This window comes from Numenius arquata, chromosome 6 (assembly GCF_964106895.1).
Source record: "Numenius arquata chromosome 6, bNumArq3.hap1.1, whole genome shotgun sequence".
In the NCBI taxonomy this organism is placed as follows: Eukaryota; Metazoa; Chordata; class Aves; order Charadriiformes; family Scolopacidae; genus Numenius; species Numenius arquata.
The window spans coordinates 59,414,752-60,563,347 of record NC_133581.1 but is presented as its reverse complement, the minus strand read 5'-3'; the positions used below and the strand labels follow the sequence as shown (position 1 = coordinate 60,563,347).

The window sequence follows — 1,148,596 nt, the reverse complement described above, 5'->3', positions numbered from 1 at the left end:
AATCAAAAGGAAGGTGAGACCTCAAGGCATCAAAGTTCAGTTTCTGGATGCCATATATAGACCATGGGTGAAATCTTGTCCCAGTCAAGTACATTGCAAAATCCCCATCGATTTCAGGAAGGACATCCAACTAGGGTTCTCTTTCTTTATCTTGACTATACCTCCTTTTCTTGGGCCTTTGAGGAGCCTTTCGATCTCCAGACTTTTGATTCTTGTAAGTCACTAAGAATGGAACCCTGACAATTCTCATGTGCAGGATCTAGCGCACATGGTTTTGTCTTAGATCATGCAGGCAGGATTTTGGAAGTCTCACAACAGCAACTTGAAATTCAATATTTCATGCTACAGCCTAGAAGGTATAGTCAAATTACAAAGCTTTCAGCTCTTTTCAAATTTTGGCCATCTTAAAAACTTCACAACACTTGAACTTTAAATCTTTTTTCACATCAGTTCAGCCATATCACAGTTCCAATTCTTGCAAGTTGCTCTATAATACTAATATACATCTTGGTTTTATGTTTTTTATAAAATAAAGCCCTGTAAAAAATTTTCACAGCTCTAAGGAGCCAATATCTATAGTGGAGTGTATAATTTATTAGGGTGAGTGACTCAGTTTGCAGAATTGTTGTAGTTGACTTCACATGCCTTCACAAAAAAGTAGCAAAACTTTAATTTGTTATTTATAGCTTGAGGTATTCTGAATATTGTTATCAATTCTGTTTTACATTTGTACTATAGTATAAATGGCAGGTTTTGTTTTCATTATGGAGTCGTTAGTTTTGAGGAGGAACCTGAAGGTGGTTGAAAAAATAGCTACATATGGTTTAAATCAGAAACAGCCATCTGAAGGGAGAAGTAATAAGCAAATCAGCCAGCCAGCTAACAACAGAATACAATTCCTGCTAAGTCTTTGGCACAGAAGTGCCCTCCCAGTGCCCCAAAGCATCTGGGAAATGAGTATGACATTCAAAGTCTGACAGATGGTGAGAGCGTCCTGTCTGTACTCAGAGCATGCCAACTGAGGATACCTGGTCTTTAATGGTCAGAATTGCACTTGAAGGCAAAAAACTTTTCAATCATCTTAAAATTGAGACCATCGAGATCAATACAATGTCTGGTAAATCTAGTTTTGCTGCTTTTGATGAGAAACAGAACAATGGTTTTGGTATTAGAGCAGAATACCAGAGCCTTCAGAGTGAAAATTGAAAGCCTCTCTCCGTGAAGCTGGATTGTTTTCGGATCCATGCTCTTCCTTAAATGATCTTCAGTTAGAAACTGTGTGTTAGTGAGATGTTAACTCTTTTCCAGACAGATTTTTAATGGAGGATTCTGCCAGTCCTATTCCCTGTGGAGAGCAAACCAGAGCTCCCTTGGGGCAGGCAACATTTAAATGATGTTCCAAGAAGTTTGGCTCCACAGAACACAGTTGAATAGGGTAAACAATACATGTCTGCACTGAGCAGCCAAACAGCCTTTCAGATGGCTGGCTGTTGCACAAGGTGGGTAGTTTAAGGGGCATGTATTAGCCCAAGGGCTTGATCTGTAACAGGCAGGATACCCACTGTCAGTTCAGCTTAGCTCCACCCTTTCTTAGAAGTTAGAGGAAAAATTAAGCTAACGTGTTTCTAAAATATGTCTGTCAAAGTGAGTTTTTATTTTGTAGGAATGTTTTCTGAACTATGGAAAGGAATCATATGGCTCTCCATTTACTCTTATGAATAAAATATATTGCTTGCTAAGAGGGAAAAGGATTAGAAAGTTGAGGACTTGAGGTGGATAAAGTTATGACTACCGGCTGGATGATGGGCAATGTTAAAAGATTTTGGGATAGTGAAAGCAAGGTAAGAGAGCATGCCCATCTGACATTCTCATTTTCATAAGCAGCAGGAGCTGAGAATTTCAATGAACAGACAGTCTCTCTCCAATCTCTATCTTTAATACTAGTTATTTGACAAATCACTCATATCCGTCTTCCTCCACCATTCCAGTTGTCATTTTCCAAACTGAAGACTCAAGAAGACCTTACTTGTATGGATGCTTTGTGGACCGGTACTGTTGTCCTTCTCAGAGACCGTTGCTAGTATATCCTTTTTGAGGTGGGGAAAGCAGAACCACTTCATATAACAGTGTAAAGACACTTTCTGTTTTATTCTTTATTCCTTTTCTAATAATTCTTCGTATATCAACTGCTCTTTTTAGTAGTTTACTACTGAATTTTAAGAAGAAATTCTCTCAGAATTATGGTCAAATTGCCAGATTGACAATTTGCCATCTGTCCTGGATGGCAACAGCTGGTTCAACTCACATCATTTTATATGCGAAGTTGGAATGAATCTTTTTTTCCACCTGTGGTACTTTACATTTACTTATATTACATATCATCTTCTGTTTCTCTAATACATGAAAGTTACTAAATCCTTCTGCAAGTCCTCTTCAGTACTTAACTAATTTAATGAACGAACTTTGTAAATTAATTATTTTACTTTACTGGGTAACTTATTAATACATTGACAATCACAGATCCCTGGGTAGTTTGCAAGTGATCTTCATTTATAATGAAAACTACATATTTATTCATACCTCTGCTTCCTATCTTCTACACCTTTTATTTCTCAAAAACTATCTTCTTGTGTGGTGGCTACTTATTTTCCTTAAGTTTCTTTTGTGCAAGACCTTGCTGAAAGTCTTTTGGAAATCCAAATGGACTGCAGTCCGATCTCTTCCACCCATATGCTTATTGATTTCCTCAAAGACCTCCATCACAGTTGTGAGCCATGACTTCCTTTACCAAAGTCATCCTAACGTTACCCCAGGATATCAGATTTATCCTTGTGTTTATCAGTTCTATTCTCTGTTACAGGTCCTGTCTCCTTTATAGATGCCTAGTTCTCCCCTGGAATAATAGTTAAGAATTGGCATCAAACATGCCACCTTCCCATTCTTGGTGCCAGGACCATATTAAGCAAGAGGCTACACAACAGTGTGTAGCTATTTTACTCCAAGTTTTTTTCAGTTTTTAAAAGTTGTTTCCAAAGTTTATGTCTGCATGGCGGTTTTGCACGGTATTTTAAAAGTTAATTCATACAAGTTAATTGTATTTTGTTTGTTTGTTTTGTTTTCGATAGCATTTTAGTTTTCTGAATTTATTAATTATGTGTGTCATCCTCCTACTTAGCCATGTGGGTTTAATTTTGCTTCTTCAAAAGACATCCTAATAGGTAGTACGCATTCGCCGTGTGCCTCTACCAGGGCACCTTTAGAGAGATATCATGCTGCTTGAAAGGAATTTAAATCTCTTAGATGTTCCTTTTAGCTGTTTTTCAAATAAACATTCTTGGTCCTACATTTTTGAAGGTGAATGCAACTGTGTAGACTTTCTGAGGGTGTGGATTTTTTTTTTTTTCTGTTTTATCTGTACTAAATCTAAGCATGTTAAGACTGATGCTAGAATTCTTTAAGTGTAAAGATTTTAAACCCGGTTCCGAGCACTACTCGGCAACAGCTCAAGAGCTATTTCTGTCATGGGATCTCTAATCACCCACCCCATAAAACACTTGTTGATTGTACCTCAAAATATAGGACCAGTGTCAGAGCCCAGTACGGTATCCATTCTATATACATGGAGAGTGTTAAAATCTACAGTTGGCCCTTGCAAGCACAATCTGTTAATGTTGAGGCAGCAGCTGACACTTTTACTTCTTTCAAAGAGCTGAACCGTCATTTACAGTTCATAAGAATGATGCCACTTAATGTGAATCTCAAAAGGTTGTAAATTAAGAAGGAAGCATTCCTTTTCCATGATCATAATTTTTTATTGGTTCAAATATGCAAATAAGGTACATTTCACTTCTAGTACGTGTACCTTTTTTCTTAATTGGATTTTCTTTAATTACCAGAAGTCCACCAAAAGTTTATGAAACTGTTACTGCTTCTAACTAGCTCTGGTTAAAGGCATATTTCCTCTGTTCATATGTACTTTTCATTACAAATTTGGGAACTAGAGCTGTTGTCATAGCAAACGGCCACGCCTGAGCAAGTTATACTCAAAGATTCCAAGTTTCTATCAGTAGAGCTAGTAACAAATTTGAGATTTTGCTGACTCTCCCACAACCAAGACTGTAGGCTGAACAGGACAATGAAATAAAGCTTTCTTTCATAGAATGAAAAATAATAGCTGATACCTCTAAATTAAGATGGGGAGTTATTGGTAGGGTGCAAAGATATTTGTTGGTTTATATCCTGTGCAGGATTTGTCCTAAGTACTTTAGGTAGCATTACAACAGTACAATCTACATTAAGGTAGAAAAAAAATTACTTCAGTAACTTTGTAACAGGAAAACTGAAAAACCAGAGATTTAGGGAAACTAACATCAGTGTGGCAGAATCTGGATACATTTGTTTGTATTCTCAGAAGAAACTGAAATTACAGCTTTTGCTCTCCAGCTATATTATTTTTAAGCTGCACGATTCAAGATTCCGGGGACCAGTCTTTTCTCTTAATTTTCCTTGTGTGGAAAGCTTTAAGTGAAATTATAGTTTGGATTCTGTAACTTGTAGGCCAGCCTTCGTTACCTTATACACTACCTAAGGTCACAGTTGAAACAATAGTTGAAACTCTGAAGCTGAAAATAGCTTTTACTGTGTAGCTGGTAGAACACATCCTGCTTATGAGCATTGTGTTTAATTTGCATTGTTTTACACCCCGTAATGGAAAGGAGTCCCTAAGACCCTGGAATCTGGACAACAGTGTCTGCTTCCATTGTTGCAGAATTCAGTCCTGCAGAGGCAAATGCAGTTGTCATCTTTGCTTTAGTATTAGCCAGTGCTCCATAATGACATTTGAGAGCTGTAGGCACAGTTTGGAGCTGTGACTGCAAATTGCTACTTGGCTGGTAAAAATCACTAGGGAGGTGTTAGAGCCATTGTCTGAAGTTTATTCTTGAATGCCTTCCATCTAAAAGGCAAGATGCCAATTTCCTTTGGGTTCTTTTTTCTGGGTTTCCTTTGGCTTCCCTAATGGAGAACCATCTTCTGATGCTGACAAAAATCTTCAGCATGTCCCTGTTTTGATGTTTTCACTCTCATTTAAGAGATGGTGTAGGATTTTCAGTGACATGTGAGTTTCACATATACAATTATTTATTCTGTGGAGAGGGATCTGATTGTGCTCACTGATGAACTCCTGTTCAGGGAAGAAGAACCTATGCTGAATATCTCAGATTTAACATATTTTTATATCACTTTAATATCACTTACCTAAGGTGCTATTGATGTTTATCCAGACCTTGACAGGACTGATCAGAGTCCATTCTTGAATATCACTATTCATTTCTTCCTGAATATTCACAGGGAGCAATAGTGCACAGCTGCCCCAGTGGGAGTAATTGTTTAAATATGAAGTTCACAAAAATATTTTGTCTGGCTGCTTCTCTGTCTTCTCATTTTCTGTACACTACGTGCCTTCCTAGGCTGTAACCTTCATAGTGCTGTACTGTCCTTGCAAAGATCTGTGTCATGTTGGGAATACAGCGAGTCCTGGCACTGGCAGAAACCTCAGGAGGGTATTGCAGTCCATGTGCTAAATACTAATATCATAATATATTAGTAGCTATTAATTATTTTCCCAAATGTTTAGCCAAAGGAAAGAAATGGTTGGTGTGTCTTTTAATATTAGGTGAAAAAGTATAGATAATGTGTCCGTATTTTGAACTTTTAGGTCCTTTAACTAGGAAACAGCTTTACTTACTAATGTGGTCAGATTGGTTGCTGAAGTAATCTTAGCTTCCTTGCTTTCACCTTCACCTTGCAGATATTATTAGGTTCAGGATGAATCTGTCAGCTTAACTGCTTTGTGTGCTAGGAAGTGCCCAGTCTAGTAAAACATTAATGACTGACATTTGTAATGGCATCCAAGAATTTCAAACTGTGTTCTACCAAAGGTTCCTTTACTAGCCAATCCATCCTTCAGCTCCTTTCCCTACTGACAAGGAATTACAGACATCAATCAATTACAGAAATGCTAGCGTAAGAACATGTGAACAGCCATTCCTTGTCTGACCAGTGATCCATGTAGCTCACCAGCCTGCGGGTGATACTGTCCAGCAGAAGATTCTTAGAGAGGAATGTATCGAGTGAACTCTGTATTCAGTTTTCCTTAAGTGGTGGTTTAGCAACTGCATCCAGAACACTTTAAGCCATGATAATAGAACTACTTTCCATTAGTCCGTTTCCTGAGCCCTTTTTGTTTATTTAGTGCTCACATCATGTAGCAATGAATTCCCCATTTTAATAATGTGTTGAGTGAAAAATTCTTCCTTGTTTTTGCCTTAAACCTGCTGCCAGATCACTCATTTTACTTCCCCAGCATGGAACGTTATGAAGAACAGCAGGGCAGGATCTGAAGAATCCTGCCCAGATCTGATTAGTAGAAGGACAGAAGGTCAAGACTGAGAATGGCCGTGGCTACCAGACTTCATTTTTATTACAACAACACTTTCAAGTGTCAAGGCCCCTTTGTGCCAGCAGTGGTACAGACTTCTGAGGGAGAGTACGATACAAAGAATTCATAGTCTAAACAGAAGAAGCCGTCAAAGGGGAATAATGAAAAACAGGAATCTGATCCTTTCTATCTCTTTGAAAAGATATAGAAAGTCACAATTACTGCTGCTGTTGCCCAGACAGTAAGCTGGGAAATGTCCTTGTGCACTGTGTCCTCCCACTTCTACTCACAACCTTCTTCAGCCATTCCTGCTTGCAGAGGCATTGGCCATTAGAGTGTGGCAAGAACAGCAGCAACTCTAGGAGGCAGTGAGGAGTAGAACATAGGGGAAGAATCATAGAATCATAGAATGGTTAGAGTTGGAAGGGACCTTAAAGATCATCTAGTTCTAACCCCCTGCCATGGGCAGGGACACCTCCCACTAGAGCAGGTTTCTCAAAGCCCCATCCAGCCTGGTCTTGAACACCTCCAGGGATGGGGCATCCACAACTTCTCTGGGCAACCTGTTCCAGTGCCTCACCACCCTCACAGTGAAAAATTTCTTCCTGATATCTAATCTAAATCTCCCCTCGTTCCAATTTAAAACCATTACCCCTTGTCCTGTCACTACATCTCCTGACAAAGAGTCCTTCTCCAGCTCTCCTGTAGGCTCCCTTCAGATATTGGAAGGCTGCTATGAGGTCTCCCCGGAGCCTTCTCTTCTCCAGGCTGAACAACCCCAGCTCTCTCAGCCTGTCTTCACGGGAGAGGTACTCCATCCCTCTGATCATCTTCATGGCCCTCCGCTGGACCCGTTCCAACAGGTCCATGTCCTTTCTATGTTGAGGACTCCAGAGCTGGACACAGTATTCCAGGTGGGGTCTCACGAGTGCAGAGTAGAGGGATAGAATCACCTCCTGTGACCTGCTGATCACGCTTTTTTTGATGCAGCCCAGGATGCGGTTGGCTTTCTGGGCTGCCAGTGTGCACTGCCGGCTCATGTTGAGCTTCTCATCCACGAGCACTCCCAAGTCCTTCTCCTCATGGTCTCCAGCCATTCTCCGCCCAACCTGTATTTGTACCTGGGATTGCCACGTCCCAGGTGCAGGACCCTGCACTTGGGCTGGTTGAACTTCATGTGATTTGCACGAGCCTACTTCTCAAGCCTGTCAAGGTCCCTCTGGATGGCATCCCTTCCCTCCAGCGTGTTGACCGCGCCACCGAGCTTGGTGTCATCAGCAAACTTGCTGAGGGTGCACTCTATCCCACTGTCCATGTCTCCAACAAAGATGTTAAATAGCACTGGTCCCAATACTGACCCCTGAGGAACACCACTTGTCACCGGCTGCCACTTGGACATTGAGCTGTTGACCACAACACTTTGAGTGCAGCCATCCAGCCAGTTCCTTATCCACCAAGTGGTCCATCCATCGAATCCATGAGTTTCCAATTTTGAGACCTGAACGTCATGTGGGACAGTGTCAAATGCTTTGCATAAGTCCAGGTAGATGACGTCTGTTGCTCTGCCCTTGTCCACCAAGTCTGTGGCAGTATAGTAAAAGGCCACCAAATTTGTCAGGCATGATTTGCCCTTGGTGAAGCCATGTTGGCTGTCTCCAATCACCTCTTTATTTTCCATGTGCCTTAGCAGAGATTCCAGGAGGATCTGCTCCATGATCATGCCAGGCACAGAGGTGAGACCAACTGGCCTATAGTTCCCTGGGTCTTCTTTTTTTCCTTTTTTGAATATCGGGGTTATGTTCTCCTTTTTCCAGTCAGTGGGAACTTTGCCAGATTGTCATGATTTCTCAAATATGATGGAAAGCGGCTCAGCAACTTCGTCTGCCAGCTCCCCCAGGACCCGTGGATGAATTTCGTCAGGTCCCATGGACTTATGCACCTTCAGGTTCCTTAGGTGGTCTCAAACCTGATCTTCTCCTACTGTGGGCAGTTCTTCATTTGCAGAGCCCCTGTTTTTGCTTTCTGTGACTTGGGCAGTGTGGTCAGAGCCCTTGCCAGTGAAGACTGAGGCAAAGGCGGCAAGAAGGTGAGGAGTAGAGTATAGGGGAAGAAGGTGAGCAGGAGACTTGGAGACAGGGAAGCAGGTAGTGGTGAACGTAAGAAAAGTCATGCCAAGTCAGACCAAAGATCCACCTAATCCAGTGTCTTAACTCCAGCAGGACTTGTATCAGGAAAAAAAGCAAAAGTTTTGTACTGGAGTCATAAGGTGAATAGTCAGTGGAGCAGTGGTTCCCTCACATGGCCTGAGCCTTATTGCAGCAAGATTTTTGAGGCAGAGATGGTCATGAAACCAGCTGCTGCTCCCTGCACAGGGCCACAATAATGAAGAACATAGACACCAAGGTGACATGTATTGACTGCTGCCCATGGAAGCAAGCAGCTGCAACGGGCAGGAGAAGGTAGGAAATATGTTCTGGATCAAGTATTCTATTAAGATTTATAACTGCAACTACCTGATGCCCACAGCTATACTTTTGATATTCCTTTGTACAAAACTGCTGTCAATAAAGGTGCATTTAGGCATTGAGTACTAATATGCAGAGCCAAGTATGAAGCTGAGTTAAAATTTGAGGAAAGATTCAGGAGTGTAAAGATAAGCAGCTCTTCCAGAATCTGCCATTCTACATTTGTAGCATGGCTGCATCAATGAGTGTCTCAAAACCAAACCAGAAATAGTGGCCTGTAAAAGGTGGCCAGAGAAGACAGTAAGTACAGGCAAGTGCATAGCGATATTTCCCCAGCATACTCTCCCAGCAGCCAGGAATCTACACATTCCTTTAATACTTTGATGGATTTTCCTCCTGTGGGTTTGTTCATTCTGTTTTTGAATCTGCATGATCTTTAGTGTCCACAGCTTTCTATGGCCAGGAATTCTATAGCTTAAAAGCACAGTGGTCAAGAGGTATTTCCTTCTGTCACTTTTTAATCTAACCCTGATCATTCTGCTTGCTGTTCTCAAGTTATTATATTGAAAGAGACACTGAATAATCTTTCACATTCCCCTCTTTATCTTTTTAACCAGTAGTATACTTTGGATTAAATGGTCTCTGTTCCAGATTGAAGAATCTTAGTTAGTTTTTTCTGGTTTGAACTCTCTACCTCCGGTAATACTACTTGTCATTTTTTGATATCTTTTCCAATTCTGCCTTATCTCTTTTGGGAAAGAGAGATCAGGCCCACTCACGATTTTCATGATACCAATGTGTCAGAGAGTTATACAACGGAATAATCCAGTCCTCATGATTCCTATTAGTCTACAGTTGTTTTTTTTTTTTTTTTGACTGTTAGAAAGTATTGAGATTATGTTTTCATCAAACTGCTTACTCAAACCTCAAGATTTTCATCCTGCCTGGTAACAGTCAGCCCAGAGCAATAGTTTATATGTAAAGTTCAGGTTGGTTTTGCCATGTGCATTCATCTAAGCTGAATATCATCTGCCATTTCTTTGCCAAGTCACTCATTACCATGAGGCTTTTCTGAAACTGTCTCTCTTCTTTATTGCCTTAAATAGTTTACTGTCATCACCATTCTTTGCCACCTCAGTATTCTGTCCTCTTTAACTCATTTATGAATACACTGAGGATTTCAGGTCCCAGCACAGAACCCTATGGGTATCCATTGGCCCTTTATTCTTAGGCTCCATTTCTGATCTTCTAAATGGTTCTTTATTCATCTAATGACATTCCCATGTTGTTTAGTTTATTTAGGAGTCTTTGGGTGAGGAACATTACTGAATGCCTTTTGGAAATATGAGTAAACCATATCAAAGGGATATTCCTTGTCCACATTCTTAATTGCTTCTTCCGAGAAACTAAATACATTTGTGAGGCAAAATTTTTCTTTACAAAAAAAAAACACCACCATGTTGATTCTCCCCTATTTATATTTATCCATATGGCCATTAATTTTATTATGTAGAATAATTTCCACTAGTTTGCCCAGAGGGTTGCATGGCTCATTGGTTAGGTCTTCTCTGTGTCTTTCTGGAACTTCTGAAAAAAATTTGGCATCGTGTTGGCCATCTTCTAGTACCAAAGCAATTTTAGGCAAGAAACAGTGCACAATTAGTGCTTCCCTATTTCATCTTGAGTTCTCTTAGAACTTTGGGGTGAACAGAAGTTGTTGTTTTTATTAGTTTCTTATGACTCTCGCAAGTATTTTCCCATGCTTTTTTTATTTCTTTTTCTTTTTGGCTTGCCTTACTGTGTTTTTTTCACTTAACATGCCAGAGCTAGAGTTTTCTGAAGGGTGCTTTCTCACTTTAGAAGCTGACTTTATCGTGCTTTTTCGTCATCCTGGCTTTGTTCTTGTCCTTTTTAAGTCTTTCTTTATGTATGGTGCTACTTTGTCCTGAGAATCCAATAAATGGTGGTCATTCCAAGCTGCAGGAGGAAGCTGCTGATAGAGCAGGTGGCTATAGAATAGAACAAAATAAAAAGAAAGAAGGGGTGCAGACAAAGGGAGTGTATTTCTAGTGACCAAGCCACTTGATGTGCCTCTATAGGAGAGCAAGAAAATGTTACCTGTACTTCACCAATGCAGTTTGGGTGGACTAAGGGTCATGACATTTTGTTAAAAGGCATACAGAATATTTACTGTAGAGCAGAAAATTGAACTCAGATATTTAGAGTTCAGGACTGTCAGACAGCCAAAGCACCGGAGGGATCTCTCTTACTCTATAATAAGTGCCATTGCTAGGATGATCTTAGTCCCATTAGCAAGTCAGCTTTTTCACTAGCACAGTGGCTTAAATAATATTACAAATGAACTATAAAGAAAGGAAAATAAAACAGAGGCACCAATGCCAATGGCTTTCAAGGAGTGTGCTTCCTTCTCAAACAGTTGACTGTTTGCTTCAAAAGGCAATTGTGGGAAGAGAGGATTAAATACAGGAAATATGAGAGATGCAACTGGGATGGGTACAGCTTCTCTTGAGAAAGAAAGCAGTAAAATGCATGGAAGCATATGGGGAAGAAACTACTTTATTCTGCTAGCTTAGTGTCTTTTTTTTTAAATGGTACTGAAGATCACCACTTTTATATCTTTTATATGTTAAATTACAGTGCATTATAAAAAGTCAGCCAATGAAAAATGTTTACTGGGAGATGTATTTGTAAAGACTTGGTTCTTAAATACGGTTATACGATCTACTGATTAAAAAGAGGGAAGCAGAACTGAATGCTTTGCTTCAGCTCTTAGCTCAGGCACTGATTTTTTTTTAACCTCTGGCATGTTATTTCACATGTCCCATCTGTAGAAATAATTGGAAATGATAATACAACATTAAATATTTTTACAGTAAGGGCTTATAACAAGGTGACCTTTAGATTATTGGTGTTATAAATCCTCAGCATATTCAGCGTTCAATATAGAATCATAGAATTGTCTAGGTTGGAAGGGACCTTCAAGATCATCTAGTCCAACCATCAGTTTCCTCCTTTTCAGTAGTAATTCTTTATATGAGAAAAAATTATTTGGACCCACTTGGACTTTCATGGTCTATTTCTCCGGGAAGTGGAAACCACCAACTATTTTTTTTGATTCACAGTGGTTTCTTATGTATATTTCTGTTCATTCTGTCATAAATACTATGGGATGTATGTCTACTTCTAAAAATATTTCATTAAAAATAAATAAAGGGATTTAGAGGTGTGTGCTATTATAAATATTGTGAAGTTAAATACATTAAACTTTTAGCTTTAATATAGAACATTTTAAAATATTCATTTTTTAAAAATGTATTCAGTTTTTGATCTACAGGTCTTTGTTTGAGCCCCACTGAAGATTAGGGAGCACAGAGTACAGTGTAGGAATGAATAGAAAGCTTTGATACAACTCTCTGATATACAGAATTATCTTTAAACCCTTGCTGCTTGTGCTGTCTATGCCTCTGCACAGGATTCTGTAGTGGAGGAAGGAAGATGGAAGAGAAAAAAAGAAGGTATTTCAGGTAGAATGGAGGACAGTGAAGGTCTATTTCTTATTTACAATTTTAGAACGAAAATGTATGACACTTGAACTACACTTCTGAATATTGATTTTAATTGATACAGTAACTTTAAAATGATTAGTCAGTCGTGAAACACTTTGTTTTTGTAATGAAGCCAGCTGAGCTACTTCTTGGTTTTTGTTTGTAACTTTGAATACAGATCTCAGAAGCTCTTCTTGTCTTTTCATTAGTTTATTCCTGATTTTGTAGACTTATTACACCATTTTATGTGCTACCAACGTTAGTGTTATGAATTTGAAGTTGCAATACCCTTTAAAGGTTGCCAATCTTGAAGCCAACAGGAAGCACAGAAAATAATTTTGCAGTACCCAGCAACATAACATTACATAGTTCCCATAGTTCCTTGCCCTGAACCTTGCAAATATCTTTCTCTACTGCTTTCTCCATGATGGTTTCATACCAGGCGCCACGTTTGCTAAATACGGCCCTGGCCTCCTGAAAGTGATAAGCGAGTACTGTGAAATGCTGGGACGTTCCAGCTTTTCCCAGATAAAATATAAAACCTTCACCTCTTTCAGTGTTCAGAATGTGAGTCTCTTGAATCTACTCCAGTAATGTAAAAATAAATAAAAAATCAATACTTCTTGGAATCTAGTACAAAGTTTGGAATAGCAGTGGAGATAAGATAAGCTTCCTGTGTGTGAAATCCTTTCACCTTTGTAAAGGCTTTCCTGTGTCATAAATTTCCAGTGAAAAGATTAGCAGGAACTGATGTAATGTTCCGAACAGAATGGAGTAGATCCCTTTCCCTATCCTCATTTCACATGCCACATTAATGGACTGTACTATTCTTCATATGGAAGAATATTGGGGTTGGAGGCAGAGGAACTGAAGTTGTGTGGCCTTGAAATTCTGGGAGAGTACCTGCAGCTTTGGACAGGCAGAACATGCAAGGTAGTGTCCTGGGTTGAGAGACACAGGACTAACTTTTCTTCTAATGCTGGGGAAAACTGCACTTTTAGAAGACTCTAGTGTTTGAATTAATGAAAATACTTACTTTATAGCCAGCCAGGTTCTGTGGGATTCAAGGTCTCAGTGTTTTCGAGCCTTGCCAGGTGCAAAGATGAGGAGGAGCAAGGCCTGGGCATTTGACCCAGGCCGCAGTATTATTTCATACCATGAACATCAAATTCAATATAAATTAGAAAAATTTTGCTGCGTAGCTCTCTTTCCCTTGATGGCAGTGGTCCAGACAACTCCTTGCCCCGGTGCCAGACCCCTGATGCCTTCCTTTCCTCCTGAAGCCATTGCACTCACAGTGCCCAACATTTGCTGTTCCCTGCTGGGAGTGCACAGCTTCCTACTGATAGAATTGGCTGAGTATAATTCTTGTATGTCTTATATCAGAATCAGGGTTAATACTGGTTCTTTAATATTATTGTTAATTATTTAGTCTTATTCTATTAAATCTATTTATATTTCAAGCCTCGTGTTCCCTGATTGCCCTTTCTGGGTGGGAGGGGTCATCAGGTGATAGAATAATTGTCTAAATGACAATAAATTGTTATGGGTTTTCTCAAACCACAACTGGGTGTTATATTTTCTCCAAAGCTTCTGACACAAGTCTCTTGGATTAGGCAGACAGTGGACCTATTATAATATAGAAACTCTTAAATGGAAGAAAAGGGATGATGTTGAAACAAATGAAGACATAGAATAAAACATCTAACATAATGACCATGAGTTGAACGGGATTTTGCTGCTTGCTTTTTGGATGAGCTCCCAACAGAGAAAACTAATATTTAGTCTTGTCTATGGCTATCTATCAGGAAAATGTGTTGCATCATTTGTCTGCTGCTTCCAGGTGCTTAAAAAAGCTCAGTGGTTGCTCCCACTGAAACTTGAGTGCTGTCCAAATGTTAAAATAAGTTTCTAAAAAGCTCGGTTCATTCTAGAAGGCCATGCCCTATGGGACAAGAACCAAAGCACCCACTGCCCTACTTTGTCGCTATCATTGGCACTTCCCACTCAGTTTTGCTGGCACAAGTCTTTATGAGACCATGTAGTAAACTGGAACAAGGGCTGAAAAACACCCTTCTTTTCTGCTGGGTTATTTTGGAGCAGGATCATTTCCTTAATTCAGTTTAAAATGTGATACCACAAATAGTTGGGCCAACAGCGGAGAAGGGATACTACACCACTGTCTAGAAATGGGTGCTGGAGATGGGAACATCTCAAGCTGCTGTTATTTCTGAATGGAAAACTTTATCTGATCTAGTCCACCTGATTGCTGGTTAGATAAAGCTGTTGTACGACCAAAAGACCCCAGAGGGCATATAGGCACCAATATCCCACATGCATTGAAGTTCATAGCCTATAAAATTTCCACAGGGAAACGACACACTATGACATCTTTGGAAAAGCTATGCATGTTTGTGAATAGTTTGTGTTTGATTTAATTCCACTCCTTTCAGTTTTTATTCTTCTCCCACACAAAAAGGGTCTTGTTATTCCCTTCCTAATTTCACTTCATAATTTTTTTTTCATTTATTATACAAATAAGGCAATTTGATTAAATGCTGGAAAAATAAAATAAAAATATGTGTTCCAAATACAACAAACTGCAAATACTCTACAGACAAGTACATAGTGGTCCCTTCTCTAAAGACTTTACAGTAGAGTTTGGAAGAAATGAATGCAATAATTAAAGAGAAGAACACAAAGAAAAGATAATTTTGTGATTAGGTTCTGGAAAATTGTATCAGGTTGCTGTATGCATAATCCATCAAAGAAGTAATTCCAAATGAAAAAGTAGCTTGGAGCTACATACCATGTAAGTGACTGTGAACTTGTTAACAAGTCATTCTCTTCTGTGTTGGTTGTGAGTGGCCACAAAATTAACTAGTGACTACAGCGGATTCCTGGTCGGTAGCATTCCATCTTTCAAGATCACAGTGCAGTTGCTACTGGGTCAGCAGACTCAAAAGATAGAAGGACCAGACTAATGCATCTGTTCCATCTAATGCAGTGTTTTGTCTTAAAGAGAGGAAACAATAAGAGTGCAAACACCAATTGAGGCTGTATGTTGATGATTCTTCCACAGTTTTGAGAGCTGGTGGTGAAGTTATACCCTGGAAGTCTATATATCCCTTATATTTCTAATTGTGGTTGTTCTTATTTCCCAAAATATCCATCATTCTTCCCAGGCCCACTGGCAAGAACCTGTGGAGGAATCTTTCAGCTCAGTTTTCCGCACTGTGTAAGTTCTGTGAATAAATAAGACTTCACTATCTAGGCTGACAGCTTTCACTGGGTGAATGTGAGACTGCTCCTAGTGTGTTTTGAGGTTGTGGGTTTTTTTCTAAGATCTGTAGAGCAGATGATATTGGAAGAAAGTGTTATGAAACAGAACCTGGACTCATCTTGTGACGGTTGGTCTTTCCCACCTGATCCTCTCTTCAATTAGCACAGCTGGGGTGTGGCACTAACCAGATAATCACCCCCTCTGGCAGTACAGCTGAATGCTGTTAACCTTTCAAATTGTCTTTATTTTATCACCCTCATTCTTCAGCTTTGCATGTGCTTCATTAGAAAATGGAGTACATCAGTAGCGGAAGTGAAGGAGTGGTTTTCTTTTCTTAACTGGGAGACTTGATCTTGGAGAAGAACATGATGTTGTGATGACACTAATTTGTGTACAAGCTGAGCTATGAAATGGAAGAAACTTGTTAGAATTCTTTTTTCTTCCTTAGTAACCCTTTAAAAAATATTAGGAGCTAACTCAAATTACTGGTAGTTTAAGAATACTGAATGTGGTAAAACTTTAATCTGGCTATGTCTCATTTATGGTTTGGCTGTTGCTGCATGTAGCAGGAGGAACCAGTCTGGTGTACCCATGTGTACCAGAGAAGTCCCTCTTGCATGCAGGCACATGTGCTTCTGTAGCAGCGAAATGCCTATGAACAATCAGCATAGAGTAGCTGCAGTAAAGTATGAACTGCTTCACAGTATTCTTTCCTTCTCCTTCACCTTTGTCCTTTTCTTCTTTTCCCTTTTCATATGTTGCATGACATTTGAGCCAAATCTGAAGTTCAGTAAGTACTCTGATATAACTTGGTGTTGATAATATGTTAAGAATTATGTCTGTAAGCTGTAAATGCATCCTGCTCATGCAATGTGTAAGCCAGTGGTGTTCAGTTCTGACAGGTTTCTGGATGTACTATAAGGACTAGTTATTTATGCAGAATAGTTCATTACATTCTGATTTTCCTCAGGGTTTTTTGTTTGTTTTCTTTATTGTGCTCAAGTTCATCTATGCTGAGGTTGGCTCAAAGAGGCAGATTTGTCCAACGTTAAAAAAGGTCTTTTAAAATGAAAGGCTCTTAGAAATTTCCCAGATCTGAGGTCTTTACCACAGCCATTATGCAAAATTTGGGTCTGATTTCCTTGTACAATAAACCATTTTTTTTCTCCCCTTAGCTTTTTAAAGACACTCTAAATGTGCACAAACAAAATTCCTCTCCGTGGTCTCTTACTTGCTTGAGTGACATAATTAGCTTTAGACTCAATGAAAGCTTAAACCCTTTATTTATTTTATAGTATAGACTAAGAGACTAGGATTATATTAAATTTTTCACCAAAAATGGAATCAAGAGCAGAAAATAATACAGATGCAAATGTAACTAACCTTTCCATTGGAATTTCCTGATTTTGAAAGTGGTTTACCAGACTTGGATCATTTGATCCAACATTTATGCCTCTGTATAACTTAGTATATACATGGATAACATTAGTCATTAGATAAACGTCTGCAGGAACATAACAGTGCATTCATGTTATTTTTTTCATTTAATTTTCTAAATTGTTTTTTTCTTAGGAAGAAATAAGTGCTTGAAAGGTATCATAAAAATACCTCAAGTAGTATTGCCAAGGCTGAAGGATGACATTAGATGGAAGGTTCCCTGAGACCCATTAATCATTAGGAGCCCAAAAAAATACCATGGACTGATGGTACCTGACTGTCCTGCTCTTCCCTTGCACCTCACTCAGGATTTCTTGCCAAGCCCTGAGTAGTGGGGTATGGGAGACTAAGAGCCCACAGAAAGAATGGTATGAGGGGAGAGGAGGACTTGGGGCATCAAGAGTGTTAAGTGACAATGTGCTTGTCCACAGCTTGGTGGTTGTATTGCATGGGAAGATGAAAAGCTCATTCTAACATGGGAGACCTGGAGTGCTTGGGAAAGAGATAGTCTACTCTCGTCTTCTGAGAACAACAAAATTCAAGTATCTGTTCTTAAGTGGGCTTATCAATTTCACTTAAAGTAAACCCTTTCACCTTTTTTTGCTAAGGGAAAGCTTGAGGAAAAAGTTAATCCCTCTCCTGTCTCCACAAAGGAATCCCTCTGGCAAAGCCAGGATCATTTAAAGAAGATGACTAAAACTGGAAGGTTTTACAATTATTTTCATTATGTGCAGCAAAGTATATCATAGGCCTGACTTTTCCAGTACTGCAAAATGTATTTTTGTGACATTCCTTTGTCTCAAAACTTTCTTTAACCAAGTTCTTCCATATACTGGAAGATCTCTCCCTCCTCATCACAAGAATGGTGTAGGAAAGTCCAGTCCCCCTTCCTTCACCAGTGCTGAAGCAAGAAAAACCACCTTGTTCTTTGCTCTGGGACCCTCAGATGTCAGAATGACCCTTTGGAGCCATTAGTAGCAGGTGTTAATTAGAACAATCTTTTGGCTGCTCTGATGTACTCTAGGGGCAAGCTGGGGTTTAAAAGCCGTGTGTATGCATTCACTCCACCTCCCTGTTCTGAGCAGTATAAAATGCTGCTTGGCTACAGATCAAGATCCAGATCTGAGTAATTTAAGCAGAACGTTTGAGGTTTCACATTTCAAGCTTTATCGTGCTTTCCCCTTGCAATGATTTTTAAATGTATGAATGGAGTTTGTGTTAACAGTTAGGGATCTCAGCCAGGAGTCATAGTGTTGGTTTGTTGTGGGTTATTGCCGATAAGGAACAAGGAATGGTTTATTTTTCTCCTTTAACTAAGTTTCTTTAAAGCTACTAAAAAAATAAAGCCACCCTTTTACATTTATAATCAAACTGTATTCTTGTCTTTCCAGCACAGTTTGGATAAAATGGGATTCACTTGGGCACTTTTTCAAGTGACATTCTTCAGTCATTGTGGTTGCCTTGGTAGTTAGTACACAGCTATCTAAAAAGAAATTAATCCAAATTTCAGTATACTTCATCATACTCTCAGTACCTCCCTACTTGCTTCCACTCTGTGACCTTGAATAATCAGATCTCAGTACCATCTCAGGCCACCCAGCATTTTTTGCTTTCTCATAAAGATAAAAAGGGTTCTCTATGAGAGATCTTGTACTCCATCCTATGAAGGTTGGTGTTTGACTTATTTTTGGACTCTGCCAGTGGGTCTTCTGACAGAATGAATGATGTTTAACTATGAAAGTCTGGGCTTGCCTCTTCTACTCTAAGTGGAACCTTTTAGAAGAAATATTGCTGTGGAGCCTAACCTTTGAGTTGGGCCATGAGATAACCAGTGCTGGAGATTCTTACCCTTGTAGGATTTCTAAATGTTAGCCTAGGAATCTGATAAGAATCTGTTACTGCTCTAAGGAACAACTGCATACGCAGAGTAGTAATGGATGCATTTCCTTTATGACCAAACCCAGAAAACACCCTAAAATAGTTGCTCTGTGACAGTGCATTACGTTTCTGATCCTAAAAACCAAAGCTGTATATTAAACCCAGTCAGAGTTTTCAAGTTCTGTGCAAGGTTTTTCAGGGTGTTTAGAGAAAGCCGAGTAGTAGTTTTTCAGCTACTGCCTCACATGTTATCCTGCGTGTAATGGAACTTAAAGTGCTTCTGTGTGATCCAAAACCATCTGGCGGAGAGTCTGCAGATGTAATTCCAGGAATGCTGCTGCACCTTGCAGGCAAGGCAATAGGAATAAAATACCACTGACAAGTTTTTAGGTGAGGATTATGTTGGCGATGATCTAACAAGAAAGCAAAATACATCTTAATGTTATATATCAAACATGCCAGAAATGTGGTAGTGCAAATGCCAGGGGATGCGGGGCGGCCGGGCGGCTGCTGCGTGCTCCTGGTGCGGGGATCTGACCTGGAAATGGGCGCGGGGAAGTTCTCGCGCTGTTCCCCAGTGTTTGCCAGTGCGTTTTCCGACATCACTGAACACGCAAAGCCCATTGACACGCTCTTTGGCTGGGAAAACCGTGGAACAGTTTGTGAATATACATTTTAAAACAGAGACTTCACTTAAATACCACTCCTATTGTAGAGTAAAGGTCACAGAAGAAAAATTGAGCTAAAAAGGTTAGACTCCAGATTTCCATAAATACATGTAGTTAAGGTACAGAATTGGTATTTAGGTACCAAATAGTTTGTTCCCCATGCACCACCCCAAGTGAGAAGAGTTGGTGTGGGAAGCAATACTGGGCATAGGAGTTACCATCCTAACACTGCTACAAATTTAACACATGGCAATGCTTCAAGCTGTTAAATTTCCCCGTTTCCATTTCTCACTCTGTAAAGTGGTGGTGGTGGGAAGACTATTTGCACTTAAGGGAGTTTATAAACAGAGCAATTCCATAATAATAATTTCAAAAGATTTTTTTTCATGTCCTATGAAAATTTTTTTTTTTAGCAACTTAACTAAAGAATTTGAAAAAGTAAAGCTTTGAATTTTAAAAGCATTTTTGCCAAGTTTTTAAAGGTTTGATAATGATCCATTTTTCACAAGAAACGCTTAAGGAAATTTTTAGGTTTGTGTGTTTTGGTGTCTGGGTTTTTTTGGGTTTTCTTGAGCAAAACATAGAAAATGCTGACACAAGATGACTACTTGTGAAAATTAAATTTCAGTGGTAAAAATATTTTTTCATTAACAATGTTGCCTTTTCTCTTTTAACCAGAGTTTACTGTAAGCATAAAGTCACTACTTCAGAGGGGTTTTCCTCCACAGATGTAGACTATCAAATAAGAGCAAGAACTGTTTTCTTCTAGCAAATAGTGTTTGGGACTTCCCTGCTTTAAGAAAACAACATTCTTCTATTGCGTAGTTCAGTAAAAGGATATCAGGCTTTACTGGAGAGCAACAGTATGTCCTGTACAGCAGCAGATAGCAAAAAAGCAGTAAATCTCCACAGTTGTTGAATGACCTCAATCTTAATTCTCCCCCACCTTTTTTTTTTTATTTTTTTTTTTTCCCCTTTGCCCATCTACCATGAATGACAGCTTTTCTGATGGAGTTTATATGGTTGAGTAATCTAAAAAAGCAGATCTCACAATGAGCCACAGGCCTTTTTCTAAGCCCTTGTAATATCCACAACTTTTGATCACTTCTTAGAAACAGTTGCGACCATTTGGTGATAAATCACTCACTGGCATACAAGGGTCCACTGTGCTTTGCTCCCATTTATGGTGTCTTTCATCTTCAGAAACTTTCTGCACAGAAATATTTCTTTCTCACTAAAAGTTCAGCGCCCTTGGTGGCATTTTTTTATTTTATTTTTTTTTTCTTGTAACAAGTGTGCTGTAGGGACAGTGAGATACAAATCCTGAATGCTATGTGGATTTGCAGGCTCTGATCTGTAAGCAGGCAACAATGGCTTTACTGTCACTGGACTTACAAAATCTTGGCACCTGGCTACCAGAGAAAGGCTTTGCCCATCGCTCCCTCTCCCCCACTTCCAAGGTGATCTTTGGTTTGTGGAGTTGGAGTACCTCATAGTTGCAGTCCAAAACCAGCTTTGAAATACATTCACCATTTACATTTGTAAGTTGTGCTAAACTAGCATCTGGATTTTTAAAAAGTTTAAATCATACTGTGACTTATAAATCCTGAGATCCTCAGTAACTGAAATCTCTAGAGGACAGTGATGTCCTAAGATTTATGATAAATTTCATGGGACGTGTTCTTGTTAAGCCTGGGATGGGGGGTGGTGGTGGTGGGGGACATTTCTGCAGACTTCTGAGGAAGAACACTGAGCTGCAGCTGTGTATAACAGTGAATACATCTGATATGTACAGAGACTCAGGACTGGTCTCCCTTTCATTCCCTGTTTTACTGCTGTTGGGTTAATAGGAGGGTGGGAAGCGGCCAGGTTTCTGTGGCAAAGTGATCTTTTCTGTGCACAGCTCCCTGTTACGTGTCCTCTTCCTACATCATGTGCTCTCGCAGCTTTACGCATGGAGATAGTGGCAGGGGAGAGGGAGAGGGAACCTGGCTGGGTTGTGCTGTAGCAATTTCTGACTGACATTGGGCTTTGGCAAAGCAGCTGGCATAGATTAGAGCAGCTCTTGGATTGCTTTCATCTATGGAAGGGCTGGGCTGGCAAAGAACTGGCCCCAGGATAAGAGAAATGCATTGGCGCTTTGTGGACCTCATCCTCAGCCTCCTCCTTAGTTACATCTAATGAACAATGGCACAGCTGAGAATGAGGCCACACACAGTCTGGAGAGTTTCTTTTTGTAACTAGATCTTGGGAAAGATTTCCCTCCAATACAGAATTTCATGGATTTCCTTTGTGAGAGTTGTGAAAATAAACAAATAAACCTAGTCCTGCAGCTGGAATGTTTCTGACGCTGTGAAATGAATTTGATTTTCCTGCGTGGTGGTACCCCAGAGGCACTGCTCCTTTCAGAGGGCCTTGTAACAGATACCCTTATGGTAGCTGAGCACATCTAGGTGTGGTTCTTCCAGTTATGTGTCAACTCTCTGGAATGAAAGTATACACTGAAGATGAGAAATATTTAATTATATTTTTTAAAAATTTTTGTTGGATTAATAGAAATTTGGCCACCAGAGTTAAATTAGGGATTCATGGAGTCTGCCTTTAGGAGATTACCAGCTGTATAACACGTATTGTCCACAATAACTGCAACTGCTCAGATCTCAGCATGTTTCCCCACAGCTTTCCTGAGCTGGCTGAGCCAGTTGTGCAATATTGAAGTGACACTGACAAATGTTATTACTTAATTATTACACCTTATTCAGGCATAGCAGGTTCTCATATTTGTATTTTTTTCTAGTATTGGTAAGAATTTATTTATGATAATTTCATTTGGTGTTCATCCCTTAATTTTCTTCATTTAGAATGACTTTGCCAGCTGTCTGGCAACACAAAGGTAGCGTTTTCTTTAGAATGTGTAGTATAGAATTGCATGCCCCCACTCTTAGGAGTGACAAAATACTTGTCTCCAGAGAAGATGCAAAAAAGAACAATATGGTGTTTTGAATACTTACTAAACGTGAATATTGCCAAATATAACTCCGGCTTTTGTAGTCATGAAGGTTATTCTAGTCCAATAAAATGCCTTTAGTAAATAAGAGCGGAAAGAGAGACAGAGATTTGGATATAAAATGTGTAGTGAGGGGAAGCATAAGAATCTATGGGGTTGGCTCTTAGCTTTGGCTCCAAAGCCCTTCAGTTTTATATGTTACAGTTTTCCCTCTGTCAAACTGGCATATGGGTTTTATGTAACTTCTCCATAACCAGCTGGAGAGTTATGGAGCAGAAAGGGTTAAAGAAAATCACAGAATGGATGTATTTGAAAAGAGGAAGGACACAAAAAGGGTGAGAAGGACCCCAAGCAAAAGTGAAAACACAAACACACACATCCATTGTTGAAGTCCACAGGATGGTACATCTCTGCAAAACGTCAGACAAGCTCCAGAGAAGAGACAAGGGAGTGGGTGGCACCATGCAGGTGGCAGTAGGGAGTAAAAGGTAGAATTGCTACTTTCAGCATCCACGCTCCATTAGATCTGCTTAAAACTCTGGTGAAATCTCAAGTGAAAGCATGTGAATGCATCGCAGATGACTGAATGCCAGTGCAGAGCTATATTCCTTTTCCTGTCCATGTATACCCAGGTCTGGTCACATCTCTTTCCAGAGTGAAAAAACAGCCAGAAACCACAACATTTAATCATGTAATGCCTTTGCAGGATGTCTGAAAGAATTTCCAGCTATGATAGCTGTGATTTGACCTTCATCTGTTTTCCATGGCTTGGTGAAAAGCATGATTTTCCAATACTTTCTCATTTTTATTTGTGGTCAGGCCAGCAAAAAGATTGCACCTTCAGCTTCCTGTTTTAAAATTATTATTTTTAAATGTTTGGAAGATGATGTAATGTGGAGAACTGAAGTAGGGAACTGTTCTCAAGAACTTGAAAACCATACTGGATACCAAGAATACAATGTGTAAATGAAATACTGGTTTCAGGAGCCACTAGGGAGTACCAGACAATAAAAAAAGATTAGGTTGTTCATTTGCAAACATGTGCATCTACACTAACACAAAGCATGAACTTTAGAGAAGCAACTCATTTTAGAGCCTAACTTACTTCTGCTGAAGTTTGCTGTTATCTAGTCTTAAAGCTGTTGCTGGGAAAATTCAGTCACCACTGTGGTTTAAAATTCTTATGCATATGGTAAAAATTAATCCCATATCAATACATAGCCACAAATACATCATATATGCTGTAATTCATTCTGTTGCTGACATACTAGTTGTCTGACTGGTTCTGGATGGCTGAGGGGTCCCTTTCTAATGTTTTTAGATGACATGAGAGGGATGGCAGCTTCTCCCTGACAATTTCACCATTGCTTATGACTGTGTGAGAGCTGTTTTAAAGTTGCTGATCACCACAAAGGTGTTCTGATGCCCATACTGAGGCCTTTAATAAAGACGAAGTGTGACGGCATTGCTGTTCCAGCAGTTAATGTCACACCTGAGTGCAAAGCTGAAAGGGGAAGACCCTCATGAGGCTTTGTTCTTACTACTCATCAGTGCCATCCCTTCGAGCCCTACAAAAAGTCATCAATCACTATAAACGAATAAAGTCTTTCAGTAGCTTTGTGAAGTACCTGGCACTGCTGCCACCATGTTTCTGATGGAGATTGAAACACTGAGAAACAAATGGCTGCATAAATGATGTCTGAGATGCAGGCTCTCTCCCGGTTTCTCCTCCTGTGATTTAACCTTTTAGCCTGCATCTACTTTTCCAGTGCGATAGCTGTTGAAGGTTTGAGGGCAAATACCATTAAAATCAGCATGAGTCGTTCTGCTGGCTCTTATCAGGCTCTCTGTTCTTTGGTGTTATGGTAACGGTATGACCCACAGTTGACTTGTAATTATACACTTGAGGAGCAAAGAGAGTGATAGAATGAAGCTGATGTTTTATTCCAGTAATAAGTTGACTGAGTAGGGCAGGATTTACTGCAGCTGGACAGGACTAATGGCTGTGAGTATTGTGGTGGCTGCGAGCTCACTCGCTCTCGTCTGAGTGGAAAATCTGAGGAAAAACTGACTCCACCAAGACCGAAGCATACTTACTAGTGGGAATAAAAGGGATCACGTGATGCAGGAATGTCTGTCTCCGGGCTGGGAATGCTTCCAGGCAAGAGATGAGGAGCCAGCTTATTGGAAGTTTGAGTCAGGACACACAAGCTGCTGCTGAAAGGGCCTGTCTACAGTCGTCTTCTGCACATCCAAACAGGGAATCTCCTCTAAGGGAGAGAGGGTTTTTTTTTCCTATTTTGTTTTCCCGTTGCTGGTCTTCCAATTCTTTGATTAAGTGAGCAAAATGTGGACCTACTTACAGGCAATGGTGACTCTAATCCTTTTTAGGTGGTGGGGATCCCCACTGAAAGCTCCCTACGGCGCGGGTGCTGCGTCCTTCCTCTCCCAGCACGATGCAGGGCTGGCTGCTTGTGTGTGCTCTGCCTGCGCTTAGCACAGGGAGGAAACTGAACACAAAGATTTTTACCAATGCTTATGAAGTCCTGGTGTGGATGGATCCCACTTTCCTCAATGTAAAAGCTGCCTTTGCCTAAATACTGGGTGAAGTTCCATTGCATGGAAGGCTAGAGTAACTTAAAAGCTGCCGTGAAACTTAATAGAACATCACTAACATAAGCCTCTGGTTTTCACCTTCATCCACTGTATGTGCTCCATAACCAAGAGTGATTGTACAGTAATTTCTAGCACTGTTATTTACCTAAAGATGAAAATATTGACTATACTAAGGCTGTAAACTTTCCTTGCAGGCTTTCAGGTAAATTAATGTGTTTGACATGTCTATTCGCTTCTGCTTATACTACGGTATCACCTAGCAGTGCCAGGTCTTCTTGTCTCGGGTACTGTACCAACACAAAAGAGAAAGCCTGAGCACTTACATGTTTACAAGCCCTATGACTATTTACATGTTTATCGTAGTTTTGCTTGTGTTCTGACACATCAAAAAGTAGCTTCATATTGAAATGGAAGCAGCATCTTTTGTGAGGGGTGGAGGAGTGAGGGACAGAAAAGCACGTGTGCACATGCATACACATATGGGGATAAACATCCATGTACCTTGATAGACCAATACTTTGAAAATATAACAGCGTAACAGCACCAAATAATCTAGAAAACACTGCTGTTCTTCATGCAGTACTGTATCTAGGAGGCACTTGAATACTCGGAGTATAGAAATCTCTAGGTGACTTGTTGCTCCTGTGGTACTTGTACATAAACAAACAGCCTGGTAGTTGTGTGTGTGTGTGTGTGTGCGCGCATGTGCATCGTTATGAAAAGAAGTAGATTCTTCTACTGCCTGAATCCAACAAAAATGAACATTTGGATGAGGACAGCTTAACATTCTGAACTCCCACTTTAATTTTTGAATGATGTTAGCTTTCATTGAAAATGGTACCGTGTTATATAGTTCTTTCCCATCGTCTGAATTCCCCATAAATAAGAATCCTGCTTAAAGCCAAATTTAACGCTCATGAAACTCCAGAGACTAATTTGGCTCATCATACTATGGGCAATTATTGTTATATGGATTTTTTAAGCTGGTTTCTTCCTCTACATTTTTTTTTCTGGTTGGGCTTTGTTCTTGGACACACTCTGCTTTATTATTCTATTGTCATAATTCAGCTCCAGTTACCCTCTTAGAACTGCTTTTGTTTCTGATTCTCATGGATTTAATTCAGAAAAAAATGCACTTGGTACATTATGATGACTTTTGTCGCTAGACCTATTAGATATTAACTCATGCATGCCTGTAACGTTGTGAAATAGGTTTAAAATATAAAATATAAATATCAAAATTGACTTCAGAACCAAGTAAAAAACAATCTCTATAGTCATAACCCCAGATACTTTTTAATTTAGAAAGCTCAGCAAGAAATCTGTCTTTGATTTTGACTTGTGGCTCTTGTTAGGGCTTGTTAACTTTATTCATCTTTCTTCTTACCCATGCAGTGTCTTCTCATTTTTATGCTTAGTATTAATACTTTAATTGATAATAGCTGAACAACAAATAGCTACTGCAGTATGAGGATTCCAGTTAGGGTTTCTTTTCTGTGTAGTAATCTATTAATTTTTAACCTGAAAGAAATAAAAAAAATATATATATATTGTGGGGGAGTAGTACACTTCTTTCTTGTATTCCTTTCTTTTTAAAGAAAATCTTCTGACTGGTAGAGCTACCAGAGAAGAAACAAATGCCTCTTTCAAAATCATCCTTAGGATGCTCTGCTTTCCTCAGTTGTTGCTGTCTGTTATGAGGGAAAGTAATTTAGACGGATATGGGCGGTACTCATTTTATCAGGGTAGAATTTGCTTCTTAATTTGGGACAAGGACCCTCTGTTGGAGAAACAATTACAGTAAACATTTCATTGTCCCAGTGGACTGTCTTTCTCATTGTCTAATCTAATGGTGTTACTTCAGTTTTTCATGGAATACACTTGGAAATTCCAAGGAATTATGTCATTTTGTTTCCCATTTTGCTGCTAACGGCTGCAGAATTGACACACACTGTACTTTCTCATAGAAACTATTGACTTTTCTTTTGTTATTGACCTGATCTAAAAAAAAAAAAAAAATAAAAAAAAAACCAACATTTTTTTACATGGAAAGTGAACGGAAAGTTTAACAGCTTAGAAAAAACACCATCTTGTTTTCTGTTTGATACTTCTTGCTTAGTCCATTTCTGTGTAATTTCTGTTCCCCACATCCTCAGCAAATACATAGCACATCCTTCAACAGTAGAGATTTTCCCTGGAACTTGTTTTGCACATATTTTTAACTTCCCTTTATGTTTTGTAATACACACTCCCCACTGAGCAGGGACATCTGTAACGTAAAGGTAACTTGTACAGAAGAGCAAAGTCTTCCTCCTGGGATATCAATAATCTTTGGAATACCACCATCATCTAAAGGTATTTCTATGACTTCAACCTTCCTCTAAAGGTAGAATGCTTTCTCTAATCAGCTAGGAGAGACTGATTAGCTGTGTATGCTGCTAATCATGCAGGTGGTAATGACCCACAGTTATGAAGTATTTTCTCCTTCTCTTTCTCTTATTTTGCAATGGTGCTTGCCACTGTTTGAAACAAAAGGTCTTTTAAAGATGCGATGTAACTTGAGGTAGGCAAGTGACATCTGTGTGTAGTTTTATGTCCTTGCAGTACCTCATAATAGAAGTTATGAACAGTTCATAACAGGATCTAAATTAACAGTTTATCTGGAAATGTGCTAGGAGGATGTAAAAAGCTGAACAAAGAACTAATAATTTTAAAGTACACCCTTTAAAGTCTTCCCTCTAAAGTCTTCCCTCTAAAGTCTTCTGATCTCTTCTTTGGGTTCTCTTAATGTTACGAGTGCCATCAATTGCAGATCAGTAAGTGGATTGCACTCAGGATATCAATACAAGCTCACAAGGGCAGATAAGAGGTCAGTCTGCTGATACTCCCGGGTGTGAAGGTGCTATGTTATTATGTCGCTGAACTCAATCTCCATGGAGGGCTTTGTTTGGTTTGGAAATGCTAGGTCAGAAATGTGCACCTCTTTAGGGGGCATATGCTTTTTTACTAGATACGCTGAGGGGAAGGAAGAGGAAAATATACCTCAGTTTACACTTCCCGAGTGTAGCTTGGAAATGCTTCTGGACCTGAGCTGTGGCACTAAACGTGTGAAGGTAAATTCAGTTTTCCAGCATATATTCCATGTAACTATACTGAAGCCAATTGCACTAGGCTTGAAAGAATTGACTTAAGGAGAAAGTTTGGTTGTTATAATTTGAAAATGTTCCGAGAGTGGGTCTATAATGTCGCTTATCTACCATGCTCCTCAAACAGTAGCAGTAAAGAGTAAATAATTTTAATGGTGAAACATCATCGTTTTTTACATCGTATTCTCTGGGCCTGGCTCATTGTGTTTGCACCTAGTATGTCTTAACATTGTGATACAGAAAGTACAACTTGTCCTAAAGGATTTACAGAAGACCAAAAGTTGAAAATAAACAACAAAGATGGTATATTTGTAGTTGTTTATATTTACCCTTTTTCAGACTAGAATAAGCGCGAGAGTTCACAATCACTGGATGTATAATGCAGTCTAATACTTTTAAATTCGGTATTTGTCTAAGGTCGAACTACAGAATTGTTGCATAATTTCACTTTTTCATAATTAAAATAAGTTGATTCTGAAACTTTTTGCCATCAGGTAAAATTCTGCTGTTTATCCTCCTTTTCAAAACACACACAATATGATCCTCCCTCCCTTCCTTGTGTGCTAGAGAAGATGCAAGTGCCAGTGCTAAAAGGCATCCTATAGCAAACAGAGTTGCTATTATCTTTTCAGGGTACACCTTAAGGAGGTGGGTAAGTTTGCAGCAGTGAGGATTATGTTGCAGGAAGTTTTGCCTAAAGCAATCAGTGAAAATCTCTGGAGTCATTAAAACTGGGAAATGTCCCACTCATTAAGGCAATGTCTCACTGGTTAAGGCACCTGGTCAGCCCAGGTTTTCTGTCTACCTCCAGAGAGCCCTGTCCCACGGGTACATCTCCCATCACTCCTGGAGGAGGCTGTGGTACCTGCTGTCTCTGATCTATCCGTCAGTTTAGCCTTTTTCATCTTCCTGTGTGCAGAGGGTCTACTCAGTTTCCTTTGCAGAGCTATATGCCTGAGATTCTAGCAAACATGGGGAAAGGCTTAGCATGAAAACAAAAAAATCCCAAAGAGCCTTCTCTTTCCTTCCTTTAAGTCTCCACAAAAAAAGAAGACGAGTTTCAGGTCCCACCCTTAAACGAGATCCAGGCCTCACTAGCAGAGCCAGGCCTCATTTTAAAGATGATTTGGCAAAAGAAACTCAGACAGAAAAGTTTCCTGCAGCTAGTTTGTTTGAGTGGTGACCTTTATCTTTCTCCAAATGAAAATGAAAACTCTTCCTACGCTGCATGACCTCTGGTGAGGTTTAGTCAGTTGCATTACGATGAGACGATGTTATATATCAACATCTGTTTCTACTGTGTCCGTTTCCCACATGTGTCTCTCAGTGTTATGAACGTTTTTTGTCTTTATCTTTCTCTCTATTTTTGCTCCTTCTTAATCCTTTTTCTTTTTTCATTAGTTACACCTTGTCTGTCCTCTCTGTTAGTCGTGTGACAGTGAGCAGGCAGCCATATGCACAAGAGAGGAATGAAGACACTTGCCTTTGCTTTTTCCACAGTTTCATAGCCTTTTGCAGTTTAACTACTTACCTCTGTGGAAGGGACCTCTGTGATGACTTTGCCAGACTGCAAGTGTTATAATGGACTCCAAATTAAATAAATTTCAATGTTGGCACAAAAAGCATGGCTTTACATGTGTTTCTGGTAGGAATGGGTCAGGGCAGGACTTTTTAGATGCAGTTGGTAAGGATGTTGGCTAGGAAAACATTAACTCTCCATTGAGAATGAATAAACTTTTAGTACAAAGTAGCATGCCAAATTCAAGTCAGAAATTTGATCTTTTTCCTGCATTCTCTCTCTTAATCTAGTTCTCTAGTTAATTCTTCTTTCCAGTAGCTGTTTCCCTTGGAAAACATCTCGTGCTTACAAAGGCTCTCTTTCTGTAAAGAGCTCTGATTTCAGGTATTATTTCTCTGATAGCTGTCTAGGATATAAAATCCTCAAAGTTAAACATACTGTGCAGAATAGAAGCACAGTATGTATAATTTTGAAGCCAAGTCTTAAAGATACAACTCATGGCAAATGCTTAAACTGATGCTTAATGGCAATATCATTGTCGCTTACCCTTTGTGATTTTCTAAAAGCTACATCTTAAGAGGGATCTTAAGAGTATAAGGACCTTTACTGCACTATGGCTCTTCTTTATCCAGAAAACTGTTTTCTGTCCAGGTGACTTTTTTTCTTAACTGTCATTCTGATACCTTTTTCTTCAAGATCAGATCCTTCTTTCCTTGTCCTGTGGAGGCCTGTATAGCCTCTGCCTTAGCAACAACAGCTGTTGTTCTAGAGTCTGCCCTTCCGTCATGACAAATTTCTGAATTTGTTTCTGGGAAGGCAGGGGAGAGGGATCTGAACCAGAAGTGCTTTTCACTATTATTGACAGAAAAAAGACAAGGACAGTACTTGAGCACACTGATTGTTGCTGTGTTATCCTTTCCTGGAGAAGGGCTGTCCATCTGCTTGCATAGTGCACAGCACAGTAAAGCCCCAATTCTGAGAGAGACTTTTTGGCACTAATATAAAGTGAGTGGTTAATAGTAAATCTGCCATGGAGCATGACTCAACCTTGGTAGTAAGATAAACAGATGGAACAAAATAGTTCTCTTCAGTCTCAGGTTTATACATATGGCAGATTTTAAGCTGAATTCAGCCCCGAAGCATGACATCCAAGCAAGAGCATTTTACCAGATCAAAAGATTCATGAATCGCAAACAAGCCATGTGAAACTGAAGTTAGTATCTAGAAAAATGATTTCATAAAGGTCAGAAAGAATCCTGTGAAGCACTGAGCTATATGGACAGATGTAACTTACAGACAAGGTAGCAGTGAAAAAAAAAAAAGCTTTTATAATTCCTTAAGTTAGGAAATCTGGGTCTGGTGAGGGTCGCTCAATATGTTTGATGACAGCCAAGAGCACAGGCAATGCTATGTGTGATGATGAGGTTTACGGGAAACATGCATATGGGAAATGGGATCCCACTGCAGGCGCCAACTGGAAAAACCTAAAGAGCTCTGCAGAACTGCCGCTGCAAGTACATTTAATGCAAGGTGAAGCCATCAACTAGTGGCTTCTGGTAACCTTTAGATTTGCTCTTCCTGGTACTGTAAAAATTGGTTATAATAATTTTTAGAAACGAATGTGTATACAAGCAGATTTACCTCTGGAAATGTTTGCTCACTTCCAAGGCTACGCAGCAGACAGCACAAATGGGTGCAGGGGGTAGGTCTCTGCTCTCTGCAATACCGTGTTGACAGAAGAGGAAAAACATGACACAGACTGGTTTCACTCTCTTGTACCTCAGGAACACATTTATGTACAGTGAGAAGAGCTGAGTACAGAGCTCTGATAGGACACACATTTGTTTCAAGATACATAATCATCAGCAAGCCCAAATAAGGGGATGCATTTTGCCCTTTTTCACACCTATTTTCAAGACTGCATCCATTCAGATGAGCAGCGATGTTAATGTTTCTTAAGCTACTTTGGGTTTTTTTTCCAGGAGATGCTCTTACCCACAGTGTGAGTATCTGTGGTTGAGCAGCTGCAAAGAGGTAGCAGTCTCAGCATGACACAGCTTTATTCTCACAAAGGCAGAAATGCTGAGTCTTGCTATTCAAAAGGCTGTAAAAGGAAAACTGCTTAATGTAGAAGTAGCAGTGCTAACAACCTTAGCTGTGCTTGTGTTAATATACGCACACCTACTTTTAGTGGAGACTACACTGCATTTAAAAACTGCCTGCAGATGCTTTTTGGGGGATTTAAACCTGTCCACGTGGTTGTTTTTTTTTTTTTTTTTTTTTAAACAGCAGCAGGAGATTTTAATCATGCTGCAGATTTCACACTTGAAAGAATTCACAAAATGTCCCATCTTCAGTCTGCTCAAGAGCTAGAAAAAGTTATGTTTAACTGGTCTAGTGTTGGGGAATGTATAGAAGGATTTCCATCTAGCAAGCAAGCAAAGGTACAGCAGAATGAAAAGAAAATTCAGATCTCAGGCAGAACTGAAAAAAAATACAGTTTTCATCTCATCTTTTTAAATTAGGACTTGGGTGAGAGCCTGAAAAATGGGTTTCTAGAAGAATTAGGAAGTAAACACCTTCACTTTTCAGTCTCCCTATTAGAAGATAATGTCAGAGTTCATGATGAGTTGTTAGGGTGATGAAATACCCAAAGTTCAAGGCACTGAACTTCTGCTGGTGGCTACACCTGGTAGCTGCTAATCTCGTTTCTTATAGTGGACTTAGAAAAATTAACTGTTCTGACTTAATGCTTTCTCCTTGGAGTGACCAACAATTCAGAGATTTATATGGTACATGTTTACCTCTCTCATTAGCTCAGTGTCATCTTTCTATCTTTTCTTCCCATATGTCCGCTTGTCTGTGACAAAGGCATGAATAAAGAATTAATGCTGTCTCCCCGCCCCACTCAGTGCAGTTTTTTGCATCTTACTCAATACCAACGATTGTGAAATTTCAAACAATGATCCATCAAGTTTGTTCTGAATGCCTGAGGCTTCAGAGAAAGGCAGCACCCATGTCACATCTCCGTGCCTTTGGTCCACAGTTCAGTATTGTGTTTTCTTTGCAACACAGAACTGGATTTCATCCCTGGTCTTTGGTGATCTTCTGAAGCAACAATGCATGAGATGTTACTAACCCTTTCTTAATGTGTAGAATTATAGAAGCTGGTGGCATGACTTCTTCCCAGTCCTCACAGTGATCCATCCCAGGTAGTTTACAATATGTGCCTGAAACAACACACTGAACAATTGGGTGTTACCTATTAGGAAAAGTTTCTTCTTTGCCCACCTTGAGTATTTCTCATGTGCTTTTCAGTGAAGAAGTTAATAAACAAACAGTTTTATGGAGAGAAAGGAGTAAGAGATGATATGAGGTACGAGCCATTCTTAAATTTCTTAATAGACAACTTGCAAAACTCATGTTCCTAGTGCAATACTACTGCGCCTGTCCAATTCATCCCCATGTGTCTTAGATTTTGGGTAGGAGGAGGCAAAGATTGGCCACAACAAGGCTTTGCAAACACCAGCGGTTGCAGTGCCTAGGCAGAGGTGTGGGTGGGAGACAGGACATGATAAAATGACCCTCAATTCTCTCCATCTGAATACCTGCTTTGGAGACTTGTTCCATCAGGGATCCAACCTGAGGGCCAACCTTGTGACCTGCTTAGACTGCCTAAGGAGGTCCAGTAGACCTCTTAACCATCTTTCACATGAGGGCTGTTCCAGTTTTATGCCTCTTCTTTAATATTTTTGTTTCTATTTTATGTAAATCAGTATGTCCTCTTTAGTCATGTGCATTTCTTGGTTCTAAATCCTAGAAATCTCTTTATATGTTATAGCCCTGAGCTCCACAGATGTTGTTTAAGTTGAGACAACTAGTCACAAAATTCTTATCCTACTCTTTGTGAGACATGAAATTGCACACTCCAGGGACATGCTGATGAAGGGAGTATCTTCTTCATTTTGTGTTAAATTTCTTGAATTTTGTTCCCTTAATGCAAATTCTCGATGCAAATCAGTGCAGGAATGAGAATTAATACACTTTATCTTTTATCCTTAGTGATCTTAAGGGTTCTAGAGTTACATGTTTGAAAGGTTTCCTGGAAATTTCTGTCCCTCAGAAATTATTTTTTTCTCTGCCAGTTTGCCAAACCTGGCCACAACATAAAAAGAGTGGCTGGAGACAATACAGTTTTCCTTTCGGCTTTTTATTTGGCCATATGACTCAGCAAGAGTTCTTAACTTGAACTCCAGACAAATGGTGTTAATACACATTTAGAAATGTGCTGGGGTAGCCCAAACTAAATCAGCTTTTTGAGATCTTTCTGTGACTCTCCTGATTTTCTGTTGATTGCAGGAAAGCACTATGGGAAAAAGCAAAGCCAGTGAGGTGGTGGTAATAAAGCTGTGATACCTCTTTCATAGTAGAAGCAATGGCAATAGTACTTTATGCAATGGCAAATGTATTTTATGATACTGCTTCATCTTCCTCATCTTTTTTCTTTGTCACATTTGTACTTTTCCTCACATTATCCTATCCCAGAAGAACACATCTTTTCTTTTGCAGGAAAGTTTGCTTTGTTTCTCTCTTCCAGTCTTTTCATTAAATGTTTTTAGGGAAGCTGTTCGTATCAGACATTCTCTGTCGGCATCTCCTTTATGTGTCCGGCCAGATGTGAGAGAAGATTAGCCTTCATGGGCTGTAAAGAGCTAACATTGGGGCTGGGAAGGAGTGTGGTATTAATGCAATGTAAACAAGCAATAGAAGTCAGCAAGGCAGAAAGGATTATTGGGAAGTTGGTCACAGAAATCTAAACTGGAAGCCTAGGAGAGCATTTGTCAGCTCCTAAATCCAGTCACATTTAGGGCAAGAGCTGCTGCTTATGGCAAAGGAAATGTATATAGCGTATTGCCCCTGTGAGGGGTACACTCAAAAACCAGTTTAGTACTAGGTTGTTGTCTCTGGCTAGATGTAAAGTACAGTTACATTGTCACTACAATTTTATCATGAGGTCTGTCCTCAGAGGTGAGCTTGATTTCTATTACATCAAGACACCTGATCTACCTCTGTCTCAGGCTAATTCTCCATGAAGGAAGTGGTAGTTTATGGTTTTTTCACTTTAAAAATGCTTTGAAATTTACAGTGGTGGGGTAAAAATTGCTAGTGATAACTTCATTAGAGATTTGTTGAACTGCAGTGAAGAACAAAGTATTTTCAAAGTATCTGAAGAAATGGAGCACCATGTTCTCACGTGGTGTGAACTGGAAAGGGTCCAGCTGGTGCCAGTGGACCTGTGCTAATCTATACATCAACTGAGAGTCTGGCCCACTCTTTATGAACATCGTTTCATAAATGGGTGGAAAAGTAGCATACAATACCTCTGCCTCTGGCTGTCCTCTTACTGTTGGCCATTGGCTCAGTCCTTTCATCTTAAGCTCTCCCTCCTAGAAGCACCCAATGCTCCAAGTGAGAGGTGGGATACTGAAATAACGAGAAAAAAAAAAAAGGCAACTGGAAGTCTGGCATCTGAGAAGCTGTACTTTTGCTGAATTTTCAGCCAGTTTGTGATAGTGTTTCAGGACTGGCACGCTAACAGGTTTAAATGTGCTTTAATCCGCTTATGTAATTTAAGCACCTCTGGGAGTTGTGGGCATTCATTAAATTATTTCTTATGGTGGGAGTTCTATCATATTGAGCCAGATGCTGCTTTCCATGAGATATGCTATTGTGCCTGGCCCAAACTAAGCTGAATAACTCCATCAAATTCGATTAGGCTGTAAAATAGATCTCTGCTATGTACTAAAATGCATCAGAGCACATCCTTGGCTCTTCTAAGCACCTGAAAAGGTTTCCTGAATGTAACTTTATCAACCATGCTACAGCTGACAGTTTTCCCCCTTCCTTCAATATTACTTTTGAGTCTTTCTACATCATTACCCATCCTACAGACAAATGCTCATAATGGCTGATTTAGTTGAGAAGGAAAAATACATTGGTATGAAATGGCTCAGAGGTCCCCTTTATTGCTATATATTGCAGAAAGGTATCCAAATTAGAGCAAACTTGATTTTGAAGTGAACAAAGAAAAATGATTCAAGTCCATGTTCTGCGTTATTTACTCTCTCACTGTTTGGTGAATTAATACACTGGATAGCAACATAGCCCTGCATATTTTGCAAACGTAGATCCAGTCCTGTGTTTCTCCCATGCCCAGGTTGCCCTTGATCTGAGCAGGAGTTTGGAATTTGCTAGGAATGTGAGGGCAAACAGTCATATAAGGCATGTGCTCTCTTGACATGAGTTACAACTGAGATAAGATCAGACCAGAAACCTCATATGTGTAAATAACATACACAAATGCAGTATCTTTTTTTTTTTTTTTTTTTAGTTTGTTTCTGAAACATTTTCTCTAAGAGCCGTACTTCATTTATTTATATTTGAAATTGTCAGCATCTACTGGATAGGCCTAAACTATGTTATCTGTCTTCATTTCTCTGTTGGCTCCTCTAGCTGTGTCTATTTGCAGAGCACCAAGCACTGTTCCTTTGTGGCTTTGTGCTCTGTAATCTGTGTTTGAACCAGTTCAGTTTGATTCTCTTGAACTGACTGTTTAGATTGCAGCCAGTTCCCAAAGCTTCTATTATAACCAGTCTGCAGTGTAGCCTTTTCTTTACCTTCTGCTGCTCCATCTTCCAGGACCAGCTTGGCATTCTGCTTCCTGCTATGTTGCCCAAGTGCAGTATTACCTCTTACCGACTGTGGGCAGGTGGGACCTCATCTGTCACACTCGGCACACCCAGGCTTCGATGCTGTTATCTCTGCCCCCCAGTTCTTGAAGGTTGTGGGTTCTAGTCACATCCCTAGTGCCGTTTCCCGTACCCCCTACTCTTTCATTTAATTAAAAAGTTAAATATACAAAAGACAGCATGCCAAGTCAGAAATCATAAAACACAATCAGTGTTAAATAATGTGCCTACAAGAGCTATGTGTAGGTTTCTGTAGGTGTCAGCAGCTGCAAGAAGTGTTGAGTTCAAGTCGTTCTTTTCTTAAGAGAAACATTTATGGTTTGAGCACAAGCCAGAGCTATATTCTTTTTTTCTGAGTCAAAGAAATAAAAGTATAAGTTCTTATGTCACGTTTTGAAGATTACTCTTTTGAACTTGCAACATTCAGGCATCTTTTGGAACATGTAATGATAAAATATTTTTATGGAGTGGGGAAGAAAACAAAAACCCACAAGAAACATGATAACCATATATATCTTTTATGTAATAAACTGAAAACGAACAAATGGTTTCACTGGAAATTTGGCCAGCTTCAGAGTTCCCAGCTGCAACTATCTGACATAAAGCTGAAAACTGTCACAGAGCAACCCTGAGCCTCTTAAAAATCCACCTGTAAGTCCAGACACATGTTTAGCAAAAGTGAAGGTCACTGGGATATGGTTGTCTATACCACTCTTTCCAAGCCTTGCAGCTGGGCCTTGTTTGGTGAGGAGCTCCAGGGTCCAACCCTGACACAGGCGCTGGTGAAGTTTGGCTCTGTGCTGTCCTCCTCTGGCTGGGTGTGGTGAAGTCAGCTCTGGCCACCATAGTTATGTTAGGCTCAATTTTCAACTAATTCAGTGCTGTCTGCTCAGCAGCACTTTGCTCGTCTAGTCTGGACCACTTCTGAGCAATCTACAAGTGGAGAACTTGAGGGGGAAACCCACTCCTGGAAGGAACTCAAGCTCCCTGTCACAGCATCCCAGACCCTGAGGGAGAGAAAGAGCTCTGCCTTTCCTCATGGACCTGTTTTCTAACTGCAGAAAACAGGAACATGTTAGTTCACCACATATCTTGTGCAGCCGTTGTGCCTTTTCCTTGACTGTAGGCAAAGCAGCACTCTCTTGTCATTTGTACTGCTGGAATACAGACAAATGTAAAAGGAGCAGCAAATACGGTGCATAAAAGATACGTATAAGGAACATATGGCTGACCTGGCATTAGACTTCAATGGGTTCATAAGTGTAGTGGCTTCATCCATTAGGCCATTCTTCTAAAGCTGAAAAAATTCACGTTGCTGCTGAAGTGAGAGGGTCCAATAACACCCCATGGCCTGTGAACGACAATTTAAGCAGCATTCATACTAAGGTAACTACTGGGTTGAATACCTTCTCTTGGAGCCAAACTTTTAAAACTCACAGAAGTTAAATAAAAATGCTTATACACACATGGAGTTTTATCACATGCATCTGGAGCCAATCAAACACTTCCCTAATGAAATGTACAATGACAATCCAAGGACAAGGTTTAAAAATACACACACATTTTAGGAAATGTCTTTGATGGAAAGTCAGTTTTCAAACCACTGGAAAACGACAAACATTACCTTGTTATCCTCAAAGGTGGCACATGATTTAATAAGCAATTTTAAACCAGGTTCATCAGCTCTGAAGGATATATTACCAACGGTGTTACCAGATCTAATGAGGGTGGAAGGGACGGATGTTACTGAAATGCCTGACTCATGTAGGACTAAGAACAGTTAATAAACTCCTGACATGGGAGGTCTTGTTCCAAGTAATTTCTCAGAATTCTTGGAGTATGTTAGCCCTGGTCTGTTCCCACTGGAGTCGAGGGAAATGCCACCACTACTCTGTGTGGGAGCAAGGCTGACCCATTATTTATACCTTATGGTAGCCAAAGACGACATAGTAGTTTGGGTTTCTTGTGTTTATTTTGAGATTGCAGATGGAAAGTTATGGGGTTTGTTTCTATTTTGCTGTTGTTTCTTATATCTGTACCAAAAATACAAATACGGGCAAAATGTAGCATCCAAGATTTTATTTCTTAAATCTAAAGGCAGATAACTCATCATGGATGCTTTTGGCCCACCAAAAAGGAGAAGAAATGTTGTTTTGGCTTTCCTTAACTGCTTTGATGCTGAAAACTGTTGTGATTTCTAAACAATGTTTTATTATTAGTAGATTAATCAAATGGAATATATTCCATTGCAGTTTTAGAATTAGTAGTTACATATTACTAGCTGGAGTCTGTTTTTTGTCCTTCCTTGGGTATCAGATTCCTTGGGTAACCTTGAAGAAATGTGATTATATCAATATAAAGGGAAGCGACAACAGGACTATGAAGAGAATATAATAGACCTCAGGGTAAATCTTGTTTTCTTGAAAGGTCTTTTCTTCTGTTAGCGCTTCTCACAGCGAGTTTCATGGTAGTTACCAGCTGCAATTTGATTTCTTCTGAACAGAAATTCTCTGCAGCTAAAAGGCTGTGGCATGGTAGTAGTAGAGGTAAATTTGTCTTTCTTTGCCAAAGCTTCCCTGTTCTCCTCCATGTGTTCAGGTGTTGAATGAAGCACCAGTTTCTACAATACTGTCACTGTTTATCACATCTGTGGAGTTCCTATCTAGAGACATCTTGAAAGGACAAATTATTGGGGAAAAGTTGAGTCGCCACCCCCTGGTAACTTAAGCCAATGTAAATGCACCTTTTGAGGAACCCCCAAATACTGTCACATCTGCAGATCAATTTGTCCCCAGAGGTTAGGTAATTCATACTGAAACAAGTAATAGACAGAAAAATCAGATGAAACAAATCATAAAGACTCCTTTGCTACTCTGCAGGGAACAATTTTTCCCACCATAGTTTTGGGGGTTTAATTTGTGTTATTACAAAGCAGTGCATATGTTAAAAAAATTATGTCATTGCATAAAACAATACAGAATACAGTTATAGCATAAAAGCCCTACTGGAAATTCTGGTGTGTGGCTGAGTAGCAGAACAGGCAAGTAGATGCTGAGAAAGTGATGTATGCCATTACAGAGCCTGAAGGGAAAAATACTTAATTCCTTGCTAAAGCACGTACGTGGTAGGAAAATATTTTTATGAAGAAAATATCAAAACTATTTACAGATTTTATAACTCAAGAAAGGCGCAGTTGTAATGACAGAATGGAAGAGTACAAACTACCTGAGACAACACAGTTCTAGTGTAGAACACAAATGGGGTCATTTAGGAGTGGTCCTGACTTCAAAACTACTCCCAGCACAGGAAGAACAGCTCAAATGGACCAAAACAGTCATGGATGATGAGGTCTGAATGGCAGACACGCCTGCTGACATTTTTCTATCTGCCAATTTTTTATAACCTTATAAACAATCAGCAGGTGGGGCAAACACCACAATTTCTACTTTCACCACCCACAGAAAAAGTTGCTCTGTAGGAAGCTCTGAGACCTAAGAAGCTCTGAGATTCGGGTGAGCTTGGAATAAAATACAAAACTAAAGCCTTGACTGCTTGTGGTTACCGACGTTTTCATGGTACTTCTTGTGTAAGATCGTTGGCCGGCGGGGGTCAGGAGGTTCTGATGACCTGAAAGACTCAGTGCTGTTTCAGTTCTGTGCGATATGCTCATGGATCAAAACCCCTTAGTTTTTGCTGTGTGCAACTAAACAGCTGCAAAGGTCCAGCTTAGTGGTGAGTAAAGCGGGGACTGATTTAAATGTTAGGTGCTTACCAAGGAGATACTCATCAATGAGATATATAGAAAAAACACAATGTGGACATGAAGAACCTCAGAACTAAATCGTGCCCACAGTTTGCATAGTTCTCTGGATCCCTTTCTACATAAAAAAGTCCAGCACACCTCTAGAAGGATATTCTGATGTAAATGCTTGCTTTAAGAGGATGTAAGAGGAAAAACGCAATGGAAAGTTGGACTAGCATCCCAGCTCCATTCATGTTCATGGCAAAAAGACCTATGATTTAAATAATTTAGGATATTCCCTTTAATTGGTTCTGGTTACACAATCTTCTGTTAATGTCTTTCCTCCCACAGTTTCTCTGAAGGAATGTGCTCTAATGAGAAAATGTTCTGTCCGTTTTATTAAGGACGGAGTGTTAGCCATGAAGACAGTTCCCATAAAAATCACCATGCAGAGGTGGATTAAAACACAAACACCAGTGCCAAGGGCCCCAGCTGCTGGAGTCATGTGATTATCACAGAATTCAATCTTCTGTCTTTTGTTTGGGGGGGAGGGGGAAAAAGACTTAAAAAACACAACTACTGCGTAAGTGAGGAAGCAGCATTTGAAAACACAAACAGCCCTGAGAAGTACGAATGGTATCTTAATAGAAAACCAATTGCAGATTCATTGGCTAAGTCAATGCAACAACTCTCTTCATCTCAAAAAGTGCCTTAAAGTGGTTTGCACGTACACAGCCCTCTCCCTGCGCCCCGCCCCCCACCCCCCCAACAAAAAAATGTCAGTATTTAACTGAGGTGCTTCAGCTCAGGCCACATGGATATTGGCCCAGAGTTCAGCACCAAAGCCCTCAAACTCCATCCTGTTCTGTGGATACAAGAAGTAGCCAAAATTTTACTCCTGACCAAGTGTGCCTCCCGCTCATGCTTTGTACACCTGAAAGTCAGGCAGGCACGTGGCAGCTGTCACTGCTTGTCCCAGGCAATTAGGCTGCCTGCAGAAATCCCTTGCAGTGAGCTCTCCTCCTTCCACACCCCAGTTTTAGAGCCTTGGCTCAGCATGGGCTGTGAGCGAGAGTAATTGCAGCCAGCAGTTTTGCAGCAGCTGAATCCAAGAGGCTTTTTTTTTTTTTTTTTTTTTTTTTTAAGGACTTGCTATTTTGGGATATTTTGTCTTTATTTAATCTCTTCTACTTGCAAAAGGAAGTCTTGTCAGCAATTCACTGTGAAGAGAGATGGGAGAGACAAATAAATGGCTACCCTAGGTTGTCACTAATGGCCCATATGGGCCAAAATAGAAGGATTAAACGAAAGAATGTGTTGCTTCATGTCAGAACCTTGTTACATCACTTGATGGCTCATCTGTGGGAAAAGCCTAACTTGAGCTCTAGTAGGATAGGGGAGATGACAGTTAAATCATTTTGGGATGAGGGAAAAGATAGAAACAGCCCCATTGTCACTCTAAGGAGGGTGGGGGACTGAAAAGTGGCCTTTGCCACTACACCCCACTAGGAAAAGAAGACCATACTGGCGTGAGAGGGACAGTGACCCTTTTCCAATATGACTGCAGAAGAAGAGAACAGAGCCTTTTTCTACGGCTGTCCTAGGACAAGAGGCTGCCCTCTTCCAGCCCTGCTGAGCACTCTTGATTAACAGTTCTCTTTTCCTCCCCATAGCAAAATGTTAAAGCATGAGCATGCTCATTTCCCCAGTAGGAGGGTGAATCACTGTACCTGGTTCTTGGATGGGAAGTTTGTTTGTGTGCTCACATCCGTGTACATGTGTGTTCTTGTATTTATATAACATGGTTGACATTTTGCCGTGGAGATTAAAAAGTTAAATACCTGTAGAGAATTTTAGGGTACTTATTTTAATCTAGGCACCTCTGTCTTTTCTGCAAACAGTGCACATAGTAGATTATTGTTAGGTGAACTTTCAGCATAAACAATAATTTCAGCAGCTTTCCTCAGCAAGCTGTAGCCACTGCATCTGCTTAGTGGAGTATTTATTATAAGGGTCCTCAAGATCTCTCTGTAGCCTCTCCCTGGTGCATTTGGGGATACTTCCTCCATGGTCCCTAGTGTCAGCCTATTGGCATATATACCCTTGGCATCTTATATATGTAAACAGATATGCTTTTAAGTCACTCATCTGCATTTCTTCATCTACGTATAGTCCAACCAAGGGCTACAAAGGTGCAGATCGCTTTGTATTGTTTCACCTTCAGAACAGCAGGTTTATTCTTTTGAACATTTCATCAAGTGAACATTGTTCTCTAATACTGTTTCTTGAAAATTGGATGTCAGATCAAACATTTGTGTGTGAAACTCAGAAATCTTAGCTGACACCTGAGTTCTTGAAAACATGCATTGCAATTTTGCTTTGCACAGCTTAAAAATTTGAATCCAGTTGTTTCCAGTGAAATGTGATTTTAATTTAAGTTTTCTAATTTCCTGATGTATAGGTCAGGAGGGCTCTTACTTTTGAATATACCTTTCTGAGAAGACCAAATGAGTTCCACTCCCCAGACTTACCCGTGGTTAGAGATCAGCATGTCAGGTCCTGCAGCACTGCAGTGATTTTCATTTGGAATGGCTTTGTTTGATGTGACCGTGTGAAATGAGTTGTGGTACTGCACCAAAGAGGTGCTGTGTAGGATCCTTTGCCAGGGATATGCAAATGCGTTCCTCCTGCTCAGGCTTTCTGTGGTAGAATTTTTTGTGTAAATATAGTGAAAGAATGGATGGTCAGTGCCACAGAACATGACTTCGATATTGATTGGTGTCGCTGTTGCATAACATTTAGGAACTCTGTAAGAAGCAGGGTCAAATCAATCTACATGTGCTTAAATACTCAGAAATAAAGCAGTGGAAAAATTTTGGGAAAAAAACAATCAGATCTTACCAGAACATGATGTCTGTTAAGCACTGAGCCAGACCAAACTCTCCTTGTCTTCAATGAAGCCATGATTTTACCAGCTGTTCTAGTTCTGAAGTAGTGAAAACAGACAGACAATGAATATTGAAATCAGTGGAAATTCAAGGCACTCTACATATCAAAATATACTTTGTAGATTTAGATCTTCATTTACCAAAATGAATAATGGGGCCCACATGCTCATGGTTTTTTTTGTTGGTTTTTTTTTTTTTTTAATGTAAAAATATGTAGAATCCCAGCATTTATATCAATGTAGAAGGTCTCAGATCCTTAAAAATAGATAAATTCTTATCATTATGTTGAATATACACACAGGTATACGAGGCACAGAGACCGTAAGTGCTTTGCCTACATCACCTAGAAAATTAATGGGCAGAGTGAGCCAGAATCAACTTGCCTTTATTCCCAGGGAACTAGGAACAGCCACTGTGGGCAGCGGGCAGATAGCAGGACGTGAGGCCCTCCTGCCTCGCTGTTGTGTAAGACTTTTATTGCTGCATAACTGTCCCTTCTGCTTTGAAGCATGTGGCCCCTTTATTTTCACCTAAAAATGCTCTGTCTCACCCCAGGAGATAACCTTCTTGACATGTACTTAGTTTCTGAAGCTGGTTTTATATGTGAAATTATAGATTCCCCCTGAGACTATTCTGGAGTGACAGCAACTAAAGCTTATATGCGTACTGGCAATATATATGTTATGGACAGCTAGATCAATAAATGAACAGGGGGGTGGGTGGATGAGGAGTAGAAGGGGGGTGTTTAAAGATTGTTTAGTTTAGATTCACACTGGAAATAAGATCATGACATAGGTTCTATTCCTGTTTCTAAATGTCCTCAATATTGAACTAGATTCAGATGTAACATTGCGGCCTCAAAGATGTGTCCCCAAATTTTTCATGATTCTTGCATCTGTTCTTCATGGCTTTTATAATGAGGATGCTTTTTAATCATGCCTATTGGCACATGAAACATTAAGTTTTCTGAGACAAAGAATGTAGCTCTTGAATAGCTGAAGTTATGCTGTTTTAAAATCAGCTTTGAGTCTGGAAAAAGCTGTGTTGTGAGGTTTCCAGAGGTTGCTGCCAAGATGCCATGAGACCATTATTTCACATTTGCTTCCAGATTTATCTGGAACCCAGAAGTGCAGACACAACACAGAAGAGCTGGAAGAAACAAGAGTTCACCAACCATTTCTGAACTTTGAAAATGAATTATTTCTGGTTCAGTCTGAGAAAAACAGAGAACTTTGAGGAGGGAGGAAGTTGACTTTATTTCCCAACACTTTTCTATTCTAAAGCAAATCCTCTTCAGATTGAAGATCAGTTTGATTAATTAGAAGATAATTATCCATTTGCTGACTAAACAATAGTTTCTTCTGTTGAAGTCTATGCTTAAAACATGGTCCTATTCAGAGAAATGACAGAATAATTGCCATTGCCTATATTTATTTCTCACCAATATCAGAAAAATATGCTCTATTTCAGAGAAAATAAGAATAGGAGACAATACTCATAAAATAATTGGTATCCCAGTGAGCAGGACAAACAAGTGGGTATGTCAGTGTGAGGTTCAAGTGTCTGACTGGAGTCAGACAGAAAAGCAACTGAATCTGAATCTTTCTTATGCTGTCTAAAAGCACTACCCATCAGCCAGGTACCTATTTTGGGCTTATCCTCTCTGGTTTTGATCAAAGTTTCCATCCTGGAGGAAAGCTTTTGTTGAAGCTGTTCTACTTTTAAGAAGAGTTTTAGTTTCAACAAGTAGACTTTTTTTAAGATGAAACACTGCTTAACTGGGAATTTCATAACAAGCTTTGGTTGCTTAAAGCTTTACTTTTAAGGAGTAGGATTTTTTTCCTTCTTTTGCATCATCCTTCATTAAAAATAAAAAAGAGTGGTGCTCCTTGGGCCAAAGCCTGCACAGGATTAAAGTTATTCATATTTCAACAGGTCAAATTTTAGCTTAGTCTAACATCCTGGGGTATGTAAGCCACATTATCCAATGGGGGCATATCTAAGTGAAACAAAACACAGCACAAATTACAGGTCAGACTGAACTGCAAGGGATCATTTTGAAGATAAGTACAATGTTTTTGTACTGACTATGAAAATTATTCAGGATCTGGTAAAGGGGTCCTGACAAAATCTTGCAATTCATCTGCTTAAATTCCTCTTCAGTGTGTACACACATATGTGTATATAGGAGTACGTGATATATAAATAGGATTTTCTGCCAGTAACTTGCTCATCATCTCTCACGTATTGGCAGCAGATCTTATGTACATACTGAGAAAAAGCTTTGGTCCCTGTGGGAATGTGTGCATGTGGAGGAAAAAAACCACACTCGAGTCTTACTGGAGAAGGGTGATTATAATGCTGCGCACATTACTTCAGGTATGTGCAAGTCAAATACCTACTGACCTGAAGCAGTCATGGTTCAGACAGCCCAGCATGGCTTGCTGCCTGCTGTGACCTGGCATAGCCCAGGACAGCAAGAGGTTCCTTGATGCGTGGCTTGCAGCCACTGCTTCCTTAGGAGTGGAAACCCGAAGGCTGGTGATAAAAGGAAAGAAAATTCTGCGTTAAAAGTTAGCTTTCTGAAAGCATGAAATAGGTAGGTTTGTGTCTCCAAATTAATGCTTTCAGGTAGTGGCCATTCTTCCCTCCCTTCTGTGGGTGAATGGGGAGCGCTTTCCTAAGTTGAGGTCCAGATCTCAGTGCTCCTCTAAATGCTGGGCAAAGACCACCCCTACTGCGATGCCAATGCAATGGAGATACCAGGATGTCACAGAAAAGATGTCTGCTTCTGCCTGCCTCCTTTGGACCTTCTCTGAAATTTGTTTGGGGAGATTTATTATAAAAAAAATTGATTTGTGTAAGAAAAAATACACTTTAATTTCTGGAAGGGAAGTCAGTTTAGACATACCTTCATTTTTTTACCCGTGTAAATTAACTTCTTTTTTAGTAGCACAGCAGTAGACAAACCTCAAGAAAATTCAAGCTTATTTTTGGTGAAGCAGAACACAATAGCTTGCCTGTTTTTCCAAACAGCTTGGTGCTCCTAAAATTGAGTTTTTGGTGTATGCCCAAATACACTACAAAGAAAGCATTTCCTGTGGTATTTTGGTGCTCCTGTTTGGCTCCAGCTGGAACCAAGAAATGTAGAAGCCATTATAGACATGAAGAATAGTTATAATAGTTTGCATTTGTAAAGTGGTCCAGATAATAACAATAATGGGCTGTGGTTGGAGTGAGCGTGGTAAAATGGCTCAGTTACAAGCACAGTGCTTCAAATGAAGTGGTGAAAAGGAGATAAAGTCATTAATTATATTAGGGCTGGTATACTTTGACCAGAGGTGTAGCTGCCTATGAAACTGAAAAGGCTGTTAATTCAATCACTGAAATAATTTAGCACAAAATAATGAAAGTGTGGCAATTTTTAAATAAAGCTAAGAGACTTTAATTACTCAGACTTGCTTGGGACTGCAGAAAAGAGGGATAGGTGGTACATCATGTCTTATCCTGTCTCGTATTTTACACACAGAGATAGAGACAGTCAAAGACAAGCAAAAAATTTAGACAGGTTCCTTTAGCTCCTGTAGTGACTTCCTCTTGACAGATTAACAACTCCTGCTGCACTTAGACGTATTTCACCCTCAACTACAAACTGATCTAAATTTTCTTTAGTAAGTAAACATGACCACTTTTGTCACTTACAAATAGGAAGGGAGCAGGGGAGGCCTGGAGATGGCCGGCATGATTTGCCCTGGAAAATGAAGGTAAGCCTAAACATTCCTGAAGAGGAACAGATGCTTTCACTTTCATTGAGGACCCCTGACAGCACTTACTGAATTTGATAGTATCTTTGTCTATACACATTCTTGGGCTATACACTTGGTTGGATACAACGCATTTCAGTTTGCTGTGCCAAACTCACAAACAGTAGTCGCTACCCATTCAAAATACATGGTAATCAGACAATTACTGGGGTAACTCCATTGATAGTATCAAAAATAAATACAAATTTCTGATAAAAGCAAGTGGGAACTCTCTTTCCAGTAACTTCTATTGCATAAGTACCTAATTAAAGCAACCAGGCTTGGGTGCTATTGTATTAGATGCTAAAGAATACCCAGAGATAGTTTGTGCCTTAAAAACTCTTGCAGGGTCGGAAAGGAAAGTATAAGTTAGTGTTGATCTTTTTAACAGTAATATTATCTTTGCATCCCAGGAAAATCAAACAGCAAATCACATTCATGCAATACTCATAAATCAGTAAAACACAAAGCTGCACTGAACAACATTTACATGACATGAATCACAGCTGTAAAATGCCCAATAAAATTTCACAACGTACCTGTGGAACAAGTTTTGCAATGTGCAAATAACACAGATTCCCCATTACCAGGAAGAAAAAAAAAAAGCAGTCTTGCAACGTACACAATACTAATTCTACAGTGCACACGAAAAACTAGTTCCACCATATGTATGAGGGTTTGAAGAATAAATAGAATATCTTAATATTCACTTAGACCTGAAGTGACCCATTGTCTCATGTTGAACCAGTATTTGGTTTTTGTGGTCTTTCGTTGCCTCAGAGTTTTATTTATGAAGGTGAACTAATGTGAGAACTGGTCTTTTAAATGAATTGTCATATCTGTGACCTGAAATGCCATGAAAAGTCTAGGACTTGCCTTTTATTGGCCCCATAAATTGGCCCCTGACAAATTCATGAAAGCTTCTGAAAAGCAGAAATGCAAACAGAAAGGAATATAACCACCCATAGATACAAATACTCTGTGCTATGTATGCGTGCAATGTAAGCAAGTGCAAACTCATGGCTGAACTCCATGGTAGCCAGAGGAATAAGCTTCCAACAAGAGGAAAGTCAAAACGCACCATAAATGTTTCCAAAACAAATGATGCAGCTAATACCACATATGGGCTTAGCCCACATTATTTTAGGCACCTAAATGAGACATATCAGGGTCTTTTTAGCCTTTGCTCCTTACATAGCAGACTCTATGAAGACTAGTCAGCAGTATGCCCACCTGATAGTCAGTACCTGCATCCCTCCCAACCTGCATCTGCCAAGTGATCACATGCTCCCCTGACTGCAGAGACAAGAGACAGCATCACCTGAGCTTGCTTTGGAGATACACATATATGGGCCAGGTAGGTGTGTGGGTTGGCTAACTGTGCTGATTGGCTAGCCATGCAGGATGGCTAGCCATGTGTATTGGTGCGCCATCCTGGCTCATCAAACAGAACTGATAGCTATGATGCACCTCCAGGTAGCCTTTAGCTTGTGTCTTCCATTGCTGTAGCTGTTGGGTTTTCACATAATGCGCAGAGATTTCCTGTTTCAGAGAGCTGTAATCTGTGGTTGGTCTTGGCTGTAAAAAGTAAATTGATTACACAAGTTACAGGGAGAGGGAGGGCAGACAGACAGGCAGTATCGTGGTATTGGAAAGTGTTTCTTCTTAGGAGACCAGATAAAACAGCACTAGAGCAATGAACAGGAGATAAAGATAGGGGTAAACATGCCTAAATGTAGTAACCTAGGCCAAACTAAAAAAAAAAACAAAACAACAGAAAATATCTTTAAACACAGCCATAGATAACAGAAATATCCACAATTTTATGATACTGTCTGAAAAATAGAGGGTATATAAAAGAATTGACACTGCTAGTATCCGTCTATAAGCGAACTACCATTGCCCTTGAGTTAGAAAGACGTGTCTCCTCTTTGTTAGTTATTCCCTGTCAAATAACTTTGAAGCACTTGGCCTTGCAGCTTTGGAGGCACATGAATTTTGCTTTAGCCATAGCCACAGAGAAGTGTAATGACATAGTCCTAATAATAGCAGAAGTGTGCAAGAGCTTAACTTGAAGAAAGGAAACATATATTTCTTTGCTTTGTACTGAAGCAAAAAGGAGTGGTGGAAGAGGAGAAAGAAAAGGAAAGGCTGGGAAAGGAGAGGGAAACAAAAGAAAATTATAGCGATAAAGATGTGGAGAAAGCAGAAACAAATAAGACGTCGTTCCCAGGCAGTCCCTCAGGGGGGTGTAATAACATGAAGAACTGGATTCTTGTTTGGGAGCAAGTGTACAGTGGGGAAATATCCGGTTTCTCTACAGCTGTGAGAAGGGGCATCTATATTTTTCCATCTCAAGCAGTTTCCATGTGACAAATTACTTGGCCGCATATTGGGTAATGTCGGAGTGCACGAGCCCATGTGGTATCCAGATGAGCAGTACTGAACATTAGGCTATAGCAGCTCCGTACCCCAGTAATATTGCCACTCATACGCTGTTGTCACTCTTGATTACAGTACTCAATAACGACAATACTCTTGTGCCTATGGAAATCCTCAAGATCAGCCAGAGAAAATTAAATCCTATTCTCTATACAAACTACAGCTTCTCTTTGGAAAAAGGTGAGAATTCATTAAAGAATGACAGGCTTTGCTCTTCTCCCATTTCTGTAAGGTCTAGTCCATCTACATCCAAATGCCAACAGAAAATTATTATGTATACATTATTTTTTGAGTGCTGCTTATTAGTGAAGTAATTTGAGAAACTGGTAGTGAATGAATATTCCTAACATGCAATTAGGAATCAGAATCTTCTACCTTATTCCTGCCTCAGCTTTCAGTTTTCCTTTATGTCCTTAAAGTATATTCTCAGATCTATTTCTTTGTTCCACTCAACAAAGGAGACTCATATGTTTAAAGTAGGGCACCTACTTAAGTGTTTAGTTGGATTAGGGTCCTTCAGAGGATTTTCTAATCTCTGGAAAAAAACTGATTAATTGTTTAAGCATTAGCCCTTTAAGGCCTAGTCTTCCAAGAAATTGAGCTCTGAATCCTGGGCTGGGCTGAGTGAATCCTCTTCTGATGGCCAGACCTAGGACTGTGCAGGGTGTAGGCTTCTGGGTGGTAGAGAGAGGGTGAAAACAGGAGGACGTGAGTGCTGAGTGAGTACAATGGGATTTAGAAACCAAAACAAACAGTGGAAGAGAAAAACTAACTGTAGTATGCTAAAACTTTCCTGGTACGTAGTCATGGAAGAGAAGATATTGGCTGCTTCTGTCTTCTTATTTGATTTTGTCAGATCAGCTTTCAAGATGAAAAAAATCAAAGCTGTGTGATGAGACTAGGTTTTGAAATACTACACTTGACCATGAAGCCTTGGCCACATTAGTGATGGTGATAACAGTTTCCAAAAAGTGCTGTGCCATGTAAGGTAAACCACAAAGTTAACTTCAGAAAAGTTATATTTGGAGGAAGAGTCAATCGTTTGGTTAATTGGCAAATGCCCATTTTTTTTTTGTCCATCTGAAAAGCATCCATGTTTAATGTGATGACACTTCTGTAACCTGATTAGAAGATTTGAAAACTATCAAATGTTCCCATAGTTGCCCTATGTGTCCTTGAAGGCCTTTTTGCTCTTCTTATGCATTGCATAAAAGCTAAAATTACTTTCCTGCCTGCTTGCACATACTTTGGATAATTTTAGCCAGCAATTGGATTTCTCATAACCTAGTCCCTCGAAGTGTCTTATTTTCAGGGTTTGCCAAAGGGTTTACTAGAAATGCGATTTCTTACAAATCTCACCTCACTTTGTTCTGACTAAGCCCTCCTGAAATGCTATCTGTTCCACAGAGCATTCCTTCCGCAGCCGTCACATGCCGCTGTGTTTGCTCTGTACTTCCTGAACTGCATCGCACTTGCATATGCCTCTCAAGTGTTTTTTCAAAGGACAGTTTCCATTCTGTTCTGTGTTTTTTTCCTTGGTTGTTAGTAACTTATGGTACTCTATAAATGAGAGAAAAACCCATAACAATCTTGAATAGGAGAGAAGATTAGCCAAGGAAAAAAGTGAATAATATAGCCCTTCTCTGAGTGTTGATATAAACTGTAATGATGTTATGAAATAAGTCAATAAATCATCTTGCAAGGCATTTCAAACACTTTTGTTTGCCACTGTAAGTAAGCACACTTGCTGAGACAGGTCAGACCTGGGGTAACACGGGATTTTTCTAAGAACTGAAAGTTTCCCTGGTATGTACAACTACTTCGTAAGTTTAACCCGCCATAACCTCCTTCACCCTTACCACCGGTTTCCCCCACCTCACCACCTTTTAATTCCCTCCTAGCACTGTGTTCATGGAAATACTAGTACAAAGATTACAGAGGTCTGAAATTTCAGCCAAGGGGAAACTCTGCCAACAATTTTTACCTGGAAAAAAAATGCTTTTCAGAAAGGAAAGATAAGGAATAGTCTTTGTTTTAATCTAGAATTGCACAAATTAATTGGCTACTCTGAGGCAGAGTTATTTGGCATAACATGTTGCTTTGGGAGCTGTTTCCAGGTACAGTGTGGAGCAAATCAAGCCCTTTCTTGTTTCTGGGAGTTCCCTGTCCTTGCCATGGAATTGCATTAAGCAGTCAGAACGCTGTGGTCAGTGGCATAATTGGGTCCGGTCCCGGAAATGATGGGAATTCAGCCAAAGTTTCTGAGGGAGAGAGAAAGGGCTCTGTAAACAGTTGTAATTGGACCTGACTTTGAAAAAAAAAATCGTTAATGGTGCTGTATCTTTTAAACTGCTAAAGGTACTCTTACACCTTAACCTAGCCTCTGAATATCTGCATTGTGTGCCCCTTGTTACCCTAATACAGAAGACACATGTCCTTTCAATTCCACGTTGAAGAGGCAGGTTGGATCCTTACTTTCTTCCCATACTTTTTTATTTCCTCCCTCTAGTATGAGACAGAAATACTGCCAGAAGGCAGAAATGTTAAGGAGTTCTACTACCCAGTGGGGCAGCACCCCATATGTAAGAGGAGAACCATTACAAATCCCCACTCCTACCATCACTGTTGTGGTTGTATGTAACTGCTGACATCCAGGTTCCCCATCTGCCGCCTGAACATTCTGCAAATACCTGAACTATGCTCTGCAGAACCTAAAGGACAGAGAGCTGGAGAGAGCAGTAAGATACCCAAAGGAAATCAGTCACGTCAGATAACTCTGTTGTGAAAGAAATAAGTGGGAGACAGGAAGAACAGCTGGGTGGGTGGGAAAACAGCTAACTGTTGGGAAAAGAATTGCAGCTTTGGTGTCTCTTTCGGTAAGACAGGAAAAAAATGTTTTGTGTATATCCATACGCCTTAAAGAAATTCTTGTTGCATGAGAGAACAGGAAGAGCAGGGCTCATAGTTTTTCATGGGAGGAATTGCTTGCTCAAACCAGTAAAAAATAGTGTTTAGAACAAGGATGCTCTTACCCCATGCTACAGCTGAGTTTGTGAGCATTGGGCAAATAAGTCCACTTGCATTTCTGTGTTTCTCCAGTTCTAACATAGGGAAGCGACATTTGCCACATTTTCGTCTTTTTGGCCCAGTGGATGGCAGCTGCAGCAACAGGGAATGACGTTCTTGAAGTGTCTTTTTTTTCCTGTAAGAAATGACTGAGTCAGATCAAGTCTACGATGTGAGAGAGTGAAAAAAGGAGCTTGAAAAATTACTTGTGTGCCTGCAAGCTTGCCCTCTAGTTAGTCTGATAAAATATATTGACTTTGTCTACAGACACTGTTTTAGATAGAAATAAACAAGCGTTATGGTTTAAAATCTAATGTCAAGACAGAGTTTTCTTCATATGGAAAACTCTGGCAAAACTGAAGTGTGAGAACCAGAGTGTTGCCCTGCCCTGTCTGTGCTGGCTTACACCCAGCACTGAAGGCACTGCAGAAAGAGGCTCTACTGATGCCATTTAACTAAAAATCTTGTGTTAGACTTGATGTGTAGTATATCTAATGATCTGGAAAGCATAAGTTGGATATTCTCCCTGTAGGCATGGTCCTGGACGCAGAAAGACGGTTGTATTTTTGAAAAGTCAAGATTATTGCTCAGCTTTCACACAATTTGTACTCATTAAAACTGACAGTGTTTACCAACTATCGAAGAATGGCAAAAATCAATGGAGCTGGAGAATCACTGAAATAATGTAATATTTTTAAAGCCAGACCAATCCATATTTAAGATTAAAAAATACAGTAGAAACAAGGCAATCTGAGAATTATTTTCTGTATAACCTCAACTTCAGTTCTCATCCCAAAGTTCAGGGATGGACTTGTCTAGGTTTCTACATATCTTTTTGGCCTCATCTCAGCAGCATCTGAATGTTTAACAACGCTTGGGAATCTTCATGATGCCTGTGAGGCAGGAAAAGTATTCTTGTTTTCCTTTTGTTTTAAGGAGGAAAAGAAAGATATGTGAAGTGAATTGCCAAAGGGCATGCAAATATCTGTCCCAGAGCCAGGAATCAGGTGCAAGTTTTCAATGTACCAGCCCAATGCCTGAACCAGCAGATTTTTTTTCGGTCATTTCTATTTAGGCACCACACAAATAGGTAGACGTGTCGTATAAAGATTTCATACTATGTGTTTGCTCAGAGCATGGGTGTTTTACGTCATTACTGTGACATTATTGGAGAATTCCTTGGTCAAACACACACCAAACTCACTTCCTTGAAGACCGTTTCAATGCTGTGATACACGAGAAGTGGATCTAACATCTTACACCTTCTTGGCCCTGATTCACGGGCAAGGGGATATTTCCAACGGTTGCTTTTTTTTTTCCACAAAGAATGTTCTGAAAGCCCAGGCTGTGTGAACTGAATAAGTGCTCAGAGTACACAGTTCTATAAGAAGCTTGCTTGCCTACTAAGCAATTCCCAGCAATGTCTTTGGCTGCTAGCTATTGTTATTTGTACTGTGGCAATGCCTGGAGGCTCCAGTCATGGATCAGGGCCCCATTGTGCTAAGTATTGTAGAGACACAACAAAAAAGTCTTTGTCATACTCTTAAGGCAAATCTGAGGTGGGTCTGGGAAAAGAACTTTCTCGAAGCCAAAGTCCCAGGGCCAACTTCTAAGCAGTTTACTGCGCTCCAGTCTTTGGGTTTATCCTTGGTTTTCTCATCTGTATTGTTTCTTCAACACAGACAATAAGTGCACTCTGAAAACACAATGAAAAATGCAGAAAATTGATGTACTTATATTTCTCACTGCTCTTTTAAATAAATAACCAGCCAGTGATTGACAAAGGTGCCTTGGGAACTCCATCACCATCTTTGGCTTGCTCCACCCCTTGGAGCGTTTTGTTGTGGTGACTGAAGTGTATCCTGAGGCAGAAATGACACTTGCCAGAAAACAACCTTTTTCTGTTCGTATTTCAGATGTGTGTATTTTATTTGCCTCATACATATGTCATTGCTGGGGGTATCTGCACAACAGGATTTTTGCTCCTCAGTCATTCATCAGCTGCTGGCATTTGAAGTCACATTCCTTTCTGTATCACATCACATTTAGTTGCTGTGGATACTGTTGTGATGCCACAAACAGAGGATTAGGGTTTACTGTAGCCCTTCCTCTCTTAGAACAAAAGGTTCTGCTTCTGAATGTCCTCTCTGCAGTACAGGCAAGCAGAGCAGTGAGGGTCACTGAGGAAGAATGGTACTGAAGCTCCATAAAATCACCCACCCTACGTATGTGGCAATGATGTACTTATCTCCTCAGAGGGCCCTGGGTGAATAGAATAAGGAGTTAAGCTTATAATGAAACTACTAAAGTCCAAGTACCTACAAAGTCATGTTAGGTCCCTCGTGTTTGTGTCTCACTAGCAAATACTCTAGCATTGGTTCAACACTTTGCCTTTTTTCTTTTCTGGAAGTCCTCTTTACCTCTGCTCTCAAACTAAGAATGAGAATAAGTTTTTCCTTGTTTTGGAGATACTGCTTATCTGAGGTACAGGATAACTGAAGCCACAATCACAGAAAATGGGTCTGGAAAGTCCCTTGAGGGGATTCTTAATCTGCTGGGGAAACATTGTGTAGTGCAAGGAAAGAGGAGATGGTCTGAGAATGTAGTTTATATTTTCCTGACCCTCAAAAACAGCTCTGAAGGAAGTGATCCTATTTCAAAATCCACATTCAGCTAACAGAAATTTAAAAAATGTTATATTTCTGGCAAAATAATAATATTAAGGATCATGTTAATTCTCAGAATAATTCCACATTTAACACTGGTAAGTTTTAGCTATTTTCATTTGTACAATGGTTAATTCAACACCTTTATACCTCATTTTTGGATTTTTTTTTTAATACTCTTATGCCTAAATTAAAAATGGAGATAACAGATTTAGCCACTGGTGGTGGGCTTGTTTCATTATCAGTCTCTGCCATGAATTAAAAACTTGAGAGAACAAACATTCATCAACTGGAATAAAGACTTTTTTTGGTTTCCTTTTTGTCTTCTGAGATACATTCCAGACTTTCAAAGAAGCCACAATAAAGCTTTTATTTTCTATTTATATGGTCATACATTATTTTCATTCGTGTATCTGTAACCAGATAAACATTCTGCAAATTCACATGGAAGTATAATCACTTTGTTCTTCTTTTGGGATAGTGACTCATAATTAAATACATGCAGCTGAAAGACAAAAATGTGGCGTTAAGGCTGTACTGCTGCAGTAAGGGGAAAAAGATGGAAACAGAGGTTCTAAGGTCAGTGTAGCTGATAGGAATGGTGACTCCTGAAATCAAGTTAATGTTCCGGTGAATCTACAAATATCCTCTACCAGCCATATAAGTTACGGCTAGTGTTTTATCATTTGGCTTCAAAATGGGGATAATTATTTTCCTGTGTCAGCAGCTTTTGTGGGGAATATCTATTAGTGACTATAAAAAAAATATTCAGATAACATGATAACTCTCACATAAGTATCAAGAGGAAAAGAAGCTTAATTAGCACCACACTCATGACTGATATTCCAGTTAGAAAGAGCAACAGATGAGAGGTCCTGAAAGCAGCCAAAATTCAACCCTTTGCTGTTTACACAATGAGCTAACTCACAGCTAGGATTTGTTGTGAACTGCACAGTGAAAGAATTTAATTTAAAAATGCCTTTTTGTTGAGTCTTGAATGTCTTGTCCAAAATGTCTCAGATTTTACAAACTTTCAAGAGAATTTGAACCTGGCCTGGATTCTGGACCTGGCCAGATGTAATGCTGCCAGGCAGTGCCTGCGGCTCTGGGTTAGGTAGCCACAGGAGCGCTTCCAGGGTAGGGCTGTGCACTCCAGGTCTGCAGCCCAACTGGACTTCACCACCTTGCTGGAAGGGGTCTCGGGCTCCTACCGTGGAGCCAAGACTTACAGTGCTGGAAGTTTTGGAAAAGGCTTTTTGGACCTGTAGCACAGGCCTGTACCACCACTCAAGCACAAGCTGTAGACAAGGTCTCCCCTGTCCTGTGGCAGAGTCCCTTCATGGCTTCTTCATGTGGAGCCGGCGGTGGCAACAGCAAAAAAAGATGTTAGATTAGCTATTTTTTAAGGCCCTGCCTGTCCTTTAAATAAAAACATATTTCTTACCAATTCTGTCAGTGCTGCTGAAATGTCAGAGGTAACGGTTGTAATGTTTTTAAGATACCAGCAATGTGCATGGTCATTTTAAAACAAAATATAGTCTACTTAAAAGTGAACACATGCAGCAAGGGACGGTGTCTAAAATACTGTAAGTGTCTAAAGGTCACTTAGATGTCTTTGTTTAAAAACAGGTTTTACCCATGCATTTTTAAGTAACTTAAGACCATTACGAATTGGATCATAAGAAAATGTATTTGTATCATTTTGGTTTTAGTCACTTGTCTTCAGGAATAGGACAGGCAATTTCCCTGAGTTCTTTGAAATCTTTCTATTAAGGTCTACGCTTGCACTTTTTTCATGTGATAATTTTCCACGTCAAGCTTCTACTTTATTAGAAAGGAAAATTTCTGTAACTTGACTCGCCCACTCCCTGTTGCATGCTGCACTGCAAAGGAAAAGCAGCTGTTTTTACAAGACATATCTCAAGCAAGGTGATCTGCCTTTCCATGTAACTCTTGCAAACGCAGTGCTGCCACTTTTGTAAAAAATCATATCTTGAAATAGATACATCCTGGTGAGATATTGTTGGGTGTTAGAAAATTAAAGTCTTAGCCAAACTGAAGGTGCATTCTTAAAATAACTCATAGCATTTATGGCTTCTGTAACATCTGCTAAGAATATAGTAAATGACCTATCAAGGAGAAAACATATTCAATCTGAAATGAAAATTGACTTTTTTTTTCAGATATTTCCCTTTCCTTAATCTTAAAATTTGCCTGTACTACAGGGAATTTTCATTGAAATTGACCATAATTGGTCTGAAAGTTCTCAATTTTAGATAGCTGGAGGACCTAGACACCACTGTCTCTACTAGGATTCCCATGACTTCCAGATTCCCTTTTATGGGGCACCCCTGAAAGAGGTTTCTGGACTATTTGACTTCAGAGCAATCCATCCATCTGGATCAGCCTATGCCAGCTGATAGCATTGCTTGGAATATCAATTTCATTCAGCAGCTGCATGCTCAAGGAAGATGCTTTTAGAAGCAGCACAGAAAATGTGTTTCCCAAACACATTTGTTTGGACTCTTGAGGTTGTGAGAAATGTAAGGTGTGGTTTCAGTGTGGCTCAGGCAAATAATATATTTGAAAAATGAGATTTTCACTAATCCAAAGTCCTTCATTCTGGGTAGATCTTCGTGAGTTTGCACGCATCGTTGGACATGTCATGGTTAGAGTGTAATGTATTATCTTTAGATAGAACGGTAATGCCAAAAAAAACATAACACAGGTTGCTATTTGAGCAGAGAGGATGGAGATCTTCATCTAAGTATATCCACCAATGATTGTTCTCCAGCCATTGTTGCTGCACTTTCAGTAGTTAAATGGCCATTTCTGTGTTTCATTTTGGCTGCTGTTCTGTGTATTTTTCAATGAGTGAGGGCAAGACCCACACCTTCTGCCCTTGGCTCACCTTGCAGGCTGTCCACATAGAACGGCTGGTGCATGGGGAGCTGCAGGCAGCCAAGGAGTTCCCAGGCCACGTGCGCAGAGGGGACCGCGCGCATCCCACTGCTTGCTGTACAGAGACCATGGTCTGCACTGGAGAGGACAAGGGTTACATTGAACAAATATAAGTAAAATGTTTATCTTATTTCCTGGATTTCTGCAAAATTAAGAGACTAGCTCGGAGCAACTTATCCTGGTAAACTGTTCTCTGTTGTGAGATGAGTCTTGCTGGCTTTACTCAAGGAGTTGTTTCATATTCTGGCCCTGGTTTGCAGTTAAAGAAGTCTGGACATTTCCTAGAAGTCAGAAGATTTTTGGCTACTAGAAACACTAGAGATTTCCCCATCCTTAGAAAAAACACAGGCTTCTCCAATTACAAATATCACTTAAATTCACAATTAGAAGTTACAATAAAATAACGTTTCCTGAAGATCACTATTCCCAAAGACCAGTTTAAACTTGCAGTCATTATTTGCAAGGGAGAGAGGATGGGACTGAATTGTGACTAGTACCGTTTCTGTGGATTATGCGTTGCCATAAGTGAAAGAAACATTATGTCCAACTTGGGCACACTCTTGAAATGCAAAGTGAGGTATTTGGAATTAGAAAGACATTTCTCAAATGGCTTTTTCATCTTCTCCATCATTCAGTCCTGAAGTGTTCAAGACATATTGTCATCTGTCAGACTAAACAGAGAAAGAAAAGCATTATTCAATTCTTGAAATATTTCAGTGCCCACACATCTTCAGTTCTCATGACTTTTTTTTTGTTCAGCCATTTATGTCAAAGATATTATCTATTCAGAGAAATATGAGGCAATAGTATAGAATGTTAAGTTCTATTATGTCTTTCATTCCATGTACTGCCCCAAACAAACACTTTACCAAGTTAAATAACATAGCTACAGAATTAAAATAGTCCAGAGGGAGAGAAAGGCAAGGAAAAAGCCAATGTTTTCAGTTGAAAGTGGAAAAGTGATGGCAGCTTCTGAGGGCCGTTCTATGATGCGAAAGAGGATGTTCTTCTAACCTCAGTTTCTGTATTTCAGGGACTTTGTTAAGGGCAGGATGTTCAAGCATAATTTGGAAGACGGCATTTCCAAGGCAGGGAAATGAGGCAGAATGGCATTTCGATTCTATTTAATCAGTACAGATCCAACCTGCTTTCATGTTTGTTTGGGATTGAATCCAGAACTCAAAGGGGTACAGTTTTCCAGATAAGTGTACATTGATGTAACTTGTTCAATTTAGAGTATGACGCTGGTTTACATGAATTAGAGGCGTGGCAGATCAAGAAAGTGAAAATATTAGGAGGTTTCTGTAGTTGTGAGCTGAAATTTTTACTGAGACGGCCTGTGAGATTTTCGGTACTCTTGGGTAAGATTTTACACTCGGAGCTTAGCTTCCAGCAAAAATCTCAACTTCAGTTACCGTCTGAAGCTTAAAGTTAATCCGGGTCTGAATTCTACCCATTTAGTGCATTTCTGTTTATCCTGTTCCTACTATATGGATACAATATACAAATATATTGTCTCATGAATTTCTTGCTGATGAACAACTGACTTGATATAAATGTATACAAAAGTAAATACAAAACCAGAATATAGCAAAATTACATCAAAGTGAAATCTTTGGCAGCTAGCTAATGAAAATAATCAGGAAAATAATTTCTAAGATTGCACTGTGCTACCATAAATATCACTAGTAAGTACCATAGATTTGTGCTTTCCACAGAAAGTTATACATAATCAAAGTGGTAGATTCCTTACAAATATGAGATTAATCATTCAGTGATTTATGGGAGCAGATTTGTCATCCTCATGAGAGCCATCAGCTACACCTTTTCTCTTTGACATTTGATAGTCATTAAAAAGGCACCTCTTTTATATGCAAAATATGTATGCTTGACTTTGATACTCACATAAAGTTATGCTGGGAGATGCTCCTAAATCTTGATGCCTAAAGAAATAAAACTGTATTTTCATAGTTATCTGGACATTATGAAGTAGCACTAATGAGATGAACAGGGTGTAAACTTTCCCCTCCTTTTATATTGGAATATATTTTCAGTTTTATAGTACTAGCGTTGTTCTGTGAGAGAAGAATGTAAAAGTTACACGTAAAATAGAAGAGTTCAATTTGCAAGAGGCAGGCTATTCTTTAGCAGAATTTTTAAAACTGAAGAGACAGAATAGATGGAAATATTTGTTTACATTTAGACATGAAATAAATTTTCATATAATCCCAGTTGCACATATTACGCTCCTTAACAATGACTTCCAGTAATTTAACAAGTATGGGACAGCATTGTTGGTATTTAAAAGTTTTTAGCTATTGCTTGGTGTTTGAAATTCTGCAATTCTACCTCTGAATTTATGAATGTATTTTTCGAACAATTCTATATTTTAATCGAAATCAAGTATTTTTTGAATTAACAGTCTTGCTTGGGAAGCAGAATTGCAATGACTGTAAAAAAGTAGTGACAGCAGCAGCTGGCATGAGTCTAAATGATATTTTTTAAAAGAAATTTGATGGGGGAATGCCAGCTGGTCAGCAGATTGCATGACCTCACTTGAGCTGGCTGCTGTACCGCTATGCAACAGGAGGGTGAAACAAGAGTATTTCCTGCTGTTTTACCCTGTAGTATTTGCCACAAGTACTTTTATCACAAGCCTTTTTTGTGTTATTTATTCATCCCTGCAAATATTCTTCAAAGAAGGGTCAGGGAGCTGAAGAGTTCAGCTTAGTACTATTACTAAAATAGACTATGAAGTTCTAGCAGACCAGAATCCAACGAGTGAGATGATCTGATAATCTTCACTTATACAAAGAGAACTGACCGTGATAAATAGTGACTCAAATTAGGTCCAGCTGGACAGATGGAATCCTTAGGTGAATTAATAATTTTCTAAGGTCCAAACCAGAAAGCTATTTCTCTGTCTTCTGAAATAAATTGTGAATGCCCCAAGGAACTGGAAAAAACTGATTGTCCTCCCCATGTATAACCTCAATTATTTTTAACATTCTCAGAAAATCAAAATCTGACACAGCCATAACCATTCTCAAAATATGAGCTAAATACTCTGTGCTATACTGCTTAAGTGGAGAAGCGCAAAGGAAGCCTTTCACCCTCCTATATATTATGGTGTATAGATATACAATGACAGTATTCTTTAACTAAAAAAGAATTTTAATTCTGTAGGTCCAAGTCCTTCTGGTATTTTTCTCTACAACCAGTGATACTTTTGGACTGAGCATCCTAAGAGCACCTCCTATAAGGGCTGGATTAGTTTCAATGCTTACCATATGACTTAATTTTTGCAATCTGATTAATTCCTGAGAAATTTTCTTCTACAGAAAATGTAATTTTATTTAAGGACATAACAATGGAAATATTTGATAAAATCAAAGGTCCAAGTAGCTTAGTAACATGCTTCTAACAATGGCCAATTGTGGCTTCAAAAAGAAATTCAGAATAGGGCCAACATACAGGTATTTCTACATTGTACTTTCCCAACATTCTGGGATTTCCTAATGCAACAATAATACGCCTCCATTAGAAATATAAATGAAGTACCCATTACATAGTATGTGGACATCTGTCTTACAGAAAATAAATATATCCAGATAATCATGTGCACACATACATAATTGGTTGTTGAAGTTTTAATATGTATGTAGATACTTCCCATTCTAATGCCAAAGTGCATTCTTGGTCTACTTGGGCCATGGCAGTTTGGAGGCCTAGTATACATCAGTGCATATGTAAAACTTTTACTTATTTTCTATTGAGTATACCCTTGACAGCTCAAATCATCCAGCCTTCATGCATCAGTCCTCAAAAACTGTGGTCAGTTGAAAAAACACGACTTCATTATAAAAAATAATAAAAAAATTGAAAGGGAGATTTTCATTGTCTTCTGAGCCTTAGACATTCATTTGGGGAATGCTTTTTGACCTTTTTTCTCAGAGAATTTAAAATAGAAATCAGTTTCTAGTTCTTGAGGTGTCACGTAGCCACACCTTCAAATAACCCAGGCCATAAAGAACATACCCAATACAGCTAGCATTGACACACCAAGCCATTTTTAGGTAAAAAGCTTCAGTCAGCTTTCACAGCCACTACTACATTCCTTCTTTATGATGCTTTAGAAGTTCCAGACAGAAGAGGAAGTGCTGAAATACTCACAGAAAGGCGCTTCTCTGCCCCAGGATGGAGCCCTGGCTGGAACTCGGTGTGAACCATGGAAAGGAGACTGTCCTTGGGTGATACTAATTCTGGCTTCTGCAAACCTATGGCAGCAAAAGACTTGACCTAAGATGTAGGGCAATAGACTCTGACCTTTTGTGTGCATTCTTCCCATAATAATACAATAAAAATGCAGACTGTTATTTCTATCTTGCTAAATATCAACTGTGAGTTTGAAACTGTCCAAGATCCAAATCAATACACTTTCCCTAACCTAAAAGCTGAAAGTTTAAAAAAGTAGGCAATATCCACAAGTTGGAGATCAGGGACAGCAGTATGTGCTACTAAAGGGCATGGTATGACAATACTCATAGGAATTCGTATTTGTGAGTTGGGTAGAAAATGGAATTTTTCCAAGACCACCTAGGAAAAAGCAGTATGGAATGTTTTTGGAATGTCAGAAAACTTTGGCAGCCCTCAGGTGGGAATAGCCTTTAGGAAGGTCAGAGGATGTGTTGAGGGAAGGATCCGATGAAGAAGTCGTCATTGCTGACTTTTCAGAAAGTGTGAGGTAAGAGAGGTTATGAAATAATGGCAGAGGAACAAAAGACTTTTTACCTATTGAAATGACATTTGCCAAATGAAGCATTATTATTCAATGACAACAGGTGACAACAATTCCTGAGGAGTCACCATGTGTCTTCTGATCATTTAATCTTTGCTCACCTGTGTACTTACAAAATCAGAGTGAGAGGAGAGCTCCAGGGTCAGCTCAGCAGTTCTCTTTTTGGCATAAACCTATGCTTGTCTTCCAGATCATCAGAGATACTTGCATGAACAGTGTCTTGCATTCAGTGATAGTGCAGAGGGTATCATAGCTCTTTCCAATATTTGGCTGGCTCTGTGCCTGCACCAAGCCACAGCTGCTGGTACTGAGGTAGATATGCGAAGTTCTATGTCATGCTGACTGAGCTTTTCCTATCCAATGAGAAACACTTGCATAAAGAGCAGATTGCCTACCTTGCAGATATCTGGAGCTTCAGAAGGGCCTGGAGGGCTTTAGTAGCTAGTTGGTTTGTGGTCATTAAGTTCCTTGTAAGCCAAAACTGTAGTGTCTGCCTCCCCATCTGGAGCATCATCTGAAACACTTGTGCTGACATCTGCCATTCATGCCATTTCTTCTGTTTGCTTCTCAAAATATCTTGCACTTTTAAAAAAGTTGTTTCTGAAAAGGCTGAATGGTGAACTTTGTCTCATGGTCAATAGTAACCCTGATAAGAATTAACAGGCACGACAGGCTTAAATGAGTTAGATTGAAGTCAAGTCTGCCTAATTTTAATGAGAAACCTAAACTTAAATCTCCAACATCCTAGAAACTGTTAGTGCTTTTTCTTTTCCCCTCTCTCTCTATGACAAAGCATCGGAGATTCCTTTGAGGATTTATTTTTCTATAGAATCTGATAATATTTAAATGTATTATGGCCTAAAATAAATGCACACAAAAATGAGATATGATTTTTCAAGTTTTTTTTAAGACAATGGAACTTAACCCATAAATTTGGGGAATTACAGCTGTGCATTGTGCCAAGCATCACAAAACTAATGGAAAGAAATTTTCTTATTTTTCTTCTTCGTCATTCATCTTAAATGCAAGTGCTCCTATTTGTGCTAACGTTGACATGGAAAATAGAATAATCAGGATTTTAATAGGATTTTACTGTCGTGAAAGTCAAATCCAGTATTGCGATTCCTTCCACTTTGTGAAGGAAGTGATTAACTCTGCAGAGAGTCTGAAGTGACTACAGACAGACATGGAGAGAGCCAACAGAACTTTAAGCAAAGCTTGTGTCTATCCATAACGTTGATTTTGGCACAAAGGGAAATGACTGAGCAAGTACAAGAATAGGAAATAGCTGAATTTTGTCAGCTATTTTTTAATGTTCTGAAATGGCCTGTGAATCAACTAGAGAGAGAAAGCTCCCTGGTGTGTCTACAAAATTACCTCTCATTAGATGAAGGATGGCGACCACTGGCTTTTCAGGGGAATGAAGGCTACAACTGAAGCAGACCATGCTTTAGGCAGGACCACTTTTGGAAGTCAGTCTGAGTGTGGAAAATAGGGAGATGGTAGGGAGTGGAGGTAGTAACAGCAAAATGGGGAACAGCATTATGGACGTATTGAATACATTACTCTCTCCTGTGATAAACGAACATGCAAGGCACAAGGGCACGTGCTCTGGGACTGGGACTTGTTTATTCAGGCTGGAAATAGATCTCCTGAGTTTATTTCGTGTTGTTCTTGGATTTGACAATATTATATATTGCCAAGCAAGGGGCATCTTTCCATTATTCCTGCCGCCTTTTCCACACCCGCCTGTGGTGACAGGCTGAAAGGGCTGATGCAGTCAAGCAGAAATGCTTCTTATGTTCTTGTTTTTGTTTCTAGCTTTAAGGTTGCTCCTCCTTTGTACCCTAAGATAAGCAGATTAATAGAGAAGTATGTAAGCAGCCGCTGGCTTGCCAGCTAATAGAATTCCCTCATAAGTTAATGAGAGAATGGGCACTCAGGTGAGATCAGCTGTGGCTCTGTAAATATTATTTTTCCATGCATGTGCAGTTTTTTCAGGTGTACTAAGATACCTCAAAATGCACAGATTTTTGCTATGTTTCTTGTATTCACTATTTTAGCATTCTTCTTATAAGTAAGGACTCATTATCATTTGGAAATGTTAATTTTTGAGCAAATACTTCAACACTTGTTTATTATCTGGTAAACACAGGCCTAAAAAAGAGTGGGTTTAAAAAGCAGTTTTGGGTGGCATGGGGTGGATAGTTATAGCAACAAGAAAATCTAGAATTTTGTTTAGAGATAAGAAAAGATACTACTACCTTCTGTGAAAATCATGTCTTTTCTAAACAAAAATCTCAAATGTTTTCCAGTTTCCTACAGGTATAATGTGAAATAATAGCTTCCTTCCACAAAAAAAAAGCTATGCTATGCTTCCTTTCATAATAAAATGCACAGAACAACTTTGATTTTGGCCAAATAAAAAGGGAAGACTGGTACTTGCTGTGAAGTGTGTATCCTACAATACAGGAAAAGGAGAGCTGCAAACAGAGCCCTTTTCCCTACACAGAGATACTAACTTGGGCTCAGTTCTTGCAAACATGATTCTGCATGTGTTTAACTTCCGATGCATGAATAATTCAGCTAAAGTCAAGCTCACATGTGATTCCACAAACCCTTCTTGGGAAAGTAGTCATTACTGCTGGGAATATTCCATGGAGCTACATGTACAAGGGCTACCTTTATTGAGAACAAATGCAGACAGTGTTGCCAGGGAACCCCAGGAGTTTTGAGAGTGCACGACAGCAAGAACAGACTGAAAGGGTCTGTCCTGTACTGCTTACGCTGCAAAACTACACACTGTGGATTATAATCAGCCCCTTGAGGGCTGCCAGCTTATCCTGCCCGCATTTCACTGCAAATCATTCTCCTCTGCTGGGTGCATAGCTGCCATAACACCGCTGAGGTCATTCTACCTGAGCAAAGATGGCAATTGTTACAACTAACGACTTTGGCTAAACATTGACGGCTTTATGGCGAAAGTAATTTCTGAGCACCTGGAATCCAGCACGTCCTTATTTCTTTTGGTCTCAGTTGTTTTTAAAGGTTAAAAAATAAAACTTGTCAATCAGGTCGATCCCGTTAACCAGCTATCTTTTTCCTCTCTGCCACTGTACTCACAAAACCATCCTTGCATAAGGGTCAGAATATTGCTGCTTGTGTCTTTCTCTCCTGTTGCTTTTGGACCATGTCACCACTTGTTTTCTCACAGCTTCTTAAAAATCAAGATTCTTGTCTTGGCCCTCAGGGCGTTTCTTGGTTTAACTTTCCTACAGCTGAGGACAGCTGTAGCTGCTATTTAGGGAGATGGCCACAGAGCTCAAAGACTAGGACTGCAAACTATCTGCTCTTTGCACCGTATTTTATTGTCACAGTGTCACCTCTGCCTGACCTGTCTGTGCATTTCTCACCATTTTTTCACCTGTTTCTATGCTAAAATGTGGGATGTGCTTTCTGAATGAGCCAGAAGAGCACAATACTGATTCTTCCGTATTTTATTTTTGTTGTGTACGAGGCTTTTAGTCAATGGGTACAGTAAAAGGTAACTGTATAGGGATTCGTGAGCACAGCGTAAGTGTGTGCTGGCAACTGCATTGCTTAGCTTTTGACTGTTGTGGTGTTAGCTCTCTGGGCAGACTTGTGCTTTCCTTTGTATGTGGATTCTTTAGATAATACAATGCAGATTAAAAAAAAAAAGAGGCAGGAGCATGAATTCACACAGCTTTGGTCTCTTGCCTCTGAAAATTATGGGTACAGTCTTCTTAACAGCAAAGACAAAACCAAATAATTTATATGGGTGAGGAAAATGGAACATCTGTTTTCATCACTAATTTAAGGGCAGAAGATGGACAGGTGAGGCGGAACTAGGATAGTTCCCTTAATAGTGCCTTAATAGATTCCCTCCCTGCCATCAAGGCTTTGAACTTCAATTCCTCTGGGCCAGTCTCCAGCTTCTGTAACAAGACAGTACTGCTTCACAGCAGTAGTATAGAAATAAATTAATTGTCCATTGTTTGTGGAATTAGTTTCTAACTGCTAATGAAGAGCCATATAATTTTCTCAGATTTGGCTGAGATGAGTTTTACACCATGTTTTGATTCCATTTCAGTGAATGTAATAATTTTCTATTCCAGTCTGGCTGCTTAGTGAAAGGGAAGTAGGTATACAAAGGAATTTATTGAAAATGCTTGGTAGGGCAAATTCATGGAAGAGACTGGTACAAAAACTAGCCAGGTGTTTCAAATTCTAGAATAAAAACTGGTCTGGTCAGTGAAAGTAGAGACCACAACCACCTTTAATAGAGGTGACCTGCCCTTAGGCAGCAGATAAACTTAATTTGATCTGTGCTGTTTAGAAGGAAGGAGGGAAGACAGATGTGTTTTCCTTTCTTTCTTCTATTGAGTTTGCTATTTAAGTCTTTTCTCAAAAAGAAGCAGCAGTTTTATTTTATTTAAATGAATATCTTAATTAAATGAAAAGCAGAACTGCCTTGCAAGCCCTTTTTTTTTTTGTCAAATTTTTTCTTTCCCCTGAGATAAGACACCAGACTTAAGTTATATATGCAGAAAAACATGAATGTTCAGCAACTAGGAGGTGTATCTCATCTTCATTTCAGAAGCTTCAGCGATAAACTCCCTCAATAGGCAGTAATCTGCAATACCAGACACTCCTAATACTCTGAAGAGTTCAGGTAAGAGTAATATTTTTAAATTATACCAGATATAGGAGATCAGCTCTTACATTTTCTTCAGAGGTCTGTTCTTTCACATATTGGTACAGAAATGAGTTTTGAATGAGTTCTTATGAGCCTTAAAATTTTACTCAACCACACAGTACTGTTCCAACTTTAAATGCCACAGGAGGCTTGCAATATATGAAAAGCTGACAACTGAAGAGTGTGTTTGCATAGTATGTTACAAGGATCTTGGGGAGCATGAGGAGGACAAGGAAGGTGCAAGCACGCGCTGGCTGATTTCATTACATTCCCAATTTTACTTGGGTTTTGTGCTCTGCTGTTTGAGCTACTCTTTTATTTTCTATTGTAGAACTTTAAATTTGGAAAAATACTGTCACTGGAGAGCTTCTCCGGGTGCTAGCATTGTCCCTGTTTTCTCAGCAACTGTGTGTCTCAAAAATGCATGTATTTCCAGTACCTCAGTGACACTGAGAAGTATTTGAAGAAATTTGAGAGTATCCTCATTTTAAGGACTGAACTTGTGTAACTTCCCAACATGACACAGTTTCTCTGTGTCAGGATCAAAATTAAGTCCACAGGTGTTGGATTCAGGTTCAGCTCTGGTATGATCTTCCATTGCGTTGGAAAGGGAGAAATTGTACTTTTCCTAATCCAGAATTCATTTCTTCTCTAGCCTAGAAGTGCTGGTTAGCTTTTAACAGATGAGTAACAAATGCACGAGCACAGTACAGGACAGATCCTCAGCTGGTGTATGTTGGCCTGACTTTGGCAAAGTCATATGAAACTATGACAGTTGACAGCTGCTGTGGCTCTGCCACATTGCATCTGGTTATATTCGTTGCAAGAAATCATTCTCCTTCGTGCTATGAATGATAAACCAGCTCCTAGAAAAGACTTGCTAATTCTAAAAGCTCTTAAATTTCTTCAAGTACTGAGCCCTTTGGCCTTCATTTCAGCTTTTTGAGATCACACATTATCATACCTTAACTCTTCCCTCCTCTTTAACTCTTATATCATACCTTAACTCTTTTCCCTCCTCCACCTTTTCTCTTTCACCTTCAGAACACTTGAACGGGCCTCCAGAAATGTGGGGTTAGTTCCTGGTCTTGCCACAGGCCTCCTTCAGCCAACTTTAGATTTCCTGGTTTCAGTGGGTTATGGATTTAGGACTGTTGGCCTGGTGAATGTGGGTGAAGAGACTTAAATATATCTGTAGCTCCAGTACTGCTATGATGCAACTATGAATAATCCTGTTAATAATGTATATGTGTACATATGCACACACCGAGTCTCTCTCACTCACACTTGTGTCATGGTTTGGGCACATGGAAAAAAAAATAAATAATGATAAAGTGTAATAATTTAGGAGTTGGCAGGCTGAAAGGTGCTATCTCTTTGCGCAATCTCACAGAATCATGATGAAGTGCCTAGGCAGAGAAGGGACAATGCCCTGGAGCTTGTTTCCCACATGTGTTGGGGTGTTTTGTCCACCCCCCAATATTCTTCTGTTCTTTCTACCACTGTAAAAATTCTCTTAACCTTCCTGCCATTGATCAATGCATATGCAAGTGATTTAATTAAAATAACTTCAATTATGCTGCAAACAAGAAACAAATAATATCCATGAAAACGATCATTGTTGTTCATATTAAAAAGATTTTAGCAGTAAACAGGATACATAGATGAGGACCACATAGGCAGAAGAATGTAGTGACATACACTGACAATTTAAAAAATTCAAAATGCCTTTAATCTCACAATGTAATTATTCTGACTGTCAGTCAAATCATTGCTTAAGTGATTTTTCTATTGAATCTTAAGAAAGAAATTCAGTGAAAATTATGAAAATCCAAACTATACAAGCGATTGCTGAGTCGCATGGGAATACGCTGTTGCTGTTGTGGTGGTAGTTGCTGTGGTGGTGGTGATTGTTGTACTAGATGTGTTGGGTGCTGCACAAACACTGGGTTCAGTAGTGAAGAGAAAGTAGGCTTTAAAATCTCCAGTGTGAAACAAAGGCAGAAGAATCTCCATGTAAGTGGTGAAAAGCAATGGGAATTCCTTCCTGCAACTCCAGAGGTGAGGAGAGAATAGGAGGCAGAGTTATGGCAAAAGTCTTAGCAGTGATTTAAAAAAATAAATAAATAAAAAAACCCCCCAGCAGTTCATGAAAACTAATCTTCCATTTTTACACATGGGAAAACTTAGATAAATGGATAAAGAGGTCACAAAAAGAAACCAGTAAGACGCATAAACTAAGGCCTGAAAGACTAGGATTAGGCCTTATCTTTTGACTCCCAATTCATTCCCTGCGGTAACTAGATCACACTGCACCCATCACCGCCAGTTATTATGTGTTTTAGTTGTCCATTCTTTGACTGATTAATTTTGGGAAATGAAGCATCAACATAGATTATTTTGAGTCGGTAGAAACAATATATTTGGTCTACAGCATTCCCTCTCCCCTAAAAGTCTGCTATTGCTAATTCCCAGATAGACTGGAAGACCTCCTGTAAACATGATCATTATATGCTTTTCCATATTTCAGTGGTAGAAGGAAATCCCTTAGGCTGTATGATCAATGTCTGGCTTGCCTGCCCTTTGAGAAGCCTGAGTATTCACAGAAAAGCCAGTGCTTCTGCACAGTACAATAGAACAGACATTGCCTAGGGATGGCAATTACCCCAAATAATTTTTATGGAGTTCAGTGGCATTGCTCTTTTAGAGCAGATGGTGTCAGCTGCAGGTTGTTTCACTATAGATTTTCTTTTTTTTTTCCTCCTCTAAAAACCGTTCCTTTTATCCTTAATGTCTCAGCCACTTTTGCCAAAAAGGCTTTTTAGTTTTGTATTCCTCACAATGGGACATAGAATGGTGTTGAAAGGTATTGTAGCTGGCATAGCCTGTAGGCACTATGAAGCTGGGTAGAATACTTCGGCTCTTTCTCACTGTTTAATCTTGGCTTGCAGTCATATTGACTTATTAAAAACAAAACAAAATGGAAAACACCCAACCCACCCAAATATTCCAGCTTGATTTTTATCATGAAAGTACTTCTGTGCCAAGAAGACACCTGGTTGGTTTCGAAGCGCTGTTTTCCAACATACCCAATTTTTTTTTTTTCCTTTTTAAGGGCCATGGTAGAATTTTGAGCTCTGAACATCAAGTACCTCTCCATAAACAAAGCAAATATATAGAAAGGCTTTTACTAATTGCCTCATCCTGAGATTGCAAGGTGCTGACAGGAGGGCACACTTGTATTAGCCAGTTGAAGATTTGGAATCATCCTGAGCTGTTATGACTTTACCTTTTCATCAACATACTCCGGGATCTTTACTTTCTTCATATTTCCAGTGTGGTTTCAGACTTCTGCCTAGTGTTTATCAGATCTCTCTTAGTTTATGACCTTGAATATTTGGAGATGAACTCCTGAACTTGCCTGTTCCAAACCCTACGATTATGGCAATGATGCAAGAGGTCAGGAGCCAACTGGAAACTCAGTTGCAAAAGTGAAATTCAGAACTACAACCATATCATAAGCCCAAAGAGGCATTTCCAGAAAAAAGCTTTGAAGCTGCTATCCTAGTCTCTTAAGAAATTAAGCTATGGCTGTTGGTTGCTGGTATTGGCTAAATAATGACAATGTGCTGAACAGTGGAGAGTATGAGGCCCTCACAAGGTCCTTGTGTCATCTTGCAATAGGATGTTTTACCTGCGACCTGCGGAAGTAAAAGGGATACTAAAACTGTACTGAGAGGTCTCTATGGCAGAATGAGACTGAAATAACTGCCCTTCAGTGTTACATTCCTGCAAGAATGCCACTGGGGCTGGCTGCAGGCTCCTTAGCTGGTATTCCTGGTGAACTGTGGATGTACATCGTATTTAGAGCAGCCCTAGGGGTTTATCTACTTGCCTGGGCAGTCTCCAGCTTTCCAGTCTTATCTCTTTTGATAACTTTGTTCCAAAAGGAAAGTCCCAGAGTCTCTCCTCCCACAATTCTGATGTTGCTTACCATAAATGTGTATGGGATTTGTAGTCTGATTTCAAGTGGACAGAGAGCAGGCTTTTAGATACCTGGCTGGGTTGTGGGATTATCCTGGAATACAGAAGACCCCTCAAATGCTCTGTCACATACTGTGGTTATAATCTCAGTACGCAAGCAGTATGTTTGCTATTGAAAGCTTTTCCTTATTTCTCCACTAAATTCATCCTGACCAGGATCTTGCATGTATTGGCTCTGAGCGATTCCATCACAACTTTACAATGTATTTTCTTCATCATGCCATCCTAGATAATGTGCTGTTTGATCTCAAAAACTAAGCAAAGTTGAGTCTGGGTGGTATCTGTTTGAATGCCTTCCAACAAAATGTCAGTATCACACAGGAAATAGCACTAGTGATTTGTGACAACATTATGACTCTTCAATTAGAAATACTTCAGAAATATTAAACCTAATATTTTGTATTTTGAAGAGGTGAAAAAGCTGAGTCATCCTCTTAAGCGTCAACCCTGAGGATTTCGGTTTCAGGGTTGGTTTTATTTTTTTTGTGTGGGAAGCCTCTCTGTCTTGTATGAATTGTACTGTGCTACTTTACTGTTGCCCCTTAGTAGCACCAAGATTAGTCTGTAGTGGCTCTACCTGAGCCTTTCTCAGTTATTTGTCATGTAGGATGTATTTGGTCATAAATCCCTTGGCCTCCCACTACTGCCCTTGCTGCCAATATGCCAACTTCCTCCAGGACACAGTGGGTGCAGAAGACTACTTGGTGTATAATGAGCCTGTGACTTAAGTGAGCTGAGTAGTAAAGGCAGATGGCTTCTTTAATATGAATCACCCGTGTTGGAGAAAATGTTTCTGCCAAAAAAAAAGGCATTCACTATTGAGAAAATAATTATTGAGAAAATTACTTGCCCACTTGTAGGAGAAGTGGAGGATATGGATCAGGAGGGGTGGGATGCTCAGGGAATGAGATTTTAAATCTAAATTAGAATCAACTCTGCACTGTCTGTTTTCCATTAAGATCACTGTTTCTCATCAGCTTTCATATTTGCATCAAATGGGAGACATGAAGATGAAAGGCTTACCCACAGCCACAAAGTGAGCCAGTGATCAGTGCACATTATTTTCCTAGTTTCCTGATTTTGCTGTACTTTTGAAAAACAGTTCCTCCTCCCCTGCCCCTCCTTCTGTGCAATTTCAGAAGAGGTTTTTTTATTCTGAATTGAAAAAGAACTAAAAGGGTACTTATCCCATTACAAGTGTAAGATGCATCTATGCCAGCAGGGCCCCTCTGCTCATCACAGCCTTTGCAAGGCCTACCACATTTGTCAAAAACCTTATCATGGTCTTTTTGTGCCAGTGGACCAACACAAACTGGGCCAAGCAAAGATGGATCTCAAATGCAACTGAACTAAATTTGGATTACAGGCTTGCATCGTCTAATGCATGCTCTTTGTCCAAAGGAAGATCCAGAGGGGATGATACACCGGATGGTTGTGCTACTATTCAGAGGGACAGGCTGGAGAAATGGGCCTGCAGGAATGTTGTGAAGTTCAACAATGGGAAGTGCCAAGTCCTGCACCTGGGGAAGAACAGCCCCATGCACCAGTACATGCTGGGGCTGAGTGTCTGGGAAGCAGCTTGACAGAAAGGGACCTGGGGCTCCTGGTGGACTCCAAGTTGAACATGAGCCAATAATGTACTCTTGCAGCACGGAAGGCTAACAGCCTCCTGGCCTGCATGAGGGAGAGCATTGCCAGCAAGCCAAGTGAAGGGATCTTCCCCTCTACTCAGAGCTGGTGAGGCTCTATCTGGTACGCTGTGTCCAGCGCTCACTGGGCCCCAGTACAAGAGGGGCATGGACATGCTGGAGTAAGTCCAGCAAGGACCATGAAGTTCCTTAAGAGATTGGAGCACCTCTTATCCAAGGGGAGTCTGAAAAAGTTGGAAATCTTCAGCCTGGAGAAGAGAAAGCTTAGGGCCTGGTGTGGGGAGGCAGCATGTGTCATGTTGTCACCCATATCCATGTGTTAAATACCTGATGTGGGGGGAGTAAAGAAGACGAAGCCAGACTCTTCTCAGTGTTGCCCAGTGACAAGACAAGAGGTAATGGACACAAACTGAAAGAAAGAAAAGTCCACTTTAGCAGAGGAAAAAATCTTTTTGTTGTGAAGGTGGTAAATTCCTAGCACAGGTTGCCAGGAGACATTGTGGAGTCTCCATCATGGATATGTTCAAAACTTGACTGGATAAGGCCCTGAGCAGCCTGCTCTAACTGCTTTGAACAAGGGGATTGGACTAAATGATCTCTGTGGGTACCTTTTAATTGGACTAAATGATCTCTGTGGGTCCCTGTGTAGCTGTCTACAGGTAACTGAACTGTATAAACAGTGTGGAAAACTAGCTGCCATATTTTGCATTCCTCAGCAAAAGCAAGGTCAATGGAGTGACCTTTTGAGAAGAAAATATAGACATTCTTTTGAACTCTAGAAACTGTTGGTTTGTCAAATCATCTGCCCAAGAGAAATGGGAGAAGTCACATGCCTTGAAACTTCTACCAGTTGAGACAATCCTTTCAGAATAATTTTAGAGAACAAGCCTATTTTGGCACAGAGGTGGGCTGCACAGGTCTCTGCCTGTGCAGAGAAACTTCTGTGATTCAGATATTGCAACACAAAGGGACACACGTTACTAAAGCAGTATATTATTTGTGTTACGTGGATGTACTTGTACATGACAATGACTCAAAACTACAGTTTAAATGTACTAACAAAAAAAAAAATTCATCATCAAGCGACTTGCTTTGTACTGTTGTTACCCAGAAGAGTTTGAGCTGGCCCTCTTATATTCTAGATCATTTGAGGGATTTATCTGGGTAATGCAAGCAGGCCATAGGAAAGCAAAATGTGTAAAGCCAGGTTTGTGAGTCTAGCTGTGCTCTTCCAGGTGCCTGGAATGCTTATTCATTCCTTACATATTTTGCCTGTGTGCAGGACCTGAAATTGGAGGTTTTGTTGGTTTGGTTACTGTTCGTGCCTTCGAATATGCCTAAAACTTTTAGAGAAAGCTGGGAAGCAATGCCTTCCCAGCACACTGTGTGAGTTCACTTGGTTATTGCAGGGGAAAGGGCAAAAGACCTCTGATTTTAGCAGCAAAGGAGTATTTCTGCTTGCCTACTGCAGCATAAAGAATTATTTTTACTGCATGGCGCCTTATTAATTTTTAATTAGTTGCTGGTCAACTCCTTAACTCAATTCACTCTAATTAATTAACGCGATAAGATACAATACCCTAATACACCTATTAATACAAATGAGTGGAATCAACTTTGCTGCACACCTGTTCTCAGTAATCTGCGCAAATGCTGGTGAATTACCATTGCCTCTCAGAAATAACATCCACAGTGACATCTTGTTATTCCTTGTTGCTGGCTGATAGAAGCTCATGTTATCACATTGCACAGGATGCTTTGGAAAATACAGTCACTGTGGCTGTGAACTATGGCTGAACTTCATACATCTTGAAGAGACAGCTCTAATTTGCTTGTGACCCCAACAGATCTGTCTGAATTTATGGCCTGAAATGCTATAATATAGAAGTGTCTCATAAATGTCAATGTATTAAATATCACTAAGGTCCAAAGGGCAAAATCACAAGAGACAAAGCAGGAGTGGACTAGAGTGTGATGGCTGTGAGTTGATCCTCTGTACAAAGAATAATTCCCGCGAGGTCTGCTCTGGCTCACTGAAGGTCATACAGGCCACTCATGACAGAGGGGTTCCATAGACAGATGCCAGCTGTTTTTAACCACAAGATGCCTGCAGGAGAGGTGCTAAACTTGCAACATACCTGACCTTCATCAGAGGTTGTGAAAGAGGAAGAATATGCAGACAATGTAAATTTTATCTAGTGAAAAATGTTAAACATAGCTGCCTAACAAATGTCATCTCTTCTCAAAACTGTTACGCAGATTTGGTTCTTTTCCTCCTCTTCATTTCATTATAAAAAAAATTAATTGCAATACTTGTATTCTCATTTAGCTCTGATGTGAGTCAGTCATTGCCCATGGTGTAAGATGGGGATGGTGAGGCGTATAGGCTTCTTAGAAGTCAGCAAATCCACTGCAGATCATGGACTGGAAAAAAAAGATTCATGTTTCCAATTAGGACCATAAAGTATAAGAACATCTCCCACTTTGCCCCTTTCTCACTTCCATTGTCTTGCAAAAATCTTTGGCTTGTTTAAAATTTGTATTCCAGAGCTTAAGCTTTCGTCCTCTGAAAATACTGGGTTAATGCTTAAGCCCAGAACCCCAGCATTTCGCATGTGCTGGAAAAGGCAGAACCGAAATCCTGAATAGCAGTTTCTTATTCAGGCTGTGGCCACATGAAAGCTACTCCTAAATGTATGTAGACGAGTTATACCACCAAACGCTTTCACCCAATTTTGCCCAACCTTGCAAACAGCATATCTTGACTTCTGAAAGTAATCCAGAATTGCTGATTATTTTTGTTATACTATTCCTCTAGTTTTGTATGTGCTGCCACCTCTAATTTATACTCTGCTGTTTTCTCCTGTACCACCTCCTCCAAAGGAGAACATAAAATGTCTAAGTGAAACACTTCCCTACCTTTTCCATAGACAAGTTCATAAAGTCTTAGATGCAAGAAGCAATTTCTTGTTCATTCACGTAAAATCTGCTGACCAGAAATTAGGACTTCACTGCTCTTGCACACTTACAGAATGCCTGCAGTAGATAATGATATGGTCCTAGAGATCTGTATATCACCAGTGACTTCTGAGAGCACAATATGAAGAAACTAACATACCAGTGAAAAACAGGAAGGATGTTTTATATAAAACTTAGTTAAAATATCTTTGGAACAGATTGCTGAAATAGGTTACGAAGACTGATGGAGCTCAATAGCCAGAGGGATCTTTTCCTGCTTCTCAGTAGAGATAACAACGACTGGCTTGTTGTAGCTTAGTTAGGTACGAGTTTGTTTTTGCACTAGAAAAATTGCCTTTGAGAGTTTAAAAAAAAAAAAAAAAAACAAAAAGCCAAACAATATTGAGAGGTGCATACCAAGTCCATGTAGATCTGTTATGAAAGGGAAAAATGAGTCAGAAGAGGGAAGGATGGAAAGTCATATGGGGAAAGAGACTGAAAATTTGTACATCAGGTGTACATCAACCTTTAGTTGTGAGAAGAAGCTGAACCATACTCCTGCTTGCTGTATGCAGCCCTGATGTTTTGGCCAGTATGATGGGAAGAACTGTAGCTGAGATGCCACTGTCACCCTAGAGGAATGGCTCCTAGCAAAGTGTAAAAAAACCAAGTAAAATGAGGCTGTGAAAGTCAGTCGGTGCAGTGTACTGCCCTTTTACTGGCAGCCTCCTTCTTACAAGGAACAAAAGGAAGGTCTCCGATAGGAAGTGCAGCATTTCTCTTCATGGCAGGTGGCAGGAGTGCCGAGAACAAGCCCTGTTCTTAGAAATAGAAAGGTGTGGTTTTGTGGGGCGAAAAAAGCCAACTGCTTCATTTTATAGCTATGAGCACCACGGCTGACGTGAAAGGGAACAATTCAGGAAAGACAAACACCTTCTTAGAAAGCCCATAAAAATTGCTAAGGGACTGCTCGCGATGAATTCAGTGGGACTTTTTGCCTGATATGTTGAAAAGCTTAAATCTCTGGACTAAAAAAAAAAAGGAAAAAAAGGGAAAAGCTGTGACGTATAATTTAGGGTCTGATCTTGCAGCTTTTATGTGTTCAAGTAGCTTCACTGATTTCCAAAGGCTTATTCCATTTGGGTAAACAGTATTTTTCTCTAAACTTAGGTTACGGTGTTAGATTCTTAATAATTTTCAAACATAAAGGTATGTGGAGTGAGATCTTTCTCTTGTTGAGGTAATGAGCAACACTTCTCACTTATTTCAAGGGTCTTTTAATCTTTTCAAGGCCTTTTTAATTAAAATGAATTATTTAGTATTTGTACAGGACTTTAAAAGTACACAGAGCTACGTAAGTGCTAAGTGTTGTTATTATTCACCTCATTATCGTTTACGTTTCCCATAAAAGTAGCTATGACTTAGCTGCTGTTAAGCTCCTTAGTTCTCAAGGAAAATTAACATTAGAAAATGCTCTGACTTTTTTTTTTTTTTTTAAACCACGGCAAATGACTACTGCTGCTGGTTACAGCAGTGATGATGTTGTATGAACACTAACTGAACCAATGCAGAGGCCAATTACAGTTACACTTCTTAAAGAAACTGTACACTTATGAGTTGCCATGCTGAACTTGATCATGACGCTCTGATTTTCAAGCACAGATACATGAAAATGATTTGTCATTGCTCTGTTTTTTTTTTTTTACAGTCACTAACATTGATGCACACCATGCGTGTAAACAGATACACCCTTGGAAAATGATAACTATACACCTAACTCATACTGGTGTCAGTGATCACAAGAGGTACAGGGCAGTGGAAAGTCAAAAGTGGAAGGTCCTTCCTACAAGGCACTTGCATTAAGCCTGTGCAAACATATTTCAAGGATGGGATACTTCAGGTAACGTCATAAGAAATTGGTTTCTGTACAAGTGCAAGATGTCAGTTGCATTCGGAAGTCTGTGCTTTTGAAGTTTCTATGCTGGACTGAATAATTCTTGCTTAAAGTTAGGTGTGTGCATGATTCAGTATAGAAGACATTTTGAGGGGGTTTTAGGAAAATGATCTGATTTTTTTGGGAAGAGGTACAATTTTAACTTCTTTCTTTTGAAATTAGAATTTTTCTTGGGTCCTAAAACATGCTCTGACAAGTTTCCTCTTGAATAGGTACAGCAATAAATACAAAAGTGTACCACTATATATGTCAATAAAGCTATCCTTTGTGTATGTGAGTGTATATATGCCTTATCTACACAGTCTCTCAATGTTTTGATGTAAAAAACCTATTTTATTATAAGGAAATATTTTTAATTAATAGAAGTGGGATCAGATTATATTGTGGATACCTCTAAGGTAAATGCTGCATAGCATTATGTAGGCTACAAAAATACTTGTCTAGCTCTTAGTTAGCTTTAGGTTTGGGTGTAACAGAAGGACCAGAAGAATACTTTAGCTCGTGGAGTTTTAAAAAGAAATATATGGCTACAGATTGGATATAGTCCATGGTTTTTATTTCTTAAATAACTAGTGTTAATCCTACCTCTACACAGTGAAGATGAGGGCCCTTTATTCACTTACAATGAGACTTCATAAAGAGAATCACATAAAATCTTGGTAAGGTTCCTGGTACTTTGAATGTAAGGGTTACTAGACACAATAATGGGTTACTGCACGGGAAACAGCCCAAGATATAATTAAACCTTACAGGTGAATGGCATTAATTTGTGTCTCTGCTGTATTATTCTTATTACCGCTGTTAGTAATATCTGACATTTTTACAACTTCTTTCCTCTGAAGATGTAAAAAGGACTTTAAAAAGCTCACTTAGGTTTCATAACCTGTGTGTGATATAACTAGGTGAAAATAGATACATAGGGAAACCATGGTAGAGGTTTTTGGTGGCTTGTTTAAATGTACACAGTGAGTTGCTTGCTGACTGCGGAGGGGACAGGTTTTTTGACTCTTAATCTACTGTTCTGTCGAAAACACTTATTTCCACCACCACCAGGATCCTTCTGATGTAAAGGGAATTATATTTATCTTTCAGAGTCACTACATTTCCTTTCAAATGCCTGTTCAAATATTGTCAGGAGAAAATGAATACTAATGTTCTTGGGTACATGCTCACTGCAGTTATTGAAATGGTCTGTCATGCTAAACCTTGGAACAAGCAGCTTTCATTGTCCATAATGACTTTACCTTTCCCCAAGAGAAGGCTAGCTGCTTGGAAATTTTTTTCTCCTTTAGGTTAGGAAGGTGGGACAACAGACCCCACAGCAGATATTTAGGCAACTATAAACAGCAAAATGTACTCCGAGCAAAAGATGTGGTGAGGGGATAAAAAGTAAAAAACTTAAACCCTGTACCTGTGCTAAATTTCTCTTTAACACAAAGTTTTGAAAATTTTGTTTGTTTGTTTGTTTTTTAAGTTTGTTCCTTGAATTGCCTCATTTTCTAAACTTGCTTTTCTGGGGTGCTCTAACATCAAATCATCAGCATCTTCTTTACTTTACCCTCTGTCATTGACCAGAATTGATCGTGGTAGCACCAAGTGAATAAAGACCTGAGAGTCAAACCTACTATTTTCTGTTTATTTCTGGCTGGAATGATTCTTTGCCTTGATAAAAGAGGTAGAGAGATTTATCAAAATAAAAGGATTACAGGACCCTGGAATTCAAGTCCTGGCTTGTGACTCTGCAAATTGCTGAATTTCTCTGGGACTCCACCCCATTCTCCGCTTCTTTCCTTCGATCTTTTCTATTTAAATTGAAGCCCTTCAAGGCAGGGATTGTCTATAATATATACTAATACAAGGCTTAGCATAGTTGATTATTTAACCTAAACATCATATTTACTACCATAATGCACAGACCATAAAGAAATGAACATGAATCACGGCCTAATGTGAGGAACTGTGAGATGGATGGAACGGGCCATGGGATTGCACAAGTATCGCACAATTCTGACCACCTAGAAACTGAAGACTGAAAGAACAGGCTTTTGCAAGGCTTCCTAGGCCTAAATAATTTCTAAACAAAACAGGGCAATGGTATTAACATGAATTAAAAAAAACCCAAACACCCCAAAGTGGGAATGGAGAAGTTAAATTTCACTAGAATCAAAACAGAAGTTTTAATAAAGCTGCACTCTGAATAAACCTGAAGTCAGCACCAGCAAAATAGAAGACAGAAAGTATTCTTATTTCTTACAGCACACAGCTCTTGAGTACTTTCTATTGCTCACGTTATTGAGTTAGTCTCCTGTCTAGCATACCTGTTTTCTGTGGAAATACAGCTCAGAAATGTGAGGAGTGTTGTTTTCCATGTAAAAATGAAATATTGTTGAAAAGAGTGGGATATTATTTTGGAGAGGTGACTGACTTAGAACATTTTCCTCCGTTTCATGTGTCACCAGAGGTCTGGAAAATACCCTCATGGGGAAAAAAAAAAGGACACAAATTTATGCATATTTAACATCCCCTTGTAGGAAGCACAGTGGACACTTCCTGCATTGTCATTTAGATTGTTTTAGGATGATGGAATTAACTTTTTCTAAAGTAGCAAAGAAAATGTTCTGTATGGATAATTTTTCAAACTGAAGGAAATATAGTAAAAAATAAAAAATAGAGCATGAGCAGATGTTCAGAATTTAGGAAAAAGCTAGAGCCCTGGGGCAAAGACAGACTTTGAGCAATATTGTGCACGTGTCCCATGTACGTGTAATAGTTTATAATAAAGAATCTGGGAAACTGAAGGAGTTAATTAAAGAAATGCCAATCTTTCAATGGCCTGAAAGCAAATGTATTAAACCAAGTTGTTTACAAGGAGTTTTGGACCATTACAATATGGTTTCATCCAAAGATCTGTAGTTTCTGTCATCAATATTGAAAACATTGAAATGAAAAAAGAAGCCTTGGCTTTCAGTCTTAGGTCTTACTTAGGAAACTAAGCTGCCCATGAACTCCTTACTGCCTCAGCCAAGGTATTTTCCTCGTTCCCAAGAATGAAAATATTAATATTTTGGCTGCAAACTCATGATTTATAAATGACATGCAGATGATGATAATAGAGTATCTGACAAAACTATGAGAAGCAAGGTTAGATTGGAAATTTGACTACTACTGAAAAAAGCCCCAAACTCTGTGATCTGAGACTGTGAGTGGTATTTAGATGAGGTACCACTGAGAATGAAGCCGTGGTGAAACCTCTCACAGCTGTCAGCTGGGATGGTCATTCCACCAAATTCTTGCCTGGCAAGATGGAGGAGGGTTGAACTGAATGGAGTAGTGTGTAAGGGCTCTAGGATGGCGGTTTGTAAGATACTAAATGTCTAACAGGATTAAAGGATCTGATTTGTAGATTAAGAAACATGGGAGACAGGTTGTTGATACTGACTTCAGATTGGCAATGGCATTAAGGGGTATATGAAAGTTTATTGCTTACACTTATAGTATAGACCAGGTCAATCTAAGAATAAGACAGCTTGTTTCTGTTTTTAAAACATCATTTTTTGTTAATCGTCACTGGTACATTAAGCTGAAATAAAAGATGGGGAGTGCAGTACCGCTTTAATATCAAATGTGAGCAAGATGATGATAAAATAATAGATTTCTAATGGCTTCTACTTCAGCACCCACTACTTCCTAGACTTTGATTAATACTTAGAGCATACAGTTTCTAATCTCATGCATCTAAGAGGCTCCTCTTGAGAAGAAGCCCTCCACTCAGAAAGGCAAACTGCTGCATAACTTACTGTCACTGTAAGATGTTTAATTTTTTTGTGTTCCAGTGCTCCAGATTGGAAGGGAATTGAATATTTGGGGCCAAGCACACCGATTTTTATATTAGACCTTCTATAAGGAGGTACTGTGACTGCCTTTATTTCTTCTAGCTAGATATCTTTTGATAAAGACCGGAAATCTCAGTTCTCAATCCACATAAGACCAGAACCATCTCATTGTCTTGGTTTGGGAAGAAAAGGTCAGAGAATACAGAGAATAGGATTCAAGTTCAAGGAAACAGGATTCTTGGCAATTTCTGTCCCTGACTTAACTAGAAATATAATGATAAGAACCTTTGTTATGTCAGCATTTCTGCCTCCACTCCTGCACAGAAAATTATCCACAGAAGGTGGAACTTTAAAACGTGTCAGGATGTGAAAGAGGAAGATTGAAAGCTTGAGTCGTGTATAGCTATCATCAGCAACTGAAATTCATGTACAAACACGCGACAAGAATGACAAGGATGCACACCTTATTTAATTCCACTGAAACACGCTGGATTAGGAGCTCTCCAGAGGGATACACTGAAGCAAAAGGTCAGTGGTTTGCCAGGAAAGAGGAAATGTCCCCTTCTCAGCTGGGAAAGCTGGGGCTGGAGAGCTTTTCTAGAACTTTGAGCCAAGTTACTTAGAAACCCCGACAGAGATATTACTAAAATTGTATCCCCCTTCTTCCCTCCTACCCCCCCCCCAACCCAATGTCTCTGGTGTTTTAAATAGGTAGGAATACATTAACAGCATAACTTATCGACAGCTATTATGAGACTCTCACGTACATATCTTTCACCTGGACAATCATATGAGTGGAAGACTTTAAATTCTATTCCCACCTCTTCAGAGTTTGGGAGGTAATTTACAGAATCTACAAGCAGAAGAAGTTGTTCTCTTCTCCTGTTCAATATGTTTAAGTCTTTTTTCCTCTTCTTGTGCAATATTCAGTATATTTGGGCTGACTGATTTTTCTTCTGATGAAGTCTTCTGATTATCCTTATTCATAGATCAGCTTTCCTGTTTTTCTTAAGGGAAACTACCTTATCTTTCGGGTGGGTAGGGTATTTTGTTTTGTTCCAAAATTAAGTCTGACTCAGCCAGGTGTGTTTTAGCATCAGGTTTGTTCACTGTAGTTTATTGAAACAGGGAGATTATTTTCGTTTTGCATAGAAATTTGGGGATCATTAGCCAAGGGATGTGGGGAATTCTTCTAGCCTCAAATTTGTCACTATTACACACCCACACCCACAAGTCAATTATTTCACTTTGCTGTCATACAATGAACGCAGGCTCTTAGAAGGTGCCAGACTGACAGCTTTGAAATCTACAGAACAGGTTTTGCAGAGACATCAGCAGTCCCAGTTCTCCTCCTGCACTTCAATCATTCTGAAGCACTGTGACTGCTTGACTATAAAACAGCCTAAGTTATACTCAGAATCTGGGTATAGCTTGCCATCTCCTAGGATATTCTGTTCTTTCCCTGTCCAGAAGTGTCCCAATTATATGGCGTTTTTCTTCCTTAGTTCATTTGAGTACTGTCTCAGTTTGGCAACTACTGCATTGCATGAAACGACCTATAATTGTAGTGCTGCCTTGTGGACTGAGTGGGCAGTGAGGCTGGTGTCCTTTTCCTGCTCCAGGGACTGCCCTCCAAATTGCCATGGAGACCTGCTCCTGTAGGCAGTTTGCATTCCCACTACCTGTCCTCAGCCCCACTGCAGATAAACTTGAGGAGTCAGGTCTTCTGGGCTATTAAATCAGCACCTCTCACGGCTGCCAGTTTCACAGAATAATCAACTCTCAATTATGCAGCATAATGGCAGTGGCAGAATAACCCAAATAAAACAAAACCAAGGCTGATACAAAAGGTAAATAAATTAGGCAGTAAGGATATATTTAGCGCGCTCACCTTTGAAAGGCTGGTAAGCGGATTGCTGTAGAGAACAGAGGCAGCTTTAAGCAGGCAGAATGGGGCTGGGTGCCAGCGGGATGAACGTTGCTCCATTCAGACGTGGTGCTGCGGCCAGGAGTGACGGAGGAAGGCAGGGCCTGGTGAATCCACACCGTGGGTAATCCATCCAGATATCACTGAGACTTGCCTGAAAAATTTTGTTTTTCATTGGAGATATTATTTCTTTTAGAAAATACACTACTGATGCTAATCAAAAAGTGGAAATAGACAGTCAGTTAATGCTCCATAGCGTTTTAAGTAAGGGAATTGTTGCTGATAAAAGGGGCGGATTATTCTCTTTTGGCAAAGAGAAAAAATGCAGTTTTACAAGAGGTACAAATTCTTGTTTGGCTGTGATAAACAAATTTTGCCCAGGGCCAGAGAGGCAAAGCTAAACTTTCTCCTCCCCATCTCTAGCCATATCACTCTGCAGCTGCGCAATTCTCTGGGGATAAGCTCATGGACACACTAACTAGCTCTCAAACAAAAAGCTTCATTCTTTGTTTTTGGCAGTGAAAGCAGTGAGAAGCAACAAGGCAGGCACACAGGTTGTGCTGAATCCTTTGGGACGATCTCTCCCATGAACCTCCTGGGGGTAGGACGGGAGCAGCAGCCTTGCTTGCCTGTCACTGTGCGGTACCCTTTCCCAGCTGTGTTGCGAAGCGTAACTGCTTTCAAGATGGTCTTGCTTAGTCTGAGAAAACAGGGCTGGGTAACCAAAATATCAATCAGTCTCCTTGGTTTTGACTCTAGGGTCTTGCATTTAAGTACCTAGCTACAGCGCGACTGAGCACCACGGCAGCTTATACAGGCAGTTCAGCCACAAACAAGTAAAGACCTACACAACCATGTGAAGGGTGTAAAATAGACTACCTGACATGCAGAAAGCTAGTATGGATCCAGTATAAAGTGAGATCAGAGAAAGTGGCCTGAGCAGCAGGAACTCCACCTCAAATTTCCTGTGTCTAGGCACGGTTATCAAGAGAGTTGCAGTAAACAAACTTACTAGCTGTCTGTGTCCTGATCTTCATGCTACTGTGGTTGGAACTGGGAAGAAACATGAAGCTATGCATGGATACGGTTTTGATGGCACTGATTTCTATAAACATTACAGAATATGAACATCTATACCGATACTGTTGACTTTAGCCACATACAAGGTCTAGTAACAGTGAATGCTTTAATGTTGTTGGCTTTGCTCATTCCACCTTGACAAATTATGGATGATATGTTTAATTTCCCATTACTGAACCTGACTGCTCCTTAGATTACGGGAGGACTTTTATTTTCTTTTGCTGATGGAGAACTGAGGTACATTGTAGGGCTGTGCCCAAATTATATAGGAAGGTATGGCAGAGCAGGTAACTGGAATGAGCTTTAGCTGAACCCTATCTCAGTTCTTTCATGCATATCTTCAATCCTGCCTAATTCTTCCTCACGTATCAAATTAATCCAGTTTTGCTTGAAGAGAGTAAAGGTAAAGGTTCTCTTAATGTCTTGAGGTCTGAAAGATCTATCCTTTCTTCCTTGCTTCGTCAAGGTCTTCAGGGAAATAACAAGAGACTGTGGCTTCAACACAGATTATGGTGCAGGTACCTGTCTTTCACAAAAGATGCAAATAGTAATTTCCCTTGTATTTTTGATGTCTGAGAGAAATAAACACGCAGATGAATTGTGTTCAAGGAGAGAAGTGGTATCAACAAGAGTAAACTGGGATTACACTTTCCTTCTCTGTTGAGGGCTGCTGTACTCTGTCAAGCTGACAAGCAGCGGTTGTGCCCTGCAGGGACAGACTGCTTCTGAAGGCAGCAATGGCAAAAAACTGTCTTCTTACATTTTATTTAGTCAAAAGATTTTTGTCTTTATGGTTGGATTAGGTAGTTATCAGCATCTCTTGACTGAAGCTCTCAAATATACAATCTGAGGTAGTTATGTTTAACTGGAACACACAGTCTGCCTTATAGGCAAGAAAGGTGACGTAGTAAATATGAAATAACATCTCACACTAGTGCTCCATGGGCTTCCTGCTCAGCTTCCGATGCACTTCAAAGCTCCATAGCCGTCTGGTCTCCAGCTGTCTTACAAACAACTTCTTCACCCATGAAGCACATTGTGGGTAGGGGCAGTTGTTTCACAGGAACCCAGAACACATTGTGTTCCCAGCATAGGTTCTTGCCTGACTTTACCTCCGGGGAACAGGAAGAGCCTGAGCTAGACTGTCCTCAGAGCTGTTTGCAAACTGTTCTCAGAAACAATGGCTGATGATTCATCTGGCATCGTCATCAACAATCTCCAGGCCTGCCTTTTAACAAACCTTCCCAAAATAAAGGAAGGGGACCTTCCCCAACAGAATCATGTAAGTTTTAGTGGTGGATCTACAGAAGAGTAATCTGGGTTTAAGAATACTTGTAATCAAGTGATTACATATGCTTGCCCGAGGTCAGACAGTAAGCTAGTTTAGCAGCTCTGGGGACCCTTGTTCCTCTGTTGTGCTCACATGACATGAGCACACTGACTCATCCATGTGTGGGGATACATAAATGCCTGCTTATAACGTGTTTTTGCAAGTTTTAGTAATAAAGCGAGATCTGTGAGGTTGCAATCCTTTCTATGGCAACGGAACACTGTCATCACCAACATTTTGACTTAAAACTTGTTATAGTTTGAAAAAAACCTCAGTTCCTTTTTTTTTTTTTTTTTTGTTTATGCGAGTAACGCAGAAGGTCACTGGTTTAATGTGCGTAACCTTTTAAAGTTATTTCTTTGAGTAAACATTTGCTGGAAGATATCCTGTCTGGGTGATATCTTTTGCAAATGCCTGATATTATGCTACCTAAACAAACCTTTCTTTGGTGAGCCCAAGACAAGACATGGGGTGGCCTTTCTAGAGGTATGCATCCTAGTATAATGACAGCCCAAGTGATATTACAATATCTGAAAATGAAAGACCCCAAAGTAGGGAAAATTGATGGTGTTTACCTTCAGCAGTAGCTAGCAGTGAAAGGATGGTGGTGACTGATGAAGACTAAGATACATTAATGAAGGAAGCTTGTCCTACTCATCAAGGATGTGAGTTGCTGGAGGTTTGATATCATGCTGGCATCTCTGGGAATGAAATGAGGAGAGCCTACATAAGCTCATAGAGAAGACATCCACCCCATATCAAAATTATGGATGTCTGCAACATGAAATACATGAAATATTTACCTAGGGAAGTTAGAACCATGCTTAAAAAAAAAGAGCCACAACTGTGTACTGTACCAAAAAAAAACCCCAAAAAATCCTGTGGAAAGAGGACTAAATATTGGACTAAAGAGGTGAAACAAAGAGAAGTGCAAATGAACAAAGAAAACTTTCAGCATGGGACTGCAGGGGATGCTTGTGGTTGTTAAAGCACACATGGCTCTGCCAGCCGAAACCTCTTTCTTTCTGTTTTTTTTTTTTTTTTTTTTTTGTTTGTGTTTTTTTTTTGTTTTGTTTTGTTTTAATAAGCTTTTAACTAAAAGTTAGTTATCCCTATTAGACTAGTGGATGTAAATAGTTATCATAGAGGAATATTAAAAACCTTGAAGCTCAGTTAATTAACAGCATGTTATTTTTAAGCAGTGAACTTTAGCTTAAAACCCCCATATCCTTCAAAAACTTTTTTTTCTTATCTTCTTTTCTTGCACATCAGTGAATTAAGTCAGTGCTGGGTGTTTACTTATGTTTCCTTAAATACCAAGAGGAAAACAAGAGATATTTAAACACTATACATGTTGTACTTCATCGAGCTGGAGGAAAAGGTACAGAAATGTGCCCTTTCTTGGGATGCATCAACTCTCACACATTCCTGGAAAAGACAACAGGGCAAAGGGAAAAAAAACCAGCCTTGGAAAAAAAAATCATTGACAACAGAAGCCTATGTTGCTGTGTCACCTTCCATGTCATATGAAAAAACCTTTTCCAAAATTTGAAAGCATTTCTTAAGAGCAGTCAGAAGCATATTGGTTTTTTTCTTTTTCCTTTTCAAAGCAAAGCAAAGTTCCACCCGTGCTGTCTGTCTCTCTTTTTTCTCCACTCTCTTAAAAAAAAAAAAAAAAAAAAAAAAAAAGTTTTGAGAATTTCATTTTTCTATTCACTGCAGTCCTGGCCAAAGTAAAGCCCTCTTTTACATTGACGTCAAGATCTTTACTGAGATTAGGGTTTCATTTCTCTATTGCAGCAATTAGCTAGGGAATGTATAAAAGGCTTCAGGGAAGCAAGCTAGGACTCCAGAGGGGAAAGCACTTTGCACCATAGGCAGATAGCAAGAGAGAGGGCGAGAGGAGGAAGGCAGGAACAGAGAGAGGCGGGGGGAGGTGGGGGGGAGAGAGGGAACGAGAGAGAGAGGGAGGGAGGAAGGAACAGAAAGTTTATGTACATAAACCTTTTTTTTAAAAAAAGTATTGTTGCACCTGGTAGCTAGCTTTACTGACACAGAAATGAGAGGTCTGTTCAGTGCTTAAATAGCTGAGAAACAATGGGATAGTGCAGGAAAGTTAACAATTAACAGTCTCAGCTTAAATTTTGTAACTGCAGGGAACTGGAAACACAGCTGCCTCTCTCTTCAACAAAATCAGGTCTCCTGGTTAAGGGAAGAATTTTTGTTAACATCTTAGTTTCTGAAAAATAAGCAGCTCCGAGTTGAATGAGTATCATGCCGTTACGGTTTTAACCAGCCTGCTCATATTTAACTATCTCTGCTCGTTTTAAAGAGAGAGGCTGAGAGAGGGGTAATGAGGCTTTTGAAATGCTTTTTACTTTACTTTTTTAAATGAGGGTACAGGGAGAAAAAGGGAGCTGAAGGCATCCGGCTGAAGAGAAGCAGCAAGGAAGATGGGTCTGCTAAGTGTGGATTTGCTGATCACGCTTCAGATCTTGCCGGTCTTTTTCTCCAATTGCCTCTTCCTTGCGCTCTATGACTCTGTGATCCTCCTGAAGCACATGGTGCTATTTCTGAGCCGGTCTAAGTCTGGGCGCGGTGAGTGGCGGAGGATGCTGACCTCGGAGGGGCTGCGCTGCGTCTGGAACAGCTTCCTCCTGGACGCCTACAAGCAGGTGGGTACCTGGGGATGGGGGCTGGCAGGTTGGGGTGGGTAAGCTGTGCTGCACATCCCTGTAGTCAGGGAGAAGGGAAGGGCTCTGTGCGGTGCAGGCTGGCTCTTATTTGATGTTAAGTTTGATGGGAGAGCTATAAGCTGAAAGGAGCAGTACTTTGTAAGCTGGGGCTAAGGGTTCACGAGATTCCGGAGCTGCTGTCTCCCTGCTCTGCCACTAACTCTCTGTGCAGCCCTTGCCATGTCACTTAGTTGGGCTGTGCCTCAGTTTCCCCACCACTACGAATAATATTCTTCATGTTTATAAAGTATTTCAAGATCTTCATGTAATTGTAAAATGCTCTAGGTGTTTTCACAGGTGTTGATTAATTGTTTGCCATGTGAGATCCTCAGAGATTGTACAAAGGCTGCATCTTCAGATAGAGCTTTACATAGATAGATGTCATCTATGTAACATAGATAGAATTGTTTTAATTAGCATAAAAGATAGACATGAACCCTTGTCATTACACTGGCATTTTCTATTACTCATCTGTTAGTTTTTATATTGGAGGAAGCATCCAGGTAATAGTAAAACTGAGCACGGAGTGAAACAGTGAGCCTTTTTTCTTCATGAAAGCAGTGACAGAGGGACATGTCAGAGATTAAAAATGAACTTGACTAGCTGAGGGACAGCTACCTGGTGATTTAAGTTAATAAAGCCAATAGCAGTTATGCAACGTACATTTTTTTTCCTTTTAAGTTTTGTACAAACATTACCCAGTGGTACTGCCCAGGTCTCATGAGGTAGTTATAGTTCTCTTTTATAGATTGAAAAGGTGGACCCAAAAAGATGAATTTTTTGCACAGGCCACCCAGTAAGTAAGTAGAAAAACTGGATTCAGAGCTCTGTGGCTTCCAAAACAGTGCTTAGTCTGTTAATGTGTTGTCTTATTTAGACCATCTAATTTAACGTATCCCATGTGATGTCATGAGGTCATAGGGGTTCTATCCAAATGATAGCTATGTATCTTCTGAAATATTTCTTTTTGTATTGTCTTCCCCCCAGTCCCTTTTGTGCTACCTCACAATGGCTTTTGTATTTGCTCTTACCTAGAGATGTGAAGACCTAGTGGTGTTGGTGTCTGTTGGCTTTGTGATATGGAATACAAGCTGCTTAGCCTGAAACCCAAGCCACGGGGACATTAATTTTCAGTGTAAGACAAATATAAATAACATTAGCTTTTGCCAAATGGGTCAACCTCTTACTGCCACCCTAGGAATTGGCCAGCTGGCTACCCAAATAAAGTAACGCTGAATGAAGCTCTGTATTCTCCTAGCCCTTCTAGTTTCTGTTTCGAGTCTCTGCACAGACATCAGTAAGTAAATTTTACACTGGCCTTGTTAAATGGGCAGGTGAATACAATTGTTCCCATTTTACAGACAACGCAAGGCAGGACAGTTAACAGACAACTTGGCCAAGGCTCCAGTGGAAGTTGGTAGCACAGCTCTGAAACAGCCAAGCTATCACATTTGCAACCTGTATGTGGCCCAGGGTCTGGAGAAGGTGTGAAGCTGTAAGGAACCTTGTATATGTGAGATATTTTCAATCTCATTTTTCTTAAATAACACAATTTTTTTTTAAATAAAGATGTCATGTGCCTTTCTGTACAAAGTCATACTTTGCCTTTTCCTCAGTACTGTTGATGTCAACTATAGAAGCTACAGGGAGGATGACTCTGTGCTATTCTTGGTGCTGGCAATGAAACACATACCTTGAACTTTGGTAATTAAAAACTCTCCCTTATCGCCATTAAATGACCTAGCCAGTCAGGCTAATGAGGCTTTAGGGTCCCTAGAATGAATTCTGGGCCTCAGTGAACACAGCAGAAAAATGCATGCAAACATAACCAAATTTTATGACCGCGTTGCAAAAAGAGGAAAAAAATCCATTCATGCCAGCTATCCTTAAGATGAAACTAATTGTCTGACAATTCATAGAAAGACTTTGTTTTCCTTAATAGAATTATGGGCCATAAGGACAGAAGATCATTGGAAACCGTTGGTTGTCACAGAAATATAGATAAGTGTAGAAATCAAATTATAGAGGGGACACAATAAACTGAGGAGCAATATTAGGAGAAGAGTCATCACCTCCACAATAGAGGAGACTCTTCTACTGCTTCTGTAAGAAAGAGAAACGAAAAAAAGTTTCAGCTGGAAAGCTGTACTGGTAGAGTTGAAAAAATTTGAAATATGCCCTGCTTTGTGGCATGTTTAAAAAGCATGAGAAATAGTGAAATATACTAAAGACTGTCACACAAAGCAACTTTTTCTTAAAGTATCTTTTTCTGAATCCTGAATAGGACTACCCAGTTGTGATATCTTAATCTTAGCCAATTAGTGAGGGTAGGAAATGAAAATATTAATTATGGAATCAGGATATTAAACAGCATGGTAAAATGCAGTCAATACCATAACTGTGATTGCTTATTGCTCCAATTTGCTAGCTAATGCCAGGTATTAGCAAAGAACTTAAGCAGGTGCTTAGGCTGATTCCATTGAGTAGTGTTTATGAAGTAATCACCAGTTTTCAGCTAGAGTACCAGGACTGCAGATGTCTGAGATAAACCAAAGCTAGACTGCCAGTTAGGAGAAGTCAGGGTTAAAGCAGTAACTATGCTTGGTTTTACTGGTTTAAGTGACACTATGTTTTGTGTCACTTACACAGAACCCTTCCTGAGTACATTTTATAGTGTTTTTCACAAAAGTACTTGATGTAAAATTTCCATTCACAGAAAAATTTACTGGAAGCCATTCCAGAAAAACCCTGTGGGTAGATACTAGATTCTGGATTAAAGTAAATTTACTACGAAAAAGGAGTTCTGCCTTGAAAGCACACAGACTGTCCCAGAATTAAGTGATTTTGTTTCAAGACTAGATTGTACAAGAGATGATCTTGGAATAGTTAGAGTATATTTGAAAATAGCTGTTCTAATGCATTTTCCCTTCTAGAAAAACTTTTGGATGTCTTACCCAAATTTCAACTTGCTTTTATTCTCCTTTTGTTATTAGGTATTACTGCACATGACTTTTTCATTAGGGCAATTATTTCATGGGCAAGATTACCTAGCAACAGTTGAAGATTTTAACATCCTCAGTGGGGAAGCAATGCAGAGTTTGTTGTATTGTATGTACAATATATTCAGTATACTTATTTAATTGAAACATTCTATATGACATGTTTTCTCCACATTTACAGTCCCACTGGAATCAAAAGGATTGATCTTTTGTTTATTTTTATTTTCCTATGTTAATTTTGTCAATGATTAATATATTTCTCTTTGCTTCCTTATCTCTGAGTTCAGTATCTGTCACACTCAGTGTTGATATTGTCTACACTGCACCAGCTTTGTGATTTATAGGACATCCTCCTCCTATTCTTCCCGAGAGGCAAGCGTGTCTTACATTCCAACAAGGGAGTCTTTAGGGCCAGATTAATTGTCATAAATAGAGCTAGTAGTCAAGTTACATTCACTTTATGTAATTGAAAGAGTGAAACTGTTTTATTTAGATGTTATTTTTCTAATTTACTGTTGTGCTCTGTTTATCTACAGAAATGAGTGGATTGACTCCTGAAGAGCAAATCATGCATGTATGTGTGTGTAGGTATTTGCACTTTCATGTGTTTGTATATATACAGATATATCTATGTGTGTGTATCTGTCTATATATATGTACATACATATATGTGTATGTGTATAAATGCAAAAACACACACACAGAGGCATAAATAATCTGCTCTTTCAGGAGTTAGTCCACTCTCATTTCTCTGTATATGTACACATATATATGTGTGTATGTATAGACATGTATAGGTATGAATGCAACCACAACTACTGATAAAAGAAAAAAACAAAAGACATTTTTGGGAGCATGTTAGCCTGAATGATTTATATAGGCCATCTGTACGAATGCCAGTGAGGCATTTGTTTTAGCCCACAGCACGTATACTGAATGTGTCACATCTTAGAGAAACCCAGAGAAAAAGCTAAAGAAGTTTTGAAAAACCTTTGTATTTACTTTTAAAAGCTTTTTTTACTTGCTAAGTTCCATGCTTTAGTTAATATTGTGATAAATCTGCTTTCTAGCATTCCAAAGGTGAGAAATTGTTACCTTAAAATGCTTTTACAGTGGGTACAAAACCAGTTGCACCCATTAGCAGTACGCAGTGGTGAAGCCTCATGCTGGGAGGTTTTCCAGTGCCAAATATGAGCAACACAGAGCTACCATTCCTGCTCTCCAGTAGAGAGCTGTAAGGCTATTTTAGGGGAAATCCTCCCTTTTCTCTACCTCGGTGCAGGGGAGTTAGGGAGAGGACCTTAATGGAATTCTCACTGAAGCAGCCAAATGCTTAGGAATGCTGTGGTGCACCTATGGGGGTAACATGCACGTGTGCATATACACACGTGTGTAAATGTATGTTGCAGCCCTCAGAAGGATGCTGGTATCTCAAGCGATGGATGGTGATGGGTGTGTGTATGTACTTCTGCAGATTTTTACTGTCTTTAGAGTGGGCCAGCAGCAAGCTCTGTCACGACAGACCGACCCATCATGGAGGGAACGGCTGGCACAGAATCCCAGCTTCACAGCAGAGGCCCAGCTCTGGACGTAGCAGCAAGTAGACTGGTTCAGTAAACACCCAGTGGGATTTTCCTGAGGTTTCTGGGAGGCACAATTAAATTACCTTTGGTCACTACTGCCTGTACTACATACCTTGATAGGTATGCTTACTCCTAAAAAAAAATCAGTATGCAAAGCAGGACAGCCCAAAACCTGGGTGTCAAGTGCGTGCTGCACAGCATTATCACAGATAAATCTATATATGAAAGTAATATAACAGCATGATCCTTTACCTGCTGTTTGGCTGTCCAGTCACTCTTTGCTTTTGTGGGAAATCTTTTAAAGGTTGGAACAAAGACATAACCTCTATACTTATCACTTGTATTTATTTTGTCAAGGTAAGGAAGTGTCTTTCTCTGCATTTTACAGTGATAAAGGGAATTTGTGAAATAAGTGCTGTCCCAAAGAGAGCATGCTGTATGATTTTAGGGTTTAGAACTAGGCATTGTGTGGTATTAAAAATATTTCATTGGTTTTACAAAGTTCAGCCTTAGCAGAATTGTTTTCATTGACATTTTCAAATGAAAACAATCATGAAAGAAGTGAGAAAAACAAAACAAAACCACAATTAAAACCTTTCTTGCAGTGTTTGGAACATAAATTCAACAGGATTTGGGCTTGTCATTGTCATTATTATTAAAACATTGTCATTATTATTAATATATAATCATGTTTGTTATAATAGTGTCTGAGGACCAACCTAGACCCAGGACTCATTGTACTAGGCAGCGTCCTACACAAGAGGAACAGACAGTTTGTCCCACGGAGCTTATAGTTCAAACATTCGAGGCAGACAAAGGGCCGGAAAAGGAAGATGACGACTTCTGTCCCACATGGAGTCTCATCCTACCCCTTTCATTTTGCAGATCTAACTTCATGTCTTCCATGCTACTACCCCATTGCAGTCTTCCATTTTCACCCTCATGTGCAAAAAACTGACTGAAAGGACTGCTTGCCTTTTTGTCAAACCCTTGTGAAAACTGCCTTTGGCTGTGGCAGACAACAGAAAATTAGCTAATGGGCACCACCCAGGAAAAGGATAGTACCCGGTCTTTGCCTCCAGCTCTGCCTCTCCAACAAAACCACCACTGTAGTTCATTCATACAGTGCTAAAGCTGAGTTTAAAAAAAATAAATTAAAAAAAAGATCCAAATTTACTTCAAATGTCCTCCACGTGCTGACTAACAAAGGCTAGTGAAGGCCTCCATCACCTGTAGGTAGAGTCCACAAGGGCAGCCGGTGGCCCAGAGGCCTTGATGTTGTAGGCCATGCTCCCATCTTGAGGGAAACATAAGCCCTTAAGAAGCTTGCTGTAGGCTCCCTGATCAGAGGAACTAAAATTATCCATTTTCTTTTACAAGAGTGCAAGGCAAAGGGCTCCTTTATGCTTTCCGTCTGCCATGCATGCTCATTTGTGGGACTGGCAGTTTTTAAATAGAGAGAGCAGCATTTGACTAGTTATTTATATCTGGACTGTGCCCTTTTAATTTGTCTCCCGCTTCCCTCCCTCAGCTCCACACACCTGATCCTAAATAAAGACTCCACACTCTGGGAGTCAATTCCAGTCTCTGCTCTCAGATTCGGGTAATTGAGTCTTGTAAAGCAAGCTGCCACATCCCCATGACAAATGAAGAGCTCCCACTCCCATACACTACCCCAGACAAGGGCCTTCTGTAATTTTTATCCACTGCACAACTCTGGGTCATATAAATAAAGAAAAAAATAATACTAATTTGTATAATTCTCTAGCCAGAGTCTGATTATGATTTGGATGAAGCACTGAGAAATATTGGGCTGTTCAGAGGCTATATTTAGCGGAATGGAATCAAATCAAAGATCAGAGAATTTGAAAAGGAGCAAAAAGCTCCAGGGATTCAGTTCATTACCAATCACTGGACTCCAGTCCCAAACACAGCATGTCCATATTTAAATGGTTAATATCACAGACTGCTAATTGTCTGGCAACACCTATTTTCTTTAGGGGGTTGACACAGCCTGATGAGTCTCCCAAACTGTTTGAAAATCCTTCCTGCAGAGAATGAAAGACGTATTCCAGTGCACAGGATCCCAGAAGGGTTATGCTAAAGCTGATAAAAGCAAAACGAGAAAAAAGAAAAGGTAAATGAGGAGGTGATGTTTTGTCTGTGGGGCTTTTCCTAGTCCTTATGGAGAAGGTACAACAAAGTTAGCAGTATGTGCTATTTCTAGCCTGTGGTTTATGAATAGGGCTTTCTTTCCCGCTCCTAAGTCTCCTTCATTTTGCAGTCTGCTAAAGCATCGGCAAACCTTTTTCCCTTTTCACTCTGCATGCAGACTCGGGGGAGGAGATGCAGTACCACGGCTCTCAAGCAAATACAATATTCACACAAATGATGCAAGTCACTTGTTTGGTGTTGGGCTGGTGATTGCTCTTGCCGATGGCCGGGCTGACTCTCGGTTTTGGTTGGCCTACCTTGTGTGTCCCATGCAGGCTGCGTGGGAGAGGGTGCCTACACGCTGTTCCGTTTGCACCTCATCCAGAAGGCTGGCGCCGAATGCCCGAATGTTCACGCACATCAGTACGTGATTATAGAAATGCTGGATCGCGTGTGAGGGGAATGCTGCTAGTTTGTTTCTCAGAAATTATATTTTGCCTGTCTTTGTGTAAGATTTCAAAAGCGGTTTGGCTGAATACATGGGGTTTTTTGTTTGTTTTCTCATTGCGTTGATTTTCTTTTCCAAGAGCTATTTTTTCTTTCAATAAATAACAACAAAGACGACAGCCAAGGCCTACAATGCAGATGATCAGCAAGGATGATATTGTCATCCTGTGTCAATCGGTTCCCGAGCCTGGTGAAATAAAAAGTCCCTATGGGAATGTCAGCGCTTCATCAAGACCAATTAGTGGAGATGCCGCTGCTTATGTTTAAGCATTAACGACTGGGCAGGGCTGCTTTTTGGAGTGCCTGACACTGGGATGGAACAAGGCACCGACCTAATTACTCCTCTACAAGAGCAGAAAATGCCTTGTGAATGCCTGCTTGGCAAGGATGTCTCATTAAGGGGAAAAAACCCACCACAAGCACTCCTAGAAACAAAAATTAAAATTATAGGTAACCTGCGGCCATGAAACTTCGTAGATGTGGGAAATGAAGACAAATTGTTATAAGGTGACGTAGGACATATTTGTACTTTATTTCCTAAATCCATCTATTTTTCGGTCAATAAGGAGTATGAGATACAAGACGCAAACTAGCATTGTTGGAGAACAGTGAAATACGTTGCCAGCCCTGGTATCAATGTTAAATAGTACTTGAAGGGCATTCCCATGCTTGTGTTTGATGGGAGTTGTTTTTCAGTCTTCAGGATTTAGTCTTCAGGATTTTCAAACTTGCCTAGGAAAAGAAACGTTTGGTAGACCTGAGTGAAGAGTTGGTAATGAAGAGCTTACAACATGTAGCTTAAATATGATCAAGACTCAGACTGGTTTCCCAGTTCAAGTGTTGGTTAGAGGATTTTCAGTCATAATAGTTTTGTTAAAATTAAACCAGAAGAATTAGGGGAAACAGCTGCTCAGATGTTTCTTTTCTCCTGAGCAGCTCTGTTCATTGCTGAGTTTTAGTTGCTTCTATCCTTTTTATCTTTATTTTATTTCTCCTCTGAAGAGTGCCAGCAAATATCAAAAATTCAAAGTGTGTTGCCTAATTGTGATTTATGAGATAAATCACATGTTATTGCTTCTTTTCTTTCACTGGATGAGCGCACACTCCTAAGTACTGAGGTCCATTATTCATCCAGGGAGTGGGTGCAGCACAGATACCTACATGTCAGGCTTTGCCCAAGAGGCACATTTCGGGCAAGCTACCTCTGAAAAAGCATTTGCTTGGTAGTGCAAGAACAGTTAAGCTTTCTAGGTAAAGAGGGATCCAGTGTTTGTCCAGATGGCAGATGTTGCGTTTCTTGAGATGTGCGCTGTTTTGGTAGTTACAACTTAATCACAAAATGCTGAGTTGTCTAGCTGGCTCATGGATTGAATGCAGCCTTCTGGATGATTATATGGCCACCAAATGATCTTGACCTATGTATTTATTGCTCAAGTCTGGCCCTTTACTTTACTCGCTCCTGCTTAGCCTATCTTACTGCACAGAATGGCAGAGAGAAATGAGATGTCCAACAGCTGCACAGAAGAGTACCTACTACCTGCTAAGGTGTAGGTGGCCTGTAGCAGCACTTCTTAAAAGCTGAGATGCTTAGTGCTGCTTCTTAAATGCTACAATCTGAGTCTCTGAGCCTGCGTCTCTCAAAAGAGATAGATCCTTTCTTCTCAAAAACTGGGATACAGCTCTTTCTTCCTTGAGTTCAATGGACAGCCCATTCACATAGCAGGTCCTAAACTCAGCTATTTGAAACCTCGCTTGCTTTCAAAGGCAAACAAGCAGCACAAGGCTTTTTTTTTTTTTTTTTTTTAACTGTTACCAGGGCTCTAGCAGATGGTGATGCTACAGATGAAGGTTTGCAGGGAGAGGGCATGTGCTTTCCTGGGGCATCACTTGCTTCCCTTGCCTGTGGTGCAGCTGCACAACCCCTGCTCCCAGTGGCATGATCACCTTCTGCTTGACCTAGAGAGATTTGTGGGTCTCAGGCAGTCTTTCTTGCTGTGTCTCTCTTCTGTGCTAACCTCCAAGTGAATGACAGCACAGTTATGTCTCAATTTGCGCCATAGAAAATAGTCAAAATGTTGATACTGTGTGCCAACATGCTGTGAGACCTTCTCATGTAGCTGTGAAGTCTGGCAGCTTTAAGGGCAGTGTCTTACAAACTTTGCTTTGGTTAGACTCTTGCTTCTATTGTTATTCTGATGCGGAGTCATGGATAAGTGTAGATTTGTTCAAGTTAGTCAGGTTTCTCAGGGAGAAATGGAGGATCCAGAATCTACAATATACATGCCTCTGATCTGTGTGCAGCAGTTAAATATTCAGCTGTTAACTCAGTTTCTTACTGCATCTGACTCACCAGGATATCCTATAATGTAACGTAGAATAGAATTGCACCAAAAGTCAGTTATTTATTCAGTTTTTACACATTTTTCATTCAGCGTTAACTTCTATTGGCTTCAATTGTAGCGTAGCTTCAGAAAGAAAGAAATAAAATACGAAACACTTCAGAATTTGGCCCTGTATGTTTCCTTCAAAGCAACGCTTCTGAATATAACCAATTAGACAGGAGACAGAGAGAGATAGAAAGTGTCAGGGAAATACAAAAGGATAACTGTATTGCTGTACTAGAGCTTGATGTTAAAGGCAGATACATAGGAATTGCTGCAGCACAGCTCATTAAAAACTAATTGTCTTATGTAATAATATTTTGTGGTTCTATAGCTGTTATCAGGAAAGGATCTTGGAGCCCTCTGCAGGCTCCACCTTATTCTGGCAGTCCGTTCTGTGAGATGCATATATTCTCTCTTCTTTCTATAGGCAGGGAAATAGAAACCATCAGGCAAAATGACTTTTCCACCATTGCCTGAGTTAGATGCCCCATTCCACCATTGGGTCTGAGTTAGATCTGGGGTCAGAGCTGAGAACAGTTCACTTTCACTTCATCCTACTTCTATCATAAATACTTTCCCCTTTTCCTTCTGCTTTTTGCCCAGTCATCTTCTAGAGAAACATTGCAGTGAGAAACATAGAGACACGTTGCAGTAGAAGGAAACATGTCACTGAATCACCGATGAAATTAGGGCAAAGTGGTTAGAAAACCCTCTGGAAAGTGCAGTCTTGGATAGCCCACTGTGAAAACAAAATGATATATTGAGTGGGTGCTTGCAGAGATCTCTTTTGTGTTTGGTGCTCTGAGTATTTTCATTCTTGGACTGCAGGATGGAAGAGAATATACACCTATGAAATCTGCAAACCTCTCAAAATTGAGAGGCACTGCATGTGTTGTGAAGATCAGGAATACTTTGCAGAATGATTCTGGAGAATTGAAAAAGATGGCTTGAAATGTAGGATACAGTTCAATGAGGCAGAAAAGGGGACCTTAGGCATTATAACTTCTCACTAGCTAACCCTTAGTCAACAGTCTACTGTTTTTCCAAAACAGTCATGATGTTTCTTAAAAAGCAAACATTTGGAATGTACAAACAGGCGTATCCTGTGAGATACATTAAGTAATTGTCTGATTATTCTAAGAATTAGTAAAAACTCTTGAAGTTTTGAACACTGCTTTTTAAAGAAGATGTGAACCAAGTGGAGAGAACTCAGAGGATGGCAGTGAAAAAAAATCATGTCTAGAAAATTTGTCTCTCAGAGAAAAGATGGAATAAATTAGAGGTAGTCTGTCTGAAAACAAACAAGGTTTGCAAATACATAAGGGTGGACAGGACTGTGTGTGTAGTGGACAGGATGAGACAGACCTCAGATCAGATTTTCTAACAATAATGAATTAGTGTAACTGTTGGGAATGCCACATTTCTCTGCACTGTCAGTGGAGATGGACCAGATGAACTTTTTGAAGATGCTGCTTTTGATGATTTGCTATATGCCTATGCTAGTGTCCATGCAGGTAGCTAGGTGTACTCTTTGAACAGGTGACTATTTGAAGAGAGTAGTCATAAGGATAGTGGACAAGCAAGTCACACTAACTTGCTATGTTTTAATGTGTTTTGCCATCAGGTCAAACTGGGAGGAGAAGCCCCAAACTCCAGTGTAATCCACATAGCCAAGGGCAGTGATGGCAGCAGTAGCAGCTGGAAGAGTGTCGGTAGCAAGTGTGGAACAAAATGCCACCTTCTGGATTTTGCCAACTCCGAGCGGCCACTGGTGGTCAACTTTGGTTCAGCTACCTGACCACCGTTCACAAGCCAGCTGTCGGCCTTCAGCAAGCTGGTGGAGGAGTTCTCTGGTGTGGCTGACTTTCTGTTGGTCTACATTGATGAGGCTCACCCGTCAGATGGCTGGGCTGCTCCTGGAATCTCTCCCTCTTCATTTGAAGTTAAGAAACACAGGAACCAGGAAGACCGATGTGCAGCTGCTCACCAGCTCCTAGAGCGCTTTTCCTTGCCACCGCAGTGCCAAGTGGTGGCTGACTGCATGGACAACAATGCCAATGTGGCCTATGGAGTTTCATTTGAGCGAGTGTGCATAGTGCAGAGACAAAAAATCGCCTACCTTGGAGGCAAAGGCCCCTTTTTCTACAATCTGCAGGAGGTTCGGCTCTGGCTGGAACAAAACTTCAGCAAAAGATGAAATCCATTCTCTACAGAAGTTATGTCAACAGATGTGTCCCTTTAAGGTGGTGTAAAAGGGAAAAAAAGAAAACATGCTGGTTTGAATAAGACTTTTCAGATGATTGCAGGAGAACACACTTGATAGCAAGGTGAAATGAACATTAACTAGGAAAAGAAAATAAAACAAAAAAACCTAACTCCACAGAAACATTACTGTATGAAAAAAATACCACTCCTGCGCTTGCTATGGGACAGAAGAGATGAAGAGGCTTCTGTGAAAAGGTGCTGCTGGCGAGCAGGAAGAGTGGTGACCCAGGAATCTGTCTCATGAAGTGGCCCTGGGGTGAGCCAGAAGCCTTTCTGCTTGGAAGGCAATCCATGGAAAGGCAATGCCGTGCATTTTCATCAGAGATGCTTCTTTAGCCTCCTGTAGCCACTGCAAGCCACCTGGGAGGAGCCAGGGGGCTTGCGATTACTTTGCATAGAAATGCAGTGGAGTGTGGCAATTGTCCTCAGATTTTAGTGTTCAGACACTACAAGAACCACCATACAATGCATTGTGTATGCAGACTGGCTGCGCAAATCAAGATTAAACATTGTATGCTGGTATTTGTAGTCTGTGAATGCCTCTGCACAGCATATTAACTATGTAATTCTACCTATATGTTTGTATCCAGTATGCAGGCCCGTACCTGCTGAGAAAGGTGTTAAAATCTACGGAGTTGGACCAAAAAGACAAAGGTGATCAAATAAGCCTGTTACAATTTGAAAGCTAAAAAACCTGGGCTATTTGTAACAAAACAGTGAGAACCTCCTAGAGCGTGCATCATGAGATCAAACTCAGCTGATGCCAACCAAGCCTCAGTTCTCAGAGCTGATAACACACATTTATCAATATTCTCTGGTTCTCTTCTCTGTTTCTTTACCCCCTTGATCTCTTCCTGTCTAGCAATAGGCTTAAAGGTAATTTCATTTTTAGCTTTTTAAAAAATAACTTATTTCTCTCTTTTATTTTTATTTTACATAACGACCTTACAGATGTATTTGGGGGATGGGGGAACTTATACACAACTTTACCTCATTTAAATGGAAACCTATCCTGTCATTTACCCTGTTAAATGTAGTCATGCTGATTTTTGCTATCTGCTTAACTGCAACTAGTTTATAGCTAGGTTAGTTTGCCTGGAAGTTGTTTGCAGCCTCACAATTGATTAGCTGCAGTTCTGCTATCAGGTGAGGTGATAGTCTGTTTGTTTCACTTTTGTTCTCAAAAGCCTTCCGAGAAAAACAGGGTGGACAAATAGTGTGAATTAATGTGAGTAAGTGCAAAAGATGGCAGAATTTTCATACAAATGGGTTTGAGGAATTATTAATTATGTTTAAAGAGATACTGTCAACTTAGTATACATTAAGTTTAGGTATTTCTAAAACTAAAATGATTTAATCAAGCTTGATGAAAAGGCAAGTTTACAATGAGCTGATAAATGAAAACCCATAAGTTGATGCCTATCCAAGTTTTCTCCCAACTTTGGCAGAAATATGAAACAGATAAACAGGGTAAGTGGCAAAAATCAAATTAGTTCTTTTAGTTTCTCATTTTGCCAGTTGTCAGGAACATGATGTATTAGTACTAACACAGGAAAGAACAGAAAATAGATACATAAATATTTTCATTTTCACAATATCCCTTTAACATTGTGTATTTCTTCTTGCTTGGCTGTTGGTCAACTTAGCCAATGTACAAGGCTTTTGGAAATGTATTTTCAAGAACAGATCTGAAATAATGACAGTAACATGAGTGATTTCTCCCATATTCAGGTTCATGCTTCCCTTCTCACATTTTCCTCCACACACAGTTAAACATATACACATACACACACTTACAGAGTTTCGTAATGTGTATCAGAGAAGGGTGTAAAGAATGGTCTTCAGAGCTTCTAGTGAGCCTCACTTCTCAGAAGGTGCATGTCTCTGTGTGTGTGTGTGTGAATATGTCATAAGACCAATAATAATAATTATTATTCTGTTCTCCCATTCATTAATGTTACTGTAACACATTGCTCAGCGTGGAGGATTGTTATACATTTTCATGACTAACTGGGATATATAACTGAAATTTTTAAACCTAATATCATAGTAACATAGCCAAACTATGTGGTTTATTTAATCCAGTGTCCTACCTCTGACTGTATCAGATGCTTCAGGGGAAGGTGCAATAATTTCTTCTGGAATTTTCATTAGCTTCAGCCCTTATTATTTTTGTCTTGTCTAATGTGATATCATTGATGTTTCATCATCCTTATGAGAAGCTGATCCTGAGTTTTGAGACCTAAATATTTCTTGAGATGAGAAATCCTAAAATCAAACCCCATCATGTTTAAGAACCAATAAAAACAGATGTCTTTTTCAGATTTAAATTGGCTGCTTTTCAATGTCATTCTCATCTCTTGCTCTTGTATGCTAAAACAGTGCTAAAACAGTATAAACAGGAGAGACCCCAATTTTTCTTCTGAATGTTAGTAATTATATACTCTATATAGAAATACAGTTTTTATTTGTTCCTTAAGCCAAACAACAATTCTTATACAGGTTCATATTCTTTGCCTGTCTCTGATTCTCTTCTGTTTTCACTATGCTGTCCTTTTGCTCAGGTGATTAAGCTGTAGACATTACTCCAAGTGAAAATATGTATTGGTATACCCAGCACAGCATCTTTTCCTTATTACATCCTATTCTTCAGTCATCTGAAACTTTATTAAACCATAGCAACTCCGTAGCCTTTGTAAAACTAGTAAGTCTTTTCTTTCTCTCTTCTTTTCCCCATCATACAGTTGGAGTCTGAACTGTTTATCCGGGAAATGCTAGCCAAATGTTTAGCACAGCTGTTGAAACATACCTTTAGCTCGGAGGAAAGAGTCTGAGTTAGTAATTCTGAGTTAGTTAATACCCTTTGCATATCTAAAGTTACAGTTATTTTTCAAGGCCATTTTCTCCTTCCTTTTGAATTTCCATTATTTTGTCTTGTTATTCGTAGATGCCTGTTCATCACACAGTATAAAGGAATTATAAAATTGGCTCCTGTAAATGGGAAATCCACAAGGATTTTCCACAAGAAAAAATACACAATAACTTCATTTCTTTCTTGGCAACTTGAATGCATTGCCCTGCCCAAAACTTAAAAGATAATTCAGCCTCACTGATTATCAAGACAGTAATACATTTTGCAAATCCTAAAATTTCCTCAGAAAATTTGTGGTCAGAGAGCAGGGGAAGTATTTCAAAGAGAAATGGACTTAGAAGAAAAAGATACTTTGTAAGTACAAGCTCTTCATTTTTTTTGTTGACAAAATTAAAACATTTTCTAGAAATGGTTTTAAATTAAACTTCATGCATTGACCTCAGTTATTGATAGAAGAGGCCATATGTCAAATACTTAAAATTATTGAAACAGTGGGTTGTTTTGAGTCCAGGCAGAAATTTTGCTACCTTGCCAGCATCATACTTCACAATTGGTCTAGTCTGCTGTGAGGCTGGATTTGCTTTTGTCTCTTATTCTTACTGCTTGAGGGCACTAAAACGTATTACTTGAGGTGCTTCAGTGTGACATACATATTAAGCAATAGCTCACAAAATAGGTGCCTGAAAGTATTCTGGAAAGCTACTGTATATCATAGAGACCCCAATACTGTGTCTCAACATTAGTATGGGAACCTTCCAGTACTTTTTCATTTTGAGCAAGGTAAAAAGCTATTCTGGGCTACCATTCTACATTGTTTTGTGCTTAGCATCATTTATTAAGCACTGTATAAAATGAATGTAAAACATTTTGTACAGATGAAAATGATAACATTTTGCTCTTGTTTGTGTAGACAATGACATAAATTTAAGACAGCAGGAAAACATGCCCTATTAAAATGAAAGAAATATATTATGAAATATATTGTTGAACAAGTGTCTGAAAAACAAAATGCAATAATTTTTATGAAGGTGATCTTGGGAAACCCACAAAGCTTCTCAAAAAGGTATCAGTGCTATGCGTTCAGTTGTGTGTGGGGAGGGAGGTTATATTTCTGTATGTGTGAAAGTGGCTTTTCTGTGATGTGGAGTGTAGGTTTAAGAGTTTTTAAGACTTTCAGTACTATAACCAAAGCAATAAGAGGTATCAGGTAGGGAATATTGGCCAGTTTTGTTCAACTCTACACCATATCTGTGCCAGATCCATATTCAGTGATCTCCGGCCCCAGTTTGGAATCTTCAAAGAGAGATTGGGGTGAGACAATGAATGCTTGTGCGCTTATGAAGAGCGCTAACAAAAGAGTATTAACTCAGTTGGCGTTCCGATGTCCTCACACTGGCATTCCTCTGTGCACCTTAGTGTTTCTGTATTTGAAAGAGGGGTCTCTCTGTGGCCGTTAATAAGATCGCTTGGGTGTAGATGCCTGTGTGTACTGACTATGTGTGTGTCATTGTTTAAATGTCAAAAATACACTTTGTAGGAGAGCCAGCAAAATTTTGTTACAATATGGTGCTCCATGAAATGTGCTTTCTAGATTTGTTTTTCTTGTATTATAATAAACAATAAAGGAAAACATATCTCTTCTGTGTCTTCTTATTGTCATATTGGTTACTAATATGCAGTGGAATCTTGACATTGGACCAAGGAAATTTAAAACTATATTTAATACTATAGCCTATGTGACCCTGACTAATCTTAAGCCATATGAGCAAACCACATTATAAATGGTGGGACTAATTTAATATCTGACAACTCCTCAACTTTTAAGAAAGATGAGGAGAGAAACTGAGAGCTACAAGAACAGCAGTTGAGTCTGCAAAGAACTGCACTGTTCAAAAAAATTGTGTGCTTAAATAAAGTGTGCCAAGCTGTACGTAACACCTGAAACCTGGACAAATTGGTTGAGAATGCATCAGTTATACCTGCAGTTCCCATTTCAAGGAACACACAAAAGGCAAAAGGTGAAAAATAAAATTAAAAGCACAGCTGAATAGCTGTTACAGGAAAAAAATGCAAGTGGAAGGATGTCCAACAACTTCCTAAACAAAATCCCTTTGTGATTTAGTAGTATTTTAGAAATTTCCTCCTCTTTGATGTCTTTTGTTTCCGTAAGTTTTATAGGACCCTACATCTGAAAACTGCCAGTGAATATAGGTAAGAAAGAACAAAACAAATCACCAAAAGGAAAGTGATAGAAAAGGTTACATCTAAGTGTCCCAAGCAGAAATGTGCCTTAAAATATGATGGATAGGCCCTTGGAACAACCAAACAAATAACTCTCTCTAGATTAACCAGTTCATGTTATAAAAATAGCCCCGAAAAGTACTGAAAGTAAAATCAGTTTCCTTCAGTTGTGTGAATATTCCTGTAATCTGGCCATTACTAGTTATGACCTTTATATCAATTGTTGCTATAAGGAGCTACTCAATATTATGGAAGAAATAAAAAGAACTTTTGGGACTTGCTTCTTATTTCACAGGTGTATAAATCAAGTGAAGGCAGATGTAATGAAATAACAGTTTTATTAGAAAATAGGATCATTAATAAAGACCTTGTTATGAAAAATTAGGCTCTACCCCAAAATATTTGTAAGAGTATTTGTTTCCGGAATGGATGGTGTCCATGGTAGAAATTAAAAAAAAAAAAAAGAAAACGGAGTATTTATAGAACAGTATCTCAAGTATCTCGAGTATCTCAAGAGGATTGACTACTGCTCAAGATCTTACTGGCAAAGAAGAGAATTCCTGATGCATAATAAACCTTTCCCAAATATAAAATTCAAACAAAGAACCTAAATGTTGGTTAAAGACTTTGATCACAAACAAATCAACTTCAGATAAAGTGAGTATCACTTCCATGGTTTGATGCATCACTTGACTCACTGTATATACCTATGTGCTTCTAATGTTTATGTTAATCAATGCACTGGCTTAAATGTGTCTTACAGAACTAATTTGAAGTGGAAACATGTTGAGCGGGCATCCTGTTCAAATGCTTAAGGTCTTAAAGATTTGTGAGGCTCACTATGTCACTTGACTAGAGAAGGAGCACTCGTTTTAGATCATATATATGAAACATGAATACCTTAAGTGTTTTAGTTCTCTCTAAGATAGTGCCTATTATATAAAATTAAAGAAGAAGTAGCAAGCAGGAAAAAATACTCTTTGTAAATCAGTATTATCCATATCTTCATATGTATATATGTGTTAGCCATACAAAAGGTACTATGACAGTTGTTGGTTAGCTGTGCAGGTAATAGGAAGGGAAGTTTTCTCCTTATCTTCCTTAGGAATTAATCAGCCTTTGGTGTCCTTTAACCCTGTTCATTTCCCTTATATCCTCCTTGCACTTAATACCCCATCTCTTGCTCTTTCCAACCTGTAATACCCATGGTGATGATATTCCCATCTCAGGTTTTGTGGAGTTTCTTAAGGCTACAGATTAGCTGAGGACTTCATTTCAAGTACGAGTACTTTTAAAAGGATATCAGTTGTCAGAACATTAAGTGAGATACGGGAGAATACAGCATTTTGTTCTGTTTATCTGTGTATCCTCAGTCATCTGCATGCAGGTTTGTTCTCAAACATCATTTTCTATGTGCCAGCCCGCAGAGCTAAACGCTGGCTTTCTGGGCAGATTATAACAGCGTGAACAATTATTTAGTTTCCTGCAGACTGGAAGGGAGCAAATATACAGATTTTAATCTCAGTCCTAGCTACCAGAGTTTGTATCTCCCCATGTCTGTCAGCAGTTTGTAAAAACTCATAAAGCCAATGCTCCAGCCTCATGGAGGGTGAAGGTCTTGAGTACTGGGAGTGCCATATGCTAAACCTGGCCAGATGTGTTATGAGACAAATCTTTCTGAGGTTTTCTCATATACTCACAGGAAATTAGACCAATCCTTCCAAACCAGAAATTGGTGGACTATGCTTGTAAATGAAAAGCGCTTGCTTCATGAGAAAAGGAAGTCTTGTAGCTGATGCTGCAATGGAAGGAGCAGCAGATTTTTACTAGCTGCAGGAGTTCTATCTAAGTGATCCATGCAGATCTCTACAGATGGACTGAATGGCTCTGGGAGGGGCTCAGGATTTCACAGTGCTAACACTGTCCACAGCAGTTCACCGAAATACTGAACACACCTAATGGAAAATAGCACAACTTTGACACTTGTCTTTCCAGGGCATCTCAAAGAACTTGAAACCCAGAATTACATCTCTACTATAGACTAATTTGACAATAGCTAGGCTGGGTGCCTTGACTGAAAGTGCATATAAACACCATAGCTATTCTCTCAGGATATTTCTCTTGCCTGTCTCCAACACCTGTGTACCTCAGTATAATGTTTATCATGGCAAACTGTCCAGCATCACACATAGTTCCTCTGGAGCAGATCGCAATGACCTCTTAATTTATATTGTGTGACACTGGTGCTGAGCTGATTTGAAGTTCAAGTTATCCTGTTTATTATTGGGACGGATATTTCTGAGACAGTAGATCAACAAGTTTCCCAGCAGTGTTTTCAGCAGTGGAAGTATCACAGTAAGTGAGGCTGGGAAAGAAAGTTCAACAGACTTTTTCTGTTCCAATGGTACTTATCACAGAATGTTGATTCCAAGAGTTTTCTCATTATGTTTAGGTAGATATGAAAATCTCCATGAGGCTTCCATTTGTATTTTCTTAGATCGTCAAACAATGGGACTTTCTGTGTCTGAAATGGAATTTTACAGGACACAAGTATTTTTTTCAGGTTTCAGAAACTCTGTTAAGTGTGACAAAGTCAGGAGATACCCCTTGCGGTTTATGACGGCGGTTTGGATTTGTTTCTGTGAATTGTAGAGGGAAGTAGAGAAACAGTCACTGTAAGCCCTGGGTCATGATCCATGTCAATGCGAGGCAAAAGGAAGATTTTCAGGGCGCACAACTTCATGATTCCTAAAGCCTTCCTTACTCTCATTGCCCCTGTTCTGGAAGCAGATCCTCACGCCTTGAGAAGAAGCATGCTGGAGTGGCCCAGTGGTGCTATGGGATCTTTTTCCTTTTTTAAAGGACAGAATTTCCCCTGAACTGACCACTTCAGAGCAACAACAGGAAAGAGAAAAAAAAGAAGGGATCATGAGAACTAGGTAAGTTTCCATTCCCAAACTGGCTGCGGAGGAGGAAGATTTTCCTGTTGCATTATGCTGTTTTAATCAATTTCATGTTTTCTTCTGCTACAGAAGTGAATGGGCTGCTTCAGAGATTTAAACATTTACAGTGCCAGAGCAGCCTATGCTAGTCGAATCATTTCAGCTTTTTCCCTGCCTTTGTTTGAGGCCAGGTAAATAGATACAACAAGTCATTACTGAGATCATTGCAGTCTGGATCATTACCCAAAATACCATCTGCCAGTATTTTGTCAAGCTTCCTTCTATTAAAAAGCCATTAGATTACATCTGATGTTCTTTTATGGGCAGCAGATAAATCAGTTCACTTGACAGATAAATAGGAAGCCAAGTAACTATTTTTTAATTGTTTCTACTACCATACGTTGTCACTCATGATATATTTAATCACTGATAATACTTTAATTAAATGTATCTTAAATCTGTTTGTCTTGTCAATAGAAGAAAAAAACAGATGGCATCATTTGATAGGGCTTTGACTTTACCATAGGCTTATTTTTTCATTGACATGCAATAAAGAATTCGATTTTAAAATATATACATGTTATTAAAATGTAGCATGCATGCTTTTTACTTCTGATTAGAGTAACACAGAACAAGAGCTGTTGTGTAAAGTTGGTGATAGCTGAATTTGGAAGTGAAATTAAGAACTAATAGTATCTTTATTAATGAAAAAGGCTTTCACATTCTGTTTGAAAGGTTTTTGTATGCATTTGTTGGAATAACTATTTTGAATACAGCAGACAACTAAAATATAGGATATTCCTGTTTAAGTGTATATGTATGCTTAGAGTGCATAATTTTCAGTTTTAACAGCATGAAGGAAAACAATGCTAAGTTTCAAACTTAAAGACTGCTTTATATCACTCTTTTTTTTCAGTTTTCCTATCTTAGTGTGTTAAAAAATGTTATGGAGTGTCCTGAGGATAGCTCTACTGGAAAATTAATCACAGTTCATACAAGATCATACCACTCAGTTTGCTTTCTCCGTCCTGGCAGCCTGAACCAGAGATGCTCATGAGTCACCACAGAATGCAACAATCAGTGTCTCCTTCAGGGCAGTATGTAAATTTGTAAATAAGTCCATCATGTGATTATCATTTCTTAAGGATTTATGAGCTTAAAAAAATTAAATGTGGCTAACCTAAATACAACTGATATAATAGAACTTCACAGTTCATACTTTCCATTATTCATCACTCTCTTTTGAAATATAATCTTCTGTGATATTTTTTTTTTTAGAAACATTCCAGGCATGAACTCATCCCAAAGTTGTTGGGTTTTTTGTTATTGCTTTTTTTTTCATGGAAAATTTCAAGACATTTTACATTACTATTTCAAAATGTGGTAAAGAATAGAAATACATCCACACAGAGACAGGCATATTTTTTCCCATGGAAAAAAAAAAAGACATGATCACGCTTAAACAAAAGAAGATGGCCATACCAAGCATGACTGACATTTTCACCTGACATGTGAAAACTCTTCAGTAGGAATCTTCAGGAAAAATAATACTCATGTAAGCTGTTGAAACTTGCAGATGAGCATTTTTCTGAGGAAGACAACCACATAATACAAACTGTGATAGTACTTGCCACCAGCTGGGACTTTATCAGTTTTCTAATCATTAAGATGAAGGCCTGGATGAACATAGAGGATGACTTCTTTAAAGCAAGTTTTCCAAAAGAAGCCAGGTCATGTTAAAGGAATAGTAGTGGAAAATATATGCCATCCAGCGCGTCTCTATTTTCAGAAGATTTTTCTTTCCATGGGTAAAATCAGCCCCTTGGCCAGCCAAACTCTCGTTATGGCTAGCCAGCTATTTCTGTAGAGCCTTGATGAAAGTAACTTTTTTTTCCTTTATTCTGTGGTCTCCCTGCATCTCTAAATAGGCAAATGTAATTGCATAGCTCTGAAAAAGCACATTTTTTCATGAGTCTTTGGAGATACATATACTTCCTTTCCCATCCACCTTATTCTGCATGGCTGCCTTACAGGTAATCTGTTTAGTGTGAAAGCCTGTGGATGTGTTTCTGGGGACACACCAACATACCCAGTGTACCTACGGTCTGCATACTCTGAAGAGCATGTTCTGGCTGTGCCTGTAGTTGTGCTTGTTGGGGCACATGCAGAAGGTCAACGGATCTGAGCCATAATGTGGATATGGTCTTTTCTGTCAAGAATGCCACCTGTAAATATTTCTTGCAGAAATATGTGAATAACTTGTTTCATTTTCTTCCTTCTTCCACATCAGTGTCAAGATGTCATGTCCTAGCTGTTCCTCTGTCCTCATGTCCTAGCTGTTTGCCATTGGCCATACCAAACTAAGTATTAATAAAGCATAGCATACATAGAGATCAAAGATCCAAAGACACCAAAGAATAAACTTTTTTCTTAGTCCACATAAAATCTTCTCCCTCATCCAATGGATTGGATGGGAATACAGGTTTCAAACACCAGGAGCTTCCAGGGCTGTTGAACAAAGGGGTAGATGAGCTCGCAGGACCACCCCCAGCCTCCCTTCCTTCACACATACATAAGGACAGGAGCTGCTCAAATCATCTGTTTTCATCTGTTGATATTTACGCATTAGAAAATTACAACTCACGTAACTTTAGAAAATAATGTCAGAAAAATGGAAATGTTGCCAGAATATGAAGGGACAAGCAAAAGCAAAGGAAAATCCCACAATTGAAGGTCTCCTTCAAGGAACTGAGAAGGATTCAAGGTGGGAATCCATGAGCACTGTCTGCAGTAATACAGTATACAGTAATCTTACGGCCTAACAAGGTTGTTACCCAAAGTGACATGCTTTGAGAAGCGTGTTTTTACACTCTACACACACAAAGTGTAATATTCAAGGAGGACATTGGATGTTGACATTTTAATCAAGAAAAAAATTCAGATAATTATGACAGAAAGTTACAAAAGGTAAGCTGTAAAAGATAAAATTTTCAGAAGAAACTCATCTGACATTCCCTTCCGATAAGGATAATGATATCTCAAAAGAAAGTCTCAAGTTTAAGCAACAATACTTAAGCAACAATATTTTAGTGACTAATCAACAATAGTAATGTCTGATTTGTAAGCTGGCATTAAACTGTTGAATTTCAGTGTGATGTAAACAACTTTTATTATTTTTATTGTTAAGGTTTCCTGAAAAAAAAAAAGTTTGGCTGAACTTTTAAACAATCTTTACTTTTAATTTAAAGACTTGGATTCACCATGTGAAAATACTTGGAATTTAGGCACTAGGTGAATCAGATTTAAGTTAAGCACCTGTTACCAGTTTGACTCTAGAGATAGCACTCTCACCACTAAGACCAAGCCCCGCCTGTATAGCCATGAGGGACCCAAACTTAAAGGCTGTTTGGCAAATTATTTTCTCAGTGCTGTAATGCTAACATAACTTCTGCAGATGTCAAGTAGACCCAATAATATTATCCATATAGTGAAGCTGTGTGATTGACCTTCATAGTTCTCAGGTAAAAAGGGATTGCTGTGATATAAAATTATGATTATTGACTAAAACCAAAAGTTTCTCAAACAAGAAGCAATAACTTCTTGATGTCCTCATTCCTAAGTTTGCAAATAAAGCCAAATAAGCATCTGGTAATCCAGCCTCAAGGAAAATAAGAAGTATAGCTGAAGAGACACTGAAGGCCCACTTATACACGCTTAATCATGCAAATTGACAAACTTTCACAGTGCTTTTTTTTTTAACTGGGAAGTTGTTATAAAAATGTAAGTACAGGAGTAATATTCAGAAAATAGGTAAGAAAAAAGCAGAAAACAGATGCACTCTATCTCCAGCACTCATCACAAGGTCAGAGCTTCGCTTGCCTTGTTCTTGCCTGCAGCCCCTTGGAGCTTCTGTTGCTCTGCAGTTTAGGAGGGGAGTGAGCATCAGAGAAGATCAAAGAGAGACAGCCTTGCAATCAGCAGTGGAATGGTAGAATATCTACCAAATTATCCCTTTCTTCACCTCAAATAATTGGATGTCTTCCTCCTGCAGACTTATTTATGAGTCTTTGGAGTGTTTTCTTTAAAAAGAAATCATTGCCTTTAATTAACCTCTGGGGCAGCTCTCCAAGCTTTCTTCAAAAGATCAGACCTTTGCATGCACTCACACACACAAAACAGTATCTGAACTTGCCCTAGGCAGGATAACAATTACAAGACATATTAGACCTCATATGCCTTTCCGTTCTATTGCTATATGGAATAGCAGGTTTGGGAAAACAGTTAAAAAATGGTTTTGACTGTTTCCATAATACATTAAAGTGATTTTGTTCAGCTTTTTCTGAATCGTTGATTGGTATCAGTGAGAGGACAGGAACACTCGGCTGATCATTGGTTGTTTTTTGTCCACAGCGTCCCAACACTTCTGCAGTCACAGGTCCAACCCTTCTAGATGTCCTGTTTCAAACTGGCACAGGATTGTCCCCTGCAGTACATTCTCTAGGGCTTTGTCCATTTCAGTTTTAAGTGGTGAGACACTTAACTAGTTTCCATTACAATTTAGAAGTTCAGTTACCTTCATATGAAGGTTTTGGGATTTTTTTCTAATTGGCAGGATAAAGCTTTGCTTCCCTTTTCTGAATTTTCTGAGACATCTGATCTCCTTTGTTATTAACTGAAAATCATGCAAACAAACCACATGCATTTATCCAGGCTGTTATCCAACCCAATTCTGCCAAGTTTCCTGTTTCTCAGCCCTTAACTTTAAACCTTAGACCACACTGCCTAGTCCAAAATCTATTTAAAAAATCACTTATATATAAATAAGGTTTAGAGTAGTCATTAGATTTTGAAAATCCCAGGTATGAAAATCAATAGCCAACATTCTGTCTTGGTCTTTTATAAATTCAGGAGCCATTTGCAAATATAATCTAGGTTTTGCTCATCCAAATTTTGCTTGGGATACATACAAGCAGGCGCTTTGTGCTAGCCTATACTTTGTTTAAAGTGAGAAATAACAAGATGTCTTAAAGTTGCCACTGTGGATTTTTGGAGGAAACTGGTAATTCAGACAGAATATTGCATAGTAAATACTCACTAAAATCTTTGTTATGCTCTGGAAGTTACTTGGAGGGTGTTGATTGATATTGGTAACATTTACAATAAGAATTCAACTTTTCTGCCTTATTTCCATAAAAGATGAGAATCTTTCCTTTCCACCATGACTTTAATATTACTCAGGGAAGCAAGTAAAATGTATCTGCCTCTTCAGACGACTTTGTTATTTAAAAACAAATCTTTATTTCTTGCAACACTAGATAATTTCTGTTTCAGTACTAATTCTTCCAGGTCTGCCATTATTCCTGGACAATTCATTATTCATTTATGTCATCTGGGATCTCTACCTTCCATTCAACAGGCGTGTGTAGGCTTTGTTGTTTAAGCAGCGTTCAGATCCATGGCTAATTTTCTAGGAGGTGAGGTGTTGTTTTCTTTTCCAAAAAAGTGGGCAGCTGCAGGACATCATATGATCAGTGGCCCAACAGTTAGAGCAATGCTCTCCAAATTGGTATTGCGCTAGAGATCCTCTAACACAAGTCTGGAGGCTGCTGCCAGGCAGGCCTCGATGACCCTGGGCACTACTGAATTTCTTTTAAGCTTGCACAAGAGTAGTGGTATTTCCCCATTCTCTTTCAAAATATTAGTTTGCGCAAGTCCCTTTTCCTTCCTTGCATTCGACCAGCTCTTGCTGGGCAGGAGATTCAGTCCTGCTTATTGCAAGTTCAGTCCTGGTACTCTGGGCTTTCACATGAAGCTCGGGCACGGGCTACCTCTTGCTGCATCTCTGTAGCAGGTGGTTAGAGTACAACTGCTGATAAGCTGGTTCTCAGTGCTGGTTTGATGGTGCTGTGTGGAGTGCTGCCTGAGTGTCACGCTCGCTGCTGAGCTGTATGTGGAGGAAAGGTCAGAGCAAGTGGAATTGGCATAACCCTGACCCAAACCTGGGTAAATAGTGCATCAAAAAGTGTCGCCAACCCAGAGGAGACCTACCAAGTATGTTGTCCATGGCATAAAACCAAACAGTACTACCAGGAGCTGTGATCACATATATTGACTGAAGTACTGCTGTTTGTGGGCCCTCTATTTGTAAGGACTACAGATTTTGTTATTTTTAACTGACTCTTGTGAAACTGTCTGACAATGCTTTTTTTTTTCTTTCTTTTTCTTTTTTTTCTTTTTTGTTTTGTTTTTAAATTCCGGGCTCAACGTATTCAAACATTCAAACATTCCTTTACTCCTTACCCTCAAACACATGTGCACATCCGTACATCAAAAGACATCTAATGCTCTTTATGTGTTAAGATGGTGATTTTCTAGAGTTCTGCTCCCATATAGGTAACTTCATGACCAGATTCCCAGAAGATCCTAACCCACCAGTTTTATGAACTGCAAATAAATGGGACTGAGATTCTACCATTAGAATTTTGGGGGCTTTCTGAGTATGCAAAATCTGAGAGCTTTGCTTATTGCTCCATCAAAGAGACACTAAGCCACAATAAAAAATATTTGGAAATCATATAAGAAGAACTTGGGTTTCAGGTGATGGCCATTAATGAAAACTCCTTAGACTTATTCTTGTCTTCCTTAGTATGAGCTACTTGCTTGTCTTTGAACAGCAGCAGGCTCTGGACCTGTCCCTTTTCTGGTTTATGCACTGCCAGGCCTTTCTTGAGTTTCTCCTAATCTGCAGCCCAGAACATGTGGAAATCCCATCAGACGCGTTAAATCCTCCCCTTCCCGTGGGGCTGTTACTCAGCAAGTGCCACTGCCTTTGAGCTCTCCCCATGACAATTGAATGCCTTGTTCAGGGCAGAAAAGTTTTGTTTGGTTGGTTGTCGTCTTTTTTTTTTTTTTAAGAGATAACTTGAAGCTTACACATAGCCAACAAAAAGTACTTGCTTTTATTAACCAGGACCTGGTCTGACTGTCTTCTACTGGCTTTGGTAAGTAAAAAGACATGTGCATTACTTTGAACAAATGAGACATCCCTAGGTAGTAGTGCTGTAGGATCATTTCCGTTAGACTGGGCAGAGCTGTGCAGTTCTGGAGAGACACATGCTTCCTGTTGCTAGCCAGCTTTGTATTTAAGCAGAAAAAAAGACTTGAGCATTGAATGTAGCTGGTGGCTGGGACAATTTTCATTTTTTGAGGCAGAAGAAAAGTTTTGAAAGAATGTGGATTTACACAGCAAAACATCAACACTAACAAAGTTGAGAATGGAAGACACTAAGACATCTTTGTAAATCAAAACCCTAAAACTCTACAAACCTACCCTAGTCTGTCTGGCACTCTGTGAGGACAGAAATAACATGCTCAGTTCATCTAGTGGTCAGTTTTTCTCTTGTTTAATAATAGCCGTATTTGAGAGGAAACTCTCCTGCCTTCCTTAATTTACCAAATAATTGCTAATTGCTAAATTAAACCTGAGGCAGGTGTAAGTTGGCACTGCCCCTGACACAGCAGGCACAAAAGGGCTCTGATTCCCATACTAGTGCTTCTAGCATGGTGTAGCTGAGGGTTTGGCTGTGGAGTTGCCTCTGCAGAGGCATATAAGAAGTGGTTTTATTTTTTAATATCTTCTTACATAAAGGTTCTGGACACAGTGCAAGGTATGTGCTCCTAGCAAAGGCTTAGGCTATCCTTTAGGGGGAGGGGAGCAGTAGTGAATACCTTTTGGGCTTATGGTTTCTTCCAAAATCCAAATGAGTATACTGTTTGTACCAGGTTCATTCCAGACATGCTAACATGCTGCTTGGGACCAAGAAATTTAGAGAGGGTAGGAGCTTTTACTTTTCTTCATATGCATGTTCCCCAGCATATTTCTGCTGCATTCTGTAGAAGAAGCATTTTTTTAGCCTTTGGCTCAAGTATGTTGGTACTTCCAGTGTTGATGATCCCTTCTGCACTCTAAAGGGAGCTAAAATAACAGTCTTCAAAAGAACATTTGGCATTCAAGTATAAAGAGACTCAAATACCCCACAACAAAGATGATAGTCACTTATCATCTCTGTGCTCCAGACTGACTGCCCTCAAAATTCTTCAGCTTAAAGCTGTGATGGTCAGGGTTTGGGGTGTATCACAGAATTCCTGGCTTTACCCTCAGGGTTATTGCAACAGTTGTGCTGCGAAGGGACAATGAGATGGTGGGAAAGGGCTCTCAGATCTGGCGTATGACTTCTTTGCAACTGGTACTTAAGTTCGGAAATTGTGAGGAGACCCAGTAATGTGGCTACAGTTAAATGACTGCTTTACCTCTTACATAATGAGTTGTAAGTGGGATACTCTGAGAGATAGTCTGGTTGTTGACTCTAGGGTTCCTGAAAGGCCTTCAAAAATCTGGGTACTCTTGCTTTGCATTAGCTAATGTTCTCAATACGTGCGCAGGATCAATCACTGGCTCTTTGTCAAGGTTAAACAATGAATTAGTTGTAGTGATTGATTACATCTCACCTCTTAATTCCTAAGCAATTACAAAATCACGCTACCTTGCAAAATAATTCCTGTGCCTTCCCTTTATTCCTCCATGCTATTTTCCTACATACCTCCTTGAAAGCTCAAGGGTGGACATGCTATTTTCCAGCCTGGAGTCAAGACCTGCAAAGGGCTAGCTGTATATTTGATTTCTGTAGTTGCTCTTAGGCAGTTAGTAGTTGTTTAGCCTGGAGAGCCAAATAACTCTGGGGCAAAGTAATTGGTCTCTCTGCATGGTTTACAACTAATTGTAAAACAGAAGACGCCTGGAGTACTGGATGTCTCCTTCAAGTACTGTGATGCTCAAGCAAGTAGGATATGTTTGAGACACGCCAGCTTCTTAACTGCAAGAGTCTATGGGATAAATATGCTATAGCAGGTCAGAACATGCAAAGAAATCTCCCGCCTTCCCCTTACGGCACAGTGTTTTCACACTTGCAGAGCAGCAAATTTTTATAATATCACACATCTGTAATAGAGAAGGGAATTTTTGGTAGGCAGGATAAATATAAGCAAAGGAAAATTGAGATGGAACATCATAAGAAAAATCCTGGAATTAAAATGTGTTCAGCTGAGTTGTATAATATACTATAAAGTACAGTTGTATAATCCTAGCTCTTAGGACACTCAACATTGGATTAGAAATACACAAGAAACGTAACTATGTATCTAGCTAAACAATTTACTTACATTTTCTTTGTTCACTCTTTCTCCGTTGCCTTTTAAAGCACTTCTCACTGCAATGGCAGAGAGGAGGTTGGGGGAAACCTGTTGAGGCAGGGAAGTGGTCTGCATGACCGGTGTACCTGTTCTCAACACAAGCTCAGGAGGCCAGTCCTCTTTCTCTAGCAGATCACTGTGAGCACATTCCCATGTAAATAGGTAGGATTTCCTGGGAAAAATCTTTATAAAACCTTTCTTTCACCCTTTCTGCTAAAACAATGTTTCCATGCAACCTTACAGCTATCTGAATCTAAACTAGTTTTTTAGATCCCCAAACCTAGCTGAACCTGAATGGAAGTGGCATCACTCCTTCCCCCCTTTGCCATGTAGAAAGCACTCCTAGCTCATTATATTACAAAGCTAAACATCCCACGTGATTTTCCTATGTGTCTAATAAACCAGATGTATGTTTTATATTGGGGTGTGGCTTTTCTGTGTTCTATCTCGTGGGGGCAATAGAACTTAAGTTCTCTCCAATACCAGTGTGCTGCCTAATTTTATTTTTATTATTTCAGTTGTCCTCAAATTGTGGCTTTGAACACAGGGCAGAAGGTAGATTTGGGTCCTTTCCAGCTTTGGAATTCCAACAGATTTGCGAGACTCGAGTAAATTTTTTTTTTTAAGTTATTAAAGCTGGCAGGCAGGATTCAGCCATTACCAAGACTTCATATAATACTTCTATTCCCTTACATGCTGCCAGTTGCTAACAGCACATGGAGCAAATCCTAGGTGGCCCAGCTTCTGGAAGCTGCAGGGTGAATTAGTTGAGAAGGACTTGAGATGCATTGCCCAAATGTGAGGCTTTTTTTAGATGGTAAGTCATCCTACAGCTTAAAACTAGAAATGGATCCAGACAAATATCCCTGAACTTGAGAGGAAATATGGATCTCTGAACTTGAGAGGGAACTGAAACTAATATTTTTCTCTACTGGAAAAGAACCCCCTAATTTTCTATTTATCCCAGTCCTCCTTTCCCTAACAAAGCAGTATTTTTCTGATCATGTGAATTTTATTTACTGACTACCAAGTAATTACATAGTGAGAAATTGGATGGGTTCACAGGACTGGTAATGGAATACTGACTGCTTAACCTGTAGGTGTGTATTTTGTGTCTGTGCTACCCCAGCAGTGACTGCAAACGGGTCTCAAATATCTGGTTCGTGCCATGTGGTGGGGCTCAGCCCAGTGAGGTCAGGTGTGTGCATTGCAGGAAACCAATAGCTCTATTGGCAGCCTTGGGAAAGGAGCAAGGACACAATGGGTCTTAGGAAGAATGTCGCTCTAGCCCTTATCATTGTCTGGATGGGCTGTATCTATGGCTGGCTGGAGAATATAGAAGCACTCGTAGTAATCCAAATCTCAATTTGTTCATGCCAAGTACCTGCTGAGCTCTGTTATCTTTCATTGACACTAGATGAAAATTAAATATTTGATTTAGCTGCAGGATTTTAAGTAACTGCCTAAACCACTGCTGGAAAAGTAAATATGATTTTAAAAGAAAACCTTGTAGTACAGAAACTGCCAGAAGGAATCAGTACATAGCACTACTTTATTTGAGAGAGGGGAACAATTCCTGCCATTTCACAGCAGTGGATCTTTTCTTTCTGACCCAGCAGCAGTTGATTAGTTACCCTGAGCTGTTGTAATCTGCACCAGGTCCCACTAATATGCCTGTTTTTTTGCTTAAGAAGAAATGGTGAAAAAATACAGCCCAGCTGTTACAATATAGAAACTTACAACATGAGCAAAGCTTGTGAAAAGAAGCCCAGCACAGAGAGAGCTTTTATTCATATGGATAAAGGTTTTTCTCCTTTTTTTTTTTTTCCTTAAATCCCATGGAACATTTTCCTCCTATAGCTTTTGTAAATCTTCTTCCTCTTGTTGCTGGGAGATTTAAAACAAACAGCTAAACAACGAAGAGTATTTAATGAACTCTGAATTGCCTTGCTATTAACTGAGAGAATTTCTAGGTTTCCCACTTCCCCAATTGGCCTAAAATCACAAAAATAACCTCATCTTGTTATAATCCTATTTCACAACTCGTTTTTCACTGCTCAATTCCACCCTAGACTGGATTTTCTTTCTTCTTAGCTCTCATTTTTCCCCTACCACACATGTATCCACTCTTCCTCTCTTTCACAAACAAGATTGCTCACACACCCCCACACAACCACGCTCACATACATCAGGAGTGGTTTACAGCTCAATTTGAAAGATGTTTCTTCACAAAAAAAAAAAGTTTTCACTGTTTCTGATGTGGAACACAACTAACAAAACAAAGGAAGCCAGAGTGGGCAGTAAAACCCTTGCGGTCTGCAAGCTCAGTTGTGGGAAATGTGGTGTTAATTTTTCTTATTTTAAAATCCACTAATGCCTCTCACAGAACTTGAAAGAACATTTTGTTTACTTAAAAAATAAAAAAAATAATCTGATGACTTAGTTATATGGGATTTATTTGGGTTCTTTCTTTTTCTTAACTAGGAAAGTTTGTAGGAAAACAGGATATTTGTCTCTGAAGAGGTTGTCTGCTACTTATTTCCCACATAAACTTCCTGCTGTTGCTACTTCAGAAACTACTGTCTAATCTGCTTGTGCCCCAGGCCTTTAACTCTATCACTTTGCACCTGGTCCCCAAAACATCAGCTTTCAAATGAGTTTGCCCTCTCATAGCAACCCTACCCCTAATTTCTTTAGCATCCACTGATTGGATGCTGTCAAGATTGCCCTCACTCATCTTTCCCTTTAATAACCATTTTGTTCCCCTCTGTCCCTCAAATTTTCCTATTTCCTCTTATGCCATTCTTTGTAGTACCTAAACTTGAACCGTCACTGTCTTCTGTTGCAGTCTGTGGGAAGGAGCTCCTTCCTTTTGTGGATGCTTCAGCACTGTCTCACTGTACACTGAAAACACCCACAGGCTTGCAAATCTCCTTGGAAATTTGATTTCCTGTTTTTCTTTAACTTCATATTCACTCCTTTCATCCTCACATTTGCACACTTGTGTGACCTTCCTTTCTTTAGTTTAACTATTCTCTATGGAGTATGGTTTTTAGTTTTTTTTTTTTTTTTTAATGTGATAAAATGCCATTTTCTTCAATCAGAGCAGATTACATAGTCAGTTGTGTATTAAAAGGTCAATGTACAAAAACCTGATAAAAATATCGATCAGCCTGGAAGCTGGTGATATTTTTGTAATGTCCTGGTGACACAATGATTAAACTGATTAAGCCATAAACGGTGAGGACATTCACTTCAGCCATTTCAGCTCCTGGAATAGCCCTCTAGCCCTCAGTCTCCCAGTGTTCTGGATAAATGTGCTTGGAGTTCATTGTAAAACTCCAGGTCAATGGACTGCCGAGTACTCAAACAAAGCAAAGTGACCACGTGCAAAGCCAGCCCTCCTGCCTGTGCCACCACAGGTGAAGTCAATGCAGGGAAATGTGAGCAGCTGGCAGACCTACAGCATATGCCATCTTAATTGGACTGTGATAAAGGTAAGCTGTTCTTTCTCACCAGTGACATTTTTTTCCTCTCCTGCCTGGCAATTTGACTGGCTACTCTGTGCTACTTATTGTTATCCAGATAGTCTCAGATCTGATAAAATTTGATTTGGAAGAAGTTTCCAGCTGACCTGCTTAGTAGATAAGGGAAAGGCTGTGAATGTTGTCTACCTAGACTTTAGTAAAGCCTTTGACACTGTTTCCCACAGCATTCTCCTGGAGAAACTGGCTGCTCATGGCTTGGATGGGCATACTCTTTGCTGGATAAAAAACTGGCTGGATGGCCAGGCCCAAAGAGCTGTGGTGAATGGAGTTAAATCCCATTGGTGGCCAGTCACAAGTGATGTTCCCCAAGGTTCAGTATTGGGACCAGTTTTGTTTAATGTATTTTTTCAACAATTTGGATGAGAGGATTGAGTGCACCATCAGTGAGTTTGCAGATGACACCAAATTGGGCAGGAGTGTTGATCTGTTTAAGGGTAGAAAGGCTCTACAGAGGGATATGAACAGGTTAGATTGATGGGCCAAGGCCCGTATGAGGTTCAACAATGTCAAGTGCCAGGTCCTGCATTTCTGTCACAACAACCCCATGCAGCGCTACAGGCTTGGGGAAGAGTGGCTGGAAAGCTGCCTGGAGGAAAAGGACCTGGGGGAGTTGGTCAACAGCTGGCTGAACATGAGCCAGCAATGTGCCCAGGTGGCCAAGAAGGCCAGTAGCATCCTGGCCTGTATCAGGAATAGTGTGGCCAGCAGGACGAGGGAAGTGATTGTCCCTCTGTACTCGGCACTGGCGAGGCTGCACCTTGAGTACTGTGTTCAGTTTTGGGCCCCTCACTACAAGAAAGACATTGAGGTGCTGGAGTGTGTCCAGAGAACACCAATGAAGCTGGTGAGGGGTCTAGAGCACAAGTCTTATGAGGAGCAGCTGAGGGAACTGGGGGTGGTTTAATCTGGAGAAAAGGAGGCTGAGGGGAGACCTTATTGGTCTTTACAACTACTTGAAAGGATGTTGTAGTGAGGTGGGTGTTGGTCTCTTCTCCCAGGTAACAAGCGATAGGCCTCAAGTTGCACCAGGGGAGGTTTAGATTGGATACTAGGAAAAATTTCTTCACAGAAAGAGTTGTCAAGCATTGGAAGAGTCTGCCCAGAGGAATGGTTGTGTCACCGTCCCTGGAGGTATTAAAAAGACATGCAGATGTGGTGCTTAGTGACATGGTTTAGTGGTGGACTTGACAGTGCTAGATTAATGGCTGGAGTTGATGATCTTGATGGTCTTTTCCAACCTAAATTATCCTATGAGTCTATAATCATAGTGCAACAGCTTCAAAGAGAAAGCCTGAATGTGTCCAGCACTAGCTACTGGGGCTATACTAATGGCTCTAACAAATGAAGCTAAACCTTGAGACCACTTTGAGGGTGGAACAAGGTGGGGGGTGGGTGGTGGCAGCGGTAGCAGCTTGCTTATTAAGCATGTCACACCAGGAGCACTGCACACCAGCTTTCTGAGATCTGGGTGATGTGCCAGGACTCGGGGCCAAAACTTAGTCCCAACTGTTTAAGGCTCCGATTACCTGGGAGATGCTCCTTGTTTGCAGTGTCACATACCCAGAGCTGGTGACGAAGGAGCTGGGGTGGGAATGCGTCAGGACGACGTTTGTGGCAGCACACTTTGTATCACAGCCTGCGTTGGCTAACTTGCTAGGCAACCTCTGAATGCAGGCTTTCTGAAGTGTTTGGGAGGAGGTGAGCTGATCTCCTTTTGAGCAGGACTAGAACAGTGCAGCTCTGATCCTGAATCATTATTCTGCCGCTGATTAATTAACAATGAGACCAGTTTATTCATTAACTGAACTTGTCTCTCTTCTCTGCCTTAATTTGGGAAAAGCAATTAAGTACTGAGGTTGATGAACCAGAGTGTAAATACACAAACATCTAGCTCCAAAACCCTGTGGCTTTCTTTATATAAGGAGGACATTAACACACCTGTAATGTAAACTACTTGCAACTCTCCTCCTAGAGCTTGCAGGGGTGAGGCTATGGAGAGTGAGCAGTGCGGGTGCAGCATTGGTACCCACCCACACACCACAGCAGCTGGGCACTGGGCCAAAACCAGCATGCAGATGCGGCTGGTCCATTAGGGCCCCGCCTGATGGCCTTCAGCAGTGGCCGTGCGTCTTTGCAGCTAGCAATGGTGCACAACAACCTTGCGTGGAAGGGATTTCCTTCTCATCTTTTTACCTTTATAAAAGCCATCTTTGGAAGTGCAGCAACTTGTACTTGTAGCAGTAGCAGACAGGATTTGTTGCTATGTATGTAAGGATCACTAGATCTATCACTAAGTCTGGCTTCTGGATGGAAGGCAGCAGCCTTTATTACTGTTTCCCGTGCGCTTTACAGCATCGTAGTCCCTTGCCCCTCTCCAATTCCTAGCTCTCAGTATAGATGAGAAAAACACTGCCAGGTGAATGAGCAACTGGTGGTCTCCTACCCAGGCAGTTTAAAGTTGCACGTGATTGAAAATCTGTAATGATTTCCACCCTTCTGGGGATCAGTTGGCCAGCTGTAGGCAAAAAGTGATTCTAGGTTTGAGACATCTTGGCAGCTGGAGGGATAAACTGTTGAATGGTCATTAACTGATGCAGGCAGACAGTTGACTCTCAGAAGCTCTAAAGCAAAAGGAAAAGCATCTCAGAGGGGAGCGAGATGTGTGTTTTATCTTTGAATTTATTCTTCAGCTGCTGTTTCTTATCATGGCCCACTGATTCTGTAGTTAATTTTGTAGTAGAGATTTTCTAGTCAATTTGCAAACTCGGGTCTCATTTTTCCAGGAGTGAGTTCAATCATTTAGACTTTGTCTCGGACTCTCATGTGACAGATTAGGCACCTGCATTCTAATTATGACCAGACATTTTCTTTTCCCAAGGAATTTTCTTGGCTCTTTCTCACTGATGCCAAGAAGAGCTTAGTAGCAGCCAAGGGGAGTTAATGACTTAGCTACCAACTTACTTTCTTCTTTAGTCTTTGGTGAGATGAGCTTTTGAAACTGCAGACTTGTTTCACTGTTATGTATTAATAGTGAGAGTGTGGTAGCACCTAGAAGAGAAGATGAGAATACAAGCTTGGCCTCCATCTGTCAAATGCCCTCCTTCCTTACTGGGCAAACTATGTGTGACAAAGGGAAAGAAGTAAGGCAGAAAGAGATGGAGGTAAAGACAGAGACAGCAACAAAGATGGGGGCAGACATTGAATAACCAGGTCTTCCAGTCTCATCCATGAGACTGCTCTTTCTTTTTAGCCCTTTTAGAAAGGATCTTGCTGGCAATCAAATTAGAAACAGAGGCCAAAGCCTGAGCATGCAGTGGGACCAAATGGCAGCTTGAAACCTCAAGACGTTTCTTCTCTCCCCTGTGGAAACAAATTGTCATGGGACTGCTGACAGGAGGATGGATACAGATTGGCCTCAGAGAGCCTATGCAGAAGGTACAAGATAATGAAAGATCTGAATCTCAGTGACACTTCTGTCATTGACACAGCTCAGAGAGAGAGACAGAGCATTTAATTACAGAGGGTTTCAATTACATGAGTTGCTGGCGCAACGTGTACTCAAAAACTTGTATGGAACAGGTCCTCCAGGTGGCTGAGTGTACTTTCAAGACACAGTATCAAGGATAAACGAGACATGAATCAAAACTGTCTCTGATGAAGATGCACTACAGGGCATTAAGAAGAAGCTGAAGTTTGTAAATGCGCAAAGGGAGCATTGACTCTGCTCTCTCTGAGGCCCCCACCACAAATTAGTTTGAGTTGTGACAGCCACAAGCTGAAGTAATAAAATAAACTTAAATCCAGCCCTGCATGCAGCCTGTGAATGCCTCTTCTCTGCCAGACAAAATTCTTTCAGGTGTCTCTGCTGAGGCAATTGATTATTGGAGAGCCTTTTTTTTTAAAAAACAAAAACAAAACAAACAAACAAAAAAACCAAACCAAAACAAAAAAAACCCAAACAAACAAAAAGAAAAGCTGGTGACATACCCTTTGCATAGGTGAATAAGATATTCCTCTTCACTTGGATTTTATGACTCCTTTTCTCATCCCCTCTGGTGTTTGTGCAGCAGACGGCAGCAGAGCTGGCTGCTCAATCTTACCCTGGAAACCCACTGCGTGGAATAAGCAGAGGGAATGAGCAAAGGGAAACTTGAGGTGTAACTGGGCAGTTGGACTTGAGGAAAATAAGGAATAAATGTTTGTCATGGAGCCTGCATGTTAATGACCAGACAGAGTTCAGAAAATATCAAGCTCAACAGTCTGATTAAGCGTGACAAACTCCTCTTTAAGAAGGGAATCTGAGGCCTTACTTTCTCAGGACCAGATCCAGACCAGGAATTAGACATCATGACATTCCGTATAGCAGTTCCTCCTCCTCCCCCACTCCCCCTCCCCAATTCCAAAGCTTGGTTACAGCACAGGAATGCACAGGGCTGACTTCCGATCCTTACGTAATGAATTTAGGTGTCTAAGAATAGCAGTCACACCGAATGGAGGGGATGAGAGAAAGTCTAATCCAGCCAACTGGCAATGCTGATGAGACCGGGGAATCTTACACACTCTCTATTGCCTAGATTTAGAGAGTGATCTCAGAGGTGGCGTTTCTGAAATGGAGATTCAGCTTCTGAAACTGCTTCTGGCAGATAAGTGCCTGGCCTGTATTTTTTGGGTAAACGCTGCTATTTTCTCATAAAACTTGTTTGAAGGAGGAGCAACCACCTTTGTTTCATGGCTAGATTACTCATTCAGGAAGCATTAAAGATGAGTATAGACCTTCTGCCTGCAATGATGCCATAAATAACTCTCATATGGGAAAACTTTCAGCAGTTCTCGAGGCTGGGTCAACGTGCACAATGTGCATACATTCACTGGAAAGCAAGCAGGAATACAGTATGATTAAATAGTACAGTGATTGCACCTTGAAACACTAGATTGTTCATAGTTTTTAATGATTTACTTGTTCTGTTCATTTTGAAGGCTGTGGCTATACATTTGTACAACCTCATGCAAAAATATGGATGGAAGCTATTAGACACTGGCATAGCAATAGCTAACAAGTTGAAGATTACTTCTTCAATGACAGGTTCTCACTTTGAATGTTAGAGTAAAGGATAAGAGTGCTGGTTTGTCAACTTATATAGCACTAATAGAACCCCACTGATGGCTCTAGCGGCCAAAAATAAGACAGAACAGATAACAGGCAACATAAAATGGCACAGTTATGCCTTGTTCTTCTGAGCAGGCAATATGACAAAGGAGAATTAAACAGGAGAGCAGTAGACTGGCACGCAGCTGGGTTGCAACAGTCAAATAGACTGAAAACCATCACACCCTCAGGTCATGCTGTTGTGGGCCTTTTTCTGTGCCCAGAAGCAGGGTCTGCAGAGGCATATTAGACTTCTTTTCCACATCCTCTCCTCTTCTCACTTTCACCTGAGGAGTGATATAGACACTTGATCATCATGATTTCCAATGACTCATACTCAGCAACACAAAGTTAAATTGATTACCAAACCATCCTCCAGGAAATACTGGTGGGTATCCTCAGGAATTTAGGTTAGGTTCAGGTAAATATATCTCACACTGGTTCTTCTGATGACTGGAGCAATTTGGTCCTTCCTGCTTTCTGTTTCTAACAACAAAGGTCCTGTTCTCGGTTAAATAAAGTATATACTTGGTAATTAAAAAAAAACAAAACCAAACAAAAAACCCAACAAAGCCCTCTACCAGAAAACATAATGATATACCAGAAGAACCATTTCTGCACTAAAAGCTCTTCTTATTTTTCCAGAAGGCATCCGAAGCTCATTAAAAGAGGCTTTATTTTAGTGTGGTTGTGGTTTTCATTTTCTCTCTTCTTAAAACAGCTTCTGTCACAGACAAATCACTTTCTCTGGCATTTTCAAGCACATATTTCCTAGCAGTCATGCTAATACCGTCACAGGAGGGAAGCATTTAACTATTGCTGTTTCACCTCTGCCTCAGAAGTGAGTAATTCTGTCTTGCAACTGCCATTGATTATAATTTCTGCTGTAGGGAAATGTAGCCACAACACAGCCCTTCACTTAAATAATAATTTACCCAATGACTAATTTCTGCGCTATGCAAACCTATTCTTCTGGTTGGTTGAATTAGTGGAATACGAAGAGACCTCCAAATCAAGTACTTCTGATGTACCCAAGATGCAGCACACAAACTTGAGATTTTGTTGCAAGCTATGTTAAGGATCAGACAGGAATAAGTGGCAGAACTAGTTCTCAGTGATGGTTAGACCAAGCTGGTTTGTTTTATCTGCAATCTGCCTCCAGTGTCTGGGTGCCAATCTGTGGTAGCCTTATCCGCAATGTTCGCTATGTAACAGTCTTATCCAAAATGTTTTCAAGTCTGTTCAAAACTTCTCATTGTTTCTAACAGGTTCCGTGTAAGGCTCTGATTTGAATGCACATGGGAAGCCTCAATTATAGCCTTCATCTCCCTGCTTTGAAAATGCGGCCTTGGCCACCCAGCATGAAGAAGGCTTTGTCAGTGCCAACAGCTGGATTTTTTTATTGTTGTATCCCTTACAGGCAGTGTCACTCAGTGAAGTCTGATTTAGCAAGGTACTTAAAACACATTCTTAATTTTAAGTCAGTTTATGGGCCTGTATAAATCAAGGAGACTGCTTGGGTGCTTAAAAATCAGGCAAGTTCTCACCCGAGTCCTGAAAAATGCTCAGTCAGAATAGTCATACCACATCTAGCAACCCTCCTTGTTACTACCACTACAAACTAATACTGCATTATTGGGGAATGAAGATGGGGCACTTGTCTCTCTGAGGTATTCTGTTGAAGGAGCTGAAACAAAGCACACGCTCACTTGGCAGAAGAATGGAAGAAAGAGATGGCCTTAAAGCAGGGAATAGCTGACAGGATTGTTCTGGAGATAGTCACTGGCAGAAATAAGCCCGTTGATGGGGAGGAAGTAGTTGACGAGGACTGGCAGTCCCAGGACTAAATACTAGAACACAAACCTCTTCCTGAGTTATTGCTGTGAATGCAGAAAGGGGATAGGAGAGTGGAGCTGGATGCTCTCCTGCTGCTATAGCATGTCCAGCCTGTTGTCTGTGGTGGCATCATACTTAATACTTTCTTCATGGGTGTCCTGAGCTAAGATGTAGCAGCATTGTCAATAGTCTACCTGGTTTATATAGACTTGGTGTGCTTTCTAGGCACACTAGGGTGAGGTTTTGTAGGACACTGAAGCTGACCTGCTATCTCATCCCTTTTCAGAAGAGCTGAGCTCGGTGTTTTATTAGCTTTATTATTTACTCACTTAGCAAGTTGAGTCAGCTCACAAGTTAGACAAGCATCGGGAAGGGTGCTAAGGAAAGGGCAGCAGCTGTCCACAGCTGTGGCAGGGGGAGGGACCCTCACTGCATCAGCAATTAAACAAGTGCAGCTGCTTCTTGCAAGGTCACTGTTTTTCATACCTCTTGCCCCAGCAGCACCACCTATCTTTTCAGAGCTCAATGATTTACCCTGGTTCATGTCATCCCTCCCTATGTAGGGTATTGCAGCAGGAGGACGAAACACTAAGGATTACTGTGGGGATGAAGGAAGGTGGTTAGTGCAGCACTTGTGATGCACTGAGTAGATGATGGGAAACAAGGAACTCCTCATTACCTCTGTCTTCTTACAGAGCCCGCTTCAAGTCACTTTGCCTTCATGAGACCCTGTTTGCCTCTCTTTACAATAGCTTTCTGCCTTCTAAAAGTATTGCAAGGGTAAATTATTTATTTTCCAGAAAAAGTAGTTGGTTTCAGCTTCAGATCTATCAGTCATTCTCATGGTTGTTGTGCATACGCTTACTTTTAAAAAAAAGTATGGGAGATGAGAAGACTGAAGGGTAGTGCTCCAAAACAAATTTTAGTGGTTATTACTGTAGCAAATAGTTGGATTTGGTAAACATACGAACAAGACTTTTTTCTTCTCAGCACTTTTTTTTTTTTCCCACAGAAGAATGTTAGCCACTCTTTATTAGGTGTAAATTGTGTATTACTGCATCAAGAGAATGATGTCGATTTACATGGGATCATGGCTTGGCTCACTCAAGCTCTGCTCCGCTTTACTGGACTACTTTGCAACTGTAAAGTGGCATCCTACTGATTTCTTCTGCAACCCTATTCCTCACATCTCCCAGGCCATGGTGTTTGTGTTTCCTGATTCTAAAGCACAATGTCTTAATTATGGTCAGAGAAAAGACATAAGGAAAGGGAATGTCCTGACTTGTCTTTTAACTGCATTTCTTACTGGTATTTATTTCAAAGTGTAATTACAGGAACGGAAATGACTATGCAAAAATGGCCTTTTCCTACTAACAATCTCTGCTGCTTGTGTACATTTGAGTCAAATCTGCAGACCTTTGTTGACACAAGTTTTATTGCAAGTCACATTTATTTTCCAGTCTCTATTACAAAATAGCCTTGCAGTAAGGGCTGTCTTCAGGGAGAGGAGAAGGGTAAAGAACCAGAGGGACCAGCAGTGCAAAAGTCATTTTGTCGGTTGCTTCTCTTGTTACAGGCAGCCTTTGCTGCCGAAACTGTTAGCTTCTCCTGCCCCCTCGTGCGGGCATGTGCGCACTGCCAGCAATTTTTCTCTTGCAAAAATCTGCCCAGAGAAACAGCAAAATAGAATAAACACGTAAAAGAGCTCTGAGATATAGAAGTTATCTTGAGCAGTGTTTTGTAAAGGAATCTCTTTGATAGCCATGGGAAGACAGCTGTCTAGTCCTGAGCTGGAGAATCTCCCAAACCATTAGAAAAGAGAAGTTACTTCTTGAAAATGTAGTTCTCCAGACTGTAGAACGCAGAAGCTTCTGAAGACGGTAAACCTGGTGAAAATCTCAGTTTAGTGTCACCGTCAGATTTGAACATAACTGTGTCCAAAAGTTTACTAAAGAATTTTATCTTCAGGAATTAAGTGTGGAAAGATCAGCTGAGCATTTCTGCTTTACCACTTCTCTCTGCAGGACAGGTCTCCCACCCCTGTTCAGCCCCTGTTCACTGGCGTGTCACTGGGTCCCACTGCCACCTGGTGCTCCTTATCCCATCATCTTCTGTCCAGAGGTCTCAGGCTAGACATCTGTACTCCTGGCCTATGTCTCTCAATACACTGAGCTTTTTTGAGTGCCCTTAATTATCAGGACAAATATCAAACAGCTCCTCAGAAACAGCATCATGGTCAAAGGGTGAGAGACTCTGCAATACCAAGGTTTTTCACTCAAAACTGTTATATGTATGTGCACCAATCCTGGACCGTGTTTAGAAGACTTTTTGTTTTGTTTTTCCTTAGTGCTAACTTAGGCAAAATTTCACTAAGGTTAATGGGAGTTCAGCTGAGCAGAGAATGAATACAACTGGAATCAAGACTGTGGTATTTGTTCCTTTTTTTTCCCAACACAGTCGGGGTCAGAGTGGATTGATCTGCGTTCCAAAAACATCATAGCAGTGAGATACTGAATCTCACCTTACTTTTGAGGACGAAACAGTTCTAGGATGCAGTCCAGGTTAGATAACTAATGCTGCTGAGCAAACACTTATCAATGTTGTCTGTGGTCTTATATATCCTTATATTTTGGGTGCAGCTGGACTGCCTTAGAAGAAAGAACAGGCAGTAATACAGGACTGATCAAGAACAGAGAGAGAGGATAAGAGAAACTGTCAGGAATACTAATCCTAAAATTCTTTTACTAGAGGTCCTTCTTGTACAGTTCGGGCTTTGTTCATCTTGCTTTGCATAAAAGAAGTCCTAAGAACCTTCCCTCTCAATTCAGAAAAAAAAAAAAAAGAAAGGATGAAATTCCTGCTGCAATTACTGTTAACAGACCCTTACAAGCAGATTTGTAGGGTCTCCTATTCTCTAAACAGACTTTGCTTACTGGAAAACCATCCTGCAAGCAGCAGGGTGCCATCACATTGTACAACATAGGGGCAGTTGAATAAACAAAGTCACAGAAGAAAAATCCACTAACAGTTGTTAAATACAAGGATACAACCTCTGTGTCAAGAAGTCCCTAAACTATGGATCGCTGAAGCCCATAGATTTCCCAGGGAATGTATAACAGTAAGTTTGCTAGGCTGCTCCTCTACCTCACTACTTATAGCCACTGCCAGAGAAGAGCTAATCAGCTAGATGTGTCTTCAATCTGATCTTGCAGTTCTGTTTTTATGAAGGCCTCTTAATCTGAAACCCAACGAGAGCAAGTAAGTTGTGATCTACAGGGAAAGAAATCAAGGAGAAAGTAATTTACACACTCCGGCACTAGGCAGACCTGGCTGCAAATGTACAAGTAGCTATGAAAGCAGAAAGTTTAAAAAAAAAAAAAAGAAGAAGAAAGAAGGGCCACGGATGGATTCATCAGATCCAAATTTTAAATAATTCAACCTAGAACGATAGACTGTTGTTGTTGTTGTTATTGCAACTTTTTTTAAGGCCTCAATTAAGCCTTGAGAAAGGGAGCCAATGCACCTTTAAAACTTTCTGCTTAATCAACTATAGCGAATGCTCATTTAATGATTGTCTTTTTGTACCAACAAGAAGTAACAACGCTTTTAGCAAAAGAAATGGGATGAGAGAGAAATTGCCTAATCAGCCCTACTCATGCAGTGCTTTGTGAGAGAGATTATTGAATTTTCAGTCTCTGCAGAATTTTAATGAAGCTCTGTCTTGCTGGAAAATCCAGCCCTTTGTCAATAAAGTTCAATAACTCGACCACCCATGTAATAAGATGTACTGCCTGAAATCTTTCACTTGCCAAAGCCAGAGCCCTGCTGGAATCTCCCTGAAAGTTAGAAGTACTCATTTGTGTTGTGTATTTTCCTACAGTCTGCATGCAGTGGAATTTGTATTTACTGTAGTGAAAGTCTGTTTACAGTGAGGTAAAGGAAAAATTCAAATTCGTCTCAGTGTGCTGGTTGCTATTCTAATAGGAATTTTGCCCTGCTGAAAGGGAATATAATCAACCTGTGTTTAGGACCGCATCTTTCACACAAAGAGAATAGCAAAACGCTTCACTGAGTTAAGAAATAAGTAACAGGGTACTGAGAAAGACAGAACTATAAGCAAGGGAGGTGAAAGGCATTTCAGTAAGATCTGAGCTGAGGTGAAAAATGAGTGGGCAGAGAAATCCAGAAAGCCACTGAGTAGCAGAATACCCTTGCACCACTGCTGATGGTTGGTATCAGAGGAAAAGGGAGACCACTGATCTGCTAAATTGGACAGAGCAAATTCAAAGGGATATTCATAAAGGAAAAAAAAAGTTAGTTAATTCATCTGGATAGGTATGGAGTATCTCTTATGTATACACCAAAACTTAAGGGTTAAAAAAAATCAGAAAGTGCAGGGGTTTGAACACCTTTTTCTATTGAATAACTGGCCATGCTGGGGTCCTCTGTGCAGCTAGTTTTTAATAGAAATTCCATTTTGTATCTACAAGACCTTTTCTTCGTGGAAGTGTCAGTGTGGCAATAACTTATTGCTGTGAGAAGTTGGTTTTTATTAATTGTCTTTTTCCAGTAAAAGAAAAACTTCTGCTGAAATTCTAAGCTGATTCCCCTCTAACTCTGGACTGGATTCCAAGATGAGCAAGAAAGGAATTAAAACTTCTGAAGAGGAATTTGTGTAACAGAAAATCCATAAGCAGTAGTGGGGAACTGGGATTTGATGAAGTCAGGCGAATAAGGCTCAGTACTTCAGGTGAGAGGACACAAAGTTATCAAAAAGAATGTTATCAGAAACCAATGGGGTGATATTTAGAAAATATCACAGTGGCAGAACTGCAGCAGCAGGAGAAAACTTCAGAATCAACCCTGACATCAAGGTTGTGATGGCAGTGAAGAGAAGATTCCTGTAGAATATATGTCATGGAGAGCAGCGAGGAGTATGAAGATTTTTTTGTCCAGGTGCCCACAAATGTCTTCCAGACAACTGTTTCATTGAAACAAAGGTAATAACACAAAGTTAGATGGACAGAAGAGACAGAAAAGTAATTAGAGATACACAGAGGATGGAGAACAAGCAGTGGAAGTATAGTAATGTGATGGATAATGCCTGCTCTATATAGACAGTAGAAGACCAGGAAACTTTAATGCAGATCCTTATAAGCTATAGAAATCCATTAATTAAAATAGTGTGAGTAGCTGGAAATGTTGCAGTCTGCTTTGGAGAAGAATGTTTGTCTACTGCTTAATGCAAAGCCTTGTGGAGGGGTGCCAAAAATGCATTAAACGTTTCACAGTGATTGCCCTGGAGGAAAAGGACTAAAGTCTGGTGAACCCTAGTTTTGTGTAGCAGTACAAAGACAATGCTTTTAAGTTGGACAGGTGTCCGAAGTTCTTGCTACCCTGACCAATATGGCTCACCAAGTCACCCAGATAAAAAGGAGATGGGGGTAACAAAGGACTCCTGTTCCCAAAACCAGATAGCATTACAGATCCTGTGGGAATTTTACACATTCAATGGTAAAAATGGAAAGAAACAAGAAAGAGAATGTGTAAGTGATTTGATAATAAATATTAAAAAACACTGCTAGGGCTGTGGAGACTTGAATTAATGGAAGAATTAGTGTGTGAATGGAGGAAAGAAGATAGAGGGAGGGAGAGAAACCAGGAAAGAGTAAGGGAAAGAGAAATGATTCTCGAAGGAAGCAGAGATGATGGCACTGCCAAAGAGCGATTTAATAGAATGGAACTGCCCATCATGTTGAAAGCTAATCTAAGTAGAAAGACAGATTATTAAATACTTGCAGAAGAACTGTTTTCATGTCCAGCTAGAGTGAAACCCAGAGAGAGATAAGAAGAACATGATCTGAATTTTTAAAAGCAACGAGACTTCTTTCTTGAGTATTTGCTGGGAAAGGGGTTGGAGTTTGAGTAGCAGATAATGTATTGGAGAAAGGAAACTGGTAAATAAGGAGGTGAAGAGAGTAGACTTTTGAGACCTCATGAATAGTCTGGTAAAGTAGTGTGAAGGAAGCAGCTATTTTAAAGGATGCATGTACCAGGAAAGATCTAAGTGAACTAAGCCTGGAAAGGGAAAAAGGGAGAAAACACCAAAGGAAGAAACACATGAAAGTTAATGTTTGAGGCATAAGACATGTCCTAACAGCAATGAAGAGAGAAGAAAGGACTGCCAGCAGGACTAGGAATCGGAGAGGGTGTGGAGAACAATGAACTTGCATATACCAGTGTTTGTTTGCTGGAGTCAGATAATTGCCAGAGCATTTGTGGTTTATGTCTTAGAACAAAAGGCTGGGAAGTGTCCAGGCATAGCTTTACTGAGTGTACAAACCAACTGAGATTAACTGGTTGTTAATGAACACAAGGTAAGAACCTCTTCCTCCGTACCCACCAAGTAAGACTCTCCAAAAGGTGGATGCAGATTAGCCAAACCTTTTTAAATCATTCATTCTCCACCTCTTAAAATTGTTCAGACAAGATAAAATGTGCCATTGAATGATACATCCTAGGTCAATCACAAGACTTGTTCCTCCATGCAGGGTTAGTGGGGAAGATTCTGTCCTTTTTGTGGAAAGGAGTCTGAAAAGTCTATCTTAAGGTCCCTTTTAGTTTTATGCTTTATTAACACAAAGTATAACACCTTATCCTCTTTATATGGAGACATGACTCTTTATAGAACCACAGCCTGGCGTCTTCTCTATGTTCAGAGTACATAGTATTTTCTTACAACATCCCTTTCTGTTACTGTGAATCCTTAATGAAAAGATTGTGCATTAAGCAGGTGAATGACTAATCTCTAGATGGTACAAAGCGGTGGCACCTCAGTGAAAGGTTTTAAGGGAACTGACAATCCAACAGAGAGGATGTATGTTGGTGCCCTCCCTTCAGAACCAACCTATTCATACCCTTAATGCACAGCAATTCCATACCATAAGGAGTAGCGATAAAGGCACAGCTAAGCAGAAGTGCAAGCCAGTTACGTGTGAAATTCATGGGTTGCTATGAAGCAGCAATTCCCATTATGGGATGCCAGCACTTCCAAGACTGGGATTCAGTCACAGCCTTGCAGATGACATCTATGTAGGTCATTGTGGCTAATTATATACCTGTGATGTTATTTTCTTTCCTGGAAAGGTGCAAATAAGCTGTGAATAGCTGGATACTTCGCTGAGTTGAAATTGCAGGAGATAACAGGATTTAATTACACTAAATGTAAGTTATTGCAACTGTGTTAACAGCCTACATGAAAGGTAAGAAATATGAGTTTTATTCCTGGGTTTCCTACAGCATTTCCTTCATTATGAGCAGTTGTTGAATTTACTCTTGCTGACTAGTACTGTACTTAAGGTACTTTGCACAAAGTGAGGTACTGCTCTATGGGTTAAATGCTTGTTCTTTCTTCTCCTGTATGCCTCATTTTATATCTGTAAGATGTGGTTTATGTCCTTAATATAAGACACTAAACAAGTACAAAGATTAGTAATACAATAAAGAATTATGCTAATGAGTATGCAAAAGTCAATCCTGTTCTGAAAATAAACATATTTAACAATCTATAGCTAACTGAAGCTGTAAAAATGTATCTTCAGTATGAAACTGGGAAAAGCAGCATCTGTGGCAGATATAACATACACCAGGACACTGTAGGAAGATGAGGTTTGCACAAATAGAATTTCATCAAAGAAGCAGCACAACTGGAAAAATCAACACTGCAGACAAGAGCCCAGGAGCACAGTTGACCTTTATGAACTGATATTTTTTGCCTTGAGTTCATTTTATTTCAGGTCTAAAATAAAACTTTTTCAGTTTAATTCAGCTTAAGTTTTACAATTAGAAAATGCTGATAATCACGTTACTCTTCTTAGTTGTTGCCATTTTAATTTTCATTATCTACCATGAAAGACTATTTTGTGTTTTTAGGGAAAGAATACTGAGAAGTACTTCTACCCAGCCTCTCTCATGGCATCCTCATGTTCTCCCTAAAAGGGGACATTTCAACATGCTAGCTAGCTCACTCTCTGTGTTTGGTACAAGAGTCAAATGAGTCAGGGAGGCTGAAAGCAAGCTGCTTGTTTTTGAGGTTGGTAGGAGTGGTTTCAAGTACCAGCTAAGGGCTTGGATTATATAATAACTGCTGGCATACATCATCACAGGTATTTCACATCTTTATTTCCTTCAGCTCTGTGAGTATGAGAGACTTCAGAGTATACAAAGAGATGTGAGCTCCATTATGCTGACAAAAGTCCAAATTGCAAACCTCATTCTTTCTCTCTGAATGCCCATCCCCATCTTCACCACATTATGTAAGGATCTTTGTTTTCAAGACACAAAATAAAAGAGTGCTTAAAAAAGTTAGATACTATAACAATGACAAAAATCCTACTTGTGAATTTACTCCTTCAAAGTTTTCTCTCTCTTCTCTTTAATATTTCGCATATACGTATCTCCAGTGTTGTTTAATGTCTGCCTGTATGATTACCCTTCTCGGAGAAAGTGTGGGAGTGTTAGTTGCCCGGTGAAAGCAGATGGCAAGGGAATTCAGGGTAGAATCCTGTTATCTTTTTTTTTTTTTTTGTATTATATCCCAACTTTTCTTGATTAATCCTGTGCTAAAGCTAGAGAAGGATCTTTTATTTGCTTGGCCTGGCTTCCTCATCCTAAAAGGCACTTTGATTTGCATGGAAGGAATTGCATTGGAAAGATTACACAGAAAGGGGCTTATATGAGGGAAAGCTGATTGAGAAAGCTTCTTTTAAAAAGTCTGGTCCTTTTAGTTTTGCATTATACATTAAATTAGTTCCTTACCCTTTTCTGTTATACTTCTGTGACTTTGGTATGGAAAAAAAAAAGAATTAATTTTTTTAATAAAAAAATGGCATTTTAATATACCATAAAATCTCAAACACATCTCCCCCAAGAATCTGCAGCTTTAAAGCTGAGGATGGATCCAAGGAGGAGTTAGATGTCTCTGGTCCTGTTGAGAGCTGGGCAAAGGTTAACGAACCTGACCTCATTCCTGCTTCCCTCCTGAGGGTTAGCAGAGGACAGCAAGGGGTGCAGTGCACAAAGTAGTTGCTCTCAGCCTGATTGTTGCTGCTTTAGAAGGGAGGTTTTGACAGGGGTGTGTGTATCCTGAACCATTCCTAGGGGAACAACAGGTATTAGTAGAAGTAGATAGACCCAATTTTTATAAAAAGCAATGATAGACACCACTGATGAAATGAGATAAATCACCCTCAAATGGAAGTGGTAAAGGTCGTTTGTGATTTAGTACTCAAAGAAGCTTTGGAAAAGCAATCCTATCCTCTTCATTAATCATTAAAAATCCTGTATTAGATAGCTTCTTTTTTGTCTGCAAAAATTGGAAGATGCAGAATTTTTTCTGTTTTCCCTCCTTGCTGTATTTACTGTTGTATTTTTTGTGTGTAACGCCCAGAGGCATAGCTTGTCCTTCTACTAATTCTTTCTCCAAAGTCTTTTGTTTCTGATGCTGTTGTAGAATGATACTCCTGCCCTGTCCAACCTTTTATTGTATAAATGGCAAAGAGAAAAGAAGAGAAAAGGTGAGAAGAAGAAAAAGAAGCATTTTGTGTCACAGGTTTGCACAGCACTGAATCTCAGAGCTTGTCCTGAGTCAAGCAGCAAGTCCTGTCTTGCTGCTAGTGAAAAGCCACTTGCCACAGGAGACATTTTTGCTCCTTCAGTGGGCCAGTGGCCTACCTCCAAATTCATACACTTGGTGAAGGACCTTTTCCAGTCTGTTCCTAGCTGGGTAAAGTATATGTTCTTCCATGAGTAATGTATGTAACATAGATATTTACACACTGATGTTTACTGCCCTCCCTGGGAAATGCAATACTTGTATTTGTCCTGATAACCTCTCTACTTAATGCTGGATATAATTCAATGGCACAGTAAAAAAACAAAACAAAACAGTTTATTCTAATGAAATGTAAAGAAAAGAAATTATCTACGAGATGTGAAAAAAACCAAAAGAAGTTATGAATTTCATAATTACCTGAGACTTAAGCTGAGCTTTAGGTCTTCTCTGTTAAGTTCATTTGGCAGAGAGAAAAGGGCAGTGGTCACAACCTGTGAGAATAGGGGCCAATTTCTTTCCAGAACTGAACTTCTGTCTAGAGTTCTGCTCTTTCTCAGGTACCCCTTTTCTCAGTGGTGATAAATATACTCCCAAAGATTTCAGAAGACTTCTAACTTTGATGAGCAGTTCAATCAAGGCAGTCAGTTATAATATGACTTCTAATGAATTAAAGCGTTTTTTTCACATAGAATTGAGAGATATCTCTTCCTATAAACTGGTTATAGGGAATAAGCATTTCTGAATTGTCACAACAATTTCATCTAAGTCTGTAAGCTGTTATAGCCTACAATTAGAGAACAACTTAATTATGTGAACATTGCAATGGTAATAAGGAAGACTGCTTATTGCTAGCTCACAGCAGAGATTATACATGATAGGTAATGAGACAAAGTTGGCAGACAGTAGTAAGCTTGGTCTCGGCAGCTCCCCAATCTGAATCTGCTGGATTTGGAGAAGTGTGGGCATGTAACTGTTTTCATGGCCCTGTGGGTGCTTATAGATGGAAGCCATTCTGGGAGGTGCCAAATGGTGACATGAAGTCAATGTATGCGCAGTATGCTTTGTGTCTCTTTGAGGCAACATGCAAAGGACATAACCCCTTAAACTAGTATTTGCATAGAGGGATGTTTGACTTTGCCACTATGTCCGTATATACAGTCTCAAAGAAGTGACGCAGTGTTAAACAATGAATCAGCAGAAGCACCCACAGAGGGCAATGGAATTGTACAGGCTGAAAGCAGAACCACATTTGAGTCATCATGTGCCTTTTTGGCTCATTTCTCTTGTTTCTTATGCAGGGCCTTCCAATACTGTGAGAAATAAATGACTCAACATTCCCGTCCACTTCCAAGTGGGCAGGATTAGTGTTTTAACACCCGCCTCCACCCCCCAACAATAGGGTATTGGTGGGAAGCTGAAGGGATGCTGATCCCAGGCTACATGTTGCCCTCTGATTTGATCCATTATCCACATCTATGCCATTCAGGATTATGAAAAGACCAATTTTATCTTATGTAAAAAGTGATTGATGCAGCACATGTGTCGTAAAGCTCAGTAGTGAGCCTTTTATTTGCATTTCTCTGCCCAGCTGCTGGTTTGGTACTCCAGGGTTGACTGCCAGTACACAGCCATTCAAATGTGTATTTCATAACTGTATTTTCAGTGGTTGTGTCTCAAAGTGGCCCTTTCTGACTCTGGTGTTGTCAAATACCCCTTGAGCTTTGCACTCCTGGAGTGTGACATTGCCAGCCCTTTCATAAAGTAACATCTGTGCTCCAGTGGCTGCTGGCCTCTTGTGCAATTTCTGTATCAGTAGATGGCTCTGCTTCAAAAGTGTGTGCGAGAAATAGTCTGACTGCCCTTATTTCATTCTGTCATTGCCTATTGCACTTTGGAGGGTATACAGGGCATGAGACTATGTGGCTAGCATGCCACTGCTCCTCCAGTTTCCATTTTTGTACAGCCTGATGTCACCTCTTCATCAGTTGTTTTGGAGAAAAGTATGTACAATAAAAGAAGACTGTCTGTTGCAATGTGATATTCTTGTTCAGAATCCATCTGAGCGCGGTGCCTGTCACACTGGCTCACATACTAAATGGAAGAGAATGCACTTCACAGCTTCTTTCCCTTTTCGTTTTTTTTCCTGATGTTTTGATGATTCTCGGATTAGGGCACGTTGTAAGTCAGCAGTGAAATCCACTGTGCCATGGGGACCACCATCCAGGAAGGGTAGTTTTAGGGCCTGGCACTCTGACTTAGCATAAGCAGGTGGATGCAGCTGCTGTCCACAGGAATGGTAAGCATCTTGGGAAATAGCATATAAAGCCAAGCAAGAAGGCAGTGCAACATATTATTCCTGCAAATGCCCAAACTCGACAGAATAGCGGTTGTGAAAGTATGCAGCCTGCTGATTGAATCTGCCAGATTGTGTGCAATAGCACCCTATGCTCATTCAGACATAATGATGAAAAGTGGCCCTTTTTTTCTTTCCTTCCTCCCTCCCTCTCGCACCCTTTGTAGTGTGCAGTGTGACTTCTTCTGTACCTTCCTGTTTGCAACCTCTTTGCAATTGGTCTTTGCTAAATGAAAATGCTTCCAATAATGGTTACGCTCAGAAATAACTTTGCAGGCTGTAATAGCATTCTATGCAGAAGTAAGCTATTATTTTTGAAAATGTGTATTCTGTACAAGGCTGGATAATATGTCAAAGCTCCTTGCCTTCTTGAATGGGGAATTCTGCTTCTATGTTATCTCCACAATGGCAAAGAAGGAATGTGTTGCCACTGTGTACCAAATTCCCTATATTTCTTTCATAGTGATCTTTTGATATTTTTTTGTTAAAAAACCTTCTTCTTACTATTTATGTCAAACAAATGTGTTCAGAACTGTAGAAGGACTAAACATAAACAGTGTTGCTGTTGTCGGGGAGGAGTTTCTTTTTCTGTCTTTTACTCTGCTTCTAGGTTTTAAGTTCATTTCAGTGCTCTTTTACTGAGTTGCATTATCTCTGAATTTTATAGATGTAGTATTACAGCTTACTTGTTCAGATATCTTTCTAGTCAGACAGAACCTCCAACAGAAACCATCAGGTATATTGTTCAAATCTTCTTTGCTCAGACATTTCATTCTCATAACTACCTGTATCAAAGAATTAATTAGCCTGAACTGTGTCACATTTTGCAAAGTATGCCAGACAATTGAAATACTATCCAAACTGAGCTTTTGTAAGTACAGTTTATATGAACTATGTCTCTGGGATACTTTTCCCACCAAGTCACTGAGTTTTTTAGCCATTCTTCCTAATTTTTGTGCTGTTCGCAGTGTTATTTGCCCTGGTGGGAGCTTTCACTCACTTCTCAAAATTTATGCCAGTCCTTTATTCATTCCTCTGTTCTTTATTTGATGCTTATCAGGGCTGGCTCAAGACCCAAGCGAAGCAGCTTATTGCCTAGCCAGGGGGAACCAATAGAGACCCATTGCCTCCTTTTCTGTATGAAATTGAACAAAAGCAAGTGCCAGATTCTGCACCTCGGATGGGGTAATCCTGGTTATACACACAAATTGGGGGACAAGAGGCTGGAAAGCAGCCACACAGAAAAAGATCTGGGGGTTTGGGTTGATGGCAAGTTGAATGTGAGTCACCAGTGTGCCCTGGCAGCCAAAAGGGCCAACCATATCCTGGGGTGCATCAAGCCCAGCATCGCTGGCCGGCTGAGGGAGGTGATTGTCCCACTTGACACTGCACTGGTGTGGCCCTACCTCGATTTCTGTGTGCAGTTTTGGGCACCTCAATATAAGAGGAACATCAGACTATGAGAGCGTGTCCAGAGGAGGGTGACAGAGATGGTGAAAAGCCTCAAGGGCAAGACTTAGCGGAGCAGCTGAGGTCACTTGGCTTGTTCAACTTGGAGGATAGAAGGCTGAGGGGTGACATCATGGCAGTCTACAGCTTCCTCAAGGGGATCAGCAGAAGGGACGGTGCTGATCTCCTCTCTCTGGTGACCAGCGATAGGACACCAGGAAATGGAATGAAGCTGCGTCAGGAGAAGTTCAGATTAGACATTAGGAAAAGGTTCTTCACTGAGAGGGTGGTCAGTCACTGGAACAGGCTCCCCAGGGAAGTGGTCACAGCACCACTGTCAGAATTTAAGGAGGGTCTAGACAATGCTCTTAGTCATATGGCTTAGTTTTAGGTAGTCCTGCAAGGAAACGGAAGTTGGACTCAATGATCCTTAAAAGTCCCTTCCAATTTGAGATTTTTCTATGATTCCTATGCCAGAGTTCTGAAAAGCCAGATTTCTTGTTGGTGATGACACTGGGGAATGGCTGAGATCTGTAGCATAGCAAGTATGAGTCCCTGTGAAGAAGACAGTCTCCTCAGGGAGGCAAAATTACCTTTCCTGACACTCTCACTACTAGACAGGAGCAGAAAGTGCGGTCCTTCCACAGTGCTCAGCCCCAGTACTCTGTCCCGAGGTCCCTGTTTCTGTTAGCTCTCTTGCCTGCCAAGCAGCAATTGCCCAGCCCCATCCCTTCACCACGAGACTGCAGAGTTCAGTGTCAGTTGTGCTGCCTGACACTGTGAGATTATCACCACGATACTCTGCACTTCCATAAATGACTCGCTTTATGACTGCAGGCAAGTCACACCCACTTTCTGTGCCTTGGTTTCCCACACATAAAATGTGAAACACAGCCCTTTCTTTTTGAGAAGTTAGTGAAAGTTGGTTAATATTTGATTAATGCTTTCAGACCCAGTACTAATTATAACCTCCATCCACCCCTTTCCTCTTGTGACAGCACCATGGAGTGTAATCAGCAACAATCAATCACCTAGAACTAAATAAGCAAACCTTAAAAGGTAAAATGTAACTATAGTGGATGCTAGAGGCAAAAAACATTAAGAAGAGGTGGAAGTAAGCTAGTTTTATGGGGTTTTTTTGATGATGTTAGTGGAAAAATCATGTACTACATGAATGTAAATGGTAAATATAGCCCTAGGGAAAAATAATTCAGGAAAAAAAGTTCACAAATATCTATCTCCAGTGGTCCTAAGAAGATGGCAGTATGAGAGCAATGATGTAGGAAGGAGCTGATGAGGATACTGTTACTCCCAGAATCAGGGCTGCTTCTGGACGTGCAAACAGCCTGCTTCTGGAGGTGCAAACTAGTCAACATGTGATGCCATATTTTTAACTTCAAGATGAATCTTGCCACTGAATGATGATTTGATTTTTCACTCCCATAAAAACATTTAAATCTGTGGCAAATAAGTCTTATTTTAAAGTCCTACAAAAGGAATGTCAGTTATTTTAAATCTCTCTTATTGTGTATGCACCTGTACACGTGTCAATTTAAACACTTTGTCCCTGAAATGAATTTGGTGTAAAAAGCCAACAGACATTTGCTTATACAATGAGATGGGTGACAAGAAAACACTTCTGATGAAATCAAAAGAATGTGAAATCCATTTGTCAGCTACTCAGTAAGGTGAGTGCTGGAATACTTAACAATTTGCTTTGATGGTGGTGTGCATTTTCTAATTTATTGGATGCTTGCTTCTTTCATAAAGTAAATTATGTATCATTAATCTTGCTGGGAGGCTGGTGTCTTCAAGTTAATTTAGTGATTATTTTCTTAGATAATCTACCTGCTAGGAAAGTATGATGTGATCAATATAGGGAAGTAATCTGGCTATCAATGATTTATGTACGTACACGTACAATATACACCCCACCACACTTGACCTCTTCTCTCAAAGGCATTCACATTAGTTTTTGGGAGTGAAATATTTTATTTCACATCTTCTGGCACTAGATGTTGATAGCAGCTAAGATTTATAATGGCAAAGGGAGTACATTGATTGATTCCCACACTCATCTACCTAAACATTTCTAAAATGTGGGAAATTAGCACTGATTCTTCAATAAGTTCCATGAAGCCAAAGCCATGAATCAGTGTGCAGTGCAAGATCAAGGCTGTAACCAGTGTTGGAAGGACCAATTGATTCTTGATTCAAGAAAGCAATTATGCATATGATGAACTTTGAGCACATCTTATGCCTGTGGTAATCAGCTGCCACAAAAGCCATATGCCTTTATGGCAGATCACTGGAACCCCAAGAGGACGGTCCAGAGCCCATCCTCCTCTCCTGTAAATCACATAAGGTTGCCACAAGAAAGAGTGAAAGGGGTGGAAGGTAGAGGGATGAGCAGGGAGAGTTGGTGCCCATTTACCTGCTAGATAACGGTGTCCGCGCATGCTCCTGCAGTGCACGAATGCCCTGGAGACTGCTCAAGACTGTGAGGTGGAACGCTTCAGTGTGACTAGCCAGTGAATTTGCTCTCAGCCACAGCCTTGAGTCCACTCCTGCAAACACTACAGGGCCAGATATTACTGTCTAAGGGTGCGACAAAGATGAGATTCAGTGTTTTCCTGAAGGTAGAGGCTATTGAATCAGACCCTGTTCAGCTGACCCTCAGTCAGCTCCAGGCATTAGTAATATTTTTCCCTTCCAGCTTGGTTGCATTGCTAACCTGATATTCCTGTTACAGTAATAAAAGTGGCAGACAGGATCTATATGAGTTTGGTGGAAACGGTAGCTTAATAAGAAAGTAAAGTGGTTTGGAGTAAGTATGGTTCTGCCTGTGTCTTCTCCCCTGGCGTGAGGTTTTTGAAAAAAGTTGGATAAATAAATGTATCTCTGATAAAGCCCATTTCCACTGCTGTCTGTGAATTTGCTGCTTCCAAGTGGAGCTAGAAATAAAATTAGTAGTACTTTCCGGTGGCAGATATTTCTATCATATTTTTAAACCAAAGGGATGTTTTGGTTGAAAGTCTGTTCCCAGGAGATTTGCTGCCTGATGAGACAGATAAACCACCTGTGTAATGCTACTGAAATTAAAAGACCAGTACCTGATCTCTGTTACCCCCATTTATACCATGTAAATGACAGTGGAGCATGCTCGGTTTTCTTCTTCCACAGAAGAGAATAAAAAAGTTTAGAGAAATAACTGAACTTTGGATTGTCCATCTGGAGTTGATTTTTGAACCTTTAAGGTTTACTTATCACTGAAGCTAATGTGTTCCAGAAAAAAGCTGCCTCCCTTTGTGACCTTCCAATGCCTAACTATTCTGCTCTATTCCAATTTTTATTTCACACCTCTCACCTTTGTGTTTGGATGCCATTGGGATGAACGCCTTGAAAAATGATTGAATTCAAAAGACTCCAACTTTCTTCCTAACTTTAGTTTTATAGAAACCTATTTTTTGCTCCAGCTAGCTGGCCTCTTGGAGATTGCTTTCTGACAGTAACCTGGGAACACTGCAGCCTATTATCCTACAGGATCAAAGGACATGTTGTTTTTTTTTTTTTTTGTGGTGGAGTCTTTTCTAATCTTATATCAACCATAGTAGCAAAGAATCTGCACACACAGAGCGGAACCCATTGGGGCTTTATGATGCAAAAGGTTATTTCATTATTTTTCCACCTTAGAAGACATAGCTTGAAAGATGGCTTGGGTTATTTCACGAAACATAACAGGGGATAAAAATGTGTACATCACTTTGAGATATACAGACATCAGATGTTATATGGCCTCCTGCTGCCTATTGTAAGGAGCATGGAGCAAGGTCTTACATTCAAAAAAATGGCTGATTTACCTGGGTCCTTACAAGATCAGCTGGTGTTTACTTATATCCAAAACCACCCAGATCCTCATGAGTCCTGTTCACTTGCTTTAGGTTCTTAAGTTTTCCTTAATGAAATTTTCTAGGAAACTAATGTCTCCTGTTGGTCATACCTAGCAGCGTGTTGAGGGTCAACAGCACTGAAATCTGGTGCATACCCATTCCTTCACCGATCTGCTCTGTAGTGCCTAATGCGAGACACATTCGTGGAATAGAGCAAGCACATGGACCCCTGCCCCAAGGTGGATGTTTTACCTTACATCCTTTTATCCAGTGGTTTAGTCATAAGAGCTGCCACTTAAGAGATGGGAGATGAAGATTAATTTTCTTTCTGTGTAAGAAAATTTGTAGCTGCATCTCCCACACTAATGGTCTGAATATCACTCAGTCAAATATTGTGGGATGAATAATCTCTTTTGCCTCTTGAAACTATACCAAGTCATACAGAAAAATTATTGACTGTGAAAACCTGGATGGGGAGAAGAGTAGGACATTACTGCTTCACAGCTACAAAGCTACAGGGGAACTGGGAGAAATATTTTGCTTCAGTTAACCTTATGTATATATTCACTGAAATTATACTGGCACTGGAACTCAGGTGTCACCTTTGCCAGATGGGTGGCACAACCATCTGTGTTTCTGTGGATTTCCTAAGACAGCAAAGGCTCTAAAACATTGGTGTTGTACAATGCTCAATTCTGGTTGCAAAGGCCAACTCCCTTTGAGAATCTAGCACTGACTTTTTGCAATAGCTGGATGTTTTACAGTTAGTAATTATGGAAATTATCTATTATAATTTGCATTTTGATATACTCCATTCTCTTAGGTGAGTAATGATAGCTCAGGATTTAATTATCACAAATGCATAGCCTTCTTGCCTCTAATTTTAGTCTGTTCTGCTACACCTGTCTCTCATCTCCTAAGCTCATCTCAGTTGCAGTATGAATGGAACTTATTTGTCTTCTGTACCTTTCCATTCCTAAGATTTCTCTCCTCCACGTCAGTGGCTATTTCGTCCTCTGAGCTGTTTCAGTTTGTTACACCACTCTGTAAACCTTCTTGGAAGCTACCTTTTTTTTTTTTTTTCTGCTTGATGTTGTTTTCCCCTAATTTAACATGTTTTTAAAAGAAATATATAAAACCATATGTTAGCTTTAATAATTTTAAGCAATACCTCTTCCCTCTTGAGATCCTTATTTTTATAAACCATTTCTGAATGCAAAACGCATGGAAAGGTCACCCTAAAGGAGAAGCTTCCAACAACGCAGAACAGAAATTTTTGAACTGTCTCACTTGCAACTGGGCCAAATCTGTGGTGAAAAAAAGAGTGCTGAAAAATTTTCTGATGGTAGGCTATGTCATTAAACTCCTTCATTTTCTTATCAACGTGGCAGTCCTACAAAGCCAGTGTTTTGATTGTCTCCTGTTTGATTCTCTTGTACTTGGCTTAATAGTGCTGATTGATGCACAGGTTATGATTTTTTTTATTTTAAACAGAAGTACCTAGAAGTAACTCCCCATCAAAATAGCCAAATATTACCCACTCTCCAAATTATATTGAATTTTGCTATGTTGTTGGTTCTTGCTGAATGCCAATAGAATAACCTGCCTCTGGCACTATGTTACAGTGGTGAAAGTAACATTCTTGAGATCTGAAGATAAACAAGAACTGGTTGTAACTGTTGAGCAATGTGTACAGCTCATAGACTGTGACACAAAAGACAGTAACAATAGTCATATTATTTACTTCTCTTTATATTCCTTTCCAAACACATAATATACATATGAAGAATTTTTGTAACTGGTGTCCCTAGCAGCTGACAAAAAATAAAATTATGAAGCTAATCCTCTCTGCTGAAATGATGTCCAAGACTAATTCATCTGTCACATGGCATCCTACATCTGGAGAGGAAACAGCTGTTTATGGGAGATCCCCCATGGGTAGGATCACCACAAGTGGCTGGTGTATAAAGAAAATCCTAGCATACTAAAGTTAGGAAATACGATCTCTGTGTAGAAGTTCTTGCTGGGAGGCATATGTCTCACTCAAACCTGCTAGGGTATATATTGTGAAATCTGGACAGGAACAGGAGTAGGATTATGAAAATGAAGCTGGATACCTAGGAACAAATATGCAGCAATTTTCCTGGTATATGGCACTGTGAGTGCAGAGCACACGATGCCAGTCAGGTGAAAGTTTGTAGTAGTTGTTTAAAATCAACTGGGTTTAATCGGCCAAGCAGCACATTTGTGAGAAACGTGATTTTCTTCTCAAACTTGGTTGGGTAGCAGGTTCCTCTGTAACAAATTCCACAGCTTTGCCAGCCTCCAGCCAGTAGTGCTGAGCTGGTGGATTTACCCTGCATTACCATGGTGAGCCTGAGGTTCAGTTTCCAGACTTCTGCATTTATTGTGAATAATACTTAAAGATTTCAGAGTTTGGAAAAATTTGGAGTGTGGGGGCACTGGTAATTTAAGTTAGTATACGAGTCCAAGCTATAAGATGTCTACATAGTGGACAAGGAGTGGAAGGAATGAAAAAGTTCTTGGGGTGGTGCTGTAGCACTGGGATCTTCTTCCACCTCTCTGCTTTTGTGAGATGTTAATGTTGACGAACAGTAATAATTTGGGCATCATGCTGCTAGTATAGATGGAACAACCTGCCTCTTCAACAAGACTATTAGGAGCAGTAAGATACTATGAGCACAGGTGAATTTCCACTCTACGTTACATTCCCATATAATACTAACCACCTTCACAGTCCCAGCCTTTGATTTCAAGTTGTTCAGCAATCTGAGCCCAAGATAGATACCCAAAAACTCATCTAAAACTTCAGGATTAGGGTAGTCAAAGGCTTCTTTCCTCTGCTACAGATAAATTTTCCACAGTAAGAGTGAAACTTGCATTTGTTGGAAGTATTGTTGCTGGGTCAAACTGTGGTCATGACGGACCTCAAAACCATCTCAAACATCACTGCAATTCATAATGGCATGCTGCTTGACTGCCTTTGGTAAGACAGCTGAAATACAGAAAACATACCATAAGTAATTGAAAAATAAAACAACATGAAAACCTCATCCTATCTGAGTAGTAAAGCAGGAAACGGAATTTTCTATGATGAATACCAGTCATGTTACTTAAGGTGCCTCTAGAATATGTGGCAAAGCTGCAGTAGAAATGGAAAATTAAGAATCTGAACAACATAATCTCCCATGTTTCCCCTCTATTTCCCTTTTAAGTTTTTAGAATTAGTTACGTTATATTCTGAGGTGAAAAGTTTTTGAGCAAGACCACTTCCTCACTTTTCTAAAATAAGGTATACTTTTCTAGGATAAGAAATGGAGCAGGGAAAAAAAACCTTCAAGAAAGCAGAATTCCAGAATCTGATATTCCAAGATATTTTCATCAAAGGATGAAGAAAGCATCTCTTCCCACAGCCTCAGACTTGGAAACACAGCCAATGTGGTCTCACACAAGACTGCGACACAGCAAGAGCCTGAGCTGCTGCACAACAAAGAATTGCACATACAGAGACTAGGAAAGCCTGAGGAAAATGGTAACTCTAATGAACGCAGCTCAGGATATAAGAATGAACCCATGCTAGATTCTTTTCAGCTTGTAATAGAAATATATAATCAAATATTTTCAGGAGATCTTAATCCTGTAAGATCAGGGCTAGGTTAGACTAGATCCAAGCACAAAGGAGACTGAATTAAAAGGCAATAGAAAAGAGAACTGAAGAAGCTGAAGCCAAAGCCTCAGCAGAAACCACTTTTGTTCTCATAGCCTGGGGGCAGAGTCAGTGCTCTTTCCTGATAATAAAAAGTCAACAAAATAAAATGTGACAAGACATTCCTCTTGACAGATGGTTGAAATTTTAATACATCCTACTGATGTTGCTATTTTAAAGGGGCTAGAAGTCCTTTTCCTGTTTCAGCCACCAAATCAGTATCAACTCTTAAGCACGTATCTTTTCAATTTTCAGTTTTCCCATCGGTAAAATGGAGATGATTGAACTATATCTTTTTACTTTTTTTTTTTTTCAGCAGCTAAAGATAAGTAAAGGTTTCTGTGGATCTTGTGAAATGGAGAAAATTGAATGTAAATGCTTTTCATGTTATTGGAGGCCTCACAAGAGGGGTGGGATGTAAATATGTAGCATGCTTATATTACTGGTAAATGGAGACACACAACTACTGTTTCACTTTGCTTTGGTACAAGAACTGAGGAAGTCTGTCTCCCAGGTAAGGTTTAAACTGTCTCCAAACTGCGGCACAGGAGAGCTTCCTGACAAATGGACTCGCATATCTGGATCTGTCTAATTATAATGTATTTAAAAAATTTCAGCATTTCTATGCCATTCAAATAGAAGTCTGTATCTAGAGCCATGAACACTGAGCCAAATTTCAAGTTAGGCAAGCAGAGGGAAAAAACAGAAACAAACCTCAATATATCTTATGTCTAGTTAATCACACAGCTGTAGAACAGAAACCCATGTCTCTGCAGTCTCCTCAGTCTGCCCCTCAGGCAGCATGAGATTCCTCTGATTTTGCTGTCTCCCTCTCACTGGAGCTAGTATTGTTCAGTTTAGGCTGAGCTCACAGGCAAACTTCCAAACTTTCAAATTAATTCTTGCAGCAACTGCAGAAATGCATTTAGTAACAGCTAGTTCTGTGGTTATGTTAAATTTTTGGTGTCTTGTATTAGCTTCAGAATAACAAAACTCTGCCAGTCATCTAGGACTTTTTCTCCTTAAATCACGTCCAGCTATCAACTAACGTCCTGATAATTATACCACTTTCCTGAAAAATCTTAAAGAGCTTTACTTTCATGAAAAATGTGATATCACATTCAAGTCATTAGACATGTAGCTTTGCTTTTGAGTTCTAACATAGCTGATGTCTGAATCAAAAAAAAGATACAGTTTGGTTTTGCTGTCATCAATTGCTCTGATACATCAAGAATAGGATTTCAGTCCACTCCTATGATGCTAAGACAATTTAGTGCCAGTTAGTGAAAGATGTTTTCTTCTGTATCAATTGGTGGTGAAAGAAGTAATCGTGATGCTTTTCAGGGCAAGTACTATAATATGAATCTACTTTTCCCTACCCTTTTCAAAGCTGCATCCATTTGTTTACTTTTCCATTAGCAAATCTCAGTTCAGAATTTCTAGGTATTGATTCAGTTTCTATTAGCAGTATATGAGCCCAGTCAGCACAAGAGGTGCTTAGGTCCCTTGTGAGTAAGAGGAGTTGTGACTCTGGCCAACGCAATCTCAGAAAAACATGGATGGATAGAACAGATTTGAACCTTCTGCGCCACAGCAGTTGCTTCTTCACACCAAAAGCTGTGGCAGTTTCATTTTGGCAGTGTGCACAGTCAGCACGATGCCATGGGGCATATTACTTTTCCCTCAGAATCCCACTCTGTGGGTTGTGGCATGTCCTCTCACAGAGCTGCTGCTGGTCTCCCTGGCACTCTGCTCTTCCCAATCAGAGAAAATCCAAATTCCGTCTGATCTTACTGACAAATAAAGCATTCTGTTTTCTAGCATTATCAAGCATGCCATCTCAGTGGGAAAATTCATTATTATTGATTTAAATATACTTCAATGGAACTAATTCTTCTGTTGGAATGTATTCCTCATTTTCTGAATTCTACGTGTCCAGTTAGCGCTGTGAAATGTTCCCCAAAAGTTTTTTGTAACTGATCATGAAATTGATAAGCTAAAGGTTGAGGTTCTGAAGTGAAGCCTAAAATGGAAAAAGAAAAGAAAAGAAAAGAAAAGAAAAGAAAAGAAAAGAAAAGAAAAGAAAAGAAAAGAAAAGAAAAGAAAAGAAAAGAAAAGAAAAGAAAAGAAAAGAAAAGAAAAGAAAAGAAAAGAAAAGAAAAGAAAAGAAAAGAAAAGAAGAAAAGAAAAGTCCCATTGACTTTTAGAAGGCTTTTAGAAGATCTGACATGTTAAAAGCAGGCCAGAAAGCTGTGTGTCTTCCTTTCAGTGACAAAATGAAATTAACTGCTTATATTTGAGCTCAGAAATCTTAGCTGGGGTAAACAAAGGTCTTCAGTCAAATCTTCATATCTCACACCCTCATTTCTCAAGGACCCATATAGGTTTGCAACAGAAATACTAAGGTTCTTCATGAAGACTTAATGAAACCCTTAGAAGCCCTTTGCCTTCAGAATAGTAAAAAACAGGCTCACATCAAAATGAATTCTTACGGGTGAGCATCTCCTGATTTTATGTGGGGGTGAAATTTAGATCTGAATTTTGTAGTTTTTGCTGCTTGCTCTCTTCATCTCTCATGGACATGACTGACAAGATAGTCACCATATTATGAGTGGGTGACCTGCAGGGAAAACATTTCATGGGCATTTTGTGGGGAAAAAAGTGTTTGATTTGCTCTTCCAAAAGTAAGGTGATGCCTCTGTCTGCAAGACTGGATGCTCATTTTCACCAGACATTACAATAAGGGATAAGTGGCCATTCATCTGAGTGTCTTTTATTGTTGTTAACTGAGTTAAATGCTTGTGCAACAGAGTCCAAAAATAGTGACTAACCCATTCAAAAGCCACCCATGGGTGTCACGATCTGGCTCACTCAGACCCTGCAGTCTGACATGTCTTCTTCCCTTAAAGCTACATTTTTCCACATCTTTCTGACTTATTTTGTCATGTGATGTCATGGCTGTGACAATCTTGTTTCCAAAGTCTTCAGCACCCACCCTTGACTTCAGTTTTTCTCAGAAAAACTCTTTGCTTCCCCTTCAATCACTTATTAACTACAGATAGTTACTACAAAAGCCCTTATGCCACAGGATTTAATTTTTGTAGCCGTGTTATTAAGCTCATAAGCTCCATGACCAAGAATCATGTGCTGGGAATGATTTTCTGATAGAAAATAAAGTTTCTGCATAATCCAAATGTTCTGAAGAAAAAGCTGATTAAAGCATTTTGTTCTGGCTTTGCTCATCTCCAAACATATTAATTACTGTAATGTATAAGAAAATGATGTAATTATTGTAATGTATAATGTATATTATATGCATGAAGCATATTTTAACTTTATTCAGTGGGCCTAAATTGAATCATTTCAATAGTATTTTCAACTGCACTTTCTATTGCCTTTTGACTGTTTTGTCTTCTGTTGGACCCGTTATTGCTGGAAATTATACATGCTGTATAAATGTATAAATGGACCCTCTAAATGAACTTGATCTGTTTCTCTTCATACACCTGGTTGCAGCCCAGTAATTGGCACTATACTCTGCACCTCACACCCTGCTCCACTGCTTTTGGGAGGTGGTCTAAGAGACTCTGCTGGTCAAGCTGGGACTATGTAACAAGCCTCTGGAGAGAGGTTTTCTGAATTATGTTTTTGGATGTAAGTGTATAAAATCTGCCTAAGCTCCATGCCGCAGTACTGGTGTCTTGGCAACCACTTGTACGTTGCAAATTTGTTTACAGCCTAGCTACTTAAAATGGTGTATTATGTAAATGCTGTTGGTTGCTATCAATATGTTTGGATGGGTAAGTAAAATGCAGACAGCTGTGTATTAAAAAGGCCGTTATGAGCTAGTTGGAACCAATTGCTGTTTTGCAGAAGTGCACGTTTTACTGTACAAAACTGAGAGGGAAATTGGACATTGGAAAAAGGAGTCCTGCTAGACTTCTTGGCTCTTACGATTACTGGACAATGTACGCAAACCAAAACCCAGGTGAGGAACAAGGGATGATATTTATAATTTCAAGTATCCACAGTGTGGGCTTCCATACCTGAACTAGCTATATAAAGTTTTACAAACATGGAAATCTGGTCTATCTGTGGAGCTTCGAATTTAGTAGTAAATTGGAGGCCGTTGGCAAACTGTTCGGTCGGTCTCCTGGTGCCGGGCGGGGCGGAGCCAACCCTCTCTTCAGCGAGAGAGGCTCCCGCTTGTCCTTGTTGCCGTGGCAACCGGGGTCAGCTGACCTGGTCGTTCACCCCGTGGAGGGGTCACACTGTGGGGAGGAGCGGGCAGGTCAGGTGACCCAAACGGACCAATAGGGTGTTCCGTCTCATCTGCCACGCCCAGGCTAAAAGGTGAGGGATGGCGGGGGTCGGGTTGGCTCCTCTTCAGTGAGGAGGAGTTTGTGTACCTTTGATCCCCATCAGTGCGTTGCAGAATCTGGTTCCCATTCCGAGTCCAGTCTGGAACTTCCCAGTGCCTGCTGGTGGCATCTGCCTGGGAGCTTGGTGTGGTTTTGTATATATATCTATTTCATGATTTTCTTTATTTTATTATTACTATTTCATTGAAGCAGTTTAGTTTTTTTTAAACTCATAAATCTCTTTCTCTCTTTTCTTCTTCTCCTTGGAACGAGAGGTGAGAGAGAGCATTCCTTGTTTTGTCATTGGCCAACTCGACCCAAACTGCGACAACCAGATCAGTCATGGCGTAAACTCCACTGGCTGTGTATTGACTAGATTTCCAGGGATTACTTAGTGGTTCCAGACAGCAAACTTAGAGATACCAACATGTGGTCAGCTGAACCTAAACCTCTTTGCTTCTTAGCAAATATGTATTGCATATGCCAGATCATAAAATCCAGTGCTGCATAGATCCTTCAGATTTTTCTTGAAGGTCGCTGCTTATATTCATCACAGGATTTCAAAGAACTATGCAGGCATATATTACGGCTAAAAGTAATACCAGTGCCACATGACTGTAATATCTCCAAGAGGTAAACGTTACAACTATTTACATTGATGCAGTTGTTGGAAATGCACATATAAATGGTTGTAATTTTAAATATAAAGCAAAAGATTTAAAACAGCTGAGACACTGCTTGGAAGTCAGAGCCTACACCAAAGGAAGCTGAGCACCATAGGCTTACATAGCCTATGCGTGGCAGCTGAAATTAGGTGTTATATGGCGGGGGCACAAAGCTAAAAATTGCTAGGGTCAAACTTAATACAGGCTCCTTCAGGGAACCTTTCTCATAGTTCCTTTTCTATTCTGTGGTTTGGAAAGCGCATGAGCAGATGTGCAGTTTGGTGGAGTCTCACAGGTGCTGAAGACAGAGGATACATCTTGTACTTGGTCTTTCTTGCACACAAGTTTGTTAGCCATTTGTTTACTGTACTGTGTCAGTCCTTGGTATGCACTAAGCAAAAAATCCTCAGGTGTCAATGATCAGAGAATGTAGACAATTTGCTCAAAGGCACAAAATGAAATGGTGACAAAGCTGAAAAAAAGGGCTGGGTATCCAGGCCCTTTGGCCACCTTTGCAATAACTTTTTGATTGCATTCCTATTCAGAAACAGCTACAGCGCCACCCATTCTCCAGTGTTTTTAAGAGAGGAGCTGTCTGCCACACTGAAAGAAGTTCAATTAAAAAATAAAGACAATCAGCTCTTTATGATTTCTTGCAGGAAAGCTAACAACATATCTCAAATTTTCATACTTGTGTAGCTGAAACTGGTTAATTTTGTTCTATATAAAACAAGAAATCAAGAGCTTGACAGTAATGAAACATTCATTTTATTTATCTTTTTACAAGGCAGACAATTAGTAATTTTATGCTTGAAAAAGCTCATTTTTAAACCTTGCATGAGGATGTTATTGCTAGACCTATTCTGATGTCACCTTTATTAAAAAAATGAGTGTAACTTGTTCTGAATCTGTTCCCTTCTGAAGGGAGAAAAATCCTTCAAAGCAAACAAACTGGGAAACCTGTTTTAGAAGATTTACAAGTCTTGTGAACTTGGTCTTTAAATTTATGAAGACAGCTAAAACAGAGAGGAAAAGGGGACCTGTGTACTCTCACACTAGGTTTATGCTTCACTTTTAACTGGCCTTTTTCAGGAAGTCTTGTATGTCTTTCCCTCTTTGGGAGGAAAATCTCCTTTCTTAACCATTCTCTCCAGTAGTAGCTCTTCCAGCACCATGTTGCATTGAAAGTTTCACTGAATTTCACTGAATTTTTAGAGTTGGAAGGGACCATAAAGACCATCTAGTCCAACTCCGCTGCCGAAGCAGGATTGCCCAGAGCATGTCAGAGCATGTTACTCAGGACTGTATCCAGGCGGGTCTTGAAAATCTCCAAAGAAGGGGACTCCACAACCTCCCTGGGCAGCCTGTTCCAGTGCTCAGTCACCCTCGCCGTAAAGAAGTTTCTTCTCATATTTGAGTGGAACCTCCTATGTTCCAGCTTGTGCCCGTTGCCCCTCGTCCTCTCACTGGCAACCATTGAAAAGAGTCTGGCTCCCTCTTCCTTCAACCCACCCTTCAGATACTTATAAGCATTGATAAGGTCTCCCCTCAGCCTTCTCTTCTCCAGGCTAAAGAGTCCCAGCTCTCTCAGACTTTCTTCATAAGGGAGATGCTCCAATCCTTGAATCATCCTCGTTGCCCTTCACTGGACTCTTTCCAGTAGTTCCCTATCCCTCTTGAATTGGGGAGCCCAGAACTGGATGCAGTATTCCAGTTGTGGCCTCACCAGTGCAGAGTAGAGGGGGAGAATGACTTCCCTCGACCTACTAGCCACACTCTTCCCTATGCAGCCCAGATCATCGCTTCTGGTTTGAGTAGACATGTTTGCAAAGGACACCCAGCTATTACAGAAAAATATGGAAATGACTGTTCAGTTGCAGCCCATTTTTCCCTGAATACAACTCATGAGTTGTCAGATCTTGTTTGACATCGAGAAAAGTGCTAGATTCAATCTCTGTGAGTCTCTGCTGAAAAGGCTTAGATAATTTTAGTTGGGACCCTCTCCCCTAAAATTCTCCCCTCCCAAAATCTGAGAAACTACATCCTTCAGGACTTCATGATAAGCCTTCATTTTCTCCCTGTCTGTTTCTATGCCAAGAAAATAAATCCAAGGGGATGCAACATAAAGCTTTATGAGGGGGGTGGAAATGAATCACAGTAAATAATCATGATAGGAAAATATGAATAATAGGATTAAATTCCTGCCAGGGCATCCAGAACTACAAAGAGCTGAAGAGGTATCTGTCAATTACTTTCTTCCACTAGTAAGTCAGATTTCAGAGTTGATGGTTTCAGCTTGGAGAACACCGACCTCTGAGCAAATCTTAACGCACATGCCATACCCAGAACTCGGTGCCTTTTGATATTTGAACAGTGAGCTGCTCAGGGGGAATCCAAGCTGCTTCGGAGCGGCTTGTTTTCGCTCCCAGCAGATGGTTGCGTTCTCCTTCCTAAACCAAACAAGCTCTCTAGGATTTTTGAAAAGGCAAATATTTATTGAAATTGTATTTGCAAACTGGATGTAACTTAATAGCTTTGCAGATTTTGTTGACCTGTGCAACACGGTTCCTCTTGCCAGAAAAAGGAAGATTTGCTAGTATGCGTACTGTTTGAATCGCTGTCAGATCTCACTATGTTCAAAATGGGGACTCAGTCACATCGATAGAGGTTTCCTGTGGCTCTATATAAAGGCAAATCTCACTTCTAGAGTTGAAACTGAAAACTCTTTAATTTCAAAATAGTACTCAAATCCTTAAGCTAAAGAAGACTGTCCCTTAACTGCTTGCAGCCAGTAGTTTGAAGGCTAAATTTTGATCCCAATTATACTTGTCCTCCGGTCCTTTAGCAGAATTGCCCCATGAAAAAAATCTCTTCCTCATTCTTTATTTTGACACAATGCCTGGCCCTGAGCTTAGTGACATCAAGAGATGTTTGAGGGTTGTGCTTTTAAACTTGCCTCCTCTGCGGTGTGCCTGCTCACAGGCACCAGCCCGAGAGATGTTGTTGCAGCAGGCTATAAAGCACAAGCAGCACTAAGAGAGGTAGATGCCTTATTAACTACTCACTGCTGCTCATTTAACTTGGAGATTATGTAGCTGAAATTCTGTAGAGCTGGGCTTCATGGAACTGTAATGACCAACCCTGAAAATCCCAGAACGGGCGGAAAGGAGTTAAATAGTATTTGTGGCCAGCAACTTCTAATGCAGCTGTGCAGTTCTATCACAAGTCACTCACACTGAGCTTGGTCAGGCAGTTTCTAGTTCACAAGGATCATTTCTGTGATGACCTCCATTAAACTGATTTGTGGAATGTTTCATTTTTTCACAGCTTGGACGTACCTTATAAATTACAGGAGTCAGGACCCGTTTTATCATCATAACGGCTTCCCTGCAGGAGGAGGTTTGAAACAAATCTTTTCAATGCAATGGAGATCATTTTATGATCGAGACCATCAGCATGTAGTAGAGTCCTTAAAATAACATTATGACTTTCAAGATTTTTCCTTTGTTGTTGCCTTGTAGTATTTCCCCAGAGTTGTTTGCCCAATGCTGAACTACTGTGCTTTACAAGGGCCTCACACTGCCCCCCAAGAGGTGGAGTATAGTGCTCCTGCTGTGTATGCAACTAACCTGTGCTGAGAAAGCTTTGATTTTTAGTTTAAAAGAACCCCTACTGTCTCTATGAACAATGAAAAATAAAAATCTCTCTTCCTCTCTCATCACTTCTGAGGAGAGAAAAAAAAAAAACCACTTCAGAGTTTTCCCATGCAAAACTCCCTATAATTAACTGAGTTGGTCTAAAATGGTTAGGAATAATTTTTAGATTTTTTTTTTTTAATATATTCTTTTTTTTTTTTTTTGGCTATAGAAGGTGTATCGTGAGAAAAAAAAAATGCAATCATGGTAAAGAGTAGCAAGATTTGGCAACACTGGCCTTTGCAAGTCTTTTTTTCTGAACTGGCTGGATGAGCATTTTTGGTTCTAACTTTAATGCAATATGGTGCAAACCCAAATAGGATGCATGGAACTCTCATTTTCGAAAATAGGATATCCATTTTAAACAAAGCTTGCCCTAAATAGATGTTTAAGAAGCAGCATCATAGCTGCTAATCTGCGAGAAATGGAAGCTAAAGCTGGCTAGAAAGTTGGGATGTTGACTGAGCAACATTCATTGTTACACTGAGGAATACAAAAATGTAATGGGATAAGAGAGGAAATGGAAATTAGATTTAAAAAGCTGCCTGTTACCTTTCATGTTTCTACACTGTCATCCAGCATGACATTCAGGTGCTATATCAATAGAATGACAGATGTGAAAGATTGTCATTTCAGCAAAGATTGGTATTTTTAAATATCTGAAGCCATTTTTAGTCTGTCACACTGATGTAAATCTGGAAGAGCCATGCTGATGTTTCTGGATTTACTTCAAATTCACACCTGCATTTCCCTATGAGCAGGTGTGAATGCTTCTTTTGAAGAGAACTGCTTTAAAGTCCAGTCTTTGGCTACACCTTGTGCAAAGCCGCTCTCATGAGAAAGCACGTAGCACATAAATGAAAAAGCCGAACGTTTGTTGTATGGCCTGGTGCGTGCAGAAGCTCCCTGCTCTCAGAATAACAGCCTGTGGCACTCTCATTAAGTGACTACCAGTGCCAGGGATCGTGACTGGTCTGTGGAGTGCAAACTAATTATCTCCAACAATTGTGTCTGCTTATTTCTCGCATGAATGGATAACATCTTCAGTGGAGCTGGTCACATATCATCACTCAGGTTTAAGGGCTGTTGATTGGAGAGTGGATGTTTTGTGGCTATTCATAAAGAGGAAAAGTGAAAATATGGCCAGTTTCACATTTTATAACTGCGTCTGCAGTTCCAGGGTAATTACCTACTAAATACACTTTAAAATCTCTTCTAGTTGCAGCAGGTGAGAAGTGCAAAATATGGAGGATACAGAATAGAGAAATGTCTTAATGTTTACAGATGATTTAGGCACCTCTTCCCATAATTAAAGCAGTTCTCTGTCAGCCACTATCAGGGTCTAGTCATACAAAATGGTGAGTAACTCCTACAATTAATTTTGCACCCTCTGTTTCCAGACAGTTCCGTAGAGCCTGATTCCACAAGGTACTGCGGATCTTGGGACAAGCTGACTCCACACAGACTCAAAGGAACCTTCTAGAAAGATGTTTGAGGAGTTTCAGGACAGTGAGCATGCTCCAGATCCCCAGGTGTAGACAGACAGCCACACACGGAGCATGGGCAGGAACTGAAACAGCATTTTTATTCCTTTCAAAGGGGAAGGTTTGATATAGGACTAGGTTCTAACCAGTTACCCCGTGTCTAAAAGAAAAGGCAGCTGGTATCTGTGGAACACAGAGGGTTACTAAAGACAGGGAAGAGGCAGAGTTAGTGGTTATCTTTGTGGCAGGAAGGGGGAACTCTGCAGTCCGGGAAACCTGGGAGCTAAGGGGTTTTGCATATATATATATGCACATGCATTTGTCTGCTTACTGAGGCACTCCCTTTGGAGTAATGGCTAGAACTGAAAAACAGAGTGACTGGGGTGAAAAAAGCACTGGTGTTAATGAGGTATCACATCTAAAAAGTCAAAACAAAGCAGAAAGATGGCAGTTTTTCTTATCTGGCATAAACTCCTGCTGGGGAAATATGGGCTAATTATTTGACTTTTGGTTTTGTTTTAGTTTTAAAATTTATACATCTGAGAGCTATTTGATAGCTTCCCCAGGATGTATTAGCAAAGTCACTGTCCTTGAGATCATCAAGACTTGGCCCAGAAGGCTGGTGATAGTGGAAAATAATTAATGTGAGTAGCAGGTTATATGGGGAAAAAGGGGGAAAGAAAAAGAAAATTTGTCACTGCTGACTTCATTTTAAAAGAGTAAAGCACTTCAGTGAGCATTTCAACACTGTAAACCTCCCTGTTTCAAACACCCATTTTTCTCAGTTCTCCCTCCTGTCTGTGTTTTTGCATGACAGCTCCCAAGAGCATTGCCACTGCACTAAATCATATGAAGGACATTTCTCAAAGTGTCTGCCCGTCTTTCCTTCTTCCATAGTAAAGTCATTCCTCTTTGAAGCTGCTGCTCTCCTGTAACCAGATTGTTTGAACTAAGATTTCCTGATTGTGCAGAGTCCAGGCTCCTCTGTGAACACCAAGATGCTCCGAAATAGACAAACATCTGGATGCTGGGACACAGCCTGAGTTTGGCCAGTCCTGACTGCCAGCTGCTTTGGAGGCCCCCTGCTCTTTTTATGCATTCTGCTCTCTCTCTCTCTCTCTTCCTTTGCATGTCCAGAAATTATTTAGATGTTTTTGGAGCATAGATAGCTGTTTTTTCCTTGCACAGGTCCCTGATGTTGACTCTGCGAGTGGCATTGATGGACAGTGCTGCCTGCTGTCCTAGCTGGAGGACTCTCAGCGATGACATGCCATGAGGGAAGCAGAGCAGTGAAAACCCTGAAGCTTTGGAGGTCAGTGAAAAAAATTAGAAGAAAACAGAGGAAAAGCATCGGGATTTTTCTCTCTCCTGCAACACAAGCTGCTTATCAGAGCACCATTATTTTTCTGGACCCTTCCTACTGCCTCTGAAAACAATCTCTGATTTAGGCTCACAGCCAATGATTCACCTGTATCAGAAGCTGCTCTTTAAGTCAGACCTTGGGACTTAGAAGAGAGGCAGGTAGACATTTCCCTGGAGGAACTCCTGAGACTTCCTGCTGCTTTGATGCAGTTTGGTTAAGTGGCCTCATGCAGGTCTCGCTCTCTCTCTCTTCCTCCCTTCTCCACCTGTGGCTTTAGTGCTGCCTCTCACCTTGGAGCTGATGGCCAATGGCAATGCAATAAATAAGCTCTGTGCAGTGCATGACCCCATCTGCATATGGAGAAGGAGCCTGGCTACAGAAAGATTGTTACTCAAATACAACAGTGACCTTTCCTCATCAGGCAGCCACTCAAACCCAAGGCAGCTCGAAAACCAGACCACTAGAAGGAGTTAATCTGAAAAGAGTATGACTATTTTGAAATTCTCTCTGTATGAGAAACCACCAAGACCAAAGTTGTAAAATGCCTAAAATAATGGCAAATTGTGAGTTGAACTGGAAGAAATATGAAGACAGTGCTCAATGGTTAGTACAATTTGTAAATACACAATAGTTCAAATATATTGTAAATATGCAATATAAATACACGAATGTATAGGGGGGCCCAAACTGCCTGTTTCAGAAAATTATAAATGACAGTTGTTACAGTCATTGTTGTTACTGCTGAGAAGCTGCAGGAATTCTTTATGCTAACATTTACACCCGTGTCAAAGGTTGTATTGTTTCAATGACCATATGCTCCTTGTTCACAGAGAAGTGTGATTCATGGGCTTAGTGATGCAAAAAAGGTATAGCCTTTTTAGGAACTTAAGATTTCCAATTTTTCATTAGGAAAGAAGTTAATTATTGGACACTGTCAAAGAAATAATCTGGGTCAAGGCTGGCAACTCAGACTTTTGCATAGTGTTTGTCAGGAAAATATAAATTTTACTAGGAAAAATAATCTGATGAATGAAAAATTTTCCAAATTGGAACTTATTTCTCCCTTCTAAAGTCCTCTTATATGACTTGTGAGAAATCAGTCACTGTGCTTCAATTATCCCATCCATATGTTAAGCGAAACAATACAGAACTTGAGCTTAGGTACAAGAAATTATCTTGACTCTGATTTCTTAATTGGACTCCTAATTTGCCACTGAAATCAATTTAGAGCATTTCAACAAATCTCATAGTCAAAATGAAGTGCCCTCCTGTCTTCTAACTACTGAGGGTTTCTTTAAAAGATGTGCCAAACTGGGTATTTAATTCCGCTAATTCAGAAAACTGTGGTCACTATTTTCATTGTACAAATGATGAGCTGAAGCAGAGTGGCTGGCTGACTTGTCAAAGGTCATACACAAAGTAAGTAGCAGAGTTAGAAGCCAGATTTTGAGTCCCTGGTTGAAAACACAAGATAAAAATGCTTATCTCAGGTATGACTTAACAACGGCTTGAAAAAAGAGCTTTACTAGGGGAAAAAAAAAAAAGTAAAAAAGTCCAGGTACGGTACATGCCCTTGAGATCCCAGGTCCTCTAAATACATTACTGAATGAGGAGACAAGGGTGAAATGTAAGGTTATTTATGTAGCTTGATAAGGGTACAACAAAGGAAAAAAAAGAGGGGAAAAAAGATTGATCAGGTAAGTCGGTGAGCTTGACATAAGGGTTAGGACTTGTGAAATGGATTAAAGATTAGCTTGGAGACTGATAGGACACAGGGGATGTCAGTGAAAGATAACAGTTAAGAGTTAGGAAAAGGCAGCAAGCTGAGGACCACACTTCTCTTTACCTTGGGTATAAGTGATCCAAAGAAGCGTGCCATTTCAAACTACTGAAATTTGCAGATTATGGCAAGTATGAGGATGATGGGGGAAACTTGAGAAACTCAGGAAAGAATGCAGGCCCAGATTTCTAATTCTTCAGACTATTTGGGTTTACTGTAGCACAAATAAATGCAGGGTCACCTGAGATATGTGCCTGTGTGCAAGGGTGTTTTGAAATAAAGAGCACAGAGAAATTCATCACATGTTGGTAGCAGTCTGCATTTTTATAACACTTTTCATGTAAATAGGCAAAAAATGTTTCCTAAGTTTTTTCTAAACTACATTACTTCCCTCTGGGGTGATGTATAGTGACTGTTTGCAACAGGGAGCAGGTAAGTGTTTGAAAAGATTGCCTGCATCTGGCCAGAAATGAGAATTCGGGTCTTATAACTGCACACGTTGGAAGCATGACACTGGAAATGACATATTTTATGGAAAGCACCTCAGGTCAACTAGTGATTAAGCCATCAAGGGTATACCCCATCTAAGAACAAGAGGGGCTCTTTCTCAGTGCTTTCTTCTTGGGGTAGTAGTAACACAGTTAAAGTCAGGTAATTCACAAGTAGGGCTGCATCCAGACCAGACTGTCTGTGAAGGGGGGGTTGTGATCTCTAGTATTACACAGAAACTGTGCTGGGATGGGATGAAAGGGGAGAACTCTGCCACAAAGTTTTCCATGGTTTCTCTTCAGTAGTATACCCAGCCCAACAGGGCCATGCTTCTGGCCTTTGCTGAAAGCACAGAATGACAGCGTAGCTCCATCCAAGTGTATGATGTAATTTTGTAAGCTCTCTCTTATGTGTGTGTTTGTTCTCAGTAGTGTAGCTCTTTCATCCGGTGCCACCGCTGTCTTGGTATTCTGTGCACATTCAAAAGCCAGTCTGATTTAAACGTACCCCTGTTGTGATACCTTTATTTCTTGAATTCATCTTGAGTATGTGGGAAGGGATCATTGCGGCTTTTTGTTTTTAAATGGAATCTGATCTCTGTCAAGATCTCTGCTCAGGGCTTTCCATTAACAGCTTTTAGTTTACTAATCACTACTTCTCTTGAGCTTCAGGCATTTACCATTTATGTAATCAACCATAATACCTGGATAGGATCTTTTACATGTTAGATTGCTTTTGTTTGCTACGAGTGAAAAAATTGAGCTCGTTTAAGTGGATGTCTGATGAGAGGATAAATTGTTAGCAAAGGAAGTAAAACCAGCCATGCTGTAACATAACCACAGCCCATTTAGACTTTGACAGCAGCTGGAGCTGAATGCTTCATCAGAAGGTGTAAAATTTCCCTAGTATAAATAATTGTATATCTTTATGCCACAGGATTTCTTCGTTATCCAAACTTATGCTCATTTTATGCCAGGAAGCTTGAATACTAATAACCTTAATGTTCTTTGCAGTAACATTAATTAGGCTAACATTTTCCATCTACAAAATCAAAAACAACACAGTACAGAACTTTACAATTTTAATAAGAAAATCAAACAGCCGGTAGGATAACAAGTCTCACCCCAATGCAAAGCCCAATTGGCAGGATTTTTATCCTTAGCACACAGCCAGCTCTCAGTGAGATGTTTTGATTTATTTAGGTGGTGGTGTAACAACTTCTGCAGAAGCCCTGAAGCTGCTCCTTTGCCCAGCCTGCTTGCTGGGTTATTAGGTCAGGGTGTTTGAACTTTGCTGGACTCATCATTTCCCTGTTGAACCAATGTGTGTGTCTCTGTACTTGCTATTGCACTCTGAAGCTTGGTTGTAGACAACACTAAAATGACCATGGAGATAGCTTGCTTCCAGCTATGAGAAGCTTGGAGCTAGTCCCTTGGAGATCAAGCTTAGTCCCTAAGCTTGGAGATAGTCCCTTCCAGTGCTAGTTTTGCTGGGTCCGGTTGCCCCAGTGTGGTGTTCCTGAGATGTCTTCATAGCTTGCTCCTCCTTGATAGAGAGTCTTGGCACAGTTAACCGTCTCAGGAACCACCCATAGATACCTGGCAGTAAGCTAAGATATGTGCCTGCACTTCAGACACCACTGTGTTTAGGGCCACTGCTGAGCCAGTACTAACATGCCTTCCTGGACTCATACTTCCTTGGTCTGGAAGTTGGTATTTCTGTACTGTGACCCCGGACATGTCCCATAGAATTGGGATTTTTCCCTTTGCCTGGTAAAGGGAGAGCCGCAGAGCCATACGGGATGCTTTACAGGTAGGAAAAAGAACAGAGGCTAGAAGGTATCTTTAACTGTTATGTTTAAATCTTCAGGTCTTCCTCTTCTCCTCAGACTTGCTACCTACCTCTAGAGGTCCCTCTGCAGTATTTCAGCCTTCTGCATTGGCTCCTAAGAGAGACAGTTAACTGTTCAGTACTCCTCAGCCATCAGTGCCTAGCATCTTGCAGTGCCTCCATTTTGAGCATCACACACTCTAGATACTTAAAAAAATGTTCAGAATGCTGGTTTTAATCAGGTTTACAGGAAACTGGTGAAAGTTTCCAGTCAGGAAAAACAGATTCCTGGCTCCTGTCTGAGCTTCACTGGAACTTGAAGAGGGAGAAGCATGTAAACATGGGCTTGGATGCTTCCACATGTATCCTGATGTGGCTGAAACACTCAGGCAGGATACAGGAGAAAGATACTTATTTTTATTTTAACACAGACCACTCAGTGCCAAATCTTTTGTAAATCAGAAACAGGATGACAACAATTACAATGCATCATACCTTATAGAAGCTAGAATAATTCAACACTGATGTCTAGGCCGACCCAGTGAAAAAAATTCTAAGATTGGAATTTTAGCATGTGACAAACTTTCAACATGTAAGTAATTTTAATTAAGGGTTGGAATGCAGTACATGCTTATGTGTAAAGGGTGTTTTTTGGCCTGTGGCCCAATTTTTAGAGATTCCAGATATCTAGTTGCTCAGTGCGAGATCACTAAAAGCTACTGAAGCCTGGCGTCTCTAATGATGTATCTAAAATGAGATTAATTTAATCTAACATGGCTCTAATCCTCCTCTCTTTGAAATTAGTAATAAAACTTCTATTAGCATCATGAACTGATAATGAAGCAGAGGTATCATGTTTTATTAGCTGGTAACTGAGACATTAAGAGATTTAGAGTAAGATTTTCAAAGTGATGAGAGCTCATCCAACTTTTCTCCTTATAAGATGTCTGAGAATTTTACTGCTGCATTTGTCAGTGCCAAAATACTTCTGAAACCTCCCTGCATTGACTTAAATGCACTCTGTAGGTGCAGAGCACCACCAAGTATTGTGTTTGTGTCTTCTGCTTGACCTGTGTGTGTTCTCTGTCTCTCAAAGCATGCACTCCCTTGAATCATATGATGTCAAATACATTACAAAGGATATAGATAAAATGCTTTTTTTCTACATGGATTAAACCTTTTTTTCTTCCCTCTTTCCTCCCTGTCTAGAATTTTACACTGGGAAACATCAATCAGAAAGAATCCAGATGTACTTTAAGGAGGATTCTTCTAGTGTGTGCAAAATAGGACAAAGTAGATATTGGATGTGATTTTGAATAGAGGTCACTGAAAAATAGTGGCAGTGAACTGAGGCATGATATTATTAATTAAATGAGAAATGTAAAATGAGGGAGAGGAAAGAATTGTTTAATAGAGCACATATGTGCAGATGCTGTGCTTCATCCAGAAGAAACAAACAGATCTTTTGGCACCATAGCAATCAATCGCAGATAAATATATACTTCAGCAATTTAAAAAATTATTATTATTTACCTAGAGCAGTAAAAAACCGCCAAAAACTATGGAACCATGTAGTCTGTGTGTGGGGGTCTGTGTCTACTCATGCACCAGTATATTCAGTCTGCAAAGCTGAAGACACAGTTTTCCTGTGAAATACAATTGCTGCTGGCACTGCCTCAGGACTTATGAATTTCTTCACATATTCCCAGTCAAAAAAAGTAAGATTTCATCAATACTTAGGTGAACCTAAGTAAGGTGAGCCAAGATGCAACAGAACAGAAGGGGCTAACAAAGCATGTTCCATCTTGACTGGTGGAGCAGAGCTCAGACTAGCTTCTTCCTAGAAACTGCTAAGAATCAGCAGTCTTCTCCAGCTCTCATTGCCCCATGTTTGTGCAGAGAGTTCAGTGTCATAGTAGAGGCACCTGAGGCAGCCTGAACCATAGAGCAGTGTTGCTGCAAGCCAGACAAAATCCTGAATCAAAGTACAGCTCAAAGCCTTCCTGGTTCATGAGCAGGAAAACTTACGTTGTTCCACTAGAAGTTTGCTTCCATTCTGAACTGAAACTTGGTCTTTGCAAATCACTTCACTGAAAGCCATCATCACAGCCTGTGATTGCCAATATCTGCTGGATCTAGATCTAGCCTTTTTATGCATAGTGCTAGACTGACTGTTACATGCCTTTGGGCCTTGGCTGCATAGGAGTTTGGTGTTTGCCCTGTCCTGCTGGCTCTTGTGGGACCTGTTGGAAGTAAGGAAGGGACACGGTGCATTTTCTGACTGTGCACAGAGGAGATGTTCCCAAAGTGCACATGGGGAAGGGAGGTGGGAGAGGGAGGAACAAGGAAGGAGGAAGTATGCAGACATTTAATAAAAACCCAGGGCTTTTCCAGCATGCCAGTGACTGAGATGTTGCTGAGAGGACCAGGGAGCAGAGGCATAGCCAGGCACAGCTCAAAGCCCTACTTGGCTAGCCCTTGCCCAATTCCTTGACTATGAAGGATTTGTACAGAAGAGCATCCAAGCGAAAACAGTCAGTCTCTACAACAGCCCATCACCTCCCTGTGGCCACCTGGCTCTCAAACTTGGGAAGAAGCACAGCAGAGTAGACCCAGTGGCCCAGTTAAGCTGGAAGTATTCCATTCCTTGGCCACTTGACCAAGTGTGTTGAAATTATTGCCATCAAGCAGCATGACTAAATCCTGATAACACAGAATTCAAGCTGCCAGAAGGGCAGGAGTCCTTTGGGTTGCCACTTCCTTCCACTGCCGAGTCAGGAGGTGAGAGCTTGCTCCTGCTAGACAGCTGGAAGGGTGACTGAAGGGTTTTATCTCACAGCACTTTGTGAAAGGAAAACCTGTTAATGCCTTGTGAGTATCACATCTGTGCTAACAGCCAATGAAACACAGAGCACCTCATGGTCCTAGTGATAACAAAAGGGAAAACAAGAGAATGTGATTCTATACTTTTGTGGTCTTTACTCCAGATTGTTGAATTTGCTGCTATAATTCTCTTGCCCTTACAAAGCTTTAAACCAGACCAGGGATTTTCATTCTAATTTGTCACATTCTTTTTTTTTGCAGAGTTTATTCAATTATTTTCCCCATCAATTAAGAAGATTTATGAATATGTTTTCTATTATGTGATCATGTTTGTCAAGTAAATTATTCATTACTTTTCCCTCAGCCAGCAAATTATTTGTGAACCATCATTTTTGCTTTTGTTTTTCAACATGCTTAGACTTCTAAAATGGTGTCAGAGTTTATATGTTTGATGAATGTGGATTGTTCTTCCTCATAACTCTCTAAAATCCCCAAATGCACTTTTTATAGGCTATAGGGTTTATAGTTAAGTCTAGTTGAACTTAGTAATGGACACATCTAAGACCCCAGCTTTAGTTTAAGTTATTAGCATGTATTGTGTTCCGCAAAGATCATATACTTCAATGTGAGGTGGCGTATGATAGTTCAATGAGTAGTCTAGCCTTAAACATAAAGATTCGAAATTCCATTGGAGAAGGAGTGGACCTTAACTCTCAAACTTACATAGTAGTCACCCTAATACCAGGTCACCAACCCAATTTTCATTTGCTGGCTCCCTTCCAGGGAGTCTTAGAGCATTGAATAAGAGACTAAAAGATATGTTCATCTGCAATACTATGGTAGTTAAGGTGATCCTGATGATTTTGTGTCCTCATTTAAGTTGCTGCCTCAGTCAAGTGGCAGATGATCTGTCTTGTAGATGGGTATCTACCAGATACAGCTACAAGATGAATATCATGGGATTGTTGGCAGCAATGAACCAAAATGTCTGTCCCTAGGATGCCTTAATACAATTGCTTATCTAGTTTTCAGAACTCAGCAGTGGAAGGTAAGAGGGACAATAACTTGGTCAATAATACAGCCGGGGCTTGGGTGAGACATACGTGAACCTAAAATAATGGGTGTTTTTTATCGGCAATCACCCATGTAATGTTAGGTAGTAGCCTTCTGTCAGCTTCTAGGGGACAGGTGTTTGGCTTGCACAGAACATGGTCATCATCAGCACTTAATTGTTGGCAGGCTAAACAGAGGGGCCACACGGAGAGATGGTAGTATGTCTGATTTATCCTTGACATTGATGTAAACTGTGCTGAGCCCTCAGGTGGTGGTAGGTTGCTAACCTGCTGATGAGGGGAAAAAAAAGTGGTCTGGTACAAATAAGTCAGATGTGAAATGAAAAGAAAATGGCTGGAATCAGTTATGCCTATTCTGCATTTGATCTATGCATAAAGCAAATCCCAAGCCCCAAATATTTTCAACAATTCAGCTGTTCCTGTTGTTGTTGCTACAGCTATTGTTTTTCTGTTCCTTCATAGTGATGTTTTACAGTGGGCTGAGTCTGTTTCTAACCTCTACTGCTATGCAGTTTATCTCCAGTGCTCATGTGAGAATGTTAAAAGAGTATGACATGGGTGTGCATGTGGAAATGATCTGTAATCTTTAGCCTGCAATAGCAGAACTCTCTTATCTCAGTACGAGGGAGGAGGGAATGAAATTGGATTTCTTGCTGTTCGTGACAGTTTCTTTAGCTGCACTGTGGTAGCCCCATCGGGTACGATACAGCACAGCTAACCTAAGCTGCTTTTCTAATTGGGGGCAGCTGCCAGTTTCTCTTCAAAACTGAGCAATGTGAAAACATTATGTGTAATATCTGCACTCTCCTTTTTGGTTTATCATTTTCTGACTCACCTTATGTAAAGTTTTCTCAATATTTGTGCTTCAAAAGAACAAACCCCAAGCAATTAAGAAAACAAAAGCCCCAGTTCTTTACAGGAACAATACAAATTGTGCAATTGTGACCTTAGATTTTGGCTGGAGAGATGGACCAAGAGCAGATGATATGTTTTAAAATGACTGACAGTGAATTAACAGTGTGCCTTGTAAGTGTTGCAATGCATAGCAGAGACTGTGTTGATCCAAACTCTCAATAACACACACAGTGCATTGGCATAATAGGAGCAATCAGATATTTGTAGAGGTGGAACATGAGGCAGAGAAGCTGCAGCCGGTAAACCTGCTTGTTGGCGGCATCCCTCAGCCTGGTCCAATCCATGGGGGTTATTCTCCTTTCTGCTTCTTGAGGCAATGTCTTTTGGAGCTTATAACTGTGAGGAATGAAGAAAGTGAAGCTCAGTCAAGATCTATGTCCTAAACTAACCTATCCCCTCCCTTCTTGCCGCCTTCTCAAATCATCCCTGCTTTTGCTTGTGTGGGGTGATAGTGAATCCTTTGGCTTATCCCTTCTGTCTCATGCTATTTATTGAAAGTGAGAGCCTATCACCTTTTTTACTGCTCTTTTGTGTTGCTATAGCAATGGCGAGGCCCATCTTTGTTGTCTGATAAAATGTACTTTTCATTGCTTGAATAAATGTGCTTAAAAATGTATGGCGAAAGTTAACGTTATAGTTATGTTACATCAAATGTAATAAGGGAGATAAATGTTAATGAAAGCTGATCTTCACCTGGTTTTGAAGCTGGTGATTTAGCTTTCGTCACTCCACCTTTTGGGCTGTGGGAGGGCTAATTACTTGGGGTAAACACTTCTGTTCCGTAGGTGAATAGGCACATAGGGTTGGAAAGATCCGCCTGTACCATTGGATTCAGTGCCTTACAATGATAGGTGACTGTACAATAGACATTTAGCCCAGAGTGATGCACAGAGCATCTGCATCACATGACATCTTAGAAAAACACTCAGAACATACTCCAAGGTCCTCTAACAAAGTTGAAACTTTCATGTACAGAGTGCTAGTAGGAAGAGAGCAAGAGATAGGGATATCGCTAATGTTCTGTATTTCCATCATTTTCCTACCCTACAAGGCATGGGGAAAGCATATGGCATGGCAAAGAAATTTATTGTTGAAGGCGTCTGGGAGAACATTTTATTGGTAACTGCTTTTGTTCTTTTCATGTATTAAGAGTGAAATATGATTTGGGATGGGGTGGGGTAGTTTCATCTTCTGACAAGACACTGAAGAGACTAACAGCGGACCTGTACACTCAGTCTGATATCCAATATTTTTTCCTAACACTGAATTGCAGAAAGGGACAGAAGAGAGCTGCAAAATTGGTTTGGAAGTAGGAGAAAACATCCTGCAGTGAAAAAGCTACAGAGTCAGCATGTTCAGATTATTAAAAAAGCTTTAGAGAAAGCTTGGAAAGAGTGAATAAATATCTTCCTAAGGAGAAAATACCAGATGCCAAAAGGCCTTTTTATTAAACAGAGAGAGGACTTAAGACCAGGCACATTCAAATTGGAAATAAAACAGATTATTAAGCTTGAAAACAGACTAATCACACACAAAGAGAATCTCCACCAAGTCTTCAGATGAGGACTGGCAACTTTCTAGAGAAGTTGCTCTGGTCTTGCACAAGCTGACGGGCAAAAAGTGGCAGCAGAAGGAGAAATTCTGCAACATTTTATATACAGATATATATGTTTATATGCACACATAAAGCAGACATGATGACTTAATTGGTCCTTTTGGGTTTAGACTGTCAAGTCAAGGCAGTGGTTTTTTTGGCAGTATTGAGGTTACTGTTGCTTTTGAACTTCTCACAGAAAACTTCTTAAAATAAGAAGGGTAGAAACCAATTGTAATTTTTGTTACTAAAGCTCTGTGAGGTTCTAAAGAAATTATAAGAGAATTTGAACCTTGAACATAAGTTTAGAGTGGTTTACTTTGATATGTGAAGGAAACGTGGTTTCCAGTAATGGAGCAATGACAGCAATTAAATCTTACAGAGCAAAAAATGTTTGTAAACGTTTGTCCTGCATAGTGGATGAGGTACTGTACTCGGCACTGTCGAGGCTGCACCTTGAATACCGTGTTCAGTTTTGGGCCCCTCACTACAAGAAAGACATTGAGGTGCTGGAGTGTGTCCAGAGAACACCAATGAAGCTGGTGAGGGGTCTAGAGCACAAGTCTTATGAGGAGCAGCTGAGGGAACTGGGGGTGGTTTAATCTGGAGAAAAGGAGGCTGAGGGGAGACCTTATTGGTCTTTACAACTACTTGAAAGGATGTTGTAGTGAGGCGGGTGTTGGTCTCTTCTCCCAGGTAACAAGCGATAGGCCTCAAGTTGCACCAGGGGAGGTTTAGATTGGATATTAGGAACAATTTCTTCACAGAAAGAGTTGTCAAGCATTGGAGGAGTCTGCCCAGAGGAATGGTTGTGTCACCATCCCTGGAGGTATTAAAAAGATGTACAGATGTGGTGCTTAGTGACATGGTTTAGCGGTGGACCTGGCAGTGCTAGATTTACAGCTGGACTCGATAACCTTAATGGTCTGTTCCAACCTAAATGATTTTATGATTCTATGATCCTATAAACCAGATAAAGGATGTGTTTTGGTTGCAAGAGTCTTTATATGCCATTAGTGATGTCTGCTTGACTTTTGAAAAGTTCAACATAACCACTTTTTCTTGGAGGATATATGAAATACAATTTGAATACAATATGAATACAATTTGAATACAATTTCAATACAATATGAAATACAATGGTGGTTTTTTTTTTTTTTTTTTTTTACTGTTGGTTGGACTCGATGATCTCTGAGGTCCCTTCCAACCACTACGATTCTGATTCTGATTCTGATTCTGATTTTTAATGAATGGATTAAAGCAGTTTAAGTAGAGGAAATAACTAACCAGTGGATAAAGTGTACAAATGTGCATGTAAGCCTCATATTCTGGAGACAAAAATGTTCAGAAAAATGTTTTCTGAAGAAAAGAAATTTCACATCTCTTCATCTTGTTGCTAATACCTATAGTTAAAAGTATAAGAATTATGTAAGGTTTGGCTTTGTGGGAAGTTTTATTTGATTTATTATTTGTTACAAATAAATAAGCCACATTTTAAAAAGTGATAAACTTCATTTCTGCAAAATATTATTTCTTTGGCTTGGCCATGCCTAAGTTTATTAACTGAAATGAAAGAAAAATGTTAGACTTACTTTATTCTGCAGAAATACAGTGTTTCCTATGATAATTTAATCATTTTCATGCTTTCTGAGGCTTTAGCAGTGTTAATCTTGAATAATTCTTAGGGTCTGGTGATATTATAATGTAAAAGCAATGTTAACCAGTCTAAAAAGGTTTAATGTGAAAGCATACAGCATCTGTTATAATAATTTAATAATTTTTATATTACCAGTTAGAGGGAGCGACCTAATTAATGAGCCGTTTTAGGTGGCTTGCCAGCTCAGAGCCTGACTGCGCTTTCCCATGGTGCTGCCTGCAGCCTGGGAAGCGGTGGAGGCGGTGGCATGGCTCCATGCTCTGCTCCTGTGGGAAGCGTCACTCCCCTGGCAGTGCAGCGCTCCCAGGCAAGGGTTGGGACTGCCGAAAAAGAAGAGACATTTATGAGCCGTCCCCCCAGGATCCCCAGCATAAAAAAAGATGTGTGAAGATGCAGAGGGTACTTGGCTATGACAAAATGAGCTAACATGATGGCTGCAAGTAGCTAATGTTGTATTGAACAGTGCTAATTTGATGAGTGTGACATGAGCTATTTAATTTGCATTGAATCATTGCCTTGCAGCTGCATCCTAACTCCCCAAAACAATGGAATTCTGATAAATCACAGGAACCAAAGTGGCAGGTAAATCCGGTGGCTACCTTAGATTTTGCAGTACGCCCAAATCCTAGCAAAACAATTCTGACGCAGGCTGAATAATTAACAGTGAACAATTTTGAGATACATTTTTTCTGTCTTTCAGTTCATAAATAGTCTATCAAAAGCTTGGGAGCTTTTTAGACTTGTCTTTTATTACCAATTATTTCCTGAATCCTTTCTCTCAGTAATTCTTGATCTGTCATATAGTAGGCAAAGATGAGATTGTAGATCCTTTGATGATCAATTCAGGAGTAATAAAAGTATATGTGTATTAAAGTAAAGTATACCTTTAATGATGAACAGCTCTTCCTGCTTAAATCTCTGCCCCCCTCTGAATTATGTTAATCTACTTCATATTAATTTTGGAATAACTGCATCTGCTTAATAAAAGTTAATAAAAAATGAATATGGCATATCTCTCTAGGAGTAAAGCATATGCACAAAATCTGTGGATCACAGATTTGGGTCTAGACCTGCTTCTGATATTATCCAACTGCAAAAAAGCATGAACTCCCATTTTTTTAATGCCACTGCTTACTCATATGTCAGATGAGAACAGTGATGATACTGGCCTCTTTTCTCAAACACTGAAATTTTTAATTGGATTTCATCCTTTGTGATTTGTCCCTATAGCTGATGCTCCACATGATAATCTCTGGGACTGAACTATATGAACTGGATCCATTCTTCTTTGATGGCAGACCTTCCTTGCTACCATTTGTTACCACTTCTTGGGTAGTTAAGCCCAAGTTTGTAAACTGAAATATGGAGACTGATGCCAAGCTTGTCTGTTCAACCAGATTTCTATTTTGTGATTTTCATGGCAGTGTGGATTGACTTGGATTTAAAAATACACTTTGTGTACTTCAGTGTTTATAGGCTTTTTTGGAAGGGTTTACAGTCTTTTGATTATAAGTAAGTGCTCCAAGAGGATAATGACAGCAAAGTTACATTTCTGACAAAATTATTGTTCAGCAAAATGGGCTTTTGCCTGAGGTTTGAGATGTCTACCTTGAAAATGGAAAACAAGACTTGAGCACTTGGGTCCATTTTCCTCAAAAGACATTAGAAAAGGCTGCTCTTTCGGTGGGGTGGTTAAGTGTAATCAGATCAGAAAAATCTGATGTGCAGTTGCTTGGGAATACTTTTACAGAGCTGTTATCCTACTGAAAAATATTTATTCATCAAAATATTCTGTAAGAAAAGACTGCTTGACAAAGCCAAAGCTAAACCAAGAGGGCTGAGAAAGTCTTCATAAGCCTTTAGCTATTTAGGAGATGTGACAATGAAACTCAGCTTGCTCGCAGTTGGGAGTGGCCTGTGTCACAAACATAATGCTTGCAAAGGTTTTTTTTGACTGCTTGACTAGGAAGGAGCCTGAGAGTAGTTGATGAGGATCCTCTGGGCTGTGGAAATTGAAGGTCTCTCTCTGGTCCCAGGGAGTGGGCTGGGACTGAGGGGAGAGGGAGCCTGGAACTGGTGCAGCCCATGCTGCTGTGCTCATATTAAGAGTAAGTAGAAGATTTGGGTCTTCAGGATTATTACTGTCATACCATTCACTGACATTAAATTCACTTAAAGAAGAGAAAAACCCCCAAACTTAAATTATATTAATCCTTCACCACCTTAGTGCAATTTCTCTTGATCATTGTCATGTGTTTTAATACAGTTCTGCTACACTTACTCTTCCGCTTTTTCATTATAAAGAGTCACAGTTCAGCAATGATCTCACACTTAGCCCTTTTTAGCTCTCCCCCACCGCATAGCCCTTCTGGAAAACAAGCAGCTCTTCTTTTCTATTTTCCCCTGCCATCCTATTTTAATAAATAAACCAGCAGACAAAATGTTGTTCTTAATTGGACTGGACGTTAATATTTTCTGATGCAAATTAGCACTTCTGAATGTCTCAGTGCAAGTCACTCCAGCCCAGCATCAAATTGGGCTGCAGAGACTCCTGTTGCTAAGCAGTGTTGTTGCCTGGCATTAAGCAGCGAGGGGTACCGCGCTTGGTGGAGACGGCTCTGTGTGTGCGTGAACACACATATCTGTGCACTCAGGGTGTCGCTGGGGCTTGCCCCGAGCCTGTGTGTCTCTGCACATGTTCACAGCTCAGCTGCATGGCCAACTTTTGGGTCCTAGTTCACTCTCTACGCTGAGCAAGAGAAACACATGATTTAAATTAGGGGAATACTAACAACCTGGCAAGGCTTAGCAACCCTAAAAGCGTGAGCTGTGGTTGCCCTTGGTCACAAAAATTTTGTTTCATCTAGACTTGGTGCCCCTCATCCTGGGGCACAGAGTCTGGAGAAATACAGTGTTAGTGTCATGTGCAGATTCTAGGCTCAGTGTCTATACTTGAAAGCAAAGAAAAAACCAAACAAACCCCCCAAACACCTCTGTATTACACTGCTAAAGTGTGCTGTCTTTGACTGAGCTGTGAGACTTGAGATTCGGACAAAAACATCTATTAACATTCTGAAGGCACATTTGTTAACTGCAGAACTATTTAACTCAGTGCCTTGACTAAATTCTGCTTATAAAAATTACATTGTTTTCCCTCATCAACTCGGGTACTTCACATGGAAGACCTCCTCCTTTTCTGCATCAAAATCATATTACTAAGAGAAATGTCACACCAAACTTGCTTTGCTTTGGAAGATGTTCAGAGTAAAAGGCCTCTATTTAAAGCTCCTCCTGTGAGCTCACCTGAAGGCCTGATGGTGCCAGAACCTTTGTTGCTTTCTTAGATCATATTTGATATGATGGAAAACTTGTGCGAATGGCTTGTGTTTTTCTATCACCTGAAGCACATTCAGACTAGATTTAGTCATTAACCTGAACCCCAGACTTTCCTATATCTAATATAGAGGTGCAGATGGACAGCTGATTCCAACATTCACAGGGCTGTTATCTTAAACAGGGGCTGGGTGTGTGTGTTTCAATGCAAATCAGTTTATGATGCAGTTTATGTAGGTTATGCAGCTCTGTTGTAAAGGGAAATTTAACTGTTGACAGCAAGAGTCAGCTTAGATTTTATTTTTTTTTCCACATCCTAGGTCACTAAAGGCACCTATTTTAGACACCAGACAATTTAAAGAAAAATCTGTGCTAAATGACCTCAAGAGTCTCATACCTCTAAGGGCACAGTTGACATTCCTGCAGAAAACTAAGAACCCAGATTTCCTTCCCTCCCAAGCCTCAGCTTCTTTAACCACGAGGTGATTCAGCCGCTAACCCATTCGTCACTATCTGTTCCTGCCTGAGCAACCCTGTAGCAAAAGTTTTGTGTTAATCGCTAGCAGCAAGTGCTGAGATCTGAATGCTGACAGTGCTTTTAAGGGGTAGCCCGGCTACACAGCTGTAGCAAGATGTCTTTGGAGATTTATCTTGGATATGGAAAATAGGATAGGCTGGGAATCTGGGCTGACCCATTTAGGGAATGGAAAAGAATTTGTGATTGAGAGATGCACATACAGAGATGTAAGCATAGTTCTGTATTTTAATGCGAATGAGTAAACAGTCAGCACTATAATAATCTCTGAGGCATTTGATCCCAATAAACCATCTTAATCCTTAGGGCTATTCTGGCAATAAGAGATAACGGCACGGAAGCAGAAATGTTCTTAGCATAAAACTCATATATCTATGTTTACTGTGCATGTTAGAGGGTTTCAGACTTTTCTCCCCTCCTCCCCAACGCTGACGAGCACTTCATCTGTACAGTCTGCCAGCTCCCCACTTGACTAATAAGAGCCTTTTAATTTGGATTTTTATTGTTGCCAGCAAGGGCCAAGACAAAAGGAAAATCAAACCATAGAGAACTGCTTGGGACTGATGCTTCCCTAGTGGCATGCCCTCTACTTCAATAATATTTCACTACAGATGATAAGACTAATTTTTTTTTTTTTAGTAGCCATATATGTGGTCCTGTGCTTCGTGGGAGGATGTATTTCCACATCTCTGCACTTAAAAAGCCTCTGAGCTGAATACTTTTGTAGCTGTTATCTCCGGGTTGCTGCATTGTCTTTATTGTTGTCTGCATTGCAGACAAAGGGCTATGGCTTAGGCATGCAGAGGCGGTGAAGGCTTAGGCAGTGAAGTGCTAAAAGTTATTTAATTTGTTGTCATGATTAAAGACTGAATGATGCTTACGAATGTGTGAGAGCAAGAGCACATCCTACCTCCAAAAACAGGTAGTGCTGCTGCAGGTTATGTCACCACACCATGTTCACACCTCTCAGGCAAAAACTTCAGTTAGAGCAGACCATTGGCTGAACCACAGCCCACCTGCTCTTCAAGGAACAGGGCTATGATTTTTCTTTTTTTTTTTTCTTCTTTTTTAAATAATCATCTGCAATATATCTTAGTGTTAAACTGTGAAGTGTTATGTCTGCTCTATTCACCCTCTATATGTATGCTAAGTGCAACAGCCCGCTATGTGTGTGTTCTATGCAACGGTCCGGTTGATGGACTGGGCTTGCATTTACCCAGATATGCTGGATATGCAGTTTATTTTGTTCCATTGTTCTGGGAAAATGGGTCAACAAGAAAGCAATAATATGAAGTGCAATCAGCTATGAAAAATAACAATCTTGACATTATGATCACTGAAAATAAGTCCTGCTTTTGAGGGCCCAAGAATCTCAGCAGAACTGAGAAGCCTTGGCTTTTGAGAGTTTACTATACACTCAATCCTCGTGTTAGCAAGGCTTTAAGGGAGCAGAAACAGCCCTCCAAAAACTCCCCTTCTTACCAAGTAAGCCTGTATAATGCATACTATTATTATTTTTCTTTATGATCATAATGTGACTAATATTTTTAAAATCAGTGAACAACATGAGGTAAAGGAAAAAAAAAAGCCCAAACTGTTTTAAAAGCAAAACTCGCAGAGAATTATGGAATGAGAGCATGCTTTGTTTACTCTAAGGGAAGCTTTGCCATTAGCTTCAAAGGAAGCTGTAGTAGGTTCTGAATGTTTATAAAAGTTATAACCCAATTTATCCAGATAAAAAGATTTTTGTTAGCTAAAATCTTAGCACCACTATGAACTTCAGTGCAGCCTGTGAAAGATAACAATCAACTTCAACTCCCACTGACCCAGGACTCAAAGGGTTGTAGTTTGGCATTTAGTCTTACTTCCTATAATTAGATGTAATAAAATTGTGTTGTCATTGATGTTATTGTAATCGGTATAAAAAGTTGTTTATAGCAAAATATTACAGATCCAGGCGGTGATTTCTGCCAGAGTTCACAGGCGGTAAAGCTAGACTCTGGCAGACTAGAAGTTGCTTTGGGTGTTGAAATGCATGCATGTGCCTATATCTTTACCGGTATGTATAAAACCACGACATTTAAAAGAAACAGTTGATAACCTAATACTTTCCATTTTAAAATGTTTTTTCTTAGTTTAAAAGGGGTTTGTTCTCTTTTTAGAAGCTCCTGTATTTCCAGCATTTGCTCTAAGTCTTTGAAATCTGACAGCCAGCTCTTGATTTGGAGAAGCTAAAGTTAACGGCAGGACTGGGTGTGTTCTACCTCTGGCAGCACCACAGTGTAGTTTGGAGGCGTGAGTAAAGAGAGGGGGGAGTCCGGGAGCTTTGAGGGCTAATCTTGTTACAACCATGGATTTTCTGTATAACCACAGGCAAGTTTCTTTGTCTTAGTTTCCATCCTTGCACAGGGGAGATGCTAGTATCAGCTCACAAGGGAACTATGGCTGTAAATTAATGTTTGTGACTCAGGGAATGGGCAGAAATGAATAATCATCAAACATGATGCTGAAGAAGTGGCAGAGAACAAATACTTAGAGTGTTCAAATAGACCTACTGAAAGAGCGTCCTGCTCCTCATGCCTGGGTGAGGTTGGGACTCTGCGGGGGAAAACAGTGGTGCAAGTAAACTCTAGTTCGTAATGCATGTGGAGAATAGGGCTCGATTCAAGTTACATAAACACTCTTAGCCCTGGCACAGCTCAGTTCCTGCATTCTTGGCTTTGGAAGTCAAAATACTGTTCTTCACCTGCTGCTTTACTGGGTGCATGGCTGTGCGCTGCAAGCAGGCTCTGCCCCTCTCTCTCTTCACTTGGTCTTACACGTATCCCTTGGTAACTGCTCCTCAGATTAGAGTTCCTTATCACCCTGTGAATGATCCTTCCATTTACCTCTTTCCCCACTCTACTAAAGACTTGCTGTTACCACCACTAGTTAGCACCACCTGTAAATTACTGGCCACCCTGTAAGACTGAGAACGGTGAAGAACAATCTGAACCATGCAAGTCATTCAGATGCCATTACTGATGGTTTTCAGAGCCTTTACTTTTCCCCTTTCCACTTTTGTTTCCATGGTGTGATTCAGTCCTGCTCTGTGGTCCAGTGTTTTAACACTTTATGTAACTACTCTTGAAATCCAAATACTCTGTGAGTGAATTTTTTCATGGCTTTCCAAAGGCTTTGGCAGCATTATTAAATATATCTATATTTTTTGAAAAATCTTTCTCAGTGAGTTTAATTTTCCATGTGCACCAGCCAAAGCTGTTAGGCACAGTGCCCAGTTTACGAGCCATTGAAGAAAAGTGCGCCTAAGGTTTTCCCAGCTGCTCACTCCGGATTTTGCCGCCTCCATGTGGACATTGCCCCTTGGTTGTCTTCTGTGAACCGGCAGGCAAAAGAGAGGCATGGAGTGGTAAATGAAAAATCTTGCTGAGTGGCTTTAAGTTGTGCTTGGTGGCAGGAGTACAGGCTTGTGCTTTTGTTGGGTTTGGACAAGGTATGGAACCATCTGAAATTTGAATTTAAGGAAACAACATCCTCTTGCAGCTCCATTCTAGCCTGTTGAAATGGACTTCTCGCCAGGTAATTTACTGCAGACATGAGTTACCTTTCATTTTGACTCCCACACTGAAGGCAGATGAGTTCTGTGAACCCCATGTAAGTGAGAGAGAGGGGAACCTTGTCCACCACTTGCCTATGCCATTTGGTACTGCAAAAGCCCAAGCAATTAACACTAGCAAATTAAATTTATCTGACTACTACACTGAAATGGCCTCAATTTTTAAAGGTATTTATGTAGCTGATTTCTCCTGTTTTCAATAAGAATTAGCCACCTTAATGCGTTTAAAAATTAAGTCCTTTTACAGCTATATTCAGTCCGATATAATCTCTTGCATATGTGTGTGCTCTGTTCCTCTCTCATGCAATCCATGTGCCCAAATTATAAACATCGAATCCCTGGAGACCAACCATTTACCTTGAATGGCACTGTATTTCCTGGTCTGTGAAAGACAACATGAACAGGATCTTCAGAGAAAGGAAGTTATCAGGAACATTTGGGGACAGACGGGAGATACTGCACTGTGCAATGTGCATGGTCTGATGAGAAACCAGGGTGCAATAGCTTGCTATATGTCAGGCAATGTTTTACCAAATTGAGTAAGAGGTTCTAATTTTATTCCTTAAATAACCCACCAAATGTTGCTACTGTGGGGAAACTTTCTCCAGTAAGGGGCAATACTTCATTAGCCCCTTGGTAAACGTGCTCTCAGAGCCCAGCCAGACTCGTGCTGGTGTCTCTGCTCGCCCAAGAAGATAATGTGATGCCAAGAACTGGAAGGCACGTCTTCTTGCCTTTCCCTCTCTTTGTCACAGCTTGCATGTGGGGAGGGAATGGCAGTGATTTGTTCTACCACACAAGAAATGTCTTTCAGGGAGCCAGTGCCAACCTTGGCAGCTAAGGTCGATGTATGATAAAATGGGACCAGCTGCACGTAGCTGTCTGGGTGTGCTCATCGGGCACTTGACAGGACTTTGTGATCTTGCATGTCCCTTCCAGACTGATAGATTTAAAAACTCCATCTCTATAAAATAACATGCTTGGCTTTGGCTTTCAGTGTCAAGTCATCCATTAATTATAATTCACGTGTCTTTGCTTTCCTTGGGAGTCATTACCACCTTATGACTGAAGATACTTCCACTATGGAATTGAAGGAGAGGGTCATTTGTTTTTTAATCATTATCACAAAACTGTCTGATCAATATTTTCTCAGTTCTTGTTAAAGAAAAGCAGCCAGGCACGGCAACCGCAGAGGACACCTGCATCTCTGCCTTTCCCTCCCAGGCCATAGGCACAGAGAGAAATATCTGGAAAAGGAACCAGCATCAAAGCTGTTCCTCACCAGCCCCTTCCTGCAGCATCAGGGCTGGAAGGCTAGAGTGCATCAGTACTCAGATCTTCACGACTTGCCTCGGCAGTTGTGAAGAACCCCTGCAACTGTGCAATAAGCAGCGATGTGCTGAACAGTTTGGGGAATAGTAGAACTAGGCATCTAAGACAGGGATCTTCAAGAAGTGAGACAGTAAGTGGAATGTTGCTTACCAGGAGAAATGGTGAGAAGAGGCACGACTACCAAGCTCTGGTCCTTGAGAAGAGCTATATCCCGAGCTCATTAATGGTGGTAACACAACACAATTGTGTCTGCTCCAGATTTTGCGGTTACTGGAGTAAGTCCAGCAAAGGGCCATGAAGATTAATAAGGGATTAGAGCATCTGTTGTTCAAGGAGAGGCTGAGAGAGCTGGGGCTGCTCAGCCTGGAGAAGGGAAGGCTTATGGGGAATCTTATCAATAAGTATAAACACCTGAGAGGAGACTGTAAAGAAGAGGGAGCCAGGCTCTTCTCAGTGGTACCCAGAAAAAGGGCAAGAGAAAATGGAAACAAACTAAGAAATGTTAAATTTTGTCTAACCACAACAAAAATTGTTTACAATGAGGGTGGTCACACTAAAACATGTTGCCCAGAGAGGCTGTGGAGTTTACACGTGGAGATAATCAAAACCTGACTCGACACAGTCCTGGGCAACTCGCTGTAACTGACTCCGCTTTGGGGAGGTAGTGCTTGGACTAGATGATCTCCAGAGGTCCCGTTCAACCCCAACAATTCTATGATTCTGTGATCAGCCAAAGACACACAATAGTCCCAAGCCTTTTAGGCAACAACGAAATCTCCTATCTGACACCTTCATTTAGCTGAAGTAATAAAATGGTCATTAGGTGACAGAGAAAATGAAAAAAAGAGTGACTATAGCCAGAGGGTTAGGCTAAATCAGGCTGAAATTCCTTGCTTCACATAGTATTTCATAATGATATGAAATATAACAGGTTTTGAGAAAAGCACCGAGGAAAAAAAATGCTTTTCTCAGAACACCAACTGCTTGGTGATAAGGAAATTCTCTGCAATATTAGAAGAGGCAATTAAGTTCAGACCTAGATCTCCCGCATGCCAGCTGACAGCCCCTGTACTGGGAATATTAGGTACCAGTCATCACCCAGAAATTTCATGATTTTGGGAGGGAAACGAGAGTGGAGTTCAGACTGTGGTTTTGAGACTTCTGAGGATCTGTAAGGTGGCAGCACATGATTCACATAAGAACTGAGAACAGTAAAATTGAAAAAAACCTCACATGTACATACAAATACATATTCTCACCAATGCAAGCATGTGAGCAAAAACAATATAGAAAATCACAGTGAATACCTGAACAATCAGTTTATCCTGAGTCTAATTTGGTTGTAAATGAAACCTGTGGAAAACACTGCTCAAAAGAGCTGTGGATTCTGCCTAGGACAAAAGAAAGAAGTAAAAAAAAAAAAAGGAAGTTGAAGTCATCCTTGGTTAAAAATGAAAGGGCTGCAAAACACTTGTTTGGTTGACCTCCAGATGCCTCTAAAAAGTCAAATCTTGCAGACTATTGGCAATTTTGCATGATGGCCAGAATCATAATAGACTCTCATGCCCAGTAGGACAACAAGGGGCAGCTGCGATCGGGGGTTCGGGAGCCTCAGAGCCTACGTGGAAGGAAATGAGTACTCAGACCATCTACTTTAGGTACCCAAGTCTAAGCCATAGCACTCAAAGTAAGTAAACTATGTTCCTTAGGTAGTGCAAAGAAAGTCAGATAAATTCAGAGGACCCAAGTTAGATCCTCATATAAAATGATGCAAACACTTTTCTGTATCAAATTGGCCTAGCCAAATCCCAACAGGATTCAGCAGCACATCAAACATGGACTCCTGGCCACAGGAGAGGAATCCAGAATCACATAAATGTCTTGTGAAGAGCTACACCCTTCAAAGGGAGACAAAACTGGCAATACATTAAAAAGGGTGTACCAAGTCAGTGTATGTTTTTATCTGAGGTCACTGAAACCCATATTCCAGAGAACTACTCTACCTCACTGAGGTGGTGGCAGGAGACAAGGGGTTGGGAGTGGTGTGAGGTAGACCCCACACTCAAGTTGAATTTATGCCCCTGTAAAGGAAAGAATTAAGATTCACTGCACTAATGAAAGAATGCAAACATGAACACGATTCTGTAATCTGGAGGCTAGACACTCCCATGGGATGGGGGATACTGCTTCACAGACTAATTTTCACCTTTAAAGGTCTGGAATTTCCCTGAAGGCTTTTGGAAATAAAAACCCAGCAACATCCAGGGCTTTGGGAAGAACATTTTATTGCTAAGCATATCTTTAAACAAAATGCAAATAAGAAAAGAAAAAGAATCAAAAAGGAAGAAGAAAAAGAAAGGGAAAGAAAGCAATAACATCACGATAACTCAAATAAAAATTCTTAAGGTTGTCCATAAAGCAACAGGGATATGGTAGAAGCCCACATACAGAAATGCACATGTTCCCAAAAACTGTCCAATAGAAACTTACACAAAAAAAGGAAAATGTAAATCTTTTTCCTTTAACTTAAAAAAGGAAAGCAAAAAGGAAAGGAAGAAAGAAAGCAGGAAATCATTTCACAAGACTCCAAGACTCCAAGAACAGCAATCTTTTACAGACATCAAGATATAATCAACTTTATATAGTTTCGGCCAGTTAAGTCATCTAAAATCGTGCTTTCATACCTTTTTTAAAACCTGTCTTTTTTTTTCTTTTTAGTATAAAAAATAAAAAAGGAAAAAAAAGCTCAACCTCGCACGCACGCACACGCACCACACACACGCACACATACACGCACTGAAAATATTTGTTAACATGAAAGCTTCTTCTCTAAATGTTTGAGAAGGCTGGTTTTTTGAATTTAAGTTCCCATGTGCGTGTGTGTTTTTGATGACACTTCTTCAAAGTCAAATATTCATGCGACTTATAAACACCAGCAAGAGTAGATTTCTAAACCTAAACAGCTGATTAGTTTTCATCTGTATACAGAAAAAGTGTACATTTCTGATATTCCAGAGTTCTCAATCCATCTTGGGTTTTGTTGTTTTCCTCTCTGTCTCTCTCTCCCTCATTTGCTTTTTTTTGCACATGACAGGCATGGCCGTCAAACCACCTGGCTATTGTTCTGTACAGTAAGATAATCCTTTTCACAATAACTGGGAAAATGTAGAAACCAAACAACCAAATTAAATAGGTTAAATAAAAACAGAAGACATTCCCAATTTAACCATAAAACAGTATATACACCATCAGGGTTTCCATATAGAAATTATACTAGCAAAAAAAATAGTAGTAAAATATGTAAACAAAATTTCAGATTTTTTTTTTTTTTGACACAGGTAACTGTGACAAAGCTAAAACACACACTCTCTTCACGTTTTAAGGTTTTTTTTTGTTGTCTATTTCATTTTACTTTGTTCTTCAAGAACATTCTCGTTCCACGTTAAGACCATAACAGAACTTCTGTTCCAGTCGTCCCATCAAACATACCATGATAAATATATCTGTGTGTATATATATATATTATATTATTAAATTCCTTTTTCTTTATTATTTTTGTGTGTCACAGCAGCTTTATTTATTTTCTTTTATATAAAAGAGAAGGAAAAGGGAGAATAGGGCAAATGGAAGGACAGAGATGATCTGAAATGTCAAGCTACAAAATTAAAGTATTACATATGAAAAACAGTTTTATGTCAAAAAAACTGTATTTTGCATTCTTTTACAAGTGTTTAGATTTTCTGACATTTATGGGTCTTGTCACAAGTTGAACTCCAGTGGTGTCTTTCTGATCTCTTTATTAAACTGATTTATTATTATTTTTTGCATGCATTGCAATCAGTCACAGAACCAGAACCCAGAGGAAGGCTCCTTTATTTTTGCATGGTATATTCAGCTCAGAATGGCTAACCATTTTTTAAGCATTCTTTTTGTAATCTTCAAAACCCTTTAACCATAGTTTGGCTGGGCTAATGCATACTAAGTGATATTCTTAAATAAAGCCAATGACTGATCAGAACAGACCCAAACCCATCTATTCTTCAATTCAATTGCAAATACTGGAGCCAGATCCAAGGGAACCAGCTTTCCATGATAATTTTCTTCAGCACCACCCATCAGACACTTTCACTGCGTTGTTAGCAAAGAACTTACTGCAAGACGACGGATTCTAGAGACAACACGACCAGATATGCAGAGTAAACACCATGGGTAGCTTTTGAGTTCATATATGGCAATAGTCTCTCTTTATTTATTATGGAGTATTTTTTTTCCGAGATTTCTTCTCAACTCATGTCCTGGTTCACCCCCCACACCATTCCTCTCCACCCTTCCCTCCCACACCCAAAAGTAACCAAAAAAAACCCAAACAAAAAACAACCCAAGAAACCAAACAAAACCAAACCAAACCAAAAAACCAACAATCTCCAAAATCATTTATTCCCCTCCTCCAATCTCGAAAAATTATATGTATGCTGGACACGGCCAGATCAGTTTGTTCAATATTTTTTGTGTTGTTTAATAATGTTTGCATTTTTTTTCTTTTTCCTTCCTTTTTTTTTTTTTTTTTTAATAAGTAAACTGAAAAATTATCGATACAGTCAGGGATCACGAACATTGTTAAAGACTCACTTGGAGATATGAAACAAGTAAGCCATGAAGTCTTCTACCTTTGCAGAAAGTTCAGCGGAGGAGGAGATTTGGAGACGTCCAAGTTCACTAACAGGGCAGAGCTGTGCGCGCCATCTCCAGAACGCTAAGTGTGCTTTATAATACATTAGGGCAGAGTTTGCTGACTCCAAGCGATGACTGAGACATTAACAGTCACTGCTGAATTTTTTTTTTTTCCCAATACTTTTTCCCACAAATGATATATCCCAATCTCGTTCGCTGCAATGGGTCTGATATTTCAGTTAAATCTCATTAAGTATTTATATATTTATATATAAATAAGTATTCTTTTTTACACATAATACTCTTTGTCCTTGTTTTTCTGTTTCTTGTGGCCGCTCTTTGAGCTCTGCTGCTTCTCCTTCACGAGCGTGCCGTTGCTCTGGGCTGAGTTGCTGATGTAGTTCCGCGTCTCGTCCACCTGATAGGACCCCTCGTCCCTGTTCCTGTACTTGTACATGGCGTACAGGAGGATGAGGATGCAGAGGGCAGCAGCAGCCACAATGCCGACGACCATCCCCGTTGTGCTGCTCGACTCGCGGACCACCTCTGAGGCCCCCGGAACCCGTCTGATTCCTGGCTCCGTGGGGTTTGCTGTGGGCACATTACGGAACATGGGGGAAGTGATTAGCGGGCTCTTCAGCTTTGTGCTGTCTAGCTCATAGGCAGTGGGCAACGGAAGCAAGACTATGTCAGGCTGGGGTTTGAGCTCACGGTTATTCATTTTGCCGGCTGGCAATTTGGGCACCATCCCAGTCGAGGACGAAGCTGTGGAGCGGATCAGCTCAGGGGACAAAGACGTGGTAGTAGTCCTACCAGTTTCGGAGACTTTGTTAGGTCTAAAGTCCTTGGATTCCCACTTGGGTGCGTGTGCTTTGTAGCCACCTTCGAAGATTGAAGTGGAAAGACTCTTATCTGTTACCAAGGAGAAGGTGGTGTAAAAATCTTCATCATCAGTAGGGGGTAGGTTAGAGTCAAAGGTTTCCCCTGAGCCATACCCAGATATCACCAAGCCATCATCATCACAACCATCGCTGCCTTGGTCCGACAAGCAAGGTAACCCCGCCTCAGAGGTCATGGACAGGGAATCTTTGGTGGTCTCAATAATGGTGAGGAGGGGGCGAAAGGTAGGGGGAAGTGTAATGAAAGGTGCACGAGTAGCAATAGGAGGGATATCTAAAGGGTCTTCTACAAGTAGAGGGATAACTAATTCACCTCCTGGGATGGAAAAGAGAAAAAAAAAAGAAGATTAGTACATTTTAATGACACAATGCACCATTTTCAATTCTCTTAACCCAGGGGCGAGAGAGGATTTGGGCATTATGAGAAAGTGTCAGGGATGAGGTTTCTCGCCCTAACTACAGTACTCACATACTTTCCTGGGGGTGCCTTTCATTCTTCCCTCCCACCCTTCTTTGACGTTGGTAAACTGCATGTTCCAATTCCTCCTTCTTTTAGCCTATGCTAGGTATCTACAGCGAAATACTCTGAATTTTTTGGGATCCAAATTTTTGATTTTTGAAGATACTCTCAAGTGACTCTGTGGATATCAGTTTTTGGTAGTGATCTTTCTTAAGCATTTAGTTACAAGACTGTTTAAATGAATTCTTACAGCTTTCATAGAGCAATGTTCTCCTAGATGGATTTTTACCACTCATCTTGCCAGTTTTTCCTCCTCTTATCCTTTTCATTTAAAACAACATTGGTATCTCTTCTCTGCCATTCAAGTTGGCTCACCTGCCGTAACAGTTTATAAGGCCTTTCCCTAAGGCCTTTCCCATTCATGCATTTCTCCTTGATTGTTGCCTGCTTTTTAAATTGTGGGAAAGTTCACGAAAGTTGGGGGTGGAATAAGAACCAAGTACTTACTGGGGTCCATGAAGGTACAGAGCTCTACTCAATGCTTGTTCATCTCTTTTTAATCTTTCTTTACCATTCTGTTCGACACTAGGGATTTCCCTTTCCTTGCATCTTTTGAGGCTACTAATGCCATGCTATCTTCATCTTCAGTTCTTCTTGATATTCCTTTACTATAATTTGATTAAAAATTAAGATAGACTTTATTGCGATCGATGATATAACTGAATAATGACACTGATGACCCAAATTAGCACTTGTGCCCAGGAGTGTGCTGCAGAAGTGGTCTGCATACCTACTGTTACTTCTTGAGAGGCAGATAGCTGGGATCAGTGCTACTGTTTACTAACATGATGGCTACCTGCCTACAGAGGACTGAAAATGGGCTTATGGTTTACTGTTGAAATAGAAAAACAAAGCTACAGCTATAGCTTTTGTACCTTACCACACTATAGTCTGCAACTGAAACAAGAAAATCAGTGCATCATTTCTAAGATTTGGTTTCTGAGCAGCAGTATTGCTACTTTCAGGGTAGTACTCCTGTTTTGTCTATATATTGTAACATGACTGTACTCCTCCTGAGCCTACGGGTTATTAGCACTCCATTGTTTTATTCTGATGTGGAGGCATAATTAACTTATCTAATTCATTTAGTTCAGATTGCATAGTCGTCTGCTGACATACAGGTCACTGACACTTCTTTTCGGTGAGCCATGTTGCTTTTGAAAGTCCCTCTGACACTATGAGTAGTCATCTAGATGTGTTGGAAGGAGTGCAGCTCAGTAAGAAGAATTTCTAATGCATAGGAAATTTTGATTTATACTCACTATTGCTTAAGGAAAGATAAACAAAAGAAATTTTAGCTTCTAAATAAATAATTCTGACTTTTACTTATGTATTAATAACCGCTAATGAACAGTTAAGCATTGTTACAATGCTGAACGGCATCAGGGTCAAAATTCTGCTCTCTCCTATCTACACTGTATGTTACAGGCGCTTATTTTCCATTGAATACTGCCGGTAATGTCCATGGGAATTCTGTAAAGAATATGGTCTAAAATCATAATCCCTTCTAAATATATTTGGAGAGCAATATATTTGAACAAATTACATATTGAAGATAGCAATATACTGAAAAAGGTACTTAACGGTTTGATTAAATCTGGATAGCTGAACTAGCAATATGGCTTATTCTTATCCTTAATGAGAAACTAAGTGGTGACACAGTTTAATCAATTGAAACAGATTTATCTCAGAGGTACCAGGGTAGAAATTAGGCCAAAATAAGAAATGCAGTACTTTGCATACTTGCATGCAAAGTTAGTTTTAAGTTAAGATATAAAGGGCCAATTTGAATATGGTGTTTAGTTTTCTGAGCTTTCTCAGTATGTTCACACCACTTTTGTTACTGCATAGAGGATGAAGAAATAAGTATCATATGTTTAAAATAACGTCAATCTCTTCAAACTATGTATCTTCAAAAAATTATGTAGAAAACAGTGTGGTCTGCCAAATGGCTACATGGCATTTTTTGCTCAGGCATCTGAGCTGTTTTCTGTACAATGTAGAAACTAGAGCATGTAATATGATTTATATATGTCCAGAAGCCCTATCCATGGCTAGAGTAGGGCATCTATAATCTATGCAAACAGGTGGTCTCAGGATAAACTTGGAGTGTGCCTCTAAGGGAAAGATCATCCGTGAGTCTGTTAAAAAATGAATAACAATAATAGCATTTAAGTGTACATTACATCAAAATGCATGAGTGGGGAATTTAAGTTCTAGAAAGTCAGGGATAGGTAGTGTCCCTTTAAATGACTTTTTAAGATCAGTCTTTTACTGTTAAAAAGTGGTATTAATCTGTGATTTTCATTTACCATCTGTGACACCCAATTGGAAAAAAATCAGTTTGGTAGCTGTTAATTGCTCATGGAGAGTCTTGAACTGCCTTTGTTATTAAAATCTATTATACTGGCACACAGTATTGGTATGCAGCTGATCTGCCATCCACTGGAGCAATATTTTGGGCAGTTTCCTTCCAAAGATAAATTATTTTGGTTCTATTAATTATTAATTTTTCTGAAGGAATCAGAAATATCTCACATTTAATATGAAGACCTTTTGCCGCAGTAAAACTAGGTCATAGTTGTACAGTTTTTGTTGCTGTCAAGGACTTGAGCCAATGATCAAGAGTATTGCAACTTTAAAAATGATCATGGTCTTCCTGAAATGTTAAGAAAAGTTGATAGAGTTGCTATGGTAAGTGGGGTTTCACATAAATGATGGAGAGCAGATCGGAGCTTTTTAATTCCAGCAAGTCTGTTGGATGGAATACAATAGGACAGAATCAGGAATGAGTGCTACAAAGCTTTAATCGCACAATATATGTGAGAAGAGAAATAACTTCCGTACCAGAACAATTAGATTAATTTTGATTTCCCATTCAATTATTTAATCTCATGTCTAGTTTTATTCCAAATTGTCCAATAATCCATAGTATATTTGCCTGCATACTATAAAAATAAAGAGACTGTTAAAGGTCCTTCATTAGGAATCACTTCTCCATCAAGGAGTTCATTTGTTACATTTACTTAAGACAACATCTTAGGAAAAGTATCAGGGAGATGGTGGCAAGGGTGGTAATGATTCTTTGAATTTTTTATTTTTCTTTCTGTCTGTAATGGAAGAAACTGTGAAACTGAAAAAAAAAGCTGTGTGGGAGAAGGTAAATCAGAAAAAGCACTCTAGGTATCAAATCTGGCTTCTGTTTCATTGGTATGTTAGGCATCTACGCAAAACTCACAGCAAGCTAGAAGCTGTAGGTCTAATAGGATGCAACCACTGAATACTTCTTGGGATATACGATTTATAGAGGAGTTAAAACATCCTTTAAAATGGTATGATAAAAATGCCACTCAGTCTAAAAGAAATGTGTTATTTAAGGATAACAGGGAATGTAAATTCTGAAAAGCTACTAGGAAATGTGAGAAATGCGAACACCAACATCTATGGAGGGGAGCAAGTGCAAACTTTCATATCATACCTGCAAACAACTCTGTTACTGGTACTATATTTCTACTCCTAAGAGACACCAGGGGGAGTCTAGTGACAGGCAGATGATAAGTGTGCTGTAGGGGGAACCACCTTCCACAAAATGACAGCTGAGGCAGCAGGAAGCTGCCTACAGCCAGTGGTCCTTTGATGGAGAAGTGGTGCCTCTTGCCCAGAGCCCCAGGTTAGTTTAAAGGTAAGCACTGAAAGATTTAAAAGACGAAGTGCCACTTGGTTGCCAAGAATATCTTATGTGGGATTTGGATCCTGAAAGGTTTGCTGTAGAAGGCAAGTTATTTGGGGTGCTAGAAAAAGCTAAAGAGGAGCCCCTGAAAATCCTTACATGACAATTTGGAAGGGACATACTTTCGAGGCAGGTTTTATGTCTGTATTTTCCTATCTGAAGTTTTTATTTTTCTCACAGTGTCTACCATTTTTCCAATCACAAAATTAATGCTTTGCAGCCTTGAATAAAATGCAGTTTTAATTTCCAAATTGTTCTGTTCTTAAAAAAAAAAAAAAAGACAAAGTTGTCACCCAGTTTGGGCCATGGCTTCAAAACATATGATTCTGTTTGTAGATGACATGGGCCATTTTCTGGTAGTTACAGGTTTTTTCCCCCTTCTTTCTGTTGGCTGTTAAGCACCAGTTAACATTGTTCACTGGTATGCTGCAAGTTCAGCATCACTTTAGCAATCCAAAGATTTCACAAGGACTTTCCAGATTTATTTTTCACCTACTTTGTGCTTTCTCTCCTAAGCAGGAAATGGATGTTTTCCAAGCAGAAATATGTTTTTCAAAAAGCTTCTGTTGACAGCACAATGCCAAAGGATTAAACAAAAGGGAAACAGATAAAATGGTTTCCTCTGCAGTGACATAAATACAAAATTAGTTTGCCCATCAACGGTATAGTTGCAAAAAATTACTGAACAGTAAACTGGAAGAAGTACTGAGAGAACTGAGGTCTGTGAGATTGGAAACCTCACACTGAGCAGCCCAGTGCTCTACCTGGCCTTCTCATTCCACGAAGCAAACACAGTGTGCATATATTCCTTAAAAGTTAGCCTTTACATCTAGCACATATACTATTTTTAAGGAGTTGTGCTTTTCTTTAAACTACCAAGATCATTTGGGATATAAAAGGTCTACTTTAGCCTTGGAGCTGCCCTGCTTTTTGCTTTATGAGCGTATTTATAGATATATAATTCATACCTCTGGGGCTGATATCCAGTAAGAGTTCTCTGCCACTGGAATAGACAGAGTGTTAAAAATTTAATAGAAGCCTTATGAACTGTGAGGATGTGGGCGAGTCATGAATGCAGAGGGCACCAATAAAAAAAAAAAAAAGAAAAGAAAACAATCTGAAAAACTGTAGCAGCTGCCAGCTTTCATCTTTAGAACCATGACTACTTCACTGGAGTCTCAGGCATCAAACTGATGCAGGACAAAAGGCACACAAAGCCTGAAAGATTCATCTTCTCCTGATGACGATAAGGGACACACCCTTATCATCCCTCTCTTTTCCAGCTGTGGTTGAAAAGCTTCTAAATGCCATCCATAAAGGCTGCACAACTCATCCATTTCTGCAGGCACTTGAAATTCTGCATCCAAAAGTTGTCATTTTCATTTTATTCTTATAAGAATTCCTTACCTTTTTTCCCCTCTGTATCAACACAATAATTCCTTATTAAATGACTGAGTTAATAAATTTCAGTCTAATGGTGTTTTAGTTAATTCTTCTTGGAGTCCTCTGAGGATGAAAAGGGGAAATTATTCAGAACATAGTCCCTGATTCACAGGAAAGATGATGCTAATGCAAAACGTAGTAGATGAGCATTCTTAATATTTTCTGCTCTTTGCAGTCTGATTTAATTGCAATTGACAGTCAGTACTAGAGAGAAAAACATAATTTTCACAGTGGAATACTGCAACTTTTCATCTTAAATATCTCCTTTTCCTTTCAGAGAATACACAGTCCTCAAAGTGATTATATAAAATACTTATTCTGTTTGAGTTGGTTGAAAAGCATTTCCTAAGCCCCTCAAACTATACTAAAAGATGTTAGTTATTGCAGTGCTTCCTAATACATGGCTCATGAGCAACAGGAAGGCACAGCATTTGAGAGGTCATGAACCCCACGTTAATGCTGGGCTGTGTTTCATCCTTGTACATTCTTGGTCACCTTCGTGCAGTTTCAGTGAAACAGATATGAATACCTTCCAGAGAGGACCTGACATCGTGTCTGCAGGCAGGATTCCAGAGCAAAACCAAGTCTTACAGTGCCCAGACACTGAGCTGCTCTGAACCAATTGAAACATGCCCTCTTCCATCTCCCACCATTATTTCAAACTTTTATGATTAATTGGTGACAGCTTCCAACTCAGCATAATTATTTGTTCCGTTTTCAGCATCAGTTGTTCAAAGGACTTGACACTTGAACCTAATAACGTACTGAGCACAGAATTACTATGCAGGAATGGTGAAAACATACATGGTTATAAGGAAATACAGCTTTTTCTTGCGTTTACATACTGCTTTTTTTAAGGAAATGAATCCAAATCTCTTTTGAAGTAAGGAAATTTTAGAGGTTCAGGATGCGAGTTTCAGTAGGAAATTGTCTGTCAAATGTACCATTTCTGGATAACATTAGCAAGCCTGATACTAGTCATAATACGATGGATGCATTTACCTGGTAAGAGTACACTTGAGAGTATCATTTAGACTGGACATCAGGCAGGTAATCAGCAATGAAGAAAATTGATAGAACTAAAACACTTTCATGGGAATAAAGTAGGAATGATGTGGAGCTGCAGTAAGAAGACCCTGAGAGCTAGCAAAATGCTAAAGTCTCATCGTTTTTTACTTGACGTAAAGGCTATACCACCAGGCTACATACAATTTAAGTAGCATGAAAGAAAGTAGCATTACTGGTGATTCCTTTTGGGAAAGGGAAAGGGGAAAGAAAGCTCTAGAGAGGAACTGAGAAAGAATAGGAGCAAACTACCACAGGCTCCTTTACCCCCTCCTAAGCACAATACAATCTGGTAATCGACAATATACAAAGAGCACATAAAATAAAGGCAAATACAAACTGATTCAAACATAAATAAACTTATACATTTGTCATAAAATAAAACCATATACTAGAAAATAAAAAATGCCACAGCAACAAGGTCAGAAAAAGGAAAAACATAACAAGTCATTCATTTTAGCAGCAAAAGAAAGATTAAAACCTACAAGAACTGAAAAAAAATGATGAAAATCAAAAACATTATTTCCTTTAAAAAAAAGTCATCAAAAATACATAAAAATATTTAGAAAGCATACCACATTGATTTCAGAACAGTCAACTTACATCAACAAATTGCCCGCATGTTTTTTGGCATGAAAGGAAAAATTTACAAAAGAAAGTTGTGTAAGAATGCTCTTGGACAAGTAGCATTGCCACATTCTTGTAACTTGCTTTTTTTCGTTGTTTCTTAAAAACTTTTTTAGCAAAATGTTTATTATTTCTTTTTAATATAATTGTTTTACAACAAAGGGCGATACAGGGAGGCAACAACACATACATCCACACCACATAACATGAAAAGAAAAAAATCTTGCACCTTAACAAATTTGAACTTGTTTTTTTTCTGCTGTTTTTTGGTTGTATTTTTTTTTATCTTATGTAAAGTTGTTAGCATATTACAGTTGAAAAATCCTGTACACTTTATAGAATTTACTTTTGCTTGTTTGCATATCTACATATATAATTTTTTTTTAAAAGCAAAGTTTGTTGCTTTTTTGCCTTTTTGGTCAATTTGATATATATTTTTTTAAACATTTTCTTTTTTTCTATAATTTTTGTGTGTGTGTGTTTTAAGGAATGGATGACTGCACATAAAATTTTAACAATGCTAAAGAAAGGGGTGGTGGAGGGGAACTTATGGGAAGAAAAGATGCCTAGGGTGGATGGAGTGGGAGTGTAAAAATCTATGAGTGTACTACACAGGAGATGAAGATGATGGGAGTGAATGTGTAAGTCAGTTGCCATGTCCATGTAAGGGCGGTACGGAGTGATCTAGCAGCATTAGAGCTTCTGGCTGTAAGGAAGGGATGGGCAATATACAAAAACAAATGAGCATATTCATGCCCATCAACAAAAAGAAAGAACAGAACTCTAACATTGACAATCTCACAAACCCTAAGCTGCAACTTCTTCAACATGCAAGTTACAAAAAATTAATAATTATAGTATTAATATTTACATTTTCATTAAAGGTTCTCAAATTATAAAAACAGTTAAAACGTTTCCCTACTAAAAATAGCAGTAAAAATACATAAACTAATGATAATAATAATTAATAATAATAATAATAACCAGAGAGTAAAACAAAAAAACAAGGAAACTAGTTTTATGCATTGGAATTAGAACAACTTCATCTGTAGCTACCCACAGCCTCCTTCTTCTACGAATCATCTTTTCTGAAGTCCATCAAATTGACATCAGTATTCTCAATAATTTGAGACAATCATTTCTTGAGCACATCAAATCACTGTTTTGAATGGAATGACTGTGTTGGCACACCCCTTCCCCACTCTCAAATTAGTTTGCTTTTATATTCAGATTCTCTAGAGAATCTCAAAAATGCAGCTGTAGGATTCTGCCAGTGAAGTAGTTCCTTATTTAAAGAGGGAAATAGAGGGAAAAATTGCAGAAAACAATTCATAACTCTTTTGTTTTGTTTGTTTTTTTTTTTTTCCATTATTAGATTGGAACAAACCAAATCTAAGATAGAAATTCAACCATTGAAAAGAAATACATCAAAATATAACTATGTAGAGATATACTAAAAAAAAAAGCAAAAAATGAAAAAGAGCACTTTGTTCCCAGGAAGAAGGGAGATAAGAACAATTGTGGGGTTTTAAAATTTTATTTTTAAAGAAAAAATTATTCCACAGACTTTCAAGGATGAACAAACCAGATGCACACATTGAAAGGAACAGACAAAGCAGTCTAGGGACACTTTCAACATTTTGATTTTTTTTTTGTTAAGAATTGGATTCTCTTCCCTTCCCTCCCCCTCCCATTTAAATTTGTTTTCAATTGTTGGCCAAAAACCCCACCACCCTCCAGTGTTGCTTTTTTTTTTAATAGATCTTTTTTTTTTAATCACTTCTTTTTAAAATAAACATGGAGAGGAAAAAAAAAAGGACGTGCAGTCTGGATGTACGTCATAAATAGACATAGAAAAAGATAGAAGAAATTGGCTGAGATCGACAAATGGGTTATATAGTAGCTTAATTTTACTGTAGGATGTTAATAATAATGCATGCTTAAAGTAAGTTGCATTTAGGGAAAGTAGAAAAACAGAACAGCAAGCAAGGACTTGGGGGGTGGGAGGGCAGAGGAGAGCGTGGGGTGGACAGGGGGTGTACTATCCATGCCTTTCCAGAAAGGGCAAAGCACATTCCAGCAGGTTCTCTACATTTCTGGGGGAGGTCAGAAGGGGAGAAAGGCAAGGAGAAATCGTAAGCTATGTTAGGACACGCTTTTCACCCTGGCTATGACCCTGTATTTGGATCAAGCACTCAAAACTCCAGACTCCAGCCCTTATTCTGGCACTGTCTCTCCAGGGCATTCCCAAAACAAGTGGCATTTATTTTTCTGCCTAGTCAGACTGGGCTTATTCCTGTAAGTGCTGATCAGCTTGAGCAAAGGGTGAAGAATTAGTTCTTACAAACACACTCTGCTATGCTGGAAAAGGCTATGGCTGTAGTGAATATTTATTTGAAGTGGTGAGCCATTATTCAGACGTGCTGGCCGTGGTTACTGCTGGGGGCCCGCCAGTTACCAGTATTTGGTACTAAGGCCACATGATTTTACGGAGGCAGCAAACCTGCCACTGCTAGCATTAAGACTGACTAGTTTGTCCTAGGCTACAAAAGGATTTAAAGTTCAAGAAGATGTTATTATCAGTTCTGAGTCTTTACTAAAACTGGATCCCAAATACTATATTTCTGAGGGGGGGGCTCGGCTTCCTCTGAATTTCCTAGGCAACACATACAATGTCCATATTTTTCTTGTATAAAGATCATCGCCCTGACATCAGAGTCCTTCTAAGAAGGAACTCAGGGCCCCAGCAAAACAACCTGTTCTGTCTGATGTTTTAGGAGAGGGAAGACATTATATATAAAGCTTTGGACCCTGTCCGCTATGAATCTCTCCAGGAGATGGGAAAAGCAGGCCATAAGCACTGCATGTACCTTAGCTTTCCATCAGGAATGCCAGCAAGATCATTTCATAACCCATCATAAAGGTCATGCTGCCACCGATCACTGGAAGTGGATGGCTACCTTGAGCTTGAATTTCTGGGAAGAATGGGGCTATCTGCCCTCTAGATGTGGCCAGGGGTACTTTTGTATAAATACAATAACAAACCGGTAGGGTGTTTTGGTACTTATTAACATGAGGAACAATAGCACCTCTAAAGCCACTGAGAGATCAGTATTAGTTCTGGGGAATGTTAATTAAGCATAAACCCCACCAAAAACTAAATAGCCCAGATTGGTTTTAGATGCATTACTGAAAAGTGTCCAGTTTTGAGGGGTCTTATATGAGAAGACTCTTAACTCCTACTTTAGACATGACGAGGTTGCGCTGACTACCAGCACAGTGCATCTGTAGCTGGAATGTACCATGCCTTTGCTGGAAGACTGCACTGGACCTATCTCCTATATCCCTTTGGAAAACATGTTAGGAAGGGAAGAGGTCCAACCAAAGAAAAGGAAACCTGGTCAGGGTGATCTCAGGGACAGAACATGCAGGTTACAGGAAGCAAAACATTGGTCTACGTAGGAAATTTGGGGGATTCATTTGTGGATCAGAAAAGATTGGCTAGGAATAGAAAAAAAATGACAGAAGTGAAGCCTTTGCAGACCTCAGTGGAGATTTTTATTTGGTAAGGTTTCAAGGCTAGTGTCCCTGGACATCACTCCCTACCAGGATTCTGAGGCTCTGGTTTAATTGTACTTAGGAAGTTTCACAAAGAGGCATTTAAGCTTTGAATTTTAATCAGTATTTGTCATGACTTGCAGCTGGATTTTCAGAGCAGTGAAATATCCCCCTTCAGCACATTAGAATTGAGTGCCTTCTCTTTGATGCAAAACAGACCGTTAGGCATGGGTCTGGTTGCCAACTGTGCAGTCTATGTCAGGCCACTCCAGCAAATACTTATACCCTATTTGATGACAAATGCCTGACTTGTTGCATGGGGGTCTGGAAAAGCCTTTTGCTGCCTGAAAGATCAAAAGAGCTAAAGAACCACAACTGGAGCCAGAGACACTTAAAGAGATGACAAGATGTTGTAAAGGAAATCTTGATGTTAGACTTACAAGAGGATTTGAAGGGTGCTAAACAATTTTTTCTTCGCTTGGTCGGTACAGAGGTGCTTGAACAGAAGCAGAGCTCTTTGGAAAATCTGGGTCCAGCAATTTCTGCTGAGGCTAGGAAAATATTCTCCAGTCTTTTAGAAAATCTAGCTGTTAATAGTCAAAACTAGATGTCCTAATTTGAAAATTGGATCCTAAATGTTTCCACATGAAGCTACACAGACAATATTTTATTACTGAACATTTAGCAAATCATTCCTCAGAAAAGCAAAGATTAAAAAGTATAACCGTTGCAGCCTTTTATTTTCAAAAACTTAAAGTAGATCCAAGAACTGGGAATAGAGGCATCTGTACTATCAAGGCATACAAGTTTCTTGTTTGAAGGACAGCCAAGATAGCAAACTTTTTCAAATGAAAAAATCTGTATTTGAAAAAGGAGACATCTTTACAAAAAGCCCTTTACTCAGCAGCTTTAATTATAAATTTGTATTTTCTCATTTTTTGTTTTCAAGTTGCATTTTAAAATGCTGCTGGTGAAGGTAATGCATATTTCTGTATATTTTAAGGAGCAAAATGATAGATGGCAAATGAAGATCTAGGCCTGCATTACTGCCCCCAGGATCATGCTAACCTCTGGAACTTCTGTGTCTTCTACCACTCCAGTCCTCGGGCTCCATCAAGCTGACAGTTTATCTCTTCCCTAACACACCGATCCCTATGTTATTTGAGTTCTGTGCACTAAAACACAAGCCGATCTCATTATTAACCAGCTGTACCAGCTGCTGCTTCTGACCTAGTTGTCCAGCGATACTGTTAATGCACTTCAAATGACCAGGATTCTCTGCTGGCCTAATCGTGCATCCTCCTTATTTGGGATATTTTTCTTTCTGTATTTTTCTAAGTGCTGTAATTGCAAAACAAGGATGAGGCCAGAAAATATTTTTTTTTTTAATTTTTTTGTACTTTGACCTAATTAGAATAGGACCCGAGACTCTCAGTGCTAAAAGGGAGCGTGCACTTCACTACTGCATAATCTGGGCTCCCAAACTGCTGTTACCTTTGTAAGTGTATATATCAGGCAGCACCCTTTTAGGGTCATTTAAAGCCATATGCTTTGGGCAAGGATACTAATGACACAGACTTCTAAGCAGCTGATACTATCAAAATATCAGTGAAACGAAACAAATGGAGAATTTCCAGTGAACTGGAAAGTGTCCCTCTTTCTGTAAAAAAATTACCCACAACATAGAGAAAAAAGTACTGTTAGCTATGCATCTGCTTTTAGCTTCAAGATACGTTGGCAGCATGTTCCCCTCTGGCTAGAATTTTTTGGTGGCAGAAATATATGTTAAATAGATAACGGGGGGGAAAAAGCCCTGCAAAAATCTCCATTTCAGGCATATGTCTGTACACCAAGGAAGAAGAGAAGACTCTTCCCAATTTCCAGTGATTTCACCAATAAATAAATACATACACAAACACAATCTAAGAGACTTGGTTCTCTCCTTCTCCAGAAAACTGGTTAAGTACGCTCTACAGCTGTTCAAAGTTGGTGAATTTACCTCTTCCTAATATAAATACTAGAAATGCTAGATCCAGCAAGAAACCCTCCTAAGAGCTATAGATGCTGCATGGTCTTTCTGATTGTCCACAACTCAGTCATTTTCTGGCATATTGGGAAAATGGAAGAAAACGAGCAGAAGAGGGGGGAAAGATTGTTCTACAGGATGAAGTCCCAAGAAAGAGAAGCCAGGTGGCGCATTCTGGCAGGAATCTGGGAAACTTGGAAGTTCTAGATGGTCCTTCCTGCTTGTAATAGCTCCCAAAACAACCTGCTCATTCTTGCATGCTTTTAACCTGTCTCAGAGTAGTATTTTTCATGTATCTAGACAAATGAATGCTTAGCAGACCACAAATACCAAATACCTTATAGATTAATAGGAGTAAAATACTAATTTTCAAGGCAAACCCTCATCTCTACCCCCTACTCAGAATAAAAATCTGTTCCTGTGATTGCTATCAGTTATCTGCACTAATTTAAACAGTAAAAAAAAGAGTATTTGGTTACCTGGTCCACTACAAAACACAGAGAGATAGGAATAGCCTAAGTAGATAAATTAGATCACTTCCCTTGCACCAGGTGTTTGTACTGGCAAAAAGCTCTCTCATACTAAGCCTACGGGCACATCTGAAGCTCAGAAATAAGAAAGCTAATCTATAGTAAGAATGTCTGCAAGAGCACCACTGACAAAGTCCCACATGCTGTCCTGTTTGGTTTTGTTTGTAAGAGTTAATTAATGGGGCTTTCTTATAGCAATGAGCTAGAAAACTATCAAATACGAAAGCACATTTACAGATATCAGAGCTAAGGAAATCATAGTGCTAAACCGCCACGGCTCTCTGAGGTAAAGAATTTTTCAGGTGTTTGCCATAAGCTTATTATCTTTTCACATTCCTCCAAACCAAAGAGTATTTTCACGCTTCCAGTGCTAAGCACCCCATCCAATATCACTGGCCTGTAAGCATTCTTCCCATGCATCTCTACTCAACTGTCTCTTTCTCCCGGGAGAAGGATCTGATATGTTTTTTTGAAAGACTGAAGATTGGCATTTGTAGTCAGCCCAGCTAAGGCTTTTTTATGTAAAGCTAAACTTACTTAATCCTAAAAGTCAGTCACATGGGAAGAAGTCTTTCTGAATCCTGAGGGATTTTGCAATCACAAACCAGATCCTCATACTGACAAACTCAGTAGCAGAACTCCATCCAATAATTGAGTGGGAGGAGGAACAGTTTACTGTCTGTGGTCTAGACCAATGCAGCAAATGTTTCCTAAGTATTTATGGTACGCTAAAATGTACATAAGTTTTTGTTTATCTGCAAACACAGAGCAGCAAGGGTATCTTAGTGTCTCATCCTTTCTTCGGTGTACACAGCTCCGCAGCAGCCAGGTAAAGATACGCACCATCAGTTTGTCCGAATGCTAGTGAATACTGCATGACTACAAATTCCTTCTTGGTAGTCATATCCCAAGAAGTCTTACACTGTCATACCATTTAATATTACTTTTTTAGAATGTACCCAGGAAATGCATCAAGGCAACTCTCAAATATGCTAAGGGATCACTAGGCACATCTGTATGTGAAATTTATGTCTTAGAAAACTTACCAGGTATAATTAGATGGGAAAACTGAAAAATTTTGGAAGTGCTTAGACTCAGGACTGATTTGAATGTCCAAATCCTAAAAGACACCTGAAATGCATGTCTATGTAAGGAGGGTATGTCATGCTGAGATACTTGGTGGAAAAAGTGCCTACTTGGCTAGCACAAAAATACTCTTTTAGGTGCAGTTAAATCGTAACCGCATGAAGATCTGGATATTTCATTAATGCTATTTTGTACCTAACCTGACTGTTGACTCCACGTTATCCTCTGTGGGAGTTGGACACTCAAGTTAACTGATACATAACAGGTATTCCTATGATCTCCTCCATTCATATGTAATTACTGATAAAGATATTTTCATATTGGATTCTTTAAGAAGTCAGTTCTGGTGAACTTCAGAAGTAGACAGGACCCATTTTCAGTGCAATATTTTTAATCATTTGGATGCTGGGATATACTTGCATTTCTGTTGAAAGATCCTACAAAGTAATTTAATTCATCCTTCAGCTAGCATAAGCATATTACACTCTCAAAGTCTGTAGCTAGTCCAGCTGCAAGTGACTCAGTGGATGGAACTTCCTCCCTTGCTTTGTGAGAGGAGGATCCAAAGCATAGTCTATTCAAAAGGTTTCTCTTGCAACAAACTTAAACTTCTCTTATGATAGCAAAGTAGTGATCCTACTTCTGCCCTCGATAACCCTCTTCTTTTAGTATTTCCTGCTCCTCTTAAACACATCAATCAGTGCTGGGAAGAGCCTACATTTGCAGCTTGTATCCAGAGATAGCTGCTGTGCTTTTATCTTGGAGTTGTAAGCAAAACAAAGCAAAGCAAAGCCACACAAAGCAAAATGTTGCCCACTTCTTGGATGGCTGCATAGTCCAGGATCATCCCAGGCATTACTTATTTCTCTGGAAGACATATAAGATCTAAAGCATTTTACTTTATAAATCTCTTCAGTGAAACAGCTGCAGCTTATTCTTGGGGATACATGGGAAACAGCACTACTACTACAGACCTTTAAAAAGGATCTTTAACAGTGTAGACTGGACTAAGGAAATTTGTTTTACAAGCTGTAGAAGAAAACAGGGGTATTAATGAATGAGGATAAGTTGCGCTATACAGACATGGTGATGAATTCCAACTAAAACCAATATACAATTTCCTAGGAAATTACATCAATGTCCATTTAGCATTATGAACATCAGTCCCTGGGAAAATGTAGAGTGAAGAGAATTTACAGTATGATGGTTGGGATGAAGCTCACTCCAGTAGGCTTTGAACAAGATTCATTTACCTGTGCCTTCATACCTAAACTTCTTTCTTTCATTCATCAACATTACTGAAAAGGGCACGATAAGTATCTGCATGTTCTCTTCTATTGGGTTTGAGCACTTTTACATCTGCTCCTAGGGTCACTGGGATGTAAGAGTTAAGAATTGGAGTGACCAGTTCAAACTCATGTAGAAAAACTGTGATAAATCCAGGACTACCAAGCAATCTTCCAAATGATGGCTTATCCAGTGGTACAGCCCTTCTTTGGATTTTGGATGTCAAAGTATGTCCTTTCTACTGTGGATTAATTTAGAATAATGTTATTCCCATATCAAGAAAGAAAGCAAGCCCCCAAAAAATGTAGTTCCCACAGTGAAAGTTATATCTTGACATTTGTTGTGGTTCTCCTGGGAAATTAACTGGCTTGGGCAAAACCCTGAAGAATGCAGAGAAAAATACCTCAGTGCCAGCTGCTGCAGTTCACGTGAATTAGACAAGAGTTAATAGAAATTTTTGATCTGTAATTTTCTTCATGCTACAAGAAGTCTTTGGGACTCCAGAATAGAGGACAAGCCTTTCAGTCTCCTCCTCAGCCAAGAACAAGCCAAAATATCCCTCAGAATTAATACAGGGGTAGCCTCACAGCCATGCTGAAAAGGCTAGGCCAAGTTCCCCATCAGCAAAATGAGCTGATGTTGGCTTCACTAAGGCTTTGTATAATACCTGGTTACCTTTAGAGGAAAAATGTTACCTAAGAGACTGTTACTGATGAGAAGATCACTACCATATAGACTACTGATAGGTTCTACCAAATTACCATTGGAAGTGGTAGAAAATCCGGGGTAGAAATCCTGATATTGAGTAAACATAAATAAATACAATACAATTGTATTCAAGTTATTATTAAGTTGTTATTTGATTTATTTAAGTTGTGGCTAAAATACAGCCACAACTCTTCCTCTGAAAAGGAAAAAAGGGAATGCCAACCTTTTGAGCAGTATGTTAGGTGTTGTTCTCACACATCAGTTCAGAGGATGCGAGATGCTCTTTCCTTTGGATTATACTAATGTTTAAATGCACCAGAATCCCCTTGAGACCTCAAGCAGAGGTGTTTGGAGACAGAATGGCAATGATTATTAATCCGTGCTTTGAAGTCAATTCTCCTACTAGGCAGCACTTGTAACTGCATCAGAAATACAATAGAGCCAACTAATGTATGAACTATCTAGCTCTGAAGCACTGCAGGGGAGCCCTTTGTATAGAAGCTTTCAACATGTGAGCTAGTTCTGTCTATCATTTGGAAAAGACAAGAGGGGATAGTGCTGTGATTCAGGCATTTTGGGATGGATTTTTGGCAGGACTTCTTGTTTGTTTGTTTTTATGGGCAAGTTTAATACTAGCCGGGAAGTGCAGAAGCGTAAAGAGAGGGGGTCGTTTTTGCAGATTTCCTTTTGAAAGTTCAGGATTATAGTGGTGAAAGGCTGCTGCAGGCAAGTTTGAATCCTCTTTTTCAACACAGTGAATGACTGGAATAAACTCTACTGTGATTCAGAAGCCAAAGCTTTAAGCTGTTTATCAGAGGTTGCATTATAGCAAGAAAGTGGCTGGGAAGGGTATTTGCTCTGTTTTCGTAACAGAATGGATTAAAAGAGAAACAGATCTCATTCCAAAAGTTAACCTACTTTAATATTAATGATAATGATGATACTTGGGTGTATTTCAGAAGCACAGGTAAGGATTATGTCCATGAATAAAGCTGAGGAGCTGGACACCAGAACTCTTCAGGTCCCTTCAGACTTTAAGGACTTTTTGAACAAAAATTCAGGATGACTGACTTCTGCTACTGATTAATTCTGCTTACATCATTGGTAAGCTAGGTGGCCTTGGCATCCTTTTTCCCTTATCTTCACACCATGACAAGATAATGTATATCTCACTACCACAAGCGTTTAATTTTTTTCTTTGTTAGCAGAGTTGCAGTGCTAACTTTCAAAATGTGGTTGGGTTTTTTTTCAAAAAAAAACCCCCAACAGTTAATATTCATAGACCTGGACAGGTCAGATTGCTACAGAATCACTACATAAAAAGATATATAGTCATACACTTGAATATGTTTTCCATAAGACTGCTTACTGTATTACCTGAAATATTTAAATTTTAATTTTAGGGTCATTGTTAGAAAATCAACTAAAAGATGACTTTGCGTAACTATTAAGCGTCACGTCTGAGCTTCATGATTTAGTAATTCACAGGAGCATAACAATCATGAATACCTGTGAAATGAAAGTTAACTGCAGATCAAGTCTAATAGGATGGAAAGTTAATTAAAAGAAGCTAAAAAAAAAGTCTTATCATATCAGGCTTTCCTCTGCTATGAAGACGTTATATGGTTAGATTTTAATAAGGAAGTCTATTACTTTCTCATAGACTCTAATTTCCTTTATCTGTATGAGCCACAAAAATTTTCTCATGCAGATTTTTTTTTTTCTGATGAATTCATTATTCCTATTCATATTCTTATTCTAATTGATGGTCTTAAGCACAATCAAAACAGAGATGGAACTGGAAATATTATGTTAAAAGAAAAAACACTTTATTTGGGTAATTCTGCTGTTGGCAAAACTTGCAGCTTTGAACGTTGTGAATGAATTAAAAAGGTGTTCAAATTTTAACCTTAATGCCCTAAGATTTACTGGCTTATTAGGGTATTAATGAACAGCACTGTTTTGAAGTTAGAAGAAAAGTTTAACCTTCAAAAGACACTCAAACGCTTGAGTGTTTGGGTCAGTCTGGGTCCTTTCTTGTCCTTGTAAAAGGACACTAAACATAGACCAGCATTATGCTGGAGAAGAACTGGCAGAATTGCTGGTTGTTCCCAGTGCCTAAACAATGCATGCTAGTCTTTCATGGTCAATTTAAGTGTTTAATGCAAAGCGGCCTCTTTTCTAACCTTCTGTGGCATTGAGTTATCCATCAAAATGGAAGCATGCCAGAAGCCAAATTACCAACTGCTTGATTTCTACATGTTACACAGGTACATGCAAAGGACACTCTCCTTCTCAGTTTCTAATCATTTCAGGTGCCTCACTCTTGGATATGTGAATGCCTCATATTTTCAGAAGTTTGTCTTTGCTGGTTTATTGGTCAATGAATCCATCCAAGACGCTCAAATAAATAACTTGCCATTGCTGCATTATAGCTCCATCACAATTCCTTATTATTATCTTATTTCACTGTCTGGTAATTTAGTAGTGGCAACCTCAGCTGAAAAATACAGAGAAAGGGAACCAAACTGCAGTTCAAACATATAACTACAAAGAGAAGAATTCAGCACAGAAGGAATAAGCTTTGGCATGACAGCTGTATGTACTCTGTCTTCATAGCTAAGGAGGCAGTGCGTGGAGTTAACTGGAAAAGCGCTTCATTTCTGCTCTTTCCTCAGCTTCACATTTCTTTTAGAAAAATACATTCCACTTTGAAAATTCTGCCATGGGGTTCCATTCTTATTTCGTTTCAGTGGATGCATTTCCAACTTGAAAAATATCTGATCTATTTCCAACTCTAAAGATATTATTCATACCAACTCTCTGCCAACCCAAGTTAGGATCTGAGAGTCAAGTTCAGGTCTCCTACCATCACCATTCATAAGGAAAGACTGTAGGTCAATATATGCCCTCGGCATCCTTGTAGCTACCCTATTGCCTTCAGTGGTTTTACAGAAATATGACTGACCGAACTTGTAAATTGGACGTAGGTGAAGGACTCCACTGGAGAAGTGAGAAACATACTGGAATCCAGCCCCGAACCCCAGCACTATGTGGGCTCCACAGGGACCAACAGGATACAAAACCATTAAAGCCACTGGCCTAGACTCTAAAAGCAAACACATGTTATCAGTGAGGATGAGAAAAGACTATTTGTTTGCTCACCTACAGCATTCAGGTATAACTATGGGTGAAACTGTTCCTTTTGCTTTAACAAATATGGTTTTTCATACTGAAAAAATAATTTTATTTAGAAACATTTCTTCCCCTTTATTAGTGGAATTCTTCTTTTAACCTCAGCAGTAATTTTTCCTCCTCCCACCTCTGCAACTGTTGCATGCCCTACAAATTCTTTTTGCCATGCATCTCTCAAATCTTCTCTGTGTTTTTCTCAACTAAAGCTTGTTAGTGAGCCATCTAAGGAAGCATCCCTCTAACCTCTCTGATTATGATATTTATAAAGTGGAGACAACAGTGTCCATCCGTCTTACTAAAGGTCTGGAAAGCTTCTTTTTAATACCCGCAAAATATTTTTGAAGTTTGAGATAAACAATGCTACTGAAGTAATAACAGTACATTTCTGGTTAAACACAGTACCTGACATACAGGGCTGCGTGTTCTGTCAGGTAAGACCAAGAGGATCCAGAACACTATCAAGTGCAGAAATAAAAATGGAAGTTGCAATGATTTACTTTAAAGACAGAACATATTTTCTAAGCAAAAGGAGGGTTCATCTCTGCTCTTTTCAAGAATACTAATGTACAGATTCACACAATGGGCTCAAAAAAGTAAGTAAAAGTCAGAAGCTGCCTGATCTCAGAAAACCAACAGGCATTTCTCATGTATTCACACCATGTAGAATAAAGGAGGGCATTGTAATGAAATACAGCAAAAAATGTACACAATATGCACCTTATAAAAACAAGCTGTTGTAGTCTACCGCTGAGCTTTGAAATGCTCTGGCTAAAGTCTCTCTATGTTAAACCATATAGATTTTATTTTTCCAGACTGTGATTTAAGGTCTAGCTAATTCTATAGAGTGATTTTTTTTTCATATATAACTATACAAACTCAGTCCTAATCCTACAATCTGCTAAATATTTTCTACTTTCATTAATTCCAGTGAAAACCGAAGGCACTCAACATCTCATCAGGCTGCCAGTTTTTCCAGCCATGTGGTAATGTAATTAGCAATTATGCATGCGCATGCATATATACAGGAATCTACACACAATATTTTTGAATTTTTTGACCATGAAAGTATTTAATTTGCATCCAAATTCCAAACTGCTATGGAGATCCAAGTGCTGACTGCTTTCTTTTCCGAAAGAAAAATCAACATCTCATTCATAAATGCTCTGGACAAAAGGTTTGGAAGAAAGTTATAAACAAGCGAGGAATGCCATGAAGAAGTTCTGCTGTTGGTATTTTAAGCCTATTATCCAATGTAGTCTCCCAGGAATTCCTTGTGCATACAATTTTCTTTTTTTCATGCATGCAATGAATTTCCAAATTCACCATTTCTGATCTGATGTTCAGTTCTAGCAAACTATCCCACATCTGAAACTTAAGAGCACAATTTGCTACTCACTTGCAGCAGTTTTACACTGATAATAAAGCTTATATGCGTTACTGTTAACTTACGTTAGCATTAAGTGAGAGGTAGAGCAAGTGCATAATTTCTTACAGTAGAATCATAGAGACCTGAAATGTGACATACAGGCCACCTCCTGGGGACCAGTACAGGATATTATCAGCACTCTGTTCTCATACCTAAGATATTTGCTAGAGCTATCTGAAATCTGTCATCATATTATGTAACTGAATAATACTTATGTTTTGATATGTATACTTACACACACATATATATTTACTATGTATTACATACATATAGATATGCTCACACACACACATATATACATTTATATATCTAAATACATACATAAATATATTTCCCTTAATTCCTATTTCCAGCACCTTTCCCAGTGCTCCAGTCAGAGACGCAGAGCTCAAATTTCTTGGATTTTATAAAAGGAAACTGCATTTGTCATCCCTTAATCCTCTGTTGCAAAGAATCTCTTTCCTCCGCACCAGTTCCCTATGCTTATTAAGCTTTCCAACTGTTTTCAGAACTCGGGCTGCGTATAAGCAGAGGCTTCACTGTAATGGAGCAGAGAGATAACAGCACCTCTCTACGCAGCTTTGTCACTGCTACCCCTGAAATGATATGTACAGTTCTATGCGTTTCATTACCAGAAAAGAACAGCACAAGACAAAACAACAGAGAAAACTGATAAAGAACTGCTGTTCAACAAGGAACAACGATCATTGCTCTAAGCTGATGTCTAAAATCTTTAACTTCACTGTAGATAGCTCTATCATCTTGTTTTGCATTTGCTGAAATCTCCCTTGAATAAGAAAATTAATGTAATATGACACACCACAGTAAAAGCTGTCATTGCCCTAACATGACTGGATCCCCAGAAAAATGACCTCCTGCAGTGTGTATCTGACAGGAGGTTTAAGAAATCTGTAGGATCAAAATGCAACCTTTGTTTAAAAGTGAAGGAGAGATTAACTGAGGCTTGAAAGTGAAAGAAGAATTAAGACTCCAAGGTCTTATTTCAAGTCCTGCCATTCAGACAGTCCTTAAGGGCCTGGTCCACAAAGGGATTAACTATCTCTTGTCAGCGTATAAATCTAAAATTTAGATCTCTGAAGCAAGTGCTCAGCTGCACTAATATCCACAAAGCTCCTTTCAGCCACTGGAAAAATTATGGCAATATAGCTATAAAATGTTGCTGGAGCTATTGGACATCCACACATGCAGCCATCTCCAGGACCCAACTGCTAAAATTCATTTTAAATAAGCATGTTGGATGCGTAGCTGGCATTAGAGATTAAATAGCAATAAAATACAAGAAACAATATTGCTTTTTCAGAGATTTTAAGAAAAAAGCAGTAGGTATCAAGACCAATTCATATTCCAAATATCACCATAAAGCTGCGCCTTCCCAAAAAGTCTGTTTTTAAAAGTTCTCCAAATGGCTGTTACCTCATTTGGTGCTCACACTGCTAATTAGTTAGATTTAATGGAAGCTAAGCAAATTTGGTATGGAAAAAGAAACAAAACTGCTCAAGTTCCTCAGGATACTTTAAACATTTCCGTGTGAATATAATGTTGTTACACGAGGAGCGCCAGGCCTGGCAGCTCTTAAGAGTTTCTTAAACTATCTGAATTGGCAGCTCATGTTTGGACACTTGCCGCCTACGAGACAGGCCAACAGAAAACTTGCAGCTTGTCATCAGGAAGGAAAGGTCATCTGGGAGGCAAAGTAAAAAAAAAAAAAAAACAAAAATCACCAGAAGAATAACAAATGTACTAGTTCAATAGTAAGCGAGGTGTAGATGACTGAGATTCATTTTTTTCCTATGCTATCAGTTGTTTGCGTTTGCTGCAGAAAGCACTCCGGGAAGGCTCATCCTTCAGCAGAGAACTGTGTAAATACCTTTCCAGAGGAGGTGAGGTAGGGAACAAACTCCCACACCCAGGTTTCCTCGCTCTGCCCGTATGGAGGAAGAATTACTACTAACAGAGCAAGCTAGACACCCAAATGACTGCTTTCATCTTTAAACAATCCTGTTATTAGAATAGAGGTGCTCCAGGCGCAACATTTGCAGTTTGTTTTACCAGCTGCTTCTAAAAATATCGCCTCAGTGAAGGAGACCTTTTTTCCCCTCTCTCTCCAAAATCATTTTTGTGTGCTTTTCCTTTCCAAGGGAAAAGTGATAGATATGGAAAACAGCATATGTGGGAAGATCATACAGCTTTAGGGATGGACCTTTACCATTGCTATTCAAAATATAATGAAAAGCTACGAATGAAACAACTGAAGATGCTGAAATATACTGGCCCAACTCCTTTGATAAATGTAATCAAAGGTTTTATTTTTCTAACACGATTGGTACAGAGCTAGTGACAGATGTTTCCTACGGAGAAAAGTATGGTTTAATGTTCTGGAGAAGCTAACGGGGGAGAAAGGAAGCTGAAAAACTGAAAGGGAGTAGTAAAAAGCTCCCAAGTTAGTTAAAAGTGAACATTACTCATCATATTTTCAGAAATAAAAAAAAAAGAGACAAATGTAGTGAAATCCCCACACCATACTCATGATTACAAAACCTAAGTTTAGTTCGTTTCATAATTAGATACTTTGTTAGAATGTGAACTTAATTTTTTATTTTTTATTTAAAAGCAGCATTTTCAAAATGAATGCCATTTTAAGAAAAAAAAATGAAATTTGCATTTTAGGAGTTTTTCTTGTTTTGGATTTGACACAGACAGTTCAGAGGAAACTAGATGGAGTCCCCACAGCACTTTGTCAACACCAAGGCTTCACTTTTTATCAAAAAAGAAGTAGGGCACAAACATTTTCAACTACCTTCCAGTCTCTATATTCCCTTTGGGCTTATATGCCATGCTTAAGTGTGTGAAGTAAGGGGTTTCAGGCAAACTTGAAAACCTCTCCGTTATCTTATCAGAAAATAAAGCTTAAAGGTCATTCATCATTTCATGCTCAGAGGTTGCTCTAGAGCTGTGTGGGGCACATCGCAGGATTTCTTCCGTGGGAAGGCTATCCATCAACCACTGGAATAAGGGCAGATCTGGTAGTACGTCCAGTCTACTGTACAAAAAAGTACTTTTATTTGGTTTCAGCTACGTACATACTCCCGTTACACTCCCAAGTCCCTTGACTTTCTCTCCAGCTGTCAAGCCCTCCTTAATCCTCCCCACAGCTCTCTGAGAGTCCCTAATTCCCAGGCAGAGATAAGTGATTCAGAACCTCGTCAAAGGCACCTCCCTGCTGTGAGTTCAGATGTGCTGGAGGTCCTCTATCTCAGACTATGCCCACAGCTCAAATCCAAGACTCACACTTGCCTGCACTCACAAAACACCTCCCCCAAAATTCTGGGAAGTACTAGCTGCTTTCAGACTTATACAAAAGCTGAAGACTTGGATTAACAGAATTTAACAGGAGTATAAGAAAGAGGGTAAGGCAAGATTCAATCTATTTATTCCACGTTTGCTTGTAAAGCTCCTCAGCAAGTTTATTCTACTCCTCTATTTCAGTTCCCCAAAATGCTCCTTTTAGCCAGAACATAAACATAGCATTAACAGATGTATAAATATACACACGTATACACACAGAGAGAGCGAGCGAGTGTATGCACGTGCTTTCTAACACATTAATGATCTTTCAACACTAAAAGAATTAGCATACAGAAGAACCACAGATTCTAGGGCAAGTACAGATCTCCAGGCACTCCACAGTAGACTTGTTGCTTCATGGAGATAAGTCAGAATCCCACCCCATGGGACTAAACAACTTCAGTTTCTATGAGACTCAGCAGAAGTAGAAAAAAGCGTCATTGAGTGTGGTTCTTTCATAAAGTTTTAATAATGTATTTAGTATTGCAACGAAGATGCAGAATCATATAATCATCGAATGCCAGGTTGGAAGGGACCTCAAGATCATCTGGTCCAACCTTTCTTGGCAAAAGCACAGGCCAGACAAGATGGCCCAGCACCCTGTCCAGATGAATCTTAAAAGTGTCCAATGTCGGGGAATCCACCACTTCCCTGGGGACATTATTCCAATGGCTTATTTTTCTCATTGTGAAAAATTTTCCTCTTGTGTCCAATCGGAATCTCCTCAGGAGTAACTTGTACCCATTAGCCCTCATCTTTTCCATGTGACTTCTTGTAAAGAGGGAGTCTCCAGCTGTTGTTGAGTTAGTGGATATCTGAGATTTGAAATCAAGTCAGTCTAATTGTTTGGGGTTTTTTTTGCTTCTATCCCTAGTTTCAAAACTGGTATGATCTTTGTCTCCTGCTCCTCACACAGCAGTTAAGGTAAGTGTCAACACTGCACATCGCCCAGGAACTGCGATTCCCAGCTGCATACAGTTGGGATAAAGCACTGATTTCTAGCTCTTGTGATTAATAAATTGGAACTGAAATAGAGAAGCAGAATGAAGGCAGGATAATGCCCCTTTGACGTAATTATAAGCTTTGGTATCTCATGATCTACTTAAGTCAAAATGGAAGTAGTATAGGTTTGTCTGCTCATTGTCATGCTCAGGTATCATTCCAGCTATTACAGTTTGTATGAACATGAGTACTTTTGGGCTTCTAATATAAAAGGCACCTTCAGGTCTAGCATGGTGATCAAAAGAAATACATAATAAAACCCTCTAGAAGCAGTAGTGTGCCTTTGTCCCTAGTATCTGTAAATGCTCAATACGTCTTCTCTCTAACAGATACTATATATCTTTCAGAAATCAGATAGTTTCTTCTTGTTTAAAGCTAACTAATCAGTTGCTATAGACATTTAAGGGTCTAATATCCATACATTTCCTTTTAATGCAAAATCTCTTCCTGAATCATGTGCTAGCTCTTCTCTTCCACCGAATGTGTCATTGGCTATTTTTTCTTTCTTTCCCATATATTTTGTGAAGCTGAAAATCAAAGCTAACAGGGACAAAAAGCAAGTCCCAGCAGGTTGAAAATATCATATCTTAGTATTTTAGACATGTGTCAGCTTGATAACATAGGCACAGCACTAGAGGGATTGCCAGAATGTGACAGTGCACATGGCTACGAGTTTAGAGAACATGCTTTAAAAAAAGACTGGAAGGCAGCAAGGGCAAGGTAGCCAGACTGTGGGTCTAATCCTGATCTCCTCCTGTTCTTAAATGCAAAAGCAGGGAAACTTACACCGGCTAAGTCAGGCTGGAGAAACTGAAGTTTTTGAAGCAAAATTCTGATCAGGATGCAAATTCAAATGATGGAAGTGCTGATATAAAAGATCTGTATCTTGTAGTCCACTCATGTCATCAATTTATGTAGCCTGAGCCTGGTTCATTCCATTGCACGTGTTAACCCCAGAGGAAGAAGTGATATTTAATGAAAATGATACCACACCAGTGTTCCCTGACATGAAAATGTTTGGCTTTTGTATTCTTTACTTGCTTCTCTCTGCATTAATAGATTAGGAGTCGTATCTACTTCATAAAAATACACAATAATGTTACTTGCCACAGCAAGTGAAAATAGCACTTAGTACTAAAACCTCAACAATGAGAGTTTACTTGTACATTTTTGGCAGTTAGCAGTACAGTAACATTTTGGTGTATTGCATAGCAATGTGCACCTGAATATCAAAGTCCATTAAAATATTAATTAAATCTTCTTTCCCCATCATCTCCATCTCATTTATCTATAAAGTATTTAATTCACCCTGCCTTACATGTAGGCAAGTGAGCAATATAGACGCACAGTCACAGAAGGAATCAACAGCGAGAGCGGCACACTGGAGTTCAGGCTTTTTACCCTTGGCTTTAACAACTCAACCCTCAGCTCTCTCCCTTGCTCAGTGACAAATGTCATGCGACCTGAAGCCAGAAGCCTGCCCTCAGACAGAAAACAAAAGTATGAACTATTTCAAGTGCCAGAAATCCATATTTACACTTAGTGGGATAAAACGGCACACAATGGGACCTTCCATGGCATCTCTTGTGCTTGAGGAGGAGACGCAGGATTCTCCTGTTCCCTGCAGCAGAGGGCTAGTCACAGGCATCACAGAGGCTACATAAGGCGAAGAAAAGCAACCATTCAGCAGGACACAGCAGCTTTGCCACAGCCCGGAGGTTACTGTCCTGATGCCTGGACACTTGATTTACTCATCACAATACTCCAATATGAAGGTTACCCTGAACTTCATGATGCAGGGGGCTAAAATTCTGATTGTTCTGCTCCAATAACCTGCCACTTGAGCTAAAAGAAATTGTTTCTTTTGCTGTAAGCCTCGTAACAGGAGTGTTCTGGTCTATCTGACAGAGGGCAGTATTGCACAAAACCATAAGCTTGTTGATTGTAATATAATTTTATAAGCAGTTGCTTAAATAAAGCTTTATTTAAGCAACTGCTAAGAAAAGGCTTTAGATTTGGCAGGAAAATTTTAGATTTGGTAGCTATGAAAACCACACAGAAATCCAAAATTTAAACCAAGCAAGCTTTAATTATTGATTTCTTTTTGCTATGATTAATAGCACTCAGTAATGTTTCTCAGATCATACACAAATTAAGAGAAATGAAATGAGCATAAGATCATTGGTTCTTATTGGTGAAAGAAAAGCTACCTTCTTTTTATCCCTCTGCAAGTACAGGAAACATATCTTGGGATAATTAAATGAAATAATTCCATGTTGGAGATCTGAACATATCCCATCACTTCCCTCTTCTGGTAACTCCTAGCTTAAGCAGGAAACCCTTATATCATTCTCTAGTGAGAAAAGTTCATAGATTTCATTATCTCCTCTTCCCTGCAGAACAAATTCCTTCATAACAATTGGGATTTTAGCTAGGCTAAAGGTATGCGTAAGCCTGCTTTTTGTGATGTCCTGAACATTACCTGCAAGGCAAGTGCCTGCCTCTTCCACCACTAACTTGAGCTGATCCACTGATGCCAGCTGATGTATTCTAATGCACTGAGGCCTTCCATGCCACTAACATGGCTAGTTCATTCAGCGGGAACAGAATTAAGGATATTGGGGATGCACCACTGTACAAGCCAAAGGATGATTTTTTCTAAATACTGTTTCAAGTCTAAGCAGGCACCTGAAAACTCAGCTTGTTTTCTTCTGCTTCATGCATTATTGCATATTTATGATGCATATGGCAGAAGACACTCCAGATGCGTTTCCAGAATTGTGTTCAGGTTACACAAGTAAACATCAGCAAAACAGGTTTTACCAGTATCAGTAAAGAGGCAGACATCACACAGTGACTAACAGAAGACTAAGCCCATAGAGTGACGACGCACTACTCTTAGAAATCTTAAGAACGCCCTACGTTTTTGTCTCTTAACTATAAAGGAACTATGAACTGTGGATTTTAGAAATACATTCACTTAGATATCATTTCAGTTGCATGTGCAGTGATATTCCCCTCCCAGGACTGCCATTTATAAAAAGGCCTAGGTGCTTTGCAGTTAACATACAGCCTGCACCCTGAGGAGCGTTTCCGGGCGCCTACAGCACAGATAACAGGAGCCCTTACTCTAAGATGTCAGCGTGCACAAACAAATCCCCCCAAAAAGCTGTATAAGAAGTCACTTTAGCATTACACCAGTAAACCATTTCTAGGAATGAAATGATAAAAGGGTTTGAAAACTTTCCAGCTGCAAACTTTGTCTTTCTTAAAAAGCTGTGCAGACATCTTGCGACTTCCAGCCCGAGGCCTCGGGGTGACACTCGGAGCATCATTCAAAGCTTGGTGCCCCTTTGTGGACTCCCCTTGGGAAGGTAGGGAGGGAAAGGGGGGGAAAGGGAGGGGAAAAGGGACGACAGAGCAGTGGGGAGCTGAACACCAGCTTACGAACAGAGAACAGAATCACATAACAACACTGGACCAATGGACTCCAAGACACACTGACAAGACAGATGGACACAGACAAGACATAAGATCGCTACTGAGAAATAAAAAAAGAGCAAAAAAACCCCATAAAAGAAAGTAGATATATAACACTGAGGCTGCAAGAAGCAGCCGACGGTACTGGCATAACTCTCCAAAAAGAAGAAATTATAATACAACTAAAAATTAAAATTGAAACGATATCCCCCCAAATCATACACTACAGACTTGCTCGGTTAGCCTGAATGCGTAGCTCTGATGAAACACAAGATGGCGTCATCACAGCCCATGCACTGGTTAATGAAGGCCATGGTTAGTTAAACCAGCTAAACTACAGCATGCCATAAAAATGATCTTGCACTGACCCAGAAATAAAAGATACGACAGATACTCTGCATTGCAATAAAATTCTTTTTATGCCATCTGCGGTTTGTAGGGCTTTCTCTGTTGGAAGAATTTTTGCTGGGAAAACACAGGGGTAAAGGGGAGTCTTTTTTTCCTTCTGGGTGTTTTTTGTCTGAACTCAATTAAAAAAAAAGGGAAAAGGTAAAAGACAGGATAGAGACTTTTCAGAAGTTTAAAAAAAAGGTAGGGAGAAGAGCAAATAAAAAGAAAGGAGGGGTAAGAATCTTCATTCTTTTGCACACAACTTTCTTGGGATGTCTGAAAATGTGGATTTCTTAAGGATGGCAAGAAAAGATTTTGTTGCCTTTATTGGTTTGCAGATCTATATCTCTTTCTTGAGATGATTAAACCATTATTTTGTTGGAAGAACTCCAAAAATATAAATTGGAAAGTACAGCAATGATTTTAAAAATTAAAAAATAGCGGTATGGCACCATTACGAGCCAAAAAAAATGGGAAAGAAATATAAAAGAAACTAAAATGTCAATCACCAAAAATTCATGCGGCACAAGATGAGGTGAAACGACAGAAAATGTTCTTCAAATATATACAATGTATATATCTATCTATATATACACGGAGTATATGTGTATATATCGATGGATATACCTGTATAATTTTTTTATTCTCCCTGCCCCACCCTACCCCAAGGCTAATTGGTAGATGAAACTATTGATTAAAAGTAAACAAATAAATAAAAGGAAGGAAGAAAGAAAAAACTCTAACAAAAAAGAAATTAACGTGCTTTGTTCACCAAGAAATAACAATATCATGCATCTGTCCACGCCAGCGGATGCCAGGGTTAGATGAAGGCATGAATTTCTGTGTAAACATGTGATTGGATGATAGGGGCTACTGCTGATATTGGTCATTTATTACTTTAGTATATGCACATATAGATACAGAAATATATGCACACTCTATATAGCGCATATATAGATAAAATATCCTCATGGGTGGAGCCTTTGGAGCTTACATGGGAAAAAAGACCAATACGTTGAAAACCAAACCCAGTATAAATTTCTAGTATAAAAAAGAAAAAAAATTCCTGTAAGTCATTTGCATGATTGATTAGTAAAACTTGTTCACTTGGTTTTGTTTTGGCTGTAAAACCGTAGCTAGGAAATTCCACCAAACAAGTGATGCTATTATGCCCTGGGAAGTGCCGCGGAGGAATTCCTCTCCTTCGGGTCTGTATGGTGTTCAGCCTGTGAGACGGGAAGCCTATTTCTCTGTGTACTGTGAGGCATGCACTCAACTTTAAAGGCCATTTCTTGTTCACAGCATGAGAAACAGAGCAGAACTCCTTCTGCTTGACAGAGGAAGACACTGGGGGTAACTGAGCACTGGATTTATGGGGGATGTTTCTCCAAGGAGAGCAATGAAAATTCCCTAGGTGTTTCAAGAAAGTTGATGCAGTTTATGAAGGACAAGAGCCAAATAATCACTTCTCTTGGTTTCTTCAGTCAAGGTTTCTTCACTTCCAGCATATTGCTTTTTATACTGTGCTGGCTGCTTGTAGACTCTTGGAAGAGAGTTTTCTCTTCTGCTTGCTTTCTGCAAATGAATCTGTACGCGGTTCTGCAGCTTACATGGATGGAAACTTGATTGTCCTAGCCCATAAATCAGGAGCCTGAAGTGGATGGGTGCAGGCCAGTAAATTACAGATACAGACACCATACCTGTAGGATATGTCTCCTGTGTATAGGTATATGCTATAAAACACTGAGTAACTGCCTGTACAAAGAACTATAGATTTTGGCATCTCTACTGCTGTATCCAGTCCCCCATAGGAAACGGTTACCAGTTTGATTAGACAACGTCAACCTTATGATATACGAAGCCTTTTGGCAAACACAGAATAATTTTTTCTGGAAAAAAAAAAAGTCACCTAGGAAATTGTTGGGCAGATAGGAAGGGAAAGCTGGCAACAGCACCAGGGAAGAAACACAGGCAATGTCAAGCCAGGGAGCTGGGATTAAGCTCTACAGACCGTTTCAAGAGGTTCCATTAGGGGCTTTGAGCTAACTGGTGAGTGTTTGGGTCTGACTGTTTTGACTCATGCAATAAACAGCCTGGTTTATCATCCCAATCAGCTGCTGAGCCACCAGCATCCAGCCTGCCTGGTGCTGGAGCACTGAAGTAATGGACACGCTTATTGGGAACAAGGGCAATGGTATGAGGAGACAGCAGCAGTTGCTGTCAGGAAAGCATAACTATAAACCTCTTGGCTTTGAAGTATCAGTAAGTTCAGGTTGTAGGGGTGCTCCTCATTTGACTGGAAAGAGATAAATGCTTGCTTTCTTCGCAATGGCACAGTGCATCCTAGTTAGGAGTAAGGTATGTCCCTTACACATCTTTCATTCTCTGGGAGAGGCTGAGTGACCAAAACACCACCATAGAGCTGTGTTCAAAAACACAGATTCAGCACCCTGGCTTCAGCTTTGAGGAACTTCAAACTTTGAGGCTCAGATCTCCCTGAAACAGGCCAGAAGAGAGTCCTGTACTCATACCAGAGAAAAGCATCATGTTTCTGGCACAGAAACCAGAAGGGTTTTGAACACGTACTGGGACTAGCAATATTTCGACAGATATAAGAGAGGGACTACTCTCGACTGTAAGCAAATGTTTCTTCAGGGCAGATGAACGGTTTTATGCCCTCTGTATTATTTCAGTAAGCCATTCAGGGAGATCTAGAGATCTAAGGGTATCTTGTCTGCAATAAGATGAATAGCAAGTATTTTTTATCCCTGAAACTGCAATGCCATCTTTTTCACTATGTAAAATACAGATGGCTTTTGGATTCACAGCTGTCATTGCCACCACTTGTTAAAATAATTCTTTATGCATACATACGTGTCTACAGTGGATGCTTGCAAGCTACCTCAATCATGACAGGTCCTGTGACAGCTACTGCTCTCTACACAAGGGGATCTACAAAAATCCCAACAGAAATAATTTTTGGAAGTGGGATACAGAGGGGTAGCCAGCCTACTACAGTAAGTGTCTCAAGCCAGCCAGGAAAATCCAGAGGGAAGTGAAGAAATTGCCTTTACACCATCTTCTTTTAAAGAGATGCAAGTATCCAGATGCAGATCATATGCTTACTGAGCTACAGGTCTTGGATTCCACAGACAATCAGAGTTAAGTGGCAATAAGACCTGACAAATGGTTGTCATAAGATATTTAGCCTCAAAGAGGACACGATTTTCTGTCTTTTGAACTATCTTTGAGTACACCAAAACCAAAGTCTTCAAAAGGACTCTGTAGGGTACTGCCTCTGATCCAGGCGGGACCAAGTCCAGAGTAACATATTTAGATCTTGGGATTTGATTCTGAGCCATATGAAATCTGAAAGCTTTTGATTTGCAGGGCAATATTCTCCACTGCCCTTGTCTTGGTTATTGCACAGCAGGTTCATAGTGATGTATATCATATCTCACAGCTGCAGCAGTGAGTTCAGTAACCTTTGCATTACTGGACCATGGCACTGAGGGTGATGGAAGGCCAAGTTCTGGTGTTTGGCAGAAACTCAAGAGCTTTAAAAGCTACACATTATCAGAGCAACAAAAAGGGGCCTGTGCTGGGTTAGGTCATTTAATTTTCAATTTGCTGCAAAAGCGATCAGGCAAACCAGAAGGCAGCATAAAATACTCTGACCTGTCAGCAGAACGGGATGAAGCAACTTCAAATAGGCCCAATTAAAAAAAAAAATAAAATCCAAGCCCACACACACGAAAATACAAGCAAGATAATGTGGCTCTTTTCTTTCCACAATGTATACATTTAGTACCAGACCTTGGCATATGGCCAGAATCCTGAGTTGGCTGGTGAAGTGTAAAGGCAAATATATCTGCTCAGCCAAGCCAGCACCACTGGATTTTGATAAGCCGGCTGAGATTGCTTTGGCGCCCCAGAGCAGAATGGGCTGTGTCAGTGCTTTGATACTGGCTGTATTGCAGACACCCTTCTACCTTCCCTGGATGCACTAGGAAGGGAGACAATAAGATAGACAAAGAAATCTAAATGACGAGCACCGTAAAACTTTTACTTTTGCTTCTTATGATGGGATGAGCTGTGTTTATGCTTTTGGAGGCAAAAAGGATCTGCATATCCCTCCTCCTTCTGGCGAGTTTGAACACCAGCATCTCTGACAGCAGGAAACCTCAAAATCTGGAAGTGTAAATTTTATCAGCAAGGACCATCTTGGAGACTTATTTACATATAATCAGGCAAATTTTTATTCTCAATGCCACAGTAATTCCCAATAAAAGATTTTAGTGGCTCATGTGGACAATCATCCTATGGAGGAAGGGCAGGGTGCGATAAAAATACTGGGTGAAACTTTCAAGAATGTCTAATAGTTTAGGAGAGTACCTTCAGCAGATTTTCAGCAAATCATATTATTTTACTCGGCAGATATTCAAATGTCTGTAGGCACTTACAGCTGCTGACTGTAATGCTTAGCAGGATTTTCAAAAGCAAGTCATTTTTACAAATCCAGTTTGTACCTGTTTATAGTATTAGATTTCTAACTGTGTCAGGACAGAGGTATTTTTAGTCTGGAAATGTTGCTCTAAAGCATTCTGAAATTTCATGCTAACCAACCTGTTTTACCAAATTTCTCTTCAAACTTTGATTTTTTTCACTAGTAGCACAAGCTGAAAACATTGCTATTACAATTTATAGCCACTGCAGTAATCATGATTTCTATGTTGAAATACAAATGACAATAATATACAAGAGGAGGAGTCAGATAAAGATCTCGTTTCCTCCTTTAAATGAAATACCTGGCAATCAGAATAAAAAAAATGAAGTCTTGAAATGTTAGTGAAGCTATAATGAAATGATTCCTATCTGTTCAGTTGCATATCAGTTGTGGTACGTTAGTCCTTTTAACATGGTCTTATAAACCTCACACCTCACTTTCATGATAATCACCATGCTGGAATTTCATTACTACCTTTATTTAAAATCCCAGTACCCACACTACTTATGCTTCACAATCTAGTACTATTTGGACTGCTTTTCTGCCAGGTGGGGAGTTGAAAAACTCATGGAGATCTGTGAAAAAAGAGATGGGAGTGGGATATCTGTTAGCATCAATTGTTGTGTCACTGCCTTCCCTGCCATCATGGGGAAGTCAAGAGTATGAGTGGAAGTTCCCAGCTACAAGGCAATGCCAAACTCAGGTTACTGCAAGACCAAGTTCTACCAAAAAATGCAGGCACAGCATGACAAATTGAAAAGAAATATGAAAGCACTAGCCTTGGGTGAATTTTAATGTTATTATTGTATTAATCAAATGGTTTCAGGCCCAAATAAAACAAAGTAAAACCAAACCAAATCAAACAAAAAACCCCCCTAAACTATTTATATGTTTCATTTTTAAGGACAAAAGATTCTAACCAAACTCTCTTTTTCTTTTAAATGTACACAGAAATTCGATGATGTCTGTTCTCTATTATAGAAATGCTTAACTCATGGCAAGCCTCAAAAAAGAAGACTTGAAAAAGCCTGTAAGAAATAAAATAGACTGCAGTTGCCTGCTGGATATCACATCATATATCTCACCAGAAAGAAAAGCCATCAATTTATCAAAATGTATCTGAAAGGGAGAATTTGAGTCAGTTCCACATGGCCAGTCCTTCTGACTCTTTAATGGATACATTTTGAAGCATCACTGCAGATAACAGGGCAAGAATTACCACTAATTTTGTTATGTCAGAACTATGTTTTGGTGCTCCCCAATTTCTTAGGGCTCACAGGAAACAAAATTAGTATAAATACATTACCATGTTAACTGTATTCAAAATCCCATGGACGAATGTATCCTTTTACAGTCCATCTTCAGAGCAATTAACAAAGATTAAACAATGCTAATAACCCGTTATTGCGTCACTTTTGTTTCTCTTCTGTTTTTCAAATATTTACCCTCCCCACTGTATAAATCTTTATTATTTGTCACATGCCACATTGATATTTTCGCATTCCCACTGTGTCAGTGAAGTAACTGCTACAAACATATGAACTATTAATTAGCTGGGACCACTTTCAGGAAGTTTGGCTTTCCATGCAAACAACATTATATTAACCAAATAGTGACTACATATCTGTATTTTGCTGTTGCCAAGTCCATGGGATCTGATGCTTGGCTGTATAATTTTTATTTTATATACAGTGTATATATACATAAGTGTATATATATACACACATATACACACATATATATACATATATAATTATATATGTATACATTCACACACATATAAATATATGTATGCATTGTTTTTTGCAAATGAAATCAGAAAGCAAGCAAAACAAGACTGACCTGACTTACCTGTACTGGGTTCACAGTCAATGAAATCTTCATCATCACTGGAACATTCAGCTGATGAGACGATGTCATCTGTTGTCTGGCACATGAAGGAAATGGTGAAGGAAAAAGAACAGAGGAAAAAGAAATATAAGATACTTGCAAGTTGAGAGGGTGCTACAGAGGCAGCTAAGTATCCTAGAAAAAAATAAAGTTTCAGAATTGTAACTTTCAAAGTATTTAAATTGTACCAAGGATTCCAGATATCTCTGTGTGAATGTGTCCCCCATGGAGCTGGGTTCCTTTGTCAGAGGAACAGTGTTTACGCCGTGCTGTAGAGCATTTCAGTGTGCCCAGGGGCAGCGGGCCTGCCCGGCTGTTCAGGTCAGCAGGCGGATGGCACTGCACACAGTCAGTACAGCGGGCCACGGCACCCGCGGGGCTGGTAAACTGTCCTCCGACAGCCAAAGTAGATATGTCCGCTTGGAACACGCTGAGCTCCTCGATAAATATCAATACCACATAGGCCCAGCCAGAAGGCACCTACTGAGAGACTGAACATATGAGGCATGTTCAGGCTGAACACGCTTTCTGCAAAGAAAAACGTGCAGGATAGATGATATGCATCCCCCAGGCAGCTAACAGGACTCTTTGCTGTGTTGCTGGGTGCATCACCCCAAGGCAGAAGTAATTTCTGCTCTGTTAATGCACCTCCAGGGCTGGGGACTCTTTGTATTTACCCAAATCTGTGCAACTGATTTGTTGCACTATGAAGAACTGCTGCATGTGTCAGGTAAGGCAACATCACCTGCTGGAAAGTCTGGTTCTGAAAGGCTTAAACCAAACTGTGACTGTTCATGTCCATTACACGTTTCAGCACATTCCTCTGCATTTCTAGCTGGTGATTTTTTTTTTTTTTTTCTGCTGGTCTAATTAATGAGCAGCATGTACTGCAGCATGTTAAAAAGAAGTGTACCGGTGTCTCTTCCCAGCAGCATCTCCTGCCTGTAATTGCTGCAATTAGTTGAATTAGTAATGCAGACCATTAGGGAGAGTCTGTGGCAGCCTCTGGACACAGGTTGTAACGTTCCTGCACACAGTACAAAATTACCCCAGCTCAGCAGCATCAGCTCAAACCATAGCTTCTGCTGAATTTGTCTCCCTTAACAACTTCTCCTTGCAGAGAGTTGCCTATTCTGCTGAGCAGCAGGATCAGTGGGATGACTCCTGAAACAAAACAACTAAAATGTTCTTCACCAGGCAGGAAGCATTCCTGAACCCTCAGCTCCTCAGGAGCAGGGTGGCTGTATTTCAGTATGCTGTACTTTAGTACTCCAGGTGAATAATCCTGGGAAATTCACATCACAACAAGCCTTCAAAATCCTTATTCCTGAAAAAGACTCTCCAGCTTTACATACAGCCCCCTTTACATTCCTATGTCCGCTATGGCTGTCTTCAACAGGCTGCGTGTTCCCTCTTTGCAACAGTATTCTGAGGTCTTAGCCTTTTCTTTAGCCTTCTGTGGTCTTAACACTACAAAGTCCCTCTGTCTGCTGCCAGAAGCTCCTTGCGCTCCTCCTTTCTGTATCTGAGCTAAGGAAAAAAAACAGAAAAAAACCCAGAGCTTTCAGTCAGAAAGATAAGACTGAACTTGACATTCCTTCCCTCTTGATTTCAGTGGCTTAGAGTGAGCCAAGAAAGAAAAATAGGATCGGTCAGCTGTAAATAAAAACTATAAAACCAGAATATCTGCAAAAAAGTAAGGGAAACCCTATCGTACGTGTTACTTGGTCTTACCTGGCATTGCTATTTGGCAGCATTTTGTAGGATGCACTCTTGCAGAAGTCTCATGCTTAAATATTTTCATTACATACTTTCATAATCTTGCCCCAATGTAGAAGAAAGACTAAAAGGAACTGAAAGCAGCATGTACAAAGCAATTTCCTCCCTTACAGGCTAACGACATTTTTTTAGCATCTTCTTTCAGTCATAGAAAATGGAAGAGCACTGTTAAAATCCTGGTGTCTTCTCTCATAAAACAAAATGGTCTTAAAAGTTTGCCTCTTCAGTGATAGGTATGTATTTTGTATGTATAAAAATAAGGGTTAAAAAAAGAGAAAAACCTCCAGAAGTGGTGTTAGATTTAAGTCAAGGTCATTAATGAGAACTCTAGAAACCACAGAAAAGATAAGTACACTAATCTGTCTTGCCATTTCTATCTTGTATTTTTAATCTCAGTAGTTTCCATCACAATTCATCACTAACTGATTTTCTAGTTCCATCACATATTGGTTTTCCATGCACCTTCCGCTCAGATATCACCATCTGAATCATCCCAGAGGAATAAAGCTATTTCAGTGAGAAACAGCAGCAAATTCCTGACCACAGGTACAGAGTCGAGGAAACCTCCAGAAGACCATGACTTATTGTAACTGGAATCTGTACCTTTCAAAACCCTTCTGGATCTGAAAATGTTGACTGGATGATTATTAAACTTGCTGCTTCCACGAGACAGGAGAGGCTAGTGAGCAGCAACCCCAGAAATCTCTCCACCAACATCATTTCTTCTCATCAGAAATGGCTCACTGCGAGGCAGTAAGCAAAACCAGCTATTCCATTTCTGGTTCCCTTTCCCTGTTTTTGAAATGGGGCTGATTATACTCACCCATGGGCCCCAGGGGAGGTAAATGGATTAATTCTTTAGTGTCTGCCCAGTGATCTAGAGATGGTAAACGGTAAACATTCTTATGTACAGGCAACATGATAGTAATGAAACTTCTCTGTATGCTATGATAGAAATGATGTTTGTGTTTTTATTGGAAAGAACATGAGAGAGAAAATATTTTTCTATTCCATATATTAGCAAAATTCTATATTAAAAATAATAATTCATACTATACTATTTTAAAATATGTATTTCATTTTTAAAGAATCCCAGCTTTGAAATTACTTGGCCCTGTATTAAAGGCCATAAAACTAAAGATAGGTATTATAATAACTTTCAATAAAATCTCTCTCTGGCAGGAACCCTTTTTATTCCTTCCTCTGAAAGATTTTTTATGGCATTTATATTATTATTTTTTCTCTCCCTCTCTCTAGTGTTTAATGAAATTGCCTTGGAATAAAACTGGGGTAGGAGAAAGTGCTAAACTCTGAGTCCACCCTGGAGGATTTATGGGCATATTTACCTTCAAATTCTTTCAATTTCACTGAATTGGCTCCCCATTCCTTTCCATGAATTATTAGTTCTGTAATCACCTCCTCCTAATTATTCACTCTAAGGGCCTCTTCAATCTTTCCACGGTGATGGTTCTACATCTTTGTTCATTACACTGTACATACTGGTGTGGGATGTAAAGCACAAGGGAATTTGGGATGGTGTGGCAAGACCTGCTCAAGATGACTCCACTCCTGTCCAATCCTTCCAAGTGCCCAGAGCCCTAATTTATGCGTCAGATCCACAACCTTTGCTCCTTTGTTCTACACAAAATGGCAGGTGCTGAATCTTCCTTTTCCCAACTGCAAAGTTTTTTTGACACCTTGCTCTTTGAGTGCACCAAAAGATTAAGCACGCTGGGTAAAATAAGTCCTGTCACAGAACAGCTTTATGAAATTATAAATAACACACCCAAGAATGATGGAGTTCTCACTTCTAGTGGGAGAGAAAAGACAAGGACCCATAAATTCAAACCCTGGACAAATTCCTCCAGAAGTACATACTTAGCAGTTGCTTCACTTGGAAAAGTAGGATTCAATTTTCCTGCTTGCCTTTTGCTTGAAACTGTTCTGCGCACTGTACACGTTAATTCCAATTCAACTCCATTATTTGAAAAGCAACAATAAATGCTTTGTTGAGAGAGAAGCGTAAATCTCTTTGCCACCAAGGAAGCATAATTGCAATCCTTCTTGAAATATGACCACCACAAAATGCCAGGCACAAATATCTTCCCAACAGTGGAGAAATACAGCTGTATTAATCTGAGCAGTGCATTTGCCTTTCCCACCTAAAATGTACAGAGCTGAAACTCAACACACTTTTCTTACATCTGACCACTTGACTCCCTCCAATGCTGCTATACTGCTGTAGTTTCTAAGTATCTCAAATTTATTATGGAATATGGACAACACACTGTCTTCTATGCATAACAGCATACAGTATGAATGCTCCCCCCGGAATGGCAAAATGTTAGTTACACTCTTCTGTCTTCTAGAAACCAAGATGACTCTTGGCAAAGAAGAGGCTCAAGTCATTTGCAGCCTTGCCAAAAGAAGATAGCAGAGGAAGCGTCTATCTCATTAGGTGTCATTTCTAGCTTGAATACCTCAACCTTTTGTACGTTGATAACTGAGTTTTTTAAAGAACTTCACACTATTCCAATTAAATGGGAACCCTTCATCTGTCCTTTCTACACCTTATATTTGTTTCTTACTTTCTATTTAATCTTTATTTGCAAAATACCCTGGAGTTCATTACAGTACAGCAGACTTAAGAGACTCAGCCTAGACAAATTCAAGCTACTATATACAGATACAAAGACTCTGCATATAAATGGGAAAATATTAGAAATGTTGCAAAAATGATAATGAGGTATTATGAAAGAAGCTGCAATTTGGGCCTGTATAAACTTTTAAGGGGAGTCCTGGATCTACTATCTGTTGCTAAAGGGTATTAATCCTGTCCAACTCATTAGCGCTGGGTAGTACAACATGTATTTTCTTATCGCAGCACAGAGATATGCAAGCCCTTTGCATCCCCACACACTGGTGCTGAGGTTGTGTCTGCCTCTGCAGGGGCAATGCAGCAAATAACATGAAACTAATAATTTTTCTTCATATAGCTCATTTGAGGTGAATACGAAAGCAAGAGGGCCAAACTCTCTGTTGGTTTAAATTGGCATTGATCTCAACCAGGCTAAAACAATTTACAGCAAGACAGCATGGCTTATTACATTTAGTTTCGGACAATTCAATGCCAAAAGACTTCGAATAATTGGAGGCAATTCAGAGAAGAGCCACTGAAAAGATGAAAGAACTGGAGAGATGTATGAATGAGATGGGCTTAGCAAAAGTAAACATCAGAGCTTGACTTAACAAGGACTAAAGGTCTGATAAACGTCTACAGGTGTCACATGGATGTAGTAAACATCAGGAAGGAAGATGAACTATTTAGAGTGCTTCAAAAAAGCAGTGGATAAAATTAAGCCAAAAAATACTTAGGATGACTTTCAGCAAGAAAAATCTCAATAGTGATCTTTATTAACTATAGAGAAGTCTCCCCAAGGAAATACCAGAAACCACCAGTACTGAGGGTAAGCAGTTGCCCGAGCCATTCAGGTATGAAAAACATTAGTGTATATATGCCTTAGTGGGGAAAAACTTGCCCCATCTATCTTCAGTCCAATCCAATCCACTCTAAATCAATTCGGTATTTGCATCCTCCCCATCACTATGTAATACAAACACAACATTATGCATTTCTCTCTGTTATTCCAAAGCAGGCAGTAAAGCTATCCAGGACAGCCTTTCAGCCAGCTGTACTTGGAGCAAGAAGATACCACTGTTGTAGACCTGTTCAGACCATGGGAACAAATCCATCCTTATGTTCCCAGGACCCTGACTGGCCAGGAGCTGGTGGGTAACCAGCAGGCATGTACCCTTCAACAGTAGCCCAAAGGTGCATTTTCTGGCTGTGTGTTCCTGGCTGGACATAAAAGCTGATTTGTTGTAAAATTATATTATTAAGTAGGGATCATGAGAGCGCTACCCCTTGACAAAATCAGCCATGTGTCCATTACTACGGCAGACAAGAGATTAAGTAACTAGCCAGTTAAGTAAGAGAAAGCAAAAAATAATCTCCCCAATTGTGTGTCAATCCAGAGTCATGGGCAGTCATGTTTAAAAAGAGCCTTGAAAGCTGAATTAGCCCTTTGAAAACAGAAAGCCTGTCTCAATAGAATCAATAGTTCATTAAGACTGTAAAGTCTGACTCTTCTTGACCAGGTTTGATGCCAAATTTCAGGGACTTTGTTCTGTCCCTAAGCTGTGCAAAGACAATGGGGGAAAAATGATGTTTCTGCCTTTTGTCTCTGTCTGCCGGCAGTGGGAAGGGTGATGATGTTATGTTGGTAGGGGTGTGAGCAGAGAGAGAAAGAGAAGGCAAAGAGAAAAAGAGAAGGGAGGGCAAAGAGGGGAGAAAGGGAAGTGGGGAGGATTAATCCGTCTGTTGTTCAATGCACCCTGACAGGGGAAAGAGAAGTATTGAACCACAGCAGCTTAACCCAACTTCAATGTACCTTCCCAAAACCAGAAGGAATGTAATGCTACGTGGTGTTCTGCTGATAAGCAAATCCTCCTAAATCCTTTCAATTTATTTCTTGGCCTGAAGAAATTACATACTATTTAGGAGCTAAATAAATAAATAAAATTTCATTTCCAGGAATCTAGATTGGTTGTTTATTGATTACATATGCACACAGAATCACTTTCTTTTCTTTCCCAATAGAACAGTGTTCCTTTCATCTTGATGCGGTAAAGGATCAACTAGCAAGTCTTTACCAAACTATTCAGTGTAACCCTCAAGATTTGCAAGAATTTTGAACTAGACTGTAAAACATAATTTCTTGGTTTAAACACAAAAGATACAGCTTTGGCATGAGAGGAGCCTCTTTCCCCCTCCTTATCAACTTATTGCTCCTTTCCACGAGCATTTGCCTGCTTCCAAAGAAGTACCTTGAAGATGGAAGTTGTGTGTCTGTACAATGAAGTCACTATCTGAGTATAGGGCCTCTCAGACTAATCACACAGGAAGGATTTTTCAGACTGAGTGTCCTTTTCATGATTTGATACGGCTTGTTCCCTTTCCCTATTATATTTTTATTTCTTATTGAAAAAAACCTGCCAGTTGAAAGAGTTCAGCCTTCTCTTTTAAGCATAACCCTGGTTATGCAGATGGTGGTGATCCAAGTGAAAACTCCAGAGAAAGGTACACTAGGTGTACCACTGTTAACTACATTAACTTAATCACTTAATCCTAAAAATTAAGCCATTACAGCTGAATGCACAACAACTCCCACCCTGAAATCAGTGAGAGCTGCTGGAAGGACCAAAATGCTTAAATTCAGGCACGGCTCAGGTGTCTAACTTCCTGAAAAGCACAAAAATTTACACAGTGTTGTTTCCCAATGCTTGTCCAACAGCCTTCAAAAGGAAGACATTTCTTTTAGGAAATACTCTGAAAATAGTTTCAGAGCGGTCTCCCCTGTGCCATGACCTCCCTCAGAAGAACCAACAACCAGCCAAATGCACATGGCAGCACCGGCTTCCAGCTACCCCTCTCCTCAGCATCTGCTTAAAGCAGGATGCAGGAAGCAAAAGCTGAGTAAAGATTCTCAGAGTTACGCAGGAAAAAGCCAGTCTGTTGCCAGAATTTAGCATCCTGTTGGACCCTAGGCCCTAATGCACACAGTCCGATGGATTAACCACAGAAATAATTTTATTAATATGCTGGGCTAGGAACTACACTTGCTGAAGAAAAACGTTATCTACTTCACCAGCAGAAGGACAGGGCAGGCCGCTGGGGAGCAGTAATGTCTTAGATTGCCCCAGTCCAAATTGCCAAGGACACTGAATCAGAGCCCTCATGTTGCTTGACTTTATAATCCTGATATTGTCATAAATTCACTGTCTGACACCAGGAAAATTGCCTCCTTTCCTCATGCTTCTGTTTATACTGCTATAAAATGGGGAGAAAACAACTTATCTGCTTACTTGGCATACAATCAGAATTTTAGTAAACACTTTACATTCTCAAAGCAAAGCCTAAGCACAGAAAAATCCTTTAGTAAAGGGAAGCCTATGTTTCAGAAAGTTAGAGACTCAAATGATCTGAGATGAATCAGCTGCCCTTTGAAGACTCAGCCTCTAGTAAGAGTAAATGGGTTTTCTTTGCGTGCTACCTTGCACTTAATAACCGTGTCAGAAGAATATTTTTCATTTATACTTTGCTCCTTTGCTGGAAATCAATATGTCGTTTGCTGGCATTTGCTCCTGGACATCTTTATTTAGCTTGTCTTTTCTTCCTCAGAGGGGAGGGAGTTGTATTTGATTTTGTTCTGTTATTGATTGGATCACACTGAGCAAGAAATAAATAACTAAGTACAGCACAGTAGCTTTAATGACAATCTCTTAAGCCTCAAAATCTGCACAACATGTTGCACTCCCCCCCAACACATGATTTAAAAGAAACAAATCCGTAAAGTAAGGTTACTATGTAGCAAAGAGGCAGTCACATTTGCAATTTAACTGGCATTTCTATTTATGTGCTCATTAATAAAACCACGTAAGTCCTGTTTCTATTTTTAAAGCAGTCTCCTATTGCTGTAATACCTAGTGCTGGGATCTCATCATCTCTTACAAATGAGGCTTAATGAGAAATTAGAGGTATGGGAGACCTTCTCCCAGGGGACATCTTTCCCTGGAGAAAATCCGAGCGTGTTCATGTATTTATCACTGATGGCAAGTGACAGCATGACCTAACAGGATGCACCCGATCTGCAAAAGCCCAGCCCAGCAGATGATGGTGGAGGGGCCCTGGCTGCACCGAAGCCCCATGCTGGCCCACAGCATCCCTCCCAGCACCAAATGGGAAGCGACTGGTAAAACAACCCTAGGGGCTGCACAGTGATTACTGCCATTTTTTTTAAATTAGGGAATTCTTTTCCTCCTCCCCTGCTTCTCTCTTAATTTCTGCTACTTATTATTACCTAGGCCACAAAAAGTTGGCATATACAGCAGTAAAATTCATAAAGGAGAAAATACGCTGTTCTATGGTCCAAACCATGGCACTTAAAAGCTAATGTGACAGGGTATGTTATTCATAAAGTAACAATAAACATAATCACTCTGAATAAATGTGCCTTAAAACAACTTCTGCAATTATTGTAAGTACCTCTGAGTCCGATAAGATAAACAACTATCTTTGAATATTCGCATTAATGCACTAGACTTCTCTTTCCAGACAGATATTCTTCTTTCTCTCTAAACATTAACACACACTTAGGAAATGGCATTTAAATACTGTTACTCGCAGAATTCACACATTAAGTCATAAGGGGAAGGGGGCTGCCACACACATTTAAATGTAGAATAAACATAATGCAGAATAAATAAATGCAGAATAAACCCTGGCCCACTAGGTACTTATCAGTACCTAGAACTGTTCCCTGAATAACATTATATAGACAGAACAGTTACCAAAGGAAAATAGCCCGTAAATACCTATATATAAGCATATATACAACATACTTGCTAAAAAAGACCATAAATAGTTTAAGTTTATAAACAATAAGAAAGTTCATAAACACAAAGAAGGTCACAAAGGAAACTGTGGCAGAAGACAGGAACACTGAGAGCCTCTTAACCACAAGTCCATCCTTCCTCTCTTGATATAGGATATAAATGATTGTCATCAGCTATTACAGAGACATCTGTGTACACAACAAAAGGTATATATTACCATTAACTTATTAACATACTAAAATATCAACATTATCAAGGTCATAAGTTATACAGTTCTAGACATTATTCAACCCAGGAATACCTCTGTCAAATATCTAATGCTTAAAAAGCATGTTTTTCTATCATTAACATTATTTTTCTTTCCTTCTGAAATGTGAATAGACTAACAACTTCACTGGGGAACTGACCACAACATATGTTAGCAAAAGCCAGGCAACAAAAAAATAAATCAGCAACCAAATCAGTCCCACCACCACAAGGAGTCACGGAGAAAAGCTTGGGAAAGTTAGAGACAGAAGTTTGCCCATTCTGCTCTAATACTAACTTAAACAAGGAAAGAGATCTACAAAATACTCCCATCAAACATACACCCATTGGCTTAAAAAACATACCTGGTCCATCAAGTATTGATGAAGCCAGGTAAACTTCAACCTCCTGAGCTGCTGAACATAACAAATGCCTCCTGGGATCCCATTAAATTTGAACTGAACTTCACTTAAATGTCACATCAAGTGGTCCAAGCTGCAAACAGTTGTCATGCAAGAAAATTCTGCCATTGGGTAGGCAGACTCCCATGCACAACAAACATGGTGAACACTTATCCCTGCTGGGTTCCTCCGCAGCCCCTGCCTAATCAGAGCATTTGCTCTCCATGATGGATAAGAAGGCCATTTTCCTTGCTTATTTATTTAGCTCTCTATTGAGTTTGATTAACTGTAGTAAAGACAAATCAATCTTTTGTGTTTGTGTAAAATGAAAAAAAGGAACAAAGTTAGCTTTAATGGCCCAATAGACGCTCAGCTGGAATGCACTTACCGAGGGAGAGAGCTAGACAAAGGAATTCAGGCAGCTTTAAACACCACCGGGAACATGCTGAGAACATCTATACTTCTACCTGTTTAAAGAGGGGGGGAAAATCCAACCCACACCCAGCAAAGAGACTTTCTGTTTCTCTGCAATTCTGTCTATCATGGTATCAAGTACTACAAGTTTTTCCTCTTGCACCCTTCAGATTTCCATAGCCAAAGCTGGGAGACACCAGGAAACAAGCATCCAAAGGAACATTGTCAGAAGGAGAGAACATGAAACTCTAAATTCATAAGAAAACTTCCTCCACTGTCAGTAAAGCCATCTAAACTCAGCTTTGTTGCAATCTAACATTTCTGACCTCAATAACCTCTGGTAGAGATTGCAAGATAGCATGAAATTCATGACGAGTATGAAATAAAGCGGCTCTGCATAATGAATTTGAGTAAGACACTTACTCAAGACATTTCAAGGTAGTACTCTGAAAAAAAAATCTCTCATATATTCTAATTATAGTGTTGACAACAGTGGAAATCACAAAAGAAAACATGCCTGATTTTATGCAGTGCCCATTAAAAGCCTTTAGTAATACACAGAAATACTTAGTCCTTCCAGTCTATGGGTAGCCTACAAAAAATTTAACCTCAGTCTTAGGAATGCATTAAACTGGTCAGGTCAATCAGGACAAGGCCAAAATGTAGCAAGAGGTATTTTTCTTCATATCTGAAGTACTCCAGTCCCTGCATAGACAGACAAAAGTGTGCACATAGGCTTCCTGCTGAGTCAGTTTCTGCCTTTTAATAATAATTAAAAAAAAAAAAACAAAACAGAAAGAATCTGACCATCCTTGTTCTAAGACAAAATCTGATTTTCCCTTGCTATAACAGCTACAGCAACAGCTCTGGGGTGATGGTATACCTCCAGTCTCTCCTGGGAGGAAACAAGTTAGCTTTCCCTTAAAATTCCTTTCTCTATGGTATCATTATTGAAATTTCACCTGCACTATCCAGAAACAAGTCATAGAAGCCACTGACATCAAAAGGTGGTGCCTTCTGGCATTTTTAGCACTTAATTTTCAGACTCAGGCCCTACTCACACTGAAGAGCTTACTGGCATTGCAGCCACGCTGGCCTATCCAAGTTGGCAGAGCTGCTCACTTTAGATCCAGCAACGCTGACAGAAGAAGGGGTTTTGCCGGCAGAGTTACACCACCTCTGAGCGTTGCAAGCTAAGCTGACAAAAGTTGGCATCGTTATATCAATATCAGGCTTTTGACTGGCGGCAGCGTGTAAAATCAAAGCATGTGCATTTTTGCACTCTGGGACACTGTAGCGACGTTGACAGAACATTGGAGTATGAGTATAGCACTGTGTTACTCTGAAATGCTTCAGATGCCTAAGTAGTTTTCAAAAAAATCCTATAATTGCCTCAGCCATTGTTAGCCGGCATGTAACTGCAATAACTCAAGTCAGGAATTTGCAAGAAATAGATTGTTATGTGGGGTTGAGGTAGGAGGGACATAAGAAATCCTCTAGTCTCTTTAGTGTTTCTGAAATGAAATAAAGTACTGGAAATGAGTGCACTGTCCCACAAACTGGGACCCCCGCATAAGAAGGAAAGGAACTTGCTGCAAATTCTCCTCATCAGTGGAGAAAACCTACAGCGCACACCGACAGAAATAAACCGCAGCAGAGCTTAACGCCATTCATCACCAAAGGCAAACGACTCTCAGAAGAACAGCCCTGCCATGGTGGACTACCAGTACTCATCCCCTCAGAAAGCAAACCTTGCTTTCAGACAAAGCGCAGCTTTTCCAACAGGTGCAGAGAAACGCTCTGTAACCTCTGTACCAGGCGGCTTTTAACCTCAGCACCTCACGGGTAGTGGAACAAATTGCCTGGCTGGTCCCAGGATATCCCTTGTACCTAAGTCTCCCACTTACCCACAGTGTGCAAATGATCGAAACAAATGCTACGATCTGACACCATGGAGCTCTCGACAGCTGTCAACTCATTAAGTTCTATTCACTGGCTTCCCACCTCCTTGCCAATGTATTACATAAATTGCTTTTTAGCTGGCAGCCTTTCCCTTTGCCTGAAACCAGTTTGCACTGAGCATGTTTGAGTCCGTTGTTTTTTTTTTAAAAATGCATTTATTCCCTTCCCTTTCGTGATTTGCCTCGCTTTGCAACAGTCTGAATGGGCTGCAGGATACTGTTTCATTATCAAGCTGCAACTGGAAATGAATATTTTATAGCAGCTGAACAGAGGTTTGGCTGTAAATGACTACATCCTAATTAAACAAAAGAGAGAGGAAGACAGAAAGAAAAATGAATTTAATTAATGAAATATTGATGCAATTTACAGACAAAGGCTTTCCCATTTAGAAGGGGATTCCTCCAATGTGAATTTTTAAAGAATTATAAAAAGACTTGGAGGTTTACTACCTCTGTCTTTATTTATCTAGTGATGTTTCTTGTATTTCATTTTTGCCTTTTTCAGCCTCTTTAAAATGCCTGAAGGTATGTCTGGTATCCACCCATACAAAGTCACAGACACAAGTGCTCCAAATGCAAATATATACTTATAATGACTGTGCATTAAGAACACGTAAAAATAGAGCATAAGTATGCTAGCTCAAAATCCATCTAAGACTTGATTCCTGCCTCTGGCATTAGCCAGTTATTTATGTTTGTTCACAGAGAAAGGATAAACACAAGAGAAACATGCAGAATTACTTTTATCTCATATATGCTAATTGGAGGGGCAAGCATCAGTTTAGGAAGTGGGCATACCTGCATCTTTATGCTTTATGGTTTTGTATTTCATAGTTCTTAATGGGCTTTTCTACCACAATCTGGCATATTAGCTTTTAAAATCCATTTATATTTTTTATTTTAATAATATCATATGGCAGTGAGTTCCTCAGTTCCACACTTTGTGTAAAAGTACTTCCTCCTGTTTGATCTTAGCCTGCTGCCGCTTTATTTCACCCCTCAGCCTTTGTTGCATGAGAAACAGAAGTCATTCCCTAGTCACAATTTCTCTGCACCATTTTGACTTTAGAGAACTCTGTTATCATCGTTTGGTTAACAATTTTTCAGACTGAAGAATGCCAGACTATTTAACCTTGTGGGAACCATTGCATATCTTTGAATTTGATCATCCCTGCTAGTCTCTTCTGCAGCTTTTTTAGTTGTCATAGACAGTTTGTTGAGAGCTGATGGCCAAAACTGAGTGCAGTGTGGAAGGTAAAGCACAACACAGATTTACACAGTAGCACAATGTTTTTCATTTTTTTTTCCTAATAGTTTCTAATTTTTTTTTGGTCTTCTTGAATGTGAATACATGTCCAAAAGTAACCAAGTCTGGCCATTTATCAGCATAAAAACTAATTTTCCATGTTTAGTGTGGTTAAACACATATATAAACCAGTGCCCAATATGCATATCTTCTGTTCTCAGTTTCTGACATTTTTGAATTAAAGGCCCTGTAAGAGGATGGAATTCTTGAGATGCCTCAGAATGCCATCTGCTGAAATGTATATGGCAGTGGGATCTATGAAGAAGTGGTAAAGCACTTGGGAGGATGCTGGATTTCTCAGTCATTCTAACTCCAATGAGCTGACACCTTTCCGACATTGCCGAAGGCACCTGAGTAAGCCCAAGGGATGCCTCTCAGGATCATGGTGTCCGGAGACGGAAGCAATGCATTTTAATGGGGCTTCATTAAAAATAGACTGGAGTAATCATACTGATTCACACAAGATCGGTAACAGACAGAAGTCTCAATATTTAAATTAGAAATGTGAGGCCAAACTGTAGAATCTGCTCCAAACTGTTTCCTTATCCCTTTTTATGTATCTTGTATGTTCTACAGTTAATCAGGCTTAAATATAATGTCAAAATGCTGCCTGAATCAAATCAGAAGATGAGAATAGCCCTGAACTTCATAGAAAAACCACAGCTGTGCTTTACAGCCCAACGGAGAGTTGAAAAGGGAAAAACTATGGCATATGTTTGCCCACAATGATGTCTTCTTCTCAAAACATTTGTAACATTTTGGGCGATCGTGACATTTCACTCTAGAGTGGACTCTGCTGTCCACAGGAGATCACTGATGAAACAGTTTCAAGGTTTAAATTAGTAAGGACAAAGAGAATGCAAACAAATAAATCAAAAACCCACAGCCCCAAGCAAGCCATGGAATCTGGTTCCATGTGAAATGCAGCCTTCAGAAACCTTGGGGAGAAGCCACTGACTCTTGCCAGGCCACCCATTTGAGTAACTGAATACCAGTAGGCAAATCTTTGCAGAAAGTAGAGAAGCCATTGTCCTGAAAGCATATAACCTATAATGTTCTATAGTCGCAGTTTCTTTAAATCCTGTATAGCATGTGAATGTAAAGGACATAGATGAAAACACACAACTCCTATAGAATTCCATGCCTCTCCACTGACTTAAAGCAACTATAGTTTCCCATCCACTTCAGCAAAAGAAGGAAAAATATACAGGGAGCAGAAGAATGAAATAAATAGATAATAAGTAAGAAGCCCTTACTGAAGCTCACAGGCTTTGGCTTCCTACTTTCAACGTTACTCCTGGTTTTCTCTGCTACCCCTTCTTCTTCTAGACTGAGGAAAGCTCCGTGACTCTTTAATACCAGTGAAGATACTGATCTTGACTGAAACACAGGCTTTTAAATTTACAGGGGAAAGGTTTCTTTAAATTCCGCATTATCAGAGAACATACAGCTTACATGTGAAGATACAACAGTTATTACCTGAATTTTAACAATAACGATATTATCCACAACCTCTAATCAGATCAAGATCCTATTATTTAGATACTGCAGTATCAAGAGGATGAAAGAGACTGTTCCAAGTACTGCTGTTTAGGCAAACAAGCAACATATTTAGTACAGCAGACAAGGGAATAATAGCTCAGTTTTATGACAAATTACGATGCTAAAGCATTAGCTTTTGTTCTATGCTGGAACAACCCCACATATCCTTTAAAACCACCTCAGAAAAAGAATTGCATCAAAGTATCAGTTTTCAGATAATCATCTTTTTTTTTATTAGCACCTAAATTTCAGACATACCATTCCATGTGTGCATGACAGCAAGGCACTCTCAGGACACCTTAGAGTATGTAGTCCCCAGAAAGGGTTAGCCCTGTGAAAAGGATCCAGGCTTGACATCCATGCTTCTGAACAGTTCAAAGCAGGGGATTTTGTCACAGATCTTGCTGCATTAGGGGGCATAGGAACAAGGACCTATAGCATCTCCTTCTAGGAGCAGCTGTCTGGTGAGAGAGACTCTCATCCCCTCCCCATTAAAGAACAAACACCATCCTCTAAGCTTCCCCACACTACCATGTAGATAGATACCTTGCAGAGAGCATGACACAAGCAGAGGGTAATGTGAATGATGGCAGGAAGACAGCTTTAGGAAATACACCCAGAGCTAACATTGCTGAGGGTGCGGAGGAAGCATTAGCAGCACAAGATTGTTTGCCTAAACATGGATTCTTTAATGTAATTCTATAAACATGGGAGATTTCTGAAGAGGGTAACAAAGGCTGAGCTAAGGAAAGCAGTTAGTGCAGTTTTAGCACTAACTGAGACTATAACTTAATAATCTAGGAAATAACACTGCCAAAGATTATACTCTTATGCTTGCAGGGCCTTCTGACAAGAACAACTTCAGGAAAAAAAATGGAGAGAAAGAGAGAGAACAAAAATGTAATTGCTTGCCTATCAGCTCCACTATCATAATTACTTTCAAACTCTGACATGGGTTGAATCAGATGAACACCAAATCAATTTTTGCAGCCAGCAATCAGTGCATTCTTAGCTCATAAATTAAAATGTCACTGGTAGAGTAAGTACAAAATAATGCCTGTTTCACTATTTTACAGTACAGAGAGAGGAGCTTCCTTCTTTTTCCTTCTGTTTGTGCTTGAGCGTCGCTTGTATGTCCTTAAGCACTGTACAGTACATTACACTCATCTAATTCAAACCAAAGTTTGCACAGGTGGATGTCACACATAAAAACACATTACACACTAGCTATTGATCAGGGCAGTGTTATCCCCCTGGGTATCCAGAGCCCTATTCTAACTGTAGGGATATGGTGGCATGAGTTTTGATCTTGCATCTGCACTTCACACAGTGTTGGGAATTTGCTAGCTGCACACAGCTTCAGGGGAGGAAAAGCCTTAAGACTCCACTCCACTATCTCCCTCTTCATCCCTTTCTGACCTGCAGTGAACCTCCTCAGGCTGAAGTGAGTAGAAAGCTCGCCAATACAAGGAAAATTCTCACCCAAAACATTTTAAAGCCAGAAACTAATCATTGTTGTGATTTCTTTAAGGACTAAATTGATCAAACTGAAGAATCAGTACCATATGTTGAAACCTGACCCGTACTAATACAGTACTTAATGTCATATTACATTCTGTTCCTCATTTCCGAGTCTAGATAGGAATAATTTAATGGGCTATTCCATGCCCAGTACCTCGCCTATTACTTTTCACTCTCTACTTCAAACCACAAACTGTGCAGCCGAGGGGCACAGCACCAGGCCAATGAGTTTACCTCTCATGTACCTGGAGTTGTCAAGATACCCCATATTCTTTTCTCCTTTTTCAGGGCTTTTGCACTTTAAGTGCACTTTACATGCATTTTTTTCACTTTAAGCGCATTGCCTAAGCTTTACCTAATGATTAAAATATTTTGTCCTCATATAATGTGACTAGCAAAGGCCCAAATTCCCTGTTTGTGCTCTGACTAGCTCTGAGATCGTATTTACTTTCAAAAAGATAAAACTTCAAACATCTTTCTCTCCCATCCACCCCAGCTGGAAAGGAGCTGTGAAGAGCAACACTGGCTGAACTTCTAATTGCTCCAAAATCCTCCTGCAAGGTTTCACCTCCAGATACCACTGAACAAGACATCCAGCTCTACTAGCAAATCCAGCTAATAATTTTTAATGCATTTCTATAACAGCCAATATCAGTATTGAGAGTTTTGCCTTGAGTGATATCTTCGAAGTGCTCAGGATTTTTCTTCTGCTCTTTCTAGCCTTCAGAAGCTGAGCTATAAACTTATTGAAACCTGAATATAAAATACTTCCTTATTTATTAAAAATAGGAGTGCCTATCGCTTCAACCCAACCAGAAGCCAGTATATAGGATTTTTGGAATGTTGCATTTAGGATGAGTCTCCTCTCCTCCTTACAGTTGATTACCTCGCTGGTTCAGAAAGAGAAATTTCACTTCAAGTGGAATGGCTTACTCTTTGCCTAATCAGTGGGGTAATTTGACCTCATATGATGTGACTAACCAAATGAACAAAAGGTCTTACCTTGTATGTTTATCAATTAATTGTCTGCTACTGCTGCCACTGGGAGCCATGCATCTCTTTGCAAGGGCCTCTTGCTCAGCTGCACTGCCAAAGAGCTGACAACTCATCATACTGAAGCTCAGCAAGAGCTGTGAGACAGAGGCGCTCTCGTATCTCTAGGATATTGTCATTAATACAGTACCAAAATGTCAGTAGGTGCAGACTCATCATGTACAGAAATCGCATGAAAACTAGAAGGAACCTCTGAATGCATGAGAGCTAATACTCAACTGCTTCAGAACCACATCGTATAAAGCCATCAATAAACTTATTCTCCTGGACCCCTTCACCCAGAGGAGTCCTCTTTTGGGTAGGCACACACTTCTAGCTTCCAGACACAGCTTATTCACAGCTGGGTACCTGCCATTTCAGGCCATGCAACCCTTTAGTTTAAATAAATATTTTCCCAGCCTCCTCTTTGTAAACACCATACAGTTTCAGAGAGCAATCCTATCGCCTCTATTCCTTCAGTCTGCAAGATAAAGAAGCTAAAATCTAACAATCTCTTCTGCTAAGACTGATTCCCCATTTACAACTTTGTCCTTCAAAACCTCCTCTGTATTTGTGCCAAGTGCTACCAGTCATTCTGGAATATGAGCAGATACACTTTGAAATAGCACTGAGCAAATTCAGAGGGAGAACTTGTTTCATAAAATACTTTACAGAACAATCCTGCCGTAGTAAAATGGTGGGTATATTTGTGCGAAAACGTTTAAGAGCTTTTTATTTCCTCAGGTAGAGGAATGTAACTATGTTCTGCAAAGTAGAAAAATGGGTTTGCTACTGTTTTTAACTAGGCTAGTATTCAGAGACCACCAAAAAATTGAAACCAGTTCTTAAAGATGGGATTTCTAGTGGCTTAAATGCAAAGAGGTTTAAGGCTCAGTCCCCTATACTCTCGAATGAATCCAAAGCAGAGATCTACAAAATGGCTGGAAATGGAAATGTATGCCTTGCCTGAGCACAGAAGGAAGTAAAGAGATCACACTGTGAAAAAAAAGGCAATTACTTTCCAAACTGCCATCTTTTATCTCTGAAGAAACACAAGAACTGGAACTGATAACTGTCTCGATACGTTATCAGTTATGATAACTACAATACAGAGATGCAATACAGAGTAAGTCCTTAGAAATTCCAAACTTACAAATCAAATATAATGAATAACTGAGAAAGCCCCACTTTCCATTTCAATTCTGCTCTCCTTATCTGCCATGCTAATATTTAGAAAGTAATTATTGCTCTTGATGATTAAACTTTTTTCCCCTCTTGAAATGACTGATTTTTCTTTTGAAGTCTGCATCACCCTGAAGGGAAAATCCATTTCTCAGCAGATTTTTTTTTCCTTTTTGCCTCGCAAGTAAAGGGGATTAGAAAAATTAGAATAGAATGACAGTGAAAAGAAAAAGGGGGAATGGGAAGAGTGAGCAAGGAAAGACAGGTCTTTTTTTTTGGTTTGAAGAATGTGTTTATGAATTCATGAAGAGAAAGAAGTGAAAAATGATGAGCATATCTCACAGGGTACAGTGTCTCATGCTGCAATCTGAAGTTCCTATACTGAGCTGAATGGGCATTGCTGACAGACCATTGCTGGGGCGAGGTTAAAAGGAGTTCTGCATCAGCAGGACAGGCCCATCAGCACCTGGTGTCTTCATCATACCCCATTACACATAAAGTATTTTGCAGAATCATTGCAGCTGGGTTAGTTCTCCAAAGTGAGCACAAATTTATTTTCTCCCAGAGCCTGGGTGGTTAACCTGGCCTGGAGGTAAAGGAATTCACGCTGTAATGATGAAGGGAGGTTGGTGAGCCTAGATGGTTGTATATTTTTTCCATATAAAAAGACTGAATTATGGAAGCTCAGATATGGTTATATCAGACTCATGGTTTTCCTACAGTATCCTCCATAATAAAAGGCAAAGTAAATAAAAACTAATATACTATAGGGGATACCATAAACAAAATATAGACCCATATGATTTCTTGTTCCCAAAACTTCTTCCATTTAAGTGAAATAATGAGACATCAGGGTCTTCTGTCCTATGCTATACTGAATTGATGTGTGAAAACCTCTTGAGAATCAAAGCCCACATGTAGGAATGCACTTATCACCACCTCACACCCTCCAAAACCCTGGAATCAGTGTATGTGATGTGAATTTACATGGCTGTCATTATATATAATCTCATCATACGTGAGCATGCCTCCATACTGCAGCAATGAAGATCCTTAATGCATTCTGATCTTGCTAGAAAGCACAAGGTGTGCACCATTATAGATGAAACACTCATTCGGTGTAGTCCCTTCTCTACATGAGGCTCACAATGTAGAAACTAATACTTCAAGGCGCGCTTTAGTAAGAGTGGACAAAATGTCATGACAAACACATTTCCTTTTTCTCATAAAATCCTAAAGTCCAAACTCATCACTGATTGTTTCCAGGAGGAAAAAATAAAAATAATTAAAAAAAAAAAGGTGGGAGTTTCTAGAAGATGACATGCTGACCATGACTCTCAGGTAAACTCTCTAAATAGCCACTGAAGCAGCGACTCAAGCCAGGATATATTTCACTCAAACAAGCTGGAGGAGAGCCAGCTCTGGATAAAGTGATCGGCTTATTTCATAATATGAAGTGTTTCTTCTTGACAGCAAGACATGCTGACTGTCCTTGGGGAGATGCTATAAAGTGAGCTGAGAAGAAACTTTGATCGGAAGTGAGACAAAGCATCAGTTTTGGGTTGTATAATGATGGCTGTTCAATGCCCTTGTATCTGCAAAGCAGCTTTCTCAGTAGAATCTAAAATAAAATAAAGGTCTTCAGTTGCTAAAGGGGCTAAGTGTACATTTCTTGGACCTGTTGTTAGTGGTTGCTGTATCATCAGCAGGTTTTGTCGTTGCTTTCTTTATTTTAGACACACTGCTTTAGAAGTTTATAAAATGACTTGTTTCTCCCTTGTGCTGGACCATTTGCATAATTATAAAGAGGGTTCATGGAAGAGAGTCAATCAGATAATTCCCAAATGCAAATTAAAGATCTTTCAATTAACATGGCAGGACATGTGTGAAAACCATGCTAATGTAGCAGAAGATATCCCCAGTGGCAGTTCAGCTCTCTGCCTGTACGCCAAGGCATCTCTTTGTCTCGCTTCGCTTTGCCACTGGTGGCCTCTGCTTAGGCCAGAGGAGGTGGTGGAAGAGAGCAAATAGGGAGGTTTATTAGAGATTTATATTGCAGTGTTACTGATGGGGTGTGGGAGCATTGCTTTACTCTTAATTTTGTTTCAGGCAAAAGTCAACTTGACTGATGAAACAACTATGTCTCGCCACATCAGGGCAAAATTGTGAAAGGAATCTGATTTCCAGAAAGCACTTTTATTCACGGCTCACTTTGCTAACAGTTCCCCTACTGAAAGATGACTTCTTTCTCCTGTCTTTAGTAATAACATATACTCTCTTTTCAGAAGGCTTTCCTTGCTTCTCTGCCTGCAGGTAAGTGGCCCTGCAGAACAGCTTCTGAAAAGCAGATATGAATAGAAAAGGACTCTGGATACTTGGTAGTACCTTAGGTTATATCTGATAAAAAACAATGAAGTCAGATCTGTAGATTTCATAGATACAAGCTGGTCATCAACTTCAAAATCAGAATTTAATATTTCCATGAGTATAAAGATGCTATACATTTTGTTCCTTTATGGAAGCATTACATCTTTCCCTCAAGCATGGGAAACATTAAAGACTGGACACCAGAGAACACAGAGTCATAAAATCATAGAATCATTTAGGTTGGAGAAGACCTTTAAGAACATTGAGTCCTACCACAAACCTAACACTGCCTAGTCCACCACTAAACCATGTCCCTCAGCACCCCATTTACACGTCTTTTAAGTACCTCCAGGGATGGTGACTCAACCACTTCCCTGGGCAGCCTGTTCCAATGCTTGACAACCCTTTTGGTGAAGAAATATTTCCTAACATCCAATCTAAACCTCCCCCAGTGCAACTTGAGGCCGTTTCCTCTCATCCTAACACTTGTTACCTGGGAAAAAAAAAAAAAACCACACAAATTCTTATTTTGTACTGTGGCACCCTGCTAGCTTTCTAATCACTGAATGCATTTTCAAAAGCAGCTTTTGTATAGAAGAAATAGCATGTCTGTGTCTTCCAGCAAAACAAACCAAACTGTTTTATTCTAGGTGCCAGCTGCTCCTTACTCCTGAATTGGGACCTGAATTAGGGGTCTGTAAGTCTGGAAAACAAGAACCCCTATATGAGCATGTCAGAACTCCCCCATGAAGGTGACTGCTGCTCCAGCATCACACTGACACCCCGTCTGGGAAGCTGCAATACTACTATAGCAGCTGCTTCTCAGGGAGAAAACTCACTGTTTGCTTTAGGAAAAAATTAAAAATTGCTACTTGCTCCAGTAACAATAATTCAACAGACTACACATTAATTTGGATGATGAAGGGATGTAACAGTAGTGACTGTCACAAACCCCAAACTATTTTAAAGAAAATAAGAAAATTATCATTGCTGAACGTACTCAAATTATATATTTTTTTAACATCAAACACTCTCTAAAGTAATTAAATGAATATGACTCTCACAAACAGGAAAAATCTTCTCACAGCTAATCAAGAGAATGAACTAGTACTGGCCCTGGTATTAGTATCTCTCTGTCATTTATATTAATCCTGTTACCTGAGAAAAAACCACCACCGCCAGCAATAATAATATCCTGGAAAGCCATAATATCCTGGAAAGCCAAAAGATGGATTGGGTACAATTCCAGCCAGCCCACTGGGAGGTCTGCCTAGTAGTTGCTCTGCTTCCTACTACTAAAGTATCATGGAGTAAAACCCAATTTCATTGACTAGTACGAAGCTGAGAATCATGAACACCTGTTGTAAGGCCCATTGCTTTTTCTGTGGGGCTCACGATGAGATTTTGCACCATAGTGGAAGGACAGACCTAATCCATCTCTGTCTCACCTCTACTTTTGGGGCAAACCACTTTCCCATTTATGTCTCAGTGGTCAGAACTCACAAGGGGATATTGTGGTGAATTAATCCAATTGACATACAAGATTAAGAGAACTGCAAAGTTTTCATAGCATGCAATCGTAGCTCTCACATTATGCCTATAACCTCCAACTTATTTGGGTTTTCATCCACTTACCAGTGTCTAAGAATAAAAAATTATAACAATGGAAAGCCGCTGTGTTTGCATTCCCGCGCCTCTGGATCTGACCAGTTTATAGAGTGGTTCAAACTGATCAAAAGTTTTAAAGGTTATTTTTGTGGTAGCCAATAAAAAGCAGTTCATTCTCAGCAGGCTATTAGTTTTATAATTATTATTAATACTAGTTGCCTTATTATGCAGCATTAGCAAAGTAAACTCAAGCTTTTTCAGCACATTTTAGCTTTAACAAAGCAATTACTTGAGTCAAAATCATTTATCAAATTGAGCAACTCCTAGTAAGAATTATATTTCTGACTTCAAGTCTTTGTTTTTCAAATAGTAAGGCATAATAACTTCTTGAAGAATTAGTAATCAATGTGTCACTCCTGTAAGTAATTATTTTACTTGAAACAAGTAATAAGTCTCTGTTCCCATTTGAGGGCACATGTAATTGTAATGTATTGTTAATTCTGCAGTCTTTTGTATAGAATGAATATTCAGCTTCAATAATCATGGGAAACTATCAAACTATCTCTAGTGTATGTTCTCTGTAGAAAAAAGAATAATAAAAGAGTTAGCACACTGAGTATCTTTTTAAGTTTCAAACTTCAGAGAAAAACACAATTTATTGAAATGCATTCTGTGTGTTTGTGTGCACACTCAGCATGTCCCAGGTTTTTTTTTGTTGTTGTTGTTTTGAAAGAAAACTATAGGTCTAGAAGAACTTGGAGTCAGATGTGCTTGTTCCTTTATGCTTGTCTCTTTCATTGTGTTTACTGTCAGAGCAGGAGCACAGCACAAGGCTCTTCTCTGCCTCAGTTTCACTCCCTTTGAAGTGAAGAAAACTAAATCCATCTTCAGGCAGAGAACATTGTCGTCATGAGTTATTGTTTGTTAAGCGCTTTAAGATCAGTAATAGAAGTTCTTAGAGAAGCACAGAGCATTACTTGTTTTTAAAAGATAATACATTAAAATGAAATATAATAAAACATTTCAGCTGCAAGATATGTCTTAAGACACATTTATATCACATTAGACCATGAAGTCACATTTTCAAATTAATGAAACATTTTCACATGAAACAAACCAGATATTTTGCACTATATATGAACACTACAGCACAGTATGGGACAGGACTTCCATCTTTGGAGGTGTTCAAGACTTGTCTGGACATGGCCCTGAATAACCGGATATGCCCAGACCTGCTTTGAAAAGGCAGTTGTTGAAGCTTCTTAGAGCACACTTGTAAGAGCCTTTCTGGATTGGACTGAATATTCCACGCTTCGCAAGTGTGAACCTCGTATGAACACACAGACAGACAGGACATCAGTGGAACCCTCAGTCTAAACAGAGCACTTGGCAGCACGCAGGGTGCAGACAGTCAAACCTGTGCTTTGAGCCAGCTCTGGTCCCAAAGATGATTAGATACATTACCTCATGACTGTGCCTCTGCAAAGAAGTCTTGCCTCACAGCTGGACTTCGTCTGTGGGCATTGTCCTGTGTTAATGGAGCCAGATGGCTTTTCTACTGCAGCTAGCTCAGGGAATGTGCACAACTGTCCGCACCTGGCCGCATAGCACAGTCTGTAATGTCTCCTGCCACTATAGAAAAGCACTATTTATCCTAGACTCCAAAAGTGCAGGTGTCACTGCTGTGTCTCTGTCATCGCCTCTTACAGCCCTGTGCTTATAGCACCATGCTGGGGCTTTAATTAACTACTGACAGAAGAGAGAACAGCAGCTACTCAGTCACCAGGAAAGCCTGCGATCACTCATCATTCACCCTTGCCACAAGTCCAAGACAGAACCAGGTCTCCAAGCTGGACATTTATGTTATTGCTCTTATTTTGTCTGTTTGTTTGTTTGAGGTTTAATGCCTATGCGGTTAATTTGAGGGCGATAAATAGCTTTTTGAGAAAACTAATTTGTACACAGCTGCAATTAATCAGAGTGCAGAGAAGAGTGCACCAGAGCTGAACGCCCCGCTGAAACAGATGGCTGTGCTGCCGCCACACACCCCTGCATTCCTGCGGAGGTTAAGCCAAATTGCAGAGCCCTGGGAATTTGAGCTCGCACACATGCTGGCTCTCCCCACATCAGGCCTGCTAGGGAAAAGCTTGAATGATTTTCACCTGGAAGCCTCCTGGGGCTTGGAGCCATTACTCGAGAAGTTTAATAACCACTGGCAGGGAAAAACAAAAAAAAAAAGAAAGAAAGAAAAGAAACAAACAATTCACTGAACCTTTCCAACCACACAGCTGAATTTAGCATCTAGTCCTGTCCCTGGCTGTCTTCCTTATTCTGTCTGATCCTCAAAACTTTCCTGGTATGAGAGCAAAAAAATATCAGCCATATGGCAGCTGGTGTTCACAACAAAGCAACCTGAGAAGAATCCAATAGTCTTAGTTGTTTCTACTGACTTCCATCTGAATGCAATAACAAGTTAATGTTCCCAAAGAAAGAGAAGTTGGGGAACACAAAGAGAAGTGTTAACGTTTTCAAGCTTCAGGATTGCAAAGTGGCTCCCTGCAAACCTTGGGGACTGATGTGCAGCAGTACTGAAAGACAATATGAGTCAAATGGAAATTGTGAGAGCTGGTGCCAAACAGAAGTCCTCTGAAATCAGAGAAAAAAATCATTCCCACCATGCTCAGGGCACACAATGGCTTGTAAGATGGTTATTTATTAGGTTATTTACCACTTGCTTGAGGTGCACCCAAGAGTCACCAGGAAGAGGTTTAGCATTCACTTTAAAAATCTTGTCATTTAAGGCAAACAACAGGTGAAATGCGGAAAGAGGGTTATGTTTCAAACGTGAACTTCTTTTTAATATATAGATGCTCTTCTACATAATCACTACAAGATGACTAATATCCTTTAGGTATTACTGCTAAAGTGGGTCTTAAATGCAAAAGAACAGCGATTGTGCAAATATCATAGCTATTATGAGTGATTCTTCAAAGTTCAGAGTAAAAGGTCCTCCCACATGTGCCATTATATTATGGATGATAGTCCCAAAAGAGACTAGCGTGAGACACACCAAACCCATAACACCATGTAATCTCTGTTTTAATGTTGCTTTCAGGACTGCTAGAATCGATTTTCATGACTTGATTGAGAAACAAAAGGCAACACAGCAGCTGAGTCCTGACTGTATGGGCTTGCTGAGGCCATGGGAAGAGGGTTTCATTTTGCTCCCCATTTTCCTTTCCTGTGCAAACACACACAGTCCTGCAGCAATGCCTTGAGTAAGGCAAGCACTTCAGCTCAGGAGTAAAAGCAAGTGGCCTGAGGAGTTAAAACCTATCAAGGTCCCTCCAGCAAATCCACATCAGATAATTAGCATCAGTTTTCTACTTCTTTCTTCCTTGCTAACTCTTCAATGGCTTCAATAATTTGCTATTATCTTGCAAAGGAATTATGAGAAAAAGGATATTCACAAATGGTTGCTTAAACTTTAAGCACTGCGGGCAGGCGCTTGGGGAAATCTAGAAGCAGGGCAGAAAGATATCTGCATAGATCTTTAAGAAGACTGAACTTGTGAACCTCAGAGTAAAAAAGGCTTTTTATGATTCTGCACAAGCTGTGTGTGCTTTTCCTTCTGGCCAGGACCTTGCTTTCCTCAGATGCAGAAAGTAATTACAGTGATGACTCCAATAAACTCAGAGAGAGTGTTGTTCCCCTCCTTTACCCAAAGCACATGCAAATGTATTCAACAGGCTATTGTGTTTGGCAGTTGTTGCAGGCAAGCAAAAGGAGTCACCGTTCCAAGATGAATCATAACAGTGGTGGGTCAAAACAAAGGCATGGCCCAGAGTATGATGACTGACACTTCTGAAGGTAGAGAGATGCAGTTCTGGGCTGAGAAGCTGAGAGAATTTCCATGTGGGCAGTAATGACTCCACATGCAACACCAGCTGAGAAATCAGAAACCCAAGCAGGAGTTCCCATGACACTTCAGCAATGACAAAAAAAACATATTATTGCAGGCCTTATAGAACAAAGGCATAATATCTTCTGTTGTTAAACTTTGCCAAAGACAAAGGTATAGATTGAGTGTAATTTAGTTATTTTAGTCAGAGACAGAAGCCCAGATTTCTAATTTCTGCTGCTGGCTCTGATATTAGACTTTACCTTACAGGGCCACTGCTATAATAGCATTTGAGCACCTTTTTGTTTTATCCTTATAACCGATACTAAAGAATATTAACGTTACTTTCAGGAGTGAAACAAAGGCACCAAAAAGCTAACTATCTTCCCTAAGATTGTATGGGGAATTCATAACAGGAATGAACTGACCCGATTCTCCCAAGACTCAGTTTTGAATTTTCTTCTTTGCTCAAATCCACTCAAATGGCCATAACGTCGACTAACTCTGGATATAATTGCATTTTCACTGAGACGGGTAAGACGACTGAATTTTAAAGCCTTCTGAGTTGCTAGGATGAAAGGCACTACAAAAAGTTCAGTGTACTATAATAATCATTGGCCTCATACCTTACAGTGGTAAAATGAAGTAACATCACTACAGCGTATTATTCTTTAGATAAAACGCTATTATTATTTCTACTATATTTGCATTTCTGCAGTGTTCTACTCCTTAACACTCAGGCTCTCCTGTTTACTCTCCAAGCTCCATGCCACAGCCAAGAATTGCTCTGTAACACCTTACAGTGGAAGCTCTGAGTGGGTACCTGTGTCCAGACAGCAAACAGTGGCAATAAAACCCATCTCAAAATTTATTGCTGCAATATACTGATTGTCCTCACTCCTACTGTGCTGAACGGGCTAAAGATAAAAAGTGGGGGATATCCTATTGGGAGTTATATATCAGCATTACGAAGCAACCTGATCAATCCTTACGCACACACACCAGCGCATACTGATCAGAACAACAAGAAAGGAGTGTTCGGGATAGCAGCAGGTAAAAACCAACAGCCTCAGCGCGGCCGTGCAGTTTTCGTGCTGCCTGTAACAGGACAGCTGATGCAGAGTTCAACACTGAGCCAGGGATATTCTGCTTTTCTGTGACAGCGCTTCTCTCAAGTGAACTAGAAGAAAAAAAAAATCCCTCAGGCTAAGCTAGCAGGAGCAGTGCTAACGCCTATCTGAGATGTAGTTTTACAATAATAGAAGATGACTGCTGCTACCAGCTTTTTAAACAGTTATTGGGAGCTAGCACATGGCAGCCCAGCAGAACGAATTGCCTCATTAAGAGCTATTTCCATTAAAGCAATCATCACTCTCTGCCTGCAATTTACACGAGCTCTTCCTATCCACATCAGAGCTGAAAAGGAAATGGTGTGAAAGGGAAAAGCACTGATACGAAATAAAAGTTGCGCAGAAGTCCAAAACCATATTCAAGTGCTTGCTGTTAGATCAATTCACAAGCCACCACTGCCTGTTGTACAAAGCCCCCTTTATAAGGTTTATAATCTTCCTGCATTCTCCTATATAAGACAAAGAGGTTCAGGTTTTCTGGAGGTGATCCTTCTACTTTCACTTGCAGATGACAGAAAGCTTTTTAAGAACTATGCTAATGTGACCTGACTACACTTATGTATGTGCATGGGAAGCTGCGTCTACTATGGATGCTAAGTGTGAGCGTGGGCTCACGCATGTGTTTCTCAGTGCCTACGGCTTGCTGAAGGAGATCACTGCTCGTGGGAAGGAGTTTGCTGTACCTGAGATCACTAATGGATGTGGGTGAGGAAGATGAGGTGTGGGAGAGTGTAGTACACAGACATAAGCACGCGTGTGGGTCTGAGAAGTAATTACAGCAGACAGAATGACGTGATTGGGAACTTTTCAATCACTTTTTGGAGTACATGAATGTACTCTCCCTGGGTAAATGCTATGTATGCGGTCATTGAAAGCATATTGGCAAGGCAGCATACGTGACTATGTACACTTCCATGAACTTATTGGGGACCTCTAAGCATGGTTTAACCTTTGCCCTCTCCCCTTACATACCATTAGTGCTGGCCAGTATGGGAGGGACCAATGCATCATGCGACAAGTTTTTGTTAGGCAACTAAACGGACCACCCCTCTCTTCCCTTCTTGGTCTTCTCACTCATCAAGCATCGGGTTGTTGAATTACTATCTCTGTGATATTCCTGTCAATGAAGCTGATGTCTTGGGTTTAACTCCCATCATGCACCTGGAACACGCATGAAGCATGTAGTCTTTTGGCATGGTAAATCACGGGAAACCTTCCCAACATCACCAAAGCTCTTCTCTCGCAAGAAGCAGGCAGGAAGCTGATATGAGCTAGACCAGATGCCTCTACCTATTTTGAATCAGATCAAAAGTAAAGCCTTCAAAGGCATAGGCATGAACTGACTTATGTCTTAAGTGATTTTAATACTGTGTCCTTTCTGATCTTGAAAGGAAAGATGACTGTCACTCGTACTTTGCTTGCTCTTCCCTCTAGTCCAAAACTTCTGCTTGATCCTTGCAAACAGAAGCCTGCGTAATGTCTCCTTTCTATGAGTGGCAGTCTGTGGGGCAGGAAAGCAACTGCCACCAGCGTCTGTGCAACCGAAATTCACCTGGCATTTACAAACCAGACAAGAGAAAAAGAGGCTGAAGTGGAAAGGAACCTTTTTCAGCAGGGAGCAGAGCACAACAAGGAAATAAAAAGATGAATAAACCTGTCATAGGTTTTTTCTTTATGAAGCAGAGGCACAGTTATTAGGTATCCGCAAAGAAGGCATGCTGGATATATGACTCCTAATACATCGTCCATAATACAGCGCTGTGCAGAAGGCATACAACTTTTCAAACAGTTGTCAGAGACAGAAATAAATACAATGTCTTAGTGGGAAAAAATGACCAAAAGGATTAGAAGTGAGCATTTGGGTGGTGCAAGCAGAAGCCAGAGAGCTCTCTCTGACAGTGCTTTTTCATACTCGCTACTTGTCAGAAAGAGGAAAATTATTAAGCTTTTATTATTATTTTTCCCTTAATAATTTGGGTGAGTTTTTTACTGCTCATAAAATGTGACAGATTGATAGTGCTTACTAGAAAGGAAAGGCCGCAAATACAGAGCTCTGTGTCTGATCCACAATCATGGCACTCTACTAAAGACTGGGGTCACACCACCCATTTGAAACCCTTGATCTGATTCACATCCTCCTGTCCTCAGCTATTCTAGACCTGAAGGTCCCAGAAAACCACTGCCAATTGTCCTCACTGCTAATGTGCAACTTCCTACCTTTTCCTCTCTTCCTATGGTTCTGACAAGTACTGCAATCTTCAATATTTCTCTTCAATTTTCTGTGTCTATGGTCAACTGCCCACTCCACCATGCTCTGTAGCATCCTATCTTATCCCAATACTGATCTCCTAAAAACAAGTGGAATGTCCTAACTCCTGAGCTACACAACCACTGTAGCATCTCCTAGTGCAATAAAGCTAAGTTTTTTGTCATAGACTGGCTCCACCACACAGTATTACCCATGTGGTTGTCTGCCTATTTACACAGTATCCCAGACCTGGGGGAAAGAAGTATCAGTGTGTGCAGGTTAGTTCTGCACAGATGATGATGATGATGGGCATCTTAGCAAAACTCAGACTAGAAATAGAAGGTGTTTGGTATGCTGTTACAGATGTTGTGGGTGGGATGTTTTATTCTGTAAATTTGTGCATTAATACTTTGAACTAAGTAACAGTCAAAATTTTATATTTACCCTGCTAAAATGCCTTTGCTGGTTTTCTGGGTAACATTCAAATATTATTGCCTGTAAAAGGCTTAAGTAACAGCAATAAGTAACGTCTAACAACCATTGCTTATGCCTTCATCACACCATTAGACCATGCTGTCTCCATGCTAACTAATAAGAATCGATTCTGAAACAAGAAACTTGAAGACCTTTTCTATCCTTGGTCCTCCAGTCTGCCATTTGATATACGACAATTCACGCAGGAGCTACTTCAAGTCTATTGCACATCCTAGCCCAGATTTCTTTATAGGCAGCCTCATTTCAGACCCTGGCCTGAAAAAGAAAATACAGCAATTTGCAATGATGGATGATCTCAATAGTGAAATTCCATCTGACCTGCTGCTAGAAGCAAGGAGCATATTACTTACTTGAGATAGGTTTGTTGGCTTGGATCAAATATCATAAAAACCAAAGCTTTCAAACAAAACTGGACTTGCACCTGATTAGAATATTTTTTTCTGAGATTTAGATAAAATATTTTTCTTTTCCTTATGCATGAAACAGTGTGTATCAGAGCTCTGGATAAAATTACATGTGCCCTATTACTACCAAGATAAAGTAACTGACGGTCTACCAAGATTGTCCACATTTCTTCACTTTCATTGACCTACCTATCTTTCACTCTCCCCCTATCCTGATATCCTCCTCTGATCTTTCTCCTCCTTGCCTCCCATTTTCCTCCCCATCCACACAATCTTTTTCACTATTTCAATAAAACAGCAGCATAGTACAATAACCATCTCTCTCTTATACTGTACTAACATGCTATGAAAAATATACAAGTGACTTTGTTCTTTCTATACCCTAAAAGTAAGCAAGAAACTAATCTCTGACCCCAAGCTTGGCAACCAGTGATCCCTTTATACGTGATTTTCAAAAAACAAAAATGAAGTCAGAGTAGTAAAACCTCAAATTACATCAAAATAAAAAGGTGCAGTACTTTCTGGCTGGCTGGTAACTAAAACACAAATAAGATGTAAACTAAGAGCGGTATTTAAACCAGCTCTTCTCTTTGTCATGGTGCTGCTATAGAAGCTATCAGCCTCAAGCTATAAGCTGCTTTTTTAAGTACTCTACTGTGCTCAGAAACTTATATATGTGCAGCTTAGCTTTATGGAAAAGGCCAGGGCATTGAAGCAGTGATTTGTCCTCTCAATAGAAGTGAGTGACATCTTCATATAATTAAGTCCCTCATTCCCTCTGCAGTTGAGCTTTATTCACCTCATTTTTTAATGTAACATAAACAAGTTTTATGGGTCATTACTCATACAGCTGTGTTGCCCACTGCACCTCTCAGATTTGCAGGCCAGAAAAATGGAAACAGGTATGGCAAAATTACTTGGCTGCAAGCATTCAGGGAATGCTGTGAAATGTTTAATGACATGCGAGTAAGTTTCACATTTTATCTTCCAAAAACTCTTTTGAAGCTGGACGTTACATTTCTTTACTCCTCACCCCTTTCCTACGTTTTACGCTTTACTGAAAACAGCATCTATCCAGATATCAAACAATTCATTGCTTTCCTAACTTCAAAAATTAAATTCTGCAGAAGTAACACAGTCACTTCCCTAATAATTTAAAAATCTAATCTTGTTAATTTGCACCCTTTATAATACCACACAATCTGCTGTTCACACCTGATGGGTAGTGCTTAGGGAAGATGCTCTGCTTAGCACAGTGATGGCTAGACCACTTCCTTGCTAATATATAATTGTATTCAGAAATACTATTTGTTGGGCTAATTCTAACCTCTGAGAGTGAAACGGAATGTGCTTTTGCAATTGCATTAAAATGCTCTGAAAACTTATTTTCCTTTAGAATCTAGATACTGTCAATAAGGTCCTCCTGATGCATTACCCACAATTTCCAGAGAGTTTAAATTAAAAAATAAAAAAAGCAGTTTCACTTGATTACCTTGATAGCATTGTACTGCACTAAGAGCACTGACATAGTCAACTACTGTATCACAACCAGGGTTGGTAATTTCCTTCACTATGCAAACTATTTTGCACGATCGTAACTACATCTTCAGCACCCTGTATGATCTGTCCTCTTCCTGCAGTGAAAGCAGAGATCTGACCACCTATGTACAAACTTGCCTGGACAAAAATGTACTACATAAAGATGAAATCAAGTAGATACAATAATTCATCCCATAAGGTAATGGAAGAAGTATCATGCTCTTCAAAGATTTCAGTGAATGCATCAGTTTCTCGGACAACAAAGAATCTCTCAACATTTCTAGAGAAGTCTGCCTAGCTTCTTTATTGGATCAGTACCTACAGAAGCCTGTATGCCATCCCTCCTTTTGTTGCCTTTTTTTCTCCTTGGTCTGCATGAAAATGAGGATTAACAAATGCGACTCTGGGAATTAAGTGGATTTGCACCTACTTAAATCTGAGCAACCAGCCCCTCCCGTTCTAAAATGTTGTGTGTGCCATGGTTTAACCCCAGCCAGCAACTCGCACCACGCAGTCGCTCACTCACTTTCCCCTGGCTGGGATGCAGGAGAGAATCAGAAGAGTAAAAGTGATAGAACTCGTGGGTTGAGATAAAGACAGTTTAATAACTAAAGCAAAAGCTGCGTGCACAAGCAAAGTGAAACAAGGAGTTCATTCACCACTTCCCATTGGCAGGCCATCGTTCAGCCATCTCCAGGAAAGCAGGGCTCCATCACGTGTAACGGTTACTTGGGAACACAAACGCCATCACCCTGAATGTCCATCCCCCCCCTGCTTCCTCCTTCTTCCCCCAGTTTATATACTGAGCATGACGTCACATGGTATGGAATATTCCTTTGGTCAGTTGGGGGTCAGCTGTCCCAGCTGTGTCCCCTCCCAACTGCTTGTGCCCTTCAGCACTCGCTGGCAGGGCAGTGTGAGGAGCAGAAAAGGCCTCGACTGCTCAGCAACAACTAAAAACATCAGTGGTTTGGCAACACCATTTTCATCGCAAATCTGATACATAGCATTATATCAGCTGCTAGTAAGAAAGTTAACTCTATCCCAACTGAAATCTATTCTGAGTTATTTCTGCACATTACTACACAGCTTTTGCACTCTGCAAAAGAGAGCTGCATATGAGAAATAATGGAAATGAGGTCTGAATAGACTAGAGAAATATTTAACCCGTTAGGGATCTTTGAACAAAAATGCTAAGTAAACATAAGATTTTATTGCTACTAATCTGCAACCCATCTTGTACAATCAACATTTTACACTAACAATTATAATTTACATTTAGTACTCTGTTCATTCCCAAGGATGGTAAAAAGTTACAAAAAAGCATCCTAAAATCACAAGAACGTTTTGGGGAAAATTAGCTTCCAACTGTACCCAACTGGAGGGGACAGAATAACATTCACATACCTACCATCTTTTTGTTAAATATTTCTTCATGACTGTTGCAGATTGAGAGATGCTTTTACAAACACACATTAAAGGTTTGCTTTTTAGCTCATAGAAACTTGGAGCAGATGAGATGCAGTGTTTCGACTTCCGTGAAGGACCCAGTTTCATCACAGTAATGTAAAGAATAGAGACAACTTTTACTCAAAACTGTTTCTGCAGAGTCTTGTCACTGATTTAAAGGCCCAAAAGGATGAGAATCTCATTCATTTCTGAAAACTCCCTCCACTCCAAAATTTGAATGTATTCCTTCTGCACCAAAAAGAAAACCCAAACTTCTGACAAGAAAAACCTTGACGCTATACTTCACTACCCAGACAGAAAGGTTCTAGTATTACAGCCTACACCCGTGCTATGCTAAGTGCAAGTGTTTACATATTACAGATTGAATAGAGGGGAAAAGACAAGATCAGTTCACAGACACATTGGCCAATTAAGTATATGGAGTTAATCATAATTACAGTAAATTATGCCAAGCGTGACTAGAGGTAATCACAGGGCAAACACATCTTGGTTCATTTAGCAACAGAAGCAAAATTTATTGTAAAATTTGGACCAATTTTTATTAATGCTATCCAATATCAGAAATATTCTAGATAATTTGAACGTCCACAGTTTACTATTTCAAAAGTAGCATAAGAATAATTCCATATCAGTTTTCTATATTTGTGTATACAAGAAGGAGAATTCAATTACTATGAAACTTGAAATAACAGACGTGGACAGGCAAAGTAAATTGTGCATTAGAACAGTATGTATATTTGAATGACAAAGGTACCTATTCATACAAATGGATATCAGCTTTTGTAAAAGCAAATATGCATAGATAAGCAATATTTCTTTCAATAAAGCTACAAAAAAGGGTTGTATGGAACTTTTTAAATCAGCGTGGATTTGTAAGACAAATCTATTTTTTTAATTTCTGAGAATCAGATCCCAGATTTACCAGCTATCAGCAGGAGCTTTTGCTACATTCAGGTGTGCAGCCTTATATGTACAACATACCTGAATTGCACAATCCAGTGCTGTGAAAAAACACTTGAACTCTAAATGAGAAAATTTGGACACCAGAAGCAATAAAGCCATGTGGTGCTGCATACTACCTTGGTAATTTTCCCTGTTTCTCAACCATGTAAAATTATCTGCACAGAGCTCTGGGCTGCCATGGTTAAACTGCTCCTAATATCCACGCACGCTTGTTCAACACTAATTTGCTGACCTCTGTATAGGACCACAGCATTCTGTGCAGGTATTTACAACGTTTTCACCAAGGGAAGAAGCCAGCTTAGAGGCCAAAAAGGTGGAGTTAACTGATGTACTGTCTATTAGACTTGTTTTTGATAACAGTCAGTAGTAGCTCAGAGCTAGTGTTGTGTAACGTAAGAGGCTGGGTTTGAAGGAGGATGTGAAGGAAGACAGTCTGCTTCGTGCCCTGTTGACTTGAGCGTGCAGCATCTGGTTTTGCTGCGGCTCTGAACCACATGAGCGATTAACAGAAGACAAAGTCACAGAAGCAAAAGACAGAAAAGCCACAATACATCTTGGAGTCAGTCCCAGCTAGGACAGGCTCCTTGACAAAAGTTACGGATGAAAGCGGTATAGTGCAGATACCAGCAAAAATGCCAAGAAGAAATCATTTGCAGAGAAGAAGAATGAAAGATAATCTCCGCATCACATCTGCAACATGAAGCTTTAATTAACATTTCACGAGCCCTGGCACACTTGAAATGTCAGTTTCTATTCAGCATGGGAAATCTGTGTGGGGTTTAGAACCACAGATATAGAAGAGACACAAAGATGGGACTATGATAGGACACAGCTGAAATAAAATCAAGCTGCCTTTCCTTGTGGCCATGTGAATCATGACAAAAATAGAAGCAGTTTTTACTGTTGGTTTGGTTGCACTGGGGACAGCTATTGCCACTGGCATGAGTAACTGGCTAGCTGCTAGCATTGCTGTAGTGGTTTGGCTGGCACAGATCACCACTTTCCTCTCTGCAACGTCTTTATAAAAATATCACTGTTTGAAAATTTCCAGTTGGTTCAATTTCTTAACCGATTGCTTTCTTTAGAAATAAATATCCTAAGTGTTTTGGGGACTAAGCCCCCCCCCAAGACCTTTTTATATATAAACTAGATCACAGACACTAGAAGTGGAAGGTATGTTTTTCAACATATTTATCCCATTACCTAATCCACCCTTGCCTGCCTCACAGCCGTTGCAGCATAGTCCCACACAATACATTCGGTAGTATACCCAGTACAATCCAGATTTAAATTTTCTAAGCAAGGATGCTTTCAGTTCTTTTCTTGGGAGACTATTGCCCAGTTTACCAAGTCTTGCTCTTATGAAAATGCTTCTGCTTTCAGCCTAAATTTATTTATCTTAGTTTCAGCCCAATACTCCTAGTTATATACCCTCAATGCATCGCTCTAAACAATTCATACTCCTTAAATGTTTAATGCCTATTGCTGCGCTCTTGCTTCAGTATCATTTAGCAAACAATGCATATTCATAATTTGTGTCATTTCTCATTAGCGTGGCTCATGTTTTAATTTTTACCTCTTCTATTTAGGCATATGAAGTGGCATGCAGCAGCATCACAGGAGAGGCAATTCTGTTCAAAGTTGTTTGGAAACTCTTTGTTTGGGCCTGGCAAGCTCTGCAGATAGCCTACTTAGAGGACCATTTGTTACTTTATAGCAGTGTGGTATCTCAGCACAAATAGGCTGGGAAGAGCCTTGTGTTCCTGACATCATCTACAGCATCATCAGTTGACTCGATGAAGCATGTCTAGTTCCTCTGTAGATAATGCTAGCTGGAGGCTCTAATTCAACTACCGCTGCACTAGATTCAGAAGAAGTAGATATAAATATTGCTATGGCTACCCAATTGTTTCATTTTTTGCCAGTGTGACTCACACGGCTCACGCTGCACCATCTGTGGAACATCACTGTTCCCTTCAGTGGTTTGTGGCTTAGTGAAAGCATCTTATGCATTAGGATTCAAGTAGTTCTGTATGGCATCTGTAACACACACTTTGGAAAGTTAAATGCCCAGTTCCTCTAATAGTGTTATAAAGGTACCTTGATATTTCTTCATACAAAATTGTTTCAGAGTTTTCAATACATAAGGTGCCCCAAATGACCCTTACCTAGTTTTACCAGAACTGCCAAGACCACTGCCCCTAGCGGTGCAGCTGCAGGAACGTCCACCTGAACATCAAAGTTTTGTGACCTGCAAGTTCAGGACACCAGAATTTCTGAGCTCTCAATAGAGGAGAAGAAAATGATTTGTTTCAAAAGGTGTAACAGGAAATAAGATGGCTACAATTTTCATTGTCATAGCATCAGAAGCAGATGCCTATTTGCACCAGTACATGAATGCATTATATATTAAAATATCAGCCCAGGAATGCACAGAGGGATTATTAGATGGTGGAAATGGATTTTAAAGCATTTGAGGTTGTAGATGTTTGATATGCTGAAGCCCTGCTACTGAACTGACTCCAACTCAATGAATATTAAATAAATAGTTCAGAGGAGAACCCAATGAAGCTTTGGCCCTGTTGATGACTTTTTACCTAATTACATCTATCTGATGCTTATAATTTTTCATTCTTTGTGTGGAGATATTAGAATTTGTATTTACATACTAGTATCTAAGATAATTTTGTATGCCTGTGTGCATATATGTGTGAATAGGGAAGGAGCATGAAAAAATTATGTATTTTGAGTTTGTATAAGGATAAAGTCTTCTGGCATCAGTGAATGAAGAGTTTACACATTTATGTGAGCAAGCCTAAGCGTAAGCAGGAATGTGGGATGCGTATGCGTAAGGTGTAAAGTTAAATGAAAGACAGGCATATGAGTTCAGGTCTAAATCTAAATAGTCAGTTCCCCATTTGAATGAAAATCCTAGGTAGGCAGAAGCTTAGAAAGCCAGTGGAATTCTGTTTTCTTTTGTGGAAATTCTTTTGCAAACCAGTTTCTTCAGTTTTGAAGGCTTTTGGGGTATTTTTTATATTCTTGCTCTTCCACATGCAGCAAAATATGTTCTGAAAATGATAGCTATCTGTGAACTCAGCAACTTTCCAACTAGAAAAACAGCTTTCAGCCCCACAGCCCATTTGGAGCGATAAAGGATTGCTGTGGTCTTGCACTGGAATGGACTGACTTCATTATCACACTCAATGACGGCTTTAACTTCATATTTCCTCAGCTCTGCCTGAAGGAAAAATGATACCCCTGATAACCAAAGAATATTATTAAAGCTAGTTTCCCAAGAAGTTTAATGATAACTACATTATTTCTCCTTAAGAAAACTAAATTGTGAAGCTAGTTATGTTCAGTGTGCTTAACACTGGGAGACTTTGTACTACTGGGTTTTAAACAGCAAGCTGGTTTGATTTTTGACACATCCGTCTGTTGGATTATTCCATGGAAGGGGTTTTACAGCACACTTTGAAGGTAAAAATGAAGCCTACCTAGTAAGTGATTTTTTAATGAGTTTGTGGTCTTTTCTTTTCTTTCAAGCTTGTCAACAATGAAAATGACATCTGGATTTAACTATTCATCTGCTGTGTATTTCACTGTTTGATCACATTAGTGACAGGGAGAACTTTAATTGTACCAGCAACTCCTTATCTTTGGCATACATTGTACAGCTTATCTTGCTGCTACGTATAAGATTAGTGAAATGGACTTTTTTTTAAGCTATGTGTGCATGTTCATGAGTGTTCCCAGGCTCAAAACCTTCTTAAATTGGTTTCTTCAAATAGAAGGTGATGAATTATACACAGGAATTTGTTACTCTATTATACAATAAATTCTTGCATTCTAAGGGATAATGGGATGGATTCTGTTCTCAGTTTCAGTTCACTAAAAAGGTAATTATACTCTGGTACACTACCATTACTGATCTAACATACAATAACATCCTTCCAGTGATAAGAAAGGTCCTTTGACTTGATGAGTTCACATTCTAAGCAACAGATCCATCCATTGCCATCTGAAAAGGCAAGACAAAATGAACCCTTGATCTGAACTTGCAATAAGCTTTATAAATTTTCACTTGCTAAATTTAATGTCATCCTTAAGGAGACAGCAATTACCCAACCAGATCAGACGAGTGATCCATCTATCTAGACCAGTACCATGTACTCCCCAGAGCGAACACAAGCAGCTGTCTCCAGAAGAAGCCTAGACCCACCATTTCACACGGCACCATGAACCACAGCTACTGATTCTCTATAATTCCACGGTATGTTTCTGTTAATACCTTAAAACAAATTTAAATCTCTTTTAGGAATCCTACAAAATATTACTGAGGATTTTCTCATTAGTATACACTTGTTTAATCCTCTTTAGAGCACTGATAAATTCTTTGGTTTAGGCTCTTTTTGTAATTAGTTTTACAGGTTAATTATCTTTTGAATACAACACATTTTCTTCTATCATCTTCAAATGTATCACCTTTCAAATCCACCGAAATCCTCCTGTTCTTGCAGTTTCCAAAAGGACAAGTAAGAACATTCAGCATTTCCTCCCCAAATCATTCAGGAATTTTCCCTGTGCCTGCCTGCCTTTGTCTGCAACAGCCTCAGCTTCCCAAGTATTTCCTGCTGCAATTTACTCTTGTGTTTCCTGTAAACATTAGCAGCTGGTTTTTGAACTTCCTTTAGTTATAATACTTCATGATTCTATGAGCAGAAATGAATGCTGCATCCTTGGTAGGGACGTACCACTGTTTTATATAATGCCATGATCAGTGGAATTTTCTAGCCCATTATTTCTGTATCACAGTGTAGTTATTTGCTTTTTGACTTCTGCTGTGTGATGAGCAGATGTTTTTACTGAGCTGCTGGCAATGTCCCTTAGGTTTTTTTTTCTCCCTGAATGGCTACAGTTAATTTAGAACCCGGTAATGTGTATGAACAATTCAAATTATTCCCTGCAATGGGCATTATTTTGTATTTGTCAACAAAGGATCGCATATGATATTCTGCTGTCAATAAACCCTCCTTTATTAGGTACCTCTGAAATTCCTCATGGTCTTCTCTAAAGCTGACTCCCATAAAGAATTTCTTATTATCCGAAAATCTTGCAACTTCACTGTCTACTCCCTTTTCCACATCACTGATTACATAACAGTGGTCCTCAAACAGAAGTTGAGGCACCCTTCCATTAACCTTTTGCCATTTTTCTATTAACCTGAAAATCAAGCACTTATTTCTCTTTTCAGCTTTCTATCCTTTGCCAGTTTCAAATCAATGACAGACATTTACCGCTTACTATCTGACAGCTTTGTTTCCTTATCAGGTCTTACTAGGAATTTTTGAAAGACTAAATAAGTCCAATTTATTTGTTTCACTATACCCACTGTATGGGTGGCACAGAATTAATACTAACAGACTGAAGAAGCACAGAGTCAATCCCACATTCTCAAAATAAAATGAGAGTGAGGACTCAGGTGCTGTTTCATACAGTAAACTCATTTAATTACCATTTCAACCAACTTTCTGAAAGTCACAATCACTGAGCTATATAAATATGTATCAAAATAATGTATAGTTACTTTCTGTTTCTGTTATACAGCAGTTAATGAATCCTTTTTCTTTTTTTTTGTTTTTTTTTTTTTTTTCAGTTGTTCAAGCACCTGCTCCTTCATTCTATCAGAAACCTTTTCCTGTTAATCTAAGCATCCCTCCCTTTTAATATTCTGATCTCTGTCTTCCTGAAAAGAACAGGTTTGAGGCAGGTATCCTCTACCATAGCTTTATTGCTACAACAGATTCCCAGAAATTACTTGGCAACTCTTTAATGCTTTCTAGGAAGTATAATTCCTCCTTTTACTCCATCATTGTCAAGCCAATCCAAGGATTCTTTACTGAACATCCTGATTCTGATATTCCACTTGCGATAATCATTACCCTGTTATTGCAGACAGTTAACTAAGGCCTGCCAAAACAAATTCCATGTCCACGTCAGTGATTTGGCAGGTAGTAAAGAGGGGAACCCAGGATCATGATCTATCTTGTAATTTTTATATGACATTATCAGCTTCAATATTCAAGTGGTGGAAAAGAAGGGAAAAATATTTAAACTGTAAGCTCTTGGAAGATAATGAGGGGGTGAGTAACAGAACAACTACCATTTGTCAAAACCAAACTCTGTCAAACCAGCCTGTTTTCTCCACGGATTGCTGATAAGGGTAAAACCAGAACATCTTATACCTTGAATATACTTCCAACAGTCTCACATGCCACAGGGAAACACAGGCTACTCATACTGCTGTACAGTGGCACAAAACCATTTGAAAAACCATATTCTGAGAATGCTTAGCAGTAATATAGGAGGTGCATTCCAATAAGGATAAGTTTCTATAGCAGGTTAGGAAAAACCTGCCTGACTGCAGGATGGGGAGTGATCAGCCAGGCAGCAGTTGTGAAGAGGAGAATCTAGAGATAAGAGTACATCACAGGATACACACCAGTCAGAAAACTCATGCTGATGTTAAAATGGGAAACAATAAACCAAGGTGTATAAATAGAGCTATGCTTTATCACACAAATACAAACTGGAGGTGTAGCATTGTCTTCTATAAAATGTATTCAATATTGGTAAATCTTTCTCTCTAGCAGTGTGTTTGGGCACTGCAGAGACTGTGATGTTACAGGGTAAACAGCTGTAGACTGTCAAGGAGACAGCAACAAAAACAACCAGAGCTCTGGAAAACAGAGACTGGAAGAAAGTTGAAATAACCTGTTCTTTAGCCCAGAAGCTTTGGCCTGAATGTGGCAGCAGTGTTAAAATATGTAAAAGAACATGACTCGCAAGGTGCACAAAACAAGAATTATGAGCTTAATCTGAAGAAATGAGGATTTCAGGTAGGACAAATTTTCTAAAGATAAAGGTAAATAAACACTGAAAAGATTTTTATAAGGAAGTTGCAGAATCTTCATTTTTAGAAGCTTTTTTTAAAGAACTGATCAGATAAACATCTGTCTAGATTGAGCAGATGGCTTTAGAAGCTTCTTTTCACCCTCATTGTCTGCAATCCTATCTTAAAAGAAAAAAAAAAAAAGAAAACAGCTGCAAGAAAAATGCTGAAGGTAACAGAAGTGCCCCTGGGAAAATGGGAATAGGGCATGACACCGAGGAAACAAGGTGGCACAATGCTACTAAAATACCTCTTTTCCTCCCTATTTTAAACCGTGAGCAATAACTGAAATGACTGCATCCATCAGAGAGAGCACCATCTAGTCAGAGTAAGGGAATTGAGTCAGATGCTCTGGATTCATCCCCTTGCACGACACTGACTCACTCTGCAGCCTTAGGCAAAACGCTTGAGCTTTCTGCATTTGCTTTTCTATCTCTGAAAGAGTACGTCTCTACCTCAAAAGCATGTCACAAACGTATCGTAGGATTCCTTACTGAAAAGGTTTGTTATCAAGGAAACTGAGAGAAAGCATGCTTCCTGGAATACAGTCTCAGATAACTTAAGGGCCTAGGAGCATTGTTCTGTGCTACCGTTGCTGATGCCTGTGTGGTGCAGGGTGTTTTGATCCTTTCAGGCAGGCTGTCAGAACAGCTGAAATACTTCCCAACAAATAACGTGGCAAGATCTCAGCAGATGGTCACCATGTACACTTTCAAATTATTTCCCTGTCTTTTGCTTGCTTTTTCAAGCAGAACGATCACCGTCCCAGTGCGCTCCTACTTAAAACATTTTATAATTCCCTCGGTGGAACAAACAGTTTCAATCTAAGGTTGTTCTGCAAAACATTCTCCTCTGAAGTTCTGGATGGTCCTAGCTCCTATGCCTCCTATCCAACACCACACTACCCTGGAAGAGCAAAGGTACAAAATCATTCTACGCACTTAATTTTCACCCAACCTCAAGGTATTTTATGACCGTTAATTTAATGGAGCACTAGCCTAGGAGAGATCAATCTTTACATTTTTACGACCTGAAAGTCAGAGTTCTAGTGACAAATTGAACATCACAAGGCAGAGCAGCAGCTGATCTGAAAACAGGTTCTGGTTGATCTGATTTCCAGTTGTGTGCTAGGATAACCTATATATCTTTTTATATATCCATATATATATGTGTGTGTGTGTGAAATGTTTGGTTAGCTATGAAGACAAATAGAAGCATATGATTCCGGTTTCCCTTTACTTTGTAAAAGTAAATTCCAAGCAGGTTCAATTCCAAAATATGCATGAGACCACTAAACATTTTAAACTACGTGTTTCAAGGAATACTGAACACTTGTTAATGATAGTGACTTTAGAGGGAAAAGAGTAGAAATTGGGCATGTTGGCTAAAAGTATTCTGATTACTGTTTACCTTATTGAGAAAGCCAAGTCTTACCTTCCATTTTCTGGAGCGCTAGCATGCCTAATTTTGGTTGCTTCTTTCTTTGTTGACTACAGAACTGACACACTCTGATTTTCATACATGACTTATCTAGTTTCCGTGTGCTTCAAAGCTGTGCAGCAGCCTGGAGGCATCTATTCTGGCCTCAGTCCAAGTCGGACTTCAATACTTAGTGGCAACTGGGGACACGCATATTAGGAGAACACTAGTCCTCTGCTCTTGGATTTCTTTATTTAAAGGGAAAGGCTAAGTTGTCAAATACAAAAGATAAACAAATCACAATGGAATTTGTGACGGGGCACAACGTCGAAGTCACTATATAGAAAAGAAAAAGAAAATTGTTTGCCTTTTTGAAAGGCTCCAATTGATAACTGACATTCCTGTCGCCTTGTTAAGCCAGCTCCTCCCATTTTCTAAGTGATGCAGAACAATCTATAGGAAGCACTGCATTTGTCAAAGCAGATCAGAGCATCAATCAGCCCCTCCAGTTACAATACTCTGCCCCTTCATATACCTGGAGAGAACACTAGTTTGTCTCATCTCTATTGTCTCCTATTGTAGCAGATCAGATAACCCTGGTCAGAATGAGCAGCCTGTACTCACATCTAGCAATGACGGCATAAACCTACATTATCACTCTGTTTATAGTCACTGTCTTATATACAGGATCAGGGCAGTGAATATGTCCTATATGAGAGAACTCTTGTACCACACGAATGCAAAATCCCAGCACTATACAGCAGTATTTTAAAGGCAATGATTACATAGCTGACACAATTGCTTTCTCTCACTTCATCAGCCTCACCTATTCACCTGGAAAACATACTGTCCTTTAGCAGAGATGAAGATCATAAGCTTTTGTCCCGGGCTGTTCTCTCATAGGAGCAATGATCCCCGGGTGAGAGGCAGGCTAGAGAGAAGCAGGAATTAAAGAAAGGTTTCAGGAGACAAAGTGACCACTACATATTAGAGGAGGTGGGAGATGGAAGTATTCTTTCCTCTTGCAGTTGTGCACCATTGATAAGAATGAGTGAGCAAAGAGGTCAGGAGGGTGGGATCAGAGGAGGCACTGTGCAGAGTCATGATTCACTGCAGATACAGAAGTGCACTGCAACTCATCTTTACAATATTCTGGTGTAAATGTTGTTGTTTCAATATCTGGTGGTTTCTTACGAAAGAGTACAGCACAAAACTGCATTGCTTCAGGAATTAATATGTATGTGAATTCATAGGCAAATCAAATGTGGCTTTCCGCTCCTGGAACATTGCTGAGTATCCCCAGCGTGAGGGTTTGGGAGTGCCTGTTATGCTGGTATCAAGCTACACGTCAAAGCCCTGCTATTTCTACAAGGAATAGGGAGGTAAGCAGCTCTTCCGTCCTAGCCAGGGATTAATCATTCTGTACCGCGGCAGAAGCCATACTCCATAGGCTTCTCACTGGCAATGGTATGAAAAATAGCAGGATGGCCATTTGATGGAAAATCATTATCTCCCCTCTCCCGTGGACAACCACACTGATAGCTGCATAGAAGAAGTACATGAACAACCTGTATGAGTTGCAGGGTTGATAGCATGCTTTCTTCAATTCAGCTGTCAACAGCATCAACTCCAGCACTGCAAATATTCTTTTTTTTTTTTAAAAAAAACAAAACACAAAACAAACAAACCCTTTTGAGTCTTTACAGCATGTTTATTTGAAAAAGTCTGGCAATAGTGAACTTCAATAGTGCTGAAGACTAAAGATTTCTCATTACAAACTTCCTTCTGTCAGTAGGTCATAATCTTATTCTGTGGGAATAATATCCCTCTTTAATACGACTTTTTTCCCTAAAGTCATATAACCCTGGCATAAAGGTGTCATTTAAGGGAAACAGTCCAATGCCCACTCTGGTCACATTCTCAATGTGTACACATACAGGAAAGAGCAATGAGAGTATTTCAGTGATCAAGCTCCTGATTTTACCACGGTGGACAAGATTTCAGCTGCTGATCTCAAAGTTAAAGGCTTTAACACTCCTTCCCACATTAGGAGACATCTCCGGTTATAGGCTCTATGCCTTAATATCAATGATACAGAGATCTTTCAGAAAAGGACAGGAATTATGCCTTCAGTAATATAATACATGAATGTGCAGAAGTGGGATTGCTAGGGTAATATACTCTGAAGCTATGGAAAGCATTTTTGTTAAAGACTCGTACTACAAGCAATGAATTAATAAATCTGTGCCATTTTGGCAGAGATTTTAAGGGCTGGATCAGTCATAGTGCTCTTCAATAAACTAAACCAAATAAACTACATTACCCTACTACTGTCCATGATGCTCACATTATTTGGCTAAAAATACAAGATGAGTATCCAAAGTGTAGTGCTTTTCACTAACATTCAATTCATTACTCATTAAATGGAAGAGCATACAAAAATCTCTCTTTAATGTTATATCTATCTGTTTAGAAAAGAAAATAACAATTCCTATGGAAAACTTTCCTATTCACAGTTGCAAATGAAGAGGCTTTGCATTACCAACCAAGTGCATAAATGAGAGGAAGAGAAAAAGAGAGGGAGATGGAAAGAAAGTGTGAAAGAAGGAGTGTGACTGATTGCAACACAATTTGTTAGCGTCCAAGGTCAAGGCAGCCAGTTTTTTTATTGGATCTGATTACCTAGGGGCATTTGCAGTGCCTTGACCTGAAACAAACAAGTTGCTGTGGCAGTGCTTCCATATATTTATGTCATTCCTACGCTAATGTGATCACGTCTTCAAGTCCTAGTGCAGCACAGCTAGCTCTGTGTAGGCATTATCCGTCGGCTGAAAATGCCAGGCAACAGACAGTGGCACAGCACCATCAAATAAGTTTCTCCAACCTTCACTTCATTGATACTGGGTCCTCTTTGCCCTTGGGCTGGTGTGGTGGCAAACATCCTCCATAGGCAGGAGATGGCAGCAAGGGGTTGTGCTGAGCCACTTCACCGAGGAACTCGTCTATCCATGCACGAGTGTTCTCCTTTGCTACGGTACTCCAGGTGTGCTCTGGGATATTCACAACAGTATAAAAAAAACCCCTAACAACTGGGTAACCAGCAGCTTCCCAAAAGATCCACTTTCAGCTGCACATCCATTTGAATTTCCAGGCTTGTACTCTTCTTGAAAGGAATCCTCCAGTTAATAAGGGAAGTTCAGGATACTAGCATTTTTCAATCCATTATAGTAAGACTATAAAATCTCCCGTGGCAGTGGCTCAGATGTCAAGTCTGCTGGAAGATGTCATCCTGGCTGACATAGCACATGCTACAAAGGACCAACTTTTATGTTCACTCCATTTTTTTTATTGGCTGCATAGGCCAAATTTTCTTGATTTCTGAATTTTCTAGATTGAGAATACAGCCCTGAAACTCCTAGCAACACTTTTGCTTAAGCCCTGTGAGAGCTATGCAGGCTGCCAGCCAGCCTTTAGCCTCTGAAGTTGGGTGACTGAGTCTCTTCCTGAGGGAAGCACTCAGAGAAGAGAAGCTGGTGCCAGAAGATGCTTCAAGTATTTTAACGTCCTGACCTCAGGGAGGTTTACTACAGAAATGGTTGTTAAGTTCAGAATGGGAAAAAGTGACTTTGAACTAGAGAGGTGAGCTGTAAGCCGTGCCTTACATGAACTGAGGAAGGAAACGGCAGATAATATTAATGCTCCTGTGCAGCTGAGGGGTACTACAGTGCCACATTTGACAAACGAAGGATCAATTCTACCAAGCTATAGGTCAGTACTGCTACAAGTTTCCACCAAATTGCTCCACTGCTGCTTCACACCTGAATCAGTGGTAGGTTTACCAAAGGCTTCAGCAGCTGAAGAAGGAAAGCAGACTACATCACTACATCATCTATAAATTATGGCATAATATAATACTTACCCACTCATTTCACATAAGCCACAGAAATCTTACAAATTATATTGACTCTCAACCACTAGTGACTGGAAATCTAGTGGCAGTAAATACAGTCTATTTCTTATTCACATGACTTATTCACCAATGTCTTTCAAAAGAAGCCTCCAAGGGGTTAAGGAAAACCTATATACGAGCAAAATGAATCATCTTTTATTTTAAAATATTCCTTCCATCTCAGTGAGCACAGTATCACTGGTGCTTACACATGCCAGCAACGCAGAAGCTTGTCATCTAATAATAACCAAGGAAGTATCAGAAGTTGCTGTGACGCTCAAAGTCTGAATCACCTTTAAGGTCCTTCCAGCTGGGGACAGTCTGTTTCTGAGATGTGCATCTCGACAGAGAGGGGAAAGACGACATTCCAGCCTCAGGGTTTCTTACATATTCAGCAAAAATTAGGAAAGCAAGAGGTAAAACTGTCTTGAGAGCAATGCTGTCAGGAGATGACATAACTAGTTGGGAGTATAAGGTCTGCAATGTTAAAGGAGAATTTTCTTCCAGCCTCTAAATAAAATGAAGGCTCTATAGAGGGAAGCTTTTACAGAAGCTAAGACACAAACAAATTATCCATGCATTAAAAAGGACTGCAAGAATTAATTTAAGAAAAGCAATAATCCTTTTCCTGTATGGTGCAGATACCAGACATAAGAGCAGGCAGAGGCTCATAAGAGGTAACTGGAACCTCTATGAAGTAACAGAAAGTCATTGTCACACAGGAATGAAATGTCGAAGTTAAGAAATTCCATTGACTGAAAATCTTCCCCCTTCCCATTAAAAGTTTGAATAAGATATTTTAATCCAAACGGGTATTATTTAGCAATACACTTCACTTCATTTTTAAACATCCCCTCAAATACCAGTCCAAGATTTACATTCAGTTTTGACAGTTCAAACAGCTACTAAAAGCATTTGGTAGTTGTTGGTAACCATCAGATACCAAATAATCTCATGCTGGCATGGTACTGGTATCTGCAATTATAGTTTTACATAGCTCAAAGAAATTACTTAATTGTACACGTGTGTACTGGGAGCAAAAACCACAAAGAATCAGCTGGACATAGGCTTACTGCAGTACTACTACTGCTATAATTATGTGGTATAGTTGTCTGCAATAAAGCTCTTAGTAATTTCTTTATTAAAAAGAGTAAGTCTAAGTTCAGCAACGTAGACTGCCTGTGAGTAAAAATGGGCCTAAGGAGACTGATATCACATTTTGTTTGACAGCCTAAGTGTCTGGAATCTCTAATAATTGTTCTTATCTCTGACCTAGAGCTCAGGCCACCCTTTCTCCTTTTTTAAACACTCATTTTAATTAAACAAACGTAATGACCCAAAGAAGTGAGTCATCCTTTTACTCTGATCTGGGACGCTGCAGGATGGAGGGACACAGATGGCTTTCAGGCGAGAACAAAAAAGCTCAAGTCTGGAGTGGTCACTGTAATTTCCGACCAACGCTCTTTCTGTGACTCCAGTCCCTGGGAAGAGCCATACGAGGTCCCTGCACTGGAATAATTATGCCAGGCCATAGCCATTTGCTGGGTAACAACACCAGCAAATAAACAATCAAATGCCTATGGCCTCACCTGCTTCTCTGTAGTCAAAAGTGGAGGCCTGTCCCAGAAACACTAACAATTTTGTGCCGACTTGCATAAGGCTCTGGAAGAACAGTGCCGGGCAGGACAAGAAGCGAGTACTCAGAAAAGAAAATGGAAGTTATTTTTACACAGCTCAGAATAGCAACACGGCACGTACAGCTTGTCGTCTGCTGTGGTTACCTTCAGTCCCAGCAGTGACAAGTGCTGAGCTCTACACGCACTTCCATTTATCTCTGCAGCTCCAGGCTGAGGGCAGACAACACCCATTTTACCACCAGACCATACATGTGAGCTAAGACAGGTGTACGTTCAATTTGCAAGTTTGCAAACTGAGTCCTGTCAAGGCCAATATTAATTTCTACAGGGTCCAAAAAGCAGCTTATTACTCCCAACTCTGCCTGCTGGGTTTCTGGTGCATTAAATAAATAAAAATCATCCCAAAGAAGAGCATTTGTTGTTATTGCCCGTGTTCTGCATTGTTTCCCATGAAGACTTGTCAGCTGAGAGGAGGCTTCTGGCAGGAAAGATTCATCAGATAAAATGTGATAGTACTAAACCATTAATTAGTATTTTTCAGCAATACATTTGAAAGCACTTTACGAATAAAGAAAAAGAAAAAGGAAATACCAATCCCATGTTACATAAGGGAAAAGGCACACAGAGGTTAAAGCGCTTTGGGCAATATTATGCTGAAGGGTCAGGGAAAACATTATTGAAGAGAGCATAGAAAATGGTGTCTGTAATAGCTGGGGGACTTGACCCTGTGACTCATGTAAGGTTTTCCTACAATGGACTCCTATAATCATATAGTTCAGGCCTAGAGAACTGACTCTGGTGTCCTATCTACTGGCCTGTACTGAAGGAGGAGACTGCAGAAGTTATTTATTTACTGGTAAAAATGGACTCAGCACAGTATAAACCACAAATTTCTTCACTGAAGAATTTTCTCAGAGTTAACTACAGAAAAGACTATGTTCGGGACCAGGGAGGGGAGAAGACTGGCGATAACAAAAGGAAGTTTTAAGAGTTTAAGGCAATTTCAGCATCTCTTTGGGTCAGTTCAAGTACAACTATCCTCCAGAAGAATCCCTGGCCTGGTGCAAGGCCATGAGAGTCCTTTCTAATTCCCTTCAACTTCCACCTGCTGATAGCAGTGTTAACAGAAGCCATTGAAAGGTTTGGATTTTCACTAGAATATTGTTTCTGCTCTCCAGCTTACTATTTTATGTGAGTTGTCCTTGCATGTGTGGCCATTTTAGGTATCACTGTCTTGAAGAACAAAAGCGCTAAGAGCAGCCTCTTCAAGACCTGTGCAATAGTACTTTTGTTACTGAACTGCTTAACTTAGTTTTCTGAATGCCAGCTTTCAAACAAAGTGTTAGAGTAAACATGTTTCTGTTCATCAATTGCTGCTAGAGTCTGTTTATAGCAGCTTTGGACTGCAAAGTTTTGATGGAGGTCATGTGGTACCCACTGTGAGTGAATCCCTAAGCTCCCCTCACTCAAGAAGGCAAAACTGTTGTGAAAAGGCTGTGTAATCCAGCTAGTTTGAAAGAGTGCTTTAGCATGAATAGCAAAACTTTTTTAGAAAAATATTTCTACTCCCATCCTAGCTCTTGCCAAAGAGGAAATAAGAAAAGCAAGAGGGAAGGTAATGCAAACAAAAGTAAAAACAAGAAGAAAATATAAAATGTTTTTATTTATATAGACACAGGATCATAACACTGGAATGTACTCATCCAGACCTCAAACGTCCACTCTTAGGTTAGTTTTCCAGGTTCCTTTTACAGTCAGTAGGGATCTCCAGGGAGCAGTTAATTCCTCGTAAGTTAGGCATCTATTTTATGATGGGATGATCTCTCTCTAGAGACATCTATCTCTTTCCATCAACTATAAAGAGGATTTTAAATACTAGCTATGACTATCCAGCTAACTTTCCTGTTGCTGAAGTTCAGCATGGTGACAGTCCCACTTTGCATGTCTGTAGACGTCCCTCCGTAACATAAAAGCATGTCAGCAGTGACATGTATGACAGAATGCTGCCCAAAGCTGACAAACAGCATAGGAACAAAAGAGGAAGTGCTAAACTCAGTGTCCTTCTAGTATCACATGTGAGCTTGAGAAGGAACTCGAAGTGAAGTAAAACATTGTATTTTGAAGCGCATATATTACAGCGAATGCTTCTCATTACGAGTTACCAAAACCTTGCACAGGTATGTGTAAGAATGCAATAGGATTGTTATCCCAGAAAAGCCCCCAGGATGGGGAAGACCTGTAGCACTTGCTATCTTTGAATGGCAGCAGAAGCTGCCTTAAAAATATAGGCAGGTCAGAAAGACATTCCGGCGTGCATGAAGGACAAGAGCAATATTCAGAGAAAGGACGGCCTCAGTGCTAGATGGCTTTTGAGGCAGATAGCTGCCAACTCCCTCAACCCAGCTAAAATCACGAATTAGTTTAGAAACATCCTTATTCTTAAATACAACTCACAATTACATTTTACTGCTATACTTCTCTTTTTATGACTCCATTTCTAAGTTAACATTAAGAAAGTTTAAACCCATGCTTCTTGTTTTCCTTCTTACTTTGTCTGATATTAAGAGTGATCTCAAGCAATTCTGGGGAGCAGAATACTGTTTTTGCACTGGAAATAAACTATCCAAACAAAGCTGTTGCAAAAAATCCCTCTGAGTATCAGCAATCTAGAACAAATTTAGGGGTTACCCACTCAAGCTACAAGCATCAGACCACAGCCTGTCTGTATAAACAGCCACTTTTTATAAAAAAAGGAAAGAAGAAAGGAAAAAAAAAAAAGAAAGGAAGTCCTCACTAGCAAGTAGCAGGCAGCAAAGGGAACAATCACAGTTCTCATAATCCCAGATTACCATAGCTAACCATTTCTGTAGCAATGGAAGAATCCCTGATGGACTGACTTTATTTCAAGAGTGAAATGAAGTCCTACTTTACTGACAGAAAAGAAACAGCCCTTGGGCTGCACTGGGTAGCCCATACAATGTAATTTTTAGATCATCATGAGGTGGCAGAAGACAGTTACAAAATGGATCTTGAGCTTGTCATTGCCCCTCAAAGGAGGGAGCATAAAAAGAAAAGAAAGATGGCTAGAATAAAGTAACAACTTTATACTAGATTAGAATCTTGTTTCCTCATTAATTCTTATTACTGCTCTTGTATGCAATTATTTCTAATTCACATCAGTTTGTTTAATTTCAGTTTGAAAGAAGAGAGTCAGGTTATTTTAATTTATAGCTAGTTTGTTTTCACCTCTCTATTAGCTGTTACAGGTGACTGAGAGCATTCTAAACAGAGGCATGGAGTTTAGTGGAGGCTGACTTAACCTGCTTCTCCACTACACACTGAATTTTAGGCTGCTAGTTCTCACGAATGAGGATGGGTTAGTTTGGAAAAAAAGAGAGAAAGACTGGGTTACAGAAAACATCAACTAAGAGGTGCGGTTGTCCAGAGAGTTCCATTTGTGCTGTTCTGTAACAAAACTAAGGCTAGGCAAATAAAAAAGCAACTGATTTTAAACAAATAAAGTGTCGATATTTTATATTTTGTGAAATGTACAGCTGTATTACCACTGCTAATTGAATAATAAACATCCTGGGAGGATTAGGTGTTTTCATAAACAGTGCTTGCAGGAACCTTAGCCAGGATAATATTGTAAAGCAGTCAATCCTCACGCTCTGGGAATCAACGTCCAGGGAGAGAATCCAAGAGAAATACAGCACACACATGCAAAATCCATGAGCAGATGCACTGGGCAGGTAACAACAGCCTCTGAAACCTCCTGCCTATTTCACAGTCCCAGTTACTGTCTGCTGAGCCTGTCGATCAAATTAAGACCAAGGCCTACAAGGTGGGTGCCTCCCATTCTCCAAGGGAAAAGCTTCATCCTCTTTGCACTTTGCAAATCTGATGGAAACGTGAAAGGCACACCCTGTTCAAAGGGGGCAGGGACGTTACAGGGTCCTTAGCATTTGTGGGACTCAAAAAACAATTCCATTTGAGTGAGATTACATGAGTGGATAAGGTTTGTATTCAGCTGACGTTACACTAAACAAAAGGTGGAAGCTCTGAAGAAGCAGTGGGGAGTTGTGGAAATTAAGAGACCTACATAAGAAAGGAGAAAGACAGTGTGGTGTGGTGTGATGTGAGGTAATGGAAGAGAGTGGAGAGAAAGAAAAAATAAATGCAAGCCGAGACAGAAAAGGCTAAGTCAGAGCCCTGGCAGTCTAACAACATTACTGCGAATTCTTTGGGGGGAGACAGCTGCCACTGACAGCACATAAACGCTCCACAGCGGAGCAGCTTCAGAAAGCACAGCGGAGGTCAGTCAGAAGTCCTCCACATCTCAGAAAGCCTTTTTTAATTTAGAAGAGAAAAAAATAATCTATAGTTTAACATGAATGCTTTTTCTTTGATTTGTTTTCCAGGTCTACAGATAAAGACGGCACAGTAAAGCCTGGAAAGCACACGTGAGCTCCTCTTTTGCACAGAAGCCTTGAACAGCACAGCAAGCATCTCAGCCTTAGTGAGAAGACCATGCAGGTGTGCCACTCAAGGTGTGTTTTAATAGGAAACACTGCACTCCTGGGCAGGGAAATAATTAGGTTCAGTTGACTTTCTTTTTTTAAAGAGAAAGAAATTCCTCAGAAGCTTAAGATTTTAGCCAGGTACAGAAGGAGCAAGGAATAAACCATTCTCACGGGATGCCAATATAGGGTGTGAGATCTCAGCATAAGAGGTCAAAGCCAAAGATCATTTTAATGAAAACCCTTGACAGCTAATGAAAATCTTTCACTGGTTCAAGAAGGACTTCAAAGCGGCAGAACTATTGTAGAAGGAATAGCAGTCCCAGAAATAAGTTATTAGGTGAATACACCTAGGGAAAAAAAGGATATTCTGCTGAAGCAAGTACTGTATCCCATGGAAAGCTTTGGATATGTATCTCCATTTGGCACTACAGAATGTAATGCCATGCAGAGAAACTTCAATAAAGCTTTGCAAGGGCATTGAAAAGCCTTGCCATATTAAGAAATTGCCTCGTTCATAATAAAAAGCTCTGACTGACAATTTTTTACTCTTGCAGCAGTGGCTGAAGATGTTAGAATCCCCAGCTGTCCTCCTCACCAACCAGCCAGAGGTTATAGCCCCTGCAGCAAGGGCAACGAAGATGTCAGTGTGTCCATTCCTCCCCAGCTCCATTTCAGGAACCAGCACACAGTGGAACCCGCTCATCTAAAGGGGTTGGCTCTGCAGCACAGGCTGTGACCTGCAGCAGCTCGAGCACAGGCGTATGTCCCAATCTGCTAGCTCTGCCAGGAGGCAGCTTAAAGAGGTGATCTGAGACATGTGAGTGATGACATACTAAATGGCAAAATTCAGTAAGGAAAGTCTTTGAGTCCAAAATATTGAAGCTTTGCCATCTCTCCGATTCTGCCACTAAAGTTGGCCACTTGCATCATCTGTCACTTGCGCTAATCTGAACCCCAGCTACCTCTGAAGACAGCTGCAGTATAAGCTCATAACAACCATGTTAATATGAGGTCATGTGTGAACGAATTCACCTGAGATAATATTCCCCGCTTCTCAGTAAGCAATGTGACAAGTTAATATGGAGAATGTTTTCCAATGCCTAAAGTGAGTTAATTTAGACCTAGTTTGGACATTGCTTCACTGTTGTCCAAACCTACCTGTCTTCCCTTGACAGAAAAAACCCCAAACCACCTACTGTTCTCTGTGGATTAGAACCGCTTGCACATGTTAACAAGATACACAAAGTACAGCCATGAAATGCAGATGAGGAAGATTCTCTTTAATCAGAGCACATAATTTTGCATGTCAGAATGGGCCATTGTTGAGGTAATAGTCTTACTGAGATCATTTGACTATTCAACAACCCTTTTAAAAATATCTGACTTAGGGTGTTCTGATGCAATGATAACTTGGTTAATTATATCCTGCTCCTGTATGTTTTTGCTTCTTGCTTCATGGCCACATTGAAAGCACCTTTAGTTGCCATCCCAAACTACTGCTGGTTTAGCTATGCATTATTAAACAATAATTAGGTGCTAACCTACAATTAGCTGTGCATCTGTGATGAAAAAAACCCAATCCTCAGATGCAGTTTGTAAGGTGCTTCAGAAAGAAATGTTTTTAATGCCTGTTTTCATTACTGTTAGCACACATACACAGTGCTCCAGCAGGTGCCATATGGTCTATCCCAGAGACTGAAGCCCTCATTCAAGGGGATTTGAAATCCACCCATTTCCCTTGCTGCAGAACAAAGAATCACAGCTCTACCCAGCGAGATTTGGCTGAAAGGATTGCTGTAGACAACTCCCTGTACCTGGCACTATGTCAAAGGCATCAACTGAGTTATGAGTTTCCCCAAATTACACACAAGTAGGAAAGCAAATTCTGTGTCTAGAACCAGGAATGGGGGAACTTCTGCATACAGTCTCATGCCAAAGAAGGTCAATCAAGTTAAAATTGCCTTCCTGGTGCTGCCATGTGGGTTACAGCCCAAATTTCACTGCTCTGTGCAAATGTAAATCATGCCAAACGCATTAAAATAGAGCAGAAATGGCACCTGGAACAACATGATCCAGTTAAATGAACAATCATTACAAGCAGTGATCAGAAAAAATACAGTTCCCATACTAGAGTTATAGGACAGTCCACTTTTAACTTCTTCATAGCTCTTCCAGTATATATGTCCAACTTCTAGTAAAAAGCACTTATGAGTACGCTCCTCTTCAGTGATGTGAATTTTCTGTTATAGCATTGCTTGGTGTTTTCAAAAGGAACAGCCATTTTCATAAACAGAGCCTCCCTTCCCTTACTCTATAGATTTTAGAACTGGCCACCAGATTTTCTTACATGAAGGCTTCCAATAAAAAAAAAAAAATGCTTCTAGGAACAATGAGTATGGCCATTCATGGTCACTGATATCTTTGACAATTTTGAAACTAAAATTACAATTATGGTTTTTACCATCATTTTTATCTGCACATCTCAAAGAAGTCAGAAAATTTTGTTTTCCAGACCCCACATTTTCATGCAAGTAAAGCTGAAAAATTAATCTATGAATGATAAAAAAAAATATAATTAAACAAAGGAAGTTTTAATTCAGTTTTACTTTTGCAAAATGAAAACCAGCCCTCACCTTTTTCAGAAAGTACTATTTTTTTCCCTTAAAAGGTCTTCCTGGACAGCAATGACAGGGGTACAAACCAAATTTTTGTTCCTTTTAAATCTTTCCCTTCTATGGATGAATTTGCACAAGACTTCCAAATAATGCCCTGATTTGCAACATGATGAAGTTATGATTCAGCCCTAACCTAAACCTCCATATAGTTCTAGAGTAAGAGATACCAGTCATATAAATAAAATATACCAATAGAAGGAGAGGATTTCTGGCTCAGAGAGGTGTAATTAACCAGTGGTTTTCTGATTTCTAGGTAAAGTACGTAGGTGTTTTGAGTTAATAATTCACTATTTCTCCCCACTTCCTTAGTCTGAATTTATGGACCATTGCAGGTGGATGGGCTCCTGAGCTGAAATGCTCTCAGATGCAAAGGCAATACACATGATGAGTACTGCAAATGCAACTCGCCAGATGGAGCTTAGCTGTACCCATAGATAATAATAATCACTCCTCTTGTCTTCTCCATAATGTCCGATTGGAAGAAATGGGGTATGACACTGTCTAACTACTGTCACCTTTCATCGCCACCACAGAAGTGGCCTCTCAGCTTTAGAAGGACAAAGAAGCAAGGGAAGAACAGCTATCAACAGAAAAAAAAGTAAAAAAAAAAACCACAAACCCCAAATCCTCCTGACCTTCAGCAACTGTTGCCATTAAATCAGGTTTGAATAGAAGAAAAACAGTAAGTAAGTTCAAAATGACCAAACCTGACAGAAGCAGAGGGACAGCCAGCCTGTGCCATTACCTCTCTCTGCCTCTAGAATGATCCTTGGTATTGTAAACTGTTATTTACATCCTCTGCCCTGTTCAGTCTGCAGCTCTCTAAGGGAAGTTGTCAACATTGCCCTCCGTTCACCCTGTTTCTCCCCTCCCAGCAGAAGCCCTGATGCCATTTACCTTCCTAATTCTCTGGCTGCCTTTGATGCCTGGTGTCTGCCATTACAATAGCAAGCAGGAGGTGGTAAATCCCTGCCAAGAGTTGCAGCAGAAAAGCTCCCCAAGCCCCACCTAGGAAAATCTGGCCTTGTGGAAGCAAGAGGGCAATTCAGACTCAGAAGCTGATCCAGGGACCTAGCTGGAACTGTACAACAAACCATCATAAAAAGAGCAAGGGCAAACCGCAGAGCTGCAACTCGCTCCAATTGCTACAGCATTTCTTAAGGCCAAAGCGAACATTGCAGATCCTGGACCTTAGCAACCCACAGCCAGGCTCTTGCCCTCCTTTCCAGTTCTTGCTAACTTCCTCCCTCCCTTCCCTCCAGGAATTGCATGGAGCAGAAACTAACACCATTCCCATGGCTTCTGTTAAGAAAGAACAAACAAACAACTTGCAAGCATCAGACATTAGCTGAGAGGCAGCCAGAGAGACACCAAGCCTTTTCACAGCAGATTGTAAGTGGCTCTTCCTTCTTGCCAGGGCAACAAATGCTACAGCCAAGCAAGCAGAAATTTCTCTGCTGTACTTGGATCCATAGACAGAAGGACAACATGTAATCAGCCATCTGAGCACCAAAGAATTATTCAACTTCAGGCAAGCAACAATACCTCACAATTAGTCAGATGTGGGGGTGGAAGAAGACCTCTGCAGGAGAAGCTCCCACTGCCATAGTTCTTTTTGCAGTACCTACACAACACCAAACCCTCCTTCTTCCTCCCACCTCTCTACCTTTCCCACCCCAGCACTCCTATTTATGCTGAGTAGCTGGAAATCCTACCTGATGGCTGATCCCCAGCACCTGCACACAGCTCGGTTACAGAGAGGGGCCAGCTGTCCTCTTGGCTCTGGAGGAAGCCCATAAGCTCTGCTGCACAGATCCTCCTCTGGTGCTGTTAAAGCTGAATTCCTACAGGAACTCCAGAGGAGCAGGCTGTATAATCTGACCTGCCTAGCATATCTATGTTTCTCAATTTCTTTCCCATTTCAAGATGAGACAAGCAGGTGACAGCAGCAGTCACCTGCACAACCCTTGCTCACAAGCTTAAGAACAACTTCATGATGCAAATCTAAAGTGTGACAGAATAGATGGCAATGCATTAGGCAGAGAGAGGACAACTTAAGCAGGATTTGTAAACTGGGGGACATATGTGGGATTAATGTGAATGGAGGAGTTGCATGTATCAGGCACACCGAATCAGTTTTAGCTTGCTTGTCTATGAATATCTCTAATGAGGTTATGTCTATAACAATGAAACAAACCTGGGCACTGAAGACCCAGATGTTAATATAAGTGTTAATACAAACACACAGCATCGCTCTAGCAGAGAATAACAGGATTAACCGCTACCTAAATGTAATCAATTGGGAGCTAAGGTAATTATGCTTAAGATTTGGACCCTAAACATATTTACAAGTCTTGAGTCTACTCTGTGAAGGAAGAGGACATTATGTCTATATACCCACAGAAAAGAGAAATAAAACAGAGGCGCCAGGGAATACTGATCCTACCAAAAAAATGCTTCTATAGCATAGGTATTGTCACTCCTCTTTCTATTTCATTTCCTTTTTGATGTCCATCACCATCTCACCACAACAAATATTTAGGAAAATGAGTACTGACACTTGTTAAAGCCAGAATGCTGAAATACAAAGAAAGGCAACATGACCCTTAATCCCAAACAAGTCTATTCCTTTATTACAGGTACTCCTTTCTGTAGTCTTAGTCTCAAAGGGAAAACAAAATAAGGTGTGACCTCTTAATTACCATATCTTTAAGATTTTTTCTTAAGATCCTGAAGAAACAAGACAATTGGATTCCATTCCTACTCATTCATAAGATAGGTCTCCTACTTAAATCTAAGTCATACTGATTCAAAGCATCAATTTGTTTGTACCACAGCACAGAGTAAATTTTCTGCTCTGTGCTGTACACACCTGTAGGATCAAACTGGAACTACAGGCTCATAGTACCACTCTGAAAGTCCTAAGCCAAGGACCAGGCAGGAGGGAAAGGGAATACAACACCTGAGGGAATTTACGAAGTATTACCCGTACTACCAAAATAGTGCCTGTAAACTCAGCTGTGCGACAGACCAAGGACCAGTGTATCCTTATTTTACTACACAGGGAAAGGAAAGAACCATTTAGAGAGGAGCTTTGTTGACAGCTGCTGAGTGAATTGAGTTGGGCTTAGAAAACAGTAGCTCCTGGTTCAGGAGGACCTATATTCAGCCTGCTACAGCTTCTTGGTTTTCTAGCTAAACTGCCACAACCCTGAGGCAGTTCAGCAGCTCAGCTCCTTCTGCAAAATGCCTGTGTTCCACTTGCTGTGGCCTGCCCCATTCATCTTCTTGCCACCAAATCTGCTCTCACCTCTCGCTTCCTACTGTGTCAGTACATTAAGTTCTTCTAACAGGAGGAAAATATATTAAAGGAATAATAATAACACTGATAACGATAGTCTAAGAAATACATATTTCTTTCTCCATATTTCCCCTCGTTCGATTAGTCTCCCAGCAAGAGCAGCATTAATCACTGGGGCAACAGATAAAAGATAAAGACCAATTTGAATTTTGCTGTGTGCTACTGAGTGTGTATGTGTGTGCTCAGGCAGCAGGGAGGGAGGCAGCAGGATAATCTGTCATTTTGTATATTTATGCTGCTGGAGTCAGTCAGGACCAGTTCTCCATTGTTACCACAGATTAAAATCATTCATGTCCTTATACTTTCATTGGAGGTCATCTTTCAGGAAACAAAAAGGACATTATGACCAAGTTAAATTCAAGCTATTTGCGCAAATCTCTGTATGGCTTGTGCACTGAGGCTATTGCTTGGATGTTAGAAGAGCACAACATATAGCAGTTTTTTCTCCTTATCTGACCTGACTCTTTTTACACTAAGAATAGATTTTCCTGCTCTGAAACAATTACTGGAAAGGAACTGTTGCAAGTGAGAGAAGAGGTGCTCTTTAGATGATCTTAGTACAAGCGTGTGAGAGTCCAGCTCCGCCTGACTTTGTACTGCTGTGGAAGAAGCCACAGATCTCACTGGAGCAGTTTTACTGAACTGAATCCCTGCTAGTTTGGCAAAAAAAAAAGACTTCCCTTATCCCTGGGGAAGATGGAATGTGAGACAAAGCAGAGATTAAAAAGTAGAAGAGCAGTTACTAAATCATATGGGTACAAGTTTTTCTCTTCTCCAAACCTTTGTCTAATCAAAATAGAGTTGCTACAACCACCGGCCTACTAACTCTAGCCATGTCACTCTCCATCTTTAAATCTTGCTGTTTCCTTCCTATATCCCTATGCAATAGATGTATCTCATCCTCTAGATCTTAGTTCCTAGCCTGCACCTCAGTATTCATTCTTTCTCCACCCACTTTCATACATTTAGCCATTAGAGCATTCCCAATGTTTCCTACTCTCTGGTTCACCCCTCCTAATAAACTACTGGTATTCCCTGGAAGTGTCCTTGCCCCCAAATCCATTTCCTTAACACACCTGGTCCGAGACTCAACAAAATGGGCAACACAGCACCAGTGGAAAACTCTCCAAGCAATTATTAGGGAAGATGGTCATGAGTCATTATAAGGTTGAAAATCCAACAGACCAAATTTTCTCCAAAACCACACTATAAGAAAGGAGAAGGGGAGCATTTGCATCCCATGCAATACCAAGAGAACTGAAATCCAATTCCTCCCCCCTTTGGCTTTAATTTTCTGTTGAAATTTTGTGGAAACAAATTCTTATCTTTCAGAAAATAATAGAAGTAATTTTGCAATCAAAATTAACAACATTCCACCTACTTATATGCCATCTAAGGGGAGAGAGAAAGGATTGGTGGTTGTATAGCCTGGCTTGCTAAGCGCTACTTTTAAGAGCTGTACCGTGACAGACATATCTTGCAAATCAGTGACAACTCATCCCACAGATGAAAAAGAAGCTAGCAGAAATCCTTCTGTTTCTGCTAGTTAACAACATAATCATTCTACAGAAAACCCAAGGCATTAAATTAGATGGTTTCAGAAAGCAGGTCTGTCACAACAACATGGATGTGTTTTTAATTTCTGCACATTCATTCAAATATGAGCTAGGAAAGATAAGAGGTATGCTCCCACCTCTCAGCCAATCTTGTAAAAAAATCCAAACAAATAAAATGGAACTATATGCTCTGGAAGTATTCTGGCAGTGTCTGCAGCTTCTAGGCATTTCCCTGTAGTATATAAATAGCAAGCAGAGTAGATATGCTATAACAAAATGCGGGCCAATCCTCCAACTATATTTGAGCTATAACCATTGATTCTACTCCATTTATTTCTAAGCAGTTGCTTTTGCAGTAGTGGATCTCTTCATCATATATTGTTGCTGCACAACTGTCCTAAAACAACACACTTGTCCTATTCTTTCATTTGGCTTGTGATCAAATGTACGGTCAACTATAGTAGCTTTAGTTCCTCAGTACTGTATTAATCAGATTTTGAAAATAACCTTCCATGTGACTGTCAAGAATTCTTTTTGGCAGGGCAAATGACATGTCTAAATACACAAAGGGATACTGTGCCCTGAAAAAAACCCTACCTACTGATGTTATTAAGGGTACTTTCCGAGAAATATATGCCTCCCTGTCTGGAGAAGGTAGGTATTGGTTTACTGCAGCCGGTATTACAGCTTCTTACCCTTTTATTACAGAAAAAGGGCCTGCTTTTTGGTCACCTAAAATCAAGCAAGTATTTCAGTAAGTTCTCAATCAAGATCAAAAATTTAATCAGAGAAAATCTTAGAAAGTGCTGAAATTCCAGAAATGTGTTAGACCAGCCCGCCCTTCACATGCTGGGCCAAATCTTAACTTCCAAAATTCACAGTGGAACAGAACTGGGTACATGTGTTAAAAAAAAACAGCTCAGATTTTGCTACAAGTCCCAAACGATTGTTCAGATCTGCAGATTAAAGGCAATGTAACTCAACCTTTGTAGAAATGAATCAGCTAACTCGGGCCTTCTGCAAACTGTTAGACTGAAGAAATAAAAAGACAATGCGGGTCACAGCAGAACACACGGTGGTGTGGCTGAAGCAATGACTTGCCAGCACTACTATATAAAAACAGGTTATCCAAAGAAAGAGTGTAAGCTATATTTTTAGAAATTATACTACGCGTCAACTTGTGGCACTCAAGTTTGCCACACATTCAATCAAATTCCTCCCCTGGAGTGACCAAAGAGTAGTCTCCGTTTGGAGGCGACAGTGATTACTAAGTTAAATGTTCAGATATCACTGGTGATAATGTCAACAAATGACAGTATATACCAGCATATGCATGAGCTGTTTTACAAATACAATGTTCTTTATTACTGTAATTGTGCTTAGCAGAAATACAAGGCTGAGCTTATTTCCACCATCAGTACTTGTCAACACTTGGGAATGTAGGCTGGAAAAGTAATATTACAGTAAAATCCCATTCTCTTTTTGGACGGGTACTGAACTCCAGGTTCACTATGGCACTTCCAGAAGTGCAGCACACCTGCCTTCTGCAGAAAGTGAATGAAATAATGAAAATACAGGATTATAATTTAGATTATGTGAGCTTTATTAAGTAATCTGAGTATCCTGAACACTACATCAATAAATATATTTTAAACACACCACACCACTCCCCCATCTAATATTCAGTTAAAACTTGGAGAATATTTTTATACCTGTCAGTATTATATCATACACATGTTTCTGGCTAGCTGGCTACTACAGCACACACCAAAGATTCTGTATTTCACTGTGCTCTAAATCTATTTCTGTACTACCTACTTGTAAAGTATTTGGAGGTCATTTGGTATTATTGAATTAATCACTCTGTAACCTACATGAACAGTAGTTCGCATGAAAATCTTCTATACCACATTTGGATTCTTGCTTCCAAACTCTGCTTTCTTTCTCTGCCAAACCGCGTTACCATCTAATCATCACAGAAGAGATGTGACTGTGAATTAAGTAAATGCCATTTTGTGAATGTCACTGCAGCAATGCAACTTTACCATCTCACTCAACAGAACTGTAGTGCAGGAGAAAGGATTCCACTCTGAAAGATGGTACAGGTTGGGGGCTTTGATCTCTTTAAGAAAAAAATAGTTGAGGAAGAAGCAGAAAAGGAGGGATGAGAACCAGACTGCATAATTCTCAGCGGTACCATTGGGCCAATGAAGTCAGTCTTTAAAGCAGAAACTCATCAAAAGCTCTTTTTTCATTAGAGCTTTGCAGTCTTGGGATGAAAATGTCACTAGTGACTTATAAGAAGCAAAAACTAAATTAAAGGCCAATTTCTTTCCCCTCCAAATTATTATCTATGAGTCTAAAAGAAAGTACCTAGGCAAGACCAAGGGTGAGACAATTTTATTTGTCTTAGCTGACAGTGAAAGTCTAATTAGACTGACAAATCTTCTGTGCTATCTTCCTTTGTGATATACACTGTAAGAAAGGATTTAGCCTGGAGCTGCACGTTATGGAAAGACATTAATCAAGATTATTGGACCCTCAATAGAAAACACAGTTAGAAGGCTGGAAAGCTTAATGGTTAAAATAAAAGGTCAAGAACCTTATTCTGAGCCATGCCGATGGGCTGGACTCTCCATGTGGATAATGGGCAGATCTCCCCTTCTATTCTTTAGAGAGAACATTCTGCATATTATACACTGTCATTCTATGGCTCTAAGATTATAGCTGAAAACATCCACAAGTAATTTATTCTTGTCACTTCCAAGCTACAGTTTGAATAGTTTGGCAAGTGTCATTCTCCTCATCTCAAGAATTTGAGGCATACGCTGGATATGTAACACAATTTCTGGTTCTTCATGGAGAACATAACCAGAAGTCTATCCATCCTCCCAGAAGGGTTCTGATCTTTTTTTCACAGAAAACTGTCTGTAGGGTCTTGGGACCCAGCATGCATGCCATAGGGCAAACACATTAGGGGCCGCACGAGGTCAGTGGGTCCTAGAGCCTTCAGAAGTTTATCTGGAGCAGTTCTCCTTGAGAAACCAAGCACCAGCTGGAATCGTATCTTGGATTTGCTTAACTGAATGTGTTTTGAATGGAAGACTGGTGTATCACCATGCACGCTTTTCTAGACAAGCTTTACTTAGCAATTAACTTCAAAGATATCTACACAAATCGTTTGAAAAATGAGTGACCCAGCTGTGAACTGGACAGAACAGGCCACATGAGAGCATATGGAGAGTCCCCTAAAAAGCTTTGAGCAGTGACTCACTAAATAAAATCTGAGCATATAAGCAGCTGACACGGAAGCAGAAGCCAAGAGAATGAGTGTCATTTTAACTCATCTTCACAGAAGTCTCCCAAACCCAGAAAATCCTGAACTACTTCACTAATAACTGAAACTGTGCTTTGAATGAGGAAATAGGGATGTGGGATTCCAGCACCTTTAACACTTGCTAATGAAGTAACCCTGTGAGAAACATGGCAGCCCTGTAAGAATACGACACGGCACAGTACAGTGACTCTCATCTAATAGCAGCCTGCAGAGCATGCTACTGCACCACATGCAAAAGCTAACGGCTTATCTTGGAGGCCTTCATAGGGTAACATGGCAAAGCAGGAGTTCCAGAGAGGTCATTATTATCACAGGAGAGTCTGGTGTGTCAGGGCCCTGAGGAATTTAGCACAACACATGTCACTTCTGAACAGATCGTACTTAAATCCAGAGCAAAACCAGGTGCGAGAGTCAAATCAGCATTTCTACTCAGGGCAGCAGAGGACAAGCACCGTTTGCAACTCACTGCAAAAAAAGCATGAATTGAACCTCCTTTTTCTCCCTTATTTTCTGTTAACCGAAAAAGATCAGCTCTTGTTATCTTTCTTCAAGGCCTCTCTGAAGGATATTTGAATAACAGAAACGTTCCTATCATTATAGCAAACAATCATACATCTCAACTGTTTCTCACTCAAATCCTGCCTGTCCTCCACTGATCCGAGTTTCACTGCCTTGCAGAAATGCTGTTATAAATTTTGAAACAAAATGAAGTTACAGACATTTAAAATGCTAATATCATTGCCACTGGGTATTTCCAGTAATATTCTTCTCTCAATTCCCTTTGTCTTGGTTGTTTGTCCAAGACTATATCCCGCGATTGGGATCTTCACAAATTGCAAAGCATGTCATTGGTCTGTGCATATACTGAGTATTTATAAAGCACTTCATTTTCCCAGCTGTTTTAGTCTAACTGTGCTCTGAAATACTTCTGGCAGTAGCCAGACTACTGAACTGCAGGAGGTATCTTGGTGTACGTTACAAACAGAAGAAATCTTTCCAGTTATCATGCTCTTCTTAAATTACTTAACAAGTGATGTGTAAATTTAAATCCTACTGAAATTCCCCTGGATTTCATATCACTTTGGGATTACAGATGATATTCTGCAAAAACTTCATAGGCATTTTAAAGAGGAGAAGTTTTAGTTACTTACATATGAAAATGAGTAATACAAATAGTACAGATACTTCTAATACAGTAACAATAAAAATTCTTAATCTCGATTCTTGCTATTTTGCATTAGATGCTTTATTTTTACTTCTGTCATGCTTGGAATTTCTACAACAGGTCAGAACCCTTCTGTGCTAAATAGTGTACGTATGCAAAATAAAAAGTACATTTTGAACCCAAGGAGTCTGCAATCTAAGCATAAAACAAGATATCATGTATGGCTACAGAAAAATGGATAATAAAACAAAAAATGTGACAATATTGATGGGCTTGATAAACAGCTGCCTTAGACCATCATCAGCCTAACCTCTGACAACTTTTTGGCATGCATTATGATGAAAGGAGGGCTTCAATGGGATTGGAAAAATAACTTGTAGTTGCCTTGTGGATGGTACCACGAAGCAGAAAGATTCTTATGATCAAATTTAGGAAGGAAGCAAAAAAATGCTTGAATTGTGCTGATCAGAATGGAGACAGCAGAGGCAAAACTGTGAAAGGCCTTGAAAGTGAAGAAAAATTGTTTATTTTTGAGCAGAAATGAGAAGAGAAAGCTGGAGCAAGGTAATAACTAGCTGTATTTGTACTGCTCATAGCCTTAGGTAGCTATATTTTACGTTCCCCCAAAAACAAACTTGTTCTATTGGATTTTTCCACCACTTAGATCTAAAATTGTAAGCAGGCTTGACAATGGTGATGTCGAACACAAGCAAGATAAAATAATCATTAGGCATCTGAAAACCGCAGTTGGAGATACTGCCCAAACAGAAAAAGACAATTTCTTCCCACTTTCACCACACAAATAACACAACCTAAGCTGACAGAATCAAATTCTACCAAGAGTAAGGAAGAAAGGCAAGCCATCTGTGCTGCGACAGCAATAAAATGGCCTGATATTGAAATGCAGAAAGTTGTAATGGAGGTACATATTGACCTTTATCTTTCTTTCAGTGGGTAGCACGAAGTGTCAAAGAGTTATTGCTTTAATATCAGCTGAGATGAGGCCATTTGTTGTGGTGCATGTGTATCCAGGAAATCGCTGCTCTAACCATGTTTTTAGAAGCATTTTGACACTTTATTAAATCTTCTTGATGCTCTTTCAGCACATAGTGGTCTCTACAGGCTGAGTGAACTGCCACGTAGGTCAGGCAGGAAGCTTTCTGGAAGAGTTCCTCTTCAGGAAAGCCAGGGTCATTTCCAGCTTGATCCAGCCCACAGAGGTTCAGGACTATTCTCTGTTACACTCCTATAGCTAAATACAGTTCTGCTGCCTTTATAAATTATAGAAAATCTCCAATAAACTAACAAGAGCAGGATTAGGACCACGGACTTTATTCTTCGGAGATGTAATCAGACAAAGATTTTCTCTAAAATTAGAGCTAGCCACTGAGAAGAAGGAACAGTAATTCTTTCAAAGTTTATGACAAACGGTGACTAAACCTGGGGTAATTTCCCCTCATTTAGCTGAGACTTTATAAATCACCTATTGGGTGTTTGAGGCTAATAATTTAATTAATCCCAGTCCCACTGCCAACTGGATTTACAGAGTACCAAAGGAGGTAATATTAAACCTTGGCTTGGAATGAATTACTCCAATAGTAAATTCCACTGCAGCTAGAAGTACCTAACAGAATCACAGAATGGCTGTGGTTGGAAGGGACCTCTGGAAGTCATCTGGTCCAACTCCCCTGCTCAAGCAGGGTCACCCAGAGCCAGTTACCCAGGACCATGTGTGTATGGCTGTTGAATATTTACAAGTATGGACACTCCACAACCTCTCTGGGCAACCCGTGCCAGTGCTCTGTCACCCTCACTGTAAAAAAGTGTTTTGTAATACTTAGATGTAAACCCCTGTGTTTCAATTTGTGTCCACTGCCACTGGTCCTGTCACTGGACACCACTGTGATCTATACACCCTCCCTTCAAGTATTTGTACACATTAACTCTTTTCTTTTCCAGCTGAAGAGTCCCAGCTTTCTCAGCCTCTTCTCATAGGAGAGATGCTCCAGTCCCTTAACCATCTTAGAGGCCCTTTGCTGGACTCTCTCCAGTAGCTCCATCTCTCTTTTGTACTGAAGAGCGCAGAACTGGACACAATACTCCAGGTGTGGCCTGACTTCCTACACATATAAGAGGATGATTTTTGTGTTTTCCTATCCTAAGTGACCAGGACTAGATAAAAAATGAAGAGAATGGTCATATATCCACAAACAATCAATAACTGATTAAACTTTCTGAAGCAGTTAGAAAACAACCATGCAACCTGTATGAACACAGAAGTCCTTGATTTCATTAAGGTCTTCTGTCCCAATCAGCATAAATTGTTTCAGGGAACCAGATGGAATAATTTAGAATCATAGAATGGTTAGAGTTGGAAGGGACCTTAAAGATCATCGAGTTCCAACCCCCCTGCCATGGGCAGGGACACCTCCCACTAGAACAGGCTGCTCAAAGCCCCATCCAGCCTGGCCTTAAACACTTCCAGGGATGGGGCATCCACAACCTCCCTGGGCAACCTGTTCCAGTGCTTCACCACCCTCACAGTAAAGAATTTCTTCCTAATATCTAATCTAAATCTCCCTTCTTCCAATTTAAAACCATTGCCCCTTGTCCTGTCACTACACTTCCTGACAAAGAGTCCCTCTCCGGCTCTCCTATAGGCTCCCTTCAGATACTGATTTTTTTCTCCAAGTAGACTACAATATACCTTTCTCCAGAGGTTTAATAAAGGCACATTCTGATCAATAATCACTCACCGGTGACTCAGCCAGTGTATGCTGGTGTCAATGAAAGTGTGTCAATTTCTACAGGATAAGGTTCTGATGTAAATAAAGATTTTAAAACAGATGTTTCATCCTAGTTGATAACATGATAGTACAGTACTGAAATAAATAATTTTCAAAATCTGATCCATTGCTCAGACTGGTTATTTACAAGATTCTTTTCTTTGCACAGACAAGGAGAGTCATTTTAAGGTGTTTATTTCTAATCAGTACCATATTCCGGCTGCCACACAAGTGGTTCCAAAACCATTGCATTTTTAGGACTGAAAACGCTACATTGGCACAACTAAGCCAGAACACCTGAAATACATTTTTTTTCTAGGAATGATTTTTACCAAATATGTTGGAACAGCTCTATTTTGTAACATCTATATTTTGCAAGAAAACGATCTTGATAGTATTCCTTTAAAATTTTCTACAAGAAGGCTATAAAAGGAAAATGAAAAACAGCTATACCTGGAAGTAATGCTCCATTGCTTTTCTCACATTATGAACTTCACTGTTGCAGCAGTACATACTGTCATAATAATAAATAACCATACACCCACCCCCCATTAAGCTTTGTAGCTCTCTTAGGAACACATTTCCCCACATACAAAACCGCAGAAAACAGTTTAAAACATGTTCTCATTCACATTGGGGAAATCTGACTTACAGAAATGGGGTTGCACTAGAACAGGAACAAAACCTGTCGCCATTATCACGTACATATGATTCATCCAGCTGTTCGTTGACCAACAAAGGAGGACAACATTTTGTGGTGATTTACAATATTAAAAAAAGGATTTACATGGAGCATGATTCAGAGAACGTGGCTTCCATGAACTTACCAGTGAGCAGCAAAAAAAAGACTAATTAAGAACCCAAGGAAATGCAGAAGGCTAATTGACTCACCTGGATGCTGGGTGGCGAACGATTTTTTCGGGTTGTAGTGGTGGCCATTGTAGTTGTGGTTTCCATGACTGTAGTAGACATTTCCGGTGGCACGGAGGTTGTGGGTGTTGTTCCCAGGATGGAAGGGACTTCCCCAACAAGTCGGACACTTCCATTGATTTTAATGTTGGGGTTGTTCTCCGCTGCCATGTTCAGCACTTTCAAGCCATTGTAATAGAGACCGGAGAGCTGGCCTTGGAAGAGACGCCCTCTGTCCTTCCCTCCTATGGCTATTTGCGCCTGGGTGTTGAAGATCGTTAACTGTCGTCCTAGTGAAGGGGGGTGAATAACATTATTGCCAGACATTTCCTTCATTTTGTATCTTACATTGAATCCTGGCCAGAAATGATGGACAACAAAGAAGTAGATTCATTCTTGGTAGTGTTCATTATGACTGTAAAAATACAGTATGGAAACGTACTGCCTAAAGCTCATTAATAAGAAAGATTAGCCTGAAAGCAAGAACAGCTAAAACTGAATCTCATTCTGCAGCATCCACTCACACATCAAAACTCTGGAGGAGCTTTGACTCAGTCAGAAATTTGAACCCACTCTTGAGTTGTACCCATTTTAAACTACAAATAAGTCTTCAATATGTGGCTATTTTTCGACTATCAATTTAGATTGCAGTACCTGTCAAGCTTTAGCCCATACATAAACCTTCTATTTTGACTGGTCAGAGGACAGGATTAACTCATAAAGCCACTTTTAACAATGCAAAGGTTTTAAGGTGTGGCTTGAGGACAGTAAAACATCAGAAAAAAAATGATGGTGATATAAGAATTGTGTAAGAATCTTAAGACAGGATCAGTCATGATCTTCCACCTGTACATTTTTTGTTGTAAAGGCTCACAGATCTAAAACCAAGAAACACCAAATGCAAACATTTGTGATGTCTCTGAAAGAGCAAAGTTTTTGAAATGGGGAGGACAACATAGTGCTGCAGATGGTTAAGCCCCAGAATGCCTTACATGTGACTCCCCTCTTATAGACAGTGAAATTCAAATGTAGGCAGGTTACATGGTTTACTCAAGGTTACACCTTGAGTGTTAGGAGTGGTCTAATATCATATGTAATGAAAAATATATTTATTAAAAATAAACCCAGTAATAATTGCCAATTCACCTAGTTTTGCAGGACACTTAAATCGCATTCAGCCTGGACTGCTTATGTCCCAGGCTGTGCTATGTTGACTATCTTAAGAAATAAATTGCTTCATGCAGTGCAAAGGCAGTGCCTATAATTTTACTGTTCCTCAGAAGATTAGGGGCATGCCATCTGGAATCTGTTGAATTAACAGACAACCAGACTGGGCAGATCTCAAAAGGGTTATCAATGCAGCATCAAGTCAATCATCATTCAGGTATCTACTCTGCTTTCCCACTTTTATGAAGTTTGCAACACGTGTCCCCATCCCATTCCCACTCCCCAGTTCTCACTCACCACTTCCTCTCTCTAGTCCACCCTGGTGAGAGGTGCAAAAATGCCACCATGTAGCAAAGCACAGCCTATAACCCACTGCTCATTCCTTCACAGCCAGTGGTTAGAGTAGATCAAAATACGAGGGGGAGCTCACCAATTTTGGTGGTCGTCGTGACGGGTCTCGAAGTCAAGTGGTGATGCGGTGATGCATCATCTTATGGTGACAGGATGGACCATGGGGAAGAGAATGGGGACAAGAGAAGAAATGTATCTGAAAGGAGTTCCTGTCCCCAAAGAGGGCCCTAGCTAACTAAGCAAAAGTGTATGGAGAGGTAAAACATACGGACATGTGGAGGTGGGATGCACATCCCTCCTGCTCCTCACCCACAGATTTGTAAATGAAACACTAGGACTTGATTGGGGTGGAATAACTGCATTGATGAAGAAATGAGAAATAAAAATGGAGGGTATCCTTCCCCTGGAAAGTGTTGAAACACCTGATGCAATATTCTGCATCTCAGGAGGTTTTAAACTTACCAGAGGCAATGTATGTCTATTAAAACATCAACAAACATGCACTGAAGCCACACATCCTCAGCATGTGAAAACAGAGCTTTTCCTCTTGTCTGTGAGGAAAACAGGATTCAATAATAAGATCTGTCAAAATAATCAGCCGTCTCAGCCCAGCTCCTGCCTGAGCTAGAAGAAGTGACACTGTACACTGTAGAAGGCCAAACTCTTGCCATATACCATTTCCTTTTCTTCTCTTTCCTGTTGTGCTTTGGATTTTTTAATGGATATGTTGTCAGTTCCTTACTACACCATTTTCCCTTCTCCTCACACATTCTCTCCCTCCAGCACTGTATTTCTTTCCCTACTGTTCCGTCCTCTACAAAACCAGACATTTCATTTGCTACTGTTTCCTCCTCCTCGCCTCCCTCAAGATAGAATGCCAAAAGGTAGAGGTAAGATGAGTAAAGGACAGAAAGTTATTTCACTAATCTTGAGATGTTATCCCTGAAAATGGAGGTAAGGTACTGACCATTCAAAGCCTTCCATTTCCATTTCTTTCTCCCCTTGAATCAATGCTGTATCTTTTTTCATCTTCTACCAAAGGGAACAGGGGTGGGCAATGATGAGGAAGGGGAATTTTTGCTGTTCCAGCCAGGAGAACTCCCCAAGCCAGGATAGAAAAGGGGTTCTCTCACTTTTACTGGAGGATTATAACTCTCCTTGGGATGTCCTCTATTCTAACCCAAGTTCATAGCACAGTTTTAGACATGTCTGTCATATCTCTTGCTTTACTTTCAAGAATGAGGAGTTAGTGTAATAAGGCTGAAAAAAAGATCATGTCTCCATTTCTGGGCCTTCATCTGCATCTTCTGAAAGGAAATGTACACCAAAGAGGTGGCCCCACTCCAATAAAAAAAGAACTCTGTGTTTTGGGGTCCTCGTTGTGTGTTTAGTGGCCTTCCAGTCCAGGATTCATGCACTGCACCATATGGTTAACGCTGGAGACAGCACTGGTACTAGAATTGCGTTTGCTAAAAGAACAATCACTTGTTGGAGTCACCTACAACCTGTCATTCCTCATTCTTCACTCTATCATGGTGTATATGTGCATGAATAAAGACAACAAGGAAATGCATATGGAATGAAAGAAAACTGTTGAGAGAATATACACTTAATTCTGCCACCACAGGTATCTTCTGATCATTCTTTTGATGATATGGTTCTGAAGCCTTTACTTCCCCTAAGTAAAATTTATTTGGCCACTGAATTTTATTAAGGAACTGTTTACAGTAGTAAATTCTACTAGATGTGTAAAGGCTGCAGAATTACAGTCCATTTTCACAAAGAACTCCTACTACTACTATTTTTGTGTCATATTGGAGAAAAATGATGAGCACATTTAAATTTCTGAAGTGTTTTATAAGTATTCTGAATAGTTTAAGCTCTTGGTTTTTTGTTTGCTCTCTCATTGACTTCTTCATTTGGAAAACTGAATACCAATTAAAAATATCACAGAGAAATCTTAGTGAAGTGTAACTTTTCCATAACACTAGGAGAGATATGGGGGCTGACTTTGCAAATCCTAATTCACACTAGTAGTTCTTGCTTCAAAAGTACAGTCACTCACATCAACAAGACTTTACATGTAAGTAAGAGAGATTTGAAGAATTAGGGACTTCCAGGATCAGTCCTTTTGATGAGATGTTTCTGGGTCTTTATTAGCTCATCCAATTGCAGAATAGGTAACATCTGTGTCTTAGCAAACACCATGTATTCTGCTAAAATAATCTGCTGGTTTTATGACTACTTAAGTTGAAAAATTTAGGACTAATACATTTTTTTTTTTTTACTCAAATACATAATCTCAGTGAATTTAATAGTGTTTAATGTTTTGCTTATTACTCATAAAATTCAAGACTGTAAACCTCCTCTTAAAAATCTTTTAAAGCAATTTGTAAAATTAAAAATAACCCCAAAAAACAGGAATGATGCCACTTCAAAAAGATGTTGTGTTATATTTGTTTTCCAAGAATGAACTATTTCATTATTATGAATAAGGTAACAGTGGTACCAAAGGAAGACCAAATCTACGGCATTCAAAATGTCAATTGAAGAGTGTTTCATCTTACCTCACTCAAGCCAAGAACTCACACGGGCAAGACAGCTATTCTATATGTCATCTCTTTGATGAATCTATCTATTCCTCCATCCATCAGTTCATCTTGTTCCATTTTGATAGCAAGCTACCCTTTCACTCATCGTCTTTATAAAGTCTTCTGACAGAAGGTTTCCATGTTACATTAATTGTTGGATGGATGACCAGATAGATGAGCAGGTTGGTGAACAGCCAGGTAAATTATTCATTCGTATTATTTTTTAATTTGAGTGGTACCTAAGTTGCTGAAAACGTCTATCTTGTTTGGAATAAAGGAAGAAAGCTATATTGTCTCAAGTGTTACACTGCACAATTTCATTTCCTAACACAAAGTGTAAAGACTAAATTTCCTTTCACTTTAGTAAAAACATGCCTCTACCCTTCTAGCCTAAAAACATCCAGTGCTTTGAGAGTGTCTAAACGCTCAAATGTTGTCTCTTTTGGACCCTACTGCACGTGTGATTGTTTTTTAACAAAGCAGCAATATCCACAAAAGGTAGACTTCCGTTCAAAACTTCAGGATAGCTTACAAATGACAGTGCCTTAGCATGCTTATAAGCTCAAACTCGGAGAAGCAGTGACATAAAATAAAAGATTTGGTGGAAAACCAAAAAGGAAAAAAAACCAACCCAAAACAAAAGCACAAAAGAAAACGGAGGTGGGTTTCTCAAGCACATGAATTGCATCAAGGAATTAAACATGCATCTGTTTGAACAAAATTGAGGCAATCATTGTCTTTAGTGTTAAAGGGACTTTAGCAATTCAAACTTACCAAAATTATCCTCTTTTTAGTGTTAAGCTTTATTTTTTTATTTTTATTTTGATCTTGTAAATTAACAGGGCAACCCACTGAGACTCAATAAGCATTTTCTGTAGACCTTTACCTTAAAATTTATTTACAAGTTAGCTGAATTAACTGTTCCATTAAACCCTGATGGTCAAAAAAATATTTCTGTTTTAGTTACACAAATATTTTTGTCTTGCTTTCCAAATACTCCAGCTTTAGTTACAAACATCACACCCTTGTAGACTAAACCTGAAAAGTGGGCAACACTGTCAGCTCTCATTGAATTCAACGAGAACTGAGTGTGCACAACACTTTGCAGGATCAGACCCTTACATAAAAATATTTTACTGTAATTAGCCACATCCTTCATGACCTTGACTTAATTCATACTGGCTAAACCAATTTGTTAATTCAGCTGAAGATAGAAGTTTGAAACGGAACATAAATTATATTTTTCCAATCCTACAAAACACTGGGTTTCCCTCTTGGAAAATTTGGTAACAACCAAAGTCTAAGTGAGCACAGAAAATGCAAGATCTGAGTTCAAAGGTCACCCTCTTTTATCAGCAGTACTTTCTTAAAAGGAAACAAGAGAAGATCATGTTCTGCTTTTTCTAGACTTCAAGGCGAGGAGTTAGTTACAGTGATTATTTTTTTTTTTTTTTAATATCACATTTAGTATAGAGGGAGAAGATTTTCCTGACTTAAGCTCCACTGTATTACCCAGAGCCCAGTCCAAACCTTGCTGAAATCAGTAAGAGTTATTCCATTACCTTCACCAGGCTTTGGAATGGCTTTACATCCAAGATCTTTTTTTTCGCCTCCAAATTCCTGATAAAAAAACATTACTGTTCTGACACAAGTCCCATTTCAACTGAGTGTATGCAGAACTCTCACTCAAGCCAGGTGGACTTATGCACATTAACAAGTATTTGCTGAACTGAGGCCAATTATTCCAGGCAAACCCACAAAATTAAGTAGCGCTGCCCGAGATTAAGTTAGGGAAGAATCTGACCCATAATTTAGACAAATTTGAGTGTTCAAACTGTACTCCAGACAGAGCATAAAGCAACAGAACAATCATCCTTCTCTGTCTCCCTCACTGTAGTTTATATGAAAATGTTAAAAAACGTTTTCTTTACAACATTTTTTAAAATTGTTTAATTATCTTAATACAATTAGGATATACATAGCCATAGTGGCTAATCACACTAATGAGAAAAAAGAAACTTACAGGAAGCGGGTTAACAATTAGGTTTGAAAATTTTTTAAGGAAACCTTGATAATAAAGATATAAATGTAGTTTAAAAACAAATCAAAATAGGAAAATCATGCAGTGGTTAAATTGCCATAATACATGTTGTTGCTCTTCGCTCTTCTTCATTTTGTTTTTTTAGAAAACGTCTCCTGAATTTTTGCTTGTTTGTTTGTCATTACTATGATAGCAAGCTTAGAATTTCGTCCCTTTAACTGCATTTTAATAGCAATGTATTATAGCATGATTTATCAACATATGGCAGGTGGAAGCTGACACAAATTATAATGAAAATTAAAACAGTCATTTATGCAGCAGGCGATTATCATTTAAGAAACATTTATTTGCAGGCTTTAAAAATGAGGGTTTAGAATCAAATGGGTTTAAAATGAAAGTTTTAATGACTGTTACCTTTTTCCTGCAGCCACTCCTCTACGGGCCGGTTATATTTGAAGGGGATTTTCTGTTTTACCATTTGGAACCGTTCACTATCAGTGTTGCCTTTAAAGTTTAAAAAACAGCTTAAAAACAATCTGAAAAGTCAATGAAATAGTTAAAACATCCTAGATCTTTTGGGTTTTTTTATGACCTTATTTAGCTATAAATAAATAAGTGCGTGTGTGTGTGTACATATATATATTTGAAAAGAGAGATTTTTATCTTTAGTAAGGTGGAGAATAGTTATACATCCCAATTGCCTGAGGTTCTGGAAGGTCGAAGAAGTTAAATCCTAAGAAAAAGATATCTCTGATTCTCCTCAGAGTATTTGTTTATCCAAATTGGTTAGAAGGCATGTGTAATTTGTCTGGGACATGAGACCTTGAATGAACTCAGTGCCATGAGTTAAAACATTTTGATCAGGCTCTAGATTTGACTGTGCAAGGACGTGGCACAATATGTCTGTCACACAAACACACATTTAGTAGTACTTTGATAAACCTTCTTGTAGTAAAAGACATGTTAGGACTAGAAACCCAGTAAACAGATTAAAAGAAAGGAAGGAATTGTATGAAATCGATGCTGAAAGGATGTAATAGAAGTAGTTTAAAAAAAACCTGTGAGTGGGAAGATAGATAGAAAAAAAGGGAAGTAAAATTTAAAAAGAGGAGGAGCTGTAAATTACAGGCTTGTGTCCAGTTACCAAAGTCTTGGGCCTGTTGCCAGAAGAAAACAGAAGCTCAGAAATGAATCTAAATGAAAGCAGAAATAATTGCCCAAGATGTAAATTCTGGCAAGTGCAGTTCCATTGTTCCGTGTTGATGGATAATAGAATTATCCAGTAAAGTGTGTTTTGGAGGAAAGCTCTTATCACTCGCACAGTACAGAGAGGAATAGGATTAACACAAAGTCTTTGTTCAAATTCCCTGGCTACTGAAAGATTGTACAGGTCAGACGGGGTGGGTCAACCTCTAGTAGAAAGGAGCAGCTCGGTTTGACAGTGTTAGGAGTGACAGTAAACCAGTGCCGTCATTCTGCTTTTTCATTTTCTTCAGCTACAGTCGCTTTCTGACTCATTCTAGTTTTTGCTTCATGTATTGTTTTAATAAAAACTCTTCAGTCAGACAAGCATAAAAAGGGTGCATCTTTTACAAACTTAATTATAATATTTTAGAAAACTAGAGTAAGCCCCCAGCTTACTGAAGTAATGCTACCATAAACAGAAGTTCGCTAGATCAGGAGTGCTCCAATACAAGTTTTGAATAAATGGCAAGAGTCGAGCAACTGCTCTGTGTGATTTGCAGTACTGCTTTTAAAATTCCACATATAAATAACATAATGTGGCTTCATATTTATTTGACTTTCTGAAACAGATGCTGGAATCTTTTTTCAATGTAAAGACACATCAAGGCAAAACATATATATGACTAACAGTTGGCAAGATGCTCCACCCAGTCAACAGCAGACACTTTCACGCTGCAAGCAGTATGACTGGTAAATCTCATGTGCTAGATAATCCTTACTGTGTAGCTGTTGCTCAGAAATGCTGCCAGTCTGTATGAGGTCCCTGCTGATCACAGCCATCCTCTCCAGCATCAGCTCGTTACTGCTGACTTTCTGGGACAGGTGAGAGGCTTTATAGTGACAGACTGGCTATAATCCCATAAGGATTCACATGTAATAAAGCACAGACCTAATCTTGAAGGGTATTTGTAAAAATCACCACTGTGTCTCTTTAAGTCCAGCTGTAACGAAGACAGCAATTTGGATTTGGATTAATAACTCCAATTGTAACAATGAACATTTAGGAGCCTTGCTGCTTATTTGGGGAAACAGGTCAAACAAAGCAAAAACATTTAAGAGCAGCTTTATTGGCCTGATTCCTTACTACCTTCCTGGAAAGCCATCTACTTTTTTCCTTCCGTGTAACAGATCCATTGTGGAAAACTGCTACTTCCCATCATAGAAAGATCTAATTAAGCACTAGCTGACACACACTAATATATAGGTTTCTCTATCCTACCTCAGATGCCTGCTATGTACCATTGGTTACTCAGATAAAGCAGACAGAAAAGATAAAATACTGGAAACACACTCTGTCAGTCATTTATCAAATAGTATTAAACAATGAACCGTGGTGGCCTGGAGTCACTCACAGACATTAAGTCACCTTTAAGTACATTCCCAGCTTTCATAATTCATATCAGCACCAACAAAACATACCAATAGTCAGTTCCGTACTTCTATGAATACAGATACATAAACGTAAAATTTGAATCATGTTCAGTGTAGGATCTAAGAAAAAAAATTGATAAAGAGCAGCTGAGGTAAGATAAACAACAAAAAAACCCCACCTACAGCTAAAAAGACAGAAATATTAAGAAAACAACTATTTTTGATCTGTTTATTAATAATAAGTTGATGACTAATGAAAGCTGGGGTCACACAGGTCAGTTTTCTCAATTTCTTAACCTGAAGGATAGATCCCTTTCCTGCAAGTTCTCCTGTTTGTTTAAGCCTAAGGGAAGTTTACAGTCACAGGACAGGGAAAGCAGACCTGCTGATTTGGGGAGAGCAGAAACAAAAGTAATTAAGTCACGCTCACTACAACAACAATTTCTTTTTTTAAGGTCAGTTAGCAAGGCATTCTGCTTATCCATTAGACCTTTTCTCAACACATTAATCCATACTCTCCTTCACCAAACCAGCAAAATCTCTTAAATGTAATCATAGAAACCCTGCATCTCCTTTGAGATATTTTTGGTCTGTTGCAGGGTGCCTATTTTTCTCTGTGTAAGAAAGGAATACTGAAAGAAAACTTGGGAGGTGTTTCAGTGGGACTTAAAGACCCTAAATTTGTTTGCGAACTCCTAAATTTCTCTGTCAACTCAGACTTGAAAACTTAGACAGAGTCTGCTACTACATCTATATTGCATATGATACAGAAAGTTATGATTTCAGTAGAAATGGAGGTTATTCTTCACTTTATAGAGTATGTTCTGAGTAAAGACTTAGATGAGTTCATTGAAATCTTAATGTTGATGGGCAAGAACATTTTCTATATGGCCAAAGAAATTCTGTAACACACTTTACTCGGAACAAAAAACTCCACTGGCTTTACTCGGTATGTACATAAGCAACCTTTTCCTGCAGGCAATGAGATCTTTTTCAGAATAAAGAATGATCCACAGTTCACAGGAAAACAAGAGTCAGCCAGTGGCTGGCATGAAGTGCTTCTTCCTCTGTGTGAAGGGCTGACCGTAGAACAGAAAAAAAAATTAGTGGATTGAAATTTCTCATAAGTAGGGCATCTGACAAGAGCAGGCCAGGAAGACTAAGACAAAAAGGAAGTGGGACAACAAAGGAAGACATGAGAGGGAAAAACGGATTTCTTATAATACAGCCCTAGACCTTCAAGAAAGCCAGAAATGACAACTATTCCCCACCACATCTTTAAAGACTTTTTTAAAAAAATCAGGTTTAATTTAATTTTATTATTATTATTAGGCAGATATATTCAGCAAGATTAAAATACGTATAAAAATCATACCTTTAAAAGCCATGAAAAATGGAAGGACATTAGAAAATTCAAATAGGTTTAAATTGCAACATTATTGCCTGATCTTTCTTGTTTTGTCTTTAAATTTTATTTCAGACATTAGTAAGAATGATTTTTAAAAACATGTGCATGAGAATGTGTTCACTGATATACCCAGTTACAACATTCAGTTAAAGAACAAGTTTTCCACTGTAGAGCACTTGAGATAGTCATTAAATATCAATAAAACCATATAATCATTAAATTAACATTGACTTTGAGTTGTGCTTTAAAAAAAATAAACACAGCATTTGATGTGAGAGTTCGAAAAGGAAATATCATGGTTTGCAACACGAAGTAACATAAGTTCAACATGGATTAAGCTCATCGGACCTCTGACAGCTGAGCCATGATGTGATTAAGGGGGATTCTTGTCCATCTTCATACATAGGAATTTTCAGTAACAATCCTTTTGTGACCTCAATGCAATGCCTTTCTAGAGTTGAACAATACACATGTTCAAACAATCCCTTCACGGAACTAATCTAGACACCTCCCTTTTTCTCTCTGAGTCCAGCTCTGATTCAAGGCTGTACTTCAGAGAACAATACACAGGACAGAGAGCCATTTAAATTTATTTTAGAAAATACACTTGATCCCATAGTTCTTTTGCATTCAGAATCAACGTGGGTCTCAAAGGTCTGCAGGATATAATTTGTTACAGTAAAGTTGTGTTGATTAGTTTTGCTACTTGTGATTTACTGAATATTTTTCCTCCCATAGGTTCTAGATGCTTAAATAATACAAGTGCCGACAGTAACTGCTCATTTAAAATAATTTTCCCCTTTTTCTTAATCTGCATAAATTCCTGTATATCAATATGACATTATCTGCTTCACGACTTAGCTTTTTCTAAAGAACTGTTGTTCAGAAATGCATCCCTTCACCTACATTTTCTCCTTTCTCATGCAAAATTCTATAGCACAGCCAGATCTGGATCTGTGAAGACTGGGATAAAACAAGTCTTTTATTCCATTTAGTACTCATATGTACGATTAACAGAAATCCTGCTGCATCTCCCAAGTATCACACAGACCTCAGTTTTCCAGCAAACCGATAAGCCACCAGGCTCTTAAGACCCTAAGGATTTTACTGGTAACATTTTGAAATCTGGATCCCTGAATCTTGTTTAACCTGAATATTCAAAATATTTCGGACACCACAGACATTCCCGAGGACTAAATATTTTGGAGATTAATCTGGAAGATCATCTCTATTTTTTCTGTTTGTCCCTCTTCCCCCCCCAAAAATCTGGCACCTCAGTCATAAAACCCAGAGCCAGCTGGTTATATATGATCGGTTGCCAGTTTTCTGTCTTTTTTCTGGAGCCCTCTATATCCCTGCTCCATGGACTACCTGATCAAGATAAACAGATTAGATTAATTTCTAGCTTTAGCTCTTGATAATCTTCAACCTAGATCAAACTAAAATGGGAAAAAAAAAATCAACAGAATTTGCTTGTGCTAATCACTATTAGCAGTTCCAAAAGGAAATGCTTTTGATACAGTGGAACAATCCAGAGGGAGACAGTTTAAATTTGCTCATGGGCAAAGTAGGATTTTCTTCCAAAACCCTTCAATGTTGGATGATGTTTCGCTTTTCCATTCATGGTTCCTTTAAGAAAACAAACAATCTTTATTGCATTAAGCTTATTTCTAAACCAACGTGGATTCTTAAGCCAAAGAAAGTAAAAGAGCAATTGAAGCTCTGAAAAATGTTGCTTCTTGGCCTAGATACCAATCATGATGATTTACTGCCTCTTTGGTGTGAAAGAGAAAAGCTGAAAGGTTCCAGCACATTGCACTGGGCAGAAAGAAAGCACTCGCTTCCAGGTGGAATATTAATCCAACCTGATGTGTTGTCAAATCTGTGAAGATGCTAAAAAGAATACTATAAGAAAACATTCATCTGTCCTAAATTAATGCCAAAGGCTGTTTTATGAAGAGAGACTACAGCAGCAATGTTTTCTTCATTGCTTGTAAGTCTCTAAAAAGAATGAGACATTTTATCTAATGAGCAGTTATTAAATGAAAGGAGATACGGTTGATACTAACGATTTAAGAAAACATTTTTGTATCAGTGCTCAAGGTTTAAACTGATTCCACCTCTCTCTCCCTTATTGTAGATGGAGTTTCAGTAGGAGAAGGGCTACTAAGCAGTTAGCGTTTGATAGCTCAGTTCAGCCAGTGGCCTTTCATGTCAGCTCCCTTTGAGTTTTTATGGATCCCCACAATCTTGCTAAGATGTGCATACACTTAATTGACATCAGTATGGGAGGGGGGCATACTAGCCTGCTAGTCTTCAAAGTTTACCTTTGAGGGCTAAATCCTCTACTGACGTAAACTGACTCTGTTCAATTCAGCCCCAAAACTCCTTTTGAGCTGATGCTGTGTGCCCTGGAAGAAGAGACTCACATGCATCATTTTTTCCTAATAACTGATAAAGGGCACAAAAGCTTCAGAAGTGTGTTTGTGACTGGCACACACTGAGCCTCTTTAATCACTTCTGTTTTCAGGCAGCTGCACTTAAAAACTTACAGTATACTTATTTGTCCCATTTTCACATTTCCTTAAGTACATATTTTGCTCTAAATACTGGAAAGTAAACCATCATTTGTTCACATTTTGTATTCAGCTAGGAAACTGAGACAAGCCTATTAGCAAAGTTCATATTTAGGACTAGAACCTTCTTCTCCCATAAATCATGAAGGAATAACAACACTACAATTAACTTTAGAATCAGGCCTGTTTATGTATAGCTGTTGGCTTTGTTGTGTTACTGAAAGACCATATTGTGGTTTATGTTATGTAACATAGAGAATGTTTGCATCAAACCATGTAAGAAATCTCTACTCACAGCAATTTTTTATCAAACACTTGAAAAAAGTCCAAACCTGAAACCACAGATGTGGCTTATACAGAAATGAAACAGGATGGCCATGCAACTAAACAAAATACTTATAAGGCAGGTGATCTGGAGTCTTTTAGCTACCACAAACCATCCCTCTACAAATTCTTCCAAAGCATCAGTTTTGCCTTGTGTAACAAGGGGTGCTATGGGAGATTAATTCAAATTTGGGATTTTATTTCATTTGAAGGGACTGAAGAATAGCCAAGTGTTGACGTTCTTTATCTTTGCTTCAGCTCTTGGATATTATGGTTTTTTCCTCTGCTTTCACTGGTCAATAAAGTTGCATCTTTTGCTACTGAATTCTCATTTTATTTCTTGTCCTCATTTTCCCCTTAGTCCTGGATGCCCTTGACTTCATCTTCAATTCCCTCTGATCACATTGTTTGCTGGGAGCCACACCTTTCCTTCCGTTCATCTCACCGTGGACTAGAGTTAAAAGCTGACCTTCACACTGCCACTCTCCTCAGCTCACTGCCCTCATGACAAAAGACAATGAGGTCTTGGTAACATAAGTACTAAAAATAGGAGAGAGAATTACCAAGAAAGACTACAACAGCAAACGTTACTCAGGCAACTGCAGTTGTTTCTAAGTTTCTACTGCCTCAACCAAAAGCTTTACACCACTGACACTCTCTATTTTATCTTTTTTTTTTTTTTTTTTAGCCCAAAAAACGTGAAGTCCTTATTCAAAGCAAAGCAGCATTCAGGCCAAAATCATTGGGAAATTCGGAGACAAGCTAGGAGATTAGAGTTGAAATGTCTGTCCACAAGGTGCAGCTAACATAGGCCACTGTGACATTGATAAGACTAAGGAAGACATTGACAAGTCATCTAATTCGCCCCTCTGCCCCAGGACAAGATCAGTAACATTTCAACCTGCCTTAGATTAATCTTTCAATCCTGCCTTGGATGACTGAGAAAATGAGTGCATTGTCCTTAATAATCTAACGCAGAAGAACAATAGGAGCAAAACAAAAAGAAGACTCAGACTAGCAAAGGTGAAGAAGGTTAATCAAACTTTCAAGCTTTTTCAAATGCGCAAAAGAAAAAAAAAGTTAGTCTTGTGAGAAATGTGATTCAGGTCTTATTTTATAGGAGCAAATTGTTATGAAACATTTCAGCCCTATATAAACTGAGGTCATGGGCATGAGATAAAAGCAGTCTCTCTTTTGACTTATGTTGGAAAACTGAACTAGTGTACAGTATAGAGAAAGCAGTTATCAGTTCAACCTTTTTACAGATATGAAACAATTTGAGTGTCTACTAGATCTTTGAGATGTTTTGTAAGTAATGTGCAAATTATTGTTTTTTCACTGACCACGTCCCAATTAAGCCCCGTATCAGGCAGCCAAGGCTAAAGTGTCTATTAAAGAACAACTGAAACTACATATTGATCTTTCCATTTTAAACAAGAGCAAATTTCATTTTGCAGGAAGAGATATGAAACAAAGATCAGAATAAAATCCACTGCTACTGTCCCCACATCCCACTTCTTTGATTCCTTTGGAAAAGGTCAGATCTGATTTATATAGCCCAATGGGAACAAGCAGCAATAACCAAATGCCAAAAGCACTTTATTTGTATTGACACTTTAAATTCTATTAAATCCCATTTATCTAAAGATTGCTAATCTGTTCTGTGGATTATGCAAAGTCAGGGCAGAGAAACTGGATCTAGTTTACACGTGTTGGGTGAGTCACTGGAGCTACACATGTGCAGTTACTTTGCTTCCAGGACCAACGTGAGATGGAAAACAGAACAACTGCCTTTGCCTGGTGCAGGATCTGAGGTAAGAAAACCTATGGCCTTACAGCTGCCTCATAAAGAGTCAGTGGCTCACTATCCCATTGCTGCAAACAAGAGCACTCAGGCAGACAGCTAGCCTAGGTCTGACACAGCCAGCACAGAGGTAGGGCTGGAAAAAGCACTGATTCCTGCAGAACCACTTGGGGCTCTGCACGCTGTGCTCCCCATTCAACAGGGGCTCCTCTTTAGGTTCATCGGGCATTACCTCAAAACAAAGACTCCTTGTTGGAAGGTGCCAGCAGGCCGTCCTGTGTCTATGCAGGAATTGGCTCAGTTCCAGCAGGACTTGCAGCCTCTGCCTTGGTGCTGGCAGTGATGGAGCTGGTTTGTCTCCACCAGAAACCTTCAGATGCTTCTGGATCTCATTTCCCTGTGCACATATTACCAGGGAGATAATATGGGGAGCTGAATACACAACAAATAGAGGAAGTATGTACAGTCCATTCCCATGAATACAGTCCTGAGCACAGGGAGGCTGCTCAGTCAGTAACATTAATGAGAGTAATGTCTATAAAGCACTTAGTCAAATGTCACCACTGAGGATTGGAAAGCTAACCAGTTACAAATAGCAGAAAGGTGAAAACCCTGTGGAAGGGGGTAAGTTGTCCCAAGTGAGTTCCAGGACATAACTAAAAGCAAGTAAAAAACTGATGAAAGAAGTTTATTAAGAAGAACTTCCTATCAGAGACAGTGCTACAGTCTCGTCAGGGAAATTCTTGAATTATTTAAAATTTTACTTGATATCAGTTGATCACAGAATGGAATAAATGAGACCAAACAAGCGTTTCCCATCTCTAATTGCTACAAATCAGTGAACTTTGCCTCCCCTAGAAGTCAAGTCTTCTGTTTGCATCAGCTTAGAAAACAGAAAAGAGAATTCCAGGACCCTATAGTGACCCAGTAAGCCTTCTCAAAGACAAGTGCCATTCACAAAGCCAAGACACAAACTAGAGGCACATACAGTGAAAAAATCATTATTGACTAACACTGTGTCAGAAGTAAGGTAGACCCATGGGAAAAGGAACTTGTAGTTTCTGTAGATATGTTTTTCCTACTCCAACCTTTTAAATCAATTTCTTTCTTGGAAGTGACCTGAGTTTTGAAAATTGCTATGGAAATGCTAAGTAGCGAAGGGGTAAAATACCACTCAGTCTGCACATAAGACTGTTATGCAGAATGAATCTCACTGACTATGAATTTGTGGGGCTTAATAAAAAAAATATAGAATATTTTACACATCCAACACCAGACTTTTCAGTCTCCAGAGTGCTCCAGGTACTCAGTAAATAGCAAAGATGCACGTTCACTGACCCAGAAAGGTTTCCATACTCAGTGAAGTGTAGAATATTTTCTATTTAAGTCCCCAAAGACAACAAAAATTGGTGCTTTATCCCGTTTACTGATTGGAAAACTAAGCCACAGAGTGGTAAAAACATTGCCCAAGACTACAGGGAATGGCATCTATAAAGCCAAGGTTGGGATTCAGGAACTTTTGGCCCCCAGTTCCATGAATGGCCCCTTTCACATCTGACCATCCTTTCACACAGTTTCTCTGCTTCAGTCCACAGCATTGGATTTCAGCGACTTTGTGCTTTCCAATGCCTTTTAATGAGCAGGGAGAAGGCTGATGGGGATGCGTGAGCCCCTTCTGTCACTCTATGTCAGCTGTGTCAACCTGGGATTACAGCTGGCACTGTTCTTTCTGCAGGCAATAAGATCAGAAAAGCACAAAGTTGTTGTTCAAGCCTCTGATCCCTCAAGCCAGATGTTTGTTTGCTCATTCTTACGCTCTGTGTGTGTATGTGTGTGTGTATCAGAGACAGGGACAGAGGGAGAGCCAAGGAGGGAGAGAAGAAAGAGAATACATTATAACAACTCGATTTGACCAGGAAAACTGAAACAGAACTAACCCAGGAGAGAAACATAACTATATAAATGTCTAGGAGTTCACTGCAGTGTGCTGTCTAGCAGGATTCTTACTTTCCAGCAATCTTATTTAGCCTGATTCTCTATTTGAGAAATATTTCTTCATCTTACTCTGCACTATACTATACAGCTACATTATATATATATATATATCTCTCATCAGATGACTGAACCAATAATAATTCATCTTATTCTGGCAAAGGAGAAATTTAGCAGAAATTTTTGATGATACTGCTTATGCTTGGTACCTGGGCATTTGTACAGTCACAGAGCACTGGACACAAACAGATGAGAACAGCTCATAATATCTGAGCATTCAGACAGTTAAGATAATCACACTTACATGAGCAGCTGTATGCTTTAGCCCAGAATTGTTAGCGAGACCAAGCTATCGGGATATACCTACATCTCTTGGTATGTAATTACTGTGCCTGGAAAATTGCACAGTGATGATTTTAGCACGAAGAATGCTGGACGTCAAAGAGATACAAGGAAAAAAAAACATGGCTTGGGTCTATGAATGCAATACACATTTTTGCACCATAGTATCTCAGGGACATAGACTCAAAGACCTGTAGTAAGTATAAGAATGTAATCCAAATATTTAGGGAAATCCTTTGGCCCAGGGTTCTTAAATCAGATGCAAGAAGGGTGAGATCAAGTAGGTAGAAAGATGCATTAGTGCCCTATGGACTCTATATCTTGGCAAACTTTATGTCATCATTCTGACATAAAGCAAGCCTAGGATTGGGGAATTGTAAAGCTCATCTCCTCCTGAGTTACATGCCATACTACCATTGTCAAAGGTTAACATGACTTTTTATAAAGATTCACTCTGTGCTGCAAGAATTTCTATTACAAAGAATCCTGGTCTGTAGAATTAAGCTACGAGGAAAGAACTGAGATTTGAGAATCAAGATCATCAATAGAAAAAGAATCAGAGAAATAGAGAAAAATTAGAGATGTCACTAAGGTGGCCTAGGTTTTGTTTTCTCTTGTTTTTTTTAAAATTGTCTTGTAAATTTTGGCTGAACAAGGTGCTCAGAATACAGCAGAGTAACTTCTATCGAATTCCAGCTGGAGAGGGAGTGGGAGTATTTCCACATGATCATGTCCCCCCGGATAAATTAATGAGGGAAAAAACCCACCCTTTGCTTTACAATGGAGTAATACTAATGTAATGAGTGTAGACATGATACAAACACGTACGGCTTATGTGACCTCATATTTCAGGTCACAAACTAAGCATAACAGTAGGATAATTTTTTTTTTTAGAAGGACATCTTTTGGGGCATATTTTTGTTATTGCCATGATGGGTTACTGTAATTCTCTGAGGCATCAGACACTTGGCTGCTCTCCAGCTCAAGAAGCTAATTAGATAGACAAACAGGCTATGGGAAGACAGAATAGAAACCACCCCAAATCCAGAACCATTGGACAGAAGTGTCATTTTGACCATTAAAGCAAATTTTCTTCTGATGCATTTAGTATTTGCCTGTAGATTTGACATACCGGACATCCAGTCTGATTCAGGAAGATGTAAGAATGATGCTACACTAATTCAACTAACAGCATGGAGCAATATAATACATATCTCTGTTCTTTCAGACAGCACTTACAACAAGTTTTCCTCAAATTGTCAGTACTTTCTGATTTCAGTACTTCTTGCTTTTTAATGCAGGCTATAAATAGAGAAAATATTCCAGCAAAATTAAAACTAGTATTGCTTCTGTGGCATGTATTTGCAAGTTAGAACCCCCTGTTATATGACTGTTAAGTAGCACTAATAGAGACTGCTACTTCAGAATGCTTCTTATTCCTTCTCCCCTCTTCCCCAACCTCAAGGGGTATCTGTGCAATCCTAGGTGGGAATTAGATGGTTATGGATTCTTGCATGAAGACACTATTGTGTATGTACCCTTCCTTAGGAAAAATTTTCAGTCCTACTGCCTTTAGATAACGTTGTCCTCTTTGTTCTCCCTGGTTACCTTACATGTCTTCATAAAAAATCATGCATCTCACTCTTTCTTAATGCCAAGCTGACAGAAATACTGGTGTTTGATAGATTACCACTCACATGGGCTTGAGGTGTCTGGTAAAGGTAAGATCACAACTCATGTAGACTGTCTGGGTGCAGTGTGTTGTAAGAGCCTGAGTCAGTTTTGAAAAATGAAACCCTGACAGGAAGGATAAGTACTGGAAGTTGCAATATTGTCACTTTGTTCTTTTTCTCTCCATCTTTCCTCTCCTCCTGTCCTCAGAGACAGAACTCAGAAGACAGACAAGCCCTACAGCACCTCCATGCTGTTTGAGGGTAGGGGCAAAGTGGAAATGAACCACAGTCATACTTCCTGTGGGAAAGCAAAACGTTAAGTACACAGAAGTTAAACTGTGAGAGTAGTGGCAACGTTTACATAACTTATTTATCATGTCAGATCCTATCCCATCACCCACTATGAACACACATGCATTAACATGCATTAACATAGGTGGTTTTGCACAAATTCCAAAGTATGTTTGTCTCTTGGTGACTTAATGTGTGTAGGTTTATATCTCAGTGGATACAGGGGACCAAAAGTGAGTGTTCATATCATGTAGCCGTATTTATCTGTTTTCCAACCTTATAAATATATTATAGATGTTATGGCCCTGCAGTGACAAGCTACAATCAACTCTTGATTTCATCAACTTGTCATGCTTTAATCATCCCTCTTGGCAGATCTTTCAACATATGTCACAGTACTGCCTTCAAAATGTGCTTCTCCAATGCTGTTTTATTAACCCTGTCTTTTTATGTGTCTTAGGCTCATTATGAAATGCGGTAAATCTGTCAAAGGCACTTTACATGCCATCTCCAATTCATGCTGATAGGAAGCATCTGAAAGCTCATTTAAGTCCCACAAAATGAGTACAATATGAAAAATCAAAACCCACAAACAAGTGTATGACAAGAACCCTGGGGATCACATTCAGCCCACAAGGCTAATCAAAATTCAGTGCTCTTGTTCCTAACTCATTACCCACTCACAAGGGCATTTGGATAGGAAAATATTAAGACCGCAGTGGGATCTGGCAGTACCACAAAGCACAACTGCACATCAAGCAATGGGACTTATTAATGACTCCAAGTAGTCAAGTACAAGATCCATGTGCCTCTTCATGGGTTCGCCTTCAGTCAAGCTTCTTACTATTACCTTGGTTTCAGTAGCAGTGAGAAGGAGATGATAATAGCCTCGAGTCTGAAGGAGGGAAGGGAGAGCCAAAGAGGCACAAGAAGACAGAAACCAGAGTTGGGGGGTTGGGCTGGAAAGAAAAGGGAATGAGGAGATGCCAAAATCACTCTGGAAGAGATAGAGGGAATTTGGGGGAGGAGGAGGCAGGCTCTGAAAAGCACAGAGAATAAGTTTTTTCCTCTAATAAGGCTCAGCTACCAAATGTTTGGAAATCACAGAAGTAGTACAACATGAGCCATGCAGGAGTACTGTGCAGGGGCAAGTACAAAGTTAGAAAGGAAGAACTTGTTGCAATATGTCAGACGTCCCAGTTATTTCTGCTTTTGAATTTTTCTTGCTAATGTCCCAATCAGCATTAGACTCTGAATTACTGAACTCTTGAGAACTAATAATCACAATATTGCATAATATTTCCAATACCAAAGCGCATGTCAGCTGAAGAAAGGATATGCACTCTTCTCTTAGATCCTTCAGAGATGCTACTATTAGATCATCCAAACTGATCTTCTCCTTTTTATCTAATGTATTATAAATTAAATAAAGCAAAGTTGGGAGAGGTAATATCCCATATTAGGCCAACTGATCACAGTTAAAAAATACAGACAAGCTTTCAGAAACACAAGACCTTAAAAAAATTACAGATGGAGAAAACGAAAATGTCACTGATAAAAAACCAAGAACAACTTGTATTTCCAGAAATGAGGCTGCTTTTTTCAACTGTATTGGGCTGAGCCATAAAGGCTGTCTTCAGTAATCCTGCCTTTGCTATAATCAAAGACACGTGTTATACTACAGGTATAACACACTACTACTCTGCAATTAAGCACCCTTATTTCCTAGAATATTAGTGTTATCTCTGTTTCACAAACAGGAGGGCTAAATTACCCCCATTCAGATGGTCACCAGGTAACAAAACACAGGAAAGCTGGCTCAGTCCCCTGCTTTTCTCTTGGGAAATCTACTGTCTCCCCGTATTCAGCATAAAGCCAGTGAGATGAACCCAAGCCAGCATGTGTAAAGAATCTGGGTGCAACCTCGTGAGACCTCCTGTTTCAAGGACAAGATAGGGACTAATATATAAAAATCAGCAGTCATGGCTGGGAGCTGTTTTCTACAGCTCCCCTCTATGCTTTACATCAAACAAATCCCTGCTAAATTTTGTCTTTAACAACTACAACAATCACTGCATTATCTGAGGAAATTCCTCATCATAGCAAGCTCTTGTGTGTTTTGTGTAATTCCTTTACAAATAACCTTGAGCCTTGTGTATGTCCTCTTAATATCTCAGGAGAGGATCTCACTTTCTCCTCCTCTCTTCCTCTCCTGCCTACCTCCTCCCAGCCCCCCCAATTATCTCTTGCTGTCTTCTGGGTGGTTATGTTTAATCTCAGGATTAGGCAGAAGCCTGCAGTTTGCCTTGAACAGCTTATCAGCTTCCAAGAGACATTTACAGGGAGAGAAAGACTCCAGTTTTGATAGCAGTAATTGTATTTAGCTTGTAAGATACAAGGCTATTTATCTCACAGCTTGGAAACCACAGAGGGAGAGAAAGAAAATGTTGCTGATAAAAACTAAATAATAAAACCAAAAAGAATGAAGAAAAGAAACAACACCCTCCTCAAAGTCCCTACAGTAGAGGGATGAGATGGGAAACTTCACTGAACAAAAAGACCATACCACTTGTGGAAGGAGATTGAAAATATCAAGGGAAAGGTGGTAAATGGCTTGAGTAGGACAAGAAATGACCTGGAATGACAATTGTGTAAAACTCAGTGAATGTGATTTGTTGAGATGGGTATAACTATTTTTAGAGATACTGAACACCGACACACCATTTAAAGACAGCTGGAGTTGTGGACACCCACATATCTGAAAAGCAAGGCTGCTTTTTGTTTTTCACAGAATCTTACAACAGGACCCATCATGGGTCATGGGGTGTCATACAACACAATATTTAAAACAACTTCAGTTTCCTTACTTATTAAATGCCCTTTTCATTCCATATTTGCAGTTCAGTCCTCTCTTCTCAAAATAGCTCCATGATCCTTTCTCCGACCCCAAATGCCCTGTAAGATCCCTGATGCTGATTTTACTCAAGTTCTCTTTGGCCTACTGTACTACTGCATTTTTAAAACACCTACGGTAGTTTTTGCTGGGTATAAAGGAAAAAAAAATAGGATATAGATATTTTGAACCTTATGAGGCTGCAACCAATATTTTAATTTAGTACAATCAAAAGAACACCCAAGCAGTGCAGATTTAGCATCATCCCACTGAGAAATACTCAGCACTTTGTTAAAATATCCAGTGGTCTTCAACAGCAATACAAAACCCACCACATTTCAATCTGTATCCTTTCAGTCACAGAAGATGACTTAGTAAAAGAAGGATAAGATGGAACCATGCATATCATTCAATTGTATTAAAAGGGGAAGATCAACATAAATATTACACGTTTCCACCACCATAATTCCTTCTCTACAGTTAAAACAAATCAGATGAGACATACAGTATCTAATTAAATTTATAATATATAGGTATTGTATATAATTTCAGCTGTCTCACATCACTTACCTGGTATCAACCAAGCAATTTCAGATCTTCCCACCAAGTAAATGAAAAATATATTGTAGCAAGAGAGACTTCATGCCTTTCACATTTTAGATCGGTAGGGCAATCTAGACCACCATCACTTTAATCTGAGTGTCTGGAAAGCATTTTGTTTCAGGCAACAGCAGGTGAGAAAGAATGACTTTGTCTAACATAGACTACTAAAGACGTAGTTCAGTGAAGACTTTACAGTGAAATAAACCAGCCTTGCTGACAAAGGAAGTCATCCTATCCTTTCCTGTGTCCTGAATGATCATATCCACTCCCATGTGGCCTCTTTTCCTGGGCCAGTTACATGGTGAATGGCATTGGTAAAGCAATCCAGTTGAACAGAGGATGAGAGAGAGTAGAAAACAGAAACCTGCCTATTTAAGCAAATGAGTATGGGAAGGAGTAATGAAAGAATGAGCTCCTCTGTCCAGCTCCAGCTGTATACTATGGTAAGATCCATCTACATCAGCATTTTTGTTTGAATCGGGAGCATTCCTCTGCAGTGTACCTCCAACTCTCTCCATGTGCTACACTGGTTCACATACTGAAATGCTCTCAGGGAATACAAACTGCATTCCTTTCAAATGAAATTAAACCAGAAGACATGCCCCAACTGTTCAGGGGTATTCAGTCCTAGGGACTCAAACTATTCTGAAGGACAACCCCTGTACAGACATCAGGGTCTCAGAACCAACTTTTTATTTTATGGATACTCACTTATCAGGCCACAGGACTTGCCAGAGCAGTCACCAAGTCTCTGGAGTTCTGCTGTCAAGTGCTAACTGTCCAGCTTCCCAAAATCCAACTTTCTCACAAACATGTACTTGAGAGAGAGAACGAAGTAGGGGCACAGAGGATGAAATCTTTTTTCTTTTATTCAGTGCCAATAGAACTGCAAATTAATGTCATTTTAAAGGGCAGAGGCTTCTAAAAGAAGGCTAAGAGATCACTCAAGAGAATGATAAAGGGGAAAAATATAAAATCTGAATTGGGTGGATGAACTAATGAATCCTGATAAGGATCCAGTTATTTAATACTGTCCTATTTCTTATTTTTAAAATGCAGGAATAAAATCCAGGCTACAGTTCTCTTGCTAAATCATGTATTTTTTAAATGGCAATCTCTTCCTGCCTCTCGACTCCCTCCCTTTAATCCTCTCCTTTAAAATACTACTCCAATTAGACTTTATTTTGGTGCACTGATACTCTTGCTTTACAGCTTCTCTTCACCTAGTTTTGTTTCTTTTTCTACTGCACAAAATGTAGTCAGTGCATGGATGAATGAACAGGAATATCATGCTCATTTTGATGTACACTACAAATCTGGCAACACACAACTATTTCTTTGAAATCAAAGATACTGGAGAGAGAAAATTAAATCTCCTGTCTAAGAAATTACGAAAACTTAGGGACTGAGGTATTCCAGTTCTGTGTCAAGACAAAACATTCATTTTTAACCCTTCTGAGAATTGCTGACTCCTTCCCAACACCAGGATTCCTAATTTAAGTCTCCCGTAAAGTGTCTCAAATGAGTTTATTGTAATCTGAAACAAAAATATGTCAGAGGCTCCATCTGCCTGAACGAGCTTTCCTATCTTACCTACACTTGGTCCAAAATGACTTCTACTTCATCACTAAAAAGATGAATTTAGATATAGAGAAGGCTTTCAGCAAGAACATAAAAGCAAGAAAACACCAATGACCAAGTACAATCTGTTATCTGAGGTGTACACCAAAGGGCGAAGGCATGTGAGACAACAGAAGGCAGGCAGTCATGGAACACTGCATTTTAGCGCATGGAAATTCATACATATTTGTTGGCAAAAAGTGTATATCCTGACTGAGAAATATGTTGGGATGATCAGCTCCATGAATTAAGCATCAAGGACCTGGCTATCAGCACAGCCTACTGAAAAAGCCCATCTCCTTATTGTGTACTTCAGGGAGGGCAGAAAGGGCAAAACTAATGCAAATAAATCATAAATGGCCCAATGATTTTGGCTGAATTAAATCGCAACAGATGAATTGCAGAAAGCAGCCCTTGTGCTAATGCGGCTATTTGCCAGGAGCTTTGTCTCAGGTACCTGCACTGGGCCACTGTTCAGAGTCTTACTGCCCAGTAAGAGAAACTCTGGTGGGGCTGGAATGGTACACATGGTGAGAGATCATCCCTAGTGATTGGGATTATTTCAGTCCCAAAATTTACCCAATTTTGCCTCCAGTTTAATTCCCTCCTTTACAATTTCTCTCTAATCCTTTTCCACAGAAGAAAGCATAAAGCTCATGTTACAGGTGACTGAGATGTAATTGGATGCTATAAAAAACAAAATGTCAGCGTCTGAATTGTAAGTTTGTTGCTTTTCCGTTTTCCTTCCACTTCCTTGTCTTTTATATGAAGTTACAAAAATACAGCTTTGGAGTCTTTCAGTCCCATTGGGCTAGTTTCATTTAATTTCAATTTAACTGAAGACTGTGTTTTAAAGAAAACCAATATTCTCTCTCTTTGCTCATTTAATGAATATCTCACTTTTATTTGTACTTTCCATTGAGCAAGTAATTATGAGTCTAATGCATAATCCTTCTACAGGTAATAAAACTCAGAGAGGAGCACAGAACTGCCGTTCAGAACGCAGCCCTGCTGCCTGAAGATTACCTCATGGGTGCTCACAAAGTTTGCTAGTTTGCAAAATTTGCAAGCATTAGGCTGTAGGACTGTGCAGGAAGTCAAATACACATGAAATTGTTCATATGAGAGACATCACAGCATGCCCTGACACGTATGTGCTACAAATGCGATATTTTTTAAACACTACAAATAATTGTGTTTCCAGAATTGAAGTGATCCTATACATAAAATACCAGATTCCTAAGTTATTATTACACAAGTTTGAAACCAATTGCAGTTTCAGCAGTCTCCAGCTGAAAGACGCTGGATTAGCCTGGGTCAACCCAACCACAAAGCTTTTTACAGAGTTGAAACTCTGTTGAACACCAATTTGGAGTTTGCACTCAGTAGGAGCAACTTTAGTGCAAGTTTGGTCTGTGAAAGACAACAAATTACTCATTTCAAAGGCTCCTGTTTTGTTGTCTTTTAAACCATTAATTTCCCAGAAAATGGAACTAATAAGGATTGGTTTCCTGTAGTTATTGGCTTTTCTCATTGAAGCTTTTCCTGAATTTGAGGTATTCATAATGCCTCTTTATTATATGGATATTCTGGTATTTAACATGAATTGAGATCAAGCCACAGTCCTTCCCTTTGGGAGGGCTGGAACATTGCCCCCCTCCCTTGGTTATTTTCCCTAGCCCCATAAGATTTTTTTTTTTTATTTTTTAAAGAATTTTTTTAAACTCAGCTAAAAAATCGGTTTGAAAGAAACTGGAAAAAATTAGGGAGACACATGCACACATACAAAGTGTTATCTCATAAGCCTTATTTTCACAGGGACAGGCTGAAAACTTCATCATCTACAAATAGCCAGAAACTGAAATACATCCATGGAAAGAAAAAGGTGTCTGGAGTATAAAGGTGTTCTTTTCCCTTGGGGAACAACTGCATATACTCAACACTAACCCAGAACATAAGATTAATGCCAATTCTATAAACCCATACATCTTCTAATGAAAACACAGGAATATCTTTAGCCAAGACAGAAGCAGAGGGTACTGAAGTATTCTCTGAGTGTGATTTATTTTCCCTTTAAAAAAAAAATATCTCTAAAGCTATGAGCTGAATATTTTGTTTCTTTACACCAGGGACTTACTATAGTGAGTAACGGAAGAAGAAAATTTATTCATAGGGTTTTTACTGACAATAATTGGCTGCCAACTGGATCAGAAGTATTTTACCACAAAATAATTGATGAAAGGAGCAGAGGAAAGACGCTCAGTTTGGGCCTCCATTAGCCATGCTTCTCTCTCTAACCAATGGATAACAGAGCTAGAATCTTACTCAGCATGTCTGTCATGGCATTCTTGGAAAGCAATTATTTCACAGAAATAAGGATAATTATTAAAATGTACTCTTTTGCATATACATCACCAAAAACTGACAAAGTGTCACACTGAATATGTGGTAGAGATCACAACAGAACAGATCTCTTACAGTAAAAATTTTCTTGTGTAACTTCTGAGTGAGTGAAAGAGATTAAATTATCCCCTTGGAGTAATTTATTAGTGCAACATAAACATAAACAATTTGGATATTTTTCATAATTTGAGGTGAAGTGGTTGTGGGCCACTCCTACACAACTAGCAAATTGTCTCATGTTTATCACAGAATTCTTCCTTCTGTCCTGGGTCAGTTATGTACATCCCTAAGAGGTAGAACTAGGAGTTGCTTAGACTGGAAATCAACAAGATCATGGTTTTACCTTAGACTGGAACATGTGAAAAAGAAGAATGTGGTTAACCTTGGAATTTTTTCCTTGTGCTCCTTCTGTCTGTTGTAACCATCCACATCACCAAGCCTTAGCTATCTGATGCACTGTCAGCATCACTTACAGCAATCTGGTTTTCACCTGGAGTATGTTTGACCTTTTAGCATGGTGACATATAGTACCACAAGGTTGTGATCTGCCGGTGGTGAGACAAAACATGGGACAGTGATTCAAGAGCCAGTTGTTCACTATTCCTCGTGGATTTAGGGTGATGATTTCTGAAGAGATACTGAATTGTTCCACTGCATTTTGACCTAAAGTCAACTAAGAGTTGACAACTTCGGCTAGATTGTGTATCAACCTTTATATTTGCAAACCTAAAAGTAAAATTCAAGTGATGAAAGATTATGAGGCAAGCATAAAATCTGTTCAAATACTTGAAACGTAATCTTCCACATTACTTATACTTCAGCTTTATATCTATGATAGACTGTGTCTTGGGTGTGCCTAGAGTCATCTCTCCTTTTTGTAAGGTCCATTCAAAACTTTTCTCCCTTAAACAGTTAGCAAATATCACAAGTAGCAAAACCAAGTTTGTTGTTGAATTAGTTTGTGACTCTCTGTGTAACCAGGATTCACTTAGAGACCTCTGAAATAGCAGGATCTATGTGCATCATACTGCACAGATGGCATGTTTTCTCTTCCTATGTAAAGGACCATACTTCGTTTTCCAACAGACAGAACATGCACTACCAGGCTCATCAATTTATTGTTGAGATGAAGCAACAAAGATTTATACCGTACCCAGTTTTGTCAAACATTTTTTTTAGATATGGATAGGCAGATGAGAAAAACAAACAGAAACAAGTATGTACCTGTTGGGTAGTGTTCATTCACTGGCCAGCTGTCAACCTGAAGTGTGGCATTGCCACCATTCCTCGTAAAGCGTACCACATGGTATTTGCCATCATTTACAGGTGTGCTTTCCTCTTTAATAGAGATGTCCACTGTGCCAATATTGAAGACTACACCAATCTTCCCTTGCTCCTGAAATGAAAGACAAAAAGAAACAAATGCTTGTAGATCGGTGCTTATTAGAGGAACATGCTTGGCCTATAAATCTCTAGCAGGTAACTGTTGTCGGTAGATGGCACTGAAGAATACAAAGAAGCATCATTTTGAGCATTGTCAGGACACAATTCATTGGCTCTGCTTCAGTGCAAACAATGTGTTTCACACTCCTCTTTACAGCATTCACCTGAACACAGTGACTCATCTCCTGCTTTAAAACATCGCAGGGGACAGGTGAGAAATCAGGCAATAAAAACAAGGAGATATGAATAAATAGTTATTTGAGCAACATCTCTACTGATTAGTAGTTGGCTTGTTCAATTGTCATCTGAAATGCAGCCACAGGCAGCCTGTATCCCAACAGCTTCACAAACAGAATAACAGAACAAAACAAACAGCCCCCACCCCAAAACAAGTAACTGCGGGATCCAGAAGGGGGAATGTAGTTACAAGATGGACAAAATTAGAAGGGAGAAAAATATAATTACCCAACTTTGAATTTGACCACCTGAGGGAAGCTAACTGTTCTTAAACAAAATGGAGAACCCTCCAGACTTTCAAAAGGCAGGAGAAGCTGCAGACTCTTATTTTCCTATGTCACACCCCAAACAGTGCCTTACCAACAGTCAGTCCTCCATAGTGTTTTCCCAAAACTTTCCACCAGTCACTGACTGAAAGGGAAGAGCAGGCAAAGCCAGCTGTACCAGCCATAACACTTCCTCCTGCAGGTCCCCTCATGTAGTTCCAAGTAGTAACTAGATTCAATGACTTTAGGTTGTAAAATACACACCCAGAGTATATTCAGGTTAGATATCCACATTTATTACTACTGATTTAAACAGTACCAGAAATTTCCATCACTGCACAGCATACGCTTAACTAGGATGTATCTTCATGCCCTCAACAAGAGGCACAGTATGCTGGTGTTACCATCTATGAAGGCATATTAGGTGTACTGGGCAGATTCAAATCTGGTGCAGGCAGGCAGAACTAAAATGTGTTGTGTAAGATGCCAATACATTTGCTAGCCATACATACTATAAAATTGGTCTTATCAACTGTTCCAATAGAGAATCAAGGAAGAAGCAACAACAGAGAGTGGATGCCCATCTCATAGCCAAATACAGCCTGTTCAAAACAAAACTGAGGTATACTGAAGCGGGTAAGAGACAATTTTATTACTCCTATTACCCTATATATCTGCTAGTGGACAGAGGACTCCATACTTCAGGGCTGTTACCCTGACTGACTTCACTACATTCATGTTAGAAAATCTCAGCAATAAGAAAGAAACCTCTCCTCTCGTACTTGAGGGCCACCTCCAGTTCCTCTCCTGGAGTTATTCCTGCCTTGTGGTATCAACAGACCTTTTCCTTAAAACCCATGTCTTCCAATTTCTCACAGAGACCTTTCCTGATTCCTGCTTTACCTTACATTTCAGTTTCCTCATACCAAACACTCCTTTTCCCAAGTTCCTCATATCTTAAATACCCTTCATTTTCTGGACTTAATTTTATCCTAACACCATCTCCCCTGTTCTTCAGGCTACAACACTGTTATTAGGAAAGGAAAACAAACAGTCCTGTAGCTGAAGAGGTGATTACAAAAACTGGACTGCGCTTTGACTACTTGAAATCTAGCACTGTAACAGTACACACACTGATATTCTTTCTCTCATTTTATAATAGCAAATTTTAGACTTTGCTAAATGCTTGCTGGATAGCAAGTCTCACATACATTCACACTACTATGCTTTGCATAGGCTTCTCTTCAAGATATCAATAAAACATGGGGTAAGTGGATTACTGCTCCTAGCAGATGCATGAACTCAGATACCATTTGAAAAAAATCAACATTTCTTCTCTTATGCTACCCCAAAAATAAGGGAGTTTTCACTGAACAGAGATTTATTTCACATAAAACCATTGCTGGCACAGCTTTGCCACTTTTTTTTTGACGTAGAAAGTGATCTCCCAACACTGTTTTAGTGAATCTTTTGCTGGCAACCATGTAATTATCCGCATAGTAATTAGCAAAGAACAAGTTATTAATTTTTGCTCAAAGAATGTCTATGACCAATTAACCTGGTTGCTGACTCCAGGTGGCTTTGCAAGGTGCTGCCTTATATTCAGCCTCCCAGATGACCTCTCACACAGCTTTTCAATGGCCATCGATACAGCAATCTTCTTTTACAAACTGTGGCCACTCTGAGAAGAATCCACCTTGGTGAAGGCATAGAGTAACCCAGTAGAATGAAGAGCTGCAGTTTGTCTAGTGGAGCAGATTTCCACTACCACTCCACTAGGTGGAAGGCATTAAGAGATATTCAGCAGAGAAAGCTGTGTACCTTCAAGCCCTACAGACTAAACGAGGCAGAGATAAAAACTTGCAAGTGGGGAAAGGGATGGTGGGAAGTTTAGCTAATTTCCCCTGCAGAAGTAGAAAACATTTCTGATCTCTCCTTCAAGGAAAATGAGACAAAATCTTTTACCATTCCCGTTCCTTAGACTTGAAGGAAAAACCCTATTTAAAGATCTAGTGATAACCCATGGTTAAGAGAGCAAACTGGGAAAGAGATAAGATTCTGGAAGCGGAGGACTGCAAACCACCAGTGGCCTTCGGTCTGCTGAGAAAGGTGGGAAATGAGCAAACGGGCACCCTCCCCATCCTGAGCAGATTGGTACCCTCTCCTACAGCCAAGGAAACAGCTTTTCTCCAAGCTGTGAAACACTTTGTTGCAACTAAGAAGTGCAAAATTTTGTCTAAAAAAAAATTCATGGGCCTGACTGAAGGACTACTCCAGCTCTCTTCAGCCCCTCCTTGGGCAGAGCTCCTGTGACTCTTTAAGAGGAATTTTGCAGAAGCACAACTTTGTGTCAGATTTTGATACCCCTATTTGGACTGAGTAGGAGCTTGCCATGCAAATGGTTCTGTTCCAATTACCAGGATAAAACGCAATATAATACAATACTCTGAAAGGAGGGCTATTGAAGCCAAACTGCACACACAGAATCAAAGATATAGTCTATTCATGATATTTTATATCTCTGGGGCATCAGACACTATGAAAAAAGCAACAATTAGTTTACACATTCCTGGCAGAAGAAAAAAAAAATAAATAAAGCAAAACAGGAAGAAAATCCTACAGCAAATAACAGTGACCATGGAGACAGGGGGTAAATCCAGGATTTATTTTCAAGATCTCTTCAATTCCAGAGTTTCCTACACTACATCACCTCATTAAAAGCAGCTTTTACAAAGATCTACCTTCCTTCTAAACCCAAAAGACAAGCTTTACTGTTAAACTTTAACACTTCATGATGGATGTGCCCTTTCATTCTTTCCCCAATACATTCAGCTAGTAGATTTTCTTTCCACGTTACCAAACATAGGTATTAACTAGACAATAAGTATGTGATAAAGAAAGCTTCACTTCTGAGCCACCATCTGTAATGTTTATTTTGCAGTCAGAGAAAAAAAATAATCCTAACCATACAGCATGGGTAAAGCCAAATACATAGCCACATGGGGTATGCAAGTTACATGCTCCAAAAGGGCTAAAGGGAATTTTAATAGACAGTGTGCATTTTTTCATTTCTGCATCAGAATTCACTGGGCTGCCCCAAAAACTTTCCACGAAAAGGTGACCATTAATTAACTGTTCTGAAACCTCCATATGACATCAAGTGCTGGCATTATAACCTTGGAAAACTGAGAACCATTTTATTTATAAATAATGAAGTGAACTCAGCATTCAATCTGTATTTTACTTCTCCCCTTCTTTATTTAATGCTATTGTGCCAAAAAGGATTTTTAAAGTTCCTCAAGAATTTATCTTTTGCTAATTTGCCTCATAAAAATTGCTGCCCTCAAAAGCCACATTACCTTCTCCTCAGTTACAGTCCCTCTGGAGATAAATTTCTGCCACGATGACTCTAAGACTTCAGGGAAATAATTGTGATCACGTAAGGGAACGGTTGTGGATAAATTATATGAACAAAATAAAGCAAAGTATTAAAAAGTATGTACAAGGCCTCACCTTGCCCTCTCTGTTCTAAACCATGTCCTTTCACAGGCTCCTGCCAGCAGTTTCTTGTTACAGACACTGCTCCCAAAACATTCTGATCGTCATCAAACGATACAGGGGCTAATCTACAGCCTGGATCAGGAGACCGGCAATCTACTGCTTGCCCTTAAGCATTATTTCACTTGGGGCAACTTTTTCTTTTACCTTCTCATGAAACATATTCTTCATCTGTGACAGACAGGTGATAGTCACCTATCTTTCCAAGCTCTACAAGCCCCATAACCCAGGTATAGTTTACTTAAATCCAGCCTTTTCTGTCCTGAGAATGGCTGCAATCCAAGAGGGGCAGGTCATAAGTTCTTTTCAGCTTCTACCTTCCACTTCTCTGAAACCTATTCCTTTCCTCTCAAAGGACCTTGGGAACATTTCTGACATCTGACATTTTTGTAGGTGTGTTTTTTTTCTTTTGTTTCTCCCACCCAGAGAGGACTAGAGCCGGTCTGCATGTAAACTGTCAGGCCTTTGTTTGCGCTGTGCTGCGCCTCTACATTTTGAAGGCATCTGTCTTTCTGTATCAGGTCAGGTGGAATGAAAGTCAAATGGGGGTGGCAGTGGTTTTGTAAGATGGAATGTGTTAGACAGGACGCATACACCAACAGCCAAATGCACTGTGTGCTCTGAAAAGGGATTTACCTTTGGATGGTCTTTTTCGTAATCTAAAATTCAGATCATCCAGACTGAAACTGTACAGCTGTTCCCTGTGTGCAGAAAGCATTTAATTTCAAAAACCAAGTGAGAGAACCCCAGGCAATAGGACAAATCCTACTCTCGGGTGCATCGATACGAATCGATAGCAATTCTGTTGAAGAAACTTGATTCTTACTGATGCAAGTGGAAGCAGAGTTTATACCAGTACTTTTACGTTGTTTTGTTTCTTTTTTTGAAACTAAATATAAAAGAAAAAAAAATAAATTTATAAAACATAACTGAAATCCAACTAGAATCCCAGGACAACTGTGTTTTCTCACACTCGTTTTACTTCATAATTTTTTAATAGTCACTGCTGTGCAGACTGCCTCCTCCTCCTCCCGCCCCAGCTGGTTCCAGCATGACTAGACATCAGCCCAAACCTGGCAGACAATATTCCTAGTTACTGCTTCCTGAAAATCACTGCTGGTTTTGCTGCTCTCATCTGAAAGTGATACAAGACCTTTCAGTAATATGACAAGCCATTTTGCACTGTAGGAAGGTTTTGTAAAGGTCTGGGGTTTTTTCATTTTGTTTTTTCTTTTTTCCCCACAAATGCCACACACATACACTTCGACTCTGCTACCCTCTAAATTCAGGAATATTGCTTTGTTTTCTTATAAACCCAAATACTGCTCTTCCTGGAATAGCTTCCTTCTATTTAGGTTCCTCTGACATATACTCTATGTTTTTAAAAAGAGATTGAACTTTCTCTCCCCCTTTGGAATTCTTTCCGCTTTATTCTTTAAGTCTATCTTTACTTGTTTTCCTTTGGTTTTGGTCTTTTGGTTTTGGTTTTTTTTTTTTCCTTTCTTTTCTTGTCTGGTTGGTTTTTTATTTTTACTTTGCCTCAAACTTGATTCTGGATGTTAGCCGAGCTGTCAGATCACTTACTTTGTGCTTTGGGGGACCTTGCACAAATTAGCAAAAATGCTAAATGTAGCGAGGTATCCAGAAGTCTTGAAGGTAAAGATGTATATTCCACAGAGGACATTCACTAACTACAATGCCAAATCACTTTATGTGAACTTTCACTGTAAACAAAAACTCAGAAAGCTCTTTACTGATTAAGAAGGTAGTAAGAACCAGTTACTGTGCTTAGAGGACCCTTCTGAGCTGCAACTAGAACTAAACGCATGGCTGGACAGGCCTTTCTAGGATATCTATATTGATGAATTTAAGAAGGGAAAGTACTAGAAGTTGTATTCAGCACAGAGTATAAGGCAGTTACTTCTAATCCACTCTGGTCATATTTAATGCCATGTTTAATACCACTGGGTGGTAAGTCTGAAATCAGAATTTGATATACACAGAATTCTAGAGTTGGGTAAAGGGGAAGCTTCCTGGATGAAGCTCTTTGTCCAAATAATGATGGCAGGGAAGGCACGCTCAAGAACCAGTACAGACACTCTGACAAATACAGTAATCAACAAAAGCAGTAAATGTTGTTAATGAAATGACAGGCACTGAAGCTCACTTGACTTGGAAGCTTTTGATCAGGGTTCCAACACTTTACAGTTATCTTGAAACAAGGAAAAAAAAGTTATTAACATGAAAGGAAGTACATAGGCCAGCTAATTTTGGCCGATTCTTAAGAGCTATTACAAGGAGCGGTACATCATTACTTGTTACTTTGTTGTATATCTGTTTATTTGTTACTATGTTGTTGTTATTTTCTAACTGCTTGTTACTGCTTCTTTAAGATGCTGAACCAGATCCACTAAATGCCAGTTACAAACCTTTTTATCAGAGAGAACGATACACACAGAGGACAAAATAAATAGAAATTATTACCCTTCAGAGCCATGGTTTTTAAGAGAAGCAATTCTCACAGATACATAATTTATAAGGCTAAAAAGGACAATTGTTATAATCTAGTCTGCTCTAAAATTTTATACGAGGCCATATATCTTGTCGGAATTGATTCTTTGTTGAACTATAGGATATATTTCATAACAACACTTATTTGTGATTTGAACATTTACAGCTGAGGAAAGAAGCCCCAGCATCATTGCAGTTGCTTCTTTGATGAGATTGGCCTGGTGTTGAACATGGTCAAAAAGGCAAGCAGAATGTCAAGAATTATTAAAAAAAAAAAAAAAAGAAAGGGTGTACAAAAGGAAAATCTCTGTTATAAGCTAATGGTGCACCTTTGACTTTAATTCTTGAACACAGTACACAGATCTGTACAGGCTGTCTCAAAAGAAAAAGAGGAAATACAAAAGGTTCAAAAAAAGTATCAGGCTTGAAATTTTATATATAACACCATAAAAAATAGAGATGATTCAGCACTATTTTTTTTTTATAACTCAAAGAACTACAAATGCGCAGTAAAATAATTTAGTAATAAAGTTTAACCAAAGATTTTGAGTCAGTGCATAACTGAATTGCACAACTTACTGTCATGGGATGTTTCAGATGCTTAAGACACACTCAAAAATAAACAAATTCATGGGAGGAAAATCAATCAAGAGCCACTGAATATAACAACGTGAATATAATCTGCTCAGCAGTTCCTTAAAAGCAGATCACTACCGTTTCTTTTAACTTTTATTTCCTATATTGAAAAACCATCAAGCATCATACTTCTATAAATTACTTGTAAGATGGTGATCAAGTAAAAATTTTCTTTTTTAGGTTTAGAAAGGGTAGTTTAGATCAACATCTGCCAGGGCCAAGCTGCTGTATTTAGTCCTGCCTTGGAGCAAGAAAATTCTAGCACATGTGACTTAAGTTTCAGGTTCATCTTGCTGTGCCTGCAAACCCTCCACCCAGCTTTTCAGAGCACAGGGGAAAAACACCCAGGTCTACGAGTTCCTCACTTGAAAGCAGGTTTTCCAGTTCTTCATTAAATCTTCCCCGTGGCCCCTGAAACTCTTTCAGCTTACTAAATACTTTTTTTTTTTTCAAATGTAAACACTAGAAATCTTTAACTTCAGTTTACAGAAATTACACAACCACTTTGGTTTATATGTTCAAAGACCACATTGTATCTTTTGGCCAGGGTTTTACCAAGGGGACTCATACTGACATTTACTCAGCAGGGCCAATAGTTTTATTCAGGAGTGTCCTCTGGGAGTGTCCCTTGTATTGAAAGATGTCCTCTACTCTCTGTTTTGAGACGCATACCATTATTTAGCTCAAGTAAAGTGAATACCAAATTTCCTTGTGAAGAGCTTACCCAAGCTATCCAAACTGCCCTCCAGTTTTTGCCAGTTGACTGTTTCTGTGGGGCACAAACTATTAGACAGCACTTTTCTAATGGCCCATAATACAAAAAATTGTAGGACAGCAATACATTGCTACTAAAGTATGCCTTATTTTTTCCTGTTCTTGAAACTTTTTTTTGACCAAACACCCTTATAATACCACAGAAATACTGACTTACCAGTGGGATTTGAAATTGCAGTTCCTTTAACAAATTCTTCTCTTGCTTTACTTTTACCTTATCTCCTTCTCTTCCTTCATCTTTGCCTCTTTCAATCTTTGCCTTTTGTCTAATAAAGCTTTCTTTTATAAACAAAACTACCCTGAAGTCAAGACAAGAAAATGGACAAGAAGCTCAGTTCTGTGACAACTCTACCAGGGTCAGGAGTGATTAATTAGGTACAATATCACACATGAGATAAGATTTCTTTTCCACTTTTACTGCTGCTCTGTTGTACCTTGAACAAGCCACTTCTGTTTCTCTTCCTCCATTTTGTCATTTTATACTATGAAGCCACAGGCTTACCACAAAGTATATTTGTATATTATCTACCACAGTGGAGCCCTGGTATCCAGTAGGGCCTCCAGATGCTATTATAATACAAACAATTAATATCAAGCGGAGGCTCCTGATGTACAGTATCATCATTACCATGACCAGGCTTGTACTAAGCTCGCCCTAAACCCATTTCCTCAAAATCTGGGGAACGCTGTGGCACATCTAGTTGCTCTTACTTAAATCTGACACCCGCTGAGCAAAGCCTAGTAATCAGTGATATTCAGTGGTTTTAAAAGGGAGGCTTGCTTCTGTGATATTCAGTGCCTAGGACTGTGTGCCCAATTAAATCTTGTTCTCCCATGACCTAAGACAGCACCAGTACACTGCCAGTCAATTAACAGGTGGTAAAATGTTACAAGAAATACATGCAGGTATGTTTAGGCCACACAATTTGTGGTAAACAATTGTTGTTACACAGCTAGTGAAGCTCCAGCCATGAGGCTGTTAATCCCTCTCATGTAGGGATATCATAATGGAAGTAGAGAAACAGAAATTAGAAGCATGCTGGAAAGGGGCATTTCCTAGGGAAACAGAATGCAAAATGAATTTAGAAAGCGATACCTGTCCATCGGCTCACTAGGAAATACATTATTCAGATGGCTAATTTGTTTCCCCAACTAACAATACACATCATGAAAACCTGCCCTATTAGATTGTGTGAACTCCAACTATAATTAGGATTAAGCATTCTGACAGTGCTTTTTCAAAATATCAAGAATATATCCTTGCAAGTTTTGTAAAATTATACCTTTTAGATATGATTCTGTACTAGGGTAGAAACAGGAACCATCCGGAACGTTGGCTTCTGTTTTTCTAAAGGACTCACCCAATGCATACCATGTACTGCATTTTAAACTCAGAGCATCCCCAAGCACTCCTCCTGCATTACAGAAGCTGGCTGATTAAAAGCATGGCTTTACATTTCTATTCCTAAGTGCTGCTGTGTAACTCACTCCTCAGACAAAAATGTGACCAGCTGCTAAAATTGTCACATCTACTCAATAAAGAAAAGACTGCAGTAGCAAGTCAGATTTTAGTAGGGCACAAGAACAAGCAACTCACTTAAAAGCAGAGATCTTCCAGCAGAAAATATCTCCATCCATCTCACAATGTCTCCCTTAGAGTTTTAATCCAGTGGGTAACATTGCCAACAATTTATGCTGACAGAAGCTAAAGTGGCAGTTACACAAAATACGGCATCAAAGATCTGATACTTACAGGCAGCACAGAATAAACCACGTACCTTAACTACTAGGCTTCCTTATCAAGAGTGTTGGTACAATTGTGAGATGTCTGTGGGCTGAAGGCACAGCATATATCACTCTGTAATAGCAATCAGGGCTGTCTGTCTCAACCCATAACCCGCAGAAAAGTGAGCACTTGTCAGGAAGATGGCATTAAAAAAGGACACTGCTGTCTGACAGGAAAGGTGATCACAAATACCAACTTCCCACCATCCAATTAACCCATGCACAATAGATATAGAAATGCAAAGGCTGAAGAGGCTTTGAATAAAATTAATCTATTTAAACTTGGTTTTGCCTAAAGTCTATTTGTTTGTAAACTCTATTCTACCCTTAATCATAAACGCTGTTACAGGGTTTCAGAGTGTTCCAAAAACGCAAGCCCTAAGCACTATATATCACTATATTTTTGTTTCTCAGTGTGCTTTTTTTATAGAATTCTAATAGAATTTAATGCATCCTGGGTCTATGGACTATATTCCTCTTGAAATCTACATAACAGATTTCATGAGCTGTATATAAAATCAACAGCGTATTTTAAACAAAGCACTAAGTCTTCTTTAGCAGATAAACAAGAGGTTTGAGCTAAGGTTCAATAGGCCTCTCCAATCAGACAAGATAAGAAGGAAAATATGAGTATATGTAAACACAAACAGTGCCTGGATTTGCTCAGAGGTTATTTCTAGCTTTTCAAAGCTTCCTTTTTTTAAACTACAGATTTATTTTTTTAAGCAAGTGTAATGTGGCTTTTGAGATGTGGCTGGACTCCAGCAGAAGGCTTTTCCAATCCTGAATCAGAGGTTTCCTAGGATTTTGAATGGGAATAGAAAATGTAGATTATTATATATGAACAGTACAGCATAGGAAACTTATACTTCTAATGAAATTACCCTAATTACCCCAAATGACAGAGCACTACTTAGTAAGGAACAGTGGAATATTAGTGATGGAAAAAGAGAAGAGAAGTGCTTTTGAACATGCTGCTCACAAAGGAAGCCACCAGTACTGTTTACATGTTGGAAAGCAGCGACAAAGAGAAATGACCTGGAAAATTTTGTAGGAACTAGAAGTAACAGGAACAGAGCAAATAATCAAAAAAGTCCTCTAATTCTTTGGTGAGTACCCTGTCATTGACATCACCTTGACTTTACTGCTACAGAACTTTTCAAGCATTCATGTTTTATGTATGCATAGGACATACTAAATACTAAATAAATTCACATAGAACCCTCCCATTTTCCTTGGCTGTCTTTATATCTAACTCAATGCATGTTTTTCCATGATCCACTGTTGGGGATCTCTGTTTAGTATTTTGTGGTGCCCGTTTCTAGGCCCTTCAACCTGAGCACCACTACCCTCACAGTAGAACTTGGCCCCTCCAATCCCAAAGACATTTTTACATTCATCTTCACCAAAAGCCAAAAGTCTGCTTCTGAGCCTAGTTGGAAACAGCACCTTACACACAGTTTGAATTTTCCTACAGAAAAAAAGATGACAGTTTTACTGAATCAATATGGGCTGCTAGGAAAAAGTTATGACTTGGCTGTTTGTATATTTGTTTTGTGTTGTGGAATTTGCTTACTGTAAAGCTGCTTGGCAAGGAGGTATCAGCCAGAGACCTGTGCCAAGTTTGTATTACGTTGGTTAGATCAGAACTCCTGATGTCAAATTGAAACTTGATTATTGAGAAAGGATGTCATGCAGAAAGCTGAGGCGCTTCCAGGACTATTTTCCGGCACAGTAGATGTGGAAGGAGTAGAAAGTAAGGAGAAGACTAATGTCACAATTTCAGCTTCTGTACCTCTTTCTGATATCGTTTCCTCTCTACCTTCTAGGACAAAAAAAAAAAAAAAAAAAAGAGAGATATGCAACAGGACAACTAATATATCAAAGGAAACTGCTTTCTTGGGACTGTGCTGAGAGCCTAATCCTATTGCAATCCCAGCTGCCCTTGGATGCTGAGGGTCCCCTAGATCCTCTAACACTTTGAAATCAGTGGGAGAGAAACGCAAGTGAATTAAGTATGAGGATGCACTCCTTGACCCAGCTTCCCTCTCCATATGGCCTCATTCACGTTAGCTTCTGAGGGAAGAAGCTATGTATCATCAGGCCTTGAGGAAGAAACAACCCTCTATTCGTAAATCGTTGTAGCTACCATTAGGAGCACCGACGTAAAGATGGCTCAGGGCACAGGAGGTAAGATCAGAACAGAAAGAGACCTCAGGTGTCTACTCCTTGATCGGGAGCAGAGCGTTTGTGAGTAAACTGAAATAGCCAGTAGAATCCAGAGGTACAGGACTGTTCTGATTTAGACTATACTGTTTGTGCTTACGTACCGGATGGAGAAATTTTCTTGCCTTTGTCCAGCACTTTGTGACTTGGCAACACTCAGTAAATATTACTTAAGTACAGGAACAGAGTTCCTCTCCTCATTCATTATTTTGTCAGCATGCTGTTGAAGTTAATAGGTCAAACCCTGACATTTGTACTCAGGAGAAAGCCCTACAGAAGACCCAGATCTGAAAAAGGATTTAGCTTGATACTGTATGTTCAGTACAAAATATCATAGCCTTTAGAAATGAAATTTTAAAGAAATGCCATTTAGTTTAGGGAAATAAGAGCAAAATGTGCCTTATCTCATCTTTTTGCAATGATATGAAGTTGGTCCCAAATCCCAAGCCTTTCTCCTTCCTACACAGTGTACCCACCTGAGTAGCTCATTGGGAGAGTCGATTAAATTGTAACAGGTTGATTGTGTGAAATACAAACTGAAGGAGAGATGAGGGTGATGGATGTCTGTGGCCAGCTATTACAGCTGTTGTCTGTGGCTGTTCTTCATGCAGATGGAGGACAGTATTGGCAGCATATGGCATGGGAGTTTGGGCTTGGAAGACGGATACAGCAGACCGCTGATAAAAGGAATTAAAACCAAAGCAGCATGGTGGCTAGCAAGCCAGTTTGACAGATTGAACTCTTGACAGCCTTCCTAGTTTCTGCACCTCTATACCTTACCCATATCTCTAGGATCCCACCTCCATTCCTACCTCTCACATTTACCTCTGCCTGCAAAGGAGTCAGGAAACCTTAGCTGGAAAGGGGCTAAATCCCATAGCCATTATGGTAGATGAATCCAGGCGTCAGTCAGTCAGTGAGGCTGGCCTGGGCAAAAGTCTCATAAAACACACTGAATAGTGCTTGTTCCTTTAAAACCTTACCATAGCCCGGATAACTAAGTGCTTAAAAAATGGTCATTTGGGCACTTTAGTTGGTGGGATACACAGAAGCATAAGGTGATGGAGGCCAGCACCTGTCCCTAGAGCGAGACTCCCAACTACAGCTTCAATGGTAAGGCACACAGGAGCATGGCATCCCAGGTTTTAGAGAATAACCCTGTACATCACAGAGACACGCTGCCACTGAGGCCAAGATCTTAATCTCTCACACTAGCAGTGACCTAAGTTCATGTAGGGTTGAAGTTTATTGCCATTTGTTTTTCTCCTGAACAGTTTTAACACTAATACTGGATCACCTTTCTTCTCACATGGCTCTCCTTCTTGTCCTATCAAAGTTTAAGCTTGTTTCTTCTCCCAGCAGATTTCCTGTTCCATTCCTCTCAGCATCTTTAATCATCTTCATTTGAGAAGACACAAACTGCACTGTAACAGGAAGGGGCTTCTCTGGAGTCTGGTAAAAATCTCACAATGATTTCACCAGATGCTTTGTGATATATTTCCTGAGTGTTTACAGTAAAAGAGGAGAAGATGGTTTTAGTTGACCCTCTTGATAAGCAAATATTGACTAGATCATTAAAATTACCTGCTTTCTCAACCTTACTGATGGTCCTGTCTACGTCCATGGATGAAAGCGTAGAGTCAGTAGCCCCATCCTTTCAATGCCTCTTCTATGCCTATGCTACGGACAGACTATGGCCTTCAAGAACTTTTTAAAGGGCAACTACCAGCCAGCTCAATAGAAACTTTAATGCTGCCAATTTAAAAATTAAGACATGAGCAATTATATAATAGTGAAAACAGAGCCATTTGCCTCTTAGAGCACTGGCTTTCAGAGACAAAGAAATGGACTTGACGAAAATACACATCTCCAGGATCCAAAAGATGATTCTGTCAATCAGTGTACAATGGTAGTGATGCAGCCTTCTCAGGCTACAGTATAAGGAAAGCTATACCAACAAAACAAAGCAAACACAGTACATGTATGGATGTGGGAGAACTTCAGAAAAAGAAAATAAGGAATGTTTGCATGGATTTCCTGAGTTTATAGTTATCTTGTGTTCTAGTTCTTCCATATTACAGCAATTAAGAGACCAGAAAAGGAGAAAATGCAACAAAATAGGATGTGTCTGCTTTTTAACACATTCCTGTTCATTTCTGTGGAATCTGTCCTCATATTGCTTTGTAACTCACTGTAATATTAGCAATTAAAGACTCTCCTTCAGAAAATGGATACAATTTTTTGGGAATGAGTAGTTTATGCTGATCCACCAAACATTAGCCATCCTCTTCTACCAAAGGAGAACGCAGTATGTGATATAAGTGAAAGAAGCTCCAGGCAATTCAAGTAACACCAGCCTGGATGCAGGGATAACCTATACTATAGCTTTAAGGCTGGATAAACCAAGCAGATTGCGGTTGGGTATCATGATACGTGATGGTCTTTTTTCACAATGGAACACAAGTTAACCTAATTACAGTCTCCCTAAATAGATGGGTACAAGTGACAGCCTGAATGCACAGCAAAATCCTACATCAGGGCTCTGAAAGTTTCAGAAGGATTTGAGCAGCTTCTCATCATTAAGCCTCACACGCTAACAAGAGAACTGTCCCAGTGCATGAAAGAAGAACATTGGTGAATGGCCAGAATACCTCAGGAAGGACAACATCTGGTTCAACATTTCAGTTTTGTTTTGAAAAAAAAGAAATCAAAGATTTCAAAGAAAACATATTATACCAGATTTTAAACTTTTCAGAATTTCTGTAGAAAAATGAAAAATTAATTAAAAATTTACAGTGGTTTTATTTAATTACCCATATTTTGTTAGAACATTTGAGTCTCTGGACATATTACTTATGATTCTACTTGGTCTTTATGTTCATCCTCCCCTTTCCTTTGAAGAAAAAGGAAGCAGAAAAGATGACAAAATGAGATAAAGCAGAAATGTTCTTACAATTTATAACCCTAAACTTCAGATATTTTATCTGAAGACACAACTTTCTAAAACAGCAACAAAAGTTGGTTTCAGTGGACAGCGTTCAAACTCTAAAAATATGTCCAGCTAAAAAATGATCTTATTATGTTTGTTTATTTATTTATACCTTTCCTTCACAATGAAATATGTGGGTTTCTCAAATTGGTATTACAATGCAGAGCCATAACTACTTTGAACTGGTAACTAGTTGGTTCTGCTATTGTATTAAAAAACCTCGACGTCATTATCATCTTTTTTAGTATACAGTATTTACTCAGTGCAGTCATGGCTATTGCTAAAAAGGTTGGCCTCTCTTAATCTCCCTGCCAAACTTTGGGCAGCGTTATCTCAAGAGACCAATAAGAAGAATTACTATCACAAGAGATAACATTGCTGTCCTTCTAATAAGGACTCTTCCTGACATTGAAGCATGTGCTACGCAGTGGCAAGGGTAAGTTTGTTGGGTATGTTTTATTCTGGAGTTTGTCAAACTCATTGGTAGCTCAAATAAAGAGTGCCCGAAAGACAGAGCCTGCCCATACTCTAAATGGGATATTAACTCTTCATAGGTTTTTCAGTCAGTTTCATAAAGTTGTTTTCTGCTAGAATGCAACAATTTTGTCTGCCATAACTACAGCAATGGAATAGGAGAAAAATATTTTAAAATAATTTCTTCAAAGTTATTTGAATCTTACAGTGTTTTGGGGCTTTTGAAAATGCACTTACCAATTCACTTTTACCATGACGTGCTTTTTTTTCCTTTGAAGTGACTGAATCTTGGATTTTTTGGGGGGTTATTTTCTTTTTATTATTGCACGTTAAGCACTTAAAGATGCCACCCTAATGTAGTAAGCTCAGTATCACAGTCAGTGGTCAACAGCTCTGCAACCTTCAAGGTGGTATTGGATGCATGTACTTCCCCCAGCCTTCAGAGCTACGTTTCTTTCTTTGTAAAACTAGGTAGGCGACTTCAAGAAGAAAAGGGAACGTGAAAGTCTTGACCTCTTTTCTAGCAAACACTCCACCAACAGAATGATCTGAAATGGGAAGGAAGCATGAAAGAGGCTTTATTGTTTTTGTGAGAGAGGTTAATAGCAATAGCCGCATTGAAGAAAGAAAAAGAAAAATTGATGAGGGAATCAAAAAACCAGCAGGTGTGTCTTGATCTGGATCAAAGTAATAAAGAGGAAGGTGTGCCAAGTGTCTCCTTGTGAGGTGCCAAGTGTTTCCTATTTTTCTGGATAATTTTGTAGACATGCAAGATATAATAATTAATTAGTCGGTGCTTTTTTTTTGGTTGGTTGGTTTATTTTTAAATATCAACTGTATGCAATAAACAGCAATGAAAATTCCCTACATGCCATCCTCACCAACCGATGAACCTTCTGAGAGGACTTGTGCGAAAAGGAGTGGGATTCATTCTCTTTTCAGGCTTTCAGGACAGATGCCTAGAGAGGAGCTCTAAATTATTCTTGGTGTGTACTAAAACCAGATATTTTTTGAAGATTTGCAATTTCCCAGCCATTATCAACTGGGCTGAGACTCTAACTCATCTGCTGGAGACTACCAAACAGCTACAAAAGAACTGGGATTTTCCTTTATTACCTGTGTGGATTGAGTTCAACTGCTAACTAGAAAGGAAGGGCATTGTTTAATCCTGGCAACACTCCTTCGACTTCAGCGATGTTTATCTAGAAACAGATTTGGCTTGAAAACTGTTGCTTTAAATTGATCCTCTGAGTCTTCTTAACCCTGTTAGCAGTAGAGGATTTGGTATACTGCATTATTTTCTGAGATTTACCTGTGGTTTATTTGCAAAAGCCACATTTCTATCATTGTATTGACACACAAATGGAACCTGCACTTAACCCTGCCACATTTTCTAACTGAACACAAATCAAAGATTTCCACTCTTTGTTGTCAAAAAGATGAACTATTTTCTGTCCAACTAAAACACAGCCCTAGTATATCCAGATCAGTCACTTTCCAGAAATGATGTAAGCCACAATATCAGGTCCTGATCACTAACTTCTCGGAGCATTTCCCTCTTTTTACTATGGGTTTATGTGTACTTTTCTTGCTCTGACAATCAATTTTGAGAAAAACATTCTGTAGTTCCATTGGCGTATGTCACTTTGTCTTTTAGGGCTTTACTCTGAGTAAGTTATAGCAGAGCATACTGCTTTTTGTCTTGTACACTAGGGTTGGTACAATGATCTGGAATTTCTCCTTCCTGAAGAGCCTCTCATAAAGCTATGAAAAGGAAAAATGGGGGAAATAAAGGAGGAGGCAGACCCACAAAAGCATCAGCACCATGTACCTAAATACTATTGCTAGCACAGATCAGTGCCCCTACTGGGTGTCGGAGATAGCTGAAAAAGAGAACAGATGCAATGACTCATGCTACTAAAGGTACGGCGCTTGTGATCAGAGCCAAGTTTCCAGGATTGTTAGATCAGCAACTTTCTCGAGTATCAAATTAAATATGTTTTAAATGGTATTTCAAAGTTACAGTTGGTTACATTTGGGCATGCTGACCTTAACAATGTCATGTTAAATATTTTCTTTTTAATTAAGGTAATAGCTAAGTTCTAAGGATGAGTATTGTTTTTCACTTCATTAATTTTACTGTTAAGTGGAAAATAAGATATTGAAACAGACCAGCAAGGCAGAATGACAGAAAGGTCCTTTCAGTTGTAACCATCACCACAATACTCATGGGTCCAGCCCCACCAGCTTTGAATGCTAGGCAGGCTGTGTGCATGGGAGCCCCCATCTCAGAACTGCTCAGCACCCACAGTTCCAACCACAGCTCAAAGGACTGATGGGCGCACACCCAGTCTGACACAGCATAGTCGGATTCCGTGGTCTCCACAGGTAAACCTTTTTTTGTAGCAGAAGAATGGCAGTTCTGAGAGCTCCCTGTCTGTTGGCTGCAGGACTGTTAACACTGAATACTCGCCCAGCAGGATGAAAGGAAAAATTACCTATGCCAACAACAAATTAGGCAGTGCAGACAATGATCAACATTGCTTACCGAAGTTTAACCAGATTGTGACATGATACAACGCTGCTATCAGGTAACACAATCCTACAGTTTCAAGGAATGACAATTTTAATTAGGAACTAAAATGAGTAGAGCTATACAGAGACTTTTATAATAGGAAAGTCTCAAAAAACTTAAAATACTTCAATCTGGGAAAGTTTAAAATGGGAAAGAAAATGAGAGATAAACAAAATAATTTATAAAACTGAGAAGGTAAGTCAAGCACCGGTAGCACATCGCTGTCTTCTACTCGCTAGGCAAAGGGGGACAACTGGAGGAGCGTTTACTCCAGCAACTGCAAAAGAGTAAGTCATCTGTTTTTGTGAAGGGAATCACGGTTTAATAAATTAACTGGAGAGCTGCAGGTCAAAAGATCTCAGTCCTACCCCTTATGCTGAAAGGGACTCGCTGTGTAACTTGCAGGAAGCATGAGAGCATTTTTGCCCCAATTTTTTTTCTCTTTAAAATGAAAACGACGATGTTTTTGTTAAATAATTGCAGACTGCTCAGAAATCCCAGAGAAGTCTAGACAACTGCAAACTTCATCCAAGAATTGTTTGACCTCTTACTGAAATGTTTGCAGATTTGTTTGCAGGCCAAACAGTTTCTGATAGCAGGGTAGCTTGTTTCGCCGCTCAGTCCACCCATCCTGCCTGCAGCTGTTCTCAGGGGACACATATAATCATCACATTTGTCGCGATGGCAATGGTGATAATGATACCGTGTGCACTAATGAAAGCAAAGTACACATTTCACTTTCTGCGAGGGTTGGTGCTTGGGCAACACTGCCTGCCAGCTGTCTCTGTCCGCAGCACAACCTGTAATTTAGTTAACAAAATGAGCCATTTCAGAGATCAATCACTATCCTGCCTGTCTTTATCCATTTACTGTTGCTGCCTGTGATAAACACAGTAGGGCTGACAAACAAGGTCTTTTCGGGTGGAAAGGATGGAAAAATAAACGCAGAAAAAATACAACTCTTGTGCAATCTGATCTGCCTATTCAGAGCTCTTTACCATAGTGCTGGAACTTGTGCTTCTTCTCCTCTAAAGTTAAGCAAAAGCATCTTAGACATACAATTTATTCTTGAATTTGCATCTTGATAGTTTTACAGTGGTTTTGTGTGGTTTCTGACCAGAAATTCTCACTGAAAAGCTGATTCCACTTTACATCCATCCTATGTTTTCAGATTTAGATGGATGCTATGGTTCAGTTAGTTTTCTAGACAGATCAGCTTTTAGGGGTCAAACAGCCTCAGTGGGCACAAAGAAACGTTTGACACTATTGATGTTTCACCTCCAATTTACATGAAAGTTGAGGAAGGAAGTCAGAACCTTTCATTGATTTAACTTTTCCCTTCGTTGGTGAAATAGGTATACCCAGATCCCTTTCCTAATCAGTAGTGGGAACACTGCTCACAGTTCAATATTAGTCAAGTGCAGAGTGCAATTTTGAACATAAATCACTCCACATCATGGTCTACAACTTCAAGTTCTCACTCAAATTTCCCTCAGCATTTGGTGAGCGTTTGGTATTGTATCCTCCCTTAATTCAGTTTCCATTTATTCCACTCCCGTGCTTCCTTCAACCAAAGAGAACTTGGATTTGCACATCACAAGGAGGAAGTGGGAAGGAAGGTCTAGTTTAGCCTTGAGGGCTTCACAGCACCAGCAGAAGAGCTCTAATTCATTTCTGGAGAAGCTACTCAAGTCTCCCACTGTCGCTGCTTGCTGAGGGACACACACACCTCCTGCTCTCTGAATGCAATCAACTTAGGTTCAGATAACGCTGATTTTAAACCTCTGCAGTCATAACCTAATCACAAGGATTTCCCTCGTTAGATTTGTTCCTGAAAATGGCAACTTGGAAAGAAAATTTAACAATCTTCAGTCTACGGTTCATAGAGAAGTACTGCACTGGAGCATAAAGGGTGGAAAAGGCATGTTATCAGGCCTGGCTTTTCCCTATTCATACAACAAGAGTAATCATATACTACCATCTCATGGGAGTGTTGTGCATCTTACTCTGCAAATAATTGCAAAGAGCTGTGACATCTACTGAAAGATACATTGATGGTTAAAATATATTTTCTCAGATGTCCTGGTTTGAGCCCCTTCTAACTGACAGGACATCAGAATAAAATGCAAATCGTGATGTTACTAAAAACAGTTACTTATGTACTTAATTGTTAAAAGCAAAGTTGATTTGCTAGCAAAATTATGCAACCTTTCATACAATATCCTACAGAGTACAGTCACTACAGTACTGGAAGGGAACATATACTACCTCTTTTTTTCTGTTTTTTTCTCTTCTTTTTTTTTTTTTTTTTTTTTTTTTTTGAGGATATACATGATTCTCCTGAGAATTAGGTGCCTGCAAACCTTAGTTCATTATCAGGCAATGTAACAGAAATAATTGTCATAGATTATTAAAATATGTTAATATAAACCAAATAGTCTTTCTATAAGTAATCAAATATACTAGGATTCTTTCGATCTACAAAGACATAACAAAACACCAGATAAAAGAAAACAGGTGTCAGCCAGAATTTCAAAGGACCTTTTTAAAAAGCACTCTACCAAAAGACACTATAAAAATCATAATAGGAGAAAAAGTGCTGTAAAGAATTAGAAACTGATAAAAAAGACAGTAAACAGAAAGTAGCAAAAAAATCCTTAGTTTTTTTTTCAATATGACAAAGAAAACAATGGAGAAGTTCTGCTTAAGGAGCCCTGTCTCACATAATTGTCAGTGCTGTGGAAAAGAAGGTAAATAACAAAGAAACAAATCTGCAGCTGGCACAAAATTATTTAAGTTATTTCTTAGTAGGAGCTCTATGACAATGGTCTACACAATGGCAAATTAAATTTACTGTTGACAGATGCAAAGAAATGCATGCCGAAAATAACTAATAACTGCATATATGCTGCTGAGTTCCAAATTAACTGAAAACACCAAGGAAAAAGGCCCCTGTGTGTATCTCAACCTGTCAAGGTCTAAACATGAGGTACAACATGGGACAAAGATCTTAAATGAGGGACACAGCAAAACCACTCAGGCAGAAAACTTGAAATACTCTGGGATTTATTGTGGATAGCTTTTTTTTTTTTTTATGAAAACTCTGTTGTTCCCTATTTCTGATATAAGCAAGTTTTGACATTAAAATTTGGCAGACACTGAACTACAGCATAACATAAGTTAATCTGGCACAAAAAAAAGTTATTTTCCTTAAAGGGACATGAGGAAGCCACTGTAGCATCATCCACTCTGGATCCCACAACATGTCCAGATGGATCCTGCTTAGATGAACCCCTGGTCTGCAGAATAATAATCATGTCTATGGTATTGCAATGCAATCCAGTTTTGCCCTTGATAGTACTTTGTCAAGATGTACATAGGCAAGGTGCATATTCAACTTCCTTTCATTTTTTTTATTTGATTACAAAGGAGTCATTACTCAGACTCAACTCTTAGATTTTCTCTGATGGATGGATAATTCACGTCAAAACGAACCAAAGCCATGCACAGCCTTACATCAGTGCTGGAAAGATGCTCAAAGCTCAGGCAAAGTGTGTTTGTTTCTCAGGGGTTCCCATTCCAGGCTCGGCAAAAGAACACCCTGCTTGGCTTTGTGGGCGATGAAAACAATGGAGGCAGTATTCACATTGCATTAAGTGTTTTGTAACAACTTGTGAAGCAGAGAATATGATCCGTCAGAGGGATGAAGCATGTAGGAGGAACAAAAAACCTTCTAAAGATTTTGCCAGCATATCGATGGGTTAAATATGTAAGATGTAAGAAGCAGAAAAAGCATTTAAGGAATGGAAGCTACAAAAAAAGACTCCTCCCCTGACCCTGAGAGCTCCCTACTGACATAATTAGACTGAAAAACAAACCACACGGACAGTTAGGGCAGCAAACTCACTTTGGGATGTGATCTAGTTTAAGTAGACATGAGGCTGCTCAGAACTAAGGTAGAAGAGAGAAAGGCAAAGGAGCTCCTGTTTTTTCCTCGCCTTGCCCTTGTTACAAGCTTTTGTACTTGTGCAAATGTCATGAATTTAAACATTTATTCCTTACCAGAGCAGGATCATTACATTTCTATCTGCCCCTGCCGGGATAAAAATAAGGGCAAGGTGTCACAGGCAGGGGTGATCTCAGTGTGCAAAAAGAAGGAGTATTATTAACACGAAGTACCGAGTCACACACATCCCTCTTGGTCCTGCACACTGTGAGAAGACATAAAATTCAGAGATCAGAAAGAATGAATGAAAAGGAATGAAAGAAAGAATCAATAAAATAATAAACATCCTTTCTTCACAGCAGTAGCCATCTTCAGGTTCTTTTTAATAGGGGGAGAGGATAAAAAGGCCACATTAAGTGTCCCTAATCTGACCTCTGTATCTACTGATACACATACACAACCCAGGCCTGTTGGGAATGACCATGTGTTTGGATGTCCTTTACTGATCTATGTCCCCATCAACAGGATGCACCAATCTAACCATTTGCACAGCTTAAATAAAAAAAACAACCTGATGAAATTAGGATATGAAGAAATAGGCTTGGCAGACAGAATGGCTGTGGATGAGTTTAGTGGAATGGGTAAGAAAGAAATAGGACATTTGACGTATCTCTATACTGAAAAGAGAAAAAGGGCTAATAGCAGGTGCAACCACCTTGTCTCCTCTTACCCTGCCTCCGCAGCTTCATCCAAATAACTCTTGTTATTAATGTAGCAGGATAAGACTTTTCACATTTATTCCTTAAGATCAACCTGACAGCTTACCAGCTGTTTCTGTACTCTTCTTCCCACAATGGCATGAGTAATCCAAAGAGTGTTCTCACTTTCTCTGCCAGCAGCATGGTTACCTGCTGTTCATTTCTCCTAGTCTGCTCCCTGAGCAGAGATGTACCATCTCTTTTATTTCCCACTCACTTTGCAAGCCATAGGTTTTGATATCATATAAGCACAACTATTACCTCTATCTCATTCTAGAAGTTCTCATGCCGGGAATATAGCCTCCCATCTCTCATCTCTAACATTGCTGCCTCAGAGATATATTGGTCAGTTCTTGGTGCTATTCCAGTACCTGGGCCTGAAGAAGAAATGTATGGGTCGACAAATATTTCAGCTTCTTCCTTAAATAGTATGGCAAAAGTATGAGTATGAATAAGGGATAAACATGGTCAATTTGGGGCAAGGTGTTAATCTCTTATAAGCAGCTATTGGTGTTGAAGAATATGTTTAGAATAATGTTTAGTTTGGAGAAGAGGAGGCTGAGGGGGGACCTCATTGCCCTCTACAACTACCTGAAAGGAGGTTGTAGAGAAGTGGGTGCTGGCCTCTTCTCCCAAGTGAATAATGACAGGACCAGAGGAAATGGTGTAAAGTTGCGGCAGGGGAGGTTTAGATTAGATATTAGGAAGAATTACTTTACTGAGAGAGTGGCCAGGCACTGGAACAGCCTGCCCAGGGAGGTGGTGGAGTCGCCATCCCTGGAGGTATTTAAGAAACGTGTAGACATGGCACTTCAGGGCATGCTCTAGTGCCCGAGATTGTTGGTTTGTGTCTGTTTGTGGGTGGGTGTGGTGTGTGGTTGTGGGTGTTTGTTTTGGTTTTGTTTTGGTGTTTAGTGTTGTTTTTTTTTGTTTTATTTTATTTTGGTTTTTTTGTGCTGTGTTCTTTTTTTTTTGTTGGTTGGACTCGATGATCTTAAAGGTCCCTTCCAACCAAGAAGATTCTGTGATTCTGTGTTTCTGTAATAGAAGACAGAAATACAAAGGGCACTGAGGAGCTATGAGTCTTCTGCTCTTAAAAAAACCAAAACTCTTAGGAAAAAATGCTATAAGAAAGTCACTACCTAGGACTTAAGCCAATCCTTGCAGATATTGGTAACTTATCCTGGGTTGCACCACATCACCCGAAGTCTGGAAGTCTGAGGAAAGTACATTTAGTAGCACAATCAATAGCTGGAAGGACACTTGAAAAAAAGAACGACACATATGCCCCAAATTCTCTGGTGTATCTTGTGGGATAACACCTGACATGTCCCATTATATGAGCCTGATGAAAGTTAAGGGACCAGGAGGTGTGCAGCCTTACTCAATAGAAATTTTTTATCCCTTTTTGGGGGGATGTTTTTCCTTTTCCCTGAGCCATCCACTATTTTCTGGGTAATTGTGTCTGTGTAGGTGAGAGGCCGGTGGGATTTGTTTGCCCTTCTGGCAAACCACGCAGACACGTCCTAAAATGGAGAGCCAGACTTCCAGTGTGTTTGCCAGCACCATACAATTCGCCTTTTTGAAATGCTACAAAGCAGAAAGAGAAACAGAGTAAAGGAGGATGGCAGTGCTTGCCAAATGGCATCTCCTGTCGTATGCACACACTGGTCTGGATAGCCACTTGGGTGCAGAAGTAAAAAGCTATTAGCATCAGGATAGAAACAGGCATCCAATTTCCCCACCCACCCAGATGGAGGAAAATAGAGCACCTCACCAGTTATGGTTTTCAGAGAAAGGGATACAAAGCAAGAAACAAAAGAGGACAGACTCCAACAACACTTTTTTTTTTTTTCCCCCAGCAGGTTCTTTTTTCCCCTCTCTCTCTCCCCTAGTGTCTAATCCATAAAAGAATCTAAATCTTATCTTAAAAAAACTCCTTTGTTCCTGGATGCACTTTACAGACAATGCAGTTTGAACAGAGGAAAGCACTGCAGCTAATAAAAAAGGACTTTCCTGTCTCATTCTCTGTAACAATATAATATCTCCCAATAAACGGAGACAAAGCATAGAAAAGAAAGAAGGCTTGGGATTCAAAATGGGGGGCATGGGTATATCCAAGCTGCTTTGAAGCTTTTGACTGTCTCTCTGGAGGTCCCTCAAAATAAGGAATAAACAAAATCACACTAATAATACCTGTACCACAAAGAGTAATAGTTTATCCTGTGGCAATCAACAAGAGATATCGAGAAAGTGTCCCCACCACAATCAGTAGTCATAGCATAAAGGAATTATTAGATGACACAAGTGAACCACACAATGGGATGCAGGACAGGTTACGCTTGGTTTCTCTTCAAAGAGGACTTTGTTAGCAGTTGATCAGACAGAGCAAACACACTGAGGTGAGAGGAAACACAGACTGAGACAAAGTATCAGAAGGAGAGAAGATGTAGAAAGGAAACGGATTAAATCACCAATCAATGGAGCTGGCAGGAAAATTTCAGCATTTTTGTTCTCCACAAGTTCTTTGAAGAAAACAGAGTTATAGAACAACACACTGAAGTTCCAGCAAAGTCCACATTACAGTACAGTCACTATTATTACTCCTGTTTAATAAAAATTTCTGTTCTATAGAGACACAGCCCGAAGACCACCACAAAGCATTTTGAAGCACTTTGGAACCAGGACATAGCACAATGGCTATCAAATAAATGAAGGCACAAATGAGGTTTGCAATAAAATATGTTGAAGCAATTTTGGGCCTGGGAATTAATTTGCCACCACAAAGTCAGTCCACTTGAAAAAACTATTAGCTTGGGGAACAGCCATAATGAGAAAGTACAGGTTTACATTTTAGGTGCCAAGTGATTATGGCCCCATCTGAACTGGGCCAAGGAAGCAGGGCTAGCACACCTTCTGCTGCAAAAAACATGCAGAGATATTTAAAGAACGTAAGCACAATTGTAACGACAGTTCTACCATCTGTCTTAAATGAATCATCATCAACAATATAGTGCCACCCAACACCATTTTGTGTCAGCTCTGAGACCAAGACAAGGGGTGTTTAGATTTTCCAGTTTAATGGATTTGAATGGTAGCTTCTGGAGCTACCTACAGCATCTAGAATGGTCCTTACTTTATCTCCCTTTAAACTTACCATAGCTTGTTGTACAAAACAAGATCATAGCCCAAACCAGATACCACATCCAGTGTTTATAATGGAAATTTTTATGGTCATACTTATGAGAATGTGTCTGTTCCTTTGTAAAATTCTATTTGATTTCAAGACACCAGCCCAGTGATTTACCTTTGGCAAAGCACAGCTGATGGTTCCAACAAGATCTGAGGTCATTTTGCACTTTTCTTATGACACTTGATTTTATCATAGATTAAAATCTCCACAGTTTTAACCAAGTGTAAATTTTAAAATTAAATAAAACTGCTCCCTTCATCTTCTTGAGATGGGTAGCTGTGAGAAATGAGAACATACTGAAAGCATGGAGATGACAACTGACTGATGCACAAAGTATTAAATTGTGGAGGTTGCTGTCGAATGAAAATTCAACCCACTTTCACAGAAACTGTTAATATTGATGTTAAGTCATCCATCTCCTTAAACGGTTCCAGAAATCGTAAAAAGTTCTCACTGTGTGTAGGAGTAAATCCTGTATGGGAGATATGGTGAGAACCAGAACCTCACACCATGAATTGTAAATACCATGCTCACAGTACGCAAGCATGACTCATTGATCTATCCATGCAGATGAATTGCACCACTACTGAAATGAGATGGAACATTATAGATCCTTAAAAGCACACAGCAACGTCAAACATTACTTTAAAACAGGAAATGCTTACCCAAGCAAAGTAGAACCTAATTATAGTATAATCTGACCCATATGTCAGGCTAGGATACTTATCCCAATGTTCTTCACTTCCTAGCAATTCAAACTAGTACACTTCATCCTGAACCTCACCAACACTCAATGTACTTGCATTTGCTTTAGGAATTGCCTATGTGAACACAAAGCAATACAAACTCTCTTCAGTTTTTGAAAGCTACCAGAATCACAGACAGGCACGCACTGTCTACAGCAGAACATACATTTCAGTGTGATATGGAAGAGACAAACACAAGAACAGAGCACATCAGCAGCACCTTGCTCTGAACAATTGTCTATCCACAACTGGGCAGGTTCTTCAGTATCTTCTGTACACAGAAAAATGGGGCTTCTCTCCCAGCCTTAGCCACTAAGATTCAGACATCTATTCAAAGGTAGTTCCCTCCTAGAATCCTTCCATACTCAGTAGTGAATAGTAGCACTTCAGAAGGGAGTCAGCCCATTTATCTTCATGGCATGGTCTGCTCACTGCCTATCCCTCTTCACTGGCTATAAATAGAACCCAGAAAACGCCACTGGGCTAAAACACGTAAAATCTCTGACAGATAAGGATATGTAAGCTGAGTCTCACATTACAAGTGAATTCTTATTCTTTCCAAGCTCTTTCCCATTATCTCTATCTTCTGACTCTATACCAAAAGATGTGTTAAAATCCCATGAGTCTTTTGGTCCACTGTTTTTAAGGAAGAAGCGATATATCAAAATATATCTACTAGGGCTATCCTTTGCTAACAAATAATGTTGTTTATTGACCTCAAGTGGCACCAACCACAGGCTTTCAAGTAATTATTTTAATTACTGTACTTGCCTCTACTTTTGGTAACCATCTCAGAGAAGTGAGCAATTTTTTGTGAGCAAACTATGTTTGCTTCTCCTAGCAAAGTCTTTGAATCTATTGTGTGCCACCTCCACCCTCCATAAACAGGCATTACAGCACTTTCCTATTTCGTCTTATTCAAAACACTAGGACAGAAAGATAACAACATTATAGAGTATTATTACTGGAATATTTCCCCCGTTTATTTTTTTAAATCCTAGTTTTCCATGTATTGCATTCTCATTAGATTTTGATGCAGTCAGCATCAAATTCTAAATGGCAATAGTAAATCTCATGAATCACTTTAGCAAAACCTTCCTTGAAGCGACTTTGAAAAGGCGAGATAACTTTTGCTGGCTTTATCTTTGCCTTTTCCTGACTTTGAAAACTGGCACCATCACACACTTAGCTACGTCCTCCCCCACTTGTAAATGGAAACATACTTAGAGCTAACTTCCTACCTCTTGCAGTTGGAAACTTCAAAAAATCACCTCCTTAATATGTGCTTCTAATTAAATTTCAGTCCCTAACCACAGCTGCCGTGATTCATGCATACCCTGCAAGGTTCAGTGTTAATTAATGAGGGCTCTTTAAATTCTCTGAGCCAAGGTGTGGGAGGGAAATAGGGTGTATGCAAGACATGAGGATTTCTCACAGTTGGTTGTGGGGTGTTGTGGTGCCCCTCTGGGAGGCAGCTCAATTACAGTACACATCCAAACAAGAATGAAAAAGGAGGCGGAGATCTGGGAACAAAAACCCACACGGTGTATTATTCATAAGCAAATATATAATTATGCAGTCTCATGAATTAGGGATCTGCACTTTTAAAGACAGACAGAAAAAAAATGTGTCAGAATGTTGCTTTGCAGTGTATTGGTTTGATATTCCCTTCTTCCTATGAACATTTACAGAAAAGGTGGGACATAATCAACAGAACTCAGGGGCCTCCAGGCAATCCAGGGACGATCTCTAACAGGTACAAACTGAGGTATTAACAAATTTCATGGAGTGTGGATTACTGCAATCCCTCTTGGGATTGCAATTCTAGACTGCAAATGAGAGGACCCAGCAGCTCAGCATCTCTGTAGATAAGGAATTTCAAGGTAAGATTCTAGAGCTTTGCTAAATAAGCAAAGCAGTAACTCTAGCTCTCAGGCATGTGAGTTCATAAATGGTCACATTTATTATTATGTATTTGTGTTACACACAGGCAGGCTGCTGGAGACACCACAACTCTGTCTTCAGCTAAAGGGCTGCCAGTCTAGAAAAATTTGTACAAAATATTGATCTGAGGAGGCTATAATTTGGAGATGAGGATGAACATTTGACCTTTGTCATTTGTACTTCAGTATGTTTTTTTTTTTCCTAATTGCAATACCTTGCATGTCCAAAGCATGTTTCATTCTTTATGTGTGTTCTCAGCCATGCAGCACAGCAACAGTGCAGTATTAGGAGCTGAAATTCAGTAGCCTACAGCTAAATGAAACCTCAAACGGGAAGTTTAGAAGAACAGTGCAGAAATTCATGAGGAGGGATTTGGCCTAGATGTTTGCACTACTGCCTCTTATGAAATATTATTTGGGATATTTAACTGTCCTGAGTACTCATAGCCTCAGCCTCTGCATGGGATAAAAGTAAAAAAAATAAATTTTAAAGTAACAAGGGAAATAAAAATTCGTTTTGCCCTGGTTTCAGCCGAGATAGTTAATTTTCTTACTAGCAGCTGGTATAGTGCTACGTTTTGGATTTAGGATGAGAATAATGGTGATAACACATTAATATTTTAGTTGTTGCTAAGCAGTCAAGGACTTTTCAGCTTCTCATACTGGCCCGCCAACAAGAAGGCGGGGGGCATCCAAGAAGCTGGGAGGGGACACAGCTGGGACAGCTGACCCAAACCGGCCAAAGGGATATTCCATACCATGTGACATCATGCTCAGCATATATACCTGGGAGAAGAAGGAGGGGGAGTTTCAGAGTGATGGCGTTTGTATTCCCAAGTAGCCATTATGCACGATGGAGCCCTGCTTTCCCGAAGATGGCTGAACACCTGCCTGCCGATGGGAAGCAGTGAATTAATTTCTTGTTCTGCTTTCTTGTGTGCACAGCTTTTGCTTTACTTATTAAACTGTCTTTATCTCAACCCACGAGTTTTTTTCTCCTTTTTCTTCCTCTTCTCCCTACCCTACTGGAGGGGGGTGTAATGAGCAGCTGTGTTACGCTTAGTTGCTGGCTGGAGTTAAACCACGACAAATATCTACCCCAACGCAGTGCTTATTGTTCCCTTGTTTCTGGTTTGGAAATCCCAACCCAGGGATACTCATTAAAAAAAATAATTTTGTAAGTACCAGATAATTTGATCAAGACTTTTTCGAGCTGGGCTAGTCTGAGCTATGTACTCCCTTTGTAGAGGGCATACTGCAGCTGCTCACAGCATAAAAAAAAAAAAAAAACCCAGACAGACAGGAAGTCTCAAAGCAAAACTGGCATGTTGTCATGGTCTAAGCCAAATTTATTCACTGCCTAGAACCAGACCTGAGCCAACCTCAGGAGAAGCCTTACACAAACTCTCCAAAATTTCCCCTAAACAGAGGTGATCACTCCATAAATATCCCCAAACAAGTGGTTTTCCTTTCTGGGGATGTTGTTTCAGGCTACAGGTTCTCAGCTCTGGCTGATATCTTTTGGATTTTAACACTTAGATCTTGACTAATAAATTCAGAAACTGCAGATATGCTGCCACTAGAGCCTTTTTTATTATTAAGGATGGCAAGTTGAAGCCAGCATGGTGTAAGGACTCATGTAAGGACAGCATGTTGTCTTCTTCTGGCTACTTCTGTGTCTCCAATAGGTGACAGCTGTCACGAATTCCTTCTCAGCTAATTTTGCCATTGGCGAGCTCTTTCCTTGTCCCAGAAGCAATTATAAATGGGCTAGTCTGGTTTCTTTAAGATACAAATGATTTGTTGATGCTTAGAGTTTAAAAGATGGGAGAAAGAGATTTAACTTCTTTTTCCCAGTTTACTCATAACAAGATGCTCTCAGTCTGACCTCCTGGGAGAGCAGGATTTTCCTTTCAACTAGACTGAAGGAAGAGTCCAAAAACAGCATCAACACTATGATGTTCCGTGATGCACGGAACTGCAGTCTACATTGATGATCCGTAAGCATTATAGCAAGAGACACTGGTTTTACCTGAAGTAGCAATGGAGGCCTGGTTTTGCAGAGCTAAATGAGAAGGGCTCCAGTCCAATTCAGCTCTGTAATCTCACTTGCTAGATTTGTCATGAAAATTTGATTCTGTTCTGATTTATCCCAGACTATAGGCTCATTACAAGATGGGGCTGCTATTCTCCTGAATCTCTCTCTAAATCCTTAGCTGCTCTTTTTATTGGATTGTAACAAGAATACATTCTTCTACCAGCCTCTGTGTCCTCCCTGCCTTTTTGCCATCACAGATCCACTGCCTTTCTAGCATTTGCTGCTGAAAAGATAATCTTTTAACCCAGTCATCTGTTTCAGAGCTACAAGGATTCTAGAAAGAAGATGAAGGTTACACAGAGAAAAAAACAGACTCAAAACACTAGAGAAAATATGATATGAGAAAACCTGCATGGGCTGGAGGTTGTGCTTCATCTTCATGCTCCTAATTCTCTGAAATACTCTCAAGTTTAAGCAGTTCAGATAATAAAATGAAGAAAATGTCTTCTGGCTTCGTCTAGGTCAGTTTTGGTTTTCTACACAAAGGCATAGGAGGGAATGTGCTCACAAATGATTCTGAGAGCATACAAGACTGTGATGGAAGCAGCATAACCCCTTGAAACACTCGCAGAGAGTACTACTGATAACTGCTCCAGAAAATTATGCAACAGATTTGATGTTTATGTTAAAATCTTTGGCCAGAGGTGGAGAAAGTTGCTCTACCATAGACTGCAAAGTACCCATTCTGTTACTTCATTGAGGGCCACTAATATATCATTTCACAGTGCTAGCATTTATTTCAAATAAAATTAAAAACCCATTTAAAATAAACCTGAGTATATAACTTTGACTTCATATATGCTGGTATACAGCACTCAGCAGCAAGACACAGAGCGTTTTCCCCTGTCCTCTCACAGACCTTTGGCTTCACAGTTTTTTTCACATGGAGAGGAAGTAACATCAATGCTGGTAGGTTTTTCTTCTGAGGCAATGAAGCTGCTGAACAGAAGAATCCCCAGGAAAAAGCCCCCAAGGCAAATGTTCTATTATCCCCCAAGACAAAGACAACAAAGAACTGACAACTCTTTATCTAATGCAATTATTTCCACCTTTAAAGCCACGTTAGTGTATCATATTCCACATTTCACCCTGCCATGAAATTTTCAGGATGCCAGACTGTTCTCTGTTCTTCCCTGGGGATACATGCCTCCAGCCATATGTGATCAAATGGCCACTAAAATTACAGAGGGAGACAAAAGCATCTCAGATTAGAGAGTGTCCAGAAAATCCTAGAAACTGATCTAACTTGAGGACAACTATTGAAAAGAACATTTACAGTTCTTTCAATATTCTGAGACAGCTGAGAAATAAAAAAAGAATAACTGCGTGCCTGACAAACTCAAAGACCAAAGTCAATGTGTAACAAGTGAATCGAAACCCTGGCCTCCTCACGAGTTTGGTTTTGTTTCTGGTATGCTATTCTCATAATTTTTACATTTGGAGAAAGAATTGCAGAAACAATGTAAAGACTACCTAAGGAACAGAACAGTTGACTTCCCACCCCTTCTTTATTCAGACTTGAGACCATAAGTCTTAGAAGATCCTTATGTCAAAGTGGGATTAGGATTTAACACAGCAAAATCTGCTTCCTAGATCTCAGAATGAATACGGCCATACTACCATGCGTGAAGACATTATAAGCAGAAGAAGGGTAAGCTCTTCTAAGCGTTAGTCTTAATGATATGTTAATGAATGCAGAATCAAGTGAAGTTACGGCTTCATCCCATTACCATTACATTTTTTTCCTGTCAAACTGTAATGATTTGTAGTTTTACAAAATTGCCACTTTCAGAACACCAAATGTACACGCAAGAAATATAATAGCATGATCCCTAACTTACCAGTAAGTTTTACTTCTGTAATCTATATTTCATAAAGATAATAGTGCACCACCTACAGTACAACACCCTTTAAGAACTTAATATTGCCTGTTTATACTCTTTAGCCATAAGGATGTGCAAGACATCACAATACAACCTCTGCAGCTGTTGATGATTATAATGATAATGCAGCCTTTTTTCCCCCTACAAGTTTTAAAAGCACCAAATTAAAAAGTTATTTGTGCTTTCTCCACTAGAACACTGGTCCATAAACATTCCAAATTATTTGCTTCTCATTTGCCACTGACTTGGAAAGAAATATATATACACATACACACAAATACATATATATATGGTGTGAAAGATACATTTTCTTACAGTGCCATTCCCCATTCTTTTAGTTCACGCATACAATCCTCAAGAGGTTGAAAAACACTGGTTTTACATTCCAATCTCAGCTCTTTCTAGTAGGTTTCCATATCTTCAAGTAGGTCAAATTATGTGATAAATGAGCAATTCAAAATCCTCTCACTTATTACTCAGGCCCCTAATATCTATGTAGAGATTTTTAAAAAATAAATTTCTTTCAGAGACTTTGTTGAGAACAAAATTAATCAAAGCAATAACTAGATTTTAGCTAAAATTAACGTTGTACCAAAAGCTACGGAAGTCTTGCAATCTCCTCACCCCTTATTTATAAGACCATTATTCCATCAAAACAAAACCTTTTACAAGATGAGCTGCTTCATTCACAAGACAGGAAAATATTCACAAAAATAATTTGAACTTTCTTCCCCCTCAGCTACTCAGAGTTCCTTCTGTGTAGACCAAAGAGTTTTGGCATGAAACAACATTTTAACACCTATTTTTGTAATTGCCAGTGAGCTCTTGCCCAGCAATACCTGGAAAGAATAGAAAAGTCACATTTTGCTTCTCAAGTTCTGGAAAACAATGCACTCTTCTATTGTTTTTCTATCAGTTGAACAACATATTTTTTTCCCATTCTTTTTAATATAGTTACCTGAAATTATTGTACCTGCCTGTCTTCACAAGCCAGTTTATCTAAGTGGGCTGGAGAGCTGTGCACAGGAATCTCTCATATAAATTTTTGTTCTATTTAACTGGATGAATTTGTTAAGTGTTGTGCAGTAGTCACTTTGAGAATATAACAGCTAACTGCCTTCTGTTATATCAAATCTTTGCAATCTTCTTCAGTCTTGTAGCTATATCTTGCCCAGCTTCTTGATCTTCCAACTACCTAAAGTACTGCCTTTTCAAGATTTTTTTAATCTTGAACTGGGGAAAATCTTTTATAGTTTCTATCATCTCTGGTTGTTTCATAGTGCTTTGCATTTCTGTTGAATTTCAGATGGAAATATTGTCCAACCCAGATATAAGCCATGCTGTCTGCCTAGAGATACAGATTTCTCTTACCTAGGGTACTGGGAGCCTTGCAGAAGACATTGTATTTGAGGAGTTAGTGATCTTGACCAGGCCATGTCTGCTCTGTGCAACGTGCTGTGGGAAAATGCATCTGGGGTCCACCCAGTGCTGCATGAAAATGGAGCTCCCAGGAACTGAAGGAATGTAAGATTTACTCACTATCCATATTCCTCTTTTCACTCTATCTTATTGAAAAAGCTATTTTATTAAGTCATTTGTTCTCTGGCCTTCTTACTGAGATCCAGAAAGAGCCCTGCTTCTCCCACCTCACCCTCCTTCCCTGGTGCGTGCAGAATCTCTAGCCAGTACAATGGGCCCAAAACCTCGCTGGAATAAAACACATACTTTACCAAGTACTTTTACCTTCACCCACAAGGTCAGCAAATACTTCTCTAAAAGATACATTTGTTCTTCATACTAAGGGAATACTTCATTAATTGACACGACAAATACTTAGAAATATGGTCTGGGAAAACACACCGTTAATCAATAAGCACTGGAATGATTGATATAAGTTGAAAGCTTTGCAGCATCAATTGGCATTTATGTCATAGTTATGCTATTTGTCATCTGTGTTTGTTCAGGCATGGGTTTTTAGGCAGTATCTATAACTACATATAGATGTTACTGCCAGTATGTCAGAGGGTCCCGTGTCACATATGGCTTGTGACGTGTCCTGGTGGAAGAGTGGGTGCTCCAAAGTGTGGAGGGGTTCAAAGTGACACACTTACTCGTTCATTCACTTTCAGCATATTTTGACATATTGCAGTTTACGTGTGCCTGCGTAAGTGGATTTATGGATTAATTTATCTACTTTTAACTAAACTAACCCTCACAAAATGGATCAGTGGCTTAAAAAGATTCCTGCAAAGAAACCACAGACTGAGGATAAGACTGATAATGTGAGCACAAGTGAACAACAAGAAAATGGCAGAGCTGACACTTCTATTCCTAGTACGAACTCCTCACCAGCCACATTATGAGGTAAAGACAGTGACAATCTAATCAGATCTGACAAGAACTTGGCCAAAAAAATTTGAAATTAGCAAGATTATTTGAAATCTGGATTTTCATCCATGTTCTTAACAATGAACCTTGCCCTCAATGTATCCTGAGCCTTGAGATGTTAACTAATGACAGTACGAAACCACCACAATTAAGAAGACATTTAAAAACTAAGCATCCAGAACATGAAGACAATTTTTTTTTCAGCAGTTTAAACTCATGCAATATTCAAACCAGCACTTTACAAGACTTAATGACAACTGTTTAGAAATAAGAGGTTTCTTAAAAGCAAAAGGAAAAAAAAAAACCCCACACACTACTAGGGAAACACTTGTTCCTCCTACCATGGTGAAAATGGCTGGAATAATACATGGAAAACAACATGGCAACAAATTAAAATGCTTTCCTTTGTCATCAAATGCTGTTGGTAGATGCATAGGAAACACTGCTGAAGATTTGAAGAAACAAGTACTCAACCAAATTACATGGTGTGGGAGCTTTGCTCTGCAGTTGGATGAAAGTACAGATGTTCCTAACACTTCTCAGCTTAGACTATTTCTTAGATTCTATTTCAATAATGAAATACAGGAAGAACTGGGGTTTTTATGAGCCACTAAAAGGAAGATATACTGGATAATATGTATTTTCAATAGTAAATGACTGCTTTAATAAAACCAATATTTTATGGAAAAACTGTGCAAGTGTAACCACTCATGATGTGGATGCTTTGACTAGAATAAAAAAAAAATACATTCCAGGGTAAGGTTGCATAAAATTCATTCACCACAACACTCATAGGCTAACTATTGCAGCAAAGAAATTGGAGCCAGAAGTGCTACAGGATGTCATTGATATGGTTCATTTTTTAAAAACAAGACTTTAAAACAGTACAATATTTACAACACCTTGTAATGAGATAGAGAGTAACTATGAAAATCTTTTGTTCCACACAGAAATTTGCCTCTTGTCTTGTGGCAAAGTGCTTAAAAAAGCTGTCCAACTTAAGGATGAGTTATATATTTTTCTTTTACAAATGGAGGTCTGTTCCAAATTTGCTGACCTTTTCTTGGATGACAAGTGGCTGTCAGTGGTATGCTACCTCGCAGATATGTTCAAATAAATAAGTACACTTAATCTGTCCCTTCAAAGTAAAGGTGACATTTTAAGAATGAGTGTAAAAAGAAAGTTTACTGTTCTGTAAATAAAGAAAATACAATAATTATTTTAAAATATTGCTTGCCATCTTTATCTCATCCTTTTTTAATTTCTAGTTTTTATGTACATTTTGTAATGCAATATATTAGTACAACAGTACATGTATATGATTTATGAATAAATAAACAAACATACATAGGGAGTGCAAGCTCAAAAATTTTTTACTGATAAGGATGTGAGATCATAAAATTTTGGAGACCGCTGCTTCTAGTGTAGTAGGTCAGCAGTTAGAGAGTACGTACGACCCATAGCACGGTAGAGGATAAAGAGTGGTTTGTAGAGTAAGTGGGAATGGCATATAGTAATGCCAAAAAAGGGAGAACTAGGGAATAGTGCCTTGCAGACAGCCTGGAAGGAATAGGTGATTGAGTTGGTAGGAGCAGCTGGCAAAGATCAACCTGTGACAGAGCTGAGGAGGAAGGAGGGTTAAAAGGCAGCAGGGACTGGCACAGCAGAGGGAGTAGCCTATGGTGTGTGCTTTATGCGCTTGGAATCACAGACACTCATACATCAGCTGTGAAATGCAGCTAAAGCTGTGCTGCTTGTGATGAGATGCTGCTGAAGGGCATTTCTATGAATGTCCTTTGCTTATGTGACACGATGGCTTTATCTCTGCATATAAACATTGCAGCTGCTGAAGGGGAAATAAAAAGAAGCTTCTTTCTGAGCAGTTGAAATGATATTTTTAAAGATTATGATTGCCTCTTTGGTAGGTCCTTGTGAGAGAGCTGAGGAATGATGACCGAGCTTAAAACGCTTCCTTGTAAACTGCAGAATTTCATCATTAAATCTATCAATCAAAGTTCCACTCATCATCCATCCTGCACTTGTAGTAATACTTATTACCAGAGATGGGAAGCTGCCACATTCCTGCCTCACAGAATCCTCATTGTTAAGAACCACAACAGCTATTTACACACAATTGATCCCCTTATTCACCTTGCCATCAACAGCCCTCATGTTATTTGACTAAAAGAAAAGGACTAAAAGAAATCAAGGACTGAGTATCCTAAAAGAATGGAAGGTAGTAGAGTTAAGGACTGTTTGTAAGAATGATTCTCATGAGTTTTATCTGAATGTGCAACCATCTATATAAAGAATATGGGTGGGTTTTTTTGTTTTTCCCATTTTGAATAGTCTTTGAATATTCCTGGTTAAACAGCAAACTCAGTTAAACCAGAGCAAATTCTGAACGCAGTGCATGCTTTGTATGGCAGGAGGTATGAAGTAAGATCCAAAACTGGCCATGTGTTTTTAAGTTAAGCTTTTGTAAGTGGCAAAAAAGATTATTAAACCCAAAAGTACACAACATGAAATAGGAATACAAAAAATTTGGAGGAAATGCTTGGAAGCTACCATAGTATTAGATTCTGTTTGAGGTTGTTAAGAGCAACAAAGAGAAAGTGTAAGAACTATTGTATTCATAGCATTGTAAACTTGAAAATACTAGCCAAATATTGAAAATACTAGCCAAACATTGAAAATACTAGCCAAACATTGAAAATACTAGCCAAATACAGTGATTGAATGGATGAAGCAGTGAGGTGTTTCTTTCTTTACTGCCTTTTTTCACCAGCTACCTGCTTGTATACTCCTTTTCAGCTGACTAGGACAGCAGCTTTCTCTTTGGAATTAAAGTTGCTTTTCCCTTGGCGGTATTACTACATGGCATGAAAAATTTCATAAAAATAGTCTTCCTTGATTGGTGCTGCCATGACAGTCTCCTCCCTTCTGGCTTGTTGCAATCACCACTGTAACACTGAACACCACCAAAATACAGGTAAGAATCCATAGCTCAGGACAGATGAAACTGCTTTCATCGCCTCTTAATTGTTTCCACTGGGGGGTGTTATTAGTTCATGCTTTGTCTGGCTTTGACCTTGCTCTTTAGTTTTATGGTAACGCAGGCATGGCTATCTGGGACCTACTGGCTCGTCACTTTGCACATCAGCTATTTAGACCTGGGTCGAAACATGAGTAAACTTCAGACTTGCTTCTCCTTTCCTACTGGAGCTAAAAGATCACTCCCATCAGCAGCAAAGGGCCTGTGACTCACTGCAGTCCCATCATTCTAGTCAGAAAGAAGCAGTAGCACCTCTAGCACAGTATCATGCCCAACACTATCTTCAAGGTCTTTTACAGACACAGTACTAAGCCCGTGACATGCCTCTAATTTGTTTCTTGTTATTTTTCAAAGCATGGTTTGATTAACAGCAGCACAGATTTAGAGGCAGAAAGGACTCACATAGTTATACATGGTCCAGTTCTCTCCCTGTTACAAGTTTCCCCCCTTTGGTATTGTTTGGTATTGACTATTCAAACATAAAAACAGCACTGGCTTGCTCAAAGATCTATTCCGCCTCTGAACACATCCCAGGGCCAGTGGAGAGGACATTTCCTTCTGAAACAAAAATGAAAGCATGATACCATGCTTGCACCTTTGATCCTTTCCTCATGGTTAAATCTAGTTCACCTACTTCATGCAATTTTTCTTCGGTGTTTGCATTCTTCAGACAAGTCAACTGCAAGTTAAAAGGTTCTTAGTAGACAGAGCTTTCTGAAGGATGACACCCTTGCTCTTGGAACAGGAAACAACACATCTCAAATACCATGAGAGGCATAGCTGTAGGTAAATCTGATATTAGGTAGGTATTAGACTGACATGAGATTGACAAGCATCTACTGGACACATGGTTATCTCACCACTGTACTCCCTTAACTTTTTTCTAACACACACCTTTGTGAACACCACAAGAACCTATCAGTTGAATTATGTAAATTTTCTTCTTGTAAATGCCTAATAGCTATTTGAAGTGACTCTAATAGTTAAATTTCCCTGTTCAGTATTCAGCACATTAAATTTTCTGTTTTATAATTTGTTCATTAATGGCATTATAATAACTCAGCACCTCATCAGCTGCTCTAAACAAGCAATTTTTTTTACTAAATAATAAATAATTCATAAATATTTATAATTAATAAATTAGAGAGCAGAAAGATCAATTGTTGCATATGCTATATGAAAAGGATGTTCCATTAAGGCATCAACACTGCTGTTGGCTGCAATATTAAAGAAGAGAGAAGAGCTGCGTATTGGTGGAAATGTAATGCCTTCAGTGCAGTCGTCTTTTTGTATCAGATTCTACCTCAGTTTTTTACATTATTTATAATTACTTAAATCTATGTTTCTACTAGCTTTTGCCTACTTACATTTCAACCTGACCTCAGTCTAGCCTCTGGCCAGCTTGTACACAATGCTTAGCCTTCTTGCAGATCTCCGGGCAAAAGGTTTCTGGACTGTATGTTAATGTGTCTGAAACGGAGCTCCTCAACTTACACCCCCAAATCTTTCTTTTTTCACTAGCACTAAATAATTCTTCCTACATCCTTTTCTATCACTTATAGGATTGTAAGAAACAGAAGGAAGTGTTCCTTCTGCTCTCTCTGGCTATGCCAAAATCGGGCTGCTTCCTTCTCTATTCCTCCTTCAGAAATACTCCCCCTGCTTCCCTTTGGACCACTATTAAAATTGCCTTTTCTTCTCAATACAACTCCTTCCCTTTCCAGACCAATACAAAATTTTTTTTCCCCAGATTATTTTTGTGGACCCCATCCCAACCATATCCTCTTGCAAAGTTCTCCTTTCTTTCTGGAAAAGCAAACAAAACAACCCACACCCTTGCAAATGTTTCACCTCTAGGGTTTCGCAACTTGTCCCCTTTATTCCATCTCACACCTGACACTACTACTGCTCTATTCTATTCCTCCACTTTCTACTGGTTTATTATGTGCTTCTCTTACGTAGACCTTTGTCTTCTCTGACACCTTAAAAAACAAAGAACATAGCTAATTGCTATTGGTAGGAGTCCTGCTGGTAGAACCAGGTCATTAGCTGATTACTTGACCTTCTTAATCTTCATAAGCCTCCCATCCAATATGACAATAAACTGCATTAAATTCTGAATATACAGAATACTGTATAAAATGTTAGCAAACAGCCAAGATTCTTCTGCCATGGGAGTTCAATTTTACCATCCTGCTCCAAAAAGGAAACTATTTGGCTGAAGTTTTCTACTTCACTAACCAGTACCTAAGTATTCTTAGCATGTGCAGCGGTGTAGCTCTTCTCACTCCCTAAACCTAAGGGTTTTTGCATGCTACAGATACAAGAGTCCATCACTGAAATGTAGGCATCTCATGGGTAATACATGACAGTTTTTCAATAAACTGCAACACAACATGCCGTAAGTCAGGGCAGGAAGCGAAGAAAATTCCTTTAACTGAATTCAGAGAGATGATATTACTTCCAGGCATAGATGTACTGGGATACCTAAAGTAATATCCTTTTATCTTGACTATCGTGTTTGGATGACAACACGTGGGCAAGTAGGTCAGTCGAAGCAGCCGTACAGTGCCTGTATCCTACATTTCCTTTTCCTTACATCTACCTCCCTTTCGACCCTTCTATCCTCTCTGCTGTTAATAGGGGGAAGGGTGGGGAAAGGGAAGGAAGGATTTCTTGAAGCAATTCTGAAAGACTTAAGTTAATAAACTTCAGAAAAAAAGAATATTATTTCTTCCAATTGTCTTTGTCATCAAGGAAACTTCAGAAAAAAAACACAAAAGCTAAGATATGCCTCCAATGTGCGAACAATCATCTGCCATCAGTCACCGCCATGGATTCTCTTCTGTTCTTGATTCTTCTGACTGATTGCACTAGACTTAACCTATTAAATGTTTAATTCCTATCTTTCTTGGCTTCTGTACTCACCTTGAAGCTACCTAGTTTTGTATCATGGTGAGATTAAGTCCCTATGACTGTTCATTTTCTCATCTATCACTTTCTGAAATGATGTGGTCTTAAAGTATTTATTTTTTTTCATGGTGCACTCGGTGAAGAATTGGTTGAACAGCAGGGCTCAAAGGGCTGCAGTGAGTAGAGCTATATCTGGCTGGCAACTGGTCACCAGCGGTGTTCCTCAGAGCTCAGTCCTAGGGCCAGTTCTGTTCAATATTTTGAACATTCAGCATTCGTGGCACAACTGTCATTCTGCATAACTTATTTATTCTTATTTCTGGTTTCATCCTTCTGATTCGTTATAAAACTAGTTCTCTTTAACCCCTTAACAGCATGTGGAGTGTTTAAAATCCTTAGAAATACAATTACTTACTGGTCTTTTGTTTGTTTAGTTTTCCCTTAGAACCTGAGGAAATAAGCTCATTATGGCTCTGTCATACATATCTCTTTTTCCTCTTTGCAACTCTTCTTTCATGTTGTCACAGTTCCAGCAGACATCTGCATTTTTCTTATCTTTGCCATATCTACATTAGATTGCAAAAGTCTTCAGGCTGCAAAGGCAGCTGATTCATTGCTAAAAGCTTGTCTATGGCTCACTTTCTCTTCAACAGTATGTGTCTTTCAATAGTATTTTGAAGAAAATACACACTACATAAATAAATGACAAACCATGAAAAAAAAAAAAAAAAAAAAAAAAGGAACAAGCCAGCTAGATAGGAGTTATATTTGAGAGTTTTCCTTTAAAGTAGATTTTTGAAATCTCTTCAGAAGAGTATGAAAACAGATGGGATACAAGTAATTGTAGTTCCTGGTCAAGTACTGACAACTCCTGAGTGTTTCAAGAGATGCCTATTGGAAACGCAGGGAGCAGAATATGCTATGAGATCTGTTAACTCCTGTTCTTTATGAGATACAGGATCTTTTCCCAAAGAGGGAGACATCAACCTTCTGCTTTCTTCCTTCAGTCCTTAACCTGTGTGACACTTGGGTTTGGTTTGGGTTTTGGGTTGGTTTTGGTGTTTTTTTTTTTCCTTCCTGCTTTCATACATATTTATTAAATTCATTATCAATTTCCTGTTTACAAACACTGGATTGAAATAACAAGAATATTCTAATTCAGTGTTTATGTAAATGGCTCAATCCCTTTCTATTGGCTGCAGTGAGAACAGTCCACCTATTTCATGCTGTGCACAGTGAAACAACTGAGCACAAGCTCCTTTTGATCACAGGCTGATACCTTTGGAGTGAAAGGCTCAGAGAAATTCTGAGTGATACTACGTAACAGTATGGTAACAGGAAGGTGGTGACTGCATAATACTAAGAAGATCTTTACTGTCATTTTTGACTGGGTCTTTCCACACATTACAGTAACATACAAATTCAATTCCATAGCAGCAAGTTTGCACATTTATGAGATAATGAGTTGGTAATAATAACCAAAGTTATTGACATGTAATTATAGAATGGTCAGAGTTGGAAGGGATGTTGAAAATCATTGAGTTCCAACCCCCCTGCCATGGGCAGGGACACCTCCCACTCAAAGCGCCATCCAGCCCAGTCTTGAACACTTCCAGGGATGGGGCATTCACAACTTCTCTGGGCAACCTGTTCCAGTGCCTCACCACCCTCACAGTAAAGAATTCTTCCTAATATCTAACCTAAATCTACCCTCTTTCAGTTTAAAACTGTTACTCCTCATCCTGTTACTACACTCTCTGATAAAAAGTCCCTCTCCATCTTTCCTGTAGGCCTCCTTTAGGTACGGGAAGGGGCCACAAGGTCTTCCTGGAGCATTCTCTTCTCCAGGCTGAACAGCCCCAGCTCTCTCAGCCTGTCTTCATAGGAGAATCCAGAACATTCAGAAGTGCACTGTATTTATGCATTGTGCGTGTACTTTCAGTATGTAATTCTCAGTATAAACTGAGTTTAAATTCTTGCAGCAGTAAACATTGCTTCTAATCCTGTCCCAAATACATACTGCCTGCAGGAGTAGGTGTGATGAATGGTAATCATTGAGAAGCAGGTGTTTTACAGCATGTTCTCATAAGCAAATGTCACCTATAGATTTCTAACACTTGTCTAAAGTCAGAGTTGACTTGACTCAATGTTGATGACAGCCCTGCTCTGATTATGAGGTTGGACTAGAGAATTCCACAGTCCCTTCTGTCCACAGTTTCAACTGCTCTACTTCATTATCTCTGTTGAGTTCAAAGGATTTCATAACACTTTATAACTAGGAACAATTTTATTACATCAAAGTAGCCTTCTTTGTCTGACTAGTTGCTGCATCCCACACCAAAACTTCACAACACTGCAGCAGATTTATGGCCGGAACCCATCCTCAGAGGGAAGTGAAACAGCATTTTTAGGGATGGATAAATTTTGCTTACTAGAAAAACAGTGCTCCATGCCTATGGCTAAGAACATCGTTTCGTAGACTGAGATAGTAAGGACCTCTACTCATTTTTACTGTTTAAAAAAAGATATTCTGTTCTAGTACAAGAAAATAGTGTGTTATGTACAATATTTAATCTAAAGGAAAGAAGATCATGCACTGGAGTCAAACTAATTGCTGCAGTGTCTTAGTGATTGCCAAAGATAATATACAAGAATAGTGACCAGTTTCAGTGTTGGGTGGCTCTTGAGACAAGACCTGATCATTATTTCTGACAATAATGTCAAAAAGATCAAGTGGAAGAACTAGGTTTTATCATTTTCTTTGGCCTAAGCCAGTATGCGCCAATTTAGCCCACACCCCATTCTCAAACAATTATCACCTCTTCCCGTCCTTACAGGATGATGGGTGATGGGGTGCTTCACACTTCATTTACAGTTATAGGACCCTTACTGACAAACAGTGCCTTATTAGTTTAGATGTAGTCTACATAATATGCATTTCCTGTATCATGTTTCCTTAGTCATAGCCATATTCTATCAATTTTTCCTCCTGCAGCCCATCATGCACCAGATAGTCCTTATTAGGATTTTGGCCTGGACAAAATGATTCAGATGCAACATGTAGATGGAGATAGAGCCACATGACTAAGTCCTAGAGACTTTAGTAATGAAATCCCACCAATGCATTAGAGAAATCGAATGCAACCTGGTCGCTGTTGCTATTTAATGTAACGTTTCACTGGGTACAGAAGAAGCAATTAGACTCTTGAAAATTGTGCTAACATCCCCCGTAATTCAATATTGACCATCACCAGCAATGCAATATGTGATGAGACTGATAATTATTTTTTTTTGTGCTGTAATAAACCAGAAAAGAACCAAAAGAGATTGGAGGAAAGACAGAGGTGTGAGTTGGTAGTGTCATGGGCTTGTTTGCATGAAAAAAACCAGTGTTCCACAGAATTGACCAGCTGCATCTGTCCTTTAGTCCTTATCACAAAATAGTTCCAATTTCGATAAAGTATCATTGGCATATTTACAGATAACAATTCACAATTGCTCTAATATTAACATTTTCCAAAACTGAAAAGAACACAGTCTCATCATTATTCCCAGCAAAGTTCCCAGGAAAGGGATTTTGGGCATTAAAAAATGTGTGAGAATATGTCATGAGATGGAGTTGAGAGGACTATGAAAGAAAACAAAGGAGTTAAGATATTTGCAACTTCTAGTTCAAAATTACACACCCTTTCTACATTGTCATAATTAAGTCAAACCAAACCAGAAGCCTTGACCCAGGCACTACATCAATAAACATACAACATCTGAATAACAAAAGTGCCAAAAGTAACAACAGAAGGTCATCACAATGTACACAAGGAAAATAAAACTCAAGGTCTTCCAAGCAGCAATGCCTTGATCTAAAACCAGATTCCCTGTAAATCATAAAGGATCTTACTATTGAAAGGCTTTGGAACAGCATACATAGTACAAGCAGTGGAATTTTCACTAAAGTATTTCAAATTTAAAGTGAACAAAAGACAAATAGAATTAAAAAAAAAAACCTAAATGACTAATTTGGGTTGCAAGAAAGGGACAAAAATACTAAGAGTAATTTCTAGAGAAACTAAAATACAACAGGAAAAACAACTTGCTTAAGATTTATCCAGGATGTTTGCAGCAGTTTTGGACATAAGTGGATGACATAACTAGGAAGGATTCAGGTCCCTAGTGAAAGCAAGATGCCCAGGCTGAGAAACACATCTGTGAAAGACTATCTACGGCCACTCTGTGCTCTCAAACCTTTCTAAAGGTCTCTGCATTAATTGGTCCTTCTGTTTACACTCATAAATAAGTGAATAGCAGTCTTCCGCAGCCGGATCTTGTATACACACTTTCTCTCTGTGGCTTTTGTTGGAGTGAAATATTTATTTCAAACAGCTTCACTGCATTTCTTCCATCTGAAAGAAATATGAGCAACTCTGAAAGGTGAAAGTTTGAAAGTTTCAAACAGGATTCATTCAGTGGCATGACAAAGTTCTATCAGATTATAAAACACAATTTGCAAAGCATCTAAGAATGTCATTAAAACTAGTTGTGGGAGAGCTAACTGGTGATTTCATAAATACCATGCAGGTAGCCAAGGGACAACGAAGCATGGGAGGGCACATGTATATAAACATCTGTTCATATCCACTGACTCCAGAACAAAACATCAGGGGTTTTCCTGGAAGATTTTTCAATGTACAAAAGTAACTACTTGTAGTGTCTCTATTGATGGACAGTGTCGTTACTACAGAGTTATTTATCTTACGCCCAGGAAAGGTAGACACAAGCATTAGTGAAAATTTAGCCCTGGGGGGACAGCTACACAATTCCTATTTCATCACTTCTGGATCACTCTGTTCTGAGGGAGGTGCAAGAAAACCACAATCAGTTACCTCTCCCTTGGGAATGCCAGTTTCTAACTGATCTCTAGATTTTAGGTTAAGTTACCTTTTCTCATGGTCTCCTCAGATTTGGCTAATTTTTGGACAGGAAACGGTGGTGGTGTGGTGACGATTTTCTAAACATACTGCATACATCCTGTTGTCAGCCTCAGCCATTTAGGTCTCCTACATGCACTACATGCAGCCAGGCCCCCAAGGAGTTCAGTGTCACTAACCATATAACAAAAGCTAGGAACAGGAACTGGGAATCAGAAACATATTAAACACCACAGACTTTTTCATACTTAACCAGGGCTTTGTATCATTCCCACTGTAGCTAGTAGTAAAGTTGACACTGACTTCAAAAGACAGGAGTTTGGACTGTTACTGGTATTTATGAGCACCTGGAATTGGAAAATAAAGAAGGATGAAGCCCACTGAGACCTCAGAGGTGACTTTCTTACATGTGATTTACTCTATGCATTCTCTGCTTTCGTTTAATACTTCTTTCGGTGTGCTTTGTAAGGCTCACAAATATGAAATTATTAACCTTTCCCCTGACAGCAGGTGGCTCCCAAATTCCCTGAGCTTTCCTGTTCCGATAGACTAAGAATGAAAGAACACAACTTTTGGTTTCAATGTTTGTTTCAGGAATATACTCTTTTAGGGATGTCTGTGTACATTCTGTGGTTTAATGATTAAATGAACATTTGCTGACAAAAGTTTAACAGAAGTGTAGCAATTCCTTGTATTTACAGATCATCTTTCACCAAACATCTCAATGCACTCTATGAATATTCATGACACGAGTCTTTTAATTGTATTTTGAAGGAGGTATTAGGACTATTTTGCAGAGAGGAAACTGCAGCACAGAAAAAAATAAATTAGACCTTTCCAGGCAGTATGTTCAAAACTAAAAAAAAAAATCTTCCAATTCCTAAATCTTGTGTTTAATTACCAACTCATTGTTCACCGACACATCAAATAGTTATGCTTCTGTGTCACCTCTTCTTAGAAAGGTTGCACTGCAGTAATTCAACCAAGTAGCACTGAAGCATTATAACGTCCCCTCCTTAACCTTTCCCTTCTCCCTGCCTGTCACTGATTCATACATAATCTACTGATGTCTCTTTCTGCCTTTTGGCCTCCTGCTTGACGAGCTGGTGTAACCCATGATTTTTAGCAGACAGACTGACAAGAAACAATGGGAAGGATCAAATATGCTCACCCACATTTAATTAGCCTTCAACATGACCGCTTCATGTGAGAGTGAGCAAGGTTCAGAAACATCAAACAGAACTAGAGCCTCAAAATAGATCTGTATTCTTAATTTACTGCTGCCATTTGCACAAAAGCCATGGTAGTGAGGACCAGCCCTGCACTTATGGGTCAGAACAGAATCTCAGAAGTTAGAAATGAGCAGATGTACATAGTCCATTATTCTAAAAGACCAAGTCATATCATTCCCCCGTGTCATTGCCTTTCCACAGCTTTGTATGTTATAGCTTTAAATAACTTTACTTCTCATAACATGCCTCTCAAGAGCTAAATTCACGTTTAGAGATAAGGAAACCAAGGCCAGAGAGCAGCCACCTGCGACAGATGCCCAGAAAAACATACTGCAAAGCAGTGGCAAAGATGGGTCAAGTTCAGGAACGCTCACTCACGGTCCTTGAATCTCAGTCCATTAAACCTCAGTGGATTCCTCAAGTTAAAAAACAGCAGAACTCATATACTACACTAAGTCACTGAAATAAACACTAAAAATGAGACTTGTCAGTGAAAACTCCAGCTCTTGATGAACACATACCCTATTTCTAAGCTGGTCTAGGGAACAGATCAGTGCCAAAAATGTTTGTGTTAAGGCCCCTGTTTAGTTTTCCATGGATTCTGGTAGCACACAAGTCTTCCACTAGTCACTTGGCACTCTAGGCACTCTAATTGCATTAGAAATAGATTTCTAGAATGACTGGGATGGAGATTTGCTTGATGTTTTCAGCTGTAGGGCCCACTGCTTAGAAAAACTTTGGATAATTTTCAAACCACTTCTCCTCCTCCCCCTTCAATTAGTCTTAATTTACCTCTGTCTTTCTTCCCTATACTCCCCCTCTTTTCGTTCCCCCACCACAACCACTTTGGTTTTGATTAGGTGGTGATGGTGGAGAGAGTATGTCTCTGCATTTCAGCAAGACAATTTCGCTTCAGGTAACAAAAAGACATTTGCTAATTTCTCTCTTGAGTGGGTCTTGGAGACTTTCCAAGGCTCAAACAAAGAAAGTCTCGTTAACTACTTCTAAAGCATACAACTGTTACAAAGCTTCAGCTTAGAGTTCAAGGCATTTTTATTACCCAAATTAGGCAATTCTTCCATCAGTTCGGCACGATCTGCCAGTAAGAACTCCAGAACACGTTTCTGCTGCACACCTCTTGTTCCAAGGTTTGATGTAATAGCTGGCACCCTCTCCTTCTCTTTCATGCCTGCCAGCAATAAAGATGGTGCACACATGGTGCCCTTCCCCCACCATCCAGTCCACCTGCCACAGAACAAGGCTACTGTGGAGCACGGCTGCAGTCACAAACACACCGAGACCAACCCTGACAAAGCAGGGCCAGGGTGGGCATTGCTGTCCAGAAGCGACTGCTGTTCTGAGGGCAAGGTGGAAGCAAGCAACCAAGCCAGCTGCTCCCCGACGCGTACTCCAGGCCATAGCTGCTTCTGCGCATGCACCCAGGGTGCTGAATTTGAAGGAGCCGCAGCACGGGCCCCAACAGCGCTGCCGGAACACACGTCACCGATGGCTGTTCTATATTTGCATGTCCTCAGCTCGCTGAAGTCATGCACGGCATTCAGGAAGCCAGCTGGATATTTCCTACCGACTTCAGTTGGATCCGAATCTTGTCCCTACTGAGTGGTATTGCGGTGGCAGCCTTAGGAAGAGCAGTGCCAGGACAGCTTTTAGCGGAGATGGTGAAGCCTCCCATATGACACGGAAGGACGAGCTGGGAGTGTGCTGGGAGCCTAAGCTCTATGTCTGCCTGAGATGGCTGTCACACTGTTTGAGTGATGTGCTACAGCTGCCAGCCTGGAAACAGCTCACATGTTTAAGCGATCAAGGAACATTTATCTATTTAAATAATAACTGCCACCCAAGGATATTCCTTAGCAAGGGCAAATACATCCTTACTGGCAAGTTCTAGATAGGCAAACTGATGCACCATGAAGACAGGAGCCAGCTCGCTGCTTGCGCAAGGCAAGGTTATTGTGTCATTAGTCCAGACAGATACAGCTTCCATAGCTTTAACCATCCATTAAAGACTAACTTGGAAGAGAGTGATCTAACTTGGATTCTCTAAGGGAAAATACAGTGGTCAGAGGAGCTTCTTGCTATTTGTAATGGAAATTATTTTACTTGCATATATAAACTTCTTTCATAGCATCATTAGATGCACCTGTCTTTATTAAATTATTTTTTTCAACACACTAATCCTACTTTAAGCCTTCACAGAGCACTGCAGAATGAGAACTTTTATTTTAGCCTTTACTATTCCTTCACAACTGGACACACAACTGGACTTCCCTCTCTTCCTTTCCTCCCTAGTCTTTTTGCTACTGTGCATCAGCAATAGTAAATCTGTCAGATCTCCTGAGTACGTTACACAGTGCATGTGCTTAGTTTGCCTAGAGTTGTTTCCATTATAGAGTAGGACTTTCTCAGCTTGTTGAAGAGGTCCCTGGTAGTGCAGCAGAGAGGGAAGACTACTAACAGAGCCAGGATAGGTAAGTCCTTGGACAGAGGAAGATGGCTCCATGACATGACAGTCCCTTTACTAATAATTTGGCCTCCGATTTGCATTGAGACAGAAGGAATATGCTGTGTCTTTTTGTTCTCTGCAGTAAAGTCCTGCTTGAGGAGTCAAATGAGGAGCTTTCAAAACTGTTCATATACCTTCCATATTTGATAATCACCCTCCTAAATTGTTGACACCAAGCTTGCTCATCCACGCTCATAAACAAAACTTGCCTGAAGTATCTACTTTCTCCTGTGATACTCTATGGCTGGAAGGAAAAGCAGAATATTACAGAAGGAAACACTCCCATACAAGGGAAGTAGATCAGAATTTTTCTCTTCTGCTTTCCAGATGAGAATTACATGGGAATCCCTTAGCTGTACCTTCCAGAGAAGAAGAAACATTCAAACATTCCCTTGGCATTACAGAGGTAGCAGCGTAGAGCTGAATGTTGCATATCAGACCCAGACCGTTATCAAATACACTGCATGTCACTGTAATCACATTTTTACTCTACTACTTTGTAATTAAAAACTGCCAAGCCATTTCTACATAGTAGCTTCTATTCACAATTATTTTCTAAGTGCATGTTTTTTACTTTTCTGATTCCGCCATTGGGTTATTTAGCAGCATCACTAACTGCCTTAACGGATACACACCCTTACAACCACAGCAACACGCAAGGAGGACTGACAGTTCAAATACCTCTCACACACACACTAGCTCCTACAAAACTGCCATACATGGCCTCCAGTTGCAGAACAAATGAAAATAAACAACTATTTTCCCCTCAGCTTCACTCTCAAAGATGGCCGAGTTATTTTGACTGGATTTTTAAAAAATAATTTATTATTGAAAATTCTCCCCCTAATACTAAACATTGCTGAAAGTATACAAGACTGAAAACAGGACCTTAAAGTGGTGGTGTCACAACTTCACCTAGAAACGCTACACTTCTCCCCTACCTTCAATATGCCTCAAAGCCTGATAAACCAAAGGACATTTATTTACTTATGAAGATGTTATCTTTACATTCCCCATCAGCTTTAGCAAAAGCTGAAAAATGACCTTGCAGGTCAACTCCTTAGGTCTCGTCTTTCCTCAGACCAAACCTGTATCTCTTAAGATTAGCTGCAAATGTATTTGCCAAAATGTAAGCGATTCCCTTTAAGATTATCACAGTTGTACAATGATTGTTTCTTGAGCACAATTACTTGCTGTTGCTAAGAGTTCACAGTAATCCTGAGTCAGAGATCAGCACTGCAAAAGATTTCAGGTAACTAATGTATTGAAAGAACATTGACTATGCTGGAAGTGAAAGAACGTACAAAGAAATTCAAGCTATCTTTGTCAGGACAAGAGCGAGTTTGAAAAAAAGAACTAGAGGCAAGACAAGATCAAGCAGCATTCACTGATATGTGAGATGACAGAAATACAGCTATGGCATCTATGCCCGTATCTCCCACCAGCAGTTCAGCATTCTCTAGCAGCAACAAAATTACAGTAACTGCATCTTACACTTTCAGTGGAATTTTAGCCACAAACAAATTGATCTTTTTCTTTGTTCCCCTGAATAGGAAGGAATGAAGACTGAGTCTCCCAGAGGAAAAACTTGGATGCACAAAACCTAATGTAAGCCATTTATCACCACTCTGACGGCCTTTTCTAATGAATGTTCTTCAGGTACTGAAAAATAACATGATAACGTAACACATATTTTGCTACCTTAGTAAAGTACCTCTGACATCTCTTTACTTTAACTACAGAATACAGAACAATGAAGATTAAACCATATAGTACCTCCTCTGGAGTGAAGCAGATTTATTCATACAAGGTCCTCCAACAAAAAATATGTTATTTAAGCTAAATTGCTGAAGGAAACAAAATATTAGATGCCTATAAGGAAAGCACTGAAACTTCTAGCCTCTGGCTTACCAGTTCCAATTTGATCTATATAAAAAGAGGCTGAAATCCACTACTATCTATCAGATGTTCAGTGGACTGCATGAAACCAGTAGGTGGAATTTAGTTCAATTGCCAGTGGGCAGATATGTCCATCTTACAGAATCAGTGAAGTGAGCAATAATCACTTTCCCTTGCTTTTGACACTTTCACCAAAAAAAACCCAGCCCCCAGACACCGTCTCATAGACCCCCAAGAAGCCACCCAATCAGATGCAGAAAGTTGGGGATACAAGAACTTTTCCACAGATCATGCCTGTGATAAAACTGCTAATCAAATTAAGAGACCATCATTAACCTTTTCAGAGCCATCATTAGCACTAAATTAATTTAAAATACTAAGCAAAAAATAAAATCATAACAACAATAAAATCTGAAAAACCCCAACAAACCAACCCAAACCAAACCCCCAAAACCTCCTAAAACTTTTCAATTAATATTGGTTCTAAAAAGCTCACTGGTATTTGATAATCACCTATGAACATGGAAAACTACCAATTAGTAATTATTTCTGGAAAACGTTCATAGGGTTTGGTTCCTGCTATTATTTTGCCTATTACTACATTAATTATTTGTGTGCAAGTTTAGCTCAGAATTGCACATTCACATGCCCAGCAGCTCGAAGAGTTTGATTCCTGCTGCAATCCCCCACTTCCTGGCTGTTTTGAGCAATGAAGTTGTCCAGCCGTTCAGTGGTGCCGAAACAGTGATTCAGTAAGGAGATGATGGCATCAGATTTGATTTGTTAGCTTGTAGCATGGTTTCTAGAACCCATGAATCCTTCTCATTAAATAACCATCCATCATGTTGGAGATGATTAACTTCTGAAGTCAGAATTAAATCAGCATTGAATCTGCACTCCTATTAGTACAGTTAATTTTCTGTTTGATGGCTGATATGCCAGGTGTCCATTGTTCAATGTAACTTGAAAAGTGAAAAAAATAATTGCGTGCACATGCTCTTCTTATTTCAATAATACGTTGGATTCAATTTTGTTTTAAAGAGTGGGTGAGAGCAGTGGGAGTTATAATGGTATTGACCTTCCCCTCTGTGGAGGATGCTAATGCTGCAAAACAATCAATAAACTAAGAAGACAACCTAAAAAAATGAGGCCACATTTTTCCCTTTCCTCCTTCAAGATTTTTATACTGATGATGTGCCAGGAAACTCATTTTACATTAGACCAATAATTCCTTCTATACAAAGTGAGTGTTACATTAGCAGCTGACAATCCATCAGGGTCAAGAGAGCCCTCTTGAGAAGGAACTGAAAAGAGACAGGTTGCAGAATGGAGACTTTCACTTATTTCATGAATACAAGAAATAAAATTCCCCAAACAATAGTTACCTGTTACAAACAAATACCTAGATCACGCAGCAATACTCTCCATCTTTCACTGAAACCACAGCTAGAAACCTATAGGCTGCTTTGAAAGGAGGAAAAAAAATCCACCAACTTGCTAGATGAGCATTCTTCTTTCTGCTGGTGCCAGTGCTTTCTGAGCAGAGTTTATCCTTCTGTGTATTAGGCAATAAGGTCTCTGCTAGACATATAATCACAGCCAAAGTTTTCATAGACAGGATTTAGGAAATCAGCTTTAACAAAAGAACAGGAGATGGTGACCACATCGTGGACTCTTCTTCTAAGAAAAATACTGAAGAAGCTGGACTTCTTGTTAATGCTTCAGTGTTGGGCAGAGGGATGAGGCCTCCATAAAACAAGGCATCAAGTCAGCTGTAGGTACTATGGACAGTAAACAGAAGATACTCTGTGCAAAGCCTAGAGTCCCTTTCACTTTGCATTCAGAAGATTTTGATGATGTTAAACACAGTTTTGTCCGCCTCACTTTACTGCTAGGTAAACTGATGTAATTTTGCTGCTTTTAGGAATCTATCTCAACCAGTTTTATCACTGTTAAGTGATCAACACAATTACTGAAGCCAAACGGGCACTTTCATGTCAATGAGATGGAACTGATACCAGTCAGAAGACAAGAGAAGCAACATATGAGAATTAGACAGTTACCCCAGCTTTCCTCTCTCTCTTGTAGTGCCTAAGCTCAGGAGCACTTGCCTTGTATCCCTCTGGCTACACAGTGCAAAACAGGCTGAAGGACAGATTGGGCAGAGGTGTGAAAAAGAGACATCTGAGAAAGGGGTCATGTCATTGGCTTACACCTTCAGAGCTACAGCCTTCCCGGTTAGAAGAACATACCACCCAGCTGTCTGACCTGTGGGATGAATGTCACCCACTGAGAGACATCCTTGTCATCTTGGCAGCATCAGAAAGTTAAGCAAATCCAACCTATCTGCAGCATGGAATTGCCATCATGAAGGAGAAGGACATCTTACAGAAGCCCAATAGCCTTCCTGGAATTTACAGATACTGTTGCTTTAAAAAACAATAATTAAAAAGGCGGGAATACATGTAGAAGAAAACCATAGGAGCAAGTTCATGGGACAGCAAGCATTATTGTAAGCCATTAGACTCTGTTTTGGAAGGTGTGTTTTTATCATGATGATCCTTTATTAATTCAGTATTTAACTGTTCAGAACTTATGAGCTGTACACATCTTCGAGTACTTAACCACATGATTGTTTTAACTACTTCCTTCTTCTACTTGTTAAATTGATTTGTCATACTGGGCATTGGTAAGTTGTCAGGCCTAGGGACTAAGTCTTACTGTGTTTTAGTTAGACACCTGGCATAATTTAGCCTTTCTACTGAGTGTCCTGTAGTCATTGCAGTATTAGGAATGGAAGACCGAGAGAAATGTCACCATCTGAAAAATCTCAGTTTATCCAAAGAGATCATAAAAGATCATATAGAAGAGGAAGGACTTTGGAGAACAGACTCCTTGGCATTACTGCCAATTTCCTTGGGACTTAACGAGGAAAACAGTCTAACAATTTGTATACATATAATATCTGTCCTCTTAACCTCTTTTAACAGCCAAAACCAAATTAAATACCTTTCCCGAACACAAACCCAGCTTTACAGCCTTACAGCCAATGTACCAACTCAGCTACGTTAATGGAACCGCTTCTCAAACCCAGCCTGGCATCCACACACCAAATATTCAATAGCATTTACTTGATTTTTATTACAGCCTTCTGCCATGCCATTGTTGTTATTTTACTGTACAGTTGTAGGCAGCTCGTTTTCACCATTAGGGACTCATTAAGAGTGAGCAATTTGGTGCTTAATGAGTTGTTAACCCTGAGTAAATATATTAAAATAATAGAGTGATAAATTCAAATTGAATTGCATTGGGCTTGGTTTTTTGTTTAATAATGTCTTCTGTAGCAAGAGAAAGTACCATTTAAAAAGCAATTTTTGATAAAATATATTCCAGATTGCTCACACTTAACTTTCAACATACTATTCATCTTTCTTCTCTATGGTTTTCACTCTTTTATTTCCTGGGATTTCCTTTTCGTTTATATAGTTTCTTCAGCCATGGTGTAAGCTTTGATCTAGAAGACATTTGGCCTATTATTAAACACAGCTTTAAAATATCTGAATTCCATGAGCCAGCAATGTGCCCTCATAGCCAAGAAGGCCAGTTGTCTCCCGGGGTACATTAAAAATAGCGTGGCCAGCAGGCCAAGGGAGGTCATCTGCCCCCTCTACTCTGCCCTGGTGAGGCTGCATCTGGAGTCGTGTGTCCAGTTCTGGGCTGTCTAGTTCAAGAAAGACAGGGAACTATGGAAAGAGTGCAGCAGAGGGCTACAAAGATGATCAAGGGAATGAAGCACCTCTCTTATGAGGAAAGGCTGAGAGACCTGGGGCTGTTTAGCCTGGAAAAGAGAGGACTGAGAGGGGATCTCATCAACGCTTATAAATATCTAAAGGGATATGTCAAGAGGGTGAGGACAGACTCTTCTCGGTGGAGCCTGGCAACAGGACAAGGGGCAACGGGCACAAGCTGGTACACAGGAAATTCCATCTCAACATGAGGAAAAAATTCTTTACTTTCAGGATGACAGGGCTCTGGAACAGGCTGCCCAGAGAGGGTGTGGAGTCTCCTTCTCTGGAGATACTCAAAACCCGCCTGGATGTGTTCCTGTCCAACCTGCTCTAGCTGAACCTGCTTTGGCAGGGGGGTTGGACTAGATGATCTCCAAAGACCCCTTCCAACCCCTAGCATTCTGTGAATAATAAACTCCCCTGTGTTGCAGTTTCACTCCATTTCAAATAAAATCTATACAGGTTTAGAAAAGATCTGCTCCTGTTCTTTCCTGGGATTTGGATTTATAAGCAAAGCCATGTGAAATGAAAATATCGACACCCAGACTGTTCTTCTACTTGGATTTGTCTGAGCCTAAGGACTGCTTAGTCCCAGGTGTTCCTTTATCACTGCCTTTCCACTTATGCCCCATCAAGAGGCAGTTACCACACTAGCTTGTTCAAATCAACTAGGTCAATAGAAGAACAAAACCAACAGCTGCTGGACACCTGAAAGTCTTAGTCTTGGTCCACTGGGTAAATCATTTAAGTGTCTGAAGCTTTAAAAGGAGATGTTTGTAAACAGTCTGTATTTTTGCCTGTTACAAAGCTCCTATGGACAACTCAAAACTACCTGTGGCAATTGGGAATGAGGTATGACTGTTCTCCACCATCGGCTTTCAGGCACTGTCTGCAGGCACAGAAGTTTGAAAGGCAACAGACCTCCAGGTTATACTCTAATTACCACCTTACTTTTTGCTCTCCACTGAACTGTTCTCCTGAGTTATGCTGCTACTCTCTCAAGAAGTATGACCAAATACCAGAAGCTTTGTTGTTTTATTGGGTAGAAATATCCATGCTTGACAATGTACAGTTGGTGTATTACACACTTTGGAAGCAGCTCTCAGAGTTGAAAAGGAATGAAGTCTGCTAAACATTACAGTATTTTTTTCCTACAATATATCTACTGAATTTACTGATGATACTACTATTGAAATCATTAACTTAGAGCCATCAATGGCAAAAGAATGAGCTGGATTTTACTTTTCTTGTACACTGGACAAGTTCTGAATATGATGTCAGCTGGGCCAAATGCTGACAGCCTGACCCCAGATCAATCCTTGCTACTGTTAATGGGGTCATCAACTGAATGGGTCTTCAGAGCTCAAAGGAAATAAATGCTGTAAAAGTTGTAAGAAAAGGTTAGGGGTAGAGAGGCTGAAATGTGAAATTACAGGTAAACTGAAGATTAAATAATTTAAACTATTTTTACTCCCTAATACTGTTTGTTAGACTTTCAAATTTACAGAAGCTGTTATTGATTCAGAACCTTAAACAGGCTTTTTATTTATTTATCTAAAATTCTGGCATTTGCACCTAACAAGTTCATATACCACCCTCAATAATAAAAAGCAGAAGAGTACAGATACAGATAGTCTTAGAGTGGAAGAGCTGGAGTAAGATTTGCAATGGCTTTTTTCCCCTCATGGTTTTACGTGACAGATGTCACAGAAAAGACAAAAAACTGCTACTAAACACAACACAAGCAGAAAGATGTTTTCTTGGAGTCAAAGAGCAGTGTTTAATTTAGTGGTTGCTTGTTGCTCAAAAATAATTTCCACAAAATAAATTAAATTTCAGAAGTAAGCGAAGAGGATGTCTTCTGGATCTCTTGTGAACCATGAGTTGACCTCAGTTAAGTGTTATACTACCCTTACATAAAAGTAGGAAAGGGATTTTGGTATGAGTATGGAACAAAAAACAAGCGAACAAAAAAAAAAAAAACCAACCCCTCAAAAAAGGAGACAGATAACAGCAAAGTTTTACAGGTGAAATTATGCACTGTTTCTTAAGGAAAACACTTTGATACTGTGTATATCTTAATTTGAGGGAACAGCTTTGATTCTACATATATATTAGAGAGAATTCAAAGCACTTCATACAGTCTTGTAATAGTGTTGTTTCTTGGACAGAGCACAGCAACTCTTGAGTTCACAAAAAGGAAAAAATACTAATTTAAGTTGTCCTGTAGAATTAAGGGAAGCAGATACTTTGTACCCAAGCCAGAATTTGATGTAATACAAGAGTAATATCACTGCTCCTAGAAAGACCAAAAGCAAAAGACTTGAGGCTGCTGCTTTACTTCCATACAGAGCTGAAACAGGAGCTATTGCTTCAGTTTATTAAAAAACCTGCTGTTAGAGGATTCAGGTATTTACATTCATGGTTTTGACTATTTTTAATTTTAAAATTCCTTATGGATGGTTTACTAAATAAAATCCTAAAAAAGACGAGCTATCTTAATTGTGGCTTCTCTTTGCAAAAGTAAAAGTGAGAGGATGCTCAGACATGCCAGCTAATTGACACACACATTTCTCTAGAGTGAAAAATAGGGGAAAAAATAGTTCCTTCACTACTGTGGTAAATAATCAAACAGAAATACAGTAATAAGAAGGGAGTACAGCATCATATGCTAAACAGACTGTTCTGACCCATGTACTGTTCATTCAGAATCACTCATTTATGAGGACAGGTGAGTAAATGAACAAGAGGGGGAATGGCCCACTGTGGCAGATCCTTGCAACAAAGACAACAAAAATACACTCTCTTCTCCCCAAATGGTGTGCCAAATAGACAAATCAATGAAATGCAATCTTCTCAAACTGGGCTGGGTTGGCGTAGGCTGTATGACAGGGAATTGGCTGACCTAGTCTCATCTGATGCAATGCAATGAGAAGCTTGTGCTGACCCAGAGACAAAGCAGAGAAAAGAGCATAGAAATTGTGCAGTTTCTGCTAAAAAACACTTATCTTTCCACCGTTACATTCATCTAAGAAACCCTGCTAATCTTACAAGAGGTTAAGGCATGTTCTAGATTGCTCTTATGAACAACAGGGCCTTTATTTCATCTTTACATAACAGAAATTATTTCAGACTTTCTTGTTCATTATTTTGTATCATTACAAAGCCAGTTTAACTCTGAAGACTTTGCTTATCTACTTTTTCTGAGGTCACTCTTTCTGTTGAAGAAAAAAAAAAGATTAGCCTATTTCTATGCTCTGTCATAATAACAAAAGTTATGTACCTTTTCCTTTCCTTCTGTACAAAACCAGGTAACCACGTTTTAACGTGTAATACTAGACAAGGTATAGACTGATAAAATATCAGGTTTTATGGGTTAAAAACTATGCAACTGCTATTGACTCCTTTATTAAACAGATTTAGGCCAGTGCGCTCTCATCTGTATTTAACGATGTTACTCACAGAAAAAGAACCTGAGAGAGCAGAGAGATGTTTACATCTTACACAGCAAACAGCCCAATGACAAGAAAATCAGAAAAGAGGTAACGTGACAGCAGCAAGTTTTACTTGAAATCTTACTTATGTGTTCTTGAGAACAAGGTATGAAAAATACTATAGGTATTTATTTCATTTACCTCTGTCCCAGTGCAAGATTGTCTAACTTCTACTAGTACCTTAGCTTCTCCGTTACTAAAACAGCTTATAATTTCCTCAAGGAAGATACAATGTTTATCAAGTACTTTACTTACGAAGTACTTGAAAATCCTCAGGTGAAAGAGATGACAGAAATCCAGAATGTTTCAATTATTTAGTGCATTTCCTAACACTTTGTCCTGTTTTGTTTTATAGTATTCAAATCATTAGCAATACAAAGGAAGTGGCAAAAATCCCAAATCTATAGCACAAACACAGGAGAAACCACTGCAGCATTTAAGCTTTTACTTTCCCCAATTTGCTGAATCTCAACAGCAGGAAGTTCTTCCTCATAAGCAGTATCTGCATTTTCCTTTTCTTTAATTGCTGTGCTTTCCTCCTTTTTATAACCTTTTGTTTACCCTACCAATTCTTTCCCTTTCTTGGTGTTTACACTCAGAATGGTTTTCAAGGAAGGAGACTGGATGAATTCACATCTCCAGTGGAGTTTTATTTGCAGAGACTGAAAGTAAGGATATTGCAGTTATTTCCTTTATTGTTTCAAAGATACATTGAGTTTTGTTTTTGCCTAAAATTTGTTCCAAATTCACTTTTGCATACTAAGCCATTAGAATGATAGGGAATTAATTTCTGAGCAGCCAACCTTCCCCATCTAGCCTGCTTCTTCTGTAATACTGTTGGCATTATGCCATAGCAGACAAAGGAAAAATTAAACGCCTAAAAAGTCAGAGTACAAACAGAAAGTAACTCTCTAATGACAACAAACAGTATTTGGACATCCGTCTATTTTTCCAGGTAATTGATTGCCTCCTTATGATACCTTTAGAGACTCACGGCTGACACTGCTTACAGTACACAGCACTACAAAGATGTAACCAGCTTAATCCTTTCATTTTGCAGCCATCATCACTGAAAGAGCAGCTGTCTCGCTGCAAACACAAACAGCCAGTAAGTTCCAGGAAAGCTCCACAACACGCACAGCTATTGCCAGAACAGTTTATGGGCAAAGTCAAGTTCAAAGGAAAGTGCGTGCAGGGGAACTGGCATTTTGAGACTGATGCTGAGGTGGGAAGCCAGGCTGCGGTATTGTTTTCATCGAGTACTGTATTCTCTTCCAAAACAGTTTTCACCTACCTTTTTTGTTTTTTAAAAGGATGGGGAGGAATAGTTTTCTTTGCAGGTGAAAAGGTTTGTTCAGGCAAGTTACAGCTGGATCGGGCTAGCTATAGACAGACATGGGGCACATAAGCAATGTGGCAACACTCCAGTTGTATGCTGCAACTTAATTGCAGCATCCTTTGTTTTTCAGCTCGGTCTTACCTTTCAACATTGCCCATCTAGCTTTTCTCCACTTAACACCTGTTGCTATTACTTGCATCGTAATGTCGCTACAACCTTACAACGTTGCCGCACTGTAGTACTCCTAGCTGAGTGTGCTACAAGGCTGTTAACGCTCCTGAGTCCTGACCTGCCCTTCCGCTACTTGATCATTCCTGCCTCAGTTCTGCCAAAGCATTTCTGCTGGTTCAAACCTTCCTGCTAGCCTAGGAAACGTACCTCAGCCTTGCACCATCCCTGCTGCTTCTGTCTCAAGCCCTGGACACATAACTCACCTTAGTCTTAATTTTCACCATGAGTTTTGTTTGAAAAGTTACTAACTACATCAAAATGCCTTTTTTTCTAGCAAGGTGCACTCTTCCTTGATTTCCAGTCCAAGACCTTTGTATCTTCCAACTCAAACCCCTGAAGTTTAAATACTCTATGGAAGTTCACAGTGATTATCCATCCATCTTAGGCAATGAGTGCTACTGCCAAGGTGTGAGGTCTATTGCATGCTCTGAGGCTACTGGTCCCCCCTCAGCCTCCCCACCTCCCGAGTGCAAGAATCTCTCACTGTGATTCACAAACATAAAACCTGGTCACTTTAAAGGAAAAAAAATTGGACCTCTCACACTCCTCTGATCCCATTTGCCCTCCCACAGATGCACCGCACAGGGACTGTTACATGTTCTGCTTCCTGAGTAAGTGATGCTGATGCTGATATTGGTTGTTGCTGAGCATGTATGGATGCATCTGTTTCTCACAGATCTAAGCATGTGATTTATAATGTACAGCAAAAAGCTGTAAGGGTGGATTAGACAAAATACAGCTTCTTTCCTTTGTTCCCTCCTTCCCCCACAAATAACTAAGCCAAAATCATCTTTGTTCAAGCCAAGAAGAAACAAAAAATAGAATCACTAAACCAAACTGTCCTCTGAGTGAATCATCCACAAAAGATAAGCTTAGAGATGCTCACACCTAATGGGGAAGAAGACAGAGGGGCTGTATATTTGTATTATTCCTCTTATTTTTAATACCTTTACCAGAAACAAGAGTGTATGCAAATAACTAAGCTGAAAACTGTAGCTAAATAGGGGCGATGTAGTGCACTGCCAACAAAGTGACATTGAAGAACCATGGGGTTCAGGGATATAGAAGGGGGACAGGTGAGTTCTGCAGGTGAAATGACATTGATTCTAAATTGCATATAGGAGGTATGCAAAGAGAAGAGAATCACAGCTTAATTATCTAGAAGCAGAAAATTAATTTATGTGATAAACAAGGGTAAAAAAAATTGATTAAAAAGAACAATAGAGAAATGGTCAGTACCTTTGAAAATCAGCTGTCTTCTGCATAAAATGGGAAAAAGACTGATCTACCAAGCACAGAGCTGTGAGGTTCAGTTCATGAATGATTACAAAGCTTTTTCAAACAATTAGTTCAAAAATGTTGAGACCTACAATTACTAAGATTTAACCCATTACCTAGATGACATAGCATACTAACCAACCCATTAGCTCTAACATAGGTCAAAACAAGCTGTTTCCTTGTAGATCAGCTAGGACACCAAATGCTTCTATCCAAAATATTTCAGGTCTTTGACAGACCGTATATTGATCTCTGACTGCTTTCTGCCTGGGGATGTACCGGACAATAATTTGTTATTACCTATGTCCTGATCAGAAAAAGACAAGCGTGTGGTAAGGTTACACATAGGAAAAGATTTTCTTCTTCATTTAGTTGCGTTGGTGGCCTGGAGCCTCTGCCTTGCTATCATTTTGGAGAACATTCACTGTGGAAAGGAATGAAATCCAAATAAAGGAAGAGTTTGTTTCTCATACCATCAGAGGACCTCAGTGGATTGTGAGAAGTATCTACTCTAGTCAGACTGGCCATGGTCACAATAATGCCTGCAGATTAGGATATAAATGGGCTGCCTACATGGGAAATGAATATACACCTTCCAAGTATATTCACAGCCTTTGTCAGGTTGCTGTTTTCATATCTGCACATTGTCTCTATGTCAGTAAGTCCACATACATTACTCTGCATCACATGTTCACCTTTTTATGGCTATTTTTCTCTGTATGCTTCCCCATTTATGAAAAGTCTGATCATATGTCTAGAGCAGCCATATGAGTACTATCCCCATGAAACAACAGCTCATGAGCTTTTAAATTCACTTGTTTGAATAACTCCACAGGAGCCTCGAGGAAAGTGAGTTTTTAAATTAACTACCTTTCTCTTTCCTTTCCCCCTTTGGTCCAGATCAAAAGTTATAATGTAGTGCCAGAGTGGGACATGTCTTTTTCCAACATTCCCAAACTGAAACAATCCTACGTGCATTTGCTCTTCTACTTAAAACTGGCCAGAAAAGAATAAAACTGGTTTTGCACAATTTCCTACTATGTAGGTTTTTTCCTCCTTCCTGTTTCTGGGAAGAAAGGTAAGTCTGTTGAAAAAAAGAATGAAGAAAGGCAGCTTTGCTGAATAATCAGTTTCCCAGCAGACACAGCCTATTGTGTCTGAATCACAACTTCTACTTGGACTGTGAGTGGGTGATTGACTGAAAACATTTGTTAGTGACTGTGAATGAGAAGCCAGTCTTCCCTCGTTTTGAATAGTCGAGAAGCAGGATTTTTTCCAAAGGTATATTTATTCAAACTTTTATGCATCTGGGTACACGTCTGCTAGGGATGAGACTGAGAGGTGCTTTGCAGGCAGAAAACATCAAGGATATTAACAGCTTTCCTAGATGATGGAAAGAGACATGCAAAGTCCTGAAAAGATCAGCACCCATCATCTCCCCTTTCCCAGCCTAGCCCTGACATTTTCTTTTCATATCTGTTCAGGAACATTCTCTCTCACTACCTTCAATTCATTGCCCTATGCTGAAGTGTAGTGCCTCTGTGCATTGTTAACCTGGTTTTAGAGGTGACCAAATTGTACAGATGGGTGAGATGATTCATGTCAAGTCAATACAAAATCTTAGTGTTCTTTCTGAATCCATCAGGATGACAGAATCCTATGGTTAATGCTGTTACAACAGTATCAGTAGCATAGAATCATAGAATTGCCTAGGTTAGAAGGGACCTTTCAGATCGAGTCCAACCATCAACCCAACACTGACAAAAACCATCACTAAACCATATTTCTAAGCACTATGTCTACCTATCTTTTCAGTACCTCCAGAGTTGGTGACTCAACCACTTCCCTGGGAAGCCTGTTCCAACATTTAATAACCCTTTCAGTGTAAAAGTGTTCACTAATATCCAGTCTAAACCTCCCCTGGTGCAACTTGAGGCCATTTCCTCTTGTCTTATCCTTCCTTGTTACTTGAGAGAAGAGACCGACCCCCACCTCACTACAACCTCCTTTCAGGTAGTTGTAGAGAGTGAGAAGGTCTCCCCTCAGCCACCTTTTCTCCAGGCTAAACAATCCCAGTTCCCTCAGCTGCTCCTCATAAGACTTGTTCTCCAAAACCCGCTCCAGCACGTCAATGCCTTTTTTGTAGTTTTTGCATGTTTGTGAGCATAAGATCATCTGAAACTCTGGACTTGGCTGCAGCACTTAGAGTAGTGAAGAAACAAAGATTTGTTTGGGAATTCTGCAGGAGCTGAGAGCTGCTACCTACCACGGAGTTTCAGGTACCTCTGTGATTAGTAATGATTACCTGATTATGACCAGGTGACGGTCCCTGCCCTACAGGAATGCGTTATGGAGCTCGAAATCCCAAGGCAGCAAGCCTTGGACTCTTGATTTTCTAAGTGGAAGCAATCCTTGAACAAATCTGACCCACATTACCTGTAGGCACACAACAGGGACAGATACCGCTGGTCAGCTACAAATTGCTTTTATGCAAGGAAGTGGAGGTCCACTGAGGTCCTGGGGACCTGAGTGCCCTATGCAATGATGGTACAGCAGTGTTCAACAGAAATACCACAGTGGACTACCTGGACAGAAGAGAGCATCCAGCCTGGTTAGGAAGTGACAAAGGATTACAAGTCAGGGGGTGCCTCTAGCAGGCCTCTGGGCCAACCTGAGTAGCCTGACTTTAACCCACAAGCCTGTCCCAAAGCAACAACAGCAGATGAAAACACTGAAACTTCTTTATGATCTGCTTCAAAAAGTAATTAGCAAAAAGCAGCAGGAAGGATCCCTGTGTGTCACTCCGAGTCCATGGTGCAAGAGACAGGGGTTCAGTCATACAAAAATAATTTTTGCTTGCCCTGCACATGCTGTGACACAGAGGACATAAGATGCTTTGCTGAGCAACTCCAGTTCTGGGAACTGCAATTTATACAAACCTGGTAGAGCTGAGAAGAAATGCGCAGAAACTATTCAAAGGAATCATCTCAAGGAATTTTAAACAGTGCAAATGGAGAAAAACACAGAGCAGGGAGAAGTTCTATAATGTTTGTTATGTCCAGGATCAATGGCTGAAGACAGACAAGGGAAGTGTCTGTCACCCAAACACTTTGAATTTGTCCTCCAGAATTCTAGCTGATCCTGGATTTAAACTTTTTGCTTAAGTTTAAGATGGCTGTGCTTGACCTCAAATTCCTGGTGTCCACTTTGAACAGAAGAAAGAGGCAGCATTAGAGCCAAGTAGTTATTAGAAAGCAAAAGAGGGAAGAGTTTACTATTCCAGTCCTCTTGTTTTCTCTGTCACTCACCTACAACCTAGTCATCACTCTTCCGTCCCAAAGCCACTAACCATTTTTAAGAAGCTGGAGGGAAATGGCTGTGATTTGCTGTAACTGTATATGTACATCCTCCTCTTAACCTTTCATTGTGAGACCAGCTTACTGTGAGCAAGAAATTTTGACAAAGTTCTGTGAGATTTTTTACAGTGATGAGGTATTATTTTCTGTAGCCATTTACAACGTGAAACAGTGGGGAATACAAGACATCTTGCAGGAAGGTCTGCTGTAACACTTTCAGCCCTGGTTATATTCTGATCTGTACAAGAGAATTCAAGTCTGGTCTTCAAGCGTCTCCACTGAATGTTGTGATGATGAGCCAGAGCATTCGGCAGCATCAAAACTTTATTAACAATGGGCAGTTGGCTATCTTTGTCTGTATTTATTATTCTTCAGGTTTTGCTATCCAAAACTCACCAATTCCCACAGCAGTCAGTCACCTGCCCTCTGACAACCTGTCAGCTTATTTAAATGTTGACGCATGAGGGGTTTCTTATTAAGGATAGAAATTCAGGTCCATAACCTTAAAAAAATACTCTTGGTGATATTAATATTGGAATTTGATCTGTGCGAAAGTTCCCATGATCATGACATGCCCACTCTTGGAGACAGAGTTGATGAAAGTAAAATTTAAATCAAAGATCAACGACTGAAAACAACGTGCGAAGACCTAAATGCACTAGGGAACAGAACCCATACACACACTCAGCTATTGTAAGGCAAGCCATAATTAACATACATCAAGATAAAAAATGAACTATGGATGCTTACGACACATTTTGGCTTTTGCAGTTCTACCTTCTGTTGTCTTTTTTTCCTTGGGCAGGAGGAGGGAGCTATGGCAATTGTTACCAGCTATAACTTTTGCGACTTCTGTTTATTTTGAAATGGTACATCATGAACTGCGACACTTTTGTTTCAGACCTGACCACAGTACAGTGGAAATTGTGTTCCTTCTTCATTGTGCTTACAGTGATGCAAAGTCTTTATTTATATTGGTTTAAGAAGCAGGAGGATCAGCTCTAAGACTTCAGTGATCTCTGTGTAAATCTGAATTAATTCTTTTTTAATGAAAACCTTCTAGTTATTCTGTTTTAAACAGGGCAGCAGCAAGACACAAAGTCTTACTGTAACTGTTGTGCTGAAGATACAGTCATTGCAAAGGATAAGCATCTGCTCAGCTTGAGATATACACAAATGTAAATCCAAAGTGAAAAAAGTTACAGGGGTTATTTCATTGTGCAATTCTTTCTTCCCTCCCAACACTTTCAAAACACCAATGCCAGCTTAAAAAAAATTACCGGCATAGACAGGATCACAGCTCCTGTGATAGCTCTAAGGTCTCCCTGACATGTTTTTCACTCTAAATTGTGGTGCAAAAATTAAGTTTTCATTAATAGGAAAGAAAAGAAACCTTTTTTTTTTAATCCTTTTGCTTTGGAAAGAAATAGCTGTCAAAATACAATGAGATCTTGTGATGGTATCCTGTTAACCCAATTTTACAGAAAACTCTCTGTAGCAAGACAACAGCAACCTGTAAGATGGAATTCAGCCTCCATCTGTGCCATTACTTTCCATTATGGACTCTTTAAAAGTTAAATATTACCAAAGAGAAATTTGGACTTTTAAAAAAAAAAATAAAAAGAAAGAAAGAAAAAAAAGAAAAGCAATACAATTAAATGCAAAACCCCCAACATTTACTGTGTTAATACTGCATAAAAGTGAGAGAGAGATGGTGGTTGGAGGGCTGTGTACACTTTTCTAAAGTGTTATTTAACATTAGTCTGCACCTGAAGTAAGCCAATTTAATTTCCCCTACAGAACAAGTCTCTTGGTTTTCAAGGCATAGCAGTTTCTACCCATGCTAAGAGAAAGAGTGGGTGTTGTGAAAATCAGAAACAGTTGCACAACAGGAGGTCTTATGTTCCACCGATGTTACCCTAAATATTTAGCTAACACAATGAAGATTAAAAAGCTGTGCCTTTTCCTACCCATAAATTTCCCTACAGTGAAGAGGGGAAAAAGGGAGAAAGAAAACTAAAGCTAAAGGATAACACTGGCCCAAAAAGAAATGGCTCTACATGGGCTAAAAATGCACTATGGGATGGGAATTAGAAGCCACGACTCCTCATTACAAGACTCAGGTTCTGTAGCAGCTTTTCAATAACACAGTAAAAGAAGAAATCCAATGAGTTAAGAGATACAGTAGTATCACTATTGGAAGGAATTAAATGACACAGCTACTTGCAATAGCGATGTCTTGTACTTGGTGACCCACAGGTCTTTTCCAGCCCCAAAGCCTATATTCTTAAGGAAAGAAATTAAGCTATGTCAGTAAGAAAGGCCACTTAGCCTACCACCATCTAGATCACAGCCACAATGTTGTACTTGTGCATTGCTGCAGCCTTGGTGAGTGCTCAGGCAGGGAGCTCCCACCTGAAGCTAGGCCCTTACAGAACAGGACTATGCTCAGTCATAACACCAGGGTTCATTCCTGTGAGCTAATAGAGATGCCAAACGCCGTCAGGGAATGAACTGGGAAGATTTACTGGAAAATGGGAAGCAGATACTATGCTGTGCCATTTATTTGCTACGAAAACTCATCAGCTGGCCTGGCAAGGTATAATCTTCCTAGACAACCCAAAGTAACAGCAGCCCGACAATACAGATTCCCTGTCAGAATAATCACTATCATGCTGTTATGTAGCAGACCCTGTGAACCCAGCTGTCTTTTTTAGCGGTGGCAGCTCAAGATCTTGCTGTGGGAAACCCATTCTCTCTCTCACTCCCACCCATGCTAAATGCCATTACAAGCCAACATTCCCCTATTAATATCACTCCACTTCTACATTACATACGATGCTTATGTGTATATAACACCCTCAGATACAGTGGGAGCAATCTGAGCTTTCTGATGAGACTGAAAACTGGCTGCAGATTTCATATTTTTCATGTAACGACTTGTTTTCCTCAGTCTCTGCTGTACACAGCATTTCTGTGAAATGGGCTTCAAAGTTTTAGTTTAACAAAAAATTACCATTTTGAGCTTTAATATACTACCTTCCTGGAATAGAATCATCTCCCAAGCACATAAATGTCTGCTCTAAGTAGCAAACCCTACTAATTTTGAGACTGTGTGTAAGGAAAGAAGAAAGAATGTGAGGACATATGCAAGTGTTGCACAGCAGGACCAGCAAGGTTGCAGGACAGTTTGAATGGGAACATCTAGGAAGAACAGGATTCTGAAACTGTTTTGTTGCAAAGGCACGGGAGAAACAGTAAATGTATACAAATTGTATCTCTCCCAAGACACTGCGCTTAGCTGAAACTTCTCACCTGTTTGTACCACACGCTGCAAGTCCAAGTCACTAAAAATAAATAAATCAGAAGATGCAGAGCTGCCCACCTGGCACCTCTTCCCCCTTAAAGCTTATCAAATTTTTCCCACCAGAAAGGATTCAGTTCCATTTTGGTTCAGGCTGGCTACTACCTTGTCCAAATCAAACTACAGCAGGAAGCGTCTGCTAAACACTTTGAAGAAAAGGCTGGTGTTCCAGACTGGCAGTTGCTTACACTCCTGCAAATCATTTGTGGCATGTAGACAAATGAAATAGTGCAAAGAAACAAAAAACCACTTTTGTCTCATTTAGTGTTTCATGTAGCAAATCACTTTTTACTCCATCCATTTACATTGGAGTGTGCATTACCTCACAGGGGGCACAGAGACAGTTTCCCTTCTAGCAGTTGTCTACAACACAGGAAGGAAATATTATAGGAAGCAGCTTTGGTTGAAGAATGACATCTCAAAGTCTACCCAAGGCACCACATGAACACCACAATATGACACTCCTCATGCTGTACAGAATGTACCCTTAACAGCAAACCTTAATTTATATCTAGTGGGACAGTACCAAAGAAAGTAGTTTGTAAAACCTTTGCTTTCATCATAAATAAATCTTGCAAATCCTGTATAGCACCAAATCCAATGACTTTTGTAGAGTCCAAGAATATCCTAAGAGAAGGATGTGTCAAAGGAACACTCGCTATAGCATTTGTTACTAAATTACATCTAAAACTTGAGAATAATAAGCCCTATTATGCAAGGCTTATAATTCAACTTTTCATTTGACATCTCCTTTGTAGTATATCTCTGAACCAAACAGGCTGCCTTTTCTGAATGGAAAAACAGCTCTCATTTCATATATCTCATTGAAGCAACACCTCTATAGAAGAGATGGGTCTCCTTTGCACTACGTTCTGTGAAAAGAAGTGTCATTTAAACACGAGGCCTTTATCACAACTGCAAATGGAAAAATAATCAGCATAGCTTTCTGATCCCAGCAGAATCTTTGTCTATTTGCTTCTACTTGTATGCAGCTGCAGGATGAAAGTCTGAGGAAGAATAAAGGATAATCTTAGAAAAGCTAAAAGCCAATACTTATCCCCCCAGCTTGTTACTTCTTTCCCCTGATGCTGGTGGGAGACAGTGACAGGTTGTGTACATGCACACCTGTGCATATAGACCCCTTGCACAACTGTAGAAGAAAACCTAATTCCAGGAGTGCAGCCAGCTGCACAAAAGAACTCAACAAACAAACTGTATCTGTACATAATCCCACAGTGCTCTCAACAACTCCAACAGTGTTTATTGGACATCTGCCCCGGTAGCATGACATTGCAACATTTACAACCCCCAACACTCTTTCTACTGCACAATTCAAGAAGAAACCAAGACGCTACTTAAGCAATTGGGTTTTGTCTGGCGGCTGCTGCATGATGCCATCTGGGTTACAATTTTCTTTCCCCAAGCTATGAGGTCAGGGTGGCACAGAGCTATTTTGGAGGATGGCGACTGCATACCACACACAACTTGAAGCCGCTTTCTTGCAGTGCTAGAAAAGAGAAGGACACTGAAATAACGCAGTTTGTTTGTGGAATTGACTTTAGCTCCCTAACTCTAAGTGACGATAGTTTGCCTTCCAGTTAGAAAAAAGAAAGGGGAGCAGAAAGGCACTATTAAATGATGATGTTAGCATGGACATGACAGCTGGAAAAAATCCTGTGTGATAAGAAGGAGACACTTTCTAGGTTCTCAAAGTTAGAAATGCACAGCACTGACAACTGGTGTAATACCAAGAACAGGCTTCTGCCTCTCTGCTCTGAAGAAAATAACAAATACACAGTTTAATTCAAAACATAACCTCACACTCCCCAAAAAGTTCAACGTACACATTGTACAAGTTATCCCTATTCCAACAAAAGGAATCATCCACAAAACCAGACATTCTCTTCCACACAAAACAAACAGGCAACTATTGAGAAACAGAGCTGAATTGCCAAGCATACCAAGATCTTTAAGTTTCTAATGTCAGCTGTCCTTCAAGGAAATATCCTGGAGTACCCACAGGTCAATGTGCCCCATATATACCCCTTTTTCAAGGGTAAGTGTGGTGGTGCTCAAACTGCGTCAGCTTCTGCAAGTGCATTCACCATAAATGCTTAGGCTGTTGGACTGTCTCTGTGGATATGCAAGACTCAGGAAAAGACGAATGACCAATTTGACAAACTAAGGAACAGACTAAATTTTCAAACAAAGCTTAAAAAAAAGTTTTGCTTTTAGAATCATAGAATCATAGAATGGCTAGAGTTGGAAAGGACCTTAAAGATCATCTAGTTCCAACCCCCCTGCCATGGGCAGGGACACCTCTCACTAGAGCAGGTTGCTCAAAGCCCCATCCAGCCTGGCCTTGAACACTTCCAGGGATGGGGCATCCACGAGTTCCCTGGGCAACCTGTTCCAGTGCCTCACCACCCTCACTGTAAAGAATTTCTTCCTTATATCTAATCTAAATCTCTTCTCTTCCAATTTAAAACCATTGCCCCTTGTCCTGTCACCACTCTTCCTGACAAAGAGTCCCTCTTCAGCTCTTCTGTAGGCTCCCTTCAGGTATTGATAGGCTGTTATAAGGTCTCCCCGGAGCCTTCTCTTCTCCAGGCTGAACAACCCCAGCTCTCTCAGTCTGTCTTCATAGGAGAGGTGCTCCATCCCTCTGATCATCCTCGTGGCCCTCCGCTGGACCCGTTCCAACAGGTCCATGTCCTTTCTGTGTTGAGGACTCCAAAGCTGGACACAGTACTCCAGGAGGGGTCTCACGAGCGCAGAGTAGAGGGGCAGAATCACCTCGCGAGACCTGCTGGCCACACTTCTCCTGATGCAGCCCAGGACACGGTTGGCTCTCTGGGCTGCCAGTGCACACTGCCTGCTCATGTTGAGCTTCTCATCCATAAGCACTCCCAAGTCCTTCTCCTCGGGGCTGCTCTCCAGCCATTCTCCACCCAACTTGTATTTGTGCCTGGGGTTGCCACGTCCCAGGTGCAGGACCCTGCACTTGGCTTGGTGCACTTTTTCTTAATAGAAATATGTATTTCTTGGATTAGGACAGTGCTGGAGGTAGAAGTCTGCAAAAGGGTTTGTCAGAGCTATATATCCCCAAGTTTATGTGCCAGTATGTCTGCAGAGAGAGGGAGTGTGTAAAGGAATAGACAGATCAAATCCAAATTAGATTACGATGACAACTTCCTGAGGGAAATACATTCCGGTGAGATTTCTAGCCCATCGATCTCTTACAGATCTTTATATGAGAACTGTTAAAAGAGCTTCATATCAGGCTCAGTACCCCAGAGTCTTCTCAGTTGTCACTGTTACAGGAAGATGGGTTGCAACCGTAAATCAGCCAGGGAGGAGAGGCTCCTTGTGGCTAGCACACAACTATGATGGGACTGTCATCTTTGCTCCCTGGCAGCTGTGTCAGCTTTCCCACACTACACAGTACCCATATCCACATAAGACAACCTGTCTTAGCTCTCACTGTGCTAAACACTACCAAGATCAATAGCATAAGTGACCTTTTTATTTCAATAATATAAGCAACACTGCGGAACAGACACCTACAATTGAGACACTTTTGTTTGTTTAAAGAACATGAGTCTCCATATTCAGCAATGTTTGATACAGGCACACATATCTATGAAGTATAACTGGTTTAGATCTAATGATCATAGACTGTAACACTTAGCCTCTCAGGCACTTTTATTACACCTCGGAAGTGAGCAGGTTGTAACGAGTGTATTGCATTCTGCATGTGCTATAACCAGGAAAATGGTTCCTTCCATTGCTGTTTTCTTTCCCTTACAATGGGAACTACACTGGAGAAGAGGTATTTGTCAGTGGAAGAGCACACGATAGTGCTATTTTGTCACACTTTGCAGCTAGGAATCCTCCACTTCTCGCACTGCCCTGGGTAGCTCAGACTCCATTCTCTACCTTTCTTTCCCCTAAACATACAAGATTTTGTCTCTTTTCCTCCTACTACTCTTCTCCACACTGCACATTCCTTTTCTTGTTTTATTTAAAACTAGTAAAGCTGTTATTCAGCAGCTGGGAGAAGAGATTTGATGAGACTCATCTTGTTGAGACCATGCTGACCTGGATCTTTCACTCTTCTCTTTCCCTCCCCAGTGAGCTGCAGTAATAAGAGCTCAGCAGCTCTAAAAGCAATCGATACGAGATGACGTGGGCAATTACTAACTGGGACAACTCAGAGGGCTTCCAGTAAATAAATAAAGAAAAGACAACTAAGTTTTTTGAAGCCAAAGTATTCCACCAGAAGCCTTTGTTGGGGTAGAGGGGCACAAGGGGTGGTGGGGAAATAAATCAAGGTCTAAGGCAGATGAGGAAGGCTGCAACGAAGAAGTTGCAGAGTAAAACACATGTAATTTTGTATTTATTATGGGAATTCAAAGAGGACAAGAAGTGCCACTCTGACAGTACTTTCCCACAGGAAATTATGATTCACAAGGTAGGTATACCAAGCATGCCTCACTCCCCATCTGTTGGACAAAAATGGCTTGTCTGCTGATAAGTTCAACTGCACAGCAAGCCAGAACAGAAGAGAGCTAGCAAGGCTGAGAGCTGCCTCAACACCTTGCAGATATTCTGTCCACAAGTACAAAGAAGTACCTTTAATTAGCTGAGATAATTTCATAATACAATTCATCCAGGAAACCTAGTGAATATGAGTAAATTCATACATGGCAGTTAAGATATCTCTCCATGTCCAGCAAACCTAAGATTTGAGGTAGTAATAACCAAACTCATTGCTGGAGCAACGCCACTGAAGTTACTCTATCTCCTTACTTGAGATGCAGATTTTGAGAGACTGAAAACAGACGGTCTGCAAATCAGTGACAGCTGGGAACATGCTTTGAGTTCCTAGTGTCACTGCTGTAGGCAACACAGAACATTGCCTTCCCAACTGAGATTATTGTTTCAGACCTCACCACCAGGAAAATTATTTTTTAAAAATGAAGAACAAGCTCTTTCCACCAACCAGTTACCCCTCTTGGACCCTTCAAGAACTGGAGCTGACAAACAAGAAAGTCTTTGAGGTCAACTACTTGATACTCAGAGCAAGAGGAGGTGAAGTGTTGCCTCTTTGCCCAAGCTGTGCTACTCCCACTGCTGGAATCAAATGTCATCATTAACTTGGTATGTTAACAAACTCAGAGCCATACTAAGGTATACCTTGAGGGCATATTAACACAGCCATTCCACTTCTCCTCTCCATTTCAACCCCTACTCAGAAAGCAGATGTGCAGCATCACAGCAAGCAGCTCATACTTCAACACTTCCCTTTCTCCAGGGCCAAGACTAAATCCATTTCCTTGAGGAATGCTGAAAGGGAGAGCACTACAATTACAGCAACATTCCAGGTTCTCCCATCACTCTTCAAGACGCTAATATAATCCTGAAGTGCCAGAAAGCTAAAAACCTTCATATTCATCATCTCACTAATGCTGTACTTCCACCAGTCCCATTAACGTAAAATAGTGCTTATTGAAAAGAATTTTTAATGGCTCCTCTCTCACACATTGGTTGAAAGAAAAATTCTCCCAGATCAAACCGTTTGCATTTGCTTTGCTTGACTGGTTTCTTTTGCTTTCCCATCTCCCCCTTTTTATTTATATAGACATTCCTTACTCCTTCAACTATCTAATTTCCTTCCCTCCTTTCACCCCTCCATCTCTGCCACAGAGTGTTTGAGAAATCTGAAGCCTCTCTCTCCCCTATCAAAACCGTGCCAGAGGCAGCAAACAAGATGTCTTGAGACTGCAGTGCAGCCCAGCGGAACTGTCTACCACGGCTGGCAGAGCCACATGGCACTCTGCAGCAAACAGCTCTCTACCAGCCTCCTGCACCCTCAGGGCATTCGACCCAGGCTTCAGTGGCAGCAGACGGGTGGTCTGGAGAATGCCTGACTCTTCGGTACTTACTGTAGGGCTGGAGGTGGGGAGGGAAGGAGTATAAATATTTCTTGTCTGTCAGTGACAACAGAAAAGGGAAAACATGTGGCACCTGCTGCTAATGGCAAACCATGAGCTCAGGTTCAGAAAGGCTCATTCACACCGTAAGCAGGTAGGACACATGTGGACTCTGAGATTCTGAGCAGCTTAAGACACTGGCAAAATCTGGATGAGGAAAAAGAGGAAGACGATTAGGACAAAGCGGAGGGAGCTGCAGCCAGAGCAGCAGAGCTGTCTGTGCTGGGTTCAGGACCTTCACCCTGGCATGTTTTTCCCCTCTCATCTCATAACTTGCATGAACTAAAATTCTGACTGCAAACAAACACTGGGTGCTCAACTGTTGCTAAGAGATCCCAGTGTTGTTTAAGACCTGTAAAGTTCAGGAAGTGGCAAATAAAAGTGCAGACTGTTATGCTATTAACCGAAGGGCAGAGGCTGGGTCAGGATTAATCTAGGGCAACAGAGATAAGCAGGGCTTTAGCCATGGGAGTTCTAGTATCAACCTCCAAATGTGGGGTTTCTGCCATCCATCTGATCATCCATCAGACCCCAGCACCTCTGCTATGATGGAGTCCCCAGCATCCATCACTGTTTCTGTGAAGATGTTGTGCCCATGTGCCTGTGCCGTGCCAGGGGCAGATGCATCTGCCCCAAGGCTAAAAAGGGAGCCAGGTCACCATGGTTCCTATAGAAATGAGATTCTCTAAGGCGGCAACTATTGCATCCGTTTTTGCAACATCAACCCTTCTCCAGAAGCAAATGGACTTGCTCACTCACTCATTTGTCACTGTTTTTTTAAACGGGCGGCCATTAAACAGATGGCAGCGACAGGGAAATACTACAGCTCACTACCCACTAGGGCTTAGCTGGCAGCCTTTGGAGACTGTGCATCATTACATAGATCATCTCCAACGCTTCTTGGAGACCATTCAATGGACAACAGTTCCTCATACCCATGTTCCTTCCATTTTGCTAAATCTGAGGCAAAAGCAGCAGGAATACTCTTGTGGGTTTTTTTAGAAGTGAATCATAAAAGTGTAGCTTGCTGACTTAGGCTTGGATTATCGACAGGAAGGTTGATGAATAGTCCTGGCTTGAGTGATAAACTCGGATATCAGAGAGTAAATCTAGTGGAAAAGAAAATCTATCTGTCATTCTTGGTCACAGCTGCAGCGCCTGAATTGGCAACTGGGATTTATTTTGTTAATTCTGAGCAACTCTGAGCTCTCCTGTGACCCCTTGTATTACCCTTTAGGCCCCCACAGATAATACACACTGGCATGTTTCATTTTAAAGCAAAAAATTTCACCTTGAATCACCCTCCCTCCCATTTTGTTTGGTTTTTTTCCCCCGTTTTTTTCTCCCCTTGTCTACATTTATCTCATGTATTGAGTGGCATGGGCCTACATCTTTTGGCCAAAGTCAGAGAGAAAGTAAGCTGAAGATGAATTCAGAAAACAGCCAAGACAACTGACACTGTGCACCGGCAACCCTAAACCAGGTTCCACTAAAAGTCTGCACAAACACAGCTGGGTCACTGCAAGTTTTATTACAGTATAGATTGTGGGATCAGCACCAGAGTATCTACTGACATCTTAAACCCTTAGCCCTTCTGCTATGGGGGCATCTTGAATTATACTTGTTTATTAGTCTTAGAAAAACATCTTTCAATGGCAGGTACTTGTGGCAATAACTAAGCAGCCTAACTTCAGGCATCTGAAAAACAACAGTCTAGCAGAATTGGCCAACCTTCAGAGATTTATGGACAGTTAATGCTATCACAATTCACCAACAGCATGCAAATACATTGCATTTTCTTTCACAACTTGCTAGCTCTCCCTTGGCTACCATCCTCAAGACATTTGCTATAAAGACTACTTCAGGTCAGATGACCTGAAATAAAGTCACATTGACCCTACAGAGCGTTAAAGATGAATACAAGGTAAGTGTCTCCAAGATGCGTGCCATATAATGGCCTAGTGTAAAATTGGATTTGCTATGGCTGTGCTTACATTTACTGTTTAATCTAAAACTAGCAATCAGAATTGCTCTATCGCACAAGGAAGTTCATGTGGTCTTAATTTTGCAACAGCAAACAATTTTGCAATGTCATACAGAAGTGAGCATTCATTCATACAGTGTAGGGAATGAGTGACCAAGCCATAAAGTAACAATCAGGACAAAAGCACAGGTTAAGGAATAAGAGCCCCAAATCTCTCCTGCAAACTAGAATTTTCATCCATAATAGTTCTAAAATACAATCTAATTGTGAGTACTGACTGTAAGAATACATGTTGACTAGTAGTTAGTAGTTTCTCTAACAAGAAAAGCAAAACCTATCAAAAAAGTTATCACATACGTTAACATGAAATTTTTAGCTCAGCCAAGGAAGTAAGAAGGTGCAAGAAGGGCACCTTGAAGCAAATCATCCAATTGTCCCCACTTGTGAGGATTTGCTTCACACCACACAGAACAAGTAAGCCGAAAGACAAGCTCCAGCACACCTAACCTACTCCTATGATGGACAGCGATTTGCTCCTCAGCCCCATGTCAGAATTAGCCTAGAAGCAGCCCATGTGGACACTGCACCTTCAGAAACAACTCCTTCACTTTACAGATATTCTCCCATTCTGCCAGCCAACTTGCTAATGTACACAACATTGTTGCTTATTCGTTTACACCAAGAACCTGCCACAATTATTCTGACATTGTACAACTCCCCAGTTTCATGCACTAACTTTAAAAATACTAGCCAAGCAGTTTGCCAGGAAAGCCCTTTTCTTTGGTATGCTGTAACCCTCGTCCCCTGTAACTACTGCTGTAGACTTCTCCCCTCACCCTCCCTAACAGATTTTTCTAACTGTGTATCAGAGATTCAAGGCCTATCTCTGATATGACACAGTTGCACAAGCTTGGATCAAACCGCTGAGAAAGGTAGGAGAAAGAACGGAGGAAGGCAGAAAAGGTACAAGTTACAGGAGAAGTAAGGCTAGCAAGACCAAATCATTTTTATTTCAAGGATTCAAGAGGGAAAACACCAACATGGAAAGTTAAGAAATCCTAAAGAAAAAGCAACAGGCCAGTCAGGCTTGTTGCTCTAACTGGAGCCCAGTCAAGAATACGTACTCAGATAAACATGCTAAACATCACCTTCCCCAGGCTGCTCCCTACAGACCCCAGACTTCACTTGCTGATTCTAAAGTACAGTCGGTATTTCCAGGAGACTGGAAACTCTCATAGCGCTGATGCCCAAACAGACATCCTATGAGTGAGGATACACAGTTGCCAAAAGAGTCACTTAGTGGTAGAAGCAACAAAGAACTCATTATCTTCAAAAACTATTGCCTATTTACTCTCATAATGGCTGTTACCATCTCTGTGTCTCTGTGCACCCTGACGCACACTCATTCACACACATGAAGTGCACGCTTCATTCGTTTCCTGCCTCTTACCTTATGCTTACATCATAAGTGCACTGAGGCAGGGAATATCTCCTGGTGCCTTTCCAAGATGGACAATGAACTCCCAGTTTCATTATTAGGGTTCCATCGCATTACAGTACTATTGATAAAAATGAATAAAATTATCCATGTGTCTCAGGTGAGTTAGTGCTGCCTCATCACAAATTTTCCAATAAAAATAAAGTTAGAGCACCTTCACTGAAACATAAAAACTCATGTGGAAAAAATACTTCCAAGTGTCTAATGACTGTCCTGAATGTCTTGCCAAGTGTAGAAACCCAAAGCTACACACTCTCTGCTAGATTGCACCCAACCCACAGATTATTTAGGTTGTATCCATCTTAAGTGATGTTAAAATTTGATCCTGTGCTTTCATCATCTTGCAAACATAATTTCACCTTCTCCAATAATCTTCTATTTCCTCTGTTGACCTTTATTATCTTCTAAAATTCTTCAGTCTCAGCATAAAAAGTCTGTTTTCTTCATGTCTCCTCATACAACAATCCCTGCAACACTCATTTCCATAAGCTGCTTTTAACGTTTGCTGCCCTTTATAGACCTCTTCTACTTCAGCCATTTCTTTGTGATCAAACCCCCACCACCCAGCCCTGTTGTAGTCTTGCCACTAATGTATTTAATAATTTTTAAAAGCAGAAGCATGTTGGTGCCCTTTATGACCTGCAGTCCTAGCACCCGGACTGAAGTGGGAAAATGAAACACACTGGAGCATGTACCCTTCAGAGGTACAAACACCTCCAAGGTGTTTTGCTGCAGAACACTACCATGGGGTAGGAGGTAAAGGGAAAGAAAATCCTTGGAGAAATCACAAACATTTGAACCAGCATTAACCATTAATAATGACATTTCTGTAACATATGGACAGGCTAATGGGGGAGAGTATGACAATATTAATAAGCTGAAAATGCTCGTGACAGCAGGGAATAAGCAAATCTGTTCTGACATAGCAAGAATGGATCTGAACTTCTGCCACATTAATGATAACTAGAAGTAGTTTGGTAATTGGTTGTTTGTTTTTTTTTTTTCGTTGCGGCAGGGTGCAAAGGAGAAGGTAGGGTGCGTAATATGGAAAATATGATTGTTATTTTTTGTCTGTAGTCCTCTTGGAAAGACAGATGGATCTGCTGAAATAATAAAATTTTTAGCTTTATGTTTCCCAAATATCAAGGGATAAGCATGCTCTCTGTTGCTATTGTCATTAAATATTTATACTGCCGCAACACAGAAAAGACCACAGGTCAGGACACAACTGCACTGTGCAAATATTACAAAGGATAGCCCAGACCTAAGGACATAACAGTAAAACAAAAACAAAAATCAAAAGACACAGAAGGAAGAAGCAAATACATGGGCCAGGTAAGAGACTGCATTTAAAGATCCTTGTGTTCTCTCCCTTTTAATCAGCCCCATCCTCTCCCCACCACTGAAGAACCTGATTAGTGTCCTGATTATGATCCTCTAGATCATAAATCTAGAGTTCACCACCCCACCGAGGGGGAAAACTTCAAAATCCCACTCATGCCACCTCTTCCACAGATTTGTTAAATTTGCCCTCTGTTTGTATGGACCTAAATTCCACTCTCCAACCCAGCCTTCAGTGTCTTTTGCCACAGGAATGATCAAGACTCAGAACTGTCTGGAGGACAAAACAGGTGTGTGAAAGGAAGGTGTTCAGAACAGAAGAGTTCTGCTTCGTAGTCCTGGCTACTGCAGTCTTCCTTTCTGGCACTCCTCTGACTTGCACCACAGGGACTACTGGGTTCAGATGATGTGAAACACCTTAGGACTCTGTACCTTGCAACAGCAAATATTTAGATGTTCATTTGAAACAGATGCACTGCTACAGCAGGATGTGCCCTGAAATCAGAAGAAAAGTTATTTCATCTTTGTAGGGGAAAAATCAAGGCTAGGGGAAAAGGAAGATAAAAAAACCCCCTAACCTCACTATCACTTGTACAAGAGTTTTTGTAGAAATTAAAAGGTATTTTGCTTTAGAAGCACAAACACCTTCCTGGTGCAAAACGTATTTTTGCTCCCTAAATGAAATATGCTTCCCATTTTCCCTAGATGCCTAAAAAATCATAGAATCCTTTTCCAAGCATCTCTGTATGTGATCCTTTTGTATTTCAGGGCACCGGAAACCTCAGCCAAAAAGAAATCAGGAACTTAGGAGTCTGTAGATCTCCATGGCTCAAGTTCCCAACCAGGCAAGTTGTCAAGAAGTAATCATTATCCCGTGCCTTCAGAACCTCTCCAAGCGGTTTCTTTAGAACATCAGAAAAGAAGAGAAAAGAGATGGCATGCAGGCACCTGGATGGGTGCTCTTTAGGAGGCTAGACAGATTTCCATTCAAAATCCACTTTTTTTCTTTCAAAGATGTCTCCAAAACAAAATACTCGTCTGGATCACTTTTTTTTTTTATTTAGGAAATTAACATTTCCAATTAGAAAATTCTTGACTCAGATCCAGCGCTCATAAATCAGTGTATATTACTGACCACAGAGGACTAATACATCTGTGCATATACAGACATGCACTTCCTTCCCTGGAGTGCTTTGATGTCCAGAACAGTGGGCTACAATATTTCAGAGATGTATCTGTGGCACAGCCTCAGGCATTACTGCACCTGCTGAAAGGGTTGGAGAACTGCCAAACACCTTTCTTTTGGAAAAAGCATTTGCTTTAATATCTGCTAATTCCAGGAAGGGGGCTGCACTCTTCTTGTTTAGCTATGTCTTTGCATTCACAATGAACAAAGGAAGGGACAAGGCAACCATCTGTAGGTGCTTCATACAAAAAGAAAACCCCAGTGGGCTTCCTATTACAAGGAGGAAAAGAGAAAGGATAAGAGATAAAACAAGCCAAATGCAACAAGCTGAAACCCTGAGCTCACTTCTCTACAGCAGGCTTGTTAAGCATTCCTGGCCAGACAACCTGGAAAGCCTTTGAAATAAAATTTTAAATCAAAAGCTTTCCTCAAAACATCTACTTTTCTTTCCAGCAGTTTTGTCCTATCTAGTTCAGGGAAAGGGGATCCTAACCCTCCCTACACATTTCCATGGTCATAAATGGAACATAGCCTGGCCATCTGCCAGACATCAACAGTCAGATATATTAAAGTCATTTACATTTGGCAATGGAAGATGCTGATGAGTATGTGGTGGGATTTTTAAATAGTACATATGCACCTAATTAGAAACACTTAATTGCTATTCTGTGATCAGACTCACCCAGCATCATCCCTAGAATTCATAACATGCGGTAAACTGAATTTTGTAAGTCCTCTGCCTTCCCTCCATGTGTTACGCTGTCTCTGTTCACATAAATAACACAGTAAATATTAGCAAAAAATAGTACAGCCTGTCTCCAAATATGGTCTCACATCTCTTAACTTTATCGTTATTTTAGCGTTTCAAGATTATTACTAGCATGAGCCAAAATGCAATGCTTTTAGTATAAAAACTAAGGCTTCACGCTAAAACGAGAGTGAATCAGCAAAAGAAAATGCAGCTTCCTCCCCACACTGAACAGTGAAGTAACAGCCTTCTCTCTGGAGGTTTCCAGTAATGAATTCCTGTTTTAATTGAAGCTGCAGCCAATGTGTGAGCTCCAAATGGGCCTCCCTCTCATTCTCTCTCTAGGTGATGCTGAGCAGGGAAGAGCTTTTAAATCAGTCAGTGAACATAATGAACTTCAATTTCCCTTCGACAAGGGCAAAATTACAAACATACACTTCACTTCCAGACAATTAATTAATTTGTTTACACGATTTCTTTGCTTTGTTTTACTTTCATGATTTTTTCCCCTCCACTTCTTTAGGTTCTTTAACTCTCTAAGGTGTAGGATTAGCTTTTCACAACTCATCCTCTCAGGCATGGAGAAGTGAAACTACAACAGAGCTGTTTGCAGTAGAGCAAAGAAGTCTGTGCAATTACCTCCAGGCTCACTGCTAACAGCCAGTGACCGTGTTAAAGCACACTTGCCCATTCTGTAGATGACAGCATTTGCATTTGCCCATCATTAGCAAGGCAGAAATAGCTGTTGCCACTTGGAAAGTGTTTGCCTACTTTCCAGCATGAGAAAACCTGCTTCTCAAACTGCAGGTGTCTGAAAAGACCAGAACCTGAGTTTTAGAGATTAATGGAAATGACTTGCAGGCACAAAATTCTCTGACATTGAAGTAGCCAGCCAGAGCCAGCAACCACCAATTCTGCACGTACAGCTTTGCCTCCCAACACGGCTCCCACTCCCTTGATAAGAAAGCCAACCTCCAAAGCACTCGAGAGGAGTAGTAGTGGGGAAAAGGTAAAAAGCAGGGCAGACTCAGTGAGGATAAAAGGATTGATAGATTTGAGGTAGTGGATATAAATTATTTTTTCTTGTAGGAAGACTGTTTATTCTAGATAATGCCACAGATTAAATCCCTCTAGCAATATCAATACTGTCTAAATTACCACAGTAGTGCATGTTTAATTTCATTTCTCCTGCTACAAATATAGGCCAATACATTTGACAACACATCTGTTATTTACTTGCACTCAACACTGAAGCATATTCATGACATTTACTTTGCCAGTTTCAAATTTAACAGCTTTTCTTTTATTTATATATACTTAGTGATAGTGAAAAGTGCTCTGGTGATTTTCCATATACATGCAGTAAGTGCAGCACACGTAGCAACAGCAAAAGATTCCCTTGGCTATGTTTCATTACTGTACACATTTCTGATTACATAGAGCTAAGATATTTGAAAGTGGTACAAGATAGTTCCATCCACTCGTTTTGAATATAACTAGTAACTTAGTGCAGCTAAAACATGCTTGCAGTTGTCTCAACAGCAGACACCCAGGAATTCATTTCATGGCATCCACTCAGTTGCTGACACAGAGTGAGGTCCTTCACAGTCGTTGACTTTCACACCAACGAGCCATACCATGAAATACTGGCTTATTCCTACCCTCCCCAGCCCTTTCACTATTCTGTTAGATCTTTTGTTAGAGTAAAACCTGACTAAGGGCTTAAGAAGTTGTAACCACAGGTAAAGGAAACATTACTCAAAGATATTACACAGGATGGTCCTGAGCAGGGAGAATGCTTTGCAAAGGCAGCACAGAGAGGTGGGGAGCGCATCTAGGTCAAGAAGGACAATCTTAGCATAGGGGCACCGACAGAGATTTGCACCTCACACACACTCATGCTGCTGACACAGGAGGAACCAGGGATGGGGACTGTGAAGAGAGAGCACGTCTAGATTGCCTTGCTCTTACACTGCCCCTGAGATAAGTTCTCTCCCCGCTGTGGTTGTCAGTCTTCTGTCTCCAATACCATAAATCCAGTATTACTATGGTTAAGGCCATATACATTTGTGAATGGAGTTAGACAAATTACAGAAGACTGAGGAGGAAGATGAAAATTCATAAAGCAGTACAAGAGTACAGACGTGAAATTGCAGCAGAAAGATGACTTTTCCTCTCTGACCTCCAGCTTGGCATTCTCTGCATTTTGATTGCACTACAACTGGAACAAACACGTTCATTGACATTTGAAAAACCTATACAACTACTACACATTCTTGTAGAGTGGCCTTTTTCTTTTGGTATTAGTTGTAGTTGTTAATTTTACAAAGCTGACCCCTTAAATAAAAGATAACAAACAAAAAGGCGTTAGAACACTGAATAATTGTGCTATGCTTAACAACAGGGCCCTCAGCCCATGTTCAGACTTTACAGCTCCCTTAGACTCAAGTACAGTGTGTTGCAACAAAAACCTGCTCACAAATTGAAGACCATACTACAATAATCTGCTTTTCTAAAATAAGGTGTATACAGAACCATGTACATCGATACACTTCATAACAGTAGGACTACCACACATGCAGTATGGGGTCTTTTAGAATCTATTTTGCAGCTTTGTGGATAAAACAGCTTTGCAGAGTGAAAGAATAAACAGTGCAGGGAAACCAAGTATTTATTACTGAGTGGATGTGGATACAATAGCTACATGAAGTGTGTGTATGTCTCTGTGGGGGAGGATGATGGAAAATGGGGTGGGAAAAGACAAGGTAAGACACTCCCCACTTCCCGCCCCAATCTTTCTGTCCTGCACTGATCAGATACATGTTTACTAACCTGGAGAAACCTTTTTAGCTCAGGTGGGGACACTCAGTTGGTTCCCAGCCCCGTGTTTCCACCACTGGCAGTAGGATTTCTCCTGCTCCAAGCCCCAGTTCCACCAAGTTTGAGACAAGAGAGTCACCTCCATCCTGCCCTACAGCTTGGCGATTATACTGCTAGTTCTGTCAGATTGATAAATGTCCTCTACAGTCTAAATCATGACTCTATCAGTCCCATTTCACTTGCTCTCTTTTACTAGGTTACAACAATTAAATGCATCTTTTATAAAGAACACTGCAGTTTATATAATGCTCCTTGCACACTTAGGAGCACACGCACTCTAGGAGCAGAACTCAGCATGAACTACGAATTCTTTCATTGCTGCACGTATGCTTTTGGCCTTGTAGCACTGCTGACTGTGACAGATACTTGATAAGAATCTTATTGATTAAGCAAAACACACAACGTATCATTAAACTACCACCTTCATCCTCATTTCATAGATAAGGCTTTAAAAATTAATCTTTTTAAGAAATTAAGGTTTTTTTCAAGAATGTAACTCATTTAACAATGACTCTTCCATACGATAAAACTGCCAAAATGATAAAGCAGTTCTATGCAGTGAAGAACTCTGAACGATGCCCTCAACATGAGCTCCCCCTTTCCCTCCCCACCCAAACCCCATTTCCCCACCCCCCCTCCTGTCACTTAATGCGCTTTCACATTCTGGGAAAAAAGCAAGCAGAACAGACAGGGATCCACAGCAAAGCTTCTCTGTGGTTTCCAAACAGTTACAAACAGACTTTCAAGGACTTCCCAAGAATCAAGTACTACCATCATCCCATAAACTTACATCAGTGTGTATGAAAGTCAAAGAGGATCCATCACTAAATGTTTTCTGGGTGCTTATCACCACAAAAGTTATAGAAGGCCTTGCATACAGGGCAAGCATTTTGAATTTGTTGCAGAACAGAAAGTACATTTTCTGGCCACAGAAATTATATTTTCTCCATTGACCAGTGTTCTATCTACTGCCCTAAAAAGAAAACATGATGAACTGTAGAACAACACCAGTTTTGGTTAACTAGACTTTGGCTTCACTAAAATGATGCCTGAAGAGAGTATACAACTTAGACAAACCCATTACACAGAGAAACTATTGCACAACAAAAGGTGAAGAAAAATCTGGATGGTTTGGTCATTAAACGATCTCACAGTGAATCCTCACTCCCAACCTGTACAAGTTAAAGCTATGCTAAAGTCACAGAATACTGTAAAAACAAATACACCTTTGCATACTGAGAACAGCAGGCTTAGTTAAAAGATTTTTCTATGGTATTGTCACCCATCAGTACCGTTACAAGGCCATGACCACTACGCTGCTGATGGTCAAATTTCATGAGCCAGAGCCATAAAGCAGTACAGCAGAGCCTTTATCTTAAGGATGACATTGCTGGAAATGGATGCTCCAGTTCTCAGAAAATGTTGGTTCATATCAGTCCCATAGGGACAGCCTCTGAGCATGACAAGCCACCTTTGTAAGCCAAATCTCCAAATTAAGAAAAAGTTTTCTCACAGCATATTCTGAGATGGGGTATTTTTTGGTGCAGATACTGAATATCATGGTTTCCATTCAAGTTACTTCTGCAGCTCTCAAACGGGTAAGGTTTTGTTGTGCTCCTAGGACAGCAGAGGTCTATTAATGGCCATGGATACTTTCATGGTTCTTTTCTCTGCATGATAAATCTCCTCCTCCTCTCCTCACACTGTTCTCTAGTCATGTGACTATATGGCTTTATAGTCAAGCTAATTTTGATTTAGATGGGTACAAACCAATGCCTCTACAAAACTAGAGGTAGCCAGAAAAACAAGTAATTAAAACAAACGTACCCCTTAGTCATAGCTGTTTCAACAAATCCCTTCCTGCTTGTCAGAAGGATACCTTATAGTTACTTAGACTGCATTGGAAACTGCTGAATTTGTAAAGTAACTGGAACAACCCCTGTCCCTCATTCTTCCTTCTTTTTGACAAGCAGTTTGTCTTTTCTAACTTTGTTTTTTTTGCCATTTTCTTCTCTTTCTCATTGCTAAGATGAAATTCCAACAGCCTATTTCTTATCACTTTGTACAATGGCACTGCAGAAAAGGCTGTAAAACTCAGCACCAGTATGAGAGGGGGGAAAAAAGCACCATTGCCTGTGCAGGCAATGTGTTAGAGAAAGAGAAATTTGCTCCTTAGCTAACTGCCCAAGAGCAATTTTCAAGAGGAATTGAGAGAAGCTTGGAAAGAGAAATGCACAAATACATAAAAGCAGTTTAAGGATCTGTCATTAGCTGAATGTCATTCACACACAAAGGGCTATTTTATTTAAATAATCTATCATTTTTAATTTGCCTTTCAAACTCAAAGCCATTTTTCAGTTAAAATTGGATTCTGGCGTGATGGAAGCAGTCAGGGAGCGTATCATAGAGGGCATATGCAATCCGGTATCAGACATCATTACCAATTCAGCCTGTTCTCTCTGCCTTTCCACTACTTCTGCTCTGGCCATCTTCAACCACCCCCTGCAGCGAGTCAAAACAGTTTTACAAGTTTCTCTCAAGCTTAGTTTGCTGCTTACACAGCTAACCTACTCAAAAGCTTTCCTGAACAAGTATAATTGTTTTAATTCACTTAGTGTTTACCTCACAGATTACTCATTTCATTTTCTTGCAATCGTGCCCTTTTTGAGCCAGATCTTTGAAACTGGAAAAAAAACCTGAAGGCATTCATTGCGTCACCTGATCCTTTTCTAGAAACAGTTTCTGGCATAAGTATTATCAAAACCTTAATCCTGGAAATAGCTGTAATTCACTGTTTGTTTCCCGTAACATCCTAGTATGATCGTCCCAAAGTTTCAGCAAGAAAGGTATAAGGCAACTGAACTATGAACCAGCACCTTAAAGTCACAGGCCATTATAGCCCATAGTATTTGTGATATACCACAGAAACTGCCTTCAGGACAGAAGAACTCTGTAATGATCGCTATCTCCAAAATATATAAATTGGATATAGCTTCTTTCAGTTCACTGCAGGCTGCGTGTCTCCTAAGGCTCTGTAAGAGAGAGTGAACCAGAAAGACATACAGTCCTGGTAGCAGGAGCAACCAGCACTCTTTCCTTGAGCCTCATCTAATGCTGCTCGTTGAAGAGAGCAAAGCTAGATTCTATTCTCACTTTCACTGGTGTAAATCCAGGCTAAGTTCTCTGATTTCACTAGAATTACTACAGGTTTACACTAAGCTAAACTCCAGGCCTACAACTCTAATAAACTACTTTCGAGAGTCAAGGCACTTTAGGTATTTGAAGCTCACAAAACTTAGAGTAAGCAATACTGAGCAAGACTCTTAGATTTACACGACAGATACATTTTTCTTGCAGAGAATCTTTGAAAGGTGTTTAAGATCACCCAAATATTCTTTCACAGCAATAGAACAAAGCTGTTTTTTTGAAGCTTTTCAGCAATATTAACATTTGACCAGTGCTATTTCTGAACAGGCAGCAGCCCAATGCTAGGGCATGCTTATCTGTACAACTGAAGACCACATTCAGCTTTTTTCATAGAATCATAGAATGGTTAGAGTTGGAAGGGACCTTAAAGATCATCTAGTTCCAATCCCCCTGCCATGGGCAGGGACACCTCCTACTAGACCACGTTGCTCAAAGCCCCATCCAGCATGGTCTTGAACACTTCCAGGGATGGGACAGCCACAGCTTTCCTGGGCAACCTGTTCCAGTGTCTCACCACCTTCGCAGTAAAGAATTTCTTTCTAGTATCTTATCTAAATCTCCCTTCTTCCAATTTAAAACCATTACCCCTCATCCTATCGCTCCACTCCCTGATAAAGAGTCTCTCCCCATCCTTCCCGTGATAGATTTCATCAAGGGCTCTTGCTGCTCTGCACAAAATAGCAGCCAAGTCAGGTCACTCAGAAGCAGAATGACTGTAATGATTAATTTCTTTTCCAAAAGTTTTGGGCCCCTCACTACAGGAGGGACATTGAGGTTCTGGAGCGTGTCCAAAGAAGAGCAATAAAGCTGGTGAGGGGTCTAGAGAACAAGTCTTATGAGAAGAGGCTGAGGAAACTGGGGTTGTTTAGGGTGGAGAAAAGAAGGCTAAGGAGAGAGCTTATTGCTCTCTATAGCTACCTGAAATGATGTTGTAGTGAGGTGGGTGTTGGTCTCTTCTCCCAAGTAACAAGTGATAGAACAAGAGGAAATGGCCTTAAATTGCAACAGGGGAGGTTTAGATTGGATATTAGGAAAAATTTCTTCAGTGAAGGGGTTATCAGACATTGGAAGAGGTTGCCCAGGGAAGTGGTTGAATCACCATCCCTAGAGGTATTTGAAAGATTTATAGATGCGGCGCTTAGGGACAGTGGTGGACTTGTCAGTGTCGGGTTAATAGTTGGACTCAATGATCTTAAAGGTCCTTTCCAACTTAAATGATTCTATGATTTTCCTTAAGGAAAGATAACAGAAAAGCAGAATAAGTTAACGCAGGCAGGCGTAAAACAAAACATGAAATTTCCCCCATCTGCAATTTCTACAATAACCACGGGATTCAACACATCTCAAAACCCTTGCTCACAGCCATTAAATCAATTTATTCTTCTTTGCCTATCCCATGCAGAGAGCAAGGCAAAAGTTGAGCTGACGCTAACCCCTATCTCGCTGAAAACAAAGCATCACCATTTTAGATTCTCACAATGAACTCTGAACACAAGAGTTTACATCAGGTAACACCACACTCCATCTGATTTACTTCCCTAGGCAGTCAATATTAGCATCACTTCTTTGTGGTAACTCAAAACTCCACCTTCCCCCAGACCACTGCCTGGCCCCACATTTAAATCTAGAATTGACAACCTCTCTAATGCTAGGGAAAAATCTCAGCAGCCCCGAGCATCTCAGCTTGTGCTTTTGATGTGCCTTGGGTAGATGGACAAGACCTGAACCAAGGCTATTTCATGAAACCTGGCCCTGGAAATCCAGCCTTACCCTCAGCTTCCCCTTCCCCTCCCCCCACCCTCGTAACATAAGTAGAATTTACACTTACAAATGTAGAACATTCTCATCTTCTCTCCCCCCACCCCCATGCACATGCAGAAACACATGTTATACATGTATTCATGAATAAATACACATATAAGTATGTGTAGTGGTTTAACACAAATTTCAAAGGCCATTTCTGTGACAGGTAGGGAAATGAGCCATGAGCCTTGTTTCTGAGATGCTCTTCATTGCTTTAAAGAAGAAAGATGCTGCAAACAGTCCTAGAGAAAACAAGCTACTGTTAAGGACTGCTGAAGCACTAAGGTTTTGCTAGTTAGACATCACCGTTATCAAAATGTCCGTCTCCCCACAAAGGTGTTCCAGTTGAAAGACTATGCACATCCAGGGCTTTTTTCCTTCTAGTTATCTGCAGCCAGCACTTATGACAATGTCAGGTGATGTTAGTGGCTTTTGCCGCATTGTTCTTTTTAAACTATAAATTATCTGGGCTTCTACCTCTGACCAATGAATTGTGCTGCTGGCACAGCATGACTGCCTAAGTGACTCCTACTCATGATCTGATGTTGATTTTACCGACACTGAAAGGGAAACAGTAATATCTTGAGTGACTGTATTTGCATTGTATAAGGCACAAAAATTTGGTTTTATATCAAGCCTTTTAACCTCCAGACATTCCAAAGCATTGCACAGAACAGTAAATTTGTTGTCTGAAGTGCAATGGCACCTGGACAAAGTGAAAAAAGGAGCAGCCACTATGTATTTCAGAAAAGCTTCCTCAGTCTCGGGATAAAACCTTTTCAAAGTTGCACCAACACTTGTTTTGATACCGGTTAAAGTACCAAGATTTATCTGGGTATGCCAAGTGGGACTTCATGCCATCTTTGGTTACCAAGTAATTGATATTGCAGCGTAGCATCAGCAATGGGAACTACAACTAGGAGTCTCTCAGTCATTTGCTTGTTAGTACGATCAATTATTTTGTGAGCTTGAGAAGATCCCAAGCAGGAAGAAATAGAATTTCAGGTAACGGACTTCAAGAGAAAAGAAGAAGCGGAATACTTATTTTTAACAATACAGAAAGCCAGTAAGTGCTGCAATCCCACAGCTGCCTGCAAGCTTATCAAACAAATATAGTTTGAGATTGGCTTTTACTTGAGTCCCTAAAGAAAAGCAGAACAGAAAGAATTCTTCATCCAGCCTTATAAGCCTACTGAAAAATACAGATAGTTATTGTAATATTTGATTTTGCTTCTGCTGATGATGTCATATGAAAATCCGGACTCCATTACCTTGACCTGTGAGGTTGTCTTGTTGGCATGTATGGTTTGCATCATTATGGATAATGCCTATATTCTGTATAATGCTACTATATAATGTTTAGTGCATATATAATGGTATTCTTTAGAGCCACAAAGAGCCAGAGTTATTTATACCTGCATGAATCATCCATAATATCAGTAAGATCTGCTTAAGATTCCTCTTTCCCCAAAATGGTAATGGCCAGCATTTTCAGAGATGTCAGTCTTAACACTTACCAAAATACTATTGTCAGTGTAGGCACCCATGACATGCAGCAAAGATACAAAACATGGGTAGTCATGGAACTGCTGACATGTAGGGGTTTCAGAGGCACCTCCTTATCTTGGTATCTATAGGTGAATAAATTCACTAAGTCCAAACTGTGGTTTCCTGTACTTTGTAAGAAAAGCCAGAAGATGACCTTCATTTTCCTTGACACTAGTCTATGCCTTGTTTCAAGATCTCATATACCTCTGTAAACAAAAAAATAAAATGCAGAATAAAAGAAATCTGTTGATGAAATTCATCTGAATTTAAGAGTTCTTATTACAAAAGTTTAACAAGCCACTAACTTTTACGGTCTTCAGACAGCTGCAGATACAACACTCATCTCTGCTAGCACTTCATAGCCATCTATAATTCTGCCACAAAGATTATTTTCCTAATCTGTCACTGTGACATGGTCACACGTCACAGTCACCCGAGCTCTTCACTGCTCCACAGAGTCCCCCTCTATCCATACATACACGGCCTGTCTTTATTTTCACAGCCTACCCTGCCTAGTTTTTCTCTTTTATTAAAAGGTCACCTCTGATCCTCCGATGATCAGTCTCCACTCAAATACACACGCAGGCATCTTTTTGCCAGTCCTGTTCTTCAAACTTGAGAGAAGCTTCCAATCAAATATGCACAAAGTACTCTACTGGTCTCCTTCAATTTCCAGTTAAAATTCTTAATCACTTATGAAGTGTGGAGATCAGACCCATAGCTGCCTCACTCTTATTCCTGTCTTATTCCTTATTCCCTTCATCTGTCTATGAAGATATACCTGTTGTCTCTCCTGTTTCCCTAGGTTACTAGAGTAACACTATTGGTAGGATAAAATATGCTTTATTCTACACATAAATTCAGCTACTTAGAGAATATCCGACACTCAGTTCTGAGTTCTACAGCTCAGTATCTTTTAACTGTTTTCTTTCAAACCATATCTTCAGTGTTTTCTTCTGGGTAAATAACAGGTGATAAGCACAGAAAGGTAAGCAAGAAACTGCTAAAGCAAATGTGAGAAGAAATGCACTAGACAGATATTTCTGAGCTAAGCTGAACTTTCCACCAATTGTAGTAAGGGATAACTTCAAATTATCCTCACTCAATCCTCTTCCTCAAAGTCTACAGCCAGCTAAGTTGAGCAGATTCAACCTCCTCACAAAGTGAATTAAACACATACAGCACAGATCCCCCTGTTCAACAGTTAAAACCTGAGAAACCTCACTTTTCTGCAAGCTAAGATTTCCCTCCACCCTCCTCCTGTGTGTGTGCGCGCACTCGTAGCCAGCCACCCTATCAAAGAGTAGAAGTGCATCCTCCGCTAGCGATGAACTGTTCCTGCAGCTGTCAGCACAGCATCTCCCTTGGGAGTGCTCTGAAGTGCTAACAGCTCACCATGACTTCCACACCACTTCTTCTCACAGGTTTGGTTTGTTTGTTTTTTTTTCCCAGTTCTATTTAAGAAGTGAAATATAATATAGGCAAAAAGGACAAATATCTTTTTCTACATTTGGATTTTTAGAACTCCCTTTGGAGAAAAGAGTTTCCTCTTTATAGTTTCTTCTGTCTTAGAAATCAAGCACACTGAGAAGCAGGCATCCAAACTTTTATTTACATACATATAAAAAATAACCACCTTAAGATTGGCTGGATTGCTTAAAACTGGATGCCTCTGCTCTTAGCAGCTGGGGACTCAGTCAGGAACATACAAACAACAATGTGCAGGGAAACAGTCTCCCTGCTGTTGCCTGCATTTAATTACTCCTCACCACTCATCTATCATACTTCCTAATCTCAGTACATAAGACAATACCATCCTTAGCTGGCAACAGAACAAATCTCAAGGGTTTTAGCACAGCATTCAAACTCCCTCCAAGCTGGCAGGGAAGAGGAGACTGGCTAGCTTTGCTGGCTGACGCAAGTTACATAAACATGATTTTCTTGGAAACATTTTAGCGGTAGCGTTTTTCAAGCACACAGCAGGGTGGGTTCAGATAAAGCACAGCAGTCCAGTGGTTCAGGTGCTGCTGTTGGATATCATGGGCCTCCTGGATTCCCTACAAACACCTCCCTGTGTGGCCTTGTTTTAGACAGCTCCTGCATATGAGAGTAATTCCCTGCATCTGTAAAATACGTATAATAATAACCATCTAGATATTTTCCTATCACCACCTGTCAAGACATTCTCTGAGGGTTATTTTTTTTCGCATACAGCCCAGCCCCTGAATTCACCCAGTAGGACCCAGTGAAAAGCACTAACTTGTGAAACTTGTGTGTTTTCCAGGTGAATGTTATTGCCCAGATTGCATTTGCCCCTTCTTTCACAGGCTAAGATGCCAGCTCCAAAGCTGAAGACCACCCCTTTTAATGTTGTAGTGAGGGACATTTCTCTTGGAAAGCACCTATACAAGCCAGAACTGCTGCATTCTACCTTGCCAGTGCTGTGCTATCTAAGGTAACTCACCCATCTACGTTATTTTGCCCATATTTATTGAATAGAAGCATTTCTGTTTTACTGGCAGTACCTGCAAGGCTGTTTTTAGGGTCAGCTAGATACAGCTTTTCATTACCTCAAAAACCTCAAAACCTAAGCAATGCCAACACACTAAACAGCCATTTCCAATGGTATAGTGCCTTCTGCAAAAATAGGTGTGTGATTTCTTGCAAAGAAGAAGTAGTGACACTAGCTCTAGATCAAAGCATCATCTTTTAATGACCAGGTATCTGTTGCCAACTGTATATTTGAGAAAAGACTACTCGTAACTTACTGAGATCAGATGGAAGAGACCTTTCTGAGTATATATATATAAAAAAATCCTTATCAAGCAATAAATTAAAGGGAATAGTTTTAGCTCATATACTCATTTAGGCATATCACTAAAAGAAGAGAGGCTAACAAGTGATTATTAAAAAAAAAAAAAAATCAGACATACATTATAGGGAACAATAGTTTGAGGTATACTTTAAAGAGCCATCAAGGCAGACATCACCAGGAATAACCAGAGAGCCACTATGTACCTATGGAATGACCTACAGAGCACTTGAAATTTCCCTTTATTATAGGGATCCTATCTTCTTTAAGAGGAAAAGGCAGCATTACAGAACTTTTGGTCAAGTGATATGACTAAAAGCATCGCTGCAGCATAGCAGAGACCTAAACTACGGTTCATCTGTTGGAAGCAGTTCATGCACAGCATATGGGCTTTAACGTTGGCTAGAAACCCCCTCTAAGCTTGAATATATTTGCACACTTTGATACCACAGCATAACCATCAGTAGTAGCTGCCTTAAAACTAACTCCTAACTGTTTATGCTAGAACTGGCAGTCACAGTGTTCACTGCAGAATAAGGTGATCAATAAGAATGGTGGAGATGCCACAGAGGTCATAAAATTATGGGTCTCACTATTGAAAAAACCTACCATGAAGTATCTGAAGCTCCTATGTATATGCCCTGGATAAAAACAACACAGTCTGTCTGGAATCACCAGAGGAACAGACAATTTCAAGACCGAAGAAAAAAAAAAAAGAATGTGTGATTTTATCAGGGCTGGTTCTGGAAACAGTGGGGATTGCTGGTGTTACTCTTGTGTCGGGGGGCATTAGGAGTTTTTCTGGTTTGGGTTTCGTTTTTGGTTTCGGGCTGTTTTGGTTTTTTTTTTTGGGGGGGGGGGGGGGGTAGGGGTATGGTAGGGTGTTAGTTACCAGAAAGCTTTGCTGTAAACTTCTGCCGAAAGACAGCAAGTCCAGTTCATTGTGTTGTTACAACTAACCACGGGCTCAAATCAGCCTGCAAACTACGTGAATCCAGATGCTACCTTCCATTACATTTTTTATTACTGAGAGATCTTTAAAGCAAAAAAACCCCAGTCAATCAGGAAACAACAGTGGTGAGATAGGTTATTATATTAAAAAAACAAATGTTCCCATGATTTTAAAGGTGTGGTGTTCAACATCTGCTCCTCTTTTGGTGATAATTCTCCATGCATTTTAGATATTGTTCATTTAAAGCTACACCAATTACTACTTTCTCTTTTCAAGTCTGCATAGAAATGCATAATTGTACCAATGAGGGGTTTTCTTTCTTTCTTTTCTTTTTTCCTTTCCTCTCCCTTCAAAACACAGCTGATCTGTTTTCACCTTACTTTCAGTCTTTGTTAGATGGGAAAATTTCCCCTCACTGCTTCATTTTTTTCTCATCCCTATTGCCTGAGGGGCTATCTTGCACGAGCTCCCCCCATAAAAATTCACAATGAAAAAGCCCACAAGCAGGATTTTGAAGTTACAAATTAAAGACAAGGATCTGGTTAACACAATTTTTTTTTTTTCTATTGAAAATATAATTTCCCCCAGATCTGCAGGCCCTCTCTCCCCAAATCTCACCCCCACTCCTCTGCACATACACACTCTCCCTCCTCAAAAGCCTCCGCATAACAGCCTCAGCAAGGTTTTAACTCTTTTCTCGTTAAAGTGATTAATTCCAAATTAATCTCAGGTGAATTATGTACCTGGAAACGGATACATTTGAGTCTTTATGAAAGGCAGAAGAATGGTTCCCTTTTGGTTCCTTGTAGATAACATCCGCACCACCAAAAATCCATAAAAATTACCAAGAGAAATTGGTTCCTGAAGTATGAATATCTAATGCACCTGTCCCCCCAGCTGAAAAACAAAATGGAAACATATTGGAGCAGACAAAAGATCACAGGAAGAAACCCTACCTACCTGTCCATACAACAAAGTGGGTAATCAATATCTATGAGTATCTTTATCATTAATCACTTTATAGAGACTTAAATGTATTTTTTTCCCCACAAATAGGTTGCTACTATATTCAAAAAGATGATACTTTGAATGAAAGATTGAGGTATTGAAGAGAGGCAATGTATACAACATAAAACGATCTGGTTACAGCTATGGTTAGACATCCATATGCACCATTACAGTATGCATAGTGCCACAGGGGAAAAGAAGGATAAATAAAATCTTCATGCTATCCAATTCTGCCTACTGACAATACAGGATGGCTTTCTCAAATACTTTTCAGGGATTCATTAGCTGACCCATACTGTGTCCTCTGATATACGCCATCTACCTTTGAAGCTGCTGTGTTGTGTGTGCATGCGTGCACCCAAGCCAGTACAGGCAAGTTAAACCATTATGGTTTTGAGGGCAAACTGACTAGTCCTATGCTTTTTATCTAAACTAATAGGACACTTGCAGTTATTGAATTAATAAAACTAGGACCATAGATTGAATGCATTGTAGCATCTAGCATAAGGTGGTCCAAATTCTGAGAGGGGCATCTATAATAGGAGTGTTAAGCATATATGGTTTTACACAAAATCAGACACACACCCCCCAACAAACTCTAGCCAAAGCTAGCCATTGCTCCTTGGCTGAGACGCTTGTTTGGAGTCAGGATAATGGAGATACCTTGTGGCCTATTCACTAATTCTATTTGTGCATTTCTAACAGGCATTTCTGGCATATTTCCAAATAGCTTTATTCATTTATTAACAATGTGAACTGGGACACACAGGTAGTTTTCTCTGTAGTCCCCCGGACAGCAAGGGGCACAAACTTGCATAAAGTAAGAGCCAACAAATGATGTGAATGAAATATGAAAATCCAACAGAGTAAATTAAAACTGTGAGAGAACAGGGAAAAACCCAACAAAAAATTATTTTTATTGAAATTATTGTTATTGAAAAGAATAGTTACACAAACTCAAGGAATAACCTAGCAGTTTAGCTTCAAAAATATTCAACTAACCTCAGGTCTTCCGTAAATATGTGGCTATGAAAGCCTCATTTAACTACTTCTTGCCACTTCTCTACCTCCTTTTGTAACACTGCTAATTAGCAATGTGAAAAAATATCCCCCTGCCTTTTTGTCATCATGCTGTTCAACTTGCCTGATTTGATGGCAGAATCCAGTGTTTGACGTATGACAAATGCTTCTGCAAGATCAAATTATGATGTAAAACAATATTATCAAACAACCTCTGAAAGAGGACTACATTAATGAGACTCAAAGCCTGAAATGGGGGATACACTGAATAGAAACAATGGGTCCTTTTACTGCATTAAAGACTATTACAGAGAATTCCTGCTAACAAAGATGCTTGACGTTCCCCACTAAAATAACTTATTTCAAGCTATCACAGTTACAAAATAAAAAGGCTGAAGTTTTCAATACTGTGTGTCTGCCTCAAGTCATTTGCTTCACTAAGAATCTCTGCTCCTTCCATGCCGTTCATCTTTGGAGCCAGGAAGAGCCCCCAAGACTTCCACCACAACATGTCTATACTTCAAACAAATACTTGTGACTGACCCAATTAATTATCTTAACTCACTGAAGTGATTACTCAATGCAAAGAATAACATTAACAATCTTGGGAAGGTTTATGGAGTGATGTGACAGTTTATATTAGACCAAACTGATACAGCTAGAACAAAAAAAAAAAAAAAAAAAAAAAAAGAAGTTTTAGAAACATATAAGCCCTTTCTTCATAACCCAAAGGAGAAAAATGTTAGTTTACTACAGCTTTCAAGAAGAAAACCCCATTTTCCCAAAAGCTTGTTGGCATTCATCTGCTACGTGGTCTAGTAAAAGCTGTTGTTATCACTGTAGAAATCCTGCTTTGATCTTTAGGACATCCCAGCTACAATAAAAATAACAGTATTCCCATCAGTTTCTGTGTTGGCTCAAGTAGCAAAAGTGCAATTACAGCTAAAATTCCAGTCCTGTTACGAGCTGGAGATGTCCCATGGTAGAATCTCAGCTTTTACGTTTGTTTGCTTGTTTTGGTCAAAGCCAAGGAAGTACTATACACACAAAACTGGTAGAAGAGTATTTTCATGGTCAGATACTCAAAATAGGTAAACAGAATTGTTTTGCTGTTCATTTTTACTTGCCAACTTTAGGCCTCAGGATATGATTTGCAGAACTACTGATCATTCACAGTTGCAACTTAAAACAGGAGCTATGCTTGAAAATATGAAATATCATCCTGTACTAAAGCAATTCTCAAAACAGTTTCTCAAAAACAATTTAAAATAAGGACAATAACTTTGTCTCCAGGCCCATGGAAACTCTTGACTTTAAAATTTCTGATCCCTAATAATGATCTTCCAATATATCTGTGTGCATTGATGCTGACAGTAGAGATGGAGATACACTATCAACAGGTGAGGGTTTGGCTCACTAGAGTAATGATGAGCTTATATCCTTGGAAACATCAGTACATAATAATACTAAAGCATTACTCAATCTATAATGTTGTATGAATAATTTACAAGCAAGAACAAACTTTGCCCCGAACATCTAATAATCTCCATAAAGAGGTTAGCTAGACTGTAACAACAGATAGTAGCACTGCATCAATATGCAAAGAGGGTGGTACTCAACAGTGCTCTGTGATGTCTCAAAGAATGACCTTGCATCATGCTCCTGAGTCAATAATGATGGTGATGGCACAGTAGGTATGAGAGTGAACCCTAATGTTGAATCAATAATCACTATGCTGGGTCATGGCACTGCATCAGTCTGAGAGAGTTTTGCATTATGATGTTGCATCAACTTGCATGATACTGCAAGGTCACCCCGCATCAGTTCAGTGGTACTATGCCATGATGTTGCGTGAATATACAGAGACACTTTCCTGTGACAGCAAATCAGTGCAGAGGTATGCTAAGTTTTGACATGACCAGCACAGAGTCATCATGCACGATATCAATGTTGATGAGTGGCAACTCACAAGGTCACGTAATTTTCTCTTTACAGGACAAATTCAGGTGAGTGTGAGTCCTAACTTGGCAAAGTTTTTTTGATACTAGCAAAGGCACCCTTTTACCCAAGACCCTTTTCCACATTTTCAGTCCAACCTGCATGGACAGCAGGTACTTCGTTCTAGTACACTTTTTATCTGCTCAGCCATTTGACTGAATATGATTGACCTCACTACAACCCGTGGAGAGTAACAAGATTCAAAAGGAAACCACTGTGACAGGGAAATGGCCCAATTATGCTGAGCCTCGCTTTTTCCCTGGCAAAACAGATTCAAAGCATAACACATCAAGACACAGAAGAAAGCAGGCGCCCAGCGATTGCTGTTGAAGGAGGAGAACAAAAAGATGGCAATTATTTTAATCATCTTCCAAGAGGTGGCAATAATGTTTCTTATAATTGCAAAGAGAAGCAGAAATGTCAATAGTTCCAACCAGCCTTTCTTTCTGAATGGAGCCTGAATCAGCTCTTCATTTAGGCTACTGAAGCATCAACTATTTTCCATTAAACTATACTTGGGTCAGTCTGCTCTTGTTGCACTCAGCTCAGATTGAAGTTGAGAGTGATAATTACCGTAAATTCACATCACACTTCTGGGGTGAATTTGTTTCGATTCGTTGATAGTATTTTCCCATGTATGTTTCCTTATATTTCCCTATTATTGCTACAGCGATAATTGTTGTTGAAGTAGGTTTTTCCAGTCTCCATTCCATGGGTTTTTATCTTTAAACATAACAGAGGTTTATTTATACCAATATAATAAAATATAACAACAGAGTTGTTTCCAAACAAATACAGAAACAGCCCAGTAAGACTAAAGGACAGATGGCACAGCAATTACTGGTTCTTTTGTCTTCAATTTCAATGGCACCTAGTGAGCAACAACCCGAGCTGGCACTAGAGCTTGAACTCCTCTGTCTTTTCCTCTGTGTGTGTGTGTACACACGCATGTGTGTGTACTGGGCTGGAATAGGAGTCTTATCTCTTAAACATCAGTCTGAAACTTGCATGCAAACTGATCATACGTGTTTCAAGGTATACTGTCCTCAGCAGAAGAACAAAAAGTACCAGTGAGGAAGAATGTATTTTTGTGCAATACTCTGCCTCGGGCTGGATACAGGGACTTAATTAAAAGGTTTGTGCACCCCGGCTCCTCTCATGCTGCATACAAGGCTCTTCCATAAATAGTTCCAGGACCAGTAAGTATCCTCCCTTCTACCATTTTCACAACTCCTGTGGCATTATAGGTGGACTGAACCAAAAAGCTGATACAATACAAGCGTATGTAATGAAGTTGGCACACAACAGGGAATTTTAAACCGAGCTTTTCTCTGTCTCCCAGTACTGTGTGTAGCCTGTTCTGGAGTTCCCAGCACATCACTTCATATTTCATTTTGATAGTTCAGTGTATCCCAGCCTGAGTGCTTGACCTGAAAATGTTTCAGACATGTTTCAGGTGAAACAGAAGGTTAATTACAAAGGCTGAAGCCATTAATGAAGGCTATCAATAATTAATGGGTTGGTCCACTACTCTCTTTTTCCATATCCAGAAGAATTTATAAGCCAATGACAGGTTTTTAGGGCTGATGACATCTCTTAGCAACTGTATTACTCTGGTTGTATGATTAGACCCCACAAGCAAAGTAGGAAAACCATCAAATACATTTTTAGACAGGAGACTTCTACAGAAAAATTCAAGGTGATGGAAGACAGAAGATGAAACTACTTCCCACCACCAAAACCTTCCTGACCACTGGGCATTGCAGTGGGCTCCGGTCTTGCATTTGAGTCACTGAGTGCTGCTGGTAACGAAGCACTGAATCATGGGGCACAGAAGGCTTTTACGTAGGATTTCCACTGTTTATAAAGAAAAGTTAAAATTTATCAGGTGTTGCTGTAAAGTAAATGTATCAGTCGAAGCAATATATGCATCCTAAGACAGTAAAGGCCCTGCCAGGTGTTTGCCACAGGTACTTTCAAATAATCATAGACAACTTTGAAAGATGTCAGAATATTAGCAGAGAAAATTATCCTCAGAAAAGGAAAGCATAGCTCCTATTAATTGTCCTCACATATATGAAATTTATTTCCCTTGCAAAATAAATCCATCATTAAAGAAAAATGTTTAATTAAGAATTATTAATAGAAACATGCCTTTTCAACAATTTATATTAAGATTTTATTACCATGTTAAAGATGAAAGCCTACTCAGTTGTGAAATCATCACTTACACAAAGTAGTAAAATCCTCATCACTTGTTAACTGTAGAGTAAGGGAAAAAGACTTTGGAAGTGCAACACAGAATCTGTCTTGAGAGGAAATAATGATTATCTTCATCTTTTCGTAGTCCAGCGTTCTTCATTACTGCTAGAAGCACAGTGTCTTTCAGTTGCCGTTTTTCAAAATTTCAAGATGCTTTAATCTTATTTGGGTTATCGTTTGCAGCATTACAGCTAAAATTTAACGTGTAACTTGGATGATTATAAGTTTTTTATATAGCATGAAATACCATAGTAGCCATTTTCCAATAAACCTGTAGACAATATTGTCATGAATTGGCAAAATGACATCATATTCTCCCCCACCCCCTGTAACTTAAAAATAATCTAAGCCTACCTAATCAACAAACCCTATTTTATGGGCACTATTTATCTTTCTACTTCTGAAAAATTTCTATTCCTTTTTACATCAGAAATCTGGAGAACAAACTTTATCTTTAATAACACTCTGCATGTTCTAATCCTCAGCTTTTATCCTCAGGAGACAACTTTCCCTGAGGTAATTCCACTACTTGGTTGTTCAGTGTAGCCTATAGACCATTGTCCAAGGCGAAGGCTTAGAGAAATTTTACAGAAGATACCCAACCATCACATTAATCTTATATCCCTTTTTATTCCACATTCCACTTTGAATAAGTTATTGCTTGCAGATACTTTTCTGTGACCTTTTGGGACTGTTTTACAACGTAATTCTGCTTCTTATAAAGCTTCAGGAAGGTCTGGACCATTTTGGATATTAACTTGCGCTTTTTCATCTATACTCTGTGTATACTGATTTAAATTTTTCTTCAGTTTGGCACCCTCCAATGATGCCACATGCCATGTCAATGAGCTCCCAAGGTTTGAAGGAATCCCCCAGCACTCCAAAACTGGGGACAGAAACTGACAATATGTTTGCAATAATAGAAAGATTACACTACACTCAGAAACATAGACTACCATGATATGGTATGCTTCTTCATGCTGGTCTTATCCATGCTGAGGTAATTCTGTCAGTCAAACACAAAGGACACAAGTAACAGAAATCTAACAACAAAACCTGCCAGGGTTGTTAGTGAGACATTATCGTTACAAACCTTCAGACCTAATATTGATCTCAGGGAAAATTCTCAAAAGAATAGTCTGTTTCTATCAAGAATAATCAAAGCACTTTTCTGAATGTCAGACAACAGAACTGTTTATATTAGTACAGTAAAGCATCCTTTAACCTTCAAACAGTATTCCTTCCATAATTTGCAAATTAATTCCAGGTCTTTTGAGGGTTTCTAAGTTCTTTTAAACCACTAAATTAGTATAGTTATGTTCAATGGCCTAATTTAAATTTGCTTAAAATCCAAGAGTCAGTATAAGTCATCCTTATAAAGACACCTTTCCAAGCACACCATCCATACTCTATTAACAAACAGCTCTGACATGGGACGGGAGGCAGGACACACAGATAAGTAGCATCACAAACCTGGCCAGCGTGAAACACATGCTGAACCTTTGAAGACTAAATTTACTGTCTTTAAGGCAGACACCTTTAGCTATCTTGACCTATTTCCACCCTCGTTTTCAAAAAAAAAAAAAAAAAAAAAAAAAGGCACTTTTACATTCAAAGCTCTTTTAGATTCTCCTCCTTTCTGCTAAGAAGAAAAAGACAGGGAGATTAGTTACCAATTATTGTTGTGGCAAAACAGACTCTGCTTGGGGAAATTAATTTATTACCAGTTAATATATTCTTACTTATTTACTTATTTGGTTAGTGAGAAATAAACAGACAAACATTAAAACATAGGCAAAACACTTCTCATCTCCCTTTCCTAGGCCAAACTTCACTCCTCTGCAGACTCCTCTCCTCCCCCTTTGCTATTCCCACAAGCTACACTCAGTCCCCTCAGTGAGGCAACAAATGTGCAAAAGGGGTGGAGGGTGGGGGTTACGGCCAGTACACACCAGATTCTCTCTGCTGCTCCTTCCTTCTTACACTGTTCCTCTGCTCCAGTGTGGGCTCCCCATAGGCCAGTTCCTTTGGGAATATCCATCTGCTCCAGCATGGGGTCTTCCAAGGGCTGCAGTGGATACCTGCTCTGCCAGGAAGAACCTCCTCCTTTCTCCTCCCACCTTGGTGTTACCTCTGCTGTTTATCACCCTTTCCCCCCCCACTTCCTCTTCTTGGCAGTTTCTGCCCTGTCTTGAACATGCTTTCACAGAGATGCCACCAGCTTGGCTGATGGACTTAGCTGTGCCCAGCTGAGTCTGGCATGGGGTAGCCCCTGATCTTGTCCCACAGAGGCCACCCTGCAGCTACCACCTTGCCACTTATCTCCAAAACATGGTTTTCCATATGTATGTCATGAAACAATCAGATGGCCACACAGCCCCCTCTCTTGCTTCTCCCAGCAGCATTTAAACAAGCTGCACTCACATATGTGGATACACCACACTTGCAGCGGATTATTTTTGCAGAGATTTGCCTGCTTATGCTCGAGTTCATAACGCTTCCTGTCATCTTTGGACCTAACTTATACACCCAAGACAGTGCAGTTTGATGGAGAAGTGGACCACAGGCTCTTTAGTCCAGGCAATATAAGCCAAAAGTCCCAAATTATTCAGCAAGTAATTTCTTTGTTCTCATTTTAAGTTAGCGACAAGAACAACTATTCTTCCTTACACTCTTCCATTTGGCAAAAACATAATTCCAGTGAAGACAGGCAATGCAACCAGGCACCACACTTGATAAAGACAGAAAGCAACAATCCAATCAGAGAGCACAGCCCTGCAGATAAACTCATCCTGCCCTGTATTTTCCTGGTTTCAGGTACTTATCACCTACTCCAATAGGCAGGAGGCATAAAGAATTTGTTCTAGTTGCACTACTGCCCACAAATCACATCAACGTTAAAAATTAACTTTTTAAAAAGCACTGAACAATGCCCAGCAGCTAAAGCTTTGAGGTCTTTGACTAGCTCAAATACATTCTTCAGACCTGGCCTTGCCCAGGTGATACAAATGACCTCCACATCCCCAGAACACTTACTGTACCAGCAGTTCTGGGAAAGGAGCAACGCAATTCATCCTCCCGGGAGAAGGGTGACTTTTGACACAGGATACCAAATGTAAAAGGCAAGAAGCTTCTGTAAGAAGCTAATCTATTTTTTTCTTTTGGCATCCCAGGAACCAGTGACTGTCATCAGTACTGCCACCTTCATGGGTAGCTCCAAATCAGGAACTTCTTTCAGTGAGCACTGGAGAGCATGCATGATGAGCCAAATTCTAGCACAACTCCATGAATGCTAGTAGAGGAATCATGCAGTCATAATATCATTATGGAAATCAAAATTTGCCTCAACAATAACAACAACGATATATTGAAGTCATTTAAAAACTAGAATTTGCCACTTTTGCTCAAGACCATGTTTTATTCAAAGAAGAAAGCAATGAGAATAGACACCATGTACATTTCACTGTATCAATATCAAGAAGTCTACTGGATTATCATCACTGGTCACAATGATGTGTGTCAGATTAAGACCAGCAGTTTTGTTGAGAATAATGAAAGAACCATGCAATATGTAAATGAAGTGGGCAAAAGAGCTCACATTCCTCCTTTTTGCCTATTTATACATTTTAAAAAGCAAAATACTCCTCCTCTGTGCCTCTATAAAGCTCTCATTTTCCTAGGTATTACTTCTTTTCACAGCCAGTTTTGTAACCTAAGCTTTTCATTAGGAATTTAAATGAGTCTGCTAGCAAATAGCTCTTGTGAGAGAAGGAGGATAGGAGTAGGGCAAGCAGGAAATGCATTGTGCAGCTGATGCCAAGGGATGCCAAGACATGGCCAAAGTAGATCAATATTGCATGCACTGCTTCAAAATGGTGTGCAACAAGGTATTACCCTCTGTCCCCAAAGAGCAGCGATCAACCTTCAGTGCAGCTGCTCACATTAAAGTGATGTCTTTTCAATTATCTCAAAGGCCAGATTTACCATGCTCTATTCACAAGTTCACAAGCCCATTAATAACCATCTTGGGAATCACTGAAAGGCTCCAGACTACATATCACATGATGTCCTCTCTGATACAGGTTTTATAAACTGAGCCAACATGTCATGTAATGTGTCAAAATGCTTATTTCCTAGACTGATAATAGGAAACCAAGGACAGACCCTCTCCCTTCTAACCTAGTGTTATCATTTAACACCAGCTGCCACTGCAAGCTGGAAAAACATCAGTGCTCAAAGAAAAGAATTACAGACACAAAGTGTTGAAGTTACGATGAAGAACAACACATTGGATGGGAACTTAAAGCCTTTGGTTGATGATATGTCTTTTAAACTGATCACACTAGTGCTGTAAAGGATTTTGAAACAAATGTGATTGGATGACATCTATGTGCAGATGTGCTGAGCTGGGTCTACACAGCCAACCAAGCTCAGCACCAAATGTAAGGTACAAAGATACCCAACGCAGCTTGCGAAGACCCAACTTGGGTCTATGACAAAGTAACAATGCTTATCTGGTGCCACAGCCCAGTGACTAAATCCTCCTGAACATAGCTGAACATTCAGGTGCAGTAGCAGTGAAATCTGCCTGCAGCTGCAACTTGTGGACTTGCGTGTTTGAATTTGTATTAGTCCTGGGATATCTTCATGATGTCCCATTGTGCTACTCAGATATCCCAGGAGACCTTGGAGGGATTGAGGGGGAGCTGCTGACACAAAACATCAGCAATACAATTCCTCTCTGTAAATACAGCTGACAGATAAACATCAAAACAAGAAAGGAGCTGAAGGACAATATTGGCACAAAACAAATGGAAGTTAAGCTGACACACATGAATACATATAGATTGGAAAATAAGTTAAACTTTAAAATTGTAGAAAAAAATTTGATTTTAGAACAGCATTTCAAGAGAAATAGCAGAAGCAGAAAACCAGAAGGGATGAGGTAGATCTGATACAGCCAGAAAAGAAGCAGCGATGGTCCAATTGCCTATGAAGGCAGGGTACGAGGACGCAGACAGTTCCCTCCCTATCTTGTGCTCCTCAACTAAAATGCACATCCAGCAACTCTGAACACCTCATCCATTTGTGAAGCTCCAAAACCAAACAACATTTTTTTCCCCCATCAGAAAGCCAGCACATCTTTGTTACACAGGAAACATTTAACACATCACAGGAAAATCTCTTCCATGTAAGAGAACAATGAACTAAAATTCCTCTTGTAAAACCCTCCTGAAACTGTAAGGGTGCAAAATCAAGTCTTAGTGGTGATAGAGGGCAGTAGTTCTGTAAAACTCTTATCTGAAGAAAGGTGCTGACAAGTCCCACGCTCACCAGGATGTTGGATGCTGTAGAGTCCAAGCTTACACACTCAACATGATCAGACTTCCTTCTTGAAATGACCAATCCTGCCCCAACTCTTCAATACACTTGTACACCATTGCCCAGAAAACAGCACCCAAAGGGAATCTCTACCTCTCCTTTGACATCCCTGTAGTTGCACTGCTTAATTACCTTTCAGCAAGTTCCAAGTTTTTTCCACATGTTGCCTGGCTCATTATATGAGCAGATCCAGTTGCCACTACTGGAATGCTGTATTAACTTCTCTGTTTTGTTGTAGAGATACGTTTACTTCAGTCTGCAATGCTGCAGCATGTGTTACCCACTTGAATTACGCCAAAAGATGATTGCCCATTGAGGGCCTAGTCTCTAAATATGTTTGGGATACAATATACCACCTACAAAAGGACAACCTGCAGATCTTTACAGAGAATGTAAAAACTGTTTTAGCAATGCACACAAAGACAGACTACATCCTTTTCCCTTAAGCAAGTAGGAAATGCCTGCAAAGTCAGAGGAGCTCATTCCTATCGCTAGTTAAAATAGGATAGTAGAAGCATGACGTAGTTCCCTACAGAACTGGTTAATCCCACCATCTCTTTAAGGCTGAGCAGCATCATGCTAAAGAGTTTTACATGATGCAAAACCTGAAAACCTGTGTGCGGTACTGGCTTTCAGATGAGATTGTCTAAAAATAATAGAATAAGAGAGACATGATAAGATGGCAAAGGAAGCCTAAGTCAGTATAAGATACTTTTCTTTATAACGCTTAATGATTTCTATTACCCAGCTTCCAGAAACTGCACTCCTGACATCAGTAATTGACAAGAATAAAGAATAAGCTAAAACAGGGACTGTGTGCACTGAAAGTAAATTTGGACAGTCAGAGTGAGTCATATACTTGGTTATCAGATACAGGCAAAACCATGCTCAGCTGATACTTTACAGTGGCCCAAATTACACCAGTTCTGTGAGGCAGTCAGTCAGTCTCATTCTGTAGGCTGCAAATTGCTTAAACAAAGCACCAGGAATTTAAATGTACCAGAAAAAAAGATATACCAAGATACTTAAGAGAACTTTCACACTACATAAGCTTTACTTCAACTGGGTTTCAGACTGTGTGTTTGCAGTCTCCCCCATCCCACTTCTTTTACATAAGGAGATGGAAGAAGAAAATGCCTGTAACGTATTTAACATAAAAGCCTTTCAAATCAGCAGGAAGCCTTCAGTTCAATCACACTTTATGTACTGAAAGGTTAACTAACAGAAGAGGCTTATTAGCACAAATAATACTACCTCAGCCTGAGATCCCAACAACACACAAGCTAAGTAAGTTCAGGCCCCATGAGCACTTAACTGGAGAGAAAAAAACAAACAACAACAAAAACACCACATACCACCTGCTGCTATAAAATCAGTCTGCAGATGTTGCGGGCAACAGCAGATGTTGCGGGCAACAGCAGCTTTCCAAGGGCATTACCCTTGCCCCACCTGTTGGTATTGAACCACTCCCTCAGGATGGAGAAGGAAGCACCATGAAGCCTTCTGACTTAAGAAGAGATGAACATTCAGAGCCAGCCAGCTCCAATTCTGAGGCTGTAACTCTAGTTACATCATTTAATCTCTAATGTTTCCGTTTTATCATTCTGTAAGGTTGTTCATGTGTACCTTTCAAAGAGATATTGGGATGTATTGTGATTGTATAGATGGTTTAAAATTAAATGCATGTGTATGTTTTAGGCATCATAACAACTGTTAAGGTAACGTTCCTGATGAAGAACTGCACTCCTTTCTTGAAAACTCATGGTCAGAGAAATTTGTAAGAACTTGGATATTAGATTTCTAGCCAAACTCCAGTTTAGTGCAATTTCTCTTCAAATTTGTCTCTGCAGTGTCCTAGTAGAACAGAAAAGGCAGCATTTTCTTTCATTTCTTATGTAAAACTGTGCAGGACTAGTCGTGTTCTCTAGAAGAGCTGATTTTCATCCCACAAACAGCTGCATATCAGTGATCAAGTCATCTTTTCCCTGCTCTGGGTTTTGAAATCCTCTAAAATTAAAGTCATAGTGCAAACAATGTGTAATGTTGTTGGGATGAGATCAAGCTTATATTTTGCTAGTAAGATTCAACAACATGTTCTTGTTTAAGATGTTCTTCCTAGAGGCTTAATAGAGAAACAATTAATTTCACTGTAGCTGATGTCGTATCAAAGAGTTGTTAACCTTTGATGAGAAGGTTACATCAGATACCAAGCCAAGGGTAAATTAAACTGACAATTGCCCTTGTTTAATTGCTTCTGAGTAGTACTCAGTATGTTTGAATGTGCAGTGAGTTATTATCATAGCCTGCTGCTATCCATTAACATGAAGATCAAGAATTTTATTTTACTTTTTTGATGCAACCATAGAGAAGGTGATAAAGGCTTTAATTACAAACAGATTTAATTTAGAATCTATTAGTGTAATTTATCCAAGCATACAGAAGTAAGATGGGTTGGTCTGAACAACCTTGTAAGTTTAATGTTTACTGTAAAAGACAAATATATATATTGCCAATTGCTACTAGAGTCTACAAATATAAAAGATTTTAGCCTCTTCAGAATGAACACTAAAAAGACCTCATGCTTATCTCCTTCAGGGTCTTGGATATTTCAAGAAAAGAACTTCATTGGAGATTGACCGTTTTTTTCTTTGACCCAGCTGGAAAAAAACCCCCACACTGCTTCACTTCTTTGTACATAGGACTTCAAAGAAAAACATTAAGAAGCCAAATCTCAATTTTCTCAGCATCAAAAAAGTCCCAGTATTTCCTCGTTTACTCACTCACTGACAAGACCATGTGACAAAATATGAAAATCCAAGTTACTAGTTCTGAAATACTAAGAGGAGGTACTGCAAAACAATAAAGGCAATTCAGCTCGTTTTACTGAAATTATGATATATAAGTCCTAGATGACATATTCTACATAAACATTATAGTCACAGGAGAGAGTAAAATAAATATTAAGCCAAACACAATATTTGTTTACATAGTGTACAAAAAGCAATAACATAACATTTATTGCCGTACAGGGTCTTTGGATAGATACTGTGAGATACTTTGAGATTTGATCATTTAACACCTAATAGCAATTTATAGAACAACAAATCCTATGACAAACCTTCACAAATTAAACAAGTTTTGAACTTCAGAATGTATTTTTAAACAGACGCTATATATTTAGGGACAAATCTCTCACATAGCAAGCCCATTAAGATTTTTGTTTCTAATTAGGAGAGTATTTTTTACTCCTGTACTTACCCTGTGTTACTAGGGTTTTTGCAAGATGAACAACACTAAGATGGGCATGTATTCTGAAAAAGATGATGTTAGTTCTGTCCACTGTAGCAAACCATGCTCTTATTAGTAAAAGTCTGCTTCCTTGGGGAAGCAGCAAAGCTCTCTCTTTCAATGGAAAATCAGCAAAGGTAGTGTATTTAGTTACCTGTATCTTTAAGCCAGGTTTCACAAAATTACCCATGCAACTTCCCATTGATTCTTCTCCCATCTCCTCCAATTCTTAATTTTCACTTTCCATTGTCCAGCTGAACTCAGCTGTTCTGCAGAGCCAAAGCTCCAAGATCATTTGTGACTCTAATCAGGCTAACTCGTGATCCAACTGGCAATTTTACCATTCATGCCAACGTTGCCCTACCAGCTCTTTCTTCCGTATCTCTAATTGGCTTTGCAACCTTCAATAACAGCAGCAAAGCACTAGGATCTATGCAGAACCAGTAGCTGAGTGAGGAGTTAATGAATCCCTGTATCAAAGCACCATGCTTCCACACTACCTGAATGGAGCTAGGCATCTAAAATCCATCATCTTTAGCCACAGGACACCAGCGCGCTATTTCCTGCACCGTTGCATTCAGCTACGTAGGTTCATTCATACACCTGGTACAGCCACTGGCAACAAAGCAGGGACTGAAGCTCAAAAGGTCATTGAGATAACTCGATGAGGCACAGGGCCAAATGGTGCCAGCCAAAAACAGGCACACTGGGGTGAGAAGCTCCTGAGCCTTCCAAGGTTTAGTTTCAACTCGTGATCTCCTACCACAGACTCTTTCCCAAGAGCTAGTAGATAAAAAATAGATGGACCATTCTTACGCACAATGTGAAATAGCTCAAATATATAAAAAAAAAGGAATTTTTAACCACCTTTTCAAAATAAAACCAGAAGTGGCAGTAACACATTTTAAAGCTCTTTTGAAAACTGAAGGTCCGTTTTCTTTCTTCAAATTAGTTTTCCTTTACTAATTCTTCAGTGCTCTAGGGAACAATAAACGCAGCATGCACAAACACATGGGACTTCATAGACCCAAAGAGTTTAGAAAAGGACAGGAAAAAACTGAGGGCATTTTGGGACAGGATTCTCGAGTGTTTAAACAGAACAATTCAATTAAAAAAATAAAAAAAACAGGATCTTTGAAAATTTTACACCAGCTGACAGAACAGCCACTGACGTGCATACCTCAAATTTCAGGCCCATTCAGATATAGCCTTTCACAGGCAAAATAATGATGCTGAAGTCTTAAACGATTTCTATGATTTTTTATTCTATAAACCTGACATAACTCGCAAGCGGTTATCTTATGCTCCACTTTCTGTGTGGATGCTCTGCATATAGTAGGCTCTTTCTACATTAAGTATTTTCAAAGTACTTGGTCAGGAACAGAGGCCCTCTTCCAGTTAAAGATTATGCATGACAGGTTGACCCCGGCCAGTAATTAAGCACCAACCCAGCTGCTTGTTCATTCACTCCCCCCTCAGCGGGACAGGGGAGAAAATCAGAAGGGTAAAAGTAAGCAAACCTGTGGATTGAGATAAAGACAGTTTAATAAGTGAAGCAAAACCTTGCAGCTTCCCTTTGGCTGGCAGATATAGAGCCACTTCCTGGTAAGGGGGGGCCTCAGCACACGTAACAGCCATAACCACCAGCATCCCCTCTTCCTTCCCATGCATTTTTGTTGCTGAGCACAACGTTTTCTGGTATGGAATGTCCCTTTGGTCGATTTGGATTAGCTGTCCCAGCTGTGTTCCTTTCTAAATTCTTGTGCATCTCCAGCCTACTCACTGACTTCTGAATTTACTGTGGTTAGTCTTTTAACTTACAAGATAGCCTTTAGGGTAATTTTACCATCCCTAGCCAAATATCTTCAATAATAAATCATGTGCACAAAAGATGTCATGATAGACAGGAAAAAAAGCCAAATGTAATACATATGAAGTACCAAGAAACTCATTCTTACAGCACACAACACACCTTGTTACACAGAGACAGCAAAAGGATTTGCATCTCTCAGTGGAATGTCTGTTATGCCTTTGGATAGGCCTTTTGTGAAGAAAATATCTTTCTTAGCCATACTACCAATACATTGGTCTTCTGCTCACTTTGTTAGCTTTTGGTATTTAAATTGCACATTAATCTTATTTTTTCAGCTATTTCTCCCCCTCGCCCAGAGAAGCCACAATTCCGGGCAGTTTTCTGTCCTCTTGCAAACAAATTATCAGAATCACAGAACGATATGGGGTTCAAAGGGACCTCTGGAGATCATCTAGTCCAACCCCCCTGCCAAAGCAGGTCCACCTACAGCAGGTCGCACACGAACTTGTCCAGGTGGGTTTTGAATGTCTCCAGAGAAGGAGACTCCACCACCTCTCTGGGCAGCCTGTTCCAATGCTCTGCCACCCTCAAAGTAAAGAAGTTCCTCCTCGTGTTTAGGTGGAACTTCTTCTATTCAAGTTTGTGCCTGTCACCTCTTGTCCTGTCACTGGGCACCACTGGAAAAAGACTGACTCCATCCTCTTGACACCCACCCTTTATAGGCATTGATCAGATCCCCCCGTCAGTCGTCTCTTCTCCAGACTACAAAAGACCCAAGTGCCTCAGCCTTCCCTCATAAGAGAGATGTTCTAGGCCCCTAATCATCTTTGTAGCCCTTTGCTGTACCCTCTCCAGCAGTTGCCTGTCCTTCTTGAACTGTGTAGCCCAGAACTGGACACAGTACTCCAGGTGGGGCCTCACCAGGGCAGAGTAGAGGGGGAGGATAATTCAAGCAATCCAAAAATTTACCAGTCATCAACTAGAAATTACTTTTCCTTTTAAGGAAAAGTAGTAACTGACTGTATACATGCTGTTAATCTGCTTCAATGTTGATTAACACAGGCGCACTTAAATCATCTTAAATCAACATAAAGAACCAGAGTACAATTAAGATGCAAGCCTCAGCTGAAGATGACTGCCATCCTAAGCAAAAAGGAAGATGTGACTTACAACTTACATTAATAAATGTAAATAATTATAGAAAGGAGATAAACACTTGTGATGCGCTCTATGTGATCTTCAGAACCCATCTGCAATGCAGTAGCTCAACGCTTGTTAGAGTGTGCCCTAAGCTACCCATCGTGGCTAGGGGACAGTACCACCACGCCACTCCTTGTGGTGCCAGCACTGTCTGGCCCACACAGCTAAATGGAAACCTGCTCCATTGCACATAGTGGAGGTTCTGCTGGCGACATAAGATAATTTTCAAGGTGCTGCAGTGTGCATATATATATATATACACACACATATATATATGTCACACATGATTGCATGTTGTAAATCACAAAATAGTTGTGGTAGTGTAAGGTGAACAAACATTCAACCACAACTCATACATGTATTTTTTTATTTTTTTAAGCATCCATTGTGGAAGGCAATTTTTTGGTACAGGTTTGGACTTGGGTCTTTGAATGAATTGTCAGGGGGAAAAAATAATCTCATAAGGAGGGACTTGGTGCTATAACAACACTCTCCATGTGCTACAGTCTGTTCACAAAAACACCTCATGCTTCATATATGACACTGATCTGAATGGTATGCCATGTATTTTTGCAGGGCAGCCAGCTTATACTTCATTGTAAATCAGGAGGGAAAATAGTTTCAGAGGCTGTAATTTTTTGTCATATAAAACAGGCGCCTCAGTCAATAAATTTCCACAATGTCTGAAAGACTCATAATTAAAAAATGAATCCAAACAGAACAACCATAAATTAAACAAGCAAATATGTAACTTGTTAATAAGGTTGGTTTGTGTTTTGTTGTGGGTTTTTTTTTTTTACTTTGAATTTTACGAATAGAAAGAGACTATAAAGAAAACTCCACAACATAAATGATATTCAAAAAGCAGGCAAACTATTAAAAAGTTTCCTTAGCAGAGTATGAGCACTTTTACAATCTTTAAAATAGCATCAGATCTTGATAAGCCATAGCATATACTATAACTTTTGGATAAAGTTTTAGTTTAGTGATGTCTATTAGAAAAAACGATCACCAGGTGGCTTTTGTCACCTGTTATCACCAACAGAACACACAGGGAATTGTGAGGAAGTCAGAATCCAGTACATAACATCCAAAATAAAGTCTATGACTAGAATATCCAGAAAGGCCCCAGAAGAAGAGATCGCTCCAATATTCATGCAGGAAAATCCCTGCCACTTTTATTATTAAATATAATTGCTCCTGAAGTCAAGTTGCTAAACAAGCATAAAAGAAATTACATTAACATTGGTCTTCCCTGTTTTAATGTCTATTTTCCATTTCTCCTACAACTTGCTTTATTGCTTAAGTATTTGCATTTTTTAATCTTTATTTTATTATCAATTCAATCTGCTTTCATAGCTCTGATCTGCAAATTTATTTTTCCCATATTTCTATTATAATTTGATCCTCGCTGCCTTGTTTTTCTTGACACTTGAAAATGGCCTAATGGAAGAACGTTTTGAAGAAAGGAAGACGGAGAGATTCTTTGAACATGACAGCACAAAGTACGTGGTAGTTTTCAGTCATTTACAGAAGATCTTGGTCTCATGGAAAGCTTGCATGCATTTTGATAAGTAAGAGGTCCTATATGGTCTTGCATTTTAAATGTCATTTCAAGACGTGCCTTTCATTTGTGATTTTGACTTTTTCCAAAATTATCCTGATGTAAGCTCACTTCTGTGACTTTCAACCATAAACCAGAGGTAACAAAGTCTTACAAACATTCAAGAAGGCAACAACACTTTAAAAAGTTCCCTTCAACTTTTCTATTGCGTATAACAGCATGAGTTTCAGACTACTTTCTTTATCTGAACATTTAGGTAGAGTCAGTGATATGTATGATGAACAGTAATACCATACCCAGAAGAGCACAGCAGCATGCCTTTGCTCCTCATGAATGACTCACAAATCCTCCTAATCCACCCTGACCACAAAAGAACAAGAGAAATTAAAGCTGAACGAGTTCTATATTTGCTGCTAGTGAACATCTTCAGGGATAAAACTGGCCAAACTACACAGGAAGCGGTCAACAGAACTTTTAGCATTAATATCAGCCACAATTAATAGCTTTGATTTAGATACCCAAAATAATCTGAAACTAGCATCATGCCATTCAGAGTAGTTCAAACAAAATGTATCGGCAGAAAGCAGAAAAAACTTTCATTCCTTTCCAAAACTGACTGGGATAGAGAAAGTCATGAACGTTTTTTGTTTGTTCGTTTGTTTTTTAAATGAACATTTACACTTCAGGTTCAATTTGTTTGATTTGTTTCAATCTATCCAGCAATCTATCTTAAAAAAGATCACTCATTAAAAAGTTCATTTAGAATAATTTTTCAGGGTAGAGTTGATAATATTCGAGACCAAGTTACAGAGAAAACTATGTGCCTTCACCACTAATGCCAGAAAGATTCATTGTGCAAGTTCTTATCTTAATGCAGGATCAAAGTTTCCTTGTTGCTACTTGTGTTCATTTCCCCCCTTCCTTCCACTGAGTACCACAAAGAAGAGCCTGACTTCCATTTTCTATGTAACATCCCATTAGGGAGCCAAGAGCAACAAGATCCCATCTTAGACTTTTTTTTTTCTAAGACTGAACAAACTCATAATCTCTGCATCTCTGCAAATTCATATCTCTGCACCTCTCCTCACATGTTATATTGTTCTCCAGTTGATAGCATTTTTACACACAATGTATTGCAACATCTGAAGAACAGACATTCTCTTACTCAGTCATATCCAACCCCTTTTGCTTAATGCGAGTTACAGAATTAAAACCCATTAGGCTTAACATTGTTCACTTTTATGAAGTCTTCTGGCATTCTTTTGGTTTGTTTTTAAGAAAGGAAGAAAGGGCAATAAGAAAATGCTAGAATTTGATCTCACTTTCATTCCAGCATGAAACACAAACCAAATATTTCGATATATCACAAAATGAAAGAAACCAGCATTGGTGACAGTCTAATGGCTCAAGGCCATATTCTAGCTCATTCAAATGAATCTAAATTTTACAGGACAATTCAAAATAAAACCACTTAGAATGCTAACAATGAGTACTACCTTGACCCTTGTTTCAGAACCACCCTGCAATATAGTCAGTGCTTCAACACGATTCTGAACATGGCAAATTCCAACAGCAGATTCAGACCCTCAGTCATTCACATTAGGTCTGTATTTTGGCCCCTGGCATTCCTCCTGTTCACTTACATCTTCAAGTTCCAGTGAAATGTCAACAACTCCTCAGCTCATTCAAAACCTGCAATTGGCCTATTCCCCTTCCATTGTGAATTAACATACAAGACATTGGAAATAATCTGAGCACCAAATAACATGACGAGCTTCTACCTGCCGTAAATTTCTTGGCTACTTTTTTTTTTTTTTTACAGAGGAAAAACAAAGCAAACAACTCCCCCTCCCCGCAAAGCATCATATAAAATAACAAACTCCAAAACTTTCCAGCCCTAGTGTTCTCATTTTCTCAAACAATTCAAGTTTCCCTAAAGCCGTCTTCGTTCCAGTTTCCCTACTTTACCATTTGCTCTCACAATAAAGCCTATTTTCTCCTTGCAAATTCATATTGTGCTAACAACGTTAAATTCTTAAATCTTGCTAAAGCAAGCACCAGTTATATCAGCTTGAGGATCTGCTCAGTTCTCACTTAACTTCCTCAGTGAGGAAAAAAACCCCACCTTATCACTCCATTTCATTCTTTGTCTTCTGAGAATAGTAAAACTCTCCTCCATAAATTCAGCTATATTAATCACTGTGCGTATACCACAGTAGATTAACACTGCCTCAAAATATTTCTACATTTTTTTAATAAACTCTATTGCTATTGAATGTCGTATGGCTTGCTTTTTTTTTCCCCTCGGTTTGGTGTCTCCCCCACTTTCTTCTGGCACCAATACTTGGTTCCCTGTGCATCTGATTCAGTAATTCTACAAAACCCTAAAGAACTACCTAAGGCAGGTTAATTTGATGAGTGCTGGAGATATAGAAAGTGCAGAGTATGACACATACTATTTTATAGTAACAGCTTTCTTCAAATGCGTATTCAGTTAACAGAAACCCAGGTCTGGCATAGACATGGGCCTATCTATACTCACTATGTGCAGCTGCAGAAAGTCACCGAGCCCAGGGGCACTGTCAATCCGAACAAGAATGCCATCCTTCACTGTTGTGCTGAAGCCCACAGCAAGACGGTCTGTCCTTGTGCTTGGTCTGTCATTCGCTGGCCAGGTGTACAGGATGAGACCACCGCTCTTCCCAAATATATATGTGGCGCCAGCTGCAAAACACAAAACCAAAGAAAAAAGTGTTACCCATTTCATTTATTTACTTGCCAACTCTGGTAACAACGTTATGACTTCCAAGAGGAATATAAGCAAGCATACGCTTTCATTAGTTAAAGGGTGAAATTAATACCTCCTGCTGGCCAGGCTACTAATAACACAAGACAGCAAGAAAATTAATTTAAAGAGGTGGTGTTGGAAATATGTATTTCCACACTCAATCAGGTAAGAGAAGACGACAACACATAATAAAATTCTTCTATTTCACGACATCATGATCTCTCTCTGATATTGGAATCAATTCCATATTTTTTATAAGACACATGAAATGGTGCTTTAGACTGCCCTCTCCAACTTCTCACATGTGTTCTTCTTGTATAAAACTGTAAGTTTTCCTTTGCAGAGCAATGGCTCTGCAATGCTAGATACTTTTTCTGACGGAAGGAGATATGAAGGTGAAATAACATTTTATCAGACAAAACATATCTGTTCCTTCGCCATTAGCCTTGCACCATTAGACTCAGTAACAAACAGCGTAATCCCCTCCTTCTGGAAAGTTCATCCTTCAGATAAGCACGGACTCAAGATTCACAAACATATCAGGAGAGTAATCTAAATGCACATGTATGTAATTCAGAACATCCTCATCTTCCTACACACATCACAGCAAGGGAACTACAAACAAACAAGCAGGTTTCCTCTTAAGGTATATATCATTCAAGAAATTTCTTCTGTATACTACCTGATGAAGTACATTTTATTAGTTCCTCAATAAAGACAAGTAGCATTTAAGATAAGTGAAGAGCTTATCATGAATGAATGATTTCATTAGTGCTAATATCCCAGACAATGCCAGATAGGACACTGCTGTTGGGAAAAAAAAAACAAGTCACACCTGTTTCAGAAGCATGGGATTCAATGGGAAGATTTTTCAGCTCTCCTTGGGGCTGGGCTTGTCTTCAGCTGAAGACTATTCACACACAGGGGGAGACTATCCCTTGCTCAATGCTTCCTAAGAATTTTGGATATCTAATCCACATATTTCCGGCATCGTTCATCTTTACAGTAAGCCTGAGAATTTGTTCCTTGACCTTATTTTTAAGGACAACACCAAACCTCTCCAAAGCTGAACACTGTCCTCCCACATACACGAGGGCCATCTGAGCTGAGCAAGACAGACACGCAAGTGACGAATTATTGTTGCAGATGAAGAAGCTGAGAAGCAGAAGCATTTGGAGTTCACATTCTCACTTGTACTCAACACTCCGAGTTAGAAGCAGTATTTTATAACTCACTAGTCATAAAATCAGCCTCTAAGCTTCTTGGAAAATATGGCTAAAATTGCTGTCCTAGACCCAAACCTACAGGCAGGACAGCAACAACACTTCTGAATGCTTCAGCCACTTACTGCATCTCATTTTCTGAGCAGTATTACAACGGGCCACAAGCCACAGAATAGTAAGCAAAAATAACCAGCTCCCATAACTGCATCAGGGATGAAATATCTGTACAAAGTACAGGCAACGTACTGGGTACATTTTGTAGCCTGAGTGAAACTACAAATAATGATTTTATTTTTTTTTCCCCCACTATATACCAATCAGTAACAGGTATCAAGCAATCCCAAACAGAATAAATGTAATTAAATACAAAAACAGGTGGGGTCATATATGCATAACTTCTACATTTGCCTGCAAAGTTGCTGCTCCACTAAAGCTCTTTATGACCTCAATTCCAAATAAATACTACATATTGGTAGAAATAACTGGTACACTTCAGCCTCGCTTAAGAGGTTTCCTCTAGACATTTCAACACACATTACCAAAACAGACATCTAAAACTCAGGCACACAGAAGGGAAATGATTTGTGAACAGCTGACTCAATGACAGAGTGAAAATGAATTCACGTTTCTTTCCTTCCAGGTCTGTGCATACCCACCAGAACATGCCCAGTAAATTCAAACAAATGTGTCTGAAATCAGGGTTAGGTAGGAAATCTCACTCATAATTCTGACTTAACAAAAGAGCACATTGGCATACTGGAACTGTGCACATATCATTTCAGTTCCAGAAAGATTAATTTTACAGACTGAACTCTAACTCCTCATTCAGCTTTGAACTCAAAACGGAGGGTGCACAACTACTGAAATATATGTAGAAAGGGGTTTTGTTTGTCTCTTTAAACACATCCCCAACAGTACCTGTAATCTCTTGGTTAGAGAGCTAGTTAGAGGTGACCAGCTAGTGAATTATCTATGGCTTCCTCCCATCCACAGGTATATCTACTGCCCACTATAAACTACATTAAGAATATCCACCCTGTGTTTACCAGTTTGGTCTAAAAGTTGTGTGTATTGTATTACAGACTAAAACAAGGCACAGCAACAAGTAAAACAAGATGAGCTCACTCATTGTTGATGGCTTCATAGGTTAAAACCCACTCTCCAAAACTATTCTCACTTGAATTGCAAGTTCACCTCTTTCTCTTTCTATTGGTTATCAGCAGCAAAGACAAGCTTGGAAGAGAGTTCTTTGCTATTTATGAAGACATGATTTCTTTGCCTCTCTGAGAACTATTTGGCTGCAGGTAGAGTATGTCAGTGCTCCATGAGCGCCAATTAGAACCAATTATGTCTTCATAGGCCTGTCATAGGACTTAACTGCTTAACAGAACTCATTTTCTCCTCACAGAAGATAGATTTTTTGCTTCTAGGCCTAACTTGAAGATAGTCAGTACTTTGGGTTTGTGCACAAAGATCATTCAGATGCAACAACCAGAGCTCAGACTAACCTGTTAACTGAAGCCTGGTGGCCAGCAATTGTTTCCTTATTGTCCAGGTCAGAATTATCTGCATAATAATAGACAGGCCACTTGTTTGTTGGATATATCAATGTCCCTTCCCTTCCTCCCCTTTTTGAGGGTATACAGGATACCCATTGCCTTGTTTAGAAAGAGATGGTGTATTAACGTTGCACCAGTACCACTTCTTTCCCCCAAAGTACAAACAAAATAGTCACTCCAGTCTGAAAACACAAGGTGCAGACATCAAGTAAAAGCAGAAGAGGAAGGATAACAAGAGTTACTACCACACTGCAATCATGTTAAAAAAACCAAACCAACCAAACAAACCCCAACCAAAACAATACAAGCCACCAAGACCACAAAACCCCAAAACACAACACAAACAAGCTTGATTTAAATGCTTCTATTTGACTGCAGCAACCACAAGTTTATAGAGTTTAAAACTCCAAGAGAATTGATCAAGACAAACAGTATAATTACAACCCTAAACTTCAAGAAAGGAGATTTCAGCTTCACCAGAACTTGACGAGGCCTGAAAACTCTGAGTGGCCTTGTTTTAAGCTGCTGTGAGCGACTGGGTTGGACTAGTTTACCTCCAAAGATCCCTTCTGATCTAAAATCAGTAACTATCCTTTCTTTGTGGTCTTGCAGAGAATTGTAGACTAATTATTGAAGAACTCAGTTAAGAAAAAAAGCTGATAAAATGTAAGTCTGTTCCACTTGAGATCTTCTTATTGCACCTAAGCTTTGTCACAGACCTCTTTATTACATAAGAGCACACATTTTTTTCAAGACACTTTCTATTCAAGACAGACAATGGATAACACACCATTAATGAGCAGCCACTTGATATTTAGTTTTTCCTCATTGTTCAAGGTTTAGTTATATATGTCCTTTAATAAATACAACCCCGACTGTGCCCTGAAAATAGAGAAGTCTGAGGGACTGATTAATTCCATTTTATTTATTGTTACAGTGCTTCACCACTTCAACTACATAGCACTAACTTCAGCGTATACTGTGCAAAAAAAGAAGAAAAAAAAATAAAATCAAAGATATGAGCGCATAAAATTATTTCCCCAGTCACCTATGAGAAATCCCATTTCTCAAAGTGCCCTGGGCCAGATTTACTGTACCGACACGTAAAAACAAATGAGAACAGAATATGTTCAACTAGTCTACTAGGATGCTGCACATGGTCAGCATTGGGAGCTCAGAGAAGTGAAGAAATATACAGCGAGGGAACAATCCCTACAGATTCATGCTACTAGGACGCCACCACATGTTTAGTGTACACAAAGCTTATAAACTCATAAGCTTGTGGTTTGGCAGAGTGGTAATTGACTTTTCCCAGAAGTGACTTAACTTTTAACTATAGCTTACAATTTTGGTGTTTAGAGATCTAGAAATCAGAGAGATGAATATGTTGCAACACACATGACAATACTGTTCTTTTAAATCTGTATATCTAATCTTAGGCAAATTATGTATCTGCTAGCTATGTTCATGGACAGAACTGTTTGATTATTTAGTTTTAGTCAAAACAAAATAGTTTGAGGCAAACACTCCTCACAGAAAATTCCTAACAGAGAAGTTACAAGCAATGTTTTAAGCCACAGGAAATAAAGCCTCCTAGTCAGTTGTGCTGAGAAACATCTATTTGAATTTGGCACCACCACCTATAATTCTAAATCAGTTATCACTTTTTCCTCATCATTGCTTAAGACTTCAAAAACCTGTCTTAAGGAAGAGTATCATTCAATCAACATAGTACAACTGCAGCAGCTATATCCCGCCTAAAACTAATCCTGTAAAGCAGTAGAAAACAAGTCTGTCACACCTGCACAAGATATAACTTCTTTTGTGCCCTAGGGATCCTGTGAACCTCCCCATATTAAATATTCTATTGCAGACTCTCTATTTGCATTTACTAAGCCATCAACAGTCCATTTTGCCTCAGCTACAGCACAACACATACACTCACTTCACAGCAGCCAGGAAAATGCAACATTTGACATGTATTATAGCAATGGTTACCATTTGAAGGGTTAACTGCAGCAACTGTGCACTGGGACCTAAGTATGAGTTGAACGTACCATGAATGCCACAGTTCAGACTTTAACACCTAAAAAAGTACTTTTAAGATTAAAATTATAAGGAACCCAGGCCAATTTAAAAGCTACAATAATTACCTGAGTTAACACAGCAAAATTTATGACCAGGGTCCCACATCCCTTTGTGACAACATTGTCGCAGCAAAACAATTTCAACTAGGGTAATCTCACTTGATTAGTTTTATTGACAATTAACATAAACTTTTAATTACTGATTCAGGCATTGGGAAACAAAGACAACAAACAATTAAACAAACGCTTAGGGAAAATACCTTTCCTTCCCCTTCCCCAAGGCCAACTGCAGTTCACCAGCTCCCCTCCTCCCCTCCCTCTGGGCTGTAGTGAGACGACAGGCAGTGCAGGAGGTGGGGGTCAGCGCACAGAGGTTTCTTTCTGCCATTCCGCTATTCTTTCTTACTTTCTGTGCTCCAGCATAGGCCCCAGTCCCCCAGAAGTACCCCTGCTCCTGTGCGGGTCCCTCCCTCCACAGGCCCCAGTCCCTCAGAGGTGTCCCTGCTCCTCTGTGTGTTCCTCCACTGGCCCCAATCCCCTCAAAGGCATCCCGGCTCCTCTGTGTGTTCCTCCAGTGGCTCCAGTTCCTCAGGGGTGTCCCTGCTCTGGCACGGGTCACCTACAAGTCCAATACCTTCAAGGGTGGCCCTGCCCTGGGCTGCAGTCCCCTCAGAGGCATGCCTCATCCAACACAGTGTGTCTCCAGCACGTACCCACCAATGTCCCCTTCCACGTGCCTCTCCCTGAACCTTCTTCTGTGCCCCCTCGCATGCCTCCTCCCTTTGTGCATCCTCCTATGAATCCTCCCATACTACCTCCTGCCCCCAGGGGCTACGGCCCTTTCTTAGACTCCCAGCAGCAGCACCACCTTGCTCCTCTGGCAGGTTGAAGTTGTGGCTTACTCCAGTACTTCTGATGAGTCTCTTGGGGTACTTCATATGCTGGTGTAAAGGTCCTACCATGTTTATTAATAATCATAACCTTCTGATTTCTAACAAGAAGCCATCAGTTCAACTACAGGATAATTTGTGATGGTGGCATTTTGCTCTTCTGTCTTGGCAGGAAACTGAAATTCAGGTTATTTTCACAAAGTTATAGGATGGAATCAGTAATTGTACGTGACCACAGATAGTTACATGAGCAAAGCAAGACCAAATTCATATCAGGAAGGAAACCTTGGTAGCACCTGTAATTAGCAACTCTTTAATCAGCAGCCCTTTAAAGGGGCAATTAAAGAATTAAGACCTGGTATTTTATGCAGACATTCAAAAATTCCCATAAAGTCTCAATAAGAAAAGGCAGAAGGTTTGACAAATTCACAGAAATATGAAAGAATAAGTAATGGTGACCCTTGTCTCATTGTACCTGGACCAGGTGGTTCATTTGCTATTTCCCCCACCAGAAAAGGCACTAATAAAGAAATGCAAGTTAGACAAAATAGTGGCATGAAAGCAAGTGAGAAGAGATCAGGTATACGTCTGCAGAAACTCGGTAAGGAGATGAAACTTGTTGCAGCAGGAAGCATCATTATTTAGTCACATAATGAAAATGCAGTTTCCAAAACCATGGTATTATATATACACATATGCTATATATATATACTCTGCCCTAGCAAGTGGAGGTGAACAAAGTAACAAAGCAGAGCTGCTAAAACCAATTCCTATTCTAATAGAAGCCTCTGATAAAATAGATTGGAGATTTTGCCTGAAATCTGATCAGATTAATCTGGTCACTGCCCCAAAGATTAAAGTCTCTCCCATATGTTCACAACTTAAGGTAAACTGCGTATTTGACCACTCAGTGTCCAATCAGAGAAACAACACTGGTATAGCTCTTCAGGCTTTAACTCAATCAGACAGTTCAACATCTTATTTATTTATGCTTGCTACAGTCTTGAGGGAAAGTGAGCCATGCTTTGAACATCAGCTCTAAGGAGGAGTTAAAAAATACACATTGCACAAACCAGAAAAGAGCACCAGGACTTTCAAATATTGCTCCCCAAAAGTTTATCCCATGGCAACACAGACAATAAAATATCAGTTGTTACCTGTACACTGTCAAAAGCAAGTGCATTGGCCAAGTGAAAATGAAGCTTCTGACAGTTGTTTTTCCAACTTAACCCCTTCTGGACACATCAGACAGACCATGCAGGCTGAGCAACCCCAAATTAGTTCTAAGTGAATTTCTTAAGAGTTAAAAAACTGAAAGAGTGACAAAAGAATATTTTGAGGACAAAGAAATGCAACAGTGTCCATATGTATTAAGAAAAATAGTGGTGAAAATAGGTAAAGTTTTTACCTAGCTTTGCAGTATACTCCCGAATAGCATGGGTGATTTGTCTGACTATTAATTTCTTGAAATCATTTGAAGTGGGTCAACTCTAGGTGTGCTGGAACAGTTGCGCTGTCTAGAGATGACCTAACAGACGTTTCACATTTCCAGCTTCTGTGATTTTTTTTTTTTTTAAAATTACTCCTATGCGTGTTGCCCACTAAATGCACTGCATACGTTTCTTTGCCTCGCTATTACACTAGATGTATGATAACATTTCCAGCTACCACTATCAAACAAATTAAGAATGGAGAAGAAAAAGATCAAGCGAGAAGCGATCTGACTGAATTTCAGATTAATATATGGTTTTCAGATTAAAAGAAAGACACTGACAGCACTAGTACCAAGGGGCGTGCCAGCCCCATTCCTTTTGCCCTTCCCTATTTACCAAGGCATCAGTCTTGACAGCAACTATTTTTCCTTCTCCAGTTATAAGCTGTCATCCAGTTACCCTCAGTCTTAAACTTCAGCTACATTGTTATCCTAATCGTTATTTTACTCCTCCTCTTCCTATCTCACTTCATGTCACACTAAATAAAAAAAGTTCTTAGACAAAAGAATGAATCAGGATTCAGGAGACAAAAAATAAGTTAGACATTGATACACACTCCCTTGCCTTCAAGCATATATGCCAATGTTCTTACAGCATATGGAATGATCTGCAATATCAGGTTATCCCAGGGATGCCTTTGCATTACTGTCACTTGATCACACATATCAAGAAATAGAAGCCTAGTCAAAACTGAGTATTATCAACCAGAAACAGCCTACCTCCTCATTCTCCTAAAGACCTACTCTCTGGCGCTTGCATGCCTCTGTGCCCCAGTTGCTGCTTTTCCCACATTCTGAGTTTAAAAGGTCTATTACCTATTAATACAAACACGTGCTTGATTAAAAAAAAAAAAAAAAGTGGGGGGAGGGAGGTTGAAAAAGATTACAGAGGATCTAATCATCATTATCTGGCTGACTCAACCATTCCATCACAGGAACCTTCCTAGGAGAAAACAAATGGAGACTTGCTACTTTTTATGGCATGACAACATCCTTGTATTTATCAAGAGCTTTAAATTGACTAAGAATGAAGAAAACTTAAAGCCCTGAAAAATGCAAAGCTTGCAGTCTAATCCTCTAAAAAAAGCATGCTTCCATGCTTAAAGGGAGTTTTCCTGAAGTAGCTCTTTTTCCTTTCAGGATGCTCTTCTCTTGACAAACCCTCTGAGACCCAGATTGAAAGCCAGACTCATCTCACGTCTCAAACAGCAGACATTGTTTGACATGAAACTGAAATTCCTTTCCTGCTTTAAAATACTAAGGAGCTGCTTCTATACAAAAATAAGAGCAGGAATTACAAAATCTGCAAGACTACCACAAAGCGGAAGCAGCAATTTGGATCATGCCTGCTTTCTGTGTTTGTCTCTTTTAATGACAGCAAATTAATACGAGTCATTTTCCTCCCAGTATGTGTGCATCAGCCAACAATCAGATCAGACAGTATGCTACTTCTTATTAGTTACACTGCATTAAAAAGATTGGGAAAGGAAAAGGGGGAGAGCAAGGGAGTACTCCTAGTACTACTAGAAGATCCAAGATAGCTTACGCTTGAACAAATTTCCCTAGATCTGGGATACTGGGAAAATTGAGGGGTTTCCCAAATCTGAATTTGCCATGGGGCATGCTAGGGATGTTTATCATCTCAGAAATAATTTAGGGATTAGCCGCTGACTAAAATGGACCCAAATGACTACAGGCATGCCAACATAAACATAACAAATTGCAGCTAGGAAAATATTTCAGTAATATCTTCAGTTACATTATAACAACATAATCGGTCAGACGAGGATCTGGCTAGTTCACTGTCACGTCTTCAGCACTGATCCTAAGTGGACACCCAGGGAAAACTAAGAGTTAAGCAAGCATATTTCTTTAAAGTACACACCCAGACTATGAGCCTTTTCAGCAATTAACTCAGCGTCATGTGGTTTGTAATCCCAAAGAGATCTTAGTTCCAACTATTTATCCAGTCTCTCCTTGAATGCACTTACAGTAATGACTTGCAAACCTTTAGCAATGACTCACACAAATCTACCACTGATGTAGCAAGCTGAACACTAACCAGCGGTGGGCTCCATCAGCAAAGGCAGCCTACAGCATCCCGTGCTCTATTCACCAAACCATAGCCTGTTAAGAGATTAAGTGATTATCCCTCTTTACTTAATGCTTGCATCCAGTTTTGAGGACCACAATATAAGACAGATATTGACAAACTGGAGGGAATTCAGTGAAGGGCCATGAAGATGGGTGGCTGAAGTGCCTGCCTTGTGAGGAGAGCCCAAAAGATTTGGGCTTGTTCAGCTTGAAGACAATACAACTTCAAGGGGAGTTAAGGACAGCCTCACAACACCTGCAAGGAGGTTGATGAGAAGACAAAGGCAGGCTCTTCACAGTGGTGCGCAGACGGTGAACAGCATGCAATGGGAATAGTTTGAGTGAGAGAATCTGACTTGATGGAAGGAAAAAGCTATATCTTCACAAGGACAGACAGGCAGTCAAACGGGTTGCCCAAGGAGATTTTGGAGTCTTTGTGTGGGGAGGTTTTCAAGATCTGACTACATAAAACCCCAAGCAATCTGATCTGACCTCACAGCTGACCTTGCTCTGAGCAGGGGTTAGGACTAGAGACTTCCCAAGGTGTCCTCCAGCACGAGTGATTCTCTGATGTGAAGAACCACCTTCTTCAAACTTGCTCTTGCTAAATAGATTATGTTTTTAATCAGGGGACTTCAACCACCCTGATATCTGCTGGAAAGGCTACACAGCCAAGCATCTACAGTCCAGGAGGTTCCTCCAGTGTATTGATGATAACTTCTTAACTCAGCTGGTGGAGGAACCAACAAGGAGAGAAGCACTACTGGACCTAGTGCTGACAAACAAAGAGGAACTGGTGGAGGACATAAAGAATGGGGGCAACCTTGGTTGCAGTGACCATGGAAAGATAGACTTCAGGATTGTGGGCAGTACACGCAAACCAATAAGTAGGACTGAAACCTTAAATCTCAGGAGGGCTAACTTCAACCTTTTCAGGAAACTGCTAGGAGAAATCCCATGGGATAAGGCTCTGGAAGGTAGGGGGGGCTCATGAGAGCTGGTTGATATTCAAACATCGCTTTCTCCAAGCTCAGGATCGGTGCATCCCTAAGAGTAAGAAAACACAAGGGAAGCAAGAGACCTGTGCAGTTGAGCAGGGAGCTTCTGAAAAAACTCAAGTGGAAGAAGTAAGTTTACACTGAGTGGAAGAAGGGACTGACCGCTTGGGAAGATTATAAGAATGCTGTTAGAGTATGCAGGGACGAAACAAGGAAAACCAAGGCCTCCTTGGAATTAAAATTGGCAGGGGATGTCAAAGTTAAGAAGGTTTTTTTCAACTATACTGAAGGCAAAAGGACAATTAGAGAAAATGTGGGCCCACTGTTGAATGAGACCGGTGCCATGGTGACGGAGGATGCAGAGAAGGCAGAGTTGCTAAATGCTTTCTTTGCTTCAATCTTTACTGCTCAGGCCAGCCCTCGGGAGCCACGGAATTTGGAAGAATCAGAGAAAGACTCAACAAAGGAAGCCTTTCCCTTGGTGCAGGAAGACCAAGTTAAGGAGCAGTTAAGTGAACTGGATAGCCACAAGACCATGGGTCCTGATGGGACGCACCCGCGAGTGCTGAGGGAGCCGGCAGAAGTCATTGCTGAGCCGCTCTCCATCATCTTCGAAAGGTCCTGAAGAACAGGCGAGGTGCCTGAGGCCTGGAGGAAAGCCAATGTCATCCCAGTCTTCAAAAAGGGAAAGAAGGAGGACACGGGAAACTACAGGCCAGTCAGCCTCACCTCCATCCCTGGAAAGATGATGGAACGACTTGTTCTGGGCGTTCCTCTCAAAGCATATGGAGGAAAAGAAAGCTATCAGAAGTAAACACGGATTCACCAAGGGGAAGTCACGTCTGACTAACCTGATAGCCTTCTATGATGGCATGACTGGTTGGATAGATGAGGGGAGGGCGGCAGATGTTGTCTACCTTGACTTCAGCAAGGCTTTTGACAGTCTCCCACAGCATCCTCATAGGTAAGCTTAGGAAGTGTGAATTAGAGGAATGGACAGTGAGGTGGATTGAAAACTGGCTGAAAGACAGAGCTCAGAGGGTTGTTATTAGGGACACAGAATCTAGTTGGAGGTCTGTAACAAGTGGAGTCCCCCAGGGGTCAGTACTGGGTCCAGTCCTCTTCAGTATATTCATCAATGACCTGGATGAGGGGACAGAGTGTACCCTCAGCAAGTTTGCTGACAATACAAAACTGGGAGGGGTCGCTGGCATGCCGGAGGGCTGTGCTGCCATACAGCGAGACCCAGACAGGCTGGAGAGTTGGGCAGAGAGGAACCTGATGTACTTCAATAAAGGCAAGTATAGGGTGCTGCACCTGGGGAGAAATAACCCCCTGCACCAGTACAGGTTGGGGGCTGACTTGCTGGAGAGCACCTCTGAGGAGAAAGACCTAGGAATCCTGGTGGACAATAGGATGACCATGAGCTGATGATGTGCCCTTGTGGCCAAGAAGGCCAATGGCACCCTGGGGTGCATCAGGAAGTGTGACCAGCAGGTCGAGAGAGGTTATCCGCCCCCCCTACTCTGCCCTGGTGAGGCCCCACCTGGAGTACTGTGTCCAGTTCTGGGCTACACAGTTCAAGAAGGACAGGCAACTGCTGGAGAGGGTACAGCAAAGGGCTACAAAGATGATTAGGGGCCTAGAACATCTCTCTTATGAGGGAAGGCTGAGGCACTTGGGTCTTTTTAGTCTAGAGAAGGCTGACGGGGGGATCTGATCAATGCCTATAAATACTTAAAGGGTGGGTGTCAAGAGGATGGAGCCAGTCTTTTTCCAGTGGTACCCAGTGACAGGACAAGAGGTGACAGGCACAAACTTGAATAGAAGAAGTTCCACCTAAACACGAGGAGGAACTTCTTTACTTTGAGGGTGGCAGAGCACTGGAACAGGCTGCCCAGAGAGGTGGTGGAGTCTCCTCCTCTGGAGACATTCAAAACCCACCTGGACAAGTTCCTGTGCAACCTGCTGTAGGTGGACCTGCTTTGGCAGGGGGGTTGGACTAGATGATCTCCAGAGGTCCCTTCGAACCCCATGTGATTCTGTCCTCTAGTTCTTATACTGGAAGACATAATAATCCATCCCTATATCTATCCTTTCAGTGTCAATCTTGCCTTGCAGACTTATCATACCACCACTCACAGCCCTAAAGTCATCTCTTTCAGTAAAGAGAGCAGTTGTGTTATCAAATTCAGCCCCAAATTCAGCTTTAGGCAGCCAGATGTCAATCTAGAAAAGGTCCACAAGGACAATTCCTCCAGGGTTTTTTTTGTTGTTTTGGGGTTTTTTTGGGGGGGTTGTGGTTTTTTTATTGTTGTTTTGTTTTTATTTGTTTGTTTTTAAACACACCACAGAAAATGGAAAACATCCTACCAAAAAAACAAATGTACTGCTCATAACAAATATAGAACTTTCATTACAGGAAGACAAAATGCTTCAAACCACAAAGCACCAGAAGAAGAGATCAAAAGAAACTATAAACGCTACAACTGAAATATGAAATTTTCTGGGTAGAAGTGTCCAGAAAACCGTGCCCATTTACTGTGACCCTTGCAGGACATGTTTACTGGGGTCAAAGTTAACTTCCACCTGAAAACAGACTTCATTAGATGCAACCGTGACTAAATTCAGTAAAGGTAGATAGAAGCATTTCTTAGCTGTATTCTGCTGCCAAAAAAGGAGCTGGAATCTGGATGTATTTTATTATTTCTTGGTATTTCCTGATAAAAGAGTGCACAGAGAGGATATCCTTGGAGAAGCCCAGAAGGCAGCATGCCAGAGGAGTTGAATACAGATACTACCGTTAGCAATGAGAAGCACAGCAGGATTCATAGCTCATTTGGGGCCTGGAGGAAGAATAGGGATGTTAGTTCATACAGTTTTACAGAATCGGAAAGGTAACAAAATGGCCTAGATACAGCTGAGGATGGATGGAGGCCAAACTGCTGTTATTGATCTCAGCCCATTCAACTCCCCTCCAAAGAATCTCTTTCTAGTTGTGATTCTTAAGCTACAGCTTACTCCATTAAAACAAATAAACCATCGGGGAAAAAAAAAAAACCAAACACAAAAAAACCACAAAGGAAAACTACAACAACAAACCAGTTCAGTTCAGTTTTGGGCCCCTCACTACAGAAGGGACACTGAGGTGCTGGAATGTGTCCAAAGAACGGCAATGATGCTGGTGAAGGGCCTAGAGCACAAGTCTTATGAGAAGTGGCTGAGGGAGCTGGAGTTGTTTAGTTTGGAGAAAAGGAAACTGAGGGGAGACCTTATTACTCTTTACAACTACTTGAAAGGAGGTTGTAGCAAGGTGGGTATTGGACTCTTCTCCCAAGTAAGAAGCAATAGGACAAGAGGAAATGGTCTCAAGTTGCACCAGAGGAGGTTTAGATTGGACATTAGGAAAAATTTCTTCACCGAGAGGATTATCAAGCATTAGAACAGGCTGCCCAGGGAAGTGGTGGAATCATCATTCCTGGAAGTACTTAAAAGATGTGTAGATGTGGCACTTATGGACATAGTTTAGTGGTGGACTTGCCAGTGTTGGTTAATGGTTGGAATCAATGATCGTAAGGGCCTTCTCCAACTTAAATGATTTTATCATTTCAGTTCATTTCAGCAGCATGCTTTTGAAATAAACTTCTTGATCTATCACCACTTGCCATGCTTTGGTTCACATCAGAGCAGTTTCAGAGTACACAAATTTGACACCTTTCAAATAAAACTAAACTGGGTTACTGGTAACAAGTAATTAGTCTATAGGACCAGACCTAGTCCAAAGGAAATCTTCAGAAATAAAATGCCTACAGTACGGATCTCAGGTCCTTGGTACTAAATTTCATTCTGCAAACCCACTGTCATGCTGGTTATTACTGTAGACACAGCCTAGCCTCCTAGGACTAAGTGTGACTAAACTTCTACCAAGGAAACAAGCTCTCAGTTCTGATCTTTTTGACCTCACCTCAAATACAACATTATTCCTCACAACTACTGAAAGGCCAGTGATGGGAAGAAATGCATTTATAGAAGCTCACCATTCCCAAGTCTTTCTAACCTTCCCCAAGGTCACTTAGTGGTGTACACTTTTTACACTTAGTGCAAAAACTAAAATTATCCAGAGCTAATACAGCATACAAATTACTCTGTAAATGATATGCTGCCTTTCTTGCTTTTGCCTCCTCTTCTTACCACCATGAAAGGACAGCTACCATGAGAGGTGGACATACATGAACATTATACAGGCAATCTGTTAAAAGGTACCGTGCCAGAGTAAAAGACAAGTGTAATGGTTGTTTAATCATTCTCACCATGAAGTGCCAATTCTTTAGTCTCTTATGACATTCATGAATGATGCAGAGGGCTGGCATGATGAATGCAGAGCAATTCCGACCGACAGATACTTTCAGAGAATTTATATCCTTCCCGCACTGCCAGGACAAAAGGGCTCGAGCTGAGTTATCATTTCTTCCATGAGAGGATTTACAGTCTTGCCAGCAACTCCTTTTACCTCACTCTATAAAGCGTTTATTTTGATATACTGATTGTGATCATTCAAGAACAACTGTATCTGAAGAAAGTCAGCAGGGGAGAGAAAAAGCAGAGTGGTTCTGAATAACTTGCTCACCTTGACCTGGGACTTCGTTCCCCTCAGCCAGTTTGCTTTGTCTTTGGTATTACTACTTTCCCGGCATCCTCTGCTATCCCTGTTACAAATGTAATATCACTCAAGGCAGACATCTAATCTCCCATGCCTGGCTACCCTTCTTTCAAGGCAGAAGATGAAGTTTAGCCACAAAAGCCACCATCCTAGTCCTTTATTATCATTTCACTAGAAAGCAGCTCAGCACCACAGTTTTTACAGCACGCTGGAGTGACCTCCATCTTACAGCTACAGGCAACAATGATACCTGCCATGAGATTCAGGGCAAAGCTGCATCCAGGCCTTATCCAGAGGAGCAGGGTGATACAGGCTCGCAACATCCCAGCCTCAGCAGTACTGGGTAACTAAAATATTCCCATTGCCATGATGAACCCATCACCTTCAAATATGATTGCATGAAGCACTTTGGCTTGCAAAAAATGCAACACTTCTTCCCTCTGGCAGAGGCAACCAAGAACTCTTATGACTTTGATAGTCAGCCACTCTCTAAGAGTTTTTTCTGTCACTATTGTTTCCTGAGAAGTTCAGCAGTTACAATCTAGACTAAAATACACCAACACCTGAGAGGTCCCAAGTCTGTGGCCTTCAGCTGCACAGAGCAATAGAGGGTGTCGTACAAGTGAGGATAATGAAAGGGCTACAGACTGATCACATTTGATCTAATGATCACAGCAACCTCCCTCCACTTCATTTTGAAAGTATTAGGTGACTTCAGGCAGAGAAGCAATAAGTTTCTATAAATATTACAGATAATATCTATAACATCCTTGCAGAGAGTTATTGTCAGTTCTTACACATTTTAAATTAAGCTTTAATGCTACATTTTTCCATCTGTATACAGTATTTGATCTTAAATGCCCCGGCATTTCCTATTCTTGAAGGGGGTCTATACAAACTAAGAGAAAGAATTTAAATTGCTTGCCTTTGAAATTAATCTATCCCTAAATTAAAAGGTAATGCACCATATCACCACACAGTGCTAATGTAGACCAGTGACAGGTGCTACCCAAATACCTATCTAGACATGGAGAAGACTTCTTAGAGCAGCGAGTGAACCATATGGTATTTAATGTGTATCGCTAAGAAGTTTTAGAGAGTTAAGTTAAATTAATAAAGCTGAACAAACAGCTAAAAACAGGTAGGCCATGTCCTCATAACCTCATCTCCTATTCCCACCAAGAAATTTTGATTAAAATTGGTAAATATTTCCTTTGTTCATATTTCAAGTATATATCCATCTCTGCAAGCACTAAACGTCAATATTTTTGTTTTGGTCTCTACTACTTTATTGTGAATTGCCAGCCGCAGTCCCAATAAAGTATTTAATTACCAAATCATTTATTTGGGAGACAACACAGGGAACAGTTCTCTTTTGGGTAAATCTTCCAGGGTGTCAAAGACATACAATTCCCCAGAAAGCTCAGGTCTGTGCTTCCTAAAGGGGAAAAAAAAAGATCTCTCTCAAATAAGCTGGAAAAATAAATCCCAGTATATCTTTTTTTTTTTTTCCCCTTCTCTCTCCTGTGCTGTAAATGCAAACTATTGATTTACCTCTAGCTCTTTCATGCCTTTCACACGCTTCAATAATACAGAGGATTTGTTCTTCATCCTTTCATCTCCAGGCCTGGAATGCCTCTTAAGCCCCATGTTAAGGGTCACTCATTCTTCGTCAAACTGCAGCACTTGCATCCTACAGAGCTCTACAGGTGACAGCTAGAGATGCATGCAGGTAGCACATAATCACTTACCTCCTGACTTCTTTGGAAGGTGAAAAAGACAGACAGACAACATTTTTATAAATCCTTGTTTTTCAAACCTTTGATCATTTATGTTTGGTCTTTTAGAAGTATCCTTCTGAGTGTCATATAACAACAGTAAAATATGGATGAAAAGTAATTTCCAATGCCTGCACCTTGCACTAAATTGAGCTGGAAGCACTGAATAATGCTGATGGCTCAACTATCAGAAACCATAACTTCATACTCCCATAGAAAATAGAGAACACGTAGGCCTTCATACTACAAATGCCTAGAAACAAAGAACCATCAAATAATTGGAAGGAACTTGTAGAGGTCCTGTAGTTTCCCTCTCCTCCAACTCAAAGCAAGGCCAATGAGATCAGATTGCTTAGGAACTTCTCCAGTTGAGTTTTGAATATCCTAAAGAAAGGACATTTAACAACTACTCTGCTGGCAACCAGTTCTAGTGTTTTACCACCCTACTATTTAAATCATAATTTTCCATATTCCATCTTGTGACCATTGCTTCTCATACTATTGTGGTGCGTCTCCAAGAAGAGTCTTCTCTATAAACTCCTAGTCTCGTAGTTAAAGACTACAATAGTATTTCCTCCCTCTCTCCCCTTGAGGCTGAATAAACCCTGTTCTCTCAGACTCTCCTCATCTGTCATGTTTTCCAGCACCCTTACCACCTCAGTGGCCTTCTGCTAGACTTGGTCCATTCTCAATACTTTTATCTTACTGTGAAGCCCAAACTCGGGCATAGAAGTTGTCTCACAAGTACTGACTAGAGGGGAGGAATCCACTGGCCCGCTGGCTGCGTTCCTGCTAAGGCAAGATCACTTCAAAATAGGCCCTCCCCACTGCAAGGGCACACTGCTGACTCGAATTCCGATGGCTATTCACCTTTTCTGCACAGCTGCTTTCTTCTATTCAGTTGGACCATAGCCTGTTAGCCTGTTGGAATTCTCCATTCTAGATGCTCGACTTGGCATTTGCTTTTGTCATACTTCACAAGATTCATGATGGCCCCATTTCTCCAACCTGTTAAGGTCCCTCTGAATTGCAGCTCATCAACGACTGCGCCCAATTTGGTCATTTGCCAACTTGCTGAGAGTGCACTCTGTCCCATCACCCAGGTTATCAACACAGACATTAAACAGTATTGGCATCAGCATCGACCCCTGAGGGGCATCACTCACCATAAGCTGCCTGTTGGACTTTTTGCCACTGAGTACAGCCCTTTGAACCAGCAGTCCAGCCAATTTCCCACCCCTCTTATCATCCCATATCCCACCAGCTGGGATACAGGGATACTGCAGGAGACTGTATCAAAGCCTTTGCAGAAGTCAAGGTAAAAAAACATCTCCTGTACCCTTATTGTTCACAAAGCCAGTCTCATTGTAGGAAACAACGACGTTGGCCAGGGATAGTCAGCCCTCAGTAAATCCACGTGGGCTATTCCAAGTTAGCTTTTTGTCCTTTGCGTGCTTGCAAGTAGCTTCTAGGCAAATTTGCCCTGTAATCTTCCCAGGAACTGGTGTTAAGCTGACTGGCCTGTAATTCTTTAGTAGACATGGCATTTGCCATTTTTTTTTCCCCAGTCATCCCATTAATAACATTTTCAGTGTTCTGTTGTTTTGTTTTGTTTTTCCCCACCTACTTGCTCTCAAAGTACCTCACAACTCCTGACTATATTTACTGAAGATCAAAGTGTGCTACAGCATGATGTAGCTCTTGGATCTTAATACTTTTACTATCCTAGAAAGAATTTCCTCCCTTCACGTGTGCTATCCTCGATATTCCCGTTAAAAATAGATCTTCCCTTGTGACAACTCAGGCAATCACTTTCAGTCTCGAGGCCTGCAAGCGTTACTTCATCTATTTAAGGATCTGAAAACACAGAGAAGTTCCTGTTCTAAGATCAACCACTTAGTTCATCAAACAGCAGAAGCTGCTCCCGAGCTATACGACTGATTAGCTAACAGCTTCATCAAACATGCCAAGTGCTACCAGTGCTCCGTATACCGTAATGTCCTGTTTTCTTTCAAATCCAGAAAACTGTGGGAATGGGCCTAAAACCCCAGTTCATTAATATGATCTTTTCTCCCATTTTGAATAAGTTGAATGGTCTCTCTCATGCAGTATACTTGGAGCTACAGGTTGGCTCTTCCACTTCATGTGTTCTCCTCCAAATCCAACTCACAACTCCGCTCCTTTGAATAATTACTAAGATTACTACAGAATTGTAGCACAGAAGATTACTAACAGAATAAGATTACCCCAGAATTGTTTTCGCTTTTCCATAAGAGAATGTTGGTACCAGATACCCACAAAGCCTGCAGAAGTTGCTTTTTTTTTTTCCCCATGAAGTCCTTCCAACTTGTAATTCTGACAGCTGTATCTCCTCTTCAGTAGTACTAAATACATTGGAATGCATACTTAGAGCAGAAAGCAAATTCCAGGAAAAGCCAATTTTGTTTCACTGGTCTCAGAAGCACAGGCTGTTCAAAAGGCTCATTTTTCTTTGTTCAGAGGTTCACAGGCTATTCTGAAAGGTGGTTTCCATAAGGGGAAAACTTTTAAATACTTAACACACTTGTAACATTAATTCATTGCTTTTTATGTAGAATCAGTTTCCGTGTCACTTTTGTTAATCCTCAAAGTTATTTATATTTAAAAAGGAGCCTCTGGCTTTTATTCTCTCCATTTGATTCTCCAGTAAAGTCATAAAATGCTGAATTGATAAGATGACAATAATTGCCACAACAAAACAGTAAGGTCACAAACATAAGGAAAGGGAATGTCATTCTGACCATGCAGCAAGTGTAAATCTAGAGCAATTCATATCAGGTCAGTGACTTAATTCAAGTACATTTAGTTATAAAAGAAACTATGCCCATTGCAGTACTTACAGACAGTATCTGCTTGCATCTTAATTCATATTCAAACACAATACCTTCTGTAACATATTATATTGGGGAAATACTGGGGAAAAACAATCATTGGAAAATGGAAGTCACTACTAGTGATTTTTTCCACCTGTTACAGAATATGTAAGAACTTCCTCTATCAATCACATTCTTCCATGACAACATATTCCATGAGTACCTGGAATGGATTTATCTTTTTCAAGGCAACCCTCACATAACACTGCTAGAGTAGATTTATACTACACATAGTGGAGTAGTGTAATAGACATTTCTGTCCAGTTATTTTGGCATTAGGCATAGTCTATCAGCAATCAATTACTGTCACGGCAGAGCAAAAGGAAGTTGAAGAATTGCTAGCATTTACATAGCAGCTAGACCATCCAGTGGAAAAAGCTAGAAACCAAACAATGAAAAAGATGTACAATCCTCTCTCCTGAGCTAGGCCAAGTGGCTATATGCTGTGAGAGAGTTTAAGGCCGTCTTGCGCAAGTTAATTTCCACTGCTCTATCTACAGCTAAACTACATCAAGCAGAGTGTATAAATAATGCCTTACAGAAAAAAAGAACAGACATTGTGTTCTAGTTCATGCCAAAATAACAGTCTCACTTGTCTCCTTATAGAAGATCAACCAATCCAGACATTGAGCGTCTATAATCACACTGAGTTTGGACATGGTAAGAACTACGGTCTATCTACATTTCTGTATGCAGTCAGCAAGGACCCAGAAAACACCAACTCTTTTCATTAGAAAGCTGCTATCTCAAGAATAATGTCAGTTAACTATTTTTCACCATATTTGCAGTTACACTACACTCATTTTCCATATGCAATGTTACAAAAATAAGCTCTTTGATGGGTAGAAAAGTATCGGATTTTTTTTTGACATACCTCTTAGAATCAACTTTGTAGAAACAAAGGGGTCAAGATAAACCATACCAAAAAATATCAGCATAAAAAAAAAAAAGTAAGTACCCAGAAGCATACGTCAGGCTTCCATGACAGAGGAAACTATACACGCTTGCCCACCTCACAAAAACACAAGAGCCCTCCCCTACCCCCACACTTTTAATAACATGCCAGCATCTTGCTTCACAAGTTTAAAGGAAAGCATGAATTTCCATCATTGTCGCTCAGTCCTTACTTTCAGATGTGGAGATTTCCATCACCAAGTACTACATAAATTGAAATACAGCATTTTAGCATGCTTCCTTACTGTAAACATATTGGCACAATTCTTTTTATTAGAAGGGGAAAGGATAAAGTAGCAGCTTCCTTCAATAAGACAGCAAAACTTGCTTATACTTCTCCAGCAGCACTGGGATCATGAATTTTTGCACTCATGTTTATTCCTTCTTCCATGCTAACCTTTGTATGCAGAAAGGAAGAATAATCCAAATATTTTCTCCTCTAGATCTTCTATGACATACATCTTCAACATGACCCATGAGAAGTAAGATATGAAATGATGGGTAGGGTAAGTAGCATTTAATCAGATAGAACAGTGCTTGGAAGTTCCTAGCTATATACCACTTAGGGTTAGTCATTGATTAGACTCTCTAGAGACTACTGCAGCACAATCCAAACAAAGATAATTCTATTTTAAAATACAACGTTTTCAACACTCTGAAATAAAATTCGTCTCGCTTCCAGGCACACAACCCTATTACTGCAGCTCCCATTTTTCCTTCGCTTTTCCTTCTGTTCCTTAGTACATTCTTTTGCATCCAGTTTAACATTACAGGGTAGTATCTCCAATACAGCAATTATGATTAATCACTTGCTTGTTCAGCACTGACCCAAGGGGATCCTGATGTAGCAGGGGTCTTTTGTCTGCCAGTACTATACAAACAAATAAGCCAGTCAACACCAGGGTATGTGTCAATAATGTTGAAGCATAGACCTCTTAAAAGTATGCATTTTTCCCCCCATTAAGGTGAAGTCAACACATTGACCTATTTAAATTTGAGAAGAAAAACAGATAAAAGTGTTGGCTAACCCCACTCCTTTCTGCTCCAGTATAAATTATCCAGAATGAAAAAGACTGATGAGATTAAAAAAAGCTATATACTCTACGTATAGCTTATCCAAGGAGTGTGTTTGAAGGATGCCTATAGTGAGAAAGGAGCTAAACTTTCAAAGTGAAACCAAAAAGGAACAGTTAGGAGTAATGACATGAAACTGGAAGGAAAAAAAAAAAAAAAAAAAAAAAAAAAAGAGAAAGCAGAAGTAGTCAAGTAGTCAGCTGAATATCAAGGGGGACAAAAACTATTAATAATCATGATGAGCTCTCTCCATGCCTTTTTTTTTTCCCAGCCCTCCTATTTCTGAAGCAGGACTTCACATAATCATCCTTCTCACTTCAAAGCCATAATCCTAAGCCTACCATCAAACTTTCTAAACACCCTTCTAGTGGACACACAGGAGAACTGTCTTGCAGAAGTGCCTGTGTGCCCCAAAACCCCAGGTCTAACACTACCGTTCCTTGTGACCAATACATATTACTTTATAAATACTGAAATTTTTATACAGAGCCTGTAACCATGGCATCCCAGCAGTGTTCAGATGCATACTTAAAGTTCTTTTCAAGTGCCAGTTCAAAGAACATCACCACCAATATCTATTTCTTCCCCACCCCCGCTATGCCTGGGACCTTTTGCTTGGGGGCATTTGTTTGACTTCGGTTTTACTGTTGGGTTTTTTTTTTCCCGCCCTGCTGATGTTTGCCAGAGGCATCACCATGGTGACTAAAAGACCTCCTGAGAGGATAACAAACCCTCAAAGTTTTCCTTCAGAGCAGTCTTCAGCGGTTACAAACTTTTCCCATTTATCTCTTCACAGCCTCAATTAGAGCAATTGCATCTTGGAGCCGATTTCTTCCTCCCTCCTGCTGTAAAGGCTTTGGTCCACCTGTCAATTGGCATCCTTGCTTCATTACTTGCTGACAGCTCACAATACAGCTCCCTTCCCCTGGCAAATTACTCCTAATCAATTCCTTCTGTAACATTATCTCCTGCGCTCTTCAGCATACAGACACGTACCCCCGCACACTGGGTAGTGGCGAGCTGTGGTGGCTGCCTCCCGGAGGAGCTCCAGAAGATAAGGAATTTGGTGCATGGGATATTTTCCTGGGTTTGCTGCTGGCTTGTTCTGGGACAACGGGCAAGTTTCAGAGTCTCACTCTAGCCTTCTGCAAAGCGGAGAAGAGAAATATTTCTCTGTCTATGCAGGGTGCTTTGAGAGGTGTTCACGGAAGAAAGCTTGATTACTCAGGATGCAAACTTCTGACAAGGGGCAAGTAAATAAACAAGCAGTATTAATAAACACAGCAATATATTGTGATTGACCATCTACACACGGTAAGCCCCCTATTGGTAATTTGTTGGATTTTCAGTCAGGGTCCCTATCAGACCATGCCTTTGCTTTAATTCCTGTTCCTCATCCCCTTCTCTTACACCAATAAGCTGAAATGACAAATACCACAGAAAGACAGCTACCAATTCTGTACCCAGAGACAAAAAGAGCCTTCATAACTTTGATGCATCATCTAGGGAACTTTAATCACATTAAGTGAACCAGGCTGGCTGGTTCAGAGAAGACAGAAAAGACTAAAGTCATCACGATGACAGGTGGATGTTGCTGCATCCTGTTACTTCAATATTTCTTAATCCTGCCTTTATTGTGTGGTTCTGTACCCCACACATCAGTCTAGAAGAAGTGTGCTTTAATATGTATATATTTCTATATAAGTGTCTCCTTTGGTTTGATGCTGTTGCCTCTAATGCTGCCAGGAAGGAATTATAATTAGCTGCGAAAACACAAGTTTTTAATAGTTTGTCAATGTGCCAACACACATTGGAAGTACCAGTGAATATGGATACAAGAAACTCATCAACTGACTGCTTCTAAAGGATGCAGAGCGCACAAGGGCACATTGCTGAGATTTTGAAGGTCGTTGTTTGGTAGCACATTTAGAACTGCTGAAATTTTGTCAGTTGACACGGCTCTGAATAAGGACATCTGCTTGCTGGCTTATCATAGGGAGAAGCCACAAAGGTTTTAACTATGCTGCCTCCAACACTGCTGCTACTGAGTCATGAATTTCTAAGGCTGAGAACAGAGTTCACTTTTGAATTGTTTTCACTCCTGGCTCTCTCAGGTGAAGTTGCCAAAAAGATGAGCAATCAGAGTCATGAGTGATAATGGGAACTGCCAAACGGATCCCAGACACACCAGCTTCCGTCTCTCTTCTGCACAGACACAGCTCTAAGCCTTTGAGGACTAATGTAATGTCATGGAGCAGTGCTTGTTCAGCCTCCTTGTTATTGGTAGGGAAGCAGTTTTCCTCTCTGTGCTACAGGGTGCAGAACTGGAGGCTAGACACAATGATCAGAATTAGGAATGCAGAATAAGATCATAATTCTGCATTCCTGTTTTTCCATATGGAAAAAGCAAAAAACCCACCATCTGACCTTAGTAAGAAAATCTTTCTGGCCACTTCATCGCATCAACTGAAACAACAGGCTGCAACTTTTTAGATTTTTTATTTTATTCTTATAGTACTTAGTAGTCCAGAGGGCGTATGTTTGTGGGTATCAGTAAGCATGTGACAAGTGTAAAGGATTACTACAGACTGACTGGATAAGCCATGTGTCACTCAAAGTTATAAATGGGGAAATCGTATGCTTTGTACTAATATCCCCAGAGATGTAAGCCTTTCTAGCCAGTAAGTAATATCTCATTTGAAATTAAAGGAAATAATAAATTCCTGTTCAAATTTGTGTTGGTACACAAAGAAATGGCCTAAAACTATTCATTAAGGGCAATGAATGACTCCCAGGAATCTGTAACAAAAAGCGTGTTTAGAAACAGTATCTGATCTTATAATTTAAACAAAACAAAATATTTTTCTATCACTCAGAAAACAATTATCAAGAGAACATGATAATGAAATCTTATAAATACAAGATTTCTGAGACGTACTACCACACTCGTGTGTGCACACACACGCCTTCAGTGAGACGAGGAAAGAGAAGACAACTAGCTCACAACAGACAAAAAGCATTTATGATTTCTTTTTGCTATCTGTTTGCATTGACTCCAAGCACCCAGCATACCCCAAGGGGGCAAATCCCAGCACCCCCATGAAGCTACCATACAGGTTCAGCAACCTCCTTGTTCAGCAACATGCTGCTAAAGTGAATTCTGACAGAGACTAAGGGGTCTTCTTCCACTTTTTTGTTATTAAAATAGCTTGCGTGACATTATCTTTATAGAATGTGATCATTTCCAACATGGAATCATAAAACACTGTATAATTTACATCCATTTTTCTTTCTTATAGCGATTGATATAGTGATCTTCTTTCACAGTGATTAGAAAGAACAAATACTATCTCTATTTGAGCGTTCACACTTCCAGAAGAATCTGCATTTCCCAGCAGACTATATTAAGAAGTGCAGTAGCACAGCATCTCTTTGGCCCCACGTGATTTACCAAGCACCACAAAGTCAGTGAGACAGTAGAGCAAGAATTCAGACTCCCCAGCTCCAAGACAGGGATCCCAAATGTGACCTAGGACTATGTGAAATTGGTCTGCAGATCAATGTTACTATCAGATTTGTTTCTGTTTAGAAGCTGTACAATGATCTTTCCTGATAATTTTGACAGTAACTCAATGTCAAAAGTTTGAAAGCCAGAGAACCCTGTGTATTCTTTACAATATCTCAGCCATTTTGATAGGGGTCTATGGTGTTATCAAAGTTACAGCTTCTGATGGGAAAGAAGCACCAATAATAGAAGTGACAAAACCATTTTCATGGAATGAGAGTTGCACATAAGAGTCCCCAGTAATAAACAGCTAAGGCTAACAAGTACTGAAAATAAGAGAGGCAAAATCACAATCACGCCTTCATAAGTCTTACCCCTCCAAACACATGCCACAGGACCTCTGCTGTTCTTTAACCTCTCAGAAGCAGTCATATATCACTGGAAGGGAAAAATTTCTCCTGACCTACCAGTGGCACAAGAAATGTGAGCAAAGCTGATATAGCAGTTTGATGTTTATGAGGTCTGTCTTTGTTTAAAAACAAAGTAACGCATCTTTTTTTTTTCAAGTGTTCAAAATATAAATCAGAAGAAAAAACCCCCTAAACCCTAAGAAATGTGACCTTTAAGATTCAGTGGGTACTACTCTGACTGCAATAACCACAATGCAGACCCCTAACCTCTGCTCCCTGCTGCTCAGACAGGAAGCCCCGAGGTGGTTTTCCACTGAGGCACTGTATCTTACCACACAGATCCATGTTATGTTATCCTGCAAGTGCAGTCTCTGCATGAGAATTAGTAGAAGCAACAAGCTATCCAATAATTACAAAAATTACAGTCAAAAAACCTGCTGCTCAAGAGAAGAAAGGGTGCATACAAAAATGCACTGAACTGGAAACGATGCCGCAGAGCCCTGCAGCAGAATGGTCTGGAACATCTAATTAGCTATTGCTGAACGGAGATTTATTTTAACTCAAAGGTTTCCTTTTTGAGTCATTTGCAGAGGTTTTCACTAGAGAACAACAAAAACTGTTTCTGAATCAAAACAGAAAATTAATTGGTGGGATGTTTGCAACAGACATAAAATTCAAACATCTGTACTAAAACCCAAGTTATCGGCATGGCATAGAAGAGATTCAGCTACTGTTTCTTGCCTTCCTTCTGAAGCCCAGAACTAGAAGTTTTCCAAACACATCAAAGAAACTTCTGCTGCTGTCCTGTTGTCCACCCAGGAAGGTTATCTAAATCCCATTTTCTCCCCAAACTGTCCAAACAGAGACTATAGAACAACTGGAGAACAAAGACTTCAGTTCAGAGCACCTTGTGACAGTCAAAGGAAAAATAACCCTGTATTTTCCACATGGGAAGTATAATCTCCTTCTGCTGCTCAAGCGTCTGTTTGTGAAGTCTCTAAGATATGACAGACCGCTTCTGCACACATTGGCAGTTTAGAGAGAAAAATAATGTCAAATAATTTCCATCTTTAGAAAAACCACAGATCCTCACATTTATTATAAACCACTTAAAACTGGTTCATGACTATGGTTAAACCACAGTGTGTAGGAATCTTATTACCAATAACAATAGAAAATAATATATTCAACCATCTGAACACATTACATGCACATATAGATATTTAGCTCAGAAAATATCCAAGGTGGGGAGAAAGAGGCACCAAAAGCATCACCCCTTTTGATGGAATCTTTATGTTACCATGTAAATATTTGTAATCTTCCCTCAAGTTTTCAGACAGGACTGGGAATGATCAACCAGGCGGTGAAAGGTTTTTTTTTGCCTGGAAAGGCCCACGCTTAGAGTTTTTGGTTTCTCCCAGAGCAACAGACAATATATGTAACCTCTAAGGAAAGTGGGGAGCTCCCACAGTATGCTAACTTAAGGACCAGCGATGCTTTCCCCAGTTGAGAAAAATTCCTCAAGCTTAGGTCTGAAGAAGGAATGACTAACTAAATAGCATAGCTTGCTTAAAATCCTGTGGAGTTTTGCAGAGCTTTGTATGTGTGGACTGGAGAAAAAAAAGCAAGCAATACATTTCCTATATTCACACCATTGTGGCCAGACCCTTAACAGCACAAGCATCCTTTGGAGCTCACCCTAGGATCCTCCGCTGGGACTATCAACAAAAATAAAATAAAGATCTTGCAATACAGACATATTCACTGAGAGAAAGCTGACAGTTGTCACCTGCTCATTCTATAATATATAAAAATTTATTATTATTACTGAAACCCAACTAATCTGTAAGACTGCTAAATCCTAACCTTAAAAATCAGTATTCCTAAAGAGCATTCACTGCAAACATAATTGCAGCATCACCTGGGAATTAAAATAAAGATTTCCTTGTTACCAGAAACTATACTATGTCGTACTTACTAACCTATTTACCACAATCAGACAAAAATGTTCAAATTACAAAATAAATACAGTACTAAGCCATCTGGGATCCTTCCTACAATGTCCTTCCTTCCCTACCCAAGCAGGTTGCTGTTCCTGCACATAATGAACTCAACCGCAGCTCTTCCAGAAAACTTCAATGCATCAAAAGTCACTGTTTCTTAGTTGAATCTTCCTTAAGGCAAATCAAAAGGGTAAGCATCTATCACATCTTCACCCTTCCTTGTATGCACTGCATTTTGAACATGCAAATGAAATTCACTGCTTTTCCACCCCTTCAAGTTCCAGATATGCAAGTCACAAAAGGATCGAACCTACAGTCTTTGTTTGATCCAAAACCTATTGAGATCAAAGGCTTTGGAACAGGACCTTTAATGTTTGGAATGGATTTCAAATAAGCCTCTAATTTAATTTATTTCTTTTTATAGCATTAGTCTTCATGATGGAGTTATTTAAGGTATAATGGGACAAAGATTGAAAAGCTCCGGTGAAGACCACATTGATATAGAGAAGGGCTCAAAGAATCTTTTGGGTTTTATTATATGTAACTGCTAGTATTCCTTTCACCTTTATTTAAGTAGCATCTGCTAATAGAAGACTTTAGCCAGAGGGATACAGCTGCTCAGGATATCCTCTGTGTTCAGCTCTCATTTAATTGTATATTTTCAACCATACCCTGGAGAACACTTTTAATAGATGATGAACCTGTTTCATGAACAAACTTTCTCAAGAGCATTGTGAGATTTGAAAGCCCTGACAAGAGAGCAATGATCTGTGTAACTTCATATTCCCTGGGGAACACCACTGCTCTGTTTGAGCTCTCAACAAATGGGTGGGGGAAATTCACAGTAATTCTAAAAATAAATACATACAGCGAGCACTCATGGTGTTGGGCTGAAAAAAGATCAACTTGCTGGCTCGATGTTAAATATTCCAGTTTCTCATAGAGATTAAAATATACCTCTCTTCAGTCCCCCGGCCATTTTCTGTTTATTCCCTTTTAGCCTCCAATCCTGTAGTCTTTCTACATGTACAGATTGGGGTGGGGACACAAAACCTGAAAATAGTCATTAACTGAAGAGAGGCAGTTGTTGCAGTCCATGGTCACTTGTGAGCTGCAGTCAATAGGCTCTGTCATATGTAACTGTCCAGTACCCAGAGGAGAAGACAATAAAGGGGACACTGGAGGGGGGGAAAAGGTCCCTAATGGAGAGTAGCTTGACAGTAGGCAGAGCACAAGAGACATAACTGAGGGTATATTCAAGACACGGGCAACCTTTTCCTGCTGTGTTTATGCAACGCTTATTTCAACAATGTCCTGATCCATTTATAGATAGGCAAAACATATTATAGACAGCTAAATACATTGTGAAGGGTCTGGAGAAAAGGACTGCCTCTAACCCTGTCCAGGTGCACAGCAGCATCTGGGATGATAGGAGTTTTCAAAGACACTCCCATGTTCAATCAGATCATGACAAGAACTAAGATCTTTTTAATAAAGCCTGTCAATACCATATACAGAGCAAAAAAAATGGATGCAAAACAAATAACATGACCCGAATATGTATATTTTAGTAAACTCTGCTTCTGTATTAAGTCTTTGTGCCTTAAACTTACAGTACAGTCAGGAACACACATTACATTTACCTGACAAATTGCAAGGCAAAGGAAAAGGTATGTAATGAAACTAGACAAAAGGCTTGACGAACTAGTTGCAGAACAAGAAAACCAGAAGGGGAAAATGCCCACAGCAGTCCACAGAAGAACTCATTACAGCCAAGCAGTACCACAAGTTTACAGCTCTCTTGTTGCAGTCAGGAAGCTATAAATAAATGTCTTGCTATTTCACTATGGTAAGATCTTCCTTCCATCAAGGGGTTTTTCTAGAAGAACTGCATATTCCAAAAGGTACCACTTTTGTTCTTCTGCATTTTTTCCTTTCTTTCCACTGTTTCCAAAGAAACAGATACAAATAACAAACTGAAGAACACACACCAAAACAGACTTAGAAACCTAAAAGGACCTTCTCATGCAGTCAACTGTGTCACAGGCAATAGTGCTTCTCTTCAGATCTATGTTTATCTTGTTTTAATGGAGTGGATAGCACCCCCTTTTAACATATTGTTTTTTATCTACATATTTTTATCCAACTAGGAGAATTTAGAATCACTTGAAAATTCAATAACACTGACATTTAGACAACACAAAGCCATTTCAATTCAATTAAACAAACACAGTGTGTTAACCTTCAGCAAAAGAAGTAGCCGTTCACTTTTATAGGCTGCTGTAAACAGATTTCTAGGCTTCAAAGCCAAGATCAATAAAGCTTCTGCAAACAATAATAATCTCACACACACTCCATCGACAGCTGCTCAGAAAATATAGTCCGATTCTAAAGGTCTTAGTGATTGGGCGCTTTCCCAGTCTTTTCCTCTTGCTCTCTAACATTGGAGTGCAAATGCCAAGACCTTAGTGAATTCCTTTGCAGCAGCAGCTAAAAGGAGCTGCCCTCTCCTCTAGCAAGAAAGACTATCTAGTGTGAGAAAATTTGGGGAAAAGAAGTGAACCCATGTGTATTGCAACTACCTAAATACTGAGGAGGCATAAATTATGCAGCCTAAGGCTATAAGACATTTCCGCAAAATAGGACAGAGACAAGCAAGTGTTAAATCTGCCTCCCTTCCCTTAATATCAGTGCTATTGGATTAGTACTAATGGAAAACTCCCACTCATCCACAGAATAGGTACAATCCAGTGGGCAGCTCTGCCCACAAGTGCCTTGCCTTCTTTCCCAAAATCTTACTAATGAAAACTCCTGAATTCCTTAGTCCTGCTAAGGCTGCTGATGCAAAGTCCAGCCTTATGTTCTTATCTACTCCAGTAAACATTTTACCACTTCCTCCTTATATCTCCACTATCTTTTCAAAGCCTTCTTAAGGTTTTGGGGCAGTGGGGATGGGGAATGTTAGCAAATACAATGGCAATGGTGTGCTTTATCGAGTGCAACTCAATGGCTAGCAGTGGGTATCTAAATTACTGGCTGATCAGGAAACACAAAAAATGCAAAGAGGTGGATGGCAACTCATCTTTGATCTTCCCAGCTACATTAATAATACTATCAAGGAATCTTGCAGACACACGACATCTCAAAAACTAATATTTAACACTGAGATGCAATTATGCTGTACTTACATAATCACATATGGCCAGCATTAGGGTCATTATTCTACTGTGGGATAAATCTTAGATCCTCATTATGTTTTTCCTTCTTTCTCAGCAAATTGTCCTGTTTCCAAAGGAGAAGGGGTAGGTACAAAATGCGTACTGAAATTTGCAGACTTCCTCCTATCTTCTCTCAGATGTCAATGAAGGACTGAGGTGAGAACTCAAACTGTACCTTGTGATAGCTCAGATTGGGTCTCACTCAGGTCGGTGGATTATGCTGCTTGAGAGCTACTGAAATGTCTTATCCCTGAATAGAAGCTTAAGGCTAAACTTTACACGGTCAATGCAAGGGATTTGGAGAGCTTCTGTGATTCTACAACAGTTGATTCAGCTATTGCATTAAAAAAAAAAAAGCACATCTTCTCCATGTAATACTTTCCTACAATACCACACAGAGTATTCCAGGGTGCATCATATGTGAAGAGGAAGGTATCACCTGTATGTCTGTCGGATACTATACACCAATGAGCCACATTACACAAATTTCATTCTATCAGTTCTCAGGACATCAGGCATAGTCATCTGATACAGTGAGATAAAGTACAGTTTAATCACTCTGATCAGAGATAAATTCTATAAATTCCTTTGATATAGTCCATCTTACTAGCAGAAGTAAAGCATTCCTGCAGATGGCCAGCTTTCAAAGTCATAGTGTTGCTGTAATTTTAGAGTACTACTACCACTAAGTTCAAAGTCACTCTGTTTTCACGTTGGTGAAAATTAGAACAGGACTGGGTCTTCTGAGGGCATTTAATGAGTAGGTACCATGCCACCATGCTGGTAGCATCCTAATCAATATATACCACATATTAAGCCTACTTGATGCACAGAGGACATTCTGCTGAATACCTACAGCTTGATGACGCAGTGGGTCTGGTGCGTGCTGAATGCCAGTGGTTTATATTTATGGTATTTCTTCACTACAGTCTCAACAAATTCATTGTCCATGCATGGCAATATCATCCAGCAGAGTCCAGCAGCAACCCAGCATTTAGTGAAATCAATGACTAAAAAAAAATCCAAGCAGTGAGCCTGGTGGTGTATATTGCCATTTAGGTTGATTCCAAAATCGCCTTGGTAGATGGTAAGTTCACAGGCTACAGTAAAGCAATTCATTTATGTCTTCTAGGTAAAAGCCTATATTATCTATAGCAACTATTTTTTTCTTCCTTTCTCTGATACAAACTAGTACCAGATTTACAAGTTTGCCACTTCCAATGCAGTTTATAAGGAACAAAGTACTCCAGACATCAGCAGTGCTGGAAAGCGCGCACTATTCTGCCCAGCTGGCAGTGTTGTTTCTGTTTTCAAGGGTATTCAGGAACATTAGCCACATTAAGCATGAAAGCAATTGTGTTCTTGCTAGTAAACACTATTTGGATCACCTCATAATGGGTTGCAGTGAATTGTGGTGGATTTGCAAGCCTACTTGGTTCTGTCCACTCCTCTTCTTAGCCCTTATTTTATGAATGAAGTCAACCTTTCCTATGAATGCATCTTCTGAAACAAACAAACAAAAATGGATACGCATAAATTCAGCAACAGCACAACTGTGAGGAAGCACTGATGGGATTTTAGGGAGAGAAAAGGAAATGGGTCAGGGTCACACAAAGCATCTGAGTCCTACTGCAGAGGACTCTCACCTACTGCTGAATCCAGCTCACCAGGAGAAGTGTACTGTCTAGTCATGTGGAAAGAAACTGATGAGCTTCCAAAGTGATGAACTACTTCCAAAGGCAGCACTTCACCATACCTCCAACTTTAGAGGTTAAAGGTTTACTCAGATGAAGTCAGGTGACAGGCAGCTCATCTTTATCACACCTGGCTGAAATGGGGAAACTGGTTGGTGGGGAAGAGCGTGCTCTACACCTCACACACTAAAGACACTGAATTTGACTGCTCATTTGAGAGATCATGTAGCTGTAATTCTAGTTTTTATCTTTCTCATTCTGCATTGTAAAAACACCACGATTTGATCCTCGATTGCATGTGGATACAAAAGCATAGTTGTTCTTATATTGGTATCTTCATTTACACCCATACTAGCATGAACAGCTGAACGACACCTATACTTCAAAAAAACAAAGTGATGTAAAAGTTATCTTCCCTATCATCCCATAAAATAATGTTAAAAATCAGAGACTAATCCTCATGAATCACACAATCCAATTCTTTGAGGCATTCAGCTAGTGGAGTCATCCTTTGAACTTCTCAGCAATTTGACCAAAATACCAGCAGAGAAAGCCTCATAACATCTGCAGACGTTTATGTAGAGAGAAGTCATTATTGGTGTATTAGTTCTGGCCAAGCTAAAAAGGAAGATGGAAAGCAGCGTGTTTCTGGTATAGTATATATTATCTAAGAAAGCACAGAAATATTAGATAGCCATTCTACTATTTTATTCTACCTTCCCTCCGTTCTTATTGTCCTTCAAACACACAGTTAATGGCACATCGGCTCAAAACTGGAACACCATCTACTGAGTTAACACTTCAACTCCTAGCAGTGCTCCTTAACAAGGAAGCACCTCTTCCTCTAGATATAGTCCACATACATAAATAATTATTACATTCCTCTGATACAGAAGTAATATTTATAGAAAAAAGTGTGAACAGAAGGCCTTTAAAACAACTCAAGGGTATGAAAAAAATTGCATGAAACAAGTCAGAGTTGATGCCTGTCCCGAGTAGTTATAGCTTTAGTTCGGAGTCGCTACTAACAGCGTGCACCTTCTTGTAGTGGGCTTTTTTCCCAAGAAGGACTCAGAAGTGTAAAGACTTCTTAATGAATTTTAACCTATACACCAAGAGTAATAACCACTATAATTATCACAGCTGTTTTAGTTCAATAGAATTGAAAGTACAATATGGAGCATTTCTGGTTTGTTCTCCTGAAATGTAGTTTAATACACTTGGCTTTCTCCAAATATATATTGTGAAACCTCCACAAAGCAGATTTAATGATCTGAGACTTCTGCACTTTCTGGTGATTTCAATTGGTTTCTAACATGACAGTGCGCTGGAAGGACAATATACACACAGACAAATAACATAATTACATCACCACTTTTCAGAGGAAAGACACTCCAATTCTACCCTCATGGAACGTTGTTGTATTACACCCAACAGCCCAGACCTAGCCATACTGGAAATATTAGGATAATTTATGGGCAGTATCATGAGTTACCTAAACAGAAACTGGATTATTTACTTTGAGGGCAGAAAAAGGAACAGACAAGGGCTGCTTTTTAAATACCTGATGTTACTTTGCCTATGTTACATGCAAGCTAGACGCACAGAGTTAGCACCAGATTTTGAAAAGCATCCTGACAAAGTGTGCGCTAGACTAGGATCTAACAGGGAAGGCTATTTGCTACACATAACTTCTCGCTTTTGCACAGAAAAGACCACCCGTGGCTTCCACAGGGCTTTCTTCTTACCATCCTACACACTTTCCTGAAGAAAAGAATAGCCTTTCTATTTTTTATCACATGGTATAAAAGACTTCAAAAAATGCTATAATTTAAGCACATTGTTCCAGCTATTCCAGTTTCCTTCATCACATTGGCATTCATGTCACCAGCATTTAATGGATGTTCCAAACCTACATAGTTAATGATGCCTCTGCTCAAAAAAGTGCCCAAGACAGCAAGGATGCTAATCAGAGAGTGTTCTTCAAGTTTTCAGCATAGAAATCTAAATCTGAAAATTCAATACCTTTTTTTCTTCCTTTCACTCCAAAAGCACACACGCAAGATGCTGGTAGCAAAATAAAATATAGCACCACACTTCGTTTTGAATCACCTTCTCCTCTTTCAACTACTCTATTACAGCCTTCATTAGTAGAAATTAGAAGTACAGCAAATAGCTAATGAAATACTGTCCATCTAGTGCTATTGTGCAGCCCCAGGACATCACAATTACATGCTCTCTCACAAGACAAGCATCAAAGGAAAATAAATGTACTTGCCCAAATGGTACCACCCAGACACAGCATGAATGCTTTGTGCTGACTGCAGCAAGTAGTTAGTAGGGCCCGTCAAGTATATGAATTTTGGAAAAGCCTTGCTCTCCAATGGGAACAGGGTGCAGAAAGAGGGATAAACATTAACAAGAGTACACGGGGAAAAAGAAAACATTGAAGAACTGGGGACTGATTGAGAGGATAAAGGAGTAGGGTTGGGATGAAAGCAAAAAGATCTATAGGAAATTATTTCTACGTATAAGAGAGAGGTTTTAGAAACATGCAGACACAAATATCCTGCTACTTGGTTACTGTAATAGACCAAGAAAATCTTCTTTTCAGCAGCACCTGTTCGCCCTTCCCAAAGAGGGGTCATGCTCTGATCTTCTGACTTTACTAGAATCCTAAACAAACAGAAAGCCCTCTAGAAAATATTATAGTCATAAAAGGTCTACCTAAAAATACAAAGAAAAAGTCATGGCCAAAGCACTCAGACACAGTACTCTGGCGTGCTTTAATGCCCCTTGAAAAAAAAAAAAAAAAAAACAACAAACAGAAAAACAAACCAAAAACAACACAAAAACCAAACTACCAACTATTAAGTGGGCAAAGTCTGTGCAATGGGTTTGATGACTCACTAAGAGGCTGTGTTATTTTTTTTACAATCTCTGCTGATGCTGCATATGTTTTCATGAGCTGCTGCCTGACTGTGAGGCAGACAGCATGGGCTGCAGGTTGTTAATTTAATTGTCTTGCCAACTGGATCTCCTTCAGGACAAACCCTGAGGTCTCTTCCCTGTACCACACCATGGAAAGCTCTCACCGAAAGCAATGGATAAATCTTTCAAGCACCTACAGCGACTACGGCCGATAATAAAAACTGCGCAGAAAGTAAGACTTGAAGAAAAAGATTAAGGAAATTAGGATTCAGCTATTCCAGCTGCTTGTTTTATCCACCCATCTCTTAACAGTCTGCTTGTAGATTAATCAATACCTAGATGAGAAATGATTTCATACAAACAGTGACCTTGTAGAATATTCCAATGAGAAGAGATATTCAACCTGGCTTTCCTCACAACAATAAGACTACTTGCTACAGATCCACTAGTGGGAACATATAGCTGAAACTATTAAAGTCACAACAGTACATTCGGCATTAATGTCAAGTACAACATACCTGCAACGTATCTGCTTTCCATCCCACCTTTATCAGGGGTGAGGGTTCACATTTGTACCCCCTGCTTTTGTCTCCACTGTACTGATGCAGCTACTTGGAGTGAACCAGACCAAGAAAACTGTTTTCTCGAGTTATTTTTCAGCTGGAGCAGTTCATTAAACTGGTTCACATCACAAACTTGCACAGTAGAGTCAACACCCTCCAGGCAAAAGCAATAGCCGGCAGCGGGAGCATTTAAGTTGGCATTGCTGCCCAGAAGATCTAAACACTGCCCAATACTAAAGGAGACCGTATCAAATGCTAAATCATTAAACATTCAATACTCAACTATTTTTAAATCCCATGCAAAAAACACCTCCACCCTACATTATTCTTGCACAACGTAACCGACACATACTAACCCAACTCAGTGCACGGGTCACCAATTTTCCTCAGATCACAAGCCATCAGAAAGGGATTAAAAATATTTACTGCATCTCTCCTCCTTTTTTATCATAAATAAGTATTAAAAATTATAATTTTTTTAAAATTACAAATTTTTAAAGATTACGATTCTGCATATGGACTTTTTTCTGCACTATCCACTTAACTGTTCTCTCTACCTCCCCAATACTGAAGAGTAGAATAGATTGCTTTCCTCTTTAAACTTTAATGGTTACATTATTTTAAAAATAAGTTAGGGAAGCAGTGACCCATCAGATGCCTCAAGAGCTTCATCTAGTATTAAAATATGTAAGTTCAACAGGTGATTTTTGCTTTCCCAGTTTCCTCTTCAGCTGTCTTTCAGTGCTCTTGAGCCTGACAACACAGCACCTCATTTCTTTTCCAGCCTAGAAGTATTGTGTCTGGGAGGATGGTATTCCTAACCCAGACAGATGCTATGGCAGCACCTGTACCATTCTCTATATGAAGCCTTTTGTTTCATTGAAAGGTAATGTAACAAAGTACACCCTTACTCAGTGCACAAGATCTGCCCTTCCAATCACAGCTCCAGGTTATTTCAGACTGGCTGCATACAGTATTTTTGGATTACATCTGATCTTTAAGTTAAAAAAAATATGCCATTGGAGAAAGCAGACAGGAACAGAAAGTTTACTGTTGCTTTACCGGCAGAAAACACAGGTAGAAAAATTCACATGGTTACAAAGACATATTCCTCAGCACATTCCTCAGCAGTCACAAGCTGAAATTCAAACAGTGATCATGAGCACTTCAAACTTCATTAGGGAATGCATTTCTATTTCTGCAGCTGGCAACAGGAACTCGTCTCAAGTATGAAATGAAAATATGCTAGAAGCTTTGAAAGAAATCTTGAAATCGGTATTAAGACGAAATATACGTACTTCACTCAGTTTGGTCCTTTAACATGCTATAGAGGACACACAGCACGTGTCAACAAACCACATCCTATAACTTCGCTTGGGTTTGGTTATGATGCATGAACTATTTTTTTTTCCTTTAGAAGTTTTTACTTCAGGTTCAGATGTTTTGCACGTGTTTTATGTTTCAACTGATCTTGAAATGCATCTACCAGTTTCTGAATAATCTGACAAATATCTATGCAACCTAGAGGTGTTGACTAGACAGACCTCTTGAAATTCTTGTAAAACTTCCCACCTCCCACTGCATCTATTGCAGACAATAAATTAAATGATAAAGGCTAAGGTAATTACCAAAGTTAACCAGGTTTAGCAGCGCAGTTCTTCATGTGCCACAGGACCTCTTGAAACAAAACTCAAAACCTGTTGTTGATGCTGCCTCCTGAAGCAGATCAAGTGTCTGAAAAGCACTGTACAAAGGCGGCAATGAGTAGGAAGGGCAGAGCAGTCAAACAAACCTTAACAGCCTCGAAAAGCCACACTGCACTTCAGACTTGGGCACAATGAGATGAAGGAAAGAATAACCAGCTCTCAGCTTCCCATCAATTGCTTGTGTCTGCCCAGGAAAGGTCCTCTACCTGCAAAGCCTCTCCTCCGAGCAGAAGGGGAGTAGGCAGGAGGGCTTTGGCTGCGAGATACTAGGACTGAACAGGCTGGTTTTGAGCCATGAGCCACCATCACCATTTTGTCACTTTCTTCATTAGAGGTGCTCAGCTTGCCTATGCCAATCCTTTCACAGCCTTCATCTGAGGGAAACACTGTGCACAAAGATGTAAAGAAAACTGTTAAGAAGCAAGAAATAAGAGAGACTCATTACAGTTAAGGATGCAAAGCTGATGAAGTATGAGTTTTTCAGGTTATTTTTAAACATCGCTGCAATACCATAATGTGCTAAAATGCTTAAAAGCCAGCATAAGACACACTACAGGATTCTGTAATATGAAAGCACTTCCAACACACCAGTTGATGTGTCAACAATTGAGCTTCAGGTTGGTTTGTGTTTTTTTTTTCCTTCATTTCTTCCTTAAATAGTATTCTGATATTCAAACAGGAATATTAATTACTTCACTGAACAGAAGTGTCCTAGGGCTTTTCATCTCCTGTTCAGCGTATTATCATGTACTACATGGATTAGATTGCACCAGCTGCTAATTTTCTTAAACGCTGTTCACTCAAACCTTCTACATGTGTGCTATTACACAGGAATTGTCAGGCCAATTAGGACTAACGCAGACGAAGCTCAAGTGGTGGCTGCTTGATTACCGTAGGGATAAGGCTGAAGAAAGGATGCAACAATGTTAATAAGGAAAATTTTTCTAATGACTAGACAGACATTACTTCATGGTCAGAAAAAAAAATTGTGGCTAGTTTTGCAGCCCCAGTATTGATTTACTTTATGACCTTGACTCAGTCCTTACAAGTCTCACCAGGCATGTTATGGGATTTGAGGTCCTCAGTTAAGAAGTACTAGAATCATGCAACATTAAGCCCTATTTCAGGAACATCTGGCCCCTCCCCGCCCTTATTTTTAAACTTAGGTGACACACTCATTGACTTCAGTAAGAGAGAGATACTAAAACTTCCTTAGCCAGCCCCTCCAGACACAGTCACATTTTTTCCCCACTTAGGCTCTTTATTTATCCCACACACACATGCAAATTGACTTGCAGCTGGAAAATTTCAAGAAGCAGAAAAACATTCCAGAGATTTAAAACTTAACAGTGAATGGATATTTATTAAGTACAGGGAGCGGACAGAGGCATTGGTTAGTCAGGTTCCACACTTCCCTGCCCCTCCTCCATAGTTACTTTAAAGACAATAAACTTTATAATGAAGTATCGATAACATCTTCCCATTTAGCCTAACAGGCTTATCGTGCGCTCCACCACAGAGTATGCTGTTTTAATTAGCAAGATGGATCTCAGAGTTGATACATTCTGTTGTGCTATAATTCCTGCCTTTACAGTAATTTTCTCCTGTTTTTCACACTATAATGTGCTATAAATCCTACTTAGGCTGCCTCGCTGGCCTGTTGCTGCTCAGAGTCAATCTTTCAGGCCCTCTGTTTCCATGACAACTTCCCACCATCCTCCCCTTGGCAGGATTATCCTGCAGCCCCCTGGGGAGATGGCTGCAATGCACCCGGGCTCCCAAAGCTCCAATCCATCACCTCTCTACCTCTGGTGGGTTTGATTTTCCCAGCCTTGCCACGCTGCCCATGCCCAGGGCTGCGCCCAAGGAAGTGGGCAACCAGTCCTCTCTTCATCTCTCTTGAATGGGGATGCCTAGAAAAATACAAGCTTGGCTGGTTTAATGCCTAAAAAAGTCAGAAACAAATGAAATAACCTCTCCTCTCACTCCAGTGCTTTTGTTTCCATTTTCTTTCTTTTTTTCTTGGTCTCCTCTGCTCACATGTTCAGCCTCCACACACACATTTCACAGCCTACCGGCACACAATCTTAGTTGTTCTTAATTCCTAGGTTTTGTCCTGTTGCCTTTCTCTTCATCTTCTTCTTTTGTCCTATTTTATCTTGCTCCCTGTTCCCTTTTTCCTCTCTCCTGCTCTTTTATATATGCCTTTTTCTTCCTTTTACTCATATTCTACAATGCCTTCTAAATACATCTATGAGGATCCAGAAACTATTACAAGGTCATTCTTTAACTGCTCCTGCTCCCCTAGGTCACACACCATATCCTACCAATACTTAATTTAATTTCAGTCGTTGAAAAGACAAACAGGTTTTGTTTATTGGATTGTTTTTATTTTTCCTATGGGTCTCCTTGTTTACTTTTTCTCCAGTCTCATTTTGAGTTGTTCCTAAGTTATGAATGTTTAACGAGTATCAATCAGTCAACGCTATTTCAAGGAAGCAAACAAAAATAGGGTTGATTGTTCTCTTGAGCTAAGGGATGGCAAGCAGAAGGGCTACACATGAAATAGCAACTTCTCTCATATTGTGTGAAGACAGCAGTTGAGAGCCTCCAAATATTTGTAGGCAGCAGGGAAACAGCACTTCTCAGATTTCCTTCCGCATGACCTGTTCATTGTCCAACTCCATTGCTGCTTTTATGGATGCAATTCCCTACAAACAAAGGGTACGTAACTGCTCACAGTAAGAGATGCTATGGGTATGTAGGCACAACCTAACCTTAAGCACCAAATACAAGGAGAAGCTCCTAGGTTTATAGCTTATGAACAGACAAGACCTTACACATCAAATTCTTCCAGCCTCTGGCCTAGCTACCTAGCTGACTACCTAAGTTAGGTTCTTCATTTAGGTTGGCTGAAGAAGGAGGCTCCTTAAAGAAGATTCTCCCATAAGCTTATTATTTCCACAGACCTAACAAACATCTGCAACACAGCAATTTTGCAGCTGACTTCAGTGGGGTATGACACACTCAGGCACCACAATACTTAATCATACATATGGTACGGTTAAAAAAGCAAAATGACTTATACACGGAAAGATGGGAACATTCCCGTCCTTTACTCTTCAGAAGGAAAGAGTTGACTCTACTAACCAACGAATGGAGCTCACAGATAGTAGCCTTCTAATTTGAGAGCAAACATGCTACGGTAATACAGTATCAGATTGCTGATGCAGTTAATAAAATCTCTCATGACTTTGCTATAGACAGAGGATTGTCAGCTACAGAAAAAGCTGGAAATCCTCATAATTCAGTAGCATCTCTACAATATTTACATTTCAACTCTAGTTTAAATTTCCAAAATTTTCAAGTGGCAACCTAGGCTTTGAATTACCTGCTACGCCCTAGTTCCAGAGCTAACTCTCTTAACAGAAACCTTCACAGAGAAGCAGAAAGCAAAAAGTGCAGCAAAAGAATTTGGATCAACAAGAAACACATTTTCCCTAGGGAAGCCTCACTTGGGAGATTTTTTTTTGTTACTAAATCTTCATGCTGTTCATGGTTTATGTTTAATAGGCCTCATTATTAAGGTAAACAAGACCTTCCACATATCTTTAATTTAATAAGCAATATTTTTATTCACCTGAATCTTTAGAGTAATATGGCTTGTAACTTTACCTTTTGGAATTTGTTTTTTATACACATTGAGAAGACTGATTTTAAGGCTAATAAAAAAATTATATACTTCAGAAAGAGGTGAGCAAATAGTAGAAAATCTAGAATTAATTCCTATTAAGAAAACTTACCCAGAACTAAGGGTATTTTTCAGAACTACAATCTTCTAATAGATTTCTGGGGTATTTTTTGCTCACATTAAGAACAATTTCTTGCTCACACACATCAGGACCTCCTTCCTTGTACAAGAAAACTTCATCAGTTGATGATGCAATATTTGCCATAGTCCAGTATTTCCTTCCAGGAATACAACCACATTTAGTGTCTTACATCATACCCTTTATACAGACTGGTAAGTGTAACATATTTGTAACAATCATTGCAGGAATTTCAGCACCTTCATGAAAATAAAGAATGAGCCAAGCTTTCTCTGAAGCTTGGTTTAACTTGATCTTTTCTTCCCATTTCTACTCCCCGATCTGTTTCTTGTTCTAGAACTGGACTTCAAACTTTCTGGCACATGGAACATCTTTGCTCTAATTCACATAACAGATCAAGCTGTTGCTGGGTGTTATTTGAAATGCCACTGCTACCAAAGTAATTATTACTGGTACAAGTAATAATTGTAATTACAAAAAGTAACTGGCGCATATGATGAAGAGGCATTCCATGCCAGATCTACACTCCATCTACTCTGATGTTCCACCTTTGATGGCTGTCAGTACCAGATACTTCACCGTGTCTGCCTTAACCCACAGGTTAACTCCTACTAATAGCCTCATTCCTCCTGTGAGCTAGAGCTCAATTTAAAATGTCCTTTGTCTTATTAAAGTGAACAGAAACTGTTCAGATGTCTCAGACTCCATACCTCAAGCCACTGACTCACTTCAGCATTAAACATTTAATAATTTCTCCAGACTATATTCATGAATACACCAAGTGCACATCTACAGCTACATTTTCAGGGAGCTAGCTGACATCTCAGCTGCTCTAATATGGGCTTTCCACCCACATGATGGAAGGACTGTCCTGCTTCTAGCAGGATTAAAGAAACTCCAGAGAACAAAGCTCATGAGGACCATCAAAGCCAAGTTTTTAGTTTGTTTCCCTCAAAAGGTTCATGTATTCCCACACATGCAGAAGTGTTTTTGCCAAACACACATACATTTTCCAAATTTCACTTTGAAATGGAACTTGAAATCAATGCCCCTAAAGATATTACCAAACACCTCGTGAATCAGTGACATATGTTCCCATAGTGACATTATGCTGCATTGACAGTGGCTTTATCAATGAGGGTGAATTACTAAGTCATGTATCAGCCCCCAGCCTCGACGAGCTCGAGATAGTCAGGCCAGTCAAGACAGTCGGCTGATAAGCTGGAAACAGCGTTCATAGAAATAATGTATTCTTTACGGCTCAGAGTAGATTACACCAAGGCTTTTGCCTTTAAAAAAATAAACTGCTCTTCATTGCCATCGTCTCCTTCTGTAAATCCAAGTCCCAGTAACAAAACAGGAGGTTGATGTTCTCCAAAAGCATGAGATAACTTTAAAAGTTTGTGCAGTGGGAGGGACAGTGAGACCACGACAGCCAGTCTTCACCTCCCCAGGCCCCACGCTGTCATCTGCATCACAAGGCAGATGGATAAGTTCAGAGTGCTTATCCATCTAAAACCAGAAAAGTTGCTTTTTGGGTGCCTCTGTTCACTTTTGGCTGTTTAAGGTCACACAGATAACACTTCACCTTTTCATCTGAATTCCAATGGCAGCATCAGGTCAGAAGCTTGTAGCAGGTGCCTTCACTTAACACTGGCTTATGTTGTCATAGAACAACACCCTGATGCCTTCATCACAGCAAGAGCATTTTGAACTCAAAGAGGACAAAATGTCATTTTCTTACTAAAAACATTTCAGTTGAATAAACTGTTAACATACATCTCACATGAAAAAAACCCAACCCTGCTTCCCTAGATATAGCTGTACCTCAGTGACTGGTTAAGAAAAACTCCCTCTCATTGTGTAGTACAGGTTGTAAGGTGATTTTATAACTTCCAGGTATATTGGAAATAAAGTTTCAGTGCACCATGGACATGCATTACTCCTGTCATTCAAGACCAAAAAAAAACCCCAAACCCACACCAAAATCAAACACACAACCAGAAGTCACACACATACTTGCTCAGAAGCCTTTCATAACTTTCAAATCCCTGAGAACTCATACCCTGCCCATGACTTCGCTCAGGACAGTCCATTGATGGTAAACTGACTCCATTCCAACAGTCAGTACCACACACTTCCAGCTCCCTAACACAGACAAATTGTAGACACTCAAGGGTACAATTATGTGAAAATTGCTCTAATGCTCCTCTGACAGCACTCCAGCTGAGAAGTCTCCCTGAGCAGTGAACAGTTGTTGCAAGGGATTTACATCCCCTTCTTATCTCAAGAATAGCTCCCAGTCCAAGCTAGTGCTTCAAAAAGATCACGTGCTAACGATTATCTCAGGTCCAGGTTATATTTTTAAAGTTACTTTATGCAAATTTGCAAAAAAAAAAAAAAAACAATAAAGAAATAAAAAAATCCCCATGAGTTGTATTGTGAAACATCATACTTTTTAAAAATTGGAAGGCAAATAAGGAACCTGCAAAACCATCCTTGTGGACTCAGCCATGCAAATTTCATTCCAGATCTTCAGAGGAAACAAAAGAAGTTTTACTGCACAAAAACCTTCCCCGCACTTTGCACTTTTGCTGAACCTTTCAGTAAGGGGCCAGACAATGCCAGACAGGACATCTCTCCATGCACATTTGAAGGCAGCTATGCATGCGTGGAATAAGAACAAGGGAAGCTGATGGCCCCCTGATCAAGAATTACCTGTACGGTAAACAACAGGTTCCTGACTCCTTTTCAGTTTGTTCAATATCTGTTATCAACAATTTGAATCAATCAGCTTTTAAACTGGGAGCAAAAAATAAAACTGAAGTTAGATATTCCTGATGGCAGTTTGTTTTTCTATACAGAAATGTGTTTTGGAAACAAGATTATCCTCAACACAAAGAGGCAGGAAAATCAAGAAAAAACCTGAAGGAAATATTGCCCTTCTCTAAATTATGCCATTTACCTGGGAAACTACTTCAGTATAAACTTGTTCCAAGAGTTGAGTAATACCCCTGAGAAGCACACATTTCTAATAGAATAAGCAACTCGATGATACTGGCTGAAAGAAAATTAAAATGAGGATCAGTTTTCCTATGGCAGCATTACCCTACCTGGTTTTTAGAAAAAATATTTCCTCCTGATATTGTATTTCTCACATGCTGTATATAGCATTATCCAGGGATACAGGTAAGATACCAGTTAACTGGAAGTCTATTTTGGTTGATAACAAAGCTTATGCTCTCCAGACTGTATAACAATCAGGTAATGAGCTTGCAAGCTCCATTCCACTGCACTTCCATGAAAGGACCTTGGTCTCCTGGCACACACAAGTGTGGGGAGAGGCAGCTTCTCCATACGTAACTGCACGTGGTGCTAGTGGGCCACGTGATGGGAATATGCTGCTGGGACCATATGTTGAAGTTCAAAATAGACTCTTCAGAGCACAGACATGTCAGGCACCTGAGGTCAGAATCATAGCACTGCAAAATAGAACGCTAAATTCCTGACAGACCAAGATCCTTTTTTTTTTTTTTCCTTTTTAAAGCCCATGATAAAACTTTCCATAACAGATTCCACCAGTTCATCACAGTTATTCATTACGAGGTAAATAACAATTGATTTCAATGTCCCCGCATGTGTACTGACTCAATAAACCATTTCTCCCCTGATGAGATACAGCTGTCTCCAAGATAAATACCACCCAATTTTAAAACTCCATTAGATCACATCTACTTCAGCATAACTACTGCAGTTTCTGTTCAGTGACATAAGTTAAGTCAATGGATGTCAGCAACTGCTTTGCTTATATAGCTAAATGTGCATGCTTTACTTTTCTCTATATTAGATTTTATGGTCAATTTTAGTATCCATAATAATACTTAGCTCTTATAGGACACTTCACATTTACAAACATTAACTAATTAAGAAATAAGAAGTGGGAGCTACCAGAGCAAAGCTAAGCCAAACCAGCCTTTTCTCCTGTGGGCTACATACCTATCGCTTGAAGCACAACACACCTTTTCTGTTCCAGTCCAGTTTTCACCCTGAAATGCCTTAAGTGTCTCAGGAGGCAGAGAGAGCTCTTCTTCATGCCTTCCACACCCACCCACACCTGGCAGCACCTCCCTTCTAGTCAGAAACAATCACTTCTATCCCTGTCAGAGAATAATATTAAAGAAAAAAAACTGAGTACCATGTCATCGTCCCCCCACCTCAACACCCAGCTGCCGCTACATTTTTTTAAATTTTTTTTTTTTTTTAAAACCTCTTTTCTTCCTTCTTCCATCCATCAGCACTAGCAACCCATACTTCTGCCTGCACACTCCACTTCCATCCTTCACCGCTCTTGAGCATGAGAGCGCTGATTGCATCAAATTGGGCATAGTTACATTTAGTGGCTCGGTATCCACAAAGGACAGGCTCCAGCCGTTTGAAATCTCCATTTAAGCTCCCTGCTGAGCTTGCAGGCTTTCAAAGCCACAGATGCACCGAAACTTAGATGGACACTGTGCTGCCAGTGATTGACTTATTTGTGTCAGTGCCTTGCACCAGGGGAATACTTCAGATGCACAGTCTGCGATGAACTTGCACCAAGCTGTGTGACATGACATGCCAAGTCAGAGGACTAATGGTTCCCCTCCCCACCCTACATCCACAAATGTAAAAAGCTAGCATAAGGTAGTTCCAGAAGTTAAGTTATGCAGCTGCTGACTCAGGAACTCATTTGTGCAAGGAACCTCTATAGCCTGAAGAAATCCTTATCAATGTGAAGGTGAGGACACCTCTCACATTCTGCATTATTTTTTCTAGACCAGGGAGCATCAGGTCAGGCACAGCACCAGACTGGCCCAATGCTCCATGATGCATGGCTTGCCCATTCTGGATCATTATGGCTGCAGCAGAACATTTCTGCTTCCCTGCCTCTTCTCCAACACTGGCATAAGCTCATTGCAACGCATCCAGACAGGGCTACACTGAATGATAGTTGGGTATGTTTTTGAAGCACTTTCCTGAGCAGTGGATCAAGCGTAGGGTTTCTTCAGAGGTAAACAGGGCAGATTATTTTTCAACAAGAAGTTAGAGAACGTATTTGTGTAAACTGCCCAAATCAGCCCAGCAGTGAGAGTGGTGCCACTTCCAGACAAGGGAACACAGGATTGTACCTGCTACTTAGAAACCGTACCTCTTTCACCCACAGAAACATTTGGTTCTTACAGTGCTTTTAATCTGTAAATAGAAGAGCACTATGCAAAGAGAGGACAAGTATCATTACACTTCTATTACTCAGAGGAACAAATTGGCAAGGAATAAAAAAAGGAGGTACCTTGCACAGGATCGTGGCACAGAGCAAAGAAAACAGCAGCAGCAGAGCTCAGGGAAGGAGAAAGCTTGGCTTAACACACTGTGGATGAAACTGCTTGCAAAGACTTGAAGTGTACAAAAAACAAAGTCAAAAAACACCTTAAATAACTCTCAAGTAAAAGAAAAGGATAAAATTAAGCATAGGAAAATGTAGTTTGAATGCCAAAGAGCTGTTGGTTGGTTGGTTTTTTGAAGGATTTTTTTGGTAGTAATATGTAGTGGAAGACATTCAAGACAACATGCTGGAAATACATTGAAAGGAAAAATGCTGAACTGGCCACTCTGAGTTTGTTCTGCCTTGTACCCTTTCCCCCGCCTCCTCCATTTTTGGTTGGTTTTTTTTTTTTTTTTTTTTTTTTTTTTTTTTTTTTTTACAGGCTTGCACAATTTTATTTTCTTTACTTTCAGCATCAGACAGATGCCAGAATAGCACTCGATATTAAGCAACAGCCTCACACGGGTACCTTTGGAAATGAGCTTCAAAGCCCTAATTAAGCCAATACATCTTTGGGAATGTCTATAACCCTTACGTACACACAGCAGTGAGAATCGTGCAATCATGTAATCTAAGCAGGAAACAGATGGTTTTAAATAAAATAAAAACTTTGCCTGCAATTTGTTTTGCAACATTGTGTGAGGTCTCCACTTGATAAAAAAGATAGGGAGGAGCAACACCAAAGAGACCTGAACTCCTGGGTATAACTTTGGTTCATAGACTAAAATGAAACAGCAAAGATACAAAATTCAAAGGAGTTCAGGATGTTAGTCTATGCTGCAGAATCGGGATGCAGTTTAGTATAACTGGGAAAGCTCTCAGAGGACAGCAATGCGCTGATTTTCATTAGTGCATTTCATTTTCAGCAAGATGCAAGCAGCAGCAGTTACGGGAAGGGAGCACCATGGGCCTCTGCAGGGGGAGCAGGGAATCAGCTTGAAGCACACTGGCAGAGCTGGACCTGTCAGTAGTCCTGTTGCTTGAGGTCAGGACTGAAACAAACTCCTATGGTTTGTCTAAGGAGCCCATGTTTGAACTGTCAACGAATGCTTCAAATTCCAGACCCACTGAGCAAAACCATACCAGAACAGTGTAAGGGACACTGAATGTTAACAGCTGAGGCTTTCAGCAGAGCCAAACACATGGAACCATGTATGTGCAGATATGGTGATCTCTCATGGTGAGGTACACTTGGCAACTTAGAACAGCATGGAGGTTACGGGGAGAAGGAAAATGCCAGAGAGAGCTCACAGGCACTGGTAAATTACCTACCCCATGACAAAGCTTCCAAACAAATTTAAGCAGCACATCATTACTAAACTCCATTGATTTGGAAAAGAAAACAATTAATGCCAAAGCCAACATCTGTGACATCTTTAAATAGGATACTGCAAACCACAGGAGTGTAGCTTAATAGTTGAGCATTTTGAAACACTATAAGTTTTATTCAAGTGCTACAGGAGAAGCCTTTCAAATTTGAGCAGAAGTCATCCAGTGCACAGCCTGGGACTGTGATGTGCACCTGGGCTGCTAGGCTATAGGATTTTTGACACCAATGTGAACAAACACATACCAGCCCTGATGTCTCGGGAGGAAGCATGCTGTAAAACCTGCTAGTAACGAGGGATTCATTCAATGCATGAAAGAACTGGAGTCTGCACACCAAGCGCAAATGAGACCAATAGTTAATTGCATTTGTTCACCCTCTTTCTGTATAACAGTTGGTCTCCTCAATAATATGCAACTTCTGTCCAGCTTTACCTTCCCCAGCTCAACCAACTTACAGCAGAGAGTAATTACACATTCAGTACTGAACCAAGTGCCTGTCACACTAACATCCAGCTAGCCCAACTTCTGCTGGGACAAGGAAACATCTCTCACTACTAAGAAAATTCCACAGTCAAGGTGTCACTTCAATATAGTCCTTGTTTTAAGGACTAGGCTAACACTGAGCTACCCCCTCACCTTGTCTTTTTGACCATGTAACGCAAAGGTCATCAACTTACTGGAATTATTTTTCAGTAGAAAGGTTCATAATGAAAACTTCCAAGTTCTGCCAGGAGTTTGCCAGTTCACAAATCTGTACATCACTTGCATGTGTTCAGCAGAGGCTTAGCCAGGATTAGTCTGTGGTCTGCTTTCAGACCGATTCCTGCAGCATTCACTATGCATTAGTGCTATGATTCATCAAGGGATACTGCTTCCTTTCTTATTGACTTAATGCAGGACTTCTTCTGCTTACAAGTTAACTATGAATATCCTTAGTTCTCTGAATACTATCTATTAGTCTTTGCACACTTACTGGCTCATAAGTGTTCACAAGTAGAGAAAAAACCTGAATAATAAGTAGTAAAAAAACCCAAACCTACAAGTGTTTTGTTCCTGTAGTCAGAGCACGTTGCTTCTTGAAAGACCTTTTAAGTTCTCCCTTGCACAAACGTGATACTCAAAGACATCATCAGTAACTTTAAAGCAAGGCTGGCACACCTTTTCCTTCTCAGTGTTCATTTCAAACATGATCCTTCCGGAATGCCAGGATACAAGTAAATTCTCATAGTTTCAGGGGGATCCTCATATTATAAACCTACAGAGGAGCTATACGTTAAATTTGACTCATGAGCTGCAAGTTTTTCCACCTCTACCTTAGCGAATAGGAAAACTATAGATAGGCCAGGAAATAATTATTATATATTTCTGTCAACCTGTACACTTCAGCTGATCTCAGAAATTACACAAGACTCACCCAGTCTCCAATTAAAAAAATATATATACACCTACACACACCAGCTATTTTAACCATAGAGACCTCAGTTTTAGACAGATTGTTCCTTTTACACTGACCACAGATTACATCATCTTAGATATCTCACCACAGGCTTGAATCCAGCTAAAGAAAGCTTTTTTACATCTTCCTAAAGGGTCACGAGACTGATGTTGGGAGTCAGAGCAAGCTTTCAAGACTGTTTCCAGAAAACAAGCAAGTAATTTTATGAAGCAACTTTAAAGCTAAATGAAACTGGTAAAATATCAATTTTATTTCTATCCCACTCCCCTTTCTGTGCTCCCACTTAAAATTAATACTGTTCATCAGCACATAAATACACCCTTGACCTCATTTTGGGCAGTGAGCCAAGTATAGCTCTGTGTAAACTACACCATAAGTTATGGGATCTTAGAAAACGACGACAGAATTTCCACAGAATTTAAGTTGAAGAAAACATGAGCAAAGAGAACTCTTATTCTCAAACATGTGACCTCAGGACACAGCACTTTTTTTTTTTTTTTTAAAGGTAAAAAAACCCCTACAGCTGTTGCATCTCTGGCATTTACACAGAGATGTCCACTTGCAGATAAACTACACCTGCACATACCAACTCCAAAATCCTTTGCTCAGAATTCACTAAGTAGGCATTTCAACAGCATAAGCTATCCTTTCCTATTTTGAAATGATATGAAACTCACGGCTTTCAACAGCAGGGAGACAGAGACACCAGAACACCAAAGCAGATGGGTTCAGCTGTAGGTATTGCCTTTATTTTGCCAGAGAGACCCCACCACAAACACACCAAAACTAAGTTTTGCTTTTCAAGTGTGTCCTAGTGACAGCAATACAAAAATAATTTAGGACCAACCATGTAATTATGTGCATTTATTTCAACCTTCCATTACAGGAGATAACAAGATGAATAGTGAAATGTGAACTTTAACAATCCTGTAATTATACTCACTGAACCGTATGTTATTGAAAGAATTGTGCAAAACCCAGATGCAAAAGAATCAACGGGGTATGTAAATAGAAACGAAACAGCAAAATAATCAAGCAATGAAGAAGTAATGTGCAGCACTAAATAGCTTCTCAGCATCTCTTGCTACAATGTTTAACAAATACTTTGGGGTTTTTTCCTCAGTTTGTCACCCTTTCCACTACCATAAACTGTTCAGAGGTTATTGTTGTAAGTGGCCCAGCGGAAAATAACCCGATAGCTGCTGGCAACAATTGCCTGTAAGCAGAATTACGGGAATACCGTGGGATCCTCTCAGGACCCAGTTTACAGAGATGAGAAAAAAATTAAAGAAATTATTAGAATTGATGAGAATTAGCACTACTTCTTATCAGAACACAGGAAACAGGCTGGGCCTGTGAGAAGCAGCCGCTGCCCAACTTGCAGCAGCCAGGCTGCAGCACTCACACCAGCCTGGAGGTCAGCCCACCCCTGGGGTAGACCGGCTCTAGAAGCCACACTTCAGACGCTAAAGACAAGTCTATTGTCCAGAGGCAAGCTATCTAGCATTGAAGTTTCCATTCATACACAGCACAGCCACATATTTTATAAATATTAAGTCGTAATTCATTTTCTTTATGATAAGTAGAGGCAAGGAGGAAAGGGCAGGTTGTTCTCCTTTTCTCCCCCAGAACACCTATTTTGTGACATATGAATATCTGCACTTCAGGCCGTCTGAAGCTATTTTTTTCTGCAGGAGAAGAAACATTCAACCTGGATTTTAACACTCCTAATGCATCTTAGCCTCCTGTGAGCGGCCTCTACTCCATTTAACCTGTTACTTAACTTTTCTTTTGATTGCACAGACAGAGGTGAATGAACTCTTTAATCCCAAGTTCATCTCTCCCTTCCTCATATATGCTTACCTCAAAAAAAGGAAAGCAAGAGCTAACATCTAACAGCGCAGCATGAACCCTGTCCCAGCATTCAAAACGCAAACTCATTCCAGTATTCAGCCATTTAGTTAAGTTACAGCAGATCAGCAAGGCAAACAGTCACTTAGGGTGTAGGATAGACAAGGTTAGAAATACATCATAGCTCTCCTACTCCAGGAAGCAAGAACACAATGCCATCCTCTCCAAATGCTTGGGAGGAGAGTTTAAAAATAAAAATAAAAAAAAAAATCCATGCTCATCTAGACACTAGCCAGTGCCAGCAGCCCAGCATTAATTCCAGACCCTACTTTGCAGATCAGCCCTCACAACTTGCAGTGCCCACAGTACCTAGAAAAGCCCTGTTTTCCATAGCTCTCCGCACCCACAGCGCTCTGCCTGCGGCAGCTCATATCAAGCTACCACACAACATCCATTTTCTTATCCATCCCCTCTGAGGAGAAGGGCATTTTTTTCCAACATTCCTCTCCTAATGTTACAACCGGCCAGGCTTAGCGTAACAGTTTTTTTATCATTCATATGCCTTTTTGCTAGGACCATCCTTAATCAAGGTTTTAGTTCAATACTATGGTCCAAAGATGAGACAACTAGGCAGCCCAACCTCAGATCTTCCAGATCTCAAAAGCCACTCTGCTATTTATCAACACCATCATCTCTCCTCTTCTGAAAGGCAGAAAAATCCAAAGCACCTTCTCTCCTTAAGTTTCCTGCCTTAAACAACTAAGCCTTCTTACTGCTCACCAATATCCCAAGTAACTCTCCAGCTTCACAGTCCATACCTTCTCTCTGCTGAACAGGTTCTTGGTTTTCCCATCTGCCCAGGCTGCCCTCTTCTACAGCATCCAGATTCAGCTGGCCACTGAGTCCCAGCTGGAGGAAATAATGAAGCTGCTACTTAGCCTTTAACAGGCTGCAGCTGTGATGTTTTCCTCCCAAATACTGAACAACTTCAAGGCATTTGCTGAGTGAGGCCAGCAAGTTCATATAAACAAAGTACATTAAAAGTTATATGTGCCGTATTTATCTCATTATTGCTTGGTGGGTTTTGCTGGGATATATCACTTATTTTCTTGCAGGCAGCTGCAAGTTCTACACATGACGGATCATTACAGTGTACCATCAAGACTCTTTCAGAGCAAGCAGAGAACAGCACTGAGGACTTCTTTGCAATTTATTTCACCAGGTTTTGGCAAGGCTTAAGGAAGCATTTCATTCTACGTGTTTCTTAAAAATATGTTTTTTAACAACTAGAAATGTGTGCTTGTTTTTCAGGTCTCAAAACTTTTGGTGATATTAAAAATACACAACTATGAGCAAGATACATGCCCAGGAGACCTCTGTCAAAACAAAATTCCAGTGAAAAATACAAGTAATTTTTATTTGCCCTCATCCTGCATTTCCCACTGGTTAAATAATCATCATGTGTTAATTCAGCAGCATCTAATGAAAACATCCTCTGTGCCCCCATCCAAGAATGTTCTGCATAGAGGTCAAAGACCACTGATTGTGCTTTTTTTCCTACCTATGGTGCCTTTATGCTCATCCCAACTGCCACTGAAGGAGAAATCTTGACTCCACACAAGTTGACAGAAACTAAATTCCTTTCACCTCCCATTAGAAGGTTTGAACACATTTGTTTGATTAGAAATACTATTAATGCTCGCAGAAGAGAAACTCAGACCTGAGTAACTAAACTGAAAAGAACATAGGGAGCCCAACTCCAACCCCTCTCCCCACGTAGTTTGAAGCATACAATGTTATACTCTGCTCATAGACAGACATCAAACTCTGAACTCCTTAGACCTTTCTCCCAGATTCAGTGAAACCAAAGGATAAATGCAAACTCTCTGTGTAAGACTAAAAGATCAGAAATATAACTCCAGTGCAACAGCCTGACTCTAAAATGTTGTCTATAAGTAGTAACTAATTCACAAACCTGCCTCTGCTTTTAATCCTGGAGCAGACGCAGTATTGGTTACCTCTTTTATACACTTTAATACATACTTTATCTAGAGTTGGTGCAGTAAGATACCGTTTCTGGTATTTTCTTTCTCCAAACTAGGAAGGGAGTTGATTTTCACAACATCAAAGAGCCCAGAGCTGATCTTTTACTTAGAGACTGAAAGCAGATGCATTAAGTGAACAGCATGGGAAGAGGTGCTCTCTGCATGGCCCTTCCTAACCCTTCTCCCACCTGCTCAAGAGTGCAATTTTTACTTTCCCAGGCACTAAACTAACACAGAAACAATAATCCCTTCCCAGACTCCTTCAGCCAAGGGTGATAAGTATCCCCCTTCCTGTTGTCCCCTTGTTATTTTACACGGAGGTAGCATCAATAGTCCCATCCAGGAGAGACTCACTTCCCTTCCACCCAATTTGTTCAGCAGTAAAGTAGGATGCAAACGATTCTGGAACTTAAACTAGGAAATGTGAAGTTATGATCAAATGAACCCTAAAGGATACACTTAAGCCAATAGAGTAAAGTCAGAGAAAGAAGACGAGGAAAGATCAAACAACCATGATGTACATTAAGAAGCCAAGATATTTCTAGTGGACATAGTCATTATCATTCCAGTCATTATCAAGTTCCAAGGAGAATTTCCAAGTGCTCAAAAATTTAAGACAGTACCAAAAAACTGCATATGCATCCTGACATCTTCTATGCTTCTCTTTTGATCACAATAGCAGCAGACCCCTTGTATAAATTGCTCTTTGTTAATCATTCTAGTAGCAAATACGATTTAATGCATTATTTGTCCTGCCCAGTAGGAACCCAATAGACATATGAACTACTGCATAGCCAGGTGCTTGCAAGCTAATTAACACCTTTATTGTCGGACTAAGCTATGATGAGTTGCAAAGTACATACCTAAGACGGAAGAAAAAGGGAAGAAAACACACCTACACATGGAGGGAGAAAAGAAAAAGATTAGATAAGGGTGGGGGGAATAGCACAGCAAGCGTTTTACAAATCTCTGCTAAAATCATTGCTTAGTTGGCTGGGTGAGAGGAGGTTAAGAGAAAGGAAAAACCTGTTTCTGAGCTCCTGTTTACTTCAGCAGACAAACAAGTTTGGATTAAAGGGGAAAAAAAATTGAGATGTCAGCATACTTCAAAAGCAGAACATTTTACTCAGTACGCTTTCCATTAGCTGGATTGCTTCTAGCTGTCTCTCTCTCTCTCTTGCTCTCTCTTATATTTTCCTCACTGATTTAGCTTACAATGGTGTCAATGACAAAATTGAAGTTACTGATAAAAGCATCATGGAATCAGTCTAATCCATGCAGCATAGACACGCTCTTCCCTAATTACACAAAGTATTACTGTTGGATAATTTTCTGCACAAAAAAAAAAAAAACACCAGAAAAATGAAAAAGGCAGGCTTTTTTTTTTTCCTTTCTCCCTCCATACCTCTTCTTTCCAATCTGTCCTTATGTGGCAGAAGCAAAAACAAACTATAGAAATTAATTTGGTGGTCTGTATACCAGAAAGGAAAAAACAGACATAGGTTAAATTTTATATCTATAAAGAAAAATCTGAGGCCAGATTCCTTTTTGATATAAAAAGCCACTGAAGTGGGTAAACTAAATAGGCCTAGACCATCAAAGAATCTGAAAGTGATCTTTAAGATTATGATGGCTGAGAGCTGTTCACCTTCATCTTTCTGCTTTTACCAACCCCCCTTTTCTTCCATATACCCTTTTGTTTGCTGTCACCTATTGGGAACAAACACTGGGGAGACATGATAATAGTCTTCAAGTACCTGTAGGCTGCTGCAAAGAAGGGAATAAGCCATTCTCCTCATCCAGGGTGGATAAGGCAAGAAATAAAAGACTTAAACTGCAGCAAAGGAGATCCAAGTTAGATATAGGGAAAGGCTTTCCATTACTTAAAATACTGGAGCCCTGGTATAGACTGCCTGGGGAGGTTGTTGAGTGTCTGCCACTGGAAGTCTCTACAAACAGCCTAGATCACCATCTGTCCAGACTGACACAGGTACAGTTTATCCTGCCTTGAGGCAAGACACATGAGATGTTTTCTTAAGGCTTCTTCTTATCCTGAAATTTTGTGATCTCACAAGTTAAAAAAGGTCAAGATTGGGTCTGGGAGGTACTTGGAAGACTGGTCATCTGAGAAATTAGCTGTGGAGTGATTTCTGGGGGTTCTCACCCCTCTAGTCAATAATTAGTCAATGCCCCCACAAGGCACTGCATGACCAAAAATGTCAATGACTCAGTAAAAAAGGACTTCTCTCTTTTTATACTATTCCTTCACTGATGGCACAGTGCTGCTGGAATCGTCCCTTTCTAAATGAGACATAAAACAAAAATTCTGATTATTTTAGTTAATTTAGGCTGTTTCCTAGATCCCAACTCTAAGTTGAAGTCCCAATTACATCCCAGATTTTAGACTACCTGTCTGTGGTTCGTCATCTTAGTAAGTCCTTAGATCCCAATTAGTTACAGTGGGTGTTTCAAGAGGCATATTGGACACACATCTTAATCTAAATGGTACTCTGAAGTGGCCAGGAAATCCAGAGATGATAGCAGAACATGCTGAGGGTGCGGTCCCAGCCCCAGCAGAAACAGGTAGTGTGATAACATCACATGGAAATGAAGATATGGCAGACACAAATCCATTGGGCAGAGAGAAGATGGAGAGAGAGAGACACATGGCTGCATTTGCTCATTTAGTTTTGTCACAGTTGCCAGACCTGAGTTTCAAAGTAACATAAAGCATAACCCTGGAAAATTCAACCCACCAGCTAAATTTTGCATGTAGTAAGTACTGATCAAAGAGCCCTAATGAAAGTTGAACAAGACAAAATAACACAAAAAGTTATAATACACAAATTATAAGTTATATTATTACAAAGTTATGATAACACAAAAAGAACAGGAAATAACTTTGCTTGCTTGGAGGCTATGTGTTTCTACTGCTTTAAAAACACTCCAATTACATCTTGAAGCATCTCCTGGAGCAGCAAAAGGAGGAGATTCTCACCCCAGTGTGATCTTTCCTCTCTGCCTGGGTACACCCACTTCATTTCTATAAGCAACCCTGCCAGACAATGAAACAAACAAAAAAAAATTCTCCCCTTCAGGCTTGGAAGGCAGATCATCCTACATACCACAGAATCGAAGCACCCCAATACAAGCAGATTAAAGGCACCATAGACAAGACGTTCTACAGAAAAACCTCTAGAAACAGTTGAAAAAACACATTTTACGCTTCCCGTATAGTCCTTTCTTCACTTATTGTCATAGAGCACAACTTAATTTTCAATAGTCAGATAAGTACAAAGTATTCTAGAGATTATACGTCACTTAGCTTTTGCTGAGTGCTAGCTAAAAGACATCCAGTAAGAGAGAAAATCAAGTTATTTTTTCAAGCACTGTACTGCCTCTGCATGTCTTCTACAACACAATCACTTCATGAAAAAAGCCTTGGAATAAACGTGAACCATGTTTCTAGGTTCTAATCAGTTACTGTTCTATATTTTTTACTGTGGCTGTTATTTCATTTCATTACTGCCCTGTTTCCCAGTGATGCCTACTGCCGATGACTGCAGTGAGAACATCACGTTAATTTTATTTTCCCCCTGGACTCATCAGAAGCAAAATTCAAAAGTCTAGCCAGAGCAACTTCCCCTCCCCTTGTTTACAGAATATAACTACATATAAGGTGCCTATACACAGTCAAGACAGCTGTAATAGATAAATCCAGATGTATGTACTATACACACGATAGCAATATACCAATTAACTAGAATTAGATGAATAAATTGCCAGGCTCTGCAAATAAAATCTACCAGTTAGAATACAAAATGCACAGCTATTTGCATCTACTTGTAGTGTGCTCTCAGGAAAGTACTAATCACCTCTTCAAATCCTTACATTTCATCAGAAAACATCACAAATTACCCTTCTTGTATCTCATATGTGGGAACACATCTTTCAATATACTGTGATTATACCAAATATGGATCAAAAATCTGCAGTTCCAGAATATACTGTGTGGCCCCACTGACAATAACATAGTGCAGGATTTAGTGGATTTACCACCACTTTCAGGACACAGAGGTACCACATACAGCCATAAACTTGGAGCACAAGATGCAACTCTGCACTCATTCAAATTTCTCCCATTCCCACAAAACTCCTGCACATTTCATCCTGCAGCAAATATTTCCAAATTTACTTTTCCAAACTGTCTAAAGTATGAGGTATATTTTTGCCTGGCTGGTCCACAATTACGGAGAAAAAGATATGCAAACAAAAGAGAAGGAAAAAGGAAAAATAAATGAGTGTGTGTGAGAAGAAAAGGGAAAACGTCAAAGATGGTGTGAAGAGTGAAAAATGAACAGAGGAAAGAAGAAAACATGTCAAAGCAAGTCTGCAAGAAAAAAAAATTAAGGCGAAGGAAGGAGAAAAGATAATACATGTTTACTACAAGATGATATATAAGACAAGACGTATGATCCCCATTAGAGTCCCCCATTCTGACCGTTGACAATTCACTACAATCCAGCACCTCAAGTATCCATTATTCTTTTCAATCTGCTATAGAGTAGATGTTGAGATGAGAGATGCTGAAATATGGTATCAACATTTCCCTACAGCCACGGAGCCCACTATCAGCACAGATAAACCTCTGCCAGGATACCTTCCTTATCAGAATGTGGGCAACAAACATTTTAAAATCATGTTAGATTGAAAAGATGGTCCTTGTTGCAGCTCCCTTACAGCAATCAGAAGAGCAGCATAAACAGATGTCAGAATCAAAATACCTTCTTTGCCTTTTATTAGCTGGGTACTAATTATGTTCTGAGAATCAGTGTTAAAAGGATGATTTCTCCTTGCTGACCTATGCCTGCTAATATGCTGAGATACAGGTTTAAACACCAGCACTCCGGCCCAATCTTATCTCTTTTTATACTCCAGGAATAGAGAGACAGGTTTGTGCAAATTTTGGTAATCAAGCCTTCTGAGGCCTGCAAATTGTATCTAATGAGAAGTGCCTTGTTGTTTGCTCCTAGGAGAATAAAAACCTGCTGTTGACAGCAAGAGATCTAATCTATGGCCAACATTTCCACACTGAAGGAAACATGGTTAATTACAGAGTTTTATTTGTTTGTGAAAAATTCTAGGGGAGCGATAAACTGAAAATTAAGGATCTTTAGCAAAGAAACTTCTTGATAGTGAGCTCTATCTGGCTATGAAATTGTCTCTCAGAGGAAAATGCTAGATGCCTTAGTCTATCGGTCATTTTAACTGGAACGGATAAAAATCCTGTAGAAAGCAATGGGGCTCAACACTATTCACTGAGAGCTCCAGAAATCCCTCTTAAAGTCTCCTAAAGAACTTCAGTCTTTGAAGCAGGGTTCTACCAATGGTCTTAAAACCCCTACAGAAAGATTTTAATTCTGACTTCACAACAAACAATACACAGGGCTTTTCCATATGGGAAGTACCACGTGAAATCATCGTTCACACCACATGTACTCACACACCACACTTGACTTGGCTTATTAGGTCTTTCTTTTCTCTAATTTACACGCTAACATTTGTGGGGCCTTCCATTTTTATATTTCAGGTTCATTATCTGAAATACCATTTATTGAGCTATACTAGTGCTGAATAGTTATGAATTTGGGATAATTTGGAGAAATATCAGTGTAGTTTTCTGTAAATGACCACTTTGATTTGCTAGTGAATTCCATGCTGTGTAGTTAACACTATGATAATAATTATCTTTATGTCTTGAACTATATTTTTTATTAAATGGCTTTAGTTCTTCGTTAGTTCCTAGATTTCTTTTTCCTCCCATGGTTAATGTAAGTAGTTCACTAGGAACGAGGATATTTTTATTATCAACTTACTGTTTATTCCCTGGGGCAAGTCCCATTATTTCCATCAGCTGTGCTTTCACCTACTTGCACAATGCTGGCTGACATATTTCAAAGAAAACTGATAGGTTTATTTACTATAAGGCTGTCAGAAGGGTTAGAGGTAGAACAAAATTCAGGAGCTGAATTGCAAATTAGAACCTCTGGCTAGGTCCTTATCCCTCATCAGCTTCATTTTAATAAATTAAATTTATTCCCATTCTAAACACCACATCACTGGGTGTATTAAAAAAAGCAGAGCGACAGACATAGACAGAATGACGTTGTGGGCAGGATTTCTTCAAGTATCACTCCTTATAGAGTAGAGAATTCCTCTCTCTATACATCCAAACCTCAAGGGACTGCGTGTCGCAAGGGTATCTCAGAGACTGTAGTGCTTCTTGATACAACTTCTTAGCATGACCCTCCTACTCATCCTTGTACCTTCAAATACACAAGACAGTGTTTGTGGTAGGAAACTAGTGTAAATTATTATTGGCCAAATGAGCCTTAATTTTGCAGGAAGACTTTCTGTTTTATAATCCAATCTTTTCACAACTCAAAACCCCATTTTCCTATTATCTTCTCCAATAATTCCTGGGAGAAATAGCACACCCTGCCATCTTACTATAGTTCTTCTGCCCATCTTTTAACCATTTCATGTTTTTCTGGTTATGAAAATCAGGAGACTGTCATCACAGCATGACTTTCTAGATATTAGCTGCTGGCAGCTTTGATGAGTGATGATTTAAAATTTGAGAGCGACGGATGGTCAGCATATGAGACTTAAGTACACTTTTTGACCTGTCTCTTGAGAAACACTTTCCTGCTCTCATCAGTTGTAGAATCACACTTTATACTGTTATTTCAATTATAAATAATTAGTGCTTAATCAATGTTGCCATAAGCAGCCAAGGAAGTATCACAGAGTATACTGAAGTTCATTGGATGATAGGTTTTAATAGCCATGGCTCATAATCACTATAAAATATCTTCCCCTGATGTGTTGTGACTAACAGCAATATTTCCTCATGATGCTTATTTGTCACATATGAACTCTCTGTAAACCATTTACCATTTATTATAAATGAGACTAGGTAAAATCCAAAAAAGAACATGCAAAGGCTCTGAAGAGACAAGAGCGTTTTGTGCTCAGCAGGCAGTCAGCTGTGTGGTCCCGCACAGAAACACATATAACTCGCCTCTTCTTTCACTTGAAACAAGAAGACGGTTTACAAAACCCTATTGATTCAAAATAGAATATTAGATACTCTCTGTGACTCCTATAAGGGTGGGACAACTTTCAGAGTCTGGTGAAACGGCTGTGTACACTGCTTTCTTACTAGTCAGTCCCTTTTATGCTCTGCAAGAATAACAACCCTTTGGGTTTCCCCGAAGGTGACTTCCACCCGCAGGAGGAATGCCAAGATACTTAATGTCTATATACTCCAGCTTAGTAAGATTAGAATTCAAAAAGCGCATGCAATAGAATAGCTGTGCCAGTGTCGCATATGGGCAAAATACTCTGTAAATGAATGGAGGCACTTGGCATTTTTACTTACGGAAATCAATCAAAGTATTACACAAGTCGCTCCACATGATTCTACCACTGAGGCCAATGTTATTATAAAAGAGTTATTCCTTAAAAATATGCAGTTATTTAACTTTAAATAACAAATCAAGGCACCACATTAAATGTGCACTACACTTCTATGGAAACCTTGGTTTTGTTTTTTTTATCTTTTCAGTTCCTTCCCCCACTATCTCAAATATTAAGTAGTGATTTCTTATTTCCTATGGGGACTTGGAAAAATGCCATTTCATTTCCCCATATTCCTTCCATTTTTCTAGGATGATTTATAGTTGAGAGAATATTTCTTACATGAACGCCCAAGTACTGTCATCTGATTAGGAAAAAAGAAGGGCTTAGTCCACATATGGAAGGGGAGAAGATTCAAATCCTAGACTATTAATTTCTTCCATAAAATAAGTACAGCGTCCGTAATGCTATATGCATTAGTAAAAAGCGAAGACTGGATTCCCAAAAGTCCAGCTATTCTAGGAAACTTCTAAGGCTTTCAAATTCTTGCATAGTCATTTTAGAAGACCTGAGAGAGAATAGAGCTGGTGAAGCTCTAGGAAACTCTCCCTCTTTTTCCTTTACCTTAGGAAAAAGCCCACAGTGGTGGGCCAACAAGGGAAAAGGGGAAAAAAACCAACTACCAAGGTGCAGTTCAATCTCTGCCGTGGCATAATCCACAGTCTTCTGAAATCTAAAGGCCTAGAATGAGGGAAGTGGGATGTGGATAAGCTTTTCTAAACTGCACGGTGGAACCTGCAGCTGAGTGGGCCGTGGCTGACTGTAGTTTGTGCACATCCATCTGTGAGCTGAGGTCCCTATCAGTGCCCATCAGGTGTGCACAGAGGTGTGCTTCAGGTACACCTTTGAGCAACAGAGGGTAATCATCCATGCTTGCAAAATTGGCTGCCTTTTACTGATAAGCTGTACATCGAACACACGTACTACTGCTTTCTGCAGAGGGAAAATGATTCTAGTAGAATGCATATTCACCTCAGAAAGAAACAACAGGACTTGAGGGCGGTTTATGTGCAAAGAGAAATTAAACTGACTAAGATTCTTCAACATGGAAGACATGATTAGGAAGATTTACAGGAGAAATACACAACGCCATGAAAGGCACAGAGACCACAAACAGGGAATAATTAGTCACTATTTCCCAATAAAGAAGAGACACCAGATCAAAAAGTCAAACCGTTATGAAAAATAAAAGGAAAGGCTTTTTCCACTTAATTCATAAATACAGTAGTGATACCCATTTTGCAGAATGCCACAAGTATAAATGAACTGAAAAAGTCATTAGACTAGTTCACAGAAGAAAATTTCACTGATGATTTAAACTCAAAGATGTAAATATAACCTCTGACCTTGGAAGATTTTGGGGGCCATGGGTATGTATTTCAGGAAAAGGAAAAGGAAAAGGATATTTCTGCACTGGTTTTATATTTTTTCTTCTTACTATAATATTTTAATTTTTATTTTGAAATCTGACCATGACTGGATATGATCAGGAGCATCCAGCTGTGTATTAGAGATAATTAATAGTGACAAAGATTCTTCAGCTCATGCAACAGACGAATGTGCTTTTTGGAGCAGAAGCTCTTCCATTGTTACCTTAATGTTACTGTGGGCTTTCAAGTGACCAGCATTGGGGTATATACTTTAGTATAATGCAGAATCTGAAATACTTAGAGAACCACAGTTTTGGAAAGCATACCTTAAAATACAATAAAAATCCCATGATGTCAATGTCAGATCACATCAGAATTCTGACCTTGTTCTGCACTTGTGGACTGACTCACCATATTTTTAAGAGTATGTAAGAGTTAAGAGTAAAGGACTACAGTGTACCATAGTATAAGAAAATGCCTTTTTTATGCAAGGCCCTTGCTATAATGCTGACAGCTTATTATTAATATAAAAGCAAAGTCATCTTCATAAAAAGCTAAAAAGAAAATAGATTTGTGACACAAAGCAGAAATGCCCTAGTTGTGGTCTGTAGAGCACAAAGGGTACATAAGACATTTCTTGGCTGTCTGGGACGAACAGTTTCGTCACAAAGTTCTCCTTCTGTCTCCTTATTTCCAATGACAGAATTGCATGAAAAAGAACGATACAAATGTACACATTCCTAATCTCACTTTTCCTTGCAATCCATTGATATTGCTGTTGCCAGGTTGTTGTGAGCTGAGAATCAGTGAAGATGTCCCAAAAGATAATGTATCTTTAAAATGTTTTGGAATCACTGTCATAAATAATGTATATAACAGCATGTGAAATAATATGACTAAAACCTAAAAGGCACAGTTCAGGCATTATCAGCTCAGCTGGATTCAAAGTTAAACCTTTATACCTAAATAACTCAAACTGAGCTCCAGATCTGAACATAACTTCCTATGTACAATTCAAACAAGTTAATTAATTTTTAACATAGGTGCTTTCACTGCTGTGTGAAAATGACTATCCAGTACAAGGTTCATCCATCCCCAGATATGCACCCTAAAGAATATGGCTTATGTCATCATCTAAGTACTCTCCCAATAATCACACCTTTTGAAAACTGCCGCTATGCAACTCTTATATCCACTGTTGCTTTTGTACACCAAGATAAATAACGAGTAGCTTTTGCATCAACAAACAAGTTACAGATTACTAAATTTGTAGGTAACTACTTGCACCCATAATTGCTGTACATTTGGTAAAGTTTCATCTGACACATTCAACGTGGACAATTCAGGTATGTAAAGCAAATCACATTTGTACAAGTCCGTATGCCACTAAAAGAGCCCTTCAGGTTCATTACCTTTTCCAGAAGCCCAAGTTATGAATCCATCTCTGAGTCAAAATACCACACTTTGTTAGTACAACACCAGGCATCGTGGAGTTCCACTCAAAGACATAGAGATAGTCAACAATCAGTAGGCAAAAAAAAAAAAAAAAGGAATTTAATTGTGTTTCCTTTCATTAGTGTCATTCAATCATCCAATATGCAGCTATCAGGGGCTGCTGTGTGCAGTGGAGTTTGGCAGGGGCTGTGTCATCGGGACCTAACACTGCATAATGGCCATATTGATAATGTCTCAGGCGGGCAGTCATTGCACATAACTCACAGATACCAGCATTCTTTCTCTCTGTTTCATAGTTTGTACAACTGCCTGCCTCTGAGAGTTGTTTACTGCCACAGCCAGATACTTTTTCCAGGTGGGGATTAGCTGTGTTTATAATATCCTTCAAAATATTCAGTTGCAGTGATTGCAGAGATTGCAAAGGGGTTTATTAAATGTGAAAAGAGAACTCACAATCTCCTACAGCCTATTAAAAGAGTGGTTCTGTGCATAAGCAAATAAATAATAATGCATTCACATAAATATAATGGATTTCTTTTCTCCATCTATGGTTCTTTACCTCCTGCAATTATTTCTGAGTGAAGTGAAATTGTAAATAGCTTTACCCACTAAATGATCTCGAGAAAATTATTTCAGAAGTGCCACAGTGCAGCTTGGGGGATTTTCCCGATCATTCAGCGCTCAGATGATTAGCTCAGAGCAAATTTTTGCAACTATGTTCACCAGGGCAAAAACACATTGTGAGGAATGATGAAAGCAGAACGTAAGTCACATTTGATTTTCAGCAGCAAAAGGCATTGGACTAGGACTGTAGAGATGCTGAAGGCCACAACAGAAGTGCTTACAGGAGCTGGGGTTGTGAACTGGAACAGTCGAAGCTGCAGTTGTCCATAATGGACTAGCTAATCTACAACCTTCAGCTCAGGGGAGAGATGCCAGGCCTGGACTCTGTGGAAGCCAAGGTGAGCAGTGAGCGCTGCACGTCAGAAATGAGGCACACTGGAAATACTGCCAAGCAAATCCAGGCTGGGACAGCACGGACGAGCGAACAGCCCTGGCAGAGCCGTACAGTACCCCTGCACGGGGCCTGGATCCAGCCAGCAATGCTCAACCTTTCCACTTACAAAAGGACAACAGCAAATCCATCAGTTTTACAGCCTCTTCAGAGAGCCTCAAGGCCATTTATCTTTCCAACTAAAGCATCAGGGAAACAGAGTTGTTAGCTACCTAGTTTGAATTTGTTCCTTCCAGAAAATGGTAGAGAGTACAGAAGAGCCTTCGGAACACCTGTATAAAACACACTCCTGTGGCTAAACTAATCTTCCACACCATTACCAATGGTCCTCCATGGAAATGCAACAGTGAAACTGTTCTGACAGGAGAAACATGCTGCCTTGGTCAGAAGGTAATTTCAATCAGATCTACCAGTTCCCCCACTTTCTGTGAGGAGCTTACACCTCAAAAGAACTCAGCAGCCACATAACATCTGCTGTGCAGTCAATATCTTGATTTTTTTCATAACAAAGGGAGTAATTTGCACAATGCATCACTTTGAAGAAAAGTCATCATAAGCCATTTCACAGAAGGCAACATATGTTATTATTTATAATGCATTTCATTAAGATTTAACTTTACTTTTTCTTTAGACCAAGTAGTTTTGATTTTTCATAAGGTCCCACCCATTTCAGTCTGCAGAGTACAACAATCTCCACTTAGAAAATCAAGCAGGTGCTTCCACACAAGGCATACAAGCTGTGAAATAGATTGAAAATCACCCCCAACCACAATAAAGTGTTTCTGAAAATCTGTAAAGATTACATACCAAAGATCAGGATATGCAGCTGGAAAGCAAGACCAGAATGCTTGTTAGTGGGATGAATGACCTCTGGCCACTTCAGCAATGGCTTTTAGATCTCAAGAATTTTCTCTTTCTATACTTGTGTGTATGTCAGCAATGATGCCTCTATATCATATACACACTACAGTATCGGAAGATAGAGTCAGGAAAGGTTATTTGGAGACAGTGCACACAACTTGCAGTCCATCAGGCTCCACATCAGCTGAGAACAGTGTGTGAACATCCAGGGAAGAGGTGGAGAATATGTGTACCTGAGGAAAGAGTTTAACCTTTGGAGTTATTCAGCTTCACTCTGTTAACAGGAAAGGATGTCTGGATGACTACCCAAGGTGCCACTAGCGATGCCTGGTGGCATTCTGCTCGCTACTTTTCTCCTTCACATACATGTAACACAGTCATGCTGCGGTATGGTCTGTGCCCATTAGCAGATTTATCCTATGTACACCAATAGTTTGCTTAGGAGCTAGGCTTTAAGATGAGTTAAATCATCACCAATCAAAAATATTTCCCCTTTGGAAAAAAAACATAGCCACTCATGCAAAAGAGGTGTTGGTCTTGTTTAAGTGGATGTGGTCACAAGGCAACACCTTACCACATACAACCCACATCTCAGCGACTGCTTGAAGTCACTGCAGGCGAGTTTCACCCCGGCAGAGTCGGTGCAACGAACCTCTCGGATCGACTTTGGCTGGTTCTAACTCAAGGGACCAGCGAGAGCCTGTTCCAGTGGCCATCTGATTCCTGCAAGTTCTGTGTGACTGAAAAATTAACCACATCTATGTATAGCCCTAGATATCATGATGGGAAGCAATAAATATAAGAAAACCATAAGTAGCCTTTTGCATCTCCTACTTGCATAGAAGAATTAGCAAGTGGTAACGTTCACTAGGCAGACAGAGTGTTTCTGTGAGAAACAGAGAGTATAGATGCAAGTGTTAAAATGGATTTTAAATGTATGTTGACCTGAGGGAATGCTTTGCTCACATCTTTGTAAACAGCTATTCGCTCTCTCCCTGCCTCTTGAAGCAGACGTTCATTGAACTGTGAGGGGGAAAAATACCTAAGTCCGGGATGTGTTAAAGATCTGCAGCGTCATCAAAAGGTTCAGGTACATCTTTTGTCATGATGATGGGTACAGCTCATCTCAGCTTATAGTAAATTAAAGCTGATCCCAGCAGCTGAGACCACACTATGTCAAAGAACTAGGTGTGCAATAGAGCAGAAGATACAATTGGAATAGCCATAATCAACAACATTTCATCAGCTAACAAATGATTCCTCTGATTTCCATCCTCATTGCTGTTTTATTCCAAAGCATCATCTGTTGAGGAATATCATTAGATGTCCTCTTGGCTTTGATATTTCATACTCAAAACTGAACTTTAATTTTTGATCCATGAACATGTTACAGTGAGCTACAAAGCTACCATAGAGCTATAAGGGAGCATCTCATCTGCTACAGTACTTTCCCCTGTAAATTAGTAACGAATCAATGACATGGAGTGACAGCAGGAGCACAATTCATTCACTTTTAGCTCATCTCTAATTAGCACAGAAACAGAACAGTAGGTATGCAAGCATCTCTACATCAAAACAATATATTCCCATAGGCAAACAGGGTGAAGGTGCTTCAGGACACTAAAGACACCTCCCTAAAAGACTCCTGACAGGAAGACAAAGAGAGAAAACTCACTGCTGCTTTTGAATTTCTTTGTGTAAATGAATGATCACCCTCTCTATTAAAAACACGCCTGATTTTCCATTTGAATGTCTCTAGATTCAGCTTTTAGTTACTGGTTTTGGTTATATATTCCTCTGGGGATTAAAGATCCCATTAGTGCTTGGTATTTTCTTCCTCTGAACACACTTTTATACTGCTAGGAGGTCACCTCAATTTTCCTTTACTAAGGTGTCTTTTAAAAGTGATGGAGCAGCATTGCAGATAATACACCTGGGGACACTTTCAGGCAGTTATTTTATTCTGTACTCAATTTTTTCTCTGAGATTTCAGATGCTGCAAGAGTTGTGTATGCAGAGTCTGCAGGTGAACTAAGCAGGAATTTACTGAAAGTATGGACCTACAGATCTGCAGAGCTGCGCTGCACTTCCAAAATAGATAAGGGTTTTGCCTTATATCTTCCTCGGATCCCACTTCAGAAAACGGTATTCTTTCTCTCAATTTATTTTTCAAGGTTCAACAAAATACTGTATTTTTCCAATTTATCTTCACTCTTGCTGGGTTACTTTCAATAGCTGCAATATTGTACCCTAGAAGTGCCTGCCTGTGCCTAGAGTTTGAAAGGTATGTCCTGAACACTGGGAGCTATTAGACATCACTGTAGCTTTTTTTTCAGGAAAAGGAAAGTGGTATGAAATTAATTAACTTTTAATACAAAGTAAATGTCTGCTAAGAAAAGCATTGAAAATAAAAAGTTCAGGTTTTATTTTGACCTTGAGATTACAATTTGCATGTTTTCCAGAGCCACCGTAGCAATCTGAAACCACACATGCTTTACATTTAGCCATGCCAGCAATGATGAATCTGGCTATCAGAGGGAATACTTAAAACTGTCAGTTTGCATTAAGGCTATATTTGTCCTTCAAAATGCTGATGATAATAACGATTTAGTCGAAGAGTCAACAACTCCTTCAGAAAAAACAATCAAAAGGAGTAATGAGTCTGATTTTTGTTTCTCACAAAGTATCTTCCACTCTGCCTTCTCTGTTCAGGAGAAGGTAGTAGCACCAGAGTCAGGAACCTGTGGTCTGAGTATACATGGAACAAAATAATCCCAGGGCACCAATTCAACAAAGTTGATGAGTCCTAAACGAGTACAGTACTGCATTGCAAGACCTTTAAGCACAGGCTTAAAGTTAAGCACGTGCTTGTGCGTTGTGCTTAGTGGAGAATAAAAGATCTCTTAGATACCATCACCACTTTCAGAGTAAAACTTTCTTCTTCAAACCACCCTAAACTTTCTCCCATCTAGTCTCTGTGGCTGCAGTCATTAGGATTCCACAATCTCCCTCTTCCCATTCCAAAACTGTTCCACATCTTCCATTTCAGTTCCTCTCACAGAAGAAGGGAGTGGAGGAAAACACCAGGATATCTGCATAGGTGTTTTTACTTCATATATAATGAAAGATTGAGAGAGCAATTTTGTTTAAAGTATTTGCAACATTAAGGACCAGTAATTTAGCAAGAACTGAAATAATTTTCTGTACTTTGGAAACAACTATTTGCTTGAAGAATGTGTGGGTGGTATGGAGATGTCTTGACTAATGTGATTTGCAATGCAACTTGATCAAATTGCAGTGACATCAGTACTGGTACAGAGTGCTAGACTGTCACCCCCAGAATATGAAGTCCACAGAACAGATACCGATTGGATTGTAAAGGAGAGATTCCCAGTGATTCCTGCAAATGTGTTACATCGAGTGAGGTATTTTCCAGAAAGGGAACAGTTTCCTTCAGTTTTTCAGCTGAAGCGATCGCTAAGGATGTCAACAAACTATTTGTGTGCTTTTTGAAGTGGGCTAGCTCCTTGTCTACAGCAAAGTAAAATTCTTTCCACTAGAAACTGGAAAAAGTCAGCCAACATCACACAAAATAAATGACCACTTGATAACCCTCTATCACTCTGGAAGTGGACTGGCATCTACCTCTTTTCTTCTGCAACCTCTAATACTCCTTTCTCATGCTTTAACTGTCAGCAGAACCTGCTGAACACACACAGTATGGGCAAATAATGAATTGAGAGGATAATAATTATCTCCATGTGGGAACTTAAGGCACCTATATACATCAGGTTACCAGGTCGAAAATTACATCTATTAAGCCAAATAAATTACTTGTGTACTGTACTTGAGGTAATCCATGAAGTAATTTACTTCTTCTGCCTTTATGTCAGTCTGTGTTAATTTAGATAATAATAATTGATGATTTGCCACATCAAGTGATTGAAATAAATCCATAAAGTTTTATCCTATCAATCAGCCCTTCTCAATTAAGGAAAGAACAGCATTAATCATTGTAAGTCAAGCTTCCCTAGGAGAGCTTCTCTACCTACCATTGAAATGATAAGAAGGATCAAGAGGTCACCGTCTGAAATCTACCTGGAGCTCTCAATAGAGCTGTTACCACTATTGCATCAACTGATAACATAGTCTGTATGGTTCCCTTCCAGCCTGCACACTGCAAACATATCTCACTAATACAATAACCTTGGCTGATTTCCATATGGTGGGTAATTGCCCTGTACTAAGTGATAAATTAAAAAGATTAACCAAAGTACTAACTACAATAAAAGCAGCTAATTTAAGAATTTCAGCTCTATATTATCTTCTCTTTATTGAAATTGAACTTAAAAATCCTCCCTCTGCTTCAGCTAATGATAAAACATTAGATAAAGATAGGTTTCTTTATTCTCTATTGGTTGACAAATAATTTATCCTCTAATTATGCAGCTCAAATAGCATTTTCCTTGAGGACTGCAATTCCATGCTTGCATAGGGATCTTACCCTGCCTAACTGAAGGACTGTCGCCAGAGCAGTAGTTCTCAGTTTCCTGCAGGTTGGAGGACACAGAAGCTGTCAGCATGTCAACAAAAAATTCCCAGTGTCATGTGGAAAGAGGGAAGAACAAACCACAATGGCCCCATAAACACTCTGGAGTTTATAGAGCTTTTGCCATTATGTATAAACCTTTCAAAGTATATTGAAAAGCTATAATTAAACAATAATAAAAACTCCTTCAGTTAATCAACAACTCATTAAATCCTCTTCAAGCAATCTGTCCCCCTCATTGCTCCCTAAATAAACGCCACGTGTTAATGGTCAACAGATTCGGGTTCTTTTGGTCCTGGAAGGTGGAGAGAATTCCAAAACTGGGTTTGAAACCCAAAGCTTGCACCACCAACCACCTGGCCAGGCCCTTTTGCACCCTACTGTCGCCATAACTGCAGGTTGTGAAGTCCCCCTTACAAATCAGAGCATGGAACAGAGAGAGAAGCAGAAAGCTATGCAGGATGCCCAGGCCAGGCTGGATGGGGCTTTGAGCAACCTACTCTAGTGGGAGGTGTCCCTGCCCATGGCAGGGGGGTTGAGACTGATGATCTTTAAAGTCCCTTCCAACTCTAACCATTCTATGATTCTATGATTCTATGCATGCTCTTTGCAGGAAGGGGGCTACGCAGTTCTATCTCATCTCAATTCAAAACATAGATTCGTAACATGCTATCTCGATAAACATTGCAATTAGTGTTCCTCGCTACCATTCATGGAATTATAAGCCGAAGATGAAGATAAACGCTCTCCTCCTGGGTTGGCACAGCCTGGGAGTACTGGGAAAGATTTTATGTTCATTGCAAGAAGCCTTTAGCATCACACTGTAGCTTTTCCTCTTTGTATACAAAAGTGGCACGAATGCTTTTTGCCTGAATTGTGTTTATTCTCCTAAACTCAGAGTATGTCTGTACAAAAAGATATAACTATGTCTTACTCCTCTCTGTGCTCAAAGCTGGCTTAAAATGAACCGGCTGCAGATCCACAGCTACATTACTGTGGCGCTGTGCCCAGGCTAACACGTCCTCTCACTCAACAGGTCTCATTACCTGGGTCGCAGTGCCAGGCTATCACAGCTCTGTAACTTGTGGACTTGATCTTATTTCTGGACAACTTCAAATTCAGGCAGAGTGATCTCATATCTTTCTCCATCTGTCCCTTCGGTCCACACCAGCTCTGTTTGAAACAGTATTTTCAAGCTCCGTTTTAAAAACGGTTTTTTGACTCTCTTTGCTTGCCTGCCTCTCTTTGGAAACTGTCCAAAAACCCCACCACTGTAAGGGTTAGGAATCTTCCTCTCATCTCCAAATTCCATTTATCCATCACAAATTTATACTCTTTTCTTCTTAGGTAAAATTTGCCTTTTTGAGTTGAAAGAGCCCTTGTCCTCCTTGGTGCTTAACTGATTGGTGTAGTTACAGGGAATAATCACCTCCCCTCCTAGCCTTGCTCTACCAGGCTAAGTAAATCAAACTCTCTTACGGTAATTTTCTGTGAAGGACTTTCAATTCCTCAACACCCTAGAAGCTCTTCTCTTTATCTGTTCCCGAAGAAATTCATCTTTCTTGAGCAGGAGGGACCAAACCCAGACCCACTTTCTAAAAGAATCCTCACCAGTGTTGTACGCAATAGCACTAATGCTTCCTTATTTCTGCTGGAAGTATGACAGGTCTGCTGGCATACCCTGGGATATGATGTGATATTTCCATCACCTTTTCATGTTTGTTCAGAACATTTTTTTTTTTTTCCCCCACAAAACTGCATGTTAAATCTCAGAGGAGTGTGTTTATGCACATTTCTGATCCTTTTAATTCCAAGCAAAGACAGACTTAGTCAGAAAAAATTCAGATCTACATCTAGGCACAGATACCTTTGAATCTGAGTATGTTCAAACATTGTGTTTAATTGGATCTACCTTTACTTGGTACAAACAACAACAACAACAAATGTTCTTACTGGGGTTCTGACATTTTCACTTTTTGTTGAATCTACATTGATGCAAAAATTCAAAGCAATTTAATAGCACAACTGCACCAAATGTTTTCTAAACCAGTTTCTAAACCCAGTTCTTTTTTGGAAACAGCCAAACAGTGAAGAGAAGGAGAATGTTCTCCATCTCTCTGGACTGGTTTACCCATTCTTAATCATTCTGATGCTCTTTCTCAGTAAATCAAATACAAGAGCATTTTGTTCTCAGAACCCCTTTCACGCTTTTTGCAATCCCGCTACAATGAGATGCTGCAAACCCAATGTGGTTTGTCAGCCAGGATCTGACACCAGCCTTGGTGTCTCCTCTCTAGTGGCTCTTGAAATTCAACAAGATGATTCAAGTGCTGCTGGAGGGAGAGAGGGTATAGTGATGCCATCCAAACCGCATTCCAGATAATTGCTGAAGAACCCACAGCAAATGACACCAAATAATCTCTTCATTACAAGCTTTAACCAGCTCCTCTCTGGAACATGATTAAGTTCAATCTTTCTAAACAGACCCTGGCAGGTATTTTATATTACTTTCTATGTTTTTTTCCTCTGGATGTCCTAAGATATTTCCTCTGCTGTGTAATTGAATTTGAGCCAGGTTTTCAGCGAAGGTAAATCTCTGCAACCCTGCTGAAGTCAGTTCACACTACCTGAAGAACTTTCCTTCAGCAGATTTTTTTAATGCCAATTGTTTGTTTAAGACAGAAGACAAACTCTTTTACTATTTATTTTTGTATTTTAGGTCAAATCCAGGATACTAGCAGCAAACTATATGAGTTAATTTAAGCTTCTCTCTTGACAACTCGGTTGCATTTGGAAAAACTAAAGGAAAATAGTATATATTTTAAAAACATACAAGCATACAAAGCCTGGTTACAAATTCCTTATTATTAGTTAAAATGCTCTGTTAAAAAATGCAAAGATTTCATTTTCAAATTCAATTTTCAAATTCAGCAGCATTTGAACCTTTTTTTCCTCTCAAACAGAATGGGAAAAGTGTTAGGGAATGAGAGTCATGCACTATCAGATCAAGATGGGTCAAGTGATGCATAAGTTGTCAGGAAAATGGGGTGACTTGTTGAACAGTAACTTAGGAAAGCCAACTGCTCTTTTCAATTCCACCATAACTCTGAATAAATTCCTTTATTTCTTGTGCCTCAATTTACCTGTTACGAAATGACAATAATGATTCAGACTTCGCATGGCACTTCAAAATGCAGAAAAGAAAAATGCAATCTAAATGCTAGGTATTAACATGTGATTTACTTCCATGTAGAATGTAGGACAGTTCTTAATGGTTGTAAAAAAAATTGCACTGAAATTTTGGAGATTATATTTTCACAGTGTTCCTGTAAGACTTTAACTCAGATCCTCCCCAGGCCTCCTTTCAGCTCTGCTATATTTCGCAGAGGTATCTTCTGTATTGATTTGCTTTTGCTTAGGTGGGTGGTATTTTTTTCACAATGAGAGATTTTCCAGGTGTTCTGTACATTAACAAATGGCCTTTCAAGCAATCCAATATAATTTCAGCTATATTAATTCGATCTACTTGTTATCCTTGAAACAATTTTTGACTTTGCAGAAACCACCGTTTGCATCTAATGTAACAAGTACTGTAAATTGCCCTTAAGTGCTTAAAAACTATTTCCAGACTGTATCTGGCAGCCATTTGTCACATAAAGGCAGTAAAGTATAAGGCTTTTATCAGCAACATCCAACATTTGTACCTGAAAACTAGTGAAAAACTGCCAAATGGTGACAAATTTTGTTTGAATCTAACCTAAGTAAGATTTGAAATAGAAGAAAGTGAAAAGTGTTGCAGCCGGGTAACCCTCTAGCGAGCTAGATGGTTCCCTTTACAAGTCTGGCAAAGCATATGTCCTGGGTTGAGAGACACGGGACTAACTTTTCTTCTAATGCTGGGGAAAATTACACTTTTAGAAGACTCTAGTGTCTGAATTTGTGAAAATATTTACTTTATAGCCAGGCAGGCTCTGTGGGATTCAAGGTTAGTGTTTTCGAGCCTTGCCAGGTGCAGGGACAAGGAGGAGCGAGGCCTGGGCATTTGACCCAGGCTGGCCAACAGGAGTATTTCATACCATGAACGTCACATCCAATATAAATTAGAAAAGTTTGCTGCGTAGCTGGCTCTCTCCCTGATGGCGGTGGCCCAGACAACTCCTTGCCCCGGTGCCGGAGCCCTGAGGCCTTCCCTTCCTCCTGAAGCCATTGCGCTCGCAGTGTCCGATACTTGTTTTCCACTGCTGGGAGTGCACAGCTTCCTGCTGATATAGATGGCTGAGTATAATTCCTGTATATCTTATATCAGTATCGGGATTAATACTGGTTCTTTAGTATTATTGTTAATTATTTAGTCTTAGTCTATTAAATCTATTTATACTTCAACCCTTGTGTTTCTTTGTGTTCCCTGATTCCCCTTTCTGGGTGGGGAGGGGTCATCGGGTGATAGAATAATTGTCTAATGACAATAGATTGTTATGAGTTCTCTCAAACCATAACAACATATCTTCTCTAAGCATTCAGTAATTTTATCAACACTTCGGAGTATGTGTCACACTTGGATGATAAGTCTCTAGTTCTTATCAAATTAGTTTACAGCACATTACAATCCCACCATGTTAAGGCCAGACCAGAGTTGTTCTATAACACAATGAACTAGCTAGACAGACACACCTGCGCTGTCTGTCTGCAGGCCTGAAGTCTGAACCCCTGAATGCTTAAACTGGGAAAACTTCTACTGAAGTAAAAAGAACGATGTCAGAATAATCCTAATGCTTTCTATCTCTAAGTACAGGTGACATTAGTCCCATTTTCTAAATATAAAACCAGATTACTTAATTTTAAGTGCTTACAACTAAGCTAAATAATTACTTTAAAGTCTGATTTTGAAGATACATGAACTGTAGCTCTCACTTGAAGACACTTATGGTCAAAAGTGTTCAGGCTTAGACCGTTAGCAGTATTGAGGCATACTTATTTGGTCTCTTCATTTTTCAATTTCCTCAGTTTGCAGATAGATACCTAAATAGGTGCTAGAAGCCACTGCATGCATGAAACGATTGGAGAGGCAGATTCCCTTCTTCACCTCAAAACTTCATACACTTTCTACCCTGCCATGGCATCAATAATCCCTACGACAGTTGAGACATGCATAGAAAAGCCTCCTAGTTCTTTTTAAGAATCTACCAAGGACCATTCCTCTAGATTGGAATGAAAATGTTTTCTGTATATGGTTCTCACTGTCACCATCTGTCTCCTAAATTCAGCTTGTTCCTTATTCGTAGTTCTCACTAACTTTCTTTAAAGAAAGTTAGGAAAGAATTTGATCTCCACCTTTCCCATGCAAAATAATTTGGAGATGTGAAGTATTACATTGCTTGCCTTTTAGAGGATTTTCCTTTTGTTAAAAGACACCAAAAATCCTTTGAAAGAAAAAGATCTTTTCCTTCACCTCAAATTTGACATGGCAGGTAAATATCTTAATTTGTGGGTAGGAAAGGAGGAGGTAAGACTCTGGTTCACTGAATGAACTACATGTAATCACATCAGAAGCCTATATAGAAGCAGAATTAATGAGGAATGGTTCTTTAGATAAGGCCTTTGAAACAAAGCAATTATTTGAAAAATTGGCCCAAAACCTCTTGCATTTCTGGCAGTTTCAGTGTGATACAAACTCACTATCTACTCTAGCACTACTTTCAGATCACAGCCACAGTGAGAAAAGAACCAAACCCAATCTTCTTATTCCCAGCTCATAAGCAACATGAATTCAGCCTGGGGTTTATGAAATCACTTCCGTGCCACACAGCCCTCCATTCTTCCTCTGCCTCATTTGCTGAACAAATGAAAAAAATCACTTTCCGTGAAAAATCAGCAGTAATGAAATTATAGCTGTGAAGGTAACCTTAGCTCACTCCAGCTCCAGTACGCAGCTGACTGCTAGCCGCTGTCCCAGAGAGCTGCGCTCTGCAGTGACACCGGAGCAAGCTCATTAGCTTTGGCTTCCTACAGGACGAGGACACCATTCTGTCTCACCTGGCCCTTCCCTGCATGTGTCTGGGGCTGCTTTTCTCCCTCTCCTATTGGGTATTAGACTGATGATAACATTTCATTCAATGATTATATAAGGTCACATGTATTTCTAGACTTATAATTAGTCTTTTTTTTAATTAAAAAAAATAAAATTTATCCCTCAATGCTCTAGTGCAATCTTTAACCAAGCAACACAAGTATAAGGGTCATACACCATATAGAATGATGTTGTCTCCATCATGCTTCAAGGATAAAGCTGGAAGAGGAGTAATGAGAGTAAGGAATCAAGAGGCTTCACTCAGGCTTTCAGGTTTCTCTTACCAGTTACGAAAGAATGTCCTGACTGATTAGCAAGAAGACACAAAATGGGAATTGAGACTCTGATTTTAGTGTCCCTGCTTCTTTCTCATGTTGTCTCTGTGCTGCTGGTAAAAGGGATAACAATACTTCTCTTCCCTCCAGAGGAGTGTCAAGAGGATCAAGTAGCCAGAGCTGCAGGCAAAAGGCTACTCTGCACTTCTCTGGTCCCCTCTCCCCCAGCTTCCACGTGCACTGAAGCACAAACAGGTCTAGCTCTAAACCCTGTCCTTTCCTTAAAACTGAGGGAATGCAGGGAAAGGTCCCTGACATGTCCTGTTTACACAGGTTTCAGCATATGAAACGAATGAATGAACTACTGGAGACAGGCTCTGGGAACCATTCCCCATCTCTGCAAGGACATAGACAGAAGGATGAGCTGGGCACAGCAGAGAGAGTGCAAACGCATATTACAATCAAAGACAGGGTCAGGCTTGAGTCAAGTCCTGCTCTGGATTTCAGACTCCCACCAGAGTCCAGAGAGACAGCTTTTCAGAACTGAGAACCAGCTCTGTGAGAGGACGAATAGCAGCAGTGATATTGGGAGCAGGGAGCTGAGGTGACTGCTATTTTCTCAGGACCTAGAGGGAAAAGAACAAAACAGGAATGAAGGATTCTAGCAGGGAGGAGAGAGGACAATGTAGGCAGCAAACACTCATCTGCTACAAAATGACCAGAAATGCAAGATAGGAGAAAAAATCCTACAAAAAGATACCACACTGTCAGCAAGAAAGGACTGCTCCAGAGGGGATCAGCAAACAGCCTTATTCTTAAGGCCCAGAGGTTTTAAATTTTAGGGAGCTTAAGCAGACATATGATATTGGTGCAGAAGTAGAGTATCATGCCCAGTTCACACTAAACATGATTGAGTCTTAATACTGCTTTCATTGTCTTTACACTATTTATGACAGGAGCTCTGTAAGAAAAATATATAATACGTATGGCATAAATATGGTCTCCAACCTAAACCCAAAATAGGACAGGCTTCTGCTCAGGGGTGGCATTCCCCTCCAATGTCTGCATTAGAGATCTGGCATACCACAATCCCACATTGTCACTCCCACGCCGTCCATTCCTCCAGTCATTTTGAGAAAAACAGTAATGCACAGTAAATGAGAAAGGGCTAAAGGGCTAAATGTTCCTCAGTGCTTTCAGGCAATTATTAGGGTATTATGTACCCAGCTTCCTGACTTGAAATGTCTCTGCCTATGTTTGGGAGTCCAATAAACCACATCATACCCTAAGGATGTTTAAATTCCTCTGCATACTGCCTCTTTTTCCTATACCTGCTAAATGTGAGGTTGGCCTGTTTTTAGCACGTGACAGTCCAAATTCAGACATAACCGGCCAAGCTCAAGCAAGGTATATGCCACGCTTTACAAAGATGATGATGATTAGAACTTAAGGAAATGTAAGTCAAGCCATCTTAAGTCAAAGAAATGAGGTAAGACACAACCTACACTGTAGAAGTAAAAGGAAAAATAAGATTGTGAGTGTCAGCCTCCTCCCCCAGGTAGCAAGCGATAGGACAAGAGAAAATAGTCTCAAGTTGCACCAGGCAAGGCTTAGATTGGATATTAGGAAAAATTTCTTCACTGAAAGGGTTATCAAGCATTGGAACAGGCTGCTCAGGGAAGTGGTTGAGTCACCATCCCTGGAGGTATTTAAAAGATGTGTAGATGTGGCGCTGAAGGACATGGTTTAAGTGGTGGAGTTGTCGGTGCTAGGTTAACGATTGGACTTGATGATCTTAAAGGTCTTTTCCAACCTAAACGATTCTATGATTATTTTGAGCATTTCTTGGAAAAAGTCTGGGACGCATTCATGATGGCATGATATTCCTCAAGGGTGTTTTCTTGAAGGATATGCAGACTGGCGCTAGCCACAAAGCAGCAGACTGAGAAGGACTGTGGGAGGGAGGAATAAAAATTTGGAACAAGAAAGGAGGATGGTCTAAAGCAGTCATGTGCTAGAAGGCTGAAAATAAATCAGTTCACAAAACCAGCATAGGCTGTTATGCAACAGCAAATGAGATGCACAAGCACCCTCAGATGTGGTCATCAGTATCAGCAGTAAAGGCAGGAAAGAACCTTTAGGCATCAAATGCGGCATCTGTTATACAAATGCTTTCTCTATGTTACCTCAGGAGGAGATTGGAAATACAAATATGTCTTATTCATTTATTTTAAATTGTATAAAGGAAGCCTATTTGTAAAGGAACAAAGTGCAATTTCACTACTTGAGTATAATTACTTAATTTCCTTGAGTTTTTTCAGATGTGGTGAAGAGGCTCCTGGCTTTTTCTAGCTGTTGGCAACTAGTTGCACTAGTTGCAGTTGTACTGTAACTCTTCTACTGTTTTCAAAAGTGTGGTAGTATTCAGCCTTAAAATGTTTCTATTTACGTTTACCCCCTCCTGCAACCAGCAAGCTACCCTCATGGCAAAGTATGGTTCTGTGGTGCACTGCATTCACTCTTGCCCTCCCCACAAAAGTTCTCCTCAGCAACACTGAGAACCTCTTCAACCACATATGCTTCTGCTTCACAAAAAGTGCATCCACACCCTTAGTGTGTTTCTTTCCCTGACATATTTTCATTTTGCATAGTTTGTCAGGTTCTCCTCTGTCTCCAGCTGCCATTCAGACTTCAGAAAGATGATGGGACTGAGGCAGGAACATGGAAATATATTTCACCTAACTTTAGATTCAAAATGGGCGCAAAGGGGACAAGAAGCAACCTGGTCTAGTGGGAGGTGTCCCCGCCCATGGCAGGGGGGTTGGAACTCAATGATCTTTAAGGTCCCTTCCAACCCGAACCACTCTATGATTCTATAAAGAAGAGGCCAAATACTGTTTCACTGCTGATAGTGTTCCTTCTGCTGATCCAGGGCAGGAGCAAATGAAAGTGAATCATGTCTGCCTATGGTTCAGGACCCTTCTGAGATGAGTTTTGGGGATATGGATCTGATTTTCAGGGACATGATCAATGCAGCAAAACAAACACACACATACTTTTATCCTACCAGCACCCTAAAAGCAAGGAGAAATAGTCTTTTGGGAAATACTTCAATAGCAAATACAAAGAATAACAAAGATTCCCTTTCTGGCCATATAGGTGAGCTCTCGAAGTCAGCATAAACATATGTGGAGAGCTTAAACTACCATCACCATATACATATGCTGTAAATAAAAAGAAGAAGCAGCTGGCAGACAGGCTGTCAATTTAGCATTGTACCCACATTCAATTAATTAAAGAATTCAGCACTTTAAGCAGGTATATGAACACACTACATATATCCAAACTAACATGCTCACATTAAAATTCCTCTAAAGGCTCTAGCTGAAGGGCTGGTTTCCCTGTAGCTGGAGTCAAAGGTATGATGAGAAAATGTATGGGTTTTTTATTACCAATTATGAAGGTATTCATGCAGCACTGCTTAAATATTATCTTCTAAAACTGATAAAGGGCAATGTAAGGGGGAGTTCTTCAGAGAGCAGGAGACCAGACAATTAAAGCTTTTCATTACAAGGCAATACCCGAGAACTTCAAGATCATACTCAGACCAAACTCTGTCCTTTATACCAGTCTTCACCCCGCTAACATACATCCCTTAAAAGAAGCCTACACATCATAATTCTCTATCATGTTTTTAAAGAATTTTAAGAACATTTCATGCACCAGTTAGTTCAAAGATACTGTGATACATTAAAAGTTCAAAGCTGCAGCTCCTCTCTTTCCTTTTATACATCATTTTAAGAAGCAAAAGTTAAGAGAAGGAAAAGTTGTGTGCAATTTAATATGCCTCTTCTCCCAAGGTTTCTACTTGTTGCTCTTACTTCAAGACTGTTGTAGAAAATTCTTCAACACAGAGGAGAAAAAAAACAGTATACACCGTGCTGATGGTGGTGAAAGATAGACCACATGTTTGAAAGAATACGGGAAAATGCAAACCAAGAACATTACATCCACAGAGGAGCACAGGTCAAGCACTCCCAGCCACCTGCAGCTGCTCCCAGCTGGTTACCATCTCGTATCTAGAGAGCATCACAGTGGGAGCGCTACCATTGCCCAGAGAGAACATGAGCAGGTGGTGCAGCACTACCTCTAATTCATCATCTTAACCAGTGACATATAAAAAGCAGTGAAACATAAAGTGCTATTAGACCTGAAAAGCTGCCATAATTGCAGTAGCGCTGCTAACTAACCGTTCAGCCCCATGTTCTGAGTAATTAGGGCAATGGTTTATGACCAGCACTTGGTAGCATTAGCAAAATGTAACAGGAGATTGAGCATGACAGGTGGGTTGGTAAAGAGGAGGAGGAGGAGCTGTAAATTACAGCTTCAAGGAATCACCTGTTAAAAACCATGTGTCCTTTATCAAAAAGGAAAAAGTTCCCCATATCTAATGGTTAAGGAGAAGGGATTCAAGACAATGGCAAGATCCTGGTCTTTTGCAAGAATGTTTTTGACTTCTTTTTTTTTTTTTTTTCCTCCCATTTCACATACAGATTATGTGATTTTGCTCTGACAAGTCAGCAGGAGAAAGAAAAGTCTAACAGACAGGCTTTTGCAAGATAAATTCTGTGTGCTTAAATGATTTGAGAAACATGTTAGCTTACTTCCTGTTAGGATGAAAAGGCTGATGCTGTAAGTCACCTACACGGCAGCTCTGTACGCAGCAGGAGGAGACTGGGGGAGTTCGGCTGATGCAAGGAAAGAAATACCATGGAGGGAGGAGAAGCCTTTGCTTCATGCCTTCAAGTCCTAGACTTACAACAGTGAAGATTCTGCAGAAGATGCAAGAGATGAAGATATGTGATTTTATTTTTTTTCGGAGCCATGAAGAAATCTACTCTGAACTCCAGCACCACTCAGCCTAACTTCCTTGTTTTGATTCCTACCTGGAGTCCAAGAGCTGTGTCTGAACTTGAGCTTTCCTTTTTTTTTTTTTTTTCTTAATTCTCTCAGGGGGTAGGAGGGGGGATTTTTGACTGAAAATTGCCAGCAGTGATTACTTTCCCACACTGTAGAAAACTGTTCTATTATTTCTTAATCCCTATTATTTAAAATGTGCAGACTTTTTCTAGTCTATATTTGTCTAGCTTAAACTTCCAGCCACACAATAGTGTCACGCCTTTACTTTTAAAAATTTAAAATCTCTCTATTATTAAATTGCTGTTTACCATGGTAGGTAATTGTAGATTGTGATTGTCACCCCTCCATCTTCTCTTCTTCAGGTGGATACCTTTCACCTCTCACTAAAGGGCAAATTTTCCAATCCTTTTAACAATTATCAGATGTAAGAAAGAACCCCTTCTAATATAGCAGCAGCTGTAAGCACAAGAAATGGATCACAATCACATTTATGCCAAACCCAGATACATTTATTCCTCCTCAATACTCTCTTGTTTACATATCCGGGGAGTGAGTTAGTCCTTTGGCCACAACGTTATCCTGAGAGCTCATATTCATCTGAGTAACAGTCATGACCCCAAAGTCTTTTGCAAAAATCACTGCTTCCTAAGATACTCTATAAGGATGCCCTACATTCTTTGTTTTAAAACTGACACATTTCAAAACAGCCCTTTTAAAGTGCATCATGCTCAGCTGACCTCAATTTACAATACAATTCAGTCTAACAGTGACATTTCATCTCCGAATGTTTGGACTACCCTCTGTTTCAGCCGTTCCATGCCAGGTGGTCTGCAAAGATGACTTGCAAGACACCATTTCCCTATACACATAAATATGTTTTCTTCTCCAAACAGCTGTTTAAGGCACAACTGTACACTCTTAATCTTTCAGAGGATGCTGCAATACAGGTAGAAGTGGCATTGTGAAGAGGAGAGAAAATAAGCCAACTCTCCTGGATAAGGCATAAAGAAAGGGCCATGCTGGGAAACTGGCTCAGCAGAAGGGAGCTGGCATATGTAGCATACGAAGGAAGCAGGAATGACCCTTCTCTGTGTTTCAGATAACCCACCGGTGGGGCTCCCTGTATCTGAAACGGCAAGCTCTGAGACTGTAATTGTTGTCCCAGGGTCTGCATAGAGGGTACGTGGCCAAGGGGAGTTGATGGGGAGAAATACATCTGACTACCATGGAGGGAGAAGCAATGGGACTGAACAGCTTGCATTTTCCTCATAGGAAATTGATTTTTCATGGAGAAAAAATCTAAATTAACAATCCTTTCAACCTTTGATTTTGGCAACAAAGTCAGCAGATTCTGAAGTAGAGGCATTTTCCTGCTGAAGAAAATATCCTTTTCTTATGGAGAGTAGAAGCTCCTATAGCCTCACTCCACCTGCCACACAGTGGTGCACGCCACATAACAGCGTGCCTGGGGAAGCTACAAAGGTAATGACATTTCCTCTGAACCCTTGAAGGTAGATAAAGGGCACTCGGCCTTTCCGCCATTCTCTTTGAGCTGTCACAGCAATTGTGTTGCACCCATAAAACAAGGCAGGGGCTGCTGAGGAATTCACAGCTCCAAGGGAGCTCATTTCCATCCTCCAAGAGGCAGAGGCTTACAGGAAATACTGTGGTGCGCACAATGGCAAGACCAGAGAGGGAAAAAGTGTGTTTCTGGATTTACAGCCATTTATTCTGAGCCAACCGACAGAATCCCAAATGGCAGGGTGAGGAACACAGGGTGCAAAATTAGTCTGCATTTAAATAAAAGACATGTGGGTTTGGATCCCCCCACCCCTTCCTCTGTTTAAACAGCCTAGCACTGCCTGCGAACAAAGCCTAAGAAGATTATGTTCTGTGAAGATAATCTCAGCTTTCTAGTGCTGTCTTGGCTTCAGAAATACAGCATTCCAGTTTTCTTCCAGGGTCATTTCAATTCCTTTCCCATCAGCTCCCATATGCTCCTCCAGCTACTCCCTGATTTCTGGGGTGAAATGTTTTTAATGTCATAATTATCAAGGCTCCTCGGCTTTTCCTGCCTTTCAGGTTTGAGAGGGATGGATTCCCCACCTCAAGTTAACAGGATTAGGCAGCAAGCAACTTTCTCAGTGATCCAGGTACCCCTTGGAGAGAGGCGTAGCAGCGTTCCCCATGTGCGTGGGGAGCCAGCAGCCCGGAGCAGAGCGCCTTGCTGCCCATCCGTACGCACTATCCCATCTGAGCATCAAATTATAGAGAAAATATTCCAGCAGCTCAAATATTGAGCAAGTGGTAATGATGTTGTCACTTTGGCAGAACGTGTAAATATCCATGCAGATGGGTAGCATTTGCGAAGAAGATGAGCGAGATGAGAGCAGACCCCTTTTATCTGCCCTGCGCAGCTCCCATGCTGGCAGGGGGGCTGGCTGCTGTCTGCTGGCCAGGGGACAGATGCTCCTGTCCTGGAGCACCCTTCCCAACCCCCAGGCAGACCCCCCTTTGCGTTCCCTGCCACAAGGATGAAGGGCAGCACAGAGCAGCCTACCCGGCAGGCACTGTGCACTGAGTTCAAACATGCTGGAGCCCGAAGAGCGGCATCTGTTTGTGCTGGGCTTGAATTTGGCTCCACGCCTGCCAGAAGACTGGAAAACATGCCATGTAGGGCTTTGGCCTGCTTTATGCAGGCTGGATCCATAGGTAAATGAATGTCCAGGCTATTTTACACATTTCAGTTCATTATACATAACGTGCCTTGGCTACAGACATTGTGGCTGTATTTTGGGTTACATGTCTTATTTACCTCTACCAGTTGTACACAGAACGTACACACAACTATTAACAGAACTGATAAATATGCAGGAGGAATGACTGAGAAAGAAAGCAACACAAGAACCAAGAGCAGAAAAACTGCTAAGAGCTGCAGCCCTCTCCTAAGGCAGGATCTGGGGCACCAGGGAGCCCATTGCACAGGATGGGTGCAAATCTCTGGACTTCTCTATGCCGAGATCTCATCCAACTCCTGCACGTCATGACCACATTAAATAGCTTGCGAATGTGCCACCTTCTTCTTCTTCTGGTCTAATGTAAGCTAGTCTGCATTGTACTTAGTCCTACTGTGTTACCTTTAGTCTTTTGTTTGAGCTGTGAACATGGAAATTTGGCACGGACATGAAAGCAACACACCAAATAACAAACATCACATAAATAACCCAAAAAACTATACTTGTTCTTTGTGGCACCAAGTCACACAGTGTTGACACCAAACAAATTCCTTTGACTTCTATGGGTATTTGGCCTGAATGTGGACTGACTGGATCAGCCTGCACACCACATGCCGCAGAGGAAGCAGAGTGATAGAGGAACAAAAGGAACATGAACTAATGTCAAGTTCACCCTCAGGCTTACGAAAGATTGAAACCAGCCAGTACAGTGCCTCACTCCATCTCACCCCATTGATTCAGAGGTGCTGCATCAACATTTCCCAGAGTCTTTTACATTAGAACTCGGTGTAGGAAATCCCAATTCCCAGTAAGGGCAAACAAATGCCAAAATTAATTTTAAAATCAAATGCTGCAATAAAACCACTTATTCTAATGTAACTTCTTTTCCATTGACATGTTGCAAAGCACAGCCAGGAGCACACCTCCTACAGGAACATCTCAAGGGCATTTTGTGAGGTTTCTCCCATTCCCAACAAAAATGGCCAAGAAATTATCTAGGTGTCACAGAGTATCATTTCTTAAAACATGTTAGAAAGCTCTGATGGATGCAATACAGTCTCTAGCCTCAAGAACTTTCAATTCAAAGTACATCAGGATATATACACACAGCACAACTGATCACAGCCTTCCTCGTGTGGCAGGTAGCAGCTACACACAGTACAAAGGGTAAAAAAAGACAAAATATTGACACGCTTCTGAAATGTTGTAAGAATACTTAATGCCCTTTCAGATCACATAATTGCCCTGGGTGTTAAGACACGGACACAGTAAAGGCCCCCAGGGCCCAGCTCCTGCTGGAAATCCAAGGTGCCAGATGCGGAGCCATCCAAACCACTCCTCTCTTTAAATGTCCTGAGGTTTCCTGATGCACAAGCTCCCAGTGGCTGGATGCCTCTGCTGCGGATCAGCTGCTCAGTGCCAGCCTTTCATTCTCTTCCCACAGCAACCAGGCTTTAAAGCCTCATGCCAGATACTAGAAAAAGGATCAACAATGTTAAGTCTGACATAAGTTGGTGATACAGGACATGAGAGCGTGCGAACGTGTGTGTGATTCTCTGTGTATCCATGCAGACGCACACCCTCAACAGCCTGTGTTTGCTGAGAATCGTGACCCTGCAAGCCCTGCAGCCACACCATCAAAGGAACACCGCCCCAGCCAAGCAAGGAAAGAGGTACTAAAATGACAGGCACTTTGCATTTTTTATGAGGTTTGTCTCCTACATGTCTCTGTACCTCCGCAAAGCCCTCTCATCTCATCACCGCTTCAAAGTCCATCTTCTTTCTCTCAGCTGATTAGGAAGTTACATCCTTGCCTGTGTCCCCACCTCCCTGCCTGTCCCTGTGCCCTTGGCGTCAGTGTGTCCCGACAGCAGAGTCTTGCTGGCGCTCTGCTATTATACTGTCTTTCCCAAGCACCTCTAGCACCACTAACTTCGTGCTGTCAGCCACAACTACTTCTGCTCCTGCACCATCCGCTCCAGGCAGACAGGAAAGGCAATTTTTGTCAGACTCACTGTTCGCCCCCAGGCCAAGAGGAAGGAGCATGCAGTAGGCCCTGGGGAGCTTCCATGCTCCAAAATCCATGCTTGTACCCTAACTCTGTCCCAAATCCAAACTAGGGCAAGAACTGGGTACATGTCATCCCTCCCACTTAACACCCTAGTTTTCATGAATGGAAAACCTGGAAAAATGAGAGGGTGGGGAAGTGCCACACGATCTCAACCTGGTAAAAAATTGAGATGACTGGGAGACCAAGACTCCATGGGGCAATACAGCATACGTGCAGAGGTAAATTTAGCTAAGGCCTGACAGTCTTGCTTTCCTGCTTGCAAACAGAGATAATCGCACTTCCCTAATGCATCATGAGTGTCGAGAATAAACATAAAAATTCTTGAGGCACATCTTAGCACAAGAACACAACTCATAGAGTCACAAAAGATCTACAGAGGCCCTGGCAAAGTTTTGCTTAACTTACGGAGGACATGCTCACGGACAACTGATTGCTTCCCAAATGGAACAAAAGCACCTTAAAGCCATAAACCCTCCAGAGTATATTTAACAATGATGGGAAACCCCTCCCCTTCCTTCCACAAGCTCTTTTGACCTCTCTTTTTTCCTCTACCAGTTGTTCTAACACAATCCAACACTTGAGTTTGAGTGAATACTCTTGTTTATTTTACTAATGCCAGTTCAACAAAGCCATCATTTCACTAGACTTCCCCAAGGCATGCACAGCTCAGCCTTGTCCTTTCATCCCACAATCCAAGGTTCAGATGACTCTCTGTGGCTAGACTGGGTGAATGCCCTGGATACACATCAAATAATTCAGGAGTAGAATAAGCATCAGGAACTAAAACCAACTGACCTCTGCTTAGCCTCTGAGCTTGGCCTCTTTGTTTTCCAAGCCTTTGATGGACCAGTAAATCCCTCTTCACTCCAATCACATTGAGACTTTCAGGTTCCTGTTCCAAACTCTTCATTCAAAGAAAACTATCCAGAGGGTCAAAACAAAGAATCGCGGGGTTTTTCTTCAGGAAGGACAAGTGAGATAACATGGTAATTTTATTTAGGTTCTCTTTGTAAAGGATTGCTAATGTTATAGCAAATGATGGCTTTTGATCTATGCAGCACTGCAGCCTCACAGCAAAGGAGAAGTCTTAGTGAGCAAGTTGAATCCTTTTGGCAGGTTTATTCACTCATAAGGAATTCCTTTCATTATTTAGTACAAATAAAGATATGCCTTCATGAAAGGCTTCTGCTGCTCATGCTGCTCACATTCATATTTGATAGCTGAACAGGGAGCTAGAGCCTTTTGCCTGTTCCACACCAGTGTGCAAGAGAGGTTCTCTTGTGAGACCACTGATTTTTCAGAAGAATGTTGGGTTTTCATGCTGAATTGGACTGATGGTCCATCAAATCTTGCCTTCTGCCTCTGAACTCCACCAAGGGAGCGAAAAGAGCTTGCAGTATGCTTGGCTCATCCAGTGAAGCCAGGCACCACAGGGAGAGACTCCTTCCTGACCTCTACAGTGATTAGATAATGACTCAAAGCATGCAGTTTGATTATCCCTCTCTTAGAGACTGCATGTGCCTTTGAGTCACTGTCCATGAGGGTAGGGAGTGAACTGGGACTGTAAACAGGATTTCTGACCCTCTCTACTTTAATTGTACCTCGGATTAAGAGGGAAGAAGTAGAGATCCTATATATACCCTCCCTCTGCCCATCCCTGCTCTCCTGTTACAGCAGCACTAGCCTGCCACCATGCTCACAGCCCCCACAAGGTTTGGAGCTGGGCTTCAAGAAAGAAGGCAAAAGTTATTGCATCTCTCCTCCTGCTCTGTGAAGAAGGCTGCACACAATCCAGGGTCTTACACCAGCAACTTGTTACTATTTTGAGCGAATGTATGAACTGGGTCCCGCTGCTCAGCAGCAATAGATGGTATAAAGATGTAGGTTTTGTTCACAGTGCAAAATGAAACTTCTTTTCAGATCTCTGCTCTGTGTCGCTGGCTGCTCCTTCAGTCCCATATTATTGAAGACTCTGAGAATGAGATGCATTTGCTGTCTGATCCTTCATAGCCCTTGCACTAACAGTTAAGTAGTTTTCTCTATGTCATCTGTCCTCAAAGCTAAATAAGTCAGTGCATCTTTTTTCCCCAGATTTTCCCAATGCTAGGAAAACCTGAAGCAGAAGTGTGTGCTCTGATTATGTCCAAGCCAGAAACTGCAAGTGCAGAATTTGTTAGGGGAAATCACTGCAAAATAAACAGATGAATAAGATACTCAACGTTTTGCAAGCCTATAAAAAGCTGGGCTGGAACAGAGTGGGCAGGAACTAAAGGGCTGAGTGCCAATCAGTATAGCTGAGGGGTCTGCTAATTTATCCCCCAAAGATTTCCTCCTCCCTTAGGTTGTAACTAATAACACAAACTCCTATCTAATGCCGCTAATGCTATTATGCTGGAAAGTCCAAACCTGAGGAGAGAAAAGGCATTTTGTGGCAGCAGATGCCAGCAATCAGCCAAGATCAGAAGCAGAGCTTGTCTCCCGGCTATACGTATGAGATAAATGTTGACTTCATTTCCATCTGCATCCCCCATACTCTGCTCCCCCAAACACTCCCAGTGCCTCCTCTTCCAAAACTCTGCTCTGTTCATGTCGAAATGATAATTGTTAATTTATTCTGCTTTTCTGGTTGCTGTGCTAACCCACAGCTTGTGCTGCTTGGTGTCTAAGCAGCTTGTCCTGGGGATATGGTTAAACCTGCCTTTGATCAGCATTTAATCCTTCAAGGTGCTCAGGGGGCTGCAGTTTAGTTCCTATGTGAAAGCAATTAGAAAAGATGGGAAGGAAGAAATAGGACTCTCACTCTTCTTCTCCCTCCAACCCTTCCTCCCTCCAAAAGAAGCATTTATTGTGAACTGGGGCGGCAGTTACAGCGAGAAGAGAAGCTGCTCCATGGGCCTGGCCTAGATCTGATGAATGTAAGAAGTGGGAACCCTGGCCATCAGGAGCCTAATCTGTCTGTCTCCACAGGTAGTCCAAAGATCTGGGTTATTTTGTTCCTCAGCTAAATATAAGATGCTTGTTAGGGAGAGAAGCTTATCCTCCCCTCCCTTCCCTCAAGCCTCCATCAGGGAGGACAAGTTGAGGTAGCATTTTTAACAGATGGAAGCCAAGTTCTCCAAGGGAGTCTTTCAAAGTAAATAAATAAAAAGTAACTTGTAGTTCCTACACACAGCTAAATATGTATGTCTAGATAAAGCCCTAAATGTGGGGTACAGCCATCTGCAGGGATGCAGAAGATGCAGATGGAAAACAAGGAGAGAAGCTGGGGAAGAATTTGAGAAGACAAGACTAGACTGGATGAAGAAAGGCACTGATGCCAAACAACCCAGAAAAAGCAATTTAGAACAGGATTCTGTTAGTGGTCTGGGATAGCATCTCTAGTAAAAATCCACACCTAAAGTCACTTCAAACTAAGTGATGTGAGGTCCACATGAATGTATTGCCACTGCACAGGACATCCCCCTCATCGGGTGGGGAAAACACACCATCCATTTTAGCAATTTACAAGAACCTGGCACTTCCAAATCAAAGAGCGGCACAGTGCACACTTGCCCCACATATTTTTGGTCTCAGACTCACAATGTAGAGGCCACAAAATGGTATCTCTTGACCTCTCTCTACACAGAGCTTGTTCTTTACAATGATCTTGCACACGCTTTTTGTTATTAGCTAGATCCTGTCAGCCAAGCTCTTGGTGTCACAGAAATGAGCTTCTCTATCTAGCTAAGGTCCTTCTAGAGTGCCGATCAATGTAGTTATCTAGGAAATGTATCATCAGGATATTAAAATTGGTTATCATTTTCCAAGTGCTGTGGTGGGTTACTCAATTTGACATTAAAGGTATAAATCTAAAAATAGATGGATCCATAACAGAAGTACTCTGCCACTGCTACCACTTACATATGGCTCGGTCTAGCAAACCTGGGATGTGCTATAGCTCCTGGATTCCACTTGTTCTGCAACCAAATTGTTTTGTGCACCTGGAGGAGATGCTGCTTTTCTCTAGGCCTCAGTAATCCTATGATTCTTAGTTTCCTTATGAAACTCAATTTTCAAGGAAATTGAAGGAATTATATTGTCCTATTTTGGTGGGATGGTTTTAGCTGTCTCTAGACATATAAACAGCTGTGAAATTGCAAATAATAATTTATCTCATTTGCACTTGCTTACGGTTACACTGTTGTAACTCTTTGAATGCTCTTGCATATTTCTGCTCTGTAACTGGAGGCAGAAATTAGGATTTTAACCTGCTACCCATCACATAATAACGCACGAGTAACTCACCTCTTGTATCTAGAAAAAAATTCTAGCAACCACATGTAATTTTGAAGTACCAAATAAACTTCACTGCTTGACTTAAGTCTTGCAAATCTTCATGCTGTGACACCATACTAAAGGACTGGCAGCTGAATGAGTAGCAAAGAAATGAAAAACCCTTAGCAGTTAAATACATGACCTTCAAATACCACAGAAGGGAAATATTTTTCATCTGGTATGGAAAATAAATTAGAGACATGTCCTCCCCATTTAGACATATGTTAAACTGTGCAACACCCCTTTTTATCACATTTAAAACATGTGGGAAGTACTGACAATACAGGGTTAAACTGGTCTCTGGCAGAATTCAAGCAGATTCCAGGGGTGGCTCTGCAGACAGGAGCTCCCTGCCATCTGCTGAGCCCTGCTCCATAGCTCCCACTCCGAGCTGCCTCGGGGCTGGCGAGGAGCAGCCCCTTCCTTCCCTCTGCTGCTGCTCCAAGCCCTGCAGCCTTACAAAAACTCTTGCTTTCTCATCTCTTGTTGTGCTCTGCAGCCCTAAAGAAAACGCTGCCTGTGCTCGTCCTCCCCTGCAAATACACAGAGCATAAGCTTTGCTACAGAAAAAAATCACTGCTACCCTAGGCATGCTACCAGAAAAGTAATTGACATGCACTTGAAAGAAAGAGTTAAATCAATTACAAAAAGATGTCCCAACCCCCCTTACCTGAGCTTCAGCTTCCCTCACCCATTTTTTTCCTTCTAAGGCTTTTTCAATATAGAAAAAATTGTGTAGAAAAAAAAATAAAGCCAGCTAGCTCAGCAGGAGCTACATGCTGATTAGAAAAGTTTTGCTCTGGGGGGTGCAGGTTCGGGGGCGGGAGGAAATGAAGCAAATAAATGGTATTAATCCTTTAAACCTGAGAGTTTTAGCTACTGCATTAAAAAGTTGGCAGTGGTATCTTCTAATCCCAAAGCCCTAGTGCAGCGTATTATCCAGCAGACTGCATTCCCACACTTGACACCTCCCTAAAAGCTTTCCCACATGTGTGCCAGTTTTATCAGCTACCTGGAGGACTAAAAGAGAACTCGCTCACTAATTCCCAACCTTAGAGCAATCCTGCTCTGTTCCTTGAATGGCAGGGTGAATAGGGCACTATCTTTAGAAAGCCTTTGCTTGTTCAGTTATACCACCTTTCTTCGCTATTAGCCTTGAGCCCAAACTACACTACTTAGTAGGAGCATCAAAAGCATTCAGTGGTGGTCTAATTCTGCTCTCCCTGCTTTGCCTGAGGTGTGAATGCCTTTGCTGTGGACCCAGAAAGCAGATGAGCAGTTCACAAAAGCACGATGAAACAGTGCAGGCCAAGACATGAAGAAAAAGTCAGTATCCAAGTATGCCTGCCGGAAGAATTTAAAGAGTCAGGATAAAAATAATAGAATTAGGACATAGACGGACATGAGGATTAACACTAGATAACATCAGTGACAATGAGTGATGAGGATTCCCAGCTGCATGTCTAATATCAAAAATATTTCCATAAGTAAGAACCTGCCCCCTAGCCCCAAGAAGAGTGAGCTCAGTGCTGAAATGCCGGAATGGACGAAGTCTAGGTCCACATAGTCTAGTATGTGCCTTTGACAGTAGCCAGTGTCACACCCCACAGTGAAAGGACAGCAAATCCTCATTTCTAGGGATAAGCCTTGAAACAGCAGGTTTCTTCTAGCAGTGAAAGACCTGTCACACTGCCTTGTCAATGGCCCCTGTGCGGCACAGACTCCCCAACACCATGCTGAACCACCTTCTTGCTCCTACATCAGAGGGATAAGGAAACACCACCCAGTTAAAACTAGAATTTGACAGATTTAGTATAATTAATACTGATGTTTAATGATTCTAGATCCCCTGCTTCTCTGTGAGTTCATCCATAAATGCAGTATTTCTCCAGGTCTGCAAGGAACATGATACTTGTCCTTTGATCTTGTCCTCTTTCGAGTTACAAAATAAGATTTCATATTAAGATTTGGAGGGAGGGACAAACTGCTTGGAGTTTTGCTGTACAATTGCAAGGTACTGAATGTATTATTTTTCCAAATCACAGCTTCCCTTGGATTCTGTCACGGAAAGGCTGACACACCGGACAGACCAGGGAAGAAATTAGATCATATGCAATCTGTTACTCTCCTCCTCATTTTTTTTTTTAAGACACCTGAAGCAGATAAGAAGCAGAGAGAGGGTGTCAGATCCCCACTGGGTATAAACTGGCATAGCTCTGCTACAGTCACTGAGTAGAATGAGTCAATATATTGATACCTACTGAGAAGTTATCCTGTGTGTCTTAAAATATTAGCACCAGAGTCAACATGAAGTAAAAGGCAAAGGGGCTTTCACCTCATCTGTTCAGATCTCCAGCCTAATGAATGTATGATTTCCTTAACATACACACTTGATAAAACAAGCCTGGCTGAGTCAGAGAGGCACTGCGGCACCCATCTGCCCCTCTCGATCACCCTCCTCCTCCCAAACACCCACTTTCTGCCCAGAATACACCTTGCTCTGCTGCACACTCCTGTGTCAGGCAAAAAGTCCCCTGCACCATAAGAAGAAGTGAAAATAATAGCCTAAGCAAGCTTCTAAAAATCAATTATCTACCTGCATTTTTGTATTTGCAAGTAAAATGGTCCACGTTCTGCTGTTACTGATATCAATGTAATCCTGGAAGGTCGCTGTTAAAGACAGCAGAACAGAATTAGGATCAGAACCAGTACTCTCTTGTGGTATCTGAGCTTACAGAATATTTTGGCAGTATGTAATGTGCAGTCTCACTTTTTCTGGTGCACATTTACTAAATTGTGAACACATTATTTGAGTTTAGGAAACATCACAACTATTCTTCATTAACTATTTTATCAGCATCACCCTCTGTGAGGCCAATCCACAGCTTCTCACTCAGACAGAAGTGTCCAAAGATCAGACGCAGAGGAAACCACTGTCAAGTGGTACTTTGCCTGGCTGTTAGATGACAAGAAAAATCCTATGGTATTTACACACATAATAGCTGAGAAACAGACAGTACTGGGTACCTGTGAAAGTACCTTATATAACTTTTTGTACAGCACCCTCTCTCCTAACTGCAGGAGCCACTTAAAAAGACAATTTCCCTGCTCTGAAATGCTGGGGTTTGCAGCCTGGAATAGAGGATGAAGAAGAGCAGCAGCAGCACTGTCCTCCTCTGATCCCAATACAAACCATACAGCATTGGCAGGACCTATGCATTGTCCTCCACTGTGGAATGCAGCTTTCCAGATTTAGTCCATTAGATGCAGTATTTGGCCTCATAATCTCTCCCCAGCACTGGCAGACACTTATGAACCAGACTGAAGAAACTTCAGGAATTCTCAGCTGTGTCATACGGCAAGAGAAATAACCCAAAGGATTGGACTGCCCTGAAAATCTCTGGTATGGGTGTGGTTATTTCTAAAACTAGAGTGGACTGTGATCAACAGCCTTTGGGGATTTCTGCTGGGTTGGGAAAGTTTAATAAGTAGATATGCTGGGCAAAGGATTAAAAAGCTTCCATATTACATGTCAGGAATAAACCCAAGGTGATTCAACTCAATCCACTTAATGACTTCTTGTTCCTGTCACACCTGTAAATGCTACTGACTATCACCTAGAAACGTGCTTCTCTAGGATAAGCATATTTCCTAATCAAGGGAGGTTCTTCACAGTTAGATTTGAAGGACCACCATGTCCTTCCTCCCCTCCCAGCCTCTGCTTCCTTTGGCAGCATTCTGGTGCAGATTTTCTTAGATAGCACAGTTGCTTTAATGTTTTAAAACTAAAGACTTCTTAAATTGAAAAAAATGGTCTTTTAAAAACTAACATCTTACTTTCCAACATTTTTCATTTTTGAAACATTTAAAATGCTAATTCTTTTATCAAAAATGTTATTGGAACTGTTATCAAAATGGTTATAACTGTAGTAAAACCCCTTAGAACATGAAAAACAAATCCATTTTGAACCCTGTGAAACAGAAAAAGCATCAAAACCTCTATATTGAAAGGGTAAGTTGAAAAATATTTTCCAGTCTGGTTCTTTAGAAAGGCAGGCAGTTAACCCACTCCTTGCTGCACTCTCTCCCTCTCCTCTCCTCTCTGCAAGTGCAAGCACTAAAATAAGATTCACATTCATTCTCTTTCAATGTGGTCACAACAAAGACTGAATTTTCCACAGGCTACCAGCCTACCTACCTACAAAACCTACCAACCAGTGTTTCTAGGGGGGTAGCTATTCACGTGCCCACAATTTCATGTACAAATGATGAACTATACAGCTTAAGGACATCCTAAATGGACTGCTTTACTGGTGTACTCTTTGCAGGAAGAGACACAGAATGCTAAGTGGTCCTGACCACATGCAAACATCCACTGCTGCTGCGTGCACACGTTGGTGGTAACTGCTTGGGTCTCTCCCCAGAGGTATTTAAGTTCTAGGAAGTAAGCCCAATGAATAAGAATTAGGGATTCTACTTGCCTTTTACCCCTAAAATGCCAATGCTAGTGAATACCCGTATGGGAAATCAACAGCAACAACAACAACAAAGGAGAAAGTAGAACTTTTCTTGAGACATGAATTAAGATCATTTTAAAGTGTGATATAATGATGCCCAGCTGTCACAAAAGCCACTGCACTCTGATGCTTTGTCTCCCTCCTGTTTCAGTGCTCTCTGGGAGCACAGCCTTGTAGAGGTACAGTGTAACAATTAAAAAGGATGCCATGTTTAATGGAGCCAATGGTGGCTAAATCTCAATCCCAGGTTAATCATTTGCTCTTGCCAACATGGTGAAGCTGAGCATCCCAGCTCTCCAGGACAGTCATGTTAATGGAATAAGCAAAAAAGTCAAGTGAGATGCTATCAGAGCCTGCCTGATGAGATTGCAGTTTGCAGACAACCCTGGCTTATCTTAGATGATGAACTATCAGGGATAAACAGAATGCATCAAGTCTGTTTTCCCAAGACCTTGACTTGCTGGTGGTAGGGGAATATGAATAACATCTAGGCAGCTCAATATAGATTAAATGAGGAACTGGATAAGATCATGGTGTTAATGAATATCCACTTTAAAAATATCCCCAAAAACCTAGTCCAATAACCATGCAATGCAAAGGATTAAGCATCTGGTATACATTATTTTAGGAAAGGTAAGTTAAGGGTAAAACCCAGGTCTCCATTCTAAATGTAATGTCTATATGCAGACATACATCATTCTTTCTATGTGTACACCTACAGTAATATTTGACTTTTACATAATCAAAACCTATTATGTATCTCAAAATGCAAAGCTGGGTCACTATCATAATTCCCATACATAGGAGGAAAGTGCAATAAGTAGTTTGCGTAATTTGTCTAAGACTATAAAACCAGAAGATGGAAGATCAAGAAACATTCTCAGACCCTGCTCTCCTCCAGATTCAAAAACACACAGCTATGTATCAATGACGTTAGCAAGAAAGCGTTTGGTAAGAAAGACGTAGACAGAAATCTTGCAAAATGAAGACTAAACGCTACCCAACACATCTGTGACCTCATCAAAACTATATATTCCATTTGATAACTGCCACAGAGAAACAAATTTTAAAACACCTAGTTTACGTATGCAAATCTGTAATGTGTAGAGACATGCAAGGATTATTCATTTATGCAAATGTGTATTATATGTGCCTGAACAAGGTATTGTAATGTATTACATTAACATATCATATTGTTTATCCTAAACAAATTATTGTCTAAACAGTGAATTCCTTGGGCTTTAAATTTATCTAGCTTTAAACACTGAAAAAACATGATACGGCACCTGGCAGTGAAGGTGGAATTGAGCCACAGGTCAGGCTTGCTCCAGTAGCAGGTTAAAGAATGGAACTTCTTGGTGCAGAATTAGTGCAGAAGTTCACAATGAAATATTTTCATAACAGAATCAACAATACATTAAGAAGTCCACAACCACAGCCTGGTTTGGAAACACCTACAGGATGGGGTTCGTTCCATACTGGCAGTTGTCTCCCCCTCTACTCTGCACTGGTGAGGCCACAACCGGAGTATTGCATCCAGTGAATACTGGATGCAGTAATACTGGAGTATTGCATCCAGTTCTGCGCTCCCCAATTCAAGAGGGATAGGGAACTACTGGAAAGAGTCCAGCGAAGGGCAACAAAGATGATTAAGGGATTGGAGCATCTCCATTATGAGGAAAGGCTAAGAAGGCTAGGACTCTTTAGTCTGGAGAAGAGAAGGCTGAGGGGAGACCTTATTAACGCCTATAAGTATCTCAAGGGTGGGTTGAAGGAGGAGGGAGCCAGACTCTTTTCAGTGGTTCCCAGTGAGAGGACGAGGGGCAACGGGCACAAGTTGGAACATAGGAGGTTCCACTCAAATATGAGGAAGAATTTCTTCACGGTGAGGGTGACAGAGCCCTGGAACAGGCTGCCCAGGGAGGTTGTGGAGTCCCCTTCTTTGGAGATTTTCAAGACCCGCCTGGATGCAGTCCTGAGTAGCATTCTCTAAGCAATCCTGCTTCAGCAGGGGAGTTGGACTAGATGATCTATATGGTCCCTTCCAACTCTAAAAAAATTCAGTGAAAATTCAGTGAAATTCAGTTGAAAGAATACCATGACATTATTACTGATGCATGACACCGCTCCACTGTCTTTGCTTTTTCTCAGAATCCCACTGATACCAATTTCAATTTAAAAATTCTTATTCCATTAAAATCCCAACTACAGATTTATAATACAACAAACATTCAGTTTTAAAGCTAAAAACTTCAGAAAATAGCACGGTTTAGAATATTCGCTTCCAAAGCCCCAGTCACCTACAGCTAAGATCCAGAAATATTTCTCATTCCTCCTGCTGTTCAAGCCACACTGTATCAAGTAAGAGAGAAATAACAGCAACTATTCTGGGAGCCTTCTAAATGGATTAATGCTCATGTAACCCGGGCTTTCAGAATGGTTATAATGGCATAGATGTGCGTTTTTGTTTGCATTTGTGTCCAAATCTTTTTATGACTAGCATTGGTTGAGAATTTTCCACTGAAGGGTAATTCATCAGAAGTAAACTATTTATAGGAATTGTTCTATATTTGGTTTTAAACTAGTTTAGGCATTTAACAATAGGGCTTCAAGTTTCATTAAAAAACATGTTTTGTTTACAAAGCTTAAGAAATAAATACTTAATGAAATTACAAAATGTCAAAGATTGAAACCCTTGTAATGATATCGTTATACCCATGACGATCAAAGGATACAAATGAGCAAGGTTTGCCTTTAATAGACCAACTGCTATAGAAGGACAAAATGCAAAACAAGGAACACAAACCCTGTTCAGATCTAAAAGAGTAACAGCAGTTTTCAAAGCGACATGCAGGTTTAGACTAACAGCTCTGAATTTAACATTCTCAGCTAATAAATCAGTCAATTTAAGGGAATGGGTTACTTCTACCTGTAGATCCACAGGGAGCGGTACTAGCAAAAGGAAAGGTAATACGCTCTCTCCCTCAGTGGAACAGAGAGAGAACTAATTATTGTCTATAGGACATGAAGGAGTTCACAGGCAGCAGGATGTAAGAAGAAATACACCATACTATAAATCAATATTGCTATACTGAGCCCTTGATTTTTAGAGTCTAACAGAGTTAAAAATTTTAGTTTCTAAAATCTTCCTTTGAAACTGTTTTGAAGGACTCCCTTGAGATCAGGGCTGATAGTTTAGAGTGGTTATTTGTGAAAAATGTTCTCCCACTGTTAACTGGATGTTTCTATTTACTGAATGTCGGTGTGAGTTCACCATGGTACGCATGAGTGGACCATGGTTCACCATGAGTACACAGCAGGTTGCTGGTACCACCAGCTTAGGTTCCATGAGGCTTTTCACCCTTGGATGACTTTGCCACATTGGTCCATATTCTGCACCACGCATTTGTAAAATCCAAAGTTTTGGATGGTTTTATTGTGAGTGATATTTTAGTATGGTGACTATAGAAACCAGGCCATCTGTGGCTTGGTTTCATGGAATGAATTTTGCTTCTGGTGATGAATTCCACAAGGTTGTTGCAGAGGTAATCTGAGGGCTACAGGCATTTTAGGGAAGGGATGAATTCTGGGAAAACATCTTTTAATGATGTTATTTTTTCCTATAGAAGTTTAATGGTTTTCTGTTTAAGTTCCTGCATGTGGCTTTAAGTCATAAGCAAGTGTACACAATGGGTGCATTTGTGCACAGAAAAAAGGACTGCATTATCATTATTTTGCATTGGATGCTTGGCTGTTTCACATAAAAATATGATCTATCTATCTCCCTTGAGCAGTAACTGTTGAAAGAAGACAGCTGGACCAACCCTCTCTGAATTCCTTGGAATAGCCAAGTCAACATTTTCAACATTTTGGGCTTTTGTCTCATTTCATAGATGGAAAAAAAGAAATCTTGAATAAACTAGATGGGACAGCTCTTCATTCTCTGTACCCTACCCTATGCACATCATAGGTTACAAGACAGGGAAGTCCTTTCTGCCCAGGCCAGAAGTTCCTTGGCCGTTCCTTTTCTGCTGCCGAGTCTGCTAACTGCTAGACAAACGCAAGAGATCAGTAAAGATTTTCATCCAATGCACATGAACACTCTGCACACTACCATGGCTGAGGCTGAAACTGGGATCCACAGGTCAGAACTACTTCTTTAACCATGCAAGTACAGACTCTGCTGACAAAAGAACTGAAGTGACCTCTAGCCAACTGGGAGCATGGTGCCAGCACACCAGACTGCCTTGATGCCAAATGTCTTCTGATTTGTAATGGCAAAAGTAAGATCAGGCTGGCTATGCCTCCCAAGCCACTCGGAAATAAGTAAGTATTTCAATTCCCCATTACTACTTGGGATTTTAAAGCATGAAGAGGTGAAGCTCCGATTTGTCTAGAGCTACAGCAGAAGGCAGGGTCAAAACAAGATCCATATTCAGAAGCTGTTGCTTCCATATTCCTTGCTTAGATCACTCTACCTTTTTTTCCCTGTGGGATATTCTTATCTGAAAGCTGCTGTTTGGGAGGCTTTAGATGAAAACACTAAATAGAAAGTACTTACTTCTATGCAACATGGTCTGTAACTGAAACACTGTGAGTACATGGCAGCTGCTGTTTGAAAGTGGACACAACAGGCTTAACACCTATGCAGTTTGGAGGCAAAAAAGAAAACATTTCTGGCAGCATTTAGCATGGCTGAGGTTGTTTTTATTACACACAAATGCACACAAATCCAGATTTTCTGCTAAGCAATGCATAGTCTCTCACACACACACATACCATATTTCCAATCCTCAGAACTCCCTGGTGTGGGTTACTATTAGGAAGAGATAGAGGCATGGCTGCCATTTGCACAGATTTCCCCAGAAACACCTTATTCTTCTATCTGGAAATTCTGTCTGAGGAAGATAGAGGGTTACATCCATGTGTCTGGCATTTCTGGAAATACAGTTTTCCAGTGCTCATGCCCAGGTCAATGCCATAACGCATGTGCAGTGAGCCAAATATTCCAGAAAGACCTGATGCACATGCACTTTACCAGCAATCTGCCCACAAACGGTAAATCAAAAGTATTTGAGACACACTGGGCTCAAGGTACGTTCACGGACTAATCATGACGGTCAACACCTCTTGATAATGTCAGACTAAATATAGATGTGCCTCCTATCCATGTGCACATATTTCTGCGAGGAAATCCTAGACAGAAACATAGCCACGCCACCAAATAAATGCAATGTGAACGGTGTAGTGGACCGGACATCACTAGTGCCAGGCTGTACTGTCAGGTTTGACCCCGTGCACGGCTGTATTCAGACAGCCTAAACTCTATTAAGCTCCGAAGCATATTGATTAGGCACCCTGATGGCTTGAAGCAAAGTGACAGAAAGCAGCAAGCCCAGGGACTTCAGCAGAACTCGAGCTGTTTAAATGTGGCAAGTTTCTGACTCAGCAAACTGCCTTCCCTCTCCATGCCCCATTTTCTCAGAACAAGAAATACGAAAACTGGTTGCCTGTCCTCTCTCAGTGCTGTGATGCTCTAAGAAGCTACATAAAACGCTTTGAGATAGCAATGTAAAAATAGCTAAGCAAAAAGTTAGCATAAGAAACAGACATTAATAAAGAATGGCATGTGAAATTATTATAACTAGGATAAAACTGCAACGAATCTCCTTCTCAGTTCTTTACAGCATAAGGTGATCATCATTTGTGAGGTCAAGGAAAAAAACCACAACCCTCCCTTGGGACATACAATTAAACATATCAAAGAGGTTATTTGCGTCCATCTGTAGCATCTGGCACTGGCCACAGCCAGAGACAGAATACCAGACCAGATGGACCAATGTGTATGGCAATTCTTATAATCTTGTGAGATTAATTTCTTCCTTCAGGTTGAATATGTCTCTTCTAATTGTGTATCAACATCTAACCAAAATTGGTGCTGACATATCATTGATTGTACTGTGAGTTTATCTGCAGCTCAGCATTCCAGGACAGTTTAGTCCCTTGCTTACCTCAACTCTAACGCAGGATTTCTTTATCAGTGAATTTCTACATTCACTCGTACATTTTCCAAGCTTTGTCCTCAGAGATTACCAACAGAATCCATGACTCAACTGTAATTTGAACCAAAAATCTTTTTCAGTTCCTGAATCTTTGCTACTGGAAGACTGTAGACTACAAGACTGTAGACTATAAGACTCCAAATGATTTTCCTATAGCTACAGCCTTGTCTGTGCATTTATAGAGCCAAGATCTGCACGGCAGGATCCTAACACCTTCTCACCAATTCTTCTGGAATGACTGCACTGTTTTTCTGCGGTTCACTCGAAGACATGCAGAGATAGCAAAGATAACAGAAATCTCGTCTTTTACAAGAGCCATCCACTGCATTTTGGGGTTTTTTTGGTATGAGGATCATATAAGTAATAATGACTATTGAATTTTACAATTTTATCACTTTTTAATAAATAATTAGAAACCATCAGCACTGCACCATAAAATGATGACATTGCATTGTCATAACACATCAGGGACTCTCTATTGCCATATTTTAAACTTCTTGACTAATTAGGATTTCTGTAAACACAGCTGAGTTCAGCTACATGAAGGCCAGGGACTGAACCAGCCTCCCTAGAAGGTGCCCTTGACTCCCAACAGGAAATCCAGAAAGGTTATAGAAGGGGGTTGCTGCAGGATGGTCGCTCAGGCTGGGAAATGGGTTAAAAGAAGAAACAAAGAGCTCCTGAAGATATGACTGCTCTGTCTTTAGTCAGTATTCAGGGGGAAATAGTCTCCGCACACAGCCCCTAGCCCTTTCTTGAACCTGAACTCGCCTTCCCTATGGACATGAATTACACATAATCCTAAACCTCAGCAGAAACGTAAAAAACAGATACTGCTTCTGAAGAGAAGCAAACTTCCCCGAGGACAAATACTACACATATCCCTATGTACGCATGCAGGGGTGCCCCGACAAAAATGCCCGCTATTCAGACACTGCATTTGAACAAACTGCTCCTCTTTATCTCTTGTTGTGCACCAGGGGAGCACAGGCAGGGCAAGCACACCCCCTGCGGCACCACTGCAGGCTGCAGTACAGCCCAGCCTTTACCCACGCCTGCCCCAGTGACCTTCTTAATAATACAAATGAAGCATTGCATAGCTCTTCCCATGCTGAGCAGCAGCAGAATCCACCCTTTCTCCCTTCATTGAAAATATTTTTTCTTAAAAAGCACCTTGTCTTTTTAGACTGGTAGGTAATTAAGCTAAATGTATTAATGTCTCGTTCTAGATATTGGCAATAAGACTTCCAAGAACACAAGCAATGGTAAAAAAAAAAAAAAAAAAAAAAGTAAAAAATAAGCTAAACGGGTGTTTCAATCATCACAGTAAATGGATTTGTAAAAACACATGGAATACTTTAAAGTCCAGGTCCAAGATCAAAAAAGCGTATGGCTAAAAGACCACTGTACGTTGAAGAGCAGCAGCACAGGGTCCTGGTGGGCAAGTTGCAGACCCTACAGCATTCTACAGAGCAGCCTGAACCTCCTCAGGTCAGATCAAGAGAAGGCAACAGGGTAATCCTGCTGCTGAGCTCTGATATTCCTCCTTCCTTTCCTGTTTCTTCAGTGCATTTTTTCCTTCAGCTTCAAATTGTTTGTATCTTTTACTGAGAACTACTTGGATCTTTAGTGGTTCTTCTGATAATCCTTGTCTCCTTTACTTCCGATTAAAGAGAAAGAAAGAATGGGAACTGTACCCTTGAGTGATTTACACTTCAGCTTAATTTCTATCTTCCTCCTCTTCTCTCCCTCACCTCTTCATTTCCTTCCTAGCTGAAATCACCTTGATAACTTTGTTCAGAATTTGTGGTAAAATGAATTGATCGGACAGTTACAGAAAAAAATCTAACTTGTGACAGAAGCAGAAGACAGTAAACAGGGACATTGAAAATAGAGGTTGGGGTGATGCAGTCAGCTCTTTGGGTCACTGGTGTAAAAAATCCCCCTGGAGTTCTGGAACCAGCAAAGAGAAATGCATGTCCATAATGCTCCTTGAAGCAGTAAATGAAACAATCAGCAGCAGCAGAGAAGCACTTGCTCCCAGAAAGAAGTGACTGGAAAAACCCACTGCATTTTACCACGCAGCCCAGGCATTCCCCATTTTTTCTGACACTGTGTTCTTGGGACGAGGATCAGTATTTCTTCATAGAACTGGCTGCATGAAAAGGTACCGATCCCTCTCAGGGCGTTACAAGGATGAATTCCCAGGACTTCAGGCAAAGACAGTACCAAGAACTGTAGCACTACGATGGTCTCTAAATTCAAATGACCAAATATCCCAGCTAAAGTTCAAAAATATCTTTCCAGCATGTTGGGAAAGAACACTAATAATACAGTGCTTTTCCTCTCAGATTATGTCAGAGATTTTAAATACTCATCACATTCCTGTACAACAGCACAGGGCAACTGAAACATCTGGCAATATATGATGTGCTCCTAAAATTCACAATCCAGTATGTCCAGGAAAGACAGTGGCACAGCTAGGGAAAAAGTCTGGGGTTTCTTGTCCTCAGTTCTGCTCAGTGCTGCTGCTGAGGAAAAATCTTTTCAGCATTGCCCATTGCCAAGTGGGATTTGGCTTCTCTGACATCAATGGCAAAAATTCTCACCAAGGAATCCACAAAGGGCTCAGGTTTTCACTATTGCTATAAATAAGCTATCAAGTATTAATTAGTCCAGCAGGGGAGGCTGCTCCTTTTGCTAGTGTATATTTTCCTAATGACTGAGCCAGAAAAAGTAGCCTGAATCTATGGGTTGTTAAGTAGAAACCAACCTGTCTGGATAATAATCAGCTGAAACTAAATAAGCTTAGATATACACTACTGGCATTTATATCAGCAGAATTTGGCACCCTGATTCCTCAGTTACAAGACACATCCTTTTTTTTTAACTATTGATTCCAAAGGACAGGCACACCCATCACCTTATTCTGTTCCAACACTACTACTACAAGCCTGGCATCCTTGTGACGCCTAGTGTCAGAAAAGCAAGGGATGCTTGTAGGGCACACTTTTCTCCAGATTCTCCATAGAAAAAAAAGTTTAAAAAGAAGACAGTGAGAATTCTATGCTCTGTTTCTCTTCTTCAAGCCTGTATAAGGTGCTGAATACATTTCTCAAGGAAAATTAATTTCTTTGCCTTTTCCTTGCCTCTAATGAACTGCCTCTGAATGCATGAGGGCACAGGAAGGAGAGCAGACTCCGTGGTGAGATAATAAAAAGTGAAAAGGCATTCAAAGCCATCAGTATCTCACAAACCTACACTGACTGAAATATGCTGGACTGCAGACAGGGAGCAAGATCAAAGCACCTTGGAATAGCTTTGGCATTCATTACTTAACTGCAAAGAAAAGATGACATTGGGGGAGCAATCCTACAGAGAGGTTATGGAAGCAGATGTCTAGATAAAGGCCACCAGCATTCCTAAACACTGCACTCAGTGGACATCAGTGAATGATAAACTCTTCTGTGAAAGCCCAGGACACCATAATTATCATAACTATCAGTAGATATAAGTATCATAATTATTAGTAGAATAATCATAATGTGAAAAAAGCGTAAGAGTGGCTACCATTAGACAAATAAATCAAGATGAACAAACAAAGGAAAGAGGAAAATGTCAGGTTTTTACCCACTGTTTCCAGTTTTACCTCACCAGGTACTAAAAGATCCAAGGCACTTGTAGGTCAGAAAATGCGTCTATATATCCACAAGCTCTGATAGTCTTTGGAGTGCAACTGTCTCAGATGATCACTGTAACTCAGGGAAGTTACAAAAGAACAAGAAAGTTAGAGGGCTTAACGCCATAAACACAGGAATTCCTAAGCATTCAACCAGACAGTGAGAACCTTTCCACTGTAGACAGACAAAGACCTCGGCAGAACCATGTGCTATGACCAGGCAATGTAATAACTGAATCAAAACTAATCAAGCCTTTTTTTCCTCTTCTCTTTTACTTGGAAACACTTGCATTTCTTCAACAATTTTGGGTCAATTTTTATTTTAGTCAAATGTTCACTTTCCCTGCAGAAGGCAGGAAGATCTCAAACCATCTTGCGACCTTTGCTAGCACAAGTACAAGCTTAAGAAGCCAGTGTTCCTGCTGGACAAAATGAGCAGTGTTGAAAATTTTTAATTTTAATAAAACATTGGTAGATAGGCTCGGTAGATGAGATAAGGAGAAACATTGTTAATGACCAGTGTACTTGATACACAGGTTAGACACAGTTTAGAGAACTGTGTGTTCTCTCCCTTTACCACCCTGCAACTGCCTTCCCAAAGCTATTTGGGAAATTTCCATACTTTGCTGTTTTGCCCTCATAGTATGGTTGGAAGCCTTCACCAATGGTGGAGGACATTTGTGCGCTGAAACATCTGGCAGCTGAAACAGAAAACCTGCAGAACCAGCTAGATAGGAACACTTCCAGATACTGTCCCTGTAACATCTTTGCTGGCTGGGGTGATTAAGGAACCCAGCTGGAGCAGCAGTGGTGTCAGGCTGCTCGTAACTGCAGGATCCGGCTGCGGCAGGGAGTCATGAAAACACTCGCTGGGCAGCGCAGCCCGTGAGCGAGGAACCAAGGGGCTCACCAAACACGTCCAGTTCGTGTCAACCAGCATGACACCAAAGACCAAACTGCTGGAAAAAAACAAACTTCACCTCCTCTCCCCTTCTAATCATTTGATTTGTTTGACGTAGATATTCTGAATTTGTTCTGAATTCAAAACCACACTCCAAGGATAGTGTGGAGATGGATTTACTCTGCAGTTATTACATGGAGCCTGGCCTGCTGAACAAACAGGCAAGTCAGCCTGACAGTACTCTTTCCCTGAGCCCTCTAGAAAACAAAGTCTTCCCTGATTCCTTACCATATGATATTCACAGAATAAGCAAAGGATCTTTTTTTAGCAACATCTTACGTCTTTCTGATTCATTCACCTTGTCCCTTGAGCTTCTGCAGACACAGAAGATGCTCTATAGACTGTGAAATATTTTCCACCCTCCTCCACCAACAAGAATGCAAAGAGATGAAAGGTGCAAAACTAAGAGATGATAAAGTAAACCTTAGCACTGGATCAATTTAGTAATGTCCTTTATCAGCCTGCTATTCATGCTTAGCAACCACTATAGCTCACACCAACTTCATTTTCATTTTAATACACCATACAGAAAAGCAGCCTAAATATACATCCCCAGATCTAAAGCATATAATCTGTAAACTACAGGAACAGGCAGATCATTTCCATTAGTTTCTTATGTAGCAAAAAACACAATTTACACCCAAAGCATATAATTATATTCAAATTCTAAAAGACAGTGTCGGAAGTACTTTAAATTCATAGTTTGGGGGAAAGTCACTCAGGGGTATAAGTAGTTATGTTTTAATGTGAAAAAACAACACGCGGGCATACACACATAAAGAGAGTGCAAGAGAAGTAATTTGTGAGAGTGGGGAGGGAGCTGTGGTGAATCGCAGCCCTCCGGCTCTGGTGGCTGCCTGGAATTCGGCTCAGCCAACACACCAGCTGAAATGCTCTCCTGCTCCAGTAGAAACACCAATGCTGGCACATGGCACTACAGCCTGTTCAGGTTTTAGAGCCATGTGGGAAAATACTACTACGATCTATGTCCAGAATTTGAAGGTGTCTTGCTTGTCCTTCAAGCAAGGATCGAAGCAGGCTCCGACATCTAAAGCCCAAGAGAACTATTGGGATTTCATACACTTTTGTGGCTCCCTGCCAGGGATCTCAAAGCACACAAGTACACCAGGGCTGCTCACCTCACCTAGGAAATAAATGGTTTTCTCCTCATTTCACAGAAAAAGGACACAAGTCAGAGAGAAAGACAACATTTCACCAAGGTCACACAACAAATCAGAGCCACTGGTCAACAGCATGCTGTCTTCTGTGCACAGGTTACACAGAAGACATGAAATCCACCCTTTTCTCTTTAGTGCAAGTGATCTTTCACCATTATCAAAGCCCACCAGAACAACAGAAACACAAAACCAAAAAACGTCTACCAACCCGCACAGGACCATCATCCTGGGCAACTACACAGACAGATGGTCTTCTTAAGGCACAGCACATGGAAATGGAGAAAATATGCTCATCCTGTGTACTTCCCAGACAAAACTTCTGTTCCTTGCACTTATAAGCTCCAGCTCTTTATTCAGTTACCTTCTGTATGGCAAACCATGGAACTTTCCCATGTCCAGCTGAAGACTGGGATGTGTCCTTTTCTTTTCAGTATTCCCACCATAGATGACCTAGGTATGTTTTCCTGCTTCTAGTGAGACCTTGTGTAAGGAATTTGGAGCTTCCAACAGTGCTGTATGAAATAACCCAGTGACTATCATAACATTGTTCAAGCGTGTATTTTCATGATGTGGGAAAAGAAGAAAGAAAAAAAAAAAAAGCCAATAAGGAAAACTGGCCAGCACCTTTAAGAAAAATTTTTTAAATGCAGGAATATTATAAAAAGTACCATTCTCATTTTTCAGCGTTCTGACTGTGTAGCTTGTGTCACATATCCCAATATTCTTTACAACTTCAATGCCTATACAAAGCATACAGCAGGATCCTTCATCTGTCTTTGAAATGCAGTCACCTTTGCAGCAAGATGTGTCAGTTGCTTGACGAGTCAGAGCTATATTATCCAAAAGCAGAAATGATAAAGAGAAGAAGAAACCTCTCTCCAGTCTAAATTGCAAAGGAAATATAAGGGGGAAGAAAGCCCTGATCTAATTTTGACTCAGGACTAGTATTTGCACTTTTTTGCAAAATGTGCTATGAGATTCTGCGCAAGAACAAGTAGCTATCGGAACAGCATTTTTTTAAACCCGTCTTATGAGAATACACCTCCAGCAGCACTGATCTGAGCGATGTTTCAAAGGGCACAGCGACATATATTAAATCAGAATGACTGGGTTCAACAATAACATTAGGTTTCTCACCAGATCTCAGATCGTTGGGATCTCCCGGGATCAAGTACCAGGCAAACAGACTTAAGCTTCAGTTTTACAGCCCAGTGCAAGCTATTCCAAGTTGGGAATAGTTAATACCGAGCACTCCATAGGACAGCAGAATAAGAAGTCAAAGCACCTTACCAGAAACTGTTTCATATAAAAGTTTGCAAATAGTAAGTCAAATAGTATCCTTGCTTTAAGGAAACAGCCTTTGCGTATACCAGAATTTTCCTGCGTTCAACTACCTAACGCTGTGACTTCTCAGAAGAGCTACAGAGACTCAGCGCAGGGGGGCAAAGCTCAGCCATGGTCACTTAAACAAGACTATAAGGGACTAGTGAGTTTGGATGCTTAGATTTCTGGATAACCAGCTTGAGACAATTTAAACAAACCTCACTTTTCTTTAAAAATACAAGTCATTGTTAATGTCTCTGAGGAAGGGAATGTAAACATTCAGGCATACAGAATCACTAGTCTTTTAAAAATTAGGCTTCATTGTTGATAAAGACTAGAGGCAAGCCAGAGAAAGCAGTCAGACTCCTAGCTTGTCACCTTTGCAGAACTTAACTGCAACCCTAGTTTCAGCTTTGAATAAAGTTAATTTTACTGGATTGCTGACTGCTCTGTATAGGATGATTTTTTCCTTTTTGTTAAAGCTACCAACCTTTACCGATATAAATCTCCCAATGATGGAGGAACAGGGAAGGTCCTGCTCAGCACCAGGGAAGAGGCAGTGCCAAGGACTGCGAACCAGTTTTCTACTTTACAGAAAAGGCAGGATTGCAGTAACAAAGACACTTGAGATGAAGAATAGGTCACACTGGAGGAGCAGGAAGGAACAGGAGACGCGTATTATAAAGAAGGTACACTGTCATAGCTGTATGTGGCAAGCTTTGACACTGGTTTGCAGAATACCTGCCTATTTCATGGAAACACTACGTTGATTTGCCCAAGCATTCGTTCTTACTTGCTAATCTTAAAAAAAAAAATATATGAGAGATGGAAGTGCTTCATATAAATGACAGGACTTCTAAGAACCAATTAAAGCCTTAGAGTTACACCCTCAAGAGCTGGTGACTGCTCATGACCGGCCCTCACGACAAGCCTTCACTTTTTGCTGTGACTTGTGGAACAGCCTGAGCAAGCCTAGTCGCCACAAAATGAAAACCAAAGGAGAAATGCCCCCAGGCACACCGCTGCTCCCATAGCTGTCCCTGCTCCCATACCTGCCGCTGCACAGCAGTGCTCTGAAGGCTGGGGCAACCTGCAGGAGGCATCACACCTTGCCTTTGTGCACCCCTGCTCTCCACCCATTAAGGAGGGCCAGAGAAAAAACAGCTAGAGGAGAAACCAAATTAATTAATTCATCACTAAGACGAAACACACACAAATCTTTTCATTTTATCTGTTAACTGAAGGCATGCATTATTCATCAGCTGAGGTGATGAAGACGTGTAAAGAGGGGCTGTGAAGCCACTGCTGCAGGCTCTGGTAAAGCAGCTGACCTGGCAAGGTGCTAAATAGCTAAGGGGAAGCACATGAAGAATTTCAAGAAACACAGCCCCAACTTTGTTACATGGTTGGATTTTTTCCTCCCTCTGACCCACAAGCCCTTAGTGAAAAAAAGGGGAATCACAGCTTTCCCTTCCTATTGTTTGGGGAGAAAGACTGTGCCAGTCTAGGAAGGTCCTCACATGGAAAAACATTTCTTCTGACTTGCTGAGGTCAAGCAAGGCTAGGCTTGCTCCCCTGCTGACAGGGAAGTAAACCTGCTACAAGGACTTTCTCCTTGAGAAGATGCACTGTGCCAAGTTTTACATTTGCAGGTTGCAGCTCAACTACCGGAAAGCACCAGCTTGGTGATTTCAGAATTAACTCTTGTAACACCAGCGCTGTAACGACTGCCAGACCTGAGCCGGGTCCTGTACAAGTTAAGCCTCAAGAAGCTTTTCCACTGATTTTAAAGGAGCACTGAACACAAACTCCAAACAAGTGTTCGCTGCTTGCAAGACATTTACCTTTCTTCTGTTCTAGATACTAATCTGCTTCTTTAAACCGACTGAAATCTACTGAGATGTATAAGAAAAAAGCAAAATACAGTTAGATACCAAACCGAGCCATGGTGGTCAGTACTGCTGGACTGGGAAGCAACATGTCAGGGTGACCGCAATCCTGACCTGATTCCTTCTAAAACCACTACGAACGTAGCCACTGAACAGGGCAGGAGTCAGAGGGATTTTTTTATTTCTTCCTAGCAAGGAAAAAAATCAAAGTCGCAAGAAACAGAGGGAGTGCACGGCCTCCCTGGGATCTGACTCCTCAACACTGTCACTGATCCAAATTCCAAGGGCCTCTGTCATGCAACAGTGAAAGAAAACACAAAAATAAACCATGCGTATGTTTACAAGACCAGCTGTCTCTGTGGTCTCTTTTTCCTATCTCTCTCTGCCCCCCCTCAACGTTTACTTATGGCCAAAGGGGGTTTCCATGCCAGCTTTGCTACATGGCACGATTAGGAAAGGAAAAAAAAAAAAATCTCATGCTGGCTTACGTACCAGCCTGAGCTCTCCATTTCCCTTGATTCCTTACTGCAATGAGGACATAGAAAAAATGCCTGTCTCCCTGAAGTTGATAACAGCTTTTGCTCAGGGCTCTTAAATGAGGCTTTGCTAGGCTTTCAGGGCAGATGGAAAAGTCATCAAGGAGAAAAGAACTATCATTTCTTGACCAGGAAACAGAATGTGGACTCTCCCGCAGACTACTGCCTGCCTTTTACATCAAGGCTAACCACTATCACATTTTGCGACATCCTTGTCTCCTTTCCTCACAAGTGACCTATGAGCCAGACTTTGCTATCCCCTTCCATCATAGGAGCACTCAGCTAGAAAAGCATGTCTGCGCAGGGCCAGAAGAAAAAGAAGCAGCGTCAGAAATGAGGGAGAGGACTGGCTGGAAGGAGAGGGGAAAGGACAGGAGAGCCCTGGGACAGTTGGTTGAAATGCCGCATGACATGGCTGCAGTAGGCGCTAGGAGGATGTGCTAGCAGGGCTGTGTCAGGGTTACAGGGATATTGAAACCTGGAATGTCATGGCTAAGCGCTCAGGTGACCAGCAGAGCAGTCTGAAGAGTTCAAACAGCACATCAAGGGATGGACCTCCAATTAAGGCTATAGGTACACTGGCAGAGTCATAGAAGGAGCTCGGTATTATAGGTCTGAGCCGAGGCGCATTGGAGAGGGAATGGGCTCAGGAACAAAGCCAGGAGGCAGATGCTGCGGGTCACAACTGAGCACCAGCAGAGCAGGGCTGCGCTAGCAGGAGGTGCCTTGGCAGAGCTGCTGGAGGGGACAGAAAAAGGGTGGCTGGGAGCACTGCACGGCAGGTTGCGGGTGCTCTGGCAGCACAGGAGGGGGAAGCCCAGGGCGCTGCAGAACAGCACCATGCTGCAGAGGCGAGGACTCAGGACCGAAACGGTGCTGGGTAAAACAGGTTGAGCGCACGGCCAGTTCTGCAGACACAAGTGGCAGCATCCTGTCAGCCTATCAGTCTCCCACTTCTACCCCAAAGCTCACATCCACCCCAAAAAGCAAGAGAAACACATTCAGGCCCCCCATGGGAAGGGAACCAGTGCCACGCCAGACATCAAGACCATCTGTCAAGCACCACCCATGTGAAACTTAGTTATGGGTTATTAATCATTAGCAGCAGGAGCCCTATTATTTGCAGCCATACTCAAGGACCATATGGAATAGTCCCTACTGTGCAAAAGTGAAGGATATGAGGGATCAGCCAGTCCCTACCTCACAGGGTTTCCAACAGGAATAGCGAAAGGAAAAGCAAGCTGGGAGGGAAAAGAAGGACAGAGCTGGGTGCAATGGCAGAGATTTCAGTCACTTTTCCAGTATATCACTACCTTTACCTAAAAAGTAGCAGAGCAGAGCTGCTGCAGGATTCACAGCTTGGCCAGACCTGACCCTGACCTGCAGCCTTGCAGGCCCTGGGTTGCCTGCCTTTCCTGGCTGATGTGGCTGAAGGCAGAAGGCAAGGGACACAAGGAGATGTGAAAGTGGAGATGAGGGTGAGCCATCACATCAGCCAGGCCTGGGCCAACTCCTCTCAGGGCAGGCAGACTTGGGAGAGCCGGGCAGAGGCAGTGCTGGTCCAGTTGCTGAGCATTGCTCAGCATTTCAGGGGCAGGATGCTGGCAGGTCCCCCCCTCTCCCTTGGTGTCCCTCAGACTCCCTCTTCCCCTTCTCCCTTGCTGCCGGAGCGGAAACCCACTCCCTATTATTTCCCGCCCCTGGGTTTCCCGGGAAGCCACTGCCAGGCTCCAAGCAGGGATCCGGGAGCAGGTGTAAGGAGACCTCGCCGTTTCCTTTATACACCCCGAGCCACCCGACAACTTCACCAAGGAAGGCTGCGAGCGAGCAAGAGGGCAGGACCAGGGGAGAAGCCGCGGCGGCCGCCTCCACCGAGCCCCCGGCCGGCCCTCCCGCAGCGGGGCACCCGGGAGGGAAGATGCGCTGCTGCAAGGACCGTGTCGGCCGCTACCACTAGGCTAGAGCAGGGAGTCAGGGAGTTAGCGATCCGCTCCCGGAAGATCCCCATCCCCAGCCGGATGGGAGCGGGTTCCCCTCCGCCTGCCCCGAGATGTTCGGCGCTGCCGCCCGGCATGGAACGGCCCGAGCCCGCCCCGGTCCCGCCAGCCCCCACCCTCCGTCCTGCTGGACCACGCCGGCCCGGGAAGTTGTCTCTGAAAGCGGCCCATCCTCAGCCCCGGGCTCCGCTCGGGGAGGGGGCAGGGGAGAAAAGGAGGGTTAATGGGTAGGGGAGCTGACGGATGAAATATGAGGGGGCTGGGAGGACCACCACCACCCCCCGGAGTCACAGCCATCGTCCCTGTTCCCTCTCTGCTGCTCCAGCTGCTCTGCAAAAAGGTTAGAAATAAACGAGAGTGGGAACCCACCGTGTCCTCCTCGGAGGGAGACAGGGGAGCGGTAGATAGAGATAGGCACAGAGTGGTGCTTGCTGCCGTGGAAGTGATGCTCATACTGAGCCTGAGATACAGACGAGGAAGAGGAGGCAGAAGAAGCCACGTTAGAGGAACTCCACACAGAGCTGACGATACATCCCCAAAAGAGGGAGCACATCCACAGGGTCCAGGCGGGGCGGCGTCCCGGGCAAATGCTGGGGTCTATTCTCAGGCGCATGGTCAAGGCACAGGGCACCTACAGACGGGCAGTCTGAATTCCAGCCAGGGAGAGAGGATAAGGTTCATGATGCCAGGGGACCCATGCTAGCAGAAAGGAGAGTCGCTTCCGAGGCTCTAGGGCGTGCGTGTGTGTTGAAAAGGCAAAGAGACAGTATGTGTCTGTGTGAGAGAGCGTGTGCTAGGAGGGAAGGGGAGGGAAGGGGGAAGGTTAGTAACCACACACGGAAGAATAAGACGCGCCGTTTCCCAGGGCTGGATCTACTGTGCCAGGAACCCCGCGGCCGTACCGAGCCTCCAGGAGAGCGCAGGAAAGCCGCACATGTCAGCGCGAGGGTCCTGGATCTTGCACTTGTCAGGTTCCTCCAGGATCACGGAGTCCTTGAGGACTTTCCCTGCCCGCGATCCCTGTCTCTCACTAAGCTGAGAGGGACTACTGAAAGCGAAAAAGAAGAAAAAAGCCAGAGACCCCAGGTAAATTTTTGATATGGTTTTTTTTTATCCCAATTCCAGGGGGGGTTCTGTTGCTCCTCCACTAGCAAGTGTTGCAATGCAGACCTGCTAGGCACACGCACACACACACACACACAGAGATCTGGACTGTTATCCTCCTTCCACCGGATCCAGGCGACCGAGGACTCAAGCCGATTAACCCCGCGCAGCCGGGCAGGACAACGCCAGGTCTTTCCAGGAGGGCGGGCGGGCGGGCAGGCGCGGACGAGAGGCCGAAGGGCCGGGCGGAGCGGAGCGGCGCGGAGCGGAGCCGGGGGCGGGATGCTGGCGGCCGGAGCGCCAAGTGCGGGCAACTCAGCGGCGCAGGTGAAGCACAGCCGGGGCGGCCGGGCAAGAAGCTCCGCGAATGGGCGAGCCGTATGCAAATGTCCCGGCCCCGGCGAGCCAATGAGGGCGGCGGCAGCTCTCCGCAGAGGGACTGGCTGGCTCCAGGGGGGAGGCGGGGCCGGGGGAAGGCCACGCCCCCGCCATTCATGCGCCGGTGCCTCACACACGCGCTCGCCGCCCCCGGCCCCGCCGGCGGGGGGTCCCGACCCGACCCGGCCCCCCGCGGGGAGGAGCGGGTGGCCTGTGGGTGGCGGCGACGGCAGCGCTGTCAGCAGCGAGGAACACCCCGGACCCCCAGCATTATCCGCACGGGAGTTCCCAGCGCTGCCCCGGCAGAGGGGAGCGCACCGTACAACCGGTGCCCGGCGTCCGCCCGCGCCCACGGGCGGGGGCCAGGCCCGAGCGGCCCCGGGGGAAACGCGCCCACCCCGTCGGTGCGGGGACGGGAGGTGCCCACCTCCCGCGGGCAACTCCTCTCACGCCGCGGTGGGAGTCGTGCTCCGCTGTGCAGGGGCGGCCCTCCGCGCGCGCGGAGCCGGAGGAGCCGCGGGGGCAGGAGCCCGGTGCGGCGGGGAGTGGAGGTGGGAGCGGGGGGCGCAGCCGATACTCGGGCCTTTGCCGTGCCGCAGGGACCTGCTTAATTAACACCTTCCCCCCGCTGCATCCCATCCTACCGCTCGTCCTGCGGCCGCAGCCGCCCGGGAGCAGAGTGAATAACTGCACTCATCAAAACTCCATACTGCTCTTACAAATTACTGTTTTTTCTTTTTTAAATGCTCCTACAACAGTACACTGAGTCCAAACACAGGTATTTTTGCACTTTATCCTCGGAGAGTGAGGACTGCGGCCAGAGTTTGCAGCCCATAAATTAATAAATAAACGCGCTGGCGTTACCTAGTAATTCATTGCCTATCAATTTGCACGGCAAAAATCCCCAGCCACATGAGAGAAGCCAGGCACCAAGGGTGAAGTGACTTATGCAAGATCACTCAGGGAGTCAATAAGGACCTCTGGAAAAGCAGCCAGCCAGCCCCAGGACTGGCCTCGCACCGTGCTGCCTCCCTCTTCTTCATTTATTCATTCAAACCTCAATAAATTGTTTATGACTGTGAGTTCCCTTGTTTTCCCCTCGAGATCCATGTGCTCACTTGCACCTCGGAAACCTGCTGGACTCCTTTCATAAATATTTCCCTAATGCAGAGATGTGCTGGTTTCGGTCATTGATCTCCATTTGGTACAACACGTCAGCAACTTGTAATAATCAGCCCAAGTTGCACACCTAGTACTTCTAGCTGAGCCTGATATGCTTGTAATTTATTTTCTAGTAGCTTATATTATAGTTTAAGTGATCTAAATCAGGGGCTAGAGCAGTCAGAAATACTTCAGTGTTTTGTTTAATCAATGATTGTGGATGGTTAAGCTGGAAAGCAAGAATATTACTTTCAAATTTATCCAACACCTGCCACCTAAGAATCTCAGAGTGCTTTAAAATCTTTTATTAATGAAGCTTTAGGTATTACTATGCTGTTTTGCAGATAAGGAAACAGAGGCTTAGAGGCATTGAGCCAGTGAGCGACTGATAGACATGGGAACTGAACAGGACAGGCACCGAGATTCTCCATCCTAACAAGTACATGCTGTTAGCGTAAACGCCTGACTGATTTGGTGGCCATTCGTTAGCCTTAAAGTGTGAATATCGGCCTTCCTCACAACAGGGCACACAGCCGGAGGCAGGGGTGGGCAACCTGTGGTGCACGTGCCTGCTGGCTGGCAGATTTGCACTGCCATGCACAGTGCACAGAGCGGTTTTATCTGTGCAAGACAACTGTTCCTGGCCCCAAGTTTTGTTGAGGAGACTGGAGGTGCTGCCATATATGTGGCGGGATACCCAAAAGGATCCTGTCTTGGAGAGGAAGCTGTCCCCTGCTCCTAACCGTACTTGGGAGAAGCGAGGGGAATATAACCTGGCCTATCACTCTTGAAAGGCTGCCGACCCATGAGGATGCTGCTGGCATCCACCTTGACTCCCTCGCCACAGAAGTTCTGACTTTCACCCAGTCCACAAAGTACTCTGAAATATTTATATTGTGTAGTTAAACTGTAGAGAACCTGATTTAGGGGAAAGGGGGAAGGATATGTATTAAATACACATCACTGAATAGCTTATTTGTAAAATAGAGGAAATCTGTTCTGATTAAATTTCAGACCCAGCCAGTTATCAGCAACACAACAACAGCAATGCCATACTTGACCCCCTGTTGATGCCGGCCACCTCTTGGGCTGCTGCAGGAGGCACAGCCCTTAATGAACAATAAATTACCAAGCTCCAAAACAAGTCACTGATCCTTTCCCCACTCAATCTGCCACCGACCCTTCCCCACAGCTGAGGTGCAGGGGACATACAAAGGAGATGAGCATCACTTCAAACCGCCCTTAACTTCGTCCAGAGACAGAAAATGCCTGGTAGTCCCTGAACAGGAGACATAGAGAGCTGCTGTGTGTTGTCCCTGTGCTGCGGAGTCGTCTTGTCTAAGTTCTGCCTACCAACCTTCCTTCGCTGCAAACCATTGAGTAAACTGCCTTAGGCGAAAAGGAGAAAGGCCAAGAAAGCCAAACGGTGGGACTACAACATAAAAATAAAAATAAATAAATAAAAAAGAAAAACTGGGAAGCTGGCTATAAATACATCATAGGGTTCCGGTGACACTGTAAAGTACTGGAACTTCACTCTGCTTTGCTTTATTAGGTGTCGGTGGATGTATTTACTGCCCTGTAATTCACAGGTGACTCATTTATTTAGCAGCACCACTGCAGGAAGAGGGCAGATTTCAATTGCGGTTTCCCCTCTTGGGTGGCAAGGGGAAGTTTATAGTCAGAAGCGAAGTTTCAACAACGTTATTCCCAGCATATTTACTTCAAAAGAGCCACTGTTATTTTCCTATTAGTTTAGTTCATCTGGGTAAACATAGTCTTTCCTAAATGCCCTTGCGTCTTCAGAACTGAGATGGGTGCCTTAAAGAATAATGGTTCCCATCATAAGTTGTGCCCTACAGATATGAGAAAAGTAGTCTTATTTCTTACAGGGCTGTTTCTTTTACTAAAAGAGCAGAGGGCCACCATATTCTGCAGACATGAGAAATAATAAAGCAATTGTTTCTGAGTTTTAGAATCCCAGAAAGAGAGCCAGTTGGCTTCAAGCCCAGGGAAAGTTTGTACTCTACCTTATTTGTGTCAGCAAGTACGACTCTCTCTCTATTTCCTATTAAATCTTAGCTGTTAATTACTCTGCTGCACTCATAACTGAAAAAGTCAGCTCTGCTCTAAAATCACAGATCTCTAAAACTAGATCCAAAGGGGAATCTCCATTACCTTTTAGCAATACAGAGTGACTGCCAGAGAGATGACAGCTCTGGCTCCACCCAGTAGAGGCTAACAAGGTACAAGAGCTATATAATGAGGTTAAGAGAATAAGGTCAGCTAGAACAGCCTGTCACCCAAAGCTTTTCCCAGACGGAGCTGTTTCTCTCAAGGTTCAAAACAGTCCCATTCTTCTCTTTTTTGTTAAAGTACTTTTCCAAGAACAAGGAGGGCGAGAACAGGTTCCACTTACGAACTTAAAATAGAGTCTTAAATAAAATAAAATAAACGAGAGGGGACTGCACGCTGTAGAGAGCTTAGGACTGGCATATAGATACCTTTGTCTTTAGCAAGCTACTTCAAATACTGCTGAAGATAGCAGTGACCAAAACGCTGGTAAGTTCCTCAGCACTGCCAGCAGAATTAACTGCTCTGAGACTAGTCCCTGGTGCCTCACTGTCCTTGTCATCACTGCCTCTCTGCAGGCAGCCTCGAGAGGCAGGTAAGACCCAGCAGCACCAAAGAATTATCAGTGTCTGCTCATCCAGAGGGAAAACGAAGGGTTGCTCCACGACAGGGCTGAAGACCAGGCACACAGCTGCTGCTATGCAGTTCTTTTTCTGCGTACAACCAACTCGCTGCAGTCTCGGTAGTTCTCTGTTATATTCTGCGCCTTTGAAAAAAGGAGCTATCTATTCTCAGGGCTTCTGTGCTTTCCTTGAGCATCCAGTAAGTCCAGTTACCTACAACAGTTGAGGCATATGCCTTACATGTTACCAGTGACATAGGTCTAATTCTCTTTTCAGCTCAGCTCCAAGGGACCACAGTTTGCCACAAGCAACTAACACATAAGCTTTGGAGCCTAGTTTTGCTCTCATTTATGTCAGGGTGAGTAAATTCAACAGAGCCAGTTGATTGACATCAGTGAAGGGAGATCTGACCCTTGATGTTCATTCGCAAGAAGAGAAATGCAAGCTGATTACAACCAGTTACCCTGGGCTAGCAGTAAGTTAGCCAAAAGCAAGAGTAACTGCTGGGAACTTTGACAGACGATGAGGGACACAAATTCAGTTCTGTCAAGGGTCCAATTTAAAGGCCAGAAATTTTCCAAAGTTCAGATTTTTGTTTTCTGAAATTTCATACCTACAGTCCTATGCTAGTGGAAACAAGCAAGAACAAGTGTGGACACACACATAAATACAGCAATATATCTCGTTTTGATAAGCATTAATCAATTACAATTGGGAAAGAGGCAATGTCAGAATTTGCTAATACAAACTGACAATAACATGACCCTGTTTACTAGATAATGTATAAAGGACAATGCAATGTACTCAGCACTATGTAAACTAACACAAGCAGAGTCCCTTCCCTGGAGAGCTTACAGACTTGCTGGAAAGGCATAAGCCAACACGTTGGACCAGCTTTATAAGCAAACAGTACCTTTTTTGGCTTAAGTCTGCTAGTCTGTGAACCTAAGAGAATGGAAAGGCTTAGATACTGCAATAGTGGCTTCACATAGGAGTGACTACTGCAACTGCTTTCAGCCCTGAGCTTTTAAGTCTCCTTTCAACCTTTGCTGAATGTGCCACAGAGATACCCCTGGCTACCTGCAGAGACACCAACAAGCATCCTCACTCCTAAAGCTACCTCAGAAATTAGGAGAAGATCCCTCTCACACTTTGGACCCTCTACCAGATCAGTAATTATGAATGTGCTTATCATTAAATAAAGGATGCCTAGGTTTGGTTTACTTCAACCAGCATGAGGAGCTCCTGTTGTTCAAGTACCCACCATCTTCCCTTTTGTCTCACAAGCACTTTAATCCCTGCCCGTGGGGTACTTTATCAAAGTGGCCTGAGCAGGCTCTAGTCTGCCTGTCAGCACTGTGCTCACAGGGAGACTTCATCTCACAAGAGAAAACTGATCTTTTGCGGCTGCAGAGCTCTTTACTCCAGGAAGACTGGAGCTGCATCTACCCCTTTTATTCTCCATGGAAGCTGGGCTCAATGGGAGCTGCTCATATCTTGTCAGGCAGAGAAACAGAACCTGCTTCTACTTCTTGTATCATTTCAGGCAACATGACTTTTATGAAAGGTTTGTTCATACTCAGAAAGGTTACAGAAACAAGAAGACTGGCCAAGTTTAGAGAAATCAAGACTGCCCACTGCTCGACCTTAGATAGTTATTGAATCACCAATGAGGGAAAGGAGCCCAACGGTTTAATTTTCTGACACTTCTGTCACAGAATTCACAGTTCAGTATCTCTACTACCTATGTTTCACTAAGGATACCAGAATGAAACGGTAGTGACCTGTAGCATGTGCCGAGAACTAATTTCAATCATTTGTAACAGACCCCTTATAGGTAGACAACTTTCTAACCAACTCTGCAATTAGCCTGATTTTAGGTCAAGCCAAATTAATTTCTAGCCTAACTCCTAGCAACTGATACTGTGGATGCAAGTAGCTACTTTGTTTATGGAAACAAAAAATATGTGGGTACCTTGCTCCCCTATGGTTGGAATCAGTGTTGGCAAATCTAAGGTGAAGGCAAACAGCCTGTTTCCAGCCTAGGTGTGAGCCTCGCCTGCGATAACACGCTGCTGCAATCCCTTGCCTTCAGTGACTCTCACAGCAGCAAGAGGTTAGACACACCAGCAGATCACAGAGGAGCACTTGTGACCTACTGTGATCTTGGCTGTATCTCTTCTGTAGATCTAGATTTAAATCTCCGAGGTCTGCCAGTCCAGCACCTTACACAATAGTGCTAAATATTAGCATTGCAGAACTTATTTCATGAATTCTTAGTGTGGAAGAAAAGAGCTAGGAAATTATTGTTGAAGAGCTCTGAGTTCTGAAACTTAAATAGTACCTGAAAGGCTGAAGTAGAAAGAGACAGGGAATAGACGGAGTTAAAATATCTGCTGCGATAAATATGGAACTATTTTAATTTTCACCCATGAGAGCAGAAAGGAGACTTTTATTTTCCTTTTGCACTCAAAGAAATCTTCTCTGACACAGAAAGGAAAAGCTGGAAAAACTGTTGCTTTTGCTCCTTTAAACTGGCTTCTGTGCTAATGAAAAGCGAGCTCTCTAATAGGCACTGTGCACAGGCTCCCCTCTGCTTCTCTTCTCTCTTCCACCTATCATCTTGCCTGGCTTTTGCCTGTAATCACCCGTTCATCTCGCAGCAATAACTGCCAGGTGACTGGTGTTTGCTGTAGTCTCCCGACCGCCAAAAAAAAAAAGAATTAAAAGAAAAGCAAAGAAAGATGTAGGGGGAAAATCTTTCAATGACACAAGTGTCTCACTGCCAGCCAAACAAAGAGTGAAACGTCTCCTGCGGCCAAGCCTGCTCATGTGGGAGCTGCTGGTAGGTGTAATTTCCTAAGATGTATACCTTGTCAGTGTGCAGAAGATGAAGAGAAAAAGAAGGTCAGAGCAGCCAAAGCTAAAAAATTGGAAGGACAAAAGAAGACACTGTTGGGAACAATTCTTCTGCTTTTAACCCTGAAAGAGCCCATGCTGCACAGTCTGTCACAAACCAACTTACTGGCTAAAGCATAACGAACGGTAAGACCATTAGATGGCCTTCTCCTCACCAAAAGGAAACAGATATTTTTGCATGTCGTGCCTGTATTACACACCCTGCCCATGGTGGTACACTATACACAGTCCAGTTGCTCTCAACATCAGTAGAAATGATTTTTTTCCCTCCAAGTAACTAGGTTCATAATAGACAAGACAGCCAGGAACTTCAAGAGGCTACCTAGTCCATCTCTCTGTGCCAAGGCAGGAGAAACTTTACCTACAACATTCTTGGTGATACTGTCTAACTTGCAATGATGAAGAATCAATGCCTCTGGAAGAAATATATACCAGTGCTCAATTTTATCAATAGAATTTTTTCTTTTTTTTCCTTTTCACAAATCTGCTGTAGTCAGAGAAGTAGCTTTTGACACCTATAAATTACCAATGCATTAATCAGGGCATAACTAATATTAGCTTTCCTTGTGCCCAGATATAAACATATTAAAATATTGTAACTGACAGCAGTATGTAATATATTGCAACACTGTGATGGTTTATATAAGCAATTCACTAAGTACACGAGCAACATGACCACCAAACAGGCAAACAAGACCTGGTTAGTTGGTCATAGAAGGCATCCAAGTAACAAAAAGTTGCAACAAAGGACAAGAAAAGTATAAGGGATGGGAACAGGCAGGGCATCCTGCTGAATACAAAAGAAACATGACTGGGAAAAAAGAGCAAGAGAAGCAGCACTGTTAGTAGTTGAAGTTCTTATTTTTGGGAGAGTGAAAGTAGCATGAGAACATCAGGTATGAAAAGGGCAATTGGATACAGACGATGACAAGCCTGCATCACTTCCAGCTTCTCTCATCCTTCTTTTCTCACCTCTTCTCCTTCTGCAGCTAAGACCATCAAGAACAGTAGCTGTCAGTGCTAACTAAAGAAAAATTAGCTTTATGGTACTGTATAGTCACAGTTAATTTAGGGTATAAATGTTAAAGACTAACAGTTTTGTATATAAAGTAATAATTAATGATAATGATAGAGAATGAACCATTAGCATAAAGTGTGTTGCCAATTAATGAGTTCAGTAGAGTTTCGTTTTAAAGTTCAAGGCTGGCCTGGTTTATCAGTCTTCTAAACATTCCCTTCCTAGCAATCTGTAATTCCCTAACATACATACACACACACCCCCATTTTCAGTTGCAATATTGAGGTCTGTTATTTCTTGCCCTATCATAGAAGAAAGATCGTTTCCTTCCTTTCTACAGATATCTTTTACGTATTTGAAGACTTCTGCTATGTCCCTCCTCCCTAGCCAAGGACTTTTGCTGTACTATTCCTTAGAGATCCATAGGGTTTAGACTGTGCTCATTATTACCGGCTTCCTAGAGACTTTTTCCAAATATCTACATTTTTCTTGAAGTGCAACGCCCCAGCCTGGATGCAGTCCTTCAGATGAAATCTCATGAGCACTGCATACAGAAGAACAATTATTTCATGTATCTCATTGATGACAGTTCTGTTTACATTACTTGTAAGAAACTTGTCCCTCTTGCATAGACAAAGGACTCATATTAGCACCCTGCTCTAGCTACTTCCAGTTTTATATTCTGTTACATGGAGAATATGGCTAAGTCCTGGTCTACGGGTTCCTAGGCCTTTTTCACTGAGATTTTTAGAAAGTTTTGCAACTTTCAGAAAATGCAGCTTTGGTCACTGTAGCATTACGATGGGATGGGTAGTAGTACAGCATCAACTACCTGTTCCCTGCCCATACATTTCATTTGCCTGAGGACAGGCTGTGGCTTCAAGGCATGCAACACCCCCACACAAACAAATCAAACAGATGGAAACAAAATACACTCCAGGTCCATTTGTGGCAACTGATCAGAGGACTTACTGGGACACTTGGTCTCTTGCAGAGAAGCTGAACAAAAGCACAATAATGAGAATAAATGTAAGGAGCATGAAATGCTTTAAAGCCAGCTCTCTCCCTGTGAAGCACCTCACTTTCCTATCATTCTCCAGGGGCTCAAACTCCACTCCACCCGCACAAGCTCCTCCATTGCTGCAGGTCTCCTGAGACATCAGCAGCTTTCTTGTCTTGTCAAACCCTCTATCCTGCCTGTAACTCAAAGAGTGTTTGTGCTAATCCCATGGATGCAAAAAGCCTGCTGCTTCAAACTAAACACTTCCCTCTACCTAGTACTCTCGTCTCTGAGGAAAACGGGAGGGAATTTGTGTGGGGAGGCACCCAGTAGCAACAAAATCCCACTGGAGCCGCAAATACTAACACCAGGGCAAGTGCAGACATCAGGAGTACATGGGCTTTAAGCACCTGGTGGCTGTGGAAATTGGGAATTAGAAACAAAAAAGGGGAAAGAGCAACACACTCCCTCACTGACAGGCTGTATATAACAGACAATGCATAAACTATGACCAACCTGGATGTGTTGGATTTACTGGACGGGACAGATAAAAAATTCCAGCTACTCACTGCAAAGTGCCAAGGGAAAAGCTAACAATAGGGATGCGGGGAGTACATTTAAAGTAGTCAGATGCATACAAACACATGTGCACACACACACATATTTCTGCTTTTCTCTCTCTCCTCTGTAGCCTCTTTATCTCTTCCTCAGACTATCAATCAGAGACAACTACAGAAGAAACCAGAAAAGGGGAAAATAGGGAAATACCTGCATAAGCCATAGAGGGAGCTTACTTAAGAATCACACTTTTTTTCCTCCCTTATGAACTTCTGGTTGGTCATACCAAAGCCATCTGCACCCTGGACCAATTCATCCCTTAAGTCACCTCCCTCTTAGTTCTAATTAGGTCTGCATAGTTTTAACTAGATGCCATATCACTCCCAACCCCTTTTTATCAGTCACCAAAAGTGAGCACTCAGGATGGCAACACACAGCCTGTCATTGACTCCTCCAGGGTACTGGCAGAAGTTTGGTGGGTACTGTGAGGATGAAAGAAATCCAAGTGGTCTACAGCATGACTAAGTCTGAATCATTTTGTTGCTTTCTTTATCTCTGCATTCTGATCTCCTCCTGCACAGAAATCAGAAGGTCGCTATTCTGTGACAGCCCAAGCTACCAAAAATCCCCCAAAGAGAGAGAAAGCAGTATGTGATCAACGAAATAAGCAGATATACAGGTGCTCTGTGTAACACCTTTTCTTGCACTGAGAGGCTTCTTACCCACTACCAGCCCCTACACTCAATGTAATCATCAGAAATGTAGCAGCAGGCAGAGGAAAAGAGGGCATCTGATATTCCTGGCTACCTGAAAACACGTTGTTGTACAAGCAGCAGAACTATAGAAATAAGTGAGTAGGAAATGAGGCTTCGTGTTTACCCTTTGTCACACCCCCTCCTCTATATTCACCATAATAACGTCACCACATCACCCTCAGTTCCCCCCCGACGCGTTCTCTCACACTCCCTCCTCTGATGTGCTCAGATTTTTGTCATATTTCCTTATCCCCCTGCAACACCTTTCATTTCCTTCCCTCCTCATGTCTTGCTTTGGCCAAGGAAAAGGCAGCCTGTGCTGTGGCAAGTTCAGAGCTCCAAGCCCACCAGCTGGTGGACCAGCCTTTATGCCTCAGCAGGCATGAGGGACAGGTTCTGCAGGAATTCAGTATCTCTGGGTCTCCAGTGCTCCTGTCAAATGTGGTGGTTGCTGGCCAGGCAACCAAAGGGGTGATGGCCAGAGTGATTGCAGAAGTGTCATTTCCTTAGAAAACCAGACTAAAATAACACTATATTTCTGCACTAGTAGAGTATGGCCTCAAGTGGTGTGACAGTTGAAGCTGCAGGATGTCAGTTTTTCACTATGGGTTGTATTGCAAGAAACCTTTTGTAAAAGGAGTACAAGAGCTAAAGTGTGCTATGAGAGATGGGCAATTCAGTGTCTTAGATCTGTATATGGTAATGAAGCATGTTTTAGTTAAAGGGTGACAGAAATAGCAGCACCAGAAGTAAACCTTCAAAGGTGAATAATTCTGTGTCACTTTGATCAAGCATTACTCTCCACTGGAAATGTGAGATTTCATCTAGCGCTGGCAACAGGACCCAGACCGGCTGGAATACAAAGGCAGGGAGACCGCCTCTCTTCCCCACCCACAAGCATCGGTTCGGTGTCAAAGCCAACCACTGAACAAAAATTGCATAGGAAAGAGAAATAAATTATCTAATGCAGTTTGAGGTAGCAGGAAAATATAATGCAAAAGTAAATTTCAAAACTAGTATGACAGCATATTTCCAAGCTCTGTTGGGGAAATAGGTGGCATCTGAAGGGAGCCCCTAAGCCACCTGGATATTTGTAGGTTCTATGAGACTCTGATCTGTCCCCAGGAAAAAAAAAAATAAAAACCACAAACCAAAAAAAACCCCACCAAAAACCAAACCAAAGAAACCCCTGAGCTTTAAAAAAGTTATTAATACAATTTTTATTTAAAGAAATACATCCCTGAAAAGCTTCTGCTTTCAACAGGGGATAGTCATATAGTTTTGTTTTGCTTTTTCTCAGCAAGCTGTATTGCAACAAATCGCTCTCATTATCGGGTTTTCTTAGGTCGCTAGTTACAGGCTGAAAATAATACATAAGCAGGTGTTTATGCAGAGCTTATAGCTTAGGTTACATAAGTCATGGTAAAAAAAATTATAGGGTTAAAATCAGACTAGACAAAGCACTGAGACTACCCCAGGCAACAATCCCATACTATCCAAGTAGGACAGCTGGCATTTAGCAGGTATTTTTACCTCCATCCATCTTCAATTTTCTCCCTCTCTATCTCCCATTTTTGTAATTGCCCATCCCATCCAGCACAGGAACACACACGGGCTCACCCACTCACTCCCATTTCTTCTCTTGCCAAGAAGAGCATCCTGCGTGGGATTCAGTCATTTGTTGTCCACAGAACTTCTGGTGTGTGTTTCTCTAAATAGCTGGCATCTGGAGGAGCTAGATGCTACTTATACCCTCCTTAGCACGATCAGATGCTGCTAAAGAATGTGAACAAAATGCCTTATTTTAAAAATATCTTCTCTTTACCCCCTCTACTTCTTTCTAACAGTTTGGGGGGGGGGGGGGGGGGGGATTCACAGTCCACTACATATAGTGATCAGCTTTCAAAACTGTTGTTCTAAGGGACACAAAGAGACCAATATAAAAGTATACACTGATAAAGATGCATTGCTTCTGCTGATGAGCACTCACTTCTATAACATACTCACTGGTTTTTAGGAAGAGAGTATCACTCTAGAACCCTGCCGCAGAGATAAGAACACAACCCGGGTACCCATGGTGCTATTCAAGTTCTTTAATTACTAACTAAACCCCTTCTTCCTCTTCATTATTCAAAAGACACCTTAATTTTTATAGCAACTAAAACAGAGGTTTCACAGACTACAGAATTTTCTACCAATACAAACCTGTTTCACTTAATGGTTGTTTCTGCCTCACAAACAAATCAGGAGTCCACAACAACATGATCTTGTAATTAAAGAAAGGAGTGCAGAAGGAAGATGTTAACGTTTACTTCCAGCATGCCTCAACTATGAATGCTTGATTTTACAACAAAAAACAAAATCACTTAGAGCAGGGTTGTTATTGGCTTTTTTTAATATTCTCTTTCACACATATCTATCTATTCATGTGCATGTTGAATCTTTACTTCAATAGAGTATGCCTTCATTTAAAAAATACAGCTAGGACATACGTGCCTCAAGTCACCCAGGCAAAAGAAATACAAACAGCCAGCAAAGTGACGGGTAGAACAGATGCACCTAAATTGATTAAATTGCTGTTGCTAGAACACACACACTGCAATCTCTCTCCCTTTTGGTTTATTCAAGGTACCCTGTCATTCTCCAATCCTTTCCAAAGTGCTCTTGTTAGCAGGTTGAAAGAATTAAGTTAAGTTGACTCACCAATATTAATAGGTGTCTCTAATTCAATAGCAGCATGTTCAGAGAATGCCACCTGCCTTCTCTTTAAGCAAAAGATACTGAAACACGGCCAACACTTTGCCCAGCTGTTTCAAAAGCTAGAATTAGACACACCTGTTTTAACAGTTGTTTCAGCAGCTGGAGGCTGGGATGTGGATCAATAAGATTTACTCACAGCTTTCTCCCCTCAGAGCCACAGTGTGACTTCAGTGCCTCATCCCGTGTTTAGAGAAATCTGTGTTGCAGGGTATAGTGTGAATAAATCAAAAGAGGTCAGGGTGTTCCTCTTCCCTGTTGTCTGGACCTTGCTGCAGTGCAAGAAAAATTGCTTATTCAGTAGACTACAGGATCAAGATACTGGTCTTGGTCTAGATCTAGATACTGGTCTTGATCCAGTATTATACAAAGACAAGATCTTGAACCACATATAAACCAATGCAGTGATAAGCTGCAGGTACCATAAAACTGCAGACTTACGAGGTCTGTACCCTTCCACTGGCAGCAAAGAGTTCCCAGTGCTGATAGCTAAAGCCAGCAAGGGAATCCTGCCAACTTTTCCATTACTGATCTTGGAGCAATCCAGCTAACATGCAAAAACCACTTCCCCAGCATCTAAAGCACAACTGTTCCACCAGTTGTCTTCACGTTCAGTATACACCTCCACTGCAGAAAGCTATGGCATGTTGGAAACAGAAAACACTGAGATGTTATAAAAGAACTGACTGTAAAGTAAAAGATAAAATAAATTAAATCTTTTTGAAATTACCCTTTAAGCATTAGCTGGAGCTATTTCTAAGCTTCTGTATCTGACCAAGTTGCTTGAGAATCCAAATGCCTTGTCCCAAAAGGAAGACGCAATTTCCTAAAGTTGCTGTATTTCACAATCTAGTTCTGTTTGCCTTTTTCCCTAAGGGGAAATCAGTTTACACAGTACTAGCCAGAGCCACTTATTCCCAACCCAGTGGCAACCCCTCTGGTGTGACCGTGGGACCAAATGCTAAACAGGATCAGTGAGATAATCTATGTTACGAAGAAGTGTGCAAAAACAGGAGATCCATAAATTTGTGTGGCAACTAAGAAAAAGACAAAAGAGAATTCTCAGGAAAATTCTCAAAGTTACAGCTGGCCCTGTAGTCTTAAGAGCTCCCTTATAATCAGAAGCCATAAATTTGTAGATGTGAATGCACTCAGGTATATAAAAGTAAACAACTCCCAGAGCATGTGCTCATCTGTATAGTCCCCTGGACGGGCACCTGTGTGAAGAAAAGACATGCACATTTGTGCTTATGAACCCAGATAGGCAGCATGCACATCTATGGAGATAATTTATAATGTACAGAAATGTATGCAAGCATATAACCATGCCCACGCAGCTCTACAGCCAAGGGAGTAGATGCCTCAGAGCACAATGCATATCATCAGCTTCCCATGAAACATGCCTCAGATTTTCTCTTTCAAACAGAAAAGGGGCCGGGGGGAGAAAGAGAAACTACTTGGTTTGTCAAACCCAGTAATAAATGCTTGTCAAGAGCATTTCTGATGGGATCTAAAGGTGCTTGGAGAAGTGGGGCCACCACGGTCAAACTTCACAAGTTGAACTCAAGAACAGTGAAGACAGAGAGAGGTGGTGACACGAAGACTTTTCCCCTCTGTCTTTTGAGAAATAATGAACAAATCCTTCAGAGTGATTACTCTGTTACACCTGCTGGCCCTGCTCTCAAGTCTGTATTAGACAGAAGATGCTCCTATCTTCCTTCAGATTAAATGTGCCTAGTAAAAAGCGATCAGAGATTGGCACGATAATTATCTTTCCTCATTAGAAAGCAAGCCCTGGACCTGCCTGAATATGACTCCTCTGTCAAGGCCCTTTGTGGGCTGTAATAGTACTCAGGCAACATCAATGGGCACAACACTTCATGCGAACAAAACAAAGCAACATATCAAGTAATCTTGTCTTTTTATTTGCTTTTTCTCTTCTAAGCCTGCTGAGCGAGGTGGGAAGGTGCCAAATTCCTTTTTAACTTGTATAAATGCATCTAAATGTCACAGAAGAGCCTTGTTAAGTGAAAAGCTTTCCAAATGTTTTTCTCTCCCGTATCTAAAATGGATTGCTCTTTTTTTTTTCCTTTTTTTTTAATTAAAAAAGGCACACTGTCTCAGGCCACTGCCCTTCACCTTTCCTGGGACCAGCCAACTCCAGTGACCCACAGCAGAGCTCCCGGTGTTCTCCTGCAGCAGAGCAGCATTCACCATAGTGCAGGGTCCAGCTTTGCTCAGGGAGGCCAGGAGGAAGGGTAAATGCGTAGGTAAAGACAAGGCTGAAAACTCCTCCAGCTTAGGGCATGAGCAAATCTAAGAGGCCTTTCTGTGACAGAACAGACAGGCTCCCTCATTATTTTTTTTTTTAAATGCATTTGAAGCATGTTCATTGCTTTAGTTCTTTTCTATTAGCGTGAGCTTGAAGTCAGTGACTAATTCTCAAGAGCTTTGACCCCCGGGACTGCAGCACCGTCACAGGAAAGGCAGTGCCGAGGCCTCTGCAAAACACCAGCCCTGCTGCAGACAGTGCAGCCGGGACAACTTCATTTAAAAAGGGGTGAGTGGGAACAGCTCAAGCTTCCACGCTGCCACTTATATAGATATGCCTCTTGTAGATGTGCCATGCTGAGAAAGATGGGTGGTGTGGTAGATCGTTATGGGAGCTGTGTGATAACAGATGAGGGCAGGCAGCGCTGGACAGTCTACAAACCAGAGAATTAAGGAGAACTGCAGAGTCTCACTCTGCTTAGTGGCCTCAATGAATCAGCTCCTTCCCTTTTAGTACAACCAACCATGGTCCTTTCATCATCCCAAAGGTCACTCCTATCTCCTCAGTCTGGCTCATTCCCTGCTGTACGCAGCGTAAAAAAAAAAAAAAAAAACAAACGCAAAAAAAAAAAAAGCACTGGACTATAGATTGCATTTCTGATCCTACCAGAAAGATGTCAGGAGAAGCATCCCATTTCGTTCTGCAGCCAAGTACAGGGCTCAAAGAAACTATCACATCCTACAGTCAGTTCAACAAAACATGCTGCAAAATTGGTGTTATTATGCAGCAGTAGAAGCAGAACTGTGTTAATGCATTACAGTATCATGCACCACTGTCAAGTTAGATGTGTGGTCCCAAAATGGGATGGTATTTAATCAGACAAAACTTACTCTTCAAGTCATCATATAATCTACAAAAACACAGATAACATATATAATCTACAAGAACGCTGCAACTTAACCTGTAAGAGCAGAGTCAGCCACTGAATTTAGGAGAGCTGGCACTGCAGACGGGGAATCTTGTGTTCACTGCAAAAGAACCCTCTGCAAATAACTCCTGCACATGACTCCACTGTGACCTACTCCATTATCAGGCCCCTTCTGACACCCATCTCAAGAAAGACCTTCTACACTGGAAAAATGAAGTTTGGCAAAGGTCGTTTTCCTTTTTCACCACCTGCCACAGTCTGCCCATTCCCAAACAGAAATGTGGACCTTTCCATTCCAGGCTGCAATCCAGAAGCTTGGACTAGTAAAACTACCAGCCTCTAAAGTCCAAATCTGCGACCTGGCCCCTCCAGTGCAAAAAACGGTTATCTTTTATTTTTTAACATAGTAGCATTGGCCTTTTCCATTTGTATTTGGGGAAGGGGAGAGGGAAACTGGGGCTGTCTTCTCATGCTTTCATCTGTAATAGCTGGAAAATTCACTTTTGGAAAAAATAAATGAGCAGATACAATGACATACCATGTGCCTGCAGGAGCTCAGATTTTAAGATACGCATCAGACACTAGTGGCCTCAAACTTAAATTATGCACTAGAAATAAAAATACATTTCACATTTAAAAAAACAACCAGAATTCTTGATCAGTGAACATTTCAAAATCTCTGTTCTGCAGAGGCATATCCAGGTGTTTGCTAGGCAAATGTAACAGAACGCTACTTCACTGGAGCAGTGTTTAACTGCTGTGATCATTTAAATATGCATTTATTTGCCTTTGGAGTGAGAAAAGGAAAAGCTAAAATAGAGTCATGACCCCACTGCTAGTTACTAGCCTTCTCATCTAGGTAAAACTTGGGTAGGCAACAGTGCTCTCCCTTGCACTGCCTGAGCTTTCCTAAAACTAATCGCCCCCCTGGGAATCTGACTTATTTCCTCCATCTTCCCTCTCCTGTGACCACTTGCCTCTTTCCTTTTTCTTCCTTCCCTCCTTGTCTCCCTGTTTCATGGGCTACAACAGGATAAAGAGCAAGAGTAGCACATGCATAACACCATCTCTTTACCTTGCCGCTTGCAGCATTTCTCAATTTCAGGAAATAGTCCCTTTTCACTATTGCTGGCTGGCACCTTATTTGCATAAGGATGAACTATGTAGCCATATTACCTCTCCTCTTCTGCAATACCACAGTCTGCTGGTGAGCCTGAATAGTTTTAAACAGGGTTATGCTTTCTCTTGTGCCCTCTTGCAAGCTTGGTGCTCTGCCAGGCAGCTGCAGAATGGATGCCCTGACTGCTGACTATTCCCTGTGCGACAGGCCAACAGGAGCTCCGAGGGGGAGGCACATCCAGGCTCCCGCAGCTAAAGCCTGGCAAAAAGAATGAGCTTTCCTGCTGCCTTGAAAATGATGGATGTACACAGAGGCTTTGCGCTACCTACAGCCATATGATCCCCCATGCTGTCCCCTGGAACCCGTGCACAATATAAATTGCCACACAAAGAAACATGCTCAATAGCACTGACCTGAACACTACCTAGAACAAGCAGTAATGTAAAAGGTAATGTAACTCCACTGCACAGGATCAACCTTTGCTTGTAGGGTGTGTTTATGTGTGGAGTTTACATATTCATATATTAGATTCATAGTTGGCACGTTCAAGGGGATGGCAGAAGATAACCTGGTTTGTTCCTTTTGGATAGGACTAAAAGCTTTTATATTGGTTCAGTGCTTCTTGAGAAAATTAACTGTTTCTCCTCTGAATCTCAAAAGACAGCAGGTTCCAGACAAGCTGGAAATGGTGACAACAGTCCTTCTCTTGGTAGTTCCACTCTAAAAGGAGCTCTGTAAAATTATATGTATTTTCTCACCTTCTAGGAATTAACCAGATCAAATATGCTCGACCTTTTGATCAGAGGGAAGTGTTGGGGTTTTTTTCTGTCAAGGCTTAGACCTGAGAGAAAACTTGAGGTCACATCCAGCAGGAAGGACTAAATTACAAAAACTATGTAGTTTAACCTCAGCAGTCCCCTCATGAAAGCAGCTATAAGAACCCCTCACAAGGGCGATCCCAGCAGCCCACGTATAGTTCACCTCCATGATGTCCTCAAGCAAGGGGTATGCATTTACAGTAAGTCATATACTAAATACAGTTTGCGGCTCGCTAGCAATGAGAAGGCACACTGCTAGAGAAGGTTAAGGATCAGCACAATTTTTTTGTGTCAGTTGTGCCAGACATTCAGGTAAACCTCTGCTTTTCCCGGGGAAACAGCCTAATGAGGTTATGTAGTACCACTGACATCTCATTTTCTGTGTTCTTGCTAATTTGGCTTATTAACAAATTTCACTGCAGTCCCCAATACTGCCATAAACAAATACTTGGTTATATTCAGCTAAATTTTCAAAAGTTTTGTAAATCCCTCATCAGTTACAGAAAATATAGGGTTTGCAGGTTAATAATTTATGCCAGATACGGGCAGAATACCTAACTATCTAACAGTAGAAAGAAGAGACCCCAGAGTCTCCTGCTCCAAAGCTACTGCCTTCTAGGCTGCAGAAGACCTGATCTCCCAAAACCAAGCAGCATATGAAATCCCCAGCATGCTTTGATCAGCTCTGGGTCTATTCAGTACAGCAGCAAAACACTCAGTTTTATTTTACAATGAATGCGTAACCCTGAAAACATACTGTCATTGTTTAACCCCAGCCAGGAACCAGGACCACGCAGCTGCTCGCTCACACACACCACAGCACCCTCCCCCCTACAGTAAGGAGAAGAGGGAGAAAAGCAGGGGAGGGGGCGCAAAACCTTGTGGGTTGAAATAAGTTTAATAGAACAGTAATGGAAGAAGATAATAATGGTAAAAGAATATATGAAATAAACTGATACAACAGAAGTCACCACTGGATGATCAGTTGCCCAGCACGTCCCGAGCAGTGACCGCAGATTTCTGCCCTCCTGCCAATCCCCATTTATATATTTAGCATGACACACGTGGTGTGGATTATTCCTTTGGCCAGCTTGCCCTGTCTATGCTCCCTCTCAGCTTCTACAGGAAGCTGAAAAGGTCCTAGACTAAGGTAAACATCACTTTGCAACAACTAAACCAGCATGTATTATCAGCATTACTCTCATACCCAACCCAAAACACAGGAGCTACTAGGAAGAAAAGTAACTCTGTCCCAGCTGAAACCAGGACGTGTACGAAAATACTGTTCCAAAATCCACAACTCCACAAATAAATTGTGTACTACATAGGAATAGGTTATATTTGTAAAAGGTAGGGTATCAAACTATTCCAAAGGAATTTAGTGCCACAGAGTATTAATTACCTCCAAGTCTGAGAGAGCAGAGGGGAGGCAGTGAGGGACAGAACAGACCGCTGGGCGGACAGAACACCGTTCTGAGTGGAGCAGCCTCTGCCCCGGGCCTCAGCCAGTAGATCAGACTCCTTCCCATCCTACCACCAGCAACCGCTATTATTTTTACTGTTGTTGATTTCTAGGCATAAATTCCTGCACAAATACAGCATAAAAGCAGTCCCTGTTTTTTAGGTGCGTATGTTTTGATACATCCTCTCATTACACAATCACACGCTACTCTTTTTGACGTGACCTTTCCTTCATTCAGCACACAGAAGAATAACACCTGTTGAAGGTGCCGTTACTTGATACTACATTTTATCCTCATTGCTCCATTTGTGGCCCCTTCTCCTGCACGCTATACTAATCCTGCTCTGAGCAGTAATTTATTTCCACCTGGGCTTTTCTGTGGTGCCACTCAGCAGAGCAGTGGACTGTTTTGCAAAAACTAATTACTTTGGACAACACCTTTCTGAAGTGATGGGCTCATTTTACAAATGTAGAGCTCAGGAACGGGAATTAAGTCAAAATGCCCACTGGTATTGAACGTGTAATTTCAGATTGCAAATTCTGATTACACAGAGTGCTTAGCACCTTATGGAACCTTGCACATTTGAAGCACATTCAGTGCTGGCCTGATTGCTGTTTTCAGGGCTCAATATTGTTCCCATCCAAGCTATACCATCTCAAGTTGGGGACAGGAACACAAGGAACACATAACTCGGGGAGGGACTGAGAAAAAATTGATTTTAGTAACTTACCCAGCATCATATTGTGACCCTGGGGAAGAAAGAGGGATAGACAGAACAAGATGCCCCTTAATCAATGCTTTGCTCAAGAGGCCTCCCCCTCCCTTGTAAGAATCCCCCACCCTATTGGCTACACGTCCCGCTTCAATAAAATTGAAGCCAGCATTCTATGCACAGGGCAGTCATTTTGAAAGCAGACCCCCAATTTATGCCAAAAGCTCTTTTTTTCTGTGCACAGCATGGGGAGAAAGTCATAGGGGGGAAATAATGAGTAAAGATGTTGCCAAAGATCGCATCATGAAGCCCATACCAAAGGAGCACAAGGTTCACCGACACTGATTTTTAACTTCTTGATTTTGGATTGTCCTCAGACTTTTCAGATTTGTTAAATATGGAACAGTTGTAGGGTTTATATAAATACTTATGTACAGATAGATATATTTGTAAATACAGACATACAAACACATAAATATACACATAAAACCACATAGTGTTCTCTGAAACTTATTTAAACTTTCAGTGAGTTCCTTTTGATTTAAAGAGATGCTACCACACCCACCGCCATTTCTGTTTTACATTTTTTATTGAACAAATCTAGAACTGAAAACTAGATTTTCTTCAAATTCCCCTACCTGCTTGATGCAAGGAAATGAAAATGCCTGTCAGCAAAAGTAATGTGTTTAATACCATGCCAGCCCTAAACATCAGTAGAGATTTCTGTGTATTGCAGATAATTCTATCACCAAGCCATATTGCTCTGTGATGTGCTTTTATCTTTGCTGTAGGATAATATCAATATTTCAAGCATGAGCAAAAGAATGTTTTATGAGATTGATGTGGGAAAATACAGTGACAAGTACATAAAAAAGGGCAGAGAGAATGCCAGGTAGTCATCATAAATGCCTTCCATTCCCACCAGAATTTGTCTAGTTTATCCAATTCTAATCAACCAGTTGAGGTCCACCAGGACCCCGGCGACTTTGATTACATTTTCAGTGCTGAAGAAGAACAGCAAGCAAAAGAGAGCACAGATAACAGGATGGGGAGGCTGTCACCTACATCTCAGAATCCTAGACCTTTACAGGCCAAAAAGTCATATTTTGTTAAACTTTTAAATTAAAAAGAAGAAGTGATTTATAAAAGAAGGAAATAGAACGGGGAAAAAAAAAAGTACTAAGCCATTTGCCATACTGCACATGTGCCTGGTAAGGGCCAGATCCTGCAGGGCAAATATACCCAGGGAAAAACCTCTGCAAATCCACAACGATGCCCTGAGCAGGCAGTTCCTTGGGCACTGCTGGGACCTGAGCATGGAAATATCCCTGTATGGCTGTGGCTGGGTGAATTAGTCACCTCTTGCCTACCTCTCGCAAAGGACTCATCTCTTCTGAGGAAAAACTCTCAGTTACAGATACAATTTACACCAAGAAAAAAGGTGCTTTTCCCCAGTACAGCCAAGTGGCTATCTGTGCCCCGTGCTGGCACAAGATATAAGCTTGTTTATATAAGCTCTGCGTATAACTCTTCTGGCAAATCCACCAACACAGACCATTTGTCACATTGTCTTTTTGTTCTCTGGGGCTTGCAGCTCCTCCCTGTTTGACAACAGAACTGATGACTATTACTTAAACCCTCTCCACATGAACACTGCAGCTGTTCAGCCAGACTGATGTTTTAGTGCAGTTTGGCGTTAGGTACCTCAATATTTGAGTGTTGAACTGAGAACCCTTATAGGAACCTGAGTTTCAGGAAAGGACTGATCAGTACCCTCTGCAATCAGTTTTTTAAACTCAGTTTTGAATCATTAAAATTGAGGCAATCAAAACCACTAGTACTGTAAATCTTGACTGTTTTGATTGAGAGCAAAAGGAAATCTTGCAGCCCAATCTTTCCTAAAGCACCCTCCAACTCTACTGTCCCCTTATCTCCAACTGAACATACTGTCCCTGGGGACATTCAGATAGTTTTTAGTCCATCTGGAATAGTGCTCATTTCAAAGCCAATTTGAATGAAATGCCTAAAAATCTCTTAGAAAATAACTCTCATAATAAGCACTGTACCTTTCATGATGTTACATTATTACCAGGCAGTAAATTCATTTGTTTCCCCAAATCCCTTACTGACTTCTTTTAAATACATAAATAAAAAGGGGGAAATTCAGTGGATATTATTTCACAATATGTGGATCTGAGACATTTTAATAAGAAATGCACCTCCAGGCTAAGAGGTATGAATTGTACACCGAAGGAAATGGTTTAATACACTGTTTAATGCTATCATCAAAACTGATGATAACATGATGGCTTTTATACATTGTAACATTTCTTGGAACTGGAAAAAATGAGAGTAAGAACCATATTTGTATATTAGCTAAATGTCAGAAGTGACACTGAACCAGCCAGGTGGCACACAGCTCCTATAGCATTCCCTCTCCCCCACCAAAAAATATTACCTGAACAGAGAGATCCTGGGATTTCCTCCGAGAACGACGCTCACAGAGAACGCCTGCCTCTCCTGTATACCCCACCAGGTCATGCAGAATGATCCACATCTACAATGTCCTTGCATCATGTCTTCTTGCTTGCTCCTAAGTATGGTGTGTATTTTCAAAAGCTTTGACACATCATCAAGGTATGATGTTGTTAACAGCATTTGGAACACGACCAAGATGGATGGGATACTCCTGTCCACCAGGGACCAACTCATGACCAGCAGGAGTCCGAAACACCTTTGCTGGGCAGAGGGATATGCAAGAGACCAAGGTTTTGGAGGGGCCAGCCACAGCAGCAATCAGTATAAGCTCTCTATGCAAGGACCTGGATAGACCTCCTGAAGCATAGGTAGATGGAGAACAACATTCTAGCACCGTCAAGGATGAAAATAACTCTTACAGGAGAAGGAAAAGGTTAATTCCTTAGCTATAGCCTTTCTAGCAGGACCTTGCCAGAAAAAACCTTCAACTATATAGCCTCTATTTCATACAGAAATTATTCTTTTAGGAGTATACCCTTACCTGTTTTACAAAGAGGTAGTGGAGGCCAGCAACATGAAGGCAGCAGCCCCCTTCAACTGGCAGCAGCTCACTGCAAGCCACCCAAGCCTCAATACAAGCAGCCTTTCCCAAAAAGTAGGAGGGGAGGAATGGTATTTTCTGGATGTAATCCTGGATCCCTCTGAGGGAAATGCCTCTGCATAAGCCCAGAACAGGAATACTAGCAAGTTTTTCACTCTCTCAGTCTCTTGGATAGGAAGATTGTCAGGGCCCATACTGGAATTCCCAGAAAAGGATAAGGGACTTAACTGACATCAGCTATACAAGGGGAGGCTGAGAAAGTGATGTTGCACAGACTTTAATTAATCAAAAATGTATATATTATTTTTGTGTTCTCAGAACCCCACCAGGCTTGTGATATAGGACCCAGTATGCTCACACAGCAGATACCCATATACTGTATTTCTATGGGCTCAGGTTGACCCAGTCAGTTCAAAGTCTTTGAGATAGTGCTGCAAAAGGAGTGCTTTTAGACTTCTAAAATGCAATGTAGAAGTAAAGTTGGCCTTTCAGTGTCCTGTAGTAGGTCTGCGCCTAAATTGTGCAGGTTCTAGCAAAAAGTATTAGCTTGTACATAAATGTTTTCTCTTCCTTTTTTATTCTTCCAATGAACAGGAATTCCCTAGGGTCCTGTTAACTGTGAACAGCAAAGACTGCTTGCACTTGTCAACAGAAACAGGTTTTATGCCTAACAATAAAGTATTCCAGCACTTTACAATGTGTATTTGTTCTTAGCTCTATACCCCTTAAGAGGGATGCTGGCACTTTTACACATTCACTAGGGTAAATTAGGAACATCTGAAGCTACCCTGCACCCACTCTCTGGAGGACAGGGACTTTGCTCATTCCATGGCACACCATTGTCTTCTTGAGGAGACAGCACCTCCAAAGAGACAGGCAAAATTTTCCAAGTCAGTGTTTGGACATACCAAGCATATAGGACAACTTCCCAATTTCTCTTATGTTGGGTTCCTGATGGAGCAGCAGTTCCCCTTCTCCTACCAATCAAGACCTCTGGTTCCCAAGACAGTGAAAAAAATCTAGGTTAAGATGGTATGGGAGAGCACATGTGATAGAAATTTCCATGAGGGAGCATATGCCTCATATAGGTTCTTATGAAGACCAAACACATAGCCCATATGTTGCTACTGACCTGAAGTGCGAGCATCTCCCTTTCCTCTTGCTAGGGAGCATGTTTTCTACAGAGGAGAAGTGAAAAAAACAGTTTTTTCCAGGTTGGAGTTGAAGATTGAAGCCTTCTCCTTTTCATAGTTTCATCTCCTTTCATAGGTGAAGAGTCTTGACCAAGTGTGTTCATATCAAGATATGTTTGGTGGAAAGGTCAGGAAAGTCTAGCCCAAGGTGATGTCTAACCTTAGCACAGGGATGAAGAAAAAAGAACTTCCAGGTTTTTAGACAGCAAGGTTTTTTCAGGAAGTATGAGTTCTTAGTCCTGAAGTATATGTGTGGAGGGATAAAAGGGAATTACACAGGTAATCAATCCGAATTTCTGGACTGCTCTATCCTCACCTTACTTCCCTCTCCACACACTCCAGGCCTTCCTCCAGTGCTCCTGTGAATTCTTAGACCTGGCTTCTCTCAGAACTGACCTGCATTTACTTAAATGTGCGTAAAAACACATTTATATATATTTACATCAATGTAAATATCTTCTTGAGCTTTACAGAGACAGGATTGGTTTCTTCCCCTAAGTACGAAAATACAGCACATTTTAGATAGTTATTTGCCTAAATAATAAATAGCTGGCATTTTGATATAATCTGGGCTTAACTCAGTGTACAAAGACAGCACACTATCAGGATTTAAAGCTACTTCAGGAAATGAAGATCTCAAGCTTATAAATACATTTAGTTTTTAATACCTCTGATAGGCTTTCCTTTTCAACTTGTTTGTAGCTTTTAAAAAACCAAAAAACACAAAACACAAAACCTAGCAACATACTATTATTTCCTAGCAGGGCACTATGAGCACTGCATCAAAGCTGCAAACTTCACACGGTGAGGGTTGTTTTTGTTTTGGTTTTTTTTTGTGTGTTTTTTGTTTAAATTATTTTGGACTTAAAACCGTATGTCTAACTAAGCACTGTACTTGTGGATTCTCTTTGAGTGCTGACCCGACCGCACGCTGCTCCTCAGCTCTGCACTGCTGCTCTGCCATTATGTCACAACTGATCTCTAACTCTTCCATCTGTGAGTTATTCATTGCCTCTCCTCATGCTCGTCTGCTGGCTATTTATAAATTAAGCTTCACTATCACAGCATTCACTAGCTTTCCTGAAAGAGGGACTAAATTTGTAGAATAAAATGCTGAAGGTGCACAAACACTCCCTGCATCGGAAAAAAAAAATCCCGTCTCAGAAACAGCAGAGTTACTGTGGATATTTGAAGTATTTCCATTTGGGGCTATTCTAAGTATCGCCATTTGATGCAGCCATTTTGGACTTTCTGCTGGCATGGGGGCACTAACTAGCTTACTGAGAATCATTTGCACATATGACGATAAAGTCCTGGCTTGCAATATATTGGAAAAGCAATCACCACCAGTAGGCAGTTTAGCTTCCCGCAGCTTCAGAAAGCCTGTGCATAAGTAAGTAACCAGAGGCTGAAAATCCCTAGGCATCTTATAGCCATACTCTGTCAGAAATAAGCCCTAGGGACCAGATCCTCAGGTATAAGTCATTATATTCCCATTGCTTTTGGGAAGTCCTTCTAATTTATACCAGCTGAGGAATCAGCTTTTATACGTGTAGCCTCCATAATTCTCTTCCGACAATACCTCAAATAAAATGAGAATGATAAAAACTAAAACTGTATGACAGCGTGAAAAGGAAGTGAGTCCTCCTCTGTCTTATACCAGTAAGAACCTGAAAAAGGCAGAGCTTGGAATAGTGGCTTTAGATCCACCTCAATACGCAGAAAAAAACCTGGCCAAGGCAACATCCAGAATTAGGAGCACGACTCTTTGTCCGTCTTCTTATCTCTGTTATGCTTTCTTCCCGACCTTGGGTAAGTTGATTAACCTTTCTTTTCTAAGTTTCTCTAACTGTGATATGACTCTGTACCTCCTGTAGAGGTTGTGGTACTTAATTGGCCAGTATCTCTCAAATACTTGAAGTGCTTTGGATGAAATATGTTGTGCAAGAGAAATAATTGAAGTCAATGGAGCTGTGACAACTGACACTAGCTGAGGATCTTCCCCCTGGTGTTTAATAGGATAAGAAGGAGGCTTAGTTGAAATGACAGGAAGCCAGAGAGACATTTGGTGGTAATAAGATCATAAATGAGTCAAAGAGGTTACTATTTGCTGTGGTAATATTCAGCATTTTTCATCTTCCAAGCACTCTATCAGCATCCATTAATTCTCAGACCTCCCCTTAAACAGAGATCTGTAATATGTCCCCCATTATACAGATAAGAAAAATCAGGCAGACGGGTGATGTGACTTATCCAACAGAACAAGACGTGAGAAATCAAGTTTGAGCCCCTGGCTCCTAAGCCTATTCTCAGGGCTCCCTTTCCACCACTCTTCTGTTACGTATGTATTTCCTTATCTTTCTGTTTCAATTATGAAAGCCCATCTCCTGCTCTTTTCTCTGCAAGCATCCCTGCCTAATTCCCCGTTAGATACCGCTCAGATGCTCTTCCATAAACTTCTCAAAGCTTGCAGACAGAAAGCGAAGCTGAGGGGAATGCTGCTGGGCTGAGCAGCTATTCTTGTCTCAACAATTCCCCTTCTCCAAGCACTGAAAAAGAAGTAACAGTATTTGCCTTTGCAAATATTTTTCCTTGTTCACTCTCAGTCCCAGACAGCACCTGGCCGCTCCACTACAACCTCTCCTCTCAGAAGCAGCTCTTACTGGAATATGCCAGGACAAGGTCTGTCGCTTCAGACTGCCTATTGCTCACTGCAGGAAGAAATTCTTGACCTGCTTAAGCCCCTAGGAAAAATTATCGTCGTTACTTCAGCTCTGGAAGATGCCTGCCGTTAGAGGAAGCACGGCTGGGGTTATGTAAGCATGCTGGCCAAATCCAGCTGTTTTCAGCTGCCCAACCACAGCTGCTCTGCTCTGCTCCCACCCCTCTCTGCAATGGGTGCCAGGCCAGGCTTTTGGGCTCTCACTCGGAATAATAGCCTCAAGGGGAGTCTCCGTGGATTACCTTCTATGTAGAGGGAATACATGTACTTGAATCAGTTCCCTGCTTGAAAATAGAGAAGTATCATACTGTGCCTGGATGCTGCTGTGCTGAAGCGTCCCAGCAGATGGAAGAGTAACATGAAATGGGACAAATTATTCAACTGTTATAATGTTATAAATCTGCAACAATCCCAGAGAATGCAGTTTAATAATAAAGACTTCCACTACTGCTTACAACCACCATGCTACAGCAATATTTGGGGTAATTACTCTTGAATGCTAGAGTTGTTTGGGTTTTTTTAAGTGGTATACCCTAGAATTACACTCATAGTTCGGAAAGCTTTGGCTACATTAGCTCTACTTAAACAATAGTCCAAAATGGGATGAAGGAGAAAATATAAACCACTACCCAATCAAACTGCAGCACTTACTTTTGGTAACACCACAACGAGCCACATTTGCACAAATACAGGTGCCACAGGCAGAAATACAGGTTGGGCGGAGAATGGCTGGAGAGCAGCCCTGAGGAGAAGGACTGGGAAGTGCTCGTGGATGAGAAGCTCAACATGAGCCGGCAGTGCACACTGGCAGCCCAGAAAGCCAACTGCATCCTGGGCTGCATCAAGAGAAGTCTGGCCAGCAGGTCGCGGGAGGTGATTCTACCCCTCTACTCTGCGCTCATGAGACCCCACCTGGAATACTGTGTCCACCTTTGGAGTCCTCCACACAGGAAGGACATGGACCTGTTGCAACAGGTCCAGTGGAGGACCATGAAGATGATCAGAGGGATGGAGCACCTCCCCTATGAAGACAGGCTGAGAGAGCTGGGGTTGGTCAGCCTGGAGAGGAGAAGGCTCCAGGGAGACCTCATAGCAGCCTTCCGATATCTGAAGGGAGCCGACAGGAGAGCCGGAGAGGGACTCTTTGTCAGGAAGTGTAGTGACATGACAAGGGGTAATGGTTTTAAATTGGAAGAGGGGAGATTTACATTAGATATTAGGAAGAAATTCTTTACTGTGAGGGTGGTGAGGCACTGGAACAGGTTGCCCAGGGAAAATGTGGATGCTCCATCCCTGGAAGTGTTTAAGGCCAGGCTGGATGGGGCTTTGAGCAACCTGCTCTAGTGGGAGGTGTCCCTGCCCATGGCAGGGGGGTTGGAACAAGATGATCTTTAAGGTCCCTTCCAACTCTAACCATTCTACGATTCTATGATATTATTCCCGGCTATCTATAGCAGGCTTGGCACAAAGGAAACAAGCAGGTTTTCCTTTTTTCCTTTAAAAACCAAACAAAACCATTTGCAATAAAAGTGAAAATTTTGGTCCAGATTAAATTTGAGGGAACAAGGAAGTAAAATCAGTACATGTGACTGATAATATTTATATTTTTTTTAGTTTTTTTAAAGAACAGGAAGGTAAAGAAGGATGCATATTTGCACTTGCCGACACTTGCGTGCTTAGATGATGCATCTCTATTTTGTATGTTGAAAAGACACAGTGCATCACACCCACAAACTGTAAAGTTCTTCCTATCCAGATGAGATGGCAGTCACACTCACTCCAAAAATTCTATTAAAAAAAGACTATTATTTTTGTTCTCTTCTGTGCTCTTGGCTTACTGAAATGTATAATTCTAGACATTTGATTCAGATATTACGTTTTTAACACACTAAGTATAATTTATTACAACATAAGCAAACTCCTTGATAAAAGTTTAACTCAAAACCAACAGACAGGGTTCAGCTGGAAGGGACTCTGACACCGATTCCCTGTATAACCTTAGGAAAATCTTTTATTTCTTGTGTTCCTCTAGTGGGAGCTATTAGAGTCAATCCATTAACATACATAAATGTGATTTAAGACCATCAGACAGAAAGTCTTAAAGAAAGGCACTGTCGTCATAGATTTACATTAAATTATCTTAACAAAGTGAATGCTATGCTATCTTTAGTTACAAGGCCAAAAAAAAAAGGTATGCAGGCAGTCACATTATCTGATAACTAACGCAGTAGGGAGATCTGTGACACGTAGATGAACAGGTTCACAATAGCTAAAACTTCAGAGGGTTTGTGCAAAACTACAGGTGAAAGCAATGACATGTTTCATTTAGAGGCTTGCTCAGAGCTCATCTCCTAATACTGTTTGTCTGAAAAAACAGAAGAGAGAGGAGGTAGCAATTACCATTGGGGAAAACATAAAAGATGACTGCTGTGTGTGTGCCAGGCATTGGGGAAAATTACTACTTTGTCTTTAGCACAGAGATGAGATTCTCCCTGCAGCCGAACAGAAGCTATACTGTAAATGCAAAGTTCGGCTATATTCAACAAGATAAGGTGAGGAATTCAGCTGGATCAGAAACAGAGCAATTCACAAGCCATTTGGGATAGAGAAATTTTGCTAACAGTCTGGGCTGCATACAGCAGCTTACCAGTCACTTAGAAGAGGTGGCAGTGCCATTCCTGTTTCAGGAGCTCTAGCAGGGAATTATCCAGGTTGACGATGGGAAGCTGAACAGTCATAAGCACAAGGGAGGTAGTCTCACTTGGCACCTGGCTTTTTGGATGCATTTAGACAAAGAATAGCCCTGTGCTGCCAAATGGAGAGAGCATACATTCCAGTTTGGGAATAGATTTCAGGATTTTCCTTTTCCTTGACAGCATTGATCTGGAATGGTCTATAATGATCCAGTGGGCATATCCCAAACAAAACGATGACTCAGTGGTTATGTGAACTTTTCATACTTATGTCTGGATTTCTCTACATGACTGCTGGCTTGGACGGAAAGACTTCGACAGCAAAAAAAATTTAAAAAAAAAAAAAAAAGAAAAGAAAAGAAATACAGGACAAAAGCCCAAGGGAAATGGGGCTAGACTGCAACAAGAAAAAGGAATAAATAAATGGGAAGCAGTGCGCAAGCAGCACTTAAGTCTGTGTGAGGTTAACACTAACCACTTACTCCAAGCTAAATAAATGCTGCCTGGGGATTGTGATTAGAGCAGGCAGCTCAGGAGAGGCAGCAGCTCCTCAAAGCTGCAGCCAGGAAGAAGCTCTGGGAGCTCAGCAGTGTGCACATATTTTTGAGGACTACCCCCATCTGACCACAGGGAACATGATGTTCACAGTAAGGGTGGAAACACTCCATTCCCCTACCACATCCACCTAATGCGGTGCCATCATGCTGCCAGGCTGGGCAGAGACGTCATGTCATGCTGTCACATTACCATCAGGGAGCCTCAGTGCGACTGGAGATGTCACGTGTCCTGTCCAAACTGACCACCCCGTGTAGACAACAGTTTGAAATGCCTCCTTCCCACTTTACACTCCCAGTTTGGAGACAAATGAGCAGGCAGTCAAATGCAGATCAAAATCCTCTTCTGAATACTCTGCCTCTTGTAATACCTCTGCTTTTCAGAAGCAGGTATTGGATAAGACTGCTCAGACACAGCCCATAGTTAGAAGCAGCAGCCAAATTATTAATTTCCTTGTTCTGATTCTTATTACATTCTACCTCCAGGTACGTAATCAGGCTTTTATTCACCTAACTGCTTTATCCTCTAACAAGCTATTCATCTGAAGAGTTTTCACTGCAGGATTTCCACTATAAGGATCTTTTTTGTTGTGTTAGAGAAGGAATTCACTACTCAGTGCAACGCTTTTGCTCATTAAAAATAATTTCCCAGTGAGCTTGGTTCCAGTAGCTCTTCAGTCATATTAGAGGCCCTGTTGCAGCATTAGCTCCAGAGAACATGCTAAAGACCAGCAGGGAAAATGAAAGGGAAAGGAGAAAACAAGAAGCTGGAAGGGCAAGACAGATTGCTGGCAATTATAAGCAAGCCCAGACATGCTGCTGCCCACTGGGGTACTGATTCTTGCAGCCCTGGGAAATGTGTTTGACCGTAAAGTCAGACTGTACCCTCAAGAAAATTTCTCCCCTACTCCCAAACACTGTTCTCTATGTATTTTCTCTCTTGCCTCACTCTCTTCCTCGTTCCCTTCCCCCTTATACCATCCTTGGCTTTTTTCCTTTACTACCACATCTTCTGCTCACTAGCGATGCTTTGAAGCTTGCTTTCCAAGCGCGGACTCTTCCCAGTCTTTAGGGAAATTTGGTACTGGGAGAGTCTGTGGTTTATAGCAGCAACTTCGCTAACACGAGTTCACTGCCCCAGAGAGATGGCATGTTCAGCTGCCAGAGAGTTTACTTCAGCTCTTTTGCTTTTGGAGCAGGCAGCTCCCTCATCAGAAAGTTTTGTGTGTGTGGTGTGGGGCAGGCCTGCAGCAGCCTTCTCTCTTACAGTGTGCAACATAAATTGACAACTTTCAGCGTAGCTCCCTGTTTTCACATAAATAAGCAAGCCGGCACAGTCTGGAGGTGAAGAAAGATTATTTCAAGATGCAAAGCATGTTAATCTCCCCTCTTGTGACTTAAGCACAGGTAGCAGTCAATGATCTATTTCTAATATACCACATAAATAATGAGTCACGTTATTCAGTGAAACATCAGCTCAGACAAGTGCAGGAAGAAGCGACGTGCTACTTTTCATTCAGTGGGCCAATTTCACCTCTGATGTAAGTCAAAAGCCTTCCTGAGGCTCTTCCTCAGTTGAACACACTTTGTTTAAAAAAAAACCACAAACACCAAAAACAAACAAACAGAAAACAATATAGAGTCCCTTAGCATAAAAGTGTTGATTGCTTCAGAGAATTCATGGTAGTACAATGACATCCACTTCTCTTTAAGTAGCAGAACAGGAGGAGTGGGGTAGTCTCTTCTGGACATAGAAAAAATAATGTGACTGGTCACTGTTCAGCTTAAGGAAATGTACTAAATGATAAAACAAGAAACCGCTTTTCTTGTTCAGAGGAGGAATATGACTCTAACCTAGAGAGTCAATATGCTGGAAGCCTCACTGCCTGAGGTGAAACTAGAGACATAAAAGCCACTGGGATTATCCTGCAGTGGGATAACCTATGCTACAGGAGGAATGAACTAGTTGAGACTTTCTAGACCTTTTGCATCTTTAATCTTATTGAAAAGAACTGTCCTGGTCACTGTGGCCATGTAATCTCCTAAGAAGACAAGGGAATATAAATTTGGGGCTCGAGGCTTGAATGGCTCGTGTCAGTGTTCGCTCTGTTTTGTTCTTCTGCTGCATCTCCGGAGTCCTTTGATTCACTTCTAGCTTCCCGCTTCTGGCACTGGTAGGTGAGAAATGGCTCTTCCACCTGCTCTTAAGCCCTGGGGGAAATTCTGCAGTCTGTTTTATCTCTAGTATCTGTTCAACTGGTGTAATTGGGTTGTTTCAGGATGGATAAAGCAAGAACCAAGAAATGGGTATCCATGAGTTACTGAAAGGAAAAAATGCAAACAAAATCTAAGACTTGAAGTTAAAATCTTAGACGCTCCCCTCTCTTCCAAAACCTCATCTGTAACATGTCATTACACCAGCTGGTGTGGGAGTACCAAACATATTGGGACACACTCTGTCCTCCTCAGACTGGTCCAAGGGTGATGATGATAACATCTTTGATGAGACCATCTTTCACCAGGAAGGGGAAGTAGTAGTTTTTCCTTCCGACAAAAGACGGAATTAAAGCAAAGAGACTGTGAAATGAGGAGGCCAGCATCAAACAGCAAGCAGAAGCCAAACTGAAGGAGATCATTAGAACTCCGGGACCCAGACTTAAGACAGTATAAGTTTTAAGGCAGTATTGACTCTGAGTGCAGGAGCTTAGCTTCACAAACCCAGCTCTTTCTCATGAATTCAATGAAGATAAGGCTGTTAGCAATGACTAATCAGAACAGTCTCTTAGGAAAAGGAAAGTTTAATTACCTTAGTGTACTATTCAGTAACTTGCCTAGACATACCACACACTGAAAGATACGTGACAATGTGGGTGCCGCAGTTTATATCATCACGAGCTCAGGACGGCCATGTTAGTCATGAGTTTGATTCCTGTCTCCGTCTTTTCTGAAGTGCATTAGCTGCTATGGAAACAGTGTCATTAGAACGGGCAGGGCTTTCTGACACCCAGATGAACCCCATGCTTATGCTAAATGACATACCTTCTGTGCAGAGCTCTAGCTAGGTCTAACCATGGCATATTAACTGGTTCAGGTCCATCACACAGGGACTGAGGTACATTTCTATACAAAGGAGGTAATTCACAAAACTTCAACAGTTCATGTCCCTATTCTTGACTTGTGGTGGGCTTCTTATACCCTATAATGTCATGAAAACAGCAAACTGCACAACACACACAGCTGCAATGATTGGCAATACAATATTTAGTTAAGGAAGCTTGAGGATTATCTCCCTGCTCCAAAAATGAAAGACTAGAATCCCTCTGCTGAATTCCAATCACAATTTAATTGCTTTAACTTTTTATGCTTCTTGCAATTCTCCTTTTGAAAGGAGGCTGCAAGAGATGCTACCTCAACTGGATCAAGAGATGTACAGAGAAGCCAGACTTTTACATCCTCTTGTTAAACATCACTTACCAAAAGACTAAAATACAAATACAATCAAAATCTGTCTTAAAAAAAAAAAAAAAGAGCTCTCTAATTAAGAGGCCTATCAAATTCCATAATCTGAATGAAAATTTTTATAGCGGAACAATGAAACAAGAACTTCCCTGCTCAATCAAATCAATGGCTCATCTGTTCCTGTATCTAAATGTGACAACTGCCAAATGTTTTGAGCAAGTTGTAACCAATTCCCTTTCTGCTACTGCCACTCATTTCAGTCCTACCGCACCGTAACCTGAATTGTTACACTCCTCCCGATCCCAGTCTGTGATCCCAGATAGAATCATCAATTTGAAAAAGCTTCAAATGCTCTGAAATACTTACCACATTTTAGAACACCTGGAAATCCATGACATAATAATAAAACCAACAACTATAGTACATAATGTTTTTCCAACAGGGGTGTGCTTGTGATCTATTTAACTTCCCCAGTCTTTCTTGGTCTGCATTTGTTTAATAACTACAGAATAAATTCCCAGATATCACAAGGAAAGCAACTGGATCTCTCGTGCAAGCCCAGAAGTGACTAAAATACCTTTGCTTTAACAACCAGTCCTATACCATTGTGGAGACCTAAAAGACTTGGAAAATCTCAATGAAGCTTATAAAACAGGAAACTTTTAAAATTCAACTTATCACACTGGACCCAGCACTCAACCTCCAAACTGTCATTTTTGCTCTTCTTGCAAGAAGCAGCAAATGCCATCAGTATCTTATTGAAGAATACGCATGCCTCAGTTTACCAGTGAATTCTGAACAGCAACCACCTGTGACTGAAGAAGCCTTTTTTTTTTTTCTCTCTGAAATAGGATAGTCAAATTAGGTATTAGTAATTTACCCACAGTGAATTAGACTCGACTGCTTAAAGTCTGCCACTCTGCAGAAATAGTTAACTAGAAAATAGAATGGAGAAACGTTGTGTGACTACTAACTTCTAACAAACTGCAGTCAGAGAAGTCAGAACACGTAGTAACACCAGAACTGCATATTGCAGTGAAGAAGCAAGTTGAAGAGCTGGAAAGCTAAAGAAGCCTATTTATGGCAGGCTTCTCCCTGCAGTAAATATTTGCAATGCTCTATGTTTGGAAAAAGCAGGACAACTAACCACAGCAAAATAGCCATGTGCATGCTCTGCTTTTTTCTTCTTAGCTAGAAAATTTCCAATGCTGCCTTTGAAATTGCTGGTAATCTGTCATGCTTTGACAAGGCTGTTCTGTCTACTCTTTGTTGTTAAGCAGAACCAAAAAGGAGCGAGTCTCTGGTGGAGGTCTTACACGTCTTTAGTCTTGCTGGAAGGACAACGGTAACAAACAGTGGATGTGAAGCCAAAGAGTTCATCAAAGACCAGTGGAGCTGCACAGCTCTCCCTCGAATGCTAGTCAGGCCCAACTGAGTACTAAGAATTAAAATCCCAAAAGGACTGTGAAAAGGCCAGAGGCACAGCATGCCTGTGGAGCTATGACAGATGCTTACTACAGCCCCATCGCCGCGCACACAATTCTCAGTCACATCAGCAGATACTTTGTTTACCTGGGACTTTTACAACTGGAAGGAAGCAACAATACTTTCTCCAGGAGACTGGTGATCCAATTACAATGGTTTTCGACTTTTTTTGGTTCGCATACACTTAAACATTTTTTTGTGCCTCTCTTGTAGAGAGATTGTACACTCTATCACTTGTACAGTCATTTTAAGCCAAATGACAATAGGGTTGCTTTTCTTAGTTACTTTTTTATATAGCTTAGATGTAGTCCACCCACCTCTATAAGACAAAAACTAAAGACATTCCAGTAGATCTTTTACACACCTTACTATCAAATCCACCAACTTAAAATAAAAAGCCAGTTTATGAATAAATTTTCATAGTAGTGATCGCTACTTTGAAGATATTTCCACATTCTGTTAACTTTAACCTCCAATATGAGAGTAACGTGCCACCACACTGTAGTATTTGCATTGCACTGAGCGGGACTAAGACAATATTCTGACACCTGGATGCTGCAGGTTGGCCTTTCAAGATAGATACTCCTGAGCAACCCTGCAGCAACCACAGGATGAGTGAATCTACTTCTGTCTGCATCTCTCAGTATCCTATTGCTACGTGGTACTCACAGGCTTGGGAAGAAAGTCTGCAGAGATAATGACTGCAATTTGGAAGGGTTTCTCTTTGTTTCACTTTCTGAGCTTGCTTGCTGAGGCGGCACTAATTGCAGAACAAGGCTTCAGCTCAGGGGGCCTCACAAGCAGAGCCGCCTGCTCCTGAAGCTTAATTCCCTGATTCGTGACCTTGGAACAGCAGGGACAGGGGAGAAGAGGGAACACATCTGACAGCAAGGATTGCAGAGCGGCCTGAGGGTTCAGGACATAGATCGGGTCCCTCAGCTCTATTTTACGTTGGATGTCAGCTGTGGACATCTCACAAAAATCTTTCCTTGGACTTGAGTTTGTCTCATAATGGCGATGATCAAGTGCTTTGAGATGTGTGGAAGACAGAAAATGTAAAAAACGTTTTGTAGCATTTCATTATTAAATATAGGACTAGACAAACACCTCTGAATGTTGTTATTATTCAGATAGATAAATATAGGGCTGGTTGCACTGAGTCCCTTCTGTGTTTTCCTTCAGTGAATATTATAGCAAGTGACATGTAATGTGGAACAAGAAAAATGAAAAAAGGGGTAAAAGGAACAATTTTAAACTTATATCAGAAACTGTTCACAGAAAAAGATTTTTGATTGTGTTAGCTTATTTGCATTTGAGACCTGACTTGTCCTACAGAAAAAATACAATGTGATTTTACAGTAAAAATAATAGTAATAAAAACCCTGATTATAAAGTCCACTGAACTCTCCTATAGCCAAATCTCTGAGTAGCTTCCTCCTATATGGCATCTGAATAATCTTCTTTTCTCTTCAAGGAACTAGTGTTCTGTGTATCACTATCAATACAAATCACATCACACTTCTATAGTTAATTAAAGACAGGGACGGTAGCAGGAGCCACCGTAAAGGTACTAACTGGACAGGGCAGTCAAACCCCAAAAGCTTAAGGAGAACAGTACTAATGGAGGAGACGAGTTGGACTATCTGTTCCCAATGAAGACGAGAGGGCAATGTCTCTCCAAAAGGGTAAGTAAAGGATACTTCGTATGACTGATTTAGCCTTCCAGCTGCACAGACCCAGGACCACGGACCCAACAGAAGAGCTTTCTTCCTGCCATCAGTGCATGCCAAGGGCAGCTTCAGCAGTGTTACACCAGCACAACCAAGAGGCCCCACATCCAAGACAGTCCTGATGAGGCAGAAGGCGGCACAGAAGACTCCATCTCCAAACAAAACAAGGTCATACTTCAAAATGCTGTTCTTTTGGTTTGGTCCTCCTCAGCTCCATCTATGCTCCCTGCTTCTGATGCATGGGTAAATCAATAAACACATGGCATGTGCCCCTTAGCTCAATGAATCCTAAGTCCAGCACCTCAGTATTGGTAGCAGTGTCTTACTGCCTTCTGAAGTCAGAGAAGGAACTAAATGACTTCCCTATGAGTATGGCAAAAAAATACAAAGGAAAAGACATTCAGTTGAATTTCTCCTTTAGGCAATTGATAGGGTCAGTCACAACAAACAAAGGCTAACATCTGGAGACTCAAGCTGAACCCCAAAATGTTTGCACCTTGCAGAGGGAAACTTTGTGTACTTTTTTAACAGCTTCAAAATTCCCCATGTCCTGGCTTGAGCAACACAGGAGTAATTTCTCTTCTAATGCTTGTGAAAACTGCACTTTTAGAATACTTCAGTGTCTAAATTTGTGAAAATATTTACTTTACAACCAGCTATGGTATGTGGGTTTCAAGGTCTCAGTGTTTTCTAGCCTAGCCAGGTGCAGGGATGAGGCAGAGCGAGACCCAGGCACTTGACCCAAGCTGGCCAACAGGATTCTTTCGTACCATGAACATCACATTCAATATAAACTAGAAAGCTTGATGAGAATTTCTCTCTCTCTCAATGGCTGGAATCCTGAGGCATAGGGAGCTTCACTGGCCATAACAGTGATCTTTGATCTTTGGTGATGACTCCAAACTGGGAGGGGTGGCTGACACCCTGGAGGGCCGTGCTGCCATCCAGCGAGACCTGGACAGGCTGGAGAGCTGGGCAAGGAAGAACCTCATGAGGTTCAACAGGGAAAAGTGTAGGGTCCTGCACCGGGGGAAGAAGAATATTAGGCACCAATACAGGTTAGGTGTGGACCTGCTGGAGTCAAGTTCTGAAGAGAAAGATCTGGGGGTCCTGGTAGACAGCAAAATGACAATGAGCAAGCAGTGTGCTCTTGTGGCCAGGAAGGCCAATGGAATCCTGGGCTGCATAGGGAAGAGTGTGGCTAGTAGGTTGAGGGAAGTCATTCTCCCCCTCTACTCTGCACTGGTGAGGCCACAACTGGAATACCGCATCCGGTTCTGGGCTCCCCAATTCAAGAGGGATAGGGAACTACTGGAAAGAGTCCAGCGAAGGGCAACGAGGATGATTCAAGGATTGGAGCATCTCCCTTATGAAGAAAGGCTGAGAGAGCTGGGACTCTTTAGCCTGGAGAAGAGAAGGCTGAGGGGAGACCTTATCAATGCTTATAAGTATCTGAAGGGTGGGTTGAAGGAAGAGGGAGCCAGACTCTTTTCAATGGTTGCCAGTGAGAGGACGAGGGGCAACGGGCACAAGCCGGAACATAGGAGGTTCCACTCAAATATGAGAAGAAACTTCTTTACGGCGAGGGTGACTGAGCACTGGAACAGGCTGCCCAGGGAGGTTGTGGAGTCCCCTTCTTTGGAGATTTTCAAGACCCGCCTGGATGCAGTCCTGAGTAACATGCTCTGACATGCTCTGGGCAATCCTGCTTCGGCAGCGGAGTTGGACTAGATGGTCTTTATGGTCCCTTCCAACTCTAAAAATTCAGTGAAATTCAGTGAAAAACCCAAAATTGCCTGGCTTGATGTATGCCACAGAGGGATTCATTTCTCAATAAGAAAGTTCACATTTCAGCGTGAAGAGTTTTGGAGCAAACACTGTTGGCATTTGTCTACCTAGGAGGTACCAGTCACCATATTATATAAGGACCAAAGATAAAATTAGATTGAGAACAATGTGTAGCATCTTCTAGAGCACAATGACTCACATTCACACATGAGACTGTCAAGCTGGAACACAGTCACGGAGAGTGTGAAAACAAGGCTGCAGTAAAAAGTACATCTCCAGATTCTTTTGTTGAAAATATGGAGAAAACTACAGAGCTAGGGGCATACTTGCGCTCTCCAGCCTACTGATTCCACAAGACACAGAAATTAATGAACCACAGGAGATAAATTATCTTACCTCCTTCCCTACACTTTGACAATCACCAAACAGAAAGAATTCATGGGAAAAATGTTGAGAAAACAAAGATTAAATATCCCTAAAAGATGTCTCAGGAGAACTTATTGAGAAGGTGAAACCTCTACCTGTGATGACACATCAGCCTGCACAGAGACTCCACGCTACCTTATTCATACATCCCAGCTTAGCAGAAACTGGAAAATGTGAGATCCTGTACAACTCCGCCACTCAGGAAAAGCATATTGTTCTCATGGTGGTACACACAGAATGAGAGGAGCGGGTGGGTCGGTCCATCTGCAACCACCCCTTCTCCTCCCTCATTTCAGCTTCCCATGAAGGAAGCAATGTTGTTGATCAGTGCATTCCCCATCCAGATAATGGTTGCATAGCCTTGCTTATCAACTCATGGAACCAGAGGAAAGACAGACCATTTTTGGCCTCCAGTCTGGTATTATCAACCTGAGTCCACAACCACTCATGGTTCATAATTCATCAGAAAACAGTCCTTGAAAAAATTCCTGGGTCCTGACTGAAGTCAATGGCTATGGCAAATATTGTCAGGAACCACCTCTCAAGCACTGTCAAGCACCTCTCAGTGAAAAGTGTTCAGAAGCTGTCTCCCAACTACTCTGAAGAGCTATGAAAAGACGTGGTCTGAGGCCAGCACCTGATTGCTGTCACCTCACAGCAGGCCTGGTCAAAGTCACTTCCTGACCACTGTTGATACCAGCCAGGTCACTTGTTTTTACTGGCGATAACAGGAACAAAGTCACAATGCAATTTTGCTTCAATAACATCTAAAAATGTTCTTTATAAACTTATCTCGCATTCAGCAAGTACATTATTCTATACCTTGGTCTAGGCTAGCAGGGAATCCCTGCAACACATGGGAGTTACAGCACCGAACAAGAACTATCCAGCGGTTTTGTCCAACTCTGAAAAAACAACCAGTAAAAATACCACCACTGACACATGGTAGATCTTACTACCACGAGATCTTCCCTCTGCCATATTCAGATGAAGTTTCCTTTCTAAAGATTTCTTTTCCCTTCTACCTTCTTTTGCTGTGGTTCACTGTAAGCAACACTTCTCACTCCTTGATTTTAAATAATTATCTCATCCCTACTTAGTCACAAATTAGTCAAGTTGTACATATTTAGATTGTTCATATAAATCCACATGCAACTGTTTGATTCCCTTAGGAGATGCAAAAAGCAAAGAATGCTTTTAGTGAAAGGAGAAAAACGACAGATTGTCCCTCAATGTGTGTGTGTATATAAATACACACATACACTGTATGTTCTGGCACATGGTAGGGTGTATTTACTGTATGAGGCCATATGCTTGAAGAATTAGAACAGAGGAAAAAAGCCAATTTCTGAATGTTGTATATCTACTTTACATATTGCCAAATAGATTCTAAATAACGGGAAACAGTTCACAAGATTCACAATTCATAGAGGACAGACAACCATATACAAAGATCAGCGAGTGTTCAGGAGTCAGATTTACAAGGAAGGTGCAACACTTCTTGTCTGGGTGAAGCCATACCACTGCTCTTGCCTTTTCAGCTTTCCAAAAACACCTCTCTTAAAACTCTGAGCATTCCAAATGTAACAGAAGCATTACCATAATCCTTGCATCATGTGGATTTATTGGACTAAGTTTTCACCAGCCCAGAAGCAGAAACACTGAGCACCTTACTACAGCACATAATACAAATATGTCCACGGACAATTTGATGCTTTGCATGGAAGTGTAAACACGTTCAATGGATGAAAACACTGAGAGTTAAAAGGCTTTTTCAACCTCACAGAAAACAGCATAACAAGAAGAATTAGCTGAGCACTGAAAACTGAAGCAAGATAAATTTTTATGAGAAAATAGGGCTCAATAATTTCCAATGCGTTTGAATATGTAGATTATGCTTGTAATCAGAGAAGATTTAAATATTCAGAAAGAGTAACTTATATCATTGCTTTCATAACCTTTATTGCTTGTTTTGTTGGGTTTGAGGCTTCTTTTATTCCCTCCTGTTATTAAGAGGCAGAAATAGCCATGTTACGAGACATTTCCTCCCTTCCACTAGTGTTTCACTGGAAAGAGAAGAGCCTAGTTCTTAAACAGCAACAGTTAAAGGTTATGGCCACAATTAATGCATTTGTGTCTATTTGTCTATGTCCAGTCTTGCCTTGTGAAATCATGATTAAAATAAGAGCTGGGGCAATGGCTGCCCTTGGGAAATACTAGACAGGAACGAGATCTCGTTTAGGCTTTTTAGGTGCATAGAGAATTAGATGTACTCTTTTCAACCTAGGCAGCATCTTCTCTGAAACCTCCTAACATGCTGAATTACATAGTGCCATTGTGAAGTGACTAGCTCTCTGATTTTGTAGAGTTATTCTCTTAAATTAACAGTTGTGAATAATTCAAATTACTAGAAAACAATTAAATTCATTTTAGTCTATCAAACTATTTCAATAAAGGACTTAATTTCACATCAAATCATGATCTCCTCTTCAAAAAAAAAACCACAACTGCCTTAAAATATTAAAAACAAGAATCTTCATGAAGAACAGATCAGAAGCTCTGGTTCTTTCATGGAAACCCATTCTTACATTATGATGTCACAAGGGATCAATTATACTATTTTTTTCCTTATACTTCAGTTAACTGTCCTCAACACATGAAGGACATGGACCTGTTGCAACAGGTCCAGCGGAGGGCCACGAAGATGATCAGAGGGATGGAGCACCTCCCCTATGAAGACAGGCTGAGAGAGCTGGGGTTGTTCAGCCTGGAGAAGAGAAGGCTCCAGGGAGACCTCATAGCAGCCTTCCGATATCTGAAGGGAGCCGACAGGAGAGTCGGAGAGGGACTCTTTGTCAGGAAGTGTAGTGACAGGACAAGGGGTAATGGTTTTAAATTGGAACGAGGGGAGATTTAGATTAGATACCAGAAAGAAATTCTTTACTGTGAGGGTGGTGAGGCACTGGAACAGGTTGCCCAGGGAAGTCGTGGATGCCCCATCCCTGGAAGTGTTTAAGGCCAGGCTGGATGGGGCTTTGAGCAACCTGCTCTAGTGGGAGGTGTCCCTGCCCATGGCAGGAGGGTTGGAACTCGATGATCTTTAAGGTCCCTTCCAACTCTAACCATTCTATGATTCTATGAACTGCTACCTACAGAATAGACCTCATTTCTCATTCCAGACTGGCCACTGATTCTTTGTGAAACCCAGAGTCTCTTCCCATTCCAGTACCTCAGCTTCTCTTCTTTTCAAATATGAGGATGATGATGTTGGTATCTACCTCAGAGGGATTCTGAGGATTAATTCTCAGATGACTTGAAATAATCGGAGCTGTGATAATTGGGTAGAAACTATGAACGATTAGCAGATATTGCTATTACAAGTGACAACCTCTTACATTTTAAAATCTAACCATTTGTGTGAAAGAAAAAAAAAAAAGAAACACCTTTTGGTTTCTACAGCAGACTTTAGATAGATTGTGACTTGATTTTAACCTTCAAGATTCTTTTAACTTTATTGTGCAGTGAAAGAAGATTGAGATCAGGGGCTGGAAAAGAATCTGAAATTCACAGAGAATCTCTTCTCTGTCTTCCTTCTTAATAGCCACTTCAGACCTGCAGCATTGACCCCTATTAACCATCATTATGGCACTTTGCCCCACTAGTTAGGAAAGGTTTTTTCCTGGTGTGCTGAGCCCATGGAGAGGCAGGACTTGATGCATAATGTGAAACAAACAGCAACAATGACAGGACAAAAAGGACTTTGACAGAGAAAGATTGATGGTGGCAAACAGAGAAGTGTCACAAAGCCAGCCTCGTGCTTGCCAAACTCCAAAGCCACATTTGTCATCTGTGGCACTTTCTCCCTGATGCAGGCTGCTTGTCAAAGGGACTAGTTCAAGTGTTCAGCAGGCGAGGAGATGTGGAGGTGAAGAAGTGAAGACATCATTCTTCATTACTCACTTCAGAAAGGGGGAAAGGAAAATAAGAAAGAGTCGACCACAGTACAGTCTTGATTAATTACCAGACTTGGCAGTGACAATGAAAGCCAGAGGAGGGTGAATTTTATTGCTATATACGCTCAGTGCGACCAGAACTTCCCTGAGAACCATCAGCTCAATGAGGCAAGCATTTGTGCCCAGATCCTGAAGGCCTGAAGGCTGAGAACACAGACCTGCAGAGCCCTCCAGCCCCTCTCCCCTCTGCAGTGCTGCTCTGGGCCTCAGACCTTTCTGATGGGCAAATCTCGGGGACTGGCAGCAGTTTTGGCCTTACACTAAGCAATATGTTGCACATGGAGTTGCCAGTATGCAAGTCGCACATACAGACTGTGAGAACAATTCTGTTGTGTAAAACCAAAATGGCTGTGAACAGGATTTAAGTACTTTTAAAGTGTAAATCACATGCAATTGTGATGTTTTTTCTCTAGCTGATCTCTGCCCTCAAAGTTGACAAAGACTTCGTTTGAAAAACCTACCTGTATCACTATAGTTGCCAATAACTGATCGCTCCTTACATGTTATTTAAAACAATTTAAAGTGCAATTATGCTAGGAAAGCAGCTAAGTTAAAATTCCATTACGGGTCTCAAGTACACTTAGCATTCAAGAAAAAAATGCTGTTTTTTCTTTCCCTAATTGCCAACCTTGTAAACACAGACTTTATCTGAAGTTTACACCTATCCAGCTCATACATCACCTGAAATAAAGAATGCACTTTTGGACGTTTTAAACAATTCTATAAAAATATGTAAGCCATGAAAGAAGATGTATCTCTCTTTTCTCAACGTTCTGCTGACTTTAATATGAGTGAGAAATATTTCAAATACATCTTAATTTCTATATCCTGCAGTTCTAATTCTGCAGTAACAAAGGGTTTAAAATTGTTTCCATTATTATTTGAAAAAATAGGCTTCATATCATATTCCACCAGGTTTCAATCACAGTGGCAGCTACTGGAAACCACTTGTCCCACGTTCATTAGTAGCAAAATTGCCTTCAACAGTGGTTGAGTGGGGATTAGACCAACTGATGACAATCACCGTTAAATGACAGGTCACTTTCCCAGTACATACACAGTCCAAATGTCTAGAGGCCCAGGGCTGATGAAGGAAACCTAAGTATAAGTCTCTGCAGTACCCAGAATAAAGGACTTTGTCTTGAGACAGAGGACCTGGACTGTGAACACTGTATTTACACAGTCCCTGGAACAAGGAAAATTTTCTGAGCTTAAAGACAGAAATTCAAAGGTCTCAATAGGTGTAGGGGGTCTAAAAAGCATACCCACCAACGTGGCCTCTCCCATCCTCCTCCCACCCCATCATCTCCACTTGAGGAGTTAGGCATAAGGAGACCCAAAAAGCTTAGACAAAAGGAAACTATGCAGGCATTTAGTGCAGCTAAGTTGGTAGCACTTCTGGGCGCACACAGGAGCTGAGTAGGAGACGTCTTAGTAAAATTTCTCCAGAAAAAGCAGATATGTGCAGTGTCCCAGGCAGACACGCTGCCTAAGCAGAGTTTTCGGTATCACTTAAGCTGCACTTTAAACAGCAAAGTGCTTTTGTGGATCCTGGCCACAACCTTTTGGAACTGAGACTTCCCACCTGCCTGTTAACAGAATATTTCAAAACCTTCAATGTATGCCTCCTGCCAAAACATGAAGAAGGCAAGTGCTACTAACTTCACTTTCACAGCTGAGGAACTGAGCTCTACAATACAGCCAGAAAAGGCCATAAAGAAGCAGATGGAAGAGTATCTATCAGAAAGCCATGAACCAGCTGCATCCAAGCTACATCAGAGTCAGGAGCAGCACACCTAGAAAGCCCTGTATCCCTGCTGAGAGACAGAGACCAACAGCTGTATATGGATACCACGATGCTGCTGCGAGGAGGACAGCACACATCCCTGCATAGATCTGCTCTACACAGTAGAGAGGCACCAGTCATGTGGAGCTGGGCCAATGTATCTCACACCATGGCTCAGCTGTGCGGCACAGAAAGGCTAGTCAGTGCTCAAAGTCACCTTACGCAGCTACAGAAATTATGGTAAAAACGTACAAAACCTCAACTCCTAAAAATGGCATCATTTTCATCTCCTCACTCCCCCCACCCTGATTATCATGTTAAAAATGGTTCCATCTTTTCAAAACATAAACACTGTCAGCCTCAAAGCGCGCGTGTTTTCTCAGTAAAAATGAGTCACTTTCTGAGTAAACGTAAACTTCCTTCAGAAGCTTTGTAAATCACTGCTCTCAGTATCATTTTCATGCAAACCTACAATACCTGTTTTATCAGGGCTTCTCACAAAGCAAAATCTGAGCAGGTGCAAAATCCATAGAAGGAAAACTGTAAAGTTCTGTGCTTTTTTTTTAAATGCTTTTAATTTCACCTGGTTTTAAATTGCAGCTCAGGTTGCAGAAAATAGGTACTACTACTAAGGGCCTGTCTTTTCCCTGACACACGTTATTCATTGATTTCATGCAATGAAAGCCAGCTTGAAAAGACCGTTCTACTTTGCATCCATTTTTCATATTCACTGGCTCTCAGTGTCCCTCCCTGCAGCTGGTGCCTCGGTAAAGCTCTGGAGATCTGTCCCCTCACCAATTCCACTCTGAAAGCACCCAAATCTGCACTCAAGCAAAGAAAAAGAAATGTAGCTCCAAATGCCTGAGTGGCTTTCCCCTTCACCCCTCCCTGCAGGTGTCCACGTTTTGTCCTTACCAGATAAGCCTCCAAGTTATAGGCGCTGTTCTTCTTCCTGGCCTGCCAATGAAGCCCAACAACACTTTCTCTTAATCACCTGAAGCCATCAGTCATTATGAGTGATGTGCCAACTCACAGCTTGAACCTATTACACCCACAGGAATCCCACCACTGTCTAGGCTACATGGTGACAGCTTCTGACTGAGCGCTCTGAACCAAGCCTGGGCAAAGGGTCCGAGGCAGAATAATACAACAGATGTGCTGCCACCAGGTTGGCAGTCTCCTGCACCCTATGGCCATCTCACAGCTCCACAGCAACAGCAGGAACGAGATTTAGTTCACAAGATTGCTGAGGCAGAAACTGTATATTTTATTATAAGCAAATTCAAAACGCTGTATGACATGTCTTTATCTTTGTGCTTGAACTAATAGAGAATCTCCATCAATGGAGAGGAGTTATGACACAGCTGAGAGACTCTTAGTCAAGCTCGTAGAGGAAGCTATATACAAATACACAGTTCATCAGACAAGGGAAGACCTTCCTACCTCTTGCCCCAAAGCTCAAACCAAATGTTATAGATGTTGGAAAACATGCTGGGTTCTTCTCTATTGTTCTTCTATATTTGCAGCTGACAATGCAGTCACTATTGACACTGAGAAGCAAAAAAAATGCCTAAGAAACCAAAAAAACCTTCATTGATTCGATTGTCCAAACACGAGCCACAAATACTAGAAGAGGTACAAGACAGACTTTCCACACTGAAAATTCAGTACGATTACCAAGATGACAGTGTTTAACTGACAGAAGGCTGCAAAGAAGTTCTGCAAAAACAATGAAAGGGTCTTTGTCTATCTCTCAGTCCCGGTGCCTAAACAGGATGATCTCTCCATCACATGCTGCCCCATGGCTCTTTCATGCAGAGCAGACATAATTCTCAGTGTTCTTTGCACTGGGCGTCAAACTCCAGGGAACACAGGCTGAAAGAGAAACTCATCCCCTAGTTTTAACACCTGCAAGAGCAACATCAAAGTCTTGTCATTTAATGTGTGCTCCAATGTTTATCCCTACTTTGCTTAGGCTGGTAAAAAGAATGGATCAGATGCTAAATGTTTTTAACAGCCACCTAACACTAGAATCAATACTGCCGAACACCATGGGCTGTCCCTCACTGATGCCCTTACATCAGTGGTGTCCCTGATTTAACACACTTTTAATGGCTTCCAACATTTGATCTATACACTTCACTTGCCTAAACAGAAAGAAACCAAGATCTCTTGACACACTGTACGAAATGCACACGGACTCCAAAAGTAGAGAAAAAGCAGAGTATGAACATAGGGGCAGTGGCTGCAGATCACGCTCATCAATGGCCTTGACTCTAATTAACAGACAACAAAATTTCACAATTCCAGCACAGAAGCGGTAATGACAGTTAAGAAATGTATGGTGCTCTCGCAGACAGCAGATAGTGAGGAAAAGAGTAACTTTTATGTTATTCCTCATGTTTAAAGAGTTGTTTGGGGTGCTATAAACAAGAGGAGCAAGAAGGGTCAGATTTTTCACCTTTGGGGCTTGTGCTAAAGAGGCTCAGACTTGTCTTCTTTGGAGTGGGTGCAAAACCCACACCTCTCCTGTCCTAATGCTGTATCACACAGCACAAAGGTATTTCTGCAGGACATCACATGATGGTACCAGATGAATATGCAACTACATCAGGATACTCTGGGGCCTCCTGTAAGGAGCTGATGGCGTGACTGCACAACGTGAGCACCCACGGGCAGATGGATTGTCCCACTGCATAAACACTAGAAGGGGAGCCACAGAAATAACACTCAGCAGATCCAGCCCCCTCAGAACTATTTAATAACTGTTGTGTATATTCTCTATGTGTGTCTGCGTGCATGTATATAAATATATGTATAAATATACACACAAAGATATATAACTATCTACTCAACAAGATTCAGAAACTAATTACAACTTTGAAAGGGCGGGTCTTGTATCCCAAAGAATTGCATAGCCACAACCCATATATAATCCACAGAAATGTATCTCTGGATTCCTATGCTTCTGGCCACAGCTCAGTAAAAAGCACTCTTTTCTAAAGGATGACAAACAGCATTCTCACGCTTTGTAGACTTTTGCTCTTATGACTGCATCCTAGCAGCTTATCATGTGTTTCCATACCTGGAGTCTCCCAAGGAAATTCCTTAACACCTGGTTACTGCCGCATTTTAGATTCCACTGTGATAGAGACCAGCTCTGCATTTCCACAGGGGCTCTGCCCTCTGCCTTAATAACCAGCACAGACCTTGCTCTGTGAAACAACTCAGAAGGGCAGATGACAATGCAATGCACTTCCCTGCAGCTTGGGCTACCCATCACCTTATCTTATAAAAAATAATTTTGTTTCGGCATTACTGTGGCTGCCCTCCATATAAATACATCTTTCATCTTCCACCTTTGCTTCATGTACTATTCAGACAACGTTACATTCCCTGCCCCGCGGAAAATGAGGGGACAGGAACTGGCAGCCCCTTGCCTCTGCAAGAGCGGTGCATCACTCTCAAAAATGCACATGGGGATTTGTTCTAACTTATTATCATCTGTAATTCAGCTGATACTTCAGTCTCTGATTCTGTCAGCCTCGTTTCTTTCCACTACACAGACATGTGCATATCTCCTTCTCCCCTCAAGAAAAGAAGAACACAAGAAAGGGGCGGTAGAGAGGAAGAGGAGGAAGAGAGTCACGTGTTTGTTCTGTAATAGCATAAGGAAAGCGTGCGGGGGATGGAGTAGGGCTAGAGCTATCATCCAGTAATCACAGCTCAGGGAGAAAAGCTTGCACTGCAAGGCGTGCAACATCTTTGGAATGTGATTTGCACCTGATAACCAGATTTTCTTTTCTATTCTCTTCCTTTCCTTGTCCTTGGTTTTCTCTCGCCAACCTGTAGCACATGGGAATATTTTCCTTCTATTATTAAAGTAGAGTTTTTTATCTCCTGTTCTTGTGATGAAAAAAAATCAAATCTAAACAAACACATTAAAAAGCCTCACAAAGAAGAGCACTCTTAAAATCCAGCTAGAGTAGCTCAAGAAAGCAGCTAACACAGTTTGGATAAAATAAGAGACAGAGATGGAGGAGTTCTGGCCTCTCAGCTCTCTTGTGGATTTGCTGTGTGGTTACCTTCTGTAGTGAAAGTCCTAGGAGAGCTTGCAGCCTGCTGCTCTCCAGGCTTTGGAAGTAAGAACTTGGAATACCTATATTTCCTACTTGCACAACCTCCCTCATTCATTTTAACATGTGAAAGCCTTTAGGACTCAGTATCAAATGCACTGTGCTGTGGCAAAAAGAGGTCTTCAAAGAGTCAGTACAGTGGGCAAGTGCAGAGAACCCAGGAACGCGAGGCAGCAGCCCCCATTACTGTGGTGTACTAACAGCTCCGTCACTATCTCACCAAAGGGTGGGCAAGGAAGAGGAAAAATCCTGCTGCTGTCCATAAGAATGACAAACATGCTCTGGTAGTGTGGGCTAGTAGTTGGGAAGTCTGATCTTATTCCCAGCTATGCCTCTCCTCTCCAGAGAAGTACCAATCACATTACACCATTCCTCTGAAATTTAATTTCTCCATCTGTAAAATGGGCATCTATTGGCTCTCTTCCATAAGGCACAAAGATCCACAGAAAACTGCTAGATAAGTGCTAATTATTGTTAAAAATACGATTCTGTCCCGAGTCCTTCAGAGATTCAGCAGCTTAGAAAATGAACAGCGCAATCTCAATAACGATGATCATCCCAACAGCCCTAGTATGTTTAGCTCTGCATAAATCAGGCCTGGCAGTTTGATGAGTTGCAAGGAAGGCGATATTGTGTCTCAAGAGGAATGGACAAGTGCTGACAGCTCACCAAGGCTTCCTCTGCACAGACATTAAGCAGCTTTCTGCAAATGCTCAAGCTCCCGTGAGAGGAAAAAATGGTGGGGAGGGAGGGAAACAAAAACATTTTGTAAACTTTTTTTCTTTTTTTTTTTTTTTTTTAACTTCTGCTGCTGTTCCATCTCCCTCCCTAGCTCCTTTTTATTATAAATTAAATAATTACTGGGCTGTAGCCCAAAACACTGAAGATTTCACATCTTGTTTGGTCTAATTATATCAGCCGGCCTGACAAAATGGTTTCATCAATGGAATTGCCTTGCAAGTGCTCTGGCTAATCAATTCTTTGACACTTAATTAAGAACTCTGCTGGTCTGTAAGGATTCAGGGAAGAGGGGGGAGATGTTGGGCAGCAGAGTGTCTGGATACGCAGTGTAGAGCACAGGTTGTTAAAACTCCTGGGACAAATGGACCTCCACTTCCCTTACTGTCCCTGCTCATCTTCCAGCTTTAATATTACCTCACACTTTATCCATCTCTCTAACCACTTGCTTCAGTTGGGTTTTTTTTTATTACTTTAATCTCAGCCCTGCTACCAGTAATGGCTTCAAAACCCCTCTAGGGCCTTAGATCTACTTTCAGACAGATGTTTCCAAGGCAGGCTACAGCAGACAGGCTGGAAGCATAACACTTCAAGCTGAAAGTGCATCGGACCTCACACACTAACCAGACTCAGGTTCAGGCAGCACTCGGAGAGGAGACCTCTGCCAAAAAGTCAGGCTGCCACGGTGAGAGGGACCCCAGAGAGGGTCCCCTGGGTCAGCACCCGCCCTTCCCAGCGAGCACAGTGCCTGCAGGTCATTGGTTCCTGCAGGGTAAAGGCTGTCCTTTGAAAAACACTGCTACCAACCTGTGAAATCTGGGGATCGCCCACCAGTACAAACTGTGATCTAGATCTGCAGCAAGCAGACAGTTGCGTTTGTTTTGAATGACCCCTGCAAGCAATTCAGAGCTTTTGTTGGTTTTCATGGTTATACCAGCTTTCAGCTGGCTAAGGGAAGACAGATGATGTTCATTCTGGTATTAAGTCAGAAAAGAAGAAACAGTTAGTACCTGATCTAGCATACACATTGACATTCACTGCAAGGTTAACCCACTAACATTTTTTTAATAGCCCTATACCAGCAATGTAAGTTTAACTTGGAGCGGTACATTGTATCATCTCGTGGCAGTGTGTTTTGATCTGACTCCAGAGCAGAAATTAAAATCTGTGAGCTACTTAAAAACTGTATCACTTAAGAAAAGAAAGTGGCATTTATAAACAAAATCACATAATTTAAAAAAAACACCAAAATATGGACAAACACCACCACCCCCCAACAAAACAGCAAAAGCAAATCAGCAAAACAAATCTGGAATCTACCTGGGTAAAAAATAGTTTATCAATGTTTAAAGAAAACACATGGCAATTGCACCCAGTGTCATTTCAGATACTAAAGTTACATCACCAAGGTACCTACACAGCCCCTGCTTGCTGCTCCTCTCATGGAAAGCCAGAGGTTAGCGATACCAGAGGTAAGCAAGAGATGGGAGGTACCTCTTACAGCTTGAGCATCCACTAGCCAGATGCTCATCAAAACGCCTGATTACGCTGCAGATCCAGGGCTGCAGGTTCAATTCCTGTAGTGGCAAAGACTGACTAAGGGTTGGAAGGCCAAATGCTTTACTGCAAAGAGAGTAAGCGGTGACAGGCAGTCCCTCACGACACTAACACGTTCAGAGCTGTGACGCAGAGGACCCTGTCAGCAGTTAGTACTTTTCCATTCTAAACTCCCAAATTTTGCAGTTTAACTCAGAGGGCTTTGGATGAAAGACAAACTTTAACAAGCTTTAACCTTCTGAAGTTTAGGATTCAAATTTGAAGATTTCCTTTCAGGTTCATCCAATAATCAGACGCTTTATTAGGAAAGGAATCAACTGAGAATGCAACAGGAAATTATAGAGTGCATTTTACACACATTTTCTCTACACGTGAAAGACTAGTAACTGTAACTCCTCTATTGGCTGGGTCCATTCCTTGTTTGGAAAGCCACAAGAGTCCACACAGAACCAAAAGAATATTTAAAAAAAGAAATGCGTTAGGTGCAACATTAACATTTATCATCCAGCCATATCAAGACCAGGCTGGATGGGGCTTTGAGTAACCTGGTCTAGTGGAGGTGTCCCTGTCCACAGCAGAGGAGTTGGAACTCAATGATCTTTAAGGTCTCTTCCAACTCTAACCATTCTATGATCATTACTACATGGCAGGACTGGCATATATGGGAGACTCTCTGAATCCATGGTCCCAAAGGGGAATACAAATTAGTAACAGTGGCAGAGTCAATATATACACTTAAGTTTCAGCCACCTTGAAAGACCGTGGGAAAGCCAGGCAGGCCCTGCAGAACGAAAAGTGGAGGAAAGCAAGCAGGCATCTTTCTTTAGTTCTCAGCTTCCAAGAAAGTTAACCTTGTCTAAGAAGCATCAAGAAAAGAGGGTCTAATTTTCTCTTTCAGCTTTTGTCACTGTCCTTCTCCCAGTGTTAACACTGTCAGGTTCTTCTCCTTTGCACTTCCTGCCATCAGGATATGCTTTTGTGTATTGATTTCTCTCACTACTGTTAAGCTTTCAAATTCTTTTTCCCCCCAAGAAAGCACTAGCCCCTACACCTCTTCACTAATTTTTTCCGCTTCTTTGAAAACAGAGGTTGCAGTGTTTTCACTGTCATTGGTGGCTGTGCGTCAATTTACACAGGGGAAAACTTTTCTTATGCTAGGCAGTAAACTTAATAAAAATTATACAAATAACAATGACAAGTTCTTTTATTCACTGCTAAAACACATCTGAGTTTGTAGCTTACAGCAAATGGTGACTTTTGCAAAGAACTAGCTGACTATCTGGATCAGCTGGTACTGAAAAAAGAACACAGCAGAGCAAATGGAACATGAGGCTAGTGAAAAAATGGAAATTGGGAATTAATTAGGAACAGAATCAGAAAGATTGAAAAACTACTGTTATAAAGCTCTGCATTGACTCCAGTCTTTCGGTGTTGACTGACTGTCAGGAAGTTAATATTTTGCTGTAAGAAATGTGCAAATCTTTCATATTTGTAATTTTTTTTGGGTGGTGAGTAAAAAAAAAAAAAAAATATGAGAAAAAGGTCCATTTGCTTCTTCCCAGAGAATATGATTTCAAATTTCAATTAAAATGAAATGAGCAGCACGATTATCGCTATAGAGCAGGCGCCTGGTAGCAGCAATAGGCCTCTTTCACTGCCATGGCAACCAGTCCTCATTGTCACGGCTACCTTGGCACTACATGTAATTGTCAATGTGTGAGCCTGACTGATAATACACAATCAATACCCCATAAGCAGCAAACATCATTTTCAGTCTGGGGGACAGAAAAAAAAAAAGGGGGGGGGTGGGGGGAAGGGAAAATGATTGCGAAAGAGAAAGAAAGTGGGAAAGAAAAACAGGAAAAGTGAGAAAAACAGTGGGAGAGAGGAAAAAGGGAGACCTGATTCTGAAACACCTTTAACAATGAGACATGCTGCTTTTTTCTCTATAAAGCTGATAGCTGGAAAAATCCCACTAACACACATGAGCACCTGCTAAGTCCTTCTAATAAGATATTAACTAATTGTTTATGCCAACAACATTAAAGCATTATCCAAACACCACATCAACCAAGAGAACGCTTTTGTATATAATCAACAGAAAACCTGATAATGCCAAATTCTCAGGAAAGAGCTGGCACTTACAGTCCAGAGCAGGAAGCTGATTTTTGTGTACAGATCATTAGGTTTTTGTCTGACTGAGTATAAAAACAAAACCAAAAAAGCCCAGGGAACAAACAGATCATGTAGGGAAAAGGGGAGCTTAATCCTCAAACACACAGCAAAGTGAACTGTGATACCAGAGTGGAGACAGGTGCAGGAGAAGGATAAATGGAGAAATAAAAAGTCTGCTCAGTATTAACACATTAGAATGATTTGGTCACCTCATGCTCTTCTCTGAACACTGTGTCCTTTTACCTAATGTTTGCATGCTGTGCAGTGCAATCAGGTCCCATTACTAGTGTAACACAAATGTGGATGGAAATGGAGAATAAGGGAGGAAACACAGAAAAGTATCAAGAGAGAAGCGGAGGGAAAGAAATTAAAAAACAGTGCAGAAAGGAAGGGAAAAAAGTGAAAGACAAAGCTTGATACTGTTTTTTATAGGTGTGGGGCCCAAACATACAGGTACGTTGACTTCAGTGTGAGCTACCTGCATACTACACCTGTGTCAACAGGCAAGATACAGCATAGAAGAATATCAGCTGGTACCAGTGGGTTAGGTTGATAAGGTCCCAAGCAGCTAGAGATGTGGCGATGCAGCACCAGCCATTCTTCTCCAGGGGACAGGCCAATAAGTAATGCCATGGAGATTTTAGGTCAAGCTGGAGTAAAATCCTTATGGGATGGCGTGAAGTCACTGTCTTGAGGTTTAAGGTATTTTATTCCTTCAAAAATCTCTAAGGATAAGTAACAGCAAACTGTGGACTCAGCTGAAGAAGGGAATGGTAAGGGAACTATATCCCTGTTAATATTGAAACAGCCATCTGAAAATACCCTTAATGGGATCTAAGTACTCCACCAGGAAAAGCCACAGACTCACCCAATTGTGTGGGGGTGAGATGCTGGCATCTTAGATGCCTTCATACCTCTGGATGGTATCAGGTGGTGTCAGAGGGGCTGAAGATAGTTAAGAAAAATGTCCGTGCGCATGTTCAGAATGGCACAAAGAGGAAGTTGTCCATGTTCTCAAAGACTTTTTTATTTTATTTAGTAGTTTTACTTATCTCTGTGAGAAACTCAAAAGGTATTCTGCAGGTATACATGAAGAACTTTTGGGTTTCATAGCACAGTGCAGGGGCAGCTGATGGTACAACATGACACTGATAAGCTTAGCATATTATTACTGAATGCACAATGGGAATGTCTTCCTAAATCCCATAAGAGATAATCATCTGTAATAAATTAGTTACATCGGAGAGAGAGAGAAGAAATTCTTAGCTGTCTTGGATGAGCACAGGCAGATGTGAGTCACCCTATTTTATGGTCTACCACTTCTTAAATATCAGCATTGCATCTGCTGAATCTAGGCAGGTACCTTTGCTTTAGACTAATGTCTTTTCACTGATGTGCTTCTCTGAGACACCACGTGGGGCAATATTAATTAAAAAAAGCACATTGTGCATTAAAGTATCCAATACAGAAGTAAAAATGTGCTCCTGAATGAGTCGGTTTAGACAAAGTTCCCAGTTCCTGCACCCAGCGACACAATGCAGTTGCTGCTGAAAGTTCAGCTTTCCTAAATAAACAATTCTATTAAAATTAAACTGCCAGTGTAACTCCTAACTACAATATCACAGACTCACAGAATTGACCAGGTTGGAAGAGACTTTTAAGATCATCAAGTCCAACCATTAACCTAACACTGCCAAGTCCACCATTAAACCATGTCCCTAAGCACAAAGCTCTTAAACACCTCCAGGGATGGCGACTCAACCACTTCCCTGGGCAGCCTCTTCCAATCTTTGATAACCCTTTTGGTGAGAAATTTTTCCTAATATCCACCCTAAACAATCCCAGCTCCCTTGGCCGCTGCTCATAAGACTTGTGCTCTGGAGCACTCACCAACTTCGTTGTCCTTCTCTGGACATGCCCCAGCACCTCAATGTCTTTTTTGTAGTGAGAGGCCCAAACAGATATGCCAAGTCCATGAAGAATCCTGCATTAGTACTATAGCAATACACTTTGCATTCCCATATTGCCAATCAAGGCAATTCCCACAAAGCAGATCAAGGAAAAGTTACCTGAAGCAGCTTTAGCTCTTCCCTTTTTAATCTAAATCTAAGAGAAAAAATAATGAAGGATATGGTCTGACCACACTTTATCTAAAGACGAGCATGGTCACATATCATATAGACCTGCATCTTTGATGTGCCTTCAAACTCCTTGGCTCTTCTGAAACCATACGATAGCATCTTCCTAAAACTCACGCTCTCTCCAGAAAGATTAACTGTAACTTCCACCTTTATTTGTCAAATTCACACTGCATAATAGATAGGATAATTGGGCCCCAGTTGTCTAACATTCATGGAACAAACCTCTGATAACAACAGATTGATTGACAGCTGCAGTTGTAGAACACAAACACAATGTCTTTTGGATTATAACGTTCTAACTGTTAACACTAAAGGCAGAAAAGCAAAATTAAACAACAATAAAGGACATACCTGCAGCAAATGCAATGTCAGAAATTTCCTTGGGGTTTCAGTAAGGTCTGATAGCATCATTCTAAAATAAAACTGAAGACACCTTAAAGTTCTAGTTTTACTAACACTCCCCCAGGCTTGCCAGGGATGCCTCATTTCCCAGTATCTCAAGAACTACTTTCCAGACGCTTGGAAAGCTTTCACTTTCTTTTTCCTTCACGGACTTGCACTTCATCTTAACTTCTACCTCTGCTCCTGACCAAGTCCTATGTGATGACACACACTCTGAGAAGGAATATAAACCCCTAGCAGACAAAGCCAGCAATCTGTTCAGTTTTGGCTCTTTGTCAGATTATCTGATCTATTCTGACTTTCAAGTTCTGTTTGAGACAATGTGTCAGGAGAAGCAATCAAAACCATTTTTGTTTACTGCATTCTTTTTAGTAATTGCAGCCTTTTATCATTTTTCTAAAGACAAATGATTAACGAAGTGTAATTTGTGCTATAATTAGAAGGAAGAAAGAAATGAAACAGCCGCTCTTTTCCTCCCAAAACAACGTTAAGAATATCCATCGAGTATATTACATAAACTCAGAATATGTAGGTAATTACATAATGTGACCTTGCCAAAAACCAAGGTTTGCAGATGTAGAGGCCTCGCCTGAACAGGTCACTGCAGAATGAAGGCCTGAAATACTGGAAAACATCCTCTGCCCTTATATATCTGTATTGCTTTTGGCACTTGTACACCAAGACACACTGAAGAACGCAAAACTCCCTCTACGAATATTTTTCAAATATTAGAAAAAAAAAAAATTAAAAGAAAATCTGCAAATATGGCCACCATCCATAAATCAAACCTAACCTCACTTATGGGCCCTGGCAATGGGTGGGATGTGCGTGCTCAGGACAGATGGATGCTAGAGCCTGAGAGAACAGAGCGCAAAGGGAACAGCAGTCCGACTGAAACACTAAACCCTTTTCTGTGAACCACTCCAACTTCCAGAGTCTAAAATGAGATCCAATCCCTAATTACACCATTTACAGCTGCTTATTTATTATTTGCGCTACATAAGGTAAGTAGCAGAACAGCCACACAATGCAAAGTTACATTCCCTATAGCACAGAGAGAATATTTTGCCACTAACGCACAGCTAACAGCAAAGCTTCAGGAAACCTGAGAGGCCAAAAAATCTCAAACCCCATTTTCCATTAAAAGCCTACCTCTTCCAAAGTGAACTAGCAGTCAGATCATCTAAGCTGGCATGAACAAAACCCACTTGGAAAGGAACCTGGGCCAGTGGGTGAATGAGTCTGGCCTCTCTGGGCGTATGATCCCTCTTGTGCTGCTTCCAGCTTTGGGTAAGTGACCGTGACATTCAATGGAGGTAGTAATTTTAAGTCAAAGTTACAGCTCAAGCTGCTTGTAGACAAGGCTACAAGTGATTGCAGGAGCTGTTTGACAAAACCTGCCTGATGGTGGTTGGAAAGGCAAGCTTGCAGAAAACAGCCTGCTACGATAAACGTCTATGAGCCTTTGAAGGGCAGGTAATGCAAAGACTGGAGTGGGGGAGAGATAGAAGAAGGGGAAAGAAACAATGCCAGGTTGTGCAATTAGGAAGAAAAAGACACAAAGGAACACGCAGGAGGAATGTCGAGATGCATTTCTGTTTGGCAAGGAATCCCCTGGAACAGCCTCTGCAGAGTGATGGTGGAATTTGTGTTGCTTTAGTTGTTTATAATTAGACTAGATGTATCACTGGTGAATGTGACAAAGAACAAACTTGCAGCAAATGCCAAGGGAAGGACTAGATGGCACAGGTGTTTGCCATTTCTTGTGTCTAAGGCATCTTTCACTTCATCCATAAGTGCTTTCTAGTCTTTCTGTATAAACCTGTTAATCTCACTATCCTGGCAAAATTCCAACTCAGTAATTAGTTTCTGCCTACCTTAAATTTCTTTTTGTGGCTTTGATTTGTTATAGCATTATCGTATCTCCTCTTAAGTGAAGTATAATATTGTGCTGCCATGTTCCACTCCAAAAGTAGTTGCTAATATACACAGAAGGGGAATGTGGTGGCTGTTTAAAAGAGCTCAGCAAACATGAAAATGTATGACAGCAAGTGGAGGAGGAGATCGTAGCCAATACAAATCTGCTGCAGAAACTAAGCAGAAAATAGCTTCTCAAATTGGAACTAGACCAGAACCCTGGATTTAACATATCTACAATTGTGAAAACTGACAGAAGATCTTTACAAACACCAACACTCATGAAATAGGCCTATTCTTTATTCCAAAAGGGCAGTGGCACCAGCAGCACTTCAAGGGGCAAAAGACCATCTACTGAGTCATCCCCATTACCTCCTGCAAAAACCCGTTTCTTAGGGTCTTTTTTTGGAGTTCTTCTCTTCAAGCCCAAACTAACCCTGTGCAAAATCTGGTGAGATCACAGCAGTGAGGCTGCAGGAAGTCAACTGATTTCTTTTATAGACAACCATCCCGACCTGTTTTTCAGCACAGAGCTCAGTCTTGGAAATCTATGAAAAAGTAAAAAACCCACGGGCCTCATTTATAAAGCAGCAACAAACATTAAAAAAAAATGTTTGGTTCTTTTCCTCTCCACTTATTTATTCTGCAAAAGATAGGCAATTTAAGTTGCTAGTTGGCTTGATTTTCCCTCTTTAAAAAGTATGCAAGATTGCTTACTTTTAAAATGCAGATTTTCAATAAAAACACATAGCAGAAATAGGATTATCATTTCTTCCCAATGAAATATGTTGCGTGTATACCACATGCAAAAGTAATCCTCCAGAAACTATGTACTAGGATCTCGGGAGACATGGGAGAAGAACTAGAGATTACAGAATTTTCTGACATCCATTACGACTATTGTTCACTTTTTTGAAGAGGAACATTGATATTGAAGAAATATGAAAGCAATTTTTTAACTGCAAAGCACAAATAAATAAATAACTGCATTAGTTAAATCCATTCTCACATCTTGAGAGGTTATTTATTTTCTCTCAGGGCTGATAAAAGTTCCCGATGACACGCTTTCTAATTTTAAAATCGCTCTCACTTCACAGTTCTGAAAAAGCTGATGTCAGGGAGTGAGTGGGTAGGTCTGTTTTAAGAGAATCTAATGTGTGAATCACACTTATAAGCTCATGCATATTCACAAGTGCTATCCACAGGCTGTGGGGTTCATGACAAGTCTGACCAGGAAAGGGTCATTTGGAAGGAGCTAATTAAGAGAGGGAAAAGAAGAAGGGGAAAGCCGTTACACCAGCTTTTCTTTATGTGTCAGGCATGCAAAAGATAATGGCCCTATCTATGTCACAACAGAATATGTCCCACCTGCAGAGGAGTTCTCCCTCTCCTTAGCCCTGCTTTTTCCCACCATCTTGTGCTTCTCCATAATGAAGAAGTAAATCCAAGTCTGTCGTGATCTCCCCCATAAATGGAGCCATGTTTTCAAATATGCCCAGGACTGGAGCACAAGAACCAGCTGCCAAGCCAAGACTGATTCACAGTGTAGTATCGGTGTAAGGCTTGTGTTTATGAGGCAGCCTGAAATACCACACTGCTCTGCTAACATGCCATCTCTTCTATACACATTTTTAAATACTGTCTGCTCCTATTGCGGGTCTGATCAGGATAGCTCCTCCCCAAAGTAAATCCTTCTATGAGCAAGAAAAAGCTGTTCCTGAGATATTAGTTACAGCACAGGGAACAGGAACTTTTCAAATATCTGAGATGAGATACAACTAGATGATGATGTCAGCTGCCCAGGTGAAACTCTGATGTCAGGCCACTAAACTCTCATCCCAGCTTGGCCTATCTCTCAGATCATCAGACTAGCTACCAGAACTACATCTTTCCATCTGCAAAGTCCTTTGCTAGAGAGAAGTGCTTTGTCTCTTCTCCCTCCGCCTATGACACATTTACTGGTATAGAAGAGTGTGTTATGGAAGGATGAGAGGGCAAGCCTGTGCCATCATCTTGGTGGAAAAATGAGATTTACCCATGAGAGCTATACAAGAAGATTCTATACGATGGCTGCTGGACACAGACATACCCTGAGGCACAATCTGGCTCTCTCATTCCCTGTATGACTAACATAACCCACGATGAGCAGCCTCGTCACAAAGTCTCCAGAAACCCTGCCTCAGCCTAAGCAGCTGGGAAAGGTTCTGTTGACTGCAATGCACATACCTTGGTGCTCAGAAGTTAGCAAGCACAGCTGAGGTGGGGGAGGCAGGAAGGAGGCTGGGTAGTAGGGAGGGAACGTATATGATACAGACACACACAACACTGTAATTAAGGGTAATTTCAGAAGCATTTACCTGTGTTTCAGTGTCTGACAACTTTTCACTTGTGAATGCTGCAAACGCCTCAGCTCTACAGACTGATCTTGTTTTTATGTTGCTGGGATGGGAGGAGCAGAAAAATGAGTCGTTCTCTGAATTAATTACCTCCTCTGATTTGAGCAACATGCACTGAAATACAGCTTAACTCTTGCTCAGAAGGATTTAAGTGCCTGCACTGAAACAGAACTGAAATGAGCCATGCCTAGTGTCTAAACACACAGAACTACTGTAGAGGCTCTCCTGCCTGCAGAGTACAACCGAAGAGGAATGCTGCCATATGGAAAAATCAGTGTTTTTGAAGGACTACACTGAAACCCTAACTTCACCTGATATGACCTCTAGCTAGCAAAGAAGCTACCATAAACATCACCTTTGTTCAGTCATCACCCTAAAAGCCACTGCTTGATTTCCTTTTCTTTTTTTGCTGCAAAACTGAGGTTCCCCATTCATTTTGTCAAAAAGTACTATCATGCAATTGAAAACAGAGCTGCAAGTTAGAAGACTCAAGTTATATCCCTAATTCTACAAGAGGGTCAGCTTGACATTACTTCTTTCCATTCCTGTTTTCTTGCTGCTTCAAGCAGTGGCAGAGTCTTCCATCTCTGTCAAGTGGTCTGAAAGCTGGGACTCAAAGACATCTGAATAATGAGTATTTTGGAGAAGTCCAGAGTTAAAAAGTTGTCAGAAAAATGGCAGATTAATGGAACCCTAAACATCAGGTCAAACAATCAATACTTGCCTGACTTATTTATTTACTTATTTTTTAAATTAGCTTAACAATTGTGCTCCAGGTCCTGGCCCAATATGTCAGTCTCTGTCACGTCAAGGTATGTGACATATCAGACTATGTCAGGTTGCACATGATACTGTATGGCATGAAAACAAAATACTCCATCCTGAGTTGTTGGTGGTAAAGAGCAAAAATAAAGGAAATTAAAGATGAAAAAAATCATTTTCTCTCATTTAAATAGCACTGCAGTTTATTTTATCCATCATTTTACCTTAACTATGGAAAATATTTCCAGAGCTTATAGCACTGAATGACTGAAAGCATCAAGCAGAACTACACAAACTTTGGACAGGTGACACAATTTATTTTCTTGAAGACTTCTGTCCCGACATGCAGTCCCCCAGATAGTTGAGGCCCAGGTGCTACAATAATATTGCCACCCTCTTCAGAACTCAATACCCTTCGTTCCCCTACCCACAGCAATTATCATAGAATCATAGAATGGCTAGAGTTGGAAAGGACCTTAAAGATCATCTAGTTCCAACCCCCCTGCCATGGGCAGGGACACCTCTCACTAGAGCAGGTTGCTCAAAGCCCCATCCAGCCTGGCCTTGAACACTTCCAGGGATGGGGCATCCACAACTTCCCTGGGCAACCTGTTCCAGTGCCTCACCACCCTCACTGTAAAGAATTTCTTCCTTATATCTAATCTAAATCTCTTCTCTTCCAATTTAAAACCATTGCCCCTTGTCCTGTCACCACTCTTCCTGACAAAGAGTCCCTCTTCAGCTCTTCTGTAGGCTCCCTTCAGGTATTGATAGGCTGTTATAAGGTCTCCCTGGAGCCTTCTCTTCTGCAGGCTGAACAACCCCAGCTCTCTCAGTCTGTCTTCATAGGAGAGGTGCTCCATCCCTCTGATCATCCTCGTGGCCCTCTGCTGGACCCGTTCCAACAGGTCCATGTCCTTTCTGTGTTGAGGACTCCAAAGGTGGACACAGTACTCCAGGAGGGGTCTCATGAGCGCAGAGTAGAGGGGCAGAATCACCTCACGAGACCTGCTGGCCACACTTCTCCTGATGCAGCCCAGGACACGGTTGGCTCTCTGGGCTGCCAGTGCACACTGCCTGCTCATGTTGAGCTTCTCATCCATAAGCACTCCCAAGTCCTTCTCCTCGGGGCTGCTCTCCAGCCATTCTCCACCCAACTTGTATTTGTGCCTGGGGTTGCCACGTCCCAGGTGCAGTACCCTGCACTTGGCTTGGTTGAACTTCATGCAATTTGCACAAGCCCACCTCTCCAGCCTGTATTTTTCCATGAGGTACCTCAACCAGCTCCATCAATGGAGCTGTGCTGAACCTTGTGTTTTTCTAGTCTTTCAAGAACTTTCAAGTTCTTTCAAGTCTTTCTAGCCTTTCAAGAACTGAAAAAGTCCCCTCTGGGGCTGGAATCTATAGCAGAGGAGTCTGAGATCACCAGATTCTTTTACTCCATTATGGAAAACGTTTGATCCCATACTTACAGAGCTGAAAAATTTGTAACTCATCTATGCTTACTGTTTTAGTATAGTCTGAATCTCTTTTTCCAGTCCCTTTTCTTTCTTGTTTTCACTGTGCAAAATTAGGATTTTCTGAGAAGGCCAGAGTGTGGCCACTGGATGAGAACACCTGCTTCCTGTCACAGTGACATGCAGATCTTGTTCACATGTATATGCTATTTTCCTTATTTTTCTTTCAAATGTGATTTTCCACTCCTTCCTTTTTTTCCCAGAGCAGCAGGGAGCAGTATGTAGCTGAACTAACCTTCCTGTAGCTCACAAATCTTCTGTGTGAACAAGCCTTGAAGTAGTGACTGCTGATGGTCCATCTGGGTAGAACTAAGAACACTTAAAGACTTCCATCTCTGTATTCAAAAGGAGCAAAATCTCTCTGTAACAGAGCTAATCTGTCATTGACAGCAGAAGGTACCACAATCAGCTGAGAAAACACCGAACAAATTCTGCTGAACTGTGTGGTAGCAGCAATTAACTTTGGGTTATCGTGTATCCACCTCTGAGAAACAGCATGACTGTGTCCCATGCTGGTATCAGACTGATTGGAAGGTCCTTTAGCATTACACTGACATCAGCAACCCTGATTAGGTGGCTCCCTCTCACTCACTACATGGTGCTATCCCTTTGGGACAGTGGGTTGCCCACACTCCCACAACAGTGTGTCAATCCCACCGCATTCCCAGCAGTAAACAAACAGTTGTGGCGATGGGCAGAGCAGCACACAGAGGAAGATGATGCTGGCCGGTGTCTGCCAGTGAACTGTAAGCAAGGAGAGTTTACCATAAAGAAGATGCAAAATTCAAGATGGGCTCTTTCCTTTTGAGCTAAATCAAGAAATGACATAAGTTTTTGACACAATTTGAGTTAAATGTGCAAGAGGAGAAAGAAATAGGAAGAGAAGTATCATTAATACTTTGTATTCACCTTCACTTCCATGGATTGACTTGACCACTGTTGGTGGACAAAATATCATAGCAGCTGCTCCTCCTTCACTGAAAAATATTAATGCTTGGAAAAATCCTTCCTGTCATTAATCCTTCCTGTCAGAGCATACCTGTATCATAATACAGCTTAGTTGCTGCAGAGCAAGGGGCTGGGTTCAGGGTAGACATGTACAGGACTTCTTTAGAATCTCCTATCACAGCCTGGAAATATAGTTGACCTTAACAAACCAAAAGTATTTGATAAAAGTGTCAGATCATCAGGTCTGGGAACGACAAGATCATCCATAGCTCCCACAAGCCCAAATACACACCCATTAGGCAGACAAAGTTACTTGGCATAACAACAAGCGGAGGAGCAGGAATTCATATCGTGTTGGTGGGACTTAGCAGCCCTCTTCAGAAGGTGATTCAGGATGAGTGCCTGACACCAGTGCTCCAAAACTCTCTGAGGGATCTCATTTCTCTCCACAGACTCTACAGTGATTCCCGCCTTACAGTTCAGTTACTCAAAATTAGATCCAAAATTCTCATAGCTCAACCTCAGGCCCAACTTTCTCCATGAGGCTAAGAGGGACAGTAACAAAGAGTAAACGCTATTCAGTCTTCCCTGACTGATGGTTAATAATCAGTCTCCATGATTGTCTTGTCCTCCTGCAAAGCCTTCTTCGATCTTAAAGGGATATCCATATAACAGCCCCATAAACCTACCAAACGTCTCCTTACTGGAAACAGGCCACTGTCTCCAGGAGGCTGACTCTGCTCCACTGACTCGTCTGGCCCTACAGAGAGCTCTCACAAAGAACCCCTTTAAAGAACAGGCATCCTCTGTAAAACCCCGAGGGACAAACGAGCAGTGAACGCAAAGGCAGCAGCTGCCGAGATGGCTGGGTGTCTCTGATTCCGCAGTGAGCGTCACGGCCTCTTGCTGCTCTCTATTTGGAACCGAAACGACCATTTGTAAATCATTTTTAATTGTCATGTTAAAGAGCACAGAATGCAGCAATCAGAGAGCTCGTGGTGTTGGAGGCCTGACACTGCCATCAGGCACGGATCAGCAGGCAGGATAATAGGAGAGAAAGCTGCAGGGTTGCATAAGCAGGCGCAGGCAGGCAAGTGGGAGCGTGAGAGAGGAGGGCGAGTGCATGCCCTCTCCCTGCTCCCTTCTGGGAGCAACTCATGTGAACTCAATGGCCACGCAACCTCTTATGCCATGGATTAACTCAGTCTGTTTGCAAAGGCACACAACTCAAAAACCCTGGGGGATTTTTCACAATGAAATGGCTGTGTTACTTGTAAATTTTCTCTTTTTTAGAATGATGGGAACCACCTTTTTAATTTCCTAATAGCTCATCCCTACCTTGACTTGAAAGGAACAAGACAGGGGTTGCTGCTACGGTTCAGCAGGCTCTGACTAGCTACTCACCTTTTGGTATTACGCCTTTTAAGCAGCTCCTAATTGAATCACAGAATGGTTTGGACTGGAAGGGACCTTGAAGGTCATCTAGTTCCAACCCCCTGCCATGGGCAGGGACACCTCCCACTAAACCAGGTTGCTCAAAGCCCCATCCAACCTGGCCTTGAACACTTCCAGGGACTGGGCATCCACATTTTCCCTGGGCAACCTGTTCCAGTGTCTCACCACCCTCAGAGTTCACCCACATTGAAATGGTTCCTAGAAAATCTCACCAAGCTGGGAATCTTCTTTACAGAAGGCATGGTTCCAGGAAAAGATACATACAATCAAAAAGGCTTAGTCACTCCAGAAATATCTTTTCAGCAAGTCCTATACTAAGTGCGGGAAGAACTTTTTACGTTGATCTAGAAGTATGGGTCCAGCTGTGTTCCATTAACTTCTCTGCCTCTGAGTATTTGTGAAACACTCAAAAACCCTGGGGGATTTTTCACAATGAAATGGCCATGTTACTTGTAAATTTTCTCTTTTTTAGAGAATCTGTTGGATTCTGTATATACAAAGTAATAATACAAAGTAGTAATGGGTGTTCATTGACCTTCACGTGCTTCTCACAACTATTATTTGCCATTAAAGACTCCACAGCACTTTAAATCAAGGTGCCTTCAACTGAGCTCCCGAAGCCAGATACCCTCAAATTCCTTGTTCGCCTCTCTGATCACTAGACTACTGGGGAGCATGAGCATAGCAAAGCAAGGGCCGAAAGAAAGGATACACCTTCACCATAGAGTAGCGTTCTAGTAGACTTCTTACTGTAGTAAGAAGTCCTGGGTGCATCATCTCAGTAGGTATAATCATTATGCGAAGCAGCAGGTAGCAGAAGAAAGGCACAGAAAAGGGTTCTGCTTCACTGAGGATTCTTATTACTGCTTAAATACAGGAGATTAGATTTTCTTTCATTATTGCTCCCCAGGAGGCCATGGGCCTTGCAGCTCTAGGATGTTTTGTAATCTGACATAAGGGACACCTGTTCATCTGCAGCACATGGATTCTCTTGGCAAACACACTCTGGTTCTATTGTGAGCAGCAGAAGAGCTATGCTTAGCACAGTCTGAGGGTGGAAGGCAGAAATGGCTAACTGCTGCCCTTCAGTCTCCAAGAAGCTGCTTTGACTGCTGTTATCTTATTTACAGTTTCAAAGAGCTATCCTGGCAATTAGGAGTAAGAAGTTGAGAACAGCCATAGCCATGTCCATCTCTTCTTCTACAGCCGCACTTCCACCTTGTGTCATTTTTTGCCAGCCAGAAATTATCATTATGTCAACTGAATTTCATGATAAGGAAATACACTAAATACATACCAACTTTATATTACAAAAGCAGCAAAGAAATGCTTGGACAAGACAAGAACTTGCTTCATTATGTTTAAGAAGAAGCCTAATGAAATGCTGATCAGGAGACAATCAGGCTCATCTTTCCTGATATTCCTGCCAAAGCTTCCCCAGCCATAGGGAACAGAGCTGACGCGCAGTAGCAAACAGCCGGTTCCCTATGTCCACGCATGATTTCAGTGGCCTGGTGAAAGGAGTGTGTCTATACAGCAGGGAAACCCTTGAGAAGCTTTGAACACTTGGCTTTACCCCTTCCTCCTCCCTTTAAGTCCTGTGGTTGCCCCCGTGCTCTCACATCTAAACAATAACCAAAGTGGCAAGAAACTGGAGCATTGATTTGGATGGAAAAGGATTGGCTGTAGTTTTCATCTGGGCTCAAAGAGATTTTTTTAACGATTCAGAAATATTGTTTGGAGTTTGGTTCTTTTCAATGCCACGGTACTAAGTATTTCCTAACTCTCTACAGGCAGTAAACTGAGAAGGGATGAGATAATAAGGTTAAAGTCACCAGAAATGTTAAGAAAATCTGTCTCAGTGGCAGAGCTGACAGAGCCTATAGAGACATAGGTAAGAACAAGCAGGCTATGAGAGGTGTAGGTTGTCCCCACACAGTTCTGTGGAACACTGACACTGAAATGTACAGGTGACAAGTTAAGTGTTAGTTTTGTGAATTACTTCACTTCTGATCACATTAGCAGGAATATTTAATTGGTTTTAGGCTTAAAGCAGAACCTGGGGATAACGCCACCCACTTCTTATCCAACTCTGGCCCAAAGTTTCTGAAACATCACTCTGACAATATACCAAAACAAGAACAGTAGGAAATCTTATACAAATATGCAGAGAACCTTTTCTCTTACCACCAGTCCAGTTCTAAAAAACAAGTAGATAGTTCTGACAGATAGGCTTTGGGAAATTTAACTAAAGCGGTTTAAGATGGTACTATACACACAAGCCTATCCCACCACTTCACTGGAGAGGACCACCCTCCAAACTAAAACAACAAAACAGGAAGTTTGCCCATGACTTACTTGCTCCAGGTCACAGACCTAACTCAGCATCTTAGCACAAACCCATCTTCTCTGATGGCTTCATCTGAGTTGTTAGACTGTGATTTACTTGTGAAAATGCAGACACTCTGCTCATTCTGACTCACTCCACTGACAAAAGTGATAACCATATGCACTGGGAGACAGTCCACAACTGAGAAAGATAATGTTCAATACACCGACATCCGCCATAGTCTACATGTGGATGCCCCAGGATCACTCACACTATCCTGCCTTTGACATTTTACTCTGTTCAATTCAAGGTCTTGCAGCAAACCAAGGGCGTGCAAACGTATCTACCAGGTCACTGTAATATTCAAACAATTTGTCTGTCTTCCTTCCTTTCCGAACTACAATTCTTTCGATGTGAACTGCCTGTAAAGCCACTAACAATCTCTTTCCATCTAACTAGTTTCCTCTGGAATTGCTAAAGAAGCTTCCTTCTACTGGTGCTGTCCTTTCAAGGAGAAGAAAAGTTTCACCAAGAAGCATGGTACGAAAGGCTACATGAATGGTTTTGCTTTCAAGTGCATTGAGTGCTACGCTAAGGTGAAGATAAAATAAAAAGAATCATAGAATTGTCTAGATTAGAAGGGACCTTAAAGATCATCAAGTCTCCAATCATTGACCCAACACTGCCAAGTCTACCATTAAACCATGTCCCTAAGCACCACATCTACCTGGTTTTATCATACCTCCAGGGATGGTGACTCAACCACTTCCCTGAGCAGCCTCTTCCAATGTTTGATAACCCTTTCAGTGTAAAAATTTTTCCTAATATCCATCTTAAACCTCCCTTGGCGCAACTTGAGGCCGTTTCCTCTTGTCCTATCACTTGTTATGTGGGAGAAAAGACCAACACCCACCTCATTACAGTCTCCTTTCACGTAGTTGCAGAGAGTGATAAGGTCTCCCCTCAGCCTCCTTTTCTCCAGCCTAAACAACCCCAGTTCCCTCAGCTGCTCCTCATAAGACTTATTCTCCAGACCCCTCCACAGCTTCATTGTCCTTCTCTGGACACAATCCAGCACCTCAATGTCTTTCTTATAGTGAGGGGCCCAAAACTGAACACAGTCCTTGAGGTGTGGCTTCACCGGTGCCAAGTACAGGGGAACAATCACTTCCCTAGTCCTGCTGGCCACACTATTCCTGATACAGGCCAGGATGCCATTGGCCTTCTTGGCCACTTGGGCACACTGCTGGCTCATATTCAGATGGCTGTTGACCAACACCCCAAGGTCCTTTCCTTCCGGGCATCTTTCCAGCCATTCTTCCCCAAGCCTGTAGCGCTGAATGGGGTTGTTGTAACCCAAGTGCAGGACCCAGCAATTGGTCTTGTTGAACCTCATACAGTTGGCCTCAGCCCATCAATCCAGCCTGTCCAGATCCCTCAGTAGAACCATCCTACCCTCAAGCAGATCAACACTCACACCCAATTAGGTGTTACCTGCAAACTTACTGAGGGTGCACTCGATCCCCTTGTCCAAATTGTTGATAAAGATATTAAACAGAACAGGCCCCAGTACTGAGGCCTGGGGGACACCACTTGTGACTGCCTGCCACCTGGATTTAACTCCATTCACCAGCACTCTTTGGGCCCAGCCATCCAGCCATTTTTTGTCCCAGCAAAGTGTACACCCACCCGAGCCATGGGCAGCCAGTTTCTCCAGGAGAATGATGTGGTAAAGTGTGTCAAAGGCTTTAGTAAAGTCCAGGAAAACAACATCCACCGCCCTTCCCTGTATACAGGGAGGGTCCAGGATACATAGAGTAAAATGCAAAAGAGATGAGCACAAACCAACTCCCCAAAGGAATTAATTACCCAAGAGAGAAAACAAAGGGAGGCTCAAGATACTCTTCAACTCATCATTTTTTAAAAACCTAGAAAATCTATTTCTTGACTACCTTGATTTTATGTAGGAACTTAGGGGCTGAAGTAGTGAATTTATGCTTCAGGGGAAAAGGAATGTTACCCCTCCCATCTGCAGTTTTCTTCAGTTCATTAAATGAAAGAAATTGATTTGGCGAAGCTAATTTTGTAATTAAAAAGCTTATCATGGCTTTCTCTAATGAGCTAAGCAAACAGACAGTAATTCAGTGACAATATTTACACAGTGCACACTGGGGGACGTTTGTTTAGAAAATTAAATAATAGAAGAAAATGGGAGGAGGAGAGAAGGGAAAGCAAGCAAAGGAGAAGAGGTCAATTCTAGATCCAAGTTTACCCCAGAATGCTGGTCCTCTGATGACTTGTTCCTGCTCCCTTTGCATCACAGCAGCGAAAGGAAGAAATGACTGCAAGCGACCCATGCTATCCCCCTGTGTAAGTGGGCTTTTCACAGGCTGAATTTACTATGCTCTCATCTCCAGCTGGGACCAGAGCCAACTCTCTATTCAGGACTTCGGGGAAAAGCTTTATATGCACGCGAGATTAAGAATTACCTTTCCTGGATACACTTCCTCCCTCTAGGGTGCCAGAGGCTTCGTGTACACTGACTGAGGGCACAGTGCGGAAGGGATGACAAACTCTTGAGAAGTGGAGGAAAAACTTGACCATGCTTGCTTCAAAAAGCTCTTCTATTATAGCTGGAATGATACTCAGAATGTAAAGTATTCCTTTTACTCCTTCAGAAAACAAGAAATTACCACAAAGAACCTACCTCAAGCAAAGCTTTGCATGTTGCAGGGTGAAAAAGGAGACAGAGAAAACCCAGGATATCACTGGAGATTTCTCCACTTTTGGTCTGTTCAGTTATGAGAAGGTATGTCATTCCAGTCCTAGGGGAAAGCTTTCTAGAAGAGGAGGCAGGAAGTATCTTCTCCTCTGCCCCTGCTTCCCTCATCCTCCAGAGTTTGTTCTCCCACCATCTCTCCCTGCCCTGTGTAACCATGTATGAAACCTCTGGCAGTTTAAAAGTGGTGGGAAGTGAGGTCTGGAAAAAGTCGTTCTTAGTCTTCCGAGTTTCCCATGCTTACAAAGCTGTTCCCTCTATTCTTGAAAAGAAAATTGGCTCAAATACTGTAGCAATAGGCAACAGCACAAGTCAAGAGAAAAAGATGAGTCCTAAAAAGGGTGAGCAGAATATCAGTTAGCTGTGAGGCAGCACAGTGACAAGAGAATGCTGCTAAGAAAAAGGTTAATAGTGGGAGTGAACTCACAAAGCTTAAAAGACCAGAGAGAGAGAGAGAACAAAAGGGAAACTTCAGTGGACAGAGAAAAAGAACCTGTGAATCTAAAAATTTGTCACATTTCAAGTCAGAAATAGCTGCATTCCAGTGCCTAGCATATGGTTTTAAAACCTCCTTTACAGCTAAAACATAGCATATGAAACAACTCATATTAACAAAGAAGTAATTTAGGACATTTGACCCTCAAACTTCCAGACTAATTCCCTGATGAAGGGACCATCAGAGGTCAGCATAGCACTGTATCTCACAGATGTATTAGGGGGGAGATAACAGCGAGACCTCCTCTTTCCTTAAGATTTACTCCATCATAAGACAATCTACCTCCATTTCTGAACTGAGTCCAACAGGAATCACTAGCACAGACTAAAGGCTTGTGACTAATCAGCACATCTCCCAGCATCACTGGAGACTCTGACACCAAAAGACATCTTTAGATAAAAAAAGAAAAGCTGAATTTCTGTGTGATGAGTCCAGATCCACACCTACCCTTTTCCAAATAGCCCCTTAAAGACTAGTGCTGACCTGGTTTACTATGTAAATACTTGATTTCAGTGGTATAAAAAGGTACCTGCAACTTGCATGGAGTTGCACGGAAGCCTTGAGCTGCACCAAAACCACTGTCATACCAAACCTGGTGTGCCCCAACAGCAAAAAAGGAAGTTCCCCATTTCTGCTTTCCTCAGATGCATCCTTTGCACATCCCACTTTCTCTCCGATACGTGAAAGCAAGAATGCTGCATAAGAGCTCTGAGACCACAGAGCAGGCTCTGAAAATCTGCAGGAGCTGAACTCCTGGCTGCATGAGCTGGATGTAGCCTACTTGTATGCCTGGATGCACACTCATGATGATGGCTTGGACCAGAGGATAAAGTTTGTGATTCAGATTGCAGAGACTCAGGGCAAAGCAAGACAGACAAAATCATAACAGAGCTGAGCACCTTTAATAATCCTTAATCCCTTATCTTGGAAAGGAGATTCCTGTCACTTCTCTCATGCCACATCCTGCTGGCTGTCCCTGAATGTTCTGACAGGAGGGCACGATTACACAATCATTAATACCAGACATCCTCACTGCCTAACAGTACTAATTTGATACAGATCAGGCATAGGCCCACAGCTGCACCTCTTAAATTAGCCAGAGAATATGATAGAGCATTTAAGGCCGTTGTCATACCAGCTGGAGCTGAATATACCAGACCCAGCATATAATCAGAGGTGTGTAAACAGACAGTCCAAGATGCAGCACAAAGTCTACTGGTACACACCAAAATCCTTTGAACAAATCTGAGAAAGCAGAATAAATTTATTGGTGCCATGCAGCCCAGCGTTTCTGTTTTTATCTGAGATGTCCTAAAGCTGGATCAACTGTGTCATTGAAATATCGTCATTATGCATGGCAGGGAGAGTCTCTTTCAGTACACAGGCACAGAGACAGAACTTGTTAAGATAAACCCAGAACTGCCCTGCTTGCCATGACTCACAGCCAAATGTGTCTAGGAGCTGCTGATAATTAAGGTTTATGAATCTTGATACCACAAACTCAATCCTGCAAGCAAAGAGCACCTCATGATTTAAAGGAATTTGAGGTATTCACAACACTGACTAATTGGTTGCCAATGAACTGAATAATTGGTTGCCAATAAGATTTCTCAGCAGTCACCTTTTGTATTATATTTTCCAGCATGTAAACTATTTTCCTCTCCTTCATCCTTTGGCTCCTCTCATCCATATAATTCTTCCCTTCAGTGTTTTTGAATCCAGGAGCAGCCCCTTCAGGACAGCAAAGTTAGCCAATGATGATTTGCTGGCAAGAAAACAGACAAGAGCCCAAGAAGCCGCCTAGGTCAGACCTTAGGGCAGAGCTGTGCCAGTTCATTAGCTGCAATGGTAACATGAAAATCCCAGTGGCTCTGCAGTAATAAATATGTAATAAATGCTACCTTTATACATAATAGAAAATCCCTGCAGGTTATACTGCTAGGGAATAATTCTGCTTTGTGCTTAGGCAAACCGACTAAATAGAATATGGCAGGGTTTTTCCATCTCTTACTTCTGTAACCTAACACTCAGCAAAACAGCAACTACAGTTCTCCCCCCCCTCCTTTTTAATTTTTTTTTAAAAACAATGAATTTGTAATCGACTTGCTTGTGGGAGACTGGATGTACCTCCTATATTGCCGCTCCCACAGGATGGAATCAGAGCTGTTCTAGCAGGCAACACTCAGACTATGAAGACGGAGCAGAAGGATCTCCCTCAGCTCAGGTAGTGACAGTCTTTGGGTTTGGGAAGAACAGGACAACGTTCAGTGCCAATATGCTGTATTGAAGGTCTTTTTTTTTTTTTTTTTGGTAGGATAGCAACAGTTGGGAACTCACCCTGGATTTCTTTTGACCTGAAAGAAATTGTACCTGAGGAGTCACTACATAGAGAAAATTATTAGATAATGACTTAAAGATCTGAGGGCCCAGCTGAAAAGAAGGCACAGTAGGAAAGCTATTGTGAACAGCAGAACTGAAAAATGATCCACACATCTCCCACCTTACTGGCAACTCAGGGTGTCTTTTTTCTTTTTTTTTAAACTGTGGGAAGTGAGGCTGTCGTGATGAGGCGAGAATGAGGTGGCTGTGAGGTTTCTCCAAGGAGTCTTTAACTACCCTCTGGGTATATTAGCGCCTGCCTGCAACACGTGAAGCACTTGAGTATTAGCTTAGCTCTCTTTCTCCAGTTAAAAGCATTAAATTGCAGATGCCAAGTGTTTTCTTCCCCTCATTCTCTTTCAAATTCCTGAAAGCTAAAGTAATTTTGTCATGACTCACATTATAAAAAGAACAAGCGATGTGACTGCTCCCACTTATCATGCACATGTACAAAACAAATATTCTCTGTCCGCTCTACCTTGACTTGCTGGTGCCTGCAGTCCTATCATCACAGCCATCTGTTTAAGCACTAATGCCAAGCTCTGCTCCATGAAGTAATTTCTTCTTTTTATCTCCCCCCCACTTTTTCTTCTTTTCTTTTTTTTTTTTTCCTTAGGGTGTAAATCTTCCCCTCTCAATTATTCTTCTATCACTCCCATTAAATTCACTAGAATTTGTACATGGTAATGAAAAGAGGAATTTGGCTACAACACGAGTAAAAAATCTTAGGTGTCAACAGAAAATACCCGTTCTCAGATCACAGAGACTGGACACAAATCACAGTACCAAAACATGACAGAATTTTGAAACAGGCACCCCTCAAGGTTTTATATCCACAACCATTCATCTCCCAGAATATATGGCTAATCTTAGTAGAGTTCTCCATCAATATCATTCATCCAGTGACATGATCTGATCATTGTTATATCTTTTTCTTCAGTAAATTTGTTAGTCATGGAAACAATTACAATCATTAAGTTTCTAAATTAAAAATGCACTCTGAGACAACTGGTGAGACTTTACATTAAGTTCATAAGACAAAGTCATCTTCTCAGCTAAGAGATTAGATGTTTTTTCTCCATATTCAGCTTCGGGAAAATTCTAACTCACTTTTGCTAAGCCTTTTATCATCAGTACTACGTATAAATATCAAATAATAATGGTTATGGCTAGATAAATAATTGACTGAGAATAAAAATCCATGCAAGTTTGGCCCCTTTTTTTTCCTTCATGGACTGAACCAGATTTCTGTGAATGGATTTGTTATTCAGAAGCATCCACCAAATAGTTCATTTGAGCACATTTCCGCCTCCAGAACACTTGGGAGCTGCTCACTTCAATTATTCCCTATTCAAAGTGTGCAAGTGGTAGCACTGTATTGTTTCCAGTTCCTGACTAGTGGAATAAAACTTTTTAAATGGGGGAGTGATAAGTAGCAAATGCTAAATCACTGTTCATAAATAGCTTTCTAAGATAGATGACTGCACGATTACATGCTCACATTGAAGTCTATGAAACCTACAAAACAGAGAAAGGTTTTTAGAAATATACCTGCAAGAAAGGAGTAATCTGACCCCACATATAGTGGTAATCACACTCAGTGCTTTAATTTAAAAAGTATTTACAAATGGCTTTTTGCATTAAACAGCAAATTTTAACATCCAAGACACAGATTTTTAAACTCCCAAGCAGTGATACTATACTGCAGAATTCACTGTTGTTTTCAAAGGGAAAGAACAGCCACATCCAGTCATATCCACAGCCGCTGCAGAAAAGTCAGTCATTTTTAAGCAGGTTCAGCACCTTTACTACAGATAATCACCACCACCACTTCCTTTTCCCAGTTTGCGTGCTGTATACATATGTGAGTAATTTTGTCTTCCTTCCAAAGCTGTAACACTAAAAATCCACCCATATTTTTCCACTATCTGGTAACTAACAATTGCAAAGTTCTCTCTGATTACAGTGTGAAGCATAATGATAACCATGAAGGGAAATGGCCAAAAATTTGTTGGCATCAACCTAACTAGGTAAAGGTTGGTTACGCTATTTCTGTGCCAGAAAAAGAAGAGGTGCTATACTATATAATCTAGTGAGTGGATAAAAGCATTCTGCTGCCATGGGTGAGTTTTAGTGTCACAATGTTTGCATGATGACATTTGGGTGGCTGATTGAAGGAGAGATGTTGCAGCACTGAGTTTGATAGGGCGTGGCTGTGCCATGACTTTGCCTTAGGGGACTTAATTCTTTTAAGGCAAGGAATAGACAAGAAGCTGTTTGAGCTGACAGAAGTCAGAAATGAGATAGATATAATAAGTACCACTCTAGCCATCTATAGTAACAGAATCTGTTTCTTCCGAGTCCTCTTTTCATTTTTAGTTTGAACTGGCAGTAATAAATATGAAAAAATCCAATGCTGTAACTAATGTCAGAAGAAATCAGCCAAAAATCAAGACAATGAAAGGCAACAAACTTCCTACGCCCCTGTGAGCCTAGCTACCCTACCCCTCCTTGCTCTTCAAATCTTCCCTCTTGTTTGCCAATACAGTGCTCGCCCCCTCCTTCTTGCCATCAATATATGCTACTTTTTAAAAATATTTTTTACAGTTAAGAGCGATTGTAAGCTCCAGGGCTGATGGGGACTTTGATTCAATGCAGACTTCAAAGGGAACGTGCTAGGTGCTTACACACAAGTGACATGTCATCACTTCTCTTTCTGCACTCAGTGTGCCCTGATGAATAATCAAGGCAGCTTTTATAGAGACGCAAGAAATGCCGATCACAGTTTGTCTCTGAGTCAGTTGACATTTTTATTTTATATATAAAGCAAATGAGGGTGGAAGACACAGACAGAGAGCAAGAGATGAGGCTGTGTGCCAACCCCTTCAGATCTCATTTAGTCTATGTTACAGAGAACTTAAGTCTTTACAATCTTGGATGCTAATAAGGGGCACATATCCCTTCTCTGAGAAATTAATAAAACTTTAGACAGCTTAAAGAAAAGACAAAAGAAAATTTACAGCCTTTAGTATGAACATCTGTGCCTCTGTATGTGTGACAGCATTAGGGGAAGGGAGCTGAAGGACTTGCAACATTGCTGAGGGGAGGGACATGGGAGGTTTGAATTTTTCCATAGGTTAGGATTCATTCTAATATCTAGTAGAAGTAACCTGTTAACGGCATTGGACACAAACAATGAGAAGAACAAGCGTCCTTCATAACAGCTCTGCTACAGTGCTCGCCAAGCTCTGTTTTCCTTGTGATGGTCCCCAACCACCCTCCCACTGCACTTGGGATGTGACCTGCAGCATCCACAGACACTCCAATCCCACACGAGAGCACAGCAACCTTCTCTTTCATTAATTCAGAGTTTTGCCAGGACTCAAATACCAAGCTCAAAACAATTAGGCACAAAAATCTAATGTAAGAATCCCTATGAGAATCACAGTTTCCAAATTTAGTAATGAAGTCGTCAACTATTTTAGTGAAATATAATGCAATTTTTCTCAGTAACTGCAGCAAAGAAGCATTAGATATTGCTGGGCTCACACACCATGCCATATTCTGTCCTCAACTTCCTGCCTATAAGGGTAAGAAATCAGATTAGTGGAAGACAACTTGGATGTTCCCAAAAGAGGCCAGCCTCCAGTCCATGCCAGTTACAACTGTTCTCTGTAAGCATTTCCAGCTGGTTTTAATAGAAACTTGGTAACTTGATACTGAAGTAAAAGATAAACTACTATGAAAAGCAAAGTCAGTACGGAATAGCAAGACTGATGAAAAGTCGTTTACTTCATTTTCTTCCTTTACTTTTCTTAAAGTTATTATAGAAACAAAAGATTGTTCTTAAGCATCTAAACCAATCTGAATAGCTCTGAGGAATGTTAATAGGATTATACAACATGGGTAGATTTCTTGCAGAAGCAAAACAAAACTAAAGTTGTATTCTCATGCCTTTCCATACCTTTATGAGCATGCTCTTTTACAAATAAAGATCATTTTGACTGATGGATTTGATTTTAAGGAAGGCAATGGGGGGTGCTAAGCAGCAGGTTGACAGGGAGGTCAGCTGGAGACTGCCAGGCCTGCTGGGAACATGCAAAGTGCTGCCACACAAAACGAGGCATATTAGAAATGCCTGAAGTTCTACTGGTGGATAAACCAGCAACTGTAGGCAGAGGGTCGGGGAGGTGCTTGTAATGTGCCTTTAAAACACACATGCAAAGTGTGTTTGTGCACATGAGGCACAATCAGGACCATAGACTCATCATGGGGAGCTTGGAGTCAGCCTGGCTATGTATGAGAGGATGTTGGGTGCCATATGCACTTAACGACAGGCTCATTTTTGATGCACAGTCAAGAGCAGGACAAAATCAAATATCCAAGATACTTTCCACTGGGCCATCCTCTCTCACATAAACTCTATACACCATGTATACCCTCCTTCATCACCTCCACCTCCTATGGCTCTGCTCAACCTCATAGATACAGAATTTCGAACAGAATAAAACCAAACAAGGCTTGATGGGAACAGAAGTCTTTGTTTAGGATAATGAACACAAAAAAAAAGCAAGAAATAAATTAAGAGGCTCACTGTGTCATGGAACAGGCCTGCAGGGAGATATTTCTTGCAAGTTTGAAGGAAAATCTTGCCAATATAAATCAAATCATTGAGTTGAGATTAAAACTATATGTTTCAAGCGTCAAACGAGCATACGTACAAGGCTCTTGCTGTTCAGCCCGCATCTCCTCATGTATGAGGTAGCAGAGGTAAAACTAATGGTTTAAGGACTGTGACATCTCTCTTTCAAATTTCTAAAGTTTCTAAAGTATCTACTAAAGCTTTAGTAGATACGGCAGGTCTGTCTACTGATCAGCACAATGATACCTGAGCAGTAAAAGGTCCAGATGAGAATAAACCTGAAATGGACAGTAGCTGTGCTATTTGTGGGAGAGCCTACGTTCAGTGTGTGCTTTGGAAGGGGTCAAACTCCAAATTAAGGATGTTCACAAACCTCAGGGAGACACTTACCTCACTGGGAAGTGAGTGGAAAGAAGTGGAGACCATCTGCTTGTCAACCTGGTGAAGAAACAAACTAAACTCCTCTTCACATTTCAGCTTTTCGCTCAAAAGCATCAGAAGTGCTTGAAAATCCTTACAAGAAAAAAAATCAGAAACTTCCCAGGTGGGAGAACTGAAGCACAACAGATCAACAGCATAGCCGGGAAAAGAACTTGGAAAAAAACAAGCATAACCTTTTGTCCATTCCCGGACATATTTGCTGTATTTTCACCTATCTCCAGGTCCATTTACTATCTATATCTGAGTTACTTTCCATACAACCTCTTAGTGAAGCTAAAGCATACCTTTCTACCTGCTTCAATAAACAGCTAGGTAGGTCCTGATATAGAGAGAGAGACCACCATGCACAGCCAGGAAGAATGAGGATCCTGGGAGATACTGCACAATAGCCCGTGTTTCACACTTTTGACTGATGCTGTTTAAGGGATGTTCTGTTAGAAAAAATATGTTTATTCCGTTAGAGAAAAGGACTGTTTCTTACAAACCAACCTGTGCCAGACCCAAGTTTCATCAACACAGTAGCCACCTGCAGGCTGGCTTGCAATTTAGTAGACGATTACCTATTGCCAGCAAATCCTCAATCTTCACAGACCAGGCAGTCAGTGCTGAGAAATGTTAAAAATATCACTTACTGCACATGGCGGAGGAGGAAGGGAACTGGGGGAAGGAAGTGAGAGAAGAAAAGAGCAATATATTGAAGAGGAGAAAAATGGAAGGTAAAATAATGCAATGTAAAAAAAATGGAAGAAATATAGAACCAGGAAAAGGACACGAGAAGGAACAGTAAGAAGAAGTTGGAACAGGAGTGAAGAAGTAGAGAAACGGCAGCTGCAAAAGAAGGACAGAATTTTTATAAAGTTGAAAAATAAATTATTTGGGTTTTTTTTCTCCAAAAGGAAGCTTCTCATGCAACATGGCTGCAGCAAAATTTACTTAAAATCCTTTCCTCCCCCTGCTAAAACTAGCTCAAGATTTCTCAGCAGATGTACCAAAAATTAATTTAAAGTAGATTGGGAAGGCTGAGTCAGCACAAGAGCTTGAGCACACCACCCTTGTCCTTTCCCACCCCATGAGGGCACTGGAAAGACAACAGCAGCGGTGATTCCTGGTGGGAAGGTGGGTGTCTATGGAAAGGGCCACCACCCCTCACAAACCAGACTCCTGCTTCAGAGCTGCAGCCAAAGCCAGGGGGCACTGGGGACATGTCACAGAGCTGTGCAATCAAATTCCAGATGTGTTTTAAAGGCACATTACAAGTGCCTCCCCTACCCTCCCGCCTACAGTCACTGGTTTATCCACTAGTAGAACTTCAGGCATTTCTAATGTGCCTCATTTTGTACTATCTAGGTACTCATATTGCACTGTATGACAATAAATATTAGTAGAAGCACTTAAAGCTTATTCCTCCTTTGTAGAAGGGTCACCAATAGCACATGCAGACAGGAATCCAAGCCATGCCCACTGTGACACTTCAGGGATTAAGTTTAGCCAAATTTATCAAAAATTTCGCTTCACTGCAGTAGTCATGGCCATTTGTTGGTTTGTTGGGGGGGTTGGGGTTTGTTTGTTTGTTTGTTTGTTTTTTACTGTAACACACAAGGTGGACTTTTGGAAAATCATGATCCCATCCAGGTTTTCAGAAAGTGGGTATATGCTGTGAGAGCTGAAGTAGAATCTTCATTGGCCGTTGGTACTAATTCAGACCCTTTGACACACAGCTGAGCACAACAGTCTCTGTCAAGTTAGTATCATGGAGCTGCATGCATACCAGCAAGATATTTCAGAACTTCCTCCAAACTTCATCACATCCCCTCTCTGTTCTGAGAAATTGGAAAATTGGATCACAGCTTAATGAACTAGACTGCTTGAGAAAATTTAAGGTTCCTCCTAGTATTGTGCAAGATGCAATAATAATCCTCTTTTTTTTTTTTTGAGATGTCAGCTTTGGATTTTTTTTTTTAATTTTTCTATTTTTTTTAGTCAAAGTATAGTTCAGCTCTAATTTCCTCCTAGCCAAACCACACATCTCCAATGAAATATTTGCTCAGTTGAGTTGTGTGTTTGCACTTTCATGGACTCTGACAAGAATGAACATGAGTTAAAAGAGGTGAACTCATAGTTCAACTGATTATTTTTCTCTTTGTTACATTATCCGTTTAAAAATGCCTTTGCATGAATGATTTAACCGGTTAAAGAGTCAATTGTCAGTTTCTAATTCCGAATTAGAATACAGACATTTCACTCTTTTGTGTTTTCTTTTGTTAAACTAATTGAGTTAAACACATCCCAGAAGCACAGTGCCACATTAGTATCACTGACTGCAGAGCTGAGGTTGTGGCTGTATTTTGGCAGCTCATTAGTAAGAATACCGGGCAGAGATACCAGCTTTCTGTCTCTCTCCTATCATTTATTTGGCTTACATGTTGGGGTAAAAGAAGTTGTCTGGATGAGAAGACGCTGGGAGTTTTTTAAACTTTTCAGCAGAAAAAGTTTCTTGTTCATTTTACTTGTTGGTTATAAAATGCTCCTATTTCATTTGCATGCCTGTTTTGGGGTCTGTACAAGATTCAGATTCATTATTTTGTTTCATCAAGCACGTAATAAATAAACGCAACTCATTTGGAACTTTCCATTTGTTCATGTTGTTTATCTCTACATCTGTATTTATCACAGTTTTTCTCGCTCTCCTTTTTTCCTGTTTGTTGCACTCTTTTTGTTGTTTTCTTACTGGAAGTAATTTGACTGGAATTTGACTGGAAGTTCCTAACGGCGTAAGTCATGCTGCCATATACATTCACACAACATATCATACATTGGACCCTGATGCTGAGAGAGGAATTTAGGAGTAACAAAAAAAAAGACCTAATAAGCAAGTATTAATTTGAATTAAAAATTCTGTGTCATTTCCTGTTCTATTTTCTGTGCACTGATATGCATCTGAGCCCATTTCACTTAGACATGGTTGAAGCAGCAACTGGAACGTTGCATACAGATACCTGAGGCTTCCACTCAGACCCAAGAGTCCCCATAAAGATAAGCTGTTTTCTCAACTGTCCATTAATGATTTTGGCATTGGGAGAGGAAAAATACAAAATAATTTTCTGGGCAATTTATTATAGATAACTATATCCGTGCTAATGCCTGAATATCTAGTAGTTGCCTTCTGGGAGGGCACAAGTGCAAGAAAGCCATCCACATTGGGACAAAGAAGAGAAAAGAAAAACTCAGATCCAATTTATAAACTTCCATCTTCCAACACACTTAAAATCATTTTCTGTTTCTTTCCTTGACCTCTAGCTTACTCAGCCCTCAATCTACTGTAAAGACTTTATAACTTCAGCCATGGATTTTTTTGTGATTGTTCCAAAGACAGCTCGATGAGGTACACCCAAGAGTCAAGGAAAGCAAAACCAAACCAAATACACATGAAGCAAATAAAAATAATCCAAATTTTCTCCCCAAAATAAAGTAGGAGACAAGGATATGCATGCTATTGTCAGCTGATGCGCAAAATCTACAGAGATAATGCAGAAGAGTACATACACATATATCTCTGTCCTAGTGCAATTTCACACTTGAAGCAAGTCATTCACTCCATCTGCTCTAAGGAGATTCAGGGCTTAAGGTCGTGGGTGAAACCATCCTCTTTCCACTGAAACTTCTGTTTACAATGAGTCCTACGAGCCATTCTCCCTGAATTAATTTCAGGAAGCAAAAAAGTTCAAACTCCATCGATTTCTTTCCTTTTTTGTTTTTTTTTTTTCCCTTCTTTTTCCCTCCAGCTGAACCTCATCACTATTTTAAAGCATCACGGCAGGCTGAAAGGTTCACTCTAGTGACCACCTTGCAAAGCTGGCAGAGCAGAGACCTCATTGAGAAACAGCAGCACCAAGCCAAGCAGGACCTTCCAGAGAGCGCTCCCCTTAGCCACATTACAGCAACTGGATTTTCCCATGACCTTCAAGATGCCACTTCAGCTACCTCCAAAGAGACTTAAGTATCCTCTCTGCTATTAAGATGTTCCTTCATTTGTCAACAGAAAGCTGCTCAATTGCTACCCTGAGCAAATTTACATAGAAATTACCAATGATACTCTGCAAACAGTTAGGAGAATTACAGCAGAGCCACCCAGCAGAAACATTCCAGGACACACAACCTACAAATAGTCACTGCTCAGACAAAGACAGGGAGGAAAACGTTACCGGGAAAATGCACTGGACTTGCAGAACTGTTAATACATGCGCATTCAGCACTTTGAGCTCTGTCTGGGCTCTGGGTATACTAGTCCCTCCAAAACTTTCACACGGTAGGAAGCAGATATAGCTAGCATTTCCTTCCTACCTGCCAAGTATTTCCATGTTCCTTTTGCATATCTGTCCCATGCAGTTGCATCTTTGTGAGAAGTCTGCAGAAGAGGGGGCAATTTGCTACCCCATCCCAATAAAGAATGCCCGGATATTCAGCCTGGCACTCTGAACCTTATCCTCCTGTCCCTGACAGAGAAGCCTTGCTGCCAGGTTCCAAGCTCCTCATTGAGGAGAGCACTCCCTCCTAGTCAGACTCCTCAGCCCCTCCATCTAGTCTAGGAAGGACCCTTCCCTTTTCCTCGGCCCTGGAAACAGGACCTACTGGGTCACCTACCTGTCACACTACAGGCAAAATAGGTGCCTGCTCTGCTTGAAACTGCCATTTTTTCATTTTGTGTTCTCATTTCTAGGGCTCTTGATCGGATCACAATGGGCTTTATTGGCAAAATTGCAGAGCTGTGCAATCTGTACATAATTCTTTTGTCAAGCACTAGCTGTGGTAGTATCCGGCCTCCAAAGCCCTGTATGAGGGCTCCGGCAATCACTGGTAAAATACAAATCTGCCACAGTTGCTAGCCTTGACCAGCAGCATGGCTGAGAACCCACAGCATTTCTTTCAATGGCAGCATTTTTCCAGAGCTGCCCTTTGATGGAGCAAGTCTTGTACAGCAACCAACAGCCTCAGGACTTAGCCTTATAAAGGCTCAGTCCTCACAAGGACTTAGCCTTATAAAACTTAAAAAAATAAATATCCCAAAGACCTAAAAGTGATCACGCCTGAGGAACAGCAACAGTACTTGGCCCTGTCTACCCAAAGAGGACCATTCCAGGAGCCAAATGAAGGAATGGGCGCTAAAGGATACCACGTTTCCTCAGGCATCACATCGCAGCAGAGACTGCTGGATCAATTAAGGACAAACAAAGAGGAATCAAGCAGCAAAAAACTGGAAAATGTTTTCCCCTATTGTAGGTATGTACATACATGTAGGTGCATTTGTGTGTTTGCACATGCAAGAGAAAAAAATAGGTGGGTATTCAGCAGGGCATGGGGTATCTGATGCTTACTACGTGGTCTTGACATGAAATGGCTGTACAGAGTAGAAGAAAAATCCCATTTCAAATAATGATCAAAGCCATCATAGAGGAATGAGTAGCTTCCACTTCTTAAAGCAAACAGCCAGCTAATATTTATTCCACAGTATAGACAAAACTCTGCCTTCTGTCAAGGGGAAGGGAATAAATTGTTTTCCCATAATGGTGTTTTCTTTTCAATCAATTTCCTTTCAAGCTTGATTTAAGAGGAGGCCATGTCAGAACCTCAGGCGAATGGAAGAAACCTAAGACACTCCCCCGTGAAAGGTGAAAATGATGATGCAGGCAAACTTACAGGGTTCAGTCTAAACACCAGTGCTGCACACAGGTACAGTCACGCACACCTGTCCCTCCTCCTCTTCAAATAAAAGGTTTGCAGCAACAATGCAACAAAAGGCCGGCAACAATGAGGAGGAAAGAGTTCAGAGCACAGAGAATAATAGCAATGGATATACATTGGAGTACATGTTGCATTAGTTAGGGATAGAAGTACAATGTACTAGAGAAGCTGTTGTTACAGGTCATTTTGTTACATACACACTCATTTATGCTGTATATGTTATAGATCTCTTCTTTTAGTGAGAGCTTTGTAGATGTTATTACCTTATTATTAATACACATGCATATAAGAAAGAAGAACAGTTACATCTGGTAAAACCCCCGGCTTCTGAGAAAAGCTGTAAGGGGAGAGAAGGAAGAACGAGGCTGCTCCCATGGCATTACAGGCACTTAGCTACTTGTAGAGTGAGGCCATCAGGGAACACCTTAGATTCAAAAATACCTTGTTAAAAAATTCAAAAATGCCTTGTTAAAAATTGTGTATATTTTCTGGGGTTACAGACAGCCCCTCGAGTTGGAAAAATCACAGTAGTTTGTATTTCAGAATGAAACTGATGTTGTAGAAGCTTTGCCATCTATTTCTTTTAAATGCAAATTGCAGAAAGACTGCTTCCAGGAGGATGGGAATTTAAAAAGAAAATACTTAGGATTTTTAAATCTTGGAAAGATTTTGACAATTTGACCCACATATAGTATGAACACTTAGAAGAGTTCTTCTAACAGTATCTGAACCAAAACACAGAGCCTCAAAATATCAACTGAGGTTTTGACAGATGCACATCTCAAAGACAGAGAAACCCTTATTTTTCCTCTCATAAAGTTCCTCACAGGATGCAACTCCCAGTTAAATAAATCAGCTCTTCAAAAGTCATGAGATTCTTACTGTAACATTTGAGGGAGGGGATGTAGATTTAAACAACACAACTCCATCTCATTTTCTTCCTGACAGAGATTTCATTTGGACCGTTGCTGTCTCAAAACAGGAGCACTCGCGTGTTTGAGTACGATTTCCTCCTGGCAATACAGTAAGTAAACAGCTAGCAAATGATTTGGGTGTTCAATGGGCTTTGCAAGCAAGATTCTTAACAACAAGTGTTAGTTAAACAAAAGCTAATGAACGCTTACTACAATGACATTCCCATTTCCTGGCCCTAATTCTCTCATTACTTATCCACAGGCATAACAACAAAAGCCAGAAGCTCAAAGGATGCCACATCCACTGATGACAGCCCCAGAATCACAGCTATTCATTAAGCTGGGGAAGGGGGCTGCTGGGGAGGACCAAGTTAACATCCAGCAGGGCCAGGATAGGACTAGCAACGAGAACTCACCCGTGGTGCCAAGTATTTATCCTTGCACACGTGTATCTGCGCGTGCACCTGCACAAGGAGAGTCTTACGGGAATCTTTTCATGACTAAGATTTTCCTCCACAAATGTAGGCCAAGACTTTCAAAAATAGATGTCCAAAGTTAGGCATTCCAAAATCCATATTTAAGCATCTACAGAAGTGGCCTCATTCTCAGAAGTGCTGAAATTGCCAAGAGCTGTAAAATGCTCAAAACTTGAAAATCAGGCCACATCTTTAGGTGCTTGAAAACAGATTCAAGAGCCTAAGTTTAGGCATCTATACTCTTGACTCTAAAATATTATTACCCATGCAAGACCTGCTATAATCCATCACAAATATATGACATTCTCAAAAACGTACTGTACTAATTGGCCCAGATTTTCAGTAGCAGCTGAAAAGCGCACTGCCCAGCTCAGAGCAGGATCACAAATGTAGACACTGCCCTTCTTCACCAATTTTGGTATTTATGGCAGGAGGTTACAGTGGCGACCAAAAGCACCCAGCAAAAAACTGTGGCAGCTGACCTGGCCCACATTCCCTTCATCCACCTGCAGTCTCCAGCAGAAGAAAGAATGGTATCAATGTAAGCTTGCACTAGACATATTAAATAAAAGAGCTTCCTCTCTATCAGAGTGATCCTCCCATGGCCACCTATTTCCATGTTTAAATCTATGTAATGCAAGGGAAATAGGCCCCATACTTTATCAATGCCAATCACAGTTATTAAACATGTGAATAGGGTATATCTGTTTACTTTAATGTTACCAAGTAGAATTCAGTAATATCTATTGAAACTGATGTCAGGTCCTTCAGCTTAGGGAAATTACAGACACACAACTGCTTGGTGTGTTGCTATCCCAGTAGAGAAATGACTTCCCCCTGTGCTAGATGTGATAGAAGCAGAATAAAATGATAGACAATATTTAAAGGCAAAAATACACTAAGGAGACGTTCATCAACAAAATAGCAAATATACAGAAGATTTTATTTTAATGCATTAATACAGTTTCTCTGCTTCCTCCAAATCCAAAATCATGACATTATCTCCATGAAATACTCTGTAGCAAAATTCTCAGCATGAATCAGGGTCTTCAGGGTACTTCCCTTCTCCATTTTCAGCAGCTTTTTAAATAATTGCTGCATCCTGTAGCTTCAGCACTTGTACAGCAGCAAAGACAACATATTCTACACACTGCACCTGTACACAACTATAGTGTCCCACACAGCTGGAAAGTACTCTCTGATGAATGGGCATATTAGAATCACACAAAATTATCTTGAATATGAGGTCATTCATCATATCTGGCAACATCTTACTAAAACTGCAATGAAAGCAACCATACTTCATAGCTTCTTTTATCCAAATGGTTCTCCGTATGCCTACCATGTTTACCTTTTTTATGTATGCTGTCTGTATGCTTACAAAGGGCAAAATTCTCAATGTCCTAAAACTGGCGTTAATCCATTAATAATAGAGCTGTCATTATCTTGAACAAGTGAGAATCTGATCACAAATTCCTTCACTTAACAATAAATTATGACCACTTCTGGGATGGGTACAACCACCATTCAATGGCACACAAACAACATTATCCAAGAGTTTATAGTCAGAAATAAAGTAAAACACCTATTTCCAAAGACACAGCAAGGGGAAAGTAATATAGAAAATTAATACAAACTGGACAAGACAAATAAATATATTGTTTCAACATTATCTCCCAGAGAACAATACACCTACCACATCACCCACAACCATGAGCAGTTTAGCTTAACCCCCGACAGAGCATCCAGGTATGACTCCTAGCAGGAGCCACAATCACTCCCTATGCCCCACCACCCCATCTGCTGAGTCCACATTCCTCTGTGAGCTACCCACATAAGCCCCTCATATTTCAACAGGGCTATCTCTGCTGTAGCACGTGTCTATGCGTGAATCCAAAGCATGGAAGGACTTGCTTACTCACTGATCCAACTTCTTCCCAGAAGCTGAAGAGCTGCTGAGAGTCTATGATCATTTATTTGAACACAGGATCACTCATATGGCTTCCAGACCACCCTGTTTACTCACCGACCAGGTCAAATGCAATTCCAAATGCATATTTGTCAGCAAAAGACCCTTGAAACTTACCCATAGGTCATGTGAGCCAAGAATGCTCTAGCGCAAAGGTGGCAACACTGAGCTCTTTATAGCAAAAATTCTTTTTCATCTGCCACATAGCCCAATGACTCATGATCTAGAAATATATTCCAAGGTATAATAAATGAGAAGATTAGTGGGCTCTAAACTACTTTTTGTCCAGAAACTTCTCCTTTCACACCAGTTGCTACAGTTCTCTTTTTCCCAATGATTTACTAAGGAAAAATGGTGTATGGGAAGGACCCTGCCAGGAAATACTTGAATGAGCTGAAAGTGTTGGTTTAGACATAAAAAAAAAAGACAGGGCAAGGCATGGCATTCACGCCAAATGGCTGTTAAAGAGGTAACAACAGAAGAGTGAAAAAAGATATGATGATACTGGAGTCTGATGAGAGCTGGACAGAAATCACAGGAAGCACTTACGCAGAAATAGAAGGAAGAAAAGAATTTTGCAGCACTTTGGATGACAAGTGATACGATTTGAGCATGAAATGTAAAACAACTGGCAGTTCAGAAAGAAACGTGAAGAGAGCAAGACAGGCACAAATACAGAAACGGCTGCAGGTTGGTACCTCATCAGCCACTTGAATGAACTGCACTCAAGGAAATCCAAAGGAAGAAAGTCACAACTGTTAGTGCAAGAGATTAAAATGGAAGTATGAATAAAGCTAGAAGACTGAGTTTAGTCTTAACTGGCTGGAGCTCAGACCTAGCAGTGGGCCAAAGGAAGGAAAGCATGCATAGCTACAGATTCTACTGACTGGCTCCTATCCATCATGGATAGAGGAGTTGCTCTCCATGGCTCGCAGTTCAGGAAGAAAAAGCTGCCCCTGAATCTTGGTAGCTCTGCACAGCACAAGTTCCCAGGATGCTATCATTCACACAGCAATACCAGGTCCAGCTATATCACAGCAAGTATTTGTATTCCAAACCCTGGGCTCAATTTTGCAGACTTCCACTCAGGAGAAAGCCAGTGAAAGTTGCATAGGAACATTCCTACAAGAAAAGACTTAATGGAAGAAGCAGTAGGTGTAATGGGGACCACAGGAAAACACTAGGGACAAAGGCTCAGATTTCTCTGCCATATATATTTCCATCTTTTTATTTTAATAAACGTAAAGATTTTCCTTGCTAAGGAATGCATCCACTGGTCCCTAAGGTCTGCACCATCAACTTTAAACCATGAGTTTATGAAATTCATTTTCTCCTTTCATTAGCTCTTATAGTTCTCTCTGTGCTGCTGCAGGTATCTCTGCTGTCATTAAGAGAGGCAGTGGCTTGCAGCTGTCTTGGTCACCATGGACTTGCGCTCTTCACCACAACCCTGTTATCCTGACAAACACTCTGCCTTTCCCATTGCACCCTGGAAGTGCCAACTCCCTCTTCAGAGGCAGACAGCTACAATAGGAAGAGATACATATCATGGGCTCCAACACTTAGTAATTATAACATTATTTAAAAAAATAAAAGAAAAAAGAAAAGAAGAAAGACCTTTTGGCTAATATCAATGCCAGCAAATGCACAGGCAACTGTTTGCAGATCAAAGCTAGTGAATATTGAAAACCAAGTGGTTTGAAATTTTGGTTAAGCTTTGCATGAAATATGCTTTGCTAACATCCAGTGTTCAATTCTGCCTCATGGCTTGTGCCACTGTGAATGTGCAGTTCCTGAGAAATGCAGAGGAAAAAAAATGGACACTTAGCTGTTAGCAGTATTACCAAGAATGTGCTTTGGAGTTATTGGTAACATATTTAAGTGAAGTTATTAATAATACTTTTGGTAGGTAGCTCCTAAATACCTGGTCTAACTATATATTTCCTTCTTACTTGATAGCTTGTTTATATTCCAGAGTATTGGATTTTGTATTTCTTATAAGGCTTTCTAACCAACTTTCATCATAGAGAGATTGTTCATTACTTACATACAGTGTTTCACATAACATTTCTAACACACTTAAGATTCCACAACACTGCACAACACTGAGTTCCAGAGGCTCGTTATGTACAGAAACACAAAGGATTTTCTTAGATTTCAAATATACAGCTTCTTTGGGAATCCCCTGCAAATATGCACTGATTTGTTATATTATAACCTTGCATTAGACAACTTACTGTCTCCTTGCATTTATTAAAGATATGTAATTAATATAAACCAGCACATCTTTAAGGACATTACTTACAAGAAAGTAAAAATAAATCCACTGTCTCTAAAGAGAAGCCTAGAGCACAATATAGAATAAAGCCAGTGCTGTGATTTCAGTATTCAATTATGGAGAGCTGTATTCAATAAAGTGTGTTTCACTTCAGATTAACATCACTTAAGTTATTGAAGGTACACTGTGCTCCATAGCTTACCTTTTTTTTTTTTTTTTTTTTTTTGGAGGGAGGAGAAGGAGTAGTATTAAAAACCTCCTTTCCTTCCTTAACTTAATCCCAGCTTGAAAGGCTAAAGATAAAAGTTGGAGATGGGCCTTCATTGTTGGGTTTCTCAGCTTTCTAATTAGATACCGCACTCCTTAAAACATGCACCGCAGTAAAGAACCAGAGGAGCTGGCAGATTGAGGCAGAGCGAAAATGTCTTAATCCTTCTGACCTTTACCACAATTTTCTTTCTCCAACAGAATACACAGCTGACCTTTTCTACCTACTGACAGCACAGCTTATGGCAGATTTCCATTATCCAAAGCTCTCTGCAAATTTGCTGCAGCTACTACTGGCAACCCAGCTCAGTTCTGCAAGGATATTATAATGTACAACTCACTGAAACCTTAACTGTTGGTTGAAACCTGTTCCAGACAGTCACAATAGTCACGCTCGCATACCTGCCAGCTTTCCAGATGTGCACAGAGGCAAAATATCTGCAAGGCAGCCAAACATTACAGATGTGCTCAGCAGAAACGGGGCTGAAATGTTGCCAGATGCACCAAATGTGTTCATCTGGGTCACAAACTCCACTGGGTTGAGGGATGTCTCGGTCATTAGGCTGCCTGCCCAGCACCCAGGAGATCTGTCTCTCAGTACATGACATTGGGAAAGTCTCTAGCCCCCTATGGCTCCACTCTACCAGTAAAATAAGAGTGGACATCATTCTCCTTACTTTATGAAACCCTTGTAGACAGTGAATCATTTCCAGCTACTCTGGTAACAGGGTCCAGATGGAGCAATTTGCAGAATATTTTAAGTGAAGTTTATAATTTAATTATGGAAAGACAACAAAATATTGTGGGGTATGGTATATAGGTTTTATTGCTAGAAGTATGGGTATTATTCATAACTAGAAAAGCCCAGAGTGATTCATGAAGGTCATATCAGCTGACTAGCAACAAAATCTTTATACCCAGCTGCACTATCCTGGTCTCTGTAAATTTCACACTTTTATTAAGAAAAATGAATGTTTGTGCTACTTTTATATTTTTTCACATCTTTTTAATTGAAACTATTTTTATATTGCTCCAGCTGTATTCTCTTAGTAACCATGTGTCCAACTACAAAGCTTGCTGAGGGAGAGAAAACAAAAAATAAAGTAATATTTTTATTCCCAAAATAACCTGAGTTCTTTTGCTTTTTTTTTCTTTTTCTAAATTAGATTCAATACAGACAAAGTCAAGAGTCTTTTGAGTGCTTATCGTATATCTTGATAGAGAGAACCAGAAACTGAGCAGTTTGACACTTCAGATCCACGCAACCACATATGCGTCTACGGTCAGCAAAGACAAAGATGCTGGGGTTTGCGAAGGAGTCAAAGGTGATAATACTCAACAACAAAAGAGAAGTTCTCATCTACAAATCAAAGCAGTGGTTGCAGTGAGAGTATGAGAGCAACATTTGCCTTTCTCACTCAAGACTTGGCTTGGGATTTAAAGCCCCAGGGGCTTGCACCCTGCATCACACTGTGGGATTACAAGGAAATGAGCCAAGAGAGAAATATGAAGGCTCAGACAAGGAGATGAAGAAAAGGAGAAAAGGATGGGAGACAAGGACATGCAGAACCACCACACTGCAAGTGGGAGCCCAAGCCTCCTTACATGCACGATCGCTGAAGATACTGTTTTGAAAACAGAAGTCAAAACAAATGGGATGTGAAGAGACCGGTGATGCAACCTACCAGTAGAGAACTTCTTGAGGAACAAATTCCAGAGACAGCTAGAGCAGTCCTGACTGCAGCACGAAAAATGATCACAAACACCAGAAGACATTAAGTCCTGTATATGTGATCTGGCATAAGCATAGTGCAAGAATTTCAGTGGTCTGACTAAAATCCTCTTTGGGTAAATATATTATTGGCTACATAAAATTCCCCTGCAGACAATATTCTTTCTTTTGCTGTATTTTGCCACTAACCAGCCACAATGTTTTGTGCCATGATGACAGAGAAAATACTGTTCATAAAGCTTTACAAGGGACTTCCACAAAGACAAAACACACTCCCAGAAATAGCATTGCAGGAAAGTGTTATTTCAGATTTTAAGGCAACCAGAACCAGTGCAAGGTTCACAAACATTTAATTTAGAGTTCTAGTGACACTGTCTAATAGTTTATTCTACATTGAAAGGAATTTACAATATAGGTATCATTAAAAATTATCCCATGCTTCGGACAGAATGACTCAGATTGTCGATGAATAGTGACTTATGATCAAAATATAAGAATGGGACAAAAATACTATATAAAATATACTACATATACATAATAAATAAATATACAGTTATATGTTCTAGTGAGAGAAAGAAAATGTATTGAAAGAGAATTCATGTAGGTAGAACTCAGAAAGGAGTAGATTTTTTAAGTCTTACACAAAAGCCTGATTTCCCCATAGAATTCTAACCTGATTTGTTTTGTTTTGCAACACACAAAAGCTTGGGAAAGTATCTAAAGGACTGATATTCATTTTTACTTCACTAGTGGGTTAGGCTCTGACATTTCCTTCTTCATTTTTCTTCAGACTGCCTACCAAATATTGCAAAGCTCCATTCAGCAAGGCTAAGCAAGAATAGACACGAAGAAAATCTGTGATTGTCTTAGACTGATTTAGGAAGACAGATTCAAATTTGAATATGAAAATCCTGGACAAATGCTGACTGAAAACCAAAAATCTACAAATATGAGATGCATAGGAAAGATGGAAGAACCTACATAAAAAGATCAAAATCAAATTAAAAGCAGAAAAATTTAGACTGAAGAGCACGGAAATCTTCAAGAAAGTAAGAAGATGCTATGGAATTATTACTTATTCTTCATATTGCTTGTCACAGAATGTCCAAACTAAATCACAAAGTAACAGTATCATTTCTCAGAGGATAAGAATCTCATCACTACGGACGCTTAAAATTAAAATAAAGAAGAATGGAAAAAGCAATTGAAAACCTGTAGAGGCCCCACTGATGTCTAGAGTAGTATAAATGAGTTTGCCATTTCTGAACAATGTATTTGTAGCAAAAGTAAAAGACACATATGCATGGAAAAGGATGAGAGGGTCTTACGTCTTCAGAGAAGGCACAATTACAGAGGTACAATCTTCCAGGAGTAAGATACATACACAGGAAGGTAGGACAAATCTTACAAGCACATTGAAACATTGCCACCAAATGCAGAGACAAGGTGACCTTGCTGAGCAAAGGCCATAGTTTCAGATACATATCTTTTGTTTTTCTTTCACAGACAGCTGAATTTACTACCAAAATCTGATGCATCACTAAATCTTCAAGAAACTGGTGCTCTGATATCCTTTGCTCATTTTCTCACTTTCCATATCTGAACTCCTCCCTCTTCAGCAACCCAATGATGAGATGCTCCCTCACCCTGTCTCTCCAAAATCCAAGACTTTGCCTCGAGAATTTATCTCTAGATTTCCAGCAATCACCTCCACTGCCTGCTGCCAGATACCCTGAGCGCTTTGGACTCACTTTGGATCATGGAGAGAAGGTCCTTTTCAGTGTCTACCATTGTCAGAAATTCTCTGCCTTTCAATTCTCAGCTAACATTCCCACTCAAGGTGAGAGGGATGGCCAGTTTGAGAATCCTGTTCTTTTTCCTAACCTGTTATGGATAACCCCCAGTGCAACTCAACTGTCTGTCCCTGAGAGGAGGCTTAAAATAAAGCAAAGCTGCAACTGCAAGCATCTGGATAAATTAATGTTTGTTTTTTTTCTGGAATATTTAGTTACAACTGACAGAAGTTTGCAACATCTTCCACTTCCTCAACAGTTTGGAAGTGCATCAAAGAGTTTATTTCAACAGTTTAGAACTGCATCTGTGTAACATTCCTTGGTATAAATTAGAAACAATCAGGTCTTCTCTCTCTGGGAGTGACCACTGTCTGAACAATACGCTGTTAATTTCAGAGAGTTCAGTTAGTTAGAAGAGGCTTAGCTGCGAAGTAAAATTACCGAACAGAAAATTGGTTCTGTTTTATCTCAAACCAGGATGCAGGGTTTGCCACATCCTGGCCTTCGTTGGCCACAATGTGGCACAGGAAATCTATGGTTCTCTCTCTGCAGGTCTAATTAGGTCAGGGATTCCTATTCTACTCCAGTATCCCTATCAAGTGCCTGAAAGTACAGACACCAAAGGTTCTAACTGTACTCAACCTTGCTCTGTATTTTCATCCAATAGAGACAAATGCCCTGTAGAAATTGCTACTAGAGCAAGCTAACATGAAAAACAGAATTTGCTTTTCTTCTTTTAAATGAGTTAGTTAGAAACCATTCGGCTGTTTGTTAGGCATTCTGAGCCAAAGCCAAGCACTATCTCTCCCTCGACTTACATTAGTCTTGAGAACACAAACAATAAGCAAGCTGGGGCTTAATGAGCCTGCATGTGGGGTCAGTCTGGCGGAACGAAACAGGATGGTCATTTTTGGAGCCATCCCATTTTGAAACGGAAACTACAGAGGGGGAATAACAAGAGCAACAGAGAACTAAGGACCTGCAGAGATACCTCATTCGAAGGATTTCACAGATAGTGACTCCCTTGTGGCTTCTTTACTCCAGCTGATTGTAAGATACTATTGCCCAAGTACTGGCACTGACCAGCTAATCCAGATCAGCTCACATCAGCCTCTGGCATAGCTGCAGTGGCACATCTGGGTTGAGAAGGAAAGACACAGCCTCCTCTCCAGGAATGTATAAACACACTTGCTTTTAGAGAGATTCACTTCAAATAAAATGTGTACAACACACAAAAGGAACATACTTGAGATTGAAAAAACACGTCAACAGCTCTAAACCCTTTCTGTAACTATTTCTGAACAACACATACTAGAACCTTCTGCTAAAACCCAAGTATGTGAAAAGCACAGGCTTTCACCATTAGAGCCAAAAGTGAACCTCCTTTAATTGTCTCTAAAATGTGGAAGATAAACAACTCTAGACAAAAAAGCACTCTACCAACTAGGGAGTCAATAGACGACACACGCTAGAGGAAATACAGAGCCATAGTATCATCTTCAACCAGTCGCTTCTTCCCTTTCCCCTCTTTCCTAACTCATTCCACAGACACCATTCTGGGGAACATTTCATATTCTCTTTGTTTCTCAACTTAACAGCCTCCTTTCATTTCCCTGGCCTCTGCAGCCCTGAAGAGCAGGAAGAATGCCAAAACCCATTAACCCAAGAGGTGCTCAGATACAAAGGTGATGGGCTGATAGAAAATTCTAAAGGCAAACTGGATTAGTGTCATACACATATCTTTGGGCCGTCCAGAGAAGGAGTCTTCAATTATTCCAAGGCAAGTTAATGAGCTTTTGAAAATTTTACCTTGGCAACTCACTCCCCAGGCTGCAAAACAACGAACAGAGAAATCTGAACATCAGACAACTGAATGGTTAAAATCCTGCTTGTGATCTGCTGCAGACGCTTTCACTGGAAGTGTTTGAGCATAATAGTTCTGCGTAGGACGAAAGGAACTGTTGATATTTTAGTCATCTGCATATATTCTAGTTTGGTTTTTTATTAAAAAAAATAAAGTGCATTTAATGATTATTCAGAAGTGGACTATTATAACCATTAAAAATAATATTCATACAGATTGTAATCAGCTCCAGTGTCTCTCAGCACGTGTGTGGGTTGGAGATGAGCACCGTGGCCAGTAGGCAGGGCCTTTTTTGGTACTGGTGGGGGTGTACATTAAAACTCTAAAAGTTACTCTGATTAATTCACATCAAGTCAGCTTAATTTTCCTCACTGCTTAATTATTCCAGCTGCTAAGATTCCCAAAAGGGAGTCAGTTGTGCTCTCGAGCTTCATGATTAGAGTCATGCCTTTTGTTCAAGTAGATTGAGACCCACCAACTCACAAGGAAGTTGGCTAGGACTTTTTCAAAACTGGTTGTCAGAGCAATATCCAGAAAGGTAATTTCATAATAAGACTCCTAGTCTCACTTCCTGAACAGATGTTTTCTTTTAGAATACATATCGGTAGAATTCAAATTATGTAATTTCAGTTCTCTTAGGTACCTCCGAAATACTCCAGCTTTGGATATAAGTACAGAGAAAATGCCTTCATATAAGGTTTGTATGAATCCCCAGGGAGCAGGAGAGGTGGAAAGATTTTGCTTCCCAATTAGTTTTATCTGGGATGTTCAAGGAAAATCTTCCTTTCCTACAATATCATCCGTTCCCCTAATGTCCGACTGGGAAAGCAGCACCATGCCTTCCAGAGCAGTTGCGGCTTCTTCCTAACAATAAACCTTCTCTGACTGTAGCTTTCACTTCATTGTTCTGCTAATGCTTTTAATTCTTCTTGGGTTTTTGTCCATTCTAAATGCAATAACCTGATTAGATTCTTTTTCTCAGAAGGCTGAGAGAGGAGGTCACATCAATCACAGTAAGAGTTTTCTGAACACATAGAGAATGAAAATAGGTGGTATACCTCTACATTTTCCATTCTCCTACAAAGAAAGTTTCCATTCATATAATAATCCGTAATAAAGGTATACAACATTTGTTTATTTCATTCACCCCAAAAAAATGCATATGCAATCTAATGAAGCTACTCCAAATGAGAATCATATTCAAACGGCTCCAGCCAAAATAATAACGCCAAGTACAATCTAAAAAAGGCTACACAGTGTTTCAAAAGAAAACCTTTACATCTTCATATAAAAGTGAAACTCTCAATCTCAAATTTTCCTAAATTTTAAAAAGTCAGTAAAAATAGCAACTAAGCACTATCACATCTAGAAATACATTAAAGCATAATTTAATTATACAGGGAAGAGACAAAGAAAAGTGCTTGACTCTTTCCAACACTCCATTTTCTATTTCAATCAGCAAACTATAAAAACAGCCTTTGCAATTCAGTCCTACATACAACAATTAAAAAAACCTACCTTTGACTTTGCTTTCCAGTTTTCTACTCATCTATGGAATCATTACAGCTACACTTGTTCTGCTCATCTGTACTACCCTCACTGCCTGAAAATCAGCCTACAAATGCATTTTGCTCCCTAATCTTTTGAAGAGGCTTGGCCACTATTACTTACACCATTCAACAGATTGGGACATACAGAGAGGCAGTGTGGTCATGCAGAAGGTTTAAAAAACATCTCTCCTGGCTTCAGCCACACTCTCGACTTACATCCTTCCTCTACTTATTATGCTGAGTCACATATAAATGTTCATACTGCTGAGACTGCCAGTGTTTATGTAGAACCTATTCCATGAGCAGAGTTCTGATCTGTCTTAAACCCCCTTGTTATTGATCTTTGGTACCTTGTCCCCATGTAGATCTGGGACCTCACATGATCAGTGCAGTCCACATAGCAGTTACACCTGCTACTACTACAGAAGAGTTGGGGGGGGGGGTGTTCTCAAGAAAAATTAACACGCTGAACTACCACTATGGTTTTAGTAAGCACAGGAATAGGGACTAGGCAGAAAGAGACCAACGCATGCATTTTCTCCTGTAACCAAGGGCTTAAGGGAACCTTGCTCTGCAGAGGTGAGAGACTTCCAGACGCTGAAATCATTCAGCCTGGTAGCTTTTGTCAATTTAATTACTTTTTATTGAGATTGGTAATCACAAAAACATCTCAGATTGACAGCCCTGGAGACGATGTCCTGTGTTACCTATGAACAGATACAGTCCAAGAAGCAGCAATGCTTTTAGGTCTGATTTATTTTCATTTCAGTCTTAAATGCATCCTTCGATTTTTAATTGAAGATAGTGACATCTCTTCCCACTAGTACCAGTTTTTATTTTTTTCTAAAAGATAACAAAGGTGTTTCCTTTAGCCATACAGATTTTACTTCTAAACCTGATTAATTATCCCCAAATACAGATGTATCTTCGTAAATACTTATATTACTGTGATTGCTAAAGAATCTACAGGTTACTTAATCAGTGACCTAACTTTTAAATACAGAACTAATCTCTGTTTACATTAAATACAAACATCCAGGTAGCTATATTATAATGAGGTTTTGTTTTGTGGAGAAGGACATTGCTCACTGAAACCAAAACTACAGAAATGCCATATGGAAAGAAAACCAAGGAAAGGGAAAGGAAAATGGGGAAATAATTTTAAGATATTGGTTGTCATATGCTGTTTCCCATATATATATATACATATACTACTAGCTACACGAAGCAATGAAGTCACTTTCGAGGCAGGAGAATAGCACAACAACGTAATAAAGGTGAAAGAACATTTACAACCAACACCTGCAGGAGGCAAAAGAGAAGGAAGAAGGAAAGGATAATCTAGTGAGCCAGCAACTAGTAATCTGCTTAAACCTGGGCCTCAGGAGAGATGCAAACATAGAGGCTGGTGTGCTGCAGCAGCCTGACTCATGAAGCAATAGTTGCCAAGATCCGAACATCGAGGCGAACATGCAGGGAGGCAACTGCAGTGAGGCAATCAGATTCTCACGTAAAAGGTAACATCCTAGTCTCTAAACTTGATCTAAAGCATGGGGTTTAGTACCCTTTCCAATTTCCCTGTTTCTATTAACAAGAATATCCAAAGTTACAGCAATTATCTACATAAATGTCATCTCTCTCTGCATCTTTCTAAGCTCTTGGCCTCAATGACACCCTTTGGCAAATCATGCATTGTAAAATCTAGGTTCAGCTCATTACAACACCACAGATTTCTTGTGTTACATATAAAATCTTTAAAGACAAGGGTTTTTAAAGGAATTTAAGCACATAACATATCCTTACAAATCTGTTGGATCCTCTTCTCATAATGGGGATAACTGCACCTTGCTATATCTTACTTATCTTTACAACATCTCCAAATTACAGACTGTAAAAGCCTTTACTACTTGAGTAATGAGTAGGCAGGTGTGTAAGGGACCATGTACTTAGTGATGAAATTAGGTAAACTGTCACATAATGGCTAGTCACTGGCTGCTTCAGGTTGAAAGAATTATTTTCTAAAGACCATTCTCTTGTTCTTTGTCTAGTTGAGTTTTAAATAAGTAAAACATCAAAACTGTCTCAGAAATGACATTCACTATGATTTTCTTGCTTACAGGGTCCCTCCACTTTCATTGATAGCAGCAAATCTTTCAGCCTGCTGACTTGTCAAGATAAGAAAGACACCATCATTAGAGGAACATAACCATGACAGAGGATGCCTCAACTGCTCATTGAGCTTTGCTTGGACAAAACCTACAACAGAGCTGTCAAGAAGGCCTGCCAGGGAAAGAACATGTACACAGCCCCTTCGTAGTGAGCTCCTTTCCTTATGCTCTAGTCCACTCCTTCCCCTTTGTTAGTTCTCCCCTTGATTCTCCAAAGACCTTACCAAGTCAGAATTGGAAGACTTAATTCCTACTGTTGCTGCTCTGACAAAGATTTTCCCACAAAACCTTTAAGTGATCTTTGCACCTTAGGAAACCCTTATTATAAACATTAGAAAACATGAATTTTGTATCAGGTGTCAGTGTGATACCTATTATTTGAACACTAACAAGGTCCGCTGAAGCCTTCTTGAGCAGCTGAGGGAAGTGCAGAGGCTGGAGGTAAGGAAGGAAAGAGATGATGAGTCAAGGTTGCAAACTGCTCTCTTTTAGAATTTATTTGCTTGGTATCTTTGATAAAGAAGTCCCAAACCCTAATGACAGGCAGAAAGACTTGAGATCAACATCCATTCACAATTCTACATCTTAAAACGGGGACAGAGAATGCTCGCATTTAAGATTCAAATTCAGGTCCCTCCTACTTGGACCTTTGTGTCATCTTGTGCGCTTGTTATGATAAATTATTTACATGGGCATTGCTGAGTCACAAACAAAGGGAGAAGAAATTTTTATGTCAAGGAACAAAGCCTGATGCATGTTGGTATTTTATTTATTTTTTTTTTTAAACAAAGCATTCTGCGGCATGAGTCAGATAATATAGAGTGGGAGGATCACACTCCAGCAGGCTGTGGTAGAGCAGGTGGAGCTGTGGAGACAGCTTGGGCCTATGCAGTGGGTGTGTGCTCCCTTGAGGGACTTGGAGAAACAAGTGCTACAAAACTGCTTTTGCAAGGCTATGTTGCTGCTAAACTTGTACTTCAAAAAACACAGGGATTCCCGAGCTCTTTTCCTGCATCTATGAATTAACCTTTCCTTTCTCCATCTTCTTTTTTCAAGATGGGGATAAAACCTAGAGATTTATCTCACAGGTTAGCTGGGAAACTACTTCTGAGAGCCAGTGACATCTTTTGCAAATTGAAAATATACCAAAAATGCAAAACACTTACACTATTCCCTGGACACAGAGCAGACTCAGCAGTGTAGTAAGAGGGTATTCCACAAGGGGGACGTAGTATATTCAAGTTAGCTTATTTTCCTTGGTCCCTAAATACTGACTTTGTTCTGGCTTTTCTGCTATTATGTTCCAGGTTAAAGTAGTATCTTGTGGCAGACATGAGCAAATTGACATGTAAACTCTAGACAACGGTTTTTACAAGGCCCTGTATTCCTCCAAATACATCAAGGAGCTTTTTAATAGGGGTGAAAGTCCCTGGATTTCATCATCAGACTTATTCCATTTCCAGGATTATAGATAGCCTGGGTCTGTTTGTTTGTCCTCTCAATTAAATTGGCATGGGTAAACAATAATGCCACTGATCTCAGAGAAGTCACATCAGTTGGAAAGAAAACATTAGGTCTGTGGTAAGGAGACCAGCCCTTGCATTAATGTAGCCCCTTCAGTGGCTCCACAAATAATTTAAAATAAATAAATAATGCAAACAAGAGACAGTAAACCCAAATTTGAATAATGAGATCTTTGGGTTTGCTGCTGTTTGGAATATTACTTATACAAACAAAGAGTAGCCCCAGGTGTTCTCAAATAAGCCCAGCAAGTTCCCTAAAGGTTTGTTAGCTGACTGCTTGCCTGGAGGCCACTGGATCTATTACAGTCTCATTGTAGCTTCCTGCTGAAGAAACCCTTCCTGAGAATCCCAAATCTGGTGACAGGGTAGTCAGCGAGTATGCCAGGAAAATGCTGTGGAGACCCCAGTGAGGCATGCAGTTACTGTGCCTAGCACAAGATGCCAGACTTTTGACAGCACAGATCACATCTCATTTGTAATGTGCATTAAAAGCTTTTAATAAAGGTGAAGTGTACTCTCTCCTTCCGTGGCAGAGAGCTCAGGCTGGGCACAAAGTGATGCAGAACTGTGGTACCAAGGGATAAGGAAAGATCCTCAAGGGGAAAAGCAGTGATGAAATTGGCATGATTGCTAGTGGCTTCTTCTAGGAGACTGAGCTAGTAATTCAGAAAAACAAGCTTGTTAGAGCAAAACAGGAATGGCACCAATCTGCTGTAATGAGCAGGCAGTAAAGCGATGCCTCCATGTCATGCTTCATTCTGGGTTTGAGCCACACGCTGCAAGGGTTGGGGCCTTGTTGGGTGGGTGTAAATGGACACAGCCTGATGATTTTTCCTCTCTCCTTAGTCTCCCAAGCTAATATTACTTTACAGTGGGAACCACAAAAGACAAAAGCAACACGGCAAAATTGTGGGCAAACTAGAAGGTTTCCATCAGCTATGCCATACAGACTTTAATCTGTCGGAGTGAAGGAGATGAAAGATTGGATGCTTTAACCAACTGCTTGGGTCTTGAGGTAAGGCAGTAACTCACACAGGCCAGGGAATTTCCAGTTTCCTCCAGACTATGGGTACTTGTAAAAACAATCACAACACTCCAGAGTACCATCTAGCTAAGAAAACGTTGTTTAGGGAGTAAATCCTTGAGATGATGAAACATTCCTTTTACAGATGGGAACACAGAGGCACAGAGGGATTAAATGACTTGCCCAGTATTATAAAGTAAATCAGTGATAAAATACAGAAAAGAATCAGGTGTCCTGATGCCCACTTCTGTACATAAATCACTAGACCATAATTTCCTCTGCAAGATCATCGTTTTCTCCTTTCATATGCTATCTTGCTGCCAGAGGAAGATTATTCTACATGCTGCATGGACTAACATTTTTCCAAGTCTAATTCAAAACCTGTCAAGCCATGGAGTTTCTATTCTATTCCCTTGGGAAATGATTCCAAAGCTTTACAGTGCAAGGACACATCTCTGTGACAGGAAGTTTTCCACGATACGTACCTTAAATTTTTTTCTATTCTCTACTTGTAGTTATCTAAATACCTTGTCTCTATCCATAATATTTACGATCCTCAAACACCAGCAGAGTTATATTGCCCCTTCTTCTCCCAGCTATCACTTAATCAAGCAATATAAAACTAACTCTTACAGTACTACCTCTAAAAACAATTCCTTAAACTCCCAAAACGTTTTTCATTTGTTCCCCTGGACTTTCTCCACTTTTCCAATATTAGGCACTTATTTCAGTCTTTCCACAGTATGTTCTTTGACCTTGCCCGGTACTTCTTTTCTCCCTTCTGGTAGGACAGACTACCTGCAGTACACAGGATGATGGGAGAGAGCTGGAGTCTGGAGTAGGAAATCAATGGTATCACAAGACCTCTAGGGTTGAGGGATTACCGGCAAGCTCCTGCAGGGATGTTTCTATCCTTCCATCGGACCTGTAAAGAGTGCTAGATCCTCCATTAACGGGCCAATTTACCCACAGGTGAAAGGCAGAACTTACTGCTTCCTTCCTGTTCATTTTACCATTTTCACCCTTAGGAGTCAGAAGAAGCAGATGCTAAATTCCAACATTAAATAACAAAAAAATTGTTTCACTGCCTGGCTAAATCAGCAAAAGGCAAACACCAATACCTGAAACCCCTGCGGTTTCCATTGCGGTCAGAATTAAGCTTCACAAAAATGGCCATCTCAGCAGAAATATACAACCATGGGCTGCCACATTAACATAAAGTACAGCAGCCAGAAATTATTGCTGCCTCTAATCTCCAAACACTCAGGAGCTGAACTGCGTTCAGCGGAATGACCTGTCCTCCATGATGCATTAGTGTTTGCACTCACTCTAACTCTCTTTCTCTCATGCGCACACAGAGCCCGTCCTTTTGGAGTACAGAGATTTATGCTTCTGCAAATAAAAAAACGCAATACTTTAACTGCCCCTGCCTGGTCCCCTTCCTCCTCTCTAACAAAATCATCAACTCAGCTTTTTGAGGACACTGGGACTTCTATTTTGGGGTGAAGATCAAGAAAAAAAAGAACAATTCAAACCTTCAGTTAGCATCTTGCTAGGACCCCAGAAGACTCAATAACTTCCTTTTTCCCAATATTTATAAAATGAAAGTGATGTGAAATAGTTAACAGCTTGAACAAGAAGCTCTAAAGAACCCACGTGTAAATGTGCTTACAAAGTCACATAAAAAAACAACCTGCTGCTCTTCTTTCCTTTGAGTTTATGCCATCCCTCTCTCTGACCCATCCCCTCTATCTTTTTTCTTGTCTATCTTACCTGTATTTCTCCCTAAAAACATTACAGCTATAGCTATGAAAAAGTCTGTCCAAAATTTAACTAGGAGAAACTAATATGTAAAAGTTCTCATTTCTACTAAAGGTTGGCTTATTTTAATAACTGACTTCTTGTTTGTATTTAAACTGCTTTTAGTTGCTTTCAGCTAAATTAATGAAAACCAGGTTTAAATCAGAGTGAATTGGTTTAATGAAGCAGTATCTTAAACTGGGGCAACTGATGGCAGAGGAAAGAAAAGACTGAAGGTTTACTGTTGAAGACAGATTGACAAAGGTCTGCCTAAAATAATAATAAGCAGACATTAAATCTCAGTGGAACTGGTAATTTAATTGCCACCCAGGTACTTGTAAGGTACTTACAACAGAGAGTTGAAAACAGGTTTCTGATTCAGACAAAAGGATTATATAATGTTGATGCAGATTTTGAGTAATTAAAATTAAAAAAAAAAAAAAAAACACAACAAAACAAACACAAGACAACACACCATTGCTGGGAAAAATCTTTGAGAAGACAAGCAAGAGCAGAGCACACTCTCCAGGTGGAGACAGGGACAGAAGTTCAGCTCAGGCTGAGCTGACGTGTGGTGTGGTACAGCATGGCTGTGGGTCCTTCCCTGGGGAAGGATCCGATACAGAGAGAACTGGTGCTCTGAGTATGGAGAAGAACCTTTATGTTTCATATCTTATTTTGTTTGAGAACAGAGGAATTTTTTACATTCCTTTAAAATAACAAAAAACGGTTAAAGATCTCTGACTCCATTCAATTCATTTCCTCTCTGTAACCGGAATAAACTACTATCCCCCAAATTTAGGCTAGCTGCTGTAATGAAAAGAAGCGCAGTTTTTAATAGGAAGGTAGCAGCAATAAATAATCTAGCATCTATTACTGCAATAAGAGCACGCTGCTGACAATGACTGATGGTTACTACTCTGAAATCATCCTACATAAGATGACAGATTAAATCACATCTAGCTCCATGCATAAGACAACCTCTTCCACACAATCAAATATTATGTTCTAAAAACCAGGCAACTGCAACCAGAACCCTCCATGATGCCATCATGTTACCTAAAGGCTCCTCATTACCCTTCACTCTTTAGAACGGCTGTCATAAACATAAAAGGAATGTTAATATTAAGGATGGCTGTTATTACAAATCTACCAAATAAAATATCTTGAACACAGTAGTTATTCCTCATTAATAACCATGCTTAGGACACTTCATTTAGGACTCGACATTAGCAAAGTGCTGCAACAGCAAAATGTAGTAAGTGTTAATGATTGATTCAGATGACCTAAGCTGCAGAGCCAGGAGGAGCCCCAAATGCTTGCTACAGAGAAATCTTTGCATCTACTCTAAAAGGTATTTTTAAAGCACCACCAACAACAGAGGACTAAATCTGCAAAGGAAATTGATGACATTCAACTCTAATTCAGTATAAAAGTCTCACATACTTCTATTTCAAACTCAACACATGTTCCCACCAAAACAATCAGCTGTGAAAGAGGGAATTACGCCTATATTAAAAGTTAATATTGTTAGGCTTTGGAGCTGTATCCCTTCGAAACAGATGCAGTCCTAGCCTCCCTCAGAGGCATTGCTTACAGGTTGTCTGCAGCCTCATCCATCTGCTTGGGAAACATTTAAAAGGATACATATCTATGACACACTCCACTAAAATTTGCCAGGAAATATTTCAAGCAGCACCCAGTTCTCCCTGCATTTACACCTTCCCTTTCATCCCAGCAGACACAGCATTCTCAACATTCAGGCCCATCGGGTTATGTCAGAAATATAACCACTGTCCCTGTGTCATCTATGTCAAAGATATCCCTTTTTTCCTCCTTCATCTTCCTCAAATCTAAGCCACTGAGCCTAGAAAGGTTGTCTACTTCTTTTATGCCTCAACCGAGAAATCGATAAATGCTCTCTGCCTTTCCGACTTTATGTTTTTATTTGACAACACTATACAACAACAACGATCTATGTGACACGGTTAGAGCAGACTATTCTTAGGTGTACTATTGCATTACTGCAATTGACCAGGATACCATAAAAGAGATTTAAGCTAAGTGTTACCCTGCCTTTGCAATGAAGAGTGTGCAAACAGTTAATTAAAGCAACTCACCTAACACGATATAGTGTGATATGGCATCCAAATCCTTCACCAGTTAAACTTTAAGGTGACACACTCGCTCTGTAGTAAAAGAACATCCAACTCAGGGTGTTATCCTGGTATAGCTATTTTATTACCATTACTCAAGTACATGTTCCCTATTTCAACAAGCACACACTTCTAATCTCTCTCATCCTTCCTCCCAACCCCTTATGTGTACTGTTCAGTGCACTGACCTATAGTGCCTTGCCACAAAAAAGAGTGGTGAGGAGAAGGGACATACAGCATTTTTGTTGAGTTTTGGGCTGCTTCAGTCAAGATTAGACCTTAGGGCTGAGCTAAGGATCACGATACAGTTCATAAAACTTACACAACAACCATAAATAGTCCTATACAGTACTCACCGGTAACACTTTCTGAACTCAGAGATGAAGTGCCCCCACCTTATCACAAGCACATTGAAGTCAACAAAACTATTTTCTTTACATGAGTTCTTTGGCCTGCTCATTTCCCTCCACTTAAAGAAAACCCCAAAACAAAACAGACAAAATAAAAATAAAAGCCAAAAGCCCCAATAAGTAAACAAACAACAGAGATCATACAAACTCATCACAAAAGGGAAACACTTGCATCTCTTGTGAGAAATATTCAAGAGGCAAAGGTAAGTCAATCCAGCTACACCAAACGCAGGCCGTCTGGGTTGCCCAAGGGGTCTCCGTGCCCTGATAATTATATATTTGGGCTGCATTGCCATAACGCTGGCTTATGGCAATCTCTTTTCTTAAAAAAGAAAAGAAAAATCAATCAAAGTGAGCTATGGCTCGACAGGTCTGCAGTAAAGCCCAGCCATGTAGAAAATAGAGCAGCAGCTGCACTACAGGATCAAAAACCAGAGTGAGCAAACTCCATCATCGGGCACAATTATCTCACTGGAAAAAAAAGAAAAGAGGAAAAATAAATACGCCCATCCCCACACCCACAACGTCTAACACAAAACAAGAGATTTAGGGGTTTGATGCAGGATATATAAATACTATCCACTAACTTCCCTACAGAATTATTATTCTTTTTTTCCAAACATTTGGCTCTCGTCAGACCAGTACTTCAGAAGGAAGAAGCAAAAATCCTGCACAGCAGCAAGGAAGTCTAACCTGGGGAGACTGCCCTTCACAGTCATATTCCACCCACAAGGCTCCTGGAGGAGTCATCCCGCCAAGTGTGGGAGAGGGTCACTCCTCCAGCCTGTCAAGGCATAACAACTACATGGCAAACTCAGGTAAGGTACTTATCATAGCATCAATATACAGCATCCAAATCATCTTACAGAAACAGGTCCAAATCATATCTCCATGGACAACTACATTTTTAAAGTGTTTGGGAAGTTCAGTACACACACAGGAGCTTGGTCTTCCCTTTCTAGCGAGTCAAAATAAAGCCTCTATTCAAAGACATTGCTAATACACATATATACACTCTAACCAACAAGCAAATCTTAACTATTAAATTCTCACCTCAAGTGTTTCTCTGAACATATACAATAGCTCTCCCCCCTAACAAAGCAACTCTGGGCAGCCTTTACCCCATAAGATAGTGGACATGAGGCGGAGGCCTCAGAAATCCAACTGGCTCTAATGAATTTTCAGGCTCTGATATGCACACGCTGCCTAGAGATGCAAGTATCTTCTCATCCCTGAACCTACTGGAGCCAAATCCCTGCTTGGGGATTGGTAATCAATTCCCTACAATAACCTTACTAAATCCTTAGAAGAATGAGGAATTTCCTATGATTCCTATGATGTACAATCTCTCACAGTGTCATCAGTTGACAGCAAGAAATTCCAATTCCTCAAATACAGCCAGACATTGTTTTCCATCAGATGTCACCAAATTACATCATCATTTCATAACTTCCTCTGTCCGTTTCTCACACTGTGCCCTGATTACTTTTTTATACACATTTCAATGCATGAAATCCCTGGCTGCATAGACTGAGACCAAGAAGTTATAAGTACCTCTAGAAAATGTCAAACCCTGTGTTTATGGGACATGCCCACAAACCTTATGGGTGGAATGGATGCTGTACAGAACTCAAGTATCTGTTTATTCAGGCATGTTTATATGTACGACTTCTTAAAAAAAACTTCCTCAATGCCTTAAGGAACTACTCGAAGGATGGAAGTTACAGGAAATCACATTAACTAAGGTGTTTCAGTGTCTGAGCAGGGTAAATATACATTCTTTAAGTGGCTATCAGACAGCCATGGAAAGCGAACACCAGTGAAGACTCTGATTTTCTGGGGCTCCACCTATGTCCTGCTCTTCAGCAAAAGGGCAAAAAAACCCCAAATCTGCAGAGCCAACGATAAGGAGCAGGGGAAAAAGATGGGTGTCTGTATAACACAAAAGTACTGAGGGTGCTATAACTCTGGACTGCAGAGAAATCAAACACCCACAGCAGCAGCAGCCAAGTGTGGGGAGCAATACAAGCTGTATGGGGACATACAGCTGGGGACAGAGCCAGAAAAGAGGGTCTTTCTAATCAGAGACACTCAGTACAAACATCTCATTGACCTTAAGGTGGTCACTGTTATGTTTCCAGTCAAGAAGAGATTCTACTGAACCTGCTATCATTTATGAGATGACCACAGCATAAAACAGTACAGCTAAATCCTGCAGCTACAGTAAAAGTAGGTACCCAAACTTAATAAAAAAAAAAAAAAAGAAATCCTGTAATCTAAGGACTTGTAATTTAATCCCCTGAAATCTCTTACATTTAAGGCAATTTGGTCACTTTTGACAATTCTTACTGCAATATGCTGAAAGTACATAAGGATTGTGATAGATAAACTCTTGAAGAACTGATGCACCACCAAAACGCTATCACACCAAACCAGACTCAAAAAAGATGGCTTCAGTTTTAATAACGACTTCCAGATTTCTCGGATAAGCAGAAAGCACAGCTGGGCACTGCCCTGTTGCAGTGACGCCAAGAGAGTAAGGATGAGTAGTATCCTTTGGCACTTGCACAGCCTTTCCTCCACACGACCCCACTGAAGAGGGTAGGTGGCTGCTGTGCTGACACATACACATACTAAAAGCCCTCTGGAAGCACCGACAGTCTCCACAGGGCCTGCAGGAAGCCTGAATTGCTCTCCTGTGGCCTCTCTCTTTCACACTCCAGTACACTTCAACTGAAGCAAAAGCCCATGTTAGTTGCAGATCAGCAAGCTGCAGACTCACCAGAGCAACAGGTACAGGGATAAATAATGGAAGCCTACATGTTTGAAAGCAACTGGGAAGAGAGAAAGATTCACACAAGGCAAAGACAAATAGCAACATGATAAATAAAGTAGCTGAGACGAATGCAAGTGTCACGAATGCAAGAGGCCACAGCACACAAATAATTGACAACTGGGCACACTCAGGAGTTTAACTGGTCCTCTAGGGATATGGTGACATGAAAAATTATGATCTGCCTCTGGGAAAGCACTTTTCCAGTGCACAATCCTAATTCTGGGAAACAGGCACAGGTAAAAAATATGGACATTTTACAGATGTGCCCCTATGACGACACTAGGTCTTTTTCTATTTACAACAACTGCAGCAGAGAACTGAGGGTGGCCTATATTCCTTCGACATAAACTGCAGTGCACATCTCCAAATGACCTTAAAAATGATGCCACTAAGAACTGCAAAGACCGTGTCCTCAATGGGAAGATCTTACTACTGTTCCTTCTAGTTTCACAGCCACAGCAAGGACATTTAATTCCACATCTCCGACAAAACTCAGCACTTGAAGTCACCTTGGGAGATCTCAGTGTTTACTCATGAACAAAGAAGCAAGTCTTTTGGATGCACAGAAATGCCTGAAAGAAAGAATGGTACGTGCTCAGGCGCAAGTCTGAAGAGAAACAGAAATAGAGAAGAACAACATGCAGTGCCTTATCTTCCCAAATTCCGAAACTGTGCACCACTTCAAAGAAGAGGTGGTCCATGGGATATGCTGGGCCCCCACCAACTCAGTAGACTTCCTGTAGAAATCTATCAATCAACATACCGACTTCCATTGGTGTAAGGGAAAAGACACACACATGGCAATAGTGTACGAACACATCTCTGAAAGGTCAAAATAATACTTCAGGCTTTGTTCAAGCTCTTACTATGTCTGTTGGCAGGTACTACATGGATGTTTGCATAAAAGATTTTTCCAGAAGAAAATCCAACATGGGCATAAGAAAAGGTTCTTAATTCATGTTAAAATTTAATACTACATACAGAAATTTTAACCCTGCCTTACCTCTTCCCTACCAACAGGATGAAAAGAAATTTCAAGGTCATGTCTCATCATCACTATAAATGCACAAAAACAGTACTAGTAAAGGCTTTAGATAAGAATTATGTTTTTACCACTGTAAAATCCAATTCCTGTATTTTTCATAGGCATCCCATGTGATTTGGTTATTTTTGCAATCTTTTTGCAGTTGCAGATGTTCTAGCAAATGACACTTATTAGAGGAATATTCCAGTATTGAAAAGATGCACGTTTCAAATGGCATATTGCATAGATAACGCAAATTTGAATAGGCTCAATGAAATGGAGAAAAGATGAGAAAGAACAGATTCACTAAGAAAAATTTGCTAAAGAAGTTCCTGAAGAGCATGGCATAACAAAAATTTCTCAATTTGTGTAGGACAAGAAAGAAGAGAAATTAAGTACATGTATTGTTTATTCTGAACCACATTTAAACTTTATATTAGTTTTAATACCTTGAAATCTAGCTTGAAACTAATCATATAGAATATCTGTATACGCTCCTCACTTGTCTATACTTTTGTCATTTTGTTAAATATGGTTAGATGCTTAGATGCTCGCTTAGATGACCCAAAAATGTCTACAACATAGAGACAAAGAATCCCCACCCTCATAAACCAGCCAAACAGCTGAGAAGCTGTATGAAAGGAACACTATATAGAAGACTGCTCTTCAGAGGGCCACATCTTATTCTAATATCTATAGTGTACCCGAAGCACAATTCCAAAGTACAGACTTTAACGTTAAACCATAATACTGCCTATTCACGTGTGATTTCGAATCCAGAGATCTCAAAACCTTTGACAATCCTAAACAAACCTTGTAAAGACCCTATGAAATACACAGCATTAGCCTTTACTTTCACACCTGCAGCAGGCTGACCTTACTAGAGAAAAATAAGATCAGAACTAGGAATTCAGTCCAGGAATCCTGGCCACTAAACACCCATACTTTGACTATTTCCTCATTCTATCTCTCAGTCTCATCACAGTAGCCATACACTCAACTTTGTAGTTCCCCCTTCTGAAAATTCTCCCAAGTTCTTCTCCACACAGCAGCACAAGAAAAGTCAATCTAACACTGAGTGAAATATACCAAACCCACCTATGATAGACATAGCCACTGGCTATTTCTGGCATCTCTTCATAGTGCCATTTAACATTATCACATAATAGCTAGTTATTTCTCATACAAACAGCTGGAATCTAATCCCGTTCTCCTAACTCAGTTTGCAAAACTTTTCTCCTGAGTTATCTCCTGAGAATTATCTCCTGAGCTTTTCTTGTCTAATGAAACTGGCTGAAAGATATCAGATAAGCTCAGAGTTCACCAGGGCACTTGACATTTTCTTCATATAATGTTCTTGTGTAGAGTTAAGTGAGATATTATGCAGAATAATTGCTTATGCAGCGAACATCAGCCTGAAAGGGGTGCATTGCCTTGGAGTGGGCAATCTGGAACTAGCTAGAAACACAGTAAGACAGGACAACTGACAGAGATGAACCCAAGCTGCACATAATCAATAGAAGAAATTACCATATTAATTAATATTAATTCTTTAGCTCCAAAATTTACACACAGGAAAGGAAAACAAAAAACTCAGCAGACCTTAAGTTCTTACACTGCTCTGTCACCAGATGTGATTTTGCTCAACAACGAAAACAAGCTGGCAAGTTGCAGTTTCTGATAGGACACATGTTCACATCTCTCTCCCCAAGCACTTCATAAATAGCTCCCCATCACAGCAACTTTAGCAGACTGTCCATGGTCTGTAAAGACTGAAAGAAATGTCCTCTCTTCCATTCTAAGGGTGTGAGCCAGAGCAGGAAAAAGGGGAAAACTGGTTCACAAAGGATTTGTTTCAGGGATTATTATAGGATGTTTGTTACCAGGTGTCTCAGTCCAATTCCTTTCCCAACACCCTCCTTAAAAAAGATAAGATAAATATAAAACAATTGGAGAAGCATCTGAGGATTCATCATATTCTGTAAACACCTCATTTGCAACATGGTGTTTGTATTTATCTTCTTTTCATCCACCCTGATGTGAGCTGCTTTTGTAGTTCTCCACAGACTTAACGCTAACATTTCAGAGAAAACAAAACCACTTTAGAAGTTACTCGGAATTGTACAAATATAATGCAGGAACATTATTCTCAACCTTGATTTTAGTTTCAGAGGCAAAACAGAAAATACATTATGGCTGGTCTGCATAAAATTTCTCATGAAGCCAGATTTTGGTGTGAACTGGGAAAAAAACTTTCTTTGAACTCTGTATTGCTTGCATTTGCATTCTGAAACTGAAATTTCCCCTTGAAACTCCCAATATGTTTCTGTTACCTTCAGGGAACAATAAGGGAGCCCTCCTGTGGATAATGCATCACATTTAAATTCCCATGACCAACAAGGAAAGACTATGTAACCTAGGGGATAAAATGGCTCTATTTTAGAGCAAAGAGAGTGAGGTGGTAATCCACTGGAGGCTGTAGTTTAATTTAAATGGCTATTAACTTTGTTCCATTGGGGCAGTTATAGTTTAATTCATACTACTTTTCTGAAGCAAAAGAAATCGCACCAAATAAAACATCCCAGGGTACAAAAGATATTTTAACCAGACAAAAAGTGTGATGGCTTTTTATATATATTATAAATGTTAAAATAGAATTATTTATGCTTCCAACTCTTGGATACATGAGGTTTAACTTTAGTGACAATATTCACATGAGGCCAACAGTATTGCTCATATTAGTAGAGTTAGGTACTTGTTCAAGCTCACTGCTCAGTCAGGACTCTCCGTGTTTCTTCGTACATCACTGCGTCCTTTATGTAAGGCACAACAAAGAACACAATACTGTCTTCCTCCCTCCCGAAACAGCAAGATACTCAGAAAGGGAGAACACAAAGACTCAAGACCAAGTTAACTCTATCACCTGCCTTGGCTTCTTGTCTTGGATTCATCCAGTTGGTTGGCTTTAAACAGCAGCAGCTCTGATCTCATAAATAGCAAAATGGCCACATTCACCATCAAAACACACTGCTCTTCATTGTCTGTCACTGGCTTCAAACAGCTTATTTTTGGGAAAACAAACAAAAGAAAACCAAATATTCAGCCTTGCTGGGATTTCAGCATTGAGAAAAAAACAATCTCTTTTCTGGGAGTGATTGGGGTAGAAATATGTGCATTTGCTTTAAAAGTTTTGCATAATCTTGCATTAAAGACTATAGGTGTTGACTTCCATTGTATCTAATAGGACTTGCAATGGCTCAGCACCCTACAGGATGGAGACTGTGCGCTGAAGTTCACAGCTGATGAGCGTGTCTGCAGTCTTCAGATTTATGCATAGCTACAAGCTCAATTCACTTATGTCACATGTTGGCACAATTCTACCAATGTTAGCTTATTTCCAATAGTTTATTCCAACACATCTTTCCAAAGCCATGTGAGCTAGTGAAAAGTATAAACCAGGTCCATTAATCTCTCTGAAACAGGATGAATCTATGCAGCAGTCTCAACCCAGTTTCAGATATTTCCATTATTTCCCTTAAGTGTCTGTTCTTTAGAATCTGTCATGTCCATTCAAAAGCTTGTGTGACAGCCCTCAAAGATACCTCCTGGTACACTTGGGTACTCAACCTTTCACATTCTCTCAGGAGATACTTAGAAAATGATTTCTTTGCAGAAATATGCCTACAACATAACTTTTCACACCTGCCGGACAGCCTCACATCCCCACTGATACGCCTTGTGATACAGGCCTTTGCAATCTCTGAACACATTGTAACAGCACTATCAGAGGAGTAAAGTCATTTCCTGAACAGTGCAGGTTCAGCAATGCTGACAGCATTGGAGGAACCGGCAGTATAACCATTTATAACCAGGAGTATTAAAGAGTTGCCAGGACAACTTATCTAGATGGTCAGCTTCTTTTGGGGACTAATAATGACACAGTCCAGTACATAACTGCTCTTATTGGCATTTTAACACCTCTGTGACCTTGTGTTATCACTGCTACACACCAGGCCATCGCATTCCCTCTAGCCTGAGTAGCCAACGTCCTGCTCGAGTAATGCCTCCTTAAGGAGCACAGACTGCTAAATTAATCATAGAGGCTACTTTGAGGCTGGAGAATGGGAGACAGACAAGGTGCTTATCTTTCTTTTTCTGCTCTTTAAACTTCCTCTTGCTCTCTCAGGTTAACCCCTTCTATTATTTCACTTTTAAAACCGTTGACATACAAAATGCCAATCAGAGAGAATGAACTACAGAGCAACATCTTACATCTATAGGGACTCCTAATGTAGAGGACACTGGTGCAGGAATTGTACAGAAACAGGTCACTTCACCAACAGGTGAGACAAAAAGCAGCCCTGGAAGTTAACACACACAAAATTTTTACAATTTGAATGCAATTGAAATCACAGGGAGAACTTTATAATTGTAGTCCATCTGCTCAAAACACTGAAACTAATGCTCTGGTCTAGCTAAACATAATACACAGGTCTTGTAGACTGCATGTAATCAAGGCTTGGCTTCTGCCTTCCATTACGGGAATTTTCTTACAGATTTTTATAAAAGTAGAGGTAAAATTCAACAGTCTTTGCTATCACGATACTCCTCTATAAATAGAGGACATGAAGCCTACTGGTATTTTTGGTTTTGCTCTGCTTTCAGAAAATCTGCACGTGGTGGAGGATTTCTGTACCTCAGATGACAAGCAAATAAGGAACAAGGCATGAAAATGTGCCATATTTCTCAGTTACTCTGCCATCATGTAGGGCCTGATTTCCAAATCTAGATTTGAGCAGAAAGATTTGCATTTCGTTGAACTAAATTAGAATTAAAACCATAATACAAGGCAGGGACAAAATGGCTGCAAACCAAATAACCTAGCAGAGGTCTCAGAATTTGGTAGGTACAGAGAAAGGAAACAATGATATCAGAGATTCAATAGCTACATCACAGTTTAAGCATAACAATTCTGAAAAATGCTACGTTTTCAGGCATAACAACTTCCTTGAATGAAAACAGAGTATTCACAAAGGCTAAGTGTATGATGAGGAATCAGACAACACACACTGTCTAGATTAATACGTCTGCATGGATCATGAGACTGATCAATAGCAAGAAACAAGTTCTTCCATCAAAAGAACAACAGTGTGATGCATACGGCAAGAAATGGAGCAACAGGCTTAACATTTCAGATTAGTAGTAACTCCTACACACGTGAAAAAATATCTTGTGCAAAAAGATCTGCTTGAAATCCTAATGCACACAGGTTTGCGTAATATTGCCTGTGTCAAAACCCACAAGGAAGGTTTAAATCAAACTAAGTAGAAGGATGCTTGAAGGAGCAAAAAAAGAACCCCCAACAAATACTTGAAGATATTTAAATCAAAAGAAACAAAATACAAGCAAAGAAAGGAAATACCTTCATTTTGGGAGACGAGCTCTGTTACAGTATTAGCAAAGCAGATCAGTGAGAAGTGAGGTAAATTAACTTGGAATCCACACACACTGAATACATGGATTCAGAAAATAAATGTGGGTATCTCACAATGACGAGTCTCCCAAGATTTTCTAACAATTCCCCTGTTTTGTTGTCAGCCAAAAGTCACAAAACCCTCTACCATTTTTAGCAGTTTTCTGGCAAAAGCTGCTATGGAACAGGATTTCCAAACTTCAGAAGTTCTTTTAATATTAAAAAGAAATAATTTCAAGTTTTATGATAACATTTGAATCCAGCCACATCACGGCAACCATGGCTCACCAAACCTTAACCTAAGACAGCACGAGAAAAGAGAAAAGACCGAGGTAAAAAGGCATGACACCAAGCCAGTTTCAAAGAGCTTTGTAACCGGAGGTAGATTTCAGTGACTAGTTTTCATAATACCTTCAGCTCCCACCTTTCACTGGAGCATGAGCCAGGGTCACCACGGTCCTGGAGATGAGGAGATAGTAATACACAAAATAGAAAGGAGAGGAAAAACAAAATAACAAGAAGATTCATGGCTGAATTTGGAGTCTTTGCAGGGTTTAATACATCTCCTTAGAGATCTTAATTGCACATCAATCTTCTTCAGCTGGAGAATGAGAGGTGAATGTGTGATTCTCCAGCTCAGCACAGAGGGCAAACTGGAGTTAAAAGAGAAGGAGAAAAGAAGGGCATGCTCAATCCAAACTGGATTTTCTCCCCTCTTACCATGAGAAGACAAGAAGCTTTTCCTTAGTGCTTGCCAACACAGAGAAATTACTTCAGAACAAATAAGAATGTGACTTAACAGCATTCTGTCTGTAATTCCTTTATTCTATACCTCGAGCTCTTTTTGGCAGTTAAGCTTAATCCACTTCTAACCCACACAAAGGCATGTTCAGTGCAGGGTGCCCACACAAGGAATTAGTAAAGAATAAGTATGCTAAGCTAACAAGACCTCAGCACAAAGTTCTTCATCAACCTTCACTGCCAAAGTCATTCTTGTTATTCACAGAAACTTAAACTGCCAAGGTAGGAAAAAGAATTACATGAGAATCTTTGCTCTCCACTCCCGTGACTGGAAGACAGACAAGAATTCCCCTCTGCTGTATCAGTAGTGGCCACATCTAAGTGGTATGCAGAGTTGCATATCCAAGATATACCATGAACTGATTAAGGTCCAGTCTATGCTACGTTTAGATGAACTGGACACCATCCTCTTTAACAGCTTTAAGCTGTGCCTGGTTTATGTGGCTCCAGATAGAACATCTACATTTCTTACTGTATGAAGAACTGTATGAATAACTTATCTGTGTGATGAAAACAAGAAAAATTTTGGTAACAACTTTAGACTTATCAGATCTAGATTGGAGATTTATGTAATCAACAGTTAGTTTATTAGTAACTATGACATGGTCGATGTTTTATCCCATAAATTCAAAATTAGTAGTCACTAGAGCCGAGACGAATGTCCCACACTGACTCTCGGGCCCCTTTGCTCTCAGAGTTCATGCACCTAAAGAAACGCCACACAGAAATGCCATGTAACGTGTCTCCCATCCATACCAACAACATTTTGTTCTAAGGGCAGCTTAGACTGAAGCATAAAAAAACCCCAGTGATGAGCATTCTGTTTCTAATGCAGAAGAGTTATACTTTAAACTATGTGCCTATAGACTTATGTCCCTCTTAAGGTTTGGGAACACCTAAAATTTTCTTCACAGACTTAGATGGAAACTGTCAGGATTAAAATTATGGACTATCCCTTGATGAGCGTGCAATGACACGCCTTCAGATCTTTTTAAACTGTCTTCGCTTAAGTTACTCACGAGACTATCAGAACACTTAAGAAAAATCTAGTTTAGCATTCCCTATTGATTTCAAGATGACAGATATGTACAAAGCAAGGGACAAGTGGTATCAACCCACTGCACTTTCTCTTTACGAACTTTCTTGCTCACTAGCTCTCTTACATTTAAATTCTGAATAGCAAAGAATGGAGAAGTTTCTCCTGCTTCTAAAAATAATGATAGTTAAATTCTCTTTTTCTATAAATAAAAAAGTGTAACTGAACCTATGAGTTCTTTGGAGGAAGGAGAAACCTTGTTAATTTTTAAAACCAAAACCACAGTTTTAATCTAAGCAGAATATTTCACATTTCAGGGTCTGGCATCTCAACCATAATGTAAAACCTGCACTAGCAAAAAGATGAAGAAGAAAAAGCACACTTGTCTGCCCTGGAACTCTGCTGCCCTTAGGCATGAGCCAGAAATAATCCCAGAGGCAGGATGCAAATGAAATGTCTCGTCAGCGCGCAGGCCTTAATGCATTTTACCTTAAACATTTACATTAACAGATGGTCCACTGCAGTCCCATAAACTCGCTCCTGAGTTCATTTCCATCTCACTCCAGACCCCATTCGTCATCGGCCGGACAGCAGAATGTCACAAGGGGGTTGAGCCAGAACAGAGGAACGGGACAAACTGTATGACATGATTGGTGTCACCTACACGTATGAATTTGACCTCAGTTAAAAAGCGAGAAAAAATAAAGGTAAGAGGAAAAGGAAGGAATAAGGCGATGATCAGATGATGTAGTACTGCTAGGAGTACAGAAACAAACAAAACCCCCATGTTGCTCCTTTTGGTGAGGACCCAAGTGCTACTTTTTCAAGTGGAGAGGTAGCTGTGTGCTGTGGAAGTGGCCCAGGCTGGCTCAGGTGTTTAAGGGAAGGAGCCTGGCTCGTTCAGAGCAAGAAGTGGCACGATACAGCCAGGCTGCTCAGCCCTCGCTCACGGGAGATGTAAAACTCTCAGATAAGTCCAGTGCTCACATAGATGACTTGTGCTTTTGCTGAGCCTCTAAATCTCAGGCTCTGTCACAGAAAGTGATATTAGTTTAACCAGGGGAAGGATAGAAATCTGAGCCATGCTCTGGTAGGTTGAAAGATAACAGCTCTAGAGCTCATCTGTGGCTGGGGTTCCCTATAGCAAGGAAATAAATTTTAATTTGTTTGTGTCATTTTTTTTCCTTGGCCAAATGTCAGAAAGAAATTGTCAGAACAGAGATGCCTGCCAAAACAAAAATCTCAAGTGCAAGAGGAAAAACCACAAATCAATCTTGTTGAACTCAGTGAAGGATAAGAACACAAATGGATAAAAACTGGCACAAGGTGATACTTCTTTATTCAGGGGCTGAAGAATACAAGCAATAGAGTTTGATCTATATTCTCACCAGACTCTTCCACGGAAACCATAGGTGCTCAGACTGTCCCAGATGTATAATACACTGACTCATCTCAGAACATTCCTCTGAAGCACAGAAATATCAAGTCCATTTTACAAGCATGAAACTGAAGCACATGAGAGACAAAGAAAATTGTCATCCCACAAAGAATGTCTATAGTCAAAAAGAAAAGTGAACTGAGCCACTTGAATTTCAGGTTAGTGTCATAATTATTCAGCTCTGCCCAGACCATGCAACTGTTCTTTCTCCCTGCACAAGTAGGAGGCAGGTACTGGGATGAACTAGCAGCATGGTCTGTGTTGCTTTGTTGTGATGGTAAGAAAAAGCACAGCCAATCTATTTCTTCATCTCAGAGAGGATGCCTTTGCTTATTAAAAGAAAAGCTTACTTTACTTCTCTAAATTGCTTCAGGGAATAGAATATACTGCACTTGACATTGCTTCCATGGATTTTATACTGTAAATTTGAATATGAGACTTACATTTTAAAATGAATGACAGTGCTCTACAGTAAAGCTCCATCTTCATAAGAAAATCCCATCGTATCAGATTACTAAACTATATTGTTCTGCTTAAATCAGAGGAAGTTTGCCTACTCCCACAATCTTTCTATTGAGTCTTTCAGTCTGAGCAAAAACATTAGGCAATTGTGAAAAATACTGTCTTCCATTCACCAGTAATCCTACCATTTCACACAGGTTCTTTGGTGGCAGTTCACTATAGCCCAACAACTTCACAAGTCTTGCACCAGAGCACCCAGGTACTCTGGTGAGAACAGTTTTTTTCTGAGTGAAATTTAAGACAATATTCATAAAAATGTAATTTTTTTTTTTTACATCTCATGCCTCAGAAGACATACACGAGTTTGCCATGCTCCCTATATTTCATAGGCTAGCTAGTCGAAAGCCAAGCTTCATAAAACACAGAAACAGAAATACTAAATTCTTCTCCAAAGGTCCAATGGTTGGGATTCATGACAGTCACTCATTCTTTTCTTTCTCTAGAGTTCAACAGCATCTGCCCTGAGGAAAACCTCTGCCCCTAAAATGAGTCAGCTGTATTCATGATAACCCACAATTTCTAATTTTCCCATCATCTGCCCAGCTGAAAACCCTGCTGGGACCTACCAATCGAAGCAAGTCACACTTACCAGAATGGATACAGGACAACTGCTGGGCACCGTGCTCAGGGAGAACGCCTCCCTCTCCCTCCTGGCGAACTTATGCCACTTTCAAGTGTAATTGAGGGACTGTGTCAAGAGGGGAAGGAGAGCCTTGTAGAGACAGCCAGCTAAGTAACAGCCAGCTATATCTTTTGAGTATTAACAAGAACACTATTGTAAACTGGTTAGAATTTATCAGTTCGGCTGAACAAAAACTGGCCATGACCTTTATTTTAAGCATTTTCAAGTTCAAGTAAACAGTTAATTATTAGGGCTCTTTGACAGAAGTCTCTCTCATCTAGGCTTTGACTGGGGTAGAAATATGCTTTATTTTACTCTTTCAGCCTGTACGTTATGAGGAACCACAGGGAATCCAGCAGTGAGACTGGTTTTTCAGATGTGGTAACAAACCAGATTTGAATAATGACAATAAGAGGAGTGACCGTACCATTTTAGGGACTTAGGGGAAAAAAGGAAGGTTTATCACCTTTGGAAGAAGGGACAAGCAACTCAGGAAGAGTACAGAGATCTTGTCAGGTTATACAGAGAAAAAATTAGGAAGGCAAAAGCCCGGCTGGAACTCAACCTGGCCATTAATATAAAGGACAACAAAAAAAGTTTTTATAAATACGTCAACAAAAAGAGAGTCAGGGAGAATCTCCATCCCTTACTGGATGCTGGGGGAAACATTGTGACCAAGGACGAGGAGAAGGCTGAGATACTTAATGCCTTCTTTGCCTCTGTCTTCAATAGTCGGACCAGTGTGTTCCCCCAGGGTGTTCAGCCTCCTCGGCTGGAAGATAAGGATGGAGAGCAGAACAACCCCCCGTAATCCAGGAGGAAGTAGTTAATGATTTGCTTATGCACCTGGACGCGCATAAGTCCATGGGGCTGGATGGGATTCACCCAAGGGTGCTCAGAGAGCTGGTGGGAGAGCTCACCAAGCCTCTCTCCATTATCTATCAACGATCCTGGTCAACAGGAGAGGTACCAGACGACTGGAGGGTGGCCAATGTGATGCCCATCTACAAGAAGGGCTGGAAGGAGGATCCGGGAAACTATAGGCCTGTCAGTCTGACCTCGGTACCGGGAAAGATCATGGAGAGGATCATCTTGAGTGAGCTCTCACGGCAAGTGCAGGGAGGCCGAGGGATCAGGGCCAGCCAGCATGGCTTTATGAAAGGGAGGTCCTGCTTAACCAACTTGATCTCTTTCTATGACCATGTGACCCACCTTCTTGATGCGGGGAAGGCTGTGGACGTTGTCTACCTGGACTTTGGTACAGCCTTTGACACTGTCCCCCACAGCACTCTCCTGGAGAAGCTGGCGAATCATGGCATAGACAAGTGTACTCTTCACTGGGTAAAAAACTGGCTGGATGGCCGTGCCCAGAGAGTTGTAATTAATGGGGTGAAATCCAGTTGGCGGCCGGTCACCAGTGGTGTCCCTCAGGGCTCAGTTTTGGGGCCAGTCTTGTTTAATATCTTTATTGATGATCTGGATAAGGAGATTGAGTGCAGCTTCAGTAAGTTTGCAGATGACACCAAACTAGGTGGGAGTGTTGATCTGCTTGAGGGTTGGCAGGCTCTACAGAGGGACCTGGACAGGTTGGATCAATGGGCCAAGGCCAATGGGATGAGGTTTAATAAGGCCAAGTGCCGGGTCCTGCATTTCAGTCACAACAACCCCAGGCAATGCTACAGGCTTGGGGAAGAGTGGCTGGAAAGCTGCCCAGCAGAAAAGGACCTGGGGGTATTGGTGGACAGGCGGCTTAACATGAGCCAGCAGTGTACCCAGGTGGCCAAGAAAGCCAACAGCATCCTGGCCTGTATCAGGAATAGCGTGGCCAGCAGGAGCAGGGAAGTCATCGTGCCTCTGTACTCAGCGCTGGTGAGGCCTCACCTCGAGTACTGTGTTCAGTTCTGGGCCCCTCACTACAGGAAGGACATTGAGCTGCTGGAGCGTGTCCAGAGGAGAGCCACCAAGCTGGTGAGGGGTCTGGAGAACAAGTCATATGAGGAGAGGCTGAGGGAACTGGGCATGTTTAGTTTGGAGAAGAGGAGGCTGAGAGGGGACCTCATTGCCCTCTACAACTACCTGAAAGGAGGGTGTAGAGAGGTGGGTGTTGGCCTCTTCTCCCAAGAGAATAAAGGCAGGATCAGAGCAAAAGGTCTGAAGTTGGGGCAGGGGAGGTTTAGATTAGGTATTAGGAAGAATTACTTTACTGAGAGAGTGGTCGGGCACTAGAACAGCCTGCCCAGGGAGGCGGTGGAGTCATCATCCCTGGAGGTATTTAAGAAATGTGTAGACATGGCACTTCAGGGCATGCTCTAGTGCCCGAGATTGTTGGTTTGTGTCTGTTTGTGGGTGGGGTGTGGTGTGGTTGTGGGCGTTTGTTTTGGTTTGGTTTTGGTGTTGGTGTTCTGGGATTTTTGGGGTGTGTTCTTTTTTTTTTTTTTTTGTCGGTTGGACTCGATGATCTCAAAGGTCCCATCCAACCAAAAATATTCTGTGATTCTGTGTCATTTTGGGAGACAGTGACCCAAACATCATGCTGCAACAATATTAACTTCCAGCAGTTAAACTGCAAGCCTGAATGTTGTTGCATTCCTTCTCCACTAAACCCAGCGGACACCTGAAAGGGCTGCAGTGGGAGGGGATTTTAGGCACCCCCTTATCCTGAAGGCAGCCATCAGAACTTTTCTAATCTCAAGGCCAGCATGGGCACTGTGAAGTTCAGCCAGTATTGCTTGCAGAAACCGTACCTGGTTTCATATCAGGCTTCCCCTTCCCTTCTTGCTGCTCTTTACCCTCTCAAACAAGCTGGGGAAGGAACACGGCCTCATAGCTACAATGCTGGCTACTTTATATTTGTTATTATAATAACATTTCTGCCTTCTGCTTTTAAAAATCAGAATATATACTACAAGTTTTAGCAAACTGCATTTCTTAAATACACAAGCCAGTCTTCTTCAAACAGCCAGACTTGTTCAATAATTACCATCTAGGATACCACAGTCCTCTTCCATTAATTGTAGCCTACGCTGGGGATCGGTTCAGGCATCACAGTATGTGTTGCAGTGCCTGGGGTAGTGGCACTAGGCAGATGTCTAGGGTATTTGTAACCTCTAGATAACACACACCAACACACAACACTGTTTAAGGCAGCTTTTGTGTGTATACCCTGAGGGAACACGGGCCACTGCTACTGGAGCAGCTATCCTCACAGCCCTTCTTGGGGCAAAGGGCTTCATAACAGGGAACAAGTTAAGTTGTCTTCATTAGCAGGTACTGGCCTTTGCAATGACGACTACAGCACATCCCCCATGGAATCCTCCCCTGAGCCATCCCCATGTGTTACTGGGACAAGATATTCAAGTCCTGGAACAAAACAAATGTTTGAGTATAGTTCTGTTCTTTGCAGAAGGTTTGAATGTGCCTTGTTGTCATTATTTATATTATTTTGACTCAACTGTAAATGAAAGAAATCTATGCTCTGTGCTACTGGATGAGATCATGGTAGTGAGTATTTCTTCACCACGAAGGCGAATTTTTGCTCATGAATCTTTTCTATTCTTTCAGTGAGTGGCGATTTAAGCAAGTTACATTTATAGCACTGATTCTGCAAAGGGAGGGAGGGAGCGCACAGTGAGCTAGGACTGCAAGTGATGGGTCCCAAGGGAGCTAAAACACAGATGTCATAAAAAGCCATTTCAGAAATTGTACACAAAGACACAGCTGTGCAGTGGGAAGGAAAACAGGTGGCACCGGCATCAGGGGCTGGCAGAGCATGGAAATAAACACACTGCCTCACGTTACAGTACAACATTGCCACAAGATACCTTCAAAAAGGACCCCTTAAAAAGGGCCTCTTAGAAAACACCTTTTTCGCCACCGCCTCTGGAGAAGATACTGAGGTTAAGCAGCCCTCTTCAAACAAAGCATCCCCAGAGCACAGGGTGCATTTCTCCACGATCTGTGAATTTACACAAGCTACCAAAGACTTGTGAAGTCAGCTGGAGTTAAGAGCCCCTTAGCAATATACTAAATCAGTCCCATGCTCGCCCTGGAGTCCTCTACTTAGAAGCAGCTGTTTTTCTGCTGCTTTTGTTCAGTTTTGCGCCCTGAGGTTGAACAGGCCAGTTATCCCCCTCACTCAATGTCAGGGAGTCAAGGTCAAGAGACAGCAACTGAAGCAGCAACAGGACCCAGGAGTCATCTTGCTGCCATTTTCTGGTCTGCTCATGAGAGCAGGACGCTTCCTTACCCTCTAATCTGTTATTTTGCAGACGAATTCTCTCTGTACAACAGATTTTGAAGAGCTGTGCAGCTCTCTCCTCAGTGGCTAGACCAGATTTAAGGGCAGTGTGATCCTATTAGGATGCGAGGTCATGCAATTTACTGCCATAAATCAACCGCCTTCGTTCAGGTTTCGAAGGTCGGAGCAGCTCCATCTGAGGCAGTGGGGAGCTCACCAGTTCGCTGACATCTGACACCTTGCAATATTTTTAAAGTATGTTCTGAAAAGCAACACCAATAAAAATGACAGTGTACAGCTCCCGATTTATTTTTTCTGTGATGACAGCTCAAATTGTCTGAACAGACACTCAGAAACCTAATGTACCCATCTGCACTGTACTTTGTCTCTTATGTCACCATCCACAACACACATCCTGTGTTGGGAACGTAGCTGGCAGTACTGGCATGGTCACAATAAACACACTGGAAGGCCCACTCTGTCTCCTATGCTTTGCAAAGGTACTAAATCTAATCCTTTTGAGAAGGTTATAAGTATCACCCAAATAGGTAAACTGGGACCAGCTCTGTGACATCTGTGCTTGCTTTCTTAGGTGCTTTTTTTTGATTCCATAAATTGCGAGAGGCTACAGAGTAATAGCATATGTTTATGTCTGACTGTTCATTGTAGAAAAAAATAGATTGTATGCCCAGGCACTTCTCAAAATCACTGAGGAAGTTGTCAGGTTGATCATAATTGAGACACCAGTAGAGCACAGAGTTAACTTACAAACATTAAAGAAGCACGGTTAAAATGGGAAGTGTATGGAATTACCTTTGATATCAGGCATTTTGAACCCTTCAATCTTTTCTCCAATAGCTATCCGTATTTTTATGCCAAAATCAAAAACTTTGTTTGATGGATACAGTAGGAATGTGCTAGGATTTATTATGATTAGAAAATTACTCAATGCTACCACAGTTCCAAATATTTATATATTTATGATGAATAACGTCTTCTTCCACCTTGTTTTCAATGAGTCTGAGGTATCTCAGTGGTACGAGGTGCAGCTCACAGAGATCAGAGGACCAAAGCTCAAGACACAGCACTTACTGAGAAAACAGTAGCGAGTTGGTCAAAAGAAATCAGATTTTAAAATACAGAGAGTTCATGACAGCTGTGGGGATCACAGCAGGAGAAGCTTTGAAAATAAAAGCCTCTCCTGTCCCATGGGTCAGCTCCACTGACAGAGTGTCTCTAGCTGGAACCTGGCTTGCCTTGACTGCTGGAACTCTCACCAGCCCAGCTTCACCCTCCTTTGACCCCCACAAAGCCACCTCAAACTTTTGCTGCTAATTTAATTTGTAAACTAGATGTTTCTCAGGCATCAGGCATGTGAAACAACCAACGAGTTAACACAAAATTATTAATAATTGACTCGGCTGAAATTTGTCTTTACTAGCTCAAGCAGGGGAAAAACACAAGACAAAGCTTGATGCTGAGCAGCCCTGCACTTAGGCCATCAAAAGACCACATAGGTTGGGAAAGGAATGTCACAAAGAAAACATGGTCCCAGGACAGTACCATAGTATGAAGCCTGGCTCTTTAGCAGATTCTTTGAAATACTGGGAAAAGACATTCAAGAACTTGGGGACAAATCTAGTTCTTTAGTCTTATTTATCTGCAAAGATAATAATGGGTGTGTAAAACATCACAAGGCATAGGGCGTCAGAGGCTGAATTAATGCAATTTGATATCCCCAGTCTGTTTTCTGAGGGCAGCATTCAATCCAGTTCAAATTAAGCACCTCAGTGGATCTGTTACAAAAAGCATTGAGCACGCAAATTCCTTTAGTATCAATGGGAAGCCAAATTCCTCATGGTGACTGCAGGGGTAACAAGGCAGGTGAATCAAGCTTCTTACCTGGGTGCACAAATTCAAACTCCACACATGTGAAAACCCTGCCCCTGCATTTTCAGGGGAAAGTATGGATAAATAAATAATACTGGATAATAGCTAATTCTTCCCAGCCTGCTGTGGCTTTGGCTCAGCCCTGCTACAAATGCTTTTCACTCATTTAGCCAACTGTGGCCACAATCCCATCTGCATTCAAAGATGCCTGCTCTACTAATTTTTACATCTTAAAGCAGTGCATCTCAGAGCACTCAGCAGGCTAAGACCTGGCTATTGATTACTCCTTAGCAGAAACTGCTACAGCTCTGTTTGGCCACAGGCCAACGATATCAGATTCCCCCATTGCCTTATATTTTTTCCCCCTTCCTTTTTTTTTTCTTTTTTTTTTTTTTTTTTTTTAAAAATAAATCATAAATTAGCTAAGTGCCTGGCAGGCCCAAGGCCCTCCCTACTCTCCCCACAGTCTCCCCTTTGACTAACATGCCAGAGCACTAAAATGGCTCTTTGTAAATCTAATTGAAACAAATGCTATTGACCCAGACACATTTGCAAGTAAATCTGGTTGGACCTCAATCAGAGAGCATGTGTTTGACACCAAATTATGCTTAAGTGCTGCAGCAAGAAAAATGGGAGCCGTGCTCTGGCAGATAGAGAGACAACGGGAGGACTTAATTAAAGGACTGAAACATACGCCACCAAGCCCAATAAATGAGATTCAGAGCTGAAAAGGAGAAGTGCAGGGCTGCCTCTTATTATAGGAATCTAGCACTAAGGAGATTTGTTGCCCTACAAGAATGCTTGGGCACAGAGAAAGCACCTATGCTGCTGTGAAAAGGGCAACAACCAGAGACAGAGGCTAGGCGAAAGTTAACTACATTGCAAGAGACCTGAAAATGTCACCTTGTCTTGTGATTAGGGATTTTTCAGTCCAAAGCTGAAGATGCGTAAAGCACAGTTTGCAACTGCTGCTCCAAGGAATTACCTTCAGAAAGGCCGCAGCAATGCTACAAGTCAGTCTAATGCAGCTACCAGCCCTGTCCTCCCCCAGATAATAATCAGCCATATATTACTGAAACAAACATGAACTCCAGCAAAAAACAACTGCAGTAGACAGCCAAATCTCCTGTAGAATAACCTCACACAGCACAAGAGACCAGGAGGTCCTGAGGGGGAAGGTAAAACACTTCCTCACCTGGGTTCCCTGAACTACAACACGTAAGAATCATTGCTTGCTACAATTCAAAAGAAATAAAAACATTATGTCCTGCAACAACCTGGAGGCTAGAACACCATACGACATTTTTTAAAAAAACTTTGTCCATTCCCACCACAAACATGCTAAGACAGATCATCGTTTCTATTTAACTATGCTCATCTGGGTGTGATATTTATCAAAACAGCTATGCCAATATAAACTCTAGTTTAAACATAATTCTGTATTTTGGCACAGTAACAATGGCAAAGACCCTCTTCTAAAACTCCTATGCTCTGCATTTGAAGTCTTCTTCACGCCTTTCCCTCTTTATCAGCTTTCTATCATGGTGAAACTTCATTGTTCATAATAAATACATGAACTGAAAGTGGAAAATTGTTTCCAAGACCTGTCAAGAGCACACTTAAGACTAGCAAAATGCTCTCCCCCTCAAGGGTTAAATAAACTTGAGGAATGCACAACCAAACCTCCTAGGCTGGCATATCCCAATGAGCCTTCCAAACCTAAATCCTCTGATCTATCGCTCCTAGAAATCAGTGCAGTCCCTGCTGCTGTCAGTTGGGTTCCCGCTGAAGCAAGGCAGGCAGTCTCACAGATCAGTGGGCAAGTTGCACCTCTGATGTATTTGACTGTCACATTCATAAACACAACAAGCTACACCAGCAGCGATGGCAAGGCAGGAGGGGGGAATTCGATACAGTTCACAAACTGCAGTGCACAACATCCATCAGCGCAAACAAACCCAGTCCACAGCTCTCCGAGCCTGGCTTTCACAGCAGGGGCAGGCAGTTGCCAGTGCTGCCCTGTGTCCCGTCACCGCTTTTTGCTCAAGCCCTGAATCTCCAGAGCAGGTAAGAGCAGCATCCTGTGAAAAAAGCTGTTTGCAAGCACAGGACTACTCTTCTGTCATTGTAACCTACTGGAGCACGTGGCTACAGCCTGACAAAGACACACCATCCAGGACACTTTTAGAAGCATCTCTGAGATGCCCTGCCTCTTCTTAAGGGGAACTGAGTGCCTAGCACTTCTCTGAAAAGAGACAATTACACAAGCCACATTGAATGCCTTAGACAATTATATATCAGGTCCATAGAAGAATTATGGTACCTGACCCCAGCAAAGAATGTAGAAAGGACTGAATTTCAGGTAAAGGTTTTTACACTGTGGCACCGGAATACCAGGGAGAAGTGTGAGGTTAACTGCTTTACTCTGTATTGCGAAACACACGCATACATCAGTGGACCACTCCTTTTGTAAGTTTATCAGGCAAGGGCCTCCATGCACATACCATCTCCTCTTAGCATAACAAGGGCATATGCAGAAAAGCGCTTTAAAAAAAAAAAAAAAAAAGCACTGAAAAATTCTACTGTGATTCTTCAATACCAAACAATTTAAAAAAAATGTGGATCTGGGAACATTTCTCTCTCCTCTCACTGAAGTGCTATTCCTGAAATGAAATTGGAGTATTTAACAGCACACTGAATTGTGCAAAAGGGATGGAAAAAAAGGATTCCATATTCAAATTTTAAAGGAGAAAGTCAGGAAAGTAAAATGTCATTATGTAATCTATAGTTTGGAAGGGTAAAAGATGGCTCTTGCCAAGAAATCTCCAGGAACTTCAACCACTCATGGAGGCAAGACTCCTGGTTTCATGCTTGATAAAGAACTAGACCAGCAGTCCCTGGCACACTTGGCTTGGTGCTGTGTCCCAGGTCAGAGCCAATGGGAAGCAAAGACAGTCACTGCATTGCTCCAGCTCTCGGTCACTCCAGACATTGGCAAAGATGATAACCCAATGGGTTGCAACTGGGGACTCTGAGTTAAGAAGAGGAAGAAAGAAAAAAAAAAAGGGGGGGGAATTTAAAAGAGAAAAGAAAGCTAAGTTGGGTACCTTGACAGATACTGACAAGAACAGAAACAAAAAAGTCCCTGCTGTGAAAAACTCATCAAATAGGGGCTGATGCATACCACGCAGACCTCATGCAGTGTCCCCCCTCAAAGATGCCACAGCCCTCGTCAGCTTTGCTACTGTAATATTCCTCCAGGAGAGGAGAGCTTAGCTGACACCCCGCCAGTCATCCCAATGACTGCTGACAGCCTCAGGGAACATACGAATGGGAAAGTGATGCCTGCATTCAAAGGGTGCTGTCAAACCCAGATAATAAACCATGCTGCAAGGCAGCATTGCCTAAGCATGTGTAAATACCTACAGGATCCATACATACCCACATGCATTTACATATCCTCGGCTGTATCTACAGTGATGAGAGAGAGACAGCATTGAGTCTGCACGATTTAAGCAAGCCTGGGGTGGTGTTGTAAGGCACAATGTGAGCTTATCCACATGACAGCTGCACTAATCCCTTTGATCTGCAGTGACTGGGTTGCCTCGTTGCTATATTATATAATAATAGAAATTAAGATTAGCTACAGTAAACAGTAATATAGCATGAAATACAGTCAGGGCTTGTTCAGTGGACATTACTAAGACAGACCCAGAAATAGCACAGCACCTGGAGAGCGAAAAGACTGCCCTGAGGTTTTGACATGAAATTACTGAGCAGGACCTACTGGATGCTACTCATCCCTCATCCTCTGATCTTCTTGCCTCAGTTTTGGACAACCTAAGCCTCTGCTATTCTCACCTCACCTCAAAGTTGGAAGATGCCAGCAATCCTTGGAGATTTGACCCAAGTCAAAGCTGCAGTATCAGTTTCCCACTCAAATGAACCCAAACGGGCACTAGACTATCTGCTACACCTTGCCTGCAGGGAAATCCTAAGGACAGAGCAAAAACATTACCATACTCTATATTCCTAATGGTCGTTTGACTACTAGCAGTGAGAAAAATCCAAGGAAGGGAAATGCAGTATGATATTAAAGCAGTTCAGCTTCTATACATATAACTTTTTAAAAAATTTCAGGAAATGTTAGTGCTTGTTTAAATTCTCGGCAATATCGCATTACTGAAGATGCTTCTTTACCACGTCAGTGGTAAGGATGAAGGCTGCTGACTTTGAGAGATGCAGTTTGTTGTCACTGCAATATTAAAAGTCCTTCTAAATTTTTTATTTCATCCAGCCTTCCTTTTTTTTTTTTACTGAAGGAAAAGAAAAAGGATAAAAGACCTAAATCCTTTACAATCCAATCCAAAGATTAATGTTTTATAAAGGAATCCACAGAGTGTTTAAATTCATGGGTTTTGTTACTGTCCAGGGTACTATGGAAGCTGACAACCAACTTACCAATTTATGGGCTACCCAGCCAAGCAGCAATGTATTTCATACAGTACGGATCTAATTAAACATTCATCACTTGGGCTGTAGTTTGGTCAGATAGTGGCTTACCAAATATGAAAAATCAGTCCACCTCCCCCAGCAAAATATAATACAATACTCAACTTTAAAGAGGGGAGAATGACAACAGTAAACACCATTTAATGGGAGTTTCTCCTCCTATTCTCTCTCTCTTTACTGTACTATCTGGGTTATCTAGGACTTCATTACCTGCAAGAATAGTTCAGTTTATCCTGTTCCAAAAGAAAACCAAAAAAAAAGGTCCTTGAGCTATGAAGGCCCTATGACTCACAGGCGAGCAGCTCTGTTCAGTCCAGACTCAAGGCAAGATTGATCAGGAAACCAAAGTGAAAAAACCCAATATAAAAAGTTAGGGGATTTTAGCACACCAGTGTGCTGATAGCTCTAAAGAACAGGAAAGTTCTGAAAGAGTACATGGAGCAGTCACCTTTCCCAACACAGGCAGTCAGCCATTTCACAAACCACAACAAGGAATTCCCTAAATCAGAACAAATCAGACCCCTTTCCTACTAGGTTGCCTGGGTAAGATGTTTGTTCATCAAAAGCCAGGTACAGACCAAAGGAGGTCTTACTAAAAGGAGTGAAATCAGAAATTTCACATTTAAGTTCCCTATGCTGAATGACGGATATGAAGTGCTCGCTCTGGCTCAGTACAGCCTTGACAGTCAACACCATCATGTGGGCCCAGACTTTCAGTTCCTGGTTCAGTAGAAGACAAATCCTGAGAAACGTGCTGAGACAGCTGCTAAACAGCTAAACATGGCTTTTAGGAGCAGGGCAAATTCAAACAGCAAGTTTGTACATCAGCCAAACCATCTCGCTGAGATTGTGCCCACTGACTGATATCTTTATGTCAGTTCAAGAATACCTCTACCGAGACAAGCACAATAAATTTCTCGCATCAAAAATGGTATAATATAAATATTCACCACAAGAATATTGCATGGGATCCCCATCCCTTGGCGTCCAGGGCTCCCTAATAAATGCCTGGTACACCTCCATAAGAGCTGCCAGAACTGTACACAAGCACAAAGGAGGTTACAGGACACATGCAGGTTAAGTAGCTTTCCTGCACTTTGTTTTGATGTTGCTATTGTTTCTAACAAAGCTGTTTTCTCTAGAGAAGGCTCTGGATGGCAGAGCAGTTCTGAATCAAACGGGAAGACAGACAGCTACAGAGTTCCAGGAAAGTCTGGCTACATTACAAAGCTACAATTTACATGTTCAGAGACCAAGGAAAGGATCAAGAAACTGAAAAAAAAAAAAATAAAAAAATTAGTCTCCTCACTATTTGTGTTAGAGGAATTACTTGGCATCCCAGAAAGCAATGTGACAATGCAGGGTAAATCATAGCTAGGACTGGAAGGGAAAGACTCTGCAAAGCAGCTGGAAGGGAATGGAAACAAACATAAGACCACCTTGCTGCTTAGCCAGGATACTGATGCTAATGCCGCTGACCTAATAAACCACCAAGAACAACATATAGCATCATTCTAAGGAAAAGCAAACCAGAACATCACATTACCTTCAGGTGCACAGTGTTCAACAGAACCTGGCCCCATGCTGCTTTTGAAAGAGCAGGAGCTTTTCCCCTGAGCTCTGAGGAGGCTCAGCTTCACTTCACGCTCCAACCTGACACCTCAAGAATAATACAAAATGTAGGTGGGATCACAGCCGCTACCAAAAAGCTGATACCTCTCCACAAAGCATACTCAATATTCTCCAGAGCTCTCTCACCAAAGAGCTGACCCTGATCAACACAGCACAGAGGGGATCTCTGACTGCATGGTCTAGCTATGCTGCTAGAAAGAGGTATTACTGTCATATCCATTTACCTTCGCTAGCTCCTGGCAGCACTGGTAGGCTGTCAGGAAGAAGAAATGAGCTAATGTTCACCAGCAGACCCTTGCCCGCTGCTGCTTTCTGGACATGACAAGACCTGTCATCTCTCATATGCGAAAAATCAGAGTAATCATGCCTCTCCCCTCCAGGATGATATATTGGTGTCTGCATAGATGGAGAAGAGCAGCAGCATCTCTGGTGTTCAGTACAGCATGCAGCAGACGGATATCAAGAAAACCAATGAAAACAAGAACAAAATACTTTTTTAATTTTATTTTTTTTTTAATGCCACTTTTGATTGAAGGAGGATTTCACACATCGAAGCTCACACTGTTACTGAGGAAAAAATCCCTTGAAGCTGGCACCTCACTGTTGGTCCTTTCAATAGCTCTACCAGCCCAAGTCAGAACTCCCACACTTAGCACCTCCTTGTTTTTCTCCATCTATGAACCCAGTTCAGGGAGCTGGTGCTCACACTGTCTGTAACACAGACTTTTCCCTACTCCTGGAGTTGCACAGGCTACCACCAGAGTGCTGAGAGCTGCTACTGCCACTCAGCACTGAGACTGGTGCTGGGGAAAGGAGGAAGCAAGGTGGAATGTTGGGACCCCAAAATCCTCCTGTCAAGACGCCAACTCTTCTTTCCCCTTGTCAACAAGGCTTTTCCGTTTGAAGAGCCATTACCAAATTACTGCCCTCTCACGATCCATATTCTCTCAAAGACCATACTACCCGCACTAACAACTACAAGGGGTTAGTCAGACATTTGGCAAGACAATCTGTACTTTCACAGAGAACAAAGCCACAGAGGGCCACCTCTTACAGCTTGTGTGCTCCCCAACCATTAAGCAACTCTTGCCTTGACCAGCTACGAGTCCTACACATATTGATGGGTACGATCTCTCTGCAAATTCATCAACAGTATCACGCAACGAATAATAGAATCAACAAAGCCAAAAAGAGAAGCCCATCAGCAGCCGGCTTAAGAAGATGCAGACAGTGTTTAAGCCAAAATTATCTTAAGTAATTATGGACTACTTTTTGTCACTGCTGGTTACTGAAAAACTTGTTCCTTGATGATTCACTTGCTACACTCCACTGGACAGGTCATCTCAAACAGCCCCCAAAACAGGTACTGTGAGGTACTAAAATTGTGCAAAATCTCTGAATGGCTCTGATACATGCAAGAAAACAATTGCACTAAGGAAGTTTCAGCTGACCGAGAAATGCATTTGTACACACATACATGTAGGTATACGTATACCCATTTTCTGGAAACATCTATGTATAGGTCTAAACACTAGGACACACTGATTTAAAACAAATAAACAAACAAACAAAAAGGTGATCTAGTAGGTCTGTTTGTTGCAATTGATCAAAGGAGAATTCAATTCCTTTCCTGATCCAGAATTCACACTGGGGGAAAACACAAACAAACAACAAAACAGTAACAAAACAGAATCATAGACTCATCTAGGTTGGAAGGAACCTTTAAGATCAGAGACCAACCATTAACCTAACAATCACTACTAAAGCATGTCCCTAAGCACCACATTACCCATCTTTTAAATACCTCCAAATATGGTGATTCAACCACTTCCCTGGGCAGCCTCTTCCAATGCTTGATAATCCTTTCAGTGTAAAAACTTTTTCTAATATCCATCCTAAACCTCCCCTGGTGCAACTTGAGGCCATTTCCTCTTGTCTTATCACTTGTTACTTGGGAGAAGACAACACCCCCCACCTTACTACAGCCTCCTTTCAGGTAGTTGTAGGGACTGAAAAGGTCTCCCCTGAACCTCCTTTTCTCCAGACTAAACAATTCCAGTTCCTCAGCCACTCCTCATAAATACCCCCAAACCCTAACACAATCTTTGGCTGGCTGAACATGAAGGAAATCTTCTCACCATCTACCACAACATGCAAAGATAAGCCACATTAAAAATTCACCTGTGTTGTCACCTCTCCCTGAGCTATCCTTCTGTTCAAATACATTGTATACAATTGATTGCCCTCAAGGGTGCAATTTAATTTTGCTCATTTCAGAATTAGCACCGTCAATAGCTATTATGGCGAGGCCAATTTTCCCTGCAAAAATTCGGAGAACCTGCAGTCTAGAAGCTTGTCTTTAGCTGAGTTCTTAAACTGGCAACTGCACACACAATTTAAAAAAAAAAAAAAAAGTAAAAGAGAGACCGGTAGTTTAAACAAATAGGAAAAAAAATTAGAAGGACAGAAGGACTGGTGAACAGACAGTGGTCAGCAGATAGATACCAAAAAAAAGGGAGGGAGAGAAAGAGGGAAGGAAGAATAAAAGTGCATTTTTATTACAATATTACAAACCGTTTGATTGCTCTAATTACACCTAGAGGAAAACAAAACCCATCTGCTGGTACCAAGTGCATGAATAATTAACTGGAAAGGAAGGAAGGCAGCAAAGCTGCAAACAACCCAAACAATCTTAAGTTACGGGCAGATTCTCTGGAAAGCAGGAAAGCGTGTAATTTCTGGTGTGTGGTGACATTTTTTCCATTTTTCTCCCTTCTCGTATCTCAGGCAAGCTGAAATGACTTTGCTTCTACTCCTCCACCACCATTCTTGGCCTACGGTAATTTTACTTCAGATTGTGATGCTTACATTTCCTGCTGGGATGTAGCATTTTGAATGTAAGGTGTCTTTCTCTATGGAATGTTTGGGTGAGAGCACCTCCTAGGAAAATCCAGGATTACTGACAGAAAACGGATGCTATTTTTCTTTGGGAAGAAGACCATGCATTAGTAGTTGTCCTTCAGATCTACAGTAAAATCTGAGACTTCAGTATCCACTAAAAACGTACTCGTGCTCTTTAAATTTAGTGGTGTCCCCTCTCCCAGCTCTTCTAAACAAAAAGGGCTTGGGCTCCAATGTCTTAACCTAACTCCCGCCTACATAATAATTTATAAAAAGAGGTACCATGAAGTATTAAAGAAAAATGATGGCATTCTTCTTGTTTTCTCCCCATACTGCCCTTTAATTTTGAAAAAATAGCCCTCAGGAGTTTTTTCTTGGAATATCAGGTGGAACTAAAGTGTTAGGCTTGGGACCTTATTTTAAAAAAATCAAACCCACCTAACTAACCAGTGATACAGGAAAGAGTACAAAATGGTCTGATCTTGTACAGTACCATACACAGTAGAAAGGTGGGTCACTGTGCTATCTCTGGAATCTCTGGAATTATCAGACAAAATGGTCTGATCTTGTACAGTACCATACACAGTAGAAAGGTGGGTCACTGTGCTATCTCTGGAATTAAAAGCAGCAAATTAGCCAAAGATGATCGACTAAATATCTTAGATAAAGCTTTTATGTTCAATATAAACAAAAATCAAACAAACATTTCTGGAAATATAAGCAGAATTTCATAAAGAAACTAGAGGGAATAAGGGGTGGGTAGACACATTGAATTATTAATCATTACAGAAAGAACCTTAGATGATGAAGTATTAATCATAATTTCATCTATTTTGCTGAAACATCAAAAAAAAGAAAAAAAAATAAATCAATTCCAACAGAAAGGTACTAATAGGAACTAGCAAAGGTCACACCTTTCCATCCTGAAGCGATGTCCTTGCTGATCCACAGGAATGAAAACATTTGTTTGCAATTAATCAAGGGATCAAAAAGAAATCTTGATTTTATTTCCTGGCATACCAGTACAACACTGCTATCAGTCACTTCATGTCTGCAGTGGGCTAAGGGCTAAATAAAGCTCTTTTCAAATTATGGACATTTACCAAAATAAACAAACATATTCATTACACGGCAGGCAAGAAAAAAGAAAAGAAAGACTGAGGAAGAGAGCTCCTTACATCTAATTTTTTTTTTTTTTATTTCATCTCTAGAAGAAAAAGCTTTTTGGAGTGCAGAAATGCAATTGCTACATGCACCATGATGGATTAGCTCTGGTAAACTGAAATAAATAGCCATTCATCTTACCGCTCGCGTTGGCACTGGGTGTACCGTATACAGAACTAAAAATGAAAAGCCTACAGACAACCCTAACCTGGGGCCACACACAAGGAACATTTGCAAAACAGCTCTGGTACTAGAGCTAACTCTGAATGTCCTTTTGGAGCCTCAAATCAATTCTCTCTGAATCAGCCACTCTACTATTCTTCTCTCTGTGTATGGATAGCCACACAGAGAAAAGCATGTCCACAGTCATCCATTCTGGAAGTACTGAGGGCTTTCTTTCCACTCAGCATCTCAGGAGATGTGCTCTTAGAAAACCCTTTGTCTACTACTGTACTACAACTTCTACACCACCACCACCAAATGCTGTGACAGCACTTTGCTCAAATATTTTTAAAGTCTCTTCTAAAAATGAAGATGAAAATAAACTGCTTGAAACAGCAAGTCAAAGTATTTAGGTCTTCTCACACATAGGAGTTTTATACTGATCAGTTTTACTGATCAGGGATATATTCTCCAAAAGACAAACTTTCACGATTATGGCAAGAGAATTAAGAGAAGAAATTAGTCTTGCTGGAATCTGAACTTTTGGTTCCAGGATGCTTTCCATTTTGATGCTGAGAGCCCTGAGCAATGAGCCCAAGTCTAGTATTTCATTTTCATCCTCACTTGGAGAAGAAAAGGCTTGAGAAAGACCAGATCTTCAGCAGCTTATGCCAAGGCATTTAAAGAATTTCAGGTACATCACCATCACTAGCAGTGAAGCAAATGCACAGAAGTAACGATTCAGCTGAACAGAAAGTTGAGAGCATAGATATTGAGTAACTCAACTGTGGCAACACATTTTCTCTCCTGACCAGCCAGGAGTGACTTGCTATTCACCAAGGCAGACACTCACTCTCACTTTACTGACCCCTGAGACATGCAGCAAACACCCCCTCCTACTTCTTCCCCAACAGAATTCATTAAACACCTTAGGACAGAACTGTTTTGTTGTTTGGGTTTTTTTTTTGTTGTTGAGGGTTTTTTTCCAAAGCGCCTTGTCCTCTATCTCACGCTGCCTTTTATTGCTTAGGTGAAAGAAATTTAGTGATTTTTCAGCAGTACAGCGATTACAATCTTGGTGGAGTCTATACAGGCAGGAGGTCACTAACACCTGAGCAAATCTGATTCCAAACAGCGTATTTCCATCCACCCGAAACAGATGAGAACTGCAGTTGCCTCAGGGTATTCATTCTGTACTGTCTTGCATGGGTGGAAGCATATGTTTCTCTTCCTCACCAGTGAGCGTTTGTCAGAAGTTTCTCTTTCCTAAATCCCCTGCCTACAGCACCAGTGGTACGGGTGCAGTTGTCCCATCCTCCTCTGCTCTATGAGATAAGGAATGAAAGGAGTTCAGATGCTACCATCAAGGGCTGCAGAAAAATATAGGGACTTCAGAAAGAAAACCGTCCTCCCTAAGGCTGTGAAAGTGCTACAAAGTCACACTGCGAAGCACCAAAAGAGACCCTGTTTGACATGCAGAGCAATCAGAGAATGGAGAGTTCTGCCTACAGAGAAAATAGGAAATGAAAAACATCAATAGAGAAGGTTCCACACGTCTCGTACACTTGAAAAAACAAGTCTCTCTTCTATCCTTCAGCTGCAGACCTTGAAAAGAGCACAGGTGTAGCAGCCCTCTACAGCAACAGGAGCCCCCAGTCCACATCCCATGACTCCAGTATCCTAACAATAAAAAAATCCAACCATCCCACAGTGATGAAATACTGAATATACGTAACGCACAGTATTCTAATATCCTCCTGTTATCCCTCCTCCTCTGAATAGAGACTTTCAAATCAGGGTGGCATGAATGATAAGGTGTGAGTAAGACGTAGATGATTATTTATATGTAGAAACTCTGCTTAGGAGATGCAGTTTCTGCTGAGTTTGATTAATATTATTTTAACCTACAGCTATACAATTGCTGAGAGGGTTTTGAAGTATATCAGCTTCAGTTCACATATTCACCTAGCACTAATTCTGTTTCAGCATTGACAGACAGCTCTCATTAAATACACCTTGATACCTGTACCACAGATGCTTAACACACTCAACAAGTTTCCACATGCCCACAATCCGAAAGATCTGTGTACAAAAAGCTCCAGCAGATAAATTTCTAAAACTTATCAGCCTTATAACTGAGGGTGTGCCCAGCAGTCGCATCCCTGTTAAATACTCTGATTACATGAGCTTTTGCCCAAAGGCGGCTCTAGGCTCCTCCCAGGAGCTAGGATCTGCTGAACAAATATTAGTGAAGCACTCAGAAAAGAAATAATTGAAAATGCCAAATCACTATAAAACCAAATTTCTTGAGTCTGTTCTTGCATTTTCTCTTTGGCTCAAACACCCTTTTCAAAGGGAGACATCACCAGCATTCAGACTGAACAATGGTGAAACGCTTTGTAGGTGCTGATTTTACCTCCAGGTGGATACACTAATAGGGGGCAATTTTCAAATTAAACGCACACCACTTTTGACCTCCCTTTCAATGAGACAATGTACATCTGCCAAGAAAGACAAAGTAAATCCGCCCTCACACAACATGATGGATAACTGACTGTGCCCATATGGACTAAAGAGAATCCCATGGCCATCAGAGTCTACTCCTTCATGTCACAATAAGCCTGCCATTCACCCAGTAGCTTTTAATAATTATCCAACATTCATTTTGTCTGAAACCCACATAGCGCACCATCACACATCTGTCTCATTTCAACCCAAGGGTGGATACATTGCTTGAGTACAGCTCATAAATTTCTTCGGGCTCTCTTCCAGTAAAGGTGCTAGACAAATGAGAGCTATTATTAGTATGGACAGTGCCAACCACCAACAGTTAAGACCAGCACTTCTGCCTGTCAGAGCAGGGTTCTCCCTTTACCAGATGGTAACACCACATCTGTCTTAACACGGGGGCAACATATCAAGTCATCGTGCTACCAGAGAAAAATTCAGTGCAATGACCATTCAAAGAGCTCTGAGACGTAAAGCTGGGACATAAAGCTTACCCACAAGCAGCACTAAAGACATGCAGGGTTGCCTCATTAAAAAGAAGGATGATCTTAGAAATTTCGATGTGCCAGACTGCTACTAGTAAGCACAAATTGAAGGGTGGTCAGATTTTGCCAGCTGGCTCTAAAGCAGCTGCTTAGGGTAGGACACAACTTTGAGATGATGGTAATTGGGAGTAGCTAGTGTGGCCTTACAGACAGAAGAGATAATGCTTCCTGTGGAAATGTGTCCAAGTGTATGGTTCAGTCTACTGAACAAACAAACAATCCATAGGAGAAAGAGAGATGTCTCCAAATCCAAAGGACATGGGGAGGAGTCCACAGTAAGTTCTTGCTGTTTACAGCATTTCTCTGCCAGCAATTCCATAAAACAATCTGCGCAGAAAAGCTATTTATGTTTCATCACGTAGCTTTTCTTTAGGTCGGGTTTCCAACTCATGACCAGTAAAGTCAACTTTTAACACGTGGAACGCTCACTTAGCACCACATAACCCTTCTCACCATATGAAGTGTCATGGGCCACCATATTCCTTTCCCATACAAAGCACTTCACAAAGAGCTTATAGTAGCATTATCCCCATATTACAGCTATGCAAATTGAAGATCAAATTACTGGTCCAATTTTCAGGGGAGCTGAAAAGGTACGTTGTTCCAGGGACATAGATAGGACACTGAAATGCAAATGGTGAGGAGGAAAAATCTCTTCAACAAGGACATGCAGTACTTTTATTGGACTTTTTCATCCAATGATTTCCAACGAAATGACAAGAAAAGGAGAGAGTTGTTATTTTGTATGATGGATAATGAGAAAAAAGAGAAAGTAAATTGGTATTCCTAGATCATATAAGAAGTAAATGGGAGGGCTAATTATAAGCAATATGTTCCCCAAAATTTGTGTCGGACTCTGAATGGATCATGCTGCCTTCTTTTGACCTAAATGGTGCAATTAAATTTTTTTCTCGCGTCAAATCCAACTCAGAATATATTTGGGTTTTTTTTTTTTTTATTGTGAGTAGCAGTTGACAAGACTTCAATCCTTGCTTTGGCAAACAAAATGGCTGCTCAGTGATATATTGCAAGTCAGAGTGGCTGCATTTGAAGTGCATGGTTCATTCCTATTCTGTGACAGATGAGGAAAATATAGTTTAAATTTGTGACAGTTCCTGAAAGAATTTATTTGTTATTTAGGAAGGGGTAAGCACAATATAACCCTAACCAATACAGACCATTTAACACATCTATTGCACTCAATACTGTTAATTTTAGCAGTGTACTATTGGCCAGCTCCATAACAAATAACTGAAAACAACAAAGTAAAGGTGCCAGCCACTGAAGCAGGATGATTCCTCAACTCTGATTACTCCCTAGAATACATCATCTCAAAAGGAGACCCGCAGTCTTCCAGGTGCCTCCAGACTCTTGGAAGCATTCAGGAGACAGCGTTTCAACCCTGGAACACATACGAGCCAGACATGAAAACAAAGCAAAAGCAGAGGGAGGTAGAATTCAGGAAAAAATCAGACTTCCAAGTCTTCAGCTCAATCTGCAGACACACTTTGGACTCTGTGTGCCAGGACATCATGAAACTAATAGCTAAATAAAGTGACAGAAACAGAGATAACCTAATGTTGGTTTACCTAATGAAAATGCTTCTTTGTCAAAGACAGAAAGAAAATAAAAGTACGGACAAGACTGTGCTCTGTAAAACTTTCAGTGAGATGTTCTTCCACGTATGGAGAACTTTAAAGTTCTATAATGCTCACGTGGGTGCAATTTGCCTTCAGATTTGAGGCAGCCTCATTCAGAGGACACATATTGCGTGACCTCCTCCAAATACAACTTTACTTTTGTTCTAGCTCACTATCATTACCCCCTAATCTCATACTTAAGGTGAAGGAAGCAGCTGCCTTCTACTGCCTGAAAAATGAAAGCCTGATATTTGGCAAACCAGAGAACTTAATGTAACCCCTAGAGATCATCAAACTACTCCATCTTCTGTACTGCCTCTGGTGAGGAAACAAAACTAAAGAACAAAAACTCACACGCGGTTTGCTTGGTTTGACTCTTTCAAATTTTATTCTTTGAAGTCTCATAAAGCCATCTGTATGGAAGCAAAAAGAGGGATGCTGTAGGTTTGGAGTTGTCTTATGCCATAAATCTGGCAGCCTCACGTTTTTCATTCGATGCTGGGCAGGCAATAGGAAGGACAACCAGTGGAGAACACAATCAAACCTGTACTCTTGCAAAGTTATTCTGGACCTGCAGGGAACGCAATGGGTGGTTTAGCTTTTCTATTGCTTCCCCATTCTCAGTTGGTAGCAAGATTCCCAATTCATCCCTAACCACCCAGTGCTTGGTGCGGCTAATGCTTTTAGCAACCTATTTCTCCGGGTCATGACAGTCCCTTTGAATTGCAGCCCTGACATTTGGCATATCAATTGGTCCCACTATCTAGTATTACCTGCAAACTTAACAAGAGAGATTATTCCACCCTATCACCTCAGTTACTAGTGAAGGCATTAAGCAATATCAGCTCCAGCACTGACCCCTCAGGAACACCACTGTCCTGTGCTGAAACATAGGCTTTTTTCCTCCTTCATCTTATTGAAGAATTACTTCTCTGTGGGGAAGACCCACCAGTGCTGTCTTGAAGAGATAACAGAAACTGATTTGCTGATGAATTGGACCTCAGCACATCTTTGCAGGAGAAGAAACAGATCAGGTCCACTTCATAAGTTTATTAGTTATCAGACACCAATGCCAGTTGTCTTCAGCCACATATTGCTGAAAACCTAATGAAGCTTTTTCCAAAGAAGTAATGAGGAAATCTGGACTCTGACAAGAGCCATTAATTATAGAGTTAATAAAAAGGTCCCACATTATTTATCCCAAGCTCTGCAGCAGGAATGCCTCTGTCTCAGCCAACTTGAATAGGCTTTGCTTAAAGTGAACAGTTGCCACCATAACATACTTATTATTATGAATAGATGCTTTGCATTATTTTACATTTTTCAAAGTATATTAAAATGTATTTGGAAACATCAGCAATCAAATGTCCCTGTGAGGTAGAGCTGTAGTGTTAGTTGTAATTGTTAAAATGCAACCACTTCTAGGGTTGAAAATGATACTTTAATTACAGTATTCACACCAAAAGCCCCTGATATTACATGCTAGTGTCCATCCAATCCAGAAATGTATTAAAAACTCTGTAACGTGTATTTAATTAAAGCAGTTTATAATCGAGCAATGAATCCTCACACTAACTGCTTTTGAAGAAACGATGAAAACTACTAGTCACAGGATTATCTGGTCAATTACTGCCCTGCTTTGGACTCTTTATACTGGGAAATAAATGGGAAAATTTAATCAAGCAGAAGTCTTCAAATTGTAGTTTGGAGGTCTGAAAGTAACATGCAGCATCTTTAAAAGAAAAGAGAATATGTCTAATCTGAGATGCCAGCACTTGGGACAGTGATATAGCTGGGCTGCAGAATGAAGTCCCATCTCAGAGCCATGTCTCTACTATGTTTTAATATAGCATTTGCTGGGCCAGCAATTTGGGCAATTTGCAATGCATTTCTTGTATTGTGTTTTACTGTTCATATATAGCAAGTACTGTGGTTTTATTTTGTTATGTTTCTGCTCTGAGAAAATTTGAAGCAATCAAACATGATTGATTGACATTGTGTCTCCTGCCACAACACTGTGCCACAGAGTCGTGCCACCTGTCACCACTGCTGGCTACAGGAGACTGAGCCCTGCACTAATGTTTCCCCCAATTATTCATGACTCACTGGCCAAAGCCCTTTGCATTCTCAATTCCACTAACAATAATCTCCTGTACAACTGTACTGATGGGAAATGACAGATTAGGAGAGAGACCACATTTCAGTTTTTCAGTCTGAACTCTAGCAAGTTCTTGCTGCATTGTTCTCAAATCTGCATGCTCCAGGCTTCCCTGGAAGCATCCTAAAAGGCATCTCAACCCTCACACTGCAGAAGAGGCCTGCAATTTAAGGCTACTGAGGAATCAGCTGAGCCAGAAAGAATAGTGGTCCCAACCCTGACCCTCATTTACAGGCAGGTAGATGGGGAAGCTATGTGAAGGAAAAAGCTGATACAAGAGATTTCTGTCTCGAAAGGGAAGGTTGAAACTGATTTGTCAGCTATCAGTGCTTTCTAAACTCATACCCTTACTAAAATATCAGATGCAGCAATAAAGAATTATGACCAAAAAGAATACGCGTCATGTGTATCTTGGTGAAAAGGGAGATGGACAGATCTTGGGTTCCTGGCCTGCCTCTCAATTATGTGGCAGGTGAACTTAGCAAAGTGTCACTTCCCGCCCCATGTCTCAGCTTCCCTGACCACAATTATGGAAGTTATAACAGTTAGTAATTTTCCATCAGCATTAAGAAATCTATTAATTTATGCACATAAAAGAAAGCTCCTCAAAATGTGCTCCCTTGCAGAAGAACCATGAACAGCTTCAATCCTGGTGCCTTGCAGAGCACCGATAGCAACACCCACCACCAGCCCAAGGATGGATATATCCCACAACTCTCTGCTAAAAAGGGCTGTACAGAGATGTTCTCATAGCAGAGGAAATAGTGAGGTGTGCCGGCATGGAGCAGCTTACGTTCCTTATAGCTTTAAAGTGATCAAAAGGCCTGATGAGCACCATAGAGCATCTAAAAGGGGTAAGAGCCTTAAGAAGCAGCTGGGTGCCAGCCACTCTGCAGAGACAGCTTGCAGAGGCAGCAGGTTGCCCTTCTGTGCAGCCCCCATTCTCAGCCCGTCTCTGTTAGACATCTCTCAGCCAGGGGGGAAATGCTGGCTCAGACTCACTAGGGACACAATGGCAACAGTAAAAAGCAAACAAGGTATTCTGCTTCAGAAGAATGTAATTAAATGGTCCTCATGCCAGTCACTTTTTCTCAAGTTCTGCATCCATTGTTCACAGAAAAAAAAAAAAGAAAGAAAAAACCAAACAAACCCCAACACGTTCTTAATACCATATTAAGTTTTATGTCCATTAAATCTTACCTGCAGAAAACAAAACATTTTGTCTGGTTTCTGCCTTTTCATAATGCATTTTTATGCCTTGAGGTCTCTGCCTCTTTAGACTCTAGGGGCTGTAAAAAGTATTCTGTACACCATTACCTGGATAAACATCCTATAAATTACAACTGATATTTATCAGCCTCGTGGCAATTTCACTACATTAGAAATAGTACAAGACTGTATTTAGATAGATAAGATATGGGTAAAAGATCCACAAATATAGATGTCTAAAAAAAATCCCTGTTCTGCTATTCTAGACAAAATGCATACACACACGACTTTAATTAACTTCTCCTGCATTTGGAATTCCACCAGGATACAATGCTGCCGGGATCATTAAACCCAATCATATTTTCAGCCTAGCCTGATATTTCACTAGAACCATTCAAATCAATTTACCCAACAGAGACATTTGTCCCTGGCCTGTCACCATGGCCTGTACTGAGCGTCCTGCACTTCTTTATCTTTTGGCAGGGCCATCATAAGCAAGCAACACAGAGGGTGATGTATGGGAACTCAAGTAAGTTATAAATCCTCCATCCCTTCATCAGCCATCAGCCCGAGTGAATTTACTCCAGCCAGTGTTGGCAAAGACTCCCTCGTTGCTCTTGGGAACAAGTCAGCTTTAAGTTGACACGTTCTTCAAGGTAAAGTTCCTTTGCTGGGAAAAGAAGGCAGTGATGTGCCTAAATATCAGCAAGTGTCTTCCATGTATTCAGATTCTTCTCAAAGGTTTAGAAACTTGACCTAAGAATCCTTCTCATCACAAAATTTAAAAGCATAGTTATTCCACTGACAAAATTTTACTATAAAAGACTACCATTTTAAAACCCCAAGAATAAATAAAACCAACCCCCCAAAAAACAAAAACCCAAACCCAAAACCCCACCACTCAAATCCAAAACCATGCCTGTTTGAAGAGCAGACAGTTGCCTTCAGTTCAGGATAAAGAGAAAGCAAAAAAAATTGAAATTTTTAAAACACTTGGAGGAGCAGTGAAAGATATGCAGAGCTTCATTCTCCTTTTTCATAGCAGCTGCCTAGGGCTTCTTGCAAGGTCTTGTTGAACACCCTTGAGGATGGCACCGGTATAAATTTCCCTTTCACATAGCTAAAAAGATAGCAAGTGAAGAGTTAAGTAGCCATTTAGGTGGGTGATGCAAGACTCCTTGAGTGGCATGGTACATAGCTGGTCAGCTGGTCCAGACTAGTAGAGTGACATCTTTGCTTAAAACAGTCGACATGCCAGCATCCTACTTTTTAGATAGATGCTAATGACATTCCTTCCTCCCTACTGTAGCTGAAGGCACCACAACTGCACCTGATTATTTGATTGGCAAATATCACAACCGCTAAGGTCCTGGGCCTCCCCTGCTTCTCTCCTCCTTTTCACTGAGCAGCAGTACGGACACCAGCACCATCCTCCGCTCAAGGGGCTAGATCTAAGAGGAAGCTTTGCCACAGCAGGTGAGTCTCTGGATGTAAATGGCTACGTATTTACAACTACTGTCTGTTCTACAGTTCTCTCTGTAGACAAAGAGACAGTTTATACCAGTGAAACCACAGCCCTGGCCCCTTCCCTGGCACAGCATATACACTACTCAGCTAATAACTAGTTTGATTGTATGCAAACATGGATTTGATAGTCCAAGTATCCTGTTACCCACTTTATTTGTGATTTCTAAGTCACAAATTATCCAAAAGCTCCTTGATAAATTAGTGTAAAGAAAATGTTCAAACGCCCTCCCACCAAAAACAAAATATAGGTGATTTGTTTCAGAGCCAGTTAAAAGCAATCAGTTATGGCAATAAAGTGCAACAACGTATATCGTCAAGTTCAGTGTAAGAGATACATTGTCTCTGAAGCTTCTGTGGAGTAAGCAGACCATCAAGCAAATCTGGTGCATCACAGTCAGGATCAATGATTAGATGAATAGTGGATCTATTCCGAAAGCTCTGGTACAAGTTTTCCTTTCCTAGTATACCGAGGAGAGCACAGATATGGGTGCTCTCCACCCACCAGCACTTCCTTTATTTCAGGCACACAAGACTTGAAGCAGTTAAAATAGGGGAAGTAGTTCAGTTCTGAGCCACAGCCAACGTGTTTCAGCCTGGACATCCAAGCTATAAACTTTACACAGGATTTTCCAGTCATCAGCCTCACAAAAACAGCTTTCCAGACATTTTCCACATGCAATTGCAGCTCAAAGCACAAAACATCAATACAACATAATAAGCATCCCTCTTTGTTCAGATAAAGTTAAGGCAAAGCTTTACTCATTTAAAGCCTAAGTTCAGTTTGGAAAAAAGTTTAGGTCAATATTTATGACCTAAGTCCCTTTCTCCTAACAAGTTCAACTATCGGGTTTTCAAACAGACATCATTCAGCGCCCCCTGCTCTGCTGCCTGTCTCCCCCCCGCCCCCTGCATCCCCTCCTGAACGCGCATGCACAGACACACTCAGTCATTTGATGCCATCATAAAAGCAGTAGTCTCTTCCTTCCCATGCACACATCTCATTACCCATCCTTAGTATACATCTTGAGTAATGCAATTTACTTCAATGTCACCAAGAGAAAGACACTCCTCTGGGACTGTCATTACCGTAAACCACAATCTGCTGCAAATTTATATGTCCTTATCCACCCCCTGTTTTAACTTCTTTATAAATGATAACAAAGTGTTTTGCACCCCTGGTGTTGTCGCTTAGTTTTCACATCTTCTAGAAATCTTCTCACTGCTTTTCCTCTTTCCCTAAAAATCATGCTTTACATTTTGCCTCCCTCTACATTCCTGTATCTTTCAATCCCAACATCACAGCACAGTGCTGGTACCCTGTCAGTGCCCATCTGTTCTTCCTGGCTTGACTGTCACTGCACAAACCTACTTTCCTAGTCTGTTAAAAATAAACTGACCTCTCCAGCCCCCACCAAGTTCTGGCCAGCATCTTCAGAGGGCCTCCTGCTACTGTCAGGTGAAGCAGGACAGACCATCACAACAGGCCATCAGTGTGATCACAGCTGTCCTTCGTGAATAAGCCATCTCAAAGCATGACCCCACAGCAGCTCAACAGTTGAACAGAGTTGAAGTCGTTCAGGAGATTTCAACATCTCTACAGCAGGGACTGCTTTTACTATTTGCCTGTATAGTCCTCCGGCACTGCCGTAAGTTAAGGTGTTGTAATAGGTTATAGAAAGAAGCTTGAGTCTTGAAGAGAAGATCTATAGAAATGACCAATATTTATATTTTGCTAAACAAAAGGAATAAAAAAAAAAACTAATAAAAACCTGCTAGATGGAACTAAAGAGATTTTTAGATGTAGATTTAATAAGAAGACCCGTTCAAGTCAAATGTACTCAAATCAAGATATGGTCTCCAAGCTGGTAGTTAAGTATCTGAACACTGGCTATTGCTAAGGTATGACTGTATGCTCTGTCTATAAGGGATAAAAATCGTATTTTTTGTGAGTCACTTGAGTAAAATTGGAGTCCTCAACACAGGAAGGACATGGACCTGTTGCAACGGGTCCAGCGGAGGACCACGAAGATGATCAGAGGGATGGAGCACCTCCCCTATGAAGACAGGCTGAGAGAGCTGGGGTTGGTCAGCCTGGAGAAGAGAAGGCTCCAGGGAGACCTCATAGCAGTCTTCCAATATCTGAAGGGAGCCGACCGGAGAGCCGGAGAGGGACTCTTTGTCAGGAAGTGTAGTGACAGGACAAGGGGTAATGGTTTTAAATTGGAACGAGGGGAGATTTAGATTAGATATTAGGAAGAAATTCTTTACTGTGAGGGTGGTGAGGCACTGGAACAGGTTGCCCAGGGAAGTCGTGGATGCCCCATCCCTGGAAGTGTTTAAGGCCAGGCTGGATGGGGCTTTGAGCAACCTGCTCTAGTGGGAGGTGTCCCTGCCCATGGCAGGGGGATTGGAACTAGATGATCTTTAAGGTCCCTTCCGACTCTAACCATTCTATGATTCTATGAAAAATGGTTTGGAAACCCACTTGCCAAAGGAGGCATTTCTGGATATAAAACCCAAAATACACGGGACTTCAAAATGCTAAAGAGGACTTTTATCTAGCCAATAACTAAAGCTGCTCAGAAAAACTAGGAGAATCATTTCACGGAACACAAGGTGGCTTTTCCCTTCTGCATACAAAGAGAAAAACCTCTTCAGCTTATGAGAAACAACTATGTTTATTAAATTAAGACAGACATTTATTTGCTTTAATTATGCCACTTCATGAGTTTTAATCAGGTCTCTGCTTCACTAAGATTCCTACCCCAAACTAATTTGTGAAGATATTACAAAAATCAGACAACCTCTGAAAAGAGGTGCAGAAAAATAGAATCAGGAAACTACTTCTATTGCTCCGGGAACAAGCATACGCTCCACACAAAGTGCCTCCAGGATGCTGCAAATGAACCCAAGTGGTGCTGGTCACAGTACTGAACTGGTCACTGATGAGACGGTACCGGAGATGCAGCACTCCCTTGCCGTATAAGTCTTTTGAATGGATTTAGGTTTCTGTGTATGACTATTCACATCAGCTCATTGGACTTCAGGGTGAAAAGGCTTTTAAAACATGTATCCCAACATAGAGGAAGTCACGCAAAAACTGCCAGGAGGCCTGCATGGATGAGCAAGGAGCTCCTGGACAATCTGACTCAAAAAGGAAGCCTACAGAGGGTGGAAGCAAGGACACGTAGACTAGGAGGAACACAGCGAAATTGTCCGAGCAGCCAGGAATCAGGTTAGGAAAGCTAAAGCCCAGACAGAGTTACATCTGGCCAGAGACATCCAGGGCAACCAGAAAAGCTTCTACAGTTATGTCAGTGATAAAAGGAAGACTAGGGAAAATGTGGTCTCTCTCCAGAAGGAAATCTGAGACCTGGTCACCCGGCATATGGAGAAGGCCGAGGTATTCAACAACTTTTTTGCCTCAGTCTTCACCGGCAAGGTCTCTAGCCTCACTGCCCAAGTGGCAGAAGGCAAAGGCAGTGACTGGGAGAATGAGGAACTGCCCACTGTAGGAGATCAGATTAGAGACCATCTGAGGAACCTGAAGTGGACAAGTCCATGGGACCTGATGAGATACATCTGCGGGTCCTGAGGTAACTGGTGGATGAAGTTACTAAGCCATTATCCATCATATTTGAGAAGTTGTGGCAGACCAGTGAAGTTCCCACTACTGGAAAAGGGGAAACATAACCCATATTGTAAAAAAGGAAAATTTTAACTGTTTCAAACTGAAAGAGGGTAGACTTAGATTAGATATTAGAAAGAAATTCTTTACTGTGAGGGTGCCGAGACACTGGAACAGGTTGTCCAGGAAAGTTGTGGATTCCCCATCCCTGGAAGCGTTCAAGGCCAGGGGCTTTGAGTAACCTGGTCTAGTGGGAGGTGTCCCTGCCAATGGCAGGGGGGGTTCAAATTAGATGACTTCCAAAGTCCCTTCCAACATAAACCATTCTATGATTCTTTGATTTTATGTCTCTGAAAATGACTACATATGCTCTATTTTGGCTAAGTTTGATTGTCTATATCTTGCAGATGTAAATGATAGTTGGAGCTCCAGAGGAAGACCTTAGAGTGCATGCAATGATCCCACACTTTGGTTAGGCAAGGGGAATTGGGAATCTCATTCCTTAAGCATTGAAAACCAGGCAATGAGAAAGATATCACACAGAACAATAGTCTGGTCTGCCAGAGCAGAACCCGGGTGCTGATTACTAGCTCCCCTTGCACAGAAAATTTCACATGACTGACATTAAGATCAAAATCCTCCAAGAACAACAAAATAACATGAAAGATAGCACTAAAGGGGAAAAGCCAATGCTATAACTGTACTTGAAATGAGTCATTCTTTGTACCAACTGATACTATAGCAATTGCATTAAAAAAATAAATCACTATGACTTTTTTTTGCTCACCAGTGACATTTGTCTGTGTTTAGCATTTCATTCAAATTGGGCTACAAAACAAGACTGGTCCATTTTGAATCCTGGATCTCACGTAACAGTAAGGGTAAAGCCACACATATTAACAGGCAAGCAGTAAAGAAAAAGGAACTCTGTAAAGGTGGTACATTACAGGCAAAGAGAGATTATTTTGCTGCTTTGGGATTTAAGCAATGCTGTGGGAAAGCTTATATATTAAAAAAAAACATGATTATTGACTTTTGCTAAGATTTACCATTAGGTCTTTTCCTTTTTCTTGTATACTTGTACTTATTTATCACAGGCTATAAAACCTAATCATGAAGTGTAAAAATGTTAGAATTACTTTATAAAGGGTTATACATTTATACAGCCTAATTCTACAAACAGCTCCTATATATCTCAAAAGCACTACATACAAGAAATGGCGTCCTGTACTTTAGACTGAGGTCATACTGCCTATATTTTGGCATAGGACAATATCATAAACACCTTAAAATCCTACACATCCTATAACATCCATGTTTCTTTTCCCCTTATAGGGGCTTGGTTATTCAGCAGATTTTTCCTACTAGGCAGGAACATTTCTACACTCCAAACATGATATACTTAGCACTTGATGAGCACCCCATTTGGGCAGATGAGAAAGAAATAATCAAAGAAATCAAGCAACATGCCCACTCACTTAGGCTCCCTTCTCCTTCAACAGTCCAACACTTCCCAACACTTCTTGCTATCCTTACATGTTCAGGACTTTAAAGTCTTGGGAACCATTTACACTCGTGCCATGCATTGCTTACTTTTACCTGTCACTCCCTAAATTCTACTCATTTATACCAGTAAACAGTACATTAGCTACTAGACAGTTCCTAATCAGTCTTACTTTTCATTAGCATCCACACTATCTGCTCAACAGATGAGGCTCCTTTAAGAGACTTCCCTTCTTTTAACGAAGTGGCTGACAAGTAACCTTATTCTGTTTCTCTGAAATGGTGTAGGGCCAAAATAAGGGCACATCAGCTTATCTCATGACTTGTTATCCTTCATCTGTCTCTCCACAATCTCTTAAAAAAAAAAAATCATCTTCCTGAGCTGCTGGTAAGAACTGGCTCATGCTGCAGACCTGTTTCCATTTCCTGTTTCAGCATTAGAGCAAACTTGTGAGGTACCCTCCATACATCAGATTTCTACTTTGTATGCCCTTTCAGAAAAGAGACAAGAGCCCCTAATGTGTCAAATCTGTTCTAACTTGGCTTGCTACCAAACTTGCCAAGAGAAGTGATAATCACTTGATCCACTGTAGAGAGGTGCAAGAATATAGGGTCTAAAGAAAAAGGAGGTAACTGCTGGTGTTCTACAGAAAAAATGAAACCTTAGGTTTCACCAGGATGCCAAAGAGCACACACTCTGGGACAACATCCACCCTGGAGTCCTCCAATCTTGAGCTGTTGCAGGTTTTTATTCTTCCTTTTGCTTTTCTTTGTCCTTTTTCCTCAAGACAGGGTTAATTTAGATTAGATATTACTGTCAGGGTGGTGATACGCTGGAACAGCTTGCCCAGGAACGTTGTGGATACCCCATCCATGGAAGTGTTTAAGGCCAGGTTGGATGGGGCTTTGAGCAACCTGCTCCAGTGGGAGGTGTCCCTGCCCATGGCAGGAGGTTGGAACTAGAAGATCTTTAAGGTTCCTTCCAACTCTAACCATTCTATAATTCTTTGGTAAGACATGCCCTCAGCTTCCAAAAGAGAAAGGCTGAATAATCTTTTAGTTACTGACAAAGACAAGATTCCCACAGGCAATCATTCAATCTGACTGTCATTTATTCTCTGCTTTTCCCCACCTATCTTTCTTACACAGCTTCAAACCCCTGAATGGCCCTGCAGCCTTTTGTGCTTTTCCTTGCCACATATCTGAAAGACACGTAACTGCTACTAACTCCCTTTTGCTAATACAGGTTAGGGAAAACAGTACAAAGGTAGGTTTAATCAACTAACAGAACACATCATCCTAAATATAAGGATGTTCATAAGTTTAGTTCATAAGCAATAGGCAGTAACAAGCTTTAAAGATACCTATTTTAGAATCACATGATTCAGGCCCTGGAGGATTCTGTTATTGCTTATTGACCATAACAGGAGTTTGACTTGTTCAAATGTGCCTATATGGAAGGTATCTATGTAACCCCCATAAGAGTAAGTCTACAGCGTAACCAAATCTGCCAAGTTTAACCAAGGTTTTCTTACCAAGAAACAACTCTGCTAGACCAGCCAGGGAACACAAGGCACCTCTGAAGTGGACAGCAGCAGTGGTCTGCAGCTGCTCATGGAGATGCTGAGAGAAAAACAAAAAAACCCCCAAATACTCTAAAGGCTTACAAACAAGGCTTCATTTAGTCCTGTGCCAGCGCTGCACAGGCATTACCGCTGTTATTTACCCCTATTTCCCGAGCATCAACAAAGCTGAAACTTGCCATGAAAACCAGTAGCACAATTTGGTTAAAAGTCATATTCCCACACAATAACTGGAAAAAACACAAAAACTTTTTCAAAAAGTCATGTTCGTTCTTTCTAAACACAAACAAATGCAAATGCATGTACAATACTGGTCAAGAAAAATGAACTGAAACAGATGCAGAGAAAGGCTACCAGGGGACTGGCAAGCCTATCTGATAAAAAGAATATTCAAAGAGCTTGGCCTGTTCAGAACAGCTAAATAAATGTTGAGACGGGATACATTTGCTGTGCACAAATACCCGGGGGCAGAAATAGCTGAGGAGTGGAAATTACTATTTAACTAAAGGACAATACTGGTACAAGAACAGATGGTTATAAACTGCCAAAGAATAAATTTAGTCTGGAAATTAGACAAAGGTTTCTAATCAGCAGAGCAATGAAGCTTTTAAAAAGCCTTTCCAGGGAACAGGGGCAAAAAGATGCTCTAATTGAGGGATAAAGCTTCATGTATTTCTGAAAGGTATTATGAAATATGGTCCCCTACAAAAGCACAGTACAGGAAACAATGACTCCTGAGGTCCCTTGCAGCCTTCTGCTTCTCTGCATTTCACACTAAAACCCATTCATAGCATCACCAACATTTCAAAAGTACAGTTCTGAAATACCTTGACCTCCCAGAGCTACTACATGGAGAACCATTCTGGCTGGACTTTGCTGAAGGTTGAAGCAAGACAGCTTCTAAGGGAGGGACATCTGGAGCAGACAAACCTGGGAAGAAGGCCTGAGCTGAATTTTTACATTATCTTAATAAGAAAGCCACAGACATATAATCTCTCTTAGAACTCATAAAACAAAACTCTTGAAAAATCCCAGGGGCTCCTGGGTTCAGGAAAACTTCTCAACACATTGCTCCATGCCAGACACCCCTCCTGATGACCACCCATCACTGGAAGATGCAGTTTTCTCTTCTGGCCATGCAATACCTTTATCAAAAGACCAATTATTTTTCTCCCTCATTGTTTAATTTTACTAAGGTTTTCCATAAAATACAAGGATGGAGCTCAAGATTAGCCGTATGGCTAGGAATATTATCATCACACATTGCCTTCATTCTTTATGAGTAGGACACAGTCAAGTCTTTTGCAAGCCCACAGACATTTGTAAATGTTTGATCTGTCCAATGCGTGTATGTGCCAAAAGCGTTACAGCACAGAAGGAAAGTAATTTTTATGGACTCCAAGAAGTACTGCAGAATTACATAGCTTGGCCGTTTGCTTCTTTCCTTAGTTATGGCTGCATCATGTTTACTGTCTGGGGACATGACACATACAACATTTTATCATTCTTTTGGGATCAAGCAAAACAAAATGGGAATTTGCCACAAAGACTGTATGTTATCTAACAACTCCCTTTTGACAGTCATTCCTACAGTCCTTATTATCAGGGCAGTTGAAGATATTCTAAGCATTGAGGGAAAAAGTGTTTGGAAAGCCCTAGACCCTCAGTAGATGTTCCCTGGGATACTCAGTCAACAACAGGCCATGGAGAACCTATACGGACAAGAGCGCTCCTGAGAAAACATGGAAACAGATGAAGTTTTTTTGCAGAACACAAACTTCACTGCTTCTTCAGAAAATCTTCAGCTAACCAACATAAGAGAGAGTGTGTGGTTTCAAGTTGCAAGCTCTGTACCACTGGGTAAATTTGAAGAGCTTCTAAACTTACATAAATAACCTTAAACTGACTTACTCTTTCACAGCACAGTACATACGAAGGCCACATCCATTACTACTACACGCCTCCTTCCACAGACTGAGACCATTCTCACTGTGACTGAATCCTCTGGTTATGGGAGGTTTTCAACTGTGTGCCTGATTAAATAATGCTGCTTCCCAGAATTCTTGGATAACAAGAATTAAATTTTAATGCCCTTAATTTAGTTGACACTTTTTCATAAGCTCTTTCTCCCCTCCTTCTCCGGTGTTATAAATGACCAATTACCTAATCTGAGGTAATGCAGGCTTTGGTCAAGGCTAATGAAGACGCGGCGGGTGAGATCCTGCTTGAAGCCCAGAGTCTCATTAGAAAAGATTAATCACCTTCTAACTTACAATCCCATGTTTTGGCTCCAAATAGTGAGAAGGCAGAGAAAGAGGCATCCATCACATTAACCAGATAATACAGCAAATGGTTGGCACTTGAGCAGCAGTAGGGTGCTCTCCTGACAGGAAAAGGAGCACGGCAAGATGAAGAGGAATAGCAGCTCTCCAAGGTTGCTCAGGGAGATCCCCACACAAGAAGTAGGAAAGGGAAGTATCTCCACCTAACACTTTGGATTTTTACTTCAGAAGAGAGAGCTGCATCAACACCAAAAAGGAAGTACATTGCACTGTGTGTGATATTACCCTTTCAAGGTACTAAAAATATTGTCTCAGTGCAGCGTATCTAACCAGCTGAGGGAAACCAGAAAGGAATAGTGTCAACCTATGTAGAATGAAACAAACCTCCAGCTACTTACTGTTATTGCATACTTCCAGAACTTCAGGAACAGCTTAGGCAATGGTGTAGTGCTATCTTCTCTCTATGTTCATATGATATTCATCTCTGTCCAATGTTCATCCACAAAATAACCTTTTATCTTCAGTGAAGTCCAAATGCATGGGTACTATAGAGCCAAAGGGTTTATTTGCTGTATCAAGGCTTAACCCTGAGTGGTTTACTCACTTCTAGAGATATCTAGAACTAACCTTCATGACAGCAAGTCATTTCACTACCAAGTCCTTCCTCAAAGAAAGAATAACTTCTTTTGTGAATTGAGGCAAAGGTAGCAGGAGGGGAGACAATCCTAGAATATATCTGCCTTCTGATTGACTACATACTCATGCTGTGTAATTACTAGACAAGCAGCAGCAGAAGGGATAAGGAAATAATCCGCATCTTCTACCTATCTTCATCACTAGGAAGCGAGAGACCATTAGAAACAGAGCAGATACATAGTTTTTCTTTTTTTTTTTTTTTTTTCCTCTGGGAGGAGTTGGGGTTTAGGTTTGCTTTTTTTTTTTTGTTTGTTGGTTGGTTGATTTGGTTTTTGTTTGTTTGTTGGCTTTTTTTTGTTGTTTTTAAAATGTTGGATTCTTTGAGGGGTTGTTTTAGAATTGCCTTATTCATTACTACTGTCAATTACCATTAAATTTCCTCCATTTAAATAGTGAAAATCCTTCTTTCTCATCCAGAGATGCTCCCAGAAGATTGATAAATACTTCAGCTATAACACAGAAGAATTGCTCCTTTACCTCTTTTTTTATATATACATTCATGCCTCCAGTCACTTTCCCTGCTGAATATTCTCAGCTTTTAAGGTCCCTCAGCATCCTTGCCCAGCTGATAGAAATGTTTTTTTGTTCTTCATAGGAGGTAACTTACAAACTCCATTCATGCAATCAGGAACAAATCCTATGATGTCAGAGAAAAGCTGAAATAGGGTCCTCTGAAACTGGTAACATGTATGGCAGGAGATTAAAAACAAATTTTTTTTTCAGCTGTGCTTAGTCATGATCAAATTTAGCCTCTTCATAGCACTGGAGCAAGCTGACACCATCGAGCGCTCCATTTAGTTGGCAAAGTAGGAGGATGTTCCCATGCACTCTGAACTTAACCAGTCTTAAACAATTTAGCACCATCTTTACCAGGCTTTTCTCTACCACTGATGAGTAAATATGCAAGTAAAACATATTTAGGTTCATTTCTTCTGAAGCAGAAAGGCAGACAAGAGTGGCAAAAGAGTCCTCTACTTGTACTCTAAACAGTGAAGCGAACGCTCAGATGGTGATCCTCCACAGCTGCCTACTGGAGAAGAAAAAGGCCGGTTGAACTGCCACCAACTCTCATAGCTAAGCGGCAAATTGGGGAAAAAATATGGAAGAAAACCCATACAGTGAGCTAAAGTGACAGGCAGAGATATAAAATTTGATTTGACTGATCTCTTTGCAAATCTGAGGGGGGTGTATAACACCAACATTATGCACAGCAGAATAAGAAACCTAATTCAGGAGTATGAAATTGCTTTTTGAAAGAGTTTCAAAAAAAAAAGCTTATAAATTAGGCTTTGAGAAGCTCCCATCCCACAACTGTTTTCAAATTCTTTTCCAAATACTTAACCCTTTTTTTACTATAATATTCTTCATTTTATCTTCTTTTTCTTAAAGCCTTTCTTAAAGCTCATTGGTGAGTGTGTCTTTAGATGAACTGACCAACACTGAGAATGATGTTCTAAGAACCAGTGATGAACTTGCACAGTATGCCCATCTAACTTTAAACACGCATTTTCAAGTTCTTGAGCTGCGTCTATGAAAACACTTACACGGCAGCATGCAGAAGACTCAAAAGGACCTAAGACTATACCTATTTATGATATAAACCAGTGTAGTTCAGTTGAGCTCACAGACCGATAAAGCAAAGACAGTAACACATGAATTGCAAGAGCCCAGGACAAGGCCTCCACAGCACCCCATGATTATTTACAAGCAAAAATCTTAGAATTTGCTCCCTACAAATTGCAGGGGACAGGGCTCTATAACTTCCATGCAGAAAGGAAGCAGTTAAACGAATGCCAACACTAACATCACATTAAAAGAGAAAATTTAGTTTTCCTCAGGGTCCAGCAGAACTCCGCTATGAAAGATTTCCTGGATAAAAGAGAGCAGACAGCTTTACTGCCCAGGCCAGAAGGATCAAGGCATAGGAGGATTGTGGGCCTTGCTATGCCCTACTTCTTAAGGCAAATAGTTATTTGCCCTAAGAAGGTTTCTCCTTTTCTTTGGTGTGTGAAATGGAAGATCATTCTCAGGTGGATTCCTCAGAGTTATTCAGAAGTGTCTTTGGAGATTACTGCAGCTGGTCATTGTGCTTGCTGGAGTCTGTATTGTGCTGGTGAGCGACTGAAATCACAGGATTTCTGGTACCAAGGACCTTCCTACTGCAGTTAGGAAGAGACACTTCCACTATCAGGTTTACAAGTTTTACAGGTTTCTAAGAACATCTGAGCTTAACACCTTTGTTTTCTGAGAGGACCAGCACTAACAAAATATCAACCAAGTCAAAGCCTGCAAAGGGCAAATGCTAGAGATCATGAACAGTGGCTCAGCCAAAATCTCTTTATTGGAAATGCAGCAGGAAAAACTACAGTTTTCAGCATTCACTGAGCAGCATTTATTTACCTGGGCAGCATACAAAGTTTATTCAGTTTTTGACCTCTCTGCTGTGACTACAAGCCCTGATTAGTGCCAAAATTGTTCTGATGTTGAAGCTTTTCCTCAAGGACTTTTCAAGATCTCCTTCCAATTCCCCAAAACATCCCCCAACATAAGCTACCTACTTGCCATAGAAGTGTAATGGCCTTTATTTTCTTAGAGCCTGAGTTAGATCTGAACCAGAGGCAGATATGTAACTAACACCATACTAGCTAGTCCCTGCCAGCTTCCAACTGCCTTTTGAAGAGGAAGCTCCCCTTAACATGAAAGAGTCTCACTAACCTGCTGTAGTTAGCAGCTCCCAGATTGAAAAGATATATAAAACACCAGCAGCAAATGCTAAAGGGAACCTAGAGCCCTTAAAAATCAGAACAAAAAACCCAAACAAGCAAGCAAACAAGGAGCAAGGAAAACTTTGCTCAGTGCTTAATAGTATAAAAACTCAATCTCTGGAGAATTCAATTCCTTCTGCTCTGATGTGTCCTCCTGCTGTTTAACTGCAAGCTCTGTCGACTCACAGCTGCTGCTCTGTGCAGGCCCTGGGCTGCCTTCAGAAGGAAGCACATGGAAAAGACAAAGAACCCTTTCCCTCACTCAAAATAGCACACCCTGAGTCAGAGAGAAGACAACACCAGAGAAGAAAGTCAGAAGTCTGCATTATACCACTGTTGACTGTAAGCCAGGGCAGAAGCTGTACTTAGCTGATGCTGCTCTCGTAAGATCGAAAGTCCCTATGCAGAACGGGCCACGCTTTGTGCTCTACCTCACCCATGCCCCTGCTTTCACATCCAAAATGCCCCCAAGTTCCTGACACATTGTGATCCAGTCTGGTCTTCAAAGGTCAGTAAAACCTATATGTAGTAAATATGAGTCATGTATTTGGAACAGCAAGAAGAGTGCAGTTATTTGCTAACACGCATATTTTTGAAGAGGGTAAAGGAAATGTCACCTTGTATGTAGAAAACACCCTCATAGTTTATCCATAAAGTCTTGTTCACGCTCTTCAACTCCCTGTAACATTGAAGCTGTAACTACTACACCAAGACAAGAAAACCCCAGATAAGCTTCTGGGGAGGACTTACAAAGAAAAACCAACCAGTTCAGCCTAGCTTTTATTCTTTGCTAAATTTTCATAGTAGCACTCAGATACTGACCGAGAAGTGACAAGAATCACCACCTCTGCACTTAAAAATCTCTCTGGTGTATATCTGATCACACTCAAAAGTGTTTCTGAAGTTGTATCTGGGTATTAAAATTTGAGTGAGAAATAAGAGAAGAGATTTGAGCATTGGAACAATTACTAGCAAATTCCAAAACTTGCTAGAGGTATCCAGATAAGAAGTTTCTCTCCCTGGAGAAGATGCATGACATGGCATTTACATGCCACAGCTCATGGGGATTAATGGTTGTTGGCAGAAGCTGCATCTCATGTCCAGAATGCGACCTAAGCGAGTAAGAAAAAAATCCTTATATGAGGGTGTCATCAATTTTAGTTAGGTCCTAAAGTTCCCAAGCTGAGTGAAATGTAACAGTTATGAAAATTATAAGATGTGCATTAGTCATCCTGCTGAAAGGTATTTGAAATGGAAAAACATTACTGAGTTGCCCTGTACTTGTAGCTGTTCCACATTAATTAGGACCAGTTATAATGAGTTAAAAAGTGGTGAGAGAAGTTGGTCTCAGCCTCATTTAGGCATGTAAGGATTCCGTACCTCTTCTCTGCTTATCACCTCCACACCACTTATGGGGATTTGAGACTAGAAATTATAAATCAGGAATCCACTCTCAGTCAGCAGAAAACGGTAAAGCACAAGGTTCAAGCTCTTGGAAAATGCTAAGAACATAAGCGGTAGGATGAGCAAGGTCAGACCATTCTCCATGGAAGCATGAGAAAATGTGAAGCAGAGCTGTGAAGACACTGAACGTGTATCTACAATGCAGGAAGGTATGTGTGGTAATCAGGAAGCTAAAATGGCAGGCTCCAGGGACACACGGTGGGTGAAGAAGCCTTTCACCCCAGGCACCTGTTTCTGTAAAGAAAGAAGCTGTTCTGCAGAACAAATGGAAGTTTTCTACCCACAGTTACAAAAATAACTACTGAGTCACTTCTATCACTTTCCACAGTGACATTAAACTCATTTTAGCAACCCAAGGCGGGCTAATACCCTGGCCCGCTTGTGAAAAGTTACTTTTCTTCATATTCCCCAAGAGCCTCTTTTCCACCTTGCGGCAGAAGCCCAGTGGACTTTAGCCTTTTCAAACACTAGCTTCCAATGCTGCCTCCTTGCAAGGACAGTATTCTCATATCATTATTTCTCTAGTCCAAATCTAATTGAAAACAGGACAAATAAGATACACAAGAGCTCCCAAAACCTCAGCCTCCATATAAATAGGAAAGCCTATGGTAGGAGAAGGAGAAGAGCAGAACTGCTAATTACTTTAAGTGATGTGATCAGATAATTTAAGTTTGCAGGGCTGAAGCCTGGAATTCATAAATAAATGTGGAACTAGACAGACCCCTGCAACATGCAAACTCCTTCATGACTTAGCAGGATCTCAACAGATACAGTCTCAGCTCCACTGTTTGCTATTTAGTATGGCTGCTCTGAACCTATGGCATCTTGAAGTAGCCTTCAGAGGGTTTCCTAAGTCCTCTTAAGTCATGGCAAAGCTACAGGACTCCATAAACATCAAGACAGACGTAAACTGCAGAGGACTATACAAAGCCTTAGGTGATTTTGGAAAACCTCTTTTTGAGATTAATTTGGAGAGGAGGAAAAGGAAACTGAAGAGAGAGAGATTCTTTCTAACTTCATTTCAGGTTTTCGTTTTCCAAATACCCACTGAAGACCTGGGAAAAGCCAAGCAAAGGATGTCTGGGCTCTGTGGGAACACAGCACCATCTCGTGGAGTGAAGGGAAGAAGCATAAGAAACAAGGAATAAGTATTTCAGCTCTTCAGACATCTGCAGCTTGGCTTTTTGACAGCCTGCTCTTCTAGCAGGTTAACAAATCTCTCTATCGAATTTGTGCTTTATAAAAAAAAAGTTCACTGCAGATCTATAAAGAACAAATGAACAACAAACAACTCCCTATTTTTAGCTCTCAAACTCATCACCATTAACATAAACACTGGGGGCCTCTTCATAAATAGAGACGTGTGGGCAGACAACCATCTGTACTGAATGCTATTTGCCAGCAGGCCTAGCGCAGCTGTGAGCACCCTTTTTTTTTGCAAATCTGAATCTCCTGTGCTTAAGGTGGGCAAAGAAAACAAGTCTCCAAGTACTAAACTTGCCAAGATTAGACCTATTCAGTATTGGAAAAGAAAAAAAAAAATCATCTTTCCATTTAGGAGGAGGAGTTGGGGGAACCTCAGAAAGGCAGTTATTCCACCCTTTCCATTATTTGCTCCTAAACATGGAGGTATGCTTCCAGGGCATCTGAGAGAAAAACTTAAGTTACCCAGCTGGTTCACATCTTACTGGTCATAAATAAGAATTTCCTGGCACGAATGAAAGTATGAAAACCTGGTTAGTTTCTACTTCATTGACTAAACTCAGTTAGAAATTCATCTCTGCAACAGAAAGCATTTAGGTGTCCTGGCTTCTAAAAGAGGTGGGCACATGGAGGGGTCTCTGTGCAGGAGGATGTAGTTGATCTTACTTTCTGCTCCATTCCAAGTATTGTGCTGTGCTTAGCTCCACTTCAGCGTATGCTTCCAAGTTCATTCTTATTTCATCCTGGTCTCCAGGATAAAATTTATTTAAAACAGAAAGCATTATGATATACTGTCTATGTAGTTTGAAGAACTCCCATAATGAGTTTAGTACAGGTCTCTCAAGTGTGATATTTGGGTTAAGTATGTTCTCTAGTGTGCCTAAATTAAGTTTAAATGACTTGATCTATCAATCTTCCATGCACACGAGCCATCAGTAGCGATTCCACAGCCAAGTGGGGATCTCTGTGAGGATGCTTCTCTTGAGACAAAGCACAAATTTGTGTCTAAAGTGTCCATCAGAAGTATCTCTATTTCAGCAGGAGGGGGTAAAGGATTTAAGCCTCCAGCCTTTTCCAGTTGGGACAAATGCAGAATAAATTCACCACTAGTAACAAAGTATAAAAAATAGAGAAGACAGGCTGATTTTTAATTTTTTCCTGCCAGTACAAACACTTAACTTGTGATTTGTGTTTAAACAATGGGAAGCAAAGACAATTCTACCTGACCTCAATTCTCAGCATTGAAGCGACTATAACAAGATGAATTGTCAGGATATTCTCCATGCTGCCACACTAACTGCTGCAGCATCATGTGGAGCAATCCAGGCTAATTCTAAACTTAAGCATGCAGGATTAACATGGTGTCCTACCTGGTCTAACATACCAGGCAAAACATGCAACTTGGCAATAATTCAGACAGGTATTTCGGGTATCTCCATATGGCAACTCATCTACCGCAGATCTATATATACATACTGCACATCTGACTACTGTTATGAGATCAACATCACACTCCATCGGGTAACTGCATGTTTTCTGGAGTCAAACATTCTGCCCATTGGCCTTGAGATCGATATTGGTATCTCTCACACACACACTCCCAGAAAATCTGGAGTAGATTTTCTCTTGCCCTGTATCAGGTAGCTGTGATAGGAGTGCCTCCAACCACTTGCCAGCAGTCAGATTCACAGTCACTGCTTCCAAGAACTTCTGCTCATTCACACAGAGCAAGTGCTGAAAACCAGGTCTGCTCAGTTCATTCTGCACTGGTGGCACAACCAACCCAGTGTTACAACAGCAAAGCAGAGAAATGAGTCTTTGCTGATGTCAGCTATCTTCTATAACATGCAGTGGGCTTGGATTCATAATTTAAACCCTGGTGCACAGGCCCTTCTCATGGTAGACTGCATTTCCAAGTGAAAAACACCTGACTGCTGAAGTCTCCAGCAGTAAAATGAAATACCAATATTAGCTCTCTCTTCAGCATTTTGTGGTCTTCAATTATGAGAATATCTGTGACAGATGAACTATTAAAGACACAGATGCTTCTAAGGGACCTACAAACTGTATGATGGATGGTTTGTGATATTGCTATCTATCTTCATGATTTGCCTGAGATCAGCAGGGCAGAAACGTAACAGACAGAAGGTCATTTAGTGCAATCTGAAAAAGAAAAAAAAAAAAAAAAAAAAAGAAGTATGACAGATAGTTATGGGAAGCCAGCAAACCTGACACCAGCTTTGCTGTGGCCAAGCGCTGCAATTAGGTTTCAGACCAGAGACAAGAGGAAGGCTAGAGCTCCAACCACACTTCCTTCAAAATCAACATGTCAGAGTCTCTCTGGAAGAAAAAATTGCTTATTTTTGGCAGGTGTATTATTAAAGCCAGAGTCTAGTCAAGACACTCTGGTCTAGAGGTCAGTTATATTACCTGAGAAAGTTACTCAATGGACATGAGCACAACTACCCTCAGCTTGAGGATAGAGGCATTTGAACAAAAAGTACACTACAAAGATCAGTGTATTCTCCTTTCCTAGGGAAGGAGTAATTTTCTACTCTTTTTCCCCAACCCATTCAAGATCATCCTCTCAAGAGCTCCCCTGGCAATAGAAACATCTTGAAAGGCATCTCCCAGGCCAGGGAGGCCACCACAAGCCCACACTTATCACCAACACAGAGGGCTGGGTAGATCCTCAGGGAGAGGCCAACTAAATGATAAAACCCTGGACAGAGTAGGATGAACTAACTTAGGTCAACATTTTGAAACTAAGATTAGTCATCATCTTTCTCAGATTTTTAAACTCTCTCTGCTAATTTTCAAGACAAAGTCATCATTCTGATGCAGCCAATGAATCCTGAACTTTGTTTTGAAAATGATAAAATCAACCACATCCTGCTTTTTTATTCCTACTTCATTTTTTTTCTGTTCGGAACTATTCTAAGATTTTCATTGAAATATGCATAGTTTTGCTTGCTCTAAATGTGCATTTTTCACTGATTAAACTACCACCCAAGAAAAATTTTCACCAGTTCTGCATGTACCTAAGAGTTTGAAATGAACATTCACAGATTTGGAACCTTTTCTTCTGTGGACACCCATTAGCTAACTGGGGTTTCAGTTAACACTTATCTCCCAATAGAAATCATGCCATTTGATTATTCTTGGGTTTTTTACTGAAAAGCCTATTTCCTTCCACAATCAGAGAAATTCCTTTGTGGCTCAAAATGTCTGACAGCAAAAGGCACCTAAAGTCCCAGACTCAACTCTCAGTGTTTGCACAGGCCTCGGATGTCAGTAGGCAGTGAAACACCTCCACAAAGATAATCAAATCCACCAAAAAATGCTCCCCCTCGCAAAGCTTGTTTCACAGGTACCCAAGCAGCCAGTTTCAATTTGCCCCTTGGGGATCATTAAACTGTAATTAAGGTTTTGCATCTAATCCCCAATGTTCCACAGCTGAGATTATTATAGCAGCTCCAGGGTAACAAGATTGCAACGTAATAAAGATACGTCCCTATATACAGCTAAACTCCACTGGAGATCAATAGCTAGGCTTCTTCCAATAACAGGCAATAATTAGTACATTAGGCAGCTCGGATAGTGAACAAGAATCACCTTCAGGACCTCTGACTCTTCCTGCCTTTGTTTCTCTGTTAATAATTTCCATCGCAAAAACCAGGATAAACATACAAGATATTTCTCTCTCTCCTTACTTGCCCCAGCCTCCTCCCTTATGTAGCCCCAGACTCAAAGGCTCAAAAGCCAGCAAGAAGGGAAAAAAAAGCACTGCCTGCACCCCTCTGCATCTTGGCATTCTCTCAGCTACCTGTGACCTGTAAATATTTAATGACCTACATTCATCCACACTAATGACTGTAATCTTAAAAGTAGCTTTCAGTCTAAGGTATAAAAAAATACATGTAAGTCTTTAATACATTTAGGCACATTTGATATGTGGACTCAGAGAATTCCACGCCAGACTGTGATCTGCCAATACTGGCATAAATCTCAAGTTACCTCATTCAAATAAAAGGAATTATTTTGTATTTATAAGTGTTACTGCAAACAAAGCCTAGATCATAAAATACAAAGACCAACTTCAATCTCCATCTATCTATTCTCACCCATTAATGCAGACTCCTCTTTGCAAACTGTTTTCTACGTAGGCAGCCTGGGAAATAAACAGTAATCACCTTGAGGACCCCACAGGAATAAGAAGGCAATGTGCTACAACAGACAACTCCATGCTGTCTGGGAAAGCACTATGTGAACCTATCCCATCTCATTAACACCATTATGCTCCACTTATCATACATCAGACTTAGAGCAATGGATTAAAAGCACACATCTAAATCAGTTGGGTGGTCCAAAGATGGGAGAGCACACAAAACCCGGTTGGGGCAAAAAAAAAAAATAGATTAAAGATTATTGCAAGCCAGAGCTTCCATGCAGGACGTTAGGCCCAACACGGGACTCACATTTTCATAATCCATAGTGCCAGTCATGGCAGATTCATGGGTGAATGGAGGCAAAGCCACCTGTGCCTTCACCTGCATTGCTGACTGGGGTATCCCATTGCAAATCAACAGCAACAGCTACAAGATTAACAGGCTTTTTCAAAGGTTTTTCCCTTCTCTGCAAAAGTACAGGTACCATCTGCATACCATGTGGCACCCAAAATACCTTGTGCTGATGAAACCATAGCTGGTCTGAGATTCATCTACAGAATTTGGCCAATACAATTGAGGATAGAAGTTTCATAGCATTATGTGAAAAAAAATCCACTTAAAATAATGGTTTTCAAGCTCGGGGTAACTTTAGCCTACAAAATTCAACACTATTTGCATTTGCCATCAGCTTCCAAATTCAGTACCGTACCATTTTCTATGAAGAAGCTGACGCAAAAAGAAAAGACTCTTTAAAGAGTGAAATTGATGGCTGAAGCTTATTTCAGAGTTTTCCTGAGTTTTTACATCTACCACTTCTTAAAGCAAATATGAACATGTGCAGGATATTACAAGGAAAAAGCTACATTTAAAATTAATCAAATCCTTGTTACACTTGACAATTTAGAACGCTTAATTTATTAACTTACATTGAGTGGAAAGATGTGCTTAGAGATCAGCAGCAGCAAATGGAGCTCGGGGTAACAGAACTCCTGTTTTGCTGTACGACAGTTCTGTTACTGCTGTCAACTTACATTAATGTCTTATCAGAGATCACACCCTGGGTGTGCCATTACTGCAGGAACAGCTTCAGAGGCCAGCTCTTCCGTGGGGCGAAATATGCAGGACACAAGAGCACTCACTCAGCTACTTGTAACGTGAAATGTGATAATTATTGCCATGACCACCAGAAAGTATCACATAAAAAAAATACTGTCAAAGAGAGCAGAGATCACAAGGAACAAAATTATGGCAAGACCCTTCTGTGACATGTTTATGAAAATGGCATAGCTCCTGAGCAGTGTCAGGAAGAGAATTAAGTAACTGCTTGAACTGCTCAAAGGTTGATAACAGAAGCTGTAATCACTGCCACCTGTAAAAAGTCTCTCTCCTTCCATCCTATTGAAGTCTGTAGCACGGCTGGACCATAGCTTATGTGCTGACAGCAGCCAGGTGTGCACAGATATCAGTGACTGATTGCAGCTCTCATCCTAAATGCTCCTTCTGCCAAGCTGTTGAAGCAATCGTAATTAAATTACTCACTAGAGACCTAGCTGCATTTTGGGCATCACAAAAGGATAAAGTTGGCTAGCTTTCACAACCGAAAAAAAGGAAACACTTTTCTGTCAGGGCACCTTGAGAAGTTGAAAGGTATAGAAGCAGCAATTCCAAAAAGCACCTGTCATTCAAATTCCCCCTTTCTCACCCAAAACATAGATACCCAAATTCCTCAACCTGATGTCAACAACACTACCCATCCAAGATGAATCCCAAAGGGGACCAAGGCAGGCAAGCTCTTGATCTGCAGCCCGACCTGATGTTTTACAGCTGTTACTCAAGGGAGGGAAAATGCCCCTCAGTACACAGAAAAGCAACAAGCATTCTTAAACCACTTAAGTGCTAAAGCAATTATGTAGCGGGTTATTACTCAGCATCAGAAAAGTGCATGGTGCTTGAATAAGAAGTAGCACTAGATCCTTGCCCTAAAGATGTTACAGTTCTTGGAGTTACAGCACAAATGAAAATAAACAGCAGTAAGACGGGTGAAAGCAGAGTTCACAACCCAAATCACAATGGTACAATTTACATCATATCCTGAAGTACGCAGTTGCATTACCCTCCCCTTTTATCCCAATTCTCAAAGGATAAGGTCGTTCAGAGACAGAAGACACCAAAGACTTAGGGTAGGAACTGAAAATGAGCCATCAGCCAGAAAACACTAGTTATAGTAGAGGATACATAAAAGAGCACTCAGTAAGCGAGGGCGAAGCGTGAGGAGGGAAGTAAGAAGTAGGCAGGGTGCCTGACCTGCTGTAATGAAGTATGATTCACTCAAGATAAATCAGAGGTGACTCTTGCTTCAGTGTAGGGTGGATGTCTCTGTAGTATCAAAGGCAAATCCCTAAGCGTGCTGATATTTAAACAGCTGACTGGTTTAGCCATGCATGACTAATGAAGTCTACGCAGATTTATTTTCTACACACTAGCAACCTCTTGCTCTCTGACTCAGTAAGTGATAAGCTGGGCACATTAGAAATGAATGGGTGATAATTAAACATGAACAATGAAGAGGGTTTCTGCAAGTAAATCAAGCCAAGCATGCTGGCATTGACATTAAGGGAGGTCATGAAGTCTGGACAAAAATTGGCCCAGATGGTGAAAAACACAAAATACTGAGAAAGAGGGAATAGGGTCCATCTTGCAACTGGGGGTCTGAATCCTGCCATGGAGATAGCTGTACCTGTTCAGCGACGCAGACAAAACAAGTGTGGCGTGCAAATGGCTCATAAGCACATCAGAATAAAGCCTTCACCATAAAGTAACGGTTACCACTTTAGCCATTTGCCCTGCTAGTAGTCTCTTCTCATGACTCTTCTGCCATGCTATTTAAGCAGGGGTGAGGGAAGCTGGTTCCAACACTGCCATTTTGCAACCTAGTCTACAGACTATGCTCCAGAAGCATCAATCTTCTTAGAAACTCATTCACGTACTTATGTAGAGTGGGGAAAAAAAGAAGGGCATTAGGGAAGAGGGATGGGTCTGCTCTGACATCCCTGGCACCTCACCAGGAACACACATAGAATCATAGAATCATTCAGGTTGGAAAAGACCCTTGGATTCACCGAGTCCAACCATCTTCCCTACTCAACAAGGTTTTTCCCTACACCATATCCCCCAACACCACATCTAAACGACTCTTAAACTCATCCAAGGATGGTGACTGAACCATCTCCCTGGGGAGCCTGTTCCAGGGTCTGATCACTCTTACTGTGAAGAACTTCTTCCTAATGTCTAGTCTAAACCTACCCTGTTGCAACTGTGTTGCACATGTGGCAGAGGCCAGCTTCAGCCTTCCTTATTCAATCCAAAATGCTCTGTGCTTTACTCTAAAGTATTGGTCTTCGACTTGTTCTGTTAATTTTGATATCCTCCCTTTTAAGTTAAGGAAAAAAAAAAAAAGATTTTGGCTAGTGAGTAAGCCTCACTCACTATGATTAAAGAACTGAAGTTATCAAAAGCTCTTCCTATGACAGTGCTAAATTAATGAACAAAAGAGCAAAGTCACCATGACTCCCTTTCCCTCTAATCCTTCCCTCCTCCAAATGTGATTCACAGAAAGACAGCAGAAGCATATAGGTTATGCATCACATGGAAAGGGATCTTGGAAGAAAAATACAACTTACTGTGCAAAAAGAACAACAGCCCTGTATATTACCTCTCCTTCCGACAAAAAAAAAAAAAAAAAAAAAAAACAACAAGCACCATTTATCTTAACAATCACACAGGAAGGTTAGAGAATCCTCTGCTTATCAGCAGGCTCTTTGAAAACCATGCAGACTGGAAGCATGTGAAGATACACACACAAGAGGACAGACAAACATGGGCTGTCTTTTCTTTTTACCTATCAAACGGAAAACTGTTTTTTAAACCATGTGGATATTACAACCCAGAGTTTATAAATAAAATAATAAATAACCCCCTTAAAAAGCTAATCAATAGTCAGCAGATGGACTTAACAACTGTTTCAAAAGAAAAAAAAAAAAAGCTGTTTGAAAAAATGCTTTATACTCTGCTTGCACTAGTCACTGCTGCAGGTTATTGATCTTTTACAGACAAACAGCCTCCATTAATACATACTTGTGTTAGCCTGGCAATTTATCCTGGAAAGCTTGACCCTCGTGTTACTCATCTGCATGAGGCACTGAGTAACAAGCAGTGTTTTCTATGATCTATTTTGGCATACATATACCATTCCCATTACCTAGATTGCCGAAGCCTATTTTTTTTATGCATTCTCTCTGTGCAGAAAAAAAGAATGTCATAGTTTGAGCAGATAGACAAGAACATGAATAAATTAAAGAATCTGTAAAGCTCTTCATAGTACAACAGTTTAAATACATGCCGCATCTCAGGTAACTTGGAGTCTCTAACTACCATGTTTTCATCTCATATCATGGTGAAGAACAGTAACAGGATGGAGTTGAGTCCAGATGCAAGATGCTTCACTAACATTGTCTGGTACCTTATCTGCTCAAAGTTACACATTTGAACAGTCTAAGTAACAGTTTGGCATGCCAAAGCTGTTTCTTAATTATCAAATAGAGTATATTAATGCTGATTCCCTGCATCATAGAGTAACAAATTCTGAAAATACGTTAAAAGCCTAGATTTATTGAATGTAATGCCAGACTGATGAAAATATCTCTAAAGTCTGAAGAATGAGGGACCATTTCAAAAAATGAAGAACAGATCTTAAATGGCAAGGAGAATGGAACCAGTATATCCCAAATAGTACCATTGCTTCTATTTCTACCATTCTTGATAGGTGTCAATGCTGGCTAGTACGCAAGGTAGACCTGTGCATCCACTTTTGTACAACAGACCTTCTCAAATAAATTTGAGGGCAGGGAGTGTCCGTGGTTTTTGTTGGTTTTTTTTCTTATTATTGGTACAAGAAATGATACAACTGAAAATGCAGCATATTAAAACTGAATTTATGACCCTAGAGTTTCTATTAATTTCTTATTCTGAGGAATCTTGATTCCTCCTGTGTAAAAAAACATCAAAATGAGAGCTATACAAGAACAGCTAAAAATTAAGGTTGTATCATCACTTCTAGGAATTTTAAACCTTGTCATGTTAAACAACACTAGTGAAAGAACAAACATAGCTATAGATGTATAATGTGCATCCCTGAAACCAGTGCTTCTCCTTCACCTTTTCAGAATCAGCAATTCCAAGCCAGTTGTATCTGAATTGGGAAGCTCAATGGCCCAATCCATTTTTTCCAGACAAAATTGAAAAGCAAAAACATACTGGCACACCAAATTTTCTTGCTTATTAGTAAGATTGAATGACTTCACAAAGTTTACACTAGCAAATAATAAATCATACATACCAATAGTTAATTGGGAATGATATAAAGAGACCATAAGAATACCTGAAGTGAACATGCCATTTATCTGTCTCAGAGACACTGAAATATATTGCATCAAATACATGGAAATGCCAATTTTCCAGTATGGACGCTTGAGTTGATATAGCAGAAATGGAAAGACAAAACATATTCAGTAAGTCCTCCTTTTGCCATTGTTTCCATTGTGTAAACCTAGACCTATTCTATTGACTTCAATATTCCATATTTACATCAGTGAGAGACCACAATTTGCTCATAAAGTAGAAATAGCCATCTACAAAATTAATAGAATTAGACTCCTGTGGAAAAAAAAAAAGTTCTACTAAAGAGCCTGATGCATTTCTAAATAATAGCAAGGCTTCAGGTTACACAGAAGTTATCTCCCCCTGCCATTACTTGCACTACACTCCAGTATAAAGAACATTTAATTCAATTAACACACAAGTGCCTATACTTCCATTAGACTCGGGTATAATGGCAACCATATCTAACAGATAGGAACAGGAAGGAAGCCTTCTCCCTCTCCACAACCCACAACACTTCATAAATTCATCAGGCAACCAGGAGTAGAACTATTCATTGTTCTGATCATGGAAGAGACTTAAAAAAAAAAAAGACAAACAAACAAACAACCCCCCCAAAAAAACCCACGAAAAGGTGTTATACATACTTTTTGAAGATCCTGGTTGAAGTCTCATCATGTTCCAGGAGAAGTCCACATGACTTACCTTTTCAGACCATTCTGAAACCCACACCCCTGGCATTTCTAAATCACCAGCCAAGCCTGACACTGGGAGGCTGGCTCCTACATTGCCCACATCATCCCCACGCACATCAAACCCCCATCTCTGCTCTGCATGGTGTCCAGCTGCCAGCTCTAAAAAGCAGCAAGGAATCCCCAATTACAGACACAGGAATCTGGCTTCCTGACACTTCAGAGCCTGCTCTAAGTCATTAGCAATAGCATAACAAGGGCACTGCGACACTCTAGAGCTGTGAAGCCCAGCACATCAGAAAAAAACCAACGGTATCAATAATTTCTTCAGAGATTTCCTGGACATGTACCTAAATACAGCCCAATAGGATTCAAAGTAGCTTTTCTTTTACACAACAGGTTTATAATGTGCTATGCTTAGCAAGTCTAAACAAGTACTGCAAGAACGGAAAACTGGGTGTCCAACTGACAAAAGCAAACCAAAACACAAAAAATCAGAGCCAATTTGTGGCTCCAATATGAAATGTTCCTTCTGGACCCAAAGGAGTCATTTTGGATTCCAAAACAACCCAAAATTAGATGTGGCATAACAGCCTATAAATCTGCATCTGTAGTACCCTTCTTATAAAGCCACTGTCAAAATACAAATGTTGATAGGCCTTTCTAATATCTGTTTGGGAGAACTCGGAGAAAGGGGAGACCAACACAGATAACACCACAGTTTATGAATGACACAAAAAATCAAGCTTTCTGGCCTTCAGCAGAAACAGACTGTCACCACATGTTAAACAGCTTGTCATATGCACCATCATTTCAGCCACATCTCAAACTTCTAGAGCAGGGTTGCAGGTATGACAGAGCTGTAGCACCAATATTGCATGGACCTTGCTGGTACTACTAATAAAGTCTACCTCAAATACCCTTAATGAAAAACAGCAGCTTGTGAGATGCAGGTGGTCAGAGTGGACTGGATGAGCCTTTTCTGGTCTTATTTTATCAGAGATTTTAATAGTAATTGGCCAAGAAGAAAATTCAATCTTTTGAGATCAAGCAAATCAATATGCCATGAAGCATAAAACTGTTGCTCTACGTTTAACTGACCACCTGGTTTTAACTGACCATCCTAGCAAACAGTACCCAATTTTTCATCTTAGCATACAGCTAGTAATTCAGTAGAAGACAATCTAGAACACTGATCAGCAGTTTTACATGGATTCCATGTCTTTGTCACCAAGGTTTAAATGAAATGTACAAAGCATAATTTAGTACACAAAATGTAGCCATCTTCTACCTATGTAAATATTACTCACAATATATTCAAGTAATTTCTGGTTCATCCAAACCAAGAATTCAGTTAACATCAACTGCCACCATTGGTCTGGTTGAGTTAGCTTTTAAAAAGAAGAAAAAAACACCCCAACACATACCAAATTGCATATTTTCATTTTAAAGAGGTAAAAAAAAATAACCTGCTGTATGCTTTTGAAACTTTCCAGGAAACAAAGTTTGGCTTTGGAGTTGTATTTCAATTGAAAGTAAAACTAATTATGTGTTGTCTGTGTTCCTATCCATCAGAACACACAGCTCACCAATCCAATGGAAATGCCTACTTACGGTCATTACACTGGCTCCCAGAATATGAAGTCATGGAGCAATCACAGGTGAAGCCTTCCCATTGCTGATTACAGATGCCCTGATTCGCACAAGAATCTTCCTGGCAGGTAGTACTCGGTCCTGGAGAAGGGTGACAAGAAAAGGGTGAAACAAAGCTGAGAGAATAATTTTAATCAGGCCCACAAAAGCTCCAATTTATCATTACCATTACTATCAGGATCCTCATGCAGAAGAGAAAAAGCACTAACCAAACATTTTTCCATTCTTAGACATGCAAGAAACTCAGGTAAAAAGAGCACAAAGACAACTGTACACTCCACGACAAAACAGCAAACTAACACAGAGCAACGAGGAAGAGTGAGCAGCAACATATTCCCTCTTAGGCAGGCCAAACTCGTATGTTCAGTGCTTGCTCAAAGAAATTTACTGTAAAATATGGTGTGATGCAAGGATAACAAATACTGCCAGTTTGTTGTGCTTCCCTGGAAGTTCGATCCCCTTGTAGAAACGAAGGCTAAGAAATGAGCCCATGAACTTCATGCTTCATCCTACCCAAAGAACATTGATATGTGGATTCAAACTGAAGTTTTCAAACCTCACTTGGCTACAACTCTGCTTTAGACGTTAAGAAAAAAACAAAAACCAAAACCAAAAAAACAAAGAAGCCCCAAAGACTTTGACTAGTGCCATTACATAGGTTCCTCTGGAAACATGTCAATAAAGTCCTCAGAACGACACTTCTCTGTTCTGGACTGGCTTCCACAGCCTTTGGGGGAAGCAGAGAAGGAAGCAGCCACTACTAACAGACCAGCCTTTCATCATTCTGTGATTTGTAGCTAACAGTTGCTACCCTACTAAGATAAACCTTGCAAAGACACAACCCAAGTAAAAAGCAAAAAAGTGATCTTCAGATCAGAGGGACTTTGAATGACAGCTCGTATGTCATCCACAAGGAGGTAGCTGGATTCTGAATCACCTGAGAGCAGACGTGAACCTGCAAGCCATAGATTATAAGAACGTGAGTTTAGAAGCTACTTCCTGGGAAAGTATTTTATCTTCAGCACTTTAGACAAAGGTATGCTGCTCCTATTGTGTGGTACTTCAAATAAAATGTACAACTGTAGTTGGCGTACCTACTACTCTATATCCTGCACTTGATGGAAGAAAAGAAGCAGCAAAAGAAAAAGAGTAGATAATAGAGGACCAACTGGCTAGGCTGTCTGAGATCATTTTATTAACCACTTCCAGGTTCAGATAGTAGCATAAGGATAAAGCAACAACTATTTTACCCAACCCACAATCTCCCATCACAGTCTTTGTTTGCAACAGCAATTCCATGAGGCTCATCCTACTCTTCATCCTTATCTCACCATTCCATCAGCACCACCATCTGTACTTTATAGAAAAGATAAGACACACCAAAGTGGAGGCAGCATTTTCAAATGTTTTAACCCAAAATGAAACCCCTCAACCTCCATCTGCCACCACCCACAGCGATTTCACCGAATCCCATAGTTATACAGCATTGATATTCAGATTGTGCATCTGGGCACTTCCACCTTGATGAGCCTTTGTAGAACCCGCATCTAACTGTCATGCCATGGTCTTCACAACAATTCAAAGACCGAGCCAGGGTCAGACCCTTATAGCTTTGGTGCAGAGTTCCTGCTCTTCCCACCAGATCATCTTTCCCTACTTCAAGAACAGAATGGGTGAATGTCAGTAGCTTTTTAGCTATCTGTGTTTCCTTACATCTCTCTCACAATGAGAAGGAACACGTGACTATCAGTATGTAGAGAGTTTAACTGAACATTAACTAAAATCTGAGTTTCTTCCACAATCTGCTATACTGTTAAAAAAAGCCAAAACCCCAAAACGTCTAGGTAGAAGCATAAGTGTGGGTAACAAAAGCAGACAACAAAATCCCTGAAAGAAAATTCACTGATTGAAAAGAGGCGGCAGCAGCAGCCACAGCACGAGAACTGTTTGTTACCAGACTGACAGAAAGTTAAGCAGTATTTTTCAATGCTTTTCTCCTCCCCTCCGCCTCTTCTTCCCACCCACCTGACTCATTCACAGCTGTATGAATCCCAGTGGTCCCACTGGCACAGTGTGAAGTTAACAGATCACTTCTAGGATTACAACAGTGCTGACAGGCTTTACAGAGTGGGCTGGTAGGCACATCTATGTACACACTTTCCTCCTGCTTTTACACTTAGAAAAGACATGGCTATAACTATATAGATACACAGGCATCAGGCTGAGGTCTGACACTTGCTTTAGACTTACTCTCGCCCAGCAAAAGAAGGGATGACACTTAGCAATCTGAAATAGAATATTAGTTGTTATTTTGCCTGAAATTGAGTTATTCCTTATCTTTGGATAAGGAGCTGATGCCTCTCCTGTACTTCACTATCCCATTATCTAACCTCTAACCCTAAATATGAATGCCTATACTCCTAGAGGCAAGTCATATATATTTAAAAAATCAAACCAGAAAGCAATTGTGACTCTATGCACATCTGCTACAGCATCAACTGTAAACACCATTACACAGAAGCAAAGCAGAACAGCATTCTCAATGACAATGTTTTTCCTCTCTTTCTACACCTCTGAGAACACTTTAATCAATAACTGGACTTCACAATGGGCATCATCTAATGGGAATATCCTTTATCTAGGTGCCACAAGAGAAAGGACCAGTACTCTACTCAAGGAATAAGACTGCATGAGGTCTAGTACCTGTAGCTTGAGATGTTCATAGTGAGAGAGTCCAGAGAGCCAAAGGACTTGAATTCATGACCGCTATTGTGGTTTCTGAATTGTATTTTACAGAAACCAGTTGTGAAGATGGAAACAGTACTTTCAAAGCAGCCAAAGAAAAAAAAAAAAAGAAGAAAAAAAAATCCACACACTGATGAGGAATTTTGAACGCCTGACAACACCACAAGGAAGCTCGAAGCCTGATATGCCGTCAGTTGTGACGGCACAGCATAGATGCTGGGTATTACACTTCGTCTCACTCCTTAGTACTATGGGCCATTTGCACGGTAAAAGGATTTTTGTCTCAGAGTTCATCTACTCCTGCTCTTACAGTCCTTGCCTGATGTCATAATCCTCCATCTGTGGCAACAGTTTTGTTGAGAACAACTAACAGGGATGTCACAGGGGATTAGGATTTTGGATTAGGGAGCAAAGCGACAGAAGCACAGGAAGGCTTATAAAACAGGAAGATTGTGTTACCACGCACATGCCCTTTAGTGCTAACAAACAAGAAAAGAGAAGACAACAAACAATTTACATGTACAACAGTACAATTGGTTCTAAAATACCAATGCCATCAGGGTTTAGGTCTATTTTTGATCTCATTCTCACCTACAGCAGTTGAAGTATTTAAAAGCAAAGTTTCAGAAACAGTCTATATATAATCTGAGATATATTTGAGATACATCTGAGATAATCACCCTATACTTTTAATTAATAAAATATGCACGCTGACTTGAATTTCCTTCTTAAATTTCAAACACACTGACAACACTTGCTAGTTCTGTTGAGTACATCTTTGTTCAAAGGCCTTGTTTTTGTTGTGTGTTTGTAGCTGGACTTGGCACATTGTCTTCTTTATGCCACATGCACATTGGAGTGAGCGGGTGGAGGATATAGAATAAAAGTGAAGTCCCCAGTGCAGAAAAGCATCCCCGCTAACAGAAGCATGACTTGCTCTGTCTCCTCCTGTCCAAACTCTACCAACAGAGGCGTCTCCTTTGGAATATGAGATGGCAAAGCAGAATTCTTCAATGTCCATTTGATCTTTATTTCTGCATCTCTAGTTTTTACTGGAACAGCTCAGTATCTGAGGACCTGCAGGATCTTGCTGGGTCTCCCTCCCTGGGAAGGAGTCCAGTATTACACTTTTTCTCCAAGCTACCTAGCTAGATGTATGGTTTGCTTATTAGTTTTACCACTAAGTATTTAAAGAAAATTAACTCTAAACAGTACAGTAACCAGATCTCTTATCTATATTCTGCTTGGAAAAATTACTTTGTCTCCCTCTTTCCTGCAATTTCAGGTGTATGGTAGGTTTCTCTTTGCCCTGAAACTAAAAAATTTGAATTCTACTGCTGCGCATTGCTAGAACTGCCATGTTTCATCCCACAGGTGGGCACGTTTCTCTGGCAAGAGAAGTTATTCCTGCTGTGTCATTTGAAAACTCTTTACAGAAGAAAGAACTTCAGGAATAAAAGACAGTATTGTGTTTATCATTCTTCCAAGTTACATAGGGAATCAGTTTCTTTATGCAACAGCTGCAGGATTATAACACAGTTACGTTATAAGTCATGCTTTGATCATGACTACCAATAAGCATTAAGCTAAGCACACCATTCTTGGTCTTGCATATAACAGCTTCCTTCACACATCAAAAATTCACTCCTATTGAATCTACCATTTGCCTTAACATTATTTTCTCAGTAAGATGAAGATTTGCAACAAGCAAGGTTCAATTGCACCATGGGTCCATTTTCACTCTCCATCTCCCTAAATGCTCCCATCTTTTTTCCTTGTACCTTCAAAGAGGTTAGGAGAGAGAGGAAAGTAACACACACAAGACATCTTTACTGTCTTTGCTGAATAAAGTGCTTCTTTTGTCCTATAGTCGCTAAATTGCAGATGTCATCAAGCAATGAAATATCTTTACCGCTACCAGTCAGATGTTATGATAGGCAATTTGTACGTATGATAAATCTACCATCTACTTCTGTCAGCACTCCTCTTTCGTAACCAGTGATAGTCTGCTTTTTTAAATGCAATGTGTAGGCCCGGTACAGTTCAGAGGCATCAGATCTTGGAAATCATATGCACTAGGCAGAATATAAACCTGTTCCAGGACTCACTCTTACTGCAGGTTAAGGGGGAAAGGAAGCTAAGTTTTCCAATTTTAGAATAATTTGGAAAAAAGTATTTTTTCTGAGTAAAAAGTGAGCAAAATTGAGACTAAATCTCATGGAACCATCACTTCACCGGGTAGACCATACCTCATATGCTGTAACTATCAAATACCAATGGTGGTGTGCTGACACATACTTTGCACAAATGTAAAAAACTGAAGTTTAGTCAAGGTTCAGTGCACTATTCAGAAAGTTAGATCCTGTATTTTGAGTCAAAGGGGGTAAAAAGTAGGAATATCATAGACTAACATCAACTTCACAAACTAGAACCAAAAAACCTAAAGGAATATTCAAGGACTGCAAGGCCAGCTCTTCAAGCTCTCTCAGTTCCAGATTTCATTAAGAACTCATCATCCCTTTCACCACCCAAATAAGGTTAGAAATCTGGCAGGTTCCATATTTAAAGTTACCCATTGTCAGAAATAACTCCAAAGCCAGCATTCTGCAGTCCTCCTAAAATACAGCTGTTTATTCTAGTGCCTCAACAGACCCCGAAACTCTTCATTCACCTGACATCAGTTATGAAGCTGAGGGCTTTGATTCAAAATATGTGGCCAGTCTAAAAATTTCAGGGACTGGAACTAGTTAAAATAACAAATATGCAAGTCTCCCACAGAAAGCACATTTACCTCAAGGTGACAAGAGAAGGGAATCAGCAGCAATGGCAATCCACAGAGGATGGACCTACAAGGTGGTGAAGGTTTTTTCCCCGTCCATGACGCCTGGCATATACCTATCTTCTTCCCTTATTGTCACCCTGTCACTCTCCAACTCTAAGCAACCTAAAAGTTCTTGAGCAAAATATTCATACACATGCCGGTGAGGGAAAAACAACAGAAAAAAAAAACCCAAAACAACCCCAACAATAGAACTGCATAAAAGGGAGTATGCCTGGACCTGAGATGCAACAAGGGATACGGAGATGCAAATGAAGTAGAGAAAGTAAACAGTATTCAGACATTCAGACACAGAAACTAAAAGCAGAAAGGAAAACCTGAAAAGGCTATATGTGTACAAGAAAAATACAGTCAATTGGAAAAACACCCTTCCCCACTGCAAATCACAGCAGTACAAAAGTACCAGGCCTCATGGCCTATTCTGAAATAGTCAAACCTATTTAGCAAAGGTTGGTTTCCTGAAAAGCCAATAATCCACATTATGTACTCAAGACAAATATTTCCCCTTGGGCTTCAATATGATCAGGTGTCTCCACCTGAAGGGCAAATACTCCTATAAGGTTAAGACTTGTGTAACAATATGAGCTTGGGCTGGAATAATCTTCACAGCTGTAACAAGCCTTTACATTCTGAGAACTCTCGAAAAATCAAAATAACAAACAAATCTGTTTGTTCTGGGACCTCTTATTCATGCTGCATCCTCTTCAATGGACATAAAAAAAATTCAGCGGGAACTCCTGGGCATGTATTCTGAATTCTGATGGACACACAAGTAACTAGAGAGAAAAACAGAGGCTGTGGCCAGAGAGACACGATACTTGCCAATGCCTAACCCATGTCCCAAATTCCCTGCCACAGTTTTAATGGAGGACACAGAACACCTTAATCCTAAAGCTATTTACACCCCAGTGTACTTCCAGGATGCTTTTTCTCCTCACATTGGTCCTGGCCCACATATCTTTCCTATTCTTTCATATCTCATCCTTTATCATGGCAACCTCAAACATCATTGATTGATACCTTTCTACTTAGCAGGCAAGAGTAATAAAAAATGCTAGTAAAAATTTTATGCGAAGATCAACATAATGAAAGAGCCCTATCTGCTTTGAAAAAAATCATAGACGATCCAGTAAAATGTTCCAAAAAAAGACATATGAGAGGTACAAAAGCATCAGGTGTGACCACTCATATGTTTGATCAATTATGGCTTGTAAAAGGTCATCTAACTACTAAGGGAATTTTTAGTTAATAGTTTGTGGGCTTTTTTGGTTGGTTGGTTTTTGGTTGGTTTGGTTTTTTTAAATTGAAATTCCAGAAAGTTATTTCTGTAGGGTTTTTTTTCCAAAGTCTAAGTTAAAAAACTAGCTTTTACTTTCTGGTCTCAGTCCTTAAGATCAGAGCTGAAGAATGCAAGTCAGTTTATTGTTTTGTAAAGCTCTGAGGGCCTTCTACGTCTTTATACACAGCAGCTATTTGCCTGAACAATCATTAGGCATTTCAGGAAATCAACCTGTGCTCTTATGGATATTCAGAGATTGATACAGTCAAACCCCCCAGGTCAACAAAAACACCTCCATTGTTTGCCACGTCCTTTTTCAACCCAGATATCCCCTCCAGAGGGGCTGGGGTTTGTCATTCTGTTCCTGTCTTAGAGGTGTGACTGCATCCAGTAAAAAGCACCAAATGTTACATAAAAGCATCTTTCAGTTCAAACCAGTTATGGGGAAGAAGAACCTTCTCTACCTTGCAGGTCAGCTTTGGTCAACTCAACTTTGTTAGCAAAAAATAAAAAAAAAATAAAACAAAACAAAAAAGAAGCAAAAACAATAAACAACAGGTTAGTATACAGGCAGATAAATCACGGTCACATCACACTTTAGATAAATAAAAGCAATTGGTATAACCATCACAGCCAACGCACATAATCAATACATGCAGGAATGATAATGTAAGCAACAAAGACACAGAGGGACATGGCCACCTTAACCCAACCAAGCAACAGATAACAAAACCACATACAAGAGAGAGGAAATGCATTTCATTCACACGCATGAGATCACAGAATTTACAGAGAGTAGAAAGAAAAGCAAAAAAAAAATTTAAAAAATCACATTCTTAACACCCATCTCTCAGCATTTACTGATAATTTAAGAGAGATTTTGTCTCATTTGAGAAATACTTAGAATCCATTTAAGTAAAAAATCTATTTGACTTTCAGTACATTAGTCAAGAGTATTTTTCTTTTGTTTCTACATTCAGGCTCTGGATCTGAACTTAAATCTTCTGTCTCTCATAAAAACACAGATTACCCTGGCTGTTTGTCCAAAGTGGATTTATTGCCAGGAAACCAGAGGGGACAGATAAGTCTAGAAGATGACAACCTCTGTTTATCCCAAGAACTGAACTTGACACTGGATGTAAAGTGACAGTAAAACCTTGCTCCCTCATAAGCTGTTGACTGTTCATGGATTTCAACACATCCTTAAGAAAACTTGCATCAACAGGCAAAGAGACAGCTCAGGCTTTAGACCCATATAATCTTCATCAATCTCAGAGCAATCAACAGAAATGACAGTAGTACAAGCTCACTCTTTCACCTAGGTGGGAATGATCTTGTTATCTGTAGTCAAATCATAGTCCACATGGCAAAAGAGAATCATAAATCTACCAAGTCTGACTGACTGAAGATCCAAGTACACATTCCGAAAATTGCAGAGCATAAAAAAAGCAAAGCAAAACAGCATCACTGATGTTTTTTCATTTAGTCCCAAGATATTTTATTTTGTTTTTAAATGGAGTCTAGTTCATGGGGAAGCCACATAGATTTTTGATGTGTTATACTTTGATTCTTAGTTTTCTCTTTCAGCATGGAAAAAGCAGAGGACAGATGGGAGTCCAGGCAGCAGCTCCTGAATCCCTTGCTGCTGAAGGTTACATATTTCTATTATACAGCACAATGGTAACAACAAAACACCAAATCACTGACTTCATTGCTCAAAAGATGGGTATTTAGTAAGTGTATACTCACCTTTATAACCTCCTGTTCTTAAAAAGTTCTAATATCACAGCTGATATTGAAGAGAAGGCAGCTCTCCCTTTCTCCCATTGTCTCATTTTACATTTACAACCCAATAAATTAGAACTGGCATGTACAGATGCCGTTTCCTATGGTTCCTATCAATTTTAACATTTTGAATCTTTGCTATTGTTTTACAGCCCACAAATAACTCAAGATGGCAATTACCTCCACTTTTGACGTAGTCAAATTTTCCTTCCCACTTCTGGAACTGCTCTACTACATAGAGCCATAAAATCCCCAGAGTTCTTCAAACAAGATGCACAAGAAAGGGGAAAGAGGTGGAAAGAGGAGGAGGATGCATTTCTCCATGCTTCTTTAGACATGTATTCTAACAAATAATTTCTGTGTAACAAACAAGCACTTTTCCTAACTGCCCTGCTCCTCATCTTCTTTGTAGCTGAGTTGGAGCAAAGCTTATACTTGTTCCATAATTCCAGTAGCACTGTGACAACAGAATACAAAAGCATAAAGAACAGGACAGCTGTCAAACCATCACGGAGTAAAGTAACACCCCTCTCCTCAACAGACAACCTTTGATTCCACAGAGAAAGTGAAGTATCACCAGATTTGAAGTTTCACTACTGAGCAGATGAGGGGTGAAATCCTTTCTGACATCATCCTGCTGTGAGATTTTAAGCATGAGATTAGGTGTTCTGTTTTCCCATGTACAGCTTAGTATGCAAAATGTGTTTCTGATTATCCAGCCTGTGTATGTCATTCACACTTTCCATGCACCAGTGAATTCCAAAGGTTAACTATAATATTTCATAGAAAGTAGCATAAAATTATTATTTTAGTGCAGGAAGAAGAATAAATTAGGACAAAAAAAAGTTCCAAAACATCTGGAACAGTGTCAGCCAGTTTAGTAATAATCACTCTCCTTTGTGAGAAGCTGTTATGAGTAGGACAGACAAGGAAAGGTGAAGAGGAGAGGAATCTCTAAAGCACATAGTAAACTGCCTTGTACATGAAATACAATATTCTTTAACCACTGCTGTTAGGTTTGTTTGGCGGGGGTAGGATGGGGTGAATGTGATTATTTAGAATGTGCAGCTGAATTTCAGATAGCTCTAGTGCCCATGGTAAGCAACATAAGGACGTCCAAATAAAGGAAAGGAAAACACAGGAGAACATATGGCAAATTAATGAAGAGGTGAAAACACCTCAAATGCAGGAAGTATTCATTAATATTTAGAGCAACATCTTTAAATTCCACAAATGGTTGGACACCTGCTTAACTTCTTCCAGGACCAGTGAGGAAAAAGCAGCGAGTCCCTCAGTCTTGACTTTTGTGGATGGAATAAACTGTTCCATTCATCTAGAAGTAAGACCAGGAATGAAGTGCTCAGGAAAAAGAACTGATTTTAGAAGTCTAGAACCAAGGAGGACCTGATCCGAAGTTGAAATGGGTTTACTTTCAAGGAGAAAAAGAAGGTCAAATGTAACAACTTCTTTCATCCTCCAACTCTTGGATACATACTGCAGTGCAGACATCTTTTCCCCCAAGCTGTGTATGTTTGACATAGAAAAGGAAATAGCATGTATTACTCAGACTCAGGAGTTGTATAAAAAATTCCAACCACAGTCCATAAGCTCTTGAGCTGGAGACTGGAGAGAACCATGTCATGATAGAAGGCTTCTTTTCCTCAGTTTCTAATTTTTTATGCATCTCTCATCGTGCCTATTTTACGGGTGGGGAGGGCAAGGCCCAAAGCAGGTAGCAGACTTGCCTGCAAGCTTTCAGTAGAAGTGGGCCCCTAACATGAAGTCCTTTCTGAGAATTGACTTTGTCTCTTCAGAGCATTTGACAGCCTGACCCAACACTGACAGATGGACTCTAAGTCTTAACCACTTCCCTACCCTTTGTACCTTTTCTCTCAGGCCCTCTCACTAACCCCTTTTTTTTGGGTGGTGGTAGGGCGAAGAACCCTCTTGTTACATAAAAGATTGTGATGAAAGCTGCAGTTAGTACGAGAGCTAAAGATACTCTGTGGAAAATTAATAAACATACTGGTATAATGTCATTATCCTGACACTTCATTCTTCTCACAGTTTTGTGCAGTACATCAGCCCAGAAAACAGATTTTACACACAAGGCAGCAAGAAGGTTTCTAGCTTTGCCAAATACTTTCCAGGGAAACACAAGCTGCCACTACAGATCTTACCAGACCTTCAAGATCAATGAAGAGCTGCTTGTTGTTTCCAAAAAGTCATAAATGCAGCAATTGCAAAAGAGCAAGAAAAATAAACCAGACCACAACAAACAAAAAAGAAGGGGTGTGTGGAGCTTTAACTCCATGAGCTAATTTGACTTTTGAGACACTCTTGGGTTCTCTTCTTCCAGATAATCACCCACAAAATTCTTTGCCAAAAGAGATGGTCCTACAGGACACATCAAAACACGAAACAGGTTTCTGTGGCAGCTATTATCTTGTCCAGCACACCATTGCCTGAGTGGCAGACTTCAAGAGCTGAAACCTTAAGTTTGTACAGCACACAAGGAATATAGGAATATATAGGAATAAAATATATAGGAATAAAACTAATAGGCAGAGATATGGTAATTCTAGCCTTAGGTCTTGAACTACTTATTTTTTTAGCACTGCTATATACTATTAAACACCAGCCACTTTCAGTCTCAAGGATGCCTGAATTTCAGTTTATAACTCCTATATATGGCCTAAGAACGTTTTAGGATTCTCCAGGTCCAAAATAAAAAGCTGCCTTACCCGTCACTGGAATGCAGGTAATTGTAAAATGTGGTAGGTTTGTGCTGTGGAGCACAGCGAGACTGAATTATGCTTCAGCACATAAGAGGAACAGTGTGGCCAAGGAAGTTCAATGGCTTGCTCAAACTGAATAAAAGGAGGTGGCAGTAGAACCAAGACAATACAGAATATTATGTTCCTACTAAAACTTTTGAATCTTAATTTGTGGTATGGAATAGGGCACCGAATAGAGATAACAAATGCAGACCGGATATAACAACGGCACCCATTTGTGGTGGTACTGGTCTGTCTTAGTTGGGACAGTGCTGTCTGCAGACCTACATCTAGCATTCTGCTGTTTTCTAGGCTTCCTTCCTCCCCACATTCTTTGATTCTGCCCTGAGATCAAACTGACAGTTTCAGAGAAAACAGCTGCCACTTTGTAACGTCCTCTGCTTCTGAAAGTAAAGCCACAACAAGAGGCAAGCATTAGCAGAAATCTCTCTCACGCCACATTGGGAAGGCAAGATTCCTATGTGGGGATGGAATGACGTTTCTTTAAGCCTGCATGTTCTCATCACGTATGTGGTCCCACTGCCCTTCACGATGAAATAACAAGTCCTGCAAATCAACACACAGCACAACTATTCACCCAGAAAGCCTGCAACTGTTTATTACAAACACATTTAAACATCATGAGACAGCAAGAACTGCTTGGGACTTCAGCCCTTCAAAACGTTGTTAAGACTGCAACCAAGATCACTGCAGATGGAAACAAAATAGGGAAACTTAATAAGGACCAAATATGCTTAGAGTTTTTCTTTCCTTAGAGAAAGGGGACATAGATGTGACTTGCAGTGGCAACTCTAAGAGCAGGCACCAGCAGACAGCAGTCAAGATGTGAGATGAAGCCTTGGGGATTGCTGTGATTCAGAAAACGAATGAAACGGCTTTCTGATGACCTAATTGTCAGGGCTTTTTACTAATCCTAAACCTGTTGGCAAAGCAAACAGCTTCCTCTTCAGCAATTCCCTTGGCACTGAGCATGGACTGTTCAGGAAGACAGCATGGGCACTGCTTTGCAAGATCAAGCTCTTCCAAAGGCAGAATTAGAGCCACCTATTTTTTTTTTAGGCCTGTCTCCAACTTCAAATCTTGTTTGAAGGGAAAAGGAGGAGAACTCACATTTTTAAGAGTGAGCCAATCTCCACACTCAAGCAGCAGCTGTGCTGGTACCAGGTTGTCACACAGACAGAGCAAGCACCACATTACATGTTTCGGGAGTGGCAATGACGTTATGCAACCTCAGTAATAGGACACTAAATCAAAGAACTACACTGGGTACAGGAGATGGGAACACCATAGCTCTAATAATGGTGCAGAGTCTTCTGGGAAAGTGTTAAGATTCTGTTCCTGAACAGAACACACAGAACAACAGGTTAGTCTATTGAGAGGTCCTCTGAAGGAGAAGAGCTGCTAGAGATAACATGCAGGCTATATAGCCAACAGATTAAGCTAATTTTAAATAGAAGAATTGCCAGAAATTACTAACATTAAAGAGCTTTCAATGTACTGAGGATAATCAGAAAAGACATTTTCAAAAAAACCCAAATGGATTTTTTTTTGCAGGGGTTTGAAAGGGCCAGTCAAAACCGGCAAGTTAAAAAACGGTTACAGGACTGGTTCCACAGCCAGGGGTTTTACTGCTTAGACAAGTGGCGAGGCTTCAGCATGATGTAACCTGTAATCTTGACACAGTAGGGAAATATGATCAAGGAGTAATTTCCCTTTATGAAGTCCTGTCTTGAAGGCTCAGTTCGGGGCATACATCTTCTTAGCAAACATGGATACCAGACAACTTTATTGATAAAGCTATCTTCCTCTAGTGACAGCAAAACCTTGGGTTTTTTGATGGTGACTACCCCAAGTGCTCTGGGAATTGATGCCATATGCATATTACTGAATCAGTCCTGCTAATACCAATACTCTTTCAATTAATGGAAGCTTAGCAGGAACAGTAAATAATTTAAAGAAGCTCCAAGAAATCAGTACTATTTACACGCTTCAAAAGGTCACTCATCGTATTTGTTTCTAAACTGGCTGGAAAAGAGAAACTACAGAATGGAAAGGTTTTCCAGACAGCAGTGACAATGCCCCCAGTGTTTTCACTTCACTGGAGACCCACCTCCTCAAAGAGGAACTGCTGTTTTGGTCTGATCTTCACTCTTCAGTTCCTTCTACCTCCCATTTCCTCTACCCCTGCTTGGTCTTCAAAATACTTACTTCTGTGGATCCCCAAAACTGGGCGCTCTGAAGCACAAGTGAATTGAAGGCTCAGAACCTCTTTTGAAGTATTGTAACGTTAATAAACCACTCTGAGAAAAGTACTAGTAAGTAGTAGTCCATTCAAGTCCATCCTTTACACAACTGGAAGTACCACCTCATAGGGGACGGAGTATGCAAGAGAACAGATGCTAAGCTGCTTGCAGAAGCTAACTATCCTTAAGCTGCCTTTGGGAGCATTTGGGAGACATAAGTGTAGTAAAAGGTGTCATGGGGAAAGCAAATTAATGATATGAACAGTAAGGTGGACAAATAGATGCAGGAGGGGCAGCAATGGAGTAAGAGGGGAGGGCTTAAGAGGGGAACTTCTCTGAAATCAGTTATACCTTCGCATCCACGCTCAATCTGCCCACTGCGGTGCAGAGCATCATTGATTAGATCAGGCAGGCGCCCATTCAAGTCCACAGATGCCAGGCAGCCCTGAAATCCATCACGTGAGGCCACTAGCTTTGGGAGGTTGCTATACATGCCTTGAGCTAGGCCAGCAATGTAGAGATCACCTACAGAGGAGAAAGGAGTAAACATACAAGGAGGAAGTTACATACCTTGTAGAGTGGCTTCCGCCCACAACCAGACATCAGTATAGCAAGCTGAACAGCTGCTCAGAAAAAGCTAAAAGCAGAGCAAGATATTGTGCAAGAAGTCATTTCTGCCTCCTTTACCACAAAAAAAAACCCCACAAATCCCACAAAAAAATCCACCACAAACCCAAAAAAAACCCAAACCACAAAACAATAAAACCCCAGAAAACCCTAGTTGTAATTGCATCCTAACTAGGAAAAACTGCAGTATGACAATACATTTCTGAAAAAGCAAAATACGACACAGTATTCTGCTACAGGAAGTTGCTAAACAGAAAGAGAAAAATGAAATTGAAAGCCAAAATCACTTCTGTAACACAGAGTTTCTGCAACCTTTCTCTTGTTTACTGGTTGAGCCCTATAAAAACAAAGGGGGAAACTGTCAGTTTTGTAGAATTTACCTTTAAGATCCAGATTTTTGGCACCATTGATAACCTGAGTGACCACCTTAGTGTCCACCTTTAGGCTGTGTGTGTTACTGTTATCTCTGGTGATGACGACATTGTGCCATTGGTTGTCATTAAGAGGACGATCACTGTTGCCTTTGATAACATTAGGTCCGTTTCCAAGGTCAAACACATAGTGTATATACCTGTAAACATAGCAAGAACTATTTAAAATTGCGTAAGAACTCCAGCACTACTGACCTTTACTCTAGCCAGAGTTGATAAATTAACTTACAGAAGTCATGAAGTGAAGTAACTCTGGGTTAGAAATTCTAGTAAGACAAAATATTAGCCACTGATTTGAAAAGATATAGTTGTTTCCTTTCCACCAAGAAAGTGTAAGGATTAGTATTTTGAGATGACAACATTTGGAGTAATCAGATTCTAACCATGAAACATTGCTCTTTTTCACAAAGTTCTTGCAGATCCACAAAACCGCTGTCAGTGCATGTAGTTATTTTTTTAAATTGGCAATATCAATACATGTACTGGAGAGCAACACTAGATGTGCTTATTTGGAGCATATATTCCCTAGATTAATTTTGAGTTTTGAATAACTCCCTTAAGAAGTTAATTGGGAAACTCACTCAAAATATTGTAGTAAAATTCACATGAGATTCTAGGCTTATTCAAACAGCTGGAAAACAATTAGCAAAGCTTTCAGCAAAAAATAAAGACCTTAACGAAGACTGAAGTCATGGGAGTGTTACCCTGAATTATTTATATAGTTCAAACACAGAAATCCACCTGAGAATAGAAGAGAAATATTCTACTTAGAAAGGAAAAAAAAGATAACAAAATTCAACTCTCAACAGAGCACAGGAGCTCGTGACTTTCTTTTTTTATTACTCAATGTCCCACTTACAGAAATATGTGCAAAGTTAAAAATAAAACAGATTAAACTACAGTTATACTGAAATAAACAGGACTAGTAAGCTGTATTTATGGAAAACATGTCTAATGTGACTAGATGAGTGTAAGAGATCAAAATTTAGTCAGCTAACAAAGGAATATTTTTAATAAGCTATTGGTCTTGAGAAAAGAATATAGTGGCTCAAAAGCAAGCTGAATTCACTTTTCCTCAAGCATCACAAGCAGAAATATAAATTCAGCAGCCCATATACTCCTTTTTTTCCTTCAGTGAAGGTACAGAAACACAATGGGTCTGCTGCAGGAAAAGAAAAAATAAAAGGAGGAAGAGAGACTCGGAGCCCTCAGCACATTTCCTCCTCCTCTGTGCTACTCCGCAAGGGTAACAGGACAAAACTGTAGCCTAATTAGATCCAAAGAACTCAAAAGATTTATGTTTCACACTGTAGAAGTGTCTTTCCCTCAGTCACAGGGGAAGTCATTGATAAAAATTAGGAGTCTTCAGTGTTTATGTCTAAGTGTTTTGTCATACACCTCAGCTAACAGAGAAAACATGAGTATGAGGTGACTTTCTCTTTATGCAAGCATTTTAAGTTTACCTATGAGTAAGTTTATCTATAAATAAGCCAGTAGAAAAATATCAGAAAGTCACTTACCCCTTGACTAGTTCAACTGCGATAAAGTCATTGCCGTCACCACTGTTAAAGAGGATGAAACCATCAGCTGAGGTGGTCTTGAACTGGAAGAAGAGGTGCATGGATGTATAAGCCTGCAAGGTGGCCAGACTCAGGTAGCTGCTCTTGGTCTTGAATGTCACAGGGTCAGCTATAATGTTGCGGAGACCAAAGCGTGCCTTCAGCTCACAGTAGTCAATGTCACCATTCTTGCACAGGTCAATGTAGAGCATCCCATTGAACATGAGGCTCTGGAGGTGGCCAATGAAGCTGGAGGGGATGACAGAGATGTACCGTTTCTCCGTCATGATCCCTGTCTCGATGTTGTGGAACTCCAAGCGGGTGTGATCACCAACCATTGTGCCTGAAGGACAGAAACAAGGAGGAACATACAGAAAGCCCAGGGATCAGTAGCAGGTTATATGGAGCGCTTCACCCTCCAGTTTCCAGGCTAATTGCAGTACTAAATAATCCTATCTGATCACTGGTCATCAGCTTGCATAAGGAAAAAAAATAAAAATATACACACTCTTGGTGGAGAGGCTCAAGTCTAGCAGTTGTCAAAACTTGGCAGAAGAGAGAAGACAGGACTAAAGGGCCATGGGCAGAAAGCTCTGTATTTTTCTCTGTGTTTCACAGACTTTCTTATCTGCGAAAAGAACGGTGTCTCTCCCTTAAAGCCTACAGTGATCTATTTGATCCAATGATCTGCCAAACAACTCAGACACCTCTGAAACAACTCTTAGAAATGTGCTTCCTGAAAACACTCAATAAACATAGATTAATATAAAAAGATCAGAACAAGAAGCAAGAACAGTAATAAACCTGCTAATATTTATTTCATTGTTCTCTCTTGACGCCTGACGTTATTTCACAGTAGGAGGGAAACACACAGGAATGCAACAGGCAAAGGGCCCTCCATATATTTAAATCATCAACTTACCAGTTGGGCTATTTGCCACATTGTGACAGATTTTAACCTCTCAATTAAAATATTCAAGCTATTCAGTATATCAACTATGTCAGACTCCTCGTTAAGCAATACTTCAATGTTTTAGTAAGCGTGCTAGGCTTCAGTATGGACACAGAACCCACACAGACAGATGAAACATAACTGTATGCTAAAAGACTAGTTTCAGTAAAAAGACAAATTGGGGAACATTAGAATGAAAACCATTACAAACAATCTTATTTTACTCCTCTGTAGTTCTTCATTAAGATAGATTTAACTATTTGGTCACACAAGCAAGCATCCTTTCTACACAGGCCTCATGCCATTTAGCATGCAACAGGAAAACATTAAATTCATGAACAATTACTCAACATTTAATTGTTTTCTCATCATTCAACGTACAACCATTCTTCAAACTCTGCTACAAATACGCTGTTATTATTTCTCTCAGGAAGTCTTCTGCAGTGTCGTATCGAGTGTATGTGGTGAGGTGCTGGCTGCAGGACGGGCCCCCGTGTGAGGAGAGGGGGCCAGTTCCAGCCGGCTCCAATGGACCTACCACAGGGCACAGCTGAGCCCCTCCGGCAAAACAATGATGCCTCCGTGAAAACATTTAAGAAAGGGCAAAATGCTGCCCAAGAGTAAAGACCAAATGGAAAAAAAAAAACACACAAACCCCAAAACCCTCAGAAAGCCTGCAAACAGCAAGGTCAGTAAAGAGGGAGGGGGAGGAGGCGCTCCAGGCACCAAAGTGATTAATTCTCCGACAGCCGGAGAGATCACGAGGGAGCAGACACCCACACTGCAGCCCGTGCCACAGCAGGTGGATGTTTCCTGAAGGAACTGCAGCCCACGGAGAGCCCACACTGGAGCAGGTTTCCCTGAGGGCCTGTGGAGAGGACCTGTGCTGGAGCAGTTCATGAAGGACTGCCACCCATGGGAGGGACACACATTGGAGCAGGGGAGAAAGCGTGAGGAGGAAGAAGCGGCAGAGAGGAGCTGATACAGACTGACCACAGCTACCATTCCCCATCCCCCTGCACCACTTATAAGAAACGTGAATGATATATCCTGTCTTCTGGTATATAAAGAGTAAGGCCAAGTGAACTGATAGTCTCTTTCTTGCTTAGGTTCTCTTGGAACACTGAAATATTCCTGACTCCTATCTCATGATTGTGTACAAAGTGCAATTTTTATGTTTACACTTTGTCCAAATGTGATCAAGTTTTCACAAAGATAGCAAACAAGCACAGTTGTTACTAGAAAAAAAAAAAAAAGGTTTTCAAGTATCTATTCCAAACACAAAGAGCAAATATTACGCAAAGCAATTTCTTTTTTCATTTATTCCCAATTTTAGCAGTGGATCTAAATTTAAAGACAATTATACAAAGACCATTGACATGGAAAGCTTCAACCCAAGCAGATACAGCTGGACAAACTTACAAGCAGCTGAAAAGAGTCACATATTTCTGACTATTCAGAAATTTAAGTGTCAATACTAATGCACATGTTTTTAAATCTTGAAACAGTTTTTTACCAGAAATAATATGATTGTAGTTTGAAAAATGCCAGCTTACAGGAACTGAAACTATATATGGGAAACTTTGTTTAGACAAACCATCTCACTTCCACTACTGTGATTGTTAGGGGCTGTTTCAGTTTTAGTGTTATCAAACAAAAAATTCTGTTTTTTCCAAACAAGAAGAATTGCATTTTCTTAAAAAAAAAATTAAATAAAATCACTTTTAAAGAATACTGCTTCTTTAATTCAAAAGATTAGAAAAATAAAATGTAGAAATATCAAGGACCAAGAGCAAGAAAATTCACTCCTCTCCTTAGCTCTTCTACTAGATAAATGCAAAGAAGTTGTTGCTAGAGTAGGAAAAAAAGCCAAGCCTGTAAAATGTGGAGTACACTGGGACAAGGCACCCAAATAAAGCAGGGCATTAGAAAAGGAGTGAGGGAAGTTGGAAGGAGTGATCTCAGAATTTTAAAGGTGGTGAAAAATTAGAAAACTGAGGCTGGCTTAAGAGAAATAGGACAGTGATAGCAGTGGTAGAGCAGAAAGTTATGAGTAGTTCAGTGAAAAACTGAAAAGGACATGACAAAACAAGACCAGAACCAGGACAGAGATGCATTTTCTTAAGAAATCATGGACTGAAGTCCAGTATTTTCTGATCTCATTAGCTGTCAGCCCCACCTGCAGAGTTCACCTCTATTTCCTCCACCGTGCTCTGTAGAGAGTATCGTAACTACTACAGCAATCAGCAGCTCTTTAGTTCAAGTGGTAGCAGACAGAAAAAAAATCCAGCCTCCACTGCGGTATTTGGGTGCAAGATGTTGCAGGGAGGAAAACGACTGCTATATTTGTGTCTAATTTATCACTGATGTTCTGAGGTCTGTTCTGAGGTGGGAGGGGGGGTTAGAATGTAGGAGGAGGATTTTTTGATTAAGCAACAAAATGCTGTCCAGAGAATTTGATTTTGTCTCTCTCTTAGATGTCCTGCAGGAAGCCAAGTCAGTCACTTCATTACAAATTTTTCACAGGTGGTCATTAATTGTCTAGCCCTAATTTTCCAAGTAGCAGGGTTGAGCTAACAGGATCTAATTTACAGACACACTGAATATTTGTGCATGCAAATGACTGAAAAATCATGCCAAATTGGTATCAAACACAATCCAACTTTAATCTGGTGCCTTGTTTCCAAACCTGTAAAATGGGAAAAAGATGCCTACTCACTTCATATAACACAGACATGGGAATAAATCCAGCTACAGCTTCTTAGTTCTGTATAAACATATTGACGAGTAGCACACAGCACACACACACAAAAACAACAGCTCTATAGTTAGACCAAAATTTAGTTGGCATGCATTGTTCCAAACAAGCAATAAGAAAGGCAGCAGCAATCAAATAGGTTGTTTATTTTTACTGGGGGCCCAATTTAGACTTCTGATCTATGCCTAAAGACTGCAAGAATCCTGTGGAAAAATCTATGTGACCACATCATTGAAAACTGTATCATCTTCCCAAGGAAGTGGGACGCAGACTTTACAGAAAATCTTAACTCCGGCTTTTCTGACTTTTGACTTTACCATGATGGCATTCTTTTAACAGATATTTTTAGCTGTAATGCATCTTTAATTATGTAATTCATATACATGTACATATGCACATCCTATTTTAGTAGAGGAATGTATCATCGTTATTTATAAACTCAGTTTCATGAAAAAAACTTCAAAAAAAACAGATGGCTTTTTGGGGATTGAGTTGTTAATGCAGACAGTGCCACCTCATGGTGTTTTCTAAAAAAGCATATCCAGAACAACTGTTCTCCTTAAATACAGAAACAGGATTAAGTGTTTAACTAATCAGCATGATTAACTAATTCAGAAAGTTTCCTCTTAAATAAAATTTCATTTTGCTAAAAGCTAACGCTGACCAAGCCTCTACCAATTCCAACAAGGAGAGGGAAAGATTCTTCTTTCATATTCTTCTGATTCTCTCTTGCAAATTCTCAGCCTTTACAGCACAACATATATTTACTTCAGAGAGAAAATACATATCGAATAATTTTCCTGCAAACTCATTTCTTTGGGCTTATTTCAAAATCCTGACTCGTGGCTTTCCAAATAACTTAAGTGCCACATTACTTAATTGCACTCACAAACTAGAAAGGAACTTTTTTTGCAGAGATAGTATAGAGTATTCTGACACTGCCTATGGCAGACGTTCCTTCTAGTTGCCTTTTGAGTAGAAGCTACTTAGAAGAGAGGACATCAGCATTTGGCAAAATAGCATGGATCACAACTCATATCGGTGTTGCATCCAGGGTTACCACGCTTTGTGATTCTGTTACCAGCCTTCAGGTTGCTGGTGTTTTCCTCAAAAAACAGTTCCTACAGTTATATACAGCTACGAGAACTTTAGGCCTTCAAAAAAAAGAAAAATAAGGTTTTGGCTCTTGCTGTTGTGGGAAAATGGACTAGAAAAGTATCACCTAAAAATTTGTAAGGAAAAAAAAGATCAATCTAAAGTACCTGAATCATTTCAATGCAAATGTTTTAACTTGGGAGACACCAGCTTTCTCTACAGAAAGAGGAGGGAACTCAAAAAGCTGTGAGGAATTGCAGGAACAGGAAAAAAAAAAAAGAAAAAAGAAAAAAGAAAAAAAAAGACTGACATGAATATCATGGTATACCTTACGATATGATATACTCTGGTGAGTTAGTGTCCTCTCTAACCTCTAAACCAAAGTTGGGAACAAACTGCTCTATTTGCTTTTTCTTCTGGATGGCTCTGAGCCATGAGCACAGGAACTTGAAAAAAAAAAAAAACAACACAACAGCAGAGACAGAAAGCCACACTCTCTAACACATCTATCAAATGCAGGTTTATCATCAAGGAAAAGCTTGTGCAGAGAGAAAGTTGAGGGAGCGTTGCTTTTGATTCCACACCATTGGAAATGGCTGCATTTGCAGCTCAGGAATGAGGCGTACTCACAGTGTACCCCAAACAGCCTGGCACAAGAGAAAGTCCTTGGGTGCAAGCTCATCTGTCCCCTAATTCCGCATTTCATATTGTCATAGTTGTCACAGAAGTTTCTGGTGCTGGCTAAGAACAGCTAGTCTCTCAGAACTGAACATTAGTTTTCAACATAGTAACACTAAATATACAAGAAATAACAGGAAGGGGAAAGAAAAGACACACAAGAACAGGGAGAAAGGGTGTGATGGCGGAGACTGGGAACAGAGATACAAAGATAATGACATAAACCACTCATATGTTGTACTTACCCTCAGCAACATCATCATCCACCATCAGCTTGAGGCTCTTCCCTCGCCGAACTACCCGGACAGTGTGCCACTCGTTGTCATTGAGTTTCTGCCCAGCATAAAGAGTTTCAGGTCCCTTGCCTGGGGATGGTGATAGGTATCACAGTTAAAGCCAGCCACCCAGTTAGTTTAGTATTTGCTCAATGGGAGATGTCACCAAAATCAACCTGGTGTGATACAGACTATTAGATTGTGTAGGTGTATTATGACCTGCAATCAACCCTCACACCTACACCTTCCCAGCTCAGAAGGAGCAGGGGTCACAAGCCCTTCCACTCGGTGAAGTGCCTTCCTCCGCAGAGCCCAGAGGTCACATGCATTTAACACAGGGGTAGAAATCCCTCTCATGCTATGGCACTCATTTCCAAACATCACATTATACAAGGTACTCCAGTATTAGAAAAACAAGCCAGTGACAGAAATGTCTCTAGAGTGGAGCCATTACAGCAGAATTTTGCTCTCCCAAGAATCTGGATTTATAACAGCCCCAAGGTGCTTAGGATTCTTTTCAAAGTTAATCACACTGATCTCTCAACACTTGGGTATCAAACACCAGGCTGGTTTCAGTCTTTCAGTCTCCAAAAAAAAAAAACCAAACAAACAAAAAAACAAACCAAAACAAAAAGCCCAAACAACAAGCCACACTCAACCAAAAAAAAATTAAATAAAATAAACCCAAAATCTCAACCCTACCCCCCAAAAAATAATAATGATTTTTTTTAAAAGTTTAAAACCACAGAAAGACAACCACTCACCAACCTGGCTGCTTGCTCTATGGTTCTTTGGCAAAGCAGCCTGCCTACAAGGTGCTTACTTCACCCCGAGTTACAGGTCAAAGGGAAAGAGAAGCCTTTTCTTCTCCAAAAGGTAAAAACACAGTTGCCCTTGCAAACAATGCTCCTGGGGAAACAGCATTAGTGCTACCCATATTTGTCCAGTTTTGCTGCTCACCCATCACACTTGACAGGTAATTACTTAAAACATTAATTGTTCAGATTACAAGACTGGAATGCCTCACTCATGTCAAATGTTAAGTGAAAATGAATAATTTGAATAATTAAAAGCATCCATGCTCATTTCAGTACTGTACTAGAGGTTTTTTTGACACAGGTATATCAGAAAAACGCAGAATGAGGACAAGCAGAACTTGTTGCACATCCGGTCTGGGCCCATTTCCCAAACTGGCCAAAGGGGAACCCAGGAAAGAAAAAGCAATACACATTAGACACATTGAAGATATTAAAAGAGATAGACAGGGACAACGAGATACTACTGCAGCTCAGCTTATTGCACTCGGAAAACTAATGTCAGATATGCAGATTATTTCTCTATGTTTGTTCAACACAAGCAAATCACTCTTTTTTACTCAGATCGCCCAAGAACAGCATTTATTTTGACCATTTTTCAATTGAGTGATTACAGAACACAGAATAAGATGTTGCACATGTCTTCAAGGGAAACCACATAAGGGGATGCACCCACTCTGATCCATGTCCTGGTGGGGACTAATAAGAGTAGCATATTTCATAGTGAGACAGAATTGAAGGAAGGGTTAGGAAAAATATCCAGGGACTTACACAGCATACATAGTCCACAGGATGCACGCTGCCTAATTAGCAACATTAATGTAATTGCTTCTTACTGAGGGGGAGGATGGGCAAAGAAGATGGTGTCGCATTCAGCTAGAATATAACACATGTAGTAGGGGAATCCTATAGAAGGAGACCAAAGCAAAATGAATAATGTTATTCTCCTTAAAGAACCATACAGTTCACATTAATAAAAAGGGAGTTTAATACCCTTTCAAATAAAGCCCATTGCTAGCCAATTTTACCATAGAGCAAGAGGAAAAAAAGTATTTCTACTGCGATGTGAACGATAAAAAGAGTCATTATTGGATTAAAAAGATGGGGAGTCATATATTGCAGTTACATAGAATAGCTTCTTAATAAGAGAAACCCATAACCTCAGCAGTTCCTCACCCATGTGCAAAAGTCACCCTGTACCACAAGCGTAAATCCAGCTAGATCATGGACAGAAAGCTTAAGTTCTTTGGAACCAGACAAGCAAAACTCTATTAAATAGAGTCCAAGAAAGTTATGCTAGATTTATATCAGTGGGTGAGTACATTTTATCCCAGAGCACATATCACAAAATAGTGTCTCTGGATGGCCAGCAAAATGATTGCCTACATCAAAATATACTGCATCAATTACTATAGTTCCACACAGTCACTTCCCAGGTAGGAAGATAGTGAAGTTCATCTGGAGCTGTGTGATTTTATAATACCACCTGAAAGCACAGTGAGGTGGGGGGAGCAAATACGTATTGAAAAAAATCCCAACCATTTTACTTTTTAACCCAAAAAGCAGCAAAATTACGCCCCCATGTTTCAATTGGCAGTGTGCAAATGAATTGCTGCTCCTTGTATAACATCCCACTGAATTCTGAGTGGTTCCAGGAACTGTGTGTGTACAGAGGGACTCCCACATCTGGAGCCAAACTTCATTTCATTGAGGATGATTACTACACGTGCTGTTACTATATAGACATTCACGTGCAATCAATTTTTAAATGAAGGCTTGAAGATGCCCAATCCAACAGTTGGAGATGCTGGGGAAAATAGAAAGGAAATGGACCACATGTAGTAGAAAGATAATGTTCTCTCTAAGTATGATCTCCTACCCACTAAGACATGTCTGTGGTCTTACAGCTAAACACACAGAACAAAAAGTTTAGACCAAGGTTGCTGGGCTTTGTGGTGGGTTTTTGTTTTTTCCTCTCCTTTCAAGCTATCTGCACCTACATCACCCTTCAAGTAGGATAATGCAGATGTGGAAGGAAGCAAAGCAGAAGGTTATCTGGACAGACAAAAAAAGTCAAAGATTTGTATCTTCTGTTTGTGTGACAGCTTTTTTATGATAAAAGACAAGGAAAGACAAGGAACTATTGCAGCAATGTTACGAGCTGGACACCAGGAAACATTCTATAATACTTTTGATGAGATGTCAGTTGGGCATTAGGTAAATTTTGCAATTTAATTAATTTTTACACGTGAGAAGAAAAGACAACATAACAGGAGAAAAAATATGAAAGTTTCTACTGTAGCAACTTAATAGTTACGCTTCCGGAGCATGACTCCTATTGGTGTCTCTCGCCTTCTCGGTCATCCCACCCCCCCTTCCTAATGTCCTCTGAGGAACTTTATATCATACAGAATTGACCACTACCTCTCATATGAGGCAGAGCAGTCCTTTGGTGCTTTGTGGTAGCAAACACTACCTAAATCAGAAGCAAAAATATGAGTTGAGCTGCAGTTCAAGCTTCTTGAGCAAATACTACTTGATTCAGCTGCAGTGACTCCTCCTCATGCTCTCATGAATCCTTTGACACCTACTCAAAACCTGTGTTATTGGTCATAAAAAACAACTAGTATATGCTTTCAAACATGGAAGAACTCCATCCAATCTGCCCAGGATGTCCCAATCATTGTGTCTATATCAAAAGTGCACTGCTGCTAACTAATAGCTTGGTCCAAAAGGCTATATATAAGTGCCAAGAATTGGCACACCAAAGTATAAAGAATCAAAAAGTAGTTCATGCCTTCTGAAAATGCCAAGTTGCTTTCTATCTGGCCCCCAAGAACTTGCCCATTTAGAACAAACAACTGGTCAGAAGGATGCAGTTAAAACAATAGCTTTGAAAACACTGGCTGTTGTCTACCCTCAGCGGTTAACAGCACTGAGAATTTCCCTCCTATGAAAGGCAAAGGAGAAAGAAGGTTAATCCCCCTCACCACTTCCTCACAGGTGGATCAAAAAGTGTGCTTTTACCCTTGGTGCAGGCTGTCATTATCTGATCCATTTATATGATTAAAATGACCTTAACGAAACCAGGCTATCTTCATTATTGCATATCTTATCCAACGTTACAAAAGAGGTCATTCAAGTCTACAGAGCGGCAGAAGAGACGAGCAGAAAGGACATCGCCAGATTGATGAGAATGGAAAAGGCTCTTCCTCATTACAATTACAACGATAAATAATTCTACAGGGATACACTAATGCTTTTTAGAGAAGACCCTCAGTAACAATAAAAGGGTTTTATCTGCTTTTTTTCCTTTTTAATTAAAATGCTCAGCTGCCATCTCAGCTTTGTTCAGTGGCAAAATGCATTTCTGTGTCTGTTTTATACAGGACAAAATCCGTCAGGGATGCCAAGAGCATTCCAAGGCAGGGAGGGGCTAAGAAGGTTCTTTTTTTTTTTTTTTTGAGGGGGGAAGGAGGGTATTGGTTGTTTTTAGTTACACTTTTCCAAAATTACTAGAGAAGTTGTGATTTGCTGTGAAAAACGTATGCATCAATTCACTAATGTGGGAAACCTGGAAATGAAGCATGAGAGAAGCTGGATCGTTCTTCTCCGAGCTTACAAGAAACTGATCCACCCTATTTAGACATTGTATTTTATGCAGCTGTTACCATATTAAACACATAATTCTCTTTCCATACATAGTCTTTTCAAAAGAGAGGCAGAAGATATTCTAGGTTCAAAAACATTCAGCCACAATTTCTACAGGCAGGTTTGAACAAGGTGGGGGCGGGGGGAGAAGGGGGAAGAAATGGGTTTAAGGCCAAAGACGCTGCCATTTATTCATGCACCTTTACAGCTTCCTGATTTGTAGCAAGTTGCTACAAAGGATGTAGCGAATATCAAAACACGAGCATGGGTCAAAAGCAGAGCTGGCAACTGCTCTGAAAACCTTCAATAACTGTTAGTCTTGGTTGAAAATAAGTCAGTAGTGTAAATTTTGTTGGGTGTTTTTCAGGCAGCACTAGTATGGACAAAGTGTTTTAGGAAGGTCTTTTTCTTGACCGGGATCTACTGTCCAACTCCAGGAGCATTGTTAATTGCTAGGAAACAACTGGCAACCCCAGACTCTCAGTACATTTCAGACATTTAGGTAGATACCCCAGTCAAATCAACACATATTCACATATATACACACTTGTTTTGCTCATATACAGGTTTTAGAATCCCCTTTTCAAGAAAAGGTTAGCTGCCAACTAGGAATAAGGAGTTGCACTTCCCTACAGAGAATCAATACCTTCACTGGGGACCTTACCTGCACCAACCTTTCTGCTTCCTCGAGGAACAGGGTCACCTCCATGTACTACCCCAGATTAAATCAAACATAACATACAGTTATGAAACAGGAGGACTTACAGAAAAGTTATGTTTACAGATTTATAGAGTGGCTTCATTGGGAAATCAATAAAGTCGAGCATGATTTATACCAGCCTACCCAGAAGCAAAGTTTAATTATTTACATTTGTACAGCAATAAAAAGTGCATACACAAAATCCTTTAAATACCTACAGAACCAATTAGCTTCACAAGTGCAAATAAGAACTCCCTCCAACAGCCAAACTAATCAAGCGCAGGGAATTAACTGAGCAAATAAATGAAAAGTAGCAAGACCACCAGTCCCCCTGTAAACTTTACAAAAAAATAAGTTAAACTGAATTTAACTATTTGGATAAAACCTATTTTAAAATGCCTTTTCAAAAAAAAAAAAAAAAAACCACAAACAAAAAAAAAAAACCCAAAAAACACAAAACCAAAACAAACCAGCCCTTATTTTTTAAAAAAAAAAAAGTTCCTTGTTTTTGCTATAAATACACGTAGCACCACATTGAATGACTTGCTTTCGTTTACAGACACCCTGTATTTCTGTACAGGCCAATGGCTGTAATAAGACTCAACATGGAATCAGGCAGCTTTCAACAGGATGGCAGCTTGTGCATATGGCTCTTAAACAAGACAGTGCGGAAACTGTGTTGTGTGTCTTTTACTTGATGGGAATATAATTTGTGATTAAGAATAAAAAGGAAACTACTTGATCGCATATATGGTAAAGGTCACACCTGGCAGAAATTGCGCTTGTGTCAAGGTTTTTCCATCAAGAGCAGTGGGTTATTCTCCTTGTTTGCCTCAATTTCACTGCTGCTGAATGTTAAGACTTTTAGAGACTACCAAATTACTGTATATCTCGACAGCAAGAATAATTTTTAACACACATCAGGAAAACATTTGCATTAACAGATAATTGATCCCCCCAAAAGTCTTTAAATAGGAGATTACAAATTCAGTGAAAATAAGTTTCAGTTCTTCTGAAGAAAATTTTATTCTGACGAAAACTTTCAAAATGTTTCAACTTCAAGATAAATGAAAAAGCGTTTAAAAATAAAATGAAGTTTTTTATTATCTATTCGAGATATTATTCATTTTTAATGGTAATAGATGGTTTCCCATTTTTATTGAGGGAGCTATTTCCACTTTTAAGGAAAGGGATTTTATTTTATATACACAACCAGCAGGGGGGTCAAAAAAAGGACATGGAAATACGAAAAAAAAATAATCAAGTATTCACGCTTTTAAAATGAAGATTTACAGCAGTTTAATTAAATTAACTTCAAAGTGATTTCAGTCAGCCTTGCTCTACCTTTGTTTTTAAGACAGGGCTGTCATACGAAACACTTCACGTTGGTGAGAACACCATATACGTCTGTTCCTAACAAAATCTTCACCGTAGGTATAAAGAACTCAGAAGCTGCTATATTTTGACTCATCTACAGTTTGCCTAAGGAAACATTTGTACATGCTAGATTTTCAGAAAGCAAAGTTCAAGAGAGCTATTTGCGTAAGGCAGCCAGGCAATCACAGGAGCAGCTTCTACTGCAGGGACTGCAGAGAGCAGCCACTAGAGGGAAACAACCACATTCGCTAAACCTGCCGCTCAGTTATATTTATATAAGTACAAAAGAATCACAATACTCAAAGCGTTGCTTTCCAGAGTTTCACCAGCTGATATATTTTGCGCTGAAGGTGACCACACCTCAGTCATGAATAAAGTAACTCTAGAACTTCAACCCAGATTCACCCCCTTAACAGCAAATACCTGTTCATTTCAGCTATATTCACTTCATGGATGCAGTTTGCCACTTAAGAAATGAGTCTATAGCTCAAGAAACATGTAGAACCTCATGAAGTTTAACCATAGGACAGAATTTTAAATTAACTATTACAGCAACAATTATGCAGAGACTTTTGCGGACCACAACAGTAAAAACAAGGTAAAGAGATCCTATTTGAAGACAGCTTTACATTTTATTAGCTTTCCAGTGACACAGGAAAGCTAATCAAAGCAGGATGCAGGCATGACAAAGCTAGAGATTTAATTAATCTCTTTATTTCTGGGCAGATATAATAGTATGGGTACCAAAACTTCTCACTACGGGTACCAGCCTCTCGCTAATCCCTTTGATGTACCTTACTTGAAACATATATGGACTATGCTACCAACAGTAAGACAACTGGAGTTTCTCTTCCTGTTTAGTTTCAAATCTCTCCATAAATGCTACAAAACATGTGGATTAATCATAATGATAGTAAGAAAAAGATGCTGGAGATAAGGCTGAAAAAACTGGAGCAAGCCGTATCATGTATCATCCAGACATGCATATACCGGCAATGAAATAATTTGACTGCATCTACTTCTCATCTAAGTCTGAAAAGCAAGGAGATCAGAAAGCAAAACAAAATCAGCTGAGAGGTGGCAATACAGTTCCTCACAGTAATGGCACATACGTCTCTTTCAGGAAAGAATCAGAGCCCACTTTCTAACAACAGGATAGCATCTTTGTCTCCCTCTTCCAGAACACAGAAAACAATGGCAAAGACAGGGACTCCTTTTCCCAAAGAAACATTTGAGGGTTGAACAGACAGTTGAGTTGGAGGAATAAACCAGATCTTTAAATCTTCAGTCCCAAATACTGAATTAAAAAAATAATAATAAACTGCTGTTTAGGACACACTGCGCATGGTCCTCACTAACAGCACAGTATAAGGACAGAAGACAGTCCTGCTACCAGGGCTTCTTTATTCAGATAGCAAGGGCAAAGACCAGCAGCATCACAGAAGATCTAAATTTCTTTCTCATTTAAGGTACCTTTCCCTGGGGCACCTGAGTGCCTGAGGTGTTACAAATGCACACAGAGTTATCTCCATGTTTGCTAGGACTATTACATGAACTAGCTTCAACCCCCCTCTAAGAGCGTAAGTCAGCATCACAGAAATTATGTCCAGCTATGATTACAAAACCAGCAAGATTCAAGCCTTCTGCAGGGGGTACAAAAAACTGCACACACTCTGGAGGTTTAGTTCTATGTGTGTGCAATGCTACCTCCATTCTGAAGTTTGCCACTTTTTTTTGATCTATGGTGTCAGCTGAGTAGTTTTTAAATTCTCCATTGCATATTAGCCAGTATTTATAAGTCTACTGAGACCCCCATGTGTACTAGGAGAACATCATATGCACATAAATCACACTATTAACAAATATAAACAGCAACCAAAATTTGCAAGTGGAGACCTTGTGTTTTCAGATGTTGCTGGTAAACTGTGTGTTCTAACTGGCAATGCACATTGGTCCCCTTTGCCTGAACTGAGAAACTCTGGTGAGAAGGATGGTAAGTAGTACATGCAAGAGTCTCTTTACTTTGCTTAACAGGCTACTGAGGAGCGTTGCTGAACTTCGTGAGGTTCACATGGCCCCACCTCTCAAGCTTGTCCAGGTCCCTCTGGATGGCAACCCTTCCCTACAGCACGTTGACCGCTCACACAGCTTGGTGTCATTGACAAACTTGCCACGGGTGCACGCAATCCCACTGCCCATGTCACTGACAATGATGTTCAACAGCAATCCCTGAGGAACACCACTCGTCACTGGTCTCAACTTGGACATTGAGCTGTTGACCGCAACTCTTTGAGTGCAGACATCCAGCCAAATCCTTATCCACCAAGTGGTCCATCCATCAAATCCATGTCTAACTTAGAGACAAGGACGCCATGTGGGACAGTGTCAAATGCTTTTTACAGACACCACCAATCTCCAGTTTACTGGTAGCACACACTGGTTCCTTTTACCTGAACTGAGAAACCCAGATGAGAAGGATGACAAGTGGTACATAGACATACATGAAAGAGAGTCCTTATTTAACTTAAGGAGCTACCAAGAATCACGTGCTTCTGGAAAGCTGAGGGATCAGCAGTGCAGACTGAAGAATAGTCGAGGATTTACAGATAAAGATGACATCTGAGGCAAATATTGAGAACTCCTTTGAAATTCAGATTTAAAAGTCAAGCTTTCATGTCAGCTAAGGAGCATGTAAAGGAAAAAATGCCCTGGGAGAAGGAGGGGAGAGAATGATAAAGTTAAGCACATGTGGCTTTAAACATATCCACACCTCTCTGCCCCCAGAGCTCCCAGTGACAAACAGCATCTATTATCCAAACTGATGCCATCCCTCTTCTCAAACATACCTCCTGAGTCACTCAGTTTCATATGTATACCTTCATACAAACCCTGTATATTTCATACAACATCCAGGTGTAGTTTTAGTACCAATAAAATTAGATAGGATTACACCAGAGAATTAATTGGAAGGAATCATCCTAGAACAGGCACAGACCAGGAGAAAAGACAAGACAGAAAGCCAGCAGATCTCTTCCCACTAGGAAGTAGACTTATTCCCAAGAAAGGCAGCGCTGGCATCTGGGGGTCTCCTTTTCTTGCCCAATACAGAGAAGTTAATGCTCACTTTAAAAAGCCCAGAGCTCTGACAGCAGTGTCAGGGCACAAATAATGAATCGAGCACACGGAAGGAAAGTGGTGACTTTATAGCCTAGGCGTGTTCATCAGCCTTCTCGGTTACAAGGGTTATTGATTCTTATGCACCACACTCAAAGTAGTAATAGTAGCCAGAATTGTAAAGTTTCTAAAGGAAAAAATAATAATCTAGTTGTATTAGGATTACATATTAGTTCAAGCTGTTCCAGAGACATTTAAGCAATAAGGTTGTTTGACTATCAAGCAATAGTTTACGTTGGCTTCTGGCTAAGTTGTAAAACCAGCAGAATGTGATTAATGGCATGAGCTGGTCACAAATCTCTCCAGCAGTTTCATTTCCTGTTGAAAGCTTAGTGACAAGCATACTTTGTTTTCCACTGCAAGTTTGGAAAGACATCCTTTTGCTCTGAGAAAACATGACTTCTGTGTTGCCTTTGAGAAGGCACACACACACAAAAAACAACACAAAAGCCCCACAGCCTCCTTATTTCCTTCTCCAGTTTTCTGTTAGGAAAGGAGGCAGTGGTTGGTACAGAGATGGGTAGGTTAACACATCTCTCTCCCTGTGTATTTTTCCCCACGATGTCTTAATTTCTAGTCAGGGAACAGCTGGTGTGCTGCAGTGTTGAGCAAACCAATATTTCTCTCTAATTTCTATCATTCAAAAGAGCCCTGTGAGAATTAATCTATGCGTGTTTAGAAAGAATTCAAAATCCTACGCTGAAAAAAAATGCTGTATCACCACTAACATTTATACAGTTGGTACCATAAGCAAACATATTATTTAAAAACTATCACAGCAGCAGAATATTTACAGATTCTCTTTAAAATGTGCATCTATAGATTCTAGAATCGGTGCAAGGTAAACACCACAGTAACTAGAATAGATCATCAAGACCTTGGTGTCAATCAGTTGAAGAAAATGGATTCCCAAGACACAGAACCAGAGTGCTAACATGGGCCATGATACAGATAATAGAGACTACTATACAGGGCAAGAGTCTTATGTTCTATAGAGCTCCCTTTATTTCAAGGGCAACAAGCACTCTTGTCAAGAGGGGGTTTTGGTTGGGGGACGTTCAGTTTTTTGTTTTGTTTTTAAATGAAAAAGGATAACACACCTTAGGATGTTTCATTAAGATTTGCAATCCCATTGCAGAATTAGTCAGGAAAAACAAATGCCATCACTTAGCTCATCATACCCCTAAGAACATTAATTATGTAAGGAAAGTAAGGGCTTGACTGATTATTCAAGGTAATAGCCAAGGCCAGAGAATGAAGATTAGACTTCAGAAGGCTCCTGTTCCCAAATCTTGAAAGTACTCGTTCTTCAAGAATCAGGTTTTTATAGAAATAAATACTTTCATCTGCAAGTGTCATATAAGTCTGATCTCACTAGGGTATTCTAAAATATAGCACCACATAATAGTCAGCCGTACTACAGACTAAGTTTATGGTTGGGGTTTTTTGGGGGTTTGTTTTTTTTTTTTTTTAATCTGTACTGGTAATGAATACTTTAGATAGTGGTTCCTAAACTATTTCTTCTCACTGGTTTGTGAGCTTATATCAAGTATAGCATTTCCAATCAGCAGACTGAGAAGGACCCGGATGGCCTATACAAAACAGAGGGCCAAGAAACTATCCTCATTCAACAGCCTGGCGTTTATCACTGAATGGTTAAAGGAACATTTAACATGGAGGAATGTTTAGAAAAATACTAATCTGTGTGCTTCAGATCTGTGTGTTCTTACAGATTGAGTCCTAACATCTAAACCTCTCCGATTTCCCTACTGGTGACACAGGCTAACCAAGCACTGCAGTGTCTAGAGAACAGAACAGTACTGATTTTGACATCTTCCCTGCCACCCATCTAGCCTATACTAAAAAGCAAAAGAGAAAGAAGATAAAGAGAAGGAAACAAGACTGAAACCAAGCCTACACAGCTGCTCTTTAAAAACAACAACCAACCCCAGACAGACAAGAGCCCCGGCACTGTGCCTTCTAACCACTTCGTACATTATTATTCAAGCTCCCAAACACTGTCCCCATTATTTGTTACTGCCAAGGTCTAACCGACAGACTCTCCACCGCACACCACAGCAGTGCCCACACCGTGGTGAGCAGCCCCATCAGCCTCCGCCCTGCACTGCTGCAGCCTCCCAACCAGCAGTCTGGTACTACCCTTCTCTCTGGCTGTAACGAGGCCCCAGGTTCTCTACCTCTCTCGGTTTTTTTGGGTTTTGGGTTTGTTGTGGGGTTTTGTTGGGGAAGAGAAAGAAATAGGTTAAGTTCTGACCCTTTTTCACTGAAAAGATTAATGAACAACATCTCAAATTGGTAGCAGTTCAGTTTTAATCAATGTCGTCCGCATGAAGTCAATGGCAGCTTGATTTTCAGAGGTGTTGAATGGGAACTATAAAGCACATCACTCCGCAAAATCTGACAGAAAAGTACATAAATTCAGTCTCAATAAATGACGGAGTGCTCCTATATTTCATCTCCAATTTTATAGGAAGCAAAGTCTTTATAGATGTAACATCTTTCATTCATTCCCAAGTCCAGTTTTAAAGTTGCTAAACATTTGCATAATGCAAAGGATGCTTAGTATCAAATAGGTAAATAAAATTTTATCTATAAACCAAGCCATTTGTACCAGCCTGCAGGCAACTGGGTCACTTTTAATATTGCTTAACATCACTAGTAATTTCAAGCAGGTAAAGAGGAAAAGAAGTGCCAAGTATTACTGTGATGAGTTAGAATTAAAATATTTTTAATTTCTCATTCAGCATCACTAGCATCACAAAGCAAAACAGCTTCTGGTTTTATACTGATGTTGTCTTTTAATGATGTGTCAAATGCAGGCACATGGTTTCATGAAAAGAAAAATAAAAAGACTATTTGTATCAGAACACCAATCTAGGACAACCATCTGGATCAGCAAATTTAGTCTTTTATATTTATAGGCAACTAAGCAATAGCCACATAGTCAAAAATGATCACAAAGCATCTGCTCTCACCAACACATAAAGAAATACCCCTTCAGCATATAAACAAATGTGAAAATGCACCTTTTCTGTGAATTTCCTCTTTCATAAGCCACATCCAATTATCTGCTGAATAATGCTAGCTGACAGAATATAATACTGTCTATATCAGATTATGACATTAAGGTGAATTTTGATATTATATGCAAACACGTGTGCAAAAAAAGAATTGGACCACAGAGGTGTTGCCACAGCACAAATCATAGTTGGCATTTGAGGAATAAAAAGGACAGAAAGCTGTTCATGAACAAACTGGAAATAGAGGAAGGAAAAGAAAATCACTTCGGGCCAACCTGAAAGTGTCCTTGGTTTTTGGACCAAAAAATTCTCCCTCCCCAAAACATCCCAGAAACACTTCTGCAAGGAATTTTTTTAAATTCAAAGCTGAAAAGGGCTGAAGTAGTCAGACAATGCCTGCTTTGCTGTGGCATTCAATGGTTAGGTCTGCCCTCAGGCCTCCAAAGTTTCTGACATACATAAATTCATTGGACTAGAAAGGCTGCGTCTAAATGTACTCAGGGAGCCAGCCCCTGACGATGCAGGAACACCTTCAACTACCTTTGAAAGGCTGCAATTGTAGGAGGAGGTCTGAAGTGACGAAAAGATGAAAAGTTAAGAAAAAATTTAAAAAGCTGGCCGTTTTGAGCAGTGAGTTGGACTGCAGACCTTCAGAGACCCGTTTTCCAATCTAAATTGTTCTATGAAAACACATTGTTCCACTGATAACATTTTGTTCACTGGTCACTGACTGGGAAAGAAGATAATTTTAGAGTAAATTAAACGCTGAGACGTTAAAAAAAAAAAAATCAAAAAAATTTTATATTAAGTGTCATAATATTTTTATGTTTGCCATTTCTTTTTTCATAAACACTTGACAAGTTCAAACTAAATTCACAAGTAGATGCAGTCAACATAAATCTGCGCTTTTCAGCTAGTAAACCATTCAAATGAAAACACTTCATCTAGTTCTACTTGGCAGCTGCTTTCAGCAATACTACTGCTGAAAAAACACAAAGTATTTGTGAGAAAAACCTCTATTCAGAGAAACCACATATAAAAATAACTAGTTCAGGCAAAGCCTATGGACCTAGGCTATTTATCAATATTTATTTAGCTAATCTGCTGACCAACATAAAAATATTCTTAGCATCAGACAGCAAAAACACCAACCACAAGTCTGTATCCTCACCCAGGTGACTGGCCCCAATTAACTTCAGGTCTCTGAGCTTCAGCTGACCAGCAGCTCTGCTGTTCAACGAGCAGCAACGTTCTGCAACACACTCGAGATGGCCACCTTTTCCATCTAAGTTATTCTTTTGGAATGTATTCTTAAAATGGTATGGATGTCTACAGCATAATCTGTTACAGAATGATCCCTAAAGAAACAGGTGGATTTTACATATAAACACCAGTAGAGAAAGAGAGCTTGCCCTTACCAAAGTGACCTTGATCCTTTTGGTCTTCATACCGAGAGATTTGTCAAAAACGCTTCCTGCACCCCTCATTTGTGTCCATTGCAGAGATGGCTGCTACAGCCCAGTCACTGGCACCACACCATGGAATAACACAGAGGAAACCAAGTCTCCCCTGAGCAGGTAATCATACTAAGTCACCCACATTCTCTCTGGGGTCCCTCTTCACAGCAGTGATTCAACTCAAAGCCCTTCCCAGTCACAGTCATGAATACTGCAATCCCCAGGGCCTCTCAAGTGTCCTCTGGATGCTTCCATTTGTCCATAAACCCATAAAATACAAAGAGAAACAGGCTGTATTTCCAATGCACCTGACCTGACAGATTTCCTCTGAAAAAGAAAGCATGAGGACACATTTCTCCTGTAGTTCTCTCACCCTGAGCAAATGCTGGAAACTACTTTTAAAGTCAAATTGCAAGACTACGCAGGGAAATGCCTAAAACTCCTCACCAAGGCTTTGTTTGCGCCAGTTTTCAGTTTCCTTCCTGACAGTGTCAACCCTCTTATTAACATGACATGATGTGTGCGTGCGACCACAGCTAGCACAGGAGGCATTTATTTTGTTATACCCAGAGTTTTACATCCACTCAAGGAAAGATGAATTTTTCTAGCTGTAAGACTGACACTAATGCTATACAATCACTTCTCTGGCTTTAGGCCAGAGCCCCTGCTACACCTGTACCTTATATATTCTGTTAACATCCAGTTTCACGAGGACAAGAACTACAGCTAAAACTAACTCTCTGAAGAGGTCTGGCAACTTCTGCCGTTGGTATTTGGGGTGAAATTGTAGCAGAAGGCTGGGTTCAGCCTGGCTTTCATTAATACAAAGGTTTCTGCTAACCACCACCCTGAAGCAAAGGAAGTATGTGCATGGGAAGGCATGGTGGGGAGATGCAAAGCAAAAAGAAAGTTAACTTTTATGATGCAATGAGCCTGAAGTTTCTCTACCAACTCATCCTTATCCTCCTTTTCTATTTTCAGTATATCTTACATCCATACAAGCAATACACTAGTTTTGCAGAACCATAACTGGTCAGAATATAGTGAACAGTCCCACCACCATGAAGTCTTTCTTATTGATGACAGAGGCCCAGGTTGTAAAGAATCTCAGCAAATGACTATAGATTGGCAAAGCTCAGAGATGCTTTAATTCTATTATACACCTTTTTAAAAATGGAAATATTTGAGAGAAATATATGTATTTATAACAATTTAGGTATCTGTGAAGCTTAATCATAGGGAGTCTTAAGAGGCAAAAGCAGTTCAAGAACTTCTTGCAAAGAAATGCAGACAGTAACTAGGACAAAGGAATACCCTGGAAATACTATAGGGATAAAAATCTTTCCTTTCACTGATACTTTCTCTGACGTCCAATGAGACTGAGCCAATCCCACACACAATATGAATCAGCTGGACATTCACCACTTGAACAGCTTAAATGGCATCCTAACTATAGCATAGGTATACTAATGGAAGGACCTTAATCATGATCAATTATCTTCAAATTTAATAATTATCAGAAACTGTCAAAAATTGCCATTTCTATATTATTTCAAAATTTTCTCTCCGCTTTCTCCTCTCACCTACGCTCTCAAAAGAATTCAATGCATCAAATGAGAGAGGAAAAAAATGTAGTTCTAAAGGCTCAGAAGGGAAACCTCAACATTACAGACAGACTGCATGAGCCCTTGGGAACATTCAAAATCTATTCAAACTTGCAAAACTCAACAATCACACGGAGTTAGTTCCAGCTGACACTTTACACTATCCTGTCACTACAGATACATAACAGATATAAGGAGAAGTGACCTCAAAGAGCTTTGTACTTAAATAGCCATAGAATAAATCAGAGGCATTTCTTTTTTTCTTACAGAGGTATTACAGAACAGAGAGGCAGACGATTCTGAAGTTCCCGCACTCATATTTCTCTGGATATAACAGGTTTTTCCTACACTACAGCAACATTTATAAACTTCTTGCAAAATATTATGCCTCTCTGTAATGGCTGTTTAGTGAAAGTAAATGGCTATTTTCGCCCTGAGCGTGAGTGGTTTATTTCTCTAGTGCCATCAGTGTTATTTTTCCCCACAGATGATGGCTGGTAATGTTAAGGTATGTTTAGGAGTCATTAAAATTATTATGGCAAAGAAATAACTTAAAAATATGTTGGGAGGTTCCAGTACATTCTTCAGAGTTGATTGACCTGAATTAGTCAGCTTCTCCTCTAATCCCTGAGAAGTCACTGGGTAAAATGGGTGGCAATCTGTGGCTCCAAAATGGTTTCTCACATTGTCTCTGTGTCACTGTCATTTCTATGAGTTATGCCTTCAGAGGGCATAACTCCTTCCCTGCAAGATTCAGGAGGAATCACAAGTTTTACCATGCTAAGAAACCATGGCCAAGAAAGCAACTACTTGCAACGGTGCTAACATAAGCTTATTACGTACATGCAACTCTGGGAAGGCCACAAAGATCTGGAAGAGCCAGTTTGTCCTCAGCTTCCATATTGCTGGAACTAAATTAATCCCAGCTATAGTATGTTCATGATCTGTGGGTGCTAAAGTTTTCATGAAGGAGTACATTAGCTAGGGACCCTAGCAACATACAGGGAAAGGTTTATATGAAAGTAATCACAAGAACAGCCTACTCTAAAAGCAACACAAGTGAGCGAGTGGCAAATGTGACTCGACATACCTGACGCTCCCCAGTTTCCAGTTCTTCTCATAAAACTTCCTCACACATTTACTAAAGCTCTAGGAAGACAGCCAGGCTTGCATCAGCCTCTATAGACAATGGAAGCTCTTCCTGACAAAAATTACAAGTAGTGGCTCAGTCATTAACACAGGCTCAACATCTCGTATACACGGACAATTTAAAACTTCATGAGGAAAACCACCCCCATATACGTACAATATAAACTTTTACTTAAATTTCCTAATCACCCAGAAAATGAAAAGCCTTCTGTCCTACCCAATGCCTTTCTTCACGAGGAGAAAGGCTTGCATGCAGATCAAGTTATGGAATATAGACCTGCTAGTCAAAAGAGCTAAGAAATTGATGGTACAACAGGGAGAAAGAACACAAAATGAAACCCCAGTTTCTAAGAAGATCCTGTGTCCCCAGATCCCTTGCATTCAAGCCCAGAAGTACAATTTCAGACACCTCCATTGTGATCAGCTGCCACAATGTCCTAAAAAAAGAGATACAATCTTGAAGAGCCAGGATCCAACACTTGCAGATGTTTTAGGATCACGCACTCAAATACACTTTGAAAGTATCGCTATGAAGTTCATGCTGCAGTTCTGCAACCTGGAGGTTCCACTGGTGTGAGTTACAGTTGAAGTGACCCAGAGCAAACAGAAAAGCTTCAACCTTTTGAGCAAACTTTGGTGATTTTTGTCACTACATGGATAGCCAGGAGGAACCGATCAGCTGCAAGCTGAATAAAGTTTGGAGCAGCCAACTCTATCCATTAAGAAAGCCTATCCATTTCTTCAGCCAGCCTGCCCAACTTGCTAAGACTCAAGCAAATCTCCTTTGTCACCTGATTTTGTCAGGACACGGGAATGAAAGCTTCCTCTGCCCACTATACCGACACAATGTCTATGTTTAGATAAAAGCCAGAGAGTACAGTCAAGACTCATACACTAAACTGACTTGATTTTGATGCTTTGCATAAAATGAGTTTTATCTTAAGGAGTTCATATAAGTATAGCAAATAAGTCTGGTAAAACTGAGGCATTGTTGTCAATAGTTCACACTAACTAAATATACTTATCAATGCATTACTTAGGGATTTAATAAAAACACTGATAAAGAAAAGTGCTTAAAATTTAGCCAAGTCAAGCAGCCATTCCATGAGTTCCAACACAGAGGAAGAGTCACAAAGAAGAAATGACTGAAACTGTCTACTCTCACCAGAATTCACAACAATTCACTTTCAACACTCATAATAAACAAGGCACAAATTGTACCAGAGGTAATATTTTTCCCTCATTTATGGTTTGAATGATAGTTTAGATAAGCTTCTGATTTGAAGGTCTAAAAAGGGCTGAAGCACATACCTTTGCTGAGAAAAAATAACCAAAGACTTTTAATTTTTCTTTTGTTTCAGGCCCTTTCCTTCTGATGTCGGCACCTCTATGTAATACCTTTTCATACTTTTGGCATGTGTGCCTATGCTATGTTTAATTCCAACAACCATGAGAGCAGTAATGTGTGCTGTTACCATAGACTTCCTCACAGAACAGCCAAAGCACACAGCTTCCCAAAGGCTTGGTTCTAGCACTGTCTGTGACTGCTAACCTCATTTCAAGATATTCTCCTTGACAGCTCCCAGCATCTTTCCATCATTTTTACATGATGTTTGCATCCAGCTCTCTTAATTTAATCTTTCTTTTTGCTATTCTGTTCTGCTTTGATTAGAATTTTTTTAATAGTAATAGCAAGGTACTTACGTAACTGTTGTATAAATGTGAGGAGTTTGTCATGAGAAAGTAAAATTGCATTCATTTTACTGGAGCTGCAAGGCATGTTCTCTCACCTGCTTATCTCCACTGCCACAGGTAATCATCTGAATGCTGTGGAGGATTCTGTTTGCAAGGATCTGCCACTTCTTGCAAAGATCCCCACATGGAGCACTTATCTCTAACACCACAGCGTCCAACAGCAAGGTTGTCAAGACAGAGAACTTTTGTGTATGTCTTTAAGGTGTTAAATAGGCTTATGATGACATAAGGGTGGAAATCTCAAGACAGTGAGATTTTGAGTAATATTCAAAACTTCACTGGACAAGGCCCTGCAAACTGACCCAATGAAACCTACTTTGCATAACAACCCAGACTGCTCAGGATATCCCTTCCAAGCAAAATTAGTCACAAATCCCTTATCTTGTCTCTTGGAAGAAATAGCACTACTAGTTCTGCCTATACCGCATAGCCCAGTTAGCACCCCTCCTAGTATCGAAGACTCATATGCTGAAATTAAAAACACCAACAGCCAACCCAAAAAAACAAGCGAAAAAGCAAGAAACAAAAAAAAAAAAAAACCACAAACCCCAAACAACCAGATAAGCTGGAAGACAGATGAGAAGCTGGAAACCAAGGCGGGCACAAGAAGTTAGCAGACGGGCAGGTAAACGATGAGAAGATATACTGAAAAAGAAAGTGGCGTAGAATGACATACTGAAGCAGAAAAGAGGAGAGCATGCCCACAGCAAGGACAATCACTGTAGGAAACAATAAGGATAGGCTTTAAGGTAGAAAGCCAGATACAAAACAGGTGACAGGAAAGAAAGACTACATCATTTGAAAAGACCCTTGGGAATAAAGAAGCCAAAGGAATAACTAAAAATAAATGCTTTGCTAAGCGCAAACACGCACACGACATTTGAAAAGAAATGCAGAGGTAGGAAATTGCTTTTTATAAAGCACAAAGCTGAGGAATAACAACAAACTGCAGGTCTTCACGCTGAAAATGGCATTTGGAAGTGACCTCCTGCTCTTTTTCAGAAGAAAATGAAAATAATGGTTCAGAGCGCAGAACAACAAAGAAAAGGATGGCAAGCAGCATCCTGGGCATTTCTAGGCAGCTCCACAAAGCTGTATGTTCAATCAGCTCTGGATTCAAGTATTTCCTGCCCATTCACGTAACACGTACAAGCATTGCCAAGTCTCTGTAACCTTGCCACGTGTGGAAGAGCAGCCAAAGAACAACCAAATCATCATAAACGTGCTCTGCCGTGAACGTGCGTATATTTTTATTGGAGTGAGGAATGAAAGAGAGGGGTGCACTGAGAAGACTAACTTGCAGTTATAATCCTATATTAACTGCTGAATTTAACATTTCAGGCAGGGATTTATATATTTGGATATTTCTGTGCAAATTGTACATGGGCTTATTTGAATTTGTAGGCACACACTTAAAAAAAAAAAAAAATCAACAAAAGTCAAGCAACTGCAGTTTTTGCTGGGAAGGCAACTTCTTTTTACCCCTCTCTCTCAGTGACAAAAAAGACCCTTAAATTACCAAGAACTCAGTTTGTTACACTGCAGAACTGCGCTACTAGAAATAGAATCTAGTAAAATTCTGGAATAGTTTCTAAAAATACAGGAACTACTAGAGTGCCCTGGTTTTTCTAAAGCAAATAAGCACGCACAAACTTTTTCTGCAAATCAGCCAGTCATGAACCCATCTTCTGATCTCCACATGCAGAACATGTCATTTTACTGAACCCTCCTGAAATGCAGTCTGCTTCTCCACAGCAGGCTAAGTAGAAATACCACATCAGAGATGGAATCAAGTTGTGAGTAATTTCAGTGGAGTTGCATCCAGGATTAATTTGGCTCATTAACTCTCTTGTAAAGATGATGAACTGACACAGCAACTCCTGTCACTATAGTGCAACGCCCCAGGAAAGCAAGCAAGAAATATGTTGCCCTGAAGTCCTCATCTGACCTGTCAGTGATGGCCATTGCAGATTCTATTGATTTCTCTAATGGAAAGGTATATGTGCTGATTTCTTGGGCCACAAAGATCTATGCAGTAAAAATGATCTTGAAAAAAAGCAAAACATTTGTCATGACCCACTTTTTTTATATATATACACACATATATATATATATTTGGCATGTGGAAACCATGTTGAATGAAACTTCAGTAAGAGAGTGGACCCGCCACAACACAAAGTAAATAGATTACGAAGAACAGACAGCATGCTTGCTTTTTTAATTTAATTCACTGGTAAATATTGCATTAAGACAAAGCATTCAGAGGCCTCCTTTAGAGTACTGAGTTATTATACGTAAAGCTAAAATAATAACAATGTAAATTGGATAGCACTTCAGAAGACAAATAAATAATAAATCATGCTGTGGGACCACTACAAAATTAATGTAGAACTAACAATAATCATACTGAAATTAAATTAACTGCTACTACATTATTGAAGAGGAATTACAATATCTTGGTGTTTGAAATTTAACAAATAAACTGATTTTAATTCAGAAAGACTTCAGCATCCAAAGCTTCTAAGTCAGGCAAACACCTTGGGAGTGCCAGGAAGCTGACTGACAAGTGACTATTCTCCTTGTACAACTTAACACGATTTAGTTTCTCTAAAAGAAGACAAAGAAAAATCCAGCATTAAGACAGTGTTGGCATTTAAGGTGGAAAAAGTCTCCGCACCTTTTCTCCTGGTTTGTCAGGTACTAAAATCAGTGCTGCCACCTGGTCCTGCTGCTGAGCATTGCTCTGTCTGGGACAATATACTTCCAGCCACTTTGCACTAAAGTTGATTCTCTCATAAAGGAATTGTTTACCTATTACAAAAGCAATAACAAAATGAAAACACACCTGGTTTATTGTGGGGTAAACTAATGCTCAACTATGGCAAGTGACACAGTCTTCCTTAAAGTCTCAAAATGACAAAACTGAAGATAGAACTAGGTTCAAATTAATTGAAATGCGATACTGGTGCTCCCTTGAAATATAATAGATATTAGAAAAGTGCTCTCTACTTCCTGAAAAATCAGGCTGTTTTAAGTTATCACATCAGCTAAGATCTCGCATTTGAGACACCAAGCAGCCTTTGTTTTAGCAGCCTGTCTTCACCTGTATACGCTCTCTCATCCAACCAAGAGGACTTGAAGAAATGTTTTATTGCAATAAAACTGTTCCTTGCAGAAGTTTGGGTTTTAACCTTGGCATGCTGACCATAACCTCGATTTGACAATTACACTGGACTTAAATGTCTGCTTCCAGTCCATTTTTTTTTTTCTTGTTTCCTGCTGACGGGTGACTTAATTGACGATCACACAGATAACTGCAAGTGAATTGTTTTCTACATGAGACTGCACAACAGTGAAATAAATACCTGTATGGTTTGCAATTTTGGAATTAATTTCAAAATATGGCTAGTGTAATTTAGAAGGCTGGCTTAGAAAAAAAATTAGTCCTGATGCAAAGTTAAGGGGGTTTGGGAAGAGATCAGGAGAAAATTTTGAGAAGAAATCACAAAGTCCACAAGTACCGTACCAAATTCATTTGGTCTGCAAGTTTTACTATTAACTTCTGGTGAAGAAAATTTTTCTCTAAAGTATCTTCATTATAAAATATGAGAAGAATGTTTTAACATGGCAAACAAAAGAAGAAGACTACATCAAAACCCACCAACCAATGACATTGATGGGAAAATACTGGGTTAAATTTATCCACTCTTACTGGACAGGCAGAAATAATTTATCAATATCAATCTTTTACTCCAACTTCAACTTTTGCAAAATTTGGTAAGGAGATAATTTCCCAGTTCCCCTGACTACCCTTTGGCAAGATTGGAGGGAACAAAACATTCTCTTAGGCTCTGTCAAACCTAACTCAAGCAGAGATAAAACAGTGCAGTTCCATCACTTACAGGAAAAAAAAAAAAGAGGAATAAAAAGCTGCCTCACTCTTGCTCTGTCTCTCTTATGATACACTGTCATCCCCTTACCACCATTTATACCACTAGATCTTCCACACTCCTCAATGTTGAGGACATCTGCTGTGGCACTCTTCTACACTCAGGCCAGCAATTATGTGACAGATTTCACTCTGAGGAACACTTGACTGGAAAGGGACGCACAGCTAATTGAGTCCAGTCAACAAATGAAAACACCCATGCAACTGCTATCTAGTTAAGTAGTCCAGAATACATACTCCACTAACACCTACATACCCATGTCTTTTAAACACTTCCCTATAACCTATAATCAATTTAAGATTTCCAGTAAAGCTCTTACGGTCTTCTTTTTGATATCAATCTTTCCAGACAATGTTCAACATTGGCTCTTGTTGGTCTTGCAGTATATCATCTACCTGGTATAGAACTGCATCCATAATGGACCACAGGATTGTATCACACCAAATCACAGAACGATATGGGGTTGGAAGGGACCTCTGGAGACCATCTAGTCTAACCCCCCTGCCAGAGCAGGTCCACCTAGAGCAGGTTGCACAGGAAAGTGTCCAGGCAGGTTTTGAATGGCTCCAGAGACGGAAATTCTTTTTTCTTTTTTTTTGGAAGATTTGTTTTTTATTTTATCTTTTTTTTTCTATTTATCTTTTTATTATTATTATTATTGCAGATGTTAAAATGCTCAAGAAAACTATAAAAAGGAACTATCACTTCTCCACACTGCAACAGAACATTTTCATGTGGAGCTCCAAGTCCAAAAGGACAGCCACACTATAATGGAAACTCAAACTTAATGCTTTTGACACTCACATGACAGGACTCCTACCAGGACTTGAAGGCAACTGTGTCACTTTTTTTTTTTTTTTAACTAGCAGAAAAAGACATTTCTGAAAGAGAGGCACTAGTGATGAAAAAGGAAAAAAAAAAATACATTTAAGCAAAGGGAGCTGCTTCATACTCTCACCCATTCAGACACAAGAGTTTTTCATAGCTGGTGCTTCATTACATGCACTGCCTCACGAGTCAATAGAGTTGAAGAGCCCGAGCAATACAAATCCCTGGCCTTTACACAACTCCATACAACCCCCATGTTTGCTTTTTAAGAGCTCTTCAGTGCTTCATCTTGCAAAGCTCATTTACCTGTCAGTCTCCCCACCCCCAGAAATCTCATGAGACTTCTCTGATAAAAGCCAACACATTCAACTGCACACTGAGCAAGTATCCAGTCCTCAAGGACTCCTAATACATCCCAAGCTTCGTAACCAGATATAAATTCCTCTTTCCATGATACCTGGTAACACTACACCTTTGGCACCAATTGCATCTTTTTTGGGGAAAAAATAAGGCTGGTTTGAGCTAAACTAGTAGCGCAATACCCTAAAACAACAACGATGACAAACCACCTGGATTGGTAGGAAATGGAGGTTCCTGGTTTTGACAGGTTAGCCTCTGTTTCCATAAGACTTATTCCACACAAAGGAAGGGAACCACTTCTGGGCCTTTGGACTACTGTGGGAGGAAATGGAGGGGTTCTGAAAAATCACCATACCCTTAGAAATGAAGAAACAAGCAAAGAAACAAGTTAAGAACGGCAAAGAAACAAGTTAAGAACGGCAAAGAAACAAGTTAAGAACGGCAAAGAAACAAGTTAAGAACGGCAAAGAAACAAGAACGGCAAAGAAACAAGTTAAGAACGGCAAAGAAACAAGAACAGCACTCAACTGTCAGAAGAGACAGGGTACAAGGTGTAGTCAGTGTCTAACTACTAATTTGGGGCTGTGGCTGCCCACCTTGATCAGTTCAAAGGATGGTCCACAAAGCAAAAAAATGATTAAATGATAATTAAGTGAAGCATTTACAGTGGTACTGGAGAAGAGATATTTCTAGCTGCCTTTGAAGCACAGCCAGTGAACGCTTCGTAACTATTACTCTTAAATGTAAGAAATTTAATAGCCTCAGGTCACAACCGTAAGTAATAACAGTTTTGAGAAAATAAGTACAACAAAAACATATCTCTAAAATTCAAGATAAAATGAAAATGAATGCAAGAATCCCAAAGCAACTACAAACAAAAGCAAACCGTAGTAAAGTAGCATTCCTTTTCTACAGCTAAAGAAATGAGGGTCCCAGGAAAAAGCCCCTGAGGGAAGGGGAGAGGAGAATAACCAAGGCCACTGAGCAGGTCAGGTGCTCAGATGGAAAGGGAATGCAGCTCTACAAGCTTCCAGTTTTACTTTTTAAACAGGAGAAGTTACTACATAAATAACTTTATTTAACATATAATATAATAAAGGTGGGGCAAGGAAGTTTAACAATCCTATAGTTGTGCTGTGCATGTGGATTTTGGTAAGGGTATGGGGGGTTGCAGGTGGGGCTGGGGGTGTGCCATGTTACAGAAGTTACTACAAATAAGTTTCAAAACCTTTATCAAACTTTTTTTGTTTTATTTTATTAACTGTAAGTCCAAGTGTCTCAATTACAACAATTCCGTTTGTGCAAGGCTTAAAGGGACTATCATGAGCACCAAAATTGCCTTAAAAAATGTCAGAGTTTTGAAGGTTAAAAGCCCAAGGTACTTTGGGGTAAAATGTAAGGGAATGGAAGCCCTTTAAGTATTAGGTACTTCCTTCCCAAAAGGATAAAGTCTTTTTTTCTAACAATTTTCATGTTTTCTTGGTAATGACAGATTGTCAATTTAATCACTGGAGATAGACCTCTGGAATTTGTATGTGTATTTACAGACAATCCCACCAGTCCTTGGATTGCCATCCTTTGAACAGTCTATTCCAACACTCATTCAGTGTATATAAACTCTCCAGGGAGTCAGAAGACAGCAGGGTGACGTCAAGACTGTTTTAATTTGGGAAAGTGAGAACGGCAGAGTAGAAATAAATCCTTAAAGAAACATGGATTAATTTTACATGGTGCTTCCCTAGGTGAATAATCAATAAGATCTCCTCTGCTTGCCCATAAATTAGCTTAGTTCTAGGTGACCAGGCCAAGAGCTGCCCACATTATATATTACAAAGACCACATTAATGGAGGAGGGCATGTAAACAGCTACATTAACTCCCCAAGCCAGAACAATGAATAGGGCATTAAAATAAGCCTTTTGGTGGTACACTGATCTTGGTACTGCCCCCATTAAAGCCACATCAGTGAATCCTTTCAGCTGGATTACTGCATTCATTTTTAGCACCTCATAATGGAACCTGCTGGGCATAGCTGGGAAATGAGAGGTGGGCAGTAGCACTGAAGGGACGAAAGTCCTCTGACCCTGTGTGATCTGCTTTGCCTCTGTAATTACAGCCTTATACTGCTTTACCTGGAGAGCTGCCGCAAGAAGCACTACCCAGTTATCTTCACTCCACTTCCTAGATATCTGGAAACACTGAGTTTGTGACAAGAACCTACTGAGCAGTTTCCCAACCCTCTCTGGCCTCTGGCCTAGCTTCAAAGGAGGGACACAATTTCCAGCTTACACAAAGACTTCCACAGTAATGAAAAGAAGCAAATCTCACACAGACCTCCCTTAACAGCATTGCTTTTTCCCTGTGCTTTACTATATTGTGCAAGGAACTCCATGCAGACTTACAGTTTAAATAGATTGTTCATATCAAACCCACTGTGGTAGCGTTAGAGCTAAGATGAGAATTTCAATAACAATAACTACAGCAAAGGCGCTCTAGAAGGTTTACTCAAAATTATTATGCTACTGACTAGTAGTACTGTCAAGTATAAGAGCTGTAAACTCTTCACAGTGGCTGGAAAAATGAATCATAATAGCAATCAGCAACAATTAGCAAGTACATTGTCTTAATTGTTCTACAGTTGAAAGATTATCACACAAGGGGTTTAGAAACCTACTTAAAAAAAAAACCCAAAAACAAATGAAAGGCAAGGAGTGGATGAGAGTTTGTCCAACCTAAAAGACAGCTCCCATTTGCATACTAAGCCACATCTCCCTTTAAATGAAGTCTAATGAAATGCAAAATATGTAGCAGACTACACAACTCTGCAAAGCATTACCCAAGTGTGTGTCAACGTTTCATCTAAACGGACAAAAACTAAACAAACCTTTAAACTGTTGGAGTTCCTAGAGGTAAAAAAATTCTAATGTCTACAACTGCTCTAATTTAGAGAAAGTACAGCTTCATTAGAGATTTCTACAGTCTTTAGAAAAGAAAAAAACCTCTTTTACAGGAAGAACAAGAAGAATCCCAGTGAGAGTAGCCAGTCCTGCATCATGGACAGGAGACCAATTTAATTTCAGTCACTCCTCAGTTTACTTGCAAGTGTCTCAGATGCCAGAACAACTCCCAGTTCACCACTGAGGCTGATACACTGGTGAAAGTATTCACAAATAGTCTAACAGTCTTCACTATTGGAAGAGACCAAGTTAATCAGCATTACTGTCTCTTGGATTAACTTCCTCCTGGTCACAGAATTGCAATAATAATAATAATCAAATGTAGTATTATCAAAATTACTATAGTGCTGCTTAGGGACCCCAAAGAACTTAACCTCTACATATTAGCATACAACTGAAAGGAGGTAAGATTATTAATTGATTTTATTTAAATTGAAAAACATAAGCAGCAGCAAAATTTAAAAAACATTATACATAGGCTTCATGTTTAACACTTGTCTTTGGGCTCTTCTGTAAATAAAAATTTATACTCACAAATTTCAGGTACTTGCAAAGCAATTTGAACAAAACGTGAGAATTTAATCAGTATTTTGGGCAAATAAAAACAAGTTTTGAAGTTTGAGTATAGTTATAATAATTACCATTAATAATTCTAGACTTGCTTCAGTAACACTATGAAATAATTAAAAAAAGTAAAATCTGTACTGGCAGTAAGTTTCCCATCGGTAGCATACCAATAGCAAGTTATCTTTCAGAAGATTTTCAACAGATGCAAGATGGTCAACAGTTAAAGCCAAAATCACAAGAAACCTGCGATCGACTTCTGTCCTCTTTTAAGGCTGTTTATGCAGTTCTACTTCTTACACATAAAATTTTCTTCTCAGGGTAGCAAAACTAGAAAGAAAAAAAGTGTCCTGGATTGAGGAATTCACAAATGAATTCAGAAGGATTTAACATTCTGTGAAATAAGAGATGAGGTAGACGTATTCTGGTAAGCAGCAGTTTGAATAGGTGGTAAAGTTCTGCCCGCCCTTACTATCCAGCATCTTCAAAGGCTGACCAGTGAGCACTACAGGCAACATATAGCTGGCTGAATGCATATCGAGGTATTTTGTTAATAAAAAAAAAGCCATCCATGTACCTCCCTAAAAATGGTCTCTTTAATGCAATTTTTCTGAAATGAAGTTCAGAGACTGTATCACCACTACCTGGAGACTAAACCCATCTGCATTTCCAAAAACAAGCATCGCTGCAAATAAGGCAGTTTCTCCTCTGCTGTAGAGGATGGCTGGCGAGGCTCTCTTCCACGCTACTTCCACAAATCATTCTTTACCCACATCTAAGATGCTTAGTCCAATCGAGGCATACAGGATACATTATCCTTTCAAGCTGAAGTCTTCAAGAAACATGCTAGAAAACAAATGTATTTAGGAAAAAAACACAACCTCTAAACATCTTTATTTCGTCACTGAAATATAGCAGAAAATAGCAATGTGCAATTCTGATCAGTAAATTAGTATGAACAACTTTCAGACAAAGACAGTCATGATTTGTTGCCATTGGCTCCACCTTTTGGTAAAAAAAAGTTATGCAATTAGAGGAAGAGGAGTTGTAGGCAATTTTCACGAGTGTTCACCACTCCATGATTCTGCTTCAAAAAAAAACAAACCAAACAACCACACCATAGAATCACTTCTCCACTTAACTGCTGTCTACCAGTGAAATATATAACGACAGGAAAAAGGAAAAGCAACTTCTTTCCATTAACAGCCAACAATTTTCCTCACTCAAGGTGTAAAGTAGATGGATTGTCCTAACAGTTTGACAGTCTAACTTTTTTTAGAAATTTTTAAGAAAATCTTTAGTTGATCACTATTAATGTGATACTGGTGTCATCAGCAAACTTGCTGAGGGTGCACTCTAATGGGATAGAGTGCACCCTCAGCAAGTTTGCTGATGACACCAAGCTTGGTGGCGCAGTTGACACGCTGGAGGGAAGGGATGCCATCCAGAGGGACCTAGACAGGCTGGAGAGGTGGGCTCATGCAAATTGCATGAAGTTCAACCAAGCCAAGTGCAGGGTCCTGCACCTGGGACGTGGCAACCCCAGGCACAAATACAAGTTGGGTGGAGAATGGCTGGAGAGCAGCCCCGAGGAGAAGGACTTGGGAGCGCTTATGGATGAGAAGCTCAACATGAGCAGGCAGTGTGCACTGGCAGCCCAGAGAGCCAACCGTGTCCTGGGCTGCATCAGGAGAAGTGTGGCCAGCAGGTCTCGCGAGGTGATTCTGCCCCTCTACTCTGCGCTCGTGAGACCCCTCCTGGAGTACTGTGTCCAGCTTTGGAGTCCTCAACACAGAAAGGACATGGACCTGTTGGAACGGGTCCAGCGGAGGGCCACGAGGATGATCAGAGGGATGGAGCACCTCTCCTATGAAGACAGACTGAGAGAGCTGGGGTTGTTCAGCCTGGAGAAGAGAAGGCTCCGGGGAGACCTTATAACAGCCTATCAATACCTGAAGGGAGCCTACAGAAGAGCTGAAGAGGGACCCTTTGTCAGGAAGAGTGGTGACAGGACAAGGGGCAATGGTTTTAAATTGGAAGAGAAGAGATTTAGATTAGATATAAGGAAGAAATTCTTTACAGTGAGGGTGGTGAGGCACTGGAACAGGTTGCCCAGGGAAGTTGTGGATGCCCCATCCCTGGAAGTGTTCAAGGCCAGGCTGGATGGGGCTTTGAGCAACCTGCTCTAGTGAGAGGTGTCCCTGCCCATGGCAGGGGGGTTGGAACTAGATGATCTTTAAGGTCCTTTCCAACTCTAGCCATTCTATTCTATGATAATTAATAACTGAAAGGTTTTTTAATCTCTTTCTTACTGAAAATTAGCTTCCACACATGGTTTCTGGCTTAAATCTGTATTTTAATAAGGAAAATCTTCTCACTTCCTGATGGAACAAGCCAACAAACTTTTCAAGCCTCACATCACTCTTCCATGAAGAGAGCAGTAACTTCATTTACCACTAAATAATAGAGCTTTTGAGCTACCTTTGGAAGAGGTAGTCCTACCACTTCTTTCTTTCTACTTTATAAATACAGATTTCAGCTACATTTGACCATCTCCCCACTGAGCTAACATCACATCTACACATGGGAACTCAACTCCAACCCACGTGTTGTGGTTTGGGCAGGACTGGCCGCTTCAGTGCCCTGTGCTTTTTCCTGCCTTGCCTATGCCAGGTTCTGAGGTGGGATTCCAGGTCTCAGCATTGACTAGTCTCCTGCAGCAGGGTCTGTGAGCAGGAGAAGCCAGGCATCGTACACAAAAGCAATGCAGCTTGCAAGCGTTGTTTGTAGAGGGAATCGCTGGAAAAGGCAGGTCCGAACTCCAACAAACACAGGGGACCCAAAGGGGATAGCATCAGTGGTCATTAGCAACAATCCAACACCGGGATATTTAAAAGCATTTGTAGGCAAGCTGATGAGTGACTGAACAAGTAACTGTCCCAGATAACTTTTTGTGCACTGCAGGGAAGCATTTTGTACTGCTACTTCTCCAGTATTACACAGTAACATTATTTACATGTAAAGACATTCTGTTCCTCAATATATATAAAAAGGATAGATGCATTATCTCTAACTGCTACAAAATCCAGACACTAATATCTACTTTGTGACCAAAGCTGATGTTGATGTTTACTTGCGTGCAAGTACACACTGGTCTTCACAAAAAGCATATAATCTATTTTGCATAATATTGCCACCACTGTATAAATAAACATCACATAACTGCATATCAGGTAAAAGAATGCCACAGTCACTTGGGAACACTGATCTACATATGCCCCAAATACAAAGATCTACCCCCTTTCAAGATGTCCTCATCACACAACTGAAGATAATTAGATGAGGGTAATACTCAAAGATCTTTTGGCAAATAAAGCAGCTGCCCAGATGGGTCACATCACAACAGAACAGTTCCGCTGCAGACTACATCTTTTTCTCACTTACAGCTGCCTTCCTCACTGACATTCTGAATGAACCTACAGATAGTGCTTCTGATGTGCAAACCACGGAAAAAGCACTTTGACTGAACAGCCCAAAGGCAACACTTCATCTGCCTCTCTCTGCATAACTTAACACCAGACCCAGGAACTCAACTCTGTTGGAAACTTCTCACTCCCTTTAGACAGCTACACAGAAGTGCAGTAAAGCAAAGTGTGTATGTGTACACGTATACACACACACAAACCTATCTTTTGTATTCTTATTGCAAGTTCAACAGACATCTTGGTACTGCCAAAAGCATGTAGTAGCAGCACTGACACCACCTTCTGAAACGAGCAGAAGTTCTGTTTCTCATTATTTGAGTAGGATGCTTTCACAGCAGGTTCACAAACACTTAGAAGACAAGAGACTGTACTTCTTCAGTTGTTCCGGGGGTGGCATCCCTACATCTACATGGAGACGTTTTATGGATTAATACCTTCTGCAAACACTGATAAAATAATACTTCAGCAGCGTAGTCATCGCACGCTCTTACAGTAAGTTTTGAAGTTGTTTAAACATTCACAGTCATTTCCAAAAATATATTATCTCACCACAGATTGATCAGATTCTTTGCACTAGCATTTCTGCTAGTCAAACAGAATTCTTCTCTGCCAAGACATTCACACACATTTATTTTAAAGACCATTTTGTATGTAACAGTTTTCGGAAACTTCCGAGAGCTTTACATCATTTTACAGTATCTCCTTAAGCTTCCAGAAGGATTTCCAACATTTTCTAGAAGCTGCTGCCACCTCAGGAATGTGCATTGGATTCTGTGGATAAAATAACTACAAGACTTCAACATACGGTATATTTACTGTTTTATTGTTTCAACTGCCAACAGAGATCTTCTAGAATAACAAACTCGAAGCACACTCACTGGGTAAGGTGCCATATATATTATAAGGCTCACGTGCGTGGCAGGATAGGTGTGTATTTCTACATACACGTTCATGCACACTTAACCTGGATGCAGTATTTTCACTAGATTGAATTATGTACGCATTCACTTGTCAGTTCTGAAAAGTACTGAGGAAAGCTAGCAAAGATCTCATCTTGTTTTTTCTCCCTCAACTTCAGGCATGAAATTACACTGAGTGGTTGCACAATCTGCTTCTCAACAACCAGCCATATACAGTGCACTTTAGAAGAATACAGAAAAACAGAATATCACCGAACAATCCAATATAATGATATGGCACACATGAAAAAACCCAAGCACTGTCGAGAGCTTTATTATTGTCAATATCAACTGATTTCAGTAGTTACAAGTGGAAATTGTTTCCTAATTCACCATCTGTGCCACTACTCTTTTCCTTCACTCTAATGCTACAAAGATACATTTCATTACGTCAGACAGCAGCTCCTAATCAGTATTCTGTTACCTTCTGCTCTCACTCTTCAATTATTTTCTTCAGGAGTATTTTACAAAAGCTCTAGTCTAAGTATTCATGACAGCTTTCTAAATTCCCATGCTCCTCAAACACAGTTATTCCTTGCAATTACCTAAGCAGTCTACAGATAATAGGGAAATTCAATCAAATATCAGAATATCACTGAGAATGGGAACACCACCACTGCTTATGGATAAGAAAATTATACTTGTCAAAATTTTAAAGTATCACATTGGATGAGGTCCTTAATACCAGTGACAGGTTTCATTGCTTCAAGCAAGTCATAACCTTTACACTATAGTTCAATCCAAGTAAAAACACTACAATAAAATTAAAAAAACAAAACAAAACCAAAAAAACCCCACCAAATCCACCAAACCAAAAGCACCCAAACTAATGAATAAAAATAGAATTTTTGATAGGTGAGGAGAAAGAGAAGTAAACAGATGCTTTACCTGATCTATGCAGTAGAAAAAACACACCCCAGCACAATGTATACCAGCACAAAGTCAATTTTTTTCTTTTTTTTTTTTCTGAAAACCTACAAGCTGTTCACATTTTCATATAGACTACAAAACGTCTTTCCTATAAGCCAACATCACTTAATGCACTTACTGCAAAGGATTGTCATTACCTAGCTCAGCATTTGAAATGTCTGCATAGGCCTCTTTTTCAGGGTTTGAGTTCCTTTGTCCAAAAATTACACTCACTTTCCTTTGTTTAGCCCAACCTAAGCATTTTCTTTCAATTAGCCCATGCAGACAGAACAAAAAAAGGGATACATTTGTGAAAAGTGGTGAACATTAAAAAAAAATAAATAGCCCAAACCTTTTATTATTATGTTTCTTTTAGAAGTGCCTCAATTATTGCATTCCACAGTTGTTTTGAATCTGTTCCCATTATGTTTCATATTTTAAATCCTTTTTGAATGGTCATGAAACCTGTAGAAACAGGCAATTACTTTTTTCCTCTTCAGCCTTGCAAAGCAAATATTTATTGTTACAAGCTGTCTATTCATCCTTGTATAAAAATGAGACCTGCAGGAGACGAGGACAGTACTTACAGTCCAGCCCTTTTATCTGGTTTTCCACAACCCGCACACACAGTCTTCAGACTATTCAGATTCTAGACAACTGCAGATTTCCATCAATAATCCCAGTTTACCATTATGCCAGCACACAACAGGACTTGTTGCCTCTGCTTTTACCATCAAAGCACTTACCTATTTCTACATCTACGAAGCAAAATTAAGTTAGCAAAACACTGAAACGTGCATCTTGTAAAGTAAATAATTAGACAGAATAGCCCAAGCAACATCAATATTAAATTGAGATCAGTCTGCACAAGTACAATGCCAGTCAGATTGTTCTCTTGGGTATGAGGGAAACCTGAACAGCGAGTTAAAGAAGGTCTAAAAAACAAGATGCATAGTTCATGAATGGAAATCAGTAGCTGTATGTTTCATACCTAAACTCCCATTTCCTTCTTCTCCCACTGCTCAAACATTTTTACCATACACATAAAAAGTAGAAGTACACAATTTACAGCAAATTTTGTGAAATTTTAAGAATTTATATGTATTAGTGGCTTATTGATCTGGGCTTTTATTTTGTTTTCATCACCATAGTATATTGGCAGCCAAGCTCAGATCTTAAAAGAAGCTGTGATCCTGCAGAATCTCCCCATCAGCAAAAGTGTTTCTCTCTCTCTCAAGGACCAACCTCATTTCATTTGTCAGAAGGTGCACTGTGGGGAGGAAGTAGATGGCCCTGGGAGGCTTGCACACCTTTAATTTCTAAAGGATATATTCCACAGCTTTTCCTTTCAAAATTCCAAAAATGGCTTAGCAATGAACTCCGTACTAATGAAACTTTAAATAGAGTCTGTTTAAGTATATTAACGTAACAAAAAAGTTAATGACCTTAAAACTACACAAGAGTAAATTTAGATGAGATAGAAACAGCTTCTTAAAAATAAATTTAACTTTGAGGAGAAAATACTAATGGAAAAGGGGATGAAAGAACAAAAAAAGGAATACTAAAAGCGAGACTAAATAATACTTCCAGTAAAGCAGTACGGTAAGAAAAGTCTGCAGCAGTTTCAGCACAAGTTTGGCCCCTCTCAGCCATAGCCCCTTAGGTTTACAGATGAGGAATGCAGAAGAGGAAGTGACAGCACTGGGGAGGAGCACTAGTTTATCCATTAGTACGCAGTTTTGCAGCATATCTTTTCACAGAAACATTAATGTTAGAAGGGACCTCTTGAGCTCATCTAGTCCAACGGCTGTGCTTGAAGCAGTGTGACCAGAGCAGGTTGCCCAGGAGGATGTGCAGGCAGTTTTTTTGATACCTCCAAAGGTGGAAACTCCACAACCTCTCCAGGCAACCTGCTTCCATGCTTGAACACCCTCACAGTAATAAAAAAAAGTTGAGATTTTGTTAGTTTGTTTTTCACCTGGTGTTCACATGGAAGTTTTCTATTATTTTTTTCTTTTAATCACTAGGCACTGCTGGGAAAAGCCTGGCTCAGACTTCTTTACTCACTCCTGAATCCACATCCTATGCTTATCTTCCTTCCCCCCGTTACTTCCACAGACTGTATCTGAGATCACTTCGGAGGCCCTCGGTAATCTGTGCGATCCTCCTGCTGCTTTTGCTCAATTTCCTACTCGTTGGGATAGACCTTTCATGAGCTTGGAGGAGGTGATCTTTGAATATCCACCAGCTCTTCTACAACCCTTATCTCTCCAGGGCTGTATCCCATGGGATTGTTCCAGGCAAATCTCTGAAGCGGCTGAAGTCTGCTCTCCTCAAGTTCTGGGTTGTGGTCCTGCTTTTTGCTCTGCTCCCTCCACTTCGGATTCTGAACTGCATCGTTTCATGGTCAGTGCAGCCAAGTCCACCTCCAGCTTTCACAACCACAACCAGTTCTGCCTCATTTGTAAGTATCAGGACCACCTTCCTTAATCAGGAAGTTGTCATCAACACACTCAATAAATCTCCTTCAGCCATACTTTATTATCCTTCCAAAAGATACAGTGGTTGAAGTCCCCCAAGAACTGTGAATGCAAGGTTTCTTCCAGTTGTTTGAAGACAACCTCATCTGCATCTTTCTGATTAGGAAGTCCATAACAGATACCCACTACAACACCACCCACGTTGGTCTGCCCACTAATCTTCACCAAACTCTTGATTGAGTCCTGACCGGTCCCAAGACAGAGCCCCATGCATAACAGCTGCTCCCTCACATCAAGGGCAACACCCTCTCCTTGCCTTCCCAGCCTGTCCTTCCTAAAAAGGCTGTTATCTCTCTGTTATAGCACACCATCAGGTAAGCCATCCCATCACGCCTCCACGATCCCAGTGAGGTCTCAGCCCTGTAACTGCACATGGACTTCTAACTCCTCCTTTTGGCTGCATAACTGAGGATCTCCCCACCTTCCCAAAAAGTTCTAAGACACTGCCTCATACACCATCAGGCTCAAGACGGAAGCCAATACTCAATGACTTCAGTATAATTACACAAGAAATACTCCCTTTCACCAGCTATTAGCTCAGTCAGAAGTGTATCAATAAAGAGAAGTAGCACAGTATATTACTGATGGTTGCTAGTATCTACAAATAGAGGAACCTGACAGGTTCAGGAGGGGAAAAAGAGGCAATAAGACAAAATGATGAAATGAAGAAAGATGAGACCTAAAGCTCAGCAAAAAAAGTGATAACATAAAATATACCCTACAGCCAGATATGAGTATGTGTGAGGGAAAACAGATAAAATATTTGGTTTATGCAACAGATGGGACAAGATGTTGAGACAGTTTAGAGAAGTAATCCTCTTCCTTCTAACAGACAAAAAAGAATTATACGGATTTGGAGGGTGTTTGTACTTGCCCCCTGTTAAAGGGAGTCAGGAGAACACAGCATGCGAGAGGAGTTTGTGTTGACCTTCTCCAACAGCAGACCTCTGGCTTTTTCCTCCAAAGAACACTGAACACAATGGATTAAAGGATGACAACATAAAAACTGTAAACTTGAATGGGATAGCTAGATTCTTCTCTCATAGCAGATGGTGAATGGGATATAAATAACCTCTCTTCTACATACAATTTCAATTAAAAAAAAAAAAAGAAAAAAGTTGTGTTTGATTGATACAGTCTAATGTGCCCTCCTACTGTCCAATCTCTGATGTCAGCTCCATGCAGACCGCCTTGGAAACGGTTGCTGCACTGTATGACAGGCTATACACCAGAAGACTTTTCTCAAAACAGAAAGTTTAGCTTTGCTTACCAAAATTTTCCCCTTCTGACTCTCAAGGTTATGTTTAGACTGCGTTTTGTGCTGTGATCATCACATCATGGTTTGTCACAAGTACTGGCAATAATCTGTCATCAACAAAAGGCTCTTTGGTACAGAGCAACCACACACAGGTGCCTGCCTTGCTTCTCAGGACAACTCTGGAGCCTGTGCTAAATCCCCGGCTGCTGTAGAAACACCCTGCGATACCTATCCATATTGGTATCCATATGCCACCGATATCCAAGCTAACCTGAAGTGAGCTAGTCTACAGCCAGCTTGGGAACTACAGGAAAGATCCGCAAGGGTTGACGGGGTCTTTGTTCCCCAGCAACTACTGAGCTTTTCTACCCCTGCTATTTTCACAGCAGCTGCCACGACGGGGGCACCTTGGCAGCACAGCTCCACAGCTCTACCACTAATCTGCAAGGCATTTTCTATGCAGTCTATGTGCTTCCCCAGATGGTCTTCAAGGGTATGAGATGGAGAAAGGCATCCTGCTGCAGCAGAGGCTCCACAGCTTTCCCCTGGCTGACAGGCAGAGTCTGAAGGCTCAGCACTGTGTCACCCCAGCTTCCTTCCTGTACAAGGAGCAGCGTACTCTTTTTAACTTAGCTTCTAATACAACCAACACACAGAAGCATTTTTGCAAGTCAGCCTGGAGTTCTGTAATCTTACTAAGTGGCACACTGAAGTCAGAGCAAATTGCTCTCAGATAATAAGCTTTCCCTTTGCGTGAGCAGCAACCAGCACGGACCTCACATTTCTGCTCTGCAAGTACAGGTTTCAGTTAACCACCTAAAAGATATGCTCTATTAATTATGAATAACTTACAGCTGAGGACTCACAGTTGAGCTGCCCGAGACCAGCATACACATGAAAGAGCCAGACCTCTCTGACATTTCCACCCTGTGGTGCCTTGCAATGGTAAACCCCCTGACTCGCTGCCATGAAAGACCAATTTCAGGTTCTGTTGTAGATCACTTACAGCAGTGATACAACGGTAAACTAGAGGGAAAGGCTCCAGTTGTTTTTGAACTTTCAAGCAATCATCAGTATTCACGTTGCTATAGATGGTATACACACGCACGTGGAGCTGAATTATGACAGTATAGATGAATTAATTTTATCTCTTAAGAAAAATGTACTTTAAGTGCAAGCAATCTGTAAGAAAAATAAGTGTAATGATAGGATTAATGCCTTCACAGGACCATTTCACTTTTGTCTACATTTTCCTCCTGTGAAGTGTCACCGCACTGCCCATTAGATGTATCTTAAAAACTCAGCTCGGCCAAGCAGAGGCTCGCTCCCAGCACAAGAAGCACACACGTGTCCTGTGTCACTAGATGGAGCTCATTACCCACCAAAGACGCTAAACGTTACCGGATTATAAAAAAGCAGGAGTTGGAGAAACAATGTAAATCAACTAAATTTATATTCAGACAAGCTATTTAGGTTGTTTGCTTCTTTCTCATTTCATTTTTATAAAATGGTTCCATATGTTCTTAACGATAAATTACAACAGATTGATAGGACACAGAGAGAGGAAATGGAGGCACAAAGGTAAGCCTCCTTTTCTCTCTGTTCATTCTAGTTTATGCATATAATCCTCACAGTTGACTGATCACCATGCAAAGGAATTTATGCTTTAACTGCTTGTTTCTGGGATTAATCTTTTCCACTGCGGTAAATCCAAATTATAATTCCTACTTTATTAGATGAGAAAACTGAAATCTAGAAAGCTCAGGGCTAAACATCAAAATTTGAATCCATTTTTGAGATCAATTCTATAGTTGTAGTATACACTCAATACATTCCAAGCCTAAACTGGAATTATGAAAGGTCCTAAAAAAATTAAACCTCTGTGGGTTAGATCTCCAAACAAATTTACAAACTCCCATTGATTTCACAAGCAACCAAATGTCTATAACCTTTGAGGATTCACACATAAACGATCTGCCTGAGTTTTATAGCTTTGTTAATCTTGGGAAAAGTTCTAGGTTTCCGGTCCTTCATCTAAATCACAAAAAGACATATTCTTTATATTAACAATGGTAAATGGCTCCAGAAAGAATTCCTATCTACTCTTAAAAGACCAGGATGCAATGTAGTAAGTCTTGTGGAAACCAGGGACTCATCTCCCCTCAATATGTTCTTTATAAGTGAGAGGGTGAAGAAAAATGCACAGCTGAAAAAGGACTTTGGTGCTATTCTGGACTGCAAAGAAACAGAAGTGCTGAGGGTAAAGAGGTTTCTAAAATAAGACAACTCTGCTTAACAAGTTGATGCTGCCAGAAAGGTTTGTAGACAACAGCATTTTGTGGTTAATGGACAGCTTTCCAAATGCTCACGTGGCCTCACTTGCAGTTTACACATACAAAGTGTCTTACAGCCACTTAAAGAGCAGCAGAAAGGACATGCAGCATGAGAAGGCAGTGATGTCTTTACTCGCCTCACACTGTTCTCACAGCAAAACATTCTCCAAACTACAAAACCTGTAACCGATGGTGCTAGAGACATTGAGGACCCTCTTCAAAATCTGACAATCAGATCAGGGATGATATTTCAGGTAGAACTGGCTTTAAGCAGATAAGAGAAGAAAGGTGAACAAAACCCAGAAATCGTACCACAGTGGACTCTTCACCTGATTTTGCAAGTCTGCTCACAGTAGTACCCTGTGCCTAAGAGCAGTCAAAACAGATTCCTGACGCAGGTACAAAGGAAAGTGCTGTAAGCAATAAAACTCTGAGCAATTACAGAGGAATTTATGTATTTGAGAAGCATCTTTCAAGCCCCTAGGATGGAAAGGGTGGCATAAAAATTAAATGAGTGCAAGTCTCCTATCTCCCCTATGTATATTCTATTCCATGAAAAGAAAATTATAACCTAATCCTAGATGCACTTTTATCCAGATGAATTTTCTATTAAAGAGCTGCTGTTAAGCTCTTTGCCTCGATGCTATCTTTCAGTAATGAGTTTCACTGCTTAGTTATGAAACATGACAAAAGTATTTTATTTTATCAATTACTGTTGAATCTGCTGCCTTTCAGTTTCAGTTCCATGTTTCGGGTTCTTCTATTACTTCAAAAGAAAAAGAGCATCCCATCCATTTTAGCACCATTCATTACTCTGAGTAGCTCTGTCATTGTCTGCCACTCACACCCTATTAATTGATACATTCTCAGACTCCCCTAGGAGCATGACTTTGTTTCCAACCTTTTATCATCACCTGTTTCTGAAAGAAAAAACAAGAAAAGATCATACCGTCAAGAGGAATTTTTCCTATTGTAGCTAGATTTTACTTACAGAATATTAAAGATGAAAAATAGGAAGATTGGTTGCATCAAAAGGAAGGAAATGCCTCATTGGAAAGTATATGAACAGTGAATAACAGACTACAATCAAACATTAACCACAGAGAGAGTCTATATCATAAATGTAGTGAATTTACAGTGAGCAAACAAGCTCTAATCCACTTAATCCAGTTCCCTATTTTTGACCACGGCCATTGCCAAAGGCAATGGCATAGCTACAAGAAGAGGAAGAGCAGAACACTATTCTCTGCATCAGGTGTCTTTCCAATCTTTTTGTTGTTAGATGCTGACTATGAAATATAAGGTATAATATTCCCCTCAAACCTCTATGATACAGCAAAATGGAATCTAATGCAAAAGATTGATGCTTTCAAACCTCAATAAATTCTCAACCTGAATGATTACAACAGCTTAACCAATCGTTTGAAAGGTATTTTCTTTTATTAATTTTGCATTTTCTATCCTTCCATTTTTATCAGGATTTTGCTAGGGTTTTTATTGGTTTCGTAAAGCTACATTTCTTGTATCATTCATTATCTTAAATACTTTGGTCCTTTCTTACTTTCTGCTGAAAAATAGTTACAGGCTTAAAGTTTGGAAAGCTTTTTCACATCCTATCTTCACACAGTTCCACAATATGAAATATCTTGCTTTAGCTAGAAACATAATCTCAGATTTTCAGAAACTGAGAACTAAGTATTTGTGAAAGCAAGTAAGTTCACAGAAACAACAGGTGCCAGGTAGCTCTAAAATTACAGAGAATCCTCTACTCACAAAGTAAGAATTCCAAGCAGTCGGAAATTTATTCTTCTGCAACTAACTAGAGCAAAGAAACTAGCCCTAAAAAAATAAAAAAGGAATACTATGCTGTTAAATGACTTGCATCTCCCCAACCCTTTGAGTTTTAACATCAAAGCCTGGATTGCTGTGCATATTTATACCTAATAACTAGCTGGAGACTTGAAGTAAATTTCGTCCCTATCTTTTCTCCTCCCATGTTTAAACTGAAACCTGTAAAGCTTTTCCAAAGAAGAATTTTGATTACTACAGCCTCCCATGGATTTTTTTTTTCCTTTCCATTTCCTTATCCTCAAGGGGAATAAAGGGCAGAGAATAAAGCAGCCTTTCTAGTCCTTTATGTCTCAACTCAAAAAAACATTAATAAAAGACCCTGGAGTGCTGTGAAATGGAGAAAAAAATAAATAAAAATTGAAGAGAGGCAGTAAAAAACCCCTGCAGTCAACTATCCAGCATTGGCAATTATCCAGCATTAACACATTCAGGAAATAGGAAATTGAAAAATGAAGTAATATTTTAATATTATTGCTTTTTAGCCTCATGTTTGGTTCCCTTCTCTTGCCTCACTTTACACCAGAGACACAAGAGGAGAAAAATCCATTCCGTAAATCACCAGACGATTTCCAGACTAAGTTTTCAATCCTCAGCCTGCATTCAGGTTTGCATTTGACAGCTAACCACTGCTCGACATCAAGATCTCTAGTAGCAGAGAGCATGGGGAGGACTTCCTGACGAGCTCATCCTCCAGCATGTTACTCCTCTTCCATAAAAGGATCTATTTAGATGAGGAGGTCACTCAAGTACTTGAAACTTGAGCCACAAGACTAGATAAAAACTTTATTTCCATCTCCAAGACAACTATATTCATCCTGAGCATATATCACCAGTCACCTAAATGAATTCCAAAACGCTTATACTTCATTGGTTAAATAAACAAATCATTTCACGTACAACTGAACTGCACCCAACTCCTAAGTGAAGCGTAACTCAACACTACAGCATAGCACAGTAAAGACTGTCACTACTAAGGGTAACTGAAGAAGGACAAATTGAAAATTTGGAGATGAGCGATACTGCTTAACGTTCCCAACCTTGATAAATTCCGGTGAACTGAGCCACGTTTGCTTTCTCAAGCCACTCAGGTAGCTATGGAATCAGAGAACAGTCAAAAGGTGTATCAGCATCACAACAGCACTGTTGTTCCAAGCATAAACTGTATCAAATCATATTATCAAAAAATCATAAAAAATATGAGGTGGTATCACTACCTAGATATCTGCAGTATCAACTGATATGTGCAGTATCAACAACCACATACTCTTCTCAGCAGCTGCTAGCCCCACGACATATTTATCTCCCCTCCCCCCTGGTCTTGCCAGTTACATGCAGTTTTACTTATCGCAACATACAGTTGCCTAAGCACAGGTGTCTTGCACCACTTAAAATACGTTCATGTTATCCGAAATATCTGCACAGGACTGGCAAATAGGACAACAAACGTAAGGGAAAGCCATGCTTTTCTGGAGTGCCAACTAAAGGCGAAGCAGACTACCAAAGGGTATTTAAAATGATATTGCACACTGCTCTACAGTCAGTTGAATCCCATCCCTATTCAGCTATCCTGAGCCAAGAGTTTGGAGAGGCTGGAGACAGCCATCCCCTCTCCTCTGCTCCTGCAGTTGACAGCACTCCGCCCACCAGAGCACTGGTGGGAAAAAATTGCTGCTGCACAAGTGAGGGGATCAGACTTTGGGAAAGCAGCTCATGCAGAGGCATCTTGGACAGTTTTCTGTTGCTTTTGAGAGAGGGAACCCTGGGAGAGATGAACAGGGTCCTCTCATCCATACCTCATTCTGGGAAAGAAGTACCCCAGAACAGGTTTCCAACACATGAAATCAGCTAGGGCTCAGGAGGACTGGCCTAGGGCTGTAAGACACACTTCTCATCCAGGCCACCACTCCAGATTCTGGTGATGTAATTAAACTTGATGGTACTACAACGGGTTTTAGCATTGGTAGGATGAAACACTAAGAACATATGGCTCCCCAGCCGAATGGAAAGCAGTCAGCTACAGCATCGCCAGCAGGTTCCGCCAGCAGCCCTACAACTTACAAGAAATGTAAATTTTGAAGCATCTCAGCCACGCTTGCAGACTATCCAGTCTGACAAGATCACAACTCCAGTAGGAAGAGCTACAAACAATTTAATGGGTAAAAATATGCAGGTTCCCACTCTGAATGACTGGCTTGGAAGGAATCACACTCAATTTCAATATCATCACACCCACACACTCAGAATAAGGCGAGAAAGACTTGTAAAACCACAAGCTAAATTAGCCCATCCAATCCAGTTCACACTTTTTCTATCCCAGTGGAATACACAATTTTTCTATGGAAATTCCTAGATTTGTTTTTAAAGAGTTGATGGGGGTTTTTTATTTTGGTGTTTTGGTTTGGTTTTTTTTAATGTAAATAATTTCTACCAGACAAAATGCAAATTAAAGTCCAGTTTTTGTTAGCACCAGTCTGAAAACAAGCACAAACCTATTGCATTTCAGTCCTTCCACTTTTGCCTTAACTTCTTCATCTCTTCTTTGAAGGCTGATATGAAGAGGAGAATTCACTCCTCCATAACAAGTACTAAGGTGGATTAAATCCTCCTGCCTGCAACACAGATTCTTCACTCCACCCAGTTCTCCAAGAACAGCACTTTGCTCACAACCATCCACCAAAGAATTCAGCTTGAGTTCAGAGATGAATGAACAAATGCATGCATGAATAACATCAAAGCTACTTAAGTGATAACAGGACTGGTAAACTTGGTAGACAGGAATCTACCCTAATGGGTATATAACAACCATCCTGAGAGGCCAAGGATAGACCAAACAGTGTTGTTCTCAAAGAAAAAAAACAGTGCTGAGAGAAACAAAGCCTTTTACACATCTCAGGGAGATTAACTCCTGAGTCCCTGGGATCCTAGAATCAGAACACGGATACACCTCTAACAACATCCAGACTAAGAAAGGCAAGGCACGAATTCAAGTTTACTACCTCATTTTACAGAACATGCCCTCATAGGCTGAAATCCAGAAAACCGTGTGACAACACCTGCTGCAGAAGCAGGTATTAACAAGAAGTTATCTGTAATGATTTATTCATTAATGTATCATAGACTGAAATCTCCATGTAGTACACTGCCCTCTTAAGTCTGCCTGGCTTGTTCAAATATTAATTTAGCTGCATTGTTTTCCTGTTATTCTGATTTCAAATTAATAAACAGTTCTAGGGGCCTTTGGTTCGTTACCAACAATTAAAAAGATAAAATACAATTAAAATCAAATAAATAATTGACAACACGAGCTTTTCTTTTTTCCCAAATGCAACCTAAACCAAAGAAGAGGCAACAAAAGAGTGTATGTTGAAATCTTCTCTCCCATATCCAGAAGTAAATCAGACATTGTCTAAACACCCAAATGCATCCTACAGAGAAGTACACAGCATGCCTAGGAAAATCACAGACAACAGCAGGCATACAGGAGAAGGCAACTTCTCCAGACAGACCTACATCTCCCAAAGCTGTGTGGTGTTCAGATCCTCAATGTATCACCAATCAAGTAGGCACAAAACCACTGGAAAAAGTGAAACCCAATGTCTCTATCTCCCATAATTGAGCTACATTGACAGGGCACTAACTTCTCCGTCTCTTCACCACGCTTGATTTCATGGTGAAAATACCCCTTCAACTTAAGCCCCCCTCCATCTCTGCAGGTATTTCACACAGACCTGACTGAGAGGTAAAAGAAAGTAGCTTTGGTGAAGAGAAGCCTAATGTGAATCTCCAAGAATGGGGTGGGGAAGGGGGGAAGCTCACCTTATAAGCAAATATTCTCACCATTTTCTTGGTAATGAACCACAGCAAGGCAGAAGCTTTTACTGTGTGACCATGAGGCACTGGTGATCTGTTACGTCTATTCAAGTTGTAATTTAAAAATCAGTCATATGGATTAGGCAGTGGATTGAGACATAAATAAGGCCCAGGTTCTTTCCCAAGCTCTTCCTCAGCTTCCCTTTAAACCTTCAGCTGCTCATCTTTGATCTATTAACTGAGACAATAATCCCATGAAATACAATAATACTAAATGCATCAGACTGAAATGTGTCAGAAGTAACTGTCAGACAAATAAATATGTCACAAATAAACTGCAAAACACATGCAACTGAAGCAGGAGACAGTCCAGTCCCCACTGTTCAGGCATCAATCTGAGCGCTGCTCCACGCAGATGGCCTCTGCATGTTTTTTACTTGGCTGAGCAGAGCCTAAAGGCTGCTACTAAGCTTGTTTTTCTGTAAAAATAGCTCTGGTCCCATGCTCAGAGTACACCAACACTGAACAGACAACAAAAATACAGCTGGATAGAATTAATCTGTGAAGTTGCAGTGACCCTCAGTGATTACAGCCATTAGGACAGTAAGCATATTCAACCTCTACTCTGTTCCCTGTGATTTACACATCTAGAGTAAATTTTGCCCTAGGCATGCATTTGATATAAACTTAACCAACAAGCACTGGCAAATTCTTTTCAGTAACCAAAAGACATGGACATATCTTACAAATATAAGAAGGTGATCTGCTTGCGTAAAGCAGAGCAATGAAGCCACAAGGAGAGAAGCTTTGCTTGCAGACTAGATGTGCAACAAAAGAATTAAGATAAAAGTACCGCTTCATCTCAGTTCTTTTTTGCTGAATTAGATGAAACGTTACTTCAAAATAATCAGCCCCTGTTCTACACAAACCAAACTCCAGAGGAGAAAAGGCTGCAGTGTTAAGGGAAGTGCAAGCACTAACAACAACATTCATGTGCAAAACCCACAAGTCCTAATGCATTCCTACATGAAACTACAGATACGCGCAGCAAAAGGCTAAGCTACTTCATAGTTAGAATTCTCAATGCTTCTTTCTTTCTTTCTCTAACAGAGATAACAGAACACAAAATAGAAAGGATTCCTCAGGCCCATAGGCCACATGCTAAGAACTGTACTTACACATTCAGCATTCCTCCTGTTAAATCCATTTGCCATTAAAAGATCAAGTTCTTCCACATCTAACCTTGTGACAAAGGACATTGAAGAAAGAAGACAGAGCACCTACATCTCTTCCATCTTGACCCATGACTAGAAAGACCAGTCTTCAGGGATCCTAGGACCCTGTGACCAGAGGGAAAGCTTGGAACAAGGAAGACTTACCCTCAACGAAGGGGAACAGGATTAGAGAACACTTAAAGAAACAGGACATACACAAGTCCATGGACCTGATGGGATAAACACAAGTGCTAAGGGAGCTGGCTGATGCCATTGCAAGGACACTATTGTCTTTGAGAGGTCACGGTGACTGGCACAGGTTCCTGAAAATAGGAAGGGAGCAAATGTCACTCCTGTCTTCGTGGTGGGTAAGAAGGAGATCCAGGGAAGTACAGACCAGTCAGCCTCACCTCAGTCCCTGGGAAGGTGATGGAGAAAAATCTTCTGCACAACACTTTCAAGCATATTTGGGATGAGAATGCAATTGGAAGTAGTCAGCGCGGAATTACCAAGGGTAAATCATCCCTGACAAACCCAACAGCCTTCTACAGGGAAGTAACTAACTTGGTGGGCAAAGGGAGAGAAGTGGATGTTATTTGCCGTGACGTAGTAAGGCTTTTGACACCATCTCTCACGACATCCTTATTGGCAAGCTGGCAAAGTACAGGTTAGATAAGTGCACAGGGAGGTGGACTTAAAACTGGATGTACGACCAGGTCCAGTCAGTTGTGATCAGCAGCAGGATGTCACTTTGAAGGCAAGTCACTGCTGTGTACCCAGGGATTGATACTGGGGCCAGTTCTGTTCAAAATCTGCATTAATGACCTGGCTGATGGCACAAAGAGCACCTTCAGCAAGGTCACGGATGACACAGAGGGAGGAGTGGCTCGTACACCAGGTAGATGTGCTGCAATTCAGAGGGACCTGGACAGGCTGAAGAACTGGGATAACAGGAACCTCATGACATTCAACAGTTGGAAATGCGGTTCTGCATCTAAGGAGGAGTAACCCCAGACATCAGCAGTTGCTGACCAGCTGGTTGGCAGTTTGTCTGAAAAAGCCCTGAGGGTCCTGGTGGGCACAAAGCAGAACGTGAGCCAGCCTTTGGTGACACAGAAGGCCTCCTGGGCTGCATAAGGGAGAAAGTTGCCAGCAGGTCAAGGGAGGTGATCCTTCCCATCTGCTCAACACTCAGGAAGCCACACCTGGAGTGCAGTGTCCAGTGGTGGGCTCCCCAGTACAGGAAGACAGACACTTACAGGAACGAGCCCAGGGCAAGGCCATGAATACAATTAAGAGACTGGAGCATTTTTTATGCAATGAGAGGTTGAAGGAGCTGGGACTGTTCAGCCTGGAAAAGAGAGGGCTCAGGGAAGGGAGTGGGGGGCAATCTTGTTAATGTGTATAAACATCTGATAGGAGACAGTAATGAAGACCGAGCAGTGCCCAGTGAAGACATGAGAGGCAATGGGCACAAACTGAAATTCCATCTGAAAAAAGAAAACAAAAATACACACAAAAAATACAACTTTTGTTTTTTGCTGTGAGGGTGTTCAAACATTGGAACAAGTTGCCGAGAGAGACTGTGGCATCTCCATCTTTGGAGATATTCCGAACCCAACTGAACATGGCCTTGGCCCATGCTGCTCCAACCAGCTCCAGTTGACCCTGCCTGAGCAGGGAGATTTGATTAGATGATCTGCTGATGTCCCTTCCAAACCCAAATACTTTGTGATTTTTACATTTATTTTTAGTTATCATAATTTATTGGATGGAAAAAAAAATTAAAAAGGTGACCAAGCCATATATATTTTCATGCACTTCATCCGAAGTGGGGTATAATAGATGACTCTCCGACAAAGCACATCCTCCTTACAGTATATTTCTTCTTCTGAGATACAGTTAGTTAAGATAATATCTTAAAATTGATGTCTCAAAAGAAAAAACAAACCCACAAACAAAAAAACCCATCAACCAAAAAAAAAAAAAACCAACTCCAAACTGAAACACTGTTTAGAAAAGGCATTTTGAAGCTACCCTGTGTCAGGGAGAACAGGTTTAGTCTGTGATTTAACAGCTACTTTGTTGTCCAGTAGATTTGTAACTATCATTTTCCTTCCCTGATAATGTTATTCTTAATCATAACAAGACTACTCTTAATGAAAGTTCTGGTTTTTCTAACAATTTAGCTGCAGCCAGAACACCCCGCATCCTCAGCAATGCACGATCCCAATGCATACAAACCAATGACTTGCATTTTTTTTTATATTTCCATTTTCACAGGCTTTGTTTGTTTAGATTTTAAGTTTGGGTTGGGTTTTTGCTTTTTTGGTGGGGTTGTTTGGGGGGGTTTGTTTTTGTTTTTTTTTGTAATAGAAATTAAGCCTTCCAGATCATATATGAAATAGCAGTGACCGGTTGCATTAACAGCATTCTGCTTTTCTTAACTAGCAAGGAACGGCTGAAACAGAGGTCAGTACTTTTTGAATGAAATACATACAGAAAATGGCTTAAAAGCTTTACAGGACCTAACAAGCTCTTTTGAGGCTTCGAATCACTTGTAAGTACTGTCTAGTACACAGGCAAATTACACTGCACACGTCCTCCTTGCTTTCAGATGTCAGTAATGAGAACAGGGGCAGGGGAAGAAGTCACCTTACCTTTTTCAGGAGCACCGTCTGCTGATGTTTTTCAAATGCATTTTATATCAAGTTATTTAAGTTTTCACCATGGAAAATTACTGAACACATACCTACTTTTGGTGCATACGTCCATTCCTTTGTCACTTACCACAGATCAGCTTTCAGGAATAAGAGACACCAGGCATAGGACTTCTAACCAAAGTAGAGAAAGTATCAGAAAGCTCATTCAACAGGAATAGACAGGAATCAGAGTAAAATGAGATTTTACTGGGAGGCCAGGCCCACAGATATCCATGCAAACCATCTTTCTCTTGAAGGACACATTCTGTCTCATGGCAAGCTTGTAGTTTCTCCAAGCACGGCTTACCAAAGCAATCTCAGCTGCTGGGAGCCTTCCGGGTTTTTTATTTATTTTTCTTTTCTTTAAAGAAGTGAAAACAAAAGAAATCCAAGCTACCCAGACATGCAAGACAAATTAATTCACAGCAGCACAAGCTGTATTGCTTAGTCAAAGGAATGTTCTAAACACCTGTTTATGAGCAAAACCAGTCATAAAACCAGCTGTAAGCAGCAAACAGGAGCTAACAACAACAATTTCCCATCCTTTTCCAAACACATAATGACATTTAAATCACGTAGCATCACAGAAGAATTGTATAGAGCTGATGGTAATTGACGTAATTACTTGTATGCATTTCTCCACTACATAGTGTTGTGCTGTAAAGCCAGGCATGTTAAAAGTAAACAGAGCTTTTGAAATCCTAAAGCAATAGTAAGACAATCCCTGCTGGATCCTTTTAACCTGTAGATGGAAAGAAAATAACTACTTCAAAGTTTTAAAACTTGAAATACATAATTTAAGCCTCAGGTAGACACTGAAACAATTAAAACTTTACAAGTGCCTTTTGGTTAAATGGGTTCAGATCAGAGCAGAGATGAGACAAAAGCAGGTAATGAATACTGATGTGATTAAAGAGGAAGACCAAAAAAAATGAAACCACTAGGGGAAAATACGCATAGTCATATTTTTCTTTTTCTTTCAAAAAAAAGTAAATTCTTTCACCTTCAGATCTTTGATGGACCAGAGCAAGGAAAAAACACACCAGTGAATCCGAATCACAGAAAACACTCTCAACCTTGAGTATACACTAGCATTGGCAAAAACATAAGGGAAGCAGTGAATAACAACATGCTGAAGGTATTCTCTCAGAGAGGATGGCTGTTTAGGGAGACTCCAAGACTCCTAACTGAAAACAGCTTTTACTAATAAAGCTTTGAATGCTATGTATCCGCCACATACAGGGACCTTGCACTCCTGTCCTAGGGTGGGGAAGAGGAAAGTGGCTCTGCAGCCAAGCACGTCTCCAGTTTCATACAGATCTGTGGGTAAACTAATACCATGTTGAAAAAAAAAAAAAATCCAGTTCAGTTTGATCACGGTCACTTATAAATACAGTTAAAAACAATTTCTGATGCAGAACTTCAGCAGAGGAAAAACACGCGTCTCACATATAGATAATAAATACATAACTCTAGATTACAAAACTCAGCAGGTTAGGTAGTGAGCCAAATCGAAGGATCATTATCAATGGAGTATCTTATATTAATTAGGGAAAATATGTAGAGAGGACACAGTATCCTCCATACACAAAAAAATCCGAAAGATTCCAAAACTATCGCTTCTCCATATGCCTAATCTTTCAAACAAACAACGCTCAAAAGATTTCTTTATGACTCTCCATTTGAGAGAATTTTGATTCAAAACTAAAGAAATAAGTGGCCGTGGGGAAAGTCCTAATGGCCCACAGTGCAATAGGAAACTCCTAAAAAACCCAAACCCCCCTAACCCCACGCCCAAAATACACTCCAATTTGGCACCACCTTTACCAATAATCTAGGCAAGTGTGAGAGATGCAGTGGCTATCTCCAGAGACATGACTGTTGACAGATGGAAGGTGCCACACTGGTATTCTTTAAAGGCTAAAACAATTGGGTATTTTATTGCTCTACATCGCTCAACCTGAGCTGTTTAATGCATCTTACTACCTATTAGTGATTAATCCTTCATCCTGGTTCTCTATGCTAGCAATTTACTGGCATGGCACATAGGCTGAGATAGCTTTGGTATATCAGATGGTATTTCAACAGCTAATCAAGTAACACGTTCCCTGTACATTTGTAAAACAGCCTTTCTATTAAGCACAAGCAGAGGAAACCCAAGTGACATTGAAGCTGCATGAATGGGGCACTAATTTTTTCTCCACCTGGTCTTCAGAAAGAAGGGAACTTGGCCACATGCCTCTAAAAACCTTTGCAGGTTCTGGTCCCATATAACATGCATACGGCTACAAAAATAACTCCAAGAAATCCTGAAAGACTGTAAACCAGAGGAATAATATGAGGGATTAAGGGCAGGCGGACACAGCACTTGGTCTTGTTGAATCTTACACTGCTGGCCTCGGCTCATCACTCCAACCTGTCCAGATCCCTCTGTAGAGCCTTCCTACCCTCAAGAAGATCAACACTACCACCCAACATGGTGTCGTCTGCAAACTTACTGAGGGTGCACTCAATTCCCTCATCCAGATAGTTGATAAGATATTAAAGAGAACCGTCCCCAATACTGAGCCCTGGGGAACACCACATGTGACATTACAGTCTTAGTTATCAAGTGGATATTTACAGTGTAGAAGGTCCATTTATGTTAACCTACAGTTAGTTTGCATATGCATTGCACACCTTCTGTTCAAGAATATTAGACAGAGATACATCAGCTCCTCCAAACATCCATTGTTCTACAGCCAGGAAAAGTAAGAAAAAGATGGAATAACGAATTTTCTCATGCTTTGTCAAGTTTTCCATTACTTGGTTTCAAGGGGTTTATTTGAGATGTTCCTGCCAAGCAATTACTTCACTGCAGTCCAGGTCCTTAGCGACTCTCAATGCTTAGCATACAAGACTTAGAATTGTGACATTCAAAATCAGAAACCAATTTTCACTATTTTTAAATCAAATAATTTGTCCAGACTCCCTCCCAGCAAGTGACAGGCAGAGTAAAATAAAACTGAGAAGCTATGGCTCACATTTACATGCTCTGCTAGCAGTAATTCTATGAACTAGACCTACATAAAAATGTAAGAACAATACAGTAGAACTAATTACTATTTTTGCCTCAAATATCTCAAAAGGGAAAAAAAAAAAAAGCTTTTAGATTTTTTAGGCTCTCAAAAAATGCTTTGGACAGTGAGGCAGAAATTTTGCGGTCTGCCACAGAAGCTCTTCCATACATCCAACATTACAAGGCTGTGACACTGACATAAGAGAAATGGGCAAGAGCACAAGCAGCAGCACTATCCAGGGTTTCTACAATTACAGTATACTACTGTGGAAAAGCAAGTTGCCAAAGCTGACTGCTGTCTAATATAGAAGTAGTATAACTTGAAAGAGCCCAGTATAGGAAGTGGATCTGCCCTGCATAAGCACACTGCTGCCTTCTGTCATTGAGCAGAGACTCAAGGGGCCTCAGACAAAAATCATAAAACCACGACCAACAGTGTCTACAAAGCTCTCTCATATAAAAGCACCACACATGTTCAGGAAATTCTGACTCAAAAATTTCTAGGCTACGCGTTCTTAGATATTCATAATTTTAAACTTTTCCTAGAATTTCATTAGGCAGATGAAACAGTAATGGCATCAGAAAAAAACATTAAGACTGTAAGTAAAACTATAGCAAACAGAGATAGCCTGTTCTTCCACCACTAGTTATGCCTGAATACATACACACACAAAGCCCAAGACTGCAAATGGACTGACTGAAGCACAAACCTTTAATTTCATGCTTTTTCCTCCAAAGTAAACCAAAATATCATGAAGATAATAATCTCAAATCCCCAGGCTTTTTCTACTTGGGTGTTACAAAGTTTTCCTCAGTAAAGTAACTAACTCTTTTAAAGTTCCTATTTTCCGTTGGTCAGCTGCAAGCCAGATGTTGGCCAACACAGCAGTACCCCTTCCTTTCTGCATGATACACACAACCTGCCTGAATCCCTACACCTACAGAAGCCCTTGAACTCTTTCTCAGGAAGATCCGTGCATGATACTCTTCTATGCTGTGAAGAATCCCATGCTGGTGGTGTACATCTCACACAAGCAACCAAAAATCTAGTGTCCAGGAGGGAAGTGTCCCTAGTGTCTCTACAGGGACGGGATGATCCTTTGCATCATTTACCTTCTCAATAAGAAGTTACATTGCTGTAAAGGTTATCAATCCACAGAGATGTACAGCAGTATTCATCACAGAGTACATCAATCATGTATTACCGGAACACTTCAGGGAGGACTGCATAAAAGAAAATCAAAGCGCTTTGAAGAAAACTCTCCCCTCCACTCTGCCATGAAATCTCACATCAGTAGCATGCATCTCAGCTTCAAAATTATAAATATGCTTAAAAGCAAAGATTGGTTTCAGTTCATTTCCTCTCTCACTTATTTACCAAGACTCAAAATATATCAACAATATTTTGTAATTCTATAAATCCTTCTTTTAGAAAAGTTCAAATAAATACTAATGAAAAACGCAACCATCTCCATTTTACAGAAAAGGAAAATGGAAAGTCTTAAGACCCGTGTAAATTATAAAATACTGCCTAAGCTATGCAGAACTCAACAGCTTTTTTTTTCTGACCTCCTGCCCCAACCATCAGAAATGTGTGTGTTCTTCTCTTACGAGTCTGCAATGCCAAGAGTCCTACCATACGATTCCGCTCTTCAGAAAGAGCAAACAGCTACCAGAAACTTAAATTTTCCAAAGAAACAAGGATTGCCTCCATGCATCTAGGAAACAGGCTCACAGGTTGGTGGGAAGGGATGGCACTCTAAAAAGACCTTCCAAATAAAGCCAAACTGTTTTTAAGTACCAGTAAACGATGCAATAAGGCTGGGAGAAAACACTCAGACTTCATATGAGCCCATCCACCCTGCTCTTCAGCTTTTCACCTTATTTGGTTTGGGGTTGTTTTGGTTTTTAATTATTTTGCTCCAGTTGAAAATGATTGTTCTTTCTCTATCAGACCCGGAAAGACTGTTTACTTCTACAGCTCTCTTTAGCCCATTTATTAGCTTCATTTGCATGTTTGTGTCCCACTGTATTCCAAATGCTCAGACAGAAAAAACTTTAAGTGTCAAAAAAGTTAAGCATAAAACAAAGCTAGTAAAGTCTTGACAACATTTCAGAGAAGCAATAAGGTAGGCCTAACAGTCAAAGCAACAAAACAAGTATGCATGAAAAACATCCATCATTCTGACCTTTACTTGCAGCAAGTTCTGCTCTAAAAAATAAAATCCAATATGCATCACCTTTAGCCAAATGTCCCAAGGAAAAAATATTTTAACTTTTGCTTCTCTCCACTCAGTTTGACAGTAAGTACGTGGCTAGGATGGATTCCTTCTCCATCGCCTGATAAGGGGGCAAGACATAAAAGCATCATGAGGGTCTCACCCTTCTGCAAACAGCTCATGCATTTCAAGAAAGAGACTGGCACAGCAGGATGGAGACTCCTATATTCCCTGCACACATCCAAATTCCTGCGAGAGGAAGCACAATACCAAGATCCAAGCTTGTCAACCCTGTACCAGTAGTATTGATCCGTAGGTTTTGGACACTGGAGCCTTCCATACCCAAAGGAGAATTGTCAGTTCTGGAAAGGGCCATGCGCTGGAAAGGACGGACCACAGAAGCACCTAAGTACTAGTTCCAAAATGAAACTCAGGACTTAAAGGCACAAGAGAAGCACACAGTCAGGCTAATTATATGGGCATTTTCTTCAACATAGAAAACTGCATTTCCAGTGCAGCTGATCCAGTTTTTTGGCACAGGAGGGACCGCATTTTGTGTATGTAAATTGAACTGTTTGTCAGCTAGGTGAAAGGCTGGTTTGTGCTGTGTGTAACATACAGAGAAGCATAATGATTGCATATATAAACACGCTGAAAATAAACCTACTACGTTTTTTCCAGGATTATTTATTCAAACTACAGAATATAGAAAGGTACTACCTAAAACGAAGTGTTAATTTCTATACCTGATGTACTGTGGGTGAGTTTTCAGAGGGAGAACTAGCAGCAGTGACTGAAGCTGGATGGAGCTGATGAGTTCTGTGCCAGAGTCTTTAAAGCCCTCTCTGCCCTCTGAGAGTGATCTTGAACATTACGGGCTGACACAGCCCGACTTAAAGCACCTCCTGACAACGACATTTGCTTCTTGCAAGACATGAGCAGTGGTTAAACACCAGAAGGGCACACCACCCATAACCCAGGATTTGCTTATTCATTCACTATTGCTCAAAGATCACAAATTATAGTTTAATACCATCAGAAGAAAGAATTACAACCTTTCCTTGTGTCAGCAAACCCCGAACCCTGACAGAAGAAGTCTGCTTTCCAAAGGCTTACCATTACAGGTACCTCACTGAAGCGGTAAGAAAGTTGTGCAAGTGACTGAACACAGGGACTTGGGTCGACCTGGCTTTTCATCTCTGGCTGTAAACTTCTTGTTAGCAAACCCACAATAGTACTCACATCGATCATTAATGTTGCTAAACTGTAATTGGAGCTAAGAAGTACCCAGTTCAGCGCGAACAGAAAGTACTATGTGTCTCACCGAGTCTGCCGAGGGTTCATGCCCTTCAAACAGCCTTTGCTAAAGAAGCTCCCAGGACAAGTACTTGGCATGGCATGGCATGGCAGGGGTGGACCAGGAGAAAGGTTCCCACACACAATTTCCTATAGCTCCAGGGAACACCTACAGCCATACCAGCAAAGAGACTGTGATTTCTAGTTCCATATATTTCCTGACAGAATTTTTGCAGCCTTCACAGCCTTTATTATTAACCAAGGCCTCGTACCTTCAGGGAGGTAAATATCACTCATCCATTTACACATAAAATCCCCAAATTTGAACAAGGTCAGTTCCAGATGAGCCAGAAACAGATTAATACATTTTTCAGGGCAGAATGAGTATTACGATCATATGCACTGACCTCCTGCACAACAGAGGCCACAGCACTTCAGCCAGTAATTTCGACACTGAGACCATAACTTCAGTTTGAACTAGAGCTTATCTTTTAGAGACATTCAGTCCTGATTTAGAGACTTCAGGTGATGGGAAATCTACCATACAGCTAGAAAAATTGTTCCAGTGATTAATTACCCACACTGTTAGAGACGGGTTCCTTATTTTAAGTCTCAATTTGCCTAGCTTCCCCTTCCAGTCATCAATCCTCATTACACATTTTCTGCTCCCAAAAGATTAAGAAGCAGTCTACAATCAGAGTTCTCTTCCCCAAATAAGAATCTCTAGGCTGTCTTCAAGTCCCCTCCTAACCTTCACTTCTTTAAACTCTGTAGAGTGAGCTTCCTTAGTCTGTTATGACACTCCTAAAGTACATATATGGCCTCACATATTTTTATAGCCTTCTTCTGAACCCTTTCCAATTTTCTAAGGGACATTACTCCTGATGCAAAGGACAAAAACTGAAATCCCTTCTTTGTTAATGGCCTCCAATGTCACAATCCAAGGTAATGCCATGGCCTGAATATTCCATTAATTGTACAGCCTAGTTTTCTCAGCTACAAAATTTGAGGGAGAATATGGTCAACTGGTTAAACAAGTCCCAGCTCCTTTTCAGAATCACTGCTTCCAAAGTAAGCAATGGCCTTTGTTCCTAGAAGCAGGAGTTTGCCACAGGCCATATTAAGAAGTCAATTACCCAAATGAGCCCACTTCACCTGTTATTAAAAAAAATTAAATAAAAATTAGGCTGTTTGATTCACCCACCTCACTGTATGTCTCTCCATCACCTGTTTGGTTCATCTATACATTTTAACAGCTGTGTCCTTTATCTGAACATAACACTACGCCCATTACATCTTTCATGCTCTTGATCAAATAAAGTGGTGCATGTATAGCACACATCATCCACCCTGCCATATTTCCCTGTCTGCAAGGGCAGCACTGCAACAGCTATTAAACTGCAGTTTGGTTATTTTCAATTGTCCAGATTTTACTAGAAGTCAGAACCAATGTTTTCCAGATCAGTCAATAGTTTCAGCTCTAAAACATATTTTTGTAACAATTATTTAGGTCTTGAAGGTTTAAAAACCATATATACATCACACACTACACATGCAGAATATTTTCTGATCACTGACACTGAACTATTTTGAGGGCATCAACTGGCACCTTTCCAAACACAGAGTAATGTACTTGCTGATAACCTTTGCTTTGTCTGCACTACATGTGCTCACTTAAGATCTTCATCACTCACACTCCATAGTGAAATCTTCCTTTGATTAAATAATTGAATAAATCCTTCAAACTTTGAACTTACCATAGTGAAGTTTTCGGTGAGGTGGTTTTTGGGTTCTGGGTTTTTTTGCTTGTTTTGTTTTTTTTCAGTTTTGGGGTGGTTTTTTTAAAAACAAACCCGCACTTCATTCCTATAGCTTCATTTTTCAATTGCCTGCACTGAAGCTACCAATTTGAACTGATTCCTATTTCCTCATTCTTTCTCCCAAAAGAAAGACCATGCTCTGTAACTCTGGCGTAGCACATTTAAGTGTCACAAGGACTTTCATAAATTACACTATGCATAATTAATCTCAACTAACATTGTACTCCCTCATTGTTGAACGTCCCAGCCAAATAAAATGGAGGAAATAAAAATCATTCTTACAAACACATTCCTTGAACGCAATAAGAAAAGCTCATGATTTTCTAACCACATACCTCAGATTTATTCTCTTCAGGTAACTCAGCCATTAACAAATGCAACACTCCTTGTTATCTAGTTTTCTCTAGAAAGAGATCCTTCAGCCTCTGAGTCAGAAGGAGACCTAGGAACATCAATGGCTCAAATGCCGCACAGCTACCAATGAATATATTAAATCTTCCTCTCTAGGAGGATTTTTTCAAATTCTACCAAATTTCAACTACTTCATGCCTACTGATGAAAAAAACCACCTTAATAACATCACTTAAAAAAAAAACCCCAAAACCGAACCAAAAATACCAGGGGTACAGACCCAGTTAACAATAGATGACAGTCTCAATATAAGAACTCAGAAACTAGAAGTTATTCCCATTAATTACTTAAGAGAGCTACGTAAGGTGCTTGGTATTGCAAGGTATTGGCTTCCACCACCAAACCAACTATTGTGTTTTGCATTAGGCTGCTCTAGTCATAGTACATGTAGAAAATAAATAACTCTTGCTCCCTGATGGCAGGGGCTCAGTTAAACTCTCAAGGAAGAGGTCTCAGAACAGAAGGCAACAGCCCATTATTTGCAGTAAATGGCAAAATACTGAACAAGAACAGCAGCTTACCATCAGGAAAAGGTGAGGGTAAGTACAGTCCCCCCTGGCAGCACACTCATATTGGAGTTCACGTTTCAGATGGATTTTTAAACTCAAGGAGACTTTCTGAAACCAAGTTGTCTTATTTTCCCCAAGATAAGCTTTAAAGTAAACAGAAAGCAATTCTGTAAAGTCTGATGGGCTGTGATATACAGCAGTTCAGGCTAGAGTGTCGTATTGATTCCTGCTGGCTTTACAATTTATGAATGTAGGATCACAGCCACAAATTGTGTTTATATACTGAAGAGGAGGGGCACTCCCCCACAGAAGAAAGATAAAAATCAGTGATTTCCCCCCTTCAATTCTAGTGTTTCATTTTTTCTCTCTCACTTTGAGAAATCTGAACTGATCCAGTAATTTTGACCTTTTACAATTAATAATATTTTACATTGTTCACAGCTTACAAATTCCCTATTTCACAGGTCACAGAAGTCAGCATACACAGAGGGCATCTGGAGATTAACTTTTCTTCCAGAGCACTAACCAGTGAGAGATTGTCTCTAGAATCATAAAGCAGGTTTCACATCCCAGTTGTAAATATTCTTACTAGTCATATAAGCACCTTTTTTTAACGTTCCTTTGCCTCCGTATTTGTAACAGTGAGGCACACTAGCTAATTACGCATTTGTTGGAAGTATTTCTGTTTATGTAGATGCAAGAGAGCAAAAAAAGGAAGATTCCTGTATGTCTTTTTCCTTAGGAGCTTCCTTTCCATTGGATTTCAGTCTTCATTTTCTGTTAGTTTTCCCCTCTCACTATATTTAATACAGCTTTACCTGTTTCTTGGGCACCTTCTCATTCCTTCTCCCTCCTTGCCTTGCTGTATTCATCCCCTTTGTGTTCAACCACCTTTCTCAATATCAACAATAACTTCCTTAGAGTCTTTTAATCCCCATATACGCATACTACTTAGAAGAACATGGGGACAGTGGAGGAAGGAAAATGCATCTCTTCAGAAACACTGTGAGTAGGGGGAGGAAAAATAATACATCACTTCCTCTGATAACACGCCACAGAATCTCTGCCTACTGCCTGTCCCAATGAAACGACTAGCACGTGGAGAGGAAGAAGGAAAAGGCAGCTTAGGCTTTGTTCTCCCAGCTCTCAGGTAGGGCTGCCTCTTCTAAAATGGCCCTCTGAAACACACCATTTCAGCTGTAATACAAGGGAAAACGAACAAAGCATTGCCTCAGCTGCAAACAGAACATTTCATGTGTGCTGTGACACAGCAGCTCCAGGGCTGCCGGCCTGCATCAAGAGACGTAAGGACCACAGAGGTCTGAGCACAAGCCTAGCTGTGCAGCCCTCCCACACTAACGCAGAGAAAAACCTCTAAGCTAAGTAAAGTGCACATAAATGAGGGAACAGACAGCAACGAGACATTCAGACGGGAAAGCAGAAGGGGCCCAGAGAGCCTTGAACTGACTGGGAAATTCTTATTAATTCAACTGAGAGCACTGGGAGAGTAGATTCAGTTACATCCAAGACCAGCAACTGCACATAGGCCTCAGAAGTGCGGCACTGGAGCTTAATGAAAGTAAGTAGCATCAGACAACATAAGCAAACACCAGACTTCATCTATCTAGCGTCCTAGGTCATTAAACTTTTCTTAAAGTTGCATCATAAGGAAGATCAGCACAGGCTACAGCTCTAAACACAGGAAGACTTTAAAGCCCCACTCCCTGTTCTGCCGCTCCTCTTGGAAACCCCCTCCCCTCCTGAGCACTTCCCCACAGCCTGGCCCTGCCTTCCTGCAAGCACGCAAAGGACACCAAGATTTCCATTCTAGAAGGTAAATACGGGAAAATTTTGGCTAAGGCAACCCATATCCTGTCTAAACTGGAAAACATCAACATGTCCTCCTCTCAGCCTGACTTATACTGCACTTCATGTTCTCCAGGGGGAAAAAAGGAAGGGGGAAAGGGCTGCGCGCAACAGGGAACAACACACCCAAGTACCACGTTCCCCACACAGCAGATCCAAGCCCATGGCTCCAGCGCCCCTCCTCCAGCCCCACTGACCTGCAACTGCCCACAGCCTGTCCACCCACAGCTCCTGCCTCTGGGGGAGCAGCCCAGGCCACCCAGAGGAAGGCGGCCGCCCCTCACGCCACAGTGGAGCCAAGCACAGGGCCCAGCAGCAGCACCATCAGCAGCACCATCAGCACAAGTCTCCTCAGCTGCTGGCCCCCAGCACCTCCCTCAGGTGCTTCACATGTCCCAGCACCAGACAAACTCTCAGGGCTGCACCTGTTGCCCCATCTACAGGAGAGGATACCTTTTATATGCAGTATTTTCTTGGGCTTTTAAGAGCAAAAGTTGCAATGAGCCAACAGACCAGGATGAGAAAGCCCCAGCCTGTGAAAGCGCTGGCAATGGGACATCTAGACGGGGTGAGGTTTTACTGCTGCTCAAGGCTGGGGGAAGCCAGAATATCACGAAGCAGAGATTGGTAGAAGCTACTACGAAGAACCATCTAGCCAGCCACCTCTAAAGAAAGAAAAGCCAGCACCTGAACGGCTGAGGACAAAAGAAAGGTGCTGTGACACAAGGGGAAAGGCCTTTGGCTGGGCAGTCACAGGTGGGCTGCATCAGGGTGACAATCTCCTTACTTGTCCAGCTGTAAGGATTGCACCTTTGGGTGAGGGGAATGCCCAGGCTGCTTCTGTTCCCTACCAGTATCAAGCAGGGCTACTCTGTGCACTGCCTGGCCACACAAATGGTACCATCTGTCCCACCTTAATGTCAAGGCATATCTCCATTCACTCACAAGAGCTACACCAGGACTGGGTTCCACCTCTCTCGGAGGAGACTGAGTGAAGTCAGAGCTCAAGTAACTTTCTTTGTACCTTGCCAACATCTTGGGTGCAAACCATCTCCCATGTTTCTGTAGGAGACCCCATGTTTTATCCAGAACCTCAGGGAAGACTGAAGCTCCCACCAAAGTCTCCATCTGCTGAGGACATACGTGATGGGCAAGCTGGGCACAGCTTGCTGCAAACCCTAGTAAAACATGGCACTGAGACGGTCTGTATAATGGCAGGGTCTGATGTCAATTCACTGAGGTAGCAAACCCCAGCAGTACAATTCAGGACATTGCTATTTCAGTAATACTACCAGAGGGATCCAAATAATGCCAGCCAAGAAGGAAAGGGGATGAGCCTAATTTTGAGCATTAGGAAAGGGGTTCAGTAGTTATTGTTTCTGCAAAAAAGGTATGGATAGAGTATTCAAGGAAGGTGGGCTTAATTTATGGCTTTACTGCCCATATTGCATGTGTAATTGGCAAATGCCCCTTAAGATTTTAAAGGACTTGTAAAATACGTATCTATGCTAAGGATTTAAGACAAATGTGCTGAAGTCAGTGATGCATTCAGATATGACGTGTTTCTAAACAGATATTTCATAGCTCAAGGGGCAGTTACAAGCAGAAACAACTAAGTCCTGTGTCATACGGAAGGTCAGGATAGATCATAATAGTGTCTTCTGGCCTCAAAACATATGATGCAAAGCAGATAATAAAGCCTAAAGAGATACCAATAAAGCTGAACTCTTGAAAACTGATAATTGTAGACAACTCAATGCCTATGTGTTTTGCTCAAGATGGGTGACTCAGTGGAAAAGTTACATTTCTGTTCATGAGCTCTCTGTGCTGATGTGGTTTGTACCATTTCTGTGGGTCGTTGTCCTAGAACTTCCTAGGGCACCTCACTTGCTCCAGTACCTTGTACTACACTGACTGCTGTTACCATGATTTCAAAATGAAACTAAAAAAAAGGCTTCAACTTACTATTTAAGACTAGCTCCAAGCATAACATCTGAATTTAAGTCTTGCTATTAGTCACACGTTCCCATCAAGGCAATACCATTAATAATGCGATCACCAAACCTGCAAGGCCTCTCTCTAGCAATACTATTCACAGAACCCTATTAGAGAGCAGTGATTCACATCCTTCATAGTCCTTCATAGTTCATGACTAACACTGAAGTACTGAAGTACAGATTTTCTGAGCAAAATTGTCTACTCAATCCGTACGCCCTTCTAAAGTAGGGACACCGTCACATCTCAAGTGTGAGACAGCAGACTGTCCTCGGTGCTTTCTCAGACAGGCTTAGATTATAAAAACTGGTATTTAGCTTTTGACATATATGGCCTTAGGAGTATTGAACACAGTACATCACCTGTCAAAGATGGAAGCTGCATATGCTGGAAAACTAAACCCACATTTCTGAAAACGTTGATTCCCTGTCAGATCCCCTGTCAAGGCGGAATATTGTGGCATTTTATTTTTAATTTATTCAACATCCTCTAGATGCTGTAAATGAAAGATTAGAAGGTTGTAATTTAAATATTCAGTGTCAGTACATAACAAAGAGCAAGATTCCTGCTGAGAATAAATATTTTTTAACAGCAGTGGTTCAGCTTGTGAATTATTTTTTCAGCGTTCATAGAAAGGGGAAGATGCTAACAGACATCACAGTTTAGTGTTTAGCAAGCAACAGAGTGCCAGGAATTGTCACCAGGTGGACTATTATAATGAGTGAAGAAAGCGTTAGATCTGTCAAGTGGGAAGGGGACGCTTGTGAGCTTTTGCTCTGCAGCACATAGCCAGTTGGTCCCATTTAGCGCTACCTACAGTGAGACCTTCTGATCATAGAGCACTTGAAAATTCTTCACTTGAGAGAAACATCAAGACAAAAACAACTAGTAGCAAAATTGTATTTTCCCAACTGGATCTCCCCTTTAGGAGCAAAATGAATCTAATTCATAGGATTAATCTCTGATGATTCAAAAATCAGAGAGTAGGATTGAAATCATGCAGTATTTTGTGCGAATTAATTCTCCCCTTTGTCTGTGGGGAGACTGGAGTGAGGTAACTTCTGAGTTAGAGGATACTTCTGCATTCTTTCTTCTTGACTTTTTTTATCCATATACGTCAAAAGCTAAATACCAGTTTTGAAAATCTAAGCCTGTCTGAAAAAGCACCAAGGACAGTCTGCTGTTTCACACTTGAGATTTTACTTTAGAAGGGCATATGGATTAAGCAGACAATTTTGCTCATAAAGCCTACACTGCACGCTATTAAAATTCTCTGGAGTGGTTCTTTCATAAGAAAGTAGTGACCGGAGTCATAAGCCAGCAGGCATAGTCTTGATGCTGTTACTAGTCCAGGGCAAAACTGCTTGAAAAATGGAACGGTCTGTAGAGCATGGAGACACTGGTAGCTCTCAATACAGAGGGTTCAGCTGGCAGCTGGAGTTCAGCTCTGAGTGCTGGCCCTCCACAGAGACGTGCCAGCTGTATGCCCAGTGAAGGAATAACATTAGCAAGAACGGAGAAATTAAATCATGGCTCAAAAAGCTAGGAGCCAGACTCTTCAGTCCTTTCTATTAAGCAGCAAGTGAAATCCTTGGTTGTTACCACTAAAGAGGGAAGTCTCCTTTGAATGACTAAAAGCAAAGACTTGGGGAAAGGTCACTGGATACCAACAGCCATTGCACTGTTGGTCCCATGTTAGATGATGCTGCATCTGACTGAGAGTGCAGGACAGTAATGATCCTGGATAACTTAGCTAGTGGAATCACATCTGCCCTTATCTTCACCAGGACTCCACACCACTAATCTCTTCATGGGACTTGACACACCTCCTGTGCCTGCACTTACTTCCCTGCATCAGCACCCCAAGTTTTGTCTTGAGGTCCCCAACAGCGGTAGAGCTTGAACTTCACTGACACTTCCAGCCTAATTTGCACCTCTCGTTAAGGAAAGAGCTGCTGAAGACATGGAAGATGTGGAGTGCTTGGGAGAAAGCAAATTTCAATGAGCAGTGCTAGGCACAGATTATTAAACCTGGTGTTTATTTTGATCAAGTCCAAAAAATATTTGCTCCTGATCAAAATTTCTACTCATTACTGCTGTATTATTTCTGCAGAATCAACGTGCTAGTTAACACCTCCCTTCCACAGCCTTTTCCAGCGAAAACAATAATCCAAAATTTAAAGCATTTTGAACATTTAGTGTCTGTGGAAAAAAAAAATAAAAATTCAGGCTATAATGGCACTGTAAATTGAAGATGCAAGCACTCCTGCATCCCTGTGAAACATTTTGGAGCATCGAGTCAAGATGAGCAGACAAGGGAAAGCAAAGCTGATCTCGGTGTGCCGGAGACTGAAGCAACACTATGAGCACAGCTTCTTCCCCAAAAAGAATTAAGAATGGAAGAGAATTCCTGGTGATTTAGTAAATTTGAAGAGGCTCACTGCATGGTAAAAAGCTCTTACTCATCAACTTGTTTCTAACACCCTTCCTGAGAGTTCCTGAGATACGCAAGGCCCCATGAAGATATCACAAAAAAACCCACCTAGGTTTTTTTTGGCAGTAGTTTCAGGGGGAGTAGAAACACAGACTTAGACATGCCTTGAAAAGACAGGACGTGTAAACTCAGTTGGCTTTTTCTAGCTATTTACAGAGCAGTTAAAATGGCTTCTTTCTTCTGTACCCTTGGCACGAACAAATCAATAAAATCATAAAAAGATTAGACAGACTGAAAGACCAAATGAATGACTGACTCGCAAGATAGATAGATTTTGAAAAGACACAAAAACATGCAGAACCATTAAGGCCAATACGCCAATTGACAGATGCACTCAGTGTACATGCACACACTGCACAAAAGAGCGTTCAGCAATTGCGGCAGAGCAATTCTAAAGACTGAATCTCTCCCAGGAGTCAGGATGTAAAGAAAAATGGCTCCAATCTATACCAAAAATTACATGCACACACACATGCTGTGTTTCTGAGTATGATTTCCTCTTTTATATTCCAAAGCTGCTGCCTTACTGATGTGGCTTTGTATGTTCAGATCAAAGCAGCAGCTGCCAGAGCTCTGCTATTGTTTGGGGTTATTTACAGAAGGGCAGAGAACAATTATTCTGAAGGTACGTGAGGGCTCCAAAACAAACAGGTTGAGACTGAGCTGAGCAAATCTGGAAGCCAATTTGCCACGTGTTACATATTACACACGCAGATCAGAAGTGCAAGTCCCCATTCTCTCTCTTTTCTGACTTGAGAAGATTTGTTCACGTTTAAAAACATATTAATGTTCTATTCTCATGACCAGATCACCTTCCTTTCTCGTATACCTCTGATGATTCCCTAGTCTTTTCGAGATCCAGTGAAAAAATGATTGTTCTCTACTTTTACACATTTAAAATCGACCTTGTCAAAAATACAATTTCTTTCTTTATTTTTAGATCTTTCACCTTCGCTTGTTATTTAAAACTGCATTCTTTTCAATCTCTTTCTGTCTTCTCACACGTAATTTAGTCTCTTCTGATACAAGGTATTTTTCCTCTGCACTTCCTCAATGCCTCTTTTACCTACCTAAGGTACCACATCTTGTCAAACCTCATCCAAGAACACATTTCATTCTTTTATACAGGAGGCACTTTATGATTCTTTTCCTGATAATACTTGTCTTTGGGCTCCTGATTCAAATTCAAAAGGAATATTGCCTTTTTGCTCCCATAAGACGCAGGATCAGATTCCTATTACATGGGTGGCACTAGCACCTATATGTACATGTATACATGTGTCCATCTCTCTCTATATATATGTCTCTCTATATGGAATGAAATGCCAGGACTGAGATACGATTAAAACCACTACAATTCTGATTGTACCTATAAAATTGATAATTACATGAACATTCATTTATAACATGAATATGTCTATGCCACAATTACATAACTGAAAAAAAAAAAAAGTCAGGAAGAGTCCACTTCAGTGTTATCTCAAATTACAAGACAAGAACCTCACCAAAGCTGTGAAGTTTAATGTCAATGGTGTTTCACTGACCTCGTTCCACTTGCCAAGGAAAACAACAGAAGCCACAACTCGAGACATTTCACTGAGTGCGAAGAAGAAAGCCATCTGAACAGACAGGCGTTCAGTCACAGCTGAAATGACATTTCCCAATGTGCAGGCCAAAGGGAAACTACACCGATGTAAAACTCAGCCGACCATTTCACAGGGTAAACAGATCATACCACTATGGCACAGGGCCAGCATCACCATTTACCTTCTATTTACAGAATTAATTCTTTTTTTAGGACACAAGCAAATTTTAGCTTTAGTATTTCTTCTTACAGCAACAAAGCTGTATTCTTACAAGCATAACTCAATTTCCCTTTTGCTATTCTGATGTAATTTTTCAAGCTTGGGTCAGAGAATACATGAGAAAAACCCCATGTCTACTTAAACTTATTTTGCTCTGTAACATAGAGCCTACTTTATCAAGAGTAGGATCAGCATTATATAAAGGGAGCATAGTAAAATGAGTATAATCACCATCAAAACACGCTTTAAGTACTATAGAGAAACCCAAATAAGCAAGCTGCAGCTTTTGCAGACTCAAACAGCTTAAGTGAAATATTACTTCAGCAGCAGCAAAAGGTTAAGTTGAATGCAGTGTTGAAAAGACATCAAAAAGTTCAGAGCGGGATCAGAGTTTGCTGTGTACATAAGGTAGCTATCTAGTTCTGACATGTAGTAATGAAATAAAATATCATACATGGAGAATATTATAAACCAAGTAATCTGTTACCCAGTCTGCAGATACTTCAGCCATCCAGAAGAGTGAGATGTAATCATGTGCAAGAGTAATGTCATTCATTAATAACCTCATTATTCTGTCCTAATTATTCTGTCATTTTTATGGAAATTATGACTGAATCTGAAGTATAGTGCATAAATCCCAAGCCTATAAAACTGTACATACTACCCACATTTACAGCAATCCAGTTATTGTTGGTGTAGGAAACGGAGCATTCGTTTCAGTTTTGTTTAAGGAGCAGGTCCATCATTTCTCCCTTTTTCTGAAGACATAGGCAGAGGTATAAGAAACACAGTTCTCTCTTTTAATGTGCTGTTATGGAAGCTATCTACAAATGCAGGCAATTCAAAGGAGAGGAGAGAGAAAACTGGTAATAACACTTTCAAATATCATGGTAAGATTTTATCATCTATAAATAGAACATTGCACACTTATTCCTGTAAATATGTCTGTATCTTCCTGCTCATTTAAGTTCATTTTCTTTATTTCAGTTTAAGCTAACTTTTTTTTTTTTTTTTACTATTTGTAAGTGTGGCATTTTTTATTGAAATAAAGGTATCTGTATCTAAATAACTACATCTAAAATTGCACATATCCCATGGATGTTGATTTCTTTCAAGAAATTACTTGCCACACGTAATAGGGAAAAATTTGCTTGCCATGATTCCACCAAATTGCACCAGCAGGACAATCTGGCCATTAATATTTTGGAAAACACTGCATCTTACAGCAGTTTATTACTGTTATGTTGTGGGTAATAAACAGGAATTCGTTACTCTTTCACATGCACTAAATATGTTTGCACAATACCTTTGTACTGATGATATTAAAGCCATTACAGACATTCATGACTTCAGATCCTAAAGCCTTCTGGCAAGCAGGTAACTATTATTAGCTACGCATTAATGGAAAGCTGAAACACAGGTAAATAAATGACTTGCCCAAAGACTTGCTACTGCAGAGATATGTAGAGATTATTATTGTCTGGAGACTGTTGTGGTGATGTTGATTTGAGAATTCTATCCAAAGCCCCAATGTCACAGCAATGCTCCTGACAATCAGTCAGGAGGTGCAGGCAGCTCCGAATTGCCCACTGGAGGAGGCTGCCTTAGCTCGCAGCTCCGAACCATTCTCTGGAAGAACTTCGTCCTCTCCACTGACTAAAGAGAGACTAGTCTCAACAGACCAAATGTTGACTAAATCTAATCATTAGACTAAATGTGAGTGCCCATTCACTCCTTCTATGCCTTTTATACTTACTCATTTGAATAACAGAATCTTCAGAGCAGATTCTGTTCCGAAGCTGTCCCATAAAAATATATGGCTGCTTGTTACATGGATACTATACTTACCAGAAAAAAAAATGAAACTAAGATTTTCTCTTTCCAGAAGAGAGACACTTAATATCAAAACAGAAGTAGTAATATCCTTTGCTCTGAGGTGACCGAGAAGATGTTTTTACCAAAGCCAGGCTAGACTACCTATCTACTATGTCAATGTATCAGTATTTCTCTGATAATAGAACATATGCCAGGTAGTAACCGGGTTCTGGATGTGAATTGGTTCACCTACACTTGCTGCCTATACAAATATTCTGGTCTTTCTTGCCTCTGAACATACTGCTGGGTCACAACAGAATGCTGTGGAAGTGAGGTAGGACGGGGGAGTGCTATCTGGGAGGCTACACTTAGTCTCTAGCCACTGTGGAGAACCTAGAAGCTATAGATAGAATTCTCAGTGCTTGAATAAAGTAAGTTTGAAGTGTGGGCCAACCCAACAGGAACAGAATTGGGACAGCAGACCGGTCACTAAAATGATTTATAAACAACTATCTATAGAGTAACAGTTCCCCCTGAGCTGTACTGCCACAGCACAAGGGCTCCTCATCACCCCTTCACTTACAGTATTCTTAAACTAACAGCAAGCAAAACAATGTACAACGCTGCAATCACCACCTAATTTCCATTGTGAGATTTTCTTCAGTCAGTGACAGTAAGAACCAACTCAAACTTCCCTACAGTTTTTGATGCTTAGGAAATAGGGTTTGGGTTTGTTTCATCTCTGTATTTGTAGCCATGGAAATTGTATGCTCGCGAGTTTGTTAGTACTTCAGATCATTTTCTTCAGAAAAAGCTGATCTTGAGATGTGGTTTCAATGCCCTTGGGAAATCTCTTCCTAGATTTTCTCGTCTTCTGCCCTTGCAAAATTTGTCCAGGTTTTGCACTGGACTTACTGCAGCTTCAGAAGACCTACTGCTACCTGGAAGCGAAAGATGTGGAACTATTGTCACCTGAGGCAGAATTTGAGGAGGTTTTTTTCAGTACTGATACAATTAACAGCGTTCGCAGTTCATGGATATTGTTTTATCACACAGATAAGATAACAGACCAACCTCCAGTGTACTTGGAGTCCAAAAAGCAGCTAAGCATCTCCCTTTCAATCAGTATACGCAGCCTGCAAATTTCCAAAAAGCGCATTGTCAATAAATGCACACACAGACCTTTCTTACACAAGCAGAAGTTGGATCCCTCCATATACTATAGGTGCAGAATGGTAACACAGGGCGAAGGCATAATCTTTCTCTTTGCTCATACTTCCCTCTCTGCTAAAAATTGCAGAGTAGGACCAGGGCTGAACAGCTGCAACAAAGCTTTCCCTCACTGCCAGAAGCGCTCAGATAATGGTGAGTGTTAGGGCAGGGCTGAAAGCCCATAATGTCACTGCTACTGCTTCCGCATAAAATAACTTCACGCTCTGCCCTTCAGTAATTCCATGGGGATAGTAATGCCACAACTATTGCAGTCTTGTAAGGATTACATCATCAGCATAAGAAGAATACTCCAAAGATAAAAAAGGGCTTAAGAACTTCTAAGAAAGGATTTTTAATTTTAGGCTCAAATCTCATCCCTCTATGAAACAGAAACAAACGTCTTTCAGCGCTGTGACCAAAAAAGAGATGCCAAAACCAAAGCAATGCATTACCTTGCCCAATTGCAGATGAAGCTACTGTTCCACCCCCCAAAAAAGGGAAGTGGCTTAAAATATTTTACTATACATCCCTCCTTTAGTTTATCATAATTGCAGTTCTATACATATCTATAAGTATCTCTAAATTCTTCTGTACTCCCAAAACTCTCAGGAAGGGGATGTTTCTGTTACATTTCTGGCCCAATCAGTAAAAGCAAAAGCAGAAATCTTATATGAAAATATGTTCATGTTTGGCCATTGAATCTAAACATGGTGCAGATCCCAGAGATAAATCTGTGATAAGTTAAAACACATTTTTTTGGCATTCAAAGCAAAGTAACTGAGAGCCTTAGTTTCCTCAGAATAATAAATACTTCAGATCACGGCTATTAAATCTCATGCGGAAAACCTGATCCATTAAGTACAATGCATGACTCAGAAGTGATCACCAAGACTGGCAATAACCCTGCCTACGTACCTGTCCCAAGAACTCACATTTATTTAATTACCTCACAACAGGAAAAAATACACAATTTCTCTCACTTGTCATATTTTCATTTCTTAAAATTTCCCCTTAGTATTTGGCAGCGGATCTTTTAAGGATAAGGGCATTAAGATTTTATTCTTCACAAATGCTGAGTATCTAAAATCCTGTGAAAGTCAACAGGGACTGACTAGGCTCAGTACTTCTGCAAATTAGAGCTAAAGCAGAAAAAACATCTTAATAACCTCCTAATGGACTGCTGAAAACCATGGTTTCAGCAATCAAGAAAACAGAAAGTTGAGCACTTTTCCCCCTATAACAAAGAAATAATTGACATTTGAAAACTATAAAAAGAGGTGAAAGGAAGAGGAATAGATTTGTATTTTAACTCCATTTGAATGAACTGGACAAAATGAGCTCCCTGGAAGGGCAAAGCAGAAAAATACCTCTCACAAAATAAGGAAGAAATATTTCCTTACGATCCATCAAAGTTTACCTGAAACAGGGAAGAATCTTTTACTTTTCTATTTCCCATAGCAAGGGAGGTGGCTGGCACCCGTTCAGAGGAACATCTTCCCACAACCCACTCTCTGCACTCACACTTTGTAATTTGGTAGGAAACATCCTCCAGCCCTTTGGATCCCTAAACAAGCCTCAGAACCCAAGTTCCTCTCTCCTGTTTTCAAACACCTCCCTTGCCAGAGTCACTCTTTGTGCAGTTGTGAAAACACACTGATTTCTCAAGTTTACCTTGACACAGCTCAAAAAATATCAGACTGGATTCATGGTAAAACAAAGCATAAGATCTTCTAGACATGTCATTTTTTTGGTTATAAAATGAACATCAGATGCAATTCTAATATTAGCTTAAAACAGACTGCATCTCTATTTGTTTAATTACGCCTACTCAGATTTTCTTAGACGTGTTCCAGCTGCTTCAGCTGAGAGTTTGGCTTTAAAGTAACGTCATATCTTCCAAGTACTGCCCTCAGTTTGTACAACCTCTGTATTCACACGCAGCTGCTACAGTCCATTACAATAAAGCTTGAGATAATGTGCTTTTAAGGATTTTACCTGAAATCAAGGCATTTCAGTACTGGACACCCCTTTCTGAATTCATGCCCAACTAGTTAGGAGTAACTGAACCTCAGCTATGCAAATACCACTGATGTTTTTTCCAATAGCTGAGTTTGATAAATATTTTCCCTACCTTCTTAGCCCACCTACCTGTCAGCTGCCCCACATCTACGTTAGGCTGTTCCTATGAGACATTATCCACATATTCATATGAATTACTAGAAAAGACATCAGTTTTATATATAATCTGTGAAACTTCTGATCTTGGGAGGTGTTAAACATTTATATAGGTATTCCATATGATACACGTTAATAAGGATGGTTTGGACATGCTTTATACAAGTACACTTTTCTTAATACTTCAAGCCTGATCTTAGCTTTATCACTGGGTTTCCTGAACCATACTTTTGGGAACAGATGCAGGTGGCAGAAAAAAATGTTTTAAATGCAGTAGATGATGTGGATTTCAGCCCTGGAAAGGAATAATGAAGCTAGGATGGTCTGATTTGCTGCAGCTGTCAGAGTCACAGAACTGCTATGGTCTGGCAGAGGCTGAGGAGTCCCCTCAGTCTCCACTCTAGGGTTGTTCATAGCATTTTAGCCAGAAAGCTTCAGCTCCACAGCATCAGCTGTTTTCATCTGAGATGAAAAGGAGTAACTCCAAGGAAGCAGAACATGCGGTTGTTCTCTGTGCTGATTAGCACTGGCCTATGGCACAGTCCACACTTTGCAGAAGTTACTTGCTTCCCATAGAGCACAACAGATAGGCCCTATAGCCCAGCACTACTGTCAAGAACCTGTTTGCATTCAAGTCCTTTTTTACACAGCTCTGCCAATGAACACAGTCTTCCTCTCTACTACTGTCAACAATGCAGCCTGAACATACCTCCAATCCTTTCACAGGCAGGTAAACAGCACCACAGCAAACACAAAATGAAGATATTGCTTTTCAGATGTATTTAGGCTGCTCAGCACATGAACTGAGAGAAGAAACTAGAAAATCTCCAGCTGCACCACGAGATGGTGCTCAGCCCCCTCTGTAACTGGCACATGAAGCACCACCAGAGACAGGAAAGTTTGCTTGGACTGGGGACTGACACCCCTATCCTAAGCACACACAGACAGTTGGGCTCATAAATGATTCTCTCTATGCAGCCCTGCTGGATACAGCATTCCCTGAAAAATACCACTCTACTGCTGGAGGAGTCACCCGGCCAGTGAGAAATTGCAAAAAATACCACTGAGTGAGTCTGCCAAGCTGGAAACTTCAAATTTACCACGCTCGTGGCAAAAAAATCTTGAAGTTTGGATAACCCTTTCAGTTCATTCAGGAAAACAAGCTCCATGAGCACTATGAAGACAAAAAGTCTCGCGTTTTCATATAGTTTTGATGCCGCTCCATCTGCTCTGTTGCATTTTAATATGCTTGAAATAAATCAAAGTGTGACCAGTGAGAGAAATATTATAAACTTTGATTACAACGAGAACCGGTCAATTTTACTGGCACTGCTTTCAATGGCAATGATGATTTAGGAAGAAAGTTTCTCTTAATCTAAAATTATCCTAAGCAGCAAAATATCATAATATAATAAATTGGAAGCAACAAACTTTTATTCTTTCTGCTATAACAAAACATGGAACTAAATGAGGCTCTAAGAGCTAAACTCCCAAGAATTCAAGAGTAGCACCATGCTGGATGGGAGACCGTAACTTTGTTTAAATGCTTGGATGCTGTACGAACATTTTTCACTAGGCAGTTCCAAAGATGCTAACAGCTTGGTGAAGGTGGCAACAGGTTGCAACCCAATAATGATGTGAGTCAAAAGCAATACCAGCTACATTTCTTCTTTTCCCTACCAGTTCAAAACAGCGGGCTGAATAATTTCAAAAAGCTTCGCCTACAAAAAAGGGGAACAGAAAACACCCTAATCCAAATGATGTCAGCATGATAACAGTTTCTCAATACAAATTAAACCCTTACCTGAACCTACTCTTGCATTAACAGTTAATTAGCATAATAACTTCCCTGTTTTGTTTCAAGCTTGATGCTGATTCTCTACTTCAAATTCATGAGGAAACAAAAATAATAACGTATCTTTGGATGATTAAAACTGTACCTGGTGATTTGACCTCCAATTCATGATCAGGCCTGGATACTGTGAAATCCACCAAGAGGAAAAAGCTATTTTTCCATAATGAAGTGTGCACACATGACTGTTTAATATAGCAACTACTGAAGTGACACGAATCAAAAAGATATTTAACTGGGAAAATGACTTGAGATATTCTCTCAGGCTTTCTAACTTTTCACATTCAGAATGAAAATGTTCAGCATATCGCATTTTCCACTAGCTAGAAAATGGTTTATGATATAAAAAAAATCTTCACCACTGATCAAACACATCTGTGGCTTATCGGCCAGGTTCTTTGTGATGTCAAGATTTCCCATGCATAATATTCCCTTTGCACAAGAGAAGCAAGAAGCCAACAACTGTTTCCTTGGCTCTGAAACCTCAAGAATCAGCTTTTCTTGAGAGAAGTAGAAGATAAGCAATTAGAAAAGAAGGCATCACAGCTGAAAGTTTTGCTAAGGGCAAGTTTCCAGAGATGCAGCAGCAACGCAAGCTTGCCATATGCATCACATACCAGTGTGCACCAGCTTGAGCGAGCGAGACTTGCCCTGGGAGAAGAAGGGCGTTCTCTCTGACTCATTCTGTCCCTGCACAAACAGTAAATATCTCTAAGGTTGTTCTTTCAGAGGCAGCCCGCAAACTTTCAGCTCACCTTTCCTCAGCTCATTTCAGAGAGGCCAAAGTTCAAGCACAGAAGCACCGAAGGATGCTTTTTTAAAGTAAACTTCTATCTTACTCCTCAAGCACCTGTGTGCAATTGCAGTTCTTTGCTCCCTGAGAGCAATTTTCTAGCAGCAGTGCCTTTGCCAGACAAACCAGCCTCGCGGTGCGAAATACCGGCAATGTAAGGGCCGTGGTGGCGGAAGGACTGTAGCCCTCCCTGACAAAATAGGTGGGTGGTGCGAGGACTGCCAAGCACGGAAAAAATCTCCCAGCTGTGGAGAGGCAACTTTTCTGTCATTATCAACCATCTCACTATTCATCCATGGGAACAGTATCCAGTATTTAAGTACTAATGGAGTCATTGTTTGATTTTAAGATCGTCAACAGCCTGACAGGTCTTAATCCTAGAAACAACACATTTAGTACTGCTACGCAGCTCCTCGATATTACCATTTACACAGCAATTTTCCTCAAACTCATTGCACTGTATAGAAAAAGAAAAATCAATTAAATGGAAAAAGAAATGACCAAATGCTCAATGCCTGGATACCATAGGTGACCCTGTTTCAGTTCTAGCCCTCTATTTCACCGTAAAGGCAGCAAAAGCTTTGCCTTTTTAAGCCCTAAAGCATGATGTCCACAAACTTTGAAGGCTCTAGTTGCTTCCTGAGTGTACTGGGTATAGCAGGGAGGGAGTTAATGTTCTCCATGGCAGCCCACATGGTGCAGTGGTTTGGATTTGTGAGCAAAACAGTGTTGATAACACACAGGCTGGGGGAGAGTGAGCGAGCAGCTGTGTGGTGCTTAGCCACCTACAGGGGTTAAACCAAAACACTGAGTGCAAGTGATGACAGCTCCTCTGAAAGAAACACAAATCAATACAAAGAAAGTGGCCAAAATAACAAACTGAGAAGCCTACAAGATTTTCTATCATAGCCTGCTTTTTTTCCCGCCAGGCATCCTGGAGGAGATCCTGCAAATATTGCAACAGGAAAGGAAGCAAGACATCCTTGTCAACTTCTTTTAAATAAAAATTAAAGAACACCCCAACCTTTTCATATTCCATAATTTTTGTTATAGCATCCAGAATACCAATATGTATTGGTATTCTGTTCCAATATGTCTGTTTACAAAGGCCTGCAGTGACAGGACGAGGGGCAATGGCTTTAAGCTGGAGAAGAGCAGATTTAGATTGGATATTAGGAAAAAATTCTTTACTATGAGGGTGGTGGAACACTGGAACAGGTTGCCCAGGGAGGTGGTTGAGGCCCCTTTCCCTTGAGATATTCAAGGTGAAGCTCGACGAGGCCCTGGGCAACCTGGTCTAGTTGGGGGTGTCCCTGCTGACTGCGGGAAGGTGGGACTAGATGACCTTTGGAGGTCCCTTCCGGCCTGGACCAATCTATGAATTGGAATTTCTAACATTAAGTATTGGGTATCTAGCTTAGTGACTGACAGGGTGAATGATATGGTTGTTTTGACTCTCCCCCCTTCACAATAGTTCTCATTTTTAATTATAATTCCATGGCAGGGGTCAGAGGCTACACGACTTGAAAATTTTATACATAAAAACACACAGTACAAAGACAACCTTTCAAGAAGTGGTGAGGAGTCCAGAAAAGCTGCTGTGGTGGGAATGAGAGCCAGTAAACAGGCAGAGCTGTTTTCCAAAAGCAGGTCGTTGATTCCTAACAAATGATTGCTGAGTTTCCAAGGTTAGTTTTCTTTCTTGTTAGGTCCCACCGCAACAATTTAGTTAAAAATAACACGGAATGTGTTCTGCCAAGCTCTGCTCTCAACAGCGCCGTCTCTTCAAACTGATGACCTTGGAAGACCTGCTGAAGTCTCTCTCTAAGCACTAGAGCCGAAGAGTCAGAATTGAGACTTTCAAAGGATGTGACAGTATCAGCTGGAAGACAAAGGCCAACTGCTGCTAAGAGCTGGAGCTACCTGAAGTCTCGTAAACATGGACTTGCATTTATAGCCCAGATTTACAGCCCCTGAAACATTATGGGATGCAGGGACCTTTTGATATCACAAACTTCAGTTTAGGATTGCAGAAATTAATTAATTATGTCACAGCAAAACCTTAATCTTCATAGCACTGTCTGGATGAGGAGGATTAAAGACACTGTGAAAAGCTTTTGCTCATTACATCCAGTGTTCTGTACCCAGTAATGCAAATCACTAGAACCTCTTCACTGGCCACTCCTTATCCAGTATGCGCTGAGCCTTAAGGCTCACTGATTTGGCCTTAAATTTACTGATAAGGTAGCACCCAACACAGCAAGCAGTGCCTGTGCTGATTAGTGTTTGCTTTTCTTTTTCTCTTTAACTATTCAAAGTCTCATTAGAGATGCTCTCTCTGGGTTGTTCTCAGACAAAATTAATCACATATTAAATACTCACTTCCTCCTAGACCCTAAAGCATGAGTTTCCAGTTTTGTGCCAATTTTCTTTGAATAAAAGAACAAAGTGGATGTTCCAGCAACTAATTACAGAATCTAATTTACAGAAGACATATTGTCTAGACAGCAGCGAAGCAGAGCATCTTCTCACATGCACTTCACCTTTTGCCTCTCCCCAAGATGGAAGATGTCCTTGTGGAACCCAGCCCCAAAGGGTCTTGCCCTCTCCATTGCAACTGGTAACTGCATGGACTTTGTCGCTACCTTTTTAAAACAAGCTCAGGATCACTATTTCACTTTGTAGGGGTACCAAGCAACCTCTGAATTGAGAGCTTACATCTTCAACCTCCCTACTGGTTGAACCTGGGAACAGGAAGCGGCAGTAGCCTCACCTCTCTCAGGCTGTTGGATCCATCATGGTATGTTTTCCTCTAACAGAATTCTTAGTTTACCATCTCACAACATACCCAGACGACTGCTGTTTCATAACCCGACAAGAGGAAAAGTCTTCCAAAACCAGGCTTGATCCCTTCCCTTCTTCTGCAAGGCAGTACAGCAGCAGCACAAGGCCAGGCCAGCACCCTGAGTCTGAGACTGCTCAACGGTGGGACCATTCTCAGCTGGGCTGTACAGATTCTACAGACACCAGCTTTGCTTTCACCACGACAATATGACATACTAATGATTCATCACTTTTCAGGCTGCATAAGCATTCATTTCTTCCTGATTATGTTTAAATGGAGTTAGGAGGTACTAGTCACTAATATGATGTGTATGTTTAATCACACCACTTTCCAAATAATGTTTTCATGTGAGAGTACTATTAAGGTTTTATTAAAATGACAGCAACATCACTAGGAATCAGATAAGTGCACTTGGTTTTACAACATTTTGATTAGATTAGCACAGCTTCCCATTTACTTTTGATGATATGGAAAAAAGAAACTTTAAATCTCTCCCAGAGAGTTCGTAGGTTCATATTTTATGTTTTTACAGTGGCACTTACTAAAACAAAACATTAACATTGCATTGAATTACGGCACTAAATACAGTAAGCGTGGCAACTGAGAAGGGAGAACCAATCTCACATTCTAGCTGTCTTCTACTGTCAAGGACCAGTCCAAAATGAATTGGATCTGAAACAACATGCTAACTATGGGGCCTTATAGATCAGGATCAACTAGTAGTGATTGGGCTGACGTTTTTCATCCTTTTCCACTTGTGCTTTTAGCAAGCAGGTACAAGAAGAGACCAGGGTTTGCTGAGGCTTCACAAGTCACATGAAAATAGGTAATGGCTTCTCTGGCATGCTTCAGCGAGAAGAAAAGGCCTCGTTATGAAACAAGAAGCAATAAAACAGAAGTTTTCACTGTCCCAAAGGCAGCTACTTTTGGAAGATCAAACCTCCCATAAAGGTAATATCAAACCATGTGACTGTGACAATTGACACACCACATAAAAGATTTTGGAGAAGGAGAGAGAAGTAGGCCAAGATAAATAATTTAAGCAGTATCCTAGAAAGAACACAAAGTGAAGACACCTCCAGAAGCTAGTAAATCTGTAGCACACACAGCCCTGTCCTCTACACTTAATATTGGGTAGAATGCTGACAACTGGCCCCATCTGGGCTGATATGAAGTGGGGTCACTGAAAAGGCAATATGGGAATTAAGGACTAGATACCTTTGAAAAAATGAAGAACAATCAGAGCACCAGATATTATGACACAAACTATAAAGCTATCACAACAACTTTAACTTTCTTTAAAGTGAACTATGTATTTAAAGAAACAGTTTACAGGAGATGGAGCAAAGAGCTACTCTTCTTTAGGAAATACTATTTAAAACCCCAAAACGTATGTATGTAAAAATACAAGGGCATTTAAACTATACCTATTTCCCCCACAAATCCAGCCAAGAAAACTGTGCTATCTATTATGTCTGCATTATGTTGAGGAGTGATTCAATGCACCTTCACACAGTGGATTTTGTGATCTTGATCGTGCTTTTGGTTGTGCTGATTTTACACTCAGAGGAAAAGAGAGCTACCACCCAGTTCTATCTGTGTAAGCAACAGCACTATTGGGTCCTTCTGAATTCAAATTCTTCTCAGTGTGCAGAAACAGATAAGATCAGTTTAGGTATCTTCAACAGTGAAAGGAGAGGACGAGATGAGTATTAAAATAAATACTGAGAAAGTAAAAAAGTGTTGCTAATTCTAGGAAATTATGTTAGTCTTCCTCTTCAGAACTGTGAGATATGACAGCGATGAGAAACAGAGAGAGGGTAAGAAGAAATGAAGCGATGGAAAACAGTATTTTGCATCAGATATATGACAAGCCAAAGATATGCAAGAAAAAACCCTCAATCCTTTCAATGAAAATTAAGGGCAAGTACATCGAAAATTAAAAGCTTACCTGGGACAATATACCAGACTCTTCTCAAATAGCATGAGGTGTGGTAGGCTCTTTAGCCTGTATGTTCTAGGAAACCCCAAAAGTACACCTCTGTTTACCTTTAAAACCATGCACCAGGTTCCTTCTATTCAGTTAGCAATGGTGACTGCTTGACCTGAAACTCTTCAGCTGGTTGGGAATCCCATTTGTCAAGTTACTTTAAAACACTTCTGCTCATTTCAACAGACTCTGCCAGACCCACCTGTATGTGGATAACTCCGTCTGCACAAGTAAATGTCAGTGTGCCTGCAAGAATGGTTACAGCGATATTTGGTCTGCTCCTGCCTAAACATATTTTATTCATGCAAGAGTATGCAGTTTTTCGTCAATCAGTTCCCAGCAAGTTCCCTTCAGGAAAGCAGGACAGATGACTCCAGTTATTGCAACCGGCAGCAACAAAACAAGGTGTTGGAGGCACTACGAGTAGGGTTCATTTTCAGCAAAGTATCATAAAAAATAAATTAGGAAAACCTAAAGCATTTAAAAATAAATAAATAAATGCAAACCTTCAGAGGAAGACTGTATTTAAAAATGCAACAGGCTCAACTATTAAAAATGCATGGAAGCAAAATGATTCAAGATGTTTTGATGCTTATGGGGAAACTAACAAAAGCACTGGATTCAGACTGTCTTCCCAGTGCTCTGATTATAGGATTCTCTTTTCCCTTTTTTTCTCTTTTGAATGTTTCTCCCAAATACTGATGAATTTTGATTTGCATGAAAACCAGACCATTGCTCCTTGCTACTAAAGCTGATTTCCCACCTGAAGATAGTCTTCCGTAGCTAAGCCTTTAACAGCCAGCTGTCATGAAAAGTTGAAGATGATGCCAAAAACATCAGATTGTTGTCCGGTACCAGAGGAACTGATACGGATACTCAGATGACACGCAAAACCAAGAACTACGGTGCGACTGTTTAGACAGAGTTACAGGTGGCTAAACAGCAAGAGCATATGAACTCTTAGGAAGCAAAAGATCCTATTTTTATGCAAATATCCTCAGTGCTGCTGGGTGAAAACTGGCAATCTCAGCAGAGATTCAAGACAGTTTTTCCAATTACCCACTCTATCTTGAAATACAGTGAATACAGTGTTAAAACTTTGAAGAGCAAATGGAATTCAGCAAGAGCTGTCAAGCTTTGAGTCACACAGGACTAATCCCACATAGGCCCGCAACGGGGCTGAAGAAAGCTGCTGCTCTCAATGTTGTGAACTCCCAATTGTCAAGCTCCTACAGCATATCAGGGCTCACAGCTGGAACAATCACACATGAGCTTTGGCTTGACCCTGGCTACAGGCTCCCAGGGACAACTTCCCAAGACCAAAAACTTAATTGCTTCCACTTCCCTGCAAAGTAGGATCTCAACCACCTGGCAGTGACCAGGAGGGAAAGCTGATCTACGTTCTGCTTATGTATGTAATTTTTTTTCTATTTGCAACCACAGAGAGACTTTTAAATTTTGCAAATATTGTCCATGGGGAAAAAAACGCAAAGAACTGTTGTCTGCGCTCTAACACTATAAACCTACTCTTTAGTCCAAAACTATGGCAAAGCTGTTAGGAAACTGCTTTATAATAAGATTTTCTTGGTGCTGCTACTATTGGCTCTGCTACTTGAAAGCTCTATGTTTGCTTTTGGGGCTGCAACACACTTCTTTCCACCTGCCTGCTAGCTTGGATGGGGCTCACGGGTGCACAAAAAGACCACAGCCTCTAGGAAACACACAGACCATCCTTGCTTTTTAATCCCTTATAGAATTTCCAAAATGATGTTTAGCCTTCCATAAATCTTTCCACATAAAATCTAACACAGAAGATGTGCCAGCTCAGGAATCAAGTAACATAAGCCTCAAAGCACACTCGAGAGCTAAACAGCTCCGTTCTTTGGGAAGTGCTTTTTACTTTGAGGCCTACATCAACTTTGAATGGCTCTTTGAAGTAGAACAGAAAAGATTTGGTTTGTTCTATTAGTCTAGAACTGGATATGATCTTTCACTATTATTTTTCACATAAGTCCTCTTCCCTACTTACGCAGACTCAAAGCGATCTTCAGTGACCCAAAGACTCAGCTGGAATTTACTACAGAAACCTAAGAGTAGTAAATCCTATATAAAAGGGAATCAAGTAACTCTGATAACACATAACAAAATCTAACATCTAATTTTTCCTTCTTCTATACCCAAATAAAAATGAATTTGAATAAATATCAGGTTAAGCTGTCACCATTCTGAAATAAAGTGAGATTTTGAGGTGGGTTTGTTTTGTTTTTCAAATGTGCATGACTTTTTTGTAGTGGAGAAGTGCATACAGTACCTGTTGTTATTCTTATGTGGTTCTTTAAAAGTTTTCATAAAGACAACAGGTTACCAGTGAAATCTAACATCAGCTCATCAGGTTCCTCAGGTGCTCTTCTGCAAAGCTATGAAATAACAGTTCATCTCCTCCTTGGAGAAACCTAACACAAAATTTTCACATACAATCACCGTAAGGTCTTCCCTCCTCCCCCCCAGCTTCATATCCCACCCTTCAATTTCAGAAGACTTTTTTTTAAAAAGAAAAGAAAAAAAAAAAAGAAAAGAAAAGAAAAACAGCTTATAAAACAGCAAAGAAAATAAAGTTATTTTAATATATATAGAAAGAGAACAAAATGAAACTTGAGGGAAAACTTACTGGCGTTACAGTTTATCCTGATACAGTCTAGATGGGGAAAAATAAATGAAAGATGAAATTGCATCCTTCAAGGTAACAGCTGCAGACATCCAAAAACAATCAGTCCACCCTTCCGGGGACAGACACACGCAAAGAGATGTGGCCATTTTATACTTATATACAGTCTGAACAAGTTCAAGTGTGGGTGTATATGTATAGTATATTCTACATAAATATTTGTTACATAAATATATATATAAAAATATATATACACATATGTATAGAGAGATATATCAATATACATATATATCCACCTGATGACACCAAAAGCTATTTTCTTTTTATAGAAACCTATGCATCTAAGAGGATCTTCTGCTCCAGACCATGAACTGATGTGAATTACAATAAAAAAAAATTGACAATTAAGGCACAAAAAATCTCCCTCAAAATGCAAGTCATACTCAAGTGTCATTTTGCTTTTTAAAGTCCTTTAGCAATTTCTCTGAGAAGCTTGAAGCTCAAAGTCAACCTTTACACTTGGTTTCTTTTGAATTAATTTGTATTGTTATTGCATAAATACACCATCTGTCCAACATAGAATACCTGTAAAATCAGCCTATGAGATTTGTTGGTGCAATATTTAACCCTTTCCAGCTCTCCCAAAGACAGACCCTCTTCTCATTCCCCCAATGCCAGCCCAGAACACTTAAAATGTGCACAGACACATTTGACACTGTCCGTTCAGGTGAGGAAAGGGTTAATATACTGCCCAGTTGTGTCCTATCATAAAATGGCCACTTGCAAACAGCTAACCGCACGAACGCCCAGCCCAGATTTCAGCTAGTTCTGGAGGTTGGGAATACTTTTTTTTTTTTTTAATTTTTTTTTTTGCTTGGCAGGGGGAATGGGGGTTTCTCCCAAAGGTCCCCAGCCCTGCCAGTTCCTCAGAGCCCAATCTCGTCTTGCTGTCTGAACGCTAAGACTGAATAGGACGCTCGTAACGTTCAGGGAGAAGATGAAATGGGCAGTGAAGTGGCAGGTCTGGGAACCTTTGCTGGCCCTGCTTCATTCAGAGGCTACAGGCAAGGGAGGGACAAAGAGGGGTACATGGAGAGAATAATAGTTATGCTTGTGGAATCTAATAAATGGTAACTGAGAAGTCTGAACAAAGAAAACAAGTTGAGGTAGAGGAGCCTAAGCTAAAGGGCTTCTGAGCATTGCTTCTCTCATTTAACACATTAATGCCCAGCATATCTCAGGATATGACCCATAAGAGGATCTTTCATTTATAAATGCCTACTTACAGCCTTGCGAACATCCATTACTGGTGTCTGACACGGGCAAGAGCTGTCGTATCAGTGCTATTACATATCTGGGGCCATGCTGACCTTCTTTCCGGAAATCAAGGCCAGTGATAATAGCACCATGCTACTGGACACCCTGTCTGGACACCTAAAGTTTTGACCAGCAGGGACAGTCGTATTTATCACAGAAATACGGCCCAGCAAGAGAGATTATACAGAATGGCAAAGAAATATAATCCAGTTTGTTGTTTAACCGGACCCATTTTATGTTTATTCAGACAGATGTAGGAAAATTATTTCAGCTGCTGAAACTAAATGCAGTTCTTAAAAAATGAGAGGGGAAAGAATAAGAGTCTACAAATAAAGAGCCATAATGAGGAGGGGCACACCAATCAGGAGCAACATAGCCAGAGAGAGTCTGTTTTCAAGCAGAACTTCTCTTGAGAAAATCTGGGTTTGGTTTTGTGCGATTAGGTTTGTCATGTGTCGTCAACCGCAACAGAAAAGTGGGAGCAAACAGCCCTGGAGCAATTGGTACGATCACCGTACAGTGGTGGCTATATCCCTTACAGGAGCTGGGTGGGGTAAGGGAAGCTCTGAAGGACACGCTGGGGAACCTCCCTCTATGACCCGATGGAGAGTGACAGCAAGAGCAAGAGAGACTCCCCAGTCACACTGCAAGCGAGTGAGACCAAGAGAGTTGTTAGAGCTGGAACAACAGGGGAATATCTTATGGGCTAAACAGTAAGTGTGCTGGAAAGGGAAACATGGCTGGTCCTCAGCAACGCTCATCCAAATTAGGAACTAAACCACTGTTGCGTTATCGATGTCTGTGGAGAAGTTTTTGCATTTTTAATTGTTTTGCAGCAATAACCACAATAAGTACATGTCCCAGGGCTTACCCCCTGGCTGAGTCACTGACTGCTCCAGGTGAAGGGAGCAGGATGAACTCCTCAGCCCAGCAGGATGAGCTGGGAAAAACTTTCTACAGCTACTTTCTTTCATTATTATTCCCAATGTAATCCAGAAGCTGCTTCCTTAGTGCTCAGGTGGAAGATTTTCCAGAGCATATCACCTGGAAAATGCGCCAAAGACTCTCCTTGGAAATAGTTAAATAGCTCCACTGCAATTAGCTAACACTAGGGATTCATTGCTTGAATGGAGGTATCTTTAGCAGCTGTCAGAATTCTCTGCAAATTAGGCCTGTATTTCTTAACATTTGTATCCTTGTGCCTGAAAATAGTGATATTTATTTGACATGCTAAGGCCCCAGGCTGTTTTATCCTTGAATCAGGAACGAAAGTCACCTTTGCTGTGGGAGGACAAAGTGTTTCTTCCTTTTGATGAGCATCCACATGTGGTAATGGAAGAGCACTTTAAGGCAAGACTAGGACAAGAAAGATAATCAGGGCCTGACTGTTTCTAAGCTCACTCTAGGTTATTTCCCATGGGGAAACCAGATGAGGTTTCTTACCCCATGTTATAACGTGGCTCCTTGTGTCTCTCCTATCTACATGCAGTCCAACTGTGCACCCTCCTGTAACTGGCGGCTGACAAATATTCTTGCATGTCTATGACAATCAAAAAAAAAAAAAAAAAAGAAAATCAAGAGCACTTGTATCTACTTATTATAGAAAAGAAATTTATCAATGAGAAACTGTGAATGAGCATACACTTGCAGGTACGAGTGTATGATTTGCACAAAAGGAAATCTGGCATCAAAAGTTCACATATATTTAAAAAAGAAAAATAGAAAAATGTGCCTGCTCTGTATGTGGGAATGACAAAAGAAACTTTGCATTTTGGAGAGACAAAGACAAAGACTCCTCTGACACCCCTGAGGAGATATCTTAGGAAAAGATAGGCAAGAGGGATGGTTACACTTCCTTACAAGAGAACTGGCTCAGATTAACAGGAGGCAGGCAGTATTTATTCTAGTCATCAGTGACCTGAAGATAAGCCAGGCCAGGAAGAAAAAATCCTGAAATATGACTTAATAAAAGTCAGTGACACTATAACCCTCCCAACTCATCAATGGGAAGAAAAATTGAAGGTGTATCTCCCTGTTGGACCAGCCATTTCTTTCCCTTTCTGCACATCTTCTCAGCATCAGAGATTATTCCCAAGCGTGTTCCAAGCCACGTTGGCTTCATTTCTCTCTCTCTCTCCTTCCACTCTAGACCCATTTCTTCAGAGTCCTTCTCAACAGAAGTGAGATCTGTATCACATTTGGACTTCTAATCTTCACGCAACATACACTCGAACTACTGTGAGACGTGCTGTCGACATGCAGATTGCAGTGCCTCGGGCACCCACACGGGAAAGGTCTGAAACAACTTCCTGGCCCCTCTTTCTCTGAGAATTATTCATCACTGCTCTTCCTTTCCCTCTCGCCTTCTGCAGCAAGCACCCAGCCGCCCGTGCCCACCCACGCCTGCTGTAGGATGCATCTCCCCTTGGTTTGGTTTGGACACTGAGTGGTGAGGAGGTGAGTGGGATATGCCAGCCCCTGCAGGCTGCTCTGTACGCTCTGTTCTCAGGGCTGTTTGCTGTGCGGGCCGCAGGCTTCAGGCCTTTGAAGGGTTGAATACCATCTTTTGATTTACCATGGCTGATGGGGTATGGGAAAGCTTTACAACTGAAATACACAGAAAATTTAAAAAAAAAAAAAAAAAAGAAAAAAAAAAGAAAGAAAAAAGAAAAAAAGAAAAAACAGCATTGGAAAGACCTTAATAACCACACAGATGATAACAAGTAATCAAATGGAATAGATCAAAGAAGAGAAGAGAGAGACAGCTCTTACTAACAGTTTTAAATGACTTGTAAGGAAAGCACAATTAAATAACTCACCACTCAAAACAGTCTTTGTGTGCACACATCTGTCATGGGTTAGACACTCGGGGGATGCTGACATGCAGCTAAGTCAGCACCGAGCATACTCAGCGTCTTCAGAGGCGGTGCTGATGACTGTTTCTCACTGGTAGGGGGATTTTGGCAGGGTCAGATAATGAAGATTTGGTTATCATTTGTGACATTTTGGCTATGAACAGTCTCCTTAAAGAGTTAGACATGACTTAGAGTAAACAACTGAAAATTAGCGGCTCTAGAAAGGTTAATTCCTCCTCAAATTCTGTTTCTTCAACAGCAAGGTAACTTTGCTGTTTTGATAGAAGGAAAGTCCGGTTTCAAGGAATATATCTGAGAGCTTTATAAGAGAGGAGAGATGAAGGTCAGTCCAGGTTCCAACAGTCTAAACTACCCTTCTGTTGAGTCAGACGTAGAAGAATAGTGCTGACATGTTTCCACTGATGCAGCCTGTAGTCACTTTTGGGGGAAGATTCAATCTCACAAAAATTCCAGCTGAAAAGCTGGCAAACCTGGCATACACACTGCTTCAGTCTCTGCAACTAGAGAAAAATAGCCTTCGGTTAACACAGGGTTTGGCTTAGAGATTTTGTCCCTATATTAAACCAATGCCACACCTCTTTCCAAACATGTGTAGACCATATGTCAATTCTTTAGCCATGTCTTTTAGATGCCAGAAAGTAAGAGGTGAACAGTCCACCTCTAGGCTTGGTGATGGCGTAACACCCCAGCAGGAGTTAAAAGCAACCAGTGCCAAATGCCAGTGCCATTCCAAACAGAAACTCTATAACACTGCATTTGCTATTTTTTTTTTTTTTCTTAATAAAAAGCAAGGGTTTCTATACCCCTTCAGATGGAGACTCTTTGCTTTTAAGAGATATGAACTTGTTTAAATGCATCTTCTTCTCTTCATTTTCTTATTCCAAAAGCAGATATTAGGGGCTGACTTGCACTTTAAAAGCCAGAGACACTAGAAGCAATTTTGAAAAACAAGCTAGTTCCAGAGGAAAACTGCTGGACAACATATTGTCCAGGTGAGGATGAGGAACCCTAAAATCACCACTTAAGCTCATCTATGGTGCAGCAAATCCTTGATAAACTTAGCATATCTAGCTGTGACAGGAGTTAAAAAACAAGAACTATTACTACAAGTATGGGTTTATAATACTTTTTTTTCTCTCTACAGATAAAGCCACTACATGGTTCCCTCCTGATATCACCACAGGAGGGTTTTGAAGATGCTGATACTCGTAGCTCAAAAAATGCAAAAGCTTGTTCCGGTGGGGCTTAGAATTTTGAAACCTGACATAAGCTTTCACAGACCATGCACACAGCTCATATAGAGTACCTACATATTAGAAGATGTTTAACATTTCACACTATCATGATAGTTCTGCCTCTTTGACTCAGAATCTCTTCTTAGTTATATTCCTGGATTCACATGAAGCAACAAGTTGCATCACTGAAAAGTGACAGAAAGCTTCAACTCATCTATTTACATTCTTTAAAAAGCCTATTTGTCATTCAGTACAATACTTAAAGACTGGCAAGAAAAAGGATTGAGGCTAATCTAACAGCACATTCACTCCCAGGTTTTTTTTCATTGTTGCTATTGTTGCACTTGTTTCTGATTGTTTGTCTTTATTATTTTCTGGGAAAGTGTAACTCTAAGGAGACAGAACACAACCCTTTGGGATGGGAGGGGATGCACTTTTATTATTGCCTTCATTTTAATGAAGACACAATCAAAAAAAAAAAAACAGGCTTTTTTACTAGATATAAAAAGCCCTAAAGGCTGAAACACATAGCAATTAGAAAATAGAAATAATTAGCAAAGTAGCAAAATAGACTAAGTTGTATCAAACGCTGCCAAATTCTGTAAAGGACGTGAGACTCCCAGGACTTCTGTTTGCCACAATATTCATTTTGCTTTCCTCCCATGTTTAGCTTTGACTGTTTTGAGTGATATTGGATGAATGAGGGATGTAACTGATCAAAAGATGGACCAAGCAGCATGTCTCACACAGAGCTCACCAGTCCCAGACCAAGAAAGGAAACTTAAAAACTTAAAAGACTTAAAAACCAACACTGTCCATAACGAAGAACTGACAGCAAATCTTCATGCAGCAGTGCAGAAGAGAATTTCTCTCCGCAAGAGAATATCATTATGAAGGTCTCAGCAGTTATTTTAGAAATCAGTCCAATTCCAATCAAACCAACAGAAATTAAACAAAATGATTTAAAAAACCATTAATCACAAGCCCACACTAATAGTGAAGGGGCAGTGGAAGGTTTTTATACGATACCTAAGTTGACCATAAGTTTGACACGGCCTCCATCCAGCTCCAGGCGCAGAGTGTCAGCAGAGTCTCGTGAGGTGGTTGCCATCAACAGCCCATAAGCGCGCTGGGACATGAAACGGAAGGACACGTCTTCTGCTTCTGTATGCATGACCATAGGCATGATGATCTTCATGTACATGCTGCCATCATAGCTCAAGATAGAGGCCTCTGCAAGGAATCAGCAGACAATTGCAAGAAATGAAAAGAAGTTACACCTTTGCGCAATCTTCACTCCTGAAGAACCGTGACATCTATCACAGAGCACTGCGTTTACAGAAATCATACCACTCACCATAGTAAGGGGCGTAACTGGAGCAAACACAGCAACTGTTTAACTGCATCCAGACACCCTATGTGGCAAGTACAAGCAGCAAACACAAAGATATAGTATTCACCACAATTAGACACGGTAGTACCCATGGAGACATAATCCCAAGGACAAGTGTGTTAACACAGGGCCCTTCTGTGATAATGAGCTGGCAAAGCCTCCATTTTTCACATCTTCCAGAAAATGTACTCTCCTCCTTTAGTCCAGCCTTCCCTAGCACTGGCTGTAATCACTACTTTAAATAAGGTCTACAACACTTCTACTAGAGCATTTAGTCTTGCCTTTGAAGGCTCAGAGTTCCTATTGGCGGTACTCGTAAAAGCTGTTGGTTTTTTAGAAAGGGATTTCTTTCCATTGCTAGCACTTTAAAGAAAAACAACTGTATGAAGCAAGTTTCCTAATATGTCTTTTCTACAACAGATTTATGCTGGTTTTTGGGTTTGTATTTTTCCTATTTTTTAACAAACAACTAATGTTAGTAGAGCTCCGCTGACACAACCAATGGCACTGCAAAGCAAAAGAAGAAAGGAATGAACCAAACTCCATTGCAGTTTAAGTGTCACTCAAACACAGGAAAAGCCAGGAGATTGAGGCACAATGAAAGCCAGGAATCACAGAATCATCATGGTTGGAAAGGACCTCTGAGATCACCAAGTCCAACCATACACACACAAAAAAACCCTACAACCTCGGCCACTAGAGCATGCCCTGAAGTGCACATCTACACGTTTCTTAAATACCTCCAGGGATGGTGACTCAACCACGTCCCTGGGCAGGCTGTTCCAGTGCCTCCTTTTTCCAGGAGGAAGAAGAAGAAAAAAAATAGCAAGGAAAGAAATTATATTTTTCTATCATCTCTGAGGATGTCGAAGAAAATAGGAAGTTCAGCTGAGGAAAGGAGTTATAGTACTTAACATTCTCTATTTGTTCAGGGTCTTGCCTGCAGAAACCGATATTCTTCTCTAAGGGGGTAGAATTAGTGTCTTGGGGTAGAACTGCAGCAACCACTACAGCATGGCAATCATTGTTTCACTCTGGGAATATGTTCCAAAGCATTTTTATTTGCAAAATTTACAAATCTACATAAATATATTAATGTATGAATCAGAACATCCCTTCTCCCCATAGCCAAAGCCTAGCAAAGGCAGAGTTGTAGACATTGCTTCATGTAGGACTTTTACCACAAAACTACATATAAAAATCCTAGCGGTTAAAAAAAATACCAGTTCAGCTCCCTAGGCATGTGGAAGGATTGCTCCGTAAAGTACTCTTACCAGTGCCCCATCCAGTTTAGCTACAGTTTTCTCAAATGGTTGGGATTCTCACCAGACACCCCACACACACCCCAGAAAACTAACACCCCATCGAACTTAACCAACTGCAAGAACGTGTATTTGGAATCTAGATGTTCTCCTTATGTTTCACCCCTTTGTCCCCTATTTCCCAGCCAGGCCACTCATGCTGGCAGTAGCAGAGCTTCTAGAGGGAAACAGCAAGCCTGGCAGAGGCAACCCTTACATCCTCTCAATGCTTAAATGTTAGATGCTAGAGTAGAGTAGATGGATGGAAAACTGAGAACCAGCCATATGTCCATGCTGGAAAGGACCCATGGCTGGCTCCACAATGGCCAGTAACAGAACTGCAGTTTGTAATAAACATGCAAATGAGGTGATAAATAGGGATATAAGTAGCAAGCTGATGAAGTGACAGAGGAGACGTGTATGTGGTTACAAAACATTTGGTGGGGATCACTGTGGTTGTGCTGGTGCAGCGACCCACTGTACTGATAGCCGGTGTGCAGCACCTCTCTGGTCATGGGACACGCAAACCCATTAAGAAGAAAACTTTTCTGGGAGCACCATTAAAATAAGATGGCTGTGAACAGCTTCCCTATTCACCAGTTTTCTTATCTGCACTCCCCACACGCTGTCATGGTCTGTACACGCAAAGCTCTCTACACACAACACCCACTCAGCCATACAGACACCTTCTGGGTACCAGCTGTCAGCGCTGCCCTGAGGACTCACATCTTCGCTTGGTCAAGAAACAGAGAAGGAACAAAAGCTTCTTTCTCAAGGTGGGGGAATGGTTTCTTCTTTTCAATGCACAATTCTCTTTCCCCTCACGTCTGCACCTCTTACTTGCCACCCACAGCTGCAAGCTGGAACTAAATGTACTGTATATTATACATACACTCAAAGGCAATGCGTATGTACACACAAACCCTCTGTGCTCTCTTTCCTCTCTCTCTCTGTGGATTGTATTAGAAAATGCAGTCAAGCATGAAATGGTTCTTTTGACGCCTTCAGCTCAGATGTGCCTTGCATGAAACAGTTGCTTGCCCTGGCGCCTGAATTGCTGCGAGAAGGGGCTTGGAGGATATCAGGACTATGAGTGGGAGTAGCTGACACAAGTGCCCCAGCTCTGCTGCTTCCTTCTCCACAGTGCCCTGCACCACGTGCTTTGGAAACACGAGTTTTTCTTCAGACACTAGAAGACAACAAATTGAAAGCCTGGTAATAATGAGTCTCTTCCCTTTGAAAAGAATTCGTGTCCTTCAGCTCCACTGATCCCATTGCCAAAAAATTATTGTCCTCAAACAAGAAAACCCAACTGTTATTATTATATTTATGTAAGAAGGATCTGAACACCACCTAGAATTGCTGAAGATGACACAAAAGTCTAGACAGTGTTTCAACTGACATCCCACAGTAGTCTAAATCAGGTATAACTGTCCCTTCTTTGGTCAGTCTGCTATGAACAGGGAGTAATGAATCCTTGTAACAATTAAGCAGATGAAATTAAATAGCCTGCAATAGTCGAAACAGCCTCTGCACAACCACAGGAGATGATGAGTTTCTGTTCTTGTGTGTGCCCTGTGCTGACCTGAGCCTGGCCCGTCTCAGATCACCTATGCACTTAATGTCTTAAAAAGAAGGAGATTTCATCCTCACCGTGCAAGTCTTCACCATCTGGAGTATCCGGGAGCTTTTTCAGCACATCTCCTTGCAAGCACACCATTTCCTCCAGCTACAAAAATACCCCTTCAGAGGAGGGTATTGCCTGGTAGCAGTCATACAAATAAAACCTATCTCCTTGTCCTGACAGTCAGTCCCCAAATCTCGAGGAAGGCATGTTACAGCTGCACAACACATACAGCAAATCTGCTCAGGGTTGAATGTGACCTGGCAACAACTAGGTGACCTCAGCCTCCTAGGCACTGCTGCTGGCAACTTCTGCCGAATACAGGCATCCACTCGATTGTCCTCAGCCACCTGCAGCAATGGGACTGTAACGCTGTTGTTTAACACCATAAATAAAGACAGCGCCACAGTCATCCACATTTAAAATACATGCGTTTTCCTTCCACCCTTCTACTTTTAGGGTAGCTATTATACTTGGACATCTCACAGGGACACGTATAGGAGCAATGGGGTAAACCATGTTCCAGAGACCCACAGATTTGTACAGATGAAAAGATCCAGAGTGGCATTTATTTGCAATCTGAAAGCCAGAAACTTCATTGCCATTAGCTTGGAGATGGGAAGAGGAAGAAACCAGGTGCTGATTCAAAACTGCCCTGACATAATGCCAGAGATCTGTGAAAATCAATATGTTATTAGGAGTGATTAGCTTCCCAGTCTTGTGCTCTGAGATCCTGCCAGCTTTAATTTTACACTTAGCATCCAAAGGAGCAATTCACTGCTGCTTCCCCACAAGGCTCTGCATAAACCTCCTGGGGAGACGGCAACAGGCGTATTCTTAGAATACAGACAGAAAAACATTCAAGACCTCTTCATGCTCTTTCTCTTGCTTTCTAACCTTTTTCTTGTATTAATCTCAATTCTTTGCCTCTTTCCTTTCTTCTCCCTTTTAGTTTTTCTGTAGTCTCTTGCTCTTCCCTGTGGTCTCTTTGCCCTGCCTCCCAGACTGCAATATACCTTTTTTCCTGAAATTTCCAGAAAGATGACAGTGCAAAAAGAAGGAAAACTTATCCTCTCTTCATGAAAAGTTTAGCTGAACTCACCAACGACAGCAGTTGAGGGCACACAACGTGTTCACCTTAGCTACACTTGAACGGGTCAGCTATTGCCGCTGCTCACACTGAGCAGAGCTTCCAAAGACAAGTGTCACTAACTGGAGAGGCAAGTAGCAAGTGTGGAAAACAGGTATGCTCGTTCAAAACTACAGGAGAATATAGACCAAATGTTTTCAACTTCTCTCAAAAATTCAAATATGCTTAAAGAAGTGTCAAAGCTTTGTATCCACAAACCAGGCAAAATTTTCCTGTAGGCGTTACACAGCACACCTCTTTCCCTCCCATATCCACTAGCAGATACATGGCCACAAATACAAACAGCCTTGATCTTCTGAAAACCAAAATTACACTTAAAAAAACCCACAACAAAACAAAACCAGAAAAAAACCCAAAACTGAAAACCAATACAAACCAAAACCCACAAACCCAGAACCGAAAAAAAAGGCCTAAAAAAATAAATAGAAATCCTCATTCTTGTCTGAGTGGATTCCACATAGATGAGTTTCAACAACAGAAGTCTGTCAAGTAACTAGGGGAGCCTGAATGTAATCACCGAGACTGAAATCTGACTAGGACACCAGAGATAATGCTCCTTTTTTGGTGGAAAAAGCGTCATGGGGACTTCAAGTGCTTCACAGGCGGTTACTACCTTGCATGTCAGTCAGGACGGGAGCAGGGAGATGTGGGGCTCCCTGCTGCCCAGGGCTGTCCCACACACCCAAGGAGGTGAGCACAACAGACCTGCAGATCATGGCCAGGTCCAGCCAAGAGCCCAGGCAATGTCAAGGCAATGAGGCAGGTCCAGGTTCAGGCTGGGAAGTCAATCCACAGGCCAGGGATAAGATCAGGTGCCGTGATCGCCAGGCAGGGCCACAGTGATGGGACATGGGCCTGGCTCAGCAGAACCCACGGCCAGGCAGGGCTGGTGGCCCCAGGGGTCTGTCATGAGGTCCTGGGCCGTGGGCAAGCTGGGGGAGCCCCAGGGGCCGGGCAGGCCCAGTGGGTGCCCTCAGGGCCCTGGTGGTGTGGAGTTGGCAGTGCCATGCTCTGGAACTGCTCCTTCCTAACCCAGAAGTCCATGTTCATTAAATGTGCTATGACACCTTTGGCAGCAAATTGGATTGTCCCTGGATGTCTCCTATCCAGGTGGCACTGGACCTCACCTTCCTTAGCCTGCCAAACAGGAAAGAGCAGCTCGAAGGGATGTAAATTTAATTTACCAGCACTATGAGGGACAACAACAGACAACACAAACCCATTTTTAAATACCTGCCTAAAGAGAGTCATTACATTAGAAATAAGAATGGGTTTTATTAGTTCAGCAAAATACCTTGCAAATAATATCACTAATCAGCCACTGATTGGTTTATTCTGCTAGTAAGAACAAAGCTATTCTGCTTTAAAGATTTCAGCGTGACAAGATGTCAATAGCATTATCATCATTGTTATGCACTGGAAACTCATGAAGATAAAACAGTCAAAATCTTGGACACATACAACCACGGAAATGTAAAGAACCTGAACTGGTTTTGCCGTGCTTAATGTCCCTCACAGACCAAAGTATTTTTGCAACACCAATGCCAATTTTATTTTGCTTCAGATTAAGATGACACCTTCCTTCCCTGCTTCCAGGGGTTATACAGATGCTTTACAAAAAGACCTTTGTATCCTGAAGCTCAGCGTACCATTACCCCAGCTCCCTCACTCTGTTCTAGACTAAATAAAACTCTTTTGCTCAACTTCTCCTAGCTTTTATTTTCTAAAACTTGTCTCTTCCACTTCTCACCTCTGGCTTCTCTCTGATTTGTATACTACTTTCTTAAATTCACATGCTCCAATTTGAATAGTGTACGTCAGTTAAGACTAAATGGGCACTAAAAGTAGAATACCTACATAAGACACCCCTATCAGTACAATGTGTACGAAATACTTCCAAATGAGCAGCAAACAAGAGAGACAATAGAGCTAGCTTCAAGGCATTCATCACATTTTCAGGGATGCAAGAATACTGGTGGAGCAGTAATAATAATTGTCACTTATAAGGCCGCTGCTGTAGACAAAAATTGCTAGCAGATGTTTACATAGGCCAGGTGACATTCACATGAATATTTTTCATCAAATACATTTTTTCAAAACATTGCAAAATTAATTTCATAGCATCATTTAAAACATTTCATTACTTTTAACATAAATTCAAGTCTGAAAATAGCCCAGAAGTGTGGGTTGGTTCATATAAAACAAGAAATTCCTGAAGAACACCTGAAGTGCAAGTCACATTTATTTATTAATCTAGAAAGTCAGAACAGAATAAATACCCTATTGACCATTTCCCTTTCCATACCACCATCTCCTCCCTGTTCGAGTATCTTATATATTTCCTATCCCTTCCCTCGAGGTTTTAAGCAGAAACATCAAATCCCTGCAGAAAAAAAGCATCGCTTAAGTATCCACAAAATGGAAGACATATAAAAATCTAGGCAAAGAAAGCAAACTAAGAGCCCCAAGCAACAAGTCTGTATGAAAGTGCAGGGTTCAGTGCAAGTGCTATAATGTCTTCTCAGAAAAAAAAAAAAAAATTTAGCTTGATTCATAAAGTTTAGACACTGAAATTACTTTGGTTATGAATGGAAGCAATTCTGAATTTTTTTCAGAACTACACAATTATTTTTTTTTCTGAATCCAAAATTAACACCTTGCTTTTCTAGTTCAATATTATAAGGAGGTTATATAATACCAAAATCCTGTAAATGGGACCTGAGAATTTTCATCTCAAAGTGGGCAAAATCTCAAGGAACTAGTAAAAACTGTGAAGATTCCACCATTGTAAGGGAAAATCACACCAGACTTTTGACTGTCTTCAACAAAAGCTTCAATGGAGACCTTCTAAACTTCCAACTGACCTACAGAAGGCATATCAGGATCCAGGATCCCAAAATCTCCCTCCATTAATAAACTTCACAAGCCTTTTCACTCTGGATTCTAGCTTTGTTTAACTTCTGCTGAGCAATTCTCCAGCTCCCAAGGCTAACCTATGGCTACCCTACAAAGAAGTATGTACCAGTTTCCATTGGCATCAGGCTGGGCACATGCTTCCTCTCCTCCTGTCATCACCACACACAAAAGAGGATATGTTAATTAATGGGTGTTGTCAGATGGGGAGTTACCGGGGAAAAAAATATAAAAAATAAAAGCCTTTAATACACAATGAAAGATAAATGTTATCTAATAAACTGTACATCTCCCTTCTTCGGGCTGAAATCATAAAGAACTGGGGCTAGGGAGGATCCGTAAGAGCACTAAGCAGCACAGTGGAAATATTTGCAGACAGAGGAAACTGTAGCGTGTAAATGTTATTGCTAGCCCTGGGAGGTGACGAGCGAGGCTATATTGCCATACTGGAGCTTGGCAGAGACGCCGGGGAACCAAGAAGGAGCACACGAGCTCTTCAAACTTACTCCAAATGTCACTCTAACATTTACAGAGCTTTGTACAACTATTTGGGAAGAAATCTCTGTCAAGAAGGCTAATGTAGAAGAAAAATTGCTCCTCAAAGCCAAGGAGTGTAATGGGGAAGGCATGGGGAAATCTACTACTAAAATGATAGTAAAAAGAGTTTGCATTACACGGGTAATACAGCTTAGAAAGTGATGAGACTTCTGTTTAGTTTGAACTTCTCTTGAGTTCTCTTCATGGCACTGTCAAGCTGCACGAAGCACCTGATCACTGTCTTCTCAGGAGTGTTTTACTAAGAAGGGAGGATTATAGTGAAAATGGAGTTTGGGTCTTCTCAGAGGTGTACAGTGGAAAAAAAGAAGCAGCTGACACAACTTACAGCAAGGGAAATTCCAGAAAATTGTAACAAAAACATTACACAATGAGGGTAGCCATACACTGCAACAGGAAGCCTGTAGAAACTCCACGCCTGGAAATTTTCAAAACTCAGCCAGATAATGCCTTTAACAACCAATTCTGCTCTTGAAGTTGGCCCCACTTGGAGCAGGCAGTTGGGACATGGACTCCCAGAGATCCCTTTCAACCATGATTATTCTATGACAAGCACCAGGATGCAGAGATTTCACTGGCTGTTGCACCGTTTCACAGACATCACCTTACACCTGCAAGTTGCAACTGATCTGAGATGGAAAAGATTTTTGTCTTGTGAGTTATCACAATGCTGCTTACAGCATGTTTTCAAGCCTGAAGAAACAAAAGATTCAAAACTTTGCTCTCCTACAGGCACTGTACATCCTTGGGCAGATTCTTTACCTCTGCTGAATCACCTCAGAACAATTACGGTCAGAAACCAAACATATTATGACACTACTTAACACATCCAACTGTTGTGCTTTCAGGCCTTTTCTCCCACAAGCCAGGATGCTCTCGCTGAACTGGTGTGTCACACTCTGCCAACATCTCCCAGTGGCTGCTGACTCTTAGGTGAAAATTGAAAGGCTTCTAAGGGTAGCTCTCAGCAGTAAAATTTGCATTACTTCCCCAAATTTCCAGGAGATGAGGGCTCTGCTATAAAATCTACAGAGATGGGAAAGCTACTAAAAAGGCAGTTATCACCAGCCTACCATCTTTGAAAAGCAAGGCTGTAACGTGAACTACATTCATAACTTAGTGTAAAAGCACAACCAACCTCTACTCAGTTCTGTTTTCTTGAATCCTGGAAAGAAAAACAGTAACTCATATTGTCTCTTGCTGTTGGTTTAAGGAAGGTGCACAGCATGGACCAAAGAACCCTCAATTTCCTTTTCTTCCTTTTTCTCATCTGACAGCCCCAAACCCTGGACTTTGTAAAGTCCTGAAAGAGGTGCTTTAATAGGACAGGGCGCGGAGGGAAAACATGAGTCTATGAACTGTAGGGTAAACTTGTCCACAAAAATCACAAGTACACCATAGTGTTTTTGAAAAAGCAACAATTCTTCAACCCAGGAAAACTCTGATTTAGGAGGGACCAGACATGAGAGACCGCCACGCTGAAAATAAGCGGTCAGAGGAGCTGGGTAACTATTTATAAGTAATGTAAGGCAAGCAGCTTCATGGAAACGGGAATATCACAACACTCACAAAGGCTGGCAAACAGGTCATCTTTGGGGGATGCCTGATACAACAGAGCAGGTAGCAATTAGGAGGGTAACAACAGCATACATGCAGTGGAAAAATACAGCCTAACATGTAATTTAGGGTTTCAGAATACAACTTCCAAACTTAAAATATAAGATAAACTAAGTTGAGTTCATGGTGCTAGGACCTGGGGCAAGGTCCTTTCAGAGCCTTTTCTTCTCCTATTGCAGAGCTGCTGCTTTCCCTAGAAACATTTGCAAAACCACTAATCCCAGGGTGGTATCTGCCTGAGAGCAACGCTCAGCCAGTGCAGCACAGACAGCGCAGAAATAATTTCCAGGCATCCCACGGGCTCTGTCCACTCCTAATGAAGTCATCAGCAGAGATGCAACAGCCAGGGCTGCTCACCCAGCTAATTGCTACCACTGTCTAATTATTATAACCATGATAAAGAGAGGCAGAAATAGGTAGTTGGCATGGGATGGCAGTTGGTACTGCCAAAATCATGAAGGCTGAAGCAAGAGATACATGTTCAAACCTGTAAATTTCACTAGCAGATAAAAGAAATTAAGTCCTCCTCTCAAGTAATAGGTACCGCCTTTTGAAAATGTGATTGTCCTGCAGAAAAGAATTGACATAGGCATGTATGGTGTGTCTGTAGTAATGACGACCCAAATTACCCAGAATTTCCTTGTCTAGACAATTAAAGAATGTCCCTCTCTGACTCCCAAACATGGCCAAGTGCAGTTTCTCTCTTACAAAGTCAGTATCTCTTGGTAAGGACAGTTAGCAATTCATAGTCCAAAACACTGGTTCTAGTTATGCAAAATGATACCGTTATTAAATTCCTACAAGCCTATCTCAAATGTCGAAGGCTGAGGTGCTGGATCTTCTAAGTGCATAGACTACCATTCAATGGATGGATTTACACACAACAGCAGCCAGCCCAAACCCTCTGTCCAAAACTCAAAGATTTATATTCATGGAGAAGAGAGTTCCATTAATCTTTTTCTTCTCTGAACTCCAAAGCCTCCAATGATCTTGATGGGACTTGTAAAAGATAATAAATCCTACTTCTTGTGGAGGCTGTGAGGGTTTAGTCAGTGTTGACAAATTCTATGAGACCCTCCAGTCAAAAGACCTGTAGATGTATAAATTATGGCAGCAACTGTGACCTTAAAACCTTCACATTCACCACTGTGCTACCCTTTTTATTCACTTTGAAGTTACGGGCAGCAGCCAGAATACAATGAAGAGTGCCATACTCCAAAAGCACCAGCCTGACGCCACAGTTAGGTAAAGCTGCATCTTCTTCAGCTGCTTCTATCAGTAAACTTACTGAGAAAGTTCCTGAGGTCTGAGTCTATTCCAATTCAAAACAAGACCAAATCTTGAAATCACCAGGTTTCTTAGACTGAAAATGTCATGTCTGTGAAGGAGATTTTCAGTTCACCTTCTACAGTACCTCTGACTTCTGCTGAAGTGCTTGGATCTCGCCTGCTCCTAACTCGAATTGGAAAGCAGCCACATTGTTGCCCATAACAAGACATTTGCATCCACTTACAGATAAGGTGCGAGAATGTTCCCACGTCCTGTATTGTTCTCTTTATACTAGACATAATAGAAAATTCTGAGTTAAGAGAGTTTTGATGGTGAATAACCTGCTATTTATCCTGTCTAAAGCACTTCTGTCCACTGTAATAAAGTCCAGAGGGACATTTACTCTCCAGATTGCTAGCAGCAAACCAGATGTGATGTATTTTATTACAACATTTCTGATCCATTACATCAAATTATGCCAGATTAAACGCAGCCCATCAGGGAAAAGGGTTTCTTCAGACCTGTGAATTGACTCAAACATAAAATTTACTGTCTGTGTATCAGTGTCTGCACCTCCTGCATGACATCACTTTCCACACAACTTCTTCACTCGATGCTGGGCAGCATACCTGCAGAATTAACTGCCTGGGAAGGAACTTCGCAATGAGTGGGCAGGTAATAAAAAAACCTCATTTCACCATGGTGTTCTCAGGTTCTCTAGGTTCCTCTTTATGTGCTAAAGTAAGCACACAGACTAATAGCAAGGACGAATTGCTTCCCCCACCAGATCAGTGCTAGCCCTCATGCGGTTCAGAACAGCAGTAAGGATGATACAGTCAAAATCCCTGCCTCAAGGGTTGGGTGAAGAATTCAAACATCAACCACTCATTCCTGAAGACCAGAGTTCAGAAATAGGTTAGACAGAGAAAAACGGGAGTTTTGTAGTCTTAACCTAAATATAGTTTTTTCTGCATTCTAAATTCACTGTTTAGAATGCCCTGCAGGGCTGCCTGTGCACTGAGGAAGTCCAGGATGGGGGGAGGAATAAAGCTACCTATCACAAGTATGACGTGTTTGCTCATCGGGATGGCAGACAGGAAGTTCAATCTCTAAGAATAGATCCTGAATTCTAATAAAAATTTAGGTGTTTGATAAAAAGGTCCACAGCCTTAATGCTCTGTACAGGGGAAAAAATGGTTTGCTTTCACCTAAAATGTCTCCCAGACTCTTAAGTGCAGGAGAGATGGAATGAGGAGAGTAAATTGCAAAAGCCATCCCATTTAGCTGAGTGGGATCACAGGTAAGGTCAAGACAGTTAATTACTACCTATTTGCTGAAAATTACCCATAAAGGTAATTAGATGTACAATTCTCTTACAGCAATTAGGTCTTGTTGATATGAATATGAAACAGGTACCTAGTAAGAGTTAACTCTTAGAGTTAACAAAAGAAAAGGAATGAATCACAACAAAGAGAACATTCAAAGACGGAAGCCAAGGTAAGTCTGGGGGATGGCCAGATGTTCGAATGTATGTTTGGAGGACTGGAGAATGCTTTCACATGCATTATTTGGCCAAACCACTAAAGCGTATCAGAGAAAGTGAGATTATTAGAATGGAGCCCAACACAATTTAACAAAGCATGGTAAAAGCAGATGGGAGCGTGGCCGTCAGATTAACTTTGTGTAAAGGCTGTGGCAAATCCATCATGAGGCTCTGAGACAGCCTGACTAGAACTGGCCCTACCAGCAAATTGTGTTTACTTCAGAGATGAAAATTTTTCTCTTCCCTCATTATACAAGTCCAAAAAAAGGGCGTGGGGGAGAGTCTGACACTTTACACTCTTTTAAATGGTATTTCTCCATAGTGATAAAAGCCATTAATCATTATCAATGAAAACTCAGGGAGGGGAGTAATTACAACATCTGAAGCATTCTATCAGGTTTTCAACAACTTGCTGCTCCAGTGATATCTAACCCCTTTTCTTGGGCTTTCTGCAATCTACACCCCTACCGTTTCTGCACCCATAGAAAAGGGATGAGAAAGCCGGGCTGCAGTTTTGAAAAGGCAGCCTTCAGCTGCAGGGAGCGGGGCTCAGGCGCTGCTGGGGCAAGCAGGGGCAGATAGAAGCAGCCCCACTTATGTGCCCTTCACATCTGCCCACATTTCAAAGGAGTCCCACAACCAGGCATGGGAGATAACAAGCAGTAAAAGCTCTGCAATAAGGACAGAGCGGTGGGGTGAGCCCACAGGAGTCATGTGGGGCCAAGGCATGCTGGTGGAACCACATGTGAACCTGGCATCAAGCCTTCACGTCCCAGATGGCCTCAGACGGCCCCCAGTTTGGAAAATATTCACGACCCCATCTGGAAGCTTTCCCATAACTTCCCAGAAGTAAAGCTAAATCAAAGCCAATATAAGGAAAGAGAAGAACTTAACAGTCCGGAGGTTTCTACATTCTAGAGGACCCTGTACAATTTCAGAAATTATTCAGACAAAAATTATTTCATAATGGCAGGAACTGCTTGAGCCTGAACGTTAACAGCTGCCTACTGGGTCACCTTCAGTTTGAAATTAAGTAAATTGCAAAAAATAATCTAAAACCAGCTAGCTGTATGAACTTCATCTGTCAGACTTCCCCCTCATACTGTTGGTGGCATCAGAATATGGCATTACTTCCCCCCCCCCCCATCTTGCATATTTTTCTTTCTCCTCTTACTGTGCAGAAGGCCCATACAAAGAGCAGCAAAACCAGCCAGCTAGCTGCACAAGGCAATAAACACAGCACATCAGATAATTCCTACCTGTAAAACAGAAATTAAATTTTGTGATATTTTTCAAACCTGTTTTCTTTCCAATTTCCAACCAACTTTGGAAAACAACAAAACGGAATATGCACAGTGCTGCCAAACACACAATGTCATTATCTTCAATGGGAGTTAAGGGGCTGACTTTGCCTTAACAGCAATTTTATCATGTCAGAACAACATTCGGCATGATATTAAAGCAACAAGGGCTGTATCTAGTCCTATTTCACCCTTTCTCCTGGGAAACACACGATTACACCTGAAGCCACTTGGCTTCCAGAGCACATCACTGCTTCTTTATATTGCAAAAAGACCCCTGTGTCAACTAGACTGAATACCACCTCCACGCAGGGAGGAACACAACAGAAAACCATACCAAAGGAAGACAGGCAAAGCTCTCACATTCCCAAAGAGAAAGCCAAGCTCTGAGCAACTGAGAATACCACAGCTATAGGGTTTGATCAACAGTACCAGTAAGCAGGCAAAGTGAAATCTGTGTGCTATGCACCAGGCAGGTGCCGTTTTACTAGAAAAATCCTACAAAAAGCAAACCTTTTCCATAATTTCTCAGTCACTGTGGCTCAGCTTTGGCTGGGAGGTATTGTACTTTGAGAGGAAGAAAAGCCCTTGAAGCTTGTTCAGTTCTTGGCTTCTCAGATGCAATGGGAGTACTTTTAAACTGATGTTGAACAAAAACCAATTTGTCGCTTCTAAACCCTGAACTCACAAAAATATCTGCACGTAATGTTCATTGAGAGTTTCATGAGATGAAGTTTAAAGGATTAATCTAAACATTCCCAGGATGCAGTTACGTTTTTTATTTTGAAGCCTGAGATCACAGCCATTGCTTTTAGTCTCTCCTTGCCTTTGTTTTAAAAGAAGGTCTTTATCATGTGATCTTTGAAATAGCACCTCAGTGCTGTATTTACTTCAAAGTCTAACTTCCCTCAGTGTTAGCAGAACTGTTCAGAATTAAATTTGTTTATAGATTCTAGTCGCAGCTCTTCAGGAAACTCAGTCATTTAATAAGATTGCAATAAGAACATGGACTTTGTGGCTGGAGAACATACGTAAGCCAAGAAAGGAGAACTGATTTCCCTCAGTCTGAAACCTGGGAGCGCGCACATGTTCTCCAAAAAAAATAGAAAGTTATAAAAGGGCAAAGGTATGGATTCAATATTGAGGACAGTTACCAATAAATGACAAAACCGATGGATTCACACAACTTCGCAGACTTGAAACATAACATTGAGAAAATACAAGAGTAAGTGAAACTGCCACCTAATGGTGAAGCTGTAACTTTGAAGCAGGCTTAGCAGCCTGCACACAAGGACACAAATGCTGCTTTGACCTGCATGTCTTGAATTCGGATTGACAATCAACTTCTTCAGCAACATTTAATTATATGCTGCTTCCTACAGCACTGGCTGCTGGCAAAGCAAAAATGCATGTTTTAAGTGACAAAATATATCTTCATCAGGGATGTGATTACTTTCTCAAACTGCCAGATTTGATTCCCAGTTTTATAGCACAGATAAGAGACTGCACAACAAAGAATATAATAAAGCCAAAATTTAGTCTTTCTGAGGACTGATAATGTCATCTTAACTTCTGATGAAAACTACCAGCACTGGAGGAGTGTAGAAATGCTACTGAGTTAAACCAACTAAATTTACTGGACATTTCAGCCGCTCCAGAACCAAAGCGCTTTCCTTTCAGTCATCTATCGTTTCCCTCATAATATGGTGATAAAACTCCCAAATCACCTTCCTTTGTGGCTCAAGTATGGGCAGAATTTGTGGTCTTCCTATGCACCAAAATAAGAGGAATCTAGTCCAAATGGGTCAGTATTTCCTTCTCCGCTTTGCTGAAATGATATTTAATAGCATCTCTTTATCATGTTTCCACTGAGACCCTAATAATGTTGGCCTATTATCTAAAGCAGAAGGACACAAATTAGGAACCTTGAGATCTATTCAACAAGTGACTTTATGATATTCCTGTATTTGATCCGAAAGTAAGAAAGAATGCCATTTACCTCACTTCAACAACACATTTTTAGATCCTCACTTAAGAAATCATTACAAAACTAAAACAAATCTATTCAAAGGAGGTTGCAAAAACAAAAAGAAAACATAATCAACTCTTGCATTGAGGACACTATGCATCATGCATAGACACATTTGGAATCCACTTCAGACAGTTCATCCAAGTCTAACTCTGCACTATCAGCAAAGAAAGCTCAATTTATTCCCCTTTTTAATGTGAAAGTGAGGGCCAGTGAAAGCTGTCAGACTGATGTGATGGAAGAAGAGTACCTAGGATACGTATAGAAAGAGTCCTTCCTTCACCTAATTCTCTCTCCAGCTTGCTATTATCTTAAACTAACAGAGTCATTCAAGAGTTTAAAAACTCATACCTTAATACATGAGCATCAATCCCCCTATCTCTGGAGAAAAGGGATGTTAAGCTCTTCACCCGCAGAAGCAGACGTGCAGCCTCTCCTGCACAATGAGAAAACCACTTCTCTCTGTTTTCAATATAAAGTGATTCACAGGCTCTTACACGGGGCTCACTCACGATCCTGAGAGCTGCAATACAACATCTGTACGGTACAGCATGCTCTGCTTCCTCCTGAGGGCTCCTGGAGGGGCTGCGAGGGTACAGGGGGAGCCCGGGGGGTGGGAAACCTGTGTGCATTCAGGTGTCTTAAAGAAACAATGCACTTCAGTATGTATTTCAAGTCTATTTGAAGACAGTGTCAAGCTTTTCCCCAAAGGGGGTGCCTGTAGGAATTTTGCAGCTGCTGGGTGAGCAGGGCAGGCGATGGGGACGCCAGGGGCTGGCACTTGCTCAGTCACTTTGGGGGCACAGTGAGGGGCAGGTGGCAGTGTTGCCTGTGGCCATTAGATGGCGAAAGAGGCTGCAATTCACTCCTCGCTGACGACACCGGTGCTGACAAGTATTTACGTGGTTTTTCAAGGGACAGCAGCGTGGCTCTTCCTGGGGTAGAAGAGAAAGCAGAGACACGCAGCACATCCCAGTCGTTTTGCTGTACAGTGTCACTGCCACCAGCTCTCACCGCCACTCGCTGGGCAAGGTCCTACGTTTCCACTTGTGTCTACACAAGTTCTGGATCAGCAAATGCTGTTTTAAAAAAAGGTTTTCCTGTTTTACACCTGGAAAGGATTATATACAGCTCTACACCACACCGCAAGGAACATCCTGTTTCCTAAAATAAGCATCTGACATACTCTGACCAAACACAAAAATGGTAGGTCTCCTAATAGGACAGCTTTCCTGCCCTTGATTCCCATTATTTGAAGTCCTCGGTACAATTTGAAAGCATTAAGATGCCCTCAGGAATGCCTTTTGAACTGGCCTACTTTCACAGCAGAAACCGAGACAGAAATAGGAGCCAGTTCATCCAGTGTCACACTGCAAAGCCACGGCAGTGCAGGGACACAACTCAATGCCCTGAATACTGTTCCACCACCACTGGGCTGCTCTTCCCCCCTTTTGGATGATCCAACAGCAACCTGCCACCACCTCGTTGTACTCTTCATCAGACAGGCCCTGAAAAATTCTCAGAATATCAAACAACAAAATAATGAAGAGGCCAATAATTCCTTTGGAAACTGTAAAATAATCCACAAACCTAAAAATAATCTAAATCTGTAAGGGAAAGGGGACATTTCTTGACATCAGTTGAAACAGGCATGGTAAGACTCTATAGATATAACAGCTGTTTCTCTTTCAAGTTCTGCAGATAAGGGGAGACTCAAAAGAGGAGGAATTGAGGCACAAGACAGTCTTTTAAGATTTCAATTAGCCTTCTATTTGGACTAGGATTTATTTACTGCAGAGTTAAGCATCTCTCATAGATACAGATTCTCTAATTATATCTGCTAACTGTGCAAATTTCTTGGTTCCCGGATTCCAGACCAGCTGCTGGGCACAGCTGTGCTCCAACAAAGGCACCAAAACCAGCAGGATTGCTGCGGGACTGTCATACTTCCCTAATTTCATCCGCATCTGGAAGAGGAAATCACAGTGCTTTTCTCACTCACTCCTGACACAGCTCCACAGAACACCACCAATCTAATAAAAAAAACCCACAATAATGGATGACCAGTCTAAGAAGCTCCCAAACTTCCACAGCTTTTAAACATGGCACTAGCACCTCCTCCAGAAGGTACAAGGTTGCCAACACAACAGGAATCTAGGTGCACAGTCACTTGCAAAACTCTTGGACAGAGCATCCTGTGAACAATTAGACATGAGGAGAGATCAAGGCACAGCATTGAAAGCAATTTAGTCTGGCAACAAAGGAGTTTCTTTTTAATGGAAAGAAGGAGATGTAAAAGCAGAGCAGCTTGGCAGAGCACCAAAGTGCCTCATCAACACACTGCAGCTGTATGACCACATATGATGCTATTTGGCACCGAAATCTTGAAGCGGGTTTTAGAATGTGGGTTTCATATTCACATGGGCAGTGAGCTCAAGGTTGCAGCAAGATCAAGGCTGCACCTAGGGGAGGAGAACGGCACATCCTCTACGTGGTACGCACTTCTGGCTACCTGAGCCCTGTCCCTGCTTCCCACCGGTCACCGGCAGCGTGCGGGCTGCCTTGAACACCATCCTCACTTAATGGCCTCTTCACACTGTAGGCACATAATTCACCTTTGGGGATTTTACTCTAAAAGCCGATGGACCCCTAAACACTACAGGCTTTGTCAGGATTTACTGCTTTTATGCATCAGAATCTAACTGATTTGCCATACGTCAAGCAAAGTCCACAACCGACCAGGACTAAGCGCAAGTGAAATAAACGGCAGACTACGTTTTTGTTGTTGTTTTGGGGTTTTATGCTGATGAGCAGTATTTGGGACAACAGCTTAGCAATCGGAAAGGCCTCTGTCTTCCACCTGCCACAAAGGTGAACAGTTAGCACTACACCTGCTTCTGTTCATACACTGGCTAGAGAGAATGAGCCTTATGCTAAAACTCTCCTTTACCAGCAACCTGGAAAGATCTTGGACACATGCTACACTTGCTCATATGAGCCTGTGAATACCTCTTCTAATTCAGATTTGAGTTGGGATTTGAACTTTGCAGGCAACAGCTTTTTCCTACAGTGAATTTGACAATATCCTCCTTAATGACAATCTTCTATCATCTAATACTGTATCATACGCTACATAATATTGTTTCTAATTTGCCTAAACATGGAGTTTTCCACAATTCTTTAAGATCTAGCTAAAAAGCTGAGGTATCAAAATGTTGTTATTTTTACACAATAAACTATTCTACTCTTCCTAATTCAGTATGAATTATTATAATAAGTAATTACATTACGAATCAAATTATGCTTTGGGAAACAGTGTCTTGCACATCTTATAAATTTATTCACATTCTCACTAATTGGGAGAACATATCCAGTCATTAGCAGGGTTTAGAAATAAAAATAGGTCTTTTGAAGTTGGAAGACATTTCCAGGTTTTCATTATTCTCAGGCATACATTTCACAGATCCATATAAGCGAGCTAGATCATGCAGTTCCCTTCCCTTCCCTCCCTCTTAGAATGCGTATTTCATTAAAGTATATAGCACCCTGGCCATACTCTGCTGGTTTAGCCATTCTAATTTACAGTGTCTAACTGATGGGATTTCCAGCCCTTCTCTAGGGCTATTTCCAGCCCTTCTGCTATTGCAAAACAAAGCAAAAAGAAATACAGCCCATTATCAGGATGCTGTCTATGATATTCACCGTTTTCCTTTCTTAATTTAACCCAATATTCCACAGTTAGTGTCCTGTGAACGTCCTTAAGTCATACCCCTTCCTTGGGAAGGCAGCCCTCCCATCAGAGCTGATTCATCATCCTCCCCTCAGGTTATCATTTTACCAACCAATACGTACTGAACTCTTCTAATCTTTCTCCATAATTCCCCCCCTCAGCCTCCTGATTATATTTCCATTTTTTGCCAGTTTCCTTCATATTGTTGGATTTCAGTCTAAGCTGCTCGACCGCACTCTCTTTACACTTTTTAACTTCTTTTTTTCTTTTTAATAAGAAATAACCATGGAAACTTGTTAAGGGAATACTCTTTTTATACTCGTATTTCTTGAATATACATTTCTACTTGTGTGCCTAAGAATACTTCTCAATAGCACGCCTGTAGCTGAGTATCCAATGTCATTTCATTAGTATACAATTTAACTGGTAAGGAGTTGATATTCAGGCTTATTATCTTGGCAAAGGTCAATGGGTAAAACTATTTAAGGCTCCCTTCGTGTGTGCTCTGTAAATCTCATATCACTATCAAGTTAAATACATTCAGCCAATCGCTGACACACCATACAAAATCTCATCATTTGTTTAGTGCTTCATAAAGGGCAATGAATAATTTTACCATTTCAATGTCAAAGAAACTAGAAAGTTTTTTCCCCTTGAGTTGTTCAAGTATTATGGCATTTGATCTACAAAAGGTTGCTTGTATACCTCAAAAAAACCCAGCACTGTCTCTCAACAACCACACAAGGATTGCATTAGTATTGCAGGTGTAGAAAAGTAGCACAAGACAGAAAGTCACTGCTATTTTAGAAGAAAATCTCTGACCTTTAAGGATTTTTAATAAACATTGCAGGTCTAGGCAATGTTGTTCTTTTGGGGATATAAACTCAAATTGTTAATACACAAAACCAAATCTCCCCCCATTTCTGTACTGATAAAAAAAAATACTATGTGTCAACAAGCAATAATAGGAAAATGAGCTAGATAACACAAAAGTAAATATCAGTCACTAGGTCAGGTTTTCTACCTGTTCTCACGGCAGGGTGTCCATTAAGCTCAAGGAAAAGATACGAAACAGAAGGTTTCATAGATTAACAAAAATTAACATTTTGCTGGTCTTCAATTTTTCCTCATCCTAGAGCCTGAAGTTCTTAACAATTCATGAATTCTTCACCTTGCAACCCTTTTATGACTTCAGAAAGTCTCAAGTATCTGGGCTTTTTGCAGCTGGGGAAGATAAAGCACAGAGAAATGATCTTGTCTGTAGTGATATAAGCCAGTAAGAGAATCCCAAGGCGTGTCTGTATCGTATACTTTTGTGAAGCACTAAATAAGTGATGTCCCATATATGTCAAGGCTTGTTTTGTGAGAAGCCTTGATCAAATTTACTCATTAGGCCCAGCAGTGATGCTGAATTTTCATGACACAATTGCCCATGGTCCTACAGTTCACCTGCAGGTACTGCCCCGGGAGCAGTAAGCAGATGGTCCTGCAAACAGGACTGCACGCATGGTAGCACAGGGTGCTCTGTACCCGATATACTACGACACACCTTCTGAACAGCACCTGTGAGGCAGCGTTGCAAAGATTTCCAGTAGTAATAGCAAAGTGATAGCACTCGTTGAGCTTTTACTCATGGTCCAGGGGAAATCACCGCAATTTTTAGCTCTCGCTGTCAGACAACACTTCCTTAATGTTCATTTGTTCCTTGAGTTAAAGCTCATGCAACTTCACTTTTGTCTTATAAGCACATCTTTACTAACTTCCCCCATGTATTAGTTAGTTGGAGTCCCCTGGATTCTGGCCAGGCACACAGGGAATGGCAGTTGAGTGAGTGCAGTGCTGGATAAGAGAGAGGCTGACCCTTGGGGAGCTGTACGGTAATCAGCTTTTCATTACTGCACGGCTGAAAGGCCAAAGTGATTCATCAGTGCTCTTCTGAGTGGGAAAACAGGGGAGGAGGAGAAGATGAAGGAACTCAGGTTGTGATATGAATTATCTCTATACTATCACAGTATATAAGTATTTATCTCTAGGAACTGCTAATCAAATATCCCAGGACTATATCACCATGTCTGTAGAGATCCGCGAATATTATTTTAGAGACATCAGATAGCTTTTTCAAAGTAGAAAAAGTAGCTTAGTGACCTAAGAGTCTAATGACTAAATTATCTGATATCTTAGATTCGGGCATTTAAATCCCAGTAAAGTAAATGCAACCCCCTCAGCCCGGGTCTGCAGCTAATTACTTTTGTAATCTTGAATCTTACTGTAGGTACCTTAATTGCTCTGTATCGCAGTTTCCCAAAACGTAAAATGATAATGATATTTATCTCTTTTTGAAAATACTCTGTATATATTAAAAAAATTGCACTTGTTTGCATAGGATTATCATTTTGTACCCTTATAAACAGTTTAATACGGGTTTATTTAACTTATTCTGATAGCCAAAAAACAGGTAGAGAGGTCAGCAACTTACCGGCTTTCTCCCAGCTATGACCTTGCCTGTTCCTTGTCAGTTTGAAGGCTCCCTAATGTGTTATCTATATACAAGGGAACAAAAATTCCCCCGAGCCCCCATCTCTGGCTTCTACAGAGAGAGGGGTAATACTGTGAGATTTAGCAGGCCCCACATCACTGTGGCAGAGAATACCCTAAAATCCATTGCCAATGTGCAAAGACACTCTCAAAAATAGTGTGAGATGGATTACAGTTCATTGCCTGAGCACTTCTGTCTCACCTCAGTACTTAAGACATCTCAGTCCCAAACACAAACAAGTCTAATGCTAGGACCCTCGTATCTCCCCTCCCAGTTGTATCTGGGGGTCCTCCTTCCTGCCCTGTGAAGCCCTCCTAGGTAGCCTTCACCAAGGAATTGCTCAAGCATGTAACTCAGGAGCAATGCTGAAGCAGGAGACAACATAATACACAGGCCCCTGCAGGCACCCAAACAATTGCTGAATTACAGCTCTTGGCATGCACTATCTCTTCTGTGCCTAACAGAATACTCCCTTTTTAAGGGATCCACACGGGAGAAGAAAACTACGGGTGCTACACAGTTTTAGTAGGATTTTGTTGATCAATGCTTTGATGGAGGACATTAATCAAGTGAATACAGGCCAGTATCTCTCCCTAATCTGAGTGACGGGGTGTCTGGGAAAAAACAACTTTCAGCAGCAGGGACATGGCAGCTGGTTCAAAGCTGCTTCTCCTGGAAGACTTACTGACTGAGGCTTGTCTGGTGGCATAGACCAGGGTATGAACTGTAGGCAACAAACACACACACACACACACAGAGACACACAAACTTTAATGCCTTCTCTCAGAGAGAAAAAAAAAAAAAAAAAAAAAACACCACCAGTGGAAAAGAGAATAAATGGGTTCAGCAAATAGTCCCCAGCCAGCAGGAAAAGACAAAAGGAAAGAGAAATCACAGCAGTGTAAATCAACCTGGGGAGAAAAAGCTAAATGAGGATGCTGATTGCTAATCTACATCCTGTCACTCTGACTTTATAAGCAGGTTAGCTCAAGAGGCCACGTGTGCAAAAGCAGCCCCATAAAAGCAGTGTCTTTCCCACTCTCATCTGTATTCACAGCAGACCAGGTTTTCACTTTATGGCTGCAGTGTTCTTGTTTCTTCTGCAGGTCCATTAGCACTGTGCACGTTGCACAGTCAATACCAATTCCAGCCTACACTTTTCTGCCTTTTTTATTTGGACACAAGTCCTTCTGTCTGCTGGATTCATTACTCTTCGACATGGCTATTTGTGGTGTTCCTTTATGTTTTGGTTTTCTTTAAAGCAGCCCAAACGCCTTTGACTTTAAATAAAAAATTAAGAGATAAAGCAAACCCAGAGTGAGCCATTTAAAAAATAGCATGATAAATCATAAAAAATAGCATGATAAATTCTGTGTTTCTGTTTCTCTTTAATCCTTTCTGGTTTGCCTAATTGCTTTACCTAAAAAGGTTGCAGGCTGTAAAATGACACCAGAAAAAGATACCAGCCTTTCGTTTGACAAAGGTCTATTCGTTCCTCCCCTTGCCCCCTTTTCCCACATCCCAAGAAATCTTCCAGGACATTCCTTGCTCTTCTGCACCAGACAGAAAAGTGAAATTTGATCAGACTGGGAGGTGAGGTGGCAGAAGGAACCTGGCAGGCTTGGGGGAATGGCATACAAACATTTGAACAAGATGCAGAACTGTGATGTTGCCTCAGAAAAAAAAAAAAAAGAGGGTGAGAGAGAGCAAATCTCCATTTGGCAGAACTCTGGAGAGTCTCCACTCCCTTCCCCAAGGTGGCTAACGTCAGCTCCTTCACACCACAGTGGTGCTCCCAACATCAGACTGGGACTGGTAAAAAGTGAACTGCCAGCTATTATTACTTGTGCCTTACTTTATCCACATCCTCGGCTGCCCAACCCTATGTTCAATAAGAACAAAAGCTGGAATTATTAAAACCACAGCTTTGAGGCGAGCACCTTGGCTGTAGTGCTAAATCATCCTCCAGTAACACTTGACAGGGAGGGAAAGGCTAAAATTCAGCGCTGGTAGGTCCTTCAAGAGGACAGAACAATCAAATGCGAATGCAGAATAAAGATTTGCACAAATTGGACATGAGAGCTGATCACTGGAAACGAAGTAGCAGTGACTTTTGGGGTTTACATCAAAAAGCCAGACTACAACAGAAGAGAACTTCACTGGGGAGATGGTAACAAAATGGTGAAAACCTGGATATTTCCATGACTAGGCACTGAAATGTTAGGCTTCCACGTCTCGGAAATAGATTCTGTACTCTAGTGTGAGGACTCTAGATCTTTTGAAGTTTCTTAATATGTCAAGGTTCTTTCCTTTGACCTCGTGTTTCTCTTCAACCACAAACATTCACAACAGAGAGATTTGGAGAAAAAAACAACAACCAATAACAGAACTATAAAATATTTGAGATGGTTTCTGTGTTCTTACTTCCTTCTCACTATAAAGCAAGCCCATGCCTTTTGCCAATCACTTGTTTGGGGTAAATCTTGTCCTACCATGGCAGATGATCCATGCAGCACATTTTGCTCTGCTCTGCTCAGCTCAGAACCTCTTGCTGTGCTCCCTGGGCTGGGTGCCCTAAGCTGCCTCACGGCTCCTTCTGTCTTCAGCAGTCACACAAGCAACAGAGAGGAACTCAGAGCTACAGAAGAAGAGTTCCTCCTTTCACCAGTTTACTTTGCAGCTCTACCAAAGACCAGGCAGGGCAGGAAGACTGACCTACCTTCTAATCTCTAATGCAAATACTCCTCCAAGAGACGAATAAGGTATATAAAGGATACCCACTCTGTATATATTTCTCATTCTGAGCACAAGCCGAGGACTCCCACAGCTGTCAATCTAACATGCTTTCCAGCTGAGGGCTGAATTGTCATTTTCCATTTTTACTGATTTAATGAAAGGTAGTGGATAAAAATTCACTATTTAAAATACTGTATTTTTCTTTTCTCAGCAGTTTGAAATGGGGCCTGTGGGTATTGCGGTAGTTAGACTTAAAAGTCTGATTCCACACGAGACCGTTTGAATCCTGAACTCTAGTGCTTTGATACAACTTCCAACAGTAATCCCCTCCAACCTGCCCTGTTTTTCTGCTCCCTTTAGGAGTCCTGCAACACGAAGGATAACAATTCTTCCTTGTTCAGAAATGGAAAAATGCTAAGTTGCTCACAAGACTAGGATGGTAGGAAACCCCTACCCAAAGGGCCCAGGCTGAACAGAAGAGGACGTTGCCTTAACAGGCAGAACTTCAGAAGTCAACAGTTGCAGGCCATAAAAAATGGAAGCATCATGAGACCAACAGCATTTATTTTGAGGCTGTTTTTCTTATATATCCTGCCTGCTGCTGTGCCTGTTCAGTGTGATAACTTTTGCATTAATGTGATGGATATCTCCCGAGTTTTGCATTTTACCTGTCCACCTACTCACCACCTATAATCATCACAAAGCGGGAAGTCACTCTGAAACTCGTATTAAAATTTGATTTATCAGGATACAGTTTCCCTCTTCTGCACCTTACCTCCCAATTTTAACCTCCTTGTTCTTGATTACCCAGAAAAAAAATGAGGATGCTGATAAGGAAGCAAATAAAGATGATGAAAATTATCTTTCCTTTACATGTTTTCAGAACCTTTAGCAGAGTGAGTGAGAATGGTTTCCCCCTGGAGAGCCATAGCTTGGAGTCTGGTACCTAGTGGTGGCAGATTCACCAGGACCACCAGGTGAGCTATTCTATGGATTAAATGCCTATGAGAGAAGGCAGACAAACCAAGCAGATCTGGGTGAGCCAATATACATCACCAAGTAGGACCTCTCCATGCTTGTGGTGATGGCTGTGCTTCTGCATATCCTTTTCATATCACATAATAGCCTCATCCAATCAATCAAAGTGTCCAAAGGCTGACTGTCTATCTCCACATGGACAGAGAGTCAATTAAGGGAGCATCATGAATGCCAAGTCTTTCCTCTCCCTCTGAAATGAATAGAAAAGAAGAAATGAGACAGAAAATGCACTGTGCCAGTGCCTGCCTTTCAGCTTGATGGCTTCAACTGGGCAAAGCGGAGAGATAGAGAAAGCTAATTTCACAGATAACATCTCCAAGGTCTATATAGCAATTTTAAATATTGGAAATAATTTTTCATGACAAATGAATCTACTTCATCCTGGCCACTTCCATCAAGATATTCCCGTTAATTGTAGGGACAATTGGCAGTCTCAGCAGAAACCCAAACTAGTCTGATTCGAGGGTATGCAAAGGAACAGGGCTATGAAGACACAGGGACTGAGATCATCCACTGAGCAATAAGAGACTCAAAGATACCTTGCAGTCTGAAGTGAGTCTTCTACCCAGTGTCATCAGTTCATTTCTAGACACCTGACAGATCACAACAGTCATGGTGCATACTCAAAATACACAAGCCCATTTTGGATCATACCTGTGACATGCCATCATATGTCTTCGTGGGAGTTACCTGAGAAAGATGGGATGAAAAACTTTCTGAAAAAGTATTTTCTTTCTTCATGGTGACTTACCACTTCAGACGATCCAAGTTTTAGTAAATTCTACCTTCCCCTCATACAGTGTGATTCAGGCAAGACTGACCTGCTACGACAAGCTGCCCTTTAATTTGAGAGTCATCTGAGCAGCATTGTGCCTTGACTTCTAGATAGGGTGTCTTTTGTGGCTTGCATTAAGGGGAAGCCATTGTTCTGAGCTGCCATTTATAAAGCAGCAGATAAACAAATACACTACTACAATATTAGTCCTGTCGAAGAGGCCTATACTAAAAAAAAGTACAAGATGCTAAAAAGCACTAACCAAATGTTCTTACTCATCTACCCATCAACATCTTTTTTTGTTGCTCAAGTGCTCTTTACAGGAGCTGACAGTAGCACAAAATCTAATACAGTTTTGGAAAATCATATTTCTTGAACTGAGAGGACCTTGTGAAAGCTACACTCAGCAATAAACAGCCAGAAACATAGAAGTTTAGAGAAAAACAGCAGAAATTATCTTCTTCTGTGCCATCAATTACCATATTCAGATGAAATTAAGAGCACCTGGAGTACTAACAAATTCACATGCAGCATGGAAGGCAGGAGTGGTCTTAAATATCAAGAGCATGTGATGATGGAGACAGGATGAAGAAACAGGAAAGAACACACAGATAAAAAAATCATACCCATGTCATTATAAAATATAGGAGAGACAATCAGTTGATTTTTATACAGTCTCAGAATTTCCAGCTGCTCAGCAGATGTTGTTGGAGATTGTCACATCAATGAGACTCTTCAAAGTTAAAGTTCAACAGCCTAAAGACCATGAAATGATCTTTTCCCAAAAAGATGTAATCACCCTGACTGCAGAATTAACTGCACACTCTTCCGCACTGAGGATGTCACAAAGGCATTACAAGGCAACAAATGCCACCGCTTGTTCTGGAAACAACAAATATTCAGAGTGGCCTTTGACTGAATATATACATCTATGGACAATAAAGTAATGATGAGTGGAAAGGACCACAGTACAAATCCATAGAAGTGAGAGACCCTGAAGTTGTTCCTTCATATTGTTTCTCTTCCCTTACAAGCCTCACCTTGGCTATATTGCCCTTACTGGAGCCAGCGCAACACCTTATGAGCATCTTGGGAACTGTCTGGATGTTAGAACAGAAGTTACCCCATGGAAGGCAAGGAAAGGATGCAGAGATGGAGGATACATAAAAGCCTAATACAGTAGAATAATCCAGCACTTACACAACCAGCAGTAGCCTTCTGCTTTGACACCCAGTCATTAGGGAGAAACACAAAGGAGCTAAGCACAGGAAGCCCAGGCCTGCGTTTCTTGAGCAGAAGAACTGTGTACAGCTTATACCACAGCAGGAGCTGCTTGGGCCAGCCACAGCGGGAACAGCCACAGGTGTTACAAATGGATTGATGGCAAGTGAGCAAACAAACTTCTCGCACAAATGCCCTTAGCAAAAGCTAACATGCCTCAGGCTTTACTATAATATTTGTGAGGAACACATTAAAATGGGTGTGAAAAGATTGCATGAACACTTTTTCTAAATTCAGATGGAATCTTTTATTCTGCTGTTTGGAGACATTTGGGGAAATTGTACAATAGGGATCTATCTGGTATTAGTAAGTCAATGAACAGATAAGCTCTAGAACAGACCTGATTCCTAACGCCTTTCACTTTATCTCATGAAATCATAAAAAAATATTCTGAAGTTTTGACTTTCCTAATATCTTTGAATATTCAAGATCCAGCAGGGATTAAAAGCGTTAAAACACTGTAGCAAAGACTCTTCTCCTAATGTGTCCAGAATCCCTGAGAACCGTCAGTCCTATAGAAAAAAATGTATTCTCAGCAGTTATCTAGCATTACACTGCAGACTCAGGTCTGGACAGTCCAAAAAGCATCAACACATTTAAGGCATTTTAAACAGACCTTCAAATATGTAATCACCATCAAACATCTTCACTAAAATAAAAAAGAAATCTATGCTGCTACCTGTGCTTGAGACAGCAAAGCATGCGGCATTTAAACCATGTAGTAAATGATTTTGTAGCATTTCTTATTACCAGTAATTTTACAACATCTCTGTTTATTGCATACATAATGGGCAGATGTGTGTTGTCATTAAACTGTTCTTAGCAAACACTGCTATAAAGGTACTTGGCAGATAATAAAACGTGTAGCCCTATGCTCAACATCAGCATCGCCAACAGCAGGTACATTGCTGTTCACAAACAGTATGCCACAAAGCACAGAAAAAGCCTGGTTTGCTCAGGGTGTTAATCGACCATCTGTGAGCAAACCCAATCAGGAAGGGACACTAGTTCCAGCCGTTGGGAGGAGAACTGGAGTGGGATATCTCTGCCTTGCTGCAATGAAACTGGGTACAGCTCAGTAAAAGGTAAGGGCTGGAACAAGACTTTATTTTTTTGTTACCCAGAAAGGACTCAGGCTATGTCCAGTTCTGAGCAATTAACTTCACCGGTTTAAAATTTAAACCTCAGTGTCTTAGATTTCAGTCTTAAATGGTCATCAGTCTCGTACCAACCTGCCTTTTCTAATCTTATCAGTTTATACCTCTTAAGAAAAAAAACACATCCCAACAACTCCAATCAAGGCAATAATTAAGTAGGAGAAAACATTAAAAAGTGAGTGATCAACAACATTTGATTTTCATTGGCCTAAAAAGATCTGATTTTCAGTTGTATTTTGCTTTGTGCCCTTCCTGGGCTTTTGCCTTTTCTGCAGTCCCTCTCAGTGTTTCAGTAGAAGGAAAGTACGCAGAGAGCTTTTGGGATCTGCAGAACAGACCTCATGCACCTTTTTGAGCCCATGGCATTTTCACTGCAGCAGCAAACAGCTAATGTGAATACAACACACATTTTCTTCCTCCAGCTTGTTTAAAGCCAGGGCTTTGGGGTCCTTTTCAGAAAAGTTCATGGGTTGTGAGGAGGTACTTGGTTATCACAGCAAAGTACATCATCCTCCATGAGCCAGATCCCAACTCCTACCTCTAACACCTTAAGTGCAATTAACAGGGGGGCTGCAGTGACCTGATGCTGCAACTGATCTCAAATACTAACAAATTAGAAGCCAAAGGAAGACATTAGTACTTAAAAAGCACTAAAGAACCTCCACAGTAGCTGCACCAACCCATCCTTCCCACCCTCCTGCTTGTCTGTAGCAGCCCTCCAGACCTTCTTCCTGACAAGAAGGCCCTGATTTCTACTGGGTCCAGTATGAAAAGGTCGTTCACATGCAACAGGAGGAAGCGTGTTACCCCTTGCGTTGTAGGATCCTTTTTGTCAATTCTCCCAAAGCCTGCCCACATCTGATGACTTGAAAGCATTTGGGAAGCATTGCCATGGACTTTCAGATATTTTATGTCCTTTATTTCAAACTAAGTAGCAAAACAGCAGATCTGTTGGAACAAGAGACTTTAGAACAGAGAGACTGCACTGTCAACATTGTTCTCTGATACTCCTTTCTAAAACTCCAGGATGCAAGAATGACTAAATACTACCAAGAATACAAGCTCCAAGGTATTTTTCCCTAATGTCCAACACACCACAACCCAAGACCTAGCAAACTCAGTACAAAGCCTCAATATGTACTTGCAATCATAACTTCCATCACAAATCCACTTCACTGTGCCTGCCATTCATTTCAGAGACACCCAAAAACTGTCTTTCAGTTTAGGATTCTTTCCGGCGTGATTAAATCTTGCTCTCCACCATTCATACTCTAATCAGATATACCAGGAGTGCAGGAGAGTTCAGGGAGCAGGGGGAGGCAAGATCGTTACTAGATTATAAGGTGCTCAGAGAATCACTTGCAGGAGGGATCGTGTCCTGTCTGTTAGCTTCTTTTCTATTTTATTTGCTTTATGCCCCCACCCCAAACAAGACATCCTCTTATTTGTCACCCTAATGGTCTTGAAGTTTGGCACTATCAATTCCTCCACGGCACAGACAGTTACCTTCTGGAGTGCAGCAATACTGAATTATCAGACTAGAATCTCCACGTAATCAATAAAAAGAGACAGGCAAATCAACAAAAGGAGGAAAGCAGATCATGTTATTGCTTTGAATTTCCCCTGAGAAGCAACTACCTCCCTCCACGGACTGCACAGGTTCTCATTGCCAGGCTTCTACATTTTCAATCTTAGAGTACTTATCCAAGGCGGTCAGAAGGAGGTCACAATACTACTTTAATTGAGTTCATGCCACTTGCAAAGCCAGCAGAATCTTATTTCCTAGGCTGGTGGACAGCCACACCACCAGTCCCTTCCAACAGCTACTGTGGAATCTCTGAAATTTCAGAAACTCATCCAAGTGCTGATGTGCTTATAGCAGCTCCTTAGTTTTAACAGTGGCTTGAAGAGGCTCTTCTCACATATGATTTCCAACGCTGTTACAGTGAGTTAGACTGGGTAGTAGAGAACCATTATGGAAAGATGATAGAGAATGGGAAGCTCAAGGATTTAAGAAAATAAATAAATAACGGTTGTGTTACTTGGTCTGCACAGACTCTGGTGAAAAGTGTGAAATGGAGACCACATCTAGCTAATTGCCAGCATTTGCTGATGCCTTTGCTTGGCCCCACAGCCTGGCATTGAGCACCTCTGGCACATGAATCCAATTGCACTTTCATCTCCTCACCCTTCTGTGTCACCTCCCACTGGCTACAGAGATGGAGAGAAACACAATCTCATAAGCAGATCTAGTGAAATGTATGAAGACTGAGGAGAGTCTTGGTGAAGTACTTTGTCTCAGCCTTTCTGAGGATCAAACACTGACGTCCTTTTATTCTAGTTTCTACGGCAAGGACTTGAATGTAAGTACACCCGATAGAAGCCTTCATGATTCATCTCCCAAGAATACTCTTTCCTAGTTAGTACAGGAAAAAAATAAAGTTACTGAAAGAACCAGGGGAGTCCTAACAGCACATTTGACTCCCTGACCTTACCCACCTTGGATGGAAGGCACATCAGATGTGAACTGGTCTTTGCCATATCTCACCCCATCTCTTCTATGCAAGTTCCATTACCCCAAGGAGGAGCTACATTACCCTTAGAAGCTAAGACACTTTAAGACTGAAAACACCTTTGTCTGCTTACGTCACTGCCAATATAGAATGATCAATTAGATACTGGAATTGTACGAAAGAATTTGAGGCCTTGGCAGCAGTTGTCCATTCTGTGCCCTATCAAACTGCAGCCACAGCAAGGTGTCTCCATCTGCACACAAGTACTGCCTGAGCAGATCACTGCAACCAAAGGCTATGTCACATCCAGTGTAACTTCCTGAATACACAGAGGTGTCACTTCACTGACAGGACAAACTCCCACAGGCTTTAGATAGAGGTGACATACTGAATACCATATATTTGTATTGTTTCACCATAAATAAAAAGAATCCAAGCCTCTTTTCTAACTATGACACAATCTGTTTCCGTTTTGAGTCCCTTTTAGACATATAACAGTCCTTTATATGGCAAAGTATAAAACGTATGAGAAACACAACATTATAAATGTATAAATGCTGTACCTGGAAATGGGAAATAGACTTCACCATCAGCAACAAATGAATCATCTGCTTCTCTCCCTGGAGTTGCACGTATGTCTTGTATTTTTAGTACCTTAAATAAATGTTAAGTATGTGCTTTGCTTTGTGATAAAGAGTGATCTTCCTGGTAGCCAACAGGCACAGAAGATTCTTTATTCTAGGCTCCCGTGCCCCTTAACCCTTTACCCTACCTCTTGGGCTGCAAAACCCTTCCAAGAATTACACTCCTCTCCTTTAACAGGACAGAAGTCTAAGGACTAAGTAAAGTGAGTGAGACAGCCCTTCTCGGATAACAGATAGCAGACTGGGAAAGTGGGTCAATAGCAGTCTTATCAGAAGAGCTAGCTTGCTCCTTTCTTCATTCCTCCCCTTACGCACCAGCCTGGCTCCCCCTGGCCCTGTGGCAGCTCTTTAGTCACTATGCAGAAGTGCCACTGTGGCATGGCAGCATCCATCACTTTGATTCCCTTCCCAGTCTCCATCTCAACTTTTCCCCTTCCAACAGTATTTGGATCACAGGCCAGTTGAAGTCAGGAATTGCAATAATCCTTGGGTGTCAGACCACGAGAAGGAAAAATATCATCGGTAGCCTGCAATAATTTTGTTAGTGGAGGCAAAATCACTGTGCACTAATGCAGCTGCCTGATATCAAGTAGTTGTATCAGAGCAGTATGAGGCTGCTGTGTAACACCACAATAAATGCTGTGGAGTCAAATACACTTCAGCCTGCACAACTTTTTTCACATGTCCAGTCTACAAATATTTATCCCCTGTGAGCTGCTTCTCTTGTTGCCAAGGAACCTCAGGCATGAAAGCTACGTTTTGCCTGACACTGGGCCTAAACCAGTAGGGAGTTTGTGATTTCTAGTTATGGACAAAATTAGTTTCTCAGGATTAGGACCTCTGCATACATCTTTTATGTTGTCCTGAACTACAACAACATTGTTTTGATAACCTTAAATACGGTCTCATTCTAACACATATTTATTAGGACCTCAAGTTCCCACACTGGTAGACATGCATTCATACATATATCTCTCTTATTCATACTGGTGCTGGCCAGAGCATGACCAAGTTATGGGTCTCAGGACAGACTTGAGATTCACTTCTCCTAAATCAAAATGCTTACAGGCTCTTAACTTACTGATTTCACTGATAATAAAAGGAGTAAAAGCCAACACCATAGATATCTAGAAGCACATGAGATGAATCCTGTTCTTTATGTTATGTCAGGAGATGGACGTGAGACTGAGTCCAGAAAGTCCTGAATCACAGAGTTGGTCACTCCAAATACTAAATAAAGACCAAGGGCAAGCATACCTGCAATTTTGTGGGGGAACAATGCATTTATGGTAGCACCTTTTAATTATGTGTGTCTAAAACCTAATCACACAATAGTTGGCCAAAACAATTCCCAAGACTGTGCTTGAGAAAACCTCTGATGTTTTTCAGAATCTTCTAATCCAACACAGTCCATAAGAGAGAACTGCTGAGCTGACATTGGCATAGCCAATGTCCGTGAATCTTACATTTTCACCCATACCCTCACAGCACGGATGGCACTGTTGATGCTTCAGCTGTTTTAAGGACCACTGGCAATTAACTACTATGGCTGCTTAGGGCAGCATGCTACAAATCGCTGGTTGTGAGAAGCTTTATGAATGATCATAGATCTTGTGCTGTAAAACCTAAAAACCCCATCCAGTCTATAGGAAGAAGTTTGGTCATTAACAAAAATTTCCTGCAAAGAAGAAAATCCTCTGGGGTAATGAGTTTGTAATGAATTACAAATCTCAATTCTGCCTAACAGTTTACGCACTGTACTGAACTTTCACGTTCTTTCTCATAAGTGGCACAGTACTATGGATCAATATTAAAAAATACATGGGGAGGACACTGAGTAGGAAAGAAACTTCTCAAATATTCATGGCAGAAGCTCAAAAATATCTGAATGTCCAATTCTAAGACACGTGCTATAACCATTAGGCCATGGTGCCAAGTAATGTAATAGAAAGAAGGGGCTGAAAGCCCCAAGACTCTGCTAACAGTTTACAGGTAATTCTTGGGTATACTATGAGTGGAGTTCAGCCAGAATGCAGTACTAATGGCCAAATATTAACTGAAAGATTAGTTTCAATATAAGAAAACACCCGTTAGGGAGTATTTTCTTTTCTAAGCGATCTTAGCTCCATTGTTTTTTTTTAAAACCACTCACTTACTTAATTCTGAGGGTGGCACCAGCACCATAAGGACAACAAAAATTAATGGAACCTCCTAGTATTTGAGAGGTATATAGCTCAGATACCCTAATTAGTAAATTCCTTTCCATGTGGCCTAAAACACAGGCATTTTGCTTGCCTGTACCAGCATTACTTGTGTCTCCTATCTCCAATCGTATGTCTTTAAATCACCAGTGAGAATGAGTACGGATAAGATGCAGAGAATCTCCAAACATCTCCTACAGATTTGCCTTATCAGAGGCGAACTTGGAGACATGTTGCTGTTAACAGTATTTCATCAGCTGGCTTTACCCATTAACAGCCATCAAGGAAATCCTACCATGCAAACAAGAGGAAGACTAGACAGAACTGGGATACATCATCTGTCCTATGCAAGAAAAATCCCCATAACTGAAGTTCACACTTGGTACTGTTTCAAGTAATTTGCCTGAGACTTCCCACAAATGCATGCTCTCACAGCAGCATTTTCTGCCTTAGGAGACAAATCATATTCAGTCAAAGAAATTCTGGAAACTGAAGACAAGGTCTTCAGAAGGCTTAGGGAATGACGTGGCAGATGAAGAAGGTAAGCTCATGAAATGAAGGTGGAATAGACTGGAAGGCAACCTTCAGAGAAGAAATCTTTCTTAGTGTGGGGACTGGAACTTGGCACTGGGAAGACCAACAAGGGCAGGGGAAAGCCTCATGGAAACTGGATTTTGTTCTAGTTCTCCTGCATACCTTCAAGCTCTGTGTAACTGAGGTCGGAAAACTCAGCTTACCTCGCTCGCATGTTCTACCCCAATAGCCGGTGCCAGTGCAGTCACAAATGAAGCGGTTCCAGCCATCCTTGCAGACTGCGTTGTTCTTACAGGGGTAACTGTCGCACTGCTTGGTGCTGAGGCGGGAGCAGGAGGACTTGACCCCGGCAGCGTTCTGCGCCTCTGCCAGCTGCCGGATGTTCTTGCTTCGTCCATCGATGAACAAGTCTCGGATACAGCCGACGTAGCCATAGTTCAGCATTGCTGTCCAGAGCTCTGTGGGAAGGATGAGACCTGCCCGGTTCTCTGGCAGCCCACCAAGGTACATGTCGCCTTCCAGATCTAGAATCTCACTCTCCCCGCTAGCGGTGAATGGGGTGCGCCTGCTGTTCACTGATATAGTACCTAAAGGAAAAGGATAAGGAGACATCAACACTTTGACTAACAAACAGCCTCAGACTAGTTCATTTTTTTCCCAATAACTGAGTGAGGTTCAGCGCAGGACGGTGAAGACAGTGTCTTCTACACAGCTCCCTCTTCTCTTGAACCACAGGCCAGAAGAACTTTCATGCAGTGACTGATCATCGTGTGTGTGTATCCCAACTTCCATTATAGGGACAGAAGCATAACAATGCAATGGCTAAATAATAACATGTAAAATCTGAGCATTATTCAATGGTATTCATCCAGCAAAGCACAGACTTACTGAGAATATATAGGAGTTTGATGGTATCAGGTCTAGAGAGAAAAAAGATAAGTAAAAGTGTATTAATTCACATTACATAGCTCTTCCAGAAAACACTTCATCAGTACCTCCAAAGCTGGACCTGGATGATGGAAATAATAGACCCTCATCAAGTTTGTAGATAACATCAAATTGGGGATGTGCACTGGAGGAAGCACAGGGCTACCGTTCAGAGAAACCTTTACAAGGTGGAGCAAAGGACTAATAGAAATGTTTGCTGTAAATCAACAACAATAAATACGAAGTCCTACACATGGGACAGAATAACCTCATACGTAAGTTCAGGCCAGAGCTGAACTAAGGAGCTCAGCTGGCTAAGGAGCAACTCTGCAGAAAAGGACCTGGGGATATGGTGGACAACAATTTGAACGTGAGTCATTAGTGTGCATTTGCACAGGTTGCAGCAAAGGAAACTCCAGCTCCATAGAAAGGAACATTTTTCACCATGAGGGTGGTCAAACATGGGAACATAAAGCTCAGAGATGTTGTGGAATCACTATCCTGAGGGCATTCAAACACATCTGGACGTGACGCTGAAGAAAGCCTAGATTTTGGCAGAGTTTGGACTACAAATGTCCAGAAGTTTGTTCCAAAATACTTTGTAAAACCATAGAATAATGTAAGTTAAGTATTCTAACTTCCTTTTTACAAACAGGAAAACTGAAGTAGAGAAAGATAAAGGTTACCTCTGAAGAACAGTTATTATTAAATCTGTAGTAGCTTCCATATGCTCCAAGCAAGATGTGGGCATATTGCACTGAGGCGATTCCTGTATATTTCAAGAAATTGTCCCAGCACATTAAATAATCTGAACATATAATACAGAAATATAATCAGAACGCATGAAATAGGTGCAGAGAAGTGCAGTGACTTGTTTAAGGTCAGACAGTGCATCCAAAGAGAAAAAGGGAACATAATGCAGGTGTCTCACATCCCAGAGCAGCATACTCTTCAGAGCTTTCGTTATTAGGGACATCTGCCCACCAGACACTTGGCTAAAAATCAGAAATTCACTCTCCCGAGCTATAAATCATTGCATCCAATTGCCTTGTCATTAAGATAGTCTGTCCTCAGAGACAACTATCCAAGCTTTAAGATTAATTCCACACCATTGCTTTTTTATCATACTCCCCTACAACAAGGCGGGAGAGTTTAGTTAATAGAGTTAGCTTTATTTTGTGTCTCTGTGAGAAAGTGCAGTCGTGTACACATGCTTTTTCTTCAGCTGTAATAGGTGTCTTCTTAAAGAACAGCATGTATGACAGAGATACAAGGTGTTTCATGTGTGTGATGTTCAGTAATAATTTAGGAATAATGTCAGAGGCAGCAGAGTGCCAGAAGCAACAGAGGCGTTACAAATTAAAGGCTCAAAGAGAACCAAGGTTATTTGATGAATCATTTTGTAAAGACAAGCTGCAGCACCACAGACATTTTCCCTTTTACAAAGTAAGGAAAGAGAAGATTTGACAATACACCTACAGTCATAAAGGCAGGGTGTTACAGAGCCACAGGATCACAGCCCCCCTTCCAGCAGCTCTGCTGTTACTCCTCAAAAGCAGTATGCGGAGCACACGTTACTCCAAAGACTAGAACAAACCAAAATACAGGAGGGCTGAGCTCCAGACAGCTGCTACTATGGAGAAAACAAACACCACCTGAAAAGGTAAAGAAACTCCCCAAAAGAGAAGAAATACTAGATATACCAAGGAAAAGTGTAAAACCTGGAGAAAGAGCATGAGATGATGAAAGGAAACAGGCTAGACAGCAGCCTAAACTTTCTACCTGTGTTTTGTACCCTGCTCCTGTTCCTGCAAGGAGAAGGTACAAGCTTGGATGCACAGCACTTTTGAGACCAAGCTGCTGAAATGTAGAAATTCTGAATTGGCCTAAGAGTGAACCCTAAGAGTTAACATGAGCTAACATTTTTTATTTTTTTTTCTTCCTTTTTTCTCTCTTTTTTCTCCAAATCCCATGTTTACAACTCTGTTTAGGTAGATCAAATCCCATCTTGAGAAAGCAGAAGCATCTAATCATCTCCTTTCCAGTCCCTTAGGCACTTTGTGCAGGCTAAAGAACAAACAGAACAGAAGACCCCAGTTACCGAGGGCAGAGCCGGTACGCAAAGCAGTGCACTGATGCAACCGTTGACCAAACCTTCCAGTAAGATTTTTAATGTCTGAGTGGGTGGGAGAACATGTGTGTTTTGCAGTCGATGACCAGCTCTGAAAACATTGCTTTGTGTAACCAGCTCAGTCTTTGCTCAGTATTGCTCAGTAACCTGCTCAGCTGGGAAACGAGCTAGAATTTCACTGAATTTTTAGAGTTGGAAGGGACCATAAAGATCATCTAGTCCAACTCCCCTGCTGAAGCAGGATTGCCCAGAGCATGTCACAGAAACTGTGGCACGTTTTGTGGACACTTTGTAGGAGCTTTCCCAAGGATAGGAAGGTTACAGGACACTAGGTGTCCACGTCCATGCTGTCAGCTCCTCTCAGAGTAGAAAGAAAAAACAGCTTTTGTTGCTCTGGCAGCCAACGCAGACCAAAGCATGCACAAAGCCTAAGGGGACTAGAGGTTCCACAGGTTATTCCAGCACGACTGCCATGCTTCCCCAGCATTTGCGCTCCTGCCTTAGTATATTGCAGTAGTGAACATTTGAATTTTTAGGCTATTTTACTAAGCTCAGCAGAGCATGAAGTTTTGGACTGTTAGAGAAATGGGAAGAAGAATGGGAGAGATGACACCTAATAAAAGCCTGGCTGCTTTAGTACTGAGTAACCTCTAGATCACTGGTTCATTAAACCCCAACGGCTGTTTTGTAGCCTACATTAAGTAAGTTCATTATTTCAGTTCAGTTTCTAGAACACAGGCATCCACATTTAAAAAAATGAAAAATAAAAAAAATCTCCAAGGTGTAACTGTTCTCTGGTCTGCATGTGGGAGAAAAGCTAAGGACTAAACAAGAAGAGATCCTGAACTTACTTCTCACACCTATCAAAAGCACCACTGGATAAGAGTGGTTGATTGATAAAGGTATGGTGTGAAGAAATAAATGCCAGTATCCTGGTTTTCTGGGGAGCCAAGACATCAGTCACTAGGACCATTAACCCAGTACTCATCGTCAGCAGAAAATGCAATAAAAAAAAAAAAAAAGAGAGAAGACAAGAATGTACAAATCTGTTCATTGTTGTTGAGCAAAGTGCTTTCAATTCAAAATTCAAATTCCAATCAGTGACAACCAAACATCACAAACCTCCCTGCCAAGTGACAAACAAGTCAGTCCTACAGTTTCCATCCCCAAGTAGCAATGCCGTCTGTCACACCCTCCTAGTCCAAATGAACGTGTCCCCCTTCCTAGGTTTTTACAAGCTTAGCAGAGAGATTAGTGTCATTTCTGTTTCTTCTCCTTCTGCAGCTGCCTCTTCAGGACCAGACAGTCCCCAAGTGAGCAAGCAAAACTAAAGGCAGTACTGAATGCAATCCTTGGAAGTTAATTAAATTTTAGCAGCTCTAAAGAAATCAAAGCTCCATTTATTTATTTATGGCTTCCTTTATAAAATGTTCCTATCGATGTCTTTAGGAGATAGCAATATATAACCACAGATATTAAGTCCTAGTAGAGCACCGCATCACGCCAAATACAAAGAAACTCCTTACATCATCAAAGTAAAAACTAGCTTCAGGCAAAGACCTGTTCAAACAGCTACGCTTTGCATGGTATCTAAAACTCAGCTCTTTTGAAAACCCAAGGGGAGCAAATTCTAGCACTGTGTTCTCTCTACCGATGGCATTCAGCAACTGGAAACGTAAAATTAGGGACCTAAAGATATCATCTGGAGATCACCAGACAAATCCCAAACCCACTTGCAAATGTAAGCAAAATTCCCTTTGAAGGGATATACAGCCAGGCTTTGAGATCCCAACAGTTCAGGAAGAATCCAAGTACAATTGTTCGCAAATTCTCAAGATGGTTACAGTATTTGATCATTTTGTTTTCCTTAGACAATTTCAGAGTGCAACATGAGTACGTTAGCTTGATATCCAGCACTAGAAACAAACAAACAAAAAACCCCATCTCTTGGTAATTGCATGGTAGGTGTATTATTAGAAATAAACTAAACCACATTTTTACAAATAAGAAGCTGCAAAGAAAAAAAGAATCTGACTCAGATATTAAGACTAGAATTTGGCATCTGAGAGAGTAAGGAAACCTAACTGAAAACTACAAGATGCTACAGGAAACAGGATAGGATGAAAATGCTGATTTGTCGTCATAATTTTGTCACTGGTTGTGCCCATTACTTTTATTTTCCTTATGACAACATTCCAAATCCCTGCTCTTTAAAGACACAAGATCCAGGACAAGAGGGTAATACTAAGTCACAGCAATAAGTTTTCCCTTAGTTTCTACTAAGTTTCTTTTTGAACAGGAACCCAAAGTAGATCAGTAAGAATTTCTCAAATCAAAACCTAAATAATAATGGTTCTGAAGGATCTTCAAGATTACTGTGGCCTACAAAGAAGTCTTCACTATAATTGTGTATGTAATTGCAAAGATAGGTCCAGAACATCTAAAGATTGTGAATAAAATATTAATAGACTGTCTCTGTGATGTGCTATCCAAAGTTCACACTAAACATTTAATGAAAACCTAGCCATTCGTATCTTTGCTTTGCTGGATAAACATCACTGGAGTAACACTAAGTTTTTTTAAGTTGACTCATATCTAACAGGTTTCAAGGTTCTCAGAATTAATACACAGCCCTAGGTCTGGATCAGAAAGATGAATCTACTTAAGAAGTCATCACTCTACCTGATCTTCCATCTCGTTGAATATCCACATGATACCACTCTCCATCATTGGCTTTCTTCTGGGTGGCCTTGACTTTAATGGTCCCAGAGCCCATGTCCAGCAGCAAGTAGAGGTTCCCATCTAGAAGCTCAACTGCAAAGAAGTCTACTTTTGTATTTTTCTGGCTCCTGGTATCTTTCCTCTCCTGAGGCTTGCCGTGAGTGAAAAGGATCAGTCCATTGGGTTCAGTGGTTCGGAAATCAAATGAGATGGAGCCCATCCTTTTGGTATTCCATTTAGGCAGACTAATATAGGCCTCAGGTGTCTCAAAGCTGATGGGATCCAGTGTAGCCACATTCTCACATACGAATTTCACTTCCCCGTAGATCTTCATCTTCGTATCACCAATCCGTGCCAAGCGAGACAGCTCCAGACGAATGTCGTTATTCTTATAAACAACCTGCCAGATACAAGGAAAAATACCATACATCAATCCTGCATACAGTACAAATACCCCAATTACTTTCAGCCATGGGAGATAAACCTCTCCCAAAAGGCAGTGGGGAGCAGAAAGGAGACCATGCGAGAGTCTGACATGATGACAGAGGGAGAGACCACAACCAGGAACGTGTATAGAAATGACAGCAATGGGTACTTTGCAATGACTGTAGATCAGAAAATCAGGCAGAAGAGAACATTTAGCTGAAGGACAGTGAGAACAATTAACTCTACCACGGGCCCACTCTGCTGTAAAAGCTTTTGTACATGAAATACAGTGTGTGTCTGGTATCATGCTGTTATATTTGCATAAATCCCATAGAAAATACATAACAAAGTGTAACCTCCATGTCCATTTCTGCTAGCCACAGCAGGGAACTCTGTACCACCACTGTCATTTCTCTATTATTCCCATAAACCCACTTAACTACTAGGAGAGAGGTGCGAAAAAATTCAAGCGAGTTGCTGTGAACTGTTGGCGATTGGCCTGTGGCTCCTAAAGAGCTAAAAGAAAAAAAATAAACAAAGACTTAAAATTTCTCTGAGCAAGAAATCTCAGATCACTATAGGCACAAGCTTGCTATGGAAATATCTTCACAGCTTACCCTCACTTCAAGAAACCTATGCTCTCTGTGCTAACACACAAAAGCCTGTACGTATTCGGTGCCTGGACTCTTACTCTATCTGGGTTAAGGACCAGAACTCTGGACTCTGTTGCTACATGGATGGAAATTTGCCAAGACAAGAGTCCCAAAGAGGCAAGCACTCTTGAGCATGCCTGGCTTGCTCAGGAGTCCAGACCTCCTACACTTCTCTTTCTCCCAGGTACAGAATTAATTCCTTGCAAAGAGGACTCCTCTCTGCCCTGAACCGTTCTCACAGAGGCAGGGACTGGAGAAGGCACAAAACTGAAATATTTGTAAACTGTACTTCCTCTCCACCACCTTCCATGCTTCCTAAACCCAAAGCTGGCACATACAGCAAGCAAAAGCATTTCTGCAACTAGCACAATTTTGATTGAATTCATGTTCTGCGACAATACTGAAGACTCTGATTTCTTCAAAGGAGTCATTATTTTAAAATACTTTGTGTCTATTACATACAGCATATACATATACACACATTTGATTTCTGCTTGCAAAATGCTAGCAGGATGAGCTGTCAGCAATTTGCTATGAAAAAAGAAGGGAAAGGAAATATGCATTGTTAATTCTACAAATAAAGGAAATTCAGAGAAATGAGTGTGCAGTAAATATTAAAAGGCAAACAAGGGAGAGAATGAGGGATAAGCTTCTAAAGTAGGTAACCTCGGGATGAAAAATAAATTAAATCACAACTCATTTGTAGCAAGCAAAGAGTTTCCAGCTATCGCTAAGCATTGAAGGAGAATTTCCCTAGTGCAATCCACCCAGCATCAAAGGCAAACACCTTACATCTGAGTGAAATGAGAAGCCACTTGTTAATTCCCATTTGAGTCATGGCACAAAGCTGTAGTTCCTCCCAGCAGAGGACAGTATTGACCCACAATAGCTTGTTTTGCTCCAATTCCCAATAAAGCGCTCTGCCCTCACACAGACTTCAAAGACATCAAGTCTATTAATATCTGCAACAAGGAATAAAATATATTTTCAATTTGTGGGACGGTAGTAGTCTCATTCTACGGATTAACCATGTCAAACGCTCTTGCTAGACAGACCATACGCCTCTTTCCAGTGACTCAGCAGGGCTGTGCACTACAGCCTCCCCCTCTTGCCTGACAAGGAGGTGCCCCTCAGGCAGCCATCAGAGATGAGCTGCAGCTGCCTCTGTACCCGGGAAAGGCACACGTAAGGAGCGCGAGATGTACTCCGTGCACATGCAGCTACCTGGACCGCCCAGGACTTCTGCAAATACTTTGTGTGCGCAGAAAGTCCGGTGCTTTCCACAAACACTAGTTCCGAGCACTGCATGCAGTCCTGTCTCTGCATCTCAAGGAAACAGAGGAGCTAAAGTTACAGAGGAAAATAAATAGAACAATTAAGAAGGTGAAGCAGGATGCTCTACAAGGATAGCCTGAAAAGGCTGGGGCTCTTATATTTGGAGAGGACTGGGGAAAAATATGATTGAAGACAGAGAAGGTTAATATAGAGCTTCTCCTTGCGAAATCCAGCAATAATAGAACTAGAGGCACTTGCTGGAACCTGTAGGGTATCAGTTTAAAATGGATTTTTAGAAGTATTTATTTACACAGAGGGTAGTGAACTTCTGGCACTTGCTGCCACAGAAGGTTGTGGAAGCAGGGAGCATCAGCAGGCTCAAAAAGAACCAGAAAGATAAACGGACAGCAAGTCTACAAAATTATATTAAAGGGAAAAGCAAGGGATGGACCTTCTAATAATCCTAATCCAATAGCAGTGGATGTTGTGGGAATGTAAGAGGAATGCACCACTGATAGTAGTCGTGTTCATACGCTCTCCCTAAATAGCACCTCACCTGCCACTGTTGCAGGCAGAATACTGAGTAAATGGATTGACTGTTCTTCAGGCTCACTAGGGCTTTCTCATGTTCTTTATGAATCTACGTGCATAGTAGGTTGTACACAGTCTACTTCTTATCCCACTGTAGGGACAGTCTGGAAAAGAGGGTAATTGGAAATGAGTTCCTGTGGACAGAGTCCTTCTGCCAGCACATACATATGGGACTCCTTGACTAGTACAACTTTGGCACAACACTGCACTTTTGGTTTCACCCCAGTACGGAGTTGCTTTGGTGGGCAAGAGAATGCAAGGCCTCAATGAACTGTGACTTCAATGATCCTAACATAGAACTGCCCTTATAGGGTACTACTAACAGTTGCTCAGACCAATGCTCCTCTAAACTGTACCTCGACCCAGCCTTTCCCCATACGAGGGGAGCAGCCAGGTGGCACAATACCCTACACATGACTGATGGCTGGTCCTGGGCTGTATCTAACTATGACTGAGGGACCTGCTTTCAGCAACCTCTGCAGATTGGTAGTAGAAGGAATACGATCACATAGAGGTAAGCAGCTTCCGACTCTCACCTGAGCCACGCAGAGGTTACATCTCCCCCTTTCACATATTTGACACTTGGGCAACAATTCCCATCTCTTCTGGGGAAACACAGAGGGTCTGCCTCTGGGTTTGTTTGGGGTTTGCTGCACACTGTCTTGTATTTCATTAGTCATACTAGTACCACAGCTGGAGAATCCTTGAGACAAAAGACTTTCAAAGGATCTAGAGAAAATTACATGCAGTTAATTGTAACCCAGAAAGTCACTAACAATGGAGGGAGGATCTGAGAGCAAGTTTGAAAGAAAGGACCAAGAAAGCAAGCACAAAGCAAGACCTGAGGAAGGGAGGAGAAAGGGTGTTGAATAGTTACAAGAGTTTTGAATTCAATCTTTTCAAAGAAACAGATCCACCCCAATCTGAATCTCTATTATTCAAGTGGTTTTTGTTCTACAGTAGTTTCTTTAAACAAACTCAAACCCACAACCTAGCTTAAGAAATTTAAAAGGCACCTATGTTTAAGGAAAAAGTACAAGTGTTCACATAGCTGACATGACTATCATTAACAGCCACATTTGGACATCAAGATCTTGATGTATAATCAGGTACATCTCAGCACTATAAACAGAAGGATAAAAATAATCCCTGGGTGTAAAACCAAGGTGAATCCTGAGCAGGAATAGAGAGACAACAGCATATCTGGCTTGGGCAATGAGACACTAAGGCAGCTTCTGATATCCACAGTTCAATTGTTAAACCAACGGTTTAAGAATGAGAAAAGGGAATATAATTAAATGACTGGAATGCATGTCCCATAGTGAAGAACATTCAAATTTAGTCTGTTTAATAGGTAGAGGTTAAAGGGTGATTTGATTACCATCTACGAGTGCCTGTGCAGAAAATGGAATTTGGCAATAGAGAGCTCTTCAATCCATGTGACAAAAGAATAATGGGATCCGGGGGCTAGAAATTGAAGTTAGAGAAATTCACATTTTAAAATATTATGACTTATTTTTACATAAGGGTAATTTGCTATTGAAATAATTTACTACAGGTTACGGTGTGTTCTCTGCTACTGGCAAACTTTAAATTAAAATAATATCTTGTTTTCTCTAAAAGACATAGTGAGACCGGAATTAATTATATAGCAAATCAGTGTAGATTATCATAATGGCTCTTTCTGGCCTCATAACCTATGAATCTTTGTGTTTTAATGAAATCAACAGATGCTTCAGTGCAGTTTTCCAGGATAGATGAAACACACCCTTCCCAAATGTTACAACTGCTTGGTAAAGAAGACGCTTGTGTGATTTCTGGTCTGACATGCCACCAGTGCTTTCAGAGAGGCTTTTTTATATGATTTATTTTTATTTATTTTATGTGATCCTACCTTGCCATGACCCATTAAAAAGGAAGGCAAGTAAACAGTCCAGGACAAAAAAAACTTGATTCTATAGTTCCAAAGGTACGAGCTTCAAGAACTAGCTTCTTAGAGAGTGACCTGCTGCAAGCCAGAGAAGAAATGTTTTCACGTTTCACTGAGGAAGCTGTCTGCCAGCAGTAGACCCTATCATCTGCATTACACTTCCTACCTCGTACTCTCATTTTACCAGCAATCTGTGAACTAACTTGAGGGCTCTTCAGGATACACCAAAATACTGATTGAAACCCACACGTCTTTAACTCCAAATGAGGCCATGACTGACTTGGAGAGCTGTCCCTCACTAGGACATAGTCTTCTAGGGTCACTCTGGGACATGGCTTCCATAACAACTTAGAAGTAAGCATAGCAATGAAAGCAGCGCCCATAAATTTTTATCAGATGGCTTTCTGAACATAGCTGATCTTGCCTGTTTCATCCCGTGTCTGATACGTGTATCAGAGAAGGTCAAGAGGCCTAAGGGAGTCAAGGAGATGATTCCTGGTACAGACATACACTTCTACTTTACAATTATTCCAGGAAGGAAGATAGAAAAGAGAAATGACAATAAAACGACTAGCAAAAGCTACGCACTGAGCATTTGAAAAGTAACCTTCATTTTCAATCTCAAAATAGCTTTATATTCCAAAAATGAAATTAGAACAATGAAAAAAGTGGTTTTTTTTCCTTTTCCATGAGGACTGCTTCTAAATACACTTTAAGAGTGGAATTTTTTGACTATTCAGTGCCTTTGTTTAATGAATTGGACCAGTATAGATGGTTGGTCAGGGTCGGGATAGTCCAGACACATACAGTCTTTGATAAACAGCAGTAGAATTCCAGGACATCTGAGACATTTTGAGGGATAAAAAGATATACAGTAAATTAGGTTTCCTTTAAATCTGCTGAGAAAGAAGAGTTTGTTTTAAGCTGAGCGAAAACAAATTGGCAATCTAGTTTTGAGGTTTCTTAAAAATGGCAACTTTGCAATTCCGAAGCATTCAAGGAATTTCTCCAGCTAAACTTACAAGAAGCTTCACATATGGGTTAATGAGTGCTCTAATCAGATGGCTTTTCACAACGATGAAAAGCGTCTCTCTGCAATCAAGTGAAGATGCAGATAGAGAGGGAGCAACAAAAGTGAGGAAAAATGATGTGCTAGACTTGGCCAGTAGCCAACATAAAAATTCCTCTCCAACTTGGTGCTATTAAGCAGGAAACATGGTTTTCAGTGCAGGCTGGACACAGGCACGGTCCAAAGGGAAATGGCCATTTATAGTCTGGCAAATTACATGACCATCATGAACCATCATGAAAAAGGGCAATAACCTGAAGCCTGTATAAGTTTAGCTAGGTAGGTGTATTGGGTTTGCGTGGCAAGGTTTTGTTAGCAGGGGTCTACAGGGATGTCTTCTGTGAGAAGCTGCTAGAAGTTTCCCCTGCTTCTGATAGGGCCAATGCCAGTCAGCTCCAAGATGGACCTGCCGTTGGCCAAGGCCAAGCCAATCAGTGACAATGGTAGCGCCTCTGGAATAAGATATTTAAGAAAGGGAAAAAAAAGACAACTGTGCAACAGAAACTGCAGGCAGAGAGAGAATTGAGAATACGTGAGAGCAACAACTCTGCAGACACCAAGGTCAGTGAAGGAGGAGGGGGAGGAGGTGCTCCAGGCACCAGAGCAGAGTCCCCTGCAGCCCATGGTGAAGACCATGGTGAAGCAGCCTGTCCCCCTGCAGCCCGAGGAGGTTAATGGTGGAGCAGATATACACTTCCAGCCCATGAAGGACCCCATGCCAGAGCAGGTGGATGCCTGAAGGAGGCTGTGACCCCAGGAGAAGCCAATACTGCAGCAGGCTCCTGGCAGGACCTGTGGACCAATGGAAAGAGAGGAGCCCATGCTAGAGCAGGTTTGCTGGTAAGACTTGTGACCCTGTGTGAGACCCACACTGGAACAGTCTGTTCCTGAAGGACTGCACCTCGTGGAAGGAACACACACTGGAGTGGTTTGTGAAGAACTCACGTTGGAGAATTTCATGGAGAACTGTCTCCCGTGGGAGGGATCCCACGCTGGAGTAGGGAAGAGTGTGAGGAGTCCTCCCCCTGAGAAAGAAGGAGCAGCAGAAATGGGTGATGAACTGACCGCAACCCCCATTCCCCATCCCCCTGTGCTGCTTGGGAGGAGGAGGTAGAGAAATCAGGAGTGAAGTTAGCCTGGGAAGAAGGCGGGGGGGAGGTGTTTTAAGATTTAGGTTTTGTTTCTCATTATCCCCCTCTGATTTGATTGGTAATAAATTAAATTAATTTTGCCCAAGTCAAGTCTCTTTTGCCTGTGACAGTAATTAGTGAATGATCTCTCCCTGTCCTTATCTCAATGCATGAGCCTTTCGTTATATTTTCTCTCCCTTGTCCAGCTGAGGAGGTGAGTGATAGAGTGGCTTTGGTGGTGTCCAGCCAGGGTCCACCCACTGCACTAGGAAGAGCATCTCTGAAGTTCAGTTCTTGTTAACTTACTGTATCCTGTGTATCACTGATTGTTTTTTTCTGTCACAGGCTGCCCCCCTTCACCTCCAACTGCCCATATCATTCTCAGAAGGACTCCCTGCAAGACATTCAGGCTAGAGCCTAAGACTTCCCTAAGGGCACCTGTACTGAACCAGACAAGTTCCTGCAGCTTAACAAATGACAGTTTATCAGATGGTTTACCAGAACTATGTGTTTCTAGCCTGCCTCGACCAGCAAGTAGAAACAAATGCACCAGCTAACAGCGCTTTACTTCGTGTTTGGGAACAACTACGTAAGCAGCGATCCAAGGCTTCAGTGATAGGTAACTAAAGCTGCTATACTTAAAGAACTGTATATGGATTGTGCATATCTAGTCTAGACGTATTTGATGGATCACTGGAATAACAACTATATTCAGGTAATAAAAAAGACACAATCACCATTCACCACACTGAAGGAGTCAATTTGCCTGTCATGAAAAACAATACATCAAACATTGATGATAAGTAACCGAAACCAAACCAATAAGACTCAAATACGATTTGTGCTATGTTGATTAAAGTAGTGAGATCCTACATTCTATATGAATTATGTTTAACAAGGAACATGTGTTTACTTAGCTAAAAACAGGAATACGGTGAGTAGAACGCTTAAACAATACGGCAGAACTATTTCAAGCTTCCCTACAAATCTTTTTCCACCTTACAATAGGTTCCGAATAACTTCAAGTTTTGTCGAAAACTCCAAAAGAGAAAAGAGATTGAATTAATTTCAGAAGACTTACAGGAAGACAGAGAGAAGCACTCCCTGAAGTAGGATATAAAGAAAGAGAAATAAAAGGGATTCAAGGTGCCAGTAAAAAAGGGCTGAAAAAAGGCAGGGTGGAATTTCTTCACCTGGTCCAGTGAGAATGCTTCCTTAACACATACTGAGGACAGAGAAGCCAGTTACTTCATTGTGGTCACAACTATCCTTTAAGCCAAAAAATAAGTCCCTGCTTCTCATGAGAATTCAGGACATCGGAGTGCATTCCCAGTTACTACAGAGTTAACACCAACTCAGGTCATGCACAGGGTATCCCAGAGCAAGCTTAAACGGATTAATGCGGATCAAAGTCCATCTTGCTGCCTTATCTTTCACCTTGGAACATACCAAGATAAAGACCCAACATTTCTATCTATGCCTTTTTGGAATAAGATCTAAGATTTTTTGCCTTACAACCAACCAAATATATGAATGAGAGAGATTCCAAACTTTAGGGCAAAAAAAGGTTGCTTTTCAGCTATTTATTGAAGTTTTAATACGTGTCTAGAGCTGTACAACATGTTTGTGCATATATTGAGCCTGCTGCTTCTCGAGTTCGCTATGAATATTGCTAAGTGACTAAAATGTCAAGTGCTCTACAGCCTTACTTCTTGGTGTTGCATTGCAGCATTCAAACTACAGAAAAGCAGGGTTGTGAAATGACCTACTTCTTGGACTTTTTCATTTTAACAGGTAGAAGTAAGGACAGAATTTGTTTTACTACATGGGTAGGCTTCTGCATCCTCTGTGCTGGGATACACTGACTGCTAATTCATCTGGTCTACTGTTGAAGAAAAATCTTAATTTCAAAGGGAATAGCAGACCCTAGAATTGCATCTTGAGAAAACTATAACAGAAACATTAAAATAATATATACTTATTTGTGAAAAAAGAAATGACATTATAGAGGGGGGAGAAACCTTTATAGTTGCAAGAGAAATGCTGCTGAAAGATTCTATATTAGCCTCAGAGACAAAAGTCCTTTCCTCAGCTACCAAAAAGGCACATCAAAGGCAGCAGTAAGATTAAGTATAATTGGCTGTAGCATCAACTATGATTTGAGGATGAATGCTCTTTTGTGGTGGAAGTGTCAAGTCTTTCCCTCACTACAGGAACTTCAAGTTTTGTGCAATAAGTGAAGAAAGGGATCACAGAAAATAAGGTATAGTTCCTATATTTCTTAAAATATCACTTTTACCCAGATTTTCTAAGCAATGGTGAGAAAGCCACCTAAACTCAATATTTTCAAAAGTATATTCCTCACATTATGGTGGCCAACCATGTAATTGGTTTTGCAGAAGTGCTAATTAGCCAAAAGCTGTAAGTGAAGACAAGGAGAGATTTCATATTTACTCTAAAGCTAAAAGAAATGCTCTGAGAAATTTGACTTAGATTTCTCAGTCTGCTCCTAAAAACTAGCTGATACTTCCTAATATTTAGGTGAAAAAGTCACTGACATTTGACAGTAGCAGAGTTCACCTTTGTGTCATGGCAAAGCGTTTAGGGCATTTCACTGTGGATTCAGGTGCACAAACTTGAACTACTCTCTTGCTTCATGTTCTGTTCACCCTCCATTTGGCCTAGTAACAGAGAAGAATAAAAGCTGAAGGACAGGGAAGACAAGACAGCCAACTATGATGCTCCCTACTTGTGCCACAGGCCATAGACACAGGCATACCTCATGCTAGTCCTGAAAAGCAACGTGTCTCTGGATATAAGAAGGGCATAGAGGAGACATGCCAGTGTTTTACAAACATTCATGCATATACAATAATGAGAAAATTCTATGTTCTACACTGAGCCCGTATTGTCAGAGGTAAAAGAAGACAGAAGAAAGAAACACTTAACAGCTACACATAGAAAATGATTCATTGGGGGGACTGAATGAAGCATCCTGGAATGTATGGAGACATAGGAGGAGACAATGCTGTACTCTGCTGGAGATCATGTGCAGTTTGGACAACTGCACTTCAAGAAAGGAGTGGGGCTATTGGAAAGAGTCCCGAGGAGAGCAATGAAAATAACCAGAGGTCTCGAAAATAGAGGAAAGATTGAAAGTATTGCTTCCTTTTAACCTAAAGAAAACTGCAAGGAGACATTATAACAGTGTTCAAATATAAAAAGGCTGCTACAAAGCAGAAAGGAACAATCTGTTCTTTGTATCTATGCTGAAAAGGATGAGAAATAATGGGCAAAAATTACAGCAAGGAAGTGTTAGAATTTATGTTAGTAAAAGCTTTTTTAATTTAAGAACAGTGAAGCACTGGAAGAGATTGCCTAAGGAGCAACCATCACCTGAGACCTTTAATTATAGGTTAAACAAATTGCTGTCAAGACTCACATATATGTCATTGATTTTGTCTTGGGACAGTGGAAGCGGAAAGGATTAAATAACCTCTACATGGTCCTTTCCAGTTTTATTGTATATGATTCTGTGTTGGGGGGTGGGCAGAACATGAGAAAGGTGAAATTATTATGTAGCTAAAGACTTTCCTATCATTCAATGCACAGAAAGGAAAAATAAACCTTATATTAACACAATTCTGATATCCCACAATTTAGGAGAGCTTAAATTTACAAATTAACTTCCTAGCTAATGAAGGTTTGACAGCTTTTTTAGAGTTAAGAAAAAAAAAAATCATCATCACAGAAGCTTATTTACCAGCATGCAGTAGTTGACTTCAATTACATTCAGTTCTGTATTGAGCTTATATAGACATTCACCAGTTACAGAATGCTCTGCTCCTCCCAAATACATCCCGAAATCTCAGATTTGTCTAGCTAGCACAAGCTAAATCTGTCTAGCTTGGTTCAGTGATGAGTATGTGAGGAAATGATTACTGTCAAGTGTCTTAAGGATTTCATCTGAAAGGCAGAGAGGAATTATTTTAGGATGGCCCCATTGATCATTTAAGGCTTGAACCTTATTACACAAGACACTGAAAACTGTATCAGACAATGACTTAGCAAATAACACTCGACTTAGCCATTTCATTGTATTTCAAATCCACCTAAGGTTGTGCAAGTACAAAAGACCTATCTCAGGAAACAGATCTGTTGAGTATGGCTGGGTGAATGTTTCCATCAGGATAGCTTGCTAACACATAATTCCATTTTTCTAACAGAGAATTAGCAATGAAATGCTTCATTTCAAGCCGTTGCAACCCAAACCGGCACATTTAGTTTCATCAAACTTAACAGAAAAGCTTTTGTATGAACTTACTATAACATAAAACAGTATTTTCCAGGCATTTACTTTCAGTAGTGGTCCCCTTTTTTACCTCTGGTCTGCCCCCTCTAGGGAAATACTTTCATATGATGCAATGTCAGTGTCCCACCTGACATCAGAAGGGACTCATGACTGGGTTTGTTACAAAGCAGCTTCACCAAATTCTCTGGCCCCTGTGGGAGAATGGGACACAAGATTCCTACCGGACATCTACCACATGGAACAGCACTGGAGAGGAAAATACAATTCTTGTTAAACTGGCTCCAGAGTGTTTGGGGTTTGATTTAGGGAATATCAGAGTATTACAGATTAATTCAATTTTGAAGTTTTTAGGAATTACCATTTAAAAAAAAAAAACTCTTAATCAGCAGCAATGAAAACAAATGTGGGCTGAAGGAACCTCCTTTGGGACAGAAACTCTTCATTTCACTCAGCTTTTCATTTCAGTGATAAAATGTGTTTTAATGAGAATGGCAATGTTTAAAAAGTCTTTTGTGAAAATACTGAATAGATACTGCTCACGTACAGGTAGGCAGTTTTTCCCCACTATCTTCCTTCCCTAGCCAATATGCCTTGAGCCTGCTTCACAAGAATATCCCTGGCAGGTACAAGAAAGTAGCTCAGTCTCCGTATGCCAGTCAAGCATTAGTCCTACTGCCTGCGCTTCCAATGTGCTGGGCAAACTGTGCCAACCACAGTTGCATTTCCTCTGGTTTTATCACTTGTCCAGAAAAAAACCATTACATACGGGAGAGCACATGCTTAAAAGTGAGCACTGCTCAAATAACGCTGCAATTAGAGCAACAGAGGAAGTATTTAGTGGATTTAGTATTGTGTAGACTTAGTCCACAAACTTAAAGTGGTGTCACTGTTTGCAGTTGGACCATAGCAGCTGGGGGTGCTGCATCCCATTGTTATGTCTCCCTCCCTCAGCCTTAGCACAAAGGTCGCAGGGGCACTGACATCTCCTTCCATCTGCAATGGCAGCCAAAGGAAGAGGCATCCTTCAGCTAGGCTCTCCTCCCGGGAGGGAGCAACGACATTCCAGGTCTGCTGAAGAAGTGCACTATCCCACGGCTGACACCATCTGTCATAATGCACTACCCAGCTCTAGATGGTCTGGGGAGGATGAGGAGAACCTGCCTCCGTACATCTAGACTGAAATACTATGGGTTTCTAAACTGTTTTTTTAATGCCTCTCTTATTGCTCTGTGCGAAAACCCGCCAATGCGGGCATCTCTCCAGGATCTCTTTACTCACCTCTGTTCATATTCCAAGGCATAGGACAAAGTCCAAACCCTCCTCAGGTAGGATTCCCCAAACATTTACCTGCACTGGGACTTACGTTGTGCAAAAACAAGGAGGTGATGAGCTAAATATTTACTGGAGGGAGCAGGAAATGTATTTGATTCCCTACCTACAAGAGACAACAAGAGAAAAATACCGTAATCTTATAATCCTGTCTTGATGCTAGAAAAAGAACCAGAAGCTCTTTTACACCTTTTTCCTACATGTATCTAAAGACTCTCAGCTGTGACTTCCTGCCCTACAGCTTCCAGCACTAACAAAAGGAAGAAGGGCAGGGGGGAATTAAAAAAAAAAATCATCTTCTGTTTGGAAGTAAGTTCAGTTACCACAATGCCAGAAAGTCTAGCCCATCTATTTCTGTCTTCCTAGCCCCCATCATCTTTACAGATTTATTGGAGAAAAGTATTAAAACCGTGCAAAGAACCCAGTGACGCTGCCAGAGCCCACCGGGGCTCTTGGTAAAACTTCCCCTGCATCCCTTGTTTTGAGTGGGACGCTGTGTGCATGGAGTGCAAGTCCCCTGCGCCTGGGGGATAAGAGGGGAGGGAGAAGCAGTCCGCGCAGCCGGGAGGCTGTGAGAGAGCATTAAGGAAAGCACGTGAAAGGAAAAAAAAAAAAAAAAAAAACAAAGGGTGACATTTTCCAGTGGAAGCACTGAAATGAGAAGCAGAAATGGGAGACAGATGAGGGCCTAAGCAGCCCATTCACCACCAGATTACACTTCCTCCTCAAAGGAGGTGGGTGCTGCAATCAGGAGCAGCAAGAGCTCTTCGGTTAGGAGTGAGGTCAGGGCTGGAGTCAGCACTGAGCACCAGACAAAAGAGGCAGCTGATTAGCTGGTTCCAGGCGCTCTGGGCCTGATTCTGCAAAATGCAGAGAGCTCTGGAATGCCCCTATCACTATGTACTTTTTCCTTTCTATTAAAAAAAAAAAAAAAAAAAAAGGAAAGGGTAGGCAGGCTTTTCCCCAAAGGGAGCTGGAAAAAATACATCTCTCCATTGTAAAAACACTTTCCATAAGAAATTCCTACAGAGCATTAGGGGATTTTAAGTTATTCTGTGAATATTAGTGTCTTGGCATTAACTCGCTGTATTATCTCCCACTCCCCCATTAAGGGCCACTCCCCCCCATTACAGAAAGTGAAAGCAAAACAGAGGGAACTTAATACTCTTGGCCAATTCATACAAGCAAGATAACAGATGTTCAGAGTATCTCTTCTTTCTAATTACTACTCTGTGCCTAAGGGATAGCTAAGGAGGAAATGCTTTGGTGACACAGATCAGTGTAAATAATCTACTAACCTCTTTCAGATTTGAAATGCAATAATGTAAATATGAAGTGGCAATACACTTCCTCAGTTCGTTTACTTTTCCTACAATGCCATTTTAATACATCCAGGCACAGGGTTAACATCTCTGTGTGGACCTTGGTTTTACATATAAGGGATACTGATTTCCCACCTAAGAAAACTTATTTGATACAAGCCTAATTAACAATATTATCTTACATTTTCTGTTTTGCTCAGTACTATCTTACTGCTTAAGAAAGACCTATAGCAGATCTTAAGCTATAGAGCTTACATTGTTCAGGTGGAACAGTGTTCAGCTATAGAGCTTACATTGTTCAAACGCTAACAGGTGGAAAACAAAATCTGCCTTAGCCATTGTTTGGCCAAAATTCTTCATTTAAATCTTTTAATCCTTTCTGGTTAACTGGACTGCCCATCCACCCACTTTCATCGTTCAAGTCCCAACAGCCTTTCCACACCTTTCCTGAGCACCGAGACACTACTGTGGCAGCAGCAAACAGTCTCAGAACATGGTGAACTTCCATTTCTGGAGTAACCTCCTTTGGAGGAGGGGCTTGAGAAAGGGGCTCTGCTCATATTATCACCCAGGCCACCTTGACCAGAATGATAGAAATGATTGTTTCATCTATGTGCCACTCTTAAAGAACCAAGTGTTTCTCCTCTATGGCAGATCTATTCTGCTTGAATAGAGTGAGCATTGTCAAAAAATCACAAAATACATAGAAATCAGTCAACCATTCTTTTTCTAATATACCAAGAAAGCTTGACTCTGTGTTATATTGTCTGCTGAAGGAAAAAAGAGGAGAATAAGAAGAAATGGCTGACATAGCCAAAAAACTTTAAAAAAATCCTGGAAGCAAGGACACATATGTCAGTGCAGGACTGGTTGCTGGTGTCTGAGCATGAAATCAACTTACATGCTATATTTGTTTGCCAATATGTGCCTATGTATATTTGCATTTACATAAAGATATTCATACACTGTGCATACATGCATAAGAACGCATATGTATTTACATACTCAGGTATAGATCTGAACAGTGGATCTCTGCATTGGTACCTACCAAGGGCATATGTACATGTTTATACACATCTGTAAACAGTACCTGTACGGACGTTACTATATGTACATACATGTGTACACATCTCTCCACCTGCGATTCTTCTGCAATGCACATGTTTTTCCAGGACAGAAAACTTAAGTGTGCTTATGATTAGCATTAGAAGAATGCACTTCGTTTGCATGTGGATCCCCACATGCATATGTTCTTATGCAGGTGTACTGCCACAGAATCACAGAATCTTAGTGGTTGGAAGGGACCTTTGAGATCATCGAGTCCAACCACATTAAAAAAAAAAAAAAACACAAACAAACAAAAAAACACAACACACAAAACCAAACAAACAACAACCCCCCCCCCCCCCCCCCCCCAGAAAAAAAAAAGAAGCACCCACCAGCTAAACCCCACACCCACAACCTCACACACAACACCCCACCACAAACCAACAATCCCGGGCAACTAGAGCATGCCCTGAAGAGCCACGTCTACACGTTTCTTAAATACCTCCAGGGATGATGACTCCACCACCTCCCTGGGCAGGCTGTTCCAGTGCTTGACCACTCTTTCAGTAAAGTAATTCTTCCTAATATCTAATCTAAACCTCCCTTGCTGCAGCTTCATACCATGGACAGCTTCATACCAGCTGTCAACAAGCTGCTTATCATTCCGGTAACTGCTATTCCTGTTCCTATCCTGATGGTAGCTCAGAAAGCACGAGTGTATTTTTTTCCATGAAACGCTTTACACAAGGATGGAGTTACTATTTCCTAGAAAAGAGAGTGGTGGAGGTGAAATTACACCAAAATCCTTGTAACTGCATATTCAGCCTTTGCATATCCACACCCTCCAGTACATCTAGAAGTGAGATTTCAGTTCAGAAGATGGAACTAACTTTGCTATACATCTCATTGGACTGTGTGCTGCATGGGACTTAGCAGGAGATAAGCACGATCCTTCATGCATTTCTTTTTCTGTCACCTCAGCATGGTCAAACCTGAAAGGAGCACAGACACGGGAGGAAGCAAAGTAAATCAGAACAGGGGCTTCTAAGTGGAGTATCTATCTCAAATGTAAGCTCTCCTGGGTTGGGCATGTTCTTGCCTGCAGTCCTGCTCCAAGTCCAAATAACATCAGCTCTGATTATTCTACTACTTCAAAGAGGCAAACAAGGGGAAAAAACCACAACAATTGCATACAAAGCCCAGTGTGCAGAACATAAAGAGGTGGATGCTGAAAAGTAAATTGCTAGAGAATGTACGTTCAGCACACGATGCGTCCCAGCATCACTGTGTTTTACCATTCCCAGGAGGGAATTGTTCTGCTTGGTTTGGGTCCTTCAGACATAAGGCAGTCAAACGCAGAGGATTAGCGATGATGATTACAGCACACAAAGTGCTGCTGTTTTCTATACTGTACTGTACTCTTTTCTTCCCCTACAGCACTACCAATTTGAAAGGGCTGCATTTTTCAGCTACCCCACACTTCCCCATTTCCCTTTGGGAGCAATGTAAATAGTAACCAAAACAGGTAAATTATTTCCCTAACTCCTCAGTTATTCTGTCAATAGGATCTGTGTGGCTTTATAATGCAATTCCGAGATCCTTGAAAGTGCAAGTATCTCATACTGCTCCGGCATCCACAAGCCTGACACCTCTCACTGTAAACCCAACATTTGCATGTGGGTCTATCAACAAGTATTACTGAGAGTAAGAATTATTTCCCAAGAGTTTCCAAAGGGAAAGATAGGTTGCAGATATCTATCTATCCAAGATCGTCTTAGTCCCTCACAAAAGCCACAAAGAAGCCAAAAGTCCCGAACTGCTGTTTCTGCACTGTGCTACCAACTAGTTTTGCCCCACCTAGGCTGACATGCCTCTTAAAGGCAGATCATCAGCTCCTTGCCAGGTTCTTCCTTGCTTGTGTAGAAGTACTATACCCCAGAAAGTTACACACTTAAATTAGCTTGAAGCAAGAGAATAAACCCCCTTGTGTTAATCGCACCCTGCAAAGCTTGCCTGCATGTTCCTGCGAGAGGTGCAAGAGGCACAGTCATGGCCTTCTAAAAACAGGTATCATTCTGCCAGGCTGAACATAAAATCTATGCCAGTAATGGAACATTACTATTACATTATTATTACTCTTACTACTATTACTATTGATTACTACATGTTGAAGACACCGGTGTGGTTGGGAAGCGAGGAGGCAGCAAGTAGCAGTTGAAGGGAATTCTCAGACACGGAGAAGCATAAGGATCACCTTGTACCACCTGCCAAAAACCCAGGACTGAAGGTTCGTTCCAATGTCCTAGGATCCCTTGCATGAAAAAAATTAAGGGCTGTAAGAGGAAATACGCAAACAGGCATATTTTGCTTTAAGCCTTGCTTCTGATTTTATGGAAAAAGTGCTACTAATAAAGCTTTCCAGGTGCCAGAGAGAGACAGACTGAGGCAGTGCACTGGGGAAAGGGCCACTGCCGCAAGTTTCAGTCCTTCCAGATACTGGAAAGCAGCCTTGACACCTAAGGGGGATTCTGGAAAAGGCCAAGAAGATATCTAAAATTCAGTTTACTTATCACTTTGACATGCATATAATAATACATACTCAGACACATTCTCATTTCAGTTCAGCCCAGTGCTAGATTATAGATTTAGGATCAAAGGCTGTATATAACTCTCACACAATGGGAACCGTATCTAAGCCTTGCAAATAGCGACTATGAAAAGAGTGCGTGTGTCTTGGTGCATAACCAATTGAACATGAAATGCCTTTGTAAAGCAGTTGCTAAGAGGGCTAATGTGATTCTTCAGTATCTAAGTAGGAAACTATCAAGAAAGTATAGAAAAAAGACACTGACTACGTATATTAGTGAAACCATTTAATAATACTGTGGCCTGTTATCTTGCCTACACTTTTAAAAAGATGTTAAAAAACTTCAAGAGCACGGAAAAGTACTACAGTGATTTCAAGTCTCATACTATGCTAGGTGAGCTATCCAATGAACACCACCTATTTCACCCAAAGGTAGATTACAAGCTGATCCAAATCTACATACTACAGGAATCTGCATGGGGAGAAGTTCTCTGACAGAGGAGGTCTGCTTTAATTAGGAGACAAAAGCATAATCATATATTATGGCTAGCCAAATCACAACTATTCAGTCTGGAAGTAATGTGCAATGTTTCCTAGTGATCTAATTAACCAATGAAGTCTTTAAATCATGACAGGATGCATTAGTAGTTAAAAAAAAAAAAAAAAAGAAAAGGTTATATCTAGATACAGAAGTCCATCAAAACCCCAAGGCGGCAATGGTTTGTTTAAAAGGTTCAGCTTATAAAATTTATGAAGTATGCAACAAACATTTTCTCTATCAGATATAAATACACGAAGAACATAAGTGCTTAAATCACAAGAGGATGACAAAGTATTTTGCAATCCATGAGAACAAAAGAGGATGTTGATCAGCTACCAGGAATAAATATGCTTTATTTTTAATTTCACAGACCTGGGTCACTTGCTCCAAAGTCTTAAAAGAGCTAAATGAGGAGATTTTTGATCCACTGAGGTTTATTTTTAATCTCGGAATAACAGAAAGATAACAGAAGAATAAAAGAATGATAATGATGTTGAATGTTTTAAAAAGCCAAACAGGACAAGATGTTTAACTGTAAAAGTGTTTAGCCCGCAGGAAACATCAACCCTGGAGGAAAAAGCACAACAGCTTCTATCCAAAGTGCTTAATAAAAACATTAAAGGATAGGAATACAATATGTAATGTCATTAGACCTTCCTGTGTAAAAGGAGTTTCTGTCAAATAAACCTGATATCATTTGAATGACAATGGTAAAGGCACAGATGAAGCATTTTTAAGGCATTTGACTGAACACCAGAAGACAGCTCTGCTTAAATTAACAGCATAAGAGAACAAAACAGGACATAATATTAGATAGATAGATAGACTTCAGCTGACAAATCTCAAAAAGCAGTTGTCAGTGGGGTATTGTTACTGAAAAAAAGCATTTCTAATGCACCATAAGGATCCGTATTTGATGGAAAGTATTAAATTTTTTATCATTTACCTAGAAGTAAATGTAAAAAGCGCTGAAGCTAATATTTAAAGGTAACACCAAGTTTGGCAGAGCACTAAATAACTTTAAAGGCAGAGCAGTCACACAGAGTGATTCATAGAGTGTGGAAGTCCAGGCCCTTTCAATCCAAGCAAGTATTAAACCAGTTGAATATTAAAACATATGAGCTTATGAACATGGAAGACAGGCCACGAACTGCAGAACCAGGAAGGGGAAGCCGCAGGGGAGCTGCACTCTGCAAAGCTGCAACTGTTAAAACAATTTAGGAAACATCAGAGGAGAAAGTGTGAGCTTCCAGGAAAGCACTATGGCCAAAAGGGCCAGTCCGGTCTCAGGATGTATGACTTGAAGCAGCAATACGTAGCGCTGGTACCATATGCACCTAAACCCAAGGTATAATTCTAATGTCTTTGTTTTCTTAAAGAAAGGACTCTAAAAAAATTGCAAAGAATACACCAAGCGGCTTCAACATCTGAGAACTAGAATAAATGCCTTACAGTAGTAGACAAGGAACTCCATCTGTTTAGGTTTTCAAAAGACAGATAAAGAAGGGACTTGATTATAGCGAATAAGGGAGAAACGCTGGATTTCTGAAGCATCTTTGTTCCAGTAGAAAACTGCATCACAAGAATCAACATTTGGGAGCTAATGTTAGACAAATTCCAAACAGATATAAGGCCCAATTTCTTTTTAAAGTAAGGGGCAATTAAACATTACAACAACTTACCAAGGAAAGTAATAGATTGTCTTTTAGTGCCTTTATACCAAGGCTGATTAAAACACAACTCCCCTAAAGAGGCTCAAAATTATTAGATTTAACGTGGGGGTAGTAGGAGAAATGGAGGCTTGATGTTTCTTGCTCATGAACACTCTGAAACTGCATAAGTGGGGATAATTAGATAATCGACAGAAGGCTGAGCTAGCTGGGTATGGTAGTTCTTTTTGGTCTTAAAAGTCTCTGATGTTTTGAAACCCTTACACGCCACAAATCATTCAGTTAGCAACAGGATAGATGACTGCACATTCGCTTTGAGCAGCGGGCATTTCTTTTCAACTGAGTTAAGCAACAGATCAGGAGTTACGTTTCCTGGTTTCTATTCCTGATGCTGCCACTTGCCTGTTTGATAACATTTGACAGTTTCTCTCATGATCTGTTAGTTGAGGAAGTCAGTAACTAATTAACTAAATAGCGCGAATAGATCTCATTCTCCAAATAATAATTCTTAGTGTTTTAGTTGCTTTTTATTTCTATTTATTTTTATTAAGTCTCCAATAGTCAAAACGCAAAGAAACCCAGGTGGGAGGAGAAGTCTTAATCATCCTTAAGACATCTTTAGCAGCAGCTAACTGAACACAGAAAGCAACAAGCACAGCCCCATGGCAAACAGCTCTTTGTAGAAACGCCTCCCAGTTCATACACTGACGGGAACAATGGCACTCCTGGCAGGAGAAGATGGACGAGGTGACCTGATAGGTGTTTACTATTTCTAATATCTATGATTCTCTGGAGTTTGTCCCAGTAGGGTAGTCTTCTTTCATCCCTTGTTTTACACAGCACCAGTCCACCTTTTTGAGGCAGTAAAAAAAATGCTCCTTGGTTTTTAAGTCTCCTGTAAAAGGCAACCCTACATAAATTCAGCGCTCAGAAAAAGGGCCCAGTTGAGCAATAATAAACCTTCTTAACAGTTACTTCCACGGTTATAGCCACAGGGAAAGAAATGCACATGATCACAATGTGAACATTAGTCCTGGATGGAAAGATTCCCAAGACCAAGTTAAAGCCCGGGAGCTGTCTGCTGCTACCACAGCCCAAACTGATCTGGAGAGATTTCCTGCTGGAAATGCTCCCTCCAAGCCTTTGCAGGATTCCCAATTCCATACATGGAAAGATCACTCAGTACTGAAAGGCAGATGCCTTTGCAACGGAGCTCAGAGGCAGTTTCACCACTCTGCTTGTTAATATCCTCATCAATTGTTTTAAAATTATAAATGGTGAAAGAAGAGGGCCACAAAAATGATCAGAGGGATGGAGCGCCCCTCCCATGAGTAAAGGCTGAGAGAGTTGAGGTTGTTCAGCCTGGAGAACAGAAGGCTCTGAGGAGACCTTATAGTGTTTTTTTAGAACTTAAAGGGGGCTTATAAGAGAGATGGGGACAAAATATTAGGAGGGCCTGTTGCGATAGGACAAGGGGTAATGGTTTTCAACTAAAAGAAGGAAGATTTAGACTGATATAAGGAAGAAATATTTTACAATGAGGGTGGTGAAACACTGGAACAGGTAGCCCAGAGAGGAGGTAGATGCCCCATCCCTGGAAACATTCCAGGTCAGGTTCGACGGGGCTCTGAGCAACCTGATCTAGTTGAAGATGTCCCTGCTGACTGCAGGGGAGGTTGGGCTAGATGACCTTTAAAGGTCCCTTCCAACACAAACCGCTCTATGATTCTTACCAAAAAGGTTTTGTCATACAAACCAAGTCTTTCCCATAAGCTCCAGCTGCAAAACCAAAAGGGGTCACCAATTCTTACTTGCCCTCCTCTGCTGGATGCACTGGCAAATCCAGCCTTCAAGAGGAATGGGGAAGCTGCTGGAACCAAGTTTTTAAAAACCAGCTGTGGTTTCCACACAGACCCAAACTCTTATGAAGGGAGAGAAGAAGTGATTTAGAAAACGCGCTCAATGTCAAAGCTGTCATTTGAATTATTAATGTGTAACGTATAGACTTTATGTGAAGCTCACGAGATGAAAGTTATTAACCTAATAAGTTACATGCATAATTAATTTCTCCTGTGATATATGATTTGTGAAGTTCTAACAAAATGTGTCACAGAGGTTGTAAACAGAAAAACTAGCCCGAAGCCAGAAGAGCTAAGCGTATGCTAATTAAGAGAACATACTAGAAATACATATTAAGAAAAAAAATGGAGAAGAAGGAAGAGGAAGTGACAACACTGCATTTCCATGTGATGTCCTTGTGTGCAGTCATGAAAAATAGGAAGCAAGCTCAGACTAGGAGAGAGAAGCAGGCATACCACGCTCGGGTAAAGGAGAATGGAGGCATTCAGTGTTCTTGTTATCTCACATGAAGGCAACTTCAGGACAAATCAGCCCTGGAATATAATCCAGGGAAATGGAGGAAAGTGCTCAACTAACAGCTAGCCTGGTTACCTGAACATTAAAGCTGCAGAGGAAGAACCCGTTCTTAAATACGAGAACAGCATATACATTTCTTGAGCTTTGCTTTGTAACCAATTTTCATATTGCAATTGATTGTTTAACCATTGCCTGTGTATAATAAATGAACTGGACATTCCCAGTAACAGCTTCTGCTTGAGAGAGATGACAAACACAGCAGTCTTGTCCTTTAGGAGTGACAAGTCACAAGGATCAACTGTGCTGCCCTCCTAGCATTTCACAGCAATGTTTTAGTCACCTCAAATGTTCTGAATTCCACTGTCAGATCTTTTCTCTGACAAAAGTTCAGAAAGCATCAGCATAATTATCTTCACATCTGTTCAGGGCTTGAAACATACTGGAGCACTTCACAACCAAACCAGAAAACAAACACTGGAAGACAGCTGAGAAGGACCTGATCAGCCTTCTGAAAATCACTGGCTTCATTCCCTGTTGCTGCTACTGCCTGGTGGTGGCAAGTGCACGCAAAAGCAAACTGTCTGCCTACCTCCTGCCCCAGTTAAGGGAACATCTTCCCTCTGGCTGGCATCTCACTGCATTCAGCTGCAGTGAAAGAGGGAAATCTCAAGGCCAACCAATTCAGCCAGGACGTTCTGCCAAGGTTGCTGTTCCTAGCTGAGGAAATGGTCCTCTCCTTTTTTTCTCAGCTAGAAAGAGGGAGAGAATATACCCCTCCCCGCAACAGACATTATCCTAAAGCCCGCAGGTGCCAGCAATCCAAATAAACGTAGAGCAATTAACAGAATTAACACAGCTTTAAATAGCTTGGCTCACCAGATGCGGACTCCTAGCAGGATTCTATAAAATGTAAAGTTATTACAGATAAAACCATTAATCATCTGTTCAGAGACTTGTTCTAGATGCAAAACCCATTCCACTTAAAATGGCTAATAATCAGAAAGAAAGGCACAGATTTAACAGGAATGATTATGCCATTCTCAAGCCCAATTTCTAAATGCCATTTTTCATCTCTGCCACCATTCCCAAACCTCTGTTTCCTCTGCTTGCTAACACTGATACAGTAAGAAAGCTTTGCTGGCACCACTCACAGTTACCTCTTGGGGTGCTAGAACTGAGACACCATCTCTCAGTCACTTCCACTCTGGCCAGAGGAGCTTGGCGACTCGAACACTACACGTTGCTGCTTTCCTGGATGTTTTTGTTACTGTTCAGCTGTGTGTCGTCGGCCCCATGCAGTTCACAGATAACTGATGATCTCCCTGAAGTGTTAAGTGCTCAAGTGCTAAGATTTGTGCTTAGGAAGTAGGAACATTTAAGTTTCCCCTCTTCTGGCAATGTGAAGTCACCAGTAGCCCCAGTAGGCAATACAGCAATCCTCCTAAGGATGTTCCCCTAAGACCTGCTAAAATAAACACCATTCATCTCACTGTGCTACTACATCTATGTCTGGACAGCTACAAGAAGCAGGGGCAGGGGGCAGACCCTAACTCATCTTTGAGCTCCGATATTATCATTTCTAACATCTCTACTTATGGTACTGTAGCTCAGAGAGTATAAAACCTTATGATAAACAATTCAGGGGTTAAATTCCATCTTTCCATTATTCCTACTGAATTGCTAAGGAATCTAGATACACCCACTGTTCATTCTGAACTAAATGAATTCTGCCTGTGCTGTTTGAAGGAAGAAGGGAGAGAAAAAAATACCAAAGCACAGATATTCGGTGCAACAGACAACATCAACAGGAGTAGACTAAAGCCAGAAAGCAGCAATGACAAAGAATTAGAACAGAAAGAAACTGAGACATACAAAATCTGGTTGTATCATATTGAGCCTGCTGCCTTTTCCATGCAGTTCAAGTAACAAATGCTGCCCATTAGTTTCCTGCCCCCTCCGTCCTGCTCACACTTGACAGCTGGCTGGCTCACTACTACAGAGAGGTGGTGGACTTGGGAGGAGTTGTCCGTCCAACCCACTCAACATTCAAACCTCATCATCCCTTCTTGCCTCCCTCGTTGGCAGCTGCAGCAGCCCGGCTTTTTGGGGTGGGCAGTAGCAGCTCAGTCCTTCCTCATCGCTCACAATACACACACACGCACATGTGTACTTCATAGCAATAGTCTAGCCTTCAGGGTCAAGCAAGAAGGTTTATATAGTGACTGCTGCTCCCAAAGAGATGGGAGTGGGAAATTAGCTACTACAGCAAAATAAAACCCCAACCTCTGATTAAAGCTCTAAAAATCTAGGTCCAGCCCTTGCACACCATGAGTGAATGACCACAACCTACCTGAAAGCAAAGCTAGAGTATAATATACACTGCTGGGCACCTCCACATTCACAGACTGCAATAAGATTAAAAGACTAACAGGAGAAAAAATAATTACCGAGAAGGCTGAGGACTCGCTAATGGTTCCAAAGTCAGACAGAAACGGGGCTAAGTTAGAAGTTCTAGCCTCAAACCCAGTGATGCCTGTTCCTGCTGGTAGAGGTAGCAGATATTTTCAAAAGAAGCATAAATGATGTCATTAAAAGAAAGGGTGTTGGGGGGCACACTTATGTAGGGAGCAGAGTCCTTTTAATTCTTGACTTTGGACCAGGTACTAAAATACAGAAGGGAAGGTGCTTTTCTCATCACTATTACAGCTATGTCAAAAGTCAGAGAATGTATCATAGCACTGGAGAATACATTAAGCTCTGCATGCTCCATATTATTAGCTCTCTGCCTACCAAGCTTTCAAACCGTACATGACAAAAAAGTAAGGACATTCTCTCTTTACCTTCCTTGGTGATGAGCATCCCACTCACCCCCTAGGCTGAAAGTGCCTGTTTCATACAAATGTACATAAACAGCACAGTTTTGCAACTTATCTCTCTCCTATCCTTTATTAGATGGGGGGAGTAACATGGAGACAAAGGATGAAGAGAAGGCTGAGGTATTTAATGCCTTCTTTGCCTCAGTCTTTAGTAGTAGAATCAGTTGTTCCCTGAGTACTCAGACCACTGATCTAGTAGATAGGGGCGGGGAGCAGAATGAAGCCCCCGTAATCCAAAGGGAGATGGTAAGGGACCTGCTATAGCACTTGGACATACACAAGTCTATGGGGCCAGATGGGATCCACCTGAGGGTACTAAGGGAGCTGGTAGAAGTGCTCACCAAGCCACTTTCCATTATTTACCAGCAGTTCTGGCAAAAGATCACAGCATCCATTAGGATGGGACCACATTTGGCTAACAGAGTAAGAAAAAGACAACCAGAAATCTTTGCTACAGTAACCTCTGTGAGTATCACCACTGCTCTGCTGATGACTTTGGACTCAGCTACGTTTGTCCATCAATACTCTGTATCTTGTTTTAGTTTGCTTATTCTTGAATGGAGATGGATTAGATCACATACGTGTGAAAGGATTGTTGCTTTAATATTTCCATTCTTTAGGGCTTGGGTTACCAATTACCTTTATTGTATGCCCAAAGCACAGGCTGTATTGCTCCAATTCCCATTACATTTTCTGAATTTGCCTATATGAATATAGTTCTACACTTGTAAACACCCTCATTTGCTGAACAACACCACATGGCACATCCCTTGCAGGTATAGAAGCTCAGCAGGAGTCAGGTTCATTATGCAGGAAAGAAAAGCCTGCTCCTGATGGTCCTGCTGCAAAGCAAGCACAGATGGCCATAGCACCAGGGCTGAGGGTCACATGCGGATGGCGCAGTCAGAGTTCAGTGCAGTACCCCACTACTGGTGTGACACATCAGCCTGCTGGCTACCCTGCCCAGTGGTGACACCAACCTCTGCTGCTGGTTTCCTCCCTAGGTACCTGTTTCAGTGCCAGCTGGACAGAGTTAAACTGGGTTAGACCACGCTTTGTTCTAGCTCCGTGGATTCTCTTTAGCTTATGAGCACGGTGGCAGTACGTAGTTCAGACAGCCCTGCAAAATGATGCCTCTCATGCCTTCTGCACAGAAAGTTTCAGTATCTATGTTGCTCATTAATGTTTGCTTTAAAATATATGTTCAATCTACATATATACTTTATTAGTCAGACTTTGGCCATTAATTACTTTTATAAACTTTCTAAGAGTGCAGTAACTTTAGGAGTTCAATGCCACAGAACTGTTGGTATGCGAATTATCCTTTAAATTAATCCCCCAACAAAATGTGTGCACTGGGGCTGACCTAGAATGCCTGCAAGCTGCTGTCTGCCTACTGATAAGAGTTCCAGAGAACAAGATAGTATATTGTAATAAATCTGATCTTAACTAGAACCTGTATTTGTTTAATTTGTGGACAGAGCTATGAAAAAAAAAAAAAAAATCAATTTGCACTTCTAGGTTCATTATGGCTGTCCGATTCTAGAGCCTTTGCTACATGAATTTCATTAAAAAAGAAATTTTAGGAGCCTAGTGATTCTTTCAGTACACAGATGATAAAATAGCTTCTCCTCCACCTCCTGTACCAAAGTCAGCTGAAACTTCGTCTCCTGTATTTGGATATCCCATGTTTCACTAATTGGAAAGTAATTCTAGCACTTCATTTTCATACTCAAATTACTTCACTAAAGACAATTCCACATTGCTTTCCTACTTAACAGGAATACTTTCCATGGGTATATGGGGAGGTCATGAGTAAACTTTCTTTGGATGTGTCACGAGTACATCACTCTTCCACTTTCTATGTGGTCAGAAACATTTGATGGAGAGAGACTGACCAATAATTGAGGTTAGTTTATGTTATTTTGCAACAAACCCTTATCCAATATCATTATGCCAGCAAAACTCTTGCTATGGATGCAAATAAGCCCAGCTGACAAAGTTCTTTTCTGTGTCATGCATGAGGCAAGGCAATAACACTGCCAGAAACCTTTCTTCTGTAGGGTACGCAAGGGCTAAGCCACGCAAGGGAAAGAGGCTTTGAATAACTCCCTAGCTAAAGCAAAGCTGCAGCACTGGCAGCACACTAATACACCTGATGAGACTGCTGATTTTAGTTCCTGTGGGCCAGGCCATTAATCCTTACTGAAAATGTGAGAACATGAGAAAGTGAAATATTAACCTCTGGAATGTGCAGAGCGACATGTGCTTCATTGAAAAGTCTCCCCAGATCCAGCAGAAGTTTAACTGGATCCATAACTGGAAGATCGTTTCCCATTCTGGCCAGACATGGAAGCAATCGCTTAAGATACACTGCACTTATGATGCAATTCCTAATATCTCGGACTGAAATCCAACAGAAACAGCACAAAGCAGAGAAATACCCATGAGACGTTGCTCACTTGCGAAAATGAGCTGCAACACCAGCTGTTTGATCAGGACTGATCTTCATTTGAACAGTCCCCAGCCTCAACCTCAGCTACTTAGATTGCTTGGGAGTAAGGTCTGTTCTGGATTTTTCATTTCCTCACCTGAGCTGACTCTTTAGGGAAAGTAGGAGGGCATTTCATACCCGCCCGCAAGAGTGCAGCTGGCAAGTTAAGATACACTTTTGACGTAACCTATATATGCCCTGCGCAATCTTCTGAAATTTGTTTTTCACACTTATCCCCTTGTCATCTTGACAGGAATGTATAAAGAAAGCAAGGATAAAACAAGAAGAATATTACTGATAAAGAAGCAAATTCCCCGGAGAAACAAAGCTGCAGTAATTCCAGGAACATCTAGTATTCTCCAGTAAGAAGATCAGTCAGTTGTTACTCTTACACTGTACTGAAGACATAGACTCTCCTGCCAGGAGGAAGAGCAACAAAAAGAGATGGAGCAATAGGTATAATGTCCCTCTTTTATCTATTGCTCTAGCAGTGGCAGGCTGTGTGATGTTGACCAAGTGACATCACATCTGTGCCTCAGTTGCAGCATTTGAAGGAAGAGGATAATGACATTTACTCGCTTTAGTACTGTATTTTAGCTGACTGTTTGACAGAATCCAAAATCTCTGAGGCTGCTTTGAAAAAGCCACCTACTGAACATTTCAGACAAAGGGTCCTATGAATTAATATTATTAATCATTAATACATTTCAATACATGTATTTACTAAGTATAGGGTCACAGTGCATGAAACTGTACCATTGGATTTTCTGTGTGAGATCCTTGCCATTCACAATAATCTCAATTTAGAAAAAAACCAGCCTTGAGAGACTATGCAAATATACTCCAAAACCAAAGATATTAATTTGTCTTGTCAAATTGACTAGGACATTCTGATCTGAGTTTCTCCTGGGAGCTCTCAGTCTCGGATAATCTACTTTCTTGGTGTTTAGGAAGTGATGAAAGTTAAGGGAATTCACTCAAAAGAGTATTAAATAGGAACAAGCTCAGAGACTACAGGGACTGCTAGGTAGTTTTTTCCTCTATGCTTAAACTCCTTCAGATTAATTAATTAATTGTAAAATGTTGACATTGCATGACTGTAACACAGGATACATTCCTCTCTGCATGCTCCATCTGCATCACAAAAGCTCACCTCCAACCTTTCATCTCCCTGATTCATAGACACTGCATAGAAATCTTCATCCTCTCTCTTCTTTTCTACCTGGCTCACTTTCCATGTTGGAAGGACTCTGCCTTTGGTTTACAGAACAAACATTTCTCTGTTCTCCCATCCCTGTTAAATGATTCCCTAAAAAAACCCTAGCAAAAAGAACTGAATCAAGTGCCTTCTTCAGAGAGGCTGACATTCATCACTTTGCTAAATGTTAGTATTGGGACCACGAACCACAGAAAACTTACTTTACTTATGCCTGGTTTGACATAAGTGGTATTATAGATTTTCTCCTACACTTGTGTGTAGAGTAAATTTCACTCTAGTAGTTATTCCTGAGAAAAGAGGCCGGTGAGATCCAATCTTTTATGGTTATAGGGTGGTGTAAGCATGCAAGGATATAGGCAAGCAAAACAAGGGAGGCACAATGCCACTCCTGGCAGCACAGCAGAGGTCTCACAGGGCAACACAAGTTCCTCTACTAAAATAACAACTTTTTTTTAAAAACAATCCTCCTCAAAACATTGCTTCTTTTTCAGTGCTGTCAAAAAGCCCAGAGATAGATGGGAAAGGTGTTTTCAGATGCCGAGTTCAGAGAGCCTCTTGCTCACCTTGGTTTCATGTCATGTCCCACACATACCAGAAAGCACAAGGTATTCCTCCCTGTGTACCACAAAGTCCTGCGGGATTCATGCCCAAGCATCCAACATGTGCTGGCAGGCAGCAGGCAGCCTGGGAAATGTTCTATTGCCCAACCATATAGCCCTTCCGACTCTGAGCTCATACACAAATACTAAATGCAAACCAGCTCAGGAACTAAGCTTACAAGAGTTACTTGATGAGAAAACACTACCATCTTCCCCTCCCCATCTACTGGTCTGTTCAGGATTCTCTCAGCATCTTGCCTTCTATCACATGGCTCTTGGTTTCCAAGTGCCTCCATTCCTACCTCCAAATCAAATCTTTCCAGAAATCCACTTTTTCTTATTACCTTCAGGAATTTCAGCAGGAGCTGCTCAAAATGTTGGCCAGTGTCTCCCCTGTTATGTCTCCCAAGCCACTCATGTTACGTACAACAAGGGCACTCAAAAACGTGATGAAGGCCTCGTGCTGGATTCTCTGCAGATGCACAGAGAAAATGCACAGTTGTGACTTGACTCTCAATTCCCACAGCCTAGAACTGCAGCAGAAGGTTGATCCACCACAGCAGCAGTAATACAACTGGAAATTTAAGACTGAGGAGCAACCAAAAACTTTACAGGATCTCTAAGTTTAGGAATCAGAGTCATCATCATCAGGGCTATTTGGGATGCTCTGGTAGAGAATAGTAATGGGAGACCAAGATTAAGAACAAGACGTATTTAGAGGAGGGGAATCATATTCAAACTTTTGCTGTGCATTGTCTGCTTCTGTGCAGTACAACCAGCCCCTCCCTTTCTTTTTCAAATATTAAATTCACTGGAGTGATATAGATAGGAAACAGACTGGTCCAAATACAATAGAGCAGCTGGAGCAGCAGTGTCGGACCGACACACGTGGGCAATTAACGCCATTCATGTGATAACTTCCTCCACAGCACATCAGTGGAATGCCCCACACTGTTTATTCCTTACTCTCCCCTTATGCATTCCTGGGGCTCTGCTAAATAGCTGCTATGGAAGGGGATCTTGGGCACCCAAAAGCCTTTTGGGCTTTCTGGTCTCACTGTTAGGGAGGTGCTCCTACACCTGCAGCTTCCTCTGTCTGCCCTCTTCGCGCTTGGGCTGTTTTTTCTCTGCCTCTGTGTTTTAGGCCGCTTTCTAATTGCACCTTCAGCCTCCTCCCCAGAGTGACACTCCAACCAGAAAAACTCATCCCCAAGCAGAAATCACATCATTATTACACATGCAAATAGGCCTAAAAAAGACCTGGCTTGCAGACAGCATCTGAGACATACATACAGCAACTGGGCACATTCATGAACCATTTGAAAATCTGGCTCCAAGCAGTTAAATTGCAGACAGAAATGATCTAAGCTTTCACAGCTTTCTCCCATCATGGCCAGATGGTGCCTGACCTCTGAAATAATTTCTGCCATATTCTGCCCATATGCAAACCTCACTGCTTCCATCAAGCTGTTAGTACCAATCAACATTTTTCAGAATTGAGATTTTAATAAAGCATTGATAGAAAAATGTGAAGATTTCATACATTCTCTCATGCACATCAATTCTCTGGGGACCACCTTAGGCTCTTCTAAAGCACCTCCATCTGTACCATCTAAACACTGCTCGAAGTAAATCTGATCTGAATGGCTAGCTCCCTGACAAAGCCTAGGAAACATTCTGCATCTCTCCCTTCCCTAGCAATTGAAGATTGCCATCCAGTTCTCCCTCTTCATCTACACAGCTAAATTTCCTACCCAGCCACTCTCCATGTCCATCCCTGACTACTGGAACCTCATCCCTGAGTCTCTCCACTACATGCAAAACGTAGCTGTTTGTTATTACCTTTCTTGTCCTACCACCTTCTGGCCATATGGGTGTCTCTAAAAACTATTAACATGTCCTTTTCCCTTTCCACCTTCAGGCAGTCCTTCTCCCTGTTTATCCATTCACTGATTTAAAGTACTTTCACTCCTCTCCTGACACCTATTAAAAAACATTTCTGCTCACTTGCTTCAGATATGCTTCCGTACCTCCTCCCATCCCATCTCTATATCTGGTTTCCTCCACAACAGAAAATACAGCCCCCCCCCAATTTTTCCTCTGGAACAATTTATCTTAAGACTGAAGGTCCAGAAAGCCTTAGATTTTATGCAAATACAACACAATGTCCATGTCTGATGTCTGTGCACTGCCCTATTTGCATATTCTGCCTTTTAAAATTTTCCTGGAAAAAGTTATTTCTATTTTCTAGTCTTGTTCCCTCATCACAGTGTCAGGTGCACTGCAACACTGCCAGGATGACTACGGAGAAACGTAAAACAAACACTGCTACCAGACTTTGGGACGTCTACAGTTCTGATGAAAACAGAGTCAAAAACCCCACCTGAACTATGCATTCAGCACTCGGATTTATGATTTAGGTAAATTACTTCTAGCAACCCAGTGGAATCTCTTCAATGAGAACATGTAGCCACAAGAAACAGAAAGAGGCAGGAGGATCTAGTCTGTGGTGAAAGGAGGAAACATCAACTCAAACAATTCAAAGAAAACATGGTTACCTTCACCACAGCTTATTTAGACACTGCAGCAGAGGAGCTCTAAGACCCTTAGTTCCTTGCCAGGAACACACTCTTATGCACTCTGGTTCCTTCTAGTCAAGGCTTAGACTCTAACCACGTGACAGGTCTACCCTGCCAGAGCTGCCACTCCTTCTGCCACCAGCCCCAGCTGAGTGGAGGAGACCTCCCCAGCTGCAAAGGGGCAGAGAGGGTCATTAGGCACCCTGCCTCGTTGCACTTCAGCACCTGCATGTAATCTCAGAGGAAGTGGGAAGGGCAATGCTCCACTCAAGGAGCCCTCTAGCTCCACGTGAGCAGTTTGGTTGCTGTACTGTGAGGCTGATGCAGTCCAGATGAAATGAGAGAGATTACAAGGGAAAGGCTGAAGGTTTCACCCAAAAGCCTGCATCAATCCCTTTCCTTCCCTAGGAAAGTGAGACATCCCTACAGGGAAGTCTTCAATGAATGCAGAGGAGTAGAAATAGAGCATTCTATAGACCCTTTAACACCTTCAAGAGACCAGTACAGGGCTGGGCAGGATGTTCTTCACCATTACAAACAGCAGTGCAATCCACTTGGGATGTGCTACGTCTCTGGGAACAGGTGATTATATAGCTAGGGCTTTGGTAGGAAAAAAAAGCATTGCTCTACCAGAAAGCATAAACTGAAAGGAACGATATTTGTTATTACGGTCTATCCTACCCCTTTTTCTGACTTTCCTAGCTTAGAATATTTTCCTGAAAAGCTCAAGCATCTCCACTACTGGCTGATGAGAGATTAAGTATCCTTCTTGGCCACAGAGAAAAAAAATTAAAACATAACCTATAGGGATTGATTTATGAAATACATTGCCATGCCACGCAGAGAGCCAAGTAAAGTTCCCTGTAGCCAGTTCTGGAACCAGAAACATTATAGGCACAAAACTGCGACACTAACCCAGTTCTGCCTCTTCAAGGATCAAAGCTGGCTGCCCCAGGGGGTCAGACTGATCCCCACAGGCATTCTAGCTTTCTCCAGCCAGCTCAGGTTTCTTTCATAGAAAGGTTTGGGTTGGAAGGGACCTTTAAAGGTCACATAATCCAATCCCCCTGCAGTGAGCAGGGACTTCTTCAACTCGATCAGGTTGCTCAGAGCCCCATCCAACCTGACCTGGAATGTTTCCAGGGATGTGACATCTAACACATCTCTGCACAACCTGTTCCAGTGTTTCAGCACCCTCACTATAAAAAATTCCTTCGTTGTATCTAGTCTAAACCTGCCCTCTTTTAGTTTAAAGATTTAGTTACCCATTGTCCTATTGCAGCAGGCCCTGATAAAAAGTTTGTCGCCATCTTTCCTGTAGGCCCCCTTTAAGTACTAAATGGCCACAAAAGGGTTTCCCCCGAGCCTTCTCTTCTCCAGGCTGAACCACCCCACCTCTCTCAGCCTTTATTCATAGCAGAGGTGCTCCATACCATGCTGCATTGCATTGCACAGATATATCCTGGCATTTCAGAAGTAAACATAAAGACAAGACTCAGAAGTACCGTCTTCTTATTGCAGGTGGATCTCAGGTTGATTCTGCTACCTTTGCCATCAGTGTTTTCATCCCTAGCAAAAGAAAGAAGAGGAAACCAACCCTGGGAGCATTTCACAAGGAAAACTATTTTTCGCTCAAGACATCTGAAGCTGCCCTTAATGAAAGCACTGCCCGCTTTGATGTCTGAGAATAACTCACTACATATGCAATAAGAACCCTTCTCAGCCTATACAGGCTATCTGTTCTGCTCAGACCCTGCTCTGTGTAGGTATTGGTGTTACAGAAGCACTTCTGGATTCTGTCAGGATTCCGACAGTTGTCTAGGGCTGCTCGTTCTCCATTAATCGCAGTTGTCCGTCACCTCCACTTGCAAAAAACAGAACTGAGGAAAAGCACAATGGTCAGCTTCCTTACACATCCTAGTGATACCTGCATAACTCATCCTGTGTCCTAATGGGTCTGGAGGAATGACAGAATGGACAGGCAAAGTGCTAATTAATAACATGGCTTTCCTTCTGAAATATTACATTTCTCCATTCATCCCATTTTCCAGCTGCCTCCCCTGACAACCCTGCACCAGACTTATGTTTAGTGAATCATGTATACCGGATTCATCCTCAGATGCCAGGCAAGGTACATTTTGGGCACATTTTCGCAGCAGCTGAAATCAGTACTGGACCACTACTAAGAGCAGGTTGCTATTAAGCAGACTAGAGCTCAAGCTCAGCCAGCACCAGCCTGTCTTTAAGTCGAGACAGCTGCTCATACACATCTCCCGTCACTGCCTAGTCGAGTGAAGATTACAAAGCACATTATGATTATCTGTTTTCTTCCTCTTCCTCTCATTCTTAAGTGGTTGCTTGAGTTTTTCTTCTCACAGAGCATTATGAGCCCGGGTCGGCTATGTAAGCGGCTCTTAGCACATTGTGCAAGCTAATAGAATACAAATGATTATATAAATAATAAAGCTGCTGAAGATTTTCTTGTCACTGCTTTCTCTGCTCCATTGGCTTGACTTAAAGCACACATAAAAATGGCCTCTGCTAAGTGTTATGTTCATAGCATCCATAAATAAAATTAAGATCCTGATTTAAAGAGACACTAAGAAGCTGTATCTCCTCTTGATTTCAATCAAACTGGGATGCTCAGTGCCTACGAAAATCAGGCCCAAGGCTCTACAGATGAAAACAGAAGGATTTGATCTCTGTATGACAGTTTGTATTCAGCAGGGCAGTTTCATTTCCTATGTAAGATGCTCACGTGCTCTTTTCAAGCATATGTGCGCCCCCTTAACGAATCCAGAGGTCAGGCAGGAGAGCAGCTCCAGACTCTGACAGCCATTGCTCACATCAAAGGACTGGCACGTAGCATGTAACCCCTGACACCACGAGTCGAGCATCAGTAGGATAGTACCTTGTCAGGCAGTCACAGCCACAGAACAACATCTAGCTCAGCATGACTCCTGTATGAAAATTCAGCTGTGACATTAAAAGTTCACACAAAGAGGATATTATGACAACCCTCCGAGCTGCGAATAAAATTAGACCCACCCAGCCACACCCTATGAAAACCAGTATTAGTACAGGATCACAACATTAGGGAGAAAACTCTTGCAAGAAACTCTTATTCCAGGCTAGCTAGAAAGCTGACTGACAGAAAACTTAAGCTTGTTTTTGGGTAAGCTTTCTATAGTACATTTTGGGGGTGTCAATATCTAGATCACCATTAATCACAGTGATCATCACAAATTCTATTAGAAGAGACAGGAAAGAAGACAAGAGCTGGCTGCAGGCCGTAACACCCTAACAACAAATACACCAAGCTCCAGATTTGGGCTGAGGCTTCAACTTTTTTTTATGATTATTTTTGTTCCAAGGAACACTAATCTGGTTCCTGCTGTTAGCCAGGCAGTCCAATCTCTACTACCCGTGATGTGGATTTTCTCAAAACTGTGGATTAATGACATGACAAGGGCAACCAGCCAGCATGAGACAACATGGGTTTGGAAGCCAGCTAAGCTATTCCTGACCAATGCAGCAGCTCTGCTGCAAGACCTCGCCAACACAGTACACTTCAAGTCCGCAGGCCACATTACTGCCACATCTCCAGTACACCCTCATGCTGCATTCTCTTCACCTAATTTATACATATATTTTACGCTACTTTCAACTTTTATTTTTCTGGTTTATACTACCTCTGTATCTTCCTGGAAAACTGACAACTAACTATATTCCCAGGTGGAATCCATGACCTTAAAAATAAAACCTAAATATGCTTCCAATTATGATTTTTTCACCCAAAATGCTGTTTAGTAATCAAAAGCTAGTTATATTTTTTTTAATGCCTATTGCTTCAGTGCCTAGAAGATTGTAATGCTTCCATCTAAATGGTTAACAGCCTATGGAAGACACGTCTCCCACTATAATGGGTATTTTTTCTGTAATCCAAGCACTAGAAGTCTGATTCTGACCATAAGCTCATGAGTTTTGAGGTTGAGTTCTGCCCAGCTGAATGACAAGTTTATCCTTACACAGCTGTTGCAGAATCAGCGTAAAACTCAGCATCAGGGAAAGACATCGAGTGTGTAATGAAAGGCAGGAAAGAGCAATGAATTCGAGATACCAAAGGCGCAGAAACAAGAATTAATTTGAAATAGTTACCTCTTTGAGGCAGCCCATGAAGTTGTTGCTTACTGGAGAGCCAGGTAAATCAGCGGTACTGGGGCTCCCTCCCACGTAAAAGAAGTCATCCGAGCCCAGCATGGTGTAGTCCTCTTGTGTGTAGCCCGTGGTGGTAAGGATGCCATCCACAGAGATTGTCACCTGTTCAAAGGACACAACGGACAAAGAAAACCCCAGCAATGACCTTACAATCCTGAACAGAACAGGTTACCTCCCCTATATTTTTATGTCAGTTTTATTAAGGATTTTGTTGAGATTTGGTATGTATTTTTTTAGTTCAGCCAAGCTCCATTTTCTGGTCTGCTTCACCCACAATGGAAATGCTCCAGCATCTCTTTCTCCCCTTTCTGGTGTATCAGCACTGTCAGGCTGACCCAGCAAGCCTACCCATCGAGATGCTTTCCATCTATTCAGGCCAGAAAATGGAACTGTCCTTGAAAGATATGTCTCATATTAGCTGATTTTATGATTAATTAGTATTTATTTTAATGATTACAGTTAGTTATGGTTGTTAGTAAAAAAAAAAAAAACACTAATGAAGACGAGGTTGGTATTTTTTATTTTTTATGTTTCTTTTGCTCACAGCACACTGACGATCATGCATTCGGGGAGGGAGGAGAGGGATCTCACTTTCAATATGTTATGGATGTGCATGCCATGTACCTAGAGAGACACACACCCACCACCCACCACAAAAAAAAAAGTAAACAAAATAAATTATATGCTACAAACTAACTCATAACCAAAATATAAATAGGAAATAAATCAAAAATAAAATAAATCAAAATAAATCAACCACACACCAACAAGTGTGACAGAAGCAGAGATGAGAAAGAAAGAAAACACAAAGCATGCACACACTTCACTTCAACATGTCATGCCAATATATCTGGAGCCCAGAAAGATGACAGAAAAAAAAAAATATATATATATAAAAGGAAAGGGAGAAGGAGAGAGAAAAAAAAAAACCACACACAACTATTTCACACTTTCATGCAATCAAAAATAAAAATACCAAACAAACCCCATAATAATCAGAAAACTGAAAACCAAATGGAAATGTCCCCAAAACCTCTAACCCCAAACACATGGAGGGTGAAGGGGGACAGAAGGAGAGGGAGGGAGAAGAGCAAGTGAATTTGATGTGTTTTGCTTAGATGTTGTTAGTGGCTTAAAGGGGAGATGGAGGAGAATAGATCGAGGCCAGGAGGAGACGGGTGAGTCACCAGACGTGGACATGCCATGCAGAGTGTGTACTGAAACAAACAACCGGCTGAGCTCCTGTCGGCCACGGCAGGTAGAGGTCAGAGAGAGAAAGTGAGAGAGAGAGCAAAAGGGAGGAGGAGGAAGAGAGAAAGAGGAGGGAGGGAAGTAGGGGAAAAACAGGAGAAAGAAGACAACTCCGGCCAGTTTGCCTGAAATAGCCGTTGCCACAACAAAAGGATGAGAGAAAAAGAGAGCCTTCACCACCACGGACTAGAGGCCCTGCAATGGTTCTGATCTAGAAACCTTCAGAGTGAAAAAAAAAAAAAAAATAAAAACCAAAAGGGGAAAAAAAAAAATGAAAACTAAAAAAAGAGAGAAAGCTAAACTCAAAAGCAAGGGACAAAAAACCCAACAATTTATCACTGGAATGAAAAAGAACTAAAAAAGGGAGGTGAAGAAACCAATGAAAGAAACGTCCAAACCCCATTTCCAGAAGAGTTGTGTTAGTTGCTTTTGTTGCTCATTTTTCCATTAAAAAAGAAAAGAATGAAAAAAAAAGGAGAAAAAAAGTGTTTTCAATGAAATGAAAATAAAATTAAAGGAAGAAGTATAAAGGAGGGGGGAAAAAGAGGGGGTAGGGGGAGGAAAAGGCAGGTAACACACGGCAAACCCAAAAAAAGAGACAATAAGAATGATATCTACCAGACAATGTAGTTTGTTTACCATAGCGTGTCCAATGCCTGAGTGCTTTGCGGAAAAGGGGGAAGAAAGGAAATTAAAAAATCGTGAACAGAACGATTGTTAATTAAAATAACTAAAAGCAAAGATGAGTCGTTAGGGTGTTAGTACATTAGTTGGTTAGTAAAAATGACACATTGCATGAATGGTCTAGTGTTAGTCTTTCAAAAAAAGGCGTGGGGCACCTGAGACACACAAAGTGAGAAAGAGGACAATATGACCAGGACTCTATGGGGAACCATGCCATCTAGACTGTAAAGAAGAAGGGTGCTGCCTAGTCTTCCCACCCTGGTATTAGTCATTAACTTCAACCCTCATATATATTATCCAGGACTGAAGCAAAGTTAAAACAGTGCAATACTTACTCTTCAAATGCCCATCAAGGTGCTTCCCTCAACCAAGAACCTTACCCTCAGAGATGTACACGCACAGCACACAGTTTGCCCCTTCAGCACAAACCCAGCCACGACTCCCTCCTTCTACCCACCACCACCCACCTACATTCCTGCTCCTCTTCCAAGCCTCACTACCCTCAAGTGTTGAAGAGTATCACAAGCAGGCCAATATTTCCTTTGGCTGGAGGATACAGATGAAGATGAGGCCGAGACTCTGAGTCTTCCTTCCAAGTTTCCCAATCTGCAGGTTTCTTTACAGCAGGTGAGTTTGTGACTTTCAGGAGAAGCACACAAAAATGCCTGTGCTTGGCTGTTTGCCTGTAGCTCACTTCTGTCATCTGAGAGTACAGGAGCAGAACCTCTACTACTGTGGGAAGAAATGCGTCAAGGAATTGTGTAGGAAGAATTGTGTTGCTTGCGTCAAGGTTGAAGACATAAGACTGACAAGATTTAGTGTTTCTCCTGTTATACTGCATCTGCATTATGGAAGATCTAGGAGAATTCATCAGTCAGTTCATGCAGTTGGGTTTAGCAGAACTTTGCAGATGTTAATCCCTGCCAAGCCACACAGATGCCAACTGTTCAAACCTACGCATTGTTTCTTGTTTGATTTTTAGCAGCTGGGGAACTCAAGATCTTTATACCAGCTTTTGCATGGTGACTAGCTTCAGTGTTAATAGGGAAGTGCAGCCCGTGGAGACTCCAAGTCCTTGTTCCAGCATGACTGAAGTTGGCAAGAACTATCCTAAATTACAAAGGCAAGATCTATGCTGCCTCGTGTGAAAACTATCTGCTTGCAAATTTCAGACTTGGGCTAAGGAAATACATTTGTAAAAACTTCATGGCCTTCAACATAATGTCCCAAGTACATTTTATTTGTCTATGGGAATGAAATAATAATATTCTGTACTTGGGTATAACGAGCGCAACGTCCTGAATTCTCCATCAAGGAAGTTTCAGTCTCAGTGATATGTTCTGTTAGTAAATCCATTTTTACAAACAAGGGAGTTGGAGCATAGGACGGGGGGAAGAGCTAAAAATGAGACAGAGTGTCAGCAGCAGACCTGAAGACAGACACAGGAAGTCTGACCTTCGGTCTCCTCTGCTCCTCCTCCCACCATACCACACTGCCCCAAACATGCTCTGAAAGCCCTGGTAAAATACAGCCATGATCCTATTTCTAGTAAAGGTTTCTCACAAGGCAGAAAGAGGGCTTAGTTTTAACTGAAATAATAAGATAAACAAACAAGGAGATTTGCTTTGACATTAACAATCACTACTCAAGGGAATCTGTGGGTTCACTTGGTTTGTCTCTAAGGAGATTAACTGCTGTGATAGTCATTTGATCAAAAAAAAAAAAGAAAAGCAGCACTTAGTACTTTTCTAGCTTAGCTATAAAACATTTAACAATTCCAAAAAGCACTGGGCAAAAGTCCAGCTATTTAAAGTTCTGCTCTAATTCTAGGAACAACCACAAAATTATGCAAATCCTCCCCCCCTTCTCCCAACCCCAATAAGAGCAGAGGAAAAGACTAGATGGCATCCTGAAGCTGCTGGTAGCCAATTTACCTGGAATTGTTAAAGCTTTGGATCATATTCTTGGAATTTCTAAATTTTTTTTTTTAAGTTAATTTTAAAGAGAAATGTATTTATCTTCAGTGAAATGTCTTCAACCAGTTACAAGGAGGCTACTGATTTCCTTATTAAGCTTCAATATTCAGGGGCAATGGGGTCTTGGAGGGTTTTTTTGTTAGGTTTGGGGGTGGGTTTTTTTGAGGAAACATGAACAGAGCTGGAAACAAGGCTTCCAAGTGACCAATATTATGCTGCAACTTTACAGGTGAATTTATGTCAGGAAAGATCCAATACAAAATTATTTAGAATATACAAAATTATTTTGATGCAACAAAGGAAAAAATGTATAATTTTATAAATAATAAATAATCTTCGTCCTTTATTACATCTTCCATATGAAGATATCAAAGGACTTCTCAGGTTCATAGCCTGTCTGAAAAATGGGTATTTTACAGATAGCAGAACTCTCTCTCATGTACACACAGACAAAACCAGGACACATAAGGTGCTGGAAGCTGCTGTCAGAATGGAGAAAACCAAAATTACTTCATCCTGTGCTCTATTTAGAATGGTGTCTATATTTTGTATTTAGTTGTTGTTGTTGTTAAATGAAGCATTTATAAGGTCAAGGTATATAGTGACCATTCTTAGTTGTATCCTGAAAAACATCCATAACAGGTATTAATTAGTTAAGTCATTCAAGTTTTGAATCTTTTCCAAGCTACTTATCCTGAAGATTGAAGAGTTTTAAGACTTCTTCATCTACTTCTTCATCTCTAGTAATATCAATTAAAAGTAAGAATGCTCAAGACCTGACAGGAAGGCTGCAGCAAAGTTTCTCTTTATTGAAAACCGTGGTTAAACTTGCCAGTAATTTTTGGATGACAACTTTCAGGACTAGCAGTATTGCTGCTCCTCAAGGCCTCATCAATTCCAGTTTCTGGGCACTTTTAGGTTCTGGGTCAATGTCCTAATTTTGAGATGGAACTTGATCAGACATTAAAATGGAAGTATCCAGGGAAAAGACAACTCAAAAAAATTCCAGCCTTATTGATATTTATTGGTTGAACTGTATTCTGTCAAGCCTATCTATAGAATTGGACCCCAAATGACCTCTGCTACTTCTTTTAAGACTGGCTTTTCTTTGGAAAGAGCACAGCCACCTTATCAAAACATTCTCTCTCTTGCCCAGTCAGGTTGCACCCTTTATGAATTCAGGATCACATGAAAACATCCATAGTAAATGGAGCAGGAGGATTAAAAATTTGTGGTGCTGCTTAACTGGCCAGGGACTCACCTGCATTCTAAAAATCACCAAAGTGATGTCCTTGTCTAATCAAGGACAAAGAGGCATAGACCTCTTCCATTTAACCGTGGACCCAGAAAATAAATTAAAAAATCGCTAGCTGAAAGATTAGGAAAAGAAAGTGAGAGCTTCCCATCCACAGTTTTGCCAGTGACCCTTCCTCACTTTCTGCTTCTTCAAGATCCAAACCAATCCCAGCATGAAGCAAAGATGCATTTTGCTTCAGGCACATTTTCTCATTGAAAACCTATTTCCAACAAAAATAAAAAGTATGATTAACTAAACTGAGCAGCAGGCTATACTGAGGTATTCAGAGACCAACCATTCGGAGACCATCTAAAAACAAAAAACTACATCAAATAAAGCCATATATTCTGAACCTTTCAGAATGAGAAACCTCAACCAGTTGGTGCATCTCCCTCTACTGGACTGATGGGAATGTTTGAACAAAATAGGATCATTAAGACTCATCCACTGCATAAGAAATGAAATTTGCATCTGCATATAAACTCTTGGAAATGGACTCATGTTGCCATAAGTAAGAACCCTGTAGTCTCACGGAAGTTTGATGACAGATTTGTCATCTGCATCATCAAAGACCCAGACACTCCGAGTACATAGAAATACGGGAATTCATATGGGAAAGAAATAATCTTCAGCTCCAAACCCAAATGTTTAAAAGAAAGATGTGAAATCCCCATAATAGCTACATTATCTACTGACATCTACTAGCAGAGACTGTTTCTGATTGCTGGCACTGATTGTTCTATAATCACAGACACATTTAATCTTAGCTATTGTAAAATGCTACCACAAAAGGTGTTTTCTCAGCAAAACCTAAATAAAACTACTAAGAGCTGTATTAATATTCACATTAATGAGCAAATAAACAAATCATATTGTTTTCACAAACTGATTTTAAAACCTTCATTTAGAATGTATTTCTGCTGCCTCTACCAATCAGCAAGACACAAAATAGCTCCTATTCACAGTGTAAACCTCATTTACTATGCAGTGGATGGGCCTTAGTGACTCGATATATTCACCAGCTTTCAGAGCAAGGCTATTTAATTTTATCTTATCTATTTATGTCTGAAATTATGCTTCACAAGGAAGACTTCAGGATTTTAAGACTAGCTGCTACCAAATACGTCACCTGATAGAGTTGTCTGCTTAGAAAAGCAGCATGCAGATGTGCAAAGTTACAGTGGTAAAAACAGAAAAACTTTTCCAAAGTGCAATTGTGGGGTGCTGGATTGATCTGGGTTTGCTTGTCTTTTTTGATCCTTCCACTTTTCCAGTCCTCACAGCCAACAGAAGAGTCTCATAGGCAGAGACACAAGAAATAAAGTGGAATCTCATTATAGAAAGAAACGGAAAAAAAAATCAAAAAGAAGAAAAGAAGAACAGAGATTCAAGAAGACTCAAAGATTCCAGCCAATTAATTCCCAAGCTATAAAGTTAAAATAATTACACACATACCCACCAGCCTGCACACCTGCACACTCACATGCACGCACAAAAGAAAAGAAAAAGGAAAGGAAAAACAAAAGACTTTTAGAATTAGAATTACGACATCATGGCAATGGTTAAACCAATTAACAAAACTGAAAGAAAAAGGAGAGAGGTGTAGAGCATTGGCTGTTGGAAAAAGGCTCTGTTCCCACAGTAATTAAATGCAACAAGAATATTACTGATAAGATTGAATCATAATTAAGGAAATAATAAAATAAAAACGGGAGAACAGAAAAAGAGAAAAGGAAGAGGGAGATGAAAGTAAAGCTATGCCACAAGTTTTTATTATTAAATCAAACTAGAAAAAACAGAAAATTAATAAAGTGGAAATGAAGATATCGCAACAGGGATAAACTCCCATCAACTCATGTTTTTTCACTGTCCTTTAGATACCAAGATCCAGAAAAGGCGGAGAAACTCTAGCAATTCCACTGAGCATCCCCATTTGTCCGTTACTTTCTCCCATCTGCTGGTCCCAATAAAACAGACAAAATTTTCCCCGGCATTTTCTCCCCTTCACCATTACCTGCCGCAGGTTGCGTGTCACCTTAACGTCGTGCCACGCGTTGTCATTGAACTTGCCATTGACCGGCTCCACAATGGCCTCGAAGGCCCCAGACCCCAGGTTAATGACCAGTGAGACTGCACCGTCTTTCAGGGCCAGGTTGACGTAATCAGCTGACTTGCCGGTGTGCAGAATGAGCCCGTTGCGTTGCCATGTCTTGAAGGAGAGAGTGATCTCATCACTGCTGCTTTGGATGGGGTTTTGCGACAGGTCATAGCAAAGGTATTCGGAACCACGGAAAGTGGCCATGTTCTCATCTCGTGCTGGAAAAAAAAGGGAAACAAAAGAACTATTCAGCAGTCAGCCAAGAAGAGATTTACAGTTGTCATGAAATTTCTAAGCAATCCCACAGCACTGTTAATGCCCTGTACAACTCTATATCATGGCATGCTAATGACTGTACAGCTCCTCTTGTGATATGGCTATCAAGAGAATTAACGACAGGGTCCTCAGTACCGAAGAATTTCAGCGCTGTGTTTTCAGTTTCACTGCAGCACTGTCACCATAGGGACCGTTCAAAAGTATGCAGTGGAGTCTAGAAAAGGTACATTTAAAGACACTGCTATAAGACACTTCACATACTTTTTAGAGAATGTTAGAAAACGCTACTGTTCACAATGTGACCATCACGTATGCATTGTTCCAAAAGAAACCAACGTTTCCCAAAGATTAGTATTTCAATTCATTGCTAACGTCATCTGAATTTATCTCAACCCATCTGCCAGGCAATCTAAGGCAGGCATCAGAATATAATCCTGACAGAGCTGCCTCTTTCTTTCAACTGAATGAGAGACCAAGCAGACAAGAGAGCCACATGAAGTATCCTAGGGTTTTCTTCTCTGAGAGCATGAGGGAAGTCCACATAAAACATTTTGTCCACAGCCATAAGTAATGATGTTGCTGGTAAACATGTCTCAGAACTTTACCTGTTTGATCAATTTATCCAGAAAACCTGTACTAGATAAGCATCTTTTACATACAGCAAAAAAAATAGCATGGGGGCAATTATTCACAGCACATGATATGAAGTATTTCCTCATTAAGAAAAAAAAAAAATCTCTTAGGTACAGTAAGAAAAACCACTGAACTAATTCCACAGCACCTGGAGGCAGCATTTGAATACCATAAAAATCTTTTCTGTGAGCTGGAAGTCTGCTTCCCAGTACCTGGGCTGGAACAGTCACGCAGAGCCAGCTCTGCTGCCCAATTGCTCTCATGTGACTCGAGCCCCTGGGTACCCCTGTTTTGCCCAGTAGACGAAATACAAGACAGCAATGGTAAAGCTTGCAGGAGGGCTCTCTGTAGCCTGTTCCTACCAGTGCCATCTAGGGGAAAATGGTAGGTACTATGGAGTCTATACAGATCCCCCCACTCCGTATTGCAGCACCTTTCTGAATCCCAGCTGTGAAAGCAAGTCTGAGCATGAATAACTAGATGGTACAAGCAGCCAAGCTATCACTGCTTACAATCTGCTGCATAAGACGAGAGCTGGTGCTATTGCCATTGACGTTAATGTCATTTTTCTTCCTCATTTTGTCTCATTTAGTAAACCTAATACAGATTAGCCAGAATTTATTAGTATAAAACTGAGAGGAAAATACTTTTTGTCATAACCGTTCTTGAAAAATAACTACGTGGTAAAATCTATGCCCTCACAGCATGAAATAGTGGTGACAAAACAGGACAGTGTTGCAACAAGAACATATATCATCCTCAAGTGATAGCTCCACTTTAAGCACAGAATTTTGCAGTCTTCATTGAAGGCATCACAGAATGAACTCATTAAAAAATCTGGGGGCTTTGAAGGCAGCAGTAATGTACGTTTGTACTTACGTATGTGAACCATATAAACCCCTGCGAGCAAACAGTAAGACAAATTACTCCATGCGAAAGTACAAGTTGGGAGCCAACTGGCTCAAAAGCAGCTTTACAGAAGAAGATCTGAGGGTCCTGGCAGACAAGCTGAGCACAAGTCAGCCGTGCCTGCCCTTTCAGCAAACGCCAGCTGCATCCTGGGCTGTATTAGCAAGAATGCAGCCAGCAGGCTGAGGAAAGCAATTCTTCACCTGATGGACACTTGGTGAGATCACATCAGGAGCGCTCTGTCCAGTATTGAGCTCCCCTCTATAATAATGGCTTCAACTTACTGAGGTGAGTCCATCAGAGAGCTACCACAACACTCAAGGTGCTGGAGTAGGTGATGTGTATGGAGAGGCTGAGAGAGCTGGGTTTGTTCTTCCTCAAGGGAAATCTTGCTGCTCTGTACAATGACTTAATGGGAGAGCACAGAGAATAGGGGGCAAAATTCTTCTCAGAGGTCTGCAGAAGAAGGATGATAGGCAACAGACAGCTGGAATACAAGAAATTCTCATTCTATAAAAAAAAAATAAAATAAATGTTTCATCTTGAGGATGATCAAACACTAGGAAGGGCCTAGAAAGACTGTGAAATCTCCATCCTTTGAAATACTAAAAACTTTATTATGCACAGTCCTGAGCTGCCTGCTCTAACTGGACCTGTTCTGAGCTAGTGGTTGGACTACACAGCCTCTGGAGGTCCCTTCCAAATTACTTGGTTCTGTGATTCTCTTCTGAATACATTTAACTACCACCAAGGAGTGCACATGCTTGTGTCAGTGTTCAACCAGCCTAAGCACAGAGAGCTGATATTGATTGCAGTTCAGGAAGTCAGAGCTGAGCGCTTAACAACCCTCTCCACGATGATAATTCCCCTGCCTAGTCACTCCTGATCCATCGGAAGGCAACATGTTACAATCAAGTCGGACACATGCTTTATGTACCTGCAGGTAATTCCCATCAAATAGCAGGCGTCTGAGGGCAGGAGTCAAACACTATCATTATGACTGAGCCTTTTTCCCACAGCCGTAGATGTGCGAAGCACTGAATACACATTTGACGTCTTTGGGAAGGGGGGCACGGGGGGGTTGATTTTTCACTCAGTCCAAGACATATTAATAGGGCTCATTTACACTTTCTCAGCCACTTAGATGAAATCTCACTGGTCTACTCAGTACCAAGGAGAAGGCAAAGAGTAGATTAGAAATCCAAATGGTAATTTAAGGCAACCACTGCAGACTCATCAAAATGGAGCAGAGAAAATTCAGAGAGATATTACTCTTACTTGTACCACTGGTTGTAATATAAGGTGCTATCAACCCACCCCCACACGTAACTACGTCATCTGCCTGTTTCTTCCGGTCATCTGCTGCTGACCCTTGTCACAGATGGGATTCTGATCCATCTTTGTATCCTTCCTGCTCTTGGGAGACTGCTACCTATCTCTGTTTCATGTGTTGTTAGGGTGATTTAATTTTTTTCTTCCTGCTGTGGCTGCTCTGGATAGACATTTAAACTTGCATATCACCACACACTAAAATCTCTCTGGGGTTCACTGGCCAATCCAAGTTCATGCCTGTCCACCCCATATGTGATAAGCACAACTCCCAAGGTCAACACACTCTCTAGAACTGTTGTCTCCAAACCACTAATTCCTAACCAGTTTACCAGTGGCCATGTGGGTGACTGGTTCACCAGTCTCATCAAAGGCTTTAGTGCACAGATTAGGTTCCAATCACCGAAAAGCTTGACTGTGTATTCATCCGAGCTACAACACAGTCGCCTGTGTCAGGACACATGAAAGGCTTTTTACGAAGCACAGCCTTTCCATGCTGTTCTGCCTGCTAGGACATTCTGACATAATTGATGGATATGACCACAAAACTCATGAGAATTACTAAAAAGCATGGAGAGGGAAAAGGGATACAGGTTCTTTCCACAATGTGTGAAAAGAAAAAACCCAAGTAGGCCGCAGGTCTCACCATATTCCTATATGCTTTCAGGCACAGTCTGGTGACATCTGGAAGACCAGATAGTGGTGAAGCGCTTGTTATTTCTTAGCTCATGACCCTCGTGCTGTACATTTCTGAAGGCTTCACAAATTGCACTGTGATATTTTTTAATACATTCTTTAAACAGTGGTAGTGTACCAAGGAGCCTCTGCGTCACAACACAGCTAACCTAGAACAGCTAAACTTAAGGCCCAGCTCAAAGTCAACAGGAATCCTTCGTTTATGTTACATGGAGGAATAGATCAAACCCTGGTTTTAGGGGGATGTGAAACCCTGTATATAGTGATATTAACTTGAATTTATGATCTAGCTGTTCAAGTGTGAAAATGCAACTGCATAAAATAACATTTACTTAAAACAGCATTTAGAAGATGTTTGCAAACGCTTGATTTATACATGATTTGCAAGATTTAATTTTTAACTCATTTAATACTAGACAGATTTACAAAAATCAGAATGTGAAAGAAGGTTAGCACATGTAAGCAATTAAATCTTCTATTTCACCCATTAATATTAATCTAAACCCATTATTTATTTTCTAACACATTCACATAACTAAATTCTCTGCAACAGCTGTGATTTACAGAGATCCAAGACCTGTACAAAACTCCACATTCAGACTTAAACTCTAGACATATTCAAAGCCTCACAGAAATAATGAGTAGAAGCAAAACCCAGGATCCTCAAACTGACCATCACAGGCCTTTTCCTGGAATGAATGGAGTCACCCAGCACTTTAAGAAGTGGGAAAAGATTATCCTTTTCCGACTAATCACTAACAGGCACAGCTAGCACATTAAGCAGTTACCATCGCCACCCCCCTGCAAAGCAAATTTTGCAAGTCTCCGATCTATACATGTTCAAATCCCCAAATCAGCTGTCAGTACATACTGCACGCTGACACCAAAAACAGAAACAAAAAGCACGGCCAACAACTACCTAGGCCAAGCTCCTGGATCTTCTCGTCCCCTGCAGAAACCCCAGAGCTTGCTGAGTCTCAGTTTCCCAGGAGAGGTAAAGACTGGGGATCTTTCCATACTGTGTATGGCTATACTGCTTTTTCAGGAGAGCCAGATGGTAATTTTAACTTCAGTTTTTATGTGCAAAGCTGTTGCTATGTGTTCCTGTCAAAACTCTTTCTACAAAGGAGGACTCAAATATTCAGAATTCACAGCATCACTAGGTGGTAGAGAAACCTTGGCATTTTGATTTATGTATGAGACCAATGTGCAGAGATTTTAATGGATATACTCATGGCCACCAAGAAAATCAATAGTAGAGGAAGCATTTAAGTTCACAAGCTCCGAGCTCCCCATCCTGGGTTCATTCCACAGATTCTCATACATTTGTGGAGGGAAACCAACCTCCTATTTTTCTCCAATCTCCAAGAAGTCACCCCAGCAAAGAGTGGAGAGCAGAAGAGCCTCCAAATTTTTGGATGATGCCTGAAAATAAATACTTCATGACTGTGAAGCTAAAACCAGCAAATCCTAGAAGCACTGATTCTGCTCAAGGGCATGAAATTTAATACTCAACAAAAGCAGTGTCTCACATAACAGGATTTCTGGCCTCAGACACAACTAGGAAATATTTAGAAAAATGCGAAATGGACAGTGACTTTTCTGAAGTCTACTGAAGAAAACTTCAAGTAGCTCTCTTCAAAACAAAAACCAGCTGCTCACCCTCTCACCTTCTGTCAAAATCCACTGCATTACACAAGTACCCTGAGGCAATCCCTATCTCACTGGGGTTTGGTTTACAGCCAACATTGGAGCATGTCTTCTGTCAGCGAGAAAAGCAAACTCTCTGCACTGCTTCAGAATTAATAGCCACTCCAGTGTTTTGTGGGATTTACCTTATCTGAGTGGTTTGCTGTGCTTTGCACAGAAGAGCCGGTGCTGTCTGATAATCTAGGAATGGTCTAACACTGTCAAGCGTCAGGCTTCTCTGCCAAAGCCGTGTGCATTAATGATGGAGGCAGTAGAACAGCCAGGTACTCCCTTGACCTTTTGTCAAAGAGATCAACAAGGAAAATAGTATGTACAGGAATCTTTTCTCCCTACCATTTAACAGTTCTCTATAACTTCGGAAAATCCTACAGGTATAGAACTTGTCTTAAGGAAAAAACTGCTTCCAAAGCTGGCCACCGACCTCAGAATTGCTATTAAATTAAAGGACTATCATCCTCCATGGCAGGAGGAAAAAAACACCAAAAACAAACAAAAAACCCCAACCTCACACCATGAATCCAGAACACAGAAGGAAAACTGTCAATGTGCTCAAAAGGTATTGTGGATAGATAATTAAGTTAGTACAATAAGGATATAACACAGTGTTATAACATAGCTAATGCAGAAGGCCTAAGTGCAAGGAGGTAAAAAAAGCCAGAAGCTCCCACTGTTGGCATTAGTCCTGCTGCTTGAATGATGGGCCCTCCTCACCTGAGGACATGCTAGTGGCATCAGTAGAGAATTACAGTAAAGCCGTGGTACTCAGTGGCCATGAGCTTACTGCACCTGGGCATCAGCCATGCTTTCAGCAGCATGACAAGGAAACAATCAAATTTATTTCTGATGGGATGACTGGCTAACATCATGATCCTAGCAAGCACAACTGAACTCGGTGTTTCTGGGAAGAAATTTTGCGGCAGTCTTCCTGTACTGCTGAAATTAACAGGTATTCCTACTTTGTTACCGTACAGCTAGGTATGGACATGACTAAATGCCTTCATGCCAGTGTGTGTATATCTTTGCCTCCTTTCTATACTAAGTCTTACACCATAAACAATAGATCTAAAGTTTTAAAATTCTAACTGAGCTATAGGAAATCTTTTGATGCAACTCATAATGAAGTCTGGAAAGAATAAATTTTATGTATGAACCACATGAACTAAGGGGAAAATAGACTTAGAAGCTGTTCTGGATGATGAGCTGTGAGAGATCAAGGCATCACCTCCCAAAGGATGGGGCAGAAGCAGTCTGGGCCAACCCCCATGAACTCTACCAGGAGGTAATTCAGTTCTGGGCAGAAAGGTTGTCCTGGGGGTCACCTATAATAGCTATGATCCTCAACAACATTACAGAATGATGAACAATTTATGTTCCAAGTCACTTCCATGTGTTTTTGATGTTCCCTCAGAGGTTAGGGGAGGAGAAACCATACATCAAATGTCACAGAATTTAAGTCAGCCAACACCTCTGAAGGACAAAAAAGGTGAACTACCTCCATCACCTTCCAGAAGAGTTGCCCAGTGAGTGAATGCTGAAACCCGAATGAAAGCTCTCAGAAGCAGTCAGAGCAGCTCACCCAGATTCATGTTATTAAAACAAAGCTGGATGGTTGTAACAATCAGGCTGTTATTTTAAAGAGATGGTGACAGACTCCAGTAATAGCTAAACAGCAGATTACTGCATCCTCCATTAAGTTGTCCAAATCCTTTTGTTGCATTCCTCCTTTCTAGCCTTTGGGCAGGAAAAATACTACATCCAAATAGATATGTTTTTTTCTAGTCTGATCATTCTTCACACCACCTCATTGAATCAGTGACACCACTAATCAAACCCTCTCATAAGGTCCCATGCTCTCTCCCTCACATACACACTTTCGTGCTCTCAGTAGTCAAAAGCAAATATTACAGAATCACAGAATGATACAGGGTTGGAAGGGACCTCTGGAGATCATCTAGTCCAACCCCCCTGCCAAAGCAGGTCCACCTAGAGCAAGTTGCACAGGAACATGTCCAGGCAGGTTTTGATGGCTCCAGAGACAGAGACTCCACCACCTCTCTGGGCAGCCTGTTCTAGTGCTCTGCCACCCTCAAAGTAAAGAGGTTCCTCTTCACGTTTAGATGGAACTTCTTATGCTCAAGTTTGTGCCCATCGCCTCTTGTCCTGTCACTGGGTACCACTGGAAAAAGACTGGCCCCATCCTCTTGACATCCACCCTTTAAGTATTTATAGGCATTGATCAGATCCTCCCTCAGTCTTCTCCAGACTAAAAAGACCCAAGTCCCTCAGCCTTCCCTCATAAGAGAGATGTTCTAGGCCCCTAATCATCACCCAAATATTTGTTTGAAAAGTCTTACAGAGCTTATGTAATCATTTAGGCTCAGAAGAAATAGCATGCAAAACATTCTTCTATGCATTAAGCATCTTTCTAGGCATCACCAACAGTGATACTGACATGTGGAAGCTTTGACAGTCATATCGTATACTGCATTTATACTCCACAACTGTAAAGAACATTTAAGTCATCTTAATGTCATAATGAGATGACTGACCTGATTGCATTGATAAAACCTTATAAAAAGAATATTACTTCTAACTTCAAGGAAATTATGGGAATAAGTTTTTAGAAGAAAAAAAAATGTAAAAATCAAAGAAAGAGGTTATAATGGAGAAGATTAAGTGCTGAGCTGGAGTAGATTAGTAGTAAAAAAAGTAGTTTCGCAATTGCTTACTAGTTTTAAACCATTCTGGGTAATGTTAGATTTTCCAGAAACAGTGTCATTTATTGTTTCCTGAGGCCCCTCATTCTCACTTATTGTATCTACAAAATTTGTAACTTGGAAGCAGAGAAAAAAAATCACAATAACAACATCAGAAGCTGCGTAGGTAAGACTCAATGGAGGACAACATCTCACCATGTTTAAGAGATGCAAAGAACAGCATTAGCTTAGGAGCCCAAAGCAACGGCGAGATGCACTCAATGGTCAGTGCTCCTTCAGTGCCGAACTCAAATCTTGTACATAGCGTAGCAGCTCTATCTTACCCAAACAGCTCTTTCATCTCACCAGTAAGAGCAAAGGAAGCATGATGTTACACCAGAGAACCGCCAAGTGCCTAGCATGAATCATGCCTTCTCCGTTATCTGCTGCTTTACACATTACCCTTTGAGTCTAAATGAAAATGCTTGTTAAAAGGTCCTCAAATTTAAGCCCAGAAGAGATTAAGGAGACTCAGCAATACGATGAATGTCTGTCTTTTTGTCAAACCTGACTAATCTATTATTTCCCTGAGCTCCAAAGCACTTAATGAAAACAGGAGGAAGAGATGCTTTCTCTAAAGATACTACACGAGACCTCCAGAGCCACGGGTTCCACCTCCACTTGCTGCTGCCTGCGTCCTTGGACGATGCTCTTTGGGCTGGCTCCAACACAGAGAAGGCTCTGAGCCCCTGGACTACAAACCATGCCTAAGAGTTCCAGAACCAGCCCTGCAGAATGACTTAGCTCTCATGATGAATTTGGGCCGCTGCACAGCAAAGACTGAGAGCAAGGGGAAGGAACAGACTTGACAGTGCCTGAATCTTTAACCCAAAGCAAGGAGGAATATCCCCATGGGCTCTTGATGCTCAAAGAGTTGACATGTACTATCTAATGGAAAAAGTATAAAGCAGTTTTCTTGTATCACTTTCACAATCAGTGACGGAGCTAACAGTCTGTTAGAAGCATGACTGCTTTAATAAAATTTCTGGAGCATGCACCTATTAAATATACACTTGAAGTTCACACCATCTAAACAAATTAAAATGCACACAAATGAAAAGCTATTTTGCTTCTCAACCTTGGAAGACTCTTCTTCACTCAACAGTATATTACTATCCTTTCAAAAAATCTCTTCTGAGAGGGAAAAAAAAAAAAATAAGATGTATCACAGAAAATCTCCCAGTGAGTCCACATATTCAGCATAGAGAGAGATTATTTAAACCTAGATTAATCAATAATATGATCCGCAGATTCCCTCGGACTCTCTAAACCACCTTTTCTGTCTTCTTCTGAAGGGAAGCAGAAAACATAAGGCTCTGAAGAAGAATCTGAGCCATTTACTACAGAAATCACCCACCAGCATCATTTGCTCCAATACCACACAAAATAGCTGAAAAATGCATTCATAAAATCTTTTAGCTAGAATGCTTTGATGACAAAAGTATTAGTACTACAATACTGAAAATGAATAAATAAGATGACATATGTCTACAAAAGATTATAGCATATGGCTGGTAACATCATTTTTTAAATTGCTCACCAAAATTGATCTAAATGAAAAACTACAGGTGTACAAGTCAGAAACTGAGCATTTTATCCTCGACTTTGCCACTGATTTACTGTGCAACCTGAGGCACTTAATTAACCTCAGCTGCCTCCATCTGTACTACAAAGATAACAAAAATATAGGTTAAGTCCTTGAGACCTATGGGAAAAGAACTCTGAGTTTAATAAAGCTTTTCTGCAAAACAAGAAACATTCCACGTCTGTGAGGAGAAGCCACAAGCCAATCCCCTGTATATGCAGCGTACAGTGACCTGAGCATCCTTCTCTCCACCCATTTTCATTGGTTGCTAAGTACAAACAACTGTCCCAGCATCAGTGTGTGATGTTGCATTCTCTGACATTGGCGAAGACACAATAAATTCCAAGCATCAGTCTGACTGTGGCACTATGTACTTAGAGCTGGGCTTTTTTATTTTATGTTCTGATAAACTGGCCAAAGAGACAAAAAAAACCACCAAACCAATCCTGTGACAACATCTTTCTTAACCCAAAATGAAATTTAACAATTTTGTTTTACACTTCCTTAAAAATACATTTCTTAAAAAACTAGAGCTCCGTTTGAAACTAAAAGCATGAAACATGTTTATTTTGAAATGAATGATGCTGAATAAATCAATTTTAAAAAACAATTTGACTGAAACAATTTGATATATTCATATAAATTCTCGATTTGTTTTGGATGAATAAAGTATATTTTTTTATTTTCATTTCTCTGAACGATTTTGTTACTCACACTCCCAGCTCCAGAAGGTGCAGGAAAAGCCAGGTGTTTCTACTAATTTTGTCAAGAGCTCAGATACCATGATGATGTGCTGATACCATGGTAAGAACTCCTCTAGATTCCTCACTGCTGAGCATGAGCGAGGACAATTCCCATTGCTGCTGTATTTACTCTTTCTTATGTTTTTATTTTGCTCTGCATTTCTTCTAGTTTACTTGTTTTCCTGGTGCATCATTCTAAAACATAAGGATGCCAGTCTGAACACACCACCCAGCAGAAATGTTTCCTTACAGACTGAACATTCAGCAAAGTGCAAACTGGCCAGAGAGAGAACACTGCAGCACCATGAACATAAAACTCAAGATTGAATATATTTACCAGCCCTGCTCTCACAGAGGTATCTCTACTGCTGGCTTGTTACCTGGCTACTCTGCCCTTCTGTGTAGAACATGGCAGTACAGCAGGGTAGGAGCATACAAATGTATAGCAAAGCTCTTAGTTCACCAGCTTTTGATCATACGTAGTCTGTTGAACAAAAGTGCTGCTGTTTCATACAGAGCATGCTTTTTAAAAAAAATGAACGAACTTGCATGCCAACAAGCAACATTATATTCGCCACCTAAAACAGATTTACTATTCTTCAGCAGCAATCTGTATCCCAGTTGCAATCCCCAGTTTCATTCTACCCTTACTCTTCTAGCCTATTAAAAAACAGAAGTCAAACACCAAATACTAACCCTAATCCTATTTAGACCTGTTTATTACTGGGTGTCGATTCAAGAGCACTAACATTCAGCTCATCAAATAGGATGCACTTGTGGCATTTTTGTTCCTTAGCATACTGAGGACAAGGTCTTGCCCAGGCTTTCTGACCTTAGTAAAAAGCCACAGCATTAGGGAGAAGAACGTTAGGTAGCTATCACAGTCTTCCTTACATGTGCGATATGATTGGTCATGCTTGGGAAAAACCATGGGGACTGTTGGTGGGAGTCTTCCAAGACTGACTGCAGGAGTGAACAAAAGAGATTTACACCAACACTGAGAGAAAGAAAGTTGAAAAGCGCATTCGGAACAAAAGCACACCTAAGGAGCCCAGCCAGAGGAGAAATTCCTGCTTCCATTGAAGGGCACTATTTTAAGAAAACCGCTGGAAGCTCTCAAAGAAAGGGGCTAGAAGGGCAGGAGCACAGAGGTAACACTGTAAGAGGCATGCGAGTGCGTTTGTGCAGGCACAGGCACTTGCGTTAGCAGCAGCCTTCCAGCAGGCGTCCCGCTTGCTGTTGAGCACGGAGCCCTTTGGGCATCCTTCCAGCGTGAAGTGCGAGCAGAAAAATAGTTAATGCTAATCACTGCAATAACACAATAATGATCCACAAAATTGTCCTTTTCGATACCAGCGAGCGGTATCGAAAGCCATGCCCACGGGAAAAGGGAGACACGAAGGAAGGTGAAAAGCAATAGTGAGGAGGCAGAGAGATGCCGAGCGGGGCAGAGCAGCGCGTGAGACTGCGGTAACCTCAGCTCCTCACAGCTTCGGTACTATTGGAGGGTGCATATGTGTGGAACCCCAGCACTGCCACGGTATCAAAATACACTGCCAAACATTACCGCTGCCCTTCATTTATGCTCGTTGTAAGACATCATTAAGAGCATTTATGCAAGTAGCAGTATCCAAACCCAATTTGAGGCACAATGATTCTTCTCAAAACAAAGCCACAGGCAAGGGACTGTTAGAAGCTGGCAGAGCGGTTTTGGCCAGTAATTATTTAGGGGCAAAAATGTGTGCATTTGTATGCTACAAGCTAGGCTTCTGCTATGTCTATATAGCAGCAAGTTCATGTGTGTTTACCAGGGCAGTGGACATGTATTTGCAGGTATAGGCAGTACAGTTGCATAGCATATTTCTGTGGAAAGGCAGATAAAGTGCATCTGAACAAACACGATACATACATATAAAGAGGAGACGTGCCCTTTGTTACAGCACAAAAGGAAGCAGGCATTAGTGTGAAGAGATTCACAAGCGAATGAGAAACACACAAAACCAGCTTGGAGGGGCTGTGCATGCAAACACATAAAATGTGGGAGAATTAACATCTTCGTACACCTTACAGTGCACATGTGAGGGCAGGAATGAAATGCATCTCCCAGGGCATCCACACACGAGGACATAAACACACACACACGTACACGGAGAAAATGAAATCGTCTTGACCAGATGTAAATACAAGAGTGAATGCACGCAATCTCAGGGTGTAAGCACAGACATCTACAGTATGTGAGGATGCAGCGTGGTGGAAGCGTTCCGAGCTCCGGCACTGCACGGGGGTGAAAGGGAGGGCAGGCCAGTGTTTCTGGCGCATGCTCCAACTTCATCCTGGGCTTCTCCCCTTCCTGCTTTAGGTTTTTATTTTTTTTCTGCGGCAGAGCAGACTCCGTGTCTACGGGGAAGGTGCTTAATGAGTCAAATCCAATCTCTCGAATGCCTTATCAGTTGTGGACAGGCCTGTTTCTGACAACTGACCTTTCCCACCGCACGCTGCTGAAAAACCCATCCACCACAAACAATTAACACAATGCTGAAAACAAAGCTGAAGGAAGGGAACGACTCTAGACCATTACAGACAGCATCACAGACAGAAGGGAGAGAATGATGCACATAAAAAAAGACAGAGAGCAGCTATACAAGGGTTTGATTCCACCTTATTTTGCCACGCACACACTTTATTATCTTCTTTACAGCTTGGCTGTAGCAAAGCTGTGTGCAAAAACAAGGCCCACGTAAAAGAAGAAAGGAAAGCAGAGAGGACAGGGAACACTCGTGAGGTATATAATGACATTAAGCCCAGGCACAAATAAATACACGTCTGTGTAAATATGCGCAAAGCTGATAGAAGGAGCAAAGTTCCTTACTAGACAACAAAAGCACGCAGAGCAGAGGAGGCGAAGACAAGTATCACCCTGCCATCCTATACCTCTGCTATTGTGGGACTCGCTCACAGATAAATACATTCATTAAAAATACTAAACTGCATACACCAGAGTTAGGAACCTCAAAAATAATAAAACCTGTCAAATAGTCTCTTCTAACAATGACAAGAAGGGTCATCCCATAAAGAGTGCAGCTCTGGTTCCAAGTAAGCAGGAGACTGCCTCTCTTGGGAGGCACAAACACCTAAACATAACGTGGATGATCTAGTCAGTTGTCCAAGGGATTCCCTCCCCAGGAACAGCTCAGAGAAAACCTGCATGTTCTCAGCTCTGCTGCCAGCTCAGTGTGACACTTGGGCAAACCAAACACATTGCATTTTCTGAAGTCTCTCTTCATCAACATGATTTTCTGCAATAGCTCCATGCCACCAACATGCTTGAAGATCAAGACCAACATAACTCAAATTTCAAGAGTAAATCCTAGGCACACAGAATTCACACAATGATTTGAAAAAGTAGACATCAATCTTTGTGCAGTAGTCTCCCTGTATGTGCAAGACAGCATAGCCTACTATTATCAAATGTTTTCGGGTTTTACTATTATTGCAATGCAATAACAGAGGCTCTAAAAGGGCCTATAACTCCCTATAGGTACAGAATAGGAGCTAGATGACGCAGAATAACAGTTTGCCAGAAGCTCCACAGACATCCTTTGGACAGAGCATCTAATTCATCTAAGCCCTTGTGGAAAACAAAGCGTGCTTTTGAAGATTTTACATTCAATCCAGACAAGACTGAGAAATAGGAGTGGGTTAAGAAATTAATCTGAGGTCAGAGAGCGGAGGAAGCTCAACAGCAGTGCAATATATGTTTCCATTTAACACCTCTATCTGGTAAAGATGCCGATGAACAGAAAAGGTACTTTGGCAAAAGTATTCCAGCTAATCATTGGAAGTGTACAAGATCTCTTCAATCCCCACCAAACCAAAAAGATTTTGGAAATAAATATTTCATTTGGTGGACATTTTTTATATTCAACTGAGAAAGTTATATCATGATTGTAATTGTTTCTTGGCTATTTCCATGTGGTGTTTTGATATATACATACTATATGCATTTATTCCAATGCAATAAAAATTCATGCTTAGAATATACTGTATATCTCTTAAAATAGTTATCAGCTCACTTGTTTTCATAAATTTCTGAAACTATCTATGCTATTTGGAGTAATAGATCACAGCTATTCTATCAGTTCATTCAAAATTAGTAACTTCATGTCATCAATGAAATGACTTTCTTACCTTGATGTGACAGCACCAAGAATGAGCCCAGCTATTTTTATTATTTCAGGCTACTGGGTAGCACAATCTTATTAAAGCCATGTACAAGTTACCAACACTGGATATCAACTAAAAAAAAAGAAAAATTAAAAACAACAGCCAAATCAGTGCTTCTCTACAGTACTACAAGCCAAAAGCCAAACTCCGAACCCACTGGCCCTGATAAAAAATTAGGAGTAATTTTTACGGTAATCAGTGAAGGTATACTGCTGGATGTAAGACAGCAATCATGCTGGTATCTGTGTTCATGTTGTTTTTCATAAGCCTGCTGCTAGAAGGTCAGAACTGATGTAATGCTTACTCTTACACGCAACACCCAGCTGCTGTAAAAATTACTTTTCAAATCTCCCTGCAGGAAATGTGACATGGCCCTTGTGTTACAACCACTGTTGAAAAATGTGTGTTTCTTTCAGTTCAGAAAGGTGCTGCCATTATTTTCCTGGAGATGAGTTCGCCCTGGAGGGTCTTGATTTCTGCGGTTTGGGAGTTTGTTTTGTTTTAAACAGCAAAGACACTTATTCTAATCTAAACTTCAGGGGGATTTGTATATTTTATTAATATTTTGCAACCCCTGTTTTACCAAAGTATTGTCCCTCTTCCAGCTGATCCCCACACTTTAACAACTCCATTAACCCACCACCACTGGGGTCTTGCAGTTTTGGAACTGAAAGCTGGTCAGAGGTTTTAGGAAGGAGGGAGGGCAGTTTTGGTTGAGATCCACAGGGCAAACCGTTGTGTACCCTTGTTCATAGCCAAGGTGAAGGGTCACTAAAGACCCTGCTATGTGGAAAGGATCTCTAGATTTAAAATACAAGACATTCCTGAAAATGGACTTTTCCAAAGAAACCTCTAGAGCCTCCAGGTTAATTGTCTCTTGACAGTGATCTGGTCAAAAGTGCTCAGTTCCAGTAAAAATAAGTGGGTTTTTTTCCCTGTAACTGCTAAGGCTGCAACTACTTTGTGGAGTCACAGACAAGCTGAGAACTTTTTGCACGCTGTCTCTAGCAACAGAATTTTGGCAGACCAAGTTCTACAGACACCTTCATAATGCCATGATCTCTTATGGAGCTGTTGAAGGAGGACTGTTGGGAGAATTTGGCCTTGACATTGTAATTTTAAAAGCTATTCTGTTAATACATACATCAGAACAAGGTATAACTTACTGTCTCAGAAGTGTGTTGGTTCTGCAGAGCTAAGAAAACTAAGACGGGGTAAATTACATATAATTATATTAATTTATATAACTGATCTACATATATACACACAGTTTTATCCTTAAACCCAGGCAATGGGACTCAAAAAATAATGACACTCCATTAAATATTTTTTCCCAATTTTACACAACTTTTTCTTGCTTGTAACTATGTTTCCATCCCACAAACAAAACGAAAACTGCGTAACTTGACTACTCAGAGAGGACAAAGGAGCAAGATAACTCACTGCAAATAGTACATACTAATACCAAAAGCATTTGTGCTGTTACCTCACAACTTACAACTTTAAGCTCTCCTGTCTGTGGCCCACAGAGGATCACAGTTGTTCCTGCTGCTGTCCACATGAATTTCCGGAGCATCACTTTCCTGGTTCTTTGTCCTACAGATGACTAGCTAGATTTCAAACCTTTGTGATCTGCTTGGCTTGACCCTACTGTGACACATAAACCATAAGATAGAGTTGGTGTCTCCCTCATCAGCAATGTCTCCTTGAATGGCCTCCACAAGGAATTCTAGCTTAAAAAAAAAAAAAGTTCTCAAGTTGCAGAGATATCAGCAGACAAATATTAGTGGTGACCGTAAGATTTCATAGCATCTGGCAGAAAAAGCTTGTTGGCCCCTAAGATTGTTTCTCAATGGGTGTGAATTGAGAACTCATTTTCAAGCTCTTACAAAATTGTAGCAACTCCATAAAGTACCTTTAGCCCCAGGTGATCCTAGTGTGGCTTATAAGTACATGCCGAAATTGCTTCATTTGGCAGAACTGAGGCTCCCAGGCCCAAAAAGACAAAAATGATCCTTGACGGGAATTGTCATCATCAACCAACTACAACTTCTGATAGTCATGCAAGCGCCACTCAGAACAAGCTGTGATGAAGGACACGGGCAGCGTGACCAGTCCTGCTTATCCTTCAAGGCGTTGCAGCCCTGCAGGCACAGAAGCCTCCAGACTCCACCGCTGCCTGCTTTTTCACCTCTATAAAAAGAGAGAAATTGCTACAAACAATACATAAAGAGAGCTCTTTCTAGAGCAGACTGTATCTTGTGCATATAGCTCTGCATCAGCATTGCATAACCACTGCGGACTAAAGCGCAGTTGGGTAGATGATCTTTCTTAGCTGCAAGGGGAGTTTAAAGGGGCAGAAAGAAATCACAGCAATGGGAGACTTAGCTTTTGCACATCAATCAGTGACCCTGACTGAGAGGCTGGACACTCGTGTTTCTGTGCAACAGGCAAGCGTGTAGAACACACCACATAGGCTCCTTCATGGTAGCTGCCCACACGCATCATCTTACCCCTCAGTCAACACAAGCCAGCTCACCCCTCCATGTGAATATGCTTGGTTAGCTTGCTTTCCATTAGAATTACAAATGTACACACATGGTAGTTTTGGAATAGGTAAATTCATAGTCTAGTTTGCTTTGAAGTGATTTGTTATTATGGCAACAGCCTGAGTCAGCTACCTCCCTTCCAGCACCATCCACTTGGTATTATTTTAAATTCTTTCAGCATTCGTGTTTTCACTAAAATGTTCTGGGACTCTTCCCAAGCTCCCTGGGTGCTAAAGCTGAACGTGCCCTTTCCCAGGTTGTACTTCAAATGTCAACAGCTCCAGCCCTCTTCCGCCCTAACTCATAAACACAATCCATAACCTGTAACATCTGAGTTTATCAGTTATTTGCTTACTGCTGCATCTGCCTGCCTGAGCTGCTAAGCTTCCATTGGGATCGACGTACACCTCTGATAAAGGGATGTTTGTTTGCTTACTGCTTCATATTGATGTGTTTACAGTGAACAGCAGCACAAAGAGAGGGGGAATAACAGATTAGGGACCAGTTCAAGCAAGTTATTTTTATAACACTTATAATATGCGTGTGGTTACAGACTTCATGGCTTTATTTCAATGGGCAGAACCACAATAGGAAGAACTATTTATTTTTTTACCATCTGGCATCACACTGCAGTAATCAGCTTTAAAGGCAGATACGTGGAAATAACTCATACTTGATGTTCCTGCTTGATTCTAAATAAGTCAAAATGCCCTTATGAAGTGGCCTATAGAAGCTCAGATTATGAAATCAGCAGATGACCACAAGAAAGAATGTTCAGTAAATATTAGAGCATCATCCTCAATGCAGATTTTGCCAACCAATTTGCTAGATCTTACTAACCATCTGCTGGAGGTCTCTAACTTCGCCTTCTGTTCATTAGCATTCCTGTGGCCCACTCAGTGCAATGGGTTGCCCGCTTTGGAACAACCAAATGGCTGCGTGGGAGCAGATCACTGGATGGGCCAGTTAGAAGTTATCCATACATGACAAACCTGTACCACAAAACAAATTAATGCAACCCACTCACTGATTGTCTTAGCAGAAGCCAGCTACTGAGTGAACTATAGGTATGAAATTCCTCTCCAGGGCAACTTTCTGAACCAGGAAAGGCTCTGACGTACGCTTGTTAGCCATCTGTATGGCATTTCAACCAACGATGACTCTCCTAGCTTCAGACTCATCCCCTGCACCTCAGTGTTTTCTACTTAGGCTGTTAATGAGGGATAAAGAGCATTAAAACAAAAGGTGAAAGGGACAGAAGAACAGGGTAGTGATGGGTGACATTTTAAAAGCCAAAAATGAGCCTGCCTTATCCTCCTAAAGCTAAAGCCAGAGGAAGGTCTCCCTGTAGAAGACAGCGTCTCTGTTGTGAATACGTGAACATGCCACTTCACGTGTGCAAGCACACACGCAGCTGGAGCCTCCTCTCTGGTGAAGCACACGGTGCCTCCAGGGCAGTTCTCATTAAATTGACATTACTGTCACGCTGCGTGTGGGCACACAGTGTGTTCAGCAAAGCAGGGATCCGCAGACATGCAAGGATCCTACATACATAGACATACAGTCGTTACAAATGCATGCAAAAGTTGGGTTTGCACCTGCACACATGACATATCTGTACGTGTAAACAGACACACGTGTGATGACCTACATGCATGTTGGTTGGGTTACTGCTTTTGAACATACATGCGTGCGCAAGCAGTGGCTGTGTATTTATGAGCGGCAAGGTTCCTTTCTCTCTCTCTCTCCCTTTTCTTCATTCAATGGGAAAAGGCTGTCAGCAATTTCCTTCTGTCAACAGCTGGGAGATGCTTTTCTGCAGTTAGCTGCAATTTGTTTCAATTATGTGTATTAATCATAGCCTGCTCCTGATGGTATTCTTCATTTAAAAAAAAAAAAAAAAAAGAAAGAAAGAAAAAAATCAGGGCTTTTCTTTTTAACAAGCCGTTTCCTCTCTCACGATAGCACATAATGACTGTAGGTTTTGGGGAGGGGAGGGGCAGGGTAGGAAAAAAAAAAAGAAACCCCCAGACACTTCCATGTTTGCTTATTTCATTAATAAGCACCATGGCTTGAGAAGCTGGCAGGGTATGCAGTTGAAATGGGGGTCAGGGCACTGGCATTTCAATAGTGGAGAGATAGCTCTGAACAGGATTTATATCTAAAAATCTCACAACTTCAGAGAGGTGGATGGAATAACATCAATTAAGGATTTTTGGACTCCAACTTGCTTCCTTTGAAACCTAAAGCAGAAAATCCACTAAGCTCCTCAGAAATCAGTTCCCCACTGTTTTAATATCTTACAACAGGGATCAATTTTAAAGACGCTGGGAAAACCAGTGAAAGGCTGGGAAATCCATAGCCACCCAAGAGCTGTTCCCAAAGTCTACTGGAACATAACCAAAGTAGCAGTGAGGATGAAAAGTATTTTACCAATCAACTGCACGTCAAGCTGTGATGTCTCAAAGTTGCCTGTTTCATGTGTGAGTTCTAACAAGACTTCTGAGGAACACGCAGCAAAGCAGTAAATAAAACCAAATCAGACGTGTAGGATGTATGCTGACATTCTGGCAATAGTCTAGTTAAATAGCCTCCTTTGCAGAGATACGATGGCACGCAAGGACATAAGCCAAAAGGATCTTTTCTTCTTTCTCATTACCTCCTTTCCTCTGATATTTATTATTTTACCTGCTATTGTATTAAAGATTCCTTCCAAACTCATCTGTTATTAACCACAGCAAGGGCTGGCTGGCTAGGAGGACTTTGGAACCATTGTACAGATTTTACTCAGAGATGTAAACATTTCTGGAAAATTGATAAAATCCAAGCAATGGGAACATACTCCACAGCCCTGGAATTTTAGATCAGATATTATCCCAGTACCCAAAATGTAGATGAATTGCAAGACAGGATCAATGTGTTTTATCAAAGGTTGGGTTAGAGCAACCCCATGCTAGACTAACAAGACAGTCTGCAAGATCTGTACTGCTTCAAACTGTATTGCATCGAGTTCTTGCAAAATTTGCTTTCTAAGAATCTGCTTAGCTAGATTTTCTGACTCCATCGCACTTATGGAAAAGAAGAATGACCCTACTGTAGGTCCATATGGTACAGTGTGTATAAATACATCACTTAGAGAATTCAGGCCTGCTCTTACCTTAAGATTTAATGGCACAGATATACAAGTTGAGTGTACAAAAAAACCATCCAACATCTCCTGTAATCACCGTATCAACAATGACAAAACCGTGAGCACAGGTGTCATTATACTGGCAGAAAAACACAACTTTGCTGGTATGACTTAATTTGATAAGGGACCAGGCACACCAGCAAAAGAGTTTATAAAGGACATCTGTATTCAAACGACCTCTTTGCATGCCTAGGTCAACAAAGCCCTCCAGGCACAAGCAGGGCCTCAAGCACATTCCGCATCACGCAGGTTTTCCAGGACACCAGCGTTAGGCAGGGATGAAGTGATGTGATCCTGGACATAGCTACAGTGTTAACTGCAGCAAGTAGGGACTGGGCAGCTGCCAGAGCTCTGCCACATCACCCCATTAGGAATGCATGCTGCACAGATGGCATGCATTTTGCGGGAGAAGATGGTGCTATAGCTCCCCTATTCTACCCATCAAATGCACGTCTGGACACTGACGACCTGCAAAGGTCACTCAACAGACAAAACTACACCCACGTCTGTCAGGATTTCATGTTTCTTTGCATGAAGATGTGGAGGAAACTGGCTGTACTAAAAAGAGCATGCTTTTGCCTGTAGGAACTGCGTCCACACAGGCAGCCCTTTGCTGACATCAGAGTAGCCTTTGAGTCAAAGCAATGAGTTTCACAAGCCTCAATTCATTCCAGCTAAAAGGTAGGTACCTGCAAGTTCATTGCTTAGTTCAAAGCTCTGTTTGCAGGAGATAGGTCTTACAAGTCCTGAGAGAGGACCATGTGCTATCATCAGTGCTCCTGGTTCTGTGACATTTCAGACTTGCACAAGCAGGACACTTAGAAAAACTAACTCCACAAAATCACAAAGTGAAACTACCCCTGGATAATCAAGATGTGAAAGACCAACAGCGTTAGGAACCATTTAGAAACCAAAATGATCCACAACCCAGATACAAACTACCCACCCTCTGGGCATTCTGTGGCCATCTGTAAATAAAGCACACAAACTCTGATGCCAGAAACAATAGGAGAACATCCCTTTCATTACTGCTTTCCTCTACATTTCCACCAAAAACTTTCATTACATTGTGTTGTACTTGTCAAATTAAAACACAGCCCGCAGACATATGTTGGCTGAAGGCTCATCAAGCAAACTTCATCTTTACTAGACTCATATTGACATGTGCACAGAGACGGAAGTAGGTTTAAACTAGAAAGAAAATGCAAAGTCTGAAAGGAACAAAAAGCTTGGAGCCTCACAGAGCTCTCAGACTTCAGACATAACACACTCCAACACCAGGAATAAGAAATCCACTGTAACATAAGAGTCAGAGAACGTGACAGAGGAGGAGAGAAAAGAGAGAAAAGAGGTGGGGAACAGAGAAAAAACAAGGAAGAAGGAAAAGACAAAAACAGAAGAAAGCAAAGAAGGGACAAGTGCAGAAACAGACAGAAAAAGGAAAGAAGGAGGAAGAAAAGAAGAGGGAATGACAGAAAGTGATAGACAGAAGGGGAGAGAAATCTCTGCTGGTACAGTAACAAATAAATCCCTGCAGCATGACAGGCGTCTGCTGAAGCATTTCATTTCCCCGCAACATAATGGTGTGTTATTGCCCATTATCTGTTCTGTCAGTGCCAGAGTCGATATTAAATGAGGGGCAGCTGCATTTAGCTGCCATTTTTCAGCTGTCTCCCCGTTACCATGGAGACCCGCTTGTTTTTTGATGAACCTGGCTGTGTGCAGAGGGCTGCGTGCAGGAGGAGGGAGGCAGTAAGCACCGCAGAGTGGTGGGAGCAAAGGACACAGAGAAACAGCGGAGGAATGCAGGCAAGGGGAGGGCAGGTCCCTCGCACCCGTGCAAGCACCGAAGACAGCCATTTCAAACACCCTGTTAATATGCAGAGGGGCCAGCAGCCACGCGTATGCGCAGTGCTTTGACTTTCACAGGTTCCAGCGATTGTCCCTTCATCCCTCTGCCCTTCTCCTTCCCTTGCACCCTCCATACCACAACAACGACAGCAACGCTCCCCTTCTCTCCAGTACCTCTGCAGCAGCATCGCTAAGGATATTGGAAGCAATGATGAACTAAGCCTCTAAAAGACCATGTAGTAGCCTGATGAGGAGCATTAATATCGCTAAAATACTATTCACGAACGTGAGGCACAGCGAGACAGGGCTTGCCGCTCTCTCTGACCAAGGCTTAAGCAGCAAGCTGCTGGCACACACAGGTGCTGAGACCTGGAAAACTTTATTCACCATTTTCCTGCTTTAAACACAATGATAAAGGTCTTGCTGGCTTATCCTAACTCTGTCCGCCATAACTCTCCATCAAAGGCTGATTTTCGCAGCTCTGATTCTCCCGCAGGTTGGATGCGAGCACAGAACAATGAAGCCATAGCTTCTCTGTAAGCTTCTGAATACTCAAGCCATAGGTCTGCTGAGATACATTCTCCTAAACATATAAAGAGGAAAACAAGACCAATAATCCCACTCAAGCTGACAAGGCTAATGGGATGCCTAAGAAGGAAATCATAGCCTTAAGAGACGTACCAAGAGCACTTCCAGGGTCTCAAAACTCCCTGGCACCAGATAAGAGTATCCTAATATCACACTCTGAGCCCACAGGAAGCCCCACCTCTGCACCAACCATCACAATACCAAAAAGAACTGTGTGTGATGCTTACGAATAAGGTTGAAGATGACCAGAGGACATTTACTCCTTGAAGGTAAATCTATGATGCAAAGATGATGCCAGCCTGAGAGCTTTCAGCTTTTCAGGGAGTGGCTTGCTCATCAGGTGTTTTTGTTATCTACATTGGCCACGAATTCTGATTTACAGCTGTCTAGTCCATCCTTGGATCATGTTCCTCAAAATATAAACCATCCCACTCTCTGTCCTGTCCCTTCCCCCTCAGACTCTCAGACTTCCACAGAACAAAGACTTTGCTCAGATGTTCCGAGCAGAAGGTACGAAGCTGCCCAGGCCCAAATCTGATTTGCAGTGGAGTGTCCCATTTCCTTTGCTATTTAATCTCAATGTATGTAAAACTGAAGTAACATATACTGATAGGAAAGTAACACCAAGAAACACAGCAACACTGGGCTTGCTTAACTTAAAATACTAATTTGCTGCTTTCTTTTAGCTTAGAGACGCCTCTTGTCTTTTCCATTTTTTCCTCTCCTTTCCACTCCCCCCTTGCTTTTGCAAGGCTTTTCTTTGTCTGACTCTTGTCATTTGTTCATGCTGTCCAGCATCACACAAATACATGTCACAATACTCAAAAATACTCAAATAGGAAAATGCTTTTTTAATAACTGCAAAAAATGCTGCCCCTTACAATGACACTCTGTTCTCTTCCAGTGACCTGCTAGTGCAGACAATACCAACTTGAATATGGAGCAGCCTTCTTAATTTATTAATTTTTTTAGATGCCATTTAAAGGTCAGTGGTTACTGTTTATCAAGCGCTACCTAGTCCCCCCGTGCTCCATGTTAAGAGACAGTAAAAATAAAGGACTTAATTATATTAACGCTCAAGTCAATTCCTCACCTTATAGTAGGATGCATCCATACCTTGACATTTTCTCATCAGACCCTCTCACTCTGATGTTTTCAGGTGTAAAGTAACTTCACCACTTTGTGCTTTCTGGAACTTGACAAAACTTTTAAAAGTAGATTCTAAAGAAATCCCTTACATGACTTTGAAATGGTACAATGCTGTCAATCCTTCCTGCGATTGACATCTGCTACCCTTCCACATCTCTATGGTAGTTGTCCAGCATAGCTCTTCATGCGCCTTCTCTTATCTTGCTGACTAGTGGTTTCTTCAAAATTTCTGACTGTGCCATGTTTAAAAAAAAAAATTTGCCTGAATTGCTTATATGTTAATCCTTCTTTTAGCTTCACTCCACTCTCACAACCTTTTGCTTTTGAATATAGAACTCTCTTAAGCACCACATTGAGCACCAGACTGCCATCCAACTTGCAGGATCTTGTTTTTTCTCTGGGGGATGCCTAAGTTCAGAGTGTCTGATCAAAGTCGTCTTTGCAGTCCAAGGGGATTTTGCAAACAGTAGTGGAAACAAACAGCTGATTTAGATGATTGAAAATCTGAATGCTAATGAATATTTTAGCCTGTTGAGCCAATGACACTAGTTTGGGGTTCAATGAGTCAGGGAAGCCGAAGGGAAGAAACAAATTTGCCATAAGATTAAAGATGAGATTTTGTTTTAGTATAATCTCTGGTCAGCAAAAGATTATGACAAGAATATTGACAGCGCAGTCTTTGAGACAAACGGGAAAGCAAGAGGGAAATTAATGCTGCAGTGCTCTCACAAGCAACTTTGTGGTCATTTCAAGGAGTTTCTAGAATTGTGCTGCCTGTGGTTAGACTAAGTTTATATGGTACAAATAAGTTGGTGCCAGGGCCTGCTAAACTGTCCTATTCAAGTTAAAGAAAACATCCAGAAGAGCAAGGAAATTTGCAATGAATTCTGTTAAGCACAGTCCCCACACCCAATAACTCCATGTCTAAGAAACAAAACAAGGCAACAAAGCTGTAAAAGGAACCTAACTGCTAGATGCTACAGACAGATAATATTTATTCAGCAACAGTTTTTAAACAAAATTATTGATTTCTAACACCCTAGGGATGTTTTGTGGAAAGCTTTCTGGCAGACAAAACTAGCACTTAAGTTTGGGGGAAAGAAAAAGAGCTGTATCTACCTTTTGATTTCTTTGCATCTTTATTTTCCCCACTCTCTCCTTCCAAAATCTACAATAGCCATCATCTTCCTTTCTACAGCCTACTGCCTTGAGTCCCCTCAGTGAAGAACAGGTATGTCATTTTTGGCTCTATTTATCTGCATACATGTAGTACAAGACAACATAGCTGAGGAGCAAATCTATGCTCTATGCATCACCAAAGCCACTCATATTTCAATGACAATACTGGTTGACTAAGAAGTATGAATTCATTAAAAGGGCAGTCACATCCAAGACACTGAGCATCCTTGGAAAGTGGTATCTTTAAACTACTATATTCTCTTACCCTGTGTTTGCCTACTGCCTCCCCAAGACTCTCAGAAGACTTTCCCCGGCATTGACCAGGCAGCAGAACCAGGCTCAATTGCCCGGTTAACATGAACTTCCCATTTCGCATGGAAGAATATTGAAGCCTTTAACAGTTAAATCCTTCATCTCCAGAAAACTACATTTGAAAGCATGCAAGGATGACTTCATTTGTTCACAGTGATATAAAACATATCCAAATATCCCACAGAAGAAGGAAGAGAAATGCCATACTTTCAACACATACCTCTGCAAAATGGCATTCCTTAATTTGCCTGTCTATAGCACACCAGTATAGTGTTAAGAAAGAGTCACCCTCCTGTATGCCATTCTTCAGTGGCACTCACAGAGCTGCCCCTTTAGCTCTAGCATCAAGGGACTGGTGCTCCTGGTGATGATACTCCTAAATCTGATTTCTGCTACTGATGGGGGAATGGTGTACATCACTCTTGCAACAGCAGGTCTGTTTCTCTGCACATCAAAACCTATCCTTTCCTATTCCATAATGGAAATTCCATAAAAGGAAGGGATATTAGGTTTTGCAGAGTACTAAAACACAGTCATGAGGAAGCATAAGCAATGAAGTGAGCTTTCATGTCACAACAGACTTTATTAGCATAATTTCTAATTGTGACTGTTTAGAAGCCCCGTAAGTGCAAGAATAATTATGTTTAACAGGTAGAATGATAAAGAGACGAGTAGTCAATTCTCCATCCTCACCCCTGGGCTCTCAGACTGCTACAAGATCCTTTTTCTTTCCTCTACTGTTAAGGAACAGTACAAGGGAATGTATTCCACAGAAAAAAAAGTGACCGTTTCTAGTGTTCTTCAGGAATCTTCTACTTGTGACCTCCCAACCCTAGTTACCTTGAATGGGACCTCATACAAACCTCTGAGTGGCAGCATAAAACAAAGGTAAAATTTAGAACCCCACTAGAATACAGTCTATATGAAAATGCAAGATGAAACTAAGTGGAGGGATAGGGAACCCTGAAAGTATTGCAATGTATTCCAGAACTACACATTTAGTTACAAGTTTGCAATACATTTCCACCCTGATCAGTAAGAATGTAGGGGCCTTTTCATGAGCATTCACTTCATGCGCTGCTGAACTGCAGCAGACATCAAGAGTGAGCCCTTGTGCAGAACTGGTCAGAGGATGCTCCAGGAGGTGCTGCAGAGACTGGAGCACAAAGCATTTCTTCTGTGGTTGGACAGGACAGGTTTGCAATGGGGACCTGCAAACAGGTCACTTCTCTGAGGGCTTATGGACAGAGGGAGTTCCTCGTTCCTGAATCCAATTCAATCATTACAAAGATAGTCGTCTTTGCAGGAGTGGCTCTTTTTGAATACAGGGGCCTATTTTAGATATTACTGACATTACCAGAGAGGAAAACATGCAGGAGACTCAGCAAAGGGACTCTGTCTTGGTAAGAAAAGGATTTCTAACAAGGACAGCAAGTCAGAGTCCTGAGCACACTTGGAACACTGGGCTGGGGGCTGCCCCATCCTGCCCCGCTCCCTCTCTGGAGGCACTGCAACATACCTTGGCCAGCAAGGCCCCTGCCGGGCCAGCCCCACGGCTCCCAGTCCTCAGCAAGATGTGAGCCCCCCATGATGCTCTGACACAACATAAGAGCTTTAGATGCCAACCGGTACCATCCACAGCAAACCACAAGCTGCTACCCCGACAAATGCAAAATAATGCAGCTATCCCAGCTAGCAGGCTTCAGAATACCTTTTAATATGCATTAGCCATTTTCATTACAGTCTGGGGACAGCTGAACCATTTCAGCCCTCTCCTCGTATCCTTTAACTCCCCCAAACCTTAAAAGAACATTTGTTTTCAAGCTGACTTGTCAATTAACTTCATCCACTCCCACAACTATCTGCAGTTGCAGGTTCAGACCAGGTCCAGAACTGTCACCACAACACAAGGATAAACGCTTCTCTCCATTTAAACTGTGTTTTTACATAACCAGGAGATTAAAGAATCCAGAGACTCTGGGTTTTAATTCAAACTCAGACTCTCAGGTGTGATTCTGTTTTGCTGCAGGTATTTCAATCTCCATTAGAAAGAGAAGAGGAACAGAATCTTACACAGTTCCATATGCATTTGTTTTGATTTTTATAGCTAGTGAAAAGTGCTATATTAATAACACAGCAGGGGTTGAACTAAATCCAAAGACTTGGAAAATAAAATATTCTCAGTATCCATTATTTCAGTTCTTGCACATTCCAACAAGATGAGACTTCTATATGCTTATCATGGAAGAGCAAAAAAAACCAGGCACGGATTAAAATAGATAAAACCCCTTATTTATTTACAGTAAATAAAGCAAATATATTTGCAAACTGTAAAAGGCATTACCCTTGGAGTCCTCAGAGATTCTAATGTACTGGAACAAAAAGCAGGCATGCCCAATTCAAATGCTCAAAGAAAAACTGGGCAAGACAATTGCAGCCTGATACACAACTGCTGAAGACAGACCAACCTGACACTAAAAGCAGAGCTCTGAAGGCTTGAGTCCTGAATTCAGATCTCAGACATTTGAGTTCTTACAAGATTTCTGTCTTGTCTCATCTTAAATCTATCACGAACCTGATGTATGAACGCCATTAAGTCACTTTACCATCTCTCTCTTAAAATTAAGACTCTGATATTGAGCCATTTAAAAGTGTTCTAAGGTAAACTGCCCGTAGCATCGCAAAGCAACAATATTGCCATTTCGTTTTGTTTAGTGTAAAACAAAAACCCTTCAGGAACCACACACCCCCTTGTCGGGGTCTAAAGCCCAGAAATAAGAGCAAGTGTCACAACAAAATAGAAAAATCAGAGTCTTCTGGGTCCCTCTCCCATTCCACTTTTGACTCTGCATCACTTGAGTAAATGACCCTCATCTAAGCTAATTATGAAAACCAGGAGTCCTTCAAACAACTCATCAAGGGAATACAGAGGAGAAAGTTTCCTTGAACTAAAAACAAAGATTCAAATGCACTAATAATAAAGGGGTTCTCACTTTCAGCATGGTGCAGCCCCTGATGACCTTACAGACACAGATTTGGTGGGCAGGATATGTCAGGCTTCACAGATGATGTCCTACACCATCTTGCAGTGCCAAGCAATCACTCTCTACAGGCTCAGAGGCTCTGGCATTGGGTATCTTAAGGATAGGGGTCATAATCACCTGCTGGATTTCATGGGCATTTCAGTTTTCTCTTTGTACAACCTAACCTCTGATTTTATTTTGTATCCAAAACGAGCAGGTCACCACTGTCCTAAGACGGCACTGTGACATTCTGAGAAAGCAAAGGGAGATTCCATACAGCTTAAACAGGAGAAAGTTGTAAGAGGTGAAGTAGAGGTAAAACAGAGGTAAAGCCTGGGTCACACTGGGTTGAAGAAGCAGTGAGCCATGAACATGGCTTTCACAGAGGAGTTTTCAGATGCTGGAATGAAACTCAGAGGAGCAGCTGATCTGCTCAGGTCTCCCATAAAAGATCTTGGACACTTGGGCTGTTTTAGCCACAGGGCAAGGATGATCTAAGAGCAGAGCTTGGGGAATTGGCCAGGCACCTCTGTGTTGCTCTTCCGCATACATCCTCATGGTGTGGGGCCGAGTCCTCTGTTCGAGGCTGACCGTTCGTGCTGCTCCTGTAGCTGCAGTGAACATCCCCGCAGCCTTTGCCGATCACCTTGTGCAAGAGACCACGGGTCTGAACGGCAGCTCTGGACACTGAAGTTTCTCTGCAGCTCTAAGAAAGGTGTTGCCACAACAGCAACAGATTGTGACCCCCTCAAATACTCCCCCACAAAGCAGCATGTCAGAGAGTTAAAGAGGAATCCTACCTCCACAGGCCAGCCAGTCTCCACTCAATGTGTTAGCAACAACTGGCACCCAAGCATTGGGCAAGGCAAAGGTTTCGGTAGAGGCTTGAGCCTTTCAGAACTGATCTGAGACCCCCCAACTTGTTTCACACAAGTTATAATTTCATAGAGAAGCTGCTACTTAAATATCAAATGCAGCAGCAAGTCTAGGACCACTGGGCAGAAGCACATGTTTAGTCTGGCAAAGGGAAGGGTACATCCTCTACTGATGTCTTGCAGCTACAATAAGTTTAGTTCCTTTATGAGCCAAACACGGGGATAACAAGGGCTAATCCTCCTACGTAACCATAAGTAAGTAAATAAATATGATGCCCAGTTACAAGCACAGTTTTTAATGTGATTATGCTGCCAGTTGACTGAGAAATCACAGTCTTGCTTCTCTTTGTGACATCCAGTCAGTGATACAAGATTTTTTGACTTTCAACACAAGACAAACCACATGTTAGCACCTTGCCCTGATGACGCAGGAAACTAAAGGGGAATAAATATGCTGCAAGGGTCTCCTCATTTAAGGTTCCTTTACCAAAATATTCTGCTGAGAGTTAATAAAGTAAATATTTGGAAAAATAAAGTTTAAAAATGAAATAATTATTAAGACCAACTCAAACTGAACAGCTAACCAATGACAATGAAAAATGGTCTTTTACATTGGCTCCCTTTCACCTCTGGGTAAAACACAACTCTGAACTATTGTGGTCTTTTTGATTAAACTATTAAAGTCTGCACCACGAGAAGAGAACCAGTTTTCTACTTTTTAATTGCTTCTATACAACGACATCCTCAGGTCTCTAACAGCAGTATGAATTATGTGTATTCGTGATGACCTGTCTACAAACTATTCATAAACCAGGGCTTATCTGTTAAAAGAGATGCATCGATAATTTCAAATCAACAACTTTACAATTAATTTGCCGGCAGAAAAATGGAGTGGCAAAATGTAACGAATGAAGCGTCCAGTTCCCCCCTTCCCTCAGCTCCAGCTGGAGTGGTGTAGCTTGAAGCTAATGGAGGGGTCTCCAAAACCAAGTGGGAATAGTTCCTTGCTGGGGTCTGTGAATCAGGCCCTTCTCCTCTAGTCCCTGCCCTTCAGGCAGATTACAGCCTTTTGCCACGGACAAATCATTTCAGCTTTTAATTCAGTCTCTCCTTTTGTAAAATGGGCCTAATAGTACTCACTTATCTACTTCACTAGGATGCTTCAAGGATTAAAATTGATGCATCCCTGCTGAAGTAATGTGCTATAATTACCTTGTTAATGTGCCCTCTCTTGGATAAAATGAAAATTGCTTAGCCATGTGTCACATCCCACACTGCCCGCCGCCTCGGCCCCTGAGCAAGCTCAGGCGATCGGACCATGCTCCCTCAAGCTTGTTGCTCTTATGAAGCTGAAGAGAAAAGAAAATGGCAGCCCTGCAGCCGAGGGACGCAGCAAGCGTGCTCTACTTGACAAAGCAGACTCACAGCCACTAACTATGTAGAAAAGTGCTCCTTTACAGAACAGTGGGAGCACAAGACTCTTTTCTACCTACATTTGGGTGACTAAAAAAAACCCCAAACCAAACACCACCAACAAATATAAACCACCACACACCAAACCTGTTGAAATCCTCCTTTTCATTGAACCAGATCCTCCCCTGATGAAAGCAGTCAAGCAATCATTCCCTTTTTTAAACCCATCTGCAATATGCATGTCCCCACCTGTACTCCGACCACTTTTTCCCCTCCTGTGTGATTCTTCCCGGCAAAGTGACCCTTTTTCCTCAGCTGCTTTAACTTCTAGAAAATGAGAATAAAGCTAAGAAATTATGCAACACTAAGGAGGAAGGTCTAAAAATGTCTCTATTTCTGAGATAAGCAGCCAGAAGAATCTTTATTGCAGATCTACCCTGGCAACTGCAAGCCCATCTCTACTATCAAGAGATGTGCATAGCCCCATCCGTTCCTGGAGGCAGAAAGAAGTGAGGCTTACAGACGGGATACGTCCTCATCCCTGCATCTCTCTTTGCACTGCATCGCATTACCTCACGCCCAGCCAATCCAGCCTTCGCACGCCTCGACACCCTCCTCTCACACATACCCGCTGCCGGAGTAGCTGATTGCCATGGCGAACACGGGGGAGTTCAGAAAATTATATATGGCCAGCAGTTAGCGTTCGTGGAAAGGCAAATAAAACAGCACAACTTAAAAAGGAGTAGGCAAGAGCTTGACACGAGTATCTTCTGCCTCCGAAATTTAAAGAAACACAGAGCAACAGCCACACGCTGAATAGCAGAAAGTTATGTCCTGATAAATAGGTTTTCCTGATTTCACAGCCCAGTTACAATAATCAGGAATAAGGTGACCCTCCTGTCTCAGAAGAAGCATTCCAGGAGAGCAATTCTGAACAGCAACACAAATAACAATGTTTCAGACACCAGGGCAAGACCTCTCACATGAGTGGGTACAAAGCCAAGACTGCAAGAACCAAACCCCACTCCTTTGCCCTTATTCAGCTTGGAAATCTCAAATATCCAGCCTCCATACATGAGAATCCTTCCTAATCAACCTTTTTCCGAGATCCTCAAGCGTTATCATTGCATGAGTCTTAGAGGGCTTGCATTTCTTACAGATGCTATCTTACTTAACAGAGTTTCTGCTCAAGTTACAAGTGAATACTGCTGTTGTATTCCTCTAAAAAAATAAAGAAGCCATTATAAATCTTCATAAGGTATTCAGCACAAACACAGTGATCCATTAGCAATGACTCCACACATTTGTGGTGTGCATGTATTGTTTAAAGTGCTAGGACAGGTTTTCCTGTTGTTTTTAAAGATGGTCAGAAAAACGCAAGCAATACTAATGAGATGAACGATACAGAACTATGGCTCACTTGTCTAGAGAGTCACAGCTGCACGGGGAACAAGGGAGGCCCCCAGAGTGAACTCTGCAAAGAGCAACTTTCTGCTGAAACCAGCTCCAAAACGGCCAGAGGAAAGCTCAGCTGACAGAGCCACTATAACCTCTGCCTATCACAAAAGCTGTGCTTTACCAATGCCATCATACGTCACCGAGCTGCAAACCCACTGCAGCAGCCAACATGGTCATCTCAGCCTGCCTCTGCGAGTTGTCCTGACGAGCAGTCCACGTTGCAGGAGAGAACAAGATTTCCAAGGAGTTGCACACCAAATTATTTATCACTATGAAGATTTTATTCATAACCCCAAAAGTTGTATCTGACTCTAAACTCTGAACTGATTCTTTTCAGTCTTCAAAAAACATATGTAAATATGCAGGGTATTCATGTTATTTTTATGAATCAGTTCCACTTCAGTCTTCTCAGACTTTTCCAAATTTATGTTGTGTGGTTTAAACAACATCGTGTACTAGGTCATTCAGCCTATACCTACAGTCCTGTAGCTTCTCCAAGGCAAAAGGCAGCAGCAAAACCCTCTCAATCTTTAACATGACTCTGCTTTACAGAGACTGGAAGGGGGCAGCATGTACTGCTGCTTCTGTCCAAGCCCAACATCCTCAAGCCGCCCATGGTCTCTGACAGCTCCTGCTGCCCAGTTCACCAGGCTTCACTGGTGCCCTCCTCCAGGCTGACTATACGCTGCTTAAGACTCCTGGCTGCATAGACCTGGGAGCCTACTCCACCACACCTTCATTTGATAGCGCCAGCACATCAGTGTCTGTGTTGTGACATATGGCTGCTTTCCTGCCTTCACTAGTAGATCTGGTACATTACAACATGCCCTGTGTGCCAAGTGTTTAGCAAACACACATGTTGGCAGCCAGGGCATTCCTGGAAAGGACATGTGTCTTGAAATGAAGCCGTGCCAACTGCTGCTCTGTGTCATAACACAGAAAATGCCCCGATATCTGAGTTCAGCAGCGCCGGCACTAAGAATGAATGTCATCCAAAAAGCAGAGCTGGAAAAGCGCCACAGAAAACACAGTCAAATTAACAAATTTTGAGTACATCTGCTTCAGAGGTATCTTCTGCTCTTTTCTCATTTCACACAAGAGATTTCTATCAACAGATACCTTGGAAATGTTTGGCCCGAGGTCAAAGGGATAACAAAGCAGGGGAAATGAGGCAAAGAAAGTCAGGTAATTTGTATAAGAATACTGAATTGCTGACCAAAAGCCAAGAATGCTGGTATCAGATCTTCACACAGTTCAGTGACCAGTAAGGCACCTGTACCTCAGTTATATATAGCTACCCAAATACTGCCACAAGCTTCAGCAGCTGATGTCCAAGAGAGAATTTCTTTAAAAACAAAAGCGGCAAGAATAAAGACAAAATGGTTATGACATCCAGAAAAATTAACAACTGAGTATTTGGACTGCAAAGTGCAGTCAGATATCAACACAATATGTACTATAGAAACAAAATAATCCCAAATAAATCCAAATCTCAGAATTTGCGTGTCTGATTTTTCTGGACTCTCTTGTTTCAAGGAGCTGTTTCTGGGACTGACCTGACAGCAGTTCTTATCCTCTCCTGTTAAGTTGACTCTCAGTATTTTCTAAGTATTCTGAGAAACACATATATTAAGAAAATTACAACTGCTAAAGACTTCATCATTTAGATTTGTGTGGATTTCATCAATACTACATGCTGTGAGCGTTTGGAAACCTAGGGCAACTGTGAGGACAGAAATAACATTCACAAGCTTGAATTCTCTGACACTGCTTATGAAAAAGGAGCATCTCCTTAATAACCAGCAGCACAAGGATTATGGCACACAAGACTATTTGCAGTTCTACCCCATCAGAAGCAACAATGAAACACAAGCATCAGGGAAGACTTTACAGTTTTATAGCACATACTGTTGATAACATGCTTATTTAAGGAAATGGGAAGAGGGAGAAGCAGCAGTTATGGTGGCTTTTTCTGCATGAGGCAAAGTGTGGCAGGAGTTATGTGCAGGCTATGGATAAGTTTTTTTGTAGAAAGGCAGAAGATACTTTCTCTCCTTACCTAAATTATGTTATTCTCTCCAGGCATTTGCAGAGAGTTGAATTAAGTAGTTTATAACAAGCTAAACACTGCAAGAAACACATATGTGCACTCTCTGCCCACCGTTAGCTGAGTGACTGACAGCTACTGGTTCCCGCATTTCAGCAAAAGCAGCTGCTGCTGAGTTTTAATTGGGGCATTTATTTTGAAAAACTGGGTGATAACATCCCCAAGAAGCAAATATTCCAAAAACAACAAGAGAAGGGGAGTTTCAAGGATGGCAGGCAGTGTTTATCCAAACCACCTTCATCTCAGATACATAATCATCTGCTGAACCTTGTCCCTCCAAAAAAGGCTACCACAGAGTTTCTCCTTCCCAGCTGCCACGGGCAACAAACATCAGTCCATGCTGCCCATTCCTAAATCTGTTATGACCACTGAGATTCTCATTTAATTACCACCACTGGAAGCTTTTGCCAGAACTCTTAACCCAGCCTACATACCCATTAGGAACTCAGAAATCTGTGCTGCTGAAATCTGCAGAGTTTGCCAGAAGCTTGTACCTGACGTGTGTGCCTTCATAATACAATTACAATTGCATTTCAGATTGAAACATTCATGCAAAACCCACTAGAATTATGTTTTTCTAACAAAAGGAAGAAATTGCCTGATGGCTGAATTCACCACTAATACAAAAGCCTCCTGCTGGCATCATCTTCACCCAGTATGTCCTAGGATACTGCTTATTTTACCACCTGAATTGCACCCTGCCCCTCCCCCTTAAATAAAGGCCATTAAACCTTAACAGAGAAATGCCGGTATTAATCATTTGTGCTTTCCTATTCTTTCCACTATCTATGCAAGTTGATTTCTCCTGGCATTTCAATTGCAAGAGAAAGATCCATAGTTTCAAATATTCCCCTAGAGCTAAAAGAGCACTTGGAGCATGAAAACTCTTCTAAAAAAAAAAAAATACCACCTTTTGGGGAGTAGAAAAGGAATAAACTACCTAATCTCATGTGACAGATTATGAGGAGTTAGCTAAAAGTGAACCCATATTTTCTCTCAAGGTGTTTGCCTTTCAACGGCACCTTCCAACTGGAATATTGTATATGCTTTAAAATATTCATTAATCTAGTTTCATACAATTTACACTACCCATGGGCTGCTGAAGGTCAGTAAAAGTATTCACACATAAAGCAAAAGGTATATGTAAAGACAGTGACCTGCCCAAAATCATAAGGAGAGACTCTTTCAACACAGCCAGAATAAAGGGAAATCTTTCCATGCCCCAGAATGCGCCTTAACTGCAAGACTATTCTTAGATGCAGCTTGGTCCTTCTCAGGAAGGTTTAATCAAATAATATCGTGTTTCCTATATTAAATGTCTTTCACTGCAGTGGAACTTCATTGCACATACATCTGTAGGTAGAGGCAAGTTATAAATAATTAATACAATTACATACAATACGTATCAAGCCTGCAATAAATTATGTATGCCAGTCTCATACTGCATCTGCTGGGATCCCGTAATGTGATTTAGCAGATAAAACACACTGATTATTTAAATGGTTTATCACATTTTGGAGCTACATTAAATTATACACTGAGTCACTGTGTTTGCAGGGGTGTGCATACTCCTATAGTTTCTGTGTATAAATCAATCCTACTGTCTGTTAAGCCCCTATATATGCAGAACCCAGAGCACTGGGCTGTGCAAAGAGTCAAAGCCCAAAATGGCACAAAACAAATGAATTGTAACATGCCTTCCGGGCTTGGCCCTAAAAGCAGGATAGAACTACTGTATATTTCTTCCTAGAAAATTTCCACAATTCAGGAACGCATAACACACCAAATCTGCACTGCTTGACAGAAAACTGAAACAGCAGCTCAGCGTGTGCGTGCGCACACATGCACGTGTGCATGTTCTCCTGAGTTCTCACCCATTTCTGCTGCAGACACACTACATTCCCTCTGGTACATCAGGTGTTCGGACCTCACTTAGCTGCTTGGCTGGCTCTTCATCGTGGAAGCAATACAGCAACAATCACTCAGGAGAGAACAAGCACTTTAGACAAAAATAATACAAAAGAGCACCCTTCTCCTAGTGTTACCCATTGATGGTATTTCTGATCCATCTCACACTTTATAAGGCCAGGTGAAGGCTTCTTACACACAGTTCTGCCCATGCTCTGTGGTCCTGACCTCCATCCCAGCACTATTTTCTCTGATGTGAGGCTGTGAGGAAAAGCCTGACAGGTTTTCTAATATGTGCCAGCTGAGACCCAGCAACCTTTTTTTCTTTTTTGCTCAAACACAAGAGTTTTTCTGGATACTCAGGTCTTTCAATAATAAAACACTTAACTCTGTGATACTGTATCTTTTATGCTGCTGGCTGAAAAAATTAATATTGATCTTGTCCATTCACATTGTCACTACAAAAGAACATGAAAGCTTTCACTCTGAAGTGCTAAAAATCCTTCACACAGGACAAGGGTCCCATGAACATCCAGTACACCACACACATATCCCTACCATAATCCCATTAACTGACAAAAAACTGGTTTTTTCAGATTATGTTCAGCATCTGGTCGCTCCAATTTTAGAAGGCATCAGCAGAAACGGAAAGGATACTTAGGAGCACAAGGAAGAAAAAAAAAAAAAAAAAAGAAAAGAAAAAGAGAAAGAAGAGACTACTTCCATACAGAAAATCCTTGTTTTATCCAAAATAAAGGATAAGGTAGAGGCACAAGAAACAATGAAGCATTATATAGCACATATCCATCACACCTTCGTGTCGTGGGAGCAAGACAACTAGGATATTTTTACATGATGAATAATAGCCTGTGGAACTCACTGCCACAGAGTAACACCAAACCCCAGAGGTGCAGTAGTATGCAAAATAAGACCAGGTATTTAAGCAGGTAACAGAAACTGCTGCAGTCATGGCATGGACTTATTAAACTGTATTTACGTGTTTCTAGAAAAAAAACACATAAACCCTCTAAAACATGTGCAGAAGTACTAAGTCAGAAAAGATGACTGTCAATGGAGATGCAGTAGTTGGAGTGAGAACGTCTATCTTCAGCTCCCCTTTTAGTTGTCTATTGTAGCAGCTTTACTAATATACTAATTTTGATAGCCAGTCTGTCTGAAAAGTACCACATCTGATGGTCTTCACGCCAAATTAAAAACCGACATTTTTCTTTCATGAACCTTACCTTTGCTACTGACATTTATTGTATATTCTTCCATATGACAAATGAGAATGTCAGGTCACAGCAGCACGCCTGTTTTGGCTCCCTGTTACTTCCAGGCTTAAAGGGAAGGCTCTCCTTGTTAATTACTATGCAAAGTGAGATCACAGAAAGATAACGACAAGTGGCACAGAAGTTAATATATTTAGCTTTTCTGCTGCACTGGGAGGGTCTGCCAACTCCGAAGGGTCTGAACCACCACTAACCTTCGCAGCACTTAAGTTCAACTCCGCCATTCTCCACTCCACATCTCTCTCCCTTTTTCTGCAAACACCCTGCCTGAATCTTCACAGCTTTTCCTACAACATCATTACTTGCTCAGAAGGAAAACGTGAATGGAAGTCACCTAATCATTTCCCAACTGACTAGCTCATCCTTAAAAATTATCATAATCCCATAGGAATGGGAGACCAGGATTTCCAGATTTTATGTTATCCACCTGCATTGATTGGGGAGAGCTGCTCTCACTGCTGCAGAACCTGGTGAGCAGAGAGAATAATATACCATTCCTATTCCTAATTTTGCCACTAATCACTCCACCTCCCCTTAAAAACATTTACATGTGTGTAGAAATGCTCAAACAGTTCTCTCTAAACATAATTCCCAGCAGAAATTCTGAAGTCCCAATTAAGGTTGTCTGTCTGATGACAAGACATTTGTATGAGCTTGATTCCAGCAGAGCTCAGCACAGAGAAAGAGCACCTCCACTCAAAGGCACTGATTCATCAGTGCCCTATTTAGTCAAAGGTGAGTGAATGTAATTTATTTTTTTTTTTAGGGTTGGGTTGGTTTTTGTTTGTTTCTTTGTTGGGGTTTTAAGTTTTTTGTATCCCTTTCATAATTTGCAGAAACCATCTGCTCCTGTCTTCCTGGGTGGATCAAATCTCTACGAGCTTGGCCTGCCAGTCATCTATGCCCACACAAAGTAGCGCCAGATAGTACTATGGATCACACTAAGCAAGTGCTAAATAACCACATCTCTTCAGATTAACATTTCTAAGCATTCCTGAAAAGTAATTTTCATATTTTGACATTCACTCAGTGGTGAATTATCTTGCAGAGTTACTAGATGGAGCTGGAGCACACATAAGAGCAGCTAAAGTTATGTGGATTTAGGATAATACCTTAATGGTGCACATACAGCTTGTCAGAAAATAGAATTTTTAAGTTTCAGAAAATTACTTTTGGGCAAAAATTATAATACTGACATATTTATATTACCAATTACTGCCAGAAGAAATCATTGGAAATCAGATCCTTAAAAACTCAGTCTTTAAAGAGAGACTCCCGAAGCATATATTTCACAATACATCACAGTCTCTCCTCCAGGCTAGAGAGGTGGTGCAGACTGGGAGTTACTGGCCACCAGGCATCAGAGAGATGGGTGTCTGGCTGCCAGTCAGAAAGCACTGAGATAGGAAGCCACCAAATAGCTGCTGCTCTACACTGCACTATCTACATTACCAGCCAAAATATGTTTATTTTTGAAGGAATTAATTCAGATTTTCTATGAAAAATTGTTTTTGTTGCTTTTTCAACAAAAAATATATTGGGTCAACACTGAGTATTTTTACATTTTTCCATTGTTCTGACATGCTGGAAGAGGCTGGTGGATTGTTCTGCTCCAGAACTATCTCTGGGTTCTGTCTTGCTCTTTGGTTCATTTGTGGGTTTGCAGTTGTCCAGCGGGGGGCCGTGGGGGGTGGGGGGTGGTGAGGGGGGAATTAATTTGATGAAAACAAAGAACAGTTTCCTTCAGGAGGTTCTAGGAGCGCTGTTCCTCAGAACATTAGGAATGAACTGAACAAAGATGAGGAACAGAGGCAAAAAATTATAACAGGTGATCCTAATGGCACATGTTTGTATCTCCACGGTACTCGTACTTCCCTGCTCTTCACACTCATTCATGCTCCTTCCACACCCTTGCAGCACAGACAGTCCTTGCATCTCTCTCAGATGGCCTTGCAGTGCCTCACACCGGACACTGCACCTTTTCCTTTAAATTACAGGAAAGAGCATGGATCTTCCATACCGCTGAGGCCAAGCTTCTGGTCTCTCTCAAGAACTAAACCACACGCATCTCTGAAAGTAGTCAGTAACTTCTGTACCTCTTCGAAAGAGGATATGCTACTAATTTGGCCATCATGCAGAATGTCAATCTAAAGCATGATCCAGTGAGGTGGTTAGTGACCTCAATTCATTCCAAGTTTGCAGTTTTATACTAAAAAGAAAATAAGTTTCCTGCTTACTCACAGTAACGTCATTTCTGTGCTTCCAGAGGTACGCAACAGGAACCAAGAGAGTTCAGCATCTCTGAGGAGGAGTCTGGCTTCAGACCTTTGAAGCTCTGTGGACAAGGACTAGGTGTCCCGATTCCTGTACTAGGATGGACACACTTGGGACAACCAGCAAAAAATAAAATTCCACGAGAAGATCTAGATAATGCTATTTCCTACACAGCAATCTAACTAAAGACATTTTATTTGCTCAGTAATGGACCCAACCCTCGGAGCCTTGTCCAAAAACCAAGCTAACCTCTGGAAATGCTTGGTTGAACCCAGAGTGCCTCTCTTACAGTTTGCTTTTCTACTTTATAGCTTAGTCACACACTTTCTCTTCTGTCCCCTTGGCTGAAACATTGCCCACTATTGTAGCAAGGTCCTGTGGGTCAGTTGTTCAACTCTGAAGGACAAGAGGGGAAAAGGTCCCAAATTCTCTTGAACAAAGGCAATTTAAAGAGGTAGGAAAGCTTTATTGAAAATTTAAGCTGGTGCAGGGCACTGGACATAAAATTTCTGCTTTTACAAAAAGCCGTGGAGGACTTCTACTGAACAAATTTAAGCACAAACATATGGCACGCCTTATCCAATCTTGAACTTTTTTTTTTTTGCACATAATCACAAATTGTAATTAATAATCTCACTGAGAGACAGGAAATACTTTATCTGAAGCCTGGAAAGGGAAAGTAGTTACCCTACAATAATCCCAGAGGCCAATGGCAGAGCCTGAACTATTCCCTACTTCTACTAAAGCCCTGCCAGAGACACAGCTTTATTTTACTTCCCAGCAAGTTGTTGAGATTTTGCTTTGCTAATTAATGCTGTGGCATTTGCTCTTATAATGCTGCAATCAGTGAAGGTTGAGGCTACAGAGTTCAACAAGTCACAAGGCCCAGCACTTTGGCACTTCGTTGGAAATCTGCAGGAATATTTCCTGTGCCAGGAGCTACTCAGCCCAACGGACTGGGCACAACCAGTGCCTTCAGGAAGATGAGAGGAAGACCACAAACAGCACCTTCTACCAGTACAAAAGGTTTCCATCAGGAAATCACAAAAGAAACCCATACGTAGATTTGAAAAGCTATGGAATAAAGCGAGCCACCTGAGCGAGTACAGCTCTGTGTCAGGAGAAACAGCACATGTGAAGTGTAATTACTTTTTTCTCCCCCCTCCAAACTCTGTTCATGTTTTACAAACTAGGACTGACATGTGAACAAAGAGACTGAAAAAAAAGCAGGCAGGAGCTATGCAAATAATGAGCAGTTCTGTTTTATCACCACTGCTTGTTTGAAAACCCAGCCTACAACTAGCTGGAAAGTGCAGGGGCTGCTAGACTATGAAGCAGACCTGAATTAACAGCAAGAGCAACAGCTCAGATACTCTGCACAGCCAGTTTACTGATGTTTATTTACAGCCTACGTGTTTTTCACAAAAAATATACCTGCCTATGGAAACAAACACCAATACTCAATTGTCTGCATTATTATGCATCCATAGGCCTCATGGCATTTTACAAAAGAAACCAGCACCATTAACTTTTTTTACAAAGCAGGAAACCTAAAACATAATGATTCATCTCAGACCAGCAGTGGCAGAACTTAGTTCTGCCCTTGCCCGTGTTGTCTTTCTCAAATCTCTCTCCCTTTTCTAAGTATGAATAAAAATTATTTCTTCAAGGCTTCAGTGGGACTCAGCAAAAGATAAATGCAATTTAACCTAAAGATGGCAGGCCATAAGATCTAGAGAAGCCGAACAGATTAGCCAGGCACCTAGCCACTAAACCCCAAAAAGGTTTGTGACAAAGCACGCACAACAGAAGCAAAACATTATGCTGCCGCTTAAACAGAGACCACCACGTTCAGGGCTCTTATGCAGGTGAAATAACCCCAGGAGTCACCGGTGTAGGATTTGCATTTAACTTAAACAGCTATTTAACAGTTCTCAGGAATTTATAAAACAGTCTTTGTATAAATAAGAATCATTCCATTGGGAAACCTGTATCATGGAGGCCTGCTTAAAGATTTAATATAGCATTGAAGACGTTATCCACAGTATTCGACAAGGACAGTGAAAAGACATTGTAACTGGCAGAAATGTGTATCTGCTGTGTTTAGAGAGCAGCACCACAGATCACACAGGCTTGCCCTGTTCCCTCCCTCTCTCCTTGCCTTATTTGGACCTAATTAGAAAGTTTAGAGCTGCCAAAACAGCTCCCACACACTGAGCTGCTATTACCGTACAGCAGTTTCTGTTCATCCCCTGTAGCTTGGCTTTAGCACACTGCAAATCATGAGCTCACTACTTCCCTCTACGAGCCCAAACAGCAGCTCAGGGAGGCAAAGGAATTATCAACTACCCAGGACTACGGATGCCCAATCCCTCGTGTTATGAGGGCCTACTCTCGGTCATTTCTCAGTTTGCCAAGCTATGAAAACACGACTTGGCAGGTTCTACAGCTTTCTGTGAGGAAGCTCTTGGACTTTCACACTTTGGAACAAGAACTTGAATGTAGCAGATCACAGCACAGGTACCCAGGACGCATCATGTAGGCGGAGTTCTTGTATTAGAGAAAACTTCTTGGTGAGTAATACACGTATAATGCTATTAGAGCTCAGTAGCTGTGCTCTAGGGTGGAGCTCTTACAGCTTTGCCCCAGCAAAATTAGTTATTTAATATCTTCTTAGACCAGAGAGAAAAACTGAGATAGCCTTTCATACAGACTGTTGCCAAAAGTTACTCCTTGTAGGTTTGACCATCATCTCCACCTCCCTCCTCTGCAGAGGATCTGGCAGTTACAAGGCTGCCATGAACTAATTAACCTTTGGATACCGTTAAATACAACATGAAATCTCACCAAAAAGTTTCAAGTCCAATACTTAGGATGCTCATCCAGTACAGCAAGGACAGAGGACCAATCCCTTTCCTAAATCATGCAAGACTTCAGTGCTCCATATAAGAGTCATTACAACACAGTTTGCTGTTTTGTGGTCTGCAGCACATGTCCATGCCTCTCTACTTCATTACAGGCAGGATGTCTGCTTGTCTCTCACTTCTCATGAAACATTATATGAATTCTTCCCTTTGCAATAATATCAAGTGCGAACATTTTTGAAATTTCAAACAAATTTAATGAAACAACAGTCTTGCTGCCCACTTTGTTGCCTGCAGCATTTACAATGGAGAGTCTGGGGAAACATCTGAGGTATTTCCACAGCCAGACAATGAAAAAGGGTAGAGCCTAGGATGAAAATTCCTGGCAAAGCATCTTGAGTTTGTGTGTGTTCCTCTGGGTAGTAAAAGAAACATGGAAGATGTATGCATTAAACTAAATTAGAAAAGGAGAAAAAAAAAAAAAAAAAAAAGAATGATGCTGCAGCATTCCTCCTGGTGCGTACATCATCAGCCCTGTGCTGTGGATGGAATGCCCAGAGCTACATGTCTGCAATTTTGTAATGCTTGCTGAAGTTTACAGATCAGGAAGAGCCAAGTTCTGCATGCACCCAGGAAAGGAAATCATGAGTTGTGACATGTGATAGAAGCAGAGGATTTCAAGTTGGTGACGCTCTTCCAGGTGTGCCAAGAGAATGCCCAGGCTCTCGATGGGACACGGGTAGCCCTTCCTCGCACACCAGCTCTGCTCTGTTCATCCCAGACCTGGCTTCTCCTCCATGAGAAGCTGCTGCCTCTTTTCCAAGGCACCCTACCTACAGGGCATGGGGAGCCTGAAGGCAGCAGAAGAACAAGCATCAGTGACACAAGGCCCTGACTGAAGCCCCGGCAAAGGACAACAGTACAGGACTGAGCAGCTCCCTGTGATCCTGCAGGGCTGCACTCCGGTGTGTCTCCCCCATCCTGATGCCTCAGAGTCCTTAAGTGGCTAAAAACAGCCCTGGGAATTCTCTCCAGAGGTATAACATGATTAGCACAGGCTCTGATACAAGGTTTAAAGCAGACACACCAATACAGTCAAACTGCCAAATCTCACCATCACCTTCCTGTATCTTCACATCCTGGCTCCTAGGTGCCCAAAATTTCAGTACCCCCATCTCTGCTTAACCCCATTTCTAAGGACCCTGATTTCAAACAGAGAGGTTTGCGTTACTGAATTAGAGAGCAGAGTCTCTAGTTGTATTTGTCCTGTCAGCTTTGTCACCCAAGTAGCCTCTGTACAAGGCTGGAAACACACAGTGACATTTACACTGCCATGAAAACACAAGGCATTGGAGTGCTTCAATGAAGAGCTAACCTTAATAGCTTTCAAAGCTGAACTAAAGCACAGGAAAAGAAAACCTCTCCATTAAAATCACTTAGCTGTCAGTGCTGGCCCCAAAATTCTTCTCTCTGCTATTATTATTAAATTATTATTATAATACAACTCTTATTAAGGGAGCAACTGCCATTCACTTGGTTTGGAAAAAAAAAAACACAACACATAAGAAAGCAGGGAGTATTTAAAATGCTGCTGCAACAGTAAATATCACCTCTGGCATATTTGTCCTGGAAGAACAGAGCACGATTTGGAATACCTAATTGAAATGTGCTACAGGAGATAAGGCTGGCTGCAGAGACTGACATTTAAAAGCGGGAGACACCAAACAAGACATGAAATATCACTGTTGCTGCCTCAAAGCAGAAAGCCACTTTCACAGAACTGAAGCTTTCTCCTCCTCACCCCTTCCCCCTCCCCAGCGTTGACAGACACAGCAAGCAATTAACCCCTTCCCTGATGTCACCAGTAATACCAGCCCCACAAAAATATTCAGGGTTGCTACGGTTTCATGTAGTTGTTTGCTCCTGCAAACCATGCAGCCCTGCACCAAGCAGCTTGTCCTCCCACTTCCCATTCCTACTGTGCAAAAACTTGTTTCCTCCCTGCCACATCAACATGTCAAATTCCAGCATGCAAGATGCTGGAAACCAGGCTCTTCTCCTGCCTAACCCTGTGTGACAGCCTGTGCACCCTCATCTGCTTCTGCCTACTGGCCTCCAAGAAGAGTGGCTGGGAAGCTCCTTCTCAACTGGAAGAGAATCCAGTGATGGTGCCAGAATACCAGAGCTGAGAAAAACCCCTTGGCACACAAGTGAAATTCTGAAGCATTTGGCTGCTCACACTTTTGCTGCCTTAGTCAGAAGAAGCACCCGTGTCTTTGAGCCACCTGATCCGGTGGTGTGGGCGAGCAGAAGGGGAAGTAAATCCAGCAGATTCCATAAATGCACAGGTTACACCAACCTCACTTCAAGCAAGGACTTAATTAGGAAGTTACAGTTCATTAAAAGAGCACCAATTAGTTATTTCAACTACAAGGTTTTTTTTCTATGCCAGGGCAAAGATTAGGATGCATATCAGAGCCAAGCACCCTGTGCTGCTCAGTGAAACATCTCAGTGTCATTGAAGGAACAGCCCCAGTTAAAAATCTGTTTTGGAAAAAGCCATCAGAAAACATGCTGAGAAGTGGAGTTTCTGAGCCATTTGACTGTCCATCCAGCATACTGATCACCAGTCCTGAGCAAAATGGGAAATCCTAGCCCAAGAGAAGTGAGATATTTTTAGATTTAAGATTTAGATTTTTGGTTTCGGGTTATCGACCAACATTTTCTTTCATGCAGCTGCAGTTGGTATCTCCTTGCTTCCCTGAAACAGGATGGGGCAAAGGAGGAGGTTCCTTTTGGTCAAAGAGAAGATACGCAGTGTGGAAAGGTGTACTGGTTAACCAAAGAGACTCAGCAGACTATTTTTCCTGAAGCTATACTAGTCGCTCCTGAGCGGGCAAAGTGGCACTGCACAGCACGTACTGCCAAGTGAGAAGGTTCTGCTCTACCTTATAATTATGAACATTAAACAGCTGTGCCTTTACATGAAACCAGTTTGGAGATGAGCTTGTGGCATATATTCTACCCTACCTTAATGGCTTTCATTTGCAGGATTAAAAAAAAAAAAAAAAAAACCACACCACCAAAAAACCCAAACACAACACAACTTTGTGGAGGTTTGTATGTCTAATGAACTGGTTTCTCTCCCTCCAGAGAGTCACTGAGCTTCGGGATAAGCTCTTGGCAAAGCACAAGGGATAGAGCACAACTGGAGTCAACAGGAAATAGACCAATACAAATATATGTAAAGACAACAACAACAAACATCAAATGGTGATATTTCAGGTCCCATCTCATTGCTGTAACTTGAGAGGAATGGGGGGAGGGAGGGCGGGGGGAAGCACAATTGAGAACACGTACACAAAGTTAACAGAGGTAACAACAGAAGACTCCTTCGCCTACAAGCTAGTTGTTCCTCAATTAGTATTCACTCTCTGTTCTTCAGGAAAAAGAAAGAAAAAAAAAAAAAGAAAAAACCACATAAATAAGAAACTTTTAAATACCTCATTTCACAGTTCGGACTTTAAAGGGGATTTGCTGGAGTGCATGTTGCTTTGCTTTCCAAAGTCTCAGAGAGCAACCACTGATCTGTTCCGAAGCAGCAGTGTAACAACTGCACTGCAGGCTGAGAACATTACCAGTGCAACAAGGAGAGCGTCTGTTCAGCTGACCCCTTACATGCACCAGCTGGGAGGACGGGACTGTCTACACCACTGTCTATGGTCATCCTCAAGAGCCCAGCCCTGTTAGAATCACCATTCTTCTCCTACCCTCCTTCACACTCCGAACTGAAGTACTCCTGAACAAAAAATTCCATCTCCGCTCTGTGGTTTGCAGTGTTTGGATGTACTGCCAGGACACAGTGGGCTACTTCAAAATCAGGGAAGGAGGATGAGGGGCAGAGGGTGCTCCACATGTCCCAGTACAATATTATAATGTTTGAGATCCCTGTTAGAAGACACCTTGCCAACACCAGCTCTCCTTCAGCATCAATTTCTGCCACCGTAGCCTGACACCACATGGAACACACTGCAAGACTGGAAAGTCTCTCTCCAGAGACATTCAGCTTAAGATCCAAATGCAGGAATGACAGTGATTACACAGGAAATCTGACACAAGAAAGAAACAAAATGAGTGCAGTGGCATTGGCCAAGTCAGGAGAGAAAATACTCCTCAGATTACCTCAAGCCACTTGCCTTGGACAGCTCATCTACAGGAGCAGAAGTACTAGGAAGTGTGTTAGCAATGTCTCGGAGATCCAAGTGTAGTTACACAACTGTAAGACAAGGAAGGGATAAGATTGGGACTCAGATACAGTAGCAGGTTGACAGAGTCCTAAATTTACTCCAGAGTAGTTATCCATCAGGAACAAAGTACAGGAGCATAGCAGGGTGTGTAAGACCCCAGGAAAAGGTGAGAGAGGTGGGGAAGGAGCGTATGCCTGAGCATGACAGCCTGCCTATGCTTTCCCCTATCTGCAGTTAATATTCGAAGCTCTTCATTTCTGCAAGTGCCAAACTCATCCCATTTGAATTTGAAAAGCCTCTAGTCCTACAGTGAGGTGTTGCTGAAATTGCTGCTGGGGCTTTACTGAGGCACAAGTTCACGACCTCAGCACCCCAGTCCATGCTCTTGGGCATCCTATAAACAAAGATACAACTAAAAATCACACCTTCATCTCTTTAATCTCTCCCATTCGTCCCTTTCCTTTGTTCTTCTATTTTAAATGAATAAAAAGCCCCTTTGCCAGTCACATTCCCATAAATTACTTTTATTTTAGGAATGGTTTTGAAAGTGACCACAAGGCAGGTCCTTCTACAGGAACATGAAGATAACCACGCTGTAGGGACCAGTTTGAGGTATAGCTTACTTTCTGCAGCCCCTGCTTGACTCCGCATCCCCTAGGACCACTTCAAATTAGGGTGATCTCAGCAGCTATTTCAGGCTCATGCTGCTGTGGAGCTGGTGAGAGAAATATCACCTAGTTTTAATCTCTCTGTTAATTGTGCAGGGAAATAGGGAAAGGGCGTAGGGGGCAAACATGCAAACATGTGCACTGTGCAGTGTAAATTTGTCCACCTTATTTTTCAGTAGCTTCCAGCTCTTCTTCCCTTTTTTTTTGGCAGTACTGATTGATGTTGGCAGGAAGGAAAGGCAAAGGGAGGGAAAAAGGAGAGAATTAATCACAGCTATATACCTTTTTTTTTTTCCTCTAACTGAAGTCCTCCTCAGTGAGACCATTTTAGATTTATGTGGCTCTAGAGATAGACTGGACAAGTAAAATGAGCTCACCAGAGTACTCTGAAGAAAGCAGCCCTCCTGGAGAGGGAGCTTCCTCTCGCCTCCAGACTTAGATCCCTATTGAAGAAGTGAGCATCCCTGTATATCAAGATAGCCTAAAGCAAGGGGGGATTGGCTTCCATTACCCATGAATTCTCACTGTTTCCACATATCTGTACTCTGCTCCCTAATCATCCTTACAGAGACTTCTTTTTCAGTATGTTTGACTAGTATCAGCCCTTTCATTGCCTTCACTTCACGGGATGTTGGAGATTCTCCCAGCTGTGAGAGTCTTTTCAGGTCTATGCAAAGCACACCCTGGCAAATTAACTTTTAGTGCATTCAGTGAATCGCTATGGGAGACCACTAATAGAAACAGTGCAACTGAGGAAGGAGGGGAACTAGGGAACTACCAGGCACTCCACAAGAAGCATAGAAGCCCTATAACATCAGACTATCCTGTAATATCCTTCCTATAAGAAGGAATCAGGGGAAGCCACAAAGGGACACTAAGAAACAATTGATAGGGTTGGTGGGGTTTTTTCATTTGTTTGAATAATATGAGGTAAGAATCAAAGCAAGCATATTTCTGAGTGAATCAGTCTCACCATTAAAATGTACAGATTGTTTATCTCTTGCAGACAGCAGCTCAAAAGCAACTAGTAAGCAGAGGTCAGCACCACTACGAGGTTGTGCCACATAGTTATTTGAGGAAAAAAGTGGTAAGATTGGCTTTCTGTTCTCTCCTGCTGAAAGGCTAAGAAGCATCGAGAAAGAATCAACAAGACCTGAGATGGCCATGGCATTAAGTCTCTTCTGGCATGAGATGACCTTTCAGAAAAACACATTGGAAACACTGATAGTCACTGAACACAAATGCAATTACATGGTGCTGCCAGTCAGAACAAATACGCAACCGCGCTGTATTTTGGCCACCGCAGCAGGTGAAGCAGAACAGACCCAGCCCAGGAGGCTAGGCCTTCACCAGCAACTTCAGAGCTCCTACTGTCCTCCAGGCTTTTCTTCCACTCCAGATGACTCAGCACAAGTTTTCTGATATTCTAGGGGTGTTTCTGTCCTCACCTTTAAGCCAGGCTAGTTTATTGTAGGATGTATTTTTTTTTACCCTGGGTTATGCCTATGGGTCTGCTTTGCATAGCAAGCTGTGCCTGTCTGCATGTTATCGCACTAAGGCTTAGGAATGTCTTAGCTCCTTGCTGGGGATGAGGGACGATTTGTTTAAGGACAGAAAGGGTGACGAAGCTTGTGCCCAGTTCTCACCTCCTTCTACCCTCTTTAATGCATATCCACCAACGGTCTGTGACATCCAGTTTGGCCTAGGCCTAAATATAAACCCAGGCACAACCTGCCTTTTACCAGGAGACTGAGAGAGCAGCAGCAGCAGGTAAAACACGAGGATACCAGCCATCTGAGGCACTTTCCTACATCTCCACCCACGTGGAGCTGCCAAGTAAGCACCAGCTCACACAGTCGTGACTGCCAAGCTTGGCAGGTTATTCTTCCTCCTCCCTCAGCAGCCTCCTTCCCAATAACCTCCTGTCTACGGGAAGAAGATTTGCAAGTGAAGCTTTGGCCGTTCATTACGTATCATTCCCCTACACCTCTTTGTGGAGTCCGTGGCCAGACAAGGTCCTCCTGCCCTCAGCCTCTCACCACCTCTCCCTCCTCACCATCAACTTTTTTCCCCTATATTTTAATCTCAGCAGTGTCTCTCAGTGAGCCAAAGCTCACTGAAGTTAGTGAATGGTTGAGATCAGTTCAACGATTCAGAGATTCTTTAAAGGAAGAGAGAGTCATGCAACAAAGCACACCACTGTCCCAACTGAACTCTGACAAGTAGTTTGTACATCCATGGCCTTCCTCTAAACCCTGAACTGGGTGCTAGGAAATGTGCCTTCTATTCCTGACTTGGCTGAAAACATGTACGGTGACCTCTCCCGATTTGCCTTTCCTGCCTAAATACTATTAAAAAAAAATAAAAACGTGATCAGCTATGACTGTGACTAGGCTGTATCTAGAGGACATGGGAGCAGTGGGGATAGAAGAGCAGTCCTTGGCTGGAGAGAGCCCCTCCCTAAGTCACTGAAGTCTTTACAGTGCTCCAGACAGCTGCAGATGTAGGACAAGAAATAACTCCACGTGCCACTGTAGGGTTTCCAATCTTGTTTCCTGCTACTAGATCTTTCTTAGGTCCATAAGGGTCTAATGAACACTGTCAAACTGAGCTCTACTAGGAGAGCTACTAGCAGTGCAGCCAAACATACTGGGACCAAAAGGCTTCCAGTAATAAGCATCCTGGCCGTCAAAGTCTCCAGTAAAAGTTAGGAACTTTAGAGAAACCCTGAGGTGAAGGTTCAAGTTTGTCGCTGGCTAGCATCATACAACAGAAGCCAGAACTGCTAAGAAATGACAAGTTTCTTCGGAGCCTCTTCTGGAAGGCTGAGAAGCTCATGTGGCGGCGTGAACATGCATGTCATCACTTCCCTCAGGGAAGGCAGCGCCGCATTTTGTTGTGGTTTCAGGTTTTGCTGACTTGACCGCCCAGATTAATAAAATAAATGGAAGCTCCGATTTTACAGGACAAGAGCAGTGTGTGAAAGTGAACAGTGGAGACAACACAGCACGGCAGGGAAGGGAAATAACTCATGGGATGATGTTGAAAGGAGGACTCCAGGCTGAATGGGAGGAAGAGTTGCCAGAATCCTTGCTATGGGGGAGAGGGGAGCATGTAATGAAGACAGAAAGGTATCCAAGCACAACAAAAGGAATGGGGCAATAAAACAAGGAAAAAATCTCCCCCTAGCACAACAGTGCCTTCCAGAGTCAAGCACTTATGATCTGCTTAACAGAGAAAACACTTTCACATCCATTCCAGGCCTGGACACAGGTTCACTCATGAGGTAGCTCTGGCTGGGTCTGGGTGCCCAGGCCAGCACCCAGAGTAGGGCTCAGCAGAAAGACGAGAAAGGATTTTTCAGGTCTCTCCTCTGTAATCAGCATTACACTACCTTCTTAGCAAGAAGAAAGAGGTAGATGAATCTTTACTACTTTTTCATGGTATTGGGAGTAGAAGTGGTGACTAAAACCCCAGCCTTTCCAATAAGCAATATACCCAGATAGTATGACAGAACTAAATAAAAATTCTTTGCAGTGAGCACCTGCCAAGTTAAGTCTATGCAATTACTGTATTTTTATTTCATAGAGAGGGTAGTATAAAGTAACACTACAGAGGAACAGAAACCGTACAAACATTTTTAAAGACTAGGTGCCCAAACTCAGAAATCTAAACAATTTTTGAAGCTCATCAATAAGCAAAGCTCCAGATGCTCCTGGCACTCTGAAAAAGCAGCTATCATCATGGCTGCCTACTTACAGAATAGCAATGCCAAAAATAACGCTGCTAGCCTCCTCCTCTAGCTCGCTTCTACTTCCCTTCCCAATATTAGCAAGTGGAGTGTCTACAGGACACTTAACTTCAAAGAGGATGAGAGAGTACATAGGGCTCATTTAGCCTATGTAGGAAGGGGAAAGAAGTTACTTTTCAATTAAATGATAAGACAAACATTTCAAGGAATCAACTCTTTTTTCCTTAAATTATAGCTCTAATGCAGTCATTACACATAATTATTAAATTTGCTCAAAATGATTAGATAGGCTTTACTTATAAAAGAGAAATAAATGGGGCTGCCAATGTTTGCATGTATCACTATTTAAAATAAAGACCAAAAGTTCTCCTCGGTGTTCAAGCCTGTTTGTGGGTGCAAGTGCACACATACCCATTTCATACGGTCACATTTTTCAACAAACTGGAAGATGTTTGAAAGATGCCAGCTAAGCATACCTAAGAGTTTTGGATGGGTGCTATCCACAAGGACCATCTGAAGTGATCTAGTATACATATTTGTGTGTAATTAATAAAATAATAAAAAAGGAAAGAAAAAAAAAACAGCAAACAAGCAAAATTTTGAGTTATTTGAGCCATTTTCAGTAGACAAGATCAGCAATGCTAAAGGCAATGCAAGAGCACTGCAAAATGCTCTGGATAGGACACACTACAGGGAAGTTTCCAGAACTGATTGAAGCTCTTTCCTATCAGTAAAAATAGACAGTGAAAATGTCTTCCATTATGGACTCTGCCACTAGGACATATGCAGTAACGTATATATTCTCCTTATTGGAAACTATTTGCTTCACTAGTGGCTACAATTGTCACATTTGAAAGGTATAATCTTAAGTATGTGGGAAATTTTATTTCTTAATTAAAAGGAAAAATAAATCTGTTTCAAAATTCACTTTTTTCCTCCTCTACCTCTACTCCACTCTAACATGAGGTACTTCAGTGTGAAATATGATGTACTTCAACATGTATTTTATAAAAGAAATAAAAAGAACAGCTGAAGAAGGATACTTGCTGTGCAAAACAGTAAGCTTTCCAGGTCTTACAAAACCAACAGACTCTTACATATTCACTAGCATACTTACCATAAGCATTTACAACTAGATAGAGAGCTGCTCCTAGTCACTCCTAAGGATCTCAAAACAAATATTAAACATTACATGGCCCTCCTGTAAAGCGATGGTTATTCCTGTTTTCGGAGAGGCAAGGAAGGTTAAAGCGGCAGAAGCTGTAGAAGGGGCTGGCAGCCATGTCAGGGACCCGCACCGCAGGACGGCTGACAGCTGCTGTGGCTGGAAGCAGAGGTTCCAGCCATCAGATGAGGCAACCAGACTGGCGTTTTGAATCCCCAACACCAACACGCACCGAATTAAGCAAGCTACTCACCTACTGCAAAAACTGCAGAGGTTGCTGAAAATTCAGAGTGCGATAAGCCTTGTTTTTTCAGCAAGGCTGCTTAACTGGAAGGGGTAACACACCAAGGGCTCACCACAATTAATTGACACATTAATTGACAAACCATTGCCTCTGGCTTGGTTGATGCCAGATGCTGATGGTCCTCACGGACTCCTTGGCTGCCCACTAGCCATCGACACAGTGTCACAGGCTGTCCTGGGGAGACAAACACTTTGCAGCAGGATTCACCAGAGAACCTGCTTGTCTAACTTCACTATTTCAGCCCCTCTGTCATCAAATATCACATCTAGCCCAGGGTTTCTGCAGCGGGAAAGCAGCAGGCTCCATTTGGAGCTCTGGGAAGGCAAAATGGAGGCTCTACGGCAGCTAGGGACCAAGGGAGAATATTAAACACTCCATGCCTAATCGAGTATCTTCTCAAATTAGCCTGACTGCCTTATTTGCTCTATTCAGACAGAACAAAGAGCTGAAATGTTACAAAGCATCTGCAGCACTCGAGCCCATCAGGCTCCCTCCCCCTCCTGCCAAGCTAGGCCATCGCTCCGTAATGCTCACACAGGAAGCAAACGCAGGCAGAACGGGGTAGGAGCACCTCTCTGCTAATCCTCCACCACACAGTGCTGGTAACATCCCTCACCATGTGCCAGTTTCCAGCAGAGCCACTCCAACCGCAACAGCTTTCTGTGGCTTTATATCCAAGTCTTTCAAATAAAAAAAAAAAAAAAAAAAAAAGGCTTTTTAATCAAGAACTGGTAAAGAATATCTCACCAGATAAACCACCTGTAATTATTACAGGACACACAAGCCTCATTTTCAAATCAAAATGGGAACAAATGTGTTAAATGCGCAGGGGTGGTTTGATTCAATTCAAGGCTAAGTCAGTAAAAATCTACAGCTCATGATATATAGGGGGCCAGGGGCTGAAATGATCTCATAGACCCTTTGCGGCTTCAAATTAGTAATTTTATAAAACATTTTTCTCTGACACTTCACTTCTCCAACCTACATCCACACTCCTCACCCCATCTACTCAGTGTATGCCTGTGCCCAAATCAAAGCATGGAAACTGCCGATACAAAACAATTTTGCAATAAGAAAGAAGAAACAGAAGGAAGTATGTGGTGGAAAGGCCCAAGTATGAAAGGAAGTAGATACTCCTTTGGAAAACCAAACCGAATTTAGGAAGGTAATGGTAATTTTCACATCAGAGGAGCCTTTCCCCCACCTAAACATAACCTAGAAAGCAGGTCATTAGCCTCTGCTATCCACTTGATACCGAACGCTATGAACTTCAGCAGCAAGGAAAAAGTAGCACTGGCATCAGTGATAAATCCATTAAAGGATGTGTCCCCCATTTTTTGGTTCTCCTCAGATCCACAGAGACTCCTTTAAGAAAAGCCTGCTGGTAACCTTAGCAAAAGATACACAGGGTAAGCCAAGGTGTGACTCTGATGTGCTTCTCTGTTACCCGTGCCACTGCTCCCTCACCACACTGACACACTCCAAAATTCCCTCTCCATCCAGCCCACCAGCTTCCCCACACTTCTTTGGAAATGCTCCCCCCACCTTTTTTTTTTTTTGGTCTTTAACTTCCTTGAATTAAACATACCCCCCCCACCCCTGCTGCAAAAAGAAAGGCAGGAAGGACTATGAAAGTCTGCTTAGTTTAGAAAAGTTGGTGTTGATTTAGGCAACATCAGGTGTCTGTGTAGGGCAGAGCTGTTTGTTTACATCCTGCACACTGCTTGTTGCCCACATTAACAGCATCCCAAATTACTGCCTGCACTGGAACAGCTTCATGATCTCTACAGTGTATCAACCCTTTCTTAAGGGCTGCCAACACGCTTTCTGCTAACCTTGGTACAGTGAGACTAAGATCTTATGCTGATCTGTTCACAACTTTTGTTCAGTCACCTTAAAAAACAGCTGCTGCGTAAGGATTGCCATCGTTTATTTGCAACTAAAGCACTTTCCTTTAGAGTTTTCCTCTTAAAAAATAAGAATAAATATCTAACATAAAACAACCCTGGAAAGATACACATTTTGAAAGACAAAGTTGCAGTGAGTGCTGTTAGTTGATGCTTTCAGAAAGACTTACTTTTTCAAAACCACATTTTAAAACATGGTTCGTGAAGGAACTGTGGCAAGACATCTTCATGAAGACTCTTCAAGCCGACCAGATACCAATGTCTCCACTTTCTGGGCTTGCAGTAAGAGTTGTGTGTCTTCTCAGAAGATTAAGTTAAGTTTACTTAATGAGTATTTTTGAGTCGGTATTCATATAAAATGAATATTTCAATTTTAATAATAGATAAGGGAGATGACCATAGAACCTATGCGATTTTTTCAAAAAAAAAAGGCTTTGATAGTTTCACATCATGAAGTATATGCTAAGGAGGACTCTCAATCTCATTTCAAGTTAATCTAAGGTATATGAGAATTATTTCCAGAGAAGAATCCCAGGTTGAAATAACATCCAGCTCTCCAAGCTTACCTTAAATCTCAGGAAATCTGATATAATATAAAAGTAGTAAACTGTTGCTACATTTTAAAATTTTGCATCTGCAAGACTTCTCTGTCTTCTTAGTAAACAGAATAACATCCAGAAAAATGATAAATCTCATCCTTTCTTGTTTGTGGTCCTTCAAGTCTACTGCTAACACAAGTCTGAAGTTCTTCTAGGCTCTTCCTCACCTTCTTGTGAAGCAAGAGAGTCATCATATACAGCAGAACATATATCCAAAAAAGAAAATCCTATAATAGTTTTGAATCTTCTGTTATCTACATCAACGTATACCCTGAGCAGTAAGACAGCATTCAGTTCCCACTGATCTGACCTGCAGACACCCATTCATGATGGGTAGCTCTTCATTATCTGAATAAAAGACCTACTAAACCCAATTTATCCTTTACTGCCTCCTGTTTATTAGTTATGGTCCCATTAGGTTTGTTACAAGAAATACATCAAGCTTCTTCCCAAAATCAAACACACAAGGCTGTCAAAAGAGACTGTGTTGTCAAACCTATCAATGTATTAGTTACAGCGATGAGTCTCAGCAGCTTTTGCAAGAAGCAAATAGCACAGCAGGTCATCAAGACTAGTTCAGACTTCTCATAGGCCTTGCTATATTATCACTAGATGCAGAGCCATAAATCAGTTTGAGCAGTCTTTGTATTTCAAAGCTGTAAGAAAGATAAGCGAGGGTGACTGAGTTCACAAGGCGGAAACGAACAGCCCTTCTTCATCTCATCAGCCTTCCTACATACTCTTACCCCAGAGTACCCAGCCCAAAGACCAGCATTCTGAGCTGAATTCTCCCTTGTTCACCACCTGAAGTCTTCTGCATAGTCAGCCTCCAAAGCTTCCACCACTGCTACGTGCACAGGCTCACACACACCCTGAGCAGCTCCTCAACGTAGAAGTTAATTCTGTCGCATCAGCCACAGATGGAAGGACATCCTCAGGCAGCTCTCTGGAGATCCAGATTCACTCCTGGGTCCAGTGCTTCAGCTCCCACGCCTACCTTCCACAAAAGAGCCTCTGTTCATGGATTTCGCCTGCTCCTGACACAGTTATACCATGTGTCAGTGGTGACCAAGACTATAACAGATATTGTTCGTGTTTTGTCTCCCATTTTTGCCCCTTGTGAAGAGTCCCTCAGACAGCAGTACCAGACAGGGCAGGAAAGCTAGATGTATGATAAGTATTTCTTCTCTGATAACAGTGTCCTTTCATCAGCAAAACACCAGAGGCTTTTAAAGGAGCAAGCACAAAGGAGTAGACAAGAGGTTCTTCTGGTATCTAGTCCCCTGGACCCCACTATGCAGAGGAAGGAGGTCAGTATATGACCTCCTCCCTCCAACATTTGACTGGAGGCTGGGAGAGCGTTGCACAGAAAGTATACTAAGTGTAATGTAGCCTGCCTTATTTCTTTTTTATACTCTTCCACAGACATCCACTTTTGGATGCTGTTGGAGATCGATACTTGCTCTGAGCCAGTATGGCCACTCTTATATTCATCTTATGATTGGCAGCTGCTGTCAACTTCTCTCCCCTTTTAGGAAAGTCCGATGCAATTCCTCACCTGAAGCAACAAGCATAAATGGGAGCATTGCAACCCACCTTGTTCTGACCTGGGCCACTGAAACATTGATCTTGGCTTTTATAGCAAACTGTGACAGGAACATTACAAACCCAGCTCTGTAAGAGCCCGAGGCTGAGAACAGACGACGACTTCCGTATTGTAGGGAAATCCAGCAAGCGTTTGGGAAACTCTATGAGCATCTTCAGTTCCAATGGGCTCAGTGTGGGCCACTGTACCATTTGTCATGTTGAAGGAAGCACAATGCTCCTGGTAACCAGGCAGGCAGCCCTTCCTCATTCCCTTAGCCTCAAAGCAGCAGAGATCTTTGCCCTCCAGCTCTCTGCTTCCAATGTCCATTAAATAGCATTTTAAGCTGGGTGGTCCTGTTTGAGCCATTCTCATTAAGCTGTGTAAATACTCAGTCTGGCCAACCACTGCTTTCACGGCTGTACCAGCTGGTCACAAAAACTGACATTCGAAAGCAAACCCAAGGAAATTCTTTCCTGTCCATGCAGGAATTTAAACTTATGAATAACACGCAAATGCATGAAATCACACCCCTCTAAGTCTCCTGTCATAAGCATATATATCTACATGCGCTGACAAACGTATTCTTCTGCAAAGAGCTTCACATTAATGCAAACTTATCATGAAAACACCCATCCACATTGAAAGGTTTATTCTCACCATTTGCACAAAACTTCACTTCCACATAGTATCACAAACCCCAGCTCAAATTTACCCAAGCAGTGACGTAAACATGACTTCAAACACTAATTTTGCCACTTCCCTTCTCTTTTTCCTCAACCAAAAAGGCACAGTTACAGGCACATACAATTCTCAAGTGTATCCCTGAAGATCCTTCTGAGCTACAGCCATTGTGCAAATTTCAGCCACTCTATGTATGTCCTGAAATGAACTAAAAGGCAATGCCAAACCCTGAGAAAGCGATGAGCACAGTTGTTAAAGAGATATTCAAATACATGTATTCTCTTATCAAAGTCATTCTTAGTTAGATCAGAAAAGACACTTGCAGAAGAACCAAAGCTAAGTAGGAACCTTGTTAAAACAGTGATGACGAGAGTGGCTGGCAGGAGAGCTCTTGGGTTGGAACGAGTTGGTAAGAACATTGCTCAGGATTCAGCTTTAGAGCACATATCACTTAATACTTCCATTAATCTGACTAGGCACAGGACAGGAATATGCTAAACTGATGTTCAGGTAGGAGGTACTGTAAATACAAAGGACAACCAGAATATCATAAGGATGGGCTGGATCATCTTCAGGACTGGAGTAACAGAAATGGCAGGCAATGTAATACTGTGCTAGTTTTTGTTTCCCCTTATTTTATAGAGGCACAGATAAAAAAGCCTCTGATAGCAAATACTAATCAAAAGCTTAAATCACCCCAAAAAAGGCTTTATTTCCTTTGCCAGTCAGACAGAATTTGTGCTTTTTCTGGGAGCTCCTTGCTGGTGCCTAGTCTCAGAGAAGAAAATCCTCTCAGTGCTCCTCTGACAAGGTGGCCATCAACACCAGGCCCTTCCATCTCCCCCTGCATCAAGGGGATGGTTCCAGTCTCACCACCTCCAAACCACTGGAGGAATGCAGGTGTCAAAGAGCTGCATTGCATTAAGAATGGAGAAGCCCAGGTAGTTCCCCAGTTATGCTGATGGGTCCCCAAATCCTGACAACTCCCAAGTCCATCACCTCACTTCCCCACTGCCACTGCAGACCAGGATGCTGGAGCCCACAACCATGGACCGGGTGGTGGGATGTCACCCCCAAAGTAGGCAAAGTGAGGGGGGCCTGCTGGGTGAACTAGAGACCCTGGTAATGCACAAAGACAGGAGGACCACAGGAGCTCAGCACTGCAGGCTGTCTGACAGGCCTCAGGCTGGGCAGCCCATGGAGACTCACATCATCAGTCCTTCAAGAGTCACCTCAGCCCAACCAGGTGCAGCATAGCATAAAGGGTACTGCACGAGAAATAGTTCTTTTCTTTGACTACACATCACTGAACTCTTAAAGCCCCCAGTCCCAAGAGCTACTGTCACCACATCATACTTGGAGGGGCTGAGGCAATGGTTCAACAAGTCGTTCTATGGCAAGAAAAAAAGGCACCAGAACAGAAACAGCCCCATGTCTTGCTCTGACCACCCACGCCTGTGCTTTAGTCAGAAATCTGTCTTCAACAGGCAATTTGTCAAACAGCAGCTCCCAAAAACTTCTCTGGTATCTGGCCTGTATTTGTTTTTGCCCACACTAGACCTCCTCATTAGCACATCCTTTTTTGTTTCCGAGCATCCTTCCTCTGGCCTGTGTGTCAGAGGGGCCTCCTGTCATACTTCTGCATGAAATCCATGGGCAAAGATACCCCTCCCGCTTTTCTAAGCGGCACTCTGCTCATCCTCCATGCAGTCCTGCACCAAGTTGGTTCTCACCAGCATGAAGATTCAAAGACAGCAGAATGTGAAGAGGCATCCCTGGAACCGCAGAGATAGCCCTCATTTCATATCATGACAGAGGGCTCGTGAGAAACCTATTTGAATAAGAGGGTCGGCAAGAAGGCAAGAAACAATGGTTCTTCCACTTGATTACATTTAGGAGACAAGGATTATTTTTTTTTTTTTCAATTCCATCTTTCTCAAGTATATAGAAGAGCAAAAAGGATAATCAGGAGCTGGGAGATCTTTGAAAACCAAAGGAACTGCAAAAGAAATTAAAACAAGTTCAATATTTATACAGTGTAACTCTAATTAACAAGGCCTGCAGATGTTCTGGAGAGATCAGCAACGGACCTCCTTCCCTTGAACCCGCTTATTCTTTGTTATCACTGCAAAATTTGTAGCTAATTACCAAGTTTCATTTAAAAAGAAAAAGGAAAATCATGGGGAAAAAAAAATAGAAGTAATAATACCTTGCAAGGAAAAGAAAGTAAAATAGGAGTCAAACCATTCTTTCCAGCATGGGTGTCATCAGGTAAATATTTGAGAGCAGCATTCATCTCTACAAAAAGAACCCTCAAGTTGCTACTCTCTCTCTCTGGGAGCTACTGAAACAGGACCACAACAATCTTTGCTAAATCAGGGAATTTCTACAGTTATATTCCCTGTCTGCAACCAAATCTCTCTTCCAATCATCCCTCCAAACAGTCAGTGCTGTCCCAAGTGGGAGTGACAGATCCAGACAACTCGGTGTTGCAAACCCTCACTCTTAAGTTCTCTGCCATCTACTGGGAACTACAGTCCTGACTTCGGCACTGACGCTGCCATGGATGCACAGAAAGAGCCGAGTGTCAAAGGGTGGATCTGCTGCATTCAGACATTATGAAATTCCTCACTGTGGGGAGAAGTCCTCCCCAGTGAGTGTCCAAAACACTAAACCACAGAGCCACGTTCACGCTTGTATGCTTTCTTTGCTCTCACTCTTCTCCCAAACATCATGAATATTTAATTACTTCAAGCAGTGAAGAGAGTCTCCAGTAACAGGCAGAAAGAGTTATACCTTCCACTCCAAAACTGTCCGCTGGCTGCTGCAGACTGAGAAATGCTACATAACCAATGGCTCCCACAGGCAGGACATGTGCTGCAGCCACCGGATGCCAGACAAAAAGGGAGGCTCCCATCACTTCCATGTGTGGCCTGGTACTGTGCTCCTGAGAACAGCTATTAGCCTAAGCACCAAGATTATGGATCCTGACAGACACAAGCTAGACACTGGTGCTGAGCAGCACTGTCAAGAGAAATAACTCTGCACAGAGCTTTAGGGACTTCAGGAAACAGAAAACACAGCAGCCTAATGACCTCCAGCATCAGGCAGCAGTGGGGGGAAAAAAGCCCCAAAGGGACTTAGAAGATCTATTGAGGATTTGAGCACCTGAGAGGCCGTTGGATGGCACCGGTTCACATCATATTCTTTTGTGGATATAGCTCAAAGTCTTATTTGCTGAGGTTTATCACAAAGCTCCCAAAAAAATTTATAAGACTGCATAGGAATCCCTGGATGCATCTCCAAACACAAGGGTATGTATGTAATTTTTTTGTACCCAAGATTCTAGACATCCCTTAACGTAAAGCAAGAACACATAAAGCCCAAGTCTTCCACAGTGCAATGCATTACACCCTTCCCGTGTCTCACTTGCTCTCACCCTGGGGTTGAGAGAGAAACAGAAGTCATCCCTTGATACAGCATTACAGGGAATTCCCAGAACAGCACTTAGTGTAAGGTTAACCTCCAACACAGAGTCTCTCTCCTTACCCCCAGCTGAGATGATATGAAGTGACTGGCTCAAATTCATACAGACAGTTATAGGTGAAATCAGAAATATAGCTAACATCTTTCAACCCCTATTCAGGCCATCAGAGACAATCTCTTTGTGGATCTTCCTTCCTGCCTTTTTCTGACCCAAAATACCTATGTGAATCTTGAATGCAAAAGATATCCGGACCACCTACTTGCCATGGAAGCTAATGTGGCACAAGTAACATCTTAATTGTGCATAAAATTTCTTAACCCCTACAGTTTTATTTCAAGAAGGTATAAAACTACCTTGCAGGGAGAAGAGAAACAAGAAAGCCTTGCAATTTTTACTTAAAACACCAGTTACCTGAGATCTTTCCCTTCTAACTCCATGTCTAGAGCTTGAGGCCATCTCCATGGCTCTAGCAAATAATGCATCCACAACATGGGATCTCAAAAGGCCACTTGGACCACACCACAGGCCTCTGTGCTGTACAAAAGGGCAGAGAAGGAATTTTCCTATACCATCATCCTCAGAAAGGAATTACGGTGCATGGTGGATACAACAGAAAGACTTCAAGCTCAAGTAATAAAGAAGAATATTGGGGGAATAAGATTCAGGAACAAGAACAAAGTACAGCATTCTTCGACTGTACACATATCTTAGAAAACAAAAGATAGCATTTTGATAAGCTCCAAACTAAACTAGTTATACTCAAATCCCTCCCAACTATAAGCAGCACTTGTTACCAAAGCCTTCTTAGACCGTCCGTCAGACCTAAAAGGACCAGAGGACCATGCACTACCCAGAGAAATACCAAACAGCACAACCACCATAAAAAGACAGGGAAGGAAAAAAGGAAGGGATTCAAGAGAAAAAGAAACTAGGAAAATCCCTCAAGCATAATTAGAAGAAACTAGAGGCCAAGGGCAGAAAGAGAAGCAGAAAAGGGAGGAGAATTTAAAAACAGAAATGTCTGGAGACAGGGTGGGATCCTGGATCTCACACCCTTTGCAACAGTACAGCCGGGGAGGCTGCTTTCTGCCTTCCTCATAAAGGCTCCCAGCCCCTCTCTTTGCTGATCTCTCCCTTTTTAGTCTGACTGTTTCTTTTCACCAAAGATCTTGTTTTCCTTCTTGTCATCATTGTGGGCTTTTTTCCCCTTTCTCCCTCAGAGCAGCTGTCACATTTACTCAGGTCTCATGAACCGCTGTGCTGCGGGTGTGTGTGATTAATTATACTGTTAGCCTTCATTAAGTCAGTAGATTGGCACTCCGGCAGAGAGGCAGCGGGACCAGAAGGAGAAGCTATTGAGAGCCAGCAGGATTTGTGTCCTGCCGCTTGTGTGTATGTTGGGCATGTGAGGCTTTTGTCCTCAAAAATAGCAATATCCGAGTGGATTTTGTATTCTTTGTATTCTTTGACAAACTGCAAAGCTTCTGCCTCATTGCATGCAAGGCTCAGTTAAAAAAAAAAAAAAGACACACACAACACAAAACTAAAACTCACAAACCAAAACACAAACACAAGATCCTGGAACATCTTACTACTCCAAATAGCTTACTGCTGTAGCCTACTCTGTTTTGCACAGTGGAGACAGATAAAGATCAATGATGTACTGACAACGGCTTTGGTCCTCGTGACTCTAAAGAGTTAAACCATTTCCAGAAGGCGCTGACTGCTTTCCTCCGGGATCACCAACTGTCCAGTTAAAACGCTTCTCTTCCATACTTCACAGAAAGAATGTGTTTGATCTTTCAACACCTGGGGAAGAGGGCTTTATGGGAGGCATAGGAAGGAGACTCCATCTTGTTTGTGGCATGGAATTAGCCTCTCCCATGCAAAAGCACGGAACGTGTTCCCTGATGCTCAAAGATCAAAGGGAAAACTCTGTTTCTATTCAAATTGCACATACTCAGCTATTTCTGCCTGGCCTGATCATACCCTGTAATTGAGACTGAGTTGTAGGCACCGTATGGGATATGATATTTGCAGCCTAAAATCTCCAGGAGTCTGCTAATAACTCTTTACTCTGCACAGCTGGAAGGCATGCAGGTCCTAAAAGGTATAATGTGCTCCTCTTCTCTTTGGAGGGGTTCACTACAGATGCTGTTGGAGTTTCCCTTCAAAAGCTCTCCAGCTCAAAACACGGAAGTTCAGTTCTTGACATGATGATACTGTGTTTTACTAGTCATTGATGATTCTTTTTGCCAGAGAATTTGAATTTGGGAAATAGGGTAGTTCGACCACTCTAATTACATTATATGTTTTAATACACAGAGAAGCCTAAGCCAAACCACAAATTTACTCCAAAGCTGTTAATTTGGTTTTAGTTACCACTGAAGAAAAAAAAAAATTAAAAAAAAAAAATCAAACCCCAAATGATCCATCACACTCCCAGCTGATTCTTTGCAGTTTCAACTCTCCAAAATTTGGTTTACCACAAGTGTAAATTTTGTTATATTACAGAAACATCTAGGAGTCCCCCAGCTCCCACAGCTGGTGCTGCACCAAATTAGATGACTCAAGGCAATAGCCAAGGCATGCCTTAAATGATTTCATACTAGACTCGAGGACCCCAAAATAAACCAAATCCATTGACCCCATTTGGGCAAGAGGATACCAGATAGCTCCCTAGGGAAGGGACAAAAGTGGCTCCAACATGGGAAGCTTTGACAGATTGTTTGAGAGACAGAGAGATCAGATGAAAGTCCAATAGAGCAGATGCTGTAAGAGGATTAGAGCAAGCGGATTAGAAGCCTTGAGAATGCAAACATCATCAAACTCACGATTCCTCTTCAAACATAATCAGGAACAAGTATCCCAACTCCCCCTCCCCACTACCAATACTCCACGTCCTTATTTCCTCTCTCCCTCAGTATTTGTCTCTCAATCATTTTATGTTCCAAAGAGATGATCAATGTCATGGGATGGACCTGCATGAAGCTAAGTAGGGGAAGTTTCTACAAGCACGGAAGGGTCCTCTTAGGTAGGGTAGTCTTAGGCTAGAAGCAAGAGGACTATGGAGCTGGACAAGGACATACCAAAAACCTTAGGTCCTGTTAGAAGATGCACTCAGGTGGGTGCCGTGCAGGAATGCCAGATGCTGAGGAGCACGTAAGTCCCAAATGGACGAGGCTACTGCCAAGCACAGAAATATAACTGTTTTTTCCCAAACATGCTACTGCCCAGAAACCTGCTGTTCCCATGACAGCTTCACTTGTTGGTTACACCACTCCTTCAAGTCATTTAGAAATGGCTGAAGAGCCCACCAGCACCCACTGAAGAACTCTCATCAAGCTATACAATAATCTTCTTCACTCTCCTACCTTGCATTAGTTCGGTTTGGGCTGTACTGTTCTTATATACTGAAAGCATTTATCCACAGGTTTTTTTCCAATAGTCTCCTAAGCGGGCTTACAGCTGTAACTGTTGGGAAAAGATCACTATATACTAAGCACCAGCCCTGCGAAGCTAGGAAATGTATCCACAGTGTATCCACAGAGTATGCATGTTTGGCATTTGCTTAACTTGTCAGTACAGACCCACAGACATTCAAAAATCACAGCATGAAACATTATGCTATTCATAGGACCAGCCACGCTGGATAACACAGAGTCTAAGTGAACAACTGTGCATATCCTATAGGCTGAAATAAACATAATCTTTTCCAAACAATTATGAATCAACTCATAACAGATGAGGTTTGTATGTTATTCAAATGCTGTAAAAATGGCTGAATTAATTAAATAATTAGATGGACTAAATAATAATCCACCCAACTCAAAAATAAATCATTCCACCATCAGTTTTACAGGGCCCATGAAAAAAACCCAAACCAGTCTAGAAGCACTGGCAGTTGAAATGAACTATAAAGTCAATCTACATTGACTCCATAACAGTACGTATGCATGTGCACAGGGATGGCAAATCACGTCTAGCTATCACCACAGGTGGCAGACCTCTTTATACTAAGCCATAATCTCTGGAAGGGAAGGTTTCCATCTTATGGAGAGCACTTGTGTTTAGGCACAACATACTTAGCTCTGGATATCACCTCTGAACTTCTCATGACTGTTCCTTATCCTTTCCAAACTGATCTGCAGTTCAGGTCACATATGGTCCTCCTCACAGTGTACCCTCCAGGCCACCATCTCTACGCCTTCTCTTCTAAAGCCTGCTTTTGTGCTTTGTGTCTAAAAGCAAATACAAGCAGATCCTTGTTTGCATGTTCAGTAGAGGCTACAGTTTAGCTGAAGTCATAAGTCACCACCAAGCCTTTCTTCTGTGGATAAGGCATTTACGTGCCAAATGCAAAAAGCAGCTTTGCCCAGGACCAGCAGCAACAGCCACCTAACCCCAGGACTGCCTTCAGGATCCATCCCTAGATTTATCTCCCCAAATTGACACTGAGAACATAATTATTAGTCCCAGTAAATGAGGGCTGTGAGAAGGAAGAAGAAAGGAAGGAAAGGGAAACTACCTGACATAAATGGCTCTATCAAGAACTTCAATTAAATTGATTGATACAAGCTTGCCAGCAATAGGGAAAGTGCCACATACCTTCCCCAGCCTTGTTTAGATTCTAAATAGCAAAGTAAACCAATAATGCAAGGGAAGCTATAAATCTCCGTTGGGCCCGGTGACAGGCACTGTGCAAAGCCATTAGAAAGGAAGAAGATTAACTTCGGTGTTCAATCCCTTCGCTTCTCAGTTCTTTCTTCTCTTCCTGTTGCAAGGTCAGAACCTCAGTTATTTCCTCATACATATATGTTCTTTTCACCCTTACTTCACAAGAGCAATGCTTGTGGTATGGACTGACAGGCTGCAACACCCAAGGACCCTAAAGAAGCGGTGCAGGGGAAGCACAGGACGCCACTGTCACTCCCAGAGAAGTCTCTGGCCTAAGGAGCCAGCAGCTCAGGGACTTCCCTATCTGCCCATTTCCAAGCTTCTCCACAGACTGCATCTACACAGGCCAGAAGAACAAAGGCTGATGTTGGAGAAATAGATTGTTATACTCTTGCTTAACTCTGGAGGTAAAACACACCTCAGAAGGTCTCTACAATCAGCAGGCTTGGCCTAGGCCCATCCCTTATAGAAAGGGATTCAACTGTTTACCACAATGATTCAAAACATACATGTATCATCTCAGCCCTGCACATCACCTCTGCTTACTCACCTCTTCACTAAAGCTGCTGCTGGTTGGCCTTTCCCCACAGAATGAAGATTAACTGGGCGCCATGGTCTCCCTCGATCAGCCTTAGTGGCCTGCTGGGTTTTCTCTTCAGTCCCAGCAACGGGGTTGTGTGGCTGCACGCCCGCAAACCTTGGCTTCCCCTTCCAACCCTTCACGCCAGCCTGCACTCCATTTGCTCTGACAGGCTGGACACCTGGCTGGGGGCAGAAGAAACCCTGCCCATTGCAATCAGAGCCCTCAGCCAGACACACGCTTCTCTTCCAACGTGCTTCCAACATCACCACAAAAAAGACATTGATGTGCTGGAGCGGGTCCAGAGAAGGGCAACGAAGCTGGTGAGGGGTCTGGAGAGTAAGTCTTACAAGGAAAGACTGAGGGAGCTGGGATTGTTTAGCCTGGAGAAAAGGAAGCTGAGGGGAGACCTTATCGCTCTCTACAACTACCTGAAAGGAGGCTGTAGAGAAGCAGGGATTGGTCTCTTTTCCTAAGTGACAGGAGATGGGACAAGAGGAAATGGCCTCAAGTTGCGCCAGGGGAGGTTGAGGTTGGATATTAGGAAAAATTTCTTCACTGAAAGAGTTATTAAGCATTGGAATGGGCTGCCCAGGGAGGTGGTTGAGGCACCATCCCTGGAGGTTTTCAAAAGATGGGTTGACATAGTGCTTAGAGACATAGTTTAGTAATGGGGGGGGTGGGTGTATGGTTTTCTTTTGTTTTTTTTTATCAGTTAGGTTGATGGTTGGACTAGATGATCTTAAAAGTCCCTTCCAACCTAGACAATTCTATGATTCTATAAAGGAGAAGATCCAGCTCCTGCTAATGGTGTGCATGTGCCCCCTCCCCAAGGTGACCCAAGTTTCCTCGTTAGCCACCGCGCTGCCACGCACACCAGGACAACCTGTACAGCACTCCTGGGGCTGGACAAAGCCCTGTTACTCCTGCAAATCAGAGACTGACAACAGGGAAGATGCCTCTGCTCTCTCTCCTACAGCAATGGGATGGAGTGGATGCAAGTAGCCACTGAGCCTTGTCCCAGTCTCTCATTCTGATGAAAAAAGTACTAAATAAATGGGGGGGAACAAAGACAGCAGAAAATAGAAAAACTAGAAATAGACACAGCAGCAAAACCAGCTGGATGCAGCAAAAGTAAATTCAACTCTCTCGTGGGGACATGCCATAGTTCCCCCTGACTACCCAAGAAGTTATTCCTTCTAATGGAAAAATATAAATTAGAGGCATATTTCCTTTAAGAATGAAATCTGTGTTAAAGGCAGAGGCAAGCAGCAGCATTTTACAAGGCAGGGATGCGACGTTGCTCTCAATATAAAACTATGATAGTCAAAGTAAGCAGAATTTCTGAAGATATGTTTTGGTAGGGCAGCTGATGGGGGACCAATTAGAGGAAAGTAACTGAGATCAGCACAGCAAAAGGCCATTTTGTTTTGAACTTAAAACTCTGGAAAGTGGTTTGCCAACACACACAAATCTGACCCATTCTTTGAGCCTTTGATAATTGAGCTCTCCCCTACACCTCTCAATCTTGAGCTTAACCATCCCTGCTATTAGTGCAGTTCAGGCACCTGAGACCTGAGCATCCGCCAACTACTGAACTATACAGCAATGCACAAAACATTCGAAGTGCAAGCTTGCATTTAATGAACTAACAAAGCCTGTGAAGCCCAGCACCTCAGAGATGAAGAAGTCCATTAGCTTATCTACATCTCTGCTGATAACCTGCATTATATTCTCCAGGGAGCTTTTCTTTTACTAGATTCAGCAGGAAGTAAATGGAAAAAGAAAACAAAAGGAAAAAAAAAAAGGGAAATTGAAATAAAATAGAGAAAAAATAAAATGAAAAATAAAAATAAAAAAGAACACTGCATTTGAGAGGAGAGTATGGTTCCTGAATTCCACTAACGTAGATAAGAGAATGAAACAGCAATTGGCAAACACAGGAAAACAGCCAGTCACTTTGATAATACGAATGTTGACTCCTATGACCTGCTATGATGAAAGGGAAATAAGTATCCCCAAGACTCATCTACACTCATCTGCTTTTAACCACCATGGCAGGAGCTGTGCTGACAGACTCCCATCTGCTGGTAGATCAGATACCACAGAAGACACATTGAAAAAACCACAGTCTCCGTTATTACAAGAAAGTTCTATATGTGGGTATATATATACAGACACCTCATCTAAGGCTGGCAAGCATGGGAGGGATTCCCCAGGAAATTCTCATCTGCCCCCACTACTATTACTTTGCAGCTGTCAGATGGAGCGCTTATTTACAGCTCAAGGGGAGAACTTCAATGAACAGCTCTAAATAACCTACCGAACCATAAACTGTCCTCCCAAAGCAGGATCCCCAGAATCTGCTCCTGAAACCTAGGCCATAATAATAACTGAACTTTCCTACGGCAATTTTTTGTTGTTCCATTACTCACAGGGGAGTGAAATGGTTGGAACTTTATCAGCCTGTTGCTGAACTGTCCTTCCATAAGCAGTTCTTATCTAAAGAGTCTCTCCACCCCCAGTAGTTAAGTCCCTTAGTACCTTGCAGCCTTCCTTCACATCAGTCAGGTTAATAACCCCCTTCAGAGTACAGCCCCAAGCCTTGTTTGTTAGCTCCCTCTGAGGCATGATGCACATATAAGCTCTAAAGATTTTCCACAGGAGACCATGATGGGAGATAGCCTCGCAGAGAGTGAAGGATTCTTTATTGCCCTGTTAAAGACAGAAATCTGTGGCTGCAATTTATTGAACAGTAAGACATGCAAGAAATAAAATTTGTCCAAACACAACAAACAGCAAACGACCCAATCTGGGCACCTATCAAGGGAAACAAAGACTTCAGCTCAACAGCTGTCATGCCAGGACGGGAGTTATTACTGCCGATGAAAAGCAACCAAATCCTAATAAAAAATACATCCTACAGAGAGGGAACAGGAGAGAGAGAAGGACAGGAGAGACATATTGGGACAAGTATTCATCTGGCATGGGCAAAGACAGAGCTGTAACAGGCTGCAAATTACATGATAATTGGGTATGAGAACAGGACTCGACAAACTCAAACCTTTGACAAAATCCCAACCATCTCTGTTATCGTTCTGTTTGGAAGTTTTTGCTAAGCTGCAGCAGCAGGATTCAGTCTATAGGGCACAGAGGAGGAGAAGAGGAGCCCAGGTCTGTTCCCACAGATCTGCTGGTAGATCTGGCTAAGTCAATTCCTCTCCCTGTGCCCGGATTTCACTGCCCAGAGAGCAGAGGCACACAGCACATTTTATGAAGCGTTATCTATCATAGGAAAATAAGTCTCTTTTTCCTTAGAGAGTTAAGAATTACGACACTTCCAGGTTTTCATATCACATGAGGCACTGTTTGGCCTTTTTATTACCTAGTTTGTGAGCAGCGAAAGCAGAATAAATGCAGCAGACACTTGGCTTGTCTCCTCTATACAGGAGGACAAATTAAAAAACTCGCACTTATGAAAATTCCCTCTTGATCAAGACGATCAAGCATCATTCCTGGAATGGTGTCACTGTGCAGCAGGGTCACCTGGCAACAAGCAGAGAAAGCAGAAGCTGAGCTTTTCCCAAAAGCAATGGCTCGGCATGGTTGCACTTCAGGGGAAGCGCTGAGGAGCCAGGCAGCTGTGAACAAGCCTGGTCTCATCCGGGAGGGGGCACTGGTAACACACCCAAATCTCCAGGCTACCAAACGCCAAAATGACAGAAAACTAATGTTAAATTAAAATACGAATGCACATTGTCTTGATGTTTTAGTAATTTGATGACTTGTAAAAGTAAACGTTGCGTTCTCCTAAACTAATACAGGCAAATCCTCTGCACTTTTGTAAAACCAAGGATATTCCCTACCAAGGGATCTGTAAAAGCATGCACGTCGCTACCAGGAACTGGTCCTTGGCCAGCAGTGAGCAGACAGAGCAGTTTGCTAAACATAATTAGTATGGATGCTGCCCGTGGAGTTGCTCTGAGAAACTCTGTAGAGGGTGCTTGCCCAAATGCTAGCATGGGGCGATGCAAAGCTTTGCTGTACCATCTCCTGTAGACACACCAAACAGCCTGCACAGACACAGGTGGGAGTACTGAGGCTCCTACAACTGAAACATCAAAAAAAGAAAGTTGCACGCACTAAGTACATTCACTGAGGGACCACGATGAGCCTTCACCTTGTACAGAAACGTATCTGAATGTGCTTTTCACTGAATACACTCAGCCTCCGGCTCTTTTCTCCAGACTCCTCCTTTGTTTCTCATCCCTTACAGCTATGGGCTGTGACAAGCAAAGTAAGGCATCAGGCCCAGTGAGCACCTACAAGGCAGATTTCCAAGAGATAAAATACCAAACATGCATGTTTGCAAAAATGTTCTAGAATTTTGGAATACAGACTTTCATCTGAAAGCTGTGGTTAATCTTGAACACCTTTCTAGGTGGAACTCTGTGGAGTTGCTTCTCCCCTGTCTCTCGTTCCTTTCTTTTCTGGAAGCTCCAAGCCCCTCAGGCCAGAACCAGTTTGTTTCTTCCATACTGCAGGCTGTAACATTTGGTTTGGTCTGCATGCAAAGCTGGCTCATCCCAACACCGGAGATGTGGGCTTTTTTCAGATCTTCCACTAGGCTAGTGATGAGTTAGGAGTGATCATCCGTGCAGCAACTCACGTTTAAGCTACATAAGCCCAGTGTTAAGTCTTCCAAGAGATTGAGACATCTCACCCTAAGGTCCCTGACGAGGTCCCAAAAGGAAGGCTGCTATAGAAGATAACATTCAGGAGTCTCGTCAACTTGCACTGCTCTCAGCAGCTCTCATTTTTCAAACTTGGCCACCGAGGACCTGTTTCATCCTAAGCCTCTGACTCAGCCCAAGCAGCCTCACTTGCCAAATCTCACTCTAACCAGCTCTAAGTTGCTCTCCTCACTGCACAAGAGCAATGTTACCCTTGAGAAATAAGCACAATTCCTCATGTAGCCCGAGCTGCCAACACTCAGGAAATGTGTTGGTTGTACAGCAAACATACAGCCATTTAGGAGCTCAAATCTAGATACCCTGGCCAGCCATCGCTCCTGTCGATGATGGGGCTGGCTTCTGATCTCCCTGCTCTGTCAGCCCAAGGCCCAAAAGAGCAGCGAAAGGAAATGACATATTACCTGCTAACAACCTCAGGTTTGCAACGCAGGTGGGCAGTTTTGATTTTATCCAGTAGAGGGCAATACTAACATAGGAAAGAAAAAGTAAATGACAGCATTTCATGCATTAAAATAAACAAGCAAAGGTATTAGAGATCCTGATCTAGCAGCACTGAGCACAGAACAAAGCACTTGGATAGTCCATGTGCTCATTCCAGCAAAAATCCTTCCCCGTTTTGGCCCCATTTAGCAGAAGGTGGCCCTGCACTAAATTTTCAGATGCTTGTTTTAGGTAAGGTTTTTACTGTTCTGATTAAAACAGAGAAAAGATGATCTGTCTTGGTCATAGCAGAAACATAAACAAACCTTTGCTGCTGTTGATTAATAAAGAAACCCTTCCATCCACCCAACTTTACTCTGCATATTTGGTAAGGCCCGAAAGATCAATGCTTCATCGTTCTCCCCAGATTAGCCTGTTCGATATTGACAATTTCTTACAGACAAAGAATTAAAAATGTACCAGCATTTAATTGTAAATGTAATGGAACTTCCTCACGCTTGTTAGGGCCTGAAATTAACTTTGTATGACCACAGCTGTGAAGTACGCACATAGTCATCATATATTTCCAAAGCTTGTGACAGTACTGTCACAAATTGTGCTCTAATAGTATCCTTCCACAAGGTGCTTCAGAGGTTAATTCCAAGTAAAAAAAAACTCTCTCCTTCTATAATCTTGCCATCCCATGACTTAAAAATAATTTACAAACATAAATGAGTGAAATCTCACGATAAAGTTTTAGTTTTGTTCCACTCAGGCACACGCCCTTCTTTAGAGACTGAGAAGTTGAGGCGCATGACGTGATAGTGGATTTCCCCAAGGTCATACCATATATCTGCAATGGAATAAAAATGAGAACTTTTTCTCTAGCTCCAGTCTCATATTTTAACCATTTACCCACACTGCTATTCATGTTTACTAGCACAAGATACTTTTGTTTCTTCTCTGAAGTCCTCCATTGTCCTCAGATTATGGAGCTGGGAGATAGAAAGAAACTACTTTTCTATTCACAGTGTTCTGCTATTATCTTTATTTGCTTATAAACAAGATAAGATATTTTCTAATGTTTTGTTCATTCTATTTATTTTTCCCTTCTCCTAAACAAAAACACCCAAGACTATCTTTCCAGATTTTAAAAATCAAATAATCTTCTCCATAAGTATTAGGCAAGCCAAGTCTCACTATTACTAATCTCAACATTAAAAAATAGCATATTACACACAGTTCAGTGCTAGCCGAGAGTAATCTACTGAAATCACTGTAGAAAGGGCTGTTAAAAAAACAGAAAGAAACACAACTTTTGCACCTAGGGACACATACTAGTGAATTTGCAGATCTTGGCTCAAATTTCTAAATAGATGCATAGGCATGTAGCTTTCATGTACCTCTTTGGGACTTCCAGCACATGGTAGCAGTGAGATGACACACATCTCTGCGGGTATGAGCCTGACTTCTTCCCCCCTCTCCCTTGCAGCCAGGCAGGGCCAGCTCCACACAGCACCATCAGAGGTATGAACTCTCTCAGTCTACCTGCTCTATGTAATGGTGACTTTTTTTGAAGCTAGCTATAATCATGTTTATGGTAACCATTTTCTTCTGAGGCAGAAAAGTTAAACTAATTCAGACATAGGGTTAGGTATAGTACGCCTGATGCAACACACAGTCATGACTTAAAGCCTGTCATACACAGACATGGAGTTACTGCACCTCCCGGTCATACAACAGTGACAGCCTATTCACCATTCGTCCTTGCATCAAGGCTGAAAAAGAACAATTTTGCCACTTGTTGCCATGGATGATTTTTAAGTTATTACCACAAGAGCACAAAAACAAAGGACCCTAAATGCCTGGGAACAAGGAGGTCTGGATTCTGGCCCCTGTCTCACAGCTACCCCAAAACTCTTGCTATGTCATCTCAACTCTCACGTCTCACTTTCAAAATAGGGATAATGACATCACTGTCTTTCCTAGCAGTAACACTCAGACTTTGAAATACTCCAGTTCATTACTGGTGATGTAATATTATGCCATCAAAGAGCAGCAAGGACAGGACGTATAGCTGCCAGAGTCAGAAGAGACCACTAAGCCAGTCGGGCTAACTTCTTTTAGGTTTGACACAAGATACTTTAAGGCATTATCACTTAAAATGCTGGAAAATTTTCTGACTGCTAATACCGCTGAATCTTGACACCCTCTCCCTGTGGCCTTTAGCAGGCAACGAGAGGAGGGATTTAGTGAGAGCATTGCTTGTTTGAGCGTGACAGGTTTGTTTATAACAAAAATAGTTGCTTTTTTAAATAAGGTATTTTTCTTCTACCACATAAAACGGAATCAGCACTTTCCCTGCCAGCAAACAAAAAATCCCATAAGGCTGTAAGCACGGGGTAATTGTGTTGTCCTGCGGAAGAGAGGCTGTGAGACAGCAGCAGTCTGGGCACTGCTAAGGGAGGGCAGGGAGCTGGGCTGGAGGGAGAGGAACAGCTCTGTGCCTCCCCAGTCCTCTGAGTTGACACGCTCGGTCACTGTCACCACACGAGATGGTGCCCGATTGGCATTATCCTCATTGTCATCTTCCTGCAGCATAATGCTCTTATTGCCTGAGAAATAGTTATAAGTTGGGAAAGAGACTTGGTCTGGGACCTGGAAAATATCACATGGTGTATATGGGGGAGCTTCTGTATCACTCACAAAAGCAAGCAACTCCTAACACTATGAAAGGTGACTACAGGCAACAAGCAGTCAGGATGTTTCCTGCATGCATGGCATGATTATTTAATTTATTTATTTTTTGGCTCTGTATGAGGCATTTCCTTACAAACCTATAAACATTCCCTAAACAAATACTATCATATTTTTAAACCCAACCAGTTTCCAGTTCTCCTGCCTCCCTAAACGTACTGAGGCCTTTCCCATACATAATATATGCAGGTTTAATAATTTCCAAATATGTACTAGTTTGAAAAACTGCTCCGAACTTCATTGCTTCAAGACAGATCATACAATTTGCATCCTACATGTGCAAAACCTAATGCAAAGACTAACTTAATCACACACACATTTCAGAAGTCCAGATTCACAAGTTGCCAGGTGGCTGGGGCTTACCAGGGCTACCTAATGCTAACCATAAATATTAGCTATAAAATCATGTTCCAAGTTTAAGCATATACCTCCATGATTTAGATGTATTCTATCATTCTGTTCGTTTATTCCAGCTTCCACACTGAAAAAATAGCACAGAGTTTGTATTAAAGTAACAACTATGTTTACCCCTCAGAAACACACACAGATGTAAATGCTGGATATATTGCCTTATCCTTTGATGCTAAGGCAAAGCAGTATCTTGAACTACTACAGAAAATAGATCAACAACTGAATGAACCAGGAACAAAGGATAGGTGTCCACAGCTAGTGAAATACAGACCTTAAACAAATATTGTGAAAGGCTCTTTGGGTAGCTTTTGTGGTTTAGTATTTTCTCTTTAAATTGTCTATAAGGCCGAGAGGGACAAATGGCAGAGTATATTTAAGCAGCATGATCTATCTGCCTTTTAATTTTTAATTTCCCAATAAAACTGACAGTGTTATCTCTAGAAACTCGCTCGCTCAGGGCCATTTTTATAGTCTCCAGCTTTGCATGAATTCTCCCTAGAGACCGCAAGATCCCCCGACTCTCATCTAGCAAACATCTGACTAAACTGCCTATTAGACAATAATGCCCTCCAGCAAGAGGGGAAACGCGGCTCTGTTCCTGTGCCTCTCTCCTCCCTCCACCCTCCCCATCCCCAACACGGCACAGACAAGACTGCAACAGCCACCTCTTTGGGGGGACAAGTAGTCAGTGGGCAAGACAAGAATTCTGAGAGTTCAAAGGTGTTCATGGACACAGGGGGAAGCAAGCTAGAATGGGAATTTCACAACTGTTTCCTAATAGTTTAGGCTGTTGGTTTTTTTCTTCCTCTCTGGCTAGCAAGGACAACCCAGACCACTGCAGGGTTAACCATTTAGCTCCTGTAGGCCACCATGCACTCTACCAAACTGGAAAATTCAAACCGTCTAAAAGGGACTGGAGATGACACAGCAAGAAACAAATGTCAAACATGCCCCGAAAACACAGAAACCAGCCCTGCATTCCCAGCATTAAATGTTTCCTGGCAAACACAGCCTCATGCACAGAAAGGATCCCTGCTGGCCTCTCATCTGCCAGGGCTTCTGTATCAGCACAGGAACCCAGCAGGAAAAGAGTCAGGAGGGCTCTCCCCATCTTTCACCCTCCTGCAAAAAAATATTTCTCCAAAGGACTGAATATTTTCAAGAGGAGGGAAAACTCTTGCAGAAGTGAGGGCAACAGCAATGAGTTTTCCACAGAGCTGTTGCCCTCCGTAGCTGTGTTTGGGGATTTAGCTGCCAGCAATTCCAGCATTTGCATCCCAAACTGCACTTACCATCACCATTCCTGAGCAACCTGGTGTTGGGTGCATTCCCTCCTTGTGCAGCTATGTACTTTCCTTCACCTTCCTGAAGAGAACTGCTCCCCCTGAGAAGCTTCAAAACAGAAAGCTTCAAAATTCAGGATTTTTTTTTTTTTTCCTCTGCCCTACCTTGCTGGAGACCATCCAGGATTTACAGTTCTGGGAATGAATTCTTCTCTCTAAAGTAACAGCAGTGAGGGTAAAGGAGCAAGACCCAGGAAAATGAGCTCAGAATCAAGCCACCAGCTTTCCGTGCCCTGGATCGGCCAGGGACGCGAATGCTGCATGAAGAGTCGCTTTGCTCAAGGGAAAGAAAAGAGTGTGCTTCATGCAGCAGGAGCATCTCCGGCTGGTAATCTCCAAAACAAACAGTACTGGGGATGAAAGAACCATGCCCTTTACGCTGCTCTTGCAGCACACGTTTGCTGTAATCTTCCCAACAAGGACTTCTACTAAGCTTCACAAAAAGAAAAGCACTTAAGACATTTCAAACTTAACAAAGCAAAATGCATATGCATTACAGCGCAGCAATGTGAAATTGAACTGGCAGTTAAACAGACTGACTGGAGCGGTTAGAGTTATTTTATATCTGATTTCAATTATTCTGCTATGCAAGGAGGTGAAGGTCATGGAACAATTTAGTGGCAGGGCTGCAGAGGGATCCCCGGTGACTGACAACTAAACCCTCCTCCCCTCCAGCCCTGGCCTATCTCTTAACTACCAAACAGCACAGGAGTCCCTTATCAGCAAGTGACAGATACAAGTGGGTCTCCAGGATGGAAAAAGAAGAAAAAGAGGGTCCCCCAGGTTCCAAGGGGGATGAGAGATTGCTGGGGGCATCACTTTTCACTATCTATTATTCTTATTTTTCAATAGATAACACAGAGCAAATATACTTGGCTATTAAGCAGAAAGGGACCAAGGGACCCAAAAAAGACAAATTAATTCCTGATTTATGAGCAGAAAATGCAATAACCATAAGGGGAAATCAGCATATTGCTCATGTACTAAATGATCATTTCATAGACAAAACCGGAAATAAATCCAGGAATAAAGAATAAAAGCAGAAGGGCAATGGTTGTAGTGCTGGGACTCTAATCCAGAAAGGAATATTATGGAGAGCACTATTAATTCAGTCACCTGGAGGAATAACAGTATCACTGCAAAACAAAGAGCATTTAGACTCACTGTATAGCAGGGCTAACCCAGACCAAAGGTTTTCACAACCCTAATATCAAAAAGATTTTTGTATGTACATACATACACTTACGTGTGAGTATGTGTGCATATAAAGTTTTTAAATTCCCATAGCATCTCCTGCTTCTCTTGTACCCCGTCTCGCATCTCCACTAGTGAGCTGGAATCCCATTTGCAACCTCCTGTTATTCCATGCTTGACTTATGCGCACAGATCTACTACAGGGACCGTGCAACGCTACAGAGTGCTGAGCTCTGGCAAACTTATCTCAGCTGTGGTCTGACTTTGTTATAACTGAGTGCTAGGAAAGATGCACGGGGATCTGGGGAAAGCGGTTAACTCTTACAGCTGAAGGATGGGATGCTGGAAATTGTGACTGAAATGAGTAACAGCTCAGGGCTAAGGAAACGGGAACCGTGGCAGCCTGACTTCCGTCAGCCAAGGAAAGGCTGTCACACAGTAAGGATGTGCAGACTAGAAAGTGTTCAGATACAGCCTTTGAAGATACACCGCTTAATACACAAACCAAACATGCAAAGCTAACCGCAGCCTTTGTGCATGCTTAGCACACAGATAAAGTAACAAAGAAACACATGACAGGTGGGTGACAGAAGATTAATAACCAACAAGAAAGCATATGGAAACTACTATGCTGTATGCAAGGGAAGGTAATAATATAAGGTAGCATAGAAAGAGTGTAATGAAAAACTCAGCTCATGGACATACGAGCTGGAATCCAAAATGTAGTTCGACACCCATGTGTGAACAGTGCTGTGCTGGTATATTTGCTATTTCCCATAATGACTAATGAAAGAAAAGAAGTGACAAATCCAACCTTGACTCACATCTATAGTTAGAAGCAACTTCAATAGGGCAAGACCCCTGGTTCAGAAGAAATAGAGCAAAAACCACACCGATATGTCTCAAATTATACCAGCACCACTTCCAGTCAAGAAGTAAACTGGATGAAACATCAGCACAGCCATATCTTTCTCTAAAGAATCCTTTAATGACTACTGTTAAAAGAAAGACACAAATAAGAAATATCTCTCATACACATGAAGCACAACTTCTACTTTAGGAAGGTGAACAAAACTCAGTTTGGGTTGTAGAGAAGACAGAGCAAGTGCCAATTAACCATCTATGCACAATTAGTTATATGCACTTCTTCATCTGAAAAAGGTCCCTAAGCAATGCAGATACACAACTCTCTTCTGCAAATATGGTATCAAACGTCAAATAGCGACACACAAATCCCAACAGTCATTCCACAGCGGTGATACCGGTTATGGACCTTTCAGCCCTTCTACCTAGAGATATAATACAAAAAGATACACATTTCACAAAACTTTATCCTGGTTGAAAAAAAACAAGTAGTAAAGAGACTAGAATTTAATCAGCATCAACCAGGAAATCTCAAGAGGCTCTACAAAGTTTGGGAATACCAGCCTTACCCTACTTGAGTGAGACAAAACTGAGCAACTGGTTAATGGGCTTGCCTGAGATCAGAGTGGCAGTGGCACTCAGATCCAGTGGCAGAACCAGCAGCTGTGTGTCCAAATCCTGTACTTTAAACACTAACGCACAAACTCCTTTCCTGAACCAGGATAGAGAGCTGGGAGACCTGCTCCTCAGTTATCACAGAATGATAGAAAGTTTTGGGTTGGAAGGGCCCTTTAAATATCATCTGGCCAAATGCCCCTGCCATGGGCAGGGACATCTTCCACTAGATGAGGTTGCTTAAAGCCCCATCCAACCTGGCCTTGAATACTTCTAATGATGGGGCATCCACAACTTCTCTGGGAAACCTCTTCCAATGTCTCACCACCCTCATTATAAAAAAAAAAAATCTTCTTTATATCTACAAAAATTAAAAATCTATATCTAAAAAAATCTAAATATACACTCTTTTAGTTTAAAACTGTTACCCCTTGTCCTGTCACTGGCAAAAATTCTCTCTCCATCTTTCTTGTAAGCTGCCTTTAAGTACTGAAAGGTTAAAGGTCTCCCCTTTTTCTCCAAGCTGAAGAACCACAACTCTCTCAGCCTTCTTTTCATAGGAGAGGTGTTCCAGCCCTCTGTGTTCGTGGCCCTCCTCTGGATCTGCCCTAACAGATCCATGTCTGTCTCATACAGGGGAGATCAGAGTTTGATGAAGTACTCCATGTGGGCTCTCATCAGAGCAGAACTGAGGAGGAGAATTGCCTCCCTTGACCTCTTGGCTACACTCCTCTTTATCCATGCCAAATTTTTCATCTATCAGTATCCCCAAGTCCTCCTCCACTGGGCTGCTCTCAACCCATTCATCCAGCCCCCAGTCGGTATTGATATTGGGCATTGGCTCAACTCAGGTGCAGGACCTTGCACTTGGCCTGGTTGAACTTCATGAGGCTCACATGGGCCCACTCCTCAAGCCTATCAAGGTCCCTCTGAAAGACATCCCTTCCCTCTAGCGAATCAACTACATCACTCAGCTTGGTGTCATCTGCAAAGTGGCTGAGGGTGCACTCAATCCTACTGTCTATATAATTAAAAAAAAAAGATATTGAACAGTCCCAGTCCCAACACAGGTGCCCGAGAGACACTGCTTGTTACTCATCTCCATTTGGACATTGAGACATTGACTGCAACTCTTTGGATGCAGTCATCCAGACAGTTCCTTATCCATTGAATAATCCATCCATCAAATCCACATTCACTGCTTCAATCACTAAAAGACTTTTTAAAATAAAACAGGTAAATAAGGCAGATAGAAATTGTACAAAACCCTGATTAATATATCTCATATTTTAAAATAATCTACAGCTGGGATAGCCCAGCAGGCAAGATTCATTTGGGCCACATTTGCAACGATCTTGCCTCTTTCTCTTTCTTAGACAGACATTAAAGGGATACAAAGCACCAAGGGATATCCACCTGGGCATCAACTCTACCTCTACTCTCCTCTCAATAGCCCTTAATCCCACACCCAGGCTCCACAACCTGTCCCCAGACCACATCTCCAGCAGCGCTGAATGCAATTACTGTAATTGATGTGCTGCTTTTGTTAAGACCGTGGTATCAATAAACGGGAGTAAAACAAGCTGCTAGGGAAGGTGCAGGAAATTTATTAGAATGGATGCATGCAGTGGCTGGCATAATAACTGTTGATGGCCAATTCATAAATCACAGCTGGATTCTTTGGGAGACTTGTAACTCCCAGGCGACTTCCCTCATAAAACAACAACAGTTTGAGGAAACAAATGAGAGACTGCTGTTAAAGCCAGTGCAAAACCTTTGCTATGCCAGTCGCAGCCTCAAAAACTAATGAGGAATCCATTAGTTTAAGTTACCAGGCTCAGAAGCAGCTAAAAATCTAGCTGGAAATGTCAGACAACAAGCGCTCTCGCCCTCTTTTTCAGATGAGTGAGAAGTCACAACTCGGACATGCTCTCTGACCTGTCCCAAGGCCTGCACTTCTAAGAGAGTCCAATGACCCAGAAAGCAATCCGGTACCTATCAAAGGTCACCCAGCACTTCAGAAGCACCTGGTCCCTGCAATGCCTCGCCGGCACATCGAGACTGCCCACACCTGACACAGCAACCCAGGGCCACCAAGGAAGTTATCGAAGCAAATGGCAGTCGTGCAGGTCCTGGCATGAACATCACTGCAGGCAGGATGTGGCAAAAGTCCTGAAACCACAGCTGTGTGGCTGAGCAACTCAACCGGCCAAATGGCATCTTGCTTTCAAGGTGGCAGGCCCACTCAGAAGCAGGTCTGCATCATCCTCTGCTACACTAACCCCGCAGCTCAGCAAGCCCAGTCTTGCAGTAGCCCAGAAGCAGAAACACTGCATGTTCCCGTTGCCCAATCTTCTCCCAAGGGCAGCCACAACTGTCTCATTACCTGTCTCTGTCCCCATTACCCTCTAAAATGGGAACATGAGGGTGGCGGTGCCCTGGCCCATTCTCTCTGGTTTTCAGAAACCCTGGGATGTGCAGTGTCCCTGACCACAAGATGCTGGTAACCAGCTATTCCCATGCCTATCATATGGATGAACTGGCAAACGGGCATCAATTTGAGCTGCTGCCTGATCCAATCCCTGGAGTCCTTACCTGTTGTATATACCTTCTGTCCCATACGCCTGTCTGTGCTGTTTAATCCGTGTCAGTAGTGGTAAGAGGGTATGGAGGAGGACAGAAAGGGGTTTACAGATGACAAATGTTCCATGTAAATTTTTAATGGCAATAGATGTGTTTTATTTTTATGGTGATTTATTAATGTGCTTATAAATGTATAGACTGGCCTAAGGCATAGTTCCATTGTATTAGAGGTTGTTGCTGCTTGCAGCTGGGGTGATAAATAGCACCTCCTATGCAACAGACTCAGGAGACCTTGTTATGCAAACAGTTTACCCCTTCGGGAGCTGCACTGTCTTAGGACCAGGACCGTGCACTGCAGCCTGACAAGCTGTAACTGCTACAACCCCCTTCAAAGCCTTCTCCTCTCCCTAGGATACTGCCAGGAATATCTATAGACTCATGCTGTAGGTCTATCGACTCATGCTGAACATCTATAAGCTCATACTGAAATGAAGTCTCATTTCAGCCTGTATTCACAGGCCAGGCTCCTTCTCGAGGGGTCCATCTCACACACTACCAGTCTGGCTGGTTCCATGAGGGCCACACAAGTACCTCCAACTGTGCAACACTGTTTACTGTATCACAACATATTGGCTTACCCAGCAAGACGTGAACTCAATCAGGGCTGCCTGTTTCTCCAGCATGTGTTGCAACAATGCTACCATTTGGCACTCACACTGCATCTTTCATTTAGGAATCTCAGAATGCTTTTTAGCAGCATCATTATCCTCGCTTTCTTCTCCTTGGTTAACAAAATAATTCACCTAAGTCCAAAACAGCGTAAGTCACAAAACGGGAATGGGAAAAAGATTCTTCAGTTGCTCCACAGTCTGGAACTACTAGATTATTCCGCAATATATCTTAGAGACAAGAAGAATTAACAAGGTGCACACTCTGAAGATCTCACAGCAGTTTTATAAACCATTATCCATGAAACTCAGGCACCGGGATGGCAAGTAACTTGGCTAAGGTCCTACAGCCAGTTAAGTGTCAGAAGCATTTAGTTTACAAACTCCCCAAGGAAGATTAGCAACACCACTGTTGCCTTTGCTGTTACAAAAAACGTTAGTTAATAACAAAAAACTCAGGAATAGATACTAACTGCTCGAATTCCTGTTCAATACATAAGAAATGCATCTCCCACCACATCCCTTATGCAAGGGCCTTTTGCTATTTTGGGGGGTTTTTTTAATCATTTCTCTTAGGAGATCCTACATACGCGGGTCACTTTACCAAGAGATTTACACTTTTCCTTAAGGCACGAGCAATAGGCAACAGACACAACAGAAATGTCACAAAAAGGGCCACAGTAAAGAGTGATGCATATGTATTGATGGAAGAGAAATGCTGATGCCATGAGCTCCCTCCCAGGCAGCTAGCACCCGACAACATTCACACCCTCTGCACCACTGCACCCTCCTGACTTACAGCGCGCAACTCTGACCTAAAAGCTGAGGCTCCAGAGGCAGTCAGTGTAGCGGCTGTGCGTATCATACAGCCCTGCACATGCCATGAGTGGTCAGTCAATAATAAATAACTGTAATAGATTTGATCAGGCTTGAAAGTGCTCACTTTTTAAAACCATCCCAACTCAACTTCAACTCTAATCCTTTCTGGTTTGTTTTTTCCTTGCCTTCCATGCTGCTAGCTTTGATGTCAAAAGCGAAGGAATAAGGGCTTCCAGTACCACTGCCATCATGGTAATAGATGTGATAGACTCAGGCTTACCACTGACTAAGTTATTGATTAAAATTTGTGAGAAGATGCTTTGGAAAGGCTGCAAGAAGCTTCAAACGGAGGGGGGGAAGGAAACGTAAAATGGTTTTCACTCCCAGAAGTGTATTTCAAAAGACTGAAGGTCAATTATCCAAGCAATTTACAGCCAGTCTCAACAATTTGGCTGGATTAGAGAGTATAATACAATAGGGGAGTTCTCCTCACTCAGTCTCCCCATCCTCCCTTCTTTAGCAGCAGGTTTGAACATCAGAAACAGTAGAGAGTGCAGGGCACCTATATTGCTGAATAAAGCAGCAAAGAAGTATTTCTGAGTGGATCTTGGCAAATGCAGACTTGGAGAACATATGCTAACTAGCAAGCATTGCAGGAGGGTTTAAAAGCCCGAAAGACTGGGTCGGTGACAAATCAGCAAGTGGGAGCTGGACGCTTTAATCACCAAGAAGGTAATTTGATTGGTGGGGTTTATCAGTTATTGGAGGAAGATGCACAGGGATTTGGCAGTTGGAAAGTGGATTTGTATGGATAGTTTCGCACAAAGTGTTCATCCCTCACCATCTCCCTCTTTTCTTCTGTATTGACCTGCCAGAGCCACGATATTTAACTTCCCCAGGCCCTGCCACCGTAGCCAGAAAGCAGGGCCTTGATGCTCCCCCTGCTCCCACCATGCTGTGCCACACACCCAGCCCGGTACCATCTTAGCCACCAGTATTGGATCTTTTCCAGTTCTTCCAACTGATTGTTTTAACTACTCACAAGGCAGGCAGTAACAGTGGGTATCACATCCTGGATGGGAAAAGCAAGGCTGCCAAGTTGCTCTCACCAGCAGCCAGGTACACTGACAGGTTGTGTGCTGGTATGTTATTTGTATCCAAGGTCACTCTAACTGGGTTGGTACCTTCCTGCTGCCCAAGCAAAGCATCCTCATACACCCATGTCAACCTTAAAAATGCTAAAACATGCCTTTGCAATGGAAGTGCTTTGTCTACTGAATACTGCAAAATGCACACACAATGTCTGCCCCCAGGCAATAGGATTATGAACCCATGGGGCATACCTCTGCTTGCCTGTGTGCAAAAGGGGGCGATGAGGGTTTTCTGATCATTCCTTCCTTTCATAGGTTATCAACTGCTCACTTCCTCTCTCCTCGGAGCAAACAAGAAGTACAAGATCTTTCTGACCCAGAGCACACCGATGTTTTATTTCAAATTGTTTTATAAGCTTCCATTCCCCCAAATGCACAAAGCTGTCTTCCTCCCCCAAGGGAGCAGAAGGGGTTAAAAGCCCACCCTCATTCTCTTTGATGGAGGCCATCTAGCCATGACCCTGGCTGAGTGGCAGACACATAGGAAGTGGATTATCAATAACTCTTTTTTTTCTACCTTCTTTCACCCTCTCTCCATACAACGTCAATGAGCTGGAAAATGAAAGGAATAATGCCGGTTTAAGAGGCCAATAATTAGGTCACAGCTGATCTCAGCTCAGATCAGCTGACAGCTGGTGCCTATCTTGCCCTGGTGAGCAGGGGGGCTTTCAGGACTCACAGGTTCAGGCAGCCTCTCCACTCCACTCCTCTTTGTTCCCAGACTCCCAAAAAGCAAAAATTGACAACAGTAATGCAAATCTACTAGGTTTCCATCCACAGGAGTTTACAGGGAGAAATGACTTTGCTTGTTTTTGTCCTAAAATACCTTAAATCCTCTTTCCTGCTGCCTCACCACCACTGCGTCAGAGCAGCACCACAGCCGAGTTGCTGCTCCCGTGCTGTCCCCTTCCTCCCCCAACCCCATCCTGCCCACTCCCGAACATAATCTCAATGTTTGCTTGTTTTAGCTTCCATAATCCTGTTGTCTTGCAAATCTCCTCACCATAATCCTGCTTTTGTCTGTCAATACAATTTGTTTGCTGTGGGGAGGAAGGGAGGTGAAACGTTGCTGGGAATGGAGAAAGCCTTTGCTGCTGGTTTTCGAGGCTCTACCCGTTTTCAAGCACACCTTAGGAGATCTGGCAATGGTGTCCACTCCACGTCCAAAAGCGGGGGGTCACAGCCTCCAAGACGAAGAGTTTGCTGGGTCAAACCAGTGGCTGCTGCAGACTTAACAGCATGGTAGCAAGGATGTGGTGTTATACGTGCCTGCACACGCTCCAGGGAGAGCGGGCAAGAAAAGCAAAGCAAGGGAAGAAGAGAAGCTCCACTCTCCCTTGACGAAGGGCTTGCACTGTCATTTTTACCTGCGCAAAGCAGGGGTAGGAGCCGAGGAGCGGGGCGCTGCTGTAGGCAGCGACACACAAGGGAGGAAAGAACAAAGCCTGTACCACTTGCACACTGACACAATGGTGATGGGCAGACAAACAAACTGGTAATTGATTGGTAGGAGCTGTGGCAATTTTGTGTGTTTGCATGAATAAAGAATCAGCTTAATCAGACTAATTCCTTCCAGTCAAAACACAACATGGGCTCCAGAACTCACAGCAAAACTCTGCCGCACCAGCCAAGTTTCACACTAGAACAAAGGGGCTACGAATTCCACCCACTTTGGATGCAAAACTGAGAGTCAGGCCAAGTGCCCAGAAAACACTTCTGAATTCAGACAGCCACCCGCTGAAAAAGGACAACAAATCATGAAACTAGGCAATAATTGTATGATTTGGGGTTTGTTTGCAAGCATTTCAAAAAGAGATATAGTACCTGAGCAAGCTACTCCTCAGGTATGCTGAAGTGGATAGGAAAAGAGAGGGCTGCATGCCTTTCCAGGAGTGAAAGAAAACCAACAGCCATGCTTTCAAGAGATTAAGAAACGTATCATTAACACCCCTTTCCTCATGTCAGCTCTCTACCTCAGGTCTCCTGCGAGGAAAGGAAGTATTAAAATGTTGCATTCAGAATATCCCTCCCCCTAGGGGAAGTCAGACTCAAGCTCTTTGCGGAGAAAAAGGATTGTTGGATTTACACTGAGCTAAGCTTGAGACCCAAGGACTTGGGATGCTCAAATCGCATTCAGATCAAGCTGCAGACACTGTTCATCCTGCACTTCCCATTGCAAACCTTGCTTTATAAAATGTTTTTGTCCATTTTTCCCCAATGTACATCACCTGAAAAAGTGCATTCTGGGAAGCATCACTCAAGTTAGTAGTTTTCACTACCGTTCATGTAACACTTGGATTTCAGTCTGTAAGGTTTGTTTGCAATATTAAGAGTTAAGTCAATTAACTATGGAGTTTAGCTTATTGGAGATTTTAAGGCAGAACAAATACGCAGAACCCATAAATCAAATAAACCAAAGGCCAGCAAGAATTATTAAAAAACTTCTGCATCCTTAAAGCAACATGAAGAAGATTGCTAATGCAGAAAGATTCTAGGAAAGGCATTTTATGAAGATGTTTATGAACTTACAGGAGCACAGTACAAGACAGTATTCATGCTATGGGAATTTACAGCCAAAACCAATGCTACCATAACCAGGGCTTTCACAAAAGGGGCTGGGACTTGGAGGAAGGAACCGTGTGCAGAGCTTGAAACAGCAGCTGGGACACTAAGGAATTCCAGCACTGCAAGAATATGCCATTCCCACACAAGTTTCCAGAAGATCAGGAACCTGTGAGCCACCAGTTTATTCTAGAATATGTTGTGGTTTAGCTTCCTCTAAGTGGGAGACCCCTTCCTCTCTTGCTCCTGCTGTTGCCCTCCAGCCACAGATTAATATATTCCCTCATATTCCTCTGATAACCCTGCCCAGAGAGGCTTCCAGAGCTTTTATCAGCAACTTCATCCCACTTTCATCCACCTGTTCTCACCTACCCAGGGCTGAATTCCTGGCATTTATCATCTCACAGCAGTGTATCACACTCCATTTAATTTCTGAGCAGTCATCACCTAAAGATATGCAGCTTAACGTTGTATTTCTTGAATCAAATGGAGTATTTCCAGACAAGTCGCAATATTTCACACTTACTTGCTTCAAAATCTGGTATAGATTCTCCCACCTCCTGTGGCAGGTCAACCAGTATCATTATGTCCATTGCAGAGATGATGGACCTTAGTCAGAGCGAGGAAGCATCTCTTCCTCTAGCTGTGGCAGAGCTGGGAACCAGGTGATAAGGAACTAGATGATCCTGGTTAGGGGTTTCTATTGCCACCTACAAGACTCCCTCTATACACACTTGCAATTTTAAACACTGTCACTCAGAAGGAACTTCTCCAAAGGTAATGTGCTTGAATGACAAGAAATAGCACTCCCTCTGCACCCTGGGAGAGGAATCACCGATGGCCCACAGGATACCACTCCATGCGGTCAGAACGCCCTTGCCAGCTCATCTAGATGGTTTTAGATGGTTCATCTAGATGTCTGCAGAGACAGCGATGCCATGAAAAGCCACTTGCTAAAGCCAGGGCTCCCTGTAGTGGATGGCACATAAATTATACTGCAAGAGACTAGGACTGGGTGACTTGTTTTTAAAAATGAGCAGCTCTTAGTCTAATATTTATTTAATATTTCAGTTCCTCATACTGGTTTACCAAGAGGCATCTTATCCACAGGAGAGCTGTAAACCTGCACAGCCAACCTCCTCCCCCCTCACACTTTACAACCTCATTCCCACCACTTGGTATTCCAAGACAAGAAATTTGGCCAGGTTAGAAGTTTGAGGAAGCTCAGCTTCTCTCGGCCACTTCTTCCCCCACAACACACCCACATCTGCCTTAGATTTTCCCACAGCAGAAACTTGGGTGTTCCAGAGATTCAGGCATGTGTTCCCCCCATGGTCAGAAGCAAAGTCAAAGTAAAGCCATGAGACAGCGAGTGTTTTGAGGAACTTGCCATTCTCTCCCTTCCACCCAAAAATATTTCAGTAAAGGAAGGAAGGTGACAAAATTTGAATGCAGGATCATCCTGCAGGCACATGATGAGGTGACACTGACTCTTCAGCCCTTAGCGGTCAAGCACACGCTACTGAGCTCTAGAAGCTGTGAATAGTACGTTCTGCTCAATCTAACACAGACGCTGAAGAAAAAGGGTAATTTGTACTTCTGTAACTTCTTCTACCCTGGTGGATTCTGAGGCATTTTGAAATTGATATAAAGCTTCAATATCACCGAATACAACCTTTTCCACCTGCTGTGAAACACAGTAGCTGCACAGCTACAGTACATAAGAGTTCAGAGCACGGCAGAGAAGGGTTCTGCATAGAGTGGAGAAGGAGGGCAGAGAAACACCGAGACAGGGAGGTGCTAAAGGTGCAGTTTTGGCCAGGACAGAAAAGCACATCTTTACTATTAAAGAAGTGGTGATGTTTAAGTCAGAGAGCTCAGTTTTACAACCAGGATGAAAGCAAGTGGCTGCAGGCTTCCTGCCTCCAATATCTTATTGGATGTGGTTTGTGGAAATTGGTTTTGCCTTGGCTTTTGACAGATGCATTTTTCAAGACTCAGTAACAGCAAAGCTTTCAATTCTGCAATGTCAAAAATTATGATCAGAACACTGCCTGACCTTAGATTACACAAAATGCAAGAGCTGCATCAGGATTTGTTTTAATAATCCACGTACAAAAGTTTGCTTGTGTGACTCTTTTACAACTGCTGACACCTTTGACTAAAACAATCCCCCCTGTTCCAGTGTAGCTCGTGACTTTTTAGTTCAGAAGACACGAGGCTGAAACCCTGTAAACGCATCAGCAGAAGCTGCTTCAGGTTCACCGCTGCATTAGACTGGATATAATTTGCTCTGTAATCCACTTAACTGGGACATGCTTCCCCAAGGAAGCATGTTTACCTACTGGATTCCGCAAGGAACTGATTTAAGCCAGTAATACTTAAATGGCAATAACTACTGTTTAACAGAGATGTTAATTCTGCTCAATGGGGACAAAATGCTTCTGTTAAGGAAGTTTTGCTAAGACCTGCCAATGCATAATGTTAACTCTAGACCTCAGCAGGCTAACACTAGTTCAGCATCTTTCTAATTGGGACAAACAGTTGCTCCAGGTGCAACATTCAAGCCCTCAGTTTGCTAAGACTGTACAACTTGCATTAAAGTCAACAAGGATTTCAGGTGGCCCACAGCTGCCAAGCGGCTCTTGGAAATTATCTCCAATAATCTTTATCCCATTAGCCCCCATTCTACTTCTCTGAAATCAGTGGCAGCTCAGACTTCTGCTCCAACAGGAGAAAGTTAAGTTTTTATGGTCCTGTATTTAACTCCTGCTCCCTTTTGAGGCAGAAGAGATGCTGAGATGGTTTTAGTAAGCGTATGTTACAATAACAATGCCATCAACATTGCTGAGAAATTTTTCTTTCTGCACAGCTGTGAAGCTGAGCATTTACCCCAAATTCTCTATCATGCCATTTATGTTGGGGCACGTCTCACTCAACTGGGAAACTACCAGTGGAAACAGCAATGATGACCTGGACTGTGATGCCCTGTCCTTATTTTATGAATCCCAAGGGGAGCAAAGAGAAAATACAAGTGTAATTAAGAGACCCTCAGTATACCTGAGAAAATAGGTTAGGTTGGGGGGAATGTTAACAAGCCGGTACACAGCTAGCTCTGATCCACATACATTGTTCCACTGTTTGCTTTTCCACTGTTTTTTTTTCTGCACTAATTCACAACCACTGTAACATCAAGACAAGCTTCCATATGCTTCATTTGCTGATAGTAATTAATTTCAGCCTCTCCGCACACACACATGTTCATTTTATCTGAAATGCAAGTCATGAAAAAAAGTCCATTCTCACAAAAAAGAATACAGGGCAGCTATCAGAGGTTGCCTTTCTTCTTAGCAAAGAAAATCTAATTGGTGCATCTGCTGGGCCACCTTTCTCACCCTCTGCTCTTCACCCTGCACCCACTGCCCCCAGCTCAGGTATCTTGCTTCTCCCAGGCCTCCCCCTACACCAGAGAACAGTTTTTAATAACATGCTTTCTTCCAGATGAAAAAGGAGTAACTGGCTAGAGGAACGGCTGGGCAGCTATCTCCCTGTGCAAATAACGAATCCATTAATGACCATGAGGAGAGGAATAAATGCATTAAGAGGCTTAGCAAATCACTCAGAGAAGCACAGACTCTACCTTCCTGCTCCCCTTTATTCACTGACAGTTTAACCCATAGCAGCAGTGCCAGGAAGTAAAAAAAGGAAGAGAAAATACCAGGTAATTGATCCCGCTCTAAAATACTTCTTTCTAATAAAAAGAACACTTTTTCACTGAAATCCACTTTTTTCTCACTTGTTCTCATACCTTCTGCCTGCTGCTGTTCCATTATTATTCTATGTCTGTATTATTTATGGTCTTCTGCATGTGTATTATTTATGGTTTTCTAAGTCAGTATTCTTTTAAGAAATTTGGTAACTGTTTTTAATTCTCCAGTATGTCTCAGTGTCGAGGTGGAAGAGAGAAGTAACCATAACTCAGAACAACCAGTGATGGCAACAGAAGATCACACAACTCCATCAGCAGTTGAAATCCAGACAACGTTACTACAGAGCTTAAGTCACAGTCACCTGATTAAAGCTCATCTTCACAAAGAAAAAAAAAAACCACCCCACAAAATCCAAATGGAAGTTGTATATCATACAAATTTGACAAGAAACAAAAGACAAACTATATGAGATTTTCAAAACCATTAACCCGATTTTCACTATACCATCAAGCACTGCTGCTCCATGTAGAATCCTGCAGGTAGAAAATACAGATCTGAAAAGTCCCAAGAAAACACCGTGAATCTTTTATTGTCAGTAGATGAAACGCTAACTAAAACATATAATAAGTACTTTAACTTGCAATTCTCAGAGACCAAAGAAACACAGACTTGCTGACATGTCCTTTCTGTTGCCTTTCCCAGTGAGTGAGGAAACAGATGTGCATGAAGAAGTCCATTAAGCCCGAAATACACAGTATTGACAGATAAACCAGGAACCAAATCTATTCTCTGCCTCCCACCAGGCACTAGTTTGCACAGGTCCCTTTCTGTTGGGGGAACAGGTGGCGCTGCTTGTATTGTTTTTTGAAAACATTCATTTCCACTTGCTTGACCTTTATATACCATCAAATCTATGCCTTTTTCAGTCTTTGATGATCTTTTGCAGTCTCACCGCCATCTTGCAAGAGTAAAACCTTATATCCCCTCCAGGAGCCACGTCCAGATTTTGTCTCACACTAAACAATGTATTAGTAAAGCTGTATTAGTAAACAGCTATGTCTATCCCAATCTAACTAGTCTTCTTAAGACATCTGAAAAACAATTAATTCAGCTGAAGAGTCCTTCCTTTCACTGAACAGGTAAGGAAACTAAGCACTGAGTACTGTCAACCAATTTTTCCCATGTAATGCTTACGTTAGATGCTTTGCTTTACAGTGGTCCAAGATAAGACAGCTGGGACTCAATTTTCACAGCACTCTCAACATACAACCAAGAAGAATTAAAGCCATGCAGGAACCAAAGATCAAGCCCAAACTAAATATCCAAGGTCACTGACTACTTCCGGTCTGAGGTCTGACAGCAAGTCTGTGGAGAAACTAGGGACAAAGATCAAGAGTGTCCATGTCCTCATTAATGACTGATCTACAAACAACAACCAGTTTTTTGAGACACCTACCATTTCCTGCACTCTAACATTTTGAATTAACACAATGGGATCTAACTTGTAGAAATGACATTGTAGCCGTGAACTTATCCTCCAATTCCTATTTGACTATTTTATGAAGAAAGAGAATTCATCGGTCAACAGTTTAAGATATGGTAATCTATCTTCTCACAAGCACAGCAGCAGGGAAGCGAGAATCAGAACATAAGTAGCTGTTCATCCAAAAAAAGAAGCATAAAGGTGAAATATGTCCAGCTGAGCCACATGCATAGAAATACAAAGCCAGTCGGGTAGCACAGGGGAGTCAAGAGAAAATGTATGGCCCTTTTCCGGGGGCCACCACACAGAACAGCTGACCCATTTGCATTCATCTGCCCTTTTCCTGCTACTAGATGCACAAGATGAAAACGCTTTTAGCTGACCAGTCTTTTAGCCCCACAGTCCAGTTCTAGGGAAAATGTACTTCTTGTTTGTAGAGCAAATGGTGATAATGCAAGGACTAAAGGCAGGAGCTGACTTAAGATGGAAGTCCATCACCTCTCCTAGAAAATACCCATCAAGAAAAGGCTGAACTGTGATGACACAAAATTGCCACACTTTTCCCACTTAGTCAAATCAGAGCATCAGTCATTGACTCTCATAACTGGATCTTCTCATCATCATTAGGTTTTCTACAGAACCTACCTGCATGGCCTGCTACTGCAGTACAGTAAGATACACAACGAAGTTGCTAGTATGGATTTATCCAAAGTATGCAGGATCAAAAGGGCATCTTGGGAGAGAAGAAAATGGCTACTGGATAAATGGAACAACAGATTTGCCCTGATAGCCATTGCAAGAGGTCTTGACAATTTCCTTGTTTCTTGTCTCCCAGAAAGGAGCTGATGTTCCCTTTCGTTCCCATGTTCTTCACCTTTTCTCTGCCCTCCCACCCTACCTCAATTTCACCTTCTCTGCCCATTCTTTATTTTCTCCATCTGTCCCTCGCCCTCCCATCCTCTCTCATAAAGCCATTGCCCTTGTTTTTCTCCTTTATTTACTTTCCAGCAAGCGGATGGCAGCAGCAGTGCCTGCTTTGCAGGCTGCGACTCCGCTCCCTCGCTTCATTTTCCTCCCAGCTCAGGCTCGGTGGTTCCGCCTCAGCGCTGCTCTCCAGAGACTCCCACAGCAAGGAGCGGCCTCGGCTCTGGCCTCTCAAGCCTCAGTAGGTTCCGGGAGAGCACAGGAGGGAGGTGAGCAGCCACTGGAAGGGGAGAAATATGTCATAGCCGCTGCCGTCAGCCATTTTGAAGGTCATAGCCGAGAAGCCCTCCCCTCCGCCCGCCAACTTGGAGCTGTCACGGGTGTCGCAAAGCGAAAGCCTCCGAGTGAGGGACCGATGTTCCCTGCAAGCCACTACTTCCTTAAAATAGGACAAAGAGAATGAGTAAGCTCAGAAAGGAGAAAAAAAAAAAAAAAAGGTGAGAGGAACAGCCAGGCTCTCAGCCAGCACCGGGCTGACAGCGAGAATGAGACATGGGAACAGCAGACCAACTACGCGCTAAATTTCTCACTTAAGAGCCTCATGTCCCTAAAGAAACAACGTGGTAAAAAAGAGGATCCTGTCAGCTGAGGTCTTTCCCCTCCCAGAGCCTTTATCCCATTGTGGAGACAAAAACCGCGCAGTCCGATTACTGAGGTGCTCCCACCGTAGCGCCGACACACAGCTGGCCGTGCCCGTAGCGGCAGCGCACTCAGCCACCTTCCCTGGTTTTGGCATTACCAAGGCACAGGATATAAGCCAGGCATCCCACAAACAACATATAAAGACAGTCTTTGTTCCAAAGAACACCTAACCAAAACGTAAAGCAGGATGCTGCAGAAATGCACACAGAGAGGACGGTGCATACCAGCATGATGCATTTTCTGTACAGTGGCTTGTTTTCCCTTCATTAATTCATCCTCGTTATGAGCAGTAATCAACTGGAATAACAATAAAACTCACTGGCAATGTGATTATCTCTTCTACTCACAGATTCAGTTTTAAAATGATTCTCCCTTGCAAATGGTTTACACAGCTCCTCCACGTAGGTCCAATACCTACTGCTGGCAGGTCTATCCCTACTCGCTCAGGCAATTCCTGCTGCCAGTTTGTTGAGTTCTGTCCTGACTTTGCTGACAACTGCTGGTAGGAGAGAATGTGCAGGGAACAGCATCAAACACGTCTTAAGCTGGAGGCCAGAAACACAACCTGCCCAAACACAATCAGTGACTGCCGCTGGAAACAGTGCCCAAAGTACCCATCCACAGCTCCAAACCAATAGCAGAACCGGCGCTAGGAGACACGAGCTCAGTCTCAGCTGCATCTCTACTGTCCACGCTGCCTGTAACGCAATGTAACAGGCTCTACCCCCCGTGAAACTTTCACACCTCATCACTTCGTCAACTTCAGAAGAACGTTTTGGAGCTCACACCTTCCGAGCTCCTCTAAAATCGAAACCTCACTGGTTTCTCACACATAGCAGAGCAAGTCCAGAATTATTAACTCCCAAAACTATCACTGATTTCTAGCAAATTTCTGGCATGAAGTAACTCAAACCATTCTCCTGAATCACCATCTCTTCTAAGAGGTTCCCTATCCAGCTGCTGCTAAAAACGCATCGCTTCTCAGCACAAAGACCTGAAAAGATCCCAACAGCAAACCATATACTATTGAAGCTCCTACCCAGCATCAGTTTTAACTAGTTGAGCAGCTCTCCTAGCAAAATTTTGCCCTCAAATGCAGAACCGGAGTCACTTTATCCCAAGGAAATTAACACGAGAAAGGGATGAGACGGTAAGAAAAGGGGAGAGAAAGAAATGAACAGGGGCAGCCAGGGCTTGCAAATTATCATGGACAAAGGACAGTCTCAAACAAGGAGTAATTCAACCGTGTCGAACACCTTTTCTCCTAATCAGACAAGAACACCCTCATCGGCTGGGGAGAAGGCACACAGCCAAAAGCAGCTCAGAGATAGCAGAAGGTTAAGGCACCAAAGCAGTCAAAACAGATGCAGATATTTAGGCATCTTTGGCCAAGTTCATCACATATTATAGACAGAAAGATCTACAGATCCTCTCCTCACCACTTTGAAACAGTGAATTCCCTTCACACTTGTCAAAAACTGAACTCCAAAATGCAAGTCTTGAGTACTTAGTCTATGTCCTTTCATACTGGTTTGGGTAAATCCCAAAACAAGTGAACTCAAAGAAATTTTTATTATTGAGGACAGGTGAGCTAAGATTTTACTCGCAGCATCTTTAGAAGTTTCATAATATTCTATTATCACCGCCTGAAACTCTGTGTGAGTTACTTCACCTTCTTTTGTTATTTACTACTGATAAAAATTGTATTTCCTTCTCCTTTTACTCTTGCACAGCGCCGACAAGCATCAGCAGAGCTCTGTGGGCACCTCAGACTAGAACAGAGAGGGAACGCTTAGGGTAGTGTCACACTGGCAGAAACACACGTACCATTGAACTCAAAACATCAAGAGGAGGTATAAATAAAGACTGACATATGTTGACAGAGATGCAAATAATTGGATTTGCAGAACTGTACCTGGCCCATGGCAGATGCTAAACAAATTTTCATCAAAAATTCACCAGCATCTCCTGAAAACTAAAACCAAAAGGATGGGGAAAACATGTCATTTATCACAGTTTTTGGCCTGTACCCTGCCAGGCTAGGCACCAGTCAGAGAGGAACAAAAAGGTGGTCTCTTCTCCAGACAACTTAGTCTATCGGTTACGTTTTTGGGACATCTGCTCTGTTTCTGATAACAGGCACAAAAAGACTGATCAATCTCCCTGCAACCCATGGAGAGCGGTAACAGGAACCTATGTCTTCTTACCACTACAGAGAAAATGGAAATTCAAAGGAGTTGAGCAGTTCCTGCCCAAGGGCAGAAGGGAAAGAATGAAGAGACAGGGACTGAGCCCTGCAAAGGCAGCCTGCTGCTCTCATGGCTGCCAGACACACTGGAGCAGATGCTGAGGAGCACACGACTGCTGGCAAGGGCCACCCTGTTGTGGCAACAGCTCTCTCAGTCTCCTCACATGCACTGAATTCAGCCCCAGCAGTGGCCAGCTGGCTTTCCCGGGCACTGCCAGGGGACACTGAGCTGCTGCCCCTGGAGCCCTCACACTGGCTAAAGACTCAGCCCTACTCTACATCCACAAACACTGGAGCCGTGCAGGACACAGACACCCTCCCTACACAGCCACGAGTTCTGCACTCATGCAATACAATCATTAAGTATGTGCCAATTAGATAATGTGATGTCAAAAGCGAGAGTTCAGAAACAAGAGATATGAAGAATGAATAGGCTGAAGGGACTTATATATAGAAACATTAATCATGAGGTGTTTTTTATTGCTTCTTCCTTAAATTTATATTGAAAATGGGATTACATAAACCAATAGCAATATTTTCTCAGGGTACAACTCTGACTTTCGTGCCTGAAATTACAGACCCAAGTTTTCAGAATTGCCCCCGCAAATTATTACAGCTCTGTGTTCAAAAGACAGTTGAATACCTTAGCAGTGACTTGTGCTGGCAATAGCTATCAGTATTAGGAGCAACTACTTGCCTACTCTGTACATGAAAACCTGAATATTGACCTAAAAATATTCAGCCATTTTATTCCAAGACAACATCCGCACTCAATTACTTAGTTTCAAGTACAGCCTTCATTAAAGGTGCTGAAAGGAATAAAATGTCAGAATATATAATTTTGTGTTGTAAATTCAGCTTCCTTTGAATCTACCTCTCCATATTGTGTTGAGCAAATTGCAATTTTTCCAACTTTTTTTCCATGAGGTTTCAGATTTGTATCAGTTAAAATAAAATAAAAAACACAACCAAAACAAACATATTTCATTGGTCAGGAGGACAAATTGTTATCCCTCATTCTCCAAATTTCAACAGAAACTAGTTTGGGTTTTGGGTTTTTTTTAATAAATAAGTTTCTGTAGAAATTGACTGGCGTAGGAAAGGCTCCTTTTTGCTTTTCAAATTCATCATTCGTTTGAAGAAGCAGCAAAGATAATAGCATTTGTATCAAGCAACGATTTAAACTTTCCGAGCTAAATCTTCATCTGTATGTGCTCAACGAAATGAGCAACACCGATTTACACAGCGGAGTCTTTGGTTTGATTATCAATAGCAGTTGATCCTGTATTGCCGTACGCTACCCTACAGATAAAAGAGCTGGTCTATTGTTAATCCAAGATCCTGCAGAGATACGAAGCACTGACACCGCATGGTTGCTTAAAATCAAGCCATTCAACTGTGTCTGGCGCATTTAGTCTTTCACACTCGACACCTTATGTGACACTAAATGGATCTATGAAACAAGGGCTTGCTCGATTCGCTCCTCACACCTCACTGAGCCGAGAAGTAAAACCAGGGACGTGGCCAGAGTCACACTGGTGTAAACGCGACTCTCGAGGAGAGAAGGGAGAACCATGAGGCCCTCCCCTCTTTCTCCTTACAGCATGTTAAATTGATCCAGGAAGCAGTTCTTCTGAAAAAAATACCTACTGACAATTTGTTTTAAACAAACAGTTGCTGGCAGATCCCCCATCTCCAGCGGCAGGCAAGTGTCTCAAAACACAAAAGGCAGGGAAACTGAAATTGAAAATTGATCTCGCTGTGGCCACGTAGACTGGAAGAGTGATTTCCTAGCTGTGATTTTAAATAACTCTTTCTTCTCTCCCCCCTCCTTTCTCCCCATACACATTCACATTTCTTCCCCCGTATTTTCCATCTTTTGTCGAACAGGAACAAAGACTTCCACCATCTCTCTCCCTTTCCCTAGCTTTCTCATCAATATTCTATTACCAAACAGGGCTTTAGTTCCTCTTTTTTTTTTTTCTTTAAATCAATAAGAAGCAAAGCAATGAGAGGGAAAAATTAAAATCCCCAGCAGATAAAGAAAAGGGTTTTTTAAAAAGCTAATCACTGCTAAACACTGACAGCTCACAGGAGTGTCACACACAGCTCCTACTACAATCTATTTGGTCCCACACAACCATAGAGGTAAGCTACCTGGGCCTGCCTGCCAAGGACAACCAAGGCAGGGGAGAAAACAAAGACAAATAAAGCTTTCAGGATTGGTTTTCATGGATAGTTGTCACCTGGACACCACAATCTGGGAGAGCAAGGGTTTATAATGCCTGGCCTCTGGGTGAAGGTAGCACTGGGGAAGGCCCATGAGTCCCCATCTTTGAGACCTACCTCAGATCCCAGCTGGAAGCAGGGGAAGCCAAGCATCTTTACAGCTTTTCTGCAATGGAAGTGCTCCTGCTCCTCTCCCAGTCCTATCCCTACTCTCCCTGGCACATCCACCCGATGTGGGCAGGGCTCAGCTGCGCTGCTATATATATACATACACCAAAATAATATATACGGGATATGCAATACCTAACATCTTCAAACGTATTCTCACACACATTTCAGGTCACAGGACACTGAAATTATTTAGAACAGCAGCATATGAGAGAATCTCCTGTGAGATTTCCAGCCAGACTTTGTATGCCCCTAAATACAGCCAAGCACCACACAAATACAGTGGCCCAAATGCTACAACTACTTAACCCTCAGTAAAGTAAATAACAAAACCTTTCTCTGACTCCCCCTGGATGCCAGTTTGGCTGCAGTTCTCAAAAGATGTAGCTCAATTTCACAAGGAAGGCCACTGGCTTAAAGGGAATGGACACACAGAAAGGTTGATTTCGTTTTTTTTCATTCTTTTTATTCATCTTGCCACACACTTTGTAAAACTGCAAAGTTAAAATACTATTTTATTTTTTATTTCAGGTAAACAAATTCTATTAGTCAATGCAAAAGACAAGGAGAGACAGATGAAGTAATTTGGGTGTGTCCCATGCAAGACTGATGACAATAAACAACATTTTTGTTCAGTCATATCCCTCTTCTGTTATTGCTAATGCTTCTTCATGATCAAAAGATCTTTCAAGAGACACAGCTGGACAGAGACACTACATGGCAGTGGAATGAAACAGCAGAAAACAGTCCCACCACAGTCAGCAAAGTATTTTTTGCAGAAATAGCATTTAAACTAGAAAGTACAGTCAACTCAAACATAGAGCAAAGGGAATAGGAAACTACTCAGTTTTGACTCAAACCAGTTTTACATCTGTGGGCAGCATACATTGTTCCTCTTCTGCCTGCTGCCAAGCTCGAGTCACTGCTTCATCATCACATCATGCACCTGCCCCAGCACAGATGATACCTCTGTCCCAGTGCCCTGCTGTACTGGAGAGCACTGGGCTGCGCAGGTTCTGTCAGAGAGGAGGTAAAAGAACCACCACCATCTTCTAGGCCTTTGGTTGGCACTTGACTTCCCTCATGGCAGAGTACAAACCAGCTCACAGAGAGCTTCCCATATTGCTTTCCAACCTTCACCTACCCTTCTGACAGTGACACAAGATTGCTAGGGTTCTGTATTCTTATCCCACAAGGAAATACCTGCACATCCTCTGGTAGTGAGCAACAAGCTGAGCGGAGAAGTTTCCTGTTCTGGACCACCACAGAGGAGAAAAGCAGCAGCAATAGAATTGGGGGAAACACAACGTGACAGTCTGTCCATCCTCAGGAAAATGATCATGAGACAAAACCTGCTTGCTCAAACTAAAATCAATTCCATCATCACTCCCATTCATCATTCACCAAAAAAAGTACAAGCACCCTTAAAATTAGTAAAGACCCTACTTTGTAATTTCCTTTAACAGAGTAAAAATTTTCAGAGGACAAAACAGCGAGTCAAACAGGAGAGCTCTAAAGATAGTGTATGTATCAGCAGGACAAGACTCAGGTGACTCAGAAGAGAGTCTGAGAAGGTGCCACAAATCACCTCCACGCAGTGCTAGAGAGCGCTGTGATGTTACAGGAGATGGGTTCTGCATTTCTGTTTAAGCACGAAGGCCCTCAAGCATTTACAATGAACAAAAGCTTCTTCTCCCTCCGTACTGCCGTAGTGCACAGTGTGTTCTTTCCACTTGGTGGTGACATGGTCTTTCAGGTATGAGAAGATGACTCCTGCATAAATGCCTTGTAAAACACTTCCAAACTATGCGTGCCACAGAGGAAAAAATTATCACAATCTTGAATTCTTGCTTTAAAATATGCAGTGAATTTGAGATGTTTGCCTGGGACAAGGAGATAAGAAGGGGCACAAGAACTTGGGGGAAATAGAAACACTGGGTAAAGTAAGTGTACAAGTCAAACCACCAAAACCAGAATAGTAATGAGTTTAAAACCTTGCCCTATCCCTGTAACGAAGAAACACCCATATCTTTTCTAATATCCTGCATTTTCCACACAACTATACAGCTACCCTTTATGCCAAAGCTATGGCTTTTCCTCCCAGGTTGCCCCTCCTGCATTCAGACCCCCCTTTGCTTTCCCGTTTGACTAGCACAAAGCAGAGACTTCCCTTTCCTCTTCTGGCAGCACACGCTACAGAAATTCCCCACAAACCTCTCAGAAGCAGTTGTTTTAACTTTTATGTTTAGCAGCTATATTAATCAGAAGGGCAAAATAGGACTTGGGAACCTTTTGTTATATTGTGAATTAACAGTTAAAGAAGGTAAAACCATAAATTATTGGATAAACATCAGCAAGGAAAAAAATGCGAACTGGGGAAAAAAAAATAAAAAAAAAATCAGGCAATGGTTACCAATGGTGAGGGCAACAGAACAGTGTCCTCAGTTAATGCCTTGCGTCCCTCTCACTGAGGACATTTCACGCTGTTCTGCAGCCCCACCAGCAGTCACATTCATAGGACACCCTCACTCCAGCCCAAGACCACTGCCCTGACGACTGCTGGTGGCCTTCACAATCTGTCTGTAACCATGCTGACACCTATGAGGCTCTTGGGAAAACACACTGGAGGTTTGCTCACAAAACTGCTCTCTTGCAGAGCAAGCAAGTTTGGTCTCAAGAGCAGCTTTGAGCCCACATTTAGGAGAGTAATATATTCAGAAATGGCTCCCCCCAAAATACACTGTAAGGAACAGTCAGGCGTGGGCAGAGGGTGTGAATTTGATAGAGAAGATCTGCTAGACCAAACCCTTCTGGGTCCACGATAACAGGAATACAGCTCTACAGCAAGAGCCCACAGCACGCAGCTCAGCACACAAACACCTGTAGATCAGTCAGCAGTGGGCAGCCCATCCAACACCTCCACAAATACCAACGTGGGAGCAGTGTGTGTGACCCAGCCTATGCAGGAGAACAGAAACAGGAGTCCCAAGCTGACAGGCCAACTCCACAAGCAGAGACCCAAGAGCAAGGCAGCAAGGAGCACTCAAAGCTTGTAAATAATAACATGCAGAAAATAAATGAACAATCTGACACATTCACAAGGAAAAAAAAATTGCGGCAGAAAAGATAATTTCACACTACAATTACTGAAAAGCAAATGTAGGGGAAGAAAACTGTTGTCTAAAGGAGAAGGACTGAAGGGAGCCAAACACTTCAAGCCAAAACCTCCTTCATTTCACACAACTTTTTTCTTTATTTTGGCTTCACAAAAGAGAAATTAAGGTCTGTCTCCCTATTCCACTGAAAGGAAAACAGAGATTCAGATGCTCTTGTCTGTGATCGGGTAGAAGCTGCCAAGAAATGATGAGTTGTCTATATTTTTCCTGCCGAACAAGGATCCATCAAACCAGTCAGATGAAAGAAGGTGCCCAAAAGCCCAGAAACCGAATGCACCAAGATGAAAGGCCCAGAAGTCGACACTCGTCCCCCTGAGTCTTCAAACCTCATGGGAAAGCAAGAAAAAAAAAAGGGGGGGCCAGTAACCATGGGTAACCACTCTCAGCTTAATCTCAGATGGGGAGGGGAGAATGCTTCTCAAGATTAATAGCTAAAGTACTCGGGGATTAGAGATTAGGAGGAGAATCCTGTTTGCTAGGATTAAGAGGGCTGGGTTCACATGAAAACCTCAACCAGCGAATTGCCTCCAGCAAAACAGCGGGTTTTATTATTATAATTATTATTTTATTCTCCTCCAATAAATGAAAAACATCAGCAGGAGGGCAGCAAAATCCATCAAAGGTTTAGAAAATAAAATCTCTGAGGAAAGGTTAAAGGAATGCAGTCAAGATAAAAATCAGATATTAGAAACAAAAAAATCAGCCCATGTTATTAGTAACATGGCAGATTATAAAAAATGAGAGATTTAAAATAAAAAAAAAAAAAATAATCAACTTCACTTTCCAGAATCCATACTGTGTGGTCTATTTCTTTGCCCTTGTCTCAGCTGGAGGCAGGTGAAGTGTGAGGATGGCAAAACTCACCCCTTTTGCATGTGAGGAAAGTAGAGTTTGAACACCTGAGGGCTGATATTTTCCAGACTACTCAATAAGAGCTTCATTTTGACATTCACTCTCGGTTGCTTGTCATTGACACATGATTAAGGCACCTACCGAAAGTGTACAGGAAGGAACAGAAAGAGGAAGGGACTGAGCTGTATAAGGTGGGCTAATAGAGAGGGAACGAACATTAGTCCAAAGCATCAAAGCAGGCATTCAAAATTTTGGTTAAGCAGCTTGACCGAGATCATTTTCAGTGATGGAGCCAGGAATAAACCTGGCAAAAGTGTCTGAACTAGGCCCTACTTCACTTGACTACATTCTTATACAAATAAGAATGTGCAGTCTGGGAGAGGATTTTTTTATATATATATATACATACAAATATATATATACACCCACAGAAAGGTATATTAGAAGAACTACACAAATCAGATATTCCTATTCCCACGTCATTCACAAGCCAGAAGCAGCTGGGTTAGCTCAACAGACCTGCCAGCCAACATCTCACTCACCAGCACCTGAGGTCAGCAAGGAGAAGCGAGGCCACAACACTGACCTGTGAACCAGGACTACGCTACTGAGTCACCTGCTATAAGAAAACATATTCCTCCCTTGCAGCCGACTGCCACAGGCCCTCCACGTAACCATCATCCTCTCCGTAGGCCCGCATCAAAAACGCCTCATCACACAACTTCGCATCAGTCTTCTCAAGCACTGAGGGAGAATTGGGACATCTGATAACTTCAGCACATTTGGTCTTTCTGGTGCGCAAGAGCTGCAAAATTGGCATAGCACGGCACAGAAGAACGAGCAAGCCCATGAGGCTGCAGGTAATAACGCCATTTCCAACAAAAGCCATACAGAGGGACAAGGGTTGTAACAGGAAGGGAAATGGAGCAGGTATTCTTAAACACAGATGTTCTTGGATGTTTGAAAGGGACGTTTAGCTGCAATACAGACTAGGATGATCTTCAACGTGCTTTAATAGGAAGATGCAAAGCCATCTGCATACTTGCCCCTTAAATCACATGCACGGGCAGAGAGGAAAAACTGGCTCCACCTTTTACTGAACAATATCTCAAGGAAGAAGCTTTTTCTGTTGCAGGTCATTTGGAAATTTTATTAAACTGGCTGTGTACAAAAAAAAAATTATAAATCCAACCCTTGCTTTGTCTGATGCCATATGGGGTCACTGCCAGACTACTGAGCACCACTGGCAAGGGACTCCCCAAGGGAGCAAAGCTCAGGAGGCTGAGGCACCATCCAGGTTGAGAAATCACAGAGTTTCCCCATCATTTATTCCTCTGAATGAGCCCTGGTCCTTTGGGGCTCCCAAGGCCGGTACAGCAGCAGCAGGTGGAGATCAAGCTGACTCATGGGGAAATGACAGTGCAAGCACAGTGCAGGTGGACTGAATTTGTACACGTAGATAGAACTTCATTAACATACTGGAAGCACCGCTGCCTCCTCCCACCTCGCCTGCAGCTGCGTCTCTCCTCCTTTTCCCCTGCTATTCTTGGAAGCTAGATGACTCACCTTCCTGATGAAACCAAGTCTAGTTGGCTCTGGGCCCTGACCCTTTTCTGTACAGCAAAGGCCAGGAGTTGGAATTTGCTTGAACCCTTTTCCTCCGCACTCAGGTAAGCCCAGCCATGTCTGCACAGGAGGATGGCAATGCCACTCGCCTGGCACCAGCAGCATTTCTGTGCGAGTGAGGAACACTAACACCAAGTTTCAGAGGAGCTTCACAGTCCACCTGCTTGCTTCTCACTGAGTAACAGACACTCAAGGGCAACAGAAGTTCTTGGAGAAAGCAAAGTGAAGAGGAACCTGTAGTGCAATAAAGTAGAAAGAAAAAGCAAGCAGTGTGTGATGCATACATAAAGGACCAAGGTACACAAAAGCCCCTCCTTGTATCGATCTATGGCAACTCCTATCTCAAAGACTCTAATTCTGGGCACCATAACTTAAGGGGTAAGAAAGAAAAATACCAGGAAAGATCAAGAAATTGCAGGAATGTAGAATTAGTAAATATTAAGAATCAGGTAGCTTAAAAAGAAACAAAACAAAAAGCAAACAGTGAAGTTGAGGAGATGTGATGGATGTGTACATTAGCAGGGAAAGGGAACATTGAAGCAGAAAGGGTACGCTCCATTGCTAAAGGGAGAAACAAAACTATCAGATACTTAAAAACTTCAGTTTACCAACATCATGATACTCCCTCGCAAATAACCCCCACTCTCTTCTCAGTCTGGTTTCACACCTCTTTCTGTCACATCCCTAGAGGCACAGCCTCCCTGCTGCCACACACTGCCATTGAGTCAGGTTTCCCTTACCCCATACAGCAATACTCAGCCATACCTGTGCACCTTTCCTTCCTTGACACACTCATTCCCCTCTTTCCTTGCACTACTGATCTCTAGTGCAGGTTACAGATCAAGCTCTCCATTACAAGAATCCACTTTTCCCATAAAAATACTATTTTTAAAAGCCAAAATTGACTCTGTGCTCTACCGTACAGGTGCTGACAGCCAAAACAGCTCTGCTCCCTTTCAGCTACAACAATAGAGAGAACGTAGGACCACCTTCTGATCTAGGCTAAAGATCCACTGTTGGAGACTAATGTCTTCAAAGATGAAGACACATCAACTACTGCTGGTGGGGCTTCAATAGAGAATGCAAGGTTTAATATAAACATGCATTAGGGCTATGGAGAAAACATTCCACTGACAGGAGGGCCATCTCACAGCTCAGATTAAATTGAAAAACTGATGCCGGACAGTGGTGTGAATGGTATTATGCTTTAATTTAATAACACAAGCACACATTGTTACGATGCTGCCACTCACCAGCATGAAGATGCTAATCACCACCAAAACCTATGTGTTGCCAGTGCCCACTGGCACAGTAGTGACAGCCAAAGCACCAGCACACACAGGGCAGCAGCAAAGGTACATCAGTCCTAATATAGCCCTGTGCTATAAAAACACACAGAAATTTTACTGTGAATGGGGAGCTGCCCTGTCCACCATAATCACATCATTTGGCAAGAGCAGGAAAGCTAGGAAAATGAGAACCGGCTCCTGACAAGAATAAACAAAGCATAAAAGAAAAATACCAAAAAACCCTCCCTTCAATTGAAATCATCTAAAGAGAAAAAGCAGTAGACAGCAGAGCTCGATGTGTTTGGCTGAGAAGAAAGTTATTTACAGCAAGGTCTGGCCTCTCACTGCCACCATGTAATTCCAGGCAATTGCACTTTCAAATAGATCATTTTGGAGAAAATCAACAGTGGCTTTGCTTTCAATCTAGTGGAAAATGAAGTCCTGCAAACGCGTTACATAAAGCCGCAGCAGAAAGCGCTGCACACACAGGCACATGCTCTCAGGTGGAGGTCGGTGGGATCACACTAAACCCTGCCAGACCCTCTCCATATTTGTCACTCTCACATCACACACTGGATTTCCTGCGTGTACCAGATACTGTAGCAATGACAAGTTTCCACAGGGCAAGTCCTACTGCCTACATCAGTCCTGTCTCTCCAGGTCCAAGGAGAAGTGCCATCTGTGATTCTGGGATCTCCAAGGCTCAATCAAGCTGTAAGCCTCCTGAGCTAGGAGTATACAATCAGTCCTGTGAGGTATATATACCTGCCTCCAAAGGATCGTCCCAAAATGAGGGGAGACCTCATAGCAGCCTTCCAATATCTGAAGGGAGCCGACAGGAGAGCCAGAGAGGGACTCTTTGTCAGGAGGTGTAGTGACAGGACAAGGGGTAATGGTTTTAAATTGGAAGAGGGGAGATTTAGATTAGATATTAGGAGGACATTCTTTACTGTAAGGGTAGTGAAGCACTGGAACAGGTTGCCCAGAGAAGTTGTGGATGCCCCATCCCTAGAAGTGTTCAAGGCCAGGCTGGATGGGGCTTTGAGCAACCTGCTCTAGTGGAGGTGTCCCTGCCCAGGGCAGGGGGGTTGGAACTCGATGATCTTTAAGGTCCCTTCCAACTCTAACCATTCTATGATTCTATGAAAATTCACCACTGACTGCACCCACACAATTACGCCCCACAGGCACCTTCAGTCAACACCAACACATGCCCAAGCGTCTACAGGGCTGTTTCCCAAGCCTGCAGTGACCAGTACTGCCCTGATCAGTGTATCTGCAGCTCTCCACTTCTATAGAAAACCTGTCCCACTGGTGCCTTGTCATTCAAAAGCAACAGACACCAGCTTTGGAATGTTTTATGTCATCGACAGCATACAAAATATTGTAGAAAGTCATCCCTGAAACAGTTAATCCAAATATTCAACCTCAGAAAAACTTTAGGAGGGTGATTATTGAAAGCAAAAATATTTTTAAATGGCAATGTGTGACTTCATGCAGAGAGGGCTGGAGGCTGCATCATTATCAGATGACAACAACATGGGACCACGTGCACAAGGTAGTGCAGCCAGACTCTACATACTCTGTCACCCCAGGCTGTTACTGGGCTTCACCTCCTCTCCCAGCCCACATGCCAATATACATCCACGAGTGGACATATGCACACATAACAGCCCCATCACCCGTTTTGAACAAAGGCCAAGGAGAAATATAATTTCAGGCACCTTCCCCAGGACAAGTCAGAGGGATGGGAAGCAGAAGGTAAAGCTAAGCTTTGAACAAAACTAGTTTAGATACCATTGCATTGTGAACACAGCAAAAGGAAAAGGTTAATTCCCACTGCACATTCCATTAGGAGGAATTGTTAACTTACATTTTTATTGGTTCTAGACATTGAAAAATGACAAGAGAGAAACCTGGAAGTAGTAACTCTAAAACAAGTTAAGATTAAGACAGACATGAGCAATCCTTCTTATTGTTTTAGAAATACTGGAAGCTTTCCCCTGGGTCACCAAGCACAGGTTCTGCGGTGCATACAACTGTACATTTCAACGAGTGTGTAGCTCAGGCTTCTAAGGACACGTAATCCACCCACGCCCAAACACCCAAGGCCCCTGGACACCTCCAACACCTTACAGCAAACCCCTTCCAAAAACCTGCAGCCTGTCACTGTAATCTGCAAGAACAGCAGAGACTGAGGACACCACCACCACCCCACCTCTCCCAGGCAGAGAATATGTTAAAGAGAAGCCTCCTATAATCTTCTGAAACAAACCATGCTCGTTGCTACAGTGAAATGTGATAAAAAAAAAACCAAAGCCTGACAATCTGACCAGAAGAAATTGAATTTTCTCTCCCCAAATCTGGCAATTGCTTTAATCCTGACTTTGTGAAGGGGACACGAAATCAGGCATCTGGGATAATGCAATGACAATGGGAGCACCGCTAGGCCCAGTGCAGCCTACAGGCTATCTCTAACTGAATCTAATCTGCACTGCTGCAGAGAAAGATGGAAAAATTAACAGCCAGAAGCCTATTTGTACAAAAGGTGGAAAACATTCCCTATCCTTTCTAGGCAACTGGACCAGTAAAGCCCCTTTATAGGATCAAGCATAGACTTACTGACTGCAAAGCACTAGAAACCCTTTTCACTTCTCACAGGTCTCCACAAACTGCAAGGCGCCCACAGCCAGCAATGCCTGTCCCCTGGTTACTCCTGCTGCAGTAGGAGACAAAATAATTCAATGCAATGGAGTAAATGCAAAAGGAGTTTCAAGAGGCAGCAAACACTGCAGCTTCTGCTAAGGAAATAGAGACTAAATACAATTTAAAAAAAAAAAAAAAAAGGAATAGCTGGCGAGACTGAATTGATGGTGCAATTGCTGATACAACAGCACATAACATGGTCAGTTAAGACTTCACAGAAACAGCAGGGAGGAGAATCCAGGATCTTCTCCAAAACTACGTACCTCTGCCACCCACACAGAGGAAGCACCACTTTTTTTTTTTTTTTTAAGCTCTATAAAAGACTTAAGACTTGATGTACATAACCTCACTTTTCTGGCAGCCTCCACTAGAGGACTTTTCTTCCCAGGAGCCATTAAATATACCATTAATCAGGTTACAAAGTGATAGGTGTTTCAAAGGAAGCACTCTTCTTCCACCCTGAGCCTCCTGCAGGTGGAAATGGTACCAAAACAAATAGTGATACACCCTACACATGCATTTATCCTCCCCGAACACGAAAAGCTTCAGTTAATTAATTGACATACACCCTGCATTTTGTGTGATTTACCAACACCACCAACAGCGTGACAGAGGGAACTTGACACTATATAATGAACGAGGTGTGAGCCCTTCCTGGAGCAGCGCTGGGGCAAAGCGCCAAGCCCCTCAGACAGCAGCAGCTCTCCCTGGCACTCGCTTGGGCAGATTTCTCATCCGTTCCTGCCCCCTCCCCTCGCTGCCCACAGGAGCTGACTTCTTTTCAGCATCACCGCTAGCAGAGCCCTACCATCCTGCAGCCCCAGGTGCCTGGCTGGCAGGCTCCAAACCCCCAGCACTCAAAACAAGGGAGCCCAAACATCCCGGGCCTCGGGGGAATAGCCTGTGGCTTTATCTCCTGAGCCACACCACCTCCCGAAGCCTGTGCACAAAGCAGATAACATCCTCCTGCATCTGAAGGGTGCCCCTTTTAATCTTATGACTAAATATCCACAGAATTATTATTCAGAGAAGGCATTTTAAGATAAATTAATTTAAAGCAATTTATGGCTTTAGACTGAGCCGCTACATCACTGAGCGCGCAGGGAAGCGCTATTCCACATTGGTGCCTTGTTCCCCTCCTAAACAAAGACACAGCGACTCTTCACACAGTAACACGTTTCTCAGCACATTGCACACAGCTATTTCGAGAAGGGTATAGGTACGCAATCAAGTATCTAATGCATCATCATGGACAGGGGACCAAACTTTTGTCCTAGACAGTGATGACATTTACAGCATTCAGAAGATCCACACGATTAGTTTGGTACACCAAGCTACATGAGAGTCTGCAATAATATCAACCAAAAACGAGCAAGAGTAACAACGAAGAGTACTATTTTTTATGAAGTTTCTGCTAAGTAGGTTCAGGGAGGCATAACATTCAAGGCTAAAAATCAAGTCACAAGCACTATCCCTGCGTCCTCGTCTCTGGCTCTCCCTTCTCTGAAGGAGACGCCCAGCAACAGTGCCCGGATGTTACATTTGCATTTTATTCAGTGTCCAGATCCAAGCCCCAGAAAATCACCATACTTAGTGTTTTTACGGAAAGCTTAAAACCTTAATGGCCTGAATCATCAGAGCATTACTTCACTCTGATGCTAGCATTAAGTCTAATGCTTTTAACAGTTGCACTGCTGGAAAATCAGTGACGTGACTGCAAAACTGAATGGCCTAAGTGTCTTATACAACTGCTCGAGAGGAAGGGATACAGAAACAGAAAGATGCAGGAAAAACTTCTCTCAAGATGCACTGCAAGTTAGTTATAGAGATATGAACAAAGCCCCCAGGTCTCTGGAGTCCAAGTCACATCTGGATCAATTAAAATCACAATGGATCAAGTTAAAAAAAAAAAATCATCCCCTTCCTCAATGCTATCTGAAGTAACCATCCAAAGTAGTTGCTTTCTCTCTCTTTCCGACTACCACAGCTACCACCTGACCCATCTGCTAAGATGGAAAGCAGCCTCTCACTGCCTGAGCACTGGCACCTACTTTGGATATCAATGATTCATACTGGAGATGAAAATCCCTGGCAAATAGGAAAAAAAAAAATCTCCCCACCCTACACTACCAGCGCAGCTACGACACAACCAGGGATCTGCACTCACCCTGCTGCTTCCATTGCTGTAAGATAGGTAATCTATGTACCTGGGTACATATTATGCTCTTTTGCACCCAACTCAACAACTAAACAAGGTGCAGACTCTCAGTAAAGTATGGCCATAGTAGTACCTAAGCAGCGTTTCTGCTGAAGCTATTTGCTTATTTCTGGCTGGGCATATCCCTAACTCTCAGCTGTGACAGAAGATTATGGTGCAAGGTACTTGCTTTTCATGTTTTTTCTACAGTATTCAGGTACTTTGTGTGACACTTAGGCCTGCCAGCGTGGTAAGGATAAGGAGGGGTCACTTCACTTGGCAAAAATAGTTTTGGATACTGTAAGTCTGACAGATAACACATGGATAGGAGGAAGACACTCTCAAATAAGCATTTAGATCAAAATGTGTAGAAACAACCATGGAAAAGCTCAGTCACCTCTAGTTTTCAAGCAGGGGACTCTATCACAAATATTTGCTATACTACTGCCTTGTCAAGACTCACTTTAAAAAGCCATAGTAATGGGGTTTCTCCATCTTCCCTTGGAAAAGTTTATCACAATGCGCAAAAAATTTTGGTAAAGTGAAAAATTTTCTTTCAGTTTCTCCTCTGCATAATTTCACTTAGGAGTGGATGCAGAATCCCTCTAAACCCTCTGAAGAAATGAAATAATAACTACTGTGGATAAGTTTGTTTCTCATACGCTTATAGCTCTCTAGGGAACACTCACTTTTGAGTAATCACCCAATGTGGCCTTCTTAAGCATAAAATGAGTGTAAACATTTTTGGATTTTTTTTTTTTTGCTGCAAAAATGAGGCACAACTCAAAACCAGAAACCATGTACCTATGAATATTTACAAAGCATATGCCACCACTGTGTTTAGCCACTAGAGCATGCATATTTCAGGTTGTCTTGAGCTTCTGTTATCTTTGATAACAGTGAATCCTCCACTGTTTTAAAAGCCCCAACCTGAAACAGTCATAGAGCACCCACCTTCTCATACAATAAACCACAAGATAAAGGCAGAGCAGTGGAGTTGGGAGCCTTCAGTATCGACATAACTGAAACTTTTATCAGGAGTGAGAACAGGCAACTTAGAAATGCATGATCCAGGGTTCCCCTAAAACAAAGTACAAAGGAAAACAGGGCAAAAAGAGCCCCAACACAACGTTAATTATTGTCAAGATTTTAATCACAACCCAACCAAAGGATTTCAAAATTATGACTCTTCCTGCAACCACATCTTGATCTCAATGCTAAGATGTTATTTCTCTCACCACATTGTTGGGTTTGTCTACCATATATCATCCTATTCTCAATTTTTATCTTACATATATTTATTCCTTCTGCAGAGTAAATATCATCCTGGAAATAAAGTACAGTGGTTTTTTTTATGGCTGAAATAACTGTTTGCAAGGATTAAAAGAAGAAGATTTGTCTCATCTGTGGAAAAGCTTCAACAGCAGAGAAACTAGCCAGCCTATTTCTCTAAATGGCAAATGACTGGTGATGTCCCTTACCCTTGACAAATGCTTTCAGAAATTCATCTCCTTCAGAAACAAATCAAAGCAATACTCAAAGGACTTCTCTCACTTTCTTTGCAAACTTCTTAGGATTCATTGCCCAATTTGGGTTGGAAGCAAGATTTTTTTTTTTTTTCTCCTTTGATCAAAAGTCATCTTAAAAGATGGCCATCTGAGATGGCCACAGAGCAGACAGTCAAGAATACGAAGACATCCATCCTCCAAGCTTATCCAAACCATGACACTTCTCAGTGCTTTAAGTTAACACCAAAAAAACCAAGATTATTTTTACCTACACTCATAACCAGCAGATTAGAAGAACTCTACACCCATAGAAGAAAAGAGTTCACTTTAAAGAGCCCATTGCCTATTTATAAAACTCTACAAATAACTCTGGTATTATAACCACATTTCAGTTCAAATAATAACAGTTTAGCTACAACAGATTTTTCTGCAACATGTCAAATATATAAGTTTCTTTCTCCTTTATTATGTGTACTAAGCTATATAAAATTAATCTAAAACTAATACGTGCAATTGATTAAACTGATTCCTCTATATGGATTGTAAGGTTTGTTAATTCAAATAGGTAGACGACATAAGTTGCAATTCATTTTTTAATTACACCCATGATTTGCACCTTCCTGCCCCCATATTTCCTCTCAGACTGCTCTGCATACTATATTACATTACAACTTGCAACATATTTGTGAAATATAGCATCTCGTTGTCATGACTCCCACGATACATGCAGGAGTCAAGTGACTTGCCTGAGACTGCAGGCTCAGCCAGCAGAATTGTATTTGCAGCTGAAGAACATCAGTGGCCTCTGCAGAACCTACATACATTTCTCTCTAGGATGCTGGAGGTTCTTTTGCATTTCTACAACGCGCGTCAGTGGGCAGATAAACTGAATGCTCAAGATTTTACCCATTATGAGCAGGTGAACTGGAATGACTTAGCTGGGGCCACTGCTTTGAAAACAAGGTCAACCCACCACACTGATACAGAAAGTCACATCAGCCATTGATCATTATATTTTATACACCAAATAGGCACCATACAAAGGAGCTGTGAATATAGATGGTTTACATTAGCACAAACTGCCTCAATTGGTTTGCTTCATCCTTCCTCATCATCTATTTTGCAGTCGCCTCCATATTGCTGAATCTTGTTGATCATAATGAGGTACTGGGGCATCAGACTCCACCTCTGTTTCTATCTTCCTGTGGTAAGCAGTGGCACAGGACCAGCCTTTGCTGAGGTTTCTGGCCTTTGGTGGAAAACTGTTTAAGGGAACTGTGGAATAGATACACTTGTTGACACTGACTTCCAGAAATGTCACACAGTACTTCAATTGCAACTTGTGGCAAAAGTTCTTCCTATAAATAAAAATTATGTAGCCCAGTTAGACTCAGTGTGGATCCTTTAAGTGCTGCATGAAGCAACAGGTCTGTGAGAGAGGGTTACAGTGATCTGGACCTCATGATTTTGTAGCTAAGTCCCACTGGCCAGCCAGCAATCCGATTCCATAAGACCGTTTGGGTCACATCATGGCTCAACAGTAGGCCTATTTCAAAATCCCAAATGAAAGCAAGAAGACAGGACAGAAGAGGAAGACTGAAAGGAAGACGAGGAAAGCAGGAGAGGCACACAGACAAAGGGCTGATCACATAGGCCTCCACATGAAAACAGAATCACAGAATCTTAGTGGTTGGAAGGGACCTTTGAGATCATCGAGTCCAATCACATTAAAAAAAAAAAAAAAAGAAAAAAAACACACACACAAACCCCCACAAAAACAAAACAAAAAAACACAACAACAAAAAAGAAACCCCACACCAGAAAGAAAAAAAAAAAAGCACCCACCAACTAAACCCCACACCCATAATCTCACACACAACACCCCACCACAAACCAACAATCCCGGGCACTAGAGCATGCCCTGAAGAGCCATGTCTACACATTTCTTAAATACCTCCAGGGATGGTGACTCCACCACCTCCCTGGGCAGGCCGTTCCAGTGCTTGACCACTCTTTCAGTAAAGTAATTCTTCCTAATATCTAATCTAAACCTCCCTTGCTGCAGCTTCATACCATTTCCTCTGGTCCTGTCATTATTCCCTTGGGAGAAGAGGCCAACCCCCACCTCTCTACAGTTTCCTTTCAGGTAGTTGTAGAGGGCAATGAGGTCCCCCCTCAGCCTCCTCTTCTCCAAACTAAACATGCCCAGTTCCCTCAGCCTCTCCTCATAGGACTTGTTCTCCAGACCCCTCACCAGCTTGGTGGCTCTCCTCTGGACACGCTCCAGCACTTCAATGTCTTTCCTGTAGTGAGGGGCCCAAAACTGAACACAGCACTCGAGGTGAGGCCTCACCAGTGCCGAGTACAGAGGCACGATGACTTCCCTGCTCCTGCTGGCCACACTATTCCTGATACAGGCCAGGATGCTGTTGGCTTTCTTGGCCACCTGGGCACACTGCTGGCTCATGTTAAGCCGGCTGTCCACTAACACTCCCAGGTCCTTTTCTGCCGGGCAGCTTTCCAGCCACTCAGCCCCAAGCCTGTAGCGTTGCTTGGGGTTGTTGTGACCAAAATGCAGGACCCGGCACTTGGCCTTATTAAACCTCATCCCATTGGCCTTGGCCCATTGATCCAACCTGTCCAGATCCCTCTGTAAAGCCTTCCGACCCTCAAGCAGATCAACACTCCCACCTAGCTTGGTGTCATCTGCAAACTTACTGAGGGTGCATTCAATCCCCTTGTCTAGATCATCAACGAAGATATTGAACAAGACTGGCCCCAAAACTGAGCCCTGAGGGACACCACTGATGACCGGCCGCCAACCAGATTTTGCTCCATTAATCACAACTCGCTGGGCACGGCCATCCAGCCAGTTTTTTATCCAGCGGAGGGTACACTTGTCTATGCCATGATTCTCCAGTTTCTCCAGGAGAATGCCGTGAGGGACGGTGTCGAAGGCCTTACCAAAGTCCAGGTAGACAACATCCACAGCCTTCCCCTCATCGAGAAAGCGGGTCACATGGTCATAGAAAGAGATCAAGTTGGTCAGGCAGGACCTCCCTTTCATAAACCCATGCTGGCTGGCCCTGATCCCTTGGCTGCCCTGCACTTGCCGTGAGAGCTCTCTCAGGATGATCCTCTCCATGATCTTTTTCCCCATCCAAAACAAACTCCAAGGCAGCTTCCCGCACAATGGGTGGTGGCATCTCTCCCCAGATAAGCAACTGTGAGGCTGTGCCTCCCCTGAGAAACTCTGACAACTTCATCAACCGCAAGTTGATATTGGAGGTTAACCTTGAAAGCTCCCTGTTGGAATCTGCACGTATGACACCGCTGCCTGTTTGTTATTCCGTAGGAGAGAAAATGCATCCACGCAAACCCACGCCTGCTGCCATTACAGATCCAATTTAAACAAGCCCTGTCACTTTGAGGATGGAAGAAATCCCAGAAACCTCCTGGCAGCTTGTTTGCTGTCTTTCCATGTGTTAATATAATATGCAGATTAGAGATTACTGCATTTAAACATTTTAGAAAAAAAAACAATTGGATCTTGAGCATGGCACAACTGCTTCAGGAATGCCAGTTTTTATTACAAGCGGAATGAAACAGAACAAACTGGAGACCCCATCACAGGCAGGTACTGCTTTAAAGGAGATTATCTGACAAGCTTCTGGTTGAGTGCTGCTGCTGTGTCTGACTGTTAATTATCATGTGATTGGCAGAGATGTTCAGCACACCTCAAAAATAAAGCTGCAGTCACCAAAGTTCAGAGCAATGCAGTTCCTCCTAGTGAAATCTGGAAAAGTTGCTGATGAAGTATTTTTATTCCATTTTATAGTGATTGGTTTTTTTAAACACCAAACTACAAACATGCCATATGAACCAGAGTGCAATATACTAATTCAGGAGCCACTGCCAATGTTCTAGAGTAGAAGTCTGATGAGCCAGAAAGGACACAGCAGCTTCAAATATGGACTCTCCATGGGATCACAGACCAGTTGTTCTCCCCTCAAGCTTCAGCTATAAATCTCCACACCACTTCAGTGGTTCCAAATTAACAAATCTATCCTCATAAACAGTCAGTGGGAACCTCTCCTTCTGAAAACCATCCTCATCAGATCTTTCTACCAACTACCATATCTGCCAGATATTTGTGCAACAAACGCCATCTTTTTTCGGTATTCCAGGTTTCCTTGTTGACTGAATTTAGACACAGATTATTTTTCCCACTTGAGTTACACAGACTTAAGCGTAGGATAACACTTAGAACAGAATAGGAAAATGCCTTGCTTCACCCATTTCCCCTCAAAACAGTGCTGGAAATACTGGCTACAGCTACAGAAGTTAACGTTGCTCTTGGCGGGATAACTCCAGAGCTCAGGTTTCTGCAGAAAGAGCTGAAAACTTCCATGAATGTTTCCCTCTGAATCAGTAATGAAGCAATACCTTTGTGAGGAAATACCCTACTGCAGTAAGCAAGTGGGGTATCTTGGTATCAAGTCAGTTCTCCAACCTTAGGCTATATTGATTGTGATCACTAGAGGCTGCAGTATCACTGGCGAAGACACCCTGGCACAGGCGAAAAGTGAGGGCTTTCCCCAACATGTTTTTTTTAAACATCTCACAAGCAACAAAGTTAGTTCAGATATCCTGGCTGCTTTCCAGCATCACTAATTATTCCCTTTGAAGTTTCAATCAGATGGGAAATTTTTTCTTCATTCCTGTCCTTAACTGCGTAAGTTGAATTAGTGTGCTGTTAAATGACAAAACATCAGTTGCAAGCTAAATAAATCCTCCTGTCCACACAATTCTGAAAGCACTTTGAGATCCTTCAAGATGAAAGATGCTTAAGAACAATTGTGGTATGTCCATTAAGGCATAGTTGCCATGAGTACTGCAATCTTTTCATTTATTCAATAATAAATTGATTTCTTCCCTGGAGCTGATTTTTCCCTTGTGCCAGGGCCGGTCTCTGATTTTCTTCCTTGATGTAGCAGTAAAAGATTAAATTGCTCTTGGTGCTCATCTCCCAGGCACACAAGTTCTCTAAGGATCAGACTTTAACATTTTATCATTTGGTTCAATGGTCTATCTTCATAAAGTCTGCTTAAGTGGTGGAGCCCCAAGACTGTACTCCCCTAGTTCAGCTCTAGAAGTACCTTCTTATTTCTTTTAAGATCTATGGGGTCTGTGGAGCAATTCTCAGATCTCCACTGGTGAGTAGAGGTTAATCTAATAGCTATGATACAGCGATAAGTTGTTAACCAACATACAACCAAGGAAAATAGCATTATCACACCCACCTTATTTCAACACAAGAAAGAACTCTGAAGCATAAAGGAGTTCAAACACAGCAGTGGAGGGAATTTTTCCTCCTCATTTAATCTGTACAATAGCAACATCCATCCCAATCCTTTCCTCAAAGCTTCATAATATGGCAATTTTTCTGGGCTTTCTTTCCTCCTAGTCCCTAACCTTAGATTCCCACAAATGGCCTTCTCACAGGGGACACCTCATTTTGGGCATACCTTGCAGCAGCAACCACCCCACCCTGCACAGGAGATGCACAGGGAGCCAGGAGAGTCCTGCAGGGAGAGAGGCAGGTCCTGGGCACAGCTTGTAGGCAAGAAAGGAGTTACTCTCATATTTACATTTAACAAGGTGCTCTGTTCTCCAATATAACCTCTTGTGCAGGCTGTGAGACACTTAAGAAAACTATGCACGTCACAGCCAGCTGCCACGTGGAGCAGTGACCCATCACCTGCTGCAGGAAGGACCATGTGCTTCACTCATACGTGTCAGGGCTGTGCCCAGCCTCAGCAGCGCCGTGCCAGTCCGCTCCGCAAGCCTCTGGTCTGAAGGGCACTCAACACCAAGAAAGGAAGTCACAATGAGTATAAGAAATGACACTTGAAGCCCAAAACCAGTACTTCAAGACATGGGCAATCCAACCTTCATCAGTACTACAATGCAAGTACTGCTGCATGAAAGAGTCACTACAAAGTAGTTATTGGTTTGGGTTGGGTTGGTTTTTTTTATTGCACTCTCTCTTGCTGGTCTCTCATTCATCCTCTTATACCCCATTGAATACATCATCGCTTTCCTTAGAAAAAAGTCCTCTCTGTCCATAGAAAGTTTGCAAGAGACAGGGAAACTGCTGGGCAGCTTGTATAGAAGATGGGCACAATATAACCCCCGCTTTTAAATGTGCGTAACACTTCAACCTCACAGAAAGCAGCAGCGCCTGTTTTAGCCTGTGCAGGCAAGCAGTAGTAATGGCCTAACCACTATGGCACAAGCGTCTCCAAAAAAAACCAAAAAACTAATCTGTGCAGACCTGATATGTTGATAAGCTCTGTCCCATTCACTCATAAATGGCAGGAAATTCGCTGTGGTGCTCCAAACAGATGGGTTGTGTTCCTAAAGGACACACAGGCAACGGCACATTTTCTGCTTTCCCAGTTCCCCAGTAGGCATTGTCCCTGCTTCCTGACAAGAAGCCTTGACTGAAAGGAATGACAGACTGGCTGGTGTGTAGTCTAAATCTGTTTTGAACCCTGTTGGCTGGGTCTTTGGAGGGGCAATGTCACACGGATGTGGCTTGTATTGCCTTCAAGTCCTCAACTAGTTTGTTCCTCTATCTGACCATTGCACCTTAACATGACACACACAGTCACCGAGTCAACTGAAACTCGACAGAGCACCACCCCCTTTGCATCCCATCCCACCTGAGCATGGGAGTCAACACTGAGCTGTAAAATCAGAATGCTCCGGGTAATTCAGTGGAGCACTTCACACAACCACTAGACCCATGCAAATAATCAGAGATGACTTATTTGACCATTTGCCCAATACTCTCAGTACCAGCCCCTCTGGCCTACTCACATTGGCCTTGCCAGTTATTTCATCGCAGTTTCAGATGGATTAAGCAGCTGACTCCTTAGTCACGTAACAGGTCTCATGGCTTGCAAAGGGTTTTTTGGTATTTAAATATATATTGCTGTGCTCAGTTTCCTATTATTATATCTCCTCACATCCTTCCAAGCCTTCAGCAACTTCATTGAAACATCTTTCTGTAGTATTTAGAATTCCCTTAAAGGTCTCCCAACAGTCCCCTTCTTTGCCCACAGTATCTAGCAGCTCCATATCCTCTAGTGATCCAGCTAAGGGAAACCAATTCCTGGAGCAGTGTAATACATACCCTATCTATTCATATCTCTTCCCCCAGAAAGAGGAGATGGCTCACTTGGAAACTTCTGGGGCGAAATCCATTGGAAGACAGTTGAAATAGACTTCTCATTCCGTTGCCACTGTAACTAAGAAACTAGAGGTATCACAGAAAGGACTCAGAAGACTGAACTAACGATGCCGTCTTCTTCCCACAGACCATGCCACAGCGAGACACAGAAAAAGGAAAAGGCAACACATTCTGTCTCCCAGTCAGGTGATAACCCAATTCATCTCATGAGTGGTTAAAATGAACCAAGTTCAGGCAGCCACAAAAGACAAACACTCCGTCCCAAACCTCCACACCAGCTCTTCATAAAACTCAGATTTTGCCTAGCTGTACAGAGTTTCACATCCTGGCTGCCAAGAGACGGAACGGCAGAGGAAGACTGTTCTTCCTTGTAGCAAGTGCCTCTTTGCATCAGCTGTAGCAGATTTCAGTCCCTACAGGAATACAGCTTCCTCCCTCCCCATTGGGAGGATTAACACTTGTGCTCTCTACAAGCAACTGCTTGTCTTGCAACTCTAAAATAAGCACCTTTGAGGCGCCTACAGGATACACATTGCCTCTGGTTCCCTGCACTCTTGTCAAGCTCTTGGGGTGATGCAAGCTGTCAGCCACACGATCCCACAGCAGAGGAGGGAGCAACGCCAGTGCTCTCTATGGAGAGAGCAGGCTTTCTGTAATTGCTTCCAAAAGCAAATTCCACTGGGCCCGGGGGAGGGCAGAGACGGGCACGTGTCTGTTCATACACACGTAGAGGATCTCTTATTCCTTTCAGCTTCTCCTGTGCAAGCTTACTGACCTCCTGCAGCATTAATGAATTCCTCTGCCACCTCCTTGCTCTGACATCTGCTCAGGAGAACGGATGAGTAAGCAGGTAATCCAATTGGGCAGGAGCAAAGCAATGAGCCAATTCTCCCACGCGACTGTGTTACCCTACTGCTCTTTGGCACTGCCAGTCCCTAAAGGCCCAGCACTCCAAGGAAAGCTTTGGGGCCTCCTGCCCTGAGGATGGCTGAAGAGACCTTCTCCGCCTCCAGCTTATCTTACAGCTTCTGTAAGTATGACATAAAAGGCTGACTTTTCTCTTTTCCAAGATCTCAATACTGAGAAATCAAAAATGAAACCTCGATTTCTCTTCATCTCCTCCTCGCTTTCTGCACAGCAAGTTAGCACAAACAATTGCTCCCTCCCCACCACAAATCAGACCAGACAGATCAAGAAAGCTTCGAGACAATAAAAACAAATCAGATCCAAGTAAAACACTTCAGTAAAATGAATTCTCAGGTACCCTTTAGAAAGTTAAAACAGTCAGTAATACTAGATGTCTGGGAATCAAGGACAGAAAGTGTCCATAAGGTTAATCGAGTTCATGTCAGTGCTAGGACAGGACTGGTCCGTACAAATTACTGACCAGCGGTTTCCTCTAGGGGTTGATTTTAAAGGCATCAAACAACTGATCTTTTATTGATTCTCTTCCAAGATGCATTTAGATTCAATCAGCATAAAAATTAAGACAATTCTGACTGATATTCAGATGAATTTTTCTTTGTCCAGGCACTCCTGTTACCAATACTTCACTTTCAGTTGCACCAAAAAAAAAAATTTCTTCCTTAGTTCATGCACTTTTTAGGATGCTGTTCGCCTTTCCCTGTTTTACAGGCTTTCAGTGAAGCACCCCATTGTAAGAGAAGAAGAGACAATCTCTCCCACCTCCGCCATCTCCCATTTATACCTTATCACTAAAGGATCTGATAAAAATGAAGGTTCGAGAGTTTCAAGGAAAAAAGCAGGAATGCAGACGGCCTTTTTTGTTCACTATGGGAATGTGTTCATCTCTGCTTGGCTCAAAATAGTATCTGACAAGAGTGAATCACATGAGTTCAGAAAAATTCACAAGAAATAAGCAAAGAAATCTATAGCTGCCTTCCTCAATCTCACTCCCTGCCTGCCGCCTTATTGACTTGTGCTGCCTGCATTGACAATTTGTAGCTACCTGTCTGCTTTCTCCTCCATAAAGGTAACTACCAAAATAAGAGAGGAGTGGGGAGAAGGTGAAACAGTGAATTACTGTGAGGACCTCCAGCACTGCCTCTTGCTGGGAGGGATAAAGAAGCGTCAATGAGGAAATACACAGCACAATTCTTTCTTTCAAGAGAAGCCACTGAGCTAACTTATTATGAATAAAAAACATAGAATAGATTTTACCTCACTTACATAAATGCCTAAAACATCCCAAAATACCTTCATCAGGCCAGTCCTGGGGAAAAGAGAGGGAAAGAGGAAGGAAAAAAAAAAAAAATACACCCACAAAACAGCAAGACCCAAGTTCAAGTCCTGAAGCTGATGCCCTCCCTATTCCTAAAAGAGAGGAGACAACATTGCATGGCCTGTGTGCCCAGCACACCACTAACCTCCAGGGGCTGGGGATGGAAGGAAGAAGATAGTATCTACCTTCAGAGCAGATTCATCTCCTTTCTGCTGTTAACTTACACTTCCAACAACTTTTTGTCTACTACTTTTCTTGCGCCAGTCTTCCCTCTGTTCCCCTAACATAGGGGTTATACCTACTGACACTTTTTTACACATAACTAAACACACCAAACCAGAGATGAGATATTAATTGCATTTTTATGAAAAGGGGGTCCAAGGACTGAAACCATGCAGTAAGCAGAAACATGTTGGAAAGGCCATACCCATTTAATTCCAAGGCACAGAAGAGATGGTTTGAATTTAGCTCCCATTTCTTTTCGAGTCAAAGAGAAAAGATATATGTATGTTCTCTCCAAGCATTGGATTTTTTTTTACCTCTCTCCTTTTCCTTCCCCGACCCTTTCTATTTTCTATTGCTTTAAACTTCCCTCCTTGTGGATGGTCCTGAAATTGAGTACAGCTTTTCAGCAACTTAGAAGGACAACAAAGAGAAAAGCGTTAGCTTTTGTGTGTATATATACATATGTATATTTATATATACATACACATCATTCTCTAGGTAAGTGCATATATGAAACCCCACTGCACTTGAGAACTAATCAAGGAATTACTATGTAATTACTATTTTTATGTATATTGATGTAAATATACACACACTCACACCCCTTTGCATATAGATTTGGTATTGATCACAATGAGAACGAAAAAGTGGCAGGAGGGAGCAGCTGGGACAACAGTCTTCTTGGAACCATAGCTGTAGCCACAGGGCAGGTTCCACACGTTGTGCACACAACAGTCAGCCCCAGTCCCTTACCCGAGCACACAGCGCTTCCAGCCCTCTATAAGCCGACGAGTTTCTGCTTGGTGGAAACCAAACCATACAGAGAAAAGGCTGCTCATCCTGGCCTGGGCCCAGCACACAGTCAGCAAGCGCCCTGTGGTCACATCCAGACCTGAAAGCTGGAAGGTGCCTCCAGGTTTACAGTTTCAATGCCCATGAGGGGTGAGGGGGGAAAAAAAAAAATAAAAAAATAAAAAAATCAAAGCATATGTTTGAAATTATTAGTAAAGGATCTCTGTCAGAAAGCATCATTATGCCACCGGATATATTTTTAAGGGAAAATGATGAAATACAAACACTCTGAGCAGTAGTATTACAGAACTGTTTGATGACACAGATTTTAAATTCAGCCAGTGTACTAAAGAAAAACAAATAACCATAGTACTATAATGTTAAATTTGTTCAAATTTCTCAAGAGCCAGAGGGAAGGCTACAAGCAAAATTTCTTAGAGAGCATGCTTGAAACCCATTCAAAAAGTCTTCTGAAATTTCTCAGTTTAAAACATTTTTGTCTGACAGACACCAAAAAAGAAAAAAGTCCCCCATGGAGGCTTAAAATATATGTATTTTGTTCCTCGTTTGTCAACTTAAGAGTCTGCAGGTTATTTTCTTAGTGTTACGTAGGATTTTTTGAGGTTTTTTATATATACTTTAGCTACGTGCCAAATATACTGATTTTTTTTTAATGCAGTATTGCTCCTTTTTTAACTTGATTTTGTTACACAGATAAGTAAAGCCTTACATGGTTCAAGCCCTGCAATCATGACCAAACCTCCACACATCCATTCCAAACAAAAAAGTCTCCTTAAAAGCCAAAACGAACAGGTTGTGTCCAGCTCTTCCACAAAACTCATAACAAGGCTACATGATTTGGGTTTTGCTGTGTCATTTATAACTAATTATTCTACAAGGAAAGAGAAAAATAAATGAAAAAAGAAAATCTGAGTTTCAAAATAAGGATACTTTTGCTATAGAAAGACCTATTGAAATGGGAAATCTTCCTACAGAATATGATGAAAATTCCATTGCTTGAGTCACCCGCGATAGGATCAGCAAGCTCCCATACAGACTAGACGTAACTGGGTGAATGGCAAGCTCAGCCTTCCTGAGCGCCTCCTGTTCATACCTACAGCAGTATGAAGCATCCGTCTTCCCCCAAGCAGCACAGAGGAGGGAGGAATCTTTTTTGCATAGAGAATCATCTTGAGCAACACACTGTAGTCAAATTAAGTCAATGAGTCACACCATCACACCAAGAAAAATCAGACACGTGGTTACTTTTTCCTATAATGACCTTGATTCCATTCAGGCAAGAGCAAATGTTCCTAGAAGAAGCTGAAGCCTGGATATAGGGGAGGGAGAAGAAAAAGCATACATAGAATTTATTAGTTTGGTACACTGGCATACACTTTTACTCATCCAGTCCTCCAGAATCCATCAATTTAAGAGGGGCAGAACAAGTCACCAGTCTCATCTCACAAACTAAAACACCCAAAAAGCATCTCCTTTGCTGTGCAGCTACAGCATACGGAAAATGCATCCCTGCGGCATCCACCCAGAGGCACTATTTAGTAAAACTTTTTACTTATCAGCCAGAAAATTGCTTAACAGCAATCTTACTAGTATGATCTTCTCACCTACAGGAAAACTTGAGATGAGGAGACCACTATAGGTTAGTTGGAAGGGAACCCAAAGTAATGGAAACAAAAAAGACAGTTCCTCTTTTCATTTTTTTATGCAAGTGCAGCAGCCATTAGACTGACCCCAGAGCTTTGACAGTCTAAGACTAGTGCTTTGGAAAAGGGAATACCAATGAGAGGATCCAGCAGCAGCCAAAGAGGCGGTCAAACCAGCAGATAATAAACCTGTTATGAACTAGCTTTTAAATCAGGCACTTGATAGAACATCTAATTATAGGAAGATTGAGTCTAAAGGTCTCAAGAGTCCCCTAATTCACCTGATGGACAGAAGATAAACTCCCTCTTCCCAGTCCAACATTCTGCCCACTTAATGGCAATAACTGTCCTCCAAGCAATGTTCCTAGGTCAGTGCTGCTGGTCACCCACAAATGTCACTGTCTCCCCAAGATGTCAGCCTGAGGGCTGATACTGTGGAAAAGCTCAGCAAGGAGCGTGTACAATAGCCAATAAATCAAAGAGCCATTTCTTATGAATCAAAAAGCAGTAGATGATAATTTTGTGACCACAGAGCTGCTTCGGGCCTTGTTTTTTTTTTTTAAATTGGCTCTCTAAGAGCTTACAAACCACATCCCAATTCCTCACAGCCAGCCAGGTGCTTAAACAAGGGTCAGGCTGGAATGCAAAGTGCCACATATCTCCATCATCAGCACCCGAGCTGTTCACTTCCCCCAGACAAGAACCAGATTGAAGTCAATCTGAGTGCCCTAAAAGTGAAGGCTCTTGCATTCTGCTCACAGATCTCCTGTTATTGTAACCATAACACTTTCCTTTCCCTCTTTAAAGTATTTTATATGAAACAGCATAACATGGTCTCTATCTCCCATCCTTACAATTTCTCTTCTCCTTTCATCTAGGCAGGAGAAAGTAGGATAATTTTATTTTTATCCGAGATGAACAAAATCTTCATTTCCAATAAAGAATGGTTCCATTAAAGAAAGGCAGCTGGATAATGGTTAGAAAGCAAAATGTAGGAAGCTTTCAGCCTGGTCCAGCTGGATGGTTATAGGTACCAGTCTCAAGCTCTAAACCCAAACCAGAAGAATTTCACAGCCAAAAAGAAAAAAAAAAATAAATAAAAGTTGCTCAGATTTAGGCAGTCACCAACATTTTTTCCCAGTTCTTTTTGCGAGACAAGACAGGGAGACAAGGTTTCCCACAAATGAGGTGATTGTCCTCTGGCACAGAGCCTCCAAAGTCTTACTGCTTCTATGGGCAACAGCTTTAGCAGCACAACAAAATACCCTTCGTGTGCCTTTCAGTGTGGACACTTCCATCTGAGCACAGAACACATACCCTCCATTTCCTAGGTTTTACATAAGCTATGGGCTGCTAGGAACCTAATAACTGTGTGTTTTCAGTTTTGTTTGCTTTTAATCCTGATGGAATTTTCTGGTCATGGCTCATAAAGTTCTTTAAAAGCATGTGAAGTAAAATATGCCACAGTCTCAGTGTGTTGTTATGGCAACTGGAATATTCAGAGTTATCAGAAGCTAAATATCTATTTGTTAACTTAAAGTGCTATTATTTTTGACCAGAATGTGATGGCATTCTCTTCTACTCAACTCACTCATTTTTCTTTTTGATCCCAAAATAGCGAAGACAGGGGAGGAAAGAGGGTTTTCTGCACACTCCTTTATCACAAAGAACTGTACAAACTTTCCATGTCCAAGGATAATTAAGGTAGGGTTGTAGACATACAAGTCCATCAACATCTTCTGTTGGTCACAAGACCTTCTCTCTTGGAATAACAAACGGATCAAAACGCTTGTAGCAGCCAAAGCAAAGTGAAAGGAGTTGGGATTTCTGTGCTGCTCCAAATTCTGTCGTAGTTTGTTAGTGACAGTAGGCAACTCACTAAGTCCAATATTTAATTTTTTTTTATTTTGCATTTCTGATCTGAACCACGCTAGCCCTGAGGCTTAGAGGTACTAATTATCCACATAATCCAGCAACTGAGGCTCAGTCACTGCACAAAAAACTCCCAAGGAAGCTCCACTGGTCACATAAAGTGAAGACGCTGGTTTGCAGCTATTTTTGAAAGCTATCTTTAATCTCTCCATGCTTCAGATTCTCACCTCAAGAAGGATCAGTGACACCCACAGTCCTTGTACTCATTGAATTGCGTTTCCTTAAAGCGGTGGAAGAGCCAAGAGTCCTCCTCCCCTGTTCACATACTAAACCTTAATCCAGGGCAAAGAATATCTAATAGTTCAGATTAATTCCTATGTGACAAGGTTTACCCCTACTCACCATAAATCACTTCTCTAGCTAAAGTGAAACAAGCCATAACTATATGCAATTGTAACATCATTCAACTTTCTTGTTAGTAAATATACAATATACAACTACTTCTGCTTTTGTTTTACTTCTGTCCCCACTTCATTCTGACTTTGCTGAAAAATGATACAGTGCATCTTCCCATGCATTTGTTGCAGTCTTGTCTATTTTTGTTCCCTCACCAGTTCATTTTTTCTTTCTCTCTTTTTCCACTTCTAAATCTATGCCACTTCACTAAATCTCTCTTCATGCCAACTTTTCCTACTTGCTTATACCAGAGACTCACTCAACCATCATTCTCTGCAACTTTATGCCTCACTCAAAGACCAAGAAGTTTAGCAAGACCTTATGATTCGGAAACTAAATTTCAATTCATTATTATGATGGAAATGCAAGACCTGATTAAAAAGGAGAGGAAAGAGTGCTTAGATTTCTGCAAGACACTTTCCTGAGAATCTGTCCAAGCATTTTCCCAGCACCAGAACAGCACACTTAAAAGTCAAGTTAAAGATCCCAAACCTTCTGAATTTGAATCACAACTGGTTGGAAGAAGGCAGATGCTCAGGGAAGTCCTTCCAGCTCTACAAGTCCCTGCTGCAGTTCTTCTGTAGATGTCACCACTTTAAAAGTTTTCACTGCTTAATTCCATTTCATTCAGAAATAACAGAACAACTGAAAAAGCAAAACCAAACTTTAAATGCAGGCATATTTCAAAAATCTATTGAGTTTTGTTAAGCTACAAAAACATTAAACAACAAACACCATCCTGGCTCTGTAAGCTGCCAATCTTGATTTTATCAAGGACAGCTAGCTTGCTTCCTTCAGTTTTTCGCGTAGGCAATTCAATACAGGCAGGTAGCCCATTCCTTTTTCTTATCACTCCTATTCAGCCAGTTCTGCAGGAGTTGGGGACTATCTCATTTTCAGATTCCCTGCACATTCTGTCTCCCATTCTCTCACACTGCAATTCTTTCAAAACTGGACTGCCAAATGAATAGTATTTATCTTGAGTGATCTTCCAAGAGGAAGCACAATGTAGGCTCCTTCTCCATTAACTATTCTTGCTGTCTTATTCTGTGCATTAAAAGGCAACCAAATCATGTTGGCCCTCTCTGAAAAGGGAATTTCACTGCTGAATTTCAAATTCAGGTGATACACAGTCTGCTCACACAGGCCTTTCAGAGAGGCAACTTTTCTAAAAAGCATAAAAAGTAACTCCTTGTCTGCTTTCCCTCACATTGATTACCCATAACTACTGGGCGTTGAGTCCTCAACTACTACTTTCCTCCCACTGAGGAAACAATCAAGTCTTTTTAATAGGGACAACTTTGCTGTTGCTTGTCCAAGATTGTGACACATGTCAGTTCTAGAAAGACCACAGAATAGACCGGAGGGAAATCATTATCAAAGAGATACATAGGAGCAGGCAGGGATGAACAGAAACCATGTCTTTCTATAGCAACTGAACTATGCTCTGAGAATTTGTTCCAGAGATCTGGTTACACGAAGGTAATTTATGGACAACACTTTGTTTTAACATGCTAAACACTTGGCCATAATTATATCTAATGGCAGAGAGTCACACAGGTGGTATAGTTATTGTGTTCTAAACAACTGTGTTCTATAGTTATTGTGCTTCTAAACAAAGAGGTAATAGTTTGGAACAAAAAGTAAAAATCAACAAGAACTAGGAGTTAGATTGATACACACCACATTCATTTCATTCATGATGCAAGTTGTATCTAGACTTGTGTCGTGGTTGCAGCCTAATTTACCAAAACCAGACCAACAGATGGCCCTTCCCCGCCCTTCTCCCCCCACAAAAGAGGGGAGAGGAGGAGAAAGAGATAAGGAGATTCAGAAGTTTAGAATGAACTAAACCACTTTAATGAAGAATTAATATTAAAATAAAAATAAAGAAGAAAATAATGAAACAAATACAATATATACAAAACCATATCAAGCTCCCAGGATGACAGTCACGTCACCGACAGGCACTGGGGAAGTCCCAGACTGGACTCAGTGACGGATGGGAACTGGATTTCAGCTCTGGAGTCAGGAACACATGGATCAGGATCAAAGGCAGATGAACAGACAGAGTCCCCTCCGGACGTCGGCCATTGCAGGAAGGGAGCTGACCCTTTGATCCCTCAGCCTTTATACTGAGCATGGGGCAGATGGGATGGAATACCCCAGTTGGTCAGGTTTGGGTCACCTCTCCTGTCCACTCCTCCCCACCAATGTGACCCCTCTATGTTTTTTTCCGTTTCCGACCCTCTAAGGGGGCAAATAACGAAATTGGCTGACCTTGGTTGTTATAGCAATAAGTATAAGCAAGGGCCTCCCTGCATACCATTCCTTGGCATGGAGCACAAACATTGGTCTGATCATTCTGAGAACGAGCAGTTTTCTCCACAATATGCCGTTAATTTCAGAGAGTTAGAGGAGGCCTAGATAGGATGTAACGTTACAGAACAGAAAATTGGTTCGGTTTTACTTCAAACCGGGACAGCTTGTCTTTCTGGAGCTCAAATGGTACCAGGCTGCCATCACAACAGTCTTTCTAGTACAAGAAAACCAAAAGCTAAGTTTAGGCAAGAGGATTGTTTAAGTGCAGGGGCACAGTGTACAACAGATCTGGTCAGTGCTAAGTCAGGAAAACGACAGGTACCAAGCCACTCCTGCCTGAGCCCATTGCCAACGTACAGAGGATGTATTTACAGGCAAGCTTCCTGTAAGCATCGTGTACAGACACGGGTCCCTTGGAGGGGAAGGCATTTCTGCAAGAACAGCAGCAGAGCAGGCCACCAGCAAACTCAAGGATTGACCCTCAGAAAAAAAACCCTTCACCCTCCACTAAAGGGCCAGTACTGCAGCAATTACATAGCACTAACCAGAGTAAATAGAAACAAAGAAAAATAATGTTTCCAGTGGAGCCCCCTTGTTGGAGCAGCTCCTTCCAGTTAACTGGAACAGTTACCCGTTTAGTATCACTTCTCCTTTAACATGGGAACTAGACCGGTCTTCACCTGATCCATGACTTCCTGTCTTCCCACTAACCAGCAGCCAGGAGGAAACAATGGGAGATTCAGGGACAAATTTGGGATTAGACCTTCCTGTTCCTCAAGCAAGCCCTCTCAGCCATTAATGTGCGTAAAAGAGCAGGAAGTAACGGGCAAAAAGTGGCTGCTGCCTCCCATTAAATGAGCAGTGAAGGCCAGTGATATATTTGATGTGCTTTCAGTCTCCACAGTAGTAAATAAGATCTTCTCAATAGTTTCCCTGGGAGACTGCATATGTACAGATAGATGTTCAAGTACTGCTAACAGCATGAGGACCAAACAAGCCGATAGCAGGGAGAAAACAGCTGAATCTGCTCTGGGCAAGCTAAATTCAGCTCACTTCTCCTCCCACCCAAATTCTGGCCAACTCAGGCAGATCTCTTCTACTCCAGGTAGGCTCAAACAATAAGACGGATGCTCAAGTAGATAGAAAATTCAGTCCTAGGAGTATCCAATTTAGCAGCCAGTTATGTATTCTTGTCCTTTTTATCACCTAGTTGCCAATTCAAGTCTGGCCCACGTCCAGTACCATAAAATAAGTTGGCTTATTATAGTCAGATTCTTAGAGAGCAAGTCTCCATAGCAATACACCAGCAATACCATCAGTTCCTTACTACTACTGTATTCTTTTCTTACATACATCACAGAACTCTCAGAGCTGTCCACGATAATCTCCATCTCACTGGGCAGAGGTGTAGTATAAACACAAAAGTGACATTTACCATCCCTCTACCTTGCTTTCTAAAGAAAAAGAATTCACAGAAGTTAGAGATAAGCAACTCTCAGTCATATATCAAACTGGTAGCAAAATAAAAGTTATACTTCAGTTCCCTAGTTCTTACCTGGTTTTGTAACTTCGTAAACTAGAGCAGCAAGGAAAGAGTTCAGGAGTCAAGATATTTTACCCCAGGTACACAAGAGAGAAAGCGTGAGTATAACTGACCTAGCCTAACAACACTTCCTGGCCTCAAGCCCAAGTCCAGCCTTGAATCTAAACCATTTAAAAAAAAAAAAAAAAAGCCTGTGGATTTCTGTGCTCCTACTTTTTTCATTGAAATTTTTCCTGGAGTCCCAAACCTAGAGAACCAAACCTCTGCGGTCCCAAATCCAGAGAATCAGTGCAGGCAACTGCTTCTATTCTAGAAAACCCTTCAGACCAAAATCTCAAAACGTCCTGTACAGCCCTTTTGGGAAGGCACCAAATAGGTCCCCCAGGGCATTTCCCTCGCTCTAGCCTGGGCATTACAACAGTTTGTAATGCTATTTGAAACTCCAAAACCTTGCAGATTACCACCTTCACTTGGCCCAGGACAGCCTTACAGGTCTCAAACCTAAACACCGCCTTCTATGAATCACAATTCCAACCTTATCCCAGGAAATCCCAAGGATGACAATTTCAACAGTAAACCAAGGATTCCCATAGATCCTAACTTACCATCAGGGAGCACTGCAGGACAGCCGTTCCCTAAGGGATGGGAACTGAGGGGAATAACATGACCGGCAAGGCCAGAGCATTACTGGCCAGGGCCTGTCCCACTGTACGCAAGCAAGACAGACCGTAGAGATGGCAGCCGCATCCAATCAGGGGTCCAGATCATAAGGCAGTAACGTAGTGATGAGGCAGTTCCACAGACAAATTGGAAAGTCAATCCATAAGCCAGAGCTAGGATGAGGTCTGGCAATTACCAGGCACAGCCACAGTGATGCGGCTATGCCAAAATACAAACTAGGTAATCAAAGCCAGGAAGTGAGCCTGAGAATTGAGGTCCAGATCCCAAGGCTCCATGGCCAGGCACTGGCATGGCTGCAGCTAAGCTAAAGATGAGTAGTCCTTCTCCAACACAGCTCACAGACTGAAAGCCCAGGGCTGAGCTTTAATAGAACTCCTGGGCCCACAGGTGTGGGTGCCAGGTGAGCCTCATCAGGACAATTAAGGCTTATTAGTGCACTCAGAGCCCTGACACAACAATACACCTGCAGTTCACATCCTTAAGAAGTGTAAAAGGCAAAATATAACCATAATACCAGCATCCAACCCCAACAGGCCCCTACAAGTTCCAACCTATATCTTAGTCTGGGAGAACAGCCTGAACCCCTGTGTGATCTTAGCCAAGAGACATAAACCTCAACCCTCACCTTAGTATAGAATGCCCTGCATGTCCCAGCTACGGTTGCCCCCCCACAGTACAAATCAGCCAAATGAAGAGAATCCCTTTTCACAGCTCCAATAGCCTTCCCCCAGCAATGCGTGCCTGCTCCAGGCATGTGTGTTGGTCACCACGTGCATTAAGCACTGCCTCACAGCAAGAGTCAGTCTCGGCAGCACATGACTGACCTATGAGCTATTATGCCTTTTTTTTTTTTCAGGATGCTGGGACAAACCAATACAAGTTGGGTGACCTGGCATTCTCAGCCAGACATACCTCTATTCTTGACTCTCAGTCATCACCTGAGATATCTTCTACAGCTTTCACCGTAGGCACAGAAACCTGTGTAATGTACAGCCCTTTGCCATCTCATGAGAACCTCCCCAGGCTCCTGCGCTGAGTGTACCAGAGTGCAGCAGCTGCAATCACCGCAAGTACAGACCAGCAGTTCCAGCCTTTTTAGACACCACTTGCAACGAATATGGCGAGTACATAGGGAAGGCAGGGGAAACCTACAGGATAATCCTACAGGCTGACATTTCATTTTCTCCAATAATAAACAAGGCATATGTAATATCTATAAAATTTGGACATCAGCACTGCACTCTTTCCCTCCCAGGAAGGAAAGGATAAGATCGGCAGGGGACAGAGGCTGCACTTCTCATTATGTCTAGACAGAGAGGTTCCAATCCATGTCCAGTTCAGTTCATCATCGACTAGTTACCAGTGTCTAATTCACATAAAAATAATGATAATAACAAAAAAAAAAAAAAAAAGGTTGAATTCCAAGGTCAGAGTAATGATGGACAAGGTACAGCGGTGAGAGTAAGCATAGGCCTTGACAGATATAACTGAGTGCTATATCAATATGCTCAACAGCTCAGGCAGAAGAAAATCTTCCCGTCTGTAAAAGTAACGCTTTTTTATTCACCCAGCCAGAGTCACGCCCCAAAAAGTTAACATTAGATCTTAAAAATGGAACATCTCACCTTCCAGAAAACCTTGCACTTCCCAATCCCCTGGAAGCTATGAGTTAAGTGTTCCTCAGTCATTCACCTCAGAAATAAAGACCCCATCCAGGGAGCTGAAATATGTGGGTTATGCACTGAGAAAATACATTAACATCTTTATTGGCTGCTCCATCCAACCGAGTCTTTTCTCATAAAGAAAACAGTCCCCGTGACACTAATTTCCCCCTTTGAGCAGAGTGTTTTGTGACAGTCTGGGGCTATCAAAGCAGCACTGAAATGGAGCCACAGATGTGTGGAGCCAAGCTTGCCCCAGCCACACTGCCAGGGCAGGCTGGCCCCAGTGCCCATGCTGGGAGCCATGCGAGACATGGTCCGGCTGCTACACTGGCACCTCTGGCAGGACCTGCCTTCAACGGCCCCGCTCCATCAAAGCCCACTTTCTGCCTCTCACCCAAAATAAGGCCATCCATCCCTCTCTTCTTGGAAGAAATTTCAAACACATTCTTCTGTAGCAAGGTCTCACACCACAACAAACACCACAAGAGGGGTTTATCAAATGTCCAGAACTGAAACCTAATCTGAGCCAGAGACCGAAAGGGCTCCCCTGACTTGGTATGAGAGGCATTAACTTACAGCTTTTTCTGATTGGGAGCTTATTTCTATGGACATTATCTTCTGGTTTTTAGTTAAATAACAGAGGAAGATAAAGGAAAATGGAAGAGGCTGACAAGGAGTTGAGGAGGATTGTATCTCAGAAGCCTAAGCTAAATGAAGGTATATTACACACCCAAAACCAGCATCAGCGTGTGCCCACATCTTTCCACCAGATGCTGTGTTACATGTTGTCCTGGGCAAGAGAAAACTACTAAGCAGTGCTGCTGGGAGGAAAGCTGCATTTTACAGTGCCAGTCGCTTCCACAGTCAGGTTTTGTCTTGCAGCAATGAAAGTGGTGGCCCACGGGCAATCATTTTCTCCAGATCTCTCACATTTCTTACATAGCTTTTTAATAAAGCCATCACCCACAGCAAAAGCTGTTGTTTCCATCCCTCTTGCCTGGCACACAGAAATACAAAGATGGTGCATTTGTACTGCAGGTTTTTTGGTCTGAGGATTTCCCTCCACGAGGGTCACCGTCAGCTTCACCTCGCAGTGACTCCTGTCCAGAGCATGGATCTGGAAACGCCTTTGCCTCTGTAAAGCCACCAGCTCAAAGTGCCTTGTGTGATTCTTACATCTAACGCCAAATAGCAGCTTAAAAAGTGCACTTGACCATCTGGGTTCTTAGCTTTCAGAGTTTCAAACCTGAGTAAAAGCTAAAAATATACTGTATCGCATCAGATTTTATCAATGGAAACCACTGAGGACAAGAAAACCTGACTCTTTCACATTTCCCCTTCTAGTTACACCTACACGATGATTTTCACTGTCCTTTCCTCCAACTCCCACAATAAGAAAAACTCTCACACCCAAGAGAAAACAACAGCAGGCCCTGGCTCTATCAGTCATGTTCTCAATGCCAGTCCAGTGCATGGAACGCTGCCCGACTTCTTCACCTGCGTAATATCACATGTATTTTAAGTAGTAGCCTACTGCCAAAGTTGTGAAGCAGCTATCTTTTAGGACTTCATGACAGAGTCAGATTTGGAGCTTTCAACTACAATGCTGTTAATTTACAGGAGAATGATGACAGTCATTAAAACAATGCGGAGAATAACCAAGTGACAGCTTTATCAATTTCCCTGTTCTGAAATGAGTCTGACATTTTTGATGCAACAGAAGAAGGGAGAAGAAGAGATCATTTTTTTTCCCCACTTATGCAGCTGAAATCCTTCATAGTGTGCAAAAATCAGGCTGGGAATTTCCTGAGAACAGACCCGATTACAACAGAGAGGAAATCCCCTGAACTTGCTACATCAAGTCAATTTAAAAAATACCAAACAAAAAGCCTTTTTGGCTAGGATCCACGCATGCAGAGACTCGGGATAACACATGAAAAGCATTCACACTTTCTCAATCTCAGGTCAAATCTGAACCAAACTTTCACGCTGAAGTTCTGATTTTGTTCATATTCCAGAACGACAGAAATTGTCATCCCTCCTGCAATAAGAGGCAAAAGACACAGAATATAAAACTTCCACAGCAGGTATAGCTATTCAGTTTTGTGCAGCTCCGTACACCATATTAAGGAATTTGCATGATATGAATGAATTTGTTCTTTTGCTAACAAACTAGATGTAACTATAAACTTAAAATTTTAACAATATGCGCAGATTTAGCCAAGGCAGTAAATTAAGTGCTGTAGTAGCAGCAAAGCAAATTTCATACACACTTCATCCTCCCAAAAGTATTTAAAATAGTAGGAGCAAAAGTGATTTTACTTTCAGAAAAACATGAACAGTTCTGTGTTTTCTCAGGCTGATCCTGGCCCTTGCGCTCGGTTTGCCAAGCAGCCTGAAAAACAGCGCAGCCCAAAAGTAAGAACTGAAATCCTGCGAACTGATCGCTAACCTAAAGGATGTCACCAAACACCCATTAGTGAGAATCATCCTCTATTTCCTATTGAACTAGTCTGGAATGAAACAAATGCCTGGAGATGAATAGCACCATAAAACGTTAGCAATGTCCTGCAGCATCTGGTATTTAGGCATGCCAATGTCACACACCCAGGGAATAAGGCTGTTTGCCCAGAAAGGCAAGTTTATCAAATCAATTTTCAACCTTTTCGGAGCTTAGGCAGGTTTTTCTGCTCTCTAGGACTGAGACAAAATCTTCCTCACGCTTCAGGTCCTTCAGACTCCCCCTAACCAACTGCCTAATCCCCTTCCATTAATGGAAAGAAAACCACTACAAATATGACTGAAAATAAGCATTTGGAATAACCATGAGTAAAAGGAATAACCACATTTCCTTTTCTCCCTTATCAGGTAGCACTATTAGATTTAAAACCACATCTTTGAGATTTACATCCCTCTTTCACTGCAACTACTTCAATTACTATTGAACTGTGTAAAACACAGGAGACATCAACAATTCAGTACCCCCACCTTTTTTTCTTACTTTTGGCAAGTCAGCCCTGGGCAGCAAACAGATTCTGGCTCTCAGTGCACCCTTCTGTCTAACTGCTTGAGATGCGAGATGTCCTGGTACACAGGCAACCCTCTAGGTTTCCCTTACGCGAGAAGGAAACTGGCAAACAAAACGATCCGCTGGTTGGTTTTTATCAGAGAACAAGATTCTCTTCCATATTCTGTTTCACCCGATATAGGCAGCCTTGCACTTAGTATTTCCCTATGGAATACACACTCCTCCAAAAATACAACGATGTTTACCAGGGACTCGGAAACGGTTATTAAAATCAGATGAGAAAAGCAGCGTAGATGAGACTGGACAATACCCCAAACTCTAGGCAACATGCTAATTTATGGAGCAATGCCTTACTCATTTTTCCTCTTGACATCTTCTCTGACACAGAGGAAACCGTGAAAGACCCATCAAAAATGCATGTATCATAGCAGGCATATGAACAACACTTGGCAGCTCTGAAAATATGAACATCAATCATTTTGTGGTGTATGTTTCTATCATGTTGTGAAAATGAGCCTCTCAAAGTAGGTGTGGGGGAGAATATGTGTCCATTACACTCCGAGACCTCAAAAAAGCAACAACTTAACAGCCTACACTGCTTTCTGATACTATAATAATCAGTGAAATACATAAACCTGCAGAGAAAGAGAGGTCATAACCAAATGATGTCCCTGCCCTCTTATCCTACAGATGCCTCCATACCTGCTCATCCCTGGCACTTTCAAGGTTTCAATTTTCATGCTGAAGTTCCAGAAGCCCACAAATGCTGATAGTCATCTGCACTCACCTTTATCAGAAATCTTTCTAAGATGTGAGAAAGCTGCATTTCTAACTCCTCCTAGGGAGGCCAAAAAGTCAAAGGGCTCACAGCACATGCATTCTCTCCCTGCTGGGAACTCAGGTATTACCTTAGTCATGGAAGGAAACTGCCCGCATTAACAGACAGCAAACGTACATAAAGAAAAATAGATAAAGGAGTCTCTTCAGGTTACTCCAATCTCTCTCACACAATCACCCACTTAAATTTTCAGTTTCTCCAGTAGCCTTTAAGCTTTTCTTTTAGTCTCTACTGATTGTTTGTATCCATGCTGTCAGAAGTGGATCAACCAGAAAAGAGAAGAAAAGCACTTCGGTTACCTCTGTTAGCGTCCTTCACCAGGGCTATTTGCTCACGAGGTTTCTCCCGTACTTTCCAAGAAATGACTGTGCATCAGCAATGACAGAAATAATGACTGCATCAAGAATGACAGAAATGTGCAAACTCAAGTATCCCATCCCTTTATAAAGATCTTTGTGTGGCTTAACTTTTCTGCAATGACTTCCACTATTTTTTTTCCTTCTTTTTTTTCAATCTCCATTAGATAAAACATAAAATTTCCTAAGTATATCAATGCTTCCCTTAACTAGAAAATTCTGGTGCAAGCTGTAGGTCCTCCTGGCAAGGCTGATTAGACCTCTGGGTAAATCAGGACATCTACTCACTCAGTTCCAGCCTCTTCTTCCTGGACAAATCAGTCAGCAAAAGAGACTACGAAGTGTCAGTTAGCACAATCCCATCACTCATACAAGGCAAACTCAGCTGTTCAAATCAATATTGGTTAGCAGGCAGAATGAGCTAGTTTTGAGAGTGTTCTAATTAGACAATAGAGATTATTACAAAACACCTGCAATGTTTGTAATCGTTTAAAATAATGAGAATCAATATTAGCTTCCAAAGGCACCATATGGTAAATGCTCATTCCAGGCAGGTGGTCCCTCATAGGCTCTCAATGTTTCGAAAGTGATCATTAACGTTTTTTTAATCTGAATGAACTTGTTCTCAGTTAATGCATCGGCTGCTGGTTTGTCCTCTGCATGTTGACCGCACATAAAGCTGGATTAATTGCCATGCCTCCTCGTCTCATGCTGCAGGACCTGAGTTGGCTTCTTCAGGAAGTGACTCCACCAAACCAAACCCACCAGGAGAACAACGTTCCTCCTCTCTGTAGCACCTGTGGTCAAGAATCTCAGAGGCCTTACAAAACCATTTTCAAGAAAAAAGTGCTACTCAGTGTTTTCTAACTTAATGTCACAAATCTACGGCCACACACGTGACACTGTACTTGCAGATGATGTCCCACGGCAGTGGTGTCTCTAGGGGTGGCGGCCAGGGCCTCTGAGCTGCAAAGAAGAGCTGTGAGCACCGTATGGTCACTGCGTCAGAAGCTCTGGTTCTGCACAGCACAGGGGGCAGTGTCTGCATCTACCCCTCACAAATCCATGCCAATTTCTTTATAAATGGTAAAAATGAAGTTTTACACACACACACAGAGCTTAATCTCAGTGAAAAAAAATAAAATATCTTCCCTGTAAGTCATACCCGCAGATTTGTCTGTATGTCGGATCGATGACAACTCTTCATGTCGCTGATTTTGTTTTCTAATTGCAAAAAAAAAAAGCAGATTACACACCTGCGGTTTTGTGGAAACAATAAACAATAACAAATATAAATATCCCCATAAGGTAGCTATTGCCGTATCTCTTTTACAGAAGGGTAAATTCAGATACAGTCTGTCCATGCCAAGATAGAAATTACTATTCAACAGGTAATAACCCAGAGAAAAATCTTCCTATGTTGGTATGAAAACAGGCCTCAGCTTCTCCCCCAGGCGCACTTTGTGTAGTGAATCCTGGGAGCTGATTGTGAAAGGAAAATGGGAAGATAAAGGAGCTATGTCCTTAGCTTCTCCCTTTAAACAGCAAGAAAAAGAAACCAGATTCCAAATAAGTGCAAATATACTATTTTACAAATTAAACAATCTCAATCTGACTCTGCAAGTGTAACAGTTTAGGATATCAAAGACAGAACCAGAGATTCAGGAAACCCAGGAAACAAGGAAAGACAAACACATCTTGAGATTATCTAAGTCTAAACTTAGATAATAAGGTTTTTTGCTACTAAACAATAATTACACAGCACTGTGTTTACCTATCAACTTTCATGCCAGGGATCTCCGAGCGCCTTATTTACAAACTATTAAATCACTGTTAAATCACCCATCACTGACGCAGCCACTTCGGTTACAGCGTAGAGGCTGCTTAAATGCTCGGTGCAGAATATTTAAGGCAGGTGTACAGACTGAATTGTAATCAATCGAAACAGTAGGGGAAATGCAGAACAGCAATTGAATCACCTGAAATTAATTAAGACTCTGGGGTGAAAACACCGAGTCTTCTAGAAAAAAACACTGGATTTTTAATTATTATAAGTAAAAAGGGCCTCCTTCGAAATATTTAACCACCATTCATGGTACATTTAGCAGGGCACTAGTTCTGAGCAAACTTGGGGAAGGAAAAAGCCTAACAAAGATCAGATGATATTCCAAGGTCCCTTCCAAGCTGGCCTATTCTATGATTCTGTGAAATCACCAGGACAGATTTTGCCATCTGTTTTAGAGCAGATCTTGTCATAAACACAGTGATTTTTCTGGCTTTATTTTATTGTTTTAAATTTTGAAAAATGTTACAACTTCAGAGAAATGTTTTGATCACTGAAATATATGATGTGTCTTTGCAGGCAGCTACAAGGAAAACAAAATCAAGTATTTAAATTTAGACTGCTAATAGAATTTTTTTCAGGTTTGCTCCCTGCCCCTTGAGAGAAACCAATTTTCATTAAAGAAATTTGTCAAAAATATATTTTGCAGAATATTTTGATCATCTCTACTTTAGCCCCGCTATGGACTTCCTACAACACAAAGAGAAAAAGGAGGAGAGTTAGAACCCTGGGGGATATAAATAATGCACGTGTTCTTTATATCTGCCCTTTCACAGACTGCAGCAAGAGATACATCAATGAAGGTGCAGAAGAGAAGAGAGGACCTGGCTCCTGGGTTGAACCACAATCAACAGACCACCCAAAGTGAGCAGCTGCAAGGTGACAGATCAAAGTTACACAAAGCAGTCTTGCACCCCTCTTTGGCCAAGATGTTCCAAAACCTGAAGGCATAAAGCTGGTACAAAACCATCATTAATGTTTTACTTACTGGTTGGTGCTTTCCCTGTTGCTCCTCCTGAACGTGTAATGCTGATTTAGACCAATATTTTATCACTAAGTTTTCCCCCCAGCTTTTTACCCCTCTACGTTCAGCTCAGCTGGAATTAAATGACTGTATCACAGCACAAGATGGGATACATGGCACCAGGAATGTTCGTTTCATGGGACAGGAAAGCCAAAGAACACAATAAGAGTACCTGAGGCAGGATTTATCACAAGGTTTGTTCTCACCTAGAGTTTTACACCTCATCTTCCTCATTCCTTTTATTTTAAGTTTATATGGATTGTTGCTCTGAATCGTTCTGGTAAAGCACTGCCTGCTAGAGAGGCTGCGATCACAAACTCTCTGGGCACTGGCATTTGTCACCGTGATTGTAATTCACAGCAATATATAAACTTTTTCAAAATGCTGTGAACATAACTAACATAACTTCAGGGGGTTAATAAAGCTGCTTCCCAGTCCTCTACCTCCTTCCATTGATAACTTATTCAAATTGTAATTGCTTGTAAAGTGCAGTCTATATCACATTACTACTTATGCTACACGTACTTCCTGGGGCCATCCGTCACCCCTACCTCTCAGTAAAGTCCTTGTTCTCACCCGATGATGGCAGCCAGGTTACTGTTAACACATGGGGGTTTGTGCCAGACCTTAACTGACACCCTCCAACCCTGACTGACTCCACCCTGCATTTATCACTTGGAATTCCTCTTATCTTCAAACCCAACTTAGTCCATTGCATACAAATCAGCTCTTCAGCAGGCACTTCCAGCAGACCTATAGAAGCTTCACATAGAAAACAGCATCGTTGCCACTTTTTTCTCCCCTGGAAAACTCAGAGGCCGAGTTTCCTCCCATTTAAACAGCAGCTCCATCAGCTTTACTCTGTGTTTCAGAGATGTAAATCACAGCAGACTGCTTCCCTGGCCTGGGAGCACAAACGGCAACATGCTGTTGAAGGTAGCAGTGTTCCTTTCCATCAGGAGGAAAAAGCACGAAGCAAAACTACTCCTTTACAGTAGTTGTAAGGTACCTAAAATTGGAAGGACAGTATCACAGAGGCAGAAAAATCTGGGTAAGCTTCCCTGACCCACACTCCTACATAGTGCACTTCACCGCCTATTCGTAGCACATATTTTTATCTTTGTCATTAATTTTATAGCATCCAAAGTTATGGCAGGTTGGTTCCCAAGATATATATGACTGTATGTACACCAAAGACTTTTCCAAAGCCATTTCAAATGAGATAGACTACATGAACATTAAGACGAGACTGTGTTCTGGGGTAAGGAAAATCCAAGCCTGACTCAGACACGTGGCAGGAGCCTGTCTGCAGTGTAAAGACTCAGTAAATAAAGTAGCGGGCCTTTTTGGACATGGCCTCTTTCAGCTGAGCCCCACACTCTTCTCTGCAGAAGCTCTGTGATCTGACCTGAAGCTTCCAGGCCTGGATGTCACAATATTTCGATACATCTTAATTGCAACACCACCTCCTGAATGTGTAGTGCTGGCTCTTCTTTAGGAAAAGGATGACAAGCAATGATAACAAACACTGTAATTTAAAACTAACAAGGTACTTCAAAACGCCTTAGTGTTTTGAAGTTTTGAAGCACCAAGGTGCTTCACCAAGAAAACAATTTACTAACTATTCTTTGTGTGTACAGATCTTCATAGCTGTGCACAGTGGTTTTTTGGAAGCAAATTAATCCTCAAAGCATTCCAGAGTGCATGCATTAGTTCCACCTTATTGGCAAAAAAGCAAAAAACATGGGGGCGGTTGTGACACAAGCCCAAAGCTATATAAAAAGTAAAAGTGACATCTGGTACTATGATAACTCTGGAAAGTTCAGATCTAACATCTACACCCAAAAGACATCTTAGCTGTCTCTCAAACTCTGTGTGTGGCCTCACAAGGAGGGGCAAAGCCACTAGAAACTGAGGATACATCTACCTGGTCATCAACAGGCAACTGTACTGCGGCTCTGTCCATGCTCTGAGCTGGGTAGATGTGAGTCAGTTCTGGCCATGAAACAGTGTGGTCACCTTCACTCAGCTGTGGTGCTACACTAAAAAGTCAAATGCAGCTCCCGAGTGTCAAGTCCTATTTGGTACCATCCTAAAACACTGAAGAAAATCCTCACATCTGGATGTCTCAGACTAGGAAGTTAATGGCCAAATGATTGCCTCCACCAGAATATACAGTTATGCTTTAGAAAAACTTAGTCCTGAAACATGTTTGCCATCAAATCTATTTGTCTTCAGCAGATGTTTCTTCAGTGGTCCTGAGACACAAGCTCATAAAGTGGCTGGGAGACATGCCGGAACAGACAACCTGTACCTCCTGCCTTTTCTGTATGTCTTAATGACCTGCCTTTCTCCTCTTCCAACCCCTATTTGCTCTGTGGCTTTACAGTTTTTAGTTCAAGGATTGTCTCGTACTGAGCAGATGGATAGTACCTAGCTTAATACGTAAGCACTGCTGAAACACACATCACCACCATTTCCCCAGCTGAATATTGTACCACAACATCCCCCCTCCTCCAGTGACCTCTCACTGAAGCAGCACAATTGAGTACTATAGTATTATTATTTGTTGTAAGAAATACTATACTGGCTTTTTCCACAGATATCCTCAGTCCTCCGTACATGTACTGAACCAGCAGAGGTCCAAGCTACAAGGAAAATGCGGTGGGTCTCTGCCTAAGCGCTGTATTATTTTTAGCTCGTGGCTGATTAATTTAATGCATGTGAAACGAAGAGATAAGCATTTAATTGTTACTAGAAATGGGGAAGCTGATCAGGGCTGAATTAGTAGAATCTGTGCCCTAATTTCATCATTGTTTTAATGTTCTAAAAACTCAGAGCCTGTGTTCCTGCCAAGATGAGGCAGACTGCTCTTCAGACTGCCTTCTGGAATGGATTTTACCACCTTCTCCCTCTCAAACTCGACATTGCTTCCAAATGAAGATGCCCAGCCCGTCAGCTTGTAATTACTTCTGTGCTACTATAAGATACTCCGCCCTTTATTTTTTCTGTTCAGGCCCTGCTTTTCATGCAGGAACAAATTTCAGGTTCCACATTAATCTGGTCCTGACAGTGGTGACTGACAGCAGCTCCTCCAAGTGCCCCAGAATATGCATACACACAAAGCACATGCTAGATACTGTATGGTATGTATTTACATGTTATGCTATAGATGTATGTGTTAGCCTAGGAACGTCTTCAGAATAATTAAGTTAAAAGACCTTGGAACAACTAAGACAAGGTGTAGGGTGTGACACTCAGGTGTCCTAGCAGAAATTAAGGTAGACCTCCACTCCCCATAAGATAATTTGTTTTGCAGTCCAGCTCTAACATTGGTGGACACACATAACTTTAGGGTAGAATCAATGCCTCTTCCCCCAGAAAACAAGTATGTTACCACCCCTTCCCTTCTTCACTTAACTTTGGGAGATCCTGCTCTGCACGAGGCCAAAGGGAGATCTTCTTCATCTTGCAAAAAAACCCAACTTTTTAGAGATAAGAAAAAGGGAAAGGAAGTGGGCTAGGGAGAACAATTTTGTGGAACTGGGAGGTAGGGAAAGGAAAGACAAGAGAAGCATTTGTTTACAAAGGTTTCATTCATGCTGTTTGGAAAGCATTTGTTTGCAGGGGTTTCATTCAGTAGGAGACCAACCATCCCAAACTCAAACTCTTTCTGACACCAGTGAAGTCCTGGGTGCTCAGCTCCTCTTGGGATGAGGCCCTAGGTATGACAGAGTCTGAGTTATTATCTAGCAAGAAAATAGTAATTTAAATTAGATCACTCCCCCTGCTCCACCCCCAGCACTTAAGACAAATCCTTTGTCTTCCTAGAGAGCACAAAGTATACCAAATTCCACAGGCTGCTTCTCCAACAGAAGACTTAACATTCCCAAGCAGGACTTCTTTAAAACAAGATTGCTTCCCCTTTGCAATTTCCATTACCAGAGAGTCTGTTATTAGCCCGATATTTTATCTCTGACACTGTGAGAAATATTGCTGCCATAAACCCTGCTGCCCTTAGTAAAAGTGGAACTACTTGGCAAAAGCTAATAAAATGAGGAACAATGACAGCAGCTGCCAATGAATACTTACGCACCAAATGAGCCAGGTGTCCACATATACACACACAAACATTCCTTTTTCATGTGATTACCTACACCAGCAGAAAGGGTACCATAAGCACACTACTATTTTCACTTTATGCCATACAAACCAGTAGAGCACTGGCAGGGAGACGGATGAGATGCTTTCACAGATCCTTAACTCCTATGATTCACGTTTCTCTTTACAAACTTGGATTAGTATCTAGGTCACTTAAATGGTTCTGCTTTTTCCTGGATTCTTACCAAAGAGAGCAAAAAAGAGGAGATGGCGTCTATGATTTTATCAATGCAACAAAACCTTCTGTCCCCTCTTTCATACCACCTCTACTTTGAAGAAAAGTTTTGAGTAATAAAATGCAACAGCTAGAGTTGAAGAGTGATGAAAGGAAAGAGGGAATTAAACCACTTAAGGCTGCTCCAAGCGCAGGAGCTGGTCAGGGAAATGCTCTAGTGCAGCAGTTCCAGGACTGGAGGAAGAGAAGGAGGGGAACATCTAAGCTATATCAGCAGAGGAAACAGAAAGATACAGGCCCCACTAATTCAGCTGGGACATCATAAAGAGTTTGAAAGATGAGAGAATTTTTGAACCTCGGGAATTTACTGCAGCAATAACGCTGCCTTAAAGGGCTATTATTCAAGGTTTCTGAGAAAAATCGCTCACTCTCCTCTTTTACTGACTTCTGCTGCTAGACCCTAGTATCAAAACTCTGAGGAATTCTGAAAATAGAGGATGCAATAGTCAATTCTAGAAGTTACTCAGCTGAAATCATTAGAGCTGCACAAATCTAAAAGCCACCATTTCGATCCAAGGAGAGAACATTTTGTAGGGAGAGGGTCCCGGTGTACTCTTCCATTTCTTGTAGGGTCTGCCTTGCAGGTCTCAAAAAGGGATACTTTGGGGCATGCAACTGTTTAAAACATCTCTGCATTCAAGTTATTTTCCCAGTTTCTATGCCTGCAACATTTTGGCAGTAAACTTCACTTGCTGTTAGGAAAGGTGTTTAATATTACAACGAGAAATTTGTTCCATTTTTGGTAACTGAAGTACAGTCAGACAATAAACTCCTGTAACTACTTTCATTCTCTTACAACACTTCTGTTATCTGAAGAGCTGTGTGGCAGCACTCACACCTATGAGTAGCCTTTTTTTAATCCAGACAGTAAATCAAGACAGTCTCTCTTCTCTGGAGAGTAATCCAGCAGCATTTTCTCACAATTCTGAACTCTCCTCCTTCTCCCTTCTGCCTGCAAAATCCCACTGATGATCAACCTCATTAAGCATGTTACTACGTTAACACCTCCACTATAGTTGGCCTTAACATATTTACACTAAAGCTTCACGTGACCCAGTTTTGGTCTGCACCTGCACATACCAAGGTGGGTGTACAGACCAACTGTGGAGTCCTGCAGCAACGTCTGTCTCCATAGTACCTATTCATACATTTACACAACTCATCTACAGGTGCTCATTCTTAATGATATGCCCTTGGCTGCCCGTTTTTTGCCTATTTCACAGAAAAGAACTGATATGGCTTCCCTCAAGCTGAAACTTGCCTGTATTTAATAGGCTTACCCTTGCCTTCTCAGAGACCTGTAGGAGCTGGGACTATTTAGTATGAGGAAGAGGAGGCTGAGGGGAGACCTCATCACTCTCTTCAACTACTTGAAAGGACACTGTAGAGAGGTTGGTGCTGGTCTCTTCGCACAGGTAATTAATGACAGAACAAGAGGGAATGGCTTCAAGCTCCAGCAGGGTAGGTTTAGACTGAACATTAGGAAAGAATTTTTCACAGAAGGAGTGGTCGGGCATTGGAATAGGCTGCCCAGGGAGGTGGTTGAGTCACCATCCCTGGATGTGTTTAAGAGACGTTTAGATGTGGTGTTGGGGGATATGATATAGGGAAGAACTTTGTAGTGTAGGGTAGATGGTTGGACTCGATGATCCCAAGGGTCTCTTCCAACCTGGATGATTCTATGATTCTATGATTCTATGAAAAAAAAAAGGAGAAATGGTCAGCCATGCAGTGCCTGAGCTTCCCTGAAGTAACCGCAGGGAAGGAGGCAAGGCCTTATAAATGAGAAAACCTACCCCTTCCTGTTCACATCGGGACTAAAATCCACCACTTAGTTTTGCTATCAGAAGGAAAGAGTAGTCAATCATTGCCAGCCAAGGTAACCATATTCATAGTGACGGCCTGCATGAGAAAGTGTAAAGGTCCCATTTTCAAATCCCTGATCTGGCCAGATTCTTCCATATACATTCACTGCCATAAAAGAATCAGACATTATTACAGCGGTGAGGATGGTACATGGAAGAATTTTGAGACCAATAATTTCTCTCTTGCCTCACAACCATAAACCTAAGCATAAGGTTCATCAATACTTGCGGCTTTCCACCTTGTGACTTTCCCACCTTCCCTGCACAACCTGCTCCCTACTCCATTCGTCTCTCAAGAAGAGATTCTTCTTTGGCATTAATTAGTGTTAGTCCCCTGAACTCCCAGAAAGTTGTCTTGATGTAGTCCACCACAGAGCATGGCCTCTGTGATTACGCAGTGAGGTCCCAGTCACCTCCTGTCCCGAGGCCTGAGATTTATACGCTGCACAATCTCCTTTTGGCTTGGCATTATCTGCTCTGCCAGTGGTCTGAGTCATTCCCTTTAAGATGCAATGGCCCCGAGGTGGGACTGACAGGCTGTGATGAAGAGGGGCAGAAGAAGGGGATAGATGCTCCCTTTATTTTGTCATTGCATTTACCCAAGCGCTGCAAGGGAAATGTTACCAGGAAGCTGTTAAAGGGCAACTTTTTCTGGAGTCACCAATACATCTCCATGTGACATTTACTCTGCTAGGAATGATTTATCCCTTCAGAAGGAAAGGCCTGAGTCACAGCCCAGCAACAACAAGTAAATCACCTTCTGGAGGAAGATAATGGCTCTGCCCATCATAGGCCTTTTTTAAACCTATCAGACCAAACTCAACGGCATTCTTGATGAACAGTTAAATCTCATGTTTAGAGTACACATGGTTTTAATGTCCCAAAATAGCCAAGAATATCTGGGGTTTATACCCTCCTGTGCTACAAACTCCCTAAGGGACCCTATTCATCCTCCTCTCCTTGGAAGACAAGACACTAATCATTCCCTAACTCACACAGTGATTATGGGAACACAAGACTGGCAAAGAAATCTGACTCACAGATGGGAACTGCCAGTGAGAGAGTGAGGAGTACTGGCCTCTCACTTTTCTACTGTTCCAACTCAAACAGAGTAGAAGAGCCAGGATCAGGAGATCTCATCTGTACTGAGAAACTTCCTAGTACAAAATTCTTCCTAGCACTAAAGAGCCTGACAGAAGAATAAAAAAAAAACACGGAAAAATGACAGAACATAAAAGTAACAGTGTTAATAAATAATATTCACCACTAGAATGCTCTTTAACACCTTCTCCTGTGTCTTATCAGGTTACAGCAACTTACGTTCTGCCCCAAACCGCCTGCTGTTCACTATAAGATTATTCTGCAGCGATGTATTCTCATTATTTAGCTTAATCCACTTTGAAGTGATTTGAGCTCCAGTTTCTGCACACGTTTAACTTTGATCACTTACAAGTGGAATCCTCCAGACATACACAACATCTATGCAAGTACAAGGAAAAGACACAGAAGAAACACAGGGTCACAGTTAAGCATGTACTGGCAAAGCTCTACAATGTGACCCAGACAGAATTACTGGAGGAAAGGAGAGAGAGATTTATACCTATTTACATTATCCTTGCTTCTAACCAGGAGCAATTTCCCCTTATTCTAAAACACTGGAATTTCCTGTGAGATTTGCTTAAATAAAAGACAGAAAATAAGCCTTTGGATGCAGCCACTTCAGCCTAGAAAATAACGACACAGAGATAATGTCAGACAGGGTTAAAGGCAGAAGGGAAGTCCAGCAGCTGTATCTCCACAGGGGAGCTCAGGTGACCATTACTCAGTGCTACACAGAGCAAGAGTTACACAAAACCAGCAGAGCCTACGGTCAAATATTCTCACCCGCAGGGCTGGCACTCAGGTGGCACACATGCCGGCATGCACACGCTGTACTCACTCCAAAAGTCTCCTTCAAGTTGTTATGGGATTTTGATGTGATCAGACCTTAAAAGTAGATCAGCCAAGGCTTGTGCATGTGGCGAGTAGGACCACAAGTGCTTTATACTCAGAACTAAGCCAATTATATTTTTAAGATGGAAAAAGTGAAAAGCAAGGACATAGGGCAGACTAGTCAAAAAAAAGAGTTTTAAAGTTACCTGCCTTGCCTTTGCTGGAGGCCTTTTCTTCCCCCCTGCTCCCTGCTTTCAACGTGCAGTTTTGTAATCTTCTGGGTTGCATCACACCGTGCACAGTCCTAACAGGTTCCCTGGGAAAAAGTCTATCCTTCCACCTCCTCTGTGATCTGGGTCTTTGCTTACTCCTGACAGTATTCTCCCATGTCCATGTTGTGCTGCAAAGTCCCTGCCTAATGAAGTCATCTTCTTCTGCTACCTCCACTGCGCACTCCAGAAGGTCCTCTCCCTCCACCAGATGATCCAGGCCCCCAGTGAAACACATTTTCCGTCATTCTGAAAGGTCTTGTCTGAGCTTATCCCTTGAAGTAGAGAACGATGTGACATAGTAAGCAAGTAAGAAAAATCCCGTCATTAAAAGTTCTGCTTAAGAAAGTGCTACTGGATTTGACCATGTATCGCATGTCAATACGGACACCGCTCTCTTCTAAGAAAGAAAAGGAGACGTATGGGAAACATAAACAAATCCACAAGATGCCAGAAAAGAATATGCAAAATGGACCATTTGCTTATGTGCAAGCAGAGCCATCATGTCCCCCTGCTCAGTACTTCCTTTGGTACGTAACTGAGATGCTTTTGGAAGACAATAACAAAAGTTAAGGGACTTTAGATCAACACAGAATAATAAATTTTTATTACAGTTCCTCAGTGCTGAAACACTCTTATTCCCCTCTTAAGGGTCAAAATATGACAGCATTTCTTCTGGGACATGCCTCTGGCTATTTTGTCTGGGACAATCAGCTCCTTGAAGGACAATACAAGAAGTCCTTGCTCTTTCCTGGTGAATATTCGTTCCAGTGTCACTAAATGGTTCAGAGGGCACAAAAAGGCAACTATGACTGATATCTCTGCAGCAGAAATATGCATTCCCATTACTAACGTTGGATGACATGAGCCACAAAGTTTATTTTGAGATATATAATGTCACTCAGACAAAGGAACGGTATTCAGATTTACATTCCCTTCTAAACTAGAAGGCTATAAGGATTAGTATTGTGTGATACTAAACACTACTGATACTCCACCCTTCCTACAGAGCTGTTTGGTAAGCTGTTCAGTGATGTTTGCAACCTGAGCACGTAGATGCTGGCACTATTGGAGGTCTCAGAACAAGCCCACTGCTCATAGTGCTCTTTTTCCATCATTGTTCATGTGAACGTTTGAGGGCTTCTTTGTACTGATTCGCCAAACTTTTCTCTCTTCGCCTTCAACCCCAAGCCCTTGGCTGCTCCACAAATCCAGTGTCCAGACTGTTTGCTCCATTGCACAGAAATGCCATCATGCTGAGAGTCATTTGGCAACACCTGCCAGTGATGACTGTGTTTTATAACAGTCCATTAGCGCAAGGTTCTTAATGAAAATGAAAGTTGGTAATGAAGCCAAAAGGCAGCAGCAGCCTCTAGTCTGGGGAGGGTAATTAAGCTAGAAGAGATGGGGAGACTGAAGAACAAAATTAACACATAGATAAAGAAAAAAAGAGACCTGGTAGTGCATTAGCACTAATGTAGTTATGGCAAACCATCCAGTTTCCTTTATAAAAACATTTTGTTTGTATTTGCTGGACTATTTTTATATTGCTAGCTGATACAACAACAGATTATTGCACCCTCAGAGATACAGACATCAAATAGAGCAACGCACACAGGATTTCAATGTGGAGTAGATAAAGACCTTCTGGAAAATGAATAATATCTATATATCTATATTATGATACATTTGAGCTTTGAAGAAGGGAAAAGACATAAGTTATCCTCCTCTAAGTCGCCATCTCGTGTCCACTAGGTGTGGAAGAAAAAGACTGGCTCCCAAGAATAAGAACTTAATTTGGTTTATTTTGAATGCAATTGTCAAAACTTAGTGGCTCCCATCTTTTCACTTAGTAAAGTACTCTATAAGCTAATGCTATAGTTCTCATTGTTATGATGCTCCCTCTTGATACTGGACCTAGAACACCTTTGTACTATTGATTGGCACCCCTTCTAGGTAATTCCTCTGAGACAGCACCAGGATAATTCTTTTTTCTTCTGTGCATTTATGCTCTGTATGTGCTTGGAGATGGCTTTCTTTTCATATCTTGCCACTTTCTCAGCATGAAGGTTAGCGATACATACTAGATCTTTCATTGTTCCCTCATAATCAAGCCATGCATGATCTTAATCATCAAGGCCTTTCAAAATTCTTACAAATTGTTTGACATATCTCCACCCTACAGTATTTAAGGCCCTTAACAGTTTAGTCTAGGTGCAGCTTATCAGATCTCTTTACAGATGAATTATCCACCTACTGCTTTATGAAGGATGTCATGGCACTTATGCAACATTTATGCTGTTTTCTATCCACACTGATGATTGCAATTCTTCCCATTCTAGTCAAATCTACACATTTCATTAATATGTCATTTATTCCCCTTTGTGATCACTGAGAAAAGTGCTAGACAGAAATGACAGTAACTTCCAATTTGTCTAGCCTTCCCAGTTCATGAAAATGCTGTTGCATTTTGTATTGCTAATTTATTTTAGAAAACTCTTCATGTTAAAGCCAAATTTTAATTGTTTTTCCAAGTAAGATTATATAGGGCTTTTTGTGAAATAACACATTGAAGTCTAGATATATCACAAACACTGTTTTCCTTTCATCCATTAATTTTGTAACCCAGTCCAAAAGTAATCAAATGACTTCTGTGAGTTTTGTTTAGTAAATAGTGCTGATGATTGCTCATGGTTCTCTTACTCTGTATAGTTACAGATTCATTATTCTTAATATTGTTTCCATTATTTTATTAGAGGCTGATAAAGCTTTTAAGAGACAGTTTGAAAGTTAATTCATGAAAGTGTTTGGGGAAGGCCTAGAATTTAGCTATACACAGAATCCAACTGTTGAAAAGCTGCCATAGCTTTTTATTCTCCGAAGCATAATATACAGGACCAGAAGAAACAAGAGCAGACGAGGACTAAAGAGGGGTTTTTTGATGGTTATACTATTGATAATATAGTTGAGACATACATACAATGCACTACAACTATTAGGCAAATCCAGAAAGGTTTGACAGCACCACAGAACAAAAGACTGATGATGCCACTGCCTGTGGGTTTGGCTAATTTTTATATATTTCATCCTGTACAGCACAAAGATACCTTGTGGATTTCAGGGTCCTACACATGAGAAATTATAATAGGAAACACGTACTTAAAGCTCTTTCTTTGAAGTAATGCCAGCAAGGTGGAGGGAAAGGGCTAGAAAGGGGGCAGTATAAACCCCGAGCCTTGTGACAGAACAAGAGGAAGTGGCACTTTCCCTCCCTGAGCAGCCCACCATGCCAACACTTGACAGCAAGGGGTACCATGAATGGATAAAAAAAGGGGACTCTGAGTCTCCCTATCCCATCCCCGCTGTCCTTTTTTTTTTTTTGCCCCTGCTGAAACCTTTCTAAACATTTCCAGCAGTGGCAGCAGTAATACCACCAGCAGAGAGCTCTGTCGGCTGGCAGGACAGCCTGCTGCCTGCTTTGCCTCAGACACAGTACCCTGGGAAGACTGGAGACTTACAATCAAACTTCTTTATGAGTGGATTGAATAACTGGCTCTATTTACAGCTGTTTAAGTGGCATCCCAGAAGCCGCCAGGTAAACATCTGAACCTAGGCAATCGCTGGCCTGTAACTAGAGCCTTGCCATGTAACAAATACGCAGCTCAGTAAAAAGACAGTTTTGTAATAAGAGACTCTTGAATCAGTCTTGTTCTTCCAGTGTTTCCCCCTTTCTCTAAAACACCCTGTTAACAAAGTGAAATCTCCATGTGCAATGAAAGTTAATCTCCCCATTTCTTCCCAAGCCAGTGCCTCAAATGCAGTAGGGACTTTTTAGTTAATATTATTTGCCTGTGAAAGACTAAGAAAACACAACAGAAGCAAATTCTACATTGTCTGAGAAGAGTATCATTGCTTAGGTCCAGTTCTAAATACGGCTTCCATGTTACTTGCTGTACCTGGCGTGTTCAACTGAAAATGCATTCAGCTCAGTAGCTCTGCGCTGCTCTGTGCTGGAATCTGAGCCCCTGGGCCTGTTCCCAGCACTAGTACTTCACCCTGTCTCTGTGGAAAATCACGTAATCTCTGTCCTTCACTGTCTTCTTCTGCTAAGTGAGAAATACTTAGTGCTCTAAGTGACTGCACCCAGATCTCCTGTTCACAGCTCTACCAGTGTGTCTTGTCTGTAGCTCTGCTGTCCCACCAGACTCTGCTTGCTGAAGGTTCAGAGAAGATGTGTGCTAACCTGAGTCCCAGCAGTGGGATGGCATCAATGCCCTAGATCAGGGTGCCAGAGGGACCCAGCGCTGCATTACCGGGCATGGCAAGTCAAAGCAAGTCAAAATCAAGGTTTGTGTGGCGGAGTTGTGGGGCAAAACAAACCAGCTCGAAATCTAGTCACTCAGGCACGGTAACATAAGGAGACACTTAAAAATGTGCTTGGCATAGATATTTGAGATGGAAAGATACTGAGGGTTATTCTGACAAAAATATACTTGGAACAAAATAGATTTTTGCATCACAGCTATCCATCAATACAGACAAGGTAAAACAAACTGACATACTAAGAATAAAATCAAAATAAAAAATATAACAGCAGTAATGATCACCAGATGGAAAGAGAACAGAGGCTTAGGCAATCATTATGGAACAGTAGTATCAGGCTACTGGAATTCTCACAGAAAGTTGTTATATATAACTTCTGCAAATTCATATTGTTCATGGCCAAAGCACTGGAACAGGTTGCCCAGAGGTGGTAGATGCCCCATCCCTGGAAACATTAAAGGTCAGGTTGGACGGGTCTCTGAGTACCTGATTTAGTTGAAGATGTCCCTGCTCGTTGCAGGGGGAGTGGACTAGATAACCTTTAAAGGTCCTTCCCAATCCAAACTATTCTATGATTCTATGAAAAATAAACTGCCCTCAGGGTAAAAGCTCAATTTCACTTGAAAGCAGGACTGTTATATCTTACTGAGAAACACCCGAGCCTCTCCAGCAATACTGAGGTTAGCATGGACCCTACCTGCCACTGTTCCCACCACGCACAGGCTCAGCAGGGCACCTGATGGAGCTTTTGCCCCATTTCCATCATCCCTCTCCTGTTTCCCGGCACTATTTGCTTTCTCGGCACCAAAGCACAACTTCTCTCAGGTCTCTGGGCAGTGCTGCACTGCAAACACAAGTGGTGCCAGAGTCAGGAGAGGTGAAGAACAGGGCTAAAGGTGAACTAAACTCTCTGCCCAGGGCTGTAGCCCAAAGTCCAGGCTCCCACCAGCAGTGACATATGCCAGGCCATGTACGAGCACAAGCCAGTCTCCAGGCCAGTTGGTAGATAAGGTGCGGCGTGGCCCAGCCTGCAAACCGAGCTGCGCCTCCAGAGTCTGCGATACATGGCCTGCCAGTGCCACGGGGCAGCTCCTCTTCTCGTCTGAAAAGGGGGCTGAGCTCCCCATTCCTACCTGCATTGTGTCTGCCCCACTCATTACACAGAGAGAGAGATAATAAAGGGACAGAAATACCCTACTACTAACCACATCCTGACACCAGGTGGTTGAAGTGTGACCACAGCACGGGGCATGAGAAGAATACTCTATCCTCTTCTTTTGTACTTACTACCCAAAAAAACTAGCACACACAGTAATTAATTTAGTTTCGTGCAATATAAGACAGGAAAGTTATCACTGCTTCCATTTCACACATGGGCAAGCTGAGGTTCATTGTGGGCAATCAGAACAGCCTGAAGCAAAATCAGAGCAACCAAGAACTGAACTGAGGGCTCTAAATCTTGTGCCTTAACATTACCTTTCCTTTCCCAGCATGACCTCCTCCCAAGCTGAGATGCTACTTTTCCATATTCAAGGGTATTACTTTCCTCCCTAGAGAGACCTGAAGGCTGAGCTGGCTTCTCTCTTCTCTCTCTTTGCTTAGAGAAAAAAAACCACATCCACAAACACACTCCAAAAGCAGTCTTATTTAATCCCAGTGTAATTCTCACTGCTCCTTCTTAATCCTTTCACCTGTGAGATAATTGCCAGCATTCTGGGAAGAACTCAACACTAATCACAGACTTGCATAAAAAGAGACAAAGAACCAGATAAAACAGACTAAAGGAAATCACGAGGCCTGAATTATCCATGCACATACACATCCACTCCAGACACCCCACTGAACTAGCCTCTTTCACAACAGATAAAAGGTCCACTAATGGGCCTGGAGGAGAAGGCCATGAAAAGTCATGTCAGTAAATGAAGGCTTTAGTCTTCTGCGTGCATTGTGGAATGAGATGCCACAAAAATCAAAGAACAAAAATAAGTTACCAATAGTAATACCTAACTGCCTGATATTCAGCAAACAATAAAGTGTAGGGATATCTTTCCACCTCATTCTGTCCAGAAGACCAGTGTTCATGGCAGATTCCCACCACTTCACCTGGGACACTCCTCCTAGATAAGAGTACGTATGTAGAATACATATGTTTCTACTACCCGTCCCATTCATTCCATTTTCCCCCTCTTTCCATGGCTGATGCTGTACATCCATTCTTCTTCCTCATAACTGAAAAAAACATTTCCACTCCTTCACTATTTAAGTACCCGTTCTTTTCCACTTGTTCTTAAAATTCATGCCTTCACGGAGAAACCCACATTGTCTCTGTGCGCTCATACGTACTTTCCCAGCAAACCCCTTACACAGTACACTTAGGGCACCTCTGCATTGTGGGTTTTTTCATTCTGTAGATTTTTGTCACAGAGAATATGTGTTGTTCCCTTTGTAAAATATGATTGCTATTTCTACGGTCGTGTACATGTTTATCAGTAGATAAATACAGTTTTAATCTTCTTAGAGAATTGCTTTAGCAAGTGGAATCTAATTGGGAGAGTCCTTGGTAGAACAAGCAAGTTATTTGGTGGTTTATAAGACAGATTGCACTGGTGCTTACAGAAACAGGAATGGACAAGAGAACTCTGGCATTTATTGCCTGTTCTCCTCCAGCTCTCTCCATCTCTCTGTGCTTCTGCTTATTCAACTGTAAAACAAGGAAAACAAATAATTAACCTTCTTACCGGACGGATGTGAAGCTGAATGATAATGCTTTGTATTCATTGTGTATTGTTTTCAGGACACACAGTAAGCGTCAATGCTGCAGCCTCCTCGTGCAGTGGTGAAGGGCTTTTGTCCCCACTCCACTGCCGCAGAGGCACAAAGGCCCTGATGATTTGCAGGGAAAGCCAGCCACGGAGCGAAGAACACACCTCTCACTTCTGAGGCCTCTCCATTAAGTACAACGCTATTTAGGAATGTGCTCCAAGCATTTATAAGACACTTATCGGGACAGGAGGTTGGTGGGATGTCACAACGCTATATGCGCACTTGCTGATGACAAACAATCAGCACACAAAAAAGTATTTTTCAGGAGAATCGCCCACAGATAGGGCTGGAAATAGCACAGGGGAGAAAAGCAACCACTCATAAGAGCGGAGGCCATAATTCAGTATCTCTTAAAATGAACTGCTGAGAAATGGCCAACTGGAAATCCCAGCAAATAGAGCTGTAACGAGCTCAAGACTGGAAAGAAGGGAATCAGTGTCTATCCACTGAGCACATCAATAGGAAAACTTGTAAAGAGGTTTCAAGCTCCCCAATCAGTCAGATGGCAGAAGAGTCAGAGAGAAAGTGATTCCTGAAATAAATTTCTTTTTGGTTATTTTTGGAAAAGGAGACAAAAAGAAGGGAGGTTGGTACATTGGAAAGCCGACAAAAATCATTATTCTCTATAAATTGCTTTGACATTGTATAGGCAGTGACCTTCACAGCACTACCAGTTTAATGGCATTTACTTCAGCAGTAGCTGATTTCACTATTAAACAGGGATGCATAGCACAAGATTACACAACTAAATCACTCTTGTAAATATTTAATATCATTGCCTTTCTTTTTTTTTTCCCTCTTAACAAATCACTATCAAAGGCAGAGCACACAGTAGAAAACACATTTATTTATTCTATCCTGGAAAAAGCTTAGTGCTCATGCATTTTATCTATCTAGTTCTCCAAATGACTTTGACACTTGAAAGCCCTTGTGATCAAAACAGTCTGAAGGAAGGCAATTTTGCAACCATTTAAGAACTGATTTCATGCACTGATCAACATTTACCAAACTTGCCTGATGGAATAGCACAAAGTTTAACCCAGCAGATTGACAGCAAACACCTGAAGGAGAAAATTAGTAAGAAAACTACACTGGTTTAAATAGAAGTACCTTAAGAGACAAAAAGAAAGAAAATCAGAGATTATCTCTCCACTCTTCTCTTCCCCAAACCAAAGAAAAGGAAAAAAAAAAAACCAAACCAGTATTTGGGAAGTCAAAGGGAACTGGCACTAACAGAAAGAAGTCATACTTCTGGCTGACAATACAGTAAGCGCATCTACCACATAATACATTCATTCCATTATGGACATACAGTGCAGCACGGCAGGAAATGAAGTGTCCACAGATTTCTCTTCAAATACATCTGTTTTAAAGATGGAGTCAATAGATAGAACAAATAAAGTACAAGAATGTAGCAAAGAAAAATTACTAATGATGTCTCTAGTACCATATCTCGTAATATAAAATTGACTGAGAAATTGAAATGCTAAGCCTGGAATTGGCTTATAGCAAGTCATTTTTAAAGAGAGCCTTATGATCTGTACATTCTGATTTTTCCAAATTTAGGAAAAGAATTTTTCCACAGCCTGGCATAAATGGTCTGTCACATTGTGGGAAAAATGATATTATGTTGAAACCACAGATGATCAATGTCAGAAAGTGTTCTTTATGACAGTATTCCAGCAGACAAATAATGAAAGTTATGCGTCTTTTCAGCAATTTAGCAAGAGAGGAAAAATAAATCAATGGATATTTACGAACAGAAAAAATTCTGGGGAAAAAAATAATTTGGTAAACCGAGGGATAAAAAAACAGATGTAGAAAGCGGCTTGCCCCACATGCCTACAGACTTCATTGAGACTGTCTGTGGAGTAAGGCTACCCAAAATAAATATGTGTAGTTGAAAATAGTCAGTTAAATGTATTATTTGGATGCTGGAGTTGGCCAGACCTGCAAGGCACTGGAGCCTGAAATGTGCGTGCCCTTCGTCAGAGCTGGGACATGCAAATGCACGGCGATGCTAGGTGCTGCCCTGGGTTTTATAAAAGCTTGCAACATCTTTAATGCAGAGCTAAGCGAGAGCCTGTAATCCCTGCGCTGCGATGCAGCAATGTGCTCTCCCCTCGCAGGACAAGCCAACAGCTATGCAAGATCCTTTTATCAACATTCACAGGGCTGGAAAATAACTGTTCACAGTTTGATTCCCAACATTACCGAGTGAACCAAGAATTGCTCAGAGAACTGGCAGCTGAATACACATGTAAAAGACAAAGGTTCTTCAGTGATATTTATTCTAGCCAAGTTTTAATATTTCAGGGCTTATAGCAACTAACTCTTTACATAATCAAATGTAATTGTCTGATCCCAGCTGGTGATCAGCACATTCATCATCAACCTGGTCATTATTAATATACCAGTAATTAGGGGGAATAAAGGTGTGTGCTTTATAACGCTGGTTTAATACAATTCCACCGTACCTAATAAGACCACAGCTCCTTTAAAAAGACAATTATTTTAACATTCAAATTATACATTTTTCTTACCAGCACTAACAACTAACAATCACAGAGCCATATGATTTTAGAACAAATACTGAAATTTTTTTTTAGTCTTCAGTAAAAAGAATTTGCTCAATTAAAATGAACTGTGTTTTGCTTTAGAAATAATCTGACCCATAAGCAGTTTCCCAATCAAACTATGATCTGAGAGAAAAGCTCGATTAAAATGCATGCAATTGACAGAATCGAATCGTAAACACTTACCTACATATACTACATATATTCTTCTTGCTCTACTGTAGGAGAGAAAGCGATATCTCAGGCACCACGGTGTGGTACTGCTTGGCAAATGCTACTGACTTTTTTAATGGTGACAACTGTGTACACAAATTCTCAAAGTACCCGTTCTGTTTAAAGCCTTTCCCCACAAAGCAGTGGCAGTAAAGGACAGTTTCTATTAAATGCTTTGCAGTCTTTTACTTTAACAAGAGGAGAACTAAGGCCATCATTTAGTGAGAAGCCCTGAGGTTAGTGTTGGAACAGTCCCAGAGCCAGATTCTTCCCTGCATTATTTCTTTTACATCAGTGCATTTCCCCTGCTTCATTATCAGTTATACCACAATAAATCCTCACAGTCCAGCGAAGAATATGGCTTTTAATACCATTACATCAAACCTTTTGGTATATAAAGCATACCTAGTAGGAGACCGACAGAAAATCTTGCTAAAGCAGAATTCGGGGACTTTATCCTTGCAGATACACAACACATTCCCAGGTGCAAACCACCTTTAATTTCTATGGGCTTCACGGGCTGTTTAGGGAACACAGTACTTTAAGTGCAGAAATTTGCAGGGTAAGTTGCCTGTAACATAAATCTCAAAACAAAAACTCTTCGAAAAGAAATGAATACGCTACAGCCTGTGCGTGCTGAATTCACACCTGATTCCTTGCTCTCTGCAGTGGTATTTTCTATTCTCTTCCCCTACTTCATAGCCTATCGGTACTGATCTCTGTTCAGATACGTGCACTCAGAACTATCAAGGCCCTTGAAGCACATGTGGAAATGAAAGCAAGCATGAGAAGGAGCTCTAGCTCCACGAAAAAGGTGAGTATGGCCAAATGAAAGGTGGTGGGTGTCACAGGAAGATCAGCAGCCAGCAATGGTGTTAGTCAGAATCAGAAACCAGAATCAGAATCAAAAACCAGAACACCGACGTGGGGAAAAACTCACACCATTGGACATGACTTAATAACTGGGTGAGTTATATCAGACGATTGGAGAAAGCATGACCTTCTTCACAGTAATAGTTTTACAACCATTTGTACGGCATGTTATCCACTAATCTCTAGTCAAAATATTTACTATCAGGTAAAGCCCTGCCAATAAGGCTGCTCTTTCTAAGTGCTTACTCTCAACGCGTAAGATCCAGCTTGCGCAGCACATACTTTCTGAACTGTTCAATACCATAATGTTATCACTCTAGTCCACAAAAGGCCACAATGAGCCTCAAAACAGGAAACTCCCCTCTTCCACTGGGTTTCATATTTTTGCAGGGCTGTCTGATGTGTGTGACAGGGGTCTATTTTGGTTCCTGATGGCATTATCACCACTTTGCTGCATTACCATAAAGCCCAGGAAATAAGCTATTACCCACCATCACTCCTCCCAAACGTTATCACAGAGAATCATGCATTCACAAAACAGCATTAACTGTGAGAATTAGAGTCCATTTAAACTGCAGCTGTTCCTTCATTCCTAAATAGGTTCTTAGATCAAAACTTCTCCCTGACTGGTCTCATTACCAAATGTCCCTTTCAACTGCAAGAAGAAAAAGATCACTTTTTAAAATCGTATATTTTACAGAAATGTTCCTTCCCTGTATTATGACAACCAGGTAAGTAACATTAAAATGAAGAATTTCTCCAAAAATATAGGGGACGTTTTAGCTTTCAGAATTGTGAGTTGAAATTTTGCCTTCAAATCATCTCTGGCAACAGAAATGAACCTGTAATTTTGATTTTCTATTTCTAGTTTATGTCATTTTCAGAATCTCAAGCTTCAATTATTTAAAGGAAAGACGTTTTGTTTATTTTTAACGACAACACTAAGCCTGCAGTAAGGGTTTTCTTTTAAATACAAAACCTAAATCCTGGATCTAATATACATGCTGATGTTCCTTTCAGCTCTAAACCCATGCCCTAGAAAAACCCACAACCCTAAATTCTGCTATTATCAAAGAAAACATTGCTTATTATGTTCCATTTCCCTCTCTGCTTCTTTGCCTCTTTGTTAGTGTCCGTTGGAAGGACTCCAATCTGCAGGGAAAAAACACTCTCAAATCTGAACTGAAGAACCTAAATGCCAGGAAAAGGCACAATGTCTCTTTAAGAGTCAACAGTAAATTAACTTGCCCATAAGAGTGCAATAATTAGCAGTTAGTAGCTTATTAAAAGGATGGCAAAGGCCAAGCTGCCATCTGGGATCTCCAGTTTCTTGTGATTGTTATTATGTCAAGATGTGCAACTTGCATTAGCTTTCCTGTCACTGTGCTTGCCCTTACTTTACATGTAAATTTTAATGAAAGATACAGCACTTTAAAAATCAGATGTCCATCAAAAGTGCTATTAGTCTGCCTTTTACAAAGCATATGGCCTGTTTTGCTGCCTCTGCATCTCTACACACCACTGAATGCCTCAGATGAAGAAAATAGAGGAAGGGGAAAAAAAGCCTTTCAATGATATCAATTAAATATTCTATTTGGGCAGAGTGAAACCTGAGCCTCATCAAAAACAGAAGGCTACAATACAGCATAAGAAGACAATATTTTAGCTCCTGTTTACACACAACACAACCACAATTCCTTTAACTCTCACAGGAATCATTCTTCTTAATAAAAATGAAAGCCAATGAAGAATCAGCTGTTTATTCACACGTTAGAAAGACAGTTTTAAAATAAGGCAGAAAGAAAGCACGTGAGAATAAATCACCTATAAACTGCAAAATACTTAACACTTTATTAAATATTTTATGCATACACATTATTTGTGAACACACATGCTCATATGCACAGAAAAAAAAATGATTTACAAAAAACATCCTATTTAATGTCTCATTTGTCTGCCTTCATAAATATATTACAAAGAGATGTAAAAAGAAAAATGTTAATAAATCTATTCCTTTGCATTAGCTGCTATTCAACATTTAAGTGACTTCATTCATCAAATTTTAGAAAATGTCATCTCTGGAGTATAAAGAAATAGGATGAATGCCATACAGAAATGTCCCCTAAAATCTTATATTTGAAATTCATCAACTATTAATTGCCTCTAATTAGACTTACAAGAATTACATTAAAATATTTGTTTCTTCCCTAAATAAAATATCAAACCAGCAGCAAAAATTTGCTTACAAGAAATTTTTCTAGAATGATGTCTACATTCCAGAGGCCTTGATTCTATCAAAGAGGTTTTACAAATTGGGTATTTGCTAACCATAAAATAAAATGCTTTATGTTTTAAACAGTCAGTAAGAGGAAAGTAAAAACTGGAAGTCACCATCCTTATAACGATGCAGGAAAACAAACCCATTACCACACATATTTTAAAAGTACTAAGGAAAGGACTGTAGGTATAGAAACCAAAATCATACAATATACACATTTAAAACCCAAATATTAAGATATTTTACAGGGCAAAGCAGAGCTTAAAAACCACTGCCAAGGCTGACAAGATGAATGTAGTGTTGTTTTTCCCCTTGTATAATTAGATATTTACAGAGCACAAATGATTTAATTTGTTACTGATGTTTCACTTCAACATTTGCATAAACTCTTGGCCACTCAGATGGACTTATTCACATCGCTCTGAAATCCTAATGGTATGACTGGTGAAGAAGAACTCGAAATTATTTTCCAGATCAGTAAGGTCCAGTCATTTCCTTCTATCTGAGTCCACAAATGCTATTTCGTTTTTTCTGTGCCATTACCTCCTGGTCAATATTATTGAACAATTCAAAGAAATAACAACCTCACACTGCTCACTGAGAGCAACGCTGAACATTACAAGACTTAAAAGACCTACTTGGGTTAAGAGCAGTTAGGACCAAGGGAGATAATCTGATCTTGCAACGTGGAGAACTACACATGGAATTTGCCAGTTGCCTTTGGTCTACACAACATGCACTAAAAAACGTCCCACCCATGAAACATGTGAGTGCTCTTTCATTTCTCTCTGAGAATGGAGAAAAAACCTGCTTAATGTTGAAAACGAGTGTGCAGCTGGGCAGTTTTTCACCCCGAGCACAGCTACTGATGGAGGGAAGGAGCCCAGTGCCTTAGAGGAGAAGCAGCAGTCTGCAGACTGCATGGGTGCTACAGAGGTGTCTTTTGCACACCCAGAAATCAGCCACATCTCACTGTCATTCTTTGCGTCAGAGTGGACGTTTGGGACTTGTGAGTTCTTTGGGTGAATCTTGGCCCACTAAATTCAATGTGAATTTTGCTATTGCCTTCAAGAAGACATGGGACTTCATTCATCGAAAACAGCACAGTCCCACCAGGAATACAGCCAATGTCCTCTGGAGGCACAAACCTCAATAGAAGCCAGCTCCAAACCAAGAGCGATGATAAAACAAAACCCACTACATATATAAAAGAATGGTGAAAGGTAGCAAAAAGGCAAATTATCATTTCCTTAAGAAAGGCTGTCAAGAGAACAAATGTTATGGAAGAATGTGACTACACATTAACTCCAGTTCAATAGCAAATTAGAGTTGGATATTTATGATCTCCCTTGGTATCATTTACTTGTGGGGGAGTGTTAGAGAAATAAACTCAATATAATTGTTCCTTAATTGTCAATTCCTCTCCAGAAGAGAAGTCATATTCAGCAACTCATGCCAAACGAAATAAAAGCCCTCCCTGCTCATAATACATTTACCTCATCTCTGCAACCAGTTCCATACGCCTAATAAAAAAACCACAAACAATGCATATATACTCAGTTCAGGTTAAAATGCAAGTGGAATCCAGGTGCTTTTCTGTATCTCAACTACTGCAGCCATCAGCCATTACCCCACAACACCTACACTTCATCTTCTGCAGCTTTCCAGGAACTTATAAAAAAAATACATAAATCTCCTGAACTTTTTAAAAGGGATAGATCAGGAGAAGCCTATTTACTACAGTGGAAGGGACTAATGAAAGACTTATTTCAAATGAAGAATGCAAGGTCACAGACTGCTATATGTTGTGAAGATGTTTTATGAAATCAAATACATCATATTCTTTGGCTACATACGTGGCATGAGACAGTGGCTGCCAGTTTTTACTAAAAACTACAAGAATGCCAAAAAACCATGAACCTTCCAGGTCCAGTCACTAAAGCATCTGGTACCACCTTCTCTGTGAGTCGAAGGCCACGTATGGGTTCAAAATTACACCACTTGAGTGATGGTTCTCTGATGAAGTCACTTGCTATAACTAGAGCTAAAAATAGCTGGGAAGTGAAACAATATTTTTAGTGAATATTTTTAGTGAATGACACAATAAATTAAGTTTCAGTGCATATGAATTAATTGTGGACTATATATTATAATGCTCATTCCCACAGGCTCAACAGGGAGTTTTGCTTCGGAAAAGACCTTCAGTTTAGTCCTGCACAGACTGGCCTGGAGCAGAAATGCCACCCGAGAAAAGAAGGGAGCAACATGAGCTAACATCACACTGTACAAGACTCGCCCTGATCTACACTGACCCTTAAATCACACTAAGCCATACATCAGCTAACTCAATTATTGGCAGCTGTGTTGAGACACAATAACATTTTGTCTGGTGTGCTTAGAACTGTAGGTTCTCATGTTTTTACAGTGTATATATGTGACTATTATGTTTTGATGTTCACCTCTTGCTAAGAAGATAGCTTTGAGTACAGCTGATGTATTATCCTCCACTGCCCAACTTTGGATAGCATAGAAAAGCTACAAAATTAACTATTGGAGTATTTTTTCAGCCTCAAAACAGAAAAAATAATATTGATTACATGATGCACACCGTCACATAGAATCCAACAATACAAACTTGTTAGAAGAAGGCAGGGCATCAGAAAGAGGAATCACACAAAGAGAAAGTGTTTAATATGCCATTGTGCTCCCTAGATTTCAGGTATTGAAGGAGGAGTGAGAGGCCTCACTGGACAGAGACTGCTTGTGCCTCAAAGGAAAGCTATTATGAACAAATCCTCTGAGCTCTCCCATCCTCCCAAATTCATAGCAGTACAATTAATCATTTCATCCCGCAGTGTGTTATTGGCATGGACACACCCAGCATCTTCCAATGCATTCAAATCACGCTGATCAATAGATCAGATTCTTCAGCAGTGCATTTGCTGAAAAGGACTAAGCCTCGGCATAATAAAACCTTTAAGTCTCTCTATCTCATCGGAAAATAGGACAAAGAAATGGATTTTCCTCGAGCAGTGCTTATAATTTATCAATTAATCTTCACCTTTCCCTCCAGTCCAACTGGAGTCCCACAGCAGGTTTGCAGCATTTTGCCTTTTTGACAGTTTTGATTAGGGATGGATGACTGCCCTCTGCATCCTAAGGATAGGTGTGAACTGCTGAAGAGCAAGCTGGAGCCCCGAGCAGCCCTACGTGCCCTGCGCTGTACCGAGCTGCGGGGGAAACACACCTCTCTTCAGCAGGGCTGATCACTTCTGTTTCCTCTGCAGCTATTTCAACTCGATTTCTATTTGAAAAACAGCTTTTCTCTAAGCGAGAGGATGGGAAGCAGAGCTGGAGAGAGAAATGATAACTCCAAAGACCTCCATCGTTGAAGGACAAGCCCAGGTCCTGCTTCCACCAACACCAGTACCAAAATTTCCAGCAGCGGCATCACTCCGGTGCAAGAGAGTCACCAGCACCAGCTCACTGGCATCTGGCTCTGTCTTTGACTGAACTGATGGTCCCTTTGCACCCCAGTGACACCAGCTACAGCCAGCCTGACACTGCACAGCCCATACTCAGTGTGAACAGGGAGAAAATAACATGTTACGAAGACCTCAAAGCATTAACCTTAATAAATATTTCTTCCATAATTCAATACAAAACAAAGGATTGTTAAGACTTTCAAAAGTAAAGGCATTAAGTTTCAATGTGAACCACATTCATAAAAATACAATTTGTCCATCGACAAAGAAACATTTTACAAGCAACGAAGTCTTAGAATGAATGCAATCTCTACCTTTACTTCTACCTACAGACAGGAAGGTGTATGTCCATTTAAGAGGAGGAACAAGAGGGGTGTCCATCATGGAGGAGGCAGAAGAGAAGAGAAGGAGGAAGCATAAAAAACAGAAAATGGCCATATTACAAAAACAAGAAAATGAGCATATTTATGTAGCAGCCAAACCCAACAAAACACAATGTCAAGGGAAAACGAGAGACACACCACGACTAAAGCACAAAGCAAGGCTTAAACAACTGACAGTACAACAAGCAACTGCCTGGTTAAGCCCTTTGGCTTTAATTTGATTTTCTACTGAGAAATGCAAACCCCCATGCAATAGCACGCCAGTGATATGCCTCATTCCACGTCAAATTCAAAACAGCAAGGGAAACAACAGAGCAGGACAGAAAAAAAATAAATCTCATGGTAATATATTTGTTAAACACATTTCACCTACCAGAGCTAATGTATTTGTATATAATGTTGACATTGCATATTTACTCACATATATACATTTACATATTTTATATCCATAATATTTTTATAGAGGGTAAATATTTATCAAAAGAGAGTATCTGTGAGTGGGTTGGCAAGAAAAGAGAAGCCACTGTTCCCTGATGCGTCATGGATAAATAAGGGTGGCTAAAGTTGCCAGAAGCCACCAGTTTCCACATTTTTTTTGCAAGGCAAGGGAGTATAGAAAGGGCTGATAACAATCATACAGGCCTGAAGAGGTCGTGCAAGTCTTCATAAGCCAGCTGGGTCACAACTTGTAATTTAAATGGCCAAGTGCATTTGTTTAAATAATCCAGTGCTAAATCACAGACTGCTACACAGATATCTTCAGTGCTATTGAGATTGAAAATGGCCATGAAAGTTGACAGTCCTGATCACTTCCAAAATGCCATCATCCTTCCTCTGCCAATGGCTTGTCATACTCAGCTGCATCCTCAGCAACTAGGACATGCTGAAGGGACCTGTCTGCTGGATGCTCCTTCACCAAGCACGACCTTCAAGCCATCAGCCCAGGGAACAGTAAGTGGGGACAGAGAAGGAGCTCACTGCTTCCCAGAGCTTAGCCAGATGCTCCATGTGCCAAATACCATGGTCTTGACATGCACTTATAAAGAGCCCTGCTTTCCCACCACAAAGGGATGGTGAAGAGTACAGAAACTGAAGACTGGGCCCCAACTTCACTTCTGATTGTCTCCTAAGCTTTCATGACCTCAGAGCAGACATCTGCCTTGAACTACAGAATGAAAACTTATTATGTCCTAAGCCTCTCTACATTTTATTGAGATATATAGAAACTACATCTCATTTATTCAAGTACCTAATTACTCTTGAGCCTTCACAGGCACTACATTCTATCTTATTAATTCCTTGGACTGTCTAACTTCAGATACGTGTTCACTTAATGGCAAAAACATCTAGTCTAGGAAAGCCTCATCAAGCTTTTGAGTCAAAACTCACATTTTCTCCCCACAGACAAACAGTCTGGTCTTTCTAGTGCACCATGGGCATACACCTTGCATTAAGCCTTCAACCATTTCACTCCGGCATTTGCAAGACTGGAATGCATCACCAGTGCTGCTAACTCCTCCCTGTGTACCCATGGCAGCAAGACGCTGACCCTGTCAGAGGAAAACAGCATCACCCCTCTCCCCACCTCGCCTCTCCTCACCAGCTTCTTGCTCCACACCCCCATAGTGCAAAATGGGACTAATGATCCCATCATGTCACAGCCAATAGATCTGTAACACAACCCAGGCTGAGATATTAAAATGTGAACTCTGATACAGGCCTAGATCCCATTTGTAGCTCAACCTGGGGTTAGCCCTGTTTTTTTTCTGAACCATTTTGCTCTGTGCATATTTTAATATTTTAAATCACAGACACAGGACTTACAGGCCATTACGTGCAATTTTCCTCAGGATTCATAATGAGTTAGGATCATGCTATGAGGGCTATTAACATATTTTTTCTAATAATTGCACTCTTAAAAATAAAGACCAACAGTGAGGTCTACATTTACCAGGCAGAAGTGGAAGTCATTACAGCTGGCACAACAAGAAAGAAACAGCGAGATAAAATAGTTGGTGGGCTGCATGGAAGGAGGAAGCGTACCTCTTCACTGCCCATGGAATCCTTTCATGCTCCCTCCTGGGCACCTAGTCCCAGGCTGACAAGTAGCCATGGCTCATGAGACACAGAGGCAAAAATGCAAAGGGCTTGACTGGCACCCAGTAGGCTTAGTTGCTTTTGTCATGCAAAACCCAGCTCAGAAAAGCAGCAGGAACAAAGCTCTTTCATGATCAGTGACTGAAACAAAGAGAAAGTCAAAGGACTTACCTTGTTCACCCATCATCAGGTGTGAGAGGCCTTTGAGAGAGAGAGAGAGAAAGAAAGAGGAAGTAAGAAAAAAAGAACAAAACAGCAGAAGCAGCAGCAATATCCATGCATTCTGGTCACAGTCCAATACCTCTCAGGATTGGAGCTCACATACTTGAACTAGGCCAAGTATGGGTGTAGCACACAGGGCACACACATATGCAGGTGCTGCTGGAAAATGTCTGTCTTGGGTAGAAAAAAAACCCTGCTGGTAGTTGCAGAATTGTGTTTGAGGTTCAACATATCCCTTGGGTAGTGATTCCAGAGGCACTGCACACCGGTATGGCTAAATGGGCTAGGAAAGCCAAGGTCTGCAACAGGGCTTTGCAGGGAGCGTTCGCTCCTCTGGAGAGCTATAGATATAATTTCTCCTCAGCTAAAGATTTAAAACTCAAGACTGCAGTGGTCAGTGAAAGGGAGGCTGTGATCCCACCACATCTGCTTCAGAGGAAACATCTGGACTAAATGCATACACACACATACACAGAAAGCTATCCTCATTCTTCAACACGGTGGCTTCAGCATGTATTTTTAGGAGTCGATCAACACTGCTCACACTTACAATTAGACACCAGTACACCAGACCTAGCAAGGACTAAAAAAATTACCTGTAATCTATTTTGAATACTACTCCATTTTCTTTCTGGGAAGACCTGGAGATTCGACTTCTGAGGGAAGTGTGTTACCTGATGGCTCTACAGCTAAAGCGATTCTTTGGTGTCATAATTCAAGGTAAAGCGAGAAAGCAGCACAGCTCCCTGCGGCAGTGCCAGTCACCATCAGCTCTCTGGATGGGGCTGTGGTGGTCACTTGGGCTGCTCCAGTCTCTGCCCAATAAGTCTTTCTGGCATAAACGTTGTTTGTTTCAATGAAAATCCATTTCTAGCCCCAATTTTCAAATATGTTTACTGTACAACTGTATATAATTTAGATACTATTGTATATATATTAATGCCCAATCCATTAAGCATCCACTGACCCATTAGTTAATTTTGTGACACAGTTTCACAGAACTAAAATATACAAAAATCAAGTCCTACCCACTCAAGCCCATGAGTGACCCCTTTCGTACTTGGATGCCTGACCTTCTTCCCTTAGCTTGATTCCTTCTCCCACCCCTCACAGCACTTAGTACGGCAGGGATTTTGATACATGCATACACACACACACACACACACATATACACCCTATCTTAAGTCAGTTTATTAATCAAACAGGGCTGTGACTTTTTTAATTTCACAGAGACTGAGAGGTCAAATGAATTTATTACAATGAGAATTTTCAACAAGCAGCATGCTGAGTTTGAATTTGTTTATTTCCCTCTCTTTTATATTTTGCCTTTGTGTCTGCTGGAGAAATCGAAAATCCAGATCATCCCAAGAATATGTTCACCCACAGAGAACTCCAAGCCAGATAAGGGGATTAATAATTGTACAGTCTAAGGAATGCAAATATCTTAATGTTCTTGAAGATTATTGTGGATTTAGAAAAATAATCAGAAACACAACATAGGTTTAGATTTTTTTTAGGTTCTCTAGCTATAAATAAACACAGAAGATTTGATATTGTAGGACATATTTCTGGTCTAAATTACAAGATATAATTTCACCGAATCGTTTTGCTCTGCTAGCAGAGTGGGCTGAATTTGTGTCTCTATTTATGGCCACTGACCCCATCATTCTTGATAGGCAAATCTTAGGTCTGTCCACATGGGCACTTGAAAGTCACTGTAAAAGGCACTGTAAAGGACAAGAAGACAAAAGTGTAATTGTTAGGACCCGCGAAGCACAGAGACCCGGTATGGTGAAAAAGAGAAAAGGCAAGAAGGTGGCAGTATGACACACAGCTGAAGCTGGCCGAACAGGGAGGGGACATCAGACCCAGAGCAGAGACAGGGGTCCCAAGCCCTCAGCCCTTGTGCACCATGGGGAAGGAAAGCCATGGCTAAGAGGCACAGCACCAACAGGTGCAGCTGCTGGGGATGGCAGGGGCCTTGTCCACTTGGGGAGGCAGGACACTGATAAAGAGAAACCTCCAGAGAGGGTTCAAGGCAAGAGCCTCCATTAAACACCTCGAATCACACCGTAAGAAGAGCCCTTCTCTCTCCACCAGCCACAGAGGAGCTACAAAAATCTCAACATGTCTGGAAGGCCAAAGCCCCTTTTGTCCTTACCCCTGAAAGGCCAATGCCGTGTGCCCTATCTGTCAGGCACATCAGCCAGTCGCAGCCCAGAGCCCTTGACTGCAGCCCTGAACTGAGGGCACCCCCGAGAGGTACCCACCATTCTGGACCCCGGTTTGGCCTTGGTTCAAATGCCCATGCAAGAAAGTCTCCCGAAGAAATGTTCAGACTCTTTCTGCTTCTTGACAAATGTGAAATAGGACAGCAGCTGTGGTACTGTATGTACGTCTTGATCTTCTAGTGCCAACTGGACAAGGGAAGTAGGGAGATTAATGAAAAATAATGCCCCCCTGCAAATGCTACTTTTCCCTTTTTAAAACAGGAAGAAAAAGGAGGGTGGACTTGGAGATAGAGCAAAAAACTAATATTATCTCTTAATTTGTCCATCGACACAGAACCTTGTTTTAACAAAAAGAACACTAACAGAATTCCAGATTCATTGGTAGATAGAGTAATAATATAAATAATGAAATAACATATCAGCTTTTCTCATCTGAAAATTTTCCTCCGTTGCAATTTAAAGTAGGAATGAAAATGAGTGTATTTATCTCCAACAAAACATCATTAACAACCAAAACCGTCAGCCATTGAGATCTAAAATCTGTGACATTTGCAGCATGTGTAACAAAGACCCCAAATTAGTCACAGTAAAATCAACATGGAAAACGTGAACTGACATCATTGTCTCACCTTTACATCAATTTCAAGATATGAAAAGACACTAAAACAATTTTCAAATCATAGGAGTCAAAGTCATCCCAAGGTGACCCGGGGTAGCACTTGCTATTGGACTGCAACAAACTAACAGGGCATCCAACAAACCAATGCAAGAGGTGTGGGAATTGCTCAGACCTGCAAACTAGACCAGAATTTGCCAGAACAGGGGGGACATCTATGACCATGCTATCTGAGCATCAACCATAAAGGCCAGCAAAGCTTTCAGCAGGCTCAGGATGCTAAATGAATTCATCAGATCCAAAAGCGCATTATTCATGTGTACAACCACTGTTTGTGCCAACAGTCGTCCTGTTCCAGGGGAATCCTGTAAGAAAATGACTTTCCACCTAAATCCAGTTGAAATATGCTTTCCTTTTAATCTTAGATTTGTTCAACAGGAAACCTTGATGAAAGCCTCAGAGCTGCAAACTCAGCCAGTGTAGAAATAGGAAAAGCTTGACACAAACCTGCATGAGCTGCAATGGTCAAGGGGTTGTGTGCTTTTTCTAAACCGGTCTAGTCATTCTTATAATAATCTACCATCTGGGCCCAGCTTCTGCTGAACGGAAATGGTAAGTAGCAAGTGCTCTGGAAAGGTTTAGGAAAACCTCAGAATAAATACCTTATCTGCCTGCAAAAAAATGTCAACGTCAGGAATCTGGTGACTTGTTACTCCTGAACTTCAAACATGAGTGAGGGTAAGGACAAGCCCATGGCTTTGGAAGAAGACTCTCAACAGGTTTCTTTGAAAATGATAAGCATCTGCTTGTGCTCAGCTTCTGGAGCCCGAGCTTCTTCAGACTTTCAGCAATAGAGCGAAGAGAAAGTGGCCTGCTTCTTCAGAACATTGCTTTGTTATTAAAATAATATGTCCATTGTTGAGGGCAGACAGACATATAAACTCTGCTCCATGATTTATGCCTGTCCCAACTGACTCTTCCTACTTATGTCTAGGAGGTTTTTTGGTATTTCGTTAACCTACTACCAAATCGGTATTATTTTCTTAAAGGTTAGTATTAATCTCCTTTGATCTCAAAGTAACATTTCAAAGAACTACATTTTTAAAAAAAATTGCAAACCATCTGCTTTCTATATCAAAATAGCAAAATTAAGCGGCTCTAATTGTACAAAGTATCCAGGGCCAACACTGGATTCTTATGAAGCCAGAAGGGACATTTTTGAAAATAGTTTCAGAGTACAATGGAAGAGCAACGTAGTTAAACAGCAGTCCCCATCTTTAGGATTTACTAGGGGTACTTTTCAAGGTGGAGGAGAAAATGAAGGAAACCTGGGAGGCAGTCTGAACCTTGCCCCCACTGCCCCTTCCCCCAGCACCACATTTGGGTACTTAGCTCTTAAAATGGAAAAATAAAGCCACAGAACCTAAGAAGATGGTGAGAGCACAAAACACAGCTGAGAGTGACAACTGATTGCAGCAACAAAGGAAGATGGACTCCTTCATCTAGTTAATTATAGCTTGTCCCGTATTACTGGCCCCATGCTGTGGGGGTGTGCACATGTGCGTGGGTGTGCATGCACTGCTGAATTGCTCTGTTAAGGGGGGCAGCCTCAGTATTTCCCTTTTAATGATGCTGCCAGATGATTAGCCCCAAACCTCTAAATGAATAGGAAGAGAGAGTGCCAGGCCGAAGCAGCAGCCCCTCCCCAGGGGCAGGCTTGTCCACAGAAGAGGTATCAGGCTCCATGACCCATTCAAACACTAACAGGGCCAGCTGCAATGTATGTCTGAGGCAGGGCATCATGCCCTCTGGTCCAGGATATACATGCAAAGCCTTTACAGCAAAGTTGAAGAAAGGAATAATGCAAACCAGAGATTCTTCCAAAAATAAAATGACAACTACTACAGAGATGAGTGATGGGGTCTGCTGTTTCACCCTCAGCAAGTTGCAATGACACCAAGCTGAGTGGTGCAGTTGACATGCCTGAGGGACAGGATGTCATCCAGAGGGACCTGGACAGACTCAAGAAGTGGGCACATGTGAACACCATGAGGTTCAACAAGGCCAAGTGCAGCGTCCTGCATCTGGGTCAGGGCGACCCCCAGTATCAGTAGAGGCTGGGGGATGAAGGGATTGAAAGCAGCCCCAAGGAGAAGGGGCACTGGTGGATGAAAAGCTCAACATGAGCTGGCAACGTGCACTTGCAGCTCAGAAAGTGAACTGAATCCTGGGCTGCACCTGAAGAAGTGTGGCTAGCAGGTCAAGGGAGATGATTCTGCTCTTCTACTCCACACTGGTGAGATGCTACCTCGAGTACTGCATCCAGCTCTGGAGTCCTCGGCACAGGAAAGACATGGACCTATTGGAAGGGTCCTCCTATGAGTAAAAGCTGAGAGAGCTGGAGTTGTTCAGCCTGGAGAAGAAAAGGCTCCAGGGAGACCTTATAGCTGCCTTTCAGTACCTAACAGAGGCTTATAAGAAAGATGGGGACAAACTTTTTAGCAGGGCCTGTTACAATAGGACAAGGGGCAATGGCTTTAAACTAAAAGAGGGTGGAATTAGACTAGATATAAGGAAGAAATTTTTTACAGTGAGGGTAGTGAAACACTGGAACAGGTAGCCCAGAGAGGTGGTATATTCCCCACGCCTAGAAACATTCAAGGTCAGGTTGGACGGGGCTCTGAGCAACCTGATCGAGTTGACGAAGTCCCTGCTCACTGCAGGGGGTTTGGATTAGATGACCTTTAAAGGTCCCTTCCAACCCAAACCTTTCTATAATTCGATGTTTACACCTCCTTTCCTAATGTCCTAAAACTAGTACTTCCTTAAGAAATAGGCTTTTTTTTTTCTTCTGAACCTCCTACCTCCGCTCCAACAGCAGTTACCTTTTCTAGTTAGGGAGGAGAGCCGACAAGTCCCCCATCTCTCATGTGGTCCTTCTTAAAATAGGTGTCTTGAGGTTTCCTAAACCCCAAAGACTAAGCAAGACTCCCCGAGAGTCCCCATGTACCAAAAAGATGGGATTCCAGCAATGACAAAGGATGGCACTCAGAGGAAGAAGCAAATCCCTTGTCTTGAGAGATGTGAAGAATGGATGAAGAGTAAAAATCACTCTGAGACCTAGTTCAGACCTTTTACCTGCTAGACAGGTCAGCTTTGCCAAAAGGATGACCTGATTTCTTGGCTGCTGGCATACACAGTGCCCGTTTTTTTCTAACTGGGCAAAGCAGTAGCACAGGCTGGGGAGCAGTCATTTTTGTTTGATTCAACCATGATATGCACAACAGCCAAGGGGCTTCTCGCAGGCCCCAGCAGTGAGGCCAGCCGGGAGTGCAGTTTTGTTATTGTAGCCGGAGGCCCACTTCCAATCCAATTACACACAACAGCTGTGCTAGCTCTTCTTTTCCATCCCTTTTGCTTCCTCGGCTATCTAATTCCAGGATAGGTTTTGTCATTATTGGGGGCAGTGAGTCAGGGTGAGTGGCACCTACTCTGAGTGATCAAAGGAATAAGAGCATGAGGTAGAAACCCACACAGAAAGTCATTTACCCCAACATTTATAGGCAAAAATAGTGATCAAACCATACTACCTCCTTTCCCCTATGGCAGAAACAGTATTCTGACATTGCACGTAGCATATTCCTAGAAGTACTCACACAGGGGGGGCTACAAACATGGTGGTGTTTGAAAGCATGAAAATAAATATTCAAGTGTTTGCAAAGATGTCCACATGCACAAGAGAATGTGTGCAGGCAGGAAGACCTGAAGGTGAATGCATTTTATGGCTGACCCATAAGAAAATGTGTATCACTGCAAAACAGAGCACCTGATCACACAGGTGCACCAGTTGGGAAAAGAAGAACTATTAGGCATGGAATAGAATTCTTTAGCTTGGAAAAGATATCTCTGACAATATAGATGATAGGGGTAAAATCCCAAATAATACAGAGCAGGTGAACAGGCAATATTTTTTTCCCTATTTGTCAGAACACAAGTTACAGGTGTAAAAACAAGTCAAAGAAAGTACTTTCCACATTTGAATGATTAAAAAATGGGACTTGTCATCACAGGTTACTGTAGAGTTAAATAATGCAAGTGGATTAAGAACAAAGGCTGGACATGTCCAGAGAAAATATGACCATCGATGACTGTACAACATCACAATCTGGATGTAGTATCAGGTCAGAAAGTCCTTAAAACAGTGATGACCAGACACCACAAAGGTGCATCAGGACAAGACCAATGCTAATGTAGTTTCTTAAACTCCTTCCAAAGCATCTGCTTTCATAAAAAGAGGCTTCTGGGCTAGATGAATTCTTGCTCTGACCCCAGTGCCTCACTACTGCCGTATTCTTGCAAATGGATGTGCATGGGGCTGAAAAACATTCCCGTTTCAGTGCAAGAAAATCCGAGTTTGGGACAGTGCCTGTGCAAAGGGCGTGCAAGAATGAAAACAACCGTGGCTCCTATGAAAAAGAACTTAAGCCTGTACAAACCAGTTTCAGACACTCGTGTGAGTAGCACTGAAGATACGGTGTGGGTGGATTCTTACTCTCACCTTCTGCAAATAGGAAACTTCAGATGGGCTGAAACACAATTCAAACATTTTCACGCCCAAAAGCAGAGGCCAACTTCAAGGAAGCAGAAGCCAGCGTAGAGGTACTGCTTAAATGACCCTATGACGTGGAGTTAGGGAGACAGACTAAAACAGCAGCCCTGAGATGAAGGGAAAGAAACATTAAAAGATGGAGTTTGAAAGACTAAAGAACTGGATCCAAAAAGTGCTTGTATGCTTGTGCCTTCAAGGATCTCTGTATCCTTATGAAGGAGTTCTTCAGGCAAATAAGAACTACTTTTTCCTCAGGGCCCCAACTAACTAGGTCATTTCTACTGGGTTGTGTCCACTCAGTTACATGCAAACTCTGGTCAGCAATAAAATCATGACAGTAAAACACCCATAACTTCATCTCTCAGCCTCCTCCCCATCAACATCTGGAGATCTCTCCCACAAAGGGGTTAAGCAAGGAATTAATAGGAAAAGGACTATTTAAACTTTGATACCCCCCAGGTATCGGCACCTGTCACCGTAATATCAAGGACCTATATTTAATTCTTTCTCCTGCATATATTCTTCCATTAGAAAAACTTAAGTGAGACAGGAGCGTATCATTTGCTCCTTGATCTACTGGTCTTTTCCCAAGAATTTGTCTGTCAGAAGCTAGACCACTGGCAAAGAGTAGAAGGTGCAAAGAAAGGGGCAGATACTGTGCAGAGGTGACAGAGGCATCCATTCTGGTCTGTGCTGCACACCACTCCCCAGACAAGGCACTTAACCTCTGTAATAAGGCTCTTAACCTCCATAATGTTCAGCCCAAGATCTCTAAGCACATTGTGAAGGTGAGGAAAGGCTGTAGCTATAACCCCCAAAGGAAAACTGAAGTACTAAAAGGAGAAGTTATTTCTCCTCTAATTGACAGAGCGAGTCAGCGACCCAGCTGAGTACAGACAGCAACAGTCCAAACTCCAGGGCCCTGCTATAAATACTTGACTTTGCTGCTTACAACAGGGTGGTGTTATTTTGTGACTGGGGACGTAACATCTGCAGGGCAGCTGGGCTAACATCTGACAAACTCCTTGGCCCTGTTGCCAGAGCACCCCTTCACAAGCAGAGACCACACAGCCAGGGAAAGCTCATACCATGCATTTCTGTTTACTTTGAACAAGACCAGCTTCTTTGCACCTTGCAGGAACTGCACCCAGCAGAGCCCTGTGGTCCCTACTGCTGCCAGCCCCAGCCTATTCACAGCTACCTTCTCTACTGTGGAATTAGTTCTAACCAGTCTATTCAACAATAAAAAATACTCAGTTAATCAATGGGTTCTTTACAGCCCTTCTGCTGCCTGTGGGTAAATAGTTACCATTAGGCTATAAAATCCCTAATTTGTCTTGCAACCAGTGGACGGTCAAAGTAACCATTTTGACAGGGGCCTGGGGCTCTGTCCTTGCAATAGAGGTAGCTGGATGGCCAAATCGGAAGAAAGCCTTAGCACAGCCAGGCAGAGGGGAAGTGCACACCCAAACCCTCCCAGTGGCCCACGTTGGTGCCCAGTCACACAGCAACGCCAGCAAATACAGCTGAGCAGAGGGATTAGACTGCCTAGAATTAAACAGTTACAGAGCCCAATAATGAGGTGTGGGTAATTGTCAGACTGAAAACATACAGATGAGTGTGAGAGCGCATGGAAAAGAGCATTCACGTGTGACTAGAAATCCACGTGAGAAAGCACACAGCAGTCCTGAGAACAAGAACACATGTGTATGAGCGACGGGGAGAATAAAAATTGCACATTCAAGCATATAAATTATGAGAACAAGAAGGCAGTGGGGCAGAAGAGCCCATGCAGAGAGCAGAAGGACGGACTGTTCCAGGGTGCCCACAGTAACAGCAGCATGGTGCTGTCCTGGTTGTGCCACCTCTGCTTGGGCCCCTACTAGTGATGCCATCATCACCTGCACACTGCGCAGCCTTGGGCATGGCCCTGATGTTATTTGCAGCAACACTCTTTTGTGGCATAATGTCATGAGTCCTACTGGTAGAGGACAAGACCTCTTCAAGACCGTGCCTTCCCAATTCAACCATCCGCCTCTGCCACAGACACCAACAGCTTCAGGACATTGTGGAGAGACTTGTGACCCCGAGCCTTTGACGCATGTCCTGTCAGACCCTGCCAAGATGAGAGGAGACAGGAGTTTCTGGACACCTCAGACTGGGGCAGAGCAGGTACATGTTCAGCCCCATGGGTCACTGAAAAAATTCAATGTGACAGTTGAGAAAGCCTTTCTTTCCAAGTCATGCCAGGCAACATTTGCCATTTGGCCACTTCCATCCCCACTGTTGCCAGTTGAGATGTGCACAGAATGCAAAAGACCTCAGCAGAACAAAAAGGGGGTTGACAAGAGAAGCCAAGAGGCTAAATATGCAGGGAAATTACCCGAGCGGCTGGCCCTCACTGCGTCTCTCTGAAGTGTTTCACAAAACCTGATTATCCAAGTGTAGAAAAGAAGCATATTGAGTGGAGAACTCATTCCAGGTCCAGGTTGGGTTTAGCAAAAGTTATGCAGAAAGCTAAGAAGGAAAAGAGCCTCAACTCTCCCATCATCCCACTCCAGCCAGGGCAATGCCAGCTGCTTCCCTGGCCTCTCATTTCCATTTCACATAATGATAAACCAGGTAGAGCTGCCTGACCAAGAGGTAAAAAATAGTTTCTTCAGCTTCAATGGCAACAGGATGTGGACTGCAGTGTAAGGTGGTTTAGTTTGATTAACCCTTGTAGCTGAAGTTGGAGAACTCAGATCCTTCTGGCATTGAGAGAGCAATCTGGGGAAGAAGGCTTGGAGTTCTCTGTGGTAAAACACTTCCTTGTGGAAGAACTCCCCAAATAAACAAGGACATAAAACACACATTCTTTTTTTCCTTTTAAATGAGTCGTTTGTGCCCTGTCAGGAATTAAAGTTTTCATGCCTAAATAAGATCACACATTCACATTCAGCCAGAAAGACACTCACTGGTTTTTAAAGCCTAAAATGAAACAACAACAATAAACCCCTTTGTTAGCAGAAATGAAACTCAACAGGTTATCAGTGGGACTAGCAAATGGAGTAGACTGCAGCAGGAGCAGGAAAATGACTGAGCTAGATTTGTATGCCAGACTACACCCAGATGTATCCGAAATAAACTGTATATAATGCAATGTTCAATGCCAGGTAATTGGCAATACAAGGAACAATTTTTTTATGTAATTTTCCTTCAGAAAACATCCCTTTAACTGACCAGCGCAATGTAATCTCTGAAGAGGGAAGTTTGTGACCTTTGCTACCACGAAGCCCATCTTTTAGCAAAGACATTGCAATCCAGACCCTGTGATGTCCGGTATGAAGATTTGTTCTGTACACTCTCAGGAAGCAGAATGAGATTCCTGCTGCTGGTAACTGCCCATCACCACTCCTTAAAGAGCAGCCTTTCAGCTCAGCAAAAGCAACACTTACCTGGAATATGATTGACATCTGTCGAGGCGTTTTCATGGCAAGCAGAAGGGAGAAAAGGAAAAGAGAGAGAGAAGAGAGAAAAGCCATTAGAGATGCACACAGCAACTCGGCATCCTTGCATGGAAATCAATTTCATGCAAAACCAGAAGTAATTAGGTTTGTTTGAAGGCCACCCATCTGCAGCCAAGCATCCAGCCATGCAAGGGAAGAGGCACTGGCTCCCTCTCCACTGTGCATGTAAAAGTGAATCCACCATCATATCTGTCCGGAGAGAGAGTTCCTGGAATCAGATAGAACCAAGCCACGTCAGTTCCTGTAAGAATATTGGTTAAAATATTCTACTGTTTTTCACACACAAATGCAAAAGAAAGAAACAAAACCCAACCTGCCTGCAGTAGGTTTCTATTGCACATAAATTCAAGCAAGTTTTCGGAAAAAAGAAAATAACCTGCTCCCCTGTTATGAGGGGCCATGTGAATTTATGACCAGGTGCTAGACACTCAACAGAGTCCCAAAGTTGAGAAAAGAGCCCATTCCTTTTCATTCCTCCTGCCCATCATTCCCAAAACAACACCCTTCATTGCAGACAGCAGCAGGGGCGGGGGAGAAGGAGTGTCAGAGGCTTGCACATCCCACATGTTGTCTTTTCATAAGATGCTGAATTCAGACCAAATGGCATTCAGTATTTTTTCTTTTTGTGACATAAGAGCTCTTTTCGGAATCAATCATATAAATCCCAGAATAAATTAGTCCTTTAAAAATGGAGGAGCAAGACTATGTAAATGATAGTACCGATTGCAGAAAAGGCATCTCTTTGAAAGTTGTGTCTGTTTTGCGCAGAGCCCACCAATCCCAGAGAATGTACTTTAAAAAAATGCCCCTCGTAACTTCGTTAGTATCCCAGGTTTAGTCTTGGTCTGAATAGCTAGACTTGTCACAACACCATGAGGGAGGAACCCCAGAAATCTCATGGGATTAGGCCAGATTAGTATTTTCCTTCCAAAGCAGCCCTACAAAGAAAGAAAGTGAACTTGCTTGAGGAAACAGTAGGGCCAGATCCATAGATTGCATTCTTCTCTGGAGGCCTGTACCTTGCCCAGGAGTTGTGCTGCTGCAGGTACCACCTTTCAAATAAGACTTCAAAGCAATACATTAACAATTTGGACTACTAGAGGTCCCAAACCACTTCTGCCACAAGCCTAGGAGCATGACATGCTGGGTGCTTTGGCTATAAACCAAGGTCTAAGAACGTATTCTCTTTCCCCAAACATCTCCTCCAATTTCTAATAGCATTCCCCTTTCCTGTCCAAACCATCTGTGCTGCTGCAAAACCAGTGCCACTTGCCTTCCCAAGACACTTGCATTTCAGTGGTGCGTGAGTGATTCCTGTGCATGTTGCTTTTTGTTTATCACTTTCTGTTGACTTTTGTTTATCACTTTGTAATGGCTCCAGGATCATTTGAGGAAAAGTCCCTGTGGTACACAACACATATATCAAGCCATCCTTCCCTAAGGATGTAATAACCCAAATAAAACAATGCACAAAGAAGGGAGGGACTGTTAACATCAACTCATTTAATTTCTGTAGCTTCTACTACACATATATGTCAGATCTGATGAGCATTATTTGTTGCCTTTCTTCTTTTAACACATAATTGTATCTAAGAACTGGTGTCTTCCCATGTGAGCCTGGAAGGACACTTAGCACTGAACATTTGCCTGAAAGTAACTCTTTTCAGGTAGGAAAAGAAAACAAGTGTCAGGCAGCAATGCATGCACTGAAGATGGAAGGCAAAAGGAGGTGAGAGCAGAAGGGGCAGAAGGAAGGGGCAGAGCTGCAACCGCTACTGCGGAATGTGAGCACAATGCCAAAGAATTCACAAGTGCACAGCTAGGACCTGAACTGAGGTGTTGCTTGGGAAAACCAGTGGCAGTCAGAGAAGACGATCGCACATTTCAGAAGAGGAGGAAGACAGCATCATAAAGTACTGCAAATTTTTCTGCTAATCCAGCAGCTGCCCCAAAGCCTATTCTAAGCAGGTACAAAGCTCTAGATCCATGCTGTCCTCTCAGCCTCCCTACACACCTGACAAAGGAGAAGGCACAGCTTCAGCCCAGGCTCCCTCAGGGGCCCGGGAACAGCAGGCAGCCTCACCAGGGTGCCTGTGCTACAGGAGGAAATCTGTGGGCTGTTTAGGGAATAAAAAGGATCAGCAGATAGAAAGGGCAAAGGAAAAAAAGCTAACCAAGGGTGAGCAAGGGATAAACACATTAAGCAAATAAGAGAAGAGGCAGCGGGCTGTAACTGATACACTGCTTGAGATAATACTTATTTAACTGTGCGTGAATTAAACAGGTCATGAAGCTGTTAAAAAAAGGAGAACAATGAAGTATTAAGAGCTACACAGGCATCTTTAAAACGTAGTTTCTCAGTGGAAAGTAACAGGGGGCAGACAGCAAGGGGATTTCCATTTACCCATATTTTTTGTTTCAATGTCCCTAAGAGCAGGCATCTCCAATCCTGACTGGTTTAACTCTTGGCTTTCCTTTTGCTGTCTCTTTTTTGGAAAGTCTCCACCCAACACAACTTCTGTATACACTAGTTGTACCAGAAAAGTCGCTGTTTTGTGCCTCTCCGACACTTTTGTAGTATTTACCTATGTGGTAGCCCAGGCCATTAGTGTTACTTCCCATACTAAATACAAAGGGAGTTTCTTGTATTGCAGACACCCCCCCATGTGGTATCTGCTGGCAAATGCTGATTTTCAAAAGGTGAAAAAACTTGGTTTTTATTTTAAAACACACATGAGAAAGCACTGCTTTCTTTGCAAAGACAAAAATGGCATATAGGCAGTCAGTCCTCACAAAAAAGACCCTACAATAAATACCACTGTGGTGCACAATTGAAACCGTGGTTGCACATATCGACAAAAGGGAAACTAAATAAGAAACCTCTGAGGCAGTACCTTATGGCTGGTGGCTCCACAATTAGCCGAAATCTAATGCCTCAAGAAAAGTAGAAGATAGAGATGGCAAACAGGCAGATCGGGCGCTGAGTTCACTCTCCTTCAGCTCCTGTTATCTGAGACGTTCTCTCAAATTCTCTTCATGTTTTCCAGGTTTCTTTTTAAAAGGATTGGTTAAAACATGCCCCCGCTTTCTTCCTCTTCCATCTGCACTACCTTCCTCCCCCCACAGGGGCCTCCCACCTGCCACAGGTACAGTGTTCTCCAATTAAACAAGGAGCATGCAGAACCCATGGCTAACAAAAAGCCCAGTGACCACGAGACTTCCTACCATGCAGATGGAGGTTTCTCCACTTTCTCCAGCTCAGAGCACTTCAAACACAGAAAGGTCTGCCTCCTAACCAAAGAAAAGGCAGAGTTTGCTTGATCCTATACACAAGAGTCCATTTATTGCGCCTTTGTAAAGGGCTGAGGCGCAAGCCGGTGCTGTTTGCTTTTGTTCTTTGATGCTAATAGCTGGGTTGAAAGAGGGATCAGCAGGGCTGCTGCCTTTGTCTGATGCAGACCCAGCCATCTGGGTGGGGTGGAAGGAGAAGGAGGAGGATGAAGGGGAGCGGGAGGAACAAAGCAAACATTATTATAGCTCAGATCAGTCCCATGCCTGTAGATGAAACATCTGAGGTATTTTTAATTCTAACATTTTTACAAAATTGAGCAATAAGGGAAGGTGTCGTAAGAATGCACCTCTGTCTCCATCTGGAAGACAAGGACAGCACAGACTTTCTATGCACACTAGCCCTACCAGGACACATCACCTAAACCTGAAGAAACCTGCTCTCATTCCCGCCTCCATGGGCCATTCAATCTTGTCTTCCCCTTTGGTGGGTTGTAGACACTTGTCTTCTGCAAGCTAAACCGAGTGCCGCTGACTGAATTCACACACCACAAACCAGCTGCCAGGCTAAGTGGAAACAAGCACCCAGAAAAGAACAGCACTGTCTTATACTATGAGTCCCTCAAGCTCTCCAGCATCCCCCTCCAGGGCTCTCTGCTTGCCCTCTCCCTATACACCAGTGCGTGGAGAGGACTGGGGAGCAGGCAGAAACTGGGGAGAGGAAGACAGCAAAAGTTATAACAGAGGCATCTTTTTGTCATAGGAGACCCACTCCCAAATAAGAGGAGATTCTGCCTTTAGACAGGAAAATGACCTCATTCGGTTACCAACACCTAAAAAAGCTTTTCTAAAGCAGATTTGGCTCTCGTGCTGCAAATACAGAAAATGGATATAGGTAAAATTTCACTGGAAGAAGCATGACTGGTTGGGAACTCTCAGTCACTTACTTTAACTTTCTGATATATATGAAAACAGTTCAGAGACCATAGATTGATGCATTTATGAGAGCCTGTGAAATTATTCAAAAGATATGTGATGAGCCAGCCTGAATGCCTGTGGTGTGGTAGTAAGAGATGCTGGTGACTCAGAACCAGGTGATTTCCTCTTAATTGAGCTCTGATGCAACATTTTAACAATAGGATGAAGAGTTGCATTTTGGCTGAGCTGGAAACCCCTCAAATTGCCGCGAGCAAAGTCTTCATTAATTTCATACTTCATCAAACAAAGTGTTAATTCCAAATGCTGATTTGGCAAGTGCTCTCAATCCCATTCTAATCTGGTCTGTTAAGGTAAAGGTAAAAGTATGGTCCTACTTCACCTCCTGCACCAAGTTGTTGGGGACCAGCGTTGTTGGTGCAAAAGTGTACAGATTCCTTTTCTTTCTCCTCAGGACACAGTGGTTCAAAGCCACCTCGGAGAGTTACAGTGACATAAAAAGAAATGGCATTCACCTTGTATAAACAGCTTCTAACAACAGTTTGGTTGGGTAAAGATGGGCTCTGTAACGAGATCAATTCCAAGCATTAGCACAACATCCCTGTAGTGCCCATGCTCACACAGGAGATAGGCACCTCGAAAATTGTTATATTTATGATTAACTAGGTTAAAATCTTGGTTCCATTAAATTCATAAAAGACTTGACAGTTACTTTGATAGTGTCATGATTTCATCCCTCATATTTATTTAACAACTTTTAAGTTTGTATCTCTGGCAGTAGGCTCCATCCCTGGTATCTTTCCACTGATTCCAATGGAATTGCCACAGAAGTAAATTTGACGAATTCTATTTAATTTCCTAAACGTTTAGGATACTGAAACAAATCCAAGACCACTTGAGCCTGTGATGTCTGTCACTGAGCTGCACACTGGGATCACGAAGAGCTTCATAGGACTAGCAGGTGTAGGCCTTATTGTCTCACTCCAGAAGAATAGGACCCTGTAATTTGTGTTAATGGAGTGTTGAACACTTCTGATTTTATTCAGTAGAGACAAGTGGTGACACATACACAAACAAGTTCATTACAATCAATTACATTTCTCTGTGTCCTTTGTCCTACGGGATCTCTTAGGCTTCAGTCTCTCGGGAATAGTACTCACTTGATATGTTGCATAGAATTGCAGACATTTGTGGTACTGTGCCTTTGCGCAGCTAATACTTGGGATCCCAAAGCCCTTATTAGCTGTGAATATAGGAATCATTCATCCAGTACTGAAATGCAGCCAGCTCTGAAGTGAAAGAGACAGATGTTTAACAGCTTATAGGAACGCCATACAGCAGTTTAGCATGTCAGAGTTAGAACAACAAGAACTACTTGAAGAGGCAGAATGAAACTTGGCTGATTCTACTAAAAGTGCCATGTGATTTGAAAGTACTTCTGACTTAAATGAGGTGAAGAGATTTGATTTCAAATCTTATCTGAATGATTAACAGTGACTTGATGCCTCCAATGGTCTTCTCCATGCTGTGTTTATTCCTGTCACAGACATCCTGCTCTCTCCACAGGGTCAAATGTGAGGTTGGCTGACACGTGCCTGAGCATGTCACCCTCTAAAGCACATGAAGTTTGAGTGGATCCTATATCTACAAAAGAAAACAGGCTCCTTGCCTCAAGGGGCCAGGCTTTCTCCTCTCAGGCAACCCAGACACTCAGGCAGGGAGTGCACTATGGCTATCTGGGGAGACATTCGCAAGCAACTATGGGTTCGCTACAATTGCCTGGCCATGCCATTGTGCCTTCATATCAACATGGTATAGATGGATTAAATACAGCTTTCAGAAACTAATGTATAGAGTTGCTTAACTCCTGTAAGAGTAGGAAAAAAAAAAGAACAAAAAAAATTTAGATAAATTAATTCATAATAATCCCTCTAATTAACTCTATATCATTACTCTTCTTAGCTAAAGCTGCTTGCACAGCTTTTAGTGAACTTACCATCCTCTCCCACACAAGCCAACAAATATGCTCATGCACATGCCTCGGGGCCCTGGCTAACATAGCTGGGGGAAAAGTCAATAGTTCTGTAGCCCACTACTAGCAAAAATCCAACCCGAATTTAATTACTCAGTGTCCTCCAAACAATCTGTTGATGTTTACTTAAACTACCGAGATACATTGCCTGAGCATTCCAGGATGAAGGTTCTTTCTATTTCATCCTAGGTGCCTGGGCACTGAAGGAAATACCGGATTTGCTCCCTGTTATTTTGCACATCACCCTCCTACACCTCAATTCAGCCAGTTGTGTTCACAGCCTTGTGGAGCACATGAAGATACACAACTACGACTGTGTAACTTCCGAAGGGGAGGTGCAAGCGGAAAAATACAGTGTCCTCTGCATTCACCATAAGTAGAACAAGAAGAAACATATGATGCAGAAGGCGAAGTTTTGGTTTAATGTTAGAAAAATTTGGTAGCAACAGCGTAGCGAGGCTCTGGAATTGCTTGGCTACTGGGAGTTAGCCACCAGCGTTGGGGACTACTAAGAAAAGACTAGACGAGTATTTCTCATTAATTTTTCAGATACACCTGATCTTGCCTTGGAAAGACTAGCTGGCCCTTGAGATCTTTTCCAATATAATTTTCTACTTTTTTATTATTCTAATTCAAAACACACTCTCCCCAGAGAATCCCGTCAGTAACAGCTGCCAGGCATCACAAGCAAAGAGCTGCAGTAACGGAGCAGGGCAGACCCCAAGGCCAAGCCTCTGACAGAAGCCAAGCATAAAGGAAGAGTCAAAGGTACTGAGAAAATTCACCGTACCCTTATTAACACCTTCCAGCAATAAGAGACCGCTGGATGTTGCATCATGATCAAAAAGTTCAACCGCCTCAACGGACTCTTCCCTTCTTTAATTTGTCTGGTCTCTTCTGGAACTAGCATTCATGCGGTGTGAAACAGTGTTTTTGTTTGTATGTTTAAAGCATGCAGCTGAATGTATCACATTAGGCATCCCCTACCCGTTGCTTATAAAGGATTATGAATAAACATTCTCTATTTAGCATCACCACAGCACTTTTGATTATCACTATCCACCTCACCTCCTGCTTTAGACACTTCTTTTCTAAACTGAAGAGTGCTGGTCCATCAAGACCTTCTGCATATGGCAGCCATTCTGTGTCTACAGCGCAAAGACACCTAAGTTACCTACAGGAGGGACAGTTCTGAATCTTATCCTTGTGTTAGATGCACCAGGCCATTTGTGTAACTAGTATATTTTAGCATAGGTCTAAACCCATCAGAAGCCTGTCCCTCCCCTAGCGGCATACAGTACTGCTCAATCGGGCCAAAAATCCAATGAGAACAAAACTATCATCCTTGTCAGAAACATAGGCTGACAAGTTTATGAACAAGAAATACAGACTGTATTTGAACAAATCAGCCTAAGAGCGCTCTGCCTCTCTGGAGATTCTTGTTGCTCACCCAGGCCTGGTGCAGACCCTCTCTTTCTCTGGTCTGGCACCCAGACCACCTCTTTCTCTTTAGCAGTATCACACACACACCCCTGCCCTAGAATTCACTTGCAACACTCGGGCCAAGAACAAGCTCCTGTGACGGAGGAATAGATACCAGAGGACAAAGGAAGCATGTCATAGAAAAACATGGACACTCTGATAGTGTGTGCCCATGTTATACATGTTCAGTACACAGTCCCCTCCACAAACACCATGATTTGTCATTCAATGTTCCATCCAAACAGCAAAAGCCACCATATGGTTCATCATGTTATGTACTAGAAGTGCTAAAGCTTTTTCCACCTAAGTGGCCACTCACAGAAAAAATAAAGGGACTAAATTACTTCCCTGCCTTTAGGTACAATATTTGGGACCACTATTTATAAACCATTCATATATTAGGAGCAGCAGCAGGGTTACACAGAAAGTTGGTTTTGCATTTTCATAGGTCATCTTCAGTGGTAAAAAGAGGAAGATGATTTCTCTTCCCCTCCCAGCTTGGATGAAACAAGAATCTGTGACCTTCTAAAAGTATACATTACTTGTATTTCTGCCTGTTTTTCCACACTTCTATAACATTACCTATGCATCTCTGTACATGCTTCCATGCAAACACTTATGGCTGGAAACTCCTGTCCTCATTCAGATTTCCCTTCAAAGTGAGAGAGCCTCACACTTTGCAAAGCCTTTCAAAAACTTCTTGCAATTTGCAAAATTTCTTGCATTCCCATGTAACTACATTTGTAGTCAGACATTCCCATTACAAGCTAAATTTTCTCTTTACTTTAACAAGGACTAAATCAAACAATATGTGACACTTCAGTGGCTGCATCATATCATAGCAAGAGATGCTCTTGTAAGCTGGAGGTGACTCACACAACAGATCTTACGGATACAGAAGCCAGTTTCCCTCCAACAGCCTTCCTATTTTAATTGATTCGGGCATCAGGAAGGGATGGCAACTGGATGGATCTCCCTAAATGAAATACTCTCCCCACCAGGAATGCCTTCCCTGGATTCATCAACATAGATACTTCTTCTCAGATGTCTCACATCCAGCAAAAGCAACAATACTGGAAGGTTTGCCTTCTATTTTGCCCATAAAGACAACAGGGAGCTTGCTGATGATGATGCACAAGATGGACTTTCCCATGCTGACCACCACAAAAATTAACCTATTTTTGAGCAGTCTTGTGGCTTACAGTAAAGTGAACTAGCCATGTAACCCAAGAAGCTAAAACAAGGTTCATTGCAGAAACTCTGGTATCTGCAAAAAGCACGGAAATCTGGCCCATGGTTTTTCACCTTTGTCTGCATCACCTGCAAGACTGACACCGAGATTGGAAACCCAGGCATTACCCACCATATGCCACAGAAAGAGCGTACCTCTCCTCCTATTGAGCAAGAACCTGCACCCATGCTGAGTATTTTCAGCTTTGTCTTGTTCTCAGACCATCACCATGACAGCTACCAAAGGCATTTACTACCCCCAAATCCATTGCAAATTGTGCTGCCTCCATTCCTCTCTTATCATACAAAAAATGATGGATGGGAATGAACTTCGGGCATATTCCCTGTGACATATACAGCACTGAGGATATTCAATAAATAGTAACACAAAGAACAGAAAAAGGAGTTAACACAAGGAGATTTGGAAAAAAAGTGATAAGTAAGCACAGAAAGGGCTCCTTAAGCCTATGAAGTGGCCCAAGCTATAATCTATTTGCTGTACCCAGTCTTGGAATTAATAAAACAAATCCCTCGATAAGTCTGACAGAGTTATTAGAGGATGCTAATATTCCCCTCAGAGCAATCTGCAGAAGCAGAGCTGGAGCCACAGAAGGCTGTGACTAGCCTAGTCAGGCGAGGGTGGAGGGAGAGGAAGAGGGAGCTTCTCCAAACCCACCTGACTCACTGTCAGCATTGCTTACTCCTACCTAGTCTGCTCTAGAAAGGAACAGAAGCTGCAGAACAAGGGGAAAACCTGCAAGGAGGGAAACTCCCCATCCCCATTTCTGCTGCCAACCTGATCTTACGTGAGGCAGGATGAGAGATGCTGCTCCACTGGTTGAGCTCTGTGCTATCTGAGCCCTTCCCTGCTCACAGCAGGCCTGGGTGCCAGGCCACAGCAGGGAGGACATCCTGTACCACCAGCCTCAGAGGCCACCACCTGAGCTCTGAAGAAGCAGCAGCTAGTGCAGCCTTGGAGGGCAAGGAACGCTCCTTTGCCCGGTTACGCCTGGTACTTACTAGTGCCGTATGCCAACACTCCTTGTGCTGCATCGCAGCATCCGAAGACAGAAATGGCATAGTACATCCATCTGCAAGGCACACAGATGTCGCATAGAAATCAAGAGGTGGCATTTCCACATTAAAAGGGACCTCTAGCAGGCTCCTCCCAGTAGCCCAGATAGTGTATCTTCACTATCAAGGTACCTCTTTGTTGGAAGGTCTAAGTACAATTATTAGCATTTCACCACTGAATCCAACTCATATAATGTTACACACCTCGCTAAGATTCCTGAGACTATACATCTCTTCTTGAGAAAAAAGAAGGGGTCGGGGAAATAAAACTCCCACTTTATTTCTTAACACTGATTATAGCTAATATGGGATAAAATCTAGGTTTATTACAGGATCCAGATTAGATTAATTTGTAATTCAGTTCTGTATTGGGAGGCTTTTGGAAGACACTGTATTTGAGGAGTCAGTGAACTCGACCAGGCCATGTCTGCTCTGTTGGGCCTTGTACTTAGGGCTTGGGAAGCCCATACATTAGCAGGTGTAGACACTGCATGGGAACCTGTTGGAGTGCCCTGTGCTGGCCTCTGCTGTGTGCTGGTGGGTGTTAATGACAGAGGTAACCTCACAACTCGTCAGGAGAAGATAGATGATTCTGTTTGCTACACAAAATAAAAGGCACTACAGCATGGGAAGGAGGAAGAAAATCCATCCAAGGTCCATCTGATGCATCCATGAAAGCAGGGTTCTCATCCTCTGAAGCGATACAAGACCTACTCGCTAGCTATATTCCTCTTTTTATCATCTCTTATTAAAATGTCTATTTTATTACACCATTTGTTGTTGAGCCTGCACACTATCTCTCACTCTCTTTCTCACCCACCCACTCCCCAGTACAGAACAGCTCTAAGGGAAAGACTCCTCAGAAAAGGCCGACACAGTGCTGGTAACCACCTGGGGCCATCAGGTACTAAGATTTGTGCTTCAGTAGGTCTCTTTGGCCAAGGAACCACTCACAGTCTTCTGTTAGAAACACCCATCTCCCTGAATTGCAGACTGATTTGAAAATAAAGACCATGATCTTGAAATTTACTTCGTATCTATAATGCACTTAACATGCCTCTGGGTTCGGTATAAGTAAGTATCAACTAATTATTGATTCATTCACTCTAATTCCAATTAGGATGGAGTTCCAGCGTGCCTGTAAAGCAAGAACTCTATTTATTACACATAAGAATATATAGTGCATGCTCCTCCAACTTACAATAATCACCCTAAATACAGCATGAGTAATCAGAAGAAACACATCTTCTTTTTCTCTCCCTCCTAAATCTACATATCATTTTTAGAGTATGTGTTAGTGAGTTTTATATTCCATGTTATTGCTGTATTTGCTGCTGCAATATATATATTTAAATTAAATAGAAGTCATCAAGAGGTTCTATTGGAAGCATTTGCCTTGTTTATTGTTGAAAGGCGCTGGTTGGAAAAGAGTAACTGCTGACTTAAGTAAATGTGAAACATAATGATGGGAAACAGCTGCATTCTGCATCTTTCAAAACACTAAATTTTCTTGTGTGAATGTCTAAATGTAGACCTCCTGCCTGCAGCGGGATCCATGCAGATGTAGACCCAAGTGCATAATCACAGGGCAGGGCAGGACCTCATACCCACTGAATTCAGCAGATGTCTCTCTTCATTGAATGGACTAGGATCAGGCCCCTAAAATTAACAGCACTTTGCGTGCAGAAGAATTTTAGGGTTGGTTTTTTTTCCTTTGCACAGTCCAAAATGATTTTGATTAATGTCTTCATGTAATACATATTAGGTCATAGCCAGAACAACAGAAAACAGCCAGAAAAGATGTAGGGAAAAAGAGCTGTACATCTTTTTGGTTTTGAAAAAACATTTTAAAAGCTCTACTCTTTCTTAAATCTGTGAAAAGGAGTGTGTGCAATAAATAGCTTCCATGCTTATTTTCTCACATCTATTATACAAAAGACACTGCTAAGCAGCACGAAGCTTTTCACCTCCAAGCCATCAGTTCAAATCCACTGTATGTCAATAAAGATTCAAAGTTATTCCCAGCTAACAGTCCTTCCATGACCTAAGTGAAAGCGGATGAGTGAAGCATTCAATTCATACCGTGGCTGTTTTCTGAATCCAAAAAAGCCACCATCATAATAATTGGCTTCCAACAGTACACAAGCGTGTTGAGCCCTGTATAAACCGAGAAAGCACAATCCCACCACCAAGACAACTGCCAAACACAGTCAAACACTAGCACTAATTGATACCTCACCTGGGTCTTAAGCACAGAAAGAACACAATTTAGTCTCTTATTTCTAAATGAAATCTCTTTGCAGCTGAGCTGTGCCATAATGTCAGGACAGAAAAAGAAAACTTCCAACAGGTGCTTGTTGCATGAGTAAAAAACCTCTTCTCCAGGAACTGTTATTCCTCACCAGCTGGAATCCAGCTCTAAGCATTCATGCACCAAAAGCATGGAAAAGGAAGGCGTTAGGACCAGCAGCATATGTCAAGCTGTCCCAGGTGTTTGTGTCTCCCACATGTGCAATGAGGTCATGGAAAGCCACAGTTCTCTCTTATTTCTCAAACTATTCATAACTGCAGCACAAACCAGGGAAAGCTGTTCAGCTTATTCTGATTATATCTTACAGAGCCTCATTCACTGCCAGGTGAGTAATCAGTCCCATACTTAAAGAGCTAATAACAGCTTCCTTCACTAGGGAGTCACAGCCTTGAAACAAAACAATAACCATTAGGGACCAGAAATGCAATTCATCTTTGGATTTCAATGATGGTCATAAGCACTGTTGCTGAGGGATTTGGAAGAGGGACTATGCCTTCTTCTCTATGACCTCTGATTTCTAAAGGGTAATACCTGTTCTCTCTTTTTCAATAATACGTGAGTGTGTATCCCACTGGAAATGACTGGTAAGCAGTATCTACCTGATAAGGTAAGAGAAAAGTATTTCAAATATATCAAGGCACAACTGAAGGATGACATTCCTCAACTAGCATCTGACCTAGCTGCCTTGTCAAAGACATAACGTTTATCAGGAGCAGAAAATGGATCGTTCTGTGTTGCCATCTCACAACATGTTGCAGAAACAGGCACTAACCATCTGCTTCCGAGTTCACAGAATCACAAAGCAGTTGAGGTTTGAAGGTACCTCTCAAGAGCATCTCTTCTGACCCCCCAGCTCCCTCTGGGCCAAACTACAGCGGGTTGCTCAGGACTTTCACTAGCCAGGTTTTTAATGTCTTCAAGGATGGAAAACTATGCAACAGTTGTACTCTTTTCCCCTCCACAGAGGAATGCAAGTTTGAGAAGAGGAACAGCACAAATAATGATTTGAAAAAGACTTCAAGGACACGGTAGGAATGAAGTTGGAGTTTCAGTTATGGAGTTAAGGGCCACCTTTTTGCAATTGAAGGCTGCATGATGCAGGTGAAGGAGCTGAAGATGAGCCTTTGTATTAGAGGACATCCACAAGGAGAAACATTCAAAGATAGTACAGTCTAATGCTGCTCCAAATCAAACTTTAGAAAGCAGACTTCAGCTAGAAGTTGTCTCTAATGAAAAAAAGTGTGTATAATGAAGATCTTGAAGGATTACTAATACTGCTAATACTGAATTTAAAACAGAATCCAAGATTGGATGTAACTGCGTAAGTATGTGATATGCTGATATTGTTGCAAGGTGAACCCCAAGAACTGAATATTAATCCAGCATGTTGCAGGAGCAGCATTTAAGAGCCATCTTTTTACCAGGGACTTGCACACGTTCAGATAGCTTTAAGTAGCCCCTATTTAAAACTCAGAGTATGAGAAATAACTCCTCCTTGGTGAGCACTTGGCTTGTATGACAATCTCCTGAATCTGTAAGAAACAAACTGGGTCATATTCAACTGCTCACCTCCCATCTGTCATGCACAGCAGCCACTCAACTAGGAACATTATCTGCAGGTCATTCTGGTCTATATCCACATAAGATGGAAGAAGAGTGAGGTCCAGCGGGATGTCTAGAGAGGTATGACAACCCAAACACTGTCACTTGGTAAAAGGTGATCAGGGAAATCATAGCTTTGTACTACCTAATCCTGGATATTAGGCAGCATATATGGGAAAGTAATAGAAAACTACACAGTTGCAAAATTAAGCCAACAGAACCTAGCCCAGGCAGTATATGGAGCAGCAGATGGAGCACATGGTATCTCCCCTTGTAAACAAGTCTGCCATGAAATACCTGTACTAACAGAATGTATACAAGAACATTTATAAGGACGTTTTCAGCAGCCACCAGTTGCTGAATATCAAAAGTCTGGTAAGGAATCTTGCCAGCTTGGAGGCGTAGAGTAACAGGGTTAATAACACTAGATCCAGATCCTGATGATTTCCCTGAGAGAACAGTTGAGTACATCTCCCTGGCTGTTTATATAACGTAACATTATATGGACATATTGCTTATCAGCCCCGCAACAACAGAACTCTGTGAAACAACCAGAAACACTATGCAGAACGGCCTGACAACTTTCTATTCCAGGATATTACTGTAGCTTCATCTCCTTCCGAGAGCACATTACTCACCACTGCAGATAGCTCAAGTGGGTATCTGTGCCTTAGAGTAACATTGCCCTAGAATGGCCATGATCATTGTCACTGTGGGGAGGACAGTAAGGAGCACTCTTTTTCTCCAGGATTAGCCATAAAAAGGTGAGGTGGAAACATGTGACCCCTTGTTTTATGGTGCATAGACAGAATATATCAACCTCGGCCATGCTCCAGAAGGCCAGAGGTGAAGCCTAACAAATAGTATCAGTCCTGCGCACCACCATCTGAGAGGCACGACTTCTTCTTACCCGTGTAATACAGTTTAGTCCCCACTTGTAAATGACTAGAGAAAAATAAACTATCCAAGAGGAGGATATTGCCTAGCAGTCATAATGTCCATGAACTTAACTGCTTGTTATGGGTGAAAGATTAACTGTTGTAGCTTCTATCTGCTGGAGGAAGTCTAACACTCTTCTACGCCAAATGCTGAATGCTTGATCAATCTCCCACAATAACACAGAGTCAGGAAAAAAATCAGGTCTGGCATTACGAACACTGAGGTTAACAGCACCACTGCAAGGTATGTGCTACAGACTGGGTGATGGTATGCAAAAACTGTGAGCCAGTCCTGGGCTTGGAGGTGTCAGTAGACAAAGGTCCACTTTATTATCCTAAACTTCCAACAGAAGACAATATCTATGCATCCGCTAGATTCCTTCAGTCCTAGAACAGGCAAACAACCTCCCTTATTATTTCGTGTAATGTAACATGAGCAAAAGCTGCTTCTTCACTCCTACGTAATCTCTTGTATGACTCCCAGAGAAAGCAACACCCACTTCAACTGGGGGCAAGCTTTCTTATGAGTGACACCCTGAAAAAGAATGGGGAAGAAAATATAAAAGATTAAGCTAGTTAGATAGCTACAGCCATACCATGATTTACAAAAGAGGATGAGGTTGTCTCCAAAGACTTATTCATTAAACTCTGAAAGTGCTCCTAACCACCGTTGCAAATTTGCAGGTATATAATGTGGGGGGGCTCTATTATTAGGGAAGAAGACCACTGTTATCCTCCAATATCTCTCTAAGCTTCTTGGCATGATATTCAGGTTCCTAAGAAAGTAAAATATGGATCTAAGAATTGTAATTAACTGACAAAATGCAAAACCCTAGAAAGCACCAGTCGGGCCTTCCACTATTTCAGAACGTGCAGTCCTACCCCATATTGCAGGTATAAAGTCTCAAGTGAAAACACTCAGGGTTGGTCTGAACCTGTTTGAACTTCTGATGTCTAATATTCCATGGTATCACCTTGCCAGCACGGTAGACATAACCACAGTGTTTGGGATGTCCAGTGCCATCTGCAAGACCACCTTGGCCAATCCCCTCTTTAATAACGTCTAAACATACCTCTCTGTTAAAAATACGGTAAATGCCAAGCCGCCACCTTTCAGTAGTTCTTCAGAGTCACATCTAGTTTTGACTGTTCCTTATAATTTTATACCCTGCAGGACCTCCTTCAGGAAATGCACAATGCTCATATAAAGAAATCAGACGTTGCCAGAAGTAATAACTACAGACATATTCAGTCCCACAGGAGGAACTGGAATCCCTTCTCCACTCATTTTGCACTGGGTATTACTCAACTGATGCTAGCAAAGAGTCCTGGCATGGTCAAAGAGGTTTTACTATTATTATAGTAATTTGGGTTGTACCATGTCACATCCTGTAAGCTATACTTGATAGCTTGATCTCCAGAGTCTCCAAAACTCTTAACAACAACTTCTGAGCACTTAACAGCACCTTAATATACCCCAGGTTGCATGATACTACCTCACCAGATGACAAGAACATAACAGGTCCTTTGGTAGTGAGCATTAGTACTGTTTTGTCACTAGATCTTACTCTTCACAGTCTTCTTCCACAGCAGTAGGGAAATTTTCCATAGTCTCAAATGCAGACCACCTTATTACCAGCTCCAGATCACTCAGCTGTGTGCAGTCTCATGACATACAGATTATCATTGGTTTGCTGGATACTGACCAACTTGTGCTATTCCTGACAAGGTTTGAGGCAGGACCTTAGAAACACACCACCTGGCTCCAGTACCAATGATGATCAGGACATCCTTGGTGCTGCTGCCTCAGCACATGAGTAACATCAGCTCTGACTGCTTTCTGCCTGCCCTCTTTTCCACACTAGTCTTTGCTTTCCTATCTGCTATAGGAGGCCCTTAATGAAGCCACCTCATTTGAGAGCAGAAGGATGGAGCTTGTCTCCAACAGGGCCTTCAAAGACTGTTCCAGCAGATGGAGCTTTTACCTCATGTCTTGCAATTTACACATTCTTTGGAGAATGACAATCGAGCATCTGCTGTTGTCTGAGATTCCCACACACAGAAGAGATGCCTGTTGTGTCCATCCCATATAATGATTAACCCTGGAAAACATAGAGCACTTAAAGCTGGCAGGGCTTTGAATCTCAAAGGGGTCAGGAAGAGTCAGTTCAGACAGACAGAAGCAATTCATAGCAAATGGTCTAGGAGATAACAGAGATGAGTATTTTCCCAGAAATGAGTTTAGCTTGAGTGTGTTAGCCATGTTCCACCACCTAGTTCTCTGTCATAAGACCTGGAGGGAAGTGAAAGAAGGTCACAGCTTCTTTACATCATCCTATTAAATCAAAGGCAGACTCAAAGATCCTACAACTCCTCTAATTCCATACATGGGAATGTGTGGACCCAGTAGGATCCACAGTGACATCTGAAGACCTAGAAGACTTCAGTCCCAGAAGACTTCAATCCCAAAGCCAAGAGCAGAGGGATAAGAAAAAAAATGATGACTGTTATAGGAAAAAAGAAGTTCATGCATTGCTGCATCGTTCTTACATGTGGCAAGGTTCTTGGGACACATTTGATGAGGGCTAGGAAGGTGTGAGCAGTGTGTCTCTTGCATCAGGTAGCCAATTCCAGCAAAGGAATCAAACATCAAAAGGAGGGAGATATAGAGCTCTCCCAGCAGGTGCTCATGGAACAGATCCTCAAAAGATGTTGATACTTCACTTAGTTGAAGACAAATACTAGGATGCAAATGTGAAAATACAGATTTACCTTCCAACTGGGTGCCTTGAAAGCTGATCAATTTACCATGCTTGGGCAGCCTTCCCACCTCAAACACACAGCACAAAACACAAGGGTTCTCCCTTGCTGACTCAATTTCTTTTTCTCCAGTTGCAGAGCCCAACCCCCAGCTTCCCGTAGCTTTGCTGCAGAGAGACTGCTTTGCCTCCCAATGCCAGCACGCAAAAGCTGGCCTGGCCTGGCCAGTCACAACTGGGAGGCTCTTCCCCTACCAGCCGTGATCATCTTGACAGCTCTGCTTTCTCCTCACATCATGTGTCATCTCTCTCACTCCACCCCCCCTTCCTGAAATCAGCCTACTCCATCTACCATGCTAGAGTCAAGAGAAACAAGGATTAGTGCCAAAGTCACAGTGCTATCTGCTTCCTTCCTACTCCCAACAGAGCGATGGGCCCAACAGAGACAGGGTGAAGCCTGGATGGGACAATTAGGCTAAAGGAAAAGCAGTGAAAAGCAGCAGAGCCATAAGCAGCTACAAAAACCAACTCATTGTACTTCTGCTCTGAGGAAGGAACAGCTGGAGTGTTGGTGTTTAGGTGTGGTTTGGCTTACGACAGACCGCCAGAAAGATTTAAGGAAAAGTTCCATACAGTCACAGGTCTGGGCACTGCTCTCCAACCATCTATCATGGAGCTAATACCTCTAGCAATACATCTCAGTCTGGACTGGCCACTCTCTCTTCTGTGAGTATCTTGGGATCCACTTTGACAGCGCTACCAACAAACGTCACTCCTGATCTCGGCATTGCCTGTTAGTTTAGATCTGTTTCCTTCTGGCCTAGTTCTGCTGAGTTTTATTACAGACCTGAAGGAATTCCAGTGATGTGCTTCTTCACAATTAAATTATGTTGTGCACTGCACTAAAATAATCCACAATAAATGCTTACAACTTCTAATAATTTAATTTAAACAGCTTCTATAATAAATGCCAGGTCAGAACCCTTAGTTACCCCTAAGCAGAGGAGTTGTACTCACACTCCTGTAAGCTATGCAGTAAAACAGAGTATCTGTTGAAGGACACTATGGTCAAATGCAGTATCTCATGATTACACAGAAGATAAGAGAGAACATCTGGGCTAACGAGGCTCTACTCAAGTCTTCTCTTTTATGTTATTGTTTCCAGAATAGGCACGAGGTCATCATGCCCCATCTGCCACCATCTTCATCCCATGCAGAACTTTCTGCTCACTTGGGTGCCTGTTGTTTTCCAGGCAACATTCTTTTCAAGGCTAACACTAGAAATGGGACATACTAGAATCATTTTCAGTGTCTAAAGAAGAGTCTTTTAGGCAATGAACACAAAAGAACAAACTCTTCTAAAATGTTCTTTTTAAGCTGCTCAAAGAGAGCAAAGATAAAAAGCCCAGGTCTTTTCAGGAATTTGTTTTTCCATGTGATCTTCTCTCAAAATAACCAACCAAACCAAAAAAAGTCCAATCAAAAACTCTTCTGTCTCCATCACATATGATCAACCTTCTCTAAAGCCAGGTCTATCTCTTAGCTGGAAGCCCAGCACATAAGAGATCTGCCTTCAGCATTTCATTGGAGTAACTCCACTCTGGAACAAAGTTTCCAATAAAACTCACTGTTTATATTGACAATGAACGCTAGGCAGGAAGAGGTTACATGAGAGCATCACTTTGGCAAGTTTGCAGAAATGCAGAGGGGAAGGAACCATGTAAGACCCTACAACGCTTTCTCCTGTCACCTACCATCCAAGGGGATGTTCAGTAAAGCATTCAAAGACTTGGAATTAGTGTTTCATTTCGGTATTTTTGGTGAAACCATAAACCTCTCTCTACTGGAAACATTTAAAGGAACTGGATCTTCCCTGTTTTGAAAAGTTATATTGAAGAGCACATAAACCACATATGGGCAAAAACAGCTAAAACTTTTATTGCCATATATCTATTTTTCCTCATTACTGACTATAAACCAACACTAAAGAGAGGAATCCATAAAGCATAGCCCAAACAGCGCAGCACACTAGCGAGAGGCAGGGAACAAGCTGGTTCAAGATGGTTTCAGCTGACAAAGTTATGCAACAACAGCCACAAAGGGCAGAACTTCTTGGGTATGGACAATCTATTCCACTAGAAAGAATAAAAAGAGAACTTTCTCTGAATTTCAATCAATTGAAATTTTACAAGGACCCCTAAAATCCAAAGCCCCATTTTTAGCTTCACATTCAACGTAAACCACAGTATTTGCAACTTTTCTAGCACACAGGGACAAAACTAGATAAACTACTATATTGTTTAATACTTGGGATTTAGCGTTCTGGATTCCAGTCCCACCTCAGGCAGCTTCTGACTCGATACCCTTCAATAATTCACATTCTGCTTGCCTCTCAGTTCTGCCATCAGTAAAATGGAGATAACATGCATTTCACAGTGTGGTAGAGTGATGTGAAGGCTGACTGATTTATCAGTAGTTGTGAGATGCTTAGGAATACTCTGATGAAATGTGCCACATGTATGCACAATTTATTATTAACCTGACAGCATTTTAGCTCTTTTATTTTCCTGCCTTGCACACAATTCAAGTGCAGGATGCCTGAAGCACATTTGAATGGATGCCATGTGGCATTTTGATTGTAGCAGGTACTACCATTTAATTCTGAAATTCACAACTTTAGCATCACATTAAAGCAAGATTTTTGCAATTAATTTTCCTTCTTCACTCAGTTTTAAAAAAAGAACATTTGAATGGCCTTGGTTTTAGTTCAGTATCAGATCATTAAAATTATTGAAGGCAAACACAGGCAAGGAAAGAATCTCAAATAGAAACGTGCTCTTTGGCCCAAATCTTTAGAGGTGAAAAAGGACGGAAACAAATACAATACAAAGGTAAAATGAACAAATTAGTATTTAGAAGCCCAAACCAGTCACAAGGCTCCAAGGTGCCTGAATCACTTTTCAAAATGAGACTTAAAAGTAGTATTTTTTTAAACTGACAAGATAAACATATCTAAATAGATTTGGGGTTAGTTCTTAATTAAGCACATCTTTCATCAGTACGAATGAAGGCTCTGCCTGACTAAAGAGCACTCTGTTTGTGAGGTTAATTTTAAGTTGAATACTATTTATGTGACCAGATGTTCAAGAAACCATTTTATACAATGATCTGTACATTTGATGTATTTTCTCAGCTCATTAGTGACACTGTATCTGCAAGTTCAAACAGTTGATCTGCCCACATTGGAGCAGTCAGCCAGCCATTCACAAGGAGAAAACAACTGGACAAGTGTAAGGCTAGAAACTAAAAGCGATGAAACCCACATTTTGTTTCACTCCCAGACCTGAAAAGTGGCTTAAATTGTTTTAGTCAGCTTTCCAACAACAACATTTTGTCAAGTAACCAAGAGTAAGCAATTTCAGCTCTGGAAGAAAACCAGTGGAGACTGTTACAAATGCCCCAAAATAGTGGGATATAGATTCATAGATTTTTAAGGCCGGAGGGAGCATTAAATAGACCTACAACAGAGCAGTGACCTCCACTGTAAATGGTAGCAGGGCTATAATTAAACACCATTGACAAATGAGGTCTGAAATCACAGCCAATTGTTCTCCCGAGATAGAGGATCTGTTACTTAGTACTTTGGTTTAGCTATCTTTTGCCTCAGGCAAACTGGGAGTCACCACACTGGCATCGGCATTGACAGGGAAAAGATCCCAGAGCTGAAGAACGGTTGTCATGCCATACCAGTGCAGTTCCCAAGTGATTCTCATAGGCAGAGCCTTGCTCATCAAGCCCAAATCTCAGCTTGAGCTGGAGGCATTTCAAAGAGCGTTTCTTGCAAAGAGGTATGTGTTATGGTTGTCTTTGGGAATGCCCACCGTCCAGTCCTCAAGTCCAGCTACATTGCAAACTACTTAGGCACAATCCAACACACTAAAAAGCTGAAGACCACGCTGCTGGCAATCCCAGCTTCTCAAATCAGCTGCTGTGGTTCTTCTTTAATATATGCAGCCTCGCTGCCTTCACTGTCACTGTTCAGAGACTGCACTGTTCAATGATACTGGCACATCTGAGAAGTCAAATGGGGAATAACCCACCCAAGATCATTCCTTGGGCTCTTCCTTTGGTGGAGCTCTTGACAAACAGCAGTACCTACAGATCTGTCACTTCCAATAAACTTAAATGATAACAGTGCTTCACGCCACTCTTCCCTCCTGGGAGGTTTCAAAGGGCATCGATCTGACTCATCATCCTACCTGTGCTCCTGGCTCTGCTTGCTGTCTGCGAGCTGGAAATCTCCTCTCCAGTCAAGTCTATCCTGTGCTCGGGTCTCCTTTTGCCTCCACTTCTGGGCCAAACTGTTCCCACAGTCATAGCACAGAGGAGTTGAGCTTTTTAGTCAGTGCGGGAGCATACGCCCCTTTCTTAAAACATTTCAACATTTTTGTGAAATACTGCAGCTCATCAATAGTAGGTCTGTATCAGGGACAATAATGTCAGTAAGTTACAAAATAAGCTAGAAATACATGTGCAATTAATACAGATTACATTTTACACAAAGTCAGACTCCAGAAATTCTACAAAATAAAAATACATTGCTTTTTCTGCAGACTGTCATCAAAATCAGTATTTTTTTCTAAATATTTTGATTTGAACAAAACTACCATTTCTCACAAGGAAAACATTTCCAAGCTGTCTTACTCTGATGTGTCTTAGCTGGTCAAAATGTTGCTTCACACGTCTTTCATCTAAACATGCCACAAGATAAGGCAGTCAAAAAACAGACTGCCTTGCATATACGGTTATGTGTAAGATGTGAAGTAGAGATAAAGCGTATAGGTATACAGGGCTCATATCTATTCAAAACCAGAAGGTTTGGGAATTTGTTGTAGATGTGTTCATTGCTGCAGCTGAGACACAGCTGAGCATTTCAGCTTAACTAATGAAGGAAAATAGAGACTTTAGGAGGAGACAGCTAAGCCGGTAACCTAAATTACAATTTGATCATCGGAGCCCTAATGTTTATTTTTTATTTTCAATGTAGAAAAAAAAAAAATATATCAGATCTCCAACAGCACAGTGCCCACTAGAGGAACTCTGAAGAAAGAGGATTTTGCCGTCTTCTGCAGCCTCCAACATTTTCTCAGAGGGTCTTCTACCCAATAATAAACCTATAGCCATACCACTATCACATGACTACCTTCCAAGCTGTTGTGATCACAGAGCTACCAGTACCTGGGCTGGCAAATTTTTAGCTAGATATGCCTCTGTGAGCTGTGCCTTATCTTTGACATTAATATAAACGTACCTCTAGCTCTAGTTATCCTGAGACATGTAACAATGCTACTCCTTCATGACGGCAATATAGCCAATCCATATTCTTTTTATGTTCATTGATCTCCTGTTATCTACCTTAAAAGTCGAAGTTATGTGAATAACAGGGACCTACACAGATCTCCAATTACACCAGAGGTCTGCCAGGTATCATGCAGGGTGGTCCCTTTGCACAGCCCCCTGCCTCCTACTGCAGAGTCCCAGTGCAGGTCCCACAGGAGCCACAGAGGGCAAAAGACAGAAAAAAAAGCACAGAAATTCTGCCTAGTTTCCCAGCATTTTCTTTTAGGTGGTCCTAAACAGGCAATTTAATCTTCTTTCCTCTTCACAACCCTCACCTTTTTCTTTTTTCCCTTCTTTTTTTAACAGCAATTTATTAAGGAATGATTCCATACACTTCTTCCCATTTAAAAAAAAAAATCTTTGGGGAATACAAGCAATATATTTCAGCCATATATAGAAAGGAGCTTAAGGAATTTAACTACAAACACCACTCAGCTATGAAATTCACAGATCACAACACAAGCTGCTCTCATCTCTGCCAGCCATCCCTGCCTCAACTGTGGCTTCTGACCAGCCTCAGTGGACAAACCTGCCTTTAGCTCCAAGGATTTCTCTTATATTACCTTGAGGAGAAAGGTACTGAGAAGCTCTCTGGCCCTGAAAGACAAGCTGGCAGGATGGAAGCAGCAGGAAAGACCAGAAAATCAAACGCATTCCTGCAGAGACACACCAGAGGTTTGGAAAACTCAGTATCATTTTTCTCAAGCGCTAAGGTAACAAACTGAGAAGAAATGAAAATCCACCCAAGAGAACACGCAGTCTGAGAACGGCTTCTGAATAAATGCAGCAGGCAAGCTAACTCTGGGGCCTGCCAACAGCATTAGAGATTGAAGCCTGGTTTTATCCTATAGCTCAAATATCTACATCTACCAATGAACTGCTGCTTCCTTTCTGACAAAGGTCTATGACAAATACTCAGAGTCAAACCCAGTCCATTGCATTCACTCACGTTACTTTACTGGTCAAATTCCATGAGCAAGAGGAGGAAGATCACACCTCAGAACAAAATCCCGAGTGCCAAGTACCCCTTTCCTCCTTGGCCTACATTTCAAACTGCAGACCAGCTACAAATATACCTGCTGTATCTAATAAACAGTTAAAGGTGTTGACGAGAGTTAAGGGGAAAAGAAGTATTTTACCTACCCTTTCAGTGCCTTACAGCCGCAAAACACTTGCCAGCTTTAGGCTAATTAACCACTCAGAACCAACCCAGAGGGCTTCCTTCTCTGATGTCCTGCTTTTTATGCAATGATTCATACAGGAACAGAGGAAATGCAAACTCTGCCATTCTGCTCTAGTAGCCTTTTATACTCTTTGCTCTCTGCGACAGCACAAGGTCGAGGCAAGCCTTGAGCACGGAGAGTGACAGGGGCAGGCTGGAACCAGCAGCCACAGCAGGGAGAGCACCAATGCCTGACAGGTAGGCAGAGGTGGGTCACCAGACAAGGAAAAGCATCTGATCAGCATCTGAGGTTCATGATAGAGGGTATTCAGGGGACAGGTACCAAAATAAGAGTCAAAAGCTCTCCTTCTCCCATTGCTCCTATCTGCACCCTGCAGTGCAGCATCTGCTCCGTGTCACCCAAAACGGAAGAGGCTACATGTCTGCTTGGGCTCTGGCTTCACCAGCACAGCTCCAGCCCGGCCTGGGAAGGGTCTGAGTACTCATAGTGTGACACTGCACAAAGTGGCAGGAAACAGGGAGATTTCAGTTGAAAAGAAAGATGAGGAACTCTCCTCAAAGATGGCCACTTAACAAGGAAAGACACCTTAATTTCTAACTGTGAGCCTAGCTGGAAAACTGACAATCAACCCAGGTCATCCTGGGTTGCTCGATGCTCATGAGCATCCTACTCGATGCTCATGAATTATCATCATTTACCTGTCCTGCTAAAATATTTATATGCCTCTACCACTGTCATGCAGAAGCACATGGGAGTCTTAATACCTAGAGTACAGGAAGCCCCACTGGCTACCTATTTCAGATATGGAAACTGAGACACAAAGAAAGGTCAGTTGGTTCAATCTTGAGTCCTTTAGTCTGCCAGCAAATCAACCCAGGGACACATGAAGCCTGTGCAGAAATGAAAATTAGTCTCTTGGTGCTAAAACTCTAACAACGGGACCATCCAAGTTCTGCTCCCCCGGTCCACTTTCTTTACACGTTATAACTTGGTCTCTTCTCAGGATAATGAGGTGAGCAAGTGTACATGCAGGCAGGGCCCGGACAGCTGACAACAGCATGAGTGGCAACGCTGTTGGCAACACAGAAAAATAATCCAGTGTACTCAGGTCCCAGTCCCATTTCAGAGCAAACACAAGTACAAACCAGTTCTGAGTAGTCTGTGACATCCACAGTCCTCCCTACATCCCCACACCTATCGCTCTCAGCCCTTGGGCTGTTTTGCACCCAGCTGTCAGCTCCTGGACCTATTCGCAGATGGAGGAAGGGCAAATGCTTTGCTCTGCAGGTTTACAATAGTAGTGAACCTGTCTGCAATGAAGGAGTGACACACACATACACCCGAAAGTCACATTGCTGTCTCTGGACAGCAATAACATGGCAGTTGCCTTGCTTTCTATAGGGAGAGAAAGAAGCTTTGCTATTCATCAAGTACAAAGTGGGTCAGCAAAGGAACAAGAGGTGAAGTGAAATGAGAAGTTGGCTCAGGACAGGTGGCCGCTCTACCATTTCATCACATGGATTACCACCTTCTCCCGCACCCGGGAGCACTCAGTGCTCAGCGAGGTCGACGTGCAGAGGCTCATCTTCTCTTAGTAGTGCCAGAGTTTGCCGGACAGATGTGGTCCTCCTCCACTTCTTTCCCTGTAGCTTTGTCACGTCGTTTCCAGCATCCTCAAGGTACCTGGGAGGAACATCTGCCTCCATTTTCCACCAAAATTTAACAAAAATTACCCTGTGGCAAATGACCTGCACACCTCCACCCTTGAATAAGGATGAAAGCAAGGCTACAGCATGTGCTGTCTTGCTTGGGGCTATATTTACTGCTGATTGACCTCCATGACAGGCTGCCTAGCTCAGCAGAAGCCTGGACAGTAATAATAGATCAACTCTTTCTTCTTCTTTATTTTTTTTTTTTTAGGGCAAAACCCAAGGAAAATAAACCTTCCTTCTGAAATCAAATTATCTCCTGATCGTAAGTTGGAAAGAGGAATTTCTGTCTCTGCTCATTTTCATAACTATCATTAATTACTTTTATTTAAATCAATATTTAGTAGTGCCCAAAAATTCCAGTTTAGATCCTACCTGTGCACACTTTGGGACAAAGCAGGAGCCAGGAGGCTGGTCTATGGGCTGATAGAGGAAGCTGCTATCCAGATTCCAGCTAGATTCAGTCCTCCAGAAGCTCACTCAGCCCACTCAAATCAACTCTTTGTGACAACCAAGAACTGTTGCCTTATACTATCAGGCAGGTAAAACCCAGCCAGAAGAGCTGCTGTAAACAGCCTGTGTGAACTATGGCTTGCTGTTTCATAAAGTAACATTTTATTCCTGTTTTTTTCCCCGAGTCCCACCTCCTTCTTGCCTACATATTTTTCTGTCTTCACCAGTTCCACCACACACCAAATGGCGATCTCTTTTGTACCCAACCACAATTTCCTTCACTTCAGCAGAGGAGATGTGCAAACTTTGCCTAACTGTGGGCTACAACTTGTCTGTTGCCTGAGGGCTGCAGCTGATCTGCAATCAAGCAGAAAAGGATTGTAGCCTCATGGTCATCTATAATATAGAAGAGTGAAACAAGAAGAATATAGCTGTCAGCATGTATTGCAGCTGGATTGTTTGAATCAATGGCACGCTCCATACAGGGGCCTGTAATCTCCCTGGGGCTCCCCTGCATTAAAAGCAGGAGAGGATACGAAACAAACCCAGCTAGGTCCGGAGCTGCTGGCAGTCCGCGTTTAGTGAGGGGAGATGGGTCCTAAGTCATTTCTTTGAAGAGGTATGTAGGATCTAAATTGAAATTCTGCAGCTCCTGCTCAGTGTTAATATTTATCATTAAGAATAACAAATGGTGCTTAAACTGCACTTTGGAGTTTCAAAGCATTTTATAAACAGTAATTAATATCTTAACACATCATCTTTCTCTGGTGCTCATCTGGCAATGCATCAAAAATTACAACTAGAATGGGAAGAGATTACTATTTTAAATACAACCAAAGGAACTTAGGCCAGGAAGAATAAGCAAGGAAAAGAGCTGGTGAAAAACACTTTGCTGCAAAACTAAGTCACAAGCAGAGTTCTTACCACCCTTCTGCCCACTGGCCAGAGCTGGGGCGTAAGAAAGGGCATAAACCAGCAGATTCACCCCTTGCAATATTTACTCCACAGCGCTTGGTGACCATCAATTCTAGTGTTTTGCACTGGTAAGTGAAGATCTGGGCCCATCAAATTGTGTCCCTGAACTGCCTGCTGTCCTCTAGAACAGCAGAGTGGAAGACCAAATGGAGGGTCTGCAGCTGTTTATTGCTGGTGAATTCAACAACAACCAATTTATACTCATCTATCAAGGAATATGCAAGTGGAAGCAAATATTATGGTCATGTTCATTTGTTTCTGATTACAAAATGTATGTAAGTGCATATGCAAATTAAGTGCACCCATCAGACTCATGGCAAAGTGCCAAATTAGCCCTTAGTATCACAAAGTTTGGGGTGTCTGGCAGGGATATACAGTGATTTCAAGTAAGGACAGGCAGCCCCTTTAGATGCAGCCAAAACTGGGCTGCTCCAAAGGGGCGGGTGGAGGATAAATCCTGCAGTAACTTGTCTCTTTAAACGAAGCTGAGGGGCTATAGAAAAATCTGTTCCCTCTGCAGTTAAAAGTGTGATAATTACAGAGTAACGGGCTCCTCTGTCATTCAGCAGGCAGCATCCCCAGGAAATCTTGCTCGGTAATCAAGGGAAGAGGTGCAATCAGGCCCCTATTCAGGCTTCGTTTAGAAACAGCCACTGCAGGCAACACAAAGGCTTCAGCATGGTGCTTTGTGAAGCTGGTGATCACATCAACGTCTTGGTTCTGCAACTACAAGCAGAGTTAATGTCATTTCTAAGCACATCTTCTGTTTCGCTTTTCCTCACAAAGTCCAGAAGGGGCTTAGGGAGAGGGGTGAGGTCTTGGGCCAAAATACTCTTGTACATACAATGTTGTGCTCACACTGTCCACATCACTTTCTGCACCGTGATGTTGGAGGAAGAGAGAATTTCTTGCCAACTAAGGAAGACAGCGTGATCCTGAAAGAGCAGATATGAACATGCTCATTGGGCTGCTACAGCAGCACAGTTTTCAAAATTTGCGTGGGGAAGGTTTTGTTGGGTTATTTTTCCCAGTGACGTGAATGTATCTGTGCTGCTCAAATTCTACTGGAACCTCATTCTCTTGGCAGCAGCCTGATCCCACAGAGACTGATGAGTTTCATTAGAGGGGAAGGTGTCTCTGACTTCAACTTTCACGTCTAATGCCACCATTGCCCAGAAACATACAAATTAATTGCTACTCAAATCAGCCATCCTTTGTACCCTACAGAGCTGTCAGATTCAATGAACGAGTTTACTCCAGCCGCAATAAAAATAGTATCACATTTTATTCAAAACAGCCAAGCCTTGCAAAATATGCATGCATTTGCACTCCCACTGTATACACTCAGACACAGAAATCGTTCTTCTCATTGATCAGCAATGACCAGGTCAGTTACCCACCTGGGCATGTAGTTACCATGCATATACAATCCTGGTAACACTGTAACTCTGTCTGGGTGCACTTTAAGTGCCAAAAATCTTCCTGCGCATCGCAGGCACGTTCTGGACAGGATTTACAGTTTTGTCTCAGTATGGAATGGTTGTTCTCTGCTGAGGTTCACCATAACTGGAACTGCACTTTGCGTTACAGTAACCCCTAATACTGTACATAGAGCTTCATTCCGTCACAGTTCAGGATCAGCAAATTCCACTTTCTATTTCTTTCTTATTTCTCTGGCCACAGAATAAATGAGTTTGCTGTGGGGTTACCATCTGAAGACATAGGTATCAGTCAATAGGCAAGTAATGGCCTGGACACTGTCAAGAGAACTCATTATTAAAAAGGTACATATTGCATTTAGCCGTTCAAACAGAAGTTGTTATTGATTGGATCCCATCAGTTCCCAGTAAAAGAGCCAACTGCGATGACGAAATGAAAATACGCACACAGACTACAGACTAGTAAATACTGTAATGGAGTTAAGGATCCCTCCCCCAAAGGGAGTTGTTGATATCCAGTTGAAAGAGCACGTCTTTTTCAAAAGCGAGACTGGGAATAAAATAACCATGTTATACCTGCAAATATCCAGAGGCAGGATAAGGAAACAAAACAAAAGGGAACAGTTCAGACAAAAAAAAAATCATCTCAATCTCTTGGAAAATAAGCAAACAAAGAAAATACAAGTTTGTTAATGGCCAATCAAGCCACAGGCAGGTAGAGCCTGCATCCAGTTCTGCTGTTCCTACCACATCCTCCTGTTCATCGGTGGATGTTCTGCCACACTCCCGGAAATGAAAGAGAGCATCTTTGGAGTTTGCTACATTTTTCAAAGTCAGATAAAAAGGAAGCTATACGTAAACTGGGTCCTGTTTTGTTTCCTTGCCACTTTTCTTTGTCTGCTTGTTTCCACTTACTAAACAGCTTTTCTTCTGTTTTTCCCCTCCTTTTCACAACCTGCACAGACACTGTAACATTTTTGGATGACAGCATTAAACACACGGAAATCACCACTGCTGCAGCATAATGGAGGCAGAAAACAAGGCTGATTATAAAATTCTAACATAAACCAAATATACACCATGAAGTAATACAAGAGAAAACTGAAGAACCGGACAAGGTAATGACTGTTTGTGGCAATCTCGACATTTGTTCCATTGGAAAAGCTCTCTGCACAGCACCTTATGTGTGAGTGAACAGCTCACAGCTAACAGTGAGTTAAAAATGTTTACTAGAAAAGGTACATCGTGACAAACTTCTTTGCTCACCCTTAATAGAAGGCTAGGCTGGAAGCTGATGAATCACTATCGGAAACAAACAGCAGTGGTGACGCATGGCTTCAAAAGGTAACAATAGCACTGCTTGATCCGTGATGTCTTCAACAGAAATATCCCTGGATTCGTTAGAAGACGGATTTGATATTGTTCCACCCACCCAGGAAATGCAGAAATTCCACCACCCGAGCCCTGATTAGAGCTCTCACAATAGCCCCACAGGTACATAGAAGCCTTGATCACTTACAGTATTTTCTCAAGACGTTCACTGAAAACCATATGCTGTTGAAGTCTTTCGCAGCTCCCCGTGGAGTCTAGATCCGTTAGCCCAGCAGTAGAAAGAGGTTTATATCTTTATGTTTCAGGGTCCACATGCCTGTGTGGGTCTTGCAGTCTTCCATCACCCAAAACTGGCATTTAGACACAAGGTATGTTTGTTCTCTAAGCATATGAGGACCAGGCTGGGAAGCCCAGCTACTGAAGTGCCTAGTCACACCCAGGACTATCTCCAGCTCCACATAACTCATGGCTCAAGCACAGAAAATAGTTCTGGCTCATTATTGGATTGGACCTGCTCAGAGCAGAGCAAATAGCCAGGGAGAATTCTGGTGTTCAGCACTTCATAGGCTCACACCTCTTATCTAATAGTCATGTACTGTTACTGTAATGTTTAGCTATAAAGCCAAATATTCTGTTATCATTAATAGCACCTTAAAATTAATGGACATGTGGACATCATGTTTATTTTTCAAGCCTCATTTCCTATAAAAACATGTTTTCTTCTTCCATCTATACTGTAAACATAGAACTGTGTTTACATATTATTTCTTTAGGGCTTTTTGCTTACCTATCAACAGTATAGGGACTTTATTTTCAGCACTTCTCACAATCTACATATGAAATTCCAGTCAACGTATTTTCATTGCCAAAAGAAGTAAACAAAAGTTAGTTGTGATAAGATATTGTTGCAAACATTTCCATTTTGACAAAATTTCGGGGTTTTTTTTATCCTGAGATAAGACACTTCTTGCCCAGGTTTCATCTTTGGCTTAGCGTGAAAGTGTAGTGTTTAAATCTAAATGTCATTAAAAATGCTGTGATGAGGTTCTCAAATTCACACTGGGATTTCTGTTCTACTTACTCAAGTCTCTTGCACTTACAGAGTTAATTATCGCCACACTGCTAAAGACCAAGGAAATACACTCCATCATGTGGCTTGCATGACTTAAAACTTTTGGACTGAAATATTAAAAGAGCATGAAACAACACAGAAACACTCAAATCCCTCTTCCCTTTGCAATACTAAGTAAGATCATTCAGCAGGTCCCAAAGCAATTTAATCAAGGATGATAAACCAATCAAGGTGCCATTCAGCAATTAGTATGCAAGCAATTGAGGGGGAGCTTGGGGCTTCCATGGACTAGCAACAGTTAACGTCAAAGATGGCCTAACTCTTGCGAAGCCCTGTCAATCAGTTCTGTTAGCCATACATATATGGCTCCTGTTTACTGGTACCCAGACAGCAGCTTTTACCAACACCAACATAGGGGGCTTCTGTATTTACCAGTTTATGTTCTCTACCCTTATTAATAAGTTGCTGAAGAAAATCTGCCCATGCCCCAAATGCACCATACTTTCAGAGAGGCACTTTGCAATTGCTCATGCTCTCCATCTACTCCCATTTCATTAGTTCCAGCTGGGAAAAGAATGGTAGATCTTTAATTCCTCTGATAGCCACCAGCACAGATAAGAGCTCAGTCGTAGCCCTGCTAAATGACAAATTAACTCTTTGGATTATGTAAAGATGAATGGGAAGCAGGGAAGCATTCTCTTACCTTCAGAACACAGCTTGCCAACATATCCAGTGGCTGAGCAGTCACAGTGCGGCTCGCCATCCAGAAGGAAGCAAGTGCCACCATTTTCACAGGGGTTTTCTGCGCAGAGCCCTTCCATTTCCAGTCGGACCCCTTGACTGCCCAGGAGCTGTGGCTCAGAGTTGCCGTATTTCAGATCCAGGATAAATCCTTGAAACGGAGGCTCACTCAGAACACCATCAAGGGTCAAGGCAGCAGGACGGATGTCCAGTGGGACTCCACCAACAAAAAGGTCACTGACGATATTCATATACTGGCGTTGTGGACGCACCTCACCCGGCTTGGCTTCACCATCCAGCACTAGCACTGTCCGAAGGTGATTGCGGCTGACCATCAGGAAGTGCCAGTTGCTGTCGTTGACCTGCTTGTCTGTGATAACTGTAGTCTCCGCACAGTCCACACTGAACTGGAGCTGGATGCGCCCATCAACAAGGGACAGACAGAGGAAGTCACAGACACCACCATCATCAAAGTAGAGGAGAAGGCCAGCAGAGACGTTGGTCTTGAATTGGAAGCTGAGTTCGCTCCTAGTGCTGGCATCCCAGCGGAGGTAGCGGGCCCACTGGTTGGGGATGCCCATGAACTCCAGACCCAAACAGAGACCCAGCAAGGAGCCCAGCAGCAAACTCACCTTCAAGGTGAAGTAGATGGAGTGCAGAGTGAAGCCCATTGTTTCAAGAACCTTCTCTTCCCTAGGAGAAAAACAAAAGCCACACTACTGGGATGAGAACCCCAGCAGTCAACACCAAATGTTAAATCCAACAGAAAGAGGAGGAGAACACACAGAGTGACAGAGAGAGAGGGAGAGTAAGCGAAAAGTGAGATAGCAAGAGCACGTGACCAAGAGGAAATGTCTCCTCCCCAAGGAAAGATCTCAATTATCCTTTAGGATCCAGAGGCTTTTATGTCAGAAGTACACGGTATATGAAGTGACTTCTCCAGCTGGTGTGCTTTTGTGAAGGGCAAAATAACCCACAGTGGTTTGTTTTGGTAGAACACAAAGGAGACACTGGTTGTTCCAAGGAGAAAGGAAAGGCAGAGCTGAAGCCCAAGCCTCAAATTCTGGTTTCCTAGAAGCGATGACAATATTGACGGAAGCGGCAGTGAGATGGAGGAGAGAGCGAATTCATAAAGCACGTGATCCTCAAGAGGGCAAAAATGAAGTCAATCTTCATGATGCACTGGTGGCTACCCAGACCATAATTCACTGATTGGCACTCACGGAGCTTGCAGGACCTATGGGGTCCAGAGAAGAAAAGAAAGGAAAAAGTTAGTCCTAATACTCACTATATCTTTACCATAAACCTTATTAACAATTTGTCCAGTAACTCATCTACATTCCTTGATACCCTGGCTACTTCTTCATGCCTGCAGTTGGCTACACAGTCCTCCAAACCAGCAAGGACATCTACGTCCTCAAAAGAAAGAGGACCAAATAGAGAACTCACCACGTGATCTGCACACATCGCAATGCTGAGCAATGTAAAAATACACCAAATTATTTAACTCCTTTAATGGATGAAATCTCACTGACTTTACTGAGAGAAATGGTGCTGAAGCATCACCAGTAACAATTACCTCTCTGTGAAAATCCTTAGGGCAAAGACCAGGGTTCCTTAGAGTATAAGAGTTGATACAGGGCAAGAGAAGATGTTACCCAAACTTTCCATTGCACTGCTTTCATTATGCTTCCTAGCACACCAAGCAAGCATTAGAGAAGACAATGCTGCTGTCAGCCTGTCATGCAGTAGCTGCTTTTCCTTTACATGTCTTGCACACTTCAGAGACTCTAACAGGGACCTTTGTGACCTGGAAACATGTGCTATGCAAATTACATATGGCAACCTGCAGCTTAGATGATAGGAAACTTGTAGCTTAGATGATAAGAACTGTCTAAGCACTTAACCACTTACCCTGGTCTAGTGGCTTGGCAAAAAGGCCAAGTTCACCCCTAGCAAACAGCGAGCAATTCCAACTGCCTTCAGTGAGCAGGAGTTACACCTGTTAACACTGCGATTTAATTCACCTCTGCCTAATCACGTGGGTGACTGTATGCCTGGGGTAGGAGGATGTTTTAAGATGACAAGTAAAGACAGCACAAAGCTAGGCTCATTCTTTAAAAACTCTGCTCAAAAAATAAAGTTTTCCATTAATACAGGTGCTTATTCACAGAGATGGGTTGGGCACAAGAACAGTTCTGGGTATGGCTCACATTAGCACAGATCCAAAGCAGGAAAGGAGGTGATGAGAATCAAAGCCTTCAGCCTCCCTGAAGCCAGCATGAACAGAGATTTCACAAATTGGATCACAAATATTGCAACACAGTATTTGCCTGGGCAAAGCATTTTGTGCCGTGGACAATGAGAGTTGCTGGGGCTGCTGTTGCCCCCAGTAAATGCCTTTCAACCCCACTGCCCACATTGCTCCCAAGGAGGACGCCCACAGACACTGCAGAAACAGGCAGTACAGAAAAGTTTGTTTGGTAAGGGCAGAGGTTGAGCTGGAGGAGAATCACTAGGAGGCAACGGAGGGGAGAGCTCACGTAGTCACAAGCCTCTGCCCTACCTGTCCCAGGGACCTACAGAAGTTTTAAGTCTCCAGGGCTGTCAGTCTGGCAAATTTAGCCAGCATGAAAAACAAGTCACTTAGAAAACAAAAGGGATCAATTAAAAAAAAAACTCGCAACCCTGGTGGAAACCAGGCCTGTTCCCCGCAGCTGCCTGAGTGGAGCTTGTTAGCTAAACTGCTATAAACACAAATAAAATCAAGTCAAAAGCAGAGGGGAGATAATTCCTTTTAATTGTTAACAGCTTGGCTCAGGAAAATGGAAGGAGGAAAAAGGAGGTGTTAGGAGAGGTGTAAAATGAAAAAAACCCACTGATCCAAATGCTTAAATCGTCTGTCTTCCCAATAATCACAATGTTGGCTCAGTTCATGGGGTTTGGGGGGGGGTTTAAAAATCAACTGGAAAAAAGAAATTATGTGGCTCTTGTCCATTTACCTTTCTCCTCTGTGCTCCCTAGTGGCTCCACTAAAATAGCCCATGATTTATGGAGAAGGAAAATAGAGTGAGAGGGAGGTAAGAGAGAAAGTGATGACCCAAGCCTGCAATTATTGATGAGATGGGAATAGGAATATAATAATGTGTGTAAATTAGCCAGCGATGTGCTCCCAGCAGCTCACGGTTCCCTGGAACACTTATAGCACCACCATAGCAAAATTCACCACTCCATCAGACAGCTCCATGCTCAGAGCTGGGGAGGGAAGCAAGCCCAGCGTGTCACCAACCACCCCAGTGCAGAGGGGCTTTCAATTCTCCTGGGCAGGGTAGGTTGCACCATCTGCTTGAGAAGTAGCCCTCAGCCATATTACTCTTCTCTCCCTGTTTCAGAAGACTAACTCTTTGAGAACCAGTAAAAGACACTGTAAATCACAGCAGCAGGCGTGAACCTGATAACCTGTGTGATAACCACAAATGAGATCTGTTATGTCCACGTACAGCCCAAACGCCTGTCCGAAAAGTCTACCGATCTCTCCCAACCCCAGGCTGCTGAAACTCTGTTTTAACACACACAAAGAAATCTCAATCTCCGTGGGTTGCTTTGATCCTTGGATGTTTCAAAGGCACAGTAAAAAGAGCAGACTACCTCTGTGGTACAGATTTCTGTAACATCAATACATGTTCATTAGGAGAGGACAAAGGCCACAGTTAACCAGGGAAACCAGGCAGAAACGGTTAAAGAAGAACAGCGTTGTTGACTGAGGAAAGCCAAGGCAATCCCTCTCTATCTGTTTTGAGAGAAGCCAAGCTAATCCCTTTCTAGCTGATTTGAAAGAAGACGGTGCCAGTTCTATTTCAGAAAAGGAAGACGACACAAACCCCACGAAATATAGGTGTCACTTCTGGTTTCTTCATTGCCTTTAGCTCAGGTTTTGGGAAGGCTGCCTGCACCCAGCCTCTAGCAGGCTGGGGCCATCTAAGGGTCCTCCAGAGCTCTCTGTCAGTGCCCATCAGTCCTGATCCACAGCGGTTCCTGGTATTCCAGTTCTGTGTCTGATGCGGTTCAGCCTGTGAGAGCAAACCTCACCGCACAGTAGCAGGGTCTTCAAGAAAAACTCAGAAGACCCAGTGTCCCTTTTAGCAGTGGCCAGGATCTGAATCCCAAGATTGAGAGAGTAAATTCTGACACAACAAATCTGTACCTCACCCATTTCCCACAATGATCCTCTAAGACACACTGAGAACAAATAATTTTCTGCTCTTACCATTTTATTTTTAGCATAAGTACTACCTTAGCAGCCTCATACAGCACACTGCTACCATAGCAATACATTACAGTTTGGGACAATAACTACAGATTCCCATGGTATTTTGTTATGTATTTTATCTCTGAGAAACCTCAAACTTTGTCACAGCATGGTCATATCTGACAAAAAAGACTTCATGATGGACAGTATCTCTCCCAGTCATGAATTAGCAATACCCCTGTTCCAATTCCACCTATTGCTCGCATGGAAAAACAGCATAAAAAATATTTTGCATGTTATTTTTTTGGCTTAATATGATTTAGCAACATGAAACAAGACAGCCAGTCTCATACGATCAGCCCTTCAACAAACTATTAGATGAGGTCTTTGCAGAGCACTTTAAATACTCGCTACCCTGAAGGAACGAGGGAGCCAGTAACTTGTCTCCACTGCGCCTCCAGCAGCCTGTACCACCTCCCTGGCCCACCAGAGAGCTGAGACAGCAAGGAATCTGCACACTGAACAGACAGCTCAGCATCTCACACACGCAAAACCTGCTGTAGGAAACACACCCACTTGCACTATTGAAAAGTCCCACTCTCAGGGCTGATAGAGCTGCAGAACTTTCCAAGCTGGGAAGGGAGGCAGGCCCACCCCAGTGTCGTGGGCAAGTGCTACCCAACCACCACCCACCCTCCCAAACTTGAGAGCAGCCTATTAATGCCAGGTCAGAGCCATCTGCTCAGCAGCCCATGGAGAGGGTCTCACCCTTGCTTTGGAGTGGCTCTCAACTGCTTATCAGCTGTATGCAGAGAATGAGTGACATTATCTAATTGCCAACTAATTTCCATAATTACTGACTGGCACACTCTGTATGCGGGGTTAATATCTTTGCAAACGTCTCACAACGCACCTGCTTAGGAAAGAGGGTGAGAAGCTGGGCACAGTGCTGCTCCCCAGCTTATTTACCCAACTGCAAAGGAAGTTTGTGGGGTTCAGGTTTGTCACTCTCCACCCTCCCTCCTCCACTACCTCCCTCTCTGGCTGCTAATTGCTCGGGGATGGACTTTTTTTTGTATTTGAAAGTGTAATTTTCAGCAATTCCTAGTGCAGAAAGAATAACACAGTTAGATGAAGCCAAGGACAAGATGGCTAACACCTCACAAACCCGTGCCACTGAAGGATGCTGCACAAAATCCCGCTGATACACTGATGGGAGCGGTTTACAGTTCCCCCCCATCTGCCACCCCATTCCACAACCAAAACTATTCATTATGTCACACTTGGTGTGGAGGGAAAAACATACTTTAGTCCCCTAGGATCCACGCATTTATACCCCATGTGAACTCACACTTGTCATTGCCTTCACTGTAAAAAAAAAAAAAAAAAAAGCAAAATTCAATTTTTTGCTTTATTCCCCAGGCCCTAATGAAGCAGAGAAGTTTTTAGGAAGGGGAAAACATAGAGCCTAATTTGGCTCTGTGTCCATGTGTGTTCCCACAGTTGGCCCAAAGTACAATGATCAAATCATCACAGCTTTACGACATACGCTTCTCAAAATGGTCCAGTGAGATTCACAATCAATAATTGATATTAAAAGCTAAGCTTGCCAGTGGCAGAGAAATGGGGAATTGATAGTATTTATTCAGTCTGTCTTCACTCATCCAGTTCTCTAGTGAGCAATGGGCTCCTTTCAGCTCATGCCTTTAGTGTGGGTCACCACAGAGACTCATAGACTCCTATGTCTTAAGCAGAAATCTTTCTGCCTGGTCTATCCCCAGCTGAATTGTGGCTAAAAAAGAAGGGCAAAAAATAACAAAAAACACCCTTCTGATGAAAAATGCAGATGTGAAAACTGTGAGTTGTTACTCTCGCTGAGGGGGAAAAAAGGAATACAAAAATCCTCCCGTCACACAGCCTCCTCAGCAAGGATGCTGAGGGAAGACACTTACAGAGAACTGAGAGTGGACATGGAGGCTTTGAAATTCAAGAGACTAAAGAAAACCAGACAGATTAATTTAGTTTTTAATTCCTCTAGCAGCATTTGCATCTCAGCTATAAATCTGGACACTGGCATCATCCCCTTGCTGGGATGGAGAGGACTCGGGTGGTGCAAGTGGAGCTAAGCTGAAAGAACTAGGCTGAAGATAGAAGCAGACAGCTATTCTGTGATTCTATTACCCAGGGAAAGTTTAGTGGCACTACACTGCTCACAGGGGTCAGGGATAAGGCAAGATGGGCTCTCCTTAGCAAAGAGGCTAGAAGCGCAACTGAAAATGGGTGCTTTGCCTTGCAAATACACTCAGGTCCTGCTGAAGTTGGCAGACCTTCACGGGATGCAGCATCGTACATGACTGGCTGCTGGGAGAGAAGTGGATTAGAAAACAGAAAGCTTTAGAGTTTTATCTTGGATGTAGAGACACATGTGGGCATGACGGCCAGCATCTTAAAACTGGGAACTGGGGGTGACGCAGAGCACTTGGTGACCTCTTCTGGATGGTTTCCAGGGATATAGTATTCATGCCTGTTTCTTACATCACTGTGAGAACCACACATGCCTTTGCCCCACCCCAAGCCCAAGGAAAAGATGTATATATCTCCTATGTTCATTGGTTCTTCATACCACTGATATATCTTGCAGGCTTAGCTTTTCCATTCTTGAAAGCAAATATGGAGTTGCTCAATTCTCCTTATCTGAATTCAGCACAGAGCTCCCTAGGAGACGGTGGCAAAAAACCTGTATCCAAGCAAAGAAGCAAGAAAAGGAGATGGTACTATTCAGGGAGGTCTAGGGTTGCAAATGAAGAGCATCCTCCTAAAAGAAAATGAAAATAAAAAAGCTAGAATTACTTTGTCTTTGCTTCCCTATAGTGGATTAGGATATATGCATGTACATGCACACACAGTCAGTTGCAGTCTGTAGGTAGACAGTTGGTTGGTTTCCTGGTACCTGGGCACATGGTTTGCAGCCAGACAGGTTAAGCCCATTGCCCTTCTCCCTGTCCCCAGTTCTCACCTGGGGAGGGCAAGAACAACGGTTTATGACAAGTCTACTACTGGAGCTCACCTGCAGAAACACTACATAATACCCAAACTTGGTACTTATGCATGAGGAGCAAGCTCACATGCACTCGCAAGACACACAGCTAAAATGCCACCAGCAGCCTCAGAAGGAATATGAGCAAGCTAGCAATGTGCTCTGTTCAACAACAAGCATGGGACCATGGCAGCACAGCCTTACACTTCACAGCTATTAGGCTGGGAAGCCATCTGGCTGCTTGAAGAGTTAATATTTTATCATAATTACCCTTCAAGGTTCTCACCTCCTGGGCCTGTTTAAACAAACTTAATTCAGAATCAGAGCTCTTCAAATCTACATTGGAAGAAGAAGGGTTAAAAAAAGCCACAAGGGACAGTGTGACTCCCTTCTTAAACACTCTCCCCACCCTATGAGAGGAGGCCATGTAGTCCACCAGAGTGACCTTTAACTAGCCTACCTAGCCCAAGCACAGCGTGAATGTAATTTACAGACCATTTCAGCTCTCCAGCTTTCTTAACACAAAGAAGAAAAATCAAAACCCAAGCACAATGGAAAAGAAAGAAAGAGAGAGAGAAAATAACCCTGCAGAGCAATCATGTCTGGGGCTGCTCTGATGGCTTTCTGTTCCCTTCCAGGACACAGAAATGACTCCCAGTGTGTTAATTACTCCCATTACCACAAACTCTTCACTAACAAGGACTAGCTAAAAGGAAGCGTTGGCAGCAGCTGAGCAGTTATTGCTCTGTACTGCCACGCAGGAGAAACCAAACTCCCCCATCTCTGAGCTGGTACTAACCAGGAGAGCTATTTCTGCAAAACTCAACAGCTTTTATTGTAATTCCCATGGCAGCTGCACTGGGAACACTGGCCTTCCCTCAATTCCACCATCGTTGAAAGAGAACGAAGAATACCTGGCTTTTCTAAAGACTTTGAAGTTCAACTGCTGGAGAGCTCTGAATCATTATCATTTACTTTACTCCTTCTGTAGTTGGTCTGCCTCCATCCCCTGCATCCTCTCCCTTCTGCCACCAAGAAGCCTGGACAGATCAGTAGCGTTGTTTATTCTACCAGATCCTAATATATTAAATGCAACGCCAGGAGGGGAGTTGGACTAGATGATCTATACGGTCCCTTCCAACTCTAAAAAAATTCAGTGAAATTCAGCTGCACACATCACAGCAGGGAATTCTGTGAACCTGCAGTGTCGGCGTTACGGATAAACGGCAAAACTTCAAGATCCCGTATCTGACACATACATTGTATTTCCATTTTCTTTTAATAAAAATCAAGTCTTTTAAAGATGTGCTCATCGTTACTGAAAATTGACATTTGAGCATGTCACCAATGCCTGACAACGAGGCTGCTTCCAAGAAGATTTTCCAAAGACTTACAACCTAGAATGGGTTTACTTTTCCCCAAAAACGTATTTGATACTGCAGAGACAGGCTAGTGTTAGACACACCTCAGAGGAGAGACACAGTTGGAGAGTGGGGGGCTCACAACTTTGAAGCAAGAAGAGGAAAAAAAGTCACTGTTGCACTGTTTTATCACCTACTTCACATTAGAAAAAGGTACAGAGCACAAAATGCAACAACAAAATAAAACTAATGGCTGGCACACCAGCCAATAACAACTTGCTCTTCCTATATGTCTGTCTAACCACCTGCTTCGTCCTTTCATATGCATTTTTTTTTAAGTTCTTCGTGAGCAAGAATAGTTTCTTTTCTGTTTGAAAGAATCTAGCACAATACAGTCAAGAACAGAGCTCCCAGGCACTGCTCGTGTACACATTAATAACTGTGATTTTCTGTACTTGAGCGAGCACTAACATGCTTCTACATTCCAGCTAGCATATAGAAGTTTCTTTAAAAAAATAAAAAAAAAAAAATAAAAAAAGCATTAGAGGACTATCAGAAAGATTAGAATAAGGAAGATTAAACTTATTCTTTCCTTCACTTACAGATCACAGTCAATTAGCACTTTGTTCAACACATTTTTACATTCCTGAACCTCATTTCCAGTAAGTCAGAGAATTTTACATGTTTTTAAATGTTGCGATAGTATATTAGAGAGAGAGGGGACAGATGCAATCAGTTCGGTTATTTTAATAAGAACGTAACATGTATAGAGGGGTACACTGCACCTGGCCAGAATTCCCTGGCATTAGTATGGCCAGTAACTTATTTAGGTCATTCCCTACAGTTTGCTGGCTCATGGGAAGATAAGCAGAATCCACTTTAAAAGGAAATAAAGGGCTCATGGACACCTGGAAATTTATAGTGGATGTTCCCATTATGTAACATGTAACACTCTCTGTGTTTTATTGCAACTTCATAATCTCACACAAAAATTTCTACTCAAGTTCCCACAAAGGCAAACACAAACACCCAAACCTGGCAATCAGGTGGGAAAAGCCGTCCAGAGTGCGGGGAACTCTCAGCTCAGTTCCCAAGCTCCTGAAATAGCTGGTTCTCTGCGTATGGACCAAATAGGAATGCCTTTCAGGGAGCCCAATTAAACATTGGAATCGAAGTGTGAGGGATCCGTGTCCGCACAGCTCTCGCAGTGACTGATGCTGACCAGCACAAGGGAGCAAAGACACCGGTGACCTGGTAAGCAGTCTAAAAGTCCACAGCCACTGTGAGAATAGGTGTCTGCTTTCTGAACCACATTCCTCCCTTACCACTTGCCGCAGAAACATGATGCTTTTTGTGGGCATACATGCAACAGCAGGCTGGGAATCCCCTGCCATGGGAAATCACTGCATTCTTCCAGCTGTTATTTTTGTCTTCCGATATACAAAATTCCTGCCAAAAATCACTCCACCCCACTCCTGTCCCAGCTTCTACCTAAGGGTTACTGGGGGGACGTGACAAGAAGTTATGCACAGATAGGTTTCTAGGTTCCAGTGTGCTGGAGAATGGAAGTGGAAATCTTTGCCAAGGCAGACTGCTAGCAAAAATCTTTAAGCGTCAAAGTCTTGGCTGGAAAAGCACAGTACTTTAAATGGCTCAGGATATTGAAAACTTTCCAGATCATCAAGGAAACGGCTTGTAGCCTGGCACGATACAGGCCAGTTTTTAAACTAACGAGTAATTATAGGACAGGTAAGAAACACGCTAGGCACACCGTACTGGTCAGGAGTCATTTCAGCCTGGCCTGCGCCTGCAGCACTACGTGGTGACCTGTCAGTGTGCACCAAGCCATCCTCCGCCTAATCCAGACAGCCGGCTGGCACGGCTGGAAGAACAAACCTGGCAGTGGCCTCCCAACCAAGGGCTGAGACACCTCTGGTAAAGGCTACCTCGGCTCCCAAGCCCTCGTGACCCTCAAATCAGAAATACAGTGCTTATGGCAGAATCTCTTTTGAAAGGAAGGCTGTGGATCAGACAATTTTAGGCTTAAGAACCCTGTGAGTCCCAGAGCCCAGAGCGTGGCAGGAGTTACACAGAGCACAGGGGTTTCATTATTGGTTTTTAATTCATGTACATCTTCCTGGACTGTATTTCTGTGCTTCACACTATTTTGCCCTATCGCTTTTCTCTCTAGTTATGCCTTTTCCTCAGAAACTTGCTACTGTGAAATGTAGAAACAAACATTTAGACGTGCAAAACCAAAGGATTTTTACAAATTTCAAGTATAAAGGATTCGTCTGTTTATTTCAGTGGAACCACCTAATGATGAGGTAATGATTGATGATGAGGTAATTTCCCGGAGTCAGTAAAACACAAGTAGTCAAAAAAGGCAGGGAATGAGCACATGTATCACAGTGTAAGAGGAATCATTGTACACGTAGGGTGACACAGAGGCAGACATTAGCTAAAACAAGAAGTCCAGAGAGCGCATCCTGGGCTGTCAGAAGTACTCGGGCATGACTGCAGGAAGGTGGGGGGAGAGCACAACTGCCTGATACATTTTAAAATGAACCTGGGTAAAAACACTAGGAAATAGCATAACAGGGAACAACCCTTCAGCACCCGAGAAACAGACTGGGGGCACTGCACCAGCACTCTTCTATTCTCTCGCTCTATTAAAACTCATTGCTGAAATCCCCAAACTGGGCAGCAGAGTGCCAGGGCCACAGACCCAGGAAGCAAAAAGCCCATCAGGCAGCTTAATACCTCACGTGAGCCCAGGGGAGAGAAAAAAAAAAAAAAAAGCGCTCACTAGCAGCATCATGGAAATTAACACCTTTAGAAATTATTTCAAATTTTCTAATGGAGCATTTTAACACCACTGGAGAAGACATGTCTCTTTATTTAAGCATTAGTTGCTACATATTGATAAATCAATCACACTTGGTTGATTTAGACCTAAAAGATACATATTCTCCTGCAAATGTTCCTTTAAAAGTCAGATGGTCTTTTAAAGAGCTTCCAGCCTTGGGACTCACAGTGCAGTGCCCTGGAAGACAATTGACATTCTGAGTGACTGGGCTGCGAATTCAAAATCCCAACTCGACCTGCTCAAGCCAGGATTAAAACTCACATATTTTAAAAATAGGGAAGGGGGAAAAAAAAAAAAAAAAAGAAAAAAAAAAAAAAGGAGAGAGTGAGGAAAAGACTTGAATTCCTGCATTTCCCCAGGACAGAATCTCTCAGGGTACAGATGACATAGGGGGTCAGGGAATATCTCTGCACAGTACCTGCACGGGACATATGCTGTGCTTTGCCATACTAAATACAAATTTCCATACAGTTAGCAATACAGCTGACAAAGGACAATTGTTTGCTATGAAAGCCACTAGTGAAAACAAAAACAACAAAACATTTATTATATTAAGGCATTTCCATTTAATTTCATTTTTAATTAAAAAAAAAAAGAAACATTATAATTTACCTGGCTTTGCTTATAGTAACTTCCAGTCGTTATTTGCTGTTTCTTTTTATTTCTTTTGGGAAAGGAGCATAGAATAGGAAAAGTAGGAAGAATGAGACTGCTATATAAATAGCTTCATTCCTAGCAATTGCATAACTTTTCATTGTATTTCCCTCCCTTTCAACAAAAAAATCTGAATATTCTGAATAATACATCCTTTCTGCTAACATTGTTTTCACAGTCTGAAAAGCCATTATTTTGACAAAAACATTATGAGCAGTTCTTGCTACCAGCAGCAACTTTTTCCCCTTCGTACCAAGCCCTGTGCTCAGCTCAGTGTCTGGCTGGGAAGTTCTGCATAGCTCCAGAGATGGGTGATGAGGCAGGGATGGGTCTCACTCCTCTTTGGTACCAATTTTCATCTCCTTCCACATAAAGCTTTTGCAAGGTGATAGCAAACTGGAAGCCAATGAGGAATGCTATAGGATTAGCTCCAGTTTCTAAATTAAACACCACAAACCCCCTCACCAGGAGCAACAATGATTCTTCTACTGTCCACCAGTAAGGCAAACAAGGAAAGAACAAACACTAAAAGTCCTCCCTAAACCTAAGGGGACACTCTGCCCAGGATATAGCTAAAACATGTGGGTGGAAAAAAAATTCACTAGTGAGAGCACTCATTCCTGGGTAGACTGAGCACTCCAGTCTCCCACCCCACACCTGTCATGAGTACAAAAATAAGTCTGGGAGAGACGGAGGGAAAAGCTTTTCTAATCAACACTTAAAAGGAAGATACCTGAAGTGCTTGTAATAACCTGGCAGAACTTCTGTTTCCAAATTGTGTTGAGTAACTGAGATTTACAAGTAACAAAGGAAAATGATTACTTGGTACCACAGGCAACAGATGGTTCCTGCAACCTGCCAGTTGCCAGATTTCAGGCTAAACGTCTCCCCTGCGTAGCTTCATCACACATTAATTTAACTCATTTTATCTATGGTACCTAGGTATCGGCTGCCAATCTTTTGCTGCTCAGTAGTTCCTCATGCCATAAGATTCATGTTCTAGCAGTCAGGGTACACGCATGAGTCAAAAGAAGGATCGAGACCTGTTTGTGTGGCTTTAGGCAAAGTGCTGTTTCAGGGGATATAGCCAGGACTACAGCAGTCACATCGTAAAGTTTAATTAGTGATTGTAAAGTGCTCGACCCGCTTGAAAGTAAGAGCGGCCTATTTTCCTAATAGTCCCCTTTCAAATTAAGCAAGCGAAGTTGCATCTATATAACACAGCAGATTTTCTTTCCTTACTCCTGATGGCTCAGCCCCCAAAAGGCACAGGTTTACTCAGCAGGCAGGGAGAAAGGCAGGGCAATGGTGGGAATTCCTCACCAATCCTCACTGCCTCAATTCCTAACCCAGTTCCAGCCAGCCTCTCACTCCACCAGCACCAGACAGCTTTTCACAGCACAAGAGGTTCCCCCTCAAGCTCCTCAGCACCAGCAGTGGAGATCTGACATGGTCTGCACCTCCCCAGGGGACTGCCGTGCCCAGCCATACGATACCTGCCACCTGTGATACAACATGGGAAACCGGGGCACTCACATTCTCCATTTAAATACAGGTCACAAGAATCCGTATGTTGGCCGCTCTGTGTTCGAAATGGGAATCACAGCCCATGGTTTATGCGCTGCTGTCAGGAGATCTGCAACCCCTCTTTTTCCCCCCCAACCTCCCTAAGGGACAACTCGTCTCTGTGCCTCCAAAACCAGGCAGTCATCCATGTGGGGAAAAAAATAGGAATTTTTTACATCATTTTTCACCAGTGGTCATCTAAAATATCTGAAAGGCTCAGAGGAAGGGAAAGGTGTTACGTCAGGCAGGTTTCTAATATGCAGCACTTCCTAGCACTAAGGATCAGCTAAGTATAACTAGTTAAGCTTCCTGTATAGACTCGTGTGTGTTCCTTCACTTTTCTGGGGCTTTTAAAGTCAAAAATAAAGGCAATTTCACAACACATGCATCCAACAGGAGAAAATCCCTCTGTGCATTTAATTAAGATCTAAGGAAAAAAGCTACAAAGTGCATACCTGTATATTTAAGTTAGGCTTATGCAAAAATACAAGGTCTTACCTACATTTAATTACAAACATTATTTCAAAAAAATGAAAAGCTGCTTCCAAAGGAGCCAGTTTTCAAACGCGTGCAAAGTGCACTACTGCAAAAAGTAAAACTGCCTCCACAGTTTGCAGGAAAGGGAAGACACACATCACTGTAAGCTGCTTTTACAGAATCCGTAATGTAGGATTTCCTACAGAATTAAATGAAAAGAGGAAAGGATATGGAAAACCCATCAGTCTACTGTGGTCTTCCGATTACCTCACAAATACAAGCTAGAAGCAGTCACCTGTTAAAAAATACATGTCGATAAAAGGTATACGGTTACACTGCAGCACTGAGCCAGTCTGTCGTCTTGGACTGGGGCTCACGGTTGGCTTTCTGTTGGATGTCTCCCAAGAGAATCCTGTACAGCTTCACTACGACAAACACTGCTCATCCAGGACAGCAGAATTAGAGGCATCCAAAGTATACCTCCTAAAATATCCATTCCCAATAGCTTCTTCTGACTAGTGGGAGAGATTAAGATCGCAACTTTACCAAACTACACCTGCCATTCACTACACAACTAGTTGACGTCAAACCACAGGACTGCAGGCTGTTTCATGATGATGAAAATAAAGTCTGAGGTAACAGTACCATAGAGGCAAGAGTGCATGATTGAGAAGAGGAGGAAGGCAATAGTGTTGTTCAGCAGAATATTTGTGTTTAGGTAGGTAATAGCAATAAAGTCAGAAAAATGGTTTAAGCTGCACCACTGGGGAAAAAAAAAAAAAACCACCAAACACCAACAAAACAAAAAAACCCAAACAAACACAAAACACCACACTGATTCAATTGATTTCACAGACTTCAAGAACAAACTTCCCTTAATCTTCAAACCCATAAAAGCTAAGAATCCCAAACCCCACAGGGACATCTTCCTCTCCAGACATTCATCCCCAACAGACTCAGCAACGCTAGCCTGAGAAAATTCTCCTTGTGAAGGTTTTTCTCAAGACACCAGCTGGATACTGATGCCTCCAGCCACCCCAGCCAATGCACACCCTTCCCGTACTTTCACACTCAAAACACAAGATCCTGCACACTGAAACCAGCCTGTCTTTATTGCAGTAACTTCACATTAAGAGGAGCTGGCGTGTGCTCCCTCCTTTCCTTTTACAGCGCTCCCTGCCCCAGCCTTCTTTTCACAAGCTGAGGAGTCCCAGCTCTTCCAAGTCTCTTCACAGAGATATCACTCAGGGTCTAGTGAATTTTTTCCATACTTCTTCTAGCTGGGATGACCACAATTGGACCTAGTAATTGTATCACATTCAGTTGGGATCTTGATGAGTTTTAGAATGCAAAAAGAAACCAAATTAATTTAGGAATAGGAGATATCCAAAGAAAACCCAAGGTACTCCAGCAAACCACTCAGTCTAATATGCAGTACCTGCTACCCTGGGTTCTCCTTTGGTTCTTTTATAGCTTACACCTCAGAGGTATTCAAGTGCATAACACTAAGCAATGTGATTAGAATTGATCCAGTGTGTCTCCTATCCTGCCCCAAGGGAACAATTACACTATATTTAAAGGACAAAATTAAAGTACTTGATTTTGAACCAGAAATCCACAGGTGAAAAGCCATGCTCCCATCCTTGTACTAAACCTCCCCATCATAAAACATTTGTCCATACATATTGTGTAATAATTGTTTATATATATATATATATATATAGGCTAGTCTGCTACAAGTGACTGCTCATACTGATGCATTTCAAGAACAGCAAAAAACAAAGTAGCCAGCGCTAGAGGTGGGAGCTAAGCTAAGGTGATGGGCCTGCAACGTAAAGCATATACATTTTCCACAATTATCAAAGGAAACATTCACCAAACCATTGAAGGTGATCAGATGAGGGGTTTGGTTTGGGGATTTTTTTTTTTCTATTTTTACGTAAGAGATTAAGTAAATTTAAGATTCTTCTGCAACCACAATCTTTCTTAAGCTTGCCACAGGGGAATGGAACTACTTTCCACTAGTGAAAGAGATTAAAAAAAAAAAAAAAGAAATCCTGTGGCAAATCAAAAAAGAGTAAGAATCCCTGGGACGATACGTCTGAGTATGTCAAAGCTACAGCCTCTGCTAGAGAGCAGCGCGGGGAAGAAAAGGTGAGAACAGAATAATACAAGGCCTATAGTCTCCTGTAAAACAAGCAATTTTACTCATCATGCTATTAAGCATTTTATTATTTCAACGACTCCAATATCCCCATTTCATGCTCCCGGCTTGGTGCTTTTCCGTTATCAAAATCTGTCCACAATACCAGTGGCCCAGAAAAGAAATTAGTTGCTTCCCTTTTTTAAGAGCTGCGTTTGACTTTAATTACATTTATACTTGCTTGGGAAATCAGACTTCATTCTCAAAAGGGTTAAAGGGGGGAAATGAAAAGGGGAGGAAAAAAAGAGATGGAGAAAGAGAAACAGAAAAAGGAGAGACAAAGATAAGTCACATGAATCCAATTAAGAGTTTCTAAGCTCCTCTCCCTGAAGTTTCAGCCAAAGCCACTACTTAGGAATACGGGGAAGTGCGTTTTTTAATTATTTTTTAAGTTTTCTTTTATCGATCATCTATTCAGAAAATTGCTGACATTATTCTTCAAGCAGACATGGTTATCAATCATTAGAAAATGCTTTTATCTGAAGCTGCTCATAAGAAATTGAAGTCTTTCCAGGATGAACTTAATGCAGACGGATGGTAGTTCAAGAGACAGGAAAAAAGAGGTGAACATGGGGAAAGTCTGGTTACCTTTTCTTCCATGTGAATTATTACTCAAGACTGAAAAAAACCAAAGTGCTGCAGTCACGGTGCACAGAGAATATTCTGCAAAAGTAGGTAAGAAGCAGTTATAGCAAATACTGGTCCATGAAAAATGCTTTTGCTCTTTTTTTTTTACTTGTTCCTTTCATCTTTTATGCCTGAGTTTCTCAGTAACACAACAGTATGTTGCTTGTCCAAGGTGTATCCACAAGTGCCAAAATATTTATTCCTACTTGGCTATTCTAGAGCTGCTGATCAGCACTCAGCAGCATGGTCAAACCTTCACCTTCCATTCCTTTCTCCCTCTCCTGCACTCCTCTCTTCCTTGCCTCCCAGCCTTTCACTCGTCTACCCCTACCCCTCCTCACTCCATTTTAATCAAGGTTCTTTCCTAATTAAAACAAACAAATATGAGGAAGCAATTAACGTCTTGAAGGAAGCAGATGGTGGAATAGTGCCATTTCGTTATTGCATTAAGCCTTAACTTGCTATCTCTTCAAACTTTCTGCACTTTAATTAAGCACCGTTACAGGCAAGTTCAAATGGGCTCTAGAGTAGGGTTTCTCCAATTAGCTCCTGAAAAGCTGCTGGTGCACGGTGGCAGACGGGGCGTGCTGTGCAGTATGCAGCTGGGAAGGGCAACCCCAGGGCCAAAAGGCACTAAGAACTTCCCATACGCATGCACCAGGCAAGGGGGAATCGAATGTCACTGATGTGGCAGAAATGTAAACTAAACATGCCCTACCATGTTGTGGCAGAAGTTTTTCACTGCCCACGTCACAGGACTCAAATGTTTGTGAATTCTATATGCGCACATGGTGACTTCAATGTCTATGCCATCTTCCCAGAGACAGGGCAGGAGTGAAGATTATCTCAAACACTTGATCAGATAAATTATCGATACCTTTCAGGCTCATTTATCACCCTACCATCTCTACTTCAATCTTCAGCTTCCATTATACCCTCAGATACAATGGACCAATAAAGAACTAGCAATTAAGAAGCTTGAATCATCTAGAAAAAACAGACCGAGAAACAGAAGGATTCTTCTCCCACCACCACCCCCCATATTTCTGTTTGCAGTCAGCCTGGCATTGCTGAACACAGGTCTTTGCAGACAAAGTGAGCATGGAAGAGCAGTTCTGTCGGCCAGGGTCACCCTCTCATTTGGCTCTACATGCACATGCCAGAAATGTGGGCAATCAAAAGATGCAGTGATCCAATTTACCTTCATCCTACCACATTCTGGTAGATGATCCATTACTATTCAACACCAGAGATGAGTGTCTCTCCATCCTACCAACAAACACCCAGCAGAACTCAGACGGACACAGCCCTATGGATCCCAAGGTTGTCTGCAGAGAAGCATTTCAGTTCTCAACACCCATTGAGAAGGAGGAAAAATATACTACATACCATTTATAGATAGGAATGAGAGCCACAATTTTTGTGATTCCCAGTGTAAGACAGGGACTGCATGGAGGAAACACTTTTCTGTTTCTCTCAACCAAAGATCATCTTTTTTGTATAACCAAGGTTGGAATATGACTCATGGAGGATTCACAAATTATGAAGCCAGAGAACATCCCTAGGGGTCATCTGGCCTGAGAACTTCTCTGAATTAATTTCTGTTTGAAGCACTGGGAAAAAAAAAGAAAAAAAAAAATCCAACCCTGCCTTAAAGATTTCTATTAATGGAGAGTTCATAACAACTCCTAGAACATTTTTTCAGGGCCTAATTATCATAGTTGTTAAAGATGGGCACCTTATTTCTAGTCTAAATTTGTCTATTTCAGCTTTTAACTACTTGATCTCGTTACATACCTTTGTCTGCTCAACTGGAGAACCTTCTATTGTAAAAGTCCCTCTTCCTCTCTTACGGAAAAAAAGACAATATGCAACACACATTTGCTGAGGGATGAGACTCATATCATAGTGTCCTGGCATCTCCTCATTCATCTAAGTTTTGAACTCCAACACACAAACCACTAAACACAATACTAAGAAATGCAACCACAGCATGATATAATAATGTTTTCCTTGCAGGTCTCCTCTTTTACAATTGTGCCATATACAATGCAAACGTATTTATTATGATGAGCATTTAATTGTGTAAAATTCAGAGACTACAAACATCCAGTTCCCACTGTAACCATGATTTAGCCCCAAGCACAGATATAAGATTTTGTGTTTTCCTGTGGATTTTATCATCATTATGGCTTAAACACACCATACAGAGAAGGGAGTTTATTAGTGTTATGGGAACTT

General features: G+C 41.0%; 2 protein-coding genes across 30 annotated transcripts; one reads left to right on the top strand and one right to left on the bottom strand.

The window, feature by feature from the left end:
* The first annotated feature begins 89,144 nt into the window (after positions 1–89,144).
* DIO2 (iodothyronine deiodinase 2) lies at positions 89,145–101,394 on the top strand. 3 transcript variants are annotated; one of them, XM_074149058.1, is made up of 2 exons: positions 89,145–89,366; positions 100,678–101,394. In XM_074149058.1, the coding sequence occupies exons 1-2, from the start codon at positions 89,145–89,147 to the stop codon at positions 101,293–101,295; spliced, it is 840 nt and encodes a 279-aa protein (XP_074005159.1). In that variant the 3' UTR covers positions 101,296–101,394. The 3 variants fall into 3 exon arrangements, with proteins under 3 accessions (XP_074005159.1, XP_074005160.1, XP_074005161.1); XM_074149059.1 differs by having other exon boundaries at positions 100,678–101,250; XM_074149060.1 differs by having other exon boundaries at positions 89,145–89,289; positions 100,678–100,736.
* An 86,295-nt stretch (positions 101,395–187,689) lies between these two features.
* NRXN3 (neurexin 3) lies at positions 187,690–1,129,983 on the bottom strand. Of its 27 annotated transcripts, none has more exons than XM_074149382.1 (22): positions 1,129,275–1,129,983; positions 1,097,284–1,097,301; positions 1,086,340–1,086,369; positions 1,084,003–1,084,014; positions 919,258–919,559; positions 913,905–913,949; positions 911,976–912,137; positions 875,754–876,192; positions 870,217–870,600; positions 835,203–835,406; positions 828,749–828,775; positions 747,454–747,573; positions 741,687–742,068; positions 740,116–740,306; positions 739,460–739,633; positions 725,381–725,500; positions 437,926–438,107; positions 321,291–321,462; positions 299,936–300,025; positions 293,354–293,661; positions 224,088–224,172; positions 187,690–188,615 (listed from the first exon to the last, which is right to left on the bottom strand). In XM_074149382.1, exons 1-22 carry the CDS (start codon positions 1,129,981–1,129,983, stop codon positions 187,690–187,692), a joined length of 5,082 nt encoding a protein of 1,693 aa, XP_074005483.1. The 27 variants fall into 27 exon arrangements, with proteins under 27 accessions (XP_074005483.1, XP_074005486.1, XP_074005487.1 ...); XM_074149385.1 differs by lacking the exon at positions 913,905–913,949 and adding an exon at positions 292,118–292,120 and having other exon boundaries at positions 187,690–187,991; XM_074149386.1 differs by lacking the exon at positions 913,905–913,949 and adding an exon at positions 292,118–292,120 and having other exon boundaries at positions 187,690–187,991; positions 224,097–224,172.
* Positions 1,129,984–1,148,596: the final 18,613 nt, after the last annotated feature.

Excerpts from the sequence above, each read along its gene's own strand:
- DIO2 (XM_074149060.1), top strand. The coding sequence starts at position 89,145 with ATGGGTCTGCTAAGTGTGGATTTGCTGATCACGCTTCAGATCTTGCCG. Across the intron at positions 89,290-100,677 it reads CCGGTCTAAGTCTGGGCGCG|GTCAAACTGGGAGGAGAAGC; the intron begins GTGAGTGGCGGA and ends TTTTGCCATCAG.
- NRXN3 (XM_074149382.1), bottom strand. The coding sequence starts at position 1,129,983 with ATGGGCTTCACTCTGCACTCCATCTACTTCACCTTGAAGGTGAGTTTG. Across the intron at positions 913,950-919,257 it reads TGACACGCAACCTGCGGCAG|CACTCAGGCATTGGACACGC; the intron begins GTAATGGTGAAG and ends TTTTCCGCAAAG. Across the intron at positions 293,662-299,935 it reads GGAGTGGCTGCAGGAAAAAG|GACGACAGTTAACGATCTTC; the intron begins GTAACAGTCATT and ends CCCCTTCACTAG.